The 1,153,433-nt window shown below is 34.3% G+C and overlaps 1 protein-coding gene and 1 pseudogene across 1 annotated transcript; both read left to right on the plus strand.

Annotated features, from left to right (window-relative positions):
• The first annotated feature begins 42,032 nt into the window (after window positions 1–42,032).
• Window positions 42,033–832,168, plus strand: UNC5D (unc-5 netrin receptor D). The gene is made up of 17 exons (XM_051975504.1): window positions 42,033–42,522; window positions 455,094–455,312; window positions 502,411–502,554; window positions 523,718–523,821; window positions 671,411–671,591; window positions 672,277–672,444; window positions 676,480–676,644; window positions 716,463–716,495; window positions 729,579–729,764; window positions 733,981–734,358; window positions 742,135–742,219; window positions 763,507–763,675; window positions 768,126–768,353; window positions 788,125–788,274; window positions 797,299–797,463; window positions 805,079–805,257; window positions 831,674–832,168. The coding sequence occupies exons 1-17, from the start codon at window positions 42,234–42,236 to the stop codon at window positions 831,876–831,878; spliced, it is 3,048 nt and encodes a 1,015-aa protein (XP_051831464.1). The 5' UTR covers window positions 42,033–42,233; the 3' UTR covers window positions 831,879–832,168.
• Window positions 73,498–74,962, plus strand: LOC127548216 (pleiotropic regulator 1-like; annotated as a pseudogene).
• Window positions 832,169–1,153,433: the final 321,265 nt, after the last annotated feature.

Below are 1,153,433 nucleotides of genomic sequence, written 5' to 3' on the forward strand. Positions count from 1 at the left end.
CTTTTTTTAAGTTAGACTTTGATAAATAAGAGAGGAAAAAAGTGATCAGCAGTCAACTTAGCCAACATTATGGTGAGGACACCAATCCAAAGCTCTAGAGAAACTTTGTGTAATGGATAATAGCATGAAAGATGGGGTTTCTATTGGAAATGACAGCATATTGTAAAGCAAAAGCATTGTTTTGAATTTAGAGAAACCTGAACCCCATTGGAGGTGTAAAACCCAAACCAGGAAGCAATTCTTTTCCCACCACATATTTATATGAAAATTCAGCATATAGAGAATAATCTTACTGATTTCAGATGCTGATAGTCCAGGTTTGGGAATTGAGGACTAAAGGGGTAAGGGCAGTGATGAGCAACTTGTGCCATTGGTCAGTTTAAGTGTGATGAGGTATGAAAATGTAGCAATTTCTGAGAAATCCTAGGGCTATCTGGCCTTGGAAATGTCCAAAACAGTGCTGGCAGTCTGACAGCAGTCTGTTGGTCAATAAGCCATTGAACTCTATCATGAGAGCTACTACACCTTTCTTCAGCACTTTTTGAGAAGCCACAAAACTCAGTAATGTGTATGATCCCACCCCTAGCACTCCTCAATTGTACCTCTAATCCTTAAAATTATCATATCAGTAACTTGAACCTGATCTTTGTTTCTCTTTTCTAGAAAATTATTGTTTTGCTTTTGGTTTCTTAAAATTCCCTTGGAACTTTAGTCTAATATCAAGCAGAGTAATAAATATTGGCTCCTTAACCTGGAGATAAACTGAGTTTTCAAATTCTTTCATGATACCTGTGACAATGATCTGGAGACCCTAATATAAATGGGATATCTTCTGCCTCTACCAGTATAAGTGTAGATAATTTAATAATTCAGAAAAGACCTAGAATTATCAGAAAATGAATAAAACTAATTTATGATGTCATAGGAAGTGTAAGATGTACTTATTACCACAAGGTATCATTAATGCTTATGTGTATGATGCATTTTCTGTATTTAATTGCATGAAATATGATGATACATTAATCAATTATTTCTATTAATTAAAGTGTGCTCTTGGTTTTCTCTTTTTTGTTCTTATATCAATAATTTTTCATTAAATTGTGAACTGTGTGATTTGATTAAAAACTATTAGGAGCTTTTTTCCTTTTCATTTTTTTTGTATTTCCATGTATTTAGCATAGGGTCTGCATATAGGAGGCACTTAATAAATATTACTTGACTTGATGACTTGTTTAATGCATAATTGTACACTCATTGATACTATTTGTGCCTCATACTAGTTATGAATTTTTGCTACCTAAGAAAAATTTTCTTATGCATATGATATGCCATGCATAAAATTTAGATATATAGTCATTGAATGATGATGTTAAGAAATACTTCAAAAATTGTGCTATTCTCATTATTTTGAGGTCAGAAAAGGAACCCAAAGGTTGAAATCACAAACTTCAATAACTACTTCAGGAGCAATGAGAAATAGCAACAAATGAATTAGATTCCATCAACCTGAAGTTGTATCCAACACCAGTAGTATAATCATCTCCTACCACCAATTAAAAAAAAAAATCCTTAATAACAAAGAATTCGGCTAAGTCACTACCTAGGGCCCAGAATTATGAATGAATTAATGGTTTAAAGAATCAACCCCTTGCTTCAAGCTTTAAGTCAGGAGACATCAATCCTCAGCTCTTTTCAATTTAGAGAGAAATACTATGGCTTATGGAGTTCTTCTCTTCTCTTAATATTCAGGTCAAGCACCATCTTCCATTTGAAGCCTTTCATGATTACAACCCCCAACTGTTAGTGTCTTCCCTCCCAACTCATTATTTGTCCACAGTATAAAGTTCTTTTCATTCACTTTATAGTTATGCTTTATATATTTTTATTTATATTTGCTGTCTTCTCCCTTGTAATCTAAATTACTTGTGAGTATAAGTTGTTTCATTATTTATACTTGTATACTTGGCACATAGCATAATCATGGGTACATGATAAGAATTTAATTTTTATCAATGGATCGATCTCTGTGAAGATGTCTCTTGGATCTTTATGTTTTGTTCTGCTGAGTTTCAGCTCCACATCTCTAAGGGCCTATTAGATATAATACACTAGGTGGCCTGTATACATCGCAAATTCAGCATGGGCAATTAAGAATTCATTATCTTTCCCCAAAAAACTTACTGCTCTTATAAACTCCTCTATTTTAGGGGCAACAATGCCTTTCTATTATCTCAGATTTGTACCCTGCAAATCACTTTTCATAGCAAATCAGATGCTAAATAATTTTATTTTTTCTTCCATAGCATCTCACTTTATCCATTCATATGGCCATGACTCGATCTCAATTCTTCATCACTTCCCTAGATTATTGCAACAACCTTCCTAATTGGTTTCACTAACTGATAGCTATTTACTTCTCCAATCCATTTTCTACATAACTCTCAAAGTGATTTTCTTTTATTTTTCCTTCTCCTTTTCTTTCTTTTTTTCATAATTGAAATAGTGAAAGCAAAAGGAAAGTAATAGGCTCTCACATTATGAAATATAAAATAAGCAGAGCTCATTAAATATCTATCGGTTAATAGCTGAGCAAATGGTGGCTTATGAATGTAATTAAATATTATTAAATATGCTCCATAAAATGACAGATATGAAAAATTTAGAGAAAACTGGGTAGAGTTATATAAATTGATACAAAGTATGTAATAGTAAAAAGAACCATTTACATCATCACTAAAATAATATAGTGAAAAACAATTTAGAAAAACTCCCAAACTATGACTGATGTTATGAGCAATCTTTACTTTCAAAAGCTGGTGATAGAGAGGATTCTGGGAAGAAGTCAGAATAAGTCACAAAATTCAAGCTCTCAAGATTTCCCTCAAAAACAAAACAAAATTGCTCCTCAGGGAGAACATAAACTGGTGGAAAACAAATAGGACTTGGGACTGAATGTCTGGGTCTTCCTAGGACAACCTGAGAAGACCTGAAGAAAAACTTCAAGGTTATATTTAACCTGCAGGAATTGTAAACACCTTCAGGCAACCTCCACAAAAACAGCTAGTATGGAGCCCTGGGGATAACTGGGTTCAAAGACAGTCTCAGCCACAACAGTAGGAAATTTCACCTCCCAGATTGCTTGGGAAGTTAGAGGTCTGAGTCTGGGAAGATTAAGGGAATGTCTGCTGATTAGGAACCAGGCCCATCTGAGCTGCAGAGAGGCAGCCCAGGTCAAAAAGACAGTACACCCTGACAATGCAGAAGCAATGGGCAGGGGTGGTGCTGGCTGTGGGCACTTGCAGGACATTGGAGCTTTTGGTCAGAGAAAGTGAAGTTTCAGGCCCCCTCCCCTACCGCAGGATTAGAGGTGCTTAAACTAATGGTTTTCTTTAAAAAAAAAAAAAAAAAAAAATGAACAGGGAAAGAAAAAAGGACAGAACCATAGAAATGTACAAATGTACTGTGGGAATAAGAAAGATTGGAGTTTATCTTCAGAAGAGGAGATTGAATTAAAAAATGCCTTTTCTACCCCAAAAACTACCTGCCCAGAAAGAATTTATAGAGATTGTGGGACAATATTGTCCATAAAAACAATCAGAGACTCTCAGAGTAAGAAAAAGCAAAAAGGGGGTTATTACAATCCAGCCAGAAAGAGCATCGTCCATCTGACAAGATGTTTGTCAGTAAAGAAGTGCAAAACATAAACTGGGAAACAAGATTAAATATGTTCTTGAACACAGAAGCCATGTAATGCCGGAAAGACTAAGCAAGACAGAGATTAGAGAACAATTTAATTGTTTATTAAATGGAGAGGTATATGGAGACCAAATGGATCCATGGTTGGTCCCAGGGCTGAATGAGACTGTCATCTCAAAGAATCCAGCCCTGAGTATCTGGACAGCAAGATTTTTATAGGATAACAAGAACAATGACATAATGGGGGAGGTACCTGGATGGGGAGAACCTAATGGGGGGAGGCACCTAGGATGACATAATGGAGGGAGGTACTGGAGAGGTTACTGATATTCTAATGATGTCTAAAATGGATAGACCTTTATCCTGTCAAATATTAAAGAAGGAATGATTATAGTCCAAAGATATAAAACCTTTATCTCATCAAACATTTAAGAGAGAATGATTATAGCCTGGGGTTTGGGAGTAGAGCAACTGAGGTAGACCTTTATCTCATCAAACATTAAGAGGGAAAGGTTATAACCTGAGGCAGAGTAACTAAATAGGACAATGGGGAAACTGGGTCAGGAGATTAAAAGGAAACAACAGCCATCCCCCTACCTCCAAGTTCCTACCCCCCAGGTTGGCCTTTTCTCCCATTGTTTGGGGGAGTCCAGTCTTACATTCTAATCTTGGAAATCTAACCCCAAAATCTAAGCCCTGAAAAAGAATACAAGTCAATATTATATACAAACAGATATAATTCAAAGCCATCATCACCTTTAAAGGAAGTTCTTAAATGCTAATTAAGAAGTGGTAAGAAAACAGAAGGGGACAATCACCTGCAACTTTTAGTTATAGCTCTAGTTGCTATTATAAAGTCTTAAATCCCAATGAACGAGATGAGGTGAGATCTTTCAAGACAGTTATGAAAATCAAGTAAGGCTTCATCTATTTCAGAGTTTGAGTCTTTAAGCATTAAGTCAAGGGCATACTTAAGTCCCCTCCCTGCTATCCTCCTATGATATCAGTGTCTTTCTGTTTTGGTCAAATATGGGCAACTATGTACTTATTGGTCAAGTTCAATTTTTTGGGTAGTTCCCATGTTTAGAATGTAAGATCCTCAGCCAATAAGGATGAGGATCAGTGGTGGGAGGGGGTATTTGCATTAGGGATTAAAAGTATTGACCCTGTCCCCTAAGGTGCTTCCTCCCTTCAATTGTCTGCTCGATGGATGGGACGCCCGATTCTCCCGAGAATGTATAATAAACTTTGCTTTGCTTCTAGAGATTTCTCCAGCTTTTTTATTAAATGGTGTCTGAACCACACACCAATTAAGCCTATTTTCCCATGAGACTGTCTTCACTCAGTTAATTCTTCACTTAGAAGAATTAAAAGCCTTTAAAAATCAAATGAGAGAGTTTGAGGTAAAACAATTATTAACATTAATACTAAAAATATGTTATATTACATTGAGAGGTATGTGTGTATTGTGTATGATGTTCAAGTTCGTGTCAAATAATTTTTCAGGAATTGAAAATTTTTGAACCGATGGAAGCAATGCATCCCATATCCACATCTTAACCAATTATTTCTAAGACTTTTTATTTTTCTTGTATACTCTAGAATCTTTGACTATTTCTTGTTATTGGAAATTTGAGGGCACAAATACAAAGTCTTTACAAGTCATATAAGACTAGAGAGGGGATGAGGTATAAATATGATCATACAGAAACCCAATATAATCAAAAGCCATACCCCAAAACTTTGCTAAAACTCCTTTCAGGATTTGGCGCACTGAGGAAGTTGTTCTCAGTGTAAACCCATCTTTGCCAAAACCTACCTTTGCTAAATTCCTTTGGAACTACCCCTCTGGGAAGTGGTTTCTCAGTGTAATAAACCCATTTTTTGCCAAAAACTTTGCATGCAGTTCCGGACTGCAAATTCTTTCCCAAAAAACCTGCCACAAAGGCTGGGACCCCCATTGCTGCTAGGGTAAATCACCCTCATTTCTCACACCCCAATAGTAGCAGCTGCCATTAATTTTGAATTGCTGATTGTTTTTAAGAAAATAAAGTGACCAAAATAACTATACCTTTCAACCTATAAATTCCTCAATAAGGAATTAGAAGTGCTAGGAGATCATTGAAAACAGAAAAGCTCCATATCACTGTAATATTTATAATAACACTTTTTGTGAAAGCAAAGGACTCCAAACAAAGTACATGATCATTGATTGGGGAATGGCCAAATAAATTGTGGTGCATGAGTACAATAGGCTATTATTGCACTATATGGAATATACAGAGATACCGGGGGAAATGTATATGACCTGACAAATGAAATAAAGTAAATCTGGGAAACTATTTATAAAATGACTAAACAAACAAAGAAAATATAAAGTTAGTCAGTTATTTTACAGATATATTTATTCAGTGCTTACTATGTTGTAGGCCTTGTATTAAGATATAGGAATGAAAAGAAAGGCAAACAAGCTGGCCTCACAATCTCTGCTCCCAAGATACATACATTCTAAATGAGGAGAGAATATGTAAAAATCTATATATGTACAAATTAGCTATAAAGGGTATAAAGGTAATATGAAAGAGGAAGACATACTTAATTTGAGGTACCAGGAAAAGTCTTATGCAAAAGATGGGCTTCCAGTTGTATTTTAAAGGAAGCCAGTGAAAATAAGAGTTAGAAGTCAGGAAAATGCATTGCAATCATGAAGGATGGCCTGTACAAAGTTTCAGAGATAGCAAATGGAGTGGTCTGTATGAGGAACAAGTAATTCAGGCTAGCTGGATTTCGGGCATGTATATTAAGGAGTATAAGGTATTAGATGTCTGAAAGGACAAGAAAAGGCCAGTCCATCAAGAGATTTAAAGACCAAAGCTGGGATTTTAAATTTGTTCCAAATAGGAACCAATGAAACTCAATGATCATGAAGGAAATGTAGAAAGAGCAACTGAGGCAATATAATTTTTAAATGAATGTTGAAAAATTATATAGAAAAGCTTGGAAGTGACTCCACAGGTTTTGCAATGTAAATATTGCTGATTTTTTTTTCTCTTCTTTTTGTTTTTGTTTTTGTTTTGGAGAAACAAGTTTTATCATTAGGAATGGCCTTCTGAGAGGAAGGAAAAGTTGGCAAATTAGGAGAAATTAAGATGACATAAACACAAAGTATACCAATTAAATAAATTGACCAGAGTAATACCAACTTTGGCTATGAGACTATTAGTAGTGTGATATAGATAGTAGATATAGATAGACACTATTTATATCACCTGCCATATGGAACAAAGATTTCCTGAGATAATCTTCTGAATGAGAACCACATGAAGATACTTAGAAGTTCTTTAACCAGCTCTTTCTTGTTTTTCAGTCAGATCTATTTATTACTACATTGCTATAACTCCTTTCTGAATAGCCTACAAAAATGATACACTAGAAACAGTACTGCTTCTGAAATTAGAGGATCTGGATTTAAATCTTATTCCTGTTCTTTCTGACCAGTATTATCTTGACCAAATTATTTTATGTCTTTTGGTTCAGTTTCCTTTTCTAGGAAATTGGGAGGGGGTAAACTAAATGACTTCCCAGATTCTTTCCACTTCTAAATGTATGATCTCTCTTGAGCTAATTTAATTTTAGTGCATTTTGTCATGGAATGATATTATCTTTTATTTGAAATCTACTTTTCTAAAGTACAGAGCACACATTGGAATATATTTAATATTCTCCTGCTCATATTTTACAAACTGGAATATAATATGGTTCCTCTTTCAAAGTACCATCATTTCAACCTCTGCAACTATGTACAAGGAAGAATAAGGCAAAGTAGAAATAAATTCTTATGGAGAGAAATCGTATCACAAAAGCCCAAGTTCTAGATGATTCTTTTGATAAAGTTCAGTCTATTCTAGAAAGGCTTTTTTTTTTAAATTTTTTTCTATGATAATCATTCACTTTATATTTAATCTATTATATATTTATAACTTGCTATAAGTGGGTCTTTTTAGAGTGGGAAATAATAAAAAAAAATCATTTTGTATTTTGAAAAGAATACTTTCATGGCTAATCTTATCCATAGGTTCTTTAGCGGAAGAAGGAGGCAAATATATTTAATATATCCTACAATGAGAAAACATTGACTCCTGCCAACAGGTTAGACATCACTCACTATTTTGGTCAGTGAACCAAGCCTGATTTTTATGAGGGGATTAAGAGTAAAAGTTTGTGAATCTTAAATATGTATGTATGAATATACAAAAATATATGTATATCAATATGTCATACACATACACACACACACACATGCATACACATATTAAAAAATCAAGGCCTCCATTTATTAGGACTAGAAAACATAAAAATTACATACTTAGAGTGAAGTATATACAACATGCTCCTACAACAACCTGCATGAATGAAAACTGTCCCTGAACTCAAAATTGGGATCTCCTTGTTTTTTCTTGGGCCAGTCCAATATCTTTGGAGAGGGATCCAGCCCAAATTAAAGAACAATAATTAAACAGGAATTACAAAATCCATTTGGAAATTGAATAAATATTCAGATTGTAATGCCAAAGAAACTGAGCAAGACAGAGATTAGAGACCAATTCAATAGTTTTTAAATGGAGAGAAATACTGGGACCAATGGATCCATGGTTGGTCCCAGGGCTGGAAGAGACTATTATCTCAAAGAGTCCAGACCCGAGTATTGGGACAGCAAGCTTTTTTATAGGATAACAAGAACAATGACATAATGGGAGAGGTACCTAGGTGGGGATAACCTAATGGGGGGAGGCACCTAGGATGACACAATGGAGGGAGGCTACTGATATTTTAATGACATCTAAAATGGATAGAGCTTTATCCTGTCAAATATTAAGAAAGAAAGATTATAGCCTAAAGATATAAAACCTTCATCTCATCAACCATTTAAAAGGGAATGATTATAGCCTGGGATTTTGGGGCAGAGCAACTGAGGTAGACCTTTATCTCATCAAACGTTAAAAGGGAAAGATTATAACCCGAGGCAAAATAACTAAATAGGACAATTGGAGAAACTGGGTCATGATATTAAAAGGGAACTTTGGCACAACAAGATGTGCAGCTACAGATTTTTGCTCCTTCCAGATGCCCTACTTACCTTATAATCACTCCACTCACCCTGATATGACATCTAGTTTACCCTGATGTCCTTGTTCCAGTGATAATGAAAAGGTAAAGACAAGAAAGGACAAGACATTGGGTGATAACAGTTGCATCCATATGAAAGGGGATAGTTTTGGAATTGGAGACCAGCAAATCTTATGCCCCCTTTCCCATTACCTCCCAGTACTTTCATTGTTAGTATTGCTGAGCATTCAAAGGATTTTAATTATGATTGATATACTATGATTGGTCTTTTTTATTTCAGAGTTTCTATAAGAAATTTAGAGTTTTCAGTTAAACAACTTTGATGATATGCTATTATTAAAACTCAAAAGGGAACCACAGAATTATGCCTTCTATCCTTTACCCCATTTCCTCCCTCTCCCCTCAATACAAATATCCTACACCTGATTTTATAATATTTATCAAGCTGTCATTTGATTTAAAAGATCATATGAATCCTAATAGACTTTTTAAAAGGTCAAAGAATTCACAAAGGGTAGAATACCCTAAAGGAATACAGGGAAAAGGGAAGAAAAGGAACTATAATTATTCTATAGCAAGCTCCAAGTCTTTCACATACTGTGTATGCAAAGGTCAGTATGGTATATGGCGAAGAGTAGAGTAGAAAGTTAGAAAGAATATGAGATTTGAATTAGAAGTTATGGGTATAAATCTAGGTTCTGACATTTCAGACTATGAGCAAATCACGTACCTTCTCCGACTCTTAATTTTCCTCATTTATAAAATGGGCATAATAATAATTACACTCATATTCACTGGGTCTGTCATTAGAAAAGTTTATTGTAAACCTTAAAGCACTTTACAATATGCACTATCTGTATCTGGGGATGGGGAAAACTGATAAATAGAACCATACATAGAATGGAATGTATATAGACTACATATATTTGTTTATATGTGTGTGTGTGTGTGTGTGTGTGTGTGTATTTATATATGGATACAGATATATATACACAAATACACATACATGTATATTTATATTTATCTATAGCCATATCTGAATCTGTTAGCCATCCCACCTTTGGGATGGAGGGAAGAAAAGAAATTAAATTTACAAAACAATATTTCACACACATGTATATTTACATATAGATATAATAACATTGTACATAAAAGATTTTCAGTTTACTACATAATCATTTTTCATTATATTATGTTATGGAAATGCTTATTTTATCCCACATATTAGAAATAAAATAAATAAAAATTAAAAAAAAATAAAAGTGTGCTATTATTAACATAGATGTTTTAGAAATTTTTAAAATTAATTATATACACAAATGTCTTGGACATTATTTTTAAATATTTTATCATCTTATTTAACATTTTATTTTTCCAATTACTCATTAAAGCAATTTTAGAGGTTTTTTTCAAATTTTGGTCTCTAAATTCTCTTCTCTCCCCCACTATTCCTTCCTATTGAGAAAGCAAGCAATTTGACACATGTATAGTCATGAAAGAAAGTAAAGAAAAAAGAAAGAAACAAAAAACTTAAAGAAGTAAAGAAAAATTAACTGGTCTGTATTCAGGCTTTAACAGCACCTTTGATTTTTAAGTTCTACAGAATTGACTTTGATCGCTGTATTGTTGAGAATAGCTAAGTTATTCTTGGTAAATCATCTTATAATATTGCTGTTACTGTCGTACAATATTCTTATTCTCATCGTTTCACTATGTATCAGTTCATATAATTCTTCCCACATTTTTATTGTTGTTGTTTTTCCCTGAGATCATTCTGCTCATCATTTCTTAAAGTATTCCATCATAATTATGTACAACAACTTCTTCAGCCTTTCTCCAATTAATGGAATGTTTTAATCCTTTGCTGTCACTAAAAGAGTTGCTATAAATATTTTTGTACACATAGGTCCTTTCCATTTTTGTTCTTTTATCTCTTTGGGATATAGACCTAATCGTCTTTACCAAGTTGTACATTGGTATTTAATTTTTCCATATCTCCTCCAAGATTTGTAATTTGTTTTTTCTGTCATATTAGCCAATCTGATAGGTGTGAGATAATAGGTTGGTCATTTAATTTTCATTTCCTTCATCAATAGTGATTTAGAATATTTTTATGTGACTATAGATAGCTTTGATTATTTTCTCTGAAAACTGTCTGCTCGTATCATTTGGCATTTATCAAAAAATTGACCCTTTTTATATATTTGGTAAATGACGTCTTTATCAGAGAAACTCAGGATAAATTTTTAACAGTTATGATTACCAACTATGTAGTCCATCCATCCTATTCCCCCATTTATTTTATTTTATTTTTTCTCTTTCATTTTACCCTTTCCATTCTTAAAAAATGTTTTGCATCTGATTTTTACCTCCCCAAAACTGCTCTCCTTTCCCTGCTTCTTTTATCCTATTCCCTTCCTACTTTCCTGTAGGGCAAAATAGATTTTTTTTCTACTCATTGAGTGTGCATATCATTTCTTCTTTGAGTCAGTTATAATGAGAGTAAAGTTCGTATGTTTCCCTCACTATTTCCTCCATTTCCCCCTTTGCTGTAATGTCTCTTTCAGGCTTCTTTTATGTGAGATACATTCTACTTCTCCCAATACATTCTTCTTTATCATGCTTTAATTTAATTTATTTTTTAAAAGATAATCATACTGTCACATTCAAGTCACACCTCTGCTTTCTATATATGCTCTTCAAACTGCTCTAAATATGAGAAAGTTTTTAGGAGTTATAAATTTTCCCATGTAGGGAATATGAATAATTTAACCTTATTGAATCCCTTATGGTTTCTCTTTCTTGTTTATTTTTTATGCTTCTTCGCATCTTGTATTTGAAGGTCAAATTTTCTATTCAGCTCCGGTCTTTTTTATCAGCTTGAAAGTCCTTTATTTCATTGAATGTCTATTCTCCTTCCCTCTCCTCTCTGCCCCTGCAAAGGTTTTTACTCAGTTTTTATGGGTAGGTGATTTGTGGTTGCAATCCCAGCTTTTTGCTCTCAAAAATATCATACCTTTAAAAATCATTTTCCAAGCTCTCTAATCCTTTAATATAGAAACTGCCAGATTATGTTATCTGGACTGCTTCTATAATATTTCAATTATTTATTTTTGGCTACTTAAAATATTCCCTCCTTGACCTGGGAGCTCTAGAAATTGGCTACAATATTCTGAGAGTTTTCATTTTGGGATGTCTTTAAGAATGGAATCAATGGATTCTTTCAATTTCTATTTTACCTTCTAGTTCTAAAATGTGAGGGCAGTTTTTCTAGATAATTTCTTGAAAGATGATGGCTTACCTCTTTTTTGATTATGTCTTTCAGGTAATCCAGTAATTTTTAAATGATTTCTCCTATTTTCATTTCCCAGGATTATTTTTTTTCCCAATAAGCTAAATCAGTTTGTCTTCTATTTTTTCATTCTTTTAATTTTGTTTTATTATTTCTCTGTTTGTTATAAATTCATTAGCTTCCATTTTCAAAATTCTAATTTTTAAATAATATGTTCTTCAGAGAGATTTTTTGCCTCCTTTTCCCATTTGACCAATTCTGCTTTTCAAGGCATTTGACTCTTCAATGTTTTGTTGTTGTTGTTGTTATTGTTTTGTATGTCTTACTATGTGGCCTATTTTATTTTTAAGTGATATTTTCTTCAGTATTGTGTGTGTGTGTGGGTGTATCTCCTTTACCAAACTGTTGACTCTTTTTTGATAGTTTTCTTGCATCACTCAATTCTCTTCCCATTTTTTCCTTATACCTTCATTACTTGATTTTCATAATCCTTTTTGAGGTCTTCCATAGCCTGGGACCAATTCATATTTTTCTTGGAAGATGTAGATGTTAGAGTTTTGACTTTGTTATTTTCTTGTGTGTGTCTTTTATCTCCCTTGTCACCATATTAACTTTCTTTGCTCAAAATCATTTTCTGTTGTTTGCTTACTTTTTCAGTCTATTTCTTGACTTTTAAGTTTTGTTTAAAATAGTTTCCTGTTTCCAGGATGAGAGGCACGCTGTCCCAACAATAAGGATTTTGTGCAGCTGGGGTTCCGGGATGCTTCTAGAAACATGTAGATTTTTAGTTCTTTTAAGGCATCATGATATAAAAATATAAAGATTTACTACCCTTCTTGCCTATGCTCTGAGCTGTGGGTAGCCAAAAACACTCTTTCCTGCCCCAAATTGTGAATCCATGCTCCACTGCAGTTGCAAGTTCTGATCCTCCTCTCTGCCAAGGGATTGCCACTTAAGAATGTGAACAGTTCTGAATATGAGGAAAATAACAGCATTCTGCACCCCCCCCCCCCAGTGCTAGCAAAGAAACCCCTTACTCTTTTTCTGTTCAATCCCCTTGCTATCTGTGAGCTGAGAGCTCCATTGGAATGCACTGCTGTTGCTGATTTAATGGTTCCTTCTTGTTTGCTGGGGTCTGGGTCTGGGCTAAACTGTGCTATAAATTTATCCTGGTGTCACAGACTTTCTTATTTGCATTTGATCGGAAAATTATTTTGTCCTTCTTTTTATAGATTTTGTAGCTCCAGAAATTGTTTTATGGCATTATTTAAAGAGGCTTGGAGGGGCTTAGGGGAGATTTCCACCATATTGATTCTATCTTCCCCTTGGACTTTTTTTTTTTTTTTGCCTTTTTAAAATTTAAGTTCATTTTAATGCTGTTTTATTTTTCCAAATACTTGCAAAGATAAGTTTCCAACATTCACCTTTGCCAAGCTTATATTCTATTTTTTTCTCCTTTTCTCCCTCTTCTCCTCCCCCCCCCCCCCAAGCAAGTAATTCAATATAGGGTAAACACAATGCTTATAAACATATTTCCCTATTTGTCATGATGTACAAGAAAAATTAGATCAAAAGGAAAAAAATGATGAGAAAGAACAAAACAAGCAAACTAACAACAATGCAAAGATGAAAAAATCAATCCACATTCAGTCTCCATAGTTCTCTCTTCAGATGCAGATGGCACTTTCCATCCTAATTCTGTTGGAATTTTCTTGGATCATCATTGTAGAAAAAAGCCAAATATGTCAGAGTTGATATTACATAATCTTGTTTTGTGTAAAATGTCTTCTTGGTTCTGCTCATTTCATTTAGCATCAGTTCATGTAAGCCTTTCCAGGTTTTTCTGAAATCGGTCTGCTCATCATTTCTTATAGAACAATAATTTTCCATTACTTTCATCCATCATTAATTCACTTATTCTCCACCTTACGGGCATCCACTCAATTTTCAGTTCCTTGCCATTACAAAAAAGGATGTTACAAACATCTCTGCACGTGTTGGTCCTTTTTCTTCTTTTATGATCTCTTTGAGTTACAAACCTTGTAGTGAAACTACTAGATCAAAGCTTATGCACAATTTGATAGCCCTTTGGATATAGTTCCAAATTGCTTTCCAAAATGGTTAGATCAGTTCACAACTCCACCAATAATGCATTAGTTTCCAAGTTTTTCCACATCCCCTCCAACATTTATTATTATATTTTCCTGTCATCTAAGCCAATCTGAGAGATGTGAAGTGGTACTCCAAAGTTGTCTTAATTTGCATTAATATAATCAAAGTGATTTAGAGCATTTTTTCATATGACTAGAAATTGCTTTAATTTTTCTGTCTGAAAATTGTCAATTTGAATATTTATCAATTGGGGAATGGTTTGTACTCTTATAAATGGAGTCAATTCTCTATATATGTTTTCTCTCTCTCTCTCTCTCTCTCTATATATATATGTATGTATGTATATAGAAATAAGGCATTTACTAGAAATACTGGCTATATAATTTTTTTCTCAGCTTTTTACTTTCCTTCTAATCTTGGCTCCATCAATTTTATTTGTACAAAATCTTTTTAATTTAACATAATCTAAACTATCCATTTTTCATTTCATAATGTTCTCTACTTCTTTTGCCATAAATTTTCCTCTTTGTCCACATATTTGAGAGATATGCTATCCCTAGTTTTCCTAATTTGTTTATAGTCACCCTTTATGTCTAAATTACCAATTATTTTGACTTTATCTTGTTATATATAGTGTTCTAGATGTTGGTCAATATCTAGTTTCTGCCATAATGTTTTCCAGTTTTTCCAATCATTTTTGTCAAATAATGAATTCTTATCTCAGAAACTTGAATCTTTGGATTTATCAAACACTAGATTACTATAGATATTGACTATTGTGTCTTGGGAACCTAATGTATTACAGTGAATCAACATTATTTTTAAAAGTCCTCCATGATAATAAAACTATCTACCTCTCATTACAAGAATTTTCCTGAATCCATCTTCTCTATGCATATGTATGAGACCCCAAAATGAGAGACTAAGTTAATTCCCATAATTTAAACATATCTAATTTCTTCATCCCCTTGATTCTTTTTTGAACCAGAACGACAACCCTTCCCTCATAATAATAACTATCCCTATCCCTAATTTATTTTTCTGCTATTCTGAACGCAGATGTGTATCCATCCTTCTATGTTAGATTCTATAGAAAAGCCTATGCTTAGGCAGCCACAGATTTATTCCTTTTTGACAGATACTGTTCTACAACTTTTCAGACTCTGCTTCTAAGGCATCTCCATTAGAAAAGTCTTCCTCAGTTAACACCTCTGTTGTTCTTTTATAGATGCCCTCTCAGCCCCATGTCAGAGATTTTAATGTTCATGTGGGTTCTATGGCCTTCAAAAGGGGAAATTTAATAATCCCTCAAACTGTCTAGTTTTCCTTGAACTAGAGAAGAATAGTCTCTAGGGCCCTTGAGCTCCACTTGAAGCTTGAAGGAGGTAATTTTAGGATAAATAAAAGTAAGTATGCCTTTACATACTTCGAGACAACAAGGGTGTGCAATTTTGTTAGTATGGGTACTCATGCCAGGCTATACTGATCTCAATCTCTTATTGATGGCCCTTTAGTGTTATTGAGAGTAAAAAGTCCACCAATCTGTGCCCATGTGATGAGATTCTCTGACCTTAGCAAAGATTCTTCTCAGAAACTCAATCACTAAGTTCTTTCTCAAATCTTTTTGAGCTTATAAGACCTGTTAGTGCTAATACTCCACTGGCAAGAGCTTTGAGAACCCGGGATCATCTGTCCATTAATAAAAGAATATGAATAGCACCTCAGTAAACTGATTCCTAAAACAGGAAGAATGAACATATGGAATTTGTTAATCCCAAAATACTATCAATCTCAAAGTGGAATCAGATTTAAAGCTATAGATAATCATAGGAGTGAGAGACCAATATGGGGTTATTAGAAAAAGTTAAAAATGATTTTCTAGCAGCAAACTGAGTTGCTATCTAAAAACAGAGTAGCATAGTAGATTTTTGGCTTGCATTTGTATTAGAGAGATCTGAATTCAAGTGTGTGCTTGAGTTAGCTTGATTCAAGAAACCTGATTATTAAATTTTTCAGTGTGAAAATTTATGCTTTAGAAATCAGCAGACAATTCAAATCAAAGCTTGGTTTATATTTTATTAATTGTTCAGACTTAAATTGATGGAGGAAATAAATATTGATAATTTAGATTAAACTTAAAGTAGTGTTTTATGTAATTCCCACCTATCCTGAAAGATAGATTTTAAATATTTACTTACTAACATCGTGTTATCTGGATTCTGATATTAATTTGTGTCCATGAGGGAGGAAATAAATATTGATAATTTAGATTAAACTTAAAGTAGTGTTTTATGTAATTCCCACCTATCCTGAAAGGTGGATTTTAAATATTTACTTACTAACATTGTATTATCTGGATTCCGATATTAATTTGCATCCATGAGCAAGTGACTTGAACCTCTTAATATGCCATATAACTTTCAAAAATTCTAAATTACAAAGGAGTTGCTAATCTTAATAGATGGATTTTTTTTGGTATTGTTGCTGTTGTTTTTGTATTTTCTGGGAATACAGTTTATTAGATTTACTGGGAAAGTATAAAAGCTATTGTAAAGTATCAATGTACACTCAGAAGCCATAAAATAGGGGCATCAATGGGTGTGATATTTCACCGTTTTATTTTTTGTGCCTGATCTGATAGAATAGGCAATGTTCTTGTAGAACAGGCAATGAAATGACCTCATCCACTTCATCTGAAGAAACAGGACCAACAAACTCTGTCAGTAGTGGTAACAAGGAATTTTGAATCTTTTCCATCATCTGAACCTCACTGTCTCTTTCCATATACAACAGTGAAATCACCCATCCTATCCATCCCCACTCCCAATCCCAAAATGATGATCCTATAAAGGAGAGTAAATATCACAGTCACCCAATAGATATTTTTGGTGCCACCTTCAGAGAAATAATAGTGAATTGGTCCTTATTATTTAAATACCTATATACAAATATTTAGTCTTAGAAGTTTTTATATATAATATAAAATAAGTAGATATAATTATTTTATAATGGAAGAAAGAGAGACAGATACACAGAGACACGCAGACACACACAGAGAGAAACAGAGACGGAGGGAGAGAGATGGAGAGAGAGACAGAGACACAAAGACACAGAGACACAGAGAGACAGAAAGACAGAGAGAGAGAAAGAGAAAGAGAGAGAGAGAAGAGCGAGAATGAGAGAGAGAGAGAGAGAAGAGAAAGAAAGAGAGAGAGACAGAGAGAGAGAATAGAGAGAGACAGAAAGACAGAGAGAGAGAAAGAGAAAAAGAGAGAGAAAAGAGCGAGAATGAGAGAAAGAGAGAGAGAGAAGAGAAAGAGAGAGAGAGAGAATAGAGAGAGAGACAGAGAGACAGAAAGAGAGAGAAGAGAGAGAGACAGAGAGAGAGAGAGAGAGAGAGAGAGAGAGAGAGAGAGAGAGAGAAGGTGTTCAGTACCTAAGTTATGCAATTGAGCCCTGGAGTTAGGAGAACTTCAGTTCAAATTCATCCTCAAACATCCTCAAAATCCTATTTGCCTTAGTTTCCTCAACTGGAAAATGAAATGAAGAAGCAAATGTCAAGCAACTGTAGTATCTTTGCCAAGAGACTCCCAAATAGGATCTTGGAGAGTCAGACATGACTGCAACAACTCAACAATAACTACATGTATAGAAGTGTGTGTGTGTGTGTGTGTGTGTGTGTGTGTATACCCTTGTACTTATACATATACATAAGGATGTATATAAAGAGAGATGTAGTATATATAAGTACATATATAGTTATGAAGTTTTATATATGTATATATGTATGTATTTATAATTTTATACATAGACATATGTGTGTTTAGATATAGACATATATAGAAATAGAGATATACTTCTTAAGAGGATCAGGACTTGCTCCTCTAACTAAATAGATGAGAGCAATGCTGGAAATAAACTTCCTATCTTTTTCCACATTCCTTACAGGAGAATATCCAGACAGTCAATCAAAAGAGTCTTATCCATTTTTCATAGTGAATATTTTCTCTTGTAGCCAAGCACCTTGGATTACTCAGCATTAATTCCATGTGAGTAATTAAATAACTATATTGAAAGGGGAAAAAAAAAACAGCAGATGTTGCATATTCAAGGAATGTCTTTTTTGCTCTACTGATAAAAACAGTATTACTTTAAAATGGAAAACCATCATGTTCAGCATGTACATCCCTCTTGTATCTCTACTTTGTCTCTCCTACACTGTATATAATCTAAATCTTTTATTTTTTTTTTAATTTCTGAGAGTTCCTTATGCATCTCTCATCTAAGGATGCCTTTGAATTTCCTGTTTGGAAAGCCTTTTTGGATTAACTGCAATTGAAAGAGTGATATATTCATATGTCACGCCATCTAGCTGTGGTTTGTATTTCACATTTCCAGAGAACAGAATATTTGCCTGTAAGTATATACATACATAATAAATGTTTCTAGGTGAAAAACTTCATGGTATTATGAAAAGAATTCTGCTTTTGCATCCAAGAGCTTGAGTTTGGGGTCTAGTGTGTATATTTTCTAGCCATAGACAGGTCAATTAAGCTTTTGGAGACTCATTCTCATCATCTATAAAATGGAAAGAAGGAAAGAAGTATTTACTAAGCACCTATTGTTTTCCAAGCACTGTATTAAAAATAATTTACAAATAATATCCCATCACTTCCAAAGGACCCATGATGAATATTGCTCTCTACATCAAAAAAAGATCTGATAAACTCTGAATATAAATGAAGCATTTTTTGCACTTTCTTATTTTTCTTCTTTTTTCTCTGTTTTTCTCTTTTGTTTCCAACATGACTAATATAGAAATGTGTTTTACACATGTATACTTAATATCATTTTGCTTGACTTCTCAAAGGATTGGGAGGAACAGAATGAATTTAGACTTCTTTTTTTAATGAATGCTAAAAAACAACTAAATAACAAACCCATTTCTATTGGATAGTTACAATAATTGGGGTAAATAATGCTATTATTATCCCCATATATCCCCACAGTTAAGGAAAGTGAGATAAATAGAAGTTAAGTAACTTGCTCAGGGTCACAGAGCTTGTAAGTATTTAAGGTGAAATTTGAACTCAGGTCTTCCTGACTCTAGGTTCAGTGACTATCTATTATACAACCAAGCCTCCTTCAGTCTCCAAGTAATACCTGAATTAGGTTATTCACAATGTTGGAGTAAAGAAAACGATTTTTAATAGTATAGTGCTATACAAATGTAATCTAGCTTTTTTCTTACTTTTTTGTGGTTTTGCAGGAACTTCCTTCTTAATAATTCAAATATCTATGTACTTTGTGCCTTTTTATGCTGATAATAATAACATAGTGTAGCATCTATTTCTAAAGTTATTGTCCAAATTTGCTCTCACAGAAAGTAGGAAAACCACCTAAAAAAAGATTACAAAAGGTTGAACATGACTTAAATGACTGAACAGCAAAAAAAAGTAATTTATTAAGATAGGATAGTAAAAGCTAATTATGGCAAATATAATCGAATGAAGATCCAAAGACCAAGAGAAAGACTGAGTTCTAATCAAAATAGGGAGGCACAGGTAGGTTTCCTGTATAGTGACTGGGTTATATAACTTCTAATGCTTTATTGCCAGAAAACACTATCTTCATTTCACTGTTTATATTCATTTGCAAAAGGAGGTCATACTCATTAAAGTTAGTCCCTTACTCGGGAAATAATAATATTCCTTCTTGCTTTTTCTGTTTCTTTCTTCCTTTCTTTTTTTAAAAATATTCTTTTAGTTTTATATTTTGAATTTCATATTTTCTCATTTCCTTCCACATCTCTGCCACTCTTAGAGAAGATAAACAATATGAAATTAATTACACATGTAAAATTATGCAAAACATATTTCCATATTAGGCATATTGCAAAAACCAAATAAAGCAAAACAAAAAATAAAAAAGTGATTAAAATTATATTTCAATTTGTACTCAGATCTCATCAGTTCACTCATGGGTGGTGGAGAGCATTCTTTTTTTCATCAGGAGCCCTTTGGAATTGGCTTGTATCACTGTATTGATCAGAACAGTAAAGTCTTTCACAGTTGATCATCATTACAACATTGCTATTACTCTGCACATTGATCTCCCAGTTTTTCTCAATTTACTTTGCATAAGTTCATATAGATCTTGCCATTATTTTTCTGAAACTATCCCTATCATGTCTTATAGCACAATATTACTCCATCACAATTATATGCTGCAATTTCTTCAGCAACTTCAGAATTAATGAGCACCACCTCAATTCCAATTTTTGGTACCACAAAAAAGAGCTGCTATAAATATTTTATACAAATAAGTATGTTTCTTTTTTTATTTTCTCTTTTTGGGGTATAGACCTACTAGTGATAATTCTAGATCAAAGTGTATGCAGCGTTTTATAGCCCTCTGTGCAAAGTTCCACATTGTTTTTCAGAATGGTTGGAACAATTTACTACTCTATCCATAAATCATTAATGTTCTTTCCCCCCTTCATTCTCTTCAACATTTATCATTTATGTGTGAGTTGATTCCTTAGAGTTGTTTTAATTAGCCTTTCTCTAATCAATAGTTACTTAGAGATTTTTTCCATATGACTATAGGTAGCTTTGATTTTTTTTCTTCTGCATATTGCCCATTTATATCTTTTGACCATTTATCATTTGGGGAATGACTTCTATTTTTATAAATTTGACTCTGCTGTCTGTTTTTTGAGAAATTAAACATTTATCAGAAGAAACTTGCTGTAATTTTTTAATATTAATTCATTTGCAAAATGTTTTCTCTTTCAATTAGGTGCAGTTTTGCTTTTGCTTTGTCTGAGATCATGATTCCTACTATGCCCTATTCACTTCAACTGAATAGATTATGCTCTAGCCTTCCCTTTCAATTTCATGTATATCTTTCTATTCCAAATGTATCTCGTATATGAAATGTATTGTTGGATTCTGGTTTCTAATCCATTCTGCTCTCTACTTCTCCAATATGGATTAGCTCATTCCATTCACATTCATAGTTACGATTTCTAACTATATATTTCCCTCCATAACACTTCCCTCTGTTTTTCCTTCTCTTTCTTTTTAAAATCATATTCATCCTTAAAAGTCTGTCTGGCTTCCAATCATTGTCCCCCCCCCCCAATTTTTCTTCCCCTTCATAATCCCTCAGTGTCTCAACCCTTTTCCCCTATTATATTCTGAGTGGGTAAGAAAGATTTCTCTCTCTCTCTCTCTTTCTTTCTCTCTTTCTCTCTCTCTCTCTCTCTCTCTCTCTGTCTCTGTCTCTCGCTATTCTGTCTCTATTTCTCTCTGCTTCTATCCTCTCTCTCTCTCTCTCTCTCTCTCTCTCTCTCTCTCTTTCTCTCTGTGTGTGTGTGTGTGTGTGTGTGTGTGTGTGTGTATCCTCATTTTGAACCAATTTTTATGACAGTCAGTTTCAGGGATTGTCTGCCACTTCTCTCAACATTTTCCTATCTATTGCAAAAGCTCCTGCTTATGCACCTTCTTTATATGAGAAAATTTGCACCATTTTACTTCTTCTCATTTCTCCCAGGGCATCCCTTTTTACTACACCTGCATTGCTTTTTCCAAGATCATCCCAACATAATCAATTCATACCCTTGCACTCTGTCTATGCAGCCTTCTTGTAACTGCTTTAATAATAATAAAGTTCTTAGGAGTACACATGTACCATCTTTGCATATAGGAATATAAACAGTTTAAATCTAATGAATCCCCTATGATTACTTTTTCACGTTTATATTTTTATGTTTTTTTTTTCCTTTACTTCTGTTTGAATGGAAAATTTTCTATTAAGTTCTGTTCTTTTCATCATGAATGTTTGGGAGGAGGCCAAGATGGAGGAATAAAGACAGGAATTCCCCTGAACTTTCCCTAGTTCTACTACAAATAAAATTATATTAATTCCTCAAAATGAATTGTAGAATGGCAGAACCAATAAAAGGAATGGGTGAAACAATTTTCCAACTTAGAAAGTCAACAGGAAAGGTATCTCATTTAGGTAAGAATGGGGTGCAGTTCAGCACAGGCCAGTCCAGAGTAGGCAGAACCCTGGCAAGATATCAGCAGGCCTTAGGGGTGACTGAATTCACTCTGGCATCAGGAGCTTTCAGCAAACCAATGACTGCAAAGGACCCTCTGCAGGTCCTGGGTACAGAACTCTGTTGCATTGCATAGATGGGATTTCAGGTTACAGTTCCAGGGGGAAGAGGAATACTAGCAGGAGCAAGAGACCTATTTGCAGTTATAGGGCCAAGGGAGTGTTTGCAGTCACTCACAGAATAGATCAGAGGCCAGGAGAACACTGACCACACCTTTCCATAGATCATACCCTTTGAAGAACTAAAAACTTACAGACCCCCAGAGCTAGCTGTGAGAACAGAACAACAAAAATCATAATATTTGGGAAAGTTCCAATTCTATCCCAGGAGCAGAGCCATACCTTAACATCAAGTTACAGGCAAGAAACAGGCTTGGAAAAGGAAAAAACAAAAAACCTGACACAAGAAATTTATTATGATGACAGGGAAGATCAAAATACAAACTCAGAAGATGATAACAATGTCAAAACAATTACAGACAAATCCACAAAAGGAAAGACATGAATTGGTCTCAGTCCTCCAAAAAGTGACTGGAAGAACATAAAAAGAATATTAAAAATCAAAGAGGTAGAGGAAAAAAATGGGAAAAAGAATGAGAATGATTTAAGAAAATTATGAAAAGATAATTGACAGATTGGTAAAGGGGGCATGAAAATATTGAAGAAAATAACATCTTGGAGGTGGAGCCAAGATGGTGGAGTAAAGCACACTAGATATTATAAATACAATGGGGTGGGGACACTCCTAATAGATCCTGAGCAGAAAAGAGTTCTTGTAGTCAGGTTCCTAGAAGAATTTCTGAAAACAGCTATAAAAACGCCTGAAACTTGGGACAATGCACCCTCTACCCTAGAAACATAAACCTACTTTAACAAAGAGTTAAAAGTCAAGTAATAGGGTTAGGAAAATGAGGAGACAAGAAAAGATCTATCATCAGATAGCTTGAAAATGGTGACAAGGAAGATTAAAACACGCAATCAGAAGATGATTACAAAATCAAAGCTTCTACATTCAAAGCCTTCAAGACAAATAAGAATTGGGCTCAAGCCATGGAAGAGCTCAAAAGGGATTTTGATTATCAGGTAAGAGAGATAGAGGAAAAATTGGGAAAAGAATTAAAAGTGGTATGAAATAAAATGAAAAAAACAAATAAACAAACCTGAGGAATAAAATGCCTTAAAATGCAAAATTTATCAATTGGGAAAGGAAGTGCAAAAGCACACTGAGGAAAATAATTCCTTAAAAATAGAATTGGGGTAACAGATTGGTACAGGTCATAGAATACCAGCCCTGAAGTCAGGAGGATTTGAGTTCAAATTTGACCTCAGGCACTTAACACTTTGTAGCTGTAAAACCCTGAGTAAGTCACTTCATCCCAATTGCCCCAGGGGAAAAAAAAAAAGAATTGAGCAAATGGAAGTTAATAACTTCATGAGAAATCGAGGTAAGCATAAAGCAAAACCAAAAAATGCAAAAATAGGGAAGTATCTCATTGGAAGAAACAACTGACTTGGAAAATAGATTCAGGAAAGAAAATTTTAAAAATCATTGGTCTACCTGAATATTATGATAAAAAAAAAAAAGCCTGGACATCATCTTGCAAGAAGTTATCAAAGCAAATTGTCTTAATATTCTAGAATTAGAAGGTAAAATAGAAATTGAAAGAATCTATCGATCACATTCTGAAAGAGACTCCAAAATAAAAAATCCCAGGAATATTATAGTCAAATTCCAGAACTTCCAAGTCAAAGAGAAAATACTGCAAGCATCCAGAAAGAAATAATTCAAGTATAGTGGAGCCACACTTAGGATAACAGGAGTTAGCAGCTTCTGCATTAAGGGACTGAGGAGCTTGGAATATGATATTCCAGAGAGCAAAGGAGCTGGGATTAAAATCAAGAATCACCTATCCAGCAAAACTAAGTACAATCCTTCAGAGAAAAAGGGCGTCATTCAATGAAACAGAGGATTTTCAAGAATTCATGATGAAGCTGCCGATGTTTAATTCTCATCTATAAGAAATTATTTTCTTCAATGAGCTTTTGATGCAGGTCTCTTTTTTTCCATTTGTCCAACTCTACTTTTTAAAGAGTTATTTTCTTCAGTGACATTTTTAACTCGCTTTTCATTTGTCCTATTCTGCTTTTATTTTTTTTCCTTCAGTGAATTTTTATGCCTCTTTTATCATTAATCCAAAATCCAAGTCTTTTTAAAGTTGTATTTTCTTTAGTATTTTTTCCTGTTTTATCAAAATGTTAATTCTCTTTTAATATTTTTTGTATCACTTCCATTGCCCTCCCTGACTTTTTTCTCTATAACTCATTTCTTTTTTTATTTTATTTTTTATTATAGCTTTTTATATACAAAACATATACATGGGTAATTTTTCAACATTGACCCCCCACTTCCTCCCCTAGATGGCAGGTAGTCCAATACATGTTAAATATGTTAAAGTATATGTTAAATACAATATATTTATACATATTTATACAGTTATCTTGTTGCACAGGAAAGATTGGATTTAGAATGAAAATAAAAATAACCTGAGAAGAAAAAAACAAAAATGCAAGCAAATAGTAACAGAAAGAGTGGAAATGTTATGTTGTGGTTCATATATTTTTCCCAATGTTCTTTCTCTGGGTGTAGCTGGTTCCGTTCATTACAAATCAATTGGAACTGACAGAATTGATCATCATGTAGTATTGTTATTGAAGTATATAATGATCTTCTGGTTCTGCTCATTTCACTCAGCATCAGTTCATGTAAGTGTCTCCAAGCCTCTCTGTATTCATCCTGCTGGTCATTTCTTACAGAACAATAATATTCCATAACATTCATATACCACAACTTATCCACCCATTCTCCAACTGATGTGCATTTACTCAGTTTTCAGTTTCTGGCCATTATGAAAAGGGCTGCCACAAATATTTTTGCACATGCGAGTCCCTTTCTCTTCTTTAAGATCTTTTTGGGATATAAGCCCAGCAGTAACACTGCTGGATCAAAGAGTATCCACAGTTTGATAATTTGAGCATAGTATAACTCATTTCTTTCTTTAACTTTTCTAGGAATTCTTGCAAGCCTTGGGTTCAATTATCATTTTTCTTTGATCTTTTCAATTTAGTTCTTTTCCCATTGTTGTCTTCTTCTAAGCTTATATCTTGGTTTTCCCTGCCATCAAAATAGCTTTTCTGTAATGAAATTCTTATTTTGTTGTTGCTTTTGTCTGTTATTGTTGTTAATAGTTTTCTCATTTCTCAAGATTATTCATTTACTTTGAACTTTATGTTAAAATTGAGTTCTGCTCACTAAGAATAATGATGCACTGTTGGGGGGGTTCTATTTTCAGAGCAAGTTCTGGGGGGTCTACAATTTTTTTTTGGTATTTCCAAAGTGATGTTATTGTGGGAGCAATATGATCATTGTTCTCTTGTCTTGATACAGGAAGCCTCCTGTTCCATTGAAACCACAAGTTTTGGTGTTCTTTTTGGCTCTGGAATTGTGACCTGTACTACTACTCCCTTTTAGCCAATCACAGGTACTCCTCTCCTAGAACTGTGACTCAGAATTGCCAGTCACCACCAGCTGCACACAATGCCTGCAGAGGCTCCTCTGTAATCTCTCCCTGACCAGTTGCCTGACCTTCTTACCACTTCTGGACTGGGCCACCTCCAAGGTCCACTATTCCTTATCTCTGAAGTTGGAGTCCTCCTCAATTTGCCCAGTTCACCTCTTTACTGGCAGATTCCAAAATGACTTGCTTATTTTAGCCCACAGTGCATGACTTGATCTCCTCAAGATGTTTTCTATGTTAATCATCTACTTTCAACCATGGTCAAATTACTACAATATTTAAAAGTTTATTAAGGGATTATTTATTCATTAAAGATAGCTGATTGTAGGTCATCTTACATAATAGATTTCTAAGTTGAATATATCGTAAGTTACACAGAGGCAAGGACAATGTTATATTATTTAAATAAATAATATACAGGTAGCTCCTGAATTTGCAAGACTTGAGAAGCAAATTCTAAGTGACCCTCTTATAGGAAAGACAGCATGAAGTTTTGCCTGAAATAGATTGCAACTACACTGCAATCATTTTAACTACCACATACATAGTCAAAATGTTATTGAAACCATGAAGGCATAAAAAGCAAGCAGTTTATATATTTAAATCTAAGTTATACAACCAAATCGCAATTTTAGTTTTTCTTTTTTTACTATATTGATTTCCTAGAATTTATAATCAGTTTCAATATTGTCATTTTCCCTGATAAAATGTTCCACTGAATCTTCATTAATATAATCATAAACCAAACTGGATTATTTATGCATCTCAGACTCATCCCAAATTTTGTATGGTTTCTTATTTTTACTATGCCTGAAATATCATTCTTGCCAACTCCACCTGTTGAAGTTGTACTTCTCTTATATCTTGACCAATTGATTTATTCCCTATAAAATTTTTCCTGATCCCTATAGTATGTAATAATCTTTCTACTATGGCTCATGAAAAGGAAACTGAGAGTTAGGAATGATACATAATTCACCTAAAATCACATGGCTATAAAATAATATTAATACTAACAGCTAATTTATATAGAACTTTGTTCTATATAACAAACAAAATGCTTACATCTTATCTCATTTGAGCCTCATAACAATCTTGGAATATAGAAGCTATTCTTATCCCAATTTATAAATGAGAGATTGGGACTGAAAGAGGTTTTAAGTGACTTACCTTGTAGCACATAGCTAATAATAGTCTGAGGCAGGATGCAAACTCAGATCTTCCAGACTCCAATCAAGGGTTCAGTTCTAATAGAGTACTTTATTTGTACTTATCTTTGGTACTGATTGCATGTCATCTTACATAAGAGTAATTTCTAAGCTGAATATATTGTAAGTTCCACAGAGGCAAGGGTAATCAATGTCTTAGTTAAGCAGAAAACTGATTATTTGTTGAATTGTTTTGAATGATTTTGGTGATGATGATGAAATGACAACAACCTTTGATCACCAAAAAAAAAGAAAAAAATGAAAGAGTCAAAGACACTGTTTCTTTGTTTTGTTCTTGATTGTGTTATCCTGGTGCACTGCAATGACCAATATTTGATTGTGATCTCTTAGTGAAATTTCTAAAGTTTTTTTTTTGTCTACAACTGAGAAAAGAATCCCATACCAGGGAAAAGTCCATATTTGAAAAGAATGAAGTCATTACTGCCTCTGGCAAAATGAGTAGTACTGTGGGAAACATTTAATTATGAATGGGACTATTTTAAATTTTATTTTCAGTGAAATACTACTTAGCATGAAAGGCAGGTCTTTTTATTTCAAAAAGAATGGCAGGCATTAAGTAATTAATGTTTTAAATCTACTGCCTGAGACTTAAGACATAATAAATAATAATCATAGGATTCCTTGCTTTATATATGAGGGAAAGTGAAGTAGGTTATAGGATTTAAACTAGGAATATTTGCTAAAGCTAGGCTTAGAAAATTGGACCATGCTTCACTGAACCTAAAAGTTTTCCTCCTCACTTTACAGACGTTGCGATGGAATGCTTGGAAATCATTGAAACTCAACATTAAAGATACCATGGCTCAATAGCTACAAGAGGAAGCATCATGTCCCATCCCATGATCTTGGGCTGGAGAAAGTTTATTATACTAATTCAAAACAAGGAAGTGTGCATTATCAGCCCCTTCCTGATTCAAAATTCTGTATCTCAGGGGAGAAAAAAAAATGCCCTGCTCTCTTTTTCAGGGAATGGAAAACATCAAATGTACTTACATTGTGTGGATTCACTTTAATTCAGCAAAACTGAATTAATTCGACATGTCCATGGAGGCCAGTCTTTAATTAAGATCAACTAAGACTGTTTCTGACTCCTCCTCAACCCCTCCTATATATTTCCAGTCCCCCAAAGGCTAACACCAATCAGTGGGCAAAACAATGAATATGGTGGCTCAGTCTTGGTGCTTTCATACCTTAGGGGTTACTATGTTTGAAAATGTCATCTCTGACTTTTTCCTCCATCATGGACTTAGATTTTCCTATATTTTAACTAGTGTGGAGACATATTGCTTAATGGATTTTGCCTCTGTTACTTAATCTATGTCTTTGGTTTTGGGGGTATTGCAAATAGCCAAGGATATAAAAAAGAAACCTCAGCTCACTTATAGACTGTTCTATAATTAGACTGTTCTGAATGGCTTTGTTCATATGTAAATATAACTCTATAGGGAGGCCTGAAACATTAATTCACCTTCAGAAAGCTTACTAATTAAACAGGAAAGTAAAAGTGATATAATATAGATATGTTTGTGCTGTTTAAATATTTAACCTGCCACCAAAAGTGTCAGTATATAAAAATATCTATGTATGCTCTCCAATGCATTTTTATCATCACATGAAACATTCTATATGTGTCTTTACATTTATCTTCTCATATGTGCAATTGCATGTATTTGTGCATATATATGTACACTATATATATATATATGCGCAAAGATAACAGATATATGTTTTATCATCTATCTAGCTTTCCATCCACCTCACTTTTGGATCAAACTTCTGATTTCATTGATATAGGAAACCTCCAGAGAGAACCTTTTTTGTCTAGCAGGTTTTAGACATTATATATAAGAGTCAGGAAGTCTTAATTCCAAGTCAGAGTCAATATCTGTATTATTTTCATATATATACATATACACCTATATGTATATCATATATGTGCATATGCTGATGGCCCACCTATATACATACATGTATACATATTTGCATGTATAATGTGTATGTAGATACATATGGATGGATATCTATACTATATGTAGTATACACACACACATATAAAACTCATGCTCGAACTAATGGTTGCTCATTTGGGCTAACATTTACATTTTACCCCCATACAACTGTGCTAATGTCAGTCAGGTATACATTTTTCCAGTTTCTATCACTACAAATGTCAGGAACACAATATCTAACTTTGCTTTACCTCTGATAGACCTTTTCTTATCCTCTTGTGAGAGGATGATGGTGATACAAGGAGACTGAGAGATAGATGCTGTTCTCGGACCTCTCTAAGAGGCCGTTGTGGTGTCTGACTGACCTCTCTCCTCTTCTTTCCACCTTCAAAATATTTTCCCAGTCCACAAGCAATACCTGTGTAAAGGCTGCCCCGCAACTCCCTCAAGAGTCACAATCCACAGCTGTGGAGGCTCTCGGAGAATCGACTTGCCCCTTACAGAATACTTGGGCATGATCCTTAACATACAAACAAGAAATGAGGATGTATCTAACAATGTTTCTTGCAACCAAATACATTTTCAATTATAAAATACTACAGAGATGTGAGTTATTAATAATATGATTTTATTTAATTGGATTTGTATTAACTTTTCATAAAGCAATATAGCTCAGGATTCTGTTCTGTTGAGAAATGGAAGAAACCTTTGATCCATTTGAACTAGTACAAGACCTCATTCAGAGGTTCTTGACAAATTTATCCACTGTATTCTAGAGTGGATAGAGTCTGAATTTCCAACCAGAAATATCTAAGTTCAAAACCTATCTTGGATATTTACTAGGTTGCTGTGTGGTCCCCCACCATGGCATCTGACCCAGATAATCAAGGTTTCTTTTTTGTACTGGAGGAATAGGCAATTCAATAGCACAGTGGATAGATTGCTAAGTCTGAAATCAGGAAGATGTCAGTCCAAACCTGGCCTCAGATATTTACTATCTATGTGAACTTGGGCAAGTCATTTAAATCTATTTCCTTCAGTTTCCTCATGTGTAAGATGAACTAAAAAAATGATAAACCATTCTAGTGTCTTCCCCCAAAAAAACCCCAAATGGGGTCATGAACAGGTAGACATGATTGAAAATAGTGAATTACAGCAACAATAAACAGGGTCAGCACGAGGATCAAATGAGATAATGCCTACAAAATGCTTTGTCAACATTAAAACCCTATACAAACATGAACTACCATCCTCATTTTTTATTGGTATTATTTGTATTGAACAAGTACTTGGATTGTACAACAGGTAGTCTTAGTGAATAACCTTCATGTGAACTAGAAATAAATTTACTCTTCTTTCATCTCTAGTTGGCATTTAGTTAGGTATTTTTTCAAGTGACTTAAGCTAAATCCAGTGGATAAAGGATGTCTTCACCACTCTCATTCTCATGTATTTTGTTCTGTTGTTAACACATTGTTCCAGAGGAATAATTGGGTAGCATAATTAACTCTTTGGGGTCTTGGCAGAAATTTAAGACTATTTTTTTCTCTTTTCTTGACAGTATTTCTTTATATGGAAATAAATAACGAACAAGAATGGACAGAATAAAAGGTCTTGGTATTATTGTTTGGTTATTTTTTTTCCAAATAGGTAGAATTTCTTCTCTTTCTCCCACATCTGTCCACCACTGAGGAAAAATTAAGAAATGTAAACTCTTAAAACAAATATACTTTGTCAAATAAAACAAATTTCCAAATCAATCATGTCCAAAATGTATGTCATATTTTGCTTATTTATTCTATCACTTTTCTCTCTGAAAATGAACAACATCCTTCATCATCCAAACTCTGGAATCATGGTTTATCATTTGCCCTGATCAAATTTGTTGTCTTTCATTTTTAAATGTTGTGTTATTTTTGTCTTGGTTCTACTCACATCAATTCATATCAAATGGCAAAGAACTGGAAGCTTAACACTCTTTTAAAAAAAAAAAAAATGAAGACTCCCCTACAAATCCTCAACATTCTTGCACTACTTCCATCAGTCTACTACCACCCATAGCTTTGTTAATAGGGTCAGAACTGTAATGAGTTACTTAGGTGGGGAAAAAAGAAAAGACACATTCTAGGATCATCTAGTCCTAACTATAGAGAATATCTAACTCAGTGCTCTCATTTTCAGATGAGGAAGTTGAGGACCAGAAAAATAAACTGTCTTCAGAACTTTACCCCTAGTATCATTGTCACAATTATGTCCACCTTTTGCAAGCTCTTGGAAAGGCAGTACAAGAGCACTACCATCTTTAACAAAATTGTTAATGAATGAATTGGCAATATTTTTGTAACTTGTCTCTAGATTTCAAATTCTATGATTCCAATCCCAATTAACAACCCATAAATGATTCTTCTGTCTTCTATCTGAAGACAGTATTAGTCTTTCAGGGAACCATATAAAATGTTAGTAATAATAAATGACAATTATAATAACTATAATAATACTAATACCATTATTTAATCACACTTTGAGAGTAATGACATGTTTTTCTCATGACTTAGTAGTCAGGTGGAGTTGGGAAGGAGCAGATAAAGACACATACTCAAGGCAAATGTGGAGTTTGCTTCTCCATCTATTAAACATAGAGGACTCACAACCACCCTTATCCCTGAACCTGGATGAACTGGACTGTCATAACTCAGCAAAAGCCAACTTTGTGCATTTGCTTTGGTATTATGGTTTTCTTTCTTCTGAAAGCTATGTGATATATGACCATACAAAGTTGTATATTTTAAATGAAAGAAAATAAGATCTATTTTGCATCACACCCTAAAAAAAGGGAAAAAAATGCATGTGGGGGGAAGACTTTAGCTATATAGTATACATAGTACCTGAAGTTACTCCACCATCACCTTCTTATTATTTTAAAATCCTTTTATTCATTTGTGCCAGCAGCTGTGGCAGAACTCCATGGGGCTGACTTCCAGGAATAATCCCTAGGGTACCAAACAGGGAAGGCACACTTTCCCTTTCAGGGAAAACCTGTTTATTTTGAGTCTTATCTTGTGGCCCTGCTGCCCTTTTTAAACAAATGGATTGGATTTGTGCACTTTATTGCTGCTTCATAGCCCAATATCTAAAATAGACTTCTCTAATTTTGCGTGTGTGAGAGAGTTTATTTAACAAATGATCCCATATTGCCTTTAACAGGGAAGGTGGTTAACCTGGATTATTGTACACAGATAGAACATAGTCCATGGAGCTCTCACAGTTACCTCCTTTTTTTTAACTTTTTTTTTCTCTCCTGCTGTTTCCAACAGCTTCATGAATCATGAGATGGGCCCTGTGCACACAGTGATGTATAAAATTCGGCCTGCTCGGCTCACTGCGAGAGGCAAGGATGTCTGAAATGAGCTACTCTGACTGAAACAGACCTTCCCGGGGAAATGACTGGCACTGAGTATTCCCACTGGAAATATCCCTTGAACAATAGCTCGTTTAATTGTATCTGTGAGTTTACCAGTTGAAGTTGCCAGCTGTTGCCCTTTTGCCCACTTGATTTTTGGTTCCCCTTTTTGTATTATCATAATTATATGATTAATAGCGACAGCAGCTTTCATCTGAAGCATCAGGCAGTAGCAGAGCTAGAAATGGACAATTAGTTGTACTTTTGGTGGTGATAGAGAAATTTTAAGAAGATGGAGATACACAATATAAACACCTGAAAGTTCTGAGCTAATAGATTCAGAGGAAAAAAAAAAGGGGCTCTGAGGGAAGCTGCTACAATCCACTTTCCTTTTAGAAAAACTGATGGGGATGTTAAGTTACTAGTCTAAGATCATGCCAGTATTAAGTAGCAGAAGCAGATTTTAGACTCCATTCTTCTGCTTTCAGATTCAAGACTCTTTCTATTAAAAGAGAAGACTTCCCAAGTGCCTTTATTCTGCTTCTAGTATCATTGTTTGTCAAGGCAAAGGCAACCTATAAGTAAGCAAATCATCCTAGACAAGCAGCAATGAACCCTGAAGGAAAGAGGTGTGGGCAAAGCTACCATCAACAGCATCTTTATCATCACATCTAGTCAGCCTAATACCTCCACCACCACCCCAACCCCCTCACCCTTAGGGCATCATTTCCCCAACACACACAGCTCAATTTTCATCCTATACAAATCTCTCTCTCTCTCTCTCTCTCTCTCTCTCTCTCTCTCTCTCTCTCTCTCTCTCTCTCTCTCTCTCTCTCCCCCCCCCCAAAAAAAAAAAAAAAAAACTCCAACTAACACTTACTTAGGTAAGGTGTCAAAAACTAAAAAAGGAAACTTCTATACCAAAATCTTTGGCATTGTTAAATGAGTCGAGATCAGCAACAAATATGATTTTATTAATAAAAAAGCACTAAAGAAAAGATACTACCATTTTAAAATTTCTGTTGTACTCAATAATATTCTTTACTGAAGTTTTCTATATGTGCTTCAGCTTACCTCTTACATAAAAAATGTAAGTTGTTTCAAAGAAAGAGCTGTTTTAATTTTCTTTCAGAATATAAGATAGTTTCTAGCACATTAGTTTTTCAATACATTTTTGATTTATTGTTGTGTGTGTTATTATATGCTGTGTGATTTTGGACAAGTCATTTAACTTTTATTTGCCTTAGTTAGCTCAAGTGTAAAATGGGGGTAGTAATAGCACCTATTTCCAAGAGTTGCACTGTGAAGATCAGATGAGATATTTGTAAATCACTTATCACACAGTTCCTGATACACAATAAATAGATGCTATTATAAATGCTAGTTGATGTTATTATTATTATATGGTTCTAGATTACTTTTTCAAACTTATTTCATGTTATTTTCTTTCAGAGATCTTAACTTAGCTCACATGCTGTACTCTATATATGACATTCCATCTTCTATCTCCATGTTTTTTGCATGGACCTCTCCCTCTTCACCCTACCTGTTGGAATACTTCTCTGCCTTCAATGCTCAGTTTAGGAAATCCCCTACCTACCACTTCTTTCCACCATTATTTATTAATGTCTCTTCTATTCAATCAAAATTACTGTACATATTTTTTCTTTACTTATCTGTGAATATATAATTTCTCATAGTGGAATGTAAACTTTGAGGGGAACATAAGTTTTTGGTGTGAAGTGTCAAGGAATAATTTCTCTTTTTTTATCTTTTCCTTTTAGCACCTGGCACATATTTTGTACATAGTAGATGTTTAACAAATACAGATTGAACTGAATTGTGAACTTTTAAGCACAATAAAAATGAAAATTGCTATTTGTTTTTTACTGGAGGCTTTGGGTTTTCATTTTCACCCATTTATTAAAAAAGAAATAACTATATATCACAGAATATTGGCATTGACAATATCCTTATAATATCCCCAAAACTTTGTTATCTTCCTACCTTGCCTTCTCTTAGATCCAACCTTTTACTTGGCAAATATTCAGTAGTTATAGTGCCCTACTTCCCTACTTACCTCCCTACCACTCCACTTTACTTCTAAACTTCTGCTTGGTTGTCTTGGAAGACGATAACCCCAAATATGCCCCTCCCCCAGCTTCCAGTTTTTTTGTGTATGTTGTCTTACCCCATTAGACTGTAAGCTTCTTGAGAACAGGTTCTCTTTCTTTTTCTTTTTTGTATCCCCAGCATTTAGCAAAATTCCTAGCACATACTTGGCACTTAATACATGTTTATAGAATATTTCTTTATTTTCTGCCCCCAATAATTGTTCAATCATGTATTTATCTATCTTTTACTATCATCATGCTTTATCTTTCTATCTACTATGCTTTCATAGTTTATCTTTCCTCTCTCCTCAGTCTCTATCTGTCTCTCTCTTGTATTTCTGTGGCTATCTGCCTCTCTCTCTCTCTCTCTCTCTCTCTCTCTCTCTCTCTCTCTCTCACACACACACACACACACACACACACACACACACACACGCGCGCGCGCGCGCGCGCGCGCGCGCGCGCGCGCGCACACACACTCTTTACAACAGTCATGATTCTGGGCCAAGCATAGCCAATTTTGTTATGTTGAGCCTAAGTGAATTAAAGTCTCCCAAATTCTGATGAAATCAGAAGCCTTCCTTCTCCATGGTCACTGAGTGAAAAAATTGAGAAATGGCAGTCACCAAATTGGCCTACTTATAGATAAAAATGCAATTGCACTACTTCTATATATTTTATTTTTTACTGTCTTACAGCTTCCAGTTCCATGGCTAAATTCCCTCAATTAAACTTTACTCTCAAGTACTGAGAAGTATGTTTTAAACTCATAATGCTTGTGACAAAACTATTCTAAGGACATCTAAGAAAAAAATTGTTGGATTTCCCAAGCCATTTGGAATTTATCATTTTTTTAATAGATCATGGTCCTTGGATCATAGGGCTTAGCATTAAAATACTTTATTGATCACCTAGTTTTTTTTTGTTTGTTTGTTTGTTTTTTTTTTTTACAGATGTAAAAAAGGATGCTCAAAAAAGAGAAGTGACTTATCTGTTTTATAGGCTAATGATTTTTTGAACTAAGTTTACAAACAAGGATTCTTCTGCCTCTGATTTCAGTGAGTTTCTCCACTATGTCACCTGTACTCTATAAAATAGTTTTATTTAAGACTTGTTAAAAAGGAACCAATCTGTATGGGTTAGAACAAATGTTCCTAACAGACCATAAATTAATACCTCTAATAGAATGCCCCACTCACAACTTCCCATTCATAAAGCATTTGTTCAGTTCTTCTCTTAGAGTTTTCTTGGAATATTTATATTATAGTTATTTATATTACTTATCTGCTAGACTCTTAAGTTACATGATTTTAAATTTCTATATTTTGTTTTTACTTTGTATCTCAAATAAAATTTGGTAAAATGTGTATAAACAAAATCATGCAAGTAATCTATAAAGAGGTATTTATTAATTGTCTATGCATCAAGGACTATGCTAGGCACTACAGAGACCAAAGGAAAACAGCCTCTGCCCTCAACGTTTATAGTCTATTGGTAAAAATACTTGCATGTGGTTGTTGTTCAATCATTCCAACTCTTCATGAATTAATGGACCATAGCATACCAGGCCCTTCTAACTTCCACTATCTCTCAAAGTCTGTCCCAATTTATGTTCATTGTTTCTATAACACTATGTATCTACCTCATCTATCCTTTATTGTCCCTTTTTCTTTTTTGCTTCCAATTATGGTCTTTTGAATAAGTCTTGTGTCTTCATTTTGTGGCCAAAGTATTTGACTGTGAATAGCCTGAATTAATTTTTTTGTAACTATTGACTGATTGGAGCTCCTTGCTATTCAAGGGACTCCAAAAAGTCTTTTCTATCACCACAATTTGAAAGCATAGATTCTATACCACTAAACTTGCCTTATATTCCAATTCTCACAACTCTACATTGCTATTAGAGAAAAAACATAGCTTTGAGTAAATGGGCTATTGTTGGCAAGATGATGTCTCCACTTTTTTAGTATGCTATCATGTAAGGGGTTGAAACTTTGAGTTGATGCACTGGGGTTGGACAACTGAGTGCTTAAGGCTAATTACCAATTGGACAATACTCTATTAGCATATACTTGAAAAATGGCTCTTCCCACTATTCTGTGCTGGTTTGATCTTTTGGTGTATACAGAAAATTGTGGGAAGGGTTAGGGGGTGGAGTAAGACAAGCCAGAGTCACTTTGGCGGTAGATGAAGAGAAGGAAGGTTGTGGAGATTCTGAGCCCATTCCCTTCACTTCTACCCCTAAAGACCAAGAATGAAGACCAAGGACTTTTGTTTATCCTGACTCCAGCTGATTCTAAGGAATCCAGAGTACTAACGTGGTCTTCACATTGTCAAAATTTTCTATAACTTTTCTTTCAAAGAGCAATCTTTTTTTTTTTTTAATTTTATGATTGTAGTCAGCATTTGCACTATTCTTTGATCCCAAGAGTATAAAATCTGACAAGGCTTCAATTTCGTCTCTCTTGTCAGGTAGTAGGATCAGTTTGAAAGATCTTAGTTTTGTTTGTTTGTTTGTTTGTTTGTTTGTTTTTTAATATTAAACTTTAAGAAGCTTTTACACTTTCTTTTTTCATTCATATCTACAGATTTCTTAATTCTTCTCTTTCTGCTTATATAAATTAAATAAATAAGGTGACAATATATATATATATATAGCCTTGGCAGACTCCTTTTTCCATTTTAAATCAATCACTTGTCCTCTGTTTGGTTCTAACTACTATTTCTTAGATATAGAGATGGCACAGGAGACAAGTAAGATGATCTAGGATTTCTTTTTCTTTGAGGACTTGGAATATTTTGTTGTAATCCATACAAGAAAAGGCATTAGTGTAGTCAATGAAGTTGAAATCTATTTCCCCCTGAAATTCCCATGCTTTCATCATAATCTATCAAATACTGGCAATTTGGTCTCTAGTTCCTCTAGCTCTTCAAAACTCAGCCTGCTTTCCTATAACTTTCAGTTTACATGTTGATGAAATATAGTTTACAGAATTTGAAGCATAACCTTGCTGATTTATGAAATGAGTACAATTGTTATGAAATGAGTAATTTTAAATGAAAATATATTTGGAGTGAACTTATTTTGATAGGTACTAGACACTGAGGGAATTAATTCAAGTTTCATGTGCAAAGTTCAATCTTGAAGGAAGTTTAAGATTCTAAGAATAAGCTAAGAGGAGGGAGTATATTTCGGATATGCAGGATAGTTAAAATCAAGGAGAGGGAAGATAGAATTGCATATGAAGAAAGGTCAAAAGTATATAGAGTATGGCTAAAAGGTTATCTGGGGCTAAATTTGTTGGATTTTTAAATACCACATTACAGAATTTGAGTTAGAATCTCAAAATTTGAGTTAGGAATGGCCTCAATGATCTTCTATCTCAACTCATATATTAGAATAATTATTACTATAAAAGCTATACAAGTGGGTGCCCATTCTCTGCTTCAAGATATTCAAGGAAAGAGATCTTGCCATTTTTAAAGTGAGCTACTTCTACTTTTAGATACTTCTAATATTTAGGAAGATATCCCTGATATCATGCTTAAACTTGTTTCTTTACCATTTTCATTCATTACTCCTAGTTTTTTCTTCTGTGACTAAACAGAATAAGATTAATGCTCTTTCAATATGATAGCCTTTCAGAGACTTGAAAACAATTGCCCTTCTTATGTACTCTCTTCTCCAGGATAAATGTATAAATTTTATACCACCATTACTCATCTGGTATGGATTCACAGAACTTTACTATCCTGGTTGCCTTCATCTTAACAGTCCCTTCATTTATTAAATCATTTCTTAAACCTTGATACCTACAACTGTATAAAATATTCCAGATGGGGTAATCGCTTTCTCTTCCTACAAGTTTCACCTTCTTTATCAAGCCCAAGTTCACACTAGCTTTTTTTAGCTACTACATTATGACCATGATAATTCATATTAGGATTGCAGTCTACTAAAAACATTAGATTTTTTTCTGAATAATGCTTCTAAACATTCCTTATCTATCCGATACTTGTGTGAATAATTTTTAACTTACTGTTATATAGCCTGCCACAATCCTTTAGGATTTGGATTGTATTATCCAGTGTGTTAGATATTCCCCAAATTTGAAAATTTGATAAACACCCATCTATGTATTTTTCAAGTCATTGATAAAAATTTTACACAGCACAGGGTCAATATAGATCTCTGAAATTCAGTGATGACCTCTTTGCAAATAGACATTGAACCATTAAAAGCCACTTTGAGTATGGCCATTCTTCAAGCTTTGAAGACACTTAATTGTTTTATCTAATTTATCTCTCTCCATCTTCCCTTTAGCTAGGAGTAAGTATTTCAGTCAAAAAAATGAAATGAGGTTACTCTGGCATCATCTATTCCTGATTAGTTCATGTTGCCTCTTTGTAATCACTACTTCCTTTTTGAGATTTCTTAAGCCATTTCTTAGCATCTCTAAAATTTACTGGAACAACAACAACAACAACAATAACAACAAAAAAAAGAGTGCAGACTCTGTCCTTTTGTCTTTTTTTTAATAAGTATAAGTTACCCTTCTCTAATATGGTGCCATCTCTTCTGTCTTTCATGATCTTTTAAGTATCATTTATAGTGTCTCAATAATCACATTTTAAAAAATTCTTTTGGCAACTGAGGATGTAGTTCATTTTGGCCAAATTTATTTATCCTAGTGATAACAGAGAATAATTCACTCTACTTTATTACATAGAGAAAGAATATGATTAGATGTCTGCTTTAGGAAAATTACTATGGAGGTTATGTGTTGGATATATCAGAGAGGGGGAAAGACTAAAGTAGAGAAAACAAGAGCCATTTTAGCTGATAGAACCTGTTCCAGTAGGTACTATAATACATGTATGTCTTCAGATCCATAGGTCAATGGTGTCAAATCTAAATTGAAATAAATCCCTGCAGGCTGCAGTTGGTTTAAAAACCCACAAATTACCATTATCAATGTTGTATTCTATTTTATTTATTTTGCTATTTATTGCACATTACATTTTAATCTTTTTTTTCTTGCTTTACTCTGGAGTTTTGTTGGCATGGTATATGAGTCTAGTACATCTGGTCTAGATCACCCTCTCCAGAGATCATAGTGAAGACTTGCCATATGTGTGTGGGTGTTCTGATGAATTATTTAGCAGTCACTTCATACATCTTTCTTCCTTCACAGAAAATCCGATGGTCATAACCTATCAGTGACAGTGTTGGATAACAAAAGGTATGTCTTTCCTGTCATTTGATTTTATCCCAAGGTGTTTAAGGCAGAAGCTTTATCAAATACACTTGCCCCATAATGAAGAGGAAGTAGTGACTCTCAGTAGCCCCTAGAAAAGAGAATCTATCTTGTTCACTAGTTCTAGAAAATTTCCATCACTGTAATTGCCATTTTTAAAAAATGCCTGTCTTGAAGAATAGGATAAGTAAAAGCTAGAGAACACTTTTTTTCCAAAAGAATGAGATGATTCCAGTATGGTCCATGAGGTTTTCTTCACAAAGATACACTTGTTGTTTGCCATTTCTGGATCACATTTTGTCAGGATTCTTCATAAAGACCTGATGTTCCATAGCTCTCATAGCCCTTTCTCCTGATGAATCTATCATCAGGACCGCTGCTCATCCTCCCATACTAACTTCTTCCATTAATAACAATTGCTAGTCAAAATCACCTGACCAATGAGTCCTTAACATGATCCATGGGTTCATGAAATATCAGGACATAACTGAACAACTGAGCAACAAAATATTCTATATGTAATTTCACTATATCCTCATTTTCCTGGATCACCTCTGAGGATCAGAGTGAAACCTTATGAGGATCTTAGGCACTTCTTCTAAAGTTCTAAACAGATTTTCAACTAATCCCCTTTATGTTGCTATCTGTAACTTTTAGATGTTCTGCTTTCTTGACCAAGCCCATTTTAAAAGCCAACAGAAGATACAGGAAACAATTGGCTCATTCTTGCTGACATTCACACATCTCTGTGGCACTCAAGAGAGGGGACTGCATGTGTGCTTAACAGGGGGAATCAATCTTCCTGCCTATCATCCTCTCTTGTCTTCTGAACAAAGTGTGTTAGTGCAATTACCTCACCCAGACCAATTACCTCACTGTAAACTGTCTTTTCCCCTGAGAAAGTTGTTTTTGAGCAGGTAGTGTTTTGAGAGGGGAGATAGATTCTTCTTTTTTTTTAAAAAAAAATCTCCCTTGTATATTTAACAAAAGTGAATGAAAATGACAGGGAAATGGCTGACTATAATGAATTCTAATGAATGTTCAGGGGGAAAAAAGAAAGAGAGAGAGACAGAAAAAGAGAAATAGAAGAAGGAAGGAAGGAATAAGGGAGGAAAGACAGAAAGGAAGGAAGGGAGGAATGAAGGAAGAAAAAGAAAGAAGGAAGAGAAAATCAGATTATCAAAAGCTAGTTTTTCTTCTAAGACTAAAACCACACAAAGGTAATATTTTGCCCAGCTGGGCCCTTGGCACCATTTGGATAACAGTATATGTGGCTAGTTAGTAGAGCAATGTAATATGGCCTTGGCCCATTTCTCAGAATTTTAAATATCGTCATGGGAAGAGGAAGAGGAAGAAGAACAAGAAGAAGAAGAAGAAATACCTCTGAAGCAGTCCTGGATTTAAAATATGTAACATTATTTATTTAACCATTAAAACAAGAGTTTTAATCGGTAAACAAAGGTGTTTAACCTTTTTGGATTTCTTTAATTATATATAGCAAGACAGCCTGATTGGTGACCTCATTGGCACTAGAGATTAGATTGAAAGGTAATACTTAGGGCTTTGTGTTAAGAAATAAAGGTAGTCCCTATAGATAAGAGGAGTATCTGTTGAAAAGTGGGAAATTCGAAAGTGATTTTTGGTCCGTCAGTTAGGGAGAGAGGGAGCTTACAGCAGTAAGCAGAGACAATGCTCAAAGTTCATAAACCAAATGGAGCCGACTTTGAGAAGGAAAATTCATATCCCATGTCAAAAGTGAAAAAGCCAGAGGCAGCAGGGCATCCTTTCCCACCCCCACTGCATCCCTGTGTGAGAAGATCACCAGGTTTTCTTATTACCTCAGTCTCCTTCCGCAGTCTTTTCCCCCTTCATTTATTCCTCAGGGCTTATTACTTCTTGTAGAGTATGGGGATAACCTGGGGAAAGAAAAACTGTGAGGTAGGAGAAGAGGAAGGAACTCTTCTTACTGGAACGAAAATAAGTGTCTCACGCACCTGACCCTCCCTGACTACATAAAGGTTGGGGTACCAATTTCTGTTCCTTTTCATCCTCTTCCTCCTCCTCCTAGCCAGTCCCGCCCAGGCCCGGCTCATTGGCTGCTGCTACTGTGGGGAGGAGAAGGACTTGGGGGAGAAAAGGGGGGCTCTCATTAGGAATGCGGACTCCTTCCTCCGCTCCCGTAGTCTGAAGCCCAGCAGCAACGTGCGGAAGCTGGGAGATGCTCAGCGTTGCCGAGTAGGGGAAAGGCAGCAGCAGAGGCGGGCGGCAGCTGTAGCTGTGACGGTTTCCCCGCGCAGGGGAAGGGATGGGGGCAGCGCTCCTTTTGGGTCTTCAGCCAGCATCGAGCTCTGGTCTCCATGTCCTGTAGCCTCAGAGAGAAGCTGAGGACCATAATCACTGGAGAGCTAAGAGAGGACTCACACTCTTCCATTTCTCCATTTCTCTCTGTTTGTCTTGCTCTCCTTCCCGTTCTTCCCGAAGGAAAAAGCAGGAGTGCTGAAGAGGAGTCAGGAGGAGGAGTACAGAGCATGGGGGGAGCAGCCCGCGGAGGAGGAGGTGGCGGCGGAGGCAGCTGTCCAGCGGAGCTCTGCCGGCTCCTTTTGCTGGGGCTTTGCTGCTGGGTTGCAGGCGCTGCGGCTGTCCGAGGTAAGGGAAGCAGTGGGGAGGCAAAGGGAGGGGAAGGAGAACCCTGAGAAAGGAGCCTGATCTGAACATGCAGCGTGTTCTTGACAAGTTGGGTCCCGAAGCTCCGGGAGCAGCTAAGCGGGTTGCGAGTGCGACCAGGGCTGTCGGTCCGAGGGGACGGACAGACCCTAGCCTCAGTGCCCAAGTTTGCCATCTGCGGCAATCCTACAAGTTGCAGCAACCTGAACATCTGCCCAACCCTCTCTCCGCGACCCTTTCATTTCACCCTTTACTTTCCTTCCCAGTCTGGGGAGAAGAATCACTGCAGAGAAGGTAGCCCTGCAAACTCCTGTTTCCCGACCCTGGTTCTTTCTCTTCTTCTGATGGGAAAAAACGGTATGAAGCCCTGGGAGGAAAAAGACTCGGATGCACCCATCTCCTTGACCCCTAGTTGAGCTACCTAGCACTTTCTAGAGAGGAGAGGGGAAGGAATGGGGATTAGTTAGCTTTGGATGGAAAGGTGGTCTGAGCGGGTGACTTACACCCTAACCTGAACACAAACCTAGATTTGGTTTTCTGATTCTGGGCGAAGGTAAACGGAGCTTCCAGAAAGCAATGTCAAAGCAGGAGTTCCTTCTCGCCGCGCCCCTCCCATATCTTGTTCATCCCCTGTTCCCCTCCAAGGTACAGCATTCTTTAGGGCACCCTATTCCCCCCACACACCCCAAGCTTAGCAGAGGTTTTCTCCGAGGTTGGGTGTGTGCCTGTGTTCACTGGATGGTTCCCTGCCTGGTTCAATAGATCCTGCCAGGCAAGGAGAGGACTAGGCAGTTGGCCTGCCAGCCCAGTGACCTGGCCTTTCTTTTCTCCGTATTCAACCCCTAGTGGTCTTGTCACCCGGGATCTCAGTCCTTGCTGTGTAGTCCCGCCGCCTTATGGAAAGGCAGAGAAACCTCTGCTTTTCTCGAGCTGGAGATGCAGACACCTTTTGCTTGGAACTGTTGGGCTCCAGCTGTGTGTCATTTTGCAACTGGTTTCTGTTCCACCTGAGGGAGGACATGGAAAACCAACTTAAAGGCAAGGCAGGGATCCGTTTAATAAATGCGCAGGTTCGGGTGATAAATAGCTGGGTTTTCTATGTTTTCTCTACCATCCAAATAAAATTACTAGGAGTCTACTTTTCCAATGTCTCTTTTCCATCTTCCCCTCCCCCCTCTCCCCACCAAAGCGAGTTCGGCTATCGATTAGGCTTAGAAAATGTTACTATTAGAAATAATTTGTCCTATGGTTGTCTGGTGAGTGATGGAGCACAGCTGTCCCCCCTCGCCTTCTCTTTTGTTTCACTAAACCTCGTGTAAATAGCAGGGAGATTGGAAGACCAACTATTGTGGTGGAAAGGGAAAGCCTGAGCACAGAAGAACGGATATGATACCGTTTTTGTTTTTTTGTTTTTTTGTTTTTTTGGTTTGTTTGTTTGTTTGTTTTCTAAAGCTCTGGCTTTGACTCTAGGTATTATTTCCTAGAATGGAGAGGAAGGGGGGAAAGTGTTAGATCAAGCTAGCTAATTTATAATCTTTTGCATTACATATCAAAAAAGTTTTGTTTGTTTGTTTTTAATGGAGCAAGCTTTTAGAAAAGCAAAGAAAGTTAAAAGAGTGCCTCTGACACTATGGAGCATGCAAAAGTACAGTTGCTGCAAGAAAACAGAATGCTTTAGCCATTCTGTTCACTATGGAGGGATAAAAAAGAAAGTATGGAGAATACTTTTAAGGTTTCTTTCCTTCTCTTTTTTAAAAATGGTATTCTGTGGCATAAATTCTACTCTTTACCTTATTCTTGGTTCGGTCTGGAGTTCCATCTGCTCTAGACATTTAACTCCAGTAACTGGCCCCTTCAGCACTAAGATCATGGTTTGTGAAATTGTCTTCAAGGAAGCTCTAAACAAGGGCAGGGAAGGTATCCAAAAACCTCCTGGAGTGGAGTTTTCACTGACTGTGAAACTCAGACTAGCACCTCTTATCTTCAAGCTGTCCTTTAAAGGGCTCCTGGAAAACATACTGCACACTCTACAGGCTTTTATTTACAACAAATGTCTTGCACAGATCATAGTAATGTTCAGGCCACATGGGATGGAATGATAACTCTGACTAATAATTCTCTTGTAACATTTCACTCACTGGGGCATGTAGCCCATTCTTCTTGGCCTATGTCAGACATCCCTGAAGAAATTAGCAAGGAGATAGCTTCTGAAAACCACAAAGCCATGGTCCATTTGGTTCTTAAACAATCAAGCAGCTGTGCAATGTATTCTATTGGTGTTTTCAGGTCAAAGATTATGTCTGTGTTCTTCAGGGTCTCTGAGACCCCTGGTGATTTTCCATGGTTTTATATTAAAGAAAGGAACACACTTTTCTGATGTTGACAAGGAGGTCATTACCCTTGTGTGGATCTTGATAAACAAAGGTCTATCATTAAAGGTTGTCCAAGAGAAATGCATTTTGTTCTGAGATCTCCATGAACTCCAAGGTATATGTCCATTGGGACTTTGTCTTCGCCAATGACCAATAATAGAATACTAGAAAAAGTCAGGTTGGGTTATATGATCTCTAAGGTCCTTTTTGCCTCTAATATTCTGTAAAGCTGTGATTCTATGACCCATTTTCCCATTTCATTTGAGGAATGTTTTGACAAAGAAAATATCATTCAATGGCATTTCTCACTTGTGACCTTTGTTAGCTTTACCCAAGACAATATCTGCTTGCAGATTTTTTTTCTTTTCTCCCACTCCTTTTGCTTTTTTTTGCCTTTCCTTCCCCAGTTAGTTAATAAATATTTCACTGAGAACCTATAGTAATATTTCTAGATGGTTCATGCTAATTGGTTTTAAAGAAGACTTATGGGAGAAGAGGTAGGATGCATTGAAGATAGGAGCACTAGAAAAACACACCGTTTTTCTTCCTTTGTTAGTATGAGAATTGCCTAGTCAGGTTCCTATGACTGCCAGTCAGCATGCTGAAGATGCATATTAGTTATTTGTGACTACTATGTATTTAACACTTTCCATCTTAAAAGCAGAATGTTTAAAAGTTATTTCTGACCTGCCAAGTGTTAATTGAATCCATGTCTAGTTGTCATACTGATTGTTTTTGTTCATCACTTTAATATATGTGTATGTTTTAATCAGATTCACTGGTACATCTAACTATGATTCTTGTACTGTATTTAGAAAACTGCATCAAAGGCAGCCAACTCATTGGACATAGAGAAGAAAAAACCTAGGCAGTCAATATAGTTTATAATGACTTTATTTTAATTAGGTCACCTATTTAATCACTTTTCCCTCCCCCATAACTTTCCATATATACAAAAAATTGATAATCACTGTATTTTTAATATTTTTCAATATTTCAAGAAAACCAGGATTCTGATGATATAGACACTTTGTTTACATTCCCATATCATAGCTCCGGCAATTGATTTTCATGAATTTCTATGATTAGAAACAAAAGCAAAAAAAGTATTTATCACCTAGTGGCCAACCTTCTGCAAAGCTTCAGCTGTGCACTGTATGCTATTGGTGTTTGTAGGTCAAAGAATATTTTCTTCAGGGTCTCTGAGACCCATGGTGATTTCCTTTGGTCTTATATCAAAGAACAGATGCATTTCTGTGATGTTGCCATGGAAGTTATTAATTCAGGTGATACACAATATCCATTTGCAGTGAAAACCTGAAGTTTTTTTTTTCAGTTGGGAGGACATTACAACACATTGTTTGATTATTATAACTCAAAGTTGTAAGTATAGCATGATAAGATATCAGAGAAGAATTTTTGGAGGATGAATGAGGTTGTCATCTAAAAATACACAAGTACATCAATCCATTTAGCTTTATTTATTCTTTCATCTTTCCATGTTTAATGACTACCACTTATCTTATTCCCATTGCCCTAAATATCCCTCCCTTGTGGGGCTGTGTGGGATTAAAGTTTCTGCATATTTGATTATGCTTCATACTTTCCAACTCCTTAGAACATTTTACATCCTAGTAGCCTCTAACTTTCCCTACTTTTATCAGTGGTTGCATTCTAAATCAAGATTTCTTTGAGCTTCTTACACTTTAAGAATAAGGACTTTGTCTTTAATTACATTCTTTTACATTATGACATCTTAACATAGGAATTGCCTCTTCCTCTGCTATTTCTTATATCTAATTACTTTCTTTATGGTGATTTAATTTCATCTAGTGTCACGAGGAAACCAAACTCCATACTTTTACCAGATTTTGCACTTTCTTCTAAAAGAGATGACATCTGAAAATGTGAGGTGGATCCCATGAAGTTTCTACAGAGAAATATCATTGAAAGTTTTTCTGCCATTTTTATAATACCTTACAGTTCTTATGTTGTAATCATCTCTTCTCCACTTTTCAACACTGACCTTAGTTTCTGTTCTTAAAACAATGCAGATTCATTGAAGTTGAAAGTATGATAGGAAAGATAGAATTGGTAGAGAAAGAGATGAACATCAGATTCCCAGTTCCTAACAGTAAATTTTCCTCATTAAATCTTGACCATCCAGGGAGGTGAAGCTGATGTTAACAAAAGTTTCATCCTGAACAGGAATATGTGTAAGATTCCTTTGAACTCCATAGCATACAATAAAGCGTGGAGGAGGGGGAGGTGGGGAAGGGAGGGGAGGATGGAGATAGTACAATATGAATTGTAGGAATATATACTTGCATTATCAAAGAACTTTAGGTGCACCATCTTACTATACTCAGATCACTCCTGAGCTATTAGGACATATATCCCATTAAATTAGATTGTTCATTTTGACCCACCTGTAATGGAATAATACATTCCCTCTTCTTTTCTCTTTGCCTCTATGTATTAATGCCATCATAGAAGTAATGGGAGTGACTTTCTCCAAGTATTCTACACCATATACTCTAATTAGGGGATGCCCTTCAATGACCAGCTTATCGACTTCCTAATTCACAGGACTATTGTGAGGAAAGTACTTTATAAATTATAAAGTACTGTATAAACATTAGCCATTGCTATTAAAATAGCATTTATCAGATATCTCTCCTGCAGTCTTGTGATACCCAATTATGGCATGGTGGTGAGCCTGGGTTCTCCAAATACATTCTAGAAAAGTGTAAACTGAAAATATTTGGAAGTACTTCAGAGGGATAGGCTGAATGTCTTTGGTCCAACCGTGATGGCCTGGTGAAATAAAATGGGACTTGTCCTGGGAATGCTGGTTATGTAATGATAATTGTTGTTGGTGTTGGTGTTGGTGTTTTGGGGGGATGATGAGTAGATGAATCGTGATAATCAATTACTAAGATATAGAAGAAGTTCTACTCTGTCATCAGGGGGACTGAATCACTCATACAATCCCTGTTTCTTCATATATTAAACTATAAATTAGCATTATTATGATTGTCATCATTATCAATACACATGTAGTGACAAATAGAAAGAGTCACCTATCTCATTGCTTAAAGAGAGAATTAAAAAATTTGGCCCACCTGTTTTAATCAAATATAGTATTTAGCTTTACGGAAATGTGAAAGTATTAGTGTTAACAGGGAAAACTCAATAGATCAGATTGTTTCAGATTTTGTTTTATTTCATTTTTATTCTTTTATTTTAACTGGTGGTTTTAGGAAAAGGAAAAAAACTGTAAGAGAATTGAATATGAACATCAGACAGTAGATATGTGTGTGCATGTATGTGTGTGTATAGATAGATATAGATAGATAATCAGATGATAGAGGGTTATATAAGAGATTAAAGAAATCCTTAGATGTATTCGGAACACCCTCAGAGGTTGGCCATGTGGTTTAAAAACAAGCATTTGATCAGCATCCAGGGTGATGCTCTTTAGACTTGGAGTAATACTTACGATTCAGAATTCTGCTTCCTAATAAAACCTCTGTCTCTGTCTCTTTCTGTTTATCTGTCTCTGTCTCTGTCTCTCTCTCTCTTCATTTTAAAATTTCAATAGGAAATAGTACTCTCTGATTGAACACTCTATCTGTGCAGTGGCAGGTCCCTGGGGACTATTTGTTGTATCTCTTATATTTTTAGGCTTATTTGCTGGGGAAATATGGAGCATGAGATTTGAGAATAGATTGTTAACACCAGAGGCTGCTGTTTCTGCTGTTTTGGGTACTCCTGCTGCTGCTCTTGTGAGGCAGATGGCTTGATTCATTTATAGAAAATAGATATTCGTTCCATTTTGCATTTCTACTTTCCAAAGAACTTTTAATTGTTTGTGCCACATTGCCTCATATGGTCTTATTGTGTGTGTACACATATACATGCTGTGTGTATAGATAATTTTCAGAATTAGACGGGTGTTGATGTACTCAGTTTGTACTGTAGCAGAAGTCCGTGCAAAACTCAGCCGTGATTTTGGAAAGTGCTTTTTAAAAAGAGGCAAAGAATGTTTAGAGTTACAAGTTTACTCAGGAAACTCTGCTTCACTATATCCTTTGTCTCTCCCTTCCACTTTCCCTCAGTGAACTCATAAGCAAATCTTTTGGATTTCTTGTTTTTTTCTCTCCCTTCCACTTTCCCTCAGTGAACTCATAAGCAAATCTTTTGGATTTCTTTTTTTTTTCTCTCCTTTTTTCCTTCTCCTTCTCTCCTCTATGGTTCTTTCTCTTGCTGGCAAATGTTCCCAAACACAAGGATCCATGCAAAGTGGGATAGGGAAAATTTAGAATTGATAGCAAAGGAGAGAGATATCATCTGAGGTCCCTATCTCTCATTTCCCAAGTTGAATTTGTCCCAGATGCCAGAACTCCTAGTTATAGCCCACAAGAAGATCTGCTAATGATATTGTGCCTTTTGTAAGAAAATCAAAAAATAATGGCTTCTAAGGCTGGAATATGATCAGTAACTTAGGACAATTTTTTTCCAAAAATGAGGAAAATGAAATAGTATACATGATAAGTAACAAGTATTCATCTTGGATTTTGATTTGCTCCAATTTTCTAGTTGATGTAAATGGTATCTAGATGTAGTTTGTCATAGGGAATAGAGACTGGCATCTGAGCTAAGAATACCTAGAATCAAGTTTCATCTATCAGTGTTCTTTTGTTATTGTTTTCCGTTATGTGTATCAATTCATGAACCCATTTGGGATTTTCTTGGGAATGATATTCAAGTGTTTTTCTGTTTCCTTCTCCAAATCATTTTATAGATGAAGAAACAGAGGCAAATTGGATGAAGTGACTTGCTCAGAATAACAATGCTATTGTCTGAGGTCAGATTTGAACTTAGGAAAGATGAATCTTTCTGAATCAAGCCCTGGTGCTCTATCCACCTTTTCTCCTAGCTACCATAAATGTTGTAGGCACCTCTTTTTAAAGTATAAATTGTAATAATGGTATTGATCTATATTAATATAGGAGATTCCTATTCAAGAGAGCACTATTCTGGTGAAAATCTTATATCTATATCATATGCCTATTAAAAAATAAGGAAAATTCTTGTTGAATTAGAACATCTTGGAGAAAGTATTCTCTGTGGATTGCCAATCAGCCCCTGAATTTGTGAGAATGCATCACAATGCATTGTGATAAATGCATTGTGAGAAAGCATCACGATAAGCATATTTGTATAAAGGAAAGACTTTATGGAAAACTCAGCTGTTGTTTGGATTAAAATTTCTCATTTGGGATGAGTTCAGAGGGAAATGGCATTATAGAAGATGGGTTATAGGCCTGAAAATAGAGCCAGGAAATGAATCCAAGGCAAAGCAGTCATTATGATTACTTGAAGTGTCCATCAAGCTCTTGGATAATGGTATTTTGAATATTATCTTCCACAATTTAGAGTTCAGTTTTGATCTTTCATTAGTTTGGAGGTTCTTAACCTCTGTGTATGTGTGTATCATGGCCTTTTGATAATCTTCTGAAGCTTTTGGATCTAATAATGTTTTTACAAATATAAAACAAATAAAAGAAAAGGAATATATTTGAATACTTATAATATATTTAGATTGAAGATGGATTATATTTAAAGATAAAATGTGGCAGACAGCATATAATTGTTTGAAAATCATAGGGGACTTATTTACTTCTCTGATGTATGTGTTTTAATATTGCTTGAGGAGGGGAATGGATAGGTATTAAAATCTTATTTGGAGATTAGAATTATAGAAGTTGTAAGTGGTGGCATAAATATCAATATCTTGAATTTAATATACTATGAACCTATTTCATTTAGTCAGGTAGGCTCTCACCTTTTCACCCCTGGGTGAAACTCCCTGATAAGGGATTTTAATGAATCTGTGATCATCCTTCTGGGGATGAATTTATCTGTGTCTTTATATGCAATCCTTCATCATGCTGGTTCTTCAAACCTTTTTAGTCTAGTGGGTACCTGCTAGAGCTTGCTTCTCTCTAAGCACAATGTCAAAATACCTAAGTCACCTCTACACCTCAGTAATTCAAATAGGACTTTAGTGAAAGTTCAATAAGAGAGTAGCAAACTGAAAGGATTCTTGGGAGTTGATGTCAAATTGTGATTGGTTTACATAACCTCATTTTTACAGATTTACAGAACCTCATATTCAGTTGGTAGATACCATAAGATAAATTTTTAGACAAGAGAATTCTGGATGTATTCTAAATGTATTCTAGATATAATTCTAAATGTACAAGAGAGAAAGTAGGTAGTTCTGTTTTCTACAAAAAATGTTCTTCAGGGAAAAAAAAAACTAGTTCATAGTTGAAGGGGAAGAACTAGTTAACCTCTTCACTGAAATGGAGAGGGTATTCTACTATTAAGCCTTTTTAAAGAAAATTCATTAAGCCAATTGCATCTGGGAAGCTATAGAAAAATGACTAGAATGAAACAATTCAGATTTATTATATAAGTAATGATAGTTTCATCTTTCGTTTTTATTTTGTTCTGTTATATATAGTAAGCTAGTTCTTGAAACAAACACTTGATTCATCTTTACATCCTGGGAGAGAGCTATTATTATGACTATTTGAAGGAAAGAAGAGGAAAAGAAGAGGAAGAGAGAGTTGGATCTTGGGATAAGGGTAAAAGGAGTCTGGGGGGACAGAAGAAATAAAATGTTTTCAAATTTGAAAACATCTTGTTTTGTCTTGTTGCTCAGGATGTTTTTTGTTGAATACCATTCTAAATAGCAACCAGTGCTGTGAATAAAAAGGGCCACAGAGAAACTGTTGAAAGTGAATGGGGAAAAATAATCATTTTAGTATGTAAAAACAGCATATTAAAATGGAAATTTTGTTTTTAATAAGTTTGAGATTGATATATAAAACATTTCTAAGAAAAATCCTAAGTAGTAGTGAGTTTTTTTTTTAAAGCAAAGGAATTAAAGTAATTTATTCAGATAAGTATGAACATAAAATTATTCATTCCTTTTTTAAACAACATTAGAGACCTAAAACTTTTCAAAAAAAAAAAACAAAAAAACAAAACCAAAACTGGTTTGCATAAAGTATTTCCTCAGTCTGTTTTACTTTTTAAATAGCTTGTTTTGTTATCAACTTGTGTGTTTCTTTTCTTTCACTGTGCTGTTATAATAGAAGATTAAAGTATACTAAATTGGGTTTGACTACTACTGCTTTCTGGTTTTCAAATAACAATTTCCATGAAGTGTGTCCTAAGGAATTATTTTACCTTTTTTTTTTTTTTTTTTTAATGAGACAAAGCTGTTGGCTTTTCCTATGTCAAAAGAAAACTCTATGGTACAAAAACCTATCAATACAAACCAACAATAGAAAAAAAAACCTACTCAGAAATTTTTTGGGGGTAGGGAAGTGACAAGTTAGGTGAGGAGAGTATTTTAAACAAAGGACCATTTTAGTTTGCTTAGAGACTTGAAACTACAAATTGTCAATCAGGAGGTTCATAAGTTTATCAGTACATTATATGGGTAAGTAGCATTAGGAGTTTTATTTTAAAAAACAGGACATGGCATTTCCCCCACTCTTAGAAAAGCAAGAACTCACATGTTTTTTATTTGTTTGTTTTGTTTTGTGTTTGCTTTTTTTTTTTTTTTTTAAAGCTTGATGTATACATAACACCTATTTTCTATCAAAAAACATTCCTTAAGTACTTACTATGTTCCAGGTTGTGTCCCTGAGGACACAAAGATCTAAAGATAATTACTGCCCTCTAAGAGTTCACTGTCAAATTTCTTATTTCATCTACTGAAGAACTCCAATTGGTTATATAGAGTAGAATTGTGTCCTCTGTCTCTGATGGAAGTTAACATTCAAAACAGGAAAAACATGCAGATATACACATATATTGTGTATATATGATAGAGAAACAGAGACTGAAGCAAATAGAGACAGGCAAAGAGAGAGACACAGAGATATCCTTATAAGTTCTTGAAGAAGTCCCTTTCATGTTCTGCTTTATTTATAATTTTGAGTTACCCAATATAATATCATTAAAAATTTATTCCATTCTTTTCAATGATTCTTCAAGCAGGACAGAGCCCAAGGAAAATTGTGAAGTTAGCAAAGTTGAACTTTACAATCACCTTTTTTTTTTTTTGCAACCAATAAATGTCTCCCCAAGTTAAAACTCTCTCCTCTCCCTGCCCCCTTAAAGATGTTATACAGATTAATGTCTGATTTTTATATAGTATTCTACTTAATTCAATATTTACATTTTAACTTGTTTAAGGAACTTCATTCAACTAGAGTTCTTTTACTGGATTTTTGTTAACAGTAGCTAAATAAAGGACATTTGGGAGGATTTTGAAAGTACTTTAGGCCCTGACTACTAATGTCCTTCCTATATACCCCCCCAAATTATATTTATATTTTATCAAAACTTATTCATAAGGTTCCTTAAGGCAGGAATTGTTTCATTTTTGCCTCTATGTTCCCACAATTAACACAGTGTTTGGCACACACACATGTGTATAATAAATAAATGTTGATTGATTGATTCAAGTGTCAACTTCCAGCCCTGCCCCAGAGCTCCTTCAAGCAAGTGCAAACAATGAAAAGAGCTTGTTCCTTATGACCTGATCTCTCTTAAATGAATGTCTAGCTCACAGTTTAATCACAAGAGGGAATTGATCAGGTAGCAATTGGTCTTGTTTGAGTTATGGGAGTTTAAAGACTTTTCTCTAGGTGGCACATGGTTTATTGGCCAATATAGGAAAATAGGACATTCTTAAAAAGCAATAGACTGAGAATCCAGACCTAGGCTCAGAAAATGCTTAGCGTGTGGTGTATTGGAAAGGGAACTAGAATTGCAATCAGAAGAAATGGGTTTGCAGCTCAGCTTTTCTATTTAATAGTTTGCTTATTTCGTGCAGATAACTCATTCTCTATAAATCTCAATTTCTTCTTCTACAAAATTAAAGAACTGAATTAAATGATCTTTAAGTTTCTTCCCAGATTAAATATTTTATGATTTTGCTCCAGCTGACATAATATGACTGATTCATTTTGTCTAATGCATTCACTTTATAGATGAAGAAACTGAGGAAATGACTTTCCTAGTATCATACAGAAAGTTGGTAAAGAAAAAACAGTAACTGATTGTAGATCAAAGCTTTCTAATCCACCAGCCTCTTGTTCAATGACCAGGTCAGTAAGGAAACATTCTATGAATTTGCTTCTGCTTCCTTATACTCCCCAAATATTTTGGGGGATTTTGTTTCAGTTTCATTTCTTCCTTTATCCTCCACTAAAGACCATTTTTGCTAAATTTCACTGAGCTAGAAGGCTTTGGCCAAGAGCTAAGGGATGGGCTGCCTGTATAGTTTCTAAGGACTAGAAATACAAATTTTAGAGAGGTTCTTTATCAAAGGGCTAGCTATCATAGTGTACATTTTGGAGATTGTAAGGACTAAGACCAAAGGGATTTCAGTTTTAATTGATCAAGAAAGTAGCCATAGATGAAATTGCAGATATTTGATGTAGATAATATCTTCTATATTTTGTGATACATATATTGAATTGAAGCACAGCACGGCATAGTAGAGAGCCCATCTCAAATACAGGAAAAGCCGAATTTAATTCCCACTTCTGACATACATTTCCTGGGTGAGTCTAGGTCAGTCTCAGCTTCTCAGGGGTCTCTGGATAATATTCTATGACTATAACTGGCAAAGAACTTGCTGACATATTGGCAAAAGGAATTTAAATACCCAGGTGTTCCTTTTATCAATGAAATCACAGGTCCAGTCCCTGTCCCTATAAATATTGAATTATTGCCCTTAAATACTAATTGAATTAAAATTATAGACTCTAGAGAGTACCTGGATTACAGAACTATCATTAATCCAAAGCACTATATAGCACTTTATTTTTATAGCTTTAAAGTACAAATTATGAAATATTTTATATTATGGACATTTGTAAGGGATAAAGACTGAACATGTGATTTCATTGGTATAGAGAATTTCTGGGTGAGGAAATTTCTCTTATAGTGCACATTTGTATCTTTTTTTGATACTTGTTATCTTAGAAATTTCATAGCTAAAAGGTAAAGGGACCTGACCAGGATCTTACAGGTAGAATTTGTCAGACCAGCTTTCAGACCAGCTAATAATCCAGACTGTGCTACTTTTAACAGTCTGGGGTCTGATCCTCCAACTGGAATGAATATAAACTATTGGGAAGGGATCAGGGCTAATCTAAAATGTGTATCTCCCTCCAATATCTGACATTGTTCTCTTCACAAAATAAGTGCTGCTTAATAAGTGTTTATACAGGATTGCAAATTGATTTATTATCTGCAGACTCTATTTTATGTATGCTAAAATTGGATTCAGGCATAGCAGTTTCCATCCTACTCTGATACTTGATAGATATATATAGTCTTGGGCAAGTCATTTAACCTGTATCAGCCTCAGTTTTCTAATCTGTAAAATAGAGACAATAATAATATCATGAGATTAAGATATGCAAAAAGGTTTATGAATCTTACATCTCTTCATAAATGACGAGTTCTTAAGCTTTTATGTGTCATGGTAAAATCTATGTATACCTTTTTAAAATAATGTTTTAAAATAATTTAAGGAAATACATTTAAGCATTAGAAAATAGTGAAAACATTTACATAGATGATTGATAGATGAGATTTAAAATGTCTATATTATAAGTATGTATGTATATAGGTATACATATGCATATATATACACATACATATATAGTATGTATTTAATACTTGTGTATATATTATTTATATTATATATGTATATGCAAGTATATAGGTATTTAGATAAACATAGATATATAGGTATACATGCAAATATATATATGTGTGTATGTGTGTTTGTGTATATAGGTATATGTAAATATACATGTGTGTATGACATATGTGTGTATACAGGTATATATACACACATACACAGGGATATACACACATATATAGTATGTGTATGTATGTAGTATATCTCTGTGTGGAGATATATCTATATAACATTTTATGTTATAATGATTTGTATGGTGTGCCTATATTATGCAAACATAAGTTCTGCCACCCAAACTAACTGATTCCCTTAAATCCAAATCCTAAATTCCAGGTTAAGAATGTCTGATATAAATGCTAGCTATTAATTTATATTTGTAATTATCAGCATTAAGAACATAATAAAATATTTTAATTTTCAGAGTCTTGTTAGTATTCTATCTAAAACCTACTAAAAACACTGGATTCAACAGTGCTAAAATATATAGCCTCTGATAACTGTCATTTCAGCCTGAGTTAATCAGTGCTATTTACAAACTTCCTAATCTTCCATTTAGCCCTCAGAAATAATGTTCTGCTGTGTGTTTGTGTGTATGGAGATTGTATATGTTGTCAACTGTTTGCAGTTTGTGAACATGCAGTTTCTGTATAAGGTAGGGTGGACCAGCTTTGATGGGGTGCTGAGCCTGATTGTTGAGCAGTTACAAAGGGATGCAGTGGTCATTCAGAGGACACTAGGTGGTGCAAATTTTTAATATTCATCTTATGCTGTGCTTTCTGGCAAAGGCTATCAGCAGTGACTGAACAAAACTTATTCTATAATGTTGAAAGGCTAAACTGCTTGGGATAAACTTGTAAGAGTCTTTAAGACTGAAAAATCTTATGCTTATCCTACCCCCAGTCCCTTTTCTTATTATTAAGAAAAAAGAAAAAGAAAAGAGTTTGAAATCTGTGCCCATTTTGAGAACAAGTAATAACTATTTCTTCTCATTTGAAACTCAGCATGTAGAATCAGAAAAGTACATCATAATGATTATTCCTACAGGAGCCACCTTGCTGGAGAAGGTGTTAGACACGTGGCATTAAAGACTTGGGATTCTTAAAGATTAGGCGCCAAAATATTCAGGGGTTGCAATGATTTGAGGAAGAAACTTATTGGGAGAAAAGATGGGCAGTTGAGTTACCCCCGGCCACTTTCCCAAGACATTTCTCAGATGAAACTGTTCAGGGGAGCATCTGTAGTACTGTCACACAGAATTAGGTGAAGAGGACTGACGACAGGTGTTTTGAACACATGTGGGAATTAGGATTTCCCAGCATAAACTGATATTTAATTGTTGGCATGTTTTTAAACACTTTTATTGATTCATATTAGTTGAAAAAATGAATACTGAAAGTTTCAATTAACTGCTGTTGATCAAGACAATTAAAAAAAAATTCTGACAAGGGACACTTGAAGTAGTTTTGATTGATGTGTCATTTGTGTAAATGCAGTAGAACGTTCCTGGAATAGTAGTCAAGGTTATTTCAAAGAAGGCATTTATAGCAAAAGGGTATGGCAAACAGCTACTGATTCCTAGTCCCTGTAGGGCATCTTTCAGTATAGGATCTCAAAGGACTTTATAAATACTATCAAAGTTTCACAAATCCCTTCAAACGGCTAGGATCTTAAGCATTATCTGCATGTCACAGAAGTGGGAATTGAAGCCCAAAAAGGAAAATTGGTAATAGAATCTTCTAGGAACCCCAAAGTGAAGAATTATCCCACAAAGACATCTATATATCAGATCTGGATGAGCTGCTAACTAAATGTAATAAAAAGTGGAGTTTCTTATATTTTCTTTTAAGCACACTGCCTGATTTCTATTGCTTACTGATCTATCTTTGGATTTTAGAGTGTATTTTCATGACAGGATCAGAAGCTATCCTTTTGACTATCTTTTCCTCAAATTGACATTCAAATAAAGGAAGGCCCATGGATGCCACAGCTGGGAGGCTCTGGGCAACCAGGGAGCCAGATGAAGTCATTTGCTATTTAGAATGGTATTTGAAGGGTAGGTAGAGGTTGCAAATAGGAGGGGGTGAAAGGGAGAAGGAGTGGAAGGACATCAAAGCCATACTTTGTCTACTTTCATTTTTCTCTGAAGCAGCATTAGGAAAAGTGTCCTTGATTGCTTAAAGCCTCAACATGAAGATTTTCTAATTGTGTCAGTTAAATGTTAGACATAAACTCAGAAATCCTGATTTTGAGTCCCTATTTTTTAGTTCTTTCATATGTACTTTGGGGGTAAAATCACATGACAAAGATAATGATGATGGTGGTGGATTTCCTTATCTCTAAAATTAGAATTTAGGTTAATATAAACACTATTTCCTTTCTACTTTAATTTCTATAGCACCTCAGTTCTTTCAATCATAATGTACTTTTGAGTAAAATGCCTACAACTTCTGCCATCCCATGGGTCATCTTAGAAATATCACCCTCAAGTAAATCCTTAGGGGGATTGGGATTTTGAGGGTTGGGGAAAGGACTGATGGCTAGCCACACAGAATCTAGCCCATTTATAGAGATGTGACAAATAAGCTGACGGCTATTCAAATTGGACATCTTATAGGCACCTCAAAGTCAACATGTCAAAATAGAATTCATTTTTCCCAAAAACCCATCATTTAAAACTTCCAATTTTTATTGAGGATATCCCTATTCTTCCTATCATCCACATGCACAATAATTTTTGTATTTCCCCCCTTCTCTCAACTCACATGGATGTTATCATGCTACAAATCTTTATTATGTTTCACTTGGACTATCTCAGTAGTTTCATAATTAGTTTTTCTACAATCTGTACCTCTCCTTTTCCATTTTAGCAAATGGACTAAATGAGATTAAGGGTAATCAAAAGGACTTAAATCCATCAGTGAGTAAAGATACTTTTTTTCATCTGAATGGAGAGATGAGATCAAATTGTTCCAACAAGGCTGTGGTGAAATTATTGTGAAGTCTCTGTGAAATGCTGAGAGTCTGGTCAGGCATAGAAGACAGTAAGGTCATCCATTGTATCCTGGTCAGATGCTGGTCATCTTGACTTTTGTCTTGCTACTGGCCTTTGATGACTAGAAGAGAAAATGAGGGTGATGACTTTTTGAAATTGCATCTCACTTAAATCCAATTCATTTGCATATCAAGGCATCATCATATAATAAAGGATGAAAAATAATGACATCTGTCTTCTTTCAATCTATCTTTCATGAAACAAAGGTATGACCATGTCATTCCCCTACATAATAAACTCTAGTGGTTCCCTACTACTTCTATGATCAAATACATATTAATCATTTAAAACTCTTTAAAAACTGGCCTCCAGTTCACTTTTCAAGAATTATTTTATGCTACTTCTCTTTAAACACTAGCTTTAAACTGGACTGGCCTTCATGTAATTTTCACTCACAAAATTCCATTTCGTTTCTTTTTGATTTTACCTTGGCTGTCTTCTCTTTTGGGATGAAATCTCAAGCATCATTTTCTGCATGTGATCTTTTCCTGTCTGTAAGCAGTTAGGGTCTACATGACTATCATTTTAGGTTTTTTTACATATATTGTATATAGTTAAATATGTTCAGGTTGTCTCTTCTGACGAGGGAAGAAGGTATTACAATTTTGCCTTTGCATCTCAAGTACCTTATCATAGTCACTAGAATTTAGTAGGAATTTCATATGTGTTTATTGGTTGATTATTTAGAGGAAGCCATAGGAAAAGTATTAAGTGTCAGTGAAATGAATCTGCAATGATACTGCCTTCCCATTCTTGCAAGGATGATATTAGCAAGTGAGGGTAACTAAAGGCAAAATTGGGTGTTCCAGATACAACCTGTATCACTGGCTCTGTGGCAGTACATTCAATAAATTGACTTCTTCCTGTTTGCCTCTATCAGTAAATTTCTTCTAGTACCTATATATTGTAGACCTGTTAGCTTCTCAAGAGTAACCTTTTTATTACTTTTCATTTGTTTCCATCACTTCTGAATCTCCAGGACCCCATTTAAGGTTTTCTTCACAGAGATACTGAAATAATTTGCCTTTCCTTCTCCAGATTATTTTATAGGTGAGAAAACTGAGGCAAACAGCATTAATTGACTTGACTAGGATCATACATTTTATCTACTGAATCATGTACTTGACCTCAAGATCATGTACTAAGGGTTTATAACAGAACTTGTAAACTGGAGTTTTATAAATGAATTTGGGGTCATGAAATTATGATTTATTATCAATTAATGTTTTATTTGTATATCTATTTGTTTATACTTACATACCTAGTATCATGTAAAAATTCCTCAGGCTAAAGGACGTCAAAAGTGGAAAAAAGTTAAAGAAGCCCTGGTTTAGAATATATACACACTCATTATTAAAGTTTACAAAGAATTTTTCTCCCCAATAACCCTCTGAGGTCAGTCTTTTCTTTCTTTTGCACAGTACTCTGAAGGGTTTGGGTACTTAATAAATTTTGAATGACCCTTATTTGTACAGGAACTGCTATCCATCTCCTTGACAGTGACTTGGATTCAGGCAGGAGCAGGCTCTTTAACTCCAAAAGAACACATTTATAAAGCTATAACCTAGATCATTGTGTTAATAAAAAAATGAACTTAAATCATTTTATCCCTCAGGATTAGGAAGGTGGGTGAATAGAATTATTATACTATTATTCAGAATACATTCCTTTTACCTCCCCACCATAATTCCCCCAGAACAATCTTGTAGCTTTGAACAATTAATAGTTTTGATTCTCTTTCTTATTTGTTGATTTACTCTTGATTTGAGAATGATTCAAAAGTTCAAATAATGGAAGCTCTTCATATTTTTGTTAAAAAGGAAGAAGAGAAACAAATGTTTATTAAGTACTTATTATATGTCATGTAAACTGTGCTCTGGATATTGAAATACAAAAAAATAAAAAGTCATCTTCTGAAAGAGAATACACAAAAATTGAAAAGGGGTGGATTAGGGAGACAATGAAGGTACTTAGTATGAGGCCATAGTTCTGAAATCTGGCAACCAGGAGTAGGACCAAGAGGGAAATAATATCATATTAGGTGCCTTTACAAAGTGATGGATCAAGAAATAACTCACCAATGGGAGACTGGGGAGAGGCGGGTTTACAAAGAGATATTTTAGTTTGAAAAGACCATAAGGGATTAGATGTTCCAAGTCAAAGAGTTTCAAGTTCCAAGAGAATTAGTAGAATGAGACAACAGCAGAAGCATATTTTTAAAGTCCAGAAGGCCATTAAGAACAGGGCCAATAAAGAAAGATTAAGGTTTTTAAGATTGAAGTTTTCTTTACTTAATTGGAAATTTCAATTTTCCTGACTTCTTATATGCCACATGAGTCTGTAAAGATTGTCTTCTGATTAAACAAGAATGTGGTCTTTATGTTGACAATAAATACAAAGGATTCTGAAGAAAGCTCAGATTCTATTTTCTTTCTCCTTCTCCCTCTCCCTCTTCCTCTCTCTCTCTCTGTCTTTCTCCCTTTCCCTGTCCCTGTCCCTCCCTCTATCCCTCCTTCCTTCTCTCCTTCATGCTCTCTCTTTTCTGTCTCTGTCTCTCTCTCTCTCTCTCTCTCTCTCTCTCTCTCTCTCTCTTTCTCTGTCTGTCTCTCTCTCCTCTTTCTCTCCTTTCTTTTTCTCCACCTTCTATCTCTTTTCCCCCTTTCCTTCCCCTCCCTTCACTGCTTATAATTGAACAGAAAGAAAAGAACTAGTGGAATTTTCAAAGGCAAATTTAATTAAGATTAAAGGAGTTCCTCTTCCAGCCTCCTATTCACAGTGAGTTATTAATAAAACTTATCTTTTTTTTGGATTAAAATAATTGTTTTTTTTTCCACTTAGATGGGAAGTTCATTGAGTTAGACCATCAGACCATGTAGAGAATGGAGACCCAAACTTACCTCAAATGAAAATAGCAGCAAATTGTATCCTAAAACAGAAAACATCTTTTTTAATACACATATTCTCCCAGCAATAGCTTTGAGTCATGAATATCATCATCTCCAAAGTAATAAAATTGTATGTTTACCCAAAGAGCAGAGGAGAAACACATGGTATGTATAAGTAGCCTTTAACATATTATTATGAATGATTTGCATCCATACAGAAAGCATCATAAAGAGAACAATCCAAAAAATATATAATAGGAAAATTAATTTTCTGCAAATATTAATATTTGTATATTCTTAAATATAAATCTGATAAATGTGAGTATAATTATTTCAATATAATATAAATATTTAATGAAGTAGGTAATATGTATAAAAAAGAAAATACCCATGGAAAGACAAAAGTACCAGATATAGACTTCTAGTGAGTTAAATAGATTCTTTATGGACATCTGATAAAAGAATTTAAAAGAATAATTTTCCTCCCCAAAAGAGTTATGGATAAGTTATGATCTGCACCCCTAGAGGTACTGCTAACTCGAATGAGATGACTGGTTCATTGATAAATTGAGGCTTTATTGTAATTGTGATGAAGATGATAGCTATGTTAGTTCATATTCTACAGAATGGCCCGTGTAGCTTATTTTCTAATATTCAACTTCCTGCTTCCTCTCCTAACTGGAATACATGTAGAGTGCTATAAATATACTTTCTAAAGTACCACAGACATTCTTCATTCTATGGTATGTTCATATATATATATATATATATATATGTTTCTTCAAAAAAAATACTGTATTTTTCTCAATTACATTTTAAGAGGATTTTTAACTTTTTACTAAAACAACTTTTTTTTTTAACTTTTAGAGTTCCAAATTCAATCCCTTCTTCCCTTTCTTCACTCTTCCCTGAGAAGACAAGAAATATGTTATATATGTGCAACAATGTAAAACATTTTCATATTAGTCATTTTGTACAAGAAGTCTTGAAGAAAAAAAGCAAGCAAGAAAGAGTAAGAAAGAAAGGGGAAAATAGTATGCTTCAGTCTGTGAAGAAAATGTCAGTTCCTTTTCTGAAAGCAAATAGCATTTTTCATTATGAGTCTTTTGGGATTATCTTGCATCATTGTATTGATAAGAATACCTAAGTTATTTACAATTCTTCATCTTACAATATTGCTGTTCTCCTGATTCTTTTCACGTCACTTTTTTTTTTTTTATCAATTCATGTAAGTCTTTCTAGGTTTTTAAAAATTATTCATCTTGCCATTTTTACATCACAATATTAGACAATAACAATCATATACCACAGTTTTTTCAGTATTTCCTAAATTGATAACTCTCCCCTCAATTTCCAATTCTAAATCACCATAAAAAGAACAATTATAAATATTTTTGTACAACTAAGTTTTTTCCCTTTTTAAAATTCGCTTTGGGATATAGACTTAATAGTACTATTGCTAGATCAAAGATTATGCACAATTTTCTAGTCCTTTGGGTATAATTCCAAATTGTTTTCCAGAATACTTGTGTACCTTTACAACTACACCAACAATGTATTAATGTCCCAGTTTTCCAACATTCTTTCCACATTTTTCATTTCTCTTTTTTATTACATATGAAATTTTGATAGGTGGGAGGTGGCACCTCAAAGTTATTTTAATTTAAATTTTTCTAATCAATAGAGATTTTTAAATTTTATCACATAGGATAATCACAAAATATGAGAGCTAGAATGTATCTTTAAAGTTTCAAAATCTTTTCTTTTGTGATTAAGGACACTGAGTCCTGCTTTTAGAAGTCAAGAGTACTTTTTAAATTAAATTAATTTTTAAATATTTCACCATTTGTTTTGTTTTTCAGCATCTTAATTCTGTTTATGTGTGCATGCATATGTGTTTTTAGATTGCACCCTGGACTGCATTGTTGTATTTGCTAGTTATGATAAAATGAGAAAATCAATGTCCAGAGGGGACCTTGTACATGACATTGCTTTTAAAGAATTGCTTAGCCTCCTGAAATAACTTTGTAAACAAGGTATTCCTAAGAGGCCACTCACCAAGGTGAATTGAAGTTATTTTTATCTTTTAATCAACTTTCCAACAAATGTAAATTTTGTCATTGATTGTGAAGACATCGTTGTAAAATGTAAAATTTTCAATCACAATTTCTCAGACTGGAAAATGACTTCCACATTTTGGGTTTTGATTGTTTAGCTATTTAGGCCTCATATCAGTCAGATGTCTTGATCATCTGTGGGTGAGATTTAATAAATGAAAGAAATCCATTTCCTTCTTCTTCTTCTCTCTCTTTCTCATTCTCCCTAACTTGCTTTTTTTTCTTTTCTTTCCTTTCCTTCCTCCTTCCATTCACATCTCCATCTCTGAGAGGTAGCATACCATAGCAAAGAGTGAGTCTCTGTTTTATAACATCTCCTGCAACTCCTCTATCCCTCACAGTTTTATACCTTCACCAAGTTACTGCCTCTCCACATTCTAAACTGATAGTGTCAACTCAGATCGAATTGGATCGCAGAGGGACACATATTAATTTAGAAAACCACAAATTAACATTATCTGTGTTATAATATGTTTTAGTTTATTTTGATAAGCATTTCCCAAGTACATTTTAATCTGATTTGGGCTGTACTAGGTCTTTGCTAGTTTCACATTGTCTTTGAACAGCGAATTTAACATCTCTTTTCTAGCAATTCTAAGAATATAGATTGCAAAGAAGATACTGACCAGCATAAGTAGAGGAAAATTTCTCATCAGAGAATTCTCTGTACCAGTGAAATCATATTATCAGTTTATATGCTTAGTTGATCTTTATCACCTTTATCACTTTATCATATTATTAAAGTAGATCAGGACTCTATTTTGTCATTTCAATATGTCTCCTAATCTCTTTCCCTTCCTTCTGTAATTGACATACTGAAACAATATAGAATAGGAAATAGCTCTATTACCATGAGCAACTCATTTAACACAATAGAGCTTCAGTTATTTGTGGCTATAAAAGGAGAAAACTAATAGCAGGAGTGTTTACCCTATAATATTTTTGTGAGGCTCAAATGAAGTAATGAAATAATGAGTGAACGAATTTTTTAAAAAAAAGTTTGGTTTGAGAATACAAAAACAAGCAAGCAAAATAATCCTTGACCACAAGGCGCTTACATTATAATTAAGGAAGACAGACATAGGGAAACAAAATTTGGGAAAATGGGACATGAAAGAATATATATATAGTGGAATGTCTTGGCTATGACTAGAAAGTGACATGCTGTGGTGATTCTGACAATAGGCAAAAGAAGGGAAACGTTCAATAATCAGAAGTTTCTAGGGGCAGGAGTTTCAGTTCTTTAATTTTTGTGGGAAGAGATCAAAGAGGAAAATTATATAATCTAGAGACATCATCTGATAAGGGGTGATTTTATGCAGGGCTATGTAAGTTCAAGCATGAACTCTGTAATCAAAACCATATAAAGCATTTTGAAAACTTTAAAGAACTATGTAAATGTTGATCACTGTTATTATGTTAACCACTAAAGTCCCCTGTCTTCTCTTAATCCTATCCATAGAATCAAAGTTTAGAGGATAGATAATTCCCTTTCTTTTAGCATAATACATTGTTAAATACTATCCTTTGAGACCATTTCCTCCCATCTAGCCCATCTCCAGTCACAGATCCAAGAACAACAAAATCTTTGAAAGACATTTTTATATACTTTTTTTTACTAGTTTTATGCTTATGGCAAGTTCTTGTGCCTTGCCTCAGAACCAGATTAAATGTTACTTTTATTAAGAGTAAATAAAAGAAAGGTCAAAAGCTGGAAAAGGAAATATCTATTCTGTGCATCCAAAGAATAATTCTTTATTACAACAACGTCCATCGAAGTAAGAGTAATGAAGAAACCTTGTCCTGTGGAAATATTGGACTTGAGTTGATACTATATCCTTTAATATTAATGTGAATTGTTGCTTTGGGTTCCTTTCTTATGATAGTGATAGAGATGAGGGGGCAGTGGGAATCATGATCTAATTACTAACCTTAAGGTAGAGTTATTTATCATTTTCTATATGATTCAAACATATGAGAATATTTAATCACTCATTCCTCAAAAGACTTAGCATTCAAAGTAGAGCAAAAAAGATTTTGAGAAATACCTACAAATTCATAAATGTACATTTGGCATTAGAAACGTGATATCTAAAATTACTATAACAGAAGACAAAAGTGATGTGGTTACACGAACATTCAATTGGGAATTAGAAAAATTGGGTTAAAAAGTGTAGCTTGCCTATTAATTATATTTCAATCTTTATTTCATTTCAAGGCCTCAGTTTCCCTAAGGTTTTATAATCCTTTACTTCCATGACTAAATATTATAATATCATAAATTTTAAATCATTAGGGAACTGAAAGATCATCTAATCTTATACCTTCCTTATATATAAAAACTGGATCAGAGAAAGGATTATTCACAAATACACAGGCAGTAAATGGCTTATATCAGATAGGGAGTCAGGCCATCTGACTCCCAACCCCATACCTTATTCTACTAAACCAAAATGATAATCCTATCAGTCCTGAAATAAATCATACTTAGAAGTGGAGAGGGAAAAAAAGGAGAGGAATTTTAAATGGATATAAAAAGGAGCATGAGTCTGGATCACAGATACATCTGAGTATATGGATATCCACCAAGAACACTTGCAGAAAGAATGTTTATACTTTAAGAAGGAGAAAGGGGAGAGGGATCATATGGAGAGAGAAGCTTGGACATGAAGCCCCAGACACTCTTGAAAGTCCAAGCAAGAAAACCCACCTCATTCAAGTTGTTTTACTTTCATGACATTATGAGTAATAAATCTTAGTGAAAGAGGCAAGGACATTGGAAAGCTGTGGCTAGCTCAAGCTATCTCTGTTTACAAGATAAATAAGGCTTAAATATTCTCAAAGTATTGAGCCCCCCTAAATTGAGAATAAGCACTCATAGAGCAGGAGTTTAAAGACATTACTATGTTCTGATGTTACTAGATTTATTTAGAGGGAGAGGAAAGAATAATACATTTGATATTAACAGTGTTAAAATTAATTTCCCTGTCAATCTTTTTCTTATAAATTAGAGATATGATTTCAAGTGAAAATATTCCAGGACAAGGTAATTTCTTGATTTAAAACTGAAGTTTACATTTAAGTATAAAGTGCTTGACCTAAGGACTTTACCAAGATTGCATTTTGCCACTAACATTTCTTGAAAGGTAGATGAAAGAGAGGAGGCGAAGAGAGTTCTTTAAAGATGGGGAAAGGACCCAGAAAAGGAAGGTCTGGGACATCAGTGACATCCTTCACCAGCTTTATAAGTTTGCTTGGAGAGGGTCAGTTAATACCAGATAAGTGTCAGTAGCACAAGGAATGGGCTTGAGCTAACAATTCCTTTAGATCCCTATAGACACAAAACACAATTTTTTCTTTGCCTAGTCTCTAATGTTTAGCTTTCTTGCTGTAGTCTCAGAGTGCTATATATAGTACTTTAGGTGCTGTGACTTCTCTCCATCTCACTGGTAGTTCATTTTCTCCTTTTTTTCCATGAGAACAATTTAGACAGACTGATTGCCTCCTCCCCACCTTCTGAAATAGAGGAGTACTCTTTAGCACTTCTACCCTTTGGATATATAAAATCACTCAAGGGTTTTCATATTTTCAAAGGGCAGAAGCAACTTTAGCAAGAGAAAAAAAAGGGCAAAAACCTGAATGATCTTTTTATAAGTGATATATTGAAAATATGTATAAGGCATATCCTCTGGTCTCCTATGAATGGATATTGATGGACAAGGAGGTAGAAAGTATATTCTGAAATATTGGTTTCATGATCTGTTTCATGATTAGTTGCCTGTTTTTGTTAGAGAAGAAAAAATGGATTTGTTGTTGTTTGTCTTCCCATGTCTTCCAAAAATAAGTAGAGCTCCTCAAGATCTGAATTCAGAATCTTCATTTTTTTTTCTTTTTCATTATTAGCCAACTCTTGACTTGATAGTGACTACAATCACAACAATCAAGAACCTGGAAGCACCGTTTTTGACTGAGTTTTGCCTTCTGAGAAACAGGTGTCATGTCTCCTGGAAATGGCAGGGAGAAAGGTACACCTGTCACCTGAGCAACAAAAAAATGAGCTACTAGACAGTCACGTTATCTTAGGTCTCTGCCGCACTATCACACAACTTGAGAACAGTCCATCATCTGGGGCTGCCATATTTCACTTCTGTAAGACACTTACTATGAGAGTACAGAAATAAGCAAATAACTCAGTAGTTTTTGGCAGCACCAGGGCTATGACATTCCATGTTAGACTAGGCCATGGGCCAACTATTTTCCAAAGCATATTATCTCTTTCAAAGTATTATCTTTTTCAATATTTTTTTCATATTCTGTTCAATTATTGTTCATGTGTTTTAGTATACTTATTCCATATAAATGGAAACTATTATTATCATTACCAATTATAATGATAAAAATCACCACTGCTATAAGTAATTGTTTTTCTTAGTCATATCTGTAATGAAAGCATTAATCACAGTACCAGAAGAGATAATTTGATGGCACATTCTCTTGTGACTATCCCCCAAGCAGCTGACTTCATCAGAAGGAGTTTGTTTCCTGTGTTGCCTTGAGTTAGGCCCTGGTCGATATGCTAACAGCATTGTCACTTTAGTGACTTGGTGGAATCATAATGACTCTCCTTTTAAATCTGCCTTCACAGGCGACTTTGGTTCAGAACAGGCTAGAGTCCTCTGGGCAGTAAAGTCAAGCTTTTTCTTGAGTTTATTGCAGAGAGACAATTAATTGTGAAACCATGTAAGAGTTTATGATGCTGCTTCAGATGGACTTGCCCATCAAAGGACCACTTAAAATTCATGCAGAGTCGCAACTGTGAAGGAATACCTAAGACTCATAAATAAGGCAAACCTATCTTAATTTATTGCTGGTACCTTCTCTACCCATTGAGCCATTCAGAACCTTGCACAATTGATGTTTCTTTCCTCCAGTTATTTCAGTAAAAAATGAACTCTATTTTATGCCACACAAGCATACTAATAAACTAGTGTTTTGCTGCTTATAAAGGCAAACTGTCACCTGTTAAAATATGTAACTGTCATAGAAAGATAAAAAAGGATCATTTAATCATGATGAACAATGTGTATGTGGCATAAGTAGAATCCCAAAGGTAAACAGCAGTTTATTATGTTTGGGCCAGTCACAGCTATTCTTCAGGGGAGGGAGAGATTTCACTGAGCCTTCTTGTCTTGCTCTTTTTCTGGAGGGAAACGATAGCCAGAATTGATAATGATTTGTCACTTTTTTTTTTTTTTAAATGATACCTCATTAATGGTTCAGAATGTGAGCTGCAATTGTTAGAGAAGTATGCACAACATTGTTGTAATTGTTGTTTTTAGGGGTGGGGTAGATTTTTTTCAAGTATACTGATTATATAACTCTAAATATTATGCTATTTAATTCTCAGTCTCAGTAGTAGCCATCCCTTTTTATAACTTGATAATGGTCACCATTTGATTTGAAGGTTTATGGTGACAATGGTAAGGTAAAAAAAAAGATTTTTTTTTTTTAACTAAGATTTTTAAGCTGCTATTTAGGATTCTTGAATCTCAATAGTAATAGTAGATTTGGACAATACAAACTTGAATCTATATTTGTCTCTGCCATTTCTAAATTGTGTGACCTTAGATAAATATACAAATCAAGTCAAATGAACATTAATTTATTATACAATTACTGTATACAGGGTATTGTGCTATATTCCCGGTAAGTCACTTAAGCTTACTTTATATTGCCTCATTTTATTCAGGGATATGGAATGAGAAGGTTGAATTAAATTTTCACCGATATTCCTTCTAACTCTACAATCCTATGATTCTAAATAACAAGAATTAATCTAGTGCTTCTTAGTAAATATAGCATTTTACTTTTCAAGAAACAGCTGATAGAAGGGTCTTGAACTTTTAAAATTGCTCTATATGGTCTAAGTATCATAGATTAAGAAATAGAGGGAAAATGAAAGATTATCACACTCAGTCCCCTCACTTTACAGATGAGGAACTTGAACCCAGATCCTTTGACTCCCAAGGTAGTTTGTTTCCTATGGTACTAGGTCAGTGTAGCTAAAGGAAAGTTTGAATGACAAAACAATATTTATTCCTGAATATATTTGCATTGGGAAGCTAGGTAGCACAATGAATACAGTGCTAGCTTTGGAGTCAGAAAGATTCATCTTCCTCAGTTCAAATTTGTTCTCAGATACTTACTAGCTGTGTTACCCTGGTCACTAACCCCTGTTTAGCTCAATTCCTGATGTGTAAAATGAGTTGAAGAAGGAAATATCAATATCTTTGACAAGAAAACTGGAAATGGGATCATGAAGAGCCAGATATGACTGAAACTACAAAATATTTTTATTGTAGTAAGTTTATTTATTTTTAATACACATTCCTTTATGAATCATATTGGGAGAGAAAAATCAAAGCAAAAGGGAAAAACCATGGGAGAGATTAAAAAAAAAAAAAACGGAAAAAGAGTGAGCATAGTATGTGTTGATTTACATTCAGTCTCTTCAGTTCTTTTTCTGGATGTAGATGGCATTTTCTATCCAAAGTCTATTGGGATTGCTTTGGATCACTGAACCACTGAGAAGAACCAAGTTTTTCATAGTTAACCGTTGCCCATTCTTGCTGTTATTTTGTACAATGTATTCCTGGTTTTTTCTGTTTCACTCAGAATCAGTTACTGTAAATATTTCCAGGCCTCTCTGTAATCAGCTTGTTCACCATTTTTTTATAGAACAATAATATTCTATTACCTTCATGTTCTACAATTTGTTCAGCTATTCCCCAATTGATGGATATCCACTCATTTTCCAATTCTTTGCTACCACAAAAAGAGCTTCGCCAAACATTTCTGCACATGTGGGACCTTTTCTCTCCTTTATGATTTCCTTGGGATACAGATCTAATAATGGCACTGCTGGGTCAAAGGGTGTGCACAGTTTTATAGCCCTTTGAGCATAGTTCCAGAATGTTCTCCAGAAGGGTTGGATCATTTATAATTCCACCAACAAAGTATTAATGTCCCAGTTTTTCTTACATCCCCTCCAACTACTAAACATTATTATGCATTAGCACTTATATAAGAATTATTGACTCTTAGAATTCCAAAAGAGCTTTAGAAGGCATCTGAATCTACTAGACTAGAAATCTTTTGTATGGCATCCTTAACCAGTGTTTACCTACTCTACACTTGAAAACAAGCTTTGGTAGTGGGATAAATATTTTTTTTAAAATTTATTTGTTTTTGTTTTTGTTGTTCATATTCCTGAAGGGTCTTAGGAACAGGTACTTCTAACTAGACGTTCATCTGATTTCTGTTACATAATGATCAAGTCCCTGAGATAATTGTATTTTACATTTAAAAGGTCATATAGGATGTAGATAATCCAAATACATGAAGAATGAGATAAATAACAAGCCATTCTCCATAATGCAAACCCTTTTCCTATCTCTTCCAATGTATCTATTCTTCCCCTTCTCAATGAATATTTGTTTACATTAAATACAGTCTGCTGAATAAACACTGAATATTTTAAAAATTGTGTAAATATTTGCCTAATGGCTGCTCTTGCTTTCTTAAATATTTGGCCTTATTATTATAAATGCAATTTTGAAATGATTTAAACACTTGAGTATCTATATGATTGAGGAAAACACTTCCAACTAAGAAAGAATAATCCTTCTCATCAACAAAAAATGCTAATATTTGTTTGTAGTAGGAAACTTGTTTTTCCACTAAACCTGGGGAGGCTAAGAAAGAAGTAGGAGAGCTAAGTCATATTTCACTTCCTAGGTGGAGATTCCAGATGGTATAGTCTCCAAAAGGAGAAATTAGGATTCCTTAGGTTTAGATGGTTATACTCTTCCAATAGCTTCACTGTTACTTTGCTTGGGGAAAGTGATAATAAAATCCTCTGCTTTCATTCCTTATAAAGAGATTGAAAATTATGGTGATTGTGTCTGTAAATAATTTTGAAAGACAAACATTATAAAGGTAATATTTTTAAGACCAACTGTTATGGAGATTTCAGCAAAATGACACAATAATGAAATCTATCAGTTGCAAAATCATGTATGTTTCATTTAAGTTCATGAGCATAGAGATTCCTTATTCCAAAGGTATGCATGGAGAGACAAAAATAGAATCTGGATTTAAAAATAAGGCTTATTAATAGAAGAATGAATGAAAAAAGAATTCATTAAAAGGAATGAAACTTAAGAATTCCCCAAAGGACCAGGTTTCATCAATTAACTCACATATTTGAGACTGTCAAATGAAATATTTTATTTTGAAATAAAATTATGTTATATTTTTAATTATTACATTTAAAATGAATTTTCATAAATATGGGAAATTTTAGTAACTATCATTTAGTATTAATATAGGGTATTATAATAAACTCATTTAGAAAATATGGTATGAACTTGATGGGGTTCATCTTTCTAATGTTAAATGTTTACTATGTGCTCTACTAGTGACGCTATGAAGCACTAGAGCGTAGAAACAGAAGACTAAGATATCCCTTAAAGAGTTTGCATTCTAATGGAGAGGGATAACATAGTAAATGGGTATTAGCTAGTGAAGGGTGTTTTGGTTTTGGGAAGACTTGGAGACATAGAAAAGGCATTTGGCGAATTGATTTACAAATGCTTTCCAATATCAATGTCAGTATTGCTTTATTTGGTTATGAATCCAGACCTTAAAAGAGAGAAGAGAAAACTTTTTAGGCATCCTACTAGATATTAACTATGTAGAATTAACAGAGAAAGTTACTGAAAGGATGTTTTCTGGAAGTAGAATGGAGCAGAATAGAATTCTTTACTTTTTAAAATTAGAGGTAGGTAGTAAGGAATGAATACAAATATGTCAAAATTTAAAAGAGGATGAAAGGGAAATTCACAGAATAATGGGATCTCAGAACTGTGACCTAAGATCTACCCTAATTGATACCATATTAAGGATCCCTTCTACAACTATAAAAGCTTACAGGCTGTGGAATCTCAATGAAAGTAATAAATGCAATGTCAAAGGATGTTGAAGATAGGATGAAACTAGATAGCATAAATTCAAGAAAATTGATATTTAGTCTAAAAGGAAAATTATACCACTTGAGATTTGAGCAAAACTCTTAGATTTTCTATGCCTGTCTGGCTATGGGATATTCTTACCTCTTTTTAGTCCCTCCTCACTAAATCCTACCCCCATACATTTTTAGTAAAGAGCTAAGGTCTCTTCTTTTTATCTTTTATTCTCTTTATGGTTCACATCATTTGATGATAATCTTCAAATAGAAAGCTGACAGTGACTTCATACTTGAAGCATCTATGCTGAGAATCTGGATTGTGTTGAAATTGTCCATATGAACAAAAGTCCATTACATACAATACAACTACTAATGCTCATGTTTCAATTCCACATAGTGAGGTAGATGCTACTTATTGGGGGAAGAATTCCTTTGCTGCTATGATCCTTATGCTCAAAATAATAGAATCTCAGTGTGAGGAAATTTCAGAAATTATTTAGACTGACTTGAATCAAAATCTTCTCTACAATATGTTTGAAAAATGGTTCATTGAAAAGTCTCTGCTCAGAGTTTCCATTCCCACTCTAGTTGTCTCCTGAACTAGAAGAGAAGGAAAGAAGGAGAGGAGACTTTGACACTAAGTTCTTCCTCTTGCAGGTGCTATTAGAGCAATTAAGCAATGAAGTCAGTCTTATGGAGGAACAGAAGCATTCTGTGCACACCCTTGTCTTCAGATCTTTGAAAAGGACCCATGACATGTTTGTAGCTTGTCATGCACAGCCAGTAGAGTGGGATGAAGTGTCACAAGCCAAAGATGTCACCAAACATCATTCAGAGTATGGTCCTCTGTGGTACATGCCTAGAGTGGAAGAAAGTCTTAGAGAGAGTTTCAGAGTCTCTGCCCTGAGGCAGGAGTATCCCACCAGTTAAGGACAAGAACTTGAAAGCATATTCACCAGGGCCTAATTTGCCTTTGACTGTAGCTACTCAGCTACTCAGATTCACACACTACCAAGGGAAGCTGCTGCACAGTCCTTAGCTGTGGTCACATCTCATTCAGATTCCAGGCTGGAGCCGAAGCTTGCTTCAGCTAAAGTAGGTAGTTTTTCCCAATCAACTGGGCTTCCTGAACCATCACAGATACCTGACTTAGCTATGGCCATGCTGGAAACTGGTAGCACCAAAAGTGCTGTAATGGTGGCCAAAAGGCCCCTTCTCATGCTTAAACCATAGTGCCATCTTCCATGGAAATTGTGCAGCCATCAGCGGATGGGTTCTATGTCTTGCTAAAGAACCTGGTGATCAGTGGTTTGTTACAGGTTTGTTGATAGGATTATAAAGATTTGGAACCTGGCTAGTGGCAGTTAAAACTGTCATTGACTGGATATATCAGTACTGTAGAGGGGTGATGTCCATACATCTTCTCCTGTGGCAGATGAGCAAGTGAAATGCTGGGTTCTTGAATACAATAAACCTATCAGATATTATCAGGGACATCCAAGTGCAGTATATGTGTTGGATTTGCACCCAACAATCAATGTGCTTGTAACTTGTGGTAGGAATTCAATTGCAAGGATATGAAATGTGAAGACACAAACCAATGTACATACACTAGTGGGGCATCCCAATACAGTGGCTACACTAAAGTGTCAAACTGCAAATCCACAAATCATTACAGGAAACTATGACACAAGCATAAGATCATGGGACTTAGTGGCTGGAAAACACAGATCACATAAAGAAATCACAGTTTTGCATCCAAGACCTTACACATTTGCATCTGGTTCTCCAGATATTAAGCAGTGGAAGTTGCCTGATGGAAACTTTCTTCAAAACTTCTCTGACCATGATGCTATAATTAATAGTTTAGCTGTGAATTCAGATAGAATGCTAGTAACTGGAGCAGTTAATGACACTATGCATCTTTGGAATTGGAGAAATGGATACAACTTCCAAAGAGTGCATACAGCTGTGTAGCCTGGATCTTTGGACAGTGAATTAATACTGGCATGTGCTTTTTGACCAGTCTGGAAGTCAATTACTCACTACATAGGTTGACAAACCCTCCAAAATCTACAGAGATGATGCAGCTTAGCTCAGGTTTGAAGAGATTCATCTACTTAGCTGGAAACCAGAAATGATCAAGAGAAGATTCTGAGGTAGTGAAGTCTGCATAATTGGGTCATTCTTTTCTTTTGATTGCTTCAAGTTCATTAGGTTACATTATGCTCTACAGACTTCTATGAAGCAGAAATTCAGTAGAATCCATTACCATTTCATCCCATTTTACAATAAATTCCCTTTTTCTTAAGCAACAAACATAGAAAAAATAAGGAGAAAAATGGTCTATTATCTTTTTGGGGAGGGATCCTCTTTTTTTTTTTTTTTTTTTTGGAGGAAATCAGGGTTAAATGACTTGTCCAGGGTCACACAGCTCATAATTGTTAGAGACCAGATTTGACTTAAGGTCCCCCTGACTCCAGGACCAATGCTGTATTTACTGTGCCACCTGATTGCCCTCAATACATTGTTTTCAATTTATGATTGCATACATATCATTTTTATAATGATATATGTTATAGAAGGCCATGCCCATTAGCTATAAGTAATAAAATAATGATAAATTTGATTAGTTTGCTTATGGGATTTTTTGCCCCATATTTTATCGTGTGTGTGTGTGTGTGTGTGTGTGTGTGTGTGTATGCATGTATGATGTGGACTTCTCTGGCAATAAAGGCTATAAAATAAATTTTAGAACAATTGTTAAAATGCAAAGGAAATACTTGAAATATAGTTATCAAAATATTAACAACAAATTTCATGAATCCTGAATTAAAACACTTCCCCTAGAAGGTTAGAATGCTTTAGATTTGAAATAGTTTTGGCTGTGCTCTATTTATATTTGTTCATGTTCTCTTCCTGTTTTTACCTTTTAGAAATCATCAGGCACTTTTTGTTGTTGTTGTTGTTAATTGTACAGTTCTTCAACTAGTCTCATTCTTCAGGATATCAAATTATAGCTTCAAAATTTGATTATAAATGGATGTTGTTCCTGTCTCCAGGACTTTTTGACTTTCAGTTCTAGATGTTTTGCAGTAGACATTATTCTTTGGTAATCTAGGAAAAGTTTTTTTTTTTTTTTTTAATTTTTGTTCTCATTTTTCAGAGAGAGAGAGAGAGAGAGAGAGACATAAATATGCATAATAATGAAACAGAATATAATATGTGTGTATTTTATGTGTGTATATTATATACATACACACATATTTATGTTATTTCATGCCACTTCATACGCTGATTCATGCCCGAGGACAACAATAGTAACATTTGTAGTATTATTTATTCAGAAGAACTCAAGGTATAAAGGGGAAACTTTTAGGAGCATAAGAAGAGGTATTATAATGCTGGGAATTCCCATAAAAAATGGGAATGTGGTTTGCATCACATCTTGTTCCTAGAAAATCATAGTGGCTTTGCATTTAAAGATATATGAAGAGATAACCAGTACATTTTCTTAGAATTGGGTACTTTTTTCTATTCCTTAGTGGAAATGACTGCCCTTGATCTCAAAGTCAAAATGTTTCTAATAAGGAAATTTGACTCTTCTACTCCCTCTGCTTCCAGCACATTTTTACATATGCACACATTTGCTTTAAATAAGACTTCATCTTTTCTGTTCTCACTTAGGTTCTCTGTTGGAATTCAAATGAAAATCAAATTCCATTGCCCAATTCCCCCCTTTCTTTTTCCATGTCTACTCTAAAAAGTTTATTTTATTTTTTAAAAGAGTCATTACAGTTTTTATAATTCAATTAAAGGACTTTTAGTCTTCCTTTTCCTCATAACTGTCAGATAAATAATCAATAGTTAGAAAACCTATTTCTCTGATTTTATGAAGATTACAATTAAATCTCACTTTTCCACATGTAGTTTATCACTTTTCCATTTCTCAATAGATTACTTTTTTAAAAAGTTTAAAAATTATTTTATTCTCTCACTTTTTTATTAAAGGTTTTTTATTTACAAAACATATGCATAGGTAATTTTTCAACACTGTCCCTTGCAAAACTTTCTGTTCTAAATTTTTCCTGCCTTCCCCCCACCCCTTCCCCTAGATGTTTTAATTACATCTATCTTTGCTTTTACATGATCTGAGATAAGGATTGCTACCCCTGCTTTTATTTCTTTCACCTGAAGCATAATATATCCTGTTGCAGTCCCTTTACCTTCACACTATATGTGTCACTATGCTTTAAGTGTGTTTCTTGTAAACAACATATTGTAGGATTCTGATTTTTAATTCAGTCTGCTATTTGCTTCCATTTTATGGGGAGTTCATTCCATTCACATTCACAGTTAAAATAACTAATTTTGTATTTCATACTATCTTATGTTATGCTTTTCTCTTTCCTATCCTCTTTTCCTCCCCTCCATTATTTTGCTTTTGATGACCATCTCCCTCAAATAGTCCTCCCCCTTTATATCCCCTCTCCTTTTTTTATACCTTTCCCCTAATTCTTCCATTTTCCCTTCTATTAGTCTTTCCCTTTCTTTTCCCCCCTTTCTTTCTCAGTTCCCTATAAGGTGAGACAAGTTTCTTTGTGATATTAAATATGTTTGATATTTTCTCTTTGAGCCAAATCTAATAAGAGCAAGATTCATACAATGCTCATCCCCCTCCCTTCTTTCCCTCAATTATAATAAGTTTTCTTTGTCTCTTTTCATATTTTCTTCTATTTTTTCTTTTTGTGTGTGTGGTGTGACTGATTCTTAAAATCTTATTGTGTCATTCGCTTCCGCTTGTTCAGTTCTAATTTTTAGTGTATTATTTTCTTCAGTTACCTTTTTTAGCTCATTTTGCAATTGGCCAATTAATTTTTTTATTCATTGCATTCTTTTTTCCATTTTTTTTCCATTCCTTCTTGTAGTGATCTCATTTCATTTCTCTATTTTTCTTCTCTCTTTTAAATGTTTTATACAATCTTCAAAGAAAGCTTTGTGAAATAGGGACCAGCTCATGTCTCTCTTTGGGGCTTCTTCTGGAGTTGCTTTGCCTTTAGGAACCTCAGGATTTGAGGTTTGTTCTTCTCTCTCCATAAAAGCTATCTGTAATGAGAGATCTTTTTTGGTTTTTTTATTTTTTATTTTTTATTTTTTATTTTTAAAGGCTTGAGGTCTGTTCAATGCAAAGGAGCTACAGATGTTTTAATTTGCCCTGGGGCAGTTTTGCTGATTGATTTCCAGTGCTGGGTAATGGCAGCTAGGCCCAGTGTTCTTCCATGGCTCAGTGGTTTACAATTTATCTTTTACAAGAGGCATATCTGCCAAACTATCTGCTTATAACCAGGACAGAGTGGCCTAGGAGGCTCACAGAAGATTCCCAGGTGTGTGGAAGCTGCAACATTCTGACTTTCCAGCTTCTTGCCCCAGTTTCCCTATGTTGCCCTCTGGGTTCGGCAAACTGTTCCTCTGCCTAATTGAAACAGACCTGTTCTGAAGTTCTTCCAAGATATCTTCTTCTAGAAATGCATGGTACTCCAAATATTTGTGGATTCTTTGACTTCAAAACCAGTTTAGAGACTTAATCTGCTGTTGATTTGAGAGAAGATCAGAGGAGGTCACAGAGAATCGCATGCTCTCCACCATCTTGGCTCTGCCCCCTAGATTACTTATTATAATTATTTTAACAGAAATGGATTAGGCTTCCACTTTGCATACTTCTAAGATACTTTCCTCTCTCAAAATCAACTAGTGTGTATCCAGAAATTGCAAAACTAATCCATAAAATGCAGTATCAACTCAGTTACTGACAGACATGATAGAAAAAGCACCACATCCCTGTTTGAATCACTGTCTTTATAATCAGAGCATGGGAATGGGATCTCAGTTCTAACACTTATAATTTATGAAACCTCATACAAATCAATTTACTTATTGAAGCTTGTGTGCTTCATTTGTAAAATGAGAGGGTTCAACTAAACCTTTGAAGTCCTTTCCAACTCTCACTCCATTGTCCTGTGATATACTCTTGCCATTGTTTCACCTCAGGGAAGAATATGCCATTTCTGGCTATCTTTAATTTTTAAGATTTTTTAAAATTTAAATATAAAATCTGCCTGAAACTCTATTTCTGTAGGAGCTAGACCTTCCTTAGGCCATTTCATCTATCTTTCAATGTAACTACAGTTTTATTATTGCCTTTTTATCTTTATACCATAGTTATTTTCCCTAAAACTTTTGCCTTTCCTTTTTTTCCCCCTAAGGCAATTGGGGTTAAGTGACTCGCCCAGGGTCACACAGCTAGGATGTGTTAAGTGTCTGAAGCCAGATTTAAACTCAATTCCTCCTGACATCAGGGCTGGTGCACTGTGCCACTCTGCATTGTTCCACCTAGTTGCCCCTGCCTTTCCTTTTGAAGTTTTTGTTGGAACAAAGGAAAAGCAATGCTTTGATCAAAAAAAAACAAAACAAAAGGAAAAAATTTCTCCATTTTTTAATAATGGTCACTCCATTAGATATCATCTTCCTTATATGGTTTTTATTTGATTACTTTATTTCTAATGCTGAATGACCTTTTCTCATATACAAATAGCAATAAGAAGACCTTTCAAAACATTGATTGTATTATGTACTTCATTCACGGACTGGTAGCCTGGTAATGTGTGTGTTCTCTGTGTATATATATGCACCTGATTATTTGCATAGGAGATAGTGGTGTGCTTTGGTGTTTTCCTCAAATTAAAAATAAAATCTTTGTGTCCTGTCAGATATTGAGTTATAAGATGTGAACCCAGGCTTTGCTATTCATTTGTATTTTTATGAACCTCTTAGTTTTGTACAAGTCTATAGCAGACACCTGCTTCATGGCCATTTAAAACAGTGCCTCATAATGTACAGTAAATTTATAGACCATCAGCTCTTCAAGCTGCCAGCTTATGCCACTGTACTTGTGGCTGCAATAAAAAAAAAATAGCTATTTATTTCTTTAACTTTTAACATTGAAATGTGCCCCAAAGGTATATTACGATATATTTCAGGAAATGGCTGACTGCCATTTCTCATCAGTAGAATACATCCATTTGGGTTAGTCATATATTTAAAATACACATACCACAAAACCCCAAGTGATTCATCAAGTTAGATTAATGACTTTTGTACTTCTATTTACATGATGGGAAATTGAATTTTGTCATCTCTTTGACCAACTAGATTTGAAAAACAGATTCTGTGTAGATATTTTAAAAAAATAGTTGTTAAGATAACATTCAGAAACTTTTTACTACTTGTATGGATAAAAACTGTTGGGTTGGCAACAGTAGGGAGAACAACTCTTTTTAGCTACATGTATTCTTCAGTCTTACCAAGGTATAACATATGGTCAATTTGCCCACCACTGAAATACAATCATGTCTCAGGGAAAACTCAGCAGCTGTGCAATGGAGTCAGATAATGTTATTTTTGGCTAAAAAGTACCAACTTTTGTTTTTAAAAAAGCAACAATTAGGTGACTGTAGATGTTTACACATATAGAGAGTAAAGAGCTACTTTTTTTTTTTAAGAAAAAGGTTATAGTAGATTATCAGCAAAATTATTTTCTCTCAAAAATTTTTAATGGACCTCTTTTCTCATTGATATGGAAGCTCCCCCTACTGGTAAAGACTGAACTTAACCCATGTTATCTCAAGGGTTTTCAAATTACAGTGCAGACTGAATTAGTAGTCTATTTTTGTATAGCTTTCAAGCTAAGAATAGGTTTTACATTTTTTTAAAATAAATGTTTATTAGATTTAAAAATATAGAAATGATTCTTAGCTCCTGGGACAAACCTCTGCTCTAGAGATCCTACCAACTAATTAGAGGCTTTATTCTAGTTCTTGAAATTTATTGTGGATACTAGTGATGGTCAAGCCTGCCTCATTTCCAATTCATTTGTAGCCTCATTGGTATAATTATGCTACTCAATGAATTAAAGTTACTTTACACATATTTTGTTTTTATCCTTTATATACTGATTGGTTACATCCCCTCCTCTATTAGAATGCAAACTTCTTGAAGGCAAGGCCATTTTTTGCTTTTTCTATTGATTCTCAGCACTTAGTTCAGTACCTGGAACATAGTAAGCATTTAATAAATGCATATTAATTGTTATTCTGGTGGATTATTCTTGTGTCCACCATACTTTTTCTTTGAGTCACTTCTAGTTTTGATTCATATGAACTGATCATCATTTTTAACAGCAATAAAACATAGCCAAGAGAATATTATTACTTTTTCAAATGAATGATGATGATGATGGTGGTAGTGGTGGTGGTGGTGAGGATGATGATGATGATGACAAGAAGCAGTGTGTAATGGGTAGGAAATTAATTTTTTGCCATGTAAATCAAATCACTTCTAGCTCTTCAACTACCATCCCCCCAGGATCCTGAACCTAAGAGCCTTGGCAATAACAGTGTCCCCAAAACCACCAGCCCTGTTTTTAGTCCAGTTCCTATTGACATCATTGGACGGAGAAATCATAGTGGAAAAGGGCCTACATTTTTAATCACCATCAGAAATAATTGCTGAACAGCTGTTACTAACAGACTGAAGAGCACAAGAGTCTTAGGAATAGCTATGTAACCCAAACCACTAGTCCTGATTCCAGTCCAGGTCTCCAGACAGTATCAGGAAACTATTGCAGTGGAGAAGGGATCAGCCGTCTCCACTAAATTACCAATGAACTTCCACTTACAGGGCAAGAAAGCCAACCTGCCTGAAGCAATAAGGTACCCTGAGGGAGAAACAAGAACTAACATATGCCAGGAAAGTCAAACCACTAGCACCATAATTAGCATCCCCCTGGATCCTGGTGGAGACAGCTCAGGACCCTGAACCTAAAAGCAATGAGTGCCCACAGAATTATCCTGAAAAGCAACAACTGTGGAAATAAAACCTGACAACTACCCCTGCAGGTGCTATAGCCTTATCAATAAGAGACCTTTCTAGAAATGTCAAATGATTTAGTCTCAGAAATTGATGTTATTTCTAATGGAAATGACATTCACGATGAAGTATTATTTTCTGTTTTGTTGCTGCACCAGAAAGACAATGGGTCCTTTCCATCTAACTTGTTTTTGAAACCTTCCATATATGTTGTCTACCCCATTAGAATGGGAGCTTTTTGGGAGAAGGCACTTTTCTGACTCTTACATTTGTAGCCTAACACTCAACATAATACTTTGCATATAATAAAGTGCTAAATAAGTGCTTCATTCATTCATTAATTCATTCATTTACTCATTCATTCCTACCTTTGACATTTATATGATGCTGGACAAATCATTGAACCTAAAAGGATTTCAGGCAACATTCTAAGGATATAAAATGCATATGTTATTCATTTTCATTGGTAGAATTAATTTCCTCTTTGGAAAATCCCTTCATAAATGACATCACAGGCTTAGGAGCAAAAATAGATGATATGTATACATTTTACAAAATATAGCACTATAAAGTCTGAAAAATTTGCTTTTATTATCTTATCTGAGCCTCTTAAAACACTTTTATTGACTTTACAAGTGAGGAAATATAGATGGAGAAGTTAATTGACTTGCAATACAGTCCTATACCTAATAAGTGTCAAAGGTAGAAATTGCATCTGCCTTAGCACAATCAGCCTACCACTTCTCTGGAAATATGTAGGGTTTCTAAAAAGAAAAATTCTAAATTGATTAGCCAAAGCCAATTAAATCAATTATGATAAGTGCATAAACGTATATATCTTCTGAGTGTAATTGGATTATTCTGGTACTCGGCATAACTTAAGTAGATAAGGGCATCAGCGCTTTGAAGGGCACTCAGCTTCTCAGCTGGATGGAAAAAAAATAATAAGTTCAGTAGCTGATATTTATATTTCACTTTAGGATTTACAAACCACTTTATATTATCCTAGTTGACCCTCATAGCAACCCTGTAAGCAATAGTGTGACTATTATTCAAGCGTTATAGATGAGAAACTGAAAGGTTAGTTGTTTGCCTAAAGTCTCTTTTCTTCCTAATGAGTATGTAGTAGATTCAAGATTGAGAGTTAGTTATTATAGCTTTGGATTAATTGTTTTTTTTTTTTTTCCATTACACCACAATTGCTTCTCATATTTTGCTGTGGGTGGGGAGTTCATGATGAGAGGATAGGGGAGTGAAAAGGGAATAAGCATTTATATGTCCCTTACCATGTTCCAGGGGCAGTGTTAATTGCTTTTTCTTTTCTTTTCTTTTCTTTTCTTTTTTTTTTTTTTTTACCAAAAAAAACCCCAACAAAACACATGCAAATATTATCTATTTTGATCTTCAATGAACCCTATAAAATAGGTACTGTTATTATCTTTATTTTGCATTTGAAGAAATTGAAGCAAAAAGATGTTAAACAATAGGTAGTTATCTTACAGGTCATAAGGAATATCATGATCAAATATAAAGAGGCAGCAAAGTACAAAGGGTGTTGAAGGTACAGGGCATAAATCTATTTGATGAGGACATACAGATAGAGAAGAGAAAAAATGTCATAAGGCTGGAACACTTCTCAAAATAGTTTCTCAAATGCATAAAATTAAATATATAGAATTACAAAAGAAATACATCTTATTGAAATATAACCATCAAAGCCTATTTTTAAAAAAATTAGAAAGATACCCAGTTAAGTACAAACACACTCATAGATTACCATTATCCATTAAAGAGAGAATATATCCTGAGATATGACAGTATATAAAGTTCTTGACTGTTGAATATTTGCATTTGTAGAAAGGCAGGAATGTGGAGAGAAAGAGTTCCTACCAGTGTTGAAAATGAGGAGAAAAAAAATACTTTTCTTTTCAAATGGTTTAAGCGAGCTCTAGAAGGATTTTCGTTAGGCCATTTCTTAGGTCCATCCCTGAAGTAGTACATCACCAGATGCCAAACTGTCTGAGAAAGGGAGAGAAAATGGCAATCTGGGCTCGAATCAGTTTATAACCTGTTTACCCAACAAATATTGGCAGAGATTCAGTAACTGGTTTTCAAAGAGTAACTAACTCTTTGTGGGTGTGTTGGTGTTTGCCAGTGGATAGACTTGACATATGGACACATGGAAAACCTGTTTTTCAGCCAGGAATATTACCCCCCAAATCCCCTTGCTGGTGACATCCCTGTGTGCTACAAAGTAGTTTGTCTTCTAGGGGTATGATTAGAACATTAATTCATTGCTGTAGTTATCCTTACACACATATGGAGTGACCAGCTGTCAGGATGCAGCCTCACAGAGATGAGATTATTTTCTAAGATGCCCAAGTGTTTGTAGTATCCACTGACTGTCCCTCCCATCAAAAGAAGCATACACATCTACCCCACCTTTTTTCTCCATGATTTTTTCTCAGCAAAGGTCCATTCTTAGCAATTTTACATGGCTTCACTCTGATTCTGACCCAAGCTCTCAGCACCAGAGTAAAGACAGGCTTTAAATTGAATTCTAGGTTTTTTTTTTTTGTTTGTTTTTTTTTTTTACCTCATTAATCATCTTGATCTATGCATTTTAAAACTGGTTTCCCATCATGCTTATTTTTACTCCACCTAGTCAGAAAACCTCCACTTTCCCTAATGCATGATGATGCCAAACATAACTAAGAATTTTTAAGCTTGGAATACTTTTGAGTTTTCCCCACCCACATTCCTCCTTCTTTTACTATGGGGAAAATGCAAAGGATAATCCAAGGTTGGATATTCTTAAAATGAGAAAGAGGCAGTTTAATTTTCCTCAGGGATTCCAGATTAGGGCTTCTTAACTGTTTTGTATTTTTCATTACTTTTGGCAAATGGAGGAAATCCTTAGCCCCCCTTTGAATAATGATTTTAAATGCATAAAAGAAATACTTTAGTGCAGTAGATAGAATATCAGCCCTGAAATCAGGAGAAACTGAGTTCAAATTCAGCCTCAGACACTTAAGACTTCCTAGCTGTATGACCCTGGGCAAGTTACTTAACCTCAATTGCCTAGCCATAATAAACACCATTGCTCAACAACAACAACAACAAAATAATAATAATATTGAGGAAGATAATACAGAATAGTGAATAGAGTATGAGACAGAATCAGGAAGGTCTGATTCAATATCTTTTACTTTCAGAATGGACAACCTCTCTCAGCTTCAGTTTTTTTCATCTATAAAATAGGGATACTTATATAAAGTGAGGGATAGTTTGGTCTAATTGATAAAAAGTCAAAACTCATTTATTAAGCAATTACTATGTGTAGGCATTGAGTTATGTATGGGGGATAAAAGTTAGAAAAGTTTAAAGCTTACTTATAAAACTAAGTTTTTTGAGACATTCTAAAAGCAAAAACAAAAACAAAAACAAAACATTCATTCCCTCAGGGAGCTAACATTCTAATGGAGAAAACAACAAGCAAACAAGCATGCAAAACAAGATTTATGCAGGATAAATTGGAAGTAATCTTAAAGGGAAATTCCTAGCACTGTGGCTCTGAGATTGGGAATAGGAAAGATATTTTTCAGAAGTAGAATCTGAGCAGAATCTAGGCGGAATACAGACAAGTCAGAAAACTGAAATAAAAAGGGAACGTGTGCCAAATATAGGGACAGACACTGACAATTAATAGAATCAGAAGATAGGGTAACATGTGTGAGAAACAGTTCCTGGATTATAAAGTGAGTAGAAGTGTAGGAAGGGGCCAGATTGTGAAGGGGTTTGAAAATCAAACAGAGCATTTTTATATTTGATCATGGATGCAACAATGAGACATTGGTGTTTATAGTGTAAGGCAATAGCGGATCAGTTCTGAAATTCAGTGATCTTTGTCAACTGAATATAAACTACAATATATACAATATAATACTATATAAACAATATATACAATATAAACTATAGTATGTACAATACAATACTACAATATATACAATAAAACGGAAGATAAATTACAGTGGGGAGGGAGTTAAGCAAGGAGGAAAGCTAGGCACAAGTCCTACCTGAGATATGTTCTTACTGTGCAATCCTAGACAAGTTGCTTACCCACTCATTGTGCCCACACAATTTTCTAAGTCTATAAATTGCAGAGGAGTTGCTGGATTACATTGGTAGAAAAATTTCTCAAGAGGAGTGACCCATAACAATGAAATCATAGATTCAGTACCATCCCCCACAGAACTCCCTAAAAAAATCTTTTCACTTCTTTACAGGGTTATCATTAGTCAGGTAAGTGGTATCATAGATAGATTGCTGGAATCAGAGTAAGGAAAAACTCAGTTCAAATTTGACTTCACACATTTACATTTACTCAAAAGGCAGACCTCTAAATGGCTTCTATCTGTAAAAAGGGGTTATAACAGCTACCCTCCAGAGTTATTGCAAGGATCAAATGCAACAGTATTTGTAAAGTAAAGCATTCTATAAATGCTAGCTGTTATTATGGTGAGAAGGATAAAATGATTTAAGATATTTAAAACATTTTGCAAACTTTACAATGGCATATAAATTCCAGCTGTCATTATCGTCATCATCAATAATATTCAAAAACTTTAATAATCACATTTTTCTCTCAGTTACAACTCCAAGGAAAGAAAGAAAAAAACAACACTTTCATATCTTTTTAAATGAAGTTCTGCTTTGTAAACTGTGAAACACTGTGTAAATATGGGCTATTATTATTATTTATGATGATGATTATCATGGTTCTTCTAATATAAGAGTTTTATTTGTAGGAAAAAAGCATAAAAAAAGAAAATACTGCTACTTTATCTTGATCATCCTCAGCTGAAAAATCTAAAAGCTGGAATAAAAAAATCTTTCCCAAAGTACCTTTGTTCACCTGAACTTAGGTTGTTCTCATCACAGATAAAACCCCTTGGAGTAAATTGGTGCTTTGTGCCTTACAAATGTAAATCTTAAAAACAACAACTATTCTCCATCTTTATTGTAGAAGGACTATAAAATGGATTCAAGGAAAAGCTGGAAAGAATTAAATATAAGATGCTGAGGGTTTCTTGTGGGAGTGAGGTATTAGATATTTAAGTGGAATAAAGCTACACCATTAATATGTAACCCCTGTCCCAAGTCTCATTGGTGTGGAACTCTTGCCTTATTAGGTCAGATAAAGACCCTACCCTATCTGAAGGGCAAGAATAAATATAGTGAGAGCCAAGAACTTCAGTTCTCAGGCAGTTTCCTTTTGGGGGACTTTTCAAATAGAATTCCCATGTCAATTAATAGCACGCCCCAAGTTAAATGTTTTGGTCCCATTTTTAAGACTTTTAAAAACAAGATTGAATTTCATCTTCCTGGGATGGTTTAATTCCAAATATACATGGGTCGGGGCATAGGGAGGGTGGAGTGATGATTCTAACTCCCTTCTAGCGTTCAGACTTTTTGATATATTCTTTTTTAAATGCTATTTTATTTTTCCAAATACATGCAAAGATAGTTTTCAACATTCACCTTCACAAAACCTTGTGTTCCAAATATTTCTACTTGCCCTCCCCCTCTTCCTACTCCCTAAGATAGCAAGCAATAAGATAGTATGCTTAGATGCTGAACTTTCAGAATTTTAGTTTTGGATAGAAAAAGGGGTGTGATAAGATGGCAGAGGAAAAAGAGATTGGCTTCCAGGCATTGTGGTCTTAGACCTAGCTTTGTCATCATTGCTATTTGCTTTCTTTATTCATAAAAGGGGATAATGGTACCTGAAAAATGAATACTGTGAAATCAAATGTGTTAATTTAACATACTTTCAAAAGCGTTATCTAAATGTCAGCAAATTCCTGTAACACTTATAACTTGAACACCGTGCTTTCTTTGTAAAAAATATTTAAGGTAGGTAGGACAGTTCTTAATTCTCAGTTTAAAGATAAGAAGAATGAGGATCAAAATCAGTGGCTTGACCAAAATCCCACCCAAAATCTTCTGATTTCCAGCTCAGATCTCTTTTGTAGCTCCGCACAATACCACACTTCTTACAATTAACCATGTAACTTTGGACACGTGTGTTCTCCAAAAGGCTTCTTTTTCCTCTTCAGTAAATGAGAAGGGTGTCAGTGGGACACTAATGTGGTGCAAATCTAAGGCGTTCTGGCTCTGTAGATAGAGGACCTGGGTTAAAATCCCACCTCTGATGCTTTATTGCTTGCAAAGCAGCTTATCAATGTGATAATAGATCTTTTAAACCCCTAATTGCCTTATCAGTGGAATGACAAAGCAACAAAGGCAGGGAAAAAAAAAAGAAAGAAAGAAATCTTCTTCTAAAAGGTAATGGCACAGGAAGAGGGAAAGATGCAGCAAATACAGGAAAAGGACAAAAAGGGGAAGAGCAGGGTGATGGCAAAAGCAGCATTATTTTTCCTTTGGACTTTGCTAGACCATAAAGATATGGTGGTTTGCTTCTCTACAAAGGTAAAAACAGCTGTTTCTCAGCAGGGAATCCCTTAACATTTCTTAATACTACCCACTCCATAATTCTACCTTTCCCTTTCTCCCTTAAATGGTCATCTAATCTTTGCTTAAAGATCCCTACTACGAAGGAATCTACTACCTCCTCAAGGATCTCCTTCCATTTTTAGATATCTTTAGTAATTGTTATAGTAATGATTCCTAAAAACATTCAGTAATACTAGTATGAGGAGTTATCAATCCTATGATTTTTCTAGTTGAGAAAATTAACAATATGCCTCCTTCAGTAGCATAGTGCCTTGCACATTGATTTTGAGAGTTAAAAAGGAAGCTTAGTGACCAAAACATACCCCTAAAAGCATCCCTACCATGATGTTCTCCACTTAGGGTTATCTAGTGTCTAATTTAAGAAGACTATGGAGAGTGAATTTCTGACCCAAAGAAGCAGCCCATAACATTCTTGGATAGATCTAATTGGTAGAAAGGTTTCCTTATAACCAACCTAAATTTACCTCTTTGCAAATTCAGATTTCTGTTTTTGGATTGCTTTCACAAGTCTAATCTCTCTTTCCACATGACAGCCCTTCAAATATTTGAACACTGATATCATGTTTCCACTGAGTCTTCTCTTCTTTAAGCTCAATATCCCCAGTTCCTTCATCTGATAAATGCTTGTTGGATTGTTTTAGGAATGAGTTTGCCTAAATGACCCTTGAGATTTACTCCACTTCTGGGATCCTATATGAGCAAGAATAAAGATGATGATATTTGTATAACTTTCCAGCCTCTTGAAAAGTGCTATAGAAATGGCAGTTATTAACTTCTGACTTAACCAAAATAAAGGTCTGTTGAATGAAGATTCCCTCTACTGCCTATGAAAAATACCCAGCTTGCAGGATCTCAGATATCCACTCTTGCTTGTGTTATACGGCGTGTTCCATATTGTCAGTCAACCAAAACAAATCACTGTATACGTTTAACCAGAAAGATGCCCTTTATAATTCATCATCAGTCTTTACTGATGAGATGTAGTGATAAGGTAGGCCACAGAACCCGAGTTCCAACAACTTCCAGAGAACTTCAATGTCATATAGACTCCTTTCTCCATTAAGCTCTTAATAGTAAGCATCTGATGCTGATGGCATTGACAACTTGATACTTTTTTATTGACAGAGTGTTTTAGAAAAGGGAATAAAAAGTTGAGTCAAGTAGAAAGAAAAAGAGGAAGAAAAGAGAGGAGGGGAAAGAGGGAAGGAGGAGGAAAGAGAGACAGAAACAGAGACACAGAGACAGAGAGGAGAACATTGGGGAGCACCTATTGTTAGGTGGTATGATTTTATGTGCATTTGAGGATGGGGAAGGACAGGATAGTTGAGTATTAAGATTCAGCTACCTCTCAGATTTTGTTCTGTACTTGTAATACAAAGAGAAGAGCATTAAAAAAAATCAATTTCTTATGGGCTGTAAATTGCTCCCAGGCTGCTTCCCCCTTCACAGAGTAAGAGGTACTTGCTTGTATTGTATTGTAGTTTCATGTCACAACAGTGATTGATGAGGTGGGATTTCAAGTGTAGAGAAAAGAGAAATCAACATTCTCTTAGGTGGCTATTTCCTCATTGCATCTTCATGGGTGTTGGTTTGGTCCTATCCTACTCCCTATATGTTTCTCTGCTTATGATGAACAACTAGCTCTTCAATGACCTTGCTTTCTTATAGAAAGATGGGGTCTTATGGAGGCCAGCTGCCATTGCTGCAGGCTTTCCCATAGGCAAAAGATCTCAGGTTCCTAATTAACTGTAGAAAAACTCAACTGTTATAGAGAGAAGAGAAAGCATCACTGGACTCAGCTTTATAAAATCCTGACATATACTGAGAAAAATAATAAGTGGGGTTTGACAGCAAGAGTTAGTACTTTCAATAATTCAAGCACAAATGTAAATATTACACATATTTGTGTGAATATAGTCATACATGTATGCTTATATGTCTACATAGTTATGCATATAATATATAAATAATGTATAAGAAATATGTTCCAAAGGATATAAACTGTTTCTGTATATTTCCTTTCATATATATCTACAGAAACAGTTCATATACTTTGAAACACAGAGAAAGATAAAAAATATAACCTTTCCTTGGTTTTTGCAAAAGGTTTAGATTAGACAGCATGTTTTTGAATGTGTGAAATCCAGGCAATTTGATATACCTTTAAAAAATAATTCTCTTTTTTTTTCTTATTTTTTTAATAATTCTCTTTATTTTGGGGAACATTGTAGTGTAATTAAAAAAAATAAAACAAACAGGTCTGAAGGAAAATGATCTGAGTGTCAATTCCCCAAATATCTACTTCTGTTAGTTGTGACCTGAGTGATTTGGGGTTAGTCATTTTCCACTTCTGGGTCTCAATTTCCTTATGGGAGAGGAAATTATTTCCAAAATGGGGCCTAAAGCTCCCTACAACCCTAAGGATTAGCAAGTGTTTATTAAGTAGCTATCATATGACAGACACTGGGCTAGCATTAGTAATATAAGCATAAAGAATGAAACCATATTTATTTGTAATAAGTAATAGAAAAATATCTATTTGTAATGTACCTATGCAAAGGGATATAGATGTAGGAAAAGTGATCCCTCCCCACTCTCACAGCGATAACTACTTCTGTTACTTCTGTCCAACATAAAGCCTTGCATACTCAAAAACTGTTTATTAATAAGGGTACGTATAAAAAAAATTCAGGCGTTAATTATTCAAGACCATTCGTGCTATCCATTTCTAGCCATCATCAAAGAACAACATACTTACCCAAACAACTCCCCTAATGTCCACCCTAATGACACCTTAATGTTGTCAAAATCCCTATTACTAGAAATAATATATATAATAAATAAATATAAATAATATATATAATTCCTTCTTTCCACATGTCTAATGAAATATCTATAAAAAAACCAGAAAGGGATTATGTGAATTAAATATAATGCATCTTCTCTCTTATTATAGAGAAAAAATTGCTTTGTGATCCCTCTTAAATAGAATTTTTATCCATATTGCTTTCTTACACATTGCTTCTGTTTGTCACAGCTCTCCCTTTCTGGCCTTGGTATATATTACATGTAAGTTATGTGATATATATATGTGCTATAAAAACTGCCATTTATATCTTTAACTCTGAGATTTGCCAGTTTTGATAACTTGAAACTATATCTCTCCTTTCACCACCCCTTCCATATATATTTCTGCTCCCACATCATTATATTGGAATATAGCATGAGTAGCTAGGTGGCTTTTGGCTATAGCATGGGGCCTAGAGTAAGAAAAACCTGAGTTCAGATCTTCTCTCTCACACATTAACCCTGTGACTTAACCCTGTTTGCCTCAGTTTCCTCATCTGTAAAATTAAGTGGAGAAAGAAATGAATGGCAAAGCAATCTATTATCATTGTTAAGAAAAGCCTAATGCTATCACAGAGTCAGACACCACTGAATAACAATAAAAACAAAAGTGTTAAGGGCAAGTAGAAAAAACCCGACTGGCTTTGTATCTGAAGAGCAGAGTTCAAATAATAAGTCTGCTTCTATTTGTGGAGACACTGGAAAGTCAAATCAATTCTTGGAGCCTTAGTTTCCCTAGAAAAATGAGGATAATAATTGCATCATCAGTCTCACAGTGTTGTCATGGGAAGAATCTTTTGCAACCCTAAAATGCTAGGAAGGTTAGAATTATTATTAAAAGTGGCTCATCAGTATTGACTGTCCTTGCTTCCTAATAGATCACTACAAATAATTTCATTTCTGCCTTCCCAACTTGATGCCTTAATATCAATCAGCTAACAGGGAGCTGAGGACTTCAAACAGAATTAACTGAACTTTCTAAGTAGACTGATTATTGATTAGGCTTTCAAAATTATAGTGAGAGATTTTTTAAAAAAGAATTCTCTACTTCTTCAGGCACATTTGTGATTGCATTAAGATATCAATAACTTTATCTATTAGATTTTTCAGTTTAAGTATGACAGTGCTTCATAAACCCCTTATTTTACTCTTTCTTATCTAAAAACTAATACCTAGAATAGTTAATTTTTTACCAGTTTTGAATTTGACTTTAGAAAATGAAAGTTTTCTTCAAAGAAATTAAGAACAGAAAAATAGGTTGAACTGCAGAAATGCAGAGAAGCCTTCCAGGGTAGAGAAAAATCCATTATTTTCCCTAATTTAATACAAATGGATTTTGAAAATTGTAATCAAATATTAAAAAAATTTGTCAAAATTCTTTATTAAGAATCTTATAACATTCTTAAAGGTAAAATTCTTATAATACATGAATCTGAAATCAATGTTGGAGAAAAAATGAAAATAAGTTCTTGAGATCACACATCATTTCACATTTTATTTGTGTCTTTTGGTATTCAAAATAGTTTTTGGCACATGGTTTATGCTTAATAGTTATCCATCAATTGATTAATGAATTGCAATAGAAAGAACATGAAATTTTGAGTTTCAAGAAAACTTAATATCTGACCATTTATTAACTGTATAATCATTAGCAAGCACTAAACTTACTTCTTGCTCAGTTTTCTTATATATAAAACAATAAAATAATGTCTATGATAACTTTCCTCAGAGGGCTATGGTAAAGATCAAATGATACTATGGATGCAAACTAAAAAAAAACCTATAAAATCAATGAATAACTCTTGCTGTTAATATATTTCTTTTTTGTTTGCTTTAAGTAATTTTTTAGTTTTAGTTTTTCCTTGCAGACCCTCCTTTCCTCATGGGAGAGGAGAACAAACAAAAATGAAACTCTTATAACATATATGTATAGTTAAGAAAAGCAACTTTCTATATTGACCATGTACAAAAATTTGTCTAATTTTCTGGCTTGAGTACATCATCTGTCTGTTTGTCTGTCTGTCTATCTCTCTTTCTGTCTGTCTTTGTCGCACTCTTACTCAGTAGGTTGTTATTTAATTAGTCATTACTCATTTAAATACTTCAGTAATAATGAAACTACCTACCCACCTTCCACTGAGCCATAGTTAGTATTGATGAGCCCTAAATGGATCACAAGAGACTTAGGTTATAATCATTTAGTCTTCTATTAGTTAGATGAACATTTTTCTTTCTTTTTTTTTTTTTGTATGATGTAGCTTTAGGATATTCCTTCAGATTCATAAATGATCACAGGTTTAGGGATGGGAATTAGTCCAAGTACTTTATATTACAGATGAACACTAACATTAAATAACTTGCTTAAAGTCATATATGTAGGGAGGAAGTATAACAGACAAAAATTGAACCCTAACTCCAAAAGTTCTCTTTCCATTGTACTGAGCTGCCCCTAAGTCAGCCAAAAATTCTTCCTGCAGAGCTTCAAATACAGGTACATAAAGCAGCCAAGATGGTGTACTGACAAAAAGCTTTAGATCACTGCAGAATGCACATACATGATCAAGTTTCTTCTGAAGTAGGAGGTAGAGTTTTTAAATTTCCTCTTCTTGCTTCCTGTCCCTCTCTTCCTTCTCATTGGTCACTTTTTACTTTTCCCTCTTCTTGCTTCCTGCCCCTCTCTTCCTTCTCATTGGTCATACTCTATCTTTCCCTTCTTTTCTAGCAATTAAAAAGAAGTATCTTGATCCTCCTCTGGTCGTTTTTCCATTACTTAAGTCAAGTGAAGGAATAGAAGCTTGGCTTTTCTCTCATTCTTAGTCTTTTCTGCCCAATGGACAAAAGACAAGACTGCCTGACCTTATTGTTCTGTAACTCTTTCCCTTTCTTTGCCCTGCTCCAACTCTTAGATGGATGTACCAGAGGAACTGAGATACATACAACCCCTTTCTTTCTAATTCCTTTACTTTGTCAATATTATTCCTATTTCACCTATAATTCTTTCTTTCTTCATCCTCACTTCTCAATTCCCCTTTCTCCTCTCTCTATGTGTCTCTCTCATCCTACCTTATTTCCTTTTCTCCTTGTTCTCCTTTCCATGAGCTGGGCTTCTAGCTGAAGTTCCTGATCTTTTGCAAGGTGACTTGCTTAACGTCACACAGCTGTAAGTGTTAAGTATCTTAGGCAGAATTTGAATTCAATCCTCCTGACTTTAGGGCCTTTGCTTTATCCACTGTGCCACTGGGCCCATAATTGAAAAAAAGAGTAGAATAGTGAGAAAAGATGTGGATTTGAAGTCCAAGAAAATTTCAAACCCTAAATCCTGATTCTTCCTCTTTCTATCTGTATGACCTAGGACAAGATTTGGGACAGATAACTTTGTATTCCCTCTAAAATCTTATAAGTTGTCTGCATGGTGTTAGAGAAACTGCATCAAATGTTTGCTGCTTCTGAGCTACAGAACTCAACTTTTGGCAGCAAAAGAGGAAATCATGACTTCCAAAGCAAAATTAGATATTCAAGTGGTGGAAGTACACAGAAACTTTAAAATTATTTAGTTCACAATTATATTTGGTGTGTGATGAATGTATATATTATTTTACAAATGAATAAAAGAGAACCCAAAAAATTTAAGTAATTTCTCTATATTCTTACATTTCTTAAGTGAAAGAGATGGCATTGAATTCTCAAAGATTGTAATCTATACAATCAGTCCATCCCTCCTGAGTTAGCTGATTATTGTTCAATTGCAATATTGTGCAATATATAGCAATTAATATTGCACATTAATTTTATAGAAAGTCTTTTTGTTTTGCTACTATGATATCTAGTCATTTTGCAACTTGAATAAAAAATCGCATGCATTTGTTGCTTAAAAATGATTATTTTTAAATAGAATTGTGTAGAAAACACAAGCTTATTGTTTTAATTTTTTTTGTTTTAATTCAAATTCAATCCAGTAAATATTTATTAAGTACCTATTAAGTCAAGCACCACACTAAGCTTTAGGGATACAATTAATAGAAAAATAGTCACAACTCTCAATAGGTTTACAATCCAAAGAAGTAGAGTCAAAACATAAAAAAAAGTTAGGAAAGGTGGGAGAGAAAGAATATACAGGGGTGCATTACAGGGGTGCATTCTGTTCCATGGAGTTGAAACCAAGCAGACAGCAAAGTGATTGTTTTAATCAACAATCTATTTAAAATTTTTTTTATTCTTACCCCCATCATTAATCAATTAATTTATAAATCATTTAACCGGATAATTTTGCATGTATTGACTTCAATTATTACTGGGAGATAAATATAGGCTGGAGACTTGGGATTTCATTGTTACGAGAAACATCTGGGTGAGGAAATTTCCTCTACTGATGACTCCCCAACCATAGCAAAAGACAACATTTTCTCCATTTTTTAGGCTTAGAGAATTGCCTAGAGCACTGTTTAATTGACTTGCCCAAGACCTATCCTTCAGGATGTGTCAGACTTAACTTGGACACAGGTCACCTCTCATCTCTCTATCCATTTTACCTTTCACAATATATGAATAAATATGATAAAAATCATTATTTTCTGATTTTTCTGTGGAATTAACATGAAAGAAATAGGAATTAAATATCCAGTATATGCTGGAGAAATACTATAACTTGTTTCAATAAAATATTTCACCAAGTCTGTCCAGTTGTTGATGTGAAGAAGACAAAAAAAGGGGGAGGGGGCTAAATGATAATATAATTAGGTAGATTCAGGAACTAGTTGAATAACAGCCCCAAAAGAGGAGTAATTGACAAGTACACATAGATATGGAAGAATTTCTCTTTTGGAAAGTCCTAGTGTTTTATCACAGGGCTACTTAAAAATTTTTATTAGTGATATCAATGAAGATATAGATGAAACATTTCTCTACTTTTCAGATAACATCAACTTGAAAAGGATTGCTAATATGTTAGGATTTAAAAGATCCTAAAAAACTAAAATAAAGGACTTAAATGAGCAAAATGAAACCTATCAAATGGCATGATATAAAAACATAGCCCCTGTTTTATGTAGACTGGGCTAGACCTTTTAGCGATCTGACAGGCCATTTGGTTTCCTCTTTGGGTTGGGAAGTGCATGTGGAAAAATAGGCATTTCATCTGAATTATATTTGTTGTTTTCAGTAATACGTCATTTTATTTTTTGTAATTAGAAAATCTATTTTATTATACTTTAGAGTTCACAGATATCTCATATTTTAATTTAATTTAATTTTAATTTTATGGAATTAAACAATCATTTCAATAACATAGTATAATTTTTTATAAGGATTAATTGCATACGAAACTGAACCCATGCCTAAGTTAGGCCTGCCTGAACTAGAACAAAGGTAAAGGTAAAGTTCTATACTTAGGTGAAAAAAATCAGCTTCAGAAACACAAAATACTAAAAGTGACTAAATAATACTTCTACAGAAATGAAATAGCTGGTTCAGTGAATGGGAAGCAGAATGGTACAGGAACTGGATGTTTTACTCTAGAGGAAAAAAAAAAAGATTTATGAAGGACATTATAGATGTTTTAAATATTCAAAGAAATTGGCATGTGGAATAAAAATGAGATTTGTCCATTGTAGTTGGAGAGGACAGGATTGGAAAGAGTAGTTACCTCTTAAAACAAGTTCAGGCTGAATATAAGAAAAAACTTCTTAACAACTGAAACATAAAACAGAATGAATTAGGTTATGAATTCTTTATTACTAGAGATTTTCAAACAAAAATATATATTTAGAAATATGGTTTTAGAAATTTAGAAATATTTTAGAATACATATTTGAGTTGGAATAGATGGTCTCAGTGGTATCTTTCACTTTGAGATCTTATTATAGTACTTATTCTATTTCTGCTAATTTTCACTCCAACATATGTGTCTCACCTCCAGAGACGTAACAATTACTTCTTGGTTTCAATATTTAATCTATGGGTTGTATCCTAAAATTCTAGCACAAGTCCCTAATAGTGTCATTATCTTTAATGATTAACTAGTAGATAAAAGAAGCTCAAAATAAAGACATTTACAAAAATGACATATTAAGAACAATAGCTAGAGCACACTTCTTCCAAAAATATACTCTCCCACAAATGCACACAGTTTTTGTCAGAATCATGGGCACAAATTTAGAGCACAATTATACTGAAGCACATATGTAGGGAATGCATGTAGCCAAGGAAATTCATGTTTTTTGGTACTCTAAGGCCTTAATGTTATTTCTTCCTTTTGGAATCATCCGAATCCCTTCAATTCTTGAGAGGATCTCTTTTCTGCTACTAAAGCTCACATTCTTTGAAATTAATTTTTTCTGAGAATGACTACCTCTATATATCCATATCTAAATGTTTGACCTCTTTCAGCTGTACTTCAATCTCTTTTGAATGAAAAACTTTTAAACTGATGGAAGGTCTATCCCCAGTTGGTAAATAATTCCACTGCTACATGCAGTGTCTTATGGAGGCAATATTCTTATATAGCCATGGAGGTCATATTCTACCTGGTCAATGTTCAAACGATCAATCCTAATATCTCCTAATATCTAAATCAGAGAAACATTTAAAAGCTTTGTAAGGGAAACACATCACGTAGATACATCTTTATAGTCAGTTCAATTACCTTTGTTATCTGACCTTATTTACTTTGACTATGTGTCTAAGGCATATAGCAGTCATATGATAAGGCAACTAGAATCAATTGGGCAAAGACAAGTTTTCCTTTCATACAATAATTTTGTGGTTAGTTCTAAAATTAAAACATTAAAACATACTTCTAAAACATCAAATTTAAATTAAAGCATTACAGTCACCCCTTCGGCATCATTACTGTCCCCATTATGGTTTCAGTATATTGGCATAAAAAATTAAGTGGGAATTTTTTGTGGGGCATGGGTTGTGGAAGCCATAGATGACATTTAAAGGCCTATAGACAACATGGAGCCTGTGAGTCTTATTATAGTCATAGGCTAAATATTTGACCCAAATTTTACAATAAGGATCTATAAACACCCCATATAAGAAAAAGAAAGAAAAAATAGATTTTTCTTCTATCAAGAGAGCAGCAAAAATTTTTACATAGATTTTCTAGATCTCAGGGGTGTCCTACTCATTCCCCACTATGTGGAAAAGATAACTGTAGTTCTTAACAACTTGTGAAGAAAAGGTATTAAGGCAATATCTAATAGACATTAATATTATATAAAATAAAAATACTTTTATACTAGGCAAATATTTTAATAAATTGTATCTTTTTGATTAGTGATTTAAAACATTCTCATGCCAGAGATAAATGACAACTTAAATAATGGAAGGGGGAATCAAATTCAGTATCAAAGTGGCATTAGTTTCTAAGAAGATACAAGCTATAAGAAACACAAACATCTGTCTCCAGTAATATATCATTTTATCTGGAGATATTTACTTGAATATACCTAATATATTTATGTTATAAGTGGACTTATTGTTTCCCTTAGTAAATAAAAACATCTTAAGAGCCAGTTTCATATTTGTCTGTTATATTTATTTGCTAGCAAAGTATATGATAAGAGTTTTATAAATACTTGTTAAACTGAAGATTAGGAGAATAAGTTAATTATAAAGAAATCCATGATGAACTTCAAACTCAAGGATTCTGGGAATCTTATATAATATCCCAACAGATAGCTGAAATAGATGCTATAGATAGAAATAAGTAAGCTTTATAGGGAATATTTATTTTAAAATTCAAAGAGAAAATGAAAATTCCTAAATCAATTGTGTTTATTCATACCCTGAATAAGAAAATAGTTCTTCAAAACCAGTGATCAGAATGGAATAAGAACAAGCATGGACATATAGAAAGCAAAGCTTTTAAATGGGTAGTAGGTGGTAGAGTATTCTCTTAAGGGAAATGGTGGAAACTTCTTTACTTAAAATGGTTCAGCATAGACTGGACAGAGCCCTGGGGAAAACACTGTATTGCCTCAGGCAGAGAATGAACTACATGAATTTATCCTTCTTTTCCCCTTCTACATTTCTGGTAATGAGCCTATCAGCATTGCAAAAAAGTTTTATACCTGTCTAACTGGAGTTTGGATTTCAGGAGCAGCTGAGATGGCAATAACATAGTTAAGAATCTCTGTGTGTTAATATAGACTCTCCACCTGACAGATTGTGTGATTCAGTAGAAAGAATACTTCATTTGGAATCAGGAAACCTAGGGTCTAATCCCTAATCTAAAACTAGTTGTGTGGTTGTGACCAATTTACTGCTTCATCTTTATGAGCCTCAATTTTATCTTCTGTTAAATGGGGGTGATAGTTATACTACTTTTCTAACATTTTGTTATGAGGAAAGCACTTTTTAAAAACTCAAAGCATTATATAAATATAAGTAACTATTATCAAAAAAGAGAAGCAATATAGTTTCATAGGGGAGAAACAAATTAGAAGGGACCAAGTATTTAGAGAAAGATATTAAAAAAAAAAAAACTACAGAATTATTAACTACCATAGTTAAATCTTTTTTTGGCAACTGTTAAAAAGCATTATTATCAGAAATCAGATCCCATTTCACTCTATCAATATCACAGAAATAAAGCCAGCACACTTTTCAAGAAAGTGTGAATATGATCAGTGTCTAGAGTGGTTAGAAGGAAAGACTCATAACCAGTTACTTCTGGCCATTTTGGAAGCATTAGAATCCCAATGTCCAGGAAGTCAAATGGAGATTAGGCTGCCTGAAATTGAGTCTCAGAGACTAAGAAAATGAAATAACTTGCATTGAACTTGGTATTTTCCTTATGGCTTCATTGATGAGTCTGGAATTGAACATTAAACTTGTTTTTAATACCAGTAAGTCCTGTCACTTCTTCTTTTAGGAATCTAGTTTCTCTCCTCATGATCTTGGAAAAATTAGATCTGCTAAATATTTTAAATAGGACTATCTACCCAAATTCCAAGATACTTAAGGACTATTTCTGAGACTGGAAATCTGATTTTAATGACGGAAAATGCTCTGAATGAGAAGCCAAGTGGTCTAGATTCCAGTCTGTTTGCGTCCTTAACTGTTTATATGATCTAGTACAAAGTGATTTGGGTCCCTCTTTGGAATTTATTTTCTTCCTTTATACTGAATTTGTTAGTACAAATGATTTCTGAAGACCGTTCTGACTTGATAATGTCACCCAATGTTTTATGACTCTGTTTTATTTATCTGTTATTTGAAAGGCATATAAATCAGCCATGTTGCTATTGATGCCTTTTCCACTTTGTGAACACTTAGCACTTTGTTTAGTATATTTCTAATTATTTCCCAAGTTGGTAGAATTTTTTTGTTTTTTTTTTTCTATAAGTTATTTGGACCCATACCTATACACTATTATGGTATATTAAAATTATCTGTGTTGATTTCTTGTCTTCTTATTAGATTGTAAATTCCATGAGACAGAGACTAGGATATATCTAAATTATTTTACCTAACACATTACCCAATATAATGTTCTGCTCACAATAGGCATATATTTATTCTTGTTGAATGAATGAATAGTGGAATTACTATACATATTTTATGAACTTTTTAAAAATAGAAATGTCTTATGAAAACATTTTATTGCAAGTGAAAATCATTATTATTACTTAAATTATTATTTTTAATTCATCTCTGACTTGGGTACTTGTTTATTACAATCATCATATATAAGTTCCTAGTGAAGCTATATTAGAAAGGATGAATTTTACCTAAAAAAAAGAGATTCTTAACTTGAATTCTGTGATTTTTAGACTATATGCATATATGTGAATATATTTATATACACATAGGCAAACACATTTTTCATTACATATACATATACATGTATATATATAAATATACATATCTCTCACAATAAGCTTGTTTTTGGTGTAAGAGTTTCTCCTTATATCAGTGGATTCATAAATCAATTACAGGCCAGTCTTCAGAAAGATCAGGAAATGTGAAATTATCATGGGGGAATTTTGAGAAAAATACATTCAGAACTCAGAATCCCCATGAAAAGCACTGTCTTTTGCTTCTTTTTGTATCCCCAGCACTTAGCACAGTGTCTGGCATATCACTAATTATTGATTCATTAATATGACTGGAATCTGGGTTTCTTCCTAATGTTGTATTTCTTTTCTTGTTTCCTGTCTAAGATGGAATAGGAAGTAAATCCTTTCTTTGGATTCCATATAGTCAGTTAAGAAAGAATTTTTTTAAACTTTACCTACACCTCTAATTACTTTTTATCTCTTATGTTAAATTTTACTGACTCTGCTGATTTTTACTTAGTTACAATGCCCATTAGGGAATCTGTTAGCCCAGGATGAGCATTCAGTGCATATTCAAAGCACAGGCTATTTGTCTGTTTGCAACAACAAAGTTTTGCTCCAATTATTGTGGTGATGCATGGATAGGCAATGGACAGTATCTCCTGGAGTGTCAAGATAACATCTTCACTTTAAATAATTCTTTCTAAATGAATTGTTTTCTAGTGACTTACAATCAAATAACCAAAATAACAAGAAAAAAAAACCTCACAAACCCTCAAACCCCAACTTTGATTCTATCATTACCCCCTTTCTGGAGTAGATGGATAGAGGAGGCTTGAAATACTGTAAAAGAAGGCATAACTTGTGGTCAGAGAAACAAGCCGAATCCCATCAATGCTATTTGGAATCTTTGTGACCTCATGAACTCATTTCCCTTCTTACTCCTTCATACTCCTTATATGTAAAAGAAGGGAGATAGAGTTGGTGTTAATTCTGCTATCTCGTTGTCCATGACCCAGTAGACATTGATAGAATTGTAGAAATTAAAAGCTACAAAGGACCTTATCAGAAATCAAGCCTATTTATAGGCTTATTTATATTTATTTATATCCTATATTTATAGGATAATTTATAGATGAGTAAATTTGAGTAAAAGAGTAGAGACAAATTCCCCAAGATCACTTAGGAATATAATGGCAGTGCAGGTACCATTTCATGTCTTTCAATTCCCAGGCATGAAGTTTTCCATAATATTCATCCTTGATATAAATATAAATTAAAATGGTTTATTTTTGTAAAACTGGATCAATCAAAAGAAATTTGGGTAGATTATCAAGTGAGTGAGAATGTAAAGAAATAATATGCGAGGAAGAGAAGGTTTCAAAAGGAGAATTTGATCTTTCAGATTTTAAAGGTATTGTCAAATGGGAAGTTATTAACACTTCTTGGTACTGAACCACAATACTACTATTTAAAAAAAACATACGAAAGTAGATCCATTGAATAGAATGAAGGGAGACCGCAAAATAAAAGATACCAAAAGTTAGAGTATGACAAACCTTTTTTTTTTTTTAATCTATTTTTAATCATATTTTATGGAATGGAATTATTGGTCAATACTAGTTAGACCTAGATTAACATAAATAATGAATCTCATTATTACACAATTCGAATTCACCTTGCAGATTTCCATTGGACTGGAATCAATTGCTATATTTTACATAATTATGACTTCTAATAATGTACATTTAATTACATGTGATCACTTCAGGGGATGTATATTCGAAATAAATATCTCACTGCAGTACTGTTGGGAAAACTAAATGGCAGTGTAGCCAAAAATAAACTTTGATCCACATATTACACTGTTTATATTATAGTAACTCCAACTGGATCAAAGAATTAAATACAAAGATAAAATGAAATAAAAAAAAGTTGAAAGAAAATGAAAGAACATATTTGTCCCTTATGTATAAGGCAGCTAAATTCACTTATTGGAAAAATGAATTATGTGATTGAGGATAATGTATATTAATTTGATGAATTAAACAGTATAAATTTGGGAACATGAAAAACAATATAAACACATTTTTAAAAATAAAATTAAATAAATAAGGCAAAGATTCAGGGCAAATATGTCAATTAATAGTTACCTGACAACCAAAATTTATAGATAACTGCTATAAGGGCTATTTCTTGTGTGTAAATACTCAAAAAATAAGGTAAAGATTCAAATAATTCACAAAAGTCTAATTTTTCATCACTATGGATAGATCAACCAGATTGATTGGTTGATCTATCAACCAATTTCCAGTTAACTGGAAATTTAAAAAAAATACAAATACAATACAACAAAGACAATATTTAATATGTGGTTTTCTAAGTTGATATGTGACCCATATCAGTTCTATTTTAATTTGAAACTACTGATTTATAAGCCAACTTTCTTATTGTAAGCTTTCAGAATTTAGAGAGCTCCTAGCTCATGAGAAATCCATATAATCAAGAAGACTTTTTAGCTATGCAAGATAATGCCATGAGTTGTTTTCCATTGGTCTAACTTTAAGAACTAGGCTGCATTAAGACCTCAAATTGACAGCAGTACTGCTTACTTTGTGAAGGCATGTAAGAACAGAGTTAGCTAAGCATTACAACAATCCTGACTTGGGATTGTTGTAGGAAGATCAGAGAACTCTGGACCAAATTTAATTCACCAATTAACATAAAATTTGGAATATTCCTACTCCAGATCAAGAATTCTGTATTTTATCAGCTTAGTACTATTAAGTTATGAACAGAAAAGAAGGGAATCCTCCTAGATAGAACTTGGCAAAGGGCCAATCTGTAAAATACTTTCATAGCAGGAATAAAACCTCACTACCATTTTCTTTTTTACAACATTAGATGTTCCCTGCATTGAAAGCAGGAAACAAAAGCCGGAAGCCTCTAAAATGCAATGCTGAGCAATTACGTTGTTATCAAATGAAAGAATTGTGCATTTCATTTTAGTAATATACATATTTTCTTTCCAGAGATGCTGTGCAGGCTCATGGGGGCTTTTAGAGGATTTTTACAAGCTGCTTTGAAACATAGACACTTCTGCATGGGTTATGGTCAACAAATATACCAGGAGCAATGTAATTTGTGTGTGTGTATGAATTTGAGAATGTATGTAAGAACGTAAATATGGGTATTCTCTGGATGTGAGGCCTTAAGTCAGGAGAATTGAATTTCAGTCCATTTTCACATTCTTTTCATTCTTTGGCAAGAGACCGTAAAGGTGGTATAGACATTCACCTCTGTATTGGCAGGTGGATTGCTGAAGGGAAACTCCTGTGAATTGGCTCAGCACCAAGTATATGCCTGCATCACATAAAGGGAGGATAATAACATTTAAAGAGGGGATGAAACTTGATTTTAAAAGATGTCTTCTTCTGAATTCTTAAGATAGTCATAAATTCAGTTTCAAAAAGAAACCTGAGATAATCAAAGTCAGTCCTCCCAATGACTTACTGGACAAGTCCTCTAGGTGAGAGTGATGGTGCAGGATTACCCTAAACCCACCTGAAGGAAACCCATTCCACTTTGGGAAAAACTCTTGTTAAGAAGCTGTTTTCTTATATTAAGTTGAAAATAGTCTTTTGGAAGAACTTGCTCAATATTCATAGTTGTGCCCTCTGAACTTTGGCAAATTAAGCCTGAACTCTTCAAATATTTTTAAAAAGTTATCCCATCCTCTCTTAATTCCTTCTTCTCTTCATACTAATTAGATTTTTTCCTTCAACCTCAGTTTCCTCTGATGCCATTGTTTCAAATAATCTTGTCATGCTGGCTAGCTTTCTCAGTATTTATATATATACATATATATATATATATATTCAACTTCTCAATGTTCTTTGTAAAGATATTGAAACTGGAATTGAGCATACTATCATGACTGTTAATTAACATTGCTTTAATAAATGAGTACCTCTCTCAACTTAGTAGCATTTTAGTTATGAAGATATTCAGTTGGAATGAATTTTATTATATGTTAGTCTGAGATTTAAAAAAAAATTTCTGAAAATTACATACAGGGCATGGTGTAGCTGGAAGGGCATGTTCTTTGCAGTCTAATATTTAACATTTGCTTCATCTTAAAGCAGTCACTTCCCTTTGTGAGGTTTAGTTCATCTGTAACAACAAGGGAATAATACTCATGTTACCTATGCTATTGATTGTCATGGTGGAAGCACTTTATAACACTTAAGGTATATTTAACACATGAATTATTGATCTTGTTTCCCAAACACAGTCAGTCTTTTCAATGAAGTAGTGCTAATAGTTGGAATTTTGATGTCTTTTTTTAATCATCTCTCAAAAATTTATTTAAATTATATTATATTATATTGTGTTATATTAAATTTTAGAAAGATTTTATGGGTAACCCCTTAATAAACAGTTGAGAGAAGTAGAAATAAGAAAGACACCCTAGAAATATCTTTTATTCCACAAACAGACATGCTAATGTATCTCTTATTTAATCTTGATCATTACCACAAATGAAATTGGAACAAAAATATAAATGGTCAGCGAAAACATTTTCCTCCAGAGTCTCATTTCACTTTAGTAAAATTCCCTAGTTGGACTTCATTAACAGTCCGAGTTGTTTGTCCTTGTCATGGCCCTTTTAATTTTGTTTGGTACATTTTGGGGCCCTTTCATGTTAAAAAACAAAGGCTATTAGTCTTCCCTTCTCGGGGGAGGCATATTGATCTCCTCATGAGGAGGTTTGGTTTATAAAACAAGTACAATCCAGCTGAAATCCTTTGATTGGCAGGGAAAATTGCCGTGGACTTGACTTTTCTTCCTACAGCCCCACAAGAGGATCATTTTGATGCTGTCTTGTTTCCCACTAATATAAAAACAAAACTTGCTGCATTTCCCAATAGCTGCCTATCTGTTACAGATGAGGTCCCCAGAGGAGACACTTCCTTGTTAGTGATTTGCATTTTTGACAGCCGTTTTTCCTCCACTTAAAAATGTGTAGGGCAATATCTGTTGACAAAAGCAGAAAACCCTTTTTCTTGACTTGACTTTACTTCAGTTGTCAGAATTTTTTCCCTTCCCCCCACTCCTCTGCAGAGGGGAGCAAAGGAAACTGAGAAAGGTAAGAATTGACTGACATGCATACTATTTTAGCTAATTTCATAATAACTTAATCTATGTCAGACAAAGCAAAATGAATCAAAGCCTAAATGGAAATGACTTTTTAATGAAAATAGTTCAAGCATGCTACTTCTAGAATTTGAGTGTGTGTGTGTGTGTGTGTGTGTGTGTGTATGCATACATACAGCTATTTCAGTGAACAAATCAGTAGGACAAAGAAAAGGAATGAATATTAAAATGCTGTAGTGATTTTCCAAAACAGGGTTGTGTTTTTCTTTTTAGCTTTATATATGAAATGCTGTATGCAAATTATAAGGGATAAAATAATTGTTCTCTCCTTGAACTATGGTCACACTGTGACCCATCAGACTTGCTCTATTTACTGTTTCTGTGGCATAATTATGAAGACTTAGCTGCTTTTCCAAACAGTTACAGATGTAGGGGAAAAATAAATTACTTTTGTATGCCAGCCCTAGAAGTCTTGCTGTTGTAATATAATGTAATCGGCCATGAACAAAAGAAAGTTATTATACTCATTTATATTGGTCTGAAAGCCACAGAAATGTATTAAATTCATTTAAGCTGAAGGAGCCAAGCAACACCATTGATGGTTTCTTCTAGAAATAACATGCTACATCCTAAAGGTCATATTCATATGATAGGAAAATTTAAATCCTTTAAAGCTTCCTGAAGACTTAGGTGTATCTGCTATTTATTGAAAAATAGTATGCAACAAATCTGGAATGAGGAAAATTTTCCTTCACTTGGCTTCTGGTATTGGTTCTTACATGGTTCTGACAAATCATGACCTTGAGACAAGTACTATTGACATGTTATCATATCTGACTTTCCATGACCCCATTTGGGTTTTATTAACAAAGAGTCTGAAGTAGTTTGCCATTGTCTTCTCCAGCTCATTTTACAGATGAGGAAACTTAGGCAAACTGTGTTAAGTGATGCAATAAGTAATGTGTCTGAGGCTAGGCACTCTATTCATTCTGTCATCTAGCTGACCCTATTCTTGACATTGGTCCCCAGTTTGTAAAAAGTTGGGGGGATGGAAGAGGAGGAAAATAATACATACTTTGGCTGATCAAACCTAATCAAATGATCATCTGTTATGCAAGTTCTCTGGGGATACAAAAACAAAGAGAAGAAGCTCCTATTTTCAAGAAATTTACATTTTACTACTTGGATCTTCAAAGCAATATAGTAAAGACCAATATGTGAAATGACTTGAACAAGGTTTGTTTTTTTTTTTTTTTTTTAATGAGTTTAAAGTAATTAAAATACATTAAGGTTTTCTTTTTCTTTAGTGTTTATGTTTTGTAAAGTAGTTTATGTTTCACATCTCTATGATATCACCAGATTGTCTCCTGGGCAATGAGCTATGTGACCTTAGCCAAGTTATTTATCCTCTCTCGGCTTCAATTTCCTCATCTGTAAAATGAGGGGGCTGGGTTAATTGATCTGTCAGTTCCTTCCAACTCTACATCCTCTGATCATTGACCTTTATCTTGAGGGCCAGTTGCAAGAAGGTCACTTGAAAAGGATCCATTTGTTCAGTGCTTGCAGGTACTATGAGTTCACCAGTATTGCTACTTTGTTACAAATTTTCTTGAAACACAATAGAAAAGCTTTTTAGGACTTCTGTGACTAAAGGATTCCTCATTCAGTAGCCAACTTGATGAGGAACCTTTCTAGACTTGGTAAAACTAATTTTTGGACAAAAAGGATAAAATTTATGCTATCTTTTAAGTCTTTCTAATTTGATAGGTTTTGTGTTCTGTTACTATAGCCTTCAAGAACAAAATATGTATGTATATGTGTGTGTGTATATATATCATCATTTGTTTTGTTTTGTTTTGTTTTCCAAAAGTCAGAATTTTTCAACATAGGATTATCTTTACAGAAGGAATTGACAAGTTTTACAAATACATATTTATATAAGTCTAAAGTGCCATTTATTTGTTGAACATTTTAAAACTAGGAATGAAAACATCATCAGCCAATCAGGTTAATTCTGTGCTTTTTGTTTATTTGTTTTGCTTTTTTTTTTTTTTTAGCAGATATTGCCATATCAGTCTGGCACTGTTCTACCTTTATAGTTTAATTTAATTCTATTCCATTCCATCAATTTCAATCTGTAATTAAACTGGACCACACCCAAAACGTTCTTCCTCTATACTTTTGCTCAGACTGTTTCTGGTGACTGGAATGTACTGTCTGTCAAGTTTTATTCACCATAATAACAGAATTATAGAATATCAGAGGTAGAAAAAACTTTGCAGCTTATCTAGTTCAACTACCTCACTTTAGGATTAAAAAATTAACTCCCATAAAATGCCCCAGGAAGTGGCAGAGGGAAATAGGGACTGAAGGTTAACTGGTGATTTTATTGGTGAAGAGTTACTCTTCACCAGTACAAACCGGAAATTTTCAGCAATCTGCATTGTTAGAGAACTGGAGCATGTATAAGTTAAATAAGTTGTCCAGGATCATGCAGCCAATGTATCAGAGACAGGACTTGGATTCAGTTATTCTTGATTTCAGTGCCAGGTATCTGTATTTTTCAACATACCGCTTCTCTGGCAGGAGCAAGACTAAAAATCAGTTTTCAAATGCATGGGCTATTATTCTTTTCATGACATCATCTTCCTTTAAAGTCCAACTTACGGGGTATCTCTTCTATTTATGAAGTATTCACAAAGACACTTAGTACAAACCTTGCACCTCAAACTTTTGTTTGAATTCTTCTAATTTATTCACCATGTATAATGTACTATAGTTATATTGCAATGCCTTTTGTTATGGAATGAGATTAAAAACTATTTGAAGGAAGGGATAATATTTTATTTAAACTTTGTATCTCCTTTGACAATTAAGAAGTTATGAACATCATAGGTGCTTAATAAGTGTCTTTTAAATATATAAATGATTGAATACTATCACTAGAACACAGAATCATAGATTTTAGGACTTGGAAGACATCTGGATCATTGTCTAGTCCATATGTGAAGACACTTGTAAAATATATATATATTCATCCATCTTTATTTGAAGATTTCCTAAAAGAAAAAAGTCATTACTTTTTAAGGTAACCCAGATATTTTATTTAACAATAATTTAATTAATGTCAAATATCATCAATGGAAACATAATAAAAGTTGGTAAAATGATACTATAAGACACCTATATGTATTATTCATGTTTCTGAAATTTTGAGCACCAATTTTGAAATCAATGATAGGTTGTGAAGAGCACTATTCTCTACTAGTTTGAAGAAGAAATCTAATCTGTGTTTTATGTTGTTCACTCTTTGATCTTTCTAAAGGACTTGGATCAGAAAATGAGAGAAATTCTAGTTAAGTCAATACACATTTCAGTATTGTTATGGTACTTATTATTATGTCATTAGACAATTAATTAATTACTAATTATAGTCTTATAGTAGGACTATAGGATGGGTGTCCTATAAGCAGTAGCTTTTTTGTTTTGATTTGTTTTTAATGTGAAGAAATATGAAAGGATATATGGGAGAAGGGGAGAGAGAATGTCTATATTCAGGGAGAATTATTTGAATTGTGATAGGGACTTTAAAGAAAGAAGAGAAGACAACATAATGTACAGATAATAATTCTCAGTGAATTTTAATTTAATTAACCTTGCAAATACCATATTTATTATTCTTTTTATGGGGAGGGAGAATACTGTTGTATAAAAATTAAGCTTGGCTTCCTACATACAAACACATATGCACACATACATCTATGCACACACATATATACACATAAATATACATGCAAAAATGCTATGCAGAGACTTTACAATTAATATTGGTTTTCTGTCAGAACAGAAACATTGATTTCATTGGAAAAGACGATAGAGGGGAACCTTCTGAAATTTTCATTTGGAATGCATGAAAGGACAAGTCCTAATTATTGACTTATGCATGGGTTTTAAGATCTGGTATTGAGAGCTATGAAAATTCAGTAGTTAAAAACAATAGAAACAACCTTTTCCCTACCAACTTGATTGTTGTGTAACTATTTTATTAATTAAACCACATCTTTATCATGGCTTCATTTTCCCAATCGATAAAAGAGGTATATATTTGTGTATAAAAAACATATAAGGGCCCTTCATATTCTGAGTCTAAATTTGTGAGATATATATAAAATGTTCATGTTGATATAGCTAGAATCTATATATGTACGCACATATAGAAATGCAGATGTATATCTACATATATAATACATGAAAACTTCTGTCATATAGAATTTTGAATACTATGTTGTAAGGTATGTAGATATAGATTATATAAATATTATGACTCTATACCAGCCGAGCTAAGTCACAGAAGGTAAGACCAATTACCATGAATGCTATTTACAATTCTCTTGTCAACTCTAATTATTTCTTTAAGATGATTTTCTTTTCATTCATTAAAGTTACTATATGAATTTAAAGCTCAAATCCTGCTTCTTCTACTGGATAACATGTTGACTTTGGTCAAGTCCCTTCATCTTTCTGAGACTCCATTTTTCATATGTGAAATGGAAATAATAATTAAATTATGCTGCCTAATTCAGAGAATTATATAATTTAGGATTGGAATCATAATAAAAATACTTCATTCACAAATGAAGAAACAAATTCCTTTAGAATAGAAAGGATATATCCAACTCATAGAATTATAGAAATTAAAGCAGAAAGGAAATTTACAAGCCATATAATCCAAACCCTTCATTTACAAGTGAAGAAACTTGGGCCTAGTGAGATAAAGTGACCTATTTGAAGCCACATTAATAATAAGCATCAGAGTTATGATAAGAGCCAAAGTCTTTGATGGCAAATATATGTTTCTTTCTGCCATATAGTCTAAACCATGTGGTTTCTCACAGGGTTATTTAGAATAAAATATTTTGTAAATCTTAAAGAACTAGATAAAATATTGCCCTTAAAAAATTCAGATTGAGTTCCCCAATTTTTATATAATGGCTATGATCTACTCCCAAGGTTTCCTTTCTCTGCTCCATTTCTTTCTTTCTAAGTAGTGGACAACTTTTCCAGAATGCCAGCAATATACCTCTGAACAAGAAAGCTATACAGTATAAATGTATGATCTGGATATGAAACATAACTCATGTTTATTTCTTTGACCTCATACAGATACTTTCCAGTCTAGATTTCAGTTACTTTAAGAAATGAGTACATTGGTCTAATTTATCTCTCCAATTCCTTTCCATCTCTAAACCTGATGATCTTATGAATCTTGCCTGGAAAGTGACAGGAGAAACAGGAAGAGGTACACCCCAGAAAGAGCTTCAGGTATATAGAATGTCTATTCATTCTTACCTTTTAAATTCTATCCTAAATTAGGTTTAATTAGTAGATTTTCTCAGTTCTGGCACATTCCTGATATTCCTAAATTAACTGATGGTTAGATTAGATTAAATTAATGAAAATTATAGAATTATAGAATTTGTACCTAGAAAAGAATTAGATTAATTAATTAAGACTTAATCCAGCCCAGAAGATGTGTCTTCTGAATTTCAGGCCAATATAGTAGAGTACCACCTAGTTGACCCCAGTTACTATATATATTTTGTACAAGGCATTGTGTTCCATGCTAAAGATGGATTTTTTAAATCTCTTACCCTCAGAGAATTATAATCAGGTGGGATGGGTGATAGTAGTTGGTGGCTTACATATTCACAAATAAGCAAATACAAAGTAGGTACTACCTGCAAGGAATGCTCAAATTCCTTCATTGGAAAAAGGAAGACTTTGCAAAAACAGAGTGGAAGAGAATATATATCTCAGACAGTGGAGTTAGGTTGACAATGATTTGGCCACTCCAAAGAGATTCACAAAGAGATGTGAAACTTTCAACAAAGACATAACCTAAATTATCCTATTCTATAATAGACCACATATATTACTATCCACATATACACATGCTAGCCTTTGAGTTCACAGTTAGAAAATGCTCTTAGCAAAGTAATTCAAAAAATGCACTGGTCATAAGGGGTATGTTTTGGGAAAAAGTGGAGGGCAGTGGGAAGTGATAAGTTACTAGCAGAATAGGACATGATAAGGGAAAAAAAGTAGAATAATTTGAAAGATATTGGGCAAGTTTTGTAAGAGGGAGTTTTCTCCATTACCTACTTGGTAATGTAACTCATTAGCAACAGATAATGATAGAATATCTATACATTCTCTGTCAGTGAGGGAATATGAGGTTAATTGAATCTGAAAAAGGGGTATATCCACTAAAGAGTTGAGAGCAGTCAAAGGGAATAGTGATGTGAAATAAGTCTTGTTTGTCTCATAAAATGATCTGGGTTAGATAGGAATTCTGAGCATTGTCTCCTGATTTTCTCAGGGGCTAGGCTCTGTCTTCTTTTGTTGGTTTCCTATCTTAAGGAAACTCATTAGTCACTGGAGGTTGATTGAGGCTAACTAATGTTAAGCTCTAAGCTCCCTAAAAAATAAAACTGGTAGCTTGTCTATGTTTTGATATACAGTTAGGGCAATTTCATTCACCACACAGGTTAATTGTAGCTTTTGCCTAGAAAGATTACTTATCTATTTTGGGAGTCAATATTGTGAGTTAGCATTATACCTTATAGTGATTGTACAGCAGCTGTTATTATTTACTTCCTGAGCTTTAATGTCCGCAACTGTAAAATAAAGACTGAACTGGAAGACCTTCCAAGTCTGAATCTGTGTTCCTATGTGACATCAATGATCCCTGAATTAGCACAGCTGGAATACATACTGTCTGTATATCTTCTAATCTTGTTTCCAGAGTAACAGAAGAATCACCTTAAAAAAAATTACAACTGAGCATTTATGCAAGTGCTATACCCTGCCTCAATCAGCATTTCATCCTCGGAGGTAAAGTCATGTTCTCCAAACCAACATTGTTTTTCAATTAATTAAAATCAGTTAAGGACAATTTAATTGAATGCAGTCACAATCACCATAAATCACTATGATGACTTGCTGTCATTCCAGCCCTTCTGCAAACCCCTCTTGTGGCACAATCCTACACATCTTACAGGAGTATTCAAAATGTTTAACTAGGATGATATAATTGTCAAATATGTAATTGTGCTTTTACTGCCACTATCATTCACTGCTACTTGAAAATGGCAGGTATTACTGCTCTAGGCTTGGCACACATTTAAGTATCTGTCCAGAATGTGGTCTTTGCTGAGATCAAACAGCATCAGTTTTCCTCAGTGACTTTAAAGTTTAATGCCCTGTGTATCAGTAAATGTCTTCCTTTCACTTTATGCTTCATTTCAAGTTTGGAAAGAAGGTAGCTTACTTCAGATCAGTCTGCGGAACTCAGAATCATTAGGTGTGGAAATTGGATACAGAGAGCTTTTGAAGGGGCTAAGGAAAGGGCTTGTCACAATGGGTAATATTTTAAAATGCAATTTTACAGATAGAATAGCCTTCAGAACAATTGATTAGTATTTCTGAATACATCTGAACTGAGACTCAAGCTCACTTCTGAAAGATACCACCAACAGAACGATTCCTCCAGAAACAAAGGAAAGCCTTTTCTCTCCCTTCTCCTTTCCTTCTCCTTTCCTTTCTTTTGTCACTCCTGTTTGGACATTATGAAGACTCCTGCTAATGAGAGCTTCCATTAATGTTTAATCACTATCTAACTGTTCTTCACATTTTAGTTTGGTTTCCTGAGTAACTGCCTTATAGTTTCCTTCAGGTTTTCCCCCACAAAAGAGCCTAGACCTTGTCCCTTCCATATAACTTGTTTGATTATTAAGACTAAATTACCGAATCTATTGGTTTCTGTATTTAAGCAACTAATTCAACTATTCAGCAAGTATTTACTAAGGACCAGTTATGTTCATGGCATTGTGTTGTGTGCTGTGAATTTAAAAACAGAAGGGGGAAAATTCTTTACCTTCAAGAAGCTTAACTTGTGAAGGATAAAAGTGCATATTATCAATCACCATCTCCTTAATATGATTACCTCATTGCTCACTATGATTAGATCAAAGTTACTTAGCTTGCTTACTACTAGACTCATCTCAAGCTTTTAAATAAATTAATAAAAAGGAAATTAAACTTACTAGTTGGTATCAATTATATTAAACTGCAAGTTCTCAATAATGGAAATAATTTTGACATATGTTTACATTATGTTTAATCCCAGCATTTCAAAAGATCCAGCCCCACAGGATCTAGCAAGCAGTGAAGTCCCTATTAGGATCCTACTATGAGTCAGATACTGTGCTAAGTACAAGAGATACAAAAGAAGGCTAAAAAATAAAGAAACAAAAAGAAAAATACCCCTGCTTTTAAGATCTCACCATTTTCTTAAGGAAACAATATGAAAAATAATTGAGTACAAACAACATCTAAGTAGGATAAATTGGAGATAATCAATGGAAGAAAAGGGCTAGGTTAAGGGAGATCAGGTAAGGTTCAGTGTAGGAGGTTGCTCATGAAGGAAGCCTAGAAATCCATTATGCAGAAGTAAGGAGGGAGATAATTCCAGGTATGGGGGACAGTCGGTGAAAATGCATGGAGTTAGGAAATACAGCAAAGAGTAAAATATCTACCTGGATATCAATGATATTCCAGCAAATATTATGTATCCCTCTCTCATCATTTAGAAAAGAACATGGTTCATGGAGATTTTTTCTAAGTCATCAAGCATAATGATACTTTTAAATATCAAAATGCATTTTCACTGTGACTCTGCATTTGTCTCTGCTGAACTCCAGTAACCAAGAAACATTTGAGCATATTGTATACTGCACATCAAATTTCCTCTTCCATGAAATGAAAGAGAAATATGTCCCATGTGATGGAAAATTACTATAATTATCCCATTCATATTGGAGTGCCATGATTGCTCATAGGAAAAAGAAAAGACAACCTTTCAAGCCAGAGATGGCCAGATTATTCTGATCATGTTCATATGACACTGCTTCTTGGTGAGTTTTTACTAAAGCTTTCATCCACCAAATAGCTGAATGGTTCAAATGACAAACAGATATTCTTTGGGTTAGATCTTGTCTTGTAACTTGCCTTGTTGAAATATATTCTATTATCAGTGAGCCTTCCAGGTAATATTGGAGGACCACTTTTGATCATTTCTGATAAGTCATGAAAATGGGAAGAGGTATTAGATGACTCATGAATAAATGTCTGCATTTTCTGGAAACTGCTGATGATATTGATATCAGCTATTCCTCAAATACTCATTCCAAAGTGAATCTAATATGATTCTGATTATATTTAGAGATATAGCATGTGGTAACAAAGAAGAGGTTGTTCCAGTGTACTCTGCCTTGGTTGAAACATGTAAGAGTCTTTCATTTATTTCTGGGCATTACAATTTAGGAGATACATGAATAAGCCAGGCAATGGCCAAGCACTATCCATCAGAATGGTGAAAGGTCTTAAGTCTAGGTCATAACAAGATAAATCTAAGGAAATGAAGATGTTTCACCTGGAAAAAAGAAGCTTCAGGAGGAATATGATAATTGTCTTCATTATTATTTATTATTCATTATTAAAAATATTATGTTGCTCCATTTGGCACAAGAAGGTACAATCAGGTTCAATGTGTGAAAATTAAAAAGAAAGAAATTTAGGCATGTCATAAAGATAACAAAAACAAACTTGCTAATCATTGCAGCTGACCATTGACCTTCCTTGAGAGTTTGAATTGTTCCTCACTGCATGTCTTTAAGCAAAAAACTGGATGATTATTTGTAACAAATACTACAGTAAGATTTTTCCTTGGATAAGGCTGGACCATGAAGCTGTTGACATCCTTTTTGATTCCAGAATTCTATGATTCTAGCATAGTTTATTAAATCTTGTATGTGGACTTAGAAAAATCATAGTTATCACTTGTATACAAAAAGAGTTTACTAAGAGCAAGTTGTCTCTATACAAATTCATTTCTCTTTCTAACTTATTAGACTGGTAGATATGGTGAATAGTAATTGTAGCAAGGCATATAACAAATTATTGTGGAACTTGTAGGGGCAAAGCAGAAAAATGAAGGCACGTGGTGATAGAATAATTTACTATTCAAAGTTGTTTGGGTAACTGTATCCATAGAATACTGTTACAAATGCTAATTGAACAGACCAATGATAGTGATCTCTAGTAATATATCAAAAGGTCTCAATTTGGGTCTATCTTCTTCAAAACCAAAATAACTTGGATAAATACAAGGAATATTTATAAAATTTGCAGATGATGTAATTTTGGGAAAGATAATGAATAAGATCAATACTAGGTCAACATTAAAACAATTAAAAAAACTTAGGACTCAGAACAAAATAATTTATCACACTCACCAGTCAATCAAAAGAATTTTTAATGCCAGAATGGGAAGTTTGTAACTAATATTAGAGACACTGAAGCTCCTTTAATAGGAAGGTAAAGTGGTTTGATCTATAGTATACATTAAAAATATTGTTTTGGAAATTACATAAGAGTAGGATAGAGATTGAGGGAGATTGGAAATAGGGAAACAATTAGGAAATCATTTCAATTGCCCAAACAAAAGATTTAGAAAACAAAAATTAGTGTTTTGACTATCTGAGTAGAGAAATTGGGAGAGTTATAAAAGATGTAGGTAATATATGAGATAGGGTGAAAAAGGATGAAATTAGATGTCAAGAAGTAAGGAATAGGAACCAATTCAGGAAGTAATATGGATTCTTTTGAGGATATAATGAGTTTGAGATATCTAAAATTCAATAGAATATTGAATGGAATATTCAAATGGAGATATCCAGAAGAATGCTGAAGAGGAAACTGTAATCCAAAAAGTGATGAGCGTGTGATAATGGATTTATACATCATCTGCATGAAGATCATAAATGAAAAGTGGGTCCTGATGTATTCACCAAAAGAATTAAGAGAGTCATGGCACAGAGAATTAGGACATTGATGAGGATCCTGTAGAAGTGATTGAAAAGGATCAGTCAGGCAGGCAGAAGGGATCAGGAGAGATCAAATTCATAATAACCCAGAAAGGACATTGGGTGTCCAAAAAGAGAAGATAGTCAGCAATGTTAAAAATCACTTATAGCTAACAGAAATGAGGATGATGAATGAGAAAAGAAAGTTGGATCTAATAAGACTTCTGACAACTGTGTACTTGCGAAGTTAGAAGCAAGATTGAAAGGAGTTATGAAGTAAATACTAAAAAGCAGAGACATCGTCTTGATGAAAAAAATATGTATAGTCAAAGATATGTTTGTTTGTTATTTCAATTCCAATGTCTGTGAAAGTTGAACTATAAGGATAGCTGAACACTACAGAGTTGATGCTTTCAAATTGTGGTGCTGGAGAGGACTTTTAAGAATATTTTGATGTCCATACATTAATACTATGGCATATGGATAAAAAACAATAACAAAGCTACATATAGAGAGAAAGATTGACAGAGAGAGAGAGAGAGAGAGAGAGAGAGAGAGAGAGAGAGAGAGAGAGAGAGAGAGAAAGAGAGAGAGAGAGAGAGAAAGACAACCACAGACAAGACACAGAGAGGGAGAAATGGATGGATGAATTGATCTAAGGAAGCCTAGCTCATATAGGAATTAATTTGAAGTGCTGATTGGAAAGTCAAATACTAAAGCTGAAGCTTAAATACTCTAGTCACCTGATGATCAGACGAGATTCATCACAAGTTTTGTGATGAGAAATATTAAAGGCAAAAAGGAAAGGAATTGTTTAGGATGAAACAGATAAATAATATGGAAACAATCAGCATAAACTTGAACAGACTTTGAGAAATAGTGAGTTGGCTTGGAGCACTATGGTCCATGGGATCTCAAAGTATCAGAAAGGACTGGATAAATAGTAAAAAGTAAACAGGAGGTAAGAAAATAAAGAGAAAGCATGAAGGCATTTGAGTTCAAATCAGACCAATATTTGTCATTAATTAACAACCAAATAGAACCATAACAAACACCACATATCATAGAGCAAGAGTTGCCAGAGACTTCAGAAGTCGTACAGGTCAACCCCTTAATTTTATGGAGAAAACAAAACAAAATTGAAGACCAGAGAGCTTAAGGATGTTGCCTAACTAGACCTAGAGCCAATCTCACTCTTTTAATAAATATTATTGCCAAGATTACAACCTTGCTCTTTAGACTCCAGAAATAAGCTCTCTTTCTATTTATAGATTTATTTAACCCCTATTTTATATAGTTATTAATGGCTCAGGACATGTGAATGGCAGTTAAATATTTGGTGCAAATTCAATGAAAATAGACAATTTTTTTTGTACTGGCTTATTCAGCTAATGTAAAGTGTATGGAAATTATTGTTTCATTTAATTTTTCTTTTAATCCCCAGTATAGTGCTTACTCAATATTTTGGAAGAAATTAGATGAATTCTCATGACTATAAAAAACAAAAGTGTTTTGCACTGTTATTTGATTTAATGATTCTTAGACATTTGACTTATAGGATGCTTATGAGAATCTAAATAAAAATTAATCCTAAATTAATTTATTGAATATCCTTTTTTTGTGAATAACACTTTGCTATGTTTTCAATATGGTGTGGAAATAAGGGACTGTTATTATTTTTCTTTCTCCCTCCCCCCTCCTTAACCATTTTAAAATATTTCCCTTTTGTCAGATGAGTTAACAGCGTTTGGGACATCTAGTTCACAATCATTTAATCACTGAAATATAACGAATCATCTGTGATCTAATGTTTTCCAAGAAAATGCCCCCATATATATGTACAAAAATATTCTGATTCATAAAAACCTTATTACAACCTTAACATAAAATTTTAGAATTTTGTTCTTGAATGATCATTATTATAATGGACTTTACAAATATTAAGATCAACTAGTCAAATCCCTCATTTTATAGTTTAATTGGATCTAGAACTGTTGAATGATTTTCCTAAGATTACTCAACTGGTTGATAGCAGGTAGAGGTAGGAGCAATAATTAGGTCTTCTAAGGCTCAGTGTGGCACTCTTTCTACTTATGCCAGTGACCATGCTGTCTCTGAGTTAAGTACCCCTTTTAATAGAAAGAGTTTCATGGACTTCTATTTGTCACTGGTTGAGCTGTTAGTAGATACTGATTGAGAAAATATATAATAATAAAAGGTTGCTTTGTTTCAGGTACAATTTTAAATCTTTACTTAAAAAATATAAATGTAGATTGAATTCAAGAAACATTTATTGGGTGCCTACTGTTTTTTATTTTTTTAAATCACAACTCTCCCTGTATATGTGTAAAAAATAGTAGTACCCATATTGTGACATAGTATTTAGTCAATCTACAGATGGTCGGTTTGCTTATTACTCACAGTGAGTCATTAATAAGATGGCTGGGGTACACATGGATTTGTAGACTTCAGAGTCCAAGCTGGGCAGGTTGGAAACATTGTATTATATCATGCTGCTTCCAAATTTTCAAGAGTGTAGGGCTATTCTGCATATATCATTCAGTATTTTATAAAATCATTCTCTCTGCTGCAAGCCCATCTGTGAGAAGTTACCCATTTGGAGATAAATAAGCCTCTCTGTGAATGGCCAGATGAGTTCTGCCTAGATGTCAAAAATTGTTAAGGGCTTATAGTCCTAACTAAAGTGTCAAAACACTTTGAAAGAGGGCTTTTAGTAATGCGAGTGACAAATCACCTCTGACATAACTCACAGAAGGAACAAAGCAGTGAATCCATTATAAAGCTTTGAGAACTATATTTTGGTGACTTTCAAAGCCAGAGAAAAGAAGCTCCCACTTGGGAAAGAGTTTCTGCTAATTGGCTTAGTGGCTTTGAACATCAGTGGTGATTCTCAGAATTTGGCCATTGTCCACCTGACACCACACATTCAGTAAATGTCAATTGAATTATATAACATAAATATATATGGATATAAAGAATTCTGAATAATAATAGTTAACATTCATATAGCACTCACTATGTGACAGGCACTATACTAAGCAGTGCTTTTATCTCATTTGATTTTTACAATAACTATAACTAGCTATGATTATCCTCATTTTATATATGCAGAAACTGAGGCAAAGGATAAATGACTTTTCCAGGATAATATAGCTAGTATGTGTTTGAGGCTGGATTGGAACTGAGGTCTTACTGACTATAGATTCATATTTCTATCCATTTAATGATCTAGCTTTCTCAATATACAATGTAGAACATAGCAGAGTGCTTGGTACATTATAAGCTCTCAATAAATGTTTATGTGCTGACATATAAATTGTCATCCATCCATTCTTTGCAATACATCCATTATGGTGTGCCTGTGTCAGAATGTGTATACTCACATATGTGTAGATATAAATATCTACACATATATATGTATATATCTGTAAATGTATGTCTATACACATTTATGTCATATATATACATATATATGTTGTATGTATATGTATATATATATATTTTGCCCTTTGGTGTCCAACACAATTTATTTGGAATTTTAGGCCTAGATAAGGAAAAAAAAACTCTATCTAAAAGATATCATGACCAAGATTCTCCCCAAAGCATATCTCTCTCTGCTTTCCTTTGGCCTCCAGGGAAATTTGGTGATTTCATTTGGTTTTGTATTATCACTTCTATATTGTCAGTGTGAAGTGGCTTAAGCGTAAGGCTGTAGTGTCCTAAAGTATTCAGTTAGGATGATAAAGTACAAATTTTTCCCTGTAGTAGAAGTGCAGTCACATTATTACTTACTATTATAATTTACCTGCAAGACCAACTCTAATGTCTCATTTATACAAACCTGAGCATGTATTTCCCCCTCCCTCCCACTGGCCTTGACATTGTTGACTCATTACAGTTTCCAAACTGTATTTTTAATTTGCTTTGCTGCTTGTCAGTAATAGACCACATTTTGTTTTCCTTGTTGCATGAGCCTCAGCCAAGAATCCTGAATGGTTGAATGTGAAACTGTCTGAATCCTTGAGATAATGTGCACTTGGATAAAGGGAGGATTAACCTCCTTCCTTCAGTATGGATGTATATTTCCATGTGGGATATGGTACACTTTTACCTAGGATATGAATTTCTGAGATTGTAAAGACCTTTATTCCTTGTGTCCAAATAGATTTTCTGCCTTTTTCTATTTGAAAATGGCTCTATACTTGAAAGAATGACCAGATCCTGCTGAGACAAGATACTCTTAAGTTAAAGATAGGAGACAAAATAAGGGTCTTTATTGATCCCATTGTGAATGGAGCACTGAGAGAACCTTTTCCAAGGAATTATCCAGGGAAATTCTGGCTTGTTCACCTTCTTCCAAAGGGTTCATTCAATAAAAGGTAGTAATTAGATAACAATATGCAGCTTGCTTTCATATTATAATTGCTGTATTTAATCAACTCCTAGTGATTCAGGACCTGATTGTAGAGTAGGTCGATGATTCAGATTTGCCAAATATCCTCCTATCACTTGATGTCTATAAAACCTGAATCATTTTTCTGCTCATCTTAAAGTAGATAAAGGGTTATAGGGTAGGATAGGGAAGAAATTAGATTTCATTGATGGTGATGTTGACTAAAAACTTTTACAAAAGCTTTCATTTGAGACATAGTGAACTAACTGAATAAATTATATTTAGGATTTCTTTGTAGAGTCTTAGATTATCTTAGGATAATTGAGAATTAATTTTGCAAAGAAGTATTTTCCTCATGATTTAGGTAAAATTGTATTTAATATATTGTACTTGTAATGAAACATATGTTTAGATTTTGTTGCAAAGATAGTGACTCCACAGAATAATCTTCCCACATGAAACTATTTCTCTGCTCAAGGATTTGTCCCCAGATGATATGAATCCAATAAAGCATTCCATTGCATTGTATAACATAATTTATAAAACCATTTCCTAATTGATGGGCACCACAGATTTTCCAGAAATATGCAAGATATATGCATAAAAGTAATTGCAGTGTCATTTTGTGATTAAGAGAAAGACCCTGGCAGCTAGGAACCTAAAAATAGGCTTCCATTGGAAGAGTTGACTTGAAAAGAATAGTTTTCAAATACAAAGGAAAACCTGCTCAAAAACAGAAATGATATTTGATATTGTATATGAGTGATAATAAATAAGCCAATATGACTACTACACAGTTTGTAGAGAAGAAAACAACATAAATAGTTAATGTTATTGACAAATAACAGATAAATGATGTTAAAATATGAGTGTTACTTATATATCACTCATTCACATATATTATATAATTATGGTGTTTATAACTGAAGGTATTGATCACTAGAAGTACACAGCAAAACAAAACAAGCCTTTTGTTCCATCCTGAAAGCACCATTTGACAATAGAGAGGGGAGGAATCACTTATTAAGAATCTACTACATATGTCAGGAATTATGCTAAAGTGATTTGCAATTATTTTCTCATTTAATTAATTTGAAAATGCCATTTTTGTTGAAATAATATTCTTCACATAACATATTGAAATAGATGAATAAAATATAAAATAAAAATAAAAATATATTTTCTTCTTTGGGGCATAAATAGACTTTATTAGAAGTGAAGCTACTATGACTCAATGTTCTTTCCAAAGTAGAAAAAGCATCCAGGGTTCTCAAACTATGGCCTGTGGGCCAGATGCGACAGCTGAGGACGATTATCCCCCTCTCCCAGGGCTATAAAGGCTCACAAAACAAAGGTTTTGTTTTTACTATATAGTCTGGTTTTCCAACAGTCTGAGGGACAGTGAACTGGCCCCCTACTTAAAAAGTTTGAGGACCCCTGAAAGCAAATAATATTCCCCTTTCTTTGAGGTTTGACCATAGTCTTAGCACTCATTAAAGACAGAAAAAAAAAAAAAAGGCATCTGTGGTGGAGTAGAAAGCACCTGTTATTAAGAAGAAAGAGATTTAAATTTCAGAATTAGAATTGTCATAAAGTATCTATCTCTCTTTAAGTTATCTAAATTTAAATGCAACTTAATTGAACAAGCCCTATAGCTTTTATTAGCTTGGTTTTTCTTATAAAATACTTGGATATTTGGCAACATCTAGATTATAGGTTGAAAGTGCTCTACTGAAAGAACTATAGAATCTCAGAGTTAGAAGATATTTTATAGTCAGTCTTTTAACTTTCTTCCTGGTGTAAGAATTCCTTTTTTCCATTATGATATAAATACAGTCATACTGTAATGAACAGAGTGTTAGTTTTGGAAGCCATGAATCTGAATTCAAATTACAGCTCTGCCACTGTCCACCCATGTGACCTTAAGTATCTAACTTCTCTAAATTTCAGTTTCCTTACATGCAAAATTGGGCCAGAGCAGCTGCTTGGTGCTGGTGCTAATGGTAGCAATGGCTAAAATAAATGTTCTTAAGGGGCTTCCATATCTAATGTTCTATGAATTTACATTTTGCTTTTGTTTCCACAAAATGCTCTCTGCAATGGCAATTGCTTCTTAGAATGAAAAGCAGTGTTTGTTAAGTATATGTTGTACATGCTCACCTTTTCAGCTTCTAAAGATTTTTCTGTTGAGGCATTTTTGACATCTTATACTGGTTGTATCAATCTGTTACTTTCACCTAATGGATTCTTGGAATCCAAAAGGGAAAGGAGGGAGGGTTGAAAGTATATTTTAATCCCCTCTTTGACCCTGTATTCTCATTTGAGCATTTGATAATGATGTGAACAGGGAATAAGTGGATGTTTATGCCCTAATTTGCAATGCATGTTGTGTCTGCCTCTTTAAATAAAGTAAAGGTTAATATGTTGATTTCCTATTTATAGTTAAGTTAATGCTTTTAATTTCTCCTAATCATGGCACAAGGTTTTGGATCAGTCTCTATGATTTTTTAGATGATCTTTCTAAATCACTATAATGTTTTGATGAGTTTAGTACTCTCAGATGAAGCTTGATTGGCAGGCTCAGGAATTTCTATTATTCTAGGCTATTATATAATGCTTTATTTCAGAACAAATATATTAATCTATATCTTATTCATGCTCAGGTTTGATTATAAACCAACCTGGTATAAAAACTAATATCTTGGTAAGTACTTCTATAGACATTTCAAAGTAAGAGCCAAGTGTGAGAACTAAATGAAAGACATAAGTTCTTCTTATTTCCAGTGACCTATAATTGCCAGGGCCCTCTGACCTCTAACACAAATGTAAATAGAAAATAGTAAAAGTTAAAAAGGAATTGTCAGGGATGTGTCTCTTACTGACCTCATGATAGACTCATCACAGCTTAGATTCTATGTATATTCAATACATAGGACTCTGGGAAAATTACAGTAGCCACTGTGCAAAACTTTTCCTGGAAACACATAAAATACAGTTTAGTTAAAGCAAACGAAATTCCTAGACTCCCTCGACTTCACAAAAGATGTCTTACTAGGACTTTTTTTTTTTTCTTTTTCCTTCCTATTAGCAAATCCATATAGGGCTCAAAAAGGACCCAAAGACCTAAGCTATATCTAATTGAATATATTACATGTAGGCAATTCAAAGTAGAAAAATTTTCAGTATCTGATAAGGGGTAGTCACAGCAATTAATTCTGTTCCCACAGTTCAATTTCCCTGATTCCCTGATTTGACCTGGGCACCTTAGGAAAAATGATACACATTACCTTTTTTAATACATAGATTAATATAGAGCATTGCATGTGGTTCTGAAGTCATTTTTCTTAATGTTCCTTTATTTTACAAATAAGAGTTATATTGGGTTAGGGGTATTTTGTGAAAGAACCATAGTACAGAAAATTAAACATCATTAAAATGTTTCATAATTAGTCAAAATAGTTACCATTTCACCATATGAGCTCCAGGCATGCAATATTTTATAGTTTGTCATGATTTTTCAAATATTATTGATGGCAGTTTAGCAATCATATTTGTGGCTCTTTTTATACCTTGAGATTTAATTGATCTGGGCCTAGAGATATAAAATATTTGAGGGAAGCTAGTTACTCTTTTATCATTTCCTCATTTGTATTATTTCCTAGTTTCTGTTAAATATTTTGTTTTATTCTTCACAGTTTAAGAAATCATTGTTTTTTCTTTATTTCTAACTAGTCGTTCAAGAACATATTGGGATTTTCTCACAAGTAGTGAGTTTTTCATTATTTAAAGTCTCCGAACTACATAAACTCGGAAGTGCCTACCAACTCTGAATTTTTATCATTTTGCTTACCTTAAAAAAAATACTGTCTTACATAAGTTTTATATCTATCTATCTTTCCATTTTTTTCTTTTTTATGTATTTTGTGATTAGGGAGAATGTCATCTATGATAGTACATATTTCTTCTTGGTGTACAGAAGACTAATGGTAATTATTGGTAGGAATGACATTGCTTTTGTTCGCTTGTATCATACACTATGTAATTGTACTCTTTGATATGATTTCAGGAAAGTAGTGATGAAGAACCATTTTTGTTTTGTTTTTTTCATTTACATCATCTTTCTCAAAATTAATTTTTCTTTATATGGGTCTGCCGTTTTTATTGAATAGCATCAATGCAATCTTAAAGACAACTTGTTTAGTCTACATGTGAACCAATTCAGACTCATCAATCTTTAATGGACAAATTGGGACAGAAAACATGAATCCCAAGTGTCTTTGATCAAACAAAGCATCATTATCAAACTTCAGGGAATCATTTTTTCAGGCTCCAATTCACTGCCTATATTTCCTGGATTCCATATGGCTTGTTTTTCTGTGTCCCTGTTCTGTTCCTTTCTTGTCTCTCTAATCAAGATGTTTTATATTGCCCAGCCTGGTTTCAAATGAAATATTACAGGACTATTTGCCCAAAAAGTTTTGCACTATTTAAATCAGCTCTAACATTACTGCAGGAACCATTCCTGCTTCATACTACCTTAAATATTTTTAATTCAGTTCATTCTTCTAGTTATTTTTGCAAGAGTTTGTGGCTCTCACCAGCCATAAAACATCTGGGGTATGCTTTTACCCTCTATTCTTTTCCTCTAGGTAGGAGCAGAATCTGTTTTCTTCTTTCAGTTGTCTTCATTCCACCTTAATGATTAAATTTGGTGGTTGTGGCTTGTGGTTATTGTGTAAAAAGATGCACATTCAATTAAATATGCAAAACTAATATTCAATATGATACAGCCGTGTTACTTAATGAAAATGAATATTGTATGATGAAGGGAAGTTGCAAATTTACTTGGATTTTTCTATCACATTAGTGACTTGCCTGTTACTTAAAGTGAATACTAATTAATTCTGGAAATGGCTGATAACATCCCACACCTGCCCCTGTGTAGGGCTAGTTTCTTTTAGAAGCTGATTTGTTTGCATCACCCTATCAGCATGAAAAGAATGCTTACTTCTGAACTGTTCAGGTTTCTCAAAGTGGAAGCCAATCTTAGAAATGTTGGAAATCACAGTTGAAATAAATCATGAAAATAATTGAACTATAAAAATACACAATAGATAGAGAGGAAAACAGAGAGCTAGAAATCAGGGCTAGTTCAACTAAATAAACAACTATCCAAGAATTCACTAGCATAACTTATTCATTGGTGATGATGCCTAGTTTAGTTGTAGTATCTAGTATATATATCTAACATTTAAAAATTTACAAAATACTCTGCATGTATTATCTCAATTGACCATTACAACAATCATGGGAAATAGATGTTATCACTATACCTATTTTCCAGATGAGTAAACTGAAGCTTGCTCAGGTTCTTAAATTGAGTCAGTTTCTAAAGTAAGATTTAGTTCCACTTATCCTAAGTTCAAATCTAACAGTCTATCCATTGAGCCACTCAATTGGCTCCAAATAAGCCTCTGAACTTAAAAGTTATTAGACTAATTTAACATAAGATGAATTAAGCAAACATGTACACCTATGCAATAGAAGAAAAAAATGAAATGAATGACTATATATATGCAGTTTAAATTCCTGGGTATCTTAGCATTTTTTTAAAACATCATTCATCTTGGTTATTCTTCATATTATTGTGTGTCATTGGGAAAATTGGGGGGTTACCTCTTGCTAGCAGAATAGAATGGGTGGTCATTTGAAAAAATAAACTCAGGATAGGAATTGGGGATGGAGAGATATAGGGATATATTACTTGAAGGAAATGGGATTATTTGGGACACCATCAGCCAAATGATAAGGTAGAAGTCCAAGTACAAATGCAACTCAAAGGGTCATATTGAAAAAGAAGTAATAAAGAATATAAATTTGTAGAAGGTACAAAATAGGTCAAGAACAAGAAAAGGAAGCAAACATCTAATCAGGGTAAGTAATGGTTTAAAGATTAGGTAGGAAGGAAGGAAACAATAAAGCAGTCATGTATATTGATAATAAAGAAAGTTCTTGACACCTAAATCCTTGATATTGTCAAATGGTTTAACTTCAGAAACAAATATTTTTTACCACTAGAAATGCCATCAAAGAGGAAACATAACTATCTATTTTGCTAAATAGCCTAAGGACCATGAGATCTTTCCATCTGACCTGAAGCTGAAATATCTGAGGTGTGTTTTCTCTCTCATTAAAATAAGAACTCTGAGAGCAAGGACTCTCTTCCTTTTCTTTCTGTATCGACAGCTCTTGTTACAATGAGTGCTTAACAAACCCTCCACTCATTCATTCCTTTATAGGCTTCAGAATTCATAAAATTAATGACTTATTGAATGTTCATATAGTCAGGAGCAAAGAGACTTACACAAACTAAAGGCTCAGGCTAATACTGGGATGAGACTTAATTCTAAAACAAAGTTTTGACCCAGATGCCTCCTTCCTATATATTTCCTGCCTGGAAAAGGATCTCCTTAAGTAGCATGCAATATAAGCTCATTCATCGTGTCTCTGTGACATGTCAGTTAATTTTTAAGTTGTTTAATTTGTCTCTCTCAATGATTATAGTGTCTCTTCTTATGGAAATAAAAACATTTCTTCTTATTCAGTTATCATTTTGTTTATATACTCTGTGGAGTGTCATTGGAATGTATATACATATGGTACACATTGAAATTTGATGAAAAAAATAACATGTAAAAATTCTGTTTGTGAAATGAAGACTTCCATTGCTTCTTTTGCCTATTTGTCTGAAAATATGAAGCTAAAAGGCACCTTAAAGATCAAGTGGTCCAATCTGTTCATCTTACTGAAAAAGAAACTCAGTCCTAGAATGGTTAATGCCTTGCTGACTATTCTTTAGAAAGTAGCAGCAAGAATCAGGCCCTTTGACTCAAAAGCCACAACTCATTATACTTTATCACATTTCAGTGATAAACATTTGACTGCCTGGCAAGGTTTCCTGCCTAAGAGAAGTGGTTTTTTTGTTTGTTTGTTTTTGTTTGTTTTATTTTGTCTTTACTGTGTAAATGTCTATTTTGAACAAGATTTATTTTTATGTTAGGTTGTAGGGGAGAACTGAACTGCTTAATTGATCAAGACTCTTCTTGGAAGAGACTGTCTGGGCTCCATTTACAACACTCTAACCTTCCCCAGTCTGCAGTGATAGGTGGAAAATGATAGTATAAGTTAAAGTTTTGAGATCCCAGATGGTCAGTTGGTTTCACAAGTACATTGTCACAATAATCTTTGTTAGAAGTATGAACTAAGAGTCTAGGATGTTTTAGATGACAGCTCTTTTACTAACTACATGGAAAAAGAATTCACAAAAGATTAAGATAAGAGGATCTTTGATGGATTAAAGGCTATATTCTGTGCCCCACACACACACCCAGTGAGATTGGGAGTTTGTGGGTGATTGCAGTTCTTCACATATTTTAAGGACATTTAAATATCAGAATGGTCTCTTTCTTTTTAATTAGTAGGATAACAATAGAATTTCTTTCTGTCTGCCTGACCCTAGGGATGTGATCTTCATTTGATGTGTGTATATTAAAAAGAATGTTTAAAGTCACTGAAGAGAACCATTGAACTCTTTCTCTAATAAAAGGTCTATTTATTTTCAGTTGATGTTATAGTAGTTGTAAATGAGAGAATAATGTTTGATTCTTTTAAATCCTTTCTGAACACAGACTTCTTCAAAATGTATTCTCTGTGTATAATGTTGAGAGACAGACAGAAAGTGGAAAGAAAGATGGAGATAACGTGCTCATGTCTGTCTTGGGAAAGACAATTAACAAATTCATCATTTGGGATGCTATTTACTCTCCTTTTATCAAGCCAAATCATTTATTTGAAGTGCTTACGAATTTCCAAATGGACTCCAGATTAATAATTGTAGTCAGGACATAATATGTGTTTTAAATTATCATAATTACGCTTCATAATACAGGTTTAAAAAAGTACCACATTTAATTCATGTATTCTTTGTTTTTTCATACTATTTGGTTAGACTGATTTAGCTATAGCCTATGTCTTCAAGGCAGATAAATTGATTATGAGATGAAATGTTGATGTAAGACCTCAGATATCAAATTTTAATTTAATAAGGTCAGTCTGTCCCAAAGGGTAAATTTTCTTCCAAAGCAGTCAATCTCTATCCAGAGATGTATTTTCTCTTTCAAGCCACACGGGCACTGTTCTGAAATATCACTTTTAAGGTGAACTAATCCTTTCACAATACATTTCTTGGGGTTTTTGTTTGTTTGTTTGTTTCCCCTCCTTAGATTAATTTCTTATTGTCTCTTTCTCTATCATTTTTTTGGTTTCTTTCTTTGTCTGTCTCTCATTCTCTATCTCTCTTTCTTTCACTTTTTCCTTGCTCCCTCTCAACTTCTCTTCACTCTAATCTTTTTCTTCCTTCCTCTTCTTCATACTTTCTCTTTGCTTCTCTTTACTTTTTCTTCTTCCCTCTTTCCAATCTCTCTGTGTGTATCTCTCTCTACTCTTTTGTCTCTTTCTCTATCTCTGTATCTCTGCCTCTGTCTCTCTCTGTCACTCTGTCTCTGTCTCTCTGTTTCTCTTTCTCTCTCTCTCTTTCACACACACACACACACACACACACATTCTGCTTCTCTGTGCCTCTCTATCTCTGTTTCTCTGGCATTTTGGGTTCATCTTTATCCCATGCATTTCCTGATAAAGGCATTTAAGTTATTTTGTAGAGACAAGTAAGTGGGGCTCTTCTATAGCTGAGGTTTCTTATATTTTATGTCATTAGCAGGAAGGTGCCAATAAACTGAGAAGTTGGATTTTTTTTTTTTTGGTTCATGCACATAAGATTCATAGTGTTGAGTTGGGGAGAGTGATTCCATAGGAGAGTCAAGGCTACAAGGCAGTGGGGAAGCAAACACAGATTGTTTCACAAAAAAGAAAAAAAAAATATGTTGCCCTTTCACCACAAAAACCAGAGCATTTCCTGGACTACAGAAGACATGCAAAAGAAAACTACAAAAGAAAGCTTAGTTATATTTTATCTAATTTCTCCAAGAGATCATCAGGAAAGAGGTAACATTTAAGGAACAATGTAAAGCTGTGCATTTTGCCACTTCTGTTTTGCTAGCTAGAAACTCATAGTCTAGCTAACTATGAATAGAAACCATATATGTCTTGATTTATATAAAATTGTACCATAAAATCTCTCCTCATTGCTGACTGGTTATGTGTACATAAAACATATTATAAAAAGAGCTCTCAGTGTCCAGTGGGTCTTATTCTTAAGATTGATAACTTGTGGGTTAAAACTTTTGTTCTGAATTTTATTTATAATACTAATAAAGATTGTTGAAGTAACTTCTGAAAAAGCAAAGTTGGACTCACCCACCAATTCTCTATGTTAGGCTCAGTAAACTCCCTCTCTAGCTACAGAGAATACATCTTCCTATGATGAAGAGAATTCAGAAGCAATTAAGAGATCCACACATTGCTAAAGAAATTAGTCATTTTGTAATACACTGAGAACCATATGGCAGAACCCCAATTCAGCAATTCACCTTTCTTGTCACACCTTATCAAATAGGAACTTGAATCAATTTAGACAGTGTTTGTGTATGTAAATGGAGAAATGAATGTGAGATGTTTGAGGTAGGCAAGAGCCTAGAGGATATCAAGTCCTATCATTTCATTTCAGATTGGAAACTGAAGCTCAAAGATGCTAAGCTGCTTGCCCATATTTACATGACCAATAAATTCTACAAGGCAGTTTAGAACTTAATTCTCCTTGTTCCTACTCTGATGTCATTTCTGTTCTACCACATTAGGGTAAAATAATGACTCAATCTTAGTTTCTTTGGAATTGATATATACCAGGTAAAGAAACTATCTACAGAAGCATATTGTCATCTTCTCTGCAATTTACAATCCTAGAGAATTGCTGAGAATATTGAGAATTTAATTGACTTTCTCAGGGTCACAAAGCAAGCATGTGTGTTTGATGGAACTTAAACCCAGGTCTTTGAGATTTTAAACAACTTTCTAGCTATCCTACCTGACCCCTTTTAAAGAGGAATTCAGTGAAGGGCTTGAAAAGTTTTTTAGTGTTTTGCCTAACTAGTACATGTTCTCCATCTAGCCCACCTTGCCTTCTGCCCTGCCTAGGGAAGTAATCTTCATCTTCTTAAGTATAGTAATCAAATCGATAAAACCAGTGCTTCCAGAAAAGTCATACAATTGAATTTTCTTTTGGCCAACTCATTATATCCTAGATTCATCAAACCCAAACACCATTTTGTTCTCAGCAGCTTTCATGTGTTTCCTCCTAATGGAACATAAGCATGGAGATAGCGGAGAGAGCCTAACTTTTGTATTTTTGTACCCAGAACTTAGAATCATGTCTGGCACATACTAAGTACTTAATAAATAAGTACTTATTCTCTCATTCATTCATCACATATTTATTCTGAAATTTTGCTTTCCCCTTTAAGAACAAATTCTATTCTCATCACAAGAGGCTTGAATGTTCTGGTAAAAGGAAGTGTAGGTGAATGTCAGTATTCAAGGTCAAGCATTAATTAATTAATCCAATAAATATTTATTAGCTTCTCTGATGCATAAGAAACCCAACCCCCAGACCTAATCAAGTATCCAGAAAAAAAATAAAACAAAATACACAAAAACTTATGAACATTACTTTCCTGGAAGTATTTCAAATCTAGTAGGTACTAAAAAGAATGTGTTTTCTAAGCCCTAAAGACTTGGAGTTTTTATTACATAATGCTTTGGACTGGCATAGGGAAGACTGTAACATTGTGGAGTTAACATGATAACTTGGGATCTAGTCTTGTACTTTCTGACTCTGGGCAACTTACTGAACCTATGGGCAATTTATTTTCTTAAGACGAAGTTGCTGAGCAAGTCCTGATCTATATTAGTTAAAAAAAAAAAAAAAGTAAAAAACTTCTTCATTGGGAGCTATGTTGATACAGAACATTTTAGCCTTCACCTATATTAAATGAGAAAAGTCTCATGATTTGCCTAAAATTTTTGTTGTTGCTATGTTTTTAGCTTTTACTTATTTGCTACCTTGGTTAGCAAATGAAAATGAGAATGATAGTTTACATATATATGGTGCCTCCTTTTAGCCAAACACTGTGATAAGTATTTTACAAATATCTTCTCACTGATCAGTTTTGATGAATTTGACTTTTTCAACAATGAGGTGATTCAGGCCAATTCCAATAAACTTGTGATGGAGAGAGCCATTTGCAAACAGAAAAAGGACCATGAAGACTGAATGTGGATCACAACATAGTATTTTCACCTTTTTTGTTATTCTTTTCTTGTTTTTTTTTCTCATTTTAAAATTTTTTGATCTATTTTTTCTTGTGCAACATGATAAATGTGAAAAATATGTTTAGAAGAATTATACATGTTTAATCTATATTGGATTACTTGCTATCTAGTGGAGGGGAGGAAAGGAAAGGAAGGAAGAAAAATTTGGAACACAAGATTTTTCAAGGGTGAATATTTAAAATTTTTATTTTTTATTCACTTTAACACATTGCTTTATGAATCATGTTGGAAGAGAAAAATGAGAGTAAAAGAGAAAAAAACATAGGAGAGAGAAAAATACAGAAAAAAGAAGTGAACATAGCATGTGTTGATTTACATTCAGTCTCCTTAGATCTTTTTCTGGATTCAGATAGCAATTTCTGTCCAAAGTCTATTGAGATTGCTTTAGATCACTGAATCACTGAGAAGAACCAAGTCTTTCATAGTTGATCATCACAAATTCTTGCTGTTATTATGTACAATGTATTCCTGGTTCTGCTTGTTTCACTCAGCATCAGTTCATGTAAATCCTTCCAAGCCTTCCTAAAATCAGCTTATTCTTCTTTTTTTATATAGAACAATAATATTCCATTATCCAACTTGTTCAGCCATTCTCCAATTGATGGACATCTACTAATTTTCCACAAAGAGAGCTGCTACAAACATTTTTGAACTTGTGGATCCTTTTCCCTCCTTTATCATTTCCTTGGGATACACACTCCACAATGGCACTGCTGGGTCAAAGAATATGCATAGGTATGCCCTTTGGGCATAGTTCCAGATTGCTCTTCTGAATGGTTGGATCATTTCACAATTCCACCCCCAGCTCATTAGTGTTCCACTTTTCCCACATCCCCTACAATATTTATCATTATTTTTTCCAATCATCAAAGGTGTATGTTGAAAATTATTTTGCATGCATTTTGAAAATAAACACTATTATCAAAATTTTTAAAATAAAATAAAATATCCCTCCTAAAAAACAAAATCTCATTTAATCTACTCAATGACCTTGGGATATATCATATTATTATCCTCATTTTATTTGAAGAAACTGAAGTAACTAGAGGTTAAGTGACTTGATTAGGGTCACACAGCTAGTAAGTATCTGAAGCCAGATTTGACTTAGAGTTCCAGGCCTGAAATGAGAAAGACTATCTACTATGTCATCTAGATAGCCATACCTGTAATATTTTATTCAATAGAATATTACATTCAATACTAAAGGGACTGTTTAAAAAAGACAACAAGCTAAAAAAGAAAACATGTTAACATGACCAGGATCAAAAAGACATTAGAGGATCTCTAAGTAGATCCATTGAAGAAATTATTCATCTTTAATTTGTAAAAGAGAAGAATATGACCATGATCTCTATTTTCAAGTATTTGAGGGGATATTATTTAAAAGATGGATATGCTTAAAAATTTGGAACAATGGGCAATAACTGCAGAGAGGTAGATTTTAAATTCATATAAACAATAAAATTTATAGCATATAGCATTTTATAATATATAATATTTAGAGCTATCAATTGCAAAGATTTGGTCGCCAAAGTTTCCCAGTGAAACCTGGAATTTGGACAAATTCCAGGATGACTTCATGATCAGTTTTGGGCTGGGCAAGATTGCTGACTTCTGATAGTTTGGGAAACTCAGATAGTTAGTAGCTGAATTGGGGCTTAAACTTATGAAGTTCTAAGCAACACAGCTAATGAAGAGTGGTTTGGGTCTTAAAGCCATGTCTGCTGATTCTCTTCTAAAGTCTTTACTACTATAACATACTGTGATACATTTCCCTTACCCTCCAATGCTGTTTTTGATTAGTTCATTTCACAACTGAAAACAGGATGAAAAGGCTTTTGGTACCTTCCTCCTCCCAATGAAAATGATGAAGTAGGTGGTAGTCCTAGAAGGAGGAAAAAAGAAGAATCACACTAGAAGATGCCACAAAAAATGATTTCACATGAAGAGTTGGTCAGAAGGAAAGAGTTTGGACTTAAAGGAATAAGAGCAGAAGCAAGAGCTAGCCAAATGACTCAAAATCAGTTCAAGTTCAAAAATGACTGGGCAGAGACTACTGCATAATTCCATAAGCTCTATCTGCTAGGCAAAAGTAACATCATTCCATTTAGATCTAATCTAGATGCGTTTCTGCCAGAGCACTATCATTTCTTTAGAGTGTTTGAAAAACAAAATACATTTAGGCTTCTAACCCTCCGCCTGAAAAACCTGAAATATACATAGGCTTGCTCATATCATTCAAACTTTGATTACCATAGAGTGGTGGAGCTGGGGGCTGTAATATAAAAACCTATAAAATTGAACTTGATATGAACCATGACAGGCCTCCTTAACGTGCTGATGCTCTAGCTTTCAAGTGGAATCTTTCACTGTATTATTCCAAATGTGGATGAAGTGATAAGTGAATTTTAAAATGATTGTATAAGTGAAGTGCATTGTCATTCTGTAAAGCATTTTGCCCTGGGGGATCAGAAAAAATATAACAGCCTCATTTCCTTTCTTCAAAGTGCCTAAGGTTTTAGAATTAGAAGAAAGTTTTGGGGTGTGTGTGTGTGTGTGTGTGTGTGTGTTTATGTTCATGTGCACTGTTGCATTTCTTATAATAAATTATTTTTGTTTCAGTCCAGACTATTTGGCAAATATACAAAGGAATATGGTGCAACAGGAAAAGAGATAGAAGGAGAGAGGAAAGACAGCCAAACAAACAGACAGAGACAGAGATAAAGGGAAGAAGTTATAGAAAAAAGGAGATGAGAGGAAACATCAATTTAGAAACTGAGGGTATGTGAAAATTCATTCCCTGTTTTACAGGTAAGCATACTGAGATCCAGTGAGGTGAAACAGTTTGCCAATATCATGTAGTTATTTAATATCAATGTTAAGCTTTGAACCCTGACACTTTGCATTCAATTTAGTGTTCTTTCTACTTTATCAGGGAAGAGCCAATAAATTGATTTGTGTGATAAATTTAGAGTAGGGATTTGAGGAGGGATAAGAAGCATCAAGGGAGAGCCAGAAAGAGGGACAGAGGATAAATAGGAGAGCTTTAAAAAAAAAAAAAAGGAAAGCATAAGAAAGCAGTAGAGGAAGGGGGAAGTAGAGAAAGACACAGAAATAATGTGAGAAGGAAATAATTTGCTAAAATCTATGTTTAGATCTATTTGGAAAAGGTATGTAGAATTTTGAGCAAAGAGAAGATTTAATATTCCTTGATTTTTTTGCCCCCATCAGAAGATAGCAATTTCTCATTTAAAGAACAAATGATGAAATCAACTTGGGAATAATCAGAATCTGAAATACTTATTTTGGGTGGAAGACTATTTCTGTCTATTCCTAACTCACCATGAAGATTTAAGTTTGTGTCTCTTAAATTCATATGGAAACCCCAGTAAAACTTAGGCTGTGATTCATAAGTGGACCATCTATCCTGTGATGGAAAGGCTAGTTTTCGAATTCATACTTAAATGTTCTAAAATTACTTGAAATATGAATGACTATAATGACCAGCAGACCTTTAAATAAATAAGCATGTAAACTTCTGGGGGTGGAGCTAAGAAGTTGCTTGAATTCTCCCAGTTTCTCTCAAAAACAACATGAAATAAGCCTCTGAATAGTCTGATGGAATGGAATCACTTTCCACCTCAAAATAGATTGAAAAACCTTCAAGAAAGGTCAGTCTCACTGAGATGAAAGGGGTTTTCAGCATATCTCAGACAGAATAGGGGAAAGACTGTGAAAGTCTTAATCACAGCACATCAGCAACTGAGACTTTCAGTCCTGGTTCAGGAGAGGAATAGACCAGTGAGTCAATCTCTTTCCCTGCTCAAAAGATAAATTCAGAGAAACAGGGCTGTTTCCTGGAAAAAGCAGATAAAGCTACCTCCAGCAAACACAATAGGATCCTCTGCTCAAAGCCAAGTCTCAGAACTACTCAGGAAACTTGGGACAGCTTCCCCTTTAGTGTAACTCAGCCATAAAAGTGAAAAAGGGGAAAATACAAAAAGAAAAGGAAAGGAAAGGAGCAAGAAAAGAAACTTTTAACTACAGAAATTCTACTATGGTGACAGGGAAGACCAAAACACCAACTCAGATGAGGATAAAATATAATGAATTGAGGACAAAACCTCAGAGTGATATGAACTGGTGTCAAGCCCAAAAAGGCTTCTTGGAAGTGCTCACAAAACACTTCCAAAGATAAATAAGAGAGGTAAAATCAAAAATGAAAAAAATAAACGAGAGTATACAAGAGTAAGAAAATAGATTGGAAAAGGAAGGCAATTATTTAAAAAAATACAATTGCTCAAATGCAAAAAAAAAATCCATTAAAGAAAACAATACCTTCAAAACTAGAATTAATCAAATGGAAAAAGAAATAACAACAGCTAATTGAAGAAAATCACGTTACAAACTAGAATGGGGCATATGGAAGCTAATGATTGTATGAGACATAAAGACAATCAAGCAAACTAAAATCAATGAAAAAAATCAAAGAAAATGTAAAATACCTTATTGGGGAAAAAAGCCTACCTGGAAAATAATTTTTAAAAAATTTCTACTCAATGGTTATAATTAAAAAACAAAAAAGAGCCTGGATCACATCTTTTAAGAGATATTCATAAAAACTGTCCAGATATTCTAGAAACAGAGGGGGGGGATAATAATTGAAAGAATCCATCAATCATCTCTGGAAAAAGATCCCAGAAGGAATGTTGTTGTAAAACTCCAGAACTACAATTTCAGGGAGAAAATAAATTGTAAGCTGTCAGATAAGAACACTTCAAATATCAAGGAGCAACAGTCAGTATTACCTGGGATCTGGAAGTGAGAATGAACATCATCTTTCAGGGGAGGAGATGGATCTTCAATGAAGTAAGAGACTTTCAATCATTTCTTTTGTAAAACCAGAACTAAACAGAATATTCAATGTTCAAACCCAGGAGTCAAGAGAAACACATAAAGGTAAATGGGGAAAATATATATTATTTAGAGGTTAAAATGTTTACATCATTAGATGGAAAAAAATATCTATAACTCTTGAGAACTGTTTCGGTTACTGGAGCAGACAGAGGGGGATTATCACATGAACAGAATGTGTGGTTGTGAATGTACTTTGATGTGATACTGTCAGAAAAACCAAAATACTACTAAGGACAGAATGTAAAGAAATATCAAAAGTATATGCAAGGGAGAAAACAAGATAAAGGGAAATACAGAACTGGTAATTATAACTTAGGAATGTGAATGGGATGAACTCTACTATAAAATGGAAGTGAAGAGCAGAGTGGATTAAAAAAGAGAATCCTATAATATGTTGTTGACAAGAAACAGAGAGACATATACCGAGTAAAGGTAAAAGGCTGGAACAGAACTTATTATGCTTCAGTTGAATTTTTAAAAAAAGCAGGGGTAGCAATTCTGATCTCAGATAAAGCAAAAGTAAAAATAAATCTAATTAAAAGAGCTAAGAAAGGAAAGTACATCTTAATAAAGGATAGTATAAATAATGAAGTAGTAAAGATATTATATACATGCACTAATATACATGCTCCAAGTGATAAAATATACACATTCCTAGAAAAGATAATAAGCTAGTTAGAAGAAGAAAAAAATAGCAATATTATATTAGTAGGAGACCTCAACCTTCTCTTCTTGGAATCTCTCAGACCTACCTACAAAATAAACAAGAAGGAAACTAAGGAGGTTAATAGGCTCCTAAAAAACCTAGATATAGTAGGCCTCTGGAGAAAACTGAGTAGAGACAGAAAGAAATATACTTTTTTTTTTCAGCAGGACATGGCATCTACACAAAAGTTAACCATGTATTAGGGCATAAAAACTTCATATTTAAATGCAAAAAGGCAGAAATAATACAATGCTTCCTTTTCAAACCCATGATGCAATAAAAATTACAGTTAGTAAAGGGTCAAGGAAAGAGGGGAAGAATTAATAACTAAAGAAGAGTTAAAGAACATTATGAAAGGTAAAATGGACAACTTTGATTACATTAAATTAAAAAGTTTTTGCACATACAAACACAACAGAATGAAGATTAAAAGGGAAGTATAAAGCTGGGAAAAATCTTTACAATCAGCATTTCTGATAAGGTTCTCATTTCTGAAATATATATGTAATGGTGTCAAATTTATAGGAATACAAGTCATTCTTTAATTGATAAATGATCAAAGGGTATGAACAGACAATTTTCAGATGATGAAATTAAAACCATCTATAGTCATATGAAAAAATCCTATAAATCACTTTTCATTTAGAGAAGTGAAAATTGTAATATTCTTCTCAAAAATGTAATATTCTCTTGTTGGGGTTTTCTTGGGGTCTCTGGAGGCAGCCTGCGGTTCAGTTCATAATCACCACAAGTGCAGTCAGGGATTAAAGTCCAAATCCTTTATTGTCTCTTTCAAAGTCTTGTCTCCTTTCCTGGAGCCTGGTTAGCTTTCTTATAGTCCAGATCCTTTATTATCTCTTTCCCGTGTCTGGGCAGCTTTCTGGAAGCCTTCCAAAGCTTGTTTTCATTGGAGAAGCGAAGAAGTACAGTCTGCCTCCACGTCTCTGGTCTTCCCTCCTTCTGATTCTGGCTGAGCTTGTCTGAACTTATATGGTCTCTTTTCAAAGGTGTGAATCTTGTAAAACTATAGTAAGTACTAAGTACATGTACTGAACTAGAGAACTGATAAGCACCATGCTAAATTAGATAACTATTGTCTCTATCAATTCCACTGACTTAGCACATTGTTTCAAGTTCTGGCCCATAATGGAAAATTAAAACAATTCTGAGGTACCACCTCACATCTCTCAGATTGGCTAAAATGACAGGAAAAGGTAATGATGAATGTTGGAGGGGATGTGGATAAACTGGGACATTAATACATTGTTAGTAGGGTTGTGAAATGATCCACCCATTCTGGAGAGTAGTTTGGAATTGTGTCCAAAGGGCTATAAAACTGCATACACTCATTACTTTCATTACTGGGTCTGTATCCCAAAAAGTATAAAGCAGGGGAAAGGACTCACCTGGGCAAAAAATATTTGTAGCAGATCTTTTTGCAGGAGCAAAGAATTAGAAAATGAATTGATGCCTATCCATTGGAGAATGGCTGAACAAGTTGTGGTATATGAAGGTAATGGATTATTATTGTTCGATTAAAAATGTAGAAGCTGATTTTAGAGAAATTTATGATTGAAAAAAAAGTTTGACAATTCATTTCAATTGATAAAATTGGAAAGATTTGCACAAACTGATGCTGAGCAAAACAAGCAGAATCAGGAATACATTGTATACAAGCACAGCAAGAATGTTGATGATCATCTATGAAAGATTTGGTTTCTTTCAGTGGTTCAGTGATTCAAGGCAATCCCAATAGACTTAGGATAGAAAATGCCGTCTTTATCCAGAAAAAAGAAAGAACTAGAGAAATTGAATGTAAAACAACATGTTTTGTTAAATTTTTTTTGTCCCATGGTTTTTCCCCGTTTTTTCTGATTTTTCTTTTCCAACATGATTCATAAAGCAATGTGCATTAAAAATAAATAACTAAGCAAGTAGATGGATACATAAGTAAAAGTTTAATGAATCATGAATAAAAAAATGAATTGATATGTATTTTAGTTCAGTTTTTGGTTAAGTCTAAACGGATTTCTCTAGGTTTTCATGAAATCATGATATATATGTACATATACACACATATACATACATATTTACATATATACTTATGAACACACATGTGTCAGGTATGTGTGTTTAAGTGTATGTGTGTGTGTATAGATAGATAGATAGATATACATATACAAAACCAAATATATATAGATAGATATTTTATCAGTTAAATTAGTTGAGTGCAGAAAATTAGGTTTAATAATAGCTTTGTTACAAAGTTCTCAACTAAATGTCTTTAAACATAAATTCGTAATAAAATTAAAGATTTATGATTGAAAAAAAAGTTTGACAATTCATTTCAATTGATAAAATTGGCATATGACCCAAAAATGAAAATAAAAATCACTTAAACTGCTTTCTTTAGATGGAGACAGTCCTAGGGCTTTATTTGTCACCTATGTGTTTCAGTAAAGTCTCAGAATTTCAAAAACAAATTATTTTAAAAGCTGGGTGAATGTGATACTTTAGCTTATAATTTTTACTCTGTGGAACAAAGACTTGATTTTTGAAAGATTGATGAAGAATTAAATGAAATTTTTTAAAAAATTAATAATTAATTAGCTTTTGTTAAATGCCTTCCATTTAACTGTTTTTCAAAAGCTTTGGATCTAGGACAGAATTTGTTGTTACACATACAGGAAAATTTGAGCCTAATAAATTTTGCTGTTATAATACTCTTGTACTTTATTACATAGGAAAGGTATGACCCATTCTTGCGTTTTCAGATATAGATCCTTTATTACCTGATTCTGCATACATCATGAGACAACAATGTTCATTTTAGTCTGTTTCCTGAGACAGGTATATGTATGGTTTTTAAAAGACTTCAGTTTTTTTTTCTTTAAATAAATGAACAGATTAAATGTTCATCCTTAATGGGCTAATTCACACTAACTTAAGAAATAGTTATTAATGGTCTACTACTACAATGTGCTTGTCACAAACATAAAAACATAGGCATGTATACAAATATTAAGATAATGTGAGATACAATATGATAAGAGCAAAGGTAAAATCTGGACAAAATGCCCCACGAAAATCTAATAAGGGACAATTCCATTCAACTGGATTTATCAGGCAAGATTTTATAGACTAAGCTGAGCCTTGAAAGAAAAGTGTTTTCCAAGTAGGAAGTCTGGTTACATGTACACAGAGCTGGAAGATATAAATATTTAAAAGGTAAAAATGCAAATAGTTCTGTAAATATAGATTTTAACAAGACTACAGAGGGCCCAAAGATAAAAGCTCACATTATATTCAGTATATGATAGGGAACCACTGAAGGCACTTCAATAAGGTAATGAGATATTTTGGGGAAAAAATGATGATATATATAATATCTCATTTTTGAGGATGTTAAATAAATAAAGTATTGTTGAACTTAGAAGGCATGGTTATTTGTAATGTGAACTAAGACCAAGGCAATTAGATAATGTAGCAAGTAAGCCTCAAGGGCAAGCCTTCTGGAAATGATAGATTTCATTTTCCAAATAAGATATTTTATATTAAAATATGATGAGAGTGAATCTAATTAAAGTGCTGGCATTCCTTCACATTCCCTAACCATCCACAATCCCCAATTATTATTTTGATGAGCAGCCCACAAGATGAAACAAGCAAGGGAATTCAAAGCATTGGGCTAAAGGATGCTATCTGAGGCAGCTGATGATGCAGTCGAGAGCACGCTGGGCCTTAATTCAGGAAGACCTGAGTTCAAATCTATCCTCAGACTGTATGATCTGTATGATATTGAGAAAGTCATTTACTCTCTGCCTCAATTTGCTCAACTTTAAAATAGAGATAAAAATGGCACCTACCTCATAGGATTACTGTGAGGATCAAATGAGATAATATTTGTAAAAACAATGCTTAGCACATTATCTGACACACAGTAGGTACTACATAAATGCTTATTCCCTTTGTTTACTTTTATCAAGTGATAACCAAAGAATTAAAAAGCCAATGGAGAAATATCTACTTTATATTGTACATACAATAGATTTACATATTATAAATAATTATATGTATGTGAACTGACAAAGTAGTTGATATGGGAATATATCATCAGAAACTTCACTTATTAATTTAAAGTGAGGGAATATAGATCAAAAGCTACTAAATGAGTTTGATCATGTGGTAAGAATGAGGGTAGACAACTCAGCTTGAGAAGATATACTTAGTAGTGTTGGGAAAAGATAAGGCCCTCCGAGTATTTGGAGAACCTCTGCAGAAAAACTTGTGGAAAGGCACAGACAAGAATTTCATATGATGGGAAAGCATTGATGAGTTGAGGCATGTCTAAAAAGAAGGAGTAGACAAATAAAGTAAAATCATAGACTTACCTGAGTATTTGAATTGAAATCTATGTTATGCCCTTTGAAAGCTTTATTATTTCCAAATGAAAGATGTAATGTATCATTGATATCTTTATGAACATATTTAGTATGTCAAAACATGGAACACCTCCAAACTTATTAGACACTCCTGTTACAGGAGACATACTTGAGCTCTTAGAGAAGGTTTAGAGCTAATTTGAAATCTCAAAATTCAGGATAGTGGAATGGAAAGAAATTAAAGCTTTTAGTAATAATATTTGAAGACAGATTTAGTCCGTGTTGCTAACTCATTATGTAATCTTGGACAAATCATTTCTCTCACCTCAATTTTTTCATCTGTAAAATGGACATCATACTTACCCTACCTACCTTCCAGGGTTGTTATGAGAAAAGCACTTTGCAAGTTGTGAAGGGAAAAAAATAAACCTAGAGAAATTTGAATAATTTGATTATTATTCCTTGCTGCCTGCATTTTAAGGCATCCTAGATTATATTTGGATTATAATATTTGGATACCCTTCCTTAAATACGTGTAAAATATGTTGAAAGAAAATATAACTCTTTCCATAAAATGGTATGTTTTAAAGACAAGGTTCCTGTAGTTACGGGATCCTTCTGACTAGTACTTTAGTTTTCTTTTCTACCTCTTCTCAGCACTATATAAAGTTAACTATAATTTTGAATTTAAATTGATGCCTTCTTTCTTTCTGCTCAACTAACAGCTGCCTGAACAAATGCCAATGAAGAAGTAAAGTCCAATAACGTGAAAGGCTTGATTCTGTCAGGAATGGCATTTACATTCTTTTCATAGTTATTTTTTTATGTGTACATCTATTATTCTCCAAGTAACATTCAAAATGCTGACCCCATCATATGAGTGTAATGATTTAGAAATACCGCAGTGGTTATAAATTTTGACTTTTAGTACATCAGAGACTTCAACTGCTGAATGATATGAATTTGGGCTTCCTTTCTGATATGTGCTTGAGGAGACATCAGTTTATTTGATAAATTTATATTCTTTGCCCCACCCTTCATCATGTCACACACCTTCTTTTCCTATCATCCAGTGGTGTTTAAGACATCATTTTTTGATGATACTTGCCAAGATTTTTACTGATGCCTCCTAAATAACAAGCAGGTATATTTTTTGAGACTTTATTAGTGAAAAACACATTAGATAGGGTCTCACTTGGTTATTGCTTTTAAACTGCAGGCTTGTTTGTCATACTGAAATAGGAGAAAACAATAGCAGTACTATTGTGGGGCCACCTTTGAAGTGTTTCTTAGGCAGTTAATCTATTTGAGAGAACTGTGGGGACTAGGCATCTATATTGACATGAGATTTCAATAATTACATGAAATTGTCCTTTTTTCCTACTAGGTTAAAAGAATTTGCCCTCAATTTGTGTGTAAATCTTTCTCTATAATCAGCAGTGGATTTCACTAGCTTTGTGGTGCATCATTTGGCAAGCATTGAATTCTATTCAGCCCTTAAAGAATTTCCTTTGGAAAAATCATCATTTCCTTTATCTGGAAAACTTAGCTGGGATTTCCTTACATGAATTTTAGGTTCTGATCTTCTTTTAGAATATGTTAGAGGCTAACACTCATTCAGCATTCATTTTCCATGAAAATATAATAAAACATTTCTGTGTTGAATTTAATTATATCTCTCCCTCTGTTTTGAAAAACTTTTAAAAAATTGACTTAGCTAGATTTCAATAATTTAAACATGGAAATCTTATTTCCAGTTCTTAGAGAATTTAATACACATATATATGTATGAGCATCGAATATACTTATATATGTATACATGTATATATATGTAAATATAAGACATTATGTATATAAATGATATATACAAATATATGGATATAATTTGTATTAGTCAATAATAATAATTAAAATAATACCAATAAATAACATTTCTATAGTGCCTACTATGTAGCAGGAACTGTGGTAAGTGCTTTAAAAATAATACCTCATTTTATCTTCATAGGTATCCTGGCAAGTAGGCGCTATTATTATCCTCATATATGAGAAACATGAGGCAAAGAGGTTAAATCACTTGACCAGCCTTACACAACTAGTAAATGTCTGAAGCTATTCACTCTACCACCTACTTGTGAAAATGAACGTTTTCAGGGGCTATTATATTTTAGGAACTGAGCTAAGTGCTGGGGACACAAAGGAAGGTAAAAGTCAATCCCTGTCTCAAGGAGCTCACAAAATGAAAGACAAAATGTAAATAACGATGTTCTAACAACCTTATATACATATAACCTTATAATTCAGAAGTAATCAAAAGAGGGAAGACTCTATAATTAAGAATAGTCTCCTGTAGAAGATAAGAGTTTAGTTATGACTTGAAAGTAGCAAGGGAAACCAGGAGACAGATGAAGAAAGAGAATACTTGAGGAAGAATCAATCAACAGGAAGAGAAAATATCCAGAATCAGCGCGTGCATTGTTATGATTAAGGAACAGAAGGACTACTGAATCTGGATCACAGAGTACCTGGCAATGTAAGAGGTAAGAAGACTGGAAAAGTATGGGAAGGAAGGGTTTTATAGCAGAATAGATGATTTTATATCTGATCCTGGAGTTCAGAGGAAGCCACTGGAGTTGAATGAGTGGGGGAAGAGGGAGTGAAATAGAACAGTGCTTTAGGAAGATTACTTTGATAGTTGAATAGAAGATGGATTTGAGTGGGAAGGCACTTGTAGGGTGTGTGTGTGTGTGTGTGTGTGTGTGTGTGTGTGTGTGTGTGTATAAGACATTTTTCTTCTCTTAGGGTCAGTTCCTCATTTACAAAATGAAGAAATTCTCTGATTTTATGATCTTATGGAAAATATTGTCATATGGAAAAAAATTATAATATTCATTTTGATCATAAACAGAATAACTGAATTGTTGTGAGAATAATCTGCATGTGTATCTGTGAAATTTTGGATGAAAATGCACATGAAAAAAGGAAATGTAAATCCTTGGCAAGCACCTTTCTCTATGAGACCATATTTTCATAGTTCACAATTGATTGAAAGATCCTTGGGCATTTATTGTTGTTATTGTTACTGATATTTGGTTAGTATTCTGGGACACGTGACCATCAAAATGGAGGACTAGATTAGACACTTTTCTTAATCTTTTGACCTCTTAAGTCTCTTTTAAATAATAATTATGCTCAAGAGATAAAACAATTTTAGCTATCTTCATGGTGTAACACTAAGAACACTAAAAAGGAAAAGATATGATGAATTACTAAAAGTATACTAATTAATTATCCATTTACTTAGCACCCAATCAACTACCACACTGGAGTAGGAATGTATAAACCAACCTGTGGGCATGAAAAGAATTAAATTCTGCATCATCCTCTCTTCTCTGGATTGTAGAAAGACAAAAAACAGATTGTTGCACAACAGAAGATAGCAGTGTAGTAGTAGGTGTGTTGCTACAATGCTTACCGGAGATGGAATAGCAATAGATAGAATATGAGACTGGATATCAACATATATGGATCTGAAGCAAAGGGAATTAGCATCTAGTTGAAAATGGTTTCTCCTCCCCCTAACCCAAAAATCAAAACATGAACTATTTAGAGTAGTAAAATATGAGATGATTTTGAGAAACAATCCCTGGGAAAACTGACATTAAAGGAAGAGAAAAAAAGTGAGGGATGGCAGAATATAAGGAGGAAAAAAAAATCCTGAAATCCCAAAGCTCTTCGTGTGTGTGTGTGTGTGTGTGTGTGTGTGTGTCTGTTTCTGTCGCACACACACACATCTTTGTGAAACCAGTACTTTTCTGGTAAAATATATGGCCACAGATCATAGCCCTTAATAAATTTGACTTTATTGGGTATTATTTGACTATTGTAGTCAATATCCAGAAATTAAAAAGATAGTGCAGAAATATGTGCTAGACTTAACATACTTTCAAGCATAATTTGTATTCAACAATTTTTAAAATAAATTATTCAGGAATATGGAATCAGAAAAAAATGGGCTAGTCATAAATTGATAGTAGGGCCAAAAGACATAGTACATCATGACCTAATATGGATAACTAAATGTGGAGGTTGTGAAATTATGATTTATTATTGGTAGTGTTTGATCCAAGTACCTATTTTATATACCTACATGACTGGGGTATTATAAAAATGTTATAGGTAAAAAGGGGTCACTAAGAGAAAAAGTTTAAGAAGACTTAAACTAGAATACCTCTTTGGTCTTTTGCACCTCTGAAATGAGGTAATTTTGCAAATGTTTGGACAGGTAGCATTCTATACCATTGGAAGGAGTATTCATATTGAAAATCATCTAACAAATATATTCTTAGATTTCTTATGAAGGTATAGGCTCTCAGAAGTTTTGTGAATAGAAATATAAGATTTGGCAGATTTACCCAAGCGGAGAAGGTGGTATAAATACAGCAGTAAATTGTATCCTTTTTCTTTTCTTTAAGAACCAATCAAAGCGAGATCCTCATTTAAAAAGGCTCATAACATTAATCTACTTGGCTACTATAAACTAGGAAGATCATATACCTAGATACATAGGGACATTCAAGATCTGATCATAGATCTCTTCTGTGGTATCAAATATTGCAGCAGACACATTCCATCCTTCTCTGTTCCTACTCACATAACAAACATAGATCAAGTTGTATAGAATTAGAATGGCTCTAATCTGATGGAACAATAATATATCATATTATCATCATTACCTGTTATTGTCATATACACTAAGCAGAAACCTACTATATTTCTGAAGCTAGCCTTTTGACTGCAATTCATTAAGTTGGATGATTAAGCTTCACCTTTTATGTTAATAATGACATTGATATGAATAATAATAGTAATTATTATTTTTTATTTTATTTTATTTTTTTGTTTGCCATATGCCTTCCTCACTGGAATTATATATGGTATATAGATGAGTAGAACTGAAGAATGTGGGCTCTATGTGTATATGTTTATGTATACATTTATATATAGATGTACATATGTATGTGGTAGTGCAAGGGGCAATAAATCATCTCTACTTTCAAAGAAGTTACTTTTTATCAGAGGATAGATGAGACCTCTTCAACAAAAGGATTGTATTAATACTTAAAATGATCCATCATGGTGGAAATATGAAAAGAGAATACTCTTTCGAATTCCTTCATGTTTTCTCATCATATATGATCCTTGTTCACCTTCTTCCATATATTTTATAGATTACTTAGAGTTTTTTTTAACTTTTAATAATTTAATGTTAATGTGGAAGACAATGTAGGTAGATGTAATGGGCTGAGGCTTGAGTTGATGCACTGAGGTCCTAAGCACGTGAGGCTAAATAGTAATTGGACCATACTCTATTAATATATAAGCTTGGAGAAAGAATGGCCCCTGCCCACTCTTTGTGCAAGTCCTGTAAATGACGATTTTGGTGGATGGAGGCAGGGGTGTGGAAAGGGAAGCGGAAGGAGAGACTGCTGGCTAGCGTCTTGTCACAGCTGCTTGCATTGCCATTGCAATGGCCCTTCATCTCCAATCCCCCTCTGCTAGCTGGCTTCCTATCGCAGATGCCCATACTGCTGTCGCAATCTTTCTTGCCCATATTGCTATTGCAATCCTTATTCACCTCTTCACTTCATAAAGATTGAAGATTTTTCCCTTAACCTGAATTCCTGACTCCGGCTGATTTTAAATACACGGTCATCACAGTTAGATAGAAAGCTAACTTTACACTTTCAACATGTGTCCCTTAGTTGTGGACCATTCTCTTAAGTTTTCATAACTCTCAACCAAGAAAATAGCATAGGCAATTTGTTGCTCTGCATACATGAGAAAAAACAAAAAACAGAAACAAAAACCAGAATTTTTTTTACAAACCAAAATTCACCTTAATATAACTCATTCCCTCTTACAAAAACAAACAAGAACAACAATAAAACAAAACATAAATTGCAACATTTGAACAGTCTAATTGTTATCTCTCCTATCTCTGTTAGATTAAAACATGTCAATTATCTATGAATTTAAGAGGTGGAGGAATAACTGATAAATTTGTCTGGTCAGGTTTCTTGCAGACACAAATGAGGAAGAGTATAAATGCTATTACTAGGGAAATGATGCAGTGGCACAGGCAGATGAATACAAAAGGCAAAGCTTAAGTCATATTTATCTAATTCAATGACCTGAGGTCAAAAGACCAGTCTCAGAAAGAAGCTCTTTGCTCAGTTCAGTTGACAAATGTATGATTTATTTTCCCAATCTCTTTTTATTTAGGAAGAGGGGAGAAGGGCACAATATCAAATCCTTCTGTTTTGCAGTATCCCTTATGGCATGGCTTTGAAATATCAATAAATATGTAGGGCATATAGTATTTTTCCCCTTCAAGTATCTTTGCAATCATCCTTACATCATGCCAAAGAACTTAAATTACAAATTAGGATATTAATTTGCTGTCAACATAAGACTTTCATAGCATTTTTAAAACACAAGGGAGCTCACAGATAGGCATTTTGTAAATAACATAATGCTGTGTGGAACAAGTCCAACATGGAATGACCTTTCTGACTAACCTCGGAATATAAGTTGGGTTAGATTGTGCCTCCTAGACAAATAGAGAACAGATTAATTCATGTTCTCTAATAGATGAAAGTTGTTCTTATTCATTGTGGTGGGGTAGATTCAGTACTGACAGGCAATGCAAGAATTTATGAAATTATTTGCTAAGTTACCTTCTAGATTAAAAAAAAAAAAGAAAGAAAGAAAGAATCACCTAAAATCTGTGTAGAAAAACAAGAGCGACTCAATGGTCACATGAGAAGTGTTTTAGAATCATGTACTGACAGGAGATATGGGGAATGGGAGGGACAAGAAGTGATAAGAAAAGCATCCATCTTATTGAATCTGTCAACTCTGAAAAGCTTCTTATCCCAGCTGGAGCAGGAGTTTTGTTCCTACCACATTGTCTTCTACCAGGATCTTACAAAAGTAAAAGGGAAAAATATGGTCAGATGAAAATATTTTTTTTTGTTTTGTTTTGTTTTGTTTTGTTTTTTGTTTGTTTGTTTGCTTGCTTGCTTTAATGATCTCAAAATATTTCTTTCTTGTTCAATCTCTTCTTGGTTTAATTTCTTTCTCTTGCACCTTTTTTGTCTTTTTTGTTCAGATAGTTAAATTTGAGAAGACAGGATTTGTATACTTTGGCTTTTATTATATTTTAAATTTAAACTGTACTGATTTCTATTGTCCTCAAAGCAACCATATTAAACAATGAATAAGGAAAAGGGAAACCTGACTGTAATCTGGGATACATTCTGAAAGTATTTTCTCCTTTCTTTTGAGTAATTGTATAGTGAAAATTAGCAGAGTATCTCTCACATTCTGTTTCAATAATGTCAATTAATTTTGATGAATATTGGTGCTCTACCAAGGTATATATTGTATAGATATATGTGATATGAAAATATAATATGATACATAAGACTTATATAAACTATAGAATATGAGATATAAAATATATTTAGTATACATAAGATTATATATAATTTATAAGATATTCACAGAAAAATGAGAAATTTATAAAACACTCTAAAAAGTGTAAAGTGATATATAAATGCCATTATCACCATTACCATCATCATCATCATCATCATCATTATGTGTTTGGTATGATACTAGATATTACATAGTAGTGGAAAAGAAGTGATTATATTGAAAATGTATGTAGTGTTGTAGTGTTGGTTTGGATATTTGTCTTTTTTTTCTTTTTCTTTTCTTTTTGTATTTGATTTATTTATTTAATATTTCCTCCAGTTATATTTAATCTTTTTTACATATGTTTTTACATTTTTAAAGTTCTGTGTTCTCTCCTTTATTCCTATCCACAATTAAGAAACCACAAGTGAAGTAATACAAAACATTTCCCTAAGTCATGTTGTGAAAGAAAACATAGATCTGCTACTCTAATGAAAATAAAAACCCTCAAGAAAAAATAAAGTTTTAAAAAAAGAAAGATAGAGCAAGTGTTTCAATCTGTATTCAGACACAATCAATTTCTTCTCTGAGTATAGATAGGATTTTTCATCATAAGTTATTCAGAATAGTCCTGGATCACTTTACTGTTGAGAATTTCAAAGTCATTTACAGTTGGTCATTTCAAAATGTTGTTATTAGTTTGCATACAATATTATTTTACAGATAAGGAAATGCCAGATATCCTTTTTATGTTACCTATCATCCCAAAATTAGGAAGTATCTGAAACATAATTGAAATTCAAATCTTCTTATTACTCAGAGCTTGCTATGCCATTTTGCCACATAAAATAAAAGGAATTTCATTTCTTTAATGTTTAAGGTTTACAAAGCACTCTCTCAGAGGTACAACTTTTATCATTTTGAAGATAAAGAAATGTTGTCTCAGACAGTTATCATTTATTATTGCCATGGAGGTAAGAAGTAGGATTAGAAGAACAGAGGTCTTGACTTGAAATCCAGGATTATTTTCTCTCTGCCAAGTGCCATGAAGAGAAATAAGTAACAATCCAAAATGTTCATATTTTTGAAGTAGGATAAGGATGGCAGGAATGTATACATACACTGTACAATATATAGTACAGCCTCTATAACAATAGCATTGAAATAAAATTAATTTTTAAGGGTATACCTTGAATACAGTACCCTATTGGACATTGTTTTCGAGAAATTTACCTTCAGATAAACTAAAACAAAACAGGAATAAGAATGAAAATAATAAATATAATTTGATTTATCAAATATATAATATTTTTAAAACATTTCTTATGTTTTAAAACTTAAAACTTATCTTATACATAAGTACTAAATACATTTGTATTCCTTTCCCTCCTACATCGCATGGTTTCAAACACATTTCTCATTTCACCACCAATGGCATTAGAGGTAGATATGCTAGAAACAATCTGGATTGTTTCTGCCTATGAAAACTGAATGATGTTCTCCTGGTCATTATGGATTTGGGTTCTACCAATCATGAGCTCTTATTCTCTTGACCTCAACAGGTATTGTTTCCATTGTTCTTAAAATGTAAAATATAAATATACAATTCAGTTTCTTTCTTCTGGGTTAAATGGCATGAAATTGTAGCAGAGAACTACTTATGCCATTGGCTTTTATAGCTTTGTTGAATGAATTTCAATTGATTATTCTACTTCTAATATATAGATCACTGTGTTTTGGAGAGAAACATATATGAGAAAGGGAGTGATGTTAGCATACAGGAATGATTATGATTATTATACAAATAAGCGATGACTTTTTTTTTTAAGGAACACAGTCTGTAATCAAATGGTGTAGTTTCTGAAACTTGAAATATGATTTCAAAGATTTTAGATTTCATTGGTGTAGATAATCTCATATCTCATGAATCATGAATATTACAGTCATTGTAGTCCTCATTGAATCAGATATTCCCACTATATAGCATGTTTTTTTCTGTTCTTCCTGAGCTTTCTAATTACATTTTAATATCATTCATTATTTTCATATTCAAAGCCTTTCTATTTGGATAGAACCCTTTGCCAAATATTGCTTGTCTTTGAGACCAAAAGGTTAAGGATACTGATGATAACTCACCAAAATTGCAATTTAGTAGAAAGACCTTTTATTCCATTTCTTTTTTCTGATGACATTTGTGGATTCAGAATTTAGGTAGTAGCCATCATAAAAACAATAAATCAAAGCACTTCAGGAAGACACTGAATGCAATGAAGTACCAAAATTGATAGTATAGACAGAACATTGCTAGAGAAGTATATAGAACCATATATTTAGCACTGGATGAGAATTTAAAGATTTTATTCAGTCCCCTCATTCCTCATGTTATAGATTAAGAAACTGGCCCTTTAGCAGGGAAATGATTTGCCTAAGATCACAAAACTAATAATAAATGGCAAAATTGGGATTTGAACCTATATCCTTTATTGGGGAAAATTTATTAGTTTTTGGTTTTTTGTTTCTAAATCCAGCAGTTTTTCCAATTAGCCCAGAAAGAAATCCACTGTTAGTACAAGCTACAGCCCTTTATGGAATAAGCCCTTTTAGGTTGAAACTTGGCAAGGCGGAACAGGAAAACAAACACTTAGAAAGCAGGACACCCTTTGCTTCATGCATACTGTTCTTTCTGTGACTTTATATCATACAATATAGCAAGACATTAACATGACACATAGCAAGAAATTAATAATAACATGTAAGTTTTCTTTTTCTTAATTCATTTTCTTCATTTGCTTCTAAAGAATAGAGAAAAAGGAAAGTCAAAGATGCATATAATGGACAACTAAAAAAACCTGCAAATAATTCCCAAGGGCATCAAAACATTATTTTTATAATATGCCCAGCTGACCCCATTCACTGTATAGGAATATTAGCAAAATATTCCAGGACTCTTCTTTGTCATATGACATGATGCTAAATGACTCTGAACATTGAGAGCTATGGACTCTTGTATCTTTGGACTTAGATAAAGATACCATGTAACTTTTGAATACTTTAAATTATATTTTTTATATGTAAAATAGCTTTCTTGAAATATAAATAATATTTACGAGGAAGTTGAGAGTGCTTTAAATATTGGGAAAATGCTGACTTTGACACATTGAGGATAATGATGCAGAAACAGTAGTCTCTTTGTAAACTGTTTAATAGCAACAATTTTCTAAATCAAAGCAATCTAGCCTTCCCCATTTACAATCTCATCCCCAACTACTAGTCTCATAAAGGGCTTTACAGCAGTGAATCTTGTGCTTCTCTGAATGGCTATCTGGAATTTAGGGGCTTGAAACTATTTGCTGTGTTTTATCTTTCCCATGAACAGAAAAACTCTTAGGAGAAATTAGTGGTAGAGATGGAGGAGGTGTAATGTATGTATTTATTTATGTTAGTGTTTATTTTTTTCATTTTTGCTTTTTGCAGGCATGTTATCCTTAAGAAATGCAGGATTTATTTAAGAAGCCCCATGTTAAGGATATGAAATGATCTCCTAGTTTATGTTACAGTGTTTAATGCCCCAGATAATATTAGATGCTAGTATAAGTAGGTTTTCCAGTTTGTATACAAAATAATATAATTGTAATCTTTGGATGTTTCTGGCCTATTGGATAATTTGGATGTTGTAGGAGCAAAATGCAAAAAGGATTACTGTAATGCAAGTCTATTACTTTTAATGTAACACTCATGGCAGAGTTTAATCTGTATATTAACTTTTGTATTTGCTAAGTCCAAGACATTACCACAGAAAACATTTTTCCCCCAGTGGAGACATGAATGCTTTCTATTCTAATTATGTTTGATAGTAGCCAATAATGTTTGGATTTCATATTGCCTATATTTATTCATGACCTACTGTATCTTCTGCTAATGTGCTTCCTCTTAAACCTTCCCTAACATTTTTTTCTTCAATCAGAGCAGGAAATAAAGTATCTTATATACAACAGTATAAGACTGAGATTCTAGTTTTTGGAGGTCACACTAAATTCATTCCCAGGGAGCCAGGAATGGGATGTTCACTCCTGACTAGGGGATATGTAGTGGCTTTTGAAATACCTCTGGAGATAGAACTTGCTTGAGCTGCATTTTCTTTCTGCAATTCAATGTGAGGAAGTTTCTTGGGTTCTGCCTAAATTTTCATTTGCAGGAGGCTGGTATCTTTCAATCACAAAAGAAACACACTGCATTATCTTTGAAGCATTTGTCATCTTTGGCAATATAAGACACAGAAAGACTAGTAAATCCATTTTAAGAATAGGCTAGATGCTCAGCAACACAATCTGCTGTCTTTATATCCTTGGGACTTCCCTATAAAGTTTTATTTTTAAATATCCTCCTGAGTAATCACAAAATAGGGAAAAAAATTAGAGATTATGCATTAGATTTCTTTTTAAAAATGGGGGGATAAAAGAAATGCCACAAAAGTGTCTAGTAAAACTAATATCATCCATAGTTAAGAATGGGGATTTTATGACTCCAATTTCACCCTGTCAGAAAAATTAAGTTTGAATGGCAAATTCAACTGTTTGTGAAGACTGTCAGCCCAGTGGAGGTTAAAAAAGATTTGTAGTTTTAATTTCCACAGTTAACTATAGAATCGTTGTGTAGTCCATCTTTCCTCCATGAGAATTTCACTTGCTTAGTTGCTGAATTCATTTTCAGGTTGAAATCATTGAAAGGGCATAGTTCCTCTTAATTCAAAAGTGCACCCACATTTCTTGCCTTGGTTCATCTAGATCCCTGGGGGAAAAGAAGCACTGAATCTTAATTCAGGATGTAGTAGGCAAAATTTGTCAATGGTGTCAGATTTTTTTTAGTTAAGCTGAAGAGAACCAGCAACACTTGGTGCAGAATTACCTTTAAATTAAGAGGCTGTTATAGTGATGGCAATTAATTGTAAGTATTTTTAAGTAACAAGGGAAAGAATTTAATTTAAATTGTGAAACGTTTCTTTGTACATTTAAAAAATACACTTCGGAATATTTTTACCTAGTATATTGAAAATTTAGAAATCTAAAGGTGGATAGTCATTATTAAATATATGTTCTTTTCTTCTCTAGAGAATGGCTGAAAACAAATCAATACAAAATTGATATTACGATATATTTAATAACCAAAAGAGCAGAGTTTAGGGAAGAAAATTACGAGTGGAATTCAGAAAGGTACTTTGCTCAAAAAAGTTAGAGAACATAGATCTAAGAAGAGGAATATGGTTTAGGGCAAAGAATATGGATTTGGAATCAGGAAACCTGTTGTGTTGTCTACCTCAGATCATTACACAGTATGACAATGGGGATACTTCACATCTCTGAGACACATCTGTAAAATATAGTGAATGATATTTTGTTAACTAACTCACAGAGTTGTTTTGATGAAAAACACTGTGCAAGTCATAAAGTGCTATATAAATGTGAATTTTTATTAATTTTATGCTGCAGCTATATTTCATTGGTACATAAAAATGTGAAGACTCGAGTATAAGCATTTTAAATTTTGAGATTGTTGCTCTTTTGTGTGAAAGTCCTATGATATAAGCAACCCCTGAAGTGATACCTAAATGAGTGTAATATTATTTCTTTAGACATAGGTCTGATATACAAAATAATTGTAGAGGAGGAAAGAAAAAATTTAAAAGCATTGAAAATGTCAGCCTATTTTATGTAACCATATATACAATTCTAGTTAAACAAATGACAAAGTTAAGTTTCTACCTATCTGTGATTTGTCATTTGAGTAACTTTGTGGTAAATACACCTGGGAATGTGACAGATTAAGCGAGTTTATACTTAAGATCCTATTTGTTCTTCTTAGCTCTAGAGACATAGTTAAATATTGTTCCCTTTTTTAATCCTATTTTTAAAATGTGTATATCAGAAACACTCAAAATTGTAAAACTTGCAAACTGAAAGATTTTAGGCAAATTTTTCTGCTTTTTTGTGCTTTCAATATGATTCCATAAAGCAATTATTTATTAAAGTACTCTCTACTAAGGACTATATTATATACTAAGGACTATACATGTCCTCACACACACACACATGTACAGAAGAATGTGCTTGGGACTAAGAAACGAACTTAAATTGTAGTAGTTCATGTCTTCAAGGAGCTTGCATTTTCTTGTAAAGAAGGGAAAAATAATAATGTATATTCATGTAAGCAAATTTATGCATAATATAAGCACATACAAACACATATATATGCATAATTGTTGGGGTTGGACAATGGTGCACCAGTTTTGTTAACCAAAAAAAAAAAAAAAAAAAGAAGAAGAAGAAGAAAAAAGGAAGCTTCAAAGGGCACAATTACAAAACAGCAAAATTGTGACAGGAATAACGGAGGGATGGTACTGAGATGGATAGATTAGAGGGAACAGGAAATGGAATGAAGGTCAGGGAAGGGAGCTTGGTCCTAGTCAGCACACAGTTCTTTCTAAAAAACAAAGATTTTGTTGATCTGATTATCAACCTAGAGAACAAAATAAGAGTGATAAAGGGATAGAAATGAAAAGTGTTATTTCTTCGGATTCAGAGCTGTTAAGTTCCTTTCCTCACTTTACAATCAAGGAAGGGGTTAATGGGGTTCTGAGGCTAGACTACTTAAAGGAAGAAGTGGGATATTTGAGGTCTTACTCTATGAGATGAGTTCTCCAGCCATCTTTGCTTCAGATCTCTAACCATTCTTTCACAATAGATTTCAAGCTCTTTAAGAGCAGGTATTATTATTACTATAGTTGTTGTTTTGTTTTGTTTTTCTACCCCAGTTCTTGGTACATAGTAAAAGCTTAATATATGCTTATTTATTTGTTGACTGACAATGTTCAGTAGATCATCTTGTCCAGGTTTGGGGAAAGGGTGGCTCTTAGGAAAGATTTAGACACACCTTTTTTTCAATACAATGTTTCACAAAGTCATAATGATGGATGTTCATTCAAATTCTGCCTCAGAAACTTACCATTTGCATCACCCTGTGCAAATCATTTACTCTCTCTCCATTCCTAACTTCTTCATGTGAAAAACTGATTTTGTTAACAGCACCTACTTCACAGGGTTGTTTTGAGGGTAATGAAGGATGAAATATTTAAACTATGTTGAATCCAAGAACTCTATGAACACAATTACAAAACACTTCTTACTCAAATAAAGTCAGTTCTAAACAATTGGGAAAATATCAATTGTTCATGGGTAGTCCCAGACAATTCTGTCTAAATTGGTCTATTTGTTCAGTGCCATATGAATCAAACTGCCAAAATATTATTTTATAGTACTAGAAAAATAATAATAATAAATTCTTCATCTGGAAGAACAAAAGGTCAAGAATAAGAAAAATTCAAAGGATAGTGACTTAGCAGTACTAAACCTAAAATTATATTATAAAGCAATCTTCAAAACCATTTGGTATTGGCTAAGAAATAAGAATGGTGGATCAGGAGAGTAGATTAAATACAGAAGATACAGTAATCAAGACCTATAGCAATCTAGTATTTGATAATCCCCCAAACTCTAGCTTCTAGAATAAGAATTCAGTTTTTGACAAAAATTACTGGGAAAACTAGAAAATAATATGTTAGAAAATTGCCATAAACCTACATCTCACACATCTTACCGAAATAAAGTCAAAATAAATGCATGATTTGGCATAAAGGATGATACCATAAGCAAATTAGGAGAACAAGAAATAATTTACCTATAAGATCTTTGGAGAAGAGAGGAATTTATGGCAAAGAATAACTAGAGAACATTATGACTTTGATTACATGAAATTTAAAAGTTTTTACACAAACAAACCCAACAGAAACAAGCTAAAAAGGGAAATACAAGTCAGAAAAAAAATCTTTACACCCAATATTTTTAATAATGGTCTCATTTCTAAAATATATAAGGAACTGTGTCAAATTTATGAGAATACAAGTAATTTCCCAATTGTCAAAGGATATAATAGACAATTTTTAGATGTTATATTCAAAAATGCTCTAAATTACTATAGATTAGAAAAATGAAAATTAAGAAATCAGAACAGCTTTGAGGTACCACCCTATACTTCTCAGATTGGCTAAAATGACAGAAAAAGATAATGATAAATGCTGGAGAGGATTGAGAAAACTGGGACACTAATGCATTGTTAGTGGAATTGTGAAATATTCCAACCATTCTGGAGAGCAATCTAGAATTATACCCAAAAGGGCTATAAAATTGTGCATATCCTTTGACCCAGCAGTGCCACTACTGAGTCTATATTCCAAAGAAATCATGAAGGAGAGGAAAATGTGCAGGAATGTTTGTAGCTTCTCTTTTTGTGGTAGCAAAAAAATTTGGAAAATGAGTAGATGTCCGTCAGTTGGGGAATAGCTGAACAAATTGTGGTATATGAAGATATTGGAATATTATTGTTCTATAAAAAATGATGGGACAATTTACATGAACTGATGCTGAGTGAAACAAGCAGAACCAGGAGTACATTGTACACAATAAGAGCAAGATTGTACAATGATCAGCTATGGAAGACTTGATTCTTCTCAGTAGTATAGTGATTCAAAGCAATCCCAATTGACTTTGGACAGAAAATGCCATCTGCATTCAGAAAAAGAATTAAGGAAACTGAATCTAAATCAACATATGCTATGTTAACTTCTTTTTTTTCTGATTTTATATTTCTCTCTTGGTTTTTCCCTTTTGCTTTGATTTTTCTCTTTCAACAATTCATAAAATAACACGTCAAAAATAAACAAAAAAAGAAAAAGGAGAAAAAATAAACTACTTAGAAAACATTAAAGAACTATATTAATACTAGCTTTTATTATCATTATAATTCCAATCATAATATCACTAAGAGAAGAAAATTATTTGGTATAGACATGTAGGATTGAACTCTGCCTGCTAGAAACCAACATTGCCCTCTAACTTGGGTAATCTCTAGAACTCAATACATAGGCAAGACTACTGGGGAGAACCAAGCAATACAAGTGATACAGGTACTAAGGTAAAATGATCTGATACAACTAGGGATTGAAATTATAAATCTAAGACTACTATCATGTCCTAAGTCACTCCTGTTTCCATAATCTGTACCAGCAGAACCATTGTGACTACTGTTCCCATGCCCATCAGATTCCCATGCCTGGAATTCTTTGCCTCAATATTGCTTTCCCAGTTTCCTTCAAGATATAGCTCAACTCCCACCTTCTATAAGAGGTATTATCTGGTCCCATCCAGCTCCTATAGCTTTCCCCTTTGAAATTATGTTCAAATGAGAGATAATAAAGTACTTTTTAAATCTTGGAGTATTATATATCAGCTATTGTTATTGTTCTGTCCCAAACAAGGAGAGGTTGGATATGTATGTGGGGGTGGGTGGGATGGGGAGTAGGGGTAGGGTAGTGGAAGTGTGTGTGTGTGTGTGTGTGTGTGTGTGTGTGTGTGTGTGATTTGTATACTCTTCATCCATCCAAATCTGGAATATTGTGTTCTGTGTTAAGCAGCACTCTTTAAGAAAAAGATATATCCAAAATAAAAATATAACATCTATAATAATTACATGTTTATGTATATAGTGTTTTAAAACTTGACATTTTACAAATAATAACTAATTTTATTCTTGAAACTACCTTAGGAGGTAGGTGCTATTCTCTCCATTTTCAGATGAGGAAACTGAGGCAAAGATCAGACGTGACTTACCCAGATCTGCCTCCTCAAGCAGATCTGATAGATCACATAATCTGTAAGTGTCTGTGTGTGGATCTGAACTTCTCTTCCTGATTCTAAATCAGTTTTCTATCCAGTGTATTACCTGAGTGCCATGAAGACACGTAGGTGAATATCAATGTCAGAGGAAACAAATAGAAGGAACTTGGAATGATTAACTTGAAGAAGTGAATAGTTGTGGAGTCATGATAGCCATCATCAATCATTTGAAGTCTTGTCATGTGTGAGAGGGATTAGATTTGTTCTGTATTGCTTCAAAGGACCATTGGGTGTTAATTAAAGGGAAGCCGATTTTGCTTGTTAATGATTAGAAAGGTTCAAAAATAGCATCCTTTTTTATCAGGAGTTTCTTTCCTAGAGCACTATGTCTAGATGTCTCTCCTTTGCCCTTATCTCATCATACTTGTTTCATATTTTTTGTCTATATGCCATAACCTCTATTAGACTAGAGACTCCTTGAGGGCAAGGATAATTGCTTATTGAATCCTCAGTGTCTGACACCCAATTGATGTATAATAGATTTGAATTGAATTGAATTTTCCACAAGGCAAAACAATAGATCTCCCCAAAACAATCAGAGTTAGGAGCCAAGGTAGTAGGATATAATCAAGCAATCAAGCCTGAACACTGGGTTTTAAAATTTACAGATAACCATTTTTTGCATTTTCTTTCCCTCCAAAACAAGTGGCCCTGTCAGCTTTGCACTTGAATGGCAAGCTTATAAAAGCAATGGGATTAAGGACCTAGGTAGTCTCCTTTCAGGCTGTGTTTGAGACAAGCTAAGACTTTTAAAATAAGTCATTCCTCTGTATTCATCAGCAAAAGCTTGTTTTGCTATTCAGCTCTGACTTCCCCATGATTCAAAACACCTAATTCTAAACCCTACTCCCACAGTAGGGAGAATTTGATAGGGGGAGATGGGTGGGATGGGGCTGTGTTAAGAGAAAGGAAGGATTCACCTTCGTGTCCCTATTCACTCGGACTAACGTGTCTGCCTCTCTATTTCCAGGGACACTTGAGTCCTGCCTGCCCAGATCTGATAGATCATTCCAACCTTAGGTAATACTCTAGCCTGGAATTGTCTGCCTGGCTTTGGATATCAGCCTGATTCTCCTTGCCCTATATACCTCTCTGTACTTCACCCAGTGCCTTTTTGACCTGTGATTCCTGCCAGATTCTACTTGCTTAATTGGGCTCTTGGTCCTGGCCCCTCCTAGGCAGCCTTGCCCAGCTGCTATCCCTACTACAGCATGGTACAAGATGCCAAAACAACCATTCAATTTGGTTTGATTTTGTTCAGGGCAAACAAATCAGTCCAACTGGCTGGTTGGTATCTTGTAAACACCTGGTTTGTTAACTGCATTGTTTGCCTTTCCAAAATTTGCTTTGGCATCACGTAGACAGTCTAAATATCTGTACTTTTCCTTAACACCAGTCCAGCACAGGAAGCCACAACTAGCTAATTTATTCCTTCCCAGTAACAATCCCTTCAAGATTATAGAGAGAAACTCTCTTATATTCCTCAGCTGTTCTGGTGAGAGGACTCATACACAGCTGGTTGCTGATTTTTTTTTTAACATGATTATGAACTCTCCTGCTAGTAGACTGATTCTCACACCCCATTTCACAGGAGATTAAAAGGCTTTAAGGAGACAGCAATAACTCTAGGACACCACTGTCCTTGTTCAAATGTAAACCTGCGACTTGAGAGACCCCTGTAGTTTTATAGACACTTTAAGAGCATGATTGTCAGTTAAAGAAGCAGACCTAAGGGTACAAAACAAAAAATTTAAGAATAATTCCCCCATTTATAGAGTCTTAAAATTTTAGAGCTAGAAAGGACCTTGTAGATCATTTGGCGGAACCTCTTCATTGAACCAAGGAGGAAACTGAGGTTCATTGAGAAAAAGTGATTTAAGGTCACACAGCAAGGTACATGCAGGACTATGAATAAAACGCAGACCATTTGAATTTAGTCCACTAGTCTTTTGAAATGAACAGTTTCCCCTCCTTCCTTCCCTCCTTCCTTCCCTCCTTCCCTCCTTCCTTCCCTCCTTCCTTCCTTCCTTCCTTCCTTCCTTCCTTCCTTCTTCCTTCCTTCCTTCCTCCTTCCTTCCTTCCTTCCTTCCTTCCTTCCTTCCTTCCTTCCTTCCTTCCTTCCTTCCTTCCTTCCTTCCTTCCTTCCTTCCTTCCTTCCTTCCTTCCTTCCTTCCTTCCTTCCTTCCTTCCCTCCCTCCTTTCTCTCTCTGTCTCTGTCTTTCTTTTTTTTCACAATTTCTCCCAATCCTTTACATTGACTAATGGAAAGCTTTTAAGGGAATTGCATTTAAGTCTTAAAGGATGACTTTTTTTTTTTAAATGGGCTTTTACAAATATCTGTTTTTTCAAGTCTTGAAGGTGAATCTCAGCTAACCAAGTGCAAAGTCTATCTAAGTAACTGAGGAGGAGGAGAGGAATAGTAGCAGTAGCAACTTTGATCTCCTTTTTGCTACACATCATCATTTCATAAAATTACTAGGAAATAACAGCAGATTTAGATTGTCAGGGCTTAAAGTTGAAAAAGGTGTTTCATTTGCTAGAGATGAATCATGTAGAGTTTATTCCAAGGGTTTATTCTAAGAGTTAGCAAGAAGGAAGAAAAGATGAAAATGAGAGTGAAGGTGAAGATCAGAGTATGGTCTAGTTTGAATAAAATAATAGTTATATAAATAAATTATAAGTTGGATAGGTAGGCTTGAATGGTCTTGAAAGTCAGGGTTAACCATCGTAACTTTATTCCATGGAAAAATCACTGAAAATTTACAGATTTTGAGTAGAAGAGTGACAATTTGCCAAGTTCATTAAGAATACTACTTGGACAATAGCATGGATGGATTTTAATGGGAATGATATAAAGTTGATGTTTTGGAAAAGTAAGATTCTAAGTAAAAGACCATGGTTGTTAATCAGGATCATAGTTGGAGAGATCTTAGATGTCATTGAATCTAACTCCTTCATTTTACAGATGAGGAAACTGAGGCTGAAAGAGATTCTATGATGTGCTCCTGATTACAGACTCACTGTCTGTGATAGAATTAAAAAATAGTGTTTTTGACTCCAAATTTAGTATTTTAATTGCAGTGCCACCTGGATTGTAATCTCCTTAAGAGTAATAATAATGTCTTTATATATGTGTGTGTGTGTACATACACATGTTCATGTGGTCACCATTTGTATAAATATAGATAGAGGTCTGAGTGTGGGTGGAGGGGAGCACTTTGCATATGAATTGCCAGCCTTCTTTAAAGAATTGGTCCTTTTCATTGCTGGCACTCTATACTTCAAAACCAGAATCAGCAGCAAAAAAAATGACTTAGTACTTTTTTTTTGACTTTTGATTTGTAAAATTGGCATTCACAAATAGTCTTAAAAACTTCACTAAGTAGAATATTTAATTAACTTGAATAACCCATAATTCATCCTGGAAAACAGAGACATAGAAGTTATTCAAATTGACTCATTTAAATTAAATATATGTGCATTAAGCATGAACAATATAAAAGAGAAGATAGTATGCCATTGTGGGTGGAAGTGAGGTTTTGTGACAGGAAGATAGTTTAGAAAGACTTCTATCTCAGATACATATAACCATGTAAACATGGACAAATCAGTTAATCTCTTGGTGCCACAGTATAAATTATTGAAAAGCTTCAATTTGTACAGAGGAAAGAACTCTATACATTGGTAATTCCCTACACCAAGAAATAGAAGATCTGACTTTAAAAAAAGACTTTGCCTTCATTTCCAGTAATACAAAGGTAACATCCTCAAACTCAAGGTGCTTATGGTATAATAAGGGAGAGAAAAAATATGCAAATAACTATGACAAAAGGAAAGTGAAATAAGTACAAAAAAAGGCAAAAATACTTATGAATTTCAGGATAGATCATTTTCACTTATGGATGAGATGAGGAAAATGCCAAAAAATGATTCACTTAATATGCAGCACATGAATTGAGCTTAAAAGGAAGAGTTATTTTGATGATCAAAGAGGGAGCAAGAGCTTCATTTGGGCAGGGAGGACAATGTGAAAAAAGCCATTAAAGTAGAGAAAATAGGATTAGAATGGAGGGCACTAAATAGTGCATTTTTTGTATCTCACAAAAAGAAAAGATACAATGATGGCTTTTGTCCCTATAACCAACCTCTAGTCTTTTCCAAGAGTAGTAAAAAAAGATGTGATATGAGGCGTGTATTACTATCAATCAACCAAACACCAAGCATTCATCAAGAACCTACTATGTGTCCAACAGCCATTTTTATCTAGATCCAAAAAAAAAATAAAGAATGAAAAAATTTCTTTAGGAGAAGTTTTTATTGTAATGGGGAAAACATCAAATCCATACATAAGCATATGCATCATACCCACACACAAACACACACATATTTATGCTCATGCAATGAATGAATGCAAAATATTTAAATACAAGTTAGTCTGGAAAGGAAGGAGCTAGTCTTTAGAGGAATCACAAAGGGCTTCCTGCAGATGATGCTTTAAAGTCACAGATTTGAGACAGACATAAAGGGGAAGTTCATTGACAGAAGGAATGAAAAATGCATTTATTAAGCACTTACTGTGATAAGTATTTTATATAAAGATAAAAGTTTAAATATTCCTTTCTTTCAAGGAGTTCAGCGCTCAAGTTGGGGAGGAAAGGATTCAGCTTTGAGGCAGGTGGCACTTCTTGTTATGCTAAGGGTATATTGGAAAGGGTAGATGGGAATGCCCCAAAGACCATGTATTGCTTAATTAGTTAAAATGACAGCTCACGGTGATTACATGGCACAAAGACAGAGAACATGGTAAGACTTGGTGATTCGCTATTTCATCTAAAAGAAAGGACTTTCTTCTCATTAAAGACTTACGAGTGTCAAGTAGGCCAGGGAAGGGACAGTGGGGGAAGCAAAAAGGTAGCTACCCCACAGTGTTGGTGATTTTTTTTTTTTTTTGCTTCTTCCTTCAGGATGTGTCTGCCACTTAGACATCCAATACATTGCATTTTTTGTGAGAGAAAGAAAAACACGATTTATTGGGGAGGAAGTAATTTATGATGAAGCTAGAAATACAGTCTAAGTCCAGTTTTAGAAATGTGGAAACTGAGGCTCAGAGAGGTAAAACTAATAAATACCTCAGTTACTTGTGAGAAAGGACTTTAATTTAGGTCTTTTTTGGTACAGCATTTGAAAATTATATTTGTTTCAATTAACAGATCAATAATGGGCATATATATATATATATATATATATATATATATATGCACACATGCACATCCACGACCATAAGCATTGTATGTTCAAGTTTGTAAATAGTCTGAAGTGATTGTAATCATATAAAATATTGAAAGTATGTCTTTGGATATAGATATTTTATTTCTCTCCACAGTGTGGCTATATAGGCTCTCTACGCCTGTACATGAATTTTTTCTCTCCAAGAAATTCATTTCATCTCTGGTCACTCACTGATCCACATCTATACTTTTCCAGTAGTATGTATCTCCTGATTTTTGTTTTTTGTTTGTTTTATAGTTCTTATTCCATCTATCGGAATAACCAGTCCTGTCCAACTGAGGAAAAAAAATTGTCAAATTCCTCTGCCTAGCAGGAAGAATTTTTGCTTTTACAGCAAATGCTTTAATTAGTGAATCTCCGGGATCTAAATTTGGCTAAAATATCCTTTCTTCTAAAGTGCTTTTTTGTGAATCACATTAAATTAGAGTTATGGCAGATTTAATCTCTGAGTTTTGGACTTCACTGGAGTCATGGATTATCCTGATCAATTCTTGCCACATTCTCTGAATGAAGAGAGTATTCCAGAGTTCTCTAATCTGTTTTGTTTAATGTTGTATTTCTAGGTTATCAGTCATTTATAGGAAATAAAATACTTCTGTCTACTCAATGGATTTGTATTTTAACTGCAATTGCCTGATAAATCTACTATATATAACCCTGGATTATATCTATTAATTTCTTCTTGATGGTAAAATATTTCACTAGCATGAGATCCCTATAGGAAGTATGTGTGGGCATTGCCATGAGTGCCAATAGTAAAGTGACTATATATTCTTGGAATATATGAGAGGCATCCACATAGCCATTTGAATATATATATATACAACTTGATTGAAATACAATAAATGACAAACTATGGTTATTCACAATATATAACATAAAATGTCTCTTTTCCTTGCCTGCCTTATCCAATTTTTTTATTGGAATTTGTTTTCTGGATTGTTATTGCTTTGAGGGTTTTATTTTCATACAAGTCTTTAATTTTTTAATAATGGAAATACTGAAGTTGAAAGCACATCTGGGATGATGTTTTTGTTTTTGTTTTAAAGAAAAATAAATGCAATGACAAAAATTCTAAAACTGTTATAAATAAGGGATATGATCATTTGGGAGAAAGAAAAGAATACTCAGCACTCATTCCATTTAAACATGAGATAATAAAATGAACATATGGGACTTAATGATGGTTCTCCTCCTGTGATGTATTATAAGATTCTGAAGACATCACACTCTTACTGAGTCTCAGTTCTTACATCAGTAATCTGTAAAATGAGTACCTCTGAACTATCTTCCAGGCCTAGAATATAAATCTAAAATGGTGATAATTTCTAGGCCAAAATGTTGGTACCTATAAAATAACAGGTTTTAAAAAATTAATAATTAGAATTAAAATTCTAAGTCTAAATTTGTTTTTTTTAATGTTACATGTTCTACCCTGAAGTTACCATACTATGTCTACAAAACAGCAACATTAGATCAAAAGGTAGAAATATCCAATTATTGATCTTTTTTATTTTCCATATTAAATTCTGTGAAGTGAAAAAGATGCATTTTTTCAGTCCAACTGTTGATTTTCCTATAGACACAATTATTGTTGAGCTGATAATTCAAATAATTTTAGTTTTTAGAATATTTTTGATTTTGATTTTGGAAAAATGTGAGAGGAAGGAATGCAATGGAACAAGTGTCAATTGAAATAATTGGTTTCTTCCCTTTCCCTTTTGTTTTCACTAATAGTAATTGTGAACCTCGGTCTTGATTCTGATATTAGTTAGATGTGTTGGGCCTCTATAAGTTTGCCATCTGCAAAGTATAGTTTGTATTAACATCCCGTAGACAACACCAGAGACCATGAGGAATCTTAAAAACTTAAATTGCTATGTTACACTTATGTAATGTATCATTGTTGCTGCCAGAGATAATTTAATCCAAGTAATATTCTGAATAAGGTAGAGATAAAAAAACCTTTTTCACTGAGTTCAAGTACATTCCACTATCTTCTAAACCATAGTTCACAGAATGATAGAGACTAAATCATCTCCTCTCTCAGTGTTACCTGTTGTTTGTGTTTTCCTTGGAATTAAAGGAAGCTTTTCAGAAACATGAGAGCAGTTTTGAATGAGACATTTTGGCCCTTCTTGCTTAATTTATATACCTAAACCTTGAGTGGACACTATTTAGCTTCTAAATACTTTTGTCATAATACTATATATGTTTTGAGACAACTAAGTGATGCAGTGAATAGAGTACTGGGCCTTGAATCAGAAATATCTGAGTTCAAATATCATCAGACACTAACTCTGGGCAAATCACTTAACCTTGGTTTGTACCATATATAATATTTAAAAAGTTTCAAAATACTTAAAAGAGCTTAACAGAGTGCCTGACATACACCACATACTTAGTAAATGTTTATTCCTTTCCTTTCACTCCTTCCCCTTCCTTTTTCCATTCATGAATATGTGTATAAACCTATAAACTTCGCTGAATCAACTTTCAGTAACAACAGACTACAGTAAATGAGGCATGGAATCAAAATATTGGTAGCAAATAGACTTGCTACCAATGTCCTGCTCTTGATTGATTCACAATTTGGGTATGATATTCAGTTCTGGAAACTACATTTTAGGAAAGTTGTGGATATGCTGTAGAGCACATGGAAAAGAACAACTAAGATGCTGAAGGGTCTGAAGTTCATGTTATACATTAGGAATAATTGAAAGAACTACACATATTTAAAATGTAAAGATATGGCCTTCAAAAAATGTCTTGCTTTAAGCATTTGAAGAGAAGTCATTTACAAGAGATACTCATCTTTGTTTCTTTGAAATACAGTTTGCTCATCTGTCAAATAAATTGTTTGAACCAGATAACTTTTAAAATCCTATCTAGTCTTTGCTCTATGATCCTATACACAGAGAGGAACTTTCTGGCAAGGCTTAAAATGTTTATGGCCAGGTTAAGGCCAGATGGTCAATGATCCTTTCATGTAAGTTTGAACTTTACTATTTAATCTTTTAAGCTACTGTTCTTACCTGAGTATAAATGTTGTTGTCAGATTTTGACAAAAAAGGCAAGAAATGATTCTGAAGATTGTCTACAGAGGAAGAGAAGAAGGGGAACAGAACAGAATAGGGAGAATGGAAGAAGTAAATTAATTTCCCTATTCACAAAGTTATTAAAAGTCAACCCTTAAGTCTCAACATCTAAGTAAACTCTGTGTCTAGACATGACATCTGGAACTTGACACAACTATGAGTTTATCTCATAACAAAGTTAAAAGTTGAATGAGTAAGTTATAAAAAAAAATTCCTGCACATTAAAATTTAACAGATTGGGACTCAAAAATTATTTTATTTACCATACTAACTATAATATTTTAATACTAGAGTTAAATGTTCTTCATTTTGGGTCTCTAAACCAAGTTTGTTCAGAATTATTGACCTATTGTCCCTCGCATTTGTAATGTCTTTACTGTGTCAAATGTAGAAGAGAAATAGAGGAATTTCTTGTTGATGGACTTTCAAGTTTCTGAGGAGTAATTTAAGCTATAAAATTGTTTAATTTTTTTTTTGAGTTGGAAGGTACTATAAATTTTTGCAAGGCCAATCTGCTCATTTTGCAGTCAAGGAAATCATATGGGTACTAAATAGGAAAGAGGTGACTTTTTGACCAGGTTTAATCTTCTACTCTTTCTACCCTAATATCTATATATCTCTGTAATATATGTACTGTAACACACACACACACACACACACACACACACACACATTTCACATAGAAATAGGCTTTCTGCATTGTATCAATACACATAAATACCCAAACAAATATACATACACATACCTATATCTGTCTCTAGCAGTGTCTCGATCTTTATTATCTATCTACTGTAATCTGAATTTAACTAAGTAGCTGCAACTGTAGCAGCATTATTCCATTTGAGCTGTGTTTTTTACCAAAGGTCGTGATGGCATGAAGATGTTCCATTTCTTTTTGTTTTATTTTTCTCTCTGTGCCATTGGCTATCCCTGGGTAAAGATGCACATGATTTGTGTACCAGGAAAATAAACCAGTAGCTAGAAGGAGGAAGAGAATATGAGAAAAACCAGGCGCCCAGAAAATCTACAGGTTGAAATCTAATTACTGTTTGATGGCAAAGAAACATTTATGATGGGAATGTATTGGAAAGCAATTGAAAGAGAAAATAGGTTTATTAGTGCCAATTAGTATCATTTCAGATACATTGCATGTTCTCCAATGTGGCAGAGTAGACAGGCTGATAAAAGCCTAATAATCACCTAAGATTAATAGAAATTATTTTCTCAGCTTATGTCATAATAGAGATCATCAGCCTTATGCAATCTTCTTTATACAATTCCTAGTGGGATAAGCTGGAAGAAATAATTTTAGATCTATAGGTACTTGACATTCCTGTAGCGACTCTAATTGACCAAAACAGGAAACCGTGACAAAGGACCTTAAGTCTCTTTATTTCCAAGGTTCCAGTCACTGATATCTTATATTCTCCAAGAAAAAAAGCTATGTTTTATGACATGGTTGTTTATGTGATATTGATAAATGAAGTAGTGTCTGCCAGTTCTCATAGGATTCCTTATTTTGCATAAATGAAACCCAAAAGCTTAGCATTTTGACTTTGCTTATAGTCAGTCCTATGTGACATAATATTGAATATAAAGACCTTCATGCATATATGATATTTGTATGAGCCATTTCTTGTCATGAGCATCCTTCCTCCTCTTATGTAACTTCTTTCCCCTGCCTTTTACTTTTTTTTATTTAAAAAAATTCCTTGCATATTTTATTCAATATCAAATATCAAATCAAAGAACATATCCTTAGGTAACAGGGACCATCACACTTTAAACAAATCTTCTGAACACTTGTATTAATATAAAGATAAAATAATAAATTAGTGTAGAGGAAAAATCTATAGTATTGAGAGTAAGAGAATGTGAGTTTGAAATACAAATTTTCTTGATCTTAGACAACTCATTAAGCTTTTTCTGAGTCTTAATTTATTCAATTATAAAATGGGTGCTTCATACCAAATGATTTTTAAACTCCTTTCCAGTTTTGAGTCATTTGGTTTTTCTTAATTAGAATTTTAAAAATTCTCATTGAAAGGATTTTTTTACTTTACAAAAATGCTGGATATAGTGAGAAATTCTTTCAATAATGTCATAGACCATTAGACCTTGAAAGAGCCTCAAACCACAGAATTTTACAGATTAGTAATGATTTGCAATTGAAATTAACATGTCTTAAATTACAAAGGTTAGAGTTTCATTTGACCTCCAGAAGAGGAGGGACTGTCTTTTTCCTCTTTTTGTATTCTTATTGTTTAGCCCAGTGCCTGGCACACAGTGGGTACTTAATAAATGTTTATTGAATTGAGTTGAGAATGAACATTGTACATATAACCAGGGGATATGTATGTTTGAATTGTACTTTGCTGTGTGATCTTGAGAACATCACTTCCCTTCATCTCTGGGACATATTTTCCTCATCTTTCAAATGGAATTCTTAAGTCTTGCAGTGAAAAAGCTCCAGGATTTTATGAAACTTTCAAATAGAATAAAGTACAATTTCCACAATTAGTTTTATACACAGATGCTATATCAGAACCTAGAACAACTATTATTCCCTTGAGTTCAAGAGAGATGAAGTTGGATCAGAAATATGTGTCTTTCATTAATTTCTAACTGAAAATGTTTCTTTTCTGTTATGAATAGAGGTAACAAGCATAGTGCTTCAAAGGATTCTAGAGGTTTTATAAGGGATTCATGATACTGACAAAAATGTTTATGAGCCCCTGACCTAGAAGACTCTCTTATATCTATATATTTCATTCCTTAAAGTTTCTGAATTTGAAACTCAATACTTAAGTTTTCATTCACTTGGATTGAACCAATCTAAGTATTGTGTCCCCTGTTAAAAATGCAAATATAGTAATGACTTCCTAGATAATACTGTATGCCTCACCTGGTTTTTTACTCCTGTATTGAATGAGTTTATTAAATTCTTTCTTTGAAGTAGACTTTAAACATTTCTTTTGTGTTGGGAATGGTAAGAATTATGAAATAAGCAAAATATGACCACTGAATGTCATAGGATTTAGATATCTGGTTCAGGAGGAATATCCTTTTACAGTGACCCATTGTTCTTACTACCCATTTACCTTGGACATTTGCCAATGTCCTTTTGCCTTCTTATGAAAATAGAGAAGGTGGGAAAAGTTACTGAGAGTCAGAATAAACTCCTAGTCTCATTGCAAATACTGTTTAGAGAACCAAGGAATCGTTTTCTTTGATATGTAGGTATCACACTCCTAGTATTTGCTTTTTACATTTCCTAAAATAGGTGGGACAAGGGGTGTGTGTGTGTGTGTGTGTGTGTGTGTGTGTGTGTGTGTGTGTGTGTGTGTGTGTGTGTGTGTGTGTTGTGTGTGTGTGTGTTTGGGGAGGTTAGATTTCCTTTTTAGGCAAAATTAGAATATCCTGATGCAATACCAGAAGTTGGAAATGTCAAAGCAGAATTCACATGGAACCTTAGAAGACCGGTACAAATATATATCAGACATGCAGGTCAAGCAAACAGTTTTTTATTAAGGTCATACTAATGAACAGGGTAAATGACCCTGGTGCCCCAGGATGATTTGTCTTTATGGAGGGGCATCAGGGATTTAACCTTATAGGATAATTATAAGGGGGAAGCCAAGATTTTCCTCTCTTTTCCCAAATGTTAGTCAGAGGATTAGTCATGACCAGTCTTTGAAAATTATTCCCAGGGATTATTTTCCATCAGAAAAGCCATTTTAGTTAATAATTTAGTTAGTCATGGTGTGCTAATTAAGTAATCCAAGGTGATAGAGAAGAGAGCCTTATAATGATCAGAAGGAACCATTATGACCTCTGATCAGGATACCTTAGTAAGTGGGCCAATGGTCTTTACAGCAGCTAAAGTTCAGTTGGGCATGTTTTCTGGATCTTTTCCTGTTCTCTAAGAAGTTATAGTTCTGTTTGTTAATGCTTTTGTGACATAATTGAAAGAACCCTGAATAATGGATCACCCTTTCTACTCTCTTCTTGGGAGACTTTTGGTAAATGATTTCATCAGCTACCACACCTGTCAAATGCTAGTGATGGAGTGGAAGAATAATAGATTTGGAGTTAAAGGACTTGGATTTGAATTTTGGTTGTTCTACCTAATATCTCTGTAATCTAAGACTTACACTCTCCATTCTTTTTCAGTTGTTTCAGTCATGTCCAACTCTTTGTGACCCCATTTGTAATTATCTTGTCAAAGATACTGAAATGGTTTGCCATTTCCTTCTCCAGTTCATTTTACAGATGAGAAAACTAAGGCAGATAGGGTTAAGTGACTTGCCTAAGTCAGGAATAATTATCTGAGCCAGATTTGAATTCATGAAGATTAGTCTTCCTGATAGCAGGACTGGCATTCTAGCCACTGTGTCCCACAGCTGCCCAAACTTTCTAGACTTCCCCTTTCTCATTTGTAATGACAGGGATATAGATTAAATCAAAATTTCTTAAGCTGTGGGTTATGACCCTATATGGCATCCCATAACTGAATGTGGAGGTCATGAAATTATGATTTATTATCTATAAGTGCCTGATTTGTATATTTATCACACACACACACACACACACACACACACACACACACACACACACCTAGGATCATGCAAACATTTCTCAAATGAAAATGGACTGTGAGTGGAAAAATTTAAGAAGTCCTGGACTAGATAGCATAAAAGGTAATTTCAAGAAGTATAAAGATTAGCTTGTAGAATGCCTCAGATAGCTACCAGTTCTAACATTCTAACATTATTATTATGAATCTGTTATATGGTGAATGGATCTGATCCATGACTATAGCAGACAAATTAATGTAGAATAAAATTGTATTTCTTTTACTAATGGTGTCCAACATATACATATAAAGATCCTTGCCAGCCACACATTGACTTAGTTTTTAAATGTGATATTACTTCCATTTTATTGAATTTTTATTTATTTTGTTAAATATTTTCCAGTGATGTTTTAATCTGATTCAGCTGCACTGGGGTGCATTTTGGGTTTATTTTTTATGCTATATCTTCCCTAGACAAACATGAAGATTCATTGATTAGGTACTCACACTAAATTAAAAATAACATTTAACCATACCTTTCATCAGTCTTGGTATAATGCAGAGAACTCATTTCAGAGTTAAGAAGATGTAAGCTCAGGTACCACCAGTGTATTCTAGTTGTGTGAATTTAAATAAAGTGCCCATCTACTCATTGTCCAAGAACTTAAACTGATGAATTTTTGCTAATCAGCAATCTTACAGAAAATGCCAACTTCCTAGTTAAATTGCTGCTCCCCTCCTGTTACAAAAAAGTCCTTTTTTTAAGATTGAATTTATGTTCCCATTTAGTTATTTTGTTCCCCTTTCTTTTTCTTGTTTCTTGTTTCTAGTTTTCTTGCTCTTTTAATATGACCAAGGCCTAACAAAGTCATTGATTTTCACTTAAATGTACATTGAATGAAAATCCATGGAACTAGTGTTTTTGGCTTTGGACTAGATTTCTACCAGTAGAGTTTAGACCTAGTTAAGTCAATACAGAGATGGCTAGTAAAGATGTTGAGTCTGATGAATTAGTCATAAAATTGCAAAATGCCATAAAATTATTCTAGCCTGATCCTTCCCTTCTTCTAATTCTTCCCTGCCTAAGAAAAAAGTAGGTTGAATTGAATCACAATAGTAAGCTCTCTATCATGGTATTCTAGTTCAAATTGAATGGCTATCTTTCAGTAATGCTATAGAAGATATTTTTTCACCTGATGGATACTTGCATTAAATTACTTTTAAGTTCCCTTTCAACTCTAAATTTTACAATACTGCTGATCAGTGATACCAATTAAGGCACAGAGTTTTAGAGTAAAAAAAACTTAGAGCACGAGCCCTAAAGTCAGGAGGACCTGAATTCAAATCTGGTTTCATATAATTAACACTTCTTAAATGTGTGACCCTGGCCAAGTCACTTAACTCCAATTACCTCAGGGGGGAAAAATAGAGCAAAAAGAATCAGGAGAATAAAGTCAAAACCTGAAATATCAGCCTTATGAAAGTGCTAGGAGAGAGCAAAGCATTTTTGTAAATAAATAAAAAAAATTAAAATTATATGACTTTTCAAAAAGTTGCTTGGAATAAAAGTTTGAGATACCATTTTTGAAGGGAAAAAATAAAAACCATGAAGGCCATTAGTCCTAAGTTTTGTACACAGTTAAATGATAATTCTTAGGAAAACATTAACCACTAAAATAGTATTAATTAAACTGAGTCATTTTCTTTTTTTTTTAATAACTTTTTATTGACAGAATCCATGCCACGGTAATTTTTTACAGCATTATCCCTTGCACTCACTTCTGTTCCAATTTTTCCCCTCCTTCCCTCCACCCCCTCCCCTAGATGGCAAGCAGTACTTTACATGTTAAATAGGTTACAGTATATCCTAGATACAATACATGTGTGCAGAACCAAACAGTTCTCTTGTTGCACAGGAAGAATTGGATTGAAAAGGTAGAAATAACCCGGGAAGAAAAACAAAAATGCAAATAGTTTGCATTCATCTCCCAGTGTTCTTTCTTTGGGTTTAGCTACTTCTGTCCATCATTGATCAGTTAGATCTCTTTGTCAAAGAAATCCACTTCCATCAGAATACATCCTCATACAGTATCATTGTTGAAGTGTATAATGATCTCCTGGTTCTGCTCATTTCACTTAACATCAGTTCATGTAAGTCTCTCCAAGCCTCTCTGAAATCCTCCTGCCGATCGTTTCTTACAGAACAATAATACTCCATAACATTCACAATCTACCCAGCCATTCTCCAATTGATGGGCATCCATTCATTTTTCAGTTCCTAGACACTACAAACAGGGCTGCTACAAACATTTTGGCACATACCGGTCCCTTTCCCTTTTTTAGTATCTGTTTGGGGTATAAGCCCAGTAGAAACACTGCTGGATCAAAGGGTATGCACAGTTTGATAACTTTTTGGGCATAATTCCAGATTGCTCTCGAGAATGGTTGGATTCGTTCACAACTCCACCAACAATGCATCAGTGTCCCAGTTTTCCCGCATCCCCTCCAACATTCATCATTATTTTTTCCTGTCATCTTAGTCAATCTGACAAGTGTGTAGTGGTATCTCAGAGTTGTCTTAATTTGCATTTCTCTGATCAATAGTGATTTGGAACACTCTTTCATATGAGTGGAAATAGTTTCAATTTCATCATCCGAAAATTGTCTGTTCATGCCCTTTGACCATTTATCAATTGGAGAATGGCTTGATTTCTTATAAATTTGAGTCAATTCTCTCTATATTTTGGAAATGAGGCCTTTATCAGAACCTTTAACTGTGAAGATGTTTTTCCACTTTGTTGCTTCCCTTCTAATCTTTTTGCATTAGTTTTGTTTGTACAAAGGCTTTTTAATTTGATGTAATCAAAATTTTCTATTTTGTGATCAGTAATGGTCTCTAGTTCATCTTTGGTCACAAATTTTTTTCTCCTCCACAAGTCTGAGAGATAAACTATCCTATGTTCCTCTAATTTATTTATAATCTCGTTCTTTATGCCTAGATCATGGACCCATTTTGATCTTATCTTAGTATACAGTGTTAAGTGTGGGTCCATGCCTAATTTCTGCCATACTAATTTCCAGTTACCCCAGAAATTTTTGTCAAATAATGAATTCTTATCCCCAAAGTTAGGATCTTTGGGTTTGTCAAACACTAGATTGCTATAGTTGACTATTTTATTTTGTGAACCTAACCTATTTCACTGCTCAACTAATCTATTTCTTAGCAAATACCAAATAGTTTTGGTGACTGCTGCTTTATAATATAGTTTTAGATCAGGTATGGCTAGGCCATCTTCATTTGATTTTTTTTCATTAATTCCCTTGAGATTCTCGATTTTTTGTTCTTCCATATGAATTTTGTTGTTATTTTTTTCTAGATCATTAAAATATTTTCTTGGAAATCTGATTGGTATAGCACTAAATAAATAGATTAGTTTAGGCAGTATTGTCATCTTTATTATATTCGCTCGGCCTATCCAAGAGCATTTAATATTTTTTCCAGTTATTTAAGTCATTTTATTTGTGTGGAAAGTTTTTTGTAATTTTGCTCATATAATTCCTGACTTTCCTTTGGTAGATAGATTCCCAAATATTTTATGCTGCTGACAGTTATTTTGAATGGAATTTCTCTTTGTATCTCTTGCTGTTAGGTTTTGTTGGTGATGTATAAAAATGCTGAGGATTTATGGGGATTTATTTTGTATAAACAGTCATTTTCAAGGACTCCCCTTAAAATGCTATATTCCTCAGATTACTTAAAATTCAGAGCAATTCCATTGAGATAAAAAGTGGCATCAGTGATCAAAATAAATTTCTAGGATTGTTGGTTTCTTATTCATTATTTCACTCATTCATGAGGACATCATATTTAGTGAAGGAAAAGTGTTGCAGAGGCAAATCACATTCAAGGGTGAATTTGGACCAAAATAGGTGATATTATCTTTATCTTCCATCCTTGAACATTCTATAACTCAATAAAATATGAAAATATTAGAAAATATTATTAAGGGCTTCCTTTGTCTCTTAGCTCCAAGGAATTGGAGTAGTGGAAGAATGTAACTGGCTGTGAGGCAGCAGCCAGCTTAGTCAGCCAAACTCAAGGCATGTCCTACAGTTGTATTCATATCAAGTCTAAGAAAGAGGAGAAAAATTGTAATATATGATTTTATGTGTATGTGTATGTACCCAAACATGCAACATGCATGTACCATATTCTTTCCACGACTTCAAACAAAATTGAATCAGTCATAGGAAAATAAGATTAAAAGTAGTCAAGAACTTTAGAGATGATTTAAAATGACACTTATTTTACTGATTAAGAAAAGGGCATTTCAGAAGGGGAAAAGTAATTTGCCCAAGGTTACATGTTATAAGTTCCAGAGCTAGATAATTTGAATCTAGGTCTTTTGCTCTATATCTAGCTTCTTTCACAACTCCATTTGATTCTTCTCTATTCTTTTAAAATTTAATTGAGGCTTTGGCCTTCTTCACTTGAATCAAATGGAAAAAAAAAAGCATGCATTGAAAACACTTTGCAGAATGTTTGTTCTCTGTTAAAGAAGAGGAATTCTTTATGTGTCTTTTAACAGTGACCATTCATTTCTAAGTGAAAATTACAAAATTGAATGCTGAAACAAGTCTGATGATTGCTCCATGGCATATGGCTAAATGAGGATAAAGAAAAAATATAGTTTGTAGTAACAGATGGATTTGAACTATACTTGGGCCTGTTGAACACTTTTTAATATTTAATTTACAATGAATCTTTAATATAACATTTAAATAAGTATTCTGTCATATTCTTTTTAAATCTATGAAGCTTTTTGTTCCAATATAATTGTGTCTAGAAGAGCATATGAATATTGAGTGGTTAAAATTAAAACCGTCATTGGGAAAAAATATATAATTTCCTTGAAATTTTTATGGTTCACTTATATTTGTGCCATTTAGAATGTTGTATATTTTTTTAACAGTCTGTCAGATTCTTCTTTATTTCTTGCAAGCATGAGGGGAGGGGAAGAGAATGCAGCAATGAAAGTAACTTTGAGCTCAGAAAATGCAGAAAAGAGGAAAGTCATAATTAGATTGTTGAACTGATTGTGTTTATTGGTCTGGAGCCAAATGTAACAATAGTTTTAAAATGTCAGAAATGGTAGTTGGATTATAATCTTAGTGGCTATCCACAGTGGAGATCCAGAGTGTAAATAAAGTCACTTAGTAAGCATTAAAACATCTTCATCAATCACATCTTAAGAAACCTATGCATAATTTCCACAGAATTACTTACAAGACACTTGTTAAAACATTTCATACAAAGTTTATTTTTAATTTTTTTTAAAGCAGAGTATTAAACAGGAGTGACTGAGAATTGGGCAATTAAAGCTGGATTTTGATTCATACCTCATGCTGCTTTGCCATTGGATTGCTATGTCTTAATCATGGTGGTAACATTTGGGTCCCATTAATGTGGCAAAAGAAGAAAGGAATTTTAAACAGTGTGATTCTAGGCCAATCAATGTATGTTAAGTGACATTTTCTCCTGCATCTAATAATACTCTTTATTTTGTCTGGGGGCAGGGCTAGTATTTTTTTTAATATAAGAATATTATGGAAATATGCAGGCATGTTGACAAGCCTCAGCCTAGAATGGAAGACAAGAGATTGATTTAGGAAAATGTTATCTTTCCTAAATAAGAAGAAAATCAAACAAACAAAAAAACAACTATCCCTTGAAAGGGACTGTTTTGTGGTTAGACCACTAGAAGGGATTAGAAAAATTTTCAGATGGCATAATTATCCTTATTTTGAATATTTTGTATACATTATTATGCGTAGACATGTTGTCTTCTCCAATAAAAGGTAAACTTCTTGAGGGCAGAGGCTGTTCCATTTTTGTTTTTAATGTCTCAGCACCTGGCATAATTCCTGGTATATTGTAGGTATTTAATAAATGTTTAATAATTGCTTAAGATGAGATCAAAGGACTTTGTCCAGATATTGTCATGTCCTACCCCAGTTCAAGAAGTCTGTTTTTCCTTCATTTCAAAATAAAAAAAAATTCCTTTGTTTTTCTTTTAATACCTTTCTCTATTTTTCTTTCTATTGTCACACTATTTTCCTTCACACCAAAACTGACATACCTGCTGTTCCCTGTTTATAATGTTTTATCAACATTTTCCTTGCTCTTGTCTAAGGATTGTGATCTTGTATACATTCCTTATTCAGTGGAAAGAGTGCCATGTCTGAAGCCAGGAAATCTACCTTCCTGAGTTCAAATTTGGCTTCAAACACTTACTAGCTGCATGACACTGGGCAAATCATTTAATTCTGTTTGCTACTATAAAATGAACTGCAGAATAAAATGACAAACCACTCCAGTATTTTCTTTCTCATTTTTCTATTCGTTTAAAACTTAAATGGAAACTAGAAAAACAAAACATGTAAGGGAGAATGTAAAATATGAAACAATAAATTTCCTTTTCAAGAAAATCTATATAATAAATACTGTTATGTTCAGAACTATTTTATCTTTGTTTTCTTTTAGGTTTTCTTTTGTTCACTGTGTTATGTTTTACTTTATTCCTTTTCTTCTTCCCTTCCCCCTAAGAAAACTACAATTATCTATGGATATATTCACACATGTGTGTATATATATATATAATATATATATATATATATATATATATATACACATATATATATGTGTGTATATATATACATATGTGTATATATACATACATAGATCTCTATAATCATACACATATATACATACATTCATATATGTCTGTGTAAGGCTGTGCTATGTATATTTGTATTCTGTTTCTCTAAAGGTGAATAAGACCATGTCTTTCTAAATGCACAGACTCATCATTTCCTATACCACAGCAACATTCTAACCTTATATTGCTAGTTATTTTTAATAATTTAAAACAAAATTGATTAATATAGTTGATATGTAGTGCAATTTCACTATTTTTCTCTTTTGACTGAATCTATTTTAGCTTTAACTTTGGCCGAGATCAATGATTACTAGCCCTACTTTTTTAGCTAATAAATTCTACTCCTAATCATTATGTTTGCATATAATTCTTATTTTTTATCCTTGCTGTCTCCTGCATTTTTCTTCTACCTGTTACCTTGCCTTGCTATTACTTAACCTAGCCCTCTCCAATGAGCCCTTCCTTATCCTTTATCACTCTTCCCTCTTTATCCCATTCCTACTAATCTATATGCCTTTCTATATCCCTTTTATCCTATTTCCTTTCCATCTTATCCCTTCCCATCTTATTTCTTTACAAATTTAGAAAACATGTATGTATATAAACATATATACATATATATAAAACTATCCTCTAAAAGGGACTGTTTTGTGGTTAGACTGTTAGAAGGGATTAAATGAACTTTTAGATAGTAGAGTTATCTTTATTTTGAGTATATATTGTATACATAATTATGTGTAGACATGTTGTCTTCCCCCCAAAAAAACTAAATTTTTTGAGGGAAAAGGCTATTCTATTTTTTTTTAATGTTCCAGTACCTGGCATAGTTCCTGGTCTAGAGGAAGAGGAGAGTAGGATTCTATAACTACCAGGTCTCCTCCTCCATCTAATTCCTGTGTGTCAGTTTTTCTGCTTGCATCTCACTTGTATAACATAATTACTCTTTTTTAAAAAACTTTTTTCTATATAGTTTTGCTTTTTAGAATCACATCATACCCAGTTCTACCCCTGTTTTTTATTTGTTTTAGTCAGGTGATCATTTTACATTTTACCAGGTAGTATTCTACCTTTTTTGTGCTTTAGTATTTTTCTTTGAAGATGAGTCCCAGTCTTCTCTATTCCCACAATAACTTTCTGTGGTTGTATTCTTTCTCCTTTTCCTGCTCATTAAAAAAATAGCAAATTGTTAGTGTAATCACCTCTAGTCCTGGGGTATGGAGGATGGTGGCTCTGGTTTCCTCTCCTCCTTCTGTTCTCACCAGCTCGGCTGATGTTTGTTACCAGTAGAGGTTCCCTCAGCCTTCCCTCACTCAGATCTTTGACTCTCCACGCTGTTTGGTAAATGAAAATTCCTGTGGCTGGAGCCAGGCTACCTCTCCACCCCGCAAGCCTGAGGGCTTCCTACTTGCTGTTTCAGAGAAACAAACCTGGAGATATTTAGACTTCATTCAGACCAAAATCTGTTTGGTATCTTTTGTCAGAACTTCTCAGTTTCTCAGGAGGACCATTTTTTTCTACCCAACTCAATTTTTACTGCTTTATGTCTGCTTTTAGAAACTTTTTTGTCATATTTGGATATCTGGAGAGCTTGGGATTTTCTGACTTATTCTACTATCTTCCCTGAATCCTCTCCCCACTCCAATATTTTTAGTAAGAAAATATGTAAAAGGATCATGAAGAGTTGGACACAGCTGAAATGACCAAAAAAAAAAAGATCACTTCCTAAAATATCATATGAATCATAGCAGCTTGTCTGTGGCTTTAAGTGACACTGAATAAACCATTTGATGGGAAACTTGTGGTGAAGTAGAGAGACCGACATCTGGACTTTGTCTGAGTACCTGCCTTTGAAATCTATCTATGAATGTTAAAGTAGTTAGTAGCCTTGGATATCTGGAAAAGTTATGTTTCTACTATATAAAAAGGGAAACACTAATATACTTCTTAATTCATAGCCTCCTTATGAGGAAAATATTTTGTGAAGTGAATTATGATACATGATACACACATAAGTTTGTAAAATCAAGATCTGGATCCTAGTTCCAGCTTAGGGGAGTCACTTCCCCTTTACAAAATTGTTTATTCATCTCAAGAATATAAGTTTTAGGCTACATGGTTCCTTTATAATATAACCTTGGGAACATGACCAGATAGGATGGGTCATGATTACTAAATGGAGTGAAGCATTTTCCTTTACTGTTTACCATTTAATTGATAATGACCCCATAAGGTTTTTTATTTGACAAATATTACATTCTGTTGCATTCTTGATAGTGGATATATTTAAAAGGCTTTTGACTGTCTTCTTGCCACCTTTTCATCTTTCTGTTTTTCAACTCCTTCCTTTCATTAGTTCTTCTTTCCTCCCTCTATTCTTTTTCTCCTTTTTCTTTCTTTGCTTTTCTTCTTTGCTCTACCTTCACTTATCCTGCCACTTCCCTCATCTTCTCTTCTTTTCCCTTTTGTTTCCTCCAATTTCTTTTCTTTTCCAATAGCTGCAAACTTAGGAAGAATAAAAGCAAGATCACACATTCACTGCCATCTTTCCCAATCTACCTTTCTAACCATACTACTACTCAATTTTGTAAACATGACATTCTAGCTATTCCTTGAACATGTCCTGCATTTGCCTTCTTCTGTCACCTTTATTCCAACATTCCCTCCAATCACAACAGACCTCCTCCATAAATCTACTTGTCCAGTTCTTATGAGACTATCCCCTCCATGGTGTTTTATTTGATGTCTCTAATTAGGGTTGTTCCTTCCATCCTTTGAATTATTTTACCTTTGTATCTCTTATAGTCATCTTCTATAACAGAGTAATTTGTGTGACTTCATCTCCCTTTTAGGAAGATAAGCATTTATGCTATATTATATTACAAGCCAAAATCTTCACGATGGCAGAGGTATTGTCATGTCTAAACCAGTTATATCTCCTATCATTAAGCCCAGGTCAGATGTTTTATGAGCATTTGACATCACCTCACTTGGCGGTCCAGTAGGTAATCCACCTGTTTTCTGCTTTGATGTCATTCATTGTCAAAATAGAAAGAATCACCCATGTTCACCCTATCTTGCTTCTGTTACAAATGAAATGACAGACTCTTTTTGCTATTTAAACAAACAAGACTACAAAGTGAAATGAATTCAGATTTATTTGTGCCCCACTGTTCAATGACATTATAGCACCATATGGTGTAGCACTGAATGATTTCAAACATACTGGGAAATGTTACCTACTGTACAGTACAATAGGCTTTACTTTCAAAAATATGTAGCAGCAAAGTGGGGTGTTTATTTATCTTTTTTCTTCCCCTGCCAAGCACATTTTTAACACAGCTTTTTTTTCCCTTTTTAATAAGGCAGCTTTTCTGTTAATGAAGTAGTTTGATGGTAGAGTGTGTAAATATCCTAGATTTGAAGTTAATAAAAATTGAGTTAAAATTCCAGGTTAGACATTTACTGAGTATGTGACCCTGGATAACTCAAAAATATCTTTAAGCCTCAGTTGTCTTATATGTAAAATGGAAGTAAAAAAAGCATTTACTTCCTTGGGTTATTATGACTATCAAATGAGATACAATATGTATTGTAATTTGCAAACCATAAAGCTTTATATACTAATCATCACCATGATTATTATCACCACTACAAAATTTGAAGCAGTTTTGTTGTCCCAGTTGACTTGGATATATCCATGAACCTATGAAGATTTTACTTAATAATTCTAGTACAGCAAGGCAGACAAATAATGCATCCAAGGGCACTTGGACAAGTTAGAAGATGCTTTGATTCTGTTTGTCTTCTTTGGAAGTATTTTTTTAAAATGCATTGAGATTTAGGTTTGGGCTTTAACTAAAAAAGAAATGAGACTTGAGGGATGATCTGTTCAGTCATTCAATCATGTCTGATTCTTCATGACTCCTTTTAAGGTTTTATTGGCAAAAATACTGGAGTGGTGTGCCATTGGACTCCATGGCTATTGAAATCCTTTCTAACTTTAAAATTATTTTGTTATATTATTAAAGAAAATGGAGTGTTAAAGCACAAGCCACCCTGTGGCTCAAATATGCTGACATCAGCTCCCAAATTTGACATCACCTCACTTAGTGGTCCAGTAGGTAATCTACCTGCTTTCTGCTTTGATGTCATTCTGATGACATCCTCAAATGTCATCATCTGATTGATGGTTTTCTTTTCTATTTGGGGAAGAGTTGTTGTCCTTCAGTTTGTGATTTCGTTTGCAGTTTTCTTGGCAAAGATACAAGCTTCTTTTTCAGATGAAAAAATTGAAGCTAAGTAACTTACCCAGGGTCACATAGCCAGTAAGTGTCTGAATCCAAATTTGAACTCAGAAAAATTCATATTATTGATCCCAGGGCCAGAGCTCTTTAGTACTACCTAACTATCCATAGAGTGAGGAGACAGAATTTAAATATATGCAGCTGTATACATCCTAGAATTTGAAACTCCTGAATTATCCCAAGGTGCCTGAGTTTAAACATATCATTATTTTTGTGCTATCATCATGTGGAAAAAAATAATGATGATGGATTCCACAGCACTGGCATTTCCTTATCTTGGCTAGGTACCAGGGTTATAAGGACCCAGATGATCTTTCATCTTCCACTGTGTTTTATTTTTCTAAATGGTTGTATTTTATTTTTTCTTAAGGACAAACCAAGTTGGGGAATGAACAATGTGGATTTAAAAGGCTAATTTTTTACAGGTTTGATTTGTTTTGAATGATATTGTAAATGCTATAGAGAAATAATGCATTTTTGGGTGACATACTGGCACTTTAGTACCAATCTCAAATATGTATTAATGATCTTGCACTCCAATTCAGAGAAATTGCCATCACTGCTCATTTTGTTTTTTACTGTAAATGGCTCTTTTGCTTTTTGGTACTTGAAGTAATTCACTTAAATGATGACAGAAAGCGTCCAACACAATTCACTGAGTGTTCCCAGCCAGGTGTCTGTTAGTGATGATGTGATATTAAAGGTGGTGAATAATTTTGATATTCTGCAGTCAAATTATCTGGTATTAGACAGAAAAAAAGAATGGACAAAAGTACTGAAAAAGGAAATGTATAGTATATGTTGTTGGGATGATAGTTGTAACTTAAAGTATGTGGAAGGGAAGATATTGCAAGACAACAAGCATTTACTAAACTTGTGCCAGACTCTGTGAATGACTCCATTGTGGAGAGATTTGAATGCATGATAAGAAAGAGTTTGAATTTTTAGAAAAGAATGCTAGTTATTTGACTCCATTGTTTAGAAGAATACTTTGAATCAGGAAATGGCGCAATTACTAATGTAGAATGATGTCAACTTTTTCATCCTCATCTACCTTCCTTTGATTACAAGGATACATAGACTAAAAAAGCTTATTAATCCAGTCTGATTTAGTGAAATGACTAAAGTATATGTTTTTAAAGAAATGCACACTTTAAATTATTCATGCAATTTATTTCAAAACTTTTAAATTGTGCTAATGAAATAGCAATTGTTTCTGATATCTCAAATATTAATAGATCACAATAATTTGCAATTAGAATATCAATTGTACAATGATTCTAAACTTCTCAAGATCTGATCTTTTAGTAAATAAACATTTCCCTTCAATTCTATATACCCAAGAATAAAATAAGCAGATCCAGGAATGTAGTAAACATGATGAATTTAAGTATGTAAATAAAAAGAATAAAAATAAAACTTAACACCTGTGTAATTATGATCAACAAACTTGGACCTCTGAAAATAGGATGGAAATGGACTTTCCCTACTTTTACTAGAAAGGTGGGGACCAGGAGTACGGGGTGTTGCATACAGAGATGTTTTATGATTTGGTTGGGCTTATTTTACTTTATTTCTTACAAGGCTCAAGGAAGGTGGAATATGTGTATAGAAATTACTATGCTGCATAAAAGTATCTTTTAAAATTTTTATTTTTACCTTTCCTTATTTTATTTTCAAGAGCTTCCCCTTCTTGATAATGCAAATATAAACTTTAACCTAATCTTTCACAATATTTGTACAGTTTTTATAAGTACATAAAATAAATTAAATTAGTTTCTCCATAGGATAAAATAAATTGAGAACAATACAAGGGGATAGGTAGTATCTCAGAAAGTTCATTAATGAATGTTTTCTAGTTTTTTGGCGGGGAGAGGGAGGAAAAGTAGCTTTATTCCCTGGACTATATTTGCTTTCATTGTATGTTCCAGCTACAGAAATATCATGTCCTTTGGGAAGCAGGTATAAATTCTCAGTCATAGATACTTTGTAAGAGAAAGTCAGTTCACTAGTAAAAAGTCCTTTCTGATGTTAAATACACTGGTGATATCCACTCTTGCTGTGTATAGTATAAACAACACAAAGAAACAGCATATCTTGTAAATTACACATTTCATATTTTGGGATGCTGATGTTATGGTTCAAACTATGTTTAAAGGGAATAACATATTCTTCATTCAATACAATAGTAACAAATAAGATTAATGGAGTTGGCTTTGCGATCTATATTCAATTTTAACAGTGGGAATTCCATTTGTTAGAAATGTACCATTTTTTTCCTTTTAGAAAATAATAGAATAAAGAAAAGGTCACTAAGTTTCCTATCTCTCCCCTCATCCACTCCTTATCTACACCTTCCCCAACACAAACTGTTGATTGTGCTGGTTCTACTTGGAGCCTGTAATTCCCAAGCGATAGAAGAATTACTCAACAATTGAATCTGTTCTGTTCAGGAGTACTTTGAAAACAAAATGTGTTTATTTTAATCTCTTTAAAATAAATAGAATCCAAGCACAATATTTGGAGTAATATTAAATGGAACCCCTGAAGCCAGAGATTCTTGACCATTTCTACCTCATGGATCCCTTTGGCAGTCTTGTTATATCTGTGGATCACTTTTCAGAATTATGTCTGTTGAAAGAAACAGAAATTTCAGTTAAAGATTATGAAAATAAAGATGTATTTCTCCCCTAAGCTCAAGAATCTTTTGAAATCTATTTTCAGATAAATTTAAACTGAACACCATGCTAAAAATCCCCGTCTTAAACATTATTATATTTTTCTTTAAGATGAAGTTTCAAGGACAAAATAATTGAATTCGGTCTTGTTGTAGTCCTGGAGCTTTTTATCTATAGGTGAAATGTTAGATTGGATCAGCTACATTATACCATCTCTGGTTGTAAAGCTTTATTTTATAATGGAAAGAATACTAGGTTTGGATATTGGAGACCTGAGTTTGAAATCAAATTTGTTTAATGCATTGGTAACTATTGTAATGCTGGGGAAGTTTCTTCACTATCCTGAATGATCAGTGTTCTCATCTATAAAATGGTGAGAATAATTCTTGCACTGTTTAAATCACACGATTATTGTCAGTCAAGAGTTTTGCAATACTAAAGTATTATAAGTTTGTGAAATATTATGGTGTCAATTGTAACCTCATGTTGTGAAAAACCTTGCCTTTATTTTGGGAAAACCACAGAAGTGAAATGGAATAGAGCAATCAATAAACAAACTTAGTTTAAGTCTGAGATATAGAGTCCTGAAAAATATATTCTCTTGAGAATATTTCTTAAAATAAATCCACATAAATCATTGGCACTTTTCTGTGTTAGTGGCAAGAGATAAAACCATAAATCCCATGTAAATATAGATAATATAAAATATTTGAGACTTTACCTGCCGAGACAAAATGAGAAAGTATAAGAACACAATTACAAAACACTTTCCACCCAAAGTTAGAGCTAAACAATTGAAAGAATATCATGTGCTCATGGGAAGGTTGAGCTAATATAACAAAAATGACAATTTACCTAAATTAATGTACTTATTCGATGTCATACCAATCAAACTGCCAAGAAATTACTTTATAGGGCTTGGGAAAAAATAAGAAAATTCATCTGAAAGAACAAAAGGTCAAGAATTTCAAGGGAATTGATGAAAAAAAGATGCAAAGGAAGATGACCTATCTGAACCAGACCTAAAACTATTTTATAAAGCAGAGGTCATAAAAACCATTTGGTACTGGCTAAGAAGTAGAGTAGTGGATCAATGGAATAGATTTAAGTTCACAAGATACAATAGTCAATGACTATAGTAATCTAGTATTTGATAAACACAAAGATTACAGGTTCTGGGATAAAAATTCATTATTTGACAAAAATTTTGGGGGACATTGGAAAATAATATAGCAGAATCTAGACACTGACCAATACTTAATACCCTATACCAAGGTAAGGTTGATGGATTCATGATGTAGAAATAAAAGATGATATTGTAACCAAATCAGGAGAACTGGGGATAATCCATCTCTTAGATCTGTGGAAAAGGGAGAAATTTATGGCAAAAAAAGAACTAGACAACATTGTAAAATGAAAAATGGACAATTTTGATTATATTAAATGAAAACATTTTTATACAAACAAAACCAATGTCGCCAAGGTTAGAAGGGAAGCAGAAAGCTAGGGGATTTTTTTTACATTCTTTAGTATTTCTGATAAAGGCCTTACATATATATATATATATATATATATATATATATATATAATTTAGAGAGAATTCTTAAATATATAGAGAATTGACTCAAACGTTATAATAATGCGAGCCGTTCCCCAATTGAAAAATAGTTAAAGGATATGAACAGACAATTTTCAGCAAAGAAATTAAAGCCATTTCAAGTCATATGAAAAAATGCTCTAAATGCGTATTGATTAGAGAAATGCAAAGTAAGACACATTTGAGGTACTACTTCATACCTCTCAGATTGGTTTAAATGATAGGAAAAGATGATAAATGCTAGAAGAGATGTGAGAAAAATGGGACAATAATACATTATTGGTGGAGTTGTGAACTGATCTAACCATTCTGGAGAGAAATTTGGAACTATACCCAAAGGGCTATAAAATTATGCTTACTTTTTGATCCAGTAATGTCTCTATTGGGTCTGTATCCAAAAGAGCTCATAGAAAAGAGAAAAGAACACAGATGTGCAAATTTGTTAATAGCAACCCTTTCTGTAGTGGCAAGGAACTGGAAATTGAGTGAATGCCCCTGGGAAAGGGCTCAATAAATTATGGAATAATAATGTAATGGAATATTATTGTTCATAAGAATTGATGAGCAGGGTGATTTCAAAAAAGCTTGGAAAGACTTAAATGAACTGATGCTAAGTGAAGTGAGTAGACTCAAGAGAACATTGTATGTAGCACCAAGATTATGTGAAAATGAACTGTGATGGACTTGGCTCATTTCAACAGTGAGGTGACTCAAGGCAATTGCAATAGACTTGTAATTGAAAGTGTCATCCACTTCTAGAGAAAAAACTATGGAGACTGAATGTGGATCAAAGCATAATATTTTCACCTTTTGTTGTTGTTGTTTGCTTGTTTTTTTTTCTTTCTCATTTTTTCTTAACTTTTGATCTGATTTTTCTTCTGCAGCATGACAAATGTGGAAATATATTTAGAAGAATTGAACATTAGCCTATATTGGATTGCTTATGGTTTAGGGGAGGAGTGAAGGAGGAGGGATGGAAAATATTTATCACACAAGGTATTGCAAAGTTCAGTGTAGAAAACAATCTTTGCATGTAGTTGGAAAAATTAAAAACTGTTTTTAAAATTTTAAAAATCTCTGATTTGGTCTGATTCTGATTCAGGGATACCATAAGGTTTCTCTTTAAAAATAGTTTATATGTCCCACTAAGATGGTTGTTGGATTGATTTAAGATTTAAGAAGAAATTTCAGGAAAAGAATAAATCAGATAATATAAGTTGACTTAGGAGGATTCATTTAAGAATAAATATCTGAAAAAATAAGGAGAAACAATTTTATTGAGAGTAGGAAGGGAAAATTGTCTATATAGATTTATGTAGGTGCGATGACTAATTTGATTTTTTAAAAAGTCATTTCAAAAGATGGAAGCAAGGACAGATGAAAGAAAATGAATTATTTTAGTCATGTTAAAGTTTCTCATGAATAGACTACTTATGAAAGCTAAGGACAATAATCAGAGTGGTGATGGTGATGATGATGATGATGATGACGACAATGATGGCAATGATCATATTGTTATTCAATACACTCTGGAGGAGGGAAGATCAATGAAGGCAAAAATAAACACTACCAATATGGATAGTAAAAGTATAACATGAATAAGGAAAGATAAAGTTGCTCAAAGTTCATTTTCCTTCTCTCTCTCTCTCTCTTTCTCTCTCTCTCTCTCTCTCTCTCTCTCTCTCTCTCTCTCTCTTTGCTCAAGAGAATGTATAGCCATTGAATTGGACAAGACTGAGCAAATATGGCTAAGAAAGAGTTGATCCCTAAAAATAATTAAGGAGATAGTAAATTAGCACTTTGTTCATGATAAATTTGGGTCATCTGGTTCAGATGACATACATCCAGAATTAGCACATGTGGTACTTAATAGAAAACTTGGAATATCACAATAATAATTGGTTCTTCCTCTCCTCCCCAATTTAATTTTATTTCATTTCATGTGTTTGTTGAAGCCCTGTCACTGATTCATGAGAGAATATGAAGAATGGAAGAGGAAGAACTGGATTTGAGAGTGACAAGTGTTCCTATTTTCATGAAAGGGAAGAGAATGGAATGTGCAAATTATAGGCCTCTGAGCTTGACTTACTAACAAAAATGTATTATTGTAGAATATATAATTGTAATCTATTATTAATGGTATGGTTAATGACTATCTAGAAGATGAAGCAGTAATCATTAAGAGCCAGCAGTGTTTCATCAAGAACAGGTCATGCCAGACTAAGCTTATTTCCTTTTAAAAATAAGTTTATGAGGCTAATAGAAAAGGGATTGTTATGAATATACTTAGGTTTTAGCAAAGTATTTAATGCCATCACTTTTGATTTAGAAGAGATGGTACAATATTAGCTAAATGAGAATAATTAAATGTACTAAAAACTGGTTGATCTGGAAGAACAGGTTGATGTCAAAACTGTTTTTTTTTTTTCTATATATTTAACTTTTATGTCTCCTCTCTGTTTATTTCCTAAATGCTTAACATGGATATCTTTGATGTTTCTTTGACCTCTTTTTCTCTTTTAATGTCTCATTCAAGTGTCACTTACAACTCACTTACAAGTAGAGATCTCTCTTTACAATTCCAAGTTAGTATCATCACCAGTCTATAGTATACCTGATTTCACCATTTCTGTCAGAGCTGTACTAGTTAATGATTTTCCTATATCATTGTATTTTATTTTCCTTTGCACATTGTATATTCCCTTTTCCAAATATAAGTTCTTTGAGGGAATGTAGTGTTTCTTTTTTTGGATATTTTCTACCCTTCATATGTAACAAGCAATTAAAAATTCTGTTTGTTTGCCCCCCCCAAATGAAAAATTTTCTATCTTCTTTTTCTTTCAATTACATGTAAAAGGAATTTTCACATTCTTTTTTTTTTTTTAGTTTTGAGTTCCAAATTATCTTCCTCCTTCCCTTTCCATCCCTTGAGAAGACAAGTAATTATAAAGAAGTCATTAAAATGATTTTCATATTAAGCATATTGTGAAAGAAAACACACTTGCATGTGTACACACATCACACACATATCCACAAAACTCCAAATAAAGGGTTTTTTTTAAGTTTCCTTCAATTTGCATTAGACTGTATTAATTTTTTCTCCAGATGCAAATACCATTTTTCTTCATAATTCCTTTGGAATTGTCTTGGGTTACTATATTGTTAAAAATTGTTAAGTTATGCATAGTTGATCATTATATAATATTGTTTTATATAATTGGACAATGTAATATATAATTTGAAAAACAGATGTAATCTTATGATTATGGATCAAAAATAAATTTCATAAATAAAACAATGTGATATTTAGGTGGCAATTGATGAGAAAAAGATATGGAGATTTTAATTGTCTCCTGGTGATTCATGTACTGAGTTTGGAATCAGGAAAACTCATCTTACTAAATTCAAATCTAGCTTTGCTAACTTGCTAACTGTGTCATCCTAGGTATATCATTTAACCTGTTTGCCCCAGTTTTACATGTGTAAAATGAGTTTGAGAAAGACATGGTAAACCACTCCAGTGTCTTTGCCAATAAAACCCCAAATGGGATCAAAAAGTTGACACAATTGAAACAACCCAACCACAATAATAATACTCAGTATGAGCAAATAGTGTTATCTAACAGTCAAGAGAGCTAGTGTGATCTCCAACTGCATTAAGAAATATCCAAAAATATTCTTAATGTACTTTGTTCTATATTTTTATGTGCATTTCTGGACAGAAGACAATTTCAAGGACACAGATAAGATGGGAAAGACTATCAGGATGGTGAAGAACCTTAAGTACTTGTCATAAGTGGAATAATTGAACTGGCTGAAGATATTATTTTGGGGAAGAGAAGCCTTAGGAGGGGGATGTGGGTGTGGGAGTGAGTTTTAATTATGAAAAAGCATACAATAACAATCTTTAAGTATTTGAAGAACTGTCATTTAGAAAAGACATTAAAGTTGTTCTGCTTGGCCACAGAGGACAGAACCTGAAACAATGAGGGGAAGTTACCAAAAAAAGCATATTTAGTTTCCTTAGAACTATCAAAAAATGGACAATGAATTGATTTCAACAATATATATGCAGTGGCACAGTTTTTAAGTAATTAAATGAATTATAAGGAGAAATAAGCAATAAATATGTAAAAATGGAATAAACTATTTTTTTCCTTTCAGCCATAGATAGATCTATCAAATAATAATAATAATAATAATAATAATAATAATAATAGTAGTAGTAGTAATAGTCGTCAAGAAAGAAGTTTTAAGGGTCTGCCTAGAAATTTATCCTGCAAATTGCTCAACTGGCATTGCCTTTGCCTTTGAGAATCCAGGTCCAATGCCATGCCATCATGAAATATCAGGAGAGAGGACTTTACTGGGGTATTGTTCACAATAAACTATTAATGGGGGCAGGGTGGGAGGGAGACAACAAATAAACAAAAAACTCAATGATCAAGTTCCACTAGTGGCATATTGGTATTCATCACCTTCTGAAATGAAAGTAGTACCATTTGTATGAACGTATCCAGTTTCATTTGTGTGGACTGTGGCAACCTAAGTAACCATTTGTAGTATATCTTCTAGCAGCCTTTGGGTGCATTTAGTATGGAACTTGCTCCCTTTGAAATCAGCCATCCACAAAGCAAGAAGTGATCAATGTATGTCTGCAGAGATTTAGCTTGGGGTTGTAAAATTGAATTGTTTTTGTAATTGTGACACCATGGGAGAAATGTCCACATCTGGCTTATGGACCATTGATTCTGGCTCCCCCACTAGAGTAGACTTTAGTTCTCCACTATAGAATTTCAAGGGCAAATTACATTTTCTCTATCCTGTTTCTTTTCTGGTTTCCTTATGTTTAAATGGAGAAATCAAGGTGTCAATGTGAACCTCCTAGCCTATTCTGACTCATTGCTCTCATACGCCAGACGCTGGCACAATCAGCTTCCTATTTTTTATCTAATTGGAATGATCTTGTGAGTAAAAACATCAGAGTGATGCGGGAAATGCAAGCATCCAATTCTTGCACCTGGATTGTAAAGGTCTTCTGGGCCAATGGAATGATGGCAGATGAAAAACAGATGATGGAATCCTTAGTCGAGGCAAGGTGCCCTGGCCCAGATTTGGACTGTGCCAGTTCTTAAGGCAGATCTTTCAATACAGCTCTTATTCTACCCATTCACCTGCATCATAACCTAAGCCAAATTGCCTTTCTTCTTGCTGTTTTTTTACCTCCATCTCCACGCCTCCCCAAAAAAGTCCTTTCCAGTGCTTTTTTTCTTTATAAGTTCTGGGCATTAACACTATGTGCCCCAGGATGAAGATACCTCATTAGTGAAGAGGCTTCCCAGTAGGAGTGCACATTCAAGGGAGGTCTTCTTGCAGTAAGACAAGGGTGCTTTATCCAGGATTCCTTTAAAGTCTAATTTCCTATCCTTGTGTCTAGAGAACAATCATTAGTTCTTTGTGTACTGTCTTTTAATTTGGATAAATATGAGTGATTAAATTAGAATTAAGATTATTTAGAGATGAGTTTAGTATTAAATTAGATGTTTGGGCTAGGAAAGGCCTTTGAGATTTCATAGCCTAAGCCCAAGCACTATTTTGTAGAGAAGGAACCTGAATCTCAGAAAGGAGAAGTACTTTGCCCAAGTTCACACAACTAATTAGCAGCAGAGTCAGAACTAGAACCTGAGTCCCTTGAGTCCCAGGTTAGTGTTCTTTCCACTACTCCCTACTGCTTTCCAAATTGCTTTTATTTTAACTATAACTTTCAGAAATGGGAGCCAAACAAGAGTTTGCTTGTGAGAAAGCTAAAAACTTATCTACATGGAGTATCTCAAGGGAGTCTTGGGAGGGGGAAATACCACATTTGGAGCTTTATCGCTGAGAACGATAGCTGGATTTAATTGTGATTTAAAGGAAGGAAGTGAAGGAAGGAGAGGGGAGGAGATGAGATGGGTGAGTGAGGGGATAAAACCAACCAAGAGCTGAGATTTGCACAGTGTTTAAAACTATGGGCTTATAAAGCAGAAACAAGAGAAGTGTTGCTAGTTGCAGAAAGAATAAAGAACTCCTTTTAAACAAAAGAAAATACAAGTTTATTTGTCAGGTAGCCTTTGGCCAGGCTGCACCTTGTTACATTGAATGCAAGCTCATTTATATTTATTATGAAGAGAGAGGAACTAAGCCTGTGATTTCATTTATATAAGAGGGATCTCCCAGTTTTCTCAACTGCTTTATCTGTCCCTTTAAATGTACAGTTGAAAACTTTTCTGTAACATCTAGTCTTAGACATTTACTTGAACAATGAAAGGTCTAAGCAACTTGTCTAGAATCTCACAGGCATTATGAATTAGAGGAAAAACTATCAATTGTTAAAGGAATTTTCCCTTTTTTAAGGCTAATTCTTTATCCATGAGAGCACATTCTTTCTCAGCATCATAGTGGAGTGTGATTACAAGTATTATTCTGCACATTGCACAGGTAAAGTGTGGTATTTAATTAGGGAGTTTGCTGATATGTGTTCAGAAGATGCAACAAAAGAGGTGTTACCTAGAAAAAAGAGAATTCATTCAAATGAGTCATCATTGTCCTGAAGGTGTTCCTTTGGGATTAACTTTTGATTTTATGAGCTCTAAAATTCCCTCTCATTAACTGAAGCCTTACTCCTGTGGCCTATGCCAGTGGAGTAGAAGATGTAAGAGGCCCCATTGTAATGAGAAATTCTTGTATTGTAAACTCAAATTTAATTGAGATATAAAAGGGGATGCTATGAAACAGATACCTATTCTGGATTAAGGAAGACACATCTTCCTGAATTTGGATTTGGTCTCAGATACTTTCTAGCTCTGGACTGCAATGACTGGAAATGTCATTTAACCCTATTTTGCTCAGTTTCCATGTCTATAAAATGAACTGGAGAAGAAAATGGCAAGCCATTCCAGTATCTTTGCCAGGAAAACACTGAATGGGGCTCAAGGAAGATTCATACATGATTAAAAAAAAACATCTGAACAAATATCCTTCTGCCAGTCGAATCCCTATTATCTTCAAACTTCCTGCCTTCACTAATTCATCTTGGCCTTGTATCAAGGGGGGGGGGGGGGTCACACCCCATCCTCATTATTCCACCACCTATCCCATCTCAACTGAATGATTGTAATGACCGTGTATTTAAAATCAGCTGGAGTCAGGAATTCAGGTTAAGGGAAAAATCTTCAATATTTATTGAAGTGAAGAGATGAATAAGGATTGCGATAGCAAATATAGGTAAGAAAGATTGTGATAGTAATATGGGCAGCTGCGACGGGAAGCCAGCTAACAGAGAGAGATCTGAGCTGAGCAAACCGTTGCAATGGCAATGCAAAAAGTCTCTCTTTCCCCTTCCTTTTCCACTCCCCTGCCTCCACCCACCAAAATCGTCATTTCCTATACAACACATCAGGACTTGCACAAAGAGTGGGCGGGGGCCATTCTTTCTCCAATCTTATATATTAATAGAGTATGGTCCAATTGCTCTTTAGCCTCATGTGCTTGGGACTTCAGTGCATCAACTCAAGCCTCAGCCCATTACAAATGACCATGGCAGAGGGATGCTATGAAAGTGCCAATGGGGAGCAGTAGTATGCAATCTGCCTTGGAGATGCCAAGAGATGTTTTCTTCAGGAGAAACTTAGTTGTCAGTGAGTTCTAGAAGACTTGATAAAGAAAATTTATAGGATCATTGATTTATCGCTAGAAGAGAAGAACTTTGGATATTGTCTAATTCAGCGTCCTCCTTTTTCCATACGAGGGAATGGAAACCCATAGAGTGAAACAATTTGTTCATTGTCACATAAGGTAGAATCAGGGCTGAAACTTAAAGCTTTTAAGCAAATCTAATAATCTTTTAGTTATATTACAGCAGAAGAAGGCTCTCAGGACATGATGAAGAGGGAGAAGAGAAGACTTAGGAGAGGCAGGGATTTCAATAATTAGCTTTTGAAGCAGATCTCATTAGCTGGTTCATGGATCTGATGTGATCCAGGTGACTACCAGGTTTGTCAAGACAGATGGATCTTTTTTGGAAAGTGAAGAAGACTAGTCCATTCTAACCAATAAGAAGAGCTCTGGGAGAGGAGACAAAATAGCCAAGGCTGATTCTTCATGGGACCCTGATGGGGTATCTTAGGGCTTTCAAAGGGGAGAGAGAGACAGAGACAGAGAGAAAGAGAAAGAGAGACAAACACAGAGACAGATAGAACAGAGAGATAGAGACAAAGACACAGAGAAGAGACAGAGAGAGGAGGGGGGAGAGAGACACACACAGAGAGAGAGAGAGAGAGAGAGAGAGAGAGCAGAGAAACAGACAGAAAGACAGAGAGACAGAGAAAGAGAGACAGAGAGAGACAGAGAGAGAGAGACAGAGAGAGAGAGAAAGAGAGACAAACACAGAGACAGATAGAACAGAGAGATAGAGACAAAGACACAGAGAAGAGACAGAGAGAGAGAGACAGAGAGAGAGACAGAGACAGAGAGAGACAGAGAGACAGAGACACAGAGAGAGAGACAGAGAGAGAGACAGAGAGACTGAGACTATAGGAAAAATACCACCTCCCAAGATATAAGCATGTAGGATGCAGCCCAGATTGACTCATGCTAATTCCACCTGTATGAGCAGATGCTAACTAGCAATCTGGAAAAACGTCAAGTTAAAGTTGTCAAAAGCCTATTCTCTGTCATCTGTGGCCCAACCATAACTCAATCCAAAAAGATTTTTTTATTATGTCTATCTGTCAGGTGGCCATTTTTCACCAAAAATAGCAATTCCAGAACATTCTCTCTTAAGATATAGAGGAGTCACAATCTTCAACCTCTATGAGGTTCGTATTCTATTAATAGATAATTTATACCAATAAACATGGGTATTTAAGTGGAAGTCCCTTCCCCATTATGAATTTATGATCCTAAATGATGCTTTGTAGCAGTATTTTTTTACATTATAGGAATGGAGATCTAAACTTTAAAATTTCCAACACCAAAAGCTTTACCATAAAATCAAATTCTACATGTGGGATGAGATTCTTGGATCAAATTTGTCAGTGAATCAAAGAAATCATTAGTGTTCATTGTACTTATTAGCCACCTGAACTACAGAATGCTTAAAGTTGTGGTGCATATGATTCTTATTTTTGTTGTTCTCATCACCTCCCATGAGGATATATAATTTCTCTTAATCGGAGAGTGAAGGAGAGAGAGAGTGGGGAGAGACAGAGAGACAGCAACAGAGACAAAGAGAGAAAATAGACTTCAGTCAAGATGATATTTCCTAATATAGGTAGCAAGTTCGGGACAGGATTATTATAGAGATTCTTACCATACATGCTTCTTTCCAAAGACTCTCTTCCTTCAGTGAAAGTGGAAGCCCCATCTTAACAACTGTGCTCTACTCTCTCCAGCTCTACCTGCCTTTCACACAAACTCCATGCTGAGTCTCACTGAGTAATTTAATTAGTTTTGACCCTAGGGTGTTTGCCTTCCAGAATATGGTATTCCAGCCCTTATGACTCTTTATTGTAGAAGTTGCTGGATCCTGGACAAATCTGCCTGTTGCTCCTTTACATTCTGGCAGTTTGCACTATTTTTTACATGAGATTGTAGTTCTGGACTTTCACAACAATATTAGTTTTGGTTTACCTTGTGGGATCTCCTTCCAAAGATGATCGATGGATTCTTTGAATAGAATTTCTCCCTCTGTTTCTACAATAGTGGGGCAGTTTTCCTTCTCTTGAAGAATGCTTTCTAAGCTACATGTTTGGTCATGGCCTTCAAGTAGGCCAATAATTTTAAAATTGTCTCTTCTATATCTATTTTTCAACTCAGCTGTTTTTTCCAGTGAGTTATTTCACATTTTCTTCCATTTTTAAATTATTTTTAGAATGTTTGATTGATACTTGTTGTCTCACAGAGCCATTAGCTTCCATTTGCCTTGTTCTAGTTATTAATATGTGATTTTCTTCAGTTGGCTTTTGTATCTCTTTTTCCATTTGTTTAAATCTACTTTTTAAATGAGTTGTTTTCTTCAGATAATTTTTTCCTTTCCTTTTCCAAGCTGTTGACTCTTTCATGCATACCTCTCGTTTCCTTTTTCTTTTTTCTTCTACCTCTCTTATTTGTCTTTTAAAATCTTTTATGAGCACTTCCAAGAAATATCTTTGGGTTTAAGACCAATTCATATTACTCTTTGAGATTTCTCCTGTGGACATTTTGTCCTTGTCTGAATTGGTGTTTCAGTTTTCCCTGCCACCATAGTAACTTTCTATGGTCAATGTTCTTTTTTGTATCTTGCTTATTTTCTTTCTTTTTCTTTTAGTATTTCCTCTCTTTGTGTGTACTTTTATGGTCGAGCTTTGTTCCTGAGGTAAAAGGGGCACTGTCCCAAACTTCCTGTGAAACTCTGAGCTTTGCCTTTGAGTACAGAGACCTTGTGTTTGCAGGGGATAGCTTTGCCTGCTCTTTTTAGGAAACATCCTGGTTTCCCAAAGTTGTCTTCTGGGTTGGGACTGGAAGGTGTCCCCCTGATTTGCTTCTCTATTGATCCAGGACAAGGGGTCTGAATTACTGATTTGGTGTGATTAAGACCCTCTCACTGCCTTTTCCAGACTCTATCCAAGCTGGGCTGAATACCCTTTTCACCCCAGTGACACTGACCTTTCTTGAAGTTTTTCCAATCTATCTTGAGCTGAAGAGGAGTTTCATTCCATCAGATTCTTTTCAGAGGTTTGGTTTCATGTGGTTTTTGAGCAAAAGTGAGAGAGTTCCAGCAGCTTCCTGGCTTTACTCCACTATCTTGGCTGCACCCTGTAGGAAAATCCACTGTGCTCATCTTGAATCAACTAATCATCAAATATGTGTTTTGCCTCTCCTACACAAAGATTCTGAGCTGCAGCCTTTGTTGAGAGCAAAGAAATATGTGATCATATCTGCTTTCTTGAATCTCCCCTAATTTATATAGAAAAATGAGGGTTTTATATAAAAAAATTAAGTGGCAGCACCTTAAAATAGTAATTCAAGTAGACAGTCTTTTTTCTAAACTTTTGTGAGGTTAGAAGTGTGGCAAGTATTATTTTTGTCATCTTATGGATAACTGGAGATCAGAGAGATTATTTGGCCATAGATAATAAGATTATATGTTTAGAATTATAAGATAGTTCTAAGAGCATAGTACCATAGAGTAAGAAATGGAAGGTATTTTACAGGCTATGTTTATTTAGCCTGTTGGCTAAATTTATATAGCCAGTTGTTAGAATAAATAGAGCACTGGTCAGGAATATCTGATTTCAAATTTAGCCCTAGACATTTACTAGTTGTAGTGAGGGAGAGAAATCTCTATTTCTCTCAGTTTCTTCATTTATAAAATGTAGATAATGATAGCATCTACTTTGCATTTTTGTTTTAAGGATCAGCTAAAATAGTATTTATCAGGTGTTTAGCATAGTAGCCACATATATGTTATGGTACATATTAGGTCCTATATAAAGGAAAATTATTTATTATTATCATTGTTCTTATTTTCAGATGAGAAAACTGAAGCCCATAGAAATTAAGTTCTGTCTCTAAAAATATGGAGATCATAGTAAAAATTTACATTATGGAATTTTGTGAGGCCTAATTGAGATAATGTGAAAAGTGATAAATATATATATTAGTTGCTATTTCTGTTATTGTATTAACATCATTATTTCTGAGTAATTTGTCAAAGACTACATGAGTAGTCATCGTCTTAAATATAGTCTGATTTAAAATTTGGTGTTTTAATTGGATATGTTTTATTTCTAATGTTTGTTACATATTTCTGCTCCTCTCTCATTTTTTAAAAATCAAAAATCTATATTCTCAATTTTATTTCCTTCTTATTGAAAAAGAAAAGATAAAGAAAAAAGCAATCTTATAATAAATAGAAGTAGTCAAATAAAACAAATTCTCACATTGATCATTTACAGAAAATATATGTCTCAGTCTGTCTCCTGGGCCATAACTTTTCTTTTGGAAGTTGGGTAGCATGTTATATCATGAATCTTCTAGAGTCATGATTGGTCACTGCATTAGGCTTTGGTCTTTCAAAGTTGTTTATCTTTACAATGTTGTTATTATTGTAAATTTTTTTCTTTTTTGTTCACTTCACTTTACCCTGGTTTATACAATTTTTTTTCCCATGGTTCTTCAAAAATATCCCCTTCATTAACTTTTGAAGAACAATAGTATTCTATTTCATTCATATACCATAATTTATTCATTCATTCCCTAACAGAAGGGACACCCCTTTACTTCCAGTTCTTTGCCAACACTAGAAGGGCTGCTATAAATGTTTTTGCACATATGGATCCTTTTCTTTTTTTTTCTTTGATCTCTTTGAAGTTTAGACCTAGCAGTGCTATAGCTGAATCAAAGTACATGCAGAGTTTAATAATTTTGGGAGCATAGTTCCAAACTGTTTTCTGTAATAAATGGACCAGTTCCCAGCTTTACCAACAGTATATCAGTGTATCAATTTTCTCACAGCCCCTTATGTCTCTGCAAACATTTTAGTCAACTTCTTTTTTTTCATTCTGATTGGAATTAGATAGCAACTTAAGGTGTTTTTAATCTCCCTTTGAGAGTTACCTATGCTCATACCATCAATAGTGGGATTAAAATCCAGTCTCCAAGATACTCTTTTATTGAGGATAATAGTTGCTGTCAAGAACTCCTTCCACTACACCAAGCTGCCTTGAATGCTAAGTGTTCAACAAATAGTATAGACACATTCTCTTGGGAATTTAAAGAGGAAAATCTAGTAGTTATATTGACCTAAAATTTAGCAAAGCTTCTGATAAAGTAGTTTGTGATATTCACTGGAAGAAAATGGAAAGATGGGAACTAGATAATTGATTCTGTGGATTCAGAACTGGTAGCTAGTTGGATTTAAAGAATAATCAGTGTAGCAGAGTTCTCCAGTGAGTTACCCCAGTATGTAGAGATGGCCCTCTATTGTCTAACATAGAAATCAATGATATTGATAAAGGAAAAGGTGATACTTTATCAGTTTCATTGATGATACAAATCTTGGAGACATAGCTAACACACTGTAGTCAGGAATCGAAAAATCCTTGACATCTAAAGCATTAGAATGAATTTAAAAACATGAAATTCAAAAGGGAAAAGTTAAGATCACATATATGTGTTATAGAAAAAAATCAACTTCATAAGTACAAGAAAGGAGAGGAATGGTTAGATAATAGTTCCAAAAGAGATTCAGCAGTATTAGTTTGTAAACTCAACATAAGTCAGTTGTGTGATATTACATCATAAAAGCTGAGGTAATCTTTGGCTTCTTTGAAAGGCACAACTTTCACAAATATAGGAATGATAAATCTACTATAATCTGATAGTTCTCCTCATCGGCCCTCATTTGTAGCATTGTGTTCAGTTTTGGATGACATGGGTTAAGAAGTTCCTTTATAAATTGAAGAGTGTCCAAAAGGGGTAACCTGGTGGGTGCAAAAGCTTTAAGTTCAAGCTCCATGTTGTGAAAGTTGGAAGTTGAAGGCACTGGACAAGTTAAGAGAATATAAAATAATAAACTGGGGTTTAAAGAAATCTGGTAACTCTTTTCAAGTATTTGAAGAGTTCTCATGTAGATGAGATATTAGATTCTATCTGTTTTCATGGGCAAAACAATGATGGGTGAAAGTTGCCTGTTTGCCTGTTTAGACAAATTTAGGTTTAATATAAAATGAAAACAGAAAGTCTTAATAATTGCCATTATCCTAAAATAAAATGGATTGATCCCCTTCCAAAAAAAGTGTTCTCACCCTCTCTCTGTCTCCCTCCCTTTCCATCCCTTCCCCCTCTCTGTCTCTACGCTTCTCTCTCTCTCTCTCTCTCTCTCTCTCTCTCTCTTTCTCTCTCTCTCTCTCTCTGTGTCTCTCTCTCTCTGTCTCTCTGTCTCTCTTTCTCTGTGTCTCTCTCTCTGTGTCTCTCTCTGTGTCTCTCTCTGTCTCTTTCTCTGTCTCTCTGTCTCTCTCTCTCTCTCTCTCTCTCTCTCTCTCTCTCTGTGTCTGTCTCTGTCTCTCTCTCTCTTTCTCTTTCTATCGGGGAAATGGTGGTCTTGATCTTGTTGAACATCTTCACTCAGAGACTAGAAAGCTACTTCTCAAATATATTATAATATATACCTTTTGAATATGAATGATGTCCCTTCCAGTTCCCTCATATTCCAAAAGGTTGCTGTTGCTTTGAAGTCCAAAAAGACTTCATAGAGCATGTGGGACTTGAGCTTGCCCTTTCACTCTCTCCACAATAAATAACAGCAAACATTTACCAATGACTTAATCTGTGCAGAGTACTGTTAGGCTCTGAAAATGGTGGGGGGGAGAGTTCAGGTTCCTTGACCTGAAGGAGACTCAACATCATTTACCTAAGCACTTCCTTTCTCCCGTTTTTATAGAACCCTTGAATAGCGGGGATTTTAATAACAGATCTTGAAAATCCACAGGAAAAAAGGAGAGGTATATGTATGCTATGTTAAAAGGTCCCTTCTAGCTCTGAGAACTTATGATTCCCTAACTCACTGATTCAGCCTGGCTGTAGCCTATTACAACCACCCACAAAGCTGCTAATCCTTCTCCAATTCTCAGACTTCACCCTTTATTCTTCACTCTCATTATTTAGGGTGAGTTTCTTAATTTGAGAGAAACTGATCTATTTTTTAAAAGTTTGATTAAGTAGTCATTAAAATGCCTAATCTCATGCATCTTTTTGCCAGTCTGAAGCACTGCCATTAGTTTAGACAGCACTTATTAAATTCCCAGCCCTGCCAAGGCACTGTGGTAGCATGAAATATTGAATTTTTGCTACTTTGATTCCAACATAAAACCTTCATCATAAAGCATGCGGCCAGGGTGTGCTTTGCACATTCGCCTAGAATGAAATGAATAAAAGCAGGCATTCCTTTCCTTCTCATTGCCCTCCTTGTCATGCATTTCTGTTGCTTTTGTTTCAATCCAGAGGTTTAATTTCACATTAAGTACTCGTTCACTTGAAAGGTGAGTTGATGGCTCAGGATTAATGAGAGCATGGTATCTTTGAAGCCACAACTTCTTAATAACAGAAATTAAGATTACAGAATTTTACAGGAATACTGTTGGTCTCTTGAGCTTTTAAAAGGACATTGTAATAGTGGCTCATTTCAGACCAACACACTTTCAAGTAACCAATGCCCAAAAATCTATCCACAGTAAATTCTGCACAAAGCAATCTCAAATAACCTTCCAGAGTTTTTCCCAGTTCTGCACTGAGTACGATAAAATCCATCAAGGTGAATTAAAAGGCATTAAGGAGTTCTGAGTTTGAGGCTCTGTTTTTCTCCCTACAGCTGTTGATGACACTTTTGATACCTAACACAGACCAGACAACTGTATTTTTTATCCAACTTTGAAGTGTCTATGATTTCCTTAGACATAATAGAAAAGAGACATAAGATGAAATTCAACTTTATTTGCTGCAAGTCAGCAAAATATAGTGGAAAAGGCATTGGAATAAACGTCAAAAGATGTGTTCTAGTTCCATTTCTGCAACTTACAAGCAATGTGACCTTGACTAAATCTCCTCCCTTTTTTAAGCACCAATTTTCTTTTCTGCAAAGTGGGTGGTAATAATCTTTGCCTACATCAGGGAGTTGTACCAGACAAGAATAAAAAAAAAAAAATGATGAGTGGGAAAATGCTTTGTAAACTGTAAAACACTACATTGGTAGAAGGTGGCATGTTATAACTAGCATAATAATCATTAATATTAAAGACATAATTTTATCTAATATCTATTACCTAGGAAGTTTGAAACAGAGACATTTATTTTAAAATTTCTGCTTCAAAATTAACTTGGTCATGTGCCTTGAGTATTGTCTTGCTTTATAAATGCATGCTGAATTGCATCAGGATACATAACATATTTCTTCTTGCTGATATAGGTTCTAAAAGTGATTTTATTTTCAAAAACTAAAGTTTTCCATTCACCTTACAGTTTATTGGCTCAAGTATTTTATCTTCTGTATTGTCTTGAGACAGAGCTTTAATATTTCATTGGTAATAAATTTCAGAAGATGAATAAGATTCCAAAAGGAGTTTTTTTTCCCCTTGTATATTTATAGTGATTCCAGCTGAATTTGGCTTGCAGTATCACACCTCTTAGAGCTCCAGTGCCATTTGCCAATTTAAACATTGCTTATGTATAGAGCCAAGATCTCCTGGTAGAGCTACTCACAACTATGTGTTGTGGCTGTGGTTTTGATGCCTGTGAATATAAGTAGGCTAGAAGAATATATCTTATGTTTTCAGACTCTTGATCTCAAGGTAATATTTTGGCAATAATTCCACCCTTTTCGCAAACTTGTAGTCAAGGTTTGATTGAAATTCCATGGGATTCTCTCCTGGCAAACTGGACAGACCTTCTGTTCAATAAGAATTAGTCTTTGTTGCAGCCCTCCAGCGACTAGGAAGTAGGAGAATAATGAAGAATAAAAAATCTTTTGAAGTCATTTTGGCATAGCCATGCTGAAACTTGCCAAGAATAGCTGGGACCAGATTTTCTTTTTCTTTCAGTTCTCTCCTCTCTTCTATCTTTCCATCCCCCTCCTTTGCTGTTCCATGGGGAGTTTAGGGGGAAAAAAAAGATTTTGAGTTTGGCAACTCAGGGATGAGTATTGTAAAACTGCTGTGTGTTTAACTGAACATCAGATATTTTGGCTTTGCAAATAGTATGTCGTGGTTTTTTTTCTTTTTTCTTTTTTTTCCTTTTTTTCTCATGAGTGAATTGGCCTACTTAGGAATCTGTTCACAGCTGCTATGTGGCCATTGAAGGTAAAAGGTCAATTTAAAAGATGAAGTCATGTATTCTCCATTGTTTCCATCCTTCATGGTGCTTAACAGAACTGAGAATAAAAGTTCAATTTATTTCAAGCCAACATATGTATATAAGCACACACACATATACATATACAAATATGGCACGTAAAACATGTGTATGTAAATTGCCCACTATGTGTAGACAAAGATAACAAGGTTAAAAATAGACATGAGATCAGAGACAAAAATAATTAACATACAGATTTATTCTGAGAAAAAAAAACTTTATTGTCTTTAATGCGCTTCATCAATATGTTATTTTTATTATACAATGAAATTACAAAATAAATGGATTACATTCAAAATGCAGTGGATTATAAAGTTTAGAGAGGAAGTTAATATCAGCTCAGAGGAATGAGGGAAGTTTTTGTGTAAAGTAGCAATTCAGATTGGTGAAAATGAAAAGGGAAGATGTTCCAGTTAATCATGTGAGTAAAAAGAGAGGAAATATTCTAGGCAATGAATAATCTAGTCCAGCAGAGAATCTTGGGGTACATGGAAAGGAATAGCATAACATAAAGTTGAAAATGTGGGTTAGTAGCAGTCCTTTAATTCCAAGAAAAGAAATCTGAACTTTACTTATTCGAACATAAGGACTCACAGAAAATTTATTAGCAGGGGAAAAATATGATTAGATAATTGACAATAGATACTTGCTGATTAACTGAACCTCATAACCTACATATTAAGTTTCTCTTCATTCAAAGAGCCAAAGTGAGTGATAATGAATGGAAAGCCCATTTGCCACACAATTATACTGAGAATTTCAAGAGAAAGGCCTCCAGAACATTGGTTGAATCCCCTTAGTGAATTTATGGAAGAACTTGGAAAAGAGCCATCTAGGAGGGGAAGTCATGGATGTTTGCATTGCTGGAGGGAGTACACAAATGGATGAGATTGAGGTCAGAGATGTTTTGCATTAGTGCCCATGCCATGTCATCCAGGTGCAGATGCACAAAGATAAGACTGGATTCACTCCCAACCTCCTGTACCATATCTATGCCCTGTTAACTAGCAAACCATTTCCAGTCTTTTTCTATTAACAGCTAAACGGATGGAGTCAATCTTCTGGGCCAGTGTTTGCCCCTTATTTAAATTCTTATCTTTTGTTGTTACTCTGCAGTTGCCTGCCTGTTCCCCCAAGCACTTTTGTCTTCTTAATGAAATGCAGAGTCCTTAATCAAAGATACAGATGGTGGCAGTTGCATAAACCCAAACTGGGACATCAAGAAGAAATAGGGGAGCCACTGACCCAAATTTAAAGATCCTGTTAATTAGCAAATGCAGAGTTTCAGAAATTTCATCCCATATAATTTTTTTCTTTTAATTTGAAAACCTGGACAGAAATATTTAACCTCCCCCCAGGGGGAGTTTTAACTAGCAGAATTGAGGTAATCATCATTGGAGTGGGTAACCTTACAAGGTTATGCCTGACAAGGTCCAAATAGTATTGGAAGTCTTCTCATTTAATGCTTGGTTGTTAGCTTTTTATGTAATTAGTAAACTGCACAGGAATTCTTCTGGACAGGTGCTGAGGTAGAAGTGGTCAGCAGAGCATGGTTGTTGTAGATGTGGAGCTAAAAACTCATGCAATCAAAGAAGTTGGGAAAGGGAGGATGAAGGAAAGGGATGCACTGAGAACTCCAGTGTGAACTCAGAATAGTGCTGGGCAAGAAGCCAGTGCTAACAGGCTGCCTTCTTAGTGAAATTATCTTGGCTCTGATTGTGCTGTGAAATCACAGAAATTAGAGAAGGAGGAAAGTCTATTGTCCATCCTTTCTGGCATTGTGGAGATTGTTCCTTCCAGTTTAGTTACCAATGCTCTGTCCAGTTGCTTTTTAGTGATTCTTGTAATAAGGTATTGATCTCTCCTGGTACAGAATTTCTTTTGATTTTCTCCTGTTGTCATATTGCACAAAAACTCATATTTTATCTCCAAGGATTTCTCTCCTTCTCCACCTCCCCGCCCTGGAAAAAAGCACTTAGTTGCCAAGTTAGAAGTGAATTGTGGCTTTAAGAAGGATCATGCATGTCCTTTAATTTTAATATTTTTTTCCTCCTCTTCACAATTCTGCTGAATTAGGAGTAAGTTCCTTGTTCAGACTTATAAGCATATATGTAATGGAAAAATAGAATGAGCATACTCCTTATTGGATTATTTTATTTTTCTCAAAATTTTGCTTTCTCAGGCTAACTCCAATTAGATCTTTTCTATTTTGATTTAGTAAATTGTTTCAACTTCCAAAGGACCCTGACCCTCCTGCCTTGAATACACTCTCTTCTTACTTTCACCTTTTAAAATCACTAGATACTTTCAAATCCCAGCTCATATTTCAATTTTAAAGTGGACCCTTTCTAGCTGCTAACAGCTACCAGCGACCCTATCCATAAAAATTACTTGAATTTACTTCTACATTTTTATTTCATCTCCCTTAAAAGACCATAAATATCTGGCGTACGACTATTTAATTTTTGTTCCATTTTCAGCAGCCTCTCTCATAGAGCTTGGCACAACGTAGGTATTTAATAAATAATTGTTGATTAATAAATTCAAAATATACAGATTCTTTCTGGAAAATTTCTTCTCCATGTGATGGTCTAGCCTGTCTTAATATTTGAATAGGAAGTAGAAGGCAGGAAACTTCAGAAAGTGACTTCAGAAAGAAATCAAGTTGGAGGAACTACAAAGTTAGAGGAAAGTTTAAAGAGTGGCAATAGCATGACAGAAGACACTTGTTTACCCAAACAATGCTAAGAGTTCTCTAACTTTCAAGAGTGTCTCACCTCTAGAGAATTGATGGATTTCAGTTGGCCCTAGCAATTGCACTGATAAAATAATAATTATTAGTCAGAATTATAAAGAAGATTGTCATTTTAAATATCAGTTCCTGTAATTTTTGTGTTTTTTTTCCCACCGTGTCACATTACTTCTTGTAAAACATGTACTCTGTGATTCAACAGTCTCATCTCCTTGTTGTTCCTCAGTGAGATTGTTCCTATTTTGAGGCATTTTCACTGGCCATTCTTTATGTGTGTAATGTTCTCCTTCTTCATCTCTACATTCTGTCTGTTTGACTTCCTGGTAGTATCAGCCAACATCCCACCTAAAGTGGAATCTAGCAATCTATCTTAATCCTAATCCCTTCCCTCTGTAAGGGATATATCTTATATATAGTTTACTTATATATAGTCTCTGAGGCCAGGGAATACCTTTGGCTTTTCTTTGCATCCACAATATCAAAGCTCGATGTATAGGAGTTGTCTAAAAAATATGCAATGATGAAAAGACAATATGTATACATAGATATGTGTGTTTACACATGCATGCATGTATTTATATACATATATGTATTTGCATGCATGCATGCATACATACATATAAAACCAGAGAAAGATCTCTGGCATTTTGAAGTATCTTTGTGAACACTCAATAGAAGAATGTGAACAGGTGTCATATTAATGAGAAGACATAGATGAATTGTGATCTATAAGAGCAGATTGAGCATGCACGCCAGTGAAATCACTGAGCCATTAAAATATTGACATATTTGGTCCAAGTCTGAAGGAGAACACATCACATCCAAATCAAAGGAAATTAAAAAAAAATAATGCATGTACTACATACTGCTGAGAAGATTAAGCCAATCCAGAAAAGAAAGGCATCTTCTTCAATTTTAGAAGCATATTCATACTTTAAGAATACTAGCTCTGAAGTCGAGGACTTGAGTTGTCAAAATCTTTCTCTAACACATAAGAACTCAGGCAAGTCACTACAGATTTATAAACCTCAGTTTCCACATATGCAAAATAGAAGAATAGGAATAAAACTTATTGGAGGTCTTCAAGAAGAGGCTGTCAGTACTCATTGAGTCTAGAGTCCTATGATTTTTTAAATTCTGGGTGTGAACATCAATCTAGAAATGTATCATTTCCTGTTCTGGAGAGGAACAAACACAAATGTGCATATAGAATATAAATAAGAAAATCATTCAGCCCAGTAAGTTTGTAAATCATTTGTTTGCATTCTAATCACAGTGCCCTGCTTTGTTTTGTTTTTTAACACTAAAACTAACTGTTTTTATCTGTTAATTATTTCTGTAAAAGTAAGTAACATTGTGAAAAGGAAATCGAAAGGAAAAAGGAAATCTAAAGAGGAAAAATACATGTAATTCTCTATGTATATGTGTGTATGTATGTGTATAGGTGGGGTAGATTTTTTTATATGTGTGTGTGCACATAGATATATAGGTAGATAGAGAGATAGATAAATGGGGCATTATTGAATTATTAACCAAACCCAGCTGTACCAGGTGTTCCAAATCTCTGACCTATGAAAAATTGTTTGGATTCCCCTCATTTATCTTGTTTGAAAAGCAAAGAAAATTTAATTGAGGATATGGCATTGAAAAGTATCTCAGGTTACTCTTCATTAAGATGGCAAATGGTGGGTTTTTCCATCTTAAATGTATAAATCAGGAAAGGCATTAAATTTGTGAGATTGGAAAGGGACAAAATAATTTTTCTTTCTTGTTGAAAATATTGGTAGAGGTAGAGAGCATCTTCTTCCCCCTCAATCTAATTTTAGATGCTGGAGGTGGGAAATTACTTCAGTAAACCATTTCCTTAATTGTGGAAAATAGGAGAATTGGAAAATTACATGTGGTGAAATAAAAAGTTTGTTCCATGAGAATGGCATGTAGGTGGAGTAGGTGGTCACATATATGGTATTTGTGGGGAGAGCCTTTCTGTCCCCCAAAATACATGCTTGATCTACTCAAAAAAGACTTCTTCCATCTGCTTGCTGATTCCTAAGATTTCTTTAACAGGGGACAAAGACTTTCCTTTCAGAAAAAGTATTTTCCCCCCATTTTACTTAAAATATAAAAACTTTCACTAGAATTAAAATATTACAGCAAGGAGTACATAGCCAATATTATTTCCTTACTTTGACAATCCTAAGGACTAGTTATATCGTTGGCCTAGATACACATGTCAAACTATCCCCATCCCTTCATCTTATTTTACTATTGATAATGTTCTCCCATAAATGTACCATAAAGAATTTACTCAACATGCAGAAGATTTCCTAAGTCTTCTCACAGGTTATGTGGGTAATAATATAGTATATGGGTGGTCCATTACTTGCTCTAACTGATTAGTCCATATCCTTTCTCATTATTGTTATTATTTGTTTTATCATTATCATCATTGGTCTTTTTAATCATTTTAGATATTTTGCCTTGCTGTTTATGTAGCATATTCCCAATGACTTTTGATTCATTGGTAATAGTGATGTTCCTCTATAACAAATAATATCAAACAGACTAATATTGGTATGAATTTTTGGCAGTATTATGAGATCATTGGAAGCATTGTAATTTTTTTCATATATTCTACATTTCATGTGTATTATAAATCAACCATATTTTTTAACAGGATTCATTCATTCAACAGTATTAAACTGTACTGGATATTGTGCCTGCAATGTCAAAAATCAAACAACCTAAGTATTCTAGGAGGTCACATTCTAATAAGAGGAAAGAAAATAAGCATAATTAAATAAAATCAAAATGTCTTTCTAATAACATATGAAATAGAAAAAAATGATAGCAGCTAGAGTTCAGAATTAGTTTCCTGTAAGATGTATTTAACTCTGATTCTTGGTATATACTAGGAATTGTAAAAAATAGAGATGAGGATAAAGGTGGTGCAGGCTCTAAAATTATGTGAAGAGGTGAGATATAAGTAGCAAGAAAACAGTATTATAAGTATAAGAAACAGCAAGCAGAACCCTTTGACTAGATTGATAACTAGAGAACACTGTAGATAGTACTTGAGTTCAGGAAAACTTGATTTGAAATCGTGCTTTGCTTATTATGTAAGCTTGGTCAAGTTAATTAACCATTTCTTCATCTATAAAATAAGGATAACAATAACATCAACATCATAATTTTATTGCGAGGATAACATGAGATTATACATGTAAAGGTCTTTGCACACATTATAGTGGTATATAAATACTATAGTTGCCAACTATGCACTTTGTGAGTAACATATAGTAAGCCTGGAAGCTAGACTATGAAGGCTTTTAAATGCCAAACAGAAGTTTTATTAACAAACTCAAGAAGTATTGAAGAGAGTACCTACTGTTCTCCACCAAGAATTGTTATTGGCATTCTAATAGCCAAGTCTGTTATTAGTCAATGCTCTTTATATCTAGGAATATTTCCAGTAGGAATGATAAAACACTTGGAATCCAAGAACCCTAAGAAAAACATAATTTTGCTTGAGGTAGAGAAAAATATCATTTAATTAGAATTATTTAAGCTTATAGATTATCAAAAAAGTTTCTAACTTAATGACAATCATAAGGACAATCCATTGATCAATAAACATTTACTATGAAAAGTGTGTGTATATATATATATACACACACTTTTCATATATATATATATATAGAGAGAGAGAGAGAGAGAGACTAATACAATTTTAAATTGAAATTATGAAACATAATACTCTTTTTGTTAAAAGGGTAGAAATCATATTATTAATTAGTATCTGTTTTTCGAACCTGATAAATCTTCCTTTGTAGTCACCAATGAAATCTATGTTCAGCTCATCAGAAGTACAGAAAAGGAAAAGAAAATCTTCCAACCTTGCAGATATTATAATACAGGCTGTTGAAAAAGTTTTGCATTCACACTTTTAGGAAACCCTGGATAGTAGCATTCAGTTCAGTGGAGAGAGATTAGAAAGTGAGAAATACAGACTGCAGTGTGGTTTTGGAAAAAGAGTAAGAAAGGCCAATGGTGTCACTCAGAATTCTGTAGTCAGTATGGTAATTGGCATTTATATATAGTCACTTTCTAGAATTCATAGCCAGCATAATGATTATTATTCAGCAAACAGACACTGATGGTGTGAGGTTAAAACATTTTCTTACCCAAGTTTCCCTTAAACTCTTTTCTGTTTATGGAAGTAGTAGCTCTATTTATGGAAGTAGTTGTCTCAGCCAGGAGATGAGCCATTGTAAATCCTAAAATGGTTTTTTGAACATGACTTAAATGACAGTAGGATCAAGAAACCCAATAATGGAATATAACAGAGAACTCAAGTAAAGACAAGACAGAGCGACTTAGGTATAATAGCGAAAAGCTAAGAACAGCTGAGAAGAGTTCAGAAGAAGAGGAACATTTAATTAAAGAATATAAGAAGTAGTTGAAAGGCAGACCTCATTTGTTATAAGTTTTTTTTTATTTCCTATTGTTTAGCCTGAATGAGAGCAAGAAATCTTCATAACCATTGGTTGATATAAACATCAATGAGGAAAAATCTTCATTGATACTGTCTGACAAGCCTGAGAATTCCTGGGGAGAGAACCATAATCTTGCCTGCAGGCTTAAGATGGCTTAAAAAGTTAATAAAAGCAGTTTAATCAAAGAACTTTGTTTTAAGGATTAGGTGACTGGAATTGGTCAGTTGGAATCAAAAATAGTACCAGCTTTAAATGGCCATATATATCAATATGGAGAAGATGGCAGGTAAGAGTAGTAACATTGGCAAAGAGGCAGTGAGCAAACCTGGCAGGGAGCAGGTCCACCTAAAAGCAACATAATGTGATAAGTAGAAGAAATCTTAAGCAATGAGGGCCTAGTTTACTTCTCCATGTGTTTACCCTGGTTGTCCATGTTCCCTGTGTGTGCCTTTTCCCCCAGAAGTTCCCTGGCTACACATATTACCCATATATTAAAAACCCCATGTGTGGGTAAGCCAAAGTAATATTAAAAATGACAATCCTACCTAAATTAATCTACTTATTCAATACCATACCAATCAAAATCCCAAGAAATTATTTTACAGATTTAGGAAAAATATTAACAAAGTTCATTGAAAGAACAAAAGATCAGGAATTTCAAGGGAATTAATGGGAAAAAATGCCAGTGAAGGTAGCCTAGATGTGCCAGACCTAAAACTATATTATAAAGCAGAGATCATCAAAAACATTTGGTACTGGTTAAGAAATAGGGTAGTCGATATGTGGAATAGATTAAGTTCCCAAGACAAAATAGTTAATGTCTATAGTCATCTAGTGTTTGACAAACCCAAAGACTCCTGCTTTTGGGATAAGAACTCACTTATTGATAAATAAAGTGATTTGATAAAACTGCTGGGAAAATTGGAAACTGGGATGGCAGAAACTATTCATTAACCCACACTTAACATCATATATCAAGATAAGGTCAAAATGGGTTCATGATTTAGACATAAAGAGTGATATTATAAGAAAAATAAAAGAACAAGGATAGTTTACCTCTCAGATCTGTGGAGAAAGAAGGAATTTGTGGCCAAAGAAGAACTGTAGCTCATTATTGAACAGAAAATACATAATTTTGATTATATTAAGCTAAAAAGTTTTCGTACAAATCAAATTAATACAGACAAGATTAGAAGTGAATCACTAAATTGGGAAAACATTTTTATATTCAAGGATTCTTATAAAGACCTCATTTCTAAAATACATAGAGAATTGACTCACATTTATAAGAATTCAAGCCAATCTCCAATTGATAAGTGGTCAAAGGATATGAACAGACAATTTTTGTATGAAGAAATTGAAATCATTTCTAGTCATATGAAAAGGTTCTCTAAATCACTATTGATCAGAGTAATGCAAATTAAGACAACTCTGAGTTACCGTTCCGCACTTCTCAGATTGGCTAACATGACAGTAAAAGATAATGATAAATGTTGGAGGGGATATGGGAAAAATGGGACACTAAATACATTGTTGGTGGAACTATGAAGGGATCCAACCATTCTGGAGAGCGCTTTGGAACTATGCTCAAAGGGCTGAAAAACCATGCATACCCTTTGATCCAGCAGTGTCTCTACTGGTTTATGTCTGAAAGAGATCGTAAAGGAGGGAAATGTACCCACATATGCAAAAATGTTTGTGGCAGCCTTATTTATAATGGAAAGAAATTAAAAACTGAGTGGATGCCTATCAGTTGGAGAATGACTGAATAAGGTATATGAATAGTATATGAATGGTAATATTAATGGTATATGAATGTTATGGAATATTATTGTTCTATAAGAAACAATTAGCAGAATGATTTCAAAGAGGCCTGGAGAGACTTACATGAACTGATGCTAAGTGAAATGAGCAGAAGCAGGAGATCATTGTACACAGCAACAGCAAGATTATGCAACAATCAATTCTGATGCACATGGCTCTTCTCAACAATGAGATGATTCAGACCAATTCCAGTGATCTTGTGATGAAGAGAGCCAACTACACCCAGAGAGAAGACTGTGGGAACTGAGTGTAAATCACAACATAGCATTTTCACTTCTTTTGTTGTTTGCTTGAATTTTATTTTATTTCTCACTTTTCTTCCTTTTTGATCTGATTTTTCTTGTATAGCAAGATAATTGTATAAATATGTATGCTTATAATAGATTTACATATATTTTTACCACGTTTAACATATATTGGATTAGTAGCCATCTAGGAGAGAGGGCAAGGGAAAGTGGGGGGAAATTGGAATACAAGGTTTTGCAGTGGTCAATATTGAAAAATTATCCTTGCATATGTTTTGAAAATAAAAAAGCTTCAATAAAAAATTAAAAAAAAAACCACTCCATATATGATCTTCATGATAGTCTTTCACTGAATGTATATATATATATATATATTTTTGGAATAATCCAAAATTTATGGTAAGATATTTTTACACTTACTATTAATTATTTAAATTCTTTTGCTATGATCTAAATGGGCAGCTAGGTGGTAGAGTGCCAGATCTGTAGTGAGGAAGATCAGTCTTTCTAGGTTCAATCTGTCCTCAGACACTAAGTACCTGTGTGATTCTGGGCAAATCATGTAACTCTTTTTGCTTCAGTTTCCAAATCTGTAAAATGAGCTGAAGAAGGACATAGGGAAACTACTCCATCATTTTTTTCTAAGCAAGAAAACTCCAAATGAGGGAGAGAAGTGCACAGAGTAGAAGATGACTAAAAGGACTCAATAATAACAGCAAATGAACTAAGTGTGTCATCTGGTTGACTGGTATGAAATAAAATGCACGATTCAGACCTTATGAACTATACTTGAGACAATTTTGGTCTGTGAAATAGGTACAACCAGAGAATCTTTATGCTCAGCCAAGGATAAGGGACACTCACAAGTCATATCAATAAATTATTTATTAAAAGTCTGATTTATCCTCACCTTTACTTTAAAATATTTATTTTTCTTCAAAGTTTTACTCAAACAAGACTCTCTGAGGATTTTTCTGATTTCCCAAGTGGCTAATAGCTCCCTCCACAATGCTTTATAGTTATTTTGTATATGTCTTCAATATAAATGCATGTGTGTTTATATCATACGAGTATGCATTGTATAATATGTGTATGTATATATGCATAGAGATTATATTGATGTAGCTGGTGATTCCCTTTATAGAATATTTGCATGAAATAATTTATTTTTGTCTTTATAGACATAGTACCTAACATAGTTCTTTGCACTTAGTAAGAACTTGATAAGTGCTTGTTGATTTATCAATTGATTTGTTTGAGGGCATGCATTATGGGGGCATGTCCTATACACTGAAAATACAAAGACCAACAAAATCCAGTCCTTAGCCCAGAAGGATTTATAATTATCTGACTTATTCTACAGAAACTTTTTGTAACCCTGGAAGTTGTATATTTTGGGGAATTATGTGAACTGACATGCTTAGCTCATAAATTCCATCATGAAAATGATGTCTAAAAATATGAATATTATAAGAAACTCTCTTCTATTGCCAAAGACATCAACATATTTTAGGAGTAGTGCTTTGCCAGTCAATTCTGGTCTTTTTGTTGATCATAGCATTCATTTGTTAAACATATCATATGCCTTGACTTCTTCTGATGTCAGGTATAATTATTAGAGGATAAGTTGGGAGATATAGTTCAATGAATCAATTCAATAGTTAAAGAGAATCTCTAGAAGATAGTGAAGTGGCTGTAATAATTTCCAAAATTCCTGAGAGATTTCAGTTCGTTGTTGTCTTTTTACATCATAAGTTCTTGATCAATATTTACTGAAAGATTCATTGAATGAATTCACTTTTCCCCTCTAAGAGTTGATTAGTGCTATTATTGGAAAATGGATACTAGCTACTGGTCCTGAGTCTGACATTAATTTGCTGTGTGGTTTGGTTCAAGTCATTTATGTAGCATAGGTTGAAAGTACATCATGTACAGAATGAAGGGGATAATATTATCTTTAATCATCATTCTTTGATTCTATGCTTTCCATTCTTACTCCCAACTGGAATCCAACATTGCCATTAAACAGGAAAAGCATAACCACCATCTTAAAGAAAGTAGTTTTCACAATTCAGCATGAAGGGAAGTATTTATTTGGGATTTTCAGCTCTATTTTTCACCTAATATGAAATCTATAGTATAGTATGAAAATTTTCTCTCACAAAATTCATACTGATATTGAAAGGACAAAAAGATTATGAAATAGCTGATTTTTTTCTGAAATGGGTAGAAGCAGGATTCTTTGAGTATTGAATGTATTATGCTAAATTGTTATTTTTTCAATGGTCTTTTGAGGCATTAAAAGAATATATCACTGATTATAAATGAGTAAGAATGTCTAGTACCATTTTAATCTGTAGAAAAAGTCATGGTTTTTCTCCTCTCTTTTTATAATGAGCAGAGATGAATTCTTCCTGCTGAGGATAGGCATTTTCTTTTTTCTTTACACACTGAAAAAAAATAACATTATAGTGGCTGAGAACTGTAATGCACCATATCAAGAATGTTGCAACCACAGTTAAATTTCTTAATAGAATGTTGGAAGTTATTCTCTCAGTTGATAAGAAACTCAGTTTTGTTGGATGCTATAAAGCATAATCAGAAGCTGAATCAAATATTGTATGAATATGTGTGTATATACACACAGATACACATACACATACACATATAATACAATCCTGGACTTGGAGAAAACATGGTTTTAAATTCTGCTTCATATACTTAATAGCTGTCTAAGGCTAGGCACATCACTTAAACTTCTCATCTTAGTTGCCTCATTTGTAAAATGGTCATAATGATATATCTGTAACATTTAAATCATTGGGTCATTATAAGCATCAAATGAGATAATGTATGCAAAAGTGCCTTGTAAACCTTAAAACACTATATCAATGTCAATTATAATCACATTACACTTATACTTAAAGTATAATGCCTCGTGCCAGTTTAGAAAACCATTTTATTATATTCAATTCCTCCTAATGCTTTTGACCTATCACGAGGGCTCACCACTATTCTGAAAAGTATTATATTGAGGATTTAAATGATTTAGGGTAACTCAGTTTATATAGTATTAATGATATTATGGATAGATAAATGAACAAAACACTGAATCTGCAATTGGAAAAATTCATTTTCCTGGGTTCAGAACTGGTGTCAGATCCTTAGTAGCTGTGTGACCCTGGGCAAGTCATTAATCCAGTTTGCCTTAGTTTCCTCATCTGTAAAACATGCTAGAGAAGGGAATGGCAAGCCATTCCAGTATCTTGGCCAAGAAAACACCAAAAGAGGTCACAAAAAGTTAGACACAATTGAAATCACTAAACAACAATAATATAGCAAAATACTTTCAATTTAAGAAACTTTATGTGAGATGTACTAGAGATAAAAGTAGCCTGCAGAAGGTTATTCAACAAATTATGAATATTAGAGGCATTGAGTAATTGTCATAGGTATAGATAGATAATAGATAGATAGATAGATATTGGTGAAAGGAGTCCAGGTATCTGGGAGTTATTGCAGTGAGTAACTATATGTGTATGTGTGTGTGTGTATGTGTGTGTGTGTGTGTGTGTGTGTGTGTATGCAATCACAGATCTTTGAAATCTTGAAGTATGGCTAAGTATACACTCTCATATAGAGATGCAGATAGAGAGAGATGGAAAAATAAAAATAGAGACAGAGATAGAAATACAGAGTAATAATGTATTAAAACTCCCAAAAAACCTTTTGTTTTAAGAGTACGTGAATCTTTGGACCTCTGATTTCATTGGTAGAGAGAACTTCTGTTATAGAAATTCCTATCTTTTCTACTTTTCACTTTGGGAAATAATCAACAAACTTGTAATTTATATTCTTAAAGATTTCCTAGAGCACTGATAGAAAAGTATTTTGTCTACACTCATACAATATTATGTGTCAGAAGCTATATTTCAGTTCAGTTCTTCCTGACTCCGATGCCAACCTTCTACGCACTATACTCTGCTCTCTCTCATGACCTCTTTATAGGACTAAGTCTGGTTATTGCTGGAAAAAAGTCTCTTCAGTAAAGAAGTCTCAAAAGAAAAAGATAAACAAAAGCTTCACAGTATCAAAGCCAAGTTAAATAATAATAGTAATAGTAATAAACAATTCCAAAAAAGGTGAAGTTGCTTCTTTTGATCAGTAAACTAATCCAAAGAAAAGAGCTTTCTAGTATGTTGACAACATTCCAGCAGTTCATTAATCCCAGCAAAATCTCTCCTAATTTACTGATGCGTGGATTCCATTTTCAAATATCTCATTAGTTCCCCTTTATGGATTAAATGCTGATGTTCACTGGTGAAAGCCCAGTGCTTCAGCTGACAGATGTAATTGGCTTGTAATGGATTTTAACTCCTCTTCGTTGTCATCTAAGCTGGCTCAAATACTACATCAAACCATTCTCCCTACTCTTCTGGATAGGTAAGAGGGAGGGTAAGGAGTCTGCTAAAGGAAAATCAGCAGGTTTTGAGGGGTTTTATGCAAACTTAATAGCCTCTTTAAACCTTTTGGTGTTGTTTACAAATAGAACATGTGTAAAGAGAAATTACCGTATTTTCCTTTCATGTTTGATCATTTAAAATTCCATGATGCATAACTGGAGAATATAAATAAGATGAAATATAGGAGAGAGAAAAAAAGAAAAGGGGGAGGAGAGAGTGAGAGAGGGAATGAGGGAGAGACTATAGGTATGCTATAATGAATCTTTGAAATCTTAAAACATAGCTAAATATATAGTCAAATAGGGGGTGTTCTTCAAAAAAGATCAAGTAATTCATCGATAACTTTGTTCAGAAAATGCCATCTGCATCCAGAAAAAGAACTAAGGAGATTGAATGTAAATCAACATGCTATATTCACTTTTTTCTGTTTTTAATCTCTCCCATGTTTTTCCCCTTTTGCTCTGATTTTTTCTCTCCCAACATGATTCATAAAGCAAAATTATTAAAAATAAACACAATATAAAATAAATAATTTGTTGATAAATCTTCCATCGTATTTTAGATCTGTGATTTTTATCCCTATGCATGGATATTCCCTCCTCCAATGTCTATTATAACCTTATAGGTATCTTATAATACAATTATGAGTCTCTGTGGCCAATGGATTTCAGTACCTGGTCCCCAGGTGACTCCCTCTGCACTTAGCCAGGCTGGCTAGATAGTAGGAGGATCTGTCACTAGTTCTATACTTGAAGCTTTTCAAATTTGAAAAGACATGCAAAATATTATGTTCTCCTGGAATAGTGTTTGAGAATCCAGGGTCACCTCCATACTGTTGACCTCCACTATACTTATGAATCTGCCTTATTTGGGAACTGGGGCTTTTGATATATCACTGTGCATCACACACACTTCACTTCCTGTTGTACACATAACAAATGGGGGGAAAACCCATTGGGGTAAATCCCCAATGGAGGAAACTCTGCTATTCTTCCTGGATATGTTTATAGGATTCTTCTTCTCCTTGCCAGTAGGATATTGATGGTTTTAATTTGACTGGCTATTTTAACTAGGGATAATGTTTTGTTCCAAAGTCTCTTGACTCCTAGTCTTTGTACTCTTTCAAATAGATCATACTCACTGCACAAAAGTCAGTAGAAAAAGCATTAAATTTGGAGAGAAGAGACTCTACTATGAATCCTGATTATGTTATTTACTACCAATGTGATATTGTACAAATCACATAACCTTTTTGTGCTTTAGTTTCTTTATTTTAAAAAAGTGGTCGAACTTTTATTCTGTATGATGATACACACTTCCTTCCTTTGATGGAGAAATGGTTAATTTATTTGTAGATTGTTGTATTGTATAAAGTGCCAAATGTGGTCATTGTGATGATTTGTTTAAGTGATTTTCTTTACTTCAAGCGATTCCATGGAGTAGTAGATTAATATTAAAAGATGATATCACTGTAAAACAAACATAGAATGATTAATTTCTGGGGACTGTGATGAAATATAGAATTGCAGTCAGGTGTAAAATAATGGTAGAATTCTTAGCACTGAAACTCCTTTCTCCTAAGAACTAATTCCTTTGTCAAAGTCTTTTTGCCTCTCTACTTACTGCTTCAGTGCCAGTGATCTTGATCTGTATCTTGTGAGTGGACTTAGGTGACTGTGGAAGGGAAAGGGAGACAGGTAACTTTGCACAGCCCTCTCTCACTTAAATCCAATTCATTTGCATATTATGGTATTGCCTAACTAATATTGTAGTCCTCTTTGAGAATGCAAAACAAACAACAACAATCTCTGTGTGAGAGATGAAGTGTTATGTCCAACAAATATGGAGTCAGTGTTCTGAATACATCATTATTATTATTAATGACATATTGATTATTAAGTGTTGATTAAATGCTAGGGACTATACTTAATATTGGAGATATAATTGCCGGAAATCAAGATAAACTCTGGCTTGGAGTAACTTAAGGATGATATGGATGTCTGGTTGAAGACAAGATATGGTAAAAGTTCATTTCTCAGAACCCAGGGTCCAAGATTCTGTTGGAATAAGAATGAGGAAAATGGCACTAAGAATAAAATTCAGAATGAATTAATAAATATGGGGATTGGACTACATATGCATATGTTCCCTTCCCGTCAGTTTCCATGAATTAATAATCTTTTCATTCCAAAATATTGGAGATCATCATACTTGTTTGAATGCCTTTATTAATATTTTTTTTTCTGTGTAGAATCAGGTATATATAGTCCCTGACTCCTAAAGGACTTGTTTAAAGTAATTTTGGTGTTTCATTTTTCTGGTGTTAGATGAACTCACACTGCCTTAGAATGTCTCTGATGAACGCTATTCATGTTCTTTTGGTTTGGTCTAATCTCAGTTGTGCTGATGGAAGAGTTGTGCTGAGTCAGGTAACCCTGGTGACTGGGAAGGGAAGATGAATGTACCAGCCATGGGGAACACCTCATCTTCCTGCAGCATCTGGCTGCCAAAATGACCTTGAGGTGTCTATAACTCCCTTGGCAATAACCAGAATACATTATTTATATGTGTAGAAAAGAAGAAATATTATGTCTCTATCTCTTAGAGAAGGGATAGATGAGTCTCAAGTGAAATAATTAATTAACATTCTTTTTTTCTCTTAAAAGTTTGAGTTACAGTAGTTTTTATGAAGGATATTTGCATGTATGTTTATTTTCATATATGTATGTATATATGTGCAAATATGTTACTTTATTTGTTGATACATTTCTTGGTTGTCAAAGCACTCTTCTACTTTTTGTCTTGCTAGTTGGACCCCAGAGAACAACACAACATACTTTACATGATTATGCAAATACAACTAAATATCTGAATACCTGTTCCTACTTTTTATCCTCTATAATCTAATGTCTCCCTTGACACGATACTGTTTCAAATTATCTTCAGTGAGTAATGACTTGCATTTAGCTTTTTATATCAAACTGTCGTATAGATCATTTTCAGTAATGCTTTACATAAATTAGAAGTCCTCCCCCATTGCAAGCTCACTGCTGCCAGTGGGTCTCGCCAAATTAAAAGTGCAAACAGCATGATCTGGATGTAATTTGGAAAGCACCAATGACATATATGGAGCTGTAGTCTTTTCATTAGTTGAAAGAAATTAAAAGCACCAATGTTCATGGTCATGCAATGAAGTCATCTTCATATTCTCTTCTTTTTTCTTTTTCTTTAATTTCTTTAGTGACAGTATGTTTTTTTTACCCCGTAGATGTCCCAATAAATAGATGCCCAATCATTTTACCATTAGTATATCAAATAAAGATGACCTTTTTTTGGGCAGTTTAACAGACAAGCTTAAATTATTGCACTGAAATCAAGGATAGTAGCAAATTTTGGCCTCTTTAAGTGATAATTTAGATGAGAAATGAATTAAAACTCAAATAGGTGTTTGGATAGCATGGGAATAAATTGCTTATTTCCTATTGCTAGGTTCTATTTTGAATAATCCTCTGTACTTCACTCTCTCCCTGTTGAAAGTGTAGAGAATAATACTACTTGCTACCACCTTACAATATAATAATAATAATAATTGGTAATAATGCTTAGATTTTTCAAAGGTCAGAAATTTTATAAACAAGGGATTTTCATCTACTGACAAAGACTGAAATTATCTCCATGCTTGGTCATGAGGATATACTGAAACTTTGGAGTGAGACATTAGTGGATACTCATTCCATGATAATACACTTGTTTGTCCTTGGCCAACTCTTTTAAGTCTTTGAGCCTCAGTTTGTCCATTTGTAGAATAATGAAATTGTACTAGGTGGCTTAACGTCCTTATACCTCTATTATAAATTTCACTTTTAAAAAATGCTTGTCTTTCATAAAACTTCAGATTTTAAAAATGACATCGACACATATAGACATAAATCCAAAGTAGTGCATATAATCAAAGGGACCACCTTAGTGAGAGAAACTATGCCATAAAATGATTCATTGAAGGGACTAAAGTTTTTAGCCTATAGCTGTAGGTAGAAAGGCAAAAAGGCTTTGAAAAAGGAATTAGTTCTTAGGAGAAAGGACATGACAGCTGTCTTCCAAGTATTTAAATTGTCACATGGGAAAGCATTAGTCTTTTAAAAAATTATTTCTACTTGGCTTCAAAGGATAGAATGAGGGACAGTGAATAGAAGTTATATAAAGATAAATTCAGACTAATTCTCAGAATTTGGTACTAATAAAAAAATGGGTTCTTTGGGAAGTAATGAGTCCATTGCTATTAGGTCTTCAAGGGGAATTTTGCATAACAGACATTTCATACATGTGTCTTAACTTGAAATTAATTGAGACATCATTTGAGGTATGGCAAAGGAAGTTACAATTAAGGAATAGGTAAGACTAACTGTAATAGTTAAAAAATAAGAAAAGGTTCTGTGGGATTCAAAAAATATTATTAGTACCATCATTTTTCATCCTAAAACTCAGTAATGAGGGAGAGATGATGTTGTATTTATAATCTTTCAGATGAATATTAAAATTTACATTTGGATCCTAAGTCAATTTTCTAATTGTACAATATTGCTAAGTCCATTCTCTGCTTCTATTCCCTCATCTGCATAAAGAGTATAATAATAATAGCTCTGGGGACAACTAGATGGTGCAGTGGTTAGAGAGCTGGCCTTGGAGCCAAAAAAAATTCATTTTCCCAATTTCAAACCTAATTTCAGACTCTTATTAGCTGTGTGACCCTGGACAAGTCACTTAATCTTGTTTGTTTCAATTTCCTCATCTGTAAAATGATTTGGAGAAGGAAATAGTAAGTCTCTCCAGAAGCTTTGCCAAGAAAATCCCAAATGGGATCACAAGGAGTGGTCGCAAATAAACAACAACAATAGCAAGTAGAATCTTTGTAGGTATAATAAGACATAATATTTTAAAGCATTTTGTAAGCCTCAACATCCCCTTTTGGATTTACTGATTTACTTTGGTTCATATAATGGGAATGATTGATCTTTCTCTTTTATTGGAATAAGGAGTAATTATATGGAGTTCTTTTTCAGTAGATCAAGGAGAGATTTCTTCCTTTTCCTGAAAATAGATGGTAGCCTTTTTTAAATGGTAAAATTCTGAAACATGAGGTAGTGTTGTATAGTGGTTAGAAGGCTTGTTTCAGACTCAAGAAAACTTAGATTCAAGGCCTGCTCCTCACACAGAATATCTATTTGACCATAGTCAAGCTATTTTCTCTCCATTGCTCCAGGCAACTCTCTATGACTAGGCATTGCAGCAATGGTGCCAATCTTCATTCGGGGTGGAGGGAGTTTCCCTAAAACATTCTTGGAAGGCATGGGGTTTGCTCCTCTGTTTAAGTGCTGTCTCAAACAGCAGCTGAGCCCAGGAATGTGCATGTTTGAACACAGTAAATACTATTTGATGACAGCCATGAAGAAGTGATGTTAATATTGTCTTTCCTGAAGATGTGGTTTCCAGCAGTCTCGAGGGTTATTTTTAAAAAGCATTTGCAAATCCAACAGACTAAATGGGGAAAAAATCCATTTGTTTCATTTAAAGAGAGAGAGGGAGAACTGGTGTGTATCTTAGCATAATTATATTAGTCTCTGAATTTGGTTGGATTCTCTTTTGTTGTTGTTTTGCATTTGAAATCGGTTTTCCCAGCAGAATACTTTTTTAGATTGAGTGCCAGAAAATACATCCTTTCTCTGAGTGGTAGTAATAGCGAAGGAAGCAGAACCTCCATAATCAACACTGTCTGCCCAGTCTACTCTTCTTTATGCCAGCTCCTGTCCTGGAGCAGCCCCACAGAATCCACGGGCAACCTCTGACATCCTCTTGTTAATCATGATTGAGATGAGATAGCAACTCCCACTCAGCAAAAAATCTAGAAGCCCTTCTTTAGCAACATTTTGTCTTATATCTTAACTAACCTTATTCCTCCACCACCACTAAATTCTGCATTCCTTTTCTGTCACTATTTTCAAATAATGCTTTGTGTGTAGCCCATAGCTGGAGCCTATCAAACTAGATTTCCCCATCAAGTTCAGAGGCAGAGACAAGAGGCCTGAAATTCTGGGGACATTTCTGTAAAGAAGAAAAGGGGTTTCTATTTATCAGACATGTCTCTTTGAAGGATGGAATCATCTTCCCAAGGGAAGAAGGGGTCAACCCTGACATCTAAGGAGTCAGTATTTGGGGGGATCTGTAAACAGCTAGACTACCTCAGAAATCATAATTCTGCTCTCATTTCTGTTGTGACACATTTGGTCTTCAATTCTAATTTTTTCCCTTATCTTGTTTTCTATCAGATTTGTCTTTATTTTTTTATTATATATTGTAATACTCGACTGTTTTGTGTACTTTTTAATATCAGCCTCATATTGAGTACCCCCCACCAAAAAAAATTTTTAAAAACCCCACAGAAACTAAAAACTCATCATGAACAGGGCATTTTCATGGTTAAAGAAGCAGCTTGGTTTAGCATAAGCAAGGGGAAAACTTGGATTCAGTAATAACTGAACTATAATCCTACCTTTGACACTGACTAGTTGAGTAACTATGCATAAGTCATCTGAGTTCAGTCAGCCTTCATGCAGTGAAGAGAGTAATACCTCAATTACCTATCCATACTACCCAGTGCTTAGCAAAGTGGCTGAACGTGGATACTTAATAAATGCTTTGTTGATTTGCATTAATTACACATGGTCACAGTGAGACCCACTGTGTGGATATAATAGAACACATAGAAGAATATTTCAGTCATGAATGACTCTTTGTGACCCCATTTGAGGCTTCTTGGTTGCCATTTTCTTGTCAAGCATTTTGTGTAGATTAAAAAAAAAAAACTGAGACAGTGTTAAGAGACTTGCCCAGATGAAAAAGCCAGTAAGTATCTGAGGCAGGATTTGACCTCCAGAAAAGTAGTCTTCCTGACTCCCAAGCCTCAGAAACATAAGAAGCACCATACTAGGTACTTCATAGGGACTCATAGACATGTATTGAAATTAAATTGGTCAGTTTATATTGGTCCTTTACTGGGTGATGCCTGCTGAATTATTTTCCTATCTACCAGCCTTTTTAAATTTATTTTTTCATCTCTACTTGTAATTGAGAAGCTCTTAAATAAATTATAGGGCTTCTCTTTCAGGTGGTGGTGTGTTTAGCAGCACTGAATAAATAAAGTATTAATTTGGTGATATGTTAAAGACTTAGTGATGAAATTTTGTACCTCTGAAGATAAAAAAGGGGGAAATGGTGGGCATATGGTTTTGAGAGAGATTTGTAAATCTGTAAGTAATTTCTTTAAGGACTCAACACATAAATGAATAGCAAGGCAGAGGGTCCAATGCATAATTTCCATGCCTGAGTAATCTTGCTTATTTTTCATCTAAGCACTAGCTAATAAATAAAGCAGCTATGCATACTTGTAAATGGGTGTCAAGAACTGGTACCTATAAAGCATATTTGGCCTTAGAGGAAGGGAAATGCCCTCAATGGGAAGCCTCAGTCAGGCAGCCATCAGTTGCATCTATCTATATTCATCTCATCTTATAGTCAAAAAACCTGCCTTCCCCTTGGCACACTGGAATACTAGAAGTGATTGTTTCTATTACTATAAATATGCAAGGGATTCTTGCATGTATCCTACAGTCAGAGAAGCCATAGCAAGACACAGAAGAATTTAAAAAGATATAGAAGGAAAACATGACTATAGTAGCTATCTCCCTTGAGAATACTGCTCTGGAAAGTCACAGTCCCTTTGTACCTCAGTTTCCTTATTTGTTAGATAAGAATCACTTCAGCTTTATAATAATGAATCTATGATCTGAAACATGGAAATCTAGAGCTAAAAAGAAAGACTTAGAAGTTATTTAGAACGTATTAGTCAAACTCATTCTTATACAAATAGAAAATCTGATGCCTGAAGAGATTGCAACTTATTCAAGTGTCCACATAATTGGGATATAGTTGGGATTTGAAGCTGTGCCTTCTGACTTCAGATTGACTTTTCTTTCTATTATACATACTACCTTCATTATTTATCATCTTGCCCTTCATCTAGTTTCTAGTGACATCCTTATTTGCCATTTAGCCTGGTAACTAGCATTCCTTTTAACATAAGCAATACTACCTTGTATCTCATAGTGTCCCCTCCTCTCCCCCCGCCCCCAGGCAAATGGGGTTAAGTGACTTGTCCAGGGTCACACAACTAGGAAGTATTAAGTCTCTGACTCTAGATTTGAACTCAGATCCTTCTGAATTCAGGGCTTGTGCTCTATCCACTGAGCCACCTAGCTGCCCCTATAGTTTAAGCAGCTAGGTGGTTTAGTGGACAGTTCTAGGCTTGGAATCGGGAATACCTGAGTTCAAATGCAGCTGTGGAACTTCCTATCTATGTAACTAAGTCACAAAATGCCTGTTTGCCCTACAAGAAAGAAACAGCAAACTACTCCAGTATTGTTACTAAGAAAACCTCATGGATATAAGTCCATGATATCACAAAGCCTTGAATAACTGAATAAGAGCAATCGCAAACTTTATATGTTCCACTCACTTCCCTCAAAGACTGAAGCTTTACTTTTCCTGTATTCTCTTCCAGTGATCATACTATACCAAAAGTGTGCTTGAGCTTAAATCTATGGGTCCCCTTTATAATGTTTTTAACCTATGGAATTAATAAGAATTTCCATAATATAGTACAATAAAAGTATTATTCCACATGAAACTGCAAATCTACTATGCATAATTTATTATTGCTTTCAAATATAATACAAAATTATGTAATTTCCCCCTTTTTTATTTCCTCTCATGAAAAGATGGCTATCATTAGATATAAGTAGGTATAATACAGATGTGTGTGTGTGTGTGTAAATTTTTTCTATACATGCTTTTATTTATCAGTTCTTTTGCTGGATGTCAATAGACTCCTTCTTTATATGTCCTTTAAGCTTAATTTGGATATTTTCTTTTATCAACCCAAATCAAGAAATGTTGACTTCCCTCAGTAAGAATGATTAGACAACATTCTTGATCAATTCTATTATAGATCAATAGTTGAAGAATCTCAAACTGATTAAGAGTCTCATAGATTATACTTGTCTTTTGACTCATGGTTGACGTATGTCAAACATTGTGCACCAGTCTTTTTAGTTAGCCTCTCCAACTGGATAAAATAATATGTACTGCAAGAAAAACTGTTGCTATAAGCTCTATCTTCAGCAGAACGTTGTAGTCCATTGGTGCCTTCAAACATTCAAATGAGTTAACATGTATTTGTGCACTGTCTATATGCCAGACACTGTTCTACTGGGAATACAAAGAAAGACAAAATAACTAGCATTCTGCACCAGAGACAGCATTAAATAGCTACATACCAAAGGTACAGCGGATGGAGTGCTGGCCCAGAAATCAGGAAGACTCATCTTTCTGAGTTTAAATCTGGCCCCCCATAGTAGCTGTGTTACCCTGGGCAAGCCACTTAACCAGTTTGCCTCAGTTTTCTCATCTTTAAAATGTAGGAGGAGAAAATGATAACCTGATGGAATATCTTTGCCAAGAAAAATCCAAATGGGGTCATAAAGAGTTAGACATGACTGAACCGACAGAATTACAACAACAAAAGATAGATCATTATGTTAATGCATAGATATATAGATTTATAGAGACAATGATATATTGAAATGTACATATTTTAATTTATCAGTATTAACTATAAAAGCCAGATATAATGTAATTTGATATATGAATATATCAAAATATCTAAATCAATAGCTTTCTGTCTCTGTATACCTACTCATACATAGCAGATAGAAGGGGCTCTTAGAAATGAAGGCACTAGCATTAAAAGCTAGAAGAGTTCTCTTGTAGAAGATGAGATTTGAGCTGAGTCTTAAAGAAGCTAGGGAAACTAATAAATAGGGCTGAAATTGCAGAACATTCTAGGCATAGGAGACAGCCAGAGAAAAGACAGGAAGACAGGAGATCAAGCGTATCATAGAGTTCATAAAGGGAAATTGGAAAGGCAAGAAGGGTAAAAGTAGTGAAGAGATTTAAATGCCAAACAGAGGCCTTTCTATTTAATCCTTGAGGTAATAGGCAACTACTGGAGTTTGAGAGGAGACAAGGTCAGCTTTAGAAAAAAATCTCTTTGGCAGCTGAGAAGAGTAAAATTGGAGTAGGGAGATTGTTGAGGCAGGAAGATCGATGAGAAAGTTGCTGTGATAGTCCAGGTAAAAGGTGGCATGGGGCATGAACTAGAGTGGTATAAGTAGAGAGAAAGGGAAAATAGGAGTCGTGTTGTGAATCTGTATAAAAGATCAAGTGTAAGAAGCAATCAACTACTTGGCTGTCACTTGTACCTGTCGTTACAACATTTCTTTTCATATCCTCAAATATAGTAATCCCTTCTACATCATAGGGATTAGGGGCCCAGTATACCCCAAATCTGGGAAATCCATGTAAAAAATGTTGGCTCTACCTCCATACCACAGAAGCCTGAATTATTATGGTGTTAAAAGATAACATGCTGATATCATGTAATACTAAACACAAATTTTATATATTTCTGAATTTCTAAACTTTTTGTGCATGTCTGCTAGTCTTTGGATATCATCTTTGGCTTCCACCAAACTCCCTAAAAATTTCCATTTAATTTATTTTGCTTATCTGTGATATATTGTAACAATGATAGGAAAAAATTGCAGTATGGAAGAAATTACTGTGTAATGCTGGAAGGCCTACATCAGCTCATAATTGGAGTATTATAATAACCTGCTTGTGGGTCTACCTGTCTCAAGGTTCTCCCCACAGCAGTACATCTTCCATTCAACCACTAAAATAACTTTCCTAAAGCACAGGTCTGACTATATCAGCACCCCTACCAAGTCCAATTATTTCCCTATCTCCTCTAGGATTAAAAACAAATTAGTCTGTTTGGCAAACAAAGCCCTTCATAACTTAGCCACTTCCTACCTGTCCAGGATTCTCATATCTTACTCCTATACCTCCCTTACCCTCCATCATGTACTTTTCTATATAGTGACATTGGTCTCTGGCCAATTTCGCAGTTTCAGGCATTTTATCTTACTGTAGGCCATGCTTAGAACACGCTCCTTCCTCAACCTTACTTATTGCCTTCCTTGACTTCCTTTTAAGACCCAGATAAATTCCTACATACTGCAGGAAGCCTTTCCCAACTCCTCTTCATCCTAGTGCCTTTCCTCTGTTAATAATTGCCTATTTATCCATTTTCCCTATTATATTGTGAGCTTCTTCAGGGTGAGGAATGTTTTATCCCTTTATGTATCCCCAGTCCTTAGTACAGTACTTAGAACATACTAAGCATGTAATAAATATTTCTTGACTGTGTGGCTTATATACAAGATAAAATAATTATATACAAAAAAAAGATATAGAGAATATTCTAGACAAGTTAGATATAATCTCAGAAGGAAGGCAGTTAAGATTAAAAAGAACTGGGACTTAAGTTGAAATCTGAAGGAAGCTAGGAAGAAGAAATTGGGTGAGGGGGAAGAGGTCAAGACCTCAAGGAAAGCTTGTGAAAAAGTTCAACCCTGAGATAGAGTCTCAAATTTGAGGAACAGCAAGGAAACTGAGTCATTTAAGTTCTCTGGAACTTAACTCATCCCCTTTGCAAAATGGCATTAATAATATTCGAAGAACCTACATTTCAGAGCTATTGTGAGGAAAATATTTTGCAAATCTTAAAAACATTAAAGAAAAGTAAACTTATATATATATATAAGCATATATATATATGCACATATGTGTGTGTGCATGTGTGTTAAACTACAGGAACATTTGTATGTACATATGCATAAACATATATGTGCATGTGTATATACTTATAAATGTATATATACTTGCATGTGGGAATCATGCACACATATACACCCATGCAATATATAAATATTTGCTATATATTACATATATATGTGTATATATATAATATTAGTGCTTATATACATTTTATATATCTATAGAAAACAGACTTACTATATATGTTATATATAGATATTTAATTATTATACATAAATATAATTTTGTATGTATTTACTATATAAATGCTAAATACACACTTATATGCACAGATACATATACACAATGCATAAACTTACTATGTCAATACTTTATATTATATATATAATACATACATATATGTGTATAAATCTATATATTTCTATTTATATATAGTGGAAATTTTTGAACTGTGTTGTATGGCACATTTTCCCACCTGCTCTTCTCTTCACTGCTGACAATAAAAAAAAAATTCTTCACAGTTTGGGAGGAAATTTTTCAGCAGGAGAACATCACATATTTTACATATCAATTAATGAAACCTCACAGCACCACAGTTATGAATTCTCTGTGATCTTATGACTTATAAGTGGTCAGCCTCAGTATATGTCCCAGAAGCCCAGCAATATACTCAAAATGCTAAGCAGGATGGCACATTTTCAAGCCATTTGGTGGGAAGATCGAGACAATATCCACCCTGACTTCAAAGGCATGCAAAGATAAAGTGCTTTTGTAAGCTGTGATCAGAATTAGAATTTTGTTGAACATCATTTCTCTGGTATGGCTCTTCTCTAGAGAGTGAAAGCTCTTGTTCTATTCATAACGAATCAACCCAGAATGAAGAGGTGAGTATGCATAGTCTCAAATCACATTTCTATTGCAAGATTTGAGTGCTAAGATATGGACGTGTTTGCACATGTGTACACCATAGGGATGTACACACATACACACATATCTCCAAAATGAATTTATTCAATATATGTTATCTCCCTTGAAGAATACTAAACTTGGCTCATATAGAGAATTTCAACCAAATTAGTATAGAGGACATTTACAAGTTATAAGGAAGAACTATAATATAGAGTGGAATATTGGAAAGAACATTTTTCCTGCATTTTAACTCTGTTATTGAGTCCCTGTGATTTACTTCCACCGATCTGTGCCTCAGTTATCTATGTAGTAAAAATTGGGAATCTTACTATATAATTTTGAAGGTTTCTTTAAGCTATAAAATCCTATGAGATCAAGAATGTAAAGTGTTTTCCAAATGTAGAATTCTATATAAATCCTGATTATTATCACTCATTATTGATTCAATGCTTTTACAAATAAGTTAATTAAGAAAAAATGATTTTGATGAGTTTTTTAAAAGTCTTAAATAAATAGCCAGAAGATTCAAATAAAGAGATGACAAGTAATAAATATAAAATTTTGCCAAGTTGGCAGCTTTGACCAGAACCTAGCAGCAGCTGTCAGATTGCCAATGTCTGATTTTAGATATTGTGAAGGAAAAAAAAAACTCAATCCTCAATTTCCAAACAGAATTCACCACAACTTCCAGTTCATGCATTCATTTTAGACTCAGGTGATCAGAGTTCAAAGTGTGATGTCTTCTTACCATCTTTATTTTACCTTAGGCAAGCCAGTTCCCTTCTATAGGTCTCAAGTTCTGTAAAACAAACAAACAAATAAACAAACAAATTCCCTTTTAAAGGGGAAAAAAAGAAAGAGAACTATTACTTCAATGCTTACTAGAGTTTCTTGACATTTTATATCTTATGATTCTAATTGCATCCTCTCTTGTTCTCTAGCCATTTGTATTATCTCCACTCCCTTCTCTAGCTACTAAGTTTCTAAACGATAAGAACAATATTGTATTCATCTTTTATATGTTTATTTATTTGGGAATTTTATATTTTTCCAATTGCATATAAAAACAATTTTTTCTTTCTTTTCAAATTGTGAGTTCCAAATTCTTTCCCTCTCTTTTCTCTCCTCATTGAGAAAGAGACAATTTCACATAGGTTATATATGTGTAGTCATGTAAAGCACATTTCCATGTAAGTCATTCCGTGAATGAAAACAGAAAAGAAAATTTAAAAAGGAAATAAAAAAGTATCTTTGATTTCCCTTCAGGGTCTATCAATTCTTTCTCTGAAGATAGGCAATATGTTTATTCTAAGTTTTATAGAGTTTTCTTGGATACTTGCAGAAAATAGCTAAATTATTCATGGTAGGTTGTCATACTATATAGCTATTACTATATACATTGTTCTCCTGATTCTGGTCACTTACTTTGTAACTGTTTATATGTCTTTCCACATTTTTTTCTGAGAGCATTTTGCTCATCGTTTCCTAAAGCACAATAGTCCATAAAAACCATATATAATGTGACAGCTAGATGTCACAGTGGATAAAGCATCAGCCCTGAAATCAGGAGGACCTAAGTTCAACTCTGGCCTCAGACACTTAGCACTTCCTAGTCATGTGACCCTGGGCAAGTCACTTAATCCCAATTGCCTCAGGGGAAAAAAACAAACAAACAAAAATTATAAACCATAAATAACTTGTTCAGTCATTTCCTAAATTATGAACATTGTCTCAATTTCTAACTCTTTGCTTCCTGTGAAAGGTCAGCTGTAAATATTTTTTGTATTCATAGGATCTTTTTCTTTTTTTAAGTCTTTGGAATAAAGGCTTAGCAGGAGTATTGCTTGGTTAAAGGGTATGCATGGTTTTATAACTCTTTGGGCAAATTGCTCTTTAGAATGGTTAATCAGTATACAACTTCACCAATACTACTATAGTTTTTTAATTTTCCCACATCCCTTCCAATATTTCTCATTTTCTTTTTCTGTCATATTGTTCAATCTGGTAGTTAGTTGCAAGATCAAAGTTGTTTTAATTTGCATTTCTCTCATAAATAGTGATTTAGAGTATTTTTCCATAACAATAAATAGTTTAATTACTTTGTGTGAAAACTTGTTGTGTCTTGCTTTTTAGAGACCCCAAGTTGGGGTGACAAAATGTACCATGCTTTCTAGATCTCCTATGCCTGGGTGATTAAAATATATCATTTTGGTGAAGAAGTGATGAGGAGAGATTCCTGAGGATAGTGGAAATATGGAGTATGTTTATTCCCAGCTCTTTCACCCTTACATACCCTCATATCCTTGTGTAACCAAAACAACACTGCTCATGCACTAAGTATATATTGTGCACATGGGACCACCTAAACAACTTGCTATTGTATGTAGTTTGCCACCTGGTATCATTCTGCTTCAATCACAACACAGGCTGTCATTGCCTCTTACTTCTCAGGAAGGCTAAGAGACCTTAAGGGAGATGGGGAGCCAAACCAGACATTGTTAGCAAGTTCTCTCTGGACTGAAGGGTCTTATACCTCACCCAGAATTCCCCCACTGTCTGTGACCTTCTACAAAACTGCCTTTTCATATTATTTTTTCCTATTGTTTGCTCATTTTCCAGCCTAATTTTTTAACTTTTAATTCTTTCCTAAAGTGGGACTCTGCCTCCCAAGTGGAGGAGACAGTTTCCAAATTTCATGTTTTCTGTACAGCTGTTTTGAGAAGTAATTCTGGGGACCTGTAAGTTTTTGAATCTTTTAAGTTAGTGTTATCTAGAGAGAGGTGTATTTACTACTTTCCTATACTGTGCACTGCTTTGTGGATGGCCATAAGCACTCTTTTCCATCCTGGTACTGTGACCATAATCCCTGCTCCCCTGGGGCCACAAGCTCTGCTGTGCTAATGTTACTTCTCCTCACAATGGGACAAAGACTCAGGACTGTGACCTGAGTCACACTGATAAATGATGAGCAAATATAAGCAATGTAATAAAGTCCTGCCTCTAATCCCAGAAAAGGGAACCTCTGTAAATCTCTATTTGACCATTTATTGTATGATCACTTGACTGTTTGTGGACTGAGTGGTCTGGTCACCACTACTGCCACTGATTCAGCTGCTCCAAGGTCTGTGCCTGGTTTGATGGGGCCAGTCTCTGATCTTCTCTATGTTGATGCAACAAAATACAAATTCCTTGAAAGTAGCAATTTTTTAATTTCATTCTTAACATCTAAAGCTCTTAATATGATGCCTCTCATAGTAGATACATAATAAATTTTTGTTGAGTTGATTCAATTCATTGTTGCCTTCTGAAGTACAAAGTAGTAAGATAATAATGAACATTTATATATTATTTTAAGTTGTTTTAATGAAGTTATTTCCACACAATAACTCTTTAAAGTTTCTTGGGAAACTATTACCAACTCCATTTTACAGATAAAAAGATGGAGGCAGGAAGAATGACAGTTCTGGATCTTGAATCCAATATCTCCAACTTCAAATTCCATGTCATTTTGCACTTGTTCATTTCACTTGGAATTAGATTCTATAGCTACCCTTCACAGATAGAGAGAACATATCCCTTTTCCAAATTAGTAAATGGTTTTATGAATTACACAAATTATCACAGAATTATTACAAATTAACTAATAATAATATTTTGAAAATCATTACTTGAGACCATACCTTTGGTAATGTACATCTATATATTGAGGCTATTTCTCAGACAATAGGTACATAGTCCATTGTCGAGCTTATATGCAAAATCTTTCTACTTTTACAGAACCTGAGCGCTTGCCTTTGGCCCACAGTGTCTTGCAGAATACAGGATAACCTCTCCATCACAGTGAGACAAACATTGGACATAAAAACACATTTGTTATAGAGGGACAGTTTCTCTCCCTCTTACTTTCTTCCACATGAGCTTCACAAAGCAAATCCTGCTTCTTTCTTTCCTATATCTAAAAACATGTACTCAAAAACAGAAAAGAAAAAGGACAGATTTTACTCCAACATCTCGAAAATTTTCCTAATTCAGCTCCATTTGATCTTTATCATGGAGGTGTGAAAGAAATAAACCAAGAAATATGGGCAACATGGATTGTTTTAAGAGTAAACGATGCCTAATTTCATCACTGCATGGAATCAGACTAGATTAGCATCCCCCTTCCCTCCACCTCCCCCCCCCCAAATCAGGTGAAAAGAAAAATGTGTCTACTGTCAAGGAGCCTCCCAAAAATGTTACACTGATAAAAATATGTGGCAAGGATGCCCACCAAATCAACACATGAAGGAATCAGCAGCGTCTGCATTATCTTAGACAAACACTATCATTCTTAGCTCTTGCTTTCAGCAGTTTCAGTGTTCTCTTAGTGAAATATGAGGAATATTGATCTTAATTTTGTCTTATAAATAATGGATTTAAGCAGAGAAATATATGAATCCTTTCTTTGTGTCTCTGTCTCTCTCTTTTATCAGCCTCTTTTAACATTGCTTTTCTGCTCCATTACCTTACTTCAATTGGGTTATTGGAAGGCCCAGAAAGTTTGTAACTTTAAATCTAACTAGCACCTTTCCCTTTATGTTATTCAAAATGATTTTTGGGGAAATGTGATTCTCTATCTGATTTGTTTTTTCTCAATCTCACATTCTATCTTAAAGTCGAGATCTAAAATTAATAGAAAAAGAATATCCATGGAAAATCTTACCACCTAAATGTAGGAAAAAAAGCTAGTAGTCACCTAAACCACCACATGGACAAATAAACTTCAGTGACCCCATTCAGATCACAACTTCCTCTAAGTATAGAGAGTGTCTTGTTTTTCAATTGAGTTAGCTCCAAAGAAACAATGAAGAGATTACTAATTCAAGAAAGTTATACAAATACAGATATATGATGGATCTTAGAGATCAGATTAAACTTCATGTCCAGATCAAGAAAAGAGATGGTTCCATTATACTCATCCCATTTTGATCAGAGTCCTTCTAAAATATTATTTTCCATTCTGGGAGCCACATTTCAGGAAGCACATTAACAAGAAAGATATTATCCAGAATGTGGTGACCAAGAGGAGAAGATTAGAAACTCTGTCATAGATGATCACAGTTGGATTTTTAAACTGGGAAAAGAAGATTTGAAGAATTAGATTTACTTTAGTTAGACCCAAAAAGAAAACAAGGCAAAATTTGCAAAAGAGGAGCACTGGATTTGTAAGAAAGGAAAACTTTCTCACAATGGAATGAGTTTCTTCACTAGGTGTTCAGTTGCCCTGCACTAATGAGGTTGAAATGTGATTTGAGATTCCTAATTCAATTACAGGTTGGAATTAAATGACCTCTGAACCCTTTCTTCTTGGTAGTTCTGTGGTTCTTGAGTTTCTCTGAAATCAAAAATATGCTTTTGATTCTTATCAAAGCAGCTGCTTTTGTCTTCTATATTGTGAAGATTTACCAAGCTATTTATCCTGCTTTTTCTTTTTCAGTTTTCATGCAAAGTATCAAAATGTATGTTTATATTATTAGGAAGGCCAGTCTTCACACACACACACACACACACACACACACACACACACACACACACGAAATACTTAAGTTTAATTTAGTGTATCGTTTTCCTTAAGCCTCTCATTTTCTTTCATCTTGACCTTGCATTTAATTATATCATTCTGGCTTCTGGCTTCCTCTTATAGTTTTTCCATATACCTTGATTTCTACTCCATTTCTTGTCTTCTTCCTTAATGTTAAAAATGTGTTTAAGGGCAGAAATTCTTGCCCTATAGAAGGCCAATTGAAGAAGAAACTTCTGTGAATCCTTCAAATCACATCATCCAATGTCTACTTAGAATCTCCATGTAGAGCAGAATTGGGGATTGATGGTACTAGAATATACTTTGAATTCTTTAAGTCTTTTAGTATCACATTTCCTTGGAAAATTGCGCCTAGTTGCATCTTAATTTTGCCTCATTGGCTAAGACATGCCATTCACTTCCCTTCCACTCATTCCTTAATTCAGTAGATAAAACTGTGGCTGTGCACACACTCGTCATTATCAATTTCTACTAGTCAGCCTGTACATGGCTATTTCCTGAGTTAACATTGCCCTAGTGTTGCTGCTTCTGCTCCCTGTCACCTGTATTTATTAATCAGCCTAGGCCATCACATTACACAGTGTAAATCAATGAAGGGAAAGTATGCCATTTATAATACTCTTGTCTCTGAGCTGAGGCAGATTGGCCTACAAACAGAGTCACAATGTCACATTTATGAAACCTGTATTCAGGGCAGGCACCTCCTCAGAGAAAGGAGCAGAATAAAAAAACACTTAAGTTCCCAACCTACAAGAGCTTTTTTTTTCTTTTTTTCAGGTGACAGCATTCACAGTGTCCTCCATCTAGGAATACTAGTCAGTATAGACTGAGGAAGATGTAATTAGAGGAATAAAACTTATGATACTTTGGTAATAGAAAGAAATGCAAAACCCATGCCTCCTCACTTTAGGGGCAGTGATGTCAGAAAGGCAATAATGATAGTAAGAGTAAACTAATTCTTTCAGTTATATGAAATTTTTATCTCAGTTGATCTTCACTACAATCATGAGAAATCTATCCCTTTAAGACATTTATCCTGGTTAACATATAAAGAGAATGAGGTTCAGAAAGATTAATTTGCCCAAAATATCCCTAATAAACATCAAAGAAAGAATTTGAATTCATGTCTTTCCCACACCAAATTATATCTGTGTCATCCAGAATCCAAGAATTTATCATTACAATTCCATGTAGATGAGAGCAGATTAATTGATGTCAAAGACAAGAACTAGAAAATGAAGCCTACCTGGGCAAAAATAGGATATTAGGGACAGGTAGTTGGTGTAGTGGATAGAGCATCAGCTCTGAAGTCAGGAGGACCTGAGTTCAAATCTGGGCTCAGACACTTAATATTTCCTGGCTGTGTGATCCTGGCCAAGTCACTTAACTCCAATTGTCTCAGAAAAAAATAATAATTAAAAAAATAAAAAAAGAATGGAATATTTAAGTCACTTAAATTTCTTTACTTGAATTCAGTCTTTCCTCATTCTTCTGCATCTTTCAGAGCCACCAAGATGATCTTCCTCATGCATAAATTCTCCTATATCTTCTATAGCTCAAATGAATCAAGTAGTTACCTATTGCTTATGGAATAAAAATTCAGGCTTTGTAGACTAACATTCAAGACTTTCAAAATTTCAAGCTACATTTCCAAATTTATTTTATATGTATTATTATATATTATCTTCCTATAATCTGTACTACAGACAAACTGGGCCATTCATTCATTCATTGCTAATTCTCAGTTTGCTGTCCCACAACTCTGTTGCTCTGTGTTTATAATTCATTGTATCTGTAATAGATATAATCTTCATACTTAATTGACCAAAACTTCGATTTTACCTAAGAAATCATATTGTTCCAGCCGCACATTTTACACATAGGAAAACCAAAGTGTAGATTTTAGCGATGTGTTTCTTCCTATATGCCATTAGTGGCAAAGGCACTTGTGTATAACTTTTTAAAAATTGGATGAAGGCTCATTTCTTACATGTTTGTATATTGTGGTTAACTTTAAAAGATTGTTAAATTTTTGTAATTTTTTCTTCTTTTATTTGTTATATTCTGCCTATTTCTTGGTAGTAAAAACCTTAAAGATAGCTTACAGAGGGACTTCCGGCCAAGATGGCGGAGAGGAAATACACTTCTGTGTAATCTCCGTGTTTTTCTCTCACTATTCACTTCATTTCATGCCTCGGAATTATTGCTCGACTGAAAAAAAACCATACAATTACTTACCAAGAGAAACCATCCTTGAGACTCGTCAAGAAAGGTCTGTTTTTGCGCGAGGGCGGGGACGGTATTTGGAAGCAGTCTGCGGGCAGCAGCAGCAACCAGAGCACAGATAGCAGCTCAGAACCGGGTGGAGCGGAGAGGGGGTAGGACGCGATCGCAGCCGTCTCTGCGGTGAGAGCTTTGCTATAGGAGCAAGTCAGCAGCCCAGCAGAGAAGCTAAAAACACCGGGGGTGAAGAATACAATCCCAAACAGCTGGAGTTTCTCGGGACCTGGCCACCCCTCCCCCACAGTGTCTTGGCCCGCTCGGATCTCAGAGCGCTCGGATCTCAGTGCGCAGGCGCCATAGCACAGTAGGACCCGTGCCTCACGAATACCCTGCCCCTCCCCCAAAGAAAGCAGCCTCCATTCAAGGGGTTTTTTTCCTTCTGTTTCTTTGATAGTTTGTCTTTGATAAATAGACAGAATGAGCAAGAAACTGAAAAAGAATTTAACCCTGGACAGCTTTTATACAGATAAAGAGCAGACTCCAAACCTGAGGAGACTAAAAACAAACAGTCCCCAGGTGAATCCCCGAAAGAGGAGACCTTATGTCCCTCAGCACAGATGAATCTCATGGAGGAAATTAAAAAGGCTCTCACAAGGGAGCTAGAAGAAAAATGGGAAAAGGAGAGGGAGGCTCTGCAAAAGGAGAGGGAGGCTTGGCAAAAGAGCCTGGAGAAGTCAGTTAAAGAGAGAGTGGATAAAGAAACCAAATCCTTGAAAAATAGGATTAGTGAACTGGAAACAGAAAACAGCTCTCTAAAAAACAAAATTGGCGAAATGGAAAAAAATTCCACAGAACAAAAGAACTCAATTGGACAATTAGAAAAAGATCTTAAAAAAGTGAGTGAAGAAAATACCTCACTGAAAATCAGGGTCGAACAATTGGAATTGAATGACTCAAGGAGACAAGAAGAATCAGTCAAGCAAATCCAAAAAAATCAAACAATGGAAAAGGATGTGAAATACCTTCTGGGGAAGACAACAGACCTGGAAAACAGATCCAGGAGAGACAACCTGAGAATCATCGGACTTCCAGAAAAGTATGATGAAAAAAAAAGCCTGAACACTATCTTCCAGGAAATTATCAAAGAGAACTGCCCAGAAGTCATAGAAACAGAAGGTAAAATAGACATTGAAAGAATTCATCGATCCCCTACTGAAAGGGATCCTAAAATCAAAACACCAAGGAATATAGTGGCCAAATGCCAGAACCCTCAGATGAAAGAAAAAATACTGCAAGCGGCTAGAAAAACCCAATTCAAGTATCAAGGAGCCACAATAAGGATCACCCAGGATCTGGCAGCATCCACATTAAAGGATCGAAGGGCCTGGAATATGATATTCCGAAAGGCTAAGGAACTTGGTATGCAACCAAAAATAACTTACCCAGCGAGATTGAGCATCTTTTTCCAGGGAAGAAGATGGACATTCAACGAAATAAGCGAATTTCATCTATTTCTGATGAAAAAGCCAGAACTTAACAAAAAATTTGATCTACAAGCACAGAACTCAAGAGAAATCTAAAAAGGTAAAGATTAATCTTGGGAACTATATTTCGGCTGTAAAGATGTATAAAGAATACATGTATACCTTGTTCTAGAAACTAGTTGTGGAAAGGACATTGTACTAGAAAAAAAGGGAAAGTGGGGGTACTACATTTCATGAAGAGGCAAAGAAAACCTAGTATATCTGAGAGAAAGAATGGAGAGGAATGAAAATAGTGAGTATTTTACTGCTTTCAGAATTGGCATTAAGAGAAGAATTTTAGACATATTCAATCTATGGTGAAACTTCTCCCACCTCATTGAAAAGTGAGAAGGGAAAAGTGAAAAAGGAAGGAATAAGCTAAGTGGAAGGGAATACGGTAACTGGGAGGGAAAGGGGTAAGTTGGGGGGGGGAACTCTAAGGGGGGGAGGGATACTGAAAAAGGGAGGGCTGTGAGAAGCAAGGGGAGCTCACAAGCTTAATACTGGGAAGGGGGGTAAGGGAGGGGGTAAGGGAGTAAGAAGGGAGAAAAGCATAAACCGGGGTTAACAAGATGGCAAGTAATACAGAATTGGTCATTTTAACCATAAATGTGAACGGGGTAAACTCCTCTATAAAGAGGAAGCGGTTAGCAGAATGGATTAAAAGCCAGAATCCTACAATATGTTGTATACAGGAAACACACCTGAAGCGGGGTGATACATGCAGGTTAAAGGTAAAAGGTTGGAGCAAAATCTACTATGCTTCAGGTGAAGCCAAAAAAGCAGGGGTAGCCATCCTGATCTCAGATCAAGCTAAAGCAAAAATTGATCTAATCAAAAGAGATAAGGAAGGGCACTATATCTTGCTAAAGGGTAGAATGAATAATGAAGAAGTATCTATATTAAATATATATGCACCAAGTAGTGTAGCATCTAAATTCCTAAAAGAGAAATTAAGAGAGCTGCAAGAAGAAATAGACAGTAAAACTATAATAGTGGGAGATCTCAACCTTGCACTCTCAGAATTAGATAAATCAAACCACAAAATAAATAAGAAAGAAGTCAAAGAGATAAATAGAATACTAGAAAAATTAGATATGATAGATCTCTGGAGAAAATGTAATGGGGACAGAAAGGAGTACACCTTCTTTTCAGCAGTTCATGGAACTTATACAAAAATTGATCATATATTAGGACATAAAAACCTCAAACTCAAATGCAGTAAGGCAGAAATAGTGAATGCATCCTTTTCAGACCATGATGCATTGAAAATTACATTCAATAAAAAGCCACAGGAAAGTAGACCAAAAAATAATTGGAAACTAAATAATCTCATACTAAAGAATGATTGGGTGAAACAGCAAATTATAGACATAATTAATAACTTCATCCAAGAAAATGATAATAATGAGACATCATACCAAAATGTATGGGATGCAGCCAAAGCGGTAATAAGGGGAAATCTCATATCTCTAGAGGCCTATTTGTATAAAATAGAGAAAGAGAAGGTCAATGAATTGGGCTTGCAACTAAAAATGCTAGAAAAGGAACAAATTAAAAACCCCCAATCAAACACTAAACTTGAAATTCAAAAAATAAAAGGAGAGATCAATAAAATTGAAAGTAAAAAAACTATTGAATTGATTAATAAAACTAAGAGTTGGTTCTATGAAAAAACCAACAAAATAGACAAACCCTTAGTAAATCTGATTAAAAAAAGGAAAGAGGAAAATCAAATTGTTAGTCTTAAAAATGAAAAGGGAGAACTCACCACTAACGAAGAGGAAATTAGAGCAATAATTAGGAGTTACTTTGCCCAACTTTACGCCAATAAATTCGACAACTTAAATGAAATAGAAGAATACCTCCAAAAATATAGCTTACCTAAACTAACAGAGGAAGAAGTAAATATCCTAAACACTCCTATCTCAGAAAAAGAAATAGAACAAACTATCAATCAACTCCCTAAGAAAAAAACCCCAGGACCAGATGGATTTACATCTGAATTCTATCAAACATTTAAAGATCAATTAACTCCAATGCTAAATAAACTATTTGAAGAAGTAGGGAATGAAGGAGTCCTACCAAACTCCTTTTATGACACAGATATGGTACTGATACCTAAACCAGGTAGGCTGAAAACAGAGAAAGAAAATTATAGACCAATCTCCCTAATGAATATTGATGCTAAAATCTTAAATAAAATATTAGCAAAAAGATTACAGAAAATCATCCCCAGGATAATACACTATGACCAAGTAGGATTTATACCAGGAATGCAGGGCTGGTTCAATATTAGGAAAACTATTAACATAATTGACTATATCAACAACCAACCAAACAAAAACCATATGATCATTTCAATAGATGCAGAAAAAGCATTTGATAAAATCCAACAGCCATTCCTAATAAAAACACTTGAGAGCATAGGAATAAAAGGACTTTTCCTTAAAATAGTTAGGAGCATATATTTTAAACCTTCAGTAAGCATCATATGCAATGGGGAAAAACTGGAACCTTTTCCGGTAAGATCTGGAGTGAAGCAAGGTTGCCCACTATCACCATTATTATTCAATATTGTATTAGAAACACTGGCCTCTGCAATAAGAGTCGAGAAAGAGATTAAAGGAATTAGAGTAGGCAATGAGGAAACCAAACTATCACTCTTTGCAGATGATATGATGGTATACCTAGAAAACCCCAGAGATTCTACTAAAAAGCTATTAGAAATAATTCATAATTTTAGCAAAGTAGCAGGATACAAAATAAATCCCCATAAATCCTCAGCATTCTTATACACCACCAACAAAATCCAAGAGCAAGAGATACAAAGAGAAATTCCATTCAAAATAACTGTTGATAGCATAAAATATTTGGGAATCTACCTACCAAAGGAAAGTCAGGAATTATATGAGCAAAATTACAAAAAAGTTTTCACACAAATAAAGTCAGACTTAAATAATTGGAAAAATATTAAGTGCTCTTGGATAGGCCGAGCAAATATAATAAAGATGACAATACTCCCTAAACTAATCTATTTATTTAGTGCTATACCAATCAGACTTCCAAGAAAATATTTTAATGATTTAGAAAAAATAACAACAAAATTCATATGGAACAATAAAAAGTCGAGAATCTCAAGGGAATTAATGAAAAAAAAATCAAATGAAGGTGGTCTAGCTGTACCTGATCTAAAATTATATTATAAAGCAGCAGTCACCAAAACCATCTGGTATTGGCTTAGAAATAGATTAGTTGATCAGTGGAAAAGGTTAGGTTCACAAGACAGAATAGTCAACTATAGCAATCTAGTGTTTGACAAACCCAAAGATTCTAAATTTTGGGATAAGATTTCATTATTTGATAAAAACTGCTGGGATAACTGGAAATTAGTATGGCAGAAATTAGGCAAGGACCCACACTTAACACCACATACCAAGATAAGATCAAAATGGGTCCATGACCTAGGCATAAAGAACGAGATTATAAATAAATTAGAGGAACATAGGATAGTTTATCTCTCAGACTTGTGGAGGAGAAAGAAATTTGTGACCAAAGATGAACTAGAGACCATTACCAATCACAAAATAGAAAATTTTGATTATATCAAATTAAAAAGCCTTTGTACAAACAGAACGAATGCAAACAAGATTAGTAGGGAAGTAACTAACTGGGAAAACATCTTTACAATTAAAGGTTCTGATAAAGGCCTCATTTCCAAAATATATAGAGAACTGACTCAAATTTATAAAAAATCAAGCCATTCTCCAATTGATAAATGGTCAAAGGATATGAACAGACAATTTTCAGATGAAGAAATTGAAACTATTACCACTCACATGAAAGAGTGTTCCAAATCACTATTGATCAGAGAAATGCAAATTAAGACAACTCTGAGATATCACTACACCCCTGTCAGATTGGCTAAGATGACAGGAAAAAACAATGATGAATGTTGGAGGGGATGCGGGAAAACGGGGACATTGATGCATTGTTGGTGGAGTTGTGAACGAATCCAACCATTCTGGAGAGCGAGCTGGAATTATGCCCAAAAAGTTATCAAACTGTGCATACCCTTTGATCCAACAGTGTTTCTATTGGGCTTATACCCCAAAGAGATACTAAAAAAGGGAAGGGGACCTGTATGTGCCAAAATGTTTGTAGCAGCCCTGTTTGTAGTGGCTAGAAACTGGAAAATGAATGGATGCCCATCAATTGGAGAATGGCTGGGTAAATTGTGGTATATGAATGTTATGGAATATTATTGCTCTGTAAGGAATGACCAGCAGGATGAATACAGAGAGGCTTGGAGAGACCTACATGGACTGATGCTAAGTGAGATGAGCAGAACCAGGAGATCATTATACACTTCGACAACGATATTGTATGAGGATGTATTCTGATGGAAGTGGATTTCTCTGACAAAGAGATTTAACTGAGTTTCATTGGAGAAATGATGGACAGAAACAGCTACACCCAAAGAAGGAATACTGGGAAATGAATGTGAACTATTTGCATTTTTGATTTTCTTCCCGAGTTATTTTTACCTTCTGAATCCAATTCTCCCTGTGCAACAAGAGAACTGTTTGGTTCTGCAAATATGTATTGTATCTAGGATATACTGCAACATGTTTAGCATATATAGGACTGCTTGCCATCCTGGGGGGGGGGAGGAGGGAGGGAGGGGAAAAAACGAAACATAAGTGATTGCAAGGGATAATGTCGTGTAGAAATTATCCTGGCATGGATTCTGTCAATGCGAAGTTATTATTAAATAAAATAAAATTTATTATAAAAAAAAAAAACAAACTTTCTATTCAGCTCCGAGAATTCAATGATTCTTAAATTAAATGATTCTTGACCCCTTTTCAAGTCATTTATGTATGTATCTCAGTTAAATAAATCAGTAAAAAATATATTTGACATACTAAAAAAAAAAAAAAAAAAAAAAAAAAGATAGCTTACAGAAAAAAAAAAACACAAGTGAAAGAGAAAAATATATTTCTATCTTTTCCTGCAGGTAAAGTTATGGCATTAGGGAACTAAAATTCAGAAAGAGATAATAGTAGTCAGAAACAAGGGAATAGCAACAAAGCAAGTGGTGGGATTGTGGATAGAAGCAAAGAAGAGACATAGAAATAAATGATAATGCCAAATTACCACATGCAACTGTACCAAATTTCTAAGCATCTTTTAAAGCAAACTATAGTCTATCAGTTAAGTTACATTTGCCATGATCACTCTTTTTTTCAGAAATAGAATGGTTTCATTCTGACAAATGGTAACCTTCCTAAGAAAGACAAGACTGGGAATAAGAGAATTCTGTTCCATGTATTTAAGAATCTATAGAAAAATAAGAACATGAATGGTTTTGGAAGAAGTCAGAAAAATTAACCGAAGAGCTGGAGTGCTATATACCTGTGCTATGTATATAAAACAGCCTCAGAATTAACTATGACCACTGCTGCAAGGTAGTCACAATGAGACAGAAATAGGCTTTTAATGAAACATGGAGAGGTCCACCTTATTTTATACTACTGTGTCCCCATGTGGTGGCCTTCTCTAATTAGTGAACTGACCCTCTTCTCCTTAGAACAAGCTGTTATATTCATTCTGGAGAATGCTGAAGGACTGTGAGTATGCTTCTGAATTACCAATATACCTTGCCTTTAAGAAAGTGTATGTTTCAGCAAAATTGGTGGTAAATTATTTAACTTGAATCCAGTTTTGCCACTATTTTCTATTATAAATTTAGTAGTGTATTGCCATTATGTTAAAACAAAAATGCCAGTAGATTGAGTCAGTTCTATAGAAGGACAAGAGAAATGAGAAGAGATTTTCAGACTAGTTTCCTTTCCATATGTAATTATCATTAAAAATGTGAAAAAGCAGAGGTATAGAAGAAAACCCCATAAAAAACAACTAACCCATCCTTCTGTTATTTGAGTGGGTATCAGAAAGTTCCTGCCAGGAAGGACCACACTGCTATCAAGAGCAACTTCAGACTGAAAGGTGATAATAAAACATCATCTCCTCCAACTGGAATATTTAAATTGTTGAAAAACAGTTAGAGTGTAGGAATAATAGCTATCCTCAAACTTTAGAAGGGTTCTCATGTGAAAGACAGATTAAACTTGTTTTGAATATCCTTGAGTGAAAGAATTAAGAAAAGAAAAAAATAGATGGATATGACATGGCAGCATATTATGGTTCAATGTAAGGAGAACCATACCAACAATTAGAATTGTCCCTAAGCAGAATAAGTTATTGTGGTGAGTTGTGAGTACCTTGTCACATTATTGAAAATGGGAATTGTGGATGGGACTACAGTTTCAGGTAGCCGTTGTAACTTGAATTCTGAGGTCTATTTCAAATCTGAAATCTGAGAGTCTGTGAATAGTCAGCCAGCTAACCAAATGTTTCTTCTCTTTTAGTCAGCATAATTTCATCAGGGAATTTCTATCATCCCTGAATTTGTTCTCTGAAGTTGTGGTCTGGGACAGGATGAGTTCTAGGTCCAATAAAAATGAAACAACATGGGGTTATCTTATATGTTTATGACTTTGAGTCTACCCCTCAGGGCACACCAAATTTACACTCTAATAATTCGTTCCTATCATTTTGAAATTCTTTAGGATTGATTGTCATACATCTTGTGACACTTATAATTGAACTTTGAATCATCTTCAGTCATATAATATAATTTTTTTTAGCTCTACTGTATTTTCAGAGTACCAAAGTTGTTCTTCCTTTGAAGACATGTATTTTCATTTGTTTGTTTTTGTTTATATATATATGAATATATATCTATGTATATATATGTGTGTGTGTGTGTGTGTGTGTGTGTACGTGTATGGTTTTGATAAGTTAAAAATATATAAAATTTCCATGAAGCTTAATATATGTTGAACAAAACATGGAATTTGGTATGGATATATTTTCTGATATTGGAAATACACCTAAGATAAATTTAGATAAGAATATTGTTGTACAAATGTTGGGATAACAAGGTTGGTGGACTTCTGGGATAATGAGAACACTGAAGTTAGTGAGGCTGTGGAATAACCAACCAATCTAGATAGTGATTTGAGATGATGTGAACAACAACAGTAGCAACAACAAGAATAAGTAAATGTTTTCAGTATTTCTTACAATTCAGTTGCTAGCACAAATTCATAAGAGATCAGTGATAAGTAGGAAGGCCTCAAATACATCAAAATGTTTAGAAAATAATTTCTTACAATAACAAAGAACCAAAAACAAGACAGATATCTCTTGATTACAGAATGGCTAAACAAAAGGGTACATGAATCTAATGTAATAGTTTTGTGCTTTAAGAAACAAGAAATATGATGAATACAGAAAAACAGGAGAAGTCGTATATGGTGTGATGCAAGTATTTATAACTTTCAGTCACCTTAGCAATAATCTAATCTAATAACCTCATTTTATAGAAAAGGGAACTGAATCTCAAAGAAGTAAATATTTTTGGTCCAGGTCTCTCACTTGGTAATGAAGGGATGTAATGATTAAATGAAAGATGTGGTTGATTAGAAATATTTTATTATTTATTCTTGAAACTTTGAGTATTACCTAGTCACATATTTTCTTAGAATTTGATGAACATTTTAAACTCCAATACAATTATTTTGGTGAAAAATTAGTAAAGGCTGAAAATTATTTTTAGGTAACTTCCAAAGTTTGTTGAGTATTGGTATTAATAAATCCGATAACTCAATCAGGTGTCATTATTCCATATTACAGATGAAACTAAGATCTAGAAAGGTGTCATTGTGTATTTAAAATTATACAATTTATGACTAATAGGAGCTTAAGTGTGAACTCAAGCTGATTACATGATCTTTTATACTAGACCACAGGAAATTTTATCACTATAGTGCTGCCATTATGATGTGTTATGTTTCTTAATTCTTCTTCTTCTTCTTCTTCTTCTTCTTCTTCTTCTTCTTCTTCTTTTCTTCTTCTTCTTCTTCTTCTTCTTCTCTTTTTTGCTAATTCAGTTGGGTTAAGTGACTTGCCCAAGGTCACACAGCTAGGAAGTGTTAAGTGTGTGAGGCCAGATTTGAAGTCATGGTCAGCTATCAAATGGATAGTCCTCCTGACTTCAGAGCTGGTAGCCTATCCACTGTGCCACCTACCTGCCTGTGTTCATTAATTCTTAGACACCTGACTGTCAATCCATCTCTTAGGTACTGTTTATGAATGCTATAAATAGAAACATATGTTGAGATGTGTGGGAGGTTGGAGGTTAATATCAAACCAGCACTACTATTCATCCATAATTTAGATGCTTCATTCTCAAGTAGAATACATTTCTGAGTGAGAAATGAAAAGGAAAAATAACAAGGAATTGCTTGAACTATGGAATCTTAAGAGGTATTCATAGGAAGAGGCTCATTGTGCAAAGTACACATTCTTCAACTATGCAAAGAATATAATTCTTAGAATTTAGAACCAAGTCCCAATTGCACACAGAAGTACTTCATACTAAAATTTATATCATGACACAGTATCATTCAATATCCACTAGACTTGATAAAATATGTAAAGCAATTGACTAGGAGGTCTAGTGGATGGAACTCTGTTGCTAGAAATCAAAGATCCCTAGTTCTGAGATCTGAGTTCAAATTCAGCTTCAGATACTTATTAGCTATGTAACTTTGGGCAAGTCACTTAATCTCTGTTTGCCTACATTCCAATAAAATGGGGATAATAATAGTACCTATCTCCTAAAGTCATTGTAAAGATGAAAGAAAATAATATTTGTAAAAGGTTTTGCAAATTGTAAAGTGCCATATCAATGCTGTTTGCAATAATGATGAAGATTTTTGTGAGTAGTATTGATATAAACAGCATTATACAATTATAGAAGCCCCGAATCTTCTTTGTTCATAGATTTTTAGAAGTACAAGGGATCTCAGAAGCTATCTACATTAACCTGAAAAAGAATTCCTCTATAATGTTATCCAGCCTCTGTTATAAGACCTCCTTCTGGGGAATAGAATTTTCTGTCTCCCAGGATGTTTTGAATGAGGTCATTGCTCAAAAAACTTTGTGATAATTTATCTCATTCTCATATCTGATTCATTCCATGATGTGGAAATGTCAGTAATATTGTGGGAAGGGTTAGACTTCTAGATCCATTTGATAGCTGACCATGAAATAAATGGTGTGGTGGCAACATACGTCTTCCACACAACCCTCTTTCTTGTTCAGGCCCAAGTTAAAAATTCTTAAGAGCTCATTCCCACTTAGTAATTTTCCTGATTTTCTCCCCGTTCCAATCATGACAGGATAACAACAAGCCAGAAACAAATTCACTCATTTTAATAATGGAAGAGTCTGAATTGATATCAAGTGAAAGTTGGGCAAAGCTATATTTTGAAAGGCTAAAAGTCCATTAGGGAAGCTTGCTTTGTGTATGGGTGTTATTTTCTTACATCGTAGTAAATTGCAATTACAAGAAAAAGCCAAGTGATAGAGAAGCAAATGATTTGCCCTAATGACATTCTCTTACACTAAGGGTATTTGCTGCTCATTCACACTTTTTATCAGTGTGGTTAAAAGGTGTTATTGAAAGAGAAAAATAGCATGGAAATGTTTCACCTTTTATGCTGAAGTGCATGAGCAGTCCCTAAAAGCTCCCAAGACACCATTATTTTGCATTTTCTATCTCTATCTCTCTCTTGTCTCTGTTCCTCTGTTTCTGTCTTATTCTTTCACATACACAGAGCTTTGTGGAGGAATGCAGTCAATTTCAAGCCAGCAATAATTTATTATTCACTGTGCTAGGTACTGGAAATAAAGAATCAAAACAGAATAATCCTTGTTCTCAAGGGGTTAACATTCTTCTTGGGGACATCATATACAATGTATAATTTAAGGAGACAGAAAGCAAACACCATCTCAAGGGGGGCTCAGGAAAAGCTTCATTCAGGACAAAGCAGATAACCTAAACCTTGATGTAGGCTAGGGTGATGAAAGAAGGCATCGTGTGTGTGTGTGTGTGTGTGTGTGTGTGTGTGTGTGTGTGTGTGTGTGTAAGTGTGTGTGTGTATATTGGAGAAAGCATTTTGTATGAGGTCCCCCAGTTAAACCAATACACCCTAGCATCCTTACCTCAAGTAAAGGCAAGGAGTTTAGTTCATTGGGTCCTTTGATTTCAAAGCTTTCTAATAATCTTTATACATTATTTCTTGCTTTTCTTTTTGTCCTGGCTCTGCGCATCCCCTTTACTTTTGTTCAGCTAGGTGACATTGTAGGAATCCCCAAATTCAAATTTAGTCTCAGATACTGTGAGACCCTGTGTGGCCCAGCTTCCTCAAATGAAAAACATCTCAGGATGCTTGTGAAAATAAAATGAGATAATATTTGTAAAGTACTTAATGTATTTTTTGCCTTCCTTTCTTTACTTTTTTGCTGAAGGGAGATAGGATTGAATGAAAAGGTTGGGGGAGGGAGAATGAAATGGCTCCTACATGGAGCAGTCATAAAATCTGAACTTGGATATTGGCTGAGAAAAATCTGCATGGTGTATTTAGATAAATACCACAGGCAAATGTGTTCTTGGTGCTCTTGCATATTTACACACCCTGCTCAATTTTTCTTTTTAAAATAGTTTTCTTCAAGGCTCAGTTCATGTATAGTCTTTGCATGAAGCCATTTCTTTTCCCTCTAATATTGCTGATAACACACACACACACACACACACACGGATGCATGTGTGTGTGTATGTATATATATGCATTTATGTATATATATATATAAGAATATACATATCTCTATTTCTACAGACATATAAACGCATAATATATGTATGTATGCATACATATGTGTGTACACTCATATATTTACATATTATCCCCTACAATGAGTTAAAAATAAGCTTTTCAAAAGAACTGATTGCCCCTAAAATATCTACTAAAATGGAAGCTCCCACAGGGGCTAGGGAGAGGAAAAAGCTTCCTATATAATTTTGGCAAATTCGAAGAGACATTATCAAAAAATTGGCTATTTGGCCTTTTAATATGATGTTTAAAAATATCTTTCTCTTTATTTTATATTGTATTTACAAACTGTCTTATCTTTGTACTCCCAGAACCAAATCTTGCATCTTGTACACACTAAGTAGGTACTTAGTAAAGGTAGGTTGTATTGGATCCAACATAGCAAATTAATAAGCTGCAAGGAAGGATGCTAACCTACCCAGTCTCTGGGAATCAAAGTATCTGAAGAAATAAAGAGATTAAAAAAACCACAACCTACCATCATCATCAACCGCTACAATAACTCCACATACAACACCAAAACATCCTATGCATCAACAGTCAAGAAATGCATGTGTGTTCTGGGAATTTAGAGTGGGGAAAAAAAGCAAAGTTTTATTTCAAGTAGAGGAAGGAGGAGCTTGAGAGAGTGGTGATGGATAGTGTTCAATATTTTGTTCTCTTAGTAATCAAAATAAAGAGAGGATGGAGAAAAGGAAAGAAGGAAGGAAGGAATGACGAAAGGAAAAAAAAGATGGAAAAAGGAAGAGGGGAAAGAATGAAGGAGAGAGGGGGGAGGAGGAAAGAAAAGAAAGAAGGGAAAAAGAAAGGAAAGAAGAGAAGAAACCCAAATTTATTGAGCTTAGTAACTTCGAGATATTAAACTAAACACTACAAATATCATCTCATTTGATCCTCATAAAAGACTTGGGCTATAAGTAGTATTATTATCCTCATTGTTTACTTGAGGGATCTGAAAGAAACAGAAGTTAAATGGTTTGTCCAGGGTTGCATAACTATTAAGCATCTGAGTACAGATTTCAACTTTGATCTTCATGATTTCAGGTTCAAAGTTTTCCAGATAGAGCCACTTACCCCATCTGTATGGTAAAAAGGGAAAAAGGAACGGAATAAGTGATTGCTTCCTTGAAAAAATGAAATAATATGATAACATGAGAATATCTAAGGAGATTTGCTCCTTATGAAAGATCTAGTTTCAAAACATCATAAAGAAGCCAATGAAAGCCTCTGTGGACCCCTTTCCCTCCATGCTGTTCTTTCCCATTCTATTAGGCTAATCTAATTTTGTCTAACTGGGAAATCAAGAAGCAGCCCTCATAATAAATCATTGTATGCTATATCTTTCACAAGGCACTGTATTCATCCTTCAATAATCCGTATCTTAGCAGATAGTCTTTAAATTCTGGTGGCTGGAAAGAAAAAAAAGAGAGAGAGGAATTTAATTATTCAATAGCCATTCAGTGACAGATAAATCTCAAATTTGCCAGGCTCAAACAGGAAGCCTTTTTCTCTCAATAGACCCTGTGGGAGATTCCATTAGAGTGACATGGTTTGGGGGAGCTCAGGATTATAGTAACCCTTTGGAGATGAAATATATCATATTGTCCTCATTTTAAAAATAAAGTTCCAGGATTCAAAGATACAAGGATCCTTGATGATTATCTAGTTTGAATCATTTTTTCCAATTTTTCTATGTAAAGAAATGTTAAAGCTAGAGAAGTCCTTTTTCCAAGTTCACAAAGCTAGCCAGTAGTAAACAAACAAACATACATATTAATATACTATATTAAATATATGACATATATATATATATATTAGAAATCCAGTACTTCTGGTTCTGAATGCAATGTTCTCTCACTAGTTATTTTTATAAATGCTCTGAATAGGATATTATATATTTTATATAATTAGTTTAAGTTACTTAGAAATAGGTTCTTGAACAGTATAAGAATAGGATAAGACATATTTCTGGATTTTTCAATCCTCCAGTTTTACATAACAGTGGCAGGATCTGTTAGGGTTGATGGAATCCTAAGTTATAAGAGAGAAATCACATTCTTCCCAAAATCCCATCCCAAGGTACAGACTCCAAAGAGATTTTCTACAAGACCCAGGAAAGAGAAAAAATTTTGTGTTAGATCTGTAACCATTCAAAATTTAAAAAACAAAACAAAAACCAACTTTGAGTTGCAGTTTTTGTATCCCTGCTGATTGTTTTCTCTGGGACACTGTTAGAGCCTTTTTCTGGAAAAGCCATACCTGACATTTTTGTGCTTTGTAGTTATCCAAAGAGTGGGCCTTATAGTATGTTTGGAATGAGGTGTTCTTGAATTTCCTTTTGTACCCAAATATCTCCTTTTACAGATGCCAGATATTCTACTTTCAGGAACTTTAATCAACACCCTCTGTTCCTCCTATTTTTAAAATGTCAACTCCCCCTTCCCCATGTGTAACACATTGTCTTTGACTTGAGAATGAATAAGTTTTCTCAGAATTCTGAATTTCTGACAGGAAAGATAATGCAACATCCCAGGATACATCAGGGTTGTGTGGAGAAAGCATTGAAGAGGCAGATGAAAAACAGTGAGAATTGGCAGGTATATGAGTGGCTTTTTTTTAACCCCCTGAATTGCATGCTGATTCATCCCATAGATGAAAGACTCTAATATATATAGTAGGGAACAAAGTGTCTAAATAAATATTAATCTGTTATTATGTTTCTGCAGTCTGCTCTAAAATTTGGAGACTTGCTTGAGGTAGTTAAGAATTGTTTTGTTCTTAAGTAACACAAGATTTAATAGATATTTGTTTTTGTTTGTTCTTTGCTTTTCTTGCATCTCTTCAGAATAACATTTTTAAATGCAATTATTCATAGGATGACTAAGGAAACAAATTATGTTGAAATTTATGTATCAAAATATAAAAGTTGTTCATGGACCCCTGTTTTAAGTAGAGAAAACTTTTGGTAATCTCATAGTCCATATGGAGAACTATGATTCCTTTGCTATCTAAAATAATACAAGGAGCTTTAGTCTTTGATCTACTTGTGCTTTCTTCTGATCTTGCAAGTTTAGCTGACACTTTCCCTTAACTACATTTCTTCTCTGTGATTTTTTGTGTGAAACAGCTAGATGATACAGTGTACTGTCTCAATTTCCTTAATTGTGAACCAGGGGTAATAATGGTACCTACCCCTGAGGGTTACTGTGAAGATCAAAAGAGATAATATTTATAATAGTGTAGTGCCTGGCAAATAATTATACTTTAATAAATGCTTCCTTTTTTCTGTATGAGGACCTTCCTCCACCACTGCAGACCCCTTATTCATCAATTTAATTATCTTAGAGACTTGTCTGGAGAAATTATAGCTAAATTACCAGCCCAGGGTCACACAACCATGATATATATGATACAAGGTATGAATCCACTTCTTCCTTACTTACAGACTAACTGTATCCACATTATACATGCTGATCATGTTGGTCATGCTTTAAATCTTATGTTTTTATTGTACAAAGAAATAAAATGAAAGTTAGTGAAATGAGTGGAGCTAATTCATGATAGAGCCAGTACTAGATTTAACAAAGTCTCCTAACTTCCAGTCAGGTCATTCTCCTTCACCTTAGAGGTACTGGGACTGCTAGGGACAGATTTCTGCCCAACCAGCAATCTTACACATGCTAAATGAATGAGCATTTTGCTCTCAGCTAGAGGTTTGAGGGCTGAGACTCTAGGGTCTGGCCTCTGAATTTATATATCTTCTCCTTTGAGGCTTTTCAATGACTCAGCTTAAAGCATTTCTTAGAATTGGTAGAGGTTTGGAAGAGAGAGTGACCAAGATGATAGAATAATTATGAAGAAGGACTTACAAGAAAAGGTTAAGGAGTTATTTATTCCAGAGAGAAAGGCACTCAAGTACCTGAGGACAGTGAACAGCTGCTCTCCATTTTCAGTGAAGACAAAATAAAAGGAAATGGCTTTAAGCTGCAACAAGGAGGATATTAAGTGATATAAGGGAACATCTCCTAGAAGTGAAGGTTGTTAAATATTGGCCTGGTTACAAAAGGAGTTTATAGAAGCTCCTTTCCTGTGAGGGCTTTAAAAACAGAATGACTTCTATAGCTTGGGACAGTTTCTGTGTGGTCCTACTAAAAAACAAGGGAGTTGGAAAACAATAGTTTAAGGTGTTTTCTAGTGCTGTTATTTTGTAATTATGTTGATGGAAAAATGAAGAAGCATCCCTTTTGTATCCATAATAGGTGACTTCTTTTATCATGAAATGAATCAGCTTAATGCTTGTCAAATCAGGCTGTCCCATTTCCTGTGTAATCTTCAATGTGTTTTCTCACAGTTGCACTAACCTTAAGATAGTCTGTTTCTGTGCCCCTGGTCTTCCAGCCCTCAGCCTCCCTAGTGCCATGGCATCAGGATGCAAAAGAAGATATTAGCCTCCCAGGATGTGGATCTTTGGTACTATTCTGAGGCTACACTAAAATGCAACATTTAGGTGTACTTAACTTGTCCATACTGACACTAATGGGAATAAAGTATTCTATTTGTAACATACTACTGGCTCTTCTGCTCTGCTCTTCTGGAAAAATAAGCATCATTGCTTTCAGGAAAGCATAGAGGGTATGATAGAGAGGGAGTAGACATGCCCCCCAGAGATACAGAATTTACCCACTTTATATTAACCAAGCAGTGAACTTTTGTCTGCTCCTTCAGGGAATTAATGTGAGTTGCTGAAAAGAACCCTGACCTGAGTTAGGAAGATAAAATTTTTCACTGACATTCAATCTACTTCCTGGAGAATGTAACCTAAGATTTTCCTTTTATCTTTTAGCCCTGGCAGAATACTTTGTTATTTAATTGTTTCAGTCATATCTGATTCTTCATTATTTTATTTGAGGCTTTGGCAAAGACATTGAAGTGATTTGCCATTTCTTTCTCCAACTCCTTTTGTAAGTATAGAAACTTAGGCAAATGGGGTTAATTGTCTAGGGTCACATAACTAGTTGAGGCCGAATTTTAACTCAGGTTTTCCCAACTTTATGCCATATACTCTATCCACTACACTTCTTAACTGTCCATCACCATAGTACTTAGTAAATGTTTATTTAATTGAAGTTATAACAATTAAGTCCTGATTCTCAAAAAATTGTTTTTCTAGCTGCGTTGCTTCTTCCTTCCTTAGTTTGGGAAAGTTTGAAATTTGAGTCATCCGTGAATATAATGGTATATTTCTATACCTCATTAAGATGAATACATTTGGTTTCTGGGAGATGATGAGACTGTAAAATGGGTAATCCAAATATTGTAATCTTTATTTCAGTGGTTGGAGAGCAGACTTCATCCCAAGTATAGTTGACTTCAGATGCACTCATTGGCTGTCTGACTCTGGGCCATCTCGGAGATTTTAGTGCTCTAGGCAACTTTATAAAACTAAATACAAAACAAGAGAAGATATTTCCTTAGAAGAGTGTCTTAAACGAATAAAATCATAATTCTTGTCCTTATTCCTATAAATGAAAATATGGAGGTCCTGAACCATAGTGAATACATTGCAAATAACATTTAGTCTGATTCAGAAGACTTGACATCACATTCTGTCTCCAGATCCTTAGATGAGTAAATTAACTTCCTTCAGCTTCACTTCAATCAATCAATAAACACTTATTAAAAGTGTACTTTATGCCAGCCAGACACTCTGCTCAGCACTAGGGAAACAAAAGACAATCCCTGCCATCAAGGAGATTACCATCTAATAGACTGACAACTTGCACACAAATGTGTACAAAGCAAGCTATATATAGAATAAATATATTTCTATAAAATAGCAGAAGAAACATTAGAATTAATATGGGTTGGAGAAGGCTTTTTTCTTTATTTCTATTAAATAAAAGGCTTGGGCTAAGTGATCTCTGAGATCTCTTTTAGTTCTACCCCTAATTGATGATATGCATCAGTTTAGGCATGGATGGGATTCAATACTGCAAATGTTTGCTGACTGCCTGCTTTTATAGGCTATGAGGACATAAAGGCAGAAATATAACCTGGCAGATATATGTTCATATTTAACTAAATGCAAAATATATATAAAGTTGAGTAACTTTTGAGGAGGTTCTCTAAAAATTAAGGGTATTATGAAAAGTCTTATGGTATATTCAATAGAGATAATTTAGCATAGAGGAGCACCTAGGCTCTCTCATCTAATATGACCTGGAGAAGTTGCTTAAACTTTCAGTGATCCTGGAAAATCTCTAAGAAATATTGCTTTGAACGAGGTACCTATCTGCATTGATAAAGGAAGTTTCATTACTAGCAGTTTCCCAAGTCAAGTAAATTGGCAGGTCTGGTCCAAAACAAACAAATGAGCAAACACAATCAGTGACAGTCAGCAAAGGAAAACAAGGCCTTCTGCAGGAAGTAAGGAAGAAAGCTAAGGGATTCCTAAAGTTAGAATTGAAAAGGAAAAGCATTACAGGTATGGGAAATAGTGCAAAAGCATAAAGGCAATATAGATGGACTATTCTGTATAAAAGAATGATAAGTTGGTCATTTTGACCAGAATTTAGACTATACTGGGGCAGAATGAACAATAGGAATTAAGTCCCTAAAAAAGAGTAAAAATGAAAAATCGACACTCTAGGAAGAAAATCATCATTAAAAACCCAATAAATATGTGGAATGATTTGTATGTACCTTCAATTGTTTTCTATTACTTACAAAACAAAAGAGAAATCCCTAATTCTGAATTTAAGCACTTAAACATAGTTTTGTTCCAGCTCAGCTTTGTAGCCATGTCTCATAAAAGCCTTCACATGTGTTAAATTTCACACCATTTGGAATAGTGTTTTTTTCCTGTCATCTGATATGCTCTCTCCAGTTTTCATGCCATTGTTCATCCCTTCCTTCTTTCTTGGAGTGAGCACTCTCTTCCCCTGAAAGGCTGCTAACTTTTGAAGTCTCTACTTTCCTGAAAGGCTGAGGCTTGGGCCTACTTGCTCATGAAATTAATCTTCTCGAAATTCTTCAGGCAAAATAAATTTTTCTCTCATTAATATTCTGACAACATATTTTCTGGGTCTCTTTTTTACATTTTTTTATTCTCTCTTTCAGTTTGATTTTAGTTTTCATGTCTTTTCTTCCTAATTGTAAACTTTTTGAAAATTTGGTTTGTAGCATGAGTTTCTTCATTGCTGAGCCCTGCACACAGTAGACACATAATATATGCCTACTGAAGTGAATTAAATTGACTTGCCCACTATTTTTTTTTTTTTGGACTATATCCCCTGAGTAGGCTACTTGTTCTGAGATACAGCAGGAAACTCTTAAGATCTACTCTTTATCATGCAACTGTTTATGTGTATTCTACCTGGCAGGACTTGTGATTTGGGAAATGCACCTATCTCTTGTTTCGCTGAGGGCTAGGGAAAACTGTTTTGCAAGGAAAGGTAAGCATGAAGTCTACAGAGAGAGCTTCAAAGAAAGAATGCAGGCCTCACTGGATTCATCTTCAGCATATAAAATGTTCCAGTGCAATTGAGTTTCCTTGTCAAGGCACTCACTTGTTTACGTTGGGTGGCTGCAAATGCACCATGTCGGGAATTTAGGTTTAAAGCTGCATACAGAATTTTTCAGCAATGGTTTTACTAACATCCAAATGTAATTGTAAAAACTGGAAAGGTAATGCCAAAACATAAGTGGTTCTTAGGGATAATCTACAAAAATATCTCTAATTTTTGAAACTGGTTCCTTTTAGTTGTATTTGCTTGTTTTTGTTTTTATTTATTTTTTTTTATTTGGCCTTGTGTGCCATTTGCAATGTCTTGTGGTTAAATGGAAATTGGCATTTGGAGACTAAAATTTTACAGCCTTGTTAATGGGGAAGAAAGGAAATCATGAAATCTATTCTGCTGTCTCCTCCTCCTTTTTGAAAAAAAACAAAACAAAATAAAACAACAACAAAAAAAAAAAACCTGATGCTACCAGAAGTCTTTAAATCCATCCTGAATATAAAAGCAGCAGCTAACACTGTGAGTCAAACATTAAAACCCTTAATATATATGGGGAAGAGGAAGTGGGACAAGAATATCCTTTGACATTCTGCAGCTATATGAATCTTAGGAGAAAATGAAAAGATTCCTAAAGCAGTCTTGATGAAAGGGTCCCACTGCTCCCAAGTTGGCAAAATGAACTCAGCCTGAAATAATTATTCAAAGCACCCTGAATCACCTATTCAGCTTAGAGAATGTTATGATCATGGCACAAACCATGTGATGAAAAACAGAGAGAGGACAGCTCTGAGAATGATGAAAAATTCACCCATAAAACCTTCAATTCTTAGATTTACAATAGGAGCATTATTTTTCTTCCTTTTTCCACATTGTACCCCACTTCATCTCCAATCTTTGCCTTTCTATCTGGTGAAATATTACCTGGTTTCCAAGGATAAATGTAAATGCTATCTCCACCAGGAAGCCTTACCTGATCCATTACCATCAGCAGTGATTTATATCTCTTTTTTTTCCTAAGCTCTTAGCATTTCATGTTGTTCATAATTGAAATTTTCTTTCATTTTAACTAGATATCTACATATGTACATGTATATAAACACACACACACACATATATATATGTGTATATATATATATATACATACATATACACACACACACACACACACACACACACACACATACATATATAACTGCCCATATAAGAGTATTAGCTTTTCAAGGGAAAAAGGTTATGTCTTTATCTTTTCTATCCATTACTCTATAATGGTGTCCAGCATAGATGAATAAATTCCTCCTCCATTTTTTTTTGTTGCATTTTGCCAGAATTTCTCCTTTGCTCTTCTTGCAACGTCATATATATGTATGTGTATATATATATATTCCCTATTAAATTGTGCTTTACCTATCCTTTTAGCCTCACTTTAGCACATTATCTTGTATAGATTAGGTTTTTAAAATGTCTGTAGAATTAAAATGACTGTCTATTGTTTTTGACTGCTTCTAATGGGGCAACTAGATGAATACAACCACAGGCTTAGAATCAGGAAGACTCTTCTTCATGAATTCAAATCTGTTCTTAGATACTTTTTAACTGTGTGACCCAGTGCAAATCATGTAACCCTCTCAGCCTCCATTTTCTCATGTATAAAATGAAGTGGAAAAGTGATTGCAAACCATTTCACTATTTTTACCAAAAAACAAATAAACAAACAAAAAACCCTCAGGAGCAACATATTTAAAACAACTGAACAACAAAAAAGAAGCTAATAAATACTTGCTAAATAAATTGAGCATTTCAATTTTAAGATGATTGTCTAATCATCAATTCTGAATAGAAGATCTGTAAGGGAACTTGGAGGACATCTTATTCAAAATTTCCTGAATTTTACTTTATTGTTTTATGTTTTATTGATATTTTTACTACCTCTTCTGCCACACATATCCTCTCTTTAAATAATATAACAAAATTGGTTGTGCCTTAAAATGTGTTTCATTCTATAATTCTAGTCTGCCAGCTTTGTGCTAAGAGACAAGAGGCTGACCTTCCCATCAGCCTTCTGAAGCAATGATTGGTTACTGCATCATCAACCATTTATTGTAACAAAATGAAAAGAAAACTGGACTTTGAATTAGAAAGACCTGATTTCGAATCCTGTCTCAGTCATGTACTATGTGTGTGGCCTTGCAAAAGTCACTTAACTTTTCAAAGCATCATTATCTTCATCTTCACAAAGAAGATATAAATTGTACTTCCCTAATAAAACTATTATAAAAATCACATAAAATAAGAGACACAAATCACCTTGAAAATTCTCTAGGTCCAAATAGCTAGGTCTTTAGTAGATTTTGAATTCAGTTTTCAGGTCTCCACAATATGGTAGCTATGATTATTATTATGATGATCATCATGTAATTCTCCTAGTTCTCCTTAATGTACTTTGTGTCAATTCAAAAATTCTTCTCAGATTTCACTAAATTCTTAATATTTATCATTTCTTTATAACATGATAATATTCCATTTCATTTGTATAGCAGAACTTGATTATGCATTCACCAAAAGATGATCATCTACCTTGTTTCCAATTCTTTACTATTGCTGCTGCTGCTACCACTACTGCTACAAAGGGCTAGGGAGAAGCAGAACTATTGGATGTATATTTACAGCTGATAGATTCCCATCTTCATCTTCACAGATGAGTCAAAGAACAAAAAGACATGGAGCAGTTCATATGACTATCAATAGTAGTTGTGCAAGAAGAATAGCATAGGTATACCTTCTAGTGCTTGGAACACAGAAAATGCTTAATTAATTCTTATAGATTGATTTACTATGAGCCCTTTTGGACTTTAAAAAACCCATCCTTGGACAACAAAAGAGAGAGTGTTTCTTCAGGCTTATATTTCAAATACTTCTGACTTGGTAGGATATGTTAGAACTACTGCTATAGCACAATGCTACAGAATCTGGGGAATGGCTGATTGCATGTACTTAATTTTTTTTTCCAACCTATCTTAGAAGAAATTTTCTTAGCAATTTCTATCTGCTTCTATCCATGCAACTTTCTTTAATCTCTGTTCAGTTTTTATGAATTGGCAGTAAAATCAATAAGGTCTATTTCCATATCACTCCAGTGAACATGTTAAGTAGCATTGAATCTAATATTGTATACCTTAGGGGAATTTTTCTCCCACCCATTGATAATTTTACTGTATAAATGGAACCACTTCCATCTGGCCATTTTCCCCCAAAGGGGAAAAGAAAGTTGAATTGCAAGTGTACTGATCTGAATTTTAAAAGAAAATGGCCATTTGAGGAAATATATTTTGTTGTTTATTTCAATTTTCAGTCCTGTCCCTCGTGACCTAATTTGGGGTTTTCTTAGCAAAGACATTGGAGTGGTTTTCTATTTCCTTCTCCAGCTCGTTTTACAGATGAGGAAAGTGAGGCAAATAGAATTGACTTGCCCAGAGTTCATACAGCTAGTTAAGTACCTGAGATCAGATTTGAAATCAGGATGATGAGTCTTCCTGGCTCCAAGTCTGCATGTATCCATTATGCCACTTATCTGCCCCAAAGAAGTGTGTGTTCTCTGAATTTGTTTTCAAATGTAATATATGGATAGCTTAATTTGTCAAAGAATCAACAGTTCTGCATATCAGACACGATTAAGTTAATTCTTGGAGGCAAGTTGGATTAATGATAACTTTACAAATGGGTAATTGAAGGAATGTGTAAATAAAACACAGGTGACTTGACTGTCTTTTCCTTAGTATATAATAAATGATTGTATTCTTGACATTTTTTCTCCTAAAGAAAATGTTATAAAAATTAAATATTGAATTTTTACTGTAAAAACTATGACAACCATAAAAGAAGAAAAATAAATGACCTTGATTTACTGACAATAACAATGCCACATTTACTTTTGCCTTCAAGTTATAGGCAAATTTATGTCAAGTGCTAGGAAGATAAATATAAGATGGTGATTTGATTGTCTAATTCTGTGACTCAAGAATCATACCAGTCATTCATTTATTTTTGCTGATGTTGAGAAGAGTCCTATTTCTTGGAAGTGTCTTTTAAATTAACTGTTTGCAGAAATGTCTTCAGACATTGAAGAGCTTATCCCAAGTAATTTCTTGTTGAGGACAGATGGTTTACAGGAATTCTCACATGAGATTCAATGGGGGCACGAGGTCTGCTACTTGCTTTAGGTTTGGATCTATATTTTTTTAAGTAGGATTGATATGGCCAAGGATCAAAGGCATACAAATGATTTATTTTCTCCAACAGACCTATTTTTTTAAGTTAGTGTTTAGAAAAGCAATATAACATGGAATGAAATAGCTACTGTAGCACTCCATTCTGATTTTGTTTGAAGTAAATGGTCAAGAATAAGTAACTGGTCAAGATTTTTAGAATTTTGAGTTTAGAAATGTGTAATTTTTAATAGTCCTTCCTGGTCTATATTAGCTAAATGCAGTGCTTCCTTTACCTGTAAATGCCTTTATTTTATTATTTATTGTGACATTAATTTATCTTTCAATTGTTGTTACTTTTTCAGCATGGAAATTGTATCTTTATTTTTGCATGATGATTGATTGAAAAGACAGAGACAGAAGATTGAGCTTCAGTTTTCATAATTGGAAAGAAATTGATAAAATAATCTGTCTTGCAGTTTTAAAAATATGAAAGAAGGCAGGAGTTAAGAGAGAGAAATGATGATGCTCAAATTGCTGGACTTTTGACTCCTGTTCCTGTATTTTAAGCATGATCATTTTCTACTCCAGTGAACAGTGCACAGGTGGCTAGGATGAAATCAAGTTAATTTTTCACAAAATACTGAAAACTCTCCCCATTCTAGACCAACTGCTAGGTGGCTACTGATTGCATCAGCTGGAGCTGGGAGAAGACTTCCCTTTACCTCCCTTCCTAGCAAAGGGATGAATTATCTTAGCAGGAGTACATTCGACCATAGTGTCTGTATTGTTTTATTTCTATCTTGTTCCTTCTTGCCCCATTATCAGATCTCAGAGTCTGCTCAAACCCATGGTGTTCCTGAAATAATCTCAGTAGTTTATTATAGTAACCCCTGCCCCTATTCTTTTGCTAACAGCAATCTCACTGCCCCAAGGGAGCAATTGCTATCAGAGACTCAACCTGTTCCCTTACAGGTCTAAGAGTGCTGTTGCTAGCATTTCATTTCAGTCTCAACTGCCAGTTGTAGAAGCCCATTTCACATGATATTTGATGGTGTTTGAGGTACATTTTTAACTGTTAATCCAAACATATATTAATAATCATTTAAATGCCCTTTCTAGTTCTCATTTTTACATGCCATCCTCCCATTTGAAAAGAGATATGATTTAATATGAAAAAACTTATTTCCTCTTTACTAGACTGGGGGTTTGGAAGGCTGTTTTCTTCTCCATCAAACAGACTCTTTGAGATTCCTATATGTGCTGCAGAAACAGATGGGGAAAAGCTTAAAAGTAGTGATAAGGAGGAAATGTGAAGAGTAAGTGTAGCTGTAGATGTAGAATTTCTTCTTTTTCTGAATCATTGTTCAGTTTTTTCCTTCTTCCCCTTTTATCTACCTACTTAAGGTACTGCATATCACAACACTGGCTTTGTTTTATCTTGCACCAGTAATACACCAATGTGACCCAGTGGATAGAGCATTGAACCTGAAGTCAGGAGGACCGGCGTTCAAATATGGCTTCAGATACTTGCTAGCTGTGACTCAGGGAAGTGAACGGGTGATAGACTCTTTGTGTAGGCTAGAAGAAATGACTAGAATTGATGGGTGTTAGGGCATAGTGGGAAGATCTTTAGAAGAAAAGGAATGTGGTTAATAAGCTGGTCATTACCAGGTGCCAAACAAGGGACTCTTCTCATAATTGAGTTATTGGTGTTATAGAAAACAAATTTTAATTATGCTAATAATTTGACCCAGATATTATACTTCCAGGAATATAACCCACCGAGACTATTGACAAAGTATAGCCCTCAAAATACATTATTTTCATAGCAAAGAAACAGAAACAAAATCAAGACTGATTGATTTGTAAATGGTTAAACAAATTGTGATATACAAATATGATGAAGTATTATTGGGCTGTAAGAAGCAATGCACATGATAAATGGAAAGAATTCCATACTGTTGCTGTGTGAAACAAGAAGTACCAAGGGAGAAAAATGCACAACTAAAACAATGTCAAAGGAAATAACCATAACAAAATAATCAAAACTGAATGTTGTAAAATTATAAAGAATTTGCTAGATTCACAATAAGAAGACCTTTTCTTGTCCCTTCTCAAAGAGTGAGGTCCTTGAGTATTATATTACATATTATCAATTCTCTTCTTTCTTTTGTTCCTTAAAAAAAATAAGATAGCAGTATCTCCATCTTCCTATATCTATCACAATTTCTATAGATAAATTTATTATTTGTCATTCATAATCTAGAAAGATGGGGATAGAGATATGGGTTAATTTTATGTGAAGGAGTTATTAGTAGAAATCTGGATAGTGTGAAAACAAAATATCAAAACTCTTTTTAAAAAGAAAGTTTTTTCATGGAACTCTTAAAATCACACAAAGATAAACAACTACTCTCTATTAAGCAGAATAGAGAACTTGAAAAATTTGCTCTCTCAAGAAAAATATTGGTGCCATGAACAAACTATCCTTTCAGTGGATGAAGTCATTCACTCCTTTTTTTTTTTAATCTCATGGATGAATTCATGCTTACTTTCTCCTTTGTACTATTCTGATTTGTACCCCTGCAGTTGATTCCTGATACAGCTACATAGTCCAGGTGGGACACTCTGTGAACAGGCTGTTAATAAGTCACAGCAGTGGCTTGGGAATCTTCAAGAAACACTTATTAGAAGAATCCCTCCACTCCACATGACTCCCAAAATACAGCTGTGGGGATCACAACAAACTGACTCATTAGCACCTACTTTCTAACCAATTCACTTCACAAACAGCCATCACTGGCTTGCAGTAAGCCCTGCACAAATTGCGTGTGAATTTCAGGGATGCTGAAATGCTGTAGCATCACCAGTCATGCCAATTAAATGGCTGACTAGACTTCCCATGGGGAGTTATATTTCACATCTTTGCAACCAACTAATGAAGAGTCATTTGGCCAATCTTTTCTTTTCATCTGACTTTGATTTTTACTTAATTTTTTAAAAAAGAAAAGTGGTTAAATTTAAAGAACTACCCTGGAAAAGCTGTAGAGCTTGCATTATCATACTTTTTAATAGCATTCACAATCCTGGAGAATGGTTCATACAGGCTCTCTTGATTAGGAATTTAAGGACAAGCTCTGACCTCCTAGGAAACACCTCATTATAGCTCACTAAAACAACTCTCTTTGCTTTTTATTTCTCTTCTATTAATGCCTTTCTCATTGTACACAGGGGTGCTTGCTGTTGTGGGGATGGCACATGCTGCTTTGCAAAGCACTGAGGAAAGAGTATGAAAATGAATCTCAGGCTAAAGTGTTTGTAATCCCCATTAATTTGGATACAATTAGTTTTGAGTCTGGGGAAGCAGTATCTCAAGAACAGTGTAGCAGATGCATTTGTGAACACACCACTTTTCCCTTAGGGAACCAGATGCTCCTCCTTTCCCTCCTCAACCCTCTCCCCTACTGTAATAACCTATAATTTAGGATGTAAATGAGTGGAAAATCATACTGATGCCATCTTAATTGAATGACTGGCATTAATAGTATGGGGCTTTGAAGGAGATTGGTGTTCCATTTCCTTGGAAAGAAGTCTGTGTATTTCTTTCATGTTTTAGTACATAATGTGTAGACCCAGGAGAGCTATAAAAATCACCATTATATAAAGTACCTGACAAGTCAAGTGAGATTCAGGTCAGAAGTGATAGGTGATTATTTATTTTTCTGGCATTACCTGAGACTTCAACTTAAGTTATAGGTTTCCTGCTATTATCTCCCTGATTAGTGACAGCTGTGGGCAAATTTGTGAAGAAGGAAAAGCCAAGTCTTGTCTTCTTCTCAGGAATAATTTAGTCACTAACTTCATCCAACTCAAACTTAAAAACATTCCTTGACCCTGTGCTTTCCCTGTTCTCCCCATCAAATCCTTGTCTCACAACACAATACAGTTTTAAGTCATGAGCTTCTTAGTGGGGATTTGAATGAATGTGTCCCAGTCCTGGGGACATTATGTTTTAAGACAGATCTATGTAGGGAAAACTAAATTAAAACTACTCTGAGATATTTTACCAAATCAGATTGGCTAAAGTGATTGAAGATAAAAAGACAAATGTTGAAGGGAATGTTGAAAAATTGAGATACATTCACCTTTGGTTGATCTTGAAGTGAATAGAACCATTTTGAAGAGTTATAATAAGAATTATGTCCAAACAACTATTAATTACCTTTCCTCTTTGATCCAGCAATACTAATGCTAGGTCACTTCCAATGAGAAAAAGAAAAAGAACCTAAATGTTCAAAAATATTTATAACAGCTCTCTTTGTAGTATGAAAAAACTGGAAATTATAGAAATGGTCTTTAGTTGTGGAATCGCTGAGCAGGTTGTGGTATGTGATAGTGGTAGAACAATACTGTGTAGTAAGAAATGATCAACCTGATGATCTTTTTTTAAAAAAAAATGCATGGAATTACATGGAATAATGAGCAGAATGAGTAAAACCAAGAAAATTTTGTATACAGTAAGAGCAATACTGTTTTAAGAACAATTTTGAGTGACTAAGTCATTTTCACTGTTATAAATACACATATTGACTACAAAGGACCTATTAAGGAAAATGATATGTGCATCCAGAAAAAGAACTGATAAATAGAAATGCATTTTTTCTACCATGCATACATACATATCCATACATGTATATATATAGAAATACACATATACAAATAAACATACACGTATATATCATACATATTTGTACCTAATGGAAAGCATCTCTAGGGCAGGGGGAAAAAAAAGAAAAAGGGAGTGGGAAGAAAGTTACATGATATATTTAAAAGGAATATTAAGTTGTATATAATAGATTTTCAGTAATGTGCAATTTTTTTCTAGTCTGTTTTGGATTTTTTGTTTTATTTCTTAAGTTCAGAATAAAATAAATAAAATTAGGATAAAAATACTGGATTCTAATCAAAAAATACATTGAAATAGATGAAAAGAGATTTTTTGGTTTGTTTTTAATTTCTGACAGATCTATGGAAATGATGATGAAAATTTTCTCATTGGGAATTGTATATATCCTCAAGTTCATATTCAAAGTGAAGGAGGTTTGAAAGGGAGATTATAATCCTGCAGGAACCATTGGAAGAAGTTCAAACATCTTGATTATACCTTGAGTCACGGAATTTCTGATAGGAGCAAATCCTCTTGTCTGGGAATTAGTAATGGGAATGTACTACTTTAGAATATAAGCTCTTTAATGATGACTGTTATATTATAGTCTTTATTTCCTTTCTTCTTCCTTTATCTAGCTCTGTACTGGCATGTAATAGGTACTTAAATGCTTGTTGAATTGAACTTACTTCTTCAGATGTTTATGAGAGTATGCAAGGATGAATATGAGTACACCAAAAAGAAAAATAGAAAGCATCTGTAAAAAGTTTTATAACAATCTGTTTTATAACAAACTCGTGAAGACCGTTGAGGTACCATACATGAATTTAATGTTATTGTCCCAGATTTGCTCATAGAAGAGGTAGAAAAGGGGACAAAGATGAGAGAAGCACTTATTTTGGACTGTCTACATTTTAAAAATATGCATGATGGAGGTTAAAAAAATGGTACAGTAACAAATTTTTGAATTAGTACAGTACTAATTTTGAATTTATTCAGAATTAGCAAAAGCATAGAGATATTAAAGATGGGGGCAGGAAGTAAAATGCTACCATAAAACCCAATACTCAACAAGGTTTATCTTAACTATATATCATAATTATTCATAAGAGAAATAACTTTGTTCATTAACTCTAATGACAAATATTAAGTGAGGTATAAAGAGAGGAGATACATTATTTCCAAAACATCATACCACTATGTTAGAGGATATCTTATTTCAGTCTAAATTAATAATGAATTCCTGGTGGATATAAATTCTGCTAAGTTCTCTTATTTGGGAATAGGATTATTTTACTGTCTTTAATCATAAAGATAATGAAAAACCTCTTGGAATAGATTAGTAACCATTCAAAAAATATCCACAATATATGTAAAAGGAATAGAAACTTGTACATAATAGGTTTTCAGTTTCATGTGCAATATTTTTTTTCTATTCTACTGTGTTATGAAACTGCTTGTTTTATTTCTTAAGTTCAGAATATCAATACTCACTCAGAAAAGACCAATATGAAGAGATGAAGAATTTATATTCTCTATATTGGAGCATGTAGTTAGATAGAAAACATGTAGAATTTATCTATAGGCATGTATATCTGGGACATACAGTAAAGATATACCAGAAATTTAACCTAGAATTAAACATGAGGAGAAGAGGGAGCAGGACTATCTTAAGAAGATCTCAAATGAGCAAATATGCTTCCTTTATTGATTCTAAATTTCTCTCAAAGGATCCTTTTTAGGACCAATATTTTACTAGTGATGTTGGATGGCTGTTAGTAATAGAACATAAGAGTCTTTAAAGAAGTAAAAATGAATATTACACAATGGATGTTGCAGAATGAGTCTGAGCAGTCTGCAAACATAAAATCAATGAGTAACTTCAATCAAGAAAAGTAAAAGATATAATTAGAAAAAAATTAATGGTGACAATGGGTAATGGGCTAGTCAATATGACAAAATTGAGGAATGAAAGGTTGAAAATTTAAGTCCTCCAGTATTAGGAAAAAGGGAGGGAAGTGTTACAACATTAACTGGATGCTGTGTGGAGACCATGACCATAAGTTATAAAGGGCAATCATGAATAGACTGTGTTACGAATTCTTGATGACACTATCCAAATCTATAAGATGACAGTTATATTTCTTTAATTGAGTAACTAGTTTATTCAACCAATCCTAATTGAAACAACCCAGGATCCTAAGCACAAGAACCTTGTCAATAGCAAATAAATAGCAAATAGGGTTCCAAATCACTACACCTGCTTCCAGTTGAGCCCCAGAAAGTATCACTGAGGCTAGAAATTATTGTGGAGAAGGGTTCTGCTTTTTTTTTTTATTACCACCAATAGCACTGTTGACCAAATGCCACAGTCATCAGAGGAATTCACAAAAACTGGGAGTGGTAGATAGCATTTATCCCACCACCACTGATTCTACTTCCAAGCCAGCCAGCATCTGAGAAAGCAACTTTCAGAGAGAAGGATCCATCCATCCCCACCAATTATCAACTAACTGCTATCTAGTCAAGATAATGGGGTACTTTGAAGAAGAGACATAAAACAGTATATTCCAGGAAGTCAAAAATCAAACCATCATTTTAACTTTATCTTCTCTCAAAATCTGATGGAAACAGATCGGGAATTTAATCCCAAGAGTCTCTGGAATATCAATGCTTCCAGCTGATGTCTGCAGATGTCATCTTTGGAAGCAATATCTATAGAGAAGGCTGACAGCTTGTATATACTACAACCATATTTATTGAAAATCAAGAAAAGAAAATTGTTATTAATATTATTGGCATAGTCAAAGTTCTCAACTTCAGAAATTAATATGATTTAATTAGTGGAATACCTACAGAAGATTCTTTATCATTACTTTTGCTGGTGAAAACTAGGGATCACAGAACTTTTCTGTCTTCTTTCTGAAATTTTGAGTATATGTTGTATTAGAATGTAAATTCTTTAGAACAAAGACTGTCTTTTCAAAGACTGTTTTTTTCTGTATTTTCAGGGTTAAGCAAAATTCTGTATACACTGTATGCTCTTAATAATTACTCCACTTATTTGTCTAGCTATATCTCTTGGGAAGTTTAAAGTAATACAAGCATGCCAAGCCACTGCTAGTGGTCTTTGAATAAGCATAAAGGAGGAAAAGCGAATTATGAAAAGTATATATCCTAATTTTAAAAATGAAGGAAAGTGGAATTTGTAAACTATTGGCTAAGGACCTTTAATTTGGTTCTTCATAAGATTCTAGAAGGTATCAGTAAAGAAATGATTTTAAAAGATCAACTAAAGTGGAGTGATCTCTCCCCGCCTCTCAATCTGTCTCTCTCTCTCTCTCTCTCTCTCTCTCTCTGTCTCTGTCTCTGTCTATCTTGTTCTGTCTCTGTCTGTCTCTGTCTCTCTCTCATTCGCTCTTTTTCTCTCTTTCTGTCTCTCTCACACACACATACATGACATTATATATTAAATGCATTTCTTTTCTTTCTTTCAATGTCATTATATAAATAAATAAATATATGTATATGTGTATATATATATGTATATATATAAATGCTATAGTTATTTTTCAACTATATTTAAATTAAAAAATCGATAAAAATCAATTTTTATGAACACAATGAAGGTGATAATAAAATTAGGTGTATTCAAGTTCATCTAGTTCCAAACAACACAATTTATTTGTGTCCATTTGGAATAAGTTCTATGATAATGTGTATTCTGTGGTCTTGCTTGAACACAAGCTATTGAACAACTTCTGTCAGTGAACTTTGTTTAAAGCCATTGATAGCATACTCATCAAATTTCAAGATGGTCCATAATTTGTAAATTACAAGTTTCGAATTTAATTTATTTAGAATTATAAATGCTCAGGGGACAATTTGTAGGAATTGGGGATACTTAGATTATATATATTAATGAAAAAAGCTTAAAGACCCCTGCCCCCCAATAAATCTACTTTCTAATTTCTAGGAAATTTATTAGAAATTCTAAGAATTTCTGTGTCTAGGAGCAAGGGAGATTGCACAGAGGTAAATAAATATGAAGTAATTTAGGAAGAGAGAGTGAACAGGAATTATTTCAGTAAATAAAGATGGCTCCCTAACTGAGGCATTAAGTAACTAAGGTCTCTAAAAGGAAAAGGTAAAGAGGGCTTGCATTTTCAATTATCCAAGAAGTTTTGAAAAGGTTCATGGAAATTATATTAGATGTGAAATTCAGAAAGAGATAGTAGTTAAGTTGGAATGAATTATATAGTAGTATTTTCAGGAAAAAAAATAAAATGTAAATTAGATCTAGAAAAATAGGAAGGAGCTAGATTATGACATTTCCTAGAACAAGAGTGCCTATATCATTTCATATCATATCATATCGTCATTTCCTTCCTTAAGAGAGGTGAATTGACATCTCCCATTCACCTTATCCTAGTATTTGAATCAAAATCTATTGAGACATAGATATTTTCTTCTTCCAGTTCACCTCAGCTCTACTCTATTACAATCCATATCATGAACTGCTATGCAAATGTATTGAACTCTGTTGAATGTTTATTCTGGTAACAAATTCAGGTTTTTAAAAATACCAGATGACAGCACTTCAAATTATTTCTATCCTTAAACAATGGAAAGCTTGCTTCTAAGAAGACAGTATAACTTTGGTCTCCCTCTTCATAAATTACTGCTTCATTCATGCCTCCTCACTCTTCCCCTCAAAGTATGGCCCTGGGAAAAAAGGAAACAATGCTTTTTGCTCCTCATTACCATTTCCATATGATCATTTGTCATTATCATTCAGAAATCTATTTTCCTTTTGATGTTCATTCAATCCATATTTATCATCCACTCCTGTCATCTGCAGACCTCCTGATTTCTCAAGTAGATAGTAATATTTAAATCAAGTATTTTCTCAGTTCCTAAAAACTGAGAAAGTTTCACACTTCATCTTTACTACAACCTATTACATACACACACACACACACACACACACACACACACACACACACACACAACTTAAATATAACTACTAATGTCTCCTTGAACATCTTTGGTATAAATTTCCTCAACTAGTAAACTCCTGTGGCTTTTACATTCACTATATTATACCTATATAGAGGAATGGACATAAATAGATCACTTTCATGATCTAGAATTCCGAAACTGTACATTACCTGTACATTACCCTGATAATCTTTTAGACTTCCAATTCTTTTTTATTTTTCATTTCTCATAAATATATTCTTTTGTTTTTCCTATTCTAATCTCTCCACACTTCTCTGTTCTTCTATTTCTGATGTTCTAGTCTCCTTTTCTTCCCTTCAGTTTATATATTATGATTAACTATATACAATCAATTATCATTTCATTTCTTTCCCTTTATTCTATAACTATTCCTTGCCAAATTCCAATTTTGTTTTCCTCTTTCTCACACAAGCTAGTAAACACTGATTGGAAAATCACTAAGTTATATACCTGGCCTCAATTACAAAGTCATACTATTTAAATTCAACTAGGCGCTCACTGATGCATGACACTCATTTATATTTTTCTGACTGATTTATACTTTCCTAACTGATTCACTACAGCTGAATTCCAAATCTCCTCTCTAAAAGACCATCCTCCCTTCACAAAGAACCTTGTTTCTGACTTTGAGGGAATAGAGGCCAACTTTCTTGAAATATTACTTTTAAACTGGTTCTCAAAACCCACCCTTTTTATTCTCAGGCTCTTCTACTTTGCTCTAGTCTCAGAAAACAATTTTGGCCTTTTTCTTGCATAAGTTAAGTCATCTTCTTATACTCATTCTTTCTGGTCTTCTCTAAAAACTCACCTCCTTTAAAATTTCCTTTCTTTCATCTGTCTATAAACATTGATTCTTTTTCTTTCACTTGTGATCTTGTTGAGTTCATCATTATTAGTAAAATTCCTTTCATTTACTCTGTATTTTATCAATTTATTGCCTTTTATTTATTTTACCTTTCATTGATAAACTCCTCAAAATGTTTCTTTTGCTCCTCTATTTTCTAAATTTCTAGGCACTTCTCCATCTCTTGCCATCTGACCCTTCTCCAACATTGCAAGTGATTTTTAACTGTTAAATCTAAAGACCCTTTCTCTGTTCTCATCATTCTTGACCTTCTTTTGACATTTCCACATGATTCTCTCCTTCTAGGTGATCTTCTGTCTGGATATTTCCTTTCTATATCTATTAATGGATCATTATACATTTCCTATCCCCTTAGCCTAAGTGTCTCATAAGACTTTCTTCTCTGTTCTTCACTTTCTACATGTATTCCCTCCCATGAAGATCTTGTTAGTATCTATGAATTATATAAATTTATGCAGGTGACCATTAAGCATATATATATATATTATATATATATATATATATATATATATATATCACTTAAACCTATGTCTTTGATTCTCCTATCTTGATGTACATATCTATATTCCCAATAGTATTCTAAAAACTAACATATTATATTTAATCCAAAACATTTCTGTTGTATGCTTTTCCATTTATTTTGAGGGTACAAGCATTCATCTAGTCATCCAGATTACAAAAATTAGTTATCTTGAATCTTTATTTTCTCTTCAATTTCTGCATGCAATCAGTTGCCAAGCCTTATCAGTTATACTTCCACAATATAAATGAATCTGCTCTCTTCTATGTCCTCTTAGATTATCTAATTAGTACAGGGCATCATCCTCTCTTGATTGGACTACTTCAGAAGCCACTTAATTAGCATTCTCTTGTTCTTTCTCCTCTCCAATCTAGCCTTTACAAATAATATTTCTAAAACATAGATCTAAACATGTAATCCCTCTGCTCAACTCTTCAAGGATTCCCTAATACCTTTTTAAAAAAGATTTTCATTTCAATCTTTTCATAGGTGGTTCCTATCTATCTTTTAATTTTTATTTCATATAAATTTCCTTACACACTTTTTTTTCTAGTGAAATTAGTCTTTTATTTCTTACCTCCATGTTTTTCACAAATAACTTACTGTGTGTGCACTTCTCCTCTCTGCCACATTACAAGGGGTTGATAAATGCATAGAATATGAGGAGATGGAAAAAATTAATGCAGAATTATTCCCCTTCCTGAGAAATCAGGCCAAGGAAAGAATGAAAGACCTAAATGAGAGCTTGAGGGGATGAATGGCAACCTTTGAAAACATATGTCCCCACTTATCACAAATACTTCATTAGATAATTTGAATTAATGAAGTTAAATATGGAAATTACTGAAAAACCAATTGAAAATCACTTTTCCTTTGTTAACCTCAATTAAGTGGAAATTCTCATAATGATTAAGATTCTTCCGGTTTAACTTTACACAATTACTTACTATGGGTATGTAGTGATGTACTTTTATTAAGTGAAAGTATAAAATAAACTGCACAAACATATTTCTGAATACAGAAGGAAAACAAAACTAAAGTATTTTTGAAAGGAAAACAATGACACAAATGTTCTTTTCTTAATAATTTCCTGACAATGTCATAATCAATAACTTTATTGATATTCAATTATAAATCAGATTCAATTTTAAAATAGAGAATATTTAGGATAGAAAGGTGACTATTATTTAAACCAATATTACATAGGACCATAAGACCAGATTGGGTAAATGTCCACAATTTTGAAAAAGAAAAAAATTATGGGTAGAAAATGGGGGATTATTCTGTCCATAGGTGAATGAATTTTACTTGACTTCTGGGTAAATCTTGTACATATTATCTTTGGAGTGATGATAAATACTTGGAAATGAAAAATAAAAATTCATTGGGGCTAACATGGCTGCCACTGGCATGTAGAGGACACAGTAGGGAAAGTGGAGAGCCTGGAGAGGACCTGAATTCAAACCTGCCCCAGACACATATTAGCTGTGAGACTTTGGCCACATTACTTATTTTTGTATTCCTCAATATCCTCAACTATAAATGGAAATATTTAGCACCTATCTCACAGGCTTATTTTGTTGCATAAACTCATATTTATAAAGCTCTTTACAAACGCAAGAGGATCACATAATTATGATCATACAAAGATTGATAGAATGAGAGGTATTTAATGGGACTTCATTCACCCCCTTTTAAGACAGAGAAGTGAGTTGGATGCAGGAATATTCACTGTCTTCATATATGTGAGAAAAGCTTAGAATCATTTTGCTAAAAGGTAGAGAGGGCAGAACAGAAATAAGTAAAACTCATTGAGAAGCATCATTGTACATTGAAAAGGGCAATGAATGAAAGATAACTTCAAATTTAAGTCTGGAATGTGGTATGATATATACAGTTTTTGACGTGAAATCAAGAAAACATGCTCAAATTCTGCCTCAGACATTATTACTCAGTTCATATTACTTTTTTTTCCCCTGCGCTCTCTCTCTCTCTCTCTCTCTCTCTCTCTCTCTTCTCTCTCTCTCTCTCTCTCTCTTTCTCTCTCTCTCTTTTTTTTTACAACATTATCCTTTGCACTAGTTTCTGTTCCAATTTTTTTCCCCTCCCTTCCTCCACCCCCTCCCCTAGATGGCAAGCAGTCCTTTATATGTTGGATATGTTGCAGTATATCCTAGATACAATATATGTTTGCAGAACCGAACAGTTCTCTTGTTGCATAGGGAGAATTGGATTCAGAAGTTATAAATAACCCGGGAAGAAAAACAAAAATGCAGATAGTTCACATTCGTTTCCCAGTGTTCTTTCTTTGGGTGTAGCTGCTTTTGTCCGTCATTTATCAATTGAAACTCAGTTAGGTCTCTTTGTCAAAGAAATCCACTTCCATCAAAATATGTCCTCATACAATATCGTTGTCGAAGTGTATAATGATCTCCTGGTTCTGCTCATTTCACTTAGCATCAGTTCATGTAAGTCTCGCCAGTCCTCTCTGTATTCATCCTGCTGGTCATTTCTTACAGAACAATAATATTCCATAACATTCATATACCACAATTTACCCAGCCATTCTCCAATTGATGGGCATCCATTCATTTTCCAGTTTCTAGCCACTACAAATAGGGCTGCTACAAACATTTTGGCACATACAGGTCCCTTTCCCTTCTTTAGTATTTCTTTGGGATATAAGCCCAATAGAAACACTGCTGGATCAAAGGGTATGCACAATTTGATAATTTTTTGGGCATAATTCCAGATTGCTCTCCAGAATGGTTGGATTCGTTCACAACTCCACCAACAATGCATTAGTGTCCCAGTTTTCCCGCATCCCCTCCAACATTCATCATTATTTTTTCCTGTCATCTTAGCCAATCTGACAGGTGTATAGTGGTATCTCAGAGTTGTCTTAATTTGCATTTCTCTGATCAATAATGATTTGGAACACTCTTTCATATGAGTGGTAATAGTTTCAATTTCATCCTCTGAAAATTGTCTGTTCATATCCTTTGACCATTTATCAATTGGAGAATGGCTTGATTTCTTATAAATTTGAGTCAGTTCTCTATATATTTTGGAAATGAGGCCTTTATCAGAACCTTTAACTGTGAAGATGTTTTCCCAGTTTGTTGCTTCCCTTCTAATCTTGTTTGCATTAGTTTTGTTTGTACAAAGGCTTTTTAATTTGATGTAATCAAAATTTTCTATTTTGTGATCAGTAATGGTCTCTAGTTCATCTTTGGTCACAAATTTCTTTCTCCTCCACAAGTCTGAGAGATAAACTATTCTATGTTCCTCTAATTTATTTATAATCTCGTTCTTTATGCCTAGGTCATGGACCCATTTTGATCTTATCTTGGTATATGGTGTTAAGTGTGGGTCCATGCCTAATTTCTGCCATACTAATTTCCAATTATCCCAGCAGTTTTTATCAAATAATGAATTCTTTTCCCAGAAGTTAGGGGCGTTGGGTTTGTCAAACACTAGATTGCTATAGTTGACTATTCTGTCTTGTGAACCTAACCTTTTCCACTGATCCACTAATCTATTTCTTAGCCAATACCAAATGGTTTTGGTGACTGCTGCTTTATAATATAATTTTAGATCAGGTACAGCTAGGCCACCTTCATTTGATTTTTTTTTTCATTAATTCCCTTGAGATTCTTGACTTTTTATTGTTCCATATGAATTTTGTTGTTATTTTTTCTAGATCATTAAAATATTTTCTTGGAAGTCTGATTGGTATAGCACTAAATAAATAGATTAGTTTAGGGAGTATTGTCATCTTTATTATGTTCACTCGGCCGATCCAAGAGCACTTAATATTTTTCCAATTATTTAAGTCTGACTTTATTTGTGTGGAGACTTTTTTATAATTTTGCTCATATAATTCCTGACTTTCCTTTGGTAGATAGATTCCCAAATATTTTATGTTATCAACAGTTATTCTGAATGGAATTTCTCTTTGTATCTCTTGCTGTTGGGTTTTGTTGGTGATGTATAAAAATGCTGAGGATTTATGGGGATTTATTTTGTAGCCAGCTACTTTGCTAAAATTATGAATTATTTCCAATAGCTTTTTAGTAGAATCTCTGGGTTTCTCTAGGTATACCATCATATCATCTGCAAAGAGTGATAGTTTGGTTTCTCCATTGCCTACTCTAATTCCTTTAATATCTTTCTCGACTCTTATTGCCGAGGCTAGTGTTTCTAATACGATATTAAATAATAATGGTGATAGTGGGCAACCTTAATTCACTCCAGATCTTACTGGGAAAGGTTCCAGTTTTTCTCCATTGCATATGATGCTTACTGATGGTTTTAAATATATGCTCCTGACTATTTTAAGGAAAAGTCCATTTATTCCTATGCTCTCAAGTGTTTTTATTAGGAATGGATGTTGGATTTTATCAAATGCTTTTTCTGCATCTATTGAGATGATCATATGGTTTTTGTTTGTTTGGTTATTGATATAGTCAATTATGCTAATAGTTTTCCTAATATTGAACCAGCCCTGCATTCCTGGTATAAATCCTACTTGGTCATAGTGTATTATCCTGGTGACGATTTTCTGCAATCTTTTTGCTAATATTTTATTTAAGATTTTAGCATCAATATTCATTAGGGAGATTGGTCTATAATTTTCTTTCTCTGTTTTCAGCCTACCTGGTTTAGGTATCAGTACCATGTCTGTGTCATAAAAGGAGTTTGGTAGGACTCCTTCAATCCCTATTTTTTCAAATAGTTTATATAACATTGGAGTTAATTGTTCTTTAAATGTTTGGTAGAATTCACATGTAAATCCATCTGGTCCTGGGGATTTTTTCTTAGGGAGTTGATTGATAGTTTGTTCTATTTCTTTTTCTGAGATGGGACTGTTTAGGATATTTACTTCTTCCTCTCGTTAGTTTGGGCAAGCTATATTTTTGGAGTTATTTTTCTATTTCATTTAAGTTGTCGAATTTATTGGCATAAAGTTGGGCAAAGTAACTCCTTATTATTGCTCTAATTTCCTCTTCGTTAGTGGCGAGTTCTCCCTTTTCATTTTTAAGACTAACAATTTGATTTTCCTCTTTCCTTTTTTTAATCAGATTTACTAAGGATTTGTCTATTTTGTTGGTTTTTTCATAGAACCAACTCTTAGTTTTATTAATTAATTCAATAGTTTTTTTACTTTCAATTTTATTGATCTCTCCTTTTATTTTTAGAATTTCAAGTTTAGTGTTTGACTGGGGGTTTTTAATTTGTTCCTTTTCTAGCATTTTTAGTTGCAAACCCAATTCATTGACCTTCTCTTTTCTATTTTATACAAATAGGCCTCTAGAGATATGAAATTTCCCCTTATTACCGCTTTGGCTGCATCCCATACATTTTGGTATGATGTCTCATTATTATCGTTTTCTTGGGTAAAGTTATTAATTATGTCTATGATTTGCTGTTTCACCCAATCATTCTTTAGTATGAGATTATTTAGTTTCCAATTATTTTTTGGTCTACTTCCCCCTGCTTTTTTGTTGAATGTAATTTTCATTGCATCGTGGTCTGAAAAGGATGCATTTACTATTTCTGCCTTACTACATTTGAGTTTGAGGTTTTTATGTCCTAATATATGGTCAATTTTTGTATAGGTTCCATGAACTGCTGAAAAGAAAGTGTATTCCTTTCTGTCTCCATTACATTTTCTCCAGAGATCTATCATATCTAACTTTTCTAGTATTCTATTTACCTCTTTGACTTCTTTCTTATTTATTTTGTGGTTTGATTTATCTAATTCTAAGAGTGCAAGGTTAAGATCTCCCACTATTATAGTTTTACTGTCTATTTCTTCTTGCAGCTCTCTTAATTTCTCTTTTAAGAATTTAGATGCTACACCACTTGGTGCATATATGTTTAATATAAATAGTGCTTCATTATCCATGCTACCCTTTGGCAAGATATAGTGCCCTTCCTTATCTCTTTTAATTAGATCAATTTTTGCTTTAGATTGATCTGAGATCAGGATGGCTACCCCTGCTTTTTTGACTTCACCTGAAGCATAGTAGATTTTGCTCCAATCTTTTACCTTTAACCTGCATGTATCTCCCCGCTTCAGGTGTGTTTCCTGTAAATGACATATTGTAGGATTCTGGCTTTTAATCCATTCTGCTAACCGCTTCCTCTTTATGGGGGAGTTTACCCCATTCACATTTATGGTTAGAATGACCAATTCTGTATTACTTGCCATCTTGTTAACCCCGGTTTATGCTTTTCTCCCTTCTTTCCCCTTTCCCCCCTTCCCAGTATTAAGCTTGTGAGCACCACTTGCTTCTCACAGCTCTCCCTTTTTAGTATCCCTCCCCCCGCCTTAGAGTTCCTCCCCCTATCTTACCCCTTTCCCTCCCAGTTTCCGTATTCCCTTCCGCTAAGCTTATTCCTTCCCTTTTCACTTTTCCCTTCTCACTTTTCAATGAGGTGGGAGAAGTTTCACCATAGATTGAATATGTCTTAAGATTTTTCACTTAAAGCCAATTCTGAAGGCAGTATATTCATCCCCCTCCATTCTTTCTCTCAGATATAATAGGTTTCCTATGCCTCTTCATGAGATGTACTACCCCCACTTTACCCTTTTTCTGGTACAATGTCCTTTCCACATCAATTTCTAGAACAAGGTATACATGTATTCTTTATACATCTATATAGTCGAAATATAGTTCCCAAGATTAATCTTTACCTTTTTAGATTTCTCTTGAGTTCTATATTTGTACATCAAACTTTTTGTTAAGTTCTGGCTTTTTCATCAGAAATAGATGAAATTCGCTTACTTCGTTGAATGTCCATCTTCTTCCCTGGAAAAAGATGCTCATTCTCGCTGGGTAAGTTATTTTTGGTTGCATACCAAGTTCCTTAGCCTTTCGGAATATCATATTCCAGGCCCTTCGATCCTTTAATGTGGATGCTGCCAGATCCTGGGTGATCCTTATTGTGGCTCCTTGATGCTTGAATTGGGTTTTTCTAGCCGCTTGCAATATTTTTTCCTTCGTCTGAGGGTTCTGGCATTTGGCCACTATATTCCTTGGTGTTTTGATTTTAGGATCCCTTTCAGTGGGTGATCGATGAATCCTTTCAATGTTTATTTTTCCCTCTGTTCCTATGACTTCTGGGCAGTTCTCTTTGATAATTTCCTGGAAAATAGTGTCCAGGCTCTTTTTTTCATCATGTTTTTCTGGGAGTCCAATGATTCTCAGATTGTCTCTCCTGGATCTGTTTTCCAGGTCTGTTGTCTTCCCCAGAAGGTATTTCACATTTTTCTCAATTGTTTGATTTTTTTTGGATTTGCTTGACTGATTCTTCTTGTCTCCTCGAGTCATTCAATTCCACTTGTTCAATTCTGATTTTCAGTGAAGTATTTTCTTCACTCACTTTTTTAAAATCTTTTTCTAATTGTCCCATTGAGTTCTTTTGTTCTGTGGAATTTTTTTCCATTTCGCCAACTTTGTTTTCCAGTTCACCAATCCTATTTTTCAAGGATTTTACTTCTTTATCCACTCTCTCTTTAACTGACTTCTCCAGGCTCTTTTGCCAAGCCTCCCTCTCCTTTTCCCAAGCTTCCCTCTCCTTTTGCCAAGCCTCACTCTGCTTTTCCCATTTTTCTTCTAGCTCCCTTGTGAGAGCCTTTTTAATTACTTCTATGAGGTTCATCTGTGCTGAGGAACAGATGATCTCCTCCTTTGGGGATTCACCTGGGGACTGTCTGTTTTTAGTCTCCTCAGGATTTAGAGTCTGCTCTCTATCTGTGTAGAAGCTGTCAAGGGTTAAAGTCCTCTTCAGCTTCTTGCTCATTCTGTCTAATAATCAAAGACAAACTAGCAAAGAAAAACAGAAAAAACTGGAGTCTTTTTTGGGGGGAGGGGCTGGGTGTGTTACCGAGCTTCCTCTCCAGACTGTGGGGGCAGCAGTGAGGCACTAGCCCGGCTGTGCTGTGCCTGCGCTCTGAGATCCCAGAGCGTGCTGAGTCACTGGGGGGAAGGGGGAAGGTGGCCAGGTCCCGAGAGACTCCAGCTGTTTGGGGTTGTATTCTTCACACCCGGTGTTTTTAGCTTCTCTGCTGGGCTGCTGACTTGCTGCCAGAGCAAAGTATCCAAACCTGTAGCGAAGCTCTCCCCGCAGAGACGGTTGCGATCACTCCCCACCCCCTCTCCAGTCTGCTCCCGTGCTCTCACTGCTGCTGCCCACCGCCTGCGCCCGATCTAAAACCGTCCCAGCCCTCCAGTAAAGACAGACCTTTCTTGGTGAATCTCAAGGATGGCTTCTCTTGGTAACTATTTGTGGGTTTTTTTTTCAGTCAAGCATTAATTCAGAGGCTTGTAATGAAATGGATAGTGAGAGAAAGCGTGGAGCTTACACAGCTGTGTGCCTCCTCTCCGCCATCTTAACCGGAAGTCCCAGTTCATATTACTTAAACAACCTCAGATTCCTCATTTAATAAATAAAAGAAATGGACTCTAGAGACTCCAAGATATCTCCCATCTTTAAATAGAAGATCCTATTATCCTAGAAGTGATATGTAAAATAATTTCTTTATAATACAGCCATGTAAATAAGGAATGGAATACCTTATTAAGAAGTATGTTTTCCATCATTTTATATACTCAAGCAAAATTGAAATAGCTATCAGTGAAGATAGTATAAAGGGGATTTGTTCAATGAGAGAATGTCTTTCTATTTATCCATATGATTTCTTTGAATCTTAGGATTCTATGGCTCTCTTTGTATTCAAATATGATTTCCTCATCATATAAGGGAAGAACCATTGAATACTTTCAGCTTAATTAGGGTTCAAAGTTGATATATGAAGAAGAATATTGTATTCACAGCATTTTGAAAGTGACACATTCAATAACAGGATTTTATTCACTACTATATATACTTATTTAGGCATTCATAAAGTGATTACACTGTACTAGGCAATATGCTAATCACTGAATTTAAAAAGGAGAGAGAGAGAAAAAAACAAAAACAAAAACAAAGCAGTCTCTCCTCTTAAGAAGCCCAGAGTCTATTAAGGGAAACACTAGCAAACAACTATACATAAAGCAGAAATAAACAAGTTACAATTGAGACATTTAGCAAAGGAAAGGTACTAGAAAGAAAAAGGACTTAGAAAGGATTATTGTAGAATTTGGGCTTTTAGTTGGGACTTGAAGGGAATTGAATGCCCAAGATGAGGATGGAAAGAATCTCAGGAATGGAGGATAGCCAGTGAAAATGCCTAGATTTTGGAGAAAAAGTGATTTTTTGCAAGCAGAATAATGCATTGATTATCACTGGATGATAAAAGATACAAGGAAGAGTAAGGTATCAGAAGACTGGAATTATGAGAGAGGACCAAGCTCTAAAGATTTTTAAATACCAGAAGGTTTTATATGGTGAGAGGGAGTCAGTGAAGTTTATTCAATTTAGTAGTTATTTGGGAATATCTGCACTTCAGATAAATTAATTTGAAAGCTGAGTGGAGAATGGACAGAAATAGGGAGAGACTTGAAGCAGAGAAAACATCCAAAGGTCTGCTGTAATAGTCCAGACATGAGGTGATGAGGTATGCATTAGGATGAAAACAGTGACAGAGGAGAAAATGTTTTTTAAAATAAGATGTTTTGAAGAAAATCAGCAGGGTTTGGCAACAGATTGGATATGGAAGGGTGAGAAAGTAAAGTGTCAAGACTGATGCCCACGTTTTGAGCCTCAAAGTAACATCAATCTTCTCTGTCTCAGTTTCTTCTTTGTCCTTTCCACTTTCTCCATATTTGTATCCTTTTCTATCTGCTTCTCCTTTTACTTTTCTTTTTCCTTCTCCTTCTCCTTTACTTTCTCTTCTTTTATTTTAATTAAGTACTATGCAAAGTAAATTTACTTTCATACACACACTTACTAGTATTAATACATTTTCATAGCACTGAATGAATATACACAATACATTATAGTACATAAATATTATGCATTATGTATTATATATTGTTATATGTCATATTAACATCCTATTATATATTATCATATAGACATATTAGAATAGCACTGACAATATGGAGAAGTGTTTCTTCTTTTTATAGATGAAGAAATTGTGACTCAGAATTTTCCCCCTTAGAATATTACAAGTAACAAGGATTAAATGATCTAAGACTTGAAACTAGATACCCTGAATTTTCATTTTAATTTATTATTTTAATACACATTGGTCTATGAATCATGTTGGGAGAGAAGAAGGAAAAAAAAACAATGGGAGAGGAAAAAACAGAAAAAAGAAGTGAACGTAGCATGTGTTGATTTACATTCAATCTCCATTCTTCTTTTTCTGGATGCAGATGGTATTTTCTGTTGAAAGTCTTATTAGAAATGCTTTGAATCACTGAAACACTGAGAAGAACCAAAGCTTTCATAGCTGAACATTATCTTGCTGTTTTGTGTACAATGTATTCCTGGTTCTGCTTGTTTCACTCAGTATAAATTTTTTCAGGTCTTTCTAAAATCAACTTGTTCATCATTTTTATAGAATAATAATATTCCATTACCTTCCTGTACCACAACTTATTCAGCCAACCCTCAGTTGATGGGCATCTACTGATTTTCCAGTTCTTTGCTACCACAAAGAGAACTGCTATAAACTTTTTGCATATGGGAGTCCTTTTCTCTTCAATATGATTTCCCTTGATATACAGAACCAGTAGTGGAACTGCTGGATAAAAGAGCATGCACAGTTTTATAGCTCTTTGGGGAGATTGCTCTTCAAAATGGTTGGATCATTTCACAACTCCACCAGCAATGTAATAGTGTCCCAGTTTTCCCATATTATCTCTAACAGTTTTCATTATCCTTTCCTGTCATCTTAGCCAATCTGAGAGGTGTGAGGTGGTACCTCAGAATTGTTCTAATTTGCATTTCTATAATAAATTGTGATTTAGAGCATTTTTTCATATGACTATTGATGGCTTTAATTTTGTCATCTGAAAATTTTCTGTTTATGTCTTTTAACTATTTATCAATTAGGGAATGAATTGTATTCTTATAAATTTGACACAATTCTTTATATATTTTGGAAATAAGAACTTTATCAGAAATACTGGTTGTAAAGATTTTTTTTCCAGCTTTGTACTTCTCTTTTAATCTCATTTCTATCGGTTTTGTTTGGGTAAAAACTTTTACATTTAATATAATCAAAGTTGTCCATTTTGCTTTTCATAATGTTCTCAAGTTTTTGATTATAAATTTCTCCCTTCTCCAAAGACCCGATAGGCTCATTATCCCTAGTACTCCTAAATTTTTTATGGTATCATTCTTTATGCCCAAATCATGTACTCATTTTGATTTTATTTTGGTATGGCATGTGAGATGTAGGTCGATGCTGAGTTTCTGACATATTATTTTCTAGTTTTCTCAGCAATCTTTGTCAAACAGTGAATTCTTATTCCAGAAGCTATAGTTTGGAGGTACTAGCTTATTGTGTCATCTGCATTTATTCCTATGATCCAACACTCTATTTCTTAGCCACTACCAAATGCTTTTTTTGATTACTGCTTATTAATATAGTTTAAGTTTTGGTACTGCTAAGCTATCATCCTTTGTATGCTTTTTTCATTAATTCCCTTAATATGCTTGTCTTTTTGTTCTTCCAGAGGACATTTGTTGTTATTTTTTCTAGTTCTATAAAGTAAATTTTGGCAGTTTGATAGGTGTGGCACTGAGCAAGTAGACTAATTTAGGCAGAATTGTCATTTTTTATTGTATTAGCTAGGCATACTCATGAGGAATTGATATTTTTTCAATTGTTTGGATATGACTTTATTTGTGTGAGAAGTGTTTTATAATTGTTTTCATATAGTTCTTGGGTTTGTCTCAACAGGTTGACCCTAAATATTTTATTATATCTACAATTATTTTAAATGAAATATTTCTATCTCTTGCTGATGGGCTTTGTCAGTAACATATAGAAATGCTAATGATTTGTGTGGGTTTATTTTATATCCTTCACCTTTGCTAGAGCTGCAAATTGTTTCCAATAGGATTTTGGATGATTTTCTAGGATTTTCTAAGTACATCATCATATCATCTGCAAAGAGTGATGGTTTTCTTTCTTCATTGTCTAATCTAATTCCTTTCATTTCTTTTTCTTTTATTATTGCAAAGCCAACATTTGTAGTACAATGTTGAATAACAGTATTGATAATGGGCATCTTTGTTTTACCTCTGTTCTTGCAGGGAATAGGTTCAGATTCTCTCTATTATAAATACAGCTTACTGTTGGTTTTAGAGAGATGCTACTTATTATTTTAAGGAAAGCTCCCTTTTTCTGTGCTTTCTATTTTTATAATAGGGTGCTATATTTCACCAAAAACTTCTGCATCTATTGAGATTATCATATGATTTTTGTTGGTTTTGTTATTGATATGGTCAATTATGGCAATAATTTTTCTAGTATTGAACCCTCCCTACATTGCTGCTATAAATTCTACATGATTATAGTGTATTATCCTGCTGATAAGTTCTTGTAGCATCTTTCCTAATATTTTACTAAAATGTTTTGCATCGATATTCATTAGGGAGATTGGTTTATAATTTTCTTTCTCTGTTTTGTCTCTTCCTGGTTTAGATATCAGTACCATTGGGACAGTAAAATACCCAATTTTAAAACTCAGTCTTCCTACCAATTTTTTCTTGATGCTTCAAGATTCATCAATGTGAATAATAATTGAATGCCTACAATTAACATTCTCCCTATATTTTAGCATATAAACCTTGTGGGTTCTGTGATCAAACATAAACCTAATGCTAAGCCTCCCTGAATTTTTGTAGGCGAGTCAATTGACAAACACAATTTGCTACTGACCTTGTCCTTGCAGCTTTTGCTAACTGATATGGCCTAGGAGATATCTCTTTGACTACTAGTCTTTGAAAATTATGAACATGAAATTAGAGATTAGAAAGTTAGTACTTTATTATATTTTTGAATGAATGTGTGTATGCTTCTATCAGTTTTTTTCTGAATAAATATTGGGGAATAGTGCACATAGTATAAATGAATAAATGAAGAGTTATACAAATAATTTTGAGTGTTGTGTTACTTCTATGCATCTGCAAATGTGATTTTATCCCCACCAAACATTCAAGTCCTTCTCTATCTTATGATATGATTTTACAATGTTATTATAGTTTGGAAAATATCATCATTAAGTGACTAGTCTATTTCTATTGTTGCTGCTACTATGCCTTTCTATTCTCTTTTAAATGGGCTTGAGGCCAACTAGTATCCAGTATGTCACCGAGCCAATGTTGTACTCTTGTATATATGTGAAGAACAAGATGTGGTCTGTATCCTTCAAAAATCTAGTTGAGGAAATAAGATTTGCAATCATGAATTATTGGCCATATAGTATAACTACAAGAGTTCCTAGACTAAATAGATATAACTTTTGGATCAAGTTTCAAATAATGCAAATAATTTTGAAGTGGTTACATTATCTGAATTTGTACTATGCATTCCTACTGAGCTTGAGCCAATTGACATATTTTACATAATTGTATCTTTGAATAATGTGAATTCAAATATATACAACCAATTCATTTGGATTCATTATTTGCCCTAATCAAGGCTTAATTGAATCATTTAGAGCTATTTATATTTTGCTTCTTTGTTATAATCGTAGTTCTGACAGTTACCAACTCTGGGACATTGAGCAAGTGATTTTATTTCTCTGGACATCAGGTTTTTTTTTTTTTTTTTTTTGGTTTGTTTGTTTGTTTTTACTTTTAAAATGACAATAAAAATTTTGACCTGGAATTGAAAGAATTGAGTTTGAGTCTTAGCTACACATCTTACTTGCTGCATAGCAAATGCAAAACACTTGATGTTTCTGATCCTTAATTGGTATATCTAGAAAAATGGAACAATGATTCTTATATTCACTATTGAATATTTATTATGAAGTAAACACATTGTTAAAAAAAAAGTACACCAAGTTGTGTGCTTTGTTATATGTTGTCAGAGACTGTGTTCTTACTCTGTGAAATTTCTTAAACCACCATTAAAACACCATTTCATGTTGTCTCTAATGACAGTGTACCAGTTATGGATCTGGAGTGTTTTAAGTATTGCTCACTTGCAATGAAAAGGTTAGAAGAAATATGCTACGGAAGACTTTTCCTTCTATATCAATACCATCTACCAGACTGCTGTGATATAAAGGATACCCTGCAGAATTAACTACTTAATGAGTCAGACTCTCTCAGACTCAATTTGCTAATCAGAATATGGGCTAATAATATATTTTTATGTGCCCCATTGGAATGTGAGGTTGTGATGAAGCTCAATTAAAATGATATGTGTAGAATATTTTACAAACTTGAAAGTACTAGATTAATTTCAGTAACTGCTCTTATTGTTACTTCTTTATATATGAAACAAGATTGGAGTTACTGTTTTGAAATTTACTGTGGCTCCAAACCCCTAAAAAATATTTCAATGTAGTGGAGGTAATTAAAGAAAACTTAATTGTTAGGATGAAAAACAGAGGCTTAAAATTATTCTGTAGAGGAACTATAGCTAAAGATGTTGCAAACTATGAGGGAAATACTGTTCTTTCTTCCTTGCTTCCTTATATTTCATTTAAATACCCATGGTATGCCAAATGTATCCAAACACCAAAAGAGTCAGTTAGAAATTAAAACTTCCAATTTGATTTCAACCTAACTTCTAGCTAAATGTGAAATACATGCTAATCACTTCAGGTGACTTTGCTTATCCAGTCACAAAATAGAGTAAATGCTGACTTACATACCATCTGAAATCCCAAGGTTAAAACACTCTTTTGCTCAACATACCATGTAGAGACTTATGAAACCTCTACAACAAACCCATGGATTTGGAAATGTCAAGTGCCCCAGAACTCCCAGTTAAATGATGAGAGAGCTAAATTGTGAAAATCTCTTGCATATATCCTCTGTTTTCTTGGGGAGACAAGAAGCCACCCAACATCTAGGTCCTCTTCTATAATGAATATCCCTGAACTGATCCTTAGAAAACCAGTGAGCAACAATATATGAATCTTTAGCTTTCTGTATTTCTTCGTAATTAATGTACTGAAAATGTTTTACAACAGATTTTAATAGTTAAAGGAGCTAAAACAATAACCATATTTATGAAGGACTCTATTTCTTATCAGACTTCTTGATAATAGAAAAAAAATCTTTTTTAAATAAATAGTCTTATTTAAAGAAACATAAGTGTATATGAGTACTCATACACTTTAGACACTAGACAAATCATTTGTCACTCTAGACAAATCATTTAACTTTGGTGAACTTCAGTTTCCTTGCCTTTAAAAATATAATTACTATATCTGAGTTTTCTACATCACAGGATTGTATAGTGATAGAACTTCATAAGTCACAAAGTTAGAGAAACTGCATTATTATTATTATTGATTATTATTGCCATAATCATCTTTATTTATTATGATAATGACATATATCCCTTTTATCCAATCCATTTTATTTCCTTATAAAATCTAGGCAGAATAAAATTGTCCCTCTACCATCAGTCAAAAATTCCTTTTTTAGTTAAGCCATTAAGGGAGTCATTTTGAACTCCACCTGATTTAATTAGCAAAAATAATTTGTGAGAATCTCATGAAGATATCATTAAGCTTGTGTTCTTTAGCTTGAAGATTCACATTTCTTATTTGTACAGTTAACAGATTTAAAACTATAAAAAAGGCTATATTTTTAACTTCACAGTTTTGTTACCCCCACATGCCCCTTTTTAATGTTTGAAATTAAACAGCAGGGAGATTTAGGCTGAATGTTCTAGGGCCATTAGAGTTAGCTAGACCTCTGAGATGCATTCAGCTCTGCAGAGCTAACAGAGCACTTAATCCACGTCATTGCATGGACTCTAGGGTGCATGCCCAGTGGAAGGCATTTATTTACCAAATTAAAAGCACAGCAAGTAAAAGCTAGGGCATTATTTAAGCACATTTATCGACTCCTATTCTGATGCTATTTACTAAATTTCTCACTGATGGAAGATGATGAACGAGTTGATTCTCACAATCACTTTGCTCTGCTAAAGGTGAAATACATCTTCCATGATTTATTCCTCTTCCACTGACAAAACAGCTTTTGGTTGAATTGGAGAATATACAACTTTAAATGGATACCTTATGGAGGATTCAAGGATTTTTGTGTGTGTGTGTGTGTGTGTGTGTGTGTGTGTGTGTGTGTGTGTCTTTTTGAATTACTCTATCAAACGTGAAGAATGAGATTGCATAAAAATAAAAGTATATTTTGGGATGTGATAAGAATTTTGTTAAAAAAAAAAAAAGATTCACTTGTAATCTTTTCTTGCCTCTCTTGGACACATCATTTCCTTCATCAAGAGAAAATATGCATATGGACAGTTACATACTATATTTACAAACCTATACTCAGATTGGAATAAGGAAAACTCAACTTCATGAGTTTAAACATGGTCTCAGATATGCATTAGGTGTGTGACCCTGAGCATGTGATTTAAAACTGTTTCCTTCATTTTCTTCATGTGAAAAACAAGCTGCATAAGGACATGGCAAATCGCTTCATTGTCTTTGCCAATGAAACCTCAGAAAGAGCTGGAAAGAATTGGACATGATTGAAACAAATGAACAAATAACAAATGAACAATAACATATAGACATAAAAATAAAGTTGTTTCTGTTTGTTGGTTGGTTGATTTTGTTTTATTATTTTGTTTTGTTTTTCTTTCCCTCAAATTGAAACTAATTCACTTTTCTGTAACTGCCAGGCCTGTTCTTAGCTCTTTACTCAGGGGGAAAAAAACAAGCAAAGCAACAACAACTAAAGGTCTTATCCCTATTAAATATTTAATGCAATGGTCATCTCCCTTTTATGTATATTCTATTTGAGGATCCATAGCCCTAATTTCTTTATGTAGAGTTTATATATTATAGTTTTCAAATCCTTCACTATTCTGATAGTTGTCATCAGCTTGAATTCTAAGTTAAATTCTTTCCTGAAAATTTTGACTTAGAAATAAGGGTATTATAACAAATGAAAAAAAAATGGTGGAAGACAAAAAGAAAGCTGATGATCTCACTGTTAAATTAGCTATGTAATATAGTGGGTAGAGGACTGTATTTGTAGTGATGAAGGTGAGTTTGTATTCTGCCTTAGATTCTTTAAAACTGTGTAAGTCACTTAATCTCACTAACTTCAGTTTCTTCATCTGTAAAATATGTGTAATAGTAGAACTCATTACTTGGTTGTTCTGAGAACCAAAGGAAATCACATATATAAATTATTTTACAAGTCATAAATTGCTGTATAAAAGTTATCTATAATAATAATTTTAATTTACCATATTATTATAATTATATAAACATAGTTATTTTTTTCTTACAAGAGAATACTGGTGACTGATATTTTTAAAACAGACCAAAAAGTCATAATACTGAAGCAGTTTAACAATTAAGCAAAACCATACAAAAGAGTGATTGTGACTCTTAAATTATCCATGCAACTAGATAATTTTATAATTACATGATTTATTAAAAGAAAGTAAAATTTAATGCTTTAAAAATATAGATTGCACGGCATGTTGTTTTAAAGTGGTTTTTTTTAGCCTTTTAATATTGTCTCCATTTTCATAGTTGTCATTTTATTTTTGTTTTTCTCTCTCTGAATTAGATTTCTTCCGATTTGTTTTCCTTGCATCACAATATTTCACTCAACTAATGACCATACTTTATTCAGCCATCTCTCATTGTTGAATATATATTTTCCAAAATTTTGCTATTATAAATATTTTATTTTGACATAGGAATATTAATTTATAATATTGTTTTAATGTGATTTAGTATGTTACATATTTTCCTAATATCAAAATACCCTTTCTGTTATAGTTTAAATTGGTCATATATTAGCTGTAGTTTATAGATCTAATTTATCCATCTTTCCTTGGGATGGATTACACTATATTACAGATGAAATTAAATTTAATTCCATATTTCTCTATTTTTAAAAATAATATGGCATAGGATTTATTGTTCTTTAAACAACTGAAAGAATTAGCTTAAAAGACCAGGGGATTCTAGAATTGTTTCTTATCCCTATTCCATAGAAAGTTGTTTATCACTTATCTTATCACTTGCTTAATTTTCTTTGTAAAATAAGGTCATTTTCTTTCTAAAATAAGGTCATTTAGGTTAATTAATTCTGTTTCAAAAATTTGAATATTATATGAGATTTACTTTTAAATATTTATTTAATTTTCCCATAATATAATGCCTATAACTTGTTACTGAAATATAATTGTGTATATTTCTGAATAGTTTCATTTGTTTCCCCTCTATTTGTTTTGCTTTCCTCTTACTTGAGATTTAGTTAATTTTATTTTCCTCTCCCTGTTTTTTCTAATTAAATGAGATGTGCATTTTATAGTTTTTGGTTAATTAGTTGAATAAAAGAGATACTTCAGTTTATTTCACCTATAATTTTCAAAATCTCATCTACTTCACTTGCTTTTGAATTTATTTTGATGATTTTGTACCCTGCTAAAATGAATGCTCATTTCATTAGGCTTTTCTCTTTTTTCTTTTTCTTTTTTGATTATATAAGTATTGAAGAATATAAATTTGCCTCTAAGCACTGATTTAGTTATGTCCTATAAATGTTGAAATATTGTGTCTCTCTAGTCATCAGCTTTACTATAATTTTTATTGTTTCTGTGATTTGGTCTTTGATTCACTCATTATTTAGGAGATTATAGTCTAGTTTTCATTTAGGTTTGAATTTTCTTGTCATATTTCCTTTATATATTATAACTTTATTATGTTGTTGTCTATAAGAGATTTCTTAAGATTTTTGTCTTTTCATATTAATCTTGTAATACATTGTGGTCAGGAACCTAATCATTTTTTTCTAAAAGTATCTTGCACGAATCCCTATCAATATATTTTCTAAAATATGTTTTCATTTCACTCCATATTTCAATGAAATACAGATTTTTGACCACCCAGTTTGTCTAAAAGTTTTGATTTATCTTTCTGTTAGATTCATGAATTTCTAAAGGAACCTCAATTCATTACTGCTTGTATTCAGTAAAATTTTCTTCTTACTGTTTGGTTGTTATGCCATTCTTGACAGTGACACTTTCATTATTTATGCATGATTTATGCATTATATACTCCCTGTTTGTCTATATCTTATCTGTTATGATTTCTGATCAAATCATAATAGAAATTCCCACTTTTGTATTTTTAGCTGAAGTATAACATATTTTATTACAACATTTAATCCTAAAATTATATATTTACTTATGTTTTATGTGGATTACCTATAAGTAAATATGATTTGGTTGTATTCTCCTAACCTGTTCTTTACCTGTTAAATTTGTTCCCTTCCCAATCAATGTAATGATTATAGTTTGTTTTACTTTTGTTGCTCAGTAGTATCTAACATTCCATTGCCCATTTGAGGTTTCCTTGGCAAAAATATTTAAGTGGTTTGCTATTTTCTTCTCCAGCTCATTTTACAGATGAGTAAACTGAGGCAAGCAGGATCAAAGACTTACTGCTAGTAAGTGTCTAATGCCACATTTGAACTCAGGTCTCCTTGACTCTTTGCTTGACTCTCTATCACTGGACCACCTAGCTGCACTCTTCCCTATATACTGCTATATAACTAGCTTTTCATGTATAGACTCTAGCATAGTAAATACATCTTCTTTTGCTAATTTCAATACAATTTCAGACATAATATGCATATAGAGACATAAATCTTTGCCTCACAATACCCACAAAAAACACTTTTTACCTGGTCTACTTTTACATATATTATGTAAATATATGTATGTATAAACACTTCATCCCAGTCTCAATAATTTTAGAGTGGAATGGGATAGCTTAGAAATCACTTACTCTCTACTAACTCTTCAATATCCTCCTCTTTATATGGAACAGAAGTGAAGGTTTAATAATTCTCTTTGTATTCCTACACCCTTTTCCCTCAAAGTTATCTACTTTTGTCTTTCTTTCTATCAGTTTTGTTCCTTAACTTATAGTCATTATTTTCGTAGTGTCATCCATTCTTACAAGATAATAGTGCAAGTAGACATTAGCTTTTTTATTTCTGATTGCATGGAAACATTATTAGTAATATCTTGTTCATTTCTTTCTTCAAAGTTTGTTTATCCTGTTAATGTTTACATGTCAAAAATAAGTGCCAAGAAATGGCTTCTTTTGTATAAAAAGGTCAAGAAATTTTTGATTATACAAAAATATACATTTTATAGTGAAACATTTAGATTTAATAGCAAAGCAACTTTGGATGGTCTAGCTCCTTTTGTTTTTTTATAAAGATGAATCAATATTTTTCATTTCTCATATCCTGAAATTTTGAATTGCTATTTTATCATATGGAATTTATTTTTTCATGAATACTAGTAGGATTTTCTCTTTTTCATTTATACTCTAGAATATTCTTTTTAGGTAAGTAAAATCCAGACTTCCTCTCTGACATCATCCTCTGATTTCTATTAATCTATAATATTCTCATTTAAAAGAACTATTGACAATTGCTTGCACAATTGTTTTAATATGGCATTCAAAATACTTATCTCTTAATATCAGTTTTTGAGAAATCTATAATTCTTGGTTATCTCCCTAAAGTCTATTGTGTAGCTTTGTTTCAATAATTTGCATTTTTTTTCAAATTTTCTTTATGCTTCTGTTTTTAAATTTAAATTTTATTATTTATTCTTCAATTTTCCCATTTTAAAACTGCATCTAGTTTCTATTCATCAAATAATTTGTTCATTTTCATTCATTTCATGCTATTGAGTCTTATATTCATCTTTTATTACGGTCACATTGATTTTATTAACTTCTTTTCCTTTATCTACATCTATACACATATATATGCATATATATGTACATAGTCTTTATGTTTTAAATTCACTTTAGAAACTATTCTGAAGGTCCATACTGTTACTTATTCAGACATCTTTCTGATTCTCTTGAAATTTGACTTTTTTTTTTAGTTTTTTCCTACTGATACTTTCAAGTAGTTTATTCATTCATAGTAGATTCACCATCTCTTTCTCATCCTAAATTTATGGCTTCCAAAAGTAAATGATATTTCTGAACTTTGGACTCGGGATATAATTTTTTTAATGAGATGAGTTCTTTTAGGATGACATTGATGTTTTGGGATTGATATATAGTTTAGCACTATGTGTAAATAATTAGAGTGATCAGAGGGATGAGAATTAGAGATAAACCTCAGATATTTCTTATATATCCAATGAGAATAAAAGCATAGCAAGTGCTGGTATCTAATATACCCACATTTCAGAAAAAGTATTTATCATATTGTAAATAAGGAAAGATATGACCTTGAAACTGAGAGTGGATAGAGGACTGACTTTAGAGTAAGGCATTCCTACTTCTAACATGAACTGGTTGTGTGATATGGAAAAATCACTTAGAGAACCCCTGGATAAAGACCAAATACTATGTCAGCTATTCCAAAACTTTAAATTCAGGAACCATTCACACTTTCAAAAATAATTGAGGATACCAAAACTCCTTTGATTATATGGGTTGTATCTATTGATATTTACTACATTTTAAATTAAAACATCATTTTAGAACCTTAAAATAGAAATAATAAAGTCATTTGAAGTTAATATAATTAACATAGTTTATGAAAAAAGATTTTTCCAAATCTAGCATTTTCCTAAGAAGAATGACATTGTTATACTTCATTTTTTCATATCTCTTCAACTTTCTTAACAGAAATTAGTTGAATTCTCATTTCTGCTTCTGTATTCAATTTCTTATATTATTTTATGCAAAAATATCTTGCTTCTCACAGATAAATACTTGGAAAATAAAGGAGGATTTCAATGTGTAAATTGAAATCGTCTTCCATACAGTTTACAATTCATGTCCTGGAGACTCCAGCTTCTTACTCAGAAAATTTCTTTAATTCCCTAGCTTGACTGAGGCATATTGCAAATATTTAATCAACAGCCCTCCAATAAACAAGTAAGCAAGTAAAAAATTCTAAGATCAAGCATGTCCATAAATCTATTTGTCCTGAAACAACTTACTTCGGCCAGTATTTATTGGTTAGAAAGAATAATTTCAAAGGAAATATGATAGCAATAAAATGGCAATTGCTTATTATTTCATATTTTATTTTAACTGTGGAAAAATAAGCATATTTGTTGATTTTTAAGATTGCAGAAGTAAAATCGCATCCAATTCAATATCTTTTTCCTTCTTATTTCTTATCTTTGACCTATATTACTGATATAAAACTGGTCCCAGCGAGAAAATGGAATAGTTAACTCATACAAACAAAAAGACAAATATGGAGAAAAGTTAGTTCTTTTAGATACATGAATTCCTAAAGAATATAAAATTTTATGCTTAAGAAACATTGTGATCTATCTAGTTCAAACTTCTCATTTTATAAATGAGGAAACAGATTTAGAAACTTTAGATGACTTGCCCAGGTTGGGACAGGCAGCAAATGGCAGAACCAATATTCAAAATCATGTCTTCTGACTTGTATCACACTACATCTATGGAAAAATATGCCTATGTGAAATTGTTCATATATCCCTGTTCTCTCAATGAGCTCTCCAATCATTTGTTCTCATAAAATTTACAATACTTTAGTTTGTGGTCTGTGATCATAGCACCAAGGGACAAAAATGAAAGGCTTTACTTTTCTTTGAGTAAAACATAAAGATACACTACAAATATATCTACAGATTTTCTTGAAAGCTCATTATGATTTTCTCATCCAATAATTTATTCAAACTACTTTAAAATCTATTTTTGTTTTCAACCTCTTAGGCTTGCAAATACTGCTTGAGTAATGATTTACTAAAGCTCACTATACATTGCATTAAAGTAATCCGACTTTTATTTGTCCTAAAACTACTTTTTTTCAAGCTTCAAAGGCTAACCCTTAATCCTAGTGTTTTTGGAATTTGGGGAAGAAATGCATTTTCCCTGGCCATAACCTTCATGCTTAGGTAGGCTTTTATAATTTCCTTTCTCTGCCTTAATCTTTCTAGAGTTTTAAGATAAGCTGTTTCACTCAACAGATGCACAATTCCAAAAAAATGATAACATTACCTTAAAGATAAATGTGGTCTTTCTTTATTTTTATTCTCTTTTGTGTAGTTCTGTTATGGATGTTTTGGATCTCTTAGAAGAAACTTTTGGCGGGGTAAAATATATCAAGAAAAGTTTCTGTAAAAATACTTGCCATTTTTTTTCTAAAGACACCATGCTATCCATGGTTGTATTCTTTCACTATTAACAATTTATTCTACAATGCAATTAATTGTATATCAAAAGAAGCAATGAATATGTAAACAATTACTGAAATTCTAATCTGACGGGAAAAAAGCTTCCTAGGGACAATGGATGTTATTTGATTAATGTTACATATCTGATGTGTATAGGGGGAAGGTCAAATGAGGGAAAATGGGTCAGTGGTTAATAAAACAACAGCCCATTTTTATCAGCTCACTTAATGATTTTATATTTTCACCAAAGTAAGAACTTCAAGGGTCTTTGACTAGTTAAAATTTTGAATAAAATATGTTATTTTTGGAAATGGACAATGTAGAGGTTTGTTTTGCTTGACAATGCCTCTGTTAAAGAGTTTATCTCCCTCTCAAGATAGATAGAAAGAAAGAAAGAAAGAAAGAAAGAAAGAAAGAAAGAAAGAAAGAAAGAAAGAAAGAAAGGAAGGAAGGAAAGAAGGAAGAAAAGAAGGAAGGAAGGAAGGAAGGAAGGAAGGAAGGAAGGAAGGAAGAAACTAAGAAAGATAGAAAAATAGAAAGAAAGAAAAAGAAAGAGAGGGAGAGAGGAAGAAAGAATAATGCCTTATATATAGGAAGTATATGGTAGTAATGTTTGCAAATTTAAAAATAAAATAAATCGATAAAAGTAGAATTAAAATTACTGTCTGAAAATTGACTGTAGACATTTCTAAAATTTTGCAGTTAAGTGTGTTAAGAAAGGAATAAATGCTGTACGTGGGATCAGAAGATCTAATTCCTAACCTTAACTCTGCTGCTTACTGTTGGTGGATTCACACAACAATCTTTTACCTGAATATCAATTTCATTTTGGCATGTAGCAATTCAGATTAGTTATTTCTAAGTTCTGTTTCAGCTCTAGCATTGTATATATCTATGCCATGTCTAATTTTATGTAATTTATATACAAAATCATATCCTATTATAAGTTTAGAGTTGCAAAAGTAATTAGAGTGCATCAGTTCCAACCTCCTCATTTGATATATTCAGAAAGCTAAACCTAAAGGAATCAATCCAGTGACTTGTCCAAGGTCTTACAGGTGAGCACTGTACCATGCTAGATATCCATAACTCTGTTACCTGAAATAATTTACTTCTGAAATTGAATGTTTTCATTACTTTAGAAAGTTCACAAATTCAAGATCCAAAACTAAGTCCCTTAACACTGAATCTTGTTTTCATTTTAGTACAACACATGAACTTTATTAGAGCTGAAATGCACAATCACAGAGAAATATTATCATATTTGTTTATGTCTAATAGTCCAAGAAGACTCACAACATCATAAAAATGAGGCAGATATTGCAAGTTTTGGTGCTTGATTTTCATAGATAAAAGAAAAATATTAATATTATTTTTCACCCAGATTTTTGAAGTATTTTCCAAATCATATTCTTGAGACATTAAGAGCAAACAAACAATTTTTCCATGGTATCTTTTGTTTATCCCTAAACTTTATTTTTGTTTGTTTCAAATAGAATCTCTTTTAGAATCTCTTTTATCCCTACAATTTATTAAGCATTAAATTGATCAAAAATACATCAGAGACCATTAGTAAAAGCAGTTGTAAAGGAAATGAATAAGATAGAAGGTTTTAATTGTTAAATTTAATTTATTTAGTATAATTAATTTAAATTTATTTAATTCTTAAGGTGAATAAAATATATGAATTGAGAAATTAAGAATTTCCTAGTAAGAAAGAAATCATGTTGTAAATTCTAAAAATTTTCTATTATTTAAAATGTCCATTTAAGGCAATTTAGTAGAATAGAAACAGCATTAAACTTGGAGCCAACAAATCTGAGTTTAAGTATTTGAGCAATCCTATTTCTTCCTTCCTTCCTTCCTTCCTTCCTTCCTTCCTTCCTTCCTTCCTTCCTTCCTTCCTTCCTTCCTTCCTTTTTTCTTCCTTCCTTCCTTCTTTCCTTCCTTCCTTCCTTCCTTCCTTCCTTCCTTCCTTCCTTCCTTCCTTCCTTCCTTCCTTCCTTCCTTCCTTCCTTCCTTCCTTCTTTCCTTCCTTCCTTCCTTCTTTCTTTTCTTCACAGCCCTTTAATGGTAAATTTAATGGGTCTCTTGGAATCTCTGCCTATTATATTTTAGATGTTAATTTGAATATGTTTGACAAGTTACAGAGGGAAAAAATGTCTTTTTGGAAGTAAATTAATGTTGCACACATAATTTCTCATCTTTCAGGAGTGACTAATTGTTATTGAACATTTCAAGTCATTTCAAGTCATGTACAACTCTTTATGACTCTAATTATTTTTTTCCCCCTTGGCAAAAATAGTTGAATTGTTTGCTGTTTTCTTTTCTAGCTCATTTTGCAGATGAGAAAACTGAGGAAAACAGTGCTAAATGTTTCCCAGGTTAGATTTGAGCTCATAAAGATGAACTCACAAAGTCCTGACCCCAAGTCTGATACTCTGCCTACTGTGCTATCTAGACATAATTTAATCTGTCCCTGTAATAATGTACTTTATTAATAATGATGAAAGTTAGAATGATGTTACCAGCAATAGAACTAATAAATTTATATTTCAACAACACTTAAGATCATAGCACCTACAAAAATGTGGATTCAAATTCTAATGCTTATTTTACAGGTTTTGTGACCATTGGACAATTGCTCATCTTCCCTGAAACTTGGTTTCCAATGAAATAAAATAGCACCTGTCTGTTAGAGTTGATAGGAATATCCAATATCGTAATATAAGTAAGATGATTTCAAAACTTGGAACACTACATGAATAATCAGCAACTGCCAAATTAATTTTCCTCTGACTTAGATCTAACCCCATAATTCTCTGACTCAGAAAATGCAAGTAGTTTCCTATTGCTTTCCATATAAAATAGAAACTTGTTATTTTAACTTTTAAAGCCCTTCAGAACTTCATTACAACCTACCTTTCTAGACTCATTGGACATTAATTCGCATTATGTACTCTGAAATCCAGTGAACTGCCCTTCCATCTGTTCCTCACACATGACACTCCATATCATTTCTCTGCATTTTAGCACTTGTCATCTCTCATGCCTGGAATGTACTCCTTTTTCATCTCTACTTCACAGATCCCATCTCTTCTTTCTAACTCAAGCATAACTTTTTCCCTGAAGCCTTTTCTAAAGACTACCCAAATCTAGTGTTCCCTATCTACCTTATATTTAACTACTTTATACCTATTTATATTTATTAATTCTGTATTTGTATTGTGTGTGTATATAATATATAAATGTATATTCTGTACTTATCTACTTCATTAGAATTTAAAATTCTTGCAACCAGGATTTTTTTTTCATTATTTGTACTTGTATTCTCATCTTCTAATGCAGTATCTAGCAAGTAATTGGGCCTTACAAATGCTAGATTGATACTCAATTGATCCTCACAATTTTGAACATCAATATTGTTGAAATATGGTTTTATATAGTATTGAAATATGATTGAAAAGCATATTTTTTTGCTTTTGTACTTATTGTTCAGTCATATTCTTTGTGTTATCATATGAGGTTTGCATGACTATCATAATTTGGTTCTTATAACAACTTTGGGAGGTTAGTATTATTCTCCCAATTTCATAAGGAGAAAGGAGAGGTTCAGAGAGAGTATTTCCTATAACTAGTGAATGGAAGATCAGGATAGATGCCCATCCTGTGATTTCAGGTCCTCCTCATCATTAAATATCACTGCATCTATTGGCTCAGATAGCATTAATGAACCGTTGCCTTGGGATTAAAAGCTTTTTTTTTTTTAAATTAGCTTCTTTTTATTGAAAAGTAAGCAGAGAAAGGCGCCTACCAGACTGTGCTAAACATTCTTCTTTAGATCAAGTTGCATTTGAGGGGTGAAGAGAATCTCTATGTTTTTTACTTGAAAGGGGTAAAAGGTTTTTATTCAGGCAGTCTAGCAATCTAGTGTAAAGACTATGTTAATTATTAATGAAAAGATGGGAATCAGCACGTTTAATGTTGGGTCCTTTTTTCATGCTATTTCCCAATCCTGAGACACATATGAACATTTCTTAGCTTAACAGTGGCAAACAGAAAGCTCAAAAATTTGATAAGAACATTTAAAATATAGAGGATTTTTGCTTTTGGTTTGTTATGGATATCCTTTGATGATTAGCACTCTAGTTTCATCTTAACAATTAACATCAAATAGCTTTAACAAAGGAGTATTGAAACGATATTTCCTTTATCCCTTTTTGGTTTGTGTCACTTCTTGGATAGTCTTTCAAAAACATATTTTATTGATATATTTTTCTTTATACTAATTAACTTTCCTTGAGTATCCCTTTCTGTTTCCCTCCCAGCAAACTATTCCTTATAACAAAGAATTAAAAAGTACAAGTGAGAATGAAGAGAAAAATTTAAAAATACATAAATACATTGAAAGAAATGTTATCATATGCAATATTCACCTTCATGTACTTTTCACCTCTGAAAAATAGCAATTGTATATCTCTTATTTGGGGAATAGCAATTGTATATCTCTTATTTGGGGACAAACATGTTCTTTATAATTTTACAACGTTTACCTATGGTTATTTCTGTGATAGTTGTTTTTTCCATTTTCATTAATGTCATCATTATTTATAATTTTCCTGTCTTTCTTATTTTGATTTTTATAAGTTCATACAAGTTTGTTCATATTTTCTATGTTCATTATATTCATTATTCCTTTATGTATTCTGTATTATATGCATGGATCACAATTTATTTACTTATATGGGGAATGCTTCCATCTCTTTGCTGCCAACTATATCCACAACCATACACAATATTGCTATAATTAGATTGTTGTATTTTTTTTTGTGAATGGCTTCTTTAAGATATAATCCAAGGTATAGTCCAGGCTGTGATATCATTATATTATTGAGTGGTTTGAAGATTCTGCTTGACAAAGCTGGATGTGATAAAGATGGTTTGGGGTTTATCAGTAACAATTTATTTGTATAATGGATATTAGGTTCTCTGAAAGAGATTTTAATATTGCTTTGGGGAAATTGAAAAGTTCCCCTCAAAATTTTTAACTTTATTTAATATATTAGCCATTCTAAAGCACCACTGACAGGGAAAAGAAATAGAAGTAAATAGCTCCGCATAATCACTTTCTAGTTTTATTTTGACATGTCATGGCATTTGTGCCATGATTCCTCAAGACAAGTGTAATAATTGTCTGAATTTTCAAGTGCTTTAGCTTTACAATTTATAGTGAACAATTAGTTGATTTTAATATTTCTTTTCAAATATTTTAATACTTTAACTATGAGATCTGAGTTTATTTGAGAGTTGTCTTTATATAGACCGTGTGAGATAGTGGTAAAAGCATTGCCCATGGGATTGAGAGATATGGGGTCAAGTTCTGTCTTTGATCTTTTAAAAGTAACATTTATGTATAAGTTTAATACTTTTCCTGCTACTTCTAAAGTAAAATTCAGACTCCTTAGTTTGACTTCAAAGCTCACTTCATCCTATCTTTGCATACTTACTTAATACTTCTTTCCTTCATCTATTCTGCTTTTTTAGGCAAACTAGTATATTAGGCTGCCACACATGTCAAGTATGCAACACATCTCTTCAATTTTGCCTTATAGATTTCTTAGCTTCTCTCAACATTCATCTCAAGATTTTTTTCTTGGGAAGGGACTATTCCCTGCTACCCTATTTTTAAACAGGGAATTTCTTAAATTATTTTCTGTTTTCTTATCTGCAAAAAATCATAAAATATGTCGCCTCTCATCCTAATAGATTAGAAACTTCTTAAAAGAAAGACTAATTTTCTTTTTGTCTTTGTATGGAACTCTCACACTTCAAGTATAGAATTTTATATATCTATATATGTATATATGTATATACATATATATAATATACATATTACATATATATTAACTTTTAAAAATCACATTGGGAGAGAATAATCAGAACAAAAGGGAAAAAACACAAGAGAGAGGAAAAAAACAGAAAAAAAGATGTGTATATAACATGTGTTGATTTATATTCAATCTCCATAATTCTGTTTCTGGATGTAGATGGTGTTTTCTTTCCAAAGTTTATTGGAATTGCCTTGGACCGCTGAAGCACTAAGAACAACCATGTCTTCCATAGTTGATCATTGCACAATCTTGCTATTATTGTGTACAATGGAGTCCTGGTTCTGCTTATTTCACTCAGCAGCGGTTCATGTAAATCTTTTCATGCCTTTCTAAAATCAGTTTGTTCATCACTGTTATATAACAATATTCCATTACCTTTATATATTACAACTTATTCAGCAATCCCCCATTTGATGGGCATTTACCCATTTCCCAATTTTTCATTGACACAAAAAAGTGCTGCTGCAAACATTTTTACAGTAGTTATATTGTTAGATCAAACAGTATGCACTTTATAGCCCTGTGGACATGAATTTTATATTTTTAAAGATTAAAATAAATGTGTATGCATTATCTCCTTTGATCCTAACAATAATCTAAGAAAATGTGGTGCAATTGTTATTGTCACAGGTGTGAAAATTGAGATTGAAAGAGATTAAGTAGATTACCCATGACCACATAATAACTGTCAGGATTTTCTAACTTTAACTAAAACTGGCTATCAATTATGCCATATAACTTTGTACCATTAAGTAAATAACTTTAATTGTGATTCAGTTTTCTTAACTATAAAATTTGGCTAATAATTGCAATGATTACATCCCATAATTATAGGAATCAAAAAAAATAATTTAATATAGAAACTTTGTAAAGTATATTCTATAAGTAAAACCTTGTTCTAGATACAAAGGGAGATATAACACGTGTATATACACGCACATTTTGTGTGTACTTTTAATATAAAATAATGCTTTGTAAATGCACAAGAAAACTTTTAAGGTGTACAAGCTTAAGATCTTTCTTGATTCTTTATTCTTCTTTTTCTCAAACTGTCATATTCAATCTCTAGAATATCTCCTGAAGTCTCCTGCAATGCCACTTCTCTAATACAAATCTTCCTCAAGCCCCCATTTGGACTCTTGTGCTAATCTTCCAACATATCTTCCTGTCCTTTATCGTTGTCAGAAAAAAATAATTTTGCGTAAATTGTATCAGGTGATTCCCTGCTCAAATATTCTTGGTGGCTCCCTATTGTCTCCTGAAGTGCCAGGCAGAAGTTTTTTTTTTTTTTTTTTCTTGAAGACTTTGGCATCCCACTTGGAACTTCTGCTCAGAAAGTCAACTGGATTTTATTAGAGTTCTAACTTTTAGGTACTTTTAAGTCTAAATTAATTTCTTTCTAATTTCTGCTTATTATTCCTTGTTCTATTGTCAGGGTTCAGATAAGACAAATTCAATTCCTCTTCCTGATTTCAGCCTTTAGCCCATGCAGCTCTTTAAACACTTAAAAGACAATTATCATGTTCTCCCCAGATTTTTCTCTTCCCCAGGCTAAACACCCTTAGATGGTTCAGCTGATTTTCATATACCTTTTCTATACTAGATAAAGCATTGTTGTACCTCCATTAATTGTTTAATAGTAATTCTAATTACCTGTGGTTCTATTTATTATAAAATTATTTAGTACCTATTGCCAAAATCAGATGTTTGTAAAGTACCTTGAAAATACAATATAAATTTGTCAGCGTAAGCAGAAATAGATTGTCTGTGTGTTCCATTGATATGCCAATAGAGTACAGTGCCTTACTAAGAAAAGGCATATTTTTATACATGATATATACATGATAAATATATCAGCAAACCGGGATTCATTCCTTTTATGCTTATTATCTATGTAACCTTTGGTAAGTCACTTAACCTACATTTCTCATCTGTGAAATAAGGGAGGGGGTGGACTACAAGTCTAAAGATCTATGATCTCATAGATAGGAATAAAGCTTAGACATGGGAGATCATTAGTATAAGAAACTGCTGGGTGAGAAAACCATTTCTATCAATATGGCATGACTTTTTCTCTGTAATTTATACCCTTAGAGAATTTTCTAGAACACCATAAATTTAAATGATTTGCTTAGAACCTTCCAGGCAGTATATTTCAAAGATGAGATTTGACCAGGTCTATCTAACTTTCAATTCAGCTCTCTGCTCTGACAAACTGCCTCTTTAGAGGCCTGGGATCTTTAACATTTTGTAAAGTAACTAAAAAGTTCATTTAAAGGCACTTTAAAAATCAGTTAAAATGCATGTATATATATATACAAGTATTCATTCACCAAAGCAAACCTTTTCTTTTTCTCAGTGACTGAATATGTAAGTTCAGTCAGGTCATCAAAGTCAGTCAGTGCTTCAGAATAAAAACTGTGCCATAGGAAAGTTGATGGAAGGGAAACGGTCATGTTTATAGTGAGGAAAAGAAATGAGTGGGAATGTGAGAGCTACTTTCAAGTGTTAGAAGGATTGCCATATGGAAGTAGAATTATATTTATTCTGCCTCATCCTAGACAACAAAATTAGACAATTGGATAGAAGTTAGAGTGTCAGATTTTAGCTCAATAAGGATGTCCTAACAAACAGAGCTGGAGGAGTGGACTGCTTCAGATGAATAATCTATCACTGAAAACCTACCAAAAACACTACCAAGTCACTTCTCCGTTGTATTGAAGAAACAAGTGATTTTTGTCAGACCTTGTACTGGATGTCTTTGGTGGTCCATTCTAAATCCACCTTTATACATAAAAATATCTTCATTTTTTGACTCAGGCTTCTCATTGGTAAAAGGTCCATAATGAAATTCCCAATGACTATGTCATAGACTTATTAACCATGAAAAAAATAGGAGAATGTGTGCTGTAGCAAAACAAAGACCATAAGTCTGTACAGCAGCTTTGAAATGTGAAAAAAAAATCTTAGATGACTAGGTGGCACAGTGCATAGAACAATAAACCTGAAATCAGGATCTGGGTTCAAATCTGCCCTATAATAATTTGATAACTTGGTAACTCGGGCAAGTCACTTAACTTCTTTTTGCCTCAGTTTCTTCATCTGTAAACTTCAAATAACAATAGCACCTTCTTCCAAGAGGTGTTATGAAGATGAAATGAAAAGTTTTATAGAGTATTTTGTAAATATTAAAATGAGACATAAATATTATTCATGTTGATAAATTTTCTTGAAATCTCTACTAGGTATATAGGTTTTTCTCAATTTTATACTCCTAAGAAAAATACCATTGCTGATGGCCAGTCAGTAGAAATATACGCAAATAAATTAAGGGTAATAAGAAATTTTTGAAAGGTCTACTGCAATAGTAGAGAGAATGAAATCATAATCATGAAGACCTGAATTCAAATACTGCCTCTGATACATACCAACTATTAATATTGTTTAATATTTTAATGCATCAGCCACATATTAATTCCATAGATTGAAGATCAAGGATTTATTTTCATTTATAGAGAGAATGTCTTCCTTGAAACTTTCCTATACCAATGTCATCACAAGTCTGCCAAACGCCCAAAAAATGATTATTAAAAATGAGTTTGCTCACCAACAACAAATAAATTTTAACACCTGACAAAAATAATAACTGGAACACAATTTTTGTAAACTATTGCCCATCAGAAGGATAGGTTAAGGAAAAAAAGTAAACATCTTCAACAAAGGCCCCAGAATTTAATTTCTTGTGATCTTATGATTTAGAATTGGAAGAAACCTTAAAGTTCATCCACCATGGCCCTTCATGATATAGACAAAGAAACTGAAAACCTTTCTTTAGAGATTACTTTCCGAAGGTCAAAAAAATTGTAAATGGCAGTGCCCAGCTTGACCCCCCAACTCTTCTACTGCATATCCAACATTGTTTTCCTTCCATTAATCTTTCTTGCTTTATTGTAGCAATTCATTCTGAAAATGTGTCTTTATCTCAGTGTGAAATTTGTCATTACTTCCATACTAAATTCATAAGGTTTTTACTTTAGAGCCTTTCATTTCAACCTAAATTCTCTTCTTGGAATTTTGATGGTGTCATCAGGTGGATTTTGGTATCGGCACTTTAAAATTTCTTGACACAAGATTATAGTACTGAGTATTGAAAGAGTCCTTAAAAATTAACTACAGCAGATATAGGGTAACTGAGTCTGGCCTCCCATTTGCTTTCATTTAACTATAAATTATGTAAAAAAAATAAATTATTGTGTTTGTTGAGAACTGCCAATGAACCTTGTGAATGTTCCATCTAAGTTACATTTCTTAAGTTACATTTTTTTCACTGTGTAAATTTAATCAGAAGGTGGGAAGTTACATTATAAAGCAATTCCTTTTTTCTGAATGAACCTCCCTCTTCTCGTTTCTTCTCTCCTTTCATTCTCCTTCCCCACTCAAGAGAGAGTTGCCTTACAAACAAAGCTGTTTTGTGAACTGATGTAAGCTTTGCTTTTCCGTGTGGTATTGATTGGTAAAGCATTTCTATGCAATTGGTTAAACATCCTTGTTAACTACTCCCCTTAGCAAATGAGCTTTGCAGTCTGGGTTTTTTAAATGACTAAGGATTTTTTAAGAAGCTAATTTCATTATTCAATTAAATAATTTTTTTTGTTTTATGCACCTCCTATGCTTTTGTGTAGAAGCAAGTGATAGTGGATTCTTGCAAAACAGAGAAGACACACTTCCTGATCTTCTGGAGCTTATTTGTTGTAGAAAGATGTCATACAAATACAAAATAACTATAAGAATACCATAAGTTCCATTTCTATGTGAGATTTGAGAGATGAAAGGCTATTCTACTTGAGAGATTTAGGGAAGACTTCTTGGAGAAGTGGCAGAATTTTGGTTGGATTTTAAAGAATAAGTAGAAATTGAACTGCCTGGGCCTAAAGGATGGTCCTCATTGCTTTTCCTTGGAGGGAAAAATATATATTTTACAGATGCCTATTGTTTTAAAGTCACTTTATTTATGATTATATTCTTTCTATTCCATCCCTAAGCCAATCTGTTCCTTTATAACATATGTCACATTCTACACCTACACTAATAGTCACTATTTTGTATAATGAAACTAGATACATTTTCTCAAATTTTCTCCAAGTCCATGATTGGTCAATTTAATTACACACTGTTCAGTTTCATTTTGTTTCCATTTGTAATATTGCAGTCATTAGGTAAATTTTGTTTCTTGAAACTGATTATTTCTCATAGAATCAGTTTATATAAATCTTCTCATGCTTCAGTAACTTCCTTCACATTCAATTTTTTTTTTTAGTTTTTTTATGGTACAGTAATATTCTACTACTATCATATAGCTTGTGGTTAGCCACACAGCTATGTTTTTTTTTTAACTTCATGGGACATTTATTTTGAGGTCCCCTAATTTTCAGTGAAAGCTTATTGAATAAACATTCATTGAGTTTCTGGTTGGTGCAAGGCACAACTTTAGATGCCATGTATATAAGGATTTGAGAGGAGGATAGTTCAGAACAAATGAAGGAACCAGAGAGGGAATGACTAGAGAAGTAGGAGAAATATAGTCCCAGAGAAATCAAGGGAAAAAATGTCATCAGTAGTGTTAAATGCTACAGAGAACATGGAGAATGAAGAATGAAAATAATTATAGTTCATCACTAGGAGATCATTTGGTGACTTTTAAAAGGAAATCTGAGAAGCTGTAATTGGAATAGGAGTTTAGTTTTGTTTTGTTTTTTACAAAAGATTAGAGACAGTGGGTGATGAAGTATGTTGGAAAACATTCACAAAGTTTGACAATGAAAGATAGTAGGAGAAGCTACATGAAGTTACAGAAATTTTCTTCTTGTTATTTGTGTATGTATATACATATATATGCATATGTATATTATATATATATATATATATATACATTTGATATTATATTTTAAAGGACACTTAAACATAGCAATATAGGCTTTTTAAAGAGAAATATTTAGTGATTGCTTCACTTTCAATGGTCAGATATTGTTTTCCAAAAATGAATTTACTGGGTGATTAGAAGAAGTGTTTTATTGTAGAATGCAAATTCAAGAGGTTTAGTTTTTAAAGGGTTTTAAAAGAACGCTGACAAAGTAATTCTTCCAACTGAGCACAATTCAAATAGCATTTCAATTACAGCAAAGAAGAATTAGTTTAGACTTAAGGAAGAACTTTTCTGTGTTTTTAGTGACTATATGGGCAGTCAACACTTCTCACATTTTTAATCTAATTGATCCCCTCATTTGTTTCTAAAAACCCTCCACTTCATTTTCCCATATTGGTGATTCCATTGATTCATTGATTCTCCCCATATCTGAAAATAAATTCAGTGTGCTCTCTCTGTAAATGTGGTCAGCATCTTGCCTTACTGATCCAGGAGTACTATCTGAAGATGAATAAATGACAGTAGTAGGTCCATATAAAACCACAATCATACAGAAGCTTAAATAGGTAAAGTTTCAATAGATATCCAACTTAGTATCCAGAAATATGTTGCAAAATATGCTGTACTTAGACTCCTGATATCTGTATTCAAATTCTAGCTTTAACACTTACTCCTCCAGGTGACTATTAATGAGTCACTTTATAGCTGTTAGATCTGTAACTTTTGATTAATAGAGTACTAAGAGGACTTGGATCCCTATGTAATCTGATATCAAGACTGTGTTACTTAATCTATCTAAGGTCTTTGACCTCAGTTTTTTTTTTTTTAACTTTAAAAATGATGTGTTAGACCAAATGACCTCTGAAGTTCTGTCCACCTTTTGCTCTTCAGACCCATGATGATGCCTGACTTTGTCATTTGTAAAATGAAGAACAGAGATGATTTTACTGGTTATTTCACAAGCAATTTTAATGAAAGGGCTCCAGAAAAGATAAATAGCTATATAAATATGAAAAGTGATGATAATGATGATGATGATGATGATGATGTCATTATAGAGGATTAAGTCAGTCTTTGTCATTGGGTAAAAAGTTACTACCTCATCCTCAGTAGCAGGGATTCCAAAAAACAATCCCACCTATGTGCCAGTTCTTGTATGAATACCAGCAGAACTCATATTCAAGTTAATTGGAATCATAATTTTAGAGTACTTCTATCATTAATAAGGTTCTTAAGTCCTCTATATTACTAACATTTATAAGGTTGCATAAAGGGAGTTAATTCCATTTATCAGTTGAACCACATAGCCTCTAAAATCTCTTCCAACTCTTAGATCCTGTGATTTCTCTGAGTCTCTGATGATTATTATTTCCTTGTTCTAATCAAGCACAACTATTTCACCTCTACGATCCAGAACTCTGAATTTCCTCTTGTACAAATTTGTATCTTTTATTTCTTCTTGTACATCATCCCTTCAAATCCTATTATTTGTCTTTGCTTTTTTTTAACCTTCCCTATTTTCTTAGTTTATCAGCACTTTTTATTCTCTTAATTCTTTTAAAATTTTGAATTAGTTCAAATTTACACTGCTTTTTACCTCGAATGCCTTACCTGATTTTATTATCCTGACTCATCATTTTTCTATCCTTAAGTCAGCTACTATCTCCACCATTTATCTTATCTACTTTTATTCTTCTTCTACCAAACTGTTCTAAGGGAAGTCACACAATCCTGCTGACTGGATCCACTATAAATTTATGCTATCTAATTTCAATTCAATCCTCATGGCTATTTGACATTCCTTTTACTTTTCACTGATTGACTTTTTACAGCAGTTTCTTCAAATGCCATTTTTCTAATATTACATGCACCCCTCTTCTTGAGCTTACTCTTAGCAAAGTACCTCAGCTCAAATGTAATGCAAAAATAGTGCAAAAATTGGGGCTATCTACCATGAGAGCTCCCTTTCCCCTCAGATTTCAAATTCCTTTAATAGCATCTCTCATTTTCTTTTCCATTACTGCAAGCTCTGATCAAGGTATAGCTCTTATCCTTGCAAAGGCCAAATCTTTCATTTGTATACTTGATGCAATTTCTTTTCCACCTTCTTTAGGATACAGGACTGAAGCTCAGAGGAGATAGTGGAGATAGAAGTGTACATCTGGGAGTCATCTACATGGCGAAGATAGTTAAACACATTGATGCTCATGAATTTACCAAGAGACTGATGAAGAGAGAGAATGTCTAGGGCAGAACTTTGGCATATATCTGTAATTAAGGACATGATGTTATGATGTACTAGCAGAGGAGATGGAAAACAATTGGTTATATAGATAAGAACAGAACTAGGAGATTGTAATGTCACAAACAATCCAGAGAAAAATGGTGGTCAATAGTTACAATTTGAATAAATGGTTAAGGAAAAAATGAAGACTGAAAAAAGACCAGAATCTTTTACATTTAAGGGATTACTAATAATTTTAGAAAGAGAAATTTCAGGAGACTGACAAAGCTCTGATCCTATTGCAAAGAGTGGAAGGATAAGAGAGAAGAAAGCAAATGAGGCAACAAATTTAAATTGCCAATTGTAGGAGTTTGTGAAAGGGAGAAGACAGCTAGATTGTATGTAGAGCATGTAGAGGAGATTAGCAATTAAGATAAACAAAGATAGAAAAGTATTTTAATCTAATTATTGATTGCTATATATTGCTTTGATTTTAATGTCCTGACTTTCTTCTCATTCCATGGATTCCTCTGTTACCAACAAAATACATACTGACCTTAAATGACTTGGCCACTTAAACCAAGCCAGTAGATAATCATCAATTTCTTAATGTTTACTGCAAGCAACAGAACAGATCAACCAGCAGTCTTTGTTGAATCTATTTAATTATCTTTTTAGTGAAGGAGAGGATTCTTTCCTGTAACATATTGCCACTGAAGGAGGAAAGTCCAGATGTATTTCCTGGCTAAAAACAAAGCAATGACTTCTCAGTTTGGCACACAGGAAAAAAAAAAAACTTTGGGGTAAACAAGATTTGTTAAGAAGAGTTTTCCAAGTCAAAGGATCATTACATCTTAACCAGGGTATACCCACATGCATTGATTTCTTTCTTTCCTGACCCAGCATTAATATAATGCTTTTTTGCTTTTCCACCATAATAATACAGGTAGACAATTCTCTGTGTCTGGTGACCTACAATTCAACAGAGTAGCAGTAGTTCCCAAATGGATGGAAGTAAATGTTTTGTTGTAGTTGTTGTTTACATTTTGGAGACACTTTCTCCTGAACAAGGGAAAAAAAAATATCCATTTGGACTTCTCTGTCAGCCAAGAAGTCATCTGAATATGTGTTCCTAATCTTATTGAAATCCCAGGTTCCTATTTTAGCATATCACAAAAGCATAAATTATTCTTTCTGCTCCCATCAGGATAAGTGATTTTGAAACTACATTTATTTTCAGACTGCTCTTGCTACAGTACTTTCAATTCAGTTCAAGACAACATGAATTTATGAAGGGCCTACTATGTGCCAGAGACTGTGCTAATCACTAGGAATATAAAGACAAGAAAGAAAATACCATTCTTACCTTCAAGAAGTTAATGAGGAAGACAATGTGAAAATAACTATGTACAAACAAGATAAATATAGGCTCAATCAGAAGTAATTACTGGGGAAAAGGCACTAACATTAAGTGGAATTGGGAAAGGCTTCATTCATGTAAGAGGTTGAATTTTGGCTGGAACTTAAAAGAATCTAGGAAAGCCAAGGAGCAGAAATGAGGAGGAAGAAAATTCCAGGCATATAGTAAAAATGCATAGTCAGATTTGCTTTAAAGCAAATAGCAGTTTGAAATGTATTAGATAGAACTTTTGGGAAAATGGCTATCATAAATCTGAGATTGGTTCTAAGCAGCTATAATGCAGACAATTCTGTTGCTGAATCCTTGTGATATTTCATGTTGCATCATAGGATTTAAAATGGGATGGGACCTTAGATACTGTCTAGTTTAGCTAAGCATCTAATTGCAATGGTGGCCAATAGCGTGTTCAATTTGAAATAAAAAAAAAAAAAGACCCGAGTTGCAATCCTCTCACACTCTTACTACCTAAACTTGAGGTAGTCTCTCTCTCTCTCTCTCTCTCTCTCTCTCTCTCTCTCTCTCTCTCTCTCTCTCTCTCTCTCTCTCTCTCTCTCTCTTTCTCTCTCTCCCTTTCTCTCTCTCTCTCTCTCTCCCTCTCTCTTTCTCTCTCTGCTATTGTTTCTTCATCTGTAAAACTGAGATGATAATATTTGCACTAACCTCACAGGGTTTTCTGAGTATTTACTGAGTTACTGAACATAAAGTTCTTTAAATATATTTTCTTATTTTCCCTGTGATCATAAACTATTTGTGAAGGTTTGAGAGTGAGAATGATATAATTATTTAGAGTTAGAAAGGACCTTAGAGGTTGTCTAAGTCCAAGTTCTTCATTGTACAGATATACGCACTGAGGATGAGAAAGTTTTTTTTTTCTTGTCCAAATTCACAAAAGTATTAACTAGTTAGGCAGGAACTTAAATCCATACCATCTGACTTCAAATTCTTCACTCTTATTGTGGCATTGTGACTAGAGAATATATGGAACCCCCCCCCCATCACTAAATTTGATTGAGAGATACCACCACTAGGCTTGTACTTGAAAGAGATTTTTAAAAAAAAGTAAAAGGTCACAAATATGTAAGAATACATATAGCAACTCTTTTTTGTAGTGTCAAGGAGTGTGTGTGGGAGTTGCAAAGGAGAAAAAATAAATACCTTTGAATTGAAAAAAAAGGAGGGATCTAATTTGAAACTAATTTTTTTTCTTTCTATAAGATGCATTCAGTTTCATTCCTAACTACTTTAAAAAATCTTTATGTGTTTAATTCACTCAAACCTAAGTTTGAGTCTGGAGTTACCTTCAAACTTCCAGATAATTGCTTTCCCTGGTAATGAGATAGGGAAAATCCCTTCTCAGCATCTGAAGTTTTATCTCAGATATACAGTTTAATAATGTGATGGATTTTCTTCCATAGATGGGGGAAAGGAGATGCTAATATTCATCCTAATTTTATCACTGAGTTGCTATTTTCCTTTAGGTAAATTACTTTATCGCTCTGAATCTCAGTTTCTCCTTCCTCAAAATGGAAATAATAGTGTTGCCCTGGGTGTCTCACTGGAATATTATAGGAATTAAATGAGATAATGGCTCTGAAAGCTCATTATCCCTCTTTAAACATTATATAAACAAGTTTTATTGGGATTTTTATGTCAATCTCAATCTAGTATAAAGAAAGAAGTGTGAAGACCACTTTTTGAACCTGTTGGGTAATAGATACATTCTTATAAGCAACCTGAATATGCATTATTTTTTAAAATACTTCTCTTCTTTATAGCCTTGGACAAGATCTTCATTAATTAACTTTTTTAGTTAAGGAATAAAAGGGGTTTGCTTAATTATTCCTTAAGAGTATAAATACCAATACCCTAACTGGTTGACCTCTCTTTTTCTTGAGGCTTTTGCTTTCTAGTACAATTATGGTGGATGTGGCCAGGCCCTTGCCCTTCTAAGGGATCAGTAAAGAATGACTCACTGAATTTTGAACCCAGAGTTTCCTTGAAGAGAGAGAAAAAAAGTCATAATAATTATCTGCATATTCTTTCAACATACTTTATTTTTATTTATACATATATGCTATATATCCCTTTATTAAAATGTATGATTTTTGGTTAATTTATGGTTATTTTGTTATCATAATTAAGTCCCCCAAAAAGCTGCCTAGCATACAGTAATCTCAATAAATGTTTATGTAATTGGATATATGAGACTGTATATTAAAATAATTATATCATAGATTAATAGCTTTTACAGATGGTGAGGGATGAATTAGAATTGGTTGAGAGGACCATTACCAAGCTATTGGAATAATCCTTGTGAGAGGTGAAAAAGATCAAAACTAATGTGGCTATCATGTGACTTAAATGAGGGAAATGTAGTAAGAGATATTAAAGATGTAGAATTAAGAGGATTTAGCAATGAATTAAATGTGGTAGAAGAGAGAGAATAAGAAACTGAGAATGATTCTGAGATGATGAACTTATGGGATTATACGTTTGCTACTTCCTTCAGTAGAAATAGAGACGTTTGGGAGAGGGGCACATTTTATAGAAAAAGTAATGAGTTCTATTTTAAACATCAGGAGAGACTGGTAAAATTCTGCTATGTTAGTAAAAGTACTCGGGAAATAGAAGAATCCATGATACCGGTTGATCAGTTGATATTATGTTTAAAGTGTTTATAAAATAATCTAGTTACCAGCTGCTGTCATTATTATGATCTTATTTTCACATCTTTTGTGGGGTTCAGATAAAAAGAGTTCTGAAGAAAATAACTATTGTGCTATTATCCTTTTCTGTTTAATGCTTTACAGACCATTGCACAGACAGATAAAATAACTACATTTTATAGGTGGATATGAAAATTAGAATAGAAATATCTTCTCTAAGATCAATGAAAGAATCATCAGTACAAGCTCAATAGAATGCAAGACAACTGTAATTATACATATTTCTTTCTATTCCAATATAATTTTTATCTTTTCCTAGGCCTCCATATAGTTTTTCTTATTTAACTTAGAAATTTATTTTAATAAGGAGATATCTATTAAAGTTATCCTTTATTTTTTATCATCTAGATCATTGTTGATTACATTTTCTTTGTGATGCTGGTTCAGTTACAATATGGTTTATTGGTTGAGTTTGTTAAGCTATTTGAGTTGTATATTTGTAACATGAGACTATGAAATAGAGTTCTAATTCCTTACATATAATTCTTGCTACCACCTTAAATCTTGCTATGTATTTGGTTAAGTGCTAACATTTTTACAAGTTACAATATTGCTATTTATACAACTTACAAAGTTTTAATAAATCCTAATAAATCCTCTTGTCTCTGCAAATCAAAATTTGTTTCCAAAAACAAATCAGTGTGACATAGCCATTTGTTTCAAATTTTTTCTCTTAACATATTGTTGGCTGCATTCATATTACTATTGCCCAGGGAATGTCTTTTGATTCTCATTTTTGAATCTTAGCCCTTTCATAAGTTTCATCTGGAGGTTAAATACTTTCAGTTATGTTCATCAGATCCAACGGGTATATCAATTACTAGCTTAAACTACTATTTTCTGAAGTGATATCTCCTTGTTTCTAATATTTGTGTAGATTTTGATCTGTACATTATATGCCCTAAAGCCTATGAATCTTCTTCCTCCTTTTTAATGAAGAAATGCTACTATTTCCTTAGCTAACTTAGAGTATTGGATCATTTATTTCCTATTATATGGGTTTTAAGAAGAATGTTTTTCTAAATATTATATATATAAATATTACATATATACATATGTATATTACAGTCTTTAGTAATTCTAAAATGTATATGAAGACTGTCATTATATAGATGTCAGTGGTTTAAATATTTTCTTCAGCTGCAGTTTTACTTCCAGAATGCCAATATGTTTCTTAACATATTCAGTCAATCCTCTCAATACCTTTACATACCTTGCCTGAAGGACGTCAAGGTGATTGTATGTATTGTTTTTATCTATTGGTTCAAACTGACTTCAGGATTAAAGACAGAAGCATTCAATTAATACCATCTCTTGAAACATATTAACAATTTTATACTAAACATTCTCAAGTAAAAGCTCCATGTCAGTGGAAAATGATTCCATGAAATGAAGGAGTTATTTAATGTATTTTTCTCTTCAAAAATAATTAATATCATCCATTATTATATTCTGTTTCGATTGTCTCTTGAACTTATTTTTAGAAAAATAATCTCTATAATCTTGAGAGAGTCATAATGGTTTTAAAATGTCTCCCTGAAAATTCTATACTTTATATCAATTATTCTTGTTATTGAAATGTGTTAGAGATCAATTTTATTATATATGTAAATATACTCATTTATATATATGATACACATACATATATATGCATATATATGTACTTGAATCTCTCTGTGTGTCTCTGTCTTTCACTACACACACACACACACACACACACACACACACACACATATCCCTATATCCAAGTACGATGAGAATGTGAATATAGTCTATGTCCACATGGATATATGCATATGTGAGTATTTATCCACATATTTATGCAACATATGAATAATCCATGAGTATAGGACTAAGCCAAAGGTTTTGTGATAATTTAAAAAAGGCAGTATATATGTTGTAGCAGTTTTGGATAACTTGTTCAACAAATGTCAAATCAATAATTTGCTATTTAGCTATCCTGAGACTTTTTGGTTCACCTATTTTTGTATTTTATCCAATTAATTTTTTAATGTTTTTATTGATTTTGTTATATGATGACATCTGAGAAGCTTTATATGAAGTCCATTAACACAGTTGGCCCAACTTCGGAAGGCTTGGTGATAGAGTCATCCTTTAATAATAGATATGTGATACTTTCTAAAATAAAGAAGATAACTGATAAAATACCTTGGTTTTAATTCATATCCACTAGGAAATATTTGAGCTAATAATTATCAGTCTAATCTCTACCTCCTAAACCCCTTCATATGCTATCCCATTTTTCATAAAAACTGGAATTTTCATCAGTGTTCTTGATGTTATTTTGACATTCATTTTAGTAATGGTGTTTAAGCTTTTTTATTATTTAGTCCATCTTGTATTTTTGTGATGTACTCCTTGTCCCACAGGAAACAATTCTTGGTAGTTCCCCTTTTCTCTGCTTTTATTATTTTTCTCAGTCTTCTATAGTTAAGCTTTTAGCTGATGATGTTTATTTGTTTTTTCTTAATGTTCTGCTCTTACTCTCTATCTCCTTTAATCGTTTAACTTTTGTTTTCCATTGTGATAAAATGAAGCTGGAATTTTTTATATGATTTTGTTATTTGGATTTTCTTTTTGAAAGCCATTTATTACTTATTTAGCTATTCTCTGATACAACAGATTAGCACAATGATTTTTGAGTAGGGCCAAAATGTAGCACTATGCCATTTCTTCTGCTTCTTAGGTTAAGAAGAAAATGTTCATCTCTTGTCTGAATCATCAGTAACACCAGAATACAATTGGGAAGTAGTTCAGGGTTCCTACCAACTTCTCAAAGATCACATGGAGTCTCTATTGTGAGTTACCCTCACTGGCATTCTGCTACCTTATCACTTTACTAACCTCGACAACACTGTAGAGGTTTTGGGCTTTGAAGTCATTCTTACTGTTTGTTGTTATTGAAAAAATCATCTTGTTATTTGGAGTTCACATAGAAATATAACTGGGACAAGTTGCTACCCTGCTATTATCCTATCTTTTGTGTACATTTGATGTTATTTTTAATATCACACAAGTGGATAAAATACCTTTTTGTAGTTGAGAAAAGTATTAAGAATATAATTTTATCTTCTGTGGCTTTCCTAAAAGCATTTTCTGTACATAATCATTTAATGATGTTTTTGTTGACACTGTTATTATTATTCATGGATTTTATTATTTACCTTTATGTTTTAATCCTGTTAATTAATATCTAGTTATAAGAGTGACACTTGAACTAAGAGGAGTATCTGTATAGCAAGAGTTGATAATGGTCCTCCAAATATCTATCCCCTTTCCTTTTAGAACGAGTTGAATAGCTATGTAAAATTTGTGGGGAGACATGGCGGATGGACAGGACAAGACACAAAACACAATATCTGATTCCTGAGTGGAGATTGAGAGATACTGATCTTATATTCGATTTCACTTCCCAGTGAAAACTTTGACAGTAATTTGTCATCTCATGTATTTTTAAAAACCTTAAGTTTCCATAGGAAGTTGTAACTAACCCACATACCTGCTCTTCAGCTTTAATATGCACAGAAGAGATTCTATTTTATCTAGGCTGGTAACACAGACCAGGAAAAAACTTTATTTTTGTGATTTTCTTTAAAAAGCCTTAATCATATATGTTTTAGAAATCAGTACTCTTTCTTCTTATTATTGTTAGCAAAAAAGATCAAGGCATTGTCAGGCAGCAGTAAATTAATATTCCAATTATTGCTATTTTTTTGTGAATGTCAAATGACCATGATATTATGGGTGAAAATGTGTTGATTCAGTAATAGCCATGATCCCAAAAAAGCAAGCCACATTCTCTGAAGGAAATGAGATGAAAGTGCTGACACAGTAATATTTGAATATTTAAGGAACCAAAGTATAAGGAACCCAATCACACAATCAGATGCTGGGTGTAAAAAGACGTAACTTGGTTTTACATGATTTATCTGAGGTTTGGGTGAGGATTCTTGAGGTTGGAAATTATTCATTATTTTAAATGTAGATCACTGTTAAATTATTCAAATTATTCAGTTCTAAAATTGAATTTTAAAATAATCACATCCGGGATTTCACAAGCCACTACCAACTGCAAACACTGACCCCAAGCATTGCTTGTACCCACTGATCTAGCATAATTATAGTAGTTCAGAGGAAGAGTTTTCTCAATGACTAAGCAGGCCAAATGAAACTGATTGGATTTTGGCAGTAGTAATCTATTCGGGGGTCTGTAGTGATATATATAGAAAGTAATTCTGTGTTTGACATGTGACTTTTATATGGGGTGGTTTTCATTCTCCCATAGGCAAATAATAGAAGCCAATAGGACAAACAGTAGAAAGCAATGATCTAGGAGAGTTTGGCTTATTGAAAACATGAAATTAATACCAAAAGGACACTATTTGGATTGGGTGACTATTTGCTGTGTTTTTCCTCTGAATAGTGGTTGGAAGCAGACTTAAAAAAAATTGCTAATAAATGGTGGTTATATTTATGAGATGGAATTGTAGGTATGGATTTGTTAGAGTCATTTGCTAAAGCTATGATGATTGTCCTAAGTATATCCTAGGAAAGGAGTCTAGAATTGAACTCTCCCATGACCATCCATGTGTAAAATGTAATCAGAGTTACGTGCTAACTGCTTCTTCTTTTAAATCATGTATAATAATCCTTAACAAAAATAGTCAAGCATACAAAATTGAAGGATAAGATGTGACATAAAATTGTTAGTATTAACAAAGTAGTACCAAATTAGTTGGAAAACAATCATCAATCAGTCAAACATTTATGAAGTACCTAGTGTGTGCTATGCATTGTGCTAACTGCTGAGGATATAAAAAAGGGCCAAAAAATAGTCCCTATATGGAGTCAAGATGAAGATGAGAGATCAGGAAGTAGCCTGAAGATTCCCTCAGAAACAAAATTAAATCAAGCCACTAAAAGAATTTTGGAGAAAGAATCCAAAAAAAGACAGACTGAGAAAGTTTTATAGATCAAGAGAACTTAGAAGGACTTTAGGGAAGGTCTGTTTCAATTAAGTAAAAGAACACTGCCTAAAACAGTAAATGTCCACACAAGAAAGCAGGGGGCTCTTATCCACAATACAGATCAGCAATGGAGCCCTGAATCATTGCTCAGCAGGTCAGTGGAATAACAAGCCAGTTGTTAGAACTCTAGTCCCAGCTTTGCAAGTAAATTGGTAGTTCTAGAGCCAAAGGCACAACAAGCACTATTAGATTGGGCTATCCTGATTCAGTGTACAAACTGAAAAATGCCCAATGCCCCAATGCAGGAAGCCAGAGACCATACCCTTGATCCCCAATATAAAATATTTGGCACTATTCTCCCTGTGCCCCCAGGAGCAGAGATCAATTTTTTAAAAATGAGTCAAAATATGAAAAAGATCCCTGAGCACAGAAAAATACAAGTGAAGTTCAAAACACAAATTAAGAAGAAAACAATAATGTCAAAGTGTCTACATATAACATCTCAAAGGAGAATATAAATTAGTCTCAATCCCAAAAATTCCTATAGGAAGAGCCAAAAAGAATTTTTTTTAATTAAACAAAAATGGTAGAAGAAAAATTGGGGAAAGAAATAAGACTTATGCAAGAGAATAATGAAAAAAAGACGTAGGAACTATTGAGAAGGAAGCACAAAAATTGACTGAAGAAAACAATTCCCTAAAAAATAAAACTGGGGGCAGATAGGTGGCATGTGGATAGAAGCCCTGAAGTTAGGAGGTCCTGAGTTCAAATGTGATCTCAGACACTTAACCTTTCCTACTTGTGTGACCCTGAGCAAGTTACTTAATCCTAATTGCCTCAGGAAAAATAAATAAATAAATAAAAATAAAAATAAAATAAATCTGGGCAAATTGGGAGAAATCCATTGAAGAAAACAATTCCCTTAAAAGTAAAACTGAGCAATGGAAAATGATTTACAAATAAAAGCTAACTGGAGAATATATATTTTTTCCAGCCAATACAATTTTTATTTACCTTTCATCTACATATACATCATTTAGGAAAATCAGTGAGCCAGTATGTTATCTTGTAAGATAACACAGGTCTCTTACTAATTAGCTATCACTGAAGTCATTCCTACTATTGAACAGTGTTATGGCCCTGTCTGGATGTCCTAGAATTGAGAAGAACATGATTTCTTAAAAATTAATAACGGCAAGTGGAAGCTAATGATTCTACGAGACATCAACAATTAGTCAAACAAAATCAAGAGAATGAAAAATTAGAAAAAATAAATAAAATGAAATGGTTAAACTAGAAAATAGATCTAGGCAGATGATTTAAGAATTATTGGACTATCCAAAATCCATAATAAAAAAGCAGTCTGGACAGCATAAAATTATCAAGGACTCTGATATGCTAGAACCAGAGGGTAAAATGGTCATTAAAAGAATTCACTCATCACCTTCTAAAAGTGATAGTAAAATTAATACCCCAGAGAAAATTGTAGACAAATTCCAAAACTATCAGATCAAGGAGAAAGTACTGTAAGCAGCCAGAAAAAAACAATTTAAATATCAAGGAGCGGGGCAGCTAGGTGGCGCAGTGGATAGAGCACTAGCCCTGAAGTCAGGAGGACCTGAGTTCAAATCTAGTCTCAGACACTGTCTAGCTGTGTGACCCTGGGCAAGTCACTTAACCCCAATTGCCTCAGCAAAAAAAAAAAAAAAAAAAAATCAAGGAGCAAGTCAGGATTACACAAGACTTTCTGCTTCCACAGAAAGGATCAGAAGGCCTATAATATGATCTTCTAAGAGCCAAAGGAACTTGAATTACTATCAAGAACCAACATCCAGAAAAATTTAGAGTGATCTTTCTGGAGAAAGATGGAAATTAAAAAAAAATATATATAGGGAACTTTCCAACTTTCTTGATGGAAAAAAAAAGAAATAAACAGAAAATTTTATTTTAAAATATTGATTTGAGAAGCACAAAAAGGTAAATCAGGAAGAAAAATAAAACAAAACATGATATTCAATCAACTGTTTAAATCCATACAGGGGAAAATGATATTTGAAACTGGTAAGAATTGTATCTCTTTTATGTCAGTTAGAAGGAATATACTTAGACATAGAGTATGAAAAGAAGTTTACTGAGAACAGCACAAACACACACATACACACAGAGAGTTTTTAAAAGGATGGTAGAAGAGTGAATGGAAAAATAAAATGGGGTAAATTACATGATATAAGGAGGCATGAAAGACCATTATAAGAGAAAAAAAGGAGAGGTTGGGCCCTTTTTAAACTTTGCTTTCATCATATTTGACTCAAAGAGAAAATAACATACACACTTAGAAATCTATTTTTATCCTAAATAGAAGTAGTATGGGAATGGGAAAAGAAAAAAAAATGGAGAAAAAGGAAGGAGAATGAGAGGGAGAAAAAGAGGATGAAGAAGAGAACAAATTGAAATTTAATTAAACTTCTGATACACATGGAAAGTGGTACAGACCATATAGGTCACTTTGTATACCTTTGGTTGCATGTTATCTTCAACATTATTTTGTAAGCTCCTTGAGAAAATATCTATTTTTTTAAAGGATATATATATATATATATATATATATATACATATATAATAATTTTTAAAAAAAGAATATCCATGTGCAATCTTGGACACATTCCTACATTGGTCATATTGTGAAAGAAGAAGCAAGACAAAAGGGAAAGACCACAAAAAAAGAAACAGGCAAAGAAAAATTGAAAATAGTATGTTTGATCTTCATTTTGACTCCATTGTTCTTTCTCTATGGATATTTCCCATGACAAGGCTTTTGGAATTGTTTGGGATTATTTTGTTGCTGAAAAGAGTTGAGTCTCATTATAGTTGATCATTGCACAATGTTACTGGTATTTTATACAATGTTCTCCTGGTTCTGCTCACTTCATTTCTGTTCATAATTTCTTATAGCATAATAGTATCCCATCACACTCATATAACATAATTTGTTCAGCCATTCCTAAATTGATGTGCATTGCTAAAATTTCCCATTCTTTGCCATCACAAAGAGAACTGAGATAAATAATTTTGTACATATGGATCCCTTTCCCTCTTTTTATGATCTCTTTGAGAAACAGACATCATATTGGTGGAGATAACATGCAAATGTACACAAAGTGACTTATGTGATCTGAATCACTTTCCATGTCTATCAGAAGTTTAATTATACTTCATTTTGTTCTCTTCTCCCTCTTTTTTTTTCTATTTCTCAGTCTCCTTTTTCTCCCTTTTTCATTTTCTTACTTCTTTCAAATAGCTCTGTTCTCAATCTCTCCTTATCTCCCCTTTTACTTTTCTTTTCATTTCTCTCTTTTTTCCCTTTCTTTTTTTTCTATAAATGCATTCTCCTACACTTCTTTTTCAGTCATTTTATCTCCCTCTCCTTCTCTTTATACTTTTTCTTCTTTTTTTTATATTTTAATCTTTGTTGCATAATATTAGATTTCCACTGATCTTCTTTTGTCACATATGATCATAGATTCACAATAGAAAGGACCTAAGAGGTCATCTGAATTAACTTACAGAAGATGAAACAATTTCACACAGAAATGTTAAATGACTTGCTCATGGTCACTCAAGTCATAAATGCAGGAACTAGAACAGAATTCAAGTACCATGACTCTAAATTCAGTGTTTTTGACATGAAATTGTCATTCTGTCATAATGACATCTATCATATATTTTGTGCTTAATATTTATTTTAATAACCCAATCCCTATGTTATCAAATAATGTATTTAGTCATTATCCAATTGCAACATATAGATAGATATAAATATATGTGTATATGTACACATTTATACCTCATATAATCAGTAAATTTTAAAAATTATATCTTCCTAAGGCTTTTACTTTTTCTTCTTTCCTTTACTACTTTCCTCCTTAAAATTACTATATAAGCACTTTGTAATTACTTTATGAAAGATTTATGTATCCATAATGAAAATAAGCCTCTTGAAGGTAAGAATTGTTTGTTAATTGGCTTTATATTCTCAGGGCCTAGGAAAAGGTCTTATCTATAATTGCTTGCTGAATCAAGTTGAACTGGATTTTTCCAATCTGTGTTAATATAAATAAACCAATTTTGAATATACTGATGTCTGTATATATAAAGTCCAATCAGTGGAATAGCAGGACTTAGAGGTATGATCAGTTTTGTAACTCTCATTGCAATAATGCTATCTTACTCTCTAAAATGCTTCCAAAAGTTTTCAATGCCATCAGTAATGAAGTATTTCCCTGTAGTCCCAACAGTGTTGAATTTTAGTTTTAGTTTTAAGGTGGTTGGTTGTTCTTTTTTTTCCCCTTCTCTTACACTATTTGTATTCTAGTGAAAACAAGGTAATATTTTAAGAATGTTTTGATTCAGGTTATTATGATAAATAGGGGATTTGGGCATTCTACTTGTAATTTTAAAGAGTTTATATGTGTTCTTTATAAATTGTCCCTCTTTATTCTTTGCCCATTGTTTCACTGAGAAATTTGAATCATTAGTCTAATAAATATTTGTGTATTATAGATTCTTGATAACAGTCCCTTATCTGAGATGTAGACTAAATAGCTTTTCACTGGTATATTTCTTTTATTTTATTTTTAAAATATTGATTTTTAAAAATCTGTATTTTAATTTTTAATTATCTTAAGAAAAAAGCATAATATCAAATGCAACTTTTCTTTCTATAAAGTATATTATTTTGAAAAGCTTGTTTTTAACTTATATAGCTGCCCTATTTCTTTCTTTCTTTCTTTCTTTCTTTTTTTTTTTTTTTTGAGATGACAGGGATTAGCCACTTGGTCTTAATCAAAAGGTTAAGAAACAACAAAATCTTTCCTTAACCTTCCGATATTGCACATTTTATCAGTAATTTTTATTAAAGCATGGTTAGCACATTTATCTCATTTGAAGATGAAACAGCAAGGGAAGGAAGGAAGAACTTATATCCTGGATGACAGAGTCAAGATCCAAAAATATCTTGAAGATAAGAATGTTTGGTTCAAACTAATAAGAACCGAATTCAATCAGTATAAATGAAAAGTTCTACACTTAAATTTTAAAAAGCAACTGTACAAAAAAAGGGAGGGGGGAAGTTGGGCTAGATAATAGTTTGTGCAAGAAAAAAATCTTGACAGTTCAGTAATTGTCAACTAAATGCGAGTCAATTGTGTAATAGGCAGCTTAAAAAAGGGTAATAGTTTTCATCTGATATTTCAAGAAATCATAGTTCTTTAGTTCTTCTTCCCCCAAGCCACCTGGAATCTTTCTTTAACTTAGGAGATGGACTTCAAGAGTTCTGGTGGCCAATATCAATTGGCTAAACTTCTCTGTAGTTAATAGATATAAAGTACTTCATCAATTCTATTTTAAAAAAGTTTTATATTAGTAATACCAATAAGAATTATATTCTGGAATAGCCTTTAGGGATCTAGTCTCATTTTTACACAGGAGTAAAGGATCAAAGTAAAATTTTGATAGCCACTTTTGATAGAAGAATTGGTGTATAGAGTGAAAGAAATGGTTGTACCATTACATTGTACACTGATCTGTTCACATCTCCAGCATTATATGTAGTTCAATGTTTTGGAAATTATACTAACATGATGCAATAGGTCCTTAAGGCATCAAATAAGAAAGAGAGAGAACTGGAGGCCATGTTGTAATGTTGTTGATGCAGCTTGAAATATTTATCCTGAAGAAGAAAAGACTTAGAGAAAACATAATAGTTGCCTTCAATTTTTGAAGGATTATCATGAGGAAATATGACTTAAATTTTCTAATCTTCTTTAAAGGGCTCCAAATTAGGCATCATGGTAAAAGTTGCTACGATATGGATTTAAACATGATTTAAACAAAATTTCCTTATTTTCTAAAAGTGAAACAGATTCTCAAAATTCAATGGATTGCCCATTACTGGTGGTTATCTAGAGAAAGATCACAAACCACTTATTGAAAATGTTGTGGGAATAATCAAGCTCAGATATTGTTGAGCTAGATAATCTCTGAATTGCTTTCCCATTCTTAGATTGTTTTATTTATTTGTTTATCTTGACAAAGTGACCTAGCATCAGTGATTCAATGTGAACCAGTTAGAACTTTTAGTTGACAAATGGATATGATTTTATTGGGAATCAATTCTATTCTTTCTACATGAAATGAGAGGAAATAGTTCACCTCTTGTTTTTTCAAACCCCTATCATTTTTAATGTTCTTTCTTCCCCCCCCCCCCAGACAACATCAGCTACAGTAATAATAACAGCAGGAACTAATAGGATTCCATATTCTTATCTCCCTGACCTGGAGATAATCTTTGAAGGGAAGATGCTATTTATATAAGAAAAATGATTAACTATATGTTACATGATTCATGATCTATATGGGATATGATGATTTCTCTATGAAGGTTTTGAATAATTGGAACATTCACCTTTTCATAAAAAATATTATAATAGCATATACTGAATTGTAAAGCTGAAATCACTGTCTATATTAGGATTTATATTATATTTGAATCAGTAAACATTTTAAGGACTTACTATGTATTAAGCATTGTGCTAAGGGTTTAGGATACAAAAAAAGACAAAAAATTTTCTTACTTTGAGTATCATAGTTTTAGGCACTCACATGGGGACACAACATGAAAACAATTGCGCATAAAAATATACTAGCAAGATAAATTAGAGATAATCAACAGTCAAGTTAGATAGCTTTTATCTTCTTCAGACTGATTACATATTATCTTGTCTCATGCAATAAATGTTTCAGTTATACTTGCTATTTTCTATATTACATCCTTCTGCCTGTGAATACATTACTACTTTCTAGTAAAGTATAAGTTCTTTGACAGCAGGAAATTTCTCACTTTTGTACTAATATTGCCTATAGTTAACACAATACCTGGCACACAGAAAGATTTTGATGTGTGTTTAATCATTAGGCACTGAAACTACAAAAAATATAGAATCTCTGCCCTCATGGAGATTATGATATTAATTAATTAAAATTAATTAATTAAAATGCAGGGAAGGTTACAATGAGTGCAAGATTGAAATACAAAAGTGCAAGGAAAAAGTATGTAAGAAAAAACTTGTAACTGAATTATCAGGGAAGAGTTGGTATCTAAATTGGTGTAATATGACTGCATTGGTGGGTAAAGCTGTCCTTTGGGGATAAAAGCTAACTCTGTGTCTAGAATCAACTCAGCTCTAAAGCAGTGTGTCTTTCCTCCTAGATCTGTCCAGAAAATTTATTAAGGCTTCTTCAGATTTGTTCTTTAAGACACTCACTCTGGTTATCTGACTAAGATTAATCTATTGCTTGTCCATTCCAATGGACAATGAAGGGAATAAAATTTTATAATACGTAAAATATAATTTCATAACATTATGCTTCTATTTTAATGTTTTATTGAAAAATAAAATTATAATCTATATTAGATTACTTGCTATCTAAGCAAGGAGGTAGGAGGGAGGGAGGACAAAAAATTGAGAACACAAGGTTTTGCAAGGGTGAATGTTGACAAGTGTCTTTGCATGTATTTTAAAAATAAAAAAGTTAATATTAAGAAAGAAATAATCAAATTAGAATATATTTAAATATTTTAACCCATACAATACTACATATATACCAGCTAATATCAATTTTTTTAAATGAAAATAGTCTATTCTACATTCATAGATTTTGAGAGTAAGGAGAATATCTTGAAGGTTACAAGGTCCAGCCTCTTCTTAAACAGGAATTTCCATGCAATAATCCTCATAAAGGAATAATCAGATTCATCTTGGAAACCTCTAATCAACTCCATAATATATTTATTTTACTTTGGGACAAGTTTAATTAGAAAGATACTTTCTTTATATTGACTCAATATCCATGCCTTAATTCTATCTCTTGGTCCTAGTTCTATCCTTTGAGGTCAAATAGCATATGCTTGATCATCTTTGTAATAATCCTTTTCAAATAGTCGGTGCTCTTCCTCTCTCAGATTGATTTCCTTTGACTAGGTAAGAGGCCTTTGTCTGCCTCATTTTTTATCTGGTCTTAATCACTGATTGAGTGTTAACTCAATCATACTGAGACTTATTAAAGATCTTAGTTTAAAAAGACCAAGGTCTTCCACTGTAGTTGGAAATGTTGGTTTTGAATGGCAGAGTGCAACGTCTCCAGTTATCCTAATTTATAGCTTGCTATTGGACCTAATTGCTCTGGAGGAGAAAGTGAGGCTGGTAATATTGCATAACTCTCCCATACTTAAATCCAATTCATTTGTATGTCATGGCATTACTTTACTGATGTCATGATTCTCTTCAGGAACAAAGAACAAACCAACAAATATTTGAAAATATATCTTATGTCCTAAGTATTCTCACATTTCTTGGACTGATATTCATATAGCATAATCTCTATTCCTTTCATCATTCTGGTCCCCATACTTTGGATGCTATCATCTTGAAATATGGATCCTAAGGCTAAACACAACATTGAAAGTGGTGTCATTACAGTAGGGGACTGTAGGACAATGTCCTCTTCTTTTTGTGGATATTGAGAAATTCCTTCTTCTAGTAAGCAGTAGCCTAAGGGAAGCAAAGAGAAGTGTTGCATTCTGCTAAACAAAACCAATATTTCTAGTTTCAAAAGTTTCCCCAGGCTTTCTTTATTCTAATATTTCTAGTAAGTTGAGTGGTTAATGGCAGAATTAGAATTCGTTTGAGGAAAGGAGACATAAGACCTGATGGTATTTTAATTAACATACAAGGAAATTGTTATGTGTAGGCTACTGATAATCCAACAGAGCTGTGGGTGGAAGATAGGACTCAGATGAAGTTTCCTAGTGAATATTATCACCATTTTTAATATTAAGGGATAGTGTTCAACTTGGATATTTTGTAAGAATTGAGTATTTGTTATTGCCATTAGACATTATTGATCATTTCTATCCCCTCCTCTTTGATTTTGTATTGTTTTAGTTTAGTGATAAGAAGAAAAATTCTCCAGATGTGTTTTTATAAAGATCATATAAGTATCTTTGTAACTATATGTGCTCACTTCATTAAGATGTATTGCTTGGGCTTCATCAAGGCATGAACCCACCTGGAATTCAGAAATAAGCATTGTGGCCTGTCCATGTGTATTCATCCATTTTCCAACACATGGTACACTGTGATCATTTTCACCTTTCCTGTATCGGGGTCAACTCATCAGAAAGAAGAATGTGTGGTACACAGTAATTTAGATTCAGCCTACATTGCATATATGACAAGACAAGATAACACTGTTTTATTCCCAGAAGGCCTATTTGATTGATCTCCAGATAGAGTGGTAGTTACTCTAGGTTATTGAGATATATAACAAAGGGAGGGGGGAAGCTCAAATTAAACTTTGATCAAGTACTTTATTTTCTCTAGTAAAAGGGATTTATTTTTTAACCTCGATTTCTCCCTCCTTTACTTTCTGGCTGAATCAGTGCAACAATCATATTCTTTCTTTTTCATTGATTATTTTGGATATAAATTTAACAGTGTAAGAAATGTCAAAGGTAAAAAACTTCAAATGCAATCTTCTTATGAACATTTATAGGTTGTTGTAATAGAAAAGGAGCACAAATTTTGAGGTTGAAATTTGTGTTTTTAGCTTCTTTCTTTGCTACTTACTAAGTGTATAATCTCAGGTCAGCTTCTCAACCCTTTAACCTCAATTTCTTTATCTGCAAAATATAGATTAAAAAATGTGTTGCCTATTTCATATAGCTTTGTTACATCAAAAAAGATAATGTATGCAAGCCACTGTGTAAACTGCAAAGCATTAAATAAATGTCAGTTATAATTATTTGTCTGAACTTTCCCCAGAAAATGTGAGTTCTTTTCTAGCATTTTCTTAACTGTATCTAAATTCCTTTTATATAGCTAAGACAAAAAGATTATTACTCATCTTTTCCTTTCACTCATCCCCACTCTGTTCCATTTTGGAACTGTTACTTCCAGTAGATTTGACTTATAGATCACATCATAAGAGAATATGCATTTCCTAAAAGTTTTTTATTCTTGTTCTTATCTAATTCTAGAATGAGCAAAGGTTGGTGTCTCCACCAATTTAGCAGAGGGATGGAGTGGATTTGAAAAAACACAAGGATATAATGGACATATTGATGGGAAACTCAAATTTATCTGAAGTTTGAGAATTAGGTAATTGCTCAATTTCCTGATCCCTTTACTCTCCACAAAATGATATAGTTATATGATGAGCTGATAACACAATATGCCTTTCATTGACCAGTCTCTGTATTTTTGCTGATATTCATAGTTTTGCTGGAACCAAGATTTTCTCCACCTCCTGAATGTCTCTTCAAATCTTTGGCATCGTGTAGGCAGTAGAGAGATGGATACATTTCCCCAAATATTCTACATCCTCCAAAACCAATATTGATTTCCTCCTCTTCTGTGAAGTCTTCCGTGACATCCCTTGTATTCCATGTGATTTTTTTGCTTTTCTAAGCTACTCTATCACCTTCTGTCTATGCCATCCATTCCCTTGGCCCCATGACATTTCTATTATTGTAGCAATGAAATATAACTTATTGCTTTATTTTTAAACTTTTGATAAGTCTATCCTTTAGTTAGAAGATATGATGCTTGATAGTAGAGACTGTAATTCAGTCATCTATATTGCTTCTACACTTCTCTACTTAATTATCTAGCATTGTAGGCATTCTGATTATCATACTATAAGAGATTTTATGCTTAGGTCTAACTAAAATCCATGCCTCCCTTTTCTGATTTGTCTTTTATGTAATTAATCTTACACAATATTGGATCATGAATGTGTGAATTATTTTCATTTAATTGCTCTTAACTCCCTCTTGCATTATGGGATACTGGAAAAGAACATAGATTTGAAATCAGAAAGATAAGACTTGACTTCTAGCTGTGGAATTTACTTGTTGTCTAAGACAAGGAAACAGGTTTTTTCATCTAAAATTATAGAATGAAATAGTTTGACTCATAATTAACACATAAAAATCAGAACCACAAAATCTCACAGTTGGAAGGGCTCTCAAAGGGTATCTAATTTAATTTATATTGACTCCAAATTTTCTCTAAGACTTACTATTCATTATTCATTTTTCACTTGAAGACTTCTAGTAATGCTGGAGTCCACAACCCTCTGAGTAAACTATTTGCTTTTTGACATCTCCAATTATTAAGGAGTCTACATTTGCTGTTCAAATCTCCTTCCTTTTACTACTAATTCTGCCTCAAGAGCCAGGATTAACAAATTTAATCCCTGTTATTCAGTCAGAGGACTAGCATTCATTACCTACTTTGTGCCAGGGATGAGATGAAAAAAAAAGGCAAAAAGACAGTCTCCTCTCTTAAGAATCTCACAGTTTAATGAGGAAGACAACATGTAAAAAGTCACTTTGTACACTGGAGAATTGGAGAAAGACTTCATACGAATTTTTCCAATAATTGAAGATAGCTACCATGTGCCTTTCCTAGTCTTCCTTTCTCAATGCAAAGTGCCATGGTACTAAGAGGAAATTATGAGACCATGGAAAAAGAACTGAAGTTAGAGACATAAGACTTGAAATTAAATCCCCCAACTCAGAAATTTACCTCTATGACCTTGAGTAAGTGACTTTACCACATTCTGTTATCTCATATTGAACTCATACAATTTGCTTTCCACATTGAGACATGAACTTGACTTTTAATGAGATGTTGATAATAGGGTTATAAGGAAGCAAGGATCTTGCAAGTCTTCAAGAAAAATGCATGTTAATTTTGTTATTTCAGGAAGGAAAGAGTAGGTCTTCATCACCATCATTTAAAAAAAAAAACACCTAGTTATACATGTAAACCATGTGGGGTGCCATACAAAGTTCATTCAGTGACCTTATCCCTGCTGTTTTGTAGTGATGAACATATGTTGGGTACACATAAAAAGAAGGAGCAGTGAGAAGAAAAATTAGTTATCAAAAATATTAAGCTTCTCATGAGCAATGCATATTTATTACTTACAGGAAAAGAGATCTAACTTTTTTTTAAATCTGTGAAAATATTCATTTTTTTTTTTAGAAAATCACTGGACCCTTATGTATTAGAATATGTTAAAATCAGAAATCCCGTTCCTCCCCCAAAAAATAAAACTGCTGGAAAGCAGGAAGAAAGAAAGAATGAGGGAAAAAAGGAGAGAGGGCAGGAGGGAGGAACATAGGAAAAAGGGAAGAAAGAGTCTATTTGCCCAATAGGCTTTGGGCTCCAACATGTATGCAAAAAAAAAAAAAAAATGAATGCCCATTGTCTCTTTTGGGAGGCTCTATATCTTTTTTTCTAAGCTACATGATCTGCTTTTGATTGAATTTTTGTGATTTAAAGAAGAGTGTGTATTTCTACATTTGAACTTCTTATTCAGGTTAACAGTTGTTTGTTCAACCAAAAGAGCAGGGAAGCAGAGGTTAAGGAAGTGCAAGGTGTTTTTTAAGGCTTTTTGTAGGCTTGGGGCTTAACAATATAATTCTCTTTACTTCATTAAATTATACAGCAAAGTCTTACAAAGTGAGAATAGTTTGCTCTGATATGTGAAGTGAATTTAACAAACATTTGTTAAATATGCACTGTGTGGTGACACTAAGGAAACAGAGAAAAATGAAATGGTTTTAACTCTTCATACCTTTATAATCTACTGCAGATACAGTCAGCTAAATTATATAAACACTACATGTATGGGTGTGCATGGAATCATATGCATATGTATATTTGTACATATATACATAATATATGTTGAATGCATATGTGCAATGTCTTTATATGTTGTTATGTGAATATGGAATTAATCTAAAATAATTTTAGTACTGGAAATAGACAACTGGTATTATAAGAAAGAGCATTTTAAAAAAGAAATTCACAAACCTGTTACTAAAACTTCTCTTTCTGTGCTATTGAGTATAATGTATTAACTATCAGTAATGCTGATGTCACTTTACAATACTAATCTTTTGAAGTAGAAATTCGAGTAAATGGAGAGGGTATTATCATGTGTTATCACCTAAACTTTTGAACAGTTGGCAATTAAGAAAAGAACATAGCAAGGAATTGAGGGATTCTGTTCCTTTAACATTTAATTTAAGAATTGTGTCAGGGCTGGGGATTGGGGGACAGAAAGAAGCCTCCCAGCATTTTCTCAGCTAATACTTTCTCCTAATTGATGTTTGGCCTAGTTCTGTTTTTGTCTACAATCTTTCCTTGCAGTTTTCTTCTGTGCCATCTCTCTCAAGGATAGCACACGTTTAGGTCTCTACTTGGGAACTTGGGTTTCTAAAAGGCAGAGTAAGACATCTGCCACCCACCCACTCTTCCACCCACGAGGACATTCCTTATCTTCCTTTAGTTTGAGTGTAAAATTAACCTCCAGCCCACACACAGCAGACTAGTCTGACTTTGTCTGTCCCAAGTGTTTTGGTAAGATCAGAAAAAATATAGTATTGAGGAAAAATAGAGATTTATGGAAGACCTTTGTTAAAACTGAACTCTTTCTTTTTTACACCAAAGTAGGAAGAAACCATATATTTTGAGCCAATTTCTTATTGGATTAGACAAGATTTTCCTTTTTATCTCAATTTGGGTTATATCAGCTTTATGGTATATCATCTGGAAGAATAATAGTTGTTCCCTCTTAGTTTCTTCTGGACCATAGTACTATACCTTTTTCATTCTCTAGCACTATCTCTTTAAGAATAACTTATAAACATAGTATTTTAGTTTTCCAAGTTTCCCTCTATTTAATAAGTGAAGAAATTGAACTTCACTGAGGGGAAAATATTTTATTCATGTTCACAAAGCTAATATATATTGGTGTTTGGATATAAACTGAAGTATCTTTACTCAGTCCTACATTGTCTCCAGAACATCTTATTGTTGTTCTTTAATCATCATCATCATCATCATCATCATCATCATCATCATCATCATCACCATCATCATTATCATCATCATATTGTTGAATATCACCAACAGCTATTTGGAGTGCAATAGGCTTGCAGCCAAATAATCTAAAAGGGAAAAGATACTTGTTGTTTTGAATGAAATTGAAGAAGACATCAGGAGATAGTGATAACTCCATTCATATCATATAGCCTCAATAGACAGTTACTGTTAAAGAACAACTTGGAGCTCTATCCCTTTTATCTCTTGACTCTTTTAATATTGCCTTTAAAGGTCCCAATCTCCAAATAGAAGAATGCTTTTGCATGGGTTCTGTGAAAATAAATTAAGAGGTCTTAGCACCTCCTTTGCAATTATAACCTAAGGACCATGAGACTTCGCCACCTGACTTGCAGCTGAAACTTTCCTTATATATTGTCTCCTCTAGTAGAATGTGAGCTTCTTAAGAAGAGGGGTTTACCCAAAGACCCTAACTTCTGGGATAAGAATTCATTATTTGATAAAAACTGCTGGGATAATTGGAAATTAGTATGGCAGAAATTAGGCATGGACCCACACTTAACACCATATACCAAGATAAGATCAAAATGGGTCCATGACCTAGGCATAAAGAACGAGATTATAAATAAATTAGAGGAACATAGAATAGTTTATCTCTCAGACTTGTGGAGGAGAAAGAAATTTGTGACCAAAGATGAACTAGAGACCATTACTGATCACAAAATAGAAAATTTTGACTACTTCAAATTAAAAAGCCTTTGTACAAACAAAAATAATGCAAACAAGATTAGAAGGGAAGCAACAAACTGGGAAAACATCTTCACAGTTAAAGGTTCTGATAAAGGCCTCATTTCCAAAATATATAGAGAACTGACTCAAATTTATAAGAAATCAAGCCATTCTCCAATTGATAAATGGTCAAAGGATATGAACAGACAATTTTCAGAAGACGAAATTGAAACTATTACCACTCATATGAAAGAGTGTTCCAAATCATTATTGATCAGAGAAATGCAAATTAAGACAACTCTGAGATACCACTACACACCTGTCATATTGGCTAAGATGACAGGAAAAAATAATGATGAATGTTGGAGGGGATGCGGGAAAACTGGGACACTAATGCATTGTTGGTGGAGTTGTGAACGAATCCAACCATTCTGGAGAGCAATCTGGAATTATGCCCAAAAAGTTATCAAATTGTGCATACCCTTTGACCCAGCAGTGTTTCTATTGGGCTTATATCTCAAAGAAATACTAAAGAAGGGAAAGGGACCTGTATGTGCCAAAATGTTTGTAGCAGCCCTATTTGTAGTGGCTAGAAACTGGAAAATGAATGGATGCCCATCAATTGGAGAATGGCTGGGTAAATTGTGGTATATGAATGTTATGGAATATTATTGTTCTGTAAGAAATGACCAGCAGGATGAATACAGAGAGGACTGGCGAGACTTACGTGAACTGATGCTGAGTGAAATGAGCAGAACCAGGAGATCATTATACACTTCGACAACGATATTGTATGAGGACATATTTTGATGGAAGTGGATTTCTTTGACAGAGACCTGAGTTTCAATTGATAAATGACGGACAGAAGCAGCTACACCCAAAGAAAGAACACTGGGAAACGAATGTGAACTATCTGCATTTTTGTTTTTCTTCCCGGGTTATTTATACCTTCTGAATACAATTCTCCCTGTGCAACAAGAGAACTGTTCGGTTCTGCAAACATATATTGTATCTAGGATATACTGCAACATATCCAACATATATAGGACTGCTTGCCATCTAGGGGAGGGGGTGGAGGGAGGGAGGGGAAAAATCGGAACAGAAATGAGTGCAAGGGATAATGTTGTAAAAAAATTACCCTGACATGGATTCTGTCAATATAAAGTAATTATTAAATAAAAATTAAAAAAAAAAAAAGAAGAGGGGTTTACTACTTTTTCTATGCACTTAGCACACTGTTGTGAACATAGCAAGCAATTAAGAAATGCTTTATTTTTTCATTGATTTTCTCAAAAGTAAGATACATTCTATTATATGTAACATTTTAAATCCTTTATAATAGTTGTAATTTAGTTAATGCTTTATGGATATTATCTATCTTATATCATTTGATCTTCCCAATAACCTTGTAAGGAAGGTAGTGGACATATTTATTACCACCATTTGATAGATGAGACTATTGAAGTTAAGAGAATTTTAAGTAATTTGTTCCAGAAGCAATAAGTATAGTCAAAGAATTGCACATGGTTCATAGGCTAGAGCATCTGACATATTATCATAAATGCCTGATTTTATTTTTACCTCAGACACGATCAGCTGTTTCACCTTGGCTAATTATTTAACCTCACGCAGGCTCAGTTAGTTTATGGAAAATGGGGATAATATTAGCACTTACAATACAGAGTTGCTGTGAGGCTCAAATGATCTACTACAATGTGTATAGCACTTTGTAAATATTAAGGTGTTATCTTATATGCTGCTATTACCATATTCCACTGAGAAAATGCATGCTGAAAAAACAAAGTAAAAGAGCATAACTCAAGATATCTAACTCATGTGGTTTTTCATCTCTAATTTTTAACTTTCATCAATCAGGAATATTATTCTCCCCGGATTAGCAAAAGAAGACTAAGAGTGGGTGCTTGAAAATGAGCTACTTTGTCTTGCTTTGTTCTGATGTCTAGCTTCAAGCAATGGCTGTGTGGTAACCCAGTCGGCTTCTATAAGACAATGAAGAAATGACAGGATGGAAACCCTCAAAAAGCTTTGATTTTTCTGTCACATTCTGGAGCAACTCTTTATCCACTAATGAAAAGTGGACTAAGTGAGGCAAGACCACCCATAGTATTCCAGTCAGTAGGAGGAAAGGCTATCTATATAATTGACCTTATCTGTCAGAGCATGGGATGAGAGTTGGCATTTGTTACACCTAATAAAGCCTCCTCACTTCTCTTCAGGGGAGGGACTGAATCAGGAAGATGGGTTTTAATGCCACACTCCTTGATAATTTGCTCTGACTTGTCAAATAAAGGATGATGGTAAATGTGGTTTATGGTGTGGATCTTGGCCTGGCAGGGACCTAATTCCAATTTCATATACCTTAGTACTTGACAAAGAATATGAATTTCCCTTAGTTTTCTCTGAAGCCACCAAATACACTAAGTAAAATGAAATACCATAACCTGCATTGATACCTCACTACAAATTTCTGCTTAGATCTCCTATATTTATTTGTCTTTTATAACATATTCATAATATAAAAAAAAAGTTCAGAGACCTGCCCATTAAAAAGGTGAATGTGAGTTGCTCTTAGCTCTGAAAAGATTTCCAAATTTTTCTTGTTATGTTTCTGAATATTATTTTAAGCTTGGTATGAAGTTTACCTACATAGTATGTAGTAATATATAGCATACTATATGCAGTATATATTATATATAATGTAATATATATATATAACATAATATATAATAAATAATATATATTTATATATAATACCAGGAAAACAGCTTTTTGTCAGCTTCTATCAAAACAATGTCAGAAAAAGATGAGAATTAGATTAGTGATAATAATAAAAAGCTTTGTAGGAATAGGGTTTTAATAAACGTAACTATTGAAAATGCTTATGACGTCTATTCCACATGGAATTGTAAGTGCTAGGGAGGACAGCAACTTTGTTCCAGGACGATTTCTATTTGAACTACATTGAAATAAGTTTTGGTTTGTATTTTAAGTTAATGATGATGAGGGTAAAAGTATAGTAATAATAGTTGCCATTTACATAGTGCTTTGAGTATGGTGACACATTTTACATGAATCAACTTTCTGATGTTCAGGACAAATTTTTGGATTAAACCCTATCATTTTGAGGATTTTACAGATGAAGAAATTTAAACTGGGAGAGGTAAAATAATTTTCTTACAGTAATATTATTAGTGTCTGTCAGAATTTTAAATCATGTTTTCATGACTCCAATTCTGTAGTGCTCTATATATTCACCTTACCTTTAATTACAAGCATTACCATAATAATGAGCAGGTAAGATGTTCAGTGGATAGAGTGCCCAAACTGAAGAACTGAGTTTGAATTCACTCTTAGAATTTTACTAGCTGTCACTTAACTCTGTCTCAGTTTCAATATCTGTAAAATGAACTGGAAAAAAAAATGGCAAACTACTCTAGTATCTTTGCCAAGAAAACCCTGAATATGGTCATGAAGAGTCAGACACAACTGAAAATGGCTAAGCAACAACAACATAATAAAACCTACTATTTAAAGATACACTGTATCATTTGAGTCAAACTATAATCCCATGTACTAGATGCTCAAAATATTGTTATCTTTATTTATAGCTGAGATAACTGAGTTTTAGGTGTCAGCCAACAAGCACCTACTGTATGTCACTAATTGTACTAAGCACTGAAGATATAAAGAAAGGCAAAAGAGACAGTTCCTTCTCTGAAGAAACTTATGAATTACTTAGCTATACATGGCTAGTAAATTCTCTAAGCAAGATTGCTCAAGCACCCAGCTAGCTGTTCCTGAGCCCAAGTGTAGTACTCTATCTGCCGTTCCACCTGAGAATGAATTTAGCTTCCAATGCATTTGTCCATTGTATGTTTGCTTTTTTTACTTTAATCTTTGAAGTCTTGAGTCATTTTCCTCCAAGTTACAATGCAATAGGTGCCATTCTCCATAACTGTTATATGATTATTTCTTAGCAATCATTTGAAAGTCTGTCAGTTTTGAAAGTAGTGGTGATACCCTATAGATGGCAAGATCGGGTTCCTTAACAGCAGGATAAGAGATAGAGGAATCCAATCATTTAAGTAGCTGTAGTCTGGTGAAAAAAAAGTGGAGCACAGGAATTTCATCATTAATGCTAAACCTTCAGTCAGAAATGAACCTGGGGCCAATAATGAAGGAAAGCAGGATAATAACATTTCAATTCCATAGTTCTTGGACTGGTTTTTTTCTTCATGCTGAAATGTTATTGAAGTATAACTGCTTGTTGAGCACACATTAATTCTAGAATTCATAGTGAATCAAATCATACATAGCTGAATTTGCTGGGCTGACTGCACAAGCCTTTTGACATTTGAGGCCAGATGTTCCAATCACAAGGCTGAAGGTTGTGCCATGTATTAGACAGCGCAGCATTAAGGAGACGTGAAGCCCCTACAATCTCGGATACACAGCTCATGCTAAACTGTCACGATTCCCAATGTATTATTCATCAGATTAAGTGAAGGAAATATATTATTTGGGGGAATGTAGAAGTGTAAGTGTATGGGAATGTATGTATGAATATGTGTATGTATGTATTTTAGGGAATAGCCTGTCAAATGAAGAAGCATACCCCCCCAAAAAAAAAATCCAGACCTTTCCTGTTGCACTAATGAGCCTCTTGTTTTGATTTTTAACATGTTGTTTCATATATTTTTAGCTCAATTTAGTGCCATTGGACCATCCTTCTGTAACTGACAAACATTCCCATTAATGTTGCTCATTAGATATTTTTAGATCTGCTGTGTCCTTTAGACACACTTAGCAAGCTAAAGCTTTCCCCAGTCTGGAGGATTCAGCTCCCTTTTTGGAAAACATTGGAAATGACAGAATCCAGTGCATGTCAGTATCTAAGCTGGTGAGTTCTTTCCTAAATGACTTGAAGGTTCAGGAGGAGGAAGAAGAGAAATTCTATTTTGTTTTTACAACTCCCAAGTTTGATTTTTGAGCTTATCAGATTGCATCTATTCAGGGGAATACAAGGGGAATCTTAATTGGACAGCAGGGTCCTGCCAATTTCTGAGAACCAGAGTAAAAACTATTCCTTTTAAAGAATGTTGCTGAGGCTTGTGTGAGCCTCCCCTGCAAGAGGTTATAATCTCCCCAGGGAGTCTGGCTTGACAGCTTGAGAGACACTGAAGTTGATGGACTCAAGATTCCTCATTGAAATATAGGTTAAAACAGATTTCACATTAGGTACAATTCCAGATGCAGCAAATTGAAATGCGAATCTGGTTATTATTAATTTCACCCACCATTCTTTGAAATTACACAAGATCACAACACACAGAACTACACAAAACTTGATCAAATTTCTCCAAATCTCTGGGGTAGATAAAGTTTAAACCATGGAAATGCAATGGCTACAAAACTAAACCACAATGGAAGTTACTTTTTTATTCATTGATTTAAGGAATATGTTTTATTTATCACCCACATATCTTTTGCCCTCTTGTTCTTCTACAAGGTTCTCTTATTTCTGTAAGTCTTGAAGTCAAGTAGAACTTTTGTACAAGGAATTGGGCTATTTTATGGGGATGGGGGGAATAGGGGGTAGGTTCTGTCTCTCTGTCTCTGTTTCTGTCTCTCTGCCTCTCTGTAAGTATGTCTGTTTTCTGTGTTTCTCTGATTTCTGTCTGTGTGCATGTATCTCTGTCTCTGTGTGTGTCTCTCTATCTCAGTGTCTGTTTGCTTCCCCCAGCCTCTTTCTCCTTATCTCTCATTATGTCTCTGCGTCTCTCATTGTTTTTCTCTCTCTGACTTATTTCTGTCTCTATCTTACATGTGTATTTATATACACACACATACACACGCACATACACACATACAAAAACACATACAAACATACTATTACATCTTTAAAGTACTTCTGTATAATTATTTTAGAAGATTTTGAAGCCTTTCATATACCCTTTCTATGAAAACTCTCTATGAATATTAAGCTGTGTGACACAAAGTTTTTTTTGTTCAGTTTTTTGATTTTACTATATTGTATTACTATAAATAGGACTATTTATATAAGAATGTAATTTAGGAAAATCATTGAATATATTATTTCATCTGATCCTTTTTTATAAATCCTTTGTGACTAGAGCTTTCATTATCTTCATTTTTATAAATGAAGAAATTCAGGGAGGATCCATGAATTCAAAGTCGCAAGAAGTAACATTCTTATGTAGGTCTTTCTGATTCCAGGTTCAGCAACCTGTCACCTACACCTGCCTTGTATACATTCTAGAAGTGGAAGTGGAGCAGGTTAAAATGTTCTGTATCAATATAATGAATGCATATTGTTGTGTTCTTAAACTTCATCTTGTATGTCCTGTGACCCCTGCTTACTCAATAGTACTGAACATGTTCTGCAGGTGACTTTAGGAAACTCAGTTCATTCTCTCTGTGGACAACAGGCTTGAAATGTACACATTTACTGCTTTTATCACATGTGTTGGAAAAAATACTATCATGCCCCAATTGTGTGGCAAAATCCTATTCTTCTGTATGCTAAAAAGCCTGAGACTTAACCCAACTCCTATGCCTGAGTTATAGGAAAATGTTCAGTGCTAAGCCTGGAAATACTCCAAGAGAAGGAAAGGGGGAGAGCAGTGTGCAGTGTTAGTGAGCCCATTCATCACCTGGAGGAGGCTGATAAAATCCAATATACAGAACCATTAATGGCTCGTAACAAATAATAATAGCAATTCCATTCCTGTTGGAGAAGAGGTGCATCCATCCCACCTTTAAACATTGTTCACACGAACCTTTTAGCATTGTAGAAACAAGCAAAAGAACACAAGGATGTTAAGCGCTCATCTCCTAGAGCCTGCAGTTTATACACACTGCTTCATTAATCCTCAAGGCACCACTGTGAACCAGGTGGTGGCAAGACTTTTCTCTGGGGAGAGAGAGAATGGTGTTACAAGGGAAATAACATGCCTAAGGTCACAGAGCCAGGTCTGTGACAAGAATTAAAATCAGATCTGGATGTTCCTCCAGGATACTACATTGACTACTACCACTGACACCAGTGGTAGAAATCTAACAGTGAACATTCTGTACATCAGACAGAGCTCATTAGATGGTAGAATTTAGAGGTCGTAGTGCTTTGAGCTTGATGGGATCTTAGAGATTTTTTGAGCCTCATATCTCATTTAATAGATGAATGCTGAGGTTAAGAGAAGTTAGTAACTTCCCTGAAGTAACAAAGAAAGGCTGTAGTAGAACCAAAGGATTCCAAACATTTCTAAATCTAGTGTTCACTATATCATTTCTTTATAAAACTATCTCTCTTAGAAAATGTTTTTAAAGAAAAAAAATTGAGGCAGAAAAATAATTAATACATATTTATTTCCAGCTGAGAAGCTAAAGGGAATATGAAAACTTAAGAACATCAAAGTAAAGTCAGTTATTATCATAGCAATAGGGAATTGGAGAGCTATCATGTTTTAGTGGCAGTTCACAAGGCAGCTCAAAAGGCCATATCCCTTGGAGATTTCTAACCCAACAATAATACATTGTAAAATGATTGACTAATAAGCCTCACACTATTAATTTACTTATTTTAATACTTCAAGGATCTCTAATTTCATTGGTACATGTCCTTCCTCCATCAACTCATATCCCAAGCCCTCCAACTCTTAACATTGTTTTCACGACAATTTTGCAGAGGCAAAATAATTAAATAAATAATCTGAAAATAAATAAATCCATGATTTAGAGTCTGGCTTTTGGTAATAAGCAGATGCATAATTAGCTAGACTTGTCTTTAGAGGACAAACAGATAGTCTGTCATGAAGCCAAAATGCAAAAGCTTTCTAGCTTGGGAGGTCTCACTAGAACTGTCTTTGAAAATGCAATCACCTCTATGTCAAAGCATCAGGACAATATAATAGCAAAGATTAAATTTTACTTTATGCCAAATTAATTGAATGGTGGTAAGATCAAAGAATCTCTATATGATAAAAGAGAAATATTATGCTTGTTTTTTAAAGCTCTTCATAATAAGACCTCTTTCTACCTTTCCTGTTTTGTTTCACCTTAATTACTTCCATCCTTTCATATAGTCTACAATCCAGTGACACTGATTTCATTGTTGCTGCTATCAAAAGGTGGCTCTATTTCCCAACTTTGTGCAAATTCACTGGCTGTCCCTCTTTCCTGGAATCTTCTTACTTCAACCTGCACTTCTGCAAGTTGTCTTTCCTGTTAGCCCTTAATACTACTATTTTCCTTTAGAAATCACTTCCAATTTTTGCTATATGTTCTCTTTATACATAATTGTTTACTTGTTGTCTTCATCATTAAACTGAGAGGTATCTGAGAACAGAAACTATTTTATTCCTTCCTTTGTATCTCCAGTCCTTAATAATGCAATAAGGCACATAATAAGCTGTTGACTGCCTAAGATCTTAGAGATCATCTATTTCAACACTATAGTTCTACAGAAAACAAACTGAAATCAATAAGATCAAATAACTCTGGCATAGTCCACACCCTCATCACTACACATTTGCTCTATGGAAATAGTCTTAACTAGGGACCATCTCTCCAGTCTGACATGTAGGTCAGTGTATGTCACCTCATTAATCAATAAACTCCCAAGGTTCTTTGTTATCAACAGAAAGATCATTTAAAGCCATTACCCCCTCTATCTTTCTTTTTTCTTCTTATGCTTTACTCTCCTCTACAGCCTCCATATAAGGGAATCTTAACATTTCCCCCCTCATGTCATAGGCCCTTTCTAAAATGTGGTGAAACCTATGGAATCATAAGAATCATGCTTTCTAATGCATGAGAAAAAATGCCTAACATTAAAAAGAAAACAAATTGTATTGAAATATATTTATATTTCCAAAAATCCTAACTATGTCCAAAGAGCTATCAAACTGTTCATACTCTATGATCCAGTATCTCTACTGGGTTTGTATCCCAAAGAGGGAAAAGTACCCACATGTGCAAAAATATTTATACCAGCCCTTTTTGTAGTGTCAAGTATTGGAAACAGAATGGCTGAATAAGTTATGGCATATGGATGTAATAGAATATTCTTGTTCTATAAAAAATGATGAGCAAGCTAATTCTGGAAAAGCCGGAAAGACTCACATGAACTGATGCTAAGTGAAGTGAGCAGAAACAAGGGAACACTGTATACAGTAACAAGATTATGTGATGATCAATTGTGATATACTTGGCTCTTTTCAATAATGATATGATTCAAGGCAATTTCAACAGACTTGTTATAGAAAATGCCATCTACATCCAGAAGGAAAAGTATAAAAACTAAATATTGATCAAAACATAGGATTTTTTGTTTTTATTTGTCCATTTGATTGTTTTTTTTTCTTATCTCATTTTTCCCCTTCTAACTTATTTATTTGTTTTTTTTTTGCTCAGCATGACAAATATAGAAATATGTTTAGAAGAACTGCATACATTTTACATACATTAGTGCTCTTTGAAGAAGGGAGAGGGAAAAAGAGAGGGAGAATAATCTTGAATAAAAGATTGTTAAAAGGTCAATGCTGAAAACTATCTTTTCATGTATTTGGAAAAATAAAATACCATTTCAAAAAAATTAAGTTGAGAAGGAAGGAAAAGAAATTCTAGACTCAAGTTAAAAATATTCTCTTCAGGCTAGTCATATAGGTCCATTTGTTGGCCTTCCTAAAAATACTACATATCCTATGTCCAAACCTTTACAATAATTGTTCTTGTTGCCTAGCATGCTCTCCTACTATCACCCTTACCTCTGCACTAGATGGACCACTGGGCACAATGGATAGAGTACTGGACGAGGAGTTAGAAAGGCCTAAATTCAAATATGGCCTCAAAAATATTATGTGACCATGGACAAATGTTTCTGCCTTATTTTCCTCAATTGCAAAATGGGGCTAATAATAGCATTTATCTTACAGAGGTGTTATGAGGATCATGTAAGGTAATATGTGTAAAGTGTTAACTTAGTTCCTGGTACATAATAGGCATTTAGTAAATTATTGTTCCCTTCCATATCCTCTCCCTTCTTATAATCCTTGGCTTCCTTAAAAAAAGGTCAATCATCACTCTCTCCAGGATACCTTTCCTAACTCCAGTCTCCTTCCCCTACATTGTTATTTTTTTGTCTATATTGTTTACATCTGATGAATAACTGTTTATGTATGTCTTGTCTTCCATTTAATTATAAGCTCCTTGAGCTAGGAACTATTTTGTTTGTTTCAGTTTTCTTTGTGCCATCATTTGTTAGCATAATACCTGACTTATAGTAAAGGCTTAACAAATGTCTGTGGATTGATTTATTGATCACAGAAATCAGGTATGTCCCAAGATTTTAATCCAGACCCCACATTATAATTCTAGCCCTTGTTCTGCTTTCTACCACATCATTATCAGATTCTTTGAAAAAAATGGAATAATCTTTCATATTTGGCATTATGACACACACACATATGTTTATATGTATATATTCAAGAACAAATCCTCATGTTCTATTTTCATATATAATATATACATATTATAGATTTTCTCTATATATTAGATTTTCTTTCTCTCATATGCACATAGAAACATACACACACATACATAGACGTGTGTGTGTGTGTATACATATATAATGTATATTTCAGGAACAAATTCTTATGTTCCATTTTCATCTGTTGCATATATGTAAATATGTAGACATACACATATAGTGTATATACATTCTATATGCTATTATTCTCCTATGCTTGTGTGTATATGCATGTATTATAGGTTCAAGTACTTTCAGAGTGAACCAAGCTTATCACAATGCTCAAATAGTGGGCCTATTATTTAATTGAAATTTAATTGAAATCAATAGTTGCAGAGACTCTGTATGTCTATAGTTGTGAAAATGCAACACAGTCAATAAGATCTTGAATGGCACTGCCATCAATGTCCACAAGATGGGAATGTTTCTCTTGGAATGTAAATAATTCAGTGCTACAAAGTGAGTGTATCTTTTTTCTGCTTTTTTAGCACAGAAAGATTTCTTGGTCCTATTTTTTTTTCTATTTAATTTGAAGACAAGACAATATTTTCCAAATGGTACCAACAATTTCAAAAAATAGAGCTTTGGCATTTTACATAATAAATAATGATAATAATTGTGCCAATTTACTGAGGATCATATTCTAATCAAGCTTTAAAATATATTGTATCTTTTTTTAATGAAAAATAAAATATTGCATTTTTTTATTTTTGGTAAATTAGTGACATTTTTTATATAATGATTCTATAACCTAATAGAGCCCTCATAGCTTCATGTCATACATTGATAAAAAAAAAAACACAAAAAACATAAAACACAAACTTTCCTCTAAGTTCTTGTTAAATGCAAGGCACAGTGCTAATTGCTCAAGTTGCAAATATAAACATATAAGACAGTCTTAAGGCTAACTTTTATGGAACTTTCTGATGGGGAAGATAGCACATACAAAGGAATTAAAAGTGTAGGGAGAGGGATCATGATGCATGAGATGGCTTTAAAGTGTTATAGATGCTTGGTCCTAAGCAAGTCAATTCCAAAATTTCACTTATTAGAACTAGGGAACTGAAAGGTGAAATCAAGATTAAGGGATGGGGATAATAATGATTACAGGACTAAAGGCAATAAAATGGGGAAACAGCAGGAAATTCATATTTTGATAAGTGTACTATCTATGCCCTCATTCATGTCACTATCAAAGATCTTAAATTATGGTCAATAATAGAGTGAATTCTCAGGTGGACAAAATCAATCTATGAGCCACCACTTGTTGGATCTTATCTTTCCATCACTGAGTATACTTACTGGTCTTATCTATTTTACAATTCTAAAATCTATCCACAAAGACATTAACAGAGGCTATATCAAATTACGGTAACCATAGCATGGACCTGAACTAACAGGTTACTAAAATAGTTGGCAATAGAAGTACACAATGTTAAAAATATTTTTTTTGAAGCCATGGTGGCTAGGAATCATACTTTATTTTTCATGTCAAGTTACTACTCAATTTTAGTGTCAAATTATTTATCTCGTGAAGGTAAGAAGAAGAATATTGGAGAATATACATTGATAGTTAAGTCATAAGTGAATCCATCATAACAGAAATCATAAATTAGATTGTATAATCTAAGTTGAATAAATCTAAATTGTAGGAAAAAATCACTGAAATTCAGGACCCATCTTTTTAGATATTTAGTATTATAGAAAAAAAGATTGTATAGGAACATAATGTTTAAAATCACTTTCCCCCCATTGGTTTGGAATATAATCTACTTAATTAATAGTTGTATTATATTATTCCACAAAATCAGAGATATTGAGTTGAAAGGGTCTTTGGAAACCAAATAATCCAACTTATTATCAAATAAATTTCTCCTTAACAAAATATCTTGTCAGTGGCCAACAAACTTTTGTTATCAGAATTCCAAAGAAGAATACACAGCTGACCAAAGAAGCACTCCCTATTTGGGAAGAATATCTTAAACATGTCTTCCTGTCCCCAACAGTCTAAATATGAATTCTATAAATTTTACCTAACTTCAATTAATCTAAAATATACTATTATTGAAGCAAGATGTTTTCAGATGCACAGAAGGTTAATATGAAAGTTTTTTGTCATGTCATCCTGAAATCTGGGGATAATATGTTGCTAACATTTCTGCTAATCTACCAATATAATAATCCTGTCAAAAAAGAAATGAGGTTAGTCTGCTATGACCTGTTCTTGATGGTGCCATTAAAATTCTGAATGATCACCTGGTCCTTTTTTAAAATGCTCATTAATGATTCCTATAATCAAACGTTCCAGGATTTTATCAGGTACTGAAGTCAACCTCATTGCCAAAAATTCATGGGTTTCATTCTTTTACATTTTCTGAAAATTACAAAAATATTACACTTCTCTTATCTTTCCTTATTTATCAACTTTCAAGGATCACTAACATAAAGAAAAATGTTTTGCATGATTTCACATATGTAATTGATATTACATTTCTTGCCTTCACAGTAAATAGGGGAACTATAGGAAGAAGAGAGAGAATTTGGAACTCAATTTTTAAAAATGAATATTAAAAATAAATAAATTTTAGATTAAAAAAGATAATTGACAGTGAATCAGAATCAGAAATTATATTTATTTATTCTTTCAGAATACTGGGTTCAAATGGGCTGTGTAGAACATGTCCTAGATATGCAAGTCTATCTAGCTCACAGTGTATGAATTCTTTGGATACATTTCTAACACACTTGGTGACTTGAACTTTTTGAAGGTAACTTTGTGCCCTTACTATAAATTTCAATTAGATAGAATTAATTCTCAAATAAACCATTTTATATTCTGCCATCTCTAGGTGAAAACTCATACTCTCTAATGCAGATGATAAAAGCAAAGTTAAAATTGGTTAGTTCTACTTTCCCTCCCTTCCCTTTTTTTTCTATGATCCTAATAGGCCCATTTACCCTTTGAAACAATCCTACTTATTCCTTGAGTTTTCTCTTGCTAACAAGCATAATTTTAAACAATTTGTGCTGTTGTGTATTGCTTCCTTCATTATCTCTTCTCCTTCCAAGGATTTACATATTAATTAATCTAACATTTAATCAATATTAATTAATCTTGTACTGTGTTCTAGGCACTAGGATAAAATATCCCTAAGGACCAAGGATACAAAGGCAAAAACATGGCACTTGCCTTCAAGGAGCTAACAGTCTAATGTGAGATAAATTGCAAACAACTGTGTACATACAAGATATATACAGTGTAATGGCACATAATTCTAGATTGGCAGACACTCAAACATTCTTGAGAAGAGAGAAGAGAAAGGACTTTCCCAGAAGGCAGAATTTAAGCAAAGTCCTAAAAGAAGCAAGGAGATATAGGTGAAGAGGGAGAATTTTCCAGGCATGGAGGATAGGAAATAAAAAGTCATTCATTAATAAAATATTGTTTACATGAAGCAACAAGAAGTCCAGTGCTCCTGGATTGTAGAATAATGAATGGGGAAAGTAAAAGAAATCTAGAAAGCTAAGTAAGGGCTTAAAAAGTCAAAAAGAAAATTTAATATTAGATCATAGAGGTCATAGGGAACGACTAAATTTTATTGAGTAGGAAGTTGATATGAAAAAAGCACTTTAAGAGGATAACTTTGGAAACTAAATGTAGAATGGATTGGATTGAGAAACAAATTGAGGCAGAGAGTTTAAGCAAGTTATTGAAATAATCTAGCCATGGGATAATGAGAGCATACACAAGAACTGCGCCTATCTTTTATATTTATCATCCAGGATCTGACCTTGCCTTCACCTTGTATACAGAGGCAGTGTATTGTGTCATAGTGAGTAGAGTATCAGATCTAAGTTAAAAAACAGTTTCTAGAAAAACTAGTTACTCATTTGACTTGAGGAATCTATTTTATTTCTCTAGTTCTCAATTTCTTCATCTGTAAAGTGGGGTCAGGAAAATCTACCTCTCCTTATCTAAAGTTCAAATAATACATATACACATAAAATATTTTGCAAATTTCAACTATTTAAATACCAGTTACTGTTATTATGCACAGCTTTGCGAAACCAAAGTTACTTACATAGTTACCCTCATCTCTTTTCATCTTCAGAATTGTTAACTTTTGTCTTGATTCTTGTGAGCTTTCTATGGATCATCTGCTATAGAACATTTGACCAAAGGATCCGATTCATTCATTCTCTAAATAATATGAAGTCTGCTCTGCCAAAATCACTCAGGATTATATCATAATATATCTGACTTTCATCCACTTCTTATCATTAGTTCTAAGATGCAGTGGCTGCTTTCCCCAAAGTTCCCATCATTTCTATTTCAGTAACCAGTCCCTCTTCTTGGTCAAAATTATGTCGACTATTATTTCCCTGAGCTGCTTTCTCCATCTGTTGAAGAATGAAATTTTCATTAGGACTAGTCATGGATTTGTCCACTGTTTTCATGAAAGAGAGAGTGTGGCGGGTAGAGACAAGGGGGAGAGACAGACAGACAGACAGACAGACAAGAGAGAAAAGACAGAGACAGACCTATTCTCCAATCTTGTCTGCTGAATATTTTTAATATCCTACCATGGTAATATCATTTTTATATCTCCCAATCTTGCTTCTTACCCAACTATTCTCCATTATACTTTCCTGTCAGTTCTTCAGTTGCTTAGCATCAATGGATTTTCTTAAGTTAATGCTATACCTCCATCCTTTTTAAAATGTTATTTTTTTGAGTAAAATATAACCTATATCTGTATAACCACTCTCCTATTATGAGTTCTATCTTAGATTCTCAATACTATCTCTTAAATCAAATTTTGTCCTTGAGTTAGGATTGCTACTTAACTATTTTGTGCGTTTTAATTTGGCCATCAGAGACTGTGAATTTTATTGCTACTCCTCTCACTGGATATTTAGTTCTTCATACTATTGGCCCTTTCTTATATTATTCTTTGTGTAATGCACTTGTCACTCTCTGTGGTGTGGCTTGGCAAATGTATCTGGGCTACCTTTCTCTTTTTCCTCCTTCCTTTTCAGGGGAGATTGAGGACTGTGTAGTTGAGAATGAATGTGATTTGTTCTATATAACTCTAACTCCTTTGAATCACTAATATAAAATCATAGGTGAAGAGCTGAAAGATACATTTAAGATTATTCAGTTTAAGAATGAGGAAAATTCAGATCTGGAGTTATAAAATGACTTGTGTAAAGGTTCCATGGATCACAAATAAAGGATCATGGACCCAAGTTTTCTAATACCAAATGCAGTAATCTTTCTATTATAGCATATTGTCTTTCTACATTTTTACATAATATATCTGCCTTATAACATGACAATTAATGCATGAAGCAGGAAGTTTACCATTATTGGGAGTATCAGTTTATCACCTGCCAAAGTTGTACTAAAAAGGATCAAAAGTTGAAATAGCAATAATAATAACTAGTACTTATGAAACTTTAGGATTTGCAAAAAGTGTTACAAATATTGCCTCATTTTATTCTCACACCAATTCTAGTAGATAGGTGCTAGTATTACTTCTATTTAATTGTTGAGGAAACTGAAACAGACAAAATGATTACACCAAATTAGAGAGCACTTAAGTGTCTGAGATTGAATGGAAATCAGTGCTTCCTGCCTCCATGTCCAGCTCTCTAACTACTGTGAAATCTAGCACCTATGTTGCTTGATGATTGAGGGTCAATGAGCAAATCTTTTGTACTCTTGGCTTCAGTTTCCCCATTTGCAAAATAAGGATTCTAGAATCAATTACCTTTTGTTTTCCTACAGATCCAAATCAAGAATCCCATGGATTTCTCTTCTTCTTTCTTCCTTAAAGATGAGAATCATCTATTGAGAGATATGGCTTTCTCCAATTTCAATTTCACCCTCAGTTAATTTTTGTGAAGTGTTTTGCTTTTGACAGTGAGAATATGTACCAACTTAATTCTTAGGGCAGATTCTCAAAGCCACATTATTATTATTATTTTTGGTGCAAGGGAGCAAAGTGATTACTGTCAGTTTACATACTGTACTTAGTAAATATAGATATCACCACTTCCTGCTTAGGCTGAGACTATTAGTTCCACAGAGTAAGTCTATTAGTGATTACATTTTAACAACTTAAAAAGTGGCTTATAGGAAAAGCAGTATGAGAATATAGAATGTCATATTATAGTTTCTTAATATCTGAGATTTATTCAAGGTTCAGTCTCTGATGCCTCTTCCAAAAGCAAGATAGTATTAAGTAAATACCATTTGATGGTGATTGTCTCAAAGATGCATGCTGGGAATAAAAAGTATCTTTTAATTTACTTAATTTTGAATACTTAAATATGATTGTATATAGTGGCTGAAAGTGTTTAGTTACCACTTGAAAATGATATGAGGAAGTAACACTTTTTAAATATATATATCATTCTTAAAAGAATAGTTTTATTTTATTTTTTTTTGCATTTTAGTCATTCTCTCATGCATTTCCTGATCCTTTGCCTCAAATTGATCTTATCAGAAAATAATAAGCAAAATAAATAAAAAAATAAGTTAAAAAAAAGGTAAAAATAATAGGTATTCAGAACAACAAAGAGATTATAACACACATTTCAAAGCTTTTCTTCATAATGTTTGTGAGGGGAGTGGTACACATATTCTTAACTCAATTTGCAAGAAAGGAAGTAATATTTGCTGCTCTTGTTCAGTCATTCAATCTTGTGCAACTCTTCTTGACCTCATGCATTATAGCATGTCAAGTCCTTGTATTATTCACTATCTATCAAAGTCTGTCCAAGTTCATATTCATTGTTTCCATGACACTATCTATCTATAATATCCTCTGCCTCCTCTTTTACCTTTTCCCTTCACTCTCTCTGCTCCAAAGAAATATTAAAAATTCACAAGGGATCTGTGAATTTTCCAACATAGGGACCTTCTGGAGTGGGGGTTCCTTCAAACTCTACTAATTGCTAGGTGTCTCAGAGAATAGCATATGACCCAGTTAGAAACACTTGAGTTCAAATGTGGTTTCATATATTTACTAGCTGTGTGAACTTAGCCAGTCACTTAACTTGTCTTTCTTAGTTTCCTCAACTAGGGTTATTGTGAAAATCAAATTAGGTAATATTTATAAAGCATAGAAGGCAATATCTAACATATCACAGATACTTAAAAAATAGGTTTTCTCTTACTTCTTCCATTTCAATTTCATTGACTATTCCATGACAAATTTTGGGATGCTGAGATGACATTGTGGATAAAGTGCTGGGGCACTCATCTTCCTGAGTTCAAATCTGGCTTTAGACACTTACTACCTGTGTGATCCTGGACAAATCACTTAAACTTTGTTTGCCTCAGTTTCCTTATGTGTGAAATGAGGTGGAGAAGGAAATGGTAAACTACATAAGAACACCAAAGGAGTCACAGTCAGACATTCCTAAAATGACTAAACAACAAACCATGAGATGACAAGTCCTAGAGAGTCTCCCTGGGAAAATGGAGGTTCAGTTTTGTTTTTTTGCTTTTTTGTTTTTTATCTAGGATCCTACAGGTAAGTTTCAGATAAAAGGATCAAATTTGGACTTCATGACTCCAAATCATGTATGCAATCCATCACACCATACATTTTAAGTAGACTGAAAGATACATGATTTTTCTAAGCTAACAGGGCTAGAAAAATGATGAAAGAAGGACTTGAACTCAAGTCTCTTAACCCATAATGGCACTCTTTCCAATCTATCCCATCATTAGAAAATGAAGACTTGAATAATTATTGTGGAAATAAATTACTTCCTTCAGTTGCTAGCATCCTTCCCTGAAATCTCTTTGTACTTACAGTACAATGTAGTTGATCTACATTTACATACCTGAATACATATAATCATCCTCATTAAAATACAGATTCCTATAAACATTTTTGTATATATTGGTTCCTTTTTCCCTTTTGATTGATTTCTTTAGAATGTAGACCTAGGAGCAGTATTGATGAGTCAAAGGGTATGAGTCAAAGTTTTATAGTTCTTTGGGCATAATTCCAGATGGTTTTCCAAAATGGTTGACTAGTTTGTAGTTTTACCAAGAGTGTGTTTTCAGTTGTTTCAATCAAATTCCACTCTTTTTAATTTCATTTGGGTTTTCTTGGCAAAGATACTAAAATGGTTTGCCATTTCCTTCTCTATCCAATTTTACAGATGAAGAAACTAAGATAAACAGGGTTAAGTGATGTGTCCAGGGTCACATACCTTGTAAGTGTCTAAGGCCACATATGAACTCAAGATGATGTCTTTCTAACTTGAACCCTGACATTCTATAGATTGCTTCATTCAGTATCATATTGCTTGTCTTAATAATGGTTAGGGGAAGCAGGAGAGGGAAGGAGAACTTTTGGAACTAAAGGCAATAATTAACAGTTAAATTTTAAAATGAAAAAGAAAGCAAAATTCTTCAGCTTACAATTTCAGAGTTTGTTTTGTTATTATTTTAATCTCTGTATTCCCAAAGCTAAGCATATTGGGCACATAGTAGGTGTATAATAAAGGTTGTTGAATGAATGAATAGGAATGGGGGTACAGAACCAATAATAGAATATCATAATGTTTTATCATTGCATTTTCATCATTGCAATGGACTTTCACCTGTAGGTCATCATGCTGATAATGCAAATAGAGTATTGTTCACACTTTGGAAAAGAATAAAAATTTGTCTATGATCATTCATTTATTGGTAACATGGTCATATCAGCACAGATAATGTTCTTTACTGATGGAACCACAAAACTCAGTGTGACATTCTGAACAAAATGGTCAATTGGGCAGATTTAGTGCCTAAACTAGTGAGAAAACAGTATTCTTACTATATCTGCTGCCTAGAACTTCCTCACAGCTTTTATTGACCACTTTACACATTTTAAAGCTATAAACACAAATATAACCTTGGCTTATGGATCCCTCATTAGCGATCCCTCATTAGCTTTCTTGTATAATTCCCAAATTATTTGATTGTACTACCTCAGTTTCCCAGTTTCAAGGTGAGGTTAAAATTATTAGCTTTTCTTCTATTTCACAGTGATGCTTTTGAGACAAATTAGATTTTTTTTTATATTTTGTTTCATTTTGTTGAAGGACACATCAAAGATATCATAATGTGTTTTTCTGAAACACACTGATTAATCAGCACCAATATTCAGTTTCGAGTCAGATGTCTTTCCTTCTATTATTTCATAGTTGCCTGACATCTATGAAGTCCTTCAATGTAGTCCTACCCCAATATTATCTGGCTTAGAATGGATCCTTGGTTCCTAAAGGTAATCACAACTCAGTGAAAGATCTGTCAGTTCTTATCTATATAGCTTTAGCTATAGCATGGTGACAACACAGCAACAACAATAGCAATAAGAAATAATGATATTTAGCCTTTGTATAATGCTTTATGGCTTTCAAGGCACTGTATGCACATGGATATCATATGTATAAGTATGTGTATAAATGCATGTGTGTGTGTATATATATAGAGAGAGAATTGTATATATGTATGAATATGTGTTTATATATACATATATGTGTGTGTTGTTTCTTTTTTGTGTGTGTATGTAAATACAACAAATCTGTAAGAAGGCACTATTAAATTCATCATACAGGTGAAGAAATTAAGACTAAAAGAGATCAAATTACTTTTTCAGGATCACATAACTAATAAATGTATGAAACCAAATACAAATATATACTTTCTTTATAGGTAGCTTTTGTATTGGTCCTACAATATTCCCACAATGGTATTGCCTCCAGTATTGATTGCCTATAAAGTACTTTGTCTTGGTTTCTTTTCATAACTTTATTCTCTTAGTGCCATTTCTATCTTCTTAATAAACACATCTAGAATTGTTATGTTAGCAACATTGTAGTAGTTTAACAATTCACTCTTGTTTATTTTTGGTTTTGGGGGGTTTTTTGAGAGGCAATTGGAGTTAAGTGACTTACCCAGGGTCACGAGCTAGTGCCAGAGACCATGTCCTTGGAATCAAAGAGCTAAAGAAGAATGTAATCGCCTGCGCATAAATTCTGAAGCTACAACTTTATCGTAAACAAACTATACATCCTAAACTCCTGAGACAAGATGATGTGTGTCCCAGGAAATTGGCCCTATCAGCCCAGGTGGAAGATAACGATTAGGCTCCAGGATGTTTGCCACACATCTGGTGTAACATTCTTTACATTCCAACCCCCCATTCAGAAATGTATTTAACTAAACCCTCTTCACTCATTAAACTGAGACTTTGTTTCACCCCAACTTGTCTCCCTCCTTATTTCTAACCCCATCCCTTTTCAGGCCTAGCCTTACAGACAAATGTCCACCTCAGGACCCACACTTTGATGACCTGGTGGACGGGTCAAGCTAGGAATTGTTAAGTGTCTAAGACCAAATTGGAACTTAGGTCCTCCTGGGAGTTTAACAATTCTTGATAGAGAAATTCAACTTTTGGCCAAATCTTTTCCATTTTTTTTTCTATTTGTAATCCCTCCATTTTCATCTTTGAATGCCCTGGCATGACTTTATTTAGTTGGTTATCTTGCCAAGCTTTCTTTAAAATGGCGTTATCCTTTACTGTTTCTCTCTTGCTTTATGAGATATCTTTCTGGCTAGTAAATAAGTTAGATGTTTGTCAACTAAAACATTTTTCTGGGCTCTTTTATTCTCCTTGAGATAATTTATTTGTATGTTAATCATTCTAGATAAAATTTTTGTAGTTGGTATCAAAGTTATTTCTGTTGTCTATTCCCTTAAATTTCCTTCTTATATTTTATAAATCAATAAGTTCACTTGTAAATATTATGATATAATATATAAAAGCTGATTGATATTTGTATACTGCTATAATATCACAGTGTCACAGATTTGGAAATGAAAGAAACTTTAGTTGTAATCTATACTATCCCTTGTCTTATAGATGAAGAAATTAACATCCAGGAAGATTAAAATACTTTCCTATGTTCACATAGCTTTTATTCAGCTGAAATTCAAACTCAGATCCTCTGAATACAAATTCTGCCTTTATTTTGCATAGTCACTCATACATTTGTTGATGATCACAGCAGTTTCCTAAACTTGTTGATGCATTGATTCATTTGCATACATGGAAACTATGGCTTTGCAAAATTAAGTGACTTGATTAAAATTATAATGTAAGAATCAGAGAAAAGATTCAAATCCATTTAAGTCTTGATTACAAGTCTAGGTTTTTTTCAAATAGATAACTCTTTTCTTTTCTTTTATTTCTTCTAATTTACCTTTTCAATATGTAATATTGAAAGCATACATCTAGCTACATAGAAATTTAATAAATCACAAGCAGCGTTTACATAGCACTTTAAGATGTTTTAAGTGTTTTACAAATATTATCCTTTTATTCCCACAACAGCCCTAACAGGCAAATACTATTATTATTCCCATTTTACAGACAAGGAAAACAAGGTTTAGAGGGATTGTCCAGGATCACCCAAGGAATAAATACTTTAGGGAAGATTTATACTCAACTTGTTCCTCACTCCAGATCCAGTGTTCTATCCCATTTAATGTTTAGAACAAATGAAGCAGAGCATAATCTTTAAGCTTCAGTCTCATCTTTCATATTTGTAGTGAAGGCTTCAGGTAGATAGTATTATAAAATGACTCTGCAGTTGACAAGAGGACTTAAAATTCCTGCAGTCTGTTCTTTAAAATTATTCCTGTTATGTTTTAATATAAGATATATTGCATCAATGTAAAGCATATTGTGGCAGTATCTAATAAGCTGTATTGCAAAAAGCAAATTTTCATATTCTTGTTACTGGTCTAGAGGCAACAGATTATTGTTCACCAAGGCAACCTGATGAAGTGTCATTCCCCTTTTTTATAATCCCATCTCTATTCTGGGTATCTAATTGACTCAGTGGTTAGAGCTCCAGGCCTGGAGTCAAAGACCCAAATTCAAATCTGGCCTTATTTAGACACTTACTACCTGTGTGATCGTAGGCAAGTTATGTTACCTTCTTTGCCTCAGTTTCCCCATCTATAAAATGAGTTGGAAAGAGAAATGGAAAATCACTCAAGTAAATTTGCCAAAAAATAATCTCAAATAGGAACATGAAAAGTCACCCATGATTGAAATGCCTGAACAACAAAATCTCTATTAAGTTCAAAACTTACGCAAGCAAAGGCAAACCAAGATTAGACTAATGCTGTACCCACAAGGTAAGGAGTTTCCTCAAAGCTTACTGATTAAAGTTTTCTTATTGATTGAAGGGAAAGGGGGAAGGGAGAAGTGAGGTTGAGGGCTTTATTTGGCTTTTCAGTTCACTCAGAAGACATACCAGAATGCTGATGCAGTTATGGTGGTGTTCTTGTTTTTGACACAAAATGCAATGAAAAATCTGCCACACAGTATTCAATTAATTGAGTAAAAAGGATTACACAGCTATCAAAATGAAGGATTGCCTATAGTATCTTGTAATCCAATTCTTTCAATGTCCAGATGAAGGAACTATGGTAAGAAGATAAGTAACCACTCCGAAAATTACACAAGTTGAAGATGTGAAATTTAACCCCTATCTTATTACTCCAAATCCATTGCTATTTCCTCTATACATCTATACAACATATTTTTTGAACAGTATTCTCTTCAGTTCTCTGTGTTACATCTGGAACAAAACAAAATGAAACAAAAAATTTCCTCTAAAAGAAATAGGGTTCAGTGAGAGTTACTGTAGATTATTGAGAGGATGACAATCATAATTGACATCCTTATCATCCCCCAAGATAACTTCAAGACTGGTAGATTGGGAAAAGTGAAATTGCATAGCCATTTGTGGATTCATTTCCCTCACTACATAATGAGATACAATGAAGCTGATTATCAAAACAAAATTATGGAACCATGAGTAGAGTCCTATATCTTGTTCATGAGGGAGAAAGGAGCCACATGGTGAACACTGATTAAGGCAAGAAACAACAATGCACAAGTATACCTGGGGGGAAGATACAACACACAATCTCAGTTGAAAAGAATTCTAATCCAGTGCTTCAGCCCTCAAATTGGTTATTGTTCAGTTATTTTTTTTTTATTGCCCTGAGATATGGAGGTAAAAAACTAGGTCCAAATGAAAAGTCTTGAATCTTAACTTTGGTTTCTTTTTTTGTTGAAAATTAGCTGAAAATTGAACTTCAGCTAAATGGTACAGTTGCTTAGTTCTATTTACCTCAGTTTCCTCACATCTAAAATGAACTGGAGAAGGAAATGAAAAACCACTCTGTTTTCTTTTCCAAGAAAACTCCAAAGGGGGTTAAAAAGAGGCATAGTTGAAAAATGGCCCTGATTATTGGGAAAGATTCAGGGCAAGGAGACAATAAAGAATGAAAAGAAATAGCAGAGTATGAATGGATAGAAGGCAGACTGTTTTAGGAGAATGTTGGAAAGACCATAAGGTTGAGGAATAGTTGTGTCAATGCATTGAGTTAACTTGCCATTCTTTTATGCTCATGTACATGAATGTTGTTTCCATAGAGGCAGCTAGATGGAAAAATGGAAGAAGCACTGGGCTTGGAAGATCCATGTTGAAATTCATCCTCAGACACTTACAGTTGTGATTCTGGACAAGGCATTTAGCTTCTGCCTGTTTCAGGTTTTTTAAATCTAAAAATCGGAATAATAACATCAGTTATTCTCAATTAATAATAGCATCAATACAACAACAATGTTGTTATGAGAATCAAATGACATCATGTTTGTAGTTTTTAACACAGCACTTGGTACATAACAATAATAATAATAAGTGGTGCCTATTGAATGTTTATTCCACATAGAAGCATCATTGTCTCATATGTATATCCTCTAAAAGCAGAATAATTTTTGCTTTTTGTGAAATATATATTTTCAAGGAAATAGGGAACTTGTATCTTAATGAACAGAGAATTGCAATGATGAAGATGTCTTAAATTAGTCTTGTTTGTCTTTAGCTTGAAGGTTCCTTTCTGAGGTGGGGAGCTACCTAATTCTACTTAATTATAAGAGGAGTGCAAAAATGAGGAGATTCAAAATTATTTTATATGAGTGTGAAATGAACATTTGGCCTAGGGAGAAAAGGACATGCTTTTTGATAGACATGTTCAGTATCTTGAAGAGGAAGTTCTAGGAAACCAAATTTCTCAGTTCAACATAGGATAGAACTTTTTAATTCTTAGGATTGTTTCAAAATAAATTGGGCTGCCTTCTGAGTCAGTAACAGTTATTGTCACTTGTTAATAATTGTATTAGTGGAGATTCTATCATTGAATAAATTTATTTTTCATGAATGCTGGATTAGATGAAATCATTAGATATTCTTTAAAGTTCTTTCTGATTCCAATGTTCTATATTTCCATGATTATTGTGAACACAGAGAGAAAGGAAGGGAAGGGGAAGGAAAGAGAGAATGGGAAGACAAAGGATAGAGAAGAGGAAGGGAAGAGAAGAAATGAGGAGAGGAGAAGGGAGGGGAAGGGAAAGGACAAAAAGAGAGGAAAAGAGAACAGAGGAAAAGAAGACTTGAAAGATATTTCCAAAAGATAAAGATTGTATGGCATTGGTTGCTACAAAGATTCCCACAGTGTTTTTCTTATCTACCCTTTCCAATCAGCAACTCATTAATTGGCCACCTAGGATTGAAAGTTGCTGTATTTTTTAAAGGCTTTTTTTTTTTCCTGAGCTGACAGAACTCCCTCTCTTGAATAAAGGGCTCCACTGTGGTTCCAACAATGAAGGGAGGTAAATGTGATCTTTCACCTCCTTATTAAATTGGCATATTCAGTTGAGAATTCAAATTGGTGGAGGGTTGAAAGCACTATGATGATAATTAGCCTCCGCGTGCATTCAGGTACTGACATGGAACCTGCCAGATGTGCAGGGCACTGACCATATAACAGAACTATTTGCAGTAAAGCTTTTATTTGGTTGGGGGGCTTTGGCGGAGGGGGAAGAGAGGCATTTTTGAGAGATTTTTTTAAAATTACACACATATCTCAACAGATATATTCAGAAGCATGTCAACTTTATGTGTTAATTTGTGACATGTAGATAACCCTCTTTTCCCTCACCTTCTCTTGTTTAAGCTTGATGGCTCACTTTCATTTGCTTTTATTCTCTTGCTTAATCCCCGATTCTCTTCATCTATGTGTCGGATATGATTGCTGCACTTCAGTTTTTTTACAAAGGAGAAAAGCTGCTCCTTCTGGGTATTCACATTTTTCTTGAAAGCCTTTCTTCAAGGCTACTTCATGTCCAGAAGTGTTAGCCCTGTAGTCCTGATCAGAAAAACAAGAAGACTTGCTTGCCTCCCTCTAGCATAGAGATACTTACTACTTACTAAAGGATGGAGATGGTGAAAAACTGATGAAGCCCCAAAGTCTGCTTCTGTTTTTGCATAAGCTTTATTTGGCAATGTATCCTTTTTTTCCTCTCTCCTCAAAGATCTATCTTTGTAACAATGGGAAAAAACAATTCAGCAAAATTTCCCAGCACATTTAACTGAGCCTGATACATATAAACTGTTCCACATTCAAGAGTCCTCCACCTTCACAAACAAGAGAGGGGGGAATGACACAAAATTATTTTTTTTAAAAAATCATCCCAAGCAATATATTTTTGCCCATTTATATTTATGACAAGGAAGAATCAGCTCTGCCTATATATTTTGCATCTGTTGAAATTTTACAAACCAGACTCTTCCTGAAAAAGTATCATTATTTCCATCTATTAATGAAATGTATTGAGTACCAACTTACAATGCTCTAATACTGTCGTTGTCAGCTAGGGGGCATGCAATGCCAACTGAGTATCTGCTGTGGACTATTTATTCTGGACAGGTCAAAGCTATATCTGCTCTTTCTAATAGGTCTAATTTGTATGACACATAAATGTTTATAAAGTCCTTATCTCAAAACATTGATGGGTGGCATATACCTCTACCTAATTCTATTCTAAAGCAAACAGTCTGTTTCTACTGAGATATTTTGTGACTAACCTGTGGTCATACGGCATAATAAGAGTAAAAAACAAAATTTGAGCCTAGAACTTCTGACTCCAAGATTATCCCTTTATCTGTTATTCCAGTATCTACTTTTCATTCTCATTTTACAAATGATGAAATGAGGCTGTGAGGCACAATGAGTTGCCAATAATTACAGGACTCCTTCTGCTACACTCAGATGTATTTTTGCCATGAATTATCTTCTGTGAAATGGGACTGCTTATCTTTCCCTCTTCCCCTGCTTCAGCACAGGATTTTCTTGGGAAAATATTTTTTTATACTATAGATGAAGGACACTAGATAGGAAGAAACAAAGTATTTTTTTCCATACATATTGCCCTTTATTTGGATATTCAAGGTCCTCTGCCAGAGTGTCCACCCTGACACTGACAGGTAGCTTCTGTTGGTTTATTCCCATACCTAATGTTGATTCTGTCCATTATCTTTTGCCCTATTCAGTTTCTATGTATTGTTGATCTGCTGCATGGATGTCTGGTAAGATTCAGACCTGTGGCCGAAAATGAAGAAAAGATCTATCTACAGGCAACATCCTTCCATTCTTTATTTTTCTTCCTTTATTCTTCAAGTTCATAAGATTTCTCCTCTTTAAAGCATCACAGTCCTGTGGTTTGGTGATTTGTTAAAATGTTTTGATCAACATTTCTGGCATTGATATGATTTCCATTCTACTTTTTATACCCTCCAAACTCCCTCTCTCCTTCCCCAGTTTTCTGGAAGTCTGTCAACAGCTCCAATATTTGTATCTCTTTCTTTTCTCTGATCACTATGCCATGACATTCATTTAGATGGCTAGCCAAGTACACAGCAAACAGGTCCCCTTGCTCCCCCTTCTCTTGTACCTTATGTGCTGTGCTTGAAAAGATATGCTTTATTTAGTCTTCTTATATCATTTTCTTTATATGTTGTATTTTTCTTCTTATGCTTAATTTTCTTTTAAAACTTCTCTCCAAATTTTGTAGTCATCTGAGGGCCTATTTGTAGTGTGCTCCCACATCCTGAGCTGGTTTATTGTTTTTCTCCTTCCTTTTCTCATCCTTGATTAGCTTTAAGACTTTTCCTTTTCATTCTCCTTTAAAAATGAATCCCAGTGTCCTCATTTTGTCACACCATTAATTTCATTTCTCTCTCTTTTTAATATATTTATGTGTGTTTACCTATGTGATCCTTTTTCTCTTAAGTTTTTCTTCCCAGTGTTTCTCAGGTGAGCTTCCACCTATCTCCTTTCAAGGTACATTGCTTAAAATCAGTTTTCCTCTCTTCAAAAAAAGATTTGTATTATATTTGATATACAAAGATGCTACTACTATATTGATATTTTTGGAGGTAGAATTACAAGAAGAAACATTTCAGATGGATTTGATCCATTTTTCAATATAACTCAATAGAAAGTAATCTCTTTGAGGATAAGATACAGTTTGGTTTTATATGACCCTTCTAAGGCATTATATATAATACGTGCTTAATAAATGTCTCTTGATTTTTAACAAAGAAAAATGGATGTAATCTATAAAGATGAATATTTAGGTTCAATATGAAAAAACAAATTCTAATTAGAGCTGTTTCAAAGACTATCTGACTTGGGAAATGTAAGTTCCCTTTTATGAGAGGTATTCAATTTGGAGTTATAATATACATCAAGTATGTTGTAGTGTATATTTTGTGTCTGATTTGTTGTTTGTCCTTAATTCTTGAATAGCACCAATAACATGGAAAGTGATGTTTTGACTTGCAAGTGAATTGAATTTAAGTGAGAGAGGACTTTGCAAAGTCATCAGCTTCATCTTCTTCTCCAGAGGAATTGGATTCCAGTGGCAAGACATGAGTCAAGACAACTGAAAATGGACCCCATTTCCAATATAGGTTGAAATCAGTAGTTGTTGAGATCCCTTTTAAATGTAATGTTGATTTGATGAGTCTAGAAACTTGTGCTTGAGCAGGTTCTAAAACATCCCTGACACATAAACATTTTCACGAAGTTGTCTAAGACATCCATTCTACTTGTGGGAAACTCTAATGATAGAAAAACTTTTTTTATGGTTTGTTTTTCCCCTTAATAATTATTTATGCTTCCCCAAACCAACTTTATTACTCCTTCTTCCCTGAAAGCCAAGAGAAAAAATGAATACCTCTTCTAAATGAAATTTCAAACCTAAAAGATAGGAAATACAGCTTCTTTAGGTCTAAAGTTCTTTAGGTTAAACATGCTGCAAAAGTTACTACAAAAGATGAATATGACACCTAGGTGGTAGATTAAAGAGAACCATGACTTTGAAGTTGAATAAATTGAGTTTACCTCTAATTTTGGACACTAAAATAATTCTGTGATCCTGGGCATGTCAAGTAACCTCTTCCTTCCTCAGTTTTCTCATTTATAAAATGAGGATTATAATAGCACCTACCCAACAGGGTTGTTGTGGGGATTAAAGACAATAATTGTAAAGTGTTTTGCAAACCTCTTAAAGCATTATATACATGATCTTATTGCAGATAGATGATAGATGGGTAGATAGATAAGCAAGGTAGAGAGATGATAGACTATTTTCTAAGTGTTTACTATGTTCTAGTTACTGTATGAAAAACAATATAAACAAATACAAGCAAAAGGAAGGACAGCCATAAGGCTAAAGGAGTTTATATTATAATGAAGAAAAAAAAACATATAAAAAGAGGGCTCAAAAGTTGGAATGGGAAGGGATTGAGGTAGAAAAATCAGCAATGGGACACAGAAAGAAGTGAGCCAAGACTGGTCAATTTTGTCCCAGTTTGGCATTATTTCCATAAGCTCATCATCAATGTTTCCCTCTACTGAGAATGAAATATCAGCTCAATGTCAGTCAATAAACATTTATTAAGCACCTACCATGTGCCAGGCAATATATCAAGTGCTAAGAATGCAGAGAATGCCAAAACACAGTCCCTGCTATCAAGGAACTTACAGAGCTAGGTGAATAACTATGTAGGAACAAGATGTATACAGACACATAAACAATTTGTTCTTGCAACAATGTTCACACACACACACACACAAAAGACAGTTTTCATAATGACCTTCCTTGAGAATTACATCATCTACTTCTCATAATGTAACATGGTAGGTGAAAAAATAGAAAGGCAAAAGTAGCTTGAATTTTCTATAAACTTGTCAAATGTTTCACTTCATTTACTACATTAATTTTGAGTAAGATTCTATGTAATTCTACTTTTTGGACTAGGTATGCATTCATATTTCAAGGGTAAAACAGTGTTTAATTAGTACAGTTGATTGTTCTAAGAATATATTCTTTCTTTGCCAGAAACCAAAGAAATTCTTTCTTTTGTAAGAACTAATATTTCTCATTTCTCTAATGCTTTAGGGTTTATAAGGGCTATGTTCACAATAGCCCTGTAGAGTAAGCAGTACAAAGAGGAGTGTCCTCATTCTGCAAATGAGGAAACTGAAACTGGAGAGATGGAGTGAAATATGTCAACTAATAAGTGTTCAAGCCAGTTTTTGAAATAAGACCTCCTGTTTCTCAATTTAGCTCAACAACTATTCTAACCTGGCTGCCTGTGTGGAGATTCTTCATTTGGATTTAATTTCTAAACAGTTCTATAGATCACCCTAGGAAGCAAAGCCATTGAAATGTGTGGAAAATGTGTGAAAAAACATTAAACGCTCTCTGTTTTTTGATCCAGTGTGAGGTACCTGAGGAAGTAAAAAAAATGAAGTACAGCATTATTTAACACACTTTTAATTAGAACATTAGGGATTTTAGGCTCTGTTGGCCGAATTTTCTTTGGAGTATCTCACTCACCACTAGTGAGTTTATTTAAATTATATTTCCAACTGTGCATTAGAGAGGAGAACTTAAGGAAATTATTTACATGAAAATAAAGGGCATCTTTTAGGAGAGTTTGATGTTTTTAGCTTGAGAGCTTTAGATAATGGATTGTACTTATGCAAGGATCTTGCTGGTTTGATTACATCTAGAAGAAATTTCTCCACCTGAAATTTTGTTTGATATTGTTTTGCCTGTCTGCAACATCATATTTGCTTGTTTATATTTCTAAACAAGTTATCACTGAGTCCCTTTGTAGGAAGATATTGAGAGGATATTTTGCCTCAGTCCTCTGAGTCACCATACTCACATATTCACAATTGAATATGGTTCATTATATTTTGAAAAAGCCATCAAAAATTTCATGAGACATAAAATTGCAGTTAGAAGTAATTTTAATGACCTTAATATAACAAAATGAAGATTAGGTCATTTTTCTCTATATTGGATAATTGAGTCAACAGTACAGATGACATGAAGGTTGAGATTGTGTCCTTTTTTTTTTTTTAATAGCTTTTTATTTTCAAGTTATATGTATGGGTAATTTTACAGTATTGACAATTGCCAAACCTTTTGTTCCAATTTTTCCCCTTCTTCCTCCCACCCCCTCCCCTAGATGGCAGGATGACTAGTAGATGTTAAATATATTAAAGTATAAATTAGATACACAATAAGTATACATGACCAAACAGTTACTTTGCTGTACAAAAAGAATCAGACTCTGAAATATTGTACAATTAGCCTGTGAAAGAAATCCAAAATGCAGACAGGCAAAAATATATGGATTGGGAATTCAATGTAATGGTTCTTAGTCATCTCCCAGAGTTCTTTCACTGGGCGTAGCTGGTTTGATTCATTACTGCTCCATTGGAACTGATTTGATTCATCTCATTGCTGAAGAAGGCCAGGTCCATCAGAATTGATCATCATATAGTATTGTTGCCAAGTACATTATGATCTCCTGGCCCTGCTCGGTTCACTCAGCATCAGTTCATGTAAGTCTCTCCAGGCCTTTCTGAAATCATCCTGTTGGTCATTTCGTACTGAACAATAATATTCCATAATATTCATATACCACAATTTATTCAGCTATTCTTCAATTGAGGGGCATCCACTCAGTTTCCAGTTTCTGGCCACTACAAAGAGGGCTGCCACAAATATTCGTGCACATACAGATCCCTTTCCCTTCTTTAGTATCTCTTTGGGATATAAGCCTAGTAGTAACACTGCTGGATCAAAGGGTATGCACAATTTGATAACTTGAAGAGATTGTCTTCTCCATTATGGCAACACCACAACACCTAGGATAGACATCCAGAAATATTAGTTAAATAAACCTTGAAAAATAATAACACTTTAATAGTTGCTTTGCCCTATATTCTATCAACACAAAGTCTTTTTACTTGCACTTACATTCAGTCTTGAAATCTTGGGATTAATTTTGACTATTTACTTTTTTTTTTTTATCTCCCACTTCTGCAGAAAAATTGTTGAGTATCATGAATTCTGCTTTCCCATGACTTCTCAGGAATACTCCCTTCTCTCTTTTTTTATTTAACTGACCAGATTTTAGTTCTATTCCTCATTAGTTCTCATCTGATGTAACAATAACTTAACTGGACCTTCCTGCATCCTAACTCACTCCTTCTACAATCCAACCTTGACACTATTGTCAGATGTTCTTCATTATGCATGGGATTGATTCCCTTGATGCCCTACTTAGAAATAACTTCAGTGTTTTCCTGATAGTCCACTTAATAAAATGCATAATGCTTAAGTTGTTTATAATTTAACATCAACTTGCTTTTCCAGTCTTATCTAACACTCTTTTCCTTTATTCATTCTACTAATGGATTATTTAATATATTCCAATTGGATCTTTGACATTCTTGCCACCACACCTTTGTCCAGGCTGTGTAGTAAAGATGCACTTTTTCTTTGAGGATTACATTTCAGCTACTCTGCCTCCATGAATCCCCATTTGGTCTCTCTAGCTAAAGTGAAATTTTCCCTCCTCAAATCTTTCAGACTCAGTTTAGAGCTCTCCATGTATATACTTTTACAACATAAAAAAACAAGGGTATTTGCCATATCCTTTTTAGTAGAATCAGTTTATTGATTCACGTTTGTGTCCCCAGTGTCTAGCCTGATTCTTTGCATATAGTAGTAGTCACTTAATAAATGATCATTGAATTGAATAGTGCTGATCACCCATGAGGCACTGTAAAATTCTGAAGAGCATTCTAAATAAATCATCAAAGATTCAACTATTTCAGTAGAACTTCAGGAGTAAGTATATTTTCTCAGTTTGGTTATAATCCAAGTGAGTTATATATGATTATTTTCATAACCAATATATATGATTAATTGAAATTACCCAAGTCTTCAAATATCCTGGAAAACACTTTTTAAAAATTTATTTATGTTATGAACATGCAATAGTAATAATTCTCTATCCTTTTGTATAAAAATTGTGCTAAATAAAAAATTTTGTTAAAAATTAAATACACTGCTTATAAAAGGAGGGAAGAAAGGAGGGAATGAAACAGTAGGGAAAGGAAATGAAGGGAAGGCAAGGGAAGGCAAGGGAAGGGAAAACAGGAAGAGAAGGGAAGAATAAGGATGAAACTAAGGAATGACGGAGGAAATATTGCTCACAGAAAGAAAAGCTCTAAACTTTTAGCAATATTTGGGTGAAATGCTTTGTTCTCTCACTCTCACTCAAATCACCTTACCCTAAATGTAGTTGTCCCCCTCTTTCTTTGACTCTAGTATCCTTTTTAGACGCCATTTTACCCCTTTCTCATTGAAAATTTTCTGTAAATAATAGTCTACATATGTTTTCAATCTATGACATTATCTTACCTTAATTCTTCCCACCATTTTTCTTGCTCTCTTCATTTTCTCTCCCTCAAGGTCAGTCTGGAATCTCTCTACATTTGCCACAATCTGTCATCCTTAAAATACTTCCATTTCTTGGATTATGTTACACTAGAGTACTCTAACTGTTTAGATATAACTTCTCTGTCATTTCACAAGTCACTTTTTTTTCTTTTAAATGTAGTTTAGTTATTCCTTAATGCTCAATTCTCAAATGGTTACTCTGTGTGTGTATGTCTCTCTCTGTCTCTCTCTTTGTTTCTGTCTCTGTCTCTCTGTGTCTCTGTCTCTCTGTTTCTGTCTCTCTCTCTCTGTCTCTGTCTGTCTTCTATCTCTCTGTCTCTCTGTCTGTCTGTCTCTGTCTCAATATGCCTTAAAATGAATTCATCATCTTTTGTCTAAAATTATTCCTTCTCTTAGGATCCTCTTTCTTTGTAGAATTGGAAACAAGATAAGTTGAAGTAAATGGAGCTGGGGAAGTGACAGTAACTGTACATCTAATACAGTGAGAAAGGATTTGATTGGAAGATAGAAAATGAGTCAGGAGGGCAATCATGCAGCAAGTTTGTCCTCTCCCTTAAGAGTAGAAATAGACATATTATATTAGAAGAGACAACACTGGTGGGTGGGGCAGGTACACAAAGTAGTCCAGTTATCCTCACAAATGTGATAATTTATTGGGAGAATCACTCAACAAGCATGAATTTTGTTTTAGACACTATTGTAAGTACTTGATATAGAAAGAAATGAAACAAGGTCTAAAACCAAGAAGTTGACAATCTTTTGAAAGAAGTCACATGTATTCATATAAGTATATATAACAAATAAACAAGATAACTTATTTTTACCTCAGGGAATCAGAATTTGGAGTGATGTTTTTAAAATTATAAGGAGTCATCATCTGTTTTATATATAGAAATGCCTAATAATTAAAGGCATCCAAAAATTTGAACAGGCTGCCTCAGTACATATAGTATATACCTTTTCTGGAGGTTCTTAAGCAGAGGATTTTGTTGGGAGTTTTTAGGAGAGATTCCTGATCAGAGTCGATGTCCTCTGAGTTCTCTTCCAGCTCTGAACTACAATGATTCTTTGATTCTTCTACAATTCTGCTTGGACTGCAACATTTGGGTTGTGTGAACTTCAGTTCTTGCCAATGACAAGACACATGAAAGGGTAAAGTGACTTCTTGCTTTTCCTCAAGCATAGAGATTTAATGGTTCAGAGACAGGATTCAGACACAAGGGGGAAATGACTACATTAGCTTAAATGGAGAATCAGAACAGAAGATAACATTTTAATTATTTTTCTTTAGGTATGCTGTTAGAATGCCTCTTTGACTTTTCAGAGGCCTAGAAAACAACTAAACACCCCAGTTTGCCAATCTGAATTTGTAAAGGAAACAACTACTGCATATAAACACGCTGAAGATTGCAAAAGCTCTTTTGGTCTGATTAATCGATCAGCTGTCTTCAGAGACCTAGTTTCCATTTATGATATAATCATATGTGAATAATGACGCTTAAGCAGGAACTGAGTTTCTTTATCTCTGCTTGAAATAAATTAAGCACATTTGTATTCAATCAGTCAAGAAGAGAAAGAGAAAAACAGGGAGAGAAAAGATAGATACAGAGACAGAAAAACAGAGAGAGTCAAAGAGAGGGGGAAGGAGGGTAGATGAAAGGAAGAAAAAAAGAGAGAAGAAAGAACAAAAAAAGAGGAGAGGAAAAGAGAGAGGGAGAGAAGAAAAGAGTAGAAGAGTGCAGAAAAATCTTAATTTTTGAGCTGAAGCAATCAAAAAAAAAAACTTCATCTTTAATCATCTCATACCTCTCTGTTGATTTCATACGCTATTCATTCAGAAACATTTTCTCTGCATTCCTTCCCTATTAGCGTATAACAATTCAGCATTTTTTAAAATATGTATTTTATCAATGAATGATTATGGTGGCAAGTGAATTTATCAGGTGACTTTTCTTTATGATCAGGGTGGGGAGCTAGGGCACATGAAAATATTACATGCTTGTAATGGGAAACTTTATCTTCCGTAGATATTTATTAATCATCTGCTGTGGTCAAACACTGTGTTAAGTACTCAGAAAGCTGCAAAAATTAAATGACATGATCCTTGCCCTTATAGAGTTTGCTCTCTGGGAGGTAAAGGAATATAATATCAAGAAAGTTAAACAGCAGAAAGAGATAGATTGAAGGAGCATGCTGAAGACTAATGATTTCTTCATAATTTGGTCTAGGGTAAGTTCTACTTTTGATGACACTGATGATCATGATGATGGTAGAGGTGGTAGTGATAGTGATGGAGAAGTTCCTATCCACTTTCTGATGGTAATATAGAAATTAACAGCTTTTATAATGTTGGAGGAGAAATACTTTAGAAAGGGGTAGATATTCAGGTTAGCAATATTTAATACGAAAAACATTTATTAAAGACCTATTGTATTCCACACACTCTCCTTATGCTGGCATATCTGCTCTTACAAAATTTGCAGTTTTATTGTAATGCTGGAGAAACTGAGGCAGGAGAGAGATTAGAGAGTTTTTAATATTTTATTAATGGGAGAGTAAAATTGACTGGACAGGACTCTCGTCTCAAATTATCCAGTCAGACAGAGATAAAGATATACTGGGACCAAGGAATCCATGTTGGTCCCAGGGCTGGAGGAGACTGTCATCTTAAAGAATCCAGCGTCCAGCATCCAGTCGCCAGCCACCAGCTGCCAGCCTCCAGCCTCCAGCCATGAATGGAGGAACCCCAACTTCTTAAATACTTTTTCTCTAAACAAAGGAAGGGGTAAGAAGCTGTCAGGATGGGGGGGCACCATAAATCCTAAAAAAAACCCAGAGACAGGATGTCTGAATACACAGATATCTTGGAATATTTTAGAGGGATATTGTAAATTCTTGAGGACAGAAAAAGACCCTCTTTTTCAGGAGGTCTACTCTCTTTTTTAGCTTGCTAACGATTTATAACCTTAGCGTAATTGGTCCTCAGTCAGACCGGGGGGCGAGGGGGGGGATTTACAACTTAGGGGATTGACACAGAACAGTTAAAGAAACTGAGACAAGGGAAACTAGTGCAGGGAAACTGAGTCAAGACAGTTAAAGAGAACTGTGGCATAACATTATAACAGAATTGGATTGTCTGTGTCACCTCTTTCATTATCATTCTTTGTTACCACATAGTATTCCCCCCAAAAAAAATCACTACTCTATGCAAGAGTCTATAAAGCCTCTAATATGAGGTTCATGTTTCAAAGAAAATGTTGATGTGATTTCATGTATTTCTTGTCCATTTGTAGTGTCAAAGTCCACTAATTTTCTGTGACTCTGGAATTGTACGAGTGAATTTCTTGATATTTCTCAGTATTTTAAATACTATATTACTTCTTTTCCAGGAGGCAATTTATGTTTGACAGTGATTGACTGTTATTCTGCTTTGATTCATAGCAGGGCTTCCATATAAGGAAAGCATAGCATACCAATGAGTAGCTCTGGTGTTTTAAATATGGGAAATATTTTCAGTAATTTCCTAATTAGCATGTGTAGGTATAAAAGCTATCTTGGTACTCAGTGAGTGATGTATTCTAACACTCAGTATGAGTACATGCAGCTGAAATCTCTCTGCCAGTCAATGTAGATATCAGTGGCACTTTATCTATTAATTGGTACCAAATGGGATAATCTAGTTAGAACCATGAACAGAAATTAGAAATCTGCCATCATCTCATAATGGATCCTTTAGAAAGACATATAAACTCTCTATGTTTCATTCATGATGTTGAATTAGAATGGAGGTGGGGAGTGATGACCATCTTTATTCATTGGAAGGATATCATAATAATGGTCCTGTAAATTAGGAAGGCATTACAATATAGTGAACTACACACACACACACACACACACACACACACACACACACACGAAAGAAAACTGGATCTGAAATTAGGGAATAAAGGTTCAAATCCAACCTAAAAAGTTTACTACTTATGTGACTTTTCCCTTAACTTCAAGATTACAATGTTGAACTGGATGAATTTTATCCCTTCCAGATTGACATTATGTGACCATATAAATAGGCTGAAAAAGTTAGGGATGAAGTGTTTGAAATTTAAATTTTTTAAGATGCCTTCAAACTCTCAATTTCATAATCTTTATGAATAGATGTTAAGTACTTGCCTTTCCTTTGTAAGCTAAAACACAGATATTCCTCTACCTTCTTTAAAAGAATATACTATATCTAATTCAAAATTTTCTTGATGAGTCAAGATTTTCCATATGGATAATAATTTTTGCCCTAGACTGCAATATGCAAATGCCTTTAGAAACTTCCAGGTTCTATAGAATTTTGCATATTTAGACCAAAGGTCCCTAAAGTAGTCGGTTTATAAGTGAATAAATAAACAAATAAATAAATGAGCATATGACCTACTCAAATAATATCCCAGTACTTGAAAATGGGTTGAAGGTGAGAGATCTAAGAGGTCATACTGAGTATAAGTTTTTATGGGTTTCAGAAGGATAAAAACTGATTATAGAATCCCATTGTATAGAATTCCATACAATTTTCTTGCTTAAGACTTAGGTAAATCTAAACAACTCATTCTGTCCTTATTGTTAGGAATGGTGTAAATGCTCAATTAACTCACCCAGTTCCTATTATCAACCATACTCAAACACAAACGAAAGTCAAATTTCCTAGGACTGTCTTATTATCATATTTGAGATAGACTCAATCTTCTCCTTTTGTATCTAATCACTCAGCATACAACTACCTAACAGAGTATATTTGCTAGTTTGTTCTTGACTAGGCTCTTCCCTGAGGACTCACTAGCTCCTCTCTAATTCTTCCCTAACTCTCTAGATCTGGCCTTTTCTTCCATGCTCTCTTTCTTCTGACTAAAAATTCACTTCACTCAGAAAATGTGGCTTCACATTTGATTTAGCTTTGCTTAATCATATTTGATTTAGTATGTGAGCCATTTCAGGTCAATAAATGGTATTTTTTTATGACTGTAATAAATGCCTCATGAATTCTTCACCTTGTAAACTACTCTCTGACCACTTGGTACCTGGGTACTTCATAAGTCTGATTCTTGTTCAATGACTACCTTTGGTTACTTCAACTTAGGAGACCATTTCTCAAATACTCAAAAGTATTTGAGTTAATCAGTTCTGTAGCTCTTCTTGCTAATGATAGAGACCACACAAATCACCCATGCCTGCCCATCTTATTTATTTAATTATCCATATTTTCTAAGATGTTTGCCACAGAGAATCAACTCAGTAAGCTGAAAGCCTTCCTTAGTTTCTCCCCAAAACATAAGGACACCAATCAAGCACTCTGGTCTTTTGCTTGTCATCCTCACTTTTTCCACTTACTCAAAAAAACCTTCTCTTTCTCTATCACTTTATAGTGAAGACATCCCATAAAATTATATCTTATAATATAGACAGGTGGGCAGAACAAATACATTGATATTGCATTGAAAGGGAAGTAATGTCAATGATTACCCCTATTATCTTATTTTTATTCATATCTCTTGGAATTTCATTATTACTTACAAAATGAGAATAAAAGAAAGCTATAGGTTCTATTCCTTTGTACATCATCAAAATTCAGTTTGAAGGCTACATAGTATAACTTCAATTCACAGCTATGTGCCACTGATTACAATAGCAATTGGATAAAGGAGTGTTAATAAATAAGAATATATTACTAATACAGCATGTTGCCATGGGCAAGTCACTTTTTGCAATTCTCAATGGTCATAAGTTATAAACAAGATGCTAAACCTCTTGCCTCAGTTTTTTCATCTCTACTTAATGGCCTTACCAAATGGTTCCTATAAGTTCTAAGTCTAAATCTATGATACTATTATTTAATATCACCTGGCAATTCCCCATATCGATTAAATCACAGGCTGTATGAATATTCCTCTATTTAGAACCTCAGCAATCAAAATAGAATTCATAGAACTTCCAGGGAATAATAGATAATCTAATTTGAGTTCAGAAATTTTAGAATCTGGTCAATGGTTATTGGTATCACAACAGGAATAAAATATACCTTCTCCATGCAGTAACACATGTGCTTCATAATGATGAAAGAGCTCTAATATTTAGTAATTTATTTTCTATTTAGATCCTTTCTGTCAGTTTACATAAGCTTCTTGTTTGAGAGTAGGTGGCTAAAGTGTAAATGACAGTCCTTGATTGCCCCCTTGTCCTCTGGCCTACTTTAACATCACAAAGAGTGATGATGTGACCCCAGGCAAATTTCATAATACATTTACATTCAGTGGCAATTAAATCTAGCACAATTGTTTCAGTAAATGCTTTGTTGATAATGTAAATGTTTTGTAGCTTCAAGAGTCAGTAAATAGGCTTCAATTTTTTTTAATAGACAAGAAGAAAAAGAAGAGAGGAGGAAAAAAGTGCTTTAACAAGCTTTAATAAAGGAGAGCAAACATGTGCTTTGCATGAAAACATTGCAATCACAAAAATATTTTTATATAGTTCTGAAGTCATCATGCAATTAAATAAAATGCAAAAAGTTGCTATGATATATCCTGTAGCTTATTGTGGCTACAAAGTCTAAAGGAAAAATTACCCCTGTCCTCAAGTTTACATTCAGCTACAAGGACACATATAAGTAAAAATAAATTTTTTTCTAATAATTTGAGGAAGATGAGAGTATAAACAGCTGAGAGGATAAGGAAAAGCAAACCCAGAAAATAGAATTTGACCATGTTGAGGCTGGGAAGGGGACCCCAAAAGTTTTGGGTAACAGATTGGTATCACAAGGCATCTCAAAAAAATTTGCAGGCTTGAAGCCAGTCAAGGGGCAAAGTTTTATTGTAATTGTAATGCCATTACAAATGAGGTAAAAGAAATTAGCAAGGAAACAGAAACAAAGAGATCCCTTTATACAGCTTTCTATCACTGACATGCTAATTCTATGGCCCAGAGGAGTGGTCTCCAGAATTTGATTATCACTGACCAACAGATTATCTATCTCATAGATAGATTCAATTAATTACTGAAGAATGGTCTATTCCTTATTGTCTCAGGAGTTTGATCTGTGGGATTATGCTGAGGCAAGAAGCTATCTGACTGAGGAGTGGTCTATTCAAAATCAGACAGATTGAATGTAGGAGTTTCCTGAGACAGACTCCAAAGCCAGACGATTTAGGACTATTGACTTATTGTTAGAACAGAAGCCCCCCCTAAAATCAGGGGACCACAAAATCATTGCTGTCTTCCCTAAAAGCTATATTACATCAAGCTCAACCTGAAGGAAGCTAAGGATTCAAAAGGGCAAATTGTAGGAATACTACCCTCTAGGAATGAGATCTTCCCTTTGCAAAGGCACTAAAGGCAAGTGCCTGGCAAGACAGGCAAGATCCAATTAAGGGAACCTTACATAGGCAAGTTCATCAGGGACATATAGAGTACATTAAGAGGAGTCATGGAATAAATTTGGAAAGGTGAGTTGGAATTAGTGAAGTAGGTCTGAAAAAACAAAGCTAATGAATTTGTATTTTTATCCTAGAGGAAATAAACCACCAAAAGTTCTGTGGTAAAGACAGTTATATAGAAGAATTTTCTTTGGGACAAAGAATTTGGCAGCAGCATATTAGATGGACTAAGGAGAGAAGAGGTAGACTCCAGTTAGGAGGTATGGGTGATCAGTACTGGTAGTCATGTAAATAGAGAGTATAGAGCACATGCAAGAAAATATTGAGGAAGTAGAAAAAAACAAGACAAAGTTGGCAATTTACTGGAGATAGGGAATAAGGCAGAGGAAAAGAAAATATCCAGAAAAAAAGGTTGTGAATCTCAATGACTAGATGAGTTTTAATGTCCTGGAATTGAAATAGGGGTTTTTAAAGTTGTGATGAGCTTGAGGAAAATAAATTCTGTTATGAACATGTTGATTTTGATATATCTATGAGATATAATAAGTACTCTCTCATATTTATTCTGTATATAATTACATAGGCACTTATCTCTCATGATATTGTGAGCTCCTTTGAATAGGTTTTTTGTTTTATTTTTTGCTTGTTTTGTTTTGTTTTGTTTTGCTTGTGGCATTTGAGCCAATGAGGCATATTAGATAGAGTATTGAAGCTAGAGTTAGTCACATCTATGTTCAAATCTGACTTCCATACTTGCTATCTCAGACCTGAGTAAGTCACTTAAACCCTGACTGCTTCAGTTTCCTTATCTGTAAAATAGACATACCAACTAGTATCTATTTTGCAGGGTTATTGTAAAGATGGAATAAGATAATATTTGTCAAGTTCTTAGTATAAGACCTGACAAATAACCAACCCTAACTCCCTCCCTTTATTTATATGTTGGCGCCTAAAAAAGTATGTTGCATGTAATGGGTTCTAAATAAATGATTGCTGATTGTTTGAGATGTATAGCAGGATTTCCAGAGAAAGTCTGGGTCTGTAATTATAGATCTTTGAGTAATCCACATGACTGAACCCTTTGGGAGTTGTTAAGATGAACTAGAAAGAAGGAAGAGGGAAAAGAGTCAAGCATCTGAACAAGATCCTTTGGAGATACCCAGAGTTCAAGGATAAAACATTGTTTAAGAATGAGACTTATTACAGTCATTCAATTGTGTCTGACTATTGATGATACCATAAACCATACATGCCAGACATTCTTCTATTCTATTCCATCAAAGTCTGTTCAAGTTCATACTCATTGTTTCCATGACGCTATCAATCCATCCCATCTTTATTCTTCCCTTTTCCTTTGCTTTCAATCTTTCCCATCATCAGAGTCTTTTCTAATAAGCCCCGTCTTCTCGTTATATGGCCAAATATTTAAGTTTCAGTTTTATTAAGTGATGTTCAATAGATGGTATAAGATGAACATTATCTAATACCTTCAATAATCCCCAACTTCTTAAATATACCATCAAGTAAAAAAAAATTAATTTAGGTCTAAGTATTTTATTATAATGGCAACTACATACTGCATTTCTAAATTTGTCCAAGCTCTCATGCATTGATTATTGATTTTTAATGTCAAATAATTTTGTTTTTGAGTCATCAGGTCTGTTATTTTCCCTGAAAACTCTCTGAAATACAAGTAATATATTTTCTTAATCATCTCACGTAAGAAGGGAATAGAAAGTTTCAAATAAATGAATTTTTCAAAGAACTGAAGCATGTTCCCTTATGCAAGTAAATTATGGAATTTAGTGATGTAATCCAATCAACACATGAAATACTCACTGTAAGATGCCCAACAAATTGTCATTCAGCCTCCACTTGAAGAATTCCAAGGAGGGGAAATCCATCATTTCCTAAGGCAAGCCGATTTCACTTTTGGCTAGCTCTGATTATTAGAAAAGCTAATTTCCTTCCTAACTTCAAGGCAAGATTTTCTTCTCTGCAACTTTCATGCATTGTTCTTAGTTTTGGCAATGATTGTGTTTTCTCTGAGTGTTTTTTTCTCTAGGCTAAACATGCTCAATTCTTTCAATTCATCTTCAACCCATGGACACATGGCATTTTGTCATCCTCATTGCTCTCCCCTGGGCATTCTACAAATTATCAATGTCCTTTTAAATCATGTTGGTCAGAGATCCAGAAATGAACATCATAATCCAGAATCCAGGAAAAAGCAGGCTACAATTAGGACTATATCACCTCCCTATTTTTGGAAGGTATTCTTCTCTAAATGCTCTTTGAGATCACATTAGTTTTTTGTTCTGTTTTGTTTTGTTTTGGCTGTGCCATCACTTTGCTGATTCATTATAAGCTGGTATTTCACTGAAACCCCCAATTATTTTCAGGATAATTGGTTTGGTAGCATGCCTCACCCACCTTGTACTAGGAAAATTGATTTAATTTTAAAAATTAAGGAATTTAGATGCATTAAATATATCTCTACTTTTTTAAAGAAAGCATTTTAAATCCAGTTTAAACTTTGTTGATGATTCAGATTCATCATCATGAATGGCATTTATGACATTATGCTTGAATGAAGCTACATAACTCAAGGCTACTTTATAGGATGCATGCTTGAATTGACACAAAACTAGAAGACAGTAACTTCTCTTGAACCTGGGTAGTATTTGACTCTATAATGTACTTTTCATTAAGCTCTTATAGATAGGCCCACAGCATTATGGGAATTGCAAGATTATCCATAGTTACCTACAACTACTTTATGGTTTAGGATAAAAGATATACCTGTTGTAAATTATAACTTGTAACTCTGATGATTGGCTAAGGCCAAATGGTTTTTTATCATGGACAAATGTTCTGGATATGACACACATGACTATATCAATTTTGATGGTTTCTGCCAGTTTTAGGGGTGGATATAATACCCTTCCTACCCAGTCCTCTCTACTTCTCTTCTTTTGGAAAGAACAGCTGCTATCTCTCTATCTCTTTTTTGTTGGCAATAGCAATAGTGTTGTGTGGATAAGAACACGCTTTCACCACTCTGTCAGTCCCAGATTAGCATCAGAAGCCCACTGTCAATAACAATCTGTGGACTGTTTTCTGTTAGAGATAAAATGTTCTCTGAAATTCTGTCTTGTCTCTTCAGTATTGTCAGTATCTTTTCCAAATGCTAAAACTTCTTTTCTTGCTTTGATCCCTGGCATAGATAATTTGCATAAATTTCCATGTAATATAAAGAAATAGCATTTGTTGAAATAAAATAGACAAACAAACAAACTAGTCCCAATTGAAGAGCTGGTTGTGTCTTAAATCTTATAACAAAGGAATTTTTTTTAATACTTTGTTGCTTTGATGGACCTGTCATCTTACTGACATAAGTATTTCTTCCAACACCACAGATCAGAATCCATCCATTTATTCTCATGTTGTGTGATTATTATTCACATCCTTAAGAAAATCATCAAGTGCTAGCTACTCTGGCATGCTAGAAATTTACTCTAGGTTCTTTTGAAATTGAATGGATAGGAATGGAACAAATGGGCTATCTAACATTTAAGCCATACTCTCACCATATGATCTCATCTATAAATAATCCTTTTTTTTTTTTTTTTAAGTAAGAGTTGTGCTAGGCATTATACATGACTAGTAGCACACAGTTTGTAAAGCTGTGAAAGTCAGCATAATGGTCAATTATTTTATATTTTAATCTTTTGGAAGGTGAATAATAATCTCTGATCTTTCCTATGATTTTGATACCATCTTTTTTCCTACCCTGTCTTCAGAAATCTATTGTCTCCATTACAGATTATCATTTATCTATAATTAGTCTAGATTGAATAAATCCCTTCCCATCACTGTTTTCTTTAGTTCCTATTTAGGAGACATAGGGACATTAAATTGGCCATTTAATTTTATTTGCTATTTATATCTCTTCTGTGATCATTTTAATTATCTTGTATTTTAGTTCATTCTTCAGTAATTGTATATAAATTTTACTTAAATTCCCAAATTTGTTTAGGTAAGTTTGATAGTGACTGTGAATTTAGGCACAAAAATACCATGAGAGATCAAATACAAAAAGATACTTGGATATAGTGGTGATCATATGTGAGAAAAGGTTATAGAAATTCAGAACAGAGTTTGTTCCATATGTCCAGATGTGTGTTGCACAATTTTCATACTTAAAAAAAAAAATTTAAATCATTTGTTATACTATTTTTCTCAATGTGCTAGCAACAAAAAAAATCTTGCCCAATTTAACAGATAAAGAGAATAAACACTGAATAATCAAATTCATGTGATTAAAGCACACTTACAAAAATATACAGTTCAGGCACTGTGACTTGAAAAGCACACCTTTCCTACCTTAAACTGGTGAATTAAACATGAGAAATTTTTAAAATAGGAACTACATAAGTATATAATTATGTGGAATAATAGAGATACATAAGTGGATAGATGATTCAAGATAAATCACTAGATGGACACGTAACTAAGTGGAGATGATAGCAAGATAGTCACAAATCAATGAGTTCTTTTTCAAGTGTTCTCTATGTGTCTGGCAATGTGCAAAGATCTAGGGATAACCAAACATAAGAAGAAAGTCCCTGCTTTCAAGGAGCTTTGTTCCAGTAAGGAAGACAACTTACAAAATGACAGTTGAAAAGAAGGGGAAAGGACTATTTAAATGGGGACTGGTAGCTAAATTTAAAGAATCAGGAGTGGCTGGCCTGGGGCTTTTTCCCAGAATGGAGGTTCTGGAAAGAACTCATCAGTGGCAGAAGGGACCCATATAAGCAGTGTCAGAAATCAACTTGAAGCATGATGGTTAAATCTAGAGAGGTAGGGCTTCTTTAAGAGGCAAACTGACAGACAGATAAAATGGAACAAGTCAGAAGTAAAAGCCCTGGTTATTTATAAGAGGAACTTGGTCTTCTTTATTAAAAACACAAAGTGGGAAGAGAGTGACAACTTTTAAAAAAGAATTTTGCCCCTAACCAAGAATAAGCTATTATAGGCCACTGAGCTTTGGGCATTAGGGGCTCCCAGCACCATTCTGTGTATAATAAAGCTGTGAGCGTTTGCTCTTATTTGCGTTAACAATTAAGATTTGCTTCAGTGAAGCCTGTGACAAAACACAGTTTGCTTTGTAGTTAAGCATCTGTTTTTGGTCTTGAGAATAGAAAACATAATATCGGTTTCACTTGTAGGAAGCGTCTGGGTTGTGTGTGTTATGAGATGGGGTGTCAAAGTGGATCTGGAAGGCAAGAGCTTAAAATTGGGTAGAATATCTGAATATCTCCAGTGCTTTTTAAAAATCAATAACTATTTCTTTTTGGAAAGACAACATGAGATGGCAAAACAAAACAAAACACTGGATTTGCAATGACAACACCTGGGTCCAAATATCTGTGCAACTTCAACCAAGTCATTTAATCTCTTTTGACATCACTAACTTCCTGTAGAAAATAATGAAAATAGATTTAGATGACTCCTAAAAATCTGTCCAGATCTAAATTTGGACTTTTTTCTTTTGAAGTTTGAATCTTTGTTGTTATTTTTCTCCTTTTTAAATCACTACAATTTCCAATTGTAGTCTTCTCTCTTCCCACACAGATATATTTTTCTTTGAAACAAAGAATTAAAAAAGAAAGAGGATTAAAAAGTAACTCAGCAATATATCAGTGGAGTCTGATTGTGTATGACATCACACAACTGTTGACCCTTCTGATTCTTCAAAAAAGGAAGGAAGATGTATTTTCTCTTTTCTTGGAGTCTAAACTTGGGCATTAAATTTAGATAACTTTCACTTACATATTTTATTGTTATTTGTATTCTTTCTATTATATTTCTTTAGTCATTGGAGATGTCATTTTCCTTGTTTTTCATACATTATCTACATCAGTTCATAGCAGTCTTTTTATATGCTTCTCTGAATCTTCATGTCTTATGGAATATCAAATATTCCTATGCATTCATAAACATCTGATTAAGTAAGTCCCCAATTATGAGAATTGTTTGTTTATAATTCTTTGGTAATACAAAAGTACTAATATGTATATGTTTTGTGAATATAGAATTTTTCTTTATGTCTTTTATCTCCTTGGATATGTATCTAGTACGAAGATCTCTGTATCAACCATTATTGCTATTTACTCACTCTTTGAACAATTATAATTTGTTATAGTTATGTTATTAATATGTCCATTCTTTCTAAAGAAATTGTGCAGTACCAACATATGTTATTTTTGCTGATTTTCTTGAGTATGAGGTGAAACCTCAAAGTTATTTTGATTTGAATTTTTCTTACTATTGGTAATTTGGATAATTTATTCACATGATTGCAAAGACTTTGAATATCTAATTTTGAGAACTGTATCCTTTGATCACTCTTCCTGTGGAAAGTGACTCTAGTTATATTTTTCTTAACCACATAGAAATAAATAAGAGAATGGTGGCAATTACCATCTCAATTTTTTTGGAATGTTATCAATACTTATCCAAGTTATTTGATGCAAAGTTTCCTTTAATTAACAACTTCCTTTCTTATTCTACCTGCATTGATTTGATCATATAAAACCTTTGAAATTTTATTAAAATAATCTTTTATGTTTTGTGATTTAATCTATCTTTTATAGGTTAAATACTCTATTCTTAGCCATACCTGTGAAAGTTATCTGTTGAAATTTTTTTTTAATGGTGAATATTTAACAAGTTTAATAAGGGCAAACTGTTCATTTTCCATTTAATCAAGAAACAGTCAATAAATATTTAATAAATGCCTACTGTCTAACAGGCCATGTGTTAAACTCTGGGAAGGCAAATACATATAAACATACACATATACTTACATATATGAACATCTACATGCATACATATATACATACACATATGTGAAAAATATTTAGCAATGTGGGTTTGATTTCCAGCCAAAGAAGTTCTCTTCTCCTGCCTCTCCTGGCAATATATATTCAGATAAGGAAAATGCCATTGTAGTTATGTAATCATAAGCATGTATCTAATGCTTTAAGGGTTACAAAGTACTTTACAAATCTGATCTCATTGTATCCTCATAACCAATATGAGAGTTAGGTACTTATGATTTCCATTTTACAGTTGAGGGATGTGAGAGAGACTGAGATTAAATGACTTGGGCAGAGCCAAATAGTAAATGTCTGAGGGCAGATTTGAATAAGGGTCTCCTGACTACTCCCAGGAACTCTAACCACTTTGCAACTTGACCATTGGCAGAAAGATGGTAGAGAAAAGAATGTGTGCTGGATTTGACATCAATGTATTCGACATCTGATATGAAACGTCAGCTTCCTCCTTTGTCACATAAGAGGCTAGAAATATTTAACTTATAAGATCCCTTCCAGGTGCAAGTACTAGGAATAAAATAAAAGCCTCACTAAAGTGCTAAATGGAAATGGAGGCCTAATAAGGGCATATGATTAGTTTTTGTTTTTTTTCAGTAGGTATCTAGATGGTACATTGTATTAAGTACTGGGCCAAGAATCAGAAATATCCAAGTTTAAATCCACCCTGAAATACTTAATTGAGTGTATGACCTAGTCAAGTCACTTAAACTGTATCTGCTTCAGTTTCCTCATCTGTAAAATAGAAATCAAAATTACACTCCTTCCCAGGGTTATTGTGAAGATCAAATGAGACCAGATTGTAAAACACCTAGGATACCTGGAACATAGTAAAGCTCTAATAAATACACATTTCTTCCTTTCTCTGGTTAATTATTAGAAGAAATAGGATTTAACTCCTATAGCCCCAACTCTGTTGGCTCCTGTGTTAGTGATTTGGTCACTACATTTGGTTATGTTTAGAGTCTTCTTTGCCAGTAACTGCTTTCCTCCTTCTTCCTCTCTAGGCAGAAAGCATATCTGAGCCACTTTTCTATGAGATTCTTGGCATTTGGTAGGAAATAAAACAAGCAAAAAAGAAACTGGTAAAATGATGCAATTTGTGCTAATAATCTTTAATTTTAGCTGTGCCATCCTGTCAGCATCAGTCTGGCCAAATAATTTCGATTTAAATGTTTAATAAATCTAAATAACTTATTGATCATCATGGAAACTGACAGAACTGCAAGCTACAGACTGCCATTAATAATCCTTGGCATTTTGTGCATTTTTCATCTTTGTGGGCTTACTTGCCACATGGTTATTAAGCAAATGGGGTTCTTAGTACTAACATGAAAATAATGACATTACCTTGATTTTTTTCATAATACTTCTTCCCCACAATTTAAAGCTCCTCCACCCATCTTATTAAATCCAAAGGAAAGAGTATTAAATTGTGATGGGTTCAAATACTATCCTTGACACTTTCTAGCTGAGTAACTGGGAGCAACTTATTTAACTTTTCTAAGCCTCAGTTTCCTCATCTCTAAAATGGGGCTGATAATACGAATAGTAGCATCCCTTCAAAGGATTTTGGTGGAGAAGGTACTTTGTAAGTTTTAAAGTGAAATCAAAATGTAGTCTATGCTTTGTCCTCATACATGTCTTTGAGTTTTAGAAGTTAGGTATTAACATCTGAATTTATAGATGACAAATCTGTGCCTCAGACAAGCCAACTGATTTCTCAAGAGTAACTCATGGACAGTAGCCAGGACTAAAATCAGGTCTTTTCTAATTTTGTATGGTAATCTAAATTGCACTGGCCTAATTCTATCTAAACTCTTTTTTTTTTTCCTTATGCCTAAATTTGAAATAAATAAATAAATTGAATTGAATTGAATAAAATTAATCACTCCTGAAATTAATTTGAATTTCCTAGTTCTGAGAAGGAAAGGGTCCTTTATGCTTGTTTAGGTGACTCATGAATGTTTTTACTCTGATTAAGTTTTAGAGTTGAAAGAGATGTTAGATGTTATCTAGTTCTGCTCTCTCTTATTACAGATAAGGAAATTGAGTCCCAGAAAAGTTCAATGATTTTGACTTGTTCACAGTCATTCAAAATATTATATAGGGGAGCTAGAATTATATATTTATAGCTGCAAAGGATTTCAGAGGCTATCTAATCTAAATTCTTCATTTTCTAGAATATCCGAGGCAGAATTCAAATCCTGCTCTTTTAACACTAACACTGGTGCTCTTTTCATTGTATGATGCTACATCTGACCCAGTTTTTCCATCTCAGTTGCTTTGGATTTTGGACTCATTGCTTTGGAAACAGTTCCTGGATATTAAATCTGTGACAAAAGATTGCCAAACATATTTTTGTTCATTTTAGGTTCTCCCACTTCAAGTTCATTTGAAACTTTATTATTTGAAAAGAAGCTGAGAGCTTCCTTTAGATTTTCAGAACTGCATTTTTGATTTACTTACTTGGGCACAACAAACTACTATAGGATGTTAAAATTATTGCTTTTCTGCCTAGCAAGTTTGGCCTTAAAGAGCTCTTGGATTTGAGCTAGGGGGATAAGGAAGCCTAGGAGGTTTGTCAAGCTCTTTCACAATGGTATTGAAACAAGCTGCCTCAGAGTACAGCCCAAGGCATGGAAAGGAAAGACTGAAAATTGGGGCTGGAAACTTGACAGTTGAAGTTGTTTCTAGGTGATAACTAGGAGCTTGTTTTTAATCACAAGAGGCTGAGCCTGAAGGATCTGGACTTGCCTTAGGTGCTGTCACCCTTGCCTCTGAGCAAGAACCACTGGGAGAAATCAGGGACTATAGAGATAAGGAGGCTATGTAAAAAAGAAAAAAAAAGAAAAAGCTTTCCCCCTTCCCTACTGGAATTTTGAAGAATTGTAAACATTTTCCTTTGTCTGGTGATACTTTTAACTCAAAAGGAAAGGAAATGGAAGTTGATCCTTGCATGGACTTTAAATTCTTTCTGCCTCAGCAAATACACAGAAAAGTACCCAAAGTTATTTGCATAATGGCAAACTAGGGAGGGGTCTAATCTCTTCAAGGTTACTTAAATACTCTGTGCCCTTTAGCAAGCTTAATCTCCATTCATAACAGATTTTGCTTGTTGTACTAAGGAATTAAGAAAATAATTTATCTGTTTTATTAAAGTTAAAAGATAACACAATGTTGGAAATGAGTGGCAGCGAAATAACCAGCATGTTGGAGGATCTAAAATTGTGGTATTTAAAACCATTTGAGAACAAGTTAAGGGAAGTGAGGGTATTTAGTCAAGAAATCTAGGAAAACTTATTTGAATTCATGCCATATAAAATGAGCAGACTCAGTAGCACAACACTAATAGTAACTTTGTAAAAAACAAAATAAACAAAAAAAAAATTGAGGGAATTTAACTAAGACCAGCACAGAGACTGTGATAATAGAGAAACTGAAGCAAACAGAGATTGATTTTTAATCTTAAATGTGGAGTTTAAGCTAGCTGACTGGATGGATTCTAGTCCAGAGCATTCCATGCAGATAAACTGAGGCAGGGAACTTCTATAGGATTTTAGTTAACTAAGGTTTACAAATAGAATGCATAATCTGGATATACAATCTTATAGGGGAAATACAGGCAGATAAGTGGGAGGGGGGGAGGGAAGGACACTGACAGGACAGACAAGCCATAATTCCAGAAAAGGATCATAACTTAATTCTGACAGGGTAGAAATCAAGATAAGAAGGTCTAGGACAGGAGAAAACAAGGCAAGAGGCAATACTCAAAAGGAGGGGGAATTATCCTAGCAAGGATCAAGATAATGCACTTGGAGTTTATGACACAATGGTATAAAAAGCAGATCAGAGTTTCAAGGTTTTTCCTGGGCTCTTTTGCAAATTCAATTTTTCAGTCCTAATGGCAAGGAAGGAGGGGTGACTATGATTTTTTTATCCAGCTCTCAACAGGACAAACCACAATTCCAGAGTTCCAGTGAGAAAACATGCCTACCCACCTTCTAAACAGACAGGTAAAATGAGACGTACATTCTTGGACAAGATTGTGGAAATCTATTTTGCTTGACAATTCAAATTTAGCACAAAAAGTTTCCTTTTCTTTAATTTTCTTTTTTCCCCCCTTCAATGGGGATATATGGGGAAGGGGGAGAGAAAATAAATGTTAGTTAATTTGGGAGAAAAGTATTTTTTATTAAAGCTTTATATTTTTCAAAACATAAGTGTGGACAATTCTTCAACATGAGCTCTTGCAAAATCTTGTGTTCCAATTTTCCCTCTCTCTCCCCACACCCTCCCCTAGATGACAAGTAGTCCAATGACCTGTCCAGCAGGTCATCTAAATGTGAGTCTCGAGGTGGACATTGCCTGTAAGGCTAATGCCTGAAATGGGATGGGGTTAGAAATGAGGAGGGAGACAGCTGAGGTGGAGCAAAGTCTCAGTTTATTGAATGAAGAGGGTCTAGTTTTATATGATTTCTGGGTGGGGGGTTGCAATGTAAAGAGAAGAATGTCAGACCACAGGTGTGGCTGACATCCTGGGGCATACTCATTATCTAGATCCTGGGCGGATAGGGCCAATTTTCTGGGACACACATTATCTTGTCTCAGGAATTTAGGATGTATTGTTTGTTCATGATAAGGTCTTAGCTCAGAGTTTACGCGCAGGTAGTCACGTTCTTCTTAGCTCTTTGTTTCCTGTCTCTACCAGTCCAATATATGTTAAAAATGGTAGAAATATATGTTAAATCTAATATATGCATACATATTTATATAATTATTTTGCTGCACAAGAAAACTCAAATCAAACAATTTTTAAAAAAGGAAGCAAAATAAAATGCAAGCAAGCAACAACAACTAGAGTGAAAATGCTATGTTGTGGACTACATTCAATTTCCACAGTCCTCTCTCTAAGTATAGATGGCTCTCTTCATCACTGAACATTTGGAACTGGTCTAAATCATTTCATTGTTGAAGAGAGCCACACCTGTCAGAATTGATCATCTTATAATCTTGTTGTTCCCTTGTATAATGATCTCCTGATTCTGCTCATTTCACTTAGCATTAGTTCATATAGATCACTCCAGGCATCTCTGAAATCATCCTGCTGGTTGCTTCTTACAGAACAATAATATTCCATAACATTTATATGCCACAATTTATTCAGCCATTCTCCAATTGATGGGCTTCCATTCAGTTGCCCCAAACATTTTTGCACATGCGGGTCCCTTTCCCTCCTTTAAGATCTCTTTGGGATATAATATCCACTGGGTCAAAGGGTATGCACATTTTGATAAGTTTTTGAGCATACTTCCAAATTGCTCTCCAGAATGGCTGGATCCTTTCACAGGTCCACCAACAATATATTAGTATCCCACTTTTCCCATATCCCTTCCAACATTGTTCATTATTTGAATTAATTCTCTATATATTTTAGAAATGAGGCATCTCTTAGACCCTTTGAATTCAAATATGTTTTCCCAATTTGTTGCTTCCCTTCTAATCTTGTCTGCATTATATTTATTTGTCAAAAGAAAAAGTTTTAATTTAATATAATTAAAATTATCTATTTTGTGATCAATAATGATCTCTAATTCTTTGGTCACAAATTCCTTCCTCCTCCACATATCTGAGAGGTAAACTATCATATGTTCTTCTAATTTGTTTATTATATCATCCTTTATATATAGATCATGAACCCATTTCAAGTTTATCTTGGTATACAGTGTTAGGTGTGGGTCAAAGTCTAGTTCCTGCCACACTAGTTTCCAATTTTTCCAGCACCTTTGAATTCTTATCCCAAAGGCTGGGGTCTTTGGGTTTGTCAAACATTAGACTGCTATAGTCATTGACTATTTTGTTCTGTGAACCTATCCTATTCCGCTGATCAAATGCTTTATTCCTTATCCAGTACAAAATGGTTTTTGAAGACAACTGCTTCATAATATAGTTTTAGATCTGGTATAGCTAGGCCACCTTCATTTGATTTTCTTTTCATTAATTCCCATGAAATTCTTGATCTTTTGTCGTTCCAGATGAATTTTGTTGTTAGTTTTTCTAGGTCAGTAAAATAGTTTCTTGGGAGTATGATTGGAATAGAACTAAATAAATAGATTAGTTTAGATAGCATTGTCATTTTTATTATATTCTCTCTCTCCATCCAAGAGCAGTTGATATGTTTCCATTTGTTTATATCTGACTTTATTTGTGTGGAAAGTATTTAGTAGTTTTGATCACATAGTTCCTGATTTTCCCTTGGCAGATAGATTCCCAAATATTTTAACTTATTGACTGTTATTTTAAATGGAATTTCTCTTTATATCTCTTGTTGTTGGATTTTGTTAGTGATGTATAAAAATGCTGATGATTTATGTGGATTTATTTTGTATCCTGCAATTTTGCTAAAGTTGTGAATTACTTCTAAAAGTTTTTTTTTAGTGGATTCTCAAGGAATCTTTAAGTATACCATCATGTCATTTGCAAAGAGTGATTATTAGGTTTCCTCATTACCTACTTTAATTCTTTTAATCTCTTTTTCTTCTCTTATTGCCAAATCTAGCATTTCTTATATAATATTGAATAGTAATGGTGATAGTGGACAACCTTGTTTCACTCCTGATTTTACTGGGAATGGTTCCCCATTACATATGACACTTGCTAATGGTTTTAAATAGATGCTACTGACTGTTTTAAGGAAAAGCCCATTTATTCTTATAATCTCTAGTGTTTTTAATAGAAATAGGTGTTGGATTTTATCAAATGCTTTTTCTGCATCTATTGAGATAATTATATGGTTTTTGTTAATTTGGTTATTGATGTGGTCAGTTATGCTAATAGTTTTCCTAATATTGAACCAGCCCTGCATTCCTAATATAAGTCCTACTTGGTCATGGTATATTATCCTGGGAACAATTTTTCGTAATCTCTTTGCTAATATTTTGTTTAATTTTTTTTGCATCAATATTCATTAGGGAGATTGGTCTATAATTTTCTTTCTCTGCTTTTGCCCTATCTGGTGTAAGTATCACTACCATATCTGTGTCATAAAAGGAATTTAGTAGGAGTCCTTCATTCCCTATTTTTTCAAATAGTTTACATAGTGTTAAAGTTAATTGTTCTTTAAATGTTTGGTAGAATTCACATGTAAATCCATCTGGTCCTAGAGAATTTTTCTTAGGAAGTTTACTAATAGCTTGTTCTATTCCTTTTTCTAAAATGGGACTATTTAAGTAATTTATTTCCTCTTCTGTTAATCTGGGCAATCTATACTTTTGTAGGTATAATTCCATTTCACTTGTTAAATTTATTAGCATAAAATTGAGCAAAATAACTCCTAATTATTGCTCTAATTTCCTCTTCATTGGTGTAAAGTTTTCCCTTTTCATTTTTGAGACTAACAATTTGATTTTTCTCTTTCCTTTTTCTAATCAAATTAACTAAAATTTTATCTATTGTGTTGGGTTTTTTCTTAAAATCAACTCAGTTTTATTTATTAATTCAATAGTTTGTTTTTGTTTTTTTTTTTTACTTTCAATTTTATTAATCTCTCCTTTTATTTTTAGGATTTCAAGTTTGGTTAAAATTTGATTAAGGGTTTTTAATTTGTTCCATTTCTAGTTTCTTTAGTTGCAAGCCCAATTTATTGATCTTCTTTTTCTCCATTTTATGCAAGTAAGCATTTGGAGATATAAAATTTCCCCTTATTGCTGCTTTGGCTGCATCCCACAAGTGTTGGTATGTTGTCTCATTATTGTCTTTCTTTTGGATGAAATTATTAATTGTGTCTATGATTTGCTATTTCACCCATTCACACTCTAGGATGAAATAATTTAGTTTCCAATTACTTTTTGGTCTGTTTTCCCTTAACTTTTTATTGAATATAATTTTTATTGCATTTGGATCTGAAAAAAAAAGCATTTATTATTTATGCTTTTCTACATTTGGTTTTGAGTCTTTATATCCTTGTATATGGTCAGTTTTTGTATAGGTTCCATGAACTGCCAAGAAGAAAGTATATTCTTTTCTGTCTCCATTCAAAGATCTGTCATGTTTAACTTTTCTAGTATTCTATTTACATCTTTAACTTCTTTCTTATTTGTTTTGTGGTTCAATTTATCTAGTTCTGAGAGAGCAAGATTAAGATCTCCCACTACTATAACTTTGCTGTCTATTTCTTCTTGAGATGTTATACCACTTGGTGCATATATGTTTAGCATTGATATTACTTCATTGTCTATGCTACTCTTTAGCAAGATATAGTTTCCTACTATACCTCTTTTAATTAGATCAATTTTGCTTTTGCTTGATCTAAGATCAAAATGGCTAATCCTACTTTTTTTTTTTTAAATTTCGTGTGAAGTATAATAGATTCTGCTCCAGCCTTTTATCTTTACTCTGCATGTATCCCTCTGCTTTAAATGTGTTTTTTGTAAACAACATATTGTAGGATTGTGGCTTTTAATCCAGTCTGCTATCCACTTCCCCTTTATGGGAGAGTTCACCCCATTCACATTAACAGTTAAATCTACTAATTCTTTATTTCCTGCCATCTTATTTATGCCAAATTACACTCCTCTCTTTCCTTTTCTCCTCCCCAATATTTTAGTTATGAACACCACTTACCTCCCCTTTTAGAGTCCCTCCCCCTTTCTTATACTTTTCCCTATTATTTCTGTTATCCCTTCTATTTATCCTATCTCTTCCCTTTCCCAATTTCCCCTTTCCACTTATCTAGAAGGTGAGAAAATTTTCTCTGTGAAACCAGATATGTTTAATATTCTCTCTTTGAGCCAAATCTGATTAGAAAGATTCATACACTGTTCATTCCCCTCCCTTCTTTCCCTCAATTATAATGTTTTCTTTTCATCTTCATGAGATGCAACTTCCCTCATTTTACCTCAACTTTTCCCTTTTTCTGATACAATCCCCTTCCTATCTTTAGTTTCTTTTTTATATTATAAAAGTAAAATCAAATTATACATGCACTCTCTATGTATACCCATAACAGAAATCCAGTTCTCAAGAGTTCTTTTCTTTTTATCTTTTTATGTTTCTCTTGAGTTCTATATTTGGAGGTCAATTTTTTTTAGCTCTGGTCTTTTTATCAGAAATAAATGGAATTCACCTGTTTTATTGAATGTCCATCTTCTTCCTTGAAAGAAAATGCTCAGTTTAGCAGGGTAGTTTATTCCAAGTTCCTTTGCCTTTCAGATTATCAGATATATAAAGGTCCTATGATCCTTTAAGATAGAGGCTGCTAGGTCCTGGATAATCCTTATTGTGTCTCCTTGGTATTTGAATTTTTTTTTCCTGGCGGCTTGTAATATTTTTTCCTTGTTCCAATAGTTCTGAAATTTAGCTGTGGTATTTATTGGAGTTTTAATTTTGGGGTCTCTTTCAGAAGGTGTTTGGTGAATTCTTTCAATGGATGTTTTACCTTCTGATTCTATGAGATCAGAGCAGCTCTCTTTGATGATTTCCTGAAACAAAGTGTGCAGGCTCTTTTTTAATCATGGTTTTCAGGAAATCCTTAGAATGTGTCTCCTAGATCTTTTTTCCAGGTCAGTTGTTCTCCCAAGTAGATAAATTACATTTTCTTTTTTTTTTTTTTTTGGTTTTGCTTGATTGATTCTTGATGTCTCATTGAGTCATTCATTTCCATTTGTTCAGTTCTGATTTTTAGTGAATTATTTTCTTCATTTACATTTTTTTGCTTCTTTTTGTATTTGTCCAATTTAATTTTTAAATGAGTTGTTTTGTTCTATTTTTTTTTTTATTTCACAAATTCTGTTTTTCAGGGGGTTGTTTTATTTTTCCATTTCACAAATACTATTTTTCAAAGAGTTGTTTTCTTTTTCTCTTGTGTCAAATCTATTTTTAAATGAGTTATGTATTTTTTTTTCCATTTCACTAAGTCTATTCTGTAGTGGATTTTCTTCAGATAATTTCTGTGTTGCCTTTTCCAAACCCTCTTGCAAAGTTCTCATTTCTTTTCCCCATTTTTCTTCTAGCTCTCTTTTAAGATCTTTCAAAATTTCTTCTAGGAGAGTTTTTTGTGATAAGGACCAATTTATATCACCCTTTGGGGCTTCATCTGGAGATGTTCTGCTTTTAGTATCCTCAGGGTTTGAAATCTGTTCTTGTCTTTCACCATAAAAACTATCTATGGTCAGAGTACTTTTTGGTTTTTTTTACACATTTTTTTTTTTTAAGTTGAGATCTGCTTTTAGGGCAAGGAAAATTGTCCAAGCTTCCTCTACAAGTGGTAGCAGCTGTGCTGACTTCCAATGCTGGATGGAGGTGGCCAGATCCCCTGAGATTCTGGCATTTTGGGGTTCTCTGTTTACATTTTTTGTTGGATGTTTTATAATTTCTCTGCTGATTTACTGGCTTACAATTTTTTTGCAAAGCAGAGCAGCTAATGCTTCCATAGATTCCTCCTTATAGAATCTCCTGCAGAGCCCACACCACCCTGGGTCTGAGCTGCCTGCACTTGGTGTCTGTGCTCAGATTGCTTGCACTTGGCCCACCCCTCTCTGTGCCTGATTGAAACAGATTTTTTGGGGTGATCTTCAAAATTGTCTTCTGCTGATAATTTGCTATACTCCCAATATTCATGGGTTCTTCCAATACAAAACTAATTCAGAGGCTAGATTTGCTAATTAATTTGAGGGATGGTGCATGAGGTCAGAAAGAAACATGTCTTCACCATTTTGGATCCTAAGAAATATTTTTTTAAAAAAAGGGTTATTGGAGATAACTGAATTTAAGTAACTGATGGCTACTCATTTCAAGAGCCATTAGGTAAGTTTTTCTAGGCCCCAGAGAACAGAAATAGGACCAAAAGGTAATAATTGCAGAGGCAGGTAAAGCAATTTTAAGGGAAATTTTTCTGACAATCAGACACATCCAAAAATAGAACAATCTGTCTCAGGAAGTAGTGATTTTTCTTCATTGGAGATCTTCAAGTGAGGACTATATGACTACTTGTGGCTATTGTACCAGGGATAGCTTTTCAAGTACCAAGTAGACTGAATGATCTGTGGAGAACCTTTCAACTCTTGAGATTCTATGATTTCTTGATAAACATAATAGTAGCAGTGGATTGAGTGTTGGACATGGAGTCAGAAAGACCAGGTTTAAATCAGACCTCAGACAGTGTAATTCTGAAGAATTTTAAATATTTCACTTTGGATCATAATAGCTTTTAACTCAAAAGAAAAGAAAATGGAAGTTGATACTTTCATGGATTTTAAATTTTCTCTACCACAGCATGTGCAGAGAACAGTACCCAAAGTTAATTTCCTCAGTGGTAAGCAAAGGCCTTTAATAAGCTTAGTCTTGTTTGCTTCAGTTCCCTCATCTGTATCCAGTATCAGTATCTGTAAAATCCAATGTTTCTGCCAAGAAAACATCAAATGGGGTCACACAGTCAGACAACACTGTACAACAACAAAAGAATTAAAAGCACAAAGAAAACACTAACATTTTACTCTAAGGGTCATACTCTGTAACTATATTTCCATGGAAGAGACTCCCCTTGTAAAATAAAATGAATAAAAAATAAAAAAGACAATGATAAAGACAGAAGTATGCTAAAACCAACTAATATCAGAATGATGATTTTAATTTTTTAGCATGAGCATTAACTCCTTAAAAATTGGAAAATACTACAAATCAGGGTTTGATTTATTGTTTTGTCAATTGTCTAGACTTAAGGAAGTGATGAAGAAAATATTAATAATGCATATTAAACTTAAAGGTATGTTAGTACATTTTTTTGCTTTTTGGTTCTGAAGATTCAGTTAACTATTTATCAGTGCACAACTGAACCTATTTATGAGCAGTACATTCTCTGGCTCAATCTGCAATGCTCCTAAAGGCACCTGACTAGTCTCAGAGGCACACTCTTTAACAATGAATGAAAACAGAGCAGAGTTCCCAATATAGGTCTGGTATGCAAGAATTCATGAATGCCATCATGAATACTAGCACTAACCATGAGATATGTGTAATGTAGTGACAAGAATATTAGATTAGATATCAGAAAATACTGTTTCTTATCATAGCTGGGTAAGTAACTACTTGGACATTCTGATACAACACAATTTTGAAAGTAGTAATGGCAGTGCAAAAGCAATGGAAAATATACCAATAGCTTTAATAGAGAGCAAACATTATACAGAGCAGCAATGAGTGCATGCTTACCATAAGAAAGGTTATGGACTGAAGCTTGAATGAAGTTAAGATTCTAAGAAGCAGAGTTGAGTCAAGACATTGCAACAGAATGTGAGTTTGTTAAAGGCAAGGATTGGGTTGTTATTCTTTTGTCTTTATTTGTGCACTTCTAACACACATAATATTTATTAAATTGAATTGATTTGGACTTCAAACATGGAGAATAATCTTTATATAGGCCCAGAGATTAGGGATTTAATACCAAGTTTGGGCAACAGTTATTAATCCAGTTTGGCTACAAGATAGAGCACATGAAAAGGGACTTATATGAAGTAAAGCTTTAAAAGTAGGTTGGTGCCAGATAGTAAAGAACTTTAAGTACCTAAAGTGTTATATGTTTTTTGTTTGTTTTATCTCAGAGGCAAGGAAGAGCCAAAGAATTCTTGATCAGAAAAGTGACCTATTAGATTTATACTTTAAAAATATCAAATAGAATGAGAAGCTCAGAACAATGTCCTGATAAGAAAACTAGTTCTTCAAGTAAGAGATGATGGTGGCTGTATGAGTGGAGAAAAGGAATGAAAGGTTGTAGAAGAATTGGTACTGACTATGGAGAATTGTATTTACTTGTCTCTGAAATGAGAAAGTATTATCCAATGCCTCTTCCATATTTATGATAGACTCTCCATTTGACTTCATAAGTACATTATGGAATTTGAAAACCATAACTCAGCTTTTCAACTTTTTTTTTGTCAATTTGAATCATCATATAAAATTATAAAGTTTGTTTGGTTGTGTGGACTAATGATTAATGGTCAGTTAACCAAGTGCTCCTTTTGGGAGAAGGATAAACACCATACATACCACATCCCAAACACACTTTTGATCTGGATAGAACTGGTCTTATACTTATTATTACCTTTCTATCTGGCTGCATATTACCAAATCAGCAAAACAATTCAGGTTTAGTTTCTTATAAATATCTGCTTTAAGTTAATAATTGCACTTGGAATGGAACTTTGTAATCATTGTTTTGAGTATTGGCCTTGCTGCTGGATTAGTTTTTCCCCATAGAAATGCAGTTCTTTGATACACCTTAAGTAGTACTATTCAAAGAATCATAATTTCCTCCTACCAATGATTTTTTGACAAAGTGAAGTCCAGATGTTGAGTGGACTTTGCTCTCTAAGACAGAAACTTTCAAATAAATACTTCAGAGAAAATAGATTCTGTTCTCAACCTGATTAGACATGGTAAACATTTTCTATGGAGACCATTTATTTAAGCTTCTCTTTTAAGGTTCGGTTTTAATGTTGCAAAGCTACTCAGAGCTTGAGCTGTGGTTCCAAGGGAGAGAGGAAGGGGAGGGCAAGAAGGATGGGAGCTGTACAAGATGTTTATAATCAGCATGTAAAATGCCTGTCTTAATTCCCAAGCAGTGCATTAATAATATGTAACAGTTAATACCCTATATTGCTTCTCAGCTATTGCTCATTAGTCGGCACATTACAGGATGTTCAGAAACATTGGTGAATCACATAGAATCAAACATCTCATTTTCTCATTTCCCCCCATCTTTTCATTAATGCCTATGCCAGGAATGCAAAACATCTGATATTCTAATTGGATTTTGTGAGAGAGAAAATATCAAATTGGGAAGAAGTAAACATCATCTTGCATCACTTGGCCCAAGACAGCATTAAAAAAAAAAAGTACTACCCTCCTCTATCACCCTCCTTTTTAAATAATTATCATCATTTGTGAAAGGCACTGAGCAATGTATTGTGTCAGTATCACTTAGTTTCGCAGAGACAAGTCCTTACCTTAGTTACTGAGCAAATTAAGCCCTTGAGTAGCCACGTGTAATACTGTAAATGCTACAGCTAGAGATTCAGACTCAGACTCTTGAGCTGGGCAATGCTGGAATTCAAGCTTCCTATATATGTTATAGGACTATATAGTTTGAAAGGAGACCATTTCCCAATAATGTATGACATCTTCAAGGGCAGGGAAGTGTTCTTGTATTCATTATCCCTACTCAGTATTTAACACAGAGGTTTACGCATAAGAAAACAGGATTGAGGCACAAAACACTGATTATATACTGGTAATAGTAACTCGAATTTGAGATACAATATTGCTTAGTATAGTGGTATCATACTTACATAAAAATTGGGGGCGTGAATTACTGTACATAAGAATCCCTAAGGAGTGCATATTGACTTAGAAAAAGACATTAATATAATCCATTTTCTATTGTATTTTTATTTATAAAGTTACAGGAGGCAAGGGAACTGCTGGTGTCTACACATATGCCAGAATATCATTACATAAGCTTATACAATATGTAAACACAGAGACTGGACAGGTGCTAGATAGGGAAATTTAAAAATAGCTTTTATATAGAAAATGGTGCTTGAACAAAATCTTGCAGACATTCTAAAGGGTAGAATTGAAGAGGGAGGATATTCCAAGCAAAAGGGAAAGTAAGTAAAAAGAATTATTCCAGGTATGAGAAATATTTAGAAGGATGGTTTAACTATTGGTCTTAACATTATATAAAGGAGTATTATTAAATTCATTAAGTCACTTTAGACTGAAACCTTGAGAGCTGTGATTGTTTTGGGGGGAGTTGTGCTTGTTTTTGTTTTGTTTTTCTTTTTATTCATAGTACCTGTCAACCTGGCTAGTTGACTTAATTATGTGATCCTGGGCAGGATTTAACTTTTCACTTTCCATATAACTCTTAAAACTTTATGTTGATAAACATTTCTGATATATTGTCATGGAGATAGTTTTCACAGTGGGAATTCCCTCAACTAAAAAATTCCAGGGCTGAACCAATATCAAAAAAAATTATGTAGTATTTTCAATTTTACTAATCATGTCTTCAATGCAAAGTCTTTAAACTAGTGCATGTATTATGCTCACTTTATATATAAGGGAACTGAATATCAGGAGAGTGACTTGCCTAGGCACTGTAAGGATTAAAATTTAAAAAAAAATTTTTTTAAAACCTGCAATAAAAGAGACTGGAACAGAGTCCTGAGCCAATGACACATTATCAAAGGGTCCATGGTCCCCCTTTAATGAAATGGACTTCAGCTCTTTCATACAATATAAGATGCCTCCTCCTTTCAGGGCCCCATTTTCATAAAACTATATTGTTATTATTGACTGTTCTTCATTCTCAAAGAGGATCATGACATCAGGGAGATGTTGCCATAACATGCAAATGAATTGAATTTAAGAGAGGCAAGTGACCTTGTACAATCCACCTTCACTTAAATCCAACTCAAAACTAGATATCCATTCAAGAAAAGTTATATCAAATACAGAATAATTCCATTAGTTGACATATAATACATAGGCTAAAGTAAGCAAAATATTGTGGCAACATAATCACATTTGAGTGAAACAAGGAATATGTCCACATAATATAGACAGACTTCTCTTTAGTTTAAACAGGAGGAAATGGTACAAGATATCACAGTCAATGACCTAAGTGGTCATAAGATGGTCATCTTTTCCTATTGGGTAAGAGATTGGTCTGGAGGGGCAAAAATATATTGGGGATTTTCTAAGTAGATGAGACACTTCCACCACATTGGGCTTAGCCACCATGACAAAAAAACAAAACAAAACAAACAAACAAAAAAAACAAGGGTAGAGGGTCTTTAAAGCTATAGATCACAGCTCTGGGGCCTTATCTAAGGCATGATTCTATCAAATTGATTAATACTGATAAAAATAGAATAGGGATGTCCAAATGAATTAACAGCTAGGTCAGTGAATAAAGGCCAGGACTTGGATTTAGAAAGACCTGACTTTTAATCCTGCTTCAAACATTCCTTGGCTAGGTGATCCTGAAATTCACCTAAACACTCTGTGCCTTAGTTTCATCTGTAAAATAGAACTATCTGATTATTGAGGCTCAACCAAGGTAATATAAGTAAACTGCTTTGCAAAATTTAAAGTGCTATATAAATGCTAGCTTTTATATCATTGTTCTTTTTATTGTTGGTAGACATTAGAGCCAGGATCTCTATATATCTGTACCAATTCCCAGTCCAAAGTTCTTTTTACTATATTGTATCATTTGAACAGAGTAGCTAGTAGTGAATAGAATACTGGACTTCAAGAATCTAGAAACACTGGAGGTCAAGAAGACTCCTCTTCCTGAGTTCAAAAATGGTCTTAGACACTTACTAACTGTGTGAGGCTAAGCAAATCATTTAACTCCAAATGTCTCAGTTCTTTGTCTAGAAAGTGAGTTGGAGAAGGAAATGACAAACCACACCAGTGTCCTTGCTAAAAACAAAACAAAACAAAACAAAATAGTAAATGAAGGCACGAAGAGTAGAATATTACTGAATAATAACAATTGTTTTGAGCAAATTTCATACTTTTTTTAGAATATGTCTCTCAACTTCATTTGGAGTCAGAATATTCTTGAATTCAAATCCTGCCAGATTTTTATTGTCTGAGGAACTTTGAATAACTAATATTTTTCATCAGTAAAATGACTAAGCTTCCTTCGAGGTCTACGTGGGCAATGCTTTGATAAGGTAGTATAACTTTTGAGATGCTTTTCAATATTAATATATTTCTAATTATATGCCTTCAATAACTAAATCTTTATTGAATGAATGAATTTCTACAAATCTCTTCTACAAAGAATTTTTATATCAGGTTAACAAGCATTTACTAAGTGCCCTTTTTTGTGTCACATACTAAGCTAATAATTGAGGATACAAAGAAAACATAAAGAGAGTCCCTGGAATTAATGATTTTACAGTCTAATGTAGGGACAACATAAAAACAATTGTGTATAAACGAGTTATATACAGGACAAGTTGGAGCTAATGAACATAAGTTTTATACCACTAGAACAGAAAAGGCTTTTTATGAAGTTGGGATTTTAGCTGGGACTCAAAAGAAGGCAGACAGTGAATATGAAGTAGAAGAAAATCTCAAACACAGAAGATATCCTGGAGAAGTCAGAGAGTTGGGAGATGGAGTAACTTATGTGAGGAACAGCAAGTACATCAATGTTACTGAGAAAATAAAATATAAAGAATACTGAAAAAGTACAGAGGGGTCAAGTAATAAAAGGCTTTGAGTGTGACAGAATTAGATATTTCATCATGGAAATAATGGGAAGCCACTGTAGTTTATTGAATGGATGGTGTTGAGGGTGAGGGTGAGGAAATGGTAACATAGTCAGTTTGGCAGCTGAGGGGAGTATGAACTGGAGTGGGGAGAGAGACTTATGGCAAGAAGACCAATAAGAAATGTATTGCAATGTTCCAAGCATAAAATGAGGGCTTGCATCACAGTGTGATAGTTCCACAAGAGAGAAAGGGACAGATAGAAGAGATATTAAGAAAGTAAAATCAGTAGCACTTGGCTAGTTTCCTTATATTCAAAATAAGGTTGAACTTAATGTTCACTTTATGTTTAACACTATATAACTTCTTTTCTGGTATCTTGGATCCAACATCATACAAACTGTAGAGAGTAGCATTCAATTACCATGTTTACTTTTGATTCAGAATTTTTTTTTGTTTTTATTTTTCTCACTGTTAACTTTCCCTCCTCCCCCCATGTTTTTGATGTGCTTAATATCCATTTGAAGGTTTTTAAAAGAAGTCACAATGATGTATATGGATGGACATGGCAATAATGGAATTTTCTAAAAATATACTTTTCATTAGGATCATTAGCTGGCAATAAAGCATTAAGCTAGACATATTCATGGGCAAACACAGTGAGAATTTCTTTTTATTCAATGAATAAGTGGCTATAATTTGGTATATTCAATTGAATTTTATATTAACAATCTACTACTAATAGACCATGTGCTAAGCCTGGGGAAACAAATGAAAAATCCCTTTTCTCAAATAACTTTTATTCTATAAAAGACTTATTACTATGTAGATAAATACAAGTTAGATTGAGAAGAGAAAGAATAAAAACATCTAGGAGATTAAGAAGAAGCCTTACAAAAAAAAAAAATCAGTGAATTTGACCTTTAGACAGAAAAGGGTTTTGAGAGATGGAGATGAGAAAGGGACATATTTCAGATATGGCAGAGCAGTCAGTGAGAAGGCTCACAGATGGGAGAGAGCATAATAAATTTAAGCTATAGTTAATCATCCAATTTGGTCAAAAGGTAGATTACAAAGAGGAAATGATGTGAAATATGGATACAAAGTGAGTTGGAATGAAATTATACAGGCTAGTAAGGACCTACTTAGAGTTTGTTTTGTTTTACTCTTTTTTTTCCCTAAAGACAATAGGGACTTCCCATGAGTATTCTAGCTGTGGGATAATTTGATAGTTTTCATCAGAGTGTTGTTTTTTAAATTAAAACATGTATTTTTAAAATAATTTTCATTTACTTTTTTAAAAAAATAACATTTTTCATTGTTATTTCCAAATAACATCAACCCATTCATAAAGTAATCATTTATGACAAAGAATAAGAGAAAAAGAGGAAAATAAAGCATTTTCAAACAACTAATTATACAATTGAGTTACAGTATATGCAATGTCCACATAATAGCCCCATCCCTATCTTTTCAGTGAAGGGAGGGAGAGAAATTTTTTCTTCTTCAGAGCAAAGTTTGATCATTATATTTAATGTTTGGTTTCATATTTTTCCCATAATATTGTATTGTAAGAAACTACATATTTTTCCTCACTTTGCAACATATGGTTTTCATGCATCTCTGTATCCTTCTTTTTCTTCCCTTTCTTACAACATCACAGTATTTTATTATATGCATCATTCATATGCCACAATTTGTTTAGCCTTTCCCCAAAAGGATAACCTTCCACATTGTTTGTGTTTCTTGCTACTAAAAAAAAGAGCTACTATAATACTTTGGTATATATTGTACTTTTCTTTTGATTTTTGGCATCCTTTGAGTATATAGCTAGCAGCAGGATAACTGAGTCATAAAGTATAAGACATTTTATCTGCTTTATTAACATGATTTAAAACTGTTTTTCAGAATGGTTAGACTGTTATATTTCCGCAATAGTGTATTAGTGGCCATGGAACATTTGTTTAAGACAGGTGACCCAATGAGTTCCCTCGTAATAGCTGAATTGCTTTTTTAAAAAAAGATATTTATTTTGAAGTCTTTAGACTCCTTATGCATTTCCCCCTATCCCACATGCAGATTCATCAAGTATTTACTCATATTTTAAAGTCTAAGGATTGACTAGAGTAGCTTTTAAAAAAAAAATGTGTTGCATTTTCTTTAAAAGGTATTTATCTCAAAGATGTTCATGTGGTTTAAAATAGAATCTCTTCTATGGTGAAGCAAGCACACAGATTTTATTTTCCAATTTTTGCTTTTATTTTCTATAACTCCCTAAAGGCCCATGATCCTATGGTAAATGGGAAAGATCATTAGCCTCATGTTTAGATTTTTTTAATTTTCATCTCAGCCATGAACTATACTTATATGACTTTGGAATAGTTATGAACTCTCTTGGCCACCTTGAAGGAACAGTTAAATCATGAAGTGGAGAAGGTACTGCATTTGAAGTCAGGCAAGACTTGAGTACATGTCTATCTTTCAACACATATTGTATGATCTTGGAAAATCACTTAGTCTTTGAATGCCTCAGTTTCTTCAAATGCAAAATGGGAATGATTATATAATTTGCCTCCCACTGTTGTAAAGATTAAAGATATATATATTTCTAAAGTAAACTTAGCACATATTTTTGCCATTTAGTTTTTTTGACATATAAAATGGGTATTATCCTAATCTCCACTGACATTTCTAGCTCAATACTAGCTTTAAAATTCTATGATTCTGAATATATTTGCTTGGAATATAGGAAATATATTCATTTAGAAAAGAGCATTGTGTAATAGAAATGGGTCAGAAAACCAGGAGCTAAATTTTGGCTTTATCACCTGAGTAACTGTGTGAATTCTATCAATTTATTTGCATAATTACTTATTTATAGAATGATGCTTCTCTATCCTTCCTTCCATTGTCATAATGGTTAAATAACAAAATGTAATCTAAGGTGATTTTTAAAAATTAAAATAGTAATGATGATGTTGATAATCATTCTTTTAGAGTTTCAGTAATCTCTGTGGTGTGGATTCTTTTCTGATATAGATGCCAGTACTGCCCACGTCCACCCCTGAAACTATGTCTTTTAAAAGCTATCAGTAGCAAATCCATATAAAAGAAGAATTATTATTATTACATATAAATTCTCAATAGCAATGATGATGATATGTGAAAAGCTACAAAGATCAGAATCATGCTTGCTCTTCCATTTTTAAACCCTAAAATTTGTGTCAATGTAACTGTAGACAAAATGTGGTATAGTACAAAGCTTCTTAAATTTGTGTTGCAATCCCATATAGTGCCATGTATCTGAATGTGGATGTCAGGAAAAACTGGCAACAGTAAAAGGTATCAAATATTCTGTCTAGATTTAATTCTTGATTTAAAGATACACAAACATACTCATCTCATTAGTATGCAAATGTTTTGTATTTAATTAATGGTGAAATTATATGTATACCAAAAATTGTTTTAAAAATATTTATGATTTGTTATCAGCAAATGTTTTATTTATATGATTATTTTACATACTTATGTACTGAATATTACATAATAATTTCTTTTTTCATTTTCATTTTTCCATGTTTATTTATTTATTTTTATAACTTTTTATTTACAAGTTATATGCATGGGTAATTTTACATAATAATTTCTTGAGTGAAAAAGGGTTGCAAGGAAAAAAATTTAGAAAGCCCCAGTATTGTGGTTGGTAACTAGTGACTGAAATCAGAAAAGCCTTTGTTCAAAACATCTTTAATATGTAAAAATCTGTGGGACCCTCCAATGGCATTTAAAGTGCAATGTACTTTAGGGAATTTTCTAGGACTTACCTAGTCAATTACAAATGGCTGGGAGAGATTTTCCACATCCCAAGCTAAACTTCCATTCCCTAGAATGTAAATATAAATGTAAAAAAAGTCACACAGGTGCTAAGAAATAAGAAAGAGGAATTGAATCCCCAAGTCTATCAATCCCACCTTCAGTGTGACCAAACAATGATTCTTTAGTATTTGTCTGAGAGAACCAAATAACTTTAGGAGTTCGCCTTTTTCACTGAGATTTCTCTAATTGTTAGGCAGCATTTTTCACATGTTTTAAATCCCCATATGGCACCCACCTCAGAGTAATCACAATCTCTGATACACCTAGAATTCTAACCATGCAGTCAATGGAACTAGTGCCCCATGTGAAATATGAACAAATTAAAATCTGTTATTTATTTTGGGGTAAGATTTATATCCATAGTCCCTGTTTTCTCTCTCTCTCTCTCATTCTTCCTCTTTTTTAAACTCAATTTTAAATAAATGTGGGGATGATTCTTAGAGATAACTTGCAGTCCACTTAATATTTAATATGTGAATATTTTATAAATATGTATAACTAAAATATAGATTTAAAATACATAAGAGATTGCAACAGTGTGATGCATTCATCACAACCGGCAAAGAAAAGGCTACCAGTGTTTTATGAGCGTATTAATCCTCCTTGGTTGAGATAAATGCATTAGCCTCCTGCAACCAATTATAAGCATGTTTTATAGGAAATTGCCCCTCTTCATTTCTGCAGTCTTAGTTTAACATGGCACTAGGGGAAAGGAGGATACCAAAACCATAGTTTGCCTAAAAGTGTACTGACACCTTTTTGATATATACTTAATGCTGAAGTCTTAAGAGGTGGTAGTTGCAGTGGGTAATCAAAAGGAAGATTTAAGTTTCATTACCACTGGAAACAAAAGCTCCCTAGAGCTAATCAGTGGAGGGACCTAAAATGCCGTTAATTTCCAGTCCAAAGACCTTGAATAATTTACTAAAATTGCTACACTCAATCTGTGTGATCTTGGATAAGTCAATTGCATATTTCTATGGGCCCTAATTTCCTAATGTACAAAAAAGTGTTGGACTAGATAGGTTCTATGGATCCTTCAGTTTTAATATTCAGTGATACTAGCACAATGTTTGAAACATAATAGGCAGTGAATAAATGCTTTTTTATTGATTCTATATACTACACAGATAGAAATTCCAGTACCTCATTTTAGAATGTTTAAATGCATTTTCAAGTCATATTTTGGGAGGTGGCAAAGCTTAGGAATGGGTCAGACCTGAGTTGAAAGAATTTAACACCCAAATTGAAATGATAATCCATACCCAAGGAACTTGGTTCATGATATTCATACATAGACTTGAAGTTCTATTACTGAAAAGGATCTTAGAAATCACTGATTTTTTTTATCAGTTTAATAAAGTTTATATATATATGCATATATATATACACACATATATACAGATATATATGTATATATATATATAAAATTGTATATTATATATTAGTAGAAGAAATTATATTCATCAGCATCCATCTTTTCTTTACCTCCTTGTATATTATTCTTTTGTTCTCTGTTGTGCATCTTTTTAACTTTTTTCCTCCTCTTTCATTCCCCACTCCTACCTCCTTCAAGAAGGTTATAGTTAAGAAAGATATATATATATATATATATACTTATATCTATAGATATAGATATACACATATATACATACACACACTTTCTGCTCCTCCCTTATACATACACACACACACATACCTTTCCTTCTCTGCTGACTCTTTGCTTTAATTCTGCTCCCTAATTATTTAACCTCCCTCTACCAATGGATTCTTCCCTTGTCTTCTTCCCTCATCCTTTGCTTCTCTGTCCACTCATCCTTCCCCTCTTATTTCTTAATATATTTTGGAAAGTATTACATTATATTACATTATATATGTAATGTTGCCTATTTAACCCATCCCTAATGTGAGTAGGTTTTTAGAACTATGAGCCCTCCACCCCTCTCCAGTGTCTCTGTGTCTATTCTTCCTCTGTACCTCATTTGTATGACATAATCACTATTTTTACCTTAACATTATTCCAATCTTTCTTCTGAGCTACACTATTGCTGTTATCAATCTTAAACATATAGTATAAATTTCCCATATTTAAAAAAAATAAACAATTTGTCCATGTTAAGTTCCTTAAAATTGATCTTTGTTATTGGCTCTTACATATTTAATTTTCTATTACATTTTGGTTTGGTTGATAGAAAGTCCTAAAAATTTGCAAGTTTGTTGAATATCTGTTTTTTCTCATTCAATATCATGAATAATTTTGCTGTAGATGGTTTTTGGTGATAGGTCTGTTAGTTGTCTTTTTCTTTTTCTTTTAATTGTCAGTGTATATGATTCCAGGACCTACGGTCTTTTATTGTGTCAACTGATAAATCCTACACAATTCTAATTGTAGCTCCAGCCCAATTCACATTTTCTTCTTTGAGACTCTATCTCCTTCTCTAGTTGGCCAACTTTTTTTTTTCCATAATTTTCTTGTTTTTCTTGGATGGCTTTTAATTTTTTTAAATTTTTTCCCCAATGTCTCTCATTTAATATTTGAATTCTTTTTTGAATTCTTCTACAAATTCTCTCAATTTTCCCTGCTCCCATAGTAAGTTTCTATGTTTGGGTTCTTTCTTTTTTGCCAGTCCATTTTTTTTTTACATAAGAATTATTAGTGTAAGCAACTCCTTGTGGGGGGAGGAGATGGTATATGTAGCTTCTCTTCAGTTCTCCCCTCTGACTTGAAACCCCAAACCAAGGGCTCCCCTCTCAGACAAGTTCTCATAGCCAGCAAAGTCCCTACCTCACTGTTCTGCACTCACCAGGTATGCTGGTGCCTTCTCATATAAGCCATGTCCCTGCAGCACAGCTGGGTCTGGAGTTACTAATCATCCGAGCTTCCCTCAGTCTTTCCCAGACTCAGACTCCCAACCCTGCACACAGTCCAGGATGTGAAAGTTTCTGTGCTTCCTGCTGAGGCGCCAGTCAAACCCAGCTAGCCCCAGGGAGTCTGCACTTGCTGTTTCTGTGGAGCTAGCTCCTAGGTGTTTGTACATCACAAGGGTTAATCCCCAGCCTGGGGGCTTTCTTTGAGTCATCTTGGGTTGTGACAGGAGGACTTCTGTTCTGCCCCAAATCTTCTTCATTTCTCATCAGTCTATGTTCTCCCTGTGGCACAAATTTATTCTGTTTGTGAGGAAAATCTGGAGAGCTTCAAATTTACCAACTTACTCTGCCATCTTCCCAGAATCCTGGAAACCACTAATTTTAAGTCTCTCAAACTAAAACTAAAGGACATTTCATTCTATAACATATAAAGAAGTTAAAATACAATTTATTCTGTTAATTGTGAATCTCAACCTCTAAACCCACTCCTAAAGTAATAGGTTAAATCACTGTCATTGAAAAGTCTTTGTTAGTTTCCTAATGGTGTGTATTTTATGTTAAGTGGTCCATAGATGTGATGTTCAGTTGAACTCAATCAACATTAATAAATGTTTACTATGTACAAAGATCTCTGCTTTATAGCCAGTATGTGATAATCATAAGATCCCTGGTTTTAAAGCAGAAAAGAACATAGCATCATAAATCTACCCCTGGAATCTCCAACGTAGTGATTATCTCAATTCCTACAGATGAGAAAATTATGGTCAAGAAAAGGTAAGTTAATTGTTCAAATTGACAAAAGTAGTCACAAGTTGGGAGGAAGGAAGGAAAGGAAGTGAAAGGAGAAGGGAAAGGAGAAGGGGAAGGAGAAGGTGAACAGGAAGGAGAAGAAAAAAGGGAAGGTGAAGGGGAAGGGGAAAGGAAGGAAAAAGGAAAGATAAGGAAAGGAAAGGAGGTGTAATGTCAGAGAAACTGAGGGAACATAGAAATGAGAGGTTTTTAATATTTTATTAGAGGGAGAGTTTGGACTAGGGGCAAAACAGGATCCATGTTGACCCCAGCCAAATGGATCAGACTTGTCTCAAAGTATCCAACAAGGAGTGAGGGATTCCAGAGAGTCTTATAGGACTCCAGTGATCAGAGAAACAAAGGCAGAGGGGACTATAAATTTAGTTCTGACAAGTTGTGGGTGAAGAAGGATCATAAGTTCTGTTAAGTTGGGAGGCTAGGAGCCAGGATGTCTGAAGTAGAAGATATGCCCAAATATCGAGATAAGCCATCTGAAAGTTTATGGCTCTTTAGAAATCTAGTGGTCAGGGCTCCCAGCCCTAATTATCTCAGTCCTAATGGCCAGGAATAGGTGGTTACCACCCTGAGGCTGAACAATTCAGGGAAACTGAGGTAGAACAATTCGGGGAAACTGAGGCAGAGAAACTGAGGCATAGCAGAAGGAAGGATGGAGAGAAGGAAGGAGGGGAGGGAAGGAAGGAAACGGGGAAGGAAAAAAGAAAAGATTTATTAAGTTATCTATTATGTAATCAGGCAATATGTTAAGTGTTTTATATATCATTTATCAGTTGATAGGCATAAGAACTCTTTGCAGGCAGGTACTATTATTTATCTTATCTACATTGGAGGAAACTGAGTCAAAGAAAGGCATAAGTAACTGGGCTTGGATTGTAAAACTAGTAATTATCAAAGGCTGCATTTAAACTTAGATCTTCCTGGCTTAGACCCACTACTCAATCTACTGAGCCTCTTTGCAGCTTCCATGGGGCCAAAATCAATGTCTTACACCTTTTCCACCTATCAACCCTTGGTATACTTGACCACCGAGCTAACCAGGATGATCTGGTGGCTCAGATCCAACTTTGAAATAAATGAGACATTCACAGGTTATTAAACAGTTAACTGAAGGAGGTTTGTTTAGCTCGAGCAGGGGAAGGACATTTAATTCAGGAAAAGAATATTCATCAAGAGTACAGCCTTGATTCAGCTGAGCTTAGCTCTCCAGGACTGCTGTTCATCATTCTGCTTGTCTGTGGTCAGAGAACTGAAGGAAGAGAACTAGTCACTTATGGTCTTATTATATTTGTACTCATGTTACCTGGAAAATGATATTAGTAACTGAGGCCTTAGTGCTATGGTCCAGTTTCAACTCATTAGTAGGAAAAACTAACCTAATCTGTATAGCTATTGGACCTTAGGTTATTATTCCCACTACAGATATTAAATAACACAGAAGATATTTGCATGCATATCTTCTGATTCTCAATTCTATTCTATTACACTATAGAATGAAAGAAAACATCTTCCATAACAAACATAAAGTAATAAAGGATTATTAAATATATGTTATGACTTTAGGTAAAAATGATAAATTGACATGAAAAATCCAGATGAATTCATTTAAATGCTCTTTGACTCAGTTTACTCCTGTGTAAAATTAACTCCTTCTAATCCTGTCTTGCTCCGACATTTCTTCATTCTTTGAAATTTATTTGCTTATTTTGGAGATAACAGAAAATGACTTAGAAAATTTATGTGATTGCAAGAAGTGCAGAGAAAGAAAAGATTTGGGATAGACATTTGGATGTCTACCAAGCTTAGACATGCATGGCTATCTGTCACTTTGCAAAACAGGTCCCACTATGGCTTAAGAGATTTGGCAAATGCAATCAATATAACTTAGTCTTCACGTTGGATTAGCCTTGAAATTGTTCTTTCTGCCCACAGTCGTCATACTTCTTCAATTTATCTTCCATGTTCCTGTCAAATTTAAATTCTTAATGTATACCTCAGACCATGTCACTTCCCTGATGATGAAGTTTTAATCAATTTTAAGTCAAAAAGTATTCATGAAGTACTTACCAAGTGACAGACAATAGGTTATGTATTGGGGACACAACAAAGAACAACAAAAAACAAATAAATCAAAATAACCCCTATTCCTTAGGAGTTCAAAATTTCATGGGGAAAATAACATGCAAATAACTATGCACAAATGAGATATACACAGGATAAATTAGATTAAACAGGGACTAACACTAAGGGTAATCTGCACAAGGCAGTATGTTAGCTGGAACTGGAAGAAAGCAAATGAAGTTAGGAAAAAGAAATGAGGAGGAAGGGAAGTCCAGGCATGGGGGACTGGACAAAAAGTCAATCAGGAGATGGAATGTCATGCTCAAGAAATAGCAAAGTAACCAGTATCATGGGGCCACAGTCTACTGAAGGGGAGTGACCTGTGTGAAGAACAAAAAAGATAGGAAAGACTTAAGTTATGAGCTGCTTTACTATATACTAACTAGACAATTTTATGTAGTTTAATAGCTTTCAAGGAGCTCACAGTTTAATAGAAGAGACGATATGAAAACAGCTATGTATGAACAGAATATTCATAGTACAAATAAAGCAATCAGAGAGGGAAGGCAATAACATTAAAGGGGATTAAAAAAGAATTGCTGGATTGACTTAAAGATCAGGAAATCTCAAGTAAAATGGAAGAAGTGAAGTTTCACAATAATTCCCTTCTTTTCTATACTCACTTTTGGAAGCTGACATGACTGTTTGCTTTATTGATTTTCCTCACACCCCTCAGCCTGTTCAGCAGATCTCTTTGCTTATTTCTTTCTTTCATATCAATCTTTATTGATTACTTATGACATAGGCAGCGATATATATGAATGGTGACAGAATCTGTGTCAATCCATGCTTTGTTCTAAGTAGACTAAGTTTTCGTGTAAGAGGTAGGGGCTAAAAAATGACAATAACAGCATTAGCCTTTGAGTAGGCAGTTCTGTGATTGAGTAAAAGATCATTAATTGGAGAGAAAGGAAGGTGATAAGCATATGCCAATCAGCTTTATCTGTCTAGAGTGGAGTGTGTGCCTCTAACAATCAATATATATTAATTTCAACTCAAAAAAACCAAAATAAGATATTTCTACATTCTGACCCTAAGAGGTACTCTGAATTAACTAGTGCTGGGAGCAATGTTGACACTCTTTCCAATTATTTATGCTGTGTAAAACTTTGTCTCTATGGTGCTGAGATCCCTTGTAACTCTCAGAGTCTGGTGGAACAAAAGATCTGGGAGAACAAAAAGCTAGAAGGTGCCTTTTGCTGGAGATTTTCCTCAATTTATCCTGACTTTGCTCAGATATTGGTTGGCCCTCTATTTAACTATTTGTTATCTCTCACCACATGACCAGTCCATTTTCTCTTCAGATTATACAATTCCATAGAGACATCTTCGGGATTTTCTTTGAGCTCCTTTTGGGTTGTCTGTCTCAGCCTACTTATATTCAACATATACTTCTTCATTGCTTCTATTGGATAATTCATCTTTATTTTTTTAGCAGACCATTGTATTCTGGGGCTCTCCATGCAGTAGCAACACTCACAGAGATAAGATAAAACAATATGGGCCCTTAGTTCCATTAAAATTGAGAGATCATTCAATGATGGACAGAAGCAGCTACATCCAAAGAAAGAACTCTGGGAAATGAATGTAATCTGTTTGCATTTTTGTTTTTCTTCCCGGGTTATTTTTACCTTCTGAATCCAATTCTCCCTGTGCCACAAGAGAACTGTTCAGTTCTGCATACATATATTATATCTGGGATATACTGTAACCTATTTAACATGTAAAGGACTGCTTGCCATCTGGGGGAGGGGATGGAGGGAGGGAGGGGAAAAATCGGAACAGAAGTGAGTGCAAGGGATAATGTTGCAAAAAATTATTCTGGCATGGGTTCTGTCAATAAAAAGTTATTTTAAAAAAAAATTGAGGGATCATTAAAACGAATTTGCAATTTCCAGAAGCTAGTCCAGGCAATTATCCTCTTTACTTTGGTCTTTATATGTTTACTCAATCAATTAACATGAATTTGTTAAGTGAATACTATGTAGTAAGTGATTTTTTGTAGGACAAAAAAAGGGATAAAAATGTACTATTTCTTGCCCACAAGGAATCTAAATTTTGTTGAAGGAAACAACATACTTGTTGACTGTCTTAGTGAGTTAATTGACACATAGTAAAGCAATTTGGACTCTTGCTTAAATGCCTCAGGACCTGATACCTAGATTTCATAGTAAGATATCACAAATGCCACAGTGGATTGGTATCTGCTACTATGTGACTTCATGATTTCCTTTCAGAAAGTAGCATGATAACAAAGGGAAATCCAAGGTCTTTTAATTTTTTCTTGAATCATTCCTGTGAACACTATAAAATAAACAAGAGATTGGCCCACCCAACAAGACAGATTATATAATGCATGAAAGTTTTCCCAAGAAAGATAAACCTGGCATTGTTTCTACTGCTTTGTTCTTCTCCTCAAGTGAATTTCTGGTAGTGAAATACAGCAGCAGACTACCAATCTTGTTAGATTGGCAAGGGCATCAAGGCACATAACAGTTCCTATTGGAATGCCAATTTAGCATTAACTTTCTTGAATTACAATATACTGCCACTAATCCTTAACTCAGGAGTGAAAGGGACATTTTGAAAAATAGAGGTGCAAACTCATAGCTTTTCCCCTCTACAAATGGACTGGAAATACCCCTGTAACTGTAGATATTTTTGCAAATTGATATTTACATCTATATGTGTTAAATTATTGTTTGGAATGATATTTGTTCAAAACATTTCAAATAATTGTTTGACTTATTAAGAGCCTTTAATTTGTTAGTGCTTCAGGAACTTGTAATATAGGGTCAGGACGTAGACTATCTGTAAATATGGTGCTCTTTATGTCACTGCAGAACAAACTGGTACCAGTCAAGATGGCTTCCAATAAAGACATCAGGACTCTCTCTTTCTCTCTCTATTCTCCTTTCTCTGTTATAAAGCATATGCAATTTAAGAGTGGTAAAAGATTAGATACTACCTGTTATATGTAGGCAGCTAGCAGATATATAGTGGGTGGCTATAGTGGTTTAAGCACTGAACCTGGAATCAGGAAGACCTGAGTTCAACTTTAACCTCAAACACTCATTAACTGTGACTCTGGGAAAGTCATTCAATTTCTATTTGTCTCAGTTTCCTCATCTATAAAATGGGGATAACTCCCTCTTCCAATGTTGTTGAGATGATTGAATGAGATAATATACAATGCTTAGATTAATACCTAGCATGATATAAGTACTATATAAATATTAGCTAATGTTAACATTATTATTGTTAATCATACCTTTATCTTTCTGGTGAATGGAACCAGAAGGGACACTGGCCTAATTTACGAAGAGTCTGGGAATAGAGAGTACAAGAAACCACTATATTTTGGTTAAAGTCGAATTTGCAAATATTGGAATAAGCAGCTATATAGGTGATGGAATTTCAGGGACAAGAGGAAAGAATCCACCATTTCCCCAAATATGTCCTTACCTGCTAAGCTATAAGTCGAATTAGATAACTACTGAAAAGAATTAGATAACTACTTGTTATGAGGTGGTAAAAGAAAGTCTTTTTTGATACTATTTTAACTAGAATACCACTAAGTTCTTTTTTTCTCTTTTTAATTTTCTTTGATGTTTTAAGTCACTTCAACAAGGAACAATGTCTTTCTATAAGTAGGGGAAGATATTAAAATGTATGTAGATTTTGATGCAATAACCGATTTATATAAATTCACACCCAGGTACAAAGGAATGATGACCAGAACTATAGTTTTAGAATTTGTCAGAGGAATATAATGTCCATCTACAATAGACCAATCCCCTCATTTTGCAGAGGGCATAATTGAGATTGAGAAGGATAGGGAGTTTATAAATAACAGAACTTAAATTCCAGTTTTGGTTCTCTGAACATCCAGTTTTCCTTCTACTACACAGATTGTGCTAGAGGGGAATTAATGTGCTAGAAAGGAATTAGTGACATGGAATGAGGATACTTAGTTGTTAAAGAAGTAGGAAAACAGAAAACATCAAATCCAAATAATAACAATAAAGAGGGAGACTGAAACTGCCCATAGACAAGTTATATTTGCTTTATGATTTTGTGCATGGAACTCCACTTTGTAGATATTCTTTGGATACTTAGTACTGATCTCACTGTTCTTTCCAAACAAATGTCTCTCTTTTCAAATAAATGATAGTCTTATGAGAGTTGATCATCTGGGGATAAAAGTGACACTGAATAGGAAGATATCTTACCTAGAATAAAAAAAGAAATAAACAAGTGTGTGATAACTAGTTTGGGAGAAAAACTAGGAGAGGTGTGTCCTTGGATGCTGAGAAGATAGAAAGATGGCACTGAGGCACAATAGCAAGAATGTTTATTATATTCAAACCTTGCTTTTGTTACTTGCTAATCGTGTTTCTCCCCTTGAGCAAGTTGGAATGAATGGTCTCTATAATTACTTCCAGGTATATAATATTTATTATTTACCAATGTTTTCCTATATTCTGATAGTAGTTTTTAAATATTCATTTCAAAGAACCACCTAGTAGAGGGTGAAAAAACAATAATAACAACAAACAAGATTAGCCTTGAAGTCAGTGGACCTGTTTTGCCACTTATAATCTTGGACAAGTCTTGGAGGCTTCTGTTTCCTTCTTTATAAAGTGATGCACTTATAAAAGGCTCTTTCCAGTTTTAGAGCCTATCTGATACTTTAAGATAATCTTGCTCACTCATTTCTAATTTTTACTGCAAAAGTATGTCACCGGAATTAATGGATAAAATAGTGTTGCTTTTGATGACACTAATGAATCAATATCTATTTTTTTATTTAACAATATACATAAATTATTGATTCCCTTATGTTTGACACAAATATATCACGAAATTCTCTAATTTGAACTAAGGGGGGAAAGAGAGAGTATGGTCAAACTGTTTGTTGTTGTTCAATTGTTTTGTTGTGTCCAACTCTTTATGAACCCATTTGATTGTCTTAGCAAAAATTCTGGAGTGGTTTGTCATTTCCTTCTCAAGCTCATTTTACAGATGAGGAAACCAGCAAACAGGATTAAGTGACTTGCCCAGGATCACACAGCTCTTAAATGTCAGAGGCAAAATTTGACTTCAAGTCTTCTTTACTACAGCCCTAGGGGCTCTATCCATGTTATCTACTGCTCTTCTAAGTGGGATGATCAACTATTTCTCTTCTGCACTTCTTTTTTTTTTTTTAATGAATTTTAAAGGAATAGAGTAATATTATATATTGAGGTAAAAAATGCATTAGTAACAATACCACTTATATAGTGTTTTGAAGAATGCAAAACACTTTGTATGCTTTCTTTCCTTTCCAGAAAGGCATAGACAACTCAAAGGGTCTATCTTGTAATATTCTTTGAAACTAAAAGAGCAGCATTTTCATCAGTATGTGCTCCCTCCACAGATACAAATGATGTACAACTTCACTTATTTTATGAGTTGCTGCAGCAGCCAAATTTCTGGTGATGAATCCCTTGAAACTTAACCAGGCTGGTCATTGGACTGGAGAGCTGAAGTTGGCCAAAAGGCCATCTTCATATTGGTCCAGTGTGGTGCAGGGCCTGCCAAAGTTTGTGGCATACAGAAATAGCTTTTGATTTCTTAGGGTCACCTTTTTTCTATGATAAGGCATTGAGATGGGACTTTAATAGGGGAACTTTCCACATTCTATATTTGAAAAAGAATAATTAAGGATATACTCCTTTCATTAGTTACCTGCTTGCAAGCTCCTTTGTTCTTTAAAAAAAGATCACCATTATTCAAAAGAAAACTAATTAGATTTACCAAGTAGAATTTAAATTATACTCTTTCCTGAGTTCTGAGTTAGGATTTGAAGAATCTGGCCAAAAGCAATTTCTTGAACTTGGGGGGGGGGGGAGGGAGGGAGGGTAGCAAACGGAGAAAAAAAACTCTGGCCAATCTTATTATTCTTTGGAGAAAAATATCCCTTCTGTTTTATTGAACAACTGTCTAACCATGGGAAGTACTTACTCCCTTTAAGTTACCATCCACAAAGCTTTAATTAATTGCCTTACTTGATGACTAATTGTTGTTCTTTTATTCCACAGATTGTTTTTTCAACTCTTGACAGTCTACAGGCTTTGTGGAAATATATTTAATTTTATTCTCTGAGATTATTAAGAGTGGCATTTCCCTTTTTAATTTTCTGAGGGAAAACTACAAAAAACATACTAATTAAAATTTTATAATATTGAGGGAAATAGATATGTTGAAGGAAGTGGAAGAAGATAGAACATGCTACAGCAACATCATACCCTGGAAAAAAAATACTTCATTTAGAATAGAAGAGCCAGGTTCAAATTCTGTCTGTAATAACTTGAGTGACTTTGTTCTTAATTAACATCTAAATCTTATTCTCCTCTCCTATAAATGAGCAATTTGGATTAAAGGGTACCTGAGTTTCTTTCTTAGAATTAATCAGATGGGTTTATGAGATAATCTCCTGTCTACTGTGAAAAGTAGGTGAACTTTTAGAAGATTGTTGAAGGAATGAAATGTAAGTTATTTGATGTGAAACAGGACAACTGATTCACTTTGATAGCATTCCCAGACAAGTTTTCTGGGAAGCAAAATACTAAGATTGTATTCCTAGTTTGACTCTGAACCAAATTTGAATACTTATGTCAGTGAGAGTATGAAACTTAGAGATAGGGGACTGGAACCTTAAAATTCTGCTACAAAGACAAGATAAGTTTAATATTTTTTCTACTAAATTGAGTTATTTTTAATACACATTACCTAATAAGACATATTCAGAGAGAAAAATTAGAGTAAAGGGGAAAAAAAAAAACCCAACATGGGAGAGATTAAAAAACCAGAAAAAAGAAGTGGACATAGCATGTGTTTATTTACATTCAGTCTCCTTAGTTTTTTTTTTTTTTTTTTTTTGATGCAGATAGCATTTTCTGTCCAGTCTTTTGGGATTGCTTTGGATCACTGAACCACTGAGAAAAACCAAGTCTTTCATAATTGATCATCAAACATTCTTTCTGTTATTGTGTACAATGTATTCTTGGTTCTGCTTGTTTTGCTCAACATCAGTTCATACAAATCTTTCCAGGCCTTTCTAAAATCAACTTGCTCATCATTTTTATATAAATTTATTCCATTTTCTTCATATACCACAACTTCTTCAGCCATTCCCCAATTGATGGGCATCTATTCATTTTCCAGTTCTTTGCTACCACAAAAAGAGCTGCTACAAACATTTTTGCACATGTTGGTCCTTTCTCCTCCTTTATGATTTCCTTGGGACACAGACTCAATAATGGCACTGCTGTGTCAAAGGTTATGGACAGCTTTATGGCCCTTTGACCATAGTTCCCAAATGCTCTCCAGAATGATTGGATTATTTCATAATTCCACCAACAATGCATTAGTGTCCAGTTTTCCCACATTTCCTCCAACATTTATCATTATCTTTTCTTGTCATCTTAGCCGATGTGAGAGATGTGAGGTGCTACCTCAGAGTTGTTTTAATTTGCATTTCTCTAATTATTAGTGATTTAGAGAATTTTTTCATATAACTATAGAAAGCTTTAATTTCATCATCTGAAAATTGTCTTGTAATATCTCTTGACCGTTTATCAATTGGGGAGTCAAATTTTTTTTTATCCTAATATACTTATTCAATTGCAAACAGTAGTTAGCTTATTCATAAGAATAATTATTTAGCAAATGTAAAATATAAAGCAAAAATAAGGTAATGACTTAGCCTTGGACTATTTATTTACTGAACTTTATTAATGACCAAAGAAATAACTCACACACACACAAATTTAAAATGATAGCTAGAGTTGTTCCATTTTCAGTGAAGCTATGGATTACTTTACATCCCAACATTTTTAATTACTTACAAAAAACAATAATTTTCCTCATTTGTCCAAAAACTTACTGGACATAAGACATAAAAAGGATAATAGTGTCATCACTTATCCTAGTATATCTTTTTTTCATTTATTCCATAAAATACAATGATGATGGTGACTTGAAATCAAGATTTCTATGGTGAGAACCACATGAAAATAATCATTATGTTAATGCAAAATATTCAGAAAATTTACAAATTATATAGATTTTTTCTAAAAATAGAAGAGTTTAAAATGTCTATTGATTTTAAAATCATAACCATTAATAATTATAAAAGATTAATCCTAAAGAATCTCAGATTTATTGATTAAAGCAGATTATATAAAGAAATGGTAGAAATTACATAGAATACCACTATAAACTGTAAACATTTAACACCTTTTTAATACCTAGAAAGGAATGACTTAATAGTCAAAAGTACTTATCAGAAATCTTTATACTATACATTTATATACTTCAAAACAACATTGAAAATTCAATAAATAAACTGTACTAGAAGTAGATTTAATGATTCTGTCAATCAATAATTTATCAATTCCCAGCAAAACTATTGCCGAGTCTAACACTGGATATAACACTGGTCCATTCAAAATTTAAGATAATTTTAAGTAGTAATCTCTATAAAAATGCTCATTATCTCCATGATATTTATAATGAAATAGTTTGAAATTATATTGCCCACCATAAGAAATAAAAACTATGCAGTAAGAAAATCATCCCTATATTATTGTCTACTATTGGGATTATCTCTAAAGATACTTTCAATTAAGCAACAGAAAATATCTTTTAGCTTATATCCTAGTAATTTTGTTCAATACTAAAAAATCATGTCTTTTATCTATTTGTGAAATAACTTGCAGAATGTTAAACATAAACTATTAATATTACCAAAATGATTTGTCATAGAATCATTTACATCTGAATTCCATTAGAAAAGTTGAGAAAAATAAGATCATTATCATTTTCATTAGCTTCCTCATCTTTAAAATTGTCCATATTCAAAAGAGGAAATGGGGGAGGGGAAGGAGGAAAATTATTTATTAAGAGCCTGCTATAAACTAGGCACTCTGCTGAGCACTTTGCAAATAAATTCTCTATTGATTCAATAGAACTATCAGATTGTCCTTAGAGGGCTTAAATGCATGTCAAATAAAATTACAAAATTTGAAACCTGGAAAATTCCTTAGAGGCAAATTAGATAAGATGCTTTTATTTCACACTTAAAAAAAACAGAGATTGAGAGAGATCAAATGTCTTAGTTACACAGATAGTTTAGATCTAAGTTTCTTAATTTGTAGATTATATGTAAGAATGAACTTTGAGCCCGAATGAATCTTTTTCTTTTTTAACATAATGAGGTCAGGGAAATGAGAAAAGATATATATGGTAAAGAAGTTTGGATTGATAGACTCAGGAGGGGAAGCTCAGAAGCTCCTGCACTTCATAAAGAAAGACAAAGTGCTGCTATAAAGTTTTATGGTATCATGGGAACCTGAAATTATGAAACTGTAAAAGAAAGAAAGGATTACTTTTCCAAGAGTCTTCAGGTTTGACTGTAGATGAACAATATTTGATTAAAGTATTTCTACAAAGAGCAGCAATCAATGAATCAACAAGAGTTTATCAAGCACTTACCTTTTTGCCTTTGATTTTGCTACATGTCGGGTATGCAAAGACAAAAATGAAACAGTCCTTTTCAACATATTTATATCTTGAGAAGGGAAACCATTAAATATGGAATAAAAATTGAAAAATTGAATTTTAGCCTGAATTTTTTTGAAATGTGCTTAATGCATTTAAAAAATTATATATATATATAATATTGTATTATACTATTGTATATTATATTGTATTATATGTATATAATACAATATAATTTGAGAGATACAGTAGAATATTTATTCAAGGCAAAAGCTCCTCAGATTAATATTTTGTGAATGTTATTGTAACACAACTGTCAGAATTGATAAATGCCAAGATGTAAGACCACATTATTGTCTATTCCTATATTAACTAATCAATAAAATACTTGGTTTTTATATATTAGAATACAATAGAATATCACTAAACATGCTTAATAAGAGGAAAGTTTAAGACAATTATTGGAGGTTCAATTTATTTTTTAATGTTTTAGAAGTATTCTTACTATTGAATATAAGTAGCAGCTCAGACAAGGCTAATGAGATATTGACTATCAAAGGTCCTTTGACAGAATATTTTAATGAATGAATAATGATTTGTAATGGCCATATCCTATATTTTAAGTAAAAGAATATACCTGATGAATCTGATGTTTTTAATTTTCTTTTTTAATGAGATTACTCATCTCTTCAATATTCTTCTCTATGACATCTCTTTGCAAAACAAAGTGATGTTGAAAAATTCTGAGTTAATAGTGGCCATATTTATAGAATTTCCTTGTAAATAGAAGTATATGAGAGAATAATAAAGAGAAAATGGGAAAATGGACAACCAAACCTAAAATGATCCATCATTGTTCATGTCATATACATATATATATGTGGGTATATATATGTCTATATCTACATCTATGTATGTGTGTGTATATATGTGCATATATATATTTAAATGTATTTGGATATGTGTATGTATGTATGTATTCCAATATAATCTGGTTTTATGTGGGATATGGATGGATGACTCCCTTCATTTCTCTATATTTCTATACTGGATATACCATGTATCTTGAACTTCTGAATGTCATGTGACTTTTAGAAACACTGTGGAATGCAGTGAGTTTAGCTTTAAAGTAAAGGTTGGAGACATATATATATATATATGTATATATATATATACATACATATATATACATATATATATATATATATATATAGAGAGAGAGAGAGAGAGAGAGAGAGAGAGAGAGAGAGTCCTATGCCATCTACTCACTAAGAGCTCTTTTAGCCTCACTATACCTTTATGTATCCATCCAAAACACAGTTCCACTGCTTCAGGATGAACAAATGAGAGGGGTTAGTGAGAATCCTTTAAAAGAACCATTAACAGGGAAGCCAGTGTAATCCATTTTTATAGCATAGAACAGATGGAAATAGCAAAAACCAACCAAAAGGAGGACAAACCCATTTTAATTCCCTTGCCCTCCATAGGAAGGGCATAGTAATCTCAGGTATTATATTAGTAGAGTGTGGTAGGAATGAGTTAATGACAGAAAATGATCTTTTCATCTTGCCCCAAGAGATGCAACTGATACCAAGAAGCATTTTAAACAACAGTTTAGTTTCTCTTTGAATTTAGCATTCCCTTGGTTGTTTGCATCTGAAAATATTATTCATTTCCCTGGTACCAATTCAAACACAAAGAGAAACCAGCATTTTAAAATTCTGATAAGCAGGAGTTAGTTTACAGTTAGAGATTTTGAGCACACTGCTTTTGTGTGATAATATTTGAAATTTATTTCCACAAGTTATTGCACATTCATTTCTGGAGTTTTCATTGCAGAAAATTGCCAGAAGGAATGGATTTTGTCTTCTTCAGCTGGCAGAACAATTTTCCACCTGTCGCCCAAATATTTGATGAGAAGGATTATGTTGCAGACTCTGAAAGTTTATATTGTAGATCCATAGGAAGCGAGAGGGTCTGATGAAAGTACTATCCTGATATCAGAGTCTGGCTTGGTAAAGTACCTCAGAAGCAGCATGTGGATTTCCAGGGGTTAGAATGGTTTCTAATAGACTGGGCACAAATTTGTGAACAGCCCAGTAAAAAAAAAAAAAAAAGACCCTAGCTCACAGAATGGCCAATATAGGGTTCCATGCTTACAATAACTCGGTTATCCTGAGTTTTCACATAGTGCAATTGTGGCTTTGCCAAGTATCTGAATTAATTGCCTGTAGGGATTGCTATTCATCATCCTACTAAACAGAAACAGAAAACAGCATTGGTGTAAGAGTACAGTTGGAATGATCAGTGAGCACCATGTTGAAGTAATTTACTATCTCCATTAAGTCACATATTCTTTTTTTGTATAGTTTGTCTTTGAGAAACTTCAAAAAACAGACTTTAAATATCTTCACACAATGGCAGCAACCTCCTAAATTCTCGAGAGAAAAATGTAAGGCTTTCTCCCATATGATTTATTGACATCATCATTCTCAACAGCTTCATTTTTAACATCAGCATCATTATCACTAGGTAGGTGTCTCAGCAAATAGAGTATTGGGAATAGAGTCAGTAAGTCCTGAGTTCAAATCCAGCTTCAGTCACTTATTGTGTGAGCCTGCACAAGCCACTTAATTTCTATTTCCTTTACTTCACTGGAAAAGGAAATGGTGAACCACTCCAATATCTTTGTCAAGAAAAAACCCCATGGACAGTCTTGGGATGCTATGGTCTACAGGGTCACAAAGAATAGGACATGATTGAATGATGACATTTTTTTTGATGGGATTCAGAAGGAAATGAGCTTTGGGCAAGACCCTACCCTGCAGAGGAGAAATTTTGAATTTTTTTTCTATCATGAATACTTTTGGTATTCTCCTGAAACCTATGGGAATCTTCTCAGCATAATATTTTAAAGGAATATAGCAAAATACATTGGAGTATAAAGAAAATAAATTATGTTGAAATATAGTTATCAAAGTATTTTAAAAACAAGTTAATGGATCTTACATCTAAAACTCCTGCTGCTGATATTCTTTCATATTCTTTCTTAAAGATTATTGCACAGAGGAGTAAAATGCTCCTTTTTGAAATTAAATGAGATTATTGAGCCCATATTTTGTAAGTTTACTGAAAACATTTTTGGAACAATTACTTGTAGTTGACAGAACAACAGAGATGAAATGCACATATCCTATTGTACCATGCTTTTAATTTCTTCTAGGTTTTGAAAGCTTTTCTTGGTTTATGAATATGGCGTGATTTATCAAAAACATTTTTCTTAAATTTGTTTTGAAAAATTTTTTTCATAAATGGAATAAATGTCCTTATATAAAAAGGGGGAAAGCATCAAGTATTTCTAATAAAGATATAATATCCAAATTTATATGTTTTTATTGTGTTATACCTATGTGGCTTCCAATCTTGCCTTTTAATGATGTTAAATGATGTCCAGAAGTTAATTTATTAAATTCTTAAGGATATTTTGATTTTCATATTGTAACAGAGGGATTTTTTAACTCTTCATTTATAGGAAATAACAACATTATGATGAATAATTCTAACACCTTATGACATCTTTCTAGGTAATGACTTATGCTTATGAACTAGTTATGTGATAAAACGTTTCCATAAATAATCTGTATAGGGCTTCTTAATGATAACATATCTGTAATTGTGGCAACATCATATATCTTAATTACCATGCAAAGCTCACAATTTCTACTTTTTAAAAAAATTTAATGGCTGAGTCTTTTGTTTAACTCATCTTTTTGGCATCATATGTTTGAGTTCATATGGATGTCTTTAATAAAGTACCTTTTAATGCCATGTTCATATCTTAGTCATCTGATAGGCTCCTCATCAAAGATAAATAGCTTTTGATTACTCTGTATTCATCATTGGTGTACCTGTGTACCTATTTTTAGCTTTGATGTGTACCTGTTTTTAGCTCTGACTCTTTCTTTGTGAATACAATCTATTTGTTTCAAAGGTATTTCAACACATTTTTATCCTGTTTATTGAGTGTTCTAAGGAAATTTCTCATTCTCCCTCCTTGTTAACAAAGAAATGTTAAGCTTTCTATAGCTACCTTGGAGTAATCATTTCTATGATTTATTAACATTATCTAGGACTATTATTATTATTATTATTATCAATTACATTTTATAGTAGTGATGTTGGTGATATTTTAGTCCAGAATTGTGATTCCATTTGCCAGTCAACAATATGTTTTTAGCTACTTACTTTATACCTTGCGCTGTTCTAAGTTCTGGAAATATAAATGTAGTCAGGACAACAGTTTTCCCTAAAGAAGCTTACATTATAATGAGGGTTATAACTAACAAAAGGAAGTTAGTTACAAAGGGTAGAGGAAAAAGGTACTTGAGATAGGAAGATGATGGATAAATCTAGAGGAGTGGATCCTGGTGGAAAAGTTTGTGCAGATAATTTCTACTGAGATCACTCCATCAGATCAGTAGCTATACTATAATATTTTTAAAGAGGTACATGAAACTTTTAGAAATTAAGTGACTTGACAAATTTAGAAAGCCAGCTTAGATTAGAAATACACCTTAAAGATAAATTGATGTGACTGAATTCAGCTATTATGTCATACCGTTTCTTATAATTATGATTTCTACTGATTATTACTGTTGTTATTGCTTTATTTAAAATATTATTTCTTCAATATAAAAAATGCCCATATAGGAACTCCACTATGGATAGCTTAAAGATTCCTAACTATGATTTAGGAGCTAAATCCTAGGAAGTTGAATGAGATAATTAGAGATGTAGTAACTCACCTAGGATCACAAAGCTAATAAATGTCACAGGATTTAAAAGTTTTTCTTACTCCAAGTCCCAAATTCTACAAATGTACTCTGATGCATCTACTATTTTTCCAATATAGCATCTCATTATTATTTCTGATACTGTTATATACTTCTATCAAAAAGAGAAGGACAAAAATATGTTTTCTTGATTTCCCATAAATAATTTGTAGGCAGGTGAAAGGTAAAGCCATTCCCAGAGTCACAGTTACTCAGAAGTCAAGCCAGGAATTAAAATTAATTCAGGCTCTGGATACCTGCCAATTGGAAGACATCAAACTTCTCCCTAAAGGTTTATAATATTCCCTCTCTGAACTCAATTTTACATGTTTTTCCCTAAGTCTCAAATCTTATTAATGTCATCTTGACCCTTTCTTCAATTCTGCAGGGGCTACTCGTCTCTCTGTAGCAAATCACACTCTTCACCCTGTCCCCCTTGATTCCCTTTTCTATACTGTCTGCACTTCAGCCTTCAACTCATGTTTCTATTTCAGACTTCACACCTTCCCTTGTGCTATATGTACTTTTGGAAAGCCTCCCTTCCCTATCTGACTTCACCAATCCCCTCTTCCTTCCCCATTTAGAGGCCTTCTAAAAACAAAATTCCACCTCCTCCGCAAAAGTCTTTCCTGACTGTGTGGAAGTGAGGTACAGAATTTCCACCCCCATTTTCAGTCTCAGTGTCTGCGATACATGTTTCCCAACTCAGGAATATACTCAAAATGCTTTTCATGTAATTTCCTTTGTGATTAGGAATAAGAATCATTCCAAATTGTATAACATGCTGCAGAATTTCAAAGCATTGTCCATGCCTCCCATCTCATCTGATCCTTACTCCAAACCAGTGTAACTGGCAGGGAAGATGATATTATGCTTTCTTATAAGGAAATAGAGGATTAAAAAGGCCAAGTGATTTATTTGAGGTCATAATGACCTCAAAAATTAGATTTCTAGTCTTGCTCTTTGGCGTACTTCATGAAAATGTTTATGCCCTCTCTGAGTCACTTCTTTAAATCTGCAAGTTTCTGAAAGGACTTTCCAAATTAAACATGTTTTATCAAGTACTTTCCACAAGGCAGTGGCTATTATGATCTACATCAGAGGTCAGCAATGTAGTTCTGTGGACTGCAAACAGCCCTGAATATGTTTTGTTGTGGTCTATGAGCAATGAATGATTTTTACAACTTTATTTTAAAATTTACAAAATATTCTTAACTTATGGGCCATATAAAAATAACCAAGCAGCAGTATGATGTAGTAGTTTCCTGACCTCCAATTTAAAAATGATTGATTATGACTACAAAGTTCTATATTCTCTCAGATTTCATACTGCTTCTTTCTTGTCACTTTCTTTTTCTTTTTTTTTTTTTTTTTGGATATTCATCATTAAGTCCCAATTTTTTTCCCCCTGAGTCAAATCGGGTTAAGTGACTTCTTCCAGGGTCATACAGCTAGGATGTGTTAAGTGTTTAAGGCTGCATTTGAACTCAGGTCCTTCTGATTTCAGGGCTGGTGCTCTATGCACGGTGCCACCTAGCTGCCTTATTTTTTCTGATCTGATTTTCAGATGAATAAGGTGTGAACTTTTAAGGGGTCATCCTTCAATATTCATTATATGGATTCTATGTACAGAGCACCACGGTAGGAACTGAGTGAGCAATAATGTTTATATTAGATAGAATCACTGCTGTCTATGAAACTTTTAATCTAGTAGCCATAAATACATATAACAGTAATACACATGAATTAATAATTTAGAAAAATATGAAACAAATTGATATGGAATTTCCAAGAGCAAATTATTATTAAAACTTCATGAATTGGATAGATTTTAAGTGAAGCTTTAGTAATGGTTCATAATTCTACAGGCAGATATGGAAAATGAGGGCCTTTTAAATATAGGATATTATAGGGTATAAGAGAAGACTTAGTATGATCAATCAATTATTCAAAAGACATTTATTGAAAACCTACTATGCTCTAGACGCTGTGCTAAGCACTAGGAATACAAAAGGAGGCCAAAAAACAGTCCCTGTACTCAGGAAACTGACAGTTTAATAGGAAGACAATATGGAAAAGGTGGGTATTTGGGTGGGGAGATATGGGAGTGGTTGTATACACAAAGCAAGTATATACATGATGAATAAAAGGTAATTAACAGAGGGAAGGCACTGAAATAAAAAGACTTCCTGTTGAAGATTATTGGGACTTAAAAGAAGCTAGACAGACTAGTAGACATGAAGTAGGGAGAGGATTCTAGGATTTAAGGACAGCCAGAAAAAATATTCTGAGCTCAGAGTGTCTCATCCATGCAATAGCCAAGAGACTAGTGTCACTGGATCAAAGAATATGTGTCAGATCAAGGTGAAAAAAGGATGGAAAAGGAGGAAGAAGCTGCATTATAAAGGGTTTCCAATGACAAATAGGGATGGGGAAAGGGAGCATGGACTATTGAAGGAATTTACATTTTGACTGAAACAAAGAATGCATGCAAAACAGTGGGAAGTAAAAATGAAAATAAATGGCAGTGTAAAATGATGCAAAGTGTTGAGTACCAATCATTGGAATATTAACAGAAGAGATAATAAGGTGCCACTAAAGATTTTTAAGCTTCATTGGATAATTTTTGATTTAACATCATCTTCGTTTCAGAACATGTCCCTTTCCCTCTCCTATCAGAGAGTTTTCCCTAGAAACAAACATAAAAACAAAAAAACAAAAAAAAAAAGAAAAGAAAGAAAGTAAACAATAACAAAACCCACTTGATCAAAAGCAGCTCTTCTTCAGAACTAATCTTGATCATTACAATTAATTATAAATCTGTTATCTTTGGATTTATATTAGTGCAATAATTATGTATATGTCTTACTTCTGATTATGTTTCTCTTTAGTAGTTCATTTAAGCCTTACCATGCATAGTTCTCTGAATTCTTAATCTTTGTCATTTTTGATAGATCAGTAAAATGTCATTATATTCATATAAAAGGATGCAAAATGTTATAATTGATAAAGAGCTGATCTCGGAATCAGGAAGATGTCGCTTCAAAGTCCTGTCTCCATTACATAACGAATTTGTGAAGTGGTGGCCAAGTCATTTAACCTATAGGTATCCTCAAGCAATTTCCCCCAGCTGTTGATCTACTTGGTCAATCATGTTTTCTCATCTAGGAATATCTATACCACCGAAACCATAGATTTAATCCCTATTCCTTACATTCATGTACCAGAATTTATTTAGCTATTCCTCAATCAAGTCATTTACTTCGTTTTGAAAAGTTTGTTTCCACAAAAATTCTCCTCTGCATTTAAATATAGGACCTTTCTGTATTTAAATACTTTGAGGGATATGCTATTTGTAAGATCTTTGGGTCAAATATCATAAGGAAATTTTAGTTTTTTTTTTTTTAAATTATAATCCCAAATTGTTTTCCAGAACTTTTGAATTAATTCACAACTTCCCAAGAAATGTAATAACATGATTGTTTTGCAAAAGTTCTATCACTGAAGAGTATTTATAAAACCTTAGAATTATTTTCATTTGAATTTTTTTGTATAATTAGTAATCCAGAATCATCTTTCATACAGTTTTTAATACTTTCCAATTCTTTGAGGATGATTCATATCCTTTTTTCTACCATATATCCCCTGGGAAATGGTACTTGATTTTACATATTTATGTAAATCCCTACATAATTTTGATATTATACATCTATTAATATATTTGATATATTTTTCTATCCTATCATATAGCATTTCTATTTTTTGTGAATTTTTTTCTCAGTGAGATGTATTCTGAATCATAGAATTTGCCCTTTCTAATCTCTTCTGTCCCTTGTATATAATTAAGAAGGCTTTCCCTTAGTCATTCTTATAAAAGATCCCTCTCATTTCTCTCAATTCTTCCATTTTATTTTATTTTTTAAATTATGCAAATGCTCATATTTAGCTTATCTATTCTTCTAGAACTATTCTGGTATAAAAAGCTGATTTAAATAAGCTTCCCCACCCCAGACTGCTTTCCATTTTTTGTTTTTTTTCAGAAATCCTTGTCAAGTAGAAAGTCTGTCCCCAAAATGCCACTAGTAAAATTTTGGCTGAGGAATTAAATGACTAGATTATGTAGAAAGAAGAAATTAGCAGGAGAAGAGAAAGAAAGGGAAGGGAAGGAAATCAGCATTTATATAGTGCTTACTATGTATATTATATCATTTCATTCTCATAAAAATCTTGGGGGTTAGTGCTATTTTTATCCCTATTTTATAGTTGAGGAAATAGAATGAAATTGAGGTGAAGTGACTTGACCACAAACACAACCAGTAATAATCTGAAGCTGGCTTTGAATTTGGGTATTACTAATGCATTGTGGTACAAGAGAAAGAATGATGGATTTAATAATCAGAAGACCTAAATTTAATTCTTGATTCTGCCACTTCCTGATTATATGACTTTTTAAAAATCTCTTAATCAGTCTTAATTTTAATTTTCCTAACATTGAAATAAAAAAGGGAATAGACTACCTAACTCCAAGGATTCTTTTTACTCTAAATTTATAATCCTGCGATCAGCAAGACCAGCCAATAATTTATTGGTTATTAAATCCCTAATAATTAGATAAATAACTTTTCTGTGATAGCTGTATTCTATGTTCATATCTTGAAGTAATTTTGCCATTTCCAACACACAAAATTCTGTGCATTAAAAGGAGACTATAATAATGACTTAATTTCAAGAAATTTTGGATTGAAAGCTTTCCTACTCAAACTTTGATCCTTTAGTTTGTGTTATCCTCACTAGATCTTTTTTTTAAACCTCAAAAAATATCTGCCCTTTGTGTTAATTGACAAGGAAAATTTCACCAACCTTAAAAAGTTCTAAATTTTCAAATACCTAAATTTCTTAAGAATTAATCTTTTTCTTTCTCTTCCTTTTCTTCCTCCTCCTCCTCTTCCTTTTCTTTTTCTGTCATGCTAGCTAATCTGATAGGTGTGAGGTTCAACCTCAGGGTTGAAATAATTTCTCATTCTATATCACTATGTGATCCATTTTTAAATCAATTTAACATTTTGGAAGTCTGAGATCTGTAAAGTATTCTGTCGCCTTCCCAAATTTCATTTTAATTGGATGGAAAAGCAACGAATTACATCAAATGTATATAGTTATAGTACAATTAAGTTTAGTTATTTAAAACACACACATACACATATGCACAAAACCATCCAGTTCTATCTCTCCTGGTATGTTCTTAAAGAACTTACAAATATGGTCTGTTATATTTTATGCATCCTAAATATAACTGACATTTGTTTCATTAGACATTACATTCTTCTGTGAATCATTGAAATGTGACAATCGCCCAGTGGTAAAGTTGTTGCTTATGATGACTGGGAGAGGGAGATGGATCAGGGAAGGCAAACCTTAGAATCAGCAAGGACTGGGTTGAAGTCCACATCATCACACCTCCTGACATATAACTATGGGTAATTCACTAATGTCTCATTATTCCTGATAACTCTCAATAGTAGTTATGGAAGAATACTCATTTTACATCAGTGAAAGGAGTTTCCATTGGAAAAGACACAATTACATATTAGATTGAAGGTAGACAAATAGATAGATGATAAATATGTACACACATGCATGTATCTGCATTTGTCCACATATAGAGATATATAATATTAAATATGGATGTATATATACATATATTTGTACTGAATTATACAGCATATAAGCACTATAGAGTATACATGAGAGTATGTTATCTATAAAATATATATAAAAATATATATTTATAAATATACATATATGCAATAGATATTAATTCAACTTCTAGGTGATGATGAATTTCTACTTTTTTAAAGAAAGAGTTTACAACCTGCATTTGTAGCAGACCAGGAACTTCAAGCAAATCTAGGGCCTGCATCCATCTTGAAGGTTTGTTCTTTCCCTCCAGTCATAACAAGTGCAGCACATTCTTCAGAATGTGACTCTTGGAGTCCTTGGACACTGGAGTAATAATAAGAGAGGGAGTTTGACTCATCAATCTCACATGGTTCTATAATGTGAATGCTGTCGAAGAAGCACTTAGTACCTCTGAAGCAAGTGAATTCTGAGATGGGTTGACCATTTTGCCTGCTTTTCTCCTTCTTTTATATCTTTAGAGAATGGAGAGTGTTTAGAAAGGAAAGAAATGTTGTTTTGAACTATGATGATATTTGCAGTCTCTGGTCTTAGTTCTAAAGAGAGATAACTAATATATAATGGAGAGAAGGGTTTTTCCAAGAGGACTTAACAATTGAAACATGTAGAATTAAAAATAAGTCCCCCTTTTTCTCCCAGTGTGAGAGACTCTGATTTTTCACACTATGACACTTAGCAAAAGTGAAGAACTTAACAAGAGGGGTGAAATATTTCTTATATATACAAATTCACATTTTTTGAGTTATCAAATATACAAAGTTTTTTTTTTTTTTACTTGCTACTGTGTGTGTTTGTGTGTGTGTGTGTGTGTGTGTGTGTGTGTGTGTGTGTGTATGTGTGAACCTTTTGGAAGCTTGATGAAGTCACTTAATCATCTGTTTTATATGTATAAAATAAAATACATGGACATACGAAGGACATTAATTATATTAAAATACAAATAAATTATAAGACTTCAAATTAAACATTCTTGGCTTAGAAAAACATAGTTTGTGCCAGTGAATTTAATTTATGTACTTCAGACATCAACCTCAGAAGCTTCATCAAGGCATGAAGGTTACCGTGGTTTGAAAGATCTTTGCCAGGCAAGTGAAAACTTTAGAAAGTCTCAATATCTTGAAAGAGCTTTGAGTACAGATCCAGTGATAATACCAATGTCAGTGAATGTGCCTGTTGTCCATGGGCCAACTTTGCTAATTTCAAAAGGTTTCATCAAATTTGTTATTTTATTTTTTTGAAATCACAGAAGTTCACAAAGGGGATCTCTTAATAAACTGTTGGCTATATATCCCCAAGTAAAGTCAAAAGTTGTAATTATGAAAGTTAAAGCTCTCTGCAATCTGAATTCTTTAACTTAACTCATTCGACTGCCTTCTATTTATACTTCAACAAACAGGATTGTTCATCATCATGTCTAGTACACAAAGTGGTGCCATTTTGTTGCCTTTTTCATTATTTCTATCATGAATTGTTCTCCTCTTCCCTCTCTGTTAAGATTTTGCCCATTCATTAAAGAGATATCCTTTACACTGTAGTTTACAGGCTCCCTGGGGGGTGTTATCCCAGGGAAGCTGCAGCTGACCAAAAAGTTGTGCATTAAGCCATTAGGAGAGTGGAGAGGCAGGTCCCATCTTCCCTTGCTGAAAAAGAGTCTTAGAGCTTATTTCCCACACACTCACACCTAAATTTATCCCTCAAGAACTGCCCATGAAGGCCTTTCCCTCTGCTACATAAGCTCCCAACTTTTCCCCAGTCTGCATCCTTGATCAACTCATGTCCTTAGTGGGCACTTCTTGGAGAATAGACTTCGATCTTTGGTGCAATGACTGGCATGGAAGAGAGCAATGCTGAATTCCTTTTCATTTTGGAATGGAAACCAGGAGGAATGGAAACAAAGGATGAGCCAGCATGGACGGATTATAGTTCAGAAATCACACTAAGTTTTCCATCAATCCCACTTGAAAATTTTTTACTTCTATTGAAGATGCCATCATCTTTTGAAAAGGAAAAGTGGTTTTCTACAAATCCAATAAATTATCACCAACAGTATATCCAGTAGTCTATATCCATGCTCCTCTACTTCATGCAATGGAAATCAAGGGGTATAATAGGTCCTTAACTTTTTTCTGGGATCAAGCTTGGTCATTATACTTAGTGTTCCATTTCATTTTCTATTCTCTCTGTTTACATCATGGTAATGATGACATTCTTACTAAATTCAGAAAATGGTTGCCATCCTGTCACTTTTTAATCTATGTGAGTGAAGATAAGACATATTCTTTCTGGGCTTTAGTATATTCATTTAGGAAATGAGGGGAATGGACTAAATGATTTCTCACATCCCTATTTGCTTTGCGAGGGAGTTGGTGTGAAAAATCTGGACTAGTGGACTGAAAGCTCGATATGAATAAGTGCAGTATCATAGCAGTCAAAAAGAAGCCAGTATTATCCCAGACTTCCATATACGATGTAGTTTCTACAATGATGGAAATGAAATTCTTTCAGTACTCTGACCCAATCAGAAAAAACCTAGAATTTTATCTTCAGTTTTGGGTAAATTATTTTAGGAAACACAATGACAAGCTTGAGTGGATACCAATATAACTTTCATAACAGTAAGGGGCCTGGAGACCATACAGAAGAAGGATTAATAAAAGGAACTCATGACTCTTAGCCTGGAGAAGAAAAACAATAGGGTTCAGTCAATAAATATTTATTAAGTATTTACTATGTGCCAGGTACTGTGCTAAGTGTTAGACAAGATAGGAAGAAAGGGAGGACATAATGTTTTTTCAAATATTGAAATATTGAAGGACTTTTCTGGGAAAAGGGGTATTAAAGATACCTGATAACTTTTCTGATAACTTCAGAAAACAAAACTAAATGAAGTTCTATTTGCAAAGAAGTAGATTGTGACTTGTTAAAAGAAGACAAAAAACCAAAGCAAAATCCTAGCTATTAAATATATCTAAGTAGAAAATGAATTTTCCTGTAAGATAGGGGGATGCTTTTCACATACAAAGGTAACAGGAAGAGCCTAGATGGCCAATTGCCAGAGATATTCTAAAAGGGATTCTTGATCAGATAATGATTGCATTAAATAGATTCTGCAGTTCTAACCAACTTTGAGATTCTATGGTCTACCACCCTATGAAAATCACAGGTCTTTCAAAGAAGTACAAATTTAAAGAACATATCTCATGCTTAAAAAAGTTTTGTTCAGGATTTTGATCAGGAAGATCATGATTCATATCTGAGAACTGACTTGAGGGATTGTAGAAACTAACCCAATTAAACCATTTGAGCACTGTAAGCCTTCAGTTTATTTTGTATTGTTGTCAGGACTGTTGTAAGTAACATGGTACATCAATGCAGCTTCCATCTTGATTTTATGAGTTAGTGATTATATATCATTACTGCCAATTGCTACTGATAATATTATGCCATTTTATACCTTATACTATCATATGTGCAGATATTGCTTCTTCATGTCTGGCCACTGCAATTCTATCTTCTTAATATACAATAGTAGGATATGTGTCTTATTTATCATTTATGCTGATTTTGGCTGGTTTTCTTTCCAGAGAAAGAAGGGACTTCTCTTGGCTTTTGTTGGGTCTTCTTATTCCATATCATTTCCCACTGGACTGTGCCTTCCTAGAACTGAAATTGAACAATTCTAATGAACTGATTTAAAAAAATGCACAATGGGGACCACCAGAGAGAGGCAAGATGGGTTTTCAAAATGCCTTCCCCAAAATGAAATACCATGGCAGCATCTTACACAGAATTGTTTCCTATTATGTGTTAATTAAATTAGATTAATTGAATTTTTACATTTCTTTAATTTAAAAAAAACAACAACAACCTCTTCAACTGCCTATCTCTCAGAATAAGTAAAATGAAATCTGTGGAAATGTTTTGGGAATTGCAGAGCCTACTACCAAGCTTATGGACGTTATCTTCCATCTGCCAACCTAGGCTACCCTGGTTCCAATCACTTCCAGGGTATTGAGCTGGTACAACTAGAAGCAGAGTCCCTTCTCCCCCAAACTTCCTATGCTCATTACCCCTGCTCCCCTCCTGGCTAAGCTCTGATCCGTCTTTCTTATCCTTCACTCTGCAGGAGGAAACAGAAAATCTTTGCTAGCCTCATATCCTTATGTATCTTTCTCATTCACGTAGGACCCTTCCATTCTGAATCTCTCTCCAATAAAACATAACTGTTGAATTTTACTGTTGGATGAACTGGAGATGTCCAATTATAAGCACTTTAGTAAGATGGAAGACTGTCAGATAAGACAATTGCCTTGCCATTGTATCCCAAGGCCTTCTGGGCATTCCCAGTTACCTTCATGCTTTACTCATCAGTCTCAACACTATAACCATACTCAGTGATGCATACTAGAGACTCCTGTGCTTTACCATATACCCTACAATTAAAACCATAAGACTTGGAACCTTTTTATGCTCCCTGTAGCTTATCCTTCCAATAATTTTTGCTTCCCCAATTTGAATGTAAGCTCCTTAAAATCAGGAATATTTTCTTTTCCTATTTTTATTGCTAGTGATTGATACATAGTGAAGCCCATAATTATGTTTTGTTTTGCTTTTATTCAAATCTTTTTGAGTTCACATTCAGTTCCCAAAAAGACTTGGGGAAAGAAGAGAAGAAATGGTGGTGTGTTCCCTCAAATACCATTTGCTCCCTAACCCCTTTCTATCAAGCAAGCCTGGCTCGGTGCCTTCTACTTCCTTTGAGGATCACCTTTAAGTCCTAGGCAATGGTTCTGCCCTTGGGTAGCATACTGGCCCATTTGATTGATGGTTTAATATCTCTCCCAAACTACCAACGAGTGTTAGTTCTTTCTTTTAATTTCAAAAATGGCTCACTAGTAATATAGGTCATTACCGATCTCCTGACCCAGACCTGGATGTCAACAAAATTAAATGCTGGCTATAAGAGGAAGATTCCTGTGAGCTAACTGCCTGGTGAAGATAAATAGCAAAATGCGGGTGTATTTCCCAGCTAAAGCAAGGTAGATGTGGTTGTTTCATATTCATTTGTATGTAGCTGGGTGGTGGGAGGATGCTGAGATAGCTAAATCATCAAATCACATAATGCAATTACACCTACTTTGTTAGAGTGCTCTTTCTCCCCCCCTTCTTGCTGACAGCATTCATACCACGTTTCACCCCAGTGCAATTAAGCTGATTAGGTAATATTAAGCAACTCAAGTATTTTTTTTATCTTAAAGAAGTCAAGTGCCATATACTAGAGGTACAAAATCTGTTGCCTCCATTATGTGTATAATATGAAATGCAACAGTGACACTGACCATCATATAAAAGAATGAATTTCATCCTTAAAGGAATGAATAGACTTTAGCATCTCCTATTTCAATTAATGATACTGTTTTTGAATAGAGAATAGCTAAAACATTCAGGCATTTACTGAAATCTTTCTCCTCATTGCTATCCTAATTTTAAAAAATATCACATTTCCAGTAGAAGACATATGATTTTAGAGAATTGGAATACAACAAAGAAAAAATTACAGGAATTATAGTCAGAGGACCTGGATCTGCATCTTTGTTATTTACTCCATTTATAACCTTAGACAATCTGTATTATCTCAGTGGGTGCAGCCAGGTGGCAGAGTGAATGGAGTATTAGATCTGGAATCAGGTAGAATTAAAATCAAATTTGGCCTCAGACACTTACTATCTGTCTGACTCTGGGCAAATTATCTATACTCTGCCTTCCTCAGCTTCCTCACCTCTAAATTAATGGCATCTATCTCCCAAGGTTATTGTGAAATTAAAATGAGATGATATTTCTAAAGTACTTGACAAACTTTAAAGCACTATATAAGTGCTTGATATTGTTAGCTACTGTTATTACCTATTTATAAAAATAAGAGAGCAGAGTTTTGATGGTTTTCAAGGATTCTTCCAGCTTAAAATCTTACATTGTTAAGTTGGGCCCTTTCTTTGGGCCTCTGCTAAAATCAGGGTACAAGACAGAATAGTCTCAGGTTTCTGCTGGCTCTTTTCCAGTTTCAAAGCAAAATGTAAACAAGGAACGAGTATGGCTATTTGTTTTAGTCAGATATCTAATACATTGTAGTGACTCCTGTTCATTGATTTAAGAATGCGAAATAGCATCTGTATCTCTCATGGTCAGTCGGGGAGACAAAGTAGAATGTGCCCTTCAAGAAAATGTCATGTGTATCTCTGGGTCATGCTTGATTCTTTCAATGCAGCTCAGTGCACCTTTCCTTCTTGAATCTGCCCCCATCTCTCTGTTATTCCAGCTGAATGAGATGTCTTTTCCCAGGGGAAAGAGGCAGTGTATTGTCCTTTATTGTGCAGGTTTCAGTTACAAATCAGGTGTCCACATGGAGTCAGAGAGCATCCGACTCTCACTACAGGCTGCTGGGTGTATTGTCAATCCTGACTAAATACCAAGTCCCGACAGGCTCCACTAAATCTGTGTATTAGAGGAAATAACAAAGGAAATAAAAGAATTCACATGGTATCAACACCTCATCCTCACATGCATGTTTTGTGTGGCTTCCAAAAGAGGCACTTTGTTGTGCAAAGGAGGTCACCTCATTAAGAAAAAGGAGCTAAATTCTACTTCAGCTTTTCTTCTAAATTCCTCTAAAGAAAGCAGTTTTTCCTTCTCTTTCTCTCTCTCTCTCTCTCTCTCTCTCTCTCTCTCTCTCTCTCTCTCTCTCTCCTCCTCTCCTCTCCTCTCCTCTCCTCTCCTCTCCTCTCCTCTCCTCTCCTCTCCTCTCCTCTCCTCTCCTCTCCTCTCCTCTCCTCTCCTCTCCTCTCCTCTCCTCTTCTCTCTCTCTCTCTCTCTCTTTCTCCCTTGTCCCAAGAAATATAGAGCTCCCCAAATTCTTGAATATATGGATCAATTTGACAAAGGCAAGTTGCATCGAGTGCTGGACCTGGAGTTAAGACAATGAGTTAAAATCGGCCTCAGACACTTATTAGCTATGTGATCCTGAGTAAGTATCACATAGTTTTCTCAGCTGTAAAATGGGGATAATAGCATCTACCTCTTACTTTCACCATGAGGATCATCACTACCATGAAATAGTATTTGCAAAACACTTAGCACAGTACCTATAACATAGTAGATGTTTAATAAATGTTTATGTCCTCCATCCCTTCCCTTCTTTCCCTCTCCTTCCCTTTGCTTCCCTTCCCTTCCATTCCCACAGAAGGTATCTCAGAGACAATCTAATTTAGTATTATTATTTTATTTTGTTTTTTCTTTTTTTATTTTAATAAGTTTATTTATTTTTAATACACATTGCTTTATGAGTTATGTTAGGAGACAAAAATCAGAGCAAAAAGAAAAAACTATGGGAGAGATTAAAAAAAAACAGAAAAAAGAAATAAACATAGTATGTGTTGATTTACATTCAAGCTTCTTAAGATCTTTTTTCTGGTTGCAAATGTCATTTTCTGTCCAAATACTATTGGGATTGCTTCAGATCACTGAATCGCTGAGAAGAACTAAGTGTTTCTTGCTGATCATCAAACATTCTTATTGTTATTATGACAATGTATTCCTGGTTCTGCTTGTTTTGCTCAGCATCCATTCATGTAAATCTTTCCAGGACTAAAATTAGCTTATTCATTTTTATAGAACAATAATAGTTCATTACCTTCATTTACTATAGCTTCTTCAGCCATTCCTCAGCTGATGGGCATCTATTCATTTTCTATTTCTTTGCTATCACAAAAAAAAGCTGCTACAAACATTTTTGCACCTGTGGCTCTTTTTCCCTCCTTTATGATTTCCTTAGCATACAGACCTAGTAATGGTATTGCTGGGTCAAAGAGTATGCACAGTTTTATAGCCCTTTGGGGCATAGTTCCAGATTGCTCTCCAGAATGATTGGATCGGTTCACAACTCCACCAACAAGGCATTAGTGTCTCAGTTTTCCCACATCCCTCCAACATTTATCATAATCTTTTTCTGTCATCCTCCTCAATGTGAAAGGTGTGAGGCGGTACCTCAGAATTGTTTTAATTTGCAGTTCTATAATCAATAGTGATTTAAAGCTTTTTTCATATGTCATATAAGATATATAAATGGCTTTAATTTCATCATATGAAAATTGTCAGTTCATATCCTTTAACCATTTATCAACTGGGGAATAATGCATATTCTTATAAATTTGACACAGTTCTTTATATATTTTAGAAATTAGACTTTTATCAAAAATACTCCCTGCAAAATTTTTCCCAGCTTTGTTCTTCCCTTTTAATATTGTTTCTGTTGGTTTTGTTTGTACAAAATCTTTTTTAATTTATTGTAATCAAAGTTGTCCATTTTACTTTTCATAATGTTCTTTTGTTCTTCTTTAGTCATAAATTCTTCCTTTCTTCAAAGATCTGAAAGGTAAATTATTCCTTGTTCTCCTAATTTGTTTATGTTATCATCCTTTATGCCCAAATCATGTATCCATTTTGACCTTATTTTGGTATGGTGTATAAGATGTAGGTCTATGCTGATTTTCTGACATATTATTTCCCAATTTTCCCCCATATTTCTGTCAAACAGTGAATTCTTATTCCAGAAGTTGGAATTTTGGGTTTATCAAATACTAGATTGCTATATGCCTTGCTTATTGTGTCATGTGTATCTAATCTAATTCCACTGATCTACCACTCTATTAGCCAGTATGAAATGTTTTTTTTAATGGCTGGTACTTTATAAAATACTTTATAAAATAGTATTAGATTTGATTCTGCTAAGCCACCATCCTTTGTATTTTTTCCTTTTTATTCAAAAGAATCTTTTGTTCTTCCAGATGAATTTTGTTATTATTTTTTCTAGTTCTACAAAGTAATATTTGGGCAGTTTGATTGGTATGGAACTGAACAAGTAGACCAATTTAGGCAGAATTGTCATTTTTGTTGTATTAGCTTAGTAATTTTGTTATTTTATTTTTTAAAATAACTTTTTATTGACAGAACCCATGCCAGGGTAATTTTTTACAACATTATTCCTTGCACTCACTTCTGTTTTGATTTTTCTCCTCCCTTCCTCCACCTCCTCCTCCAGATGGCAAGCAGTCCTTTACATGTTAAATAGGTTAATTTTGTTATTTTTTTTTTAAAGAATCAAATTTATGTGTTTTCCTTTGGCTGCCTAACATAGTTAGTTGACTTTGCTATGCCAGTTAATTCTTTGGACTAGAAACTCCTGTCTTTATCTACAATTTCTAGGTTTGTAGAATAGCCTAGAGAACTGAGAGATTTTTAATTCTTGGGGGCATATATATCTCAAGTATGGCTTAAACCCAGGTGTTCCTGCTTCTGAGGTCAACTATTTCTCCACTCTGTATACTTTCTTTATTTACTAGCAGTTTGTGATTTTAGAAGTACTTTATGTACATTAGTATTTGTAGAGTTTATATAGTTGTAGAGATTTACTAAATACTCTCTCTACAGCATGCTTATAGGTAATCTATATAAGTATCATTATTTCCATTTACTAGTAATAAGGAATCAGAATCTTAGCCTAAAGATGCAATTTTTTCATGGTTACATGCATAGCTAGTGAATACCCAGATCCTGTATGTCAGTTAATATCTTGGGACAAGTCAATTAATCTTCCCGGTCTCAGTTTTCTCATCTGTATAATGAGAAAATGAAACATGATGAAGTCTATGGCCCTTTTCATTTATAAATTCCAGATTCATATCATGCTAATTGGTATAAGAGCCGGCTAGGTCTCTAGGCTCCAAATGCAGTTCTTTTTCCAATATATTTCAATCAGACTTTTTGAAATCCTTATAAGGAAGGTATTTTTTCAGTTCAAGGTCTATTAAATGATATTTATATTTAGAAACAGCCCTTCATTATAACCTATCTACTTTTTTAAAAAGAAAACATAACATTTTATTTTGACCACATTTACTTAGCATGCTTGCTGGATAGCAAATTAGCTTAGAGGAAGATTTAGTCATGTTTTAATCCTGTCAAAGGTTCCCCCAGAGTCTGTACAAAAGCTTTAGAAGGGTGAAGTTCTACATCTTATCTTCTTTCAAAAATGTTTTTCCCAATAAGGTTTCTCCTGAGTGTGTGTGTGTGTGTGTGTTTGCTTAGGGGGTAAAAATGGGTCATGCTAGGCATTCCATTCAACTTCAAAAATGACATGTGACTGATTCAAATTTCAAAAGTTGTATCTAGAAGCTTATAATCAAGATTTTTAAAATGTGACCTGACACAGATATAGTCCTATTTATGTTAAAAAAAAAAAAAAAGAAAAAAGAAAGAAAGAAAGAAAGAAAAAAAAGATGTGTCATTTGTTCCTTATGGTTTTCTTCCTCTTTCTGTTTCCTTTTGAATGTCTTAACATGATTGAGATTCTCTATTATAATAGCATGTAGAACATAGAACAGACAGCTTTCCAAAGAGTAATTTCTAAGAATGGAAAATATGAGAATGGTGTTTGATTACTTTGATTATTTTGTTTTCTGTCATTCATGGTTTTATTAAAACAACCATTTTAATATAAATTCCTTATTCTTGAAAGGTGTAAGAAAAAAAATGAAGGTAAAATCTTTCCAAAGTTCCTCTAGATTTCAGATGAATTTGAAAACTTAAGTACATTCATACACCCAAAGACACACACATAAAAAAACAAACAAACAAACAAACAAACAAAAAAAACCAGATGCACACACGTGCCCGTGTAATACAGTATACAATGGAGAACTATGTTAAGAAGCCTCTTTGTATCCATTGTGATCAATACTTTAGGCCAACAAGAATCATGCACTCATCTGAAAATTTGGAAATAAATAATTTTCAAAAATGCTTCCTTTTTTCTTAAGATTATTTTTGCACCACCTGCCACCTGCTCTAACCTATAAGATTTCACACTATAAAACATTTATACTCCTTGTTTTCTAGGCATGTTTTCCAGAAAGGTCAGCTTTGGATTCTGTCCTTGGAGTAGAGATTGTTTTAAGGAATATTACAAAGCCTCTATCTGTGTGACTTGATGGTTTCCCTCAATGCCTACAGGCACAACAGCTTTACTGGATTGTCTTTGTAATGAGTACTTCATGTCTCAAGACTGAGGTATGGCACTGAAGATGATGATACAGAACTATTGCCACTATAGTTTTAATTCAAAGAATCTTTTTGGCTGTAATCTTGGAGGATATGACCCTCTGCCTAGAGAGACAAGAAACAGAGAGGAAAAAAGAGAAACTCAGAAGTATTTATTAAGCATTCACTCTGTATCAGATACTGTGCTAAACCCTAATGCAAGGACAATCCCTCAAGTAATTTACATGCTAATGGAAGAAGACAGTACATAAAAGGGGCTATGGTATAGGAGGCAAAGATATCCCATATGGAGAAATGGCAGGTGACATCAGCAGTACAGCCTGGACCACAAATGAGACGTGAGTGATCTGAGATCCTACTCACCTGGAGGTTCTGGGACAGCTTTCTAATAACAGGGAAAGACCACAGGGCTGGAGGGTACTTCTAATGGGTTACTAAGATTAAAATGAGGCTCCATGATGAAAAGTTGGGCTAAGGTAGAGAAAATCTAGAATATAGCATGGAAACTTGCCCACCTTCCCCACTAACTTTACCTCAGTTTAACACACACACACACACACACACACACACACACACACACACACCCTCCCCTACAGACCTTTCCTTTGGAATCCAAGATATTAGTCTACCTTATAGAAAAAACAAAACAAAAAAACCCTTTCACTACTTTTTTTTAACCATTGTACAAACTTTAACCTCTTGGTTGGGTGTTGGGAGTACATCAAGACAAACATTCTTTGCTCCATTTGCATCTAATATAGTGTTAGGGGAAGATGCAGCTTCCAGTACTATCTGTACATCAAAAGGAATAGCCTTCCTGTCACTCCTATGGCATTTTATTATTTCAAAGCTCTTCCATGTAACATCATTTCTCTTGATCCTCACAATAACTCTTGAATTCAGGTAGAATAAGGATCACCATACCATTTTAGAGATAGGAAAAAAATAAGCTTTAGGAAGTGACAGAGCTAGTAAGATGGACAGTAATTAGAACTGCTCTGATTTTGAGTCTATATTATTTTATTCAAACCACATTTTTGTTTGAATTTTATTTTTGAAATATTTCAATATTTATATTGAATTTTATGTTGAAGTTTTAGGAGAAAGGGAAGCATCCATTGCTCTGAATGCTAGCATGTAGTCTACATTTGTATTTGGGAAATCATATATTTTCCCTTCAAGGTTTGTTCTCAATAGCACTGATGCAGGATTAGAATCATAGACTATTGAGGGATCTAGTATAAAAGGAGGTTTCAATCCCAAGGCAACATAGAATTAAAAGGCTGAACTTATGTTTGAACCTAAATCCAAGACACTTTCCACTATAACATGCTGTCTTATTAATTTTTTCCTAAGCATCTCCAAAATCTTAAAACCCTCCTTTAGAGTAAGAATGGTCATTCAAGGTTTCTGTTTCATTTTGTTTTAGTTTCCTCTTCTCAAGAAACATTCTATAAGGGTTAGACATATGCTCAGTTGACTAGTATCTTAGGTTAGCTTCATATGAGATCTAATACAAGTAAAGTGAAATATGCAAATATACCAATATAAAACATTTCCATTTTTATTAGTGGAAAGAAAGGATGCAAAATGATTTCAATGCTCAAAAAGAAAAAAAAATAGAGCTTTAATGGGGCCTAGGGAAAGAGTATATGTTTCATAAACTGCATTAAATATTTTGTATGTAAAATTCCGGCTGTTGTAGCACATTAAACGGGTACAAATGCATCCCCTATCTAATTAAGTAACCATATGGAGACAAGTCACATTTACATAAGCAAAAAGCAAAGAATGTAACTCCTTTGTGTTGTCTTTTTAGGTGATGCAACTTGAGTTTTGCAGAGATGGTTTCTAGGCTAAGATTGTAAGTATCTTGCCATAAGTCAGTAAATTTCCAGACAATGAAATGTAAAATACTATTTCTGAAGGCCATCTAAACATGCAATTTTAGAATTTTAGGAAGGGTCCAGGAAAAAAAAAAAGTAGTATGTTTGAAGCCTAGAAAACATTCTTGTTTTGAAATATTATTTTTTAATTAATTGAGCAAAACTAAAAATAATTAACTTATCCATTATGGACAAGTTATCCCCATCCTCTTCCCCATGGCCCAACTCACTGTTTTTATTAAGCCCCAGGGGTTCAAAACTAAAAAATAATTCTACCTGGATTCTTATCTTATGGAACTTACAGTATAATGTGAGAGAAAGTCTTATGCACAAATTTCTATGATACAAGGCAAACAACAAGATAGCCTAGCTGGAGAAGCAGGGGAAAAAAGGAAAAGAAAGAAAAGGAAACAAGGAAGGAAGGAAGGAAGGAAGGAAGGAAGGAAGGAAGGAAGGAAGGAAGGAAGGAAGGAAGGAAGGAAGGAAGGAAGGAAGGAAGAAAGGAAGAAGAAGGAAAGAAGGAAGGAAGAAGGAAGGAAGGAAGGCAGGAAAATGGAAGAAAGGAGTATGGAAGGGAGAAAGAATGAAATGATGGAAGGGAGGGAGGGAAGAAAAAAAGAAAAAATGTATTTATTAAAGACATTATCTTCCAAGAATTGTGTTCACTCTTTTACAAATATTATCTCATTTGTTTCTCCCAATAACCTGGGATATAAGTGCTATTATTATCTTTATTTTACATTTGAAAAAAAACTGAGTCAAATAGTAATTAAATGACTTGTCCGGGTTCACACAACTAATCTGAGTCTAATGCTAGATTTGAATTCATATCTTTTCTTCAGGGCTAATATTCTATCCATTGTATCACTTAGTTTTCATGCAGGGGACTTTAAAGAAAAGAATGGTGATGTATTAGGTCAAACCACTACCACCTCTCCTTATGTCCCAATGAATAAAACCCTGTGTCCTGAGCCCAAGAACTTTGGGAATAAAAGTTCTACCCAGACTACTTACTCTGCTTCAAATCTGTTCCTTAAAGCCATTGCAGAAGGGAATAATCACTAAAATGAAGGGGCCCAGCTTCCATAGTGCTTGACTAAATAGCATAAGCAGGTAAACCCCAAAACCAAGAGAAAAATTGCACCTTGCATTATTCGTCTGGCTTCATTTTCCATTTCCACATTATTATTCTGTAAAAACAAACTTATAAAGATGTGACCTAGCAACTCCTTCTCCAAGAGATGTAGCTACAGCTACTGTAGTCCTGGGAAAGGAAATTTCTCATTACCTAAGTCCTTGGCACTCTCAGATGGTAACATTAGAAGCCAAGATGATTTCATCAGTGGAAATAACATTAAGAAAAATTCATTACAATATTCTCAGCTGCTGCGCCCCGAGGTCCAGGGGACCTTTCCAGGTGACCTATGGCTGAAGTCTTCTATTTGTATTGTCTCTCCCATTAGAAGGTGAATTGCTTTATATCCAGGGCTGTTTAACTTTTTAATTTTATCCTCAATGTCTAACATAGTGCTTTTCACATAGTAAAGGCTTAATGTGTTGTTTTTGTTATAGTTTTTTATTTGTTTCTTTTTCATACATTCTTTCATAAATGCAATGGAGAGCTGTGGGCAAAGTTATATGAGAAATTTGAAGGAAGAAAGATCATTTCCACTTAGAAGGTCAGAAGGGATTCATGCAGGAGGCAGCATGCAAGCTGATTTGAAGGAAGAGAGAGATTTGAACAGCTGCATGTTTGCAGCAGTCCATTTTGGACTTGGAAAATGTATGAAGCAAACACAAGGAGGTAAGAGAGGGCTGAACAACAACAGAAAAAAGAAATAGTATTTCATTTTGGATGAAATGTAATGTGTTCAAAGAGAATAATAGGATCATAGATTTAGAACTGAAAGGGACTTTAGAGAACATTTATAATAATCTAAACCCTTCATTTTATAAATAATGAAACTGAGTTTCAGAGGTCACACATCTAGTATCAGATAAAATATTTTAATCCAAATTTTCATTATTTGTGGTTTAATACTTGTTCTAATACTTTGTCTCTGCCACACAATTGGAAAGGTTGACTAGAACTAGATTATGGAAGTTCTGAAATATCACAGTCAACAGCTTCTAATTTAATTAGTAGGAGACAGAGAATTGCTGAAGTTGATGAAGTTTGAAGGTGATGTAATTAGAGAATTGCATTAAGAAGATTACTAAAGCTGAAGTGTTAAGTAAAGATTAGAGAAGGGATAAAATGGAAGTAGGAAGTCCAATCCATGAACTAGTATAAATATCTAAGCAAGATTTAGGACTTGGATTAGGAAGATTGTATGACAAGAAGGAGACAGGTAAACGAACTACACTAACATTAGAATATAGAAGGTGTTAGAACAAATGGTGTATGTAAGTAAAGGGAGAGGAAGAGTCAAACTGATATTGTGAGGCAATATGAAAAAAAAAAAGGCTATCCTTTTAGCAATACTTATTTTTGTCAACTAACCACCCATTGTGAGCAAGCATACTGTGTACATGTCACATCTTTCATAGTCAATATTTAAATATCATTTGAAGTCACAGAGAACTTATATTAAAAATTAAATAGAAAACTTAAGCAGTGTTTTAATTTTACATTGCAACTGGTAATAGAAATGATTTATGTTTCAGAGTTTTTGCTTTTGTTTTTGAGGGTTGATATTAATAAGTAATTATTTAATGTAATAATTGAATTTAACTTTCTCAAAAGTTGATGAAAACACATAATCAAACTATGCTATGGGACAGATAGATGGCACAGTGAATAGAATGCCAGGCCTGGAACCAGAAATATTCAGTTTTCCAAGTTCAAATATAGCCTCAGATACTTTCTAACTTTGTGACCTTGGAAAGTCATTTTACCCTGTTTGCTTCCGTTTTCTCATCTGTGAAATGAACTAGGGAAGGAAATGGCAATCCACCTTAGTATCTCCATCAAGAAAACCTCAAATGTTGTCACAAAGAGTTAGACAAGATTGAAAAAAAACCATATCTCATATCTATACAGGTAAATCATTCAAGCACATAGAAGAAAGCTTTGAATTAGGCTGGGTTATTGGATTTAGAACTGAGAAGGTCATGATACATAGTCTGTTTTCTAGAAATGAGGACATATAGAACCAAGAAAAGTTGAGTTTTGATCAAGGTCATGTAGGCATCAAGTACCATACCTGGAATTTGAATCTAATTTGTTTAATTTCAAATCTAATTCTCCTCCCACCAAATGCTACTCCATATATGTACTGCATACATTCACTATATAGGTAGACAAGGAAACAGGGCCAGAATTGTGCAGATCAGGTTAAATAATATGTAGGAAATGTCCAAAATTTTAAGGGTTGCAAACCTCACAGTTGGAAAAAGTTATATCTTTAACATCACTATCTCCTTCCTAGAAAAGTTTTTCACAGATGGCTTATGAGAAACTATGACCCAAAATCACTTAAGATGAAAAGTTATAAAATGGTTGTGATCTGTATCCTTAGAAGCAACACTCATTCTTATGATATAGATCAAGGGAGTGCAAATGTTCAAATCAACAGGCATTTATGATTGCCAGAGTCTTGCCAATATCATAGCTATAGATGACTACAATGCTATTATAATAATTTTATATTATTTCTTCTTCTCTATCATGCATATCCAACTTGTTACTAAGTTCTATCAATTCTGCCTTTGAACTATCTCTTGTATTTAACTTAAAATTTTAATTTAATAAATATTTATTAAAGACAAAAAGTAGATAATGGTGATAGATATGGCATGAGGGAAAGTATAGTTATGGGGTTACATAAGATGATGGAAATAAACATCTTTGCCCTTAAGAAGCTTACAATCTACTTAAAAGATATAGTGTTTATGGATAATTTTAGAAGACAGAATTTGAATGTCTGAATATAATTCAGATCAGAGCTAAGCTGTGAGAGAAATTAAGTATTCAAAGGCAGAAGTGTCAAACACTTGTCCTGCCAGCCATATTGCAGAAATTAAAATGTAAATGACAAATATGTAACAAAAAAATTAAAATACAATAAACATAAAAAATGTTATTGTGTAGTGTTCTAAATATTTTCTATGTGGCCCCAGAAATCCTTTTGTATATTTAGTTTTCCCCATTTTTATTTGAGATTGATATCTCTTAACTAAGGGAAAGGGATAAAAAGGGGAGTACATTTCAGGATATGACATGGGAACTTGATTTAGAATATACCATTTCAGGAATATCTTGGTCAGGATGACTGGCAAGTAGAATGTGTGAAGAGGAATAATATGAAATATGTCTCGAAAGTTAGGGGGAAGACTTGTTTGTAAAGGGTTTTTACTTGCCGAGTTAAGGATTTTGTATTTTATCCTGAAATGATAGGGATTCTTTATGAGTTTTGAGTAGGGGAATAACATACTCATGTATGTGATGAAGGATTATTAACTTGGAAATTGGATGGATGATGGATTTGAGAGAAGAGAAACTGGAAACTGCAGTGGCCCAGAATGGAAGTGAACAAGGTCTGAAAGGATTATAGTTCTGTAAGTGGAGAGAAGGTCCTTAAATTCAACACAGACATTCACACAGACAATAGAATATAAGGTACTTAATAGAAGTGTATTGTTGCAGTGAGGACTTTAGATGTAGAATCAGAGCACCTAGTATGACACTTACCATCTTTGTGAAATCATTTTCTCTTTCTAGGCCATGTTTTCTCCTTTGTAAATTTACGGAGGTAGATGACAAGATAATATCTAAAGTCCATGTAAGCCTAATTCTATGAAGCTGGAGCTGTTTTCAATTTTGTTTTTCTATTCCCAGCATCTAGCTGGGTTTAACATAAATGTGAGTATTTAAATAAATGCTCATTGAATTGAACTGTGGGATAGCCTAGGAACTGAAACACCATTTGTAATGTTGTATTGGGTGTGGATAAATATATTAATGGTTTCAACCAATTGATTTCCAAATAAACTTTTGCAACATGTTTCATTTATTGGTTTGGGACTACCTTCATGTTCTCATTCCCACACATTGTATTTATTTATGTTCTCTTTCTCCATCCAGATTGTAAATTCATTATTGCAGAAGTTCAGTTTTGTATTTCTCTGATATTTCCTTGCCCTAGAGTTTTTAGTACACAGCAGTTGCAAAAGAAATGATTTTTGATTGATTCCTGAGACATGTTATATTAAAGTTTCTTGGCATGGTGAAGATGCTATTACTCTGTCTTTTCCAATTGATTCCATCTTTTAATTGGTATGGAGATCATTCTTCTATTAAATTCTTACTCTCATACCCCTTTATAACGTGAAGTTATCCTAAGTTCTCATAGTCAATTCTAAGACAGAGCAAATTCTGATAGATCCTACCAAAATGAAAAACAAAAAACAAAAAATTTCTTGTATAGACTGAAGTCAACTATGAATCTATGATGTGTACAACAGAGTAATTAAGTGCACCAAGGAATATATTTATTTGGCTATGGCAAATAAATTATTTTAAACAGTGTACATTTATTTCTAGAGTACACAAAAATGGTTTTAATTAATTAAAACATAATTATAAATTATTATATAAAGTAACTACATATATTAACTGTTAGAGGTGTTAATCATAAAATATTAATAGCAGCTCATATTTCTTTTTTTCTTTTCTAAATTATTCCTTTTGTCACCTTGTATCAGAAAAATAAACCATTATCACTGGGTGCCCAGAGTCTAACATAAATAATGGCAAATTGAACTAAACTGGAAAGACTTAAAGTATAGAAACAAGGCTGAGCTCCATTCCTTGTATCTGAGGACCAACTTCCATATATTTGGGGAGGTTTATCATCAGATATGTCACCTTGAGATCAAGTTTTTATTTATTTAACTGCCACCATCAGTAGATACCATTCATCAACCATCATTGTTATTACCACCACAACTGATAATATATTCCTAGCTTAAGAATAAACTGTACCAGTGAAATCATAATTAAGTGCCCATACCTTATTCCCATGTTTATATAATGCTTTACACATAGTATTTCGTTTGATCAACATAGGAAGATTTATCGGCAATCTTCATGCACATAGGGAACATTTAAAGAAGTGAAATCATGTGTCTTTTAAAAATATGTGGATATATTTTAATATATGTATGTTTTATATGTATATATATAAGAAATATATATATTTATATGAAAAAGATTAGTTGATTAGCCCATCTAACGAGTATTTATATTGAGACAGCATAAGGCAGCTTTATGTGAGGAAGGTTCTGTAATGCTTTGCTAAATGGATAGTTGACACTTCTACTTGTCAAACCTTATAATGTATTCATGTTCCTACTCTGACATTTTCTTCATGCCAGACTGTACCGGGTTTCATATTTACCTACTCACTATTGTTTTACCCCCTTTGGTTTCATGTAGATTTTCAGGTTGGTCATGCATGAGATGATGCTAATAGTGAAGCAAAACAATATCATTTGCAAGAGACTCTGCTGGAAACTTAGCACTGTCACTGCTCATTAATGCTACCACTGTATAGTTTATGGATATCTTCTTTATCAGATGACCCCTTTATGCAATAACGTGCTTGCTGCTCTGGAAGAGACTCAAGCCGATGATGGGAGTATGAGGTTTTGATGTCCATATAAAATCTTTTAATACCTTTGTCATTTCCTCTAATGCATGGATTTACTAAAGCCTGAAGGGACTTGGTATTTATAAAAGATGGAAATTGGCATGAGCAGTCAGTAATAAAGTGATTTAATGTGTGATGTATTTTATGAACTTCATTGTAAATATAATTTTTAAAGTCAGAAAGAAAACCCTGTTTCTATCCTGCATCTCTTTTATTCCATGAAAGTTTTAAAAAATTAAGTGACTTCATTGTATTTGCATAGTATATACTCTGTCCTGTCATTAGTATTTAAAACATTCAAGACTTATTGATTCCTTGGTAGTACCAATTAATTAGAATAGCATTAGCTTTTCCAATATAAACTTTGATTCCAGAGCTTCCATTATCTCCAGTTATTTGGCAAAAAAGTCTTTTATTTTATAAGTTAGTAGAGTTAAGAGGGAAATCATGTTTGCTGGATTTAAGCTATTGTTATATGTTTAATTTATTTCAGTGGGGAACAGTGTTTGCATGTACTGGCTTGCCAAAAGTCTCTTTCATAATTCGGAATCCTTTCTATTCTCTCCTCCACAAAATATAATTATAGGAAGTCATACTTTATTGAAGTACCAGCCCCCTTTTGGTATTTAAAAATGGTCCCAAAAGAAGCTTGAAGAAAAATATAATATCCCTTTTAACTGTGTGTGAGGTTGACTTTTCACAATGGCTTGCTGTCTGATATGGGATGTTGACTTTAGCAGGAGTAATAAGAAGCCATATTTGTACAGAGTGATATTGGTGGTCTGAAGAAAGGAAATTTGGGGTCAGATCTTGTCCTAGTATTCTTTGCCTATTATTTAGCCAGTTTTCAGGGGAGCTAAGTATAGCAGTCAAAAATTACTTTCAGCAATTGCATTCCTTAGTCCTTTGTGCAATACATTCCAGAAAGACTTTTGGTAACTCCCATTGCAAGGATATGAAGATACTTTTTGTGTTCTCTGATTCTCCTGTAGCATGTAGTGATCTCTTTCTTCCCTCTACTCCCCTCCCCTTCCCTTTTGTTTTCTCCTCCTTCTCCCCTTCCTTTCCTCTCCCTTTTTTTTTTTCTCTCCTCTCCTGACTTCTCTTCTTTTGCTTTGCCTTCTCTTTGCCCCTTCCTCTCTTTTCCCTTCCCTGCACCTTTCTTCTTTCCTCCTTTCCTTTTTGCCTCCCTCCCTCCCATTCTCTCTACCTCTCTCTGTCTCTGTCTCTCTTTCTCTTCTGTCTCTCTGTCTCTCTGTCTCTCTTCTCTCTCTCTCTCTTTCTCCATCACTCTCTGTCTCTGTCTTTCTCTCTCTCTCTCTTTCTCTCTCTCTCTCTCTCTCTTCTCTCTGTCTGTCTGTCTCTGTCTCTTCTCTCTCTCTCTCTGTCTCTCTGTCTGTCTCTCTCTCTTCTCTCTGTCTCTGTCTCTTCTCTCTCTCTATCTCTCTCTCTGTCTCTATCTTTTCTCTCTCTCTCTTTATCTCTCTCTGTCTCTCTCTCTCTCTGTCTCTCTGTCTCTCTCTCTTCTCTCTCTCTCTCTCTGTGTCTCTCTGTCTGTCTGTCTGTCTTTCTCTCTCTCTCCTCTCTCTCTCTCTTTCTCTCTCTCTCTGTCTCTCTGTCTGTCTCTCTCTCTCTCTTCTCTCTGTCTCTCTCTTCTCTCTCTCTATCTCTCTCTGTCTCTATCTTCTCTCTCTCTCTGTCTCTCTTTGTCTCTCTCTCTCTTTCTCTCTCCATCACTCTCTGTCTGTCTGTCTCTGTCTCTATGTCTCTCTTTGTCTCTCTGTCTCTCTCTATCTCTGTCTCTGTCTCAGTCTCTCTGTCTCTCTCACACACACCTTTTATTAGGTTTTAAGACTTTGAGGTAAAGGCCTATCATTTTGAAGCCTTGCACATTTTAGTCAATTAATAGGATTGTGGGATCAATGGGAACTTGCAAATTTGATAGAAGAGTTTTACACTATTTCAGAATCATCAGAAGGGTCACCAGAGGTCACCCTTGTTCCTTGAACTAGAGCCTCCTCTATACTATACACCCAAAATAATTATGTTCTCTGTCCAATTGAGGAATAATCTTTTATCTCCATTTTACTTTTGTATAGCTCTTTCTTTATATCTGGCCTCAGTTTGCTTCTCTGGCATGTCTGTTATTGCTTCTAACTCTTATGGAACCAACCAAAGAAATATAACTCTTATTCTCAGTGGCAACCCTTTGTATACTTGAAAGCAACGATCATGAATTTTCTCTTGGTTCAAAGTGCCTATTTCTATCTTTCTTTGCAATACAGGAACTCCAAGCTCTCTGCCATATGAGTTTGATTCTTTTGAATACTCGCTGACTTATATCTGTCCTTCCTAAAAAGTTGTGTCCAGATATAATAATCCAGAAATGAAAACTAGAAATCGTGTAGCTTCTATCCTTCTGAGAGAAGAAAATGATTTTACTTGTCTTTCCTCATCAGTTTCCTAAATGTGATAAGAGAATCACATCTGTTTCTTCCTACCCTTTACAGAATAAGTTATAATTGTAGCTTGCAGGCCATAAGCATGGGTCTGTTTGAGTTTGGTTTGTATAGTTAGTCCCTGGCCTATTTAGTACAATTTAGGTTGTGTTTCTGTGTGGGTGCAGTGGGAAATAAAATATATTTGGAGGATTCTGAGGAGGGGTGTGAAGGGACTGAGCTGCCAGATATAACTCTATCCATAGCACGAAGCATGCAGCCTCAAAAGGTCTTCATGGGGTAGGGATAAATTCAATTTAAACTCTCAAAGACCTTTCCTTACTCAGGCATTTAACCATGGAAGTATGCCTAAGTCTTTTTCTGAACTCAAGGGCATCTATTTGGACTTTAGGTCACAGTAGATCCTGGAGACCATGTTTCTCACAGTGTACTATGTTATCTTAAGGCCCCATAATAAATAAATAATTATTTACATACAAGTGTACAGGACAACTAAGTGGTATAGTGGAAAGAGCACTGAGCCTGAAGTCAGAAAGACCTGAGTTCAAATACAGTCTTAGATACTTATTAGTTATGTGACACTACCCTGTTTGCCTTAGGTTTCCTTACCTGTAAAGTGAGCTGGAGAAGGAACTAGCAAACTAATCCAATAGTTTACCAAGAAAACATAAAATGGTGTCAGGAGAGTAGGACACAAGTAAAGAACAAAAAGAAATACATGTATATACACACATACACACACATATAGATAGATACACACAGAGAGATAAATAGAATGTCTTGAAAAAGACATTCTAAAAGGTATCGTGGTATATATATATACATATATATGTATATATATGTGTGTGTGTGTGTATATATATATATACATACACACACACACACACACACACACACACACACACATATATATATATATATATATACATACATACATACATACACACACATATAATATGTTAGGGAAAAAGAAGCCAGGTTATCCTAGTATTATTTTTGATACTGGAGATGTTTACTCAACATTGATATTTCTTCTGGCTCTAATTATATTTTTCTATATTTGGGAAACTTTTGAATTCTTAAGTCATTATCCTTTTACCTATAAATATGTGATATTTGATATGTATGTCTTAATTTTAGTTTCCAAATTGTAAAATATGTACAATACCTTTGATGCTACCTTTTCAAGAATTATTTTGAGGAAAGCACTTTTTGATTTGTAAAGTTTTACATAAATATAAAAAAATTATTATCATTTTTGTCATCACAAACCAATGATATTTTCTGTCCTCATCTCCTTTGACATGTTTTGACACTCTCATCAACAACCACCTCTGCACCTCACCCCCATGGATTCAGTTAGCTTTAATGGTACTTTTTTTCTCTTAAACCTTCTTCCTATTTCTTTGGTTGCTCCTTCTCAATTAATTTTGCTGTAATAATGTTTAGGCTCTGCCCTCCAGATACATTACCCTAGGCTCTATCTTGGATTCTCTTCTATTTTCCCTCTTTTATTACACATCTTTATATATATATATATATATATATATATATATATATATGTATATATATATGTATATATGTATATATATGTAGACATAATAATATATATTCTATAGATAATATACATTATATCCTCTTCTATTTTCCCTTTTTCCAGAGATATGAGTAACTTCCATAGGCTAAAGTATAATCTCTATGCACATTATCCCCAAATCTATATAAATACTCCTATATCTCTCCTACTGTACCCTCTCCTCTCCAGTCTTCTTATACCCAATACTCCTTCCCCTGTGTCTGTCTATCTAGTGAAATTGGTCTTCTTGCTGTTCCTTGAACAAAACATTCCATGTTCCTACTCTTTCCCTCATTCCAAGAATGCCCTCTCCCCTCACCTTTCCAGTCTGGTTTCCTTGACTTTCTTTAGTTTCTTACTAAATTTCCTGCTAAAAGTCCCTGATAAAAATTCCAGCTTCTTCACGAAGACTTTCCCAATTGCCTTTAATTCTATCACCTTCTCTTTATTGATTGTTTTCAATTTATTCTTTATATAGTTTGTTTGTATGTAACTGTTTTCTGGTTATATCTCCTTTAGACTGTGACTGCCTTGAGAGAAAAGACCTTCTTTTTACCTTTCTTTGTATCCTTATTGCTTAGCAGAGTGTCTAGAACATAGTAAGACTTTAATAAATGTTTATCAGCTGACAACCAGATAAATGAATAAGGATATTGGTTTTATCAATTAATATGATATTGACAAATTTGGATTGACAGTTAAGTTGAATGATGAGAGCAGAATGTCTATTGAATTAAACAGTATTCCTAGTAGCTAATTAACCCCTTCATTGAATGCTGTATTAAAGTCTATTGAACTGTTACCATCTTTTTTTACAACAAAGTGAAAATTTGTTTTTCCCTCTAGTATTTATGTGATTAATGCTGGTTCTGTTCTGATTTGCTTTGCATTTTCTACAGGAAGTGACAATGGTGATACCCTGCCTGAATCCATCCCATCAGCACCTGGGACACTGCCTCATTTTATGCAGGAGCCTGATGATGCATATATCATAAAGAGCAACCCAATTGCTCTGAGGTGCAAAGCCATGCCTGCAATGCAGATTTTCTTCAAATGCAACGGAGAGTGGGTCCATCAAAATGAACATGTATCTGAAGAAAGCATGGATGAGAGTACAGGTATGACTGCAAACCAAAGATAGATAACGGCATAATTCCTTAACACAGGAAGTTGATTATATATGGAGAGGAAGACTATTTCCACTAAAGTCCTCCTCCAGTACTTCATCATTGTTTAAGTTGATTCTTTCTTGGCCATTAAGATTATATAGGCACATTGAATTATCTGATAGGTAAGACCATACTGCAAAGACTTTCTGTATGAATGTGTGCTTCTCATAGTTGGGCCAACCCAGTCCAGTGAGGAGAGGTTAATTCTAAAAATACAGTGTTAAAATGCTTAATGGTATCTTCTTCAGACTGAACAATCCCAGTTTTTCTCTTTTTTCATAAATCTTATTTTCTAACATTTCAGTTCCTCAACAAAACTCATTATCTCCTGATGTACTATATTATACATTGTATTATAAGTTTAAGTACATTGTTCAATTTTAAACTTATTTTGTTTTTAGCCATGTTGGACTATTTATGATTTCATCTGGGATTTTCTTAACAAAGATACTTAAAATCTTGAGCCTAAGAATAAAATCAAATATATCCCAAAGCTCAGCATAAGAATAACTAGCATTTATATAATGCTTTCAATTTTACAAAGTGTTTTAAATATGTTAGTTCATTCAACCTAGTAAAGAGATAGGTGCCATTATTATCTTTAGCTTATAGATGAGGAAATAGAGACTCAGAGTGAATAAATGACTGACCCAGGGTCACACAGCTCATAAATATATTAGGCAAAATTTGAATTCATGTGTTCCTGACTCCCAAGTTTTATCTGTTTTTCCACCTAGCTACTTCTAAAGGTTGCTTTTAGAACTCTAGTCATATTTTCCAATGTATTCCCTTTCCATTGCCTTAGACCAGTTAAAAATATTCCATGTCTTCTCACTAACACCAAGATGACTTTCTACCCTATTTGGAAGGACATGCAGTTCCCATGGTATTCCTGCTGTGTATTTACCTTTCCTTAGTGCATTATCCAAATTACTCAACATTTGTCCTTCTGGAATTTTATTCTGTTTGTTTTTTTTCAGTTTATTTAAGAGCTAATTAGTGCTTATTAGAATGGTGCTGAACATAGTTTAGAAGACCAATTAAATTGTGTTAGAATTGCAGGAGAGGAGAAGGAAAAGAGGAACAGAGACAGACAAATACAACCAGAGAGAGGGAAGGAGAGAGACACACAGAGAGATAAAGATAGAGAGACAGAGAGAAATGGAAAGATTGATAGAAATTGTATAAATATGTCTGAGTGAATGTGAAAAAAAGAGAGAGGTAAGGGAAGGAAAGAGACAGAGAGACAAAGAGACAGAAAGAGAGAGAAACAGAGAGAGAGAGAGAGAGAGAGAGAGAGATTTCTAGAATTAGAATGGTGGATACAGTTTCATGTTAAAAGAGTTTCACAAGTTTCTGTCAAAAACTACATGAAACCAAGCCTCTGAGTAGAGACTGAAAGAATGAAACCCCTCTCCAGCTCAAGATATATTAAAAAAACTTCAAGAAAGATTGATCTCATTAGGGTGAAAAGGGTGTTTAGCCCAGGTCAGATAGACTCTGAGAAAGTCAGTGACAGGGTCTAAATCACAGCAAATCAGCAATTAAGATCCTCAATCCTGGCTCAGTAGAGGAGCACAAAAGGGGGGCAGCTTCCAGTCCCAGCTCAGAAGGAAAACTCTGGGAAACCAAGCTGATCCTTATCAGAACAGGCAAGCTGATACCTGCAAACAAGGGATCCCTGTGCTCAAAGCCAAGGTTCAGAGCTGCACAGGAAGTTGGGACAGCATCCCATTTAACCCACGAGCAAAATTCAACCATAAAAGTAAAAAAAAAGAGGAAATGCTAAAATAAAATGAAAGAGAATGAGCAAGAAACAGAAAAGAACCTTGGCCAAAGAAAGCTGCTAGAGTAACAGGGCAGACCAAAACACCAAGTCAGATGAGGACAAAACTTTCACAGAAGAAATCTCAAAGAGTGATATGAATTGGTCCCAAGCCCAAAGAGGCATCTTGTAAGTGAAAATAAAGCAAATAAGAGAGGTAGAAGAAAATAAAAAAAAAAAAAGAAATGAGAATTATTCATGAGAGAGTCAACAGCTTGGAAAAGGAAGGAAAAAAATTGTCTGAAGAAAACAACTCCTTGAAAAGTAGAATTAACCAAATGGAAAAAGAGATGCAAAAGATAACTGAAGAAAATTACACATTAAAAACTAGAACAGAGCAAATGGAAGCTCATGACTGTGAGACAGCAAGACTCAATCAAACAAACTAAAAAGAATGAAAAATGGAAGAAAATGTGAAATGCTTTATTGGAAAAACAGCTGACCTGGAAAATAGATCAAGAAGAGACAATTTAAAAATTATTGACCTACCTGAAGGCCATGACCAAAAATAAAGAGCCTGAATACCATTCTTCCAGAGATAATTAAGGAAAACTGCCTAATATTCTAGAATATTAGAGGGGGAAATACTCATTGAAAGAATCCATCAATTACCTTTGGAAAGAGATCCTATAAGAAAAAACCCAAGGAACATTGCTGCAAAACTCTAGAACTACAATTTCAATGAAAAAAAAAAAACTGCTAGACAAAAACAATTCAAATATCAAGGAGCAATAGTCAGGATTACCCAGGATCTGGAAGCTTCTACAATAAAGGAATGGAAGGCCTGGAATATATATTCTGGAAGGCAAAGGACATGGGGTTACAACCAAGAATTATCTAGTCAGCAAGGCTCAGCATCATCTTTCAGGGAAAGCAATGGAGCTTCAGTGAAGTAAGAGACTTTCATTAATTTCTATTGAAAAAACCAGAACTAAACTGAAAATAAATTTAATCCACAAACACAGGACTCAAAAAGTATAGAAAGGTAAATAGAGGAAATATATAATATTTAAAAGTTAAACTGTTTACAACCTAGATGGGAAAAATGATATCTATAACTCTTGAGAACTATGACTGTCACGGGCACAGAGAGAGGGGGACATCACATGGACTGAAGGTGTGGTTGTGAATGGACATTTAAGTAATGACATCAAAAAAATAGACATTAAGGGGTGGAAAAAGGTTTGTACTGAAAAAAAGAGGAAAGGAGAGGTATAATGAGACAAATTAGTTCACATGAAGAGATACAAACTATCTATTACAATGGAGGGAAAAAAAGGGAGGGGGATGAGCATTGTCTGAAACTTGATCTCATCAGTTTTGGCTCTAAGAAGAAATAAATTAATCATTCAGTTGGGTATAGAAATGTATCTAATCCTATAAAGAAGTAAGAGTAAAAAGAGGAAAGAAAAGGGAGGGACAGGAGAGAAGGGAGGACAGAAACAACAGGGAAAAAAGTAAGACAAAAGGGAAAGGGGTGATAGAAGATAAGGTAGTGTGTTTAAAAAAAAAAAAAATTACTAAGAGAAGGGGGGAGGGTTGATAGAAGATAAGATAGCGGGTGGTAAAAAAAAAACATGACTAATGAAGGGATGGAAAGAGAGAACAAAGTGTATGTATATATGTATATATATATCAGAAAATAGGATAGCGGGAAATACAGAGCAGGTAATCATGACTGTGAATGGGAATGGCATGAATTCTCCCATAAAATGGAAGTTAATAGCAGAGTGAAGTAAAAAACAGAATCCTAAAAGAAAGAAAAACAAAAAACGAAAAGGAGTTTCACAGATTTCAGGAAAGCATTTTTAAAAAAAGACAAAAAAGAGTCCTAAAATCAAAGACATTTCAAGGTTCATGCTTAGGAGTTTTGGATAGAAAGAAATTATAATTATGGATTTAAAACAATTATTTAAAAATTTGTTTTTGCCTTCATAAAATTTATTTAACTTAGTGAAGTTGCAAATGGAAAAGTTTCAGTGCTCTTATGTGGTATAGGTGTGTCATATTCCAGAGCATACTTTCAAACTCAAATGTTCATTGAAAAAGGGGTAAGAGAAATAAAGCAGCATGCATTCAGGGACCAGCTCTAGGTCTGGGTCTAGACCAATGAAAACACTGAAGAAATTTGGAGGATTGAAAAGAGATGAAGCAGTATTTTGGTACCCTTTTCAGTTCAGAGATTTCACAATGATTTGATTGCTGTCTTTCCCCTGTGATTCTTGACTGACTGCTTTCTGGACCTTGGACTCTCCTCCCCAGTAAGTGTGGTTCAGATACATCAGTGGTGACAGCATAGCCCACCCAAACTATAAGTCCTGGCAAAAGATATACCTGGGCAAAAGGCCAAAAGACAAAGGCAAATCTTTCCATGCTAAGCCTCAAGTCTTGCCACCTCACTCCTCTTTCTCTCTTCTTTCCTCTTATCTTGAGCAATGGAAGAAAAGAAGATCCATTTTTGTTTCCCAAACTACATGATCCTGGGAAAAATGTTAATTAAAAGATACGAAGTCATAATAGTACAGTACTTTGGGGTTTACAACACGTTTTCTTTAAAATAATAGTGCAAGAAAACTTTCTATGGAATTTTTTTCTTCACTTTAACACCTTCTGTAAAGCGTTTTTATTTTGGCTTCCTTTCATTCTGGCTTCTATCCCACCAATCAATTAAAATGCTCTCTCCAAGGTCACCAGTAATCTCTTTATTGATAAATCCAGTGGTCTTTTCTCAGATTATCCTTTGTAACCTTTCTACAATATCTGACAATGCTATAACCCATCTTTTGGAGACTTTCTTCTCCTTGGATTTTGCAATATTGTTCTATCATGGATTTTTATTTACTTAATCCTCTGTCCTTCATAGCATTATTATCACTGTGCTGTATCTTATTGAATGAGTGCATTCCCAACCTCTGTTTGGATAAATTTTCTCCTTTTTTTCTCTGTACTCTTTCTTTTGTTGATCTCATCAGTGACCCATGGATTCCAATTATCTTCTCTTTTGTAGATGACTATCCTATTTATACATCTAATCTTCATCTCTCTCCTCAGGGCTATTTCTGAATCTTTAACATGTTTAAAAGAGAACTTATTGTTTTTCCTCATTTCTTCCCCTTCCCGTAACTTTCTTCTGTCTATTAAAAGCACCAACATTCTCTAAGTCACCCAGTTTAAAAATCTATGTGTCATTATTTTACTTTACCTACAATCAACCAATTGAAAAAATAAAATACTATTGAAATTTATTTTTAAAGTAAAGGAAAATTGTTAAAGGGTTGTTACACAATGCATGAATGTTTGAAAGAAATTGAAGTTTTTTTATGAGTCAGTGCTCTGAATGACATTTAGAGATTTTAATTCCATTAACTCATCATCTTTCATTTTCATCCTTTTCTCTTTTTTTACACAATTAACATGGTACAAACACTCATCATCTTTCTTCAGACCTCCATCTGTATTAGTATAATAGCTTATTTTTGTCTTTCTTTTTTTCCCCATTTAATAGTATTTTTTCCAGTTATATTTAAGACAGTTTTCAATATTCATTTTTATATTTTGGATTTCAAAATTTTCTCACTTCCTTCCCTCCTCCTTCCCAAGAGAGAAAGAAATCTGATATAGATTATACGTGTATAGTCAATTAAAGCATATTTTGACATTATATATATTGTGAAAAAAGAATCTGAACCCTTCCTTCACTCCAAAAAATGTAAAGAAAAAACATAAGAAAGAAAAAAAAAACCCAAAATGCAAATTGTATGCTTTGGTCTGCATTCAGACTTCACAGTTGTTTTTCTGAACGTAGATAGCATTTTCCATTATGATTCTCTTGAAATTACTTTGGATCATTGTACTGCTGAGAAAAGCCAAACCTACCATAATTAATCATTACTCAGTATTTCTATTGCTGTGTACAATATTTTGCTAGGTCTGCTCACTTCACTCAGCATCAGTACAAGTAAATCTTTCTGAATTTGAATCTTTCAGATTTTTCTGAAATCTGCCTAGCTTATTATTTATTTTTCTTTAATATTTTATTTCCTTTGGCTACATATAATATTTAACATTTGTTTTGAAAATTTTGAGTTCCAATTTTTTTCCCACTATATTCCCCATTATTGAAAAGGTATATGTGGAAAGCAGAGCCAAAATGGCAGAGCAAAGGCAAGAACTTCCCTAATCTCTATCCCCAAACCACTCCAAATTCCTTTTTTAAATGACTCTAAATAAATTTTAGAGCATCAGAACAACCAAAAAGGTGGAGTAGAATATTTTCCAGGGGGAGGCTGCTTTAAAAGTTCAGTATAAAAAGTCTGTGGAACAAGGGTGAAATCCCAGGGTGCAATCTCAGTGCAGGTTATGTCAGCATAACCCCAGACTCAGCCCCAGTTCAGGACTGGAACCTGGACCCAGACCTGGACCTGGCCGCTGTCTGAACTTCTGAATCAATGGCAATACAACCGAAAGATACCAACGAAGCCTTGAAAGGTCAGCAGAAAAAGTCTGTGAAAGCAGGGTGGGAGCCCAGTGTGCGATCCCAGCACAGATCACTGCAGCACAGCCCCAGTCCCAGACCCAAACCCATCTCAGTCCCAAACCAGCCAGGACCCCAGCATCAGCCAGGGAGGACCTCTGAATCAGCAACAGTGCTGGAGGCTTCTAGACTCTCAACCTGGGGACTCCAGGGAGGATTTGGAAGGTCAGCAGAGAGGGTCTGTGGCACTAAAATGGGAATCTGGTGTTTAATCCCAGCTCAAGCTTCATCAATGCAGTCCCAGCCCCAACTTCTGGAGTTAACAAAGCACAATAGATCTTACAGCTACCCTAGGATAGGGACACTCCCAACAACTCCAGGTTAGAAGAGTGCTTGTGGTCAGGTTACTATATGGATGACTGAAAATAGCTGCACAAAATCTTTGAAGTTTGGGACAGTGCACCCTTCACTGGAAAAAGAGCCCTACTTTAACAAAAAGTAAACGGCTGAGTAATAGACAAGGAAAATGAGCAGACAACAACAACAAAAAATTCTGACCATTGAAAGTTTTATGGTGGCAAAGAAGAGCAAAATATACTCTCAGAAGATAATAACAAAGTCAAGCTCCTACATCCAAAACTTCCAAGAAAAATAAGAATTGATGGTCAAACATGGGCAGAAGCAGCTACACCCAAAGAAAGAACACTGGGAGATGAATATAAACTGCTTGCATTTTTGTTTTTCTTCCCGGATTATTTATACCTTCTGAATTCAATTCTCCCTGTGCAACAAGAAAACTGTTCGGTTCTGCACACGTATATTGTATCCAGGATATACTGTAACCTATTCAACATGTAAAGGACTGCTTGCCATCTCGGGGAGGGCGTGGAGGAAGGGAGGGGAAAAATCGGAACAGAAGTGAATGCAAGGGATAATGTTGTAAAAAATTACCCTGGCATGAGTTCTATCAATAAAAAGTTATTAAAAAAAGAAGAAAAGAAAAATAAGAATTGAGTTTGGAGCATGGAAGATCTCAAAAGGAATTTTGAAAATGGAGTAAGGGAGATAAAGGACAACTTAGGAAAAGAATTGAGAGGTGCAAAGGAAATACAAAAAGATAATGAGAAGAATGCCTTAAAATACAAAATTGGCCAAATGAAAAAGGAAGTACAAAAGTTCACTGAGGAAATGCCTTAATTCCTTAAAAATTAGAATTGAGCAAATGGAAGCTAATGACTTTTAAAGACATCAAGATACAATAAGCAAAATCAGAAAAATAGGAAAAAAAATGCAAACATTGAAAAAACAACTGACCTGGAAAATGAATCCAGGAGAGAGAATTTTAAAAAATTTGGGTCTGTCTGCAAGTCATGATTTAAAAAAAAAAAAAAAAAAGTCTACAAATCATCTTTTAAGAAATTTTCAAGGGAAACTGTCCTGATATTCTGGAACTAGCAGGTAAAATGGAAATTGAAAGAAAACACTGATCATCCCCTGGAAGAGATCCACAAATTAAATCTCCCAGTATTATTGTAGCCAGATTCTGGAACTCTCAGGTCAAGGAGAAAATATTGCAAGCATCCAGAAAGAAACAATTCAAATATAGTGGAGTCACAGTCAGGATAACACAAGAGCAGCTTCTACATTAAAAGACTTGAGGGCTTAGAATATTATATTCTGGAGAGCAATAGAGCTAGGATTGCAGCTAAGAAACACTTACCCAGCAAAACTGAGAATAATCCTTCAGAGGAAAAGGTGGTCATTCAATAAAACAGGATTTTCAAGCATTTGTGGTGAAAAGACCAGAGCTGAGTAGAAAATCTGGTTTTCAGATACAGGACTATGGAGAAGCATAAGGAGGTAATCAAGAAAGTGATATCATAAGGATATCATAAAGTTTATCTGTTTACATTCCTACATGGGAAGATGATACTTGTAACCAATTAGAACATTGTCATTATTATTGGTAGTTAGAAATGGTATATAGAGACAGAAGTCACAGGTGTGAGTTGAATATGAAGGGATAATATCATTTTTTTAAATGATGAAATTAAGTGTGGAGATTGGAATGTATTAGAAGTAAAGGAAAGAGAGAAGTGGAATGGCACAAATTATTTGCCATAAAAAAGAGGCAAGAAAAAGCTTTTACAGTGGATGAAGAAGAAGAGAAGGAGAGGATGAGTGAGTGAATCTCATCAGAATTGGCTCAAATAGGAAATAACATAGATATTCAATAGGGGTAGAGAAATCTATTTAATCATGCAGGAAAATAGGAGGGGGATGTGATATGGCAAGGGAGGAGGATGATAACAGAAAGGACATATTTCACTACATTTTTTTGAGGATTGACATTCCAGAATCTATTTAGAGGCTTAATTAAATTTTTTTCTTAGGATACTTGGAAAAGCTATAGGCAACTTCCTGAATTTCCTCTACCATCTTGGTTCTGCCCTCTATTAGGGATTTTCTAAAATCAAAATGACAAGGAGCAGCTAGGTGGTGCAGTGGTTAGAGAACCAGTCCTGAAGTCAGCAGGACCTAAGTTCAAATCTGGCCTCAGACACTTAACACTTCTTGACTGTGTGACCCTGGGCAAGTCACTTAACCCCAATTGCCTCAGCAAAAACAAAACCAAAAAAAAAAAAAAAGAAAAGAAAAAAACAAAATGTCCAAAAAGAGGGATAAGATCTCTCTCACTGGATAATGGTATAAAATAGCTAATATTTACAGGTTAAAATATAATTGGGAAATATTTAAAATAATAAAAATCCAATAAAACATAGACAATGTTAATAAGTCATTTTCTAAATCAATATAGAATCATCAGATATATTTAAGCAAAGGTTTGCATCCCCATTTTTAAGTTTGACACCACTGAAATAGATGATTTCTCACTTTGACTGAAGCCATTCATATTCAGTGATTAAAGCTAGGTCACAATTAGCCAAGAGTTGCCATTGCATCCAGAGCCATCTCCAGTCATTATGATGTATATCTGGCCAGTGGATCTAGATAGATCTGGAAGGGAAAGTGAAGCAGGTGACCTTGCACAGACCTCCCTCATTTAAATTCAATTCACTTGGATCACCTCCCTGATGTCATGATTCTCTTTGAGGGAAAAATAACAAATATTTATAGACAGGGTATCTCCAAACCTTGGAATTAAGAATCAGAAATGAATAGTCAATGATAACTGGTATTTATATACAGGGTATTACATGTGTGTGTTTGTGAGTGTGTGAAAACCAGGTTTATTACAAGAAAAATGAAAATGCCCATAGAAACAAAAGAAGTGAAAGTCCTTACAGAAGTTTGCTTATTTATGACTGTACAACAAAAGGAGGAGAAAATGGGAAGGGGCATTGCATGAGAGGGGAAAAGTACAGAAGGTGGGAAAAAGAAAAAAAAATACTTTCTCAAAGTAGAGGAGCACGGTGATGGCAAAAGCCACATTCTTTTCTTTTGAGAATCCCTAGACTATGAAGATAGGAAGGTCTATTTATCTGCAAAGGACCTCAGTCGCACAATAATTTTCCTAGTCTGGCATATACTGGCTGGCAGCTATCTTGATTCCCAAGGACAGCAAGAAAATCCAGCTTGGGATGTAAACAATATGGTGATAGGCAAGAGGTACTCTGTCTTTGATACATTGAGGTCCTCCTGCAGGATCAGGATATAGTATTTCTGGAAAATATGGCAACTCAAAAAGACAAGTTCAAAGGACCCCTTAATAGTCCTTAATAATTCAGAAGCATTATTAGCATTACCTACATTATTTTTGCAGAAAGAACAGACTAAAAGAGGACTAATTTTTTGATCAGAGGCAGCTGGTAATACAGTGAATACATTAGAGGAAGACTTAGGTTCAAATCCAACCTCAGACACTTACTGGCATAATGAGAAAATCATTTATTTTATGTTTGTTTTAATGCCCTGGAGAATTAAATTGCCAGCCACTAATATTATCTTTAACAAGGAAACCTCATAGACAACATTGGTATGCTCTGGTCTAAGGATCATGAAGAGTCAGATCTGACTGAACAATGACATTGCCTTTAGCATGGTCACATGAAGTGTCAGAGGCAGGTTTCAAAGTAAGATTTCTCCTGAATCCAAGGCCAGTGTTCTTTCCATGGGCTAAGGACCTAGACCTGGAAGGAAACTTAATCCAGTGTCCATGTTTAAAAAATATTGAAGCTGTAACTTAAAGAGTGGTTTGTAAAAGTTAACATAACTAGTTAAGTGGAAAGGCTATAATTTGAATCCAGACTCTATGACTCCAAATTTGGGGTTATTTCCAACACACCAGATTTGAATTGATAATAGGAAAGTTATCCATAGATGATAGATTTGATTTTCTTTTTTTTTTTTTTTTTTCTGGAGCTCAGTGTATTTATCATGTAGTAGCAGATATGTTTCTCCTCAACTCTCTCCTACCCACAAGATAAAATATAATGACATAATGTTCTCTGTATAATCCTCCATGATGCCTTTGTGGAAGAGCTGCTGCTTTCAAGTCTGTCCCCTAAAAATACAATCTCTTAGCATCTGTATATCCATCTTCCTATATCCAGTTCACAAATATGGTTCTTTCTTTGATGATTCACACTTTTTCATGGGGAGAGGGAGTCCTGGTATTTCCCCTGGCTTTTCCCCAGTGGTTGTCATAGCTTCATTTGAGCACTTATTAGGGAGTCAGACTCTAAAACTTTCACAGAAGACATTATGATTGAAAGAAGAGAGGTTTGCTGACATTCATCACAATAGTATTTGTTTAAAAACTTATGGCTAAGATCCACTGGTAGCTTAGGAGGGGAACTGAGTTCACTATCTCCTGATAATGTAGCTTGGGGATTACACCTGATAGAATTCCAGAGCCACTGGATGAAGCTATCTTAGATCTGGACTCTACTGTACATTTTCTAGAACTAGAACAGATCCTGAAGTCCATTTAGTTCAATTATATGACTACTTCTTTCTTCAGGATTTCCAAAGATCCATGATTTCCTTAATGTTGCTGTGTCCTTTATCGAGAGTGATTAAAGTGCCTCCATACTTTCATTCATGGTTTCACAAGTTTGTTTGGCTAACTTAATCATCATTCTATGGTTAATCCATTGATAATGTTGTTGTTCAGTTATTTCAATTGTGTCGACTCTGTAACCTAATTTGGGGTTTTCTTGGCAAAGATACTGAAGATGTTTTTCTCCTCTAGATGAGGAAACTGAGACAAATATGATTAAGTGATTTGCCAGAATCACACTGATGATAAGCTTTTCTAAAATTAGACTGCCCAGTTCTTGGAATAAATGCATTCTCAGTAGTTAGGAATATATTATGAGAATTTTTTGTGTTAATTATACCTCCCAGAACTTAGGGTTTGTTAGTATAGCTTTCCTGAACCCAAGATCACTTCCAGGTCTTGATAGATAAAGTGAAAACAGTAGTATAAATTGCAATGTAATATTATATTCAGAGTATATTAAAAGTGACAATAAAAGGTATATTGTTCAATAAAGCAGCTTTATATAGTTGAAAGAGCCCTAGATTTGAAGTCATGGGACTTACATTTATACCCCTCCTCTTCAGTGTATGTCACAAATCATGTCACATTTCATGCAATAAATAGACATCTGGCCTACTAGTCTGTAAGATCTGGGTTCAGATCTGGGTTTATAATTCATAAATATACATAATGACTCTGCTTTTAGGGAATATTCTATGACAAGATGTAGAAAAGATTTGGGCTTGAATTTGTAGAATAAATCATCTACTAGGAGGTATGAAAATCATTATCCTGGTAAACAAATAAATAATCCTGGGCCTAATTTTCCTGCCCTATTAAATTAATAATTTGACTTGCTGATCATTAAAGTCCTTTTTCTTGTCCTACAGCCTCATTTCCTTGTTCCTAAGAGTATTTAGGCAATAGCTTCCCATATTCCAGTGTATCTGTGATGCTGGTGATGTGGGCATTCTTGCCACTGATGCAATTCATGAATGCCAATTCAATTAAAAATGAAAGAAAAAAGTTGTTTCATCTTTCCTAACATTTATAAGCCCTGAAGATATAGCACCTGTGATGTCCTTGGTCATTTTTAAAAATAAAGTGCAAACAACAAATTTAACTTCTCCTTTAGAAAAGGAAGAGTTTCTGAAATTTAAGGGAAAATGGAAGAAAGATTAGAATTGGATTGAGGAGAACTGGGCTTGAATTCTGGCTGTCCAATTAACCAGCTGTGTGACCTTAGATAAATCACTTCATCTTTGGCCTAGAATTTCCCTCTATAAAATAAGCCATTTCTTTTTTAAAATTTTTTATTAACTTTTTATTTACAAGTTATATGCATGGGTAATTTTACAGCATTGACAATTGCCAAAGCTTTTGTTCCAATTTTTCCCCTTCTTCCCCCCACTCTCTCCCCTAGGTGGCAGGATGACCAATACATGTTAAATATATTAAAGGATAAATTAAACAAAAAATAAGTATACTTGTCCAAACCATTATTTTGCTGTACAAAAAGAATCGGATTCTGAAATATTGTATAGTTAGCCTGTGAAGGAAATCAAAAATGCAGATGGGCAAAAATATAAGGATTGGGAATTCGATGTAATGGTTCTTGGTCATCTCCCAGAGTTCTTTATCTGGGTGTAGCTGATCCAGTTCATTACTGCTCCATTAGAACTGATTTGGTTCATCTCATTGCTGAGGATGGCGAAGTCCATTAGAATTGATCATCATATAGTAAAATAAGCCATTTCAACTGGATGATTTCTACATTCTTTTGTGGCTTTAAAACTTGGGGTCAAAGGAAACTAGAAAACAAGTCAACCATGGACTGGCTGTGTTTCTGTATCCCAAAAGCCAACTCCCTGACTCATTGATGGTTTTATGGAGCAAGAAGTCCTGTTTTCAAAAAGTTTTTGCCCTAGATTTTCGGGCTGTTAATAAACTTGAAATACAAGAATTCCATTGGGTAGAACTGTACCAAACAAAAGACAGGAAGAACATTGAAAAATGATCAGTCGATATTTATCATGCCGCTAGCAAATCCTATATCCGCTCTCACTTAAAGACCTTTTGATAAGTATTGCAAGCCAATTTGCTGCTGTACCCTTTTGTAATTTCACAACACTCTGCTCTGTTATTGCCTCCCCTCTTTAATTCCTGGCATTGCTAGGCAACCCCATGTCTCGAAAATAGCAGTGTTGATAACGCTCTTTGCTACCACGTGAAAATTCCCTCCACCCTCCACCTCTTCAGAAAAAGACTAATAAAAAAGTCACATATTTCAAAGTCACAGAGTAGAGCAAAAATACACAAATGACAGAACCTGAAGAGATTATATACCGATTTTTTAGAATGCTGATGTGGAAGAATTCACATTTTTAACAGTTGCCTTTTTGAAAAGAATTTAATAAGCATAACCTTTCCTTCCAAGGCATTTTTGATTGAATCAATAGGAAAGAAATGTCTCTCCCTAAACATTTTTTTCTTTCTGTGTAGTTAATGAAAATCTCTGTCTACCACATATTGCAATTATGTTTTCCAAACTCTGTATTAATAGCGGACCTGTGAAAAGCAGAATGAGATGATCAAGGATATTATACACAAAAAAAACAATATATAAAAAACAATTTTGCTTGGAGACTGCTTGGATCTAAAATATTGGAAAATAGATATATTACCACTCCCCCCCAAGGACTCTCAAACAGAATTGTAGAATAGGTCTTGAATGTCCTTATAAACCTATGGTCTTTTGATATGAAATGAGTTACTGACCTATGGTTATTTCCTGGCAGGGAGTGGTCATTTTAGATGAGAGGGATTATTATTTTTTTTTTAAGAATTCCATTATTCAGTTCATCAAAAATGTTTTATGTACCTGCTATGAGCAAATCATTTTTCTATTTAATGGATGTAAAAAGACAAAAAGTAAAGTAGTCTCTGGCATCAACGAATTTACATTCTACTGAGGAGTTATGTACACAAATAGGCAAATAGAAAATAGTATTAAGTAATTTTAGTGAGTGTGGAATACTAATAACAAGATATATGTATTTATGATATACATTGGGATATGAATAAAAAATCAAACCAGGTCTCCTATATAATGTATATTTTGAAAGAATTTAAGAAATATTGAAAATATAGAAAAAAGGGGAGTTTATTTTAGACAATGAATATCACTTGTTCAAGAATATAAAAACAGAAAAAAAGAATACTGTGTGTCTCAGGAAAGTGAATTCTGTACAGGGCTCCTGATGGCGTCCTTTCCATGTGGAGGAGGTGATAGAGTCTGCTTCTTGTCATGATGAGAGTCATGATAAGGTTCTCTGTGTATATCACAGTACCCATGAAATAATCTATGGGCATGTCTGACTGTAAACTGAATGTATATGATAAGAAATAATACAATAAAAAGCAAATTGTAGAGAGCTTTTAAAAGACTGGCACTCATGGTCACATACATTTGGGAAACTAGAGGTATTCAATATTTCTAGATCATATTGAAACTAATTTCTCATATCCTTAGAGGAAAGCATAAAAGCATTTGAATATAAACTCCTTGAAAGAGCTTTCCTAAAACACACCCCCTTCTCTCTCTTTCCCACTCTCCATGTATTTCTTAAGCTTCAATAGCACTCTATTGTCTCTGGGATCAAATACAAAATCCCCTGGAAAGTTAAACCCTTCATAATCTAGCCCTTTCCTATTTTTTCAGTCTTACACCTTAATTCTTACAGCATGTTCTTTAATCCAGTGATACTAGGCACCTTACTGTTCCTGAAAAAAGAAACGATCTCTCATCTCTGAGCATTTTCTCTGGCTTTGCCCTATCCCTGGAGTAGTGGAATACTTTCACCTCTGCCTTTCCTGATTTTTTTTAAGACTCAACTAAAATTCCATCTTTTACAAGAGGTCTTTCTCCATTCCTTTAAATTTTACTGCCATCCCTTTATTATTTATTTCCTATTTTCATCAAATGTAGAATATTGTACAGATCTCTTTGCTTGTTTTCTCCATTAGATTGTTCATTCCTTGAGGGAAGAGACAGTCTTTTGCTTTTTTTTTTTTTTTTGTATGGCACATATTAAGAGTTTAATAAATGTTTATCAATTGACTAGCTAATTGACTAAAATAGTGAAGTAAGGTTACTTCTTCTAGTTAGATGATAAGGGATTTACTACGTATTAGATATATAAGTATAAAAAGCTATTTCATCTTCTTGGCACATAGTTTCAGAACTGTGAATGTGAATAAATATGTCTTTCTAAATGAACATAAATAGTCATTATGAAATAACTTAGGTAAAGTGATTATCTTCAAATATTATGTCCCCAACTAAACTGTAAGGTGTACGTGGGCAGAAACAATGTTATCAAAATCTTATAGTTCTTCCAATATCAGTGAGACTTTTTTTTCTTGAATTACCCTTAAATTTGCTTTTATCTTCCATTGTAAAGGATAAACACTAAGCATTTTATAAATGTTAGTTGATTTAATTGACTGAAGATTTGCCATTTCATAGATAGTTATTTTTTAAAAAAATTTTGGTTTGTTTAATTTTGTCTTGTTTCTTCTTTTTTCTATGCATGGATTGGCATCTCTGTCTTAGGGAAAAACCATTTGTGCAGAATAGAATCAAAATCCTCTGGGCTTAGAATTGGAAGCAATAAATCCAGTCAGTTGTTAAGGGTTATAAATTGACTTTGGTCTTTCTGGAATCTTGGTCTCATCATCTAATGGCCCAAATCAAAAGAAAAAAATGGAATTTTAAAAAAAATATAATTTAACTTCAAAAACTCGGAGCCAGAGTTCCACCTTGGGGATAAAATTAATAACAATATTTGCAATGCTTTCTGTGCTGTAATACATTCATGTAGAGATGCTTTAAATTCTCTCCAAAGAGTCCATTAGAGCTTTTCCTCTTTGTTTGACTTCATAATCTTTGGCTTCTGAAGCTGCTCCTTTCCTAAATTCCTATTCTGGTAACAAGATAGAACATGAAATTAAGAGATAATACTCATTTTGGAATTTTTAGCATCCCAAGGAAAAGACTGATCACACCACAAAATAAAAATGAGGTAAGTGGACTAAAACATTCAAGAAATGAAACAAAACAAAATCACTTGGCAGCTGAACTAATATTGCCTGTGGGAAGCTTGATTATCAATAAGCTAAACCATTCTTTATTGTTCAATAAAAATAGAAGCTCCCCAAACAACACTCAATGGCTCTTATCTTATTCTGCCTCTGAGATGTTGTACTCTAATGAGTGAACTAATGTGTATTACAGTGTGTTATGGGAAAAATCTAATCTCCAGAAAACCAGCATTATCCTGCTTGTAAGAATATCATTTGTGGGATTTCTTTGTGTTTTTAGTTTTTTTCCTTCTAATTAAAATCTATCTCTAGAGATATAAAAATATTAATAGATAAAATGAGTACTGGCAAGGTAAAGGAGATGGGAAATATGCCAAACCTTCCAGGTCTTGATTCAAGGCTTTTGCAGTATTTATGATGAGCAAATAAGCACAATATCTTTCAAAAGCTGTCAATAGATAAAGGATAAGTTTAGATTCAATAATTTCCAAATTCCCAATTTCATTGAAAAATATGGCTAGGATTTTGATTAGTTTGATTAGTGTGAATAAGGAATTCTTTAAAGTGGTTGCATGTATCCAACTCTGTAGCAAATGAAGCAAATACAGTTATTGTTTCCAACCCAATAGAAATAAGTATTATAAATTCAAATAATGCAAATATTTCAGAAGACTTATTATTTTCCCTAATCAAGACCTAGCTGAATGTAAAACCATCACCAAAAGCCATTTTGCTGCTTTGCTAAACAAAACAGGAAGGGCTGCAAAGATTCAGAACCCCAGTGATTTTCTGTAGGATGAATGCCCATTTTATTTTACATGTCAATTAGATGAGACTTAGCTGTTTGTAGAATGATTGAATCACAGAATATTAAGTTGAAAAAGTTGCCAGAGATTTTATAATCCAACTGGGACCTGTATAACAATTTGTTTTATATTATTTTAATTTCTTGACTATGGTTTAAGAGGATGAGGGGAAGAAGATACTCTTGAAAAAGATAGAGTTCATCCACCAAGGGTGGCTATAAATGTGTGTATGTGTATATTAAAATATACATGCATATATATATCTTCATACATATACATTTACATAAATATATATTCACACAGAAATTCACTGTGAATTTTGGAAAAGCTTTTGAAACAAAAAGTTTAACTAATCTGCAAGTTCATATATGAGTAATGCTATCACATTAAGGCTTGTGAGATTTTTGAATATTTTATATGTGTGTATATATGTGTGTGTGTTTGTGTATTTATCTAGAATGATAGGTATTAAACAGAAAAGGGATAAAGGAGGAAAAAACTTATTGAAAAGATCTAATAAATATGGTAACAAAAAGATGAATGTGAACAAAATGGTAGGAAGAAAAACACAAACGTATATTGGTATTATAGTAGATGATGTCAAATAGTAGATTTGATGATAAAAATCATGGACTGAGATATCCATGTACAGTATATGCCTTATTTATAAATGGGGGAAACTCAAGATCTTAATGAAATGAAACAAAAAAGTACTTACAGGATATCACTGATGGGATGGGACTAGAATGAAGATTGGTACTTGAAGGCAATATTTTATACAAATGGAACCGAATAGGTTAAAATAGGGTACAGTGGAAAGAACAGTATAGTATTTTAAGAATACATTCTTTTGTAAGCAAATTCATAAACTTGGATAAATATGAAATAGAATATTTTGTTGAGTATTAGGAAATAGCAGTGATATTCTTTTAGGGGACCACAAACCCCTGGGAAGGGGATGGAATTAAACATGTTTGGAAAACTGACATGAAAACACAAAACCACAGTGATTGGGGACTTCAATTATTTGGACATCTGGTGGTATGTTCTCTGGCAAAAACAGAGCAGATGATAAATTTGTGACTTGCCTTAATTATAATTTTATCCCTGAAAAGGTAGAAGGAGTGACAAGGAGAACAGTTATCCTACATATGATACTCATGCTGATATGGAAATGACAAAAATCATTTTTCCTTTAAAGAACCTAATAATTAAACATTTACTACCTCACACTTGTATTATTCTATTAATATTGTTTGACCTTAGCAGGAATGAAGTGGAAGGAGCAGGAAATGAAATCTTCACCATATTGGAAGCTTAGTGACTCTCTGATAATAATTAATGATAACAATAATAGTAACTTATACTTATATAGCACTTTTAATATATTTTAAGGGCTTTATATCTATTATCTCACATGAGCCTCATAAAATTCCTGGGTATAGATGACAAGCTTGTGAAGTTTTCTAATGAAAGTATTAACAAAAAGTCTGAAGTATTAACTGATACAATGGTTAACACGGTATAGATTTTTAAAAATATACCAACGAACTAGAATAATGAACTTAATTATATAAAATGAAAATTAATAGGAATAACCATGAAGTTCTACAATTTTTTTACTTAAAAGCAACTACACAAATAACAAGATGGGGAAGATGTGACTAGACAATAGTTCTAATTAAAAATATCTAGAAATTTCAATAGACTTTAATATAATATATGATAATTGTGGCATATCAACCAAAAACAACTAAATGGTCCTGGGCAGCATTAAAGTAATCATGGTGTCCAGAACAGGGAAATTGCTAGTTCTGCTATATTCAGCCTTTACCTTATAGTCAGGCACAGCACTAGAAATAAAATCTGTATATCACTTTTTAGAAATGGCATAGATCCAAGGGGTACCATGTCTGGAAGTGGGCTAAATAATCTTGAAAGGACTTGGGAACATGCTGCAGGGAGAGCATATGAGGATATTTAGCCTGGAAGAGATAAGACTGAGGAAACACAGCAATCTTCACGTGTTTGAAGGGCTTTCCTAGAGAAGAGGCTTTAGACATGTTCATAACCTGGGGAGATCTGAGTAGGAGCAGTGAACAGAAGTTGAGTGAGGCATATTTCAGGTGTATATAATGGGGTGAGAAAGGGAAGACTGGGAAGTGAACAGATAATATATTTTCTTGCAATTTGAACAAGTCCAAAACTTTAATGAGATACTTTCAAAGGTGACAAGTTCTTCCGTGACAACCTTCATGAAGAAATTAGACAATGACTTATGGGACATATTATACTAGGTTTATGGAAACTTGTCTTGTAAGCTTCTGAGATTACATTCAGTTCTTAAATTTTGTGATTTAGTGATCCTTGACAAATGACCACTTAACTTTCCAGAGATAAGGAAGTCATTATTTTCTGAGTCAGTCAATTCTGCTTGTGGACTGTGCTAATGTTAAGAAGCTTAATTTTATATCTGGCCAGAACCAACTGTTGTTGTTGATATATAGTGGTCAAATTTTGCTTAATTTTGCAAATATTGCTCATCTTCTCTATTGATAGAAAAAAGACAAATAGCCTTAAGTTGTAATTAGGAAAGATTTAATTTATGTAGACATAAAAGTATATGGACCATCATTAGATAGATATATGTCCGTCATTAGATAGATACTTGTTCCTTCCATGAAGTTCCAACTCACTGATCCTCATTCTGTCCTCTGAGACCAAATGAGTAAATGCAATCCCATCTTCTCAAAGCTTCTTCCAAACACTGAGAAAATATGACATATATTTATTTTCATGTCTTGTCTTATTTAGGTTAAATGACTTTATTTCCTTTCAGTGATATTTTTTAAAGAAGGACTTACTGGAGCTAGCTCCTACTAACTCAGGAAAGATCTTTGTTAAATTTTCATTGTATTTATACATTGAAATTGGTAAAACTACAAATCAGAAAATGTGTTGTGCTCCATAAGCAAAGCAGAATTAAAGCAGCTCAAAAGAAAAACAAGATGTGCAAAGTTAGAAAATCTACCTGTAAATATTCACATGGACTATCTGTGCTCAATTTATGGCAGAACATTCGGAGCTCATATTGATCTGATTAACCATAGTTGGACATACTCTAGCTTGATTTTAATATGATGATATCATTTTAGTCCTCTTGGAGAAGGAAGGACAACAATCAACAAATAAAGGATATTTGATTGTTTTGTTGATTATCTAAATTTTAAAAAGTTAAAGAAAATGTTAATTACATACATTAAGCTTAATAATGTGACCTGTAGTACAGCCACACCCACCCAGAAAGTCAGTTTTTTAGATATTTTCCAGAATATTTTTGACATTTAAATGAAATAGTTTTAGTTAGTAATAATAGCTGGCATTTCTATTGTGCCTACTATGTTCCAGACACTGAGCCAAGAATCTTACAAATATTATCTCATTTGATTTTCACAGTAACTCTAAAATTTAGGTGCCTTTATACTACCCCTATTTTACAGTTGAGGAAACTGAGACAAATTCAATATTCTGGAAGATGAAGTGACTGGTCCAAGGTCATACAGCTAATAGAGATCTGAAACCAGATTTGAACTCAAGTATTTTTGACTTCAAGTCCAGTAAATTTGATATCTGGGTAGGCCCTTTACCCACCCTTTGTACATGCTCAAATTAATCAGTGTATTTCTTAAAATGTTGTGCTCAAAATTTACCCAACATTCCAGATGAGGACAAATGATAGTAGCACAATGACATTGTGACTTTTCTATTGCTTTAGTCAAAGATTACATTTTTTTTTTGGTTGTCATACTACATTATTTAGATTCTAATACAATCATCAGATTTTTTTACTTACAAACTGTCGTCAGACCATACCTCTCTATTTCTTTATTTGTTCTATTGTGTGTATGTGTGTTTTTTTTTTACCCAAGTGTAAGATTTAATAATGTCATCCTATAAGATTCAGCTAACTATTAGTATATATCTTTAGGGAAGAAATCTCTACAACTGTCTTCCGTAATCTGCCCAAGTATCTAATGGTGTTTTATACAATTTTTGTCCTCTGTAATTTGAATCTTTCCTAATTAAAATTTAAAATTATTTGTTTTTGCTTTTTCAATAAAAAGAGATGAGCAATATTTGGCCACCACAGATCAACAAATAATTCTTCCTGCATTTATCCTACAGATATTATCTAATGCACAAATTTCCTTATTAGTATTTTGCGGCTTTTTTATCCTTTCCTATCCAAACATCTTGAAAACCTTCTTGACTTTGCAATATCCTGTTCCATTTATTTCAAAGAGCATTATAAGTTTTTGAAATTATTCAAAATCATTATTAATTTTTAAAGATGATGGATTTAAAAGAATAAAGTTAAAATCCTCCTTCATAGTAGATAAGATGATTATTTTAGAGTCAGGGACACATGGCTTCAAAACCTATCTCTAAACCAAAATAGTCATGTCACCTTGGGCAAGTCCCTGAACATCTCAGTGCTCTTGAAAACTCAGATCATAAAATTTTAATTGATTAATTAATTTTGGTTATTCATGTACATAGGTTTTTTTTGCAAATTTCCTTTTTTAAAATTAATTAATTAGTTTAAATTTTAATAATACTTTTTAATTTTCAAAATACATGGAAAGATAGTTTTCAACATTCAGCCTTACAAAATCCTGTGTTCCAAATGTTTCCCCCTCCCTTTTTCTCTCCTTTCCTCCTCCCCTAGACAGCAAACAATTTATGTTAAACATGTGCAATTTGTCTATACATATTTCCACATTTCTTTTGCTGCACAAGAAAAATCAGATCAAAAGGAAAAAAATAAGAAAGAAAGAAATAAAGCAAGAAAACAACAACAAAAAAGGTACAAATATTATGTTGTGCTCCACATTCAGTTCCCACAGATTTCTTTCTGGATGGAGATCACTCTCTCCATGACAAGTCCATTGAAAGTGGCGTATATCATGTCACTGTTGAAAAGAGCCAAATCCCACAGAGTTGATCATCACATAATTTTGTTGCCAGCGTGTACAATGTTCTCTTGGCTCTACTCACTTCATTTAGCATCAGTTCATGTTAAGGCTTTCCAGATATTTCTGAAATCATCCTGCTGATCATTTCTTATAGAATAATAATAATGTTCCATAACATGCATATTCTATAACTTATTCAGCCATTACCCAACTGATAGGCATCCACTCAGTTTTACGTATTTGCTTATGAATCATATTTGGGAAAGAAAAATCAGAAAAGTGGGGAAAAAATCACGAGAAAAATAATAGAAAAAAAATAAAGTGAACATAGCATGTGCTGATGTACATTCAGTCTTCATAGTTTTCTCTCTGAAAGTGGATGACATTTTTCCATCCAAAGTTTATTGGGATTGTCTTGGATCACTGAACCATTGAGAAGAACCAAGACTGTCATAGTTGATTATCCCACAATCTTGCTGTTACTATATACAATGTATTCCTGTTTCTGTTTGTTTCATTCAGCATCAGTTTGTGTAACTCTTTTCAGGTCTATTTAAATTCAATTTATCATTTTTTATAGAACAATAATATTCTATTAGCTTCATATATCATATCTTGTTCAGCTATTTCCCTACTGATGGATATCTACTCATTTTCCAATTCTTTGCCACAAAAAGGGCTGTTACAAACATTTTTGCACATGAATCCTCTTCCTTCCTTTATGATTTCTTTAAAATACAGACCCAGTAGTGCCCCTACTGATTCAATGAATATGCAGTTTTATAGCCTTTTAGGCATAGTAACAGATTATAAATTGGAAAAAAAAAAAAAAAAGGTGATGACTTGCATTGATAAAGGAGGCTTCCTTCCAAGAGGATCCTCCACACTAATAAAAATAATACTTTCTATTCAAACTCTATTGAACAAAACACAACTCCAATGAACTGACTGCATTGTTGCCTACAAGACTATTTTACAAAGCAGTCATACAAGGCAAGTGATCACATGCTAGTGAGAAGAAGCAATACAAGTACACTCTGAAGGTCTTCCTGAAGAACTTTGGAATTGATTATGTGACAAGGAACACATTGGCAAACTACCAAGCATTATGTGATTCCATCATATGTGGAGGAGAATTGAAATAGCTCAAAAGAAACATAAGATGTACAAATTTAGAAATCTCGAGATGGAGTCAGGATGGTGGAGTGAAGGCAGGAGCTTGTGCACCCTTTCCCCCAAAACATTCCAAATTCCTGTAAATAAAGACTCCAAACAAAATTGAGAGCATCAGAATACCCCCAAAGATGGAGTAGAATATTTTCCAGCCAAAAAGGACTTGGAGAATCAGCAGAAAAGGTCTAAGAAACCAAAGTGAAAGTCCAGCCCACAATCCCAAGGCAGGCTACTTTGGCACAACCCTGGCTCCAGCAACCAACCTAGCCCCCCCCTGGACCCAGCATTAGTGAGGCAGTACTTGTGAATCAGTAGCGGTGCTGGAAGCTTCTGACCCTCTCAGCCTGGAAACACCAGGGAGGACTCAGAAGGTCATTGGAGAGGTGGGAGTTGGTTGTGCAGTCCAGTACAGGGCACTCCAATGCATCCCTAGCCCCAACTCTGGTGCCTGAGAATGAGCAAAGTAGAATTCTGTTGTTTTAGCACACTAGATCTTACAGCTACTGTGGGACAGGGATATCCTAAAATATCCAACGCAGAAAAGAGTGCTTGTGCTCAAGTTCAGAGAAAATCTGAAAAGAGCTGCATAAAAACCCTGAAGTTTGGGACAGTGCATCCTCCACCCTGAAAACAGAGCTTTACTTTAACAAAGTGTTAAAAGGAGAATAATAGGCTAGGAAAATGAGCAGACAACAAATAAATATTCTGACCAAGAAAGGTCAAAACACACTCAGAAAAGGATAACAAAGCTCCTACATTCAAAGCCTTCAAGAAAAATAAGAATTGAACTCAGGAAGAGCTCAAAAGGGACTTTGTAAATCAAGTAAGAATGATAGAAGGAAAATTAGGGGAAAAATTGAGAGGGGTGCAAAACAAAATATAAAAAGCTAATGAGGAGAAGAATGCCTTAAAAAGCAAAATAAGCCATTTGGAAAAGGAGGTACAAAAGCTCACTGAGGAAAATAATTACTTAAAAAAACTGAGGGAATGATTCTGGCAAGTTGATGGGGTAAGTTGGTAAATTTCAAACTCTTCCAATTTCCCCCTCAAATAGAACAAATTTGCATCTCACTGCAATATAGACTGGTGAAAAATCAAGACTTGGAGTAGACCAGGAGTCCTCCTGATAAAGCTGGAAAGATCTGTAAGGTAGAGGTAGAATTAGGAGTAATATTAATCGATGTGACGTGCAAACACCTCTGGACAAGATCTGTAGAAACACTAAGTGGGGAGTCCTCTGGCTACTTGGTTGTTGCTGAAACCTCAATAGGAACCATAGAGATTTTCATCTCCCAGACTGTTTGTCAAATCAGGTTTGAGTCCCGGAAGATTGACAGAACCTCAGCTGATTAGGAATGCCAGGTCCAGGTGTGCTGCTGAGACACAGATCTGGGTGAGAAGGAGTCACCACCTGGTGAGTGCAGAGGCTGTGGGGCAGGGATACTGCTGGCTAAGGCCATCTGCAAGAAGGGGAAGATTTGGGTTTGGGGTTCCTAGTTAGAGGAAAGAGCCTTGAGAAGCCAGAGATAATATCCTCCCAAACCAGGATTAGTGGTGCTTCCCTTAATACTTCCTATTAAAAAATGAGCAGGAAAGAAAGAAGCTCACTATAGAAACATACTATGGGAACAGGGAAAACTGGGGATCATCTTTAGAGGAGGACAATGAAGTAAAAAAAAAAAAAACAACTTTCCACCCAAAAGAATAATGTGAAATGGCTCCTTGACCAAAGAGAATTTACTGAAGAACTCAAAAAAAGAATTTAGAAGTCAAATGAAAAACACTAAGGAAAAACAAAAATAAAAAATGAAAACCATCCAAGAAAACCAAGATTATGAAAAACAAATTAGCCAACTAGAAAAGGAGATAGAATATTAAAGACAGAAATAATTCTTTAAAAATTAGAATTGGACAAGGGGAAGCCAGTGAAGTTATAAAGAGATCAAGAAATAACAAAACAGATTATAAAGAATGAAATAGGGACTGCTAGGTGGCGCAGTGGATAGAGAACCAGCCCTGAAGTAAGGAGGTGCTGAGTTCAAATATGACTTCAGACACTTAACACTTCCTAATTGTGTGAATCTTGGCAAGTCACTTAACTCCAAATGCCTCAGGGAAAAAAAAAAAAAAGGAAAAGAAAAAAATTCACTGATCACCACTTCAACAAGATCTTTCGTGGAAAACACATAGTCGAATTTCCGAAACCTCCAGATTAAAGAGAACATTTTGCAAGAAACAAGGAAAAAACCAATTCAAATGTGCTGGAACTAAAATTAGAATTATATAGGACTTATCAACAGCCACAATAAAAGAGCACAAGTCCTGAAATCATATCTACTGACAATCCAAAGAACTAGGCCTGTGACTAAAAATAGCATATCCAGCAAAATTATATTATTGAATGAGGAAAAAAATGGAAATTCAATGTACTTGCAGATTTACAGGACTTTTTATCAAACATCCAAATATGACAGAAAATTTAACATATGAGAGCTAATATCAAAGAGCAATTTCAAAGAACTCAACATGGATAAACTGTTTATCTTTTTTTTTTTAAGTGGGAAATTTATGGCATATGTTTAAGATTGACATCAACAATACAACAGCTCAAAAGAAAGATTGAGGCAGAGGTAAGGTAAAAATAGTAATTATGTCATACAAATGAAGTGCAGTGGAAGAATGGATGCAGAGGCATTAAAGGGGAGAGGAGGGCTCTTAGTTCTGAAAACCTACTCACATTGGGGAATGGATTAAATAGGCAGCACTACATATATGCCAGGAAGAGTATAGCACCCTCCAAAAATCCATAAAGAAATAAAAGGGTAAGGATGAGTGGACAGGGAAACAAAGGTAAGGGAAGAAAACTAGTGAGGGATCCATGTATTGGGGGAGGTTAAGTAATAGGAAAGCAAGTGTATCAGCAAAGCTAGGAAAGATATGTGTGTATCTATGTGGGGGGGTATGTGTGTGTATATGTATGAAGGTGTATCTATATAGATATAGATATGGATATATATGGTTTGCTAACTAAAGCTTGCTTGGAAGTGGTGGAGGAGATGAAGGGGGGGAAAGAATAAAGTAAAAAAGGTGTACAGCAGAGAACAAAAGGACAATTTACAAAGATGTAAATAAAAGAGGGACACTCATGGATACAATTTCTTCTACAGATATGTTTTCTTGAACTTGTATTTTTGTTATATATTTTGAAATGTTTTTCCTCAGTGATGTTTTCTGCTAGGCATATGATAATGTTCTTCTTTTAATTTTGTTATGTATTAATTTTCTGTTTTTTATTGTTTCTTTAAATTGAAAAAAAATTGAAAAAAAATTAAAAATAGTAGTGTTATAGAGAAAGTTATTTGATTCCATAAATTAAAAATAAAAGAAAAATTGAAAATCAAAACCAAAATAAAATTAGACAAATGGAAGCTAATAACATTATGAGAAATCAAGATACAATAAAGCAAAAAAAAAAAAAAACAACAACAACAACAACAACAAAAAACTGTGGAAACTCATCGGAAAAACAATTGACCTGGAATATAGACCTAGGAGAGAGAATTTAAAGCTATTGATCTGCCTGAAAGTCATGATTCAAAAAAGAGCCTAGATATCATTCAAGAAATTATTCAGGAAAACTGTTCTGATATTCTAAAACCAGAGGGTAAAATAGAAATTAAAAGAATTCATCAGTCATCTCCTGAAAGAGATCCCAAAATGAAAAGTCCTAGGAATATTATAACCAAATTCCAGAACTAGGTCAAGGAGAAAATTTTGCTAGCATCCAGAAAGAAACAATTCAAGTGTAATAGAGCCACAGTCAGGATAACATAAGATTTAGCAGCTTCTACATTAAAGGACCCGAGGGCTTGGAATATAATATTCTGGGTAGCAATGGAGCTAGGATTGCAACTAAGAATCATCTACCAAGAAAAACTGAGTATAATCCTTCAGTAGAAAAAAATGGTCATTTAATGAAACAGAGGATTTTAAAACATTTTTGGCAAAAAGACCAGAGTCGAATTGAAAATCTTGGTTTCAAATACAGGACTCTGCAGAAGCATAAGGAAATAATCAAGGAAGTGATATCATAAGGGACTTCATAAAGTTTATGTTTACATTCCTACATGGGAGGTTGATACTTGTAACTCATTAGAACTTTCTCATTATTATGGCAATTAAAAAGAGTATATATAGACATAGGGCACAGTTGTGAATTGAAAATGAAGAGATAATATCTTTTTTAAAAATGATGAAATTAAGAGTTGGGAGAGGAATGCCTGGGAAAAAGGGACAGGGTGAAGGAGAGTAGTACAAATAATCTGCTATTATAAAAAAGAAGCAAGAAAAAGGGTTAAAAGGGAAAAGAGGGTCAAAGAGTGAACCTTACTCTCATCAGAATTGGCTCAAAGAGATAATAATATAGATACCCAATGGAGGTACAGAAATCTATTTTACCCTGCAGAAAAATCAGAGGGGAATGGAATATGTAAAGGGGGGAAGGGTGATAAAAGAAAGGGCTTACTGAGGAAAGGAATGGTCAATAGGAAAACATTTTTGAGTACTGAAAGATTGAAAAGAGAGAGAATAAATGTGAAAAAATACAGTTAGCAATAGTAATTTAAACAGAATTTTGAAGCAAGTTTCATTTTTCAAAAAAAGAGAGAACTGAATCAAACATACAAATAAGAGCCATGCCCCAATTGATAAATGATCAAAAGACATTATATTGCCCAAATGGCTATAAATCATGTATATCCTTTGACCTAACAACAGCACTACTTGATGTGAACATCAAAAGTGAATAGGAGGGAAAAGAAAAATGATCTATATGTACAAAAAGTATTCATAGCAACTCTCTTCTCAGAGCAAAATAATTGAAAATTGAGGTGATGCCCATCAATTGGGGAATGACTCAAACTGTTATGTGGGTTTATGAAGGAATATTATTATTCTATGGGAAGTAATGAGCAGGATGCTCTCAAGAGAATTAAAAAAAAAAAAGATTTGGAAAGTTCTCCAGGAACTGAAGCAAAGTAAAATGTACTGTATACAAAGTAATAACAATGTTCCTGGATGACCAGCTGTGAATGACTGCAAAAATAGTACTATCATCCACAACTACTCTGAAGGACTTAAGAAAAATTCTGTCTATATTCAGAGAAGGAACTGATTATGTCTGAATACAGATTGAAGCATTCTCTCTTTTTCTCCTCTTTTTTTTTAACTTAATTTTTCTTGGGGGATTTTATATTCTTTAGGATAGTATATCCATTTTTTAAAAAAACAATTTGACTTTTATGGAAATGTTTTGCCTAGCTTCACAAGTGATTTCTTAATTGTGAATAGAGATAAGGGAGGGAATGTAGAATTCAAAAATTTTAAAAACAAATGTAAAAAAAATTGTTTTAAATGTAATTGGGGGAAATATTAAATAAATAAAATAAAATAAAATAAAAACTTTTCAGAGTTTAGGATTTGTTCTTGTGAAAATAGAGACCCTAGTTCAAGCCCTGCCTTTGACACAGACTATAATTTGAGGCAAGTGACTTAATTTCTCAGCACTTTCAGGTTGTAAATTAAAGAGAATATACCACTGAAAGATATTTTATCCCAACAAAATAAAAAATGGCATCCCCACAAGGCTTATTTCTTATTGTATTTTAATTGTTTTGAAATGACTAATCAGCTTAGATTATAATGAACTATTTGTAAAAAAGAAAAGTTAGACAGCTCTATTCCAGATATTCATATAGACTAGTTGTGCCCAATCTATTAGTCTTCCCAGCTCATATTAGTGTGAACAACCAGTTGCACATACTGTGTCTTGATCTCAACATAATGATGTCATTTTATTCTGATTTGAGAGTGAAGGACAATAATCAACCAACTTTTATGGAATTAAAATTTTAATTTAAAATTTCTGGTCATCTTGGATTTGGAATCATAAGACATAAAGTTGAATTCTGACTTTATTTTTTATCAGTCCTATGCTTCATACTCCAAAACAATGGCCCTGTGTGTAGTGAACTACCTTGTTAATTCTAAGATTTACAATAAAACCATGTCATCGTCTTGATATCATTTATTATCACAATTTATTATATTTTGGCAAACTATGTTATATTATTATTTTGAAGAGGAACACTATTAATGAATATATATTGCAAGTCAAATAAAAAAGATTAGCTATTCACAAATTCAAAAAGGACAGGAATTATTGTTTAACATTGAAAAGCAAAGTAATTATTTTGAACTTCCAATTTAAATCTTTTCTGTCTTTTTTATGTTTTACTTATTCATCCAGTAAATTTTTTAAAGACTCTAATTAATCAGTAATGCATTAATCAATAGTACAAGTCATTGTAGATTTCACAAAAATATAAATGCTATAAACTGCCTTCATGTAGTTTATATTCTAAATTACAAATATATGCAGACTGCTGAAGACATAGCACTATTTTATATTGCAGGATTTGGAAAGTGAATTGATTTTCCATAATACCCATTAACAGGAGATAGGGCCAGAAACATCCATGAAGTATAGTCCCCTGTGTCAGCCTTTCTTGTCTTCTGTTTTTCTTTTAGTATGTCAAGCAACACTGTCATGGTAATTTGCTGCTTTCCTGGAAGCATCTCTGTGCTGATTAATTCTGCTCTCTTGTGTAAAAGAGCCTGGTAAACTTAGGTTTAGTTCCTTGTTTTGGTACTTAATGTTGAACTTGTACTACTCCTGAGCTACATATGTTGAGTGATTATTATTCTGGGAGAAAATAAAACCACATTTACTAGATTGAAAATATGTGAAGATATGCTTTCCTTTTTCTTTCTTTTTTTTTTTTTGAGGGAGGATAAAACACATTTTTATCTTCTCACTAAGCTAAAGCTGCATTAGTATTTTAATTTTAATTAATCATTTGCTTAGAAAATAGAAATATTTCTTTTCTAATTACCCCCACTTAATTTACTATTATGTACAGTATGTTATCTTGAATACTTCTAAGTTCCCAAGGTAAAGGCAATTGAGCTTCCTTAAAATGGCAACCCTATGTGCACCAGAATAATACATATTTAATAGAGACTGAGTTTTTATTTCTCAGCACTTTCTAATTAATTTACTGAAGACAGTCCTTTTGGTGGCTCTAAGACTTTGAGACTACGTAAATATGACATTGAGATGACAGCAGCTAGAACCAATAGAAATATTTCCAGCATAAAATCGAAATGTATTTGTTTTGAGCCTCATATGTGTTGTTCATTCTAGATCCTCTTGAAAATGGATCTCCAAAAAAGAGAGTCGTATTGCTCCTTACAACATTGTGGACTTTTTTGATCTTCCACTTAACCTCATATCTGGATACTTAGAGCAAAATTTCCTTTGTAATTTTGACTAGACTCAACCTCTTACTATATACAATGTCCTACCAGAGGAAAAAAGAAGGGGAAATTTTTTTTTCATTTTTTCTTTAAAACCATGTTACTCTATTTAAATTCAACTGGTGGACCTGATGTTTGAATAATATTAGCATTTATTCCACCTCCTATCATTTCACAAATGTGGCATGAATAATATTAGATAGTAAATATTCTTTGCTAACTTTATATAGTTAACAATTACTAATAACAATAATATAGTTAAGCCATGGATAAATTCTCTGGGCTCTGGCTGTCACCCTGTTTTTGTTTTTGTTTGTTTATTTTTTGTTACCAATTTGTGACTCAGCATGGAGAAAGTTAATGAAGGGGTAGATGATAAAATGTCATCCTCTTTTTCTCTAACTTGTAAACTTAGGACCTCAAAATCATATGGAGTCTAAGAAAAAAAAAAAAAAAACTGGTCCAATCCATGCTTGAGCATGTGTCCCTTTTGCTGCATCTCCAACAACTGGTCTCCTAACTTCCTATTGAAGTACTAGGGTAATAGGGAATAGGTGAAATCTACTTCTGTCTGACTTCCTCCATTGCTTCAACTTCTGACCCTTGGGGCCGAGTTAATTTAAGCCTAAGGACTCTTCAACATGATAAACTTTTCAAGAATTTGAAAACAGCTTTGTCTTTCAAAATACTTTTTACTTCTTTAGTGAAAAATTCCCAATTTCTTCACCTAATCTTTTACATATCTGGTGTGGTTCCCATGCTATTCCATGGTCTTCTCTTTTTCTTATATGTGCTTCATATTTTCAGCATTGTCCCTAAATTTTATCACCCATAGTTAGACACAGTCTTCCAGACGTGGCCTGATTGAAGCAAAGTATATCAGGACTAAAACTGCAATATTTTGTATTCTTTACTTTTTGCAGGACTTGGATGTTATTGGTATAAGTTGAAGGAACAGCCTTTTAATAGTAGAGTTCAGCATCTTTTCTCCTATTTATGATCTTAGAAAATTACCTCAAGACACTGAGAAAATAAGGGACTTGCTGGGATCATAGAACTAGTATTTGTCAAAGGCAAGACTAGAATCCACTTCTCCTCACTTAAAACGCTGGCTCTCTATCTACTCTTCCATGCAACTTCTCAGGGTCCTGAACACTGTTTTCATTAATGCAGCCTAATATGGCAGTTTGAGAACTGATGAGCCCATTGATTCAAACCCAGTTTTCAATCCCTTTACCCCTTGAGTTTTCCCCCCACAAACTCTTGTCTATTTGAATTGTTTAATCACCAGTCACCCCTGAGAATGTTTCAAGAACTGATATACATGGGGTATTGGAAGAAGACATTTCAGACCAGTTTCAAATATCTTTTAGTGCTCCTTACCAGGTGTATTTGGAAACCAGTTGGCAACAGTACTGGAAAAAATGATGTTACTGATGGTCTTTGTGTAAGTGTGATAATGAGCTGTAGATAAAAGACTTGGGGGACAGCTGTTAGTAGGCACTGGGCTTGTGTTGGCATGGTAATGAATTTTAAATACTATTCCAGAATTTTTATGTCCCTCCTGCACAAGTGATAATCGTAAGCTAAGGCAGCCACCCTTGTATTCAAGTTGCCCAGAAAGAGCCCATTTAAAAAATATTTCTTTTTTCCTCTCTCCATCTTTCTTCCTCCATTTTACATTTCTCTTCTTTTGAACATTGAAGCATATACCTTAAATTCATTTTAAAATACTCTAACTTTTGGGCTCCCAATAGGATTAGGCCTGCTAAGAGTAACTAGCATTTTCTGTCTGATAAATAAGGGGATTACAGCAATAACTTCTGTCAGCATTTTTCTCATTTAAACAAATAAAGCTGACAAATGATGAAGTTCTGGGCTGCCCTGTTATGTTTAGTACATGCCGGGCAATTATTCATCTGCTGCCAACATTAGTCTATCTGCAACTAAACTATCCAACAGCACAGAAAGCTTATTAGCATATCAGGGCCATAGACATCATTTTATATTCTGTAAGACTCCACTCTATAACAAAGGCTGATGGTTATAATTTGCACAATAATTTAAAGGGTTGGACTTTTCATGCTTATTAGAGTTATATGTTTTCAGGTACAATGCTGCTCTTATTTAGGGCATGTCATATTTTATTAGTCTAGAGTATAGGTTGCTTGGTGCCAATTTTTATGAATAGTTTTGCTTCCTTCTCTGGAGATGCAAAAGTGGGCAGCTGTATTCCAAATTTCCACCTTATGCTTAAAGGAATTTCATTGGAAACAAATAAAAACTTTCTTAAATCTTATTTTTAACATGTTGTATTTTCATGTATATAAATGTAAATATGAAAAAGATGTGTAATGTTTTTTAATATCTTTTTTTTCTTTTATGAGGCAATTGGGGTTAAGTCCTCCTGACTCCAGGGCTGGTGCTCTAACCACTGTACCATCTAGCTGTTCTGATATATAATTTTTTTTTATCTTATACCCATGGCAACCTTTCCATGATTTAGCAAGTCTTAGAAAATTGCTTGAAGTCAATAGAGGTTAAGGAAGTTGAATAGGATCATAGAATTAATAATTATTGGAGGTTTGCTGTCAACTAATATGTTCTTAATTTCAAGTCCAGTATTGTTGTATGCCAAGATGCCACAGTTCCACCTTCATTAAATGAGTGTTTGTGTAAGAACTATCCTCTCCTAATTCACGCTTTGATGCCTCTTAGTATAGTGTAGAGGTAGTCTTAGTCTCTGCTAGATACAGCAGGTCCTACCAACTTGAATGGCTCCAAGGGACCAAGGGACCAGTAGTAGATTGTGTATGTGCTTGTTGTCTAAGGACCAACCTAGTCACATTTAGAGAAATACTACATAAGATTGACCTCAAAATACTACAGCATTTGGCAATTATCTAGGACAATCAACTATTCCCTCTTCTTTATGATTCGATTCAATAAGCACTTACTAATCACCTGCTATGTGTCAAATATGATGCTGAAGATGTATGATAAAGACAAATAAAAAAATGACTTTGCCCTCAAGGACCTTATATTCTTTTGTGGGGTAGGAAGCGGGGGGATATTTGTGGGAAAATATGCAGTAAAAGGCTTAATACAAACTATATATAATGAAATTGGGGGGGTAATATAAGCATAACATGAATGACTTTATCATAGAATGAAGAGAGCTCAGGGGAAGCATGATGTAGGCTAGAAGAAAAATGTGGGAGGGATAGAGCTCATATGAATGGGTATACTGTTTTTGTTTTTGTTTTGTTTTGTTGTACGTTAAAGATATGCAATGATTTTAAAATATTTCCATATTAGTCATGTTGTGAAAGAAAAATCAGAATAAGAGAAAAAAATATGAGAAATAAAACAGATGAAAATAGGCTACTTTGATCTTCATTTAGTTCTCTTTCTGGATGAAAATGGCATTTTCCATCCCAAGTCTATTCAGATTGTCTTGGATCACTGTATTTCTAAAAAGAACTAAATCTATCACAGTTGATCATAACATAATCTTGCTGCTAAGTGAAATGAGCAGAACCAGGAGATCATTATATACCTCAACAATGATACTGTTTGAGGATGTATTCTGATGGAAGTGGATCTCTTCGATAAAGAGAGCTAATTTAGTTTCAATTGATCAAGGATGGACAGAAGCAGCTACACCCAAAGAAAGAACACTGGGAAATGAATATAAATTTGCTTGCATTTTTGTTTTTCTTCCCGGGTTATTTATACCTTCTGAATCCAATTTTCTCTGTGCAACGAGAGAACTGTTCGGTTCTGCACACATATATTGTCTATAGGATATACTGTAACCTATTCAACATGTAAAGGACTGCTTGCCATCTGGGGGAGGGGGTGGAGGGAGGGAGGGGGAAAATTGGGACAGAAGTGAGTGCAAGGGATAATGCTGTAAAAAATTACCCTGGCATGGGTTCTATCAATAAAAAGTTATTAAAAAGTTAAAAAAATAACATAATCTTGCTATTACTCTGTACAATGTTCTTTTGGTTCATATGCCATAACTTATAAATTCATTCCCCAATTGATGGGTATCTACTCAATTTCCAATTTCTTGCCACAACAGAAAGAACTACTACAAACATTTTTGTATAGGTGGGTCCTTTTCCCTTTTTTATGATCCCTTTGGGATGTAGACCCAGTAGAGGCACAGCTGGATGAAACAGTATGCCGTTTTATAGCCTTTTGGACATAGTTTGAAATTACTCTCCAGAATGGCTGGATCAGTTCATGACTTTACCAACAATGCAATAGTGTTGGATGGTTATATTATAATGGAGGGGTGGTGACCAGGAAAAAAAAAAAAAAAAAAAAAAAAAAAAAAACTTGGTTCTTGGAAGTTTATAAATTCAGACTAGCCAAGAAACTAAGTAGAATCACAGAAAAGTAGATTGTCATAGCTTTCAATGTTGTGATATTAACGTCAAATTGATTATTTGTCCTTGACCAAGGTGTTCCTAGAGAGATTACAATCTCTGCCCACCTAAATGAAAGTACAAATTCTTGAAACACTGGCAACTTAAATTGTATGATAAATAACACTTATTGCTTGGCAAATAAATTCTAAACTCTAATACTAACATTCAAGATATTCTATGACCTGGTGACTACTTCCTCTTTTTTTAGTTTATTTATTTTTAATACACATTGTTTTACGAATTATGTTGGGAGAGGAAAATCAGAACAAACTAGAAACTATGGGAGAGATTTAAAAAAAAGAAAAAAGTAATGAACATAGAATGTGTTGATTTATATTCACTTTCCTTAGTTGCAGGTAACATTTTCTGTCCAAAGTCTAATTAGGATTCCTTTGGATCACTGAACTACTGAGAAAAACCAAGGATTTTATATTTATCATCACACATTCTTGTTGTTATTGTGTACAATGTATTCCTGGTTCTACTTGTTTCTCTCAGCATCAGTTCATGTAAATCTTTCCAGGCCTTTCTATAAGCAGCTTGTTCATCAATTTTTATAGAATACCGATATTCCATTACCATCATGTACCACTTATTCAACCCTTCCCCAATTGATGGACATCCACTCCTTTTCCAATTCTTTGCTACCACAAAAAAGCTGCTATAAACATTTTTGCACATGTGGGTCCTTTTCTCTGCTTTATGATTTCTACAGACCTAGTAATGGCACTTCTAGGTCAAAGAGTATGCACAGTATTGTAGCCCTTTGGGCATAGTTTCAGATTGCTCTCCAAAATAGTTGGATCATTTCACATTAGTGTCCCAGTTTTCCCACATCCCCTCTAACTACTAAACATTATTATACATTAACACACACACACAGACACACACACACACACACACACTGTGTGTGTGTGTGTACGTGTGTATGTATTATCCAAACTTATATAAGAATTGTGACTCTTAGAATTCCAAAAGCGCTTCAGAGGGTTTCTATATATACTTGAGTAGAAATCTTTTGTATGTCATCCTTAATCAATGATTACCTAGTATTGGCAGTGGGATAAATGAGGTTTTTTTAAATTTGTTTGTTTTTGTTGCTCCTGTTCCATGGGGTTATTGTAAGGATTAAATGATATAATGTATTTAAAAATTCTTTGCAAACTTTAAAGCCTTCTACAGCAGTTATTATTATCTTCACCTTTACCTAAGTGTCCTATACTTATTTTTTTCTTTTTGATTGAGCATACACAAACCCCGCTTTTAAAAAAAGTGTTTTTTCCCCCTAATGCCGCCCAATTCTCTTTTTAAATATGATGGAGACATTTGGCCAATAATAAATTATGCAGCTTGATTATCCAGAAGATTACCAAATAGAAGGCTAATTTGATAATACTGAAGAGTTCCCATTAATGAAGACAAGCTAAGTTAAGATTCAGCAGGATGTTTTGCATGGAATAACAATACAATTTGCTGCGCGTTAAAGAGAAGCTTAAATAACTCAGAAAACAGTAAGGGGGGCAGGATGGATGTTATTATAGATACTACTTCAGATACCACTGGAAAGATCTTTTGACTGGACCACATTAAGTGTGCCTGGATAATAGGTTGAAAGTTAAAGTTAATCTCAGGGTTTTGTCCCCCAGCATCTGTTAAACTGCCTGAGTGGAACACAGTATTACATTAGAACCAAAAAGCACATGAGGGCAGTTATGACCCTTAGAGTGGAGTTTTTTCCTGCTATTTATCGGAGAATTGGCTGACTTCTTAATGACTTCCAAAAGCAAAATGCCCAGCTGTTAATGATGCCTGAGATTAAGTGGCAGCCAATTTGGGAGATTCAGTTTTGGAAATTTCTTCCTGCTTTATAAACTTCATAAACCCGAAATTTTTCAAGATTGTGCTTTCATTCATTTCCTGCCAAGGAGAAATGAGTATCTTGGGAATGTGTAAGAAGAGAAGAAAGTGACGAAAAATGAATGCGTTCCCTATTTTCAAATCAATAGTCTGCCTTTCCACTTATTCTCATGCTACCTAATTCAAACCAATATCTCTGCTCCCTGGGAAAAGCACAATTCACATTTTTGTAGCCCTGCTGGTGAAGTGTGGCACAAGTCAGTCTCTCAAACTGGGTGCTTCACTCATCTGATGAGATCATTTTATATGATTTTTCTAGACTTTTATTTCTTGAAATAGAGTCTCTTACCATTGGCATGAATTTAAGAGGGGGAGAGAAACCTGAAACAGCTGTGGGAGAAATAATGACAACAGTAGTAATAATTATAAAAAAATATTAATGGTAATTATGATGATAGATGTGATAAGAGAAAGTGAAGAAGTCTGACTTAGAGTCAGGAAAACCTGGGTTGAAGTCAGAGGACTGGGTTAGAATACTTGTACTATGACTTAATACCTGTGTGATTTGAAGGAACTGGCCAATCTCTCTCAGTAATTTCGGGGGTGGGGATGGGGGTGGGGGGATATGTTTCTGTTTTTGTTTTTCATCTTCAAAATGGAAAGGGAAGCAATTGAACAACTAACCTTTATGGTTTTTTTGAACTCTAAATAATTCTATCATCCTACCTGTGATGTATAAATGCTGTGTGACCATGGGCTACTCAGCTTACTTCTTTGTCCCTTCAAGAAGCTCCAAAGAATATATTATTGATTAGTTGTAGGTCTGCTTTTATGGAGAAAATTTCCCTACTAGGAACTTCCATTTACTAACAAAAACACAGATGAGACCTATTCTTTATTCTACTTATAATGATAATAATAACTGAATATGAATATGAAACATTTATTTTTAGAATTTATTTATTTAATATTTTTGCTCAATTACTTTCAAAACAAATTTTTTACATCTTTTTTTTAAGATTTGTGAGTTTTACATTCTCTTCCTTATCCCCATCCACAATTAAGAAACCACGTGTGAAGTTATGAAAAACGGTTTCATAAAAGGAAAAAAAAAAAAAAAAACATAGATCTCCTTCCCTAATGAAAATAAATTCAGACAGTTTATATCCACTTCCTTCTCTAGGTATGGTTAGGATTTTTCATCATAAGTCCTTTAGTGTAGTCTTGGATTATGGTACTACTGAGAATAGCAAGTCATTTACAGATGGTCATCCCAAGAACATTGCTGTTATTTTGTATATAGTACATTTCACTTTGTTCATCAAAGACTTTCCACATGCCCTTTCCCCCTCTCCTCCCCACCCTGGCAATATCCTGCTCATCATTTCCCAGAGAACAATAATATTCCTTCACACACATATACTACAGTTTATTAAGCATTCCCCAATTAATGGACATCCCCCTCAATTCCCAATTTTTTTTTTGTCCTGAGAAGAGAGCTACTATGAATATTTTTGTTACATATAGGTCATTTTTCCCTCTGTTTGAGAAATGACACTTTATCAGAGAAACTTGTTTCAATTTTGTTTTTTATAATTCCTATTGTAATGCCAGAGAAACTGAGGCAAGATAGAGTTTTTACTATTTTATTTGAATTTCTGAGAGGGAGAGATTGTACTGGGTGCATGTTGCCCCCAGGGCTGATGTCCAAAGCATCCAGCAGCCAATGTGAGTTCTTAATGACATATATATGCATGTGACTCCAAGCTACCAGAAGGTAGACTGAGGCAGGGGCAAAGTCAGAGCACTGAGAGAGGGAATGGACTATCAATCTGGTTCTGACAGGGTGGGGGGGATGCACCAGACATTCTGATAAATTGGGATCAAGAAGAACAATGACAGAATTGGGGGAGGGAATTGCCCTGGAGCTATTAGGTGTGCCCCTGTTCCACTGAAACTATGAGAGATCTATTGCATTTATTATATAAATAAAGAAATATGTATATTTCTTATAAATAGGGAAGGTCTGGGGTCATAATGTCTAAGATAGAAGGTCTTTCTCCTTATATGGATCATGATGATTAGGAGGGAGGGGTGGCGTTGCAGGATTGAGCAGAACAATTAGGAACTGAGGCAAAACAATTCAGGGAAACCAACAGGACAATTTAGGGAAACTGAGGCAGGACAATTAAGGAAACTGAGGCAGGACAATAAAAGGGAACTATGGCACAACAGTACTGTGAATTGCTTTCTCCCTATTTAGTCTTTCTCTCTTTTCACCCTACCCCTTCTCAAAAATGTTTTGCTATGGACCATTCCCTCCTCCAAAATGCCCTCTTTTTTTTTTTTTTTTTAATCAGCCTCCTCCCTTCCCCATATCACATCCTCCTCCTACTTTCCTGCAAGGTAAGATAGTTTCTATATCTCTATTTAATATTTATGTTATTTTCTATTTGAACCAATTCTGATGAAAGGTTCACTCATTCACCCTATCCTCTCTCTCTTCCCCTCCACTGTAAAAACTTTTTCTTGCCTCTTTTATTATGGCAGATGCTGTGCACTATTTCACTTCTCCCTTTCCCTTTCTCACAGCATATTCATCTCTCACTTCTTAATTTTATCATTTTAAAAAAAATAATATTCTATTATATTCAACTCACACCTGGACCCTCTGTGTATATATTCCTTCCAACTGCCAATAATAATGGCAAAATTCTAGTGAGTTATAAGAATCATCCTCCCATGTAGTAATATAAACAGATAAATCTTATGAAGTCCCTTATGATATCACTTTCCTGATTGCCTCCTTATGTTTCTCCAGAGACCTATATTTGAAAATCAAATTTTCTATTCAACTCTGGTCTTTTCACCACAAATGTTTGAAAATCCTTTTTTTAATTGAATGACCACTTTTTCCTCTGAAGGATTTTGCTCAGTTTTGTGGTAGATGGTTCTTGGCTGCAATCCTAGCTCCATTGCTATTCAGAATAATATTTAAGCCCTCAGGGTCCTGGTAAATCTTGTATTATCCTAACTGTGACTCCATTCTACTTGAGTTGTTTCTTTCTGGATACTTACAATAGTTCCCCCTTGACCTGAAAGTTCTGGAACTTGGTTATAATACTCCTGGAAGATTTCATTTGTTGATCTCTTTTAAGAGGTGACCAGTGGATTCTTTCAATTTCCATTTTACTCTCTGATTCTAGACTATCAGGACAGTTTTCCTTAATAATTTCTTGAAAAATGATGTTCAGGCTCTTTTTTTTTTTTTTTTTGATCATGACTTTCTATTAGACCAATAATTTTTAAATTCTCTCTCCTGGATCTATTTTTCAGGTCAATTATTTTTCCAATGAGCTATTTCACATTTTTTTCTGTTTTTTCTCTTTTTTTGGTTTTGCCTTATTGTATCTTGATTTCTCCTGACATCATAGTTTCTGTGTGCTCAATTCTATTTTTTAAGGAATTATTATCCTCAGTGAGCTTTTGTACCACCTTTCCCAATTGGCCAATTTTGGTTTTTAAGGCATTCTTCCTTTCATTAGCTCTTTACAATTTTTTTTAATACTTTTCCCAATTCTTTCCCTATTTTTTCCTCTATTTCTCTTACCTGATTTTCAAAATCCCTTGTGAGCTCTTCCATGGCCTGAGCCCAGTCCTTATTTTTCTTGAAAGCTTTGGATGTAGTAGCTTTGACTTTGTTATCATCTGAGTGTGTGTTTTAATTTTTCTTGTCACCTTAATAATTTTCAATGGATCAGATTTTTTTTTTTTGCTCATTTTCCTAGTCTACTACTCAGCTTTAAACTCTTATTTAAAGTATAGCTCTGTTTCCAGGGAAGAGGGTGCATTGTCCCAAGCTTCAGTGGTTTTGTGCAGTTGTTTTCAGAAATCCTTCTAGGAATCTCACTATAAGCCCTCACTAATTTCTGCCCTGGAGCTATTAAGTGTGCCCCTGTTCCACTGAAACTATGAGAGATCTATTGTACTAGTCAGATCTGGGGCTTTGCTGACTGGAGTTGAGCTGGGACTGTACACCCGACTCCTCCCTGGTTGCCACAGACCCTAATTGCTGACCTTCCAAGTCCTCCCTGCTGTCCCTGCGCTTAGAGGTCTGGAAGCCACCAGTATTGCTGCTCAGGGCAAGGATTGGGGCTAGGTCCTAGGGTGTGCTGGAGCACTGGAACTGTATGTTGGATTCCCACCCTGATGTCACAAATCTTTTCTGCTGAGCTCATAAATTGCCTTCAGATGGAAAATGTTCTGTTCCATTTTGGGGGTGTTTTAATACTCTAAAATTTGTTTAGAATCATTATTTAATGAAATTTGGAGCAGTTTGGGGAGAGGCAAGTTACTTTTGGCTCTGCCTCCCTAAGATCAGAATTCTTAAGTTTTTCAACTTTTTTTCCCCATTTTAATCTTGCAACCTTGTATAAATCATTATGCTGTTTTGCTTAGTTCTTTCTGCATCAATTCACCCTACTCAGAATTTTCTGAAATCATGCTTTTTGATACTATCTCATTATGTTCATATATTGTAATTTGTTCACTCATTTTCTAAGAGTCAGTCTAAGATTCCCCACCTTATATCCTAATATTTGTCCCCTACTTAGTAGGGGCAACTAAGTGGCATAGTTGAGTGCCAGTCCTGAAGTTAGGAAGAGCATAACCAGAACCTGTCCCTTCATTTTATAAATGATGAATCTGGGATAAATTCATAACAAAGGAGAAAGGAAATAGCAAGGAAGTACATGTTGATGAAATACATAATGGTCCCAGAGACTTGTAGTTGTGATGTGTTTGATGTGATGAATGATCTCCTGGGGGAGGAGGGGTTAAGAATAAAAGAGGTGTTGCTCATGTGGAGAGAAGCAAATGGTAACCCAATTTTCAAAAAGGTTAAGTTTCTTCAAACTCTAGGACAGTGAGCTTGACTTTGATTCCTTGTAACATTCCAAAATGCATTATTAAAGTCATGGTTAGAAAGGGCATTGCTGATTCCTACTTGCCAGCATGGGTTCATCAAGAACAAGTCAAACTAGTCTCATCTCATTTATTGTTCTGAAAGGGTTAGACTAATAGATCAGTAAAACTGTAAAGACAGATTCGAGGTTTCCACAAAGAATAAGATACAAAGTTTCACCATATCCTCATGCACAAGATAGAAAGGCAAGCTTTATGATAGTCTAATTGGGTAGATACTGAACTGCTTCATTAATTATACCCCAAGAGTAGTTAACAGTGTTATGTTGTTACTAATATTTGCCCTTTGCTTCATTCTCATCAGCCCTTTTTTAAAAAAAGAATGATTTAAATTAAGACATAGAAGCAATGTTGAAATTATATAAATACTTGGTATCTGAGGAGAATAGCTAATATAATATATGACAGAAAGCAGCTATTTGACACAGTAGATAGAATTGCTACAATTATTGTCAGGAAAATCTGAGTTCAAATCCTATTTCAGAGACTAATTATGTGACCATGAATAAATCATGTCACCTCTGCATTGGTTTGCTCAAATGCAAAAATGATAATAATAATAGCATCTGCCTCTCAGTTTTGCTATGAGGATCAAATGAAATATTGCTAAAGAGCTTTGCACAGTGTTGGGTGTATAGTAGACACTCTAGAAATAGAAAATGTTATTAATATTATTTCTTTATGACTTTGGGCAACTTAAATCTGCTTGCCTCAATTTCCATACTTGTAATATGTGTATAATAATGATATCTGTCTTCCTTATTTGGATTTTTTTGAGTATTAAAAACAGATATTTGAAAAGTGCTAAGCACAGTGCTGGTACATGGTAGGCTCTAAATAAATGACAGCAAGTGTTATTGATGGTGATGGTTATGATGATAATGATGATGATTTTGATTCAAAAAGATTTTGACAGACAAGAGCAATGGTTCAACAAAAACACAATTAAATTTAAATGGAATTATTATAAATCCTTTACTTAAGTTGAAAAAGAATCAGCAATCATGTACAGAGATGGGGACTTTCTACTAGATTAGAATTCACATGAAAAAGATCTGGGGGTTTTAGCTTTCCCATCTACCTCTTAGATTCCCTAGTTTCCTTAAGCACTTAGACTTCTAAATAAGCTTTTTTCAAATTCTCCTGACTGCTAGTGTTCTTGTTCCTAGAACTGTCTGCTATGCATTTTGTATATATTATATATATTCTTATATGTATACATCTTGCCTCCTTATTAGAATATAAGTTCTCAGTTCTATGTTGTATTTTTTCTATAATGATGTGTTTTTTTTTTCTGAGCAAATGCATTTATCAGTACCATAGAATTTTTTTTCTCATGTAACACCCTAGATTTTATTGCTTCATATGCACAAGTTATATTTCCTTAAACCAGATTATAGTTCCTAGAGGTCAGGGATCATGTCTTCTTCTTCTTCTACTTCACAGGTTCAATGCTTAGTAAATTTATAATGGATCAATTGCAAGGATATGGTGAATCTTATTTGCAGTACTCTCTATTAATTCTTTCTCTTTTCATTTTCTGCACTGTCAAGTTGCATAGCTTTACACATTTACTGCTGGAACTTATAATTTATTTGGAATGCCAACAACTAACTTTGTTTATACTTCCATTTCATTTTTCTTGGGATGCAGCAAAGATTTTTTTTTCTGAGAAAAGCCTTATTTTGTTGCCACTAAAGTCTCTCATATCAAAGGAATAACCTTTCTGACCCTATTCCAACTACAGGTAACTACAGATAGGTGCTTTCTTGCTGCTTCTAGTTGAGTCTTCAATACTCAGGGAAACTCGACAGCTCAATATAAGTGGAAATAATTCTGGGCTGGAGTTTTCCCTACTGAATTCCCTAATTCCCATTCTTTGCAAGAAAATGAGCCGACAGTTTTTTTGTGGTGTGTGTTTTAAATTTTTGCATGGTTTTCCCATCATTTTTCATTCCTGGTTTCTTTTTCTATAGTAATTATGGGACAAAGTAAACAACCGGTTTTGGCAACCTAACAACTTTCTCAAACCTTATTTTAACTTTCTTCCATATGTATTCTGTGTTCCAACCACACTGGACTACTTGCCATTCCCCTTGCATACCCTAAGCTTTCCAAAGGTCTGTGTTTTTCTTCAAACAATTCCCTTTGCCTGGAATTATCTACTATGATTTCTAGTTATTAAAATACTAATCTCCCTTCAAGATCCAGGTCAAATCCCATATTTTCTGATCTAGTATCAACATTACCTTAAAATGCATTGCCAATTTTGCCTGCAGACTCAATAAAGACCCTGGAATCCCAGATGGTCTTGACTCTATATATGGCAAGGTTCAGTCTATAAAGTACAAATGAACATGCTGTAGGATTCAATATGTGTTATTTAATGTTTGATCAGAGTCTCGGCATCAGCAAGGACCTCAAGGCTGTTTTCCTCCCCTAATCTGTACCTGAATCTTTTCTATAGCATACTTTATAACTCGTTATCTGTATTTTACTTGAAGACCCATAACCCATCCAATAAGAGGAACCATAACCTGCTGAAGCAGTCAATAATCCACTTTTAGAATCGCTGTAATTATTAGACTCTTCTTCCTAACTTCAGGTCTAAATCTGTCTCTTTGAATTGTCTGCCCAATAGCACTAATTCTTCTAGGGTGATACAAAACAATTTTTAATCTTCACTCTCCCCTCAACCCTTTGGTTCAAATACCATTTGATCCCGGGTTATTTTACCTTCTGAATTCAATTCTCCCTGTGCAGCAAGAAAACTGTTCAGTTCTGCACACATATATTGTATCTAGGATATATTGTAACCTATTCAACATGTAAAGGACTGCTTGCCATCTAGGGGAGGGGGTGGAGGGAGAGAGGGGAAAAATCGGAACAGAGGTGAATGCAAGGGATAATGCTGTAAAAAAAATTACCCTGGCATGGGTTCTATTAATAAAAAGTTATTTAAAAAAAAACAAATACCATTTGAAAATACTTTTCTTCTTCAGGCTAAACATTCGCATTCCCTTCAATACATCCTCATATGATAAGATCTTAAAGATTTTTTTTTTCCTATTTGGGTTGTCTCTTCTGTATACTCTCAAGCATATCAATGTCTTTCCTGAAATGTAGTCAGAACTGAAAGGAAATGCAAGTAATGTATGGAACTGAAAGTCAAGATAAACTGGAGTTTGTTTCAAAGGGAGGGCACTGCGAACAAGGACTAGAAAAGGCAAAAGATGAAACTTTAGGTAAGACTTGAAGGAAATTAAGGAAGCAAGGATGGAGAGAGGAGAAGGGAATGTGTTCCAAGAGAACGTGTTCCAAGAGAACAGCCAGTTAAAAAAAAAGAGTTTGGAAAATGGGATGTTGTATTTGGAGGAACCTTATATAAGCCAATTTCTTGCATATCTTCTTTTATAAACTGTTCATCTATATATTTTTGTCCACTTATCTATTAAGGGTCTAATATTTAGCCTATATTTATTCTATATATGATGTTAATCTATAATATGATGCTTATGCAAAGAATCTTTTGTCCTCATTGTCACTTTCCCTTCACACAGAAAAGCACACACAAAGGCACAAAAATATACACACACAGATATTTGTGTATATGTGTGTGTATATATATATATATAAAATGTATATTTATAGTATTGTATATGTGTGTATGTATACATGTATAAAGGTATATACATATATACATGTTTGTCCATCTATCTATTAATCATCTATTCAAATCATCCCCACCATTCAATTTAAGTTCTCACTAATCCAAGAAGTCTTTCTAGAATAATCTAGCTTACATTCATTATTTATTTATTTGACATCTCAGGAATATTTTTTGAGGCAATGCTACACAATTAACACATACTTGATCCCAAGTTCTTTTATATGTGTTAGACTTGGCTTCTCTATTATAACAGAAAAACTTTGGGATACAACAGTGTCTGGCATATAGGAATTACTTAATAAATACTTGTTAAATCTATATTTATTTATATAGTATATATATATATATAAATTTAATTTGAAATATATGTAAATATATGTGTATAAATCTTATATGCATATATACATACATAATTATGTGTGTGTGTATATATGTATAATGAGTTAGTTGTTTAAATAATTAATAATAGCTCAGATTTATATAGTGATTCAAAACTTACAAAACACTTTTTCCCCTCCACAATAGCCATGTTAAATAGGTTAGAGTTAAGATTATTGTCATTATTCTACAGATTAGGAAACTGAAGCTAGGAGAGATAAAATAACTTGTTCAAGGTCATATAATTTTTAAGTGTCAGAATTGGAACATGATCTCATATTTTTTAAATCCAAGTTCTGCGTTTTTGTCATTAGATTACACTGCCTTCAGAACCAAGGTCTCTTTAGAGATCACATGTTGCAGGACCATCATGTATGTTTCTTCTGGGTAACACTGGATTTGTTTGGAGTCAGTGAATTTGGATGTAAATCTTAGTTCTGAAACTGAATACATGTTTGACCTGGTAAAGAATAATTAACCTTTAGTTACTCAATATTTAAAATTTTGGGATAGATATTATTATCCATTCTTATTCTAAAATTTTGATCCTATGAACTCTTGGGACTAAAATTTTATAATGGCTGCTTGGGAACTAGTTCTAGATCTATTACATGGAAATTAACATGAATATTATGTTTGTTACAACAGTTGGGGAATACATGTATAAAAGTGTCTACAAAGTCAAATTTCTAAGACACCTTTGAAACTTCAATAAAGCCCCCATCGGTTGATAATTCTTTGTGTGTGTATGTGGTGTGTGTGTGTGTGTGTGTGTGTGTGTGTGTGTGTGTGTGTGTGTTCTGGCTTACTCAGCTGTTAGAATTTAATTAGCAGTAATATATTATTGTCAAAGTAATTAAATCTTTGCTTTGATTAAAAACAGAATTGTTTAATTAAAAAAGAAATGGGTTGGCTCACCTTAACTTTCTGTGGAGTAAGATATCCATATCAGATGATTCCCTCTATCTTTCTCCACAGGTCTGAAGGTCCGAGAAGTGTTCATCAATGTCACCAGGCAGCAAGTGGAGGATTTTCATGGACCTGAAGACTATTGGTGCCAGTGTGTTGCATGGAGTCATCTAGGAACTTCTAAAAGCCGGAAGGCATCAGTTCGTATAGCCTGTGAGTAGATTTGTCATTTGCCTTTTTGTTTCTCCCTCCCCCCACTCCCCACTTCCAAGAGGAATAGATATAGATATAGATGTAGATTTTTTAAGAGGGTCAATTCTTTTCATATATGGGTTGGGTCAGATGGCTTCTGAGTCCCCTTAAATTCTATGTGAAATATTATGATTATCTATGTGCTGAGCTTATGGCCAAGAAGACCTGGGTTCAAATTATACCTCCAATTCCTCCAATTCTTACTAGCTGTGTGATCCAAATCAATTCATTCATCTTCTAAATTTCTCATGCAACTTCCCAGGAATTGTCTGTCAAGTTAGAGATGGCTTTATTCTGTGTTGACAGAAGAAGTTCTCACACTAGGAATTCCCTAATTTGATGCATTTACAAATCTTTTTTTTTAATGTGTGATTTTTTTTGACTACCATATTTTTCTGATGTTTCATAGAGAATTAGAAGTAGCCCTAGACTCTAGCTTTCCGCTAAATGGGAACAAGTTCTGTAGGTCATAAAAAGCTGAGAGATTTCCAAAAAATTTATTAGCTGTTGTGATTCTCAAATACCTGTTAACAGTTCTTGGATAGGTTGTGATCTGCATTGGTTGGGAGAGTGGTCTACATCAGAATCATCATTTGAAGATCCTTGAAATCATGAAATATTTCAACAGATTTCAAGAGTAAAAGCAGGGATTGGAGTGGTTCTACATGCCTTTTTTTCAGGGACCTAAATTTCTAACAATGAGACACAGATTTACTTGCTTGCTTCTTTATTAGATTCACTTATTTCTTTTAAATCCTTTCTTAACTGTTTCATAATTTCCTCTGGAGTGTATTCAGCAAGTCTGTTTGGCTAAGAGATTCTGTTTGGACTGTGAACAAATGGGTGTCACAGCAGTGCTTGATAAATACTGTTAATGCAAGAGAAAAAGATGTCAGAATGGACTGCTGTTTATGGCACCCAAAAGTAACAGGAGTCATTTATATAAAAGTAAAAGCAATCTTGTGTTTGTTTGTTTTTTAAATTTCCTGTAATATCCATGAAAATCCACAAAAATAAGAAGGCATTAAAGAATTTTTGTGTCCCATTGTTAAATCTATTCTGTGAATCTTAAAACATAGAAACTGGTTTTAAATATCTATTAGTTTGGTCTAAAAGAAAACAGAAATGGAAATAGGCAGAAATAAGAATAAAAAGTAAGTGTTCCCAGGTGACTCCTAATTTCTTCATGATTTTTCTATTTCAAGATCCTATGACTTCTGACCCGCCCCACTTAAGAGAATAAAAGAAAGTTCAGATAATATTATGAAGCACATTGCTGACCTGACCCAAGATTATCACTGTTCAACTCTCAGGTGTATGCTGTACTTAATCTCTTACACAGTTTATGGTACAGCCTACTGCTTAAAATTGTTCCTAAAGACAATCTTGAGATGGGAGAACTTTAAAGAAAAACACCAAGAAAAAGCTGCTTAGTAGTAAGAATCACCAGAGTGATCCTGTTCTTCTATGCAATACTTAGCTGGCTTTCTTGTTCTCCTTCCTGACAACCCAAATGATGTACAGAAGAAGGATAATCTTTCATGCATTGGCCCAGAATCTTGGACTTTATGCTTTATATAGTATGTCCATAGTCAACCTCAGTTTGGAATGGAGATATTGGTGTCTACCTCAAGGATTGTAACAACAGCTAATGTCTTTATGTCTCACAGAAAAATTGCCCTGCTTTCCTGCTTGTGATGACATGGAGTATTTTCTCTTCTTTAAAAATAAAACAAAAGAAAACCCCTCATTTCTCCCTGTAAGTGGTTTCTCTCTAGAGGAAGTCACAATAAAATGCACAGAAGCTTTCTAGTAAGTAATCGAGACACTGAGGACAGTGTCAGTTATTGCAGTTTTATTCAAATGACTTTTTGTGAAAGTGGCATAAAAATATAGGGCAAGTGGGATTTATTTGAGAACTCATGGAGCCTGTTCCTAGCATATGTCAATAGTACAGGGATTATGAGGAGAACTGAGTTGCTGTTTGAAAAGACATTTACATTTCTTAAGAAGTGAAATCTTCCTCTTAAAATATAAATTTCACTCTCACTATATGATATAGGGTGAGGGGACCCAAGGTATTGTGGCAGGAGAGAGGATTTGGAGGTAGTGAATGGTGGTTGGAAACACCTAATAAATTGTGTTGGTCATGTGTTATACATGTGATGATTCTTCTTTGTAGTTTTTTTTTTAAGTTTTTCAGTACTTATTAAAATAAAGTTTCATTATCTAAAATTAAGAGGAATATTAACCTCTTTGGGCATCAATTTGCCTAGCTTTAACCTGATGGAGATGAAAAAAAAAATGACCTTGATTTTGTTCTTTATTATCTTTGTGATTAAGGTGCATAACTCTTAGTTTTAATTTTTTCATCTCTACCAAAAAGGAGTTCAATTAAATAATCATTAAGGTAATTTTTTTCAATAATTTTTGGTTCAATATTTTCTGGTATTAAGATTTAGTAATGATGTTTACTTACTGTCTTAGAAAATCCATTCTATTTCTTTGTTGTCCATATAGTAATCAAAAGGCTCATCTGAGTCCTTTGGATCCGTTCAAACCAATAAATACAATGATGCTTAATTATGACTTTGTAAGATAAGGATAATAAGATTTAGAGGAGGAAGGGACCTTAGAGGTCCTTTAATTGGTTAATTTTACAGATGAGGCAAAAGAGGCCCAGAGAAATGAAATGGTTTGGTCAGGTTGACACAGTTAACAGATTTTGTGCAAAGGAAGGATTTGAACGTAGGTTATCTAAAAGTATGGTATTTTCATCTGCAATCCTGTGGCTCTATATAGGGTATCTCAAAAGTCTCAATAGAGTATTGACCTTTAATAGAGTAAAACTTAACTAAGACTTTGGGGATATCTTATATAGCCCTTTTCTAAAAGACTTTTCTAGAGAAATATGAGTTCTTTTTCTTAACCATAACATTACAAGAAAAAAGTTCACTCTCCAAAAGGCCAGTCATGTTTAGCTATCAAAGCTCTCTCTGGAATAATAGAAGCTTAATTGATGCCTCAATAATGACTATATTTTAAAGATAACAACACTAATTTTTTTAAAAATGAGAGTTAAATGGCTTATCTAATTAGACCTGGAACCCTAATCTCTTGATTCCCTATTTAGATCATTTCCTTTTAATTATCAAGCTAAGAAATCCTCTACTTTTCTTGATCAAGCTGCTGGTTGGTATAGTGTATAAAGTGTTGGATCTGAAGTCTGGAAGATTTACATTCAAATCTAACCTCAGAAATGTACTGACTTAATTTCTGTTTGCCTCAGTTTGACCATTTGTAAAATGAGGATATACTTCCAAGGATTGTTATGAGATTAAAATGACAATATGTGTAAATAGCTTTCCAAACCCAAACATTACAGAAGTGCTAGTTACCACCACCACCACTGCCACCATCAGCAGCAGCAGCAGCACACTTAAAGCAAAATGAGAATGTCAAACACAATTCCAGTGGATAGTTATAGAATCACAGCATTTCAAGGTTGAGATAAACTTCAAAGACCATCCTAGCTCAATTGTGTTTTAAAAAATTCTCTCTACAACATCCCAAAAGAAGTCATTCCACCTTCCCTTGAAGAACTCCAATTAAAGAAAAATTATAACCTCCCAAGAGAATCCGCATTTAACTCTAATTGGCTGTAATTGGTAAGAAGTTTTTCTTTAAATTGAGACTGTATTTAACTCTTTACAAATTCCATCTATTCAACTTAGTTTATTTTTTTTTCTTCTGAAAAATAATGGTTGTTTCCTTAAGTAATCTCTGTGTAAATTACAGTTGCTCTCATGGTAAAGTGATAGCAATTCATTATGCAGTCATGCACCAATCACCACCTGAGTGACCAGCAGCCAATACAGGTTTTACCCTAAAAGCCTAAGTATTCTATCACCTTGAATTTTCATTACACCATCACAGTTACACATTGCATCAGGGAAATGTTGACTCTTCGGCCAACTGCCAAGGGCTGAGAAATACAATGCTGGAGACAATGCTGCAAAAAATGTGAGTGGGTTATGTGTCTGTTTTAAGGTAAAAATTAAAAAAAAAAAGTTGAATTGGTCTAAACCCTCACAAAATTGGCACAAACCCCTCTGTGGGGAATTACTCCCACAGGACCTCACAAGTCAGTTTGGTTCAATCAAGCCGAAGTTAGACAAGCAAACTGCTGCATCTGTTACTTCTGCTGCTGGACGGTTGTCAAGAGTTGAAATATTCAATTATTCGTGGTTGTTTATTTCTGTGTGTGAACATTTGGCCACTTTGCCCAAGCTTTCCTTCCTCACATTCTCCCTTGCATGCTTCTCCAGCTGCCTGCAAAATATTGAACCTGTTCCATTAACCCTTAGGTAGTTCTACTCTCTAAGGACACTTGTCTTTTTCTGCTCAACCATTATGGGGGAAACCAAGGAACAATCACACATTCCCCACCTGTAGCTTAGCATGTGGAAGGAAAACAATTTTGTAAAAACCTACTGAAATGTGATAAATCCTGAGTAGAAGCATGAAAGAATCTCACTTTATGGAATTTAAATATGCTGCCTGCTTCAGACAGCCCTAAAATAACCCGTGAAATTATGCTAAAAACTAGAGGAAAGGGAGAAAGAAGATACAATTCAAGTCTCATTTTAGTTAGTGAAATTCCTTCCCTACCTTCATCAGCCAGCAACAAAAATACCTGATGGCATGTGATTCTGGAAGCGAGTAGGAAGAAGACATTGAGCACGATTGTATTTGGGAAATAGAACAGTGCTTTCAATGATCCCAGATTGCCAACTGTTAGGAGGAAAAAAAAAACTAATATCAATATTCGCTCAGTGAGAATATGGTTTTATGGCTATGAATCATGGAAGACCACACTCTCAGACAAAGTAAAATTATAAATAAAAGCAACTTAAATGTAAAGATGTGTTGGTGGGTGTATGCAAGCTGCCATATGTAAGCAAAGATGACTTGGTGTTCAGGAAGTGGCTTAATAGACATTATGAAAAACTTATATGTATAGAAAGCAAGTGGGCTAGTCATGCCATGAGAATGAGTATTATTCATAAAATCTCAGAACATTTCTTATATATGTTTCCCTTTCTCCTACTCATACAGCTACAAATCTAATTCAGGGTCTTATCCCCTTTCTATTGAACTATTGAATAGCCTTATAATTTAGTCTATTGGATTATTGAAACAGTCTTATAATTAGCCTCCCTGCCTCAAGTCTTTCCTTATTATAATTCATCCTTTACTCAGCTGCTAAATGATTTTCCTATAGCACAGCTATTGCCTCTTCCTTCCCCCTCACTAACTCAATAAATTCCAGTTGCTCTATATTATCTCAGGTATCAAGTATAAAATCCTCTGATATTTCATAATCTGTTCCCCTTCCTGCATTTTTAGTCTTCTTACATGTCATATATTCAATAATCCAGCAAAACTAACTTATTGGCTATTCCTTCTAATGACTTTCGATCTCTATTTCTTTCCCATGCATTTGCAGTGACTATGCTCCATGACAGACATGCTCTTCATCCTCTCTCTCTCTCTCTCTCTCTCTCTCTTTTTTTATTATAGCTTTTTATTTACAAGTTATATGCATGGGTAATTTTACATCATTGACAGTTGTCAAACCTTTTGTTCCAATTTTTCCCTTCCTTCCCCCCACCCTCTCTCCTAAATGGCAGGTTGACCGATACATATTAAATATGTTAAAGTATAAATTAAATACAAAATAAGCATACATGTCCAAACAGTTATTTTGCTGTACAAAAAGAATCGGACTCTGAAATAGTGTACAATTAGCCTGTAAAGGAAATAAAAAATGCAGGCAGACAAAAATAGAGGGATTGGGAATTCTATGTAATGGTTCTTAGTCATCTCCCAGTGTAGCTGGTTCAATTCATTCCTGCTCCACTGGAACTGGTGTAGTTTATCTGATTGCTGAAGATGACCAGGTCCATCAGAATTGATCATATCATAGTATTGTTGCTGAAGTATATAATGATCTCCTGGTCCTGCTCATTTCACTCAGCATCAGTTCATGTAAATCTTTTTAGGCTTTTCTGAAATCATCCTGCTGGTCATTTCTTACAGAACAATAATATTCATATACCACAATTTATTCAGCTATTCTCCAATTGATGGGCATCTATTCAGTTTCCAGTTTCTGGCCACTACAAAGAGAGCTGCCACAAACATTCTTGCACATACAGGACCCTTTCCCTTCTTTAAAATCTCTTTGGGATATAAGCCCAGTAGTAACACTGCTGCATTCTTCATCCTCTCTTTGATAACTCTTAAATTTCTTCAAAATTCAGCTCCATCTAGGATATACTGCAACATATCCAACATATATAGGACTGCTTGCCATCTAGGGGAGGGGGTGGAGGGAGGGAGGGGAAAAATCAGAACAGAAATGAGTGCAAGGGATAATGTTGTAAAAAAATTACCCTGACATGGATTCTGTCAATATAAAGTAATTATTAAATAAAAATTAAAAAAAAAATTCAGCTCCAATCACACATTCTATAAAAGGGCTTACGTCTACAGGCCAACCTCAAAGCCTTATCTTTCATTATATGTATATATATAATTTATTTATTGTTAAGTTGTTTTAGTCATGTCTGACTTTTACTGACCAATTTGGAATTTTCTTGGTAGAAATAATGGAGGGATTTGTCATTTCCCTCCAGCTCATAAGGAAAATGAGGCAAATAAGATTAAGTGACTTGCCCAGATTCACCCAGCTAATAAGTATTTGAGACCAGGTTTGAACTTTGAAAGAAGTATTCCTGACATCAGACTCAGCACTTCATCTTCTGCATTACCTATCTGTCCATTTTATATATACCTAGTTATTTCTCTGTAGAATGAACTCTTTGAAAGCAGAAACTTTTTCAAAAAATCTTTGTTTATATCTCCAGCAATTAACAGAGTAAGTACATATAATACACACTTAGGAAATTATTTTTGATGTTGAGCAAATTGGCACATGAATGTAATCCTTCTATCAAGGAGACTGAAGCTGGTGGAATACTTGAGTATAGGAATTCAGAATTGTAGTTGGATAAAGCCAGTCAAGTGTTTATACTAGCTGTGGCACAAATATGATGAATTTTAGTGACCTAGTGACCTTAGTCCTAAAGAAGGACAAACTTATTTATGTTGGCAAAAGAACAGGTGAAAACTTCCATGTTGATCGACAATGGAATCAAGTCTCTATGTGGCAGCTACACCTCCAACCTGTGCAAGACATATTTCAAGTAGGTTTTTGGATGATTTTTTTTAGGATTCTCTATCATATCATTGGCAAAGAGTAATAGTTTTATCTCCTTGTTGTTTATTCTAATTCCTTTAATTTCTTTTTTTTTCTTTTTTTATTGCTAAAGCCAACATTTCTAGTGCACTATTGAATAATAATGGTGATAATGGGCATCCTTGTTTCACAACTGATCTTATTGGGAATGTGTCCATCTTCTCTCCATTACAAATAATGCTTGCTGATAGTGTATTATTTTAAGAAAAAATCCCTTTATCCCTAAGTTCTCTAGTGTTTTTAATAGGAATAGGTATTATGTTTTATCAAAAATCTTTTCTGCATTTATTGATAGTATCAAATGATTTCTTTTGGCTTTGTTATTTATGTGGTTGAGTATGTTAATATTTAATTCTAATATTGAATTAGCCCTGCCTTCCTGTATAAATCCCAGTTGCTCATAGTGTATTATCCTGCTAATAAGTTGTTATAATCTCTTTGCTAATATTTTATTTAAAATTTTTGTATTGATTTTCAATAGGGAGATAGGTCTGTAATTTTCTCTCTCTGTTTTGGTTCTTCTTGGTTTAGGTATTAGCACAATATTTGTCTCATAGAAAGAAGATGTCAGGACTCTTTCTTTACCTAGTTTCCCAAATAGTTTACACAGTATTGGAATTAATTGTTATTTAAATGTTTGGTAGAATTTATGTGTAAATTCATCTGGCCCTGGAGATTTTTCTTAGGAAATTCATTGATGGCTCGTTCAATTTCTTTTTCTAAAATATAACTATTTAAGTAATTTATTTCTTCTTCTGTTAATCTGAGCAATTCATATTTTTTGTAAAGATTCACCCATTTCAATTTCATTGTCAGACTTGCTGTCAAAATAGCATCTAATTATTGCTTTAATTTCTTACTCATTGATGGAAAGTTCATCTCTTTCATTTTTTATGCAGGCAATTTGTTTTTTTTTCCTTTGCTTTTTCTAATCAAATTAGCCAAAGGTTTATTTATTTTGTTAGTTTTTTCATAAAACCAACTCTTAGTTTTACTAATTACTCCAATAGTTTTCTTAATTTCATTTTTATTAATCTCTCCTTTGAGTTAATTAGATCTACTGTGCAAGATATGATGACTAAGTCCCCCCCAAAAAATATAAAACAAAAGAAAGTTCTTATTAATGGATAATAAATAATTGTTTTATTATCAACAACCAGAATAAGGCTTCTTTTGTATTAGATAGTCAATGGAAGATTGGTGTTTTGGAGTGTATGTGTTTGTGTGTTTGTGTGTGTGTGTGTGTGTGTGTGTGTGTGTGTGTGAATTAACAAATTTTGTAAATTAAAAAAAATGAATTATTATGATCTGCAATTTTAGAAGTTAAAACTCTTCTTTAACTTTATTCTTTAACTGTTTACTCATAAGATTAAAATGGAGTAGGATGAAATGAAATTGAAAATCATTTTTAAAGTGCTTGTCGTGTGATGGATACTATGCTAAGTATCAGTGATACAATTATAAAAAGTCATGTTTTTCTTTTCTTTTCCTCCAAAGACTTACATTTTATTTGGGGGTAATAATACAAAAAAAAAGGAGAGTTCATTAGCAAGTTACATGGGAAATCCTTGAGGTCTTTAGATTCCTAGAACAGGTTGGAAGGCAGAGCCAAAAAGTCCTTAGGGTTGAATATATAGCAGATGTCAATGCTAGTATGTTAGAGAATATACCAGCAGAGCAAATGATAAAACTCATGATCTTTAGAGGCCTGTGGTTGGGAATGTTGTAAAGCCTGGTGATCTTCCATCTTAGTTGAAGAATTATAATCATTGATTGATTCCCTCCTTATCAAACAGGTGGTGTGAAGTCATATCCTTTCAGCATTCAGAGATCTAGAGGGACTGCAGACAGTGATCATTGGTAGCATCTGGGTAAATGGCTATCAATCTGAAAACTTTAAAGAGATGAATGCTGTGCTAATATTTTGGAGTCTACCTCACTTGGAGGTAGGTTCTGTGTGGGCAGGAGTTGTCTGAGACTCTTTGGGTAAGACATCTCTCTCTGCCCTGATAGACTGGTCCTTTAAAATATTAAAGTTAGAATATGGTACAGCACAAGCATGTACATTTTCCTATCCTTCCTAAGAAAACAGGTTTGTGGTTCTCTTGAAAGCTTAAAGAAGACAACCAACTGAGGATCACAAAGAAAATTTCACCATTGAGCTGTCTTTATGAATCTCCATCTGCACAATGTCCTTCCACATGCAGGGGACATCTTCTGGAAAGGACATTTTGCAGGTAATGCTTCCTAGTGGAGTCATGTGGCTGACTTAGCATCTGGCTTCACAGTCAAGCCATAGATCAAAAGGACAAATCCCAGTAAATATGTTGCCTAAGGCAGGGTTATCATTGTCTTTCCTTCCCTATCCAGCTGCTCCTTACAAGCTGGAGTTTAGTCAGAAAAGGACAAGAAGAGCATACAACAAATTGTTCCTAACACTAACATTTCATAAAACACAAATTGATCTATAAATTCTACCTGCATGTTTCTATACAACTTTTATTCACTTGGGAAGTAACCATGTAGACTGATCTAGATAGAAATATATTTCTAAATACTTTTCCATAGAAGAAGGCTGCAGAACCCAAGGGAGACTGTTATTCTGTTCTGCCAATGTTCAAAAAATACTTTTGAATTGATTTAAAATGTCTTGAACTGAGTTGAATGTAATTGGAATGAAAGATAAAGACCACGCCAGATGACAAACATTTGAAACAATGGAGGATGAAAGAGGCAGTATTATTGGATTTCTTCAGGGGGGTGGAAGTTCTAATCACTAAAGGTCTTCAAAAAATACACAAAGGATGACCACTAGTGAGGAATTTTGTACAGAAGATTATGTGCAAATAGTGTTTGTATTAATAATTTCTAAGATTCATTCTGTGACTAAGGATAGACCAAGTATACTTGGTCTATACAAGTCCCTAATATTCAGTCTATGCTAGTGTGAAGAGGGATAAAGGGCGTAATATAATACTATTCTGCTTATGATAGTGTGTGAATACATACTTTGTGATGTCAGGTTTTTTGTATTATAATAAAGAATTAAAATCAACACCAGCTATACTAAGGAATGTCATTTTCAAAACTTGCCCAAGGTGACTAGGATAGTAAGGGCCAAAATTTTGGCACATGAGGGTTATATTTCAAGAAACTAGGTATCATCAGCCTGGAGAAGAAAAGACAAAGTAGAGACAGAGTATTTGTCTTGAAGTATTTTAGAGACCTGCCACTTAGAAGATACATCTGTATTTACATATAACCAGTCCCATCTCTGTACTTTTGCACAAGCAATCATACCTGGAGTGTATACCTTCTTCATCTCTACTTTATATAATCTCTTAGCTTTCTAAAAAGTTCAGCTTTATAGGCACCTTCAACAGAAAGTCTGTCCTGATGTCCACATCTCCAGGCAATAGTGACCTCCCCCCAAAACATAATATGTTTTCCCTAAAAAAAGGTAATCTTCATGAGAGCTGAGATTATTTTGGTGTTGCGGATCTTTATTTTTCATTTCTGGAATGAATGCAATCAGTACTCATTTGTTGTTATTCAGTCGTGTCTAACTCCTTGTGAGGAAATTGAGACAGGCAGGGTTAAGTGACTTGCTCAGAATCACAAAGCTAATACCGTGTTTGAGGCTAGATTTGAATTTAGAAAGATGAGATTTCCTGAATCCAGTCACAGAACTCTACCATGTGCCAGACCCTGAGCTAACAGAAAATTAATGTAATATGAGTTAGAAAGAAGGTACTACATATAAGAAAATAATACTTCTATCTATGAGAGTATAAATAATAATAATAAAAGTCTCCCAGGAAGATGGATTCTACTTATAATACTTGTCATAGATGGAGATACAAAGTAAGGGAGCTAAGAGGAATCTCTCACTGCATAATTACACATATTTACCAGCAAGATTCTGGTCTCTTCACCATTGCATTGAAAGAGGAGAAAGTATTCTTCAAAGAGTTATTCAGTTGCTACAGTAGCATCCTTTACAACACAGAGGCAGGGGGAATGGACAGGCTTTCACCAATCATCTACAATGATCTCCAGATGGTGCTCAAATAGTGGCTCTAATGGCAGCTCTGAACAGCAGACCTCCAAGTCTTTATAGGAGAAAGTAGAGAAAGACAAGTACTTAGCTCTGGAAAGTCCTTATGGTGTCAAAATGGAGGACGAAGCATAAAATGTCTACTTCTTGACCCAATTTCTTCTCTTCCTTGGCAGAATTTTCTGTAGTCGTAGATACTAAGGTATCATAACATAACTAAGTGTCATAACATCGGTAATGAGGGGTCTGACACATTATCACAGACACAATGGGATACGTTTTTCAGGAAGCTAAGAGATTATATAAAGTAGAAATGAAGAAGGCATACATTCCAATCCAGAGATGGGACTGCTTGTACGTAAATACAGATGTATCTTCTAAGTGGCAGGTCTCTAAAACATTTTAAAGCAACTATTCTGTCTCTACTTTGTCTTTTCTTCTCCAGGCTGATGATACCTAGTTTCTTCAAATAACCTTCATGCACCATAATTTTGATCCTTACTCTTCTAGTCACCTTGGGCAAGTTTTGAAATTTGCATTCCTTAGACACAAAGCTTTTCCTCAAGAAGCTTATATTCTGTTGTCATAAAGGACAGAACTAAGAAAATATGTGGCAATTGCATAGGGAAATTTCAACTCAACATCACTTTTTTACACAAAGAGAAATCTCAATTCAACTTGATTTTCTCTCACTTTCTAACCATCAAAGCTGCCAGAGTGGTCTGATTTGTCTGAGGTAAAAACTAATCATCATTGGAATTATTCAAACAAAAGCATGATTCACTGGACATATAACTATGCTATACACATGTGTACATATGTTTGCATATATAAATGTATTGTATATATGTATGCATTGTATATTGTGTAGGTATGTGTACATTTGTACATACACATATGTACCTACCTTATAAAATCATAATTTAAATTAGTCTTTCATAGCCTTTTGGTCCCTTTATGGTAAAGGAGTCAGACTGAGTCAGAGACTAAGGAAGCTAGAATTCAGTGTTTTTTCCTGGCAATTTACACACTCCTTTACGTAACACATCGTTCTATTGGCCTCAATGGCTTAGAAGGGGAACAAAAAATGGTGAGAAATAGAAAGCTAAAAATGTTGCCTTTAAAATACATTTTATTTCTTCTTGTTGCTGTGTTGGCTTTTCTTTTCTAAGCTCTTCTTTTATTTCTTCCCTCTTCCTTTTCAAGTGGGGCCCTGAATCCTAATGAGGCAACCAGTACTAAAAACCTAAGGTTATTTTTAGGTCATTCTTTTTATAAAATGCTTTGCAAGTTTCTTTTGCTTTGATTACCTGTACAGGGTTTTTCATAGTATGGAGAAAAAAAGGAAGGGGTTTCCCCAAGCTAATGTCTTAAAATCTCTGCCTTTGTTTGTAACTGATTTCAGCATATTGTCACCCTCCACAATCATGTGAAAAACTCCAGGATTGTGGTAACACATTGATACTTACTCAAGACCAGTTTGCTCTGATCATAACCCTGTTATAAATTAATCCAGAAGATTTTGTTATTGTGTTATAGGAAGGGGGGTCCAGAAGCCTTGAATAGCTCAGTTCTGCAGGTAACTTCTTTTAGCCTCCACATCTTCATGGACATTATGAATCATCATAAATTACTGTCTGCTTGGTAGAAGATGCCTGTCTAAGAAGTATCATGGATCAATCATTAGAATGTTAGAGAGATGCTCAGGCAAAAACTAAAACCTGAAATGATAAAAAAGAAAATTGATTTCTCTCTCCCTTTCCTTATCTTTATTGGCTCTCTAAAAAAATGGTGACAAAACAATAATGATGCTCACATGACTCTTATGCTTTATAATATAATTTATTCTCAAGAAGTCAATGAGGTAAGCATTGTAGGTATCATATTTCCATTTTACAGATGAGGAAACTGATTCATGCCTAATTAAAATGACTTCAAGGTTATATAGCTAATAATTATTAAAGTCTGGTATCTAGGTTGTGAGACCTGTTTTTTTACCACTACTACATCATGCTGGGGTAGTATGTTTAAAGTTTGCAAAATTCTTTATATTTATTATTGTTGTCCACTCGTTTTAAACAGTGTCTGACTCTTCATGACCCCATTTGGGATTCTTTTGGCAAAGATACTGGAGTGGTTTGCTATTTCCTTCTCCAGCTCATTTCGCAGATAAGGAAACTGAGGCAAATGGGGTTAAGTGACTTGCTCATCACAGATAGTAGGTGTCTGAGGCTAGATTTGAACTCAGGGAGATGAGTCTTCCTATCTTCAGGCCTGTCACTCCAAAGCACCACCCAGCCGCTCTTTTTCCATTACATCATTTGATTTTTACAACTACTCTGTGAGACAGGTAATATTATTATGCATTTTACAAATGAGGAAAATGAGGCTGAGGGAGGATAACTTACCTTGCAAGATCCATAAATTATCATTAAAGGATTCTGAGGTCCTCCTTATGCAAGTTCAGTCCTGTACATTTTACACCCCCAGACATCATATGCCATATATACTCTATACAATTGATATGTACTTAGCTCCTTAAAGTTTGCACACATATTTTATATACATATATGTGCATGCATGTATATAGATACCTGCTTATATGTGTATATTCTTATTCAGCTGTCCAGGCACTGTGTAAAGCAGATAATACCTTTATTTTTTTAACTTGATTTTATAGATGAGGATCATAAGCTCTAAAGTAGCTCCTATTGCTAGTAAGTGTCAGATGTAGGAGTCTCCACTTTATATCCTTACACTGATTCAGCACTGCCATGCTTTGTCATTTTTTTTTTCAGAAATGACATTGAGCAGTCATTGATATCAGAGATGTCTGATACTTCTTGCATGGATCATACTTTCATTTGTGATATTTGTTATTCATATAGCAGGAGCCTAAGAAACAGAACAAAACAAAAACTCATTAAGAAAATTACTAGAACAGTAATACTTCACCAAGGAATAGAGTGTTTTTGGAAGATGAGTGGTATAAGAAAGGATGAAATCAGAGTGTAAAGTTGCAGAATATCTGTTTTTTTTAGTTTATAAAATGAATTATGCAGATGAGAACAAAAGTTTTCTAAATAGTCATGCAATATTATGGTCTTTTTGTTTGGGAAATATGTTGTTTTGCTGAAATTCTGAGTATTTCACTATATGAAAACTCATTTTCTTAAAAACTGTTTTTGGAGAATTTATTACTTTGAAAATATTTCCATATACTTCTATGCTTCAGAAGTTATGTAATTTCAATGTAGAAGATTCTTTCAATGATGTAGATTACAACTAGCTGCCCATTCTCACAACCATCTACCTTAATACATAGCTTCAAACATTACTGAGGTGAAAAATTTGTCACTTGCTAGTTAACTGCCTTGATCTGAACTTCTCCACATAAAGCTGCACTGGTTATTAGATTATATCCTACTTCTGGGGCTGTATTTAAAATCTTTGTAGGCTATTAGGATTTACTGAGCTATGGTTATATTGACAACTTTTGGGAATTCAGCACTACCTTTGTGTAAGAGAAACATAAGAGTAGGACTTAGTGAAGAACCAGTGCATGCATGCATACATACATGTATATGTATATATTTATGTATGTATACATATATGTATAACATTAACTAAATTAACAACTAGAAATGAAAAGCAAAATGAAAAAGACTGTAAGTGTTATCTATAATACTTTGCCCAATGGGTTTGCCCTGTTTAAGTATTCTTGAGAGGGAAATGAGTTGATTACTTCCTCTCTATTTATATACCTCCAGTTACATGAAATCAACCCTTTTCATTTTTGGTCAGCTCACATCTCCCAATTATTCTTTTTTATATAAAGTAAAACCCTATCATCCTATAATTTTGATCTATTGATCATTTGATTCAAGATATACCTTTCAAAGTCTTTTCAAAATCTCATGGAATAAGGCTAAACTAATTTCCATATTATATTGCTTCAGAATAATAACCATTACTACAGAACTTTACAGTTTGCAAAGTAATGTATACACATACATATACACAGGTATCTGTGCATATATGTATATGAATGTACATATATATATAATGAGCATATACACACATATATACATGTCATTTGAGTCTCAGAACTCGGCAAAGTAGTTATTATTTGCCTATTTTATAAATGGGACTGACAGATACTAGGCATCTGAGGCAGGATTCAAATACAGCTCTTATTTACTCAAAATCTAACATTGCCCAATCTGCAACCTAGCTTTTCCCAATTTGTACTATGAATCATCTGTGCTTGAGTCTAAATATCCCCCATTCCTTCAATCAATATTCATCAACAAGTATTTATTAAGTGGTAAATATATGCAAGAGGTAACTAGGAGGTACAATGGATAGAAAGCTGAGTTTGGAGTCAGGAAAATCTGACTTCAAATCTGGCCTCAGACACTTACTAGTTGTGTGACCCTGAGCAAGTCATTTAACTTTTTCTCAGTTTTCATTTTTGTAAATGGGCTGGAGAGAGAAATGGCAAAATACTACAGCATCTTTGCCAATGAAACCCCAAATGGAGTCACAATGAGTCAGACACAACTGAAAACAATTAAACAACAACAAATATATATATATTTATATATAGACACTTGCCTATGTAATAGGCCTATGAATGAATATATATAGTATTATGCTACAGCTTTACTTCTTTATTCTGGGCATATATTTCTATGAGGAATTGTAGTTATCCCTTCATAACTTTTGATGCTACTTCTTTTTACCAACTTATCTGTCTTAATATTTAAGTAAATGCAAAAGGGTGGATATAATAAAAGAAGGGGGAGAACTGATAAAAATGGAGGATATATTGGGGAAGGTGGTGATCAGAAGTAAAAGAGTGGCTTCAATACAGTGATTGTCAGTCCAATATTGCTACTGAAAGAGTAGTCTTGCAATGGCATGGAAGAGATGTCATTGATCCTAAGGAATCCTAAGAATAAGAATTCATATGTGAATATAGGGAAATTAGGAATTCCATGTATGGAATTTCCTTTATAATTAATTATCTGTCTAAACTGATAGACATCAAGTATTTGAGGAGAAAGTCATAAATGTTGTGAGCAAAAGATCCAGGGCAAATCCTGGAAATATTTCAAAGCCAGAGGCTGACACTGAATTGTAAATCAAAGCTGACCAAACAGAACTGCAGAGGCAAACAGTATACCGATGCTTCCATAGAAAAAGGCGAAATGTCCATGTCCAGCACTATGTATCCTAGAGGGAAGAGGACCATGAAATCGAACAAGACCTGAGTTAAAAAGTTATCTTTTATGCACATCTTGCTTCAGCAAGGTTTGATCACTATCTTCTTAGAGCATTAATAAGGCCAGTTATAAATGCTCAGATTTATACATTTAGAAGTAGAAGGAACCTTTGAATTCATTTCTTATAGTCTCAGTCTGACTCAGACAAGTCTGGTATTCAGGATAGGAACAGAATGAGATAAATGGGGACCACTTAACCCAATTTACAAAAAGTTCATCTAACCATTGCACTGAAAAAGATTATTTGACAGGGATACATCATTGGTGGGGTGCAGCTTCTCTGCTTTTGTGTTGGCTATCATCAGAAGTGAGGGGTAGGGAGGCAGTAGAAAGGGAGTGCTTCTTATTTCTCCTATGCTTAGTTTTGTTCTTTTCTTTTTTCTTTTTTTCTTTTTTTCTTTTTTTTAAGGATACCAGGAAACTGTGGCATTCATTCAAGTCCTGGGCCAATTATGTGTCAAGGATTTTTTTCCAGCATCTTTTAAAGAACAATTAAATTAGTATATCTGGCCTTTTGATATTGCTGGAGCCACATCATATAATCTAATTCCTTCATTTTAAGATTAAAGAAAAAGGCCAAGAAGTTGTACCCAAGGTTACACATATAATAACAAAGCTGCGGAACTTTCTATGGTACCCTGTTTCTCCAAGTTGATTGTTGTAGTTCGGCAATTCATTGATATTCAATTGTTTCAGTCATGGCCAAATCTTTTTGATTCTATTTGGGGTTTTGTTTTTGTTTTTGTTTTTTTTTTTTTTTTTTTGGCAAAGATATTGGAATAGTTGCTATTTCCTTTTCCACCTTATTTTATGAATGAGGCACACTGAGTTGTATCCTTTTACTGAGGCAAACAGGGTTAAGTGACTTGCCAAGGGTGACATAGGCAAGTGCCTAAGGCCAGATTTGAACTCATGAAGTTATGACTCTTCCTGACTCCAGGTTGGCTCTCTCTACTGCGCCACCTAGCTGTCACTCAGTCAGTGATTACAACTTATAAATCTTGATATCAACTTTGTTGAAATGGATCTTTGAAATGCATCTCTTCTGTATTTCAAGGGCACTCATACATTACTTTAAGATGATTTGAAATTAATATGCAAATCTCTTTTTATGAAGAGAAATGTAATTTTGTTGCTCCATGAGGCCAAAATGAGGTGGACAAATTCAACAAATGATTTCAATGCAATGTGCTTCAACCACTCATATGAACTTGTGTCATCGTTCCTGCAGACTTAACAAATGACTCTGATTTTGACTATAAAAAATGACTATAATTTTTCATTGGCTGATTTGGTTTGAATGAGTAAATTATTTTTATATCATTACATTAACTCCTATAACATTGAATGAGCTGATAACTCCCTGGTATTGCTGAGCAGCAAAGGACTATTATTCTGAATTGAATTTTTATTGATTTTCTTGTGCTACAATGAACTTCCTAACATAGTAGCATGAAAGGAAAATGAAAGCTAGACCAAATAGCTTTAGAAAGAGCACTCTCCTGCCCCATGTTCTGACCTGACATAGCACCAGAGTTTCTACTTATTGGCCACTACTGACTTCTCCAGGTATTGATTATGTGATTTTTATCTTATCAAAGTCCCTTGCTTTACCATGTCCTCATCTGTTGGGGGGAAGGGGTATCTTATTCCATCTTTTTTTCTGTATGAAGAACTCAAATCAGATATGGGTTAGAACAGGAGTAAGAAAGAAACAAAAAGAAAGGTATTAATATTCTAAACAATTGCTTCTAAACAATTCTTGTCAATTCCTTATGGAGGTGGGCATTAAGGGGTGTTCTACTTTCTAATTATCTTGGGTATTATTTGGAAAAGTTAGTATAAAGAATAGAGGACAAGTTTCAGAATTTGGTGGCCAGAGAAAAAGTCATTTATCTTCCCAATGTCCCGAGGCATCTTTCTAAGATTGTAAGTTTCAGAAGACTTACCATTTGAATTTACAGTGCTAAGTTTCCTACACTATTAGAATTTTAAGTCTGGTATCCCTTCTCTCCCCCTCCAAAAATGTTGGTTTTTAATGTTTTATAAAGTTGGATGTTACATAGATGAGATTAATGAGAATGCATTCATGATAATCTTTACTATGCCTAGAATCACAATAGATGGTTTTAAGATTCACCAAAGTTTTTGACAGATCATTCTTATTTAATTTTGTATAACACATGGTAAGTTTGGAATTTGGCATATGATAATTTAGATTCAATTGTTTTTTTTTCCCTTCTATGGATTCCTATTTAGTTTGGTATGGGAGAGAGTATCCAAGTAATGCATCCAATATTGAAATAATCTAGAATAATAGCTGAGCTAATTTCCTAATTCCAAGATGAACATATGTGGACGGTGATTCTAGCCATTGGTTTTGTATGTTGGAAAAAACTAGTTTAGTATTATCCAGAGTGACCATGTTAATAGTGTTGAATAAGACTTCTCTTGGATGATGGAGCAGTCAGTTCAAAGAAAAGACTTTCCATTAGCAGACTCTCTAACACCTCATGAGTAAGAGTAAATATCACTTTCCAGCTAGATCCATATTTGCCTCTTTCTGATGAATAACCCATTAGTGTAATCTGGAGTATGATTTTTTGACTTGAGGAAGATACCCCCAGGGGAGTAACAGATAAAAATTTCCGGGTCTAATATGTACAGAGAAAGCTGAGTATTCCATATCAGTGCTCACTCACAGTACCTATTATTATGTCAGTTTCTGTGTGGCTTTCCACTATACTGCAAGCCAGTAACTGAATCATAAGTTTAAAGGGATATGACAATTCATGAATCCTTGAATAACAGAAAACCCTTCTTAAACTTAACGAATAGGAAAGAAAATGAAAAAATTAATCTCACTATGTGTGCTAGTGATATTAGTTTTTGGTGATCTTTTACATCACACAAACTAATGAATAACTCGATAAATATTTCTCTGGAAAAAGAACAATGATTACCTGTAGGAGAAAGAAACATGAAGATGAAGAAAAAATCTAAAGCCAGAGAATACATAGAGTGTTGTGCTTTAAAAAATTTCCCTCTGAATTTTTGATTTGCTAAAATCAAGTTTAATGTATTTATAACATTTATAAAAAATGTAACATTTGGGGTAGTTTGGTGGCTCACTGAATAGAGTACCAGCCCTGAAGTCAGGAGGACCTGAGTTTAAATCTGGCCTCAGACACTTAATACTTCCTAGCTGTGTGACCCTGGGCAAGTCAGTTAACCCCAATTGCCTCAGCCAAAAAATAAAGTAATATTTAGGTATCTGAGCCTTTCTGGGGAATCTTCTTTCATATTATAAACAATAAACAAAATTAAATTAATAAATCCACAGTATGTAATTTGAAATACTCAATTCAAACAAAATTACATCATCAAAGTGAGGAGGGAGGGGGGAAATAGCATCTTTTACTAAGGAAAGCATTGTAAATAAGATATCTAGTTGAGCATTCCATATAGTTCAGTGACAGCTGGAATTGTAAATGTTCTATGAAATTAACAAAATGTTCTTCTGGTCTTTCAGTAGCAGAAAAGGCCAGAACCCCTTAAAAAATAATATAGTACATAATCACATGGTAACCACACCAAAAAGGCTCCTGAAAGAGCTATGTATATATATGTGTGTGTATGCATTTATGTGTATTCTTTGCCAAAATAAGAGAACTCTGCTGGTTAGCAATCAGACACTAGAAGTCAGGAATCTCAGGTTTTGTTCCCAGTGCTGGCACTGACACTCTCTGAGACCAGTGGCAAGCCAATTAACCTCACCATGCTCCAGTCCTCCATGCGTCAAAGGCTAATGGTACAACTTGTTTGTTAAATGCCTTGAGCTCCTAGTGATGGGCATCACACCAGTGCAGAACATTTCTATTGGACTTGAGGGCATTGTATTTTTTAATTGTATGTTTGGTTGGATAGGTTATAGATTTTTGTTGTTGTTTTTGTCATTGAATGCCTCCCCTTCTCCCTGGTTACAAATAAAAAGGCTAATAGGTAATCTCACTCTATTACTGTTTTCTAGGGTCTCCAGAGGACCAAGAAAATGGCACAAATTACAGATTAATAATATATTCTTTGGTTAATAATAATAAAATATATCACATGAAAAAAGCCTACTGTAGCTATATATTTGCATGAATTCATTAGGATAAGTGTTGCATTGTATGTTGTGTAGATGATACTAGTATAAACGTATGGACTTATGAAATCTTGTGTTTTTCTTTGCCAGTTTTTTTTTTGTCTTTTTTTTTTTAAGATCATGAAAAATTGAAAGAGCTAGAAAGGAAAAGGCAAGAATTAAAAACTGAATCATAATAAAAAATATTTGAAGCAATTCTGTTACTCAGAAAGCTCCTACACCAGACAATAATTTGCTTTATTGTATGTTGAGCAAATGTATACAAATTTGCCTTTTCATATTTGACTATTTTGCTGGCTTCTTCACAGATTTACGGAAAAATTTTGAGCAAGATCCCCAGGGAAGGGAAGTGCCTATTGAAGGGATGATTGTCCTACACTGTCGTCCCCCAGAGGGTGTCCCTGCTGCAGAGGTAAGATGCATCTTGAATTTGACTCAACTGTTTTTGGAGGAGATTGTGCACAAGCCCAGTGGGTGAGATCAGTTAATTGTTACAGGTGTATGTGTCATGGAGAACTACATATCCTAGATGTTGAGTAAATACTTAGGAGAAATACAAAAAAGTAGCAAAAGAATGTTTGCCTTTAATATATTGGATCTATTGCCTCGTTGCCACAAAATCCTACACTTGAAGAGTGTGAGTATTGATTCTGTAACTTTACTTTCAAGATCTAGCTTCCTAAGTGCCCTCAAAAGAAAGTGTTATCACTGCCCATTTTTTCAATTATTTCATACAAGTTATTGGTTTTGATCATTATCTATAAAGCATCAAGGAAAGGCAAAACATGTGAGAAGAATGAGTTAGTGGTGTCCATGAAGGAACTGGAGAGGTCTTTTCTGATCCCCATGCTGGTATGATGTTACCATATATCTAACGTGCTTTCTTTCCTATGGAACAGAGAATTTGAAATGCAGAGTTATTGAAGGCAATGTTGTTTTGAATGGATGAACTTTTAAATGTTCTTATATGAGGCAGCAAGGTGGCTCCTTGGATAATGTGCTAGACCTGGAATTCATAAGTTCTGATTTCAAATTTGAGCTCAAACACTTACTATGATACTGATCAAATCATTTAATCTTTGCTTGACTGTTTATTTTTATTTTGGACATGTCTTTTATATTTTATATATATCTTATACATAGATATTATATATATATATATACATATATATATATTACAAATATCTTCAATAATACCTATATTTCAAGATTGTCATGAAGCTTGAATGAAGCACTTAGCAAACCTTAAAATACTATGTAAATGCTAGTCATTATTATTGTTGTTGTTTCTTATGTTAAGGAAAAGGAAGATGAGGATGAGGATTAGGATGATGAGGATGGTGATGAGGATGATGATGATGATGTTCTCTAGATCCTCTATTACACTGTAGGGATACATCAGTGTTATAACATAGGAGTTATTATGACCTTGGTTAAATGATTATCTACCTGAACGTCATTTTTTTAATCTGAAACATGGTAATAGTAATACATGTACCACCCACTTCAACAGGTGTTCATTTAAACCAGATAAGAGAATTGCATAAAGTTTTCAGTGATTTAGCATAGATGGTTAAATATGTGTAGGTTAACATCACTTGAGTAATTATTGCCATGGTGATGCTTTAGATCTTTAAATAAACAATTCAGGTGTGGCTGTGATACAGACAGTACTGTAGAGAATAAAAGACTGGTTATAGTCACCTAGCAGGGTTGGGATTTGTTTTAGTACTGTAGGTTCTAGTGTAGTGTTATCCAGACCATTTATATTCCTTTAATATTGTAAGCCATGAAGTTGTCTACAATGCAGTTATTTAATTCCCAGTGAACAGAGGGAAAAGATTAGTAGCACACAGAAGCTGTTCATTGCTCTCATCTCTCCTCATATTTTTTGTGGTTATCATGTAATTGGAGGGGCAAAGGAAGAAAATGAGGAAATTGCAAAAGAAGAAAACATGGAGGGGGGGATGAATGGTGTGTGTGTGTGTGTAAAAGCATGCTGAGTTAGATATCATCTAAAGCCCAGAGAATTCAGAGAAATGAAGCAAAAGGGAAATAAAACTAAATTGAACATTATATGTATATGATATGAAATTTTAAACTAATGGAAAAATAAGCTTATTTTATATTTTTTTTAAAAAAATATTGTTGCAAATGACTAATCTTTGCCCTTGATCTTATATGAATATAGTATCCCTTCTTAGACTAGTTGAAAACAGTAGTGTGTTAGTAGTGTATTAAATGTAGAGATAAATAGATACCTTTCTTCTATGATGGATATAAAGGAAACACTCCAATTAGTAAAGTACTCTTGAAGTAAAGGAAAAATTCAAGGAAAAATAGATGATGAAAGGTGATATTCTAAGCACAGAGAACAAAACACTAAATTGGATGATAGAAAGTTGAGTTGGGGAATAGCATGCAGACCAATTCACATGCCCTATAAAGTTATCTTTGAGATAGTAAGGTATAAATTACTGGTCATTCTTCAGTTTCAAAGAGGACTAATTAAATCATAGGGTGATATACTGACTCATCCATGAATTGAATTTAAGTGAGGCAAAGTTGCACAAAGTCATCAACTTCATTCTCTCTTTCTGAGAGATCAAAGAACAATGGCAAGATAAAAGTCAGAATGACTGGAAAGAAGCAGTGGATTTGCCATTTTTGGGTCTGTATTTCAAGGACATCATAAAGGAGTGAAAAGGATCCATATACAGCCAGGTTTGTAAGAGCTCCTTTTGTAGCAGCAAAGAAAAGAAAAATATGTTGATGCACATCAATTGAGGAATGACTGAATAAGGTGTGTGAAGGTAATGGAATATTATTTTATTATAAAAATAATGAACAAGCTTTTAGAAAGGCCTGGAAAGATTTATATGAACTGATGCTGAGCCAAACAATCAGAACCAGGAATACATTGTACACAATAATGAATGTGAGATGATCAATTATGAAAGACTTGGTTCTTCTCACTAGTTCAATGATCCAAAGCAATCCCAATAGACTTTGGATAGAAAATTCCATCTGCATCCAGAAAAAAGAACTATGGAGATTGAATGTAAATCAATGTATATTATGTTCACTTCTTTTTTCTGTTTTTTTCCCTCTCCCATGGTTTTTCTTTTTTGTCATGATTTTTCTCTCCCAGCATGATTCAAAAGCAATGCATATTTTAAAATTAATTAATAATTATTTATTATACTTATAATAATAAATAATATAAAATTTTTAAAAGAATGAGAAAAAAGATGCTGTGGATGATCTTGGCATCTTGGATGTCTGACCAAGTTCTAAGTGCTCCACAGCATTTGCTTCAGTCCCCTTTGTGACTGTTGGAATAAAATGTCCTTGTTGACCCTTTCTGACAGGGAAGTCTTTATGTGCTTGGGTAGACATGCACTCCCCCTAACTCACTAACATATCTGCTGCCATTTCTTAGAGCCATAAGTGAGAGTTGAGTGCCAGGTGGACCACCAAAGGTGGATGAGCAGCCCTGAAAAGAATTTGGAAAGTCTTCCCATCAAAGGTGCTAGTTGACTGTCCCACACATGAATTGTAAACAAATGGCCAAAGGATGGAATTGGCTTCTTTAGCAGAAAGCATATTCTTTACTACTGGAAACACTAGGTAGACCCTTGTCTAGTATAGTATAGATATGAGGTTCAGAAGAGATGAATTTGGAAATTATTTATTTTTGGTGGAATTGTAAAATGATTCAATCATTTGAATTTGGAAACTCATTTTTTTTTATTCTGCAAAGTTTTTAGTACAAGATGGTGAGAAGCTTTTGGGATATGGTCCACTGAGAAACTGTAGGTTGCTTGCACCTATATAACCTAAGAAACTTCCACAACCCCTTCCAAGTCAGAAATTCCTTGGTTCTCTGTTATGAAGGAAGTCAAATTGTTAATGCAAGATCTTTAAAGAATAAATAAAGTCAGGACCAGAGATTCTCATTGCAGTCAGGGAGACCTGAGATCAAATATAGACTTTGGGCAAATCACTTAACTTTTGTCTGTCTCAGGTTTCTCATCTGTGAAATGAGAATAATGATAGTACATAACTTCCAGGATTGTTAAAAAGGATCAAATAAGATAATATTTATAAAGCATGTTGCAAAATTAAAAGAATCAGATAAATGCATAGCAATAGTAGTAGTTGTAGTTGCAATAATAGTAATAGTTGTTCAACTAGTTATCTTTTATCAGCTTAATGAATGAACTTAGACGTTATTCTAGATACTGGATATACAAAGATAAAGTGAAACAGTACCTGTCTTCAGTAACCATACAATTTACTGAGGAAATATATCATACCCAGGTAAGTTCATATAATATATTTTCATAATAAATACAGAGTAATTACATGAGGGGGTATTATCTAAAGATATAGATAGATGGATAGATGATAGATAAACATAAATAAATGGATATTATATATACACATATATAATATGTGTGTATATGTGTCTATACTTTGTGTGGGGGGAAATGGCACCTCAATTGAGTCTTAAAACGAACCAGGAATTATAAAAAGTAGAGGTAGAATTCCAGATATGAGTAAAAGCATTGGAGGACAAAGATGAAATGACTAAGAATGGCCAGTTTGTTTGGAATACATGATGTATGAGTGGAAGTCATGAGACATCATCTCAAAATGCAATTAACCTCCATCCCAAAGTCTGTTAGTCTGAAAATCTCTCCTTGTTGGTTATTGGGGGCAGGGAAGAATTGGTGAGACACCGTATAGCTCTAGCCTTCACCAGTCCTCTCTTCAGGTTTTTCATGGGCAATTTCACTTTGGAACTTTTGGGGACAAGGGCTAGGAATTACATCAGAGTGCTCTGCACTTCATTAGTTAGTAATCAGCACTTTTGCACTTTTAATCTAGCTGAGAAATATTAAGAAGCCCAATGGATAGAAAACTGGCCTTGGAATCAGAGGAACTGAGTTCAAATAAGTCCACAGCAATTTACTACCTTGTGTGACCCTGGGCAAATCACTTACCCCTGTTTGCCTCAGTTTTCCTGTCTTTAAAATGATCTGGAGAAGGATATGGCAGAACACTCCAGTATCTTTGCCAAGAAGACTCCAAGTGGAGTCGTGGAGAAGCAAGTACTATTGAAATGAAGCAACAGCAAAAACAACCAGTACCAGAAAAAAAAACTAGCCAAATAGACTCTCTCTGTTTCTCACACATGACACTATCTCCTGTTTGCATACCTCTGCAGTGCTTGTCCCAGAATGCCCTGCATACATTCTCTCCCTATCTCCTCCTTAAACAGGCTTTCTTCCTTTAGAAAATACTACCTTCTATATGAAGCCTTTCTTGATCCACCCATCACAAATGCTAGTTACCTCCCTCCTGGACTGTCTTATATTTTACTACTTTATATGTGTTTGTGGTTATTCACTTTATATGGGTGCTGAATGTATCGTTATCTATATTTGTCTCCTCTCTTGGAATATAATTTCATTGTGAATAGGAAGTTTCCCAATATCCATATGGGATATCCCCATTCCTTGAAAAGGATTTGAAACATAGTGTTAAATAACTGCTTGTAAATTGATTGACATCCTAGAGGGGAAAAGCCACTCATTGAAGTGTCTTCTATTGTGTTAATGTATGCGTGTGTGTGTGTGTGTGTGTGTGTGTGTGTGTGAAAAACAGACAGACAGAGACAAAGACACTGAGACACAAAGACAGAGAGCTAAAGAAAAAGAGACAGAGTCAGAGATTCAGAGAAAAAGACAGAGAGACAGAGACAGAGACAGAGACAAACAGAGAGATAGACAGTTAGAGAAATGGCTACTCTCATGCTTCCATTTTGGGAGCTGTGTGGCTAATGAATCCATGTGGGAAAAGACTGGAAGTAAGCAGTACCTCATTCAGAAGGTTAAAACAATAGTCTGGTCCCATAAAGGACTGAAGTATCATCACCAAAATAGTGTGAATTGAGAGAAAGAGAAAGAAAGAAAAAAGGAAAAAAGTATTATAGAGGTTAGATCTGTAAGATATAATGAATTGAGGGTGGAAATGAGAAGAGGTAGATGTATTTTCTTGTCTCTCAGCAATAATAACGGTTACTCAGTATGACAATGAGGTGGGTATAAGTGTCTCTCTTAGGTGGCTTACATCTCCATGGAGGAAGGATAAATGAACAAACAACGTATGAGGGACCTAGTGAAGTGAGTCCAGAAGGGACAAAGTATTGTAAGGAATTCCAGGAAAGAGGAACTATTTTTATCCAGAATAGGAGAAGTAAGGTGTGACTGAAGTAGAATCCAAATCAGATTTTAATAAAAGGAAAAGATTTGAACAGCAAATGACAGGAGAAGTTCAATCAGGAATGGTATGAGCAAAAGTTCATAGAAGTTATGGAAAGGGGGAGAAACAGAATAAATAATAATAATAAAGGACAGAAAAATATCCAGTGTGATTGGAACATAAAATAAATGAAAGAGTAAGGTGACATGATTTGTCACCACATTGTGGAGGGCATTGAACGCCAAGTTCAAGAATGACCACTATAAACTGTCACTGTCACTGCTGGTTGATTCCCCAGCAGTACAATAGTATCACATTAAGAACCAGGCATTTTTCCACATGAAAAAGAGCTTTGAACCATTACTTCCAACTAGCAAAGTCCATTGTGTTGCAAGGCCAGCCAAAATAATTTCTATTGCACACAATTAATAAACACATCTATAGGGAGACTCTATTGGGAGGATAGGCAGCCAAATCTCCAAGCCAAAACTGAAGCTACAATTAAAAGAAGAGTTCCAACTCTGCATAGCCAGAGCCAAGAGAGACTCAGTTATATTTAAATCAAAAATTCACCACAGCAGGGGATTATCAGATGTTCAGTTCAGAATGTTGGATGTTTCCTCTGGAAGCTTAGCCGATACAACCAATTGAATCTGAGTTGGAAAGTTAGCTATGCATCTGCTAGGCTAGGGAAGCGTGTCTCTAATCCTCTACAGGGATGGCTCCACTGAGAAATACACCTTCCAAATTCCATGACCTTCCACTGGAACAGATCTGCTAATGTCCTTTACCCAGGGGAGATGTTCAGATGTTTCAGGAGATCACAAGAGGAGAAGGATGGCTGAGCTTACCTAAAAATGCCTGCATTAGTGGTGTGTGTATATGTGTGTGTTTATGTGGAAGTAGGTGAGGAAGGAGGAGGAAGAAAAAGAAAAGAAAGCACAAGGACTGAAGCAGAATTGTAGCATCCCACCTGGATGTATTTGTGTGGTATCTTGGGCAGGTGCTTGCTCTGCATGTCTCTTCACTACCCCGCAAGGCCAAGATGGGTACATTCCGTGAGACGAGTGGGTGATGCGTGGATCCCCTACAGTTTTACTGCACATTCACACTGCCCACAGTTAACTAAAAGCAACAAGCATGATTCAAAGTGGTGTTTCTAAGCAAGCTGATAGGATGTAAAGCAATTAGAATCTTGGGATTGCATCGGGGTTTTAAAAGAATAGGTTTGTTCATCTCTATTTGAGGGAAGGGAAAATGTCCCAGCTGACAAAGGCAGCCCACATTTGCTGCTAAATGAATCAGGATAGTATGGTGTGCTTCAAAGCAACATTAAAACGAGTGCTGTCTCAGCAGGATTGGGAATGCTTGATTCATGCTGGTGTAACATTACTGCTGAATTACAGTACTGCAGTTCCTTATTTGTAGGCCTCCCAGACTGTTTTTACTTCTGTGTAATTCAGGATATAAAGCCTGTTTATTGCCGCTAAACTGTGTGTAGAGACATAGGAGAGAGAAATAGCTTCTTTAACTTCATTAAGCTTATTCAGAAATTGCCCTTTCTACTATATTTAATAAAAATATAATGGACAAAACAAGGGAGGTTCTCATAACTTTTTCCTTTTCTCTGATCAGACCACATCTAGGATATTTTGTTATTCTGGACACCTCATTTTAGGAAGCCCATTAATAAACTACAGTATATTCTCTATCTGGTCCAGAGCATCCTGGGAATCTCTGAAATCCTTTCAGAGAGTCTACAAATTCATAATTAGTTTTTATTTTTAATGTGATCAATATCTATAACTATAAATTCATATAAACAAAAACTCTTTGGACAGATCCTCAATCATTTTTAATAGGATAAAGATATTGAGAACAAAAGTTTGAGGACCACTGCTAAAGTATCTAGAGAAAAGCTATAGTATGGTGAAGAGGAGAGGATTTTGTTACCTGAACATCATTTGGAGGGATCTGTACTGTTGTAGTGTAAAGGAGAGACCACTTAGTAGGTACTTAAATGCAGTGTTGAAATATTAAACATTGTTCACTAAATAGTGAATGTGGAAATAGGCTTATTTTGCTTTGCTCCATGGGCAATGTCAGGAGAAGAATATATATATATATATATTATACTATAAAGAACTATAAAGTGTCAGAAGAAAAAAAATAACTTCCTAATAATACAAGTTATGTGAAAGTAAATGAACTGTTTTAGGTAGATGAGTTCCTCCTGAGTTGGGGGTCCTCAGCAGGAGACTAGATGGCCACTTCTAGAGATAGTGTAGAGGGAATTTCTGTTGGGGTAAGAGTTGGGCAAGATGTCTTTTCAGGTGCTTTCTAAACTGGAAATTCTCTCAACTCTGATTTTTAGTATGACCCAATCCTAGGGGGAATAGCTGGAAATGAATATGTAAACCTGCTTTATTACTTTGGAAAGATATCACATTATCACAGACTTTTAAGATCAAAGTCAAATACACTGTAATAGAAAAAATAGTCTTAGTATTGATATAGATTGGCAGACTTTTAACCTTCTTCCATGAATAATATGTAACCATCAAATATAGTAATCAAATTGTCAAGTGTGCACTGTAGTTCAGTGGTTATTGTAAGCCCTGATGAGAGGAATAAGACTATTCATTTCAGATTCTATCTGTGATGAATCAGGGGATCAAAGGAATTAGGGAAAAAGTAGCAGGACTCAGATCAAGATGAGGAAAGCAAGACATGGGCTGGGCATCTGTTCTTGAGGATGTGAGTATGCATTCCTTCAACGAAGTTTTGTTCAGTGCATACTGCATACCCCACACTGTTTCAGGGACACAAAAAAATGATCATAGTTACAGGAGTCAAAATTCCGCGATAGAAGGATTGTTTGAAAGATGAACTGGCAATATTTTAGCTCTACTTTCCAAGTTTTTAGAGTCATATGTGTGTGTGTTTATGTGTGTGAATCTACACACACATACATATGTGTATAAGTGTGTGTGTTGTCACGGACATGCAGGTATACACATCCATACAGAGTGAACTAACAAAACAATAATATGAAAAACTAAAATTAATGATTGTGAAACATTTTGGCCAAAAGAAATTAGTCCTTCTAGTTCCTTATTTGAGATCTGATCATGCAGATTTTTAATTCAAAACTTGTCAATTTCCTGTTCCTCTTACCAAGTCCTTCTACCTTTTAATACCTTTAGGAACTTCCTTGAATCTCAAATATTACTTTGCAATTTTCTTTTTTAATTAGCTATTATTTTATATTATAGTTATTTCTATATATATCATGTATATCTACTAGAATATAACCTTCACTAATCATTCAATTAACAAAGAACAATTTATTAAATGCCTGCTATGTATAAGACACTAAGATAACCCCTGAGTACACCAAAATAAAAGGGAAAAGGTCTGCCCTCAGGAAGAGTATGCTCTATTGAGGAAGGTTACATACATTTAAATAAATATATATAAACTATATAAAAGCAATTTTGATGAAAATGCACTAATAGGTAATAGACCATGGATATAGAAGGAGGCAGTTGAAGTGATTCACAAAAAATTAATATTATATCACTTTCCCCAGAACTTATCATAGAATTCTGCACATAGCAGAAAATCAAATGAAATTCTAGAATAGAAAATCACTGTGGCTTTGAATTGTCAATAAAGATTTCCATTTAATTTAATTAAAAAATAATGTATTACATACCTACTTCCTAAGTACAAAACAATGGACTAGATGTTGGGGAAAATATCAAAATGTCATGATTTCTATCTTCAAATATCATATAGTCTAATATAGTGGTGGGAAAGTAAACTGTACACAAATAACTGTGATATGATGTAGCATGAAGTATAAGTACAAAGTAGAAGTCAAGCATTTATAAAATGCCTACTCTTTTCCAGGCACTATGCTAAGTGCTTAGGATAAAAAAAGATATATAGGAAAAGAATGGTATTTGTCCTCAATTAATTCATATCTAATGGAGGAGAAAACAACTATGTACAAGATGTATATAGAATAAATATGAAATTATTAATAAAGGGAAGACAGTAGAGGGTTTGGGAAAGGCTTCCTGTTGTTATTTGAAGGAAGTCAAGAAAGCTGGGCGATGGAGATGAGGAAGGAAATAATTTCAGGGATAGAGAACAGTCAAAGAAAGTACCCAGAGTTGAGAGATGGAGGACCTTGTTCATCAAGGAGCAAGGGAGCCAATATCACCAGATCAAAGGGTACATGGAAAGGAACAAAGTGTAAGAAGACTACAAAGGGGTGGGGGGGGAAAGTTATAATTTTTTTTGATCACAAACAGGATTTTGTAGTTGAACCTTGTGGTGATAGAGAGCCACTGGAAGTTGTTGAGGAAAGGGTGTAACATGGTCATGCTTAAGGTTTAAGAAAATCATATTGGCAGCTGAATGGAGGATAGAGAGGATAGAGAGACTTGTAGCAGATAGCTCCTACAACAAGCTATTGAAATAATCCAATCATGATGTGATAAGGGCCTCACTGGAATGATACTGTTATCAGAAAAGGGGACAGATTAGCATGCTTTGAAAAATTCAAGAATGAATTGATTATTTTCAATCTGGGGTTAGGGAGATAAGATGAGACATATCAGGGAAGACTTTATTGAAGAGTTTGCACCTAACTTTGGTCTACAAATATGGATAGCAATGAATAATATTATGGGGGAGTTGACATCAGGAATGAGAGGTAGAATGAACAAAAGTTTAGAGAAGATACAGGACAAGATGAAACTAAGAGAGCAATCCAGTTTGCTTTGAATTCAGAGGGCATAAAGAAGGACAGTATGAGGTAAGTCTTAAAAACTGAGATAAATTCAGGTTGTGTAGGGCCTTGAATATCTAGGAATAGGAATTTACATCTTTTTATTGACAATGAAAGAGGCAATGACAGCAAAGCTTTCAAATAAAAGAATCGACATAATCAGAGTGATTAATTAGGAAGATTATTTAGGCAGTTGCACAAAGATATATAAGAAAAAGGTTTTTGTTTTATTTCTTCCCCCAATTGTTGGGGGGGAGGAAAAAAAGGGAGGGTAGGTAATTACTGAAGAAAAGCCAGTAAGTTAAAAGTTATTTTCTAGCTGAAGAAAAAAAATGGATCTCTGAGCTAGGATGGTTGTAGTGGGAATGGAAAAGGAGTGGATGTAAGGATTGTCATGAAAATTTGATTGATAGAGTTTGGATTTGGGGCATTGAAGGGGAGTAAAAAATTAAAAATGATTTGGTATAATCAACTTAGGAAACTGATGGAATGGTAGCACAAAAAACAAAACATATATTTGGAGCTAAGTTCAGTTTTGACAAAGGAGGAAAAATGAAGATTTCAATCTGTGATATTTTAAGTTCAATGTTTCCAAACATTTATTTCGAGGGAAAAAAAAAACTGGAAATAAGACTTAAGTTTTTAGGGAGAGTTTGAAGGTATAGATAAGGATTTTGGAGTTATTGACAAGGAGATGATCACTGAAGCCATGAGAGTAGGCATCATGAGAAGATACTTGAGATGGGTAGAAATTAGAAAGATCCTAAAGAATAAATTGGGGAGGTATGCTAGGTATGGGGAGCAATATGGAAAAAAGCAACAATGCTCCCATGTTCAGGGAATAGTTTAAAAAGGGGGTGATAGTGGGGGAGGTGTGAACCTCCTATTTTAATTTCTCTTAGATTTATACTTTTTCCCTAAAAAAGTCAAAAACAAATGAAAATTATATAAAAAAGAAGGAAATCAAGGAATGAAGAGAGAAAGGAAGGGAGGAAAAGAGGGAGGCAGGAAAGAAGGAAAAAAAGGAAAAGAGAGAGGAAGGGAGGGAAGGAAGATAGGAAGCAAGGAGAGAGAAAAATAAAAATAAGAGGGAGAAAAAAGAAAAGAAGGAAGGAAGGAATTCTTAAAATAAGAATATAGGTAACATTTTCAATGTATTAAAATCAGATCTCTATGTTTCATGATCAGAAAAAAAAAGAGAAATAAAAGATATTAGACATTCAATCTGTCCTATCATTTGACTAAAACCAAGAGAGATCAAATAACATGCCATGAATCCCACAGGTAACAGACAGCAGAACTGGAATTGAAATCTGGGTCTTTAGAGACCAAATCCAGTAATCTTTTCATGGCAAAACAGAAGATATCCTTGTCCACTGAAAAATGTAAATCTAACTTCACTACTAACTTGTCTTTTAGAAACGCAGCACAGGCTAGACTTAGAAAATAAAAAAAAACTGCCTGGAGAAATATGTGTCCTCTGCCTCTTATTCTGGAGTAAATAAATAAAATGTTAGGATTATAGGCATGGCAAAAGTCAGAGTATAAATGATCTTCACTTATGGACTGATATTAATGATCAGGGAATTTGGGTTCTCAATGTTCATTTTTTAAACAATTCATATTAACCACATTTTTTTCTTCCTGTCACTGGTACAATAGCATTCTTTGCAGCAATGTTTTCCAAGAAGCAATTTGCTGACACTTAATTACTACTATTTAACCAGTTCAACATTTCCCTTTCTTTCAAGTCCATTAGGTTTCTATTACAATATTATACATTCTAAGCAAATGTGGCTTTCTTCAAAGATCCTCATTGTCAATCTCCTCAATACAAAGTTTATCTGGACTATTAGACATTCTTTTTGGTTTGACTGCACCAAATTATATTAATTATTTATATCGAGGTCTATTGCCTTAGTACTTGGGCACTTCACATAACTTTTCTCTAGTAAATTGTGATTAAAAATCATAGAATGTCAGGACTGAAGAGTTCTCAGAGATGACTTTTTCCTCTCAATATCTAGATGGCATAGTGGACAGAGTGCTAGTCCTGAAGTCAGAAAAAAACATCTCTCCAAGTTTAAATCTGGACTCACACAGTATCCTTTCATATATCAATGAATAACCAATACCCCAGTCTTTTACAAGCTAACCATTCTCTGGTTCCTTCCTATAATTCTCCTTTAATATGGCTTCCTATCCTCACATTATCTTTGTTACTCTCAACTGAATCTGCTCCAGCTTATTAATATCCTTCCTAAAATACATTGTCCAAAAATTAATATAAGTTGCAGATATCTCAGTGTATACTATCTAGAAGTAGGAGTCAAGAAGACCCATATTAAAATACATTACATGTATGATCTTAGGCAAAATGGGAACAATAATCTAATGGAAGAATCGTAAAAATCAAGTGAGATAGAATATGTCTAGCATTTGATAAACCTTAAAGCCAGATAGTGGTGATGGTGGTGGTGATGGTAGTAGTAATAGGGAAGAGTAGTAGTAATAGTAGTAGTAGTAGTAGTAGTAGTAGTAGTAGTAGTAGTAGTAGTAGTAGTAATAGTAACCAGGGTAGAGTACACTGAAATAATCATTTGCCTCTTTCTGGACTAGTATATTTGCTCATATAGTGTAAGATAACTTTAGTTGTTTTTGATTTTTTTTTTATTGTGGTTTTTGTTTGTTTGTTTTGTTTTGTTTTATTTTATTTTATTTTTCTGGCAGTGGTATCAAACTCTTAACTCACATTGAACTTTTTAATTCAGTAAGAACCCCAGGTTTTTCTCATACAAAGATATTTTATTTAAGCCATACTCCCCTACTTAACTTAACTTAAATTCTTCAGTTTAATTTTTGAGCCCAAATTAAAATTGAAATTTTTCCTATGAAATTAAAATATCATCTCATTGTATGAGATATTGAGATATTTTGGCATCTTGAATCTCTCATTTTATATGTTACCTATCTTCCCTGTTTCATGAAATTATGAAAGGAAATTCCTGCTATCCCTTCATCCAAACTACTGATTTTTAAAATCCCATTTTTTGTTTTGTTTTGCTTATTTGTTTATTTTAATATATATTGTTTTATGAATCATGTTGGGAGAGAAAAACTAGGGTAAAAACATGGGTGAGATTACAAAAAAAAAAAAATGTGAATATAGCATGTGTTGATTTATATGTACTTTCCTTAGTTCTTTTTTCTGGAGACAGATGGCATTTTCTGTCCAAAGTCTATTGGGATTTCTTTGAATCAGTGAACTACTGACAAAAACCAAGTCTTTCATAGTTGATCATTCTTGCTGTTATCATATACAGTGTATTTCTGGTTCTGCTTGTTTCACTTAGTATCAGTACATGTAAATCTTTCCAGATCTTTCTAAAATCAGCTTATTCTTTATATTTTATAGAATTAAAATTCCATTTAAAAATATATCTCATATTCATTCCAAATACAGGTAAGATGCAAGACTTTTGCTTCTTTTAGTTCAATTCATTAAATTTTCCTCTAGTAGGTTTTGATGGGATTATAACATATAGACATTCTAATAATAATATTGACATTTATTAATCAATAATACACATTTTACTTGAAACAAACAAAACAAAACAAAAAAAAACATCAAATAAGAATCAAGGAACTGAAGTGGAGCTAGATATTAGCAGAATAGAGGAACCTGTATGGTTCAGTTAAAAGAGTGTTAAAGTACTTCTCTGGATTCTCTGGATTTGGCTTTGTCACTAACAACATATGTAATCTTAGGGAAGTAACTTTTTTTTTAATTATCTCAGTTTTTGAATCTGTAAAATGAAGGTTTTGGTCTAGATCAGGGCTTCATAAACTTTTTCTACTTATGATGTCTTTTAGCCTGAGGAATTTTTACATGATTCTGGGTATAGACATATAGAAAATAGGGATATAAATCAGATATTATGATAATAAAACATAATATCATGACCCGCACATAGATATGTGATCCTATATGGAGCACAACCCACAGTTTAAGAAGCTTTGGTCTAAGGTCCTTTCTCATACTAAATTTTTGGCACATTTCCAGGTCATTAGCACCTCACTATTTTTCCAAGCTCACCTTTAGGTGGGTTTTGAATATATCTACTGAAAGTTAGAATCAATTTCAATTTAAGTTAGCAAATCAACAAGCATTTATTGAGTTCTAATTTTGTTCCTGCCATTGTGTTCAAAGTAGAGATAAAAAAGAAAAGGAAAAAAAAAATCAAGATCTGCCCTCATAAAGCTTATATTCTTCTCCCTCCTTTCCCTCTCTCCCTCCCTTTCTCTCTCTCTCTTTTTCTTTTTGTTTCTCTGAAACTCTATGTGTATCTCTCTTTTTGTCTCTCACTCTTTGTGACTCTCTGTCTTCCTATATATATATATATAGAGAGAGAGAGAGAGAGAGAGAGAGAGAGAGAGGGAGAAAGATATAGACAAAATAGATATATAGATAGATATTATATATGTATGTATGTATGTATGTATAATATGATATTTGCAAGGGAAAGCCTATTGATAAGAAGAAAGTTTCTTTATATATTTAAATATTTATAATAGTACTTTTGTAGAGAGCATGAAAAATGGAAAGAAAATAGATGCCCATCTATTGGGAATGGCTAAACAAATTGTGGTACATGGAAAATTACTGTACTGTAAGGTATGATGAATTTGATAGTAAAGAAAAGCATGGGGAAATCTACATGAAGTGATACAGAATCAAATAAACAGAGCTAAGAAAACAATATACATAATGGCTACAATAATGTAATGAAAATTAAAAACCAAAAACCCAAATCAAAAATTAATATAAAATTACAAAACACAAAAGCAGACATATGAGAAGACCACCACATCTCTTTGCAGAGGTAGGAGGTTATCAGGAATGGCACATTATACATTTTAAAGATTATTTTGGTAATGTATTGGCCAATTAAATCTATATTTTCCTTTTTTTTCATCTTTTGTCTTTTAAAATATTACTTGTTATTTTAGAAGACTCTCTTGAGTGAGGGCTGCTAGATAGAATCATAATGATATATACATGGATTTTTTTTTTCCAGTTTTTACAAAACTCCACTTTGGTATTTGGGTAGAATTATTTTTGTGAAATGTCCATTTTGTAGCAGACATTTAAAATTGTTGTCCAGTTTATATTTGAGGTAGTGGTTTGGTGTTAAGAATTGAAAGAACTTCCTTTTTAATCAAACAACTTCCTCTGAGAAACTTTCTTTTCCTGAGTAATGTTTCCTGGGAGGACCAGGCTTGTCTCCTTGATGAGGTCAAATTCAAATAGAGCCAAGCATACTATTGCCCAAGGCTAAAATCTGTCAATTGCTCAGCTTTGGGCGCCCTAATTCCCAAAGACATTGAATTATTTTGAGTAGGCTGTTTACCTTGATGTGAACAGAATTAGCCTTAGACACTAAGCCTTTATGGCAAGTTTTATTGGCCAAGGCAAATATAACCTGTTAAGATTTACAGTCTTTATTAACAGCAATAACCATTTTACAACCAACATCAGTAAATCAGGGTTTATTGAGAACTCTACAATTTTAATCTGTGGAAAACCATTAAAATGTCGGATTTTCATTGGACATAATTCCTAACTTTTATGAAAGATAGATTTTCCATTTAATTGGCAAATATAAAAAAGTGCAGTCCCGAATAATGAATTGTTTTGAAAACAGGAAATTGGTTTTGGTTAAACAACAAGTGTCAAGCATGGAAACTGTTATCTTTAGTTAGAAGTGTTCCCAAAGTTAAGGTTAAAAGTAATTGCAATGATAAATAGATTCTTACATGCTCTGCCTATAGGATGAGCTCATGTCTTTTGGCAGAGTGTGAACCATCAAACTCCCAGGCCTTAAAATGGTTTAGGAAGAACTTATTTGACCTATTAGCTCATCCAAAATACTTTCTCTTGTTTGCAATGTGTGTATACCTAGGATATTGTTTATGAAAGCAAAACCACATACTTTTTTTACTTGTTAAATGATGTCATGAGGCTTAATTGGTATATGTATATATTATTTATATGATAAGTTCTTAGGATGGGATTGATAGCATTTGATGAATGACATCTGATTCCAAATAAAAGAATAGGGCTATTTTTTTGTTATTGTCTCCTCCTGATCCTGTGGTCATTGTTTTGTTTGTTGGGATTAAGAGATCTGGTCAAGATAGGCCATGCTGACTCATGTGGAAAGGTTGAAAAAAAAAGAAGAGGTCAGGATGACATCCTCTCTACAGGACTCCAGAAGGGATAGATTGCTTTAGGGAGAAATTGAAAAATGAATATTTGAATCCTAAGACCATATTATGTTCCTATGTACAAGAATTAAATGTTTCATTCAATCATAGAGAATTTTTGTATTTCTGTTCTATCCTCTGCTCTAATTCCATAGTGGTTAGAACAAACAATGTAAACAGTGTTCAAGGTTTACTCACCTAAATAATTTTGGGTGCAGCTCTTCAATCTTTGCTGTCATTTTCCTCATTACTATCTACCTCAACACTATCACCACCACCATGTACAACTCTAGATCTTGCTAACTCTCCAATATGATCTCTGGAATTTCTGTTTAATAATTAATATTAATCCTCTCCTCTTAATTTCACTTCTTCCATTTTTTTTTGGCACTCACTGATACCTGATCCTCCCTAATTACACTGTATCCCTTGCTAGTCTTTCCAGAATTCTCTGTTCTTTCATTCTTATTCCCAATGTATTTATCCAGGATGGACTCAGAATACTACTAACTCTCCCACTGCTGCTTCTTGATTCTTCCGGTAATTCATTCACTAACCTCTCCTTCTTTTGATGTTAATGCAGTTATTATATCAACCAATGCAGAAACTGGTAACTTATCCCCTTTCCATATCATTTTCTTCCTCCTTTCAAAATGAATTTAGTATCTGATTTATAGTTCTTTATCTTTCTTATAAGAAACTTTGATATGCATGGTGACATTTTTTTTCAACTATTCTAGCTTCCCAGCAATTGAATCTACTTAGTCACTATGACTGAGTTATTCTTCTATTCTATCTTAGGTATTCAAAGAAATAATACCCATGATCTTCCCTAATGTTTCTATATATAAGAACTGCATAATTTCTAATCATAATCTTTTAAATTCCACTCTCTACCCATGCAGTTCTCATCCTAAATATAATCTCTATCCTAATGAGCATCTCTAATCCCCCTTTTCTTAATACAACCCAAAACTCTAGTTATCTCCTCCATGTTTTGTAATGACCCTGTATTTAAAATCAGCGGGAGTCAGGAACTCAGGTTGAGGGAAAAATCTTCAGTCTTTATTGAAGTGAAGAGGTGAAAAAAGATTGCGATAGCAATATGGGCAAGAAGGATTGCGATAGCAATATGGGCAGCTGCGACAGGAAGCCAGCTAGCAGAGTGAGAGACGTCTGAGCTCTCCTCCCCTTCCCTTTCCACTCCCCTGCCTCCACCCACCAGAATCGTCATTTCCTATACAACACATCAGGACGTGCACAAAGAGTGGGCGGGGGCCATTCTTTCTCCAAGTTTATATATTAATAGAGTATGGTCCAATTACTATTTAGCCTCATGTGCTTGGGACCTCAGTGCATCAACTCAAGCCTCAGCCCATTACAATGTTTATCCTTGATCAACCTATAATCTTCTCTTTTTAAATGACTGATCCCTTAACAAATCATTTCAATTCTATATTATAGTCCCAAAATTCTAGTTATCTCCTCCATGTTTACCCCTGATCAACTTATATTCTTTTTTTAAATGACCGACCCCTTAGCAAATCATTTCAATTCTATATTATAGTCTGTTATGGAATTCATTGTTTCCTTAAACTATCATTGATCATGATTTGAAAAATCCCAACCTAGATTATTTTGACAATCTGTCTTTTTTGTTTTGATGGAACTAGAATAAATCATAAAACCATACTGACTTGGTCAATTAATTAATAAACATTTATTAGTCTTGGCCTGGCATGGGCAACTAGATGGAGCAATAGAATAAAAACCTGGAGGAGGAGAAGGAGAAGTTTCATCTTTTGTATTTGTTTGATCAGCATCTAACATAGTGTCTGGTACATACTAGTCTCTTAATAACTGTTTGTTTATTGATTGTCATTGAGAGAGCAGCTGTTGAACTGTGACCTTTTGCCATTCTGGAAAATTTTGACATTACTTTTTGTTGGGTAACTATACTTTTTGGATGTCTCTGCTGCATTGTTCTTTGGGGCCATAGTTAGTCTTCAGGTGTAGTGTAGATTATATTCCACAAGAACAGAGGTGTGCCAATAATTTAGCTTATAATTTTATGAATTATATTTTTGTGATGTAGACACATCAAGCTTTAGTCAACTAGTTAGTATAATGCTTGTTGTTCAGTTATTTTTCATGACTTCTTGTGATTCCTTTTGGAATGCTGGAGTAGTTTGCCATTTCCTTTTCTTACTCATTTTGTGGAAAAGGAACACAGGATCAAATGACTTGCCCAGAGTCACACAACTAGTAACTATCTGTGCAGTCTTAGGTATTTTTTTAATTCTTGAAATAAGTTGTTTCCTCTGATGTAATTCATTTTATCTAACCATTATATTAGTTATGACCATTATTTCTCTTTTAATCCTTATTAACCCTTGTCCTGGATTGTTGCTTTGTAAAATTCCAAAAAAGTCTTAGGTAAAACTTTGGTAAGACACTTTGCTATCTCCCATCATGCTCCTTAAATTTCATGCACCTCAAAGGAATTAGATTTAGGATTAATAAACCTAGGGGAAGAATTAAAGAATGTTTGAGAGAAGGAGGAAGGGAAGAAAGAATTCCATACTTGACAATCAAATTGTCACATGAGAAGAATAATCTTTATTATAAATATACTGAAAACAGTCAAAAAAGAAAGGACCAACTCCTACTGCACCCTAGCTTGCATTTCTCAATAAATAAGAGAGCAGAAGAATTGAATCTTAGAATTTTGGCATCGAAAGAAATGATAACAACAGCATTTATTGGTTGCCACTAAATCTGAACTTTGTGGACATGTTCTGATAATTCCCCCCACACACACCAGGAAATCCCTATGTCCCTGTGGTTCCTTTCTTCCAGTGATGAATTCCTTCAAGAAGTTTTGTTTTGAGGAATAACCTAGGTCAGTTATCCATCATTTCTCTACTTCTGACCATCTAGGCTTTTTCTACCATGCCTCAGTTCCCGTCATACCATGGAAGTTCCCTTTTCAAGTCAAGTAAGCAAACATTTATTAAGTTTTTACTCTATATGAAGCTTCTGCTTTTGACTCCCCATACTTCCCACTAAACCACCATTCTGACATCTCCCTCTCTTCCTTCCCATCTCAACCTCAGTTGAAAGACAAGGAGAGTACAATGGGAAAATCATTGTATGTAAAAAAGGTACCTGGATTCATAGTTTAACTCTGAAACTTAGTAGCTATGTGATTATACATAAATCTTTAAACTCTTTGAGACTCAGTTTCCTTCCTGTTAAATTACCCATCCTGAAAGTTCTCTACAAAGTCCTATTCTAATGATTCATCATAGTATGGAGGCAAAATTGGATGTTTATAGACAGGGCCAGTGGAATGCAACAGACTTATCTTAGCAACAGACTGAGTTTGCTTCCCCAGGATCAACCAACCTGAATACAAAAAGGTTTATCAATAGTAGATCAATGATGAGTTATGAGTTTGGTTGCTACCTTTTCTGATGTGTCTGTGCTCAACTTACTGACATACTTCAATGCCCCCTGTCATTTGGTTATTACAGATTTTGGTGGTTCTATAGGCATACATTACCTTGATTTGACCTTTTTTTGTGAGTCAACTTTCCTGGCACAATGCTTTCTAGTAGTTGTGGCTTCTGGATAACTAGCTTCTGTTCTGGTTGTCTTAAAGTGCTTGCTATACTTGCTATGGAATCTACGCTTTCCTTTTGCTGTAACCTTGCATTGCCCATGTTCCATGCCTGAAATTCTCTTGCTATCACCTTTTCCCCCATTTAACTAAACTTTTTGAAAGAGCCATCTTTATTCCTTGCCTCTACTTACTCTCCCCTTACTCTTTTTAAAACCTTCAGCTTGCCCTGCAGCAAGAATAATTTGGCTTCCAATCTCCTCATTCAAGTCTAACTTTGGGGAGGAGCCAAGATGGGAGAAGGCACACGCAAATTTCTAAGCTCTTCTCTTACCCTCATTATCAATATTATATTCAGCCTCAAAAATAGGCTTGACTGCTACAACTCAAAAAGATTAGAAGTATCACAACTCACCAGCCCGAAGATAACTTGGAGTCTCGCCAGAAAAGTTTTATCCTCAGCCCCGGGAGAAGGTCAGCGCTAGCAGGGAGAGGACTAGAGCAGTGGAGCCCCAAATTGGAAGTGAGAGCACAGATCACAGCGCAAGCTCACAGCCCCAACCTGCAGTACAGGGGTTTTCCTTGGGGCAGTTGTGAACCTGAAGGGCAGGGGGGGACAGCCCAGGGCAGCCTCTAATCTGCACAGTGCGGGGCTCTTTTTGGGGCAGTAGAGCTTTCTCTGGGCGATTTGTGTCTGGGAAGAGACTTCTGGTTTGAGCCTGGCTATCTGCTAGTCAGTTGCTAATACCCACAACCCCACAAGGGGCTCTGTCCTGGGGCAGTGACCCTTTCACCGCTTAGTCTCTAGCTTTAGGGCAGTCACTAAGCCACACAGCTCAACTGGGCACTTCAATAGCTCAATAGCTCGGCCAGTGCTAAATCACCTCCCATTGGGGGAAGGGGAAACTTTCAGTCAGAACACTGCCATACCTTGGAGCAGAAGCCAGTTTACATCTTTACCTGCTCTACAGAAGAAACTGGTAACTCCCTTGCCCTGAAAGCATACCCTAAAGGCTTTAAAAAATGAATTAAAAAAATGAAAAGGACCATCTACAGCTTCTATACAGAAAAAGAACAGGTCTGCAACCCCAAAGAGACTAATAGGAAACAGTCACTAGACAATACCTCAAAGGAGAATGTCACCTGTCTCCTTTTACATAACACTCTCATAGAAGAGACTACTAAAAGTCTCAAAAGAGAGTTAGAAGAAAAATGGGGAAAGGAAAGAGAAGCTTTGCAAGAGAGCAACAACTTCCTGAAATATGAATTGGAAAAGATAAAAAAATTCCCAGGAAGTGCAGGGAAACAAAATTTATGAATTGGAAAAAGTAAAAAAAATCTCTGGAAAGTAAGATTTGTGAATTGGAAATGACAAAGAACTTGCAAGAAAGAAGGACCTGTAAATTGAAAAAAAGAAAATAATTCACTTAAAAAAAATTAGTGAAATGGAAAAAAATTCCATAGAGCAAAACAATTCATTTAAAAACTCAATTGGACATATGTAGAAAGAAGTAAAAAAAAAAATAAATAAAAGCTAATGAATAAAATAATTCATTAAAAATCAAAACTGAACAAACAGAAACTAATGATTCATTGCGACATCAAGAATCAGTCAAGCAAAACCAAAAAAATGATAAACTGGAAAAAACCATGAAATATCTATTTGGAAAAACGACAGACCTGGAAAATAGATCTAGGAGAGATAATCTGAGGATTTTTGGACTTTTAGAAAATTATGATGAAAAAAAGAGCCTAGATACTATTTTACAAGAAATCATCAAAGAGAATTGTCCCGAGGTAATAGAATCAGAAGGTAAAATAGGCATTGAAAGAATTCATTGAACACCTTCTGAAAAAGACCCTAAAATAAAAACTGCAAGGAATATTGTGGCTAAATTTCAGAACTATCAGATTAAGGGAAAAAAATGTACAAGCAGTCAGAAAAAAACAATTTAAATACCAAGGTGCCACAACAAGGATAACCAAAGATCTGGCTGCCTCCACATTAAAGGGCCTAGAATCTGATATTCCAAAAGGCAAAAGAACTTGGAATGCAGCCAAGAATAAACTACCCAGCTAAGCTGAGCATTTTCTTCCAGGGAAGAAGACAGTCATTTAATGAAACAAATGAATTCTATCTGTTTCTAAGGAAAAAACCAAAACTAAATAAAAAATTTGATCTCCAACCATAGGACTCAAGAGATGCAGAAAAGGGAAAAGGAACTCTTGAGAATATTATTTCTGTTGTGGATATACAAAAAGACTACATGTATAATTTGATTTTACTGATATAACATAAAAAAGGGAAGTAGATATGGAAAGGGATAATGGCAGAAAAGGGGGAAAGGAGGGATAAAAAGAGGGAAACCATATCCCATGAAGAGGCAAAGGAAACTAATCATATCTGGGGGAATTTAGAGAGGGGGAGGAACATTGTGTGAATCTTACTCACATCAGAGTTGGCTCAAAGAGAAAATAATTGATATACTTGTTTTAGAGAAAATCCTCTCTCACCTCATTAAAAAGGGGGAAAAGAAAAGGGAAAAGAAAATGAGTAATAAGGGAAGGGCACAAGAAAGGGGAAGAAATTCAAAGGGAGGGAGGGAGGGATTCTAAAGAGGGTGAGCATCGTGATACAAGTGGGGCACATACGTTTAAAAGGGGGAAAGAGGGTTGGGGGGGCAAGAAAAAGAAAAGCATTATCTGGGGATATTAGGATGGCAGGAAATACAGAATTGGCAATTTTAACCATAAATGTGAATGGGATGAACTCTCCCATAAAGAGGAGGCAGTTAGCAAATTAGATCAAAAGTCAGAACCCTACAATATGTTGTTTACAGGAAACACATTTAAAGCAGGGAGATACATACAGAATAAAGGTAAAAGACTGGAGCAAAATCTATTATGCTTCAGGTGATGTCAGAAAAGCAGGGGAAGCCATCCTTATCTTTGATCAAGCAAAAGCAAAAATCGATCTAATTAGAAGAGATAAGGAAGGAAACTAAATTTTGCTAAAGGGTAGCATAGACAACAAAGCAATATCAATACTAAGCATATATGCATCAAGTGGTATAGCACCTAACTTCCTAAAGGAGAAGTTAAGAGAGTTGCAAGAAGAAATAGATAGCAAAACTGTAATAGTAGGAGATCTCAACCTTGCACTCTCAGAATTAGACAAATCAAAACACAAAACAAATAAGAAATAAATTAAAGAGGTAAATAGAATATTAGAAAAATTAGATATGATAGATCTTTGGAGAAAATTGAATGGAGACAGAAAGGAATATACTTTCTTCTCAGCAGTTCATGGAACCTATTTAAAAATTGACCATATGGTCAATATTAGGACATAAAGACCTCAAAATTAAATGCAAGAAGGCAGAAATAGTAAATACTTTCTTTTCAGATCACGATGCAATAAATACTACATTCAACAAAAAGTTAGGGGTAAATAGACCAAAAAGTAATTGGAAACTAAACAATCTCATCTTAAAGAATGATTGGGTGAAACAGCAAATTACAGATACAATTAATAATTTCACTCAAGATAATGACAACGATGAGACATCATACCAAAATTTGTGGGATGCATCCAAAGTGGTAATAAGATGAAATTTTATATCCTTAGAGGCTTACTTGAATAAAACAAAGAAAGAGAAGATCAATGAATTGGGCTTGCAACTAAAAAAACTCAAAAAAGACCAAATTAAAAACCTCCAATCAAATACTAAATTTGAAATTCTAAAATTAAAAGGAGAAATTAATAATATTGAAAGTAAAAAAAAAAAAAACTATTGAACTGATTAAGAAAACTAAGAGTTGGTTTTATGAAAAAGCCAATAAAATAGATAAGCCTTTGGTAAATCTGATTAGAAAAAGGAGGGAGGAAAATCAAATAGTCTTAAAAAATGAAAAGGGAGAACATTCCATCAATGAAGAGGAAATTAGAGAAATAATGAGTTACTTTGCCCAACTTTATGCCAATAAATTTGATAACCTAAATGAAATGGATGACTACCTCCAAAAATATAGACTTCCCACATTAACAGAGGAGGAAGTAAATTGCTTAAATCATCCCATTTCAGAAAAAAGAAATAGAACAAGCTATTAATCAACTCCCTAAGAAAAAATCCCCAGGACTAGACGGATTTACAAATGAATTCTACCAAACATTTAAAGACCAATTGGCCCCAATACTATATAAATTATTTGATAAAATAGGGAATGAAGGAGTCCTACCAAATTCCTTTTATGACACAGACATGGTACTGATACCTAAACCAGAAAGGTTGAAAACAGAGAAAGAAAATTATAGGCCAATCTCCCTAATGAATATTGATGCTAAAATCTTAAATAAGATATTAGCAAAAAGACTACAGAAAATCATCCCCAGGATAATACACTATGATCAAGTAGATTTATACCAGGAATGCAGGGCTGGTTCAATATTAGGAAAACTATTAATATAATTGGCCACATTAATAAATAAATTAACAAAAACCATATGATCATCTCAATAGATGCAGAAAAAGCATCTGATAAAATCCAACATCCATTCCCATTAAAAACACTTGAGAGTACAGGAATAAATGGACTTTTCCTTAAAATAATCAGCAGCATCTATTTAAAACCATCAGTAAGCATCATATGTAATGGGGAAAAACTGCAACCATTCCCAATAAGATCAGGAGTGAAACAAGATTGCCCATTATCACTGTTACTATTCAATATTGTATTAAAAATGCTAGCTTTGGCAATAAGAGTTGAGAAAAAGATTAAAGGAATTAGAGTAGGCGATGAGGAAATCAAATTATCACTCTTTGCTGATAATATGATGGCATAGTTAGAGAACCCCAGAGATTCTACTAAAAAGTTATTAGAAATAATCCACAACTTTAGCAAAGTTGCAGGATACAAAATAAACCCACATAAATCATCAGCATTCTTATATATCACTAACAAAATCCAACAGTCAGAGTTACAAAGAGAAATTCCATTTAAAGTAACTACTAATAGTATAAAATACTTAGGAATTTATCTGCCAAGGGAAAATCAGAAACTTTATGAGCAAAACTACAAAACACTTTTCACCCAAATTAAGTCTGATCTAACCAATTGGAAAAATATTAAATGCTCTTGGATAGGGTGAGCAAATATAATAAAGATGACAATACTACCTAAACTAATCTATTTATTTAGCGCTATACCAATCAGACTTCCAAAAAACTATTTTAATGTCCTAGAAAAAAATAACAACAAAATTCATATGGAAAAACAAAAGGTCGAGAATTTCAAGGGAATTAATGAAAAAAAAAATCAAGTGAAGATGGCTTAGCTGTACCAGATCTAAAATTATATTATAGAGCAGCAGTTACCAAAACCATTTGGTATTGGCTAAGGAATAGACTAGTTGATCAATGGAATAGGTTAGGTTCAAAGAGCAAAACAGTCAATAACTATAGCAACCTAGTGTTTGACAAACCCAAAGACCCCAGCTTTTGGGATAAGAACTTACTGTTTGACAAAAATTGCTGGGAAAATTGGAAACTAGTATGGCAGAAATTAGGCATTGACCCACACTTAACATGGGACACCAAGATAAGGTCAAAATGGGTTCATGACCTAGGCATAAAGAATGAGATTATAAACAAATTAGAGGAACACAGGATAGTTTACCTCTCAGACCTGTGGAAGAGGAAGGAATTTATGACCAAAGAACTAGAGATCATTACTGATCACAAAATAAAAAATTTTGATTAAACCAAACTGAAAAGTTTTTATACAAACAAAACTAATGTGGACAAGATTAGAAGGGAATCAATAAACTTGGAAAATATTTTTACAGTCAAAGGTTCTGATAAAGCACTCATTTCCAAAATATATAGAGAATTGACTCTAATTTATAAGAAATCAAGCCATTCTCCAATTGATAAATGGTCAAAGGATATGAACAGACAATTCTCAGATGAAGAAATTGAAACTATTTCTAGCTATATGAAAAAATGCTCCAAATCATTATTAATCAGAGAAATGCAAATTAAGACAACTCTGAGATATCACTACACACCCGTCAGACTGGCTAGAATGACAGGGAAAGATAATGCAGAATGTTGGAGGGGATGTGGGAAAACAGGGACACTAATACATTGTTGGTGGAATTGTGAATACATCCAACCATTCTGGAGAGCAATTTGGAACTATGCTCAAAAAGTTATCAAACTGTACATACCCTTTGATCCAGCAGTGTTACTACTAGGCTTATATGACAAAGAGATCATAAAAAAGGGAAAGGGATCTGTATGTGCACGAATGTTTGTGGCAGCCCTCTTTGTAGTGGCCAGAAACTGGATGCCCATCCATTGGAGAATGGCTGAATAAACTGTGGTAAATGAATATTATGGAATATTATTGTTCAGTAAGAAATGACCAACAGGATGATTTCAGAAAACCCTGGAGAGACTTACAGGAACTGATGCTGAGTGAAACGAGAAGGGCCAGGAGATCATTATGTACTTGACAACAATACTATATGATGACCAATTTTGATGGACCTGGCCATCCTCAGCAATGAGATGAACCAAATCAGTTCCAATGGAACAGTAATGAACTGAACCAGCTACACCCAGTGAAAGAACTCTGGGAGATGACTAAGAACCATTACATTGAATTCCCAATTCCTATATTTTTGCCCACCTGCATTTTTGATTTCCTTCGCAGGCTAATTGTACAATATTTCAGAGTCCGATTCTTTTTGTTCAGCAAAATAATGGTTTGGTCATGTATACTTATTATATATCTAATTTTTATTTTAATATATTTAACATCTACTGGTCATCCTGCCATCTGGGGGAGAGGGTGGGAGGAAGGAGAAGAAAAATTGGAACAAGAGGTTTGGCAATTGTCAATGGTGTAAAGTTACCCATACATATAACCTGTAAATAAAAGGCTATTAAAAAAAAAGAAGAAGACAAGTTAAAAAAAAAATAAAATAAAGTTATCAATGATTTTTTTTTCTTATTTAATCCAGTGACTTTATTTCAGTCCTCATTCATCTTGACTTCTCTGCTACATTTAATACTATTGAACATCTTCTCCTAAATACTCTTCCCTCTCTGGAATTTGTTTCTTTTTTCTCTTGCTTTTCCTTCTATCTGTCTGACCACTCCTTTTCCATTTACTTTGCTGGATTTTTGTTGGTCATGCCGACTGTGGATATACTGCAAGGATTTGTCTAAATTCCCTCGCTTGGTGATCTCATCAATTCCCAGTGATCAAGGCTTAATTTGATAGAGAGAAAGAAGGCCATCTAAGCAGAAATTTCAAAATTGGAAAGCAAGCAAATGAAAGAAAATGGCCCCCAGCTCTTTCAGTGGCCAGGGGCTAAACTAGGTGTATCAAACATAGCCCCTCCCTACCCAAAGCATGAAGCACACAGCACTCTAGTGCAGACAGAACCAAATTAAAATGTAATTGGAAAGTATTTAACCAAATAAATTAAAATAAAATACATTTAATATGACATTTTAAAAACTAAGTCAATATGCAACTGCAGGGATCCTTATGTATAATTTAATGCTCCTTCCCACCTAACTTTCTATTTGAATTTGATAACCCTATACAATAATATATATAGCTGGTTTTTAGAACTGATTGAATGACCAGTATAAAAGAATAGTATTGGATCTCAAGTCACCTAATCATTTCACCCCATTTCAGGAACTTTATCCTCAGAATACTATCTGCTTAAGATCTCATGTGTAATGATTAGAAGCAACTTTTTAACCAGGTTCTCTCTGAGGAAATAGATTGATGGCATTATAGAAAGAGGTGTCTGGGGAAATCTGTATATGGTTTTGTGCTTTTACATACATACATACACACACATACACACGTATCTTTATTATTTGTATAGAGACATAAATGATATACATATTAAACTTTCAGATGGCAAAAGGCTACAAATATAGTTAACATATTAAATGACAGAAGCAATATAAACAATAATGTGACAAATTAGAATATTAGACTAATTAGATAAAATTTAATAAGAATAAATATAGGGTATTATTCTTGTATTTAAAAAAAATAACTATACAAGTTCAGTAGGAATGGGAATAAGCATTGATATACTTAGGCAATGGGATAAGTGCTTTACAAAATATAACTTATAAGATGGAGAGGGGTAGCAAGTGAACAGCTTATCTGAAAAAGATACATGTGTTTTATTAGACTGTCAAGATGACAGTACAATACACTGGACAATAGTATGAAATGGTGACCAAAAATACATTGTACTCTTAGATTGCATTAGAGAGAGTAAAGCACCCAGAACCAAGAAGGTAATAGCATCAATGTACTTGCTCAAGTTAAAGTATATACAGTCTGGTTTCCAATTTTATTGTAGACCAGTAAACTAGAGAATATTCAAAGGGGGTAGTTTGAAATGGTTATACTGTAATATGAAAATTAGTTAAAGAAATGGACATGCAATTCTAGAGATATATATAATATAGAGATATAATATATATAATAGCAGCAATTCAGAGCAACCAATGGAAGTTGCATAGAGGCAGGTTCTGACTCCATGTAAGGAAATCTTTCCAATAATATCAACTGTTGGGGTAAAATGAATTATACCAGGAAATAGCAGTCAGTCAAATAGTATTTTTAAAGTGACTCCTATGTGCCAGGCACTATGCTAAGTACAATGATTTCTGCTTCATTAGAAGTTGTCAAATTAGGATAGAATAACTATTATTTTAGTATGTGGTTGAAGGAACTATGTTTAGTTGCAAATTTCATCAAGTATTCACTGAGGTCCTTTCCAACTCTGCATTTTTGTTATTAGTAAGATGAACTTTTAGAAAACAGATGATTTGAATTTGAGATCACAGCTCTGAATCATAAGTAGCAAGTGATCCTATCCTGAATTCACAGGTCATATAGAAATTAGAACAGTTGTTTCTGAACTTTATTCATCCCCCCTGTTTTCTTTATATCTTTGCTCAGTCTTCCTTGGATTAGGGGCCCTATAACTCTCTGAAAGTATTTGGGTCATAGGTTTTGGTCCTATATCAGTTTGAATGTGGCCTCTTTGAGTGACAGCATCTGTCCTATTGACCCTATGCAGTCTATCAAATAGGTGTCCTTTTTTCTCCGACACAGCAAGAAAGCAATAGCTGAAGTGTTAAGTCAAAGAGCTGGATGTCATTAGAATCCACACCCCTCCCAACTTCCTCTACCTATTTATTCAATCCTGTATTCAGCTTGAACTTTGAGAAGCACTTGAGGTAACTTTTGAATGCTTCCATTTCCTTCCTTCTGTTTGCCTTCATATTGTCCTTGAACCCTGCTGAGATACATCTATTTACGAGTGGCTTTGATCCCATTAAAAGTCTGTATAAGGCTAAGAAGTCATAATGCAGTCCTCTGCTCATTCTATCTAGCTGGCTCAGATTTCCTTCAAAACCTGCTCACAGGGCAGACAAAGGTTGGGGGCGTTTGTATTGTTTCAATGTGCTGGGCTCCTTTCAAGCGGATAATGTAGGTATTCTATCAGAAGGTTCCTTGAGATTGCAGTCTACATGAAGAGTTGTTTTGACTTCTTTCACCTCAGAGCTGCTGTTCATGCTGTGACCTTTCCCTATTGTCTCAATGACCCCGAGTTTCCCTTGCAGTTTATATGCATTGCTTTGGTCAGGGTTCTTTCCATCACATCACTAACTCTAGTATGTCTTTGCTTTGCTCTAGCATTGAAAGAATTAGGGTTATTTTTCTCTTTCATTTGCTTGCTTTAAGATTTTGCAATTTCTGCTTGAATGACCTTCTTTCTCTCTACCAAATTAACCTCTGATCATTGAGTTTCAATTCTTAGGTTCTCACAGTTTGCTTGATTTCTCAATTGCTTCCAAATAAAATTAAAGATATTCAGTCCAATCCAATCTAATCCTATCCAGTTCAATTACTATTTGAGGAGCTTCTACTATGAAGAAGGTAATGACTGAGTTGCAAAAGATGCTGGGATGCTCCAGTGGAAAGCACATTGCTTTTGGAATCAGAGGACCCAGGTTCAAGTCCTACTTCTATTGTTTACTGCCTGTATAATCTTAGTCTAGTCAATGACCAACAGAAAACTAAGGTCTTAGTTGTTAAATCCTCATTTGTTAAACACAGGACTAGAGAGATGAAGTTCCTTCTGGCTATATATCTATTATACTATGAGTGAGATCCAAAGATTATAACATTTCTAAATCTTAGTGCTAGAAGCATTCTTAGTAATGATTTATTCTAGGATTCTAATTTTACAGATAATGAAATTGAAAGAGCAATACATTTGGAGCAAGAGGACCTGGGTTCAAATCCCAGCTCTGTCAAGTACTACTACCTATTTGATCTTAGGCAAGTCATTTATCTCCAGCCTCAGTTTCCTTACTGTCAAATAAAGGATCAGATTAGGTAATTTTTAAAGTCCTTTTTGGCTGAGAAAAATATGAAGTCGATCAGGAAAGAGATTTTGTTGAACAATTAGAAAGAAAAAGATAATTTCAATTTCTTTTCTTTTCCCTGAGGCAATTGGAGTTAAGTGACTTGCCAGGATCACATAGCTAGGCTGTATTACAAGTCTGAGGCCAAATTTGAACTCAATCTTCCTGTCTCCAGGGCTGGTGCTCTATCCACTGTGCTTTGTAGCTGCCCCAAAAATTAATTTTTAAAAGCTTCATTGGTTTCATCAAGAACAGGTTACAGAAGACGAGCATTGGCATGATTATTAAAGTAGTAGATGAAATTAATGATGTGCATATACTTTTTGATGTTTTTAACTATGCTATTTATAAAGCATCTCATACTGTCATTGTAGAGAAGATGGAGATGTGGGGATTAGATGCTTAAACAATTAGATGGATTCAGAGCTGGTTAGATGGCTACGCTCAATGAAAAGTTCATGTTAATTTAATATCAGCATGGTGAGAAGTCTCTAATGGAGTATCCTAGAGATCTGTGTTTTGCCTCATACTGTTTAGTAATTTTATCCATTATTTAGATAAAAGCATAGATTGTATGCTCAACAAATTGGGAAATGACACAAAGCTGAGTGGTAGAGCTAACACACTGGATAAACTATCTGGATATTAAAAAAAAAAAAAGATCTTGATAGAATTGAGCTGAATCTAATAAGATGGCACTTAAGAAAAAGAGATATAAAATTTTACACTTAAGCACAAAAAATCAACTTCCTAAGGATAATGTGGAGGGTGAATCTTTTTTTCCAGCATTTTTTCAGCGGGTTTGAAAAAGATCAGGGAATTTTAGTAGACTACAAATTCAATATGATAAGCATTTTGATGTGCCAGTCAACAAAGTTAATGTGATCTTAGGAGAAGGGATGGAAATTAAGAGAGTTTTAGTTTCTAGGAATAGTGAAATAATAACCTCATTGTATATAGCTCTCATCGCACCTCATTTGAAGTATTGTGCTTAGTTCTGATTTAAGAAGGATTTTATAAAGTTAAAGTATCCAAAAAATGTACATAGAATAATTCAGTATCTGGAATCCTTTGTATATAAGGATTAATTGAAAAAACTGGAGGTGTATAGCCTGGTAAAGAAAATACTCAGGGAGACATGTGAGCTGTCTTCAAGTATTTGAAGCTTTGGGATATGAAGGACGGATTGTATTTGTTCTTTTTGGACCCAGAGGATAAAACTAGGAGAAATGGATAAAAAAAATTGCAAAGAAGCAAATCTATGTATTCAGCTAAATCTCCTTGAAGAATTTCAAAAAGAGTGACTGGTTGAGTGCCTGTAGGTTATGTAACTATGGAGATTCCATGTGTATATGGGTTGGACTAGATGGTTACTAAGATTTCTTTAAACTCTCAAATTCTATGATCTCTTCCTAATTCCACATATATGGTCTCATGATCCTTTCAAGGTAAAAATTGACTGCTCTCAGTAATTAAAGCTGGAGCTCAAATATCTTGACCCTGAGTTATATACATATATGTGTGTGTCTGTATGCCTGTGTGTACATGTGTGTATATCTATATAAGAAGAGATTAATGTTTAGTAAGATAAAATCTCTGATATTCTTTCCAACTATGAAATGATATGATTCTTCTATTTTAAGTAAATGGGAGATTGTATTCTTTTCCATACCTCCTTTCTAAAAATAAGCCCTTTACCCATTGTCTCATCAACAAATCTCCCATAGATCAACATTCAACAGCCATCTTGGTAGGTAGATTAAACACATACCATGTTCCAAATAAAAGCAGAATATGATAATGGTTAGGATGCTGAGCTGGGCTTGGATTCAATATAATTAATAATTCAAAATAATTAAATGCTAGATGAGTCTCTTTACATCCTCTTTGGATTCTTAATGCTGATATTCTTGTATCCGAGGTTCTCTTTTCATTTTTTTTGTTACTCTCTGACTTTGATATTTTATCTATTCTGATAGTTTAAATTACCTGTTCTATAAACATGATTCTTAAATTCATATCCCCATCTTGACCTTTCCCCAAATTCCAATCCATAATTCTAAGTGCTAACAATTGATATACACCTTTGTTTTTAAATCACTTCAAACTCTACCTGTCCTCAAATGTAGAGTTTGTTTTTTTTTTTTTCTTTTTCTAATGTTGTCATAGGGATCATCCTGTCTTACGTGTTCAAAAATTTGGTGCTCTCTTTGCCTCTCTTTGATCTTATCTGATGGGTTATGATATCCTTTTCATTCCATTTTCATAAAATGTTCCTCTTTCCTTCTTGCCTTCTTTGTCTTGGCTCTCATTTCTGGGCCTTGGGCAAACTTTAAAATTTGTGCCACCATGTGTTCCCAAAGCTGGAAGTTTAGAAACTTTTTACTTGCCAAAGAGAATGAGTTTTCTAAAATTATAATTATATTCATTAATGGAAGGTAATTTTAAAGGGTTTCTCTCTGTACTTGTCCTATAATCTTTCTCTTCTCCTCAGTTTGTGCTACATCCTACCTTGATGTCTCAAGGTACCCTCTACATTATCCTTAGGAAGTTGATTTTTTGTGCTTAAGTGTAAAACTTTATATTTCTTTTTCTTAAGTGCCATCTTATTAGATTCAGCTCAATTCTATCAAGATTGTAGGTATCTGAATCTGAACATAAGCTCTATTTAGCTTGCAGTATTACAATAGCCTTTTAACTAACATGTCAATTGCAGGCCTTTCCCATTACAGTAGATCTATAAAATTAATTTCCTTGCACAGACCTGTTCATGTCATTTCTTCAAAAAATTCCTTCAAGTCCTCCTAATTCACTTAGATAAAGTCCAAATTCTTTAATCTGTCATTGTTACAATGTTCACTTACATATTATCCAGCATCAGTAACCTGATTCTTTTGCCCCAGAATACAGAATAAAAACGAGGGGTGAAAGCTATAGAGAAGTCATATTAGGCCATATCTTAAGTAACGTGATATCCAGAAAAGATGAGGAAGAGAAAAGAGTTTGCTGATTAACTTCCTCCCTGTTATTATTCAGTCATCTTTCAATTGTATGAGACTCTTTGTGACCACATTTGGGAACTTCCTGGCAAAAAAACTGACATTTCCTAACAAAAGGAGTATTCTAAAAGTAGGATGGACTGCTTCCATTGCTGGTGCCTTCACCCCCTTTGGAGTTCTCAAACAAAAGTTGCAATTCTTAATGAAAATGTTGCAAGAGATAATTTATTTTCTTCCTTTTCCATCTGGTTGTACTCCCTTTGGACATTCTCATAACATCCCAAGAACCTCTTTATCCTGCAAGATCATATCAGGTCAGAATTCTGATTGCAGAGAGGCACAAAGAACATCTTTTTAGAATATCTACTGAAGAAGGACACTCAGGCAGTCCATCTCTTCTTTTAACACACTGCTATATTCCTTTATATAGAGTTCCTTCTCTGGGTTTCTAATCTCCCTCAGTCCCCTCTCAGCTTCATTTTGTATGATGTCTTACTCCCATTAAATTGCAAACTCCTTGAGAATAAGGACCATCCTTTTATTATTATTACTTGTATCCCCTGGGCTTAGCACAGTGCCTGGCAGAGAGTAAGTGCTAAGAAAATATTGATTGACTAGCTGGTTTTTCCTTTGTCTTTGCCATCTAGTGGGGACTCAGAATTATGCCAATTTAGATATTATATCAGAGAAGATAATGGCTCTGTACAGAAGGTTTTCAGTTACTTGGCTAGTTATACAGGTAGACCCACATGACTCTAGAGTGCCGTGATCCACACTTACTCTGAAGTTTCTGAAAAGCCACATCCAATGTTCTACTTTGAGAACTTTCATACTGTCAGACATTGATAAGACTGAGCTCTAGCATTGGGGCTCCCCAATTAGTCCATTTGCATAAATACACACATGCATGTACATATGCACACATGCATACATGTATCCCTAACCCTCCAAAGTAATGGAAGATGAAATTATTACCTAAAATTGCCTAGGATTTGACTGGCACTTAGATAAAATCACACAATCATGTATATTAATTTCCTACTTAAAGCAATGCATACATTCTCAGGTATATAGACTGACTCATGTCTTTGTTGGTAAAAATAACCACTGACAGATCATACCAGAGGCACATAATTTGATTCAAAAAACATTTATTAAATACCTACCACGGGCCACACACTGTACTAAGCACTAAGGATATGGAAAAAAAAAAAAAGAGACAAAAGACAATCTCTGCCCTCAAAGAGATTACAATATAATGAAAGAAACAATATGCAAAGCTATATACAGGATAAATAAGTAACAAGAGGGGGAAAACACTAACATGAAACAATCACACTAAGTTGTCTACAATTTTCAAGTTTATACTGTGAAACTTAATTTATTTGGCAATAAATACCAATATCAACATGAAAGTATATCCTTTTATAGTATGGTACTGGGGGAAAGGGACATGGATCACTCATGTCATAGGGCTAATGTTGATCTTGTTTCAGCTATGTCTGCAGTTAATCGTTCTACTTCACATTCAAAATCTTTACCAATGTGACATTTATCTGTATCATGTTCTAGTCAAAGCAAGCTAGTCACTGCTTTTAATAGATGTTCCCAGCCTTCTTGCTTTTGTGTCTTATTCACACTCCCTAACTTTAGTTAGTTTATAAAATTAATCAAGAATGTGTTACACACCTGTGTTCTGGACTCTGCTCAGGGTGCTAAGTCAAAATTGGAACAAATTCTTGTTCTCAAGAGGCTTTCATTCTATCAGTGGACACAATGTCAATCAGTAAACATTTATCAAGTATATATGTTATGGGCACTGTGCTAGGCAATGAGAATACAAAAAGAAAAAAAAAGACAGATCAAGACATCAATAAGTTTATATGTCTATGTATACTTTACATGTATGTATGTGTGCATATATATGATGTATTTAAACTTAGTACAATGATCAGTACATTATAGGTACTTAATAAATGTTTATTGAATTAGACCTATATCATATATACATATATATTTTCCATATATATATAATTTATGTACTTGTTTCTATATGTGTATCTACTTATACATAGATTTATGTATGTATTAGGGTATATGCCTCTGTGTGTATAAGTAGATACACACATGCACACACAAAATATACAAATAATTTAGTAGAAGAGCAGGCTTGAGTTGCATTTTGAATGATGTGATGAGAATATATTCTAGGCATGGAAAATGACTAGTGCAAGGCAGAAGATAGAAGATGGGAAGATCCTGTGAAAGTAATAAAAGAGGGAAATTTAACTAGACAATAAAGTATAGGATTCAGAATGTCATTATCTAACCCATTACACCCATTACACACACACACCCTTTAGTTTGTTTAATTCTTACCCATCCTTTAAGCTAGAGACTATTAACTGGGAGATCTTAAGTATTATTTTGCCAACTATTTCACATGTATTGCTTTTCCTCATTATATTATATATTTTATTTGATGTATTCACAAAATATATTCTCAAGTGTCCATAAGCTTCAACAGACTGACTACCAAAGGAATCCATGATAAAAAGATGAAGACCTTTTAAAGGTCTAGCTTAAATTCGCACTTCTGCATGAAGTTTTTCAAAAAGCTGAAGTGATATTATCAATGACATCTTCTTCTGCAGACTTTCCAAAGCACTTCTTTCAAGTCTGTTTAGTTCTTTACTATGCTCCATTTAATGTTATAGCTATTTGGGTATGTGTCATATCTTCTATACTTCCCTACCCCACTAGGGAGTATAAGATCCTAAGGGGCAAAGACAGGATTCATAAGAGTCTCTGCATTTTTCCCCCTTGTCTAGTATAATTCCTTGAACATAAAAGGTGCAAATAAATGTTTGTCACTTTGAATTTCATCAGAGTTACATTAAGGAAAACACTATTCCTTCTTTGAATATGGAAAAAGGATTAGAATTCACACTTATCAATATCCCCTAGCTTCTGCCATAGGTCCTGGGAAAGAGGCCTTACAATTGACTATTGAGGAAGCAGCTATTGTTCACTATACAACCTAGATACAGCACCATTAAATTTCTAGTATTTTCTGAACCTCAAACCTCCTTCTGCTCACAACAGTAAAACTCCACCATGTAAATAAATAGAAGAGGGTAAATATGTCCCCAGAAACATGTTCCCTGCAGGAACAACCAGACCCTACAATCTTTGTGGTCTTCTGTAACAAAAAAATCATCTCTCTCCCTATTTCAACATTATAAAGTTCTATACAATCTATATAATATCATGGGTATGAATTTTTAAACATTGTTTTCTTTTTTCATTTTTTTCCCCTCCAGCCTCTACCAGCAATTTTTATAAAAAACAAGTATCTTGATTAAGGCCATGACTAAAACTAGTTGGAAATAAATGGGGCTTTACCCTAGGCCACCGGCATCCAGGGAGACATACTTCCTCCTTCTAGTGGCTATTCACCCTAAGCTTCTGTTCAATAAACTAATAATTTTCCCTGCCATGTGTTGCAGGAATGCCATTTCCTAGGGTCCTGTTAACATCTTTCTGATATAACTGTATTGTTGAATGTCATTCCATACCACCATTTCAGTCCCACATCCATCTTTCTGCTCAACTGTTTATGCTCCAAGTTAAAAAAAAAAATTCTAATTACAATTGTGATTGGAGTTCCTATCTTCTAATCCCTGTAGCTCATCTGTTCTGACTCCCTTGCTGTTCTTATAACCATGCTGCCACACACACTTTTTTTCCCTATATGGTTTCCAAGGATTGAGTATATGGATATTGCAGTAGATATATATTTAGTTTGCTTAGTATTTTTGCTTAGAACACAAAGGTAATGAGACCAAGGTTTCTGGATTTCATCCTGCCCTTGTCATCTCTTAGCTTCTGAAAGAGAAAACAAAACAAATAAATAACTCTGTCACACAACTATAGAAAATAGACCAGCTCCTGACAGCTCTCAAAAATATCTACCATTAAAAGGTTCATGTGAACTCATTTTAACTATTAGAAAAATGATAAAGGCATGTGCAATATATCCTGCCCTGTACATCTGAGGGAAAAATGCAAAAGAAGAAAAGGCAACCATGAGGAATTGCTTCAAATGTGTGTGTTTTTTTTTAAATTTTTACATATATTTTCATGCTGATAATTCCACTCTCTCTCCAGAATAATGAATCCCCCCTACTTTTAGTGGAAAGCATCCCAAATAGGAGCAATTATGCAAAATTTCCTGGGATTTACATTCTCTAGTCTCTGCTGTCATATGACTTTATCTTACTAGGAATGGGACTGGACCAGATGATCTCTTGAAGTTTCTAGGAATTGTTAGATCAATGACCATACATGTTCATGCTTGTGCAGTTATCCTATTTCTTCTGAGAACCTGACCCATGGTCTTTGGAATATGGCGGAATTGGAGTTGAACTGAATCATCTCTGCCTTCTTTCAGCAGCATGGAAAGGATTTTTATCCAGAACCTAATACTGAGGATGGAGTTGGAGAACGGAATGTCATTGATTTGAGTCAGTGCAGATTCCTTCTTTCCACTGATATTGTCTCTGCTTTTTAGGGATGTAGCAAATGTAGGACCTGTGGTTTCTCTGTGACAAACTCATTTACTTTCAAGCAAAACAATGAAGAATGTGACCGACTTGATTTTTTCATTGGCTGTTCTCAGTACCAGCCAGGGTGGTATATTCAGGATCAATATGACTAATGGACACTGGCTCCTGGTGATAGAGTCAGTAAACAGGATAAATTATCACATCCTCTCTATTTCATTGATGATAATTTCTTCTTACTGTCTGATCCATGGAAGCCAAGATGTTGCTCTCAGTAGCAGCTGTCAAACCAATCTCTAGCCACCAGCTAGAAAATACTTGGTCAATACATTCAGAGTGTCAAATTTTGAGTTCTCTTTAAGTCATTTTATTCTCTCATACTGCTTTCTTTGGCTGAGTAAAATATCTATTATTTTGGACACAGAGATAGAAAATTTATTATGAACAATCCATGTATTTTTAATTTGATTTTTATTATGTATTTGTAATGATTCTGTGATGTCCCACTTGCCCTTTTTTTAATCAAATGATTTCTTTCACTATCCTCTCATTCTCTTTCACCTGCCTGAATAACTTGTCATATTTCTCCAGTTACTTATGTAAGTTAAAATTAATTCACTCATGAATTAATTCAACAAACATTTAATATTTCCTAAGTTATATACCAATTCATGTGCCTGGAATTCAAGGCTCTCTATCATCTTTTATTTGCAATCTTATATTTCCCTCCATACATGATATATTCCAGCTAAACTTAATAACTTTTCTTTCCTCTAAAATTGATACTCATTTTTCCTGCTGTGTATCTTTATTTATACTGTGTCATACACCTGGAATTTCCTTGATTGTTGTTTTCACTCATGGAATTATACCAATCCTTTTCATTCTAAATCAAATACTACTTCATTCATAAAGACTGTCCTTTTTGTGCCATCTTTCTCATTGAACCGAATATGTTTCTTTATTTTGTATTTTTCTGATTGACTTCTTATATAATATTTAAGGTGTTAATATAAAGAGCATATTTACCAAATTTACAGGAGTTTTAGCTTTACACTATACTAGCACTTTGAGAGAATGACAGAGTAGGTACTTTGGGGTTTATATCAGGGTAGTCACCAAATGGTAGGTTGGGGTGAACTCAGAACTACCAGCTTCAGTAATTGCATATACTCTAAATCCTGAATTTGTAATCTCTATTCTCTAAGTCCATTATTTCATATCTCTATATTTTTCACTTTTGCTGTATTGGTGGGCTCTTACCTACTCTATGATATGATTATTCCAACTAATAATTCATAATTTATCAAATGTATCTAATCTCCAATTTCCCCCAGATTCTAATTTCTTTCCCATTTTCATATGATCAAAAATATTACTAACATATTATTGTTTGTATAATGGATTAAATCAAAAGTAAAAGATACATAATCAAGAGCTTTAGTGTCTTGAATAAAGTATAGCCATTGCAATGAATCTGAATTATTAAACGTGTCCCATTCTTTTCTTGTTCTTTGTTTTTTATATTCATTACTAAAGTAAAAGAACTCCAAAGATATTTAGTTGTATAATTAGGGGAAAGAAGATGTTGTCTCATCAATACCCTAGTAGCTTTCTCTTTGAGTAAGTAGTAACAATGATTCACTCTCAACATCTAGTGATATAATTCATATCTTAACTAATATTTTGAGGAAATCTTTGGGCTGATGCTTCAGTTGGCCCAGAGTTTCTGAAACTATGTGCCATTTCCATATCTTTTCAGGGTCTTTTCCTTCTACCCTCCCAGGAGGCCTCATTCTTAGTTAAGCATAGTGTCAAGTGTTGGTTTGTCCTTCTTGTTGGACTTTGGAGTCTTTGATATCTTTCTTTTGTGACAACTCAAAGAATAGGTTCTAAGTCATACTGAAAGAACAGTTATCCATTAAATATAGAACTGCAGCTACAAAGCTCTGGATCATGTGACCTCTGACACCTCTGGGATCTTTTTCGCAAAACTAATAGAAACCATATATCCTTAGCCAACTCTGTTTATATCAGGCCCCTGAGGCCACTCAGTCCCACATAATCTATCTCTTTGGCATTTTAAAAATGGTTGGGAAGTTGATGGGAAACATGTATCGTTTGCATAGAAAGAAACTTTCAAAGCAGGTTTTAACAGAATTCATTTTTTTTCTCTCCTAGAATATAAGTTCCATGAGAGTAGAGAATAAATCTCATCTAAATTGATAACTTGGTAACTTTCAGCACCTAGGACAGTGTATTACACATAAAGGGGGATATGATGTATATGTGTTGAATAAATGAATAAAAGTGTCTGAAGGGTGAGGAGTAGAGGGGGAAATGTATGTTTCCTGACTTCATAAAGCTCATAATCCAATATTATAGTTTGTCTTTTGTTTTCATAGAGAGCTAAAGGCATTAGAGAGGGAAGAGTGGGGGCAGGAAAATGCTTTTCTCTCTTATGAATTAAGTGAAGTAGAGTTGCACAAAGTCAGCCTTACGCTCTCTCCCAGAACCATCAAATTTTAATAGTACAACTACTGATGATGGTCCAGAATGTAGGAAATGTAGTAGATGATCTTGGATCTTTGATGTATGTTCAATTTTTAAGTTCTCCACAGAGTGTAATTTACCTACCTTCGGGACTGTTAGAATAAATTGTTCTCATACACCCATTTCACTGGAGAAAGTCTTCACATGCTTGGGGTACATATTCCCCCAGCTCACTGATGGGTTAGAGGCCTGTCAGTTACCATAAACCTGGTTTACCTGTCTGCTAAGATGTTTATTGGTGTGTGGCTGCTGAACATATTGCAGCTGCTTGGAGGCACAGGTGAGAGGTAGATGACTGATTGAATACCAAATATGGATAAACAATCCTAAAAAGGGCTAAGCAAGGCCTCATCCCGGGGGTGCTCATCCTCTCTTAATACACTTCAATAAAAAAAAAATACACTCCAATACAATATCTTATGGACATGAAGGCTGATCTCCTCAAAACCTTTTTGTCACAAAATTCACTGTAGTCTAGGCAACTGCCTACCTCAAAAAATAAAAATAAAAAACTTGTCATATAGCAGAAGCAATAAAAATTACCTTTATTTCATTTCATTTTAATGTTCTTTTTCTTATTTTTTTACTGAAAGTAGCAGGCAAAAGACATTTGAGAGACTATTTGTAGCCATGATCTCAGTGCATTGGTGGTTTCCAAACCCTTGAATATTACTTTCTAGAACATATTTCATCTCAAAGCTTATATATATGAAATTTTGAAATGCCAGTCTAACTAGGCTGGCTTAATAACAATTGGTAGCTTCTTTTATTATTATCAAAAAACAGATGCATCATTTCTCTATACAGATTTATGCTGTCCCTTCCAGTGGAAGTATTTAACTACCTAAACATCATTGTCCTTCATAAAACTGAGTGAGGAGTTATTCTATATTTTTCTCCTAACCTGAATCTCTACTATGCATTCACATTGCCTTCTTCCTTTTTGATTCCTGGAATATACTCACTCCCTACCTGTTGAAATTCTTCTCTTCCTTCAGTGGACGGCTCTTCTATCACGACTCTCTTGATTCCCTTTCCCCCTTCATCATTACCTCCCCTGCCATGTTTTTTTAGAGAAATTTTAATGCAACTCTTGTTCCTATCCCATTCTATCTTGTTTTATCATTAGTACAAAACCTGTTATTAGCTGATAAATACTTTGACCATAAGGGCTATACCTTTTTTCATCTTTGGATATCTACCCATGGAAAATAGGTATTAACCATAATTAGCCCTTAATATATGTTTGGTAAATGTAGTTGAATGTTTAAATTAGAATCTTTCCAATTTTGAGTTTCTAATTATTATTTATCACCTCCAAATTGTTGTAGTTTGCTACTCACTTCAAATCACTCTCTCCCTCTGTCTCGGTCTCTTTCTCTGTTTCTCTCTCTCTCTCTCTCTCTCTCTCTCTCTCTCTCTCTCTCTCTCTCTCTCTCTCTCTCTCTCTCTCTCTCTTTCTCACCTTTCCTCTCCTTACTTTCCCTAGCAATCTATGAATCTCAGCAGTCTCTAGTCACCATGTATTCAGACATCCAATGTCACAGTTTTAGCTTTGACTCTGAAAGGGCATCTGGCAGTGATGAGCTGTATAGCTACATTACAATCAAACATAAACTTGTGTTGATTTTTGAGTGTTCTGCAGTGGCTGGAGCAGTATTATAAAATATCTTTAAAACTCTATCACTTGGAAAAAATATTTGAAATGTGCCTTATAGATCCTCTTTTATCAAATGTTTAACACTGGGTTTGGCACTTTAATAGGCCGCCCTAGATGTTTGAGTGGGTATCTACATAAACTCTGATGGTTTATTTACAACTGTAGCTTTTAATGGAAATGTAAAATAATTTCTCTTCTGGGCAGTCCACATTTCATTGCAAGCACATCAACAAAATGTGAAATTCACATAAAACGCCAAGTTGCAAGTATCATGAAAGCTGGGAGAGGCATTGCTGCATATTTTTGACGGCCCCATGTATTTATGGTTCGGGTAGACATACTGTAAAGCCTAATATGGTAGTATTGCTCTATTGTAATAAAACAATATGGTGTTTGAGAGGAGGAGGGGAAATGTTGGTGAATTATAGCAGTCATTGTACCTTGTTTACCATTATTGAAAACAGTATGATTATCAAATGTGAGCAGTGTGCATTTTACACACTTAGTTATGGGTCTCACTTTTTATGTGTGCCTGGAATATCAATATTTGTTTTACTTTTAAGGAACATTAGTTACAAATACAATAAATGTGTTTCATTTTTCATCTAGGACATGCTGTCTCCAGTTCTTGAGTCAGGGCAAGCAATATTTGTCTCAATGATTATTGATCTAAAAACTGGTTGATAGCAAGTAAGACTGCTTTGTAATAAGCCAGTGCAGGAGCTCCTTCTGCTCTCTGAAACCCATGGAACTGGAGTGAGTAGCAATAAATAAGAGCTTAATTAAATTGCTCCTTGGCAGATTGCTGGACTGTCTTTCAGATTGGGCTTGGAACCCGTGGGGTCTCCTTTTCCCCTTGATGTATGCGTAGAGTTCTCATTAATGCTAATGGGAACTATGTGCAGTAAGGGGAGGCTGACCCCACATTCTACTGTGTCAATGAAATACCAAAAAGGATTTTTGTTTTTCCCTTGGGCTATTCGGCGATGGATTAAAAAATAAAAAAATCCAGGCTGAAGCAGGAGAATATGTAGCGTATGGTACCTAGCCTCTCAGTGCTCTCAACATATGTTTAATAGGAGCAATAATGGTAATAATAATAACAATATTCCTAAAAATATATAAAAATGCCATGCTGTATTTTCTGTGCTGGTTAGTTATAGATTGTAATTGTAGACCAAAAGATTAGACTGTTAGCTTCCCTTGGAAATATCCTCACTCTCTGTTTAGCTCCATGTGCACTTGATTACGGTGCTTAGTAAACCATAGAAACTGTGCTCCTAGGCTAGAAATGAATGAAAATGATTAATTAGATCTTTTAAGGTATTGCATTTACAGGAGGGCACATGTAGCCTTCAGCTCATTTGGGTTCAAAGCCATCTGAAAGATATGAATGCTTGAAAATGAGAAAAGACAAGACTGCTAGGCACAATTTCAACTTGTATGCTGCTATTGCTTTTTCCAGTCTATGCATTGCAAAGGAATTGTCGGTCTCATCTTTCACAAATTCAATGTAATTCAATATCAAAACATTTATTTGATATTTATTATGGGCTAGAAAGTGAGTGAGGCACAGGATATAAAAAGACAAAATCTAACAGCCCTGCCCTCAAGGAGCTTTGTATGTGTTGGTGGAAGGGAAATGAGGAGGAAACAACACGTACTTAGGTAAATAAATTCAAGATAAAATTAATAAGGAGAGGATACTTCAATGAGGTTAAAGCAAAGAATATTTTGCCAAAGATATAACACCTATCCTGACTCTTGAAAGAGTATAGACATTCGAAGAAGCAGAGGTGGAAAGGGAGTGCTTTCTCAAGATGGAGCACAAGGGCATGGAGATAAAAGATGTAATATAGTGATGAGACAGCTTGTATGCAATGTAAATTGTGTCAGGGTGCCACATGAAAAGGCCCTGAAATGATGGGAAGGTGACACATTGAGGAGAACTTTGCATGTAGGCTGTCAAGTGTGTATTTTGCCTGATGCAATGGGGAAATCACTTAAGACTTTTGAGTAAGCATGACACGGTCAGAATTATATTGTACAACTATTGATTTGGCAGCTTTGTTAAAAAGTTTTTGCAAAGGAATGGCTTTCTTATCCCTTTGAGAATGTGTGAACATTTTCTGGAAACCAAAATAAGCATGTATTCCTACATTCATTTGTTTAGTTGTTTTCAATTGTGTCATTCTCTTTCTGACACAATTTTGGGATTTCCCTAGCAGTGAAACTGGAGTGGTTTTCCTTTTCCTTCTTTGGCTCATTTTATAAATGAGGAAACTAAGGCAAACAGGGTTAAGTGACTTGCCCATGGTCACTTAGCTAATAAGAGTTTGAAGCCAGATTAAAAGTCAGGAAAATGGGTATATTCACTGATGCTCTGTCTACTATACCATCTAGCTTCCCTGTATTCATTCTGTATGCATGCATAAAGTAGGAGGAGTGATGATTATACTAGTAGGATAGTAACAAAGGACATTTCCAGTCATCCTGATCTATATCTTGCCACTGGAGGCAGATGGCTTTGGTGACTTTGCATAACCCTGCCTTACTTAAGTCCAATTTACTGGCAAATCACAACACCTTCCCAATGTTATAGTACTTTTCAAGAATAAAAGACAACTACAGACAATAATAATAACAATAGTATTAATAGTGGTGATGGTGTAGCAACAACAGTGGTTGCACCAGTAGTGATTGTAATATATTTTTATACAATACTTTAAGGTTTGTAAAATACCATGCTCACAATAGTCCCAGGAGATAGTCATCATGAATATTATTATCTTCCTTTGGCAGATGAAACTGAAATCTAGATAAGTTAGATTGTCTAGAATTTCCAGCACCACATAAATATGTGACAGTACTGGAATTTAAAACAAGTCTATATTAATATCCATGTTCAGGCATGGCTATAATTCCCTAATTCTAGACCAACTATCTTTGAGTTCATCTTTCATTTTTTGTTTGTTTGTTTATATTTTGCTTTTTTAAAACAAATCTTACTCTTTGGAGCTGGAAAGAATCCAGGAGATCAGCCAATTCAGTTTTCTCATTTTGTGGATAGGAAAATTGAAACATAGAAAGGTGATTTATCTTCATTGACCAAGGTCACAAACAAATAGGAAATAACTTATTCAAACTTAGGCTCCCCAAGTTCAAAATCTACCATCTTGCTGCACTGTCATCTTTTGTCAGTCAGTCAACCAGTCAATGTCAGTAAGCATACATATATGTATAATCATACATCTGAATTGTCAAATATAAAAGAAAAAAGTTACCAATTTAAGTTAAAATTAAGTAGGTTTCCTTGCTATAGTGGAAATGAGTAGCAGATATTGATTTTAAAGAAGACTCTAAGGTGTCACTGCCCAGAGAAATAAGTAACAATTTCAGTGCCTAGAGCATAGCTTGCAAAACAGCCAAGGGCTAGCTAATAGCAAGAAAATAAATCTCAAGTCTTTTATTTTCAGACAAATTCACTTTGTTGGAGGTGATACCTCATACTATAGGACTCAAGATTTGATGGAGAAGAAATTGCCAAGGGAAGGAACAGGAAAGGGCACAGTAAGAGAAAAGCTTCCAAGATGTATAGTATTATATTGACAACCTTAGTTATTACTAACTGCTGAAGAAATAAAGCTTATAGGACCCTCTAAATTGCAGCTTCCTGAGAAAAGTCCCCAGTCCCCCGCTTAGTAATAGTTATAGGCAAACCATCATTGTTATTCATTCTTTACACTATTACTTTCCCAAACCATAATTGTTATTAATCCTTTATATTATTACCTTTACACTATTATCTAGTTCATTTTCTTCTCATCTACCTTCCAGGATACAGATAATTTGGAAAAGCAAAAACAGTAACAACATAATATATATATATATATATACACACACACACACACATATATACATATATACTATTATATATATATACACATATATACATATATAATATTATATATATGTGTGTGTATGTATGTATGTATATATATATATATATAATATATATATATATATATATATATATATATATATATATATATATATGCCATATGCAGGTATTAAGGAAATCTTTTCCAGATTTCAAACTTAGACCAAAAACTAGTGAAAAGGTTTTTCAATAGAAGCCATTGAATTAGTCCTTTCTTTCTTAATTCATTTTATCAGCTATATACACATCCTACAGAGGAAAATGTGATGGTCTTTAAGGTACTGTGCAAGCTCAATACAATAATGTCCCAACAGAACTACCAATTAATTATTCTAATAATTTTTGCTCTAATTTGTTTGATATCTCATCTTGGTGTGACAGAGAAGCAAGGTACCCCAGGTCCTGAGAACACTCAAAGATTCTTTATCTTGTTAATTTGACTTCATCTCCAGAATAGTATATCTGCATTCTTGCCAGAGTGAATTATTTACTGCCTGTTGATTTTTGAGGATGTTAGTAATAATATGTGACATCCATTATTATTAACTACATTATCTCATTTGAACCTCACAACAATACTGTAAATTAGGTAATTCTGAGAACCTAATCTCCATTTTAGAGATCAGGAAGCTAAAATTTCAAAAGGTTGAGTTCGATGCCACTGATCAGCCAACATTAGAAATACATTTTGAGCCTTCATCTTGTTGATTTCATATAATTTATTCTATCTTCTGTGTACTGAGTATATAGAGCCCTGGAATTAAAAAGGCTAAAGTTCCAATCCAGCCTCTGACATGTATTTTTTAGCTTGTGACTTTGGACACAGGGACATCTAGGTAACCCAGTGCATAAGACACTTGATTTGAAATCAAGAAGAGTCATACTCCTGAGTTCAAATCCATCCTCAAATACTTAGTAGCTCTGTAACCCTGGGAAAGTCACATAACCCATTTATCTAAGTGTCTTCATCTGTCTTCATATTTTTCCTTTTTTAAAAAAAATTTTTTCTTTCTTTTTTTTCCCAAAACCACTCTGACAATATTACTCTCAACTTGGGACTAGGTATAATAATATCTAACATTGTATGAGCTCTGGAGTGATTGTTTTTTGATGTTCAAGAAGAAAATGGCTTTAAAAAGAAATAGCTTATGATCATTGACACTTATGGAAGTTGTTATAATTCTGCCTCACCATATAATAAAATACTAAGATCTGTAGTGAAGATCAAATTGTCAGAGCTTTCCAGATGTTTTAAGCGATATTAAATTTCACATCTCTTGAGGTCTTCAAGTAAAGATTTGATGATCATTTATCAGAAATTTTTGAAAATGTTTTAGGTGCACTTTGGGTATATATCAGTCTATGTGGGTCCATGGTATACTTTTGGTATAGATTGGACTACAATTCGTTTACTACAATAGTCTCATTTTACAGATGAGAAAACTGAGATCAATTAGCAGAACGAGGATTCACTCAGAATGATACACAACTCCAAATCCAAGGCTCTTTTCATTTTTTTTAAAGGCAAATGTAAAGAACTAATAGTCCTAACACATCCAAGAATATTCTTCCCCTGTCCATACATAAATACTGCTATACATAGGTACTAAAACAGCTTTTCTATTTTTTTTCTTTAAGAATGTGAGAGAAAAATAATAATTTCTCAATTCCCTTACAATTTTTTCCCCCAAGGAGAACATGCTATTCATCCTCTTATAGCTTCTGAGGCAAAAAAAAAAAAAAAAAAATTAGGAAAAATCTAGATAATCATTAATAAATATAACTCCTGAAACCTTAGATTAAGCTATTGTTTCTTGAAGCTATGAATTAAATTTTAGGATTTTGATTTACCTGCCAACTACAGAATGACTGATTTGAGTTATCTTGAGTTAGCAGCATAATTTACCACAAGTGTCAAAAGCATCTGTGTTTGTTCTTTATCACTAAGTATGTGATCTTTCAAAAGTCTCTAAGTTTTCTTGAACTTCAATTCCCTCATCTAGAAAATGGGGACAATAATGATGTATTACTTACCTCAGAGTTATTGGGAAGAAAATACTCTGAAAACCTCAAATTGTTGCTGGGTTTTTTTAGTGTTTTTTTCCCCTTAAAACATAAATATGTTGTCTGTTTTTAGATATGGAACACAATTAAATAAAAGTAGATATTTCTTGTAATAAGTAAAGTTTGAAGGGTTTTGTTCAGTGGAAACTGATGAACGTAGTCAAATGTTGCTTCCACTGGAATGTAAGTGGCTTGAGGTCAAAGACATTTTTTGGTTTATTTTGTTTTGATTTGTTTTGATTAATATCCCTATAACTTATCATACTAGTACATTGTAAAATTTTCATAAATATTTATGAATTGATTGGCTAGAATAGGCCTTTCCAAATACAAAAATGAATTGTAGTTTATGGCCAATAAGCGCTTCTACACATTGTATCCTCAGTTTTAAGGGTTTTTTTGTTTGTTTGTTTTATTTTTGTTTTTGTTTTTGTTTTATAAAAAACTATTGTAACAGATGGGGTCAATAGAGAAAGCTTTGTTGAAGTTTCATTAAATATAAAATTTCATTCATATATACACAGAGGGTATACTTTTATGCATGCACCTAGATAGTTGCAGGGATGTCAACTTGGGCCTATATTTATTAAAAACATCAGAAATGAATCTCCCAGTTAAAGCCCTATTTGATAAGAGTAAACTCAAACAAGATCTTTAGTAGATAAAATTACTTCTTTGGTATGCGAGAATGTTAACAATTGAGGAAAAACTGGAGAGTCTCGCCTAGGAAAGACTGCACAGAATCAAGAGGCATGAGTATTAGTTAAATGACAAAATGACAGATGTATACTTCCAAGCCATGGTGCCATCTTTTTGTGGTGGCAGGAACCATTCCTTACATTGTTCAGGTTATAACATGCTGAAAAAGCTATGAGAGTGAATGACTCCCCCTTTCTTCTATCCTTCCAATTGATTTATATTGTCACTATATCCCAGAAGCTCAAGCAATGTCTGATGAAATACTAAGAAGGTCAGTTCCAGAAATCCAGAATGTCATTATTAAAAGTTTATAAGGACATCACCAAGTGGTGTCATTATGGTAATTAAATCAAAATAGAGGTGAGGAGGTAGGTGTAGGGAAGTTACTGAATCTGGAAGATTAGAATGTTATTTGGAAAGTGACTTAAAATCCAATTAATCTACACAAACACTATTCACGACCCAATATATGTATCCTCTCTACAATATTTTTACCACTAAATAAGTAAAATGATGGGCAAGCCAGGTAACATCTCTGGATTTCAGTTTCTTCATCCAAAAAACTAAGATGGTCTCAGAGATCCCTTCTAGCTATAGATCTATGACTTCTTGACCATTCAACTTCCTCTTGAACATTGTTAATGATAAGAAACTTAATTTGTCCCCCCACACACATATACACAGTTACTTATTCCATTTTTGAACAAGGTTAATTGCTACAAAATTATTTTTATGGAATTGAACTCTATCTCCCTGACATTTTTGTCCATTCCTCTATATTTATATCTCAGAGCTAAAAACAAAAACTATTCCTTGTTCTATATATCATTCCTTCAACTAGTTACGGACAATTCGCCCACAATTATTTTCTTTACCAAGTAAAATAATCTCAGTCACTTTATTTCTATCAGTCTTTTTATGATGTGTTTTCTAAGTCCTTGTCCATTCTAATTGTCTTTTTCTGACATTTCTTATATTTATTCTTACCCTTCTTGAAAGAAATTATTTGCCTAATATTCAATTTCAGCATAGCTACACTTCTGAAAGATAAGAAATTGAACATCCCAAAAGTCTGGGTACAATTTTAAGATTTAATAACTTAAAGGTATACTCAGATTTTGGGAACACTAAGTATCATGACTGAGAAAACCATCTTAACAGCTGAGCAGTCCAGAATGCACCATGGAGTTATATTGGACATTTCTGTTGTAGAATGTTATTTCTAACATTTTTTCTTGGAAGTTTATGATGACCATATATTTAAAATCAGCCGGAGTCAGGAATTCAGATTAAGGGAAAAATCTTCAATCTTTATTGAAGTGAAGAGGTGAAAAAGGATTGCGATAGCAATATGGGCAGCTGCAACAGGAAGCCAGCTAGCAGAGGGATGTCTGAGCTGAAGGGCCATCGCAATGGCAATGCAAGCAGCTGTGTCAAGACACCAGCCAGCAGTCTTTCCTTCCATTTCCCTTTCTACTTCCTCACCTCCATCCACCAAAAACGTCATTTCCTATACAACACATCAAGACTTGCACAAAGAGTGGGTGGGGGCCATTCTTTCTCCAAGCATATGTATTAATAAAGTATGGCCCAATTACTATTTAGCCTCGCGTGCTTGGGACCTCAGTGCATCAACTCGAGCCTCAGCCCATTACAGAAGTTCTCAATTGTCACATCCAAATCTCTCTCATCCTGCAGATTATGATACTCTTAATCTAGTTAATTCATTGATTATATCATCTAAGTGTCAACATTCAAATTATTTGTCAGAGAATGATACTAAGATGATCTCAACATCCCAGATTTAATCCTAAATTAGTTTAAGATAGTAAAAAAAATATATTAAGAAAAAGTCAAAACTGAAGGGTGAGGGGGGAAGTGAAATAGCAAAAGCAACCAAAAAGGAACAAGCAAAAACCCTTTCTATTCTATGACCATGAATTATACTCTTAGCCAATCAGAGCCTATAAATCTAGACTCTAACCCACATGTAATATAAAATATTTGCAGTTTATGGAGTACTTTCTCCAAATGAGATAATGTATCTAAAGTGCTTCCCAAACATAAAAGTACTTTACAAATGTCAGTTATTCTTGTTATTGTTATTATTATTATCATTTCATTCCTTTCATTTTTATGTTCAATGTAATTAAAATAGAAATAATACTAGGGAAAATCCCTTTCCACCAGTATTGTCCTTTATGTTCAGTGTTAGGTGAGCTTTTCTAAAATTGTTGATTGGGGATGCGGGAGTAATTGAATGAAAGTATTGAGTTATATGATCATCTGTAGATTTGCTGAAAGCATCTTTGAAAGAACTTCAACAATATTAAAATAATGTGAATGATATCTACATCCTTATATTCCTACATAGTTTTTGTGAGTATGTGTTTTATTAATTTTTATTTATTGATTCTTTGATTACATCTCTATTTTTTGAAAAAATTTTGTAATTCAAAATAACTTAGAAATTATGAGTATTTGGTATGATAATGTCTAATGAAAACATTGTTCTCAAATTTTTATGGATTAATATTATGTCTACAATATTGTTGGCAATAGCTATGTCAGTAATAATTCTCTTGTTCTAGAACAATTTATTGTTTGAATTCTCAAGTATAATTTTGAGATCTATATTTGTAATAAAGGATTTCTTCTTTGTTAATTTATGAAGAAGAAAGCTTCTAGTATATAATTCCAACTACCAGATTATGTCTTTCTATGTTCACTAAGTACTGAATATTGGCACCCTGGAATGATAGGTTACACAGTTTCTACTCTTTTATGCATAATTCAGATTGATGAACAAATTCAGATTCCTTAAGGATAAACTTTCCATAATATTTGGTAGCAATAACTTGGTCATATCAGTTATAAACATTGATCAGATTCACGTGATCAAACCATTTGTTTGACTCATGTCCACATTTTGTGAGTCGAGTTCATGTGGAGGTCACCCTTTTAGGGCCTACTGATTCCACTTTTGAATCTTAAGTTATTTTGTTGTTTGTTTGTTTGTTTTGGTTTTTTTTTTTAATTCCTCATAGTCTCCATGCAGAGGTAAATCATCTAATGATCTTCAGTTGCATTCAATAAATCAAGTGGAACAATCCTAATGTCAGTTTTCATAATTAGTCTGTAAAATGTCTATTTATTCCAGACATATTTTTGTAAATTTTTATCCTGTTCATTTTTTTCTGATTGTGAATATCTATCAATTTTCTTCTTTCTTTTTTGGCAAGTAAATATTAATCTTTCTACTCTTACCTTAAGGATAAGTAACCTTAGATTTGTTATTGTTATTGTTGTTGTTTTTATCTCATAAAATAGTAGGGAATGTTACTATGTTAAAGATGAAAAACATTAACAGTATTAAGATTATTTGACATTTCCAGGATCACATAGCAAGTAGCAGAAACAAGACTCAAATCCAGAAACCCTGATTTAAAAGTCAATGTACTATCCATTGTACTAAACAAGATAAGTGATCATCAATAGCTCAGTGGAAATCCATCAATAGTAATAATTCAGGAACCAAGGCCATGATGAAGGATTAGTGCTATCATCTACTGGATAGGCAAAATAAGATATACCCTTGTCAAGAAAGTGCTGACGTGGTTACTTATCTTATACGGTCTTTGAATCAGATTCTATTACTGCAATTGTGAGAGAACTAGGGCTATGACAGTATGCTCTCTACAAAATATTATTATATTCACCTTGAACAGAATGCAGTAAAACTCAGCTACACTTAATCTGATTCTGTCCATGCCTGGTCATGCATAGATGTCATGATTCAAAAATTATGCCTGTCATTATTATTTTTATTTATCCAATCTCTTCAATCTAGTAAAAACTCCAGCTTTATAGTTATTTCCTACATACAGTGTCCTATGACCATTCCTGAACCTTCATAGAGTCATGATTGGAATATATATCCTTGTTACCTCTATTTGTTCGTGGTAACAAGGTACATCTTCTATTTCTTAAGAAGTTAAGCTTCCTACAATACACATCTCAAGTGCCACTTCCTAATACTTCACCCAATGGATTAATTATCTTTCTTTCCTCAAATTACTTTTTTAGAAAACCTTTTCTGTGTATATATTGTATCTTAACATGTTCTCTATCCCCAAGCATAAGATAGCTGCTTGAGAGTAAGGACCCTTTTTCTTTGTGTTCTCAAGACCCAACAATTTATTTACCCTACGTTAGAAAATATTCATTTATTTAAACTAAATGATAATAATAAATAATAATATGATGTATAGTTTTCCTATCATAAAAAGTATTGAGATAAAAGACTTTTTCACATTTCTATTAAGTATAGGGTTGTAGCTTACTAAATGTCCAAACATACAAAGAGAAAAGATTTTTTTTAATGACTGCCAATCTTGGAGTGCTATTATACTCTGATTTCTGGGAGACTTTCAACCCAGAATTGGGATCATTATAAGCCCACATGTCACTTCTCATAGTTTTTTAAAAGACAATAAGTGCCCTATACTCATTGTGGTTTGGCAGACATCACACAAAACCATCCTGGGTCATGATCACTTTATCTGTAAAATGAAGAGATTCCAGTTCCTAAGCAACCAATCAAACAATCATCTAGAATTTGATACAGAAACTAAGTAATACAAGTAGATTAAGAAATAATATGATAAAATTAAAAGTAGATTTGGATTGAGAAGACTTGGATTTTGATTATATTCTGCTACTTGCTATACTGATGTATGTCATTTCAATTCTCTGGGCCTAATTTCCCCATCTAAAACCGAAAAAGAAGACTAGGGATCAAGTCCTACTTCTGAATTTACTATGTGTATACCCTTAGCCAAATCAGTTAATCTGCCTTGCCTCAATTTCTTCAACTTAAAAATAAGAAAACTGAAGATACATAACTCTGAATAAACTTCTAGCTCTGTATCTAAGATGCTATTTGAAGAAATGATAGTTAGGATTCCTTGCTGCTCAAAAAAATTTATGATTTCATGAATAGTATAATTGTGAATTGTTATATCTATAGAGCTTTGATTTTACTATCCCATTGTTCTTGATCTTCATACAGTGACTATTTAAATAACATTTTGTATAACAGTTTTCTCCTATGTAGTATGGTTTCACAATAATTAGGAAAGAAGCTTCATTGCAACATTTGTCCAACACCCAAATTGTAAGTTGGATTTTTAACTGGGGGCTATAAAAACATTTGCAATCTGCATGCATCTGGCATTTTACACCTTCCGTCATGCATGCCATAAAAGTCTTGCCAGTCTTAACAAGTTCAGGCACAAAAATCTATTGCATTCCCACAAAGCAATCAGAGACTTCTTACACTAAAGACCAAGAATGAGCCATAACCAAACTATTTATTCTAATATCTGTGCATGTTGGATGAAACCAGTTGTATGAATCTATAACCCTCTGCCACTGGTTTTGAATTTATTCAGTTCCTGAAAATTACTCTCTTTTTGTCAAGTCAAAATTCAGTCATCTTTCCAAGATATATTTATTTCCTCCTTGGAAATGATCAAGTTAGCCCATGACCTATTAAACATGCATGTCTTTAATGGCATAGATGCTCCCTGAGAATCTGACCTACTCCTAATCCATTCTTCCTCATGCATATGATATAGTAGTAGATGCCACACTTTGTCATGGAAAGCACACATTTGGTTTTGATTTCATATTCTTCTTTTATTCTAGTATGAATAAAAAAGAGCTTGTGACTTTTGAAAGGTTGTTTTTTTAGTGGAGTAATAATGTTTCTCTTTGTCACCTTATAATGATGTCCTATCACTTTAAATGGACCTATTATTAGCTAACTCCCTATTTGCCTTTGAATTTAGTAGTTGGAACAATTAAAAACAAATAAACAAAAATATCAAATGATAAAACAATGTAAATTGAAAGAACAGTAGCAAAACAATGAAATATTTTAAAATTGTAAAATTGTAAAACCATGTAAAACCAAGAAAAGATATGAAAAGACACTTATAACCTCCCCCTTGTAGAGGTAAGAGGTCTTCAGGTATGTAACTGCATATATTTTTAAGGTTTTTTGGTATTTTGATCAGTTTTGGTAACTGTTTTAATTCTCTCCTTCCTTTTTTTCCCTTTAAAAATATTCTATGTTATACAGAAGACTCTTATTGGAAGGGGAAAGGAAAGAATATAAAAGATATAATGGTGTGAAAAATAATATTCATAAAAATTTGTTAATAATAAAAAAGTTTACTTTTTATAAATAATTATCAATTTTGTGATAAAATAATTGAAAAAGGAGTTAAAGGAATTTCAAAGAAGTTTCAAACTCTAATACTGATACCTATGTATTATTGGATGAAATCACTTACTTTTCTGGGTGTGCTTCTTACTCTACAAAATATTTCTGATATTCTCCTTTAAAGTCCTCTTCAGTTCAAAACCCCTTGTCCTTAAGGGAAATATTATGATATAATGGAAAGAACACTAGATATTTTTAAAAAATGCACTTGTATTCAAAAGCCTTATGTTAAAATCCTAATAAAGACATTTACTATCTTTGTGTCTCTGATTTTTAGTTTTCTTATCAATGAAAAAGATTAATACTGGTATTACTAAATTCATAAAGTTGTTATGAGGAAAACATTTTATAATTCTCAATAAACTATGTGGGCTAATAAGCCATTATTATTCCAAATAATGTAGGCGAGTGGACATGATCCCTGTTTACTAAGAAAAGTTTTCTGTTGATAATTTCTTGGAATAAGCAGTTCATAAGTTATTACCCCTGAATCTAATTCTAAGGAACATGGGATACTAATAAGTCAACAAATATGTATTAAACATCTACTATGTGCCAGACACTATGCTAACTTCTAGGGATTTAAAGAAAGCCAGCACCAGGCCTAGAGTCAGGAAAACTTGAGTTCAAATTCTACCTCAGACATTTATTAGCTGTGGGAGTCGTGCAGGTGAATTACCTTTGTTTGCCTGTTTTCTCATCTATAGAAAGAGCTAGAAAATTACCAAGTATCTTTTCCAAGAAAATCCCAAATGGGGTCATGGCAAGTAAAGACACAACTGAAAATTGATTGACAATGAAATATAGCCTCTGCTCTCAAAGATCTCACAGTTTACAACAGGCAAACATTATTTATAAAGGGATATTTATAAAGATAAATCTGAGTCTCAGGGATAAGAGCATGACATTAAATAGGGCTGAGAAAGGCTGCTCGCTGAAGGAAAGAGACTTAAAGGAAGTCAAGAAAGCTAGGAGGCAGAGATGAAGAGAGCCATATTTTCAGTCATGGAGGAAAATCATTGAAAATACTACAATACATTTACAAAGTGGCAAAGGTTGCAAAAGAGAAGAAACAGAAATAACACACATTCTCACTAATAGAATTGCTAACATCTTTGAATCACAGTGTCCCCTAGAATTGATAAGATGGTACCTATTAGAGCTATTATGTATTCATTATCAGGTCTTGCAGTGATATAAATTCATCTTTTTGATGGAATTAAGCATTGTTAAAGAAACATACTGAGTATCAAAGGACGAGAAGGCAAGTCACTTAGTTTGGAAAGGTTATACCTAATGTGAGGTGTTAGGAGAGACAGGAAAAAGATAAAGGAAAAATAACATAATAATGATTCAGATCGTTTTTTTTCCCAGAATTTTATATAGAGGCCACCTAATGGACTAAATTTTGGCCTACTTTCTACCTTTGGGTTTCATGTAGAGATTTTCATATTATCATGGTTTTGTGGAAAATGCACTGCATGAAGAGTCAGGAGCTCTCCCTTTGGAAGAGTGCTGGATTTATCACTTTCTTTCTATGTAACCTTATTCTCTCTGACCCTCAGTTTTCTCATCTCATCTGTAAAATGAGGGTGTTAGATTAGGTGATCCCAAAAGTTCCTTCCTGTTGTAATCACTTGTACAAGAAGCTAGGTGCTGATAATAGAAGTTTGTATTGTACTCTTGTCAAGACATGGACGCTATGATCTGCATTTTGGTGTGGAAAAAGTAGAAGAACCTTTCTCTAACTTTTTGGCCTCCTCTTTCCTGAAGCATAATCTCAAGATACAGAATTTTGAGAAGTTATATTCTAAAGAATGTGTCTAAATATCAAGTGGTCATATTTAAAGTATTTAAATTGATCTGTTTAACCAGGTTTGCCAGGCATTGTCAGGTTAGTTATCCAATAGAAAATAATAAAGATTTAGTAATGTACTAGAAATGCAAGCTTTAGCAATAAGAATAGAAAAGTAAATTGAAGGAATAAGCATGTATAATGAGAAAATAAAAGAATTGCTTTTTACAAATGATATAAATATATTTAGAGAACCTAGAGAATCAATTAAAAAAAACTAGTCAAAACAATTAACTTACCTTAGCAAATCCTCAGCATTTCTATCTATTACCAGCAAAACATAGCAGGAAAATATAGAAAGAGAAATTCCTTTAAAATTACTTTAGACAACAAAAAATAATTGATTGTCCCCTTCTGGAGAGCAATTTGGAACAATACTCAAAGGGCTATCAAGCTGTGCATACTCTTTAACTCAGCAGAGTTTTCTACTGGGCCTGTATTTCAAAGACATCGTAAAACAGGAAAAAGGACCCACCTGGGCAAAAATGTTTGTGGCAGCCCTTTTTTGTAATGGCAAGTCACTGAAACTCCCTAAGGAGGGGATTCACTTGGGAAGATCTTTGCTTTAGGAACATATATAATATATAATGTATATATATGGAAGAGTTGTATGAAATATGGACCAAAGTAGGGTGAGCCTGAACAAAGGAAAACTAAATAAGAGACCATTTCAATAGTCTATGTGAGATGTAATGAGTGCCAGATTAGTAGTTGTGTGAATGAAAAGATGGGAAGAAATGTGGTAGATACTGAGAAGACAGAATATATCAACCATGGTATTCAATTGTGAATGGGGCTTGGAACTTATGAGGAATTAGAGGAACAACTACAACTCCAAATCTAGGACTTTTTTTCACTAAACTATCATAACTATATTTATTTTGGCCAATCTTCTGATAACCAGCTTTTCCGATCTTAACTAAACTAGGCCTCTGACAAAACAAATCTAGAGTTCCTTTTTATTCTTTGTAGATCTCATTATTGTTGCTCATTTGTGCCCAACTCTTCATGATTCCAGGGATCATCTTGTCCAGGGGGGATTTTTCTTAACAAAAGTGATTTGCTCTTTCCTTCTCTACTGGATTAAGGCAAATAGCATTAAATGACTTGACCAGGATCACAGAGCTAGCAAGTATCTGAGGCTAGATTTGAATTCAGGTATTCCTAATACTATGCCCAGCACTCTTTGCACTAAGTCATCTAGCTGATTCTGTAAAGACTACAAAGTCATATTTAACATGTAAAGGACTGCTTGCCATCTGGGGGAAGAGTTAGAAGGAGGGAGGGGAAAAATAGGAACAGAAGTAAGTACAAGGGATAATGCTGTAAAAAATTACCCTGGCATGGATTCTGTCAATAAAAAGTTATTTAAAAAAAATACAAGGTCATCTCTATAACCTAATTAAATCCTAGAATAGATTTTAATGGATGAAAAATTGGTACGGAAACAAATAAATATGCCAATGATTTTGTAAAATTGTTTCTTGGTTTGCTTTCCTAATTCCACCCTCCCATTTCCTCAAGGAAAGGCTGGATGACCACTTATTTAAAGACACTGAATACAGGATATTAGCTATAGATTGGACCAATCCTGAGGTTCTGTGATTCCATAGTAATCCTCTCTTCTGACTTGCAGTATAAATAATCAGAAAATTTTTCTTCACAAACAATATGAAGACACACTATAGCTATAGTCCAAGTCTAATTATCACAAGTGAAATTAGCAGAATGTGGTAATAATATATAATATTATTGATTTTTAATTAATTAATTAAAAATAATTAATATTTTATTTATTATATATTATTAAAATAAAATAAAAATAAAAATATAATAATATATAAAAATCTATAGTATCATTATCATCATTTCATCTTCTTTACTTTTCATAGGCACAGCCTCCAAAAATTAAATCACCACTTACTTCAGCTCTCCCTTCCGGTACGTTATGCAGCAGACTTGTCTTCCAGCATATCTATAAGGGAAGTAACAAAAGAACATGTCAACCAACTACAATTTTAAAATAAGACTAAACTGAGAGTCATCTGGGTTAATAATTTACTCATGGGGCAGAGAGGTAACAGGGAATGTAATCCAAATGTTTTTAGCTCAAAGCAGTAATTTCCATTTAAAACTAAAAAAAAACAAAAACAAACAAAAAAAAAAAAAAAACGCTCTCTCACTTATATTGTTGGTCCAGGAAATACTGTAGATTAGCAGAATAAAATGCTAATCATTATACACACACACACACACACACACACACACACACACACACACATACACACACACACACACACATTTGTAAATAATCATTAGAATACAGCATACTTCATTCTAATTAACAGCTTTGACTTTTATTGTTTTGTGGTTTTTTGTTTTAAACTAAAATAAGAAAATGGTATGCTCTCTTACCTACAAAAGGTCTTACCCATTATTGACTGGTAATAAAGGAGTTTTCAAAAGACACTCAACTTCTGATACTTATTCAAGAACTGGTGTTTGAACTGCAAGGATTGCTGACCTTGCTGTTTAGTCCCCCTGTCACAAACTAAAGTAGAACATGATAGACCATGTCAGTCTATTATGTTTTCAATTCCACACCAGATGTCACTCTGGGCTCCTAGCTGTCATTCAGTTTGTCTCTCTCAGAGGATGCTGTCTGGGTTCTGAGTAGGATGGCAAAGAGAAAAGAAAACCATCAGTGGCAGATCTTTGATTAAAACTTCTTTCTCTATAGTTTCATTCTGAGATATTATGCAAGCATGGATAGAACACACCAGAGGATTTCTTCTAATTAAACCATAGGATGTCATTGCCTTCTGCAAAAGAAATGGTTAAGGGTTTTCATTTGTAATCACAGTGATAAAGTGGGAAGAATCGGCTATCCTAGTTATTTGTCACTTCCTTTTGATCCAGATATTTGTCAGTATTTCTTGTCACACAGAAAGCATCCCCATAACCCCAAAATACAGAAGTATTGTTGTTTTAATATTTAGAGAAGACTCTCATTGCTGCTGTAGGTAATATGTTGTATTCTTTTTTGTACTTTCATTTTTTTTTTTTTTTGTTACTTTAGTCATGTCCAATTCTTTGTGATGCCCTTTTGGTATTTTCTAAGGTAAAGATTCTAGGCAACTACTGAAGTAATTTGCCATTTCCTTCTTTAATTCATTTTAAAGATAAGGAAATTGAATCAAATAGGATTAAATAACTTGCTCAGGATCACACAGCTACTAAGTATTTGAGGCTGAATTTGAACTTAGGAAGATGAAATCTCTCTGGTTCCAATCCCAGGGCTTTATATACCATGTCACTTAGCTATTCATTCCTGTTGTGAATGGGTATATGAATAAAGGCCTATTCTTGGGCTAATTTGGTAGACCATGCTGAGAAAAAGAGAGAGAGTTTCCAGACCAAGGGAACTTAATAGCCCTAGCCATGTTCTGTCCTCATTAGATCACCTAATTTTTGTTGAAACCAAAGGACTCAAGCATGTTAGAATTTTACTTCCCACCTTCAGTATTAGGCTTTACATTTGATAAAGAAAAATTATAAATTGTGATATTTCTAGACAATGCCAGATGTTTCTCTTCCAGGATCAATTAAAGGAACTGGAGATGTTTAACATGATGAAGAAACGAATGAGAGGGATAGTTTTCTTTAAGTATTTGAGGAGCTGCCAAGTAAGAAACAGATTAGACAGGTTCTATTTACCCCTCATGGGTAGATGTTGTTGTAAAAGGTAAATGTTGAAGAAAGAACGACCACTCCAGATAAGGGAAAACTTCCTAATAGTTTGTGCTCTCTAGAATGGGAATAGACTAGTTTAGGAGGCAAGATATTCTCTACTATAGAAGTTGCATGGGGCATTGGAAAAAACTATGGACCTCGAATCAAGCCTAAGGTTGAAATCTTGCCTCCTGTATTATAAGATTGGCTAAGTTATTTAGTTTCTCACATTTATTTTCTTATTTGTAAAATGAAGACAACAATAGCACTTCCTTAACAAGACTGCTTGAGCATCAAATTATACATACATAAAGTATGTTTTAAAAAAAAAATCTTTAATTAGAAGTTGAATGGTTTTTATATTGTGATTTTTACATTATTTATATGATCCTTATATTCGGATCATACACTTACTTTAGGTTTATTATGATCTATGATATGAAATATTGGTTTAAAACTTATTTCTACTTGATTATGTTCCAGTTTTCCATTATTTTTTGTTTTACTCTAGTATTTGGTATCCTTCGGTTTTGTGAATCAAAATGCTGCTATGTCTAATTGCTTCTGAGTTCTACTTAATAATTTTCATTGGACAACTTTTTTTTGTTTTTTTAAGCACTCTCAAATAATAGTGATGATTACTGTGTTTTTTATTTATAGTATAGCTTGGGACTTTATACAGATAGATATCTTTGTCCTGTATTCCTACATCTTTTCATTATTTCATTGAAAATAATGGGCTGTTTCCCAAAAGCAATTCAGTTTACTCTCTTCCTCTTCAATTTAGGGCCTAGGTTATTAATATCTACTATATAAATGAAAAGAGATTGTGAGTTTTCTGTGTATATTTAGTTATTTGTCAGTATATTTATTGTGCCATACCTCCTCATTTCACAATCTTTGGTTCTCAGAGTCTATGCTCTTGGAGCATATCCTCTGACTGGCCTTCAAAGCTGGAAAAGCTACTGCAACATATCTAACATATATAGGACTGCTTGCCATCTAGAGGAGGGGGTGGAGGGAGGGAGGGGAAAAATTGGAAAAGAAGCGAGTGCAAGGGATAATGTTGTAAAAAAAAATTACCCTGGCATGGATTCTGTCAATATAAAGTTATTATAAAATAAAATAAAATATATATTTAAAAAATGACAAAAAAAAGAGCTAAAAAAAAAAAAGCAGGAAAAGCTTCAAGCTCCAAATCTTGTAGAATTTATCAGCAATAGATCTGTCTCTAAGAAAAGATTCCCCACTCCCCTATCCCTGCATGTAACTCATCAAATCTTCTACTAAGGCACAGAAAAAAGTTGTTATCTATATGAGAAAAGGGAAGCATTTGCAAATTGTGAAATCACAGAGATTTTAATAATATTATTCAGATAAGGATTGCATTTAATCTTCATTTTGCTTTATGTAGGACACTGATAAAAAGCCCAGTTCAGGATTAAGTCCTACAATTATGTACTGGCAAGGATGCAAAAAAGAACCTTTGATCTGGAATCTTGTTTATAGAGAATGTAAAAATAAGAATTATTTTATCTATACCATCCCTAACTCTTTGTATTCTTAGGTCTTATATAGCTTGTTAAACTGGTCTTAATACCATCCTGGACATTATCACTGCCTTTATTTCAGATTTATAATCCCATTTGAAGATGCTACCAACCATGATTTCACTCACTGTGAAAGTCTGACTATTGCCTAAGCACTAAACTCTCTGCTCTCTGAGTTACTAAGATCTATTGCCTATTACTGGTGAGTGGGATGAAAAGAGGAAAGACAAAGCTTTATCTATTTCTTTCTAAGTCATACCTTGTGCCATATAATATTTAGACTGAGTACATAACATTTAGTCTTCATAATGAGGTACGATGAACTAATTTGTGATCCTCTAATGGTATTGTAATTTTGTAATGTTGCAAAAGATATTTATTAAATATCTATTGTATACAGGACTTTATACAAACTGGGAAATACAGGAAAGTAAATAAGTATATAAGATTGTTTCTAAGCTCCAAGAATAAAGTGATATATAAATACATAAAAAGAATATACATAAAAATATAATTATATAATTCATTGACCATTCATTAGGCACCACTTATGTATATAATTCCTATCCTAGGAGCTGGAATTATAAAGATGAAGTGCAAAATTCTTTCTTTCTCCTAAGTGTCTTACTATCTTATAAGTTGAGTGCTGTGATACTAGATGAGAAAAAAATTATTACTGACTGGAAAATCAAAAAAATATTCTTGGAGGCAGCATGACTTATTGAATGTTTCAGAGTATTCTATGAGCATTAGTTTCCCCATTTGTAAAATGAGGATTAAAAATGTCTATAAACTTGACTTTTATGGGTTGAAATTATACACACACATACACACATATGAGTGTATGTATATATACATATGTATGTGCGTGTGAAAATATATTTGTGTATATAAAGTGCTGGGTAATTTTTTAGTATCTAAACTCTGAAAGCCACCTAATTATTTTCCCTGCCTTGTATACTTCTGAAAATGTCACTTGACTTCTCTGGAAACTGTAGTGGCTCCCTATTATCTCTAGGATCAAATATATGGTCCCCTGTTTGGCACCTAAAACCATTCATAATCTGTTCCAAACATACCTTTTCAGCCTTATTATTTATTGTCTTCTTTTACATATTGCACAAGCCTGTTAAATTTACCTCTTTGTAAAGCAAAAATCTGGGAGAGAAATTTTACAGCTAGTATTTCTGAAAAAGACCTCATTTTAATATATAAATTACTGACTCAAATTTTAAGGGATGCAAGTCATTCCTTAATTGATAAATGGTCGAAGGATAAGAACTGAAAATTCTCATTTGAAGAAGTTAAAGCCATTTCTCATCATATTAAAAAATGCTTTAAGTCATTATTGATGAGAAGTTCAAATTAAGATAACCCTGAGGTACCACTTCATACCTCACTGACTAGTTATGATGACAGGAGAAGATAATGATAAATATTGAAGCAGATGCAAGAAAACTGATGCATTGTTAGTGGAATTGTAAACTGATCTAAGCCCAATTTCAAGAGCAATATGGATCTATACCCAAAGGCTATCAAATGGTACATACCCTTAGATCCAACAGTGTCTTTACTGTGGCTGTATCCCAAAGAGATCATAAAAGATGGAAAAGCACACACATGTACAAAAATATTTGTGGTAGCCCTTTTTTTGTAGTCTCAAAGAAGTAGAAATTGAGTACATGCCCATCTGTTGCAGAATGTCTGAATAACATATGGTATAGGAATATAATGGTATATCATTTTTCTATTAAAAAAATGATGAGCAGGTTGATTTCAGAAAAGCCTGGAAAGACTTACTTGAACTGATGCTGAGTGAAGTGAACAGAACCAAGAGAACATCTTACACAATAACAAGAAAATTACATGATGATCAACTGTGATAGACTTAGTGCTTTTCAGCAATGTAGTAATCCAAAGTAAATCCAGTAGACTTGGGATGGAAAAATTCCATACATATCCAGAGAGAGAACTATGGAAAACATGAATATGGATCAAAGTATCATATTTTTACTTTTTGTTTACTTGTTTTTCTTTCTCATGTTTTTTTCTCTTTTATTCTGATTTTTTTCACAATATGGGAAATATGAAAATATTTTAAAAGAATTGCACATATTTAACCGATGTCAGATTTCTTGCTGCTTTGGGGAGGGGGGATGTAGGAGAGAGAGAGAGAGAGAAGAATTTGGAAGCCACCGTCTTTTAAAAATGATTGTTGAAAATTATTTTTATGTGTATTTGAAAAATAAATTATTTTTAAAATTAAAAAATATATATCTCCTTACTATTCCTCGTGCATGAAACTTGATAATCTTATTTCCATTCCTTCCCCTTGATTTGGCCCCCATATCTAGAAAGCACGTGCTCCTCATCTTCATCTTTCAAACTCCCTAATTTTCTTTCAAAACTGAACTCAAGAATTTCTTTCTATGCAGTCCTTCCCTGATTCCCCAAGCTACTATTATTTTGCTCCCAAGTGACTTTGTATCCATTTTGTATAAACTTGTACTCATACATTTTGTCTATCACCTTCTTGAGTCATTTTTAGTTATATCTCTTTGTAGCCCCATTTTAGTTTTGTTGGCAAAAATACCTTTGCCATTTCCTTCTCCAGTTTATTTTACAGATGAAGAAACTGAGACAAACTGTGTGACCCAGAGTCACACAGCTAGTGCATATCTGAGGTTGAATTTCAATAACTGCTTTCTTTTCTGTTTTTGTATTCCAAGTGCTTTACATTGTCCTTGGCAAATGATAGGTTGATACTTTTAAAATACTTGTGGATTTATTGATTATTAAAAGTATTATATAATTATCAATTGTTATTATCATGCAGAAAGAAACTCCTGAGCTGGGCTTGAAGGATAAGTAGGATTTCAACAGTCTTTAATGGAGATTAGTGATTAGAATGAGTGAAAGATATTCCAGGCACTTATATGCTTAAATGCATAGGTGGATCAGGGATATTTATGTGTCCAGAAAAAAACAAAAAAACAAAAAAAAACAAACAAGATTTAAAATTAGCAGCTCTTCATATACTGGGTTATTTTTGATGTAATGTGATAGGAAATGAGTAGCATAAATCCCGAATATCAAGTTTAATCTCTAGTGGATGACTTGCAACTATGGTATTAGAGATGTTAGGATGCTCACAGTATCAAAGACTTATTTTGAAAGAGATAACCTAAGAGGAAATTGCAGCTGAAGCTAAGGCTAGAACCGGAAATTCTTTCTTGTTTTGAAAAGTGTGTTTAAAAAAAAAGAAAGAAACAGCAACCACCCCCCAGAAAACAATCACAGCCACTTTTGAACAAAAATATTGTCATGGCCCTGAACTTAATTATCCTGTCTGAGTCAGTGATCCATTCACTCAAGCTTAATTTATTAGAAATGACTTTAAATAAATGCTCTTCTCCTTCCTACAATGATCTATCCTATGCTAAGCAGCCCAAATTTCCTCCTGAAACAGATTTCTTTTGAAGGAAGTTTTTTGTTTCATTTTGTTTGTTTTAAAATTTATTGTCTTTATTTCTTGAGGTACAAACTCTGTTACTCTAAAAATGTAATTGTGACATCTCTACTCCTAGTTCCCACCTTCTCCACTATATAGAAAAACACTACCTTGTCCTCCACACACACACACCAAACACAAATTTCTCTTTTTTTTTTTTTTTGCTCACTTCTAAAATGTGGAAATTAGATTCAGAGCCATGTTTAATCTGTGTAATGTAGATAGTCACAGCATAGATGAAGGCAAAGATGAAGAATCTCTTTATCTGAAGTTGGTCAATCATTCCAGAGAGACTTGGGGGGGAAAAGTACAGGTTACTAAAGACAGTGGGGACAGTGTGTGTGTGTGTGTGTGTGTGTGTGTGTGTGTGTGTGTGTGTGTGCTTGGATAGATTTTTCAGCCTCAAAATTTTGAATTTTCCTTCTAACCCAGAACTTTTCCTGCATGATACTTCTCTATTTCTTACTGTAAATCTTTTTCTAAGGAACTTTAGTAAAATCAGGATCTTCTTAATCTTTTAATACTTAGCAAAGGTGTGGGGAGGGAGAAAAAGAGGTACTTTTCTGAGTAAAGAGGTCATACCCTATGGGTATAGAATATCACATACATCATCAGATGCAATTATGTGAGATGTTTGGTTTTTGTTTTGTTTTGTTTTTATAAGAGAGGTTTCTGTGGGAGATTGGGGTATGTCAAGGAGTGACATTTGTGGATGAATGGAGCTCTCTGTCATTCCAGGTATTATTCCTCTGTTTTACTTTATATTTAGCTTGCTTTCTTTTCTGTTTGTATGCCAAGTGATGGATCCTTTCTCTCTTCCTTATTGTATATGTGACCTTGGACAAAGATGTAAGTTCTCTGACCCTGCATCTCCTAATCTGAGAATAAGGAAGTTGGAACACAAAGTTAAAGTCCTTTCAAGCTCTACATCTTATGATCATTTATATGTGTTTTATGATACTTCTCATGTAAAAGCTATCATTGGTAATATGCTACCATCTGCTCATACGCACATATCCATTGCTCTTTGAGTCACCTGCAATTGTGATTATTCTAAAATCATGTATTCGATAATTTGATGCTTCATATCATCACCAGAAGAATATTGTTGTTTTAAATGTTTTTATAACAATCAACAGCAATTTGTGTCCCTAATTGAACCCATTAGTTTCCCAGATGTCAAGCACCCTGATATTCTCATCTTTTTAAAAAATTTTTAGACTACTTTATCTTTCTATAATGTCTAATAAATGTATGCTTATGTATATGTATATGTATATATATGTGTGTGTATATACAGATACATATATACACATATATATATAATGTACCTAAATACATACATATATATGTTTTTTAAATTTATTAATGAACAGTTTCTAGGGATTATTCTTGAATTGCATGTCTGAGCCTGTGCAGTATACAATGTTTATTTTTTGCTATGTTGATGGTTAGACTAATATTTTTGAACAAATATGAATTACAATATAGAGGCTCCTTTAGTGTTCCAGGACCTCATGCTATAAGAACAATGTAATAACTAAAAAGGAATGTCTAGTTTGCCTCTTTATTGATAGACCTACTTTGTGCAAAGTACTTTCTTTTTTTTTTTTAATTTTATTTTATTTAATAATAACTTTGTATTGACAGAATCCATGCCAGGATAATTTTTACACGACATTATCCCTTGCAATCACTTATGTTTCGTTTTTTCCCCTCCCTCTCTCCTCCCCCCCCCCCAGGATGGCAAGCAGTCCTATATATGTTAAATATGTTGCAGTATATCCTAGATACAATACATATTTGCAGAACCGAACAGTTCTCTTGTTGCACAGGGAGAATTGGATTCAGAAGGTAAAAATAATTCGGGAAGAAAATCAAAAATGCAAATAGTTCACATTCATTTCCCAGTATTCCTTCTTTGGGTGTAGCTGTTTCTGTCCATCATTTCTCCAATGAAACTCAGTTAAGTCTCTTTGTCAGAGAAATCCACTTCCATCAGAATACATCCTCATACAATATCGTTGTCAAAGTGTATAATGATCTCCTGGTTCTGCTCATCTCACTTAGCATCAGTCCATGTAGGTCTCTCCAAGCCTCTCTGTATTCATCCTGCTGGTCATTCCTTACAGAGCAATAATATTCCATAACATTCATATACCACAATTTACCCAGCCATTCTCCAATTGATGGGCATCCATCCATTTTCCAGTTTCTAGCCACTACAAACAGGGCTGCTACAAACATTTTGGCACATACAGGTCCCTTTCCCTTTTTTAGTATCTCTTTGGGGTATAAGCCCAATAGAAACACTGCTGGATCAAAGGGTATGCACAGTTTGATAACTTTTTGGGCATAATTCCAGATCGCTCTCCAGAATGGCTGGATTCGTTCACAACTCCACCAACAATGCATCAGTGTCCCCGTTTTCCCGCATCCCCTCCAACATTCATCATTATTTTTGTGCAAAGTACTTTCACAAATTTTCACAAATATCATGTCATTTTATTCTCACAACAAATCTATAAGTAAGAGCTATTATCATCTAATTTTGGAGCTAAAGAAATTAAGAAAAAACAAAGGTTAAATTATTTGGGTTACATGGCTAATAAATATCTGAGGGTTAATTTGAACTGATGTCTTCTCAACTTTAGACCCAGCACTATCCATTGTACCACCAACTTTTGGAATTTTACATTTCTCATTTGTGGGTCTAGTTTTTTTTTTACTTCATTGAGTAACTTTAGATTATTTCATATGAGGTTGCTCTTCTCTCCTTTTCTTCACCTCATTATCCAACTTGACATCATCCCCCAGTTTAATCTCTTTTTCCAAATCTCTGACAAAGAGGTAGCCTTTTCCCTTGGTAAAGTGAGCCTTTCTATATGTTCTTTCATCTGTCCTCTCTCATATTATGCAGGAGATTGAATCCTCAATCATTGCTCTTTCCTTCCCCAACTCCCCCCTACTAGATCTTCAACCCTTTCCCTATTTACTGATCCATTCTTTAACACCTTTAAATATGCATAAGATTCCCCCACTCACAAAAAAACTTTCATTAGACCCAACCATCCCCATAGGGAATCAACTTAAATAATTCCTCCCTTTCTCAATCAAACTTTTTTTTAAAGCTGTGTACACCAGAAGCCTCTATTTTTTCTCCTTTTACTCAAGTCTAACAATTGAAACCTACTTTTCAACCTCATTACTCAACTGAACTTACTCTATTCAAAGCTATCAGTAGTCAAGTTCACAAATCTGATAATTTCTTCTCAGTATTCATTTTATCAACCTACTCACTACATTTAGTAACAAATTATTATATGTTAAATCACACTTATACATACATATGAATATATACATATATGTATATACATAGACTGTGTATGTAGAGAGAAATAATACATGTATGTGTATGTTATATATACTTGTATATATGTATACATGCATATGTCTTTATGTTTTTATATGTATGTGTGTATATGTATATATTTATGCGCTCTCTCTCTCTCTCTCTCTCTCTCTACATATATATATATATATATATATATATATATATATATATAGACATAGTGTGTAAAGAAAAACTGAAATGGTATATATAGACACTTGTGCCTATATACATACTTGCACATGTGCAAATATATATGTATGTGTGTATATGTATATATTTACTCTATATATGTATTGTATGTGAATTTGTATAAAGAGAAACTAAAGTTGTATATAAACATACTAGTATTTTTCACATACATATGTCCATGAATATATGTATATATTTACACTCTATATATTTATAGTGTTTGCATGTACATGTGTATGTGTGTTTGTATGTGTACATACAAGTTATTTCCCTCATTATCAGTTTCCTATTGGACTTTTCAAATTATATTCTGGGAGCACCTCAACTGTTCAAATACTGAACTCATACTTGCTCCCAAAATCTTTCAAAATTCCCTATTTCTGTCAAAGGTCCTGCCATCCATCTATTGCCTATATTTGTGACATTTCCCCATCTTTAATGTTTCCTTATCTGTCACCTCATTGCCATACCTAGTCCTTTTTATCTTTGTATCATCACTTGAATCATACTCGTTTTCTCCATTCACACATTTATGAACTTAATTCATTGCTTCACCACTTCTTATCTAGATTTTTACAACAACCTCCTAATTTTTCTCCCTGCCTCAAGTTTCTCCCCACTACAATCTATTCAATACACCGCTGCCAAATTTTGTCTAAGGACAAATTTCAGTGGTTTCTTATTACCTCTAGAATAAAAAATAAACTCCTGTGTTTGGCTTTTTTAACTCTTCATAATCTATCACCAATCTCTCTAGATTCTTTGATCATTTTTCCCTTTTCCTCACTTTTTGTTCCTCAAAAATAATACTCTATTTCCCCTCTCTAGGTCTTATGTGGCAACTATCTCACATGCCTGGAATGAACTGTTCCCTTTTTTCTGCCTCATAGAGACCCTCTATTTTTTTTTTAATTGAAGCTTCAGCCCCATCTTCTGAATAAAGCTTTTCCTTGGTTCCCCCATTTGTGAGTGCCTCCTTCCCAAACTACCTTATTTTTAACTGTTTTGTGTGTGTGTGTGTGTGTGTGTGTGTGTGTGTGTGTGTATGTGTGTGTGTGTGCACCTATACATCATGTGCATATATGTATATATGTATGTATTTGTTGCCTTTCCCAGTAGTATGTAATTTGCAAGTAGAGATTGTATCATCAATTGGACTTGCATCCAAAGCACAAATCATAGTGCCTAGTACATAATTGGCATTTCATAAATGCTTGATGACTGATTGAATGATTGCATTTTCCTCATAGTGTATATTATACACATGTGGATAAAACAGTAATGTTGCATCTTTTTGACATTTGCTGAAATTAAAATGTGGTGAAAGCTAACATGTTTGTGCTAGCTGGAAAAAAAACATAGAAGTAATTTTGTTTTTGGCAGATATGAATATTAAAGTCAGAAATGTATTTCAGGGACTCCTTGGTTTCCTCTTGCTTCATTTGCATAACAATCTGAGAATACTTTGGGAAAGGGCCATCATCACACAAGCTTCCCACACTTTTTCTGTGTAGTTTGAGGGATGGTGTAACTGACATGAATTTTGGAAGCACTGACTAAAAATCAAAAATTTAATAGGAAGTAGGAAGAAAAAAGAAATTTTTAACCCTAAATCGGGCTGTTATCTCAGAGAAAGAACTTAGCTTTGCCCTGAAAGGAAGTCAAAGAATAGACTGTCTTTAGCTTTGTCTTCTGCTAAACACAGATGTTGACAGGTAAGTTGAATTTGTTAGCTCATATCCAGAATTAAGCACCAAAAGACCAGTAAATTGTGCTAGTTAGAAAGAGAATTTTTAGCCACTGCACTATATTAGGTGGTTTTTGGAGAGAACTGATGTATCTTAAGAAGCTAAAGAATTAAAGTCAAGCAGATAGAAGAATGGAAAGTCAAGCAAACAATAGAAGAATAATAGCATGATAGCTATGATATCAAGGAAGATGCCCAGAAAAAAAAAAAAAAAAGACAGAGGATAAATACTATGTAGTCATGTTAAGTGAAGATGAAATGCCTAATAAGGAGACTTGGCCACGTGGGTTCCTCCTGGGAATTGCCCCATTCATATCTACTCTGGGGACACATTTAGTGGATGTTGTTCCACACAGAATTTTGGACCTGGCATAGCTTATCTGAGGGGCCACAATTTGGAAAGTTCCAGGTATTACCAAGAAAAGTCCTTAGTTAATTAAGATAATTTTAATGATTTTGTTTTGAGGTTTGTTATTTTTGTTTGGCAGGGTTAGTATGACCCAGAGGCAGGGAAGGAATGGATCTGATTGTTGTGAACTGAGAACCTGATGTTTTGTTCCAACACTATTGTCTTCAACTTTAATTAGTTTTCAACAGTATAAAAAAAAATCATAAAGTCAGTTTGGCACAGTAAATATATGTGTTAATTGCTTTACACATTTTATAATGTTGTGTTAACTATTATTATTACTAATGGCATTTATATTATTATTAGCATTAGAGGAGCAGGAAGAAGAAGGAAATAAGCATTTATATAATGCCTACTACATGCCAGACTCTATGCTAAGCACTTTACAAATATTTTCTCATTTGATCCTCACAGTTACCTTGCAAAATAGGTACAAATATTATCCCCATTTTACAGGTGAGGAAACTAAGACAAACAGAAGTTAAGTGTCAAATGTCTGAGGTCACATTTGAATTCAGGTCTTTTTTCTCCCAGTCCCAAATTTTATCTGCTGTCAACATCTGCTTCATTATTATTGTTTTAATTTTGGAGTTTGAATCAGGAGGACCTAAAATCAGAACCCCTTCTGAAATTTGCTAGTTGTGTGATCCCAAATAAGTCCAAGACTTATATGTGAAGTTCTCTAGAGCTTGCTCTCTGCTTTAGTGCCAGGGATTCCCACTCCAAGAGTTCCTCAAGCTGGCAAAGGATACCCATACAGATCCTTCTTTTAATTTTCAATGCATGCAACTTTCTATCACTATTTTATCAAAATCACTTTTAAGTTTATGTTTCTTTAGATCATTTTGCAAAAAAAAAAAAGTTGTCATAAAAGGCATTAATATTTCCTAAACATAACAAAGACCACATCATTGGCACAGCATATAGAAATATATATATTTTCCAAAATGGCAAATTTTTCACTTTAGGGAGGCAATATAGTATCATAAGTTTATAACAAAGGCTTGTGTTCCAGTTTCATCTCTAATACTGGTTATCAATTAATCCTTATGCATTTAAAAGAGCCTATTATGTTACAAGAATCATGCAAGGTAGTAGAGTTACAGAAACATGATGAAACTGCTCCTTATCTCAATGAACCTACAATCTATTGGAAGACAAAACAGCTACATACCTAAATGAATTGAAAATATATATGAAATAATAATTGGGATTGGATCTGTGATTTCATTGCTATGGGGAACTGCCAACTAAGGAAGTTCTCTTTGCCAATTCAGGTCTATACCTTTTGTGCAATTTATAGATTAGTGTACATATAGTGTACTAAAAATTTAAGTGACTTGTCTAGAGTCACACAGCCAGCATGTATCAGAGATAAGATTTAGACATAGATATCCTTGGCCAGTTTTCTATCCACTATCCCAATCTATTTTTAGTAAAAATAAAAATAAGATATTTTGGTGGGAGAAAAAAAGAGTATTAAAAGGATATGAGAAGGCTTCACGTGGGAGGGGGCGCTTGAACTTTTTTAAAGACAAGGAGACATTCCAAGAGGCAGCAGTACAAAAGGACTGCACCACTAAAGGGAGACAAGCTAGAGACCTTTTATATTTGCCATGGCTAACTTTCTACACCTACCCTTGATTCCATCTCCTTCCAACTTCCTCGCAGATTTCTCCAGCAATCATCTCCATTTTCTATAACTTGAGTTCGCCCAATTTTTGGTTTCAGTACCCGTTTTCACTAGTGAAAATTATTGAGAACTCCAAAGAGCTTGTGTTTAAATGGGCTATAGTTTAAATCATCTATGTTTACCATATTAGAAATTGGAACAGATTTAAAAAAAAATCTATACCAATATATTTGTCTATCTGTTCAGTTCTTTAACAACAATAATAGCAAATTCATTACATTACCATACATAAGATATTTTTATGGGCTTAATCTAACTAATAAGAGTCTGATATTAGATTTGAACTCATGAAAATTAGTCTTTATGACTTATGGCTTGGAATTCAATTCAAAGTACCATCTAGTTGCCCCAGTGCAGGGGGTAAGTTCTTGTATAAGCCCTATGAATTTTTTTTTCACATATCATTTCACGTATCACAAAGAAAAGAGTTAAGAAATCACTTCCAGATGCCCCTAAATTCCAAACTTCCAAAATTTCCTTTTAACTTTCAGTATAGGCCCTCCCTAAAGGACCCATTTCTGGTACCTTTAGGCAGAGATGAATAAATGGCATTTGTCTGAAGACATGGAGAAGAATGATCTGATTAGATCTCTGCCAAATGCCTAAGTGGATGGTCTACAAGGGAGTAATTATCTTTCCTAAGTGAAATCACATATCTTCATTTACAAAATATTGTTAGCCTTCATTAAGAATTGGCTCTTTACAGTCATGTGGAGTAGTGGATTTGGAAACAAGAGACTTGGACTCCAGTCATTGCTTTTGCCAGTCATTAATTGTGTAACCTTAGGCAAGTGGCTTAAAGTCATGAAGTTTTTGTTTCTTCATCTATGAAATGAATAGAGTACTACTTTTGAAGATGCTAATTTCCACAGTTGTTGTGATAATCAAATAATCATATTTTAAATGTATATATGTGTGTTTGTATGTATGTATGTATTAGAGAGAGAGAGAGAGACTTTACAAAGACCTGCATATGTTATTATTATTATTATATGGTTATATAATTTGGTTTCCTTGAGATGCTTTTAGCATACTATATATATATAAAACAGATAATGATCATTTTAGGGTTTTAATTCATTATTTTTTTAAGGTGACAAAGCTAGAACTTATATGGCTCAGAGCTCTCTACACAGAAAGGCTATCAAAATTGTGCTGGTAAATGTTTAACAATTGTCTCTCTAAAAATATTCATGTCACAATTTTAAGTTTAATTTGCATTATTACCATTTTCTCCCTTATTTTCTCAAATCTAGAGAATCTCAAAAACCTAAAAACACTATTAAATTAAGACCTTATTTTTAGTATTAGCTGATATCTACATCAGCTGATTTGTATTAATTTGTACAGCTAAGAGTATTTATACTCTTCCTAAAAATTTAACAATCAGATGTTGTGAACTCATTCCTGAATCACTACATCAGAGTAGGTAGATATAACTGTACTTTTTAAAATTGGGGTGAGATATAGGAGAAAGATTATAAAGCTTGAAGAACTGAATTCAAATTCTGTGCTTGCCATCTTGGGGAGGGGATGGAGGGAGGGAGGGGAAAAATCAGAACAGAACTGAGTGCAAGGGATAATGTTGTAAAAAATTACCCTGGCATGGGTTCTGTCAATAAAAAGTTATTTAAAAAATAAAAAATAAAAGAATTCAAATTCTGACTCTGCTACTTGTACCCAGGGTATTATTGGGCAAATCATTTAACCACTTTGATTCTCAGTTTCCTCAGCTGTTTAAAAAAAATGGGGAGAGATAGAACATGATTTTGAAAGTCCACTTGCTCTTCATCTACATAAGGGGTTTTAGAGAATAAAATGTCAGATCTAGATGAGATTATAGAGATTCACAGGGCCAAACCTTTTTTTATTATAAGGAAATTGAAGGGAAAATAAATTTCACCATTATCCCTTAGCAACTGCAGTAGTGACATGACTGACATGTCCAGCTAGATTTCCTGAGCTTCTATCTTTCCTCTTTCTATCATTCAGTCTGCCCATAATTCTTGTTTTTTGCCTGCCTTTTCCTACAAGTTCCATCAAAGTGGCAAGTGGGGAAAGATGCAAATTACATAATGCCAACTTAGATTGTGAAATCCTTCCCCATCACCCTATGGGAGTAAGTGTATATGCCATCTCCAGTTCCCTATTGTCTGATGGAGTTTTGTCCACCTGTTGAACTTTTTCTCTAGTGCCCAATGGCACATAGCTCAGCATGCTCCATCCTATGAGGCTGCAGAGGTTCCAAAATTGTGCAATCTGTTCTTCCAATAAAGATAGATATCAGAAAAGAGAGTGTCTTGGCAGATTGCTTTCTTAGCTGGGTTCCTTGCTAATCTATACACATTTGCTAAATTTAATTAGTGCATACTCCAAAGATTACTTGAAAGTACTGGTTTTTTGGCAGGTGAAGATTTAATTTTAATGAGACATTAAACACCTATAAGACATTTTAATGATGCATTAAGCACAAAGCAGAGCTATTTTTGCATAATGACAAAACATGAGAATTTTTTACAATTGTTATTTACCATAAAAACGCAGTCCCCATTTCCCTACTCACCAGTATTGTTCCAAGTTTAAGACAAGATGAATCAAGGCAGCTTCTCTACCTGTTCATTCAAATCACTCAGGATCAAGAACATGCCATCAAGGATAAGAACTTGATAATATTTCCATAATATTTCCATTTGTCACCTTCCTAGGATCCTAATTAAAGATGTGAAGACTTCCCTAATTCATTCCCTGCTTCTTGATGGGGAGAATTTTCCCTTTTCAAAAATTAATTTGGGGTTCTATAGGAACTATGGCAAATGAAAAAAAAAATCATTAGCTTGAAAGGCAAGATACTTTGGTTTGAATCCCAGCTGTACCATTTCCTGGCTTTGTGACCCTTGGTAAACCACAAAATCTTAGAAAGATAAAGCTCAGAAATCATTTTGTCCACATCTTATCTAATAGAGAATCCCTTCTAACTCATGCCTATGAAATGGACATTCAATTTTTGTTTGAAGATCTCCAGTGAAGGGAGAATCATTAACTCTGTGAGTAACCCATTGTCTTTTAGATTATTTTTAAGATCATAGCACTTTTAAGCCATAAGGTATGTGGGAGGGCAGGGAGAGCTAAGTGGCAGAGTGTGTAAAGATCCAGACCTGACATCAGGAAGATTCATCTTTGAGTCCAATACTGCCTTTAGACCCTTATTAATTGTGTTACTCTAAACAAGTTACTTTATCCTGTTTGCCTCAGTTTCTTCATTTTTAAAATGAACTGGAGAAGGAAATGGTAAAGTATCCTAAGATCTTTGCCAGGAAAATCCCAAATGGGTTGGGATCATGAAGAGTCAGACACAGCTGAAACAACTAAATAACAATGACCCCTTAAAGATCACCTAATCCAACCTTACTTTAGAAATGAAGAGGCTTCTCTAGGTTAAGTGACATGCTCAAGGAAGAAAGGAAACAAGAATTTTTGAAAGACCTATTATGGGCCAAGTAGTATACTAAGCACTTTACAAATACTTTATTATTTGAACCTCACAATAACTTTGGCAGGTAGATATTGATATCATCCCCCTTTTGCATTTGAGGAAACTGAGGCAGATAAAAATTAAGTGACAGCCAGTCACTTAGCTACTAAATGTCTGAGGATGGATTTGAGCTCAATCTTTCTGTATTCTAGTCACTATGCCATTGAAGTTATTCTAAAGTCATATAAGGAGAAGTCAAGGGAGCCTTTGAATCTAGCTCTTCTAACTACAAATCTATTATCCTTCCAAATGTACCATCTATGTTTTGCTCTACTCACTAAAAATTATCAATTTTTACTTCTTGCTTATGGTTTAATCTTCCATGGCCAAAAAAACAAATCAAATCCTTCTTCCCTTCACATGTTCGAAGTCAGCTGTCATCTATACAGACCTTTTCCTCTCTAAGATAAATACTTCCATTTTCTTCAACTACTATTCATATGAAATGAATATGAAGTCTTCCAAAAGTCTGATTGTTTTCTTCTAGATTATATGCAGTTATTCATGTCAATCCTAAAATATGGCATCTAGCCTATCAGTTGTGGAATAGCTGAATAAGTTGTGGTATATGAAGGCTATGGAATATCATTGTTCTATAAAAAATGATGAACAAGCTGATTTTAGAAAGACCTGGAAAGATTTACATGAGCTGGTGCTGAGTGAAACAAGCAGAACCAGGAGTACATTGTACACAATAACAGAAAGAATGTGCAATGATCAACTATGAAAGACTTGATTCTTTTCAGTGGTTCAGTGATCTAAGGCAAAGCCAATAGACTTCAGATAAAAAATGCCATCTACATCCATAAAAAGAACTATGGAGATTGAATGTAATTCTATTTTTCACTTCTTTTTTCTGTTTTTTTTTCCTTTCCTATGTTTTTTTCCCTTTTGTTATGATTTTTCTCTCCCAACATGATTCATAAAGCAATATGTATTAAAAATGAATTTTAAAAAGAAAGAAAAATAAAGAAAATGAGAAAAAATTGAAAAGTGACATCTAGAACTGAGTATTTATTCTACATGTGTTCTAACTAGCACAGAGTATTGAGGAATGATAATCTTCATAATTCTAGATCCTTATACTTAATACAGCCTTAGATAGCATATGTGTCATGCATATTTGAATATAAAGTTAGTCAATAAAAGGTTTTTTTTCTCTATAAATGACCAACTATCAGAGCCATCCATATCTCTTGAGTTGTGATTTCTCAAGAATTTATTAGACATTAAGTTCTCTATAGAACCTTTGTAATCACAATGTAAGTAGTTCTAATAGAGGTACTTTTCTTGATCTGCTATTTCAAGCCCCAGAGAACAAGTTTCCATGAGCTCAAATCAGTGGAGTTATCTTGACTGGGTTACAGACCAATTATTTGGGATTAATTTACTGTATTTCAAGAAGCTGAAGCAGCAGTATGGCCTCCCTAATTAATCAATTACTGAATTCATTGGGCGTGCATTGTGTTCTATTAAGAAGATGCATGCTTGTTGCCTAATATGCAATTTTAGCCTACAGGAGATCCCTTTAATGAAATAAGAGAAGAGGACAGAAATCAAAAACACTCACCCACACTGTTAGTTAAGTCATTTGTTGTTTGTCCCTTTGATACACATTTTTTGTCATTCACTTCTATTGCCTCCATCCTCCCCTATAATTTATATCATCTTAGTAAGTGCTCCAATGCTGGGCAGGTTACCTAGAGATAAGAAAACAACACAGCTCTTTTTCTAAAAGGCAAAATGGTATGGTGGAAGGTTCGTGCAGCTAGACATGTTGGGACACTGGGTTTGGAATATGACCTCTACTGGGGCTAGTAGGATGACTTTAATTAAAAGATGCTGCCAGGAACCAGGAGATCATTATATACTTCAACAACGATACTGTATGAGGATGTATTCTGATGGAAATGGATTTCTTTGACAAAGAGAAGATCTAACTCAGTTCCAATTGATCAATGATGGACAGAAGCAGCTATACCCAAAGAAAGAACACTGGGAAATGAATATAAACTGCTTGTGTTTTTGTTTTTCTTCCTGGGTTATTTCTACCTTCTGAATCCAATTATCCCTGTGCAACAAGAGAACTGTTCGGTTCTGCAAACATATATTGTATCTAGGATATACTGTGACATATTTAACATGTATAGGACTGCTTGCCATCTGGGGGAAGGGGTGGAAGAGGGGAGGGGAAAAATCGGAACAGAAGTGAGTGCAAGGGATAATGTTGTAAAAAATTACCCTGGCATGGGTTCTGTCAATAAAAAATTATTTAAAAAAAAAAAAAAAAAGATGCTGCCAGGAACTCCAGGAAGTTCAAGTCAAAACAGCTCCTCATTTCTCATATGGCTACACTACTTTGAGATATCTTTGAGTTCTCTATCCCTTCTCCCTTTTCAGCTTCCTTACATATGTGATTTCTTCCTCATTAGACTGTATGCACTTAACACTATGAATGGGACATAGCAGATACTTGTTAGATGTTTATTAACTATTGATTATTGACTATTAACATTTGGATTAAGTCACTCTCAGGTTATTTCTCTGTAAAATGAGAGTACTTGATTCAAAGACTTCTAAATCCCTTAAACCCTTTTAAATTCTCAAATAATGATGTCATTATTGTTTGGCAGTTAGCCCTACTGGTATCAAAGGGTCAATTCAAACTTAGAATTGTCTGACTCACTGTCCAACATTTTCTATTTTCTATGCATCTCATCTATTCTCTATGTGATCTCAGCCACAGTGTCCAAATCTTTGTAACCCCATTTGGGATTTTCTTGACAAAGTTACTGAAATAATTTTCCATTTTCTTATCCATCTCATTTTATAGATGAAGAAACTGAGGCATACAAAGTTAAGTGACTTGTCCAGAGTCACACAGCTTGTAAATGTCTAAGGTTAGATTTGAACTCAGGATGATGAGTCATCCTGGCACTCTATCCCTGTATCACCTAGCTGCTCTTCCTCAAAACTATCTCCAATTTACTATTCCTAAAGAGCTATCAAACTGTTAATACCCTTTGATCCAGCAGTATCTCATACTGAGATCATAAAGAAGGGAAAGGGACCTGTATGCTCAGAAATGTTTGTGGCAGCCCTTTTTGTAGTGGCAAGAAACTGGAAACTGAGTAGATGCCCATCAGTTGGGTAATGGCTGAATAATGGAATATGAATGCTATGGAATACTGTTGTTCTATAAGAAATGACGAGCAGGATGATTTCAGAGAAGTCTGGAGAAAACTGATGCTAAGTGAAGTGAGTAGAACCAGGATATCACTATACACAGCAACAGCAAGATTATATGATAATCAATTCTGATAGATGTGGCTCATCTCAGCAATGAGATGATTCAGGCCAGTTCCATCTTTTGATGGAGAAAGCCATCTACACCCAGACAGAGGACTATGGGAACTGAGTGTGGACCACAAGATTTTCATCTTTTTGTTGTTATTTATTTGCAATTAGTTTTCTTTCTCCTTATTTGCAATTAGTTTTCTTTCTCCTTTTTTTTTCCCTTTTTGATATGATTTTTCTTTTGCAACATGATAATTGAGGAAATTTGTACGTGTTTAACATATATTGGATTACTTGCCATCTAGGGGAGGGGGCAGGGGGAAGGGAGGGAAAAATTTGGAACACAGTGTTTTACAAAGGTGAATATTGAAAACTATCTATGCATATGTTTTGAAAATAAAAAGTTTTAATACTAAAAAACTTTTTAAAATGTCCTTCCTTACCTGAGGTTTCCCAAAGTGAATACAATATTTCAGATGAAATCTGACAAGCATTGAGGACAGTGAGATTATCATCTCCCTGTTTCTTAGAAGTGACATGCCCCCTAATGTTTTCTCATAACACTTCACCTTTTTCAGGTGTTATACAAAATGGCACTTGTATTTGTAATCTACTAAGATCCCCAGATTCTTATCTGAATAATTTTCTCTTCATTCTTCCCCCATTCTATTTTGGTAAAGTGGAATTTTTCTACCCAAGCATAAGATTTTAGCATTTTGAATTCCAGGTAAATACAGTAAAAATACAATACTTGTATACTAGAGGTTCATTTGGGATATTTTGTACCTACGGGGCAGATGGATCTGGAATAATTAGCTATTTAGGCTATAATATCTGTGTGAGCTAGCTGATTGATCTCAGAACTGGAACTGCTATAAAATAGGGCCTTTGGGCATATGTGAATAGGCCATAGGTATTTCAAATCCTGAGAAACTTATAAGTTTTTCTTGTAAATGGGCAAATACAATTTGCCTAGGTTCTATTGCACCTTGCACCCCAGGTTAACTTGATATTATTGTTAATGTTGTTTTCCCTTCCATATTGTACAGAATTCCCTAAATGTTTTGCTATTTATCAACACAACACAATTCTCTTTCATTTGAGATTCTCATTTTTTGTACTACTTCATGTGACTATAAATGACTACTCATACATGTATGGGGTAGAATATATTTCCTGGATGAGATTAAAGTGGAAAGGAATATCATTTAAAATTCTAAATAGTTGACTAGTTTCTACTCACAGAGAGGTTTGAAATCTTAATTGTCTATCTTCTCCATTAAAATTAAAAGTGAAAGGAAGGGAAAAAATTATTAAGCACTATTACTATGTGCCATGTAATATGATAAGATTTACAGTTATCTGACTTAATCCTTATAACAAATCTTGGGAGTTAGTACTATTATTATCCTTATTTTATAGTTGAGGAAACTGAGGCAATCAGATGTTAACTGATTTGCCCAGCATCACACAGCAAGTTCAAATTTGACCTTGGTTCTTCCTGACTCCAGACTCAGTACTCTAAATAATCTGTCACCTATTGGTAAAGAGATTATCCCTCAAGTATTTTGATTTCCAACTCTTAGAGAGTAGGATCACTCTTGTTTTTTGGCTTTATCTATAGTAGACATATAAAATATGATGAGTTGAAGTGAACAGGATTGAACTGAAGTGAAACTCCCTGTAATGACTTTGCGGGGAGGATGGGGAGGGGGATTAAAATGGTAATGTTCTTAAGCATCTAAATTCACACACACACATACACATATATTTTAGCTGAAATTATAGTGGACAGTAAGTGGATAAATCACTGAGTTTTTTCTTGATCCAAAAGACCCAAGACACGGTCATGTTTAGTATTCAAATAATGATATTCTCCATATGTAACACATTTGTTAACCAATAATTGTATTTCTTCAGATACAAATATAGCATTGAATTCAAACACTTTTTTCCTAGCATGCCTCGGAGGAAGATTCATTAACAGAACTTAATGATGTTTCCATTGGTCTGACTTTACCTGCATCATATAAACAGAAAAATCGATTATTTTTAGGCTACTATTCACCGAGGGAAGCTGAGTTGTATCAGGAATCTTCACCATTCCCTGTATCACCAAACATAATCTCATGTAGGTTTTTGCTTCTGCATAAGCTATAAAAGCTTGCAAGTTGCTGTAGTAATCAAGACTGAGGACCAGGCAAGCAAGCAGCCAACTGGAAGTAATTTATTGCTCCGGGCCATGGTACATTTATCATGATGCTTTCTTATGGCTAACAGCCTCTCATTTTGAGTGCCAGGTGTGTGAGTGTATAATTTGTGTATTTTTGTGTATTTCTAACAATGATAAGTATTGATAACTCTTTTTTTCCATTTATTATTCTGCTTCAGTAATCTATTATTTTAGCTTTAATTGAGGAGAGTAATGGAGGAAATAATGATGAGATTTAGTAAGGGAATGGAGGGGCCTTATAAATTTATATTAATTTTTCTTTGATTAGACCCTAGATACTCATCTTTGGAAACCTTGCTATCAGAGAGTGTCCTGTAGCCAAGTGCTATCTTAGCAGCACGTCCTCAAATGCAGCCAGCCAGAAACCTTATCTAAAAACATTCCTGTGTCTGCTTTATCTGTTGGCAATGAATGGGCCTTTACTAAGTAATTATAAATGTCGTCGAGCTAGAAAAAAAGCCATGTACAGCACTACTCATAGAGCCCATTGCTTATCTTTCAATCAAGCCAGAGGGAAATCTGCTTAACTCACACAAAAAAGGATATGCTGGGGCCCTGTCGACCCTCACACCTCCTAGGTTATAAAGATAAAACACATCAAAGTCATCACAAAAAAAATGTGCTTCTCTCACTCACCTGACCTCCTACAAAGAGCTCAAGGTTACAGCACAAACCAAGACTTCTCATTCACTAAAAAATTATTGAAGGCAACTGATCCATGAGCTGTGTGTTACTCAAAGGCATACCTTAGCTACCTCCTGAACAATCTGGAGTTCCTTCTGTGCTCAGTGAGTCATGGTGCAGTCTTCCAGCAAGGGAAGGGGGAGTTAGAAATCCAATTAAAATAGGGAAGGGGGAAGCACTGAGTGCTAACAACTTATTCTTCACTGGATGCTGCCTTCCTTAGCTCCTGGATCCCTACTCTGAATTATAACATCATAACAAGGCTCCAAAGCCTATCTTTGCCCACTGTTACCTAACCAGATGTCACAGTTCCTGAGAGTTAATAAGAGGCGCCTCCAACCCCAATGCACAAAAAGCCTAAGTTAGCTCAATGTTTCAGTTATTGCAAGTATTGTGATCTATTATTTGAGACCCAAAAAGGTGGTTTATGCAGGAGACAATTCAGAAAGCATTGATGATGGGCTCTTTTATGTGCTTTGCTTAAGGGAATTCCATGTGGCTTAACTGGAAAACTCCCAAGGCAAATGGAAAAGGAGGATACGTAGGAGAAAGAAATGGAGGCTCCTAGAGTAATATCCAGCCCTTCTCCCACCTCAAATGGAAGGAAGCAAAAGAAACATTCAAAAAGAGAAAACCCTTTCACTTCAAAGACAGTATCCAGCATCTCCATACTGGGGCAGAAAAGGGTTACAGTGAGATAAAGCAAGCATTAATCTCTACGATGTGCCAGGTATTGAGCTAAGGTAAGCACTTGTAATCAGGGTGCCTTCCTGAGAGCCCTGGACATGATGGTCTCCAGGCTAAGGCAAGGAGAAAGTACACAGTAGTTTTGTGAGTTACCAAGTTCACATCACTTTGATGAATGGGGCACTTGAGTCAGTGATCAGGGAATGAATAGGGCAGTTCAGGGATATGGAAGAGGTGACAGGGTTTCAGGTGGGTCATTCTCAATTGGGTTTAATGAGTTTCTCACTTCTGAGGTCACATATAAGGAAGAAGCAGTCAACTAGGAAGCTGGATGCTTTTGGTTTGGAATGTACGTAGGTGATACCAGATATGAAGTATTCCAGAAAGTGGGAAAGGTAGGCAGGAAAGGATAACAGTCAGAAGAAAGGAATGTGGCTTGGATAAAGCTAATTTATCAGGGAAAGAGTAAGCCCTTCAAATCAGAATTTTCTGGACTAGAACAACAAGACAAAGGATTTCTTCTCTATTTCTACATACATATAGAACAATTAGGAGTCTATATTGAAAAGAATACTGGATGGGAAGCCACAAGACATAGAGCCAAATTTTGGCATTGTTCCTTTCTCCCTCTGTGAACTTGGATACATCATAACATCCTTGAGCCTCAGTTTCCTCATCCAGAAAAGGATTTTGGATTTGAGACAATAAAAATAACACTGCATTTAAAATAATAAGATATGGATTTGTTGGCCAGCTCCACAATTTACTATCTCTTTGTGAGGCCAGAACTCCCCTACTCTTCCAATCACTTGCTTTTTAATGATACTGTTTTAGGTTCTTCTCCACCTCTAAAGAGAAACATAACCACTTGCACCTCCTGATAGAGGAGGCATTTGCAATTTTTCAATTTTATCATCTATAAAAATAAGGTGCTTAAACAAGATCTCTTTTCCAGTTCTATATCTTTGGTTCTATGATCCATTGAACTTTGAAAAAAAAAATTAGGCCATCAGATAGTTTTCAAGATGCCAAACTAGATACAAATTCGAACATATATCACATAAAAGAGAGATCACACTATCCTACTTGGCACTCCAAGGGAAAAAATGAGTAGATGGACTTTGCAAAGGAGCTGATTTCTTATGCCAAAATGATTCACTTGGTGAGATAGAAATGGACATTCAGCAAGTATGGTAAAAGTTTTAGGGAAGCAGATTTCCTCATAAGAAAAACTTCCTAACCAACAGAGCTATCCTAGATTAGAATAAATATTAAATGAACTGGATCTCTTTAAGCAAAAATTGGATGGCCATTTGTTTGGGAAGCTTCAGAGGGGACTATTTTACATGTGAAATTGGATTTCATAGCTCCTCAAAGTCACTTTCATCTTTGAGATTCTGTGTCTCTATGACTAAACTATATGAAGTAATTCCTTAATCCAAACCCCAAAGAAGGTTCTGTAGCACATAGACGTTAGAAGAAAGGGTAGTTGAATTTTGGGCTTTTATCCAAGTAGAAAGAACCTTAAATATCAGCGTGTTTAAACCCTTCTTTCTATGGATGAGAAAACCAAGAACCAGATAATCCCTCAAGGTTTGTGGGTGTTTTGTCTGTCTTTGCCTCATTTTCCCCCCTCAGTAGGATAAGGCTGATTTACTCTAAGTGTCAAGAGTCTCCATTTGCCCTGATAAAGCAGTTTCTCATTGATTGGCCTCAGGCAGGATTATTTTGTTATTATTTAATGATCATTGCCTGGAGTTACAAAGTGAAGGTCCCTGATTAAGAATTGCTCTCCTAGAGAGATGTGTTACTAGTCTGTGGCTTAGATGCCTGGGCACTTGCATTTGCATTGCTAATACCCTTGAGCATCATTACTTTTAGAATGATTGTCCATTAGAATTAGGTCCTATGTCAAGAAAAAAAGTTTCTTTTTATTTGCTTTCCATGCTGCTTTCCAACAATGTTCTTGTCACACATGCTTATTAGACAGATTTATTGATGATTTCCTGGGCATGAAGTTAATTCTTGTCCTGGGAGAGACCTTGCAAACTAGGGCAATAATTATGAATGTTAGCATATGGGTCACATTCCTTTGGGAAAGGGGATGGTTTAAAGTGAGCTACTCCATCCGTTATTGATTTAGAGCAGAGACAAAGGCAATGGGAACTTAGGAGGTTGAAGAACTGAGACAGCAGTATTGGATATGATTTGGGGGTTTAAATGGTAAAAAACTGTAAGCCAGGTATTGAACTTTTGGGGAAGGAAGGAGAGTGATCTGGAGACCCTTGGCTCATAACAGCAAGCATCTGGAAAAGATGGAGTATATTTAAAAGGAAAAGAGATGATAGTGAAAAGACAATAACCATCAGGGATTCTGAAAGTTTTATTTTAAAGGACAGTGTATGACCATTGTTCCTTTTGATCCTCTGAGTTTAGAATGTGAGAAAAGGAACACCCAGGCTTGGAGATGACAAACGATAAGGAAGGGGGGAGAGGGGAAGGGAGTTTATTATGTTCTAGGCACTGTACTAAGCATTGAGAATAAAACTATAAACAAACAATATAGTCCCTGTCCTGGGGGAAGGGGGAAGGCTCTTACCTAAAAGCATTTATCCTATCTTATACTTAAGAGATTGATATTTTTAAGTCAAATGTAAGATTTCATATTGATCTCTAATTTTTAATTTTTTTCATTATCTTACTAGTTTACCACTCAGAGTTTTTTCACTTTCCTGCCTTCCAATCTTGATCATGTATTTATATAGGTTATCAAAATATAATTCTTACTGAGGCAGCTTGGTGGTACAGTGAATAGAGCACCAAGCTTGGAATCAGGAAGATAGAATTCAAATCTTGCCTCAGACACTTACCAACCATATGACTAACACAAGTCATAACTTCTATTTGCCTCAATCTCCTCATTTGTAAAACCAGAAAGTTTGTAATGACCAAATAAGATAATTGTTACCTGCTTAGCACATTGCCTGCAGTATAACAAATGCTATATAATATTAACTGTTTTTATTGTTATTTCCTTGACCTTAATTTGTTCAATAATTAATATTGTATTATTCCCATCATCTCTGCCTATGCATTTCTATGTCTAAGTTATCAAGAAAAGTCAGGAAACCAAGTTAAGGATCTACTACAATTCAAGTTACCCAATTTTATCTCAATCCTCATAATGAAATTTTTGCATCAATGGTTTTTGCCATAGTTCCCAATATTGTGGCTCCAAACTTTCAGTGCCACTCTAAGTCATTTTTTCCTTGTAAATAAACCCACAAGGTCATCTTTTGTGTGATTTACTCAAAACCTAAAATCCTCTCTTTTATAAATTCAGCTAGATTTTTCTTCAATTCTTTAATTGCAAATAATAACCATTATACCACTATCCTTCATTTCATACCTTCTTATCACTTTGGTGAATCCTCCCCTGTCGATTTGTATTTTATTTATGTATTTGTTATTTATTTACAGAAAATAGCTTGCTAAGGAGAAATAATTTAAAAATGGAATGAAATGAAATAAAAACAAAAACATATCAATAAAAATTTTAAAAGAATATCACTGACTGACCTTGGAGCTCTTTCATTGCTTTGCTGTTATTATATTATTGTTTAGATCACATTTTTTCCATCTTTTCAAAAAATAGTTTGGAATCCTTTTTAATTGAAAAAAAAGATTTTTGACATTCATTTTTTTAAAGTATCAATTCCAAGTTCTCTCTCTTACTCTTGCCTCACCCCACTCATTCTGAAGGCAAACAATATGATATCAACTACACATGTGAAATTGTGCATTACAAATTAGTCATATTACAAAGCAAACAATTTAACAAAAAAACATAAAGAAAATAAAAAGGATGCTTCAATCTGTACCAGATCTCTTTTTTGGAGGTAGGTAGTATTTTTGAATCCTTTGGAATTGCCTTAGATTATTGAATTTGTCACAATAGGTAAGTCTTTCATAATTGATCATACTTAAAACTTTGCTGCTATTATACCCAACATTCTTCTGGTTTGACATACTTCTTTTTGTATTAGTTCACATGTCCTCCTGAGGTTTTTTTTTTTTTTTTCCCCTGAAATGTGAGATACTTTTTAAAGTAGAAATAGCATAAAGCTTAGACTTACCATTTTATTGACATAGGGAATGAACATTATAGATAAAAATAAAAATAAAAATAAAAACTGTTCTACTAATGAAGATCAGCAGCTTCTGCATAACTCTGGTCTTATAGAGTTACCTAGAACATTTATAATTCAAAGTGTTTTGGCCAGGCTTTCATAGTATGTTTTCTTGAAATCAGGTCTTCTTTGCCTTTCAACCTGTCTCTGTACTCTCTATGCCATGCAACCTTTCCCTTATATTAAATGTTGCCAAAAATCTGGTTAACATTCCCTTGACCTACCATTTTAGCAAAAAAAAGTGAATATATCATGACTAATTCTTGGTAAAGCCATACTATTTCTAATGATTACCATTTCAATATTCTAGATATTAATTGACCATCTCTCAAATAATTTATTCTAGAATTTTACTAGGCATTGCAGCCAAACTCACTGATTAATGATTTAAACCTCTGTTCTTATATTCTTTTGGAATTCAACACATTGTTTGTCTTTGCCCCTACAGTATCTTTTCTAGTGTCTAAAAACTCTCAAATATTGTTAACAGGGCATAATGGTTCCAAAGGTTTTTCCAGTACTCAAAGATAAAGCTTATCTAGGCCATGTATGTATGTATTCACCAGCTTATTGCTTTCCTACTTTCTTCTGATTTATTTTAGATATCACCTCCCCCTTAGTCAATCAACCACTTCAAGTCTTATTTCAAATACAATAGCAACAAAAGAGAAAACTTACCTTATCTCTTCTCTTTCTTTCTCCAGCTCCTGCCCACTATAACTATAGCCCTTTCCTCTATCTCTTCTCCCAATATCCATTGGCGGAGGGCCTTGTGATGGCAGACCTGAGGACTAAGGGATCCTCAACATCTCCTCTTACTTGATTGCCTCAGATAAAGTCTTAGCTGCTGATCCCTGTTAAAGTTCCATACAATTGACCCACTTTCCAGATAGCATGACATCATGATCTAGTAAGTAAAGGATAAGGATCTACAAATTAGAATATACCTAGAAAATTTGGTGATAATACCACAATAAATGTTCCTAACTTTCTCAGAAGGACATAATTTTTTTATTAAAATGATTTGAACTTTTAGAAGAGTTTTTTATGTATATATTAAAATAGTAAAAGCACAATTTTGAGATTCATCTGCTTTTAACAAGTTATAACTTGGCATTAGCCAAGTATATTATTATCATCAATCACTGAGATTAAAATCTTCTAAATATGTGACAAGTGTTCGGATTTCCTGCCCATAAAATTGGTGACAGTTTGTAAATTTGTATTTCCTCAAGATTTTTCTTTGCCCAAAGAGCTAGCTCAGTTATGCTTAGAAATAATGGACTTTTAATAACTTCCAATACCATTACCTCTTTCTTCTACCAAAATTTCTTTTTTTCTCACTATATGTTCTTATACTTGTACCATCATCAAAAAAGAACTGATATTTATTTGTAATTTACCATTTTGTTAACCACTGTTGAGGATTTAGAAGATAAAATATGATCCTTGCCCCTCTTCAACAATGAGACAAAACAAATCAGTTTCAATAGAACCGTAATGAATTGAACCAGCTACACCCAGTGAAAGAACTCTGGGAAATGAGTGTGAACCACTATATAACATTCCCAATTCCTCTATTTTTGTCTGCCTGGACTTTTGATTTCTTTCACAGGTTAATTGTACATTATTTCAAAATCTGATTCTTCTTGTGCTGCAAAATAATTGTATGGACATGTATACATATGTTGTATTTAACATATACTTTAACATATTTAACATGTATTGGTCTATCTGCCAACTGGGGGAAGGGGTGAGGGAAAGGAGGGGAAAAAGTGGAATAAAAGGTTTTGCAATTGTCACTGATGAAAAATTACCCATGCATATATCTTGTAAATAAAAAGCTATAATAAAAAATATATATATATGATCCTTGTTCCTTAGGAACTTATGATTATTAGTGAGAGAGTATAGGCCCTATGAAAAAACAATTAGATTTATTCCTGTCTTTCATGGTAGGTGCTTAATACAAGTTGTTATTGTTGTTGTTATTTTAAAATTGAATTTCTTTTTCACCAAGGCCCAAATTAGGACCAGTGGGTGAGAGTTACTTGAAGATAGATCTGGCATAAGTATAAGGAGGCATTTCCTACAGTTAGAGTTGTTAGAAAATTGAATAAATCATTTCAGGACATAGTAAATTCCATTCCAATATGGAGTTAAATCCAGGCTGTATGACCTCTTGTTGAAGGTATGTTACAAGTTATTTATGTGTAAGAGATTGCACTAGATATCCCATAAAGTCCATTTCATTTTTTAGATTTTATGATTTTATGTACTCCCATCTTGCCTCCGACACTTGCTAGATATGTGGCTCTAGCCAAGTTACTTAGTTTCTATGTTTATTCAGGCAATACCTGAGGCCTTACCTATTAAATTCTACACTGGTTACAGTCTGATTTGAAATGAAGTTTCCTATGCTGACAAATCATAACTCATTTGAGTATTCTTGTGTTTGAATATAAGATAGATTGTTGGATGGGTAGATTGGTGGATGGATGGATAGACAGATAAGATAGACAGACAGACAGACAGACAGACAGATGATAGATGGATGGGTGGATGGATAATGGGATCTAGATAGATAGCTATATACACATACATAGATATATCTTGATTGACTCATGATCACATCAAAATAGATACTGCCTTTTCTAATATAGACCATGACATTCATATTTTCTCATCCCATTCAGATTTTGCCCTTAGGTTTACATAGTCCATTGAGGATTTACCAGTATGCTAAAGTGTTGTTGTTATAGTTGCTTCATTGCTTCCCTTCCATTTTGAAGGTAACAATGTAGTACTCAAACTGTCCATCTTTTATTACTCTTTCCTGCTACACAATGAGCCTTTCTCCTTTCTTCATCATACCTATCCTCAATAATTATACATATTAATAAAAATACAGCACAAAAGCAAAACATCAAAAACATGCCAAAAAAATCACAACCTTCAAATATGTAAAGTAAATGGTAAAAGATAAAGATATTTTAAAATAAAGAATTCTAAAAAGTCACTGTGCACAAGTTCCATATGAAAAAACAAAACTAAAAACAAACAAATCATTCTGGTCCCATTCCATCTTATTTTAGATATTTTCCAGCACATTTTAAGGTCCATGTTTACCAATGATACGATATAATAAACATTCATTAAGCATCTTCTATGTGTTAGGCACTGTGCTAACAGACAGGAATGCAAATAAGAGAAGATGGTTTCTGTCCTCAAGGAGCTTGCAATCTAAATGGGGAAGATAATATATAAAAGGAAGGAAAAGGGGAGTAGAAAAATACAAAGTGTACCTAGCTCAGGGTATAATAAAGATAAGATGGAGTGAAAACCAAGCAAAGCAGCTGGTGACAAATGAAGTGGTGGCTGAGATTTTGAGCCCTTTCTAAAAAATGGATATGAGAGGAATGTTTTTGTCCTTCTTCAGTCATTCAATAAAGACACAGAAGTAACAGAGAGTACTGATGAGGTATGAATAGCAAAACTGAAACAATCACCATGATAATGAGTTTCAGTCTGATAAATTTATCCCAAATGTGACATTATGAAGATGATGGCAAAGTAAAAGCCAAACAAAGAAGATGGTTTAAAATTCTTATGAAATAATATCAATACCTACACAAACCCCAACCCATCATTTGTTGATTTATAATATCAGAATTATTTATTCATTTATTTATTTATTTATTTTGCCTTATAGGATCTAAAGATCCTATGGAAAGTAGTCAAAGTAGATTTTCTATTATCTCAAGGCTGAAAACCTAAGTATCATCCTTGACTCCTCACAGTCTCTCAACTCTTCCTTTCTCCTAAATTTGATTACAAATTTATAATATCTCTCTAATAAACCTCTTATTCTTCTCTAATACTGCCATCATTCTGCTACAAGTTCCCATCACCTCACTCCAGTATTATTGCAATAACCTGATGCTCTCAAGTCTCTCCATATCCCAATCCATCTTCCATTCAGTCACCAAAATGCTTTTTCCTAAAGCACAGGTCAGGCCATCTCTCTCTCTCTCTCTCTCTCTCTCTCTCTCTCTCTCTCTCTCTCTCTCTCTCTCTCTCTCTCTCTCTCTCTCTCTCTCTCTCTCTCTCTCTCTCTCTCTCTGTCTGTCTCTCTGTCTGTCTCTGTCTGTCTCTCTCTTTCTTTCTCTGTCTCTCTCTGTCTGTCTGTCTCTTTCTTTTTCTGTCTCTCTGTCTTTCTCTCTGTCTGTCTCTGTCTCTCTCTTTCTCTCTCTCTCTCTCTATCTCTATCTTTCTTTCTTTCTTTGTCTCTCTCTCACTTTCTATCTCTGTCTCTCTCTCTGTCTCTGTCTCTCATATACATAAACCTCAGTGTCTCCCTTAACCCTCAAATCAAATGCATAATTCTCTGCCCAACATTCAAAGACCTTCATAACCTAGTCTAATCTTCATATACCTTATTCACCTTCCTAACTATACTCTTTGATATATAGCATTGGCACTGGTCTTCTGGCTACTCCTCAAATCTGGCACACATTCTCTTAGCTCGGGCATTTTTTCTAGCTGTCCCTCATGCTTGGAACACTATTTCTCCTCCTCTCTGATTACTGATTTTCCTGGCTTCTATTAAGTTCCAGTGAAAATCCTACCTTCTACCAGAAATCTTTCCCAACTTCTTTTATTTCTCTACTTTCTATCTTGCTTAGTGTTGGAATCTTTACAAACTGCTAACTAATTAGAGTTGATCTGATCTTACAAGATGTTTTGGGCCAGAACCTGAAACAAGGTACTAAGTAGAACTAATTAGTACAATGCTTATGTTTGCACCTTTACTCATTGGAGTTCATAAGTATGGCAGCTTCACAAAGTAAACTTTGTAACTTTGTGAATTCACACTTCTCTTAAAGCTCTTAGGTCCAGAGAGCACTATGGGAGAAAACCCATAATCCCATTCTCTCAGAAGAGTCAGATATAAGGCCAGTGATGAGAGATCTATTCAGAATATTTTCCTTTTGGCTGGCTGGTGGCAGAAGAAGAGTTTTCAGAGGATAAAGCTACGAGTGGAGAGTTCAGTGGACAACCAGATTCATCTTCATCTCACACCACTGTAGTTGGTGGCTGGGCTCCTGCACTTCCCCCACTGAGACCAAGCTGGTCTGAAAGACTCACCAAAAAGCTAGCCGAGCCCCAAGTGAAGGAGACAAGAGATTCATTCCATCTCTGTGCTGGTTGGAGGCTGAAGAAAGCAGAGGCAGAGGCTAAAGGACAGAACCTTTGGATTTGGAGATATTTGGAGGGCTCTAAGCTAAACCGGCTGTGTTTTGAGAAGAACAAGAACTACAACATTTGAACTCCAACAGCTTAGTGCAGTGACTGAAGCATAGTAAGCCCTTAATAAAATTTTACTGACTGACCTTCAGAACTTCATTTGTCAACAAGAAAAATACTTTATTGAAATTCCTTGAATCTTTCCAAGGTCAGTTCTCATACTCAAATGATGCAACATTCTATAATATATAACTAAACTGATGATTAGTACATATCTAGGGAAAAAAAAAAAAAAAGGATTACAAAAGAACCAGAGTAGAGTTATCAAGAACTATTCATGCCAGAACAAGTATATTTCTTTTAGCCAAATTGTAAAACTTGAGAGAGACAGTATGATATATCAACAGAGCTTTGGAATCAGAATGACCTAAATTCAAATCTTCCTTCTGATAATAAATAGTAATGTAATTATAGACAAGTTATTCAGCCTGTCAGTGCCTCCAGGGAACTCTCTAAAAGCACAAAGTACAATTGAATTGCCACTTTCATATCAATGGAATGGAATGAAATCAAACACCCAATAAACAAACAAATCACATAAGAAAGCTCTCTTATAATTTGGGATCTTTGGAACTAAGGGCTACGCAGTTTTCTAGATATGAATCATGCTCATTGTCCTGTTATTCAATCCTAGGCCCAACTTTAATGCCACTTGTTTCATACATACACAGACATACACATCTATCTATCTATCTATCTATCCATCTATATGTATATATATATACATATATATATATATTTGTATAATATATGAATGCATATACATCTGCACCAATCATATATGTAGATATATATATGACTTAATGGCATCAATCCAATTGCATTTCATAATTCACATTTAAAAAAAAAAAGAAAAATAAAGAAATTTTTAAAAAAAAGAAAAAAAGGCACTTTTAGGCTTGATGCAAGCAGATATTTTCCAATAATTAGAGCTAATCAGTAATAGAATGGGCTGCCTTGAGAAATGATCAATTTCTCACATTAAAGGTCCTTGGACAGAGGCTACAGTATTGCTTGTTGGATAGTGATCATGAAGATTAGAATAAGGTAATGAGGATTCCCTTCACATATAGATTGAATTCAATTTGCCACTGAAATCTCTTCCAATTCTCATCTTCTGTAATTCATTATTTTATTTAGGATGGTTTGGAGCGTTCTAGGTATTAGTGTCTAATTAGTATGATGCCACTTATTGAATGGGAACATTTAAAGAACCTCATTAGTATTAGGGAATCCCTAAAGTAGTTGAATTTAGATTCTTGCTACCTTTTCAGTCTCTTGAAATCTTAGTCTTCTCCATGAACTTGACAATCTGATGACACTGCCCTCCTTGTTCTTCTATACTCAAGGAACTGGGGTCTTTTCTGGCTGTCTTCTGTGCCTAGAATTCTTTTCCTCCAAGTCACAGCAAAAATCCCACCTTCTAAAAGGAGCTTTTCCCATCTCCTTTAATGCTAATGTCTTCTTTCTGTGATTGTCTCTGATTTAAATTGGAGTCAATATTTATTATTAAATAAATTTATATTTATATTGTCTCAGTATATCCTGTATCCCATTAGATTGTGAGTTATTTAAGGACTGAGACAGATTTGGGTCTTTTTGCTTATTTGTCTTGGCTTTCAATCCCTGATGCTTAACACAATTCCTGGCACACAATACATGCTTAATAAATGTTATTGACTTGATCTGACTCTGCATAGGATATTTTTCACAATTATAGCTAATAACTTTAGGGAGCAAACATCCTTCTTTTATGCCTCTCCCACTGTTGATAATGAGAAGATTGGTGAATATATTCATTTTTATTTGTCATCATTAATAAGCTTTTAGATGATTTTAGTATATAAGTATGGGATATTCTTCATTTGAACAGGATCTTTAAAGCTACATTTCATTTTCTACTTAGTCAAACACTTTCCCAAAATCTAAAGAGACTGCAGAAATACCTAGATTTAATGTTCTTTGCATTCCTTGATCAGTTGTGCAATATTGAAAAATGTAATTTTTTTGACATTCTGAAATAATTTATTTAGTTTCATTCCTAAGTGTGTCATCAAGGGATCATAAATGAAATGAGTTCATAGAATTTCACAGCTGGAAGGAACCTTATTGTTGTTCAGTCATTTAGTAATTTTCTACTTTATGTGACCCTATGCACATTGCCCATGTGGTTTTCTTAGCTAAGAAACTGGGGGAGTTTGCCAAATCCTTCTCTAGTGTGTCCCTGTTTTCCAGATGAATAAAAGAGACAAATAGAGTTAATGATTTGTCCAGCATTACTAAGTTTGAAAGTTAGTAAGTAAGTAAGTTTGTGAAGCCCACTTTACACTCAGATCTTCCTGATTCCAAAGCCAATGGAGACCCTAAAAATAATTTAATCCATTTTTTAACATGAGAAAATTGCGACCAAGAATATGAAAATGACTTACCTAAGATCATATCAGCTAATGGCACCTAGGAACAATCTACCATAAGAAGAGAAGATTAAAAGAAAGTAAAGGTATCAGTGAAAAAAAAATCATGTGGATTCATAGTACAATTTAAGTCTTGTTTATGTATGACATTGGCATAGTACCATGTGGCCTGTACTTCAGCTTATGATTACTCTCAAATGTCTCATAACTTTCCTACTGGTAAGTGTGGAAAAGCTTTACAATACTTTGTGGGCATTAATAGATTTTTTTTTTAAATGTAGTTGCTTTTAGCCCTGAATGAATATATATCTTCCTAGGAATGATTTAAGAATATCTTTTTTGGAAGCAGAAATATACAATAAATGCCCTTTGGTTGCAATTACTTAGGTGTTAAAATGTTGTTTAAAATGAGAAAACAACTAATATTTGGTTGTACTAAAAAAATCACTAGGTTAGAAATGATGCATTATTTTAAGGGAAAGTAAATTATGATAATAAATAGGGTTTCCACTGAATAGCCAATATGTGAGCATGCCTATCCATATGTGTGCATTAGCACAAACACTAACACACTTGCCAAAACTATTTGTGCAAGACTATATTTCATTTTGAAATTATGCATTTTTTATTCATTAATTTTCTGAATCTGTTTTTTTTTTGTTTATTTTTTTTTGTTTGTTTTTTTGACTAGCTTATTAAGTAGAATGATAGAGTACAAAAAGAACTAATCTTGATTTCTGGAGTCCTTGATTCCAATCCAGACAGGAACTGAATATGAATTTGTAGAAGATATTTCACTTATCTCCTCTTGTTGTCATATCTTTTGAATAGGGGTGAAAGTACTGTGAAAAGTACTTATATTGCTTCTACTATGTAAGATTATTGGGTAGCTCAAACATGTAAAGTGCCCAGTAACACAAAGTCTTATATTGTGTATTATTATCACTGGGCTTCTTGAAGCAGAAGTCATGTTGGCTGAGCCACCCCCATCTTTGTTCCCTTGCTCACATCATCTCTCATGCTAGTCTGCTATTCCATGTTCCAATTTCTATGGGTTACAGGCCATAAATTCTCTCATGAGATGATGTAGGTTCCCGCTGTATTTACTTCCAATCTGACTATTATATCTCTTTTTACTCAAGCTTCCACTAGTTCTATGGAAATGACGTTTCCCTTCTCAAATTTCTTACCCAATTTAAGAAGTACTTATCAAATGCTATCATATTCAACATACAGTGTCTCTGATATGACCTTCTCTTTTGCACTTACCTCATTCTACCTTATTCTATATAATAATTATTTGTGTAATTTTTCTTCCTCTGATTATATAGTAAGCTTGTGCAACAGCTAATAGTCCTCTCTCTCAGGCACAGATAGGGGAAGAAATTTGCACACCTGTAAAAATATTTTCTGGAGACCATGTTGACATGATGGAAGGAGCACTGTGTGTGCGGACTGAGAAGAAATATCTGGCTTTGAAAAGGGGCCTTGCAGTTTAGTAGATCTGTGTTTTTGGGTAAATCACATTCCTCTTTAGGATGAATAACTTAGGCCATTTATTTTTTTTAAAAATGGTTAGTTGGTACAATGGAAGCAATGATCCCATAACATGGAAGCAGATAATAAAAAAGGGGATTAGAATGCATGAACAAAGAAAGCAACAGGCAAAGGCCCTGTCCTGCTTTATTAGAATGGTTTCCATAGTGTTTATTACAAAAACACATTTCACCATAAAATGCATTGTAGATTATTCCCCATTTCCACCTCCCTTTGTGCTTAAAAGTAAATGTGTAGACTGATTTATGACTTAAGAGAGTTAGTATGGGAGTATCAGGTTTGTATAATGAGATTATATATTAAATCTAATGAAGGGAAAATATGCTTACCCAACTTGAATGGCAGCACCATGATTAAGCAGCTCAAGAGCCCTTGATGGATTTGTTTAGACAATGCTACAGGTAAAGTGACCTCCTCCTTCTTCTAGTGTTTGTGATCAATTCTGCTGAATGAAGATTTATGTCTCTAGTTATGTTGATGACATAACAATGTATGGAGGATACATGAATGAAGCAAAACTAGGAAAGCATGTGTGGTGATAGTGGATTTAGGGGAATGTTAAATTAATCAATGATGTTATGTTTTATGCTGATGACAGATTTTATATTCTGCTCATCCCTTCCTCCTGCCATGTTCCCAGCAGAACAATTTTTTTCATGTGTTCACTCTCATTGCCACACAGGCCTGTGTGTGCGTGTGTGTGTGTGTGTGTGTGTGTGTGTGTGACATGAATGTAGGTTGAATTTCATGGTTCAGAAAAGAGAGAGAAAGCACTTGGGTGAGCTGTTCAACTTATATTTCCTTTATAGTGGAAAGGACATTGAATTTGGAATCAGGTGATCTGAATTTAAGGTTCAACCCTAACTTTTAAAAGCTAATTGGCCTTTGACAAATGTCTCTGTGGCTCAGTTTCTTCTTTTATAAAAAGAATATAATAAGCAGGTATAACACCTACCTCATAGTGCACTTGTGAGGATCAAATGAGTCAAGGTTTATAAAGTGCTTCATAAAATATTAATCACAGGATCATACATCTAGGTAGAGCTAGCCATCTAGTCTAAACTCTTCATGCTACAGATTAGGAAACTGAGGCCCAATGAGATAATTAAATTGACCAAAGTCATTTAGATACTAATTGTTAAAAGCACTTGTCTTCTGGTTTTAGAGATAATATTCATTTACTGTAGCACATTCTTCAAAGATCTGTGGGTGCATTGGTGACATATCAATATTCCATACTTTATTGGAAAGACGTAATAGGTTACTATTTTCCTCTCCTCCAAAAAAAAAAAAAAATCTGACAGAAGAGTGAGGTAATGAGCCTTTCAATACTTAGCTAAGCTGGTGTTTAGAGATAGACTGGTCCATAGAGGGGCCATACTTAAAACCTTCCAACTTGTACAAGTCACTAGTTTGCACTTTCCACTGCTATAGCCTTGGCCCTCTATGCCAGGTGACCTTTTGTGACCTCTTTTTGCCCCTCAAATTTTTATGTGACCCCAATTATTTGGGACTACAGAATAGTTATATATATCAAACATTTACTAATATTTCACAACCACCACATTCATTTATGTGACCCCCATAGGGAGTTGCAAACGATTTTAAAAAGCTGGGTTCCATGCCATCATAAAGTATGGGAAAAGGAATTTTGTGAAGGAAAGTATTATATGAATACAATCTCTCATTAGTATTTTAATTGAAACACCCGCTGGCCCTCAAAAATTCAACTCACATTCCTTTAGCATTTTAAGATATATGAAACCATTTTTTTTTTTTTTTGGAAACCCCAGGAGGCAAAGAGTACAAGCTTTATTAGGATCATTGGAGAGATGGGAAAACTCATACCCAGAGGCTTTAATTCAGTTGTCCAAGATCACATAACTAATATGAGCTGCTGCAGGTATTCACAATCTGACTCTCCTGAATACAAGTCTAGTCCTATTTCCCTTATGCAATAGGAAAAGGGAGGAAGCAAAAGAGTGAGAGAGAGATACCAGGTATGGAAAAGGAAGGAGATCACATTGCAAGAGGGCAAATGAAAAGGGGGAAGGAGGGGAAGGAGCCTGAAAGTGCTGGATAAGAAAGGAAGTAAAGTAAGGTAAAGTAGAAAGGGCACTGGCTCTGGAAATAAGCAGACTGGAATCTAATGCCAGTTGTGTCACAACCTAGCTTTGAAATGTAGGACAAGTCGCTTCCCTCCCTGGGACTTCAGTTTCTTCATCTATAGAATGAGGGGATTTGGCTAAATCATTTCTGAGGTCCTTTCCAGCTGTGATTCTCTGAACTCCTCTACTTGACAGTTTTGCCTCAGGTCTACCCTGCTGATAGGAAGTCAACCCAATGAATGTGATTTTTTTCTTTCTATACATTTATGTGTTCCATCTAGTTGTCCCACTGCTGTTTTCCTCTTTAATATTAATGCATCTGAGGGCTGTGATATGTATCAGAGACTTCATGGTATTTAATGTTGCCACATGCAGATACTTTTAAAAGCTGTTCCATTAAAGATCATTCCTCCTAGAGCACATCCTGTGCTCCTTGGTGCTGTTTATCACCCGGCATTTACTTTTGATCCCTTTAATGTGTACAGCACCAAGGAGACTCCTTTATCACTTTTAATTCTGCAGAGAGTTGGTTTATGATGTAAAATGTGCAAAGGAAATGGGAGAGAAGAGAGCTAGGGGGAAAACGATAAGCATTCATATAGTAATCCATCGAGATAAAATAATGCCATGGGACTATGTAGCTGGGGAAGAGGTTTAGGGATAGATGGAGTTTCTCCTCCTTAGGCCATCTATTCAGCTCCAACTCTGGTAGCAGAGGATCATAGCATTTAAAGCTGGAGAAGAAATGAATCGATTTATTTTTAGTCACAGAGTTAAGTTGAAGAGCCAGAATTCCAGTAGAATTCCCCTGACTATAAATTCAGTACTTTTCCTACTTTATACACAGGATGGTTGATAGGAAGTGAACCCAATGAATGTCTTTTTCTTTCTATACATTTATGCTTTATCTTAGTTGCTCAATGCTCTTGTCTTCTTCAAGAAAAGATTAATCTTTATCCTACTCAGGTATGGCACAAAGTAAAAAGGATTTGGGGCTTTGTAAATGAGATGACTTTCCAGTAATGGATATGAATGAAGTTGAGTTGGAAAAGACTTCAGAGGTCATCTAATTCAAACTGAACTGAAATAGTAATACCCACAACAGTATTCCTAACAAGTGATAATCCAAGATGCTATTTGAAAAAATACTCTAGTACTGAGGAACTTAGAATCTTAAAAGGTAACATTTCATTTTAGAACAACTTAAGAGGGTGGGAAGTTTTCCCTTAAGAAGAGGGAATGAAGAGTAGTAGAAGGAGAACTAAATTTGTAGTCACAGGAGTTGAGTTCAAATTTTACCTTTGTTATTTGGTATCTTGTGCTTAGCTTTCTCATCTTTAAAATTAGTTCTTTCCAATTCTAAATGCATGTTACCACAGGAGAAAGTATAGAATAATGGATTAAAAGCTGGCTGTACAACTGCCAAGATCTATATTCAAGACTCATCTTTGACTCCTATTGGATATATGACCTTTGATAAATCACTTACCTTTAATAACTCAGAAACTCTTAAAAATTATAAAGTGTTGTACTGCACTGGCAGAGGGTATTATTTTATCTGGAAGTACTCTTTAACACTGAAATCACCAACAGGTTACTCCCTAATTCTCTATTAAAGAGAATTTGTGAGCTTATCTAGAAAGTAGACTAAAATTGGTATATAAGGAAAGACTTTTTATGGCAATGAAATGCTTGGTCTCTTAGTGATCTCTTATTTGTGGGATAAATATATCCTTTTAATGCTGGACTTAGAAAAAAGCCGAGATAATCTCAGATCTGTCTTAAATTATGCCAGCTTTTAGATTCATTGACTGTTTTTGTTGCTGCTGCCATTTTATTATTATTATTATTGTTTTGTGGTTTAATTGTAGGTTGATGAATCAGGAGGGTAAAGAGCTAGAAAATGTATCCGTGGCTGTTGGAATGACTGAAGAGAGATCAAGGAAAATGGAAAATCAGATGCTTCTTTTTTTTCTTTAATTTAAGTCATTCAAGCCTGTAATTACTTTCTTGGCTCTCAGCCTCTACATCTTTCAAATTTTTATGGCTGAGACTATTTACCTCCACCTGTAGGTTCAGCTTTTCTTCAGATCTGGGACCATATCTAGCTGGCACAAAATCCAAAACAGAGAGGCTGTTGGGAAACCTGGAGTTAAAATATGGACCTTGTGAAAATTGGTTGGACAGTAGAGGTCTGAGGCAAATAGAAAAATGAAACATCTATTCAGTCCTCTAAAAAAAAGGACTTTTGCCTTTTTGGGAAAGGAAATGGATTAAATGAAGTATTTTATACTTTTTTATGCATATCTTTGAGTTTAGTTATAAACATCTCTAGTGATGGAGGAAATGAATAGGTGTCCTATACCTGGCTAGGGGGAACCTGGGTCAGTTGCTCACTTGTTCAGCATTAGGCTAATCCTTTCTGTCTTTCTATTGGTCTACTAGCAGTTCCAATCAATACTCTTTGTTACTTCTTTCTGCCTAAAACCTTGCTTTATTTTTTTTCCTCTTGTTTATATGAATCCGTCTTTGGACTCATTGCCTTGCTTCTCTGCTTGATACTTAAGTTCTTATACAACTTGTATACTTTAATACAAATTTAAATAGTGACTGATGTTGAGGATTTTTAGTTCAGAGACACAAGCATTTCCTAAAGGAAACCTGAAGTATTCACAGGAGTTTTAAAAAGAAATATACACTTGATGAGAGAGTAAATTGAGAGGAAAGAAAGAAGAGATGATAGCTCATTCTTTGCCCTAAACTTAAAGAGTCAAACTGCAAAGAATCAGAAGTACCAAAGCAAGAAGAAAGAAAAAAAAAAAAAAAGGGAAGGAAGGAAGGAAAGGAGGAAGGAAGGGAAAGGGAAAAATACTAAAGGAAGAGTGAAACTTTGGCAGAGAAGGCAATATGGTGAAACACTGAGCCCATGCAAGAATCTTACAAGAGAAGACTAAGAATGAAGCTACTGAGGTGAGTTATATTCACCCTTTGAAAGGCTGGAAAAAAAAAATACGAAAAGATACACTTGCCATAATTGCCACTATAATAGATAATTTAACATATTTTGCCCATTCCTTTTACTTAAGCATTTACCATAGCTTGATTTTTGCCTACAATATAAGAAGCCAGGGGTTAGCTGAGAAGCTACAATACAAATTGGGTGGCAAAGTGACAGTGGAAAGAGCTCTGGCCCTAGAGTCAGCTTTAGACACTTACTAGCATTGTGACTTTGGGCAAATCACTTAACCCTATTTGCTCCAATGAGCTGGAGAAGGAAATGCTCACCATTCCAGTATCTTTACCAAGAAAATCCTATATTAGATCACAACAGTCATATAGGACTGAACAACAATACAAAACTTAATTAGAATAGAGTACTAAATCTCTGTCCATTTGTTAGGAATCAGGGGTTTTGAGCTACTGTGTTTAAAATAATACCTTCCATAAAGTGGTGAAGAAAGGGATCATGTGGAACTGAGGACCAATATATTAACCCCCTTCTTTCCCAAACCACCCTTAAACTTGCTACAAGGGAACAGATTTTTATAACAGGGTGTAAGTGGGTAATTCAGTCTTCAATTTTGTTGTGAGAAAGCGAAGAGGAGCACATTAGAAATATCTGAAGCTTGGTAAAATTCACCCTCCCTTCTTCTAAAAGGAAGGAGAGATCTACTATAATCCTATCTTCCTTATCCCTCTAATTCTTTCAGAAACTACAGTCTTGTTCTGTTACTCAAGTCCTTTTGTCTAGGTCCTTGCTGTCTTCAACTTTGATTTCTTGACACCTGTACCTTAGAATAACTACTAGAACTGTGGTTCTTCCCAAGTCTTCTTGCCTCACATATATTCTACTTGTTTAGTTTCTGAGTCCTTGACAACAACTTTAAAATGGTCCTTCCTGTGTTCCTCAGAATAAACTCCTATTCACACAACCATGATTTTTTTTTTTGGGGGGGGTCTATTTTATTTTGTTTACACAAGACTGAATGAGGATCATGTACTATAGGTTTTTTCTAGCCCCTTTCTTTCTGCACCTCTTTAGCTATAGTCTTTTGTTAAGTGAGGATTAGAAGATTTGTCAGGGACCCAGGATCAGGATTATAGATTTAGAGCCAAAATGGAATATAGAGGTCATCTAATCTAAACTTTCCATTTTATAAAACAGGGGGAAAGCCTCATCCAGACAAGGGAAAGTTATTTCTCCAAAGTTGTTCAAATTCTATTTTTCAAATTTCATATTCAGTACTCTATAACGAGACTTTTTAAAATGTTTCCGCTCATGGCCCCTTCCCCCATCTCAAGAAATTTTTATCAACCTCCAACTTGAATCTGAGCTGGGGTGTAGTATTCATGCACATGTAGTGCAAAGTGCTCATTTTGTGTGTTCAGAACCAAGACTGCAATGAAGTATGATGCAGCCTGTACTAGCACTGTTAGAAACACCTGAGATTCATTAGACATTTGATTCTGAATCAGTTTTTGGTGATTGCATTCAGAAACCTTTTGCCACTTCCAAATTTTTCACAACTCCCACATTTAGTTACACAGTCCATATGAGGTCACAACCCACAGTTTAAGAAGCATTGCTTTTTAGCATATTGACTTAGTTTCTTAGATTTTGCTGCTTTGATTTTGCTCTTCTAAATATTTCTGTAAATCAGCCAATGTGTAAGTAGTTATTTAGCACCTAATAAGGGCCATGTTCTGCATTGAGGGCTAGTAATACAAACATACAGGAAACCATTATGCCCCTGATTTCACATTCTATCTAAATAGATAATAATTAGAAAAATTAGTATTGAAAAAGAGAGGAACAGGACAGGGTGCTTGGAATTAGCTGAGGTGGGATAGAACTGAGCACCAAACTATAGTCTAAGGCTGGCTCTTTTGACATAATACCGGAATATTTTGCATTTAACATCTGCGATGTGCAATATATAATGTACTTGGCATTGCAGATACAAAAATGAAAAGTGGAACCCCAGTCTTCAAAGACCTTAGACATTTTTATTTATTTTTTATTTTTATTTTTAGAAATTTTTATAAAAAGGATGTAATCTGTTCACAAACAGCATGCAATAAAGCAAAGGGAAAATCCAGAGAGCTATAAGAGAGTTTAAAAGTGGAGAATCACTTTCAATTTGGGCAATTGTGGAAGGTTTCATGGAAGTATTGTATTTTGATTTGAGTTTTTTTAAAAATGATTTCAAAAGGGGCAAAATGAAAAGGGAGTGAATGAAGAAAGAAGTAGAGAATACACAGAAATAAGAAAGTACAGAAAGATACCAGGCTAGAACATAATGAAGTATATAAAGGGAAGTGGTATAAATTAATGGAAAGGTAAGGTTAGAACCAAATTATAGAAGGATGTTAAATTTTAGATTGAATAGATTTTGTTCCAATTTGATTTATGTTTTATTCTCTTTTGTTTTGGAGTCTGGAGCTATGATTTCACTGTCATAGGGAGTTTTCGTTGAGAAAAGTTACTAGACACTGCTTCTTGTGATCTCGGAGAATTGGTGAGGGAGGAGAAAGAAGGCATCAATATAGATTAAGGGCAGGCCCAGGAAAATAAAAATTAGATCATCGGAACTTTAATAACCCAGTTCTTTCTGACTCCATGGTTGTCTATCTATTAAAGTCATACTAAACACTTGTTTTTTTTTGTTTTGTTTTGTTTTGTTTTTTATTCTAATCAATAGGGAGCCATTTTGGCTTTTTGAACTGAGGGGTACTGCATCATTGGATCACCATTTTAAGAATTAGGACCAATCCAGATTAGTGAGGAATGTTCTTCTTCTGGATTTCCACCTTCATCTTCTAGTTTTAGATTGGATAATCTGGATACAATGGTTACTGGAAAAAACCGAGGATTGCTAAATTGGGGGGGGGTGGGGAGAGGAAGGAGAAGGCGTTGTTAATGAGTTAAAAAAAAAAAAAAAACCCTTGTGTCAAAGCCAATGAAGCTGAAAACATTCCACTACTGGTTGTTCAGCTCCTCCCAGTTAGTTTTGAGGATGGCCAAGTATGTGGCTTCTTCTCTTTGGCATTATTTTCTCCCAGAAGAAAAGACAGCTTGTAGGAAGAGCTACTTCTTATTGCCAGGGCTGAATAATGTGTTGGACACTAGTAAGATTCTGCCTATTCTCAGAACAAATTGCAGAAGAATAATAACTCTTTACACCTGCTTTTACCCAAGTCGAAGGGAAGATGTATGTCTTTATTTAAATGTGTATTTGTGTGTTGAAACACATTTGTGTATATTGAAACACACTAGTTATCTAAACACTAACTGGAGCCCAGGAATAGAATGTACTTATGGTATACTCTTTATCAATTGGTTTGGGAATAGGTGTGGGTGTGAAGATAATAAATAAAAAATTAAACAAACATCAATAACTTTTTAATACTGAAAGAGTTCATTAAAACAAAACTAGGCATGGCTTGGAGTGAGGAACTTATGCATTTTTATATTACCTTTTCCTTTTCCTGTCCTTCCATTCTTTGACTTAAGAGTTTTTCTGCTTTTTTGACAAAAGACCAATAGGCAGCTAGGTAGCACAGTGGATAAAGTCTTTAGCCTGGAGAAAAGAGTAACTGAATTCAAATGTGACCTCAGATTCATAAAAGCTTTGTGACCCTGGACAAATTATTGAAGTGTTTTTGCCTCAGTTTTTTCATTTGTAAAATGAGCTGAAGAAGGAAATGACAAACCACTACTACAGTATCTTTGCAAAGAAAAATACAAATGGGATCTGAAAAAAATAGGACAGGAATGAAATGACTGAACAACAAAGACAAAGAGCAAAATACTGAACTTTCCTACCTCCAGGGAACAATTGGAATTGGAAGATTCTCTTCTTTTCTTCCTTCCTTCCTTCCTTCCTTCCTTCCTTCCCTTCCTCTGTCCATATAAGGCATCATACTCTTACCTACAGAGTCTATTAAAAGTATTTTTTCTTCTCTTTTGCACTTCTGAACTCTCCCAAAATACCTTGGGATTTATTGGCTAGATTTCTTTCTTGAGTATCTGGCCTTAAACTAAAACCAATCTAATTTTCATTGGCACCAGTATGATTAAGGCCAAGTCTCATTTGGTTTTTTTAGGGGTCCTAATTGACTCAGATTGAATGTAAATAGCAATACTTTTTGCTTTGGCCAGGTCTTTACCTCCCAGATTTCTTCCTTCCTCTCTACCTTCCTTCCTTTCTTCCTTCCTTCCTTCTTCCTTCCTTCCTCCCTCCCTTCCTTTCTTCCTCCCTCCCTTCCTTCCTCCTTCCTTCCTTCCTTCCTCCTCCTTCTTCTCTCTCTCTGTCTCTTTCTTTCTTTCTTTCTTTCTTCCTATTTTTTTTTTTTTTGGACTAGATGAAAGAGATTTCTTGCCTTAATTACTATCTAGTCTTAATCACTGAATGGGTATGGTCTCCATCAAACTGAGACCTATTGAAGACCTTAGCAGTAGCTATTTCCAGGACAGAGGTACTCTCTAAAATACCATTCCTTTCAGCTCCAAATCCTCATCCTAAATTTTAGTCTTTGCAGCTATGAAGTTCAGAGGTACACATTTGTCCTGGTCTATATGGGTTGGGAATCACTATTGCTAGCTGAATTAGTGAACTCCTGTTACTCAGTAACACTGCAGTCCTGCTGCTGCCATCTACAGTAACAGAATTTATTGGGAGTGGAAAGCAGTGGTTCTTCTTTTATTGAAGCTGAGGCAGTTCATAAAGCAGATGATGCCCTCCGGTGATATTGTATTGCTGCTTAAGTTGATAGCAATTGCAGATGTGTGGATGAAGGGTGAGCAAGTACCTTCAGCCTGTGATTTGTGCAAAAAATATGGGCTTGTAAGAAGCAGTTCCAGCTTATAGCAGAGAAATGATTATTAGGGCAGGAAGGAGGGCAATCACAAACTCAATGAGGCTATGGGACTGATAACTATGTCCATCTTCAACCCCAGAATTTAGGTAATACTGATCTATGAGGGCAACTTTAAAAGAGAAAACAAGGAAGAACCCTGGAATCTGAGTGGAAAAGGTCTCAAGGTACCATTTATTCCAGTCATTTTCCCTCCTATAAGACTGACTTTCTAGTGAAGAGGGAGCTCACATCCTCCTACTTCAGTCCATTCTTTTTTGGAAAATAATTGAAATAATTACTTCATACTGACACAAAATCTTCATCTCTGCCATTCTATTTTTCACTTGTTCACGCTATGTTTATCTGTTAAGGACAAAACAAATTAATTCCATTCAAAAGGCATTTATTTTCTACCATATACCATGCATTGTTGTAGGACCTGGGTATAAAGACAAAGCAAAAAGCAGTTCCTGATTTTAAGGAGTTTTTGTTCAAACCCATCTGACTCTTGGGGTCCCCATTTAGGATGAGCTTGGCTCAGATATTGAAATGTTTTACCCTTTCTTTCTCCAGTTCATTTTACAGATGAAGGATGAGGAAACTAAAGGAAACAGGGTTAAGTGATTGGCCAAGGGTCACACGGCTACTAATATCTGAGATCACATTTGAATTCAAGCCTTCTTGATTCCATAACTGGCATTCTTATCTATCGGGCCATCCAGCTACACAAGGAGCTCAAATTTTACATATTAAATATACATAGATAAGTAAATACATAATCTTCAGCTAGCTAATTACCAATAACTTTTCACTTCCAGCAAGACATAATTTTTAAAAGAAGATAGGAAGTCAGACCAGGACACATATTTATTCACTCTTCCACATTCTCTTTCCCTTCTCAAAATCTCCTTTAAACTAAACACAAATATTTTATCCTATTGAAAAGAAAATTCTTTATTTGGGCTTTGACCTTGATTAATGAGGCAAAACTCAGGATAAAAATAATTTAAAATGAGTTTGTTATAAATATGTCAAGGTAGCAATACAATGACATGCTGATCACTGGAGATCCATGATGGCTTCAAGGTGGACCAGCTTTTATTGGTAATTTCTTAATGAGATAAAGAAGCCAAACTTAACAAAAAAGATTGGGCTCTTGCATCTCAGTTCCTCTCTAAGGTAGCAAGTAAGTGACAATTTCTAGGTACATACAAATACAGGGTGACTTGAGTAAGAGATAACAAGAGTCTTGGTGACACCTCACCCCAACATTAATTGACAAAAATAATTGGTCACTATAACTTTCAATAACCCCATCTATTAATGTTTACTAATTCTCTGCTTACCTGGGTCTGTCTAGCTCCCATCTTTCTCGGTCTTGAATAATTCAATTGGCTTGCTTTTTTTGAAAGCAATGGCAGCTATCTGCAGGGTACAGACAATTAGTAGTTACCAGGAACATAAGCTGCAGGTCATTAGAGATTGGCAGTGGGATGGGAAAAGACAATGGGGTAATAAGATGAAAGATTGAAGCATATGTGCTTATAATCATTCCCAGAAGATTCAAGCCCAGTTTTAGGAAGTCAAATAAGGGATGAATTAATGACCCTCTTGGGGAGAGGGGAAAGTTGGCATACCTAAACATATTCCTGTTGCAAGATTGACAAATTGGAACCTTCCAGAGGTGTAGACATTCAAAATCTACCATTACCATCACCAGAAGGTGGGATTATTTTATATACTAAAATGGCCAACAAAGGAACTCTTATTTACAGATTTGGATTTTTACCTGCTAATGTCTTTCTCTCCTTCCTGTGGGTGGATATGTTTCTGTCCTGTCTCTGTGTCTGTTCTTTCTCTTTCTCTCCTTAGTCTTCTTTTTTAATTATTCAAACTATCTTAGAATTGGAAAGACAAGAGGCAGCATGTCACAATAGGAAGGACATTGGCCCTGAGCACAGAGGATACAGATTTAAATCTTATTTTGGAACTACTTAATGCCTACCTTTGTGACTTTGGTGAACTAATTCGACTTTGCTGGACCACATTTTCCCAGAAATGATATTGTTGGACTAAATGGCCTCTGAGGTCTTTCTAATTCAGCTATAAAAATGTATCTGATCATATAACAAAAGATAACATTTAGACAAGGAAACATTGAATATTTTTAAGTATTTTATTAGAATGGTTAAGAAACAATGCACAAAAGTTAGGAAAATTGAATGATCCTATGAGAAAGATGAGAATTGATTACAATGACCCCCCCAAAAAAATGTTCCTAGATCCAAACCTTATATCATCTATAACTCACTTACTTCATTTCACCCCCAAACTCCCCTCCCCCCAAAAAAAGTCTTCTTTATTAAGTATATATATTTATGGTCCTATTTGTATTAGAAAACATTGATGACAAGTACCTGTTCTGGAATGTATTTGAAAAGGGAAAGCAATTTGAGAACCTATTAATTTTCTTTTTTAATGAGCGAGCGAGTAAGTAAATGAAAGGTAGAGGCTGTAAGAAAATTGTTGTGACTGTTAGCCAGATATTGACCTTTCTTATATTAAACTGGCCACAGTTTTATCTTGCATCTAGAAGACAATTGATTTCTCTCTTCAAGGAGAGCTGACATTCTAGATGCATTACTTCTGATCCATGCGTGTGTTCTCTAGTTATTGACCACACTAGAGAGTCAGAAGTATTTAAAGGGCAGAGTGGCCTCATCTTAACTGCCAGACTATAAAGTTGTTTTGTAGCTTGACCTATAAAATTATCATCCATGACCTAAGGATCGGAAGCTCACATTGCTTCTGTTGATTATTACCCTATGGAGCCTGGTGTCATAGGCTTTTTATTCTCAAAGCAGAGATATCAGAGAGATGTTTATATGTTATTCTCTGTAGCACTGGATAGATGTTATAATTAATAAAGAGCTCTTAAAAATGAACTTTGGCATTCTTTTCAATGCATCTTTCATAGATGGTCACTAATGATGCATCCACAGTTTGAACATTCTATTTTCAGTACATACATTTTGTCAGTGAACAGACTGAGTTTCATAGACAAGTGACTTGCCCAAAATTATAAATCGTTGATGACAGAGATTTCAGTAGAATCCACAATTCTTGACTCCCTATAGAATACCCTTTCCACTACTTTATACTGCCTTTGCATATTAAAAACATTACATATTTATAGATGAACGTAACTGCATCATCCCATATCTGGTACACACACCACATCTCTGCCATGCTTTAGATATTTCCTTATAGTAAACTGTGCTCATTCATTTGAAATGGATTAGCCCAGGAGAACTAAGCATCTGTATCTATATAAAACATTAATGCCCGGCTAACAGCCACCAACTAGCAAATGTTCATTAAAAATTAGCCTATCATTGGATTATACTTGTTTTAGCAAATCCAGTAATTTAGCCAACAAGTCAACAAGCATTTAAATGGCTATTATATTTCAGGCACTATGTTAAGCCTGGAAATACAAAGAAAGGCAAAAATAATTTCCTCTGCTCTCAAGGAGACATGTGAACAATTATGTCTAAATGAGACATATACATGATAAATTGGAACTAATCATAGAGGAAAGGGATTATAGCGAACAGGGATTGGGAAAGGCTTTTTACCAATAGTGGGATTTTAGCTCAGAACTAAGGTAGCCAGGAAAGCCCGAAAGTAGAAATGAGGGAGAGAATTCTAGGCATAGAAGGTAGCTAGAGAAAAATGTTTGAAATCTAAATCGGAGTGTCTTTTGTGAAGAACAGCAAAGGGGCAATTGTCATCAGATTAAAGAGTATTTGGAGGAGCATATCATGTAAGAACACTAGAAAGATAGGAAAGGGTGAGGTTATTAAAATTTTTTAAGCCAAACAAGATTCTATAATTATCCTGAAAGTAACAGGGAGTCACTGAAGTCGATTGATTAGGGATAACTGGTCACACTTGAACTTTAGGAAGATCAATTTAACTGCTGAGTGAAAGATGGACTAAAGTGTGGAGAGAATTCAAACAGTTAAGGGATGAGAGTCAGTATTCAGGTGTTGGCAGTGTCAGAGAAGAGATGTGTGGGGGTCTATATAAAATAAAGGTAGAATCAATAGTACTTGGCTATTCATTGGAGATTGTGATACATATCCAATTGGATATTGGAATAAGAGTGAGGAATTGAGGATAATAACATCCAAGTTGCAAGCCTGAGTGATTTGGAGGATGGTACTCTGAACTATATAATAAGGTCCCTTAAGAAGAAGGGAAGAAGTCTAGATAAGTGTTTAGGACTAAATAAAAAGTACTAAGAATCATCATCATAGATATAATCATTAAAACCAGTAAGTTGAAAACACTACTAAAATACTATAAAAGAAGTAAGAAGAGGGATTAGGATAGTCTTAAAGTACACTTTCATTTAGTGGGCATATCTTAAATGGAAATGCAGGAAACAATACTAAGAAGAAATCAGAGAAGAGAGTCAGAAAAGAATAATGTGATAAATGCTTAGAAAGAAGGAAATATCAAGAAGAAGGGGATGATCAACATTAAGGAGAAAAGTACTATAGTGAAGTCAAGAAGGATGAGAATTAAGAATTAAGAAAACCATTAAGTTTGAATCATAAAATTTTGGAGATAACTGTTTTCGTTGAATAATGAGGGAGTCGGAGTATAGTGTTAAAAAGACAATGAAAGGAAATAAAGTAGTTAGTCTTCTCCAAGAATATAGTCACGAAATGGAAGAATATATTAAATAGTAGATAATGGGGATCAAGTGAGGGGTTTTTTGAAGATGAGAAAAACATAGGCATGTTTCTAGGCAGAAAGACAGTAATAAGAGACTGAAGATTAATAAGAAAATAAGGATGATAGAAGTGAACTGCTGAAGAAGACTGGAAGGAATGGAATCACTTGTACCTATAATGGTTTGCCTTGACAAAGAGAAGGGCCTTCAAATCTGTGACAGGGATAAAGGAGTAGATAGTGTAGGGGACCATCCAAGTGCTTATAATGCTCTTATGTTCATATTTGAGCATAACTTTTGCCTTATAAGAAAGTTATGTTCATTCATTTAAAGTAGATTAAGCCAAGAGAAGTAAGGCATTAGGAAGGAGAGAAAAAACTGTTAGACATATTCTGAACTAATTGAGGAAGGAGACAGTGTTTCAGTGAATGATAACTACTAGAATTTTGATTTGGTAATAAACATGAATTGAATGAGCCTAAAATAGGCTCTTTTTTGTTTTAATCTAGAACAGGTATTACACAAAGCAGAGTGGAAGGAGTGGGTAGTTTCAGAGTGAATCAATAGGGGATGGGAATCTGGGACTGGTCAATAGGGGAGAGAAAATGTTAGAACAGAATTTAGAGATTATCAGGCACATCATTTAATAAACACAGAAAGGTATGATAATTTGTACATATTTATTGATTGGTAGATTCAGCATTAGAGCTCAAAGGAAAAGATCTTCCAAAACAGAGCCTTTTTCATTATGCCAGACTTCCTTGTCTAAGGAACTTGTTTCACTTAACAGCTGCTATCTTCATTAGATCTAGTTAACAGTGCTGATTGATGTGATATGATAAAGTGTGCTTAGATTAACTCTTTAGTGTCTCAAAGCTATGTTTTAAAAACACTCTGAAGTGCTAAGAGTCCCTAATGACAACAGTTAAATAAGCAGGCTATTAACATGCAAACAGAATTGCTTACCCAGGCTAAGTCTACTGAATTGCTGATAATTGATGAGCATTAACTATGGCACAGACCCTATCACCAGCCAATCCAGGGAAACCTCTCTTATTGGTCCTTTAATAGCAGTCCACCCTCCCCCAAGAAAATTCTGTTTACACAATAATTCTTAAAACATTTGGGGCCTGTCACCTATTAAAATTCAAAGCAGCCCCAACTAGTTGGTAAGATTTCTGTATGGAGATTGACAATGCAGAGAGCACATATGCTGGGTTACTCAACCCTGGCTAGCTTGTCTGAAGAAAATATCATTTATGCTGATTTTGGAACTGAGTTCAATAAGAAAGTCCTTAATTATCTACTCAAACCATAGGTTTTTTGTTAAAACACCCTCATAGAAATTTTCTAGGTCTACCTGTAGCTTCCTTGCCACACAATTGGCAGCCTTGCTTGAGACATAGGGCCTACAGTATTTTTTGTTGTTGTTGTTTGTTTGTTTTTAATACATGTGAGACTATATAAAATTTATTTCGATATTAAACATATTTCAGAAAAAGCAAGAAATGAAGTGAAAAAAGTATACTTTCATTTGCACTCAGAGTTTATCAGTTTTCTTTCAGGAGGTATCTTGATTCCTTTGGAATTATCATGGGTTATTGTATTGATCAGAGTATTTGTCATAGTTGACCATTATTACAACATTGCTTTTACCATACACAATCATCTCCAGGTTCTTTTCACTTCATTTTGCATCAGTTTATATTATTCACATAAGTTTTACCATGTTTTTGGTTTTCCTATCTAAAACTATCCCTGTTTTCATTTATAGCATAATAACATACCATCACATTAATACATAACATGTTTAGCCATTTCGCAATTAATGGACATCCCGTGATTTCTAACTATTTACCACTATGAAAAGAACTGATTTTTGTACATATTTTTGTACATATAAACGCTTCTCTCTTTTGATCTCTTTGGGATATAGAACTAGTGGTAGTTTTTTTTTTTTTTTTTTTTGTCCTTTGTTTTTGAAGAAGACCAAGACTTCAGGGAAGTTATGCCTTGACATGCAATTGAATTTTATTTAAGTGAGGGAAGGCTGTGAAAAGTTACCAATCTCACAGTCTCCTCTAGAGGAATCTCAGTTCAGTGGCAAGATATAGATCAGGATGAGTGGAGATGACCCTAGATACAGTGAGAGAATTTGGCCTCTCCCTGCCCCCGCAGTTAATAACATTTCATTTTTTGCAATTAAATGCAAAAATTGTTTTCAACATTTGCTTTTATAAGATTTTGATTTCCCATTTTCTCTCTTTTTCCTTCCCCAAGACAGCAAGAATTCTGATATAAGTTATACATGCACAATCATGTTAAATATATTTCCACTTTAGTCATGTTGTTAAAAAAAAAAAAAAAAAAAAAAACATGAGAAAGAAAAAACAAACAAAAAAGTGAAAATAATATGCCTTCATTTTCATTCAGACTCCATTGCTCTTTCTCTGGATGTGGATAATATTTTCTATCATGAGTTTTTTTGGAATTGTCTTAACTCACTGTATTACTGAGAAAAGCAAAGACTATCAAAGTTCATCATTGATAATGCTGTTACTGTGGGGTTGATAGTTTTTTGGACATCATTTTCCTTCACTTCTTTTTCACTAATGAGTCAGGGGACTTCCATGATTCAAGGAGAGAGAGAGAGACAGACAGACAGAGAGACAGACACAGAGATAGAGACAGAGACACAGAGAGAGAGCTCTGAGAGAAAGAGAGAGAAATAGAGAGACAGACAGACAGAGAGAGAGAGAGAGAGAGAGAGAGAGATGACTTTGCACTGCTCTGCCTGATTTATATCCAATTTCTGAGGAAAAGCAAGTAAGATCATCCTGGTGATGTCATTGTTTCTCTTAAAAAATGAGAATGAACAACAAGCACTAGCAGTTGGCTAATTCTGGATTCTCATTCTGAGGTTTCATTGCTTCTACCTCCAATTGTCCCCCATGATGAGGCCCCACACATCAAGAACTGAAAGGCATACAAGGCTCCAACTTTGGTTTTTTTGCCCTGTTCTAGTTCCTAAAATGAGAACAAAACAATTGTGTTTTTAAAATTATTTCCCTCATTATGTAAGGGGGATTTATGTTTCAAAACAAAATGAAAAGTTATGAATTTATAGAAGGCTGCTAGTTCATGGTAGAATTTAGATTTGGAGATATATATTCCCTTTTCTGTGTCTAACCCTTGTTTTCTTGATTCTGTTTCTAGAGTCAATTATCTTTAGCCTGGTTGAGGGTTAATCCAGGCTCCTACTCTCTTGGCCCTAGTCATATTCTGTTTTAAAAAGCTGACTATGTTTCTTATCCCTCCCAGAACCAGTTTCAAACTTTTCTCTGGAAATGGGACTACTGGCTTACGTGTCCTTCTCTGATCCTTTTCAAAATTCCTTTCATAGCATGGTCTTCATAATTTCATTTGAGGTTATTTTGTTATCTTAACCCGATCCTAGTCCCTACGATGAGGGAAAAATAGAACAGAACAAAACACTATGTGGTCTCCAAAAAGCTATATTTTCTAATATACATACACACATACATACATATGTGTGTGGATATACATATATATGTATGTGTATGTGTAATCTTATCATTCTCTCATGAACATTTTACTTGATAAATGCTTTTTGACTTGATTAGTTCATTATCACTGAATATGTTATTTTAGAATATCCTGTCATATTCTTCATGTATTTTCTCTACCTAGTCTTTGCAACAAATGTTAGCACATTATCAGTGATTACTTTTATGGTTATATTTTTGGTGATGCTTATTATGAGCACATTATTATGACAAGATGACCAAAAACATTATGAAATGACATTTTCTGTGCTTTTAGACCTATGAGGAAATCTAGTCTGACAACTCATTTATTTGCCTCTCCAAAGAGACCATGTGAATCATCTTTCAACTTAACTGATACTTTCTATTTTCTGCTTTCATTTATATGAAGAATGTTAGTATTGATATGGTTTAATTTCTTTAATTGTATGGCAATATTTCTGGGCATGATGTAATATTGAGAGTATTGATAGATTTTTTTTTTTTTTTAAGTTGAAGACAAAGGTTACAGGACTGAGCTTGAGGCCAAGAAGACTTGAGTTCAAGTCCTGCCTCTGAAAGACACTGGCTATGTGATCTTTTGCAAGACATAGGATTCTAGATTTAGGACTGTGTGGACTTTAAACATATATATTTTGTTAACTTTTTTCAGTTAAATTGGTTTCCTTTGTATTTTACTTTATACATTTATAAATCTTATTGTGAGAATTTTATAGATTTCACCAGGCTACCATGGGGATCCATGACACACAAAAAATGTTTTAAAACTGTTTTCATACAATAAGCTACAGGGAAGGTGCTGATCCTTTTCAGTAGAACCAAGTTTTCACCTAGTAGTTCCCTATACCAATGACATTATTGGAGTTCAAAGGGGAATCCCAAAAAGATTGGGATATCTGAGGTATCTCAAAAGAATTTGTAGGCTTAGAGCCATCTCGAAGTCAAGTGGAAAAGTGTATTATAATTGTAATACCAATTAAAATGGACTAAATTCCAAAAGAAGCCAATAAAGAACCAAGAAGAAGAAAGATAAATTTATTAGGGAAAAATTAGACCAGGTGCTTCAAGTGACTGATAGGCAGATTTTATGGCTTAGAGATAGAGTTGAGGAGTGGTCTGGTTCTGACTTTGTGTGCAGAACCTTAAGTTATGAACAGAGGAGGGGTTTCCAGAGGTGTGGTTTTAGGTCTGAAACATCACTAAATCAAGTGGCAGATAACCAATTTTGCTCTACATCTACATTAAGCACATTCTTATTATTGCTTATTAGTCTCAGAAGTTCTGCCATCACTGTCCTACAGGCTATTATCTAACAGTCAGCAATATTTGTGACCTTAACATCCTAGTCCTATAGAGTCCTATAGAATAGATTAGGGGAAGAAATATCTTCTCAAAGCCAGATGGCTTCAGGGCCACTGTTGCATCTTCCCTAGGAGCTTCATCATGTCAAAATCACAGGTCATATCCCTAACCCGAATAGATAGTCCTATTTAAAGAAAGCCTAAATACTGTTTTTCTTAAATGCCTCCTTTTCTAACACATTCACTACTGCTGAAGACACAAAAAGGAAACACACAAAGGCCATTTTGTATTTAACTTTATTTCACAGATTGCCATGGCCAAAGACTTCATCATATACTAGCCAACCTAAGATCAATAGATGGCTCCATATTCAACTAGGCTAGTCCATTTATGGAAAGCATCTGTAGTCCATCATTAGAATTCTAGTTTTGCAATGTCTGTGTTCTATCAAAAGCCTTTATGAGTCCTGGTTGATTTTTTTTTCCATGATGAAGCATTTCTCAAGATTTTTGTAAATACCTTTTGAAAAATAAATAAGGTTTCTCTGTTATTAATGTTTTTATGATTTTTAAGTGTTATCAAATTTTTTACTTAATATTTTTCTAATTACATATAAAAATAGTTTACAGCATTTATTTTTGTGAAATTTTGAATTATAATTTTTTTTTTCCTCCTTTTCCACCCCAAGACAGTGAACAATCTAATGATTTGTTCTATTATAAACATTCACAGAGTATCCCCGGTGTATGAAAGGCCTCTTGTGACAAAGTAAAACAATTGAATAAAAGTAATAATACAATGACTTCATCTAAAAATGCATGCAGCATTCCACATCTGTAGCACCCCCAGACATATACCTCTATTAAAAAAAAACTAACAAATCTATTTTCTTATACGAATTGTTTCTTAAAAAGTCATTTTATTCTCTTAGTCATCATTTCTCTTTTCTAAGTGAAGATGAGCCATTCTCTTAATAATATGGTCAAGATTTGTTCTGGAAATTGAAGGCAAAATTATTATGAATGTCTCAGCAGTAGCATCTGATAGTTATTTCAGTATTGAACTATAATTGGTCATAGTGACTTGAAGGAAGTTAGATATTCTTTTGATCTTAAGTGAAAACTTTCTATTATATATTTATGTTCTTATATTCCTGGTCAAAAATAATAATTAAAAAAAAGAATCCCTTCCTATCCATAAGTTTACCTACATCAGTCCTAATAAATAATCCTCCTGCTGAAGACTCCCAGGAATACCGTTTATCATTATGTTTAGTGATTGTAGTCTTTCTCTCAGAAACCATATACAATTGAAAACCAGCAACAAACTAACCAATCATAGAGATATCTGTACCAGCCTGTAATGCTTCCATAAAAGCTTTGGTTCTAGACTTTGCTATTGTACCAAGATTGATGATTAAATCAGCTTTAGTCATTCTAATACCAATGGTAAGGATTGGATCATCCTTATTTGGAATGATTTTAATGTTTAGTTCTTTCCCAGAGTCTAGTTTACTTAGATCTTTCAGTCTCTCATATCTGATTTTATCCAGAACATCAGATGAATTTGAAATTAGCTCTCTCAGAAGGATCTCTTTATTAGAGTAGAATGTATTAATGATCAAAGATATCAACTCAGCTATTTCTGCCTGTAAGGCAAAAGTCTCCTTTTCTCCTCTTCTCTGGGTTGGTCCCATTCTGTGGTTCCTCAGGCATCTTGGCAGAGAGAGCAAAAATAGTCTTATTTCTTCCTTAATTTTGGGGGGAGTGTGCCTCAAAAGTAGCTTTAAAGGGCCCTTTGTAACCTTTAGAACTTATCATTATCTTTAAGCCATTCTGAACATTACAACTTAAGTTCTTATACAATCTTTCCTTTTGTTCTCCTTCATCCAGTATTGCTTTATCTTGCTACTTGGTTTAGCAGCCATTCAAGGAGAGAAAGACAGAGATAGGCAGAGACAGTGAGCACCTAAGAGTAACACAAAGGGACTAAATTTTCTAAAATTACTGCTCCCAAGACCCATTCACTGTGCTGCTGCCACCATCCTTGCACTCAGTCAACATGTTGAGATCAAATATTATCTGGTTGTATGTCTTGGTCAATGAAGTCTCTAGCACCTAGTGTTTAAATAAGTCTCTATTCCACATTTTTTTCCCTCCTCATTAGAATTTTATTCTTGAGAGGTTCTATTTAAAGCTTCTTTGCTTTAATTTTTTTCCCCCATGGGATTCTACCTATTCTTTCTTGGGATTTTTTGGAATTTGCTCATCAAATTCATTATGCTTCATTAAAGAGTTATCACATTTTTGGGGGTATGTGGGTCATAAAACCACATAACCAAAATTTAGAGACCAAGATAACATTCATATTTCCTTAAGAGGTAGAAATAACTGAGTGTATTGTTAGCAACAATATAACATAAGAAGCTTTTATATGTTAGACTTTTCTCCTTTAGAATAATCCTGTACATTCGTCACTGGCCCAATTTTACCCTAATGTCTGCCCAATCTGGACTTTCCCCAGCAGTGACTGTGATGTTTCTAATTGTCTCTATCTTTAAAGGCTAGTGATCTAGAGTTGTTCTCTCCTTATAGGGCAATATCTCAGAATCTTTTTCTCTAGCAGTTATAAGGTTTTTGTTTGTGTTTTCTTTCCAATTCTTTTCTAGAGACCAGACCATTCTCACCCTCCCTATTTTTGCACTGTATGTGAATTATCTTATCCCTGCTGACGTAGACACTCCACATATGTCCCCTGTTTTATGCCTCAGTTTCCAGGTTAATATTTGATTGAATTCTCCCAACTTGAGTTGTCCTATAATGTTCCCTTAATAATTAGAGTACTCAGTTTGTTCCCTTCCTATTATATAACAACTAGCTCTTGATCATATGAAGGTCCCAAGATATTTGTAGACTTTCATATTCCTTTTGGTCAATAGAAATCATCAGGGATCAGAAGTCACATGGCTGTTTAATTCATTCATTTATTTATTTATTTTTGTCAACAGTCAATGCAAAATGAGAGGGAAGGTAGACAGGTAGTCCTTTTTTCCCCTTCTCCTTTTAATAAAAAATAAGACTGAAGCTATTAATGTTTCATGTACAGGTATATGCAAGGCTAAGATAATGTAATAATAAAAAGAGAAGGGAAAAAAGAATGTGGATTTTAGAATATTCTGTCAGCAGCAAGGGAAACTAGTGTTTCCTTTCAATGACATTAATGGAACATTGTAAGCTGCTTTTAGGACCAAAATTTAAATTAAAAAGGTGGGGTGGGGAAGGCATGGGAAGTAGAGGAGGTTGCAAAATCTTATTTTCACTAGGTTAAAAAAAAAGTATGAAAGCAATTGAGTTTGTTTTTTAAACATTCCCTGCAGTGTTGTGAAAACTAAACAAGAGCTTTGTGTGAATTCATGAAAATCAGAATGCAGAGTGGAGAAAAAAAAAACTGGCTAGCAACAAAGATGAAACTATCTGTTTTAATTGACCACTGATTAAAACGAGAAATGTGAACACCCTCCCCAAAGAATAAAAAGCTGGATGTGTGAAGTTGGTTCAGTTTAAATTCCACTTGGGATGTGAGTGTCCCCATGCATTTGTATTTTTTAATTGAAAAGTATAAACATAAAAGTGAATATGCTATTAATGAAAGTATGTGGTCAGCTAAAGTATGACATGTGCAAACAACAAAATTTCATTTATTTGTGTCTTCAATGGAGTTACAACTGCTGTAATATAGTAATTTCCCTCCTTATAGTATAAGATCACACAAAACAATGTTTCTATAGGCAACTAATAAATGTTTAATGAATGACTCTCTAGGGGGAAATATACGTGTTTGTATGTGTGTGTGTGTATGTGTGTGTGTGTGTATACATATATATATGTATATATATACCCACATATATATGCACAAGCTTATGTAAAACACATAAAATATTTGTGTACGTATACATATACATGAGACTTTGTGAAATCAGTTTCCATTGAGTTTTCTTGTTATCTAAATTCTGTGTATGCTGAGGTAATATATTGAGTTAACCACATAAGCAAGAATTTTCTCCACATTTTAAGTCTGTATTATTACAACCTCCTGAAGAAAATTTGATCTGTCCATCACAAAAACATTTATTAAGTATTTGGTATGTACCAGGAAAGTTATATCTGCCCATTTTACAGATATGGAAAGTGAGGGAGGAAAAAGTCAATAGTTTATCAGGGAAAAATTCTAAAATATCCCTGTGGCACTTTTAAGTTTAATTTGCATTATTATTAACATTTTCTCTATTACTTTCTTAAGTCTAGTCAATCAGTGAAACAATAAATCAAGTCCTGATTACTAATGTTTGCTGATTAAAAGCATGTAAATGCTCACAATGGAAATTTAACAACCAGCTCAAAAGCCATAGAATTTGTTTCCAGAATATCATTGAGAGGAAGTACGATTCAGTGGAATTCTACACAAAAAATCAAAGACTCTTGGCTTGATATTCAGTCTTGCCACATGAATATATGGAAATCATTTCCTCTCTCTGGGTTTTAATTTCTCCCTCTCTAAATAGTGGGACTAGACTAGATAATATCTATGCTTTTCCAGTGCCAACATTCTGATTTAGAGTAAAATGATCAGATAAGGGTAGGTCTGCAGATGAAATAGAAAATTGTTATTTGTATCATGGAATGGTTCCTTGATCTAGCTAGGAAACTGCCAGTTAAATAGCAACATGGATATTTTATATTCCAAAGCAATGGATTGTCTTACCAAATGTCCTCTTGATGGGTGTCCACTTCCAACAAAATACATATCCACATCCCCATGCTTTCCTTCTCCTTCAGTTCTGTTTTAGATACTTTTACCATAAAGAAAGAGCTTTGATGTCTTATTTTGAGGATTTGGACATTTTTTAGAGGTCCATGCCTACAGGCTTTCATAGATCAGGATGGTATGACACAGACTTAGTGCAATTTAAGTAAATTTTATCTCATTTGCATTGAACTTGGAGAAGTAAGCCTTTGTTATTTTGGCTGGTGCTTCTCAAATACTGTATCCTTTTGAAATGTAATTTTATAAGGACATTACTGAATATGCCTTGATAGAAAGTGAAGAAAAGACATATTCACTTATATTTAGTAAATATGATTATTTACATTAACACACAGGCTACCCTTCTTAGAGGAAAAAGTAGAAATAAAGTAGAATATACCCTATAAATTACTGTGTAGGTTAATAATGATCCATAGAGTCAGAAAATGTTAGAACTCAAGGGATCTTGAGAGATAATGTAATCCAGGGGATATTAACCTTTTAGTGAATGTCATAGACTGCTTTGGCTATCTATTAAAGCCATGGATACATTTTCAATATTTTTTAAATGCATAAAATAAAATACATAGATTATAAAGAAAATCAATTTTACTGAAGTACTATTTTCTATCTATATATGTTAAAAGTTTATAGGTTAGATTTTAAGGACACTTGACTAGCCCCATTTCTTCACTCTTTCATTTAGAGATAAGGATAATGATTTCCACTTCAACAGAGCCAACATTTCAACCTAAGTGTTCTTTTTATATTTTATTATTTTTCTAATTACATATATAAAAATAATTTTTAGCATTTAAAAAAGATTTTAGTTTTATATTCTCTCCTTCCCCTTACTTGAGAAGGTAAGATATTTTATAGAGATTTTACATGTGCATTCATACAAAACATTTTCATATTAGTTATGTTGCAAAAGAAAACAGACAAAAATAAAAAAAGAAAGTACAAAAAATATATTTCAGTCAGCATTCTGATTTCATCAGTTCTTTCTCTGAAAGTACATAGAATTTTGCATCATAAATCCTTCAAAATTATCTTGCATCATTGTATTGTTAAGAGTAGCTAAGTCATTCAGTTGGTCATCATACAATATTGCTGTTACTCTGCAGAATTTATTGTGATTCTGCCCACTTCACTCAGAACTAGTTCATGTAAATCTTTTCAGGTTTTTCTAAAAGACTCTGCTTGGGGCACCTAGATGGCATGAAGATAGAGCACTGCTCCTGAAAGCAGGAGAACCTGAGTTCAAACTCAAACAAAACTTATTAGCTGTGTAATCCTGGGCAAATCACTTAACCCTAATTGTTTTCCCCCTTCCCCTCTCTCCCCCCCCAAAAAAAAAAAAACAAAAAAAACAATTAAAATACAAGCATTTTGCTTGCCATTTCTTATGGCACAAAACTATTCTTTCACAATCCTATAGGACAAGTTGTTCAGCCATTCTCCAATTGATGAATTTCCCCTCAATTTCCAATTCTTTCTTTATCATTTCAAAAAGACCTGCTATAAATATTGTTTGTACATATAGGTCCTTTTCCTTTTCTTTTCTTTTCTTTTCTTTTTTTTTTTTTTTTTTGGAATCTCATTGGAAGATTGGAACTCAGGATTTCTGGGTGTGTGGTATGTGTGTAAGAGAGAGGAGGGAGAGAGAGAGAGAAAGAGACAGAAACAGAGACACAGAGAGACAGAGACGACAGGCAGAGAGCCAGACACACACACACACACACACACACACACACACACACACACAGAGAGAGAGAAAGATTGAGAGAGAGAATTTATGTCATTTTTTTCCAGAATCATGGTGTTAATTGTGTCCTCATTTAGCTCTGGAAAGAGGAAGGCTGAATTTTACTTAACCTGGCTGACTAATGAACTATCTAAGGAATAAAAGAAAGACTCAGGGATATATTTGTACATACCTTCGCCTAGGGCAGTGAAGGACCAAAATAACTTAACTGATAGGCTCAGAGATTGAGTGCTAGAAGGGACTGCATAGGTAATCTATTCTAACTCCCCACATTTCACAATTAAGGAAACCTGAGCAAAGAAAGAAATTATATGACTTGCCCAAAGTCACAAAGATAGTATACAACACTGAAGGGATTTGTACCCCAGTTTTATGATTGCAAATCCAATCTTATTTTAACTATCTAACAATCTCACCTGAAGCTATTTGAATCTAACCCCAGAGGTAATTGTTAATGCTAGAGAGAGAAAATAGGGCAAAAGATTGCGTATAGCTTTCATAGATACATCACTATCTTTGCAAAACAGTGCTTTGTTCTCAAAATATAGCCATTGTTTATTGCCAATCAATATTTTGAGACTACTCATACATTTAAGTGAAATTTAAAAGTACCATGTCCTAGCTCAGTGACCTTGGACAATAGCCATTCAATATTCATAGAAATTTGGTAGAGTTGCAAAAATACTGGATCTGGACTTAAGAGAGGTATAGATTCAAGTCCCATGTCTATTTTTTTTTTTTTTACTAGCTATGCATTTCTGAGTTCATGTCTTTTTAAATGCCAGTTTTCTCAAAACTAAAATGAAGAAAACATAATATTCTTCTTGGCAGATAGGTGGTACAGTGGATGGATCACTCAGCATGAATTCAGAAAGACTTACATTCTTGAGTTCAAATCCAACCTCAGATACTTAAAAGTTCTCTTGACCCCACAGGGATGAGTCACTTTAATCCTGTTTGTCATAGTTTTTGTTTGTTTGTTTGTTTTTTATTTTTTTGTTTTTTGTTTTTTGTTTTTTTGCCTGAAAAATAAGCTGGAGAAGGAAATGGCAAACTACTCCAGATGTCTGCCAAGAAAACACTGAAAGTGGTCATAAAATGTCTAAGATAATTAAAGCTATTGAACACAAAAACAGTATCCTTCTCACAGGGTTGAAATCAGGATCAAATGTAATAATTTGAATATCTATGTAAATCTTAAATTATTCCAGTTAATCATTTCTCTTGGCCTCAGTTTCTTTTCTTGGAAAATTCATGGAGGTGGATTAGATGTCCTAAATTATTTCTTTTAACCTCAGCTTCTAGGATTTGGCCCAAAACTGTAATTTTTTTTTTTTTCATATCTTTGTGTCTCTTTAGCAAAATGGAATCTTATTTAGAGTATAGAGCAAATAAGTGGACTTAAAATGAAATAACATCAAAAAAAGGAAACAAACTCTCCCCCAGAAAAGAGGCTCATAAAGTCTACTTCATCTACCTGGAATGCAGATGTACTTATCTGATTTCATTTTGCTAATGCTGTAAGCTGGTCTCTGATAATTGCCTAGTGTAATTGGAACAAATTTATGATTATGCTAATTCATTCCTAACCACCCAATATATAGCCAACCTAATCCATATCTGTCCCTGCATTTCTTTTGTAGATCATTACATGATTAGCCTTTTCCCATGGTTGATGGCAGCATTCTGATTCTGAACAGATTTTATTTCTCCAATGTGTTGTGTGTCAGGTGTTATATCTAAATGGATGGCACACTCTAGACAGCAGCTTTCAAACCTAGTTCATGTTGTGAACAGTCAAGATCGTTCAAAGCTTTCATCCTTAGCAAGGTAGCTATTTTAAGCATGTTATGATCTGTTTTTGTGACATCCATTGATAAAGAATAAGAAGTTAAATGTTAATGAACTTTAATCTTCCTTTCAAAGAATTCTCCATGTAACCCACTAAAGCAGAGAGGAGAGATAAATGTGGAAATATTGTGAATATCACCTTTAGAAACCAGCTCTCTATAACTTTATTGGAATGATGTTCAAACCTATCTTTACTATAAAAGAGCATTGTCTTTTTTTTCTTATAAGAAATATATTTTATTTCATTTTGGTAGCTTTTTATTTTTACAATTACATGCAAAGATAGTTTTCAGCATTCACCTTTGTAAAATCTGGTGTCCCAAAAGTTTCTCCCTTCTTCCCCTCAACCTTTCCCATAGATAGCAAGCAATTCAGTACAGTTTAAACATGCAATTCTGCTGATCATTTTTTTTTTTTGTCACGCTGCACAAGCAAAATAAGATTAAAAGTGAAAAAAATAAAAGCACCAGAAAGAAAAAAAAAAACATACATAAGCAAACAATAGCAACAAAAAGGTAAAAAATACTATTCTTTGATCTACTTTCAGTATCCCTAGTTCTCTCTCTGAATGTGGATGGCTCGTTCCATCACAAGTCTCTTGGAATTGCCTTAACTCATCTCATTGTTGAAAAGAACCACATCCATCACAGTTCATCATCACATAATCTTGTTGCTGCTGTACAATGTTCTCTTGGTTCTTCTCACTTCACTTAGCAAGAGTTCATATAAGTCTTTCCAGGCCTTTCTGAAATCAGACCACTCATCATTTCTTGTGGAACAATAATATTCCATTATATTATTTTACCAGAACTTATTCAGCCATTCCCCAACTAAGGGGCCCCCACTTAATTTCCAGTTCCTTGACATTACACAAAGGGCTGCTACAAACATTTTTACACATGTGGGTCCTTTTCCCTTTTTTATTGTCTATTTGAGATATAGGCCCAGTAGAGACACTGCGGGATCAAAGGTATGCACAGTTAGATAGCTCTTTGGGCATAATTCCAAATTGTTCACCAGAATGGATGGATCAATTCACAACTCCACCAATAATGCATTAGTGTCCCAGTTTTTCCATGTTTCCTCCAACATTTATCATTATCTTTTCCTGTTATTTTAGCTAATCTGAGAGGTCTGAAGTGGTACCTCAGAGCTATATTAATCTGCATTTTGAAGAGCATTGTCTTTAAAGTGGCATGGTGCATAATGCACAGAGTATTATCCTTGAAAGTAAAAGGATTTAGGTTCAGGTTTTTGCTCCACCCATTAATTAGATATCTCTGGACAAATTACACATCTGTCAACCCTCAATTATCTTGTTTATGAAATGGGGATAATAATGCTTCAACTTCAGGATTATTTTTAAGCATCAGCTTAATTAGAACACACAAAGCACTTTAAATAAATTAGAGGTTTTTGTTTTAGTTTTTTAAAAACAATTTCACCATTCAGCAATCAGGAGAAAGGTATTGTATTTTTTCCTATATCTCAAAGAAGAGACAATCTCTAATTGTCCATCAAATATTCATAAGAAATGTTCAAAATATATCCTTTAAAGATTTCTAAGGAAAGCTCATCCTCATCTGTCCCTGGAATTATGGACACTTTTGAAGGCAATGCTAGTAAAGCTTGAAGTATTAAATGGGTTTTGATTATGTTTTATAATATAAGATAGGTAGAGAGATAGTCTATGTGATTGTGTACAAGAATTACCTTAGCCAAGAAGACTACAATATGATGAATATGGTTTGGAAGCATACCAGAGTTGGTGTATCCTTAGAAATTCACCAGCAGATTATGTTTCCCTCAAGGAAATAAAGACAAGCAAGTAAATGTAGAATAAAAAAGAGAGCTATTCATTAAATCGGGAGTTTTTAACCTTTTAAGTATGTTTTGTGTTTCATGGGGTAGCTACGCAGTATAGAAGACAGAACATCAGTTCTAGAGTCTGGAAGAAGCTTCCTAAGTTCAAATCCAGCCTGAGATACTTATTACCTGTGTGATTATGACCAAATCATGTAATACCATTTGCCTCAGTTCTTCATCTGTAAAAAATAAGCTAGAAAAAGAAATGCCAAACCACTTCAGGATCTTTGCCAAGAAAATCCCAAATAGGCTGATAAAGAGTTGGACATGACTGAAAAACTGTGTATGCTTCATGGATCCATTTTGGCAATCCAGTGAAGCCTATGTATTTCATATTATTACTATATTTCTAAAAATTACATAAAAAGTATATAGTATTACAAAGAAAAACAGTTATGTTTAAGTACAGTTATGATTTTCTTTTTTTAAAAGAAGGTGACAGATCTCAGGTTAAGGAACTCTGCTTATATTAAGAAATCCTTGGCCAATCATCTTTAGATTTCCTATCTCTTTCTGTTCCTGCATTTATTTTCTGTCTGTTTAATGCTCTCCTGATCCTCTGCTCCTCTTTCTTGTAAGTATTTTACATTAATGTAAACATGCTTCATTTTTTATACCTAGCGATATTACAGCTTCAGTAAACAATGTATCAGGGTCCTCTTTCTTCCAGAGAACATTGAGATGTCACAAAGGAATAAAAAGTAAGATGAGACAGTACCTGCCTTGTGTGTCCATACCAGAGATGAGAAAGGAAAACATCGATCTAGTGAAAGGGGTCAGAACACAACATTTTCTATTACCCGAATTTGGTCTTCTTTGGAACTACATATGCCTCTCATTTCATTGAACCTAAATGAGTTTGATTCTGTCTGTGATTGTTAGGTTTCCATCTTTTGACTGCTTCTGCTATGATAACTTCATAATTAAGCTGAATTTCTGCCTTCTTTTGTGAGATATAATCAGATAAGTAGAGCTAAATTGCGGAAACTGCAGTGTAGGTGGTTTTGAAATCAATCTATAAAGTCTAGAAAGAAAACCAAGAGACAAAGGGGGAAACATGATAGCAGTGTTATAAATAACTTGAAACGAATATTATCAAGAATAGAGAGTAAGGCGCTCCTCATATAATCTGAAACTGGTTATAAGGAAGTAATGATGGCCTAAGGCTGAATTCAGAAAAAAAGAAATGGGACCCAGTGTTGGGAAAATAATATTACATGGTTGAATCCTAATCTGGTTTGGAAGAAAATTCTAAAAAAATTGTTCAGCCATTATTATTGCAAGCATCTTAATAATAGCATTTTATAACAGTTTTTAAAGCATATTATCTCATATAATCTGGGTAAGAAATTTGACCTCATATTTATTAGATGTGTGACCTTAGAAAAATCATTTGAATCCTATCTGCCTGTTTCCTCAGCTATGAAGTGATGATAATAATAGCACATACTTCCCATGGTTGTGGTGAGAACCATTTGAGATGATATTTATAAGTTACTTAGGACAGTGCCTGGCACCTAGGACATATATAAATGCTGTGGTGTAATGCTAGAGAAACTGAGGTAAGATAGAGATGGAGAGTTTTTAATATTTTATTTGAAAGGGAGAGATTAACTGGGACAAATGGATCCATGGTTTATTCCCAGGGCTGAATGAGACTATCATCTCCAAGAATCTAGCAGGGAATGTCAGATACAAAGATTCTTCTATAGGATAACAAAAATGATGACCCAATGGGGAGAGGCACCTGGGATGGGGATGACATAATGGGGGGAGGCACCTGGGATGGGAATGACATAATGGAGGAAGGTACTGGAGATGGGGAAAGGCTCCTGATATTCTAATGATGTCTAAGATATAAGACCTTTATCCTACCAAACATTCTAATGATTAAGAGGGAAGGATTATAGTCTAAGGCAGAGTAACTGAGGTAGGACAATTAGGGAAACTGTGTCAGGACATTAAAAAGGAACTGTGGCACAACATTCCATACTTTCTCTCTTCTGAATATTCAAATCATTGAATTACCTTCCTCTAGAAGGTCTTAGCACCATAATTTTGACCAACCCTATGTGAAGTAAATAAATATCAAAATAAATACCAAATAAAAACTAAAATAAGGCTAGAAAATGTAAGGACTTATGGCAAGGACAAATCTCTCCCTGATAACCCCAGAGTTAATCAGCAATATAAAGGCCACCTGTTGCAAACCTGTCAGGTCTTCTGCAGTCCTGGAGCATCTTAGCCAGAGAATCCAGTTTGAAATGGATAGTTCACTGTGAGTTAGGTGATCTGTAATCATCTGTGCATTAAACTCAGCCTCTGTGTATAGAACAGTAGGGCTCAAGACAGTCATGCTGCCTATTCAGAAGGGCAACCCACTAAGGGGAGAAGGGTGAGACTTGGAGTAGCTCCACCTGTCTCCACCCAGAGGAACAGACAGGGCTGCGAAAGAATCCAAATTTCTGAGCAGAGTGTCAGAGTTTGCAAAGTTAGATAATGGTAGGCAAATCCCAAACTTTTAGAGGCCTGATACCAAAATGCAAGGTCCTTTAAGAATGCTGAAATATTAAGTAAGGAACTGGGGTTACAGGAGTGGAGAAACAGATCGGAGTGATTGCCAGTCCCTAGACAGGTGTCTGATTTCTGATTGTTTCTAAAAAAAAAAATAACCCCAAAACTGAATCTGCCAAGTCAATGCCAACAGAATAAGGGATTTCAAAGTTAAAGCATACCAGTAAATTTAAGTATTTTCAATTCAATCTGAATTAGTGAAATAAGGGGTGGAGCAGAAGTGCCTGAAGCAAAGTGAATAGGAACTAGGGGTTCCCCTTCTTTCAGATATTTTGAGAAAAATACGCCAGTTTCCCCAATTTCCTATCTCTTCCTCCCTTTTTTTTCTCACAGAAAGGATTATATAACCATCTCACATATAAATCCCAAGAGTGAATCAAAATTCCTATACATAACAGACTAATATAATAGGGTTTCCTAAAAATCCCTCAAACATAACAGCAATAGTTACAGTTTTAACAATTTCCATTCCAAATCTTAAACACACAGTAATAGAGGACTCAGTCAGGATTTAACAGTCATTCAACCATTCCCAAATTTCCCATATCAGTCCAAAGAACACTAGGAGCAGGGTCCAAGGTCTTCTCAAAAACTACTTCATGCTGAGGATGTGTGGAGACTCTCAGACCAGGGAGGAGGATGGGTGTGGTATGGTGTGATGACAATCAAAGATGATTTAGGTCCCACATATGGCTATAATTTGACCAAGATCTAAAAAAAACACAAATCTAAAAAACAAAAAAAAGTTTAGAATAGTCTGAAATAGAAAGACTGGTCCATAAGGACTGCTACAAGATGTGGGGAGGCCAAAACAAATTGGCCAGCAGCTTAAGAAGTTTTCTTCACAGGACAGGAAAATGGCTGCCAGCCATATTCTCAATAAATAAAACAGCAGTTAGGTTTCACAGACTACTGTTAATTTTTTTTTTCATTAGTTAGAAACCTTTAAAAAAAAAAAAAACTTGAATATCCAGACACAATATCCAGTTACAGATAGATGACCAGGCTAAATACTTATTTGCCCAATATTTAGGATATAATGATTACATATAGATTGGAAACAGCAAGGTGTGGTATAATTGAATTGCCCTAATAGTTTCTTATTGACCATTGCTCTGAACATAAAAATCAGTCATAGGAGGAAAAAGTTCAGGGACATAACTGTAACATAAGCAATCAAAACTGATCCCTAAGCTCATACAGAATAAATAGACATTTTAACCCAGTTTTACTCCAGATAATTGTACCAATGGAGCTTTAAAACTCCCAAATATTAACCACAAACCCAAGAAATTTTACCTCCAATAACAAATCCCATTAACCAAAGTTTCAGATAAATCCTAAACAGATATTTACCATGACCTTATATTGATACAAACCAGTTTGCTTTAAAATACCCAATACATAGAACATGTCTCAAATTGCATATTGTCCATAACAGAAACATTTTCAAAAGAACAAAGGAAAAAAAGAACTATTATTTTCAGAAGCCCTTTAAATGATGGGCATAACCTCAGGATACAATCAACACAATCAAGTAAAATTTATATAGAATATCCCTGAACTTTCTGAAAGATTCTAGAGATAGCCCTATTAAATTATGGATAATATTTATGACAATATTCCTTAACCAAGGAAACTATTATGTGTCAAAAGAAACAAATAATCAGTCAATTAACTTAAATCACAGTTTGCTCCTTTTAGCCAGGAACCAGGTGGCCACAATTTGATTTAAAAAATGGCTGGAATATACTTGGGGAGTGGGGGGAGGGAGGGAATTCCACATGGCCGCCCTTCCCCCTACTCCTCTTCTAAAGAGGCAGGGGGGAGGGAAAGTGAGCTAAACTGCAATCCTGGACAAAAGATCCCCTCCCATTTCCCACTCAATTTTTCTCTCACTGCAATCTTTCCATTAAAAACTCTCCTCTGTACTTAACTCTTCTCTTCCCTTAGTTACATAGAAAGAATGTTAGAAAGTAACTAGATGCTCTATTTGCTAAAGTAGCAGAGAGCAATGCGGGGTGGGAGGTGAGTTTAATCTTCATCTTTGAAGACAAAAGATCCTCTCCCATTTCTCCCTCCTCCCCCTCTTCTTTTCTCCTCCCAAATACCTTCCTAATACTTTCTCTTGCTCCCTAAAATCATCCAAACCTTTAATTTCTCCTATAAATCAATTCTTCATAAATCACCTTTATTTACATGTTCAGCAGAGCTGGATTTAAAGCATAACTTATAATGTTATAATATAACAAATTATCCAAAGTGTTTCAGAAGGTAACCTATTTTACCTAACGACCTCTTTCAGGCAAGTTAACAGAACTTCTATTTAACAATTCATTGTTCTTATGATCTTATGACCTAATGGGGAGAGGCACCTGGGATGGGGATGAATAATGGAGGGGGGCAACAGAGATGGGGAGAGGATCCTGATATTCTAATGATGTCTAATATATAAGACCTTTATCCTATCAAGCATTCGAATGATTAAGAGGGAGGGGTTATAGCCTGAGTAAACTGAGAAAAAAGAATAACTGAGAAAGAATAACTGATAATTAGGGAAACTGGGTCAGGGCATTAAAAAGGAACTGTAGCACAACAATGGTTGCTGTTATATGCTATAATTATCTCCATACTGAAGTTGAAAGGTTAACTGAGTTCCCCAGTGCTACAGAACTAGTAAGTGTCTAGGGCAGGATATTATATAAATACAGTGTTCTAGTGTTACTACTGCTGTTGCTACTATTAAATCAAAATTCATATTTAAGATACTGGACTACTATTTTAAAACTATAATAAATATGGCCAAAAATGTCTCTGACTGGGCTTGTCATTACAGACCCAGCAATTATGATATCATTGACCCCTTTCCATGCACAGATGATCCCAACTGGTTTATAAAGACCTAAGGAAGAATCTCATAAACACACAACTCCATCAACTTCCTGGCTAAAATTTCTTCTTAGGAAACTGAGACAAAGCAGGGACATCCTTGCTTATTTGGGTCTTATTCTCTCTTTGTGAACAATCTAAATTGTCTTGAGGCACAAAGGTTGGCTACCTTAATTAAATCACCTGGCTAGAGCAATAGCCTTTCCTACTTATTCCATACTTCTAATAATTCTACCCTTTCATATGTCCACAAGACAGACATGATAGAGTAATAGTAAGGCAGTTTTAATGCCATCACAGAACTCACAGGGACAGCTTCTCAATTTAACAACTATTGAAAAATCCTTGGTCTCTGGTGCTTGCTGCTTCTCTAACAGGGCTGACATTGAGTTTTTCCGTGTGTGTGTGTGTGTGTGTGTGTGTGTGTGTGTGTGTGTGTGTAAATATTTGTGTGAAAGAGAAGAAAGAAGAGGAGAGAAAAGAAAGGAAAGAGAAACCTCACTAGAACTAACAAAAGGAGTCACTGCTTTCAAAGAGACACAAATGAAGGCATCTATTTAGTCTATTTTTTTCATTAAGTATCTTAAGTTAATTATAAATTCATGCCAGAACAAAAGGCTTTAAATTATCATAAAGTATAACTGATTTTGTCAAACAGCATATGTTTTACTTCTACATAAAAAGAATGTTATTCTCTTCAAATTATTACCTAGGGAAACTATACATTTCTTCCAGTGCTACTACTATTGCTAAAACAGATTTCATTCATTCAACAAATACTTATTGAGTTTAAGCACTTCTTTTATATTTACCTTTAAGCCCTGTGGCATTTTCTTTTGAATATCCTTAATCATGACAAATCTTTTTCATTTGGATGTAGATGTGAATTTTAGTAATCATCCAATACATATTTGTTGAATGAATGAATGATTTAAGCAAGTATCTGTATTTTTCTATAGATTTAAATACTGCTTAAAAAATCCAGTACAACTTGATTTTGGGGGAATAAAAGTAAATTTTGTGAAGTTTGTGGATAACCAGGAATAGGCCTTAAAAAAATAAATAAAAAAAAAAATTCTGGTACAGTGTTTCTTTTAAATGATCTAGAAATAACAAATGGCATCTAAGTAATCTGTAAGATTTTTTTCTGTAATGTTTATGTGTATTCACATATTCACAATAATGTACAATTTTCCTGAACATGAAAGAAAGAGTATCAAGGTGGCATTCAGTACATATTTGCTAAATGAATGTATAAAATATATTTTTTCACTGAATGTATGCCCATTAGCACCATGTCACCTAATAGACATGCCTGTATACCAGTGTTAGGTAGAAAATTCATTTGTCTGTCTATTCTTTCAACAAATATTTACTGAGTAGCTACTGCTTGAAAAACAATTTTGTTTGGCCTTAGATGCCTTTGGCATTTTTGTAGCTAATGAATTATCAGATCTGCCTCTGGAAAATAAGGTGTGGTCAAATTGGGCAATACTGGTTTTGGCCTAAACAGTAACAAAAAAAGGAGTGTGACAATAGAATAATAAAATCTGTTAGAACAACATTTTTTACAAGACTTGTACATTCACTCTGACTATACAAAAATTAATATGTACTACCCCCCAGGGAAATATGTGAACTTTTAGAAATCTTTATGCAATGGCATATAGTAAGAACTTAATAAATGTTTGTAGGGTCTCTTATGAAGACCCAAAACTTCTTCTCCCATAAGTTTTAAAGTTTACTTATGCTCACTAATTTTAAGCAAAAGATTCACTAATTCAAATGTACTTATTGAGATCTACCCTGCACAGGGCAACTAGGTGATGCAGTGGACAAAGTTCCACATCTAGAGTCAGGTTTATTTTCCTGTGTTTAAATCTGCCTCAGACACTTACTAGCTTTATGATCCTGGATAATCCACTTATCTTTGATTGCCTCAGTTTCCTCATCTGTAAAATGAGCTAAAGAAAGAAATGGAAAACCAGTCCAGTATCTCTGCTGAAAAAACTCAAATCTAGTCATGAAGATTCAGGAGAAGGCACTGTGTTAGGTTATGTGGGTGATGTAGAGATGACAAGAACTCTGTCCTCTGGAAGTTTTATGGGTCTAGGAAAGTAAGTAAGGTATGTAATAGATACCATCCTCATTTGAGGGCATTATTGATTCTAAAAAATTGATAAGGAGATTGTTGAACTGGAAAAGCTTCAGGTTGTTAAAAGTAACTTATCTGCCCCAATAAGTTTCAGTTTCATCTAAAAAATAATAATTCTCCATGATCCCAGTTTGCCTATGTGTAGGACAGGGTGCTGGACCCCCTTACTCAAAGTGACTACTCAGAGGCATCTTCAGATACAAACAGGAAGCATTTATTTGATCCTTGCAAGGAGACGCCCAAGCACTCTAGCTGAGCAGATCCAGAGCTTCTTAGCTCCCATCTGCCAGCATGGTGCCTGGCCTAGTAAGCCGGAAATAGTGAATTGGTTAAATAGCAAAAGACTTGGGTTCATTAGATGGACTGAAAAGGAAGTGACCATTGCCCAATGGTCAGCAATGTTGTCTACTTCCTATGGGTCACCTGAAGCTTAGACCCACTCCATTTCATAGATGTTTTGAGAAGTCATCCCCTGGTTCTATTCACTCCCTATCACATCAGTCCTAACATATTTCTTCACTAGGACATCCTAGTTACTTAGGCCTTCAGGCTCATCTCTCTCTTCATTACTGACTGTAACCCACCCTCTCCCAGTTAGAATCAACCTCCGCACATCAGTGGAAACTTCAGGAACCACTTTAGCTAAGAAATCTCAAACTATTCTAGTGATTAAGTGCATAAACAAGCAGGTGACAGGATATTGCTGCTTAAAGCAATGAGTAGGAGTCAGAGATCCTGCTTCTACAAACTCCCACTGTCTGTCTTGGAAACCCAGTCATCCCAGACCAACAGACTGGCATCTGGGAGCCATAGAACTACAGTACTGTGGAGGCCCGGGGAACCTCAGGGCCATTTTCCCATTATCCCCCCCTCAAGTAGTACAGATCCAGGCTCATTTGGGCCAAAGTGATGAAGGTCTCATCTTCTGGAGCTGCTTCAGGCCGATAAGGGGCATAGAGCCGACCCTGCCCAGTGGGATCCAAACTGAGGAGGGGAGAAAAGATAGTGTCAGCATCCTGCAATGCTGAATGTCAGAATGAGGTTATCAGTGATTTCAGGCTGAACAAGTAGTTCAAATTTCATGGCTTGGAGTCTGGAAGAAACAATTGTCATAAGTAGATTAAAAATACAAGGAGTAAATATGAGCAAAAGAAAAAGAATAAACCAAAGTGGAGTTAATATCAGGGTTATTATTCCTAATAACCAGGGACCCCACCCAGAGGAAGGGTGGGGGAAGGGGGAGAGAAATGAGGCTATCATAAATATCTCTCATCCAGACAACTTTTCCTAGGATAAATACCAAAGAACATCTTCCCCCAGTCCTGCTTTTGTTTCCTCAAAGGAGCAGGGGCAATGGGTAGAACATGAGCAAAAACTCTAGAGCCTTTAGTCTTACAGTGGGAAGGCTTTTACTCAATTTGTACTGGTGTTAACAAAACCAAAAGCAGTTTGAAGCCAAGGAGGCATATGTGTAGCCTTTTGAACAGTCCTTTCAGAATTTACTTGCCTGGGAGTTATATGAGGGAATGCAGGAGTCAGGAGTTAGGGAATTAAAGATGCCATAGTCGGGGCAAACAGGCAGCAGCACAGGCAGCTTGATCTGCAAGCCTGTTTCCCTTGGGCTGAAGTGAATCCCCCTTCTGGTTACAAGACATAATAGAAACCTCTCGAGGTGCATGGACAGCTTGCAGTAATTGTTCCCCTGCGTACTTAATGGGGGAGTGTTTGACTATTAAAAATCCCCTTTCTTTCCACATAGCCCCATGAGACATGCAAAACATGTTGGAGTCTGTATAGATGTTCACTCTCATTCCTTCCCCCAATTCTAAAGATCTGATAGAGGCAAAAATGCTCAGAAGCATTTATGGGGGGCCCGAATTTCCAACAATTGGCTCAGGATGAACTTAGGAGTTTCCTCAATTAGAAGAGCTGTGGCAGCTAGCTCTAAGGCAGGGGGTTCACCTCAATGACTTCGTTTGAGAAGTAAGCAAAAGGTCTAGAAGAGTGTTCCAGTGACCTCTAGGGCCTGGTCCCACCTTCCATCAATGTACAGTGTAAAAAGGCTCTTCCACTAAAGCCCAGGCAAAAGATTAATTTAGCTTTCAGAATCCTAAAAACCTTGACCTGATCAGGGCATGCTAAGATTGTCTGCTTCCTCTCATAGTGAGCAAAGGGAGGTGGGAAATGGCCCAAAACATAGACAAAGTTGGCAGACAAAGAAATTCTTGCCCCAGGAAGCAAGAGAGTTAAAGATTTTGTAGCAGCAGCCAGAAAAGCCTCCAAAACTGGGCTGCAATCTTATATTGTGCCTTATATCTTCCATTTATCACTTGCTCTGGTTACAGAAATTTGCCATAAGAGATAAAAACAGGGACATGATTATAGCATAATATAATCAGTCAAAACTGATTATTCAGGACCTCAATATGAGATCACATACATGAACAGGATAAAGTATCCTTAGTTCTAACAACTAATCATGCAGTAACAATTCCACCTCATAGCTAGACAGGAATAATTAAATGGGAAGCAAAGAAACAGAACTGGAGAACTGAGTCAGAAAGATCCCACCTTAAGCAGAGGCTAAGATTGTCCTCCCAGCTCTTACCCAGATAAGACATCCATCTGTAAGGCATTCCTTTGAGTAATTTATGGCATTTCTCTGGAACAGTGGGTTACTGACTTATGATCTATCAGGCCATCATATTCAAATTCAAATCTCAAAACAATATTAGCTACAGTCCCAAGAGATATCATCTCAATAGCAAGTTTTACCAATCAGGGGTTTTAGGGCCATCTGAAAATAAACAAATCTTACAAAACATAGTACATAACCTATCAAATGCACCTGCAAAACACAGTCAGTAGTGCAGGGATATCAGGTTAAAATTCTGTTCTAGGTACTTCAAGAAAGCTATAGATCATATTTGTTATCATATTCATTAAACAAAGAGACCACTTAAATAAATATTAAATAATTTGCTGAAGAGAGATAGAAATTTTGGTAAAAATAATCATTTTCAGAGAACTTGCAGTTCTAACAAACCTCTTAAAGTTTCTTGTATTTCTAAACAGTGGAATCTTTGATACAGCATCAAAAATGACCTTGCCTTAAAGTAGCCATAGACTTGAAAAATGAAAACCAATATTCAGTTATTAACACCATGGAAATGTAAGCTATTTCTTTAAATAAAGCAATTAATGTTAAAAGTAATTGCATTTAATCAGTGTGGGGGAAGGTGGCCGGGTGAGCCCTAGTGAGTGGAGTTTTTTCTCTCATTTCTAAGCAGCAGCCACACCCAGTGGGGAGGAAGAGTGAGTTAAATTTTCACCTTTCCAAGTCCACAGATCTTTCTCTTTCCCCTTCCCCCACTCCATGCGGAGTCTCTCCTAACTCCACTATTCTAACCCACTCCTATTCTTATAGCTAACTCTTTTAGTATGCCAAGTCCCCCCACCATGACTCAGCCCACCAGCCAAGGACATGCCCCAACCTCAACCTTATAGTGTGTCTCCTTTCTCTTGGCAAATGGTAAGTTCCACTAGGAGCTTGCCCCTTTCTATAATAAATCTTCCTTTTACCAAAGATAATGGCCAATACAAATTCCCCACATGACTGAAACCTAAATTTGTTTCCTGTCATCATCTGTTGTCTACATAACCCATGTAATACCTAACAATTTTTAAGTTTCAATGTTACAACAGTAACCCCAAGTGATTTAATTAGCAAATTTCACAATTTTCATAAGTGATAGCCAAATAAACATAACAAAGCCTATCACAAAAATGGATAAAAATCTCATGTAATTTACACTTGTTTCCAATTTTAATGTATACACCAATTAAAAGTTATTTTAAAAATCAAGACTTTACCTTCTGACATTCTAACTAAATGTCCCATTCAAGCTATCAATTGCTTTTGCAAATCAATCTTTCTTGTCCCTTGTTTTTAAAATCACCTTTTTATTTTTTTAAACTTTAAGATTCACAAAATAGCTAATATCTAAATAACTTTGAACCAAATTTCATAAAACTTATACATATGTCAAGCAGAGCTGACAAAATTTTAAAGCATCGGTCATAATTTTTACAAATTATCCAATATACATTTTAGAAAGCAACATACTTTATCTAATTAGGAGATATAAACATGTGATCCACTAAGGTAAGCTACCAGAACTTTGTTTTAATAAACTATTTTTTTAAAACAAAATCAAGTCAAATATAGATTTAAATTTCCAGCAGTAACATTTCAATATTTGCACACAAATTTCTAAGATCTTGTCTTAAAGTAAACAAACTCACAATTCTAGCACATACCATTTAATAATGATCATCTCATATAATTGTAAGAGATTAATCATACAAAATTTACAAGTCATCTTGATATCTGAGGAGGTAGCCTTTAGCTCAGCTCAACATTCCTGACGTAAAAGCCAATCGTTCATTATAAGTTGTTGCTAATTAACAATTTTGTAACTTATCAGTAAAATTCCATCATTGGGACCTATGTAACTCTAAGTTATTTCTCAGGAATAATAACCTTACAAAATAACAATGAACAAGTATTACAATGATTATTACAACAAGAATTAACAAATTTATAATTTAAGAGGAATTCTGGAAGAAGATTCCTCTTTACTTCCTATCACTTTACTTTCTTTCATTGACATCAGCTTTCTTTGTTCTCTTTTAACCTCTCTCCATCAACAAACCTGATTCAGATAAGATTTTGATTTTTTTTCCTATATGAATCAGAAAAGACTTGCGGACTAGGCTGTTTGTTTTAAAAGCAGCCCAGCACTCCCCTCCCCCACCAAAGTCAGTGCAAAATGATTACAATTTGTATAAAACTGCTTTTACTGTCATATCTCAAATGACAAATTGCAGTGAACTGAGTGGGCATATTTTCTCTCTCCTGCTGATCTCTTTGTCTACGTGTCCCTGCTGCAGTCAGGGAATGAGGAAAGGGGGAAGAAAGAGAAATAGACTCTCTTTACTCTATGCACTATCTGCCTCGAGGAGGTCTTAATTTAGTTAAATTTGCTTCCAAATTATTTTATACACACATAAAATTCATTTATCTCAACATTAGTATTATATGTTGGTCACATCTAAAAACCCATATAAAGTTACTAAATTTGAAGCAATTAAATCCAATAAAGAAGTTTACTCTCATATAGCATTTGTTTTGTGCTAAGCACTTTTGCAATCTTGAAATAACCAATTGCCAAACTCCCCAATCATTACTCTCAAAAATTAGTTAACTTTTTCTGCAGACCCCAGCTTGGCCAGAATTGAAGTCTACAGGAAAAAATCAGGCCCTTTTTTCTTCTTTTTTTCTTCCTTTCTTTCTAACAAAACCTAGCTCACAGAAAAGACATGTCACAGACATTCTGCATAAAGATACACAAGCCAAAAATTACATGAAAGAGGACCATCCCTTCCCCATATGAAAGACAGTAGAATCTTATCAAGTGAACACTCTGGTGATATTTTAGATTTTTTTTTGCTCTGAAGATTTGGTCTGGACTGCTCCTTTCCCTTTCCCTCTGAAGAAAGCAGCTCTAATCTCATGCCTCGAAATCCTGTAATACACAAAGCGAACCTCTTGACTCGGATCCCCAAGCCCAGAGGATTCCTCCTTACCCAGCAGTCATTCAGAGTGTTCCTGGTTCTGTGCCATTTATCAGGACTTCCCTTTTAGGCAGCACTGTTTAACCTTGGATCACCAACCCTTGATCCCAGTCTCCTTCTGCCTAAGAGAAGCCCAAGGATAGAGGCAGTGCCCTGAGGAGAGCAGCTCTGATCTAGACTGCTTCTTCTCCTTCCTTCTGGATTACGCATGCATAAGTTACCTGACTGGCCACTTGCCCTTGGGCTTCTTCTTTTTCAGAGACTTGTGCTCCTGTTTCTATTTGGATGCCTTTCTTCAGGCCCATAATTCACAGGGATGGGATTAATCCTAAGGATAGTCAGAGAAAACCCAACCCAACCATCTCTTGGGAAGTCACAGATCCCAGGATGAGCCCCCATTAACTGGGTAAGATGGGTGCTAGACCCCCTTACCCAAATTAATTACTTAGAGGCATCTTCAGATACAAAGAGAAAGCATTTATTTGGTTCTTGCAAGTGAAGCCCCAGCACTCCAGCTGAGTAGACCCAGAGCCTCTCAGCTCCCCTTTCCCAGCATAGTGCCTGGCCTAGCAAGCCAGAAATAGTGAATTTGGATTCATTGGATGGACCGCAAAGGAAGTAACCATTGGCCAGTGGTCAGCAATGCTGTCTACTTCCTGTGGGTCATGTAACTTCCTGAAGCTTAGGCCTAGGTCTGACCCACTCCATCGCATAGACCTTTTGAAAAATCTTCACCTGGTCTCATTCACCTGGAGAATGTCTGTCCACCTGTGATAAGAGAACAGAACAGTCTTAGTGAGATCCCCCGCGTGTAACAGCTGTTTAATAAACATTATTTGACTGAGTGATCAAACTATTCCTTTATAACATCTCAATTTGGGTTCTTCCAAGAACTCTTTCTAATCATGTGCTATTCCTCTTTGGGGTAGGAGTGGCCTTTTTTTAACTTCATTATCTTCCTCTGAATATGAATTCAGATATTCTTTTACACCAAAGTTATTATCTATTTTTCCTTTATTTAATATTGCTTTATTTTATTTTATATTTTATTATTATTTATAATATTTTATATTTTATTTATTATAATGAAGTTTTAATCCTGAGTGTTGTGGGTTATGTTGCTGTAGACTTCAGGTCCTCTTACTATTTTTTTTTTTTTTTCTGAATTGCCCCTAGGGATTCAACCTTTCCTCCCTAAAGTGACAGTTACTTCCTGGAATTTTGACCCACTTTAATTTAGGCTTTAAGAGTTGAAAAGAAGTTTTAGGATCATCCTCCAAAAATCCCATTTTATAAATGAGAAAACTAAGGTCCCTGGAAGTTAAAGAAAAAAAGATTTTGCTAACATTTCACCATTAATAAGTAATTGAAAAGGAGTTTGAAATATGTTAGTCCTTTGAGAGTAGAATTTTGTGGAAAGATATATAAGGATGAATTCTAATATAATCCTTAGGACAATTTGTAAATAGTTGTTTTTTTTTTTATTATGAAGCCAGAAAGATTTATTTAAGCACCATTTAATATTTACCAGTGATAGCCTTGACCCCTCCAATTGCTTTCTGCATCATTAGCCTATAAGAATATTCTCCCCAGGAACACAGAAGAGAGCATGTCAGCAAGAGAATGTTTATTAAATTTCTAATTGGCCTACTGACTTATTTGTTTTGATTCCAACCTTATTTCACTCAGCCAAGTACTTGCCTTCTCCCCCATCCCACCCCTTTTGAGGTTTTATGCTGCTAGTAATTCAACACTGTTCATAAAGCATTCTGCCTAGATGCCTGGAAAGGCTGTTGACAAACAATTCAAATTTATAGAACAGTTCATGTATCATGTTGGAAATCCACTACTACAACACAGTCTGATAATGATGCTAGGGGAATAGGGAGCCACAAATTCTTTCAGCATACTGTAGACTTGCTTAGGGCTCTACAGAAATACTTTGCCTTTCTGTTTCCCAATTTTTTCACCTGTCATAGTGATAGTAATACCACCTGACATCTCTTCCTCTCATGCGGTATTGAAGACAAATAAAGTATTTGGGCAGGCTGTGATATAGTATCTGACACAGATATGCATGCATGTGTAAATTCTAAGGAGCCTTCTTGAAACATAGTGTTCTGTGCACTGAAACATTCAAATTTAACCCAAGATCTCATGCATTTAGGAGTTGAGCTCCCCATCTGAGTGTACCTTGCTGCACTTTTTGGGGAAACTCTTTGAGTGTCAGTTGTATACCTTTTATACCCACCTAACCACAATGACTGATGGCCCTGGAAAAGGAACCCGCTGTCTGGCATAAAATCTAATTGGCTTTGATGGTCTGCCTTTGCAGATTTGTTTATAAACTGGAAAATCTACAAATTGCAGACCATCTGCACATAACACTGTGCTAATGAATGCCTGCATTCTGCAAATCCATAAACTCATTAAGTCAAAGTTACTAGTCTTTCCACAAGCTTCTAACTGGTATTATCCATTGGGAAGCAAAAGAATATAAGGAGGAGGAAAATCTGTTTGATTGTGGGGGTGAAATGTCCCCCACAAACTCAGGACAACTAATCCACATTATCAAAGAGATAACCTGAAAGCAAAGGGTCATTTAGATTACTTGATATATACATCTGCTGTCCTTTGTGCTCAATGCATCGATCCTATAATGCTAATTTGCACTGCCTTAGTTAAGTGGATAATTAGAGCTTTCCAGTTTGGAAACCTCCTACAGAGTAATTTCTGGATGAAGCATGAATATTATAACATTATACCTCTTCCCTATAGTAAGCATCTGCAAAGCAAGTTCACTAGCTTATTCCAACCATTGTTATCTGAAAGAAAACCTTCATGGTAGGGCAACTACTTATAACTTATCCTTTTCCTCAAACATAACAGCATAAAATAATTTTCTTTTTTCCCCCACTTATACAACTTGGTGTTTTGGGTAACAGCCAACTCTAAGATTTGACAAATACATACATACATATATATATATATATATATAAAACATTAATGAAAGGCTTTAAACATTGTCTCTGTGTGCCAATCCTTGATCAACAAATTAGTATTTTGTGCCCCCAGAGCAATTTATTTTTTCTCTTTTGTTTATTTGACTATTTTCTTTAAGGTATCTCAGTCTATCAAAAGGTATTTAAACATTTAGCTTTGGGGACAAATGAACAAACACAAGCACAATCTGTCGTTTTTCTAGGTTCAACAAACTCCAAACAGATGTACTAATGAAGTTAAATGAGTGAGTCATTTTAGTGAAGGAAATAAGCCATTAGGTTAGAACACAAATATTAGCACACACTAAAACTGCCTAATTTCCTAAGGGTTGATGGAGGTACATCACAAAATATATAAACATGTAACTTAATATTCATTTTTCTGATGTCAGAAAATGAAGAATTATATACAATTTGGCCAGCTTTGGCATTTTATTTTTAATACCTAAACTATACTTTTAATCTTGATCCATCATTTTTAGTAAATATACCATTTTATATATCTGTGTATGTACACATACACATACATATATATAGATACATAATATACACATACATAAATGTATATATTTATGATATTTTCCTAACATAGGGAACATAATTTTATGCAACTTTTAGTTTACTTTTTTATTAACAAGCATTTTTTCTGCCTTTATCTCATATTCCTACTCCAAATTAGAGGAACAAAAAACAAAAATAAAACCCTTAAAATAAATATGCATAGTCAAGCAAACTACATATCTATGTTTATCATATCCCACAATCTGTGTTCTTAATTTTGCATCTTGGGTCTATCACTTCTCTTTCTAAAAATTGCTAGAATACTTGAGCATTAGTCCTCTAAATCAAGGTTTCTTAAACTTTTGCCACTCATGACCTCTTTTTTGGCCAAAAATTTTTTACACAACCCTGGGCATATCTGTATAAAAATGGGTATACAAATCAAGTATTTACTTATAATAAATCATTATTTTGCAACCCCCACATTCAGTTATGTGATCCATGGAGTCATGACCTATCGTTTAAGAAGCTTTGCTCTAAATAGCACTTGGTCATTTCATTGAACACAGTGCTTTCATCCTTTAAAATTGTTGGTATATTGGTCATAAATAACTTAATGTTGACATCATTAGTCATAGAAATAATGAGCATTTTAACATTTTATAAAAATAATAGTGTTCTTTTTGGGGGCATTTTCCACCCATCTCAAGGAGAGGGACTGAGGTTGAAAAGGAAATACTGGGAGTCAACTGGGAGTCTTTCATTGTTTCTGTGGGGGTCACTCAGGGCCTAATATAATGGGAAATGGGATCTATCAAGAAAAGGTCAGCAATGTAGCATTCCGAGTTTATGAAGAATCACAGGCAGAGAGGAAGATAGCTGATGAGATCAAAGACAAGTTTGTCATTTAGCAAAGGCTAGAAGGAAAGAGACATGTTACTATTTTGTGGTAATGCACTCAACAGCAAAAAGTGGGATGGATTTAAGAAAGGAGGAAAAATCAATAGCCTAAGATCAAAAGGAAGGAAAGTAAAAACTGCTGTCTTCCACAGGTGCTTAAGAAAAGGCCTGAACTTAAGCAAGGGATTTTCAGTTTATCACATTCAGTAAAGGAAATATACTTGCAATTTTATAATCAGGGATGTTGGGGAAGTACCTAATTCTGCCATCTTGATTTTTCTCAGTGAGTTACAGCTGTGGAAGTGAAGGAGAATGTTGAAGGGAGGGGTTTCCCTACCAACTGACCTCATCTATCTCCTTTGGAGATAGCTAGACTGAAATTGACATACTAAATGGCCTTATATTGTTGAGCTTTATGTCAAATCAACAAGCATTTCAGTACTTATACTAACGCCCCAGGCACTGTGCTAAATTCTGAGAATGTAAATAAAAGCTGAAGGAAAAGGATCCTGTTCTCAAGTAGCCAACATGGAAAAGCAGAAGAGATAAAGGAGAAGGTATCCACAGGTGACTGGTAGAGAAAATCTAGAGAATCAGGAGTGAGTAGGGAGAGGAATTAAGATATGGCTATCTTAAGAACTTCCCTTAAAATGGAGTCTGAAAGGAGCCAACCAATCAAAGTAAGGTGTTACAGCACTAAAAAATAATTCTAGCCTGTGAAGGCCAGCATCATTATAATCCTTTGGTTGAATTTTAACAGTGTCTTTTTTGTCCCTACCCTTTCTTGCTAAATGTCACTTTCTGAAGGAAAAAAGGTGAGGAGTGCTACTTTTAATTGTCTGCCTTATTTTATATAGAACTATCATGATATGGACCAAAGGATAGTTCTACCTTTTTCACAGAGTAAAGTGCATGAACTTTATGACCACAATTTATTACCCAATTAAAGGTCCATTTAAATCTATCTATCCCTTAGGGTGTCAGAGGTGAGGAATAGAGGGGGAACATTAAATCATCTGGCAACTCTTTTATATAACTTACCTTACTCTTCTTTGTATGGAAGTCATTTATTTACTTCTCTATTACCACTTCAACTAATTTATACACTTTCTATATCTATATCTAATTTCATCTTTTTCATTCCTAGAAACATTCAATACAATATCTTATAATACATCTTTACTGAATGTTCACTGAATTGAACAGATGAAATAAGAAAGAATAAAAAGGCTTTGGTGCATTTAGATCTAGTTGAGATGACATGACATAAATTTGTATTGGTCCCAGTTAGCATGATTTCATTGAGAAAAAAGGCAGAATATCCTGGAGGTTGGTAGGTAATAGCCACAAATACATATATTCTTTCTATTTGAAAATGTAAATTCCTTGAAGGCAATATCTATTTAAATTTTATTTTTATATAACTAGAATTTATCATAGGACTTGGTAAACAACAAACATTTAATAACTGCTTGTTAAATGATTGACTAGTTAATGGACAATTTTATAGTATTTGATATTTTTGGCTTATCTCCCAATATAGGTATTTTCCATTTCTTATCACTATGCCTTTACTTGGTCTATTCCTAACATCAGATATCAGTTTTCTTCTTTCTTGTACCTTTGAGAATTCTATTTTCTTTACAATCAGTTCAAAATCACCCTCTACAGGAATTCCCCCAATTCATTCAGCTGTTAGTATCCTCTCTCTTGAAACTATCTTATGTTCATTTTTTATGCCATCCATAATTAAAGTATAGTTTGTCTAAAGGCAAGAACTGTTTCTCTTGTGTCATTATTTTCTCTAGCAATATGGAATACTCCTTAGTCTTTCACCAAATGATCAACCAAATTGTTGCTCAATTGAACAAAATATTAGACTTGACCCTTGTCTTGGAAAAAGGGTCTTAAACTTGGGCTTTATGAACCTTAAAAAAAAGTAATATTTAGGTAATTGTATCTCAATTTATTTGGTTTCCTTTGTAATCTTGTCAATTTTATTTTGTACATTTCGTTTAATTTAATAAATCAAAAAAATTCATAAATTTCACTCAATTGCCATAGGTGTCTATGAATGGGGAAAAAAAAAAAAGAAAGAAAAAGATTCCCTACCTTAGATAAATTAAAAATCCAAAGGGAGAAAAAAAAAAGCAATCTAGCTTAATATCCTGTGAATCAACAAACACTTAAACCATATATACCAAAGTGCTGAATGTGTGGTACAGACCATAGGTGTTTCAGCATTTCTTTACCGTTATCTTTGTGTTCTTCCCCCAACTAGGTGGAGTGGCTAAAGAATGAAGAGCCTATTGATTCCCAACTGGATGAGAACATTGACACCAGGGCTGACCACAATTTAATTATCAGGCAGGCTCGCCTCTCTGATTCTGGGAATTATACCTGCATGGCTGCCAACATTGTTGCCAAGAGAAGAAGCTTGTCAGCTACTGTCATTGTTTATGGTAAGGTGAAAACAATAGCACATAGTAGGTTAAGAAGCATTTGGGAATGGGGGTGATGGGAAGAACATGCAGGAGAAGGAAGAGATGGGTCCACAAACATGAGAATCATAGCAAATTTACATTAGAAAGGATCTTAAAATTATATAATCTGACCCTTTTTTCTGTTTCCCTCCCTGTCCCAGACTAAACATTGGTCAGTAAGCTTTATTATATATAAAATCCACCTGAAGACAGACAAACTTGATTATCTGTGAATACCAGCTTTTATAGAATAGCATCCTGGTGCTATTAAGTGAAAATATCCCTCCCCCCCAGTTGATTACCAAAGATGAAATCAAAGATGAAGATTCAACTACATCAAATCCTTGCCTTGGATTACAAAGGACTTCCAAATTCTTTTGTTTATTTCCTTCCTAGTAACATCCCTGTGAAGAAGGTTGGTATTGCTTTCCTTATGTTATTATTGAGGATGTAGATAGAGAAAAGCTAAGTGGTTCGGTCTGCAGGTCAGGGGGAAAAGCAGTTCAAAAAAAGTTCGAAGCTTTGGAATGTCCCGCAGCCTGTCTTATCCCACCAAAATTTTGGGTGCCTTGCCCAGATTAGGCACTTAACAGCTCCCCATTGGTTCAATTTAATTTGATACCTTTCTCCTTCCTTTCTGTCCTCCCTTCTTTCTCTCTCTCAGTGAATGGAGGCTGGTCTTCCTGGACAGAGTGGTCAGCCTGCAATGTTCGCTGTGGTAGAGGATGGCAGAAACGTTCTCGGACCTGCACCAATCCCGCTCCACTCAATGGGGGTGCCTTTTGTGAGGGAATGTCAGTGCAAAAAATCACCTGCACTTCTCTTTGTCCTGGTGAGATATACATATACTTATATGCAAATCATGTTTCCCCCTCCGACCCGCCCACAAAAGCTAATAAGAATGAAATCAATGCCATCCTTCCTCTTCAGTGATGTATTTGTCTTCCCCATCTTCCCGATTAATACATACATACATACACACACACACACACGTCCAATAAAGGTAGGAGAAAATCATAACTAAATGAAGTAAATTATCATCACATAATGCATTGATGCCCTTGATTAGGAAAGTTTTTAATCTAGTAATAAATTTCCCTTGAATTGTCCTTTGTTTTTTCTCTTGTATATCACTGTACATAACACAGAATAGATGCCTAATAAATGTTTATTGCTTAATTGGTTGTTTAGGATACATCTTTAGGAGTAAAAACTAGAGTTAATAATTTAGTGTCTCTTTGTTTTGTTTTTAAAATCTTTATAAAATCTTTCATTTGTTATGGAAGTGGTGGTTTTTTGAAGCAATATCCTCAATGTACCGACATTGGCAATTTCTACCAATATAGAAAGGCTTTGACTGTTGGTTCCGCTAACAACTGTCTGTGTTATCCAGCACAAATGAGTTCAAAAAGAATGTTCATCTCTTTGACCACAGGTTAATGCATTTTTTTAAAGCAATAGCAATGCATGAAAGTTATTTAAGAAACTATAGAAAGGAGAAAGGGATGGAAAAAGTATCCATGAAGGCAAAATCATAGAGTACTTGGATTATCAGAATATTTTTAAAATTCTTGCTGATTCAGGGCAGCTAGGTGGCACAGTGGATAGAGGACCAGCTCGGAAGCCAGGAGGACCTGAGTTCAAATTTGGCCTCAGAAACTTAACACTTCCTAGGTATGTGACCCTGGGCAACTCACTTAACCCCAACTGCTTCAGCTAAAAACAAAACAAAACAAAACAAACAAACGAAAAGACTTGCTGATTCTTAGTATTATCATATATACAACTCTAGTATTTCTAGGTTTCTCTACACACACACACACATATATATTAAAAGTATGGCCCATGTATCAGCCTATGTTTACCATTCTTTCTTGATAAATAAACACTTCAATTTTTAACTTTAGTTCCTTGCCTTCTTGTCCAATTTACAGAATCATAAAATTTAATAGTATGAAGGGTCTTCAGTTACCATCTATTCTAGCCTATATACCAAAGAAATCCCCATTATTACAAACCCTACAAGTAATCATCCAACCTTATTTATTATTATTGTTAATATTAATAATAATAGCAATTAACTCATTTGATCTTCACAACAGTCCTGTGTAAGTGTATAACAACAAATTGTGTATATCTAACAACCAATCAATGAGACTATGGATAGCTTTTTTTCCTTTGGAGTTCATGTTCACCCACTGAGACACAAATTGATCCCTAGTTCCTAACATAGTACTATAGATCATTAACTCCAAGGACATCGAAGCAGAATTTCTCTTTTCTACATTTTAATAGCTCTGAGAGAGAAACTCTAACTTATTTCATATGCATAGTTATATTTTGGAAGAGGAAGATTCATTGCTGTAAGTAGTCCCAGAAAGCAGGGTTGCGCTTACTTAAGGGGACAAGTTAGCATTTTGTAAGTTGGCCTTCAAAGTAATCTGTTCTTTGGAGTCCTTATAAAAAGAATTGGGGGTGAGGAGGAGGAATAATAATGACTTATCTACCCAGGAAATCCAACACAAAGTAACATATATTAAGAATTTCACAATGTACAAAGAAAATGCTAGGCATAAAGCTAGAAATATAAAGGTGGAAAAAAAAAAGACAATGCAGTCCCTGCCATGGAAGCACCCATAGCCTAGGAGGATATAATTTCTATCTCACTAATGATAATGCAATTTAGAAAGACAGTGTTATGTAGTGTATAGAGTACTGGTCTCAGGGTCAGGAAGACCTGGGTATACCCTCTGTCTCTGTCACATACACTGTATCACTCTAGAAAAGTCACTGTTCAAGGGAACTTTGCAAACACAAATTCACCAACCTGTGTTACTACAGGAAATTTACTATTGAAATAAAAGGTCTAGTCCCTATCTCACTCCTGCAATTGAGAAAATTAGTATGTGCATAAAACATCTAAAAGAATAGTCTAAGAAAACTGAAGTGGGAAAATTGAAAGTGGGCTCATTTTTAGTTAAGGGGGATCAGGGAAGGAAGACTTCATAGAAGATACAGAATCTGAGGTAGGACCCTGAAGGAAAGAAACAAGCCTTTATTAAACACCTATTATTTGTCAGACATTATGCTGAGGACTTTTCATAGATGATGTCATTTGAGCCTTACAATAACACTGGAAGGTTGCTACTATTGTTATCCTTATTTTACAGTTGAGGAAACTGAAGTAGACTATGGCTTTATGGATTTACTCAAGGTCACACAGCTTGTGTCGGGGGTCAGAATTGATTTCAGGTCTTGAAGACCTAGTACCACTTAGGAAAAGTGGGAAAAGGAGGGAAAATGTCAAAAGATAAAATGAGAACTAGAGATAAGGGATCTAATGCTTTTCCAGGGATGGTGAATGGTACTTACAAAGACAGAAGAATACAACATAAGTGAAGGGAGTGGTCCTACATGACTAGAGCACAAAATACATGAAGAAGAAAACCATGAAATATAGTTGAATAGGTCCATAAAGATAGAGAAATGATGAATAATTGGTGCTTTTTGAGTATGGTAATTACATAAAGTCAGAGATTTAGAGCCACAAGGCATATTAGAGACTATTTCTAATTTTTTCCTTTTCTAGATAAGGAAACCGAGGTTGATTTGGGTTGGAACTTATCTAGTGGGGACCAGATTGGAAGTAATCAATCATTCAGTCAACAAGCAAAGTGCCTGTTATATATTTGGAAACTTCTAAGATCACTGAATCCAGTGCTCTTATTTGCCACATGAGGAAACAGAGGTCCATAGAGAGAATAACTTGCTCATGTTTCCACAACTGAACTCAAATGATAATAATGCTGTGTAGTAGAGTTGGAATCAAACCCAAATTTTGCAGCAACTGATGAAGTTGCTCCTACAACATCACATTAGAATAGACAGAATACTTTGTCAATGTGTATAGGATGGATTGTCAAATTCATCTAACATTCATGTACTCCTATTCGTTGTGTTGTTGAATTCATTTTTTTAGATCAGATTGGTGTTTTATTTTGGGGAGATTATTTTATTTATGTGCTTTTCACTTCCATCTAGACTGTTCCATCCACCTCCTGTGTAAGTCCTCAAACCAGAGCTGACTCAGTGTTTGGGAGTATCTGAAGGCAACTGTGGGAAAGGAGAGTTGTTAGACTGACTACCAAATGGAAGGTCTACCGAGTTGTTGTACTGAATGTATGTCTATGAAACCTGGACATTAGCATTCCAGGAAAATGGAAACTTCAATCTGAAGAGTTGTAGGAAAATTCTGAAGATCACTTGGCAGAACAAGATACCAGACAATGAGATCCTTTCTTAAACTAAACTTTCTTCCAAGCATTCCATCTCTACTTCCGAGGGCACTACTCCATTGGGTGACCAAATTGTTCAAATCTACACTTTCCAAAAAAGACTATTTTATGGAGCACTCAGACAGGGCAACCACACACAGGGTGGTCAGAAAAAGCATTATAAGGTCACTCTCAGAATCTTTCTTAAGAACTTTAGAATTGATTGTGTGCATGGGAGACACTGCTATAGACTGCCCAGCATGGTGTGCCCCCATAATAAAAGGTACTGTGCTCTATGAATAAAGCAGAATTTAATTAGCTTAGAAAAAATGCAAGATGCACAAAATTAGAGAATTTATCTCAAATGTTTATAGGAAATATATATGTCTACCCTTTGGCAGAGCATTCTGAGCTCATACTGGTCTAATCAACCACTTGACTATAGTGAAGTATTGTCACTTTGGTCCTCTTCAAGAATGAAGACAACAACCTATATGTGTTTTGTGTACATGAGTATACACACATGTGTAAACACACAGCATGTACATGTACATGTACACAGACAGATTTTTTTTTTTATCTTTCTCTTCTAGTTGATGGAAGCTGGGAGGTATGGAGCGAATGGTCAGTGTGTAGTCCTGAGTGTGAGCACCTGAGAATACGGGAATGCACTGCACCACCTCCAAGAAATGGAGGTAAATTCTGTGAAGGCCTGAGCCAAGAATCAGAGAATTGCACAGATGGGCTCTGCATTCAAGGTAACAACACATGCTTTTTGTACATTAAACAAAGAAAAAGTCTTCAGTCCTTCACTACTTTAAGTGATGCAGTTGAGCTTAGTCCCCAGCCACAGGGCTGAAAAAAGGGGATTTAATAATTATAGTGACAATGGTAATAATGATGAAGATGAAAATATGGGCAGAAACAGAAACTGTATACAGACAAAAGAATACACATATTTTGTACACATAAATATCTATATATTTATACATATCTGTGTGTGTATGTATATATACATATATATGTATATATAGTTAACGTACATATATACATACACACACATTTATTTGTTTGTCTCTTGGCTTCCTAATAGTTGAATCATTTTACTAGTTTAGGGGTTTGTTGGTTGTGACTTTTTTTAATTGAACAGATTTTTTAAAAAATAAGAATAATTTAAAAAAAAAATAAGAATAATTTGAAAGACCAGGTAATAAAGAATCAGTCTTGCAGTCAGAAAGACCAAAGTCCAAGTATTCCTCCTGACACATTCTGGTTATATGACTATGGAGCATATTACAAGACCTCTCATTGCTCCAGACAGAACCTAAACACTATAAATTACAGGTGAGTGCTAACTACATTCATACAAGATGTCTTCACACTGAGTTTTCCCTATCCAAATAGTATTACAAGTCTGAATCACTTTGAACTAGTTAGTACTTTAATTAAGCAGTGCTCTTCAAACTCTTTTGAAAAACTTCTTGATAATCAGATAGGATTCTAGTGCTGAACACTAATTCCTTTCTTTTAAGAACATTTACAAATGTTCTTTAAAGAAAACATTTGGCAGTCTCTTAAACATGACTGAATAATAAGGAACAGCCATTATCTTCAATTTTACAAACAGTCTAATAGCAATGAGAAAATCTGGTATATCCAGAAAGTTAAGAAGCAGAGGGGCTGAAACATTAATCTCCAGACTCTAGTTGTTAAGCCTTCTAGAGATAGCACTACTTCAGGTCTTTAGGTGACCATGTATTTGGTACAACTAGCGTAGATTATTTCTGCTTAATTTTATGAGGCTAATTGGCTAGAGTGCTGATCCAGGAGTCATGAAGATCTGAGTTCAAACGCAGCCTCAGAAATTTACTCTGGACAAATCACTTTACCTCTTTATGCCTCAGTTTCCTTATTTTTTTGAATGGGGATAATAATACCTACCTTTCATTGTTGTTAAGTTCAAAGAAGATAATAATTGTAAATAGATTAGCACAGTATCTGACAGTTGGTGCTATATAAACATTAGTTATCATCATCATCATCATCATCATCATCGTTATTTTTGTGGCAGGCTGAGAGTCCTAATAACCAGAATAATAACAACTAAAATATATGTGAATTATCTTATTTGAACCTTATAACCATTCAGTCAGATAAATCCTACTCATTACTGAGTTGATGTGAGGATTAAATAAAATTATTTGAGATACTTTGCAAGATTTTAAGTGCAAATAACCTTGCAAATGAGTTAAGTTCTCTAGATGTTATTATCCCAATTTCATAGATGAGGAATCTGAGGCAAAGTGACTTATTCAAGACTATTTATCAACTGTTAAAACTAATATTCAAACCCAGGTTTTCTGATTTTGTAACAAATATTCTCACTATTGAATCTTTTTATTTTTTTTCTCACTATTGAATGTTTTTCATTTTTTGTATTGTTGCCTTTGTCCTCCAAACTAAATCTTTTTGAAACACGTGTATAATTTATATTATCAGGATAGGGACTTTGCCTTTCACTAACATATCTTCAACAGTACTTGGCACTTAATACTTATATTTATATAAGTTTTAAGGTTTATAAACATTTCTCTCACAATAATTCTGCAAGGTAGGTAGTATGAACATTATATATTTTACAAGGTAAGAAAATTGAGGCTCAGTGAAGTTTAGTGACAACAAATTTTTTTAAAGTAAATATTAGATCTAGGACTCAAAGCCAGATTTACTAGTTCTGAACCTCATACCCTTTCTATGGCATCAGGGTATCAACAACCTGATCATTGTCCATAAAGTCCTTCACACCTAGTCATAAGTTTGCTTTAAATATGAATCCTTATTTTTATTGAGATTTAGCCCCTACATTTTCATAAGTTACCATTTAGTGACAAAAAAAGCCACCACCTAATCAGTGAACAAGAATTATGTTGACAATTTTGTTAAGTATAGTCATTCATTTGTGACTTTGAAAAATCAAATAACCTATGAGTCAAGCATAAGTGTTAGGGTACTGGGAATATAAAGGCAAAAAAAAAAAAAAAAAAAAAAAAAAAAAAGAATGAGTCCCTACCTTCAAGAAGTTTTAGGTGAGAGAATATACAGTTGTGGACAAAATAGCCACAAAACAAATATAGACAGTTCACACTTTATGAACCAGGACATTCCATAGATCTGTACATAAAGCAATTTTTATGTAATATAAATTTTTCCTTACTCATTTCACTCAGTTTATATAACAAAGGCTTACACAAAATAATTTTTATTTGTTAGTTTTTTTCATTTTACTATCTGTGCCTCAAGTTACCACACAAATCCCATCTTCATGATCAATGTGTTTTGCTTGTATAGAGATCATGATTTTTTTAAATGTTATTTCTTTTAGTTTTTCTTCCTTCTATTTATCCATTACTTCTGTTTATTTCACATTCTCAATCTGTTATTTTCTTTTTCATTTCTTTGATGATATGCTACCATGGATTAAAGAGGATTTTTTTTTATTCTGTCAATTATTTCTGGGATATAGACCATAAAATTCTGGTTTCAAGGTCTTATTTCTCCTTTAAAGCACTGAAGATTATCCTTCTGGATTACCATGCTCTCTTGAAAATCTAAAGGGTCCTTTAGATTTTGAGGTATTGGTTTCTTTTCCTTTATCTTACAATATTTATTCACAAGTGCCAGGAATCTTTTATCTACTCTAGAAGCCATATTTTCTTCTGTTATTAATAAGTAACCTATTGTTTTAATGCTTATGTTCAAGGTTTTTCCCTTGAGTTTTCTTTCTCATGACATAATTGTTATTTTTATTTTTATTTTATATTCACCATTTGTTAACTTCCTTTTTTTTTCTCATTGATGATGGTTTGATCTCAAAGCATGGTGAATCTCCTTACATTCTGGATAATATAGGTGTCTTCAGTTTCAGTCTCTGCTCCAAGTAACTATTGAAGATATAGAGCTGACTAAACTTTTTCTCTCAGGTTTAGCAGAGTTACATGATCATACATGTCATACCTAAATTCTATTTTCTCCTCATTTCTTTGTTCTGACTGAGATCTATTTCAGCAAAGAGCTTGCCATACTTCTGTCCTGTTCTAGACAGTACAAATTTCTACCTTTTGCTTTCCCATGGCACTCCAAGGAACTTCAATTTTATGTTTGGTTTGTTTTTGCAACAACTCTAGATGTGTTTGTGAGCTCTAGTATCCCTAGCATGATGAATGGTGAGGAACAGGCTGTGAGTGCTTTAGAGATTATGTATTAACCTTTACTGTTAGTTTATAGAATTGTTATCTTTGTAGAATCCTTGGTATCCTAGACTCTAAAGGCTTTATTTGTTTAATCTCCTACTATAATTACTACTTTGCATAGGATGGGAGAAAAATCTAGTCTTCCTTGTTCTTTTTCTCTCTCTTTTTCTCCCCCCTACCAGTGTAAACTTGCATTAGCAATTTAGGCTCTCAGAGAGTGAACAGAGGCATAGAAAAGTTAAGTGATTTATTTAAGATTACATAGCCAGGATATGGCAGAGGTAGTACTTGAATTTTTTAGGTCTTCTTTGAAGCAATCTCTCTATCCACTCTCTTATGATGGCTTTCAAAGTTCTACAATGTACATACAAACATGACAGCACATATACACAGAAATATGGGTGTTTGGACATAAATATAAGGTGATATTGTTATTATTATTATTACATTTTCATTTTGCTAAAGTAGAAACAATAGCTAGAGAATTGTAGAGGCCAGGAATTATGTATCTGAGAAGACAGACCTCTACCACCTCCCCACAATCCCCACTACTGAAAATAAAGATACTGCTCATGCTCTTGCCATTCCTTCATAAGCTGAATTCCCCAATGTACTAGAGCTTGTTTTGCCTAGCATCCTTTGGATCTCTATACTGTGTACATCCTACTGTTCTTTACTTTTCATCTGAAGCTCTTTGGGAGTTATAAATGAATGTGATATTTGAGGAGGAGTTAAGGCAGACCCTTGAGTACTGTAATCCGAAGAAGTATATATCTCCTTATGATGAAATTGGGATGGTAGAAGCAGCTTTCAGGGTAGGAAGGAAATTTGGTGGTATTTGTTCATGGGAGACAGAAGAGTTGATGCTGCTTCTTTAGACTAAAAGGGAGTGATGTCAGTTAATCTGAAGGGTCAGGAAACAGCATTCCCTCAAGGGGTGTGTGTGTGTGTGTGTGTGTGTGTGTGTGTGTGTTTTCATGTGGTCAAAATGACAAATACCACTCTATATTTCTGATTTAAGTTCTGTTGGAAATGTCCTAAATGAAGTCCTATTGCCATTAAAGTGGCAAAAACTAGTGGACAACTAGGTTTAATCAAAATTATGTTAGACATCTGCTTTATGGACAATTAAGTTTGATAAAGGGAGTTAGTTAGTAGGATCATAGAATCTCAGTGCTTGAGAGGACACCAGACGTCTTCCAGTCACAATGTACTATATCTGCAACTCCCCTTCATTTTTTTAAATACTAATTAATGGCATTTATATAGCCCTTCAAAGTTGGCAACACCCTATATGTACAGTATTTCATGTGTATATCACAACACTCAATTCAGGTAGGTACCACAGACATTATCATCTCAGTTTTATGTAGGAAGGAATGTCATGGCATTCAGGGAAATTTAGTACATTGTGATCTTTCAGTTATTCAATGTTAGAAGTAGGATCCTTATTCAAGTCTTATATCAACGCTCTTATCTACTGGACTTGAAGTAAGGAAAACCTTAATTCAAATCCTGCCTCAGATATTTACTAATTGTATGATACTGAGAAAGTCACTTATATTTTCTCAGCTTCAACATTCTTATCTTAAAAATGAAGATAACACCACCTTCACAGGATTTTTGCAAGATCAAATGAAGTAGTAGCTACGAGTGCCATGCAAACTTGTAAGAAATACATAAATGGTAGCTATTGCAACATTTTAAAAGTTTGAGAAATGTTGTATCTGGATAATTTATCTTTTATTAAGAATGCTAGCATGTTAATTAATGAAAGAGGTCAGTAGCACTCTCAAATTCCTAAGATCCCTCATAGTGATGGGCTACGGTTTATATACGCCCTTAGAAGAATATATTTTCCTGAGGGTGTCAGTCAACTCTAATTGACTAACATTTAATAAGAGGATGAATATTATAAAGAAAGGTGAGTTATAGTCAGATGAGGGTATTGAGGTATATGTCATGGAGTATCCAAACACTGTTCAAATAAACATCAATTTCTTTATTACTTGCCTAACCAAAGGGAAAATCCACATTTTCCTAAATCTATTTGAGTAACAGTGAGCAAAAATCTACTCAGTCTCATAAATTTAGAATTTATTTTACTATCTTTGATTAGATTTTAATCTACGTCTTTGCCCAAGATTTCCCATACTGGTTGATTTCTGGATGAAGAAATAGAAAAAGAGAAAAACCTTGGTCCTAATTCAATAGTTAGTGATTAATACAAGACAGAAATAATCACATTAGTCCATTCTCCCTTATCTTTTGGGTAACAATTGTGATTCCATTGTACTTATAGACCAGGTGGACCCCTGGCTTGATACCTCAGTCTCAAACTCAACATGGCAGAATTAAAGTCAGAGTGTTATCCTCTTAATTCATACTGTTTGTCTGGAATTGATTTCTGCTTAGCTTTTAGTCAGAGTTCTGAATTTCCTCTGTGGTTAGTGAAGGCTCCTCTAAGAGACAGAGCTATTGGTTCTGGATGATCACTTTAATATTTGGGGTGATTGCTGTTTGGTCATTTATGACAGGAGCATGGAACTTTGGTGTTTTGCCATCATGGATGGCCACACCTAAATGCCTTAAGCTTTGCAAAATATTTTCAGAAGAAAAATACTCTTGAGTGCTAAGCTTCCACAAGAGCCACAGTCTTTGAAAGAGACAGGAAATTTCTTAAAATTTTATTTCATGTTTGCTTGCAATCACTCACTTATCTTTTAATTTATCTATCTTTCTATATATCTATTTACCAAGAAATGAGTTATCTGAGCAGACAATATCATAAATGCTAACTAAATCCTGCAACAAAGAAGGAAAAACAATGAAAAACTACATTAAAAAGAGGAAATCTTGAAATAAGGGTGTAGTTCTGCATTCTGTAGAATAGTGACTAAGTTGCTGGACTTGGAATTAGGATGACAGATTTGAGTCCCATCTTTAAAAATTTAGTATCTATGCATATAATCATGGGTAAGTCATACTCAATGAGCATTGATTTAATCTATAAAAAATGTAATAATAGCTGTAGCATATAGTATCTTTATATAGTATCTATATAGTGTTATGAGGTTCAAATGAATAATACTTGAAAACTTAAAATGCATTATCACCAATTTTAAGTGTTCAGTGCCACTTGTTTATTAGTTTTACTTTTATCTAAGAGTCAAAAACATGTTGTTCTTTAATAATTTACCCTTCTATCTTTTGAGTATTGAAAACAACTGGCACTTAGGTCTGAATATCACAATCAAAAAGATATAATGTACAAAAATTTCTCTAGAAGGAACAGGGGATAAAAATGATGAACCTGAAAGGATTAGTAACTGTCTTATTCTTGTAGCAGATAGGAAACTCATAGTTTTATATTGTCAAAAATTAAGAAAGGTTCCCTATGAAAGGATTACCATCTTCAATTGAGTTAGAATTATAGGTTTAGAGCTGAATGAAGTCTTGGAAGCTGTCATGTCTAACTTTATTTCTTGTTTGACATATTTGGAAGATGAGGCAGAGAGCAAGTTAAATGATTCAGCTAGGGTCACACAACTAGTTAGCTTCTAAGATTAAATTTAAAGACCAGAGTCCAATGCTGTATCCCCCATATTATATTGCCTTTCTGAATCTGAGAGCAAAATGTGAATAATAAAACCACCACCACAATAATAACAGCAATGATGACAGTTATTCAGTGTTTATGGTTTGCAAATTGCTTGACATATATTTTAATTCATTTGGAAATACCAGTGGGATTGGAAAGAGGGAGGAAAATATCCATACTGAGAAACCCTGTAGAATTCCTCTCTCCTCATTGAAAAATAAGATAGATCAGCTAAGCATTGGCAATTTAAAGAGCAAAACACCATTTGAGGTGCTAGTTTCTTTTGCTTCTTAATGAGAAGAGTGAACACTGAAACCAAAGGCCATTAGATATATACAGATAAGGGGCAGTAATTGAATAGCCTGTGAATTCTCATATCTGAAGCTGCTATCACTCTTTCTCCATTTAACGGCCTATTAAAAGCAGCTGGAGAAGACACTGCAGAGAAAGAAACCATAAGCATAGTTTTAGTCTAGAACTATGATATATGATTGGTGCAGGGAATTCCCTAGTGAAATTCCCTCTACCAATGCTGATCACCAGCTCTTCTAGAACTTCTACAACTCAGATTCTTGGAGAGTTGGGAAGGGGAGTTTAAAGAACTTGCTTGGGTCATCTGGCCAATTTGTGTTGGAGGCAGAACTTGAACCCACCTTGATCTGACTGTGAGGACAGTTCTCTATCCACTCTGCATAGTTGCCTCTCATAAATAAATTAGGGCCACTGTGGGATCCCTGCTAGGGAGGTTGCTGCAAAGAGAAGAAATAAGCTGGACCAGTGAGAAGCTCATGGGAGGATAGGGGGAAGGGGAGGGGAGGAAGCAGGCCATCTGTTAGCTTCCTCTTTTAACTAACTCTTGTGGCTAAATTAGATGCTGAGTTCTGTTTCTAGGCTGCTGAAGGACAAGTGCTTTTAGTGTCCTCTAAATAAGACATTTTAGGACAAAGCTTAGTTTTTACTCTTCTTTTCCCCATCACAAACCACACACAATTAGATAGGGATCCAGAAATACAAGACAAGTAAGCCTCTTGTAGGCAGGGACCATTTCATTTTTCTTTGTATCTTCTGCACTTAGCCCAGTTCTTGTCATGTAGTGGGTGCTTAACAAATGCTGCCTTCAAAGGTCTGCTAAAATCCTAGCTTCTTGATCCCTTTTCATTCTAATGGCTTCCATCTGCTGATCATTTCTAATTTATACTTAGCTCATCTGTGGGTACCTGGGTGTCTCAGTGGATAGAACGCAGGACCTAAAGTTAGGAAGTCCACAATTCAACTCCAGTTTCAGACACTTATAAGCTATGTGGCTTTGTGGAAGTCAGCTAATCCTGTTTGCCTCCATTCCTATCTATAAAATGAACTGGACACAAAGGAATGGAAGACCTCCCTAGAATCTTTGTCAAGACAACCCCAGAGGGGGTCATGAAAAATTGGACACAGCTGAAAAAACACTCAACAACAAGATCATTTATAATTAGTTATTTGCTTGCTATTTCTTCCATTAGACTATAAACTCTTTGAGATCAAGGATTTCATCTTTCTTTCTATTCCTAGCCCTTAACATTGTGCCGGACTCATAGTGAGCTTAGTATATCTTTAATGACTGATTGGTTGGTTAATTGATTGATCAACAAGGATTTATGAATGATAACACTCATAAGATGACACTGAGATAAAAAATTGTAAAGTGCTTAGCACAGTGTCTGACATATAGTAAGCATTATATAAATGCTATTTATTATTATCATTTATTATTGTTACTTGAATGTGTGTTTATATTTTGTAGCATGAGTTTATATTTCAGATCTTGTTTAGATTTCAGATACTATGTAGCACAATTGCTTAATCACAGCCCAGTGCAAAATATAGCAAAAGAATTATGGGTTGCAGGCAAGGAAATTAGCAAGCATGGTATGTATTCGTGTTATCACAATGCTTCCTGCTGGGAGCTAATTGTCCCAACATTTAAAATACCATTTCCCATCTGTTTGCAGTGCATAGTAGGTGCTCTATCTTCAGACTTACTCTGCTTAGAAATGCATTTTCTTACCTGCTTAGCAAACAAATGATGATTTAGGAAAAACCCCTCTACAGTATCTCAGTCATTCCCAAGGTCTGCCATGATCCCACAGGCTCACAGGCTCCATAAAGGCAGAAGATCTGGGCATACACTGTATCAATAGCAGCTTAGCAAACATCTCTCCTCTGTGCCCCAGTAGAAGCATTACCCGTTATGGGTCATAACAACAAGAGGAGTGAGTAATAACCTTCAAAGGGACAGAGTTAAGTGGCTCAGGACTCAAATTTCCATCTTGCTTAATTAAAAACAAAAACGAAGCAGGGCTTTCTGAATACACCCGTGACTCAAAGAAAGCTTTTTTTTTTTTTTTTTTTTTTTTTTTTAAGTTCTATAAGGCTGAACCTATTAGTGGTGTGCTGCATATTGAAAGCTAGGATAAGAAACCATGCATTCCAATTTTCCTTTCTGAATGGAATGAAGGGTAATAATAATAATAGCTCAAATTTCAATTACACTCGAGGTTGGTAAAGTGCTTTCCTTACAATAAGCCCAGTGAGAAAGTCAGTACAAGAAGTGGTACCACCATTTTATAGACACTTCACATTCATGTAGGGCTTTCTGTGTGGTGTCGACATAGTCATCCCCTATTTTACAGGAGAACTAAAAGTGTCTAAAAAGTGGCTATAGACAGACAGAATTACATTTTAGGTTCCAGAAATATAGGATCATGGATCTATACCTGGAAGGAAACTTAAGAGTTCTTCTAGTCTAATGTTTTTCTTTTAAAGAGGCTTAGGTGAAGTGATTGGTCAAGTTCCCAGAGGTCATTGTTCCCAAGTTTTGGTTTCTAACCTATGTTCTCTTTTGCCTAATCTTGCACTTCTTCCTCTGTACCACAGTCACTCTCAAGCATCAAAAGTGACACTGATAAATCACATTAAATTTGACAAAGTCCATCATAAATGTGATCTCACTTAAACTTCACAATAATCCTGTGAGGTAGGTGTTATGGATATTATTTATCCCTATTTTGAAGATGAAATAAAGCCTTCTGCTGGTGTACTTTTCCTTGTACCATATTTTTCCTCATGCTTCCTTATCAATAGTCTTGAGAGACAAACATTGCAATTGTGTATATAAAATTTATACACATATAAGGAATACACACATATGTAAATATGCATACTTGTATATGTGTACATGTATGTTTGCATATTGCCCAGACTGTGCTCTCTCCCATGTTTCATTAACAATAGTCTCCTGAAGTAAGAATTACAATTGTTTGTGTATATATAAAGATACACATACTCATAATTGTATGAATATGCCCATTATGTACACATCCATTGGGTACAGAGAATTCATCTTGAGGAAACTCCTTCTTTCAATGTAGATGAACATCTGCTTGACAACTTAGACTTTCAGTTAGTTGCTTTAGAGCACTGAGAGAGTAAGTGACTGCTTGGAGTCATATAATCAGCATTTGTTTGAGGTGAAACTTAGCACCCAATGGATGCTCAGGAAAAAAAAATATGAAAAGGCAAACAAAACTTAGAAGGGTGCTGATTTTCTTGATTTTACATAGCAAGTCAAAGTGGGAGCTAGGATGTATATCCAAGGATTCAGCCTATTAGACTTGAATTCCATTCTCTATGATAAATAAAAATAGCAAGATAGACCAAAAGTGGAAGTTACTATAAAACTCTCTAGTATTTTCTGGGCTCAATACTATCTTGTTCACAAGAAGGCAATGATGTTTCTTTATATTTTCTAGAACTAATTCCCATTTTCCTGGGGATTAAAAATCGCCCACAAGATAGCACACAAGCATGGATCACATGCCATTTTAAAGTCCATTCGCTGTCTTATCATCCTGCAGTGAATCATTTTTGTGCCCTTTGTGTTTCCAGAGTAGTCTGTGTTTTGTTTACCTCCTCATGGATTCCTACTCTCTGTACATACTGTAGTTATAACAGATTAACATCGGAATAAAAATTGCTTTTTCAACTAATAGAAATGGAGAAAATGATTCCACCTGTCTTCTTTCACCTTTCTGTTTCTAAACATCTTTCCTTTCCTTTCTTCCCACCTCACCATTCCCAATGGTCTTGTGGCTGTGTTTTGCATTTCATCAGGGAATTGGGGAGGAAACAGTGCAGTGCTTCAGAAAAGTAATCTCTGGGAGGTTATTTATCTCAGACATAAGTTTATAACTTTGTTCCTTTCGTGAGGGAGAAAAAATAAAAATGAAATGCCTCGACTGTGAACAGGATAGATTCCTTAAAAGGAATAAAAACCAGGCCACCTATGACTTTGGGTAACTTTATTAGGGGAAGGAGGTGAAAGTTCCTTGTGATAGTATGAACCAAAGAGAAAAAAGTGACTGGATAGTTTAAAATCACTGCTTAACAAACTGAAAATTTAGTTAGTAGTACAAAGTAGCAGAAGCTGAACCATTTCACAAGATCTGCAGGAGGCTTTTGTAAAAGATATGTCTAAACCAGGCAAAGGATGAGTCTCTTGGAATAACCAAATTAGTTGGAATTGGAAAGAAAATTGTGAGGAGATTTTTTTGGAGATCAGACTTAAGGGAGAATCTGAGGGGGTCTATCTTCAGAGTAATTTCACAGAACTTGAAAGGGAAAAGGAATTTCAGTAATATATATATTTCTTTTGCAATATTTCTGTTAGGAGATCATGTAACTGTGAGGTAGAAGCAGAGATGGGCTAAAGCCAACTCAAATTGGCTTCAGGAGCCAATTGTTTTATTTTTATTATGAGCATTTACAACTTGGAAATTGAAGAATGCTACAAATCAGGGCTTGATTTATTGTTTTATCTAGATTTAAGAAAGTGATGGATAAAATGTTAATAATTTAGATTAAACTTTTAAAATTTGTTGTGATGATCGCGTATTTTAAAATCAGCTGGAATAAAGAATTCAGGTTAAGGGAAAATCTTCAATCTTTATTCTTTTTAGGTAAAGGGGTTTTGGCAATGTGAGCAGCTGCAACAAGATGCCAGACAGCAGTCTCTTTCCGCTTCTTTCTTTGCCCCTCTGTCTCCACCCACCAAAATGGTCATTTCCTATACAACACATCAGGACTTGCACTAAGAGTGGGCGGGGCCATTCTTTCTCCAAGCATATATATTAATGGAGTATGATCCAATTACTATTTAGCCTCACGTGCTTGGGACCTCAGTGCATCAACTCGAGCTTCAGCCCATTACATCTCTGGCTTTCTTTTGTTTTAGAACACAGGTGATCATGCAATCCCTGACTCCTCAGGGAGGTCAGAGACCCCAAAGAGAGGTGATCACACCCTCTCTGACTTCTCAGGAAAGGAGGTGAAAGCCCTGAAAAGGAGGTGATCATGATCCCCTGACTTCTCAGGAAGGGAGGTGAAAAGCACCAAAGGGAAGTGGGGGTTGCTAGCGGGTTGCTGGGCTGAAGGGTCTTATTATGCACAAACCCATCAACATGGGAGATGTTACACAAGCACATAGCAATAACACAGAGGCTGTTAGTGATGACCCTCCCCTCAGTCAGTGCAGGCTCGATGTAGTGTAACAAACATGAATTGTACACACAAGTAACAGTATAACAAACAATATAAATCAACATGGTATTGTAAAAGATTGCCAGAAGTCCTAGAAAGAGGGTATGTACAACAGCCAAGAAATAATCCAAAACCAATCTATTGTCCATTGCTTCACATATCAGGGAATCCAATGATCCCCACAAGTTTTTGAAGTCCTGCAAAAGTCTTTTTATGTGTTAGGGAATCCAATGATTCCAGTAGATTTTGAAGTCCTGTAACAGTCTTATCATTTCTCAGAAAATCCAGTGATTCCTGAGGGCTTTCAAGTCTTATGTCTCAGAGAATCCAATGATTCCTGAGGGTTTTGAAGTCCAACAATTTTTGATGTCCATGAGTCAAATGCCATAACTGCATTTCTTTCAATGGTGAGCACAATCAGCAACAGAACCACCTGATATTTCTTGGGTCTTCTCCTTCGTTTCAAGGGTCTGCTCTGTCTCTCTGCGATGGACAAGGCGAATACAGCTCGTTGGCACCCATCTGATTCCTTCTCCACCTGTAGAGATACAAGCAAACCCTCTCCCCCAAGCAGTTAGCCTATCTAGTCTTTTCCATTCACCACTTTCTGGATCTTTCCACATCTCCTGGTGATTATCTAAAGATAGTGGAGCTGCTTGCACTGGACACTGCCTTTCCGGTGGATTATAAAACCTGTCTGCCCGAGCCAGTGCATATTTGTTAAAAATCAAGAAGTTAATAGTATAAAGGGCTAGATTTAGAAGTTCTCTAGGGTTACCTGTGGCTCCCCCTTTCTTTTGTTTTTGGAGGAGCATCTTAATGTCTGTTTCTCCTCTCTACTATTGTCTGTCCTTGAGGATTAAAAAGTATGCCAGTGGTGTGTAAAATCTTATACTGTGCACAAAAATGTGCAAAATGTTTGGAAGCACATGCAGAACCATTGTCTGTTTTTATTGCTTGTGGCACACCCATAATGGCAAATGCTTATGTAAGGAATTCAGTGACCACTCGGGCTGTCTCTTTTGCTGCTGGTATTGCAAAAGTGAATCCTGAAAAGGTGTCTACCACAACATGGATAAAAGACAGATGACCGAAAGATTTATAATGGGTCACATCCATTTGCCAGATTTCATTGGATCTCAAACCACGAGGGTTCTTCCCTGGAGGCAGTGTAGGAGCGTGGAAAGGAAAGAAAGCTGTACAGCTTTTTACTATGCTCCTACTTCCTCTTTTGTTATTCCAAATTGTAAATGCAAAGCTCGAGCAGCCTGATGCTATTTAGAATGTGATTCCTGGGCCTCCTGAAATAAAGGCATACTGGCTAATATAGTTAAAAGGCTATCTGCCTTTGAATTTCCATCAAAAATAGGACCTGGAAGTCTACTATGTGAGTGGACATGCAAGATATAAATCTTTCCTGGATGCTTTCTCACTTGCTCTTGAAGTTCCTTAAAGAGCTGATATATATTAGAAGCTGCAAATTTTATTTGGGCTGTGGCAATTCTTTGTACCACACCTACTGAATAGTCTGAATCAGATATTATATTTATGTCGCCTGGTGCTAGCATGATTGCATATAATTCGTTCTGCTGAGTGGACTGAAAATGACCACTCTTTTTATGGTTAAGTCATGAGAGTATACAGCTCAAATATTATGTTTGGATGTATCTGTAAAGATAGTTGGTCCTTTAGACCTGGAACTTTAGAAACTTTTTCTTCAAGAATCCATTGCTAATTATGTAATAGTCTGGTTATCTTTAATGGAGACCCATGTGTAAAATTTGGAGCCATGGCTAATAAAATTTGCCACTCTGGGATGGTCTCACAGCACACATTAATTTATGTATTGGTATAAAAGGTATATATCTTGTCAGGTCTTGTCCCAGATAATTGTACTGCTCGCTTAATGGCCTTTAATAAAATTCTAGCCACAAGTATTGGGTAAGGAATAAGGCTTTGTTCTGGTTGTGCTGGGAGGTTCACCCACTCTATCACACTGTCTCCTTGATGAAGGATTGCTGTGGGTGCTTCTTGTGTGACAAAAACTGATATTTCCAAGGGTTTTTGAGTGACTCACTTAAGTCTCCATGCCCTGTGGGGATATGGTCATTAATCTGTTCATTGTCTTCCTCCTTTATCTCAGCTTTCCCATTTGGCTGTTCCTAGAGTTTTTTTTCTTCTATAAATCATAGGGTTCTTTAAGGCTAACTGTATTATATTGTATAAATAGAATGCCTCAATGGAAATTGAATGAGGACCGTTTTCATTGTAATATGCGGAGAGCTGTTGCCCAATTACTGTCCAATTATCTGGAGAGATTTGCTCTTCCTCTAAGAACCAAGGGGAGGTGTGTTTTAATGTACCCAGAAATCTAGCTATCTGTTCCCAAGTTATAAGTAGCCCTTGTTCTTCTATCAGCTTAAGCATGCTTTCTATAAAGCCACTCTTGGATGGGGATGGGGAATTTGGGGGAGTGGGGAGGATGGAGAATCTTTAGCTAGCATCTGTCCCATTTCAGCCAAAAAAGGTTACTAGCTTAATCTTTAAGAAAATAAGTTCCCTGTTTGTCTATTATACTCACCTAAGTTCCTGGTCACGGGAGACTTCTTCAGTGAAAGTAAGGTCCTTGGTTCCCACATTTGGGCGCCAAATGCGATGACTACATATTTTAAAATCAGCGGGAGTCAGAAATTCAGGTTAAGGGAAAATCTTCAATCTTTATTCTTTTTTGAGGTGAAGGGGGATTGGCAATGTGAGCAGCTGCAACAAGATACTAGGTAGCAGTGTCTTTCCGCTTCTCTCTCCGCCCCTCTGCCTCTACCCACCAAAATGGTCATTTCCTATACAACATATCAGGACTTGCACAAAGAGTGGGTGGGGGCCATTCTTTCTCCAAGCATATATATTAATAGAGTATGGTCCAATTACTATTTAGCCTCATGTGCTTGGGACCTCAGTGCATCAACTCACACTTCAGCCCATTACAATTTGTTAAATTTACACTTGTTTTCTGAGCCCTATCTCTTAAACATTTACTAACACATTCTTGTATAGAAACCCATACTATCCAAGGTATACTTTTGGTTGCCTCTGATTATTAAAAAGTGTTTTTTTGTTGTTGTTGTTGTTTCCTCCTCCCTCCCCCCCCCCTTTTCCCTCCTTCACTTCCTCCTTTCTTTTTTTATTCCCTTCTTTGAAGAAATTAAGAAGTACAGATTCAAAGAGGGAGGGGAGACAAAGTCATTATCTCTCATCAGAGTCATGAGTAGATGTCAAATCGGCAAGTTTAGACTTGATGAATGAGAGAAGGAAAGCAGAGAGAATATTTCTTCTTGGACTTTTGTCCCTGACTCTGGCTCAGAGTACCATGAACCAACCAGTGGTAGATGTTCTCTTTCTGTTTGATCTGAACCATTTCTTTGCTCTCTAGTTTTTAGAAACAGATTTCTTGGGGATATGTTATAGGATGAAAAACTGTAAGAACCTTGGCATTACTATCTCTGTGGAAAATTAAAGCCTCTAGATAATCCTTACCTTTATTGGTTCAGAGCTTTTCCTTGACAGTATGTCATTTCTTTACATGGTTTTACACTTTGTCCTCTTGGGAATCATCTTTTCTATTTTGCAAAATCCTACTAGAAAGAGATGATTGGTTGGTGTTTTTCTTCACAGGGTAGTACTATATAGTAGGTAGCATGCTGAACATGGATGCCAAAAACTTTGGTTTTAACACCTGACTTGCAACAGTTGTTTTCTATATGTCAATGGAGAAATTGTTTAATGTCTCTGAACCTAGTTTCCTCATCTACATGTCACATAGGGAGAGTAATACCTATAATACCTACCTCAAAGGACTGTAGGGAAGCTCATATGACATAATACTGTATGTAAATCTCTGCAATTTTGAAAGAGAACTTCAGGGATTATCATTGTTTCCTAGTAATATGCATCAGGTTATTGATTCTTTTAACCCAAGCTTACAAAATGCAAATGATCTAGTTAAAATAAACTAAAATTCACAAAGTTGACATCAAGTGAAAAGCTTCATTTATTTTGGCTAGAGAATAAATTGTATTTAAGCTACATATAAGCCTTCTCCTAAAGTAGATTACATTGAAGATAGAGTATTTGCAAACATAGGGAGCATACTGTCCCATTGTTATGAAAGAAATTAGAAAGTACATTCTTCCAAATGGGCATCAAGCATTTTCTTTGACTAGAGGTAGTTAGGTAGTGAAGTAGATACAGCACTGGATTTTGAGTTTGTAAGATGAGTTCAAATCCAGATTCAAACACTCACTAGCTCTTTGTACCTGGGTAAATCACTTATCTCTATCTCAGATTCTCCATCCATAAAATGGGAATAATACTTGCCTTTCAGATTGCTATGAGGATAAGTGAATTAATATTAGTAAAGTTCTTTGTAAATAATGTTAGTAGTTTGACTAAGGGACAGCTCTGGAATGTCTATGCCATTAAAAGATCCTCTGGTAAGTCATCTTGCCCCACTATGAGTCTGGCTTGTTCTAATTAGCAGAACTGAAGCCCTGAAACATTTTGAGGTGAAAGAAGTCAAGAGATGTGACCTTTATCTACTAATGTGAATACTTCCTTTAGCTCCCACTGCAATGGATGCTTTTGCCATTAAGCCCTGGGACTTCATTAATTGCCCAGCTACTTTCAGAGATCTTAGAGTTTTTAGGATTGAGACATTAGCAACTAGACAGACTTAGAGACTCTGAAAACTTCATTCTCGTCTCTTTCCCTATGGACTTGATCAGATTATTTTTAAAAAGGAGACATAGATCTTGTGGAATGTGTGGAATCAGTAAAGTGGGAAAAAAGCAAAAATGCCCAAATCACACCAGTAAATAGTAAAGTACGAAAGAAAAAAAAAAATGAGCTTCTGAGCTTAAGTTCTATGGAAGGATTTTTAAAAATGAATCTACAAAGGTGAAGAAAGAAGGTTCAGAGAAAGAGGAAAAAAAGATGAAAAACTGTAAAAATCTGCCCTGTTAACTTGAGCTGGAATCTTTTAAAGAGAATCCTCTTTAAATGGCTTTGATTTTTTTTTATTGTTGTTGTTGTTGTTATTTTTATGCACACTGAAAGCTCTTTATGTATGAGAATATCTCTGTTCTACCATAGAAGTGAACTTTCCATTTCATCACATCCAGGAGAACACAATCTCCATTTGTCATCTTCAATACTTTCCTGACATATTTGAGTGTGGTGGCACAGCTAATGCAAAGCAGGCCTTGTGCTTGCCTAATTATCTTCCCGTGGTAATACAAGGCATATTTGCCAGAATGTGGGATTTCCAACAGTTTTGGATGGCTTTCAGAGGGCATAACACAAACTCTCAATTATCTGTGGTAATAAATGAGAGAGAGAGAGAGCATGGCAAAATGAAATCCACTGATAACCTAAACTGTCTTCTAGCCAAAGACTTCAATTTCCTTTTCTACCAGAGAAATTGAGAAATAATATAGTCAATCAATGTGAATTTCCTCTCTATCCTTTCCTCCTACTTAATATCTAGTGGATGTGATTAATATCAAGTATCTTTCATAAGCTCAATAATAATTACCATCATGAACAGTTTTCATATGATTCCTCTGCTCAAACACCTTCATTGGTTTGCCTGTACCTATATGATAAAATATTCTTAGCATGTCATTCAAATTGTGGCATCCCACCATGACCTAATAGTACCATGTCTTTCTATCTTCCTTTACTCTATTCCTTTTCACACTTATTGAGCTCTGTCTAGTCAACTAAACAACCTTCAGGTTCCTGTTTTTATTCTCTTCTCTCTTGCCTCTATTCATGGACACAAATTTTGCATTGTATGTGCCCAGTATTCCCTTCAAACCTCTATTTGTTGAAACCTTTTACTTCTTTCCTTCAAGGATCAACTAAAGTAAAACTCTTCTAATAAAACTCTTCCTGATTAACCCCAATTGAAATTTCTCCCATTACCTTATCCTAGTATCTTTTGTATATATAACAATCAGTTTTACATCAAACTTATTTGTGTGCATTACTTACCCCAAACTTAGATGGTAATGTCCTTGACGGCATGATTTTATTTCTCTTCTTGATATTCCCAAGGCTGCAGACAGGGTCTTTTAAATAGCATGTATTTATTAAAAGTTCTTTTTGCTGAAATAAATCAATAAACAATATTTATTAAACACCAAGTAGGCAGATGACTCTAGTTCCTTCTGACTTCTCTTTTATGTGATATCTTCCATATTTAGAATGTAAATTACTTGAAGGCAACTGTTGTGTTTCTACTTGTATTTATCTCCACAGTACTTATCTTCACAATACTTAACACAATGCCTGGCAGATAATAACAATCATTCTTAATAAATGCTTGTTGCCTCTTTCCCTATCCAGTGCTAAGCACTGTGTTTGGCACATAGTAGGCATTTAATAAATATTTAGGGCAGCTAGGTGGCAAAGTATATAAAGCACTGGGTTTAGAATCAGCAAAATTCATCTTGCTGAATTCAAATCTAGTCTCAAATATTTACTAGCTGTGTGACTCTGGGCAAATTATTTATCCTAGTTTGCCTCAGTTTCTCATCTATAAAATGGGCTAGAGAAGTAAATGACAAACTACTCCAGTACCCTTGCAAAAAAAAAAATATGGTGTCATGAAGAGTTGAACAAAAATAAAATGACTCAACAATAACAACACAAAATAAATATTTGTTGTTAATTTATCTTGCCTGGTACAGATCCAAACAATATGGGGCGGGAGGGGGAGCAACTGAGGAAAAGAATAAAATGTGATTTCTTCCTTCAAAATGTCACATAAAAAGAAGAAAAGAGCAACATCTACAGATTTCATTTTAAAATCTTAAATAATTGAAACCTGATCATATCTTTCTTTAATTTGTATTGTAATGCCAGAGAAACTGAGACAAGATAGAGATTAGAGGGTATTTAATAATTTATTTAAAAGGGAAAGATTTACTGGGACCAAATGGATCTATGGTTTGGTCCCAGGGCTGAATGAGACTATCTTCTCCAAGGATCCAGCAAACAATGTAAGTTCTCAATGACATAAATACACATGACTCAGACTCAGGGGGTAGACTAAGGCAGGGGTAGAGTCAGGGTGCTGAGAGGGACTCTGACTGGATGGGGTAAGCCACTGATGATGAGATGATACAGAAGATGGAATGACCTAATGGGAGGAGAAAACCTGGAGATGGGGAAAGGCATCTTGATTAGACGGTATCTGACATTCTGATAGCTTGGGATGGGGAGAGGCATTCTGATATTCTAAAATATAAGATCTTTTATCTTTATCAAATATTCTGGTAAAGAGGGAGGGAAGGTTTTGCAGGACTGAGCTTTGAGCTGATAATTATAAATTGAAACAGAACAATTAGAGAAACTAAGTCAGGACTGGGCAGGATAATTAGGGAAACTGAGTCAGGACAATAAAAGAGAACTGTAGCATAACAGTATTTTCAGTTCTAAATTCTTGCCCTCCCTCTTGCCTTCTGCCACCTCCTTGAGATGACAAGTAATATGATCTTATCATACATATCAAGTCATATAAAACATTTTCTTATTAGCCAAATTACAAGACAAAAAAGGCAAGAAAAAATTAAAAAATTAAAAATTGCTTCAATCTGTGCTCAGACTTCAAAAGTTGTATCTCTGGAGGTAGATAGCATTTTTCTTTTAAATCATTAGTCCTTTGGAATGATTGGGAATCATCGTATTGATCATAGTAACTAAGCCTTTCACAGTTGGTTATTGTTACAATATCGATGTTATTTTTATACAATGTTTTCCTGAGCTGTTCGCTTCACTTTGTATCAGTTCATAAAAATCTCTCCAGGTTTATCTGAAACCATCCACTTTGTCATTTTCTACAGCACAAAAGTATTTGATCACAATCATATGCCATGACTTTTTCAGCCTCAACAGCCTCAATTGATGGATATTCCCTCAATTTCCAATTCTTTGCCATCAAAAAAAGAACTATTATAAATATTTTTACACATGTATATTCTTTTCCTTTTCCTCTGATTTCTTTGAGTTACAGACTTGGTAGCAGTAATGGTAGTCTAAAGGATATGCGTAGTTTTATAACCCTTTGAGCATAGTTCCATATTAATTTGCAGAACAGTTGGACTCATACACAATTCCACAATAGTACATTAGCATTAGTGCCCCTATTTTTCTATATCCCCTCCAGAATTTGGAAAATCGATTATGATTGAGAGAGAATTTAAATTTGATTAAATTCAATGAAATTATGTGCCCTTTATGTACAAAGCACTTCTCAAAGTTTAAGACAATTTCAACTATAAATTAGGTAAACTGTTTTGTGAAGTTTAAAACACTTTTAAATGCCAGTATTTTCATCAACATTACTCATGATGTTATTAGTAATAATATCTAGCATATTTTCAATAAAAAGTGCTTCACATATATTCTTTTATTTGATCTTCACAATAGCTCTATAAGATTAAGAGCTATTATTGTCACTACTTTAAATATGAGGGGACTAAGCATAACTGAGTACATCTAATCCAAGGTGACAATGCTAGTAAATATTTGAGTCAAGATTTGAAATCAAGATTTCCTGATTGTAGTGCTCTATCTATTTTACCACCTTAGTTATTTCATGTTTAAGATAAGCTATGGGAGTGGTTGAAAGAAAAGAAAACATAATTTATGACTAAATTATGGCCATTAAAAGAAAGGAATGAAAGACCTAACTGAACATTATCCTTAATGGTCTAGTGGTTCAGTGCTTGAGAAGAAATATTCAGCAAACTTACTGTCATTAGAGGATGCTTCACAGAGAATTCAAAATTGGTTGCCTGGGCGCTTTTTACAAATGACAAGAAATTGTGATTCAGGGATATATGTTGATGTGGAGGCGGGGTGGAGAGGGGAGGGAGAGATCTCAAACTGCACAGGCTTTATCATTATTCAATCATTTTGCAGTTGTGTCCAACTCCTTGTAATACCATTTAGGATTTTCTTGGAAAAGATCCTGGAATAGTTTTCCATTTCCTTCTGCAACTCATTTTACAGTCATTTGCTCAGAGTCACAGGGCCAGATTTTAACTCCTAAAGGTACCTTCCTGACTCTAGGACAGGCACTTTATCTACTATGCCACCTAAGTCATTAAAAATCATCTGTATAATTAAACAGAAAATACCAAAACTCAGGAGACAGCTTTCAGATTAACCCAATAGACATTGAAGGTTATATTTGTTCTACACTATAATTTATTTTTTAAGAGATTGGGATTTCTTTTTCATCTACTACTCATGTATAGAAGAAACTTGAACTTTTCTTCAAATCTGGCTACCTGTGATCTCTGCAGGGGGGAAAAAAGGTGGGTGAATGCATATGGAATTCTTGTTACTTAGTTGTAACTTTGGTTCATATCATCAAGAAGCCCCCTTGAAATATGTATGTGTGTGTGTGTGTGTGTGTGTTTTTTTTAATAACTTTTTATTGATAGAACTCATGCCAGGGTAATTTTTTACAACATTATCCCTAGCATTCACTTCTGTTCCGATTTTTCCCCTCCCTCCCTTCACCCCCTCCTCCAGATGGCAAGCAATTCTTTACATGTTGAATAGGTTACAGTATATCCTGGATACAATATACGTGTGTAGAACCGAACAGTTTTCTTGTTGCACAGGGAGAATTGAATTCAGAAGGTATAAATAATCTGGGAAGAAAAACAAAAATTCAAGCAGTTTATATTTATCTCCCAGTGTTCTTTCTTTGGGTGTAACTGCTTCTGTCCATCCTTGATCAATTGAAACTAAATTAGCTCTCTTTATCGAAGAGATCCACTTCCATCAGAATACATCCTCAAACAGTATCATTGTTGAGGTATATAATGATCTCCTGGTTTGCTCATTTCACTTAGCATCAGTTCATGTAAGTCTCGCTAGTCCTCTCTATATTCATCCTGATGGTCATTCCTTACAGAACAATAATATTCCATAACGTTCATATACCACATTTTACTCAACCATTCTCCAATCGATGGGCATCCATTCATTTTCCAGCTTCTAGCCACTACAAACAGGGCTGCCACAAACATTTTGGCACATACAGGTCCCTTTCCTTTCTTTAGTATCTCTTTGGGGTATAAGCCCAGTAGAAACACTGCTGGATCAAAGGGTATGCACAGTTTGATAACTTTTTGAGCATAGTTCCAAATTGTTCTCCAGAATGGCTGGATGTGTTCACAATTCCACCAACAATGTATCAGTGTCCCTGTTTTCCCACATCCCCTCCAACATTCCACATTATCTTTCCCTGTCACTCTAGCCAATCTGACAGGTGTGTAGTGGTATCTCAGTTGCATTTCTCTGATTAATAATGATTTGGAGCATATTTTATATGTCTATAAATAGTTTCAATTTCTTCATCTGAGAATTGTCTGTTCATATCCTTTGACCATTTATCAATTGGAGAATGGTTTGATTTCTTATAAATTAGAGTCAATTCTCTATATATTTTGGAAATGAGGCCTTTATCAGAACCTTTGATTGTAAAAATGTTTTCCCAGTTTATTGTTTCCCTTCTAATCTTGTCTGCATTTGTTTTGTTTGTACAAAAACTTTTCAATTTGATATAATCAAAATTTTCTATTTTGTGGTCAATAGTGATCTCTAGTTCTTCTTTAGTCATAAATTCCTCCCTCTTCCATAGGTCTGAGAGGTAAACTATCCTATGCTCTTCCAATTTATTTATAATCTCATTCTTTATGCCTAGGTCATGAACCCATTTTGACCTTATCTTGGTGTATGGTGTTAAGTGTGGGTCATGAAATATGTGTGTTAACAAAAAGCATCAAATACAGAAAAATAAATTTGAAGAATTGTCAGATAAGGATAAAATTTTGAGAATAAATATCCAAAAAGGGCAAAAAGAAGTAGTAAGAATATTTTGGCTGTTAAAACTAAATGTGTAAAGGGATTAGGGGGCAACTAACTTATTTGTGAACTCACAGAGTCTGAAGAAGATCTTCAAATCCCTAAAGTTTCTTTACTATAGTTTTGTTTTCAAAATCCTCAAGTTTTTTAAGATAGGATAGAATCCAATTATCCAGGTGATAAAGAGACTGAGCTGATAATGAGACTTGCTGAATGGTATAGTGAAAATAACACTGCCTTCTGAAAACACAATATTTAAATTCTGTTGGTTTCACAAGCTGTGAGACCATGGGCAAATCAGTTAACCTCTGTGAGTTCTCATCTATAAAATTCATTTATCAATTTATTCAACAGATATTCAAATACCTTTTCTTTTCAGAGACTGCTGTAAGCCCTGGAAGATTCACAATTCTAGATAAAGATGTCACCACTACTTTAATGTATCTTTCAGTCTAGTGAATAGCAGAGCATGCTGGGATAACACATTGTATACAATACAGCTAGAGAATAAGACTTAGATGAGTGATTTCTTTGGTACTGGAAACTCTAGGGTGAAGAAATTCTAACAGCATAAATCAACTGATCTCTTGCCTTAAAGTTTTAGCTGGGGGACTGGGAAATTAGGTGACTTGTGTTTAGGATATTGCCAGTATGTGTCAGAGGTGAGACAAACCATAGTTTTATGGTTCTAAAACTAGCTCTCAAGCTACTACATCATATTCCATTACTTTATTAAATATATAATATTCTACAATATATCATAAATATGCTAGAGAGTTGCAAAAGAAAATTCCATGAGACATTCTAAAGTAGTCATATATACCCAGGGGTAAGGAGTGAATTTTTAGAGAAAATTGCTTTTGTTTCAGCCTTTACAAAATGGGTAGAAATTCATCTGGTAAAGAGAGGGTCAGAAAATAATCAAAGCAAAGGCATCTAAGCAGGAAACAGCAGATCATATTAGACAACAAAGAATAGAGCAGATTTGCTAGACTTCAGTAAGTGTGCAAAGTGGCAATATGAATAAAGCTTTAAAGGTAATCCCGTTTCAGATTGTTGACCTTTTCTGTCCACCTCCAGAGAAAAAACTGATGGAATCTGAATGCAAATAGAAGCATACTTTTTAAAAACTTTATTTTACTTGAGTTGTTTTTTTGTTTTTGGTTTGTGTTTCCTTTCACAACATGACTAATATGGAAATATGTTTCACATGATTGCACAAGTATAATAATCTATATCAAATTGCTTGACTTCAAAATCCAGGAGGAGAAGAAGAGTAGGAAAAAATTTGGAACTCAATTTTTTTAAATGTTAAAAAAAGTATTTTGTATATGATTGAAAAAATAAAAGTTATTAATTTTAAAGGATCTTCAAAACATAACAAAACCTCTGCATTTGAACTTTAGAGGTGAAAAGTATTGACCTTCAATACCAGACCAAAGAAATATGAATTTTATTCAGGAAGCTGTAGGAAACTCCTGAAAATCTGTAAGGAAATGTTTAATATGATTAGAATTCACAATACTTTTACTACCTACTAAAGTTCTTATGAGAAAAATTTTTTGTATACATTAAAGTGCTTTGTAAATATAAATAATTATGATCAAGTAAGATGCTATACTTATCATTTATGAGTAGTTTGATTGCTGAACAGGAAAAACTTTTTTATAATTAAATCAATTTTTGGATGGAAGGCATTGTACTTTTTATATGTAAACATTTTGTTCTCTCTCTCACACATATACACACACTCTCTCTCTCTCACACACATATATAAATTGATAACATTTAAAAAGAAATAATAAAGATCAAAAAGAGAACTGGGAACTTTTTGAGGACAAAAATAGCTGAGACTATAGAACTATGTGATCCATCAATTAATTTGTATATAACAGTTGTTATAGTTTAAGAGATTAAAACTTATAGTCTTAAACCAAACAATTGTATAGAGACTGTGGAAAATTAAACAAAGACACTTGGGTTTATAACCAACAGAAAGAACTTCATGACTTTTATTGCATTAAAAAAAAGATGAATCATGAGCAAATGTAAGCTATGATTTGATTTGTGATGACCGCATATTTAAAATCAGCCGGAGTCAGGTGTAAAGATTCCAACATTGATCCATCTAGAATGATGAATAAACCAGCTGAAGTACTGTAAACAACTAGCTAGAGGATGATGAGTTTAAAAAAAAAAAAAAGAAAAGAAAAGAAAAGAAACAAAACAGAAGCAGCCATTTAAGAATACAGATAGAAAGTCAGTTGGCAGAATTACTTCAGTTGTAGGATTTCAAGTTATTGACTAAGTGAAGGTTTAAGCTTAGTGGAAAAGAGTTGGATTCTTCTTTTTGCACTCTATAGGTTGAGGGAAGGGAATCCTCAGAAGACATGGATACTCTATTTCCATCTCTCCTTTGACAGGGAAGAATAAAAAGGGACAGAGAGGCTCTGCAATCATTGTGTTGTAAGAAAATCTGGAAGCTGACTAGTAAAGAGAGTATCCTAGGAGCTATGTTTGCTAATATTTCCCAAAGAAAAGTTTTGTTGTGAGAAAAGCTGAGTTGATTAGGTGAACCAGCATTCCAATGAGTGAAGAGCTGGCTAAGTTTGTCTTCTTTGTTCAAATTGCTGACCTGAGGAAACTTGCAATTAATTCTCTGGCTTTAGGGGATTGCTTATCTTTACAATTGTGAAACACTTTTCAGCTCCCTTTTGAGGATGAATATGAATAAAAGATTTTGTCACAATTTTATTCAAGAGAGGTAATCATCCTCCAAGTGACAAAATACATTGTAGAAGGCCTCAGATAGATGCTTTATTTTAGAGGAAAAGGAAAAACATTCCATTATATAAATTGTATTTTCATAATGTAAAAATGAAAATGTTTACATGGAGGGCACTTGACTCTCAAGTTAACTGAATACTAGATTAAATTAGAATTCTTTGTAACTTTGCTTCGATCCAGAAGGAATTTCTCAAGACAGGCCAAATCTAGGGAAAGGTTGCTTTAATTTTCAGGCTACTTACCAGCTGCTACAGGCTCAATATAGTATTTCAGTGCCTGCCAGTGATAGCACTACCTTCCTTCCCTTAGGAGTGGGTGATTGTCAGGTGGCAAACCAAAGAATTATTCCATATCAAAGATATTCTCTACAGGGAGTAGCTGCATGCAGTAACTGCATTGTAGGAACTTGGCTCAGGAAGTTAGTATCTGAGAGTTGTGTCAGCCTTGCAGAGGAAGTCTCTATAATTACAATGGAATAAACAACACCAAGAAATTGTCAATTCCCTCACTAGTCACAATTCTCACAATGCTACTCCTCCCCAGTAGTAGTTCCCCAGTTTAAGGTAACCATTCTAGTTTGTCTAAAACTCAAATTCATTCAAGTAGTAATTTGCTAAATGATATTCTAGTGACCCATAAGCATAATGGCTTCTTCCTAAACTCCCAACATGCTAGGGAAAAGCTAGGTGCTAGGAAGATATAGTTGATTCCTGCTGAGAACATGACAGACCTAGATAAAAAATGCAAACAATTATGCAAATATGACCACCAGGGGGGTGATGGAGGAGGTACATAGTAAATATAGAATTCTCCTGCTGTCAAGTCTCTCAAGTGCTCATCAGCAGCAAGAAGGGAACCACCCAAGATCATAAGAAACTAAAGAGTGTGAAAAACACTTTTACCCCCTCAAATTTTCACCATAGCAGCATCTTTGTGTCAGTTTGATTTTTTCCAACAAAATATACTAGATAGTCATTAATATACTGAAAATAAGTGATATGGATTGCTTTCTGCTTCAGTGGGGGTGGTGGGAATATAAAGGGGTGATATGATCTTTAAATCTATAGTACCACAAAATGATAGGCCAATTTGAGACCAGCATTACTCTCTGTGGGCTAGATTTTTCTTATCCTTAAAGTGTGGAGTTTTGCATTAGATCATCCTTCTAGCTCTGAATCTTATGAAACTTGCTATAACACTTGCTAAGCAACCTTGATTTAATTTTGTTAAATCATTAAAGATTTATTTTTGTGAGATGATTTTAGTATTGCTTTTTTCCATCTCTTTTCTACCCATCTTTCACCCCCATCACAGAATGTGATTCCATGGGAGATCCTTTAAGATATAGAATGTCAAAAGTTTTAAAGGAAATTTAGACCATGGAAAGTCAGAGGTGAAGGTTTGTAATTTGAAATAAAGAGCACAGAATATATGGGCTGGAAATAAACAAAATATAGGATGTCGAGGTGGAGTATAAAGATCTAGTTGGACAAAATGGCACATGATCATAGACCTGGGTGCTAGGATTCAGGCAATATGACCTCTATTCCAGTGCTCTCTTTCTATAATATCCCATTATTTCAATAATTTTTATGTTTATGATTTACTCTTTTTGCAATATCATGACTACTAATATCATATTCAGTATTCCAGAGGTCTAGAATTCAACACTTTGGGTAATTATAGAATGATGTGGATGTTTCTTTAGGTGATGCAGCTTGTAACTCATGCACATTTGCCTAAATCACGAACTCATCACGAACTCTTTATCCATAGCCTCCCATAAATTCACTATGATTTTACCTAACAATGAGAACTTCCTTACTTTTTCTTGTTATCACATGGATACAGATGGACTGTGTTGGCCAAGCAGTTCCTTCCTTTTATTTCATGACCAGCTCAACATTTTTCTGATCTTACATTTATTTCAGAGCATCATTTTCTCCAATGCATTTTTGTTGTTATTGTTGTTTCTTATTTGTTATACATTGTTACCTGTTCATTCCAATCCTGTACCTCTCCGTTGCTCTTTGTATTGTACATACTTTTAATTATTTGAAGAATATTGCATTCCGTACCTGTCAGATTTACAATAATACCCATATAACCCATGTGAGTTGTATGATCATAGACAAGTTATTTAAATTCTGTTTGTTCTAGTTTCCCCTATTTTAAAAAAGGGTGCCTAAAAAAAAGTGATAAATAAAATGTTTACTCGTTTCCTCCTCCTATCTCAGCTTGGCATTGCTATAATGGGGAAAAAGCAAGCAGTTGACAAGATCATAGAAAATAAGGGATAGATAATGTTAATGAAGTGTTAATATTTTAAACTGTATAAAATAAGTGTGTACCCTGTTATCCTCTTATGAAAAGTTTCCTGATAGAATTATAACAACAATTAACTGTTGGAAAGCAAAAGATATACCATAAAATTAAGCTTTCCAGCCTTGGAGAGAGTCAAAACATAGTCACAGAACGAAATAGTTCAGTGGAATATAATCCTTGAATCTTTATTCAGGACACAGAATTTGGGAAAGTGGATAGCAGATTTCTCTCTTCTCTCCCCTCCATTGGCCATGGCACTTTGCAAGGAAGTTACTCACAACAGTAGGAAAAAGTACATCCAAAAGAAGTGTGTGTGTGTGTGTGTGTGTGTGTGTGTGTGTGGTGTGTGTGTGTGTGAGAGAGAGAGAGAGAGAAAGAAAGAGAGACAGAGAAACAGAGAGATAGACAGAGACATTCTTCTCATTGATATTATGTGCTCTCATGGAAAAATATACTTTCTGGTGTATAGAGATATGAGAAGGGAATGTTTTGAAGATACTACTCTTCTATTTCTGAGTAAATTTAGTTTTTGTTTTATGCTAATTCGCGCTATTGACTGACTTTTCAGGTTAAGCTCACCAGAGGGAACTAGTGAGATAGAATTTTAATAATATAGTCCCAAAGAATACCTTTATACCCAAAGAAGTAACTACTCTCTTGGGACTCAAATTCAAGTTTAGGAATATTGAGTAGGGGTAGTTGACCCAAAGATGTCCTACACTTCTATTTAAAAGAGGGTACTTCATTTTAGAAAGAAATTCAATGGTAAATAAGTTCTGCAGTTTTTCATATAGAATCTTGTTCATTCTCCTCTTCCAATTCAATTTTGGGCTTAATTCCTTGTCCAGTTTCAGTATTTTCCCAGATTATAGATAATGCTGAATAAACTTTATAGATTATGCAGACCATGATATTCAATTAGATGAATAACAGGAAATTTTCATCCACTCTATTTTTCCAGTGTGAACAGTCTACTTTGAGTGATTATGAATCTGAGCAATGTGCTAGGACATGATTCAACAAGAATCATATCATTTGTAAAAGGAGCAACTGGAAGATATAAATATCTTTTACCCTTGGAGTCTTCAAAGGATTCCCTCCGAGACAGAGGAGTGGGAAAATCTTTGCCTTATGATGATCAGAGTTTTATTTCTGTTGCTATGTTTTTTCAAATAGTTTTAACTTAATTCTGATTTCTCCATGGGAGACATCTCATGATAAAAGAGTCTTTAAGATGGTGCTTCATTCTGTCAAATCAAAACTAATTTTTTGTAGTCATCAAATTTTAGTTACTGTGGGAGCTTATGTCCTTTACATTTGTCAGTCAATTTCATGAAGGAAAAGATATTTACTATAGCTTGAAGCTATTGAAGCCTTCAACATGGATTCTACCAATGAATGTGAAGATAATGCTGATTTAAAAAATTATATGGATGAGAAAGAAGGCATCAAGATTGGTAGATAATAGTAGACTTTTTTTCTGGTTTTAATGAAGTCTGTATTTTTTCCTCATGATTTTGATATATTACTCTACTTCAGATACCTTGTTCATTGATTTCTCTACACCTGTGCATTGATGTCAATTTCTATATATGCTATTTAAATGCCATCCAATCCAGATGTTTTTCCCTCTCTGTTTTCTATCTTTAGTGTTGTTTCTACCTTCTCTATAATAAGCACACCAGAAACTGTAATATTATATTTAAAATATAATGTCTCTATTTTTTTTCCTATGGTAAAAAGTATGGTTTTGGTTTGTGTTAACATTAACATATCGAGTATTAACAAAAACTCATATAGAGATCTTTTCTTTAATTTGTTTATCTCCTTCCATCTTTATCTTTGGGGTGTCCTTGGGATGACTAAGTATAAGTCACCAAACTTTCCTTAATCAGTAAACATTTATTAAGTATCTAATACATGCCAAAAATTTTATCAAGTATTTGGGATACAAAAAAGAGGCAAAAGAGTCCTTATCCTCAAGGAACTTATGTTCTAATAGAGAAACACTTTTCATCCTCCTATGCTCTGAGAAATTACAATATAATCATTCATAATTAATTATTTATTATATTATCAGAGAATATTATTTATTTAAAAAATCCAATTTTTAAATCAGTCTCTTTCTACTAAATTAGTTTTTTATTTTTTTATTTTTTAACTTTTTCCAGATAGGATTCCTTCCAGTTATCTTCTTTCAACAGCATCCAGAAAAAGTAAATAGCAAAAGAAGAAAAAGCAAAGAAGAAAAAACAAACAAAACAAAACAAATAACCTATGATTAACAATTATACATAAAGATACAAGAAAGCATTTCAAATAAAGAAAATGGAAATGCAGAGCTACTTCCTTGACATCCAAGATAGTAGGATCATCTGGATAGATACTATGCCTTGTGCTCAACTGGTCTCCACAATCTCATTTCCAGAGACTGGTATGTGGTGGCCTCCCTCCCTTAATCCTAAATCAGCTGTCTGACTTTATACAGATTCAGCAATGACACCTGAAGCAAAGCATCTCCTTCCCATTACAATATCATCCATTACATTTTTAGGATGTTATTGTATTTTCCATAGTGCCTTCTGGAATTAGGATGTCAGTTCTATCATCCCTATTGCCACTGCTACAGCTATTGTGACTAGCCCTATCACTATTTCTAAGAATATTTTTATGAATATAACTATAAATAAATGTTTGTACCTTTGTAGTTAATAGAAAAGTGAACCTGCATGAAAATTGTCTTCACCCATTATTCTATCTCTAAGTCATTAGTTGTTCATCCAGAACTTAGGGCCTGTATTTGATTTCTAAATATGTCTAGTTGTTGTTGTTTAGTTACTTTAGTCGTATCTGAGTCTTTGTGACCTCATTTGAGGTTTTCTTGGCAAACATAGTAGAGTAATTTGTCATTTCCTTCTTTAGCTCATTTTACAGAAGAAGAAATTGAGGCAAATGGGGTTACGTGACTTACCCATGATCACATAGCTAATAAAGTATTTGAGGCCAGATTTAAATTCAGAAAGATGAGTCTTTCTGATTCCAGGTCTCATAGTCCATTCATCTAGTTGCCCCAAATTCTAAAGCCCTTTAATTCTAATCTTTTTTTGTTTGTTTGTTTTTTTGATACATTTTTAAAATTTTATTTTTTATTATAGCTTTTTATATACAAAACATATGCATGGGTAATTTTTCAACATTGACCCTTGCAAAACCTTCTCTCCCAACTTTTCCTCTCCTTCCCCCAACCCCCTCCCTTAGATGGCAGGTAGTCCCATACATGTTAAATATGTTAAAGTATATGTTAAATACAATATATGTATACATATTTATACAGTTGCACAGGAAAGATCAGATTTAGAAAGAAGGTAAAAATAATCTGAGAAGAAAAAAAACAAAAACGTAAGCAAACTTTAACAGAAAGAGTGGAAATGTTATGCTGTGGTCTATACTTATTTCCCAGTGTTCTTTCTCTGGGTATAGCTAATTCTGTTCATTACAGATCAATTGGTACTTATTTGGATCCTCTCATTGTTGAAGAAAGCCACGTCCATCAGAATTGATCATCATATAGTACTATTGTTGAAGTGTATAATGATCTCCTGGTTCTGCTCATTTCACTTAGCATTAGTTCATGTAAGTCTCTCCACCCTCTCTGTATCCATCCTGTTGGTCATTTCTTATAGAACAATAATTTAACATAACATTCATATGCCACAATTTTTTCAGCCATTCTCCAATTGGAATTCTAATCTTGCCACAATTTTTGTCAGATGTTGTTTTGTTATGATTCTCTCTGACCCCAACCTCCTTGTATTTGTTTCTGTGCCTTTCTATTATTTTCTGTCTGTCATTTTCTCTGATTCTCACTCTCCCTCTCCTTCTGTCTGCCTCTTGGTCTCTGTCTCTTTCTCTTTCTCTCTCTGTCTCCATGTCTCTGTCTCTCTAAGAAACGGTTTCAACTCTTTGTTTTTAAAAGTAGGCTTATATATCTACAACATCAGGGCTAATAAAAAGGAGGGCGTTAACTTTAGCTCCAGCTCTGAACAGGTGCTTAGCAAACCTTATGTTACTCTGCCAATACCCTGCATTCCATGGCCCAGCTCTTCCAGGCCTTTGTCTGTCAGACATGCTGTGCTCATGTCAAATGCTTTCTGATATATTAAAATAAAAAAATCAGAATAAATTTGTGGCACTTATGAAATCAGAAGACCTGAATTTAAATACCTGGTCTTACTCTTCTCACCTTGATCAAGTCACATGTAAATCACTTAAATACTAAAAGATGCAGTTTACTTATCAGTAGACTGAAAAGAATAGCATTTACATTAGTTACCTCAGATTTGTTGTGCCTAAAATAATATGTAAATTGTAAAATGCTCTAGAAATGTGAGTGAACACTTGTATCCATTTCTAGTGGGATTGGAATGCAGAAATCAGAAAGTAATGTGAGTGTAGGTTGCATAAGAGTGAGTTTATGCAATGATGAGAATGAAAATATGCTTTTCTTTAAAATCTGATGTCCCAAAATTTGATCTTGAAGAATATCTAGATCAGATGACAGTTATTCATTTTATCAAATAATATTTCATTTTACAAAAATAAAAATGTATGAAAAGCCCTATTGTGGTCTTATTGAAAAAGTTAATTCCTCTGCCCACATTTAAAATCTAATTCATATATATTATGAGAAGCAGCGTAGTAGAGTGGTTTGAGGGCTTCCCTCAGAGTCAGGGTGATATGATTTCAAGTCCCCATCTTAGTGTAATCCTGGGTCTCTGATTTTTGCAAGTCTTTTAATTGTTTAATGTTCCAAACTACTCTCTGAGACTCTTGTTGTTGTTTGTTCTTCATTTTTGAAGAGGATCATGACATCAGTGAAGTGAAAAGGTACAAATCTTCATTGGATGCCTCATTATACTAGTGAAATCACAGATACTGTTAAAAACAAACAAACAAACATTATATGTATAATTTTTTTTGAAGGAAATTTGAGAACAATAGTATGTTTTCTGTGATTTTGGAGGTTTGTTGGGTTTTGGAACAAATTAGTCTTTTTTTTCCTACGTGATGAGGATGAACTACTGTCTTACCACTTATCCATTTCTTCTTCCTTAGAGCAGAATGATGAAATATAAATGGTTAGACAGAAATTAAGTAGGAATGTAAGTAGAACTCAAACTCTATTAGCAAGCAAAAGGGTTGCTCATTTGCTGAGAGTGAACCTGAGATTGTAGAATAAATAATTAATCTGAATCCAGATTATACCCAAGTAGGTCAATCCCAGTTTGAAGTAGGGTTATTTAAAGAAAACTTTATCTTCACATTCAAACAAGAAAGAAGCAGTATACTGGTAGGACTATATTAAAGGCTTGGGAATTAAGATGCTGAGACATCAACATGGAATTTTAAGCTCAGTTACTTTGGATCTAAACAAGTCAATTATATATAATAAGAACTTTTTATTTACCTTTAGCCCTTTTTCTGATATGTTTGAATATTATTCATTTGCCTTATGAAAAAAAAAGTCTATTTTTGTGACAAGGAGTGTAAGGTAGCAAAGGACAAGAAGGGAAAGAGGAAACAGTCAATAGAATCAGGTACCAAGATGTATCTAATGGTATCAGCCAAAGAAGGGAGTACTAGGGGGAGAGGAAATGGGCTAAGTGCAGTTGATCTCTGAAATGAGAGGTCCAAAAAAGAAAAGAGACGAGGTTGAGATTTAGAGATACCTCAAGTTTATTCTACAGTATGAAGAAACCCCTTTCCTCCAAGTAGATTCCCAGGCTTATAACCTTGGAACAGACCTTTTTTTTCCTTACCCAATGGTAGTTGTCCTTCATTCTCAAAGAGGACCAAAATGACATTACCATGTTAGAACTGGGTTATAGTGTATCCAATTTATGGCTGATCAGACAAATATGAGCTCAGAATGCTCTGAACATTTGGGCTAGATTCTCTAATTTGGGGTATCTTATGTTTCTTTTGAGCTAATTCAATTCTGCTTTGGTCATAGAGTGCAGCACTTTTTCTTTTATATATATTTGTTTTTCCTAAAATATTTTCAAAACATATGCATAGTTTTCAACATGCACCTTGCAAAATCTTGTGTTCCAAATTTTCCAAAATTTTTTCTCCCTCCCTTTCTCCCACTCCCTCCCCTAGATAGCAAGTAATGTTAAACATGTACAATGCTTCTATACATATTTCCACATTTATCATGCAAAAAAGAAAAATCAGATCAAAAAAGGAAACAGAATGCCAGCAAACAACAACAACAAAAAAGTGAAAATAGTATCTTGTAATCCACAATCCTCTCTCTGGGTGCAAATGGTTCTCTCCATCACAAGACCATTGGAACTGGCCTGAATCATCTCACACAATACCTTTTCTGATGAGGGCACACCATGTTGGATGGTCCTGTGCCAGTGTCTCCCATGTCATACAATTGATTATAGAGTTCTTTAAGAGCTACTGAGAGTATCCTTGTATCACATATTCTAACAAGGATTTATAGTAAAAGATGATAGGGAAAAGGAGAGATTTAGGCAAAACGGTGTAAGAACTTAGAGGAGAGTGAGATCACTTTCATCTAGAATTGGTCAGGGAAGACTTCACAGAAGTGACATCTGACTTGGATCTTAAAAGAAAGGAGGAAATTGAATAGATAAAGATAAGGATAAGGAGCTCTTCCCCTGTGTGAGTTCTCCATAAAATATTTTTTTTCAACAAGTGTACATATGGCATTCGGACAATGTGGCTAGCCCAACAGAGTTGTGCTCTCTGCAATAGAATTGGAATGCATTTGCCAAATCTCACTAACTCTGCCTTTCTAATATCTCTTATATTTGCTCTCTGGTTTGTGTTCTCCCTATAACTACTTTAGATCAAAATCTCAATTTACCTTGAATATTCTAATAGTCAATTGTCTTCTTGTAGCTGCTTCGCATCTTTTTCATTGCTGACTGAGAAATCTTAATTTGCTGCTAGCTTCATTGCCCTCTGTTGATAATTTCCTACTTATTCCATATATAGCTTGTTTGCATATGGTCGTTTGAATGTAGCCTTCTCCAATATATCAGGAACTATTATTAGACAGGAACTACCTTTTACTTTTCTTTATCTCCTCAGTGCTTAACACATTGGCTGGCACATACCAAGTACTTAATAAATATTGACTTATTGACTGCCCCTAAAATAAATAAATAAATAATGAAAATAAAAATAAAATAAAATTTCAGTGGCTCCCTATTACCATCTCAACTGACAGTGAATTACTGATTGGAAGCTGATATTCAGGGTCCTCCAAATATGTTTTCATACCCCCTATATAATCTTGTCTCACATTATTCCTCTTTATATAGTTTTATCAGTGATTGAACTTCTTTCTGCAACTGATTTCCTGCTCTTTCTCATGTCCATGCCTTTGCTTCATGGTAAGAAGAAATCACTCTCCTTGTCCTTACCTTCATCTATTCAATTTCCTCCTTTGTCTTAAGCTCCAAGTCAGATGTCACTTCTGTGAAGTCTTCCCTCACCAATTCTGGTTGAAAGTGATCTCATTATTCTCTAAGTTCTTACAGCATTTTGCCTAAATCTCTTTTTCCCTATCATCTTTTACTTTGTAAACCTTTGTTTGTATATATACCAATTCTCTGTCACTTTTTTATCTCTCTCTATATCTTTTCTCTGTGTCTGTCTCTTGTCTATTACAAAACAAGCTCATTTGAAGGCAAAAACTATACATCATTTTCCATCTTTATATCTCCAATGGTTTGTGCATTGCCTTACATGTGATAATCTTATTTTTCTAATGAATGTATTTTAAATTCCACTTAATTTTTTTTATTCATTGAAACTCTTCTTCTCTCTCCTCAACCCACAATTAAAAAAAAAATAATAAAAACAGAACTGTTATAGTTACATGTATAGTCAAGCAAAATAAATGACTACATTGCCTATGTCAAAAAGAAGGGTAAAAAAGATATTTATGGAATGGTGAAGATCAGAACAGCTCAGTTCTTGCAGGGAGCTATCTCCCCAGGTAGCTTCTGTGACTTACGGCATCGGATTTTACTTAGGTCTGTCATAAAAAGGAGATCGTATAAGGGGAAAACAACAAGTAACAATAAAAATCCTTAGTCCTTATTTATCACAAACATAAGTATATTTTGAATATATGAAAGGACTTCCCAACAAAAGAATTATTAAGGGTGGGGATGGATTATCAAATAGGATCTCCTTCCCTAGAAGTCTTAAAAGATAAATGTTCATATCTCTCTAAAAGCAGTCATTCAGTCAAACAGAATTTATGAAATTCCCACATGTGTCCAGGGCCATGCTTGGTTCTTTATAAAACTTAATCTAAAATGACAAGGTCTTGTCCCATGAGGGAGAGGAGGCAGGGAGGTAGCTACCTAAGGTGACCTTTCAAGGTCCCTGTACTATTGTGGAGCTCTTTGAAGTTAGGAGAAAACTCTACCTTGATAGTCTAACATCACAGGGCCTAAGGGAAAAGAAATCACTGAAAAAAAAAAAAAGAAAAGAAGCAGCAAGGTAAATAGCAAGAGCACTGGATTTGCTGTCAGAAAACCTGGGTTGAAATATTGACTTTATCATTCACCTTTTGTGTGATCTTGGATGAGTCAACCAAATCATTTTTAAAATTTATACATTAAAGGACTGGGGGAGATGATCTCTAAGGTCCCTTACAGATAAGGGGATGCTAGTAAATATTTAACATCTGACTCTCCAGGAAAAAAAAATATGTACATACATACATACATATATAAAAATATGTGTGTGTGAATGTGTGTGTGTGTGCAAGGCATACTTTAAGTTTAATCAGCATTGTTGACATTTTTTTCCATCACTTTCTTACATCTAGACATTAATAAAACAGTAAATCAAAGTCTGATTTATAGCTTTTTCAGATTTCTGAAGTATAAATAAATGTTTACACTAAACATTTGATAATTGCCTCTCTGATCTGATTATGCTGATTTCAAATATAATCCGTGAGACAGACACACCACAAAGAATAGGTACATTCATAGGCTGGTAGAGATGGAACTTTCTACCATAATTAAGTATCCTTTTCAAAAGTACCCACTTTTTCAAATATCCCCAATTATGATGAACTTATCTCACATCCCAGCTCATTGCATTTTTTGGACAGTTGTAGATTGCTAGGAAATTGTTGTTGTTGTTGTTTTCTTTATTTTGAGCAGAAGTTTTCCTTCTTCTAACATTCACTCACTGGTTCTAATCTCCTTTGAGCCTTGTAAGTCTGGGAACATTAAATTATAATGAATAATAGAACTTGGTAGTGGAAAGGATGCCTGGATTATGGGGTCTTTCAGAGAAAGCCAGATTTACATGAATGTCAAAAGATGGACAAAACTGTGTGTTAAAGAAACCTAGAATGGAAGGACAAGAGCACAATGAGACAAGTAAACATAATAGGAGGATTATGAAGAGATGGTCCATTCATTAGCAATGAGGGTATAGGAAAAAATAATCATTTTGATAAGGCTAAGCAACTAAGCAAAAATTCAGAGGGCAGCAAGCTATTGTTGTCATTAATGTTTCTTTAAGGAAAAGTTGAATGATGTTTTTCCACTTAACATTAATCGGATGGAGTAGCCAATTATATTAAATTATAACCTCACTAAAGGTAGAAGCTATACCTCCCTCTATTCCCATGTCTCCCAGCACTTTGTTTACAGGAGGAAAGGTACCAAACTGTAATTTCATTCGTATAGAGAATTCCTCAGAGGGGAAGCTCATATCCCAAAAGGTGAGCATCTAGATCACCAGAAGATTATGTCACACTTCCAGAGTCACATAGCAACTATGAATAAGAGTCTAGAATTGAACTTTGAGATTCCTGTTTCTGAGACTGTTTATCCATTATTCTATATTATATTACTTTTCAATATGGGAGGTGCTTAACTGATATTTATTGAATAATATGAGATTTAAATAGTTCCTTCTTATTTTTAAAAACTTTAAAATGATTTGGAGATGGGGTACAAAGATTGAGAATTGAATTTATCCTCTGCTTTAGTTAGCATGTCCTAAGTGTAATATCAAATGACAGCTTTAATTGTTGTTCAGTCATTTTAGTCATGTCTGACTCTTTGTAACCCTAATTGGAATGTACTTGACAAAGACACTGGCTGGAATAGTTTGCTATTTCATTCTCTAACATATTTTATAGATGAGGAAACTGAGACAAACTGGGTTAAGTGACTTGCCTAGAGTCACACAACTAGTAAGTATCTGAGGCTAAATTTTAACACAAGAAGAGAAGTCTTCCTGACTTTAGTCTTGGTATTCTATCCAGCATGCTATGCACTATACCAATTAGCTTTTTTTCAAATGATCTTTATTTCAGCCTAACTCCTAGATTAAGTATCATATTCAGAAGTGGTCATGAAATGATACCATTTCCTACTGAGATAGACAATATATACATATACACATATATATATATGTAATGTATATTGGGAATATGAAATAGAAAAAATTTCTTTAAAACTAAGTAAAATCGAAATCAAAATTCAAATATATGCACACCTGTTTGCTCCAACTATTTATATGTACACGTGATTTTGAAGTAGGTTTTTTTTTTTTCCTCAGTGATTATTACAGACCACTGCAGGATTCCTTTAAATATTTATTCATTGCTACTTACTTATATCATCATACAGAGTGAAATGATATCCTTTACCTGAGCAGATAGCTATCTGAATGCATATAAAAATCAGCAAGTCTCCTGCTAGGAGCAAACTGGCAAAATTTCAAAAATATAACAGAGAAACCCCAAGTATTCCTCAGGGTGAAGTTAGGGTTGGGGAACGGGAGTGGGGTGAGCAAATGAATCACTAAGGAAAAAAATTTGGAGGTGAAAAAAAAAAATGAAAACAATTTAAGATAAGAAAAAGAAAACCATGAACAACATAATTCACATTTTCTGCAAACAAGGAGAAAATGTTTCATTTATAGCGTTAGACAGAAGTGATATAGGAAATATATCTGCTCTATGTAAATTTATTAAGTACAACTTTCTTTCTCTCTTTCTTTCCTTTAGATAAAAAACCTCTTCATGAAATAAAACCCCAAAGTAAGTTGTTTTTCTTCTTGTGAATATAATTTATTCTCATATTTGCTGCCTCACTGTTGTTATTTGCTTAGGAGCTGAGCAAAATTGAAGGTTGTATGAAAGGCATAGGGCCCTATGTGACTTGCTCTTGCATATTGGTGGTTTTAAATTGAAAATAAAGACACTCTCCTCTCTCTCCCTTCACCCCATCCTCCAATGATAAAAGTAAATCCTTCTCCCTGCTTCTTGCTACTTCAAAATCTATTTCTTGTCAGATGCCATGTGGGATTCTTACTGCTTGTATCTCTGACTTGGTAGTTCTGAAATTAACAAATATTTGGTGATAGATTTTATAAAAACAGTGTCCTAGAACTGACTAATCACAAGACTTTCATTCCTTGAGATGAAGTAGGACAGGAGGAAGAGTCCCAGAAGATGTGGCTGAAGTCTAGCTTCCCAGTGCATCCATGATAAATGGATAGAAGGAGCTCCCACTGTAGCAAGAGAAAAGACTGCACTCTAACAATTCTAGAGATGTTGTGAGAGACTAATTCACAGACTTGCTTCCTCATAGAGGTGAGGAGAGTTATGATGGTATCATTGAGAGTTAACCTCATGAAATCATTCACTGATTTTACAAAAAATGTTATCATTATATAATTAGATTTTTGTCACTGATTTCCCTGGAGAAGAGAGCATGAGTTCAGTAATTTGACAGAAAAGAGGGGATTGGACATTCAATTGGTTTAATAGCAGGTGTCCACTTTTATTGGCTCAAGCAAGTCACAATGTCCTAGGAGTGAGATACAGAAGAAGTTTATCAAAGGGCACAGGATTTGAACAGGATGAAATTTCATCTTTTAAGACATATAGTACCGGGAACATTATGGGGGGCACTGAGACAAGGAGAAGATATCAGAAAGTCCTAGCTAGGTGACTCAAACCACATGATCATCACAGAGTAAAATGAAAGGATTGATCTTAAGTTAAAACAATTAAGTGAAGGAAATGATGTCATCATAAAATTAGCTATTGAAATACATCTAGGAATTATGCTTCAAGCTAACTAGCTATAAAGCATGGCCCAAAGTAAGAGTTGAGGTCTTCATGGGTCAGAACACAGGGATCTCTGTTTGAGAAAGGAAATAAATTCATTTCTTACAGGCTGAAGTCCAGAAGGCCAGTTTTGATATAGGCTTTCTTATCAGTAGAGAGAAGGATAGAGGGAGAACAGGACTCCCAAAGGTACCATAGGAAAAAAGTCTAAGATGAGGGAGATTACTGTATTATCCTGACATAACAGAAATATATGAAAACTTTCTCTGCAAGATTAAGTTGAGAGAGAAGAAAGGTGCCTTTTGTACTTGGTCAAGAATCAGGAAAATAGATTCTTTATGTCCTGAGATGTTTACAAAACTTTCCAAATTAAAACAACATTAGCTAGAACCTGAGTGTGAGCTACCACTCATTAAACATTGGAATGGGCCTATACTTCAAAACTAGGTTTTAAGACAAGAGACTTGGTGAAGGAGGAATGGGAGACAAAAGATTGAGTATTAATTCTTGGCATATGTGTGTATATTTATATGTGTATTTATGTGTGTATATAGAGGAGCAGACTTAATTGATGAGACTTTTACAAATCTACAAATTTTCCTTAATGGTTATTTGCCTACTTTCCAATCTAGTCCTTTGCATTTTTTGGTGTTTAAGAATAAAATTCTGAAAAACAACTAAAAAAGAAAAATCTCTTACTGGAGTAGTAGGGAAGCTGGATTCAGACAAAAAAGTGCTGACAGTGAACCAAGTCCTAGAGTTTGGTGGAGGAAGAAAGGAGTAAGATCATGGAGTGAACAAAAATTGTAGTTTTTGTAATCAAAAGTCTTGAATTTGAATCCTTGCTCAGACAATAGCTATGTTACCAATGATAAGTAACTTATCTAATTAGATAGAACATTTAATCTAGAGATTTAAAGATAAAACAAAAGAAAAGAAGAACAAAGATAATGAAAACACAGCAAGTTCTCCTTAAAGATTTTGCATTCTAATGAAGGAAGATAACACATATCTGGAATTGAGATCAGTATGGCATGACATCACTCAGGTCCTAATCTAAGTCAGGTAAAAACTTCCATATCAGAAATAGGAAACCTAGGTAGTAGCTCCACAGTATGACAGGGTTAGGGTGGGGTTGGAATTGAAGGATGATGTTAATGGTCAAATTGTTGGAAACATGGTGAGAAAATAGCCAAGAATTGGCATGGACTCTGGTATCTAAAATAATAAAGCAGAAGTTTAACTATGAGTCTGAAAATAAATATGAAGTTCAGGGTTGATATTGGGGAAGTCAGGAGGGAGGGAAAAAGATGGTATGGATGGGAATAGCTGGAATTTGACATCTAACAGCATCAGTACGCTAATCTGCAGAATGGGAATAATTACCATACTATTTACTATTCAGGGATGCCAGGAGGAAAATTTTAAAACATTAAACATATTAGTAGATATGATCATTGTTGTTTTTAGTATTATTATTATTAGCAAGTATAGTAGGAAAATAGTACCCATTGTTTGCATGCAATTAAGCTATACTCAAAGAAGAATAATAGAAATGGCACTTAGACTGCTGTAGACTTTGACTTTAGGTGGAATTAGACATAATAAGGACCTCCACAGGACTGGATCCTATCTATATGATATAATTAAAAGAACAGAGAAAACACACAAATTGCCCAGTAACATCTTCCTCTATGGGCTGAAATCCCAACATTAAAGATTTTTGCTCCTTTGAACTTCTAATTATTTTCAGTCTTCAAAAGAGCTTTGAAAAGATATAAATATCACCCTATCAATTTATATCAACAATATTCCTCCCAAAAATGAGTCTGTGGTTCTACATATATAAGAGATATACTTTGGGGTGAAGTGGAGGATATGACCCAGAGAGATAAGAAGAATGCTGGTAGTTAGGTGAAAGCAGTACAGAAAAAAATCTTTTATTTTGCTTTACTATATTGCTTGATATTACCCAAGTATATCTTTACTTTTATAGAAATATAAAACTAATTAATATTTCTTCCAAGCCTTTCATTTAACTAATAAGGAAAATAAGTCCCAGAAAACACATTTAACTGGCTCAATGTCACTCAGATAATAAGTGTCACAACTGGTATTAAGCCCAGATCTCCTGTCTTAAAGTCTAGTGCTCTTTCCATTATAGTATTTCTTAAGATATTCCTTGGGGAGCACATCCTAGACGATAGATATCATCAAATACTTCTCTTGAGGAAACTCAATTTTGGTGGCCACTTATAGAGGGTGGTAAATTTAGAACTAGAAAAGACTTTAGTATTTAATTAGACTAACCCTATTGTTTTACAGGGGAGGAAACTGAGGTCTGGAAAAATGAAATTGACTTCCTGAGGTTACAGATGTATAAATTTAGTTTTAAACTGTTACAAAAGGTTGTTACTGTTTTCCCCCTCTCTCCAAAGGTCGTCTGTTTTGTGCCTTCCTTTGTGTGTGAGAAGAGCCAGGATTTGACCCTGTAACCAGGCTTATATACATCCTGTTCAAATATCAGAGCAAGGGACAGCTCACCTCCTGCTGGGCACTGTAGATGCCATCTGCTGGTGCAGGTGTAGTGCACATTAAACATCATGAGCATCAGTGCAGAAGCCAACATGAGAGTTACTTAGGGGATGTGTTTGTTTTGTTTTTAAAAATAATTTCATGCTTAGTTTGTATGTCCTGTGCCATTCTAATTTGGTTACATCTGTACTTCTAGCTCTAAACCCCACAGTAACTATTCCTAGTCCTCGGGGACTGCTTGAATTAGCTTCCGCTTGGAGTTCTCACTCCTAAGCATCATGGTTAATTGCTAGATATTGAAACAGAGGCATTTTAAACTATTTTAATTTGTGATTTTCTAAAAATAAAATATGCACAAAAACAATGTGACTGCAAAAGGCTTCTCAAGGGATCCAGGCAAGATTCTTGAAGCTGCAATGGGTTAAGAGTACTGGTCCATGGCCCTTCTATGGAAGCAAGGCTTGGCTTCAGATGCTGTGAATTATTGCTGATGCAAAATCAAAGTCAATTATGAAGATAATTGAGAAACAACCTGTTCCTATAAATAGCCAAACACTTGGTCCTCTAAAACCCTTAACAGACAAGAAACATCCGTCAGAATCTTGCACGATGAACACCTCGGAGGACAGAGAAGGGCCCAGCATCGATTTGCTAGGAAGTCTAAAACAGAAAAGTAAAGTCAAATCTTATGTGATCTGTGAGCAAACTGTAATGACAAACTGGGGGAAATATGTGCACTGCGTAGCTCATGAAAGCACTTATTGTAAATGAGATAATTTAATCAATTACGTTTCCTAATGTACTAAACCGAATGTTTCATTTTCTGCCTCTGCACATCTTAAATTATCTTCAGGTGCTTTATGAGATTTAATCATAGTTAATAGAAACTTCATTACCATCAAATGTGCTTTCAATAAATGTTGTGTAACAATGTCAGGAGGTGCAGTAAAATATGGCTGGTTTGGAATGGCAGGCGTTACTCACCCCCAAAACTGGGCTAAGAAATGACTTTTTGCAGAGGTTGGACTTCTTTTCTGAGTCACAAGAAGCTGTCTCCCAAAGGGCTGTGTGTACTCCTGGTTATCGGCCTATTTAGAATAATCACCCTAGGGAAGAAAACTATTCACATTCACTGAATAAAATAACTCAGCAACATGTAGCCTTACTTTAATTCAGCTCCCACTTCCCTAAGGGAAGGACTTTTTGTTATATAACAGGGCCCAATGTGATGGATGACCCTGTTTGACCCACACGAGTCCAATGACAACCCCCTGTTGAAACTGGAAGTACACAGGGAGTTCGTCAGACAAGGCATCCTGCTAGCTCCTTAAAGGGCCCTGTGTCACTTGGGTGACAGAAGCCAGTCATCTCCCTGCTAACTAGTTCAATTATTATTTTTTTTCCCAGAAAAACTAACTGCAGGAAGGATGACATGAATGAAGTAATTGGTGAAAAAAATCAGAAATACACATAAAGAAAATTCAGTTATAACATCCTCAGGCACAGCATTAAGCATTTTGGCCCAAGCCCTCTCTTACAAAGTGTTTCTGCTGCTGCCGAATTGCTTTTGTCCTAACTACCATTGAGCTACCTTATTCCCTTCATCTCTGGGGTGACAGCTGGCTGTTCTTTGTCTTTTTGGCTTTCTTCCTCCATCCCTTTTAGTAAATATTTATCATGTGGATACCTGAGTACCTCACTGCCTTTTTTAACCACCCACATATCATCTTTGCTTTGGGGGCAGGGGGAAATGCAGTAATCAAGCTCTTTGTGTATGTTGGAAAAGATAGAAGAGAAGGCTGCATTTCTGAAGGGCACTTCTAAAGATCCTCTGCACACAGAAAGACATTTCTATTTTTACAACATGTTTGGAAGCATGTTTGAGGCAATAGATAACATTTATAAATCTATTACACACTAAATTGTCCCTAAATTTGGAATATGGCTAAAAAAGTAAATAATGAAAGATAAAAGAAATGGAAAAGTTTGTTATTTGTTCTGTCTTTAGAAGGTAATATCAATCATTTTGAATAACTGAACATGAACCTAAGGTCATAAATTTAGTGCTAATATTCTTGATTTCTTTTTTGTTCCCCTGAGGCAATTGGGGTTAAGTGACTTTCCCAGGGTCACACGGCTAAGAAGTGTTAAGTATCTGAGACCAGTTTTGAATTCAGGTCCTCCTGACTTCAGGTGATCCACTGCATCACCTCCCAGTACTAATATTCTTTAGAGATCATTTTACACACAAAGAACATAAGTCCAGTGATATTAGATCAATAAGCAAAAGCAAAAAAAAAAAAAAAGGTTGTTAATAGCAGAGGAGAATTCAAACACATGCCTTGACTTGAAGATTAACGTTCTATCCACTGCACCATATTGTTTTATGGCAGAAAAAGTTGTCATATTTGTCAATACAGTGGTGTAGAATTTGGAGAGTGGAAGTAGTAATTAGAGGTCATGATGGTGAGTCAGCAAGGATCTTAGAAGAGATCTAATATAATTTCATTGAACAGGTGAAGGAATGCAACAGAAAGTGCTCTGGATAATGAGTTAGAGAATCTGGGTTCAAATTCCTCATCTGACTTTCACTCTCCGCATTCCCTGGATAAATCAAAATCTACCTCTGCCTCTGTTTAGTCATACATTAAAAAAAAAAAAAAAAAAAAAAAAAAAGGTTAGATTAGATGGTCTCTAGGGTCTATATCAACACAAACTTGGGCCCAGAGAAGTAAAGAGATTTGCTTGATTTAGACACACGTTGTAAATAAAATAACTCAACACAATATGCTTTGCCCTCATTCCCCTTTCCATAGTGATAAGTATACCTGCTTTAGCCCGAACCCTTAGTAATCAATATTAGTTTTTTACATATACTTTAAATTAGAAGATGTAAAACTTTTCCCTTAGTAATGGATTTTTAGTTTTTAATAATGTCCACAATAGAAAAGATATTTATTATATTTAACCAAAGTAGGGACTATTCACTACTAATAGTGAAAGGCCACATTCTTTCAGGTCCTGCTTTGCAATCCCTATTTCCATGCTTATCATTTTTTTCACTGTTATTGTTAATGTTAGCAGCACTCTCACCCACAAATATGAGCTTTCAGTCTTCTGTATAATAAGCCTTTATGGTGTCTAATCAGCACATTTTATAGATAAGAAAACAAGGAAGTCCAGCAACATAAGGTAAACTACTCATGGTTACAACATAAAATAACAGAAAGACTGTTGGACTTGAGTTTGAATTCTACCACTTCCTACCTCAGGGTTTTGGGCAGGTCGTGTTCTTTTTTTTCCTCACCTATAAAATGATATGTTCAGACTAGTTTAGTCATTCTTTGTTCTTGTAGCATACATATATATATAATCTTATTAGCCAGGATTTAAATCTAGTATTTCTGGCCCAGGTTCTTTTTTCACTCCTTTGCCTTGCTTGCATTTTGGAGATCCTTAATAGGTCATCCTTTTCTCCCACCAGAATAAATGACTTAGGTTCTGCTAACCCAATAATACTGCATTTTCCTCATAGGTACTGGTGCCAAATCTCCAGTCCTCTCAATGATTCTCCTCTAAATACATGGTATAACCATCTCAGATATTAAGGACAAGGAAAAGAAGGTTTTAACCTATATTGAATATTAGAAGTTTTCTCAGCCTAATTGGGACAGAATGTCTTTTCTTTTTCATATGAGGAAATGGGGCCCCAAATAGAAGAGAGATCAACTTTTGTAATTATATAATTATTGTGTAGGTTTTTTGTTTTTCTGTTATTGATAATTTATTTTTCTAAATATAGATCCAACATTATGTAAGATTACTCATTTACTGATTTCATTTAAAGATTAGTAAATACTTTCCTTGTTTACTGAGTATTATCCTTTCCATAAGTACCAAATGGGGGTCCAGCAAAATACATCAGAAGTAGGAAATTACAAGGTAAATATATGGTTCTTTTACTTCAGCTGCTACACTAGATACTAGGTGACATAGTAATACATTTGGTATAATCACTAATATTCAATAATAAAAAAAGGTCATTTTATCCCTGAAGAAATGAAGGCAGAAAGAAATTATATTTGCTTCCCGTGGACATTTATGAGAAACAAAATGGTCAACAATGATTCCCAGACTCTTTTTGGCCTATAATATCTATAAACTTTAGGAATATGATGATTACAGTATTTAGAGGAAAGCATTAGTTCTTTACTAAATACTTTTCCATATATGAAGGTTAGTTGAAAGAAATCAGCATGTTAAGTCAGATGAAGAGAAGACAGGAAAAACATGAACATTGTCTTCAAGTAGTATCCTGTAGAGGCTGTCCTATGGAGACTGCTTCTGTTTGGCCTCAGAGGCAAAATCAAGAATAGTAGTGAGTGGAAACTTCAAGGAAGAAAATTTATTCTAGTAATAAGGGGAAAATGTCTAAAAATTAGAAATATACCAAAATGAAAAAGGCTTTCTTTAATGAAGGCAGGTTCTCCTTCTTTGGAAATAGTCTGGATTACCCCTTGCAAATTACACTATTGTGGTGGGTATTCCTTTCCTATATGCATTGACCAGATGGCTGCTGAAATCCCTTCTAACTTTTAAATACTAAAAGTTTCTAAAAACTAAAAACTAAAGTGTTTCTAAAAGATAATCTTACTAAAGGAGCCCCCCAAATTTGCAGGGTTAATCTAGATAAGATGACTCTGTTATCATTTTCAGTGTCATCATTGTTATTGTCATTATCATATTTGTAAGAAATTCTCACTAATGTAGTCTTTCTACTGGCTTTTGATAGAATATGTTTCTGGCTAAATAGGGATAAACTTTAGTCACCAGACAAATCACCAAGTAACATATTTTATTTTGATCATAGAAAGTCATGAAGATTACTACCACTTATGTCATGGATTGTTTCTGTCTTTTTCTTTTCTTTTTTTGAGACAATCAGAGTTAAGTGACCTGTCTAGGGTCACATAGCTAGTAAGTATTGGAGGCTAGATTTGAACTCAGATCCCTCTGACTGCAGGGCCAATGCTCTATTCACTATACCACCTCATTGCCTTCATACATCATGGTTTCTTGTAGCTTCATAACCTTTTTTTTTTTTTTTCCAAAGCAGCCTGATAGGTAAGTGGGTAAGAGGGCTGAATTAGGAGGCAAGAAGACTTAAATTCAAATCCCACATCAGACATTTAGTAGTTGTGTGACCCTGGGCAAATCTCTCCCAGCCTTATAATTTAAACCCTGAGAAGAGTGATAATAATAGCACTAAACTCACAGAATTGTTTGGAAATACAGCACTTTGCAAAATTCAAGTACCATGTAAATGATAGCTATTATTACAGTATCATGAGACAATGAATCATTGCTATGTGAAAGATTCAGTTTGGTTTGATGTTATGACTTCAAGTTTTGATGGATGGTGGCAGGGTCAGCCTTTGGAACAAACTGTGGTCTATGTAGATATATTTCCAGAGTTTCTGTCCCCAAACTATCTTTCAACTGACTACATTCTTATGCCATAAATGAAATTATCTTTTTTATTCTTCAAAAAAAATAATAAAATCTCACAAAAACTAATATTTCAATCCTTACCAATCATCTGCATCTCAAAGTAAATGAGTTTAGAAGTCCTTTATTTTTCCCCTTTAAAAAACTATTAATATTATTTGTTTCACTCTTTTCATTTAGCAATCATCCATTGTCCATTTTTTCCACTCCCCCAACTGGAAAAAGAAACAAAAAAAAAATTTTTAACCTTTGTAACACATATGTATAATCTAGCAAAACAAATTCCCAAACTAACCATGTTCAAAATCTATATCTCATTCTGCATTTTTGTCCATTGCCTCAATGTCAGAAGCAGCTTTTGTCTAATCTGGGAAGAAGGTGGACTCCAGAGGATAAAGGAAGCATGAATACTGTGGGTACAAAGTCGGGGCATTAAAGACAGTCAGACAAAAGCTGCCTCTGTCCCTTGGCTGGTTCTGCCAGTGCTATTGACGCCAATAAGTAAGCACCTTTTAACTCTGATAATCCTTTATTGCCAGTCCTGCCTTGATACTTGGGAAGCCAAAAGTTCCTTTTGAATTTTCCTCTTAGACATCTCAGCTGCATTCACCAGGGCTGGTTGTCAATATGCTTTCAGCTGTGACCCAGCTGTGTTATCCCTGCATATAGCCTCTCAGAGGGTGTCAGCATCATGAGTCAGCAGTACCCAAGGATTTGGAAGGCAGAATGAGGGGGGGAAATCTGACAAATGTGTTTCCATTGAATTGCCCTTATCAGTCCTCAGCCCCTGGCTTGGTGTGTCAGTTTTTCAGTCAGTTCACAGCTCTTAACGTGTTTTGTTTCCTACGTCCTTGTCCTCTTCTTCCAGAGGGCATAGCTTTGAGAAGAGGGGGAGAAGCAAAAGATAGGGAACAGGAACAGGGGAAAATTGTTCACAGACTTTGCCAAGACTGACCTTGTGATGTTTCTGAGGTACTAAGATATATAAATAAGGGGCAAAAGAGAAAAATGAAGAGACTTGGTTCTTCAGTCAAAGGACATAGATTCCAATCTTTGTTCTTCTTTCCTGTGTGACTTTGAGAAAATCATTTACTCTTTCTTTTTTGGGCCCTGTTTTTTTCTTCCATAAAATGAAGGAGTTGCTCTTAATAAGTGTTAGCAAACTCAAATAAAACTGGGGGTAGCGGAGGCACCAAACCAAGCATAAGGATACTTGCAAACCACAATTTGACCTAGAAAAAACAAACATTTACAATTATGTTTTACTATATTTTAATTTATTTTAGTACATATTTCCAAATTACATTTTAATCTTGTTCAGGCCATTCTCTGGAGTGTTGTGGGCTGTCCCTGGCCATGTTTGACACCTCTGCTCTACATGTTCAATAAAGTCCCTTCCAAATTTAAGACCCATGAACCAGGTTTCCTGCATGTTTGTACTTCAGATTACTTTGTTTTGCAATCCTATACTTTGACAAGACTAAAGGAGCCCCATCCTCACCCCTCTCTCCTACTGCCTTCACCCTTTTATACTATTTTGGGTGGAAAAAGCACCAAACAGGCCACCGCCCCATAACTCCTGTTCTCTTTAAATACTTTGCTATATATACTCTATAATTACATACATTATAGAGTATAGTGTCCTCGTTTTCTTTTCTTTTCTTTCTCTTCCTCCTTTCCCCCCCTCATGTTTATTGCCCTATGACTGAACTAGTTCTGCTTGAATTCACTCTTAATTTGGTAACACCTTATTTTACAGTCCACTGACTTTGTTTAAAATAAATTCACTTTACTTGTGTGCTAAGTGCTGCTCATTTGATAACATAAGTACCATATTAGGGTGCAGTAAAATGCATAGTAAGTGGCATACAATTACAAGGTAAATATACGATGGGTTTATTTTATCCACTGAGCCAGACTTTGGGTGATATGGTAATTACTTTTGGCCTTATTAAGTCTACTTACCAAGTAATCTGTAAGAAGATTAATTATGTAGTTAGGTGGCACTTACCTCCTTATATTTCCATACACCTCCCAAGATTATGTCTACTTTCAGAGCCCATAGTCCAGAGTAAGTAAATCAGGTATGTTGGATTTCAAGGGCCATTTTGGATCTGTTTTAAAATGGAACAAAACTCTGTAGTTGATCTAGAGCAGGGGTTCTTAATCTGGGTTCCAAAGAAATATCCAAAGTGTTTGCAGATACTTTTTTTTTTGGGGGGGGGGTATCTACAGATTTAAATGGGAAATGTGTGTGTGTATGTGTGTGTACATTATGTATGTATACACTAACATATATGTATAGATGTATATCTTTATTTTACCAAGCTATAATTGATGTTTTTTTTTTTTTAATTCCGAGAAGAAATTCATATACTTTACCAGAGTAGAAGAGAGGTCAATGGCACACACCCAAAAAAACTAAGAATCTAGTCTAGTAAAGGCATAGAGAGACTCTAAACTTTTGGGGGGGATGGAGAGGAAGAAAGAAACAAAATACCTGTAGTTTCAATCTAAAGCCTTATGATGTTTTTGGCTTGCTTTACAGAATATCTCACCTTTACCCTAGGAGATAATAGGAAATACATTATCTCAACTATCTCTTTTACAGTTTACACTTGTAAAATAAGCCATGAACTCTAGTTAAAATGGAGAAGTCCTTTGATAATTTTTCTAGTGATATCAGTTTGTTCACGAAATTGCGTGGCCCAGTGAAAACAAATATTTGATCTGGAGTTGATTACCTGGGTTTGCATTGCAGCTCTATCAATTCCTCCTGGTGTGACCTTGGACAGGTCACCTCTTGAAGACATAGCTTTGTTATCCTTAAAATGAGGGGGTCAGAGTGGATGACTCCCTTAAGTTCCTTCCAACTGTAAATCTGTGATCCTCTGAGTCATCAAAAGATATATAGCTTTGCTGATATTCTCAAATAAAAGCAATGGTTGTGCCTTGAGCTGAAAGCTTCAATATCCTCTCAAGCTGAAGGATTCTAGCACAAAAGTAATTGTTATAGTTTGTGAGCTGAGGTCAAATTTCAATGGCCTACTAAGCCTGAAGGATTTAGGGTAGTAGTTGTTGGCACAATGGGGGAATGGATGTTTCATCTTCTAGCTCAGTAGTTACAGTCATAGCAATAAATGGATATTCTGTGTATTCCTTGGGGGGGGGGGAGCGGGAGAGAGAAGGAAAGGGGAAGATGGGGGAAGGGGCTGGATAAAAGGAGAAAAGAAAAACAAATAGTAGATTTGGAATCAGGAAATCTGGACATTTACCAGGTCACTTCCTACTTTGGGACCATTTATAAAATGAGAGGGTTAGACAGTGGTCATTAAGAAACCTTCTAATTCTGAATCCTATCCTTTTTAACTCATATATTACATATTATCTTCTTCTCCAAGGATATGATGTAATTTTCCTGTGACCCTTCACACTAATTTAATACATACATACATACATTTATATACATGCAAACATATACATGTCTAGATAGAGATGTGTATCTGTACGCAGACATAGTCTTTTCCATCTCTTTCCCACTCCAGTACAAGAAAATATAGCATAAGGATATTTTAAAATCAAAATATTTAGAGCTGGAAGAGCTATTTGATCAATTTATTCCAGCATTCCCATTTTATCTATAAGGAAACTGAGTTTCACTGAATGACATTTGATTTGCCCAGGGTCACAGAGGTATGACAGCTTTAGAAAGGCAAATAATAAGGGGATTATTATCTGTACGACAAAGAGATTTTTTTTTTTTTTTTTGTACAAAGGAAAAGAATTCCATGGCACATTCTTTCGAATAAGCCCTCCCTTAAAAAATGTGTTTCCATTGATAGTTATTTGATTTCACCTAAGCATGGTAAGCTCGGGCTTTTCCTCATCCTTCCTGCATTTTCTTCACCAATGAGCAGGGTCAGAAGTCAGCTTTCCCTTTATTTCTTTCTGGGTTCCCTTCTCTGTTCATGTGCCAATAGAGGGTTTGTCTTTTTCTCCTTTCAGGCATCGAGAATGCCAGTGACATCGCTCTCTACTCAGGATTGGGAGCAGCAGTCATCGCTGTGGCAGTTCTGGTTGTTGGAGTGACCCTTTACAGACGGAGCCAGAGTGACTACGGCGTGGACGTCATTGACTCCTCTGCACTGACAGGTGGCTTCCAGACCTTCAACTTCAAAACAGTCCGTCAAGGTCAGCGACGGGGGCCTTCCTGACAAGTCCTCCTCAGAGCCAGAGTCTATGTTCTCACAAGAGCCTCGGATTACGTTATTGCTCTGGTGTGAATATAGCTGTTGGGACTGAGAGTGGCCACCAAATTGTCAACATCTATTAGGAGACCAGGCTCCTGCCATAAGCATGCTTTAGTGTCCTCTGCACCGTACAAGCATGCAAAATTGTGAACTTGCTGCCAAGAATGAAGAAATACGGAGCCATGACCAACTTACTCATTTGTTAATTTCTCATTTTGCAATTTTGGCTTCTAAAAAGCTTCTTTGGGAGCAGCATAGGTTATAGTGGACAGAGAGCCAGCCTCAAAGCCAGAAAGATCCAGGTTTAAGTTCTGTTGCTGACACAAACTATCTGGGTGATCCTGAATAAAAAAATAAAATAAAATAAAATAAAATAAACAAAACCAAAGAAAAGCTCACTTAATCTTTTAGTTCTCTGCACAATTCTTTAAGGCTTTAAGATGAAGATAAAGATGATCACATTCATTAAAAAAAAAAAACAATTTTCTCTCTTAGGGAGCTCCCTATACCAATGAAATCACAAATCCACTTCTCCAACCTCATTAATATATTCAAATTTTCAAGCCATAGGCCTAATGTCTAAGGTGACATCAAGCCAGTGAGTGGACTTTACAAATCTTGTGATGGGTCATTTCCTCATGGAAGAAGTAGAATCTTCAATCATAACAAACTCTCAACTATCTCCAAATCAGCAAAACATATTTTCCCTTTTTTTTTTCTTTTCTTTGGCAAGTAAAAGAAAATCAATTTTATTGAAGCAAAATACTAATTATATCCAAAGCAGAACACCATTTATTTTCTTTCCTCTGAGTCAAAGCTGGAATTGATGGAGCACTTAAGAATAAAGCATACTCACATGTACATGTATACACATATATACATACATGTTCACTCATTTCTCTTTCCCTACAAATGTATTGAGCAAAAGCAAGTTTCAACTTCTATTCATCAAAATGAATTTATCTTTGAGAGGGACTCGTGGATAGAGTCTAATTGCTTTAATAGCCACAAGAAAGAGAAGAAAAGCATCAAACAGTCTTTATACAAATATATACATTTATGTGTATATACACATTTTAGAATAATAATACATTAGACATGTATAAATACACATATATGTTATGTTAGGATAACAACATCTCTTTCTCAAGGACATGACATTTTGCCTTCTTCTTCAGTATCATCATCTTCTTCTGAGTGCCAAGTGTTTGTTACACAGGATAAGCAAAAGAAGGCAGCATGGTAGTAGTAGTAGAATTAGACTGGAAGGTTTTAAGCTTGAATCGTGATATTTACTACCTGGATGATTTTGGATGAGTTACTGTTCCTCTTTGACATTCTTTCCTCATCATTAAAATAAGGAAGATCAACTAGATTATCTTTAAGATCTCTTCCAATTTTAAATTTTATGATCCCATGAGGGTGCAAATTACCTGGCAGAGACTGAGCAAAGACAGGTGTTTGGAGGAAACCCAGGGCATACTGGGATGTTAAGCAGGAAAATCATATCGGATTGAAAAGAGGGTTCATTTATTTCACCACACTGTATTTTATGAAATTTTTTGCAATGAAGTGTGTTTCAAATTTCACATCTTGGCTCTTGCAGGCATTTGATTTTATAATGAATATTTTAAATTAAAGTTTTTTTTTTTTTAATATTTCAAAGCCATTTCAAAACCTAAGTCCATCAACACACAAAACAATAGCATTGTACCTCTTCTGTAAATTATGACTTTTGAAAAAATGTTTTGTTTCACAGATTTCAGAGCTTAAGAAGTAAATTCCAATCCTTTTATTTCACACCTAAGAAAACTGAGGGGAAAGTATACTTCAGTGAGAGTCATAGGAAGTAAAGTCTCAGTTGTGTTCATTATGGCCCAATTAATTTGGCCAGGTTCATACACTTAATAAGCAGTAGAACTGGAATTCAAAGCCAGATCTTCAAACCTCCAAATCTGTGACCTTACCACCTCATTAGGCTGCCAGAGTTGATGTTTATGTGCACTTGAAAATTATTTTAAAATGCAGTTTTCTAAAAATTTTATTAATCACTTTCCCACTGTCATCCGCATAAGTGTGTAGATAATTTCAAATTCCACTTGTGGAAAAAAAGGACACCATTCTTCTGTCATTGGTGTATGCTGTGATGATGGTCCCTGGCAGGTGAAAAGTGAAAAGGCTTAAATAAAATATAAGAGCCCAGAGGCTAAAGATAAATAGCTTTTTGGGAGAGATGATAAGTGTAACCTAGTGAACTATCCCTTGCTGGACTGAAGACAAGTTGTCAATTAATTCTCTTTAGCAGATAGCATCACATAACAGACCATTTCCATCTGAAGCCAAAGTTATCTTCCATTTCAGTGTTGTGTGAACTGAAGAAAAGAAGTCAGTATTTCCTTTCCTCAGAGCAAGTCATTCATTAGACCAACTACTTGAAAACAAAACCAAAAATGAACTTTTGAAGTTCTGACGATTCAGGTAAAAAATAATAATAAAGCTAGAAACACTGAGAGCACCAGAGCTCCAGAGCTGGAGGCTACTCCTTTCAGACTGGGACCAACTTTCTCCAGACTGTGGTCAGCTATTAGTTTCTCCTTGTCTATAAAGGCACTGAGAAAAAACAAGGCTCCAACATCTATTCACCCAAACAAGTTTGTGTTTGAGATGGACTCCTGGGCAGGGCCCAAGTGCCACAACAGCCTCAAGCAGAAGAAGGGAAGCATCAAGCAAGCTTTAGATCTACAACATTGTTTCATCTCATTTAGCTCAAATTCCTCTGTGATTCTGGTTTCTAAGAGCATCAGAACAAGAGGTGAAAGAAGTCAGGGTTGTGGGTGTCCTGCTGGCTTTCAGACAAATTATGACAATAGAAGACAGAAAGAGGGAAAACACATTAGAAGCTGATATACTTTGTCCTGGAATTGCAGCATTTTCAAAATATCCTGCTTTGAAGAATTTTGTCAGGCCCCAAAGGAAAATTGTTTAATGCGATCTCTGTTTCAATTTAAGATGTCACATTGACGGACTGGAAACAGTATTGTGGGAGAGGTTGGGAACAGGGAGGAAGGGTTATTTTGTTATTTACTAATACATGAAATTACTACATCACAAAACAGTATCACAGCACTTCCTTTTACTAATTGGCTTTGAAAACATTCTTGAACTGGTATGGATGACAGTTTCCAATTTCTTTCTCTCCTTACTTCTTCCTTTTCCCTTCCTTTCTGTTCCTTCCCTTGCATTCTTCCCCCACCCCATCTCCCTCTCTCCTTCCCTTTCTCTGTCCCTTTTCTTTTCTTTTCTCTTCTCTTCTTTTCTTTCTTTTTCTTGTTTTTTTCTCTTTATTTCTTGCTTTCTCTTTCTTTTTCCTTCATTCCTTTCTTCCTCCTTCACATTTCTCTTTCTTTTATTTCCTTTTTGAAAGGATGGCTTTGAACATTTTTTGAGGCAGAAATAAAGACATCTAAGCTTTTGGGGATGTCATTATTCCCCTTCTTGAGATGCATGAGTTCATCTTGGCAATATCTAGTGCATTTTCACACCTTATTCATTAATAAACCAGCACAGCTCTCTGGAACTGAATTTTGAGAATCTAGCTAAATCTGATGTTATCTGCCCCAATCCTGATCTGGTCACACATGGTTACATTTCTGCACCCAATTCTTACCGTGTCCCAACATCCCTGTTGATTGCCTTGGAACTGATGAAGCTTTGAGTTGTAAACAACTCTGCCAAATCTCATGCTCTGTCATCTCTTGCCATTTTAAAAGAACAGATGTTATTTTCCTCCTGGAGCTGGGTTTTTAAAAATCCTTTTTATTTTCATTTTTTTCTCTCCAGTTAAAATAATAACAATAATATTACCTGAATTATTGGCTTGAAAGAGAGCCAGAAGTACTTGTTCCACCCACAGACACCCACCCACCCACACATTTTGGAAGTTCTTATTGAGAGAGACAATTCTCTTTTTTTTTTCAAAGTCTCTGATCTCTAATGACCAAACTTCTCCAATCACTCAGAATGAATGTGAGTAGCTTGATCTGTTGGAAGGAACTGCTGGATGTGTAAGGTTTGTGCAGATTTAGTAGAGACAAATGTAATGTGGTAAGGGAAAAGTCTTGTGGTTTCAGAATGACAGATCAATTTTCTCTTGCCAGGCAACTCGCTGCTATTGAATTCCTCCATGCAACCTGACCTGACAGTGAGCCGTACCTACAGTGGGCCCATCTGCTTACAGGACCCGTTGGACAAGGAACTCATGACAGAGTCTTCCCTCTTTAACCCATTGTCGGATATCAAGGTCAAAGTCCAGAGCTCCTTCATGGTTTCCCTGGGAGTATCAGAACGAGCAGAGTACCATAGCAAGACCCACTCTGGGACATTTCCCCATGGGAATACCAGAGGTTTTAATACAATACATCCCAGGAATAAAACCCCCTACATCCAGAATCTCTCATCTCTTCCCACTCGAACCGAGCTGAGGACCACTGGTGTTTTTGGCCATCTGGGAGGGCGCTTAGTGATGCCAAATACAGGTGCGTTGTGATTTTAGCATTCTATTCATTATATATATTGTGGGACAAGATCATAGTGAGATCCCAAGAGCCCAAGTTGATTGTCTCATATAATGTGACCAGTACAACAAATGTCACAGGTGAAATCTTGAAGATTCGGGGTCCAAACATTACTAAAAAATTAAATAGTTGTATGGCCATAGTCAAGTCAATTATTCTTTCTAGATCCAAACTTCTTCATCTATAAAATTAGAGTAATATTTGAACCTACGTTGAGAGGCTGCTATGAGGCTCAAATGAGATAATTTCAAACACCTTTTGTTCCTTAAAACACTATATCAATAATAAGTATTGCTATGGTTGAGGTTATTATTATTTTTTTTAAAACAAAACTATAGAGTCACAAAGAGTCCATTTGAGTTAGCAGCAAAACTAAGATTAGAGTTATAGCTCCTGCTATTCCAGAATTAAAGAATCACAAAATCAAAGAATTTGAGAGTCAGAAGTACCATCTAATCTAATCCATTAGGCTAAAGGAACCCCTACTGTAACATACCCAATAAATGGCCATTTTAATCACTTAGTTTGACTTAGTGCTTGAATACAAACACAAGGAAGGAAGCTTATGGATAATTAGATTAACAATTGAAACTGGGGACTGTAAAGGATCTCTAGAATTTAAACATTTTTTCAATTTCACTTCCTAGGGTACTGGAAGCAAGTGCAAAGAGAATCTTTCTCTAATACTCAAAGATGGAAATAATAGGAAGGAGAGAAGGAAAGAAGCATTTATACAGCACCACTTATGTCTTGTTCATCCTTTATTCTTTTTTTCCCTCAATAGTATTTTATTTTTCTACATATGTAAAGATAATTTTCAACATTCATTTTTGTAATATTTTGTGTTCCAATTTTTTTCTCTCTCCCTCTCTTACTTCTGCCCTATCCAAGACAGTAAGCAATCTGATATAGGTTAAATAAATGCAAATCTTTTTAAACATGTTTCCATATTTGTCATGTGGTGCAAAAAAAATTAGATCAAAAAGGAAAAAAAACATGAGAGAAAAAAGCAAATAAAACAAAAAAAAGAAAATATTATGCTTTGATCTACATTCAATTTCCATAGTTCTTTTTTTGTGGAAGCAGATGGCATTTCCCATCCCAAATCTATTAGACTTGTCTTCAATCCCCTCATTGCTGAGAAGAATCAGGTCTATCATAGCTTATTATCACATAATTTGACTATAACTCTGTACAATATTTTCCTGGTCCTGGTCACTTCATGCAGTCTTGCCAGGGTTTTTCTGATCATACTTTATTTTTGAAGAGGAGCAGAAACATCACCTCACTCTATCCTCCAAAGTCATTAAAGTCCACTGGCAAGACAAAAGCCAACATTATTGAAAATGGTCCAATGTAATTTCTTTCTAAACTTAGATCTTTCCCAGGTCTTAGTTTGTCTAACACAACAACAGTGCAATTACTAAGAGCTAAATAAGAATTGAGACATAAGATTTCCATTAAAACATTGCAAAAATATCAATCTGGGAAGGGCAGACCCTCAGAGTTTGGGGCCACAACAGGAAATAATAATAATAATTTCTTATTCTTATTCTAAATCATCATAATCTAAACTCAGAGACTAGGCTGGGGGCTCTTATTGGACATTCAATGAAAGCCAGAGTGATGTGGAGTTACAATCATAGTCAAGCAGCTACATTTGAAACACAGTGAGCTTTAAAAATCCTGTTTTGTTTAGAGATACAATTCAAGAAATTCTTAAAAGAAAACTGCATAGGACAGAAAGCAAATTTCCCCAATTTTTTTTTGAGGGGGAAATAAAACATAAATTCCTTGTAAAAAATGTTTCATTTAATTCTCACAACAATGCTGGTAGATAGATGCTATTATTATACCCATTTTACAAACCAGAAAACTGAACTAATCAGAGGTTAATAATATGCACAAAATCACATAGCTAGCAAGTGTATATTTGAACTGACTTCAGGCCCCAAATTCTATTTACTGAACCACCTAGCTAATAGTTAACTAAATTATAATTCAGGGTAATTTATACTTCTAGGTAATTCAATTACACAACATTCAAAGTCTAATTTGATCAATAGCTAATATAATAAACTAACCAGGTATCCAGCAACCTGCTATGATATCGCATCTATTAAGTACAAAAAGGGATTCATTGTAAAACTATTCAGGAAAAAGTCTTAGTTTCTGGGGCTCCCTTTGTTAGAATAATTTGGTTTTTTTGTTGATAGGTTTGTTGGTTTGAATGATAAACTTTTAAAATGTTAAATATTTTGAGACTTCTAAGTTGAGATAAATACTATAACAGTTGATACTTTCTTCACTGGCTTAAGCCACATGCTAGAAGTCTAAGATCCAAGTAGACAATCAGAGGGAGTTAGAACTTTTTCTTGATTCTTTGGCTAAAACAATGGCTTTATTAACTGCTGAAAGGAGAGTTCACTCAAACTAAAAGTGTTATTAAGCACCAAGTTAGCATCAAATAGAGGCCATTAGACTTACCTTCCTGTGGTAGATTTCTCAGAAACTAATGTGAAAATATACTGTTTTGTTTTATTTGTTTTTTGTTTGCTTGAATTTTTTGCATCAGGTATTTAATCTTGTGAAATGAAATTTATAACAGGACTGACTTTTTTTGCCACTAGAACAACTAATTGGACACCTTTGGAGTCCAATGATTTTTTTCTCAGATAGTCACTTGAGACAATAATTTGATTTCAAATTATTTTCACTAAATGGAAGGAGTATTTTCAAAATGTTTAACAAGACACTTGGTACTTACACATATAAAAGATATGATTCAAAAAGAATAGTTTGGACAAGAAGAAGGAAAGGGAAAGGAAGCTCAAAAGACAGTATTTTGAAAACAGAAATGAAAATAAATGACATTTAAACAGCACTTTATAGTTTGCAAAGTATTTGCCCATACATTTTAACTTTACATCATTCTATGAAGTAGATATTACATGTATTGTAATTCTTCTTTTTCCAGTAGGGAAAAGGAAAATTAGAGAGGTTAAATGACTTATTTGTAGTGGCCTGTGTCTAAGATACCCACTGAACCCATCTTTCTGACATTATGTCTAACACTAACCACAATGTCACAGTGATTGAAATATTCTCTGAGATGCTAAAGAAGTAAAGAAAGAAACCAATGCAATTCAATACACAAATGGAGTTTTTTCACCCTTTTCATCATTAAAAGGCCTCACATTTTGGAAAGTATTTGCTATGCAAAATTATGAAATGGAAATGTTGATTTTTAGGTTATTGTTATTTTTTTAAACCAAAGGCTATCTAAATATTCTTTCTTTGAAGATTTTCTCTTAGAACTTAAAGTAGCAAAGAGAACATCTTGGGTCATTGAAGGCCATATCAATTGATCACAAACATTCAAAAGTCCGAAGAAGTTAAAAGAGTTTTTAGTACAGATGGTATTTTTGTCTTTAAAAGATCAACTTGGTTAAGTGCAGAGAGAGGCTTAAGTTCTAGAAAGCTGGCTACCATTTTGTCATAATAATCCATAGGTTAAAAAAAAGGATACTCCTCTAAGACATTGAACAGAATACCAATATTAATAAAATCATAGATCTCAAAAAGAATAAAGTTAAGACAATCTGATTCTTTGTGGAAGTTTTCATTCAAAATGCACTTAAGAATATTTTCTTTGATGATTTTGGGTAGGGCCACCTAATAATGATTTTTTTTTATTTTAAAGAGCTATTTAAATGTATGTTCTTATATATTGGGGTGAGGGAAGAGAGAAATGTTTATGGGAAAGATGTGCTTCCCTTATCAGAACATGATAGAATGACATTGGTAATAGAAACTTCTTTAAGGAGACTTAAACATCAACTTATCAATTGGTGCTTTAAAAAATAAAACAGGGGCAACAAGGTAGCACAGTGAACTGGTTCTACTGTCAGGAATTCAAATCCAGCCTCAGCAACTTACTAGTTGTATGACCCAGGGCAGCCACAACCCTAATTGCCTGCTTAAAAAAAAAAAAGAAAAGAAAAAGAAGAGAAAAAGAAATAAGGCTAAACTTCGTATAATGTCCCTTTTCTTTTCTTTCTACAGAAAGAATTCTATATTCTATTGACTTCATTCACATCATAAAAAAACTGGTGCATTTAGTAGGATGGAAAAAGAGGCTGAAAGAAAGTAATCATAACACAGTTATATAGTATTTTCCTCAAAAAATCCAAATTGTACAAATATGTTCATTCTAGTTTTAATATAAGAATCAGGCATGTTAAGGGATGTGGTTTTTAAAGAATAATTTTACTATGATATAAATGTAATATAAATACAAATAATTAAAAGGAGGCATTTTAGTTTGAAATAAAAATTTTCATCCTATTCTTACTATTTTATTTATCTTATAGATTTAAAAAGAATTAATGCATCTTGATCATTTAAACTATTCCTAAATTTCTGTCCTTAAAAGTGAGGATAACAACTATCTGAGAGTATTAAAACTTTCAGATGTCTATATATCTACCAAATGTTTGTAGTGCTTTTGATCACAGAATCCCTGTATTCAAGTTTATGGCTCTATCCACTACTTTGTGTTGACTCTCAGTTGTAAAATTGAGATAATTATTGAGATAAATCTGAGATACTCAAAATTCTCTTTAAGGTCCATAAATTCAGGCAGAATTTCAGGGTGAATATAAACACACTCCATTTTTAAGCTAGGAATTATGTAACTTTGTAAAAGTTTTCTCTTTGTTATTCAAGAAAAGATAGCCTTATCAATTATGAGAAGTCCAGTATAGAGAATCCTGTGGGGTATATATCATGTTTTATTTTGGTTTTGTTTTTCCTGCATATGAGAAGTTTTGCTAGAAAAAAGAGTCTTCACTGGTTATGCCTTTCTCACTGAGCCTTTAGTTATGTCTAAAAAGCAAATTTACAATAGATTATAAAATAGCAGTATCTAGCATAATGAAACAAGATATTAGGTTCTTTCTGCATATAGTCCTTCCTCATGTAAATGCTGACATGCTGATATTCCTTTTTTGTACCAAGAATCTGCCTGGAATCTCCAATGATCTAAAAGAAAAGCAAATCCCAGAACCAGGTCTTTCCATGGAGAATTCCATATCTTATTGTCCAGTCAAGGGACTGCTACATGTGCACTGACATAATAAACCAACCATCTATAGATAATAGGGATATCTTTTCAGAACACCATAGACTGAGCTGCCTTGTTGTTAGGGAGAGTTAAAGGATAAAAAAACAACTCTAAAGAATATATTACATGAAGAATTCTAGGTCAACCTAAATGGAAGGGAGCAAATGTCTGTGGCCATGTCTCTACCTTAAGTATTTTACTCTCTATATAACAACAGGAGATATGACTTGATGAAGGACATTTTTTTTTTGGCAACTGCATTTAAAGAAAAGTAGGACAGGGAAAGAGGAAGTCAAAATCAGTCACCTAACTATAGCAATTATAGTTCTTGACACTGTTGACATTAAAATCTGGTTTATAAATGGATCTCTCTGTCAGGAAGATGTAAGCAAGATTTAAATGTTCCTCATTCTTAGTGCCAGTGAAAGGTACTGATGATAACTAGCATGTTACTGAATAATACTCATAAATATGAATCGCAAATAACTTGTTTTGCAATGAATCTCAGATTGCATGACTATACAGTGGCTAACAGCCCGATAGGAGTGTATTAGCAAAGGCTGCCATCTCTGGATTTAAATTATAATCACCAACCTGAAAGCTTTTTTGTGCTGTTGCCTTGCTTCTAATGGAATGAAAGGTAAGAGCTACATTATTCAAGGAGGAAAAGAAGTTGCTATGAGGTTTTATTGTGTAAAGTTGTTTTTAATGTATAACCAGTTCATTTCTTCTTATAAATGAGACAGTACTTTAAAGAGAAGCCCTGCCCTTCCCAGTCTCTTATATCTTGGCTGTGGGAGAAGATTTACTTTAGAGCATCCAGGACAAGAAGGGAGGAAAACTGAAATATTACATAATATGGGAATTGAATTCGTGCCTTATACAGTTTATCCTGGCATTGTATTATTTTACCATGGTGAGGATTCTTGAATTTTCCATTTGTCATTGAATTGACTAGTAGTTAAGGAGTAAATACTTTTATTTCTTGGCTGAGGCTAAATTTTTGTTTAAAGTATCCAAGAAAAAATAAGAAAAGAACATGCAAAATACTAAATATGAACTTAAACAATGGTAGTTATCATTGCCCATACTGATTTCTGTGACTAAATCCAAGAAAACTTCTCATAGCATGAGATTAGACATGATTTTTTTGAAGAAATGCATGGTTACTGAATAATACGTGGCAGGAGCTATGTATATACATGTATGCTTAGATGATGCTTCCTTTTTAATGCTGATGACCACCTCTCTTTTCTTCATCATCCCATATGCCTTCTTGCTCTGTGCATTCTTGTCCATGGCTTCCTGTATAGCAACCAAGAGGATCTACCCAGTTTACTAAAGAGTTTTGTTTTGTCCATTAGCATGATGTAATTATCAATGTCCTACTTGACTTGTTCATTTACTGGCTTCTCTTCCCATTATTCAGGTAACCAACCTTCTTTTGCAGTTATACACATCCTCAATCATGTCTTCTCTACCGCTTCTTGCAGGAAAGTGATCTTTTTGCCTTGGGCCCAACCTATATTTTTCTATTGTCCATTATTGTCATTTTAATTCTAAGATAAATATATTATGGATTTCAAAGCCATATGGTTTTGATGGAAGACTCTTGGTAGTAAAGAGATATGTTTCTGCCCCAAAATATGACTGTCTTAGATTATAATCGCATCCAATGCTTTTTTTTAAAACAAATTGTTTGAAAGAGTTGAATCTTCCATCGAACATATAAATTGCTTCTTACTAGTACACCCATTCTAGTGTTCCTAAATTAGATGATCATTTTAGCACAGTTTTTAGCAAAGCTTCAATAGTTTTATCATAGATCAAATTCTTGGCTATTTTAGCTGAGGAGTTCAAATATTGAATGGACATGGAACTTCCTATAAACAGACTTTATTTATGGAGGTTAATGAGCTGACTCCTTCTCCACCTTGATATGTTCTGTGGTGCATGATTATAACAAATATGTCAAACATGCCATCACAGGGAGCACTGTGGTCTACAATACTCTATAGTGCAGGGGAACCAGATTAAAAGGAAATTAAGGAATTTTGATGCAATGAGTAAAAAAAAAAAAAAAAAAAAAAAAAAAACAGATAATGTTAACATGTGGTTTTCTAATTCAACACTTGGTAGCCCTTTTTTTTTTTTTTTTTCAGTTTCATGCCACTGGCCTAGTGGCTTTAACTGTTCTTATAAAAAGAAGCAAATACAAACATTTATTTATTTATTTAGCTTTTTTGCTGAGGCATTTGAGGTTATGACTTGCCCAAGCTGGGAAGTGTTAAGTGTCTGAGACCAGATTTGAACTCAGGTCCTCCTGACTTCAGGGCTGGTGTTCTATCCACTGCACCACTTAGCTGCCCCCAAACATTTATTTTCAACAGAAGTCTTCTGGTTTTTTTTTTTTCCCCTTAAGCTTTCCCCTTTCTCTGTAACTCTTTTTAATACTACTTTCTTCTGGTAGTATAGATCTTTGTGTTCACTTACAAAATTTTGAAATATAATGAATGTCTGTTTTATTTGTTAGTTGAATGCCAGCAACATTTCCACAAACTTTCACATAATTGATCGATCTAGAGATAACCTTTGACCTTATTCTGTTTTAGGGGTGAGCTTACTCATACCACATGGAGCTATCCCTGAAGAGAATTCTTGGGAGATTTACATGTCCATCAATCAAGGTGAAGCCAGGTGAGAGAAATATAAAATGTGATGGCATTGACATATCTGATAGTGAGTAGAAATTCCCTGCTAGGGAATCTGAAATGATTCAAAGAATGGGACCGAGGGGGTGGCTGTAGGGGAGGATGCTTATGAAGTTCTGCTCCATATTGTGTAAGGGGAGAACGATCTCTAGAGGTTGTGGGAAATCCAAGGAGAATGCAGGCATGTAGAGCTTCCCATCTCTTTTTGTGGGTCAAGATTAGCATTGTCTTAAGAGCAAGGTAGTTAGGTAGAGCAATGAATTGATGGATATTGTTTCAAGCAGATCATTAAGACTCAAACTGACTGCTTCATATCTTTTTCTCAAAGGAGAGGAGACAAATAGAAAGAGACAGAAACACAGAGAGAAGACAAAGATACATACAGACAGAAAAAGATGTAAATACAGCGTGACAGAGACTGAAAAAGAAAGACACAGAGATAGAGAGCAACAGAAATAGTCACAGAAAAATAGACACACAGGCAGACACAGACAGATAGAAACAGAGACAGAGTGATAGAGAAATAAAAACACAGAAGTAGAGAGGCACAGAGACAGAGAGCAATGGATACAACCAGAAACAGAACAAGAGAGAGAAAGATAGGAAAAAAAGGACAGAGTAATAAACACACACACAGAGACAGAGACAGAAAAAGAAAAAGGGAGAAGGGAGAGGGGGAGAAAGGGAGAAAGAGAGAGAGGGAGAGAGAAGAAAAAGGGAGAGAGGGAGAGAGAGAGAGAGAGAGAGAGAGAGAGAGAGAGAGAGAGAGAGAGAGAGAGAGAGAGAATTTCTCTAAAGCCAAAGGAAGTCAAAGACAGAGTGGAAATACTGAAATGATGGACATTATAAAAATACATTAAAAAATTAACTTCTGCCACCCTTCAAGGTCAGCAAGAGAATTTACTATAGTTTGGAAGAAATCCTTCTCTAGCCCCTATAACTCACTAGATAAATTCAGTTCTGAGCTTTAAGCTTTCAGTTGTGGTAAATTCCAGCAGCAATTAGGAAAACGGATACAAATCTTGTCCGATGCCATTTTAATGAAAGGGTGGGTTATTTTCTTTCTGCAACTATAATATTTGTAGAGCCATTGCCTTTTTCTCCACTCAAGATGAACCAAATTCCTCTTTAGAAAGCAATTTCTCTCTTAAACTGGATGTGTACCTCTGGCATTCTTAGTCATAGCATCTTGGTTATTTTAGAATAGACTTTTTTTTTTATTGTTAGGGAAGAGCCCATGAAGGAAAAACACTTGAAGGAAAAACAGCCAGAGAAACAGATGGTCTTAACAGATTTTGATAGCTGTGCCCATAAAAGAATTTGTTGGTTCCCAATGGTTTTAACTTTCTGCACGACAGGGATTGTGAGGGTTTGAGAGAAAGGCTCTACCAGTCAGTTGTTGCTGAGGCTGTTATGGGTTTTGTCGGTATGCTATACTAAGTTGGGCTCTCATGTTATTTCCTTAGGTCAGCAGAGCTAGATTCTTCACTCGGGCGCCTGAAAAAGGTGGTGGTGTCTTATAATCTCCATTTGACAGATGGGAGAAACTGAGGCTCAGAGAGGTTTGAAGGGTTTGCTCAAAATCTCAGATAAGTCAGTTTACCAGACTTGAAAATAGGAATTCCCTGGGTGGGAAATCACCTCACATTCATTGTCACAGTTATTTTGCATCAAAAATATACCTACATAAGAATATAATCATAGTCAATTATGTTTATGCTTCCAGATTCATCATCTTGCAATTGTTTGTTTGCACATCTCATTGGGAAACAAAAATAAGGCAGAATTCTGAGACTTTATCCTCATCAAATTTCTCCTGTATCACTTTGCCCTGAATTTACCCCTTGCCAACCCCTCTCCTTTTACTCCAATCTAAAGAGCCTACATTTAGTTTTCTCCTTTCAATACCATCACAAAGCTCTCTATCCTGTCATGTAACTCAACATACTTTCCATTTGCTAGGTCATCTTCCTTATAATGGAAAGTTCACTTCTATTCTGCTCTCCTTTAATAAGCCAGTCCTTAAGCTGTGTCATGGCAGCCATCCATTATGGTCATACACCAAATAGGATCAAATTAAAAAAAAAAAAAAAGATTCCATAGCTTATAAATGAAGAATATCCTGAGATTTTAAAAAGAAGAGATTCACCAAAAGGATTAAAGTGCACTGAAAGTGTACCTGAACTTACAGTTGCCACCTTATAGAAAATCTTCAGCTCTGTGCACCTTGCTTAATAGACCATGCTCATTCACCTTTTTATAGCCCTGGCAGAAGCTGGGATTCACTTATCGAACAGGCAGTTTCATTACTGCTCACTCTGAAATGATCAGACAAAAGTAGCTGCTTGTTCTAGAAGTTAGATCTGTGAACTATGCCTTTCTCTATCTATTACATTCAAGAAAGTAAAATTAAGTTTCAGAGAGCATGCATTCTTCTTCAGTTTCCTGAATGCTTCCTGGATATTCTCTCTAGCTACCAGAGAAAGACCAGTCCCTGGGGAAAATGCCATTTAGTTTCCTTAACAAATCTAGTCTCTTCCGAGTAGTTTTAAACCACAGACAAATGAGTAAATCCTACAGATGTCTCTCTGACACCTTGCTGAAGGCTGGATCCCATTTTCTTTTCCGCTGCCCCTGCCAGGAAGTGGTTGAGATTTGAGATCATGTGTGTGTTTCTATAACAAAGCCATAGAGTTGAGAAAAAGAAAAGGCCATTTACATAGCAGCTCAGTGTCATCTATGCTTTATGATGTCACTTGAAAACCCATTTTCATACTGAGCTCTATCACAGAACTAAATTCTATCATTCTGAGCTGCTGCTCAAATAAGACCCATTTTCTTTAGATTCTGCTGAGCTGACAACAGCACTGATCTATTTCTCTCATCTTTGCCTTAGGCCCCAAGAATCCATCCCTACCCACCACTGCCCCTGCTCCCCCCCTTTTTAACTCCATAGGTATGAGTATTCGATTAACTGGGCCCTCTATCTCCACCACATTTCAAAGATACACAAGGATTCTCCAAACAACATTTTAATGCTATAATTAAATGAATGTCTATCCCACTTTTCTTTTTAGGATTCATTTTCTAGTTACTCCTATTGCCCTTTTTGTAATTTATATCACCAGTGTTGTAGAAAAGTCTTAATACTGAGATTGTACTAAGTATAAATGAGCCAAGCCCTGAACCAGATTCTTAGAGACTTGGTGGAGCTGTGTACTGATTATAAATGAGGCGAGCCCTGAATGAACCAGATTCTCAGAGACTGTTGGTATAGTATGAATCAAATAGCAAAAATAGTCCCTATATTTATATACTCTCAGATGGCATGATTTTGATTATTTTTTAAAGTGAGGCCGTTAATGTGACTGAATTTAACATGAATTTCTCAGAGTATCCTACATGTATTACTGGTAGGCCTGTAAGAGAACACTTATCTGCATTGTGTGGTAGTCTTAGTTTGTTTGTTTTGTTTTGTTGAAATAGATTTACTTCCCCTCTTCAATATTTCTTTCCCTGTCTAATCTCAAATTTGCACTACCACAGTGAAAGATCTCATGTCCATGTTTAAGGAGTATTATGTGAGGGAACTTATATATTTCTCCTGGTGAAGGGAAGAGTTGAGTGACAAAAAGACATAACATTTGTCTCCTACCTTTGAAGGGCTTGTGACATGGAAGAGGGTTAGACTTGTTCAATTTGACCCCAGATGGCAGAACTAGGGATAATGGTAAAAGTTACACAGAAATATAGTCTTTGAGACCAAGAAAAATAAGGAAGTTTCTAAAAAATAGAGCTAGATTAAAGTAGAATGAACTGCCTCCGAAGGCAGTAAAATCTTCCATTGAAGGAAACAGAGGAAAGCCAAAGTTGGTTTACCAATAGTTAGGTTAGGTACATTGTGTGTGGGAGAGTGGGTAGATCTTTTGGAAGTATGGATTGGAGTACATAGTTTAATGTCCCTCGGTCATTAAATTCTATAAGATTCTGATTTTATATCCAGAAGTTAGTAAGGAGTCTCATCAATATATTTTATCAGCACAAATTACTTGGCAGACACTTGAAGTCAGGATTTGTGTCTTATCTTAACAGTATCTCACTTAGTACTTAGTAGAGTACTTTGAACATTGTGGTTCTTAATAAATGTCTGTTGGCAGTGATGATCAAGGCAATCAGAGAGAAAAACTGTGTTACTGAACATTTATCTTTAGTGTTCTTGACATGGTAAGGGCCTTGGCTATCTTCACAACACGAAGATTCAGGAAGTCAGTTATTCCAAAATTCAAGAAAAAGGATGATCCATTTTTTTAATTTTGGTCAATGTATTTTTTCCCACTGAAGTAATTTATAGAGATGTGGGGCCAAAGAAGAAGTGGCAGGGGTTTTCTGAGAAGCAGATTAGACCTAGGTGTAAGGAAAATAACATCATAAGCAAAAAAATGTCATAACAATTAGGGCTATCCAAAAGAGGAATGGACTACCAGAAGAGGTGGTAAGTGGGATTTTCCCTAGTGAAAGCCTTCTGACAAGGGTGCCTACTTGTTAGTGTAGAGAAGATTCTAGTTAGATATAGAGTCATCATCCTTTACAACTCTGAGATTTTTAATTCTGCAGTTGATTTAGTAAATGAAAGCAAAATTCAAATGATAAATCACCAGCCCAAAGAACTCCCCTCCCCCATCCCTAAATATTACTAATTATCACCCTGTATTATTTTCCCTCAAACTTAATTATGTTGCCAAATGGAACACTTGTTAGTAAAATACCAAGAAATATTTCCTGTGGCCAGTAGTCCATCTCCACCAGGTTACTTATTTCTCTTCATCATTTTTCTCCTTTAGAATACACTGTCAGTAACAACCCTATAGTAGAGTTGGATTATGGTCATGGAAAATCATAGAATCTCAATATTGAAAGAACCATAGAGATCATCTCATCAATTTTATTTGACTGAGAATCCCCTTATTCTTAAAAAATTAATCATACATCCATTCATTGAGACCTTCAGTAATGCTTCCTACAGTGGCCCATAGATTTAGCAGATCAAATTATTAGGAAGTTCTTTTATATTGAGCAGTCCCCTGTTACTCTTAGATTTGATCTCTGTGGCAAAACAGATTAACCTAATTCCTTTTCTACACAATGGATATTCAAGGTCCCCTAGGTTGTATCTGCTTGGGAGAGTTCCTTTTTTTATTTTTTTAAATACAAACTTCCAACCCCACTCCCAATGTAGTCTTCTCCTTAGGGCTGAAGATGGGGTAGATTATCAGTTTATACTTTTCTGGCTTCCTTCCTCAGCTTGCTTGGTCTTGTCATAGAAGATAGTTTGAACAGTTGGGTTTCTGCATTCACAATGAATATGAGTCTTAATGACATGACAGGAATAGAAACTCCAGAGGCCTCAGCCCTGAGGGAAGACAATGATATGAAATCATTATTGCTGAAAGAACCTTCTGCTTAGATACTTATGGGCTCTTCCTGGATAGCAGCCATTAAGGGACTGGCTAAATGTCAGTCTATGCCTCTTTAAAAAGGAGCCCCTCTGGAGGGGAGAAGAACAATAGGGATGGTTTCTAATCTTAGGAAGATGGCTGCAAAATGCCAATCTCTAAAATATTTCCAAAATTTGATCTGAAGGGTTTTAGTTCTCTCTGTGTGTCTCCCCAGGCACATTTGCAAAAATTTGCATATTCTATGCCCATTGCCATGACAGGGTTTTGATGAAAAATTAAGATAAATACAGAGAAGGGATTAAAAAAAAAAAAAAGCCCTAACTTCTGTTACAGAGATTCTATGTTGATTCAGTAAGATAAATTAGTGCAATTCAGATTGTCTGCATTCCTTAATCTAGCTCTCCACTCTTTCCCTCCAATTTTAGTAGAATATAGTGAACTGGACCAGAAAATAATTGTAAGGAGCTTTCTTCTGAGAAGCAATAACATGAAACCGAAGACAAACATTCATTTCTTTTTTCAATTACACTGCTCTATGGATATTTCTGCCCAGTTTGGGGGGCTAGAATTGGCAATGTCAAAAACAGTCTTACTGAAAAGGTTTCCATGAACACATGTATAATCGCTTCATCCTTCTCTCATATGGGATTTTCAGCCTTCTAACCTTTTCTGATTCTTGGCAGGACAGGAGTTAGGGCTGGGTAATACTCATTTTACTACATATGCCAAGGAAAGGATTGCCCCAATATTATTATTCTAAGGCTTCTTCGGACTTTAAATTCTGCACTATAAGAAAAATGTCCAGTGTCAAGAAGTAAGGGTGCTGGTTCCACAAGACCTTGACATTGCTTGGAAGATTTAGAGAGTAGAGTTGATTTAAAGTAAGAAGCAAAGCATGGAATAAAAGCCAAAACAAGGATAGAGGGGAATGAAATGATACTGTTTAGAGAAATAGAGAAAAGGATGAAAGGAAGAGAAGAGAAGTCAGTGCCTAGTTTAGTAAAGGACAAGTGGTAAACTGAAAGCAACTACATGCAAAATCAACTTTTTAATGACAAAATTAAAAGAGGCCAGTTCTGTTGTATTATCACTTTGCATCTTTCCACCAAAAAACGGATTTTTTTCCTTTAAAAAAAGGAACAAAGGAAGAAAGAGAGAGAAAGAAAGAGAGAGAGAGAGAAGAAAAAAGAAGGAAAGGAAGGAAGGAAGGAAGGAAGGAAGGAAGGAAGGAAGGAAGAAAGAAAGAAAGAAAGAAAGAAAGAAAGAAGAAAGAAAGAAAGAAAGAAAGAAAGAAAGAAAGAAAGAAAGAAAGAAAGAAAGAAAGAAAGAAAGAAAGAAAAAGAGAGGAGGGAGGAAGGAGGGAGGAAGGAAGGGAGAAAGAAAGAAAGAAAGAAAGAAAGAAAGAAAGAAAGAAAGAAAGAAAGAAAGGGAGGAAGGAAGGAAGGAAGGGAGAAAGAAAGAAAGAAAGAAAGAAAGAAAGAAAGAAAGAAAGAAAGAAAGAAAGAAAGAAAGAAAGACGGACGAAGGAAGAAAGGGAGAAAGGGAGAAAGAGAGAAAGAGAGATGAGGAAGAAAAGAAGCCTTTTAAAGGCAGGAAGCAGTATGGACCAGCTTTTGTTCATTTAAAAAAAGAAAACCTAAAACTAAAACTACTGTTTAACAAGAGAGAGGTTTTGAGGCAATTCATGACTTTAGTCAGTTATATGATGCTCCAAGAGATAAGACCCCTTTTTATCCTTGGTCCTTCAGAAACTACATGGGCCTTCCTCTTTCAATGCTAAGAGCTAGAAGATCTAGGTTTTGTTTTCTGTAAGAACATTGATATGAGCATTCCAAATTTTACTCCACAACTACAACTCAGCGAAGTCCCCTAGGCACCCATCTGTCATAAAGACATAGTCTAGCTCAGGACAATAGTTTCTTGTCATTCATTTCCCATACAATTGTGGTGTCATAGAAAGACACAGAATCTAAAAGTCATACCCATATTTGCTTGGACAAGTCTCTTAAATTCACTGACCCTCAATTTTCTGTAAATAAGTACCTGTTCCCTCTTATTGTATATTAATATTCCAAAGAAAGTGCTTTGCAAATCTTTAAGTGTTAAATAAACAGTAGGAGTTAGGTATAGGGAGAAAAGAACAGGATTCCTTTTTAAGAGAATCTAGGTTTAGGTTGCACACATAATGCTACCCTAGACAAGTCATTTGACCTACCAATGACTAAATAAATTAGATAACAATTACTTACCTGAATACAGGGAATTTCTACAACTGGGACTTATGAATTCACAGTTCTATATGTGTGTATACATATATGTATATACACACATATACATCTATGTATTTTATGTGTATATACACGATTACAAATTGTATAATATACACACTATCTATATACACATAATATGATATTCACAGTCCATATCCCCCTGATATCTGAAATTTCTGGAGGGAGCAAAACATGTGTCTATGTCTATTACCTAAATTTTCCCTTGATTCTGTTTCCTGGTGAGACTTTCCAGTTAGAACTTTTCTTGATCTTGTCCTTATTCTCAAACCTATTGGAAACAGAATGGCTGCCTCTCAAAAAATGTTTGATGTTACCCCTTAAACTCAATGATGAAATTATTTCCTTAATGTTTAGCTAATAGAATGGGTGAAGTGGGATCTAGGGAGATGTTGTAAGAGTAATTGCAGTAATCCAAATGATTTGATGAGCATGAAGACCCTCAGGTTTTAGAATATAGCTTTTGTTTATTATCAAGGAGCATACATTGCCCTTTGAGTTACAATTGAAAAATAAATAGTTATTCATTCAGCAAGGTACCTATTATTTGCCAGAAACTGTATTAGGAATTGGGAATATAAGAAACAGAGATTAAAAAGTTTCAGCCCTCTGCAAGCTTATATTCTAAAAAAGAGAAACAACATATGAACACAAATATAAGATTTGTTCAGAATTTTAGCAGGGATGATAGCAAATGAATGTATCAACAAAGGATTTATGTAGGAGGTAGCATTTGAGCTGATCTTTAGCTAGGAATTCTAACAGGCAGTGGTGATGAGAGCTAAGGTACAAAATTGGGGACAAGGCTGAGGACTGTGATGTGGAATGTGATAAAAACCATAAACATTTCCATTTCAGAAAATGAAAATGACTTTGTAAAATATTGCTGCTGGTACAGACTACCATGTCCTATGGACAAAAGCAAAGAGGAAAAACTTCTGAATCTTGATAGGATAGTGTAGAGAAGCATACAACTTATTTAAATCCAGCATTAATATCTTTCTTGATAAAAATGTACCTAGAGATTTATAAATTATAAATCTTAGACATAGTCCATAAATACTTTGGGATAGATTTTAATTCCTTTTAAATTAGTATAAGTTTAAAAAAATAATATAAAAATCCCTTTTTTCCTTGCTTAAAAAAATCAACTAGTGACATAAATACCTTACAATTTATAGAAAGTAAACTAATTTGCAAACTTGTATATATTCACGTCTAATTCTTTACAATGCCATTTGGGGTTTTCTTAGCATAAATATTATTGCCATTTCCTTCTCCAGATAATTTTACAGATGAGGAAACTGAGGCAAACAGGGTTAAGTGACTTGTTTAGGATAACAGTTAATAAGTGTCCTGAGTGTGGATTTGAACTCAGGAAGAGTAATGTTTCTATCTTCTGTGCCATTTAGACCCAGTGAATACACAAGTAAACTGGTCTTTCTCAATTTGCCAAAGTTTCTCTCCTCCAAAATAGAGATCCTGTCAAGTAGAATAAGAATATAATCATCTGCTCAGAGCAAACTCACTAAAGGTGTCCTCCCTGAATGAATTTTCCATAAAATAAAAAGGGAATAAAAGTAGAATAGAGTTGATTTTTCTTGAGCTCACTCACTGCCTCTTTTCCTTTAAGTCTGATGTTGTTTCTGTTGACTCTCCCGGATGTGAGTCTGTTTAAGTTCCTAAATTACTATGCATGTCTTTGGATCTAGTTCATGGGCCAGAGTGATGTATTCCAGGTGTGTTTGTGATTAGATCAGGACAGTAAGGCCAATTCTCTGCAGGCAAAGTGACCAGTCTTTTCTGAGGAAGTGTTTTTTTTTTCCTAATTTTAACAATTTACAGGAATTGCAGTCAGATCAATCCAATTGCAGTGATCGGTAAACAGTGAAAAGAATATTAGATCTGTAGGCATAAAATCTGGGATCAAATGCCAGAATTTCCTTTTATTACTTTTGTGGTTGTGAGCAAATCACTTTTTCTCTCAGAGCTCAGTTTACTCACATGTCAAATGAGTGACATTGGACTAAAAGATGTCTAGGGACCTTAGTAGCTCTAAATAAGTTAAATGGTGAAGGCTATCACAATTAATATATCTCTTTTGCCATAAACAAGTCCATTGTCCAGTCTTGTTAGGTAATGCCAAAAAAACTGAGGCAACCAAGAAATTGGTTTTTAATCATTAAATGTGAAGTTTGAGCTAGCTGACTGAATGGGACTCTTGTCCAAAGTGTTTGGTGCAGATAAAATGAGGCAGGGAACTTATATAGGGTTTTAGTTAGCTAGGGTTTGATAGGGAAAACAAAAGCAAATAAGGGGGACAAAGTAACTTGGAGGATGGACAAGCCATAATTTCAGAAAAAGATCATAACTTAATCCTGACAGGATAGGGGTCAAGATAAGAAGGGGCAATGCTCAAAAGAAGGGGGTTATCCTAGCGAGGATTGAGAGTTTATGACACAGTGGTATGTAAAGATGGTCAGAGCTTCAAGATTTTTCCTGGGTTCTTTTTAAAAACTCAATTGCAATCCTAATGGCAAGGGGGAGTGGAGTGGCTACGAGTTTTTATTTAAGGCTCAACTGTTAAGACATCTGGATTCTTGTGGAAACAATATATAAATAGAGAGAGGGAGAAGAAGAGGAAGGAGAGTTTAGAATCTTTTATTTTCATTGCCTAATGGGTAGAATATGAATGATAATTCATGTGTGTATCCATCCATCCCATGACAAGGAATTGTTTTCTATTTATGACTCAAATTTTCTGTGGTCTCCTGAAGAAAAGTATCTTTCTAAATAACAAAAAACCTGTTGCTAATAGAAGGAAGAGAATAAATTGCTTCCATTTGGGAAATACATTAATTCTTCCTGGCCACCCAGTGTTATTCAGTGTAATGGAAGAGGCAATTTACGAAATGGCATTTTAATGGTGGGGAAGGGTTAATGCACCTTTGTAAAGCTGCCATCCTTCTCTATAGTAGAATCAGGTATATTATTTTACCTAGTTACCTTGGCATAATATTATTACAAAAAAAGTAATAATTACAAAAGGGGATAAAATAACATTTAGATCTTCTGAAACTAAGGATCTATGTTATTTGGAAGTGAACTTTACTCCTCCCACACTCTAAAATTCTCTTTATATTATCTCCCTCGCCCCCTCCCCCACACGGGGGAAGGAAATACAAATTGCTGTCATTTTCATCAAAGCACATTTAAAGCCCCAGTGGTTCACAATGTAGAAGTGATTAGAGTGGCCCAAATGAGGCTTTAATTAAAGATGCAATTGACAAGATAACAATGGTTTGTGAGTGTTTGCTAATAGATCTGAATGGAAGGTGCATCTCTCTTCAATAAAAGAAAAGTCACTAGGAGACAAACTTGATTGCACATTGTAAAGGGGTCTCCAAATACTGTAATTATTTTTGTTTTTATGTTTCATTTCTTTTATTGCCCAGACTGAATAAGTAGTCCTATGGAGATATTTAAGGGAGATTATCATTTCCATTCTAGATAATCATTTCTTAATAAAGATCCAGTGAAAAAAAGGCACACTACTGCCTCACCTGTGGTCTCCTCAATGGTCAGTGGAAATATGTTCCTCCTTGCTTATATATTTTTATGACATCCCCCAAACTAATTCCCAATATTTCCTCTCCTCTTCCAAGATATGAGTACCTATGGGGTTTTATTTTAGAGATAAGACACAATCAGGAGAGATGAAAAGGAAGAAAGAGGAGAGATGGAAAACAGAGAAACTAATCTGAATTGGATAAAATCAGACCAGACACTTTGAAAACCAAGCTTCTTGAACTGATTTAAGACTTCATGTGAAGCTTCATAACTGAATGTAAGGGTCATGAAATTTTGATTTTTTATCAGTGAATGTTTGATTCACATATGTATGTATATACCTAGGGTCACATAAAATTTTCTCAGGTGAAAAGGAATCACGAGAGGAAAAAATTTAAGAATCCCTGTCCTAAAGAATGTCTTCTTTCTCTTTCCTCATATTCCCCAAGACTGAGATTTACTTGTACTCACACTAAGGATGATGAGGGATGAGGAACAGAATAAAAAGAAATCTTTTAGGAGCTAAAATCTCATAACTACAAGGCCCCCATGTTCCTCCCTTTGTTCTCTCTGTGTTTTTGTTGATGTATCTAAGAATTCATTAATTCATATTGAAGGCCTGCTCCAGGTTCCTTTAAGATAGGACTAGGATTCAGACAAATTTGATTGCACATTGTAAAGGAGCTCCCTAAATACTGGAATTATTTTTATGTTTCATTTTTTTTTTTACTGCCCAGACTGAATAACTAGGCCTATGAAGATATTTTGAGATAGATTATCATTTTCATTCCAGATAATTGCTTCTTAATAAAGGTCTAATGAAAAAAGGCACATTTTAGCCTCACTTATGGTCTCTCAATGGCCAGTTATATATTTTTATGATGGATCCAAGCTAATCCACAAAGTTTCCTTTCCTTCTGCAAGGATTCAGATTGTCTATGTCTCTCATTTTCACCAATATTTTTCCAGATCATAAATATTCTAAAGAACACCACAAAACAAACAAAAACAACCTTAATAACTTATTAGAACTAAAAGCTGCAAAAATCTGAGTGATTCATTTCTAGAGTCATTGCTTCCACCCCTCCTCCACCATCTTATTTTTCTCTCTCGTCTAAACTGGCTTATTTTCCAAGGAACTGTGATGATGGTTCAGTGAAAAATACCGACTCTGACACTGCATGAAAGATGAGGTTTAAATTGTATCTAGGAAGTCATGATTTACACATGCTTTGTGATTCCTTTGATTTATTAATGGATAAATACCCTGTGAATGTGGGTGTAAACTATGACCATTTTACATATGTAAACAATTTAATCTTTCAGTTTGATTTGACCCTGTAAGTTTTCACAGGCATCTGATATTTCTTCCAAGCTTTCACCTAACTTTCGCTCCCTTCCATTTTCCTACCTCTGCTTTTGCCCATCTTACAGATAAGATAAACAGAAACTATGCTTGGGAAGAATCAGGCTAGTTAACTCACCATTGTTTGAAAACCTGAATGGATGAACAATAAAACATCTATGAAGGGTTTATTTTGTGTCAATACAAAAATAAAAATAAAAAAATAAAGTAAATGATCTTTACCAGCAGAGAGTTTACATCCTAATGAGGGAAAACAACACACAAAAGGGAGCCAGAAGAAGATGAGATGGATTGATAGTATCATGGAAACAGTGATCATGAATTTGGACACAGTCATCATGAATTTGGACAGTCTTTAAGGGTAGGAGAGGAGAGAAGAGCCTGAGGTTTTATGGTCCATGAAGTTAGGAAGTGTCAGAAGTAAATGACTGAACAATAGTAAAAAAAAGTGAGAAGATGGGATTGTCTGTCTCCCAGATTCCCAAAACTAAGAATCTTCCAAAGCCAAAAGTCAAGAAGTCCAATAAGATAAGGTAAAATCTGACTCATCTGTCAGAGCCTAGAATCTCAAATGCAGAATCCATTGTAATAGGAGGGGAATGAGGCCATTTGTCTCTGAGCTGTTTCACTCTACTATTGCTTTACTCTTCGAAATTGACCTTTTCCCTCTCTTTATCCCCCCAAAACCACATTTTTTTCCTTTTCTCCATGAACTATAATCCAATTAGTCTTACCATTCCTTGTGGAAAGGGCATGTTAATAAACTACTAAGGCATTACATTCATATTCTTTGAGACTCTCAAACTATAACTCACTTCTCTGTTCACCATTTTCCCAATAAGTGTTACATCTCCAGTAAGAATATAAATTCCTTGAGGATGATGACTGCCTTGCTTTTGTTTTTGTATTTGCAGTGCATTTAGCATGTGTTTGATATATGAGTAAGTGGGGCAGCTAGGTGGAATAGTGGATAGAGCACCAAGCCTGGAATCAGGAAGATCTGAGTTGAAATTCAACCTCAAACACTTACTAGCTGTATAATCCTAGGCAAGTTATTTACCCCTATTTGCCTCTGTTTCTTCATCTCTAAAATGAGCTGGAGAAGAACATGGCTCTAGATATTTCACCAAGAAAATCCCAAATGCAGTCATGAAATGTATACATGACTGAAATAACTAAAGAATGAAAATGTATATTATATCTCCACAGATATTCTTCAGCGCCTTACACAAAGAACAATTATTGATCAGTGATTCACTATCTGTAAAAATTTGTACACAAATTAAGGGAAGCAAATGGTCATTTCCTCTGCCAATCTCTTTCTCTGATGCTGTTATTATCTTTTTTCCTCTTCAGTCGTCATTACCTCCTCCAAAAACAAATATATAAACAAATAAATAAATCCTCCCTCCTTAGGATTCAGATACATAAGTAAAAATTAAGCTAATCTTTTACAGAAGCCCTTAGGAAACTTCCATGAGCAATAGCATCCTCAGAATCTAAGTAAGTTAGACTATTATACAGTGGTACAGTGAAAAGAATGCTAGATTTTAGTCACAAAATTTGGGTTCAAATACTGATTCTGTATGACTTTGAGAAATCACTTAATCTTAAGCCTGTCTCCTTTTCTATTAAATAAAAGAGCTAGTCCTGCTAGCTACAAATGAAATACTATTTATAAATTACTTAGCAAGGCTCCTGGCACATAGTAGGTACATAAAAAAATTCTTTTTCCTCCTCTCACTTCCTCTAAAGTCTTTTTCAGCTCTAAATCTATAGCCCTATATGATTCTATAATAGATCTTGATGGAGCTTATTCAGATTCTCTAAATGGGGCTCATAGGTAAAGGAAATGTTCTGGCTGAGAGAAAAAAATATATAGATGAACCAGAAAAAAATTGAGATTTCTGCAGAATTGACAATGGAGAAAAATACTGGTAAGTTTAAAGGCAGTAGAAAAACAGCTAAAACTCGGTATCTACTTTTGGATTGGAAGTGGGAGGATAGAATTGCTGTCTTTCTTGAGCTCCTCCCCATCCTCCCCCATATCCAGGGTTGTGACTAAGTACAGCTCCCATCCAACTGCCTTTTTATGTTCGTTCTATTAAAATATGATTTAATTATATATTGACCTGGGGTTTGACATTGTAAAACGATCATTAATTGCTTGTCTTAATTTCCTGAATGATCTGCTGAGTAAAAGTGATCAAAACCAAAATTAATCTATAATATAGACCCAATAACATATTAGAAGGAAAGCAGGGAGGAATAATTAACTAATGCAGAAAATCAACAGCAATGGAGGCAAAAGAAGTCTAGAATTTAGGAATTGACTCTCCTGCCTGCAGGAGACAACATCTTGTATGTTGAGCTACAACCTCCTGAATCTTAAGAACAGACGCAAAATCAGTTTTGATGCCCTCCTAGATATTCCTTATTAAGCAGTCGCTTTTCTAAAGCCAGCCCTGTATAAAGTCACATTTTTCACTATTACTATCCTGCAGAATGTACCTAGACATATATAAATTTATCACTTTTACAATATAACTCTGAGGTTTACACCAATTTCTTGTCCTGCTTTATCCCCGTTAGGATTATCCTCAGGGAGAGGGATAGAAGAGAGACTCCTTCTTATAAGGCATATCTTTTTCAGTTTGAACAAGGTTTCCTCCCCATCCTATCCTGAAATATGTTTCCTTTCATTGACCCTTTCTCAGAATTCCTCTCATTACTCACCCCTATGGTTTAAGGTATCAGAAATAGGATAAGAATAAGGATTAGATTTGTGGTTTCAATGCTATGGGGAGGTCCCTTACCTGGGAGCTACCAATCAGTTCATCAATTCTCTATAAACTGTCATCTTAAAAAGTTGCCTAGTGCCCTGAGTGATTAAGTGACTTCCCCACAGCAACATAGTCAGTATACAGGTTGTTCCAAAACTCTGTACAGTGTTAAGCTTTAATTGCTCAAAGGCACATAGCTCCCCCTTTCCTCACTCAACCCCTGTTCTCCCATGTCTGAAGCAGAATTAAATCTTGGTCTTTATGGCTTCTGGCATAGTTCTTTATGTACTGTACCATGTTTTCCTTCAGAAGGCTCCAAAGGAGATTCTTAAAATGTAATTATATTAGATGAAAAATAAAAACAGGAAGTTTTACCTGGGGTCAAAAATGTTGGCCTTAATTCTCTCAGCCCTGCAGGCTGCTTTTTTTTTGTAACTTGGGGCAAATAATTTAAATCCTCCAAGTATCTTTATTCCACCAGTAAAATATAATTCATATTTATTGGTAATACCACCAATAAAATAATGTTTGCCTTGTCCTATCTGACAGAGTTGGATGAAAATCATTAGACAATTTATATAAAAGGGATTTGTAAATCAACATAGGTCTTATAGATATAAGATATTTTTCTTTTTGACACTGGTAGTCCTAGTCTTAGTGCTTTCATTAGTAGTAATAATCTAACAACATACTGGAAAAGATATATCATTAGTAAAGCATTATCAGCTTATTAACACCAGATTTATTTGTTATATTATTCCAAGCAGGAAATTTGAATGGGCCTCAGAACAAAGTGTTATTATTTTTGTTGTTGTTTTTGGTTTTGTTTTGCTTTGTTTTCCCCAAAAAAGGAGGGATTGTCACAGTCTGGTAGGGAAAATACGGTACTGTAGATCCTAGAGGATTAAAAAAACAGAGGCAATGTCTCATTGGACATTGGAACAATGGAAGGTTGCTTTGAGATTCTTTCCTTAACACTAGGAAATAGGAGAGAACTGAGTAGTATTTGAATATGCTGGCATTTCCTTAGAAGTATTCAAGGGAGTTAGATGATAAAAAGAGGGATAGTAGATCTTCTCTCCAACTGAATTATACTTGATGGGGAGAAAATACATAGTAATAATATCTACAGTGAATTCAGAAGAAACACTAATTGATGATGTTTAGGACAGTAAAGATAGGAGGCCTGGATTCCCTTCATAAGCGTTGACACTTGAACCTCCTCTATTTGTGTGGTCACCATGTAGAGCAGAGATCTTCATGTTTTTTGTACCAAGACTGGGAAAATGATGAAAATTATAGTCTGAGCCACTCAAAAGCTGCTCCTATGAATTTTATCAACTTTTCTTACTCAATATTTTCTATTCATAGTGAAAACAGCCTAGCAGTGGGGATCAGTATTGAGATAGGAATCAGGGAATTCCAGTCTCTAGGAAACTAATAAAGAAGCGAGACTTGGCCAGAACTGTCCAAATCAACACTCTGGGCAATAGGTGGATTTCATAAGATTGCTGACTGAGATAAGAGAAGAATGATCTATAAGGAAATGAAGGGACAGTTGAATAATATACTATCACAAAGCCCATCACACAGTAGGCACTTAATGTTATGTAATTAAATAGAATTGGATATCTATTGCCTGTTTCATAATTTTTCCTAGTGCTGTCCCTTTCTCGGAATTCTGGTATCCATAAGTATAACAAATGTCAGCATTTCTGCAGCACTAACATGGTAGTTCCCATATGTTTTCACAAGCACATTATTCTGCCACTTACTTTTTTTAAGATGGAGAAAGCCAAGTATAGGAACATGAGGCAATTTCCTCCAGGACATTCAGCAGCTCAGTGAGGGTTAGAATTTAAATTTACAAACCTATCCTTTCTAGGCTAGCCTATAAGAAGCCATTATCTCCACCAAGACTGGCTTTATATTAATTATAGTTTTTAGAATTTGAGGTTTACACAATCAGGATTTCCCTCTATGTCTAGAATAAATCTCCTTCGTATGTACCTTGTATTCTACAGACTGGGTTACAGAGGCATCCTGGTATAGGGGTACATGTGCTAGATCTGACATCAAAACACTTGGGTTCAAATCCTGACTTTGCAACTGGAGGTGACCTTGGTATTTAACCTTTCTGGTGGAAAGGTTTCTCTTCTACAAAACTAGGGCATTAGACCACAAATTCTTTAAGATTACTTCTAGTGCTAGATATTTTACATTGGGTTCCTAATATAGTACAAGTTTAAGACTTTTGGAATATTATTTTACTATTTAATTGGAATACTATTACTATTTAAAGGTGTTAGTTTATAGATAATAGTAATTCAGTTTGTACTATCTCAGAAAGCTTATACAATCTTTCTCACTGTTAAAAAAAAGCATACCAACTCCACTATGGTTTTCATGTATCAAATGTTTAATTTTTTTTAAATCTCCTTTTGTTTATACATTTCACTTTTGCTTTTGCAATTAGGGATTTTTAATCTCAAATTTTCCAACTCTCTACCAGAAAAAAATGCCCATGATTTCTACATTCATGGCTTAGAATATGAACTGTGATTCCTAAGTTTAGTCTCATTGATATGGCTATTATTGTTGTTTTGCTTTTCCCTTGAGAAAGTCTAGGTGTCAGACTATTAGACTGAAAACTCCTGGGGTTAACTTTTTCCAGATATTTTTAATATAACTTTATTTCATTGCTATGTTATTATCTGTACTGATGTAGCTTGCTATTCTTTTATGCATTGGTAGGAAGTCCTGAGTTGCCTAAGCCTGACAAAAATGCTCAGTGAGCAGCATTTTTGTTCTTGGACAACAGACACATCTTATATCACCAGGTCTACCTTCGGTGTATTTCCATCTTAGACGGACTACTCCAAGTAGCTCCTTCAGGAACTCAGGGTTACTTGAAAGCTCCAGTAAGGTATCAAGGCAGAACCCCAAGAAGAAAGCAATAACAGAGAAGTAAAATATAGTACTGTACTACTACAGCAGGAGAGTATGAGTCAGGCATTTTGGGTTTTGTTCCTATCAGTTTGATTGACTTCTCTGTGACCTTATGCTTGAAACACCTGCCTCCACAGGTGTGTGATGAGTGTTAATTAATATTTGTAAAGCCCTCTGATTGCCACAGATAGAAGGAGGCAGGAAAGGGCAAATTATCATTAATCATGGAAAAATGGAGAGATTATATTTTGTTCCTTCACTGGAGACTCTACACCCACTCACATTATTTTCACTGTAGGGGATTAGATATAAATCTTGATTTACTTACTTTGCACTTATGGAAATAGCCAGTATCTGCTTTATGCAAAGCTCCCATCCCATGCTTTGCTTAATACCCAATATGTACTGCCTCTGACTCCTAATGCTGTTTAAGTTATTACAGAAAGGAGTCTTGCTATTCACAATGAGTGTGAGAGTTCATCTAATTAGCTGATTTCAGTTCATTTGGCATTAAATAATTCCCCAAATTCCCATATGTTTGAACAATATGTTCAACAAGGGGGATGATTCTCTGAAAGCAATTAAATAGTTCTTTTAGGAGAGCTTGTCATCGGTCACTCACAAGCATCCCTGCTATTCCTGTACGTGATGAATGCAGGCACCAATTACACAAAAACCGCTTAACCCTCCCTAATGGCCCCTGGCAGTGGTCCACGGCTGCTGCCACATGCTGGTTATAGCACACATTTAAATTTTACGTTTTTCAGACCTCGAGCACATTGTTCTAAGCTGTTCATGAAGACTTCCCAATGGCTAATGGGCCACTTTCCAAACCCCCTCTTGTTTGCCCCCCTCTAGTCCCCTCAAAAAAACCTTTGTTTTTGCCCTTCCGCTCCAAAAGCTCAGCTTACTTCCTTTGGAGAATCATCACCTGTGACTCACTTAATCTGATCATGGTGCCTGAGAGTCAATGCAGGATGGTTTTCAGCTTCACCTGTATTTTGCTTCAGACAGGGGTGGGAATCGTCCAACTTGGGGCTGTAGTTAACTTTAAGTAAACCTAAATGCCTTTGTGTCTGTACAGGGTGCTGCTTTGTGAGGCAGTAGTGAAAAGGTATGTGTCAGTTGTTGATTTAATAACTACCATAGGCCAGAGATGATGGACTTGCTGAGGTAAATATCTTGTTTTTTGCACCTGCAAATCACAGATAACAAGATACAAGGGCAATTGCTAACTTGTGGTGGAGCGAGAGAGAAAAAAAGATAAAAAGAAGAGACAGAGAGTGAGAGTGGTTGAAAGAGAGATTGGCAGAGAGAAAAGAGGAAAAAAGAAGAGAAAATCATTAGAATATAATGTCAACAAAATTTAGAGACTAAAATGTGAATGACCTCTTTCATGAGCTTGTATAAAAGCTATTACAAAATAAGAACATTGGAAACAGGATTTCTTTTATCAAGGAGGAAGCTTTTTCAATCACTGGTCACTGATCGTTCATACCTGCTGTTGTAGAAAGAGTGATGGATTAAATCATAGGTTCTGTGTTCAAATCTGATTCTGACAGTAATTACCTGTGTTATCTTGAGCAAGTCACGTAAGCTTTTTGGGCCTCAGTTTCTTCATCTGTAAAATGAGTTGGTTGCATTAGATCATATCTAATTATATATCTGTGAGTCTACAACTTCAGTAATTATAATATTTTCATGCTTCAAAACTTCTAAGAAGTTTTCATACTTCTTTCCTCCAAGAGCCTCAATATTAACTCTACCCTAATGTAAGCCTCTAATTTTATAAATTAAAAAAAGGCAAGGAAAGACAATGCAAATTATCCAAGGCCCTCTAGCCAGGAATTGAGAAAAGGGGTTGGTGGGAAAAAGAACATCCTAGGATCCTCCATCTAACTATTGTATTAGAATTCGCAATTACCTCCCAAAGGACAAGGAAATAGAAGAAAGAAAAGGAGAAATGAAATAGGGACTCATTCAGTGAGGTGGATTTTTTTTTCCTTCTGTTAACTGTCATTTTCTTTCATCTGTCTCATGACTCTGCATTCTCATTATGAATTATTCACAATACAGAGAACAAAATAAAAAATGTGAACACCAGGTTTGTGTGGGATGACGTTAAATTTAGACACCAAACGAGGGAGATTTGAAAGATCTATATTCATGTATTTGAAAATGCATATTTATATCTGTCTGCTGTGCTGTCAATATGTATAACCTATGTATTTGTGCATTGGCAGAAAATACATTTTCAAAATGAGGAAAGTTAACGCTCAATCTGCACATAGCTGAAGGGCTGTTTTGTTATATAATAAGTTATTGTCATTATTTACTACTATGAAAAATATTGTCGATAGTATCATTGGAAGGAAAGAATCTGGTGGCAACATTGTCAGCATCAGCTGTTTTCATCATGTTTGAACATTTGGACTTGGGTGTTCCATCAGTAGGACTCTTGCATTGCAGCTGGGAGAGGGGTTTTGGTGGTTCTGACCCCTGATCCCCATCCTTTCTCCAACTCTGCACTGCAAAGATGAGTAGGCATTTGTCAGTTTCCCCTTTCCCCACACCCTGGATTTGAAATGCGGGCTTTAACTCACTCTGTAGGCATCAACTGTTAAGAGCCTTGTTCAGCTGTTCTACAGCAAAATTGCTAGGTGTAAATAGAATTACTTTGCATGTATGTGACCCATCTTCTGGGCTGTGAGCAGTGCAGAAAACTTGGTTTATGTTCATCCCTCAAGTACCACTACTTTCTCCCTGACCCTACTTGTTAATACATGAAATATGACTGTGCTATGCTGACTCACCCTTCTTTTTGGCTCATGTTTCCTCTTTTCCTCCAAATATAAACAAAGCCTCCAACCAGATGGATCAGAAGTTCTCCTGAGTCCTGAAGTCACCTGTGGTCCTTCAGACATGGTAGTCACCACTCCATTTGCCTTGACCATACCCCACTGTGCTGATGTCAGTTCGGAGCACTGGAATATTCATTTGAAGAAGAGGACCCAGCAGGGCAAGTGGGAGGTGAGACCAATTTTTTTCGCCAAAACAATAGTATGTCTGGTGGGGAATCCTAACTAGGAGATGAACTTAACCTCTATTACTTGTTTTGTGATTTTTAAATATTTATTTCTTCTCAGGGGTCATATGCTCTATAAACCCTTTATAATCAACCCTTTCAGCACTGACAATGAGGGGAAAAAAAGTTACAGTTAGATATCTACTCAGATATGTACCTCTTTGTGCTCAGTTCTAATCCTCTTCTATTTGAACTTGTATTGGGGTATTAAATAGGAGACCAGAAACAATAGTTTATCCAAACTCCTGATTTAGTTTCAGAATGAACTGCGAAATACTACACATTCCAAAAAACAAGAGCATACTATTAAGTATTATGTAATTCCCTAATGATGAGTATGACCCGAACCTTGTATTAAGCACCCTTCTCTTTCCCCTCTACAATTTTTATTTGGTGACATTATCAATTTAATTGTCATTCATGTGAAGATGACTCCAAGATCTTTATATCAATTAGTCCATCAGTAAGCATTAAGCATTTATAATGTGTCAGGCCATTGGGTTAAGCACTAGAAATACATGTATGAATGTACATAATGAATCTGCAGTTCTATGTGCAATTAAGTTTTTTTTTAATCATCCTGCTATGTTAGTGAAATGCTTATTTATTTCATAAATTAAAAATAAAATAAAAAATTGAAATAATTTTATTCAAAGAAAGCCTAAATTCAAATGGGAGTAAACAATATATATGTGAATTTAAAGAGAACAAATATAAAAGAATACAAAATATAAAGCAGTTTGGGAGTGAGGATAGTTCATATAGAAGATGGTGCTTAAACTGCATGTAAAAGGAAGTGAAGTTGTAAGGAGGGAATTGAAGCATGGGGGATAGCAGTACAGAAGCATGGAGATTGAAGATGAAGTATTGACTGTGAGAGAGCAATGTTGGCTATGTAACAGAGCAAAATTGTTCACTGAGGCTGAAAAGAGGGGTTGAAAACATGTTATTTAAGGCATTAGAAGCTAAAGAGAGGAGTTCATAGTTTGTTCTTAAAGCAATAGGATTTTTTTTTTTTTGAGAAGAGTATCATATGGTCAGGAAAATCATCTACACTGTCTTTGACAGCAGTTTGTGAGATAGACTGTAATGGTGAGAGATTTGAAGTAAGATCAATTAGGGTGACTGTTGCATTCATTTGGTTGTGTGATGAAGGTCTAAACTACAGCTTCTTAAGCTTTTTTCATTAGCAGTCCCTTTTCCCCTGAAAAAAATTTTATGTGACCCCCAGGTATATTGCTATATGAAGTAGAGATACAAATCAAACAGTTACTGAGAATAAATCTTAATTTCACAACCTCCATTCAGTTAGGAGACATGTAGGATCATGAACCACAGTTTAAGAAGCTGGGGTCTAAAATAAGTTTATAGTTGTGCAATTGGAGAGAAAGCATAGAAAACAATGGATATTTTGAAAGAATTGGCAAAATTTAGCAACTAATTGGATATATGTGGGACAGACAGTCAAGAGTAATACTGAAGTTAGGGATTTGGAATACTGAAGGAGTAGTGATTCTTTTGACACAAAGAAATTTGGAAAACGTTTGTATTTGGTTTAAAAAATGAGTTCATCTTTGGATATATTGAATTTGAATTGTTTCTGAGACATACAATTTAAAGTGTCCAACAAGCAAATGGTGGTGGGAAACTGTGAAGATAATGGGCATGAATATGTAGATATGGATGGTATGGAACAAATATATCTGGCACTTATCAACTTTGAGATGATTGTTAAATGTAAGTGAGCTGACAAGGTTACCAAAAGAGAATATAGAAAAAGAACAGAAGCAAGCATAGGATGAAAGCTTGGGGAACATCCATAGTTAGGAAGTATAACACAGATGATGAGGCAACAACAGAAACTGGAGAGTATTGTATGGAGGAGAGTAAGAACAGAATAGAGCTACATAAATACAGAAAGGAGAATATGAACAACAGTGTCAAAATGCCAAATACAAAAAGATAGAGGATTGAGGATGGAGGAAAGGGCTACCCCTGCATCCCTAAACACATAGCTTTCTTTGACTTATCTATCATCTGAATGTCTAATCTTCACCCTAGTCACTATCCTGAGCTCCAGTCCTTCAAATGACTATTGACGTTTTGAACTGAATAATCCATATATATCTCAAATTCAGCACATCCAAAAGAGAATGAAGTAACTTTCCCCCAAAAAATTAAGCAACTGCTAAATTTCTCTATTTTGTTGAGCCTCCAACATCCTTATACTCCTCCAAGTTCACAATTTTCTGTTATCCTTTCCTCCTTCTTCTCCCCAACTCTACACAATCAAAAGGTGCCCAAATCTTAATGTTTCTGCCACCACATTATCTTTTGAATGTGCTGCTTTTCTCATCTCCTGCAGCTTCTTCCTTTCTCTTTCTTTTTTTTATTAATGATTTTTATTTTCAAAACATATGAATAGATAATTTTCAACATTCACTCTTTTTTTTTAAGTTTTATTTTACAATAACTTTTTACTGATAGAACCCATGCCAGGGTAATTTTTTTTTTTTTTTTACAATATTATCCCTTGCTCTCGTTTCTGTTCAGATTTTTCCCTCTCTCCCTCCACCCCCTCTCCTAGAAGGCAAGCAGTCCTATATATTTCAACATTCACTCTTGCAAAACCTTATATTCCAAATTTTTTTTGCTCCCTTCCTCCCCAACCCCTCCCCTAGAAGGCAAGTAAATCAATATATGATAAACATGCTGTAGCTTCTTCCCATTGTTCTTCCTCCCTCAAATCCATTCCACACCCAGCTGTCAAAGAGATCTTCCTAAAGCACAGGTCTGAATGTCATTCCTTAGTCAAACTCCAGTTATTCCCTATGATCTCTAGGATCAAATATAAATTCCTCTGTTTATCATTTCAATCCCTTCAGAACCTAGCCTAGCCTTCCTTCTCAGCCTTGTCTCACCCCGTCAAAGTATGTGGTCCTACTAATCTTACAGTTCTGTGCACCTTTCCCCTCACTACACCCACATATACATGCATACATACATACCAAACCCCCCCCCACACACACACACTGCTGTTTTGTATAATCTGCCCGTGGGTACCCAGTTTCCACCTGAAGTAGCTTGCTTTCAGGAGTTTTCAGAAAAGGAGGGAAGAAAAGATTACCTATTTTAAAAAAATGTTTATATCTTCAGATGATGAAGAGCATTCCCAACATTACAGCTATCTCCATATTCAGGATTTTGCTTCCTGAATTCATACATACATCTTATTTCCATGCCCTCATTGCTTTTATATTTGGAAGAAATTTCCTTGGAATCGTGAATTTTATGAATTTCCTTAACAGAACAGGCAAAATTATATCTCGGCGAAAACACCAGTTTGAGTAGCAATGTAGAACAAGAGTATTGGATTTGAAGTCAGAGAACTCAGTTTAAAATTGTGACTTAGCTACTTATTACTTGTATGAATTTACGTAAGTTACATCCCAGGGCTTTAGTTTCCTCCATATAAAACAGGTTCACTAATCTTTAAGTTATTTCTAGATCTACAACCTAGAATTACTTTGAATAGACCTTCTATTTTTATTAACCATATAATCTTGGACAACTTATTTTATCATTTTGAGACTGAGTTCCCTTATCTGTTAAATAAAAGTGGACTCCATAATCATAGCTCTAAGTTTTAAATTTTATGACCCAACGTAACAATTCATTTGGCATTTTTAAAAAATTTATTTTCTCTACTTTTTTTGCTAACTTAATTTCCCTTTCTCTGTATTGTTTCACTAGTTTATCAGTATTTTTTGTTTGTTTATTTGTTTATTTGTATTGAAGGTTTTGTTGTTAAGGGAGATGGCATTGGGTTTCTGTTTTTCCAGCTCTAGCAAATGACAAATAGCTAAGAGCTAAGTGGAGAAATTTAGCAGGAGAAGCTACTCAAGCCGAGTGTTTAATGGGGCTTCATGAATGGTTCTGTTATGCTGCAGGGCAAAAACAACCTATGATGAAAATATGAATTATTTTGATGAATACCAGAAAAAGGTGGTTAAAAGCAGACCAACATAAAGATTTCCCTTATTGATTTTGATATTCAAGACAATTTCTTAACTTGACATTGAAAAAATTAACAAGGAATATTAGGACGTTTTAAATGATGCTGAAATTGCTTATATTTTGTTATTATTACTTATTAAGTAGAAATTCATTGCACCATAAATAACCATAACTACAGTTGCTGATTAAAGTATTTATCATGATTGATGAAAGATTTGTATTAAGCATCAAGGCAATTAGAAAAAGAAAAATATTCTGGGGGAGGGGGGAATGTGAACTTGTAGAATGAATCTTAAATAGCATGTCAATAAAGTTAAAAGGGGTGTGTGTGTGTGTGTGTGTGTGTGTGTGTGTGTGTGTCTTTTATTTCCATAACAGGAGGTGATGTCAGTGGAGGATGAATCAACTTCCTGTTATTGCCTCTTGGACCCGTTTGCATGTCATGTCCTCCTGGACAGCTTTGGGACATATGCACTGGCTGGAGAACCCATCACCGATTGTGCTGTGAAGCAACTCAAGGTGGCTGTCTTTGGCTGCATGTCGTGTAACTCCCTGGATTACAACCTGAGAGTCTATTGTGTGGATAACACCCCTTGTGCATTTCAGGTTAGCCTTTTTTTCTGTCCTTTCTGTGTTTTCATAACAAGAAGTGGTTTCTAGTCAAGAGAAATATATGAAAAATTCATTTATTCATTCAACCAACTTTTGTTTATGTACCTATTGTATGCAATCTCAGTACCTAGAAATACAAAATTAGGTAAATATGATCTCTGTCCTCAAGGAATTTGTAGTTTTTGGAGGAGATAAAAAATATACAGAAATAAATATAATATACAATTTCATGTAGTGCTATATCAGAGATTAAATGGCAAAATGTAAAATATACAGTTGTTGGTTTGAGATCAGGGAAAGTTTCACAAATGAAACTGAGTTGGAATATAAAAGAAAGATAAAATTTCAATGGGTGAAATGGAGGGAGGACAGTATAGGCATAGGAAATAGTGCCTATAGATCACTATTTTTTGAGCATATAATAATAAATACATATATAATACACACATCTATCTATAGAAATCAAATATATGTGCATATATCTATAAGTATACATTAAATATATACAAATAAAGCATAAGTATATATGTATGTATAGAAATATACAAATATATACACACATATATTCATATATAGACACCAAATACATATATATTTGCATTGTGTATAAATCCAAGTATGTGTGTACATGTGTGTCTGTACTTCTATATATTCAAATATATGTGTTTATGTATGTATGTCCACCTGTAAGTATATATATGTGCATACACATATAGAACTTCATTCCAAGGTGCTGAATTCAGACAGCACTGAAAACATTCCTGCTGCAGCGTAAAAGCTACATTTACCAATGAAAAACTAAGAATAATTGGGTAAAATTGGAAAGTACTAGTGGAGGATTAGGCTAAGTGCCTTCCTTAACCCTACTGCTTCGTTGCCTTTAAATTATAGTTTCCTCAGCAGTGATCCCTAAACCATCAACATTTATTTCTCTCTGTCTCCCTCCTAATGCCTGATTTACCTTTCCTTTGTCCCATTTGGAAGTTTGCTTCCTCCCACTTACTCCAGGGACAATTTGTGGTACTTTTCTACTTAACAGCTCTGGTAAAAACCCAGGCACAAATGACATGGCAAGGGGAGGGGAGGATGTGCAGGGACTGTGTGTGTGTGTGTGCTCATTTATATATACATATGGGTATGTTTTTTTTTTTTTTTCTAATTAGGACGATATGGAGTAAAGCAAAGTGGAGGCAATTAGGTCCACATGTTTTGTATTAAATATAACAAATTGTGCCGATAGCTGTATCATCATTTTATGCATTGAACTGAGCAACGGACACCTTTCATTTTCATCTTTTTAATCATATAAGATTCCTCTTAAATGAACTAGTCATAGAAAGAAAGTGTCTATTAATATAATGATAATATGAAAACATTGTATATGTTTAGTCTCTTCATAAAAGTCATATCTCTTTTGTTATACCTTATTCTGTATTCCTACTATTTTAGGCCTGGATCATTATGTTTGTCTCAAAAAAATATTTGTTCAATCTGTGATTTTTAAGACAGTGAGTGAGAAAACACTTGTTTACCAATAGAAATGAAGCAGTGCCTGAACACTGAACAGGAGTAAATGAAAGTGATGTGTTAGTGTTTTCTGTTCTCCAAAGCTGTTACTTGTTTATTTTCCAGCTTCCATGTTTTTATGTGAAAGTTGTATTAATTATTCCTTTCTCAATCATTGGCGTATATATTTCTAGCAAAGGCACCATAGCTTAGAGTCTCAAAATCAGATGATAGATGCTCACATATATTTATTTTCTTGGAACTGCCACCTTCTATATTAGTCTTCATAACTTAGAATCCAAGGGCAATTATAGAAAGGTAGAGATGAAGAAGAGATACCTTTCACAAACAATGGATGGAGTATTTTGCTATATAGTAGGTACAAAATAAAAGCAACAATCATAACTACCACCACACACACACACACACACACACACACACACACACACACAAACAATTGAATGGTCAATAAATCATCTTGGAGTCACTATCACCATAAATATCTTATATAATCATCATGAAGAAACTGTTAAAAGCTCCATAACTTTAGCTTCTGTAAAATAGTAGAAAAACTTTGAAAGACTTAAAAAGATTGAAGTAAAAAGAGGCAGTCTGTGAAGGAATTCTCTTTCAATTTAGATGCCCCAGTATTTGCTTCTGTAGTCATCAAACAACTGTTTGTAGGACTACAGTTCTTAGAGACAAATTGGGGAAACTTTTCATTTTTCCATTTTGAGAAACAATGGTTTAAGGTAGAGATCAATTTCAGAATATTCTCAATATTTTTTCCTTTTGCCTTTTAATTTTTAAATGATGTCCTTGAATGACCAGGTATAGCCAGATGGATTTGAACTTTGGCCAAATGGTGTGACTTACCAATATCCCTTCACCAAGCTTACTAACTCTTAGCCATCTTCAGTTTAATTCAAAAACCATGGATTTTCTGAATAAACTGCTGTGGAATTTATACTAATGAGAAATCAGAAATAGTTTTTCTTCCCAGGATCCATTAACATTTCTTAAGTATTAGCGGTACTTAGTACTAGGAAAAATAATTTGCTACTTAATCATTGTACATGTGTCTTAATCTCTTTTTAAATATCTTATTAATAATAATAACTATAATACCTTTTTATAATGCCAGTAATCAATTAATCAACAAGCATTTATTAACTATTTACTATATTCTAAGAACTAGGCCAAAGACAAGGGATACCAAGAAAAAGCAAAAACTGTTCCCTGCTCTCATGAAGGTTACGTTCTAGTAGAGAAAGCAAATAAGAATATACAAGATAGATGTAGAGAAAAGGAAGAAAATACACATTAAGTAAGTCAGACACCATTCTAAGCACCTTTCTTTTCTAAGCACTTTATATCTAAGCTTAAAGGGTCCCATATCAATGGGCTTTGTGGCTCTGGTTACATCTCATATGATCCTTATAATAATTGTGAGGTAAATGCTTCAGAAAAAAAATGGAAGGTAACCTTAAAGGGAATAGTAATAGGAAACTAAAGCAAGAAGTTAAGGAGTTGGACTCGGGAAAGGTTTCTGATTTAGGTGGCATTTGAGCTGAGTCCTGTAGGAAGGTAAGGATTCTAAAAGTTAGAGGTTGGGAGCAAGAATATTCTAAATATAGTAAATAGCTGATGAAGAGGAATGAAAACTGAAGATCCTATATGGAGGAGAACAAGTAGATAAGTGTGGCAGGATCACATAATACATAGAAGATAATAGAATGTAAAAAGTTTAGAAAACCAGGAAAAAGACAGATTGTAAAGAGTTTTAAATGTCAAACATTAACCTTGAAATTATGGGAATCCTATAGATTTTATTGAGTAGGGATAGCATGGGCAGACATAGCTTAAACCTTTTTGTGGAGAATGGATTAGATGGGGGAGGGATTTGAGACTGAGAGACCAATTAGAAGTCTATTTCAATAATCCAGGAGAGAAGGGAAGTCTTGACTTAAGGTGGTGTCTGTGATTGTAGAGAAAAGGATGTATGAAATTGATATTGTAGAGATTGGAATTTGGCAAAAAAAAAAAAACTTGTGGTGAACCCCCATATCATCAGAGATAAGAGTGAATGAGGAAATATTGAGACATGATTTCTCATGTGTAGGAGACAAGGAGAAGAGAAGGAGCTCTTATTGAATACTCTCTCTCAGAGCTTCTCTCTAAGTCTCTCTCACAATCTCTCTCTGTCAGTCTCTGTTTCTTTCTCCCTCTGTCTCTGTATGAGTCTCTCAGTCTCTCTGTGTGTCTCTGTCTCTTTCTATCTCTCTGTCTCTCTTTCTCTCTCTGTCTCTTTCCTCTCTCTGTCTGTCTCTGTCTCTGTCTCTCTCTGTTTCTCTCTCTCTCTCTCTCTCTCTCTCTCTCTCTCTCTCTGTTTCTCTCTCTCTCTCGTCTCTGTTTCTCTCTCTCTCTCTCGTCTCTGTTTCTCTCTCTCTCTCTCTCTCTCTCTCTCTCTCTCTCTCTCTCTCTCTTTCTGTCTCTCTCTGTGTGTCTCTTTCTCTCTGTCTCTATCTATCTCTTGCATGAGGCCAGGGATATTCAGCAGAAAGGCTCTGGTAGATTAAGATAGAATGCTTCAGGAGAGAAGAAAAGGTTTAGAATAGCTCATTAATGATGAACAAGAAAATGAATTAAGTAGAAGTGAAACAGGTCTCTGCTCAAACTTGAACAAGACATTCTATCTTTCAGACATCCTATTTTCACAGACTGTCCCAAATGCTTTACTTCCTCAGCTCCATCCCCTGGCTCTCCTAGTTTCCTTCAAGGGCCAGATAAAATCCTACCTTCTTCCTGAAGCCTTTCTAGATTCCACCACCCCTTTAATTCTAATGCTTTTTCTTTATTGATTATATCCAACTTATTCTGTGTATAACTTATTTGTATATAGTTGGTTGCATGTTGTCTCCTCCATTAAGCTATGAGTTCCTCACAAGTTGGGACTGTCTGTTTTACTTTTCATTGCATACCTAGCTCTTAGCATAATTCCTGAGGGGAAAAAGGTGCTTAATAAATGTACATGGATTGATAGAAGAGGAGGATTTTCTAGTGAAAATAAAAGCTTAATTGATATTAGCTAGCATACATTTATAAATGGATCTAGTCAGTACAGTTTTGTGGTGTGTTGTAATTCTGTTCTTCAGCACATAAAAAGAAGTGAGGGAGATAGTTGTTGGGAGTAATCCAGATTTGGGGTCTGTCAGGGTGTGTTTAGTTATTGGATAAAGGAATAAGAGAATCAAGAGCAGAAAACTGCCCAGGTGGAATGATTTCTAAGGGATCAAGATTGCAAAGGAAAGAATGTAGACAGAACAGAATGTCTGACAGGGTAGAGAGAGATGAAGAGATTAAAAGTAAGGTTGAGTGTGAAAAGTCATTTTTAGGAGAGAAAGATAAAGGTTATGATCAGATAAGAGAAATGCATAGTTATTGAATATAGAAAGAAAATAGTTTTAGGTGAATGTGAGCCAAGTTAAGTTAGCAAAAAAAAGTTGCTTAAATTTTTTTAAAGCATTGTAAGGACTTATTATTGGTCAAGCATTGTGCTAAATACAGAGAATATACATATAAGCATAAAAGACTTCTTTAAACCCACGAAGCTTACATTGTAATGAGGGAAGATAACACAAAGAAGGAAGTCCAAAGGAGTGTGAGGTAAATTAGCCTCACAGGGTCATAGTAATGGAAGTCAGGAGAATGACTGTATCCTGAAGAGGACTGATGACATAGTTTACCTGGGCATATTCCTTAAAGTGGAGGTTTGGGAGGAATCAGCCAGTCAGAAGAAGGGAACTGAGGAGTGGAGTATACCTCCAATGTGAGAAAATGAATGGAGTGAACTTCCAGAGTGAAGAAATTTCTATAGCATAGTAGAAAAAGTCTGGACAATCAGGGTGAATCCTAGAATAGAATGAAAACTGCAAGACCAGTTGTATGACTATCCCATGATGTATTTGAAGTAGAATAGAGCAATAGGTCATGGGAAATGAGTAATTTCCTAAATGAGAAGTTATGATACTTGAAGGATGTGTAAATTTAGAATAAGGGAAGGAGTCAGGATGGAGAGCAAGACTATAAAGACAAGCACTAAAAATCATTGAGGAAAGAACAATAATGTGATAGGGGAGTAGATAATAGCTACCAAATTCTAGAATAGATAATAACATTTGAATTAAAATGTTGAATTAAAATAGCTAGCTGAGTCATAATGATAGTGGTAGAGAAAGTAGAAGTGTCAATGTGGACAAGGAATATTCTGAAATTTTGTGACCACTATGGGTGGATTGGTATGGATGAAATTAGGATTATATGTTACCAGTATTGGAAAAAATACCTAGGGATTCAGTGAAAGGAATTGGCAGGAATGGGGTGTGGAGTTAGAGATGGGGAGGGCAATGGATTGAAGAAGAGGCAACTGAAGAGATAGCATAGTCCAACCTCATTTTATTCTACCTAACTACTAGGCAATGTCAGAATAAAAATGATTTCCTATGATAAAGGTAGGTAATTAGAAGGTTCAGAGTCAAGATTTTATGTAAGCACAGGTTTCAAATGCCCCATCAGTTATGTTGCTATAAATTAGGAACAAGTTTGCTGAGCCCCTGACAGTGTCAAGTGGTGATCTATACTAGCCCTGACTTTTCTTCACCAATTTAGACATGAAATCTAATGAAGAGGTAGGCTTAAGCTCTGTTTCCAATTTTGTTATCCTGTATTGGGCTCTTGGGCCTAATCCTACAATCATGAAAGGAATATGGTATGGGATAGCAGAGAAAGTGCTGACCCAGGAGTCAGATCACCTCTGACCTAGTTGTGTAATCCTGTGAAAGTCAAATAAACTCTCAGTGTCTCAGCCAAATCTCTAGGACTTCAATTGACATAGATATATTATGACCTATGTAGCTAAAAAAAATAACTTCCCACAAAGTTTCCTTTACTGAGAAATAACAATTTTTGTCATATTAATACCATCCTTGCTTTTAAATTCAAGATCTTATCCCCATTATGTGTGGGTAGATTTTATTTATTCCCTATTCTTGCTTGATGATTCTTGCTCTCTCCTTTATCTGCTAATGGCAATTTCCTTTAAAAGAAAAATTTGACAATTAATTGACATGCCTGACCATTATCATCAGCAGACAGAGACAGCCCTCTATCTCCCTTATTCCAATGCATAAGAAAAGCACTGTTAGTTAATTATTCACCAAGGATTGAACAACAATTTAAGAATTTCTACCTTTTCTGGCTCAGAGATGAATTATTACATCATACAATCAAAGAATCTCAGAGTCAAGAAGGACCCCAGAGAAAGTCTGGTACAATCTGCACTTTATGTTAATATTCTTTCTATAGTTTCCTCAGTGAGTGATCATACAAGCCTCTAATTGAAACCCTCCAGTGAGGGAAATTTACTCTCTTCCAAGGTCAACTCCTTTTGGAAAGCTAATTAGTAAAGTTCTGTCTCTTCCTCCTCTTAACATCCAACTAAAATTTCCCTCTACAACCTCTACCCTACTCTGTCCCTGGATATACAATATATCCAATTCAATGGACCACTGAGGTCCAGAGATTTTCAAATAAACATTTTTCTAAACATAGGTATAAATGAGTACAGCTTCACTCTATCTAAGCCAACAAGTAGCCTAGAGTCTCAAAAATCTCCCAATAATATATTGAGTGGTTTTTATCTAACCTGCCTTGATCTGTTTCACAACATTCCAATTCATAAAGGCCTTGGTAATTGAAGTTTATCTTGTCATTCTCTTGCTTTTCTTCCCTTTCCTTTGTTCCTCATTCCATCCTTTTTTTTTTCTCCCCCTCCATTCAAATCTGTGATTTCATTGCTGTATTAAACTACATTCCTGACATAAAAACTCCAATATAGATCTGTGACCCATCTGTATCTTGGCTTTAAAGAGCAGCCTGGAGATATGAGAGATGAAGAGATTTGCCCATGATCACAAAACAAGTGTTTGTCAGATGCAGGACCTGAACACACAACTTCATGAATACAAGACCTGGCTCTAGGTTTCTGTTTTTTAGAAAACTGAGAAGTCATCAACCTTGTTCTAGAACCATTTCTACAAATACTTTATTTGTAACTATTTCATATGAATTTCATGATCATTTGAGCTATTAAAATTGCTGCAATATGTGCAAACCTGGGAAACATATTTCATTTTGGAATATCAAAAAGCCCTTGGCAGATTGGCATAAGTTCTCTCTCTCTCTCTCTCTCTCTCTCTCTCTCTCAGAAAGAAAGAGCTGATGATTGTATAGCCAGTACTAACTCATTTTCTAGAACTCCAATGGAGCCCTTGGGTATTTAATCAAAATTAGTATGTATTTTTCATGGGACATTTCTGCAGAAATTGTCTGCATTAGATTTTGCCACAACTCTAGCTGTAATGAAATGCTTGTCATCCTTTGGGAATAGAGGAAAGGCTGGTTGTGACAGCTGATTTTCTAATGCAGGGGATATTTTACATCCTAAAGAAATAGGCATCTGAACCAAAAAATATGTCCAGCCAGAACTGTGCTTGCCACAAAGAAGAAAATTTCACTTGGAAAGAAAGGCTAATACCAGTCATTAGAAAATTGATCTTGTCAGAAGAGCTGAGTATGAATCCTGGACTTGATATTCCTGGCCCTTCATGGCCAAGTGAGCATGTGAATGTCATTTAAACTGTGCCTCAGGTTCCTCATCTATAAGACAGGAATAATACTACTCACATTACTACCACTCCCAAGGTTATTGGACATAACACTCTTTGGAAATCTTAGAAATATATTAGAATATGAAAAGTTATCCTTAAAAGATCCTTGTACAGCATGAAATTGAGACCTATTACATCCTAGTAATCCTAAGCAAAACATCAGCTCATCAATAATATCCTTATTAAAATGTGATGTGATAGCAATTACTAGCTTTGAATGGTTAACATTAACACACTGTGTAATGAAAGAGGTCAACCCCAATTAATCATAGAAGATCCAAATATCTTGATTAAATCAATCATTCAACAAAATGAATAATTCATTGGTCATTTTGAAGGTATCATAAGGGCTTGGGGGATCATTATATAAGGGCAGATGATACCACCCAGGAAATGTCTTGTGATTGGCAAATGAAGGTCAAGTAATATCTAAAACCACAAAGTTAGGTTGGAAGCAATCAAGTGAAAAAAGAATCCAAATTTAGGAGCTGAAGTTTCTAGGTGCTTGAATGAGAATCACTTTTTAGGAGAAGAGAATTTGCTTCTTTCTCTTTCCTTCACTCTTTCGATAAATTGTTACTGAAGAAACTGAAATAGTAGGAAACCGAGCATTTAACTTGAGGAAGAGAGAGACATAATGAAGGCAAACAAATACTGGAATTAAAAAAGCCATCAAGTAGCCAGAGACAAAGTATATACTTGAAATCTGAAAACTTTAAAAAGTCAGAAGATCTGGAGATGCAGTTAGATGAATAGCAACATCACAGGAGAAACAGTGACTGAAGTCAATATCTGCATTAGGGACTGAGAGACACTGAGGATAAACTGGACACACTAAGGAAATGCATCTTCAGGATTCTAAATAATCACCAACCCTAGGAGTCTAGATGTAAATACCAAATGTGAAGTTAATGAAAAATCCCAAAGGGAATAAAGGACTTCCAGTAATTAGGAGCTTTGAATTATGCCTTTGGCAGACGGCTCCCTTCCACATGTCCATTACTAATATTTTGTGGTAAATTTGATAACACTCTTTTCTGAGACATTATGTATATAAGAAGAGAGTATACCAGTAATTGGGAAAGATGAGTTTCCTTGCTATGTCCACTTAATAGAAAATCTTTTTTAAAAGGGTATCGTGAAGTTCGATGGAAATGTACCAATAGGAGTTTATGAAAGTAATACTAGAAACCCTAGGAACTTCCAGCATTACTTCTAGAACTCTATGGGGATACTAATCTAAGCACCTGGCTTGTGAATGAGAATTAGGATGTAGTCCCAGAAGTCAGTCAGTTAGTCAAATAGCATTTGCTTAGTGCCTGCTTTGCAAGGTATTACCCAAAGTAGTGGGGATACAAAGAATGACATAAATGTACACACACATATTTACATAAACATATGCATAATACAATACACATATATGTATAAATTTTTAGTAGTCTCAGAGGAAACATACCAGGTCTAAGTGGGATGAGGGAAAACTTCTTGCAGAAGATAGAATGTTAGCTAAGACCTGAAATAAAATCAGGGAAATCAAGAGAAAGAAATGAGGAGAGAGAAAATTCCAAGTATGAGGGATAAACAGTGAAAATGTTCCAAGTCTGGAGATGGGATATCTTATAGAAAAACAGCAAGGATGTTCTTGTCACTGAATCATAGAATAATAGAAGATTTTAAGATGAAGGAAAACTGAAAGGAAGGACCCAGATTATTAAAGGCTTTAAACACCAAAACAGAGGACTTTATATTTGATTCTAGAGGTTATAGGGAGCCATTGGAGTTTATTGAATGGGAATGAGTAGAGATGTCCAGACCTGCCATTGGGGAAGATCAGTTTCACACAAGGAGTGTTACCTATTCATATAATCTGTTTGGGGAAATCATTCACAGTTTGTATTATGGTTGTTGATTAATTCCTTAGGATAATTATAAAGATTTTCCTATTTGTGGAAAACTAGTGCCTTTTTTTTTTTTTTTGCTCCTTAGAATACTTGTATGATTATGCCTGAGTGTGAATAGTAGTGAGAGGAGGAGTTCTAAATGACCTCCCATCTTTTCTGGCACTATGTTTCTATGAAAAATTAGAACTGTCTTTTTTGTTATTATTGTTTGATATCCCTTTCTTTTCTTTTGATAAATTCATCCCAGAGGTTGAAGAATGATGGTATATTGTGACACTTGCAAATTCTCATTTTTTTTTTTTTCCTCCTTCCAAACCCAAACAAATCCTGACTTACTAGTGTCAAGGAATTAAACACTCACCCTGTCTTATAAAAGAGTAACTAGATTCTGTCATCCATCTCTTGTACTCCTAGCCATGCCTCTTGATATTCATTACTTACTTGGAATTAATGTGGATTTAGAATCTAATTTCAAAGGATTTCCGAGAGATACATTTCTTGTGTTTATCAATAATGCAACCTTGGGAAATACTGTTCAGGTAACTCATTTAAAGAAAAAAAACACCATGGCAACATAATATTTTGTTGTGTTTTTTTTTTAAGAGTTGAAACAGTTTTGTCTTATAAATATGTAAATTAACCTTGGCTATTTCAACCTCCCCAAAGCAAGTTCTAATATCCATGTCCATCTCTCATTCAATCAATGTGAAGAGCTTGGTGAGGTTACCAAAAATAAGGTTCTACTGCCCAGGTTTTTTGAAAGTAACCAGGTTTTGCCCAGAGGGGTTTTAGAAAGCAAAGCTTCAATGTTTGTTACTGTTCACCCTGCCAATCACAAGACTGTTATTGGTTTCAGCTTCTAATTTCAATAATTCAGATGTCCATATTTGAACTGAATTAACAAGGAGAAGTTAGGCATAGAATCTCAAATAGTATCACTTTTTTTTTTAAGATAGGAAACCTCAAGAAAGGCAGCACTAGCTTTAGAGATACCCATCTTTTCCCTAACACCAAATGTTTGGGAAATGGGGATCAAAATCAGTCTGAAAATTTGAATATGAATGCTATTTCACTTAGCAGCCACATTATCTTCCAATCAATCATTTTATTTCTCCTTTTTATCACCTATAACTTTCCTCCAACTTCATCATTCTTCCTTATCTCATATCTTCTCCATTTAATGCTTTCTGAACAATACCAGAGATCTGATCTAGCCTTAAAGATGGACCTGATCTCATTAGAGAATGATTTTCTCTTCACTACTAAGATCAGGAAGTCCTTCAAAGCCAAGAAGGAGTTGGCATTCTCTAATTTTTAAGATACTTGTAATCTGATTTATTTTTATTTTCACTTTAGCCCTAGGTGCTAGAGCTGGAACGAATGTAAAATGGAGCATGAGTCTGGAATCCTGACAGTTATTTAGGCCATTCTCTAAAATGTGTAGTTATGGCCTAATCCCCCAAAATATATATTACTTTTTTAAAATATGAAATGGGGATTGAGGAGGAAGAAGTGGTCTTGTCCTAACCATTTTCACAATACCTCTTACATAGCAGATAAAAAGCATTATGTTAGAGATAAATTAAGAGTCTCCTATAGCTTCTATCCCTTGCTCTCTAAACTCCCATTATTCCACTTATGAGTCTAGAATCAATGCTCCTAGCATCATTTATAAGCTATCAAAATTCCCACAGAAACAGCAGCGTTAAGTATCACTGGTAAAATTCATCCTTCTCTCACCATATTTACCACTAAAACCATTTCCATCACCACTGATTGTGAAAGGATTCTTTTGGAAGTAAGAGCTCCATTCTGCTAGAGGGAAGCAAACAAGATGGTTAGGCTTGGATGTTTTGATACTAATATCACAGACTGACCTCATACAATAGATAATGTAGACATCCTTGTTCATGTTGTTAGCATCATCCTATATTCCTAACTCTCTATCTTGTCCAATCAACTTTCAAATTTGTTGTTTTTATCTCTACCACATGTATCACATCTGTCTCACGCTTTTTATCTCAGTAACCAGGCCCTTGTCATCTTTCTTTTTTTAAAACAATAATAGCTTTTAATTTTTCAAAATAACATGCAAAGGTACTTGTCAACATTTACTTTTGAAAAACCTTTTGTTCCAAATTTTTCCTGGTCCCTCCCTACCTTTTCCCTCCCCTAAGCAATGTTATCCAATATAGGTTAAAGGTGTGTAATTCTAATATTTCCACATTTATCATGCTGTGCAAGAAAAATCAGGTCAAAAGGGGAAAAATGAGAAAAAATAAAAACAAGCAAGCAAACAGCAGCATAAAAAAGTGCTGAAAATAATATTATGATCCACATTCAGTCCCCATAGTTCCCTCTCTGGATGCTGATGGCTCTCACCATCACAAATCTATTGGAATTGGCCTGAATCACTTCAATGTTGAAAAGAGCCACAACCATCAGAGTTGATTATCATGAAATCATGTTGTTGCTGTATACAATGTTCTCTTGGTTCTGCTCACTTCACACGGCATAAGTTCCTGTTAAATCTCTGTAGGCCCTTCTGAAATCAGTCTACTGTCTCATCATCTTTCATCTGGACTCTTATAACAATCTCCATGTGGGGCTCACTTCCTCAAGTTTTTAACCACTTCAAACTATATCTGACCTTATCACTTACCAACTCATTAAAGTCCAGTGGCTTCGTACTAAATCAAGACTCAATAATGAAATGTTATTTTGTCTTTAATTTAATCCTTTTGAAATTTCTTTCATTGAAATTTGTATAAATATATATGTATAAATATATATTTATGGAATTATGAAAAAGTAACTATTAGCTTATTAGTAGATTTAAATAATGTACAAATAGGTAAATATAATCATATTACAGATTCATGTTCTTAAAGAAAATCTGATCAGGATTTGTGATTAATTTTTTTTCAAAACCACTTATCTAATCTGTGACTTCTTTGATGCACAAAATTGTAGCTTTTCTTGTAGCTTATGCTACAGAATATAAATTCATTGAGATAAGGTATGTTTTTAAATTTTTAGAGCAAAACAAACTATAAATACTTTTCTTAAAATATATAATCAAATAACTGACCTATATTTAAAGGAGTTTGTAGTATTCTTATCTTTTGGTAATAAATATGTTACATTTTCTTTTCAGAAAGAGGGGATCAGGCTTTTATCAAAGAGAAAGTAATTTAAGTGCTTTGCTAGTAATACACCTTTCCCTTCTACATTATGAAGCATACAATCTAGAAAATCCACATAAATTTTTTTGGTCCTTCTTTTATACCAAAGAAGTTTTTTTTTTTTCTCCTTTTATGGGGTGTTTACAGTACATATTGTAAACTTTGGGCTAAACATTTAGTCATGAGTTGTATGTCATCTGGTGGCTTTAGCATGTTGTCTAAGTCTTTCACAAAACTCCCCCCAAATTCCCATTTAATTTATTATGCTGATCCATGGTATATAGAAACCATGATGGGGAGGGTCTTGATATGGAAATGATAACTGTACAAAATCCAGGAATACTCTAAAGCTAGCCCATATCTGCTCAAGTACCATTTGTTAAATATTCACTGTGAGTATTTATACCTCAGAAATAGGCAAATGTCCCAAACTGGAATTGTTTTCTTAATTTTCTAGACAAAAAATGATGAAGAAAATATTAATATGCAAATTAAACTTAGAAGTATATTGTGCTACCTTTCCCCTGCCACCTCAGCCAAGATCTGGTTGATAAATATTTATCATCACTCATATTTTATGATCTTTTTCCACAGTTGCCTTTGGATCCCCAATATTTAGCATGGTACTTGGACCATGGTAGATATAAGAATAGGGAAAGGACTCTTAATTTCATTGCTGTAGGGAAATTCCGGTTGAAGAATGGCATAGACATTTAATAAATCCTGGTTAATTGATTAATAAATTCACTGATCCTTTCTAACATTTTACAAGTGAGTTTGTATTCTGAGGCACTACTGCCCTTGGCTACCATTTCTTTCTACTTGGCAAAAATATTAAATGGTTGCTTGCCAAGAAGGTTTCTAGGCTCTTATGGTCTCTTCTGTGTGATGACCTTTGTATCTATTAAAATTTTATAGGAAATGATGACAGCTCAGGTCATTATTTTTGCATTTATTCATTTTTCACTTTTGCTATGAATAAAGTGCTAAAAAAAAGAACTTAAGTCACTATATAAATGTAAGATATCATTTTAACCCATGGTCGAGATTCCTTTCTTCTCCCCTTACTTCTAAAATTTTGGGTCCACATGAATCCATGTCTGATCCTAGGGGCTTTAAGAGAAGAATTTACTATTTTTGTCTTATTTCTACCAGCTGGAATTGTTCTGGAAATTTTTTCATAATATATTCAAAGAAGTCTATATCTGTTTTCTCAACTAAAGCTAAATGGAATCCCTAGCTTCTGCTCAATCACTTAAGAAACTAAACACACACCAAGTGCAATTCAACTTTTATTTAATCCCATATAAATACAGGAGACATGAGAATCCTATAACAATCCAAACACTGGTACAAAAACCACATTTGTTGTTGTGCAGTTGATTATTACATCTGACTCTGTGACCTTATTTGGGGTTTTCTTGGAAAAATTACTTAGAGTGGTTTGCCATTTATTTTTCCAGTTCATTTTGCAGGAGGAACTGAAGTAAGTGACTTGGTCAAAGTCACATAATAAGTAAGTTTCTAAGACTAACTTTGAACTTAGGTCTTCCTAACTCCAGGCTGGACTCTCACTGCCTTATGAAAATACACAGAGCACTTAAGGAGACAATCATTTCCCACAGTGACAACAACCCTTTAACTTTCTGGTGAAATTTTGCTCCCCTTCCCCCAATCCTACACCGCTTTCCCAAGACGAACACTACCACTCTGTGGTTCATATTCTTCTTCACTATTCAAGTTTCTCTCTCTTTTTTTTTTTTTTTTTTTCCATTGAGTAGCTTCATGAATTATGCAAATACTCTCCTACTTTCTTTGAGGAGTATTCTGCATCAGGAAATACCCTTCCTTCTTTAGAAGATCCAATTTCAGAAATCTTAAGTTTAGGATGTCTCAAACTTGAGAGTTTTCCATCCAGTTTTTAGTCTTAGTTTTCTTTTCTCTCTTCTGAGATAGCATCCCTTCCATGCTACCTTGCAATATAAGTTTAATAAAGGCTTTCTAAATATAATTGTACTTAAAGGTATATACCATTACTTCCATAAAATTCTCTAGAAGTTTTTAAGGGTTCATGCAACTAAATATGTTGATACCAAAAATCTTATCTATAGCTATATCTATACCTGAATCTATATCTATATATGTATGTACTTTATGTATATTATAAATGTTATGAAAAATTCCTTTTCCTATTATTTTGTAATACTAGTCAGAAGTCCAGTTCTACTGTATTCTAGCTATGAATTTCGATGGGATCAAGAGTAGTAAAAAAATGATTTAATACACATATATTTAATAGGAAATTTAAGCTACTCTGGCAAAATCTGTGCCATTTTTGCCTTTGTGACCTCAGCATCTTATGTAAAGTAAATACTCACTGATTATTTGTAAAATTCATCAAGATTAGAGTTAACATTAAGATTGAATTAGAGAATTGGACAATAATGCCTTTTATGATATTAAGAAAACTGGCACATCTTTGGCTGACTTTCAAAAGGGAACAATAAGTAATACTCTATAGGTAGATAACAAATAAATAGAGGTGAAATTCTCTTTGGTCTGAAATTGTGGTGCAATGAAAAAAGAAAGACTAAGCAAGATTAATCTTTCAGGTATGTAAATTAGGCCTCAAATCTTCAAGTAAAATGCTAGTATGTGAAATTCAACAATGTATGTGGAAAATTGAAATATATTTGCATATACCTATATATGATATATGCATACAGATATCTATAGTATACATTTTCATTATTTGTTCATTTTAAATACGAGGATTATATAATTTTTAAAATCATTTAAACTCCCATATTCTATTTTTTTTTTTATTTTTATGATTATATGGAAATGATTTGGTCATAAATTTCCTGATACTAAGCAATGAATGGGATGAGATAACACAATCATGGTACCTAGAATTTAAGACTATCACTGAAAGAGAATGAGAATTTTTTTTTAAATCCAAGAAAAACAAGAACATTATTTTAAAAAAAGTCAACCAAGTAGAAAAGGAGATCCAGAATCTTAAAGAAAAAAATGACTCATTGAAAATTAGAATTGGGCAAGGGAAAGCCAGCAAAGTTATAAGAAATCAGTAAATAATAAAATAAAATAAAATATAAAGAATGAAAAAATAGAAGAGAATTGAAACATCTGTAAGAAAAACAATTGATCTGTAGAAAAGATCAAGAAAACAAGAAAATAATTAGGCTACTTAAAAGCTATAATCAAAGAATATATATATATATATATATATATATATAATATAATAACACAATAAATAAATAAAAATTTCCTAAAGTATTAGAACAACAGGGAAAAGTAAAAATAGAAAAAAAAATCACCGGTCACTACTTTTAAGAGATCCTATGAGAAAAACTTACAGGAATATCATATCCACATTCTGAAACCCCCAGGTCAAGGAGAAAATATTATAAGCAACAAGAAAAATAATTCAAATATGATTGAGCCACAGTTAAGAGTCACACAAGACCAAGCAGTGTCTACATTAAAAGATCACAGGTTACTTAGAACTCTGTATATTAGTGAAAAAGAATTGGGTTTGCAGCCAAAAAATGTCATATCCAGCAAAGTTAAGCATAATCCTGAATGAGAAAAAAATAAACATTAAATGAATTTACAGAGTTTGTGGACTTGTTGCAAAAAGACCTGAACTTAATAGAAATTTTGGCATATAAGATCCAAAAGAAATATAAGGTAAACATCAAAGGCTAATTACAAGGGACTTAACAAGGACAAACTATATTTTCTAACATATATAATATATAACATAAATAATATAGGTATTTGGAAGCTATAAAATTCTTCTAAATTCAGGTAGAAACAAGAGGGCAAGGGACACAGGGGAGGGGAAAGGATAAAGGAGAAATTGTTGGAAAGTGGGTAGATTAAGTAATAGGAGGGCAATATAGCAGGTAGAAGTAAAGCAAAGGAGTTAGGAGGGATAAGAAATAAAAAATACACACAAACATAAAACAAAAATCATGAGTAGAATTTATTGTATAAAAAAGGAGTGGTAATAATCATGATCTCAGAAAAAATTAAAGCTAAGATAGATTTAATCAAAAAAGGAAAGAAATAGGGAAATTAAATAATATGTCTGCCATATGAATCAATGTTATTTTAGACTACTTAAAATAACTAGATGGTATAAACTTGGAATATTGCTGTGGTATAGAAAATGATAAGTTGATAGATTTAGAAAAATATGGAAAGACTTGGATTTATGAAGGAAGATTTTTTTCTTTACTTTCAGAGAAACAGAGGACAAATGAACATAATATGATCTTACATAGATGCATATGAATGTATATGTTTATATATGTATGTGTGATTATAAATATGTATATATCTATACATGTATATATATATATATATAAGTATTATATATATGTATTACACATGTGTGTATTATGGATAGACACACACACATATATACATAAAGGTCTTGTGCATATATGTGTGTGAGAAATCTCTGCACTTTTTTGTAGCCTTCTTAGTGGGGAGGAGAATAAAGGAAAAAGTATACAGCAAAGATAAAAAGAGAACCTACAAGAAAACAAAGAAAAGATGGACAGCTCTGACAATATGTGATATTTACTATATGGGCTTTCTTGAAAAGGAAATTTCTTCCTTTATATTTTGAATCTTTTCATGTTCTGCTGTGCACATGGCAATGTTGTTGTTTTTCTTTTCCTATTTTGTGTTTGAATATAAGATAAATAATTTTAAAAAACTTAAATAATAGCATTTTGTTTGTATTTTTAAATGTCTTGTATATTGTATAAAGGTATTGAGAGATTTTGAAGTCATTACCTTTATAAAAAAAACGATTAGCTTTTATGTAGCATTTTGAGGTTTGTTAAATACTTGACAAATGTTATCTTACTCGATCCTTCCAAGAACTCTAGGAGGCAGATGCTATTTTATCTACATTTTACTGGTAAGGAAAATGAAGTAGATAGGGGTTAAGTGACTTGCTCAAGATCATATAGCAGTATGTATTTATGACTGAATTGGAACTCAAGTCTTCAAGTCTTTAGGTATTGAGCACTAGCCACTGCATCATCTAACTGCTAAGATGATTAGAAGATTTCAAGTTCTGTTGCCAAGGAAATTTCCATCACAGTACAAATCAGATTTGCAATGATAGCCTTCTACTGGCCAAACATTAAGGATATTTAACTCTATGACTTGGATTTTTCTGATTCAGCCAGTTGTCAGCCAGATATAGGATACAAATTAAAGTAGCACTAAAACAGTGTTTTTAAAAGATCACCAGTCTCCTATGCTACTTTTAGTCAAAACCACACAGTTTAAGGCACTTAGTGTCATAGCAAATATCTCATACTTCTTCAGTCTCCCCTGATGGGCCAAGCACAGCTCTAGAGAAGTTAGCAAATAACAATTTGTATATTGCTTGTGTTATGTCAGAATGTGTGTGAATGTACCATAGACATAAAGTAATGTCCTTCCTACCTCCTTCCTTAAGTGAAAAAATACATGTGAACATGATGACTATATTTACATTTTACTTTACCTTTCTAGGAAAAATATATTTTCTGCTTCTAACTAAGTTAAAAACTGGCTATGGAAATACTTCTTTCTTTCATTCTTATTGATTTACTGCCTTTTGTAAACATATGCAAATATGTAAAGATTTGCAAATGTTATAATTTTTCTTCCCCAAAATGACCATTAATCACTACACAATCTGTATAGTCCTAAAATATATATTACAACCTATTAACACAATATAGTTATACATGTGTATATAAATATATGTGTATACATATATACATATGACTATATTAACAATAATAGAAATAGGGAGTAGACATGATTTCATTGATATAGGGGAATTATAAATGAGAAAATTCTCTTTATCAACACACATAAGTTAAATAAACATATTAACATGAAAGTGTTGATTAGAATTGTCACTATTATTAAGTGAAATCCAGTGTTATTTACAGAAATATATCTACATTATTGAGAATTCTTGAGTTTCAGTATCTTTAATAATAACAATACTTTACTTAAATAAATGAACAAAAAAGGAATCATCCTTGGCAAAGGAAATGATTATTGTGGAATGGGCAATTATTGACCATTATTACTATTGCTTTCCTCTATTACACACAATTGTCAGTGTTCTGAATTTAGTCAGGCTTTAGTTTAGGTATAGATGTCTAAGGAACATGTTTCCATTCTCTTTCTGCTCATCATGACGGTTGGTATAAAATTTATCAATGAAAAATGCTTATGAAATTAAATTGTTCATTCGTTCTCTTTCTCTCTCTCTCCCTCCCTCCTTCCTTCTTCATCTCCCCTTCCCCTCTCCCCCCTCCCCCCCCCTCTCTCTTTCCTTCTCCTTTTCCCTCCCCTCCCCTCCTCTCTCTCCCTCCTCCTTCTCTCTCTCTCATAGGAAGTGGTATCAGATGAAAGGCATCAAGGGGGCCAGCTACTGGAAGAACCAAAGTTGCTGCATTTCAAAGGAAATACATTTAGTCTTCAGATCTCTGTCCTTGATATCCCCCCTTTCCTTTGGAGAATTAAACCATTTACTGCATGCCAGGTATTTATTTATTAGTTGTTTTGTTTTATATAACACAAGCTATTATATATTGACCAACAAAAACATTAACAAAATCTCAATGAAGATCCCCTTGATCCACTCTGTCCTTACTCTGTCACCTTATCAAAGGTGTGGGTTTAATCTCAACACTGTTCTGGAAATGTACCAATTTTAGAGACACAGCAGGAAAAAAAAAAAAAGTGTTATAAATTCAGAGGCAGTAAATGCATTTAAAAAGCGGTTGTCAGATAAAACATCCCCCACTCTCTGGTTGAATTTGCTACTACATTTCAATTCACATGTCAACGTATCTAATAGTGAGATGTTTTGTAATCTATCTATCCATCCATCTATTCTAGTTTTACTGAAGAGTTGAGAAAGAATACTGATGTAGTCATGAGTCCAAGTAATGACTGTTCTGCTTTCTTTTGGGTGGGAAACAATAGATATCATGTCAAACTTTTGAAAGGTTTGCTATCATGTGAAATAAGCAATGGAGAAAGGAATAAATCAAAGGAAATAAGAGGGAGCAGCAGGTCATTTTCTAGTCTTGTACTGTCCAGTGAAAGAACTAGAGATGTAAATATATTATTTTTCACTGAGACTCCCTCTAGAACAGATTCTAGGAAGGGTCTAAGCTACACAGGATATACATGATTTAACTTTATATCATATTGAAAAGCTGCATAGTATGAAAGTTATTTCACATGAAACCCCCCCTTCCTCATCTGATGCACATGCTAGTAAATATCAAGAAACTCCAAAAAATGATCATTAAAATCACTGCAAAGTATCAGGGAGCCTGACAGTCACACATCCTTAAAACAGAATGTCTCAAGCAGACTTATTTGAGTACTACTAAACTGGCGTCACATAAAGACTTCTGATCTCTTGGCTAAGCCTTTCACCACTACCTGCATGGCACAGTGCTTTGGCTATGTTTTCACTTTTCATATCATTCCTTTTCCCAAATCACGTACAAGCTATGCCAACTTGTCAGAGTCAAAACAGACTGAACCATGAAGAGAAAACTCTGCCTGGCCTGTGAGATTCAGGAGAAAGGTGAATCCTTCACTTTCTGAATGTATCAAATTTAATATTTCCATATTTGACATTTTGCCAAGTAAAAGTTTATTTTCTGTTTATTTCTATAGACATCATAAATTACTTGGGAAATTGTCACCTTATCATGAATTCTTAGTGTATTCAAAGCATCGAGAACAAATTTAGCCTAGAATATTTTTTTAATGGATCAGCACATTTCCTTTTAGAACAAATAGTTTTCTATGAATAAATGTATTATTTGTGGAGTATGAGACCTGGATGTCTCTGTTCTCTGTAAGCATTATTCAGAATTTCTGTTCCTAATCGAACTTCAGGGTATTGTTAAAACAAGTCTTGATAGTCATACAAATCCTTCTGTATTAATTTTTATGGATTATAAGGGCCATATATCACTGGAGCTAATATGAATGAATCAATCCAAAGTAACTATGAAGTTTAATGCTTAGAAATAAAAATTCTGAGAAGAGAACCAGTACCTTGTAACAGTATTTAAGCCATAATGGAGAATAGAGGGTTTTTTTTTTTTTTTTTTAGTTCTCTCTAAAAAAAAACTAGGAGAATGAAAAAGCTTGCTAATTTTAGAAGAGACACTCAAAGCCAAAAAATCAGACCCTTGCAAAGCTGCTCCACATATGTTTACAACCAGAATAAAGAAATCTAGGAGCTGATAAGGAGCAGGTATAAATATATTTAAAATTATAGCTATCTCCTTTGGAGGGCTGAGCCATAGTTTGACTTTTTAAGCACAAGAGCCATGTCCTGAGATTTCATTTTCACTTTTGGGGGGATCCTGATGCTCCAGCATACTCATCCTCACTCTCCTTCAACCTCTACCCCAGTCATACAATCTTCATTTAATCAATTTCTGGAGGGCATCTCAGCTTTGGGAAATCTCAGTTTGTATCAGCCTTCATGTTATTGTGGCCTTTGCACCTATATAGTATCTACTTCTAATATTAGGGAATCATAGAACACTTTCTGTAGGGAATCCATGTGCTTATTGCTTTTAACTTAATTTATACACAAGTCACTTAATGTCTCAGTGTCCTTGAGAACTCTCTGAGACTATTAATTACAAGTAGATGGACAATCTGGTTTAGTGGAGGTCATTTCCACACAAGAAATTCCCCAGACTGATGCAATTAGAGATCTGCATAAAGAGAAATAAAAATAAAAAAATAAAAAACTCTCAATAACAGTTATGATAATAGTAAATAATAACTCATATTCTTATATTTATAGTTCTTGAAGGTTGATAACCTTCATACCAACCTAGTGAAGACTAGTCTTATGTACTATAGTACATATAGTCCATGTACTATAGTGCATAAGCACTGGGCAAAAAGCCTTATGCATAATGGTAAATTTTTTTCTTAAGAGCTTAATTATTTGTAACTGAGCTCATGAAGAAAGAGAAAACAACAAACACAGATTCTTAAACTCCTATGCATTTATTAAATAGATCTACCCTTCCCTTTCAGCTAGTTACTACCACTTATATTTTACTTAAGTTCACAGACAACTGTTATCTCATTTAACCTCACAAAGGAATTGATAAAGACAAATAAATAAATTATCTCCATTTACAATTGAATAATCTTATTATCACAGAAAATAAATAATTCTCCAATGCTAGATAGCCTAAATGTCAAAAGCCAAAAATAAACTAAGGTCTTTCTTTGGAAGAATAAAAAAGGAGTGAATGAATCAATAAAAAAAAAAAAATGAACATTTACTATCTTCCAAGCTTATATCATATATGACTAGAAGAATGCTGAGAAAATAAAACGTTTGCTCTGTCACTAATCAGAAGCCCCTGGGAAACCAAAGATGGCCATAGAGATAAACAATATTGCTGTCTACTTAGAAAATCTTCAGGCCAAGAATTCTAAGGAGGATTTGAAGAACAGGAGACCAGGCAACTTCAGAGCTGGTGGAACATTTATACAGTAACTCTTTGGCACAGAGTACATTGTTACTCAAGTTCTTAGAGAGAAGATGAAAAAACTGGAGTTGCCAGGATCTTATGATTTAAATCTAGAAAGAACTTTAGAGATCATCTAATCTCATATCTACTGAATCATAGAATTTAGAACTAGAAGAGACTTCAATATAACCCATATATAAAAATATTTCCTATTGTAATTCCCCTAACATGAGATCATCTAGTCTCTCATCAAATGGGGAAAACAACTTCTCCCAAGAAGGCCTACTATACTTTTGGATAAATGTAATATTTGGAACATTTTACCTAACAATAGCCTAAATTTGACTCTGCTATTTCTGCTCATTGCTCTTACTATAGTTTTGCCCTCTGGGACAAAACAACAAATGTAATCCCCTATCAAGTATTTAATGAAACATATATGTGTGTGTGTGTGTGTGTGTGTGTGTGTGTGTATACACACATACATATATAAATATATATATATTTATATATGCTATAGACCAATTTAATCTCATATATATATATATATATGTCTGTGTGTGTGTGTATGTGTGTATAATATATTTAGATATTGTCCAGTTTATCAACTCCCTTTTGCAAAATAGAATGTGGTTTTATCAGAGTAAAATAAAATAAGATTATCACTCTCCTATGCCTAGAAGCTATATTTCATTTAATGAAATCTACCTTAATCATTTTTAGTTTCCATATCACATTACTGACATATTAAACTTTTATTCCATTAGAACCTCATTATGTTTTTGGAAAAACTACAGACTAACAATATATTCTCCATCATTGACTGTGATTTTATTATTTTTAATTCCAAGAGTGAGATTTCATTCTTTTTGGTTTTATTTTATTGTATTTAGCTTAATGCTCTAACCTAAGATCTTTTTGGATCCCAATTCTGTCATCCAATCAGTTAGAAATTCCTCCCAACCTTGTGTTGTCTGCAAAGTTAATGAATATTTTTTCTAGTTATCAATAAAAAGGTCAAATAGCACAAGGCCAAGAACAGATCCCATATCACTCTACTGGAGAAGTCCTAAAAATCTGATATTGAACTGTTAATATCTACTCTTTGAGTCCAAATATTCAACCAGTTTCAAGTACATTTAGTACAGTCCATATTTCTCTATCTTTTTCACAAAAAGAGCATGATACATTTTCTCAAATACTGTTCTAAAACCTAGCTACACTTTATTTTGAGCATTTGTTGGGACTTACTAGTTCAATAATTTCCAAAAAAATGAAATGATAATCTGGTATTTCCCATCTTGATATAGCCATGTTTGTTTTATCCTCTATTACTTGTCATTGCTTCCATCTTTCATTTTTTTGTTAAGCCGCTTCAGTTATGTCCAACTCTTCATAACACCATTTAGGATTTGCTTAACAAAGATATTGGAAAAAAAATATTGGAATGATTTGTCATTTCCCTTCTCCAGCTCATTTTTCAGATGAGGATAATGAAGTAAACAAGTTAAGTGACTTACCTAGGATCACACAAGAGTCTAAGGTCAGATTTAAACTCAGGTCTACATGATTATGGACCTGGTGCTCCATCTATTTTCCATTGCACTACCTACTCCATTTTCTGTCTCTGTTTCTCTGTCCCTGTCTCTCTATTGCACACACACACACACACACACACACACACATATAAATATACATATATAAAATTGAAAAGAAAAATCTAAGTTAATTGGTGTAACCAGTGTACTTAAATGATCAGTTATTTGATTTAATACCATTTTTCCTCTTCATTGAAGTTTTCCTTTATGTATTAAGAACATCATTTTTCTAAGTTACTCATCCTTCCTGATAAGACTTCCATTGTAAAACCCAAGGCTATGGAAATTTACCTATCCTAATAACGGACCAGAACAATTGAAATCTCTTTCTCAATACTTAAGGTACATACCAAACAAACTATCTTTCTTCTGTATCTCTATCACAAATTCTAATCTTCTTCTGCTTGATTCTCTGCTCTATCTAATGCCCTGTTTTTTCTACCACAGCAAAAATAACAAAATACAGTATAAAATTCCCCTTTGTTGATTCTTCCTCCTTTAAAGAATAGTATCATCATTAGGATATGTAAAGGAGTTTTTTGCTTTTCTGTTTTCTCCAATGTGTTCTAGCTTATGTTTGAATAATTGAAGTTTTTATCATTGCTATATCACACCCCTGTGCCAGACTTGTGAACTGTTTCCAAACTCATTATCTATATTTTTTTTCTTTCTCATCAAGTCATTTAAGAGTTTACACCAATAATGAATCAGCTACTATTTCTCCCAACACTGATCTTTACCCATTATACTTCCAATACATTTGCTCCTCTAGCTCTTCTTTTATTTCCTTGTATAAGTTGACTTTCCATTAAAATATTACATGCTGTCCTCCTACCATTTTGCTTATTTCTCTTTAATAAGTTATACCTATTCAGAGGCATATTATAGCTTAGTTTTATTCTACCAACTCTGAGAGATATCTATGAGCTCAAATTAGGCAATAATTCCTATATTTTAAGTTTTTTGTCCCCTCTGTCCATATGTATTTGCCAAGAGAAGATCATGGAGGATAAAGAATGCTCCTGAGTAAATGCTATTTCAACACTCCATGGTCACCACCAGAAATAGACATATTGCTATCTTTAATCAATCAATTCACTTAATAAGTGCCTACTATGCGCCAGGCATTATACTAAGCACTAGTAATACAAAAAGAAGCCAAAAACAGATCCTGTTCTCAAGGACCTTACAATCTAATGGTAGAGATAACAAACAAATATATAAAAGCAAGCTACATACAGAATAAAGAGGAAATAATTAAGAAAGGAATACCCAAAAGTCAGAACTCTCCTCTGGAAAGAGAATCACATTATTCTCAACAGATTTGCTGGAACCTTATATCCACTTTAATCATGTTTCATTTGATCCCTTGTTGGAGGTGATAAGAGGGTCATTTAGTGCAGAGAATATGTTATACATAATGTACAATAAAATATTTTCAAAATATGCATTAAGCCAGAGAAATACAAAGCCAGGCTGTCACCTCGCAAAGATAAAAGCAGCTGTCTTTTCCAGCATGCTCTGCATCTTAGAGAACCAGTGCCTGTCTACTGCTAAGAGATGATTTACATTCTCTCCATCTGCTAGGAACCTAATTATAATGGGAATCAAAATGAAAACATTTCCGGAATACTTTAAACACCCATAACTTTGCCACACTTTGTCCTCCCATATTACTTTCTACATATTTCCTATTCATTGAGTTTCTTTTTTCTACTTTTTTTTTTCTTTTAAATTTTTAAATAAATGAAAGCAAAGATGATTGCCCTGGAAAAACAGTAATCACAGCAGCTCTAATTGTATTATTTGTTAATGTTTTGTTTATCACTATTGGCAGCTGCTACTTCAGTCAACAATAAAGAAAATTCCTTTGATTCTATCTTAAAATAGGATATTCAAAATATTTTGATTTTGTAGAGAAATAAAGAAGGCAAAAAAGAGGACACTAAAAATAGAAAAGGAAGGGCACTAAAAATTGGGGGAAATGGGGTAGATCTCATGAAGGAAGTAGAACTTGAGTTAAGCCTTGAAGAAACTTAATTTGAACATTCTATGAGCCAGAAGTAAAAAGCAAGTACATTCTAGGTATGTGTAGGATGGCCTGTGCAAGACCTAGACAAGGAAACTAGAATGGTCTTCACAGGATCAGTAAGTATACCAATTTGACTCAAATTGACAATATATAAAGTAGAATAATATTCAGTAGCCAGAAAAGGATAAAAGACAGCATGATTGTGAAGGATTTTCAATAATAAATATGAGTTGTTGTTCATTTTGTTTATTTTTTAAATTTTATTTTAGAGGTAGAAGAAACATACCTAGGTAATATCATTTTTTAAATTTTATTTTTAATTTAGAAAATAATACAAGCATTTTCATTGCATAGTAGAATATTTAGAAGATTATTGCACATGAAACTGCAAATCTATTAAGTACAATACTCTTTTTCTTTTAAATATAAAATAAATCTATCATATAAATTTCTTTTTTTTTTCTTTTTCCTTCTCTATTACCCTAGACATTATAACTGTGTGTGTGTGTGTGTGTGTGTGTGTGTGTGTGTGTGTGCATACATATATATCTATCAGAGTTAGGAGATCCAGGTATACAATCCAGGTTTTCAGTGGATGAAAGATCAGAATGATGGTTAAAGAATAAGAGACCTGTTGTAAAGATAGCATCAGTGTATGTACAACTGGACATGTATGTTTAGACCTTGTTTGTATAAAGGTGGCAAATTAATATATAGGATTATATGAGGTAGAACAAGAAAACTGAACAATTGAACTTAAAGCATATCAATACTTCATAGCTAGCTTGACCACAGAAAGCTAAAATGACTGACTTGCAATTTTTCTTTTTTCCTAGTTTTGTTTGAGTGCGTTTATTTTGTTTTTTCTCATTCAAGAGTGTGACAGAAAGAGAAGCAAAATAAGAGAAGATCATTTGAAAGAGATAAAATTAGATAATGACAGTGATAATTGAGCACTTAACCACAATATATGGTATAATGGAAAGGGTCTTAGTTCTGGAATTGGATATTGCGGGTTTGAATCCCTTCTGTTCAATTTACTATTTCTACATCCTTACATACATCCCTTTCTCTTCCTTGACCTGACATTATCCTTATAACACTCTATTTTGGTATTCTGTAGCTTTCCTTATTTACATTATATTGTCTGTTTATTAAAAAAAATTTCATTTACATCAGTGTGTTCCTGTGCATCCACATTAATGTCTTTAAACAACTTCACATTTTCATCTTTATATGAATGGTTATTCTTTGTGGCTCAAAATTTCATTCTTCAATGGTCCCCATTCTTTCTGGAGTAACTTTCTCTGTAAAATTATAGGATCCTACCTGACATTTCTGCAAATCCTTGAAAATCTGTCTTCTCCAGTACTAGTGGGTATGCTAGACTATGTGTACCTTTCTGCTCTTCTATTACAAATTTCAACATGATTAAACAAGATTCTATTAAAACTTGTAAGGAGAAGTAAAGATAGGAGAGGTAGCTTGTTTCAATTTGTGAAGGAAGAATGGATACATGAGATCACTGCAAATCTCATCTCTGCACTCAGTCCAATTGGTTCTAAATGTTTGTAGAGGTCAGAGATCCACCTTAGTGTTTTATTTCTCATGACTGATTACACTCTGAACACTGTTGGGAAGATTATGAGGAAGAGAAGGAGTAGTTGAGAGTTTTATATATCTGAATGAAACTGGAGTAGTTTGTATTGTTGTGCATGGACATGTTTAAGTGTGAGTTTCTAATGTCCAATAGTATAACTTTGTAATAACTCCTTTTTTAATTGTACTGCTTATGAATTGATATTAGTTGTTAATGATATACATGGGATAAGGGTGGTCTATATATGATGCATGTTGTGAAGATCATTGCATTTGGAGCTAGAAGAGGCCTTAGAAATCATCCTATATGGGTCTTTAATTTGTTAGAAAAGAAAATCAAGGTTCAGAGATATACTTACCTGAGAGCATGCAGATAACAAATAGTAGGATGAAGATTTGAACTCAGTTCTTTTATGGCAGCCATACTACCCTAAGTTCAGGAATCTTATAACCATAGTTCTGGAATAGAGGTTCTTATAGTCCTTTCAAAGAAAGCATTTATGGAAGAGAAAAAGGTGATTCTTTATGGAGGGTTTTTCTCCTAATCATTTGTGCCACAGAGTAAAACTCAAGCTTGTGGTAGCCTTGGAATACTAATAGTACCAATTGGAATTGACATTAATTAGTTTTGTGCTACTTGGCATATGCTCGAACATTATTTCAAAAACAATTCCATCAAAGGCATGTATGCAATTATCTTTGCTGCCATCATTATTATAGTTGCCATTATTTTTCCTGTTCTCTGCTCACGTCCAATGGGTCCACATGTCATTTGCCCCCTCTCTCTTCCATCTCGCCTGCAGGAAGTCCCATTTTCTCGGGTGTGGTGCAGTAACCGACAACCCCTGCACTGTGCCTTCTCCCTGGAGCGCTACACTCCCACCACCACCCAGCTGTCATGCAAGATATGCATCCGGCAGCTCAAAGGCCATGAACAAATCCTCCAAGTGCAGACATCCATCCTAGAGGTAAGATGTTGGCCGTCGTTGTTGCATGCTTGGACTACTGATATTTGTAATAGTAAAAAGGATGATGATGGAAAGGAAATGAACATTTATTTAACACTTACTCTGTGGGTAGCTACTGCACTAAATGATTTTTCCAAATATTATCTCGTTTGATCTTTACAAAGATCAAACTGTGACATTAATATTATTATTGTTATAACCATTTTATAGTTGAGGAAATTGAGATAATCAGTTATTGAGTGACTTTCCTAGAATCATGCAGTAATAACACCAGCAACAACAATAATACAGAAATGGATAGGTACTGGACCTGAAATTTCATCAACATTGGGAAACTGTTATGTGAAGAAAGTTCGTCTCCTACTGCAATTTGGCACCCCTTCTCTGCGATTTAGAATCTTAGGTTTGCCTTGAACACTAAGAATATAGTCAGGTCATGTGTCAAAATCAGGGCTCGAGCTAGGGTTGCATTTGAGGCTAGCTCTCTATCCTTTCTATCTATAACCACCAACACAAGAACAGTCTCAACCTGTGAAGACTTTTACTGTTGATAAAAACAGGTACACACTCATTAAATCATCTCAAGTTTATGGCAACCCTTTGGGGTAGGCAGGATATAATACTCATTTATAGATGGCTACATGACCAATAAGGAAACAGGCTGAAATGTTAAGGAAGTAATCCAAAATAACACAGCTATTTATTGGTAATAATAATAATAGCATTTAGATAGTAGTAGAAACTTGTAAAGCACTTTAAGTATGTTTTATCATTTGATCTTCTCAACAACCCTTTGGGACAAGTACTATTATTATCCACATTTAAAGATGAGGAATATGAGGCTGGGAAACATTATTTGTCCTAAGTAAAAAATTTAGTATTTGAATCCAGATTTTCCCAATTCCAAGTTTACCACTTAACTACCTTAAGTAATGGAGGCAAGACTCCAGCTCAGACTTTTTGATATTTCTCCAGCATGGGATCTCTCTTAGATGCATCAAAGGAAATGTGTGAAGTTTTTTATTTGTAGAACTTGATTTCTAAGCTCCACATGGCAATAATGTTTCGAAGATATAGCACAAGACAAGTACCAGATTTAGAGATAAGAGACGTGTGTTTGAATGTTACCTTGGGTACTAAGAGCAATGAGTCTCTGGGCCTATGAGCTCTCAGATCTCCAGTTTTGTTATCTGTAAAATGGGAATAGTATTGTTCATGTTATCTGTTTCATAGGCTCGTAAGGATATAAAAATGTGAGTTCTTATTGAGACAATTCTTCCAGAGTGACATTATTCTAAAATAGATATAGATATGTGTGTACTAGACCCTTTCCTTAAATGGAGGATCTGAGAGGAGCTTTCTGAAGTCTGCCCTCTACTCTTTTCAATTAGTTGAAAAGAGGAATAGGACCAGGAAACAATGAAGAGGAATGAGTTTCAGAGTGGATTCAATCTTTCTGAAAGATGAATTGCCACAGTCCGTGGTGAGGAGATCAGTTGAGTAGGACATGTAACTTTCCTGTTTCACTCACTGATCTGTCATCTCCTCTCTGGTAGTCCTTAATCCTAAAATAGTTGTTCCACTAAATACCAGAGCATTTCCCAAGGGACCACTTCTCCAAACGAATGGCCATCTCAAGAAGCATGTATTTGCCAGATTTGAATTTATTAAATTCAATTAGTACTAGGCACCCTTTGAAAAAGAGGAATCAGTGGTACAGCTCGAGTCATAAGCAGGGGATTATGATTTTTTTTTGCTTGAACAGTCATGGATTATTAATTGATATCCTATTCCAATGAATTTCAAGGTACAATATAAATTTTAGAAAAAGTTAGGAAGAATAGCCAGAATGCACAATGCTGGTTCTCTCCAATGCAAATAACCCTTATTTGAGATTGAAATTGAGAGAAGAGATTAACAAAAGAATTTCAGGTAGAGGGCTTTAAGGCATCCTGGCTTTGCAGGTAGCAACTTCAACTTTTGCAGAAAATTAATGCTGAGGAAAATGATGTTAGGATTTTAAAATCTTATACACTTGGTTCTCAGCATTATTGAACTCTTGTATTTCCAAGGAAAAAATAGGATGATGGATTTTTTTCCCTATAACATCAGCTGAACTTCAAGTGCTAACCATGTCCAATTTATTTGTGGCAGTGGTTTGAAAGGTTTCCATCACAGAAATATCTTGTGTAACTTATTGTACCTGAGAGACAATTATGGGACATAATGTAGTACAGAGCATTTAGAGTTGCAGGATCAGAATTCAAATTCTTGTTCTACAACTTTTCAGTCATTTTCCAGTCATGTGACCCCATGTTAGGTTTTCTTAGCAAAGATATGGGAGTGGTTTGCATTTCCTTTTCTAGCTACTTCTACAGATAAGGAAACTGAGGCAAATGGTGAAGTGCCTCCCCTAGGATCACATACCTAGTATCTGAGTCCAGATTTACACTTAGGAAGATGAATCTTCCTGATTCCAGACCCAAACTTACACCATTTAACTTCAGTCAGATCACTTAACCAGATTGTATAGGAATGGTCTTTTGCCTCTTTTTGCATCCCTAGAGGTTAGTAATGTCTGAATATAAACAATTCTTAACAAAATTTTACTGATTGATTGATTTGGATTTCACTTTCCTTATCTCCTAAAATAAGGTTAGATAACTTTAAAAGTTCCTTTCAGATCAAAATCCACAACCCTATGTATCAATGCTAGTATGTTGTTTTAAAGAGATATTGGCCAGATTTGTGCTATTGTATAAAATTTTCCATTTTAGAAGCTGTATTTATTTCTTTTTTTTCAGGAAGGGAGGATATCAATGCTTGGTGACATTAATCCCTTATATAATGATTGAATATGTTGCCATGTTTCTATCAGGTAGAGAGATTTGGTCTATTACATTATTTTATTTTATACTTTATACGCATATAGTACTTTATACACATCTTAAATGCTATGCTTGCTAGCAAGATGGCACCTTTATTTGGCAACACAGATATTCTGTCTTCATATGTATGAAGAATTCCTGTATGGAGTATTTTGTGTGTTTGTAGAAAACAAAATAAGAAGGAATAAGTTGAAACTAAAATAGGAGGAGTTTAGGTTAAATCAGCAAGACAAGCACAATTAAGGCAAGTAAAAACTTCAGTTTCTGCTATGTATAACATTGCCATCACATCATGGGGTGCTAGATTTAGAAACAGAAGATATTTTAGAAATCATCTAGTCCACTTTCTTTCTTTTGAAGGAGAACATATTCAGAATCACATGTCACTTGCCCAAGGTCATACAAATAGTAAGTGAAAAATAGTAAGATGAGGAGGGAAAGAAAAGTTGACCTAGGATGTAGAACTAGAAAGAATTTCAGAGTTCTAGGACAACTTCCTCATATTATAGATAAGGAAATAGCTCCAGAAAGTCAAATTATTTGACCAGAGTAACATTTAAATGTCAGAACCAAATTCAGGTCTTTTGACTCCAAAGCAATTATGTTAAAAAAAAAAAAAAACCTACAATCTAAAATGGGGGGGGGGGGCAAAAGAAACAAAAGACACACACATTCAAACAATACAGAATAATAGATAATGTATTAGAGAAAGTGCAGAACAAAGTGTTTTGATATCCAAAGGCAAAACAGTCATAAGTATCTGAGTAGATCATGCAAGGCAGAAAAGAAAGATAAATATTCTTATGATAATTCAGTGAAATAACATTAAAGACTACATTCCTATGTAGCTTATTGCTTACAGTTGTCCCTTTTACATTGTGGCTTTCCCTATCAATATTTTGGTGTATTGGGGGTCAGCATAAGAAATTTAATGAGAATTTTGGGGGAATTTTATGGAAACTGCAGACAACATGTCTTTGTGTATCAGCAGATAAAACTTAGAAACTCATAAATTTATAAAATATATGTATACTATTATATATCAACCCAAAATTTACAATAAAGTGCATGCAAAGACCCCATAAAGAAAAAAAAATAAAGTTCAGATTTCTTCTCTGACACAAAGAGAAGGCCAATAAAATTTATGTCAGTTTTCCAGATTGTGAGGGCTCTGTGCCCAACCTCTGCGACATGGAAGGGATAACACTGTGTGTTTGTGTGTGTGTGTAATGTATATGTATATAAATACAACACACACACATACATGTATGTGTACATACACACATACACACACACACACACACACACAGAGTTATCCTTTCCACATTGCAGAGATTGGGGCATGTTGTCTCCCCAATTACAATGTGAGCTCCTTGTTTTTCTATTTTTATACCTAGTGCTTCATTCACTCATAATGGTGGGATAAAACATGATCCTTAGAAAGTTCTCTCTCCATATATCTTTGGAAAGAAAATAAACAACTCTCCTAGATTTAGATATTGACCTATCTGAAAGAAGGGACCTCTATAAGATGGTCTCTCATAGTCCAATTTATTTCATGATCATTTGATGGTAGGTAAATGCTTTGTTCATAGATAAAAACTGCTTGTCTCATTCCCTCATCCCTCAGCAAAACCAAGATAGCTTAGGGGATTATTTCCTCTAAACCTTTAATAAATAATTTGAACAAAAAAGGCAAAAAAAAAAAAAAGCCTAGAATCATTAAATAAACTCCTAGACTGAGAAGAAAGCAGAATACAGCTTTTATGTGTAACTCTTCATCTGCTACCTTTTCTTTCTAGTTGTTGAGATGGCATTCAAAGGTTAACTTTTTAAAGGGCATCATTCCTTTTTCAGAATCCTAAGTCAAAAGCAATTTATCATGCAGATTTAGGCAATATTATATCACATGATGCACCCTTTGCTATTCTACCTAATAGGGAAATCAAATCCCTGTAGGGCAAGAACAATGTGGATCCCAGGTTTCTGAAGCTCTCCAAACAATACCAGCAGTAATATGAGTATATTGATGAGGATAAAGATACAAAGATGATTCACAGTTCTATAGTTCTTTAATATTTACAAAGCACTTTCCCTACAGTATGCTATGGTTGAGAGAATGATGGATGAGAAAACTGAAATTTAGAAAGATGGAGTGACTTCTCTATGATAAAACAAATTTGTTGTTGCAGTTTGTCCTTCACTTTCAAAAAGACTAGTGACATCACAAATAATGTCCTGACTTGTAGATGATTTGGATTTGAGTGAGGTAAAGTAGCACAAAATCATCAGCTTCATTTCCTCTTCTTGAATTATCCAAGTCCAGTGACAGGACAAAAGTCAAGGTCATTAATGATGGTCCAAGATGCAGTGGTTAACCTTGGCATCTGCCATGCTCAACCAAGGGCTAAGAGTTTTTCCAAAGTGCAGTAATCATGACTGTTAAAACAAATTGTTTTCATCTGCCCATTTGGTTGGGGGAAGTCTTCACATTCCCGAGATAGACACTTCCCTAACTTATTGATTGTTTGGTAGTCTGTCAGTTACTCTCCCCCTAATTTATCCCAACTGTTGAGGTTTACTGGGGTTATGGCCACTGCTCATGCTACAGATTCTTGGTGTTACACTAGAGAAACAAGTGTCAGAGGCTGGACTACAGTCCATATCCTCTAATATCTAATCCTGTCCTTTTGAACATTGTTTTTCCTATTCCAAAATGAGAACTTGAACTTTTTTGGCTTAAAGTGCCAATGTTAAGTTTCATTAGTTGCTCTAGCTTCTGGGGTCCACAGATTCAACAGCAAGACAAGAAGAATAAAAGATTTGGTTTGTCAGTAAGAGTTTGATTTTGTTTTGAACACACAAATATGACTGTTTTGTTATCTCTAAGTAAATTTGGTAATTTAGTTCCTCATGGACTACCTCACATCTACCATCACCTTCCATCCTGCTAAATGAAATTATTTTCTAGGGAAACCATCTCTCTTGCCTTCCTATTTTAATATTATTTCATGGATAAAAGAAGAATTTGGTCTTTGTTTTAAAAAGTAAGATTAGTATCAGACCAAGTTTAGAACTTTCATTATCAGATGATGTTCTTTAAACATAAATCTCTTACTGGCCTAGAAAAACCAATTGAATTGACCAAGGACTAGTGGTGAATGATACCTTTCGGAGTTATCAGTGACGCTTAGTACTATAGATGGTAAATCTAGGCTGTATAAAAAAGGGAGGCATCTCCAAGCAATTTTTCTCATCCTTGTTCTTCAATAAAATACTGCAGTAGAATCATATTTTGGGGAAAGAAGTTTAAATGGGAATTTTACATGTTACAATTTTCCCTTCAAGCAGATTCAATCATGTGGCAAGTTTTCTTATCCCATCTCCAAAGGTGATGGAAGTAAGGGGATAATTTGACAAAATAGACTGAATACTTGGAATTCCTCATTGCTTTACAATTCCCTCAGCTAACCAGGTAGCAACTGCTTATCTCAGATGTGCAGGGCATGAAATCTACTCTTCCCTCTGCATATTTAATTTAAACAATCAGAAAATGTGATGTATCTACAGGATTCTTATTACCTGGTCCAGATGCTTTTTGGAATACATCATAAATGTTATATAAAGTGACTGGTGGCATCTCCATCCTTGTGCAATGAACTGATTTAAAATAGAAAAGTTTCTAAGTGAAAGGGGGAAGGAAGGCCACCCATCAAACTGCCATTAAAAGTCAGAAACTTTCTCTTTTTTTGTGCTCTCACAATCCATATTTATACATTTTAAAACTGTCATTCATTCACCTGCAAACCAGCCTACTTTGTTAGGTTGCTGCTGTTGTTAATTAATTCCACCAGGTGCCCAGGATCACACCATCCTGGAAGTAGAGGTGGAGGTGGGGTAAACTTCTACCAACAGCACAACTTTTGCAGTCAAGGTTTAGAGGTTTTTTATAAGTTCCATAAGAACAGTACATTTTTATGCCTTTCTGACACATTTAAAGAAATACTTAATCAAAATATCTGTGCCACATACACTTGACAAATGCCATGCATATCAAATTCTTTCCCACTCTATAAAAAGCAAAGCTTGAGCTCTTAACTGCCAATATTTCATTGAATCAACATTTTATATCTATAAGGAACTTGAGATATTATATAGCTTATCAACCCTCATTTAATATTTATAATTATTAAGAAGGTCTTTCATATATTGAGCCCTCTCAAAAGGGACATAAGTCATATGGACCTCTGTAAGAAATGGAATCATCATATACCAGAAGTGATGGGGTTTATTTGAGAGTCACCATTTTGAGATAACTCTCTGAGAGATAAATTATTGTGAAACTATCAGTGAGATTTGCCATAATCACTAATTTTTAAAATTACCAGAACAATATGACTGTGTCTAACTACATACAATTATAGCACCAAGAGGTGCTATCTATTATAGTACTTAATGAATTTATAATCCCAATCAATTAGGATATAGAGAACTTCTAGATTGAAGATAGCTCAATGAAGCCAGGAGATGTAGGTTTTTAGGAGGTATTTGTCAGGGTCGTGAAATAAGACTGTTATTTTAAAGAAGAGGAACTGCCTTCTATGTATTCAATTAAATACAATTAAACAGTAATGTGTGTTAAGCAAAATTCCTCCTGTGAATTGACTTCCATGAAATTGTGATGCTAACAGTTGGGTCTGATCACAATTTTCTTTTTTTATTTATAGAGTGAAAGAGAAACCATCACTTTTTTTGCACAAGAGGACAATACGTTTCCTGCACAGACTGGCCCCAAAGCCTTCAAAATCCCCTACTCCATCAGACAGAGGATATGTGCAACATTTGATACTCCCAGTGCCAAAGGCAAAGACTGGCAGATGTTAGCACAGAAAAACAGCATTAACAGGTAACAGTTTCTTGGAGATAATTACCAAGGGGATTGAAATTTTTTAGATGTAGAGTGATAAGTAAATGAAGAGGGGATATTTGGGAAACTTATCACTTACTAAATTCAACTATCTCGCTGGAGGGGTAACTAAGTGGTATAGTGAATAGTGTGCCAGATTTGGAGTCAGGAAGACTCCTCTTCCTAGTTCAAATCTAGCCTTAGACACTTACTAACTGTATGATCCCAGGCAAGGCACTTAACCTTGTTTGCCTCAGTTTCTTAATATGTAAAATGAACTGGAGAAAGCAATGGTGAACAACTATGGTTTCTTTACCAAAAAAAAAAAAAAAAATGGGATCATGAAGAGTTGGACTTAACCCTAAATGACTGAACAACAACCACCACCTTAATGTATTCTTCTGGCAGATATTTTAATGTGGTTACCATTAATGTGCTTTCCTACTATATCTTTTTCTTTATTCTTTATTCTATTTATGTGTGTTGGAACCACAATGAGAAACTTCTAGTAATATATATTCCATTAGCAAATTTACTTATTGCCATATTTACTCACACTCTGCCATCAAGTATGTAAGGATGTTTGAGTTGTGTATGCTATATGATGAACATGATATTTTCTGGATGTATATAATAGAACACAGGGACATATAATTAGAATGAGTAAGATAGTCACCCACAGAGCAGTGATAGAGATACAAGTTGTCTACATTTACTTCTTCCCTTTTTCCCTGATAACTCTTTCAGGAAATATTCCTTATCTCACACATACATATCCTATAAATAATAAGCAGTAAAGAGACAAACTGGGAATTGCAGTATTCAGACAAAAAAAGATTGAATATGTGGCAACAAAACCAATATGAAGTTTAAGGCAAGGGAGAATTTAAGAAGTTAAAAGCTCATAGGAATCATGCATAAGGGAGTTGCCACAAATTGAAAAATTTTATTGCTAGACAATGGTTAAAGATGAATGAGGTGGATTTGCTAACAGACTATTTAGTTTATATGTGAAAAAGCAGTGGTAAAGATATCCAGAATGAATGTGGTATATGTATTATCTGGTAAAATTATATTTGTTTGCTGTTTTGCATATCTCCTTGAAAGGATTTTAAATTAGAGAAGCTATTTGAAAGTAGAATGGACGGCTTATTGAGGTTGTAAGTTCCCCATCATTGTAGGTATTTGAACAAAAGTTGAATTGCTACTTGTTAGCAATGCTAACAAGAGAGGAGATTCTCAGTGAAGCATAGGTGATGTGATGTAAGAGACTTTTTGAAGACTTTTTAGTGATTCTGTGAATTTCCAAAAACTTGAGAGGTTTTTTGTTTGTTTGTTTGTTTGTTTTCCTGGCTGAGGCAATTGGGGTTAAATGACTAGCCCAGGATCATACAGGTAGGAAGTGTTAAATATCTGAGGTCAGATTTGAACTCAGGTCCTCCTGACTTCTTGGCTGTGCTCTATCTACTGTGCCACCTAGCAGCCCCTCCTCCCCCCCAAAAAAAGTTTTGTTTTTTATTTTAAGAAAAGAATTTGAAGTACAAAATTCTCTCTACTATAAAATAACTGAATGGAAGAAATCTGTCTTTACCAATCTTTTTCTTCTCTTGCTCTAATATTTCACTTTTCTCTTGTGAAGAAATATTCCTTCCTTCCTTTGCTATATATTTGTTTTCCAGCAGAATCCTATCTTTAAAAATGAATTTTTATAAACAATTCCAAATCATTGATTGTTTTGTCTTGAAAGAAGTCATATTTTGCCAAGAATGATTTTATTTTACTTTTTAACAAAAGGAACATGGAAGAAAGGAAAAACAAACTTAAGTAAGAAGCACTGACTAAACCATAAAAGAAAGAATGTTCCAATTTAAGGATAACATACACACAAAGGCAGTGATATTCAAACCAAAAGAGGAAAATATTTGTTAAAAGAACAAATGAAAAATTTATTTATTAAGTACTTACCATGTGCCAGGTACTGTTATTTTATGAATTTGTGAAATAAAAATACAAAAAAAAAATTAGCAAGCCTGTCTCTGCCACCAGAAAGCTTATACCCTGATAGACGGAAAGGTAATATATCTAGGGAAGTAGTGATCACAGAAAAATGATTGGATAATTTACATATATATTTACTTTCAGTAGTTTATTATTCTTTTAAATACATGTAAAGACAGTTTTCAACATTCATTTTTGTAAAACTTTGTATTCCAAATTTTTCTTCCTCTTTGCTTTCCCTTCCCCCTCCCAAAGACAGCAAGCAATCTGATATAGATTAAATATGTGCAGTTCTTTTAAACATATTTTAGTATTTGTCACATTGTGCAAGAAAAATCAGACCAAAAGGGAAAACACACTAGACAGAAAAACAAATAAAACAAAAGAAAAAGTTGAAAATACTATGCTTTGATCCATATTCAGTCTTCATAGTTCTTGCTCTGGATGTAGTTGGCATTTTTCATCCCAAGTCTTGGAATTGCCTTGAATCACCATATTGTTGAGAAGAGCCAAATCCATCACAATTGATCATCACATGATCTTGCTTCTACTATATATAATGTTTTCTTGGCTCTGTTCACTCAATTGATGTACGTTTTCTAGGCTTTTCTGAAATCAGCCTACTCATTATTTCTTTAATAGAACAGTCATATTCCATTACATTCATATACCATAACTTATTCAGCCATTCCCCAACAAATGAACATCCACTCAATTTCCAGTTCTTTGCCATTCCATTCCCACAAAAGATCTCTACAAACATTTTTTGCACATCAGTCCTTTTCCTTCTTTTATGATCTCATTGGAATACAAACCTAGTAGAGACGTGACTAGATCAAAGAGTATTCAGCGTTATAGTTATTTGGGTATAGTTCCAAATTGATTGCTCTCCAAAATAGTTGAATCATTTTACAGTCATTTTATGTCCACCAACAGCATTTTATGTCCTAGTTTTCATACATTCCCTTCAACATTTATCATTATCTTTTCCTGTCATCTTATTCAGTGAAAGATTTGATTTGGGTGATTTTATCTGGGAAATCACAAAGAAGGTCAATGGCTAATTGGATCACAGAGCAATTGATTAGTATGCCCGTTCTAGGAATGGTAATGTTGATTTGATTATTGTTCCAAGGGAAGGAGAGGAAGTGAAAAAGTTGGAAGAAGGAATGGTTGAAAGGTGGCTAAAGTTTATTGTGGTAGGTCTAAAGTATCCCAAATATTATAAATCCATCAATCTAAACACAGTGTCTAAGAGTAGGTGCTATATAGTGTCAAGTGAAAAAAATTGAAAATATAAAAGTATCAAAAAATAATGAGAGGAAAAGAAAAAAATATTTTGTTCAAATAAAATCCAATATTTAGGATTAAGGATATATATTCCAAATTGTGATATATTTAATGTAAAGCTAATCCTCCCCTTCTATACCTCTACTTCTGGTCATTCAGCAGTGCTAAATGACCATGCATCATGGCTATTTTTATTCAAATATGGATAAATTGGATTAAAAAACCTTAGGGTCCATCAGTTAATTCAATAAACTTTTACTAAACATTTTGCCAGCATCTGGGCCCTGGGGATAAAAAGCTATAAAAGGACAGTCTATTACCTGCAAGGAATTTGAATCCTACTGGGGGAGAAGAAAATGTATATGTACAGAAAGGCATAATGCAAGTCGGATATTGATGAGAAAAAAATCTAGAGGAGAAAAAAAAAAAACAGGAAAAATTCTGCAGGAAAAACTAAGGAGGGAAGAAACATGTTGAATTGAATGAACCCCAGAAGACTTTCCAGAGGTAATGACAGCTAGTTGGTATAGGGGTTAGAGATATGGGGCTGGTGCTGGGGAGACCTGAGTTCAAATGTGACTTCAGCTACTTACTAGTTATGTGAACTGGGTAAAACATTTAAATGTTTGCTTCAGTTGGAAAATAGGAATAATACAACACCTACTTCATAAGGTTGTTGTGAAGATCAAATGAGATAATATTTGTAAAGCTCTTAGCACAGCACCTGGCACCTAGTAGAACTTAATAAATTATTGATTCTTTCTTTCCTTTTGATTGGGTTAGTGGCCAATGCCAAAGTAAGATAAGGCTTTTGAAGCATGCAAATGAAGAAGTGTATTATAGTCATGAAGATACACTGAGGGGAATATAAAGTTTAAACACAATTACTAATCTGGCAGGACATGCCATATACATATACATGCAATATATAAAGGGGAAAAAGATACTGCCTTGGTCTGTGACTTCATAGAGGAACCTTTCTGGTGAGAAAACAACATTTACTAATGCAGGTTGACACCCTCTCAAGAACTGAGTCATGAAGAACTGAATGGAATAGTGAGAGATTGTTCAGGGTTACACTGACAGTATATTTCAAAGGTAAGACTTGAATCCAAGTCTTCTGGGCTTCTTTAAGGTTCTGTGATAATTGCTTTTCTGTTATCTCTCAAATACGGGGAGAAATGTGAAATAAATCTCAAAAAGCAGGTGGTTTCCAAGTTATAGAAAACTTAAATGCCAGACTGAGGAATTTGTAATTTATTCAAAATGGAGACTGTTTTAAATTATCTTTAAAGAGATTATAAAAAAAAAAAAAGAGAAGGTAGCTAGGCAATGTTGTGGATAGAGTGTTGGGCATGGAGTCAGGAAGACATCTTCCTGAGTTCAAATATAATCTTATACTTACTATCTGTGTGATTCAGGAAAGTTCATATATCTCTATCTGCTTCCCTTTTCTTATCCAAAAAACGAGCTTGAGAAGGAAATGGCACACCTCTCCAGTGTCTTTGCCAAGAAAACACCAAATGTGGTTGCAAAGAGATGGCTGAACAACAATGAAAAGTTAGAAATGAAAGTTCATGACAACTAAAATGAGTAGAGTAGAGAAAAAGAAATAGAGATGATGAGAGGTAGATGGGGTGTAGGTAGTAAAAAGGAGATTAGAAATCAAAATGACTGAAGTTTCTAATAGGGACGATTGGAAGAATGGTGTTTCCACTCACGGAAATAGGGAACTTGGAAAGATAGACAGATTTAAAGGACACATTCAGTGTAGACATGTTGAATATAAGATTCTCCCAGGAGCTTTACTTCAAAATAGCTAGGAATCAATTCAAAATATAGGGAAATTTCTCAGGAGATAAATAGGGCTGAGCAGACATAGATATAGAGGTACAGATATATAGATGTTTTTATATTTGGTAGTAATCTACATGATAATCCATAGGAGCTTATGAGATCACAAAAATAAAGGTTATTTATGTATATGTGTATACGCACATATATACATGCAGAGAGAGAGACAGGGAAAGAGAGATAGAGACACAGAAAGACAAACAGAGAGACAGAAGCAGAGAGAAGAGAGAAAAAAACAAAAAAAAAAACAAAAAAAGACAGAGACAGAATGGCAGAGAAAAAGACAGAGACAGAAGAGAAGAGAGGATCCAGAACAGAGTCTTATGAGACTCAAAGATGGAAGCAGGATAAAATGAACATTGAAGGAGACTAAGAAAGAGCTGTGACACAAGTAGGAAGAGAATCAAGAAAGATCAATGTCTTGGAAGTCAGGGAAGGAGAGTGTATCTCAGAAAAAAAAAAAAGAGATAGACAAGAGTGTTAAAAGCTATAAAAAAGATCAAGCAGGTTGAGAACTGAAAAAATGCCCAACTTTTTGCAGCTGAAAAATCATTAGTGATCCTTGAGAGAATAGTTTCAATAGAGCATAGATATCAAAAGCCAGACCATAAGGGCTTGGGGAAATTAGAAACAGCAAATGTAGGCTATTTCTTCAAGAATAAGAGTGAAAAGTACAAAATATAAAATGTTAACTTGAGAGGATAGTCTTATCAAAGCAAGTTGATTATTTGTAAATTTATTTCTTTATTCACTTATTTATATATCATCTCATCATATATATGTGTACTTATTTTTTAATAATGGAAGACACCTAATAACATCTCTAGTCAGTAAGGAAGAAGCATGTTGATATAGCGTCAGTAGTAATAGTAACTGGAAGGAGGGGTATGCTGAAACTAGCTCATCTGGGTTGGTGAAATCCCATTTTTAAATTTTCAGTATCTCAAAAATTTGCAAATGCTATAAATTAGGGTCTGTTTTGTTGATTTTCTAGACTTATGAAAGTTATGGAGAAAATATTAATAATGTACATTAAATGTAATTTTTTTCCTAATTTTTTTGGAAAGCCAGTTAGACCTAACTTTATCTCATTACATTTGATTAGATTAGACTAAATATTTACCAGCACTAACCAGGAGGGAGCACAAATGTGTGGAGAATAGTAAGTCCAGGCTTCCAGAAGAGAAAAGATTAGCCTTGACAAGTTAAAGGGCTGTCATATACTCTGAAAATGGGACAAAGGAAAAGAGTTTATGAGCATTCAAGTGTCTTCCAATTAAGAGATACTATGAATTCCAAAACATTTTTCATTATGTCCTCTTATTATTATTGTGAGGTTCAATATATGTAAAAATATCCTAATAATGAACTAGTCTTCTAGAAATGTTACCTCATTGTCTCTCAGAAAGCTCAACCAGAGGCTAAATGACCATCTGTCAGGGATATTTTAAAAATGTTTATGAATTGGTTGGATTAACAGCCTTCTAGGGTTTCTTCAGACTTTAAGATGATATACTAATTCTAGATTGTACCTGCAACCCAATCTTCCTTTCCTAACCTTTCTGGGGCTCTCTGTCTATCCATCTGTAAAATGAGAGGGTTGAATTATATGACCTTTAATGTCCTTTTCTGTTCTAAAATTTCTGTTCCTATAATATACTCCTCTGATCTATCAAAGTGACTGTAATTATGCCCTTACAGATTGCTATGTTTGAAACACCTGCAACATCTTCAGAAATAACTTGCTATAGTGCAAATTCCTATCATTTAACACATTTCTGAGGATTAGTCAGAAGTAAAAGTAAATGTCTGTAGAAATAAATAGGACAGAGGATAAATGCAAGTACTTGAATTTGGGGAGGGTTTATAATAACGGTGGTGGAGACTATGCGAAACGAGGGAAGAAAGAACTAAAATGAAAGCTAGAAGAAAAATTTGGTTCTACTTCAGAATTTTGCCAAAAGTCAGGACTACATTATGATATATCTGCTTGAAGAACTTTAAGTTCTGCCTTCCAGAGAAATTGCAACTCTGTAGCATGCAATGCAGATAATTCTTGAACGTTAATACTGATGGGAAATAGAAAAAGTTTGGACAGATGAAATTCACTGTAATGGCAAAGTTATATGACCTCCTCTCCACCAGACCTATCACCAGAGTTCTTATCAAGAGCAAAAATGATCCATTTCAGGGTCATTTCCTTTTATTCCCCCTACCCAGCCTCTAGCTACATAGCAATTAGATAAATAGCCAAAAATGTGGTGAGCAGAGACAAAAGAGGAAAGTAAGAGAGTCTGAAAAAAATAAACCCCTGGAAAACTAAGAGGTCACTGAATTTTTATTTAAAAGCAGCTACTGAACTAACTGCCTTTGGTTGAAAAGGATAGAGAGAGGGAGAAAAAAAGAGAGAAAGGGATGGTCTCCATGCATCTTTTAGTTCTACATTATTTAGATGGAGCACTAAGGGCAGTGCATTAGTGACCACTGAGACTAGACATTTTTATTGTTGTTTGTCTGGTTTTGCTGTGATTATACCAAATGAGTCCCTGGCTATTCTCCTAGCTACAGGCTAGAAAAGATTATAATCATTTAATAATAACTCCAAAAAAATATAGTAATGCACTCAGTGAGGGGCTAAGTCATTGCAAGGTTGAGTCTTTCTGATGCCTTAGGGGAGAATTGAGGCTTAGGGGACATTACATAGCTACATTACTCCCTGTGGAAAGAATAACTCGACCCTAATTAAGTTTTCTATCTCAAGCCATGTGAGCCAAGAATTCATGTAATGAAGGTCCCTTCTTATCAAGACAGGAAGACCCAAGGCAGAGATGCCACAGAGTAAGAAATAAAGGGTGGAGGAAGGGGAGTATGCGGTTGTGGAACAGTCTGTTAACTTCTCTGGAACTTGTTTTCTTCACCCATTATGCAAATAGCCCATACCTTTACTAGAAATAGTCTGGTCACATCTGGCATACTATGTACATTTCTGAACATTATATTTGGACCAGCATATAAGTAAAATGAATAATATAGAATTCTGGTTTTGGAAGAAAAAAATAATCCTAATTCTGTTTAGCTCAAAGAGGATAGACCTAAGAACAAAGAGTTCAGTTTCCAGGGGGAAAAAATATTTTTCAGCCCTATGCATCCCATATGCCTATATTCTATGCAAATACCTCAACAACTAGAACTGCTGGGGAGTAACATAGACTGAATTGAATTGTAAAATTTTCTTTTTCATTTAAATTAGATATGACAATATGGAATGGGCTAACTTATCAAGGAGAAAACTCTACATCACTAGAGGTCAGTTAATATGACACTTCTCAGAAATATTATAGAAATGATTACTGGCTCTGACGATAAGATAACTACTGAAATTCATTGAAATTCTGGATTCTATGAGTATGAGTCTCCTACTTCTGAGATCTCAACCAAATCTGAGAATTACTTTGGCTCTAAAATCCCCTGATTCTAATAAGTCTTGAACACCATGCTGCTAAGGACAATGATTTATAAAATTGCATGCACTTAAAAAAAAGGAAAGAAAAAGGAAAGCATTTTGACTTGAAACAAATTACTAATTAAGTCACAGAAGTGACAGTATCTAGAGGTACCTGGATATCCACTCACTACAAGGAAATATATTTCTAGAGGAGGGAAATTAAGTATACTATTAAATCAAATTCTATGTACCATAGTGATAGAGATTGTACTTTTTGAATACCATAGCTCAATCCTTGTTGGTGCCTAATAAAAAGATAGCCCTCTTCTTGTGTACTCCTCTTTTCTCCTTATAAGGCAACTTTCAGGACATCTGATTTGCTGCCAAACTATCTTTTTCTCTTATATTCAGCCCAAATCTTTAGAACTGGATGAGTGTCTCAATATGAACTGAAACAATCATTTGGAAAAGTATGTTGAAAGTTGTAGTATCTGAAGTGTGAAGTACTTAGTTCAGTTTAATTGGAACATTTTAATGCACGCATATGGTTCTATTATGAATATGTAGTTTCACAGATTTAAGTATCAAATTATTTTTTAAAATTCACAGATTCTTACACAAACAATAACAACAATAAGAAATAGAATGTATTAGGGGAAAAAAGTAGGGATAGTAGCAATTAATCTAATACAAAGTCCAAGTTTTTTTAAAAATTCAATCTAAAGAGAAATCTAAATTATATATCAGTCATATTAATATTGTTTTAGATGTTTGTGTACATATATTTGTACACATATATTTATATCTGTGCATTCATGTAGGTATATATATGTGTGCTTCTCTCTGTATGTATACACACACATATCTCTAATTGTACTTTGCTTGGGGGAGTTGAGGGGAAAGAAAAAGGAGAAAAAAAAATAAAGTAAAAAAGTACATTGCAGAGAACAAAAGAAAACCTACAAGGAAGTAAAGAAAAGATGGATAGTTCTGAATACACTGTTCTCTATTATTATATAGAAATCCACAGATTCCAGTTCATCACTAATTTCTTCTCCTCTGAATCAAATGAGGTTAAATGCCTTCAGAAAATTCTCTCTAGCTCTCACAACATATATTTATTCTCTTTTTTCCCCTCACATACTCTAAATCTAGCCCTCATCACCTCTTACTTTTCACCTAAACTATTGCCATAATCTTCTAATTGGTATCCTTGATTCAAACGTTTCCACACACTAATCTGTCTTTTGTCCATCTGTCAAAGTGTTTTTCCTAAAGCATAGGTTTATTGTGTGATAGTTAACCCTAGCTCTTCTCTGCAATACAATAACCTAAAACAATTCAAAAAAAAAAAAAACCCATGATGGAAAATGCTATCTATATCCAGAGAAATAAATATGGAGTCTGAATGTAGTTTCACATTTTTGTTGGGTTTTTTTTCCTCCACTTTTTTCCTTTTTGTTCTGATTCTTCTTTCACAACATGACTAATGTGGAAATATGTTTAATATGATTGAATATGTATAACCAAAAAAAAAAAAAAAAAAGCACTGGAACATCCATGTCATATATTCCACATCTCAACAAACTCAAATGAGTCAAGTAAGTCTTTTGGTTGGCATTTACAACTCTTCACAACTTGGCGCCTTCCTGTATTTCTAGTCTTAAATTTCACTCCTTTTCATACATTCTATAAGCCAGATATATTTGTTTGTTTGCATTCCTTGAAGACACTATCCCTGATTTCATTTTTACATTGTTTATCCTCCACCACATCCCTCCAGTTTACTCTCCCTTTTCTCTTCTACATTTTAGCTTATCTTCCTTCAGGACACAGATCTAATACTACCTTCTAAAGGGGGGCTTTCTAAGTCTTTCTCATCCGCCCTTTCCACCCCAGGTGCTAGCTCTTTCCATTCTAAGTTTACCATCCAACCACATGTACAAAAGTCTTAAAGAGAGCAGAGCCTTATCTTTCTCCTTCATTAGCATGTGAAGTCTTTGAGAGGACAGATACCCTTCCCCAGGCAGATGTTTCTTTGTTTCCTCAATTCTTAGCATGGTGCTTGGCACATAGTAACCATTTAATAGTATTTAATTAGTATTAATTTAATAGTATTTAAATAGTAACCATTTAATAAATACTTTTTGACAAACTGTTGTAAGGTTCACACAGTCCTTAAATGTTTCAGGCAGGATCTGAATCTAATTCTTCCTGACTCTGGGTTCTCCCAATCTATGTGCTATATTAGGGTCTCATTTTTCAATTATATATCAATTATTTATGGAACATATATTCTCACATTAGCCATGTTGCAAGAAACAAAGCAGGAAAAAGAAAGAAAACTATGTGTGGAGGGAGTATGTTTCATTTTCACTCAGAATTAATAGCTCTTTCTCTGGATAGCATTCTTTTTATCATGAATCTTTTAGAATTGTCTTGGATGGTTATATTGACCAGAATTACTAAGTTTTTCACAGTTGATCATCATTACAATATTGCCGTTGCTCTGTACAATGTTCCAGTTCTATTCTTTTCATTTTAGCATTAGTGTGACTTTGAGCAAGTTAATTTCAATTCATCTGTTTCAGTTTGCTCATCTATAAAATGGAGATAATAATTGTATCAACTTCTCAGGATTCTTGTGATGATCAAGTGAGAAATTTGTGAAATGCTTTCTAAACCTTTCAGGGATCCTCAAACTACAGCCTGCAGGCCAGATGCAGCAGCTGAGGATGTTTATCCCCCTCACCCAGGGCTATGAAGTTTCTTTATTTAAAGGTCCACAAAAAAAAAAAAAAAAAAGTTTTTGTTTTTACTATAGTCCAGCCCTCCAACAATCTGAGGGATAGTGAACTGGCCCCCTATTTTAAAAGTTTGAGGACCTCTGCATGTAAATTCTAACTATTCATTATTTAGTACACTGTGAAAAGATTTACAGAGATAACATTCAGGCCTGAGTCAGAGTGTGAGTGAATAGTTCTATGTTCAGCCTTATGAGGAATTTCCCCAGGTTAGGAAGGAAATGGGAAAATTAAGCAAGCTCCCCAAACCTTTCTCTGAAATTTTCTGATGCAAAAAAAAAAAAAAAATGGGGCTTGATCTGACAGATGATTTCTTTTCAATCCTTGATTAGAAAAGACAATCTTTTCACTTCCTGTTTTGAATTATGTAAGAGGATCCAAATTATCTGTTGAAACAGACAGAAGCTCAGAGCTCTGTTAAGAACTAAATGGTAGCTTAGAAACCTTATGCTTTTCTTAAATTGGTCCGAATATAAATTACCTTTTTCTCCCTCATCTGACTTGTATAAAATATGACTGTAACCTATTGTTGATAGGCTTTGTTCTATGAACATTTTCATAGTCTATCTGTTTTTTAAAATCTCATTTTGAAGTAGGAGTATGTTGAGGAGTCTATATTGCATCAACTACTGGATCAATTTAGTTTTGTAAATCATGGAATAAGATACAATTTGGTATAGCACAGTGAGAATAGATCTTAGAGTAAGAAAAAAAATAAAAGAAAAAATTGGCACATAGAAAGCTTTACTAAATGTTTTGTTGACTAACTGATTAATAGTAATGTTGATAAAATGCTCTAAATTTTACAAAATACTTTATAGATTGGTCCCTGTGATGTGGTCACATTCTTTGAATTCATGCTGTATCTTTCTGTTGTTCTGGAACCAATTATCCTATTTTACATAATTATAATTTTGAATAGTTGAATTCTAATACATGAGAGCACTTCACAGAACTCATTATTGGCCCTAATCAGTATCTAGCTGTACATATATTGTCCCTGGAGTCTTACCTCTGACATATATATCAGTTTCATGACAAGAGGTAGAACAAATCGCTTAACCTTTTAGTTCCCCCCCTTTACCACACCAGTGTTTCCAAGATTATAAATTGCAGATGAGTTGATAATGTGAATCAGTGGAGAGAATTTTCACATAGGGAGTTCTATATACTTGATAATTTTACAAGTTATTTTCCTATCTTCAAAAACAAAACAAAATTATCATGGAAAAAAAAATCTTGAAGATTTCAGAACCATTGTATACTTTTCAAAACAATGACTGTCCTTGCTGCCTTTCCTTTACCCTTCCTATTGACTAATGAAAGGCAGAATGAAAAGAGAGTATTCTAAGCTCAGACCTGTGACTCTCAATTGTATGAAAAACTGACAGGACTGAAAAATGAAGAAAACAAAGGAATCTCAGTGAGATAAAGACACTGTAGAATATTTCTTAAATTCCTGGATTCCTAATATTATCAGTAACCCTATTTTAGGACTAGAGTGAAAAATCTGTATCTAAGGAACAACTTCTATTCATCTTATGAAATTAATGAATCATTAAAGGAAGACTTGCTGTAGTATAGAGGTTCTTCACTTTTTTTTTTTATTATAGACCTTTGTGACAGGATGTTTTAAGCCTAACGACTCCTTCTCAAATAGTCTCTTTTTTATAATTTTAATAGTATTTGATTTTTCTAATTATACATAAAGGTTTTTGTAAGATTTTGAGTTTCATTTTTTTTCTCCCTTATCTCTCCTCTCCCCTTTTGAAATAGCAAGTAATCTGACAAAGTCAAAGAATATCTTTAAATGAATAAAACAAAGTATCCAAAATTAGAAAGAAAACTAATGATATTAAAAATAGTTATCCAAAATAAACTAATTTCAGAAAACCCAGTTTAAGAATCTCTGCTATAATCAAACGATTCAGTAAATCTTAGATTTGCTTCTTATGATGGACAAATTAGTATCTCTTGCTAAACCTCAGTTTTCTTGTACCCTTGTCTGGAGAGAGAAAAGTCTTTGCATTTGGAGACAGAGATTGTGGTTTAGAATCTTTCCTTTACCACTTAATCTATATGATCTCAGGAAATAAATATTGTTTCCTGTAATGGGCTGAGGCTTGAGTTGATGCACTGAGGTCCCAAGCACATGAGGCTAAATAGTAATTGGACCATAATCTATTAATATATAAGCTTGGAGAAAGAATGGCCCCGCCCACTCTTTGTGCAAGTCCTGATGTGTTGTATAGGAAATGACGATTTTGGTGGGTGGAAGCAGGGAAGTGGAAAAGGAAGGGGAAGGAGAGACTTTTGGCATTGCTATTGTCACGGTTTGCTCAGCTCAGATCTCTCTCTGTTAGCTGGCTTCCTGTCGCAACTGCCCATATTGCTATAGTAATCTTTCTTACCTATATTTGCTATCGCAATCCTTATTCATCTCTTCACTTCAATAAATATTGAAGATTTTTCCCTTAACCTGAATTCCTGACTCCAGCTGATTTTAAATACGTGGTCATTGCAGTTTCCTTATTATAAAAAGAGAGAATTGAAATATGTGACTTCTTAATTAAAAAAAAAAAAATACGAAGGATGGTGGCTTAGCAGTACCAGACCTAAAACTACATTAAAAAGTAGCAGTCATCAAAACCATTTGGTCCTGGCTAAGAAATGGAATGATGGATCAGTGTAATAGGTTAGAGACACATGACACAATAATCAATTACTATATTAATCTAGTATTTGATCAACTCCCAAACTCTAGTTTCTAGATAGATAGATAGATAGATAGATAGATAGATAGATAGATATAAAAACATATTTTTTTCACAAAATTTGCTGGGAAAACTGGAAAATAATGTTAGAAACTCAGCATAGATCTACAAGTCATACTCCATGCAAAAATAAGGCCAAAATGGGTACATAATGTGGTCATACAGGTTGATGCCACAAGCAAATTAAGAGAGCAAGGGAGAGTTTACATATCAGATCTTTGGAGAAGGGAGGCATTTATAACCAAAGAAGAAGTAGAGGACATTTTGAAATGTAAAAAGGACAACTTTGATTACATTAAATTAAAAAGGATTTGCAAAAACAAAATCAACACAAAGAAGATTAAAAGAGAAGTACAAAGCTGGGAAAAAAGCTTTATAGCCAGTGATCTGATAAAGATTTCATTTCTAAAATATATAAAGAACTGTGTCAAATTTATAAGAATACAAGTCATTCTCCATTTAATAAATTGTCAAAGAATATCAACAAATTTTAGATGATGAAATTAAAGCCATCTATAGTCATATAAAAAAATGCCCTAAATCATTATAGATAAGGGAAATACAAATTAAAACAACTCTGAGACACCACCTCAGACTTCTCAGATTGGCTTAAAATGACAAGAAAAGGTAATGATAAATATTGGAGGAGATGTAGGAAAACTGGGACACAAGTCTTTTTGGTGCAGTTGTGAAATGATATAACCACTGTGGAGAATAATTTGGAACTATGTGCAAAGGGCTGTATAGCTTTTGATCCAGCAGTGCTACTACTGGGTCTATGGCTCAAGGAAATCATAAAGGAGGAGAAAGGATCTATATGGGCAAAAAATATTTGTAGTACCTATTTTTGGTGGTGAGAACAAATATATGCTAATCAGGGAAATTGCTCAATAAATTATGAAAGTAATGGAATATTATTGTTCTATTTAAAATGATGAGCAAGAAAAAAAATAAAATAAAATGATGAGCAAGGTGATTTTTAGAAAGGCTTGGATTTACACAGATTTAACACAAAATGATGCTGAGCAAAATAAGTAAAGGCAGGAATACAATATACACAGTAACAGCAAGATTTGGCAATGATCAGCTATGAAAGACTTAGTTCTTCTCAGTGATTCAGTAATCCAGTGCAATCCCAATAAACTTTAGATAGAAAATACCATATGCATCCAGAAAGAGAACTATGGAGAATAAATGAAATCAACATACTTCATGTACACTTTTTTTTCCCCCTTTTGCTTCTGTTTCTTTTTTTCTCATGGTTTTTCCTTGTGTTCTTATCTTTTTCTCCTAACATGATTCACAAATTTATATTTCAAAAATTATTGTACATATATAGCCAGAAAAAAGGAAAACAATAAAAAAAAGTTTTTTTTTTAAATATATGACTTCTAAGGCTAATAACTGGCTCTAATGATCCCATGTCTAGATAACTTTTAATATCCCATCCAGCATCAAATTATATGAATCTTCAGAATCTCAGAGATGAAAGCAATCACAGAAGTCATCTAGACCAACTGGTGCTTATTAATATTCCCTTGGAAAACAACCAAAAGTATAAATCATTCAATCATCTCTTGAAGACCTCCTGTGATAGAAAACCAACTACTTATCAAGACAATTCATTATATATATATATAAATAAAGTTTGAGTGCTAGACTATATGTCCTCACATTGACCCCAAACTATACTAGAATACTATTAAAATTCAAAGCAGAAAGACCTAAATTGAGGAGGAGAGCTATACCATCTGTATCATATGAAGGCTCAAAATATTCAGCATTCATAGTTTTTTTTTTCTTTTTAGTATCCCTCTCTGCAATGTGTGTATGTGTGCAATTTTCCTTCATTTTTATACCCTGAAAGACTCAAGAGAACTATAGGCAACAGTAGATTCAAGTAAGATGATATAACTCCTATTCTGATTTTCTCCAGAAAAAAATAATTAAAAAGCACTGATTAGCTATACCTCAAGGCTGCTTATGTTCCTTAGATACCTAATGAAATTACAGTTTGGGAATGAATGCCTGATGAATGGGCCCAATTCAAATAGGGTCTCCAATTGCTGCTGTTGAGTATAAATGACTTTTTCCTTCTATTTGCATTTAAAGATCCATATGGAGAGTTGATTTTGGTCACATAAGAGGTTTTCATTAAATGAGACAATTATGATGATAGCAGAGATATTAATACATTCCATTATGAGTGTGTTTCAATTCCCCATTTGGTACTACACAGTAGGATTATGTACTGTTCTTGTAATGATATTTCTCTATTTGTTACAAGAAGCTTAGTTTAGTTTTTACTTTTTACAACTGCTATTATAGAAGAAATGCATTTTTAAGAAAAACTCTTTTTAGCTGTTAATAAAGGTAGAATTAGACTAACTGGTATAATCATATGTTTTGCTCATGAAGGCATAGCATCAACAATAAAGGGGCTAATAAATTCTATCACATCTAAAGTAAGGTGTTTAGTTCAGAACACTATGGTTTAGAACAAGTTGGAACATATCCATGGGTTGGAAACTAATATGGTGAACATGCTTAAAAGTATGCTAAAGGAAGATTGGTTTTATGTCAGTAGGACTCAGGGGATTTGGAATCAGTGATTTCCAATACTAACTTTTTGACTTTGGGATCTGGGTCTCAGTTTCCTCATATGTAAAATGGGGATAAAATTATACTTGCCTCATATAGTTGATGCCCAGATCAACTGTAAAGAGATAGTAGTAGTAGTAGTAGTAGTAATAGTAATAGTAGTAGTAGTAGTAGTAGTAAAAGATATACTTTTCCTAGAGAAGGGAAGACATAGTGGGAATAAGAGGCATAATTAAATATTTCTTTGTATTTGAAAGTCTAGAACATATATGAGATAGATACATATACATAGAGATAAAGAAACACAAAGAAATGGGGGAACGTGGATAATAATAGCACCAGAAGATTATAAAATAAAATAACATTTATGGTGCTTTGAAAACCAAGCATCTATGTAAATGTTAACTTTTATGAGGCAATTAGATGATGCAGTGGGTAGAGCTCCATACTTGGAGTTAGTAGATCCTGAGTTCAAATGTGAACATACATGCTTACTAATTTTGTGGCCCTGGTCAAGTAATTTAGCATCTCCTAAACTGTATCCTCATATGTAAAATGGGAATGATAATCATACCTATCTTCCAGGATTGTTGTGAAAATAAAATTATATAATATTTATAAAGAACTATGTAAGCTTTAAAATTTATGAATGTTAGAAATTAGTGATGGCAAATGTACTATTTTAAACCACTTTCCAATATCCACTATAATCAATTACATTAATCATTTTTGTTGATTTGAACGCTGCTCCTTATAACTTCCTCCTATTTTGTCCAAGTTCTGTCCTTTTGGGTAAAGGAGATAAGTCTTATCCTTCATTCATGAAACCCTTCAAAAATTTGAAGGCAGAGATCATTTCCTTATTACTCTCCCACTGCTAAATATGTTCTTCTTAAGACTAAAATTTCAACATATATTCAACTAATATTGTATGATGTGAGGTTTGGCTATCACCCTTCTCTTGAAAAGCTCTCATTAAAGGAAATAAAAAGTGGGTAGTGCACAGTTTGATATCCACAGAGGCCATTATTAAATATGAAAGGATTATTGGGAAAATAACTAAATAAATAATGAAATTACCAATTATCAAAGACCTGCAAAGCATTTGTATTCATTTATCACTAAAAGTATAGGAAATGAGATGCATTTTCTTTGAGGCAAAAAGTAGCATAACATCTTGAAGTGCCTCCAGGTAATCATTTTGAATAATATTACACAATAGAAGTGGAGAAATTCTGCTTAACAAGATGCCAAGTAGCAAAGAGTCTGCTATATTTTTGCACCATAAGGCTGACATGACATTACAACTTCATCTACTAAATCTAGGCAGCAAGTTAGCTTTTTATATCATGATGCCTTGTTCCTCTGTAAATGCAAAGAATGAAGCTAATAGTTGCCTGGGGGGAGGGGGGAAGGAGATCAGCTGAACACATTATAACACTCCTGCTGCAAAGCAGACTTGTGTATTTCTATCTCTTGGGCATTCATCACCTACAACCACAACTAAGCTTAGGATGATTGTGGAGAAATTCATAGATGGCATGCTATTATTATCGTGCCTGCCCTTGGTCTCTAAACAATAGTAGGGTTATCCAATCCTCCATTGATAGGTGCCTTCTATTTTAAGTTCTTAAGGAATCCCAAAGGATACCCTACTGACTCTTCATTGCCACTTACAATGCTCAAGATCTATATTCTTTCTTATTTAAGGATTTCTTGCTACATTTTGAATCCAGTAGTCTCAGTCTTCAGTTGAACAGAAGTAAATGAAAGAGACTCAAATAATATGATATATGAAGATATGAAGCATACTCAGAGCCAGAACTCTTTCTCACTTCAAAGGCTGAAGGTGTCAAAATAAGTCAAGGAACTTCTAAAATAGCAATGACTTTCAAACATCTGCCATGTTTGGCTCTCTTACAGGGACTGAGGTTTCACATGTGTCAGAAGGAAAGGACAATTCTAATCTTTTAGCTACATAAGTAGTCTCCCATGGTACAGGTCTAATGCTGAAGATAGAGTCAGGAAGGTCAAAATTCAAATCTGATCTTAGACATTTGCTAGTGTATGACCTTAAGCAAATGATTTAATATCAGTTTCCTCAACTGTAAAATGGAGAAGGGGTAACAATAGCTTCTCAAATGGTCAAATAAGATTTGTAGAGTGCTTGGCACAAAGTAGCACTTAAATGTTTCTTTCCTTCTTTCCTTTCTTGCTTTTTCTCTTCCCTCATTCTTTCTTTCCCCTTTTCTTCCCTTCTTCCTTTCCTTTCTTTCCTTCCTTCTTTCTTTATTTCTCTCCTTTCCTTCCTCCTTTCTTCCTTTCTCTCCTTCTCTCCCTTCTTTCTCCTTTCTCCCCTCCTTTCATTTTTTTTCTTTTCTTTCTTCCTTCTTTCCTTCCATACATAAAATGTATTCTTTCTCAGTCTCAGCCTTCTAAAATCACCACTACCTTTCTTCAAATCTCAGCTCAAGTACTTTTTTCTTGATGAAACAGTGTGGTATATGTAGTAGCTATACTACTTGACTTTGAACCAGGAAGACTTGGATTCAGATGTCACCTCAGGCACAAACTAGTTGTATTGCTCTTGTCAATGACTTAATTTATCTGTGAAATTTCTTTTTTTTTCTTGCTGAGGCGATTGGGGTTAAATGACTTGCCCAGGGTCACACAGCTAGAACCTGTTAAGTGTCTGAAGCCAGATTTAAACTCAGCTCCTCTGACTTTAGGACTGGGGCTCTATCCACTACACCACCTAGCTGTCCTGACTTAATTTATCAGGACCTCAATTTTCTCATTTATAAAATGAGAGGGTTTAACTTGATTAGGTCAAAGGTATCTCAGTTCTAGATTTATGATCTTATATCATGCCTATCCTGGTACCCCCCAATTTGTTGCCCCTAAAATGACCTTGTATTTATTTTACATATACTTACATGCTTTGCCTTTGTTTTCCCAACACTTAGTACAGGGCCTAGCACATGGTAAAAGCTTAATAAATGCTGGTTGACTTGACATACATTGGTTTTCGTAGATTTTCAACTATAGATCCCCAAATTACAATTTAGAGTAGCTCAATCTACGACCAGTGAACAAACTATTAAAACTATAGGAGGATATAATCAGGAGTATCTATTGAATACAAGGCAAAATACTAGTTGTTGGAAATATGATGGCAAGAATGAAATGGTTCCTGCCCATGTGTTAGGCCCTGTACTAAGTGTTGGGAAAAAAAACAAAAACAAAGGCAAAATAGTGCTTGACCTCAAGAAGCTCATAACCTAAAGGGGGAAACAGTGTTAACAATTATACAAAAAGAAATGGATAAATTAGAGATAATCTCAAAAGGTAAACATTTGAATGAGAGAGATTGGAATAGACTTCTTACAGGAAATGGAATTTTAGCTTAGACTTAAAAGCAATTAAGATGTGTAGACAAAGAAGGAAAGAATTCTAAACATGAGCAACAACCAAAGAAAAAGCATAGAGTCAGAATAGTGAGTGTTTTATATGAGGAAAAAGGAGGCCAGTACCACTGGATCACTGAGTACATTGAGAAGAGTAAAGTATAAGAGGGCCACTTTGTGGCACAGTGGACAGAATTCTGGGCCTTGCAGTGAACTCAGGAAAATGAGTTCAAATCTGACCCCAGACACTTATTAGCTATGTGATCCTAGGCTAATACCCTAACTGCCTCAATTCCTTGTCTGTAAAATGGCCTGGAAAAGGAAATGACAAATCATTTGAATATCTTTCACAAGAAAACCCCAAATGAAGTCATGAAGAGGCATGCATTATTGAATAATAACAGCATCTACAAAGTACAAAAAGTATGAAAAAATAGGAAGATGATCAGGTTGTTAAGGGTTATAAAAGCCAAACAGAGAATTTTATATTTGATCCTAGAGGTTATAGGAAATAACTGAAGGTGATGTGGTTAAATCTGTACTTTAAAAAGATCACTTTGATCCACAAGTAAAGGAAGAATAAACTAGAATGGGGAGAGGATTGCGGCAAGAAGAACAACCAACAAGGTGATTGCAGTTGTCTAGGTATAAGGGTCTATATACCAGGGTGTTAGCAGAATGAGAGGAGAGAAAAGGACATGAGGAAGCTGGGTAATATATTGCATAGAGTACCAGGTCTGGAGTCAGCAAGGCTCATCTTTATAAATTTATTTGTGACCTCAGATACTAGCTGTGTTTCTTTATTTGCTTCTTAGTTCCTCATCTGTAAAAAAAAAAAAAAAAAGAAAAATGGCAAACCATTCTAGTATCTTTGCCAAGAAAACCCCAAATGGAGTTAGGAAGAGTTATATATAATGGACAGGAGCAAAAAACAAGAAAACATATGCCAGAGATATTAAAAGGATTTGGCAAGGGATTGTATTTGGGAGAAGAAGGAGTGGTGGTGAATAGAGAAAGTCATTCCAATGATGATGACAGCTAGGTTTAAATCAGTGTGATTGAAAGAATGGTTGTGACTTTATAACTATAGGGTAATTAGAAAGAGAGGAGAGTTTTGGGGAAAGATGATGAATTAAGTTTAGACATATTGACTTAAGATGTCTATGGGATATCCAGTTCAATATGTATAATAGACAGTTGAAAGTGAGAGCCTGGAGGTCAGCAGGGAGATTAGGACTGAATAAGTAGACTTGACTAATCATCAGCTTAAAATGATAATTGAATCAATGAGAGCAAATGAGAATAAGTGAAATAGTGTAGAGGGATAAAAGAAGAGGTATCAGAAGCCCTATGGAAAGCACAGGATTAGCAGGTGTGACATGGATATCCAGAAAAGGAGAATGAAAAAATGTCATACAGATAGGAGAAGTAGGGAGTGAACAGTATCACAAAACATACACAGAAAAGTACATTAAGGAGTAGAAGGTGATAGATAATGTCAAAGGCTATAAAGAATTCAAAAAGAATGGAGTCTGAAAAAGGACCACTAAATTGGGCAATTGATCATTTTTGACTTTGGACAGAGTAACTTCATTTGAATGATGAGATTAAGACATCAGATGACAAAGAATTAAGAGGAAAATGAGGGGAATAGAAGTTGTGGTACCAATTGTAGATGGCATTCTTGATGAGTTATATATAGCTGTGTATATGCTGCATGATACTGTGTTGAGCCTGGAGTCAGAACGACTTTTCTTCCTGAATTCAAATCTGGCCTCAGACATTTGTTAGCTATGTGACCCTAAGCAAATAATTTAACTCCCTTTGCCTTAGTTTACACATCTGTAAAATGAAGGAAGAAGGAAATGGCAAAGCTCTCCAGTACCTCTGGCAAGAATGGAATCACATACAAAAAAAAAAAAAATCAACACTACTGAAAAACAACTGAACAATAAGGGAAGATGGACAGGTGTAATGAGAGATTTGGGGGATTAGGGAAGGAAATATGATATGTTTTTAAGAGATTGAAAGATTATTGAGAAAATAAGGAAGCTAGAGAGGGCAATCTACTAGAGAAAGCAGGAAGAAATGTAATCAGTTGTGCATGTAGAAGAGTTTACACTGACAAAAAGGGCCACCTTTTCATGTGACATAAGAATGAAGGAGATGATAGTTTCAGAAGGCATCCAAATGATTGTGAAACAAGGTAAAGTCAGAAGATGAAATTCTCAGTAAATGGTCTTTTTTTTTTTCCCAAGCGAAATATGAGTCAAGGTTTTTCTCTAAAAGAGAAGGAAATAAAAGCCATTGGGAGAATTTGAGAAAGAGTGAAAAAGCTTAAAACAATTGAGATGAGTGAAATATTGAATCAATTAGGGAGTTATAAATGGATTGTGATAGTGAGGATCTAGTTGAGACTGTAATCTAAACTTGTGATTTTTTTCACCTTCAATATGTAACACTTTTAACAGAGGTAAAGAAGCAGATAATTGGAGTAATCCAAGTCTAGATCTTGGAAGAACAGATTGATGATAGAATAAATATGTACTTTGGTTTGAGGAGATTATCTCTGCAGAACAGTAGTTTTCAATATTTTTTTCCCATAGGGTTTCTATGCCACCATCTTTCAGTGGACATATCAAATATAAAAGTCTCATTAGAATTAATGAGAAGACTAACATTGCTTTTGATGAGATACCAGTGAGGAAGATTTCTAGTGAAAGGATTAACTCATAGTATAAATATGAGAATGCAGTTTAATTTAGAAAGCATTAAGAATAATAGAAAAAGAAAATAGGATTTGTGGTTAGAAGTCCTGCTTTCAGATTCTACTTTAGCACCTGTGACTATGGACATTTTTTTTTCCTTGATGTCAGAAAACTTTTATTTTCCTCTTTATATCTTCAGCACTTAACATACTCCATGGTATATTCAGTGCCAAATAGATTCTTGAGAGGATAAACAAAATTGCATGAACCTCAATTACTTCAAGAGAATACCCATTTCATAGAATAGTTGTAAGACGAACACTCTGTTAACTTGGAAAGACTCTATAATTATAAGTTATTAGAAGCAGCCTAGCATAGCACTTAAATATGAGACCTGGTTTTAGGGGACTCTGACTATGTAACTGAGCAAATTAAATAACCTCTAATTCACAGACATTAAGGAATGTAGAAAATGTTGATATGCATTAGGAAACATTTTTTGGTTCTTGTTTAGGAGTTCCTTTAGCAAATCCCAGATCTGGTGCCCTCCCCATTATCATTCTCAACATGAAGAGCAAATGGATTCAGATACAACAGGGGGACCTGAAAATCTCTTAGTGAGGTTCCCTAAACTCATCCCCTTCCTTTTTCCTTTGCTTTTTGTTTTGCTGGACATACATTGTCAGACAAGATGCTGGCCAGTTATTGTGACTTACAGAATTGAGAAATACCTTTATGAAAGGTACAGAAAACCACCTGACAAGCAATATTCACATGACCAAGTGTAAATGGCATCATTCCCAACCTTCATTTAAACCAGGGAGTTGAGGTATATTTCAAATTCACAAACAAGTAGTCCAGTGACATTTCTATTAGTGTAGAAGTAAATAAACACAGTAGAATCAAACTCAGAAATAGATGAAAAGGACATTGTAGGGTGACCCCTCTTCTCCCTATTAAAGATACACATGCAGGCAAGCAAAAAGTATAAACACTGCTTCTGGTATTTATTATAGTCAGCTACTCAGCTTTGAAGAGTCCTTTGGGATCTTTGAGTAAAATGTCATAACCTTCTCACTGTTGCTTTGGTTTGCCTTTTGAGAGAATCATCAAATAGTATAGATGAACAGTAATGTGCCATTAAAACCTGGTCACCTCTATAAGAAACTGTTTTCTACATAATTTTATATTGCAAATCAGTTATAAAAAAGTGACACTTGCCTTTTGTGGTAAGAGACCTAAGTAGGAAACAGAGTTGGCCCAAAGATGACATTTTTTTTTCTCTCTTTGGTGGAACAGAATCAGGTCAGAAACAGGCAAACAAAATCAAAAGTTCTCTTCCTTTTGGTAAAATCCAGATGCCCCTTTTAATTCTCAAAGGTGCCTGTTCTTCAGTGTTGCTATCAGAAAAAGTACATTGTCAATAGATTTCCATGTATAGTAACATACGTGCCAATAAGTGATCATCCTAATTGCATACCTGCTTCTGCTATGCCCCTGTGGCTACCATACAGTGAGTGATTGATTACCCTCCCATAGGGAGAAATGAAAGCTGCTTGATTCCTGCCAGGACTGCATTGTGTATTGAATGATCATCTACTTAAATTTTAAATGTATAATAATTTCTCTTTTTATACATAAGGAAAATATTTGTGTGAGTTAAGTGTTTTTGTACTAGTTTCATTGCATTGATAATTCATTTTTAATTTGAAGTCCATTAACCAAAAAAAAAAAAAAATCACTCAATCTTGGAGATGGAAAGACTGTGCTAAGAGAAAGTGACACAGATATAGAAGAAAAAAAAAAGACAATGCCTGTTCTCAATGAGATTGCATTCTAATGGGTTAAGACAAAACATGTAATAACAGAGGAAGGGTAATCTGGTCTAAGAAGTCCACAGAATAGATGAATAGAATTATAGGACAATTCATTAACACATCCTTTCTGTAAATGAAAGAGCTGATTTGAATACTATTGTAAGGAAGAGGTTGAAAGTGAGGAGAAATAGAGAAGTAGTAAAGAGCATGAATGGAACACATTTCAACATTCAACAGTGAGCCAATGGCAGTTTTTAAGCAGGTATAAATTACATGTTTAGAAATATGCATTGGGAAGATTATTTTGCTAGCTTAAAAACAAAGAAACAAATATACAGGAAACAAAAGGAAGGAATATATATATTGAGTTAGGAATCTAACTCACTCTCATATAATTAAAGAAACTAAGCTACAGATAAGGCAAATGACTTAGGCAAATGGGATTTGAACCCAGATATTCTGAGTCCAAATCCAGAATTTTTTTTCAACTACATCATGATGCATCAAGCTCAAGCTCACATGCCTATAGTTTGCAGTTGCTGTTAGCTTCCCCTCTTTTTTAAAATTTGCTGTCCTATGAAGAAGAAACAGAGTGGTTCAATGAACAGAGTGCTTCGAACAGAGTACGAAGACCTGAAATATGTATTTATTTACTTGCTAGTTGTGTGACTTTGAGCTAGTCACTCAGCCTCTTTTGACTTCAGTTTCTTCAACTGTAAAACCAGGAGAATAATAGTACCAATTTCACAAGATTGCTATGAAAATCAAATGATATAATATGTATAATAAGTTTCTTAGCACAGCACCTGACATAATAAGAGCTTAATAAATGCTTGTTTCCTTCCATGCTACATCTTACCTTCAAATATCTGAGGTTGAAATGACAGTAAGACATCTAAGTAAAAATATTCCATAATCATTTAAAAAACAAAAGAGAGTCTTGTGGTTTTGATTAACCACTATTGAGAAGAAAATTGAAACCCCAGATATGAAGGAGCTTGCTAAAATGAGTCTAGAGAAAAAAAGATAAAGATGTTGGCCATAATATGTTTTGTAAATGCTCATGAGGAATAATACTTTTGTAGGGAAGGAATGATGAGAGATCTAAAACAAGAACCAGAAAGAGACAGTGTCATAGGAACATTAGATTAGTTTCAGATTGGCCACCACAAAATACCACACAGAGGTCAATGCAGATGAAAAATGCCTTTCAAAAAAGGAAGTCTCTAGTAACCTTTGAAGCAGCCATTTCAATAGAACTCAGATCTAAAAATGGGATACAAGGAATAAAGCTGAAAATGCAAATAAACACCATTATTTATTTATTTTATAATTCTATTTACCTTCCTCCCAAGCCTCTGGAATCCAAGAGGATATAGTTTCAGGAGTCTAGGATTATCAGAATAGGAACTCCCTACCCATTAAACACAGTTTTGTTGTATTTTGTTTTTGAGGCAAATGGGGCTAAGTGACTTGCTCAGGGTTTATAGTAAGTGTTAAGTGTTTGAGGCTGAATACGAAATGTGGTTCTCCTAACTCCAGGGCTAGTGCTCTTATCCATTGTGCCATTCACAACACAGTTTTAATAAATGTGACTCCATCTCTTTTGTGTCAAGCTATAGTATTCTTTCAAACCACTCTCACTGTTCTTGTGTTCTTCCCACAATCTTTTTTTCTTTGTTTAGCCATTTATTTAATTAATTTCTCTTCTTATCTAGGAATTTATCCTACTTTGCTACCCAAAGTAGCCCATCTGCTGTCATTTTGAACCTGTGGGAAGCTCGTCATCAACATGATGGTGACCTTGACTCCTTGGCCTGTGCTCTTGAAGAGATTGGGAGGACACACACAAAACTGTCAAATATTCCAGAAACTCAGCTTGAAGAGCCCGACTTTGGCTACAGCAGACAAAATGGACTTTAGTCCATCTCCTCTCATGGACAGACCGATGGCCAGCTTTGTGACTTTTTTAATTAGATGGGGAGGAAAGAGGTGGCTTTTAGCCCAATGGTATTTGGAAAAACTCAACATTTCTAATCAAAGAGGGACATCACTTAAAGAAATTGAAGGCTGCCTTGGTAAACCAATTAATGTTGGGAAGGTCCAGCTTGCTGCCAAAAAGCCCCATTTTCCCATCTAAATTAATACTGTCTTAAGTCTACCAATTCTGCAGAGTTGAAGTGGGTAAACACACACACACACACACACACACACACACACACACACACACACAATTGCCTTTAAACAGGCTCATATTTTTTTGAATTGTTAATGTATGAGAACATATCAGGTGCCAACAAAGCAGAGATTGAATAAGTGTATGGTTTGGAAAAAGTTCATACAGTAATGATGTTCCCCAAGGGCCAAATTATTCTGATATCAATGTCAGATTGCTGGTTGTTGTTTTTTTTTTTTTTAACAAGTTGATATTTGCAATGTGGGAAATGAGTATAAAATTAACCTTTATAAGTAACAATATTGCCAGTCCATTTTTGTGCTTTCAACCATATCACAAGCAGGAAATGAGCATTTAGAAGTGAGAATCTAAGTAAGTCACACCAGCACCACCTCCCAGCCTAGCCCACATCTCCTAACTCAGAAAGGGCTGCCAGGAGGAATGAATGGGATGATTAATTGGTTAACCATATCTTAAAGTTGCTTCCTTCCAAAAGCCAACATTCACCTCACCCTCTCCTGCCATGCTCCTCTCTGCAGAATAATAAGGGACTCTTTCCAGGTGCATCAATGACCACAATTAATCATCACTGCATGATATAATAGCCATTGCTCACAATCTATAGAGCAAGGCCCCCAACCCCACCACCTCTACTCATATCTGAGCCACACAATTGCAGTAGAATCAAATCCATTATAACACAGCTAGATACTGGATTTAGATGCATCACAGGTCAGTTTTTTCCCCCCAGGAAACATTCCCCTATAAGGTGTAGATCTCAAAGAACTTGTTAAGTTTTAAAGATAGTGGGTGTTATCTGGTCCCCTAATACTACTGTAAGAAAACTAACTTTCACTATGTTTTTTGATGAATCTAACTGAAATGTTTCTTGTGCTTTTTTTTCATTGAGAATCCCCCAGTAAAACCCTACTTTCTTTCCAGGAAATTATTATTATTGTTGTTTAGGAATTGCCAGGGTCATTCACTTTGGATAGTACCTGGCATATATTCCACATAAGTAAATAAGTATTTATTAAGTGCCTATTGAATAGTAGGCACTGTGAATACGAAGGTAAAAAGGAAATAGCCCCAACCTCAAAAGGACCATTTTATAATACAAGCTATAACAATGCCTTCCATTCCCCCAAGTTTAATTCTTTCTGACAGCACCATTATGGTATGGTGAATTTTCAGTCATATGGGGGAAATAGTGGAAAAAAATGAAATCCACAAGAAATTCAAGAACTTTATTTTGATCTCCTTCCCCAATAAATCTTTTTGACCAAAGCTCCATGCAAATAGTCAAATGGATTCTATTTAGGTTGACCTCTACTCCATAGCTATCCTTATGAGGAAATATTACCTGAAAGAGTAATGTTCATAGATATGAAAGCAGAAGAGAGGAGCAGGTAGAGGAGGAAGGGACCTGAAAATGCCATAGATTGGATAAGAAGACCCTCACTCTCCTGAAGGACTTGGTTATACCAGCAACAGGTGGAAAGGGGAAATTTATTATATCCAAAGAGATGAAAATAGCTAACTATATAAATGAGTTAGTTTATCCAAAGAATATAGTCCCTGAACAATTATTAAAATGCATAATCATCTTTTTTAGAGCCCTTTAAAAATTCCAAAAATAGTACCACAAGGGAAATGGTCTAAAGGCTTGGAATTTATGATGCCATATTTAACACAGTCTGGTGCATATTGACTCCTGCATTGGCTTTGCTACATGAAATTCAGCAGCATAAGGCTTTTCTCAGGAACTGAATGGATTATTGTACAGAACAGACAAATCCACTTAGAACTGTCAAACCTATTGTCTGAAATATTGTCTCTAGATCAGGAGAATGCCCTTTCTTAATAGTCTGTTCAACATGTTTATCCCTTATAGGGAACAATGGAGAGAATCCATGGGAGTATAAGTCATTTGACATCTCTGAAATAGTTTCTTGAAAAAGTAGCATTTGGGAGAGTCAATCATCAAAGCAAATACAGAACTGATTTGGAAGGAAGAATTAAGGGAGAATTTGCAGGGCAGCTGTTTTGGGATCCTCAGAGAAAATAGACACTACCACTATTTTCTCAATCTTTTTTTTTTGTTCTGAGTAGGACATTCAAGATTTTTCTCTTCTTCCCTGAATGGCCTTCTAAGCATTTCATCCATTTACATGAATTAAGACAGACCTTGAATCAATCTCAGCAATTTTAGAGAACTTTCAGATTTGACAACAGACCCCAAATTTAAATATTTTAAACATTTAAAGGTAAATGAGACTATTTTTACTCTCTAAATGTTAACTCAATGGTCTTTTTTTTTTTTTCACCAGGGGCATAAACTCAGACTCATCTGACAAAAAGATAGACTATTCCTTAAGATCACCAAGTCCAACTCTCATTTTGTAGATAAGGGAACTGAGGCTGAAAGAATGAATTAAGATGCACTTGACTATTTGAGGCAATGACAAAGGAAATAAAATTTTGTTTGAATATTAGTCAAATGTTCCAATTAATCCTTTGATTTATTCTTTCTCCTTCCCCCTCTACACATATTAATTTCCCTTCTTCTGATATCAGGTACAAAAAGGGTGAAAATGAATTCTTGCTATGTTTAGAGTCATTTAACAACTTAGCAAATAGATTTCCAATAAGAGAATTTGCAGAATTTACAGAGCAATGGACTTTAGGAGCAGATCATCTCTTAAACTCCTAAACCTTAGATCACCATTTGAACCTTGAACTTAACCCAACCTACTTAAGCCAGTCTAACTTCCTGCATTGTCTTTTATGTTTGGCTGTCACTGCTTTGAGACTTGCCAAGCAAATGTCCCTCTTGAAAGAAATTTCATTTGCTATCCTAAAGTCTAACTTTAATAAACTATCTTGCTCATCCTTTAAAGTAGGAGTATGCATAGGAGAGACAGAAATAGAGGGGAGAGAAAGAGAGAGAAAGAGAGAGAGAGAGAGAGAGATAGATAGAGAGAGAGAGAGAGAGAGAGAGAGAGAGAGAGAGAGAGAGAGAGAGATACAGAAATACAGAAAGAGAAAGAACCCTTTAGTTTTTGGTGGTCTATTTAGAAAATGTCATGATGTGTCCTACCCTACCCCCTGCCATTTTGGGACCTATGAGTAATTTAAGACTAATAGCTGTACTTTCAAAATGACTTACAATTATGTCACTAAAATGGTATACTTCATAGCTTTGCCAGACTGCAGCATCATAAAATTAATTTATGGTTTTTACAACATTGCTTGTGCAGTCTGACTAGTTTACATTAAAATCCTTTAAGCTGAAAGGAAGCTTGCTCTGTAGATTTAAATGCAAACTTCATTTACCGGTGCACGAAGTCCCATAAAACTAGGATGTACTCCCACAAAAATTTTATTGGCCTTTTTGTAAGAGATGAAAAAGAATTGACACTGTTCTCTTTAAAGAGGGGAGAACTTTTTATTATTATTATTTTTATCTCCAAAAGCAGCTGTTATCCTTTGCTGTGGCCTATACATTTTTCTTTCAGGAAATTCTGAGAGAGGCTATTAAATTTAAATCACTAAAACAGGGGTTTTCTTTGGATTAAAATCTCTGGACTTGAAGACTTGAAGAGCTTGTCTCTCTGAAAGATATTATCTTTAAAAAAAAAAAGTAGAAAGGGATGGCATATTCATTCCCTTTCAGAAAGCTTTCTCCAGATGCCAAACTTCTAGCAAAGGTATCTGTGAAGTTAGAAAATGTTGTGAAATATATCAGTGCAATGTTCTTTTTTTCCCCTTTTAGTCATTTCTTTTTTTTTCTGTCTATTAGGAGTGGGTCAAGCTGCCCTCTGTAAATGTCTTGAATAATATAGTTGACAGAAGCAGTAAAGGAAAAGTTCTCCCAGAGGCTTTTGTTCCGGCTATAGCAAGTTCAAAAGAACTGCAGATGAGCTAGAAATGTGCCTCTTTGGCCTATTGTATGGCTTACTTTCCTTATTTTTTTTCTTCATGTAACATTGCAAGATTCTGTCTTTTTAGTAGCTCCCATTGTCTTTATTAGAGATAACAGCGGCATAGAAATGGGAGAGCAAAATGTCGTCCTAACAATAGTGGCATTAAAAAAAAAAAGTAGCCCTTGGTGTTAGTTGCCATAGCGCTGTATTTGAAAATCAATGCTTTAGCTAAATGCTGAATGGGCACAATTTCCACTGTTTTGTCCCTATAGAAGTTTCCAGAACAAGCAAAAGTGTGTTTTGTCAACTGTCACAAAAGTGAAAATGTTAACTGATCTTAGGTGTGTTTGCAATTTTTTTGTGTTTTTAATTTTCAAATAATTTAAAAAGCTGCAGTTTACCAAGCTGTTTGGGTGTATTCAACAGCATGTGGTGTTTTTTGCAAGCAATTCTAGGCTGGCAAGGGTTCACCACATAATCATGTGGTCTTCTTACAATCCCCACACTAGAGCCACCTATCCCAACAGGATGGCACTGGGAAGAGAAGTATTTTTTTTTCTTTTAAAGAAAGGAAAGGGGATTCAAGACCAGCCCTAGCCAATTAGTCACTAGTGTGTAGTGTTGTAATCTGAAGTAGGAAGTTTAATGCACATAGAATAATTGTAGTTTCTTAAGCAGCTTAGCCTTTTTTTTCCTCTTGCTGTGAAGACCATGGATTGGAATGTCCTCATGAGGTGGGCCTAGGAAGTGAACATCAAGCTTCATGTCTTAGAACCCACCTACCATCTGAACCCAAAGATAAATACAAGCAGAACGCTTCCCGGTTAGACCTGTGCTTTTAGGAGCATCCCCACTCCCCCATCCCCCATTTTAACAAATAACATAAGAAACCTAGAAAACGGGGTTAAAATATGAATTATATCACTGTTCCTAAATGATGCAGCATTTAAAAATAATGATAGCATCTTACAGAAAAGCATGCTATTCTTTTCATGGATGGCTTTATGGTTTTATGTTAAATCTTGTTAAAATGTGGGGGGGGGGGAATGTCCTTTTAACTTTTGTTTCCCAAGTCCTTGGACAATGGTCACATCTTTCAATTAAGATTCAATATAACAGCATTTTGGCACAACATTAAAAAAATAGAACTTTTCCTTGAAGTTTAATGTGATTGGGTTTAACATCAGAATCCTTCAACTTTAATGGTGAGGGGAAAGCACAGCATGTCAGAGATGGGAAGTATGTCCAAGATCATATAGTTTGATGATTTCCAAGCAAAAATAAATTTAATTCAATTCAATCTATTTCAATAATGCTGGGAAAAATAAAGCATACTCACCACCCCACCCCCAAAAAGGCATATTTCCTGCCTTCCATACTCCATCTTCTACCCTATATTTGAAGACTCCCTATCTTGGCCAAGTTGTGTTGAAAGTAATATAATTGACTATATGATTTCTTAGGGATCTTCCCAGCTCTGTGAATTAAAAATCTAAGGGCAGTTTGTAAGCAAAGTGTTATTCCCCAAGACACATTTACCATGGCAAAGAGATCAAAGTTGAGAATAGCTCCAATGGTATTCTATTTCTATTCTCTCTTCCTAAACAATTCTAATGGGAAAACATATGGAAATTCAGTGGCATTAACCAAGCCCTGCACTGAGATTTCTCTGAGAGAATCAAGAACAAATTTTTTTTTTACAATTTGCCATCCCTGTGTGGCCTTGCCTTTGGCCCTCCCATGCATTCAGGGACAGAACAATATGGAAGGAGAATAGCTCCAGGTGACCAAATTTCTAACCAAGAAATTTTCCTTGCCCTTTCTAAAAAGTAATCAAGCTCTTACTTCCTCTTGTCCATGGTGCATTTGTTTTTTGGGTTTCTATTAATTACCCCCTCATGCACACATACACACACATACACACATACTCTCCAATGTGTGTGAAAAGGCAGAGGGAAAAAACATCTTATTCTCCTGACTCAAATGCAAATATTTAAACCAATTGTTTTTTTCATTTTTTTCCATTTCTGTATTGAAGGGATTTGAGAAGGTGTTTTTTTTGTTTGTTTTTGTTTTTTTTTTTTAGTGGGGGGTCAATTGATTTTTATTTCCCCTTTGGTTGTTGTGGTATAGGGTTGGTCTGCAGACACTTTCTGAACAAATGACTCAGATCTCCCTCCCCCACCCTCTTACTTGTTTTATTTAAATGGATTAAGAGCTAGAAGAAAACAGAAACAACAAAGATCTGGTTGAACTCTTGGTTTGACATGAAGCTGAAGGAGCAAGCAAGCCAGAGAAGATAGCTTGAATAAAGCACGGCCTTGGCTTCATACCACACTTTCTGTGCCTTGTACTATCAATGTAAATTCTGAATGTTGTACAGTAAATACTTGGATGGACTCCTTAGAAAAGGCTGCACTGGCTTCTTTTTCAGCACATGTACATATATATAAATATATATATACATATATATATATTTGGTAATGCCCAACAGCTGTGTTATATTGTATTGAAAAAATGGACAGTTTGGATGTTTTATGTAGAGTTTGCAGAAATTGGATGGCTACAGACTTTTGAAGAAAAATGTACAGACATAAATTACTGCATATCGGTTATTTATGAATAAAGAGTCTTTTATTGACATCTTAGATTACTACATGAGTGGCAACTTGAAATCCTAATGAGGCTTTTTCTTCACAGGACTAACAAGACAAAATACTCATCGCTACAGTAACAATTTTCAATGAAGTATAAATATAAATATCCTGACCTCATAATGCCATTTCTCCTCCACTACATCCTCAGAAAAATATAAAACAGAAAAAAGGAAATTATCTTTTCACACAATTTTCTTATATTTCTTGAAAAAGAAAAAGTAGATAGTTGAACAGATACTTGTTGAGGTTAAATTTGATGGTTAGTGCTATAGAATATAAGAATCCTAATGGCTGCACATTTTCCAGGTCTTAAAAGTTTTTTCTCCCTTGAAAACTTGTGAATGTTTTTCAGGTTTTAGACTTGGGATAAACAACATTTTACTCTCTTGGTTTGGAGGGTAAAAGAAAAAATTAAAACAAAAGATATTCGCTCCTTCCTTTGGTCTCTAAAATTAGATTGTAAGACAGGTCCAGATATTCCATTTGTTCTACTCCCAAACTACCATCCTCAAATTGATTTACAAAAAGTTTTATTTATACATGTGTTTTGAGAAAAGGGAAGCAATGAAGGAAGAAACATAACAAACCACTTTACTTCCTAATAATTATTATTTTACTTTAATCCGAAAAGAAAAAAAAAGATGTATATGTGCACACATATATACATTTATAATACGAATTATATATATTTGTACATCTATGTATTTAAATGTACATATATACACAAAATTTTACTTGCTTTTAAATATATATGTGTGTGTGTGTGTATCTATATATATTAAAAAGATTCTCCATTTTTAAATTTTGAGCTTCTAGCCAGTATAGAAACTTGATATTTTAGACCACGGGTTCAAATTTTTTGTTTTTTTCTTCTCTCCATTCTATATAAAAAAGTATCTTACTGGCTGCTACATCTTTGCTTTCTCTATCATGGGTAATAAGTCACACAACTAGAAAGTAAAAATAAATCATTCATATCAAATCATTTATGATTGGTATTAATTTAAAAAGGCAAGGAACCAATTTTAAAGAAAAGAAATTCTGACTTATACATCACAGAAAAAAAGAAAAGGTTTTGGAGGAAAGGAGGCATTTTTACTTTCCACAAGAATTCTAGGTAAGGAGAAAGTTTATTAGCAATCAAATAAATTCCATAGTTTGCTCACCACACTAATATCTACTTGGTGATTGAAAATCCCAGCTACCACAGTGAAGTACAGTTGTATTCAATATCAGACATGGTCAGCCACTACTCTTCAATGGCCCCTCAATCTCTTCCTCTTTCAAGCATCTAATCATTTCTCCCAACTTTCCACATGTAGCCTCATGCATATCTATTCTCCTGTGAATGTCTGAGGTTCTCCCATGATGGAAAAAAATGCTATATGTTTTGAAATAGTTCCTGGAAGACTGAGAGAATCTTTTCCTTCTACCAATACAACAGAGGTTCCTAATTTGTGTTGTGTGGTAGAAGTCATTGGCAATCCATGAACCTTTCCTCAGAATAATGTCTTTTAAATGCATAAAATAAAATACATATTATTAAAAGAAAAGCAATTGCATTAAATATCATCATCAAAATCATTTTAAAAATAAATTTCATGGACTTTGGATTAAATACTCTTGCCTTCAATTCCTTTTCCCATTAAAATTTCATTACCAACAATACCAATTGTTGTTACCAAACAACAATAACAAAAAAAAACAAAAATACCCTGGGTTTAGGGTGGCTGTAGAAAGCAATAATTTTTTTCTTCACTTAATTCAAGCCAAATGACCCTTTTTTTCTTCCTTTGCTTTCTTGTATACTGCATTATCTTACCTCTCTAGGAAAACATGGTTTGATCAATATTATATCACACAGTGGGTAAATCACTTATAAATAGTCAACATAATCTGACTTTCTAAAGCAATTTCTTTCCAAAACCTTTTTATACTTCATCAGATTTGACTTGTTAATACATTGATGATTTTATCTATGTGGATGCACCATTCACCATTGCTTGGAAACTACAATTCCTCCTTACCTAAGCAATTTTCTTTTATGAGTTTCTATGGCAAATGCTAAAAATAATCTTCTGACCCTCTGGGTATGCATATACTCTTTACTTAGTTACATTGATTCTCTGGTGATCTCTGTAATAAGTGTAATCCTGCTTCCATGGGACAGCTCTTCACATATTTCCTAAAACTTTACCACTCCAGGCTGCACATTCCATGTTGCTCCAATTGAGTCTTACATGGCAAGATAACTGCAGTCTTTCAGCATGCTGGTTGCCCTTCTTTGGTTGCTGCCCAGTTTACTAAAATCCTTCCTAAAGTCTGGTTCCCAAAACTGATCATAATACCAGGTGTGGTGTGACCAAATCATAGTATAGTAAAGTTATCAGCTTCCTAATCCTAAATATTATGCTTTTATGTCCTATCTCTCTATGCCTTATTTCACCCTGATAGACTACAATTATAATATTTCCCAATGCACAAACTATAAAAAGAGGAAATTTGGTTTTAAAAAACAAATTATGTGACATTCTAAAGATTGATTGGGAAGTTGATTTAGTAAAGACAAGATAGGTGAATGAATTCATTTCTATATAGACAACCTCCATTTCACATCAGAAACAATGTTCTATAGACCCCTGGTATCAAACTCAAATATCAATGGGATCTTAAGGATCCTGTGGGTCATGAATTAAACTTAGTTTTAAAATGTAATATTAACTATGTTTTTTATATTTCTGTTTTATTAAATATTTACTAATTACATTTTTATTTGGCTTAGGGTCTCTAAAGAATGTTGCTGGCACAATTGCATGTTTGATACCCCTAATGTAAGGAAATGACATTGGAGAAGAACTTGAATTCTCCTGCTGACTCTACTTTATATGCTCATAGAGTTGATCAAGCTGATCTACCAGTTAGATGTCCTTTTGCAAGTTTTTCTCTCCACACTTCAATTTCCTCATGGATAAAATAAAGATAATGCATCTTGCTTTGCTTACTTCACAGGGTTTTTGTGAAGAATGTCTGAGGTGACATATTTTATAAAATGTAAATTATTATAGCAATGAAAGGAAGGCCCCATTATGATTGTCATTACCATAATTACTACATGATCCTATTTGAAAATTTGACAAACATTCCTAGGAACTAAAATCGAGGAAAAACAATAGAGCAATTAGTCCTTCAGGTGAGTATGCCAAATCACATCTCTCTAAAATATCTTCCTATGTTGTGCCCAGTTCAATTCAATTCAAATTGTTGGTCTTACTGTAAACCTCCTCCCCCAAAAAGTGATATATATATATATGTATATATATATCATAAGTAAGCATATAGTTCCCCAAATCAGAAAGCGACACTTCAATTCAAATTGTTGGTCTTACTGCAAACCTCCTCCCCCCAAAAGTGATATATATATATAATAAGTAAGCATATAGTTCCCCAAATCAGAAAGCGACACTGTATTCTTCTCTGGGTTGACAACAACTCCAATACTGGATTCAATTATCACATTTTAAAATTATTTGAAAGTCTACTTCCCTCCTTGCAGAAGAGAGATCAAAATTGTTCTGTGTGGTTTAAACAGACCTATAACATGGCCAATTTTTTTTTTAATGTAGGATTGTTGCATTAGAAAGTATTGAGTCTGTTTTTGCTTCTTCAAGAAGAGGCTAAATGTATTATGTTGAACCTTGGATGTCTCTTCTAACTATGTGGAATTTAACTTAAATATTTTTGACTAGGAATATCAAAATTTTACTCATTTATAGGTATAAATAACAAAAAGAAAAAGAAATGATCTTTAGCTTCCATGCAAACATTCAGACTTATACAACTTTAGATATAGAACAGTCTTCATTTAATCTAACCATCATCTCCCTTCTTTCACCTCCTCCCCTCCTCAAAGAAAAGATCCACTCAACTTTTCTGTTGCCTGTGATGAACCTCCCTTCTTCTCTCCAATTCCCTGGATTTATGAAACTATTCTAGTTGTCTCCCATAATCCTTCAAGGTCAAATAAACATTTATTAAGTGACTATATTTGTCACAGAACTGTACTAAGCCCTGCAGATACAAGAATGAAAAATAATATAGTCCCAACCCATAATCTGTTCATTTATATAGAAAAAGGTCAGGAAATCTATTTGTAATTCAATTTTACATATTCATTCATGGTGTTTTTTACCTCAGCAGTGTTCAACAAACTCCTGTTCCCTGGTGCTACCAAAACCCCAGCCTCCAGATCTTCAGTACCCTTATCAACGATCATCAGGAGAAAATATGTGTGTGTGTGTGTGTGTGTGTGTGTGTGTGTGTGTGTGTGTGTGTGTATTTTGAAGTGAAGGTAGAACACAGTGGATAGAGCTTTGGGGCTCGAGTCAGAAAAACCTGAATCTAATCCAGCCTTACACACTGACTAGCTGTGTAATCTTGGGAATATTGTTTAACCTTTGTTGCCTTCAAGTTTCCCCAAGTACAAAACAGAGATAAAAATAGCACTTACCTCCAGGTTTGTTGAGAGGATCAAATGAGATAATATTTGTAAAATACATTTAGCTGTGCTTGGCACATAATAGATACTATATAAATACTTGTTTTCTCCTCCTTCTTCTTTCCAATGTCTTCTTGTGAACCCCATGGGATGTTCACCCATGCTTGGGTCTGTATGTTTTCTCATGACATTGCAAGATATGCAGGAAAGAAAATTAGTACAATAGAAAGAACAGAGTCTGGTATCAGACTAGTTTGATTCACATACTAAATTTCCCTTGATTCACATACTTATTATCTCTGTGACTTTTGGCAATCACTTCACTCCTTTGGACCTCAGTTTCTTTATTTGCAAAATGGGGGTAGGGAGTTGATAAAGTTAAATCATGACCATTGGGACACATGGACTGTTACTCTTATGCATTACTTTAAACAAGCATTAAATCCAACCTCTTGTTCAATTATACCTTTCTATGATGACATCCTTTACCTCAATGCTTTCAAGTTAAAATAGAAATGAGAGTCACTAATGACAATGCATTCCATGATGATTTTAAAATGTAATGTATATTTATTTATTTTGTTAAATATTTTCAAATTCCATTTTCATTTGATTAAGGATATGCTTGGAGACCTTGTTTCCCTCCCTCCACCCCTTCTTAATGGAAGACCTTGGAGGGAAAAATAGTTCAAAGCAAAAACATGGACAGCTGTTTGAAGCTTCTTATCCCTGGAATTATGTTCAAATTTACACCTAGTTCTTATATTTCAGTTTTTTTTTTCCCCACACTGTTCCTGGGTAGAATCCTAAAGTAATATAGTAATGACTTGAAATGATCTAAGAGGTTATCTACTTAAACCCTCATTTAAGAGATTAGAAAGCTGAGAGTGGGAACACTAATGAATTAAATCATGGTTCCATCTCTCAGTTTACCAAACAACTCCACCAGAATTCTATTTTGATGTCCAATTGTGGAATAGAGAGGACTCTTGGGATCTTGAAGGTTATAACAATGAAGTTCAGATCCTTGAAGTTCCAAAAGCTAGAAAGATTTCAAATATAAGCCCAATAATAAACTACATGTTCACTTCCCAGATAAATGTATAAAGAGTCATTACCAGATTGATCACAGCATAATGTTTGTTGTTATTTTATTTTGTTTGTGTATCAAATTTTCACAAACTATTTACAAAGTTACCAAGAATCTTTGTCAGTGAAGGAAAGAACTAAGAGAACTTCAATTATCAAAGTTGAAAATAATGGATGAGAAAACTGACACTTCATGAGTTTCAGTAGCTTAGAGATGGATTTAAATCCAGGTCTTCTAGATCAGTGGTATCAAATTCAATAGAAATGGATCTCTGAAGGTCACATTAACTCAGCAGATGACAAGTTAATGTTATCTAGGTTGGATTATATTTTTATTTATTGTGCTAAACATTTTTCAATTATATTTTAATCTGATTCTGCCAAGTTTTGCTTCCCATGGATTAAAAGAAAATCTGAAAATCTGGATCTAACTTTTTCTAAAATATTTTTTCCATTATGCCACCTGCCCCCAACCAAAATAATTAGAAAATAAAAAAGATGAGTATTTCATTCAACTAATTTTAGTGAGTTCATACTAAATACAATGTAAATCTTTATGAAACTATTCTTTTTTAAAATTTTAAATTAATTTAATTTTCTCAATAGTATTTTGTTTTTCCAAATGCATGTAAAGATATTTCTCAACCTTTATTTTTGTATTCTAAATTTTTCTGCTTCCTTCCTTTCCTTCCCTTCATCCCCAAGACAGTAAGCAATCTGATATAGGTTAAATGTTTGCAATTCTTTTAAACATGTATCTATATTTATCATGTTATACAAAAAAAATATATATGAAGGTGGGGCAGACACAACAAAAAAAAGTGAAAATACTATCCTTCATTCCACATTCACTCTTTGTGGTTCTCTCTTTGGATGCAGATGACATTTTCCATCCCAAGTTATAAAACTATATTCCATTCCTAGCCCTCCAGTACTTCCTGTGAAACAGTGTATGCAACTTAATATTCTATGAAATCTAAGCAACTTTGGAGTGGCGTTTCCATCCAGGTGAGGGAGATTGATATGAATCTTTTGTATAGTTTCTCTTCTCCCCACTTGGAACCCGAAGCAAGGTAATACAGAATTTTGACAAAATCCTTTCTGGAGTTAGGATGGGCTTTTGTCTGCTGTTCTCAAAAATATCCTCTTTAGGATAAATGGTTCTACTATTAGTCCCACTATTAAGTTTGACTATTGGCGTCAGATTATTGTCCATTAAAAATGGAGCAGCCCCTAGTATTGTTACCCATTTCAACTTACAAGTAGAAGAGATTACAATGAAGACTTTTCTTTTTTATAAGATGCATTTAAAGAGTACTTCCCAGACCATTTTATATTAATGATGTTCATGCAGGTCTCAAAAAGTGAGTAACACAAATTTTCAATGAAGTTTCCAAAATGCCTTTCAAGGAAGTTTTAGAAGACAGTCTTTTGGTTTCAAAGAACCAACAATTTTTTGGTGAGACAGAACTTTAGAGCTGGTGTAGAAAAAAAATAGTTGGGCTTCAAATGTCATTTCCTACAAGAGGTTCTTCCTTACCCTTCAGCTGTAAATGCTTATTCCTCAAATTATTGAATCTTTATTTTGGAAAATATTTTGTATATACAGCTTTCTATCACATGCTCATTTTTCTAACAAAATGTAAGCTCCTGAAGGGCAGGTGCTATTTTTGTTTCTATCATCCCTAGAATCCGCACATAGTAGGTGCTTAACAAAAGCTCCCTTGATTGAAACCAAGAAACATTGGCTTAAATCCTGCTTCTGTATAACAGCACACTATCTTGAACAAATATTTTTTGTTTATACCCCTTATTTTTTTCCACTAAAATGGAATTGAATGATATTTGCTCTATCTATTACAAAGAATTGTTGTGAATTTAGCGCTTTTTAAAATTTCAATGTAGTGTAATGCCATTATAATTACAATGTCTTGTAATGGAGCTCCCTCCATTATGGTAGATAGGATTGTTCAATCCCTCTGATCTGTACTCCCTAATCTACTTCTGACCGATTGTCTAAGTCAGGCTCTCAAACATTTTGATTTTTGAACATCTTTAGCTTTTAAAAATTATTGAGAATATCTCCAAAGAATTTTTGTTTATATTGGTTACATCTGTGATATTTACCACATTAAAAATGTAAAGATCTTAATATTAATAGGACTGCTAGGTAATAAAATTGATAAAGCAGTTCTTGAAACAAGAAGAACTCATCTTCCTGAGTTCAAATACTGTCTCAGAAACCTATTAGCTATGTGACTCTGGGCAAGTCATTTAACCCTGTTTGCACAAGCTCTCCACTTGTAAAATTGAATTGAATAAGGAAAGGGCAAACCACTCCAATATCTCTGCCATGAAAACCCCAAATGGAGTCACAAAGAGTCAGACATGACTGAAAAACAACTTAACAAAGGTATTATTATGAAGATTGTTTTAATTAAATGCATTCACTGAAAGGTTCTTAAGGACCCTCTAGTTGGTGTTCTTTCAGAAACATTAATCTAGATGCATTTTAAATATAACTTCCAACCCAGAGAAAGAAAATGAATTGGAACTTTTTTTTTTTTTTTCTGAGTCCCCAGCTGTAGTAAAATATCTCTTTGTTCACTCTATTTCGTTTTTTTTTTTTTTTTTTTTTTTTTTTTTTTTTTTTTTTTTAGGATTTTTTCTCAATTGCTAACTTCTAGCCTCTATTTCTATAAAGTTCAACCACTTGCAATGAAAGCCTGTAATCAACACTTTTTGATGAATAAATAAATGTGAAAACAAATAAAAGTAAATGGACTTTCCCTTTACTCAGAGAAAGAAGTTCTAGGTTAATATGAGAGAATACAAAAGAGAAAAGCAAGATACAAGATTATTGCTGAGGTGTCTTGTTTTAGCAACTGTATTGACACTGCCATTCCTGGTCAGTTCAAAAGTGCCTCAATCTTGAAATCCTGACCCTTTCTTTATGACAGCTCCTACCCACATCCTCTGATGTCCCACCTCTCAATCTTCAGTTCCCTGTGTCTTTTCTATATTTCATCCCTCTTTTTCCCTACTATCTGGATTGACTTTGAAAGATCACCCACTGGGCTATGACTTATCATTGTTCATCCTATTATATTGCTATGCTAATTCTTTCAAGTTACATCACCATAACATTTATTAAGTGCCTACTACGTGCCAAGCACATTGCACAACTTTGAAGATATACAGAAAAACTAAAGACAGTCCCTATCCTCTGAAGAATTCATAATCTAGTGAGGATGACAACATGAATATAATTGTATGTATAACCAGGATGTATTCAGGATCATTTGAACTTTTTTATACTTCATAAAAGAATCACTTGATGTGACTATATTTTTTGGCAGAGTTTAGTTGTGTTCTTGTTATTAACCTCCTTTCTATGATTAACTCTGGATTTGAAGACAATTCTCTCATATCCTCTCCCAAGGCATGGGCCTTGAGACAATTTAGGATATATTTATCCATAATCTCAAATTTTGAGTGATATTTAGTGATATAAATGCCTGTATTATGTGCAGTGTATATTGCAAATATGGTTTGTGATTAAGTCCCTAAAGGGAAAGCTGAATTGATAGTCTATTAACCATACTAGTTTTTATCCCAAAATGTCAGAGGAGGTCACATACACAGAAGATGTAGTATACATGGTATAAATATTCAGCTTCTGAATATGAATCCCTAAAAATAAAAGTCTTTCAATTATAAACCGAAAGAACTGTATTTAAATCCCATTTGCTCATGAGGAACATTTTCTTGACCATCCATAGACTTAGAAATGAAAGTTTTCTGTCCTTTTTCAGGTTAAATAAAAAAAAAAAAGTCTTTATTTTATTCCTTGAAAATCTGAATACTTCTAACAGAGCTGAGAGCCCTTAAAACAAAAGGAACCTTAATACTCATAGTTCAATATTTTGTTGGTGAGGGGAACAAGTCAAAGGATTGTTTATGAAAATTTTTCACTCTATTTTCCCAGGCACTGGAACTCAAATAAAACATGGGTTCCTTAGGGAGAATTTTTTTTAAATGTGCCAGTAAAAACTGTGCTGAATTCAAAGAATATTAATTTGTAGTAGATCTAGACATCATGGTTATATCACTTCCTCAGATGGTAATTATCAACACTAGAAGAATAATTAAATGCTGATTTAGGATGAGAATGACTAGTCATAGCATGAACAGAAATATAAAAAAGTATGGGATTTAAGAATGAAGGACAATATGTTTGAACTGATTAACCATAAGCTCAAGACTGTGAAAGGAATGTGAAGCTAGTGAAAGAGTAATGGATGGAGACAATAGGGAGGCATAAAAGTCATCATGGTGACAATAAATATTGGGTTTAGGAGGATTATCATAAAGGGAAAGTTTTTTTTTTTTTTTTAGATTGTGATTAATGTGGTAAATTTCAGAATTCAAGTTCATAATGAACTATTTATGGGTGATAGTGAGATTTAAGAAATGACTACCCCTATGGGCAGTTAAGATGGAATGAAGATAGAGGTAAAGGAAGATAAGAAGGCTAAAGGTTGGGGAAGCTAGACTATCTATAATGATCTCTTTCAGATTAATCTTAACACATAGGATTGATAAAATTATTCCATCTTGCTACTATTATTCAGAAACCTTTGATTTTTACCTAACAAAGTCTAAAATCTTTGACTTTGCATTCAAGGACATATCTTTATAATTATGATCCAAACAATTGTTCAGTCATATCTTACGATGATCTCTATCATGTCTTCTATACTCAAGCTTCTAACCATTCTCTGAACACTTAATGAGCTTTCCTAATATTAAGTTTGATTAAATATTACCTAAATTTGGAAATCCTTATTTCATATGCATTTTGGGTGCTGGGAAAGATGCAAATATATATCAAATATTATACTTGCCTTCAAAAAGGTTAAAATCTAATAATGGAGATAAGTACAGTAATAAAGGAAATGGAAAAGAAAATATCATTAAGCACATGCAGAACACAAAGTATTAGAAGAACATACTATCTCTGGCATAAAAGATTTCTTATACTTTCTGTCCTTATATGTTTTCTTGGAAACTTTAATTCTTCATACATTTATTATATTCATTCCTTTACTATCTTTATTTACAGAGGCAGAAAGGCAGAATGGGTAAATGACTGACTTCAAAGCCAGCAAAGCTTGAGTTTATGTCCCGCCCTTGGGACATACTGGAGGAATTACCCTGGGCAAATTATTTAAGCTCTTAGTGGTTTGAGCAACTAATTCTTTAAGTAGAGAAAAAGTAGTAACTTTGGACTTCTAGAGAATTTCTCCTGAGAGTTTCCTATATTAATGAAATTATAGATCCAGTCCTTTTACATTTTCAAAATATATAACATCACCCCACCTCACCCCACCCCAGCCCCACTAGATAGTAAACACTTTGAAAACAGGGACCAAGTCTTATTTACTATTCTATTTCATCTAGCAGGAATATATAGTCACACCTTGAATTAATACCTATTGAATAAGTTAATTAAAGTAGAATGTGGCATCCTATTATTGTTTACATAGACATTCTTTAGTCTGTTGATAATGATAACAACTAATGATAAAATGTGTATGGATATGTATATAGAACTTTAAAATCTGCCAAGCTCTTTTAGATATATTCTTATTTTATCCTCACAACAATCCTAAGAGGGAGGGGCTGTTATTATCTTTGTTTTTAAAAGAAACTCAGACTAATAAGTGTCTAAAGACATATATGAATTATCTTTCTGAAGCCAGGCTAACTCTGTTAGGGAAGATGATCCATAAATTACCTATATTCTACATTTATATGACTTCCATGCTAACTAGACTGGTAGTTGTCTGCCAAATGTAACACAGCATTCCCCTTAGTCATTTCACTCCTATGATCCACCATGCTTAGCATGTATTTCCTCCTAGGTAGTAGGAGTATCAAAATTGTTTTCATATGTGACTCATCCTACTTAAAGCTTTCCATGATTCCCCTAGTTAAAAGTGCTCCCTCCTTCCTCAAATTTTGTAGAGGGGTATTTTGTAGAGATCTTTACTTTGTATTATATTATCAGAATATATATTTCCCTTGCTCCCATAAAATTTAAATTTCTTGGAAGCAGATATGGCATTAAAAAAAAATTCTTGTACCTGGCAGCATCTCCTCCTTGCCTCTAAAAACTAGGCATTTAATAAGCATTTGTTGAATTAATAGAAATGAATTATGTTATTCAAAAAGTTTGAGAGACACAGTTTCTGTGAAATTAATCATGCTAGTTTATAATTAACAAAAGGGGTCAGTAACACTTTCAAATACCAAAGAATCCTCATGGAACCAACTCAGTGTTTACATGTACTTGAAAGAATGGGTATTCCTGAGGTGAGCAATCAACTTTGATGAACAAATAGTGACAAAAATGAATCTTGTAATGAAAGATGTTCATTTTCGTGAGAGACTAGGGGATGTGACTTTGGTCATGTCATTTATTTCCAAAGCACTCCAGCCTTTGGCAATCTAAACAAAGGATTTATCCTCCTGCCAAAACCCTGCTTGAATGGACACCATGGGTCAGAATTCACCTTAATTTTTAAAAAAAAATTCTAGTAAGGTAGGGCAACAATGCCTTTTAGATAAGATAGTCTAGAAAGGATTTTTTTGGGAAAGGTCCTCAATAATTTGTTATTTAATTATAATTTCTCTCATTATAAAAATCTTCCAATCATCCAAAAATCTAGACAAAGCATAGTACTAGATTAGGAATACATAGAAACAAAAGGTACCTTTTTTGGGGCCTCCCTGTCCTCAAAAAACTTACATTCTTCTAAGATGAATTATTTGCTCCAAATTTGAAGGGAAAATTGCTTAATCAAACATAAATGCCTACACATTTAAAAATCCTGATTAACAAAGATGAAAAACCAGCATGTGACTAAAGGTTAATAACATGAGACTCTCTGCTTTGAGGCTTTTCATCATTTCTCACTTCCATCTCTCCAAGCACAGAGGAAGGTTTACAAGGCAATTAAAATGATAATTACTCTAAACCTACAGCTTCTAGTAAGGGATTAGTAGATGTATTAAATCTGATTGTAACATATGTGATTGGTAGATGGCTGTTTTCACCCACAGAAAGCTCATGCCAGTGATGTGGTATATGTCAGGATGCATAACCAACACAAGTCAGGCCTTAGAGCCCTGCTGAGAAAGAGAATTTATTTAAAATTACAATGGAGCTATAAATCAGAAATGCAAGGAAAAAAATAAAAGGAACTATCTTTAACACAACAGATAACTCTATCCAGATTAGCAGGTGTTTTCACAACAGACTGCTAAATAAATTAATTGCTATGGAGAAATAGAAGCAGTTCAGCAAAGGAATTGGGTTAATTGACAAACATTTATTAAACACATATTATAGGAGAGGAAGACACAGCTCAATCATATCAGCTGCATTCTATTATTTTTAAATTTTCCTTTGACTTTGAAAAATAGAAAATGGACAAAAGAAAAGGAATTGACTCACTCTTCAAACTACTACAAAACTGCTACAAAACAATTTCTAAAACTTAGAGGCTCAAAATGCACAGAAACTGCCTCAATAAACAAATTAATTTAATCTTTCTGCTAAGAAGAAAAAGAATGGTAGTCAAAGACAATGTTTAGAGTACAAACGTACTTATAAAGTGTACTAAAAGACAATAATGGAATGTTACCAATAATGTTTCATTAATCAGCAAGTAGTTGTAGGTAAATGAGCAGTTTTGTTACTGTCAGTAATTTATAACAAAAGTATTAATGTATAATGAATAAACTAGAGCAAAGGTGGCCAACTCCCTTGGCTCCTTCCTGGACCTTTTAATCTTGCTCCAAGTTAATTTGCATAACATCCAAAGAAGCTGTGTCAGGGGTCCTCAAACTACGGCCCGCGGGCCAGATGCAGCAGCTGAGGACGTTTATCCTCCTCACCCAGGGCTATGAAGTTTCTTTATTTAAAGATCCACAAAACAAAGTTTTTGTTTTTACTATAGTCCGACCCTCCAACAGTCTGAGGGACAGTGAATTGGCCCCCTATTTAAAAAGTTTAAGGACCCCTGCGTAGTCAAAACGGACCTTCCTTATTAACTCAGTTCCACCCACCTCCATTATAGATTTGATAAATAGAGTGTTCCAGATATTTTGAAATAATACAGATCAATAAGGATCAATAAATGATAAACAAGCATTTTTAAATGCCTATGATGCCCTATGTTTTTATCTAGATTTTGAGGTTACAAAGATCAGAATTAAATAGTCCTTCCCTGAAAGAAATTTATATTCAACAGTTGGAGGCTATAACTATATTTACATCTGTATATGTATATGCATATACAAATATGTGTACACATATATGTGTGTATATACAAAATGATTACACAGTGCTGGATGGGATGGAGTGAGAAAGGCTCTTCCGGGAATCAGTAAGGCTTCATGAAGAAGCTTTGAAGGATCAGGGAATTTACAGTAGTAAAAACAATTTTCTAGCTTCAAGGCAGATCACATCTCTCTCTGGGAGTCATACCAAACCAGAAAGAAAATAGTTCAAAAGACTAGCTTAAAAAGTCTTAAGAGCTTTTCTAGCCTGCTATTTATTTGTGGCTGGCTGGGGTTTGCATCATAAAATAACTATGGTCTTTCTATCTAGCAAGTTAAAAGCCAGTAAAGATCAGCATGATAAGAAGACCAAAATAGCAGAAGATCCAAGTTCAATGGCGAAATCAGTTAGCTAGATGATACCCTTTGAGTACTGTTTTGCAATGATTTCACTTGGCCATTTTTGTGAACTTGGGATTTGATACAATCATATGCTATACCCAGCCATATGTTCTTTGCTTATGTGCTATTTTGTTCATGTTCTCTAAACATCTGTCTGCTATGGGTGCCATTCTATGTGAGTTTTATATTCACACCTGCTCCCTGAATGTATCCCCTTTTCCCATTTGTGGCATGCTAACCTAGGAGAGAGTTTACTGCCAGATATTTGCAGAATCTTCTCATCATTTATCTTGTGATCCTGCTTCCTTATTAATTCAGTTTCACCCATTTCCTTTAAAGATTTGACTACTAGACTGTTCAAGATATTTTGAAGTAGTACAGATCAATGATCAATAAATAAACATTTATAAAATGCCTATGCTATTCTATGTTTTATTCTAGATTTTGAGATACAAAGATCAGAATTAAGTTATCCTTCCTTAAATAATCCTTCTTTGACTTTTGCTTGAAATGAATGTTTTCTATTTGATAGATAAAAGAGAACATCTGTATGAAATATGATCATTCTACATTTTCCAGCAAGGAGAGGTGAAGAGTCTTCCTCATCTCCTCCTCGATGGTATTGTTTTCTTTTTTAATTCACAATTATTTATTTTCTCTATATCTGATCCACCCATCCCCAACAGTGATGATATATACAAGGTTGGTGAGCCATCACAATCAGGAAACATTTTAAGTAGTAGGCATGATAAGAGTGTAAAAACAAAAATGAAATGATAACTATCCTTGAAGGACCTCTCATCCTGTGTCTATGTAAATTAGAAAATAAATAGAATAAATAGATGGTAATTTTTTGGGGGGGAAGAAATTGACATTTAGATTTTTTTACCATAGATTTTTTTAACCAATTTAGAAAATTGGGGGGAATGCCATGCTATTAAAAGCCATATTGTAGCAGCAAAAACTTTTCTTAAGCATCAAAAAATATAAGTAGTAATAGCAGAGAGTAATCATATCAATATACCTCTATAGTTTTCTGTCTGTAAAGGGGCCTCTATCTTTGGGTAAAAGTTTCACTGATGTTTGAATATGGTGAAAAACAATTCTAATTTTAGTTCCCAGGAAGGCTGAGATTGGTAGATCTCTTGAGCTCAGGTGTTCTGAGCTGCAGTGGTCTGTAATGATAAGGTGTTTGCACATTTTGGTATTAATAGAGTGGGACCCAGGGAATTGGGGGGGGCACAAAGCTTTTTAAAGAAGTACAAACTAGTCCAGATTTTTTAAATGAGCAGGCTTACACCTACAGGCCAATTAGAATTGTATCCAATTGGTGAATAGCACCCATACTTTTGGCTTGGAAAAGAAGAAAGACCCAGTATTCAAAAGAAAAAAGTCTCCCTGACTTGGGCCAGACCAAAGCTTTTTATATAAAATTGCGTTTTATGCCTAGATACCAACTCAGCAGTTGCATGTGATGCTATAGGTCTTAACTGGTAGTTTAGCTCTGGGATGTTATACAACACATAAGTACAAATAAGGGAATTTCAGTAACTAGGTTCAGGTAGAGGTCACTTCATTGCTGAGACTGGAAGAGACCTTTTGTTAAATTTGCTTTACATAAATCAACTCTTCTGCTGATTCTGGGTTTGCTACCCTGAGAGTTCAGGAAAAGCTTCAGGTATGAGGTTTTTTTGATTTGTTTTTGAAGGATTTAAGAATATAAGATCAAAGATCATTTGTAGAGGAATAGAGGGCATTTGGTCCTCCCCATTCCACCCACTCCTATGCAATCATAGAAATAAGAGACAGATAACCAAGGTAACTAAGCAATATATTAATAGAGGACAAAGACTTATCTATATACACAGTTTTTACAAAGTCGGAAGAAAAATTTTCTGATTTAAAAGGAAAGGGAATTTGAGAATGGATACCCAAAAACCGATCAGGCTACTGAGGGCCTTTAAAAAACGAAACCTTCCAAGTTCAGAAATGAGTTTACTGTGTAGACTTATTCAAGGTACAGAACATCTGTCTGAAACATGATCATTCCACATCTGCCAGCAAGGAAAGGTGAAGAATCTTCCTCACTGCCTTCTCGATGGTATCTTTTTTTTTTTTTTTTTGTAATTCTCAATAATTTATTTTCTCTATATCTGATCCATCCATTCCCAATGAAAAAAGAAAAAACAAAACACTCAAAAATTATGCATAGTCAAATATCATAACTCCTTACATTGACCCAAAACATCTATCTCATTCTCAATCTTGAGTCTTTCACACTTTCCCAGAAAATAGAGATGATTCACTGTTAAAAAACAAACAAACAAAAAACAACAAACACCAAAACACATACATACATACACACACAGACATGCACACAAGCAGAAAAAGATAGAGGCAAAAATTAAGTTAAAGAAGTATGAGCCCCTTGGCAGTAGTCACTGTCAGTGATTAAACATTTATTAAGCAAACGACAACAACAAAAGTGAAAATACTATGTTGGGATCCACATTAGGTCCCCATAGTCCTCTCTCAGGATGCAGATGGCTCTCTCCATCACAAGTCTATTGGAACTGACCTGAAACATTTCGTTTTAAAAAGAGCCATGTCCATCACAGTTGATTGTGCACAATGTTCTCTTGATTTTACTCATTTCAGCATCAGTTCATGTAAGTCTCTCCAGGCCTTTTAGAAATCAGCCTACTGATCATTTCTTTTTCTTTTTTCTTTTTTTTTTCTTTTTTTACTGGGGCAATTGGGTTAAATGACTTGCCCAAGGTCATATAACTAGGAAGTATTAAGTGTCTGAGACCAGATTTGAACTCAGGTTTCCCTGACTTCAGTCCACTGTGCCACCTAGCTGCCCCCTACTGATCATTTCTTATAGAAAAATAATATTCCATAACATTCATATACCACAATTTATTCAATCATTCCCCAACTGATGAGCATCTATTCAATTTCTAATTCCTTGCCACTACAAAAAGAGCTGCTACATTTTTGCATCTATGGGTCCTTTTTCTCTTTTTTGTGATCTCTTTAGGATATAGACACAGTAAAGACATTACTGGATCAAAGTGTATACACATTTTGATAGCCTTTTGAGCATAGTCCCAAATTGTTTTCTAGAATGGTTGAATCAGTTCACAAATCTACCAACAATGTATCTGTCCTAATTTTCCCACATCTCCTCCAACATTTCTCAATATTTTTTCCTGTTATCTTAGTCAATATGGGAGATGTGAAGTGGTACTTTAGAGTTGTTTTAATTTGCATTTACCTAATCAATAGTGATTTAAAGCATTTTTATATGACTAGAAATTGCTTTAATTTCTTCATTAAATTATGTGGTCATACCTTTTGATCATTTATCAATTGGGAAATGGGTTGTAGTTCTTATAAATTTGAGTCAATTACTTATGCATTTTAAAAATAAAGCTTTTATCAGAACTTTTGGATAGCAGAACTTTTGGATACAAATTTTTTCTCCTGCTTCCCTTTTAATGTTGGCTGCATTTGTATGGTTTGTACAAAACTTTTTAACTTAATATAATAAAAATTATTCATTTTGTGTTTTATAATATTCTCTAGTTCTTCTTTGGCCATAAATTCCTTCATTCTCTACAGATCTATGAGATATACTATCCTTTGTTTTCCTAATTTGGTCACAATATCAATCTTTATGTCTAAATCATGAATTTATTTTGACCTTATCTTGGTATGCTTTAGCATTAGATGTTGGTCAATACTTAGTTTCTGGCCTACTATTTTCCAATTTCTACAGCAATTTTTGTCAAACAGGGAGTTCTTATCCCAGTCTTGGATTTACCAAACACTAGATTACTATAGTCATTGACTATTGTGTCTTGTGAAGCTAACCTATTCCATTATCCATTACTCTATTTCTTAGCCAGTACCTAATGGTTTTAATGACAGTGCTTTATAATATAATTTTAGGTCTGGTATAGCTAGGCCACCTTTTTTTTTCATTAATTCTCTTGAAATTCTTGATCTTTTTTTCTTCCAGATGAATTTTGTTATTATTTTTCTATATATTTCTATGTGGACTATCAATATGGACTTTTCTCTTAACCATTTTTTTCTTTATTATAAAAAATAGCAAATGGTTTCTGCTTTCCCTATAAAGTATGCTAAAAGATCCTTATTTGAAAGGATAGGAAGGAGAAGGTGGTTCAAGTTAAGAGATATGGTAAGTGCACAGCAAGATGGCACAATGGATAATTTTGGACCTGAATCCAGGATGATTCATCTTCCTGAGTTCAATTCTGGCACTTATCTGTCCAAAGCTGGGCAAGTTACTTAACTCTGTGTGTCTCATTTTTTTCTTCTGTGAGATGAATTGGGGAAGGAAAAGGTAAATATTACATTATCTTTGCCAAGAAAACCCCAAATGGAGCCACAAGAATCAGATATGACTGAACGACTAAACAACAACAAAGATAAGTGAATTCTTAGGAATCATAAGAACATAGTCCTAGTTCAGAAGGAATCTATCAGAGGCAGAATGTGGTAGTAAAACAACTGAAGTTATAACAGCTAGGTTATAGCAGCTAAGATGTCCAGAGTATTGTCTGGTGATGGATTAACCAAAGGTAATTATGGTCCCAGATCCAGAAGACACTCAGTCTCTCTGGGCCTTTCTCATTTGTAAAATGTGAATAAGACTCCATCTTCTTTAGAAGCTCCTTTTTTTTCTAAATCCTCTTGCCTATGGCTTATGATTCTTTTAAGTTATTAAATTGTGGGGATTATTCTACCTACAATAAAGGAAAGAGGCAGAACTCTGAACCAATGACACTATTAAAGTACTTATGATCCCTATTTTAATGAAGTGGACTTTAAATCTTCCTCACAACATGAATGTTATAAATTAGAAGAATATAGAATAGTTTACCTCTCAGACTTGTGGAGGAGGAAGGAATTTGTGACCAAAGAAGAACTAGAGATCATTATTGGTCATAAAATAGATAATTTTGATTATATTAAGTTAAAAAGGTTTTGTACAAACAAAATTAATGCAGACAAGATTAGAAAGGAAGCAATAAACTAGAAAAACATTTTTACATCCAAAGGATCTGATAAGGGCCTCATTTCTAAAATATGTAGGGAATTGACTCAAATTTATAATAGTTCAAGCCATTCTGCAATTGATAAATGATCAAAGAATATGAACAATTTTCATGTGAAGAAATTGAAACTATTTGTAACCACATGGAAAGGTGATCCAAATAATTATTTATCAGAGAAATGCAAATTAGGACAACTCTGAGATACCACTACACACCTGTCAGATTGCCTAAAATGACAAGAAAAGATAATAACAAATGTTGGATGGGATGTGGGAAAACTGGGACACTGATGCATTGTTGGTGGAGTTGTGAGCGAATACAACCATTCTGGAGAACAATTTGGAACTATGCTCAAAAAGTTATCAAACTGTGACCCAGCAGTCTTTCTACTGGAATTATATCTCAAAGAGATCATAAAGAAGGGAAAAGGACCCACATGTGCAAAAATGTTTGTGGAAGCCTTTTGTGTAGTGGGAAGAAATTGGAAACTGAGTAGATGCCCATCAATTGGAGAATAGCTGAATAAATTGTGGTATATGAATGTTATGGGGTATTATTCTTCTATAAGAAATGACCAGCAGGATGATTTCAGAAAGGCCTGGAGAGACTTACATGAACTGATACTAAGTGAAATGAGCAGAACCAGGAGATCATTATACAAGGCAACAACAAGATTATATGATAATCAGTTCTGATGGACATGGCTCTCTTCAACAATGTGGCTTCAAACCAGTATCACTTATTCATTGACTAAGAGAGCCATCTACACCCAGACTGTGGGAACTGAGTGTGGAACACAACATAGCATTTTCAATCTTTCTGTTGTTGTTTGCTTGTATATTGTTGTCTTTCTCAGTTTTTCTTTTTCTTCCTTCTTGATCTGATTTTTCTTGTGCAACAATATAACTGTATAAATATGTATACGGATCTAACATGTATTTCAACATACTTAACATGTATTGGACTACCTGCCAGTTAGGGGAAAGGATGGAGAAAAGGAGGGGAAAATTTGGAACAGAAGGTTTTGCAAGGGTCATTGTTGGAAAAATTACCCATGCATATGCTTTGTAAATAAAAAGCTTTAATAATTGTTTTTTTTTTTTTTAAACCAAACAACATGGATGTTCTGATGGCTTGTCCTTCCAGGGTCCTATTTTTATAAATCTGGATGTTTACATTCTAGAGTAGCTATACCAAATACAGAACAATTGCATTGATTGACATATGATACATTAGCTAAAATAAGCAAAATAATAAGTCAACAAGGTCACAAGTTGGGTGAAACAAGAAATATCTTCACACAAGATGGACAGGCTTCTCCTTGTGTTAGGCAGAAGGAAATGGCACAAGCTATCATAGACAAAGACCTAAGTGGTCATAAGTGCTCCTTATTGGACAAAAGACTGACCAAGGGACTCAAAAATATTTTGGGGAACTTTCCATGTAGTTGAATCAATTCTACCATACTGGACTTGATTGATCACTATTACAAGGAAAAATAAAGGTGGAGGATCTCTAGTTAACTTTCTATAACTGAGCACATATATGAGAGGAATATGGTGCCCAAAATCCACCTTATCTTCTTGTCCTTGGAAATGATACCCAAAGGTATTTTAGAGCTCTTCTGTTTCAAGATGAAGAGTTGCAAATAATAACTGTCATGAACTCAGCTGTGGAATGCAAACTTCTCAGGAGCATTATCAACTTTATATGAGAATGATGAATGGCACAACAGAATACTGTATTTCACCTCAGGAAGACCCAACTTCAAATCCAACTTCAAAAATTAACTAGCTGTGTGACCCAGGGCAGGTAACTTTAATCTATTTGCCCTCAGTTTCCACAAATTGAAGATAAGAGTAGTCCTTACCTGAGAAGTTGCTGTGAAAAAAAATGAGAAAATATTTATAAAGTGCAAAGTATGATGTCTGGCACATAGTAGGTGCTAAATAAATGCTAGCTATAATAAAGATGATGAGGAAGAAGAGGATTATAAAGAGAAAGATGTTGAGGAACAGGAAAATGATCATTATGATGATTATGATAATAACACTGGCCAAATGGCTTTAGGCCTCTATTTTTTAATTTATAAAATGAAAATGTCAGTTTTGATTTCCAAAGTATCTTTCAGTTTTAAATTTACAATCCTATAAGTTTTTGCATACATAGATATTTATAAACACACAGATATACACAGATATATGAATACATACATATGTTATCTCCCACATTAGGATAAGATCTTCCTGAAAGCAGGTAATATTTTTTTTTGACTTTCTCTCCCCAACACCTAGCACAATGCCTGACATATTCAGCACTGAATAAACATTTGCTTGTGTGATTGAGGGATTGAAAATCCCATTAGATATGTGTAGATCTTTCTCATTAAGATTTTATCAAGGTGAGAAAATAGGTATATGTATCAGTGTTAATCAATGTACTCTAGATTACTATTATAGGGAGAATTTGTGGTGTTGATAAGATTTTTCCCTTCCATTTTTTTCGCATAATAACATTTTTTAAAAAGCTGATAACTTTATAGTACTTCAATTAAAAAATGTTTTTATATACATTTTTTCATTTGATACTCATAAAATTTCTGAAGCTTTTTTCCCCATTTTTCTGCCATTAAACCAATGAAGAAACTGAGGTTCATAGAGTTTAAATGATTTATCCATGGTCATGTAATCAAGTAAGAGTTAAAGGTGAAATTCAAATCTGGTCTTCTTTACTCTTGTCAAGCAAACTTTATCTCTTTGGCAACTCTTATGAAATCATCCCTCAATATTTATAAAGTTGTGTTGCTTCCAGTTAGGATTTCTTTCATATACATTTGTTCTGATTCAGTACTCTTCCTGCTGTCGTCTCCCTAAGTATTATTTCTACGTTATATAGCATTTTTGTTGTTCTTGTGCCACCTGATAATGAAATAAATGCAAGTAAATTCTGGACTCTGGTTAATTAGAGTTTTGCATAATATGTATTATTCAGAGAAATTATCATGATATAGATAGAGAACTACTTTGGAGTTAAAGTTCAATTAAATATGTAATGTTTGTGTGAATGTAGGCAAATCACTTTTATTTTTCTATGTCCCAGACAAACTTCTAGAGAAAACACTGATCTATCCCAGAGCTTCTTAAACTGTGGATTATATGGAGTCATATAATTAAACATGAGGATTGTAAAAAATTCCATCATGATTTAATTTTTTTGGTAACCTCAATTTTATTTTATTTTATTTTTAAATAGAAAATCTAAAAACATACAGAACAGAATAGAACATTGTCAAGTGGCTCAGGAGAACAAAAGAGAGAATTCAAAATATATAACAACAAAATTACCAGTTGAAGAAAATAGAAAAAATTATATTCATGAGTGTCTATCTTTTTTTTTTTTTTTGATTCCTTATAGGTTATTCTTTTATTCTCTACTGCATACTTTTTTTTTTATTTCATTCTTTTTTTTATCCTTTCATTCATCTCACTTCCCCCAAGTAGTCTATAGTTAAGTACAGATAATGTTATGTACATATATAGACATATACATATACGTACACACATAAACCCTCCATACCCTGATACATATACTTAGCACCCTCCACATATTTACATACATACACACACACACATATTCACAGATCCACTCCCACATACACACATCTATACACACATCTATAGAGCAACATGCACACATATCTACATATATTCAGATACATATATATACACACACATGCATCTACTCACATGCAAACATGCATCTAAAACAACATCAGTATGGCTGGTTTACAATGTAGATTTCTCTCTTAATTGAATCTTTGATTGACTTATCTCTTCTTTCCTATCCCAGATAACTTTGCTAACACTTAACCTCCTCCTGCCCTGCCCATGGATCCCTCCTTTGTCTTCCCACATCCTTTTCTACCTCCTCTGTCTATACATCAACCCTTATTACTTTATAAATTTCAAAGTTCTATACCTTTTGTAGTATTTATAGTCTGTTATCTATTTAACCCATTTCCATGTGAGCAGGTTTTCAGAATTACAAACTCCCCAACCCTTCTTATGCTTCTGTGTCTATTCTTCCTCTGCACCTCATTTGTATAATATAATTACTATTTTTAGGTGGTTTTTCTTTTTTAAATTTTTTTCAGAGTCAACTCTGTCCCAATATGTCTTTTCAGCTACCCAACTGCTGATACCAATTTAAACATATGGTACACATTTGCATGCAAACAATTTGTCCATGCTAAGTTCCTTGAAATTGATCTTTGATTAATATATATGCTCTTATATATTACATTTTCCATTGAGGTAGGGTTTAGTTGAAAGAAAGTCCTAATAATCTGCAAGTTCATTGAATGTCCTTTTTTTGTCCTATTCAATATTATGGATAATTTTGCTGGATATATTTTTGGCCACAGGCCTGATTCTTTTAATTGCCAGTATATATGATTCCAGGACCTGGAGTCTTTTATTGTGGCTGCTGATAAGTCTGTGCAATTCTAATTGTGGCTCCAGCATATTTGAATTTTTTTTTCTTGTTTCTTACAGAATTTTCTCTTTGAACTGGAAGTTTCAAATTTGGTAAGAATGTTCCTATGTGTTTTCCACAAAGGATCTCTTTGAGGTGGTGACTGATGGATTTTTTTTTTTTTTCTATTTCTACTTTCCTCTCATTCTGCATCACTCCAGGATAATTTTTTCATATTATTTCTTGCATTATTTTATTTAGTTTCTTTTTATGGTGGAGAGGTGTTACACTTTCAAGTAGTCTAATTATTCTTATATTTTCTCTTCTTGATCTCTTTCTTCAGATCTGTTGTTTTTCTTAAGATGTTTCACATACTGTTCTATTTTTTTCATTCTTTGTATTCTGTTTTGTTACTTCTTGGTTTCTTATAGTTTCACTGGCTTCTCCTTGCCCAATTTTAATTTTTAAAGTTATTTTCATCTTTAAGACTCTGAATGTCCTTTTCTAATGGGTTGACTCTTTTTACATAAGCTTCTAATTTTTCTTGAATGGTTTTTATTTATTTATTTTAATTTTTCCTCAATGTTTCTCATTTGATTTAAAAAAAAAAACTGGAATTCTTCAATAAATTCTCTCTGGGAAGGGAGCCATTTAATGTTGCTTTTTGGAGATTGAAGTTATTTTTACTTGAATGTACTCCTCTGTAGATTAATCCCATTCTTCCTTGTTCACATAGTAAGTTTTTATAGTCAGATTCTTTCTTCTTTGCATTTTTTTTTTTTTTTGATGAGAAGTATTAGTGTAAGTATCTCTAATCATGGGATGTGGGGATGGTGTCTCTAGTTTCATCTCAGCTCTTCCCTATGCCCTGAAATTCCAAAACAAGAGCTCCCCCATCCTGCAAGTGCCTGCAACCAGCAATATTCCTGGTCCATTGCCTATGTATTCACCAAGTGTGCTGTTTCCTTCTCGACCACAGCCATATCTCTGCAACACAACTGGGCCTGTTCTTATTCAGCAGAAGTTCACTCAATTTTTTTTAACTCAGACACATAACTCCATACAGTGTTCAGAAGGTAAAAATCTCTGTGGTTCCTATTGAGGGTCCATTCAGACCCAGCTAGCCCAATGGTCCCTACTTGGTGTTTCTGTAGAGCTAGCCTGTAGGTGTTTGCACTTTGTACTAGTTAATCCCAGCCTGGGGTCTTTCTTTGGTCTTCTTAGGTTGTACTGGGAAGACCCCTGTTCTGCCCCAAGTCTTCTTGAATTTTCATCAGTCTATATTCACCCTGAGGCACAAATTTGCTCTATTTGTGGGGGAAATTTGAAAAGGTTGAAATTTGCTAACCTATCCCCCTCAGAATCCTCTCCGAGATTTAATTCTTTATGTAAAAATTTAAAAGCACATCTATCTCATTAGTATGCAAATTTGTTTTGATCTTTGATAAATGGTTAAATTATATGTATACCAAATAATTTTTTAAAAATAAATTTCTTTATCATTTATTGTCAGTACATTTTTGATAAGATATATTTTTATACATATATGCTGGGGTCACATAAAAATTTCTTGGGAGGAATAGGGTCATAAGTGGGAAAAGTTTAAGAAGTCCTGATTATACACTAGTGGAAGTAATTTACTCAATAAAAGTTTTCTATATGGATAAAGTCAGTGAGCCTAACTTAAAAGTCAGTGTCCAATATTCATACACACATAAAATGTTGGACATAAAACATATGTCATATACATATACATATACATATACATATACATATACATATACATATACATATACATATACATATACATATACATATACATATACATATACATATACATATACATATACATACACACATATAACTATTTCATGTGTAATCCCCTCTTCGTGATTCTAAACTCCACTTCCATTTGTATTTGTGGGCCATTTTTATCTAGGTCCCTAGAGAGAAATTTTTACTTCTATTCAGAATTCTAGGGATAATTTTGAAGAATTTGGTTTCTATTACTATTGCTCATGTGTGTTTCTTATTTCTATCAGTTAGCAAACATCTGTGTTTTTTGTTTTTGTTTTGTTTTGTTTTTAAGCAAAGGCATTTACTAAAGTAGTATAGAAAGAACAATTGGACAAAACATGGTCCCATATTCTTTCCTGACAAGGACACATAAGTACAAAAGACAGTGTGTTCTAGTTATAAAAAAATATGTGAAATGAATGGCTTAACTCTCAGCTCCTGCTTACTGGAACTCCTGTCTTGAGTCCACAGCCAGCATTCTTCTTTCTTTCAAGGAACCATTCTCTTTGAAAGCTGCTTCCTCTTTTGGGCTGCTATTTTCTGTATCCATCAGTGTCCTTGTTTAGTCATTATTTTGGGGTTTTGTGACCCTATAATGTGAACATAACATATATGTGTTATCTCCTCCTTGCCTGATCCTTCCAATAACATGGTTCTTGATGGGAAATAAGAGAGGAAATAAGTTGGAAAGCTAGAGAAAAAAGATTTTTCCTTGTCCTAAAAGCTGTAGTAGAATTTAGGTTGAACTTTTAAAGAACCTAGGTATTCCAAGAGGTAAAGGTGAGGAAAGATTGCATTCTAGATATGGTAGACAGTCTGTGTAAAAAGCATGGAGATGGGCCTTAGAGCATAAGCCTGGAATCCTCCAAACAATGAGAGAAAAGTTCAAGGGGGGTGGGGGGGGACTTCTTAATCTCCTGTTTTGCAATTTGTGCTTTGAACTTTTTTTACTGACACTTTGTCAGATGGGAGTTGCCCTTTCTCAGGAAATGTGATAGGGGGCAGCTAGATGGCTTAGGGGATAGAGCACCAGCCATGAAGTCAGGAGGACCTGAGATCAAATCTGACCTCAGACACAACACTTTCTAGCTGTGTGATCCTGGGTAAGTCACTTAACCCCAATTGCCTCAGCAAAAAAAAAGTAATAAATCCCTTTTTGCTTTTTCTTACTCTGAGAGTCTCTAATTGTTTTTGTGTATCTGTCCCACAGAGATACTTTAGAGAAAGGAGAGACTAGAAGGTAGAGATTATGATCAGAACTTTTCATTGTCTGGAAGAAGCATGGGTTTTCTTTCTGGGAGAAGAAAGCAGAATGTACTATTTTGGACATGATAAGTTTGAAATGAGATGCTCATAAAATATAATCATTGTTGTTGTAATTATATAAAATATGTTTATATATCATGATATCTGGGAGGAAATTTGTATCTGGAATTCAGGAAAGAGATCAGGACCCAGATATTTGATTTGGGTGTCATCTGCTTAGATACCACCACTGAACTTCTGAGATCCAAGAAAGAGGAAAGATATTATCCTGAGACCTGAATTACATACAGAGAATGACTGGGATATGTACGGTAACCTAGCATGGAGGACAGAAAGAATAGTCACACAAGGAAGAAAACAAGAAAAGCAGTTTCTCCAAAAGGCAGGGAAGAGGCAGTGCTGAGGAAGAAACTACCATCAATAAAGGGAAACATTGAAGAGAGATCAAGTAAAATCAAACAAAAGATCATTGCATTTTGTAAATAAGAGATCATTGATAAAAAAACCAAATCAAAACAATACAAACAAAAAACATAACTTCTTTTACCTTTATGGTCCCATTGTATGTTAATAACATATGAACTCCTGAGTTCACTTCCCAAGCTCAGTCTTCAGGGATTGAAGCGTCTTTAATAGGTCCCACAGGGTTGTTTTTCACTAACAAAGAAATACCATATTAATAGGATCAGCAAGATTGTTGCCTACTGTATGTGCCTAATCTCTCCTTTGTAATTCAATGCATCTTTCGAAAACATGGGGAGTTTTGGATGACAGCCTTTCCGGGTCCCCTTTGGTGGGATAACCAGCTCATTAAATCCTGACGTGAAGGGTATTTTATTATAAAGTGACAGATTCAAAGATTTATTTTTCCATTTTTCACCTGCCTTCCCCCTCCTGCTTATGCCTTTATATTTGTTAATGGCCTTTCCGTAAGTTATATAATCCTGTCAAGGGTGGAAAAAAAATCACTCTGAGCTGCTCATTTGGCCTAAATCACTCAGCCTTTAACTGTGACAGGCAGTATGTAGGCCCTGCTCAGTGCAGGAGGACAGCTGTCCCACTCCCCAGTCATTGTCACGGCGTGCTAAGGAATTGTAAGGTTTTAATAAGATCGTAAAGGAGAATGACATGAACTAGCATGATAGGTCGTTTTCATTAGCATTCAGAATATCTGGGTTCTGGGGGATAATGAATTAGAGTTGTTGAGCAGAAATGGACAATGTGATGATTCAATATTTTTTACTATACCAGCAAATTAAGTTAGACCTAAGCAATTCTATTTGCTGGACTCCTCACCATATTGTTTGGAAGCATTCCCTGACCCATTTTTCACTTTTTTTTTTTTTTTTTAAGGGGAGAATGTCAAGAAACTAGATAACACTATACATGCATATTAATGATAAAGAGGAAGAAGCCTTCCTAGGTTTCCATGTGCAAGCATGTAGACCAAGAATTCTTAGCCATATTTGTGTCCTGGGACCCTTCAGTTGTCTCGTGAAGCCTGTAAATTCCTTCTCAGAATAATGTTTTAAAATTAAAATTAAAGGCAGAGGATCACAAATGAAGTTAATTATATTGAATTGCAATTATATGAATATATATATACATATATATATCACAGTTTAAGAATCCTTGTTAAAAAAAATGAAATTTCCTTTAAAATTATCCCCTGAGGATAATAATTAATTTATTGTTGGTTTCATATTTCTGATGAGGAAAATGTGGTTTTAAAAAGGGAAAAGACTTAAGATCATATATTTAGATGGGCTTTTAGAAGCTACGTATTCCAATGAACTCATTTTATACATTTTTAACATCATAAAGATAAGAGAGAGGATATAGAAGTTAAAACGAGGTCTCGTGATGCCAATTCCAGTCATTTTATGTATTTTGAATATGCATTGTAAATATTCTAACTCTTACTGTGGATGACATTCCCAGAATTATGTAGTATGGGTTAAAATGTTATTGAATTGTTTCAGTCCTGTCCAACTCTTCATGACTCCATTTGAGGTTTTCTTGACTAAGATACTGAAGGGGCTTACCATTTCCTTCTCCAAGTCATTTTACAGATGAGGAAAATGAAGTAAACTGGATTAAGTGACTTGCCCAGAATCATAGAGCTGGTAAGTATCCAAGGCCACATTTGAATTCATAAAGATGATTTTTACTGATTCTGAGTTTTACTGATTCTAAGCCCAGTGCTCTATCTATTATGTCACCTAGATATTAATAAAATCTGTTTTTCTCATAGAAATAGTAGAATTAGTGGAAGTTGTGTTCCTAATTCCCACTGGTATGAAAATGAACACATAATCTTTCGTCAACTATAAAACATATTTCAGGTGACTACTTTAAAGGAGACATTTATAGGTAAAAGTTCTGGGAGATTTATTCCAATTGCTTGATTGCTTGATTTAATTCTGGGAAATAAAAGGGTATTATACCATTTTACAGATAAGTTTCATAAGGCTCAATGTGTCCAAAAAGTTTACCCAATGTCATAAAGTTTATAATTAGTGGTAAAGTCAGGATTTGAAGCAAGTTCTTGGGAATACTCAGAATTGCATTATGATACAATCTTATTGAACATTCCCTTATGTCATATTGCCTCAAAAACTGAAGGAGACTTTCCTCTGGATCATGGAATTTACAAGGTCTTTGAGGGGATTTTTACATCTTTAAAGAGATGTTTAAAGCCTTCTGGAAGTAGACTGAAATTGACTAAACAGGACAACTAATCAAAGAAACTTTTACTTAAAAAGATAGAAGCTATATCATAGAACACTGTACAAATTTATAGTCTTCACTTTTTCTGACTTTTTGTGGCTGTCATGAATCATAATAACTCATATTTTTAGTTCACCTAAAAAATGTGATAGTTCTGCTTTTTTTTTCCCCTGGTCAAACTATATCTAATATAATATGTGAAGGGTTTTTTTCCCCAAAAAATCATTTTGAGAAACAGACCTGATAGTGATATTTTTGAGTGAAAGAATATAGGTAATTTAATAACTTTTTGGACATAATTCCAGTTTGTCCTCCAAAATGGTTGGATCAGCTCATAGTTCCATCAACAGTGAATTAATGTTCCAATATTTACATATATCTTGGAATATTTGTTGCTTTTCCTTCAATTATTTTAGTCAGTCTAATAGTTACAAAATCAAATCTCAGGTTTGTTTTAATTTGCATTTCTCAAATCAATATTGACTTAGAATATTTTTTAATATGATTATAAATAGTTTTGATTTCTTCAATGGGAGGCTGCCTGTTTATATTCTTTGGCTATCAATTGAGGAATGATTCATATTCTTATACATTTGACAAAGTTTTTTATGTATTTAAGATATGAGACTTTTATTTAAGAATTTGTTCATCAATTCTCTCCCTCCCTAATTTTCTGCTTTCCTTATCATTTTGGCTACGTTTTTTTCTGTATAAAAATTTTAAATTTAAAATAACTAAAATTATCCATTTCATATGCAAACTGCTTTCCATTATTTATTCATAAATTATTTGCCTATCCATAATTCTAATAGATAACATAGTCAATGTTCTCCATATTTTCTGGTAATATCTTCCTTTTTGTTTGTCATGTATCCATTTTGATCCTATTTTAGTAAATAGTATAAGATATTGTTTTATGCTCAGTTTCTACCAGACAACTTTCCTGTTTTCCCAACAATTTTTGCCAAATAATGAAGATAAGAAACTTATCTTCACACTTATCAATTATATTCTAAGTGATGCATTTCAAGGACACTGCTAAACTGAAGACTATCCAAAGGAGGATCAGCAAGGTGACTCATGTGGTATTGTGGAAAGAACATTGGATATTGAAGTAAGGAAATCCCCTTCTCTTGAGAGCTCTACACTGATATTTCTAGGTTTTGTGATATTGGATAAATAACTTTGTTCTCTCTGAGTTCAATTTTCTTCTCTGTGAAATTTAAGATGATAGACTCAGAAGACTGTTATAAGGAAAGCACTTTTAATATTTGAAGTAATAAATAAATTCATTCTTATTGCATGAGAATTTCTTGAAGGAAAGCTTAAAAGTTTCTTTAGAATAAAAGATTCAGAAGGAATAAGGATATGGAGAATTCTATTTATTTGAAGGCTGTTATCTAAAAGAGATACTAGTACAGCACCTAACTCAGCTCATTTTGGGCACTTGCAATGGTAAATTGGATTTCCAGAGGACAGCTAAATATTAATCTCTTCAAGATTCTAGGATTGTTAGTGTTTCTAGTATAATCACTTATAAGCTCCTATCTGATGTGCCTATCCATTATAAATCAATAAGTAGAATTCAATTAGTCTCAGAAAAGAATATTTACTTTATGACAAACATTTAAGGATCTATTATGTGTCAGACATTTGTACTAACCACTGGAGATACAAAAAAGAAAAAAACTTTCTTGAATTCAAGGAGCTTGTAATCTAATTACTATAATAATTGTAATTTAATCTACAGAATCTAACCTAATACAGAAATGGAAGCTATAAACAATGGGAAAAGAGTGGTGTAGGGAAAGCACCAGAGGTCTCCTGCCTTGATGGTGGATGATCATGCAATTGAAACTAAGCAGAGCTGCTGATGACAAATGAAAAGATAACTGAGATTTTGAGTCCGTTGTAAAGGGCTTCAATAGGAGGAGTCTTTTTTCTCTGTCCTCTGGACATAAGCAATTAAAGGTACTGATGAGGTATAAGTACCAAAGTTGAAGCAGTCTCCATGAAGATGAATTTCCTGGTGATATGCTTATCATAGAATGGAGATGTTGATGTTGATGTTGATGGTAGAATTGAAATCTAGCAGAGCAGCTAGAGGCAAATGAATATTTATTGAGAAGATATAACAAGAAAAATGTAATTACAAAACATCTGGGCCCCACCCCTTGGAGCAAATTAACTTTTTTGGACACACAAAGTTCCTAGGGAGAGTGGAGTCGAACTGAAAATAAAATGGGAATGAGGAACATGTGTAGAGAATATACATGGTTGAGTGAAACGGGAAACTGAGGACTTCTCAGAATAATAACTGCAGAAAAATTCAAGACAGCACTAAAGATCTGTTAATCATTAAGGCTCTGGGAAGAAGAGTATAAGACTTGCTCTTCTAGCAGAAATACCTGAGATAAACTCCTGGACCTTTTACTTAACAGCTTAGAGAAAAACATGACTAATTACTTAATGGCCTGAAGATATTCAAGATCTCCAAATTAGCTATCTCTCTGAGATGGGACTGTTTAGGATATTTACTTCTTCCTCTGTTAGTTTGGGCAAGCTGTATTTTTGGAGGTATTTTTCTATTTCATTTAAGTTGTCGAATTTATTGGCATAAAGTTGGGCAAAGTAACTCCTAATTATTGCTCTAATTTCCTCTTCGTTAGTGGTGAGTTCTCCCTTTTCATTTTTAAGACTAACAATTTGATTTTCCTCTTTCCTTTTTTTAATCAGATTTACTAAGGGTTTGTCTATTTTGTTGGTTTTTTCATAGAACCAACTCTTAGTTTTATTAATCAATTCAATAGTTTTTTTACTTTCAATTTTATTGATCTCACCTTTTACTTTTAGAATTTCAAGTTTAGTGTTTGACTGGGGGTTTTTAATTTGTTCCTTTTCTAGCATTTTTAATTGCAAACCCAATTCATTGACCTTCTCTTTCTCTATTTTATACAAATAGGCCTCTAGAGATATGAAATTTCCCCTTATTACCGCTTTGGCTGCATCCCATACATTTTGGTATGATGTCTCATTATTGTCGTTTTCTTGGGTGAAGTTATTAATTATGTCTATGATTTGCTGTTTTACCCAATCATTCTTTAGTATGAGATTATTTAGTTTCCAATTATTTTTTGGTCTACTTCCCCCTGCTTTTTTGTTGAATGTAATTTTCATTGCATCGTGGTCTGAAAAGGATGCATTTACTATTTCTGCCTTACTACATTTGAGTTTGAGGTTTTTATGTCCTAATATATGGTCAATTTTTGTATAGGTTCCATGAACTGCTGAAAAGAAAGTGTATTCCTTTCTGTCTCCATTACATTTTCTCCAGAGATCTATCATATCTAGCTTTTCTAGTATTCTGTTTACCTCTTTGACTTCTTTCTTATTTATTTTCTGGTTTGATTTATCTAATTCTGAGAGTGCAAGGTTAAGATCTCCCACTATTATAGTTTTACTGTCTATTTCTTCTTGCAGCTCTCTTAGTTTCTCTTTTAAGAATTTAGATGCTACCCCACTTGGTGCATATATGTTTATTTTTTGTATAGGTTCCATGAACTGCTGAAAAGAAAGTGTATTCCTTTCTGTCTCCATTACATTTTCTCCAGAGATCTATCATATCTAGCTTTTCTAGTATTCTGTTTACCTCTTTGACTTCTTTCTTATTTATTTTCTGGTTTGATTTATCTAATTCTGAGAGTGCAAGGTTAAGATCTCCCACTATTATAGTTTTACTGTCTATTTCTTCTTGCAGCTCTCTTAGTTTCTCTTTTAAGAATTTAGATGCTACCCCACTTGGTGCATATATGTTTAATATAGATAGTGCTTCATTATCCATGCTACCCTTTAGCAAGATATAGTGTCCTTCCTTATCTCTTTTAATTAGGTCAATTTTTGCTTTAGCTTGATCTGAGATCAGGATGGCTACCCCTGCTTTTTTGACTTCACCTGAAGCATAGTAGATTTTGCTCCAACCTTTTACCTTTAACCTGCATGTATCTCCCCGCTTCAGGTGTGTTTCCTGTAAACAACATATTGTAGGATTCTGGCTTTTAATCCATTCTGCTAACCGCTTTCTCTTTATGGGGGAGTTTACCCCGTTCACGTTTATGGTTAGAATGACCAATTCTGTATTACTTGCCATCTTGTTAACCCCGGTTTATGCTTTCCTCCCTTCTTTCCCCTTTCCCCCCCTTCCAAGTATTAAGCTTGTGAGCACCCCTTGCTTCTCACAGCCCTCCCTTTTTAGTATCCCTCCCCCCTCCTTAGAGTTCCTCCCCCTATCTTACCCCTTTCCCTCCCAGTTCCCGTATTCCCTTCCCCTTAGCTTATTCCTTCCCTTTCCACTTTTCCCTTCTCACTTTTCAATGAGATGGGAGAAGTTTCACCATAGATTGAATATGTCTTAAGATTTTTCACTTAAAGCCAATTCTGAAGGCAGTAAGATACCCACTATATTCATCCCCCTCCATTCTTTCTCTCAGATATAATAGGTTTCCTATGCCTCTTCATGAGATGTACTACCCCCACTTTACCCTTTTTCTGGTACAATGTCCTTTCCACATCAATTTCTAGAACAAGGTATACATGTATTCTTTATACATCTATATAGTCAAAATATAGTTCCCAAGATTAATCTTTACCTTTTTAGATTTCTCTTGAGTTCTATATTTGTAGATCAAACTTTTTGTTAAGTTCTGGTTTTTTCATCAGAAATAGATGAAATTCGCTTACTTCGTTGAATGTCCATCTTCTTCCTGGAAAAAGATGCTCATTCTCGCTGGGTAAGTTATTTTTGGTTGCATACCAAGTTCCTTAGCTTTTCGGAATATCATATTCCAGGCCCTTCGATCTTTTAATGTGGATGCTGCCAGATCCTGGGTGATCCTTATTGTGGCTCCTTGATACTTGAATTGGGTTTTTCTAGCCGCTTGCAATATTTTTTCTTTCACCTGAGGGTTCTGGCATTTGGCCACTATATTCCTTGGTGTTTTGATTTTAGGATCCCTTTCAGTGGGTGATCGATGAATCCTTTCAATGTTTATTTTTTCCTCTGTTCCTATGACTTCTGGGCAATTCTCTTTGATAATTTCCTGGAAGACAGTGTCCAGGCTTTTTTTTTCATCATGTTTTTCTGGGAGTCCAATGATTCTCAGATTGTCTCTCCTGGATCTGTTTTCCAGGTCTGTTGTCTTCCCCAGAAGGTATTTCACATTTTTCTCCATTGTTTGATTTTTTTGGATTTGCTTGACTGATTCTTCTTGTCTCCTCGAGTCATTCAATTCCACTTGTTCAATTCTGATTTTCAGTGAAGTATTCTCTTCACTCACTTTTTTAAAATCTTTCTCTAATTGTCCAATTGAGTTCTTTTGTTCTGTGGAATTTTTTTCCATTTCGCCAATTTTGTTTTTTAGAGAGCTGTTTTCTGTTTCCAGTTCACTAATCCTATTTTTCAAGGATTTTACTTCTTTATCCACTCTCTCTTTAACTTTCTCCAGACTCTTTTCCCATTTTTCTTCTAGCTCCCTTGTGAGAGCCTTTTTAATCACTTCTATGAGGTTCATCTGTGCTGAGGAACAGCCGATCTCCTCCTTTGGGGAATCACCTGGGGACTGCCTGTTTTTAGTCTCCTCAGGATTTAGAGTCTGCTCTCTATCTGTGTAGAAGCTGTCAAGGGTTAAAGTCCTCTTCAGCTTCTTGCTCATTCTGTCTATTAATCAGAGATAAACTACCAAAGAAAAACAGAAAAAAACTGGAGTCTTTCTTTGGGGGAGGGGCTGGGTGTGTTATTGAGCTTCCTCTACAGACTGCAGGTGGCAGCAGTGAGGCACTAGCAGGACTGTGCTGCGCCTGCGCTCTGAGATCCCAGAGCGTGCTGAGTCACTGAGGGGGGGGAAGGGGGGGGGGGGCCAGGTCCTGAGAGACTTCAGCTGTTTGCGGTTGTATTCTTCAGCCCCGGTGTTTTTAGCTTTTCTGCTGGGCTGTTGACTTGCTGTCGGAGGAAATTATCCAAACCTGTAGCGAAGCTCTCCCCGCAGAGACGGCTACGATCACTCCCCACCCCCTCTCAGCTCTGCTCCCGTGCTCTCACTGCCGCTGCCCTCAGCCTGCGCCCGATCTAAAACCGCCCCAGCCCTCCAGTAAAGACAGACCTTTCTTGGCGGATCTCAAGGATGGCTTCTCTTGGTATCTATTTGTGGGTTTTTTTCAGTCAAGCATTGATTCAGAGGCTTGTAATGAAGTGGATAGTGAGAGAAAGCGCGGAGCTTATGCAACTGTGAGCCTCCTCTCCGCCATCTTAACCGGAAGTGAAATTAGCTATCTCTCTTTGTTGATTGAGGAAGCCTGAGGTAAACTAAATATCCTGTGTTAAATCTTCTAATTCCTCTGGTTTAATGGATTATTTACCTCTAAATAAATTTCCTTATCTTGAGGGATTATGTGGTTTTTCATAAAATTATTAACTAAAGTAGATTGAATCTATAACCTAAATTTAGTTTATGAAGGTCTTATGGATTGGAAAAGGAAATTCTTTGTACAAATCTTGTAATAGAATGCTCATACTACCTCAAGTACTATAAACTTAGGTAAACATAGCTGCAATAAGTCAACTATATCAGCTTGGCTAGAATTTAACAAACCTGTTCTACTTCTAACTAAGCAGGCAGTGAAAATTAACCAGATAAGGGGAGGGGGTCATGGATTCTTGTGGATTATGACTATATAATCTCCCTTAATTTCTATGAAAATGACCTCCTCTAAGTAGAGAACTCCAGTGAGTAGACTGTCTGCTTCTCAAGAGATTCTAATAAAACTTTTATTCTTCATTTTCAGATATCTCTGAGTATTTCAAGTTTGTACTTGCCATACCACACAATGGCCAAAGAGTAATTTCTTTTCTAAGACTGTTCATTCTTTTTCTTCATTCATAGAATATTTAGCTCTATTGACTCCAAGCATTGGTACCTTTCAAGGATATCCCTGAAGTTGCCAAATCCTGAAAATAGTGTTTTTTCACTATCATCTGTATCATGCTCCTTTAGCACTGGCAACTACTGCTTTTATGGAATACTATCAATTCTGTTTTCTATTGGGGCCTCTGATGGCTCCATATATATCTCAGTCTCACATATTTTTCCAAGTACACGTGTCTCAGGATAATCATTCATTTAAAATCAGGAAATGTTAAATGCAAAGAACAAAGAAACCATATATTCAGGGATATAGGTAGGGGGCAAATCAGCCATTTTTTCTCTTTTACCCTAACATTTTACATCTGTCCTTCTCACCTGAAATCCATCAAGGAAGATCAAAAGAAAGAAAAAGGCTCATTGTCATCCCTTTGTATATTAAGTCAGTTTTGACTCATCTGAGTAAACAGTTCTCATTCAGCAACATCTGAATCATCAATCCTCAGTAAATTAGGAGAACTTTTTTTTTTTTTTGGTCGTCATACAAGATCAGCGGAAGTCAGGCATGGATATAAACAGAGTACTTAAAATTCCAGTGTGGATAATAAGGAATATCTTTGCAATCTCTGCATAACCCCCCAAGAAGGATAAATTTGGTCACAGGTTCATCACCTGTTCCCTCTTTCTATTAATCTATTATGATTAGGCACCAAAGGGAAGAGCTAAAAGAGAAATGAAAACAGATTTGGGGAAAATGAAGAAACTTATAAATGAAGCAAAACAATAAAATAATATACATGATGACTACAATCTTGTAATTAGAAAGGACAACAGGAAAGAAATAACTGGAAAGAAATGTTGTAAAATTATAAATTTTAATCATAGCTCCAAATAAGCCATAGGATAAGATTCCTCCTCCCACTTTGTGGAGGTGTGGTGGAGGGGAGTCCATGAATGAGAAAAATTGCATTTATTTTCAATTTTTCCTACATATTGAGTAACTTTTTTCTGATTTTTCTTTTATTTTTATTTTAAGATTTGCATTACATAGGATGTCTCTTTTGTCTAGGAGGTGGGATAGAGGGGGAATTTTGTGAAATTTTAAAACAAAAAATAGCAATGTGACACACATTATTTATTAATTTTAAACAGGAGGAAAGTAGAAGAGGAAGTACATATTGAATAACCTAAATTTTCTCAGGAAAATAAGAGACAAGTGCATCTATGAAGAAGAGAGAAAGGGGAAACCCAAAAGGCTGGAAAAGGAAAGAGATTTGTCTATAGGGAATAAAATAGAGAATTGATTAGGAAGAAATAAGAGAACTGTCTTGAAGTAAGGGTTCAATTTAAGGTACATAACATGGATTTCCAATTATGTTAGAAAGAATGGAAAATGTAAATAATAATGAGGACCAGCCTGCAAATGTCAGAATAATAAAGAAAGACAACTGGGATTGGGACATTAGTGTTCACATGTAGCTTTCCTGCTTTCCTTGAAGGTGACCAGCAATTTTCTATAGTAATCGTATGTTTGTAGTAGCCAGAGCCTAATAATATGACCTAAGATTCCACAAATAATGTAAACTACCTTGAATAAATTTAAGCAGCAAAAGAAGCTCCAATCCCATGGGAGAACTTGCACTTGATCCTGACTCATCCCTGACATTTTGCTTTCTTGGCTGTGTTTTTATATAATACTGGCCCTGTCTAGGATTGATATTGGGGATCTATAGTGTTACATTGTCTTGCTGCTGCACAAGATGAATGGCCTTTTGTAAGTAAACTCCCCAATTAACCTAATTAACCCAAATAAAATGTATTAATAACCAAACTGGCATGGACACCTCTTTCTTCAGTATCTGAGTATTCTTTCAGAGGATATACCATCCCACAATTGACATCATTAGGGAAGAATAGATCTGCCCAATTACAACTTACCTATTTTCCTTCTTTTTATTTCCTTTTTCAATTTTGTTCTTAAATGCCCTTGCAATGACTTTGTTTATTTGGATCTCTTGGTAAACTTTATTTAAACTGTTTTTAACCTCCACTGCCTCTTTCTGCTTTATGAAATAATACTACTCATGGCTGCCTATCCATCCTTCTTCAGAGATTTAACAAAAGAGTTTATATGGTAAACTTCTGTTGCCTTTGGTAGTCATCTGTCTCTGCTTGGCAAATGAGTCCAATGTTTGCTTGAGAGCTTTCTGAGCTTTGGTTTTTATATTATACAATAGATTTGCTATGATTAAACTTCTATATGAAGTTATTTTAATCAGTATTAAGGTCTGTCCCATTTTTCATTGCTAGTAGCTTGTTTCATTAATTTAGAATCAAGTTGTTGCAATTTTTCTATATCATTCTATTTTCTTTATTCTCACTAGTTTTGTTATTTGCCCTGAAAAGTCAGTAATCTCACTGTTCAAAGATAGTTGATTCATGGATTACTGACACATCAACAATTCTTTCCCTGACTATTAAAAGATATCTACTTCATTTTGTGGTGATACTTGCTGTTTAATATGATCAGTTCTTACCACTTACTTTTTCGAAAGAATATTAATGTTAACGGAAATGTCTTCTGTGTGGCCTATAAGAGCCTCTCTCATTTCTTTTTTCCTCCCTAAATCATGCCTTCTCATTACTTCTTTCAATTCTCATCTTTCTCTATCTTTGCATTGATTTCACTGTATCAGAATACATTTTAATTTAATTCAGAGGGTTTTTATCCAGAACTTTATAGAACTTCTTTATATCTTCATTCTCAGCAATTGATATTGGTTCATAAACTACAATTACTTTCATAGTGTTCTTTTTGAAAGTACTTATCAAAGTGAATAATCCCTGAAACAAATGCTTTTGTGGAAACTTTAAAGATTTATGAGCAAGTGACAGGGCAGGAATTGTTCATAACTTCAGTTTCCCAATGGTGTAATGGATACAAGTAATTACTCAGAGGTAGCTAAGTGAGAGTAGAACCAGGAAGACTTGAAAGGAAGCGATTACAGAAAGTCAGGATCTATAGTAGGATAGACAGTGAGAATGGAAAGAAGGAATGAGAGAGAGAAAGAAAAAGACAGACAAACAAATAGACAGACACACAGAGACAGAAACACAGAGACAAAGATATTGAGGGGAAAGTTTTATTACAATGTATTTCAATGCCTGAAACCTCTTCAGAGCCCTCTGTTAAGGACTAAGGATGATCAATTAATCAATCAAAAAGTATTTAAGCTCCCAGAGAGGGATTAAATGAAGACAAATACAGAAGATAGTCCTTGCTCTCAAGGAGTTTACATTTCATTGTGCATTTGGAGAAGATAGAATCAATCAATAAGCATTTAAGTTTTTATTTAGTGCTTTGCATTGTGCAATGCATTGGAAATACAACTACAAATGAAAATAAAGTCTATGATTTCAAGGAATGTATATTCTAATGGAGAAGAAAACACATATGAAGAAGCTGAAAGGGGGTGGGGAGGGGGAAAGAGTAGTGGGAGGGTAAGGGGACACCTTGGAAGAGGAGATCCAAAATACAATCCAAGCCTTGTCCTTGACTTTAAAAGTATTTTGTCCAAATATGTCATAAAAGATTGGTAAATGATGATAACTTAATTCCCAACTGACTGTCTCTACTTTAGCTCAGCACTGGTGGTAGGCTTGCCCTCTTTTGCTCTGTGCCCCACTTGAGAAAACTGGCCCTTCCATTCTCACTGTCTCTATCCTACTATAGATCCTGACTTTCTGTAATCCCTTCCTTCCAAGTCTTCCTGGTTCTACTCTCACTTAGCTACCTCTGAGTAATTACTTGTATCCATTACACCATTGGGAAACTGATGTTATGAACAATTCCTGCCCTGTCACTTGCTCATAAATCTTTAAAGTTTCCACAAAAGCATTTGTTTCAGGGATTATTCACTTTGATAAGTACTTTCAAAAAGAACACTATGAAAGTAATTGTAGTTTATGAACCAATATCAATTGCTGAGAATGAAGATATAAAGAAGTTCTATAAAGTTCTGGATAAAAACCCTCTGAATTAAATTAAAATGTATTCTGATACAGTGAAATCAATGCAAAGATAGAGAAAGCTCTATAAGTTATATGGACCCTTTCCTGCACTTTCACCTCAAAATCAAGAAGTTGAGACCATTAGCTGAAAAAGACTTACAAACCCACAATTAAAGTAGTCATTGATAAAACTTAATGCAATCCATTTCTTACCTCTTGGCTCATTTTCTTCCCCTGTAAAATGAGGTAGGGTTAGACTTTGTCTAGGTTTCCTTCCCATTCTAATTTCTATAATTCAAAGTGTAGAAGAGAGTTGTAAGACAAAGTACAGGGGGATGTCTGGGAGGGAATGATGGTTACCAATACATGGGATATTAGAGGAGACTTCTTGACACAACTTTTACAATAAAAGCACTGACTGGACTAAGAAAGAAGCCTTTTGGAGAATCTAGCTCTTCTGGAATCATTTTTTTTCTCTTGAGGAATTAATATTCAAATTCAATTCAAATTTAAATTTAAAAAGGGGGAGGCCAATTGAAGAGACATCCAAATCAATCACAGCACACTTAAAAGAATCATACTTGGAGCAGTAAAGAGTACAACAGGTTTGGGGAGAGTAATTGTGTTGAAACAGATTCTGGGAATATTCCCCCTATAGTATAGTAGTAAGAAAAAGATTTGGGGATGGTTGAGATTGCTCAATAGATGACAATTCTATGGTATGTTTTGTCTTTTGCCTATTAATATTTAAGAGTTGTCAGTGTCAATACCTGGGTTGGAATCTTGGCTCTAGTGCTAATTAGCTCAGTGAGCTTGGAAAAGTCACTAAACTTCCCTCATTTAACAGTTTCCCCATGTAAAATGAAAAGAATAGAATAAATTAGAGCTGAATTTAAAGCCAGAAGGGAGATCATTTAGCTCACCTCCACACCACCATTTTTTTTCCTAGTTGAGGATGCTGAAATAGATGACCTTTTTGAAAAAGTTACTTGTCCATTGTCTTTTTTTTTTTTTTTTCAATTGTTCCAGCCCTGTTTGATTCTCTATGACCCCTTTTGGGATTTCTTTGGCAAAGATCCTGAAGTAGTTTGCCATTTCCTTCTGCAGCTCATTTTACAGATGAGGAAACTGAGGCAAACAGGAAAAAAGTAACTTACAAAAAGCTCACACAGCTACTATCTGAGGCTATATTTGAACTCAGGTCTTCCTAAGTCCAGATCCAGTACTCTTTCTACTGAGCCATCTAGTTACCTCTATCCAAGATTATGTTGATTATTAATTGCCTGCAAGTCTAAATCCAATGCTCTTCTATCCTACCAGCCTACCAGACTGTCAATAGAAGTGGGATTGGCTCTAATAAAATAAGATCCAATGAGGTCAAACTCAAATAGAAATGGAGGACATTAAATTATATAAGGATTCCTGCAAGTTTCATATTGACTTAGAAAACCATATTATCTGGCCACATGAGGACCTTGTGTTTGACACCTCTTCTATAAACTTCTATAATTTTTTGTTGATAATCATTTCAGGAATTGGATTTGTATTGCCTGAAGGTGGCCTCTGCCCCAGAAATAACCATACAGGGTCATTAGATTTTTGGATACACAGGCCCTTTCATGAAGGATAAAACTCTGGTCTATTGTTGATTAGTCATTCATTCATGCATGACCCATAGACCTTATTATCCATTTGGGGGAGTTTCTAGTCCATAAGGCCATTGAAATCTCTTTCTGCTTGCTATAGATCCCCCAGTGCTCTTAAAGTTTTATTTGGAGCCAAGAAAACCTTAACTGACAAAGATGCTAATTAACTTATAAAAACTGAGGGAGAAATGGATAGAGTTGCCTTCAGAGACAGAGATATGTGTCTTGTCTTCAAAACATAGTAAGTGTGGGGCTCTGTACAAGTCACTTAATTGCTTAGTTTTCCTGGTATCTATCTAAAGTTTGAATTACAGAGAATGTGCTGATGACCTGGATTGGTAGAGATAATTTCCTCACCTATGTAGATATAATCACATATCTCACCTTTATCTTCATAAAAATTGAAATGTAGAAGGGAAAGTGTCTTATGGTTAGGACTCTCTAAATCAATAGCAAAAACAGGGAATTGAAAACTGACACTAACCACTTTATCCATGGGGTAAGAGAGATTTTTAAGCCTTCCAGTAGGAGGAAGCCAGGTAATCTGGAGATTAGATCCCATGCCAGAACAAAGAAATGGCCTTTTTCCTCCCCTGAGTCTGCCACCATAGGTAACCTGACTCCTGAGGGTTATTATTGCCATTATCTCTTGTTCCATGCAGCCTCCTGGCCACTGTCTGACTGTTCTCTCCTGGCATTGTAGATTGTGTTTATTGAATGACCTCAGCATGTTCTATTCTGCTCTGTCTCACTGTTCCCTCACAGGGCGACAAAAAGCCTGCCTGTACTATATAACTTTCCTTTCAACAGCTGGCAGTTACAAATTAACTTTTTGACTTCATTAGGCTAATCTGCTGAATTGTCCCTAATTTGGAACACCTGAAAACTTCCCTCCTGCTTTCCTCTGCTCCTACAGCTACCTTCCCTCATCAATCAGAAACTGAGTAGCAGAAAAATAGCATATGGAGCCCTGGGCAGACTTGGTCAGAGACAGAGTTTGTTTATTTTATTTTATTTTATTTTTTCTATCTCCTCTAAATCACTCAATAATATAGATGGCATGAATAAGTTTGTGCGCTATCCGCAGAGGCTTGGAATGGATATGGACATAAAATGTCACTATGATTGTCAAGGAAGCAACAATTTTGCTGAGTGACTTAATGATTACCCAATCAATCAAGTTATCAATAAATAAATAGTAATTAAGTACCTACTATATGTCAAGCATTGTACTTAGTGCTAAGAATTCAAAAAGAGGCAAAAAATAGTTCTACCTTCAAGGAGCTTACAATCTAGCCAAAATAACTAGGTAAAATTTCAAGTTCTTATACTTTGGATGAGTATTCACAGGGAGAGAATTTCAATGGCAAAGTAATTTAGGAATAGTTTCTAACCTTTCCTTTTCCTGGTTGATATCATATGGATAAGAGTTCTCATAGGAGGAATTCCAGAAGAATGTCTCAAAGTTGGAGAGGCCCTCAGGGTTCTCCCAGATTTGAATAGGAATCCCTACTATAATAGCCTAGACAAGAGATTATTCATAATCCAATCAATCTCCAGGATAGTGAGCTCACTAATGTATTCCACCTTTGGGGAGCATTTCTTGCTAAATAAAAATTTTCCTTACTTCTTTTAAACAAATATTTGCCTCTCTATGACTTCTACCAATTTCTCCTTGTTCTATCTTTTGGGGACAAATAGACCAAGTGAAATGTCTCTTCTTCTGGGGACATCTGTAATTCCAGAAAACAAAAATCATGTCTATCCTAAGTTTTTTTTTTTCCTCCTGTCTTATTTTAAGTTTTTCCCCCTTTTGGGTTCTCCCTCTCAAAGAAGTTTAAATTCAAAGATTTATTAAGAACAAATATTACAAACATATCTCCCCAATACCTTCAGTGCACACCCCTCCATAGTTAGAGTCAATAAGCATGTATTAAGTGTTCACTACAAGTATACAGTGTATGTACCAGAAGAAAGGTCCCAAATAAAATATCAGTCCCTTTTCTTACTGGGAAAGATGACATGTAAACAGTTGTGTACAAAAGAAGACATGAATCGGAAATCATTTCAGAGTAAAGAAACTAGCATTAATGGCAATGGGAAAGGCTTTTTGTGGAAAGCAGGACTTTAGCTGAGGCTTGAAAGAAGCTGGGAGTTGCACACCATGTCCAGTTCTTGAAGAATAGGACTAACTAACTCAGCTTCTACATTGTATTAGTCATACTGAATTTACAAAGGGAACATCACTGCTGAATGAGTTCTTTTAGCTTTTGTTAGAAAGGCTCTTGAATTTTGCTTCTGAATATCTTTCCTTGTGATGTGGGTAAACTCTGTAAAAAACTGTTTTGATCTGTAAAATTAAATCTCTGAATTTCTGTCCCCTTTGATTCCTGGACTCTCAGACTCCAGAGAGAGACTCTAAAGATATGAGAGACAGCATATCCTTCTGGCTGGCCTTTTTTAAGACAAATCACCCCTCCCTCCCATTGGTAGCCAGATCCTCATTCAGGAAGCCTTAAAAGTGATTTCCATTCAATTGGAGATCTGGGCCTGATACTGATAAACATCTAGACCTGGGGACATTGGCTTCCTTTTCTATAAAGGATATTTCGAAACTCCTGATCCTTGCAGAAGTCTGATGCAGGGCACAGCTGCTTGCCAGGACTCTTGTTCACTGTGAAGACATTCTCTTCTCAGAGAAAAACCTTTTGTTATTTCTCTGCCACTGAGGAAGTCAGTCTCCTAGCAAAGCTGACTTCTCATCCAACAATAAACTTCCCTTCTGCCATTCGATATTTGGGTTCGTGAATTCTTTCATGAAGGACCTGTGCCAGCAAAAAAGGGGATTCCCACAACTCTCTACACCGCCATTAACCTCATCACTTGCTCTTCAAGATATGAGCTCTCTATAATATATACCTGGTCCTTATTCCGACTACCACATTTCTATATTCATCTGTCCTTTTTTATAATAATCTTCAGTCCCTTTCCCATGATGGCCATCCTCTGAATGTGCTCAGAATTTAGGGGGCAGCAATTTCTTCTGTTACCTTTCTCAGAGAGAAAGCAGTATTTTATTTTGAGAAATCAGACAACTATGGATAGTGGATAGAAGCTCTACTTTCAATCTCACAAATTGTGTCCACTAATGAGGAGCTCTCCCAATTACCACTTTCAGATGACTTTTCTTTAAACCTTAAAGCAGTTCAATCAAATCTGTAAAGTCAAACTAAAATCATCTAACTATCCTCTCAGGTACAAGTGCCAATTTTCTTCCTAGTATTCCCTAAAAGACCCTGATGGAAAGCTAGCACAAACATACAACTCTTAAAATGTCTTTTATATCCATGATATATTACTCCCTGTAGATTTTAAAAGATAAAATTCTTTTCATCATAAGATGCTCCAAAAACCTTCTTGTCCTAAAAGCCCAAGCTGGAGAATTAGACTGGGGAGATTGGAAAGGCAGATAAGGAAGATTTGCTTGAACCAAAAAGCCCAAACATCTTGGCCTTAAAATCTTAATACAGGAGTTACACTGTATAAAAGCAATCCTGATACATATGTAGTACCTGTAGAAACAGTTTCTTAGAACTGAAGCTGAAGCATAGCAGGTAAATATTACCTTTAGAACCTTAATTTGTGTATTGCTGGATTGTTTTTAGCTATTTGTTTGAGCTTTGGGGATGATTTTGCATATTCTTTATTTCTTATGGTTTAGAAATTTACTACTTCCTTCCTCCCTCTATCTCAATTTTCATATACTTTCAGATCCTTAAAATTAGATGAGGTTTTAGAAATTATAGAATTTCAGGTGTTGAGAGTTGAAAGTAACTCTATGGCTATATAAGCTAACTACTGAATAGGAAAAAATCTCCACAGTATAGCTAATTATAGGTTATACTATAGTTATATAGTATATATAACTATCTACTAGTGAATAGATTGTTAAGAAAAGTCTTTAATTCAAATTTGGCTGGATTCAGATCCTTACTATCTGTGTGACCTTGTAGAAATCACTTTACTTCTGTCTGATTTAGTTTAAATACTGTAAAATGGTGATAATAATAGCACCTTCTTCTTATGGTAGTGAAGATAAAATAAAATTATATTTCTGAACCTTTGCAAATCTAAAAGTGCAAGATGGTGTTGTTGTTGCCTTTGCTTAAAGAACTCTAACAAAATAGAGACCAGTCCCTCTTGAGGCAGTCCATTTCACTTACTTTTAATTATTAGGGAATTTTCTCCAACATCAAGTTAAACCTGCTTCTCATTTTATGTCTACTGGATTTCATATTATCCTCCAGGGCCAAGCAGCACAAGTCTAACAACACCTCATTCAAACAATGCCCTCCTTAATTAAGTCCATTCAAACACTAGTGAATGTTTTCACTAAGTGAAAACACTTAGCAGATAAGAAACTTCAGCATCAGAACAATGAATGACTTGTTGAATGTCCCTTAAAGAATGGCTGACAAAAATGTGAGTGAACCCAGCTCTTCTGACACCCAGCTCTGGATACACACACACACACACACACACACACACACACACACAATATGTCAGCTCAACTGTTAGAAACAGTTGTCAGTCTTTACGATGAGCAAATTCTGCAAAATATATAATGTGACAAGATTTGGGGGGAGGGGGATGCTCAAGGTATTGGCTTCTCTAATTCTCATTTTTTCCTCATTAGTTTTTCTTTTGCTTTAAGGTCTTCTTAAATAGAGCCTAAAGCCATGTATCTCTTTTTTCCAAGCTGGGAGCCAAAGAAAGAATCTCTTCCTTTCTAAGCTTTCCTCAATTTCCCCTCATGTAGGCATGATACATTTTTCTATTAATGAAGAAATTCTTATGCATATGAGAAGCTAGAGTCCCAGCTTACACTGCTATATTTTTAAAACATAATATGGAGAAACAGAAGACAGAGAAGATATGTTAAGAAATCTAGAAACCAGTCCAACTAGAGGTAGGTAGCAGAACTGACTTGGATATTATAATTGCTTCATGCAACATAGGTGTTAAATTCTTATCAGAATGTTAGAAATGATAATTTGGAAGGACTAAGGAATAACAAAAAAAGATATATAGAAAAAAAAAACACCAAAGTTACATTGACATTAAAGGAAAGTGAGAGAGGACCAAAAATATATATTAGGAAAGTAAAATGAAATTGCCTTGATTGATGCTAAAAGATAAGGAAGCAGCTTAGTATAATGCAAAGAACTCTGAACTGAGAGCCAGGTGACAGAATTTGATTTCTTGATAAGAATACATCTATGTTCCCCTCCAGCTCTGGTCTTTTTTGTGGTAAATATAATCTCTTAGAATACAAATTTTTAGTGAAAAAAAAAAAAGCCTGATAATGTTTCTAAAGTTACCAATCAAAAAGAAAAAAATAAATTAAAAGAGGAAATGCTTTTATTGGATTCAAGGGAGAATGTCTTGCTTCTAAGGGGAAATCTGAGAAGATCCTTTTCCTAGTCTAGAGTTATATGAAAAATGTGATGAGTATAATCCTTCAGGAAGAAAGGACCTAATAAAAATTCTGAGGAATACCACTGACAGATTTTTGAATACTTTTTCTATTGCTGACAACTCCAAATTCCTATAAACTTTCTTTTCTCTGTATTTTCATGACACTGCCCTCTTCTGATTCTCCTTGTATTCACCATTCCTCAGTCTTACTCTATTCCACACACTACCTTGCTATTTCTCATATGTGGGATTCTGTCTTCCATTTCTGTGCTTTTGAACTAGCTGAACCCTATATATAGAATATACCCTCTCCTTCTAAACTGCTTTTAATGCCTGTTTTTCTTCAAGACTTAGACTAAGAGCTACATTCTACATAAAAATGTTCCTGTTCCCACCAAGTTGCTATTGGCTTCCTTCCCAAATTAACTTGTTCTCATTTTTGTACATGTTTCTAATTGCTTATTTGCATGCATTATATCTCATCCATTAAAATGTAAGCTTCTTGAGAACAGAGACTTTCTGTGTGTTTGGGTCTCCAGTGCTTAGCCCAGTACCTTGTACATGGATGATTCACAGATTCTCATTGATTGACTGATGATGTGAATGTTTCAATCATCCTAAGACTTCCCTTCTCCCCCTAAAAATAACAACAGCCAATTAAAACCTTCCTGACAGCTTGTTGTTGATATTTGGCCATGTCTGACTCTTTATAACTCAATTCGGATTTTTTTTTTTTTTTTGGCAGAGATATTGGATTCTCCAAGTCATTTTATAGATGTGGAAACAGAGGTAAATAGGATTAAGTGACTTGTTCAAGGTCACATAATAAGTGCCTGAGGCACTTTGTCCACTGGACCACCTAGCTGCCTAACATCTATGGCTCTCCAGAAATGGAATATGCTACTTTGGGAGTTGACAGTTTCCCCATTCATTGTAGGTCTTCAAGGAGTGGCTGGATAATTATTTGTCATTTGGGAATTGCTTTTGGGCATGAGCTGCAGAAGATAAGCAATCTAAATGTCTAATTCTATTATTCCTTCATTATTATCAATTGATGTCTTTCCCTCAAATGATCAGATATATTTTTAGCTGTTTGTGTAAAGTGTAAGCTTTTTGAAGGAAAAGTCTTCTTTCTGTTTTGCCTTTGCATTCACAATGACTAGGGGATCTGATATATCTTTATTGAATTGAATTGGATTAGATAAAGCAAATGTAAAATATAAGAATCAGACACATTTCCTGCATATCTTTTTCATGTATTTTTACACATTTGTGAAGAAAGTAAAGCATGGAAATTATAAAACCACAGTAGGATTATTGTTCTCTGCAAAGAAAGGATTTGGGGATTTTTAATCAGTGGGTGCATAAAGCCCTGCTGTGATGAGACTGTAACATGAGATGTAACTCACACAATGGGACTTAACATTTCACATTTACAGTTTTGGAGCCTATTGGCAGCCTCAGTCTACTTTTTCTCTTTTCCCTTCATCAAGCTGAATACAAATTAAAACCAATCGATATAAATAAAGCAAATCAACAATTTGTAAAAGCTAGCAATGGATTTCCCTTTTAGCAGTCATTTCATTTTAATGTGTCAAGATTAATATTTCACACATACCAGCTCATTAAAAAAAATAACCCTGAAATATGGTGTCATATGGAGATTTTTTCTTTTCTTTTCTTTTTTTGGAGATCTGCTGACAATTATGCAGCCATAAAGAACATCCCCACTAATTATCTTGGAGTGCACACATTATGCTGACCAGTTTGTCATCTTCTTGGGGCTGATAGTGTTAGGTGAGCCCTTCAGTCCTATCTCAAGCATTGCTTACCTCTATTTGCTCCCCCATTCACTTTTTCCTGCATAAGTGAAGTTAATATGTATGCAAAACTGCTAATGAAACTAGTGAAGGTTATTCAGAGGTACAGAGGTCTGGGGGATGATGAGAGTTCTGGTAACCAGGGAGGCTGACCTCAGGCTGTTTGAAATAGAAATTCAGGGGCTAAATTAATAACTCAACCTGAGAACATGTGCTTAAAAAGTATATGGGCTCCAGGGTAAAAATGATAGCTTTTGACATAAGAAGATCACTTCCTGTGGAGAAGCAAGAGGGGAAAAAAAAAAAAAAAAAAACTTGGGGAGAAATGACCAAAGGCCAAAGGCTAATTATTATTATTATTATTATTTTTTACTGACACAGCACTGCTAGCCATCAGTGGGGTTGGCAGTGGTCATGGTGGGAAGCCCCATTATCCAGATGTTTTTTGAATGTGTTTCCTAACTCCCCTTTAGAACTTATGCAATTTGGTACATTACTATATGAAGGAATGTATATTTGGTACATTATTATATGAAGGAATGTATATTTAATGACACAAGATCTCTCTCTTTTTCTGTCTTTGTCTCTCTCTCTTTCTCTCTGTGTTTCTTTCCTCCTCCATCCCTCCCTCTCTCTCTTTCTGCCCTCCTCCCTCCTTCTCTCCCTTCTTTTCTCTCGCTCTCCCTTTTCTATCTCCCTTCTTCCCTTTCTCCCCTCTCTAACCCCCTTCCTCCCTCTCCCTTTCCCTCTCCCTCTCCTTCTTTCTGTCTCTGTCTCTGTCTCTGTCTCTCTCTGTCTTTCTCTCTCTCCCTCACAACAACAATAATACCACTATTTATTTTGCACCTTAAAGAAGACAAACTACAAGTGACATGTGAACATTATAACAATCCTGGGAGGTACTAAAGATTTTATTTCCATTTTGATGAGGAGGGAATAGAGTTTGGGAGAGTAATTGACTTATTTAAGATCACTCATAGGTATTGTATCTGGTTCATGATTCGAACCCAGGTCTTTACTGACTCCAAGTCCAAAACTTTTTCTATCACATCATATTCTATGTGTGTACACATGCATGCCTACACGTGCATGTTGCATGAAACAAGATCATTCTTTTCATGATCCTGTGAGGATCAGTATTATTCAATTACTGAGCAAAGCCAATGAAGGAGAGAAGATATAATGACTGAATAATTAGCCATGTATGGATGTTTCCTGTGCATTTATTGCTTTTAGTTCCAGAAACAGCACAAGTCTCCTAATAGATATGATGTGATAGATACATTATTGATGTATGATAGTTTCGTACAGTAAATTTAATGACAGAGATCTCTTTCTTTAGCATCCTGGTGTTGACTATCATCCCTGCTCACATGAACTTTTGAATGTATTCCTCTTTGATCTTCCTTAATGTTTTTTTTCTTTTTTATGTTATTTACAATTCCTTCAAATAATCCCTGTGATCATGTCCTCCAATACTATCATCATTTATTCGTTGTCTTCTGAACCCACCCAACTTTATTTATGTTATCTTTAATATGTGGGACCCAGAACTCAAAAAACCATTCCAGATGTAGCCTGATTTACAACTTATATTAATGCTTTATAGCATTATTTCATAGGAATTATTGTCTGTCTAGCCATGCCCCTTTCATTCCCTATGTGTTGTCTAAAGTCAAACAAGTAGTAAATAGTGATGGAAAACTAGAATAATCTAGTAGGGAGAATAGTGATCTTTGACTTCAGAAACCTAGATATTCTATGTAATGCCTGTCAACTGTGTGACCCTCGGGATGCTACTTTATCTCTCTAAACCTCAGTTTCTTCATCTGTAAAATTGGGAGGCATCTCAACCTGGAGTATTTACCTTACTAGGACTATTAGAATCAAATGAGAATAAAAGTCCTCTATAAATGATATGCAGTATTTTTGTTTCTAACTTGGAGTCCTGGCAACCAAAGTTCAGACTCCCCTTTCTGATACTTGGCTCTAAATGGATGAAACTGGGACAAATCACTTGAACTCACTAGGACTCAATCACCTCATATTTAAAATAAGAATCTTAGAATGGATAACCTCTAAGATCCTTTGCAAATCTAGAACTCTAGAATAAATAGATACCATGCCTAATTATACCTAATAATACCATGATTATTATCAGTGGTAGAGTGGATTTTAACTACTGATTTTCTGACTGCAAATACAATGTTGTTCCCACTCTACTATATTATCTGTTCATTTTATCTATATCCATATCCATCTCTCTTCTTTTTTTTCTCTTTCCATGTCTGTCTCTATTTGTTTCTGTGTCTGTGCCTGTCTCTTTCTCTCTCTATCTCTCTGAATCTGTCTGTCTCTCTCTCTCACATACACACAACACAGACATAGACACACATCTATTTATCTGTGTTTTTATCTTTCTATACAGGACTTATATATGGAATGTTAATTCTTCCTCCCTTGTCATAGTGGACTTAGAAAAGATTTGTATTGAATTGTTCAGAGAATTGGGTGTTTTTTGTAAAATATTATATTGGAAGGGGGGAATACAATCAATCTACTTCCAAAACATGACATTCATTGATACTGCAGAAGATAGAAACCTGGGCAGTCACAGTAGGGGTCATGGACAATATAATTTAATGATGCAATTTTTTATATTTGTAAGTCTTATTATGGAATAAAAAATATTGGGATAAGGTAATATCTTTAGCAAGCTTGTATTCAGTAACTCTGCATGTTTATATAATGGGCAATAGTCATTAAAAAAAAAAATAGCCATTTCAGGATTGCAGCTCATTTTTTTTTTCTTGTTAGAAAGAATTAGGACTTGTCATACTCAAAAACTGAATCTTGGAGCTCAAGGGAGCACACATTGGGTTATGCTACCTAGTCTTTAATTCCAAAACACATAGTGAGGGAAGTCTTCTGGGAAATCTTTTATGTATCTGTAATTCTTGACTTGCAGATTTATAGCGTGGGATGTCTAAGGAATACCTTCAGTGATTAACCTGATATCTTACTGAGTCTTTTTTTTTTTTTTTAATGCCTACAGAGGTGCTATAATGAAATCATCATCCATCACTCTCATGGGAAGAAAGAAGAATCATTATAAAAGTGTGATAGTATATTTCAACATACAATCCCTCTTTGATCTCACTGATATAGGTATTCTTTCCAATGAGGCAATTCACAACCTATCCAAATCTGTCCTTTCTATGTCATGGCCCTCATAGATTTTCCATAGAGACCCTCTCAATATGTTACAAACACTTCTCTGTTTTTTTTTCCCCTAAGATTATAATGCTATCTCTTGACCTATGCCTGACTCAGATTAATTTTCTGCAAAATGAAGTAATACATAGGCTTGCGGTGAGGATAAAATGAAATATCTATAAAGTACTTTCCAAACCTTAAAAGACTACATAAATACGGACTATTCAGGGCAGCTAGGTAGTTCAGTGGATAGGGCATCAGCCCTGAAGTCAGGAGGACCTGGGTTTGAATCTGGTCTCAGACACCTTAACACTACATAGCCGTGTGACCCTGGGCAAGTCACTTAACCCCAATTACCTCAGATGGGGAGAAAGAAAAGAAATACTAACTATTCTTATTCACATTATTATAGCCTTCAAAGTGTTTACTGGTATATGACCAACCTAATTGTTTTTTGTTTTTTTTTTTGTGTGTGCTTGCACTCTCTCTCTCTCTCTCTCTCTCTCTCTCTCTCTCTCTCTCTCTCTCTCTCTCTTTCTCTCTCTCAAATAAGATGCTTGTTTGATGACATCATTGACCCTGCTTTTTCTTCCTATCTCCTTGCTCATATGTCATGGTCTTTTCATACCCTTTATAAACCTTTATTACTCGTTGTGTGGTCTTTCACCTCAATGCCTTGGATAATGAAGATGTTCCTTAGCTGAGTAAGGAACATCAGCAAAAGAATATTGGTATTAAAAGATGGGCTTTTGTTTCATGGGAAAAGTATGGGGTTAGTAAGAAAGACGCTCTTTGTCTCAAAGATAATGCAGACAAGTCTCTTTTTCTTATTCAGTTTTAGATTTAACTAATTGGCCACAAAATACTGGATTTAGCAATAGCATACCCATTTTATCAAATTCCTTTAATTATGCAGAAGGTCATTTCTGTACTCCCTTATAAATATCACTTACCTTGTGGGTTTAATTTCCTAAACTCAAGTCAGATTCTCATTAACATGAGGCAAGAACAGGAAGATTCCAGAAAAGGTTATAAAATATATTTTTGTTATAGTTACTTATTTATGGAGGAGGAGAAGATAGGGGAGTAGAAATGGTGAGAAATTTTTAAACGCTCCCTCAATTATTTAATATTTTATTATTCCCGGTTACATGTAAAATATATATTTTTAAACATTTGTTGTTAAAACTTCAAGTTACAGATTCTCCACCTTCTTCCCTCCCCCATGCCTTCATTTTTGAGAAGGCAAATGTGAAATTATACAAAACATTTCCATAAAAGTCATGTTGTGAAAGAAAAGTTAGATTTTCACACATTCTCATAAATCCTTAAAAAATCCTCATGAAAAATAAAATAAAATATTCTTTAATTTGTATTCAAACAAATTATTCTTTCTTTGGATATAAATATGATTTTCATCATAAATCCTTCAGAATAGTCTTGGATCCATGTATTGCTGAGAATAGCAAAATCATTCAGAACTGATCATCCCACAACATTGCTATTACATGTATACAGTACATTTCACTTTGCATGAGTTCATGGAGGATTTTCCAGGTTTTTCTGAGAACATCTTGCTCATCATTTTTTTTTTAATTAAAGCTTTCTATTTTCAAAACAACTGCATGGATAATTTTTCAACATTGACCCTTGTAAAACCTTGTGTTCCAAATTCCTCCCTTTCCCCTTCCCTCTTCCCCTAGATGGCAAGGAATCCAATATATATTGAATATGTTAAAAAGATATGTTAAATTCAATATATGCATACACAGTTATACAATTATTTTGCTGCACAAGAAAAATCAGATCAAAAAAGAAAAAAATGAGAAAGAAAATAAAATACGAGCAAACAACAACAAAAAGAATGAAAATGTTATGTTATGTTGTTACTCAGTTCCCACAATCCTCTCTTTGGGTGTAGATGGCTCTATTCATTACAAGATCATTGGAACTGGTCTAAATCATCTCATTGTTGTTAAGTGCCATGTCCATCAGAATTAATCATCACATAATCTTGCTGTTGACATGTACAATGATCTCCTAGTTCTCATTTCACTTGGTACTAATTCATATAAGTCTCTCCAGGCATCTCTGAAATCATCCTGTTGTTCATTTCTTATAGAACAATAATATTTCATTACATTCTTATACCATAATTTACTCAGCCATTCTCCAATTGATGGTCATGCATTCAGTTTCCAGTTTCTTGCCACTACAAAAGGGCTGCCACAAACATTTTTGCACATGTAGGTCCCTTTCCCTCCTTTAAGATCTCTTTGGGATATAAGTCTAGTAAAAACACTGGTGGATCAAAGGGTATGCATATTTTGATAGTCCTTTGGGCATCACTCCAAATTGCTTTCCAGAATGGGTTAGATCAGTGCATGACTCTACCAACAATGCATCAGTGTCCCAGTTTTCCCACATCCCCTTCAACATTTGCCATTATGTTTTTCTATCATCTTAGCCAATCTGAGAAGTATGTAGTGGTACCTCAGAATACTCTTAATTTGCATTTCTCTGATCAATTGTGGTTTAGAGCACTTTTCATATGACTAGATGTGGTTTCAGTTTCTTCATCTGAAAATTGTCTGTTCATATCCTTTGACCATTTATCAATTGAACAGTGGCTTGAATTCTTATAAATTTGAATCAATTCTTTATAAATTTTAGAAATAAGGCCTTTATCAGAACCCTTGAATATAAAAACATTTTTCTAGTTTGTTGTTTCCCTTCTAATCTTGTCTGCATTAGTTTTGTTTGTACAGAAACTTTTAAACTCAATATAATCAAAATTATCTATTTTGGGCTTAATAGTGAACTCCAGTTCTTCGGTCACAAATTCCTGCCTTTCTCATAGATCTGAGAGGTAAACTATCCTATGTTCTTCTAATTTGTTTATGATATCATTCTTTATGTCTAAATCATGAACCCATTTCAACCTTATCTTGGTATATGTTAGATGTGGGTCAATGCCTAGTTTCTGCCTCACTAATTTCCAATTTTCCCAGCAGTTTTTGTCAAAAAGTGAATTCTTATCCCAAAAGCTGGGGTCTTTGGGTTTGTCAAATACTGAATTACTATAGTCATTGACTCTTTTTGTCCTGTGAACCTAACCTATTCCACTGATCAATTACTCTTAGGCAGTATCAAATGGTTTTAATGACCACTATTTTCTAATATAGTTTTAGATCTGGCATAGTTGGGCCACCTTCATTTGCATTTTTTTCATTAATTCCATTGAAATTCTTGACCTTTTGTTTTTCTGGATGAACTTTGTCATTATTTTTTCTAGATCTGTAAAATAATTTCTTGGGAGTTTGATTGCTAGATAAATTTAGGTAGTATTGTCATTTTTATTATATTCACTCAGCTATTAGTCATTTCTTATAGAACAATAGTATTTCATCATAATGATATATCACATTTTATGCAGCCATTCCCCAATAGATGGGCATCCCCTCAATTTCCAATTCTTTGCCCTGAGAAAAGAGCAGGTATAAATATTTTTGTACATATCAGTTTTTTCTTCTTTTGAAAAACAGACCTAATAGTGGTACTACTAGGCCAAAGGATAGGCATGATTTTATAACTTGAGCATAATTTCAAATTATTCTATAGAATGGTTGAATCAGTTCACAATTTGCTGGGATGATTTTAAAGTGGAACAGGGAGTTCAGAATTTGGATTCCTTCTGGAATCTAAATTTCATTTATGTTAAAGTTGTTTGGTTTGTTCCTATTATGCTGAGGACCTTCTATTGTTAGTCATTGATGTGACTTTTATTTTATTTTATTTTTATCAAATAATAGAAGTTGACCATCCAAATTAAATTCAGCAATCATTTATCATCTATTGCATCTAGGTGATCCAATGAATAGAATGCTGATCTGAGTCAGAAAGAACTGAATTTAAATCTGTTCACAGGGAGGTGGATCCAAGAGTGAAGAGAGAAGCCAGGAAGTTCCCTGAGTTCTCTCTAGTTCTCTTCAGAAACAACTTTGAATCAAACCTCTAAATAGATTTTGTATCAACAAAACACACAAAAAAAGATGTGAAACAATTTTCCAGCTTAAGATAATTTAGAAGAATGCCAGAAAAGATCTGTATTACTCGGGTAAAAGGTGAATACAGCCCAGTACAGATGGTGTCTCAACAAGCCAGCTGTGGGCTCTTAGCCACAGCATAGACCAGTAGTTAAAATCCTTTAATCCTAGTTATGCAAGCCAGTTATAAGACCTCCAACTCCAGTACAGAAGGCAGCTAGTCAGTCCTGGAACTCCCAGCACAACAGGTACAATTGATTGGGCCACCTTATTGTAGTGGGCAAGCTTTAGCATCTGAAGCTCTGGTACAAAAAGCCAGTAATTAGACTCCTGGCCTTCAGTACAAGAAGACTGAAATAGTGCCCCCTATATCCCAAGAGCAGAGCTTAACTTTTAAAAATGAGCAAAAAACAAAAAAAAGCCCTGACCATAGAAAGCTGTTAACTGGGAAAATCAAAACATAAACTCAAAAGAGGACAATGTCAAAATGCCTATATGTGAAGCCTCAAAGAGGAATATAAATTGGATTAGGGCACAAAAGTCCTCTTGGAAAAGCTCAAAAAGACTGCTAAAAATCCAACTGAAAGAAGTAGAAGAAAAATCGGGAAAAGAAGTTATAGTTATGAAGGAGAATCATGAAAAAGAATCAACAGTTTGGAAAAGAATGCAGAAAAACTGACTGAAGAAAACAATTCCTTAAACAATAGAATTGGCCAAATTGGGAGTGGGGGAATCCACTGAAGAAAATAACTTCTTTAGAAGTGAAATTGTCCCAGTGGAAAAGTAAGTACAAAATTATTGCAAAAAAAAAAATCATTTCTTAAAAATAAGAATTGGACAAATGGAAGTTAATGACTCTATGGGTCAACAAGAGTCAAACAAAATTAAAAGAAAGAAAAAAATTAGAATAAAATGTAAACTATTTCACTTGCAAAATCACTGACATAGAAAATAGATCCAGAAGTGAAAATTTAGGAATTATTGGATTACCAGAAAACCATGATCAAAAAAAAAAAAAAAAGAGCCTGGACTATCTTTCAAGAAATTGTTAAGGAAAACTGCCCTGATATCCTAGAAACAAAAGGTAAAATGATCACTGAATGAATCCACTGATCACTTCCTAAAGCAGATACCAAAATAAAACTTCCAAGGCATATTTTAGCCAAATTCCAGAATTATCAAGTAAAGGAGAAAATACTTTTAAGGATGCAGAAAGAAACAATTCAAATATCAATGAGCCAGTCAGGATTACACAAGACTTAGCGACTTCTACCTCAAACTATCAGAGGGCTTGGAATATGATATTCTAGAAAGCAGAAAACTTAGATTGCAAACAAAAATCAACTATTGGCAAACTGAACACAATCTTTCAGAGAAAAGGATGAATATTTAATGAAATATTGTACTTTCAAAGTTTTCTGATGAAAATACCAGATCTGAACAGAAAATTCAATCTTCAAATACAAGGCTTAAGAGAAGCTGGGGGGAAAAAGCAAACATTATTCAATAAGACTAAACTGTACATTCTTACATAAGAATATGATACTTGTAACTCTTAAAAACTCTATCTCTATTAGGGTAGTTAGAAGGAGCACATATAGATAAATATTGTAGGTATAAGTTGACGTTGATGTGATAATATACAAAACAAGAAAAACAAATTGAAAAAAAGGGATTATCCTGGAAGAAAAGGGAAAAAAAAGAAGATAGGGTAAACCATATCACATAAAGAGTGCAAAAGACTTAATATAGTGAAGGGACAAAAGGAAGGAGATAAGCATCGTTTGAATCTTACTCTCATCAGATTTGGCTCATCAGATTCTCAAAGAGGGAATACCATACACATTCAGTTGAGTAGTAGAAATTTATCTTATACAGCAGGGAAAAAAAGAGGGGAAATGGGAAAGAAAAAGGAAGAGGGGGGTCAATAGAAAGGAAGGCAGGTTGAAGGAGATGGTGGTAACAAGCAATACATTGGTAAAGATAGACTAGGTGAAAGGAAGAGGAAGAGGTATAGGGGAGAGGGATAGGATGGAGGAAAATACACAGACAGTAATCATAACTGTGAATGTGAATGGGATGAACTCTCCTATAAAATGAAAGCAGATATTAGAGTGAATTATAAACCAGTGTCCTATTATATGTTGATTGCAAACAAAACCAAAAAACAAAAACATATTTGAATCAGAGAGATACAAAGTAAAAGATACTATACTTCAGCTAAAGTTAAAAAAAAGGCAGGGATAACAATTTTTATTTCATACAAAGCAAAAGCAAAAATAGATATAATTAAAAGAAAGAAAGAAGGAAACTACATATTGTTAAAAGGTTCCATAGAAAATGAAGTGATATCATTAATAAACATATAAACACCAAGTGATTCAAAATATTGCAAGGAGCCAAAAAGGAACAATTATAGCATCATGTATGCATAGTTAGGATTACACAGGATTTAGTAGCTTCTACATTAATCAGAAGTCTTGGAATATGAATATTCTAAAGGATTAAAAAAAACTAGGATTAAAACCAAGAATCACCAACATAGCAAAACTGAATATAATCCTTCAGAAGAAAAAAAAAATGTTCATTCAATGCAATAGAGGATTCAAGTGTTCTTGATGAAAAGAACAGTGCTGGATAGAAAATCTAACTTTCCAATATAACACTGATGAGAAGCAGAAGAAGATAAACATGAAAGGGAAATCATAAGATACTTAATAAAACTAAACAATTTAAATTATTATTAATTAATATAATTAAACAGTGAGAAGATAATACTTCTGACTCGTAAGAATCATTATTAGAGCAGTTAGAAGGGATATATATTGATAAAAAGCACAGGTATGAGTTGAATATGAAGGAAAGATAACTAAAAATTATAAATTAAAGGGTGAGGGAGGAATGTACTCAGAGAAAGGGAAAGGTGAGGTAGAATGGGGTAAATTATTTCACATGCAAAAAAGAGGCAAGAAAAAAATTTAGCAGTGGAAAAGAGGGAAGAAGTAAGGATGAGTGAGTCAAATTCATCAGACTTGGCTTATTCTCATTGGAATTGGCTCAAAAAGGAAATAACATACACAGTCATTTAGATTACCCTACAGAAAAATAGGAGAGAAAGTGGTGATGCTAGAAAAGATAGCAGATTGGTGGAGAGTGTAATCAAAAACAAAACACTTTTAAGGAGAGATAGGGTGAAAGAGGAGGAGTGGAATAAAATATAGTCAGATAGAACTGTGAAACAAATTTTGAAATGTTTCTCATGATGCACATGGAGAACTAAGACAGATTTATAAAAATAAGAGCCATTCCTCAATTGATAAATGTTAAAAAAAAAAAAAAAAAAACAGTTTTCAAATTAAGTAATCAAAGTTATTTCTATCCATATTAAAAAAAAATGCTCTAACAGTATTTATTGGAGAAATATTAATTAAAGCAATTCTGATCTATCTCATATCTATTATATTGGGATATAGGACAAAAAAGGAAAATGACAAATGGTGGAGGGGAGGTGGGGAAAATAAGACAAAAATACATTGTTTCTGGAATTGAGGATTGATTCAATGATTTTATAGAGCAATTTGGAACTCTACCCAACCAGTTATAAAGCTATGCAAATGCTTTGACTTGGCAATACCACTACTATGCATGTAAATCAAATGAAATAAATATGTGTGTATGTACATACATATTATATACACACACACACACACACACACACACACACACATATATATATATATATACACACACAAAAATATTTATAGAAGTTCTTTTCTGGGGTAAAGAATTAGAAATTGGGGGAATGTGCACTTGGGGACTAGTTCAACAAATTGTTGTATTGATACTGGTGGTGCTATAAGAAATGAACAGTATGCTGTCACAAAACCCTGGAAAGACTTATATGAGTTGATACAAAATAAATTGTACTATATAAAAAGTAATAGCAATGTTGTACGATGATCAGTTGTGAACAGCTTAGTTATTCTTAGCAATGCAATAATCCAAGACAATTTTGAAGAATTTATGATGAAAACTACCATACATCAGTAGAGAAATAACTGATTGTGTCTAAATACAAATTGAAGTATACTTTTTTCCTTTAATTTTTTTGAGTCTTTTTCTGTTTTCTTTTTATAATGTGAATATTATGAAAATGATTTACATGTTTACACATGTATAATCCATATAAAATTGCTTGTCTTTTCATTGAGAAGGACTAGGGAGGGAAGAAGGGAGAAAATCTGTAGTCCAGAGTTTTAAAAGTGAATGTTAAAAAATTATTTTTCCATGTAACTAAAGAAAAATAAAATACTAAATAAAATTTAAATAATATATTAAAAAAAATCCAATCAATGACTCTAACTTCTGGTATAAGAACTCACTATTTGACAAAAACTGTTGGGAAAACTGAAAAATGGCAAGGGTAGAAACTAATCCTAGATCAACATCTTTCAAATGTAGCAAAATAAGATTAAAATGGATACATGATTTAGACAGAATGGAAAATTAGGAGAGCAAGGAACAGTTTATCTGTCAGATTTATGAAGAAGAGAAGAATTTATGGTCAAAAAGGAGAAAGAGAACTTTGTGCAATGCAAAATGGATAATTTTTTGCATAAACAATAAACCAAAATTATAAGGAAAGCAGAAAGATGGTAATCAATTTTTTATACCCAGTGTTTCTGATAAAGGCCTCATTTCTCAAAAACATAAAGAAGTGAGTCAAATTTGTGAGAAGAGCAATTGTTAAATAGTCAAAAATTTATTGACTATTGTGAACAGGAAGTTTTCAGATGAAGAAATTAAATTATCTATAAAATGGAAAAAAATGCTCTAAATCACTATTGATTAGCCATTTTGGAGAACAATTTGAAACTATGTCCAAAGGGCAATCAAATTGTGCATACTCTTTGATCCAGAACTAAGTTAGTATATATCCCAAAGAGGTCATTAAAAAACAGGGAAAAGACCCATGTGTACAAAAATATTTATAGCACCTCTTTTTGTGGTAGTAAAAAAATGGAAATCGTGGAGATATCTAGCAAATGGGGAATGGCTGACAAAGTTCTGGTATAGGAATATAATAGAATACTATTATTCTATAAGAAATGATGAGCAGGTGAATTTCAGAAAAACCTGTATTTACATGAATTGATGTAAACAATTGATGAGTAAAATGAGCAGAATCAAGAGAACATTGTACATAGTAACAGCAACATCTTATGATGATCATCTATGATAGAATTAACTCTTCTCAGCAATACAATGATCCAAGACAATCCCCCAAACTCTTTATGGAAAATACTATCCATATCCAGAAAAATAATTCTGGAATTTGAATGCATATCAAAGCATACTATTTTCATTTTTGGTTTTGTTTTTTAATTTTCTCTTCTCATGGCTTTTCCTTTTTTTCCCCTGATTCTTCTTTCATAGCATGACTAATGTAGAAATATTTTTTATAAGATTGTACATGTATAACCTATGTCACATTGTTTGCTATAATGGGGAATGGGAAAGAGAGAGAGGAGAAAAAATTGGAATTCAAAATCTTACAAAAGTGAATGTTGAAAACTGTCTACATATAATTGGGAAAAAATAAAATATTATTAAACAAAAAAAAATTGCCCTCAGATACTGGTTTTGACAGGCAATCAAGTCACTTACACCTCTATTTATTTCTCAGTTTTGTTTTTTTTTAATCTATAAAACGTAGCTTTTTCTAACCTCTACCTTCCAGGGTTGTTGTAAAGATAAAATAAAGTAAAAGTTGTAAAGTACCACAGGCACATAGTAAACGATGTATAAATGCTGCTGTTGTTATTTGTATGGAGATGACTTCAAATGAAAGTTTTATTTTAAGACCTTTTAAAGATGACAACTTTGCATTTTATCTAATAATTGTGCCAATATTCCCAGTTATTTCAATTGATGTTTCCATTAATTAAAACTGTCTGAAGAGCATTTTTAGAATTGTCTTCCCAGGTTGCAGGGCAGCTAGGTGATACAGAGGATACAGCATAGAGGTTGGAATCAGGGAGATTCATCCTTCTGAGTTCAAATATGTCCTCAGATACTTATTAATTGTGAGACTGTATTTAAACCTCTTTGTCTCTATTCCTCACCTGTAAAGTTGACTGGAGAAAGAAATGGCAAACCATTCCAGTTTCTCTGCCAAGAAAAACCTCAAATGGGATCATGAAGAGTCAAACATAATAGAACTGCAATCACAATCTACTATAACCTAAGTGTTGACAAGAATATTCATTGAGGAGGTTTGATTCTCTGAACAACTAAAAGTCATTTCATAACATGTCTGAAGAATTAGGTGGCTGCTCAGTCTGAGGAATATAGTATTTGTTTTTTTAAAAGAGGATTGATAATTATTAGGTTATTTGGGATATGGGGTGGGAAGTGATGGTGGCTACATCTGAAAATTGCTTCCTGTGGGAAGGCAACAGACCAGAAACTTGGAGCTGCAGCAATTGGCTTGTCAAAGATTCACTCTCAGAGTTGGAAGGGCTCTCAGAATCCAACTAATCTAATTCTTATGTGAAGGAGGAACTACTTTTATAATATCTATAACAAGTGATCATTCAATTTATAATTTAAGGGCCCTTAGAGTTTTTGTCTTATTGATTCCATTGGCAATTTTAAATGTTTTTTTGTTTTTAATGTTTAATTTTTTAAATTCATAAAATGAGATAAAATAAACAAAATATTGAAATATTTATAAGTTTGATGTTTTTGTTGTTTAAAAAAAAAAGGTCATGGACCACAGGTTAAAAATTTTTTTTCTAAGTGAAGCTGATGAATAAAGAAGAATCTATTAGCTCCTTGGGTTAATCATTTCACTTTTGAAAATTTCAAATTTAGGAAATTATTTTCTTATATTGAGCCAAAATCTTCCTCAATGTAATTTCCATTCTAGAAGACCAAGTAGAACAAATATAACATTCTAGGACATGACAATCCTTCAGATTTCTGAAGATAGTGATTATATTCTTCACAAATATTTTCTTCTTCAAACTAAAGATGCCCAATTTCTTGAACAAATTCTCCTTTGATGTGGCCTTGAGGCACCCACTTCCTCTCAATAGACTCCATTTTTCTTCAATGTCTTTAAAATGTAGGCAAATAACATACATAACTGTGACAATCCTGCTCTCAGCACAACAGAATTAATATGACCCTTGTTATGAATTTTAATCCTAATTCACACACTCAAATCTGAAATTTCAAATAAAGGAAATCTTATTTTTAAATGGTATTTTAAAAATAATTTTATGAATTACTTCATGCTTAATCTCTTATCTGTCTGTGATTGTTCCTCAATAGAATGTGAGCTCCTTGAGAGTCTAGACTGTTTCTGCCTTTCTTTGTAAATATGACATTTAGCATAGTGTCATACACAGAAATAAATTCTTGTTAACTAGCTATTTTTATGTACTTCTCTCTGACTTTTTTTGTTTGACTCTGTCTCAGTCTCTTTTTCTGTCCCTGTCTTCTCTCTCTCTCTCTCACTATCTTTCTCTGTCTACTCTGTATCTGTCTCTATACCTCTCTGTGTGTCTCTGTCTCTCTCTATCTTTTCTCTCTCTTCCTCTCTCTATCTCTGTCTCTTTCTCTGTCTCTCTCTGTCTCTGTCTCTCTGTGTGTTACATACACGTGCATGCACACACATATACACACACAGAGAGACACACAGACACACACACATCTGGTTTCTGAAGGAGCCTTTGTCACTAGCTATATGAATTTCTTTTTCTATAGTACCATTTCCTCATCATATTCCAGGCACAGAGATGTGGAATAGGAGGTAGAGTATTAGATATGGAGTCAGGAAGACAAAGAGTTTAAATTTAGCCTTGGACACTTATTATCTTTGTGATCCTAGGCAAATCATTTAATCTTGTATTTTCTCCATTTCCTCACCTTTAAAATGGACATAATAAGAGCACCCAATTCCCAGTGTTGTGAGGGTCCAATGTATTATTTGTATACATTTTGCAATAATGAATATGAAAATGTTTAGAATAATTGCACATATTTAATCTATATCAAATTGCTTGCTGTCTTGAGAAGAAGGGAAAGGAAAGGAGAAGGAAAGAAATTTAGAATACAGTTTTGCAAAGATGAATGTTGATAACTATCTTTGCATGTATTTGGGAAATTAAAATACTATTAAAAATAAAATTTTTAAGATAGAAAAATACATTTTATAAAACTTAAAATGCTATATAAATATTATTATTATATAAAATGAAAGGATTGAAGTAAATTATTTTTAAAGACCTTTCCAATTCTAACTTTCTCGGATTTTATTCTAGATGGTGGCTTGGTGATTCATTCACATAGGCCTTGTAAAATGATTTCTCTATCTTTTGGGATGTGTTCCAACACTTTTCAACATAAAGCACTCCAATGCAATCCAATGCAATAAAATGAACAATTGTTAACTGTTAATTGCAGGATAGGCAGAGACAGGGACATGTGAAAATTGAGGAGATACACATCATTTGGATTAGAAATGGTCCCAGGCCTCATAGGATTTTTAATTGAATGGCATATTTATTATCATCAAAACACTGATAACTCTAATGCCCAACATCATGTATGTACCTGAGCATTGTACAGAATGAAGGCTAACTGAAGAATAAGAGGTGCACATTTAGAGCTGGAAGGTACCTCAGAGCTGCTCTAGTATGACTCTCTCACATTACAGGTGAGGACATTAAGGTTCAGGGAGGGTAGCAACTTCCCCACGCTCACACCATTCGTAAATGTCAGCTGAACTTCAGATCCTTTACCTATGGATGGTGCTTCTTTCCCACCATGCTAAGGAGGATATTCACCACTGATTTTGGTAACTCATTTTCCATTAGGCTGCAGTTTCTTCATCTCGAAATTAGGCAGTTTGAAACCACTCCAGGATTACCATTTTAAAAAGATTTCTAGTCATGTTTCACCTCACTCATGAGTAGACAAACTTCAGAATCTTCCTCTTCCTCTCAGGAAGATTTGTTCCCTTACCCCAACACTAACGCCCTTTTCTTTCCCAGGAAATTGTTCTTTTTCAGTTTCTTTTTATGTGCTGTCTACATCCTTTAGAATAGTAATTTCTTATGGATAGATACTTTCTTGCTTGCTTTCATTGTATTCTCAGAACTTAGCCCAATTATTGACTCACATGTAATAATGGTTCTATCTATCTACGGGGGCAGCTACCAGCCCTCAAGTTAGGAGGAGCTGAGTTCAAATCTGGTGTCAGAAACTTAACACTTCCCAGCTGTGTGACCCTGGGCAAGTCCCTTAACCCCAATTGCCTCAGCAAAAAAACAAAAAAATGCATTCTATCTGTCTGTCTGTCTTCTTTATCATCATCATCTTCATTATTTTTTATCATTACCTATTGTTAGGATTCTTACAAGGTGCTAAGTCACTGGAATTGATAGAGACAATAATTATCTAATTTGCATGGTACTTAACAATTCTCTAGTTCACTAATGTAATTAATACTTATTACAGTTTCACAAGATTCATACCTTTAAGAGAGCATATATAAGGAGGAGCCCACTAAAGGACAAGCCCATCTCAGAGGCGGAGACACATTCATTCCATTTTCCACCCCTGTGCTGGCTGGAGACATTTGGAGGGAGCTAGAGGCGGAAGCTGGAAGAGACAAAGGACTAGTGGGTAAGAGCTCTCAGAATCAAGGAGAGAGATGGGCCTCTAAGAAAGCTAACTGGGCTATTTTGAAGGAGACAATAAAAGATTTGGACTTTAACCCCTGGCTGTATTGATTACACAGAACTGAAACAAAGGTTGCTCCCAGAAGCTCCCCAAGAAACCTGATCACAGAGAACATTGTATTTTAGAGAAGAGAATATCACAACTTATCTGTCCTCTATGATCACAGATTCAAAGGAAATTCTATTGTACATGTGTAGTTCAAAAGGAAAAGTTGGAATCACCTGTATGGAGAAGTGAAAGCTTCTTGGAAGAAGTTACACTGAATTGGATTTTTAAAAGATGCATTGTATTTGAAAGATTATTATCTCTTCATTGTAAAGTCCCAGGATATCTCAATTCAGTTCAGCAGATGCACTCAAAGGGAGACATTCCTTTCTGTTTCTCAGAGTAACCCTAAAGAGCAAGAGGAGCTAGGCAGTTGGATGGTACAGTAGTTTAAATTTAGGGTATGGAGTCAGAAAGGGCTTTACCCCTATTTACCTCAATTTCCTTATTTGTAAAATGAGCTAGAAAAGGAAATGGCAAATCACTTCAGGATCTTTTCCAAAAAACCCTAAAAGCTGCCATGAAAAGTTAGACATGACTGATCAGCAATCACAGAACTTTCAAATTCCTTCCCCATTTGGTCAATTTCCCTTCCAATAAGGAGATTAGTAGCAAAATGGGCATGTTCCCTGCCTCTTTATGCCCAAGAAAGAGTGCAAATGTACTGTCCTTCTCAATCCTAATGGTAGCAACTCCAGCTTACCCCTCAGCTGACCACTGAAGTGTGCTAAGTTTCCTAGAACACCATGCGGCTTCTATGGTGTGGTATGTCGTGCATCTTGTTCCCTTAGCTATTATTCTCTTAGACTTTAATGGTTTTCCGAGGTTGTTTAGGATTAATGAGGCAAATGTCCTCAATCAAGAAGCAATTTAAGAATACACTGCTAATTTCAATGAGTTCTGTAAATGAACTAATTTAATACTAGTTGACCTTTTTATTTGGAGGAATGATTTGTTGCTATATTTTTCCTGATTTGTGTCCTTAAGCTTTGACAGTTGGAATGGGCATTATGAGCCTGGGGGTGAACATTAATCATATTACAAGGACAGTGGGCTTATACATTGAACATGGAACATTCCCCTCAGGTACAAATTGGTCCACTGCCCTCAGTCATGGGTGGTGTAGTTAAATCAATCCTGGACTGAAAGTCAGAAGGACTGATTTGTTGTGTGCTTTCAGGCAAATCACTTTTCTCTCTGGTCCTCAGTTTCTTCTTCTGTAAAATAAAGATATTGTACTAGTTGAATTCTAAGAAAAAAGGAAGAAAACCATTATTTATTAAGTACCTTTAATGTGCCAGATACTTTACAAATATCATCTCACTTAATCCTCATGAGACTTCTAGGAGATAGGTGCTATTATTATTCCCATTCCAAAGTTGAGGAAACTGAGGCAGACAGAGTTAAATGACTTGCTCAGAGTGAAACAGTAGTAAATGTCTAAGGCTGGATTTGAACTCAGGTCTTCCTTACACTGTGTGCATCTTCCTATTGGACTAAGTTGATGGTCTATATCTCATGGTTTATTACACTCTAGATTCCTACAAAATAATAGGGAGCTCATATTATCTGTTGTTTTTTCAGTCATTTTTCAGTTGTGGCCAACTCTTGTAATCCCATTTGGGGTTTTCATTAGTAAAGATATTGGGAGGATTTGCTATTTCCTTTTCCAGCTCATTTGACACATAAGGAAACTGAGGAAAACAGGGGTAAATGACTTGCCCAGTGTCACACATCTAGAAAGCATCTAAGGGCATATTTAAAGTCCTGAAGATGAGTCTTCCTGACTTCAGGCACAGAATTCTATTCTTTCTGTCCTTGAGGTGCTTTACATTTAATTTAGATGTTGCTTAATGATGATTGCTCTCAGCACATACTAGACATCTATGAAATAACTGTTTTGTTTGTTTGTTTGTTTTCCCTAGAAGTGCAGTGGGCCTAACTGTGATTATCAGATTAAAACAAATATAATAAAGAGTTGAGAAGAACCTCTTTGTGAAAGAAAAAAACAAAGGTAAAGGGGGAAAGAAAGACAGAGACAGAGAGATAGACAGAAAGAAACAGAGACAGAGAGAGAGAGAGAGAAAGAGAAAAAGAGAGAGAGAGAGAGAGAGAGAGAGAGGAGAGAGAGAGAGAGAGAGAGAGAGAGAGAGAGAGAGAGAGAGAAGGGAGGAGGGAGGACAGGGACAGGGACAGGGAAAGAGGCAGAGACAGAGAAAGGGGGACAGAGACAAAGACAGAAACAGAGAGAGAGAATGGGAGGGGGAAGAAATGCTAGCTAGCAGAAGAATTTTCTCTTTATTGATTCATTACTTTTCTTTTTTGCTTTATCCTTCCAGGAACTTCAGAAATGATGGATGAGTGAGAAGAGAAAGAGGAAATAGTAATGCTTAATATTACTAGAATTGAAATGGGATCAACGATTTATATAGTCAGAGATAATGTAAAGATTCTTTGATTTCTCTAGTTATTGTGAATGATTAGAGCAAATATGACTCCAACAATTAGTTGTTTAAAGATAGGTAAGTTATTTCCCTTCATGAAATCCAGGTAATGATACATGCAACACACTTATGATTCCTCAAATAGGCACTTCATCTCTTATCTCCTTCACTTTATGCTGCCAGTCAATCATTCTTACAATGAACTTCTATTTCACCTCCACCTTCTTAGAATCCCTCATTTCCTACAAAACTTTTTTCAAGTGTTGTCTTCTATATGAATCTTTTTCTTATCAACTCTATTTCACATCAAGTACTGACTAAGCCCTCCCCCATTACAATGTGTTTATTTTACATATATTTTCTATCTATTTGTTGTCTTTCCTATGGAATATAAACTCTTTGAGAGCAAAAATTATTTTATTTCATTTTGTTTTATTTTTTGTATCAGTAACATTAAGCACAATCCTTGGAAAATGGTAGACACTTAATGAATGATTTTTCTTTTGCTTATTTTCATATAAAAATTGAGATTAAATCCTAAGTAATGCTGTGATATTTTTTGGAAGATAACAATGGGGATTCTCATTGTATTGCTCCTAAATGATGTGGCTGATGCAGACACCAGATGATGGTGGACACTAAATGTTGGGGCCTGATCATATGAAGAATTCACAATGGTCATTCTCTTTAGCAAAAGATGGATTTATTTAGAGGAATAGGTTACAGACAAAATGGTTGAATACTATAGACAACAGGAATGTTAAATATGAAATGGAGTGTTAAAGCATAGAAAAGACTTTTAATAATTAATGATGTAAAAGGCAAGTTCCCTGTGGAAGCATTTACAAAGGGAAGGAAATTCCCCAATGGGAAAGGTTAGGGAATGCTTTTAGCTGGTAGGCTAAATCCTACCTCTGAAAGAGGTAGCACCTCTGAAAGAGACCTAGCACCCCAAAAGAATTACCTAGCTATAAGGAGGAGAAGTGGGATCAGGAGAGTCACTACAAGAAGTGGTTGGTTTAGGAGATACCACTTGGCATGGGGGAAAGGTAAGGGGAAAGCACCTTGAGGCAGAGTGACATGGCAGAGTAATGCAAAGGAAGGCAGCAGTTGTGACATGGCCCATAAGTAATTTTTCTAGAGAGATTTTAATTTTAGGGACATGACTGAGATTTCTGATAGGCCATGGGAAGGTGAGGCTGCTTCCAAGACCCCTATAAAGTTTGCCATAACTTGGATTTCTCACTGGATGACCTTCCTAACAGGTGGGACCACAGAGCCAGACTGATCTCTACCAGTGCCTTCTCCCTGCCTCCCTCAGGGGTCAATTCTTCAGTTTATTTGTGGCCAACATACCCACTATTCAGGACTTCATCACTGAAGATGTTATTTTTAAAAAATGGTGGGGATTATAATCCTTACCATTGCCCCAATGTACTGCCATAGTCAGAGTGGGCAAGGCAGGTTGGCTGAAATAGCAGGACACCATAGAAGGATAGACAAGAATGAAATGTGAAAGTCAGTTCAAAACATTTTTCCTACCTTAACCTCCACTGCTTTTCAGACTTTAATGGAGATAGTCCAGATTGTAGAGCTCAAGAGGATCATAATATCATCGACCTTTTGATGGCCTCAAACATAGATACTTGTCCTTCTCCATAAGGAGTAGCTCCTTTAGTTGAGGAACATACTTTGTGAAGAGGTGACCTCTCATCTTCATCAACCCAGATTGCTTATCCATTGCCACCAATGGATAAGAAACTCCTGGACCACTGGTATTGTTTCTGGCCTACCCAATGGTTCAGGTAAACAGCCTCTCTCTACATACTATATGGCAGCCCTTGTTTCCTTAGCAACTCCAGCTACTGAAACTAGGAAAATAAAGCACTTCTCACCAAAGTCCTTGTCACAGTCCAAAATTCCATCATCAAAAACAAATATGATTTTGTCAATGAAATTACATTAAAGAAGAAGCATTATCATCTGCCTCGCTTATATTTCCTAAGGACACCCTGGGCCTTTTCATTTGAAAAGCAGTTGAAATCTCTGCTAGGGATTGTCACAATGTTAGCTTCTTAAGAACAAGCACCAGGTTGCTTTTCTGTTCATATCACCAGTGTTGCACACTGTTCAATATACAGTAAGCCCTTAATAAATTATTTTTCCTTCATTCATTATTATCAAAGAATTTGGTAGGTAGGAATTCTAGGCAGAACTTGTTATTTTAAAAATGACACTTTCCCAGACTTTGCCATTTTTCCTCTCTTCTCATTAGTAAAAACACCAAGTGAGAAAAAGATTTTTGTAGATTTTTATCTAAAACAGTTTTGAGAACTGCTATTATTTCTACTAACTAGAAGAAATATAGAATACCAATATGATGAAAATAAGATTAGACTTTTTTTATTTTGAAGATTTAAGTTTGGGTCTGATTTCTACCATCTTGGGCAATTCATTGTGTATAGGGCTCAGTTTCCTCATCTACATAATGAATTGGTTGTGTTAGATGGTTATTATCTTCTGAGACAAGGAGCTAGAAGTCACAACAGAAACAATACCATTTATAGAATCATGGATTTAGAGCTAGAAGAAATTTTATAAGCTTTGTTGTCAAATCATTTTATTTGAAAAATTAGGAAACTGAGTGTCTGAGAGGTTAAACCAATTATCCAAGGTTACAAAGATAGTGAGTTAGGATTTAAACTTGAATTATAGTTTTTCTAAGTCCTGTAACATTCCATAGTATATTGTCTCCAATTGAGGGGACTTTTTAAATCTTATAGTTAACTCTAACTATCTGATATGCAATTCCCTCTTGCAATAGCAAAGAAAAGTTGCTGTTCACGCATTTCCGACTATTTATGACCCATTTGGGATTTTCTTGCCAGAGATAATGGAATGGTTTGCCATTTCCTTCTCTAAATTATTTTATAGATGAGGAAATTAAGAGAAAGGGAGTTAAGAGATTTGCTCAGGATAACACAGCTAGTAAGTGTCTGAAGTCAGATTTGAACTCAGATCTTCTTTATACCAGGTTCACCACTCTATCCATTATACCACTTTAGCTGTTCCCAGGGAAAGTAGTGCCCCAGTGTTCTAGTGCCCTCTTCTATTAAAAATTGACCCTATGCTTATTTTGCTTATAGTTATGTATATACATAATGCTCCACCTCTAATTGTCTCTAAAAAATGAAGAGTGCTTGAGTTTTATCTCTATATTCCAAGCACTGAGGACAGTATCTATCACGGGTTAGACATTTAATAAATATTTTTGATTAGTTGGTTGATAATCATTCACTATTTGTTTGAATATTTCCACTGGAACATTAGAGAAGCCAAATGAATGACCAAAATAATTAATATAGTGACATATGAATATTAATTATTTGAAAAAATAATTGTAGATTTTGAATGAAGAAAATTAAGGAAGGACTGAGGAATTCTTCAAATATTCAAAGAATTGTTATGTGAAATCAATAGTTTTTAAAAATAGACATTTATGAACCATCTGTATCGTTCCAGACACTGATAGAAATTTAAAAATAAGATAACCTCTATCTTCAAGGGGCTAACATTTTAGAGAAGAGATATTAAACATTTTTTTCTTGGCTCCAGAAGGCAGAACTAAATTAAGTGTGTAGAAGTTAGAGAGTCACTTTTTAGTTAGAGGAAAATCTTCCTAATAATTAGAATTATGAAAAAAGTACATTGAACTGCCTTGGGGGGAGAGTATTAGGTTACCCCACATTAATGCTCTTCAACCAAAAAGTAGACTACTACTTGAGGGGATTTTGAATATTAGGCAACCTGACCAGGATCTGGTGAACTCTGAGCTTGATTACAATTTCTAGATTCTGTGATTTTGTGCTTTCCAATGATGGAAAACTTATTATTTGACAAGGCAGCCCATTTTACTTGAGAACAATTCTAATTGACAAGACAGCCTTCTTTTATTAACACAAAGTCTCTCTCTTTGTAACTTTTCTGACTCTCTGTAGTTTATTCCCTCTGGAAAACACAAAACAAATCAAATTCCTTTTTCAGTTCAGAACCCTTCAAGTATTTGGTTACAGTGATCATCCCTATCCACAACCTCGGGTTTCCTTATGCCAGAAAAGATACACCAAAAAAGAAATAAATTCAAAAAAAATTTCAAGAACCACAATGAAAACAAGTAAACTTCAAAGCTATTAAAGCATCTCAATGTTTAAAAGCAACTTCAAAGTCCTTCTGGCCTTATCTATGAATGAACCAAGAGTTCATTCTATAACTTCCCCATCAAGTGATCACCCCTACTTTATTTGAAAACTAATGAGAGAAATCATCCTTTACTTTCTAAGGAAGCTCATTCCTTGGATTAAATATAACTATATCATAATAATAATTAATTATACAGAATATAAAATAAGTAAATAGAATAGAATACATAAAATAATAACATAAAATGAATATAATATAAAATATAAAAATATTTCTCTTTACATGAGACTTAAAACTGCCTATTTGCCATTTTTATCCATTGCTCCTGGATCTGCTTTCTGGGGACAAATAGCATATGTCTAACCTTTCTTCTATGAGAGTGTGACAATCATTCAAATATTTGAAGGCAGCTTTCATGTCATCCCTTAGTTTTCTTTTTTTTTTTTTTTAGGATAAATCTATCCTGTCTTTCAATTGATTATTATATGCCAATAATGTTTGGATATGCTCCAACTTGTTAGTGTATTTTCTAAAATGTGATATCTAGAACTAGATAATTATTTCAGATATAGGCTGAGCAAGGCAAAACACAATGAAGGGACTACCTTCAGTTCCTTGATAAAGTCCCACCAAGTTCTGATATTCTATGTAAAAATGCATCCTATTGTCTATTTTTTTTTTCTTGAGGCAATTGGTGTTAAATGACTTTCCCAGGATCACACAGCTAGAAAGTGTTAAGTATCTGAGACCAGATCTGAACTCAGGTTCTTCTGACTTCAAGGCTGGTGCTCTATCCACTGTGCTACCTAGTTGCCCCTCCTATTGTCTACTTAATGCTCTCTATAAGTTGGAGGTAAAGAGAAAATCCATTCCAGGCATGGAAAAAAATTTTCTGTGTGTTTTGATTTGGAGGCAATTCAAAGTACTGCAAGGGGAATAATGCATAATAAGAGTGGGAAAATGTGTAGAGATCAGGGTTTAAAGATCTTAAAAAGCTAAACAGAGAAGTTCATATTGGATTGTGAAAGCAATAGATTTCTACATGAAGCTTTCCTGTTTCCCTTAATGTTAGCATCCTTCCTCCCTAACTGCTCTGTATTTTTTTTTAATATATTTTCTGTACATATATTTATTTAATGTTTGTTTCAATATAACGTAATTGTTTTTGGGAATAGGGATGATTTTATTTTTGTATTTATATCCCTAGGACTTAGGAGAGTATCTGGTTTTTAGGAGGTGTTTAATCAGTGCTAATTAATACTTGATTGATTGATTAATGCAAGGATATGTGAATACTCCAGTGTGTTCACTTCCCCTATCAGTGAAGATTGAAACCATTCTAAACATCACAGAAAAAGAATCTATGGCATCTTCTCCTACTCTTTTGTAGAGACAAAGAATACATGAGTGTAGAAGATTGCATATATGTTTAGATTTTTTAAAAAATTATTAATTGGTTTTGCTGATTTTTTTCTCTTCTTTTTTTTCTTTTGAAAAAACTATTTATTAAATGGAATGTTTCTCTGGAAGGAGAAAGTGACAAAGAAGAACATTTAGGTTATATAAAAATCAATCATTTTTTTTTAAAGCGATAAGTCTTCATAAGCAATGATTCATCAACTATAAGCCTTCTGGTCAGGAGCATTTCACCTTTCAGTAATGATATTGTACCATTACACCTTTATCTAAGCCTTTCATGCTTTGTAGACCCTAAAAGAGCATTTACCTTCCTGGCATAGTCTATGAGATATCAGGGCTATCTTTATGCCACAGTGAGCCATTAAGGTAGGACTTGGATGAAAGGACAGACTCTATATATTTTGTTCTCTGTATATTTTCACTGAAAACTTGACTAGAAACTAGGACTTTGGGATATAGTGCAAGCACTGACAATGCTTTATCATGTGACTTTGTCCAGGATGCTGGATGTTGCTGAGCCTTAGTTTCCTCATTTATTGAATAAAGGTGCGGCATTAGGTAACCTTTAAGGTCTCTTCCAACTCTGTGATCCTATAATTCTATGAATCTAAGAGTCTATTAATTTTGCCACTGAATAAGTTTACTGTTTCCTGGTACTTGTTCTTTTAAAACCTCATTTTCAAATGTGATTGAGTTTGCCAGGAGGTTGTAAACTGCTGATTCAGCTCAAACACAGAAAAATATTTAACACAGACATGAAGGGAATTTCTCCAAGGGCATTGAATGGATGAAGGCAGACTCTAGTTATGACAGAGCTCTCGTTGGAACCTGTCAAAACTGGAAACTTAGTAAGGAAATATCCCTAATCCCTCAGAGAGAAATACTTGGACTTTGGGCTTGCTTTGTCTACTAGATGACAAACCACTTCCCCAAGTGGGGTATCTAACAGGAAAACATATTAGCACATCTGCACCAGAGAGCATAAGCTATGAGAATGCAATTCCTGAGAAATCAACATTGGTATTTTGAATGGTCAAACCCCTGAAATATTGTATTTGAAAGACCTGGGTTCAACCCCTGTACTATGTAAACCTTGGAAGAAGTAGCTTTTCTTTTATGAACCTCCATTTCCTTATTTTTTTAGAATTAGATTATTTATAAAGCTAAATCCAGCTCTATTTTCCACAATTCTATGATTTTGAGAATGATAAGAGAGCTTCATAAATACCTATATGGTGTGCTAGAACAAACCTAGGAGTTAAGAAGCCAAAATTCTGATGAGGCAGTACATCATTGTATAACTTTAAGAAAGACTCTGTGTGTGTGTGTGTGTGTGTGTGTGTGTGTGTGTGTGAGAGAGAGAGAGAGAGAGAGAGAGAGAGAGAGAGAGAGAGAGAGAGAGAGAGAGAGAGAGAGAGAGAGAGAGAGCGAGCATGTATGTGTGTGTGTCTGTATCTCTCTCTTTTTCTATCTCTTCCTCTCTCTCTTTGTGACTTTTTCTCCCTCCCACAACACTTCCCCTCCTTCCCCCCATTCTTTGCCACTCCAGTCCTCAGTTTTCTAATCTCTGAAATTAGTGGGCTAGGTTGAATTATTTTTAAGGTCGTTTTTAGCTTGGACATGCAAAACCTTATTCATCCAGGATATTAAAGCACCTTCTAGGTGCACAGTACTGTGCTGGGACTACTACTACAAAAACTGAGATAGTCTCTACCCTCAAAGACTTCACACTGATGGGAGATGTAATGGAAGGTTATGAGGTTAGAGAGAGATAATAACAACAACAATGACAATAATACCTAAAACTTATCTGGTAATTATAAGGTTTGTGAAGCACATTAAATATGTCATCTAATTTGACCCTTACAACATTTCTGTGAGAATTAGATGCTATTATTTTCTCTATTTTATAAATGAGGAAATTGAGATGGAAAGATATTAAGTGACTTGTCTAGGATTACACAATTTAACTATCTGAAGTAAAAATCAAACTAAAGTCTTCTTGATTCCAAGTTTAATGTTTTATCCATTATGACACTAAGCTGCCTCAAGACATATAAATAAATAAATGTTCTCCAAGGAAAAGTGTGTCAAAGGCAAATGAGAGTGCTATAAGAATCATGAGTGATGTAAAAATACTTCTAGTTGGTGGTATTAAGGGAACTTTCATGGAAAAGTTCCATTTGAGATTGTAAAGGAAGAATAAGTTTTCAAATAGTTACCAGTAGGAGAAAGAGAATTTCAAAGAGTAGAGAAGGTATGGGGGTTGAAAGTGGCAAAATTGATTAGAAAACACAAATTAGTCCAGTTTGACTAGAACATAGACAACTCTGACTTTAAAGAGCTTCTAATCTAATAATAATAATAATAATACTTGCACTTTAATTCAGAGAGTTGTTAGATGCATCAAATGAAATAGCATGAGCTGACCATCACTGGAAATACTGAATTATAGACTAGATAATTACTTATTAAGGGCTCTATTCAGAAGAACCATTTTTTCCCAGCATGAAAATCATATTAGTTGTTATATGAATTGAATCCCAATATGCGTATTCTGTGATTCTAATCAAAGATTGTTGAAAGTGCTTTAAAGATCATAAAGTCATTAATAATTTTTCTTATTATTTAGTTGTTTTCAGTTGTATGTGTCTGTGACCCTATGTAGAGTTTTCTTGGCAAAGATACTGGAGGGGTTTGCCCTTTCTTTTTTCACCTTATTTTCCAGATGACAAACTGAGACAAACAGAATTAAGTCACTTGCCTGGATTAACATAGTTGGTAAGTGTCTGAGGTAAGATTTGAACTTGGGAAGTTGACCATTCTGGAATCAGACCTGACAGTTTCTCCACTGTGCCACCTAGCTGCCTCACTAACAGAAACATGTAAATATCAAGACTCCAAAGTTCTACTTCAAACCCATTAGACTGGCAAGTATGATAGGAAAAGAAAAAATATTAAAATAGGAAATGCAAGAAAACAGACATGCTAATGCACTGTTGGTTATCTGTGCATTAATTTAATCCTTTTGCATGGCAATTTGGAACTGTGCCCCTCCAAATCACTAATGTGTGCTTATCCTGTGATGTGGTAGGTGATCTCACTACTACATGTATAATCCAAGAAGATCAAAAAAAGAGAGAAAGGATCTATATGTACAAGAGTACTTACAACTACTCTATTTGTTATAGCAAAAAACTAGATATTAAGAGGGTGCCAGTCAATTGAGAAATTCTATATAAATTGTGGAATGTAAACATAAAAGAATATTATTATGTTATAAGGAATCAGATATGAGTAGTTTCACATGGAAGAAAAAAAACCCTAGAAGACTCATATAAATTGATATTGAATAAAGTGAACAAAAGAGAGAAATTTTTATAATAACAATATTTCAAAGGAAAACTTTGAAAGATTTAAGAACTGTGTTCAATGCAGTGACCAACTATGGTTCCAGAGGACAGATGAAGAAGCATACTATTTATCTCCTGACAGAGAAATAAAAAAACTTAAGGTGTAGACTGAAACATAAATATTTGGACATATCCAAAATAAACATTTGTTTTATTTATCTGTGCATGTATTTATTTTTCACTGTGCAAGAGAAGAGGGATAGAAATAGAGTTGACCATCTTCCTTTCCCAGACTCCCTGAAAAAGAAAAGAGTCAGGAAAGCACAATTTTCATGCACAAAAGAAAAAAAGGAGGTGCAGATAAGCTGAACAGCTTTTATCACTATATATTGAAATTATTGTACACTTAAAAGGAAAAAGAAGCTTCATAGAATAGAAACTTGAACTTTTAGATATAATTTTATTTTCTTATTTTACTTCATATATGGAAATGCTCGGTTGATTTGGTGTTTGGTAAGTTCTGATCTAAAGGAAATGCATTTTTTTTAAAATGGAGAAATATGTTTAAGTGTTCATTACTGTTAATAAAACAGCAGCAGCAGTGATAACAGTGGTCCCAATGATGTAGTAATAAGTAGTAGTAGTAGCAGTATAGTTGTACTTGTAATAAGTAGTCTTAATACTAGTAATAAATAGTAGTAGCAATATAGTTGTAGCTGTCATCCTATTATTAGTGCTGGTGGTAGTTTTGTAATAATAGAATCATACACAGTGACAGAAGTTCTTGAATTAGTATCATGAATTATAGTGATGTTAGTATCCATGGGACTATTTTGGTAATGGTTGAATTACTAATAGTAGTGTCAGGGAGCCATAGGAGGTAATGAATTGTGTTGATGGAAATGTTTCTTCTTTATCAGTGGGGACTCCAACTACCAACTAAAATCATATCCCACTGCTATTGCTATCATTATTGCTACCTACCATGATGAAATAAACCATGGATCTCTGAAAATATTAAAGTCTCTACTTCCTGCACAGGAGGATAAGGAGAAAGCTGATCTAAAGTTAACTTGGATTTCTTTGAAAGTTGAAAGACAAGTTTCAAGATCACATGATTCCTACACTCTGTGCACCATTCTAGTGTCAATCTCAACTTCTGCCTTTTAGGTAACCCTTCCACCTAAACAATTCAGCAATTCTTAAAGTGACACAAAAATCCCCCATGCTAAAAGCAGTAACTATTGTCAAATGACAGCAAGCTGGTAGTGCAATCATTTTAACCTTGAGATGAAATTACAAAGATGATCTTAGGAAAGCATAAGATGTCCTTAACAAGAAATGCACAATAAATGGATTTTCTGAGAATGCTTTTTTTTTTTTTAATTTGCTTCTTGAGTTGAGTAATAGAAACCTTTCTCCAGAACTTTGCCCAGTCCCTTTTGTGCTAATATAGATTTTTAAAAATTCATTTTAAGTTTGAGGGAGCTACAGTGACAAGAAATATCTGAGTTACAAATGTTCCTCAAACAAGAAATAATAGTGTTATACATTCACACATCAATAGAGTAACATCTCAAGAATAAAGGGTTCAATGGGACAACAGACGTGTAAAAAGCAAAGATGTCAGATGTGTTTCCTTTGTTAGTCTTTTTCTTTGTTATTGCTTTCCCTTTCTTCCTCTTTCTCCATTTGGGACACATGATTGTTTTTTTTTCTTTCTTTCTTTTCTTTAAAAGACAATTGAACCAGAAAATGGAATTAAAAAAACAGACTGGTGGACTTTTGTTTTCACACTTTTTAATGCAATGTCATTCACTCAAGACATTACAATTAAGAAATCTGATTTGATTCTGTCTCTGACTTCTTTAATAATACTGGGTGAATTGCTTAGAATAATAGAATCATGCATACTTGAAGATGAATCACCAAATCTAACCCTTATTTTACAAATTAAAAACTTGGAACATCATAATGGAGATTGACTTTCCCATTAGCTAATCAGCTAATTAGTCAGCATTGTCTCCTAAGAATTTTCTACTTGTAGACCACAGGTCTACAGATGGTGGAAACTTAGAGATCAGAGATCATCTGTACTAACCCTCTCTCTTTAATAGATGAAGAAATGAAAGGCAAGAGAGAATAAGTGATCATTCAAGGTCACACAAATAGTAAGTATCAAAGAAGTTTTTGTGAACCTAGTCTCACCATTGTGTCCACTCCACTCTGATACTTCTATATTATTATTATCATTGTAAAGAAAACAAAAACAAGGCAATCCCTATGATCCATTATACACAATACACACATACAAATGATTGGTCATATATTCAGTTGTGTCCAACTCTTTATGAACCCATGAACCACAGCACATCAAGCTCTTCTATCCTTCACTATTTCCCAAAATCTATCCAAGATCATGCTCATTGCTTTTACAACATTGTTTATCCATCTCATCCTCTACTGTTCCCATCTTTTATTTTCAATCTTTCCTAACAGCAGGGTCTTTTCCAATGGATACTATCTTCTTGTTGTATGACTATTTAAGTATTTAAGCTTCAACTTCAGGATTTGACCTTCTAGTAAATAACCTGAATAATGTTTTAAAAGTATTACTGATTTGATGTCCTTGTTGTCCAATGGACTCTCAAAAATTTTCTCCAGCTCCACAGATCAAAAACATTAAATTTGTAGTACTTCTTATAGTCCAAATCTCACAAACATATAATACTACTGGAAAAACCACTGTTAAACTATATAGACTTTTGTTGGCAAGATGATGTCTCTGTTTGTTAGTATGTTGTCCAGTTTTGCCACAGCTTTCCTTCTAAAGAGGCAACAGAAGCAATAGAAACAAAGTTGTCAGATATGTTTTATTGGTCATTTTCTTTGTTGTTGTTTTCCCTTCCCTCCTCTTTTTCCATGTGGGACATATGATTACCCCCCCCTTTTTTTTTGGAAAGACAATTGAATACAGAAAATGGAGTTCAAAATCCAGACTGGTGGATTTTGTCTTTTAATTTCATAGCATCTATTGCTATCTACAGTGATCTTTGAGCCCAAGAATATGCAATGTGATATTATATCCATTTTTTCTCCCTCTATTTGTCAATACATTAGGGGTCTAGCTGTCATGATCTTAGATTTTGTGTTTGTGTCTTTATTTTTGTTAAACTTCAAGCCAATTTTAAACTCTTCTCTTTATCCCTCATCACAAGTTGCTTAATTCTTTTTCACTTTCAACCATCAGAGTAGTATCATCTGCATTTTTGAGATTGTTGATATTTCTCCTGGAAAACTTTATTCTAATTTTTGTTTCATCCAGTCTGGCAGAGTTGTACTATTCCTACAAGTTAAATAATTAAGGTACTAATACACAACTTCATCATATTCCTTTCCCAACTTCAACCAATCAGTTGTTTCATGTTTTCTTCTAACTGTTGCTACTTGATCTTCATATAAGTTTTTCAGCAGATAAGTAAGATGAACTGGTACTCCCACCCAGGTTTTTGAAGACTTGATAAATTTTGTTGTGATTCACACAATTAAAGCTTTAGTGTACTCCATGAGACAAAAATGGACTTTTATTTTTCTGGAACTCCCTTGCTTGTGTATGTATACATATACACAGATATCTATCTATATCTATATTTACTTTTCTCTACTGGTCAAGTCCTATAAGTAAATTATGAGCTAGGGTCTGACTTGGGAAATTGAACAATTCTTTTAATGATCTCAAGCTTCTCATTGAAACAAATATCCACCATGTTTTTAATATCAATATTTTCCCAGTGAAAAATCACTGTGCAAATGGGGAACAAGTTATATGATTGCATAATAAACAATGGACAAATGTTAGATATGAGAAGTGCAAAATGCCTTACACATAACCTATTACAAAGAAGAAGTGTAAAGATGCAAAGGGCAGTGAGGGAAGGAAAGAAAGATAGAATTTGAAATTTAAAATTGTAAATAAAAATGTTTTTTTTAATGTAACTATGACTAAAAAAGAAGATGCTTCAGTTACAGAGACAAAGTTTATAATAACTTGGGCAGCTTATATGAATTATTATTATTAATATGATTCCAAAAGAAATTGGGAAAGGATTGCTAGAATATTGTATTGGATCCCAGTTTTACAATTATGGAAGACTCTAGATAAGAGTGACACAGAATGAATAAGCCTGAATAGATTGGGATTAAGGAATATTCACATTGATGACATAAGAGAGCCAATGGAATATTGGAGGATTTGTACAGTGCTTTAATATTTGTAACATCTTTCCTATTCCATCATTTAAGATAGATAAAGTAAGTATAGTATTATCCCTTTTCACAGATGATAAAAATAAGACTCCAAAAGGTTAAGCAATTTGAAATAATTACACAGCTAACAAGTACATAAGGCAATATAATAGAATGATTTGGAGTTGACCTGAAAGTGAAGGAGTGATGTACTGTAGTATGAAGCAAAAAAAATATTTACAGGAAGCATAGCCCATGCCCTCTAGAAGCTCACCATACAGAAGGAATGTGATATCAAATTATATACATCACACATCTGCAAACATGAAACATTCTATGGGCTAGAAATGTCAGTTATATAGAGGTCAAAGAATATAATATATCAAGAAGCAGAGAAAAAGTATAGAGGAGTAGTAGAGGAGTAGAAACCATGGTGATGCTGCTACCAAATAGTCATCAGAAGCATTATCAGACTTGGGGAAAAGATAACAAAGTCAGTCCCTTCTCTAGGATTTTTTCTCCTTCCTGATATTTTCTGACATTACTTTCTCTAGTTTGTATACCTATTCTTCCTTGGTCCCATGTCGCAACCCTTTAAATATTAGTGTTTCCCAAGGCTCTCTCATATGCTCTCTTCTTTTTCTAAGATTTCTCTTTCATTGTTGTTTTAAAATTACAATTTATAAGCAGATGGCTTCAAAATCTATATATGTAATCCTTGCTTATCTATTGAACTCCTGTCTCCTATCACCAGCCACTTTTTGGACATTTCAAAATGAATTTTGTATAAGCATCTAAAACTTAGCATGTCAACAACAAAACCAAAGATTTTTTCCCCAAACTCCTAAAGCATTTCCTACCTAATGCCCTCCCTCACAAACTACCTTGTATCTAACTTAATTTATACTATATTATTTAATTTATACTTTAGAGATATTTGTATTTAAGGGTTTTTTTTTTAATCCTGTGTACATTTTTCCACATGATTTTTTCCTTCTGTTAGACTATAAGCTCCTTATGCAGTGAAGGTTTCATTCTTTGTGCTTGTATTTGCAGTATTTAGCTTAGTGCCTGGTATTTAATAGACACTTAATAAATACTGATTGATTTATTGATTTAAATTAGAAAACATTTATTGAGCACTTACTATGTGCCAAGAACTATGCTAAACACTGGGATAATAGAGAGAAAATGAAGGAATATTTTCAAAGAGCTCACATTTTAATTAGATGAGACAGCACATAAATGAGGGCTCATGGCCAATTCCCTAGAAGATGGAAAATCCAGGCAGCACTTTGATTCTTGAGAACAAAATAATGTTCAAGAGAACAAGACCCTGAGCACCTTGAGGACAAAAGCTGAGGAAATCATCAGTGACCAAGAGAACAATGAGTCCCAGGTTCAGAGAGAATTGGGGTCAGAGATAGCTATTGCAGATGTGGGAATGAATGACATCAGCATCCAGCTAACAATGAATAATGTGTGCCTAAATGAAAATTGGGAAATGAGGCATTGAGAGTTAGAGTGGGGAAGGAACAGCTCCTGGTTTCTCCTCAGTGGTTGCAAATGTTCATGGTCTGTGTTCTGGTTGCTTGTTGGTGCTTGAGAGGAGGAGGAACAGAACTTTCTAGCTTATATGATTTGTTAAATTTTCAGTGTGAGTATTCACACCTTGGAAATCATAAACTCTACAAATCATGTCTTGATGGTCACTTTGTTGATTGGCTAGATTTAAAGTGATGGAGAAAATGTTATTAAGGCAAATTAAACTTAAATGTACATAATGAATTTTCAGAAAGTCATTTGTTAAATTTATCTCAGCACCTCTTGGGGAAGGGAAGGATAAGATTCCCAGATCCTCTTAATTTCTGTGAGTAAAGTTGGCTGGTCCTGGTAGAATACTCATGAGTAAACTGGAATGGTCTTCATCTTTAAAAACTTTTTTTTTGAAGAAATGTTACAATACTATAATATTCAAAATATAATTTTACTCTTGACTTACATTTGAACTGTAATTAGACCTTGGAAAACAATTTGATTAGATACAGATCTTAGTTCTGAAACTTCAGTGTAGATAGAAATGTCTTGCAAGGAAATATTTGTGTTTATGTGTTTGATGGGCTATGGAAACTCATATGGAAACTTCAATTGGATCTGGCAGAACTAGAAACCATGGATGAAAGTTGTAGAGAGGCTGGTTTAGAATTAATACAAATAAGAAAAGAAAAGAAAACATTTCTTAGTTATTAGATCTGTCCTGTAATAGAATGGGATACTGCAAGAGATAATGTAGTCTTCAGGTAGAGTCTGAGTAATTAATTTTAAATCAAGTATGTCATTGAAGGGATTTATGTTTGGGTATATGACATTGCCTCTCTTACCTCTAGGGGCAGCTGGTTGACACTGGGTCTGTATCAAACTTGTCTTCAGATACTTATTAGCTTTGTGAGTTTGGCAAGTCACTTAAATTCTAAGGAATCCTTAGCTATAAAATGAGGATAATTGTAATACTTATCTGCCTGATTATTGTGAGAATCAAATGACATAATATTGTTAAACTCTTAGCACAGGACCTGGCACATAGGGGGCAATATAGAAATGTTGCTGTTGTTGTTACTGTTGCATAGTCATATGGAAACCTGTTAGGTCAAATCGCAACTATCATTTTCATTTGTTTTGTAATGTTTTGGTAGTGATATTTGAATAATTAGATGTCTAATATTCTGAAAATTGAAAGAATTTTAGACATGAATTAAAACTGTACTCTGGAGGCCTGACCTGATGAGTTACCTAACTTCCCCATTCTGTCTCCATGTTCAACTCCTTCCCTGATCCCTATTCTATGCTAAGTTTGGACTCTGATACCTCTTAGAATGATTAAGAAACTATTCCTATCCTATCCAAAACAAACATACAAACAAACAAAAACCTCTTTATTTTTCAGAAATTATTGTTTCATTTTCACTATAAGTTTATATAGTATCTTAAACTTTTTGCTAATTCAAAACAAATAACTATCTTGGTTATGTAAGCAAAAGATCATCATAGCTAAGACACACAGGTAAGGAATTCTAGGTCTTTAGAGCTGGAATCCATTGAGTCCAAATTCCTTACTTACAGGGCAGGAAACTGAAACTCTGTTACTTGACAAAGAACACACAATTTATCATTGGAAGAGCTGGGTCTAAATACAAAGAAGAAAAAAGAAAGAAAAAAAAAAAGTCTAGCTCTATACACTGATAACACACTGTTTCCAGAGACATTTGCTATTTTTTAGAAGGCTAAATTTGAGGTGCCTTTCTGATGGTCATACTACATTTATTGATGATCCAACAGAGTAAATTTGGAAGTCTTCTAATACAGAGGTATCAATGTCCTCCCTCATTGTGACCTGGGGATATTAGGGGCCATATTAAATTATAATTAGAATATATTTATCAAAATAAATAAAAACACAATAGAATATAATATGTATTTTCCCTCCTAAGTTAATATGCAGGCTCCAGGGATCTTTATGTATGGTTTAGTAGCCTTCTTCCTATTTAAGTTTGACACTTTGCTCTACTGCCTCTAGAAAATTCGATTTGTTAAAGTCTTTGCCAAATATTGGGCCAGATCCTGCCATCTTAGAAAGGCTTCAGCATAAGCTGAATAATGGATGATGTGTTTCTTGTCAAAGAACCAGCCTGGCTAAGTGGGAAGTGCTTTGGTCATCAGGTGTTGATTTTTATTTTTGTTGTTTGCCATATCAGCACACAAAGGCCATTTATTTACTAAGGCATAAAGTGATTGTGATCTATATCAACAAAGAAATTACTTACACTGATGAAATTTTAGATTCTTGGAGGATAGAATCATGGTAGGAGACATAAATGTCCTGACCTGTCACCTTGTGGAAAAACCATGGCAAAGAAATAAGAAATAGACATACATTAACAGAATAATCACTCTGGAGATGTAGGTTGAATATGCTATTTTTTATCATGTTGTTTGAGGTTAAAAGAAAATGGATTCATTCACCCCTCCCATCTCACATCATCTGTTCATAAGCCCAAGGGGACTCAGGATAGGTTTTTCAGAAGAAATGACTTGAAATTCAAATGGACTAGAAATTAACATTGCTCTTTGGGCTCCTGGCTCTCCCTCTCTCAGTATAATGGATGATGTTGTCAATGATTCACTCACTTTTAGGAAATAAGTTCTGTCACTTAAGGTGTTCTCTCAACTGGTTCATGTTACAGGCTCATGAATACTGAGTGGATTATGGGTTGCCTATTTGTAAAAGAGTGAAATTTGGAACAACTTTCTTCCATTCTCTGCTGATAGAAATTTTATAGTTTACCTTGAGTAGGACATTTCTATGTGGAGTAAATAGTATCAAACAGATTATGTCTTATTGGAAGTTAGATTGTGTACTTTCTGGAGATTTCATGGAAACTTTAGTACATAAAGGATTAATTTTAGGCCAATCAAGTTAATAGTGCATTCAAGATTTAAAATTGTATTTGCAAAATCCCAATCACATGGTCTCAGATTTGGTAGGGAATTCCTAGATTCATTTATTCACAGAAGAGTTGGAAGAAAATAGAAAGGACATTAAATCAATCAGTAGCTCAGGAAGATTTCTCCACACAATATCCTCAATGGTGGTAGCTCATTCTTTATTCAAGCCCTTCCAATGATCAAAATTGATGTCTTTTTGGCAGTGCATTCTACCTTTGGACAAATTTAGTTACTATATTTGGAAGTCTTTTCTTACATTGAACTGCAAGGTGCTTCTGAAACATCTATCCTTTTCTTTTATTCTGTGATACCAAGCAGAACAAAGCTTTTTTTCTCTTCCATGTGCCTGTTATTCAAATATTTGAAGATATCTCATGTATGTCCCTTAGATATCGTCTTTTCTAAGCTAAACAGCTCTAGTTCCCTCAACCTTTTCTCTTTTGATGAAGTCTCTAATCTCCTTACCACCTGGATCTCTCCTGGGATGAATTCCAATTTGTCAATAGCCTTCCTAAAGTATGTCAAGCAGAACCAAATTCTAGCTGTGTCTGGCTAGGGCAGAGCACCACACCTCCCTGGTTATGAACACATTACTGCTACTAGTGCAACTGACAATCACAGTAGTATTTTGGAATGCCATGCCATAGCCCTGAGTCATGATCAAATGTTTACAAAATTCTTAAAGACTCTAATGGTTGGAACCATTAGAAGTTCAACATACTGCAATAAAAATGGATGGAATGATTTCATGTCTTGCTCAAATGTCAGGAAGCTTAATTCATTAGTAGTTTAGAAAATGCTTTGAGTTGATAGGGGGGAAAAGCACTGGAGAAATGTGAGCTGCTATTCTTAATAATGAAAAATTGCCCACGAGTGATTTATTTTCCCCAGAAAAAAAGGCACCAATATTGAATTGTGTGATGCCAAAGCAACCAAACGGAAAGTGGAAAACATAATCAGTCTTCTAGATGATCCATCTATATACAGCCCAATAACTTACTTGGACAAATTATTTTTCTACTTTGGTTCTCAGTTTCATCATCTGTAAAATGGGGGAAGGAGAGAAATGTGGAAGATGATCTTTAAAATCTTTCCTAGTTCTCAATATTTTATTATGCCTTTTTCTTCAAATAAACTGGAAAATGTCCTCAGTCATATAAAAATCTGGAGGTTGGTTCCTCTGTGGACTAAGTCTAACCTGAAATCAGAGACTAGAGTTTCTTTAACTAGCCAGATGTTGTTTTTCTCCCACAGCAATGAATTTGCAGTTTCCAGACATCCTTCCCCACCCATCCTCCACCTAACCCTTTAAGACCCAAGAGCTCTTTCTAAACTAAGAAAGCTTCTCTATTTATCTCCCTTTGCATTGTAATTAAGATGAACTTGTCTGAAGAAACAGTAATGGATAGTTGAATATTTTTGCAGGTTCCCAGAAGATGAGGTAGATTATTGCTTTGTTCACATTTAGTTTTCTTTTTCTTCCCCCACAATAATGTTGGACTGAGAATTAATGAACACAATTAGAGCTTTTTTGATATGGTAAACCTTTGAAACTATTCATTATTCGGTTAAGGGAAAGTTGATAATTTTCTTCTAAATTAATGTATTCCTGTTATGATGTAGATTGTGTTTTATAATGCAATTGAGGTGGCTTTCATTCTGGCTCCATTGTTCATTGATTTCAATCTCCTTTGTTAGTAATGTCATTCAGGTGAGTAATAAATGGTAGTAACATTTGCTCAAATTTCAGAAGAAGAATTGCACTTTCCCCCATTGATAACCATTTATCATTATATTGCCCATTTAAAGCATTACCAAAATGCCAGGATGGAGGAGAAGGGAATAACAACTCTGATAATAACACTGGGAGAAAAAAAAGTCCCTATTAAGTCCTCTTTTCAATGGCATTGAAACTCCCAAACTCCTTCCTCCTTCTGGTTAGTCAATAAATTACACTTAATGTCATCTGTCAGAGCTCTTAACACAACTCATATTTTGTAATTACTTTGTAAAGGCAATGTAAACTGCCAACAGAAACCACAGAATATGAACAATCGCGTCTCCAGACATATATTATGTTGATGCTTTTTGGCCTCAATAGCAAATAATTCTATGTGGAGAATGGAAAGGAGCAAAGGTTAAGTGTTTGACTTTCAATAAATTCCAACTCTGAGCAGACCTCACTGGATCTTAATGCAAAAGTGAGGTTGGCTCATGTAAGCTCACAGATACTTAGACTTCCAGAGGAAATTTTTTTTTTATTCCTGATTGACTGATATTAATTTCATAAATACTTCAACCAGCTAAAAGAGCAGGCAGCCCACTTCAGATAGCCCTCTTAGTTTCTGAGACTGAACTTCTAATCAATAAGACTGAAATTTAGAGTTAAAGTGAAGCCAAGAAATGACTAGTTACTATAGCTGATTTCTCTATGGGGAATGGAGGAGGAGAAATAAAAGATATTAGGAAGAAAAATGTTTTCCACAAAATGAAGGAATATATTTCCTTGGGACTTGGTCTTTTGGTCTCCTTTTTTCTGTCTCTGTCTCTGTCTTTGTTTATCTCTCTGTCTCTGTCTTTTTCTCTGTCATTGTCTGTCTTTGTCTCTGCTTATTTCTCTCTCTCTCCCTCCCTCTATTGTGACCCAAAAAATATATATTGAGATTTTGGACCAGTGTCACAAGGTGTCTCAAAAGAATATATAGGTTTAGACCAGCTCCAAGGGGAGGCAAAAATTTTTATTATGTTGATGGCAGAGAGCTAATTTCCGAGAGTTTAGCCATTAACAAGAGGAAAGATGCATAACATAGGCAGTTCCTAATGAACTTGTGAAACTGTAAGGTACCTAAATTTCTAAAGAGCTTAGTAAAGAAGAGGGGTATCAGTAAGTTCTTTAATATGAGAAAAGTAACCTTGTAGTTGATATCATGATTTAACCTGACTAGATACAGTAACTGAGGAATCATGATAATTTTATAAATGCCAGTAATTCAACAAGGGTTTACTAAAATAAAGGCACACACAAGAATAACAAAAGGCTAAATTAAGAACAAAAGGCTTGTCAGTGCTTCTCCCAGCTTGCTTTAAAGAGTACTTGGATTCCTGATTGTTTGTAGTAATCCTCTTCTGTTAATACCATACCCAATGACCTATCAAGAACCTGGGATCTTTTTTGGGGGGGTCTTATCACCCCATCATCTCCAAGTCTGTCTCTGTGTCCCTCTCTCTGTCTTTGTCTATATCTCTCTCTCACACTCTGTTTTTGTCTCTCTCCCATTCTTTCTGTATCTGTGTCTATCTCTTGCCTTTAATTGCCTTTTTCTATATGTGTCTATTTGTTTCTCCTCTTTCTTCCCCCTCCCATCTTTCTATATCTCTTAATCTCTGTCTTTGTAACCCCCCTCTTTTCTTTCTTACTCGTTTTTCTTTCTTTCTTACTCCCTGTTGCTCTCTCTCCTTCTCTTTTTCTCTTTCCCTCCTTAATTCCCTCCATCTCTCACTCTTTTTTCTCTCTCCCTCCTTTTCCCTTTGTCTGTCTCTGTCTCTCTCTATGTCTCTATCTCCCTCTGTCTTTCCTTCCTTCCCTCCCCACTTTTTTTTATCCTTCTTTCTGCTGGTTTGTCTGTTTCTTTTCTTCTTATGTCCTCTCTCTCCCTCATTAATGGCATTTTGTGAATGAGTTCAAAAATGTGAAGTGTCAAAGTTCAGATTTGGAGTGGGACTTACTCTAGTTTCACTACAGTGGATTTCTAAACTAATCTGAAGAAAGAATGATGCTGTTTGAGTGGTCAAGATTAGGGGCTATAAGAGAGTTGTTAAGAATCCCCTTTAAATTGGCCGCAGGTTTTAGGAGTGAAAGAATTCACTCATTCCCAAATTATTAGTTGCAAAATAAAAGTTTCTTGTTAGATAGAAATCAGTTTACAAAGAAACTGACTTCTATAGTGGCAGATCTATTGGAAAATGGAGTTTTGAACTGAGAGAATACAGTTCTCAGTGGACAGAAGATCCTGGCAGTGAAGGGAGATACCTAGGTCCATCTGCAAAAGATGGACCTTCTTCGTTGAAGAAAGCTATTATATTGGGTCTTAGTGGGGGCTGGTTCATCTACAATCTGGGTTTCAGCTTGAGCTAGAATTTGAATAGAATTGATTGAGTTTCTTTAATTCAATAAGGTTGGAAAATTCTTTTGCTCAGGACTGAACCAACCCCACCTAGAAACAGAATGAAACTGCTTGTCTTGTTTCCCTCAGGAGGGATCCCTCACTGAGACAGAGTTGAAGATTTTCTCCTTCAAGGAATTTTAAAGTTTTTGGGTCCCTTCTTCAAGAACACTGAATTTGAAATCTATGTGGCCATGAAAAAATCACAACATCCCTAGATTTTTCATTACAAACAAAAGCAAACAAACAACAACAAATCAAAGGATTATTCTCAAAGATTTCTAAATTCCATTCCAGTTCTAACATTTCATGGTTCTTTGGTGGTACATGAGTGTGTATGCATGTATGTGCATGAGTACATAAGTGTCTATGCATGTGTGTGCATGAACTGGACTTCTTTTCAGCCAGCTTTAATGACTTGAAATCTCTGGAGTGTAATCAAATTTAAATTCAGTAGAATAGAAAACCCCACTGAGGATTAAAATTCATGCATTGTAATAGCTATACTGAGCTTTTGTCAGAGCAGAGTTTACAAATGTGTCTCTCAATGGGATCCCAGGAAATTACCTTCTTACAAAAAATTCTTATGGTCATTTAAATTTTCCTTTTCCTGTTGATTACCAAAGATGCCTTAAAAATGCCAAAGATACTATGAATGCCAAATAAGAAGGAAAGAGGCATAATATCAGAAGAGGGAATTTTTAAGGTTGGTGTCCTGAATTCTGCTATTTCAAGAGGCTGAGAATAAGACTCAACTTAACTGACTTAGCTTTTAAAAATGAATACTAGCTCTCCAGCAAAATGTCAAACTCAAGGAAAAAAGTAAAGAAGCTCTAAGCCCAATAATTAGACATAGATGGAATCAGCTTTTTCTCAATAAACAGCTAAGTGTGGCTGACATTAGTTTTCTTTGTAGAAGTACAGAAATTAATGGCATGTGCATCAAACTCATGAGGCTATTGCATATTTTTATACAAATATTATGTTGTGTAATTATTTGCATTTGCATTTATTCTGCATTTGGTATTTTTCACAGCTTTTGACTTTCTAGGGTCCCATTTAATTTATTATTACTTATTTATTTATTTTTTTGCTAAGGCAATTGGGGTTAAGTGACTTGCCCAGGGTCACACAGCTAGGAAGTGTTAAGTGACTGAGGCCAGATTTGAAGTCAGGTCCTCCTGAATTCAGGGCTGGTTCTCTAATCACTGTACCACCTAGCTTCCCCCCATTTAATTTTCAAGACAGTTCACAACAGGTCTCATTATATTCATTTGGTAGATGGATAAATTGAGTCATAGAAGACATATAGATATTCAGACACAATATTCACATTCCTGTTTTACAGATAAGGACATTTTAAAAGGTTAAGTCCCTTGAAAATATTAATGCACTACTAGAAAAGGAATATAAATCTTCATGCTTATGTTATTATCTTTGTCTAAATTGTCATGAGGAAAATGATTTATGAACTTTAAAGAATTAGTTGAACTCTGTATCTTGGAACTAAATTACCTTTACAATTAGATGGAATTTAAACCAGAAAGGGGTCTTAAAGAGAATTGAATATAGCCCCTTTATTTTACAGTTGAGATAAATGAAGTGGCCCAACTAAGTTTACAAGGATGCTAAAGGTCAAAAGAACAATTTGAATCCAAGTCTTCTGACTCCAAATACCAAACTATCTATCTTAGGTATGCTACTCCTAGAATTGTCTTAAATCATGCAAGTTATCCCACAGCTACATTACAACATTATAGTAGCAAAAGACTTCAGAGATCATACAGTCCATTCTGTACTGGAACATGAATCCCCTCTAACACATAGTTCATCCAGACTCTGGAATGGCTCTTCTAGGAGGGTAATAGAATATAAACTAGGTGTTATGATTAACAGATGGAATTAAATGGCATGAATTTCTAGTGGATCCAGTTGGCATAATTATAGATGTCATAGAATTTCAGATTTGGAAGGAAGATAAAAGGCCACGTAGTCTAATACATATGAATTCCTTTCTACATTATACTATGAGAAATGATTCATTTGGACCCTGACTCTACTGCAATCAATATTAATCACTTTGACATTTTACACAAGAATAATTAGAAAATATAGGTTCGTATACTAGACCTTTATCATAGGCCTCCAAGTTTAATCTAGTATCCACCATTTGTTTACCAGTTATGAAACTCATTTGTGCAATCACAAGAATGCTGACAAAGGTATCCTCATACTGTTTTGCTCAAATTTCATGTCCAAGCTTAGTATGGGTAAGAAACTGTGGAAGGTGTCCTAGTTGTTGTTGTAGTATTTTTTTAACTGCTGAGCCATCCTCCTTTGTTTAACACAAGTGACCATTTTGTGATCACTTAATGGAGGCGACTCTTTCCTTGCCCATTTTGTAACCATCCATGTTGATTCCTCATTTCTGGGTCTCTTAAAGAGTCAAAATCAAGGTCTATCAACCAAGCAATGAGATACTGTATTTTACCATACTTCTTTTGCATATTTGGGTATCTAATCTCAAGAAAGTAAGGCCCTAGAGAGAGGAGACATCTTAGATCATGAGGGATATCTAAGGTCTACTTTGTTAGAGGGAATTGTAGACTCTTTAGTAAAATGGTATTGACTTGGAGCTCCTCAGTGTTTTTTCTGGGAGCTGGATAATTTTGTACCTCACAATGCCTGACAAGTAGTCACTTTCTCTTTGATTGAAAAACTCCAGTGAAAGAGAACCCACTATCTACTATTCAATAGCTCTAATTGTTAAGATTTCTTCTAGTAGCATGGGGAAGATAGTGGTCGCTGTGATGGTGTAAAGGGTCCATGATTTAATAGTGGTTGGACATAAATAAAAGAAGGATAAAGTGTCAAATGATTCAAATATGCAAGATATTAGATAGTAAGGCTAAACTCAAAAATTAAAAAGTCACGTCTCTGAAGAGATGAAAGTAAAGACTCGACAGAAGTGATGGATTGGTAGGTTTAAAGAGAATGAGGAGAAATAAGAGAGGAAATTATAATTAGAAACTGGAATTTCATAGTTTGAGATCATGGAAATAACTTTGGGTAGTGTTAAGATGTGGCTATGACAATCTCTGAGAGTTGCTGAGGTAGGACAAAAATGTATGTTTTGGGAGTTAAAGGGTTGAGCAACTGATGGGCCAAACTACTTGAAGTGACATTAGTATGCTTATTGAAATCCCTGAGTACAAGGATGAGAGTTGACATGGAAAGAAAGACAAGGAGGCAGGTAGGTATTGCATTTCTTAAGAAAGAAATTAAAAATAATTAGACAAATACATAAAATAATTCTGAAGTACTATCTCATACTTATTAGATTGACAAAGATAACAAGAAGGGGCTAATGCTGAAACAGGCACTATTGGTGCAGTTGTGAATTAGTCTAGCCATTACGGAAAACAATTTGCAACTATGCTCTCAAAATCACTAAAGTGGGCATAATTCCTACATCAGTGATATCTCTACTAGTTCTATATTGCAAAAAACATCAAAGAAATAGAAAAATGACCCATATTCACAAAAACCATTAATAATACTTTTTTTTGTAATAGTAAAGAAATAAGAACTAATGGGTACCCGTTGGTTGAGGAGTAGCTGGAGAAATTATGGAATATGAATGCAGGGGAATAATATTGGCTATGGTGATGAGTTCTGAGAAAACTGGGGAGACTTCTCTGAATTGATAAAGTGACCAGAAAATAACAATAATACATGTACATATACATGTATTAATATATGTATAGTATAAATATATGTGTAAATATATGTGTGAAATATACATACATACACAGAAATATATATAAATGTATAAAAACAGTATTGTAATGACAGACAGCTTTCACTTTGAAAAATCTAAGTTCTCCTATTAATCCAATGATCAACAATGATTCCAAAGGATTGAGGAATGGTGATGATCTATTAACTAACTGATATGATATTCAAGATTCTGATAAGTTATACATTTTTTTGAGATAAACAATATAGGAATTTGCTTGACTATGTTTATTTGAGACAAGGGTGAGTAACCTGAATATTAGTATATCATGGCAATGAGGGCTTGGATCAGCCACTATATGGTCAGGTTTGGCATGAACCTGAAAGAAACAGATGTTGTAGATTGTTGGCAGCTGCGGCAAGGTCTGGAGGTGTCAGTGAGGAACAATGAGTGTCCTAACCCAGGAGAAATCTTGGATGTCTTGGAAGAGAGGGGAGGAAAGATGAAGGAGAACAAAGGAACTGTTCACTCTCAGGAAAGTAATCAGTGATGTAGCATCATATTGGAGATAGCCAGGTTTTCTTGAACATCAAAAAATGACAAGAGTCAGAACGAGTTTATGGAAAACAAGAAATTTCAAAGAGTTCGATGGAATGAGAGAGCAGAGGAGGATATGGACTAAGGAGGAGTAGAACTCAGGTAGATTAGGAGGAGCATTGAGGAGAAAGAATAAGGTAAAATAACTTTTGCCTTTGCAGATAGAAACAGACTTATAGAAATAAAGAAGCTCTCCTGCTGCAAAAGTGAGGTAAAGCAAGGTGATTAGGGAATCCTTTCTGCTTATTTTTCATTTTCACTTTTTTCTTTCAGAGACCTATTTAACATTTCTATATAGATTCATAATATCACCTGATAATTTTTCCTTCCTTCCCCCAAAGAAGGACCTTGGGGTTCTTAAAGAGATAGCTTTCTATATCTTTATCCCAATCCATATAGGAAAAAAATTCAAATATTTTGCTCTTCTATACCATGGCTCAGATCTTGAATGCATGTTCTTTCATCACTGGGGTCATGTGTTAATTTAGGAATTCTTGTCATTCATTTATCTCAAAGTTTAGAGATATAAACACTCTTAATACTTCTCCATGAATCAAGATATATCATAACTTAAATATGTGTGTTTCCTTCTCTATGTTTGTCATTTCTCTTGCAGAGAGGTTATGCCCCTGCTTCTCAATAGGTAAGACAAGGAATTTTGTAGTGTGGGTAAGTATATGTGCACATATTCACTCAGGTTATTAGGGCCCCTGGAGTAGCTTCTGCTTCTGCTTTGTGAAGGCACAGGTCTGTCCTGCCTCCAGGACCCAGACTCAATTTTAGTAATAGCTTCTTCTTCAGAACAGGTAAAAAAGTTCAGCAAGATGATTAGGGAACTATTCTTGGGGAGCAGGGTATATATATTTATGTTATATATATATATGTTGTTCAGTCACTATAGTTACGTATGACTGTGACCCCCTTTAAGTGTTTTTTGTTTTTGTTTTCCAGAGATACTGGTTTGTCATTTCCTTCCTCAACTCATTTTGTAGATGATGAAACTACAACAAACAAGGTTAATTGATTTAAATAGTAAATGTCTGAGGTCAGATTTGAACTTGGGAAGATGAGTCTTCCTGACTATAGTTTAATACTCTAGCCATTGCATCCAATCTGCCTCTATATGGATATAGGCATAAGTATATTTGTGCAAGGATGATAATAGCAATTACCTCCCAGAGTTGTGAGAATCAAATGAAATAATATTTACAAAATGCTTACACAGTGCCTGTGAGCAATAATGATGATAGTAATGTGCTTGTATATAAATAAATATGCATATATACACAGCATGTATGTTTACATTTCTAATATATATATATATACATAAATATCAATATATCAATGTGTCCATCTGTATCTATATACTTATGCATAGCTCAAACCAGCAAAAAAACCAAACCAAAACAAAAAAAACAAAACTATGTTCATTTGACAGGACAGTTACTATGCTGAAAAACGTTAGACATAAATTCTTTCTATCTCTAATTCCTAAGAACAATGTGAGAGAAAGCCCGAGTAAGATAAAGATATTAACATGAAAATTTCCTTTTACTACCAAACTTGTATCCTGTTGGGAAAAAAAAAATGTTTTTTTCCTGTTCTGATCAGTTCTAACCATATTAAGTTTACATTGTCCAGTTGCTAATTGCAAATTCCACAAGTAGATCAACGCATTTATTTGTATGCAAAAAAACAATTCCTGCCCACAAGGATCTTACAATTTATAATCTAATAGGGAAGGAAACAGGCAAAAAATATATACAAAATAAAATTTATACATTATATATGTGTATATCTACATGCATGTACATACATACATATACACATAGACATATATTCACAGAGACAGAGACAGAGAATCAGGAGACAGAAAGGGAGAGAGGAAGAAGAAGAGAGAGAGGGGGAGAGAGAGAGAGAGAGAGAGAGAAAAGGAGAGAGAGAGAGAGAGAGAGAGGAGAGAGAGAGAGAGAGAGAGAGAGAAGAGAGAGAGAGAGAGAGAAAGAAGAGAGAGAGAGAGAGAAAAGGAGAGAGAGAGAGAGAGAGAGAGAGAGAGAGAGAGAGAGAGAGAGAGAAGAGAGAGAGAGAGAGAGAGAGAGAGAGAGAGAGAGAGAGAGAGAGAGAGAGAGAAAGAAGGAGAGAGAGAGAGAGAGAGGGTGGGAGGGAGAGAAGAAAAGACACTGAGTATTTAGGGTTCTCTTCCTATAGAAGATGGGATTTTTAACTGGAACTTAAAGAAAGTCAAGGATATCAGTAGTTGAAGCAGAGGAAGGAGACCATTGCAGACATGGGCTACAGCCAGAGAGAATGTCTGAAGCTAAGAATTCATGGAAAAAACAGCAGGCCAGTGTCACTGAAAGGCACTGAATACCAAATAGAGCATTTTGTATTTGTTCCTGTAGCTTATTGAGTAGAGGACTGATATTTCCCTTGAAGCACCAGCTACTAGCTACAATCCAGAATACTTACTTTATCTCAGCAGTCCCCACTTTTTATATCCTTGACTCCTTTGATCCCTCATAATTAAAAAAAAAAAATCTTTCTTTTGGGTTGTGGGATATTTGAAGCCAGAGTCTATTCTAGGGGGGGAATAAGATTTAAGGGAAATCAGTATGAGTTCAGTGTCCACACTCTAAGACTACAATCTAAGAATAGATACATTTCATACATTTATTGGAAAGTGTGCTCTTCTCTAATCTGACTGTGACTCTAGATTATTATTCATTCTTATAGCTATGCATGTGTCCACATCTGCATGTATACAGTCACATAAAATGACTGTTTTCTCAAAGAGTTATGCAACGGACTGGACTTTCTGTGGCTTTGCTTTTAATCACACATGCTGTTTGTTATGAAACCATACCATGTTGTCACAAGTGGCCTCCATTTTGAACTTTGCCTTGTCAAAATAGTTTTATCATTCATAAATATTTCAAAGAGAACCAAAGGCTGCTTATGAATGATTGATTCTTTATAGTTCATTGACCTTTCTGTAAAGCCTTTTATTAAAATTCCAGTGTCCCATCCTAAATCTGACCATTAATTGTTAATAATGTGATTATTGAAACCCAAGTCCTTCAAGAAATGAGAAAGTAAATGGGTAGCAATAATAGTATATAAATGTAAAATCAAAGGAGATCATCACAGTTCACATCAATTCATTCTTAATCATGATACCTCAGTTAAGTATATTGGAAGGTCCAAATTAAATCAGGCAATTTTTTGTGCCTGGAAGGCATTCATAATATCACAGTATCCCAAGAAACAACTGGATGAAGGACACTTAGAGCTGGAAATTGAGTGGTTGCCTATCTGCATAGTCATAACCTTGAATTTTAGAAAATTCAAATTCTGTGATAAAAGACTACAGGGGTTATTAGTGAATGCTACCATTGCCAATGCTCCCAGGCACCTTTCATGTCATGAATACAACCCTAATGTACATCATGCTCAGGCATCATGACTTAGTGTAATCATTCAGTGATGCCTTGAATGCACCAAAAACCAAGGTCAGTCAGAAAAAGAATCGTTGAATTGAGAGTAATCTGGGGCCAGGTGAAGGAGTTTGGTCAGAGAACCACTTCTGGGAGGAACTATGTACTAGTCACTCTAATCCAGTCACAATTATGACTATGTGTTTTCTCTCATTTTTAAATTTAAAGCATTACCTCTGAACTAATCACAAAATTTGGGGAGGGCTCTAATGGACAAACACCAGCTAATACCTAAGCTGAAAGCATTGAATAAATTTTCTTCATTAAATTGTTGAGTGAATCTTTGATTGAAAGGACACTAACAGGTGTCCTTGGGTTTGTTCTTTTTACTGTGTTAAAATTATCTTAGGGTTTGTGGAAAATCCTTCCACTAGAGAAGTTCCAGGTCTTACTTAAATTGCAGCTATTGTTGGATTAAATTTATTACTGTCAAAGTCCAGCCTCCCTTGGATATATTTATGAATACCAGATGGAGTTTTTTTGAACGACAGCACAGTAAAATAATGGCAACCCATTAAGGTCATTAAGGGAAGACAGGGTAGAATTTATGATCAGTGCACTCCCATTTATGAAACCAAATAGGATCTATAAACTACAAGATAATCTGACATTGATTTGATTTCTAATCTGAGTGATTGCATAGCTTGGCATAGGAACCCCTGTGATAGTATACTTCCAGGGATTTCTGGGCACTTTGCTAGGGCTATCCATTTCCACCCCCCTTTCTATTGATTATCATTTTCACCATGTTTTTAGGAGATAAAATGAATTACTAATTACTAGGATTCCTGATTTCAGTCAGTTAATGGTATAAATCTGTTTACTGCCTGCCAGATGGTTTCACAGTTCCGTGGGATGGGGCAGATAACTACCAAACAGTGGCTTCTCATTTTCTTTTGTGACAACCTAAGCTTCCAAAAACAGTTGTGAAGGGCCCCCATACTGAGGTCTGAAGCTGGAAAAGAACATTGAAGTGGGAGAGGGATGAGGAAGAAGGAACAAGGGAAATATAAAGACAAAAGAAAAGTATCTCAAATAGCTATAGGCAATTTCTTTAAAAGAAACACTAACAAAAATAGGAAATAGCAGAGTCTATAAAAATCAATAAATTTCTGCAAAAGTCCTATCCTTTATTCCTCAGACAGTGTGCTGTCATGGAAACAATGCTGTATTTGGAATTAGTGGCCCTGCATTCAAATCTCAGTTTAGCTGAACAAATACTTAATGATTTTAGGCTTGTTTTCCCATCTATAAATTGAAGAGGTTGAACCATGGAAATTCTAAATCTCTAATTTTATGAGCTTTATGCATTTTCCTTACCCTGACTCTTCCTGCGCTCCCTTCCTCCCCCAACACACAATTTTGAAACAGACTGGATGGGAAGGAGAAAGATTAGTTGGACAATAAAGAGTTTGGAGAATGACAGAGAAACAACCAGGTGTTTTTGGAGAATCTGTCATAAAATTTTATATATATTTATCACTGACTTCTTCGAGGGACTGTTCCTCACTTCCATGCTTTGTGTAATGCTGAGCCAACCCAAGTGCTCATGGCCTATTGCAATATGTTGTCATACTGACTGATAGACAGGTAGTTAAGACCAAGGAAGGACAACTTGGGTTTTTTCCCCATGAATTAGCAAATTCAGTGGGTGCTGAATTTGGAAGGCATACAGCAACAACCAATCTGGCACATGAGGGGTTTTGCTTCTCTGTATTCATGTATTGGAGAGTGATGTGGAAGCAGTAGAACACACAAAATCAATTCCCTACCCTTGTCAAAACAGCCAGCTCTTTTGGAGACTGATATTCACTTGCTACTGGGAATACTACCTTTCCTCTATCAGGCATCTTTTCTTCCTGCTGACAATCCCCATCTCATCAAAGAGTAGGCTGCCACTGAGGCATGGGGTTGGGAACCATAGAGCACTCATGAATCTTTCAATCTCCTCATTGAGCTGTGATAATTGTCAGAGTATGGAGGAGAAGAAGGGGTAAACAGGGATTACAACAGCAGCAAATCAATGACCTTCAGCTATTAGTCCTTTTGGTATTGACTCTAGTGAGCCTGAAAATCTCACTTTGGAATGAAGACGAATAAAACAAAATTCGTGTAGGAGACCAAGACCTGAGAATCTGAAGAGCCAGAGTGTTTGATCACACCAAGGCAAGAAAGAGAAGGCATTGAATTGACACAGAGGCACAGCACAATCACCAAAAACTCTGTCCCTATCCATTTTCTCAAGTGTGCAGGACCTTTGTTTCTGTGGTAGGATTTCCCAGAACTACTGGAGGATGTGACAACTACAGAGGGACATTTATAGATACTATAATTCTGATTCTAGATTTGTGACTCTTCTCCTTCCAGAATGAACTCCATTCTGTTACTAGCAATCCTCCTAGATATGGTTTAACAAAGCTGGTGCACACTTGATCATGTAGATAGAATGAACATTGTAAGTGTTACTACCTCCTTCTGTTATCACCGTGGAGACATGTTTTTAACTTCTTTGCTTCATATCCTGAACTTCATGTGAGCAGAAAGGGATGATAGTGATGGAAAGACATGGAGGTGTTTGAATAAGCATATGCTATTTTTCCCCCACTTCATGTCCACCATTCTAGCTAAATTAGCATTCTTTCACAAAGAATGCACAAATACAAAAATGGATCTGGGATCTTATTAGTTTGGAAGTTCTCTTCCATGGTATAAATAACAAACCATTCAAATGTTCCTAAAAAATCATCACAGAGAGTCTACTCATCCCATTCTAGGTCTTCTTTTTTCTGTTGACATCATCAGGAACCAGGGGAGCATTCTGTTGTAACATCATCCCTCACTCTTGAAACTTCCTTTTTTTAATATTCAATCCTGTGATGAGTTTTACTTCTGCCCTTCTCTAGATAACTTCATTGATTATATGCTGTAGCTTCATCATCCACCCTAAGTCTTTCCATCATTGCCATCTATATGCTTAATTCTTTAGGGATACCATTGTTCTAGGTCTCAATGCCATATAACATTAGGAAACTTTTTGTATGGAAAAATATGGACCATTGATATTATGAAAGGTTTGGGGACAACAAAGGTGTTTATCAGTTTTCCAAAGTAGTTCAAACTGCTCTTTTTTTTTTCTTCAACTCTAGACCCAGATCATTATCTATCTGCATTGTCTGTCTCAGATATACATATTTTGTTCAAATTATAAAGCAAAGATATTGAACTCAAGTTACCTCCACCCAACCAGTGAGTTATAAAACACTTAAGTGTGGCTGAAAGGAGATTAAAATATAATTGGAAAATGTTAAATAAAATTAAAATACAATCCAACACTTTTTATGTTAATTTATGGTTTTCTAAGTCAATATGTGTTTTCAGGAATGTATTTCTATTTGCTTGAAAGGATATTCATTCAAAAGCATGTAGAATTCTGAGCAATAGACATTTTTAATAAATTTGAACTTTCCTGTGGGGATGGATAGTTAAACTTAATTCTTATCAGTAAATATAAATCACTTCCAGGAAACATTGTGTTGTCTTGGGTCTTGGTACAATCAACACAATATTATTCACAAACAAGTGCATCTGTAGGAGCTCACTATGCAAGTAAATCTTTTTTTAACCTCTAGGCTTGATCTTCTCCATCACTAGGTGAAGGTTTTGGGTAAACATATGTCTTCCTGATTTATACCTCCTTTGATTCTTATTGTATTTTAGAAGATTATTCAACCAGGTTATTTCTGTTGTTATAGTTTCCTAATTATTGTTCAGTCATTTTTCAGTTGTGTCTGATTCTTTGGGATTTTCTTGGCAAAGATACTGAAGTGGCTTACCATTTTGTTCTCCAGTTCATTTTATAGATAAAGAAACTGAAGAAAACAGGGTTAAGTGACTTACTCAGGATCATACCGTTGGCAATTGTCTGAAGCCAAATTTGAACTTAGAAAAATGAGTCTTCCTGACTGGAATCCCAACATTCTATCCAGCTATTTCACATTTCACAAAGAATAGTGAATAATGTTGATTTAGGAATAGGAGGCAATTTATTATCAACATTTGTAGTAGTTATAGAAACCTACTTTAACACTGCTGGCCTAACCATCATTTATGACATTGCTCTTATGTCATAGCTACAGCTATAAAATAGCCATAGCTATAGCTCTTTCATTTTTTTAGACACAATAGTAATTAGGACATGCTTATACTTCTGAGTTTCTTCCAGTTGTACTACAATGGAGTCAGAAACTCTTCACAGATTCACATATTTAGAATTGGCGGGACACTAATTAATACATTGTCGGTGGAATTGTGAACTGATCCAGCCATGCTGGAGAAGATTTTGAAACTATGCTCAGAATATTGTCTAACTGTGCATACCCTTTGACCCAGCAGTGTTTCTACTGGGCTTATATCCCAAAGAGATCTTAAAGGAAGCAAAGGGATCCACATGGGCAAAAATGTTTGTGGCAGCCCTTTTTGCAATGGCAAGAAACTGGAAACTGAGTGGATGCCCATGAGTTGGAGAATGGCTAATAAGTTATGGTATATGAATGTTATGGAATATTATTGTTCTATAATAAACAAAAAGCAGGATGATTTTAGAGAGGCCTGGAGAAACATACATGAATTGATATTAAGTGAAATGAGCAGAACCAGAAGATCATTAATACACATCAACAACAAGATTATATGAAGATCAACTCTGATAGACATAATTTTTCCCAGTGAAATGATTGAGGCCAGTTCCAATGATCTTGTGATGAAGGGAACCATCTATACCCAGAGAGAGGACTTGTAGGAACTGAATATGGACCACAACATAGGGTTTTCACTCTTTTTGTTGTTGTTTGCTTGCATTTTGTTTTCTTTCTTATTTTTTTTTCCTTTTTGATCTGATTTTTCTTGTGTAGGAAGATTATTGTGTACTGGATTTAACACATATTTTAACACGTTTAACATATATTTATATGTTATTATATTTATATTATATTATAATATATTATATATTATATATGTTATATTTATATTATATTATAATATATTATATATATTTATAGATAAAGAAACTGAAGAAAACAGGGTTAAGTGACTTACTCAGGATCATACCGTTGGCAATTGTCTGAAGCCAAATTTGAACTTAGAAAAATGAATCTTCCTGACTGGAATCCCAACATTCTATCCAGCTGTTTCACATTTCTTGCCATCTAGGGGAGGGGGTGGGAGAAGGAGGAAAAATTTGGAACACAAGGTTTTATAAAGTTCAGTGTTGAAAAATTATCCATGCATATGTTTTGAAAATAAAAAGCTTTAATAAAAAATATAGAATTGTCAAGAACTAATTTGTAGGTCATTTAATTCAAATCTGTAATCTTATAACTGAGGAAACAGAGGTCAAGAGAAGTTAAGTATTTCACAGAAATGAGATTAGTCAGATAAAATTCCTAATTCAAAAAAAGATGTAGAAATGGAGACACAAATTAAGAATCAGATTGTTAAGTATTCTCTCTTAATGAGTAAAGAAAAGCTGGAGAATGAAGAAACTCTAATGAAATTTTGTCGAGATCTTTGAAGTGTCAGAAAAAAAAAAAAGACGAGTTTATAATCCATCTCTTTGGAAAGCTATTCAGATCTAAGATTCTTATATTATTTGTTAAAATAAAAAAAAAATTAAATGTTTTTTGATACCTTTTCAACATGAATCTTTCTCCACTTATCTTTTCCCAATGCAAGCCCTTTCTTGTAAGATTCAGTATTTTGTGTTTTACACACACACACACACCTTTCTTAAAATTCAGAAATATAATTGAAAATTAGGAAGAACTATTATTACATCTTAATAAATCACTCAGATTAGTTTACTTCAATCAACATTCTAAGGAATTGGGATCTAAGAAAAGGCTTTTAAAAATCATAATTCTTACTTTTATTATTTTCAGTTGCACTTATATTTATTAAAGATGAATATAACAAATATCAGGTTTATTGTTTTCCCCCATGACTCTGTTTTGACTTTAGGATTTTGTTTGTTTTATTTTAATAATTTCTGGCCTTGATTGGCAATACATTGTTGTGAAATAGACTTGTGGGTACTATTGACAAAAAACACTATGAAATCTTTGCCTGTAACTGGTGATATCTGTTTCTAATTTTGTTATGACAGCCTCATAATGACATATTCATGTCTTTGGTCCAAATCATGTGCATGCATGATTTCCTTGCTTTAAGGTCAGCATACTATCTTCACTGAAGTATTTTCAGCAAGAAGAGTATTAGTGTTCTGATTGTTCATTTGAATCTTGTCTTTTGAGGTATGCCAGAAAATGAAGGAAGGCCCCTAACTCCATATACTCTTTGTGTTAAAGTTAACATCTTGGTGGTTTTTCTAAGGGCTATCCCATAACACTCTGTCACTTGATCTATTTCTTTGACTTATGAACTATTGTAAAACATTAGTCAAGTGGTGATTTAAGAAGTGGTACTAATAGACCCATTTTTTCCTATTTTTTTTTAGTGCTACTGACAGATTATATAGCAATGATAACATGCTTTTTATACATCATCTTTCCTATTCCCCTATTCTACTGTTGCCCCATGACCTTCATAGCATGGAGATAGGTTGGACTTTGAAAAATTGTTGTTTTTGTTGTTGCTGTGAGTATATATAGCTACCAGTACTGCTACTGATATTATAAAGCCTCTAAGGTTTTCAAATCATAAATAAAAATAAAATATATACAATCTCAGTTGACCCTCATAATTACCATTTGGAACAGACTCTACAATTATTATTTTCAATTGGGTAATTAATGTATTGTTGATGGAGTTGTGAACTAATCCTACTATTTTCAAGCGCAATTTGGAACTATATCCAAAGGGCTGTAAAACTGTGTATATCCTTTGATCGCAATGTCTCCCCTGGATCCATATCCCAAATAGATTTAAAAAGAGGGAAAAAGACCCATATGTACAAAAAATGTTTGTAGGAGCACTTTTTGTAGTGGCAAGGAACTAGAAATTGAGTAGATGCCCACCTGTTGAGGAATGACTGAATAAGCTATGGTATACGAATGCAATGGAATATTATCATTCTTTAAAAAATTATGAGCAAGTTGATTTCAGAAATGCTTAGAAAGACTTACATGAATTCATACTAAATAAACCAAGCAGAATGAAGTGAACATTGTACACAGAAACAGGAAGATTATGTGATGACCAACCATGATTGATTTGGCTCTTCTCAACAATGAGGTAATTCAAGACAATTCCAATAGACTTGTGATGGAAAGAGTCATCTACATCCAGAAAGAGAACAGAGAGACTGAATGTGGATCAAAATATACCTTTTTGTTGTTGTTGTTGTTTGTTTGCTTGTGTTTTTTTCTTTCTCATATTTTTTCCCCCTTTTCATTTTTTTTTTTGCACAGCACAGTGAATGTGGAAATATGTTTAGAAGAATTGGATATATTTAACTCATATTCGTTTACTTGCTATATAGGGTGAAGGAAGGAGGTAGGGAAATTTGAAATTCAAGGTTTTGCAAAGATAAATATTGAAAACTATCTTTGCATGTATTCAAAAAAATGAAAAGAAAAAATAAATTTTTGTTGATTGAAAATCAAAAATAGTTATTATTTTCCTCAATTTTACAAATGAGAAAATTAACATTCTGAGAGGTTGATTTTTTGGTAATTATTTAGCTAGAAAATCAGATGTGGAATTCAAATACAGATCCTCCTCTTTCTAAGTTTAGCAATTTAATAATGAGTCAAAATCGGACATGCAAATAGTGCCACAAAGATGAGTTCTTAACATCTAGGAACACTGAGAAAGCACAGCACTTGTATAGTTACTAATAATAATATTAATGATAAATAAAGGATTGGGAGACTTGATCAGGAAAATCCTAATTAATTGATTTGCTCCCAGATCTGATGAAAAACATCAAAGACAAAGGATAATTTTAAAAGTTACTAAGGTATTATAGTTTTAAACAAAATGAAAAAGAAAACAAAGCATCTATACCTTTCTGCTTCTTTATGACACTTCAGGAAATTCTTCAGTAAAGCCTTATGGAATTAAAGAAAGGTACACCAATGGCTGGTCAAAGGATAGGTCATATCCCTGGGATATGCCTTAAAGAGCAAGTGTGAGTCAAGACAAAAGAAAGCTCTGAGATGTGTGACTTCTAATAGCAAGGAACAAAGCCACTCTGAAAAACAACTTAGCTCATGAAAGTGAATCATCTTCTTTTTTTTCCCTAGTGTTTCTCTCAGAGAGCAAGAAGGAAGAGGGAATTTTTTTTTTCTCTTCTCAATCTCCCTTTTCCAATTCCAAATTGCTATGATATCTTGCATTAGAATCACGAACGTATTAGGAGCTACCACACTCAGAAGAGAGGAGGATTAAGAAGTCTTACTAAGAAATTAGAGAGTTAACCTTGGAAGTTGAAAATTGAAGTGTACAGAGGAAGTCCATCTAATTAACTTTTGCCCAAATGAAATTGTATCCAGAGAAGTGTGAGAATACCAGGAGGAGAGAAAGGACCTCAGAGCTTTGTAACATTGGAAGCATGAGTTGACTTGTCTCTACACGTTTCCTAAGGTGTATGCTTCTTTACTAGTATCCTTGATGTGTTCACTGATGCTATTTGTATTTATGGGAAAGTATTCCCCAGGGTTACAATATAAAATATTTTGCGATTACTAGCTTTCTTTGTTGCTATTGTTTGTTTGTTTTTGTTTTTTTACTTTCCTATCTTATTAAATACCTTTTGTTTGACTGATTTGTGCCAGCTGGTTCATAAACTGCAGTCATAACAGCACTAAGTTCCAAAGCTCTTGTTCCATGGAATATCTTGAACTGAGAGCAGGTATTTCATTGAGACAACTTTCAAGTGTGAGTTGGGGAAATATAACATAGAAGAGATGATATAGTAATTTGCCTTTTTTGGGTACTTTAGAGTTTCATGAAACTTTCCCCTCATACCCTTGTGAAGTAAATAGCAAAGAAGTTTTTTCTCAGAAAAATTAAGTTGCTTGCCTACAATTCCTACAAATGTAACAGTTATTAGAAATAGGAACTGAAGTAACAGAGGAATCAGGGTTCAAAGAAGATAATCTTCATGTCCTTTACCAATTTCCCTGGGTTCAACCTTGTCAAGGACAGTTTTCTCTATATTGTGTATATTTACCCCCAATCACTGGTAAATTGTAAATGTTTCAATATGAATGATGATGAGGAATGTATAAAGTTAACCTAGGATTTTTAGAGAGACTCAAAACACTATTTTTTGATCAAATTAGCAAATGAAATGCCCCTTCACATAACCACTTTGAAGTTATCTTACACTCTAATTATCTAATATTTATTTAGGACCTAAGTAATATTTTTGCATTTATAATTTAATTAGTTCAATCAACTCAGGAAAATAATGACAGCCACAAAAAAGCCTTCGTCATTAAGCCATTAACTAAAGGCTGCTAGTGATAGGTATAATTTATAATTCCTTGATTCTCTGTTGCATACTGCTGTTCAACTTGGTGCTAGAAACCCATCTATATTCAAAGGATTGAAGCATTAACTTCATCAGTACCAGCCCTGCAGTTTGGTTGAATTAGATGTTGCATTGGGTTTGTCAGTTATGACACCTGGAAATACAGTAGAATACAAATGAAATGACAATATTTATTTGTTCTGTTTTTGTTTGTTTGCTTGTTTCTCCATTTACTTATTTATTTAATTAATCATTTTTTAAAAAATAACAGGATGTAGCTTTTTTACCATGGACCAGAATATTTTCTTTTTGATGAATAAAAAATTAGGACTACTTTCTATCTCTGGATTACTCGTGCATGTTTTGTTTGTTTGTTTGTTTGTTTGTTTGTTTTCCTTTTTTTTTTTTTTTTTTTGAGGGGAAATGTCCCTTTTGAGATAGATGCCAAGGCTTTTATGATGAGACTATAGACACTACAAAAATATGATTAAGTTAAGGTTCTGTTTTTGTTATTGTTAATATTGATCTTTGATTTTTATTTTTTAAAAAAATCTCATAGTTTTTTGTGTTTCTTTTTTAATGGGATGTAGTGTGACGTAATAGAAAAGAAACCAACTTTGGAGTCAGGAAGTATTAGGTTCAAGACCTGCCTCCAATATATATTGGTTGTATGACCCTGGACAAGTCATTTAGCCACTCAGTGCCTAAGTAAATCTAGGTAAGTCTAGGACAGTCAATTGCAGAGGAGATGCTCATTTGCATAGGTATAAGTGGTTTTCTCATTAGACAGTACCTTTAGCAATTAAAATACAGATCCAGTTGAGGGGGGAGGGGACGGGTAGAGAAAGGCAGAGACAGAGACAGAGACAGGGAGATTATTTTATAACATTGTGCCATGATAACATAATATGTGATATTATTTAGCAAACAATGTAAAAATAATATCTGCCCTAAAGAAGCTTACATTCTAATGCATTACATTTCTACAGCACTGAGAGTGGCAATGTCTTCCCCTCATATCAACACTAAGAGCAAAGATATGATTAAGACTTTTGGCACCTGAGGCAAATTCAAGAGAGGGAGATGAGACGTGTGATTGAGAGAAATTAGAGACATCAGTCATTGCAGCTGAAGGAACAGAAAGATTAACATGTCCTGAGAGTGTAGTGGTTAATGTGGAGAAGAAGATTATGATCCAGATATTCATATAATTTGAGAGAAAGCAGAATGACTCAGATAAAAGAAACACGAGTCTGGAATGGATGGAATGAACAGGAGAGATTGTAGGAAAGGGAATGTGTGCATGTAACAGTAGGCGGGGGAAGCAAAGACAATACCAACTCTTCCTTCTAGCTTAATGGAGTCATAAAATGTGAGAAAAATAATTTATTTTAGGGTAGATATCACAAAATAGTTTATCTTCAGGAGAAAGTTTCATTTTAGCCTGGATGTGAAGGTGGAAGGGATAGAAGAAGAAGAGATCCTTGATCCTTACCTATATTTGTACCTTGGGTAATGCCCCAGCCATACTGTACTTACGCTGGTCCTGACTTTGCAGCAGATAACTATTTTACAAGGAGGAAAGTTGAGAGATGAAAGTTGATTTTCCTATTCTTCTAAATGAGCAAGAATTTTAACAAAGATCTCTGGACTTTGTCATGTTTTCAAATTAGTTCACTTCTTGGTGGAGGGAGGGGGGGAGGATCAACTTAAAACATGGGTTATGGGTTTAATTCTTAACATATGTCCCTCACCTCAAAATACTAGGAACAATCTAAAAATCAACATATGAATATTGAATCATTTTAATAATATTCATTATTCAATAGTTTTTACTGTTATATAAAGTTCACGAAGTCCAGCAAACTACTTTATGTGGGGTTTTGTGATTTTTGTATGTTATATGGGATAGTCAGGAATTATAAGCACCCCTGGCATGATTGCTTGCTGAATTTTGTTCGGGACTGCTTATTCAACCTTGGTGTCTACTTTTGGCCCAATTCTCACCTGTGGTGTGAAGGGATACACTCTTGGCAAACAGGCTAAATCAGGCTGACAATAGCTGACAGTCCTCAAGCCCATTGATGAGATAGGAGGATGTTTACTTCATATGGAGACTTCCCCTAGAGGAGGATGAAAACAATTTGTTCCAACATCTGAAAGTGGCGTTGTGGAGCACTTAAGGTTGGGGATGATATCAAAAACAAAACAGTCATCCCCTGAATCCTGGACTATTACAAGGCATCCTGACTGTTGTCTTGCCACTGGACTTTGATGATTCTAGTTGAGAAAGAGAGGCTGATGAATTTGTGTAACTCTGCCTTACTTAAATCAGATTCACAAGCAAATCAAAGTCATTACTTCTTGATGTTATTAGTCCTCTTAGATAACAAAGGACAAACAATAAGAGTAATAACAATGGCTTTAAATAGAGAAGTCTAGTTACCCATGGTAGAAATGCTATTTACAGACCCCAAACTTGGTTAGGTAAGGCAATCAGGCCACAAGTATATATGGAAAACATGCTAAGTGCTGGGAATAACAAAGAAATGCAAAAATAGTCCCTCTTATAAAGGATTTTATCTTCTAAAAGTGGGGAAAACATTTAAATAACTAGATAGATACAATCAGTCAGTAAGCAAGCATTTTTAAGTGCCTACAATAAGCCAGGCACTGTGCTAAGCACTGGATATACAAAGAAAGGCAAAAGACATTTTTTTATTCTCAAGAAGTACAACATGAAAAGAACAATATACAGACAAGATGCATAAAGGGTAAATTGGAGATAATCACAGAGGGAAAAACATCATCTTTCTATCTGTATATGTATGTATGTATATATATATATATAAAATTCTGTTTGTCTGATTCTGAAGTCATTGTTGTTTACATTACATCAAGCTCTCTCTATCATGAAGATTTTGGGGGAGAGGGACAGAAAAGGAGAATGATTTGTTTGTTTCACAAAATCTCATTTATTTAAATGAGGCAAGTGAAATATATGAGAGAAAACCCCAAATGGGGTATCTTCCACACATGGTGAAAGCTATTTTAACATTCAACTTAGCATTTAGTGCTGCTCTTGGACAAAGAAGAGTGAAGCAATGAGCTCCTTTCCAATATTGCAATTAATTCCACTGAATGAACTCCAAAGGTATGTTAAGTGGTAATGTTGTGGATCATTAAGTTTAACAATGGCACCATGTTCTCACTATTACATTTACCCTAATTAGCATACAGATTATGTAATAGCAGTGATGCATGGACTGCCAGAGATGGTCCTGGAAGCTGAATCAATAGTGAAAGCACTTTTATCCATTGTCAGCCCTAAGCCAACTTTGCCTCTGGATCACTCCTTACTTAGAGAAGTTGATCTTACATGGCTCCCAAACTGAACGAGTAGAAAATTACAAAAATACCAAGTTAGATGAGGTCTCTTCTAAGAGGAAGAGACCTCAATTGTCATCTGGTCCAATTCCATCATGAATCAGAAACAACTACGTGGCATTCTATGAGCCAAGGTCCATTGAGAATAGACTTGGAGCTTCTAAGTTACACAGAGAATGTATTTGCAAGATGTGAATTATTGTATCTCTCATTCTTTTTAAGGTACTAATTATCACCTTGAGACCTAAAAGAAGACCAAAAACTCTTGAGATGAATAGGGTAATACTTAAAACCTTAAAGAGACCAATAAGGTAACACTGATGAAAATGATTAATGATCTAATAGTTAACATTTAGGGATTTCAGCCTTGGGTAAGGCATTCAACTCTTTGCCACAATTATCTCATCTGTAAAATGAACTGGAGAAGGAAATGGCAAACTACTGCAGTATCTTTGCCAAGAACACCCCAAATGGGATCATGAAGTTTAGAGGGTCACAGATAGTGGGGGAAGGTGAGGTAAGACCCTCCAGCCCCTCCAGGAAACCTGCTGATGTGTCTGATTAGGCTCCTTATCCCACTTAGGTGCAGCTTGGTCTTTCTGAGAAGGCAGGGGGGCATGATAATCTGTGTTATAACTAAAGCAGAGTTATATTAAAAGTGGCAAAGAGACATCTGCACACAATAGCAAGTTCATTATGTGGTCCTGTATATGCAGTATATAGCTAGCACATGTGCAGAGGTATAATGATGTAAGTGTACTAGGGTATTTAAGGCTGAGAGAATTTGAAATAAATTAACTACATGTTTGACCATACACATGAGTTCTTCAACTTCACTCCTCACCCATGATTAAGATTCAGGCTGGGACCAAAATCCTCCAATGAGCAGGTCCAGACATTACAATGAAGTGTCAGATATCATTGAACAACAAAGCTAACATTTTGTATCATATTGTGTTTTTGGAAAGCCTTTATATGTATTATCTCAACTGATCCTCAAAACAACCTGTTAAATAGGAAATACATATTTATTTTTAGCCCTATTTTATAAATTTGGATTCTGAAGTTAGAGAAAGTTACCTTATTAGTATAACACAATGAGTAAATGTCTGAGGTAAGTTTTAAATACACAAATTTCTGACTCTAAATCTAGCCTTGTATATATTCACTGACAAGTTAAATTCTCACTCAGTTGAGAATTTGGAGTAATAATAATAAGAACTAGTATTTACATAGTATTTTAAAGTTTATAAAGTACTTTATAAATATTATTCTCTTTTTATTCTCATCACAATCCTAAAAAATAAATGCCATTATTTTCATTTTATAGTTGATGAAACTGAGGTACAGAAAGGCAATGTGAGTTTGATTGGTATAGCAATAAATAAAAGATTAGTGCTATACCAATCAAACTCCCAAGAAACTATTTTATTGAATTAGAAAAAAAATAACAACAAAATTCACCTGGAGATACAAAAGGTCAAGAATTTCAAAGGAATTAATGAAGAGAAAAGCGAATGAAGGTATCCTAGCTGTACCAGATCTAAAACTATATTATAAAGCAGTGGTCATCAAAACCATTTGGTACTAAGAAATAAAGAAGCTGATCATTGGAATACTTTAGGTTCACAGAACAAAATAGCCAATGACTATAACAAGCTAGTATTTGACAAATCCAAAGGCCCCACCTTTTGGAATAAGAATCATTATTTGACAAAAACTTCTGAGAAAACTGGAAACTACTATGGCAGAAATTAGGCATAGACCCATTCCTAACCCCTTCTACAGAGATAAAGTGAAAATGGGTTCAGGATCTAGACATAAAAAATGATATAAACAAATTTTAAAAAGTAGGATAGTTTACCTCTCAGATTTGTGGAGGGGGAAGGAATTTGTGACCAAAGAATTTCTTTGGTCATTATTGATCATAAAATAGATAATTTTGATTATATTAAGTTAAAAAGTTGTTGTACAAACAGAACTAATGCAGACAAGATTAGAAGGGAAGAAATATACTGGGAAAATATTTTTACATCCAAAGGATCTGATAAAGGACTCAATGACTCAAATTTGTGAGAATTCAAGCCATTCTCCAATTGATAAATGGTCAAAGGATACAAACAGACAATTTTCAGATGAAGAAATTGAAACTATTCATAGCCACATGAAAAGGTATTCCAAATCATTATTGATCAGAGAAATGCAAATTAAGACAACTCTGAAATACCACTACATACCTGTCAGATTAGTTAAGATGACAGGAAAAGATAATGACAAATGTTGGAGGGGATGTGGGAAAACTGGGACACTAATACGTTGTTCGTGGAACTGCGAACAGATCCAACCATTCTGGAGAGCAATTTGGAATTATGCTCAAAAAATTATTAAACTGTGCATATCCTTTACCCAGCAGTGTTTCTACTTGAATTTTATTCCAAAGAAATCTAAAAGGAAGGAAAGGGACCCACATGTACAAAAATGTTTGTGGCAGCTCTCTTTGTAGTGGCTAGAAACTGGAAATTGAATGGATGTCCATCAATTGGAAAATGGCTGAATAAATTGTGGTATATGAATATTATGGAATATTGTTGTTATGTAAGAAATGACCAGCAGGATGATTTCAGAGAGGCTTGGAGAGACTTACATGAACTGATGTTAAGTAAAATGAGCAAAACCAGGAGATCATTCTACACAGCAACAAGAAGACTATATGACGATCAATTCTGACGGATGTGGTTCTCTTCAACATTGAGATGATTCAAACCAGTTCCACTTGTGCAGTGGTAAAGAGAGCTATCTACACCCAGAGAGAGAACCCTGGGAATAGAGTATGGAACATAATATAGCATTTTCTCTCTCTGTTGTTATTTGTTTTCATTTTGTTTTCTTTCTCAGTTTTTCTTTTTTCTTCCTTCTTGATCTGATTTTTTTTGTGTGTGTGTGTGTGCAACTAGATAACTGTATAAATATATATACATATATTGGATCTAAGATGTATTTCAACATATTTTACAGGTGTTGGACTATCTGCCAGCTAGGGAAGGGGGTGGAGGGAGAGGAGGGGGAAATTTGGAACAAAAGATTATGCAAGGGTCAATACTGGAAAAAATTACCCATGCATATGCTTTGTAAATAAAAAGCTTTAATAAAAGAGACAGAGACAGAGACAGAGACAGAGACAGAGACAGAGAGACAGAGAAGCAATGTGACTTGCACAATATTACACATATAGGAAATACCTTACGTGATTTAAACTCAAGATTTCCTGAATCCTAGTCAAAAGTGGTCTCTACTTTGTGCCACTTACCTGGAGAAGGAAAAAATAAAAATAAAAGAAGATGTCTCTGCAAAAGAAGATATAGCACTTGCAGCAGGAACAGTAACAACAATTATAATTGATACTTGCTTTAAAGTTTATACTGTTTTTTTCTACCTGTGAAAAAAAGGTTTCATTCAGAAGATTTGGGATTAAGTCCTAGACTACAGTTTAAGGCCAAGTCACTTATAGCTGCCAATATGTTGTGGTTTAAGGAAGTATCAAATGGGACTTCTTTCCCTAAATATCAGCCCCAAATCCCATTCATCTTTATGATTTTTGATTCTAAAATCCAAAATTGTAGAATCCTCATTAAAATGAAAACAACATGGGGTATATTATACCTTGTCAGTTAGTATTTAAATTGTTAGTGACATAACTGATATATAGTCTGATAGTGATCAGACTAGCTCACAGAAAAGACTTGCAGCTGAGCAATGGTTATCAAGTTAAATGATATCTCCTCTCACCTTCCAGATAACAGGAGAAATAAGCAAATGTAATCTGTTACCCTTGCACTGTTGACTAGATTACCAGGAATGCTATGGATAAAGGGGGCAGTTTATTTCTTCCTTCTAATCTTTTCTGCATTAGTTCTGTTTGTACAACAACTTTTTAACTTAATATAATCAAAATTATCTATTTTATGATCAAAAATGACCAAAGAAATTCTTTGGTCACAAATTCCTTCCTCCTCCACAAATCTGAGAGGTAAACTATCCTACTTTTTAAAATTTGTTTATATAACTGCTATAGTATATGAGATAGACTTTTTCAGTTATGTGTATTAGATATTCCAGAATAGAGGATACCAAATATAAATTTCATTTGCTACACATTTTTTTCTTGGTTATAATACCCCTCTGGAATCTGTTAATGATCCATTAAGGAAAGTACTAGAAACTTCATTTATGTTGAACTTTTAGTTAACAATAATTCCCTCACAATAATCTTCTGAGATTAATAGTACAAGTAATTGGCAAATAGTAGGTGCTTAATAGATGCTTTTTGATTTGATTATACACAATCCCATTTCATAGAAAAAAAAGAAAGTAAGGGGCAGCTGTATAGGGCAATGCACAGAGCCAGCCCTGAAGTCAAGAGGACCTGAGTTCAAATTTGGCCCAGATGCTTAATTAGCTATGTGATCCTATGCAAGTCACTTAACCCCAATTGCCTCAGCAACAAAGAAGAAAAAAAAAAAAAAACGAAACTAAGAAATGGTTATATAGCTCTCAAGTTTCAGAGCTGCAATTCAAATACAGATAGCTCCATGTAAGAGCTGTCTTTGGCCAATCTCCCTTTTTTTTTCCAGATCCTGTCCTGTTTTGGATACTTATTTGGATTTGTAAGCTCACGTATGTGAGAATTCTCTTGACCAGCATAACTGGTAGCTTATCTGTGCTTTATGATTTTGTACACAACCTGCCTACCTTCTCCCATCAATCCTCCAAAAAAAAAAAAAATCTACCTAATTTAAGGACATTTTAACTTCCACAAGTATGAGTATATCACTCTCTGATCTCTTGCTCTCATGACTATATTAACCCAGTCTGACTTCTTTCCAATCATAAACATGTATGGTCTTGGAAATATATTTTGTGCCTCTTTTCTTCCTCAAGTCATTATTTCAGATACAGACTCACTATTCTGTCTCCATTGCTCCAAAAACTGAAAATTCTATGTATGTGTGTTTTCTTTTTTGTTGGGATTAGTGACTGAAAAACCCTTGACTCATCAGATCTGCACTTTTCCTGCTTCAAAGTGTTAAATAATTGCTTGAAATACTTCAAGGTTAGTGACTTTTACAGGATCACAAGGACAGAAAATATTAGAGAAGAGACTTTCACCCAACTCTTCTTAACTCAAAAACAATCTTTTTTGTAACCGCCCCCTCCCCCAACATAGATTGTTTCTTCAAATAATATTCTATTGTTGAGTTTAAAATAAACTAAAAAAAGGTTTGATTCTTGGAAAACATCTCTCTAAAGCCAACATAATCACCAGATTCAGACATTTTTTTTTTCCCAGGGCAGGCAGTGAAAGTAAAGTAAGAGATCTGGGGGCACAGCCATTGGGTTACAGAATTCTTTTCCTTAGTTTAAGAGGAGCCAGGGGAAAAAAGCCAAGAAGCAAATGCTATTATCTTGTTACAGATCACATCTGCCATGAGAACACAGCCCTGCCACAGAGTCATTAAGTGCTGGGATTTGAGGCACGATTCATATATCCTGCAAAATGTCTTAGCTCAGTCATTCTGTGAATCAACGCAGTCCCCTAAGACACCCCCACCCCCCACTAAGAACTGCTGGAAGAAAAAGTGAGCTGTTCACTGCCTCGTTTGCCCACAGCATTCCTGGTAATCTAGTCAACAGTGCAAGGGTAACGAATTACATTTGCTTATTTCTCCTGTTGTCTGGAAGGTGAGAGGAGATATCATTTAACTTGATAACCATTGCTCAGCTGCAAGTCCTTTCTGTGAGCTAGTCTGATAAAGCCCATAGTGGTGATGGAATGTCCTTGGGTGCTATAAAATCCATCAACACCAACAAAGAAAGACCAGAGGACAATGGACGCCATTGACAGGAGGAAAAGTTTGTGTCAGAATCTTTATTTTGGGATTAAATTCTCACTCAAATGATTGAAGTTTTGGGTTGTATTGGTTTTCAAAATCCAGGAGTTTAGGGATAATTAAACTTCCATCTAACCCCTAGTTTTTCAGAACTCTATGCTATTTTGCTTCTCTCATTTTCCCCCCAGGGTTAATTGTAAGGGGTTAGGAGGTGGTGTAAAGACAGAAGATAAAAGCATGCTTTGTTTTGTTTTGTTTTTTTAATTTTTTTCAACATATAAGAAGTATTTGAACAAAGAGAGACAGTAAAATGTAAGGATTACACAGGACAAGGGAGGGATGAGTGATTCTAATTGTAAAGTTGGAAATTTTAATGAAGCTGGAAAAGGGTGATTTAAAGACTAGTAGAAATGCCCTCTTGTTCATTTCAATAATATTAACAAAAAAATGCAACAAGAACTACTCTTTACTGTTTAGGCCTTGGGGATATGAATATTAAAAAAAAAAGCAATGCTTAATCTCAAATAACTACTAATAAAAAGGAGAGAATAATATCACAAGATATTAATAAAACAGGTAGATTGTGGTAAATGCAAAGGGGAAAGAGTACTGGGTTTGGATTCAGAAGATCTAGATTAAAGATTGGCTCTTATTCTTACTCGCTAAGTGATCTCAGTCAAGTCAGTATAACCTTAGAAGGATTTCAGTTCCATTAAGACAAGGATGGGGAAACGTTTTTTCTGCCAAGGGTTATTTGGATATTTATACCATCATTCAAGGGCCATGCAAAATTGTCAACTCATAGAACTCAAGCAATGAAAGATTATTCTATCTAGCTTTCTCCTTATCATAGCCTGTGGTTGATTCTGCAAATGATTTGTAGGTTTTGTATGGAAGAGGGCTGGATGTTCTTTCTCCCCTCTCCTCCCCTCCCTATATGTGCCCTCTGTTTTAAGATTTTCTGCAGTTCTTTTATGATTAATATTTAAGTTTGTAAATGAAAATACTTGTCTCAGTTCTTTGAAGCTTCAATGAGTCCATTAATGTGGGTACTTCCTCCATTGGTGTACTATTGGTACAACCCTAGCTCCTCCAGAACCTAGTAGGTCAGTTGAAGCTCTTCCTTCCAAATTTCTTCCTATGCTACCTTTCCACTTTACATAAACAATGAATTCATCCTCCCATTCTACTAACCTCCAGTGCTCTCAATCTCCATCACTATGGAAGGAAACTCAGAACTCTTATTCCATGATGGCATTTAACTCAATTTTTATGAGCCTGGCCTCTCCAATCATAATCTCCTACCTCTTGAAGTGAAATACATATAACTATTTATACCACCCCCAATGAGCAATGAATCACTACCTATTAACCTTTGGGTGAAGAGAAGGATCTTTAGTGTCTGTCCCCATTCTATGCTGTCTGGACTTCTAGAATGGGCTTTCTTATCTATCTGCAGCTGATTCTTTTATATATTTTATATATTTTGTGTCACCTAATTTAGACAAGCTTCTTGATTGTAATATAATCTTCCTTTTTCATTATATTCCAGGAATTTAGTACAATCATTTGTGTACAATAAGTGCTTAATAATTACTTATTCATTCATTCATGGTACAGAGCACAACAAATTTATACTGTTTCATAAGATGATATGATTGTGAGAACCTCAGAATTGGTTTAATTTGCATTTTTCTTATCACTGATGATTTGAATTTTTTTTCACAAGAGTTTTGATACTTTGGATTTTTTCCTTTGAAAACTTCCTGTTAATATTCTGTGACCATTTAATAGATACAGAATAGTTTTTATAGTAATGCATATATCTTGAACATCCCAATCTTCTTCACTAGCCAACATAGAGATATTAAAATAAGTGACATTTTATCTTTTCAATTATTCAATATAGATCATCTCCAGTGAATGAAAAGAGAGCTTTATAAAATTATCATTTCTATTTCTTTTATTTTTTCCTGAGGCATTTGGGATTAAGTGACTTGCTGGGGGTCACAGAGCTAGGAAGTGTTAAATGTCTGAGACCACTTGAACTCAGGTCCTCCTGACTTCAGGGCTGGTGCTCTATCCACTGCACCATCTAGCTGCCCCTAAACTCATCTAAAGCTACCTAAGTAAAGGTAACTTCCCAATGCAAGCTCATCTTAGTACCTTCATTTCAGGATGGCATAAAAAGTTACAGACATAATCTGCTTCTACAAGAACGGGATTTCCAGTTTGAGGATATGGGTCCAAACTCCAGCTGTACCACTTAGTACCTGAAGGAAATTGACTAAATCATGACCTTTCTGGGTCTCACCTGGAAAATGAATAGATTATACTTAGAACAACTCCAAAGTTCTTTTGTTCTCTAAATGTTGATGGCCTTCTAAATAGTATTCTTATTCTATAGGCACTCAACAATATAATAGTAGATTATTCTCATCATTTTACAGAGGAGGAAACTCAGTCTCATAAATGTTATGTAACCTTTCCTCCTCTCCCATTATATCACTAATAATAGCTAATCATATAACATTGTGACTGCATTTGAGAACAATGATGTAAAAGCCAATAGATCTTTCTTTGATGTTTTTTAATCTAAAAGGATTGAGAAGCAAAACCTATGGTGACAGGGTAGGAACTATCTAAGACCAATATCTACCAAGATTCCCCATCTTCCTCCCTTCCCTACCCCCTTAATTTCCTTTTACCTTTTGAAACATGAGAACATGTTTCAGAACAAGCTACTTTTTTCCTAATTTTTTCCTCTAAATGGCAACAAACTTGTCTCCAAAATTTATAGATCTATGGAATCAATGTTTAAGCTGTACCTCACTTCTTCCAGTTTTTCTGGCCACCTAAGGGCACACAAAGGTCCAACCACATAGAGGTAAGTCTTTTATATTTTGTGAATATCCCAATATCATAAGTTATTGATAGCCAAATCCATTTCTTTAAGGAATTATAATGGTGGTGCTGGGGCAATATATAACCATATGAAATTATATTATAAACTTGTAGAATGTCCAGTTATAGCTTTGGTTACTGATTTAAGGAACTGAGTGTCTCATTCTTTCCCAACATTGAAGGTGAATGAATAAGCATAGGACATCTTCTCAATAGCATCAATGGAGATGAAATTATTTGAAGAGTTAGAGAATTGAGGTGTATAACCCTGGGTAATTATTTGTTCCCTCTTAATCTTAGTTTCTTTATCTGAAAAATTAAGAAATTATTCTAAATGGGCTTTAACTTCCCTTTTAAAACAAGAACTATGGTCAAATGATCTAATAAATCAATAAACATTTCTTTAGCCACTCTTGTGTAATATACTATAGTAGACATAGGAGTTACAAAGAAAAAAAATGAAATTGTCCTTGAACTCAAGAAATTTACATTCTATCAGAAGAAACAACATCTGTTATATAGATACCAGGTGTTGTGGAGAGGGAGTACCTAACAGCTGGCACCAGAAGACTTCTTAGAAGCCAAGTGTCTCCTTCAAAGTCTTGTTCTATTTTCACTGTGTAACGTGTTCTCTCAAATGTAGGTTTTCTCAGCTGTAGAAGGACTACCAAGGTCAACAACCTATTCATCAAGAAAATATATCCAGATAAGTAAGTTCAAGTTCACATACTCTGGGAACCCTAAATTTGTCTGACCAAGGGAAATGCTAAGGTTGTATCAAGTCAAAGTTTTTGTAACATGAATTTCTCTAGATGCAAATATGTTAAGAGTACTTGGCCACGGGTTACCTTTTTAAGCCCATAGGCTAATAGCCCATAGGCGAAAGAACAACTGTATGTGTTTGGCTGACTGTTACCTTTTGGCAACTTTAGGGATGGTATGAGGTTCTAGAAGATTCAGTGGATTTAGCACAAGAAGTTCTAAGACTGGATTCCAAGAACAGTTTTGTTTCTTACTAACTAATGTTACTTTAGAGAATTAAAAAGGTTACAAGAGGGAAAATGGCCTGCTCTGATCAAACCACATCTGGAATATTATATCCAACTTTGGAATATCATCTTTTAGGAATGATATTAATTAATTGTAGCACCTCCAGATGAAGATAAGCAGCACACCAAAGTGTTTGGAGACAAAGACATGAAAGAACTGGTGAAATAACTGGGAAAGTTGAACATTGGGACGAATAGACAGGGGAAATCTGGGCTTCAACAGGGAGACCTTTATTTCATCATTTGAAGGGTTGTCAAGGGAAAGGGGATTAAACTTTTTCTAATTGGCCCAAGAAAAGACAAAAATTATGAGCAATTAACCAAAGTGACATAGAGACAGATTTGGGATAGATATAAGTGAAAAGGGGAATTTTCTTAAGAATTAGAACTGTCCATAAACAAGACAAGCTTCTCAGAGAGAAGTGAATTCCTTTCCATAAGATCATATATTTATTTAAAACTACAAGGGATCAGAGCTAAAGCAAGAAGTGATGAACCTCAATACTTTGTTACAAATGAGGAAACTGAGGCTGAGAGATGTTAAAATATCTGTCTAAATATTTGCCTTTTATCAGGTGACAGAGCTGTAATGTATAATTAAGTTGAATGCCTACAAATCAAACAGCCTTTCCACTATATCAGGCTACCAGAGAAATAATTCAAGATTAGATAACCTGACCACTTATCAGGGATGATGATCAGGAAATTCTCCGTTTTGGGTTGAGCTCTATAACCATTATGGTCCATTCTAAGCCCTAGTATAAGATTCTACCACTCTTATAATAATTTTGCAAAATATGGACAACCAAACACAATATCTCTCACAAAATTGTTGGGAGGTTTAAATGAGAGTATGAACATAAAAGTGCTTCATAATTGTAAAGGACTCTAGAAATATGGGCTGTTATTTGACTTGCAAAGTTCTTTCATTGCTATTATCTCTCTTTATCCTCACAAATTCTCCCTGTTGGGTTTAGCAAGCTTAGAAAGCAGGAATGAGTTATTGGACTAGCAAAGGCCTAGAAAGCACAGTGCACCACTATCTCTCCATAAGGAAAAAAAAAAAAAAAAAACTATTCAGCAATTTTATGGAATAAAGAATGGCCCTTTTTATTCCATCTTTAGAGTCTTCAATTAGATGATTTTAAAAAGGTGAGTAAAGAGAATATATTTAATAAGTTAACTGGTCAAGGACACCCAAGAATGTGTGAATGTTAAGTTAGAAACTGGGGCAGAATAATTGAGGTAACCAGCTTTGTAAATTCTCTCATTCTGGGAATGATTGGAGTGGTAGCATTTATGTAATCCCTACTATGTACTAGGCAATATGCTAAGTGTTTTACAATTGTTATCTCATTTGAGCCTCAAAACAACCATGGGGGTGTCCTATTATTACCCCCATTTTACAGATAAGGAAACTGAGGCAAACAGAGATCAAATATCTTACCCAGGTCACATAGCTAGTGTCTGAGACTGCATTTGAACTTGGATCTTTCTGACTCCAAATCCAGCACTTTATCCATCGTACCACCTTGCTGCTGGAACTATTCTGGATCAGTTTCAAGAAGATAAGATGATAAAACTTGTTTAAATAAATAAAATGCTTATAGTATGGTGAACTCGGTTACTGAATTGTTATGTGTCTTTGGCCTGGCACATAGTAAGAACTTAAAAAAAGTTTGTTGGCTAACTTGTGGACTTCAACTTTCTGAGGCAAGACTTATGATCTTTGAAACAACAAAATGCTCCTTGTCTTGAAGAATTCATGGGACTTTTATGAGGATCAAGTGAGATTAAGTATGTAAATTGTTTTTATAGTATATTATATAACCATTAGTTATTATACAGCAGAAAAGGAGATAGAGTTGTTCCTTTAAAACATCATGGGATAGAAAACCCAGTTGCTAATTAAAAAATTAAGAAAGCAAGAGAGAATTTCTACATTTACTTAATGGTTTATATTAAGTCATAGAACTTGAAGGTAACTCAAATGCCATATAGTTCAGCATCTCCATTTGACAGATGAAGAAACTGAGGTACAGGGAGCTTGAGTGTTTTTCCTGAGGCTAAAAAATGAAAATTTGAACATAGTCCTGGAACGCAACATTTGGTTCTCTTTCCTTTATACCACATTAAGTGGATATATATGGAAGTTTCTGCATTATGATTTGGCCTTCCCATGTCCCAGTAATAACAATAGTAGGCCCCAATAAATGCTCCCTTTTATGACTCTTATTGGTGAGGATATAAATCTAGATTATCAGAGACAATACCATGATAGCATAAGAGCTCGAAGTTACAATGAGTGGTAGTGAGATATTTACAAATGTTTAATAATTTGCTCTCTCTCAAAAAAAGGAAAGAGTATGCACCACAGATATTTAAGTTTAACGTGCATTATTAAATTTTTCCCCATCACTCTCTTAAGCTTAGTTAATCAAGAAAATAATACATCATTCCCCGATTGGAAGCATTTGCCAATTCCCCAAAGTGTGAATACTTACATAGAAAATTTAACAATTAGCCCTCTTGAACTGGTTCAAGTTAGTTCCAGCACACTGATTATACACTCAAGGTAGAAAAAATATTTTGTTGTCTAAGGACTAGTTCTGCTAAGTGCATAAAGATTTATAACTGTCTGATAGTTAACTAATGATTCTATTTAGCATTTCCATATTTCTCAAGTTTCTTGGTTGGGAGGTACAGATTTTATAATGAGAAAATCCTTTAAAATGGAACTTAGTCCTTGGCAATATGAGAAAGATTCTATCAAAAGTGTTAAAAATTCACTACAAAATGGTATGTAGTTACATTTTGTGGCGAAGACAATTAAAGAATGTCAATATATAATATAACATGGATTATGCAGGAATGAAAATGAATAAAAAAATAATGAGAATTCTCAATAATGTGGGCAGGAATTATTAGGAAAGTCTTCAAGCTTTTGCCTCTGACACATGATGTCTGGGTAACAAATGCATAATCAATTAGCCTAAGTCTCACTGTCCTCATTTGTAAACTGAGAAATTTGTAAATTTTAAATAGGGAATTATCTACCTCACAAAATTGTGAGGATTGAGTGAATTAATGTATGCTTTATAAAGCATAAAATATCATGGGAACCTAAGATCTCAGTTCAAATCCTTCCTTTGACACATAATGACTGCTTGACTCTGGGAAAAGCATTTATAGTTTTAGTGTCTCAAATCAAATTTCTGAGACTGTTATTTGGAGAAAAGGTGCCCATCTGCCTTACTAGAGGGAGTTTCTTCTCTGAAAGTACCATTTGTCAATAAAATCATGGACATGTTACCAAAAGAAAATAAGATAGTATTATTTTACTGTTAATAAGAGGGAAGGTAGGACATGAATTGGTTTTTAAAAGAGAGATAGGATGTGAGTAGGCAGAAAGGAAAGGATAGGTTTTCAATTAGAGGTTAATAACATGAGGGGAGATACATCATGCACATGGATGCAAAAGCTGAGCCATTGCTCATTGCAGATTGCAGATAGGAATAAAGATAATATGCATCCCAGTGACAGAAGAAGATTGCATTAACTAGGCAATAGGGAGGTATCATAGATTCTTGAGTAGGGGAGAACAGAATCAACAAACTCTAAGCCAGTAAACTTAACTTTGATTTATGGGAAAATTCTAGACTATATTATTAAAACAAGCGTTGTCAACCATTTAGATAGGAAAGCAGTGAATATAAAAAGGCAGCATGATTTTAGCAAAAACAATTAATATAATAACTTAATTTCCTTTCTTTTTTGGCAAGATTACTAAATTCAGATGTGAGGAATGCTATGGAAATAATTTACCTACATTTTAACCAGTCAACACTTATTTATTAAGTACCTATTAGTTGCAAAATACCTATCCTGGAATGAGGAAGATTCATCTTCATGAGTTCAAATCTGGCCTCAGAAGACACTTATAGGCAAATCAATTAACAGTTTGCTTCAGTTTCCTCCTTTGTAAAATGAGCTGGAGAAGGAAATGGTACACCACTCCAGGATTTTTTCCAAGTTGCATATTGTTGTGCCATAGTTCCCTTTTAAATTCCAGTTTCCCTAATTGTTCTATTCACTTGTTCTGCCTCAAGTTATAACCATTCCCTCTTAATGTTTGATAGGATAAAGGTCTTATATCTTCAGGCTATAATCATTCCTTCTTAATGTTTGATGGGATAAAGGTCTATCCATTTTAGACATCTTTAAAATATCAGGAGCCTCTCTTATACCTGCCTCCACTATGTCATCCTAGGTGCCTCCCCCCATTAGATCATCCTCACTAGGTCATTCCCATCTCAAGTATCTCCCCCATTATGTCATCCTTCTTGTTACCCTATAAAAGAGTCTTGCATCTGATATTAGTGGCTGGATTCTTGGAGAGGATAGTCTCATTCATCCCCGGGACCAAACCATAGATCCATTTGCTCCTAGTAAATTTATCCTTTTCAAATAAATTATTAAATTGTTCTCTAATTTCTATCCTGCCTCAGTTTCTCCAGCATTACAATATGATGTAAGCAATGGTGTGGAGTTTGTCACCAAATGATGGCAGGTACCAAAAGTTGGGCTCAGTCATGTGAATTCACAATGGTCATTCTTTTTGGCAAAAAATAGATTTAGGGGAATAGGTTACAGACAAAATGAAGAGATACAATAGACACTGGCAGTGATAAATGTGAAATAGAGTGGGAAAACTTATGAATTAAAAAGTTCCTCAGTGGAACTCACAATTACCCAGTAGAAAAGGGAGCACCCCATGAAGTTGGGGCATGACCTTAGCTGGCAAGCTAAATCCTGAATGGGACTTCGCACCCCAAAAGAGTTAGTTACTATAAGGAGAAGAGGGGTTGAGAAAAACAGTGGAGTTAGGAGAGATACCACATGGCATGGGGGAAGGGAAAGGAGAAAGATACCACAAGGCAGTGTGACATGGCAGGCTGACCCAAAGGAAGATAGCAGCAAAGTCATGGGTCATAAGTTGTTTATAGGGAAAATTTAGCCCTAGGGTCTTGATATAACTTGGCTTTCTGATTGGATTACCTTTAGAGAGTGGGATCAAGGAAGTAAACTGATACCTATTACCAGAGTCTTCTTCCTGCTTGCCTAAGGGATTAATTTTTATCCATTCTTCTGTTAATTATACCTAACATTGGAGACCGCATCAGATACAACTGAAAACAATTGAAGAAAAACAATAACTAGATGCAAGGAACTATACTAAATACGGGGTTATAAAGAAAAACAAACAAAAAAATCTGCTCTTCACCTCAAGAATTCTAATAATTCTAATTTTAACATTCTAACCGTCATAATTATATATATTATGTCATTTGATCCTTATGTAATGCCGAAGAAATTGAGCAAGATAGAGATTAGAAATCAATTTAATAGTTTATTAAATGGAGAGATATATTGGGACCAAATGGATCTTGGTCCCAGAACAGAATGTGACTATCATCTCAAAGAATCCAGCATTGAATATTAGACAGCAAGATTTTTTATAGGATAATAAGAACAATGACATAATGGGGGAAGTACCTGGATGGGGGATAACCTAATGGGGGGAAGCACCTAGGATGACACAATGGAGGGAGATACTGGAGAGGTTACTGATATTCTAATGATGTTTAAAATGGATAGACCTTTATCCTGTCAAACATTAAGAAGGAATAATTATAGCCTAAAGATATAAAACCTTTATCTCATCAACTTTAAGAGGGAAAGGTCATAACCTGAGGCAGAGTAACTAAATAGGACAATGGAGAAACTGGGTCAGAACATCAAAAAGGAACTGTAGCATAACACAATACCTAAGAAGATTTTTTTTTAAAATTTTATTATCTCTATTTTATAGTTGAGGAAAACTAAGGCCCAGTGTCACAAAAATAGTAAATATCTGAGGTCACATCAGATTTTCCTGATCTTGGGCTCAGTGCTTGACCCAGTTTATCAGACACTGAGGTGCTTTCTCAAAATAAACTGCCAAGCATTGCAATTCTATGACAGAGAGCACAACTCTGTTGCGTTGGCTACATTGTTTGAATGTCAAATATACACTTGCCCCCAAAAATTAGAGAACTCCCATCGGGCAAGTGCTTACAAGCTGGACAAAAAAAAAAAAAAATGATACAAGAACACTCTCAAGGTGTCTCTTAAGAATTTTAGAATCAATGGTATGAAATAGGAGACATTGGCATAGGACCACTCAGCACAGTGTACCCTCATCAAAGAAGGTGCTATGCTTTATGAGCAAAACAGAATTGAATTAGCCCAAAAGAAACATGAAATACACAAAATTAGAGAATTTATCCCAAATGTTCATAGAGACTATTTGGGTCTGACCTATGGCAAAGCATTCTGAGATTATATTGGTCTAATCAACCAAAATCAGACCAAAATCATTTTAGACTTCTTCAAAAATGAAGTGTCAAGTTGGAAGAACAAAATTAGGCTCCCTGGTTGGTGTTGTGGGTTTGATGAAAGAATTTACACGTTCAGTTTTTCTCCAAGTTAAGGGATAAAAATTTATTATAATTGTGATGCCAAATGAAACAGGCTAAAATTCCAAGGGATTTTAGTAAAGAGGTAAAAATAAGAAGACAATTTTATAAGAAAGAAAAACAAAGATTAGGTCACTACGCTAATATTATGGTTTAGAGGTACAATTGAGGAGGAGGAGGAGTGGGATAGTTTCCACCATTGAATTCCACAGCTTACTAACCAACAGATAGGCCAGCATTCCCAAGACCAGCTAGTCTTAGGGTCTCTCAGGAATTGCTACTTTCTCATACTTCATCAGAAGGACAACAATCAACTATTTATATACAACATACAAACAGAGTAAAGAAAAGCTTACCTAGAAATCAAAGCATTTTTGTTCTTTGTTCTTGAAGAGAATCAAAGATATTACAGTGAATTAGGCTTAAATGAAAGAGAGCTATGCAGTTATCAGCCTTATTCTTTCCTGCAAGTGATCAGACTCCACAGATAAGACAAGAGTCAAGATGATTAGTGACAGATAGGACCATTTTAAATTAAGATCTTTCTCAGGTCTCAGTTTGTCTGAGGTCAGAAATTAAGACAAAGGAGAGCCTAATTTATCATCCCCAAAGTAACAATCTCTGAAAAAAAGATCCTCAGGATTTCTGATCAGAATAGAAAACCATAGGTATTTGTGCTATCTAAACCACCTAATTCATTATTCTAAGCCATCAAAACCCAAAGAAGGAGAAACCAAGGCAGAGTCTGGGGCCTATTATTGGCCATCCAATGAAAGCCAAAATGATTTGGATTTGAAGGCCTAGTCAATTAGCTTCATTTGAATAACAACAGACCTTTTTCTTTTCTTTGTTCTTTCTTTTTTTCTTTTCTTTTCTTTTCTTTTCTTTTTTTTTTTTTTCCTGAGGCAATTGAGATTAAGTGACTTGCCCAGGGTCACGCATCTAGGAAGTGTTAAGTGTCTGAGGCCAGATTTGAATTGGGCTCAATAGGCCTGACTTCAGGGTAGGAGCTCTAGCCACTTGTTTGGAGCAGCACCTACCCAAACTGACTACTCAGGAGTCACTCCAAATGATGGACAGAAAGAATTTATTAGAATGTCAAGAAGTGGACCGTCCTGGCCTGTGGGCTGGAAAGGACAGCAAGGATACCCACAGGAAGAGAGTCATTCACTTGAAGATGCTTACAACTTTTATACATTTCAGACAAAGACATCCTCTATAGGTTGTGATTGGTTACATAAACCTTTATCCCCCTATTTGGTCAGTGGAATGCAGGGAAAAAGGTGATATACAGCTTTAGCCACTTAATTCCTTCTTTGGACAATGGAATGCAGTCCAGGTCTCATCTAAAATCATGTGACTGGGGCCTATAGGCCCCACTTCAGTTAACAGTCTCTGATCAATATGTGCTTAATCTGTAAGTTCTTTACCTTTCCACACACACTGGACCACCTAGCTGCTCCCTCACAATAGACTTTTTAAAAGTTTGTCATTTTTATTTTTTTTTTCAGAGTTGTACTTCAAGAATCAAATCAAAAGCATGAAGGACAGAATAAATTATCCCAGATTTTTGAGGAAATAATGATAATAAAATAAATAAATAACAAATTTTAAAAGAAATCTACTAACCTCCAAACATCAAGATAACTTACAAAATATAAGCAACCAAAAATTATGTCCCTGTAGACAGAACATGCATATGTAAGGGTATGACACCTCAAGTGAAGAGAGGAACCACTTGTGGTGAGGGAAGAAAAAGGAGGAGGAGGAAGAGGAATGGGAGGAAGAAGAAGAGAAGGAGCAGCAAGAGGAGGAGAGAGAGCAGGAGGAGGAGGAGGAGGAGAAAATGGAAAAGGAAAAATTCCAAGAGACTTTAGACTGCCTCAATTGGCTTTACAATTACAATAATCTTTTCCTCTTGACTTGGAAATGGGTTCAAGCCTGTGAATTCTTTTGAGACACCTCATGACACTGGTCTGTAACCCCAATCTTTTGGGGTCCCTTTCCAACCTCAACAAAGAGAGAGATAATAGCGAGTCTCTAGTATGTGTAAGAGAGTATGTGACCACTAGACTCCTACTAAGTGAGAAAGTTACTTTGGAGGTTGAATTGAGGGTAGATAAGAGAGTTTTGTGAGGCATAAGGGACAGAAGACTGTTTTATAACAGTCAAAGTGGTGAGATGTACTGCCTGGAGATGTAGAGAGCCTATGCAAGAAGAATGATGCCTTGGACTCATTCTTCCAAAGCTAAACTGACTGCTTCTACCTCCTCAGGATTTGAGGGGTAATTCCAGAGAGTTAGGATATTTCTTCTTACTTCTATCAGTTCAAACCCACATTCCAGTATATTCTCTTCACTATTAAGTTAAGAAATGATCAATGCCCTAGTTCCATTTAGCCAATTAACAATCTATTAGATTTTAAAAGAGATACTTTTTTTGTAGCTATAGCAAGAACAGAAACATAACATTCCATCCACTCTCACCCTCCCTAATACCTGGGAAGGGCAAATCTTCAGTTTTCTACTTTGGTTCTTGAAGAAAGTGAGCTCACACTTAGCACTAAAGGAAATAGGCAAAATAGGCAAAATAGGCAAAAAGACAGGCTCATATTAATAGCTTAAATGCTTCAATTCAGATAGCAAAGGCTTGAAGTCTATTGGCTTACATTGTCTTTCCCATCTGAACAAGAGCTATATAAGAAAAAGTCAGAATCAAGAGATTGACCTTGGCTGATTAATCCATTTTGAATTGTCCCATTTTAAGTTTAATAGCCAATCATCTATGTTCTCCTCATATGGTTAATTGGCAGGAACCAGATTCAGAATATTAGTGCCTGCTCCAATGTCTAAGCAGTGCATCAGCTGAACACTTTGTATGCTTATAAAGTTCCTTGATCATTTCCTCTGTTTTTCTTTCCTTTATTCATGTAATAAAAATTTTGTTCTAGGTAAATCAATCAGGGTACTATTTGAATATATAGTCCATTTCTCCAATCCAGAATAGTTATGTAAATGAAGATTAGGTAATATATAGGAGATTTTGAAAATTGATATGACAAAACTTGACAACTGTTTGGATATATAGGGTAAGTGGAATTTAGGAGTTGACACTTTTTTGTTGTTGATGGTGGTGGGTTTAGTTTTTGTTGTTTTTGTTTGAGAGCAAGGGAGAAATACCTGAAGGAAGAGTGCCAGAGTAAATTAGAAAAATTACATGATATAAGAATTACATGAGGGAGAAGGGATTCTAATTATAAAGTGAGGATCCTTGAAACTAAGGAAGTATGATTCAAGGATTGTTAAAAAATGCTCTCCTGATCAATTCAATTTAATTAGCCAAAAATATAATGAGCAACCGTTATGCACAAGGTGCTATTAGGCACTACAGATAAAAAGATGAAAGAAAAATAGTGTCAACTCTCAAAAATTTATATGTTGTTGTTATAGCTTAATAAATAATAATATCATAACACACACAAACACAATAAGAGACAGATTGTTATAAGTATAAAGGAGAGAGATTAGGTTGGTGTTGGGGAAATCACATTGGTTCTGGAAACTGGGTTTGTATGCTAATTAAATATCTAACTAACTATGTGACTTTAGCTGAGTCAAGATAACCTCTCAAGAATCCCAGGTTCATAAAGTTGATTTCTAGCTTTTCTGGGATTCATATTTAAGAATTTAGTAAAGAATCTTCTAGTAAAGGAGCTCAAAGGCAGAAGGGAATATGCTCCTCTATGGAGTCTTATATTCTTTTAGTCTTTTTTTTTTTTAAAACTACCCTACATATAGAGTGGAGATAGACTACATCTTACTCTAAGAATTTGTGTCCTATAACATTGTGTTCAGCATCATTATTAATATAAATTAATTAATTAATATAATGATAATTTACATTTGAAGTCTTCAAAATTTACAAAATGTTTTCCTCACAAGCACAAAAACAATCCCATTTTTGAAATGAAGTGAAGTAAGTCTCAGAACAATAGGGTACTTAGCTATGTATATATCTGTGATGGGTCCACATTTAGACTTTTGGACCCCAACAAAAGGGCTCTTTTATACCATGCAACTGCATGTTGTCTTCACAAAACCAAGGATTTATCCTAAAATGGTAAAAATTAAACAATGTACAAAAAACAACTTTGAATAATTGGAAAATTCTGATCAATGCAAGAATCAACTACAATTCCAGAGTACTAATAATGAATCATGGTACTCACTTCCTAATAGAGAGATGATAGATTTGGAGTGTTCCAGAGGTGTTTTTCTTGTTTTTTTTTTTTTTTTTTTTTTTCACCCACTAGGAGAAATGTGTAAGGGAAAGACATATATATATAGGTTGAAATTAAATCACTCATTTACTCTGAGACCATATATCCATATACATGTGTGTATATATATATATATATATATATATATATATATCTGTAAATATATGTGTATGTGTATGTGGGTGTATATATAAATTCTATGAACCATATTCAACCATATGTGTGAAGATGAATATAGTTCATAAATTGGAATCTGAAAGATAATCTAGTCCAATACCATCATTTTATATATGAGGAAAATAAGATCCCAAGATGTTAATGACTTGCTCAAGGTCAAATCCATAAAACTAGTGGAGTTAGAAATTGGCCCCAAGTTCTCTGGGTTTCTCTAAGTCACCAAAAGACTTTAATGAGGAATTATCAATACACATTGCTGTTAGATGGATTGCTGCCATGATCCAGAATGTTTTCTTGTGTACATGTCCTGTTTCACCAATTATAATATAAGCTTCTTGGGGGTAGAAATTGGCCCTATAGTGCCCAAGACATGACAGGGCACTTGATTGATAAAGTGAAAAATAGAACAAGCCTCCAAAGCAGCTGCATGGCTTTGCCATGTCTCATGGCAAAGAAAGACAAACAAGCCAAACCTCATTGAGATAGTGCTTAGTAGTGTTCACATAACAATTATAGGATCATAGAGATTTAGAGCTTGGAACATCTAATCCAACTTTCATCTTCCATTTATAATTTAGGAACTAGAGGCTCAGAGAAATGATGTGATTTTCCCAATGTCTCTCCAGTTACTGAATACTAATGGCAAGGCCAGGGTTTAAACCCATGTTTTCTGGCCCTAAACTTAAAGCCTAAAACAAACAAACAAACAAAAAGATAATAACATATTCTATAGTTTCTAGCACCTGATATTATTGACAATGATTTTTAGGCATTATTAAAAACCTCAAAGAGAAGGGCATTATTCGTTTGTGACAGAAGTGAAATAAGTTAAAAAATTCAATACTAAGAGTACTTGAAATACTGAACAGGGAATACAGGACATCGGGAAAACAATATTGTCAACACAATGTGTTTCTGTTGTGTTTTTATTTTTATTGTTTTGAAAGTAAGATATTCCTAATAATTGCTATAGATTTAGAGCTTGTAAATTCTATGATTTTTTTTTGTTGTTGTTGTTTTAAAAGTGGGGTAGAGTTGAATGTGGGAGAAAAATAGACTTTCTTCTTGCCTAAAAGATCTTATATGTCACTTCATCATGGATAAGACATGCTCTCAAAATCTTCCTAGCTTCTCAAAATCTCCTAGACTCCCTTTCCTTCCTGGTAAATAAAAAGTACTTCCCACCTAGGGAAAAAAAAAAAGGGAAATGGTTTTAAAGATTCATCTAATTTGTTTCCCTTCCCCACCCCCTCTCTAAATCTTGCCTCTTCTTTCCCTCCTGCTGTGACTTCAGTTCTCTCCACAGAAGGACAATCAATAGTTATTTTTAGGTCTTTAACACACCATGAGATTGGTAATTAACCAAGGCAATGTCTTTGAGAAGGGACTGTTTCTATTGTATATGAGGATGATATTTGCAAGAGGATTTTTTCCTCCAAAAGCAAATGTTTATTAGCTCATTGCTGACTTTAATTCCTGACAGCCATGTACAAAGGTCATGAACAACCCTCTCAGTAAATTGTCTCTCTGCCTCATGCTTAAGCCTTCTGAATTGGAAGGAAATTTGACTAGAAAGTCTGAGAATGGGGAGTGGGTGACTCTATATTATTGCATTGTCCTTTTGGAAAAAAGAGGAAAAATTATACATGCATGCATAGATATTCACATATATATGTATACATACACAAAAATACACATGAAAAATACAGAAGAAACAAGAAAAGAACATAGCTGGTAATTCTATGTTTTAGAGAGGTAGGGAAAAATAAGCAATGTTGTGACCACTATTTGAGTAAGTAGAATTTAAGAAAAGAAAGAAAGAAAGAAAAAAGAAGGACCTCACTTGCAAGCCAACTGAGCTTGTTCCATTTAAAATGATTAGATTGTTCCATTTTAAATTAACAAAGATTATTATCCCATGTTTAGCACAGTGGCAAATGAAAAACAAGTAAGATGATTCCTTTTGTTCAAGCCTGTCTATAGATGCAATTTTTTTTTCCCCCTTCTCTGGATAGGATAGAGTGAAAAGAGAATTAGAATCAGAATCAAATGACCTATATTGAATCTTAGCTCTAGTGATTGCTGATTTAATGTCATTGGGCAAGTCACTTAACTTCAATTTGTCAGTCAATAGATATCAAGTGCCTACTGTGTGCTAGGCACTGTACTAAAATTCTCAGGATACAAAGAAGGGCAAAAGATAGCTCCTCCTAGGAACTCACAGTCTAAAGGAAACAATATGTAAACACTACATACAAACAAGCTATATACAGGATAAATTAGAGAAAATCCAAAAGAGGAAAGGCAATAGAATTAGAGAGGATTGAGAAAAGCTGCCTCTGGAAGATGGATTTTTAGTTTAGATTTAAAGGAAGACAGCAGGCAAAGATTAGGAGGAAAAAACATTACTAACAAGAAGGAAAGTCAGAGAAAATATTGGTAACTAAGACTCAGAGAGTTTCATTTGGGGAAAAGCAAAGAGACCAGTGTCTTTAAATCAAAAAATATGTGGGCAGGGTAGGATGAAGTATATAATAAACTTGGAACTATCATGGAGGGGTGGGGGAAGGGGGGGAGATGGGAAGGGATCATTTGACAGTGTCAGAGGAGAGAAGTGGGTATTTTTGAGAGATGTTACACAAGTGTAATCTTGAAAATTCAGGCATTCATTATTCAAAATGAGTGTGAGAGAAGAGTTGAAGATGACTGAAAGATTGCAAGTCTGGGTGACTGGAAGGATGGTGGTCAGAAACAGGGGAGTTATCAGTATGAGAATTTAAAGAGTCCTGCTTTGGGAATTGGGCAGCTAGAAGGACTCAGTATTTAGAGGACCAGCCCTGAAGTCAGGAGAATCTGAGTCCAAATATGACCTCACACACTTCATAGCTGCATGACCCTGGGCAAGTCACTTAACCCCAATTGCCTCAGCCAAAAAAAAGGAAGCTTGAGATTCCTGTCATATTGAAAATGTTCATGAGATAGCTAGTGAGAGAAATTTGAAGCTAAAAGAGTGATTAGACTCAATATTGAGAAGCAAGAGTAGTTGAATACATGAGAGCAGTGATCACTAAAAAAAGGATGTAGAAAAAGCAGAGCAAAAACTATGACAGAAAGCTGAATTGTACTTACACAAGGGGATGAATGAAGGAATTATGATATACACTCCTACAGGAAGGAGAATCAGTAGAGTCAAAAAATAACCCAGGAAGGATAGAGTATGTGAACAAGGAAATAGTTAACAGTTTAAATGTTTTGAAGAGGTGAAAAAAGAAGATGTCTGAAAAAAAGTACATTATTTTTGGCAAGGAAAGGACCATTGGTCAGAGAAAGTAGTTTTAACTAAATGTGGCAATAGTTACTAGCTTCCAAGGAGTTGGACATTAAGTTTTACTGAACTCTTCTCACTTCTCTTCCAACAAGAGAGGGGCAGAGGTCCTGAGATCACAGTGACCATAGAGGATTAGTTTGCTTAGTTAAAAAGGAAAAGAAATAAAAGCCCCAGGTCCCAAAAATTCTACCTTTTATGAGAGTTGTGAAATAATTAAGAGAAATAAAAAATCACTATCAACTCATTTTGCCCTCAGGTAACAATTACACCACCTAGTTAGAAAGGTAGTTCAGCTATTTATACTCTGTGAGCTGAACTCTCCAGAGCTTTTACCACCTACATAGTTGTCAATGAATAAGCACAAACACTGAGAAAACAATTGGAATTGACCTCAACTTTTTTCCAAAGAAACCAGATTTAATTATACTATTGAAACAAGAAAGGGAATTAAAAGGAATCTGAAATTGAGATTTAAATCTTCATCTGAAAGGTGAGAGCTGAAATAGAGGGGAAGAGATTGCTTTTGCAGAGAGGGACAGTTCAGTTGATTTACAGAAATATTCCATTATGATTGGAAGCCATCATGAGTGAGTTCATTACAGCAAAGAATAGTCTCTATTCTTTCATAATCTCCTAGGGTACCAGAAAAGGAAAGTATTGGTTGCTGCTGTTATTTAACTGCTTAGGTACCTTGTCCTTCCTTCTGTTACTAGTTTTGTTTTTTTTTTCTTCATTTCATAAATATAGCATTTTTTTTTTTTACAAATGTAAATGTTTATAAATGTCTAAGACTAGATTTAAACTCACAAAGACAATTTTTCCTGACTACCACCTAAAGTATCTGCACAAAAACGGAAAAAAAGTATACTTGTCTCCCTGTGTTGAAAATATTTATACTTTCATTCAACCAACTCTGTTAGTTCAAAATTTTTGTGGGCATGTAAACAATTCCACCCTAATTCAAATCATTCAATTTTGCCTTCAAATTTCAAACTATATTTCCTAAGCAGTTTTGCATTTACTTCCTGAAGATTTGTCCAATGCATGGAAAGATATAAAAATGCTATTGATATATAGCAAGCTCTTCTAGGAGTTAATCTCTGAAAGAAAAGAGAGAGAAAATGATAGCTTGTGGGGGGAAGGTATGATGAAATTAAGGCTTTTGTTTTGTTTTGTTTTTAGGTAAAGAAGAACCCAGCCATGGTAGAGGAAATGGGAAATGAACTTTTGGAGAGCAACATGGGAGAAGTAGGATTTGAAATGGTAGGCCCAAATACAGGGCGTGGCTTTAAAAAAGATTTCTATCAGATACAAGGGCAAAAGAATAGAGAATAAGAAAACATGTAAAGGAATTTTGAGATATAGAATATGGGATAAAAGAAAAATATTTGGATTAAGGAAGAATATTCTACTTAGATTTCTATTATCTCATTCTAATGAACATACCTAAGCTTACTTTATCTCTTTCCATGTCACTAAATACCTGTAAAAAAAAAAGCACATCTGAATTATAGAATATGTAACAGAGGGAAAGGGGGGGGGGGGGATTTGAGAAATGGAGGTTTGAAGCTGTACCTCACAGCCTGGGAATATTTAGGGGTTCAGCCATGGGAACAGAAGGAAAGAATTTTGAACTGTAATCTTGACAAGATTTGTAGAGAGGATGACAATATTAATATGTAAAAGAAAGACCCAGTGCCCATCACAGTGTTTCTGTGAGGTGAGTCCAGAGGGTGACCTCATTTTTCTCCCCAGGAAGCTAAAACTTTCAGCAGGATGTAGGATCGTTAATTTCTCCCACCTACTTGCTTCATAATTAGTGGATCTGCTTCACAAGCATACAATCCATGGGAAGAAGATGCCAAGACATTAGCACATTGTGAACATCTGACCCTTGATTTGGGGAAATGATGAAAAATTAATGGATGCAGATGTGCTTATCTCATGGTGGACAGATGTTTGCTTTACACACCATTTAGAATTCCCTGCCATGGCTGCCTACAGGATGATAAATAAAATGACTAAATGATATGAAGATCAACAAAAGTAGGAAAATAAAACATGCTCCAGAGTCTGCTCATGTCAATCTTTATAGTAGAGACAATATATAAAATATTTTGCCACATTCTATGCAGGTGCCACACCCTAAAAATTGAAATATTGTACCTCTTATCACAGTTTTTAAAAAAGAGATACCTTCATTTCTCTAACTAAAGAATATTTGGATTAGTTGTGTTTAGGTTTAAATTATATGATCTTAGAATACCTTTTGTGTCTTTTGATCAAAGGAATTTCTTTATTTAGCTTGGATTTTATTTACTTTGTTGAAGGGATCCCTTCATTTCCTGTTTCCAGAATAATGTCTAGGTTAAAAACAAAGGATGCATTCATCACTCAATACATACCTACTAAATTTTAGACACTGTTATAGATACTAGGGATATAAATATAAATAATGAAACAAGTACTATTTATAATGGGCTTATAATCTAATAGACAACGTGGACATGTAAAATATATACAATATAAAGATAGAATTGATAAATGTATATTATATATATAATGTTATTGAATACAAAGTAATTAGGGAGAGAGGTCATACTAGCAGATGGGAATAAGATTAATTAAGGCTTAATGCTTGAGCTCTTGTTTATCCTTCATGCTCAAGGTAGACAAATAGACATCATGATGTCAGAATAATACTTGAGATACATCACAGTACATGGTCAGAGCAGAGGCATGGATGTGAGAAATGGAATGTCTTATGTTTGTAACAAAGGGCAGTCTGGCTGAATTTCTGAATTTGGGGTGAGTGATATCCAATGATTCTGGAATGATAGTTTGAGACAAACTTAGATGTGAGGTTTCCAGACCTAGCAAAGTAAGCAAATTGCCATCCCTGGAAGAGGATTGAACTAGGCTGGGGTACCCTAACACAGTTGTCAGCCCCAGAGCCCCTTCCTCAAAACGCCAGTGACCAGATCCTTGATCACTGGACATTGGACAGTGCCCCTTGTACCCTGGAAAGATCAATTTTTAAAAATGAACAAAAAACCAAAAAAAGGAGCCTGACCATAGAAAGCTACTATGGTGACAGGGAAGATCAAAACATAAACTCAAAAATGGACAACAATGTCAGAATGACTACATGGGAAGCCTCAAAGGGAATATAAATTACTCACATGCAAACAATGTCCTCTTGCAAGAACTCAAAAAGTATTGTTAAAATTAAGAGAGGTAAAGAAAAAATGGGAAAAGAAATGAGAATTATGCAGAGGAATTATGAAAAGAGTCAATAGCTTAGGGAAAAAATGACAAAAATTCACTGAAAAGAAATCTAACTGTAGAGAGAAGAAGGAAGGGAAGGGGAAAAGAAAAGGCTGGGGTAACATGGAGGAAAGATTGAGGGAGGCCATGGTCAAAAACAAAACATTTGTAAGTAGTGATGGGGTGAAAAAAGAGTAAGTGAGAGAAAATTCTAACCAGAGGGAAAATAGGATGGAAAGAAATACAGAATTAATAACCATCATTTTTCATGAGAATGGGATGAACTCTCCCATAAAATGAAAGTACATATCAAAGGGATTTAAAAGGCAGAACTCTACATTATGTTGTTTAAAAAAAAAAAAAAAACATATTTTAAGCAGACACAGAGTAAAGGTAAAAGGCTAGAATGAAATATACTCTACTTCAGCTGAAGAAAAAAATCAAGAGTAGTTATCTATCCTAATCTCAGAGAAAACAAAGGTAAAAACAGATCTGATTAACAGAGACAAGAAAGGAAACTACATCTTGCTTAAAAAAAACCAATATAGACAATGAAGTAATATCAATATTAAACATATATTGAACAAGTGGCATAACTTCCAGTTTGTTAGAGGAAAAGTTAAGTGAGCAATGATAAGAAATAGACAGCAAAACTATACTAGAGAGGGACTTTAATCTTCTCCTATCAGAATTAGATAAATCTAAGTACAAAATAAACAAGAAAGTAGTTAAGTTCATGAATAAATTTTTTAGAAAAGTTAGCTATGAGAGACATCAAAAAAAATAGAATTGGGATAGAAATGAATATTTTTTTTCCCCTCAGTTATAGATGGCAGTTATTAAAAAAAAAAAAGTGACCATGTACTAGGCTTAAAACCTCACAATCACATGTATAAAGATAGAAATATTAACCATATCCTAATAAAAATTACATGTAAGGACCATGGAAAGATAGATTAAAAGTTCATGGAAACTAAATAATCTGACCCTAAAGAATGAGTGGGTCAAACTACAACTCATAGAAACAATTATTTCATCCACGAGAATGACAAAAATGAGACAACATACCAAAACACATGGGATGCAACTAAAACAGTCCTTAACAGAGATTCTATATCTATAAATGGCTACATGAATAAAATAGAGAAAGAGCAGATCAATGAATTGAGCATACAACTAAAAAAATTAGAAAAACAACAAATAATCTCCTATCAAGTAATAAATTAGAAATTCTGAAAATCAAAGGAGAGAATAATGGAATTGAAAGTAAAAAACTATTGAACTAATAATAATTAAAACTAAGGGGTGGTTTTATGAGAAAAAACAATAAAACAGATAAATATTTACTTTTTTTTTTTTTTGGCTGGGGCAATTGGGGTTAAGTGACTTGCCCAGGGTCACACAGCTAGACAGTATCTGAGACCAGATTTGAACTCAGGTCCTCCTGACTTCAGGGCTGGTGCTCTATCCACTGCACCACCTAGCTGCCCTACTTAATTTTGTTTAAAAAAATAAAAAAGAAAACCAAATTACAAGTATAAAAAAATAGAAAAGATAAATTCACCAACAGTAAAGAGGAAATTAAAACAATAATTACAGGGCAGCTAGGTGGCACAGTGAATAGAGCACCTGAAGTCAGGAATACCTGAGTTCAAATAGTCTCAGACACTTACCACTTCCTAGCTTTGTGACCCTGGACAAATCACTTAACCCTAAATGCCTCAGGGGAAAAAAATAATTAAAAGTATTTGGTCCAGTTGTATGCCAATAAATCTGACAATTTAAGTAAAATGGATGAGTATTTACAAAACAATGGAAATTTCTCAGATTAACAGAAAAGGGAAATAAAATGCTCAAACTCCCTTCTAGAAAAATAAATTGAATAAGATATCAATTAACTCCCTAAGAAAAAACAACAAAAGAATAATTTAATTCCAATACTATATAACATAGGGTTTTGCAAGAGTGAATCACTTTTGAGGAGGAAGGATAAAAGGAGAGAGACAATAAATGGAGGCAATACAATCGTCAAATATAATTGTAAAAAAAAAAAATTCAAAGCATGTTTCTCTGTTAAGGTCTCATTTCTCAAACATAGAGGAACTGAGTCAAATTTATTTAAAAATAAAAAGAGCCATGCCCCAATTAATAAATGATCAAAAGATACAATCTGTGTCTGAAGGGCTGCAAATTCATGTATATCATTTGACCTAACAACAATACCACTAGGCATGAAGAGATTGGAGGTAGGGGAAGAGAAAAAAAAAAAAAAAAACAAAGGAAAAGGACCTATATGTACCTAAAAATATTCATAGCAGCTTTCTTCTCAGGCCAAAAAAATAGAAATTGAGATGATGTCTACCAATTGGAGAATGGCTCAACAAACTGTAGTAAGTGTTTGTGACAGAATATTGTTGTTCCCTAGGAAATGATGAGCAGGATGCTCTCAGGAAAACAAACAAATAAACAAAACAGCAATGATCTGGGATGATCAGCTGTAAATGACTTTGTTACGCTCAGTAGTACAATTATCCACAACTATTCTGAAGGATTTATAATGAAAAACCCTATCATATACAGAGAAGGAACTGATTTGATTGGAATACAGATTGAAGCATGTCTCTTTTTGTTTAACTTAATTTTTCTCAAGGGTTTTTATTTTCATTAGGGTAGGAGATCTATGTTTTCTTTCACAACATGACTTTTATGAAAATGTTTTACATAACTTCACATATGGTGAATTCTTAATTGTGGGTAGGGATAAAGGAGAAAACATAGAACTCAAAAATCTGGAAAGCAAATATAAAAAATGTTTTGAATGTAAACAGGAGAAAGTATTAAATAAATAAACAAACAAACAAATAAATAAACAAGTATGAAGAAAAAAATCCCAAAATGGAGTCATGAAAACTTGAACTTGATGGAAAGATTCAACAAGAAGAAATTATTAAATTCTAATATGGGTCTGTGTGATATTGTTTATGAGCTTTGGTGCTTTATGAACAAAGAAGGATTGCTCTAAATCAACTCTCAGTTCCCTTCTGAATGTAGAACAATATGATTTTGTGAAAATAGATAACTGTCAAAATAAAAATGTATAAATTATTTCAAAATTACAAATGAACACAATATGGAAGGATAAAATATTTTGGTCAAATAAACTTGACCAGTATCAGTAATGTTATATCTAATTTAAATGATGCATCTCTCTTTTCTCTTAATATACTTTTAAGGACACTATATATTAAAAGGCTTGTTAGGAAACGATTGCCCTATCAAAAGAAAATTTATTAAAACATTTATATGACTAGTCTTAACCTTTGGAGGATAAGCTGAATTGTCACAGGATACCTTGAGATGTAGTATGATCCCCATCTATGGGATACAGGTAGATGATAGGATGTCATGGATGATATAGAGGGGAAGAGGGGATTCCTGCTCAAGTCAGGTTGGACTAGAAGGACTATGAGATGTCTTCTATTTTTTTAAAGTTGTGTTTCTTTGAGCAGTCAAACTTTTGGATGACAGCCTCTTCTGTCTCTTTAAAAGTGAGAGGAAATCAGGGGGATGGGAAATCATCCTCTAAATAGAAAAAAAATAAGCCACCCAGATGCGGGCTAGAGCTTCTTTATCTACCTGCCCATCATTAGGCACCACCCAGTCTGCTGCTTCTTGCTTGAAAAATTTGCTGTCTTTTCTTAGCTTCTTCCCCCCTCTATTATGCTTGTCCGATGTGGCACTTATACTTTAATACCTTATAGATAAAATGGTCTCTGTCAGTCCGCACTTCTCATGCCTAGAGAAAGTTTTACTGCTTCATAAAATCCTGTAATGCCCCAGTGTTTAAAAAAGATCTATCACTCTATCAGTGAGTCTTTATGGTCTCTGTGTACATTCTTTGCAATGCAAGGTTGATTCCTGGAGCAAAAAAAGGAACAGAGATAAATGGATTGGTGTGTGCTAATGAATGTCAAGAATTCAGCTCAATTCATATTGAGGGTGTTATTAAATAGCTAAAGCAAATTGTAGAATTTCTCAGAAAGAATGGTATTAAGAACCATGAAAGGAGAAGAAATACAAGATTTGTAAATGGTAGAAAGAAGATGGTTATTTTAGACACTTGTTTGGTTGTGGTAGTGGGGGCAGGGAGAAAGAGAGAGAGAGAGAGACAGAGAGAGAGAGAGAGAGAGAGAGAGAGAGAGAGAGAGAGAGAGAGAGAGAGAGAGAGAAAGAGAGAGAGACAGAGAGAGACAGAGAGAGAGGAGAAAGAGAGAGAGACAGAGAGAGAGAGAGAGAGAGAGAGAGAGAGAGAGAGAGAGAGAGAGAGAGACTGACTGGGAGAGGAAAGAGGGAGGAGAAAGGAGTATGTTTTCAAGATAAGAAAAAAGCACAGCTTAATAAATATAGATATGGTCTTGGAGTCAGGGAGTACTGGGTTTAAATCCTACCTCTGACACATATTGGCTATATGACCCTAGACCAAATCAAAATAAACCATTCAATCTCTCAATGCCCCAGACAATTCTCTAAAGAGTTGCTGATCTGCATTAGTAGGGAGTATTTTCTCACCACAGTTTCCTCTACTACTAATGAAATCTGAAGTTTGGACCAAATCAAACAAATAAATATTCATACACACATACACAAACAAGATCAGAGTTACCATATATATACTGAGTTCAGTTACCATATATATACTGAGTTCAGTACATGGGACAAAGAACAATGGGAATGGACAGAGTTTTTTTTTTATTTGTGAACTTTTATTATATCTAGCTTAATTCTAGTCCATCCCATTATTCTTTGGCCTGATCTCTCTCTTTCTCTTTTTCTCTTTGTGTGTACACACATTTATACACACATACGTACATATACATATACATATAAAACATGCTCTGTGTGTGTGTGTGTGTGTGGGTGTGTGTGTGCGTGTGTGTGTGTGTGTGTGTGTGTGTGTGTGTGTGTGTGTATGTGTGTTCCAGGAGCACAATAAAACTCGTACACAATGTTTGTTGATCAGATCAAGATCTTTGATATCATTGGTCATGAGAGCTTGTAAAAAAATTATCAAATTTAGTTTCTAGGAAAAGTTCATTATTATTGTATATCAGTTTTAATGACAATCTGGTTGCATGGGTTCTGGATAATGGATGATGCTCTACCATTTTTCCAGTCACCAAAGTAGTAAAGCAAGACTGTGTGCTTGCTTCTAAGCTTTTTAGCATGATGTTTTCAGAAATGTTAAATACTTTCAGTGAAGACAAAAACAGCTTTAAAGTCTATCACAGTAGACTAAGTATCACTTAGATATCTATCACAGTAAACTAGCTTACTTGAAATGGCTACAAGCTAAGACTGAAATAGAGGAAAAGTTAGTGCCTGTTTTGTTTTGTTGTTGTTTTTGTTTGCAGATGCTGTGCATTCAGTGTAACTCCTAGGCAGAGATTCTGTTCTGCTTGAGTTTATTTTAGTGCAACAATTAACACCAAGAAAACACTGATTCTCTATCAGTCAGCATCACATCATCTCTATGTGGAACTATTGGTTAGAGCAAATAGAGAAATATTGAATGTTTTGAATAAGTTCACTCACCTTGGCAGTATACTTTGCAGAAATGTCTACATAGATATTGAGGTTGGTACAAGCTTTACCAAGGCTAGTCCAGAAGGTGAGTATGGGAAAGAAGAGGTATTGGATTGCCTACCAAACTGAAGGTCTACAGAGCTAATGTGCTGACTTCATGGCTGTATGTCTGTGAAACCTGGATAATATATCATTCAGGAAAGTGATTTGCTTTCATTTGAATTGTCTTAGGAAGATTGTAAAGATTACCTGGCAGCATAAATAGTACCAGATATTGAGATCCTTTCTTGAATGTCAAACATTCAAACTCTACAACTCCAATGGTCTGGCCACAATGTTTGAATGCTAAATGTATGCATGCCTAAAAGACTATATTATGTAGAGCTCAAATAAAGAAAGAGCTTACATAATGATCAGAAGAAGTGGTATAAGAATACTCTCAAAGTCACTAACGAACTTTAGGATCATTTGTGAGCCATGGGAAGATCCTTCTGCTTCAAGAAGTCACTGTGCTCTCTGAGAATGAAGTACAGTTGAAGTAGCTCAATTGAAACATGAGCTGCACAGATTTAAATCCATCTGCACTCTAAATCTCCTATACCTAAGACACAGATAGAGCTTTCAAAGCTCATATTGGACTGATCAGTCACAGTAAAATATATTGTACCTTGATTCTAACATAGCAATGTCATTTTAATTCTCTTCAAGGATGAAGAGCAAAAATCAACATTATGTGTGTGTATGTTTTTCTGTATGTATGTATGTGTATATGTAGGTATATGCACATATGTATGTAGAACTATGTATGTGTATATACATATACATACAGATATAGGTGTGTATATACTTGTCTATATTTATATACATATATGTATGCATATATATACACACATATATTCAAATTAATATAATGAAAGCACAACTTATTGACTGACACTCTTCTATGTATCTTACCTTCCACTGTTTGAATGTTAGTTCTTATCATGTATGGAATTTTTTCTTTGCTTTTATTTGCATTCCCAGTATATATTGCAGTATCTGGAATCCAGAAGTGCTTAATATAGACTTTGTCATTCTTTTTTAAAAATTTCTTCATAATTTAATCCAATTCATTCATTTTGTCAAAGAGGAAACTGTGTCTCAGAGGGTAAGTAATGTTCCTAAGATCACTTAGGCAGTAATCAAAAGAGTCAAAGATTAAAGCCTAAGGTCTTATTTATCCTTGCAAGGCCTCAGTTGCACTCTTCTCCCAAGAGCAGACTTGGATTACAAAGTAGACCATTTAATCCTCTACTCAATGTTATCAATGATTCTGTCCAGGTACAAATGTGTCTGTTTGCTTCTGGTGCAAGTCCAGGTGCACTGGAAGAAGGTTTGAGGCAGTGTTTTTAATGCTAACTCACTACTTCAGAAAGATCCTTTTTCAGTAAGTCTAGTCAGTCAGTTACTAAATCCCTGTTCCTGTGTTAGGGCAAATCAGAAAACCTCTCCCCCTTTTCTAATATCAGGTCAATGGGTCATTGGTACTCAGTCCAGGATGGATAGTAGAAACCCATTGTCCTTTCAATTTCCAAAGTTTTCTGGAGCTATTTGAGCATCTGTTTTGCAACACTGCACAATTTGTTACATTATATCTGGAAAGCATTTACTAAGTAGTTTATTTATGCTCTGTGTCTTGATAGCAGCTATGATGAATAAATATACATCAACAGTAACCAAAAAATGGGAGCTGATGCAAGGATATTTTGTCATTAACTTAAAGAAAATAACATAAACATTCAATGAAGAAAGATAGAAAGCAGAAGTCTGATACTTCCTCTATTATCCTGCCTTAGGACACTGTCATACATATTATCTTCATCTTTATATTCAATAAAAACCACAGGGGTTTATACAGTTTATACTTCCTTCAAGGAGTATATTACAGTTCTACTCAGGAGACAACTTTAATAATGACATTAAAATGATAATAGCTTATATTTCTGTGAGGGGTTACTCTATAGGTGAGTAAACTGAGTCCAAATACTCAGGATGTTGGATCAGCATGTACAACTTGCTATGTTTCCCAAAGATTAGCCTGCTAATGGAACTGAAATCAGTGTTTGGCAAAGGTCCTCTATTTTATTCTCTACTGGCATCTATCCTCCTATGGCTGCTATCCTGGTATACCAGTGTTACTCTTTGTATCTGGATATTTCCCTTTTATTCTGAACTTTTCCCCTGGAAATCAGTTTGGTGCATCTACCTGCTATTATCATCATTAGGTATACTACATTTCCATATGGAATGGAGCAGTTAGATAAATCTTTGCTTATTAGCACTGCCTTTTGATTTTTCCTTCTAATTCCATCACATATCAACATCTTTTTTTTGAGGAGGAGCTTTATAAACATCATCTAATTGAGATCTGAGTAGCCTTTATTTGTCAACCCCCAGAAATGACCTTCTAGATTGTTTCAGTTTTTTTTCTACCATTCTCCCATACATATTAGTGATCTTTCAAAAACTATGACTTCTTGGTTCATGTAATTTCCAGAACTTACTCCTCTACTACATTTCAGCTGTATGATGGTCATACCTTTGATTTGTCATCACTTATGACCATTCTACTATGATGTTTATAAATTCTAAAAGTCCTTTATCTTATAATAATCTTTTATGAATCCATATTTCTGTGAGCTCCTGTAGAGCAAGTATTCTGTTTGTTTATTTTTTATCTTTCCTTGTGTTCTCAGCTCTAAATACAGTGACTACTACGTAGTAGGTTCTTAATAAATGCTTATGACTGACTGGTTTTTTCTCTATATATTCTTTCCTCCTTATATTGATAATCCTATTTTTCATCATTAATCTACCCTCAATTCGCCCTTGGTTCCTTTTTAGGATATTGCCTCCAAACTGGTTACTCTTACCTTCTTTCTCAAACTTGATTCTTTGATGAATAAATCCCAATAATCCTTTAACCAACTGGCAAATATGACTTTACCAAACCCCAGTATTTGTTGAATAATTCCCAACATCTGAACCCTTTATTCCTATTTGTGTGTTTCTTACTGTAGCTGGAAAAAATTATGAAAATTTACTAACTGGGTTCATCACAAATATGCATTACATAGTCTCCCTGGAATTTCCCTATAGCAAGGCAAGTCTTTTCCTCCTCCATAATGAATTTGCTGTTGTAATTACCACAGTGGATAATTCAAACTTTTTTATCTTTTTTTTTTATCCTATCATTTGATGTCTTATCTCCATCTCTAGGCTAACCTCTGAGAGAAAACTTTACCTATGTGACCTACAAAAGCAAATCCTGTGAGTTCCTTTAGGTTAGTTTTGTTTGTTTGTTTATTTTTGATTTTTCTTTGTATCCTCAGCTCTTAATATAGTGACTACTACATAAAAGGTGCTTCATAAATGCTTGTGATTGATTTTCTCCTCTCTATATATTTTTCCCCATATATATATATATTTTTGGACAGTTCAAATTGTTCAGAATTGTTTTCTTATATCAAATGTACAAACTTTCTCTTCTTCCTACTACTCCAAATTTTATACTTTGAGTCCAAGGAAAACAAATCAAAACATTCTTCTATCTTATAGGCTTTGAAATACTTGAACATTATGTACCACTTGAATCTTCTTTCCAGAATGAACATCAGAATTTCCATGAATTGATCTTCATATTGACTTGTCTCTACTTCTTTTAACATTCTTTTAACCTTCCTTATCAGTGACTTTAAAATATGTATACAGAATTGAATGTAGATGCCTTAAATGTCAAATATGTGAGATGAGGATTCATCCAAAATGAAGATTCTCTGTGATTTGGAAACTAGTTCAACTTCCCTGGGATTGAAACCATTCTTCCTTCAGGCTAGAAACCTAGTAATCTTAAAATGGATGTTCAATAGACACCTTAAAATCAATATTTAAAAAGCGAATTTATTATCTTTCCCCTATATCCTCCCCTCTTCTTATCTTCTATACTCTCAGTCATCCAGGCTTAGTCATTCTCAGCATCTCATGCTCTCTTACCATCCCTCCGTAGGTTACCTTGCTAAATTCTATGTGTTCTATCTTTCCTATGGGCCTACTTCTCTTCTCAAAAAAGTACTGCCAACCTGATGTTAGTCCTCAGAATTTTCAGACTATTTTAACATCTTTCTAATTGGTCTCATTGTCTCTAATCCCTCTCTTCCCCCCAAATTTCCTGCCATTCCAATCCATTTTCCACTCAGATGCCAAAATTATTTTTCTAAAGCACAGATTTCATCATGTAACCTTCTATTTTAGCAGCTCTATTACTGTTAAGGTTAGGAAGGGAGACTCCAAAAGTCTCAGACCAGTGTCTTAAGGTGTCTCAAAAGAATTTGCAGGCTTGAACCCATCTCCTAGTCAAAGGGCAAAATTTTATTGAAAGTAATGGTCCACCATTACAAAGTAGATTGAATTGTAAGGGAATCCAGTAAGAAAATGAAGCAAAGAGATACACTTTTATAGCTTTCAATCATAGGTATGCTAATTCTATGGCTCAAAGTAGAAAGGAATGGTCTCCAGAAAGAGTGTTTTTCAGTTGATCACATTATTACTTTCAAAATTATCAGTCAGCAATGAATTGAGGAATGGTTTTGTTCACTAGTATCTCATGAATTTGATCTATGGGAGTTTCCTGAGGCCATAAACTATCTGACTAAGGAGTGGTCAGAATCAAATAGATTGGGTATGCAAGTTTCCTGAGGCAGATTCCAAAGTCAGAAGACCCAAGACCACTGATCCATTAAAACAGCAACCCCCCAAGGTCAGGAGACCACAAAATCACATTACATCATGCCCTCCAGGATAACCTGTTTCTTTCTAATCTTCTCAGATATCTTACAACTTACTCTCTTCCATATAACCTACAATGAAATGAAGCTAGTCTTCTCACTGTTCTGTGATCAAGATATTATTCTACTCTGTGCATTTTCATTGGTTATCCAACACATCTGCAATGGTCACCTTAATGTTGGCTTCCCTGGTCTCATATAAAGTCCTACTTTCTGCAAGTAGTCTTTCCAGATCCTTCTTAATATTAAGGGATATTACCAGTGATATTACCTCCAATTTCTCCTGTATGATCTTCTATATGCATAGTTATTTCTATGTTATAAGTGCTGTTTTCACTTTCTTTATATAGCTAATGCTTAGCACAGTGTCAAAATTTTATTAGATGCTTAATAAATGCTAGCTGAACTATGACCCAGAAATCAAATCATTTGGATGTACCTAGTAATATATACTTCATCAAGGGCAGTTAAGTGGTTAGAATTCCACACTTGTAGTCAGGAAGATGACTTTAAATCTTACCTTATATTCTTACTAGGGGTATGATCCTGAAAAAGTTGTTAACTGTTCTAGCCTCAGTTACTTCATTTATTAAAAAAAAAAAAAAAAAAAAAGGCAGGGGGAGGGGAAGGATAAGAGAAGAAAATGTCATTGGGATGTGATCCAATGAGATAACATGAGCAAAGTAATATTATACATGAAATTTTATTAAAAGTTAATTCTCATTATTTTCTTATATACATTTGCTTTAAACTCCCTATTAACTATTTTTCTTTTGTCCTTTCAGTTCAAAAGATCACTATCCTGGGCAGAAGCAGAATCAGGATCAGAACTGCACATTTCTTATGTGTCCCTAATATACATTATCTTTTTCCCATCAAAATCAAGCAAAAGTCTCTTTTTAATTCTTTTCTCCCCCACTCTCTCCCAAATAGCTAAAACAAAACAAAATCACAAACAAAAAAGATCATTCTACTTTTTATTTTTCCTCACAGTATTCTTATAATACAAAGTCATGGTTTGACCTTTATACATTATCCTAGTCTGGTTTCCATCATTTGGACATGACTTTTAAAATTTTACATTGATCAATGAATTCTCTGTCTCCAGATAACTCCTCTTTTTTGTTGTCATCCTAATTGTTGCTGTTTATGTCATTAGAAATTCACCCTTGAAGATTTACTCTACCTCCTCACTTGAGATCTTCTATAACTGTTAAGTTTGGGGCTCCTATTTTTCCTTTATCTTTATGCTCTTTTTATAGCCTTTTATTTACAAGATATATGCATGATATCCTTTGATTCAGCAGTGTTACTTCTGGGCTTATATCCCAAAGAGATCATAAAGAAGGGAAAGGGATCTGTATGTGCACGAATGTTTGTGGCAGCCCTCTTTGTAGTGGCCAGAAACTGGAAAGTGAGTGGATGCCCATCAATTGGAGAAGGGCTGAATAAATTGTGGCATATGAATATTATGGAATATTATTGTTCGGTAAGAAATGACCAACAGAATGATTTCAGAAAGGCCTGGAGAGACTTACACAAACTGATGCTGAGTGAAAAGAGCAGGGCCAGGAGATCATTATATACTTCAACAACAATACTATATGATGATCAATTCTGATGGAACTGGCCATCCTCAGCAATGAGATGAACCAAATCAGTTCCAATGGAGCAGTAATGAACTGAACCAGCTACGCCCAGCAAAAGAACTCTGGGAGATGACTAAGAACCATTACATTGAATTCCCAATTCCTATATTTTTGTCCACCTGCACTTCTGATTTCCTTCACAGGCTAATTGTACAATATTTCAGAGTCCAATTCTTTTTGTATAGCAAAATAACAGTTTGGTCATCTATACTTATTGTGTATCTAATTTATACTTTTATATATTTAACATCTACTGGTCATCCTGCCATCTGGGGGAGGGGGTGAGTGGAAGGAGGGGAAAAATTGGAACAAAAGGTTCAACAATTGTCAATGCTGTAAAATTACCCATACATATAACTTGTAAATAAAAAGCTATTTAAAAAATTAAAAGAAATAAAAATAAAATGAAGGAAAAAAAAAACACAAACAAACAAAATATATGCATAGGTAATTTTTCAGCATTGACAATTGTTGAACCTTTTGTTCCAATTTTTCCCCTCCTTCCACTCACCCCCTCTCCCAGATGGCAGGTAGACCAATACATGTTAAATATGTTAAAGTATATGCTAAATACAATATATGTGTACATATCCATACAGTTATTTTGCTGCACAAGAAGAATTGGACTTTGAAATAACGTACAATTAACCGATGAAGGAAATAAAAAATTCAGGCAGACAAAAATAGAGGGATTGGAAATGCTATGTAGTGGTTCACACTTATTTCCCAGAGTTCTTTCACTGAGTGTATCTGGTTCTATTCATTATTGAACAAATGGAACTGATTTGGTTCAGCTCATTGTGGAAGAGAGCCATGTCAATCAGAATTGATCATCATATAGTATTATTGTTGAAGTATATAATGATCTTCTGGTCCTGCTCATTTCACTCAGCATTAGTTCATGGAAGTTTCTCCAGGCCTTTCTGAAATCATCCTTCTGGTCATTTCTTACACAACAATAATATTTCACAACATTCATTTGCCACAATTTATTCAGGCATTCTCCAATTGATGGGCATCCACTCAGTTTCCAGTTTCTGGCCACTACAAACAGGGCTGCCACAAACATTCTTGCACAAACAGGTCCCTTTCCCTTCTTTAAGATTTCTTTGGGATATAAGCCCACTAGTATTACTTCTGGATCAAAGGGCATGCACAATTTCATAACTTTTTGAGCATAATTCCAAATTGTTCTCCAGAATGGCTGGATGTATTCACAATTCTACCAACAATGTATCAGTGTCCCAATTTTCCCACATCCCCTCCAATATTCAGCATTTCCTGTCATCTTAGCCAATCTGACAGATATGTAGTGATATCTCAGAGTTGTCTTAATTTGCATTTCTTTGATTAGTAATGACTTGGAGCATCTTTTCATATTGCTAGAAATAGATTCAATTTCTTCATCTGAAAATTCTCTGTTCATATCTTTTGACCATTTATTAATTGGAGAATGGCTTGATTTCTTATAAATTAGAGTCAATTCTCTATATATTTTGAAAATGAGACCTTTATCAGAACCTTTGATTATAAAAATGTTTCCTCAGTTTATTGCTTCCCTTTTAATCTTGTCTGCATTAGTTATGTTTGTACAAAAGCTTTTCAATTTGATATAATCAAAATTTTCTATTTTGTGATCAACAATGATCTTTAGTTCTTCTTCGGTCACAAATTCCTTCCACAAGTCTGAGAGGTAAACTATCCTATGTTCTTCTAATTTATTTATAATCTCATTCTTTATGCCTAGGTCATGGACTCATTTTCACATTATCTTGGTATATGGTGTTAAGTGTGGGTCAATGCCTAGTTTCTACCATACTAATTTCCAATTTTCCCAGCGTTTTTGTCAAACAGTCAATTCTTATTCCAAAAGCTGGGGTCTTTGGGTTTATCAAACACTAGATTATTAATGTTATTGACTATTTTGTCCTTTGAAACTAACCTATTCCACTGATCAACTAGTCTATTTCTTAGCCAATACCAAATGGTTTTGGTAACCACTACTTTATAATATAATTTTAGATCTTCTATAGCTAGGCCACCTTCATTTGATTTTTTTTTTCATTAGTTCCTTTGGAGGTTTTGACCTTTTATTCTTCCAGATGAATTTTGTTGTTATTTTTTCTAGATCATTAAAATAGTTTTTTGGGAGTCTGATTGGTACAGCACTAATAAAATAGATTAGTTTAAGTAGTATTGCCATCTTTATTATATTTGCTTACCTTATCCAAGAGCACTTAATATTTTTCCAATTGGTTAGATCTGATTTTATTTGTGTGGGAAGTGTTTTGTAGTTTTGCTCATATAGTTCCTGACTTTCCCTTGGCAGATAGATTCCTAAATATTTTATACTGTCAGTAGTTACTTTAAATGGAATTTCTCTTTGTAACTCTAACTTTGGATTTTGTTACTGATATATAAGAATGCTGATGACTTATGTGGGTTTATTTGTATCCTGCAACTTTGCTAAAGGTGTGGATTATTTCTAATGGTTTTTAGTAGAATCTCTGGGGTTTTCTAAGTATACCATCATATCATCAGCAAAGAGTGATAATTTGGTGTCCTCATTACCTACTCTAATTCCTTTAATCTCTTTCTCAACTCTTATTGCCAAAGCTAGCATTTCTAATACAATACTGAATAGTAATGGTGATAGTGGGCAACCTTGTTTCACTCCTGATTTTATTGGGAATGATTCCAGTTTATCCCTATTACATATGATACTTACTGTTGCTTTTAAATAGATGCTACTGATTATTTTAAGGAAAAGTTCATTTATTCCAATACTCTCAATTTTTTTTTAATAGGAATGGATGTTGGATTTTTTTCAAATGCTTTTTCTGCATCTATTGGGATGATCATATGGTTTTTGTTAATTTGGCTATTGATATTGTCAATTAGGCTAATAGATTTCCTAATATTGAAACAGCTCTGCATTCTTAGAATAAACCTACTTGGTCATGGTTTATTATCCTGGGGAAGATTTTCTATAGTCTTTTTGCTAATATTTTATTTAATATTTTAGCATCAATATTCATTAGGGAGATTGGTCTATAATCTTCTTTCTCTGTTTTCAACCTACCTGGTTTAGATATCAGTACCATGTCTGTGTCATAAAAGGAATTCAGTAGAAGTCATTAATTCCCTATTTTTTCAAATAGTTTATATAGCATTGGACTTAATTGTTATTTAAATGTTTGATAGAATTCACATGTAAATCCATCTGATTCTGGGGATTTTTCCTTAGGGAGTTAATTAATAGCTTGTTCTATGTTTTTTTCTAAAATGGGACTATTTAAGCAATTTACTTCCTCCTCTATTAATCTGGGAAGCCCATATTTTTAAAGGTAGTCATCCATTTCACTTAGATTATCAAATTTATTAGCATAAAGTTGGGCAAAGTAACTCATTAGTGCTCTAATTTCCTCTTCATTGGTGGAAAGTTCTCCCTTTTCATTTTTAGGACTAACAATTTAATTTATCTCTTTTTTCTAATCAGATTTGCCAAAGGTTTATCTATTTTATTGCTTTTTTCATAAAACCAACTCTTAGTTTTATTTATCAATTCAATAATTTTTTGTAATATTCTTCTCTAAAATGTAATCTTCTCTGGGAGCAAGTTTCTTGGGGTGGGGGTGGGCTTCTGGGAGCAGCCTTTGTTTCAGTTCAGTAATCACCCCAAATGCAGCCAGGTATTAAAGTCTAAATCCTTTATTCTCTCTTTCCAAGTCTTGTCTCCTTTCCTATGGCCCAGTTAGCTTTCTTAGAGGCCTTTTGTAGTCTTGGTTCCTAGAGCTCCCGCTTGCCTTCTCTGGCTTCTCAGTCTCCCTGACTGAATAGTGGTTGAGACTCTTAGCTTATACATGCTCTATTAAAGGTGTGAATCTTGTGGAACTATAGTAAGTATTAAGTACATGTATTGAACTAGAGAACTGTTAAGCACTGTGCTAAACAACCATTGTCTCTATCAATTCCACTGACTTAGCATGCTGTTTCAAATTCTGGCCCATAAGTTTTTTAACTTTCAATTTTATTAATTTCTCCTTTTAATTGTAGAATTTCAAGTTTAGTATTTGATTGGGGGTTTTTAATTTGGTCTTTTTTCTAGCTTTTTAAGTTGAAAGCCCAATTCATTGATTTTCTCTTTCTCTATTTTATTCAAGTAAGCCTCTAAAGATATAAAATTTCCTCTTATTACCGCTTTGGCTGCATCCCACAAATTTTAGTATGATGTCTTATTGTTGTCATTTTCTTAAGTAAAATTAATTGTGTCTATGATTTGCTGTTTCACCCAGTCATTCTTTAGGATAAGATTATTTAGTTTCCAATTACTTTTTGGTCTATTTATCCCTAGCTTTTTGTTGAATGTAGTTTTTATTGCATTGTGATCTGAAAAGAAGGCATTTACTATTTCTGCCTTTCTGCATTTAATTTTGAGGCCTTTTATGTTGTAATATATGGTCAATTTTTGTATAAGTTCCATGAACTGCTGAGAAGAAAGTGTACTCCTTTCTGTCACCATTCAGTTTTCTCCAAAGATCTATCATACCTAACTTTTCTAATATTCTATTTACCTCTTTAACTTCTTTCTTATTTGTTTTGTGGTTTGATTTATCTAATTCTGAGAGTGCAAGGTTGAGATCTTCCACTATTATAATTTTGCTGTCTATTTTTCTTGCAACTCTCTTAACTTCTCCTTTAGGAAGTTAGATGCTATACCACTTGGTGCATATATGTTTAGTACTAATATTGCTTCATTGTCAATAGTACCCTTTAGCAAGATATAGTTTCCTTCTTTATCTCTTTTAATTAGATCAATTGTTGCTTTTTCTTGATCTGAGATAAGGATGGCTACCCCTACTTTTTGACTTCATCTGAAGCATAATAGATTCTGCTCCAGCCTTTTACCTTTACTCTGTATGTATCACCCTGCTTTAAATGTGTTTCTTGTAAGCAGCATATTGTAGGGTTCTGACTTTTGATCCAGTCTGCTATCCGCCTCCGCTTTATGGGAGAGTTCATCCCATTCACATTTCCAGTAATTAAAATTACTAATTCTCTATTTCCTTCCATCTTATTATCTCCAGATTATGCTTTGCTTTTTCTTATCCTTACATTCATTTCCCAGTGTTCTTTCTTTGGGTCTAGCTGCTTTTGTCCATCCTTGATCAACTGAAACTGAGTTAGATCTCTTTGTTGAAGAAATCCACTTTCATCAGAATTCATCCTCATACAGTGTCATTGTTGAGGTATATAATGATCTCCTGGTTCTGCTCATTTCACTTAACATCAGTTCATGTAAGTCTCGCCCATCCTCTCTGTATTCATCCTGCTGGTCATTTCTTACAGAACAATCATATTCCTTAACATTCGTATACCACAATTTACTCAACCATTCTCCAGTTGATGGGCATCCATTCATTTTCCAGCTTCTAGTCACTACAAATAAGGCTGCCACAAACATTTTGTCACATACAGGTCCCTTTTCCTTCTTTAGTTTCTCTTTGGGGTATAAGCCCAGTAGAAATACTGCTGGATCAAAGGGTATGCACAGTTTGATAACTTTTTGAGCATAGTTCCAAATTGCTCTCCAGAATGGCTGGATATGTTCACAATTCCACAACAATGTATGCTTGACTGATTCTTGATGTCTCAATGAATCATTCATTTGTATTTGTTCAGTTCTGGTTTTTAATAAGTTATTTTCTTCATTAGCTTTTTTTACTTCTTTTTGTATATGCCCAATTCAGTTTTTAAATGAGTTGTTTTGCTCTATGGAAGTTTTTTTTTCCCATTTCACCATTTTTTTTTTTTTTTACTGAATTATTTTCATTTTCCAATTCACAAATCCTACTTTCCTGGGAATTCTTTATCTTTTCCAATTCACAAATTCTGTTTCCCTGGGAGTTCTTTACCTTTTCCAATTCACATTTTAGGAAGCTGTTTTCTTTTTCCACTTTATCAAATTTTTCTTTAAGTGAGTTATATGCCTTTTCTGTACTCTCTTGCATAGCTTCTGTTTCCCTTTTCCCATTTTTCTTCTCTCCTTTAAGCTTTTTTTTTTTTTTTAATAATTTCTTCTAGGAGAGCCTTGATGGGGATCAGGTTAGATCCCCCTTTGAGGTTTTGTCTGGAGACTGTCTGCTATTAGCTCCTCAATAGAAGCTATTGATGGTTAATGTAGCTTGGCTTTTACTCATTTTTTTTTTAAAGCTCTTAAGGTCTGCCTTCAGGATAAGGGGGTTACCAGCTTCCTCTGCAGAGCAGAACAGTAGCTATCCTGTAATTGGACTGCTAAGAGCAGCTGAACTGCAAAAATCCCCTGGGAAGAGCCCCGTACCAGAAGTGTCTCTGCCCTAGGAAGCACAGCAGAGCTGTGGAAGTGCTCTGGAAAGAGCCCTGATGTGCCAATTAGCAACTTCCCTGGGATTAATGACTGAGTAGCAAAAATATTACTATCCTATCCTGGGCAGAACCTTGCTGTGTGGATCAGCAGCTGCCCGGGGAAGAGCCCTGCATTGAAAGTGTCTCTGTCCTGGGAAGCACAGCTGCACTGTGGAAATTGTATTGCCCCGAGCAGAGCCCCCCTGGTGTGCAGATGTGTGACTGACTCAGGCAAAAGCCCCAGGCTGAAGAATGCAGCTGCACAGCTCTGCTGTGGTCTGTGCTGAGTCACTTCTGGTGTTGGGTGGGTATAGCCAGATCCTGTTAGATTCTTGTGATTTTGGAGTACACTCTATCTTTGGCCTTTTTGTAACTTCTCTGATCATCTACTGCTTTGCAACCAAAGCAGAGCAGCCCACCTGTGGTAGAGTCCTCCTTTCAAAATCTCCACTAGCATGGAGACTGCCCCACCCCCGCTCCATCTGTTCAGTGTGCTAGTCTCTGTTTCTGCCTCCCTGCCTGCACTGGCCTGCTTCTGCCACCAATCAGGACAACCCTTTGCTGGCAATCTCCCAGATTATCTTTGGCTGGTAATTTGTTGCACTCCCAGTTTTCACTATTTCTGAGGCTGAATTTGGTAATTAATAGTGAGGGTATAAGAGGAGCTTAGAATGAAACATGTGTCTCCTCTGCCATCTTGGCTCTGACCTCTCTTTATGCTTTTTAAATTTAGGCAAGTGTTAGAATCCTGTTGCAATGAATACTAAGAATGTGAATGAATATTTAAGGAAGGTGGAAGATATCTCTTTTAAGTTAGTGTTACATTATTACTAGCTATCTTCAGGTGACATCATACACCTTCCAGAGTTATGCACAATCCATACTTTGACATTTCAGTATCTACCTTAACTATCAATATCAGTGTAACTCATCAATACCAACAGAATAGTTGTGATTTTATCAATACCAAAGTACTTGTCAAAATAGAGTAGTGAAGAGCAGAAATTATCATACTGATGTATTTCCCTCAAGTATATCTTTAATTCATTGTTAAGGAGTAATAGTATACTTAAATGCCTTGTTCCTGTCACAAGCATTCTCCATCAAGATTATCCTAAATTTATCAAGTATGTCTTTACAATTCATTATTAGGGAGATGATAAGCCAATAATTTTAATTGCTTGCCCTAACAGAAATCAGGTCTCAAGTAATACCTGTATTACTTGCACTTAGTCAATACTTACCCTCTAGAGAAATGTGTTAGACAAGTTTTGGTTTTCCTTTTCCCTTCTGTCCTTTGTCATAAATTCTAAACAGGAACACTTTCTTCCTGTTTCCTAAGATTCCCTTCATTTCTATTTTGGTAACCATTTCTCCCTCACTTAAAATTTTCTCACTCCTTCCTCTTTCTTTTGATAGAAGTCTATGGTAGAGTAGAAACAACAATGAATCAAAGATCCTTTCTAGGTTTGGATCCTAGTTCTAAGTGTATTATTAGGTACCTCATGCCTGTATTATTGCAACAGCCTGCTGCTCAGTTTGCCTGCCTCATGTCTCTCCCCCTTCAAATTAATCCTTCCTTCAAGCCACTTAAGTCATTTTCCTAAAGAACAGATTGGATCACGTCACACACATCCCTCCTATGACTCAATAAACTTCAGTGGCTCCCCAGAACCTCCACAAGCAAATATGAAATGTTTTATTTGGCATTCAAAGCCATTCATAAACTCTCTCCTACCTTTTTAATTTTTATGTCTTATTACCTGAAACATACTCTTCTCTTTAGTGTTGATGATCTCTTGAATGTTCCACTACATCTTTCAACTTCAAGAATTCTTTCTAGTTGGTCCACATGTTTTAAAAACTCTCTCTGCTCTGTTTGGGATACTGAACTTTCTGATTTTTTAAGTCCCATCTAAAATTTTACTTTCTAAAAGCATTTTCCTTCTCATCACTTTTACTCCATTGCCTTCCTTCCATTAATCATTTCCTATTCAGATGTAGCTTGCTTTGGATATATTTGTTTATAGGTTATCTCCCATATCAGTTTGTAAACCCCTTGAAGGCAGAGGCTGGTTTTTTTGTTGTTGTTGTTGTTTGTTTGTTTGTTTGTTTGTTTGTTTGGTTTTTTTTTGGTTATCCCTATCTCTTAATGCAATACTGGTAGATAAAAGGTACTTGATGAATGTTTGGGATTTTTTAAATTGATTGATTCTTGGGCAAGGCCTTTAACTTCTGTGGGCCTCTATTTTCTCCCTTGTAAAATAAAGGGGTGGACAGTATGTTTTTAAAGCTCTAAATCCTATGCTCCCAAATGTTGATTGATATTGTCATTTTCTTTATCCTTTCTTTTTTATTATTATTTTTTCTAGTACATGTAAAACAATTTTTAACATGTTTTTAAAACTTTGAGTTTCAGATCTCTTCCTTCTCCACTCCCCCCACATTGAGAAGACACATGTGAAATTATGTAAAATATTTCCATAAAAGTCATGTTGTGAAAGAAAATATAGATCCCTCCCCTAAAAAAAAAAAAAAGAAAACTGAAGAAAAATAAAATAAAATATTTTTTTAAAGTATTCTTCAATTTATATTCACTCAATCAGTTCTTTCTCTGGGTACAGGTAAATTTTTCATCATAAGTCATTCTGAGTTGTCTTGAATCATTATATTGCTGAGAAAAACATCCTCCTACAACATTGTTATTGCTTTGTACACAGTACATTGTATTTTTCATGAGCTCATAGAGGACTTTACAGGTTTTTCTGAGAGCATCTTACTCATCATTTTTATAGAACAGTAATAATCCAACATAATCATATGCCACAATTTATTTAGTCATTTCCTAATTGATGGGCATCCCCTCAATTTTAAATTCTTTGTCCTGAGAAAAGAGCTGCTATAAATATTTTTGTACATATATGTCCTTTCCCTTTTAAATCTCTTTCAAGATTCATGGCTAGTAGTGATATTGTTAGGTCAAAGGTTATACATGATTTTATTGCCCTTTGGACATAGTTTAAATCTTTTGATCATTTATGAAGTGAGAAATAGCTCTTATTTTTTACAAATTTGCCTCAGTTTCCTATTCATTTGAGAAATGAGGTTTCCATCAGAGAAACTTGCCTCAAATTTTTTTTTCACAATTACTATTGCTAACAGTATTTTTATTCTTGTCAATTCTATTCTCTCTCTCTCCTTTCATTCTATCCCTCCTCAAAAGTGTTTTGCTTCTGATCATCCCCTCCCTTAATAGGTCCTTTTTTATCACCCTACCTCCTTCAAGTATTCCTTCCCTTTCTATTTTCTGTAGGATAAGTGTGTGTGTCATTTCCTCTTTGAGTCAATTCTGATGAGAGTAAGGTTCAGTCATTCCCTTCAACTCCTCTTCATTCCCTCCATTAAAAACTTTTTTCAATCTCTTTTATGGCAGATAATTTATGCCATTTCACCTCCTTTTTCCTTTCTCTTAGTACATTCCTCTCTCACCCTTTAATTTTATTTTTTATTCCTTATTATTCCTTAATGTTCAATTTACACTTATGTCTTCTATCTATATATAATCCTTCTAACAACCATAATAATGAGAAAGTTCTCATGAGTTACAAGTATCATCCTCCCATGGAGGAAGGTAAACAAATACACTTTATGAAAATCCTTATTATTTCTCTTTCCTGGTTACCCTCTTATGTTTTTCCTGAGTCTTATATTTTAAAATCAAAATTTCTATTCTGCTCTGATCTTTTCATCATGAAACTTTATAAGTCCTCTATTTCATTGAATATCCATTTTCCTCCTGAAAGATTATGCTCAGTTTTACTGGGTTGATGCTTGGTTATAATCCTAGCTCCATTCCTTCCTGAAATATCATATTCCAAGCCCTTCCATCCTTTAATGCAGAAGCTGCCAAATCTTGTGTTATCCAGGCTGTTTCTCCACTATACTTGAATTATTACTTTCTGTTTGCAATATTTTCTCCTTGACTTGGGAATTCTGGAATTTGACTGTTTTGATTTTGGGATCTTTTTCAGGAGGTGATCTATGGATTCTTTAAATTTCTATTTTACCCTCTGGTTCTAAAATATCAGGACAATTTTCCTTGATAATTTCTTGAAAGATGATTAGTCATGGCTTTCAGGAAGAGCAGTAATTTTAAAATTATCTTTCATACATCTGTTTTCCTGGTCAGTTTTTTTTTTTTTTAATGAGATATTTTACACTGTTTTCTTTTTTTTCATCATTCTTTTTTGTTTTTGTTGTTGTTGTTTCTTGATTTCTTATAAAGTCATTAGTTTTCATTTGCTCAAATGTAATTTTAAAGGAATTAAAAGAGACCTTTTTCTGACCAACTATTTGATCCTCTTTCTGTGGTTTTACTATGGGTTGAGACATCAGGTTTCCCAAGGCCCTCTTGCTCTAGTGAGACAAGCAACCTTCCAGTTGTCCTTGGTATCTATGAGCTGACATCTGGAAAGCACTGCTACCACTACTGATTCATTCCTGGTTTGCTGGGTCTGGCTTTGGATCAGTTTTGGCTCAATGCACCAGGACTTTAATGGACTACCACCCTTTCCTTCTGACTTTCTAAGTTGTCTTTAGCTAGGAAAATTGTTCCCTTCTGCCTTTTTTTTTTCCTGTGGCTTTTGATACTTTAAATTTGTTTTGAACCATTACTTAAAGGTATTTAGAGGGGTAGACCTCAGGGAAATCCCTGCCTTTACTTTGCCATCATGCTTAGCCTATGATATTTTCATTTTCACAAAATATACAAAAAAAGGAAAACACAATTTAATTCTCTGAAGAGAATGAACATATAGTTTCTTCAAAGCTTTAGATAAATCAATGTCTAAATTCACTGTGATTTATTAAAGAAAATTAAGACATTCCAGGAATGTAACCCTAACTTATGAGGTTGATATAAAGAAGGGGATAATTATGTTCTTCCATAAATAGGCTTGCTACAATATAGAAACATAATATCTGACTGGATGAGGCAAGGTTCTGATTAGTTATCCTGTTATGATGATGATGATAGCTTACATTTATGTAGAGACTTCTTTGTATCAGGTACTATGCTAAGTGCTTTGCAAATATTCTTTCATTTCTCTTATAACAACTCTGGGAGGTCAATGATATTATTATTCCCATTATATAGCCTCTAGGAAACAGAGGCTAAGTGACCTGCTAGGGACACAGCTCTAGTAAGGATTTGAGGCCAGATTTGAACTTATTACCTACCTAGCTCTCCCCAATGATGTTTTTGAATGAATTGTAAACACATGTTATGGGCCAGAACTCTGAACTTGAAACAAGGATGCTTACAAGGTAGCAACTAAGTGGAATTAATGAGACAATGGTTATCTAGTTTAGCATAGTTCAGTATGATTGATTTAATCTTACAACAAATAATGGTTTTCTAGTGATATAATGATTGGTTTATACTCAGTGTAGAGTATATAAGCTAGGAGCCTCAACTAAGTTGATGGAGATTCAGAGGCAAAGAAAACAAAGGACTGGAAGCAGGAGCTCAAGCTCTTGGAACCAAGGAACCAAGGAGAGAGAAATTCATTTCCATCATTGGTCAGGCTCCTTGTGGCAGGCTCTCCTTCTGCATTTCTCCACTGAAACCAAGGCTGGTCAGAAAGGCTCTCCAGAAAGCTGGCCAGTCCCAGGAAGGAGATAATAAAGAATCTGGACTTTAACTCCTGGCTACTCTTGTGGTGATTACTGAACTGAAACAAAGGCTACTCCCAGAGACCCCAAGAAAACTGAAACCAGAGAACATTACAAACACACACAGTTATAGATTTACAATGGAAATAGTAATTTCCTGCATAAGAAATTTTGGATTCTGGATCTTCATTCATAATGGCTTTTAGTCAATACAGAAAATTGCCTAGAAAAAACTTGGATTTTTAGAATTATTTTATTCAACCCATGAGATGCAGTGAGATACAGGATAGAGAAGTTTTAGAGTTAAAAAGACCAGTGTTCAAGTTTCATCTGGGACACAAACTGGCTACATGATCCTGGGCAAGCCATTTAATTTTTTCATGCCGTGGGTGAAAATTTAAGGGTAAATTTCTCAATAGATTAAATTCCAATATCAATGAAATTATAGCTCTTTACTTCCTCCTCTCCATCAGGAAAAAAAAAAAAAGGAACATACAATTCTGTTAAAAGTTATGAATATAGAGTCTAATTCTATGCATATAGAGTCCCAGTTCTACTTTCTTTCCTCCTATAAGATCTCTATTTAGATAAGCCAATCCATTTCTTTTTTGCCAACAGATTATTCCTCATCCTTTGCCACTCCCTTAATATGACTTCAAATCAATTCTGGGTGTCTGTTTATGTTAATTAAATTATATGTGTACTACAATGATGGAATGCTATACATACCCCACCAAATATTGGTGGAGAAGTCTTTCTGTTGTCCTGATATACAAGTCCTGCAGTTTTTTATTATCAACTCAAATTACCTCTTTTGGTCTCTGATGATTTAGCATTCCTGAGGGCCTGTTGGTTTCCCTTGCACCATCTTAATGTCTGGTGAGATGTCTAGTGAATCCTATTATACTAACTCTTCAAGGACTACTACTTCCACCTGACTTGTCTCTTCATATATTCTTTAACACATAGTAGAGTTGAAAAATGAGGCTATACATTCCAAAAAATAAAATTGAATGCAGCAAGGTTATTGCAAATACTTTTGATGGGCCTTCTATTTTTCATGGTTGGAGGTGAGCCCATTTCTGTCATCATATAGTTTAATCCCTTTAGCTAACAGAACAAAGATCTAATGCATACAATTTATAACAAAATCCCTTCCCCTTTTTCTGTCTCCTACCTGAGGAAAACCTCTGCCAAAAATGCCATCTCAAGATATTATCAAATAGTTTTCTCCCCTGTTTCCCTTAGGAATATAAACAATACCTATTGTATTGTAGTGAGATCTACAAAATTATTATATCTGTGATGGGGGAGGGGGAGAATTCATTCCCCAAATAAGTAAAGTGAGAGTCAAACTTTACACACCATAAAGTTTACTGTGTGTGGTCATGTGACAAGTTAAGTAAGGGTTGTGTCTCACTACTTCAATACTTCAAATAGATCATTTATCTCCTCATTATTCAAATAAACTCCATAGATACTGAATTTCAGTGAAGATGCCAACCCATATTGGATGCCATCCCACATAAGGATGTTGGAAAAAGGAAATAATTTGGCTAAAATGGCCACAGCAATCCCTTTTAACTCTTGAAGATCTGGGATTCTGTGATATTGAATCAAGACAACCTTCTAATCCTATACTATTAATGTTATATTTGGAGCAATGTGTTTAAAAGATAGCATAGCATAGTGGATAGAGAATTTTCTTGGAATTCAGAACTCTATCACTCTGATCCATATTGGATGTGCGATTGCAGGTAAATCAAGTAACCTCTCAGTACTCTAGGAAACTCTCTAAGTTGCAAAAAAGGTGGTGATCCATACTGGTAGAAAGAATTTTCTCTCCTAATAGGTCCCTATAACAATTCTTTATTCCTATTTGAAATATAGTTTTATGGCTAAATGAAGCTAATCTTTGAGGCTTGTTACCAGGACCAGAAAATGTTCATTCTGTTTTTGTACAGAAATAGAATATTTTATACTGACTTTTTACCATGTTCTTAATGTAACTAAAGAAGTTGCTAGCTTAAAAAAAAATGTCCTTGAAAACAAGGACATTCCACTCCCAGCTTTGCTTCTAACTTTTGGAACTTTTCTCTCTGTAGACAGACCTTCCCCCCCCCACCTTACCCCCAAAATAATGTGTTTCATGGTCTACATTTTGGGGAGGAGACCAGACAGATCATCTTTCAGGACCCTCCAGGCTTTACTTCTGAGACTCCAGACTATGGCAACATATGCTCAAGCAAATATTTCTCCGTATATTTTTTAGCTTCCTTCCTAGTCTTATCATTTCCCATTAGAACATAAACTCCTAGAGGACAGAGCTTATATTGCTTGTATGTTTATCCCTAGCACTTTAATATAATGCTTGACATTATTCACGGCAATGTTTAGGACATAATTGTTTGCATTTTCTACCTGTTTGGATATCTGGATTTGGAGTAGGTATGTAGTCAAGTACTTATTAAAGTGTTGCTTGCTGAATGCTTATCAAATTGCAAATAAAAGCAAATAGGCTCAGCATAAGAAGAATCTGCATTATTCTAGGATTAGTTAGATTAGTTGTTTATAAAAATAGAATTGATTTTCACTGATCATGTCCATTTGAGATAGGGGAAAAATTTTTTATGAATCTTCAAGATAATTTTTAAATTGAGGAATTGACAGATATGGGATAATTAGTCTCCTAATACACCAAATAAGAAATATAATCCACTGGTACCATAGGAAAAAATCATTGTAGAAAAACCTCCAAAGAGCTTGGAGAAAGAAAAGAGAGAAGGTATATATCTTTTATTTCTTATTATACTTTTCCATCTAGATCTTTTTGTTATTGACTATGTATTACTAATCCACAGAGTTCTCATATTATAAATCAAAAAACTCAGATCCTGAAAGGGAGAAAAATGACTTTCCTACAACCTCACAATTAGTTATTGGCAGCGCTAAGATTAGACTTATCTCTTAGTTCAAATCTGGGTGCATAAATCAAATCTGTGCTTCTGATTTGCCTTGTAACCAATATTGCCCCCAATTTAACTTCCAAACATGGTTGTATGTGTCATAGAATAATTCTCTACTCTCTCTGCACTCAGCCCCTCCATTTTGAGATAGAAAAAAAAAGGGTAGAAAAGAATAGTGTATACCTGTCAAGAAATCTAATACAGAGTGATATACTATGGTCTGAAATGCAGTATTTTACCTGTTCCATATTCCTTGGATCCTTTAGAGGGGAAGAATGGGATGGAGGTTACTGGCATCCAAATAAAATCCGTTAAAAATTTTACTGATCAAACACATTATATCGTGAAGAATTAAATTCTGAGCATTCTGTAAAGGGAGACTTTGAGAGGTATCTTTTAAAAATCTGATTTTATCTATTTTTGTATAAAATTTATTTGAAAAGAAACTCATATTCAGGGAAAACAAAACATAACAAAACAAAACAAATTTTTTTTTCCAGTTTCTGTTGGCCTTTATCCTTCTGTTGATTTCTTGAAAATAAAATGATGTCTATAAGGTCTGCAGGACTGCACTGGGGTCTCAAATGTTACCAGGTATGTCATTACCTCTAGTTCAGGCTCTTTTATGGTACAGTAAGTGATGATCTAGAATTGCAGCCAGAAATCATCTGGAAAAACTCCAATCTATACCCATTTGGCTATAGAAGTTCAGTCAACATTAGTTCTTGAGTATTATGGGAGACAAATGATGATTTATTTACCATTAAAAAATCACCCTATTTTTCAATGGAGGAGTGGGAGGGGACTCTTTGAGCATAAACAGATTGCACTATTTGTACTTGAAAATATTTTCTGCATTTATAAACTTACTATACCCAAGTATTTTAATTAATTGTGGTGGTTGCTATAGAAACCCTTCCTAATGCAATTATAGGTCTGCAGGAAGGTGCAGTGTATTTATGACTATGATACAGGTAGCTCTGTATAGAAACAAAGCTGAGCAGATGCTTAAAAGGCTTAAATTTTCTAGAGACCCCGGGACATAAGGATGGCTTTTCTTAAAAAAAAAAAAAATTCTGATCCATTTTGTTTTGAGTGACTTTAATCAGGAGCAAGGAATATGGAGATAAATTTTAAGGAACATTGATCAATAGAAGTTCTGAAATCAGAATCCACAGGAAACGACTCAATTACAAGCCCTATGCATGCTGTTTGTGGCTTGCTGGTTGATTCCCTTATGAACAAACAGTCCAGAAAGGGAATGAGTGCTTTGGGACTCAGATCACTGGAGGGACAAGATGAAGATAGCTGTTAGGGGGTGAAAGCCATGGCACTTCATTAAGCTCTCTTTGGAAAAAAAAAAAAGTTCCGGATTAAAGATGCTGATTTTTTTATAATATGAAAAAGACATTAAAAAGAACACTGAATTTGTAATGAAGGGAAGGATTTGAATCCTGGTTCAGTTACTTCTTACTTTCATGACCCTAATAAAGTTATCTCATTCCCAGACCTTTGTGTACAGGGATGTAAAATCATCAACACTCAATAAACATTTATTAAATGTCCATTATGTCCAAAATACTATGATAAGCTCTAAGAATTTAAATTACAAAAAGAAAGACAGTCTCTATTCTAAAGGAGATTACAATCTAATTGAGAAAAATAATAAGCAAAAGGAAGCTGAAAAGTGGGAGTAATGTAGGCACCATGGGATACTCACCAAAGGGTATTGGATGGAATTGATATTAAGTAGTTAACTTGTGGGACATGGTTAGCTGGCAAATTCTGAGCATTCTGTAAAGGGAGACTTTGAGAGGTATGTTTTTAAGGGGTTCACTAAAATTCTTTTAAAAATATGATTTTATCATGAATTTTCAATGGGTTATTTCTTCTGGGGAAAAGGTAGGCTGTGTGAAAAACTGGGCAGGTAGATAGTATAGTGGATGGAATGTCAGGTTTAAAGTCAGGAAAACTTTCATGAATTCAAATCCACTCTCCAACATTAAGACCTGGGCAAGTCACTTAACCCTGTTTCCCTCAGTTTCCTCATCTGTACAATGAAGTAGAGAAGGAAATGGCCAATGACTCCAGGATTTTTACCAAGAAAGCTTGAAATGGGATCACAAAGAACATTTTCAGGATTGAAAATGATTGAACAAAGATAACAAACTGAGGTAAGTAGAAAATGATTGAAATTATTACAACTGAGACTAGGAGCAGATGTCCAGCCTGTCCTCTCATTTAAATCAGTAAATGGGGATAGGAGTTTCAAGGATCGAGAGAAGAGATCAGAAATGTGGGTGGGAACTTAAGCCTGGGATCACCCTGCTGAAAAAAACAACCTCTGAAGTTAAGGTGATTTTAGTTCACTATCGGGTAGATTTTGTTTGACAGGATTTTGATTTTGTGTTTTAATCTCCCAGAATCTGCTTCTCCAGACTTAAGGAGGCTGTTTAATAAGGAAGGAAGAGCAAGCTAAGAGGAAGGCCTAATTCCTTATAGTTGATGTATAACATCCAGCTTTATTCTTTAGGCCATTATGATCTTTTAAAGTGCCCCTTTAATCTCCTTTTTTTGTATCTCTCATATTCAATTCCATGTAGTGAGTGGAAGCAAAACCTTAAGAACAACTAAGAAGAGACACACTGTTGTTACTGAGCAGGACAAAGGAGGGGGAGAAATGACTGCCCCATCCAGTAGAGGAATAATCATGCTAAGAAATAATTCCTGCAGCTCAATTTATGATAGACTGATGTAGACACACCCTATGGCAGGATGATATTCTCATAATATTCTATTTTAGGGGGATATAGATTTTGCTGTACCTATAGTACAGATTTATTACAGAGCTGTGGTTAGTACATAGTAAATGTTTCATTAATGTGTATTAAATTGAATGAAGTTGAACAATTCCATGGTTGGTTGTCGTACCTACCCTGACAATGAGCCAGTTCAAAACATGGTCATCTTTGATCTACTGGGCTACTCTAGGTCACAAACTTATGACCCTGAATTTTCTCAAAGGAGGAATGTTAGCAGAATACAATAACACACACAAAGGAAAACCTTTGCTGCAGCCAAAGACCACACTCATGGTGGTAGTGAAATGTGACAATGTGGAGTAATTTCTTCCCTGCCTACATTTGATCTATCCCTTTTGTATCTGTTATTTTTTGCCTAAAGTCACAATGTAAAAATCAAAGAATCAGTATTTACAATTCTAATTTATATCTTTCACTAAAAATATAGGATGAGTGATTATCACTTAACTAGTATTTATAAAGCACCTACTGCTAGGCAGTGGATACAAAGAAAAATAAAATAAGTCCCTTCTCTCATAGAACACAGTCTAACAAGAGATGACAATATGTTAAAAATAAAAAAAAAAAGCTAACCCAAATAAATCAAAAATTACATACAAACAAGATAAATGCCAGATAAATTGGAGATAGTCTTAAAAGCAAGACACTAAGAATGGTGAAAGTGTTCTTGCTGAATTTGAGATTTTAGCTCCATCTTGAAGGAAGCCAGGTGTACAATGGTCACATTATTTCATTCTAACTGGTAATTTCATCTGCATTGCCCCTTGCTGGGCTAACATGGTGGCAGCAAAATCCAAAAAGAGTATATTTCTCTTTCTAAATTTTTTTTTCAATGATAAGAAATCTATTTCCTCTCTCTCTCAATTGCCCATTGAAAACAAACAAAAAACCTTTAACAATATGCATGTTTTGACCATTTACATATAACATATATCAAATTGTCTTCTCAATGAGGGTGGAAGGGCAAACAGGAAGGGAAAATTTAGAACTCAAAATTTCAAAAAAACAAATCTTAAAAAAATTGTTTTCATATATAATGGGAGGAATAAAATATGAAATAACACAAGAAAAAATTCATTTTTATGCAAAATGAATTCCTTCATTGACATTATATCTGTGCATGTGCGTGCATGTTTAAACACATACAAATTATATGTGTGTGTATTCACATATACACATAAGCAAATACATATGCATGTGCACATATAGAAATTTGGAACTCTGAATATCCTGAATATCTACTGCCTCTGAAAGGAAGTTCTAGCATGATCACACTATATCATTAGTCCTCTGAATTTGTGATTGGTCTATGAAATGATCAAATTCTTAAGACTTTCAATTAATATAATCCTTGAATTTGAGAGGAATATACATACACACATGCACATGTACATAAACATATGTATGTATATGCATTCCTGTATAAGTACAAATACATATATACATAAATATGTACATGTATAAATTCATTTTCCTTGTGCATGCCTTTTTGACTTGATATTTTATTTCTCCCTAATTATAGGTAAAAGCATTTATAACATTTGTTAGTTTTTTTTTTTTTTTTGATCTCCAAATTCACTCTCTTTTAATGCTGCCCTTCCACCTTCCTTGAGAAGACAAGCAGTTTGATATATGTTATATGTGCATAGCCAGAGCATGCATATTTGTTAAAAAGATTTTGGGGTTTGTTTGTTTGTGTTAATTTTTCAATAAGTGAACAGAATAAAGAAAAAAAATTTCTTCATTGAAAAAAATTAATTAAAAAAAAAAGATATCCCCTACTGGGGTTTTGCTGCCACTATGTCTCCTTTTGATAGCCCAATGCAGATAAACTTACAAATTAGAATGAAATAGTTGTGACCATTGTGCATCTGGCTTCCTTCAACACAGTTAAAATCTCAACTCCTGCAAGTTCTTAGTGCCTTTCTTTTAAGACTATCTCCAATTTATCTAGCATGTATCTTGTTTGTACATGGTTTTTGGGTTGTTTGTTTAGTTGGGCTTTTTACATGTTGTCTTCCCTCATTAGACTGTGAATTCTTTAAAGAAAGCGACTTATTTTATCTTTCTTTTTATCCACTGCTCTTAGCACAATATCTGGCATATAGTAAGTGCTTCATAAATAATAGTTAAGTGATAATCAGTTATCCTGTATATTTAGTGAGAGATAAAAATTAGAATTATAAGTACTGATTCTTTGACTTTTACATTGTGACTTTAGGCAAAAAAATAATATAGACAGAGATCAAATGAGGGCAAGGAAGAAATTATTACACACGTCCACATTTTATTACTACCATGAGTATAATTTTGGACTCCAACAAGAACTCTCTGCTCTGTGTGTCACTGTACTCTGCTAACATTCCTTCTTTGAGGAAGATACAACCAATAGTACTTATTGCTATTTTCCAGATGAGGAAATTCAAGGTCATAAGTTTGAGACCTAGAGTAGCCTAGTAGATCAAAGATGACCATGTTTTAAACTGGCTCATTGTCAAGGTAGGTACTACAACCAACCATGGGCTTGTTCAACTCCATTCAATTTAATACACATTAATAAAGCATTTACTATGTACTAAGCACAGCACTGTAATAAATCTGTACTACAGATACAGCCAAATCTATATCCCCAGTAGGATATTATGAGAATATCATCCTGCCATAGGGTGTGTCTACATCAGTCTATCATAAATTGAGCTGCAGGAATTATTTCTTAGCATGATTATTCCACTACTGGACGGGGCAGTCATTTCTCCCCCTCCTTTGTCCTGCTCAGTAAAAACAGCGTGTCTCTTCTTAATTGTTCTTAAGGTTTTACTTCCACTCACTACATGGAATTGAATATAAGAGATACAAAAAAGGAGATTAAAGGGAAACTTTAAAAGATCATAATGGCCTAAAGAATAAAGCTGAATGTTATGTATCAACTATAAGGAATTAGGCCTTCCTCTTAGCTTCCTCTTTCTTCCTTATTAAACAACCTCCTTAGGTCTGGAGAAGCAGATTCTGGGAGATTAAAACACAAAATCACAGTCCTATCAAACACAATCTACCAGATAGTGAACTAAAAAAACTCAGAGGTTGTTTTTTTCATCAGGGTGATCTCAGGCTAAAGTTCCCCATACACACTTAAGTATTAAATGCCTACTTTGTTCCAATGTGTTTCAGTTTCAACATTTCATTAAAATCCTCTGCCTTGGTACACATATATTTGTTGTAATATTTCCACTAAATGAGATGCTAAATTTTAAAATATTAACAGGGATATGTCTACTAATATTCTTCTGGTTTATAGAGTTGTCCAGAAAAGGGAGGTGTGGGAGTAAATATCGAATTTTTATTACAGAGGTAAAGAAACCAAGGTCCAAAGAGTTTACACTATGAATGAAATAGATCTAGAACCCAGGTTTCCTCTTCTTGAAGTATCTTCTCAATCTGTTTTTTTTTTCCCCCCCAGAGGCAATTGGGGTTAAGTGACTTGCCCAGGGTCACACAGCCAGGAAATGTTAAGTATTAAGTTCAGATTTGAATTCAAGTCCTCCTGACTTCAAGGTTGGTGCTCTATTTACTGTGCCACCTAATTGCCCCTCTATCTGTTTTTTTAATAAGGACTAGGTCAGTGTTTCTTACTACCAGTTAGTTTATGGAGGTCAAACTCCTAATCAAGGTTAAAACTCAGGCTTTCTTTTTTCTCTATGATAAAATTCCATCTAAATCCATGTTTTAGTAACTACCAGGTGGTCACTGTTCCTTACTACCACATTGATCCATCATGGATCAAGGCAGTTGATCATATTTAGGTCTGAAGTTTTGGGAGAGATTTTCTTTGTCTCTAATAATACCCAAACATATCTGTCAACTCTCTAATGCATTTCTCTGCACAGCTCAACTGTGGTTTTTGTTTCTTCAGAAACAGATGATGGCAAGCAGGGTATTATCATTGCTACCATTTGCATGAAGCACCAATGCTATCTTCCCCTGGACAGTTGTATTGCCAGAAAAACATACACACGCACAAATGTGCACATGCGTGCACTAGAATGGATTTTATTGCCTGATATGCCCATCAGTTCTCTTGCTTTCCTAAGTGCTTTCTTCTCAGCTTTATCTGAAATTCAAAAGGAGAAATGGGAACATTGTTGGCATGATAGGAGACAAGTGATATGACTGTGTTGTTCTCCTGGTGCTTCTCCCTCTAGGGACATTATCCAGAGAGGAGAGTTCTGTTCTTGGTAACCAGACCAGTCTGGCTTGATACCACTGCACATGGTGCCTTTGTCAGCACGAGAGCAATTGAAAAGGGAATCATAGCCATCAGATGTCAAGATATGTTTTAACATTTAGTTTTTAAAGGCCACACTGCTCCCTTAGAGAAGCAGCTGGAGCATTTAGCCTGACATTCGTAATTTGAGCTGAAAAGTCCAAACTGAATCAGGAGAGGAGCATGACTGATGAGTGAAGGGTTCTGATGCTCAGCAGAGGCCTCCAGGGTGGGTCTAAACTAAGTCAGTAACTAACTTTTAGTTTCCCAAAGGTTTTCTGCCTGATTTTTCATTTAACCAAATAAAACTATCTATTAATAGTGAGAATAACATCTAGCTGATGGACATCACCATTCAGAGTCACTTTTCCAATATATTCTTTCCATTGCTGCCAGAATAATCTTTCTAATGCCCAGGTCTGACTGATATTTCTTTGCTTAAAAAGTTTTGCAGTTCCCTGTTGTCTAATGAATAAAACACAATCCCTTAACCTGTCATTCAATGCTATGCACAATCTGGCTTGCACCTGCCTATCCTTCCAGCCTTTTAGCAAGCCATTCCTCTTCACAAAGTTTGAAATACAATCAACTCAACTGATTGGAACTCCATTTTGTCCTTTCCTGATAATGTGCCCTTGATCACAAAGACTGCTTGCCTGGAATGATCTTCTTCCCTATCACTTTTTCCAGAGCTTGGAGGGACATATGAGACCATCTGTTTCAATTCCTTCATTTAAAGATCAGGAAACTGAAGCCCAGCGAGTGAAAAGAATTCTTTGTTCCTTCTTAGTTAGAAGCAATTTTATTATCCTTCCTTATCCCATTTTGATCTCTTCTATGCCATTATTATACTATAAACCTGGATTATAGTTATCTTACTAGATCCTCTTAATAGCTTTTTGAAATAGGAAGGAATATGTTACTATGCCCATTTACCAGATGAAAAAATAGTCATAAAATAGGGAAGGCAAACATATGATAGGGCACTGTATGGTTTGTTGTTTTAGCTACAGTTACTCATAACTTTCTGCTACATAGTGGATTTTTATCTGTTCTGGCAGAAAATGAATTTTGATGAAATCAGGACTCTTTTGAAGCATTGAAATAAGTGCCCAGAGCACTCACCCTTGCCAGTTGTGAAAATAAAAAGTTGAGCAAAGATGTTTGATGACACTGTAAATCCATTGCTAGGTTGGTAAAGGCTATGTGTGTGAGGTAAGCTTTTAAGATGAGCTTTGAAGGAGTACAAGGATGATAAAGGAGGTTATATTGACAAGTTCAGTGAATTAGCTGATAGCATACAATCTCAGAAGGGACAAGTTGTGGGAGACTGAGGGATAAGGGAAGAAGCTGGCTGGACCAGAGAGAAAGAGAATATATAGATTTGGAATAGGTTAAATGGAAAGTCTGAATAATAGTGGATCACCAAGGATCTGGGAAGTCATTGGTTGAATCCCAGATTGCATGGGGAATGAGAAATATGAGGTTCTGGAAGACATGAAATATTGAAAAAAATCAAATTTCCCTATGAATTAAGGGAAAAAACTTCCTACTACCACTCTTTGTTGATGAGACAAAGGAGGCTCAGGGAGTGGAAGTGAATTTTCAATGGTCACATACTTTACCATTTCCAATGATAAATGTCAGAGGTATATGACCTCAACCCAAGTATTATAATACCAAATCCAATGAATGAATTTGTTGACTTTGACCCTTTAAAACTAGCCAAAGACCTACTGAATTCATTTTCTTCCTGCTTAGCATCATCAATTACCCTCTACATATGGAAAGGATAGACATGAAAGCAAAGAACAATTGCAAAGGTAGAGAAAAATAATATCCTTTCAAGACAGAAAAGGCACAGACTACAAGAGATTCATGTCTAAACCTTAAATGCAAAAAATACATGAATGTTTTTCCTGTTAAAACAATAATAACAACAACAGTAAATTAAAAGTGAAACACAGTGTATGCAACCAGATTCTTCCCACTTAAGAAACATACTCCATACATTGAGAATGATATTATCATGTCATGATAATAATGTCCTAATTGCTTTAGTTGCCTTCGTAAAAGTGTCACCTGATAAATGCATTTTTTTTCCCTACCAGATGTGCCATTTTCTTATCGGCAGTTATGGAGACTATTTTTAGCCGGGGATAAGTTTTATTTTTTCTTCCATTAAATGGATTGTTGTTTTGTCTCTCTATAACTCACTTTTGCTTCCATCCTTAAGAAAAAAAAAAGCAAGGAAAAAAAAAGATAAAGTCCTATATGTTTATGTATATGTGTATGTGTGTGTAATTTTTAAACATTTCTTCAGGATGATCCACAGTTTTCATTTTTTCTTTTCCACTAGTCAAAATAGAACTAGCTACAAATAGTGACTTTCATCTATTTTCTTAAAGGTTACTTTAAAATTAAGGGAAAATGTCTGCTATTTGGTGATTTAAAGGCAAAAAAAAAACCACATCCATTCCAAATAGCCAATATTTTCCTTTCAAAATGGAGGAAACTGGAGCCAAAGTCAAGATGACAGAAAAAAGCCAGAAAATTGCCTGATGTTGATGTTGTTCTGCCACAGTCTCTTTGAATTGTTCTACCTCAGTTTCCCTGCACTAGTTTCCCTCATTGTCCTGATTGAGTTTCCCTGAATTGTTCTACCTCAGTTTGCTTAACTGTTCTGCCTCAATCCCCTTAATTGTACCCCCCCCACCCCCATCCATTAAATTGTCAATGTGAGACTCAAGATGAGGGGGAGATAGGACTTCCTGACTCCTAATTCCTTCTGCCTTCAAGAATTTATATCACTACCCCCTCTAAAATATTCCAAAAGACTATCCCGGATACCTCATTGACACCTTTACTTCTGTTTATTCAAACATCCTGACTCTGGCTTTTAGTAAGAATTTATAGCTTCCCCACATCCTGACAGAACCAAATGGTTCTGTAAAGAAGTTTCCCTGCTTCTTTTCCCTTCTTTGTTTGAAAAAGGATATATAAAAACTTGGGATTCTCCCATTCGTCATGAGAGTCCTGTCCAGTCAATTATACTTTCCAATTAATAAAATATTTAAAACTCTCTAATCTCTCTCTTGCCTCAGTTTCTCTGGCATTACAATATCTCCTTAATTTCCTCAGAAACAATACTAAATCAATCCTCTAAATAGATTCTAGAGTGATAGAACCTATAAAAAAGACAGAGTGAAACAATTTTCTGGTTTAGTAAGATGAAATGACTTCTGTAAAGGTTTATCTCAATTGGGTAAAAAGGGGAGCACATCCTAATGCAGACTATGTCCAGGTAAGTCAGCAGGGGGTAGCTCTTAGCAAAAGTAGAGATTAGCAACTAAGGTGGTTGGATATTGGCTCAGCAGGCCAGTTATGAGGCCTCCAGCCCCCAAACCCCTGGCATAATAGGCACAACTAGGTTCAGTTGTACCAGAGCAGTGGGCAAGCTGCAACATGCGAAGCTCCTGGCATAGAAAACCAGGGACCAGTCTTCTGGATTGCAGCACAAAAAGCTTCAAACTGTGTCCTCTATGGCCTGGGACCAAAGCTCAACTTTAAAAATAACAAAATAGACTAAAAAAGAACAAAAAACACAAAAGAGCCCTGACCACAAAAATTTACTATGGTGAGGGAGAAGATAGAACCATAAACTTAGAAGAAGACAACAACATCAATTTACCTACTTAAAAAGCCTCAAAGGGGAATATGAATTCATCTCAACCCAAAATTGTCTTCTTAGAAGAGTTTAAAAAAGATTTTTAAAATCAAATTAAGATAGATAGAAAAATAAATGAGAATCATGCAAGAGAGAGTTAACAGTTTGGAAAAGGAAGGACAAAGATTGGCTGAAGAAAACAACTCCTTAAAAAGTAGAATTGGCCAAATTGGGGTGGGTTAAGAAGAGAGTTACAAAATCTAACTGAAGAAAAAAAAATCCTTAAAAATTAGAATTGGGAGGATTCTGGGAAGATGGCTTATTAGGTCAGTAAATTTCAAATTAGTCAGAATTTCTGTACAAACAGAACAAATTTATACCTTAGGGCAAACATTGGTGAAAAATCAAAAATACTTGGGGCAGAATAGTAGTATTCCTGGTATAATCAAGAAGATCTGAAGATTCCAGATGGAGATTAACCAGTGTGAAATGCAAACACCTTCAGGCTAGCTTCTCAGAAACACAAATAAGGACCCTGTGACTAGCTGGATTTGGGTAGAATCTCAGCAAGAATCAAAGAAATTTTCAGTTCCCAGACTGCCTGCAGAGATATGGGGTCTTAGTTTGGGAAGACTAAGGGAACAAGAGCTAATTGGGAATCTCAGAGTTGAGAGCTAAAGTGAAGCTAAAGGCACTATCCTTTCACCCTATGATTAGAGGTTCTTCCCATTAAAAAAAGAAAAAAAAAAAAGGAACTTGCAAAGAAGAAAGAATGCAACCATAGAAACTTACTATGGGAATAAGGAAGAATAGAGTTCATTTTCAAAGAACATGGATGTGGTAAAAAAAAAAAAAAAAAATCTTCTTCTACCCCAAAGAGTAGTTAAATAGCTCCCTGATAAGAGAAATTTTATAGAACCAAACAAAATAAATAAATAAATAAAATTAAGTGAGAGACATTGAAGAAAAAATAAATGAATGAAAATCACCCTCCCCCCCCCCAAAAAAAAAGTATGAAGATTTTGGAAAAATAAAAATTAACCAATTAAAAAAGGAGATACAGATTCTTAAAGAAAAAAAAAAAAAACCTTCTCTCTGAAAATTAGAATTGGCAAGGGGAAGCCAGGGGAGGTATAAGAGATCAAGAATTAACAAAACAATATAAAAAATGAAAAAAATAGAACAGAAAGTGAAATATCTTATCAGAAAAAAAGATTTGGAGAACAGATTAAGAAGAGAAAATATAAGATTAATTAGACTACCTGAAATCTGTGACCAGAAAAAGAACACTGACACAATAATGCAAGAAATAATCCAAGAAAATTGTCCTGGAGTGAAAGAACAGAAGATGAAAACAAAAATAGAAAAAAAAAATCCACTAATCCTGTGTGGATCATTTGTGGAACACAAATAGAAATATTGTGAAATCTCAAAACCCCTACATAAAAGAGAAAATTATACAATAAACAAGGGGGAAAAAAACCAACTCAAATACATTGGAGTTATGGTTAGAATTGTATGGGACTTAGCATTCACAATAAAAGACCACTGATCCTGGAGTCATATCTATCAACAATCAAAATAACTAAGTCTGTGGCCAAAAATATCATATCCAGCAAAATTATACATAATAGTGAATAAAAAAAGAAATAGATATTTAATGAACTTGTAGAATGTCAGGACTTTCAACAAAACCAGATTCAATAGAAAATTTAATTTATAAGAGCTAATATCAAATATCATTTTTAAGAAATTTAACATGAACAAACTGTTTATTTTCTTTTACATGTGAATGTGCACCATATGTTTAAGCTTGACACTAGCTATTGGGTAGCTGAAAAGAAAGATTGGGGCAGAATTGAGTATGATCTGATTGTAAAAAGCAAAACTGCCTATGAAAAAAGAAAAATAGTAATATGTTAATCAAATGAAGTGTAGAGGAAGATAGACACAGAAGAATTAGAGGGGGAAGAAGGCTTATAATTCTGATAAACTGCTCATATCAGGAATGAGTTAGATAGGGATCACGACATATATACCATGAAGGGTATAGCACCCACCAAAATCTAAAGAAATAAGGGGAAAAAGATGAATGGAGGGGAATGCAAAGGGTAGAGGAAGAAGAAAACAGAGAGATCCACAGGTGGGGAGAGGTTAAGTAATAGCAAGACAAGTTAAGGAGCAGAATTAAAGCAGAAGAATTAGCAGGGAGAGGAAAGAAGAGATATACACAAACATTACAACAAAGATCAGGACAGAATGTATTAGGAAAAAAAATTATGGCTAGTAATCATTGAACTTAGACAAAGTCAAATTTAAAGATTCAATCAAGAGAGAATATCTACTTTATATGTCAGCCATATGGGGCAGCTAGGTAATGCAATGGATAGAGCACCAGCCCTGAAGTCAGGAGGATTTGAGTTCAAATCTGGCCATCTGATTCCTTCTCTATCTGTAGAGATACAAGCAAACCCTTTCCCCAAGCAGTTAACCTTTCTTGTCCCTTCCATTCACTACTTTCTGGATCTTTCCACATACCTGGAGATTATCTAAAAATAGTGGAGCTGCTCGCACTGGACACTGCCCTTCCAGTGGGTTATAAAACCTGTCTGCCAGAGCCAGTGAATCTTTGTCAAAAATTAGGAAGTTAATTGTATAAAGAGCTAAATTTAGAAGTTCTCTAGGGTTACCTGTGGCTCCCCCTTTCTTTTGTTTTTGGAGCAATGTCTTAATGTCTTTGTTTCTCCTCTCTACTATTGCCTGTTCTTGAGGATTAAAGGGTATGCCAGTGGTGTGTAAAATCTTATACTGTGCACAAAAATGTGCAAAATGTTTAGAAGTATATGCAGGTCCATTATCTGTTTCTGGGCTTCAGTCCAGAATTTTCCTGAATTCTGTTGCTTGGGGTCAGAATCTGGGCAACTATGACTAGATTGTCTATTAGGATTCTGTGTCAGTAAACCTGATGCTAATACTTCTCTTGGTTAATAAGTCACACATTGTCTACCTGTATTAGTGACTGGGATATTATCTACACATTCCCCAGTTTCCCACATTAGTATATGGATGGACACTGTTTTGTAAGTACTCTCAGGAGGTGAAATGGTCAAGACTACTATGCCTGGAGGCAAGGGATCCATAGGCTGGAGAGGAACATATTTCACTTTTCCAGGGGGTATCTCAATAGTCCCAGCTGCATACAACTCTATTCTCCCCAATTGTAATTCCTTTCTCCCATTAAGTTGCTTCTTGGCTGATTGGTCATGTCTGAGTAATGAACTTCTAAAGGCTCTCTGTTTGTAGCATGGGCTACCATCATGCCCCAAGTATTTTTGCCTTGGGCCCTGGGGCTGAGCCCCTCATTCCATTTCCCTGAATTAGTCTACATTCTGATGCCCAATGGAAGCCTCTATTTCATTTTAGACATGGGGTTTTGGGTCTTGTTCTTACACTCTGTTTTCTCACTCTCTGTCTCTATGGCAACATTGAGCATTCAGATGCCCCATTTTACCACATTGAAAGCATTGATAAGTCTCAGAAAGTCCCTTCCCAAAAGGGACCCTGTCTTCTCATGTTTGGATCTAGGGAAGTCTGCATCACAGCCTGGATATAAAAGCTATTTGTGCCCACTGTGGCACAGCATCTTATGATCTCCTCTAAAGGAGCATCCTTGTGTAATCCTAGTATAATTCTTTTACAAACCTCATTAGCATTTTCTTTAGCAAGTTGCCTTATCATAATCTCTGTTGCTGCATTTTTACCAACAGTTTGTATAACAGCTGTCTGCAGACATCCCACAAAATCAGCAAAGGATTCATTTGGCCTTTGTGCTATTTTTGCAAAAATAGCCTCTCCTCTGTCCTGTTTACCTGGGATAAAACCCCATGCTTTGATAGCAGCAGAAGCAATTTACTCATATGCTGCTTTGGGATAATTAGTCTGTGCTACAGATTAATTGTGTCTGCATAAGAATCTGCACCTGTTAGTTGGTCACAGGTGATTGGAGTTTTAACTGCAGTTTGCCTATTTTGTTGGGCTCGTATCCTACAGAGCTCACTATATTCAGAAAGCCATAACAAGTTTTGTCCAGGTTCTAAGCATGTCCTTGCTATAGATTTCCAATCACTAGGGATTAAAATTTCATAAGCCAAATTCTGTAATACCCGTAACATCTTAACATAAGATGATGTAGTCCCATAAAGAGTGCAAGCCCTTTTCAGATCTTTTAGGATTTCTAGATCAAAAGGAATGTATGTTCTCCTTTCTTGATCTGAAGAGTTAAACTGTTTAATCACAGGATACATTTCTACTTTCAAATCAGCTGTATTTTGCCCTTCCTCTGTGCTTTAAGTAGTGCCTTTTGTAAGCAAGTCATAAGAGGGGATGATTGCTGGTGACATCACTGCCTCTCCCACTTCTCCTCCTCCCTCCACCCAGGAAGGCGAAGTTGATGGGGGAGAGTCAATAACCTGCTCTGGTGTGGGTGGAGTTGAAGCTGGACTGTGAGAATGAGAATCACATTTTTTAACTTCCCCATGCCCTCCTATGTTATTTTTATTATTCTCCCCCTTCTCTTCCTCTTTATCCTCACATTTCCTCATGTGGGTGTTCTTAAAACATTTCTTTTTTCTAGAACTTGCAGGATTCTTTAAGGCCAATTATATTAAATTGTACATGGGGAATGTTTCCTTAGAAAATGAATCAGGACCTTTATCATTGTCATATTCACATAGTTGCTTTCCTAGTAGTTTCCAAATATCTGCCTCTATTTTTTATTCCTTGAAGAACCAAGGAGACATGCATTCTAATATATCCATTAGTCAATCAATCTGCTCCTAAGTTACAATCAAATCCTGTCTCTTTATTAGTCTGAGTATGATTCCTGTAGATCTCCTTCATGTGGGGTTGGGAGTGAGGGAGAATCTTTTCCTAATATCTGCCCCGTTTCAGCTAGAAAATGAGTTCATTTATTAACAAAGTAAGTTCCCTGTTTGTCTATTAAAATACTCACCCTATTTCCAGGTCACAGTGAAATTAGGGTCCTTGGTTCACATTGGGCACCAAATGTGGAGTACAGACTCACTCCCTGGAGGGACTCGAGGTCAGCTAGGGTCAGGATGAATTAAAGTCCTTGGTCTTTAGGGGGAGAAGTGAAGGAGACAGACAAAATGCCAAAGACTTGCCAAAGATGTATTCTGGATTCTGGAGTCCAGAATCTCCAGACTGTCTCCTCCTCATCCTGCACCAAATGACTCTGGCCTGTCTCACCCCACCTTTTAATCCTTGCCTATGATTATCTTAACACTAAACATTGAGCCAGCATTAACTGTGAGAAGAGCCATTTATCCAAACATATGTTAATAGAGCCATTGTTGCATATCAAATAGGTAATTAGTCTTAAGTGCTTGGTTGTCTGATTCAAGTATACCTATTCAAACTTTCAGCCCTCTACACAATTTTATTTTTTTTAATAGCAAAGATAAACATATATACCTTTAAGTGTTTGAGGGAGGGTGAGTGGATATAAGATCTACAATATCAGTGATATATGGAACCCCCTTTGCAAAAAACTTTCAATAACAATGTATGTACATTGTGTCTGCATCTTAAAGTCTTAAAGAGTTGTTCTAATAGTATAATGTAATATGTAATATATACACATATACATTGCATATGTGTATACAAATACTTACATATACATATATCCCTAGGATTGCATATACATGTATGTACTCCCATAATATATGTGTCTATATATGTGTGTGTGTGTGTATATATATATATTATATATATATATATATATATATATATATATATATATATATATACTTGTAGTATATGTATATATAAAGAAAACATATACATACACACATATGTGTATTTTCATTTGCCCTATTGTTAACACTTCCTAACTCTTTCACTGGTATAATAACCAAATAAACATTATCATTCCTACTAGAAAGTGTTGCAATCTACTCCCCAAAAGCTACTTCGAATTCTTATGATTTAGGATCAGTAGCTATTTCTTTCCTGGCTACCTATTATCTGATACCTCATACTCATTCATATCAGCCTAATCTTTAGTGTTTCTATCTTTTTTTGTTGTTCTATTATTCAAAATCTTTGTATTAGACTTCATCTGCTGTTAAGGACCATGGCTAAGTGTGAAGGGGCAGGTCAAGTCTCCCAAAGCCCCCACAGATGTGAATCATAACATCCTTGAAGGAATTGCAAATCAGCCTTTACTGAATCAGATGTTGGGAATTGGGAATGAAATAAATTGGAGGCAAGAGGGAAGAGGAAAGAGTCAGAGAATGCAACTGCCTCTCAGTCTCCTTGTATCATTGTTATCATCCTCTCACACGAAGGGATCTTATCTTGAAACTTGACTTCCTCTAAAAGATGTCATATAAATAGCTTTCTTTGCCAACACTGGATATATATCTTCTCATACCTTCATAAGACATATATTTCAAATTAAATGGGAACTTAAAGGTTCTCTAATCCTTTTACCAAAAAAGAAACTGAAACTCAAAGACATTAGGTTCTTTTCCCATATTTTCATGACTACTAAGTGGCAAAACTTGGATTTACATTCAGGCCTCAAGTGAAAATACTTCTTGTGTCCTACCATCATTTTCTGACTTTCCCCTTGCAATTCTCTTCCTTCTTTGAAATTCAATCTATTCTTATACATTGTGTAGACACTGGTGGCTTTTATCTGTTGGCTGATAGTACCCAAATTGATCTTTTTCAAATTCATTTCTCAGCTCCCATTTTTCTCTATTCCAAAATCACTGCCCTTATACTTTAGTATTTCAAATTACATATTGATATCTCTTCAAATATGCTTGTTTCCTAGGTTATTGGCTTACTCAGATTCCATTCTCAGTGCCCTCACACCACTTTAGCACACTTATCCTTAATTTCATTGTTATAATTCCATCCCCAAAGTACTTAACTCCAAAATTTTTCTGCCTCATTTTAACCTTCTGTCCTTTCATCTTTCCCTGTGCTTTATTTTAAACTTCTATTCTCTGTCCTTTCCATAACTTGCAGTCACTCTTTTCACTGATGACCCTGACTTGTCTCCCTTCACAATCTTGACCCTATAGTTAATCAGTTCCACTTCACATTATCTTCTTAATCCCTTGGCTAATTGTCCAGTCACTGTTCATCACTTTCTAAGCTCCAGCCTTGGAATTGTCCAGTACCTTTATTTTTTATCCTTATTTTAAAGCAGTGAAGTTATCAATCAGTCATTCAAACAGTCAGCAAAAATTCAGTAAGCATTTACAGTGTTCCAGGTACATTCTTAACACAGAATCCACAATGCTAGATGCTCAGGATATAAAGGCAGAAAATGACCTAATTATGAAGAACTTGTATTCTGGCAAGAGAGAAAAAATGTCACAGAATCAGAGAATCTGGGATTTGGAAAGAACTACCCAGTGACTATTTAGTTCTACCACACATAAACAGAACTTCTCTTAGATCATATAGCATCAGTAGTTATCCAGTTTCTATTTAAAAACCTCCAAGAAGGAGGACTTACAACCTATGGAGATAATTCACTCAGTTTCTAATTGATGGAAAGTTTTTCCTGATATCATGTCTAGATTTGTTTACTTTGTGACTTCCATCTACTATTAGTCCTTGCTTTGCCCTCTAAGGCCAAACAAAATAAGTCAAATCATTGTTCTATATGACAACTCTTCACAAATTGGAGGACAACTTGCCATTACATCCCAACTAAATCTTCTCTATACCCAGGTCCTTCAAATGATTGTCATATGATAAGTACTTCATCATCCTTCATCATCCTAGATGCTCTCTTCTATATATCCCTCAGTTTATCAATGATCTGGGAAAGACATTAACTTAAAAAGACCAACGTTTCACACTGTATCTGAAGCCATCACATGTCATTCTGATTTTCTTGCTATTGGATTCCAATGACTCTGGAGGAAAGAGTAAGACTGATGACTTTGCAGTTTTGCCTCATATATATTCAACTCACTTGCCAATCAACTCTCTTGATGTCACTGGTCCTTTTCAAGAACGAAGGATAAACAGCAATAATTATCAATGTCCTTTTACAATATGGTACCCAGAATTCAATACAATATGTCAAAAGTTCCGATAGGAGCAGAATATATTTGGATTACTACTTCCCTCTTTTTTATAGACTATGCCTCTTACTGCAACACACACATACACACACATATTTTTATATGTGTGTATATTATATGAAATTAAGATTGCATATATTATAGATAGAAATCACATTAACTATGTGTATATGTACCTATATATTTTGTACATCTGCATGCTATATTTATACTATATATATATATATATACATATATACACACACACACATGTATATGTATATACACAAATGCATATTTTGGAGTGAACTATGGAGGATTTAATAATCCTATATATAATATTTTTGGTAATATATCATATATACATATGATATGAAGCTTTTTTTTTTCACCTAGGAGTTGGCAGTATGAGGAAACAACATTTGCTATTCGGGCTAAAATTATTTAGTCTTGCTCTGCATCTAAAGACGAACGGCTTTGAGTTTGCTGATGCTCATTTCAGCTATTTCCAGATGATCAGAGTGGGAACACATACTGTTTTTCACATTATAGACACTTAGAAAAGGCAGTTGCTAAAAAGCCTAGTTCACAAATAGGAACTGGAAAACAAAAGTGAAAACCGTCAACTGTACCATCTTTTATAGTTTGAAAATGAAGCCTTGTGTTTCCTTGTTTTGGAAATTCTCTTCATCACAGTGTAATTCTCCTAGATACTTAGCAGTTAAAGCTCTGATAAGGAAATTTACATTTTCCTCCTTTCAAATGTTAAGTTAAAGTTTGCAGACTTTGAAACTCCAACTAGCACAAGCCTGAATCATGAACAACTACTTTCATTCAGTTTTTGGAAGTCATTTGTTCTCCTTTGCAACATTTCAAAGTCTGCCAGGATAATTTAGAATGGAATGGCTGCTTGCTTGCAGCTAGTAGATAATAACATAAATGTTAATGGAAATTAGAGACTGAAAGAAGTGTTTAAAATATTCTTAGACAATGGTAAGATGTTCTCCATAGTCTAGAGCACTTATTTACTTAGATGGATCTGTGATTACATAAATGTGGGCTCTTCTCTTGGGACACAGTGGTTACAGAAGCACTGAACTTTGAACAATATATTGGGGTTCCAGTACTTTCCCACATGATTCACCAAATATTGGGGAGTGGATATTGGACCATAAAAATATATTGGGTTTTGGGGCCTGTGTTGTGAGGTATCTTAAAAGAATCTATAGACTTAGAACAACCTCAAATCAAGAGGCAAAGATTTTATTACCCTGATGACAATGGGCTAATTTCCAAAAAGGAAGTTTTAACTATCACCAAAGGGAAAAACTAGGGCTAAGTTCCTTAGTGGAACTCACTAACAAGGGGAAAAGACACCTTTAAAGGAGACTAAGTCCTAATTGACAAGTTACAACAAGGGAAAAGATGCCATAAAGCAGGCAAAGTTTCTGGAGAACTTGATGTAGTAAGGTAGACAGTTCCTAATGAACCTGCCATTGTAAAACTTAGTAAGAGAACTAACCCTAAAAGGAATTAGCTTCCTAAAAAGATTTAGCAAGGAAGTGGGGTATAGGTAGGTTCTATTATAGGAGGAAAATAACCTCAGAGGTTGACATCATAATTTGGCTTCCTGTTTGGATATACTAAGAGTGGATTAATTTCTTTCAGTGCAAGGAACAAAAGGTCCATTTAATGTGAGAAAATCCTGGTCATACACCTCTCTGTTTTCCTTAGTGAAAAGATTTAATTAGGGCCCACTGAAACAAAGGCTTATTTAGGGGTGAGATTATATTGTCAATCCTCTCCTTAAGGCCCATCTAGAAACTGAGTTGCTTGCAGAGAATTGCTTACTGTGATTTTATTTTTTCTCCCATAGTAAAATAGGGCAAAAATAATACTTGGAGATTATTCTTGCTCCAAACAGAGGAAGAAGTTACAAAGAATTAGAATAATTAGAATCAGCAAATTATGGACTTTTAGTTCTGGTGTAGAACAGTATTCAATATGTATTATTTATTGTTTTAGTTATTAGTGTATGATTATGAGTGTTTAGACATAACAAGAGGATTGATAAAGCATTTATGTCTCTTAACTGTGGCCAGTCCTCAAACTAATACCCTTAAAGGGCCTGGAGGCAGCAGCTGATTAAATGTGCAAAAAGGGGTTTAGGCTAAAACTGAAAGTACTTTTCATTCTTGGCTAGTCTCACTTTGAGAACATAGACTTTTAAAGTTACTTTTAGAGAAAAGCTGAGATCACAAATAATTTGGAAATAGCCATTTTGAATAGTTTTGCTCTGGTTAAGAGTTACAATCTATCTATAGAAATCCAATCACTCTATAGAAAAGATGGAAGCTCCCCTATACCTTCTAATTTTTGCAATTCCTGCCCCTATTTTTAAAAAAATAAATCCTTTATATACTAGCCAATCCACTGCTAAAGACTTTTTCTAGTTCTTTGACTGTCTCTAAAACAGAGTACAAGTTGATGTTTGGAGATGCAGGAAGGAAAAATAGCATTTCTATTTGTGTGTGACTATTTATATTCAAATACGCATACATATATGCATATATGTATATATACTTTATTTAAAATAAGTATATATATATGTGTGTGTGTGTGTGTGTGTGTGTGTGTGTGTTTATGTATATATGTGTATATGTAACTTTGTGAGGGATTGTGTGACTTCTCATAAAATCACTAAGATAGACTTACCATTAAGATTTTAATGTATGAAGTAAATTGATGGGTTTGGGAAATGAAATTCTTGATATAAATATCATGATAAAAACTTAAAATAGTTTAAATAAAATATTGGGACTAGCTAAACTTGAGGAAACATTTGTAATAAGTCAACCATAACAGTTTGAGACTGGAATGTAATAAACATTGTAACACTATAGAACAGTTTAACTGTGGGTGAAAGGGAAACTGAGGATTTCTCAGAATAATAAGACTCAGCACTAGAGTTTAATTATTAGGCTCTAGGAAGAAGAACAAAGACTTTCCAAGAGAAAACATTTAACAGATAACTGCTTAAAGAAGAATCTGACTAATGGCCTAGAGATATTCTAGAAGTTTACAAACTGGCTAATCACTATTTGTTGATTGAGAAAAGCCTCAGGTAAAACCAATTCTCTTTAAACTATTTTAATTGATCATTAACCTTAGAAGCAGAACAAACTCTTTCTTATGGAACAAGTCTTGCATAACCAAGACCCTAGGGCCACAAAAAGCCACCTATAAATAAATAACAAATAAAGGTCAAATTTGCCAATGATTTTAGGAGGGTTAACAGGAAATGGGTAGGCAAATAGTTTCTGTAATTTTTTTTTTTTCTGACCATTTAAATTGTCCCTCAGCCTTTGTGAAACCCATTCTCTTCTGTCTGAGTCAGTAAGTGGATTGTCTGCTTCTCAGGAGATTCTAATAAAGCTTCTGTTATTCATTTTAAGATATCTCTGAGTATTTTGAGTTGAGGTTTGCCATCCCACACAACTTTATTAATATTCAACATGTGATTCTACAATTGCACTCTTACTCTTGTATTGATAGATGGTCAAGGGTAACATTAACCTTTCCTACTCTACCAGTGGCTATAAAATCCAGGAGAACTGGAATTTAATACACAAAATTTTCTCACTAACTTTTAATGTGATTGAATGTTCAAAACTGATAGGTTTAGCCTAGAGGTAGGAAATCTTTTGTACTATGGAGGCACCCAGTCTACCTAGGTTGTCACTTTTACCATCATTCCTGGCCAGATCCTGCTTTGGGTCCTATTCTCAATACCCTTTTCATTCTCATTCTTACCTGTACTTCTTAAGTGCAAGTGCAGATAAGCTAAGTCCATAATGAATGACAGTCAGGACTTGCCCGGAAGGCAGAAACGTGAAGACCCTAAAACAATAAATTAGATGAATTGATTTCCTATAGTAAAGTACTAAGCAATGTGTGTGTTCATTTTCATTCAGTGTAAAGTTTGTGGAGGCTGCAGTGAAACCTCTGAATATGAACTAGAGCATGACGGTTTGTTTTTTGTTGTTGTTACTGTTTTTGTTTGTTTGTTTGTTTGTTTGTTTTTTGTTTTTTACCTAGTCTCTCATTTGGTTACTGAAGACTCTCCCTTCTTAGTCTCTTCCCTTTCAGTTCAAGATTGGATTTGATTAAAATGGTTAAGAGTTTGGGATGTACCAGTGGTATATGGAGGGTCGGGGGAAAGGGAGGGAAGGGAAGGGAAGAGACGAAAGACAGAGAGACAAAAGAAGGGAGAGAGAGGGGAAGGACGAAAAGAAGAAAGGAAGAGAGGAAGGAAAGGAGGGAGGGAAGAAAGAAAGACAGTTCTTGCCCTAAAGGAAATTACATTCTTAACTCCTTTCTAGCAGACTTGACCTGATCAGAAAGTTGGACTTTGAAACTGAGACAGAATCATTCTATGGCTATAAAATACTATTGTTTTCTGACCCTTTTGAGAACCCAAGGGGGTTTAGTTTAGAGACTGGGGAATGATAGAAGAATAAATATGTCTTGATTTGGGATGAGCCGAGAGCAAATTGTAAAAAAGCAGCAAATGCATGAAAAATTGATTCCAGAATTCCCAGAAGGGGGTTTGAGCAAAGTTTGTTGAACAAAATTACATTCTATTCAACAGGCATCAGTAATTTACATAAAATAGGAAGTCAGTATCTATTGGCTATACATACCTATATAACTTTAGGTGCCTAAAAAGATAGAAGATAAGAAAAAAATCCTAAAAAATAAAGGCAATAAATCACAAATGAAAAATACCAATATGTTTACATTGACATACCCACAGAACTAAAACTGTCTCAGGAATTCTTCTCCCCTTTTTCATTTTTTTAAGCCTAAATAGCTTTATAAGTAGAGTTGAAGGAAAATGAAATACTTGCATATTTCCCCTGAAACCTTCTGATGTCTTATTTTCAGAAGTAGCAAAGTTGATGCAGAGAACAAACTGTAAGAGTTCGGGCTGACTCACAGTCAGGTATGGTAATGCTCAGAGAACCCACTTAACTAATATTGAGAAATTCCTTAACTAGAGAACTACCAGTAGGTAACCTTTAGGTCTTCTTGGGTTTTTATTTCATTTATTTGTTTGTTTATTGCCATAGCAGATAATGGTTTTTTTTTTTTTTTTTTTTTTTTTATAAGGACTGGTGTACTGCCCTCTTCATGGTCACATGGTCAAGGGACCTGGAAATATGTAAAAAGTACAAGATTACAAAGTAATTTATCTTATTCTGTGCTGCTAAATTCTTATGATGACCTAGTTCATAATGTCTTCTGTGCATTTAATACATATGTGTTTCTAATACATACTTTTAACTCTGAAACAGAAATGCAATGTTTGTCTCTTCTTACCAATGAGAAGACTAAAAAAAGTAGCTGGATATCAATATTCCAGGTTTAGGGATGTGCTAGTAAATGTTTAAAACAACAACAACAATGTTCTGGCAATATGTGACACACTTTTAAGCTGAAGCTGTAATATTAATTTTTCTCTACCACTTTCTTAAGTCTAGATTATCAATAAAACAAACCAAGTTCTAATTTGTTGTAGTTACTTATTTTTAGTGGTAAATGTTCACACTGATAGTTTAACTATCAGCTTCCCTGAGCTGGTTTTAGATGGCTCCAACAAATCTCAGACTTAGTTTTAATCCCAATTCTGCCATTAGTTACCACTGTTACCTTAGACACGGCAAAACAACAATGTAGATACACCAAATTCACAAAAGAAAGTAACAGTAGCTATTTCAAATTGTTTCAGTCTTTTCAAAGCAACCAGAACAGATTGCAAAAGAAGGAGCTTCTAGCTGACTTCAAAAATTAATATTGTACTATTATATTAATGATAAATTATTAATTTGTGATCCACTCCTTTCCTTTTATTTCTGTTAAAATTCAGCTTTTGAAAAGGTCAGTCAGTCTCTGAAGGCCATGGCTGACTGATGAGATTACTCCTAGCTCTCAAGGCACATTCTGCCTAACTGAGAGACCTAATTTCCATTTAGCATACAAAGAGAATCCAGTTTTGGTAAGCCTGGAAGAGGAATCACCTATATCCCCTATATCTAATGGTCCTTTCCATTAGAATTTAGGGAAGTTTAGCTCATGAAAGAGAAAGCCAGTTAGAGAGATCAGCATGAAGATGACTTTCCCTGCCTGAATGCTTTGAGGCTGTTAAGTCTCATGATTAAGCCATATTCTCTTATGGAGACAAGCCACTGACATTCAATACAATGCTTGCTAGCTAGCCTGATTATAATTTTTTTATTAATTACTCAGAAACTGTCTCTCAAGGTTTTCATACATTTCAAGATTTAAAAACTAGAAATATCCATGAAATGATCTGAAACCTATTGAGGCATCTGGAAAGGTTAAGAACTTTCTAAACTAATTTTGGTGTCATAGAGCTAGTATAGGGATAGCCTTAAGGGTATGAGGGTGCTATTGATAATGAGCCCCCATTGGTACAATTCCCCATTGATAATTGGAATTATACACAGAATGCTGAACTTTGAATCAGGAACAGTGGAGTTCAGATCTGGCTTTGGTTACGAGCACATCACTTCTGAGTTACAGAGAAGAGGTAGATCCTGGAGTATAGATGACATGATATTGAGATGATCAGGAAGTATTCAAGGGACAGGGATATAGCTGAAGGTCAGTTCCATGGACAAAGAGTAAGAAAGAACAAGAAAAACATATATGAAGTAAGCTGCAAAGGCCAACAATATCTGTATATAAGCATGCTGTCACAAAAATTGAAACAAAACAATTTAACTGCAAGAAGCAAGAAGGCAGCAACTATTTCCAAGAACTCTGAGGTGAAAACCAAATCCCAACTTGATCCCAAAGTTTCCTTTATTCAATAGATTATAGCAAGAAAAAGTGAGAACTCTCATAAATTAATCTCTAAATTATAGAGGCAGAATTTATTGTTTTTACAAAGGAGAAATCATGTATCATCTCTTAGTGTAACAGCAATATAGTTCTAGAAAGCATGTTTACATACATGATTTTCTTTTTTGAATCTATGGGTATATTGCAGATTATGTTGAAAATTGCTCAAGATTTTACATACAAAGGAAACCAAAAAGGCTAGACAATGACAGACATTCCAAAACTGATTACCATAACTTTTATAACATTTTCTGAGATTTTCCCTCTCCTTTTAGGCATGCCTTTACCAGAGATTGTAGGAACCTGAAAATCAAAATTTGCAGTAATATTATAAAGATAGACATTTGAAAAGCTTATTCCATGAGAGCAGACACCTATATCTATACTCAACTTGAAAATAAGATTTGGTTTAGCCCAGGCAAGATTGGACAGGCAGACAATGGGTCCTCATCAATTCTTCTTAGATCTGTGAATCTCTTAGCCTCAGTTTTCTTACCTGCAAATAAGGAGGCTTGATTTGTGACAAATGATAATCATGTCAACAGGGTTTGAATGTTGCGGAAGAGAAGTTTTCCCTAAAGGATATAATAGCTATCTTTACATATTTGAAAGGTTACTGAAGAGAGAAGAGAGTTCTTTTTAACCAGGGAGGGAAAAGGTGGATTTTCAGAAACAGATTTACAATTGGCACAGGAAAGAATTTCCTCACAATAAGAGAAGTTCTCAAAGTGGAATCAGTTTGGTGGGGTAGTAGTGAAATCTACTTTACCTTACCAGAGATTTTTCAGCAAAGGACAGATTTCTATTGATGGACATAGTTAAGAGATTCTTTATCACATATATCTTTAGATTAGGTAGCCTCTTAGTTTTCTCCTAATATTTGAAAGACTATGTAAGAAACAGATGACCAAAAATTATAACTTTAATATTCTATAATTTAGGGATTCCAAGATGAAATACAGAGGTTGTAAGACAACTAAGGAGGAACTAAATAAGAACAAAGCCTTGGTCTTAGAGTCAGAAATAATTAACAAGGTCCCTGTAAAATTACTTTTATACTTTTTAAAAATAACTTTAATCCAGTGCCACCACTCTCATTTTCCTGTGAGTGATCTGTGTATTCTTTTGGTTATCGATTTAGGTTCTGTAAAAATTTTTTTTTGTATTTTCTGCATTGTGATTTTCAGAATTTTCTATTTGCCGTGTTCTTTTGGGAGATCTATGATCCTTAAGTTATGTCTCTGCGTCCTGTCTTTAAGACCAATGGCTTTTATTTGTGTAGAGAGCACTAAAATTATTGCTTTAGCTTCTTTTCTTCCAGCTTGTTCTTCATTTCTGTATGCTTTGTTCTCTTTTCTTGCTTCAAAAAGACTTGCTAGTGGTCCCTAGTTCCCTTGTCTTCTAATTAGTTAGCATAGCATTCAAAACATAAATTCTGCCATTTATTCCTTTCTGATTTCCCTCAAGATTATTATTTCTCTTATCTGGATATTTTGCTTGTGGATATGTGTTCTACAAAATAATAGTGGTTCAGGTTTCTATCGTATTTTAAAAATGACAAAGTGGTTTCCTTGCTATTGGTCTGTGAGATAGGTAGCAAAAGTATTAATATACCCATTTTACATGTGACTAAACCGAGCTTCAAAAGAAGAAAACTCTTTGTTCAGATTCACACATCAATCAGAACCAGTATTCAAAATCAAGTCTTCTGACTTCAAATCAAGTACTCTTATCATCTCCATCTAATTCATGAGAAAATAGGCAAACAGAAATTAGCTGACTAGTTTGGGTCACATTAGTAATACAACTGCAATTTATCAAGTATCTAAAGTTAGAATTGAACTCAGATCTTCTGAGTCCAGCTGAGAGTTCAGTCACCCAGCTATCTCTCCAATCTATGAAATTTCCACAAGAGAAACTGGAGATGTGGTTATATATCTAACAAAATGACAATACTTATGTTTACTATGTAAGATATGCCTTGTGTCTAATTGCATATGTTTATTGATGCATGTGGTAATTACTGTATATTTGTGTTCCATTGATACATTTGCCTGGTAGCTATGCATAATTTTGCAGTTTGTCTATTTGCATATATGCTTCTGTTTATGCATATTCTGCTATTATGTAGACCTACAGATGTCATTTTTGCATTGCTTTGTTTTGGCAATTATGCATATTAGCTTGTATGGATATGCATATACTATGGTGAAATGTACTTGTAACATGGGTCACACTAGAGAGCTATTCAGAATTTTAGATAATGGATGAATATACCCTATAGCCCTACAGATGATTTGCTGGAGATAGCAAAATTTTAACTGAGGGGAGGCTATCAGGGTGTGTCCCAATAGATCTGATTTTGTACCTTGTAAATAATATAAAAGGTTTAATAGACTCCTTGACCTTTTTTTAGGCAGGTGAAACTTTCATAAATTCATCTGCATTAAAAAAGTTAGGAAAGCATTTGGATGATCAGCAGAGGCTATGAACTTTCTCCCAGGGCATAAATTGCCCCTGAACTTTTTTGCTATATACTTTTGTATGGACCAATAGGAAATAATCTAGTTAAACAAATGAACCATTATCTCCTGAATCTCAGTGCTGTTGATTTTTGAATGAATGAATTTCCATTGACTGATCATATTTTACCTACAGAAGTGAAGATAGGAGAAATATGTTAAATAATTACCATAACTCTCTCACTAGTCTCTCATTAAGATGACCAATATAAGAATCAAGAAGTTGTTAAAGAAAATTTAGGAACATCTTGTTCCCCTACCTCTTGCATTAGGCCTCAGAACTGAAGTTCTTGAGAAGAGTACTTGGAAGTTTCTACAAATTCTTAGGAAAGGATTCCCTCTCTTTCTAAAAGAGAACAGAAGGGCTCCAGGTTAAAAAAATAAAAAAATGACTGACTGAATCTAGAAGTGGTAGAAATCATAGATGCCAAATGAGGTTAGTTGTTAGTTTCCCAGGGAAAGGGAGCATACTTAAAATATGAACAAATTCTTAAGAGATGAAGAGATTAAGGTTAGTTTAATGCAGGAGAAACTGAAGTAAGATAGAGATTAGAGAGTTATTAATATTTTATTTGAAAGGGAGAGATTTACTGGGACCAAATGGATCCATGGTTTGGTCCCAGGGCTGAATGAGACTATCGTCTCCAAGAATCCAGCAACCGATGTTGGATACAAGATTCTTTTATAGGGTAACAAGAATGAGGACATAATGGGAGAGGTACCTGAGATGGGGATGACCTAATGGGGGGAGGCACCTAGGATGACATAATGGAGGGAGGAACCTGAGAGGCTCCTGATATTCTGATGATTTCTAAAATGGTTAAAGACATTTATCCCATCAAACATTAACAGGGAAAGATTATAGTCTGAAGTCTAAATATAAGGCCTTTACCTATCAAACATTAAGAGGGAATGATTATAGCCTGAGGTCTTGGGGCAGAGTAACTGTGGTAAGATAATTAGGGAAACTGGGTCAGGACATTAAAAGGGAACTGTGGCATAATAGTAATATATGTCTTGGGTTCTAGCAGTGAAACTCTTTGGACTGAGTAGACATGAGGACATTTAAGGCAAAAAGTGTGTTGCTGAAATTCTTTGAATTGTAAGAACCCAAGGTTTTAAATCTATATTATTTCTCCTCCTTTGGTTTTCCCAATGGAAGTCTAAAGACTTTTTTCCTAGGCATGGAAGTGTGGAGGAGTTATAAGTTTTGTTTACTTTTGCTTTAAGCACTTTGTCTTCATAAAGTGTTTTTAATTATAGACCTTTGCTAGTCAGTATGCTCATTTGTTAAACAACTGGGAGGAGTGTGGTGATTAAGAAATATTTTTTGACTGATGTTATCAGAAGAGAGGGAAAAGACTAGAGATTTCCCCATTTTTTTGGGAAGATTTGTCAAATAAAAGGAAAATAGTATAGAGACTCACTGAATTCACTTAAGAAACATGTCTTCTTTGTGATATAGAACCATGAATAGTGTCAGGAAGCTTCAGGGAAAAGAGGAAAAAGGAAAGGAGAGGAATGGAAAAGAGATGAGATTACTACCCCTCCTAAAGTGTCAGAGAGCATCCAAAGAATAACTAGAATGCATAGAATTTATGAGTAAGGACCATGGCTTGGAAAGCCCTCTTTTATTCAACAGGATGAAGAATTGACTATTTATGTAAATTTGGCTGATTTACATAAATTTATATTACATATCTTGAACAGCATGATAGTATAGTGAAGTTACAAGGTGTAGTCAGACCCTTTCCATACCAAGCCATCAGAATAATGAAGTTAGTCATCAAATAATGAAGTATAGTGTGATACCCCAAAAATATATTGGAATTTTGAATTGGTGTTACTAGTCATCCCAAAAGAATTTGTCCAAATAGAACTCCAAATCAAGGAGCAAAGCTCCTAAGAGCAGGCTTCAAGGAGTTAGCAAGGAAAGAGGATTTTAGCAAATGACAGGGGAGAAAGACGACGAGTTTCCTAGTGAAACTCACAGCTAGCCAGGAAGAAAATGTCATTAAAAGCAAAGACACCATAAAGTGAGAATACAACATTGACTGGTGGATTGTAATAATCCATTGACTAGTGAGCTGAACTCCAAGAGAAGTTAGCAAAGTTCTACAGTATGAACAGATTTTTGAAAGGGGAAATATAACCTGGCGGTTTAAGAACATAACTTGAATTTTTGATTGGATAAGTAAAGATAAAATTTCTAAAGATCTCCACCTGGGTTGGGACTATATTCAAAAGTCTATTTGAACCAAAGGCTTACTTAAGAACAAAAGACTGATTTAAGACTGAGATAATCCCATCAGTACCTTTTCCTGCTTGTCTCAGGTAGTAGTATAGTCCTACACATGCTTCAGGCTTTCTCTGCTAACACCCACCTTGATATCCAGGACTTCCTCAGTAGCAAGTGTAATGTCAGCTGTCAGATAGGAAAGGTTATGTGTGTGCTTTCTTGGAGGCTTTTCTTGGGGAGCTATAAGCTAAGAAAGTGAGAAAATTTCTTTTAAAAGTTTATCTATTCCATTTGCATCACAGGTAAGCCTCTGACATAAGAATCTATTAAAGATAAAAAAGGGTCCAGTTCTTGTGCTTATAGAACTTATACTAGATAGGGAATTAGAAGTATATGCAGAGATTAAGATGCTGCTCACTAAAATGTGATTCCTTCTTGGACAGTGCCTATTATTTCATTGGTATAGGGAAATTCTTTTGAAGAAAATCTTCAAATTATATCACTGCATATCTTTACCAAAATATCAGTGCAGATTTTGATGTACTCTGTTCTCTAAAAACTCAGAGATTTGTTTGAAGCACTGAGAGTAGGTTATTTTCCCAGAATCACATAGCCGATATGTGTCAGAAGTTAGTCTTTAATCTAGGTCATCTGGTGCTTAGTTTGGCTTTCCTTCTATTATATCATATTGCTCTTTTTTCATTTGATTCCTATATAAGAGTTCAAAAGAAAGGTAAATATATATTTGGTATAGGAAATCATTTCCATGAGAGGGAATCAGAGGTTTTATGGTAGAGAAGTCTTCTGTGTGGAATAATGAAAAGAGAGCTTACTTTACCTTTGGAATCAGAGGACCTAAGTTTAAAACTCATTACTGATGCTTACTATTGGAGTAAATATTGGAATGTTACTTAATTTTTTAGCCCTCAATTTCTTCATCTTCAGAATGGTTGAACTTTATGGTCTTAGAGGTCTTTTATCAATTCCAAATCTATGGTTCTCTGAAATGTGTCTTTGATGGAAGGGAAAGATCCATTTGCATATATTGTTCCCAAAAAGCCCTGTGACATCAGGGAAGTGATGTCATGGCTTACAATTCAATTGGATTTACAGAAGGGAGGCTTTGTAAAGTCCCTAGCTTCATTTTCTCCTCCGGAGCCATTTGGGCTTAGTGGTAAGATATGGAGATACCTCCAAATGCAGTGGGAGACCTTGACCTTTTTAAGCTAGGGTTTTTAATAGGTCTCAAATTTGACTGAGACAATATGCACACACATATGTATTTCTCTGTGTGTGTGTATGTATGTGTGTGTGTGCATGTAAATCTGGGAGGGGAAGATCCTCAGAATTTCTGGCCAAAACAGAAACAATTGCTATTTGGATTTACTCTGGGTCAATCAGAGTTTAAACAATGACTATAGGGTTTGGCCTTGTGATATATTTTTGGTCAATCGATGAGAGCTAACCTGGGCCCTCTCTGGTTTTCCTGCTCTATATCTTACTACTGGACCCAGATGACTTAGGAGGAGAAAGTGAGACTCGTGACTTTGCCCAGATCTCTAGCACTTAAATCTAATTCACTTGCATATTGTGGCATTATTTCCCTGATATCATGGTCACCTTTGAGAATATAATGGTATAAAAGGTAGGAGAATATATCCCAGGCTTAGGAAACAACCTCTATCAAGGTAAGAGCAGGTGATAAGATGAGATTGGAGATCAAGTAGCAGTCTAGTTTAACCTGGAGTAAATTAATAGAGGTCGTGAAGAGCAGTAGTAGGTAAGAAGAGTGGGAAGTTTGGCCTTTGAGAGCTAAAACAAAGTTGATTTATGTTTTAATCCCTTGTATTTAATAGATACCACTGAAAGTTGTTGTGATATGATCAAACACATGCCTTGGAAAGATTGCATAGACAGAAGTATGAGCTGGAAAATATAAACTGTGGTCAAGGACACTAATTAGGAGGTTGTTATAATAGTCCAGGTGTGAGAAATAATGAGAGCCTGATTTAAAGTGGGGCAGCAGTAATGGAAAACAGGAGACAGTTGTGAGAGGCACTGATAAGGCAGATAGAATTGATAGAACCTGGTAATTGTTTAGATGTCAGGGATGATGAAGATTAGAATATTGCCCCCCCTTAGGGACTGGATTGGATTCATTTTTTGTATTTGTATGCTTGGCATTTAAAACAGTATCTGGCATATAGTAGGCACTCAATAAATGTTTATTCAAATGAAGAAGAATGGAAAAACTTCTGAAATTTTGGACTTTAATGATTTGTAAGAAGGTGGTGCCATCAATAATAAATACGAAGAACAGAAAAAGGACAGATACTTTTATGTATAATATGATACAAGACATCTGGAGTATAGTGAAACAAATCCTGGCTTTGGAATTAAAAAAAAAAAAAAAACTAAATTTAAATTTTGGCTCTTTGAGTCACTGGCATGACACTTTTCTTTTTCTCAGTTTCTTCAGTTGGAAAATGGGAAGAATAATTCTTGCACAGTAGTATCTTTACAAAGATTCAATGAACTAATGAATGTGAATCTCTTTGCAGATCAGAAATTGCTATGTAAACCCCAATTGTTGTTACTTTTTCTTCCTAGTTCTAAGTACATTTCTTATTTAGACACTATTTTTATACTGTCTAGCATTGTTATCATTTTGTATATGTTGTGTGTGTGTGTGTGTATATATATATATATATATATATATATATATATATATATATATATATATTCCTTGTTTTTAGCAAATCCGTAACCTCTGACAATTGAGAACATCCTCTTTTTCTGTGCCGTTAATACTAGTTAGTTCAGTAACTTACACATTTAGCATTGGCTCTTAGTAAATACTTGCTGAATAATTTAAATATTGATCCAAAAAAATGTAAAGAATTCTTGATATTTAAAAAAATTATATATATTGAGATATCTGGAGTTCCTGCTGCACTTTTTTTTTTTTTTTTTTTACCTTTCCAACAACACATGCTTAAATATTCAAAGCTATTAGCTACTGCTGAGCCCAGAATGCCAGATAAATGTACCTCCTCCATCTCTGTATTCTCAGTATCCAACTCATTATTTTGTAAAGCCCTTTGGTCCCTGTAAGATGCTATATATATAAATCTAATTCAGCTTGTCAGTAAATTTGTATGTGTTCTTCCAGCCTTGCATTTGAGTCTTGAATGAATTCCATCCGATTATCACTTACAGATCAGATGCCTAGGAAAGGATAGGAAGGAGTGATGGTCGTGGTGGTGGGGGGGAAGTTGCCCTTTGGGATTTATATTCTATGCCTTTGTTCTATTTTCTTGCTCTCACTGATATACAGTAGCTAAACATTAATCTTCTGTGCTAAGTTTTACCAGTGTGACACACAGAACCTTAGAATCAAGGGATAACAGAAATAGAAGGGACCTCAGAGATGGTGCATACAGCCCTCCCATTTGGCAGGTGAGGTAGCTGAGTCTGAAAAAAAGGCAAATAGAGTTTTCTAGGTCATCAAGTTAGTACTGGAGGCCAATTAGTTCCTTTGCATTCCCTCCTATACTGCATTCACAAGGAAGCACAGCATGGTAGAGAGATTACTAGTGTTGATAGATTAGCCCAGCTTTGAGACCTTGCTCTGATGTTTAATAGTTGTGTGACCCTGGACAGTTTATTTAAATTTTTGTTAGCCATTAATTTCATCATATGCAAAATGGAATATTTACTATTGCTCCCTTTCTTTACCTTAGTAAATTGAAAGAGCTATATAAATGTGAGCTATTACTATTATACCTCACTCCCTTTCTCCTTCCCCCACCTGAAACTTTAACTTCTTATAGGATTCCTTATGAGGATTTTTTATTCAAATCCTGCTGCATAATTCCTATTTTCTCCTCATCCCTTTAAATAATGGTAATTCATATGTGTGGTACTTTTTTCCTCTCAATACTTGTCAAGTAAGTAGCACTAAAGGATAGTTCTATCTTCTTGCTGCGGACTCAGAGAAATTTCAAATTCTCCACCTCCTTTTCAAAGACCCACTTGTTCAGCTAGCAAGAGGTCAAGGAGGCTGAGGTATTTTTTTCTCAAGAGAAAGAAAAAAAAAGATATTGCTGACTCTTCCCTCTGTGAAGAAGGCAGCTAAGAGGTGAGACTGTCATCCTTGAATGCATAAAAATAGCCAAATGCCATGGTTGATCCTTACAACAGATTAGCTCTGTCGTTTTTAATTGCCTAAGCTTTAACACAATAAAAAGTACCTTCCATCTCACCCTCCCTTTCCCTATACATGTCTTCCGGTCTGATGTCTCTTGAATGCCTTAGCAGTGCTTCTCAGGCCCTCAGAGACGTCCAGTCATGTATAATGCACTGTAATGGAACCAGCTGCTAAACTAACCCAGATAATCCTGGCCCTCTGAGACCACATCCATGCTAGCAAGGCATGGATTAATTCCTTTTCAGATTCTAGCTCAGCATTTGCTGCTAGGGTAAAATCATTTCCAATTACTGACATTGTCTAAAGAGAGTCATGCACACATCTGCGTGCACGTACATACACACATACACACATCTTAATGTATAGAAGCAATGCCTTAATGCCTTGGAAAAAGATAGAAAATAATGGAGGCATCATGTTTTGTACTAGTAAAAAAGAGTGATTGATGCAGAGTCAGAAGCAATCTGAGCATTGTCACCTTAGCCCTTCTCATTTTAATTTTATTTATCCTTAGAATATAGTCTTTTGTTTTGTTTGATTTTGTATATGTATATGTATCTTTTCCAATTACATGTTAAAACAATTTTCAAACATTTTAAAAAAGTTTTGAATTCCAAATTCCATCTTTATCTCTTTCCCCTACCCCTCTTCTCAAGATACAAAGCAGTCAGATATAGGTTATACGTTGGCAGTTATATAAACATTTCTGTTTACCAAAAAAATAAAAAAAAATTCAAAAAAAGAAAAAGAATGGAAGAAAGTAGAAAATGTGCTTCATTCTAAATTAAATCTATAATTCTTTCTTTGGAGGTGGATAGTATGCTTCATTATTAGCCCTTTGGGGTTCTCTTGAGTCGTGTTTTTGAGAATAACCAAACCATTCACAATTATTCAAAACACAAGATGGCTGTTAACGTGTCCAAGTTCTCTTGGTTCTCACTTCACTTTGCATCAGTTCATGTAAGTCTTTCCATGTTTTCTAAAATGATCCTATTTGTCATTTCTCATAGCACAATATAGTCATAATGATGTTGCTATAACCAAGGGACATTGTAACACAAGAACTTATCTTTGCAAACCAGTGTTCTCCAGGCATTGCTGTGTGACTGAGAATCTTAAAATACTAACATCTCTATAGAACCAACATGATTAATCACCCAACCTTTGTTTGAAGATCTCTAATGAGAAGGAGCTCACCTCCTTCAGGTGTGATTTGTTGTCCTACTTTTGAACAACGCTAGTGATATGGAAGATTTTACTTGCATTAAATCTAAATTTGGCTCCTTGTACTAAATTTCATGATATTCCTAGGACTTCATTTTTTTTCTCTCTGTGGGTAAAGACATAGTATCATAGTTCTATAAATAGAAGGGAGCTCAGACCCCAACTACTCTAACTTCTCTCTCTCTCTCTCTCTCTCTCTCTCTCTTTAATAAGTAAAGAAACTGAAAGACATGGAGATTAAATGATTTATCCCAAATCAATGCAGGTATAATATGTCAAAGGCAGGATTCAGGGTCATCTTAAAGCCTGATAGCATAAAAACTTTAGTTATACAAATGGTCAACATAATTCTCCACCAAATCCAACACTTAGTGCCTTTGATGAATATGAAAATTGAACTGAGACTACCATTAATACTAATCATGTTGGGAATAAATGTAACTCTTTAAGGTTTGCAAGGCATTTTAAATTTGTTATTTCATTTGATATGATGGACTCAAGAGATTAGCTATTTAAGTACTGTTATCCCTATTTTACCAATGAGGATAAAGAGAGGATAAAGATTTTGCCCATAGTTAAATAGGTATCATGAAGGGATGTGAACTCTAATTTTCCTTATCCCAAATTTCTTTCTAGTACACAATTTTGTTTCTGTATCCTTACTCAAAATGTGTTCTTCTTTGTATATAGACATATCCCTTAATATTTCCTTTATTCCTTTATTATAAAAATTATTATAAATATATATGTGTAAATATAAATAAAAATATATTATAAAAATAAAATGTTCTCCATTAGTAAATTTTGTTTTTTCTTAGTAAATATTAATGATTGGCTCAAATATCATTTAACACATTAAACAGAAAGTATGGAAAATAAATTTTAAAAAGGAATGGTAATCAGTGAAAATCAACCAGCAAACAAAAAAGCAATTAAGCCTAAGAGACCTGATTTCTTGTCTTTAGCTCTGCCACTAAACTAGCTATCTGACATCAGACAAAATATGTGATCTCTTTAGATAATAGTTTGCTCTTATTGTTCAGTCATTTTCAGTTATGTCCAACTAATCATGATTCATTTGGTGTTTTCCTGGCAGAGATATTTGGTTAGTTTGCCATTTCTTTCTCCACCTCATTTCACTGATGAGGAAACTGAAGCAACCAAATGACTTACCCAGAATCACATAGCTAGTAAGTGTCTGAGGACAGATTTGAACTCAGGTCTTCCTGATTCCAGATGTTGGGCTCTATCCACCATGCTAGAAATTAGAGAGATATGCAAATAGAATTTAAGGATTTGATGAGTGGTGAACATGAAGGATGAGAAAGAAGGAAGAGGTAGAATTTTACCAAATCATAGATTCAAAGCTGGAAGGGATCTCAAAAGTTATTTGCTCCAATTCTTTCATTTCACAGATGTGAAACTGAAATACAGAGAGATTAAGTGCCCTGGAGCTCACACTTTATAAGGGATAGAGTCAGAAGTCATAGATAGTTTCAATCCTGGATTACTGGAAAGATAATGATCCATTCAGAAGAAATAGGATGTTTGGAAAAGAGACAGATGAAGTGATATATGTATTTTGGACATGGTGAGTTTGAGGTATATCAGCATTTCTTCAAATGTTATAACCTGACTTCTTGGAAAATCTCTGAGCCTCCACAGCTTGGTTAACACGGGAGCCCTTGCTCTCCTAAAATAAACAAGTTTCTATCTCATGAGAAGAAAGCAGGAAGACCATTTAATGCTAGGCAACTCCCTTTCCAGGCAGTGTCAGATTGATGACACATAAGGACAGGATGATTCTGGAAACCATTCTAATTTGACCATTTGAGTTAACCAACCGACACCTTCCATTTACATAGTAGTGTGATTGACAAGAATCTAGAAGTATCAGCTATTCAAAAAGTTATGATAGACATCCACTTATATGTTTTTAACTGAAATTATTGCTTTGAAAGTGACCAGAACTGTCCTGACAATTGAGGAATCCAACACAAATTTAGGGTACTCTAGCAGGTGAAGACTATATTGTAGCATAACTTGTAGGGTCAGAATAGTGGATGGAGGAGAAAGATGGGTCAGTGATGTGATACCTAGCTGACAGCAGGTTCAGCCTTTGTCATAAATCAGAGAAATGTCCAGTTCCCCTGCTCTAGCCATGAATTAAGCAGCAGCAATGGGGAGAAAAAATGCCTAAATATAGCAGTCTTTGGATGGGAATTTGATAGGTGGGAGGAAACAAGCAAGTTGGAAGTTCTGCTCTAAAAATAGCTGGTTTAATTGTTGGTGGAGTTGTGAGATGATCCAACCATTCTGGAGAGCCATTTGGAACTATGCCCAAAATGCTACAAAATGGTGCATTCCTTTTGATCTAGCGATGTCTCTACTGGGTTTGTATTCCAAAGAGATTATAAAAGAGGGGAAAGGACCCACATATGCAAAAGTGTTTGTAGCAAAGAACTGGAAATTCAGTGGATGCTCATCAGTAGGGGGATGGCTAAATAAGTTATGGTATATGAATGTAATGGAATATTATCATTCTATAAGAAATGATGATTAGGCTGATTGCAGAAAAGTCTGGAAAGACTATATAAACTAATAATGAAGTGAGCAGAACCAAGAGAATGTACACAGCAACACAAGATTACATGATGATCAACTGTGATGGACTTATTTCTTTTCAACAATGAGATGATTCAAGGCATCTCAAATAGACTTGTGATGGAGCCATCCACATCCAGAGAGAAATCTGGAGACTGAATGTAGATCAAAGTATTTTCATCTTTTTTTGTTGTTGTTTGCTTAGGTTTTTTTTTTTTCTTTCTCAGATTTTTTTTTTTTGTGATTTGATTTTTCTTGTGCAGTATGACAAATATGGAAATATGTTTAGAAGAATTGCATATGTTTAACTTATATTGGCTTGCTTTCTATCGGGGGAGGGGAAAGACAGAACAATTTAAAACACAAACTTTTGTAAAGGTGAATGTTGAAAACGATCTTTGCATGTATTTGAAAAAATAAAATACTATTAAAAAAAAAAAAAAACTACTGCTACAGTATTACAGCGTGGATCAGCTGAAGGACAGAGATAGATTTTAAGTAGATGAACACAATAACAGAAAATTTAGATTACAGTCTAAGTTCCTGAAATTGTTGAAATGGTTGTTAATAGATTACAGGGAAAGGGACATAGTTTACATTCAAAGAACTTAGCTAACTTCATTCTGTGAGAAGGGTTTGTTTTCTTCCAAACTTAAGAAGAAGTCTTTTCTGATGAGTAGTGCTTAGTGTTCTTCCCCTTCCCCTCAAATTGTCATGTATTTACTCAGTTGAAGTAATGATGTGTTTAGAGTCAGGAGACTGGAGTTCATATACATCTTTAGATACTTGCTAGTTTTGTGATGCAGAGCAATTCCTGCATGAGCAAACCTCCTTTAGTTTTAGTTTTCCCACTTTTAAAATGAGAATAATACTAGCCCTTACCTTCCAGGGTTTTTGTAAAGATAAGATGAGATCATAGTTGCAAAGTGCTTTACAAATCTTAAAGGATTATATAATTATGATAATTATGATTTATCACCACCACCATCATCATTATTTTCTGTTTACATTTTGCGTCTTTGAAGCTCCTTGAAGGAAGAGATTTGTTTTGTTTTGTTTTATTTTGTCTTTTTTTTTAATCCCTAATACTTAGGACAATGTTTGACATGAATGGTGACTATTATGTATTGATGTCAGAAGATAGGAAATAATAAAGACAAACATATTTTGTGATATGGTCATCCTTGAGTTCCAGCCTTTTGTTCTGATCCTGAGGTAAGTACCTGTAATACCTCATCAAAAATTGGCCATCTTTTTCATGACTTCAGAATGAGTCTTTATATTTAGTTAATCAAAGAATGTTGTTTCTTCCAAATACACTGATGAATACAAGTGAACACAAGAGGTGGCACAGTTTTTTGTTTTGTTTTATTTTAGTGTCTAGCAAATACTCCTTATGATTATTCTATTTCTTTTGTTTTCTGTTAACATGCTTCTGTCTCCTCATAGGGTGGGGCCAGTTAAAATAAATGGGAGAGGAAAGGGGAATGAAGAGAATGATTTTCAAAACCTAAAAAAGTAATTGATTCTTAGTATATCAGAACTTGTAGAGGCATTTTATTATTATTATTATTATTATGTATTATTAATATATATATTTTATAAATGAAGTAACTGAGGCTTTGAGAGAGAAAAGGACTTATCCAAAATTATAAAAAAAAGTTAGTGACAGAAAAAGACCAAATCTTCTGGTTTCCCCTTCTTCCCTCCCTTCCCCAATTAACAAAAGAGAGAGAGAGAGAGAGAGAGAGAGAGAGAGAGAGAGAGAGAGAGAGAGAGATTAGTGATTTGGTTTAGTTGATTGGTTTTAGGGTTGTTTTATTTTTTGTTTTTTTTTGTTTTTTTTTTTGTTTTTTTGGTGACTTTGGTCTCTTTACCTAGTAAAATGGTTAATCATGAACCAATTCTCCTGTTGATAGGCATGGAAATTTTAACTTGCTCATTTCTGATCTGCATCAATTAGAAACTTCTTAGGTAGCCTGCTTCCCCTTAGCCCTCAACATATTGACTTTAGCCCTACCAAAGCTCAGAATTCCTGAATTCAAATTCTCACCATCCTCAGATTTCTCTAGTAACAGGACTATAAGCATGTATCACTACCCTGACTGCAGATATTATTATTGAATTGTTCTTTTCTACTTTTTAGACACAGCCTTCAGAAAAGAAATGATAATATTGTAGATGATAGGGGGAAAATGTAGGTGGGAGAATGAAGCAGATTAGTAGTGAAAATAAATCTCAATGAGACTATTCAATCATTCACTGAAAATATTCCTCCAAAGCCAGCCACATATATTCACATTTGCCTTATTGTATCTTCAGTTGGTGATTTTAGCTATTCTCTTCACTATTTTAGCTATCTTCTTCACTACCTAACACAGTGTTCTGTGTATAGTAAGCACTTAAATACTTGATAAGATTGAAGTTGAAAAGGACTCAGCTAAAAATCATTTGGGCAAAAGGAGGTGCATTATTAAGGCTTGTGTGGTTATGGATGCTTGTTTGTCTGCCTCTAAAAAAAAAAAAAAAAAAAAAAAAAAAAAAAAACAAGCTGCAGAGAGGCAAGAGATTAAAGTGAGTGCAAATATTCTCAATTTATGATCAAATGAAATACTAAGGCCCAGAGGCAGAAGGCAGAGTATTTTAGGATTGAATTTGTTTCATAGACATAGATTTAACCAGTTTCTCTCTGTCTTCCATTCTACCTAAATCTTAATCTATGAAATGTTCTGGTTAAACAAAATGCCTTCTTAGGTCTCCTCAATCTGCCAGTGTTTGAACCTATGATCCTTCTAGTTCTCACATTCTATAATTCAGCTATTACAGTAAGAAAAAGAATACTCTGTTCTTTAATAGGAAATCTGTATTTAATCAGAGGAGTGCGACTGCTATATCTGACAGTTACTTTCCACATAAAAAAAGACCCCTTTTTAAAAAAGTTCTTTATTTTTTAAAAATTCTAAATTTAGCATATACTGAAAAGAAGATTTTGGCGAATTTGTGTCAGGAATGATAGACTAGAAGTCCATCTGCTACAGGATCAAAGATCACAATACAAAAAAAAAAAAAAAGAAAGAAAGAAATGAAAACTATTATTGTACATTTGTAAAATGATTTAGTTTACCAAATATACTCTCTACATACATTGTTATTTGATTCTTGCCACAACCTTCAAAGTTAGACACTAAAATATCCAACTGAAATAAAACATTTTGATGTGTATAGAATAATTATAAGAATTTATCAGAAGGCAAGGGGTGCCTTTCTTCCTAGCCTTCCCCTTCTCTGTCATCATCCTTTGGGCAAGATGGGGAAGCAGTAATCAATTGAATGCAATTCCATGAAAATTAGTTAAATGATTTGCTCAATCATGTAGCAGTGAAGTGAGATAGAGTCTGGACATATGCCTAAGCTGTTCTGTGGAACAGAGATTTGATTTGAGCAGAGCTACCTGTAATATTGTAGAGGGGCATCTTATAGAAATTGTATGGGTCTGATTACACCGACACTGCTCATTCTAATGTTGTCACTCTGCACCTAATATCAATAACTTTATAATAAGAATTAGAAGATTATTCTCTTTGAGAGCAGGCATAGTTTCACCATTTATATTTGCAGAACCTAGTTCAGTGTCTGTAATATATTAGGTGCTTCATAAATGCTTCTTGACTGATGGATTGATGTCATCACTATATCCAGTTTAAAAACTAGAGATTTTACTTTAGTGTTTATATTTAATAACATCTTAAAAACATAATAAATGTTGTTGTCTTATCTGATTTACTGATTTGTTCTGTATTCTTTATTTGTACATAGTTGTTTGTACATTATCTACCTATTTATGCTATGAGCTGTTTGAGGGCAGGATTGCTTTTTGTCTATCTTTCTATTCTCAGTGCTTAGCACTGTGCCAGCTACATGTTAGGTGCTTAAAAAAGTGCTTTGACTTGATGGATTTGGATTGTTCTTGTCAATCAACTAATTGTATTGATCATTCAAAAATCCATCTGGAAATACCAAATAAAGAGAATGTATACATGAAATAAAAATAAGATAATAATAATCTACTTTCTCTGTCTGTTCATTTTTTGAGTTCCCTCTATATCAGTTTATGGCATCTCAGTCTATGGCAGGTAATCAGCCAAATTATACGCTCCTAAGGCAGTCCATTGCATTTGCATGCAGCTGAAATTGTTAGAGAATTCTTCCTTATACTGAGGAAAAAGCAGTTTCCCTGTAGAGAGTCAGAATTCTGAAAAGGTATACTTAAATCTAGGTCAGCATGTTGCTTATAGTTAAGTACCTATTCAGTGTGAGATAATGGTGCTCTATGGTGATGTAATGGTTGCAGGTACTCAGTGTGGTGTAGTGATGTAACAAACAACACGAATCAACATAATGATATGACAAACAATATGAATATACATGTCCATAAGTCCCAGAAGGATAACAATCACACATACACCTCCTTCAGCAGCCAAGAGATAGTCCCAAACCAATCTATTGTCCATTACTTCATGTGTCAGTGAATCCAATAATTCCTGCAAGTTTTGAAGTCCTGCAATAGATTTATTATGTGTTAGAGAATCCAATGATTCCTAAGGGTTTTCAAGTCCTGCATCAGTCTCATTAACAATTTTTAATGTTCATGAGTTAATTGCCATAACTACCCAGCTCTTTCAGTGGTGGGCACAGTCAGAGATGAAACCACCCAATGTTTCTTGGGCCTTCTCCTTCATTTCAAGGGTCTGTGCCATCTTTCTTCAATGGACAAGACAAATACAGCTCATTGGCACCCATCTGATTTCTTCTCCTCTGTGGAGATACAAGCAAACCCTCTCCCCCAAGCAATTAACCTATTTGGTCCCTTCCATTCAACACTTTCTGGGTCTCTCCACACCTGGTGATTATTTAAAGATAGTGGAAATGCTCGTACTGGACACTGCCCTTCCAGTGGGTTATAAAACCTGTCTGCTGGAGCCAGTGCATCTTTGTCAAAAATCAAAAAATTAATAGTGTAAAGAGCTAAATTTAAAAGTTCTCTATGGTTATCTGTAGCTAACTATAAGCACCATGCTGATCTAGATTTAAATAGACCTTTTCAGAGTTCTAGTCCTCTACACTCCTCCTTAAGTTTGAACCTATAATTTTAGTTCTTCTATTTGGAATCTCATAAAATAAGCCACATATCTTTTCTGTATGGTAGCCCTTAAAATATTTGAAGATCATATTCACAGTGCACTCCCTTTATTTTTGTTTTGAGTTTAGCATCATATAGCATAGTTTTAAATTCTTCTTCCATCCCACCTCTGGATATACTCAAGTTAGTTTGCCTGCATCTCTCTTAGGATCACAGAATCCCAAAATATTAGAAACTTTATGTATCTCCACATTGTGTAGTTTAATTCATACCTGAAAAAAGAAATCCTTTGACAACATATCTGACAAGTAGTCATCTAATCACAGTTTGAATATCTAGAAAGTGGAGTATTTTATCCCAGACTTTTATAGAAAATGGATGTCAAACTTACTAGGGAATTGTTTGCAGAATCTAACTTCTTTCTCTTTTTGAAAATCAAGGTATCATATGTCTCTTCACAAGTATGTAAGATTCCAGGAGCATAAATATAGAGTGACAGCAAGGTAAGACAGTGGACAGAGTGCTAGATCTAGAGTTAGAAAGATCTGAGCTAAAATTCTGCCTCAGATGCCAACTTCTCCTGAGCTACCTCAGTTTCCTCATCTGTAAAATGGGGATGATATAATAATAATAGTGTCAATTACTCAGGGTTGTTGTGAAATTAAAATCAGAAATTTTTAAAGTTCTGTGCAAACTCTAAAGCCCTTTGTAAATGTTATCTATCATTACAAGTTTCTACAATTCTTTGATGAAAATTAACAATGGTTCAAAAGTCCTATTTACAAATTTTTCACAGGCCTTATCATCTGATGTGGTGATTTTCTTCTTTTTAAATATAAGAAGATGATGGTTCTCTCTGGGAGAGAGGGCAGGTTTCTCTGGGAGGTTTTCTGGAGGCAGCTTTAGTATAAGTTCAGATCAATAATTACTCCAAATACAGCCAGGCAATAAAAGTTCAGATCTTTTATTGTCTCCAATATAGTTCGGTTAGCTTAGAGGTTTATCTCTTTGCTTGGTTCCAAGAGCTCCCTTCGAATGTCTCCAAATCCAAAGGTTTGTCCTTCAGTCCTCCAGCCAACCAAGTGGAAAATGAAATGGATCTCTCTTGCCTCGGAGACAAGGCTTTGTCCTTTGCTTCTGCCTCTGCTTTCTTCAGCCTCCAATCCAGCTCCAAGTTGAATCTGTCTTGCCTCTGAGAGAGGGCTTCTGGCTCTCAATCTCCCAAAGTGCTCTGTGTATGCAATAGAGTGCTCCTCTTCAATTCAGCTGAACTCTCTTCCACCACCAGCCAAGTGGAAAATACTATATTGAATCTCTCTTCACTGGGTTTATATATGACTCCTCTGAGAGAATGGGATTATGGGTTTTCTCCCATAGTGCTCCCTGGCCCTAAGAGCTTCAAGGGAGGTGTGAATTCACAAAGTTACACAGTTAACTTTGTGAATCTCCCATACTTGTGAATTCCAATGAGTAAAGGTGTAAACACAAGCATTGTATCAATTAGTTCTACTCAGTACCTTGTTTCAGGTTCTGGCCCAAAACATCTTGTAAAATCAGATAAATAATCTATCAACTCTAATGAGTTAGCAGTTTGTAAAGATTCCAACAATCTGATACAGGTGACTTGAGATTTACAAAATTTTGTCTCAATTCTCAATTCTCCTGAATTAATTTTTTCTATATTTTTTAGTATCAGGAATATAGATTGAATAAAGAAGGAATTTTTAGACTGAATGATCAATGCATTATTAAACAGCTGGCTGAAAAAAATTAAATTATCAAATCACATCATTACATTTGTGTAATGAGAGGCAATGCCATAAGGATGTTTGATTCTATTTTCTATAAAATTATGTTCTAGATTATTAAATTGAAGTTTTTTGAGGACTTATGGTTGTGATGATTAGTAGGGACTAGTATAGGTTCATTCAAATCCAAAAGTCTCCTGAACAAAAATAGAAAGAGGAAAATGTGGCCTGGCATCAGTTTCTATAAAAAGACATTTTAATTGACTATAAATTTTTGCCCAACTGTACTTTCTGTCCTGGAATTCTAATAGTAATTGACACTCTTGATGGTGTGTCCATCCAATTGTATATCATGATCTTGGAAACTGATATTCTTCATCTACTTAGACTTTTCTGTGTGGACAATAAGGACAAATTTTGAGTGATTAAAAATTAATAAAGGAATCTCTGAAATGTCTTAGGATTTAATGCAAACTAATATTTCCACAAAAAAGGAATATTTTGAGGACTCTACCTTCCATAGAGAACTCCTCTTAAACTTCGACTCTGTCTTAGAACTCCTCCAGTGAAAAATATCTTGGACCATTATGTCAAAACGTTGTGCTCTTAGAAAAAGAAGCTTTGCTTAACCAACTATCCTATATGAAAAGGTCCTTTTACTGTACCTATGATCAGCTAAACAAATTGAAAAACAGAATGATCCCTTTATCAACATGGATGCCCTATACCAGAACGAGTTTCACAAAGCTTCTTTGGAGAAAAAAAGGATATCAATGGCTTGCTTGCTATTTCATATTTATGAGTTGTCTTGGCAATGTGTGTTCTCTTACAAATTCCTCATTACTATTGTATTTTAGTTTGGACCCACTCTCCCAAGACCTCTATATGTATTTATATACAGAATGTGCTTTGGATTTTTGTTTTGGGAAGAGAAAGGAAATACTTTGTAACTATTATTCTTACATAGTATTCTTACTATGCCATAATGTAGATTTTTTTAAAAAGCTAATTGAATTTTCCAGAAGATTACTAAGAGGGAGAACACCCATTGGGACTCCTGAATGGTGTATATTTGGAACATAGTTATCTATCTGCCACTCTATGCTGCTGCTGAATTCTTCCTACATATCACATATGGAGAGGGAGAAGTCATCTCTCTGGGTCCCAATCTACCAGTATCAGTATAAATTGGTAGAATAAAACCAGAAGAATCACTAAACTTAGTTGGATATCTTTCCAGTTTCTTTTAAAATTGATTTTACCCCACATCGCTTCTCTCTGCTTTATGAAATAATACTGCTTATAATCTTCCATAATCTTTCTTCATAAGGTTTTATAAATGACTTTTTTTTTTAAACACTGGTATCTTTGGTAGTTATCCCTCTCTACCCAGCAACGAAGTTTACCAACTTAAGGCACTTCTTAGTTTCTTTTGGTTTTCTAGTTGTGGCAAGGTGATTCATATCAGTTAAGCTTTGATTATTATGACCAGTGTCAGTCATGTTTGTTGTCTATTTACCATATTGAGAGTGATAGAGCTTTTTTTTTTTTTATAAACTAAGAAAGAAAAGAGCATCAACAAAACATTTTAAAATACACAAAAGAAAACAGATTTTCAGAAGGGAACACAAGGATATAAGGCATTTTTGCTATATTTTAATAGATACTTTAAAATACCTATCCATGATAACAATAACATTTATATAATGCTTATTAGGTATTAGGCTCTGTGCTTAATGCTTTACAATTATTCTTGGTTGATCCTCAAAAAAACTCTGGGAAATAGGTGCTATTATTATCCCCATTGCACAAATAAGGAAACTAAGGTAACTATATTACAGTGACTTGCTCAGGATAAATATCTGAGGCTGAATTTTTCTTCCTGACTTAGGCAGAACAATAGAATCATCCTGAAACCATTTTTTGTCAAGAGCTCAGAACTTTTCAGTCAATTCTTCATTTTCCATCAGCTACTCTGCTTGGTTTTGACTTTATAATCACCATGCTACTATGCCACTACCATAATTTACCTCTAGTGACCACTCATTTCCAACTTCTTTTCTGTGTGTTATCTTCCCCCATCGGAGTAGTAGTTCCTTGAGGGCTGGGATGTCATTCTTTTTCTCATTTGTATTTGCTATCCTTAGCACAACATCTGAGTACACAGTAAGTGCTTAATAAATGCTTAGGAACAATTGACAATATACGGCTCAGCCAACAACTGAGTAGCTATCTGGTTCTAAGTCTCTTAAACATAGGAACTGGAGTTGTTTCCTTAACTATAAAACGGTAATATTTAATAAAAAATAATAATTTGCACCAGCTACTACTATATAAGGTTGTTGTAAGGAATCGATGAAACTGTATCAGTGATGCACTTTGAATAGTGACTTTTATATATGATCTATCATGACAAATGAATATATGTTGCAGAGTCTATGTGGTAACTTGGCCTGAAGTATAGGTGAAAAATGCTCTAAATTTCTATAGTCATTCTACTGAAAAATCATATACAGTGTTCCACAAAGACAGTGTGTGACATGTAGAAACAATTCATCAACAACATGTAGTGGCAGATAGAGAGCAGAGGTTTTAGGTCAGAGATGTAGCTAGATCTGAATCTTGCCTCATCTACTCACTAGATGGTTGACTATTTACCTGCTTTACAAGGGTATGGTGCTTTGCAAATCTTAAAGTGATATGTTATTGGTTAATATTATTGTTATGCATTTTAGTTTTCAAAATGATCTAGCTGAATATGTCTATGGAAATAGTTACATTAATAATAGCAGGAATGATGGGAACATTGAAAGGAAGTCTGTTGTTAAATTTAGATCATATCATTTCCCACATGGGGCTTCCCAATAGTTCTCTTTCCCTGATCTGTCTACTCTCTTCAATACATTGTACATAGAGTTATGACTGTCAAAGTGATATTGCTAAAGTCCAGTTCTGACCATGTCATTCTCATGATCTTCAATGATGGCCTCTTTGGATTTTTTTTTTTTTTAGCATAAAATATAAATGCTGGCATATGAAGCCCTTTACAAGCTGGTGAAACTCCCTTTTTTAGGTTTATTTTTCATTATGTCCCTTCATTTTTCTCTGTTCCAACCAAACTGCCTGCTTGCTATTCTTCATACAGTACCATCTATCTATAATCTGTATCATTGCATAGGCTGTCCTTTATGTCTGTACCTTAGCTCTGCCACTTAGAATGCTTATCTTTCTGTAAAACTCAGCTCAGATGCTGGTTCCTACATGAGTTCTTTCCTGTTCCTTCCAGCTACCAGGGCTCTCCAAATATTCTGCATAAATTTTGTATTAACTTAAATGCACATAATTCTTTGTAAAACCCCCTGACAACAGGGATTCTTTTACTGCTGGTTTTGTATGCCAACAGGTAACACAAAACAACTCCTAGGGGTCAGAATAGTCCCCTAAAAATAAATTATTAATTGATTGAGGATTTTCATTTCATGAAAAAATAAGGCAAAGAATTCCAAGGCTCGGTTTTCTTGCATATGGCACTGGAGCAAGAAAGGCAGTGATTCTATTATTGCTCTTCCTCCTTTGTTCTCAAAAAGGATCAATGACATCCTGAGGCTATCATCTTTATTTGTACCTGGATTGGATTGAAGTGAGACAGAGTTGCATAAAGTCATCAGCTTCATTCTCTCCTCCAGAGTCATCTAAATTAAGTGGCAAGGCAAAGGTTAAGGCAAAGGGTGATGGCCCAGGATTGGGTGACCTTGACCTTTGAAAATTAAAGTATTTCTCAGTTCTCAGTGTGTTTGAGGCTATCTCCATTCAATAATTAAGGAATAATATGAATTGGGACAAAAATGAACCAATTTGCCATCACAAAAATAACAATTTGGGAGAGTTCATTTTTCAGACAAGGAAAATTATTTGAAACATGAGGCATATCCTGGGTAAAAGCACTGAAATTAGTTTATAAAACATCTTGTGCAAAGAATAGCAAAATACCTAGTACATCTGAATTGAAGTGTGTGTGTGTGTGTGTGTGTGTGTGTGTGTGTGTGTATGTGTATGGAAGAAAAGTGTAAGAAAACAATGGGTAGCTAGGAAGGAGCCAGATTATTGAGCTTTATATACCAAAGGGACAACTTTCTCATTTATCCTAGAAATAATAGAAAATCAATAAAGTTCCCACCTTATTGGGTGGAAGGGTCACATGACCAGGTCCGTTGAATGAAGGATGGATTAGAGTAAGGAGAGAGTTGAGGCACGGTGAGGAATTCTGAAGAAATAACAATGATGTCATTGTTTAAAACCTCAAGATGACTTCAAAGTAAAAATTATCTTTCCAAAGATATGCCCTATCTAGATTTGAGAAGATTAACTAAGAAGCACTGATGTTCCTGATTCTCAGCATCTCATATTTTCTTAAAGCTCTTAACATAATCTGATTGGAACCAACATAAAAATTTAGTTTCTCAAAGAAGAATTAAGAGATATTGATCAGGAAGGACATTGGTTGAAGCAACTACTATCCGTCAATCTCCATCTCTATCATTGTGAGTCAGTAAGCAGATTAATTTTAAAAAGGGAAGAAAGACAAGGTCTTATTATAAAGGTGGGCATACAAAGCTATGTGCCTATGCTGTTCTAACACTGACAATTATTAGAAATTTTGCAGCAGTGCTTATGATAATATTTATCTAACTTAGAACTGATTTGACATTGTCTTACACTCCTGCTGCATGTGAAAGGATTTTTTTCTTCCACCTTAAAGAATATCAGAACCTAGCTCAGAAAAGAACTAATTGAAGAACACTTAGAGAGTTTCAGGCATACAAATGACACTATTTTCCCTCTGCCTTAAAATATGAGGAAATCATTCAAGGCATCATAGCAAGGAGCTAAATCCTGGGGGAGCTTTTAAAAAATTTAGGCTTTCCAGTTCATGTGAGAAAGTGAATTCCATTTCCTGAAGAGACTATTATAGCCATGTAACTGTGACAGCACGGTGAGTTGTATAGCTCAGCTGGATGTCCCTTGAACCTATTACTATATGAAGTTAAGCAAAATAAATGTCTTTTGCATAAGCTCTATATTGTTCTAAGGCAGCATCTTCCATCAGTGGGTTAGAATTAGAAAGGCTTGCACTTTTATTAATTAAAAACTATTAGAGGCCTTTGGGAACTAAAGATACTAGAAAGCTTGGACTTTGGGGGACTCGAACCCATCAGAAATGGAGAACCTAATGCATGTTCTCCCAATTACCTTGACCCATTCCTCCAATCCATCTCATTTCTACTTTTCCAAAGTTCCTATCTTTTTATACTCACTTACTTCATGCCTGTTCAGCCCTATTATCCTAGATTGTTTCCTCTCACAGTTTTCCATCTTCTGGTATTCACCAAAACGTGTCTAACATTAAAAGAAGTGTTATCCAGTTAATGTATTCTATCCTGGCTTTCTTGGAATATGTCTACAGAGTAGGAATTAGATGTGAGATCAGTTTGACCCTGGGGGCATGAAAACCACAATTTATCTCTGCAATATTGAATTGAAAATCCATGGAAAAAGAAATTAAAGGGATGTCCCTCAGTTGGAGAGTATCTAAATAAATTATGGTATATGAATGTAATGGAATATTATTGCTCTATAAGAAATGATGAACATATTGATTTTAGAAAAGCCTGAAAAGACTTACATGAACTGATGCTGAGTGAAGTGAGTAAAACCAGGAAAACATTGTACACAGTAACAGCAACATTGTGCAATGATCAACTATGATAGACTTAGCCCTTATCAGTAATATACTGATCCAAGATAATTCCATTATATTTGGAATGGAAAATACCATACACAATTATGGAGACTAAATGCCTACTAGTTTCACCTTTTTGTTTTATTTCTCATGGTTTTTCTTTTTTGCTATGAATTTTTCTTCACAACATGGCTAATATGGAAATATTTTTTTAAATGATTGTATTTTAGATGCCCTTGAGAAGTGGGAGAGAATGGAAGGGAAGTAGGAAAAAGCTAAAACTCAAAATCTCATAAAAATCAAATTTGAAAACTTTACATGTAATTGGAAAAATAAAATACTATTGAGGAAAAAAAGAAGAATAAAAAATGAATTGAAAAAAAGGACAGAGAAGTCATAGAAAAGAAAATGATATCACCCTGGCAATGTCATCACAAGATCCTTGAAGGTGATGTGCTAGAGCAACTGACTCTTTCCTAAGCTCTGGCTGAAGAATTCACCTTCTATTTCATTAATTCTTGTGATCAGTCCTCTACTGAGGCAATAAATGCTTCTCCCATTGACCTTTTTCCACATTTCTCCAATCCATTTCATTTCTACTTTTTTCAAAGTTCCTATCTTCTTATACCTTCTCATTTCCTCTCTATTCAGCTCTATTGCCCTAGATTGTCTCTTCTCACAATCTTTCCATCTTCTGGTATTCACCGAAACCTGTCTAGCATCAAAAGACAACACATTCCTGGCTACTCTCTTTAGTGAATATTTCTACTTCTCCTATCTCCTGCAAATATTGTGCTAAGCAGAATAATTGTCATATTCTTATTTACCATTTTCAGTTTCAAATCCTTTCTCTGATTAATCATCACAAGACCTTGAGAACAATTGAGTCTTTCCTACATTCTGACTGGAAAATTCACCTTCTACTTCACTAATTCTTGTGATCAGTCCTCTTCTGAGGCAATAAATACTCTAACCAAAAGTCTTTTGATGAGTCAGGGGTATGTTTACCCCAAGCACATGAAAACTACCCTATTGGAATGGGCAATTTTTCCCCCAAAGTCCATGAAGGTAGCTTAAGTAGGCATTGTAAATGTTTAGAATTTGACTAGATATCAAAGATGCCAAGGTTTTCCACTGTATCTCAGGCTATCACCAGTCTCCCTGATTTTTGCCTTGCCACTGGATTTTGATGATTCTGGAAAAGCAAGTGAGGATGAAGATCTTTTGCAACTTCTTATCACTTAAATTCATGCATTATTATCATCCTGTTATGCCATTTGTCCTCTTCAAAAATGAAAGACAAAGAACAACAGCATGACAGGATTAATTTAACACATGACTTCAAAAATGTTCCTTTGATGTGTATTAAAAAAAAAACAAAAAAAAAACAAAAACTTCTTTGACCCATCTATCAAAAGCCATGTTATAAAGTGACATTGGTTATATCACATACATGCTGTTTTCTATAGGGCTACCTAGGGGGCACCATGTTAATGGAAAGAACACTTGATTTGCATTAGAGGCTTAGCTCCATATCCTGTTTGATTTTTACTCTGTTCATAACCTTGGGCAAATTATTTCACTTTTCTGTCTCCTTCTCCCTTCTTTAAAAAGAAAATAACATTCTCATTCACATAATGATTGTAATGGGAGTAGTTTGTAAACCTTAAAGGGCTATGTAAATGTTAACTATAGTAATCAGATGGTGATGAAGAATCAGTTTGTACCAAACAGTAAAGGGAGGAAGCGGGATGTCTTTATGATAATGGACCATGGAATTTTAGTACTGAAAAAGATGTCATAGATCATTCACTCTGACATTCTCATCTACAAAAGAGAAAGCTGAGTTTCAGAATAATTAAGATATTTATTTGTACAAAACCAGACTAGAACTCAGGTTTTTTGACTCTCAAATTCAGCATTCCTGACACTATATCAAACCATCCTATTGGGAAAAAATGATGAATATAATGGAAAACAGAAACACATTCCTAGATCCATATACATTAACTTAATTAACTCCAAATAGAGATGTATATAGAGGATATTTCAAAGCCCAAGCAGCAGAGAACTTTACCGCTCAAGTTCTTTCTATACACATCTTTTGTCTTAAACATTCCTATAAATTCATTGTTTCCATATCTTTAGACCCAGGTAGCTCCAAAGAAATCATATTACTCTGGCTCCAAGATTTCTGAATGGATTGTTCAAAATTGTTGGAGATGAAAAATGTTGAAGCAGTTAAAAGAATTCAGGTATACTTATACACTGCTGGCACAATTGATCCAAATATTCTGAGGGAGGGAATGGAATCACCTTAGAAAAAACATAGATATTATACTATCCATTCTCATTTGATCCAGCAATTCCACTGTTGGGTATACAATCTAAAAATGCTGAAGACAGAAAAAGGGGACTCATAAATAGCAAGATATGCATAAGAGTACTTTTACATAAAACATAGTAGTAGAAAAGAAGTGGGTGCTCATTAATTAGAAAGATGAGTAAATTGTAGTATATGGATTCACTTAAATAACCCAGTAAGATTCTTATTTTGTTATAGGAAATTATGAACATGAAGAATTCAGATATAACTAGAAATATCTGCACTAACTGGTAGGAACTAACAAAAATTAAGCTAAATGAATATGAGCACAATGAGTATCATTAATATAAAAGAAAACAACAATGCAAAGCAGCTAAACGATTTATTTTGGTACCAGATAATAAAATGAATTAACTTCCTCTTGGGAAAGAGGAGGGGGATAGATTATGGGTGCAGAATGTTGTGTATATTGTCAGATATTTTCATTTTGTCTATTGGTTTTAGTTAACTGTTTTTCCTTTGATTTATGAGGAGGCACATTTCAAGAAATGACTATAGTATAAAAACCATAAAAACTGAAAAGACTATTACTATAGTAAGTAAGTAAGCCTATAGAGAAAAACCTGGCTTAGGATCAGAAAAGTCTGAATTCAAGATCTCTCTCTGCCTTTCATACTGGTTTATTGACCCTGGTCAAATAATATAATCTCCCAATTCTTTAAAGTTCGGAAAGTACTTTACATTCATTATCTTATTTAAGAACACAAGTAGTTTGGGGAAATTAAGCCAATATCATAGGAGAATATTTCCAACATAAATATAAAAGTATATTTATTCTCTCTGTATCTCTGTCTCTGTTTGTTTGTATCTATGTCTGTCTGTCTCTTTCTCCTCTTTCCCTTTTCCTGGGTTCTGGGTCATATATAAAATAATAAAAGTATAAGAAATTACCAGCGTGAGTCAGCTTTATTATAGATGAATAGTTTATCTATAATGCATTTAGCTGGAGTTCGCCTTGTTCTAATGAATTAACTATCCTTTAGTGGACTGCAGCTGAGAATGTGTGTGGGGAAAATAGCCTTGCTACAAATCCCTTCCCTAATAAGCTCTCCAAAACATGTACTACTCAACCAGCTTATTCTTCCAGTGCCATTGTCAGGACCTTTTAAAGGAATGTAAACATTTCATAATAAGCATTATTTTTTTTTTTATGTGGTATATGCTGTTTATGTAGATTGTTGCTTGTGAGAAGTAAAAATAAATGCAAATGGCCCCTACAAAAAAGTACTTGGCCTCCCTCTTTGGTTCTGAACACAGTGTTTCTGTATGACTTAATTACTTTGTAGAGAAAATTCCATGCCAATGCTTACATTGGTTCTAGGGTTCTTAGAGAAAGCCTGAGAAACATCTAATAAATATCATTGATGAAATCTTATTTTGTGTGCTCTCTTATCCACACCCCATATTAATCAACCAATTGATATTAATTGTTTTTAGAAAGGATTATTAAGTGAGAAATTATGATAAAAGAGTATTTATAGAACAATTCTCTTGATTAGGGAGGTACTCCCTACCTTCCATGTAGAGAGTATGGAGAACAAGCATTTTGGAGCTCAAAATCAAAGCAGTAAGAGTTAGAATTACATAGACACAGCATAGTGGGTCTGGAAGGTGACTTCTGCTTCCTGACCCTGACAGTGTTTTTCTTTCTTTAAGAAATTCCTACCAAGACTTTTAGGTCATATGAGCAATAACATAGAAGAACTAGACATTCTTTTGATTCCTCATGACCTTTCAGATTTCTCCAAAACAGAAATTATGCTTCAAAGATAAAGCAATTCCAGCTGTCTCTATGGTCTAGGATATCCAGAATTCAAAAGAATGTTAAAAAACCAAAAGAAAATGGAAGCCCCACTCACGAACTGATGATGCTTACTGACCCTGAGTTCACTCAGCATTCCTTTTCTCCTTCCACAGTATTAGCTTGAAACTTCAACAGCAGACTCAAAGCCCTACCAGAAGTTTACAAACCCATTCCTATACTCCAATCCCCTCTCTTTCCCTGTCTTGAAGGAGGAAATTTTGGCCCCAGGATGCATAAGTTTGACTCATCCTAATAAACATCCAGCATAGCAATGGCCTTTAGGAGCAAAAGCTTGATGGGTCCACAGCCTTATACCGTGTTTCCCCGATAATAAGACCTATCCCAAAAATAAGCCCTCCCCTTTCTGTGTAAGATTCCTCTAAAATAAGCCCTCCCCAAAAAATAAGCCCTATTGAGATTGCTACTGTAGTGAAGGTGATCCCCTGCACTACACGCTACATTACGGTACCCTCTGTATGCACTGTTCCCCCCCCCCCTCCCCTTTCCAACCCTGTGAAACGCACGTCGGGCTCCGAGCTGCATCCAATCAGAGCTGCAGCAGTGAGTGCGTCATCCTGTTCTTCCCCAGTGATTTGCTTGCTGGCGCCATTGAGAGCAGTGCCACAGAGGAGAGCTGAGGCAGGACAACATAAAAACCCGGTATGTAAGCGGGAGTGAGGGGGCATGATGGAGGATAAAAGGGGCATGATGGAGGATAAAAGAAGAACTCAGCCAGTATTCACCGCGCTAAAGAAATGAAGAACTTCCTTGCAGAGAGAAGAATAGATCAAGTAATGATTCCTGCAGGAATGACTGCCTATCTCCAGACCCTTGATATTGCAATAAACAAGCCATTCAAGGACCATTTGCGCATGGAAGTCAATGACTACATTGAAAATAGAATGGAAAGAAATCCGCGTGGAAACTTTGTGAAGCCCTGTCTGCAAGAAGTTGTGACTTGGGTGAAGAAATCATGGGATAAAATGACTGACAGCTGTGTTGCCAAAGCACTACGAGCAGGTTACCTGGACAAGACATGTTCATTTAAAGAGAGCTATATTGCTGGACATGACAGATTGGGTCCACTTCTTCTGAAGGAAATAGAGGCACAAGACATCCAGGATGGAATTCAGGGTATGGACACTTGTGATGATGTTGTTGAAGAAGATGACATGATCATTATTGAATAAAGGTACTTTTTTTTGTTCACATTTACCTGTTTATTAAAATTGTTGTCAATGTTCATTAAAACAAGCCCTCCCCTGAAAATAAGCCCTCTGGTGTTTTTCTGTCCAAAAAATTAAGACAGTGTCTTATTATCGGGGAAACATGGTAGTTCCCAACACTGCAAAACGCTGAAATGTGGTGACAGGGCAGCCCACTATCGCAGCTCTTTGAACCAACAAAAAAAGTAAGAAGCAGAGGAAATGGGTCTGGACTGTATGTGTGAGTGTGTGTGTGTGTGTGTGTGTGTGTATGTGTGTGTGTGTGACTTGGGCAGAGACCGAGGCTAGTGAACTATGAACTGCCCATAATGGGAGGAAGATGATAGGTTTTGAGATCAATCCCTCAAAGAAACCAACATTAGAGGGATTGGGGTTAGAAAGGGAATAAGGATAAATCAGGGAATTTTTTTTTTAAGATACTTAAAAAAAAATGTCCCTACCCAGTTCATTTCATTCCATTATATGAATGATGTACCACTTCTTTCTCAAGTGGATTGGCTCCTGACTCGAAGTTGACTAGTTGGACAAGGTTTGGATAAAACAGGTATCTCATTTGACCTGAGTGCTGCTGCTCATAGTTCATCTCTCTGATGATCTATCAAACTCAACTATCACCTACTTTTCTCCCCTCTCTTTGTCTGGAGCAATATTTATTTCTACCAGAAATTTAAAAAAAAATTGAGAGTCCAAGGATAAAGCATATAAAGTTCTTTGCAGACAAAAGTCAAGAGGAACTCTTTAATGGAGAAAAGTGCAACCACCTGTTTTTCTTTTCTTTTCATTTTTAAAAATATTAATAATCAACATGTCTGTGTTTTTGTATCACTATATAAAGTCTTATCTCCTAATATAACCTATGGTTATCTCTATTTCAAAATGAGACATCTGAATAGAACTTTAATAGAGAAATTCAATGTCCTTAAAAAATGTGATGTCCTGAATTGAAAATAACCATTTAGATGTGTATATTTTAGATTTTTATACTCATCAATAATTACATAGCAACAAAAACAACTAGCATTCATATGATTCTTATTATGTTCCAGGCATTGTGCTAAACACTATGCAAATATCCCATTTTATTTTGTATTTTAAAGTTATACATACTTTATTTAGTTATTATATTCATTTTATTTTAATTTTATAGTATCTATTTTTTTTGTTACATTTACTATATTTAGTCAGGGTTGTTTGTATAATCAGCTTTCCAAATCATGGCCTGAGTAAAGGACTAGACAACACAATTTATCAACCATATAAGAACTATAGATGAAATAGCAAAGCATTTAATTAAGACATAAAAACAATGTGAATAAGTGGAGTGCTAGAATAATTTTGTCACACTATAGCAATGTGTTCAATCCTTTGAAGATTACTAGAAATTATAATTTTCTCTAATTATTATTAAATCTACCAGAATATTAGGAATGGTTATGGATGCACTAGTAGATTGGATCCAGGGGATCAAACATATACAATGTAGTTCATTCTATCTCATGGAATTCTGCTGCAGCCTCTAGATCTAGAGTCCATTGAAATCTCTTGATTTGGCAAAAAGTTTGTCAGTTTTCCTTTAGCACTCCTTAGATCCTTATTAATCAGAATATATTCCAAGCAGACTCTACTGCTTCTCAGGCAGCCACACATCTCTTTAGGGTACATAGTTCAAATAATTTCTTCTAAACAACAAGGCTTTCGATTTTAAGCATCATGGAAAATGATGGACTTGTCTTTTTGTCTGTAAATATACAAGCAATAAATATTTTGGGATTTTGCAGTGATAATTATTATACACTGTAATGAACTAATGAAAAAAAAAGAGACTATTTTTTCCTATAGAAATCTACTACTCATGATCCTAGGTGACTTTTAGTGTAATTTTCAGAAGCAAGAGACTTGCTGGACAATCTTTTAATTTCTTCTTCGTTGTTGTCATTCCATTCAACCCAGTGCTGACAGAGCAGTTCCCTCTGACACACCTTTCCCCTTCACTTACCATAAAAGTTTATTTATCTGGGAAGGTTTAGTCCTGCCTAGAGGAAGGAAGATAAATTACATTTTTCAGTTTAATCTATATAGGTTCCCAAGGTTAAAAAAAATAACTCTTTTAAACAAAACAAAACAAAATCAAAACTGAAATTCTGAACATCCAATTCCCTTTAAATTCAAACCCCATATATTTCCAATGGTGTAAACCATATTTAAACATAAGTGTCTTTAATTTACTAGATTGTTTATTGTTTCCCAGACTCCACTAGCACTAGCAGTACACAGGTATTTAAATAAAATCATTAATTTTTATTTCTGTGCTTGCTGCATAAATTAATCTTTATAGGGTTTATTTACAGGACCAATCTATATCTTCTTTAGACAATCAATTTTGGAAAAGAGGAAGGGAAAGATTTCACTAGCCATCCAGAATGAACTTCTGGTATATAAGGTCATATAACTCAAAAAATACCAACATATGTTACTTTTCTGGTCATCACACCAATTGTGTTACCTTATCCTTTGTGAGAGGTGTAGTATATCAGCCCAGAATAGAGAATTGCAAAAGATCACTTTTCCAATGTTTCATCAGCAGTTTTTTTTGTTTTGTTTTTTTCCTTTCCCACAACCTGAAAAGCCATGGCAGTAAATATCAACCACAGAAACTAGCAAGATTCTGTAAATAATGGATCAAAGTCTCAAATAGCATCTCTAGGATAGTGTTGAAGGAAGTATGACACACTTTATATATAGCTCTGTGATGTGCTTAACAAATCTTTAACATTGTCCTACAGTATTATTTACAATTTAGTCTGAAACACTTAGTAATTTCATAAACTTTGCATCCTGACTCCAAAGTGAACCTTTGAAACAAAGCCGAAATGTTAAATGTGTTTTGGGTAAGTGGAAGTGATGTGAATTCATACATTACTAAACGTTTTTATACTTCTTCCCATTTAAAAGGTAATGCTTTCATCTTATACCACCATCAATTTTATTGTAGCCAACAGATATTAAGGCTCTTCTCTCTCTTATGTAATGAAGCCCATAGATACTGCAAAGTTAAAAAAAAAAAAAAAAGAATGGGCGTTGGGGTTTCATTATGTTTTTTAGACACCCCGTAGGGACAAGTGCTATTGGTAATCACATAGCAATGAGAACTTCAATATAAAAGGCAAATAAGGATTTCTTTATTCTTGGGATTGTCATTAATTGCTCAGTAATATCTCCCATACTGTCTGGGACATTCAGTTTGAGAGAATACAGTAAATGCTCATGGTGGTTATTAAATCACTTGTAGATCTTTTGAAGCTACCAGAGATTTCTTCCCTCTCCTCTCTTTTTAAAATTCTCTTCTTTTTCTCCCTTGCTTCTCTGCTTTTTCCCTCTTCTTCTTTTCCCTGTCTACTTCCTTTTTCTCTCTTACTTTATTTGTTACCTCAGGCTGTACCTTTCCTCATTCTCCATATCAGCTCCTTTCATTTACCTTCCTCCTGAGTCAGCCATCTTTTCCCTAGGTAGTCAGTGTCAGCAGCTCATGGCTCACCTGGGTGTTCACACCTGATGCTTTTGTCTTAGCTCCAGGCAGGCAAGTTGACTAAGGAATAGTGGAAGTAATAAGAACTGTGATTGAGACTTGTATCATTGTTTAATATCCATTTTCAGCACAGCTTGCTCTCAGTGCTTTAATCTACCATCTCATTTTAGGAACCGTCTTGTATGTGTCTATGAAAATGAAATTATAATGCAAAAAAAAAAAAAAAAAGAAAAGACCATCAGAGGTATTTGGAAAGTTACTGCCTTCACATTTTTTGAGGCAATTAACCTATGATTTGTGAGAATTCTTTCTCCTCTGCCTTAAGGTAGTGATATTCAATTAGTTTATTTAAAGTCAGGACGCAGCAACCTCAAAACTTGGTAGAAAAATTTAACACGTTAAAACACCTACACACGTTAGGCCATTTCTTGGCCTTTCCTACCTTTGTAATGTTGTAGCTAATTAATTTCCCATCCATTAATGGACAATCTTATTACCTATAATAGTCACTTACTCTCTCTAGGCCACAGTTCCTTCATCTGAAAATGATCAAGTTTGGAATAAATGAATTTAGTGCCTCTTTCAGCCTTAGCTGAAAGAACATTATGATTACAAGTTTGTTATCCATGTTTATAAGGTTGGACTACCCTAATGTTTTGTCAGTCTGCATACATGTTTGATAGGACTTATCTAAAATGGTACTCTGTTTACTGATTTTACTTAGTGAAGAGTATCTGAGAAAGTCTGAGAAAAGTTAAATGTCCAAGTTAAAAAAAAAATCACATGACTTCTGAAGAGTTCATCAGTCCTTCACCTTCTTTTCACTATCTGCCTTTCAAGATGAATGAATAAATGAATGGGATTTTATTTGTGAACATGTAGTACAATGTGCTGAAAGGAAACATGGTCAGAGAGACTAAGGCTCAAGTACTATCTTTTATATAATGTAGTTGGATGACACTCTGCAAGTTACCTAATTACTCAAGGAATTTAAGAAAATCTCTAGAATTATGTATTCTGCTCTGCATTGATAGAGGCTCTCCATGAAAAGTTTTTTTTTTCCTATATCTATGAAATCATAGGGTTTTTTAAAAAATGTATGCTATGATTATGTGTGTCTGTATATGCCAGAAATATTTTGGTAACAAATATGAAAATTGAACTCTACTATTAATTTGCTTCATATACTAGCTTTGATAGTTATTCTTCATGTTGCTGTGTTGTGCCACAATTCCCTTTTATTGTCCTGACTCAGTTTTCCTAATTGTCCTGACTCAGTTTCCCTAAATTGTCCTGCCTCAGTTTCCCTGAATTGTTCTGCCTCAGTTCCTCATTTTCTGCTCAATCCTGCAATGCCACCCTTCTCTCTAATCATGATGATCCAGATAAGGAGAAAGACCTTCTATCTTAGACATCATCAGAATGTCCGGTGGCTCTCCCATCTCGACTTATCAGAATGTCCAGTGTCTCCCCTGATTCCATCCCTGCCTCGTCTACCCCTGTAGCTGAGCCACCTGCATATATATGTCATTGAGATATTGGTTGCTGAATGCTTTGGATATCAGCCCTGGGGGCAGCATGCCCCCAGCATAATAATAATAAATAATAATAAAATATTAAAACTCTCTATCTTGCCTCAGTTTCCCTGGCATTACAGCTTTGTTTGGTCATTTCAGTTATCTGACTCTTTGTGACCCTATTTTGAGATTTGTTTGGCACAGATATTGGAATGATTTGCTCTTTCCTTTTCCAGCTCGTTTTACAGATGAGGAAGTTGAGGCAAACAGGTTTAAATGACTTGCCCAATATGTTCTGAGGCCAGATATGAATTCATAAAGATGAAACTTCTTGATTCCAAGTCCAGAATCTTGTCCACTGTATTACCTACCTTCCTATTGTCTATGTGGTTTGGAGTAAATTACTGGGCCTCTATACCCAGGTTTCTTTATTTGGAAAACATTAGAAGTTTGGACTAAGTGATCTCATGTCCCTAAAGTGATTTTCCTAAAGTGTAAGTGGGATGATTCCACCCACATTTTACCCATTCTACCTCTACTCAGGAAACTCCATTAGCTCCCTACTACCTCTTGGAAAAGATATAAATTCTATGAGATACAACCAGTTTTGGCATTTATGCCACTTGGTCCCATCCTTTCCAGCTTTCTTACATGTGACTCCTTTACAGATAATTTTATAATCTAGTCATACTGGCTTTATACACAACACTGCATCTTCTGACCTTTCCATTATCTTGGATGCCCTACTAGGGGTCCTCAAACTAAGGCCCATAGGCCAGATGCAGCAGCTGAGGATGTTTATCCCCCTCACCCAGGGCTATGAAGTTTCTTTATTTAAAGGCCCACAAAACAAAGTTTTTGTTTTTACTATAGTCCGGCCCTCCAACAGTCTGAGGGACAGTGAACTGGCCCCCTATTTAAAAAGTTTGAGGATCCCTGTGATACTTTGAATGTTCTCCCACCTCACTGACTTCCATCAGGAGTCAATCTAAGCTCTCTTTCACTGGTTTTTCTAGATATTCTTAGCTGTACTTTACTTTTCATTCCAAGCTTACCTTGATCTAATTTTTATGTGTTTTCATAATACATAATACAATACATACACATATACATGGATATATACATGGACGCATACATAAGTATGTAAACACTTCAATTAGAATGAAAGCTATTTGAGGGAAAAAAAAACTTTTATTTAGTCTTTCTATATCCTGTATCCACCATAGTTGCTGGCACCTTCATGCTTGCTTGTTTGATTGTTTGATCTCTAAGATTTCTCTTCATTCTTTCTCTATAAGATTTTGTGCACATATTTTAATAAAAGGAAAATATAAAGTGCAAATTTAGGACAAAAATCAATAAGTTAGGAAGTGATAAATCACAGATAGTTTGTTCGCTGTCCAAAACAAAGTAAAAGAGTGCTTTTAAGTAGTGAATTAACCTGATGATTTTAAAGTGATCAAATGATTTAAAGTGATTCAAGACTCAAAACTTCTAAAATATTTTTTATGTAAAGCAAGTTATTAAGAGTTTGGAATCCCACAGTAGGCTTTGTTCCATTCCCTTCCCCCTTTAGCCACAATCAGTTTTCTGGAGAATGCTCTTAGAATGGGTCTAGAGCTTTTACTCTTTCTTTCTTTCACTTTACTAAACTTTCTAAGATCTCTGAATCCGCATTAACAGCTCTGAGATTCCTATCTTTTTTTAGTCTCTAAATTCCTACTTCTGAACCTAAATGATTTGTTCTAATTTCCACTATTTGCCACTCACTTTCCCTATCTCTAGGACTCCTGGATTTAGAACTTGTTCTCCTCCCCTTCTCCCCTGCCCTTTTTAAAAATTTCCTTCTCTCTACTTTAACAGAGATCAAAAACAAGCATTTTCTAGAGTTTACCTGTAAGAAAAATATACAAATTAGAAGTCATTCAAGTTAAGTAATTGAAAGTATGGAAATATGAAATATTCCCTAAGATTTTTAACCTTATCCTTACTTGTGATTATCTAAGTTGATCAAGGTCTAAGTGAAAGCATGCTGCATGAAGCCTTCCTAAATCATCATATATAATTATTATTCTGAATTTATTTGTATTTTTTCCTTTTACATATATCCTGTGCATGTATACACACACACACACATACACACACACACACACACACAGAATGCAAGCTCCTTCATAGTAGGGATTTTTTTTTTTTTTTGGTATTTATGTATTCAGAACCTAAAGCAGCACAAGGCACATAATTGGTGCTTTGTAAATGCTTGTTGAGTCACTGATAACTCTTGAGATGAGCATATTTTTGTGTTTTGTTATGCCAAGCAAGAAAAAAGAACAACAACAATAATAAAAAAAAAAAGCTTCTTTTTATAAGAAACGGAAAACAAATTTGGGATTTATCTTATTAGGTTCTTTGGACCAGCTGCATTTTCTAATCCAGGTTTGTTTTCAGTCAGACAGAAAGTCTCTTGTTCCCATGTTAAACTCATAGTAACCTTTCTCCCATCCTAAATTATTCTACTTTATTGTATTTGACTATCTTTTCCCAATACTGGTGGAAAGCCAACAAATTATAACTAGCATTTTTATCACTTCAGAAGGAGCAGAAAGGGCAACTAAGTATAAAGAATATGCCCAAAGTTGTCACCACATTCCCTTTCAAACTGTACTGCCCCATATTGTTTTCTCTATGCAATCTATTTTCTAAATTGGATAGTTCTCTGCCATGAAAAATATGATCTATATTTTTATGCTTCCATACTTTTGCATAAATTAATTTTTTTTCCATGGAACACCTGCCTTTTATCCCTCTCTAAGATTATCGAATCCAATCCATTCTTTAAAGCCTAATTCAAATATCATGTCCTTCATGATGGCTTCCATAGTCTCCTTAGCAACAACATTCCCTTTGGACTTCATATTATACCTTCCTTTGTAAAGCTCTAATGCACTATACTCTTCTATGTTATCTTATTGTTGTGTCTTATCATGCTTCATAGACAATAATCTTCTTGAGGGCTGAAGACATTTTTAATCATTCAATAAATGTTTATTAAATGTTTGCTATGTGGTGCTGGACATTATATTAAAGTCAAATATACATATATATGCATACGCACACACACATACTTAAATATAAGATACAGAGTGGATAGCAAGTAATCTTAGAAGGAAAGGTACTAGCAGCTGCTGAGAGGATGAAGAAAGGCCTCCAGCAGAAAGTAGCCACTGAGATGAGCATGAAAGAAATTAGAGATTTTCAGAGGCAGAGTTTAAGAGTAAAAATATTCACTTATACCCATTGTACAAGTATTGCACAAGTATGGGAAATAGACCACACAAAGCCATGGAGGCAGGAGAGAGAGTATAGATGGGGAGAACAATGAGTTCTACCATCCTTATCTAAATTTTGTGTTTCCTTCAATGCTTTTCATGCAAATGATGCTTGATAAATGATTGTTCTCCTGAACATAAAACACTTATTTTATACATAGTTGAGGTTTACTATATATTTTTTGCATATTAGATGAAAAGGACTTGGCAACCAATAGATCATGGAATGTCTCATCCTTACAAAGAGGGGTAAGTTTTCATGCAGGTTATGTATGATCTCATTGATATGAGGTAGGAGATATGAACCACATTGGTTTAAGGTAAGTGGAACTTGTTTTAAACCGTTGATTCTATGACATGCACAACTTTATCAATACTAAAGATAAATGAAGAGATTGGGAACAAAATAGAGCAAACAATCACATAATTATCATAGTTGTGAAAGGGAAGTAATGCTAACCAGCATCTGCGTAGGTTTTAACGAGCTTTTCCAATAATCTGCATTGCTTGCAGGTGTCCCAGATGAATTACAGCCTCACAGAGACATAGCTGACTTTGCATAGCACTATTTTAGAAGGGGAAAGAAAGAAAAATGTATCTGACAAAAATTATCCAAGGAATTTAAGAGGAAGAGTAGATACAATATTTCCTCCTCTACTATCAATCAATCAGCAAGTATTTGTTGAATACACTGTTGAGCAGGAAAGATGTTGAAATTGAAGTGAGAAAATCTGAGTTGAAATCCCAGCTCCATCACTTACAAGCTGTGTTATCTCATAAAAGTCATTTTCCTTATCTGGGCCTCAGTTTCCTCATCTGCAACATGAGAACATTGAACTAGATAACATCCCTTCCAGTTTTCCTAAGTGTACAATCTTATGATATTGTATTAAATTTGGGAGAGATTACATAGGAGGAAAATTGTACATGTTTTTTATCCTTCAGGAAATCACAATGGACCTGGGGACTCATTTATAATAATAAAGAAATAAACTTTGAATATCAAGAAACAATATAGATTGAAATGTAGATGTAAGTATTTCAAAGACTTTGAGCTTATAAAGTCTTTGAGCTAATTCTAGAAGCTTAATTATAAAGAAAATAATTTTCTCTTTAGACTCTTACAGCTCCCACACTAGATTCTTACTCTGGGGAAATCTCCAAAGTAAATGTTACTGACAATTCACGTTTATGTATCTTTTAATTTTACTCAATATGTTATGTGGATATTGGGTATTATTTGACGAGTTCAGTTGTTTCATTCATGTCCAGTACTTTGTGATCCCATTTGAAGTTTTCTTGGCAGATAATTAGAATAGTTTGCCCTTTCCTTCTCCAGCTCATTTTTCAGATAAGGAAAATGAAATAACAGGGTTAAATGCCTTGCCCAGGATCACACAACTAGTAAGTGTCTAAGACCAAATATGAACTCAGATCTTCTGCTCTAATCACTGTGCCATCTAGTGATTTCACATACTCTTTACATAAAACAGTGACAGAATTGTGCACTAACCATTCAGAATTCAACAATAGTTATACTTTCTTATGTGAAATTCTGTGATTCGGTTGTGAGAGAAAGATTCCATTGTCGATTTAATAAACACGGTTTATGTGCAAGGTACCATATCAAACACAATAGACACGTTTTCAAATAACAAAATAAATGAATATTTAAATAATCAGGGTAGACTTCTTAGGGGAGGTAAGAGTATTCTGGGACTAAACACTATGTAACACAGTTCAGTGGGAAAAGATGAATTTGTACTAAGAGAATCTGGATTCGGATTATAATGCTGCCACTTTATAGTTGTGTGATCTTGAATAAATCACTTACTCAGTTTCGTAATATGTAAAATAATAGGTTTGGACTAGATGATCTCAACTTTTTCCCTACCCATCCACACTCTAAACTTGGGATCCTATTATCTATAGCTAAACAAATCAGTGCTTGAAAAGTATAACTTTCACAGCCTTTTAAAAACAGCTTGCTTTCTGCATTTCAAAGTAAAGCCCCTATGGAAGAAGTAGATGGTTTGAGGATTTTCAAAAACTTCATCCAAAAAGTTCTCTCTCTGTCTCTGTCTCTCTTTGTATACACACACACACATACACACACACACACACACACACACACACACACACACGTCTGTCTCTGTCTCTCTCTGTCTTGTCTTTCTCTCTGTCTCTCTGTCTCTGTCTCTGTCTTTCTTCATCGCTGTCTCTCTGTTTTTCTCTCTCTCTTTGTGTCTCTCTCTATCTCTGTGTCTCTCTCTCCCTGTTTCTGTCTCTCTGTCTCTGTCTCTCTGTCTGCCTGTCTCTCTCTCTCTGTGTCTCTTTCTCTTTGTCTATTTCTTTCTCTCTGTCTCTGTGTCTCTCTGTCTCTGTGCGTGTCTCTCTATCTCTGTCTCTCTCTGTGTCTCTCTGTCTCTGTGTCTTTCTCTGTCTCTGTGTCTGTCTCTGTATGTGTCTTTCTCTCTATCTCTCTCTTTGTGTCCCTCTCTGTGTCTCTGTCTCTCTCTCTCTGTGTCTCTCTATCCTGTCTTTGTGTCTCTCTTTCTCTGTCTCTTTCTCTCTTTGTATGTGTGTCTCTCTCTGTCTCTTTCTCTCTTTGTATGTGTGTCTCTCTATGTCTCTCTGTCTCCCTGTCTCTCTCTCTATATATATATATCTTCTATCTCTGTGTCTCTCTCTTTCTGTCTCTGTGTATGTGTGTCTCTCTCTGTCTGTCTCCCTGTCTCTCTATTTCTGTCTCTGTCTCTCTCTCTATATATATCTCCTTCCTCTGTGTCTCTGTGTCTCTCTTTCTCTTTCTGTCTCTCTGTGTGTGTGTCTGTCTCTCTCTCTCTGTCTCTCCTCCCTCCCCACTTTCCTCTCTGACTAATGTAGCATAGAAAAAATGTCTATTTGAATGACACCAAACATTCTCCAAAGCACAAGGGGCTCCTTAGAAGGCAGGTTCAAGCTCCTGTAATATGATTACATTGTTGTGACATTTCATTACTTTTTCATTTCAATGAATATGAAACCTGGAACATTAAAGCTGCAATGAGGATTGGCATCTAATGACCTGGCTACAGAAGCGGCTCCAAGACTCCTAAGAGGCGTGGACACTGGTCCTTCCGTATCTCAGCAAGCCGTTTTGCAGGTGTCTTAGCTCTAATCACATTTTGCAAGTGATGGTGCATGAACTGTTCCCCAGTCATTGTTATTCATCTCCATCACCTACCATTGTCTGCAATCTTAAATTGGCAGCCTCATCTATCAAACATTCCCTTCCTACACATGCTCTATCAGGAGCAAAGATGCATGTAAAACCATTCCTTCATGGGGTCTGGGTGAGGTTCTTGCTTCCCATTCCATACATGTACTTTTTAAAAAATTTATGTTTTATTTTCCCTCAGAAGACAATTTATAGCCTGTTTTGCATTTGATTTTTACAAACACTTCCCCTTGGATCTAATGAGGACCCCCGGGAAATGTAGTTCCCTTTTCTTGATGCCTCAGTGTCTGCAGTGTCATGCCCATCTATATAATTCCAGATCTTTCCTTCTGATACATATGACAATATAATATCCTCTAATTGCACCTGTTATGTTTTTGTAAAAGGTAGGGGGGGAAACTTTATACCTACATTCAAAAGGAAATGCACAATTACCAATATATTACAGTATTAAAATGTATGTTCTTTCTTGTTAGGAAATGAAACAACCAAAAATATTTTAAATCCTTTTTAGTATATTGGATATCATAAAGGTCCAAGATGGATTAATTAGTTTAAAGATGTTTCTTTCAACTTACATCTCATTTGGAACTTCACAAAAACACTTAACAGTGGATACAATCAGATAGACCTTCAGGTTTAATGTTAACAGAATGATGATAATAGCTGATGTTTCTATGAATCATTACCAGCATAGGAAACAAGGGTCATGCCTCAGAGCGCCAACATGGGGTATGTGTGCTTCTTCCCAGGGTCACCATTATCTCCATATTTCTTCTCATAGTCTTTCCCTGACTAATGACACGAAACAACACAGCACAACAATCCCTGGCTTGCTGCCTATCTGATCTTTTCATCTTGCATCCAGTTCCTCGGAACCATCTTGCCACCATTTGCAGAAGGGATGGATTGGACCATTTCTTCTCTCTATGATTCTGCCCAGTCTCTTTTCTAATCCTACTGAATTAGGTGTAGGAACAAAAATTCATAGTTACAGTTCCAATTTATATCGTGCTTTAAGGATTGCAAATGAAATTATATATTTTATCTTAATTTTCATATTCATTGATATTCATAGCATCTTCATTTTATGTAAGAGGAAATTGAGTATCAGAGAGGTTAAGTGACCCAAGGTCATTTGGAAAATGCCAAGACCAGAACTTCAACCCACATCACCCAAATCTAAATTCAATGATGTTTCCATTGTCCCCTTGTAGGTGGTGTATTTGTTATTTAAAAAAATATTAATGAAATTTTTAAAAAGATTATTGATTATATGCAGAAATATTGAATAGGATCAATGATCTCATTAGTTCAAAAATCCCCTCAACTGATGTAGATGATAACACATTTTATTCTTGCAGTTCCCATTAAATTCTTGTTCGCTTTCCCCTACAAGTTCATTGAAAAGGCTTCACCCAATGTGATGGAGATCTTTCTTCCCCCTCTCCCTTTTCTTGACAGAATACTTATGGAACACAATGGTTGGTTGTACATCTGTCTCCTCTTGCTCTTGCCATGTGACCAGCTCCTCTTATCTTTGCCATATTCTTTTTTGATGATGTCCTCTATTCCATTCTTGTTGGTAATGTGTTGGAGTCTACTCACATTTCATTGTCCTCATCATACTTCTCTTTAGATCTTAGGAGTCAGTGGTCTTGCAACAGCCCATGACCATTAGTTATACTACTATAATGTTAGTATTAAAAAACTAGACCTTTGATTTCATGGTAATCTTAGGGTCAGTAAAAGAACTTTGCAATTTTCCAAAAGGCAATCACACTCTCTTCTCTCTCTCTTTTTCAACTCTAGGCTCAGCTCATTACCTCCCTATATTGTCTTCCCCATAAACCAAAGCATTCCAAGGACCACACCATCCTCAGATCTCTCCTTGACTTGAATCTCCTTTCTCAGAATGGACAGTATTTCTGTTAGCCATATGTTTCTGTTATGCCTTGCTTAATGTTTGTTATTAGAAGGTTTTTAAACAGGGCTACTTTTGTTTTTACATATAGAATAATCTTGATGCATTTGTAATAGACATTGTAAAGTAGTCTATAAAGTGGTATTTCATTTTATGGTAATTTTTCATAATTAATGAAGGCACAGTCAGATCACACACACACACACACACACACATATATATATATACATGTATATATAATATATGTTTCAGTTAATCAATTAATATTTATTAAGTATTCACGGTGTTCCAAGTATTGTACAAAGTCCAAAAGATACCAAAAAAAAAAAAAAGGCAAAAATATGGATTCTTCTCTTTCAAAGAGCTCATCTTCGAATGGGGGAAATAATATGTAAATGACTGTAAATACAAGATATATACAGGGTAAGCAGAAGTCATCTCAGAAGGAAGAGACTAGCTCTGGGAGGAGTGAGAAAAGCATCTTACTTCTACTTAATCAAAGTAGAATCTGAGCTAAGCCTTGAAGGAAGATAGGAAAGATAAGAGTTAAAAGGTGAAGCTTTTTCAATCAGGAGAGACAAATTCAAAGTACATACACTGAGTTGGATAATGGAGTGTCATGTATGAGGAACAGCAAATAGGTTAATGTATTTTAATGAGGGGAAGAAAATAAGGTCTATGAAGACTGGAAAAGTTGTGAATGGCTTTAAATGTTTTAAAAAAAGGATTTTATCTTTGCTCTAAAGGTAATAGGGAAACGTGGGAGTATAATGAGTAGCAAGATGGCATGGTCAGATCTGTACTTTAGGAAAATAATTTTGTCTATTTAAGTGAAAAATGAATTAGAGTGGGAAGAGACTTGAGAGAACCAGACCAATTAAAATGGTATTTATATAGTCCAGTAATGAAAAATCGAAGGTTATTGGTTATTTTAGTGGAGAAAAGAGGATGTATCTGGGAAAATTATAAAGGTAAACATTATAGGTTTTGAAAACAGGTTTGTGAGATAAGTGAGTGAGGAGTCAAGGGAAAAGTCTGAGGTTTTGATTATATTTGAAAGGATTATATTGCCCTAAGTAGTAAGAGGAATATTAAGCATATATTAGATTACTTAATATCTTGGGGAGAGGATGATGGGAAAAGGAGGGAGAAAATTTGGAACACAAGATTTTGCAAGGGTGAACATTGAAAACTATATTTGCATGTATTTTGAAAATAAAAATATTATTTATTATTTAAAAATAGTAATGTTAAGAAGATATTGTTTTTGGAGAGAGACAGAAGAATATAATCATTCTGTTTTGTATATGTTGAGCTTGAAATTCTCAAAAGAGATCCAATTCAAGGTATTTCAAAGGCAGTTGTTGATGTGGACTTCAGTCTGGAGAGAGAGATTAAGACAAGATATGGGCATCATTTGCATAAATTATTAGTTCATTTGATCTTCACAACCACGCTGGGAAGTAAGTGCTATTGTTTTTCAGTTGATTTAGTCATGCCCAACTCTTTGTAAATCCATTTGTTTATTGTTTTCATTTTTGCAAAGATATTTCAGTAATTTGCCTTTTTTTTTTTCTCCAGCTCATTTTATAGATACTGAACTAAGGTTAAACAGGGTTAAAGGATTTGCCCAGGGTCACACAGCTACAGTATCTGTGGCTGGATTTGAAGTCAGATCTTCTGACTTCAGGCCAGGCATTCTTATCAACTGTAACATCTACCTGCTCTGGGTTATATTACTATTTTCACTTTGTGGCTGAGGAAACTGAGTCAGAAAAAGGTTTATTTGACTCACTAATGGTCACACAGATACTAAGTATCTGAGGTTTCATTTGAATTTAGTCTTTGTGAGGCCAGGTTAAACACTCTTTATCTATTGTATCTCTTTCCTAGATGCTCTAGAAAATGTAGTGATAGTCGAGATGTGATCAATTACTGAATATCACTTGTGGATATTCCCCACTAATACCCTCATTAATAATGCCCCCAATTTATATGCAGATGACTTTCATAAAAAGTTTGTATTTCCCATTAAATTCTTGTTTACTTTCCCCCACAAGTTCATTGAAGAAGCTCCACTCAATGTGATCGAGACCTTCCTACCCTCTTTTTTTGACAGAATGCTCATGGAACACTCTGATAGATCACACATTTGTTACCCCTTGCTCTTTCCATATGATCAGCTCATCTTATCTTGTCTTTTTTTTTTTTTTTTGATAATGTCCTCTGCTCCTGTCCTTCTTAGTTGTTCATTATTGGGTATATGTTAGAGTCTGCTCACATTTGCTCACATTTCATTGCCCTCTGCATCATACTTAGATTTTTATAGTTATTGATATACTTGGTCACATTTTTATATTGAGTATATCTTAAATTATTTTGATTCCTTTTATATATCTTTTCTTCCTTTAGATACTTGATGTATGTGTGTCATTGCCTGCCCAATTGTAACAGCTGCAACATTTACATCCTCTTTATAAACTTGGTCCAAAACAAATATTTTCCCCTTCTTTGTTCTTTTTAATGTCCTTTTTACTTCCTTTATAAACAGTTCAGGAACTGTGATGCTAGGTTCAAGAGAAATAGTTCTGCTGGAGAAAACAGTTTGTATCAATCTATATCATATAATATATATGACAATTAGTTTGTATTTTTTCTATTTGTAGCCTTTTCTTATTCCTAAATGATCTTGTGATGACTGTTTTGTTAGAAATTTTGCAAACTTTTTTTTAGCTAGGTTTTATTCTAGCATATATATTTTTTAAATTCAAATATATAAATTAAAAAAATTCATTTCTACTGGTGAAAGACTTAAAATGAGTTATCATTCCCATACAATGTTTCATTCAATTGATTCATTTTTGCAATACATATTAAATATCTAATATGTAGAAAACTGTATAATGTGTAATGGATGTAAGAAGACAGTACAAATATTATCACCTTTCCCCAGAAATCAGTTCCTCTGTCTTTGAAGTCACTTATATTTACTTTGTGTCTCTGGGTATTTATGTGTATGTGCTCTAGTTTCTTATGTCTGACCTGTTGTTTTTTGTCTCCTTCCTCCAAATTCAAGTGGCATATAAGCTCACTGAAGGCAAAGACTGTTTCATTTTTTGACATGTATAGCCACAGTCTGGTGCCACAGGGCTGCTGCTTTTTGAAGTGAACTGACTATATAAGAACAGATTTTTTTTAATGAAGTTGAGGGAGAAGACATGTACAAAAGTAACTACATGTGATGAAATAGAGTTCAAAGAAAAGGTCCAGGGAAAAGTGCTTGAGAGATTTGAAGAGGTAGACATGAAATACTAAGTGGCTTTTCACAAACAATAAAAGCACTTAAAGTCAGTAAAGTTATCAATCATTGCAGAGTGCACAATTGGTGTCAATACTTGATTCTTTCTGCAACTTCTTTCATGCTGGTTAGGAGCAGAACTTAATCCTGATTAGTCTTTCCAATTTCCTCATGAGGGATGGTTTGAGAAAGTGATGTTAAACTCAAATAGACCTGGGACTCCTGAACCATTCATAAGGATCCCTGAAAGTGGCACTTGAGTTAGAAAATCACAGATTAGCATTAGCCACAATTTATTAAATTTTATTTATTTTTTAAAAAATATTTCTCAATTTCATTTTAATTTGGCTAAATCTCACTTGGTAGGGTGCAGATCGCATGGGCCAGCCTTCTGTTTGACAACTCTGAGTGTAATAATTTTTTTCCTTCACTACAGTTTTTTTTTCCTATTCTTTTTCTCTTGAAAGAATTAAACAAAAACAATCTATTAAAACATTTAGGTTTCTTTTTAATCTACAGGCAATGAAATATCATTTTAGGTCTACAGAGTCCCACTTTATGCTGTTTTATAGATTTTGTATCAGATGGAAAACTGATAGTACCATTAAAATAGCTAAGAGCCCTTGGTTAGGATTATTAATATTCAGGTAGAAGTTAGACTTTCTATTCTAATTTAAATTTATCTTTGCTAACCTCTGCCTTCTTTATATTTCAGGTAAAAATCGGGTAAAAGAAGTGAACAGAGTATATTCTTTTGTCTGCTACCATATAGGTCTGAGGAGGGGAAGTTGGGGAAAGAACAAATCTTTGGGGGGCTTTCTACAGGCTTTGAAAAGTTAGATAAAACTGGGATCATCAGCATAAGTCTTCTGCTTCAAAATGCTTTAGGGAAATAAACTCATTCTCCCCAATCTCTACCTTCTAGACCACAGTCCAACCATAACTTTATTTTTACCTCTCAGTATCTCTTTTTCTCTTTTCAATTGTAGTCCTATTACTTGTCATTCTTTCTGGCTTAGTTCCTTAAATTCATGGTATGCTTAGGGATGCTGTCTCTCACTGATATTGATATTTCTCTCTTGGAAGCCCCTCCCTCCTCCTTTTAATGTATGTTTCACAGATTCTGTATGTATATGTGTGTGTACTGTGTGTATATATGCACATGTGTATATGTGTTTGTCCCTTTGTCTGTCTGTTCCCCAAAAAAGTGCTAGGTATGACTCAACTACACATTTTGGGTCAAACATTGCAGTAGCTCCAAATGACATCACTGAATGGACATTGATTTTTTCCTTTGTACTAACCAATCATAGGATGCTAATTATTTCACAAGACCCTGTTCTATAAGTATCAGAGACTAGATTTGAAACTAGATCTCCTGACTTCAGAGATAGTGCTTGTTTTCAATATTGTTCTTATTTTTCTTCTGTAGCATGCTACTTGACTAATAAGCTGATCATTACAAATTTTGAAGTCTCTTGCAATATGCTTTATAAATTACATTGCATATTCAGTAGGGTAAGTAGTTATAGTCTCTCTATTTTTTCTGTTTCTTACCTTGTTGCCTCATGCAGAACTAAGAATCATTTGGACATTCATTTCCTGATTCCCTAAAATACTAGGGCTTTAAGCCCCATTTTTTTTTTTTTACTAAAGCTGTTTATTTTCAAAACATATGCATAGATAATTTTCATCATTCACCTTTGCAAAACCTTGTGTTCCAATTTTTTCCTTCCCTTTTTCCCACCTTATCCTCTAGACAGCAAGTAATCCAATATGTTAAACATATGCAGTTCATCTATACATATTTCCACAATTATCATATTATACAAGAAAAATCAGATCAAAAAGAGAAAAAATGAGAAAGAAAACAAAGTGCAAGCAAACAACAATAAAAAAGGTAAAAATACTATGTTGTGATCCACACTCAGTCTCCACAGTCACTCTTTGGGTACATATGGCTCTCTTCATCACAAGACCATTGAAACTGGCCTAAATCACCTCACTGTTAAAAAGAGCCATGTCTGGCACAATTGATCATCACATAATCTTCCTATTGCTGTGTACAATGTTCTTCTTATTCTACTCACTTTATTTAGCATCAGTTCTTGTAAGTCTTTCTAGGCATTTCTGAAATGATCTTGCTGATCATTTCTTATAGAACAATATTATTCTATAACGTTCATACACCATAACTTATTCAGCCATTCTCCAACTGATGGGCAGCCATTCAATTTCCATTTCCTTGCCACACAAAAAGGGCTGCTCCAAACATTTTTGCACATGTGGGTCCTTTTCCCTTTTTTATGATTTCTTTAGGATACAGGCTAAGCAGAGACACTTAAGCCCAAAGTTGTTTTTTAATTACACATAATACCACACCAACAACAACACATAGCTAATATTTAAATAGTATTTATGTGCCAAGCATTGTGCTAGATTCTTTAAAATTATCATCTCATTTCACCCTCATATTTGTTTAATTTTATTCTGAACTTAAGAAATAAAATAATCATTTTAATAACATAGTTGAATAGGAAAAAAAAGATAACTGTAAATGAAACTGCAACTGATAGAAGGATGCTATTATCACACTCATGTTTTAGGTGGGGAAACTAAGACAAAAGGAAGTTAAGTGAGCATTATGAAATGCAAAATGGATAATTTTTATTACAATAAATTTTTAAAAGTTTTTAAACAAACAAAATCAATGTGACCAATATTAGAAGGAAAGCAGAAATCTGGGAAGCATTTTTTATAGCCAGTGTTTCTGATAATAGTCTTATTTTCAAATATATAGAGACTTGATCAAATTATAAGAATATAAGTCATTTCCTAATTGATAAATGGTCAAAGGATATGAACTGATAGTTTTCAAATGAAGAAATTAAAGCTATCTATAGTCATATAAATTAAAAAAAAAAAAACAATAACCAAACAGCAATTCTAAATCACTATAGATTAGAGAAATACAAATTAAAACAACTTTGAGCTACTATCTCACACATATCATATTGGCTAATATAACAGAAAAGAAAAATGATAATGTTGGAGAAGATGGAGGAAAACTGTAACACTAATGCATCATTGATGGACTTGTGAACTGATCCAACCATTCTGGAGAGAAATTTGGAACTATGCCCAAAGGGCTAGAAAACTATGAATATCCTTTGATGCAGCACTACTAGCTCTGTATCCCAAAGAGATCATTAAAAAAAAAAAAGGTAAAAGGACCCACATATACAAAAATATTTAACTCGCTCTTTTGTAGTGTCAGCGAATTAGAAATTGTGGGGATGTCCATTAACTGGGGAATTGCTGAACAAGTTGTGGCATATGAATATAATGGAATATTATTGTGCTATAAGAAAAGATGAGCAGATAGATTTCAGAAAAATATGGCAAGACTAATATGAACTAATGTTAACTCAAATGAGCAGAACCAGAAGAACATACATTAACAGTTACTTTTCCAGTGTCACATCTTTAAAAAATGTCTGAGGCTGGATTTGAACTCAGGTCTTCCTATCTTGGCACTTTGTCCACTATGCCACTTAATTATATGTATATGTGTTTATATATACACAAATATTCATATATACATAGGTGTGTGTGTATATATATATGTACATATATATACCTATATGCATACATATTCATACTTATGTATATATGTGTGTGTATACACTCCCAAATATACACACTTTCTTTCTTTGACACATTCTAACTTTCTCTAAAGTGGAAATTTTATTTGCCTTTGTCTTTTTAGCCTCAGCACTCACATATTACCTAGCACATAGTTGGCATCTGGCAAGCATTTATTGATCACTAAATAAGTGCCATATGAATCCCACATAATCCCCCTTAATAATAATTGTATGTGAACTGACCTCTCCCATTTTGGTCATTCAACTCTTCCATCTTTCTCAGTGCCTTTCCTAGTGTCCCAGTGTTGGGAATAGACTCTTTCTTCCAATTTCTATTGAAACCATTCCCTTTCTTCAGAGTCCAATCCAGGTGGTATCTCTTCTATGAAATTTTTGTGACCTCTCTGGTAAAAAGTGATCTCTCCCTAATCCAGTTTCCCATCATATTTTGCCTGGATCTCACCTTCACACTTTTCACTTATCCCACTCTCCTGGAATTTAAAAGAAATTTCTTAAAATAGAAGTTCCATTTTCCCCTGACACCTTGAACAAAGTTTTGTTTACATTCACTGGTTTATTTATATATCAATATCTCTGTTTACAAACATATAGATAAATATGTACATATATGTGATATCTAACTAAATATATGTACACATCTATACATCTATACATATATATACAGATACACACAGATATATTTGTGTGTATATATGCATAGATACATGCATATCATATGGATAATTATTATTGCTCCAAATAATTGTCTTATTATCAAAGCAAGCATTTCTTAAGCATTTATCTGCCTATGAATTGATCATCACAAACCTAGGGATACATACTATATATATGGTCCTTATGTCCTTGGATAAATGATAGAGTAAGAAGCACTTTATTATCTGTAGACCTTAGAAAAGCAGAAGCTAACATTTTACTACAAGGGGTTGTGGAATGTGTTTAACTATTCTGAATAGTGCTACAAAGAAGACATGGTAATTTGTGCTTTGTTCCCATTGTGATGAATTAAAGGGCACAACAATTTGACTCATACCCTCCTTCAACTAAGCCTGAGAGGTAGCACAAACTTACATACTTATCAAAGTGTGGGGGAAAAAAGGAATTTACTTCCAAGCTGTTGAATAGAATTAGTCTTTTTCTTTCTGCCTTTCTCTCCATCATAAAAAGAAATTCCTAATCTCTCTTATGCTCTACATTCTTCAATGTTTCCCCTTCCCTATGTTATTTGCAAGAAGATTAATTATACTTAAATTTTTTCTCCATAATCAACACCACCTTATTACAATAAATAATTTCAGGGCTTCTTTCCCTAACTTGTCACATCCTTTCCATGGAGGCAAAAATTAAATACTAAACAAAATTCCATTCATTGGAGTAGGGGAAATACAGATCCAATTGGTGTCTTAATGTAATATTCTATTCTATCCCTTTGGCTACTATAATAGCTAATTCTCACTCCTATTCAAATTATATATCTTAATTATTTCATAATATTTATATAATAAATAAAAAGTTGATTTAAGTTTATATTCTCCACTTGTACCTGTTGGTGCTTCTTAACTCAGATATCCAAATGCTAATTATATCTCTGACTACCAGATCATTGTATAAGACCTAGGTTATATGAGTCAATAAAAGAGGTCATCCCAGCTCTAGTTATCAGCATTAGTCATACCTCAGCATTCTGAAGATTGTGCTCAAATTCTGTCTTTTGCAGGAGGTTTCCTGATTTGCAGCTGCTAGAGTCTTGTCCAATAAAGTTACTTCCCATCTTCTCTGTATATATCTTATATGTGCCTAGTGATTTACATGGTGTGTTCCCCATTAAAATGTGAAGTCCCTAGAAGTAGCTCTGATTTCACCTTTCTTTGCATCCCTAGCACTTAGCATAGTGCCTGGCATATAGTGCATGCTTCATAAATATTTAGAGCTTGTGAAATCCTGCTGCATTGACTGAGATTAGATTATTACATAATTTATTAGCATGTAGAAACTTGCCATGTAATTCTCTCTTCTTTGTACTTAGTCTTTCCCCACTGGATCTTAAAGATTTATATGTATTTGGAGGCTTCAGGCAAGTAGCTTTTGGTAGTGGTTTATTTGGACCACCCCTGGGTGACTGGAATTATTGTTTTTCTCATAAGCAACTTTGTTGTTTTTTTCTAAATCTTGTCAGACTAATATAGAAATATGTCTAAAATGATTGTACAAGTATAACCTATATCAGATTGCATGCTGTTTTGGCAAAGGGGAGGAAAGAAAGGAGGGAGTAAAAAACTTGATACTCAAAATTTTATCAAAATGAAGGTTGAAAATTGTCTTTACATGTAATTGGGAAAATAAAATGCTATTGAATTAAAAAAAAAACTATATTTTCTGAGGAAAAATATTTAAGTTGCTACATTCATTTACCATTTCTTTTAAAAAGGTTATTGTGGTTTGTCCTTCATTCCCAAGGAGGATGGTGATATCAGGGAGGTGATGTCATGACATGAAAATGAATTGGATTTAAGTGAGGGAGGGCTGTGCAAGGTCACCTGCCTCACTTTCCTTCCCCCACCCCCAGAGTCATCTGTGTTCAGTGACAGACACAGATCAGCAGGACTGGGGATGGCCCTGGATACAATGGGAAACCTTTAAGACCTGATCCTTAAGAAAGAAATCTAGTCAGTAAACTCCAAAAGAAGCATATATTAAACACCTATTATGTACCAGGAATTATTGTAAGTGCTTTACGAACATTAATTCATTATGTTCCCACAACTCTCAGAGACTTGTACTCTTATTATCCTATTTTAAAGATTAGTCAGGTGAGGTAAATACAAGTATTTGCTCAGGGTTACAGAGCTAATAAATATCTAAGATTACATTTCCTGGAGTCAGGCTCAGGGCTTTATCAACTCTACCACTCAGCTGGCCTGTGGAATAAGTGGATGAGAAGACAAGAAGTACTACTATTGCACTTTCTTTATAAGGGATGGTTCATTTTCATTTTCAGTACATAATGATGACCAAGAAAATCTTTACAGTAATGGAGGCAAATTTATTTTTAAAATAATAACTATTCCTTAGAATGTGATATAACACATTAAGTGCTTTACATACGTAATCACATTTGAAATGTGATGATATGATGGGTAGGTTTAGAACTCTAAATGTCATTATGAATTTCTACAGATGAGGGAATTGAAATGGAGAAAGGTGAAGTATCTTGGCAATAGTCACATGGCTAGTAAGTATGAAATGTAGAATAATCTAAAATCTGTCTCTTTTATATCTAGTTGGTTTAGAGATTATAATTACTATTACTATTCTTTCATCTAAAAATTATATTGTCTTAAAAAAAAAAGATGATACAAGTATCTCTATCAATAAAGATATAAGCTTTTAATTGGGGGATTTTTTTTATTAGTGAAAATGATTTGAACTGATTCATCTATCTAGACTTTCTTTTCAATCTTCCTTCTAAATGAAGAGTGAATTAAGTGCCTTTCGTTCTCAAATCAAAATTTATCTTTCTTGTGGAGAGAGATGATTCTTAAGGAGATCTGGACTATAATTTTCAAAAACACTTTATTCTGTTCAAGTGAGTGGACATACTAAGTTGGATAATTGCCAACCTATCTTCTAATTCTTCAATGATTCTCCAAAGTACTTCTAAACCATCTTAGAAGAATTATAAAATATCCCAGTCTTGAATATTATTGAGGAAAGAATACATTTCATTTTAGAAAAGAGTAGGTAGGATTTTTTGGGTTTATTTTAATAGCTTTATTTTCCCTTGGCTTTAACAACACACACACACACAAAATACTGATTAGGAATTATTGACTTCTTGTTTTTGAATAAGAAGTATCAGGAAGAGGAGACTAGGGAGCAAAGAAGAATTGTAAATGAAGGAGATTTTAGATGTAATAGTTACAACAGTAATGTCTGAAACAGATTACAATTAATATACTTAATGAGAGAAAGAAAGTATCTTCATGAACTTCCTTTCTTGCTCAATCTTCCTTAACTCTAACTGAAAAAAAAATAATTAGAATATAGATTAAGGCTTTAGAACTCACAAATCAATAACTTCTTATTCAGATTTGACTAAAATAATTCAACAACAATATGCGTGAGGCTGGATTTGAACTCAGTTATCCTTTATACCAGGCCCAATACTGTATCCACTGTACAACTATTTGCTTCAAAAAAAGACAAAATAATCCTGTATTACATCACTCAGGGTCCCAAACAAAGCTAGTTCCAGCATGCCAAGCTGCTAATTCAATTCAATTCATATTCATTAAGTACCTGTCATCTTCTATACATTGTACTAGAGACTGAGGAAATAAGAGAAAAACAAAACAATCCTTTCCTTCAAGTATAAGGAGGGATATATAAGGAGTATATTTGGAGATAAAATGGGTGCACATCTTTTATTGTTGTTGAATTGTACTGTCTATCAAATATCTGCTTTCCTGGGTCTTCTCTTGACCAAGTGTAGTTCTAAGATCCAACTCTTGGTGATCCATCACTTGAGGCTTATATTTCCTGAATTATGATTGTGTACCTCCAATCACTTTTTGGGCATTTTGAAGTAGATGTTCTTTAGTCACTGCAAATGTTAACACATCCAAAATAGATTAGTCTTCCTCTTGAAGCTTCCTCTCTTTTGAACTATCCTCTATTACTTTTGAAGACAGCACCAGCCTCAGTTGACTAACCTTTTTTACTACTTCTGCAACATTTCTTTTATACACCCTATTCTCCATTAATCCAGATGCTACCTTACTTCAGGGTCTCTTCACAACTTGTTTGTTCAACTTCCATAGCCTTTTGATTAGTCCTTCTCCTCTTCTTACTCCAACCCACCCTACAAATAGCTACTAAAGTGATCATCCCAAAAACACAGGTCTGGCTATGTAAACCCCTTACTCAACAAACCCCATTGATTCTTGTTGCTTCTAGGATCAATATAAACTCTGCTTTTTGGTATTTCAAGTTCTTTACATTTCAAACTTTTCCCAAATTTCCAATCTTTTAGGATTTGCTCTCTTCTGTATAACTTATGAGTCAGTAGACTAGCCTGAATGTTGTTGTTCTATCCTCCATCTGTTGTGCCCCAGTTTCCTTTTATTGTTCTGTCTCAGCTTCCCTAAATTGTTCTGCTTTAGTTTCCCTAAATTGTTCTGCCTCAGTTCCTTGAATTGTTCTGCCTCAATCCCCCTGGTTACAACCCCCCTTTCCTGTTCATTAGGGCTGAGAAAATTAGGGCTGTAGGGATCTGACCACTCTGACATGCCGAAAGATAAAACTCCATTGTCCTATCCTAGATACCTAATTGGTATCTTCTATCTCTAAGTTCCAGACTTTCTGTCTCTAACTGACTACTCCCTTTGCTCCCAATTTATCAGAATTTATGATCCTCACCCTCCCACTCTGTTAGAACCAGATTGATGGTCTGTTTCTGGAAATTCCCGCTCTCAGTGTTCGGACTCCACCCCCTGCCTTTGTCTACCCTCATCACTTAGAGCCACATATATAATTCCTTGGAATCTCACATCTCATGCTGAGGCTGATGTTGATGCTGAATGCTTTAAGACCTCCACCCTGGAACCAAAATGGATCCTTTGGTCCCAGAAAATCTCTCCCTCTCAGAAATCCAAATAAAATATTAAAAACTCTATAATTTCTATCTTGCCTCAGTTTCTCCAGCATTACACCTCAAGAGACTATTTCTGTGCCCCACACCTAGAATGTTTATTTTCCTCACTTCAACTTCTTGATGTATTTGGATTCTTTCAGGACGCAGCTCAAATATTACCTTCAGCAGAAGGTATTCCTTTATCACCATAGCTATTTCAACCTTCCCCTTTAAAGTTGCTTTCTTTCTACTATGTATGTTTAATAGATGTATTTATTTATTTGCCATTTATGTTGAAGAAAGAGCTTGCTACTGTCTATTTCAACAGTTAAATTTGGAATAAATAACTTGTTAATTGATTTGTTCAAGTACATTCTTTTTAAAACATAGAAAAATGTTGTCAACTTCCTCTTGCATAAAGGTACCATACTTAGGCTTAGTAGTATGAGAAATGTTGTTAGGAATATTAAAAATCACTAATATTGATACAATCTTCATTAAAGTTCTCTCATGACTTGCTTAGTTGTAACTCCAGATTTCCAAGAATTTGACTGGAGAGCATAAGTTCTACCAAGGCTTAATAAGTTCAACTCAATTTGGAAGTTGTTCTAATGATGGACTTTGTCCATTAAGTAAAGACATTCTATCTCGAAAAGCTGGAGGCAACAGAGAATGTCTGTAGCCATGTTAGAGCTGAGTTTCAATACCATTAGAATTAGGAAGGAATAGCAGCTCTCTGAAGTTGTTAAATTTTCATTTTCAAAGAGGATTAATGACATCAGGGGGAATGACCTGTGTTTGAATTGGATTTAAGTAAGGCAGAGTAGCACAAAGTCTTCAGCCTCAATCTCTCTTCCAGAGTCATCAAAGTCTAATGACAAGACAAGACATGGCAATGACCTGGCAATGAATGCAATGAATAGCCTTAGCATCTTTAATGCCTAACTAAGCTCTATGAGCTCTATAATGCCCATCTCAGCCACTTCATGACCGATTGGAACCAATGCTTCTTATTTGTCCATTACACCAGGGAAAAGTTGTTTTGAAGTATGGATTAAAGAGAAGGAAAAAGACAATGACTTCTCTAATATGGGGAGATTTTCAAAGAAATAATGACTAATGAGACTGCCCCCGCTGGGCAAAGGAAGACTGCAGTGAGATAGCTTTAGCTGCCCTCAGGTACATTTGGAAAGTTCTGATGGAGAAACAGCATGGTTATATGGATACTGAACTTGAACTCCAGGTCAAATCCTATCTCAGAAAGGGATAGTGATGTAAACTTGGTGAAATTACTTAACTTCTTTTGTTATTATTTCCTCATCTGTAAAATGATGAATTTAGAATCGACAATCTCTAAAAACACTTTCAGCTTTAAATCTATGGCCTCACTTGAGGGAATTATGACTAAAGAAATGTATCCTCCAAGTTCAAGGCAGCTAATGGAAAAATATTGTGGTGAAAAAATTATCTAGTCTTTGAATGTCTTCTTGATCATACAATCTTTACTATGACAATTCACCCCATCAGTTCATTATTTAAATGTTGAGGAATTTTGTCTAGGTGATAATCACTTGCAGAAGTCTCTTCATGGCAGTTATAGGTATCAGGAAAGGCTTTATGAAGAAAAGTGTGCTCTAGATAATGGAGAATAGGATTCTATGATGCAAAGATGAAGCTATTCAAAACATGGAGAAGCACAAGTGTAGGAGATGGAGTGTTGCACTAGGAACAGGAACAAGGTTGGTTTGGCTTAATCACAGGGTAAGGGAAGGAAAAAAAATGAATCTAGAAAGAGAGGTTGAATGAGGTTTTAAAGGCTAAACAGAAATTTATTTTTATCTTAAAGTCAGTCAGAAATCTCTGGAATTGAATGAATAGGGTAGAGATGTGCTTAGATCAATGTTTAAAGGAGAATCATTTTGGCAGCAGTTGAGGGGATGGATTTCATGGAAGAATTCCCTTGTCCTTGTGCCATCCATTCCTTGCCAAATCTCATCCCTGGGCCACTCTCACCACATGCTTTTTCTGTTCCTGCTCTTCAAACTTTTGAATCCTACTAGAGAAAGTTACAAAATCATACTGAATGGGTCCACTACAAATTCTTGTGGTCTAACCTAAACTGTATACTACAGTTTCTTTCATCTTTCTTTCATCTTCAATATCTCAGTATTTATTAAATCTTTTCCAAATGACTAGAAACAGATATCCTCCTTTTTAAAACAACAATTAATGGAACATTCTTGTTTTTCTTTATTAAAAAGCAAAAGCTGTCACAACAGTCTTTACTACTACTAATCAACTAAATATTCTTTTTGATCAATTTATACATAGACATAATCTTTGTATTTTATGTATTATGTAATTGTAATGTATATGTATTGTATTATTATGTAATCATTTTACATTGTAATAATGTAATTATTATTATATAATATGTAATATAATACATATGTATTTATATGTATATATGTATCTCTGTATGGTGTGTTTGTGTCTGTATTTTAAAAGTATTCATCCATTCTATATAAATGCTTAGTTTTGTTGTAATATAATTGTAGAAATCTATTCTAATAATTTTCATTACCTTTTTTATATGTTATAAATTAGTTTTATTTGAGTTTCAGTTCATTTTAAAATTAAATTAACTGCCTACATAATTCTTATTCTTTAAAAAAAATAACAAAACCATAAAAATAAACCCAACCAAAAACAAACAAAAAATGCCCCAAATACCTGCTTGTGTTATTTATAAATTCAATAAGTTTTTGGCTCTCAGTTCTGTTTTATTTCATCTTTAATTTTCAGGACGTCCATGCTTATGTAAGCGGATTTTTTTTAAGGTATTGATTTTCTAGTTCTAGTCTAGTGAGACTAATTTATTGACTTTTCTTTCTTTTCTAATGAAAATGTTCATAAATGCAATTTTTACCTAGTTACTGTTTTGGTTGCATATCAAAAGTTTTGTATTTTGTCTATTTACAACAATTTTCTTTGAGAAAATGGATAATACTGAATACAGATCAAAGCATTATTTTTTGGTTTTCTTTTTCTTTCCTTTTCTTTTGGTCTATGTTTTCTTTTATAACATGACTAATATGAAAATATGTTTTGCATGATTACACATATCCAATTGCTTGCTTTTTCAATGAGAGGTGTTGGAAAAAAAGAAGAGGATTTGGAATGCAAAAAGTTTTAAATGAATGTTAGAAATTGTTTTTACATATAATTGGGGGAAAATAAAGAAATAATTTTTAAAAAGAAAATGGACAACTCCTAAATTGTTATTTGGCCAAATTATTATCTATTTATTTTTTATTTAAATATGAATCTTTTTATCTAGTTTTGTTATTGATTAAAATTTGTATTGTCTTGTGGTAGTTAAGGATCTATAGACTATTTCTGTCTCTCTATATTTTATGGGCCTTTTTATTTGTAGTACATGGTCAGTTTTTCCAGAGATATAATGCAACATGAAAAAAAATAAGTTTATTTCTCTAATTTTTTTCTAATTTTCTCTCAATAGTCACAAAGAACTCTCATAAGAAACTTTTAAAAAAATCTATGAAGATTCTTAACTTCTTTCTGTTAGATTTATCTAAGTATGAAAGAAGGACACTAATTTTTCCTATTAAACCATTATAAATTTATTTCTTTCTGTAAAGTAGATTAACTTTTTTTTAAGGACTTTTTGTACATATTCATCAATTTTATTTAGCTCCTAACAATTGTCCAAATTTTCTCTTCATTGGTGATGAATTCACCCTTTTAATTTGTTTTTTTCCCTTTCCTTTTTAAAAATCAAATTAACCAATTATTTATCTATTTTATTGGGATTTTTTTTCATAAAACCAACTTCTAGTTTTATTTATTAGTTTAATGATTTTCTTGGTTTTAATTTTATTAATCTTTCCTTTTATTTTTACAATTTTCAATTTGGTGTTTGAGGATTTTTAATTTTGTTTTAAATATATATATATATTTTTTGGTTGCATGCTCACTTCATTGAACTGCTTTTTCTTTATTTTATTAACATAAGCAATTAAAGATATAAAATTTCCCCTCAGTACTACTTTGGAAGCATACCTATGTTTTTGTATGTTTTCTTAGTGTTCCACATTTTCTTTAATGAGATTACTGATTGTTTCTATAATTTGTCCTTTGACCCACTTGCTTTTTTTTAGGATTAGAGCATTTAACTTTCAATTAATTTTTGATTTCTCTTTCCATTGTCTATTATTGAATGTAATTTTATTGCATTTTGATCTGAAAAGGATGTATTTCTTATTTTTGCTTTTCTGAATTTGATTGTGTGGTTTTTAAATCCTAATACATGGTTAATTTTTATATAGATGCCACGTACTACTGAAAAAAAGAAAAGTGTATTCCTTTCTATTCCCATTCGGTTTTCTCCAGAGAACTATGATATCTAACTTTTCCAGAATTTTACTCACCTTCTTAAATCCTTTATTTTTTTTTATTAGATTTATCTAATTTTGAGAGAGGAAAGTTTATTTTGGACTTTTTTTGAAGTATCATCCCGTCAAAATCAAAATCATCTTATATCCATACTCCTTGTCTACATGTACTCCTTGCTTTTATAACTATATATAACTATAAAACTATATATATTTGCTGAGGCAATTGGGGTCAAGTGACTTGCCCAAGGTCACACAGCTGGGAAGTAGTAAATGTCAGAGGTCAAATTTGAACTCAGGTCCACTGAGTGCAGGGACAGCATTCTATCCACTCTGCCATCTAACTGCCCCACAGTAAAATTCTTAAGTTACACATATTATCTTGTCATTATATAATTATAAACAGTTCAACCTTATTGAATTTCTTATGTTTTCTCTTTCTTTTTTCTTTTTTTAAAACTTTTTTTTAATGTTTTCTGGAGTCTTATATTTGAACTTCAAGTTCTTTACTATCTTTTCATTAGAAATATTTGAAAGTTTTCTCTTTCATTAGATTTCTATTTTTTCCCCTAAAAGATTCTATTCAATTTTTCTAAGTAGGCAATTTTGGTTGTAATCCTAACTCCTTTGTCTTGGTTCTTTAATATGGAACTTGGCAAATTTTCTGTAATCTTGCCTGTAGCTCCATGCTATTTGAATTCTTTCTTTTTGGTTGTTTGTACTATTTTCTCCTTGAGCTGCAAGCCATGGCATTTGGCTATGATGTTCCTGGGAGTTTTCATTCTTGGAAACTCTTTCAGGTAGTGATTGGTGAATACTTTCAATTTCTAATTTTCAATCTGATTCTAATATGTCAGGACAATTTTCTTGAAAAACATTGTCCAGGCTACTTTGTTTGTTTGTTTTTATCATGGCTTTCAGTTAGTCCATTCTTTTATTATCTTTCTTGGATCTATTTCCCAAATCAGCTACTTTTCCAATGAGAAATTTCATATTTTCTTCCATTTTTTTACTCTTTTTATTTTGTTTTATTTTATCTTGATGTCTCATAAGAGTCTTTAGGTTCCACTTGTTCAATTCTAATTTTTAAGTAATTATTTTCTTTAGTGAGCTTTTGTACTTTCTTTTTCATTTGATCAATTTTATTTTTTAGGTAGTTATTTTTCTTGGTATATTTTTGTCACTCTTTTCCCATACTATTGACTCTTTTTCATAATTCTCTTACATTACTCTCATTTCTTTCCCCCATTTTTTCTTCTATTAAAATATTTTCTTTTAAAAATACGTTTAAGCTCCACCAAAAATTATGTTTTTTTGTATTGAGACCAAATTATATATACTTATATTTATATTTTTTGAGACTTCACATGGAGTCATTTGACACTATTGTTCTCTCCTGAATTCATGCCTTCATCCTCCCTATCACTATAGTAACTTTTAGAGTCTAGTACTTTTTTTGTTTTTGTTGTTTTTCATTTTTCCAGCTTTTTTATGACTTGTTTTTATGGGAGAGTTGGGCTCTGGTTCTGTACTATCTCAAACTTTTTGTGCTGGTATTCTGGGCCTTACTGCTGAACTCATTGGGCTTTGGGGCTTAACTACTTGCTTTTTCAGGAGGGTTGGCCTTCCTTCTGACTTGTGCTGGGAAGTGAGGGCTTCCAGTTGGCCCCCTGATTTTAGCTGCTGGCCTGCCCTGTGAGGGCCCTGCTGCTGGATTACTAAGAAAACAGAGCCTCTCTGCTAGCAGGCCCTGGAAGAGTAATTTTGGTGCTGATCTGCAAGGAGGTAGGGCCTTGCTGCTGGGGTGCTATAGAAATAGAATCTCTGTGTTGATAGGCTCCTGGGGCAGGATCTCGCTATTGGCCAATCCCAGGGTGATGTTTCATTACTGATTAGTAATGGGGTGATGGCTTCTTTGGTGGCTTGTGCCATGTATGGGATAACGGGGGTCGGACTTTGATGGGCTGAATAGGCTTCTTACTTGATGGGGGGCAGCTGGTTTGCAGGAAGGTGGGGGTCTTGCGGGCAGATTTCCCAAAGCTTGGAGCCCTGGGCTCCTTGCTGTGACATTGGTGGCTACTGCTAAGGCTCTTCAGCCTTGTTCCCCTCCCATCCCAGTGAGACCAAGCTTTCCTGCCAGTCTAGTAAACGTCTCCCCTAATCCTAGACTAATTCTGAGGTAGTTTTGTAGTTATTTGAAGCAGAATTTGAGAAGGCTTAGAGGGTTCCTTTCTCACTCTACCATCTTGGCACTGGAAATCCTTTCATTTATTTTTAGAATCCTTGTGGCTAAGCCATTCTCTTCTGAAACTATTTCAGCCTACTATTTGATTATGCTTATCTTTTGGGTCTATCTCTTGTTTTTTTAATCCATTGTATTTCTTCATTTGATTTTTTTTTTCACCTCCTTGAGCAGTTCTTTTCAAAGCTAGATAAATAACTTGTATTGTCCTGTGAAACTGACAGCAGTGGTATCCTGGGAACTGTATAAAAAGAGGAAATTATTAGTATTTACTTTTTTTTTTTTTGGTCATCATTTGAAATAACTGCTGGGCTGTTTGTTGAGGGAATTGGTCTAGACTAGAAAGTTTCATGTTACTATATGAACCAAGAATGGTTTTACTATATCTTTAAGCATTTAACCTCCTTGCTTTTTTAGACTCAATTGCAATCATCTTTTGATTGTTCTTTCTGTTGTCTGTTCCATGCTTTCAATAGTCATCTAAATAATCTTCCTCAGTCATAGGATGGATCATGTTATTCTTCCATTCAAAATTTCTAATAGTTCTCTATTTCTTGTAGGTTAAAAGACAAATTTCTTATCCTAGAATTAATGGACTCATCTGGCTCCCACATAACTTGTCTTCCTTCATATTTCTCCCCTTCATTTACTCTCTGCCCTAACTAATCTGCATTACTATGTCTTCCTTCAATTCTAAATGCTGTCTCCTGTCTAAGAGCAGTAACACAAGCAACACACAACACAACAAGTAACAACACAAGTTTGGAGACTTAACTCCTCCACTTTGACTTTTAGACCCATGTCTTTGTCAAAGTTCAACTCAGGCAGTCTCTTCCTTTAGCTTTCCCTGATTCCTTGTCCTGAATGGCCTTTTTTTGTTTTTATAAGTCTGTGCCTTATTTTGACTATAGTGACCTATCCCCTTAGTTTAAATACTACTAAGTAAACCTATGTAAGTGAAGCTGTGATAAATTAAAACAGTATTATTATTGTTACTTTGAACCTTATTATTTGAATTGTAAAAGGATACTTAACAGTTTGAGATACTTCTTTACTAAGCACAAATAACATGTTATTAAATATGGCCTACTGCCATTCTTAATGTTTTCTTGTTTTAGTCACTTTTCAGTCATGTCTGACTTGGCAATCTCATTTGGGGTGTTAATGACAAAATTACTGGAATGATTTGTCATTTCCTTCTCTAGGTAAGGAACTGGAGCAAAAAGGGTTAAATGCCAGAGGTCCCATAGTTAGGAAGTGTCTGAAGTGGGGTGTGAATTTATGAAGATGAGTCTTCCTGATTCCAAGTCCAGTGTTTATCCCCTGTACCACCTAACTACCTAAAAATATTTATATTTGATATTTGTTCAGTTATGTGCAACTCACAGTGGCCCCATTTGGACTTTTCTTGGGAAAGATACCAGAGTGCTGAGACCAAATTTAAACAGGTTTTTCTGATTCTAGGTCCCAGAATTCGATCTACTGAATCAACTAGCTGTCCCTTTTTTGTTTCTGTGCTGAATTAATATTTTTCTTTGAAAGGTAACCACATGGAGTCTTGTAATTTGCTTGATAAAAGTATATTTCCTTTCTAAAATCTCCATAAGATTTTGTTCCCTTCTAACCTCCTCCTCCTTACCCCAGCTCTAAAACAACAATAGGCTCTATCAATGCCATTTGTTCAGTATTTGAATGGAGCAGACTGCCCACCTTTTCTCAACATCATCCACCATATAACATCATTACTTTAATTATGAGAACCAAATCATCATCAATTTCTCCTGAACATCTGAAACTATATCTAAGGAGACCAACAGCCTTGACTATGTCCCACGGAAAAGTTGACTTTGTGAGGAATTAAGATCATGTGGATGATTATGTATGACCTAGTCTTCTGTATCCTTAGCACTCACAAGACAACATCACAGGCCCAGGTACGTATCCGTTGGTCAGTGGTGCTTAGGAGATTGGGGGCCTTACTGATGATGAATGATATCAGAAGCAAAGCTTTATTCCTGTAGTGAGAACAATCCAGTCTCACATCATTTTTCTAAGGCACATTGTGATTTCTCTTATGGATGTCAATATTCACATCAACATAAAGATAATAAATGTAGGACTCAAAGAAATTCTAGCAAGAGTTCTCAACCTGAGCTGCAGAAATATGCATACTTGATGTTTTCATAAACTTTTATATTTAAATTTTCATATATATATATATATATAATTATATATAATTTTAATGAATTCACACATGTAAAAATATTATTTTGAGAAGGAGTCCATAAACTTCAACGTACTGCTATAGGAGTCTAACATTGCACACACACACACACACAAGTGCTCTAAAGTCATATAGGAGTATCTTTTATTTGGAAATATTCAATACCATGGGGAGGATGAGCACATCCTACATGTATTATTGATCTGACATGTGGAAAGCTATAATTCATCTCCACAAGAACTTATATTCTTCAACATATCCCATTGGAATATATGAGAATTATACACTGAGTTTTGCTTTCACCTTTGTGTAGTGTGAAGCTATCATTAACCACAAAGCTATTCATTTAGAAAGCATTAGCTGCTAAATGGTGGGAAATGGATAGTATTCTTTCTAACCCTTAGAATTAAATCCACAGTTTTATCTTTACAGATTTACATTTGAATCTGCTTCTTCTGAGTTCAAATCTACTTTTATTATCTTGTGAACTCACTCCCTGTTTGTCTCTTTTTCCGGATTTATCCAAAGCAGGGGCCACTCATACAGCAGTGAACATAGCTTCATTCCATTTATTTTGATGTGCTCAAAGTCATTGAAAAACTCATAGCTTCCCTCTATAGAATTTAAGCAACAGCCAGATAACAGAAATAAATTGAGCTCTGACTGTATCTGGCAATTTAAATACTGGCAGGGAAAGCTCGAAGAATTTGTTAGTACAGATTAGTTTTTAATATAATTGTTCGACAGAATAATGCTGGCACTTTTTTTTGTTTTTTTTTGCCCAATTCTCCTCTCCTTTCTGTGAATAGATGCTTCTTTGGGGAGGGAGAAGAAAATCTATTGTACTATCCATCAACCCGTAGTGTCCCCAACAATGATCTTTCTGCCCCCAAAAATATCACACATAAATCAGAGCTGCATCTTTTCCCCACTCATAGGCTTCATAGCTTCGTTAGAACCTACATAAGAGCTCTTTACAAGGTGATCTGTTTTTATTTCATAATATTCCTCACCTCACACAGGATGTTAGTCAAACTGGTCCCATACAAAACATTCCATGTATTCCATCTCCTGTCTCTGTGCTTTTGAATAAGCTGCCTTTTCCCCCAAGACTCAACCTGGAATATTTTCCTTTGCCACTCCTTTTATAATCCTAACTTAGTTCAAGATTCATCTCAAATGCCATTTTCTTAATTTTTCTGATTCTGACAGGTTACTTTCTACTTATCTCTAGATATGTAGCTGCTGAATTGCTGGACTTGAAGTTGGGAGACCTGTGTTTGAATCTTGGTCTAACACATCCATAGCTGTAAGAAAGTAAGCAAGTTAAATGCTCTGACTCTGTTTCCTCTTGTAAAATGAAAGGGCTGGATTAACTGGCCTCTAAGGTCTCTGTTGCTTCTAAATCTTCCATCCTATGATGCCCTTAGGGACTAAAAAGTCCTGAAGGACAGGGATGGCTTTGTTGTTCGTCATCATCTTCCCAGAGGCTAGTATGGGGTCTGAAACTATTTTTGTGGCTATGGTTTGAACCTGTGTTTTCAGTGATTTAGGAAACTCCCAGTAAGGAAACTCCCTTTACCAATAACAATCATTAACTACTATATAACAAATGATTTTTAGTGAGTTACCTGGATTATCGAGAAGTTAAGTGAATTGCCCAGGAGCACATATTCAATATGTTTATGAAGTTCAACTTCATTCAGATTTTCTCAACCCTGAGACCAACTCTCTACACATTATACCAGGATTCTTTTCACATGTCAAACTGTGGACAATCAGGATCCTATATTTAAAAAGGAAAATGCACTTCAGAAGCCATCATCTAATTCAACAATCTCATTTTACAGATGAGGAATTAGATTTACAGGGAATCTAGAGCCTTGACCAAGATTACTTGACCAAGGTAAGAAGGGTCAGTGGTAATATTTGTATAACGACCTCTGGCTCTAGAGCCAGTGTTCTTTCTACAACAACCCAATAGCTTCAGCTTGTTGGATTGAATAGGATTGAATATTTCAGCAAGTTCACTCTCAGGGGAAAATTGACTCCATGCTTTTAGACCCTTTTTAGGCCTACTCATGTGGTCCTGAGCAGTTCAACACTATGCAAAGTTGCTCCAATCAACTTTGTTTGACAATAAATTCCTCTATAATGAGAATACAACATTAAATCTAGAGACAATTCAAGTAGACAGGGAAAACTGGGAAGGTCATAAGGACTCTGTTTAATGGGAAATGAAGTCTGCCCAATCAAGGAATGTTTTCTGGGTCCAATCAGGGGAACTCCATTGAGTCACAAGAGGAATCTTCTAATTGATTCTACATTATTTGAATATGTACATGTTATGTAAGCTCTTTGAGAGGAGTTGTTTATTTCTGATTTTCATTCCCAGATTCTAGCACAGTGCATAGTTACTAGTAGAAATTTAATTAATTCTTGTTGATTGATCAGCAGAAATTAAGTTCAGCCAGTTAGAACATCTATTAGTTTAATACAGAGGATTCTTTCCGCCATCATTTTTCTCCCACCCTTAACCCCAGGAAAGTAGTGATAATAAAACTCACCCTGTACTGGCAAATAGTGAAAATGAGTAAAGAAGATAGGCTTATAGAGGTGGAAATATGAAAAGCACAGAATTCTTCCCTTTCCCTCACCTCCCCCACTAAGGAAGTTAGAGAATAGGTTGTTGAAGGAAAGACTGGAAAGATAGACATTATAAATAATAATTCTTCTCTCTTCATAGTTGAAGATACATTTTACTTTACACAAACATATTGGTGTACATTATTTTTTCCATGAAACTATTCCCCTCAATCTCTTTCCTTCAGCATATTAATTTTATGTGAAGTCCTCATTTTACAGGAAAACAATCAATCATAGGAGATGTTTATGCACATCCTGAGCCTCTGGGTTAAGGGGAACAAACATCTGGAAGAGGTGGAAGGGAAGGACGGGCATTAAATAAGAGTTAATAGGAGTATAGGTTTTTGCTTCCTACTGCAGGAGAAATTCTATAATTATTGCAAGCTATCTATGGACCTAAAGAGGTTTCTGTTATGTTTTGTGAAGGACACCACAAGGGGAATTCACTTCAGGCCAAGGGAAACAGGCTTGTAGATTCAGTTGCCCGTGCTACTGTCTGTTTGCCTCTGACCATGGCACTTTTAATTTCCCAACTCCTACACTTTCATGTAGCTCCCAGGAACAGGCCCTTTACTAAAGAAAGGGATATACATACCTTTTCTCCTTCTAGATGATTTCAAACACTTCTAGGCCAACTTCTAATCCCAAAGCCAGTTAATGGGAACTTCTCTATGTCCTACACCAAACTACACACCTGAGAAAATGCTCTCCAATTTCTTGTGAAATCTATTTTCACTGTATACAAGCTAGGAGAATCAATTAAACAAATCTGTCAAGTCTGCCCAGTTTGTGCCCAAGTAAATCCTAAAAGAACTTTTAACGCCCCCATCCCCATCCTGAAGTCTATCTGAAGGAGGGGTACATTGTAAAGCTGGAGAAACTGAGGCAAGGTAGAGATTAGAGAGTTTTAAAAATCTTATTTGGATTTCTGAGAGGGAGAGATTTTCCGGGACTAAAAGGATCCATTTTTGGTCTCAGGGCTGATTCAGACTTTTGTCCCAAAGAATCCAGCAGTCAATGTGAGGTACCCAGGAAATACATACACATGTGGCTCTAAGCTCGGGTAGACAAAGGCGGGGGGTGGGGGGTGGGGTGGAGTCCAAACTCTAGTGAGCAGGGATTTCTAAGAAGTGGATCATTAATCCAGTTCTGACAGGTTGTGGCTGGGAGAAGGAGGGAGGAGGGCAGAGTAGGACCATAAATTTTTACAAATTGGGAGGACTTAGGAGGTGTCCAACTAGAGCCAGGAACTCTGAAACTTAGAGATATAGAGGATACTAATTAGGTATCTGAGATAGGACATCTGAAGTCTTATCTTTTAAAATGTCAGAGTGGCTAGATCTGTACAGCCCTAATTATCTCAACCCTGTTGAACAGAAAAGGGGGTTTGCAACCAGGGGAATTGAGGCAGAACAATTCAAGGAACTGAGGCAGAACGATTCAGGAAAACTGTGACAAGGCCATTTAGGGAAACTGAGGCAGGACAATTTAGAGGGAACTGTGGCACAACATATTTAGATAGATTTTACACATATGCCTCTTCTCAGAGACTTTAAGCTGCTTTTGGTCTTTGACACCTTTACTAATTGGGTAGAAACCTTCCCTTGCAAGACTGAGAAGGCTCAGGAGGTATCAAAGTGTTTGCTAAAAGAAATTATACCTCACTTTGGTAAGCCAGCTGCTTGCAGAGCAACAATGGCACAGTCTTCACCTCTCAAATAACTCAAAAGGTGTCTGAGGCACTTAAGGTTATTTATCATCTCCACCCTGCCCAACTGCCTCTGTCTTCTGGGAAGATGGAGAACATGAATCACAATCTCAAGTAAGTCCTTAAGATTGGGTGAAGAATCTCCAATTAGAACTTCTTAGAATCTGCATTGCACATTAAGCTTAACCCCTTTAAACTTCTGTATGAGAGGCCCTTCTTCACCTCCATTTTTTTTTTTTATTTCCACAACAACATCTGGTCACTCAATTTGCCACACAGCTTGGTGCAGTCCAGAAGGCGCTTTCTGAATATGCAAATGAACATCTCCCTAAACTCACAAATGCTCATACTCAGACTGTCACCTGTAAATGGTGTACTTAAAATCTTGGAAGGCTCAAGGTGCTGAACTCCTGGGTATAAAGTGGAAAGGACCTTATAAGGTTATTCTGACTACTCCAAATTCAGTCATACTTGAAGGTTTCCCCAGCTGGACTCATGCTTCTAAGTTAAAAATGCTAGTCGTATAACTTCCTCTCCCTCAGACATTTCTGAACCCAAGAGTTCTGAAACTATTCTTCAGCAGAACTTCTGAAAACACTAGAAACATACTGCATAGAAAAGGGTGAAATTGTGTCCTTCTCTCCATTACTCTAGTTTTTTTTCTTTCTTGTTATTTTCCACTTTTTCCAGATGTACCTTTAACAGCACTCTGAGGATGAGAGCTTTTCTCCTAATATTTTCTTTCCAGCTCTCTTGGTATTAGTCTCTGGCCCCTGCCATTGGGAGATAACTCCTTAGTCCTTAGTCAGGCTAGGGAACTCCTTAGGCATTCAATTGTTGGGTGTGCCCTCAGCAACCTCAAGGCAGCCCGTATATGCGACCTGATGCATTATTTGCAAAGGCCCCATTCCCAAATGTCACCATCCCCACTCTGAATGCCATCCCTTTTGTACTGGCTAACCCCCTCCCCCCCAGGAGAAGACCCTGTCCTGTTTTCTCGACAGAAAGGATCTCTTATCCACTTATTTCAACACCTATATCATAGGTTCAGTAACTGTTACTGTGATCCATATTGGCCATGTTTACATCCCAGGTGTTGGGACATTGATTTGTACCACTAATACTGTTGGATTAACTGAGTGCAAGCCCTCTCACACCTACCACAATTTCACCTCAGCAACCTGTACTAGTTGTACAGATGGATCAAGGGCTTTCTGTACTCATGACTATGAGCCATCCCTAGAAATAATTGTGGGACATCCATTCCAAAATTATTCTGTCAAATTAAAGAAAAGGACCTATATGAACAAAAATATTTATAGTTACTCTATTTTGGTGACAAGGAATTGGACATCAAACCCATCAAATGGAAAATGGCTAAACCTATTATGATATATGATTGTGATGAAACACTATTATACTATAAGAAAACATGAGCAGGATGCTCTCAGAAAACCCTGGGGAAACTTACATGAACTCATGCAAAATGAAGCAAGCAGAACCAGGAGAACATTGTAACAGTACTAGCAATATTGTGTGATCAACTGTGAATGATTTAGCAATTCTCAAAAATGCAATGATTCAAGATAATTCCCAAGAACCAATGATGAAAAATACTATCTACCTCCAACTGATTGTCTCTGAATTTTGATTTAATCATACTTATCTTTGCTTTTTTGTCTTCATTTTCTTTTGTAACATGGCTAATATAAAAACACATTTTTATGACTTCATATGTATTTTCGATATCAAATTGCTTTTCTTCTCAAGGAGAGTCACAGAGTGGTAGGGAGTGAAAGAATTTAAAACTCAAAATGTTTCTTAAAAGATTGTTTTAAAAAATTTACATATAATTGTGAAATATTTAATAAATCAAAACCTTTTTCTATTAAAAAAAACCCAAAATTATTCTGTCAAACTTACTCATAATGATTCTATACCACCTTCTTTGAAACTTCTTTATAACCTCTTAAGAACATTCCTACTGCTATAATGTCATGTAATTATACTTATCCTTGGGAACAACTAAGTAGGAAGCTACTACAAAACTAAAAAGACCTCAGGTACTATCTGTGCACCTAAGAGATATGCTTTTCTTTGTAAAATGGGTTTTCTATTCTACTTTGATATTTCTGAGGGATCTGTTGAAAGAAATGCCTCTGACTGGAACCCTCCTCAGCTTGTCATCCTTGCTCACCTGATGCTTAACACCTTTTAAACATTATGGTGTTTACATCCTAGGTCACCTAAGTGCTCCTTTCACTGTGTATAATGCCACTGCTTCGAACACTGCTCCCATACCTTCAAGGAGACAAAATTAGGGATCTGGGGAAAATGTTCTTTGGTATTAAGGAAAGACACAGCAATGCTAGTTCCCTGGGTAGGATATTTAGAACATGAGACTATCTTCTCCAACCTGATTGTCACAATTAGCCAGCTGTCTAATGAAACTGCACACTCTCTCTGAGAGATCCAAGAATCTCTGGACTCTCTTGCTAACATGGTTTTAGATAACAGGCTGGCCTTGGATTATCTCCTTGCTTCCAGTGGTGGTATCTGTGCCCTTGCCAATACCTCCTACTGCATGTACATCAACAATTTAGGGAAGGTTGAGCTTCACACTGAGAGGATCCTAGAGAAAGCTGGCTGGATGCGAGACATTCATGAAAATCTCATCTCATCCCCCAGCCTTTCTCTGGATGGGATTCCTGGCTATTGTCCCTATTAACCCTTACATTAGCGCTGCTTTTAATTATTCTTTTCTTGCTCATATTTTGCCCCTGCATTTTTAACCTACTTATGAGATTTTTCCTCTAGACTCCAAGCTATGAACTTCCAACTATTCATTTAACTTGAATACCACGGGCTAACTGATTCTTACATTCAACATCCCCTGGATGCTGCTGCGTGCTTCCCCTCCCTAGTCTTCTGAATCCCTCTAGGCAGAGATAGCTCCATATCCCTTATCAGCATGAAGCAGCTCCAGAAGATGAGACCTTTGTCCCTTTGTCCCAAATGAGGAAATGATAGTATATAGCTTCTAGGGGATACAGTACTGGGAGGTCCTCCTGACCTTGGAGTGCTTCTATTCTAACAATCTATCAGTGATTCTGAAATCATTTGGCTTTGTAATCTGTGATCCCAAGGTCTCCCCTCCCCAACTTTAGAGTGCTATTGTTCTGGCAACTTGTCTGTCAATGATTGTAAAAGTCCTCTGGTCTAAGAATATAATATTTCTTCCCTTGGATTTTAGGAAAGATATATTAGTGATTCTGAGGCCCTCTGATCTAAGAATGCTATTGTTCTGACAATCTGTTTGTCAATGATTTCAAAGTCTTCTCTCTTAGAATAGTCCTACAAGCATTACTGACTGTCAGACAGATAATCTTTTGGTCAGTGATAACCAAATTCCTCAGACAATAGTGAATAGCTCATCCCTCAAACCTACTTGTAAGCCATAAAATTAGTAAAGAAGTAATGCAAAACTCTGATCAACTTTGTCTTATCAGTCTACCTCCTTTCTCTGAGGTCCTTTGCTAAATTCTTTTGGAACTTAGTTTGTTTCAATTACAATAAACTTTGCCCCTTGACTTAGATATAGATTCAAACTTGCAAATTCTTTTGAGACAGCTCTACTGATCTGCAATCTCCAACCTTTTGGGGTCTTTTCCCAACCTCAACACTACCATTTCCATTTGTTTTTGTTTTTTCCTGAAGAAGACTGATCTTTTCCAGTAAGGCAAATATATTCTTAGATTTATTATCACTAATTACTACAATTTCTTCTAATATGAAGAGCTTCAATTAGCATTGGCATTTCGACTATACTATTATTTCCCAATTTTGGGGTACCTAGCCTGTTTATTGAAAGTTACATGTCTTTTTAAATTCAGAACTTCTTTTCCTATCTTTATGATAGATTGTAGATTGCAAAGAGCTTAATGAAAAAGTTTGATGGTATTTAAGATTGGAGAGTTACAAAACAGGATACAGGCAACGGGTGCTATTTTAACACACACACACACACACACACACACACACACACACACACACAAGAGCCTTACAATATAGAAGATATAGTTGGAGCTGGTAGATAGGAGATAAGAGATATGTACAAATATTAATAATATAAATTAGAAAAGAAGTATCAGCAAGGCATTATGGGTTTATTTTATCCTGATATTGGAAGTAGAGATCACTATTCCTCTTAGAATTCAGAGAAGAAGTAACATTTGGAATCAGCATTGAAGGATGAATAATAATTTTTCAAAAGTGAGAAGAAATAAGAAAAGTCCTTATTGTATGGATAGCTAATATTATACTAAGTTGACCTCAGGTTCCTTTCATTCCCAGAGTTTCTTTATTTGCATGATTGAGGAAAGCCTAAATGGGTCCTTTTAGAAATTAGGATTGTAATTAAAATTGCCCTCCTCATAAATTAAGCAGTCAAGCCTTTATTATAAAATAAAGTCCACACATTTTCTATGGGTCCATTACATATTCTTATTAAGCTTACCCACCTCAGCAAATGATTATTTGCAAAGTGAATTTATGTTCTGACCTTTGACTTAAGGAGTACAACCTCTCTTTTTTTTTTGATGAAAAAACAGTTTCACTAAGAAGCTTTTGTTTCATGTGAGAAAGGCACACAGGGGCAAAGCAACTCTTTCTGACATGCTCGCCCAGACTAAAGTGAATCTACTACTCCTGGGACTTTTTGCTTTTTATGGGGTCTGTCAGGCTGTTTCATTTTTGACTGACTTAAGTGACAACATTATTCTTTTTTTTTTATTATTAGAAACAACAAAAGTGTCAAATCCTTTTCATTATTTTTTCATAAGTTCCAGCATTTAGTCTTGTTTTTCTGCTGCAGCCTTTGATGTTAAAATAACATTTACCCCGAAGCTTTCATCAAATTTTCAGAACCTCTTTATTATTTTTAACCTATTGCCACTGGCGTCTCCTCCAGTAGGCCATGCAAAAGCTGTTCCAATATAGGGTGCAGATTTTACAGATTCATCTGTCCTTTCAGCCCCTCAAAAAAAAAGTGTAAGGAATTTTGTGGATTCTGGGGAAAAGAGAAGGACCAGTTAATGTTGTCTCTGACACTTAAAAGGGAAACTCTTTTAATCTACAATTCTTTCAGGCAGATCCTGATGGCCCTAATCAGAAGATTAAAAAGTAGGCAAAGTTTATTTTTCATGCTCTCCCCTCTCTATTTCCTTTAAACACCAGGTGCCCATTGTATTATTGCTGCTTTCAGATTGCTAAAAACTCTAGTTCAGAGCCTTATCACTTTTCACTTGAGCTTCCCAATTGCTCTTTCTGCTTCTAATCTCACACCTTTCCAATGCATCCTCCACTCAGCCGCCAGACTAATATTCCAGAGGCAGAGGTCTGAACATGTCACTCTGCAGCTCAGAAGCTTCCTGTGGCTCCTCATTAACAATAGAATCAAAGAAGAAAATTAAAATAAACACACAAATAAAACAAAACTTCTTGGTCTGATATTTAAAGCACTCCACTATTTGACTCCTGTTAACCTTTTTAATGTTTATTTTCTATTTTCTAGCCAAAACAACTACTAGTAATTTTATGCACTTGAAATTCTCTTCTTCTGCCTCTATGTGTCTCCACAGTAAATTCTGCTGCCGATCCCATGCTTAAATATGAGGATGGACCATCTTGATCTTTTTTGATAAGTTCCTCCATTGATTTAATGGTTGGGATTTTGTTTCATGGTATCTAAGTGTGGCTGTGTCATTCCCACATAGTGTGAGTTTGTCCATTAACATAAAGTGCTGAAAGCACCCAGGGGTACTGACTTAGTAGAACTCATTAGGATAGACTTTTGTTAGTGCTCCACCTGTCTCTGAGGTCCTGAAAATCAAATTGACAGCTAGCTAGCTCATTCACTCTTTTCCCATTGCCCTCATGAGTAGATGCACTGGTACACAACAGAGAGGTCTCGTATCCTGGATTGGGAGAAAGGAAGGGAAATTTATTCGGACATCCTATCTCTTCCCCTAAAAGAACTAAAAATAGCTACCTTGGGTAATGCAAATGAAACATGGGAGTGCTATGTGATTGTACATGGCCTTAGGGAAAAGATTCCAAGAGTGGACTTTACCTACATAAATGATAGTAGCAGTCAGAGCATTGGAAGTTTCCTGGAAGAATCATGCACTAAGACAGGACTTTGCATGTGATTAACAACAATTAACTGATAACCTAAATTTCAGCAATTTCTAAGTTTAAGAGTTTGGGAATTGAACCTTCTAGAGAGGTGGGACATCTTGCCAAATGTTTAGTGCTTTTTGAAGATAGGATCTTTCTGCATAGTTCCCAAGGAAGATTTTCATTTCAGAGAGAAACCAATGAGTTATTCAGACCACATAGAAAGAACATATAGAAAGGAAATTGCTTGTTTAGCTGTCTCAAATTATGTTTGCTTTCTTGAGGACTGAGGGAGGGGTGTGAGGTAGGGGAGAGAATCCAAACTATAGCATGACACAATGAGTGTATGAACGTGAATATTTGAATCTTAGGGAGATGTAGAAATATCTCAATGGCAAACTCCAAATTCCATTTTTCTTTCCAAGGAAGCTGAGAAAATAATGATTTTCTCTCTGTGTTTATGGGTTTCTGTGAATCTTGTGTGTAACTTTCACTTTATTTTGGTGAAATAAAGGCACTCCTATTAATGTGCATAGATGCCTCAACCGCCTATATGAGAAAAGGGACCCTTATCCACATTTTGAGAATTTTAAACATGTGGAAATGTATTTAAAAAAAAAAAAAACTTTTTAGCTTTTCCTGGAGCAAGTTGAAAACAAAGAATCAAAGATAAAATAACTCTTGAGGCATAAATCCCCAGTAATTCTTTCCCATGTGACCCATAAATTGTTTATGGTCTTGGGCAACAGAGTTCACACTTCAGGAAGGTTTAACCTCCATAATCTAATCAAATTAATTGTGGAACTCATAACATTGATCAGGGACTTCCTTGATCAACACTTAGAGTGTACCCTTCTTCTTTTTTTCTAAAACTTGTCTTCCTATTGTAATGCTGGAGAAACTGAGGCAAGATAGAGATTAGAGAGTTTTTTTATATTTTATTTGAGAGGGAGAGATTGTGCTGGGGCCATGTTGTCCACAGGGCTGATGTCTCAAAGCATCCAGCAGGGAATGTGAGTTTTCCATGAAATAGATATACATGTGGCTCTTAAGCTATCATGGCAGAGTCTAAGGCAGGGGGTGTGGAGTCCAAACTCTGGTGAGCAGGAATCTCTCTCTCTCTCTCTCTTTTTTTTAAATAACTTTTTATTGACAGAGAGCAGGAATCTCCAAGAAAGGACCATCAATCTGATTCTGACAGGTTGGGGGTAGGACCATACATTTTTACAATTTTGGAGATAGTCAAACTAGAGCTAGGAAGTCTGAAGAGATAGAGGTAGACAATACCAATTAGGTATCTGAGATAGGACACTTGGAGTTTTATCTTTTGGAATGCCAGATTGGCCACAGCCTTAATTATCTCAGTCCTAATGAGCAGGAGGGGGAGGTGTTGCAACCAAGGGGGTTTAGGCAGAACAATAAAAAGAATTGTGGCAGAATAGTTCAGGGAAACTGAGGCAGGACAATTAGGGAAACTGAGGCAGAACAATAAAAGGGAACTGTGGCACAACTCTATCAGGCTTAATTCAGGTCTCACTTCTTCCATGAAGCAATCCTTAATCTCCCCTCTTCGAGCTGTCAATGACCTTTCTTTTCTCAATTCATTTTAACCCTCTGCTCAATTTGTAACTTCCCAGTTTAATGTAATTTTGTTGAGGACAAAATTTTCTTAATTTTTGGCTTTGCATACTTAGCAATTCATAATATTTTACAGTACTTTGCAATAATACATGGTTGTTAAGTTAAATTTTAAAAATATAACAGTGCTTCAATATTTTTTCTCCCTATAGTCCTTTTTCTCTATCATATCCTCAGTCTCTCATTTCCATAACATACCCTCGCCTCCCTCAGAGGTAGGTATTAGGAATAAAGCTATCTGATTAAATTAATTCATATTGAAGAGTAAATAAGAGCCTTACCAGTGGTTAATGTTTAACAATTGCCTCTGAAAAGCTGGACACACTTAAAATTTGATGTGCATTATTAACATTTTCTCCATTACTTTCTTAAGTCTAGACAATCAACAAAACAATAAATCAAACCCTGTTTTGTATTGTTTGCTGATTGCAGAGGTGTAAATACTCACACTGAATATTTAATAATTGGTAGGCCTTTCCTGATGGAGACCATATGATTTGGCATCTGCCCAGCACACCCCTTGCATCACCCTGGAGCTCTAGTTCAGTGTCTCTCCTTGCTGTATGTTAACATCTTCATTCTCAACTTATCATCTCCAAAAATGAATTATTTTTCCTCCCCCCAGGAACCTCCCCTTTTTTAAACTTCTTTTTCTGTTGATGGTATCATCATATTCCTAGTCATTCACATTCTTCAGTCCCAAGTTATCCTTTATTCTTCATTCATAATCTTTGCATTCAATCATTCAACTGCTTTGTTGATGATTATTTAGTCGTGTAGATACTAGAATGGTTTTCCATTTCCTTTTCCACTCATTTTATAGATGAGAAAGCTGAGTAAAACAGGGTTAAATGGTTTGTCCAGAGTCACATAGTAATTGTCTGCGGCCAGATTTGAAAGCTTGCTGCCCCCTGTTGATTATACTTTTAAAATTTCTTTCATTTGTCAAATACAGACTTCCCATTAATTTAGACCCCTCAATCCTTCTTTATTCTATTGTCATAATAAGCTCTTTAAAAATTATTTTCTCAATAGTATTTTTATTTTTCCAAATACATGTTAATATAGTTTTCAACATTTATTTTTAAGATTTTTTGTTTCAATTTTTTTCCTTCTCTTCCAAAACATCCCCTTTCCCAAGATAGCAAATAATATGAGATAGGTTGTACATTATAGATTCTTAACTTTTTTTTCTCTAGCCCAATCTATTTTTGAGTAATTTTCCTAATACTCTTCTATCAATTTCTTCTAAATTTGTATTTAGCCAAGTAAAATCCAAACTCTTGGTCCTAGCTTTGAAGATGATGAATCCATAGGCTGACTTTTCTAACTTTATCTCAAAATATCCTCTGGGTTCTAGGCAAATATAATGCTCTCTACTGTCTCAGTACACTTCCATGTATATTTCATGGAGAGTCTTCCATGAAGCTTTTTTTGATCTATCCCATGACTATTGTAGATGAAAGCAATCTCTCTCTTTTCAAATTCCATAGAACATTTTTCATGGGACTTTCTTAAACATATAGTCAGTTTCTGCTTTATATCATTGTTGGCTAATTGATGGAATCTCTGACAGTGTGTTAAAATAAAAGGGCTCATTTTGGTTTTTTTGAGGTAAATAATCAGCAAATGTCTACTCTAGCATTGTGAAGTATGATGATATATCACCCTAGAAATTAATTTTTTGAGAGGTAATACTCCTTAATTAAGGAGTCTAAAATATCACAAAGCATGGTAAGGATGGAAAATCTGGAAAGGTAGCTGTGATATAATAGAAAAAGCCCACTCCACTTCTACCTTTAACTAGCTTTATTATCTTATTCAAGATACTTATTGGTCTTTCTGGGACCTTATTTTCTCACTTAAAAATAGAGTGCTAAACTGCATGATCTCAAAGGACCTTAAGCTCTGAGATTGTCTTACTTGATGAGGAAGGGTCATTTTAACTATGATTCAGTCTTGTTGACAAAATAATAGATTAAAAATTAGAATAGTTTCAGAGAAGTCAGCCTGGGACTGACTCTTGAGTGCACAATTGAGTCTTTTTCTCCTCTTTCTCCTTCTCCCTGACTCTCTTCTCTTACTTTCACTTGCTCTCACTCTTATACTCTTGCTTCAGCACTGTCTTTAAAATTTAACCCTCCCCAAGAGATCCATTACAAAAATGGAATAGCTAGGACAAGTGGGAATAGTCAAAGTGAAATGGATGGAGATGTCCCCAAATAAGAAGGGCTCTGGAATAGTCCTTTTTTATGTTGCCTCATGGTGTGATGAGTGTAGGAGCTATGAAGTGATCAGACAGTAAATTTAGGGCCAATAAAAAAAAGACACTTCATGGGGTGTGTAGCTGTCTTGCCAGAGCTGCTGACACTGAAGGTCAAAGAATTAAATACTAGAGTTGGATTTACACTAGGGCTGGAGGTTTTTTATGGCCAATACAACATTTATTGGTATGCTAAGATAAAGTTAATCAAGTCTAGGGCTTCTTGGTGGGGGGAAGAAAAAGATTACCTTTGAAGATTTAAGAAGAAATTTCTTTCAGTGTATGTATGTGTGCATGCACACATATATGTATGTGTACATGCAACACACATATGTATGTGTGTATGTATATATATACATACACACATGCATACATACACACACACACACACACACAAAGTGAATTTAATTTGTTTGCTTGTTTTCTCTAGAGGTTATTGGAAATTCAGATTCTTTGAACCAATGCGCTGTCAAGAAAATAGGTTGTTTCCCTGAACTAGCACGATTCATAATACATTTCTAAGCATTTTTCTATAATCCTTTCTGAATTTATCATATATATCATTTTATATATTTATTTATTTATATGTATTTATATAATATTTATTTATTTATATGTATATATATATATATATATATTTGTGGGTTGCTAAGTATAAGAACGAGGAAAGATACATTTGGACAAATCTATTTATCCATCTATATAATTATAATAATTTTCCCCATTCCTAAGAAGACCCAGGGAAGAGGGTCTCTAGTCTATGCCTTGCTTTGGGCCATTCTAGAAATAGAACTGGAGTTGTAATATTGACAGTTCTATTTCTTGTCTTGGGGGGCACTAGGAAGAGACCCCAAGTTTCATGTTTCTCAAGTGTATACCAAGTTCAAAATAATCAGGATACAGTTCCCAGGAATCCTGTTCATGCAGAACCACAAGTTAAAAATTCATTATTCCAGATTTGAAAACTGAACATCAGAAGCACCTTAGAGATTTGGTGAAAACTTCTCATTTTCCTGATAAGGAAAACTGAGGTTTTAAGAGGTCATGATACAACATTGCAAATGCCATGTACCTGGGTATGGGATAAAAACTGAAACCAAAATCTCATTTTGGGTCCTTTCTCCTATTAGATTGTGAATATGTTGAAGAAAAGGACTGCCTTTTTCTTTTCTGTGTATTCACAGCATTTAGTACAGTGTTTGGCACATAAATATTTTATAAATGCTTAATGACTAGACAATTGTGTACAGGACTTTTTCTGTGATACTGCACTATCTTTTGAGTAGTAGAGTCTCAGTTAATAGCCAGTCATTTGGCATTTGTTTTTATATTCCAATTTATCAATAAGTACTAAATCTTCAACAACTATTTATTATTATATTACCCTGAAGGATTAATGTGAGGAGGACTAAATCATTGTTAACTCAGGACAATAATGATAGCTGCAACTCACACTGAGGTAATTTTTTTGTACAACATATACTCTCAAGAGAATTTCTTTATGGCACTGAGAGGGTAAGGAAGTTGCCCACTGTGATATGTGCCACAGGAGTATATAGGCGAGACCCCAAGTTAATTCTTCCTCATTCTACTATAATATGCTGCATAGTATAATTACATTTATTTTACAGAAGAGGATACTGAAGTATAAAGACATTAAATAATTTCTCAGAGTCACAATATAGTAAATCATGGGATTCAAATTAAGACCTTGGGAACAATATGACAAGAGCTCTTCTTGTTAAACCACACTGATTTTTTCCACTATGGCTGCCATGCAGAAAAGAAGGTAAGATTTTTCAACATTTGCTAGTATTAGAATAGGCATTTGATTGTATTTCAGAAAACATGAAGTTATTTTTAAAAAATGTTAAAGAAGACTAAACTTAAAACAATAATATGATTTTTAAAAAATTGTATGTGATCTCAATCAACTGAAATTTAGAAACTATTCTTCTAGAACTTCTCACGAATTCCAAGAAATGTAGTGTGAAACTGTAATCTTGAGTATATTGTCTTAGTTAACAAAGGTATGACATGGCTAACCTAAACTGGTAGCCAACAACCATGCATTCTGAGGTTCAACTAAATTGGTCTTTCCTTCCTTCCTTCCTTCCTTCCTTCCTTCCTTCCTTCCTTCCTTCCTTCCTTCCTTCCTTCCTTCCTTCCTTCCTTCCTTCTTTCCTTCCTTCCTTCCTTCCTTCCTTCCTTCCTTCCTTCCTTCCTTCCTTCCTTCCTTCCTTCCTTCCTTCCTTCCTTCCTTCCTTCCTTCCTTCCTTTTTTCCTTCATTCCAATGACTAGAATAGTGCCTGATTGTTTTTGGCACTCTTGATGGACTGATGGAAAATTAAATCAAGTGGGTAAAAAAAGATTATGATAAATGTTGGAAGAATTGTGGGTTATAAGAGAAGAGGGAAAAACTTATGTGAAAAATATTTGTTACATTTCAAAATTTTTGAGATGGCAAAAAATGGTAGAAACTATCAACTGGGGCATGGCTAAAAAAAAATTAGAGCATATAAATTTGATGGAATTCTATTGTACTATAAAAATGATGAAAATAATTTTGATTCCAAGTGCAAAACAATGTTACTGACTTCCATGAAAAAGTATTGCCAATATTGAATGGTTCTTCTCCCACAGGCTAGAGTCAAGCCCAGCTATAGTCATTTTCTTGGAATAGTGACAAGTATGAAATTTTAATTTTTGTTGTGATCATTGAATCACCTCATTCAATTCAATTAAGTAAAATATATATTAAGTACTTACTATTTGTTAGTCACTGGGAATACAAAACTAAAATTAAATAGTCTCAAATCTTAAGGAAATTTTATTCTAGATACATACACATTTGTCTATTAGGTGATGCCACTAAATATTATTCCGATCCTAATAAATAAAAATGGTATTAAGGTAGATATCCCACATTTAATCTAGGACTTAGAAAGTAGACCTCTTATGTCTTCTTCAGGACAGAGTCATTCTCTTACTCAATATAACCAAAGACTTCCTTTTGCTTCTGGAATCAAACATGATCCTCTCTGTTTAGCTTTGATAGTCTTTCATAGATTTGTCCAAATGTATCTTTCCTCATTCTTATACTTAGCAACCACAAAAAAAAATAAATAAATAAAAACTGGTATGTATATTCCTCACATGTGATACTCCATCTTTCCTCTCCTTACCTTTAAATTGTATACAATATACTACTTTTTCCTCTCTACCTCATAAAATCCTTCTGTGCCTCCAAAATATAGTTCAAACACCACATTATACTTAAGAATTTCCTTATGTCTGCAATGGCTAATGCTCTCTCTGTCAAACTCAGTCATTTCAATTCAGTTGTGTCCAATTCTTCATGATTCCATTTGAGATTTTCTTAGCAAAGCTACTAGAGAGGTTTGCTATTTCCCTCTCCAACTCATTTTACAGATTTTACAGGCAAATGGAGTGAAATGACTTGCCCAAGGTCAGAGCTAGTAAGTGTATAGGCCAGATTTGAATTCTTAAAGATGAGTCTTCTTGACTTCAATCCTAGTGCTCTGTCCATTGTCCTGCCTACCTGTCCAAACTACCTTCTTTTTAATGACTTTTTATATATTTCTATTAATTCTCTTTATATTTATCCTATATATAAAAGTATGCTGTTATTTTACCCCATTCAGAAATAAGCTCTTTTCAAGTAGAGGTTTTTTCATTATATTTGCTCTCTAGTGCCCAAAACATACTGATGGTTAATTAATGCTTTTTGATTGATTGATCATTTATTGGAGATACATTCACCTAATCAGAATTCCTCTTGAGCTCTTTCTGACAAACCATACTTCTTCCCTGAAATTTTTGTTTCATGGAGCCCTGGCACATGACCTTGGCGTACTGTAAGTGATTGATCATAATGATGGATAAGCATGCCCAAATACTACATGTAGAAATTTTATCTTTATCATTGGACAATAAAACTAAGGAACAATTTATAATACAAACATCTATCAGCTCTGCACCCACCATTTTCTTATACCATAGTAATTTTCATGCAAGACATAAGTCACTCTTAACCTAGGGGTTCTAATGAAAGTACAGTTTGAGTTTATTTAGTCCCTCCTGAGCCATCCCCCAATGGAGCTGGGGTATGTGGGCAAAGGAAATATGGACAATACCTGAGGTTTGCAATTGTTGCTTGATTTACGTATCTAGCAGGATTTAATAAATAACTAAAGGAAGGATCTCTGTAAAAAGGGACAAGATTTGGGGTTCTGGTAAATTCATAGGGAAAATAGAAGTTTCCAGGAATGGTATTAATTTCAGATTCAAATATCCTTTTGCCGACAGGGACTTTTTATTGCTTTGTGTCATGAGTTAGAGGATCCTCTCAACTGGGCCTGGCAAGAAATCTGCCACCACCATATCTTCCTAGTATTTATCTTACCACTTCTTTCTTAAAATAATACTACCTGCAAGGGTTTTAAGGAACAAGTGAGATAATATTTGTAAAGCACTGTGCAAAACTCAAAGCTCTCTATTAAAGTTATAATTTTTATTCTCTGTTGTTGGTCAACCAGGTAGCTGGGTGGATAAATAGATAAAGCTATGTATCATGAGTCAAAGTTCAAATCTGACCTCAGACATATATTAGCTATATGATCTTCAATAAGTCACTTTGCCTCATCTGTTTCACTTTCCTCATATGCAAAATGGAAATAATAAAAGCATCTATCACCAAGCATTTTTATGTGGATAAATGAAAAAAAATATTTGTAAAGAGCTTTGCAAGCCTTAAAGCACTATATAAATGCTAGCTATTATTATGTCATCTTTTCATTCTTTTTGTAGCCAAAGCATTGGATAGAGGGGAAGAGAAAAGTAAAATAAATAAGAGGAAAAGGAACTACAAGATATATGCAAAGTGATTTCAGGAGTTAAAGATCACTAACATCAGGGAATAGCCTTATATAGAAATTGGTAGCCATGCTACAAATGAAATTGGTTATGCTAAGAACTAGCAGTGAGAAAAAAGTATATTCTAGACATGGGATAGATCTTATTTGAAGGCATGGATATGGCTGAAGAATTGTAACATACAGGGAACTATTAGTAGACTTATATGGCTGGGACAGAGAATATATCAAGGGGAATAATATGAAATAAGAATGAATAGGCTACAAGTATCTGTTTTCTTTCATATTTTAAATTCTGAATCCAAGCTTTAATGTTCAAACAAATGGATGAGGTAAGTTTTTTGTCCAAACTTTGATAGATGGTTTGATGGATAATCCATTAATTTGTTTTACTAGTACATATATTAGAAATAGATGTTACTTATAAAAAAAAAATGAGTTCTATTGAGAACTGAGTACAAGAAAATTCTCTGGGTTGCATTTGGACATTGTTTTCTAGAGTTAAGGGCTGAATTTCATTTGGGAAACTTCATCCAATTGAAATACTACACTTTTCAAATAGAAAAAAAAAAAAAATGAAGGTGACTTGAGGGGCAATGGGACAAAGGGATAACAGAGGTACAACATGAGAATGTCACCAGTATTCACTAATGATAAAGACTGCATAAAGGCCTCTAATACATTGGAGGACTTATGGTTGGGTATGGACAGGTTGGTTATATGTATCATCACAGGAAGTTCTAACATGGATGAGAGCACAAATCTGCTGAAGTACTAAAGGACATGCTCATAGGTCATATGTAAAAAGGGGATGGGATACAATCTGTCAAAGGCAAACTCAATTAGCTACACCTGTTTTGTTTCTCCAACAAAAATGTAGGAAGGTTGTGGTGATTACATTTCTCTATGGCTCTTGGATCTTTATCTGCTTTATCGAAAAGTCATTCCAAAAAAAAAAGTTTCAATAGATAGTATCCAGTCAATTTCTACCAGAATAACATTCCTTCCCATGAAGACTATCTTTCACTTACCCAGAAAAACTGAATGTAATCCTTCATGAGAAAAAGTGGATAGTCAGTGAAATAGAGTATTTTTAAGCATTAATGAAAAGATATGAACTGAATAGAAAATTTGATTTTCAAATACAGGTCTCAGGAGAAGTATAAGGAGGCAATCAGGAAAGGAAAATCATAAGGGACATAATAAGATTTATCTATTTACAATCCTAGAGGGGAGATGAGAATTTTACCATTTTTATGGGTTAAAAGGTATATATGCAGAGGGCACAGATGGGAATTGAATATGAAGACATAATGTCAAAAAAAAAATCAAAGAGTGAGAGAGGACTACACAAGGAGAAAAGGAAAAGTCAAATGCCATAAATTATCTGCTATTAAAGAGCCAAGAAAAAGCTTTTATAATGGAGGTAAAGAGGGGCAGGAGAGGGGAAGTGAATGAACATTACTCTCATCAGGTATGACTCAAAGAAGAAAAAATATACAAATTCAATATGAGTATAGAAATCTACCTTTCTCTGCAGGAAATTCGGAGGGGAAAGGGATAAGGGAAGGGGAGGGAGCATGGGAGAAAAGAAGCCCTATTGGGGGAGGAGCTGTCAAAAGCAAAACACTTTTGAGGAAGGGCAGGATGGAAGGAGAGAAAGAGAGAATAAATGGGCAGCAGATACAGTTACTATTACTAATAGTAACTGTGAAAAAGAATTTTGAAGCAAGTTTCTCTGATGAAGGCATCATTTCTCAAATGTATAGAGAATAAATAAATAAATGTCAAATGTATATTAAAAAAAAAAAAAACAGAAGCCATTCCACAATTGATAAGTCAAAAGATATGAACTATGTCCAAAAGGCTATAAAATTATGCATATCTTTTGACCTAACAATACCACTATAGGTATAATTCCAAAAGAGATTTTTTAACAAGAAAAAGAACCTATATGTACAAAATAATTTATAGTTGCTCTTTTCTCAGGTCAAAGAATTGGAAATTGAGAGGATGCCCAACAATTGGGAAATCACTAAATAAATTATAGAATGTATTGAGATGGAATATTATTGTTCTAAAAGAAATGATCAGGAAGATGCTTAAAGAAAAATCTGGAAAATCATCCATGAACTCAAGGAAAGTGAAATGTACTATGTACAAAGTAATAGCAATGTTGTGGATGACCAGCTATGAAAGACTGCTATTCTCAGCATTACAACGATCCAAGACTACTTTGAAGGACTCATGATGGAAAATGCTATCCATACCCAGAGAAAGAACTGATTGTGTGTCTGAATACTAATTGAAGCATTCTTTTTTTCAATTTATTTTTTGAGATTTGTTGTTGTTGTTGTTGTTGTTGTTATGTGCATGGGAGATGTATGTTTTATTTTGCAACATGACTTTTATGGAAATGTTTTGTATAACTTCACATGTGCCTTGTGACTGGAGGATAGGTATTGAGGAGAGAGGAGGGAAGAGAATTTGGAACAGAGAGTTTTACAAAGAAATGTTAAAAATTGTTTTACATGGAAATGGGAAAAACAAGAATATTAAATTAAAAAATAAAATGTATAAAGATGTCAATGTATAAAAACTCTATATAGTTGTCAGACAATAATAATATATTGCATATTATTCCTCTATGTAGCCTCATAATCTATTTATAAGATTTTAATTAAAAAGTTTTGCAAAAATAGTTTTAATATACAGTTGAAGGTCTATGCAACTCACTGACTATATATATATATATATATATATATATATATATATATAAAACTTTTTTATCTTTGTCTTTTAAAAAGCAGAGTTGATTGGAGTATTTTCATAGTCATACCAGTCTGTTTCAAAGTGTTTTCTTTTCTGTCTCTATCAGGATAATTTTCTCTCAAGTTTTGTCAGTTTCATTTTTATTTAGAGTGTGAATGGTTTGTCATTTCCTTTTCTAACTCATTTTACAGATGAGGAAATTGAGCCAGACAGGGTTAAATGACTTGTCCAAGTCATATAGCTTGTAAGTGTGTGAGACCAGATTTGAACTCAGGAAAATGAATCTTTCTGATTTCAAGATTAACACTTTATCCAGGATACCAAAGAGTTCAAATCTCAGTTTTGTTATTTACTGCCTATATGACTTTTGGGAAAGCAATCCATCAAAAACATTTATGAAAAATCTTGTATGAAGTCTTATGTTAAACACAGGAACTTAGAAGTAAAACAGTTCTACTCTCAGCTATGTTACTTTCAAATGTGAATCCAGTTTTGGGAATGATATGATAAGCAAATTTTTCTAGCTATTCTAATTCAGCCCCACCCTACTCTAGATTCATTTTCTAAATAAATTTCCTAGTATAAATGTTCTTTTTCTACTCATAAGAGTTGTAATAAAATAACATAATACTCTATGCTTTTATTGAGTTTCAAGATTGCTCAAGCGAGACATAGTTTTACATCTTTCCCTCTATCCTTTTCTGAGATGTTTCTCCTCTCAGATACTTTACCTCCTTTCAACTCTATACCTAATAAGTATAAATTTTAAAGAAACAGATTTCCTGTGTCCAGAGGAAATCCTGCAGATTCCACAGAGGAGGTACAAAGGAAAAAGAAAATGCAGAATTATTGCCTTGTGGTTTGTAATTTGGTGTTAGATCTTGGCAAACAATCTTTGATCCAATATATCTTGAGCCTAATCAAGCATAAATTTCTCTTTCAGTGTCCTTGTCCACTTTTCATGAAGAATTATTTATCTTCATTTCACTTTTCTAGCCCATTTTGGCTTTTTGAGGTCTTCACTCTTCCAGTTAGGTTGGGAGCAGGGATACTTCCCAATTTTGACTCCTACCTAGAATCAGTCAACTGAACTCAATTTCTAATTGCTATAGCCATTTTTTTTTTTAAACAGAGACAATTGGGGTTAAGTGACTTGCCCAGGATCACACATCTAGGAAGTGTTAAGCATCTGAGATCAAATTTGAACTCAGGTCCTCCTGACTTCAGAGATGGTGTTCTATTCACTACACCAACTAGCTGCCCCTATAGTCATCTTTTAAGAAATAACCAGAAACAAAGCTAATTATTTAATTATTGGTCAATGTCTAGATTGTTTCTTATTCAAAGGAAAAAGGGGATAACTAATAATGTAATTCCATTTTTATAGTTAACTTAAGACATAATTTGTGTCATTTGGTATTATTAGATTCTGTGCTTTCTGGATTGTGGAATTGGTCAAAGACTACTATTATAATATATGCAGAATATATTTTAGAAAATGAGCATATAGTCGTTTGGCACCTCATTAGCACCTGAGGTGAACAGAAAAGGCTTCATGTAAAATATGACACTTCAACCAAGTCTTTAAAAATAATTGAAATTTTAAGAGGTTTAAATGAGAAGGAAATGTATTCCAGATACATTGCAGATGCATTCCAGAATGCATCTAGCATTGTAAAGAGTCCAGCTTTATAAAAAAAGTAAAGGAATGAAGATCAGAAATGGAGGGCTATGTGTGTGGAACAAGGATTATGCTAGCATGGATTGATTGTAAAGACAGGAATAATGTGTAGAAAGCCTACAGAAGTAAAAGATTTAAAGATGTATCAGAAGCAATAAGAAAACACTAGAGTTTATTATGGAGGTTATATGCACCAGATGTGGAGTCTTGAAGAAAAAGTTGAGTCAACGAAATCAATTATAAGACAATTGCATTATTCCAAAAAAAGAGCTAATGGGGCCTTGAGCTAAGATGTTGACTATGTGATCAGTGAGAAGGGGAAACATGTTAGAAAATTTTGCAGCGATAAACAAGATTTGTCAAACAATTATGGAGTAAGAATTAGGTTATGAATATTATGATAAAACACTGAGATTGTGAACTTGGGTAATTGGAAGAATGGTGGATCCCTAAACAATATTATAAATTTTCAGAAGAGGGTTGGTTTAAAGAAAAGATAAAGAGTTATATCTTGAATATGTTGAGTTTTGAGATTTCTAGAGGACATCCAATTGGAAATATGTAATGGGTACTTTGTAATGCATGAATGAAACTCAGAAGAGGAACTAGAGATGAATATATAGTTCTAGGAGTCATTTGCACAAAGAGGGTAATTGAATCCTTGAGAGTTATCAGATCACTAAGTGATATAGTGTTTAGGGGGAAAAAGATGCCACTGAATATATACAGAATTGACAGTCATGTCCTGTATGAAAAAAAAGAGCAAAAAATACTGAGAAAAATGAGAACTTAGAGGTAATTCACTTAACTTTTCTTGGCATCTGTTTACTTATCTGTAAAGTGGGAGGTTTAGGTTATATGACTTCTAAGTTGGTTTCTGGCACTAATTCCATGATCTCATGGCAGTCCAAAATCACTCACTTGAATCAAGTTTTGAACAAGTCACTTAAGGATCACATTTTCCTTAAAAATCAGCAAAATGGGGAAGATGATATAGTATTTGTCCTGTATGTTGAATGCAATGATTTTCATAATCTGACAGAAACCAGAAATTTCTTGCACTAAAACAATGCTTTGCCTCTGAAAGCATTTGTTTGTACCACAATATTGGCAGCAATAGATCCTTGAGGATGTCAGAGGGCATGGATAAATGATGGCAGATGATACTCAAGAAGTATTCTTATTCTATGTTAATCACTCTAATGTAAAAAACAAATACAAAGTCATTCAAAGGATTTGATGAGGCAGAGGTTGAAATTCTATGTTGAAAAAGAGGTTTGGTTGTAGTTTTTATTTTTTTAAGTCTTTTTTTTAATTTTCTCCATTGTCATGGGTGAGGAAAGGTAGTGATTATCTCCTTACATGTCTTATTTTTCTTGATATAAACCTAAACTCAGACCATCCTTCAAATTTTTTCTGATTGGTTTAGGTATCAAGAAACAAGTTAATTTAACCCACCCAATGCTGATCCCTGGTCTATTATATCCATTCTAAGAGGGTAGAGCCCTGTCTTTTTCAGTTCCCTGTGGCAATTATCTTCCCAATAGGCAAGACTGGTTTGGCTTGTAAACAAATATGGAGACTCTTTCAAGTAGTTTGCTTAGGCCTTTGCTAGGGCACAAGAGTCTAGCAGTTAGCAAGGATTCAAAAACCAGGTCACATGTGTTGGGAACTGGAACAGAGGCAACGATTGCTTTTTAGATCTGTTTATAGATTTTTTTTTTTTTTAACCCTGGAAATAGCTTTCAAGAGCAGACGGCAGAGGAAATTTGGCAAAAAAAGAGACTTTCCTATTTCTTTTCAGCAAATTGCTCCTAGATAGATCCTTGGAAATATGCTGGACCAAAGCCACCTGACAATGTGGCCTTAGATTTTGACAAAGAAATTGAGTTATGAAAAAACATGACATACTCTAGAGATAGAGTAAGTTTCACCTCAAACTTAAGACAATCCATTCAACAAACATCTATTTATATCTGTAGTAATAGTTATTCTAAAAATATATTTAGTTTCATTAAATATCTCCCAATTATGTATAAAAATGTTTAACATTCATTTTTTAAAATTTGAATTCCAAATCCTTTCCTTCCTTCCCATCCTTTCCTCATCAAGAAGGCAAAACAGTATGACTATTATACATGTGAAGTCATGCAAAACATGTTTCTATATTAGCCATGTTGCAAAAGAAAACACATGATACTAAACAAGAAAAGGAAAGTAAAAATTGTAAAAAGCATGTTTCAGTCTCCAATCAGAGTTCACTGGATCTCTCTGGAAGTGGACAACATCATGCAGTCTTTGGAATTGTCTTGATCAAAATAGCTAAGTCTTCCACAGTTGATCATCTTTACAATATTACTGTCACTTTGTATGATCTTTTCCTGATTCTATTCACTTCGCCCTGAATCAGTTCATAAGTCTTCCCAGGTTTTTCTGAAACTGTCCTATTTGTCATTTTGTATAGCATGATTATACCCCTTCACAACTTAAGCATTCTTCAATTAATGGGTATCCATTCAATGTCCAAGTCTTTGCTACTACTAAAAGAACTACTACAAATATTTTTGTACAAATAGATTCTCCCCATCCCTCACTTTAAAAAAAAATATCTCTGAGATACAAACCTGGTAGTGATATTTATGGGCCAAAGGCTATGTACAGTTTTATAAACTTTGGAGCCTAGTTCCCAATTTCAACAACAATCTTTTAAGCATCTTTATATATGTATGATAGATAAATAGATATGTGTGTGTGTGTGTGTGTGTGTGTGTGTGTGTGTGTGTGTGTGTAGCCATATAGTCAGTGTAGCCTCTGAGACTGAGATAAAATAAAGTATGGATTCATTCTCTCTGCTGCTCGTGCTAATTTTGACCTAACAATTAATACCAAGAAAACACAGGTACTCCACTGGCCAGCATCAAAGCATCCACATGTAGAACCATTTGTTCTAGCAACTGGAGAAGTTTTGTATAAGTTACTTTTCAGGGATCTACACATGAATGACGAAGTTGACAAAGACATTGCTGGAAACAGCTCAGTGTTTGGGTGGTTCTGAAAGAAAGTAAGGGAGAGAAGAGGTAGTAGGCTGCCAACCTAACAAAGGTGTATAGAATCATTATGTCCTCCCTGTTGTATGTTTGTGAAACCTGGGCAGTTTGTCAGCACCATGCCAAGAAATTGAATAGATTCCTTTTGAATTCTTAGGAAAAAATCTGAAGATACCCTCACAGGACAAGATACCAGATACTAAGGCCCTTTCTTCAATTAAGCTGCCAAGCATCCAAATTCTGTTGCAAAGAGTGGAATTCTGATGGATTGGCCATGTTCAAAAGCCAAATGTTCATTTGCCTAAAAGACTAGTTTACAGAAAACTCATACAAGACAAATTATAGAAGTTAGAAAAAGAAGTCCTCAAGGTCTCTCTGAAGAACTCTGGAATAGATTACATGAGAGGGGAAACACTGACAAGAGACAGCTCAGTACGATGTGTTTGCATTAATGAAAGTGCTGTGATCTATGAGCAAAATAGAATCCAAGTAGCTCAAAAGATATGTGAGATGTGCAGATTTAGAGATCTCTCAATTCCAAATTTGTGCACAAGCTGTGGCAGAGGCTACTGAGCTCATATTGGATTTGCCAGTTGCAGTTAAATATATTGTATCTTTAGTGTAAGACAGAGATGTAATTTTGGTCCTCTTGGAGAATGAAATGAAAAAATGATTATGGTTATTCATAATCAAGCCTATGCTCCCACCATGATGAACCTTCATGAGATCAAAGAAAAATTTTATGAATCGTCCGGAGACCCTTATCATCAATGTGCCAAAAAAGAACAAGCTTATAATTCTGGGTGACTTTACTGCTAGAGTGGGCACAGACTGAATTCAGTGAAAGACCCTGAAGCTTTTTAAAGCTAAGATCTTTAATAGGTCCCAAGTGTGATTGAAGCAGCCACCCATTCAGTGATTAAGGCTAGGTAAGAAAGAAATAAGGCAAAGCAAGCTCTCTTTTTTTTTTAAACTTAGAAAAAAAGACAGTAATCAGTTTGGGAGAGGAAACACTCTGAGGATTTGGACAAAGGAGATTCACATTTGTTCTGAGGCAATTGGGCCAAAACAAAGATCAAGTAGGTTCAGGCTGAGACATTTTGTTGTCCAATCAGTGAACACCAGAGTGACTTGGGTTTAAGGCATGGTCCTCAAGAGAGAAATCTATCCTGTGAAACCCAAGAAATCAAGGAAGGAAGCAAGCAAGCTAGTGTGCTGCCCTGTTCTCAGTGGACCTGATAGAGAGAGACTATTGATTTGATGACAGTTTCCAGAGCAAGAAGTAGAAAGCTATGATTGTGGGATTGGACTGAATGGTGAATTTCTGACTAAAATATGAAATATGGGTCCAACTCTGTGCAATAATTTTTGGTGTTTTTTTTAAACAATCATGATAGTTCAGCCTTAGGACATATTCCCAAAACCCAGTGTTGTGAGAAATTTGAGGAGAAATAATTTTCATTTGGGGAATGAGGATGATGATGAAGTCAGGGCAGACTTCATAAAGGAAGAAGTTCCCTGAAATTGGACCTTAAAATAAAGGAGGGATATTAATAGGCATAAATGGGGTATTCATTCTAGGAATAGTGTGAATAAAGGCATAGAGGATGAAAAATGAGCTATTTGATAGAAATGTAGAGTAAGTAAAGGAGAACTAGCATCCAAAGTTCACTTACATTTATTTCGAATTCTAGTTTGGAGCTCTTTCTTTCTTCCATAGATAATGTAGAACTACTGAAGGTCTTTTTGTAAAGAATAACATGATTAAAGAGCAGCATTGGAAAGATTACTTAGCCAATATTTTAAGAATATCCTGGAAGCAGGAAAAAAAAAAAAAACTAGTGGGAAGCTGTTACATTAGAATAGGTGAGAAGAAACCCATATAAACTACAGGCTAACCATGGAGTGACAATTTCCTATTGCAAGTAGGTGAGAAGATTTCACTGAAAGCTAAAATGTCCTGCTTTCAGGGTACATTATTATGAATGGATAATTTTTTTACAGCTGTGGAAGAGAATTTAAAGATCATTTATTTCAATTTCCTCTTTTGATAAAAAGAAAACAAAGGGAAAATGTCTTCTTTATGGTCATATTTGTTAGAGCTAATGATAGATTTGACTTAAATAATAATTATTCTGTGACACAAACTAACTGTGTGACCTTCAGCTCTAATGCTCTAGAAATTCTAATGCTCTAAAACTTAAGTTCTAAAGAAAATGCCAACCTGCAATGGGAGAGGAAATTACTCATCTTGAACTCTATATATCTATGAAATCACATTTCTGGAGTTTATTTATACAGAGGATTACACAGAATGCAAAGATCTTTACTCAAAATTCAAGGAAATGAGGAGAAAAAAATACTACTATCACTTTGTTAAGATGTGGAAATTCAGGTTGGTGAAGTAATTTGGTCAAGTAAGCAAACCAACTTCAACTTTTTTTTTTTCCTTTCTAGCTTTATGATTTCAGGAATTTCTGTTGAGTTAATGTCTTCTTTCAATGAAAAGCAGGAGCTACACTACAGTTTATAATCCTAAAAGGCTGCCTGGGAACCTGGCAGGTTAATTAATGTGACATTTCCATGGTCTCAGTCACTATATATACACATACACACACACATACACATACATATATAGACTTTGTGTATACATATATATATAAATACATTATATATATGTATATGTATACATACATCTATATACATATATATGTATATATGTATACACACACACATACACACACACACACACACACATATATATATATATATACGTATATATACATACATAACCTGTTAGGTCAAATGACTTTTCCATGATCCCAATCTCTATATATTGAATCCAGGTCTTCCTGACTCCATGTCTAGCTTTTTATCAATTATATCATTCTGCCTTCTTAAACTCTTAAAGCTTGGAAATATTTTCTGCAAACCACAAGATAGAACAAATATCATTTCTATTTGACAGATGTGGAAACACAGATTCCAACTGATAAAATTATTTACAAAGGCTGTTTACTGTGAAAATTTAAATAACAATTCACTCTGATTTTAACTTTATGGTTTAGTTTAGTTCAAATTCTCTCTATTTATCAAAAATTCTCTCAATTTTTTGCCTCCTTATCACTGTTATAGATGTAAAGTCAACCTGTAATCTTTTTCAATTGAAGCATCTGACTGCTCTTTACACTTCCATTTTGAATTTGGGAAATATTTTAAAAAGCAGCAAATATACTGCAGAGAGAAAGGGTATAACGATGGTTAGAACATAGAACCATTTAAATCTAGCCTCTGACACTTCTATCTGCCTCAGTTATTTTATCTGTAAAATGAGAATAATTGTAGCAGCTCCATCTCAGAGTTATTTTGAGGATCAAATAAATCAATATTTGTAAAGTGCTTTATAAACCTTAGTCTATCCTATCAGTACTAGCAATTAGAGAGAAATGATAATCTGCTTGTTAGCAAGAGAGATAGGAATAGAAATCAGGGTTCTTGGTCCCCCATCATATACCATTTTCACTATGAAATGAACATAGTAGGTGCTCTGTGAATCTGTGTTGATGACAGCAGTGATAACTATGAAAGAATGTGTATCCAGCTGGGAACAAATCTCACTTCAAAATATCCGTACAGACCCACAGATGCTACAAACCTCAACGTTCACTTTATCCTCCCAAAATAGAAATGATCGCACATATGATCATTAAGGCATACAAAAGATTTGATCCACGTAGTGCACACACAGGGGGATGTTATTTGGGGGAAGTGCACAGCAGAAATTATAAAATATCAGGAAATGACAGTAGTTTCCACTTTAACCTCTTCAGCTCTGGTTGCTAAGCTACCATGACATACCACGGTGTGTGCAAGGCAGATTTTTGGTCTCGGGCCTGACAGTTTGATTAATCCTCCTGGATGCAAAATCTGCACATTAAATGTTTAAAAATTATACACACACACACGCACACACACAGAGAGCGCTCCTTTATTGTCTATGATTTATACAATGTGTTTTATAATTAAACTGACACAGATGTAGGTGGAAATCTGAAGTCATTACCCAGCTTCAGGGAGTAGATGTGCCTTGCTGTTTGACACTCCTCAAAGAACTGTCTTTTAAGAGCACACATTCTTTTTCTTCCTGAGAGCAGGCATCTTTTCCCCTAATAAGTATACTTAACCCTCAACTCTGTGCTTTACAGGTGTGGAAAAGCAGGACAAGTGTTGCATAAATATTTGTCACTTCTTTCCTTCCTCCTCAGCATCTGATTCTTGGTGTGATGGAGTTCAAAGGTGTCCATATATATTGTTGTAAGTCTGCCAACAGGCACCTTCCCTGTCAGCTATGTCTGTACAAAGACATGTCAGTATTAGCAAGTTTTATCCAGGTTTAGCTCCACATTTCAGAATCATGCACTGGAGAGGAGTCACCTCGAGGGAGTCAAGGAGTTTTGGACTAAGAGCTAGAAAATCTGGGCTGGGATTTTGGCTTTGTTACTTATCAACCTGTGTGATCTTGTGCAAGTCACATTCCTTCCCTGAGCCTTAGGTAATTCATTTTTTAAATAAGAGAGTGGAGTTAAATGATGCTCTAAAATTTCTTCTACTTCTATGAAATAGCTTATTTATACATACTTTGTAAATAGGATTTTATGATGTAAAAGAAAATCAACTGATCCTGACAGTAATAAAAACAACAGCAACATCCCACCAAGTCCCACCAAGGGGACAAAGAGATACCCACGACATTATATGTGATATATACCATATCACAATCTGCCTCTGGTTAGTTGTCATCATTCTCATGATCATAATGTGCAAATCAAGCAGTTTTATAACAAAATATATAGGTTTATTCTAGATTAGACACTCACAAAGTGGAGAAATATTAATTTTTTGTTGGGGGGGAGGCTAAGTTTACTCAACTGGACAATGAGAGAGTTTCACCATCATTGTCATTACCACCATCAACTTATCAGCATACATTTCATATTTTACAATGTGTTTTCTTTGCAATGAAAAGAAGTGAAGAAATGGATAGGAAGCTTAGAAGTCGAAAGAACATGCATTTAAACCTTCCTTCTGATGTACTAACTACATACAAGTCACTTAACCTCTTAGTGACCTGGATAACTTTCCAAGATGATAAGTTGCTATCTATATTAATGGTAGAACTTTCCTATCTGGGAGTTTTATACATAAATGAAATCATGAATCTATAATCACTTCCTCCCCCCCCCCACAATAACCAAAAAAAGTAGGTGATGTAAGTCTCATTATCCCCTTTTAGAAATGAAGAAACTGAATATCAGGTGAGGTGACTTTTCTGAGTCAGACATGGGCTAATAGGAATTGTATTATTTAGGCTTGTCATGAAGAAATTGCTTTGTGGGCCTTTAAAAAAATGAAAAGATGTGATTATTAATAACAATGATAATAATAATGATGATAAAGTATGCCAGATGGGAGTGGGCTGGGAAGGGTTAGAATCCAGAAGCTTCAGTTGGCATTTGTGCCAAGATACAATAAGCACTCAGTACCTCCTCTATATTTCACTCTAGCAAATGCCAAAGTGAAATACTATAAAGAAGGCCATTTCAACACTCCCTGGGGATGCCATTTTATAGCCCTTCCCTTTGGAGTTAATATTCAAATTTCGACAGGATAAACTCAGTAATTCATTATTCTAAGGGAAGGGGGAGGAAACCTGATGATTTTATATGTCATTGATTTAGGGCTATGATGGAAAGAGAAGCTCACTATACTCTTCTCTGTCTGCCAAGGACAATCAAAATGATAACATACTTTGGGCCCAAACAGATGCAAGTGAGATTTCCCTTCTCTTTCTCACCAGCCAGAGAAGTGTATAGAAAGAACATTGACCTTGGAATTTGCAGAGTTGGGTAATTCTAGAGGCCTACTTCTGGCAAAACCAGTTAAGCTAACCAGTACTTAGCAGAGTACTTGGCACACACTAGGAGCTTTGCTGTTATTTAGTCCTTTTGGAGTTTTCCTGACAAACATTCTAAAAGGATTCACCATTTCTCTTTCCAGCTTATTTTACAGATAAAGAAACTGAAGCAAACAGAATTAAGTGACCTACCCAGAGTCACATAGCCATAAGTATCTGTAGCTGTATTTGAACTAAGATCTTCCTGACTCTAGATCACTCTAACCAATGTAAAACCCAACTGCTAGTTGATGCTTAATAACTTACTGATTGACTGACTGAAATAACATTGGATAAATTATTTCATCTCTTGAAGCCTTTTCTGGAAACTAGGAATCATAATAATTGAATTATTTTCTCACAGAATGATTATGAGGAGAGAACTTTATAATTCTCAAAACATTTTTAAATGGGACTTCTTATTATCACTTTTTTGGGAACATGTGAAGAATCTGGTGTTTCAGCAGTGATTCAGTTAATTAACCAATAGATATTTATTAAGCACCTCGTTTTTAAGTGTCACAACTGCTAGAGTTTACAGATACAATGACAAAAATACAGTGGTCCCTCCTTTGAGGAAATTCTTTTTCATCAAGAGAGATAACATATCCAAAATCATAGAGCCTTAGAGACCATTTCATTTACTACCTTCACTTTACAGATAATGAAACTGAGGCTTAGAGAAATTAAATAACTTCTCCAAGATCTCATTGTTAGTCACTGGCAGAGGAGGGATTTGAATCCAGTTTCTTTAGGTTCATATTCAGCATATTTGCATTTTATTTTCCTCAACAGATCTGTCTGTCTATCTAATATTGACATATATATGTAAAGGTCTCTCTTTCTGTCTTTCTCTGTCTTGCTCTGTCTCTACTTCTTTCTCTCTCTCTCCCCCTCTCTCCTTTCTTCTCTTCATCTCTCCCTTCCTCTTTCTCTTTCTGTCTCCCTATCTGTGTGTGTGTGGGGGGGGGGGGCAAGGGGGGAGAGGGAGGGTGTCTCTGTGTCTCTCTTTGTGTGTTTCTCTGTCTCTGTTTTTGTTCCTGTCTCTCTCTCTCTCTCTCTCTCTCTCTCTCTCTCTCTCTCTCTCTCTCTTTCTCTTTCTCTCTCCTCAGTATCTTTATCAAGTAAAACCTAAATTGGGTCACAAAGAGTCTGACATGACTGAACAACAATAGGATGTGTTAATTCATCTAAGCTTTGAAAGAAACTAGGAAAGAGGTGTAGAGGAGAGAAGTAAGTACATTCCATGCATGGGGAGTTCATCTCCTCTGGGGAAATTCACTCAACCAAAGCAGATTCTTATCTCATTTGAGACTTAGACACATTTGAAGTACTAGCTTTGTTGTTCAAAAGTTTAGTCATATCTGACTCTTCATGATCATACATAATGTTATTTTGGCAAAAAATATTGGAGTCGCTTGCCATTTCCTATTTTAGTGGATTAGACAAATAGGATAAATGACTTTCTTAGCATCACATAACTAGTGAGTATCTGAGGCCACATTTAACTCAGTCTTCCAGAGTCTAGGCACTTAAGTATTATATATGTTAAGTGACTTATACACTGCCACTAAGTATTTAAGACTGGAATGTAATCTAAGTCTTCCTGATTCCAAGATCAGTATTTTATCTATACCTCCCCATTCGTCTGTGATTGTTACAATGACTATATTGTAACCACTAATTGGTGAGATGTTATACTTTGAGAGAAACAGACCATTGATAATATGACCATAAGACCTTAAAATTAAGAGCTAGAAGAATCCTTAATCATTGTGGATAACCAGCTTTGAAAATCATCCTGACCATCCCATTATTTTTCCAGAGGAAGTAACTGAAGTCCAGAGAGGAAGAGAATGAAAATCATAGATGTTCAGGGAAGCATTTCATGTATCTTCAGGAGAAAAACCAGTCTTCACAATGAAGAATTACATATGCATGAAAGGATGCTTCTGAGCTTTCTCAGTTGCATTCACTTCTTTTTTAAATGAAGGACCTAAATTATCTCTTAGGTCTTAAATAAGGATTTTTTACTTACTCAGTTTTCCTCTGAGGCACGAGTAAAATCCTTATAATTACTTTTTTTTTTTCATGTTGGCTTCACCACATGCTGAATTTTGTGTGTGTGTGTGTGTGTGTGTGTGTGTGTGTGTGTGTGTGTGTGTGTGTGTTTTAAGCAAAGATTTTATTGGCATTTTCCAGTGTGAAAAGATCTTGGGGGAAAACCAACAATCACACACTATCTACTCAGGTCTTGGCTACATTAAGTCTCATTTCCCCATATTTAAACAATACTCTAAAAAGATACAGATGGTTTCCTTTTCCTTTGGATCTGTTCAGTCAGTAATTGCCCCAGTCACTTCTGTAGGATGAAAATTCTACCACTAGAAATAGAAATGTGCTTTATAGAACCACACAGCTCTGGTGAACTCAATCTGGTTACACCCTGCTTCTCATTTTCTGCCTAGGAAAGTAGAGAGTCCCTTTTCAGTATCCAATCTTCAAGCAAAGATTTCATTCCTTTTCGGATCCTTGAAAGACTCTCCAAACTTCCTCTCTACAGACATCTAGAAGTCTTCTTACCTTGGAAGATCATTATATCCCTCAGGTTTCTTCCACTGATTACTCAGTTGTTCACAAAAGCTCCATTTTAAGTAAAATGCCAGGAACAGCCACATCTTTATTCCTTTCTAACTCCATTCCAAACTCTCCCAATTTCTTTCTCCACCATGACACAATTCAAATATCCTCCTTTCTCCCTTCACCCCCGCAACTACCCTTCCTCCTTTGAGGGTTGTTAATATTATTATTTAATATGTCATCTTCCATCATTAGAACCTAAGATCCTTGATAACTTGGACTAACATCCTTTTATTATTGCTGTTTTAATTTTTATTCCCAGTGTTTTAAGCTCAGTGTTTGACACATGTTAAGCACTAAACAATTGCTTTTTCCTTGACTTGTCTTTACTTCGATCACTATCTCTTTAAAATGTTATAGATAGACAAGCTGAGGTATAGATTGTTTCAGTTATTTCAGTCATGTTTGACTCTTCAATAACCCACATGGAATTCCTTTCAAAGATGCTGTTATTCCTTCTCCAGCTCATTTTACAGATGAGAAAACTGAGGCAGGTAGTGTTAAGTGATTTGCCCAGGGTCATGCAGCTAGTAACTGGGGCTGGATTTGAACTAAATTCTACTCTCAGAACTCTAGCCACTGCCTCACTTAGCTGTCTAGCTGAATAGATAACTTGTTTCAATTGCAAACTGAAATTTTTTTATTGCTGTTTTCCTGCTATATTCTTATCCATATCATTCATGAATTCCATTCAGTGATGAAGATGAGGACAAACACAATGATGATAATTGATATTTTCACATTCTGTCCTAAGTGTACTTATTTTGTATGAGCTTAATTATTTTCAGATGTCTCACCCATAAGAATGTCAGCTTTTTGAACATAGGAATCATTGTTGCCTTTCTTTATCTGCCCACATCATGCCTGACACATAGTAAACATTTAGCAAGTGTTGACTATGCCAAAAATCATATCTAATTATTCTATATTAACCATAAACATGGAGGCTCTCCTGATATTAAAAGGACAGTCCATGTGTCAAATACATCAGCAGAGACATGGCCACAACTTCAGATCCATGTAGCCTCACTCCACTCCATGTCTTACTTTCCTCCCTTTTCAGTTGTTAAGGTAAGAAAATATTTTATCTCTTGAATTATCATCCTGTTGTTTAATTAAATGAATTCATTAACATCCTGTAGTTTTTACAAATTTGTGCAGCCCTCTCCTCTCCAGACAACTGAATTGATCTAATGAATAGAGAATTCATTTACTAATGTTCTTCCTGATCCCCTTTTCTAGATTGTGCCCTGACTTTTTTTATTTTTGTATCTCAGTTTTCCCATCAGTAAAATACAGCTCACACTCTTAAAGGATAGGAAAATAGGGCAGAGGAATGGATAAGGGAATGAATGAGAGAATGACTCTGAAGTCTTTGAAATCTCCAAAGAAGCCACAAACTTATATCTCTCCCTTTCTTTCCATTGCCCATTATGTGGCAGTGCCAGGAACTAATTGATTCTCTGTTCATGATCTTATTTCAAGTAATAAAATGTAGTAAAGAATATGAAACATTCCCACTAGGCTTTAGATTTACTCAGGAGGAAAAAGCAAAGGAATGCCTACCCCAAGGCTTTTATTCCTCACCAGATCATGGAATAATATTGGGTAATCTCCATAAAGAATGCTAGGAAGACATATACAATGGCTAACTATTGTTCTACCCCCTGTCAACTCACAAACAACAGCCAATACATTTACTTTTGAATAGAGACATAAGTTACTTCATAGGGGACTAAATAAATGCTGGATAGTGTTCTGGAATTATAGTTAGGAGTGTGGGAGAGGGGGAGAAGGGGAGGAAGTGTGTGTATGTGTGTGTATGTTTAGTCCTAAATTGTACCCCTTGTTCAAACCTAAAGAAAAGTATAATATTACACAACTTTCACAGTAGTGTCTCTAAAACATAGGTCTAACCTGATAGTGACTTTCCCCTGCTCTATTAAATATAATGACTCCCTATTACCTCTAGGATTTAATACTCTACTGTTTGACATTTAAAGCTCCTCACAATGAGGAAGCAATCTATCTTTCTAGATATATAGGTACTGAGCTTAACCCTTTATGCCCCAGATTGTTTTTCTACTTCCAGTCCAGTGTTCTTTTTATGATGGCAATACCTATACTCCTTTAGCCTCTTTTCTGATTGATACATTCTTTCCCCAAAAATCCACTTGCAAAAGTATCCATAACCGTAATGATCACTTTAAACTCAGTTCAATGTATGGCACTCTGGACTATTTTTCTACTTTCCTTCTCCCACCTATCTCTCACTTTTCAGCTGTTTAATGTGTTATGTTCTTCCAGTAGAATGTAAACTCTTCAAGATCAGTTATTGTTTTTCTTTTTCCTTATATTTGCATTCCCAATTCTTAGTAGAGAGCCTGAAACATAGGAAATACTTCAAAAGTATTCCATCCATCTCTCTCTCTCTCTCTTTCTTCATCTATATCTATCACTCTTTGTGAACCTTATAATTCATTTTTAATTTATTTCTATAGTTCAGAGTTCTATAGTAGGAATTAGCTGCTAAGTGGTACAGTGGATAGAACATTGGCTTGGAATTAGAATGACTCATCTTCCTGAGTTCAGCTTCAGATACTTACCAGCTTATGACTCTGGGCAAGTTATCTAACCCAATTTACCTCACTTTCCTTATCTGTAAAATGAATTGCAGAGGGAAATGGAAAACTACTCCAATAGATTTGACAAGAAAAATCCAAATATTACATATATATATATATGTATATATATATATATATATATGAAATTTATAATTCAGCCAAACTGATATGCATAAAACCACCATATATGTGAGTATGTGTGTGTATATCATATATATATGATATACATATATATATATGATATACACACATTACACAGACATATATGTATACACATACACACATACATACAAATATACATATATCTTACTTTGAGCCAGGTACTATGCTAAGAATTGTACAATTATTATTTCATTTGCTCCTCAAAAGCCTGGAAAATAGGAACTATTATCATTTTAGAGATGAGGAAACTGAGGAGAACAGAAGTTAAGTGGTTTGTCCAGAATCACCACTTACTAAGCCTCTGGGGTGGGACTTGAAGTCTGGTCCATCTTTTGGATTCGGACATTTTGTTTGATTGTCTTCCATTTCTGGAATGCCCTCTTTGCTCTGCTCAATCTGCTGACATACCCAGCTTCCTTTAAATTCTAAACATCTTTCTTTCCTGAAAGCCTTCCCCAACTCCTCTCAATTCTAGTACCCTCCTTCTGTTAATTATAATTCCTATTTAGTGTATGTGTATGTGTGTGTGTGTATAACTTATACTTATTTGTTCTCATATTGTATCCCCCATTAGATTATTAACATTTTGAGGACAGGGACTGTCTTTTACTTCTTTGTGTATCCTCTGTACTTAGCAAATATATGGCATATAACAAGTACTTAATAAAATTTAATGCTTGATTGACTTCAGATCTGGTATTCTATCTACTATGTCACCTAGTTGCTAAGTAATATATCTCTTGTCTGATTTTTCTCAAATTATCCACTGATGAATGGAATATATTCATCCTCATCTCTAATAAATGAAATATCTAATTTCTTTCAAAGCTCAGTTGAAATAATAGTTCCTATATGAGCATTTTCCTATTCTCTGTAGTTGTCAGTCCCTGCCCTACCCATCCCTCCTCCCCCAACACATTGCCTGATTACATTACTTTCTCCAATAGAATGTTAGTTCTTAAGAGCAGGGCATGAAGTTTCAGTTTTGCTGGTGTAACCATAGTACCTATTTCATTATTTGGTATTTATTTATTAAATGCTTATTGAATAGTGGATAGATTGATTATTGGCTAAAACCTTTGAGATGGCAACTGTATGACATGTTTAGTGTAGTGCTCCCTAAACAGATAATTCAGGATGTATTTACATCTCAAAGTTATATCTAGAATTTGTGGCTTTAAAAGACCTTAGTTATCCTCTATTTTCAATCTCTTCTTTTAATAGATGAAAAAAAGTGAGGTCTCAAAGGTGGCTACCACCATCATCTACACTCTTCAGTTTATTAAAATTTCAAGCAGGGAATAGGGCACAGTAGATAATATTCTCCCTTACTCTCCAATATACACATTTGTGCTTCAAATGTCATCCCTACTCATTCATCATTTCTCCATTTTCTACTGAGCTAAAGAGAAATGGCAAATAGTTCTTTTTGGCAAAATTCACTCTCCTTGAAAAAAATGCCTCTCTGGAACTTAATATATTTATCCTTCTGCCTTGTCCTTATAGCCTTTCTCCATTGTTTAATTATAATTCTCAAAAATCCATTTTAATGGGAGTACAATCTCTCATAAACTCTGCCAAATTGGAAGGGTTTTGAGCATGCTCTATCAATGTTGTGGCCATCAACAAACTAGTTTTGAACCTTCATATCAGGAGGTTGGGTCCATAATAGTTTATTCTAGCAAGGTATGGAGGATCTGTAATTTGTAACTTTAGTAGAAATATAAAGAACAATAAAATTTGGAACCCTTGAAGTATCATCCTATCAATAAGAGCTAACTCAACAACTGTTTATTAAGCTTCTCACTATATGCAGAGTTCTATAGTAGGAATTAGCTGCTAAGTGGTACAGTGGATAAGACATTGGGCTTGGAATTAGGACAACTTATTTTCCTGAGTTCAAATCTAGTCTCAGATATTAACCAGCTTATGACCCTGGGCAAGTCATTTAACCAATTTGTCTCAGTTTCTTCATCTATGAAATGAACCAGAGAGGGAAATGGAAAACTGCTCCAACAAATTTGTGAAGAAAAGCCCAAATGGCATCATAAAGAGTTGGATAGGACTGAAATGATTCGACAGCAATAGGAAGGACTAGATTGATATAAATGTTAGTCAAGACACAGTCCTTGGATGCAATCATTTGTGAACTTCTACTCATTCATTCATATGATGTCCATTCCTTAGAATCCTTAGGTTTATTCAAAATTCAGCTCAAAAGCCTTTTCTATATGTTGGCTGCTATAGCTTCCCATTTTCCTGTTTCCCAGTTCCTTGAGTAGCAGTGGCACATAGTACTTTTTAATATTTATATTTACTTTTTATGTAGAGAGAGCATCCAAATAATATTTGTGCATTTAAAAAATATTGATTTATTTTTATTTCCCCCAGTTGCACATAAAAATGACTTTTATTTTTATTTTTTTTTTCATATTTCCTTATGAATCATTTTGGGAGAGAAAAATCAGAACAAAAAGGAAAGACCAATAGAAAAAAATAGAACAGAAGAGAAATTTTTAAAAAAGTGAACGTAGCATATGTTGGTTTATATTCAGTCTCCATAGTTCTCTCTCTAAATGCAGATGGCATTTTCCATCCAAAGTTTATTGGGATTGTTGTGGATCACTGAAGTGCTAAGAAGAATCAAATTTGACATAGTTGATCATCGTACAATCTTACTGTTACTCTGTACAATGAATTCCTGGTTCTGCTTGTTTCACTCAGTATCAGTTCATGTAAATCTTTCCAGGCATTTCTAAAATCAGCTTGTTTATCACTTTTTTATAAAAAAATAATTTTCCATTACTTTTATATACCATAAGTTATTCAGCCACCTCCCAATTATGAGCATCTACTATCTTTGTGCATTTTTAAAAAATTAAAAATATACTAAAGACTTTTGGGATATCTTCCATTATATATGTTCATATTCAGTCTCCTCCTCCAATTCCCATACTTTTCAAATACACATTTAACCTCTTTGAAAACAGCAACTGTTTCATTTTTTTCCTGTTTTCATTATCTTGTAGAATACCTGGCACATAGTAGGTATTTATATCAGACTTGTTGAGTATTTCCTAGAATTTATGTTCTAATATAAGCTAATCAATTATCACAAAAATAAAACAACATTTATGTAGTGCTTTATAGTTTACAATTTACATTTCTCTACATTATCTCCTTAGATCCATAGTATCCCAGTGAAATTAGTATTGGGTATATTATTTGAATAATATTTTTTTGAATTTTTTGAATAAAGGAAGGGCACAGGAGAACAATTAAGTACTTTGTTTAAGGTCATTTAGTTAGCAAGTGCCAGACTTGAGAAATAATCCCAGGTCTTCTGAACTCCAATCATTTTCCGCTATATTTACTCCATTCCCAGCAATATTACAAGGTTCTAAAAGTGGATAGAAAGATGACTATTACTACAATAACAGCAGGGTAGGAGGGGTAAGCACAAAACAGGAATTACAGCCATACCCTATAACTTCATATCTCACGAGGAGAAAATGTAAGGATAATGTACAGGCTAGCCTTGAAAATAAGATTGCTTTTTTGGGCTAGTGGGTATGAGTTGAAGTTAAAAAAGTCCTTCAGTCTAATTGAAATCTTGTTGTTTGGATAGAAGTCAGAATTCCTCGTGTCTACCTTTATTGGATGAAATCTAATCAAACTTATTGGATGAAATGTAATCAAGCTCAGATATAATTTTATGCATACCCACTCATTCATTCATTCAATTACAGAAACAAGTTTACATGTCAAAGGCTAGACACAGGAACAAAAAACACCAAAAGATAACCACAGACTATTTCTCATAGTAATGTTACTCTTTTGGCCAAAAAAGAAAAATTAGATTGAAGAAGCAGTATGATGCCTTTGAATCCAGCCTATCTGGAGGCAGAGGAGCTAAGTATGAATCTTGTTTCCATCACTTATTATCTATGTGATCTTAGATAAGTCACTCTCCATTTCTGAACCTGTGGGAAAGATATTTTCTTATTTTCTTTCCAGTTCAAAAAAGCTATTTCAGAACCCTCCTCCTCAGAATAATAATAGCAAGGACAGAGTGCTTTGAGGTTTGCAAAGCACTTCATTTTTAATTAGACTCCTGCTTATCATCTGTTCTTTCATTATTTGCATGTATTATCTCACATAAAAGAAATGAAAGTATGGTATAATAATATAATATGGATTCAAGAGAGTCAGTAGAAGAATCTGCACAAGCAATACCATCTCTCCAAGAGCACAAAGATCCAGAAGGTTGTTAAAAATACAAGGTGCAACCTTGCTTATCCTAACTCTGAACAACCCTTCTATGACACAGCATGAAGCAGCTGACAGCTACCATTTTAGGTGAAGAAAAGCAAGTTTATTTCCTTGCATAAATATGTTGTTAGCAGCTTGTTAATTGGTAAGATCCATAAGCCTCGAAATTAATTATGAAAGTTCTCTGTGCTGCCTGATCCACTGCTGTTTTTTTGGGTCTGTTTGTTGTTTGTTTTTAAATTAAATCCCTGGTGCTAATTTTCTGGTAAGGTCTTACAAAGTCTTTGTTTATAACCTTGAGCTTTCTGGCAGGCTGCTCCTTCATTGCCCCCAGTATGGAAAAACAGAGCTCAGCTGCTGGACCCCTGAGAATTTCTCTCTGTTTTAGTCAATGTTTCTTTTGAATTTTTGTGCATGGTTTTTACTGTTTGTGTTGCATTGGTAGCTCATGATTCATAAATGAGAAGAGGACAGATGATAGACAGGAGTTTAAGCATCTTAGTGAGTGCAGTCAAGAAAGCCTAGCAGAAGGTACTTGGAATATCATCTGTGGGGATGCTAATGTTCAGGGGCATGTTAGAATAGAATAAATCCAGTTACTGGACAAAGTAAGAGTTCAAGACAAACACCTAGATCAGTCCTTTAGCTCATGATGTCATGGGAAGAGTTCTTCACTAGGTGTCAGGAGTTTTGTGAATTCCATGTGTCATACTTTCTCATTGTATAACATTGGATAAAATATTCTACTTCTAAAACCTTGGGTTTTTTTAATTTGTAAAAATTTATTATTTTTGTTTTCCCCCAATTTTTTTTTATTTACATGTAAATTCATTTTTACGTTTCTATATAAAGTATGTTGGGAAAGAAAAATTAGAACAAAAAGGAAAAAACATGTGAAAAATAAGATGAAAATAATATTTGTTGATCTATATTCAGTCTCCATGTTCTCTCTAAATGTGGATGACATTTTCTATCCAAAGTTTATTGGGACTGCCTTGGTTCACTGAATTGCTGAAAAGAACCAACTATCATAGTTGATTGTTGCACAATTCTTTTGTTGCTGTGTACAATGTTTTCCTGGTTCTACTTGTTTCAGCATCAGTTCATATGAATATTTCCAGATATGTTTATTTTTTTTTATAGAACAGTAATAATATTATTGTCATGTACCATAGCTTATTCAACTATTCCCCAACTAATGGGCATACATTCAATTTCTAACTTGCCATCACAAAAAGAGCTGTTACAAGCAGTTTTGCACATGTGGGTCCTTTTCCCTCTTTTATGATTTCTTTGAGATATAGACCCAGTAGTGACACTGCTGGATCAAAGGGTATGCACAGTTTCATAGACCTTTAAGAATAGTTTCAAATTGCTCTCCAGAATGGTTGGAAAATTGCACAATTGCACCAACAATGCATTACTGCCCCAGTTTTCCCACATCCCCTCCAACATTTATAATTTTCTTTTCCTGTCATCCTAGCCAATCTGAAAGATATAAAGTGGTATCTCACAGATGTTTTAATCTGTATTATCCTAATCAATAGTGATTTAAAGTCTTTTTTTATATGTTTTTATATGATTTTAATTTTTTCATCTGAAAATTGTGAATATCCTTTGACCATTTCTCAGTTGAGGAATAACTTTCAATTTCTTAATCTGTAAAATTGAAAAAATATTTCTAGCACCTACCATTATAAGTAGATTAAGAGAAAAGGGCTTAAAAATAGGAAGGGGATTTGAAAACCTTCAAATGCTATATAAGCATGAATTACTTTTACTGAACCAGAAGCTTCATAGGATGGCAAAACATGAAATGAGACCATTTTAAAGAATGAAAAATGAATGTTGCATGGAAGACAAGAAAGAGGCATGTGGTGAATGTGAGCAATCTACAACATGTAATCAGCAAGGAATTTCAAAGAAAAGGAGTGAAAAAGTAATCTGTTAATTATTATCATATGTAGATAGGGTTGGGGAGGTAAAGACAGGATAAAGGCAGAGACTTAGCTGAACTTTCCCAAATTTCTTTACCAAAAACACCCTTTAAAATGATGCCTTAAAGTGAATTTTGGAGTGGCAGACCAACAAAAAGGATGAGGTGAAACAATTTTCCATCCCAAGACAAATTAACAAGCTTGATAGGAAAGGTTTGTCTCACTGGAGTGGGAGCAGGGCATGTTCTACTGCAGGCCAAATGCACCAATAGAGCATCAAACTTTGAAGCTACTGTATCAGGAGCAGCAGGAGCTTCTAGAGGTCTCAGATCAAGGGAATCAGTCAGCTGGTCAGAAGGAGATTGCAGGCACTCTTCAGAAGCCCTACAAACAGAACTTTGTTGCATTGCCCTTATGCAGTTCTGGGTTACAGTCTCAAGGCTAGAGGAGGACTGGAGTGAAGATCCTGGTCATAAAACAGAAAACAAACAAATCTTCTGGTCATTCACACATCATAAATCAAACCACTTACAAAGTACTGAAAACTTACAAACCAGCTCTGAAAACAGCCTCATGAAAAACATGAATCTTGGAACAATGTCCCCTCTACCCTGAAATCAGAGCCCAACTTTAACATTACATAAAAAGGCAAGAAATGGACTAGAAAAATGAGCAAACAACAATAACAAAGAGTTTAACCATAGAAATTTACTATAGTGACAGGCAAAAGTAAAACACAATCTCAGAAGAAGACAATCATGTCAAAACAGTTATGTCCAAAGCCTTGAAGATAAATGTGAATTGGTCAAGGCTCCAAAAATAATTCCTGGAAGAGAAGTAGGGGAATAATTAGGAAAAAAAATAAGAGTAATGTGAGAAAATCATGGGAAATAAGTTAGTTGCCTGATAAAGGAGAAGGGAAAAATATTGACAAGAAAGAACACCTTTAAAAACAAAATAGAGTAATGACATCTACATCTAGAAAAAGAACTATGTAAACTGAATGCAGATTGAAGCATATTCTTTTCTTTTTTTTCCCATTCTTGTTCTTTTTCCTTTATATTATGAGTTTTCTTTCACAACATGACTAATATGGAAATATGTTTAAAATGATGAACATGTATAACGTATATCAGATTGCTTGCCGTTTTCAAGAAGGGAAAAGGAAGGAAGGAAGAAAAAAAATTGAATTTAAAATTTTATAAAAATCAATATTGAAAACTATTTTTACCTGTGTTAATAGGGGGAAATACTATTAAGTGAAAAAAAATTTAAAAATAACAATGAGAGAAAATCAAAAGAATGAGGATATTTTTAAAAATGTGAAATTTCTCCTTGGAAACACAATTGCTCTTCTGAAAATTAAGGAGAAATAATTTAAAACTTATTGAAAGTACTTGAAAAATTTGGCTTTTAAAAGAGTCTAAATATTATACTTCAAAAAATTATGAAGAAAACTTCTCTAGTACTCTGGAACCAAAGGGGAAAATAGAAATGGAAAGACTGCACCATCTGAAAGAAATCTCAAAATAAAAATTCCCAGGAATATTATAAATAGATTCTTGAGTGCAAGGTCAAGGAGAAAATTTACAACTAGTTAGAAATAAACAATTCAAATATTGTGGAACTGCATTCAAAATAGCATAAGATTTAGTAGCTTCTTTTGGAATATGATATTCTAGAGGGCAAAGAAACCAAAAATCAACTATCCAGCAAATCTGAGTATAATTCTTCAGGGGACAATATGAATAGTCAATGAAATAGAAGATTTTCAAGAATTCCTAATAAAAAAAAACAAAAAACTGGATGGGAAATTTGACTTTCAAGTACTTGATTCTAGAGAAGCTGCAAAAAGGTAAATAGGAAAAAGAAATCAAAAGCAATTCAATAAAATAAAACTGTTTATATTCCTACATGGAAATATCCCTACATTATTAAGCCAGTTAGAAGTATACATAGACATGAGTGTGAATTAATTATGTTTGGATGACATCCAAAATTTAATTATTTATTAAAGAATGAGAAAGAGGGTTACATTAAGAGAAGGGGGAAAGGAGAAGTAAAATGAGGTAAATTATCTCACATAAAAGAGGCATGAAAGAACTTTTATAGTGTAGGGGAAGATAGGGAGGATGCTGCTAATTATGAAACCTTAAATCAGTTTTATCAGAATTAATTCAAAGATGGAATAATATACACAGTCTGTAAGAAATCTGTTTTACCTTACAAGGAATTAAGAGAGAAGGAAGATAAAACAAGAGAGAAGAGCTTATAGGAAAAAAAAGGGTAGATGGGGAGGGAGTAGTCAGAATCAAAATACTTTTGAGAAAGAGAAGCAGGGTAAAAGGAGATACGGACAGAGACACACAAAAATAGAATCAGAGATACAGATACAGCAGCAGAGAGAGGTAGAGGCAGAGGAAGAACTAAAACAAAGGGAGTATTTAAAAAGACTTGGCAGTTCTGTAAAACTGTAAAATAAATTCTGTAAACATTTATTGACCTGTTACCTGGTTCAGTTTAATTCAACAACATTCATGCCTTGTATGTAAATCTAAAGTGTTCTCTATATTTTCTGATTCTTAGGGTTATCTTTTATCTTTTCTTGCCCCTAACTTTTCAAACAAGTTCTATTGCTTCTACATCTGAGGGTGATCTCTGCCATCTTTCTCTGATCATTATTTCCACTGCTACTCCCCTTCTCTTGGCCCTCACTCCTATCTTCATGGATTATTACAATAGCCTTGTAACATTTTTCTCACCTCCCATTTCTTCTTTTTCATTTGGCATTCAGCCCCAGACTGAATTTTATATAGAATTCTGGTAATATCATTGCCTTTCTCAAATTATGAAATGGCACCAACATTTAAAATTTAGCAAAAGAAATCCCCTCAAACTCCTTTGACCTTGAAGACTTTCTATAATTTTGTGTAAAAATAGGTGTCCAATCATATTTTATACTATTCTTTGGAGACTGACTAGAGCTATTTAATCAGAAACTGATAGGGAAAGAGAGACAAATTCCTCTTTCTCAGCCCAAATTTCCTTTAAAAATAGTTTGTATTCTCCTTGAAAATATTGCTTGGCATCACATTGCTTGCCCTCTCAATGGGTAGGTGAGGGGTTGAAGGAATTCAAATCTTTAAAAAATGAATGTTAAAAAATGAAGTTTAAACTTAAAAAGAAAACAAAAGAAGAAAGGAGAAAAAGAAAGAAAATGTTACCTAGATCTTTCTTTTAATATTTTACTTTGTTCTAAGCAAAATATGATGGACACATCTGCTCCCATATACTATGGTATATAACTGGCTTTTCAATGTTCTTGGCTGTTTATATAAACTTAGGCTCTGAAACTGCAAATGTCTGCTCTCTCTCTCTCTCTCTCTCTCTCTCTCTCTCTCTCTCTCTCTCTCTCTCTCTTTCTTGTGAGGGTTGGAGGGAGTGATAGAGCCCTGATGTTGATGTAGTATAGCTAGTGTACATTGGCTCTTGGGACAAAGATGTCACCTCATGGCTGACAAAAGATTTACAGTTGAATGTTTTAAAATTCTTGAACTTTGTTATGGAATTATTACAGTCCTTCCCACCAGAATTCAGTGATTTATATCCTACCGATAGTCACAAGGCTTTAATTCTGTTCCCATTAATTGATTGAACAATTTACTTTATGCTTTTGTGCTCACACCTGTTCTTGATCAAAGCTACCTCCTATTCTGCTCTTGGCTATTGCATGCTAACATATTACTGGTTTATTGGCTCCACTGTGCCTATAATTCAGCAGAGTTTATGGTATTTGATAAAATGACATTTCTAAATACTTTCAGCTTTGAAGTTTCCTCTTAAAAAAAAAGAATAATAATATCTTAATGACAGTTTCCCTTGTACTTCAGGATTACAGGGAGTTTATAACAATTAACTGAGCTGGAAAAAATTTGAGTCAAGAACAGCTTTCTGGCACTTAATTAGAGTAAAAAGAATCATTTTAATACTGAGAAAAAGAAGCAGGCCAAGTCCAGCATAATTTAAACTTGTCGCTAAAGAAGTTTAATCTGTGCTTGGTTGGCCCAATTGGCTACAGCACTGTGTTAATGAAGCCAAAGCTTGAGGTTTGATAGCTCTGCTTTCTTCCATTTCCTCCTCTCAGCTGTCATGGTCCTGTAGATGCTTGTAATTGGTCACAGGGAGGAGAAAAGAGAGCCCAGTGGTTGGAATAGAAAGGAAGGAGGAAAAAAGGTAGGGAGAGAAGGGAGGAAAGGAATGAAGAAGTAAGGAAAAAAAGGAAAAAGGAAAGGATGCAAATTTTGTGTCTATTAAATGCCAGACATTGTGATAAATGTTTAAGAAATATTTTCTTTTTTAGTCCTCACAACAATACTGAGAAAAAGTTGTTAGTTTTATAATCTATTTTATAAGAAGAAGGAACTCAAGCAGATAGAGAGAATATAGCTTGCCTAGGGATCATAAAATCTCAGCCAAATTTGAATTTAGGTTCTCTTGGCCAAGCCCTTCACTATGTACACTGTACCATTTACCTGAAAAACTGTCATCACTATTGGAAAATAAACAACTCAAGAGTATATTTCATGTTGATGTCAACATGAAAAAAGAAAGGACATAACCTGTTTTCCTTCTTGGTCTCAATACTGTGCTGTGTATCATTGTATCTTCACCCTTTCTTATTCAAGAAACATTTATTAATAATATATTAAAAATTATCTGCCAAGCACCACATGTCCTACTTTGCCCATAAACTCAAGGTCACCTTGTTTAAGATTCTCTGTTTAATATCTCAAAGCTATCTATAATATTCTCTCTATTTTTTTCCTTCATGTTCTCCACTCTGATAAAAAAAAAAAATTCTTTCCTCTCATCATGGCCAATTTCTATACTTTTGTTAATCTTTCATTATCAATTGGGTCATTTTTTACTGTCTATAAATATGCCTAAGACTCTTATTTTCAAAATCCTTCACCTGACATATCTTTTATCCCTTTCACAGGCAAATTCCTAGAGTCTTCTATACTCAGTTCCTTTTTTTTTTTTTTTTTGGTCTGTTACTTCTAAACTCCTAAAACTCTGGCTTCTGATATTAATGATCACCAAAAGTTACTGATATTCCATTAATTGTTAATACATGTATAATATATATACATATATATATATATATATGCCCCCCTACACACAATGTATATACACATATCTATCTGCAAGTAGCCTAAATTTTTCTTATGAATTCTGTACCCAAATGGCCTCCTCTTAGATCTCTCCCCTTAGGTATTTCACAGGCATCTCAATATGATAAGAATGAAATTAATTTTAGGTATTTCCTCATTATTAGGGAAGGGAAGGCAATAAAAAAGATGAGAAAGAAAGGAAAGAGAAAGGGAAGGGGTAAGAAAGAGAAGGTAGTTGCTAGTATCTACTGAACTATGTTTAGCGTTTTTACACACATTATCTTATTTGATAGTCAAAACAACTTTGAGAGATAGATGGTATAAGCATTTCTATTTTACAGTTAAGGAAATTGAGACCAAAAAAAAAAAAAAAAAAAAGCCTAAATGACTTGCTCAAGGTCACAGCTGTAAGTATCTGATTTCAGATTTGAACTCGAATTTCCTGATCTCAGGTTCAGTTTTCTATCCACTGTACCATCAGTTCTCCTTCTTCCCAAATTTCTTTTCTCTTTCTTTTCCCTCTCTCTTCTTTTCATCCTTCTTTCCTTCCTTCCTTTTTTCTTTCCTTCCCTCCTTCCCTCCTACCTCTTTCCTTCCCTCCTTCCCTCCTACCTCTTTCCTTCCTTCCCTCTTTTCTCCCTTCTTCTTTCTTTCTATTTTTCTGCCTCTCTGTCTGTCTGTCTCTCTTTCTTTTTCAAAAGGCTCACCATTCTTCCAATCAGCCAGTTTCATATCATATCCAAATAGGTACCAAACTTGTCAATTCAGTCTTCATATCTCATATCTACTCCTTCTCTAGTAACATAGTCACCACTCTGGTTAAGATGCTAATCACTCTTTTTTCTAGAATGTTAACCACTTCCTCCTAGTACTCTTTGCCTCAGATCTTTGCCTTCATATTCATTGTCCAAATAGCTGATAAAATAATAATCTTAAAGCGCATGACAAATAACATATCCTGGTTTCAAACTAAACCTGGAAAGAAAAATTTTCTTTTTAAAAAAAATTTAATTTTCATGATTTCAGCTCATTTTTCCAGTCTTAAAACCCATTGTTCCTTTGCAAATTATTTTGGTCTAATCAAAATGAGTTTTTGCTAATTACTCAAACATCACATGACATCTTCTTTCTCTAGGCCTTTGCATAGTCTGTCTCCTGTGCCTGAAATTCCCTCTTCACCCAATTCCATTCCTAAGAATTCCTAGCCTTCCTTCAGTGCATCTCTCCTTTCTACATAAAGCCTTTGTTGATATCTGCTATGGTTAGTGCTCTTTCTCATTTGATATTACTCTACTAGAGCTTGTGTATACATAAGAATTGCTAATTTATGTACATATGTACATAATGTACATTTCCACAGTGAAATGTAAACTTTAAAATCAGGAATTATTTCATATAGGTTCTTTAATAATAACATTTACCACATAGAATTATTGTGAGGGACAAATGAGAATATTGTAAAATCATTTGCAAATTGTATATAGAAACATACATACATATATGTGTAGGTATGTATAAAGATAGATAAATATAGATATTGATATGGACACATGCATATACATACACTAGGGCCATAATGATTGTCTTATTCAATCCTAACAATAACATTAATACCACCAGTTTAAACATAAAGAAACCAAAGTTGAGAATTGTTGAGTGACTTTCCATGAAAGCTTCCTTTCATCATACTCAACTGTTGATTACATGAATGGAAAAATGAATGGATTATCTGGAATTCATTGTGTCTAAAACTCAGCTTTACAGGCCATGTGGCATTATTTTTTCCCTCTTTTTTATTATGATTATATCTTTTTTATTGACAAAACATATGCATGGGTAATTTTTCAACACTGACCCTTGCAAAACCTTCTGTTCCAACTTTTCCCCTTCTTCCCCCCACCTCCTCCCCTAGATGGCAGGTAATCTCATACATGTTAAATATGTTAAATACAATATATGTATACATATTTATATGGTTATCTTTCTGCATAAGAAAAATCGAATCAAGAAGGGGAAAAAATGAGAAGGAAAACAAAAATGCAAGCAAACAATAACAGAAAGAGTAGAAATGCTATGTTGTGGTCCACACTTAGTTCCCACAGTCCTCTCTCTGGGTGTAGATGACTCTCTTCATTACTGGACAATTGGAACTGGTTTGAATCAACTCATTGTTGAAGAGATCATGTGGCATTATTTTAGAAACATACCTACCTATGGCTCTGTTTTCCTAACTGTTAGATGAGTAATTGACCTACATAAGCCCTGAAATTTCTTTTTTTCGTTTTTGCTTTTTGACTTAAGTGTAAATTGGATTTAAGTGAGGCGGAGTCCTCATTTTCTCTTCCAGAGGCACAGGCCAAGTGGCAAGACAAAAGTCAAAGCAGGTGATGGTTCTAAATGTTATGGGTCACTTTGTTGCCTTGAGCACCTGATCAAATTCTTAACTCTACACAGTTCCTACTTCCATCACCTTCATAGTTCATTGAAATAAAACGTTCACACCTGCCTATTCTACTGAGGGTCATCAAATGCATGAGGTAGACACTGCTCTCATGTCAAGTTTGAAGCCTGATTGTTATTTCCAACATGGTTTAGTCCATCTGCCAAAAGTTTACTGGGGTGTGGCTGCTGAGACATAGGTGAGAGTGGGGTGGCAGGTAGACACTAAAAGTAATGAACAACCAAAAGTATGTAAGCCCTGAAAAGGGCTAAGCAGCCCTCACACCATAGGTAGTAGTGCTTCTTTGCAAACTCCATATTCAGGAGAAAGGGTAGGAATAGGGGAAGGGGGAAAAAGTTCCACGAGAACATTGTTGTATATTTGACAAGAATAGCAAGTTATACATAGTAGATCTGCAATTTCAGGTGCAATTCTCTGTTTTTTCTATTCCACTTTGTAATGGAAATGTTTATTTTATTTCTTTAGTTCAGAGTAAAATTAATTAATATTAAAGAAAAAAATGAGGGAGCAATTAGCTGGTGCAGTGGATAGAGAACCAGTCCTGAAGTCAGGAGGACCTGTGTTCAAATTTGGCCTCACACACTTAACACTTCTTAGTCCAGTGTGACCTGGGCACATCACTTAACCCCAATTGTGTCAGAAAAAAAAAAAAAAAGAATAAACAAGAAGTCTCCAATAATCCATACTAGTTATAAGTCCTATGAATGCATACCTATATCAATTAACATGTGCTTTTATAGGACCATATGTTCCAAACTGACAGGGACATTAGATATTATCTCATCTAATGTCCTCATTTTGTAAGTGAAAAACAAAACAGAATAAAACAAAACTGAGGCCAATTAAAAAAGATTGTGATTTTTCCAGAGTCATATAATTAATCCATGGCAGAACTGGAAACTTAATCCAAGCATCCTGATTCCAAATGCTTCATTTTTTAGACTGTATGTTGCTATGTACTTGTGTAATTAGAGCAAAGTGAAAAAAGCTTCAAAGTGGCCTAGAATTTGTTATCTGATTTTCTCTTTAGTCCTTTTTTTTTTTTTTTCAAAAAAAATTCTTCTGGAAGAAAAAGAAATCCATTGCTTAGAATTGCACTTTTCTTTGAAGAGAACAAATTGCATGCTTTTATACATTCTACTCTAATTCTAATTAAATTTGACACTAGAATTCTGTCTGTACAATGAGAATATCCAGACCTTGATGAGCTCATCCAATTTGGTCATTAGGATGGCCTAAATAACTCAATCATTGCATAGTCAACATGATCAATTGCTGTATGATCCATCACTAAGAGGGTTGAAAATACCAAATTGATTGTTCTGTAACCAATTTATCACATCATATAGATCTGTTCTAAATTGAGATGATTGTTAACAATATGAAAAATAAGAATAGAATTCGAAGTGACCTTGATAATACCAAGCTGAAGTCCAATAGAGACAAATTCAAGGCAAGAGCTAGTTATACACGAGAAGAGAAGCGATGGTAATTACAATGATGATTCAGAGTGAAGAGAAAACTTTTGCCTGAAATATCAATAAAATTGAAGTTAATTTTTACAATTTAAATTATCTAGGTAATTGCATTCATTTTTTCCTTCACTTTGTGTGGGTGTTGACCTAGCATTTGGGATAAAAGCCAAACAACAGATGTAGAGACATACAGTTAACTCTTTCCCAGTATTCTAAACTCTGGTCAACTTTATTTCTTTTTGGAACTTCTCATATATGCTCAATTCTCCATGATGCCCTCCACAAGCAGGGCAAATTGATTACCCAGAAAAACCCAATAGAGTAGTTAGCCTAGTTTTGTCCTTTGTAGATAGTTTCTCTATCCTAGACTTGCTTGCCCTAAAATCTGCCTCTCAAAATTCATATCTTTTATGTCCCATTTCTTCAAGATTCTGCTTTTACAAAGTTATTTGGAAGAAAATGTTTTGAAAACATTAAAATAGTATATATAAGTATGGCTTTTAAAATCAATATTATCTTATATTACTTAATTATCTTATCACCATCAATGTTATTTCATTCTCATTTTATTAATGGAAATAGTCCAAGAACAAGTTGCTATCTTGCTATTATTCTTTTGTATTTAATGTCCTATAAAATCTTATGTTAGTGGATAACTTGATTGATTTTTATAATTGAATAATATTATTGGGATGTAAGCTCCTCTTTTATAGAATCTTTGATAATATCTTTCACACAAATACAGGAAAACAAGGATGAGGATAATTTCCACATGATTTTGATTTCTTCCTGGGTCCTTAAATTTTGAAAGATTTTTATTCCATATGTTTGAATATTACCAGTATCTATTAAAAATCCATGTTCTTAGACTTTTATGGATCAACATAATATCCTAGTGGTTCTGATCTAGTGCTGTAATGATGTCTCAGTTTCAGTTCAGTTCATTTTCAAGGTTATTTGGAGTTTTGTATTTGCAGTATAGAAATCTAGTGCCTGTTAGCTTATAATATAAGTATCTGGTGTATAATTTTAACTACCAATCAAATTTTTTTAGGCACCTGGTAAATGCTAAAGGTTTTCAACTTGCATAGACATCCTGCTCAATTTCTAGCACTTCATAGCATAATCTACTTCAACTTCCATAGAGATTTTTTTTTTTTTGTAATTTCTGGTGGTAATGACCCAATCCTGAGTCACTTACATAATTTTTCTGTAAATAAATATGAAAAATCCACATGGCAAAATAATTTTTCAACTTTTATTTGTTAGATAAATTAACACAGAAATTATCCATGAAGAATATTTTGAATCTTTCCTTGGATATTAGAAATGTCATAGATTACTTTTTAATATAACAACTTCTGATGAATCCTGTGGTATATATCTGCTGACAGCCTCTACTATTGTTTATGAATTAAGGTCTGTTTCTTACAAAATCACTTCTGTATATTTAAATCTGTTTATTGACACAATTACTGTGCATGATCTTGACAAAGATTTTGTATGGGAAAATGAAAAGGAATAGTCAGATAGGTAGAAGGGATATCAGGAGAGAACAGTGTCACAAAAACCAAGAAAGAAGAATGTATTAAGAAGAGGATGATCAATAGTGTCAGAAACCATAGAGAAGTCAAGAATAAGAACCAAGAGAAGGTCATTACATTTGAGAATGAAGAGATCATTAGTAACTCTGGAGAGAGTAGTTTTTGTTGAATGATGAGACCAGAAGCCATACTGTTGTGAGTTAAGAAGAGAGTGACAAGAAAGTGAGGCACCAATTGTTGATAGCTTTTGGGGTAATTTAGCTTAAAAAGCATATGTTTTTTCCTCTTTGAGCCAGTTCTGATGAGAGGCAAGTATACTCACTATGCATCCCTTTTCCTTCTTTCCTTCCACTAAAAGTCTGTTCCTGGTTTGCTGGGGCTTCTCTCACACCTTAGAGGGACAAACCTTTCCCCGAACACCTTCCTAGCAGTTCTTGTCATCTGTGGGCTGAGAGGACTAGAAACTACCACTGCTACTACCCATTCAGAGCAAACCCATTCTTGGTTTGCTGGGGTTGGGTTATGCTAGACTTCTACTCTGATAAATAGAATTTTTCTTCTTATTTTCTAAATTGTATTTGACTGGAAAATTGTTCCACTTTGTCTTTTTCTTTGTTATGAAGCTCTAAAATTTGTTTAGAGTCATTTCTTAAAGGTATTTGAAGAGTTTCTGGGAGAGTTCAGGTAAGTCCCAGACTTTACTCCCCCATCTTGGTTCAGAGTTAAGCCTCCTTTCAATTAGTAGGTGTCCAATTGTATTTATCAGGGTTTGGGTGAACTCAGGAAACAAGGTAATTTGTGTTTGATTGGAAAATAGAATATTGATGATTAGAGACTAGAATTTGAGAAAAGAAAGGAAAAGTATTCAGGAGTAGACTTGATTATATGGGACTATGAGGTAACTTCACTAATGTGATCAAAGATAAGTTTAAGCTGAGTCCTAAACTGTAGCAGTATTTTTCTTGTTCAGCAGGGAGGAAAAAAAAGTTTTTATTTAAAAAAAAATCTAATATCAACATTGTTCTTGTCCACTGGAATTTCTCCAATTTTCTTCAATTCCATTTTTTTTTTTTTTTGGTCTCATGGATTGAAATACTATTGATTGGTTTTGCATTTGGTTTTAGTCTTAATGCATTTTTCATAAAGTACCACATAAGTGAAATAAATAAAACTGAAATCAGGGTCAGATTTTAATGGCAATAATTGATCCATTACATAGTTTCTTCAATATTTGGTCGATGTCTAACTTTGTGAGAAAGTGACAAGTAATGGAAAGTGAAAAGGAGGGGTATTTGGGCATAAAACCTTTTGCTATCTTACTGATAGCTTAGACCAAAAAGTCAGGGTTATAAATCAATCAACATACATTTATTAAATAATTGCTAAAGGCAAAGTTCTATGCTAGGAACAAAAATATAAGAAATGAAACAATTCTTTATCTTAATAAGATTACATTCCATTAGAAGGAGGAAGCAAATATATATTTAATGTAAATATCCATGCAAAATAAATGACTAAAAAGAGCTTTTGTTCAAAAGGTTCTTTCCCATAGGTAAACTCCCTTTAATAATAGCATCCTAGAGTATTCCAGATACCTTACCATTATTTCTAATCCCTAAGAGCTGCACTCACACAAAAGTCTCATTTCTGCTCATACATTTCCTTGCTAGGACTCCCCTGTGTTCAGAATCACAGAATTCTGAACCATATAAATTTTATAATTACAAATAACCTCAGTAGCTATCCAGTTTATCCTCTATAATCTAGTAAGCAATTTTTATATACGATATTCCATCTTCTATTTCCTTTCCTTTCCACTGGCTATGTTCCATTCCCAGAATTCACTCCTTTCTTAGTCACTGCATAGAGTACCTAGTAAGA

Source organism: Antechinus flavipes, chromosome 2 (assembly GCF_016432865.1).
Source record: "Antechinus flavipes isolate AdamAnt ecotype Samford, QLD, Australia chromosome 2, AdamAnt_v2, whole genome shotgun sequence".
NCBI classification, from domain to species: domain Eukaryota; kingdom Metazoa; phylum Chordata; class Mammalia; order Dasyuromorphia; family Dasyuridae; genus Antechinus; species Antechinus flavipes.

Excerpts from the sequence above, each read along its gene's own strand:
- UNC5D (XM_051975504.1), top strand. The coding sequence starts at position 42,234 with ATGTCCTGTAGCCTCAGAGAGAAGCTGAGGACCATAATCACTGGAGAG. Across the intron at positions 502,555-523,717 it reads GGCATCAGTTCGTATAGCCT|ATTTACGGAAAAATTTTGAG; the intron begins GTGAGTAGATTT and ends GCTTCTTCACAG. Across the intron at positions 797,464-805,078 it reads TGCAGACATCCATCCTAGAG|AGTGAAAGAGAAACCATCAC; the intron begins GTAAGATGTTGG and ends TTTTATTTATAG.